At 37.9% G+C, this 1,153,433-nt stretch overlaps 7 protein-coding genes, 1 non-coding gene and 2 pseudogenes across 23 annotated transcripts; 4 read left to right on the forward strand and 6 right to left on the reverse strand.

Annotated features, from left to right (window-relative positions):
- The first annotated feature begins 6,667 nt into the window (after positions 1 to 6,667).
- On the forward strand, positions 6,668 to 8,320 carry LOC101690877 (annotated as a pseudogene).
- Positions 8,321 to 80,066: 71,746 nt separating this feature from the next.
- IL20RB (interleukin 20 receptor subunit beta) lies at positions 80,067 to 127,117 on the reverse strand. 4 transcript variants are annotated; one of them, XM_045088871.1, is made up of 8 exons: positions 127,061 to 127,117; positions 119,854 to 120,071; positions 98,658 to 98,784; positions 96,776 to 96,966; positions 92,025 to 92,149; positions 90,160 to 90,310; positions 86,047 to 86,189; positions 80,067 to 81,715 (listed from the first exon to the last, which is right to left on the reverse strand). In XM_045088871.1, the coding sequence occupies exons 2-8, from the start codon at positions 119,891 to 119,893 to the stop codon at positions 81,608 to 81,610; spliced, it is 885 nt and encodes a 294-aa protein (XP_044944806.1). In that variant the 5' UTR covers positions 119,894 to 120,071; positions 127,061 to 127,117; the 3' UTR covers positions 80,067 to 81,607. The 4 variants fall into 4 exon arrangements, with proteins under 4 accessions (XP_044944806.1, XP_004762501.1, XP_004762498.1 ...); XM_004762444.3 differs by lacking the exon at positions 127,061 to 127,117 and adding an exon at positions 115,294 to 115,437 and having other exon boundaries at positions 119,854 to 120,646; XM_004762441.3 differs by lacking the exon at positions 127,061 to 127,117 and having other exon boundaries at positions 119,854 to 120,647.
- Positions 127,118 to 131,011: 3,894 nt separating this feature from the next.
- On the reverse strand, positions 131,012 to 211,295 carry NCK1 (NCK adaptor protein 1). 5 transcript variants are annotated; one of them, XM_004762449.3, is made up of 5 exons: positions 211,138 to 211,295; positions 177,088 to 177,196; positions 158,381 to 158,624; positions 134,465 to 135,177; positions 131,012 to 131,947 (listed from the first exon to the last, which is right to left on the reverse strand). In XM_004762449.3, exons 3-5 carry the CDS (start codon positions 158,604 to 158,606, stop codon positions 131,753 to 131,755), a joined length of 1,134 nt encoding a protein of 377 aa, XP_004762506.1. In that variant the 5' UTR covers positions 158,607 to 158,624; positions 177,088 to 177,196; positions 211,138 to 211,295; the 3' UTR covers positions 131,012 to 131,752. The 5 variants fall into 5 exon arrangements, with proteins under 5 accessions (XP_004762506.1, XP_004762507.1, XP_004762505.1 ...); XM_004762450.3 differs by lacking the exon at positions 177,088 to 177,196 and having other exon boundaries at positions 211,173 to 211,294; XM_004762448.3 differs by lacking the exon at positions 177,088 to 177,196 and having other exon boundaries at positions 211,138 to 211,294.
- Positions 198,416 to 200,621, forward strand: LOC123394332 (annotated as a pseudogene).
- A 5,447-nt stretch (positions 211,296 to 216,742) lies between the features above and the next one.
- SLC35G2 (solute carrier family 35 member G2) lies at positions 216,743 to 257,677 on the reverse strand. Its single transcript, XM_004762452.3, has 2 exons — positions 257,341 to 257,677; positions 216,743 to 218,363 (listed from the first exon to the last, which is right to left on the reverse strand). The coding sequence occupies exon 2, from the start codon at positions 218,343 to 218,345 to the stop codon at positions 217,107 to 217,109; it is 1,239 nt and encodes a 412-aa protein (XP_004762509.1). The 5' UTR covers positions 218,346 to 218,363; positions 257,341 to 257,677; the 3' UTR covers positions 216,743 to 217,106.
- A 60,220-nt stretch (positions 257,678 to 317,897) lies between these two features.
- Positions 317,898 to 746,144, forward strand: STAG1 (stromal antigen 1). 3 transcript variants are annotated; one of them, XM_013061415.2, is made up of 35 exons: positions 317,898 to 318,200; positions 429,331 to 429,437; positions 438,942 to 439,053; positions 449,655 to 449,757; positions 472,102 to 472,266; positions 519,230 to 519,326; positions 560,281 to 560,357; positions 577,922 to 578,126; positions 592,033 to 592,184; positions 594,388 to 594,461; positions 622,021 to 622,144; positions 637,724 to 637,822; positions 638,328 to 638,407; positions 645,867 to 645,974; positions 648,900 to 649,014; positions 658,114 to 658,231; positions 666,753 to 666,856; positions 675,123 to 675,215; positions 675,318 to 675,407; positions 675,547 to 675,750; positions 677,103 to 677,173; positions 678,599 to 678,686; positions 696,595 to 696,675; positions 710,618 to 710,710; positions 712,374 to 712,548; positions 715,259 to 715,398; positions 718,137 to 718,238; positions 721,589 to 721,737; positions 722,422 to 722,550; positions 735,901 to 736,106; positions 739,610 to 739,784; positions 741,842 to 741,952; positions 742,522 to 742,636; positions 743,966 to 744,046; positions 744,132 to 746,144. In XM_013061415.2, the coding sequence occupies exons 3-35, from the start codon at positions 439,025 to 439,027 to the stop codon at positions 744,153 to 744,155; spliced, it is 3,777 nt and encodes a 1,258-aa protein (XP_012916869.1). In that variant the 5' UTR covers positions 317,898 to 318,200; positions 429,331 to 429,437; positions 438,942 to 439,024; the 3' UTR covers positions 744,156 to 746,144. The 3 variants fall into 3 exon arrangements, with proteins under 3 accessions (XP_012916869.1, XP_004762511.1, XP_044944807.1); XM_004762454.3 differs by lacking the exon at positions 429,331 to 429,437; XM_045088872.1 differs by lacking the exons at positions 317,898 to 318,200; positions 429,331 to 429,437 and adding an exon at positions 415,681 to 415,881.
- LOC123394625 lies at positions 514,489 to 514,591 on the reverse strand. Its single transcript, XR_006609378.1, has one exon. It is a non-coding gene; the product is annotated as a U6 spliceosomal RNA (small nuclear RNA).
- Positions 746,145 to 751,414: 5,270 nt separating the features above from the next.
- PCCB (propionyl-CoA carboxylase subunit beta) lies at positions 751,415 to 852,585 on the reverse strand. The gene is made up of 15 exons (XM_004762456.3): positions 852,358 to 852,585; positions 849,206 to 849,325; positions 848,132 to 848,200; positions 845,050 to 845,106; positions 843,140 to 843,253; positions 824,044 to 824,154; positions 807,975 to 808,083; positions 804,298 to 804,418; positions 802,446 to 802,527; positions 766,978 to 767,101; positions 755,206 to 755,313; positions 754,858 to 754,958; positions 754,368 to 754,466; positions 752,906 to 753,005; positions 751,415 to 751,733 (listed from the first exon to the last, which is right to left on the reverse strand). The coding sequence occupies exons 1-15, from the start codon at positions 852,538 to 852,540 to the stop codon at positions 751,612 to 751,614; spliced, it is 1,620 nt and encodes a 539-aa protein (XP_004762513.1). The 5' UTR covers positions 852,541 to 852,585; the 3' UTR covers positions 751,415 to 751,611.
- A 29,344-nt stretch (positions 852,586 to 881,929) lies between these two features.
- MSL2 (MSL complex subunit 2) lies at positions 881,930 to 922,249 on the forward strand. Of its 3 annotated transcripts, none has more exons than XM_004762460.3 (3): positions 881,930 to 882,139; positions 882,982 to 883,336; positions 918,346 to 922,249. In XM_004762460.3, the coding sequence occupies exons 2-3, from the start codon at positions 883,195 to 883,197 to the stop codon at positions 919,935 to 919,937; spliced, it is 1,734 nt and encodes a 577-aa protein (XP_004762517.1). In that variant the 5' UTR covers positions 881,930 to 882,139; positions 882,982 to 883,194; the 3' UTR covers positions 919,938 to 922,249. The 3 variants fall into 3 exon arrangements, with proteins under 3 accessions (XP_004762517.1, XP_012916871.1, XP_044944811.1); XM_045088876.1 differs by lacking the exon at positions 881,930 to 882,139 and adding an exon at positions 884,729 to 884,911 and having other exon boundaries at positions 883,202 to 883,336; XM_013061417.2 differs by lacking the exon at positions 882,982 to 883,336.
- Positions 922,250 to 923,150: 901 nt separating this feature from the next.
- PPP2R3A (protein phosphatase 2 regulatory subunit B''alpha) lies at positions 923,151 to 1,118,683 on the reverse strand. Of its 5 annotated transcripts, none has more exons than XM_045088874.1 (15): positions 1,118,499 to 1,118,683; positions 1,117,920 to 1,118,015; positions 1,066,012 to 1,068,430; positions 1,035,092 to 1,035,358; positions 1,027,910 to 1,028,013; positions 1,020,571 to 1,020,673; positions 994,957 to 995,031; positions 987,641 to 987,727; positions 983,677 to 983,833; positions 981,279 to 981,327; positions 980,381 to 980,470; positions 950,787 to 950,962; positions 949,944 to 950,062; positions 948,061 to 948,167; positions 923,151 to 925,712 (listed from the first exon to the last, which is right to left on the reverse strand). In XM_045088874.1, the coding sequence occupies exons 3-15, from the start codon at positions 1,067,989 to 1,067,991 to the stop codon at positions 925,580 to 925,582; spliced, it is 3,447 nt and encodes a 1,148-aa protein (XP_044944809.1). In that variant the 5' UTR covers positions 1,067,992 to 1,068,430; positions 1,117,920 to 1,118,015; positions 1,118,499 to 1,118,683; the 3' UTR covers positions 923,151 to 925,579. The 5 variants fall into 5 exon arrangements, 4 of the variants coding, with proteins under 4 accessions (XP_044944809.1, XP_044944808.1, XP_004762515.1 ...); XR_006609229.1 differs by lacking the exon at positions 1,117,920 to 1,118,015 and adding an exon at positions 933,764 to 933,902 and having other exon boundaries at positions 925,594 to 925,712; XM_045088873.1 differs by lacking the exon at positions 1,117,920 to 1,118,015.
- Between the last annotated feature and the right edge of the window lie 34,750 nt (positions 1,118,684 to 1,153,433).

The following is a 1,153,433-nucleotide window of genomic DNA, read 5'->3' on the forward strand; positions in this document are numbered from 1 at the left end:
TATTTAGCTCTGGAGAAACGAGAGTATTCCTGAAGGATGCAGTGAGGTCACTGACCAACCAAGGAGGAAGGCAAATGAGGCAGGAATTTTGAGAAGGAAAACTAAGAATTTGTTACCACAGACCTCTCCTTAAAGGAAAAAAAAAAAAAAAAGATTTATTTATTTATTTATTTAGAGAGAGAGCATCAGCAGAGGCAGGGACATAGGGGGAAGGGGAGAGAGAATCTCAAGCAGACTCCCCATTGAGCTCAGAGCCCAACACAGGGCTTTATCTCACAAACCCAAGATCATGACCTGACCTGAAATCAAGAGTCCAACACTTACTGACTAAGCCACCCAGGCACCCCATCCACAGACCTCTCTTTCCTTTTAAGATAAAAAAAAAAAAGGCTTGGGGTGCCTGGGTGGCTCAGTGGGTTAAGCGTCTGCCTTCAGCTCAGGTCATGACCTCAGGGTCCTGGGACCGAGCCCTGCATCGGGCTCTCTGCTCAGTGGGGAGCCTGCTTCTCCCTCTCTCTGCCTGCCTCTGCCTACTTGTGATCTCTTTCTCTGTCAAATAAATAAATGAAATCTTAAAAAAAAAAAGTTAAAGAAAATTCTCCAAAGAGAAAGGAAATAATAAAAGAAGGAACCTTAGAACATCAAGAAAGAGGAAAGAACATGACAGCTAAATTATGGGTTAATAAAATAGACTTCTCCATTGGAGTGGTCTAATTTATAATTGATAGTGAAGCAAAAATTGTAGAATCATGTGGTTCTCATATAGATTCCTCTAATATAGAGGAAATATTTAAGACAACTACATTATAAGTGGGAGAGAGTAAAGGGACATAAAAGAGGTAAGGTTTCTATACTACCCTCAAACTGGTAAAATAACAACATCAATAGACTTCAATAAGTTATGTGTATATATAATGTAATATCTAGAGCAGCCACTAAAAAAACTATACAAAAAGATACATTCAAAAGCACCATACATAAATCAAAATGGAATTCTAAAGAAATGTTCAAGCAATGCATAGGAAGGCAGGAAAAAAAAAAATAGAATAAAGAGGAAACAAAAAATAAAAGGGCAGGCTTATTAACATATTAAAATACTAATATTTACATATCAATCATTACATTAAATGTAAATGACTTTAATGTATTAATTAAAAGACCAAGATTGGCAGCGGGAATTTAAAAATCTCACCCAACTATGTGCTATCTACAATAAACTCATTGCAAACATAATGATATTGGCAGGTTGAAAGTAAAATAATGCAAACAGTAGCTAAGGAAAGTGGGAGTAGACTTCAGGGCAGAGAATTACCAGAAATGGAGAAGGACATTATATAAGGATAAAAGGGCCAGTTCACCAAGAAGACAGCAATTCTCAACTTGTATACACAAAACAGGAACACTGCAAGACAAATAAGACAAAAACTAAAAAGAGAAAGAGACAAATCCTCAAATATAGTGGAGACTTCAACACCCCTCTCTCAGCAATTTGTAGAACTAGACAGAAAATAAGATACAAAAGAAATGAACAATGCATTCAACCAACAAGATCTAATCAATATTTATGGAACACTCCACACAATAATGGCAGAACCCACATGTTTTTCAAGGGCTCATGGAACATATACCAAGAGAGATCATGTCCTGAACTATAAAATAAGCCTCAAATTTTTGAAGAATTAATATCATAAGAGTGTACGCTACAACCACAATGGAATCAAACAAAAGTTCAATAATAGATAAAGGAAAAAATCTTAAAATACTTGGAAACTAAATAACATATTTCCAAATAATCCTTAGGTAAAAGATAAACTTTCAAGGAAATAAAAAATTAATTGAACTGAATGAAAATAAAAACACAAACTATCAAAATGTGTGAGGCACAGCTAGAACAGTGCTTAAATGAAATTTGATAGCACTAAGAATAACAGTCTAAAATCAGTAATCTAGGCTCCCAACTCAAGAATCAAAACAAGTAAAGCAAAATAATCCCAAAGCAAGTGGAAGGAAAGATAAAGAATGATAAGGAATGATAAAAGCAGATATAAATATAGATATAAAGATAAAAACAGATATAAATGACATTGAAATCAGTAAGACATTAAAGAAAAATCAATGACAAACAACTGTTTCTTTGATTAGACTGATAAAATTGATAAACTTCTAACAAGACCAAAAAGGAAAAATTAAGAATACACAGGTTACCAATATCACAAATTAAATAGGGGATATCACAATGGACCATACAAACATCAAAAGAAAAGTGAAAGAACACCACATACAACTCCACACACATATGTAACAATAGATGAAATGGCCCACTTTCTCAAGAAACACAAACTACCAAAATTCAACTAATAAAAAAGAAGTAAGAGAAGAAACAAGAACCATGTGGTCCTCTCAATTGGTGCAAAAAAAAGCATCTGACAAAATTCAATATTCTTTCCTGATTAAAACTCTTCAGAGTTTAGAGATAGAGGGAACATTCCCCAACTTCATAAAATCCATTTATGTAAAAACCCACAATGAATATCATTCTCAATGGGGAAAAGCTGAGAGCCTTCCCACTGAGATCAGGAACAGGACAAGAATGCTCATTCTTGCCACTATTGTTCAACATATTACTAGAAGTCCTAGCAACAGGGATCAGACAACAAAAACAAATGAAAGGTATTCAATTTGGCAAAGAAGTCAAACTCCCTCGCTTCACAGATGACATGATACTCTATGTGGAAAAGCCAAAAAGTCTCCACCCCAAATTACTAGAATACATACAGCAATTCAGTAATGTGGCAGGATACAAAACCAATGCACAGAAAACAGTTGCTTTCTTATACACTAACAGTGAAACTGTAGAAAGAGAAATTAGAGATTTGAGTCCATTTACAATAGCACCAAAAACCATAAGATACATTGGAATAAACCTAATCAAAGAGGTTAAAGATCTATACTCTAGAAATTACAAAACACTCATGAAAGAAATTGAAGAAGACACAAAAAGATGGAAAAACTTTCCATACCTATGGATTGGAATAAACATTGTTAAAATGACTATGCTGCCCAGAGCAATCTATACTTTCAATGCCATTCCAATAAAAAAACCAATGGCATTTTTCAAAATGCTGGAACAAACAATCCTAAAATTTGTATAGAACCAGAAAAGACCCCAAATCACCAAGGAAATGTTGGAAAAGAAAAACAGAGCTGGGGGCATCATGTTACCTGATTTTAAGCTATATTACAAAGCCGTGATCACCAAGACAGCATGGTACTGGCACAAAAACAGACACATAGACCAATAGAACAGAATAGAGAGCCCAGATATGGACTTTAAATTCTATGGTCAACTAATTTTCAACAAAGTAGAAAAAAATATCCAATGGAAGAAAGACAGTCTCTTCAATAAATGGTGCTGAGAAAATTGGAGAGCTACATTCAGAAGAATGAAACTGGACCATTCTCTTATACCATACACAAAGATAAACTCTAAATGGATGAAAGACCTCAATGTGAAATAGGAATTATCAAAATCCAAGAGAAGTACAATGGTAATAACCTCTTCAACATCGGCCACAGCAACTTCTTTCAAGACATGTCTCCAAAGACAAGGGAAACAAAAGCAAAAATGAACTTTTGGGTCTTCATCAAGATAAAAAAACGTCTGTATAGCAAAGGAAACAGTCAACAAAACAAAGAGGCAACCCACATAATGGTACAAGATATTTACAAATGACACTACAGAAAAGGGTTAATATCCAAGATCTATAAAGAACTTCTCAAGCTCAACTTCCAAAAAACAGATAATCAAGTCAAAAAAGTAGGCAGAAGACATGATCAAACACTTCTCCAAAGAAGACATGCAAATGGCTAACAGACACAGGAAAAAGTATTCATCATCATTAGCCATCAGAGAAATTCAAATCAAAACCACAATGAGATACCACCTTACACCAGTTAGAATGGCAAAAATCAACAAGGTAAGAAACAACAAATGTTGGAGAAGTTGTGGAGAAAGGAGAACCCTCTTCCACTGTTTGTGGGAATGCAAATTGGTGCAGTCACTTTGGAAAACATTGTGGAGGTGCCTCAAAAAAATTAAAAATAGAGCTACCCTAAACCCAGCAATTGCATTACTGGGTATTCACCCCAAAGTTACAGATATAGTGAAAAGAAGGGCCATATGCACCCTAGTGTTCATAGCAGCAATGTCCACTATAGCCAAAATGTGGAAAAAGCCAAAATGCCCTTCAACAGACGAATGGATAAAGAAAATGCAGTCCACACACACAATGGAATATTACTCAGTCATCAGAAAAGATGAATACCCAATATTTGCATCAACATGGATGGGACTGGAGATTATGCTACGTGAAATAAGTCAGAGAAAGTAAATTATCAAAGGGTTTCACTTATTTGTGGAACATAAGGAATAGCATGGAGAACATTAGGAGAAGGGGAAAATGAAGGGGGAGAAATCGGAGTGACAGACAAACAATGAGAGACTATGGACTCCAGGAAATAAACTGAGGGTTTTTAGAAGGGAGGGGGTTGGGGGATGGGCAAACCTGGTGATGGGTATTAAGGAGGCCCTGTATTGCATGGAGCACTGAGTATTATACACAAACAATGAATCATGGAACACTACATCAAAAACTAATGATGTACCGTACAGTGACTAATGTAACACACACACACAAAAATAAGTAACTGGAATAGCCTTGTAATTGTTGAGAAAATGAATTCATAATTTAAAAACTACTTAAAAAAGAAACTTCCAGGCCCAGGGGTTTCACCGGAGAATCCTACCAAATGTTTAAGGAAGAATTAATACCAATGTACACAATCTCTTCTGGAAAATAAGAGGATACACTTTTTAATTCATTTTATGAAGCAAGTATTACACTAATGCCAAATCCAGACAAAAACAATTCAAAAAAATAAAATTACCAACCTCTATCTCTTATGAGAATAGATGCAAAAACCCTTAACATATTAGCAAACAGAATTCAACAGTCTGTTAAAAAGAATGATATTTTTTCCAGGGATGAAAAGCCTGTTCAATATTCAAAAATCAATGTAATCCACCACATTAGCAGGTTAAAGAAGGTAAATCATATGATCAATCAGTGCAGAAAAAGCATTGGACAAAATCTAATACCCATTCGTGATTTGTTAAAAATCTCAGAAAACTAAGAATAGAGGAAGACATCCTCACATTGATAAAGAACATATTTAAAAACAAAAACAAAAAAACTACAGCTAACATCATATTTACTGGGAAAAAACTGAATGCATTCCCTTTCAGATCAGTGATGAGATGAGGATGTGTGCTCTCATCACTTTTACTCAACATAATGCTATAGGTTCTAACCAGTGCAATAAGGCAGGAAAAGGCATATCTATCAAAAAGGAAGAAATAAGAGTATCCCTATTTGCAGATTACATGATTACTTACATAGAAAAACCAAAGGAAGGAAGGAAGAACAGAACAAACCCTCTAAGAACTAATAGGTGAATTCAACAAGGCCACAGGATACCAGATAAACAGAAAAATCTCAACTTACTAACAAGGAACACATGGACACCAAATTTAAAAATACAATACCATTTAAAATCTCTCAAAAAATTAAATACTTTGGTGTAAATCTAATGAAACATATAAGAATTTATACTTAAAAATACATGATGCTAATAAAAGAAATCAAGAAGTCTAAATGGAGAGGCGTACCATTATTTATGGATTGAAAAACACAGCGTGGTAAAGATGTCAGCTCTCCCCAGATTGATGTACAGTTTAATGCAATTCCTACCAAAATCCCAGCAATGTTTTTTGCAGATATAAACCATATTATAAAATTCATACAGAAAAGCAAAAAAACTAGGATAATTAAAACTACTTTTGAAAAAAAAAATTGGGAGGAATCAGTCTACCCACTTTCAAGACTATTACATAGCAACAATAATCAAGACCACATGCTCTAATACAGAAAGAGATTCTGTGGCATTGTCCTAGATAGAGTGGATGGAAGAAGGTCACACACATGATATTCTACTTGACCTTGGCCAAAAGTTTGAAATGCTCTAAATGCAGAATACTTGGAGATGTTTCAACAGTGTGATATACCTTCGGTGAGTCTATATAACATGGTATACCTGAATAAAAAACAAAACATCAAGTCTCTCATTTATCTTTGAAACTGAAGGAAAATACCTGAAATTTTCATTTGCCCCTTCTTAAATTGTTCATTAAGTTTGCTTTAAGGGAAAAAAATAGAAAGCATGAAATTCCACAGAAAAGAAAAAGCTTACTTTTTCTAGTAAGTAGTTCTTCAAATATCCAGATGGATGAGTGTGCTGATTTCAATAGAGAAGACAAATGTTGTGGGGAATTAGAAATTTTTATTAGATTTACTGGATGTAAATTAAATTTCTACCTCTAATAAGATGTTAAGGCACATATTACAGGAGAAACTGCAAGAAATTACACTAGTTATATTTTATAGGGTATTTTTCCTAACAATACTGACAAAGATTTGCAGCTGAAGAAAATGCAAAAGTGCATTTGTGTTACTTATAACTTATACATTATAAGTCACTATAAGTCTGAAGGTGAAAAGAGCTGATAGAGGGCCAGTCTGTCTGTCCTTGGTGGTGCTAAGAAACTAGAATGAACTGAAGCATTCCAGTGGAGGTTGATGAATCAGAACCATACCCAAGTCAGTTAACCAATCCCAGACTATTCCCTGGAAGAGGAATCAAACCACCTGCTCCAAATCTAAGGAACATGGCACCCAATATGGCACCCTTGTCAGCGCTCAAATCCCCTCAGTGTTCCTCAGGAGATTTTCTCAGGCTCACCCACCCCTAAAAATTGCAAATCATTTACAGCCTGTGACGCAGCAAGTCACCTGCCTGCGCATTAAAATCCTGGAGGAGGGTGAAGACAGCTTCTGGAAGAGACACCCAGACCTGAGCAAAGATTTTCCCTTAGGCTCCTCTGCAGCCAGCAAGCATGAGCCTGAGTCTGTGATTGGAGCCCTCCTCCGGAGCATCAGTTTTTTAATGGAAAAAACAGAAACAACAGCTAGGATCACAGCTTTCAGCTGCTTCTCCTTTCACTAGCCATGACTCAGACAAATCAGACCAAAGTTTACCTAATGCCTCATCAGACTCCTCGGGCAGTAGCCAAGAGATGGTGCAGCAGCCCAGCCCCACAGCAACCGAGCAGTTTCAGATCTGCCTTCAACAGACACGATGTAGGATTCCCAGCCCCAGGATGTCCTGGGCATCCCCTGCCCCTCACCTCCATGTGTTTCTCCAACACCACCCCAGACCTCTCAGGTCCAGGGAGTTCCCCCAGTTTAAACTTCAGACGTACGCAGTGTGTGCACAGATGCCACCTCCCGACCCGCCCCCACATGCTCAATGGAACTGTCATTTCCATTGTCCTGGAGGTCCCTATCACCAGGTGCCATGTGGCCACCACTACCTTCGAGCAGCCTATCAGCAAGTGGTCCAGCCAGCTGTGCACAGGCAGCTCCTACCTAGAGCCCCATGAGGGGCTTGCACCCCATGCAGAAGGTGGTCCTGAACTGCCCCAGCACCTGAGAACAAGGTCTGCACAGAGATCACTCTTCCCCAGGGTCCCCGAGGGACCAACTGTATAACCAGCCACCTAATCCAGCTGGAGTTCCTGAGAAGTCTTAGAGAGTCCTGCAGAACTGAGACCACCAGGTCCCCAGGCTCCATGCCCAGCTGCTGTCCCTAGACCCCCTAATAACCTTCCAACCAGAGGAACTCCAAAAATAAGCAGTTTACCAGAAGAATTACGGAAAGTCTTTATCACTTATTCTATGGACACAGATGGAGGTGGTGAAATTTGTGAACTTTTTTTAGTAAACAGCTTCCAAACTGCAAGTGACATACTTGGGGATAGAATCAGAGGCAATGATATCATGAAGTGGATGGAACGCTATCTTAGAGAGAAGACAGTGATGATAATTGTAGCCATTGGCCCCAGATACAAACAAGATGTGGAAGATGCTGAGTCGCAGCTGGACAAGGATGAGCACAGCTTACAATACTAAGTACATCCATCGAATATACAAACCGAGTTCATAAAACAAGGAAGCAGGAATTTCAGATTCATCCCTGTGCTCTTCCCAAATGCTAAGAAGGACCATATGCCCACCGGGCTTCAGGACACTCACATCTGCAGCTGGTCCAAAAAGAAGAAAAACATCATGCTGCTGCTGCTTGGAGAGAGTACCTAGCCCCTTCCTGGGAGTCTCTGCCCACCCTTCAGGTGGTGCCCTTGTGACTCCCTCCATCCCCAGGCCCCTGAGGCCATGCTGTGCGTGGGGCCCCATTCTGACGAGGGGCCCATTCTGACAAGCACTCTTCCACCAGAGACTGTGCGTTTGCAGTCGCCCTCAGAGGGTTCCTCCCCACCCCAGAAGACCTGTCCTGCAGAGCACTCTTCCTGTGGAGACCTTCAGAGACACTGCCTTTGAGAGGCCATAGCTTCTCTGAACTCCTTTCTCTATTCCCCCAGCACGTTGCTCTGAAAAGTCTGATGTGTCCAGCCTGGGCCTCTCCCTGCTTAGCAAGTAGATAATATAAATGATGTTGCAATAAATGTAATGCCGATGCATTAATGCATAGATGACACCGCTCTGGACCAGTATTTAGCTCATGAGCCACAGAGCCAGTTCCCACTGACTGCCTCTTATTGCTCTGGCTGCTGCAAGGTTCTAATTCAAAACCAGCTTTTGAATTCTCCATTGAGACATTTTGTCTAGGCCTACTCTACTGCAGAGAGCCCCAGCAAGAATAGCCTCGAGTGAAAGTCTAGCAAGCCCGTCAGTCAGTCCCCAGGAACCAGCCACAGCTTTGACAAGGATCCTGCCACCTGCTAGGGACTTCATCAGCCTCTGATGAAGTCAGAAGCTTCACCTACATGTAGGCTTAGACCTACATGCCCCAGGTCTAAGCAGACAACACCCACTAGGGTCTGGTCCCTACTTCCCTCTATGCTTGCTTTAGCTGGGCTCTTCCAGTTCAAAGAATTCAAATAGGTTTGCATCCGAGAAGGAGCACTGTAAGGCTATCTCTGGAGTGCTGAGGAGATGCATGGTCCCTTCAGCAACACCACTGTTCCTCTCATTCACACAAAACACATGTGCACACAAACACATATGTACACATACACAAACACTTGTTCTAGGGCTGCTTTACAAACTGCTGGGCACAAGGTTTTAGAATGTTATTTATAACAGGAGTCAATAACCACAGGCACAAACTAATTTGGAAAATAAAAAGACTGAATTTTAACATAAATTTTCTCTAATCATAATCAGGCTATTTTGGCTCATTGTTAACTTGCTGTCCGCTGAATTCAACCTATAATTTTCAGTGTTCCTCGCCAACCAATTTCAAGCAGAGCTTTTCTTTACCTGGAGTTGGCTGGGTGTAGACCCAGGCAGAGCAGGCCAACAGGGAGTCTGGAATGATCAGGTGTGTGTTGCCTGAAGGCAGGAGGATCTTGGAATGTGGAGCCACATTGCCTGGAAGCAAGCTTCTCATAACAATAGCTACCATTAGTCAGCACGTCCCATGTGCCAAATATTTTATCTTGCATTTAAACCCTCACCAATAGCACTACAGGATATCTATCACTATCCCCAACTGCAGATTCTGAAGCCCAGAAGGACTAAATGACTTAAGCCAGTAAACGACAAAACCAGATTGAACCCTTTCAATTCCAGGAACTACCCTTCTGTTACACACTGCTGGTTTCCGTCAAGGCTCATTACGAACTTCATTTCCTATGACCCTCTAATCATGCTGCCACCAACTACATCAAATTCCAAAGCTATTTTGAAAGGAAAAAAAAGTAATGAAAACAGATTAAATGTATATTGGCTTCTGAACTAACTCTTGCTAAAATTGAAAGACACATTTGTATCCAGATAATGGCTGTGTTTTTTGGTTTCTCCTTCTTGTCTAGGCTCCTCATCTCCTAGTGGCTAGAACTAATGAAGGTGTTTAAATGCACAAGCACAGACACATGAGGACACATGCTAAATTTGTCTGTCTGGCATCTACCCTCAATTTTATCCTTGAAGTTGAACAGAGCTAGTCCCACCAATCCACTAGGTATTAACAGCCATGGGTATTTGTTCAAAGACAGCTGGCCTAATCCTCATTCCCAGCATTTTTTCCAAAACAACCAAGAAGACACCCTATTCCATAGGACATAAACCTGGAGAGGACACTGCCTAAAGACCACATAGAGAAGGAAGGTGTAAGGCAAGAGAAGGTAGTCCTGATGACATTCTCCAAGGCCCTGAAACCAGCATGCCTCACGCTAACTACCCCTGGACTTTTCAGTTATATGAGATAACACAATGCTATTTGGTCTTAAACCAAACAGATGAGTTTTCTGTCACTTACAATTGAATGAGTCTGATGAGGGGTTTAATCTACATGCCCCAGGTCTAAGCAGACAACACCCACTAGGGTCTGGTCCCTACTTCCCTTTATGCTTGCTTTAGCTGGGCTCTTCCAGTTCAAAGAATTCAAATAGGTTTGCATCCGAGGAGGAGCACTGTAAGGCTATCTCTGGAGTGCTGAGGAGGAGGAAAGGACCTGAGCTCCAGGAGCAAAGATTCTGGTTGAATCAGTCTCCACCCCGAGAAGAAGAGGAACTGCAGGAGTGAGTGGTTTCCACGTTGCCACTCTGCCCTAGGAAGAGTCCGATATCTTCTCTCAGGGGTTTTCCTTTTGCAGTCACCCCACTGCTTATTCCTTCAACCTACCATCTCTCTGCTTTGAGTTCCTGCTCAGGACCCCATAACTCTGACTGTCCACATTCCCTCTTGACTACCAGACTTCCTGAAGAATCCTCTTCACACGGTCCTTAAACTTCAACTCTGGCCCCTCAAAGCCTCTTTGCCTTGGCATTTCCTAGTCCATAATCCTGAAAAAGAGAAAATCAGATTGAACCGGCTCCTCTTTATGTGCAGGGCAACCTCATAGGTTGCCAACCAGTCAGTCTACAGAGAGACCCTTTTGGATCAGTAAGCACTTCTGATCCAATCAGCTTTAGACAGGGGTAAAATCTGTTGCTTTTACTTAAAAGGAATTGTGATCAAGACAAGTACCGTGACTGACTTCTCTAGTGTACCCTCTCATCCCCCAGCTCTGCCAATGCATGCTTTTCCTTCTACCTAGAATACCTTTTCTTCCTGCTCCCTCTTTTGGTGAAAAAGTCATCTCAATCACCTCTCCAGGAAGAGGGTGTGTTTGGTTCTCCCTGCACAATGCTACCTTCGTCATAGTACCAATTGTGTGCTAATGTCATTGTACAGATAACAAGATAATGATTTAACATTGTAATTTTGATTTCATTTTCTCTAGGACTACCTGATCTCTCAAGGCTCCCCTCTCTTTGAGAAGTTAGACCTCTGGAACATAGGAAAACATAAGTAATGTATTCTTGGGTTTTGTGTTTCAAAACCAGACCAAAATAAATCTGGGTTTCATATACTGAGAAAGAAAAAAGTAGCCCCTGGCATTTGGGACCTGGCTTAATACTATCAGCCTGGCCTTGGTTTTGCTAGGAGCTGGCCCAGCACCCACAGATAGACCCGGGTATTCTCCTGTAAATCATAAAAAGTTTCAAAGAATGTAAGTGTCAGACAAGGCTACTATGAAACCATAATGAATCAAGACAAAAACATGGCCAGCCCATAATCATGTCTGAACACAGTCAAAACGCAAAACCTTCCAGGTTACAAAAATACCCATCCTTCTCCCCCAACTAATATGAATGACTGCTTCTTCTTTACCAATTATAGCTTCAGCCTCTGTCTAATCTTCCCTCCTGCTAGATAAAATTAAGATACCCAAATCATAGAATTACCCTACTTGCTGACAGCATCCAATCCAGAGCAAAACCCCATTTTCTTAAACCCTTTCAAAATCTCTTAACCCAGGCGCAAATTCTGTAAGTCCTTTCTAACACCCTCTTACAGACAACACCTTGATTCTTTGTGGTATGTGTTCTCCCTCACTGCATGACATAATAAGCCAAATTTGTTCAACTACAAGTATGTTCCTGCTGGTCTTGGCTGGAGGGCATTGACATTCTAAGCCCTGAAGAAGTCAAGTCATAGTTTATGCCATAAATTAAAAGATTTGAAAGAATGTGTGTGGTCAAAGACATTCAAAGACATTTTTTTTTCCCAATCCCCACTCATAGTAGACTGCATAATATTCTATAATCTGGGGAGCTGAGTCAAAGGGGAGAGAAGATCAAAGGTAAGCACACTGTCATTATGCTACTAAAAAATAAGTAGCCTCTGTGGGAATACCGGCACATCAAGAACCAGTACTGTACTACACTAAATAAGAAGGAAGAAACATGGACCCTGGTGGGTCCCTGGTGGGTCCCTGGAGGGATACCCATGCCATCATTCTCCCACCCCTCCCAACCTACCTCCACCAAGCCACACACACACCGAGCCAAGACTTTTGGAGGCAGTGTGTGTAATAGAATTGCCAGATCAATCTGGAGATTCAAGAGTAAGAAGGATCTGGGCTCAGTTCTGAGGTAAAGTCCAGTAATGGGCAAAAGCCATGGAATTTCCCAAAGTTCAGTATCAGGGCCTTCTGAACCCAGTCATGTAGGGATCTTTATGTAGGTTTCATTATATAGGTGATTGATAAAATTACTGACCATTAGTGATTGAACTCAACCTCTAACCGAGAGATCTGGGTACAACAGTGGACCTGAAAATTCCAAGCTTCTAATCAGAGTTTGGTCTTTCTAGTGAGCAGCTCCTATCCTAAAAGATGATGTGGAAGGACTTGCAAACAGTTGCCTCATTAGCCTAAACTCAGGTGTAGTTGAAAAGATAACAAAAGTTGCTCCTATCACTTTTATCTCACAGGAAATTCTAAGGAGCACTGTGCCAAGAACCAGGGACAAAGATAAAATGTATATTTCTTATTATTCCAAATCAACACAATATATGGAACAGCCAACTGTCTGCGGATAACCAAGACTATTGGGAGAGCAGCTAAGACCCAGATCTGAAAAGGCCTTGTGCTTAGAATAAAGAATTACAGTTGCCATCCACATGGACCAGCTCTTATGAACCAGAGAGAAATGAGATGAGATGCTCTGCATTTGCAATGTGGAAGATAATATTAATTTCTCCCCAACCCGAGCATTCTGATGCCCCACCCCGGAACTCAATTCAACCCCACAGAAGGAGACAGGCCAGGAAATCCTGAAGTGACCAAGATTACTTACATTGACCAAAATAAAGTGTCATTTGTTGTTAGAATAAAAGTTGAAAATAGAAATTAAGTTCTTCCCTGGAAAAATTAAAACAGTTTCACTTCTGGGCACCTGAGCTTGTTTAATGAGATCAACTCACTACTTTATGATCACTGCTCTAGGCGGATGATATTTTTGAGTCTATGGACTTAAAGTCATGTCCACTTGTCTGTCTCCCTCACTAAACTCTAACTCCTTGGAATATTAGAACCCTGTATTATTTGTATTGACCCACAAGGGCCTATCACAGTGCAGGTTTTACATTTGCCCTGGATCAGCCATTATCCAACTATATGTCCTCAGGAAAATTGTTTAATTGCTTTGAAATCCCATTTCCCCACTTTAAAATAGGGACTCAACTGCCAAAAATAAAGCACACGTTTTCACCAATTATAGCAAAGACTAGTATTACATTGATAATAAGTATGAATTGTAGAATATTTAAAGAAAAATGTTTTTTCTATTTTATAGTTATATACTAATCAGAACTGGGTTAACTAGATTCAACTACTCCTTTAATCCAAGGGATTCAGAGTAGTCCTTAGGGAACCTAATTTAATGACTAGATAAGGCAAATTTGTAATTAGCGTATCAACTGCTTATATGGAATTAAGTCTTTCCAAAGTGCTTGAAGGTACTTGAAACAGTTTATCTTAAGTAGACCAACTGTTCTCAAACCTGGCTCATCAACAGAATCATATATGGAATTTTTTAATCACAGATATCCCTGGGCCCACCACAGAGATTTTGATTCTGTGGGTCCTGGTGGGCTCTGGAACCTACATGTTTAAAAAGTTTCCCAGAAAATTCCAGTGATCAGCCAAGTATGACAATTACTGCTTTTAAAAAAAATTCACTAGACAATGGGAACTCCAGCTGTATTTGAATTATTATATATTTCATATTAATTTCTCCTTTTTATTTTATATTAGAACATGTTTCTTTTTTTCCTTTTTTCAATTGGCATGTTACTAGTGAATGCTATGTCTTGAAGTTGTTTCAAAATAATCTGGAAAATTGAGAAAAGGGCTGGGATAGTAGGATAAAATGAAACAGTATGGGCCATGAGTTGGTAATTGTTGAACCTGGGGCATAGTACAAGTATTTTATTTTGTTTTTATTCTCTCTACTTCTGTATATATTTGGAACATTCAATGACAAAAAGTCTTTACAAATAAAACTGAGGTGTATGAATGAGTAAAGCCTCCTGCTTCTCTTCTCATAATCTCATTCCCCAGTAATAACTATTATAAGCTGCTGTGGACTCTTCTAGATAGTTCTGGTGTGTGCTCTATATGAGTCTCCCTTTTTTTTATTACTTACGTGCCAGCGTTATGCCAGAACTTGTAATGCCACTGGTCTGAGAGATGCCTGCAAACTTTTCACAGGGAAATCACCACAGTCCCCTCACCAACCTTCCTCCTGTTTCTCTCACTCCTACCATCTCCTGCTTCTCCCCTGTGGGGGGGGGGGGGGGGAAGTGCCCCTTTAAACCCCAATCTACCTGCCTGGGAGCAATTGCTGCATTTTTTTTCACAGCCCACAGGACTGTGTCTTCTCTAATTCTCCCCTCCTTGGGACCTCTAAGATAGACGGATAGATGGATAGAGAGAGAGAGTGAAATGAGAGACAGAGAGAGAAAGAATGCTTCCAAATACTTAGGTCATCACCTGAATTTCTCCTTTATAATCCAGATGTATTGGGCTCTATGTATTCACAGGAAGAGCAACATACAATTCTATGGGCATATCCTAGCATGAGTGCACACACACACACACACACATACACACACACATACACAAACACACATATAAATCTCTTTTGACCCTATCATGTACATACTTTGAAAAGTTTGTTAGAAGAACCAGCCTGGTAATAATTCACTGCACCTCATGTATAATAAGCAGAAATGCACCGGCCTTTATGATGAATTGCCAGGGTAACACAGGGACATCTTGTTTGCATTTCAATGCACCAAGTGTCAGATTCTTATTTCATTACTCGCCGGCACATTAGTGGACGGTTTTTAATTTCTTTTTTTTCCCCCTTTAGCAAAGCTCCGTGGAGACCTCTTGCTTTTGCCACTTGCATCAAGAGCAAGGTTGCATTATTTTTAAACGCTGTAGTGTCTGGGTCTCACTCAAAATGTTGCTGAATTAACAAAATAAATGATAGCATACTACCAGCAGTTCCATCTGGCTTTTTTTTTTTTTAACACAAAATTTCTCTTGCTTTTATTGAATTCATTCTGTAAGAGGGAGTTGGAGTATTTGTGGCATCTTCTTCATATTTTAAACTGGATAGTATTGTTTTTAGTAATGTTTTACTTTTTTTTTTCTTTTACCCAGGTTTACACTGTTCCTTATGTGAAAAAACCCGAGAAGCTACAAGAAGCTATTCTCAGAGGAAATGTGGTTCTGAATTGCCTTGTAATCTGCTGGGAGCTGCTGGCTTCTCAGACCCAGCATGAAGTCCCTTGACCTGTCCCACATTTGAGGCAGCAGTCTAAATGTGGATGCCATATAGACTGAGAGCAGCCTTTTTTTCCCCCCAAATTCTCCCAAATATGTGAATTGAATTTTCTTCCTTATATTTTCCCATATACATGAGCTTTAATGGAATGTTCTTTAGAACAGTGATTCTCAAACTTTGGAGGCATCAGAATCACCTGGAAGGCTTGTTAAATTACACATGATTGGACCCCACCCCCCAGAGCTCCTCAACCAGTAAGTTCTGGGATAAGGTGCAAAATTTGCATTTCTAACAAGATTCTGGTTGACTCTGATGCTTCTGATCAGGAAATATATTTTGAGACCCACTCTAAGATTATAAGCCCAACTCTATCATTTACCTTCTGTGTGGTCTTGGGAAAGTTACTTTACCTCTCTAAGATTTAAGAATCCTCATCAATAAAATGGAGATGGTAATGGCACTTTCCTCTACAGCAAATTGTTGGAGAAAATAAACCAATAAATATAAAGCACCAAGAACAATGCCAGGCACATAGTAAGTCCTCCACAAATATTAAGTATTTTCCCTTCCTCCTCTTCTCCTCATGGAAGGGAGATGAGAGGTCCTATAGTCCAATTCTTCGTGCAGTACCTGAGTCCCTCCTCCAACCTGCCTGCTGTAATCACTTAGCTCTTATCCGGTCACCTCCAGATATGGGGACCTCCCTACTTCAGGGAAATCCTCTGCTTTGTGGCCAACTCTCATTAGTAGAAAGTTGTGCTGAAAGTTGAAACCTATTTCTCTGAAATTACATGTTCCCATCCTCCTGAGTTACAGAAAATAAATCTTGTCTATAATATTGACGTTTTTAATTCATGACATCCTACAAGCTTATCAACCCAATTAAGTGGGCTTCAAACAGAAGCAGGTCTTCAACTTCTTGGTACAGTTTGTTGTGTTTATTAGTGACTTCAATGATGGATTCGTTCATTTACTCATTGTTTCACTAGGCAAACTATGAGAGAAGAGCTCTGCTAAAGAAAAGCCTGGTAAAATTGGACAGAAACTGGACTGTGCAACTCAAGTAGGCCAGACTATGAGGTCTAAGCTTTATTCTTGGGTAGTGGAAGGCCTTTTACTAGTTTCAAACCAGAGAGTAAAATGGTCAGATTTGTATTTTATGAGATCACACTGACAAGAGTTTGAAGAATACATTGTTTGTGGTGACGTGGAAACCAGCATTCATGGCCAGTACTTCTTGTGAGTTTGTATATATGTTTATGGCTGATCCTTGCAGACATCAGTCACAACTAAGTGAAGAATAAGGAGATGATCTAGAGCAATGGAGAACTGAGCTTTAACTTGATGCCCAAACTATGCTAACTTGTAGGAAAACAAAAATACTGTTAATTTTCAGGCTACTGCCTCTAACTCAGGGTTTCCAGAGTTCGTGTTTCTAGAAATTGTAGCCATGCCTCCTTAAGAATACTAATATTCAAGCCCGGAGAAGGAAGCAGGGAGATGACTTCCACATTAGGTGATAGGGATCTGCCCCATCCCTTCACTACAAGCCATGCCATGAAAGTAAAAGCCAGCTCAGGAGAGCAACTCATTTGCCAAGAATTCACCCATGACCCTCCTCACATTGATTCTCTTGCTCTATCTGCCACTCTCATCTGCCAGCAATCTTTCTCCCTGGCTCCATTACATGTCTCTCACCATCCTCATTTTTGTTGACCCATTCAGACCCCATTTTTTCACCTCCCACTCCTACTTTTATTGTATCCCCAGTTTTTAAAAAATTCTTAAGTTCAGCAACTAAACCAACTCCAGGTAAAGGATAAACTTCCTGGCCTGTTACCTTCACACCACCAGAGCATACCGCCAGCCAGACCAGACACAGCCCCTACCTGAAGAGGGGATGAGAGAGCTCAAGGGTATACATTACCCTAACCACACCTCTACCCCTATATCCACTACAGCTCAGCACAGTGTCTCATACATATGAGTCCTTGATAATTATCCATTAAATTGAAATTACCTGGTGATAATTTCTCTCCTTCACTTAGTATTTTCTTCCAATTCCCTAGGACAGAAGTGATTCACACTGTCTTAGGACTCTCAGGGCACCCAACTCATGAACAAAGGCCATAACTAGACATAACTAGACCTTTAGTGGAGCAGACCTCCCTCCCAACAAGGTGCCATGCATAGCTCACCACTCTCTGATAGAGGAATTTTCATACAGGTGCCCAAGCCACTCAACTAGTATATTGGCAAAACCAGGAAATGGGCCTGGCTCATCTGGTCCCAAAGCCTATTCTCTTTAAGACTTATAGACTGTACTGCCTTCATTTACCTACATAATATGTTTACACGGAGGAATGTCCTGCCCCCAAAGATCTCCCATACTAAACAGGCATCATGCCCTGTCCCTGAAGAAGATTTCAGGACTGTACTGACAAAGAGACCCCACTGATCTGCCTAGGCCTGGAACTAGATTGAAATGAGTTTGGTCCTGCATGTGCATGATCCTGTAAGTGCACCCTTAAATTTTGCACCATAGAAAGCTCAGTCACCTCACCCTGGTCCTGGCTCTAGATTCTTCTAAGATCTCCTTTTGATATCTTTCAAAAATACTATTTGAAGATAAATAAAATTATTTCATCTCTGGAGTAACATCGCCCATGTGACTAGGACATCCCTCATTTGTGCCCCCCCCCCAACATCAACAGCAAAAATTTGGCCTTCATCCACAGACAGAAGTGTCTTTGTGAGAGCTGTCAGATCTAGCACACATTTGCCAAGGGACGTGGGAGGGGCACACCCACCCCATCCAACAGATGATAGGCATAGAGACCTCTTTCCTGACTGGTACCCCACAGTGACCCAAAAACCAGCTCCAGTTGCTCTCAGCTGTGGTCTGGGAACCCCTGAAAAACAGTCGTTGACAATTACCCAGGGATGAAAGAGCCTTTGTGGAAGTCCAGGCTTCCAGTGAAGGCATTCCAGCATACCACTAGAGGAAAAAAAAATACTAGTTTGAATGCACTGGAAAGGGTAAGAGGAACAGCTTGCTTTACCTTCATCATCCTTTCCCCAAGATAGCACGGTTCGGGGCCAAGAGACATCTATGTGAGGATGAAATGAGAGCATGTGGGGAGAAATGAGAGCATGTGAACAAACACCTGGCTTCCTGAGCTGTGCAGGATGCTGCCAAGTAGGTCCATTCCTCTCTCACTTCATTTGGAGCCCGGAGTCATGAGTTTTATGAGTAAGGGGCAGGAAGACAGGAAGAAAACAGCAGATAGGAATCCTGGAGAGCATTAAAGGGATGTGATCCTATTGGCAGTGTCAAAGACTCCATCAAACCCACCCACAACTCTGGGACACCTGGCCCACACCTCCCCACCACTGGCACATGGGCGTCCTCAGTATTCTGTGAGCTTCACCCAAACATACCCCATCTAGGGCCAGCTCTCAAGGCATGCTACCAATGGCAGGAAGAGCAAACTTTGGCAGAAGTCTAGTGAGTAGGCACAGAAAGGCAGCCCAAACCTACGGGCCAGGGATAATCCATAAACTTGAGATTTCATGCCACTTTCAGTAAAACATAAGGGAGCCTGTTAGCACTTGATCTTCCATCTGTTGCAGAGAGAAGGCAAACAAGGTTAAGAATTCTACCACAAGAGGGAGCAAGAAGTGTGGAGTTGGTGTACCCAAAGAAGGTCTAAGAAAGCCTCAGAATCCCTAGCAAAAGTAATGAAAGGTATTCCTCTCCTGAAGTCAGTTAGTAAAAACAGGAGGAGGTGACTATGACTTCAAATACAAAGACAGCAACTCAAGAATTCAAGGAATATGAAAAATATGAAAAATCAATGAAATATGATCCACCAAAGAGTCACGATAACCTTCTAGTAATCAACCCCAAAGAAACAGACATCTGCAATTTGTCCAATAAAGAATTCAAAATAGCTGTTTTAAGGAAGCTCAATAAGGTACTAGAAATCACAGAAAGACAATTCAATGAAATGAGGAAAATATTCTCAATAAGGGAAGAATAGTCTCTCCCATAAATGGAGTTGGGGAAACTGGATAATCATATGCAGAAGAATAAAATTGAACCCTTAACTTACACCTTTCACAAAAGTTGGACTTAAACATAAGATCTGAAACCACAAAACCCCTAGAAAAAAACATAAGGAAAAAGCTCCTTTGCATTGGTCTTGGCAACAATTTTTTTGGCTATGACATAAAAAGCACAAGCAACAAAAGCAGCAAGTAAATAAGTGGGACTACATCAAACTGAAAGCTTCTGCACAGCAAAAGAAACAACCAACAAAATGAAAAGGCAACCCAAAATATACTTGCAAATCACGTATCTGATAAGGAGTTAATATCAAAAATACATAAGGAACTCATATAACTCAATAGCAATAAGAATAATAATCCAATTTAAGAATGAGCAGAGTATCTGAAGAGACATTTTCCCAAGAAGACATACAAATGACCACCAGGTACTTAAAAGGATGCTCAGCATAGGGGCGCCTGGGTGGCTCAGTGGGTTAAAGCCTCTGCCTTCACTCAGGTCATGATCTCGGAGTCCTGGGATTGAGCCCCACAGTCAGGCTCTCTGCTGAGCAGAGAGCCTGCTTCCTCCTCTCTCTGCCTGCCTCTTTGCCTACTTGTGATCTCTGTCTGTCAAATAAATAAATAAAATATTTTTTAAAAAATGATGCTCAGCATAACTAATCATCGGTTAATAGAAATCAAAACCATAATGAAATATCAACTCACACCTGTTACAATGGCTGTCATCAAAAAGACAAGAGATACACAAGAGATAAGTGTTGGCAAGGATGTGGAGAAAAGGGGACTTTTTGTGCATTGGTGGTGAAATAGCAGGAAGATTGCTTTAAAAAATTAAAAATAGGGGGCGGGAGGTTGGGGGAACCAGGTGGTGGGTATTAGAGAGGGCACGGATTGCATGGAGCACTGAGTGTGGTGCAAAAATAATGAATACTGTTATGCTGAAAATAAAAAATAAATAAATAAATATAAATAAATAAAAATAAAAACATTCATTCTTTAAAAAAGAAATTAAAAATAGAACTACCATATGAGGGGCGCCTGGGTGGCTCAGAGGGTTAAGCCTCTGCCTTCGGCTCAGGTCATGATCTCAGGGTCCTGGGATCGAGCCCCGCATCAGGCTCTCTGCTCAGTGGTGAGCCTGCTTCCCCCCTCTCTCTCTGCCTGCCTCTCTGCCTACTTGTGATCTCTGTCTGTCAAATAAATAAAATCTTTAAAAAAAAAAAAAAAAAGAACTACCATATGATCCAGAAATACCACTCTGGGTATATACCTAAAGAAAATGACATCAGCACCCCCAAGGAGATACCTGCACTCCCGTATTCATTGCAGCATTATCACAATAGCCATGACACAGAAACAACCTAAGTGTTCATATAAAGATGAATGGATAAAGATTTGGTCTCTATCCCTATCTATCTATCTAGATCTATCTCTATCTCTCCATCTATCTATCTAGATCTCTAGATCTAGAAAAAGAGAGACAGAGGGAGAGATACACAGAGATAGTAGAGATATAAAACTCAGCCTTGAGAAAGAAGAAAATCCTGCCATTTGCTACATGTATGGACCTTGACAGCAACATGCTAACTGAAACAAATCGGAGACAGAAAGACAAATACTGTATGTTCTCATTTAGACGTAGAATCCAAAAAAGCCAAACCCATAGAAACAGAGATTAGAATGGTGGTTGCCAGAAACTGCGGGGTGTGGGAAATGAAGAGATGTTGGTCAAAGGGTACAAACTTTCAGCTGTACATGAATACGCTTTTGGGATCTAGTGTACAGCATGGTGGTTATAGTTAGCAGCACCATATCCTGTACTGAAAGCTGCTAAAAGAGTAAGCTGAAGTAGTCTCACCACAAAAAGAGAAATGGTAATCAGGGGATGGAGGTGTTAACATCCTAATGTGGTAATCATTCCACATTATGTAAGTTGATCAAATCACCATGTTGTACACCTTAAACTTACACACTTTTGTGTATCAACTATACCTCAATAGAGAAAAAATGATCTCATTCTTATAAACTTATTTCTACTTTTCATCACTCTTGTGTACGTACATAGAAGCCCCAAGGCTTCTATAGCAAAAGGAATACTCAGGATGTTGCTTGAGCCATGGTGCTGTCAAAGGAAGGAAGTCAGACCTGTATGAAGCCATTTTTGTGGTTGATCCTATAATAAGGAATGAAAGTAGGAGAATATGAAGTGTCCAATATGAGATAATTTTTCCACTTCCCTTTTTCATACCATTTAATTTGCATGGATTTTTTAATAATAAGCATGTGTTATATTCATGATGATAACATATAGTGAGGATTCTTTTTTAAAATAAATCTCTATTTGCAAAGGAGGAGTCCCTTGCCAGGTACTCTACAATTCTTTTTGAGCTAATTCCTACATTATAACTGACCTTGAGAACAGACTATGTGGCAGGCCTGAACACATGGACCAGAGCCTTGTAGGCGGAAAAATTTCTGTGGACTTCTATGGGATTCAACTTGGATTCTTTGCTCCTTGTATGTAAGTGCCCTCACACACACACACACACAGGGCCAATTTTCATGGCTTTAAATAAATAAAGCAAATCATTAAATTTGCCAACAGTTTCTAAATTTGTCTCTGCAACCCAGACCTCACCTCAAAGCTGCAGATTCTGTATATACAACTACCTGCCTGACATTTTCTTTTTCTTTTTTTTTAAGATTTTATTTATTTGACAGAGTGAGCACAAGCAGGGGGAGCGGCAGGCAGAGGGAGAGGGAGAAGCAGGCTTCCCACTGAGCAGAGAGCCCAATGCGGGGCTCAATCCCAGGACCCTGGGATCATGACTTGAGCTGAAGATGAATGCTCAACTGACTGAGCCACCCAGGTGCCTCTGATATTTTCACTTGTGTATATTAAAAGAATCTCAAAATTAATATATGCCTTACTACACTCTTGAATTCTGACCATCTCCACTGTTCTGGGCTGAACTGTACACCACTCCCATCAGGTTGTTATACTGAAGTCCTAATGCCTAGTACCACCAAATGTGACTATGTTTGGAGACAGGATTTTTTTTTTAAGATTTTATTTATTTATTTATTTATTTGACACAGAGAGAGAGAGAGCACAAGCAGGGGGAGCAGCAGAGAGAGAGGAAGAAGCAGGCTCTCTGCTGAGCAGGGAGCCTGATGTGGGGCTTGATCCCAGGATGCTAGGATTACAATCTGAGCCAAAGGCAGACGCTTAACTGACTCTGCCACCCAGGCGCCCCCAGAGTTAGGATTTTTAAAGTGAAAATTAAGTTAAAGTGAGATTATTAGGGTGGGCCCTAGTCCAATAATCTAGTATCTTCACAAGAAGAGGAAATGGGGGCACCAACACTTACAAAGGAAAGACAACGTGAAGACACAGGAGTACATGGCTACCTACAAAGCAAGGAGAGGCCAGGAACAGATTCTTCCCTCAGAAGAAACCAACCCTGCCAACACCTTGATCTTGGATATCCAGCCTCTGGAACTGTACACCAAATTTCTGTTGTTTAAACCACCTGGTGTTTGGAGTTTTGTTACAGCAGCCCAAGTAAGTGAATACACCATTTAAGCACTTGGTACCACCACCCTCTAGTAGCTGACAGCCAGGAACCTGACAGTCCTGAAATGCCTTCTTGCTTACCCTCACATCCAACCTATAACCAAGTCCTGTTGTGTCAACCTACAAAATACATCTCAGTCTATCTACTGCTCTCCATTGCCACCCCCTGGCCCAAGCTACCATATCTATGGACAGGAAGGGTATCAGCAGCCTGACAATTCAGCATGGTTCCTGTCAGTCACCTCTAGTAGAGTAGGAATGGACCTTTGACTGGAAACTTGAAATTGCCTAAAGCTAGATAAACAGGAGAGGGGTGGTTAGGGGCAGGTGGTAAAGAGGCAGGGGTCACAAGTTTTGACAGGTCCTGTGCCAGCTGCTGAGTGGGCCTCTGGCTTTTGGGCAATTTTGACCTATGTAGACTTATTCTGACCCTCATTACCTGCCTCGATCTTTGGGTTTGACCTCACAGGACAGAAAGCAGATGCAGGGCCCTCAAGAACTCTGTACCCACTGGTTCTACCGAGGTGTCCAGTATCCTGCTGCCAGCCCTCAGGTCTGCCCCTACTGCCAGCTCCTTCCCAGAGCTTCTGGGCCTGATCCTCGCCCCCTCAGAGTGCTCCGAAGGCTCAGACCCTCCACCCTTGTGAGGCATGCCCCTATGTCGATGGTTCCCCAACACGTATAAAAGAAAGGCCGACGCCCTCCCCAGCAACACAGCACACAAGCAGCTGGGCCCCGCTTACCTCCCCAGCCCTGTCTTCTATATTCCCCCGTCTGTCTTCAACACTCTGGCCCTCATTCTACTTTTCTCCCAAATAGGCCACTCAGTTTCATACGTCCATGTTTCATTCAGGCTGTCGCCTCTGCCTCGAATGCTTTTCCTCCACTTTTTATCCTGGCTTCTTCAGCTTGTTCCTTGAGACTCAGACCAGCTGACTGCCTTCCTCCATGTTCCACCCCTCCCCCTCCTCCTTCTCCTGCTCCTGGATTCCCTTCTCTCTCTGACTTAACCCATTATACATCAGATACTCGTTTATTCATCGTCATCACTAAACCGTGAGCTCTTGGAGGGCATAGCTCTGACTGACCACCATACCCCCAAGCCTAACGTGATTGCTCCCATACAGTAGGTGTCAGGTAAGTGTTGCTTGAGCCAAGCTGGCCTGACTCGCAGGCCCATTGCACCCTGTGTCCCAGGCCCCAGCCCACAGCAGGGTGTCCGGCGGCTGCCTTTCCTGAACCAAGTCACGTGACCGCTGCTCTAAATGAAGTACACAGGTAGGGTAGCCTAGATGGGTTTTTAAAGTTTCTCAAGGAAAAGAAAATTGTGAGATGCCCCACTGGGGCCAAGAAGCAATCTCTCCTAGTCCAGACTTGCGCCCAAAGCCAGCTGCTTGGGCCGAGAGATAACGGGGCCCCATGCTGAGCTGCCACCAGCAGACTCAGAAAAGTAACAAATTGACAACATTCAGGAAGAAGATTCCTCATTTCCAATAGTATCATCTATACCCTGTGGCATAAAGCACCTCCTGCCTTATTAACGTCTTTTACATTTTTTAGTGCTCAATCCAAGGTGAAAGGGAGGAGGGGGAGAAGCTATGTCTGTACCAGAGTCCTTTAGGAACCAGGAAAATGCCGTGGCAGAGATGAATTGTAGACCCAGAAATAGCATTTTTTGGATGAAATGTATAATGTTCACTCTTTTTCAAAAAAAATGTTTAATACAGCCCAAATGACATCATATCAGGTCAGACAGAGCAGAAGGAAGGAAGAAAAATACTGAGCATGAGAAGGATTTAATAGAGACAGGAGCTTTCTAGAATGGATTCCACACTGCACACACTAAAGACCAGAAAGAAAAATCTTCTTCAAAAAAGGAGTCTCCTCTTACCACAGTTAAATACCAGCTGGATTTATTTAGGGTTTTTAACTATCTGCTCCACTTCAAATACAAACATCAAAACTTGAAGGAAAAGAATATTTATCCAGTCAAACTTCCCCCACCTCCCCGCCGGTATGCTTATGAAGTAGGGGGGTTCCTTATCATATTCACTGAGCCCAATATAATGCACTCTACCCAGAACCCCTTCAAGTCCCTCCCCTAGCTTCGCCATTGCCAAGGGCTCTCGTTCCCACATTCCCTACCCCTGAAATCACAAGCAGTCCTATGTGTCACCAAATTATAAAAATCATAGAGATTAACATGTCCCCATTGGTATTCTTTTGGTCGCAAGTAACTATATCCTACTCAAATTAGTTTAAGCAAAGGAAAGCGAGGGGGAGGTTTTATTTATCTTAAGACCACTAAGCAGTCTCACAGAACCCAAGAGGAAAAATATAGCCCATCTCAGGAAAGAACTGGAAGGTGGAACTGGAAATCATCATTATTTCAACTCCATCTCACATCTCTGATTCTCTCTGCAAATCTGCTTACCTGTCCTGTTTCTGCAGACTGGCATTTCCTAATCCTTAGCCCACAGGGCAGGCTGTGTAACCCACGCCTCCGAAGGTCTTGTTCCAGCTCCAAAAGGAAATAAAATAAGTGGCTGCCCTCTCTTCAGTTCAATTCCAAATGGCTGGGGAAGAGAATCTAATGTGGCATAGCTCGAGTTGGTTACCATCCCTGTCCCAGTCAACTCTGGCTAAAGAGGTACACCCTGCAGGGTGTGCAGTTTCCGTGCGCTCACCCAGTGCATCTGGAAGTAGTTCCTAGGGTAGAGGTGTTTGTGCACTAAGGTCCAGAACCAGCACTGTAGAGTGACCACTGCATCTCACCTAAACCTAACACAGCACGAATCCTGTCCAATAGCTGCCTGGAAATCTGAGCCAAGTGAGAAAAGAGGAGATGTTTGGGAAAGAGATTCAAAAGACAGATACAGATAGATCGAGAGATGCCAAGGAATGAAAAAGCAAGACAAGTATTTTGGTTTTCAAATAATCAATCATCAAGAAAGAAACCACTACCAAACATGGCTGAAATTTTAGACAGCTAGAGGGGAAATGCGGCACTGTCACCAAGAAACGATTCACATGCAGACGTGCAGAACACTAGAAGGGTAGAGATGGTATAACTGAAGTGTTTTCATCCACCGATTATACAAAAGTGTTTATAATTTTGTTTTCCTTTTTCTATCTTGATGAAAAATTCTTTATTTTCATAATACTACAGAACTAATAAATATGATATGCATGTATTATTGTTAATGGTTCTTTCACATTTCTATTTTAAGTTGAACCGTGTGTAATTGCCATTTTCATAAGCTGAAACTGACAAATATCAGCAGTTTCAAAATAATATTTTTCAAAATAATACAGACACATCTTTTTAAAAAGAACTATAGACTTATCAGTCCTCAGGACTATTACCACTGCACCCCAATCCTGGCTTCCCAGAGACAACCAATTTCAGCTCTTTGAATGTTTTCTTCTGATTGCTTATTTCTAAATAATATTAATATATTCTTATTTCTTGGTATTTCCATTTTATATTTTATATGTCAGCTTCCTCCTGTGGATGATATGAAACAACTCAATGTCATCAAACATATCAGATAACATACCAGTTCCAGTAGTTTTCTTGGAGACATTCCTACCAGATTTCCAACCTTCTGCTCAAATTTTACCTGGGGCTCTCTAGACTTACCAACCGGCTGCAATGCTGGAACTTCTTGTCCCCATCATCGGGAACTCCCTTTGCCCCTCTCCTGTACTGCTTCTCCCCACATTGACTTGATGTTCTCCTCTTCTGGTTTGCAGTCTCCATTCTGTGGAGTACACACCCAGTAGCACTCTGAACATCATGCAAAGGAGATTAATTTGTAAGAATTTGCACGTCTGCAAATGTCCTTCTACCTTCAATGTTGATCGGTGGTTTGGCAGAATATGGAATTCTAGATTCAAATGTACCTGTCCTAGAATTCTGAAAATGCTGTCTTCCTTATTCCAGGGTTTCTACTGATAAGTTCCAGGCCACTCTGATTCCTGATGTGTTTTACATAACCTGCTTATTCTCCTAAGACGATTTTAAGCCTTTCTCAGTATCCCCGGTACTCTGAAATTACTTGAGGATGTACTTTATAGTCAAACTCTGTTCCTTCATTTTTCTGAGCCTTTAAATCCAGAAGTTCCTGACCTGGAAATTATTTTGTATTATTTCTGCAAATTTTCTCTTATATTATTTCTTTCATAGTTTCCTCTCCTCCAGTTTCTCTCTTCTGTCTTTAGGGCTTGATCTAGTCAAATACTGACATCTTGAACTGGTTCTCCAGTTCCATCCTCTTTCCTATTTTCTCTTTTATTTTATTGTATTTCTGAGAAACCTATCTTCCACGTTATCGTCCTCAGTGTTGTCTTCTAACTCACTTATTAAATATGTCATTTTTATCCTATCTTAAATCCCAGGAGCACATCCATGTCATATCCCCTCTTGTCTCTCTAAAGATACCTCATATAACATTACTTCATATCTCTTTAAGGATATTTAATTATGGGGACTGGGTTTTTTTTTTAAGTTCTCTTCATTCTTTCTCAATTGTATTTCTTCAGAGTTACTTTTTTCTATTTGTTTGGTTATTATCTTTTCTATGAGATATTTTTTACAAATGTCTGATGGTCTTTGGTTGTTGATCTAAATGTGAAGTCTGAAAAGCTGACGGGAAGCTCTGTGCATTTACGTGCAGCTTGTTGGCTTCCCGTCTTTCCAGCAAGGGATTGGGTGGTGACCCAGGCACTTTGTATGGAGAATTCCAAATACCAATGTCTGGAGGTCTGTTTTCTCTCTTGTATTCTTTGTCCTGTGGGTTTGTACCTTTCTTTTTTTTTTTTTTTTTTTGCAATCATATGAGGGTTTATTCAACAAGCTTAAGCTTGGGCCCAAGCATACCCAACAAAGAGGAATAGGGCCTTGGACCCTGAACCGGATTACAATCAGAGTTTGGTTTTTTTTTATTATTTTTTTTTTATTTTACTATATATTTTTTTAATATAATTTTTTATTTTTTATAAACATATATTTTTATCCCCAGGGGTACAGGTCTGTGAATCACCAGGTTTACACACTTCACAGCACTCACCAAAACACATACCCTCCCCAATGTCCATAATACCACCCCCTTCTCCCAAACCCCCTCCCCCCAACAACCCTCAGTTTGTTTTGTGAGATTAAGAGTCACTTATGGTTTGTCTCCCTCCCAATCCCATCTTCTTTCATTTATTCTTCTCGTACCCACTTAAGCCCCCATGTTGCATCACCACTTCCTCATATCAGGGAGATCATATGATAGTTGTCTTTCTCCGCTTGACTTATTTCGCTAAGCATGATACGCTCTAGTTCCATCCATGTTGTCACAAATGGCAAGATTTCATTTCTTTTGATGGCTGCATAGTATTCTATTGTGTATATATACCACATCTTCTTGATCCATTCATCTGTTGATGGACATCTAGGTTCTTTCCATAGTTTGGCTATTGTGGACATTGCTGCTATAAACATTGGAGTACACGTGCCCCTTTGGATCACTACGTTTGTATCTTTAGGGTAAATGCCCAATAGTGCAATTGCTGGGTCATAGGGCAGTTCTATTTTCAACATTTTGAGGAACCTCCATGCTGTTTTCTAGAGAGGTTGCACCAGCTTGCATTCCCACCAACAGTGTAGGAGGGTTCCCCTTTCTCCACATCCTCGCCAGCATCTGTCATTTCCTGACTTGTTGATTTTAGCCATTCTGACTGGTGTGAGGTGATATCGCATTGTGGTTTTGATTTGTATTTCCCTGATGCCGAGTGATATGGAGCACTTTTTCATGTGTCTGTTGGCCATCTGGATGTCTTCTTTGCAGAAATGTCTGTTCACGTCCTCTGCCCATTTCTTGATTGGATTATTTGTTCTTTGGGTGTTGAGTTTGCTAAGTTTTTTATAGATTCTGGACACTAGTCCTTTATCTGATATGTCGTTTGCAAATATCTTCTCCCATTCTGTCAGTTGTCTTTTGATTTTGTTAACTGTTTCCTTTGCTGTGCAAAAGCTTTTGATCTTGATGAAATCCCAATAGTTCATTTTTGCCCTTGCTTCCCTTGCCTTTGGCGTTGTTCCTAGGAAGATGTTGCTGCGGCTGAGGTCAAAGAGGTTGCTGCCTGTGTTCTCCTCAAGGATTTTGATGGATTCCTTTCGCACATTGAGGTCCTTCATCCATTTTGAGTCTATTTTTGTGTGTGGTGTAAGGAAATGGTCCAATTTCATTTTTCTGCATGTGGCTGTCCAATTTTCCCAGCACCATTTATTGAAGAGGCTGTCTTTTTTCCATTGGACATTCTTTCCTGCTTTGTCGAAGATTAGTTGACCATAGAGTTGAGAGTCTATTTCTGGGCTCTCTATTCTGTTCCATTGATCTATGGGTCTGTTTTTGTGCCAGTACCATGCTGTCTTGATGATGACAGCTTTGTAATAGAGCTTGAAGTCCGGGATTGTGATGCCACCAACGTTGGCTTTCTTTTTCAATATCCCTTTAGCTATTCGAGGTCTTTTCTGGTTCCATATAAATTTTAGAATTATTTGTTCCATTTCTTTGAAAAAGATGGATGGTACTTTGATAGGAATTGCATTAAATGTGTAGATTGCTTTAGGTAGCATAGACATTTTCACAATATTTATTCTTCCAATCCAGGAGCATGGAACATTTTTCCATTTCTTTGTGTCTTCCTCAATTTCTTTCATGAGTACTTTATAGTTTTCTGAGTATAGATTCTGTGTCTCTTTGGTTAGGTTTATTCCTAGGTATCTTATGGTTTTGGGTGCAATTGTAAATGGGATTGACTCCTTAATTTCCCTTTCTTCTGTCTTGCTGTTGGTGTAGAGAAATGCAACTGATTTCTGTGCATTGATTTTATATCCTGACACTTTACTGAATTCCTGTATAAGTTCTAGCAGTTTTGGAGTGGAGTCTTTTGGGTTTTCCACATATAGTATCATATCATCTGCAAAGAGTGATAGTTTGACTTCTTCTTTGCTGATTTGGATGCCTTTAATTTCCTTTTGTTGTCTGATTGCTGAGGCTAGGACCTCTAGTACTATGTTGAATAGCAGTGGTGATAATGGACATCCCTGCCGTGTTCCTGACCTTAGTGGAAAAGCTTTCAGTTTTTCTCCATTGAGAATGATATTTGCGGTGGGTTTTTCATAGATGGCTTTGATGATATTGAGGTATGTGCCCTCTATCCCTACACTTTGAAGAGTTTTGATCAGGAAGGGATGCTGTACTTTGTCAAATGCTTTTTCAGCATCTATTGAGAGTATCATATGGTTCTTCTTCTTACTTTTATTGATGTGTTGTATCACATTGACTGATTTGCGGATGTTGAACCAACCTTGCAGCCCTGGAATAAATCCCACTTGGTCGTGGTGAATAATCTTTTTAATGTACTGTTGAATCCTATTGGCTAGTATTTTGTTGAGTATTTTCGCATCTGTGTTCATCAAGGATATTGGTCTATAGCTCTCTTTTTTGGTGGGATCCTTGTCTGGTTTGGGGATCAAGGTGATGCTGGCCTCATAAAATGAGTTTGGAAGTTTTCCTTCCATTTCTATTTTTTGGAACAGTTTTAGGAGAATAGGAATTAGTTCTTCTTTAAATGTTTGGTAGAATTCCCCCGGGAAGCCGTCTGGCCCTGGGCTTTTGTTTGTTTGGAGTTTTTTAATGACTGTTTCAATCTCCTTACTGGTTATGGGTCTGTTCAGGCTTTCTATTTCTTCCTGGTTCAGTTGTGGTAGTTTATATGTTTCTAGGAATGCATCCATTTCTTCCAGATTGTCAAATTTATTGCCGTAGAGTTGCTCATAGTATGTTCTGATAACTGTTTGTATTTCTTTGGTGTTAGTTGTGATCTCTCCTCTTTCATTCATGATTTTATTTATTTGGGTCCTTTCTCTTTTCTTTTTGATAAGTCTGGCCAGGGGTTTATCAATTTTATTAATTCTTTCAAAGAACCAGCTCCTAGTTTCGTTGATTTGTTCTATTGTTTTTTTGGTTTCTATTTCATTGATTTCTGCTCTGATCTTTATGATTTCTCTTCTCCTGCTAGGCTTAGGGTTTCTTTCTTGTTCTTTCTCCAGCTCCTTTAGGTGTAGGGTTAGATTGTGTACCTGAGACCTTTCTTGTTTCTTGAGAAAGGCTTGTACCGCTATATATTTTCCTCTCAGGACTGCCTTTGTTGTGTCCCACAGATTTTGAACCGTTGTATTTTCATTATCATTTGTTTCCATGATTTTTTTCAATTCTTCTTTAATTTCCCGGTTGACCCATTCATTCTTTAGAAGGATACTGTTTAGTCTCCATGTATTTTGGTTCTTTTCAAACTTCCTTTTGTGGTTGAGTTCTAGCTTTAGAGCATTGTGGTCTGAAAATATGCAGGGAATGATCCCAATCTTTTGATACCGGTTGAGTCCTGATTTAGGACCCAGGATGTGATCTATTCTGGAGAATGTTCCATGTGCACTAGAGAAGAATGTGTATTCTGTTGCTTTGGGATGAAATGTTCTGAATATATCTGTAATGTCCATCTGGTCCAGTGTGTCGTTTAAGGCCTTTATTTCCTTGCTGATCTTTTGCTTGGATGATCTGTCCATTTCAGTGAGGGGAGTGTTAAAGTCCCCTACTATTATTGTATTATTGTTGATGTGTTTCTTTGATTTTGTTATTAATTGGTTTATATAGTTGGCTGCTCCCACGTTGGGGGCATAGATATTTAAAATTGTTAAATCTTCTTGTTGGACAGACCCTTTGAGTATGATATAGTGTCCTTCCTCATCTCTTATGATAGTCTTTGGCTTAAAATCTAATTGATCTGATATAAGGATTGCCACTCCTGCTTTCTTCTGATGTCCATTAGCATGGTAAATTCTTTTCCACCCCCTCACTTTAAATCTGGAGGTGTCTTCGGGTTTAAAATGAGTTTCTTGGAGGCAACATATAGATGGGTTTTGTTTTTTTATCCATTCTGATACCCTGTGTCTTTTGACAGGGGTTTGTACCTTTTTAATGTCTTCTGGCATTTCAGTGAGATTTGAGTAAAGAAAAGAAATAAGCATACACACCCAGCACCTTGAGCTGAAAGTACTCCGACCATTAATATTTCTTTCTAGGAAATAAGAGTTCACATGCTTCCTGTGTGTCTCCAATACTGTGTTTCTGCCTGTTGGCGAATCAGCCCTCAGAAGTTGAGGATGGCCCTTTATCTTTCCCTTCTGTGTCTCTGCAGCCATCTCACTGGGTAGAACCCACTTTTGGATTCTCTCTGGTTTTTCTCATTCTTTGAATGCAGAAAACAGTCAGCATTTTGGAGAAGTGACTCACCATCTCTCCTCCCTCCTGCTTCAGCTGAAGCAGCAGGGATCTGCTTGCCAGAACGCACCTATTTACTGCCTGTATAGTTAGCGTGGTCCTCACAGTGCCACCTACAGCGTGACTCTGGGGCTGTCATGCATTGTGGGGCCATTCTTTGCCACCACCCAGAACCTGGCAAGGAGCATGGGCTTCCTGTGGGGAATAGGGTGATTTGGGGGAGGGGGAATGAGAAGCATCTGCTTTAAGAAGACTCTGGGTTTTGCCCCAGCTTGATTAAATATTCAACCTCTCTGAGACTTAATTTCTTCATGTATGAAATGGAGACGATATTAATATAGTGAAGTCATATTTCAAAGCATTAGTTGTTGTGTGGCTGTATAGGATTCAGTGACTACTCTCCCACCCATGTTCTGCAACTAAAGGGAAGGACATCCAGTGATGTAGCAACAGCTGCCTTTGGGAACAAATGTGTTGCATTCTTTATCTTTTAAGGTCAAAGGACACTTCCTGGAGCAAGACAAGAACACTTGCAAATGGACATGCAACAGGGAAAGCAGATTTGGCCTTGTACATCATAGCAAATGAAAGATTTCCAAGATGTAGGAGAAGGAAAAGAGTTTGGAAAGGTACCCTTTAGGAACCTAACTGCGTGCAGGCTGGGCAGAGAGGCTCTGAGAGTGGAGGGGACTGTGCCCTGCTCATCGTAGAGCTCTGAAAGTTGGCTAGCAGCCTTCTGGAGATGACAGTGACAAGTTATAGGTGGCTTTAGAAGTCCCAGGAGTTTCCATGGGTATAAAGGGAAAGCAGTCTTGTTGAGAATGAGCATCTGTGAGCTGACCTGGAAGTAAACATAGCACAGGCAAGTGGGCCCCATAAGTGAGGCTGAGGGGACAGAACAGAGGAAATTCTCTACAACTAAGCTCAGAGGGACAAGACCTGAAGTAGAGCCATATCAACAGAGGAAGGTATCCCTACTTCCAGACTAAGCACAAAGTGAGATGGGAAGAGAGACAAAAAGGAACATTTGTAGGGAAGACCACATCAGTGAGGCAAGCACAGACCAGATGCTCACCAGCTCCATGCTACCAAGTCCTAAAGGCTCCCTTGAACAAAATGCATGAGTATGGGGGTGGGGGAGCAGCAGACCTTGAAATATTCGCATTTTAAATTTTGAATCAGAAGTGACAAAAAAATTAATATGTTGGGTTGAAAAGTCTTAAAACTATGCTACATTACTTTTTTTTTTCTAGCAGCAGGAGTAAGGATTTACAAACTAAGCTCAATGTTGGAGAAATTTTTAAAGTTTCATTTCTTCTCATCTGAGTCTTATAAGCTATTGTGACTATAAGTCATGGCCATTATATTTGCTTCATGTAAGTTCTAACTATGATTAAATGGGTTCTGTCCATGAAGTCCCTAATACTGGGCTTGGCACATAAAAAGAAATCAAAAACATTGGTAACATCCATTAGCCTTTGCCTACCCCTTCCAGAGTTAAGACTAGTGTGCCTAGAAAAATAATGCAGGGACCATACACTTTCAACCTGGGAGCAGTGTTTAACCCTTCTTGCCTGTATCCTCCAGGCAGGGGAAGGTTCCCAGACACTGATCCCCTTGCCCCCACTTTTTTTTTTTTTTTTTCCTACAGAGCAGGCCAAGCTGGGCTTCTGGCTCTGGCCCCTATAGACTAATGCTTTCCCTCTGTCAACCACACTCACTTTGCCCAGAATACCACCATTTAGGTTCACTGAATCATCCTCTCTTTTTTTCCCATTTCAATAAGAAGCCTATGGTACACCCACAGTCACTCGGCTAGGAATGTTAGATAAATAATGCAGTTTACCAGACACTGTATGTTCAATTCAGCTTACTTTAAAGAGATGACGTGGAATGACCCCAACTGCAGAAAGACAAATTCAATACATCTGGGGCCAGAATGAGCCAGTCCTGTTGAGAAGTCCCTTCTACCATCAGGAGGGCCCTAATTTCATACCCATGTAACAGGTTGCTTCCGTCATTTTATAGGCCTTCAGCTGGGTCTGCAATCTGATGTATCAATTTCTTTCTTCCAGAAAATGATGAGCTACTAGGCAGCAGAAGATGAGATTTTCCGGAGAAAGTTAAAGGAGTTTTATGGCCTGCTTTTGTCATCCATACCACCCGGTGACAGCTGGCCTCCATAAATACTTATTAAAATTAATATTGTTTGAGCAAGTCAAAAGAGAAGAAACCACTTCTACAAGTCTATGCATAACATAACTCTCCCCTGCACAGAGCCTGGGACCATCCATGATAGCATTACACGATGGGTTGTAATGCTGGTGTGATGGAAAGAACATTGTCCAGGCATGAATAAACTCTGTCCAAATGGCCTTTAGGACTAACACTCCCAGTTTTAGAATCTGACAATTCATTCATTCCACCTCTGTGATTTACCAGAAGCATCCACACACATAATATTACCATCTGGTTATTGTACCAAGGATCTGGTAAAATCTCAAGTCAAAGCAGCCCTTGCCCAAGACACAGCTAGCTACAAGCCTGCGGTCAGCACCTGCTATTACCATATAACACACCAAAGGCTTTGGTCCTTGATCCAGAACTACAAAAAAGCCATGTCAACAGGGATGGAGTACAATCAGTTAAAATGCTCTCTGTCAACTAGAATGGTAATGCTAACATATATGGTATATCATAATTTACAAAGGCACATTGCCCAATTTCATTCCTATTAATCCTCACAACATTATAAAAACAGGTACCATGACCCCTATTTTTTAGGGAAGGAAATGGGGGCTCATAGAAAATAAGTGATTTGCCCAAGGTTACAAAGTTTGTAAATGGTAGAGCCAGAATTTGAACCCAGGTCCCAGATGTTGTACCTGTTCTTATTCCAGTAGACCCTTGTGGATGGCAGCAGGGCACAGTGATGTTATTCCCCACTCATTCACTTTTGCCCATGACCTTCCCCTAAGGCAGTAGTTAGGACAGTCTGGGCCTACTGCATTGGAAAGGAAGAGGATAAGAAGAAAGAACAAAAAAGTGAGTTTCCAGCTTTTGAGTTGAAAATAGGATTTTGGAACTTTTGGCAGCAAAAAGAGCGGGCGATCTCAAAATCTGGCTTCTGAGTACAAAAAGGCAGCATTCTATAAACAGTAAAATTAAGAAGACATGCCTGAGGAATGTCAGTTCTCCATCCAAAACCCCACAGGCCAGAAGAAGGCAGAGAGATGGAGGGAGAATCACAGATTAATGCAGAGGCAGGGGCCCAGCACCCAAGGTGGGTGTTCTGGGTCTAGGAGCTAGACCTGGCAGTGCATAGACTCTGATGTAACTTTCCACAATCTCCACCTCCTGCATAATCCCCTCCCCTTGAGAGTGAGCAGGGCCTGTGACCTTCTTGCAAATGATAGAATGTGGCAAAGGTGACAGAAGGCACACGACCATGTGTATGTGATCACACAGCATACCGTTTCAGTGTCCACCTTGTAAGGAGACATTCCCTTGCTAACTGAAAATCCAGCAGTCCAGCCGTGAGCTTCCTTGTGGAGAGGAACCAAGCTCATCCTCTAACCACCAGCCAGTTAAAAAACTAAAGCCCTCAGTCTGGCAGCCTACAAGGAACTGAGTGCTGCCAAAGAGTCTATGAGCTTGGACTAAATGTTCTCCCTACTGAGCCTCAGGTGAGAGACAGCCCAGCCCCTCAGCGCCTCCACCGCAGCCTTACGAAGGACTCGGCTAAGCCATAGCCAGACTCCTGGCCCGCAGAAATCAGGAGCTAACACCCGGGTCTTGTTTTAAGCCTCTAGGTTTGTGGAAATGTTTGTTGCATTAATGCAACAGAAAACTACACAGATGAGTTCAGGAATCTGTGGGAGAAGGGCTGCACGTCACTCCCAGCTAAGGCCCAACAGGGTAAGTGGGGTCCTTGAGACACTTTCACAGTCTGGGTGTGGTACAGACCCAGCAGAGGGAACTGGTAGAGGGCATGTCTCAGCAAACAGGGCCACCATAGCTGCCCCTGAGCCTTCCTCAGCCCTGGAGCTTCTCCAGGGCTTATCTAAGAGGATCAAGGATATAACTGAGAAGGCACAGCAGACAGAGAGGAGCTTTGTGGTCAGAACAAAGAAAGCACAGGGCCAATAACACAGACATCTCTGCAGGCACCAAGAACCACACCAGAGGGGTGGAGTTATATACCCAGACACAGCATGGACTCTTGCTATGACTAAAGACCAAGAGCTCTCCATCAAGCTGAGACACCGCCAACTGCCTGGACTCCACGCCACTCCAGGGACAGGGTAGGAGGTGGGGCAAGGAGGCTGAACAATTCTGTTCAAACTGGAAATGGCTGCAATTGCCTGGAAATGACTAGGATGCATGTTCTGCCACCAGTGGAAGAGGAGGACAGGTAAACAACAATTCTGCAGACTGAGGAGGGCTGGAATAGCAGGAAAGGCAGTGATCTTGGGGATGTGCCCGGAAGGTCAGTAAAGGCTTCCTGGAGGAAGTGACACCTGAGTTGAGCTTTAGAAGAAAAATGAATGTGAGATTCCATAAATACAAGATTCCAAACTCTTATGATTCTATGAATTTAAGTTTCCCAAGTCTAAGATTCTTTTTTGCTGAATTCTGAAGATCAAAGTCTCCCTGCTGGCACTGTTATCTCCTGGGCCCTACTTGGGAGTGGGAGAAACACAAACTAATATATCTGAAATGTATCTGAATCAGACTCCTAGTCCTCCTAATTTCCGGCATCTCCATCATCTCTGCCTGGAGGGCTTTCCTTCTTTTTTTAATTTACTCTTTTATTTTAAAGAAAGTTTCACATGCACACAATTTCAAGAGTCAAACCATTTTGGTAAGACTTGTATGAAAAATAGTAGCTGCACACACTGCCCCATCCCATGCCCTTTCTCACCACCCAGGGGAACCTACTTGCAACTTCTAGAAGATTGTTTTGGACTTCTTTCCTCTCCATCTCTGAGTAACATGCTGATGCTGCTACTTCTTGATTTTTCGGACACACTATCCACTATTTCCTAACCTAGAAACCTAGACTTTCTGCCACTCTTTCCAACACCACCACACACACCTACTTCCTAGTCCCAGTTACCCAGTAGTGTTGATATATAATTTTAAATTCAATACATTCAGTGTTTACGTTATTATACCATGTAACATTATCCACAATCGAGTCATGAGGCTTATGAAATATGGTTATTTTATTTTCTAAAACATTTCATTTTCCCTGGAGTTTACGATTGTCTTGGTCTTTCATTTGTTAAGTTTCCTATACCCTTATCATTAATTTAGCGGTGAACTCTCCTTCTTATATGTAAATCTGTTCTCAGTATGCTCAAGCTCATTGGGCATTTTATCATTTTATCTTCTTGAATAATTCTCTCCCAGTCTCCTGACCCACTCCAGCAATCTGAACTGTTTACATGACCATCATCTTGGGATTTTCCTTCACCATCAACCTGGGGATTCCTTTGTTTCTCTCCCATGTTGGAATCTCTGTTTCCTGTATCCCAGTTTGTAACGCCATATCCCATTCCACCATCTTTTGTACACACACACACACACACACACACACTTTCTGGCCTCAGTGTGCTTTTGCTTGTAATAACCAACACCTGCAGCTCTTCAGAAGCGCTTCTTTGCCTACAGTCAGAGAACCAAGCATCTTGGAATTTTCATCCCTCACCCAACACGCCCCAGAGCTGCTCTTATCTATTGATGGACAAGTATGAGAGCATGCAAGCCAGCACCTTTGTTCAGTTGGGACAACTCTTAAGTAACATACTCCAGGATTCTCCAGCAGGATCAGACTGATTTCTACCTGGAATCACACCTTGCCTGGCTTCCTCTATTTCCTTGTCCTGCTTCCTCCACACCCTTCTAAATCTCCTTAATAAGTCACTTGCACAAGAATCCACACCTCCAAGTCTTCAAGGTGACCCAACCTGAAATACACATCCTCCTTTTCCTTGGTTTAATCCCTTGGTTTGTTGGAGTACATCTTCCAGTAGCTTCCTGATATAGAGCACATGGTAAATAAACATTTTTCGACCTTCTATGTTTGGAAAATGTCTTATTCTACTGGCATACTTAACTGGTGGTTTGGCTGGTGTGTTACTTTTATGTGCCAGCTTGGCTAGGCTGTAGTACTCAGTTACTTAATCAAATGCTAATCTAGATGTTGCTGTGAAAATATTTTATAGATGCAGTTAACATCTACATTCCTTTGACTTTGAATAAAAGAGACTGCCCTCAGTAATGTGGGTGAGCCCCATCCAATTAGTAGAACGGCCTTAAGCATAAAAACAGGCTTCCTGAAGAAGAAATTCTGCCTCAAGACTGCAACATTAATTCCTGCCTGCATCTCTAGCCTGCCCTACAGATTACAAGACCTACCAGCTCTCCCACAGCCACATGAGCCAATTCCTTAAAAGAAAAATCCATTTATATATTTCCATAACTATGTACAATTATACACTTCTATACTCAACAGAGTACATAGTGCCCACTGGCTCTATTTCTCTGCAGAACTCTGATACTGCTGGGCAGCAGAGTCCTCTCAGTCTAATGTTTTGATGGTATTACTTCAGCATCCAATGCTACCTCCCAGTGCTGCTGTTGAGAAGTCCAATATGATTCAATTCCTGATCCTCACTATAGAACCTGATTTTTCTCTCTGAATATTTCTTCATCCTATTGCTCAGAAATGTCATGATGTGTCTTAGAGTCAACTGATTTTCTCTCATTGTGTTTGACAGTCAGCAGGACCTCTGGATTTAGAAACTTGAATTTTTAATTCTTCAAAATTCTCTTGAGTTGTTTCTTTAATGATGCATTCTTCTTTGTTGTCTCGATTCTTTTTTTTAGGGACTTTTATTAGTTGGATGTTGGACCTCCTATAGTGGTCCTCTAATATTTGTATATTATCCTTTCTATTTTCTAGCACCAGACTTTTTTTCTTCTACCTTTGAGAGATTCCACCATGGTTTTCTTCTAATTCTTCTATTGAGTTTTAAATCTTTCATATTTTTAATTTTTATTTTTATTTTTATTTCCAATCTTTCATATTTTTAATTTCTAAGAGTTGTTTAATAGTAATATTTTGTTTCATGAATGAAGCAAGCTTTTAACTCTGAAGATATTAAAGTGGTTGTTTTTCACTTTTGCTTACTACAGACTATTCAAAAATGCTTGTATATTTTAGTCTCTCTCTTACACGTAAAGTTTCTTCATAGTATGGATATCCTAGACTATCTGCTTAAAAAGGTGACTCTAAAAAGGTGAGTTGGAAGCCCTAAGTATGTGGCAGAGTTCATGAACCATCAGCTTCATGGTAGGGTGATCTGGCTGGGCTGTTTGTTGGAGGACCCTGGTTTTGGTGTCTTTAGGTCTTTCCACTTATCTGCCAAGCTTACCTTCTGAAATTCTGTATATCCCTAATACACGTATTTTATAGATACCCTATCTGAGACTGACCTGACTGAATGCAGGGGGCTGAGATAAATGACCTGTGATGTTCTCTCCCTCTTATGTATCTGTAGAACAGACCAAGGATAATCACTATTTTAGCCACTTCTCAGACATTTTAACCAAGACAAATCACTTAGTCTCTCCAATCATTAACTTCTCACTTGGTAATCCAGGTTGGAAGTTAATCCAGTTGTCCCCCAGGACCCTAGACTTCCTCTGCCATTAGCCCAGTCAATAACATGACTTTCTGCTTACTTGTCTCTCACTCTATGCTGACTATATGCTTGTAGATGACAGGGACTAGGTCATTTATCACTGGGCTATATAGGCAGCCCAAGACTCTGAACTCAATGACTGGTGGATCAATGTTCATTCTCTTCCCTTTTATTTCCCCCTGTGAACTAGGGACCAGATTCTCTTTGGAAGGCTTGATGTTTCAGTTTGCTTATAGGTAAAGAATGCCCACAGAGCTCAGGAAGAAAATCAAGAAGAAAAATGGAAAGAAGGTGATAAACTGAGAGGAAGAAGCAACCAACTGGAAGAACTTGAGAAGAAAAAACAAAATTTAGCACATTTCCAAACCATGATTTAAAAAAAAAAAAATGAGGGAGGATTAGGAGAAAGGAAGGACAGAGGATACAGGTAAATTTGGATTCCGGAAAAGAAAAATAGAACATAACAGAACTATATGATTACAAGGCTATAATATCTTAGGCTTGTTGAAAGCAAGGTTCTCCTTTATGTTGCCATTGATTTTGCCCAGAATTCTCCTTCTTAGTTAACTGGTCCTACCCCACATTCTACCCATGTGGTTTTCTCAGCTGCTGCCATTTCCTTCCATGAATTCACCTTCCTATGTTGATTTAGTGATAGGCACCCACAGTCTGGGCCAATGACAGCCCTTCTTCAGAATGTTATTCATTAGTATATACTTAAAAGAAACAAAGCCCAGGTGCTCTCAGAAGCTGTTTCTCACCATGTAGAGAAAGCCCTTTCACAGAGAGAACCAGAGAAAGAACAATGGCCATGTCCAAGACCACAGACAGAATTATTCCTGAAACCCCACTGTTCTCTTTCCCTTTTCGCTGTATAATAGCTCAGTCTTAATTGATGTGCATGAGCCAATAAATCCCTCCTTTTGCCCAAGTCTGCTCAAGATGAGTCCCCATCACTTGTAACCAATAGAGTCCTAGTGAAGCAAGACTGTGATAAAAGCCTGTACTCTTCATATACTTAGAAATATTTTTAGATGTGCAAATATCTTCAATCTTCTGAGGTCTAGGAAGAAGATGCTACTTATCTGTATTTGTTACTAAGGACCCTCAGAAAATTAAACACAGCAAAAATCCCTCCTCTAGATGGCCATGTTTCCAACTTCAGATGGTCTTTCCTTTCCATTAATCCCTACTTCAATCTCATGTACCAGCAATTCAGATCTCAGAGAGAAATTGTTTCTTTCCTCCTCTTTGACATCACGTCCTAAAAAATCATCACCTCCAGATTCTACAGGTTTTGAAAGATTATTCCTTTTCTCTGACTGATACCCATCATCTGACTTCCAAATACTGGAAGTTAAAAAAGGATGTGTTTTCAGTTTCAGTCAAAATAGAGTAAACATATTCCAGTCTGTCTCTCCCACTAAACACAATAGAGAATCTTCAACAGAATGCATGGAGTAGCTATTGTTTGAGAACTCTGGAAAGTAAATGGTGGTAAGTAGACTGGGAAAGGAAAGCAGAACTCAAAGAACCACTGGAACGATTGGTGAGTTTTCTGGTTTTACCCTTAAGTATCTCTGATCCTAGACTCAAAGGCAGTCAAAAGACTGAAACTGTGCACTAGATGAGGACAGAAAGAACTCCAAAGAGAAACCATCTGTATTTCTGTTCTGAGGCATGACAAAACAAGTCCCTATTGATCTGATAGAGTGGGAGAAATTCACTGGGTCAGTGGGCTTTATTTTTCCACTCTCTCACTTCCTAGGCCCTAGGCAATTTTATGGCAATATTATAGATGGGAGCAGTAGCCAGGTAGGCACCTAAAATTCAGAGAGAGAGCCCTTCTCTCTGACCAGAAAAACTGAAGTTTCTGTGGCAAGGGGAGAATCCCCATTGCCACTGCCTCTCTCTCTCTCTCTCTCTCTCCCTATTCCTTCATTTCATGGCTCTAGGCAGACACAGACCCAGAGGTGCATGGCAGAGTGGCCCAGTTCTTGAGCCAGAAAACCAGGATGGGAGGACTTTGAGAGCCAACAGTGTCTAGGCAGACCCAACTACCAGCCACAGGGACAAGTGCTGATAGGCCCACCTTCAGCACGCCTTTGGTCTCATTCCCCTTGACAGTGATTGGTTTAGAAATGACACAGAAAGCAATTCTGCACAATGAGAAATGAAAGGAAGGCTGCCAATAGCGAGGCCAGAAGGGCAGTTTTGGTAAAGGTTTCTCCTCAGAGGAGAGAGAAAAGTCCTGATCCTAGGTGTCATGTCCATGGACTAGAGCCACAGAAGCCACAGAAGCTATGCTGGAATCACCACTAAAGCTGACGCTCTGAGACTGACAGAATGGGAAAATGGAAAGAAGCTTCAGCCATGGAATTAAGCAGTCTGCAGCGGCCATGCCCATGGGTTTCTTCTTATAATGAATAATAATTTTTTTCTTTTTTTTGAGTAACTGAGGAAAGACTTTCTGGAACTTGCAGTCAAGTTACCTAAGAGTTATACCTTACAAGATACATACATGGCAAAAAGATTGCTAGACCAGGGGCATAAAGTCAGATCTTCACCCAAACGTGCTCTCATTCTATATTGTTTTAGGTTCATTCTCTGAACTCTGGAGCAGAGGATAACTTGATCTTCCTCAAGGTTCACAGCATATATTAACTTCAGGGAAAGTGAGAGTCTGTATCTGGAACAGAGGGGAACATTCCCCTTCTTCCAGGCCACTCACAGATATTTGCAACATCCTTATATTGGCTTGCTGTACAGGCAGCAGGCCCTGCCACATGTGATAACTCAACTACAGTAACAGTAGCAGTACAGAGATACTAAGGTCAGCTCTCCCAGGAAAGGTAGAAGCACCTTATGTGTTACAAAAGAATTTATTACATGGATTAACACGTGTAATGAAGTTTTAACCACGATTTTTTTTTGTTTTATCAAATAGATGTTTGATAAATGTTTAAATCATTTTATAGAAAAAAAAATCCCATGAATGTGTTTTAACCCAGATATTTAATCTGTGTTTTTTCCAGACTCATCAAACCACAGACACCATGTATATGAAGTATGTAAGAGTGGTTATTTTGTTCTGCATCTCTCTTGCTTACAGTTAGCCTTGGGATGTATGCACATTTTCACATATGATTCCATTTCTTATGTCTCAGTTTTAGTGGTCACGGAGAATTCTGATACACTATGATTCTCTCAAGCATTCCCACTTAGTAGGCATTTTGGTCACTTTCCATCTTTTCATATTATGAACTTGATGCCATATGTATCTTCATATAAACAACCTTTTTTTAAATTTGGATTACTGTCTTAGGGTATATTGCCAAAACTCAAAGGATATGAATGCTTTCATAGTTTCTATTTCATATTCCCACTTTGCACTTCAGAGAAATAGGAACAAATTACAGACTGGTCAGTAACACGTGGGTTTTCAATGCAGAATCTAATATAACAGGTTTTATCAATCTTTATGTTGTTGTTAATTTATTATTGGCACTCCATAGCTGTTCAGATCTGCATTTCTTCAGTTATGATTCAGGCTGAACACTTTTCATGTTAGTTTCCTATTTATAGACAATCAAACAAACAAAAAGGCATTTTGATGGAGCCAACTTAGGATTTGCTAGGATGATATGGTGACATTATAAATTGTAAAGGCAATACTAATGAAAGATGTTATCTGTCATTCTTTATATATAAACAATATCTTCATTTTTTTATAAATTTTCAAGTAGAGTTCAGGTCTTAACCATAAATTTGCATAATTCTGTATCTGTTTTGTACCATAAGCTTTATTTATAATGATTAAAATAATTTTCTAAGCTATTTCATTTAGTAATTTTGCTACCAAAAGTTAAAAGTATTTTGTAATTGATTTGATTTGCCTTGTTTCTGATGATATCTTCTATTGCTTTAAATATCACAAATATATTTCTCCTCCATTATAGAAATAAATATGCTATTTCATCTTCTCTCCATTTTTTAATGGCTCGTTTCATGGTCATTTGTAAAGTGCAAACCTGAGGTAAATTTTATTACTGCCTGCACTTCTGACTTTACACTGCCAAATTCTTTCCTTAGAGCATTAACTGAGGATAGGAACACCAAGCCATTTAGTTCTATGCATGGTGGGTTGGTACAGAGCAACTCATAGTTCAGGATGCTACAGTACCCTATGCTTCACCTTTTTACAGAATTCCTTACTAACCAGAAAGAGTAAGTAAAATGGTGTTCATAAGCATCTTGAGGTGAAAAAAAAATGTGTTTGTACACACACATTTTAATGCAGTCTTTCTGCATATTGCTTACAACTGCATGTGAATCTACAATGATCGCAAAGCAAAAAGTTTAATGGAAAAAAAAACTTTTAAAATTCATGCAAACTTAGTAAGATATTTTCTTTTAAATTAATACATTTCTAGACTCACTCCCTCTCAACAAAAGTCCAAAATCTTGGAGTATGGCTATTCTTTATCAGTTTCAAAACTCTGGGCAAGAGCTGCCAGGTGGTAGGGTCTCAATCCTCAACTTCCCATTATTTGAGGAATCAGCTCTCAAACACCTGCAATGTTAAGGCCAAAGGTAGGTTTAAAAGTGCTATTGTTTATCCAAATTGCCAAATATTTATTAAGGACGACAACAATCTTGCTTGAAAGTTGGACACCAACTCTCAAGTAAACAGCTTATAGCAGAGAAAATTACTATTTTAAAACTGCCAACAGCTTCTCCCCACAGCTACAGGTGAGGCTTCATTTTTGAAGCTGGGGAACTGTCATTTTGGTAACCAAGTGGATTTTGTATCCTAAAGTTTAAGGTGGATGTCCTTGGGCAGGTCTTCCCTTTCTTCTTTCTACAGTGACCTTTTTAGTCATGCAGACAGAGATAAAGCAATTTCTTACCCCTTTTTCTGCAAAGAACCCTGAACTAGTCAGGACTTTGGGTGTTAAGCATTCTGCTCGCTAATGAAATTTTGGTTTATACTTTAGCAGGACTGTGCCCTTGCAAATAAATTATTTTAAAATATGAATTTAAACTGTCCAGTCCCTGAAAATTATTGCTTGTTCATGACAGATATTTCCTTTTTTATCTATCTTCAGTGGGTTTTTTCCCAGTAGATTGCCAGACCAGCTCATGCCAGAAGAAACATCGGGCCTGGTCTTCTCACAATGAGGAAAAGCAGTCCCAGCCTGAGCTTAGTAATTGCTCCCAGCCTAGTCAGTTGGGACCCCACACCTGGAGCTGCCTCTGCCGTCACTGCTGCCCCTATCCCAGAGGCCCCTGGCCCTGGACAATCCAGTGGTTAGGAGCACAGGTCTGGGTTTGAATTCCCCAATTCCACCACTGTACCCCTGTGTGATTTTTGGCCAACTCACTTTACCTGTCCTGACTCAGTTTCTTCATTTTCAAAATGGGGAAAGTAATACCCACTAGTTAGGTTCTTCCCTGTGTCCCTGACCTTGGACGGGGGCAGGGGGGGGGGGGGGTCTCTGCCATTCTGTACATAGAAACTGAAATCCAGTTGACCAAAGGGGATGAACAAAGAAATGACCCCTCCTACCCCACCTCACCTCCCACTGGATACACAGCAGCAGCCGCCTAGAAGCTGCTAAGTATGGCAAGAGCCTGGGACTACCTGCAGCAGAGGGATATTGCCCTGTGCCTGGAACCTCAGCTTGTCTGCCTTCCTGGCAATCTGCCTCTCCCTCTAGGTGCACAGAATTACAGCTGATTCCAAGGCTGACCTTAGTCTTCCTCACGTCTTCGCCAAGGAGGTATGGACAACACTGGGGGGCAAATAGCCTCTGCTCAGTGCAGCACCCTCTCTGAGCTACTTGTTCCAGCCCCTGCTCAGGTGGCCTTTTTGCACCAGGACCCATACTCAGGTTCTGCAGCTCCCTATGTCGTTGGGTCATCCTTCTGCTCCTTGAAAGAAATCTCACCACACCCACAGCTCCCTGCAGTCTCCTCACCACACACACACAGTACTCTGCCTAGATCCTCTTTCCCAGTACTGTGTGCCATTACCAAAGATTCCTTATGTGTGTGCTTTGCTTCAGAAAGCTCTCACCCTGCAGTCTTCAGAGAATGACCCCTGAGCTACTGAAACTTTATCCAGACACAAGGATAGAGGGAAGTGCCTGGGAGTTTATGTCTTTGGGGTTCCAGTGCCTGACTGCTGCTGTTATGAGAGCCACTTTCCTTGCCTCTGTGAGAGGCAAAATGAGGGGTAATTTGTGCTTCAGAGTACCACAAAGGATCCAGCCAAGGCTGCAACCTCACCTTGATCACATTGTGTTGCTTCCTCCTCTTCCCAGTCCTACATCCACTTTCACACAAAACCCACTGACCCCTCAGAGAAAGACTTGGGAAAGAGGAGACTCACAAACCTAAGAACACACACAGTTGAGTGGAGGAAGCTATACGATGTGTAACATTTAGCTTCTAAGGTTGTTATGAGGTTAAAATGAGTTAGTTTTGGGAAAGTGCTTAACTCAGTGCTTAGCATATGGTAAGCTCCCTCATACATTTTGTTATGATAATGATGATGAATTATATCAACTTCAGAACTTCTGTGCCCTGTAAAACAAGATGTGAAAGTAGTCACATAATGGCTGTAAGACAAAATATGAAAAGCTTTATAACACAAAAGGTGAAAGAAAAACCAAAATCCATCAAAGGGTTTACTCTGGTTAGAATGAGACCAAATTCCAACAGTGTGTGGAGTATTTGAGCCTGGTTTATGTGCCACAAAACTGAACATTCCAGGTGGTCAAAACGGACCCACTGTTCAAGAACTTTTTTAAAATATTTTATTTGTTTACCGAGAGAGAGAGAATGCAAGCACAAGCGGGGGGGGCAGAGGGAGAAGCAAGTTCCCCTGCTCAAGATGTTTGTCCCATCACCTCTACAAGTTACACTTACCCACTCTGCTTAGGATAAACAAGCAAAACCAAGACAGACTGAAAATCATCAGTAAAGAGACAAAAAATGGGTCCTTGCCTCAAGACATCTTTTTCATTAAAATTTTTCCATTTTTTTCAGCCCTGAGATCACAGAACCCAAGTGAAAAGAGAAGAGATCTTTGAGTGCATTGTTGAGTTTCAGGGTCAGGGAAGTTTGTGGGCTATTGAAAGTTCTGTGTCCTTTTTTGGCCAGAAGGAAATGGAAATGACTTCCTCCAAGACCCCTGGCAGAAACACAGCAGCTGGGCTTGCTGAATGAACCACATAGTGGTGGTGTCCCATGGAAGATCCCTGAGCTGAAGTCCAGGGTACGTCATCCCCAGGTCCACTCTCCAGAGTGCAAGCCTGGGGTAGTAAAATATGTAAAGCCCATCCTCTGGAGGGGCAGATAGAGGCAGTGACTATAGTGGCCCCTGCTAGAAGGCACCTTGTTAGAAGGAGACCCATTCTTTTGACAAGTGGCCTATTCCCCATAGCTGCAACCTTCTTTACTTATCTCTGTCATTCGAGAGGGTGGCCTCAGAAATTAGAAAATCAGCTTTGACCTCTGCTGGCACTAGTAAATCCCCCTATAAAACAGCAGTACTCCAGAGACCAAGACAGACCTAGAGCACACACAGTTATTATTGGCATCCTCAAGGGGAGCCTGCCAGGTACTTGTAAGTTGGGCTATGCAGTTGCCACTAAGCATCAGCCCTCCCTTCCTCTGGACCTCACATCTCATTTGTCCCTATCCCCCCTGCCTGCAAGGAACCTCACCTCTGCCAGCCCATGGAGGGATGCCTCCATCCAGGCCACAGGTGCTCTGACAGGTGATCCCAAAGCCAGCCTCCAGAGGTGTCCTCAATGTGCTGAGCCCCATGCTCAGTGGAGAAGTGGAGAAATGGTCTCTTCTTAGCTCTGTGTCTCTCCTCATCACCTGAGTCCCAAAGCAACTTTGTCAGCACTCAGGGTCCCACCAGGTGGCCCCATCAACTCCCAGAACACCTACATCCCCACCCCTAGGCCTGGGCAACCTGGAGGAATGAGGTATCAGCAAGGACCTCTGTGTCTTCCAGCGGTCCCCCACTCTCAGCCCACAGGGCCTCATGCACAATCCATTAAGCTGAGCTTTGAGCAGACACCAGGCCACCCACCCAGTCTCTTCCTATTCCTTTTTACATCTCTGCCACAAAAAAAAAAAAACTCTATGTTCTTCCAGCTACAAAGCAAAAACCTCCAGATGCTGATGTGTCTGAGAGAGAGACAGAGAATGCTATCTACATCTGCAATCAACCATCATAGTGTACCACTCTGGTACACTTGGCAGAAGCAAGCCAGGGAGGTCTCTCCTCAGCGAGGGGGTGGGTGGCATTAATCAGGAGGCCGTGCAGAGTTAGAAGAAATATTGGCATTTACTGCCTCCTGTTTGACCTGCAGGCCCAGAGGTAGCACAGCAGCAATGTCCTGGAGCAGCAGGTCCTCTGGCAGGTGACAGAGAGACAGACAGCCTCCATGGGGAGAATGGTGTCTGGGAAGTGGTTATTCAGCTCCCTCCACTCTGCTCCTGTCTCCCCTTTCTCCCTTCTCCTTTCCTTTGCCTTCATTTGTACCTGTTTCTCCTTCCTGCTCTTTAGCTTCTAACCATTGTTCTTCCTCTACTTCCCTTCTCATTGTACTCTCCCTCCAGCACCCCTGTTAGAGCACTTTTCCACGTGCTGTTGAAAGTGAAAAAGAATTAAGTGACATTGGCCCCAGCCTTAGGGGTTAGTGAGATTACCAAAGGGTGAGCCCAACTGACAAATACCTTGCAGAGCCAAGCAGAAGGGTAGGATTGGGTCAGAAATGCCTTTGACCCTCTGAAGTGTTTCTTCAGGATTCACCTGTTAAGACAGCCTTGGGGGAAGACATGGCCTAAAGAGATAGCCCCACAGGACCCCTCTGAATCAGTTCAGCAGACAAAGGAAGAATTTTAGAACACTTGCTGATGTCTGCTCAGTGACATGACTGAATTTATCTAATAAAAAATAAGAGAGCAAAGAATTTTCTATAAGGGACTTACCTATTTTTTTTTTAAAATATTACAGGCTCCTATTTGAATATGTTTTCTAAAGAAAAAGTCTTTTTATTTATGTAATTTTTTAAGAAAAGTCTTTTTAAAAGCCTCACACACCTTATTGTCAAAAGCACTGTCAGAGACAAGGCCCAAACACTGTAAGGAAGACCGCAAATACTATAAATTGGAGTTTAAAAATTCATTCAACAAATGTAATAAAGTTAAGTTTTATATTCAAACAGAGGGGAGCTAGACATTAGAAAATTACTCCTTTCTAACTGGGAAAGGCCCATCCCAAGGATTTCTGAGGTCAACACAGAGGAATGCTTCTCTTTCATGCCAAGGAGGACGGATTCAGGCCTATGGAGCACAGAGTTATTTTCTCCCTTATACAAAGAGGTGGGGATCTGGGCTCTTAGGGAAAGCTAAGCCCTGGCTGACAGCATAAAACTTCCTAAGCTGTCTAAATGCTATAGACCAATGTTCTTGACATGCCAGACAAAGCAAGCAAGAGTCAATATCCTCTATTCCGATCTGAGGGCGAGGAACTAGGGATGGGTAAACAGAAGCAAGTCAGTTCTTTCTATATTTTTGTGTTTTCCTAAATCTTACCCTAAACATGGTAGTCTATCTAACACACATGTATCGTATTAATAAGAGTTAACTCTATAGTGTTTAGACACATAAAAACTTTTGAAAAGGACACTAAATTCTCTTCAGCTTCCCAAGGCTATAGGAAGCCCAGCTGTGGACCCCTGCAATTCCCAGTGGGTACAGAACTAGAAGCACTCAGCTTAGGAGCAGGCCTAAAATTGCCTGGCTAACCTAAAAGTTCACAGCAAACAGCACGACTCCTACCTAACGGAGGCATGGGTTGGAGGGTCAAGACAACAGCTACTAAATCAGGCAATTGACTTAGACAAAGCAAAGGAGAAACGGACAGCAGCCCACGTTTTCCTGTTGATAAGCCCATAGCTGCTTCCACCACGCCTTTGGATTAAAAATGATGGACAGGAGAGCTACCTTCTGCCAATTAATTCCAGAGTATAATTTGTAGCCTGGGCCCATCCTGGAAGATCCTGGGCTGCTAACAAACCATGACACTGCTTTAATTTCTCCTTTGCCCCCACACTTTATTAAAACCTGGAGTGGGTTCCATCAAATATCCCTTCAAGGGAAAAACAGAGAGAGGCAGAGAAATGGAGCAACATTTGTCTCAATGCAATATGAAAGATTAGAGTTTGCTGGATAAAGAGGGTGAAGGGAGGGGTAGGCATTCTTGTGAAACACACGCACGCACAGGGACACACACACACACACAATTTCTCTTTTGCAATGACCTCCTTATGCCCCATCCATCAGCCTGGGGTTGGCTTATTCTAACTAGCAGATTCCTTTATTCTGTATAACAGGCCCATCAGACACAATCTGCATGCCAATTACTGGCACAGACCCCTTGATACCAAAAAATGGAAATTAGCTGTCAAGGAAAGGCTTCAGCCGGCCAGGTCTCTTTCTTGCTATTTCCAGCTCATATACACACGCACTCTGCTCGGTGCCTGGCTCTCACCAGGGAGTCCCCAGTGGAAAAAGTCATCTAAAAAATACAAACATATTTTATTGTTATTAGTATTAGTTGCTGACTTTCTCAGTACAATGTGAAATTCACCAGTGGGCAAAAGCTGCTTAGGGCAGAAATGGGTGAGAGAGGTTGATTTCTGATAATTGCATTTCTATGGGAGCAGATCAAGGCGTCCCATGAAAGGACATTCAAAGAAATGTGAGGATAAGGGCAAAAGAAAACAGACAAGGAATGGGATTCTGTAACCAAGATAACAATCGGAACTTTCACACTTAGGAATGGGCCTAGGCAGAGTTGAGAGGACAGAGGTGAGACAAGCTCCATGAACAAGCCTGCAAGACTGCCTTGCATCCTAATAAGCTCTCACAAAACCAGGCTGTGGCCAACCTGGAGGGCTTCTTCTGGACACAGAATCATTCCGGTGTGTTTTCATCCCAACCTAAGCGTGCTGCCCACAAGGTTTCTGTCCTTATGCTCCCAGAATCTACAAAAGAGCACATTTTATTATTGTGTCTCTCCTCTTTTTTCCAAAGTGAGTCACGGAGGGAGGGAGTTTATTTTCCACTGTCGAAGGTCCAGGGTCCGTGTTGAATCTCATTTGGTGAGACAATGAAATCCATCTGGACCACTGTGACCTGGAAAATTCAGGGCACCCCCTTCATTCAGGGACACATCCAACCTAATGTCAGAGAGGACTTTATCTTTAACATTTTTAGTGAAGGCTATCTCTGTGTTGAAAGTTGAGTTCTATGGATCCATCCAACAACAGTAGTATGTTTCATGAACTATCTTCATTATCACACAATTCAATACTTGCTCAAAATCTGGATTCCTTCATTGGAATTTGAAACTATCTTTATTTCTAAACAAATTGTCTCTTCCTTCCATGTATTCTGGGTGCTAAAGTTGTCAGCCAGGAAAATCTGGAGTTTTTTAAAATGCATGGTTTTCAGAACATGATGTAAAAACAACTGAATTTGTCCAACTGAATTCTTACTACATTCCTCACACCTAAATGTACAGTTTGTGGAAACAATGAAGGAATGAATGCCAAGAGCTCAAGTGTCACTGCAAATAAGTTGGTAAAGACACATACCTTGACCTTGAGGAGCTCAAGGTCAGACCTAGTCCAAATCCTTCATTTCCTGTCCCTATATGTATCTTGCAGTTGGTGTTAACAAAGGAGTTTCCTTGGCTTCCACTAAAGGATGACTTATGTGTTCCTGCACCCAAATGCTCTTCTTTAAGCTCTCAGTCTTGAGGTACTAGATTTGCAAAAAGCTATTTACTTTCTCATCAACCAGAGTGCTCCTGACATTGAAACAAAAGTAATTTGGTTTAGGATCTGATGATATTTAAGGCTTATAAACACTTCAGGGATGCTTTAGGATGTGTTTCTGGTTTTCCTCCTACTTCCCTGACTGCTCCTTCTCATCCTTCTTTGAAGATTCTACTTCCATTCCTTAAATATTGGTATGCCTCTGGGTCTGCCCACGTTCTCCTCCTTCTCATGTATTCAGGCTCCAAGACAACAGAAAAGGCAAGGAGAAGGCCACCTGGGTGGCTCAGTTGGTTAAGTGGCCAACTCTTGATTTCTGTTCGGGTCATGGTCTCATTTTCTTGGGATTGAGCCCCATGGTTTCGGTGTCAGTGTTGGGGCTCCCCACTCAGCAGAGAGCCTGCTTTAGGATTCTCTCTCCCTCTGCTCCTCCCCACACTTGCTCTCACTCTCTTACTCTCTCTCTTTCTCTCAAGAAGTAAATCTGAAAGAAAGAAAGAAAGAAAGAAAGAAAGAACAAACAAAAGAAGGGAGGAAGTAAAAGGAAGGAGAGTCAAAGCAGACCCCCAGGTTTCTGGCTTGAGCAAATGGATAAATACAAATCATTCTAGTTAGGCATCCTTGGTTGCAAAGAATAGAAATCCAGTTAAACTAGCTCAAGAAAAGGATTTTTATGAGGACACAAAATATCTCAGAGAAATGCAGAGAAGGGAAGGAGAAACCAAGGCCACTCTAAGACTATTCTCACCTCCTTTCCAATTAGGGACTCCTCAACTTCTCTGTTGAAGTTCCCTCCCTGTCCTCTAATCTGTACCTCTAAGTTGCCCATTTTCCCAGACTTCATCTAGCCCTTCACTGCCACCCCAGACACAACTCTTGCACAGTCTTTCTGTTTCCAGTGCCTACCATGAACTGAAAATTTCCTTGGTATCACTTAAATTCACCTGAGTGGTATCTGACCAGCCCAACTCCCCTTTTGTGTTCCAGGCAACATTAGCAATGAGCTCCCTCAAATGAAAGTTCACATCCTTGTGCCAATCAGCTATGACTAGGGTAGGTCCAGATGGCCTGCTGTCTATGTAACAGGGACTATGGGTGGAGGAAGATTCTCTAAGAAGAGAGTGTTAGTGAGACAGTTATCCTCATATGTGCCAAATACAGTGGCATCATTAAACAGAGAGACTAATTCTATAAATATTCTTTGTGAAAATGCTAAATGCACAGCAAGAGAAAATGGTTGAGGCTTATAGCTCTATCATTTTGGAGGGAATAGACTCAAAACGACCAGCAGAAAAAGCAGAAGTTTCCATATAGGGAGAAAAGAGTCTTGAGAAGTGTATTGGTTTTTTTTATTACTGCTGTAACAAATTACCACAAACTTAGTGGTTTAAAACAATGCAAATTTATTCTCTCATAGTCTTGGAGGTCAGAAGTCTGAAATGGGTCTTACATGGCTAAAATCAAGATATTGGCAGAGTTGTATTCCTTTTGAAAGCTTTACAGACAACTTCATGTCTTGCCTTTTCTAGCTTCTGGAGGCTGCCAGCATTCCTTGGCTCATGATCTGACATTACTCTGGCCTCTTTTTCATCATTTTGGGTACCTCCCTAAATTGGACTCTCCTGTCTCCCTCTTTTCCTTTATAAGAAAGCTTATGGTCACATTGGGACCACCTAGATAACCCAGGAGTATCTCCCCATCTCAAGATCCTTAACTTCATCAAATCCTTAAAGTCCTTTTTGCCATGTAAGGCAACATATTTACAGGTTCCAGAGATTAGGAAGGTCATTATTTGTCTACCAGATGAAGGATATAATGGTCACAGAGGAGCAACCCTGCCACTCATCTGAGGAAAAGCCCTTGAGTCTAGACATAGCTTCATCTGTATCCTTCAAAAAACTGGTTTTCACAAAATGGAAGGAGAGGAAATTAAATGTGAAGAGATTAGATGTGTGCAGGTGGTGGAAAAAAGGAGGCAGAAATGCTTCTCACTCAGAAAAATCCAGCAATGAAGATGAAGAAAAGACTATAGTCTGAGGGAGAATCAGGCTTAAGGAAGACAAGGAATGACAGAGTCACTGAAGTATGAAAGTTGGAGGCAAAGACCCCCCTGAGTCATGGGGAAACAGAAACAGACCAAACCTTAGGGTGTCCAGGTTCAAAGGCACTCCATGGAAATGCTTATCTAGGGACTCCCAAGAGGAAGGGAAGTTCCACATGACTCTCAGCATATCCAGCTGAGGTAAGATGTTGACTCAACCTCCTTGACTCTTGTGAAAAGGCCTGGAGGTCTGGATAAGGAACAAGAAAGCAAACAGTGGAAATGTTGGCTTGGAGTAAGGCAGAAAGGTTTCATGGGGGATCTAGAAAGTGAGCGATGGAGGCCTGCTAGAGACAGCAGGTGTCGAAAAGACCAAGAAGCTGGGAAAGGCCAGGGAGTGGAGAACTAAAGTGAGAGGGGGAGACAACAGCCCAAGTCCGGGTCCCTTCAACACTCATTGAGGGATGGGATGTGTATTAGAATGAAGAGCCAATCCACAGGCATGGTGCTACTGGTCTATGAACTTGATGTAGGATGTGGGGCTAAAGAGGCGGCTATAATTGGACGGGGAGGCTGGAGATGAACAGTGTCCCATCACTAACCATGCCACACCTCTAAGGCCCACAGAGTTCCATGGATGAAAGTCACTGGCTTTCCTGGATGATCCATTTGCTTACCACAGTTCAGTGAGCCCCTGGCCACCAGGAAAAAAAAGGACCCAAGGTTATCTCATCAGCTTCAATCATTATTTAGTTCCATATCTTTCTTTGCTGGGGTGGGGGAGAATGATTATAAAAAACATCTTGAATGATTCAATTCAAAAAAACCTGAAATACACTGTCTGCACTTGCCATGTAACTACTTATCCATGCTTGTCAGATGGACGTTGGCAGAAAGCACACTTCTTCCCTAGAGAAAAGAAAGATGTCACTGAAATTATCTTGGACTCCATAGGTGACATTACTATAGCCAGACTGCAGAGCATCGAGTGCCAATTTACATGTTAGCTTCTGTTGTGCTAAATGAAAGAAATCATAGCCTTGTGTCAATTATGTAGGTGAGAAAACTTCCCCTGCCGTGGGCCTGGTGCTGGGCTGCACGTGGGCCCAGGGGCCAGTTATCTGTTCATGTAGGTAGATTCTTTGCTGCTTGGCTCTAGAGGAAAATACATCTTACATAAGGTGCTGCTCCATAGATAAGTCTGTTGTTAATATGCCTCAGACTGCCTTTGCCATGGCTATTATCACGGATACACGCGACGTACATCTTTTTTATCGGTGTGCATTGTACTTGTGGTAAAAAAATAAATAAATAAACACATAAATAAATAAAAAAGGAAAAGAGACCACAGGATGTCATTTGTTATTTTTAAAAAAAGAAAAAAATCTTTATGCTACAGATTCAACCCATACCACATATTATCCCTGATAAATAAAACTGGAACATCAAACATGAATTAATCAAATTTGGAGGTTTTTCAGAATGGATTTTCCATAGTTAGCATGATTCAGCAGGTACTTGCAGGGCTTTATAGCTGAGTTGAAGGAACTTGTTAAATGCTACCTGTATGATTCTACCCCCTCATTACTGTTTTAAAATGTACAGAGTAATTTCCTCCCCCCACTGACAAAAAAAAAGAAAAAAGAGGATTTCATAATACACTTTTTTTTAAAGATTGATTTCTTTATTTGAGAGAGTGAGTATGTATACACGTATGTGAGCAAGTGGGGGAAGGGGCAGACAGAGGTAATCCTTGAGCAGACTCCCCACTGAACACAGAGCCCGAAGTGGGGCTCAATCCCAGGACCCCAGGATCATGACCTGAGCTGAAATCAAGAGTTGGCTGCTTAACCAACTAAGCTACCCAGGTGCCCCTGGTAATGTACTTTTAGCTACAAGAATGGAGAAGATGTGAGGGCCCAGTATGAATTTGGGCTATTTCTTCTTTAATACCCAAGAACTGATCAGTCTAGGGAAACTGAGGCAGCTCAACCTGATGTTTGTTCCAACAGAAGTCAATTGTGCAGCAGAGTGAACCACAGCTGCATTGTTAGGGAAATGCTGACCATCCTCTGAAGATCCTGACCCGCTGCAGGGGGTAAGGGGGTTCAGAGTTGTGGGAAACTGTTCAAGGATGTTCAGGCAGTGATAAGACAATAGCACATTTCCCCATTTCCCTAGACCCAGGAAGGCAGACACTTGAATGGTAACTAGTGATGAAACCACCCAAGGCAGCCAGGGCCAGGAAACCATGGGGCTAAAGAAGCCCCAGTGAATTAAGAGTAACCATGCCTCTGGGTCTCCATGTCCCTGTCTATGAGAGGCCCAGAGTGGACTAAATGTCCGGTAATATCCTCCATGCTGGCTGTATGTGTCCAGTGCATAAGGTTCACCATCACTATAGTGTGTCCTCTCTATACATCTCTGGGCTTCCTTCCTCAGCAGGGAGCAGCTGAGGTGCTAGCTGCGGATCCCAGTGAAGCTTTGGCTGAGCCCTCATCCCCAAGAAAAGCCCAAATCCCAGACTGGAATTGTTACTAAGAGGAAGGGATCTTCCATGAGGCATAAAAGCTCCAAAAAGTTAGGTTTGAGGACATGGGTAGAGCCTAGAGAGTCGGGCCTCCAAAAGGAATGTGAGTATTCAGTGTAGTCTGGCTGAGAGTTTTGTTCATCACTTGCCCAAGAGGGTGGACACTGATGGCTCCAGTTTCAAACAACATGCACAAGGGCTGAGGGAGGACACATGGAGGGGACTCTCAATGCTCCACACAGACCCTCTAGGATTTCTTTCACTATTTGTGTACTTCTCTCCTGCCCGCACCACACTTTTGTCCTAACGGCCAGCTCTGCCCTTCTACAATTCAGACCCTCCAAATGGGCATCAGTTTACAAGTCCTAGACAGGAATGAATGCTAGGAAAGAGGCTTAGATATTTTCCAGAGCTTGATCCAGACCACCAGAATTCTCTCTAGCCTCTAACTCATGTATTCCCAGCACTCTCTAACCCCCTCACCTCTTTGGTAATACCATGATCCAACTGATTGCTTGCCAATATCCCCACCCCCGCCCCCTACACAACACCCTCTTCCTTACCCTCAACTGCTAGTGCCTGAAATATATTTAATGGTGTTTGCTGCATAGAAAGGGCCGTGGTACCTGTGTTTTGTCCCAGACCCAAGAGGAAGATTCTACCCAATGTAATTTAAAATGCCCCTCCCATTGTAAATTGTAGCAGAAAGAACACTAAGCAGGGCAGGGGCCCCAACATCCAGACATCAGAAACGGGCTGAGAGCTCATTCAGGGGAGAGGCCAAGGAATGACAGAGCAAAGAAATGAGAGAATGGGAGTGAGCAGGGCCCATACAGCCCCTCCACTCACCTCTCCCGTCAGGCTGACAACCATTCATTCCACACTGCTTTCACTCATTTGAAAATAGAATAATTGCCTATGTACCTATCCATAGAAATCAACAAATAAAGAGCCAATATTTACAGATTTACTTTGAGTATCTACAGATACAAAGGAGCTTTCTGTCAATAATAAAAATAACTGGTCCAAAGTGAGTTCAAAATTAAATTCCTAGCTGCCTCTTATTCTACTGGATAAGGATAGCAAGTCACCTTGGGGCCCTTGGGTGACCCTTCTTAGTTATGCAAATTAAGGCTTTATATAATATTTCATATTTTGGAAGAGGACACTGAGGCCCCATAGGGATAAAAGGGATAACTGATGCCCTGGAGGAGTGTAACAGGGCCGTATAGGCCATGAGGGCATGCCTTTGCCGGAGACCCCTAGATCTGCAGAGTTCAGAAGGAAGATGACTCACAGACTAGGTAGAAACACTAAAGCAAGAGGATAACATTTTTATTTCAGGATGGTAATCGGGTGGACCATGAAAGAGGCTTGACATGTGCTGCAAGAGAGAAGTAAGCCTATTTTATTGGCAACCCTTAGGGTGGGGGTCAGCGGTAGAAATGGGGATCCACCAGCTCCCTCAAGAGCTTCCTACCAGCCCTGAACTCACTGTCCTTAGAGGTCTATTGCAGAGAACTTCTAGGGAGACCACATTCCAGAGTGCCAGCCTACTCCTCCGTTTACTCTTATCGCTGCATAAAGACCTGGATTGAAGAGCTACCCTACATAAGTTTAATACTGATTCAGTCAAGATACTGGAGTCCAGAGTAGCCCTCTCTTGGCAGCGCCTCTGCCCCACTGACTTGAGCCAGGACTGAGGTGAAATGCTCCCCGGAGTCTGGCTCCAGTTATGCCCCAGGGAGAGGCCCAGTCCCTGGCTGCTGAGAAGGAACTGAGAGAATTTCTGGCCTTCCATGGCAGTCCTGGTCCCTGGCGGCCCCCATCTCACCCCTCTCTCCCCACCCCACCCCCTCGTCAGCATGTGAAGCGACCATCTCTGATACGCCAGGCCTCACAATTCACACAGGAATGCACTTCGCAATCCAGCGCACAGCATCCTCGGTCTGCATTACCTCTCCATAATAATCTCATATATCAAAGCTGGGAGAGACCCTCGCTCTGCCTGTGAGCGACTCCGTTAGACGCTGAATATCATTATCAGAGCCCCTCGCTCCCTCGGCTTCGTATGCAAACTCCTGAGCTCCCTGGAGTCCTTCCCGAGGAAAGTGCCCTGCTCCACGGACATTTGTTATTTTGCGAGTGAGGACTCTGAGGGTCCACCGAGACCCAATCAAATTAACAGCGCCGCGAACTGGCCGCAACCAAGACCTACATTGACACCTAGTGGCCTCTCTGGGAACTACAGGCGCTCTCGGAAAAGGAACAATGCCACTGGTCTAGATACTAATATCCAGCAAGAGGACTGAATGGCAAACAAATATTCACTTCGACACTACTTTGGTGATAGACAAACCCACATATCATGTTTAAATATCTTAACTTGACAAGGAGAGAGAGAAGTTGAAGCCCTAACTCTCATTCCATCTCAGGATAAAGCCAGGTCATTGAGAAAGAGAAATGGAGGAATTGAATCAAACTTGTAAATGGAATCCAATTTTACATTGCATAGCCCTCCAACTTGGGAATCTGTCCTACATATACTCACATAAATGTGCAAAGATAATCATTGCAGCAGTGCAATCATTTAAAGTGGACTTTTAAAAAGAGGGGTGCTTGGGTGGTTCAGTCCGTTAAGCATCTGCCTTTCAGCAGGGGTCATAATTTCACAGTCCTGGGATGGAGCCCCAAGTCGGGGCTCTGAGGTCTGCAGAGGGCCTACTTCTCTCTCTCTCTCTCTCTCTCTGTAGCTCCCCCTGCTTGGGCTCTTTCTCTCTCTCACTGTCAAAGAAGTAAATAAAATCTTTTTAAAATAAACAAAAACAAAAAAAAAAAAAAAGAAAAAAGAACAGAACCTAATAAGGCCATATACATATATAACACAATATGTATGTAACATACATGAATGTGTGTATATGTGTTTGTGTATATACATGTGTATATGTGTGTATATCATGTATACAGTATACATGATATGACTTTTTTGTTATTGTTACATAATTCAATTTTATTTGAAGTTTCCTTTCCTCCCATGCAAAAAATAGAATCGTGGTCTGTCCAGGTTGAAGTCAGGAATTTTTTATTTAAACTTAGTCAATGCATAAGTTTTCTTTCCTTACCTCGGCCCTTAGATTTAGGGGCCTATCTCATATCACATTTTATTTTTTTTTAAGATTTTATTCATTTATTTGACACAGAGAGAGAGAGAGAAATATCACAAGGAGGTAGAGCAGCAGGCAGAGAAAGAGAGAGGGGAAAGCACCTGAGCTTAAGGCAGAGGCTTAAACCACTGAGCCACCCAGGCACCCCTCGTATCACGTTTTAAAGGGAAGGTGCCCGTTCTTCACATCTCCAAACGAAGGTTTATCACTGATTCCTTCGTTCCTAAGTCCCCAAACTTTATCTCAAGAGTTCTATAACAACTTGATATTTGATATCTAACCCCCCTGTTCATATTTAATAATCTCTTGGTATCATTGTAAAGATGCTATTCCCTCTTTATCTCTTCAATATGAAACATGATGTAAACTTAAAAGTAATATCCAAATATTACAACTGTCACCCATCGAGAGCCTATTAATTTTGTTAGACATTCCAAAGGATTTGTGAGGAGGATGTCTCTGGAGAGTTGCTGGAGTGCTCTGAGTTTCCCTGCTGGGGAAAGGTGAAGTGAGGGCTTTAGGGTTCCATGCAGAGAGCCCAAAATGTGCTTCCTGCTGTGGGGAATGAAGAGGGTAGGTGTCTGGCTCACTCTGGAGACAAAAGGGCCTGTGAAAGCAGATTAAATGGCAACATCTGGGAACACTAGATGCTAAAGAAGAAAGTAGAGCTATGTACTAGTTTGGGTTCTCCAGAGAAACAGAACTAGATAGATGATAGATAGATAGATAGATAGATAACAAGGAAATCAGTTCTCGTAATTATGGAGGAAATAAAGTCCCAAGATCTGCAGTTGGCAGGAGAGCAGTGGTGTCATTTGTAGTCTGAATCCCAGCCTGAAGGCAAGAGGAGACTGGCATCCCCACTTCAAGACAGGTAAAGAGAGAATGCTTTCTTACTCAGCTTTCTTATTCTATTCAGGCCTACAGTGGATTAGGTAAGGCTCACATACTCTGGAGAGGGCAATCTGCCTTCTCCAGCTGGAGATGAAACACCTTCACAAACACACCCAGAATAATGTTTATCGAAATATCTGGGTACCCCATGGCCCAGCCAAGTTGACACAAAATTAACCATCACAAGACCACTCCTTGTCAATTTGGCATTCATATGCCTCTCCTTAAAACACATTCTATCTCCAAATAAAGATAATAACAAGGTCATAATGCCACCCAACATGATATAACTATCCTGCATACAATTAAAACTGCACTCTTTCCCCAGAAGAGGAGATAAGGTCCTTGAATACTGTTTACTTCTGATATCCCATAACTGAAATACTATGATGTAAAGTTAACAATGTTTAAATACTATGATATAAAGTCAATATATCTTATGTTGCATGATAATGGAATAAGAGAGAGAAGAAAACAAAGATACTTGCTTTATATACTCACACACACCTATAAACAATTCCTATCACAATAAGGAGGAATACCTGTGACAGACTCCTCATTTCTGTATCTGGTCTTATGATATTTATAACCATCTTCTGTCTTTGCCTTCAACAAGCACCTCAGCTGGTTCTTTGCCTGCTGAGGTGACTTAAACCTTCATTCTGAAAGGTCTGGGCCATTAGTGGTCCTGCCTGGGTTGGACTATTATAATTTTCCATTGAACTTAATCACAGCACATGGTAATAGTAGGAAATGCCCTAAGGGATCTCCTATATTCCATATATAGGATATATATACTTTGTTACCTCCACTGTGGAGTAGGAGTCTAGTTTCCCTTATTGGTCAAGATCAATCACCCCATCCAGCACAGTCACTCCTTTCTCTGCCTATTGATTCAGAGACATGAGGACTATAAAGTAGCCACATGGCTACTGGTCTTAAGTTCCAGTTCAGTGGAATGTGTCTCTTGATGGAGGCTTTCTTCCCTCTGTAACTAAGACCTCTAGGCCAGCAGAGCATAAGTTCATGAGAACAGGAAGCCCAAAAATTTTGCTAGTGGGCCACTAGAGGTAATAACGAGTTGTGCCATTCCCATTTCCACCTCTTGACTCTTGGACCCATGAATCTTGGTTTGGGGAAAAGGGTACTATGTTATTTGCACCTTTGATTCAGAGCATAAACAGTCTTATGAAGAGCCTTGCCCTAGTCCTGAAAAGGTACTGCCATCTAAGTGGTACCATAAATGGTCTTCAAAAGACCATTCCATAGTTCCATCAAGCCATGTGCTTTGGGATGTTGTGGAACATGGTAAGATCAATGAATTCCACATAAGCATGGGTTCATTGCAACACTTCCTTTGCTGTAAAGTTCCTTGATCAGAAGCAGTTCTGGGGGCACCTGGGTGACTCAGTCTATTAAGTGTCTGACTCTTGATTTCAGCTCAGGTCATGATCTCAGGGAAGTGAGATGGATCTCCAAGTCAGGCTCCTCACTCAGCACAGAGTCTGCTTGAGATTCTCTCTCTCCTTCTCCTCTGACCCTCCCCTGCTCATTCTCTCTCTCAAATAGATAAATAAATAAAATATTTAAAGAAGAAGAAGAAGAGAAGAATCAACAACACAGTGTGGAATACCATGACCGTGGATAAAGCATTCTGTAGGCCCATGGGTGGTGGTTTTCGCAGAAGCTCTGTATACAGGGAAGGCAAATCCATAAGCAGAATAAGAGTCTATTTCGGGGGGGGGGGGGGGGGGGGAACACCTCTGCCCCTTCCATCATGGAAGTGATCTGATGTAATCAACCTGCCAACCTGCCACCAGGTCACAAGCTAATCACCCCAGGGAATAGTGCTATACGGGGATCCAGTGTTGGTCTCTGCTGGAAGACTGAGCACTAGCAGTGGCTACAGCAAGGTTGACCTTGGTGAGAGAAATCCATGTTACTGAGTCTATGCATAACCTCTATCCCTGCCACCATGACCACCTTATACATGAGTCAACTGAATGATGAGAGGAATGACTGGGGAAAGAGGCTAAACTGAATCAACCTAATGGATAGTCCTATCAACTTGATTATTAAAATCCTCCTTTTCTAAAGTCACCATTTAGTGAGCATTCAATGGGACACAAATATCTTCATGTTTCTTACCCATTCAGAGGCAGGAAACACATATCCACATATCTCTTCCCCAAATTTTTTGTCACCAATTTTTCAATCATATTTCTTCCAAGTCCCTAACCATCCAGCCAAACCATTGGCCACAGCCCATGAGTTAGCATATAATTGCACATCTAGCCTTTCCTCCTTTCCAAGGAAAGTGAACCACAAGGCATACTGCTCAAAGTTCTGCCCCCTGGGAGGGTTTCCCTTCACCACTGTCCATCAGGGATGTCCCAGAGAAGAGCTATTTCCCACCCTCTGGCACACACATATTTTACCAATACATCTAGAGTAGTTGCTTCTTCTTGTTCACTGTAGCCAATTGGCATAATGTCATCAGTGTAACGGACCAGTGTGATACATTATAGAAGAGAAAAGTGATCAAGATTGCTGTGAATTAAATTATGACACAGGGCTAGAGAGTTCATATACCCCTGAGGTAGGACAGTGAAGGTGTATTGCTGGCCTTCCCAGACAAAAGCAACCTGCTTTGGTGATCTTTACTAACAGGTATTGAGGAAAAGGCAATAGGAAGATCAATAGCTGCATGCTAGGCACCAGAGGATGGGTTGGTTTGCCCAAGCAATGAAATCATATCTGTTACAGCAGCTGCAACTGGAGTCACCGCCTGGTTAAGCTTACAGTAATCCATAATCCACTGTCATTCTCCAAGATCCATCTGTCTTCCAAATGGGTCAAATAGATGAGTAAAATGGGGATATAGTAGGAATCACTACCCCTGCTTCTTTCAAGTCCTTGATGGTAGCACTAACCTCTGCAATCCCTTCAGGAACTTCAGGTATTGCTTTTGAACTGCTCCTTCCTATGTAGGAGCAGTTCTACTTGACCTTTCCCATCCTGATAGTCTTCATTCCACCAATCAGGGAACCAGTATGGGGATTCTGCCAGCTGCTAAGTATATCTATTCCAATTATTCATTCTAGAACAAGGGAGATAAACACAGGATGTGTTCAGAGTCCCAGTGGACCCCATATGAGTCAAAACTAAATTAAAACTCCATTAATCACCTGACCTCCAGGGATGCCTGAGTGGCTCGGTTGGTTAAGCATCTGCCTTCAGCTCAGGTTAGGTTCTAGGATTGAGTTTCACATGCTGCTCCTTGCTTATTGGGGAGCCTGCTGCTCCCTCTGCCTGCTGCTCCCTCTGCTTGTGCTCATTATTTCTTTCAGTCTCTCTCTCTCTATCTCTCTCTCTATCTCTATCTCTATCTCTATCTGACAAATAAATAAATAAATAAAATCTTAAAAAAAAAAAAATCAACTGACCTCCATAACTGACCACTCTTGACTGGTGGACCACCATGACATTTTGGGGCCCCTGGAGTTAATGTCAATTCAGAGTCAGTGTCCTGTAGTCCCTAATGGCTCTATTTCTTTCACCCCAGTGTACAGCTACCCTCAAAAAGGCTATAAGTCTCCTTGGGGAAGAAGAGGGGAAGATTAATAGTGTAAATTTTTGGCTGTGTACCAGAGTCCTTCCTAAAGGGGATCTAGCCTTCACTTCATTCAAGGGGTTCTGGGTTTATAATTTGGCTCAAGCTTTGGAATTGATTGAGGAGCTATGACTCTGTTTTTTGATTCAGGTTAAACTTGTTCACTTGACTTAGAACTTCTCTTATACAAATCAATGAAAAATTTAGTAGGATTCCTATCTACTTTCACTTCTAGGAACACCATGAGCAACTAGCCAATGCCACAGATCAGCTGAATGCCACCACTTTACCCCTGTCAACCCAAGAGCCAATTATTCCTATTGTATTTTGGTTTCCCAATTCAATGACTGCAGCTCTCACTATAAGGTCTGGTCTACAGAGAAGAGCAATCATAGTCTCTTCAAGTATATTGGGACTCCCCTCTCAAATTTACTTCTCACAGCAACAGTAAAGTGTATGTCTTCTGTACTTTCCCAGTATAGGTGAGTAAATCTTAAATGATAAATTCATTCCAACATTCTAGTTTCCCTAAGCCTTTGAATCCCTTCCTCTACATGAAGCCAAGGCAGGTCTATCATTTCTAATTTGCTCACTCTAATTTGCTCACCTTTTAGTCCATGCTTGTGTTAACCAAACAAATTGTTAAAGCCCTTCCTAACTCCTTGAGCTTGCAACATAAATGCAGAATCTCTGCTTAGTGAGCCTATATCAATAAATTCAACATGATCCAAATTAATGTTCCTTCCACTATTACCTCACACCCTCAATATCCATTCCCAAGTCTTCCCAAGATTTCTGTCTACACAAATTAGAAAATTCAAGTAATCTTTTAGAGTATAGTGCATCTCTTCATGGGTCACACTTGGTACTTCACCTTTAGGGACTGCTGGGATTTGAGTCTAGTTATAGGTCTGGAGGGAAAGATGGCTATGGGACTCGAAGAAATGCACCTTTGTCCTGCATGGAAGTGCGGGGCTGGGGTGCATTATAGCTTCCTCAGCCAAAACAGAGTTAATTCTCTCAGTAAGGAATCACTACCACTGGGATGGGAAGGCAGCTTCTACTGGGGGTAAGGACGCCTCTTCCACAGTGAAAAAAGATTCATCAACATTTGGGGGCTCAAGGTCCCCAGCTTCATCAGGAACTTCCTACACACCTCCAGTTCAACCTACAGGGTCCCATTCTTTCCCAATCTATGACCTTACTGTAATACCCTGCAAGGCTGGGTATTCAATTTACATGATAATTCAGCCAATTGCAGGGTAAGATTCTGCATTTGATTTTCAGCAATTTGAACTCTTCAGCTATAGTAGATAAGAGCCTCTCCTTCAGGGCACACATAGAAGCTTTCAGGTGATTTATGTGGCATTTGAGATGGGAATTCAAATCCCTGAGCTCATCCTTTTCTTTTCACACTTTGTCCAGCAACATTAGAAGCAACCAGCCAACCTCATTAGATTTGTTATTTTTCAAAAAATGTTAGAAAATATTAAATACACAGTTACCCAACTCCTTGCTTATTAGTGGTTGAATAAGAATGTCCAATAATGATATTTTGCACATCTTTATTGCCAAATTTTGCCATGGATTATCATTGTTCTCTTTACTATAAGAAATAAAAGTCATTAGCATGTTTAAATTTAATTAGAGAACCAATTCCAGAAACCCCAAACCAATTCAGAAAATTCATCCTTAAAATTCTGCTCCTCTAGAACCACTCTTAGCACCAAAATCTGTATTAGTCTGGGAGTTAGAAATGGATGGATAGATGGATAATAAGGAATTGGCTCATGTGATTATGGAGAATAAGAAGTCCCAGGATCTGTACTTGGCAAACTAGAGACCCAGGAGAGCAATGGTATAAGTTCTAGTCGGAGTCTGAAGTCAGGAGAAGACTGATATCCCAACTTGAAAACAGTCAAGCAGAAAGAGAATTCTTTCTCACTCGGTCTTCTTATTCTGTTCAGGACTTCACTGGATTGGATGAGGCTCACCCACATTGGAGAGGGCAATCTGCTTTACTCTGTCTACCAATTCAAATGCTAATCTCAGGGGGTATAGCTCCATGGTAGAGCATTTGACTGCAAATGCTAATCTCATTCAGAAAAACCCTCATTGACACAACCGGAATAATTTTTTTTTTAAAGATTTTATTTATTTATTTGACAGACAGAGATCACAAGTAGGCAGAGAGGCAGGCAGAGAGAGAAGGGGAAGCAGGCTCCCCACTGAGCAGAGAGCCTGATGCGGGGCTCGATCCCAGGACCCTGGGATCATGACCTACGCCGAAGGCAGAGGCTTTAAGCCACTGAGCCACCTAGGTGCCCCAAAGTTTATCCAAATATCTGGGCATTCCCATGTCCCAGTCAAGTTGACACACAAAAGTAACCATCAAAAGCGTTGCCTACATCATGGACTTAAATTCTGAGAATTTCAACAGAAAAGCTTATAAAGAGCTCATGAAAGTATCCATAGGAGAAGAAAATCAGCTTTAAACCTCAGCCAGCGCCAGGGAAGCCAAACTGAGCTTTCAAGTGTTCCAGTCAAGAAAGTCCCTTCCTGAGCCACCTTTCCACTCTATCCTTCTTGAAATCCAATCTCAAATGGGCCCACAATGGCAACAGGTGAAGGAGGAGGAGGTAAAAAAAGAGATGGGAACAGATCACATACTTCCCTGAAATAAGGAAGCCAATCTGCTAAAGACAGAAGAAGCTTTCTTATAAGAGTTCAATGTTTTTATTACTATCTGGGAATATGCAGTTTTAATTATGAACTGAATTAAGGTGACTGAGTTAAAGTGACTACAGAGCTTTCCATCACCTAGGAGTGATCTGAAAAGTCATCAACTGAAAAGGAGAAAAACTGCTCCATCAGGTAAATTTTAAGGGAGGATGGAGACACCCTATGAGTCAGTAGACTTTCAAAGTATCCATTATTTCCATCTCTTGTGTTACAAATTTTTCTAGTTGCTGAGTCTGAAATATGTCCTTTGTCATTTTTCTTTTATAGAGAGTTTTCCATGAACAAGTCCTTCTCTGGTAGATACTTTTGCAGCTGTCTTAGCCTAGGCCTCCTAGTTTACATACTCAGGACTATGTCTTATGGAGTTTCAAGCATCTTCTCTAAGCCAACAAAACTCCTGATGCTGTCTCCCTGTGCAGGACCAACCCAGACAAAGATGCCTATTTCTCTTCTGCACCGTGGGCAAACAGCACACTTCTGGAGTATTTTCTGTCCCCATTCATGAAATGGACAAGACAACCAGCCCAACGCCAGCTTCATGCAGTGAGCATGGGTCCATTCTCTTGCCAGGCTTGGTATACACTCATTTCCATTCCCACATGAGCTTTGAAGCCATGTGTGTGTTGGGGCGGGGGGTGTCTCCAGTTCCTTTTACCCTTGGGCTACCCTTCATCAGCTTACTCTATAGGTTTAGTCTTCACTATTGTTCCACAAAGATTGTGTGTGTGTGTCTATGTGAGTGTGATCTACCATTCCTCTGTGTTTGGAGGAGGTTAGAGAGGGTTTGATGTGTGCTCACTCCATCATCTTGGTCAGATTCTTCCAGTTATGCTTCAGACACTACTGAGCTAGACAAGCAGGATATATACCCCAGCCCCACGTCACCTCAGTTTTGCAAGCCCATCTCTACAGTTAACTACATTTTCCCTTAGTGATGGGAAGAACTTGCTTGATTATTACTGGATTTGGCAGAAATTCCTCCCTCTCTTGTCCTGCCTGCCCAGAAGAGGGGACACCTCTTCATAAGAGCTGATGTAGGACAGAGTATTCCACATTCTGGAGAGCCCCAGTGCCAAAGCTTCCCTAAGCCCTCCCTCTCACAGTAAGGACTTCAGAGGTGATTCAGGACTTTCAGATGAAATCTCAGATGCTGATATCACATAGGTCAGCCTCCTACTCCAACAGGCTCAGAGACCCAAAACTGCCAATGTGCTGCTCAGGCTCTTGTTCTTGCCTGGGGCAGCATCATCAGCTGAGCCTGGCTGATCAGCCCATACCCTGAATCTCCAACAACCAATTAAGGTAAGAAAAACAAGAAGAGGGGCTTGAGCTCTCCCACTGGGGCAGTGGAGAGTCCAGACCCAGAGAGGCAACATGGATGGCTCAGGAACTACATTTGCTTAGCATATAGAAACATCCCATACAGCCACACCCCTCAGACCTCAGCAGCCATACATCACCTTCTCCAAGAGCTGAGTAACTGACCAATCAGCAAGAAGTTCAGTTGACTAGAACCATCGCATGCCAACTGTGCACCAGACACTGCACCAAAAACTTCACTTTTCTCATTTACTCATCTACTCATCCTGATGTGGGAAATAATGTCACCCCATTTCTCACATAAGTAACTGAAGCTCAGAGAGGTTAAGTAATTTGCCAAAGATCACATAGCTATTAAGTGATAGAGTCATAATTCAAACCCAGCCAGTCTGAAGGCAGAAGGAGCCTCTGGCAGTGGGGTTCTCCAGGATGTTAAGCTGGTCCATCCCACATCAGCTATCACAGAGTGGAGTCCACCTTTCTGGGAGGGATAAGAAGAGCACGGACCTCAGTCCAGGCATTAGGGAGTGAAGGTAGGCTGTACCATGGAAGGAGAGAGCAATCCCCCAACCCCACAGAGCCAGAACAAGAGGACCCTCAAGGACTCCCTTTGGACTTGCTGTCTGATGGGTTCCCAGAGTTCACCTAAAATCAAAGTTCCCAGGCGGCTCTTATTGGAGGGCAGCCCAACGGTCAAGTACAGCACCACTCTGGAAAGGCAGTCCTGATGCCTTCAACTCTGTCGTCAGGGAGAATATAGGCATTTGTGTCATTTATGGTTTGGCATTAGGCAGATACAAAGTAACCCCAGTAGCATGCTTCTGTGACCCAGCCTCTCCTTACAGTGGCCTGGTTGCAGGTCCCTCACTCCTCTGACCTGCAGTGGTATATGCACAGCCTGCACTGGGCCAGACAGCCTCTGGGTGCTGAGGCCTCCAGGCCTTTTGGGTTCAGACCAGTCCCAAAGAGGAAGGCGTGGCTGTAAGGGCTATTTCTGTGCCAAGCAAATGTCGTTCCTGAGCCACCCATGTTGCCTGCATAGCCCTGGGTGTAGAGAGTGCCCGCTCCCCAAAAATCTTTGCTCGGTAGTAGCTTTATACCAGCAACAGTCAGTCCCCACTCAGAATGGCTACCTGATGTGGTTACGGCTTCTCCAGAAAACAAGGCTCCCAGGTGTCTGTCATTGAAGGGTTCCTAACCAGCCGGTATGGGGCCCCACCCTGGCAAAGCAGCCTACATGCCTTCAGCTCCACCCCCCAGGGAAATATTCACATTTGTGTAGGTGAAGGCGTGAAATCAGGCAGATGCTATGGAGTCTATGAAGTCCATTCCTGTAAGCAGACCTCACCTGATATTTTTCTGTACCAGGGCCCTGGCTCCCGTTCTGTCCCCACATGCACGGTCCCAAGCTCACACAGTACACCTTGTCAGCAGGCCTTGGGCTACAGGGGGCACCCCCAGGCCCTTGGGACAGTGGCAGGACCCCACCAACTTAATGGCCCCAGGGTGTAGAAGGCCCATACCCCGAAGATATTTCTGACACTCCATTTAAAACTGGGGACTGCCAGGCTCTGTTTGGACCAGCTGCCTGATGGTGTCCCGGGCTCTCAGTCAAGGTGCCCAGGTGTCTCTTATTGGAAGATATACTGACTTTCCCCACCCAGCCACACCCTGATAAGGCAGCCCATACTCCTCCAGCCCTGCCCCAGGGGAATATGTGCATTTGTGTAGGTGAGAACTTGGAGCCCTGAACCGCCCCCCACACCTCACCACAACTTTGTAGGGCATCTCTGGGCACATTCCCGGACCAGGTCCCTGGCTCCCCTGACATGCCCGGCTCATACATGTCCAGCATACACCCTGTCAGCCTGCCCGGGGCAGCCTGGGCCCTCCAGGCCTATGAGCTCAGTTCAATCCCAAATCACCTGCACAGCCTCCTGGGTGAAGGAAGTCCAAACCCCAAAGTTTCTCTGAGTCAGCTTCTTTAAAGGGGCGATAGTCAGTCCTCATTTGGACAGCTGCCTGCTTGGGTCCCCAGCTTACCCGTCATTGGAGCTCCCAGATGTCTCTTAGGTAACAGTAGTAGCTGGGCAGCCCAGCAGGTCTCATCCTGGCCAGGCAGTCCAGATTCCCCCAGCTTCTCTTTGGCAGGGCGAAGTCGGGGTGCGGGGGAGGGTGGAATATGTGCATTTCTGTAGCTAGGGCTTGGAATTTGGCAGATACCAGATAACCCAGGAGTTGCCTCATGGAACCCAGCCTCTTCCTACAGCTGCTGTGTTTGCAGCACAGGCTCCCAGGACCTGTGCAGCTAACGCCTGTGCAGTGCTCGCCCCATCAGCCCACCCGATGCAGCTGGGGCCCTGCAGGCCTGTGGAGCCCAGTCAGGACCCAAACCACCTGGACAGCTTCCTGCATGGGTGGATCCCACCCTCAAACAGCTTTCAGAGGCAGTAGCCTTTAACTTGCAACAGTTAGACCCCGTTTGGTCTGCCTGATGGGGCCCAATGGTTTTCCCACATTCAAGGCTTGCCCCTAACTCTTGTTGAAGAGCACGGCCCCACCCTAGTGAGGCAGCCCAGATGCCTCCAGGGGTATATGGACATTTGTGTAGGTTAAGGCTTGAGTAAAGCAGATGTCACATGACCCTAAGTACCTGCTCCTGTTGATCCAGCCTCTCCCTGCAGCCGCCCTGTTCCGGAGGCCTGGCTTCCGGCACCTGCAAGGCCTTGCCTGCTCATTCCAACCCCATCAGCTTTGGGTAGCCTGGGCACTCTAGGCCTGTGGCACTAGGGCCAGTCCTCAACCCCTGTGTCCAAGGTCATAGCAAGGAAGCAGCTACATTAGGACAAAAATGTACCTCTAAAGAGGAGCAGGCTTCAGCTCATTGTTCTGAATCACAGCGAGCTTCTGAAAAACTGCAGCGTTTTGTTCTCCTTTTCTTTTGTGGTTGTTGCATCTGCCCTTCATTCAGGTCATGATCCGAGGGTCCTGGAATTGAGCCCCACATCAGGCTCCATGCTCAGTGGAGAGCCTGCCTCTCCCTCTCCCTCTGCCTGCTGCTCCCCCTGCTTGTGCTCTCTTTCTCTATCAAATAAATAAATAAAATCTTTTTTAAAAAAATAAATAAATAAAATCTTTTAAAAGAGGCTTCTGTTGTTATTTGTTCATTTGTTTCCTGAACAGCGGATTACCACCACCCCCCAACCTGTTCCAGGAGATCCTTCTTCAAGTAGTCTGAGGACCACAAATGTGTCCTTGTTAGCATTCCCCAAGTGACCCTGGCATGCTGGCATCTGCTATACTCCAGACTTTCTTTCCTTGATTCTTTCCTCCTAGACCCATACTTTTGGAAGGAGTAGGCTGCCTCTTCCACTCCTTCCAGTTCCATTCCAATCTCTGGGCAGTGGAAAGCTCAACCCCCATATTTGACACAGCCCTCCTGCCAAACCCAATGGCCTCTTCTCTGCACAGCACAGGATACTGAAGCTCAAACCCCCCACCCCACCCCCCCAGCCCTTGCAGTTCAGCTGCATTGAGTTCCAGGAAACCGCAAAGATAAAGAGACAGAACAAACTGATTGACTTCAATTCTCTGTGCACACCTTCAGACCTCCCTCCACACAGCCAGCCCCTCATGCTCTGGGACTGCAGCTCCCACTGCCTTCTGGACATGTGGCACCCCAAACCTCACACATTCCAAAACAAAATCATTATCCTTGCTCCAACCACAGGCCACTCTGCCCTCCCAGTCTGTCATTCTCCCAGTTTCTCAGGCCCAGGACTCCAGAGTAATTCCCCACCTCCTCTGTCTCCTTCATCGGCTATGCACACTGACTACAAACAGGGTCAACTGCATAATTTGTGGGGTCCCTTGTGCATGAAGAAGAAAAAATGTCATTAAAGACACATAATAATCTTTTCCCTTACTTCTGTGATCTTCTTCTATGCTTGTCAGGGTGGTTTTTATTTGCTGTTCAATGTGTTCTAAGTAAAAAAGAAAAAAAAGTCAAAATTTAAATCAGTACAAATTTTACCTCTCATTTTTACGTTGCAAATATCAGAACATGTAGCTGTTCCATGGAGTCAACAGAATTACATAATGCCTATTTCCTGCCTTGTTCCCAGAGGGACCCAAGAGTTGGCCAGAAAAGGCAAACTCAATCCAGACTCAGGAAGTTTGGAAGGCCAGAAGCCATTAAAGCTTAACTCCTAAGCCTCAACTTTATGGGTTTTCTTAATACATGAGTATCATCAAAGATACTTCCATTGAATTTTGATATTTTTATGTGACCCTGTCTGACTCCAGCTTACAATTTACAGGGTGAATCCACTTCCATTCCCTTGAAACAGAAAAATTCCTTCTGACTGAGGTACTCCTGTTTACTAGTTTCTGTTTACTACATCTGTGCAATCAAGAAGACAGTAATCCAACAAAACATACTTTTTTTTGAACCTTCTCTTAGTCTACATGATTTAGATGCACTCTGCATTCCATTTTAGACTTAAGACTTCAGGTTTACTATGTGTCAATAGACCCCTGGCAATAATACTTAAGTTCAAGTTGTCTCAACTTTGTTGGTGGGAACCCCTTCTAAATTGGCTCCTATGTTCTTTTGATTCCATTAATCTGTTTAAATTCTCCTGCTTCCTGACTTATTTAGTTGTTCAGGTTCATTTTGAACTTTCAGCTCAAAATACGGAACCTGCCATTTCTCCCAAGGTGCTTTCAGTAGAAAAAGAGAACTACAGACCAGAATGAGCAAGCTGATGTGCTGTCAGGTGACAGACACATCTCTCTGGCCACTTCAAAAGACGAAGGGACAAAACATGTTTTCAGATTACTATTTTTGTTCTTTTAAAAGCATGAGTTCATATGGATGTTTCCAGTTCAGTACTAACAATACAGAATTCCTACTCAAATTCTTGATTCTACAATGGTATTTCCTTTTCTCCTATGCGAAAAAAAAAAAATCTAGATTCCTAACAAAATAAATATAATTACTTATTTTCTTTGTCTGAAAAGAAAATAATTCTAAAATAGCTTTATAACATTAATGCAAACTATCTAATTACCTAACAAAGTCCAGTTTTTCTAATTTTTTTTTTTTTTCTTCTTAGGCTGCATTCCACTAAGGATTTGCAAAACAAACGAACAAAAAAAAAGTCTTTGCTCAAGAGTCACTTATAATCTCTCACTCTGGCTCTATGAGTCCTTAACTGGCATAGAGTTTTGCTTCAACCATTTTCCTTCATTTTCAGTCTGAGAGCCATAGCGTTTCAACAGCCGACCAACCAAAGCTCTTAGGAGCTGAAGACTGGCAGCCACTAGAAGAAAAAAGTTCCTGGGGCACCTGGGTGGCTCAATGGGTTAAAGCCTCTGCCTTCGGCTCAGGTCATGATCTCCGGGTTCTGGGATCGAGCCCTACATAGGGCTCTCGCAGAGAGCCTGCTTCTTCCCTTCTCTCTCTGCCTGCCTATCTGCCTACTTGTGATCTCTGTCTGTCAAATAAATAAATAAAATCTTTTTTAAAAAAAAGGAAAAAAAAAAGAAAGAAGTTCCTCTCTGACACAAGATGATGGAGAGACCTCCAACAGTATAGTGGCCGAAATTCTGCACCATGGTTGCATTTCACCATTATCTGCTCATCTACAGTGGCTTAGCCCATAGGTATAATATCAAGATTTGTACACAGGATTTCTGGCTGAAAGAACCAGTTCTGCCTGCTATTAACCAACCTATCCAGTCTCGATTACTTTCACACATTCAGGGTTTTTTCTTTTTTTTGTAAAATCCTGTTCTGATCTAAGCTTTTTATTTATCTTGCTCCTCTTATGAACTATGAATCCGCCCTTCTTTTATAATGTTCAGCATTCCCTTACCAGCTTAATATACCGTGTTATGTATTGTTACCTCAAGTTGGCAGTGAAGAATCAAAATCAATTAGCAGTATCTTAAGTCCAGTCAAAGCTTTTAATTTTCTCACAAGGGGGTCAAATTCTTTACAATTATCCAAGAACAGTACCTATAAATACATTATCTTTAGAATTTAACTGAAATCTCTGTTGATTCATGGGTCAAAATTCAGACTTTGCTTCATGTACATTATTATTGCCCTTATTTTAATTATGGATCAACAGAGAGTAAAACTCCAAGTTCTCTGAAGTCTTTGGAAAACACAATTACCAATTCCCTTCATTCTATACAAAATTCAAACTTGCCAAAGCCAAATAAGTATGTCATAAAATACAAGATATACTTCAATACATTTTCAGTTAAAAATACATGTATGTGTGTATATATATATATATATATATCCACTTTATATACATATCCACTTTAAATACGGGATGCCTGGATGGCTCAGTGGGTTAAGCCTCTGTCTTCGGCTCCTGGGATCGAGCCGCGAGTCGGGGTGGAGGAACCTGCTTCCCCCTCTCTCTCTGCCTACTGCTCTGCTTACTTGTGATCTCTCTTTCTCTCTGTGTCCAATAAATAAATAAAATCTTCTAAAAAAAAAAAAGAGGACAACCACTCAGAATGCTTTATAAAATTAAATTAAGTTGAAATAATTAAATAATATTAAATTAAATAATTTAATATTAATATTAAATTAAATAAAGTTGAAACAATCAGAGTCTTCAAAAAAAAGAAAGATAATTTAGGTGTGCCTGGGTGGCTCAGTGGGTTAAATCCTCTGCCTTCGGCTCGGGTCATGATCCCAGGGTGCCTGGATTGAGCCTCGCATAGGCTCTCTGCTCAGCAGGGAGCCTGCTTCCCTTCCTCTCTCTCTGCCTGCCTCTCTGCCTACTTGTGATCTCTCTCTCTCCGTCAAATAAATAAATAAAATCTTTTAAAAGAGAGAGAGAGAGAATTTAAATACATATCCACCCATGGATGTCTGGGTGGCACAGTCAGTTAAGCATCTGACTCTTGGTTTAGGCTCACGTCACCATCTCAGGGTTGGGAGATCCAGCACTGTGCCTGGCTCTGTGTTCAGCGTGGCAATGCTCAGGACTTCACTCTCTCCCTCTGCCTTCCCCCACGTCCCCACTTTCTCTCTCTCTAAAATAAATTTTAAAATCTTTAAAAAGTTAAAAATATATTACCAGATATATCAAATAATATTATAACCTTTTAATAACTGAAAAAATGTTATCAGATTATTTCACCTTTAAAAAGAAAGTTAAAGAAGAAAATTTTACAAATTCATAAAATTTCCAGATTTTGTGGGTTCTCATAGAATCCGTTCATAAAATCTATCAGTGTTTAGAAACCATAGCATACTGCCTCATGGGGCACAACTAGTTAATGTTAGAGGAGATATCTGGATTCTGTCCCAGAATCAAAAAAGCTGTGCCCTAAATCCCTGACTTTGCATTCCGTAGGAATCACATTTATGACTTCAAGATAATTTTAAAAACTACATTCTTTGAATTTAAGATAAAAAGATACATTATCTGGTTTGAATTATCAATATAATTAATACCTTTTTAAAGTTTTAAATGGTATCTAATTCAAAAGCTCTGATTTGGGAATAAATGTTTTTTTGGGGGGATGTGATTTTTTTTTAAGCAAGCCATTAGCCAAAGGAAAGAGTGGGCCCCAGCTCTAGCCCACGTCCTGCTGGTACTGTCCACATCCCCAGCACCTGCACAGTTAGAACCACACCTCAGACCCAAATGCTGACTGTCAGTTCTTCAACTTGCAGCTTGTCTATGCCAACCCAAAACTAAACATCTCCTTTAGAGTTTAAAACTTTGTTAGAAAAAAGAATAAAAGAAAAAGAGGGAGGGAGGGAAGGAAGGAAGGAAGGAAGGAAGGAAGGAAGGAAGGAAGAAAGAAAGAAAGAAGAGAAAAAAATGAGGGGAAAGGAAGAAAAGAGACAAATCCTTTTTTCTGACAAACATTTTCTCTCAGGGACTGAAACAGAACTGCTTACAATTACACATATTTAAACTGCAATATCTGCTTGCTGCCATCTGCTAACTTAAGACTCTTCATTTAAAATACAGTAATTCTTCACCCCATTGGCCATGCTCCACAATCTAGGCTTAATCTGAGAAGGCACTATTCCATTTTGATCTGTTTCCAATTGGCAAGACTCAAACGTGAAGATGAGAGAGTGGAGAATTAACTTCATGACCTGAGCCTCACCTGCGAAGGCCCTTCAGCCTCAATAATGTAAGTGGGATGACATCAGATGGCCCTAGTTCTGGGGTAGGATTTCCTAAGGCTAGAAACCCAAGATGATGTCTGTAGGCTTCATCTTACACCAAGGCAGCTTGGCAGAGACGGGCTGGCATCTTCAGGAAATGAGGCATGGGGCCACTTCAGAGAGGAGTGGCTTAAAATCCAGAAGCAAAATGTAGCAGTTACTGAGGTTTGTACAGACACTCATTTTTCTAACAGCCAGGATTTTTAAAGTAGCTTTTTAAAATTTCCCCAATGGAGGGACCAGGGACAAGTGCCGCCTTCACAGTTACAGGGTTTGTGCTTTTGCTCTTGAGACTTCCTGCAGGCACCCAGGAATGCTCCTGCTCAGTTTTTCCTCCAGAATCTTTAATGGGGTTTTGCAGCCTCTCCTGGGCTTGCAGATTCTCACTGAGGGAGGCTGGAAGGGCTGTGTCTTCATTTTGGGAGCTTCCTACTTCCACATGTGCCTGCTCCCACTTTAGGCAAGAATGGGTTTTTCCAAGCTTTTTTGTTAGGTTCTTGAGGACTTGGGGGTCCCTGGAACCCACAAGACAAAACTGTAATTTGGGGTCAACTCTTGTATGCCAGGTTCAAATTTCAGAGTAGGTGCCACAGTGGTTTGATATGACTGCCCTCTCATGAACCATGACTGAGGAACACCCCAGAAAGTCGGTCTAGTCCAAGAATAGCCTAGAAATAGAACACGCAGAAAAAATAAAAAGCCCCTAATATGCGGTGGATGCAGAGTCCGCGTGAGGATATGGCGGCCACTAAATTCTAAATCCACTAATGACAGTGGAGGTTTGTTAGGGGCCAAGCCCGCGGAAGTTTTGTAATTGGATTCTCATCCTAGGAAAACTTGTGGGAGTTTTCCTTTCTCCATCAAGGAAACTTGGCTCAGGGGAAACGGGACTTTTTCCAGTACTCAACACAAGGTGGCGCCAGACACCCGTGGACTTAATGAGGTCCCCTTCCAAGTAGGCTCCAGAAGCTTTGCGAAGGTTCCCTGAAGGGATGGATCAAGTCAGGCCAGATTCAAAGGACACTGAGACCTCTGCATCCACAGAGAATTAGCCTATGGATAAAATAGGGCACACGGAAAATAAGAAAATAAATATTATATTTAAGATATATACATTATACGCACAGTACATATGTAAAAGATGAGGAAGAATAGCACAGAGGCTAGACAGACAAACTGAACCTACAAAGCCTCTGTAAAAGAAAAATAAAGGCACGTCCCTGGGACTCCCTGGCATGATAGGAGACAGGCAAGTGTGGAAGGACTGGAGTGGAGAGCAGCCAGTAAAGGGACTACTGCAGGTATCCAGTGGGGAGAAGGCTGCAGCCTGGGCCAGGGATTGGTGGCAGTAGAGAACCAACCCTTCTGACTGAGGTATTTACACTTACCAGTATTCTTCATTGACATGGTGAGTCAATAACCCAACATGACTGCATAACAAGACTCAATTGAAATGCATTCTATTCATCTTTTCTGAGAAGTCACTGTACTAGTGTTGCTCTTTTTATGTGTTATTATGGACTTGTGACATTTCAAATGTACTGACATCAGCCAATATTCTCTCTCTCTCTTTTTTAAAAGATTTTATTTATTTATTTGACAGACAGAGATCACAAATAGGCAGAGAAGTAGGCAGAGAGAGACAGGGGGAAGCAGGCTCCCTGCTGAGCAGAGACACCCCCCTCCCCGCCACGTGGGGCTCGATCCTAAGACCATGACAGCCGAAGGCAGAGGCTTTAACCCACTGAGCCACCCAAGCGCCCCAATATTCTCATTTTGATGCTCACACTCTCCCAACCTTGACCGGTGGGGACCTTTTAGCTTTCAAAAGCTTTGCTTCTGGCCCAGCATGTTAGGTGTTCTGAGATCGCCTCATATTCTTCTGCCCCAGACTAGACATGGAATCAGACATTGTTTAAGAAATCCTGGTTCCTTTGGGGAAAGAAATAGCATTAGAAACCATAATGTATCCATCAGGATGCATTATGTGCATTATGGGGTAACATTGCTACTCGGCCATTTTTTGGGGGGCAGGGAGCCAGAAAAGAAATATATTTTTAATTACATGTTTTACAAAGGCATGACTTCATTTTGATATGCTGTGTTCAGTTCTAACAATACACTGCTCCCACTCAAATTTGTGAGTTAATTAGCCTTCTTTAACCAATCCTGAAATCTATGCTCCTATCAAACATAATTATTTACTTGTTCTGAAAACTTAAGAGAATAGCTCCAAAAACAAACAAAAATACATTATCGATACAAACCGGACAAATACTAAATGAAGTTTTTGTTTTAGGCTGCAGACTCCTAAAGATTTGGTGCCAAATTATTTTGTTCTAGAGCCACTCCTAATGTCCCCACCCCATGTGGCTGTGTAAGGATGGAACTGAGGGGAGAGCTGTGGTCTGGGAGTTTTCATTCACTTTCATTTAGAGGAGGCTGCAACCTGCCCCCACTCCTCATTTTCTGCTCTACCTTTGCCTTTTTCATAGGATTTATATACTCCCAATATACCAGATAATTCACCTTAAAAAAAGTAATTACTATCACTATTTGGTTTTGTATTATTTTGTTATTATTCTTTCTGCTTTCCCCAGTGGAAATGTAAACCTCATGGAGCAGAAGGTTTTGTTCAACTGGACTCTGGCAGCTTTCCCTGAGGACAGGGCTGAGAGGTGGGCTTGGTTCTGGGGGCAGGGGCTCTCTATGGGCATTGAGTGCAAAGATGTGTGGTCTTCCTGTTCTGTTGTAGTTATTGACTGTGCCCCTTTCACTCCTTAAAGTGTCATAATTTAAAGAGCCAGGTGATGGGGGCAAAAAGAGAGGAGGCCTGGGGAGTCAGGATATAAGCACTCCAGGAGGGAATAACCAGCTACAGAGGAGGGAGCCCCCTCTATGAGGAACTAGGTCAATGTCTTTGCATGGTTGGACCCCAGTAAATGCTTGTTTGGGAACTGGGATGACAATAGAATAATTGAGATAATTTTTTATATACATATATATATGCCAGGAGAAATGGATGAGCACTGGGACAAATTGTGAGAGGGATTCAGGCAGGGGGAAATCAAGGGTGATTTCTGGGTTCTAGTCCTGGATAGGTGACAGAGGGACAACAGCCCCAGGGGGGAGGAGCAAGAAGTGGGACAAGGGAGAGTGATGACCGGTACAGTAGTATAGCCTTTATTTTTGCACATTGAAAATATGTCCAGTTTAGGCTAAATATAAAATTAACACATACTTTTCATGAAGAAATCCAACAACACGGAAGCATACAAATTATACAAAGGAAAGATCTTAGACAGTATCACCCTCCTGCAGAGTGCACCCTCTGGCTCCTTGAGACCCCACTGGGGTAGAGAGGGGGGTTGTAGGCCTCTCTTTTGTAGGAGAAACACCTGGTTGAAGTAGTTACATTGTCCCCAACTCTGGGCTGGCTGGAAGGGGTCCTGGAAGTTGGTGTGGAGACAAACCAACTCAGAGGCTCCAAAGCTGGGGGTTAAGAAGGAACGCACAGGCCTTGCCCATTAATCCCTTCACTTCTCAAGAGACTTACCTTCCCTAGCCCTGACTCTTCCTCACCTGGTTGGGAGAGGGGCAGGAAGAGGCTTCCAAAAGTGGGTCCCGGATGACCATGCTAGAAGGCACTGAGGACACCCTGAGTGAGCTGTCTTAGGGAGGAGAAGTACCCCCAAGGGACTTCCTGTGGAGCACCCTGACCAGGTGAGGCTTTGGCCAGCTGCACCGGTCAGGGTTCTCCTTCCCTGCCGCATCCCCTACCTGGAGTCACCTCCACAACTCCTGGCCAATGGTGGCCTTCAGGAGCCTCCCTGGACACAAGGTTGATGATGTAACTAGAATCCCAAAGACCACTTTTTTGGAAGAAACCAAAAGGATTACCGAAGGTGACCCCTTTTTATTTTTAATTCTATACTTTAACACCTCTACAGGTAAAAGGAACACAGCAAACACCACGTTTATTATCAACATCCTTCTGCATTCTCCTCTCCTCATACACATACATTCTACCTGCTGCCCTCAGTGTGCGTGTGTTATTTACCCTTTACAATATCTCTTGTATGCACAGCACTGCCCATTTTCCATGGGCCTGTGACCTCCTTCTAGGTCATGTGTTGTAGCGCTGGCTGAGCCATTGACCTCTGCACAGACATGTGGTTTGAAGTGAAGTCAACACTGTTGTACTCATCCTTCCTTTCCCCATCAAGGTTTCCTTTAGGAAAGTGGCTCTCCAAGCCAACTGGGGTAAAGAGTTTTTATCATTCTTGTTGCAATTTATATACTGCTCTGCCGAAAAGTTGAACCAATCCCAATGTACAACGCTGCCAATTTCCCAAATCTCTGCAAGGGCCAGAGAGATACAGTGGATTGACGGTTGTATGTTTAATTCTCCCTTTCTAGATGAGAAAACTGAGGACCAGAGAAACCAAGCCACTTTCTCTAGTGTCATTCAGTCAGTGAATGGCAGACAGTTCTAGAGGTCACATCTCCTGACCCCCACTTCTTGCTTTGTCTGCCAAACCAGTCTGCTTCAGACAGTTGCCTCTAGACATGGACACATCAGGCTCCTCTTGCTTTTCTTGTCCTCTGTCCATGGAGGAAAACAGATACAGGGTCTCTCCCCTCATGGCTGTTGTGTTATGCCAACCGGAGTCTCAGTTTCCGCTGGGCCCTCCCCAAGGCTGCTAAAGCCAGGCCCTGAAGGGTTCCTCAGAAGACAGCACAGCTATGGCACAGGGTTCCACCTCTTCCCTTCTGCAGCTGATTAACTTCTGTGGTGAATTGGTTATTTTCTGAAAAAATCATTTCCATTAATATTCATTAGAGGAATGGTAGTACTATATGATGGTAGAGTAGTAGCCACAATGACAGAGAGTGTTGCAAAAATCCCAGATACCTGATCAACTTTCAAGCAGCAAAAAACCACAAAGACGATTCTAACCCCTGTTTCAGGAGGAGTGTCAGTGTGGAGCCCACCATCAATTCCCAGCTGCTGGTCCAGTCAGATCCTTAGGATACCAGCTACCTAAATCTTCAGTGGTTATATCTGATTATTTTCTTTAACTCTAGAGAAGTACTTTCCAGTGGAAACCTAATTCGAGCTACATATGTAAATTAAAATTCTCCAGTAGCACATTTTAAAAAGTAAAAAGAAACAGGTAAAATTAATTTTAATAATGCATTTTATTATTAAAATATTATTTTAACTTATGATCCATATAAAAATATTAAGGAGTTTTTCAAAATCCATTGTGTATTTTATATTTACAGTGCATCTCAATTTGGACTAGCTACATTTCAAGTGCTTAATGGTCACATGTGGAGAGTAGCTACCATACTGGACAGTGTAGATCTAGAACAGGAAAATAAAACATAAGCTCAGAAGTTCAGAAGGTGTGCAACTGCTGTCCCATAGGTTAGAATAAACTTTCAAGCAAGGTTCTGTTGATATTATTTGAAATATTTTCAACATTTAAAAATTAGGAGATTTCTCATAAACGTTTTGATTTCTGGTTTCTCACTTAAAACTTGGGTGCCTGGGTGGCTTGGTCAGTTGGGTATCTGACTCTTGACTTCCACTCAGGCCATGATCTCGGGGTCAGGAGATTGAGCCCCACATCAGGCTCTGTGCTCAGTGGGGAGTCTGCTTGCAATTCTCTCTACCTCTGCCCCTCCCCAACACACACATACACTCTCTCTCTTTCTCCTTATAAAATAAATAAGTCTTTAAAAAAAAAAAAAAACCACCTTACAGATCTGGTAGCATTGGCTCACATTTCCTCTCAGCAACAACATGCTGAAACTGAAAAACAGCTGCCTTTTTAGCTGAAACATGTTCACCATGGTCCCCACCATCTCTCCCTATCCAATTATGCTCACTGCAGTGCACTTTTTTTTTTTTTTTTTTTTGTACCTGTCTGGGCCCCAGAGGCATCTGAGCTCACAAACTCTACCTTCTATGAAGTACACAAAGCCAAACTTCAAACGACCCACTGAAGAATGACTAACGTGGGGCCATCTTTATGCTTGCTACCTACGTTACAGTGGACTGTGACAGCAAAAAGAGAAAGAATAAAGTGAGTCACAGAAAAGAAAGGAAAACCCCTTAGCACCAAAGCCTCTATCCCCATCAAGAAATTATGGATGAAAGACAAGGAAAAGAAATAATGCTTTAAAATAGAGGCTATACACTGAGCATTCTCGATATGATTTTCTTTGCATATATATTTTTGCTTTAGAGTGTTACTTGGTGATATAAATTTGAATGGATAGAAAATCTTAATGGTGTATTTCAGAGTGCAACCATCATCAACCATGAAATTATAGATGTAGACATGAAATGTTTAATCCAAACAGATAAATTAAACACTTAAAAACTCAATAAGGGATTTTCAAAGAATTGTCAAGGATTTCCACTTGGTAATTTCCCATGGTTTAATCGGAAAGATGCGTGGGTTTTTGCAAGGAAGGCTGGAAGTTACCTTAGAGAGAGGAAAAATGCAAGAGAGTGTTAGGAATGGAACACACTGTGAACAGAGGGTAAGCTTGAGTAACTGAGTTGAGAGGAAAACGACAAAAGGTGACTAACTGATGGAGTTAGGCTGAATTTTTTCACCACATGTGGAAAAGAAGGGCTTGTGACCACCTTAGCCATGGATGCCTCCCTCCCATGATCATTTTGGGTTGGTCCAGGACTGCTGCAGTGGAGGAGTCCCAATCAGACCAATCCTCCTACAGATAATAATTTTAAAAACTGTTCAAGGATCACCTTGGTGACTCAGTCGTTAAGTGACTACCTTTGGCTCAGGTCATGATTCCAAGGTCCTGGGGTCGAGCCCCACGTCGGCTCCTTGCTCAATGGGAAGCCTGCTTCTCCCCCTCCTCAGACTTGTGCTCTCTCTCAATATCTCTGTCCCTCTCAAATAAATAAATAAAATATTTTTTAAGAACAAAATTAAATATTGGTGAGTGCTGTGAAGCGTGTAAACCTGGCGATTCACAGACCTGTACCCCTGGGGCTAATAATAAATTATATGTTAATAAAAAAATAAAAAATAAATAAAATAAAAACTGATCAGAATATAAAATCAACTTCCTTAAGGCGCTGCCAAGCAACCAAAAGTTGACAGTTGGAAGGCGGTAACGTCAGTGGATGAGTTTCACAGTTCCTTGTCCGAGGGCAAGTCTCTCTCTTCATGCCACAACACTGACAAATACTGGTACAAACACAAAAGTCAGAAAGTGAGAGGTTCAGGGTTAACTGTTAATGGACTAAACATTCCAATTAAATGGCAGAGATTATTGGAATGGATTAATTTTTTAAAAAAATTTTTAAGACCAACATATGCTGCTACAAGAGATATACTTTAAATATGAGGACACAGATACATGTAGAAGAAAAATATGGAAAGAATATATGTCACACAAACAGTAAACAGTGGAGATCAATATTGTTAGCAGGGTAAGGAATAGTGCCAGAGATAAAGAGGGACATTTCGTGATGATAAAAGCACTGAAGAAGACCTGAGAAAATCCATGCAACCGAAACAGAATCGAAACACATGAAGGGAAAATGGACAAACATAGAAACAGACACATCCACACACCTGGCTAGGGATTATGTGTTTTCCCTCCCAATGACTAATAGAGGTCTACCAAAATCACTGAACAGGATCATCAAACACTTTGACCCAACTGATACTTATAAAACACTACTCCAACAAATGGTGAATACACACCCTTTAATGGTCCTGGCAACTTTGAACCCCGGGGGTTCTTGAAGAAGGGGAAAAGGCCCACTGTGCCCCGCTGTGTTCACCACAGCACGGTGCCTTCCCGGTTAGCAGTGAACACTGAATCTTTCAGAGAGGCTGGCAGGGTGCTGATGAAATGCACATTGGTAAGCAATGATGGAAGAGGAAAAACGAAATGAGTCGATGTACGTCAAGCCTTAGAACAATGCCGGGTGAGAGGGTGGTGGGGTTATGGACACTGGGGAGGGTATGTGCTATGGTGAGTGCTGTGAAATGTGTAAACCTGGAGATTCACAGACCTGTACCCCTGGGGATATAAATACATTATATGTTTATTAAAAAGTTTAAAAATTAATTAAAAAAAAAAAAAGAGAACAATGCCTGGTGCTTAACTCTGCACTAGCATCAGCTAAAGGTAGGACTCCATACAAGTGCCGGAAAGAGAGAGTGGGCGTTAGGATAGCAAGGTGAAGGGGTGTCCTGAGAGAGGGTCACGGGGAGGATTCCTCCCCCTGTGCAGGGAGAACACAGCCTGTACTCCTCAGGGCCATGAAGATACCACAAGAGTGACTCCTTCCAGAGTGACCCCAGGCTGATAAGGAACTGGGGGACGTTCTGATTCTAGCTGCCTCTGAGAAGCCAACTACAAACTCCTCTTCCCAGGAGAAAACTGTAAGAAATCCCTGCCTGACAGGGATGGGATGGGTTTTATTTGTTGTTCCTTTGTTTTCTTTTGTCCTGCTTTAAGTATTGAGGTCTGGGGATGGATAGAGGGCACAGGAGGTAGGAAAATGGAACAAAAGGAGCTGTTGGAAGCCTGCTTTTGCTTTTCTTCCACCCTGGGGTGGGCATAGGACCTGTCTGCACTGGGGACTCAAACCTGTGGCCCAGTGTCCTTGGTGCATGTTTCACACACATGCACTTTGCCCATGGGAACCAATGAGGGACCAATGGTTGGCTGGCATGCAGAGCATAACTGAGTATGCTGGGTTGGAACATACTACTGGATGTAGCTGCTGTTTTACTTACTGCAAGAGACAGAATCCTTGCAGGCCAGTCGAGAAGAGGAAGGCTGTGCATGACTCTTGAAATGCCAAGCATCCTGGCTGGTGTAACATACCTGCCATCTTGGCAGTGCCTGGTCCTAAGGGTAAGTACCAGTGGCCTGACGGGAGCCTGAGGAAGGTCACCACTCCCAGAGAAGGGGCTTCTCTCCCAGCCCCACTGATTAGAAGTGAATCCCTATAAATCCTCTTCCCTTCTCTTTGTGCAAATGCTTGTAAGCCTCACAAAGTGCGTGCCCATACCAGACTAAGGCTCGAACTACAGCTGGTCAGCGTCATGCTGAAAGGAAAAAAGAAGAGCATTACCAAGGTGTCGGGGAGCACCACCACGGGACAACAGGAGTACCGGAGCAGCCGGCCCATTTTCCAGATGGAAAGGGGCACCACCACAAGGATGAGCATGAAGCCAACAAATGCAAACAGGGCCAGTGCCAGGGGGAGGGTCTCTCCTGGAAATGAAAAGATAAGGGAGGCTTAGGAGACCATAGTAAAGATGAAGTTACCCATCCCGGCCTCTCTTGCTCTCCTGGAGTTGGCTCTGCATGCCAGCCAAGATGGCAGATGCCAACATCCTGAGATTTGATATATGCCTTAGTGACGAAAATTATCGCCATTAAAACCATTTTTTTTAGAATCCAGATGAAGGCGCTGCTTCCAGAAAGCCTCAGGGAAGACTGCAATCTTTTTCTTGGGAAGGGAAAGGGAGGAGCATCGTGTGTTGAGCCACTCCTTGTGTTAGCACGTTGGCGCAGCTGGCGGGAGGAAGGCAGAGTGCCAGGACTCAGGCAGGATGAAGGGGAGGTGCCGGAAGAGAACAGCCCAGAAGGGAGCTGGGTGGTAACTGAAAACAAAATGTGTTTCACAATTTTCTCTTGGCACTGATTCACGTTGTGGAGGAAAATCCTGACTTCAGACACCAGTCACATTGTAACTGCGATATATTGAGCCCCGGTTATCATTATGTTTCCCCAAGACCACAGAGGTCACGCTGGCTCCAAAACCCAGGGTCAGCCTACTAAGTCAAAGTATCAGAAAGTGCCAGTGTGAGCATCTGGAGATGCAGAAGGGGTGACAGGTTATGTTCCCATCTCTCTGCTCTATGTAATGTGGAACAACTCCTGCAGTCCCCCCCGGTCAGATAGCTCACCCACCATGTGAAGGGCGGCACAGCCCAGGAGGCCACAGAAGATGGTGACATCACACAGGTGGCGGGGACCCTGTACTCCATTTCAGTGCTTTTGGACAATACTTTGGCAGTACACACCAAGAGATAAACAAATGTCCATACCCTTTCATTTACTTCTCTGAATGGCTTCCAAAAAGTAATTGCGAGGAGCGAAAAAATTATATGCATAAAGCAGTTCCTAGCAACATGTGGACTAAGGCGACAGCCTCACAAGCAACCTGTCTCTCCACCCAAAGTGGCAGACCTCCCCCTCCAGGTGTGCTTTGGTGTGCATTGTTCATAGCACAGACCACCAGAAAAAACCATCTTTGTTTGTTTACTGGTTTGTATCCTATCTCCCCAGCTAGAGGATAAGCTCCTATGAGGCCAGGGACTTCCCTTCTGCATCCCAGTGACTAGGCCAGCATTTGGCACAGAGTCAATGATCAGTAAGTAGTCACTGAGTGAATGAATGAATCAATCAATAAACATCATCATCAAAAGCAAGCAAAAATAACCTAAAACATAGAAATGATCTAAATACCCCCAGATAGATGGTTTAACATATTATGAGATATCGGCACAGCAATTTAAGAAGTCATCTATTGAAACAGGAATGGGTATATACACTAATTTGTTCACGATGTAGTGGTAAGACTGGAAAGCAGAGAGTATATCTATTAGTAGGAGGATGGCTACATAAATTTTGGCACATTGATAAATTCACTTATCATGCATCTTCTTTAAAAATGAGGTGGTAGGGGCTCCTGGGTGGCTCAGTGGGTTAAGCCGCTGCCTTCAGCTTGGGGCATGATCTCAGGGTCCTAGAATCAAGTCCCACATCGGGCTCTCTGCCAGCAGGGAGCCTGCTTCCTTCCCTCTCTATCTCTGCCTGCCTGCCTCTCTGCCTACTTGCGATCTCTCCCTGTCAAATAAATAAATAAATAAATAATCTTAGGGAAAAAAATGAAGTTGTAAAAAAAAAAAATGAGGTTGATTCACATATACTAACGTGAAAGGATGTTCACAATGTACTTCTAAGTGAAGACAAGCAAGCTGCAGAATGGTAAGCCCAGTCCAGTCCCATTTGTGCCTGTGAGCATTGGTATCACACAACAATGGGAAGATTAAATGTCAAACCTGCCAGAGGAAACCTCCTGAGTGGTGTGGGAGAGAATGGAGAACATGGACCTCTCACTTTACATACTTCTGTGTTATTTGAATTCTTACTTTTTTTTTTAAGATTTTATTTTTTTATTTGACAGAGAGAGAGCACAAGCAGAGGGAGTGGCAGACAGAGGGAGAGGGAGAAGTAGGCTCTCCGCTGAACAGGGAGCCTGACCATGGGACTCGATCCCAGGACCCCAGGATGGTGACCTGAGCTCAAGGCAGATGCTTAACGACCAAGCCACTCAGGCACCTCTGTGTAGTTTGAATTCTTTAACAAACTTGGCTTAAAAAGTAGTATAAAATAGTAATCAGAAAACCCATGTGGAAATGGAATGAATGTGATATTTGTAAAAAAAAAAAAAAAAAGCAAGCACAATGTGTGTGTGCAACATGACTACAACGTGTGTCTACACATGGACAGTGATAGAACAATCATACTGCCTTGCAGAGCAATTTGGGAACAGCAGTCCAAATTCAAATGTGAATGCCTCTGACCAGCAAGCAGCTCTACTTCCAGGAATTTATCCTCTAAATATACATACACCGGCAAAATGATCCATGTACACGGTAATTAGTTAAAGCATTGGCTATAAGAGCAAAATATTGGGAAAAATGAAACGCCCATCAATAAAGGACTTGTTAAATTTGTTATCTATCCACACAACTATATACTATGAGGTTGCAAAGAAGGATGAGAAAGTTCTTTATCCATATTGAAAAATCTATAAGATATATAAAGCAAAAAGGATAACATCCAGAACAATTGCATAGAATATGCTACCATTTGTGCTAAAGAGAAGGGAAATACATATAGAAATATTCTCATTTACCTGCTATGCATTTAAAAATCTTTAGAAGGATGTGGTGCCTGAGTGGCTCAGTCAGTTAAGCACCTGCCTTCTGCTCAGCTTATGCTCTCAGGGTCCTCGGATTGAACCCTGCATGGAGCCCATATCTGGCTCCCTGCTCATTGGGGGGCCCGCTTCTCCCACTCCCTCTTAGCTCTCCCTACTTGTGACCTCTTATTCTCTCTCAAATAAATAAATAAAATCTTTATTTAAAAAAAATAGAAATCTTTTGGAGTATATACAAGAAGGTAATACCAAGTGGGGAGAGGCTGGAATTGCAAAGATGGGGAAGAATAGAAAGGAGAGTTTCCACAGGCTTCTTAGATATGTTTTGAATCATATGAAAGTACTAAATTTTTTAAATAATAATTTTTTAAAGATGAAAAGTTTACACACAAAAATGTCAGTGGTATTTGAGCACATCGTAGTTATAGGGTTTGGTTTTGTTTCTTTTCAAGGGACTTTTGAACACTGTGGGGTCTTAGACTATAAAAAATTCAAGGGATGGGGCCCCTGGGTGGCTCAGTTGGTTGCACATCTGACTCTTGCTTTCAGCTCAGGTCATGATCTCGGGGTACTGGGATTGATCCTTGTGTCAGGCTCCACTCTGAGCATGGAGTCTGTTTTGGATTCTCTCTCCCTCTCCCTCTGCCCCTCCTGTTCAGGCCCTCTCTCTGTCTCTCTCCAAAATAAATAAATCTTATAAATGAGTGAATGAATGAATGAATGAATGAGTATTAAAAATTGAAGGGAGAAAAATGAAGTCAAACAGGAGGTCTCTGTAGACTTTGCACCTAGTCCCTTCCAGCAGAAAGCAGCAGTGACATACAGCGGTGGGTGGGGGTGAGGTACCTAGGAGGGGACCTAGCCTTCCTTGCAAGGTCTGACTCAGACCCCTGGCTGCTTCTCTGGCACCCTAGCCCAGTCAGGTTCCCAGGCCACTGCCATCAGGGTAAACCAGTCTTACAATATCTGGCCTCAGGCCTAGTGAACTTTCAGAAGGAAAGTGTTCCACACAGCTGCTCAAGGGACCCCAGCCAGTCCTAGGGTGAACTCTCCCCTCGAGGGTAATTAGAGGAAAGCACACTTTTATCACAGACACCCTCCCGGCTGGGGAGCAGGTAAGTGAATCCTAGGGGAAACTCAGAACCAAAGGTCCCCAGCAGGTAGCCAACCATCCACCAGGAGGGGCTGTGGCCTGTGCGGGTCTCCAGGAAACTGGCAGGCCATACGTACCTTGCACCCTGACACACTCCACCTGGCTGAAAGGGCTGTGCCTCCCAATGGCCTTCACCAACGTCTGGACCTTCACGCAGTATGGGACTCCAGGTTCCATGGTTTCCAGGTGCACTGGAATGCCCCTGCTCCTCACCACTTTGACATGTTCCTTGAGGAAACCAGAAAACAGTTACAGCCTGGGGGAAGCAGGACAGGAAAGGGCAGAAAGAGCCAAGGAAGGGAAGTTCTAGGTATTTCCTTTCTGGGATGCATAGTGAATGTTCCCTCTCATTCGTACATTCATTCGTTCATTCACTCTTATTTATTTATTAAGCACCTCCTCCATGCCAGTTTCTACTGTAGGCCCTGAGGTATACAGCACTGAACAAAGCAAAGTCCTGGCTCTGATGGAGCTTACCTGTGGGGAGACAGACCCTGTGTGACACACGGCAGAGGGTGATGGGGCTGTGAAACAAAAGACGGCCCCGCAAAGGGTAGGATGAGGCGGAGGCACTAAGCAGAATGGTTAGGGAAGTCCTCTCTGATGGGTCACATTGGCACAAACACCTGAAGGTCAGAGCTCTGATGAGCCTGAGGGCTTGGCGTGGCCAGTGCTGCCACAAAGATCAGTGCACAGTAGCAATGCGGCCAGTGGGGTTTGTCTCCTCCCGCATTCATCCATTTACCCACCTGTCCATCCATCTGTACTCCCCTCTACCTCTACCCACCCACGGAAGCCTGTGCTCCACATCTGAACCTGTGGAGGCTTGTCTGGGCTGAGCCCCAGTGACTCAGGGTACATGCTCCTCTCTCAGCACTGGCCCTGCCTATTACCAAGGGTGGGGAGTGGGCTCCATTCCAAGAATCTAAGCGAGCTGCATGCTCCCTCCTGCCCATGTCCTGATCTGCCCCCCACACTGCCCCTCCATCTGGCTGGCTGGCAATGTCCTGTCCTACTGCTGGGCCCTGACCCCGCAGGAGTAAATACCAGAAACCATTGTTATCGCTTGCCCCAGCTACATATTTCACCTTTCAAGGGAAGCTATCCAAACCGTTGTCCCTGTTGAGGAGATGGTGACATGTGTTTTGTCCCCCGCATAGTGCTTATGAGGTCAGGGGGTAACCTAGGCCTGCTCTGTTCATAGATTCCATGAAAGTCCCCTACTGCATCCTATCCAGACTCTTAATAAAGCCTATTTTCCTTGGGCTGACGGGAGTAGTCTTTGCAAATCACCTTGGACTGGGTATCCCTCAGTTCCTGCTCAAGCCCTAGCCCTTCTGTTTGTTTGGCCATTCACTCCGGGAGAGTGGACATCCCAGCCTGCAGCCAGCTACCCCACAGGAGGTTGGGGCAGTGCCCCATCAAGGCATTTTGGGTGACCAGCTGGCTGATAATTCAATTTATTCACAAGCCAGCTCTGGCTATCCACCCCCCCTTCTGCACCCTACCCAGACACACACCCTCAAGAGGTTTGTGCCAGTTTCACATGCTTTTGAAATCATCTAGCTGATCTGGAACACCCTGGTCTGCTGCACCTAAAGCTGCCAGGGAGAATGGCTGAGAAGCCAGGCTGAGGAGGAAGAAATAACTGAAAGATACTGTGGGTCATACCATGTTCGAGTTTAGAACAAAGAGGCAACCCCCATACTTCAGCAAATCTGGCCTGAGCCTGGGGTGGACCCAGGCAATTCTCTGAATAGGAGGCTCTAGGATTGTCAGTGTGCTCCCATCTCTTCTTTCCCACCCTGCACCCAGGCCTGCCTGTGCTCAGCCCACCCCTAGTCAGTGAGCACTTCAGGGGACAGCTTTCCTCACCCACCTCTCAGAGGTCTGTGACTCCTTCCCTGAGACCTGACTCCAAGGCCAAGGTTGGAAGTCTCACCTTGGCACCGGGCTCCCTCCTCCAGTAAGCCACGAGGAACTCAAACTGGGGCCCCAGGTCTTCCAGCTTAATAACCAGGTGGAAGCCGTCCTTGGTGACCTCCATCACAGGTGGTGTGAGGATAGCTGTTGGTAAGACAGGGGGAGAATCAAAGCTGGTTGCAGACAGGACTGGTTTCTGTCCTGAGAGATTAGAACCAAGTCATCAATAGAAATAGGCAGGGGTGGTAGGGAAGTCAGGGGCGGTGGATGTAACTTCCCAGCATGCAGAAGCTATATCATCCTCCTCCTTATCTGAGGTTTTGCTTGCTGGGGTTTTAGTTATCTAAAATCAGGAGGGAAGCAGATGGTTCTCCTTCTGATATATGATCAGAAGGTCAGTACACAGTGCCTGCATCATTCCTCCGACTCCTGCCGTAGGCATTTTACCATTTTACCATTATCACAAGGAGGAGGACAGCCAGTACAGCACAGTAAGATAACTTGTAGAAAGGAGACCACATTCATGTAACTTTTCTTACAGTGCATTGTTATAACTGTTCTTCTATTATTAGTTATTATTATTAATCTCTTCCTGTGACTAAGTTATAAATTCAACTTTATCATAAGTATATATGTATAAGAAAAAACAATAGGATATATGGGATTTGGTACTATTTTCAATTTCAGCCATCCCCTGGGGGTCTTGGAATGAATCCCCTGTAAATAAGGGGGACTACTGTATACCAATACTCTCTCGTATTCAGCAGGTGTTCAGTAAATGCTTTTTGAATGATGAGCAAATTTTTATTAATGATAAAGACTTAGTACAATTCTCTTTTTTCACTCCTTGACCATAATAAAATCCTCTGCTCCTTCTTCAGGAGGCACATATACTCAAGAAAAGTGACTGAACACTCAGGTAAACATCTCTTTTTGTCTTAAAATTTTATAACCCACGCTTCTCTTTTTACTTTTTGGCAGAGATTGTTCCTCACCTTGACTCATCTAAGTGAGCAGATGCTATTTCTTAATGCTTGCCAAACACCTGCATGAGCTCAGGTCTCTACTGAACAGTTGGGTCCTCTCTTCGCCCCTTAGGAATGAACATACCTGCAGGGACATGTGTATCACTGTAGCTCAAAGAGATCAGTGACATATACTGGCTGCTGATAATTCTCCAGCATTAGGAAATCAGCAGCCTGAGAATGGGTTGGCCATTCTATCCTTGGTCCAATAATTCTTCACTTCATATTTCTAATGGGGATGTTGGAAAGTCAGAGGGCTTCAGACATTCTAATAATCAACTCTAGAAATTAAAGCTTCAGATAAACACCCATATTTCACATTATTGGAATCCCAAACAGGGAGACCAGCAGTCCCTGTGGATTCTTTCCCTTCAGCAGACCAAGAACAGAAGGGCACACACAGGCAGCCTCCAGTCCCCGGCTACTGAGGATGGGTCCATACTTGCCTGTCAGATCTAAGCACTGCGGGACCAGAAGGGCCACCCCAATGGTTGGCCTTGGCTTGGGAAGTACAGTGGGCTGCGTTCTGGGCTAAATCCCCTGCACTGGAGTCAGTGGATACTCAGAGGAAAAGCAGTTCCTGGAGGGAGTTTTTGGAGAGCAAAGCATTTCCTGGCATTTGAAGAGCTGCCTGGACAGGAGACAGGAGAACTGGAAAAGTCAGGGACCAACTGTGCCAAACATAACCAGGTCAGAAGCTTCAGTTTTAAGTAAGCATGACTAAAACCGGATCCTCCCTTCTCCAAATGTATTGAGAATAGAATTAAGGAAAATGGCCTAAAGTCATTCCAGTTCAGAGGAAAATTTTTGACACTGTTGGGGCAGGAACCTCTGTTCCTGCAAGCTTGGGAAGGCACACACTATTCCTGTTGTTCACATGATGTAACTGAGCCTCAGAGAAGTTATGTGACTTGCCCAGAGTCACACAGTGAACGGCCAGAATTTAAGCCCGTCTTTCCACATTTCCAGACTCGGCTGCATGGGGAATTTAGCCTCCATAGGAGCAGATCTCAAAGCCAGCTATCCATGAGAACCATCTCAGGAAATTTGCAAACTCCTGGTCACAGAATGCAGATGGATCATTTTCAATAGAATCCCTGGGGATGAGTCCCAGACAGGTGGTTCTAGACTCTGCTGTGCCTGGGATGTATAACCAAGGTGAGGAAACTCTGCTCTCAACAAGGCTTCCCCTGAAGTGGAGGAGAGCCTTTTCAGAAGAGCCTTAAAACAAGATTTTTCACATGCCTTTGGAGAAGTTGGGGTGGCCTTTTTCACAGACAAAAGAACAGATGCAAAGCCCTTTTAGGAGTCGCAACTCCATCCTCACTCTGTAGCTAACTCTGTCTGCACCAGGATCCCACAGAGTATCTTCTACCTTCTGGTGCAGGTGCAGAGGCTCCTTCCTGTTCCCCAGCTTCTCCTGCAGTGAGACCCCTTCCTGTTTATACTGGTCTTCTCAAGCACACGCCCTGCCCATGTAGTTTTATAAGCACTTTATCTCCAACTGACCTGTACCATCCTTTTCAACAATGGCTGCCCATTCCCAGCAGTGGTCTGGGCTGGAGCCCCAGGCTCCCAGGAGCTGGAGACAGGTGATGCTGGAAGCTGCTGGGGCACCGCACCTTCCAGTGCCCCCCAGCCTCCCCTGGTGCCTCACACTGAAATCCCACTGCCTCCACTCTACCCTCTCAGTGTCTGGGGAAAGAAGTCTGGGCAGAGAAACCCACATTTGGCACCAAAATTCCCCTTGGTAACCCATTCTAGTGGTCCTACCCCTGCCCCCACTTCTTCTCTCCTCTGCTCTCTGGCTCTTGGTTCCAAGCATCCCTTGGGCAATAATAAGAGAACACTTACCAATAGCTGAGAGTTATGATAGGACAGCACTGCCCTGAACAGTTACACATTTCACCTTTTATAGTGCCCGCAACCACCCAGCGAGGTTCTTCCTACAGGTGAGGAGGCAGGGAATCAGCTATCAAGTGGCTGAGCTGGAATTTGGATCATACCTGTCTGACTCCAGGGGATCAACTTGCCCTTCAGATCTGTCTTCACCTTACTCAGCCCCTTCCAGCTTGGGCTCCCTAACCTTCTGAATCTTCCTGGTTTCTACCCAATCTTATACAGTGTTCAGTAACCTTTGACTTACCCTATTACTATAGATGCTGTCCCAAACCTTCCTTTGTCCTCACTCACAGCAGAAGACCTTCAGCTGCATCAAGAAAACAGAGATCATCAAAGGCCTCTCCCTTGCCTTTCCCAGAACTCCAACCTGGTCACATTTTTGTCTGTACCTGTCTCAGAAGAGGACCTGCTTTACCCCTTCCCCTCTCCACTCAATATTCCACCTCGCAGCCTCACCACCGTCCCCCTAACATTCCATGAAGTCATTCTCCCAAAGTCCCGTTCAGGACCCTCCTTCAGACCTATCAGCAACCTCTCTCCCCTCCATGCTGCTACTTGCTGGGCCACCAATGGGTGCCCTTCCCTCCATTCACTTTTTAAACCCTGAGTTTTCTCAGGATTCTGTCCTGAGTTCTCTTTGTCCTCATAACTTGCCCTCGACAATCTCATATGCTCCCAAGCCTTTAGCTGTTAATTTAGTGTTGTATCTGATCTTGACAAGTCTGAGCTCCAGGGCCTGATTTCCAGCTGCCAAACAGACATCCACAGCATGCTACCTTGTAGGAGTCTCGATTGCAAAGAGCCCAAAGCCAGGAGTGTCTCTTATTCCTCCTGGGTTCTCTGTCTTGGATGACATTCTCACTGACCACAACTAGAAGCTAGGCACCATCACTGTCTCTCCCCACTCCATCTCCCAAAACTTGTTCCCAAGCTCTGTCCTTTCTGACTCAGCCATGTCTCCCAAATGTGCCCTCTCCTTCTTGTCCTGTCCCTCACTTCTAGGATCAAGACCAGTCTTGCCTCAGCTGGAATGACAATGCCCTCCTCACTCTTCCTCTGCCTTGCAGACTTATCCTACTTCGGTTCACTTTCCACACAGCATTCAGAGTGATCAGTGCAGAAGAAGACCAGAGGGCCTAAACCCTCTCTTCTTCCATGACTACCCTCTACTGATTTCAACAAGTTTCATGTCAAAGCCCTTCACCATGGGACTAGCCCTTACTCCTGCTCTTCCCCAAACACACCTTTTTACACACTGACCATTGCTTGCACTCTGCCAGATTTGGCCATGCCAAATTCTTCCCATGGATTCTTCCCATACTTTTTTCCTCAATCATTTTCCAGGTACTATTACTGTAGAAAAGTTATTTATTTCCCAGTGACTGTTTCTGATGAGTCTAATAAAGATATAGATCCTATTGCACAAAGAAGCTGCTCACACAGGCAACAAATATGAGGTTAATGAGGCACCAGATGGGAGGCAATGTAAGACTTATCGAGGTACTATCGAGGTACAAAGAAGCAGTCCTAGCTCCACCTCCCTACCTCAGAACAGCTTTCCTTCCATGTTCCCCACCACCTGCAGACCCCGACAGAGAGAGTCAGGTTTGACTTCCAAAGTCTCTTTCAAAATGAGAGGGCATGTGGGAAGCAGCTGGTAATTTTTTAAATGGACCAGTTAGGATTGTGTGTGTTTATGGTACACTGGGTTTGCAAGGCCAGTTTGACGCTAAGAAGAATCCTGAAAGCCTCAGTGAATTTGATTCCTGAAGGTGAGGCCAGTGGGGGTGGGGGAGTAAAAAGAGTAAAAAGCAAAAAAAGTAAAAAGTAAAAAGCAGCTTACTTGAGTTTCGGTTAAAAGGATGCTGCAGGGTGCTCCAGGCTGAGGTCTGTGAGCCAAGGCTGGCCCTGACACGGAGGTTGTATGGCACAGTAGCAGTGATGTCATCAGTGATGTCGCATTCCGGATCTTCAGTGGGTGAGCCCCAGCTGCTGGGGATCCAGATGTGACTCATGTACAGGCTCTCATACTCTCTGGCCAAGGAAAGGAGGGCACAGCGTCACACCAGTCCCTTTTACCCAGGCTCAGTGACAGGAGCAAGTAACTGCCTCATTCACCCACTTTTTATGAGTCAGCAAAACAAGCATTTGCTCCACACTCCAGTTCCTCCACTTCTTCCCTCAACAACCATCCATTCTTTCTTAGTCCTTTTAATACTGAACAAGGGAATGTAGGTGAAAACGCCGGTCTGTCCTGGCCTCTCACTGTGCAGCACCCCCTCAGCTGCTGCTCTCAGCTGCTGTCATCCCTGGCCCTGTTGTGGTCTCCTCACTGATCTTCCAGCTTTGACTCCTGCCATTCTTCAAACCATTCATCACTCAACAGACAGTGACATTTCTCTCCTTAGTGGCTTCCAAAGCACTCAAAATGGAATACAGACTCTTTCTTGTGGACTGTAAGGCTCTCTGGCCTTCTCTCTCACTCTTCCCCTAAACACGATATTCCCTCTCCATGGCCTCCTTGCCATTCCTCCCACATGCCGAGCTCTTGTTCCCTTAGGAACTTTGATGGCCTGTTCACTTTTCAAATGTTCCACCCCTGCTGTTGCACATTTGTTGGCTCCTCCTGTCCTTCAGACACCAGCTGAAACATTAGCTCCTCAGAAAGACCTTCCCTGACCACCTAATTTTTTTAATTTAAATTCAATTACCCAAGGTATAGTATGTCATTAGATTTTGATATAATGTTCAGTGATTCAGTATAACACCCAGTGCTCATCACACCTGATCACCTAATTAAAAGGAGCCTCGGCGTCGACCCTCTATCTCATCAGCCTTTAGCTTCCTCTGGCACAGAATACTATCTGAAGCCAATTAGAACAGGGCTGCCCAATAGAACCTGTTCTATATTACAGTTGTTCACTATGGTATCACTAGCCACACGTGGCTATCAAGAACTTGAAATGTGACTAGTATGACTGAGAAACAGACACTTTAATGTAATTTTAATTAATTTAAATTTAAATAGCTATCTGTGTCTAGTGCTGCCACACTGGAGAGTGCAAACCTAGTGTATTTATTTCTTTCCCTTTTTACTGTCTGTCTTCTCTTCTAAATGTAAGCTTCCTATAGCTAAGAACCTTGTCTACTCTACCCCTGAGCCCAGAGGAACGTCTACACACATAACTGCTCAGTTTGTATTTACTGTTCATGAAACAGATTGAGCACCTTCTGTGTCCCTGTCCCTTCTCAACAGCTCTCAGAACCTGGACACCTGGAAAAGAGCAGAGCCTGCTTAGCCCCAGGTCCAGCTGACCTTTAAGGTCATGATTTATTTTGGTTCCTACGGGCATGCTCCGATTCAGGAAAACTGGTCTCCCTCCACCTCCAAAGGATCTGCATCTCCAGTGATCTATCCACCTCAAGTCAGAGTCAAACTCATAGCATTTTCTTTAGGATTAGACGGTTGGCTCACTGTTGAAAAGAACCTGTACCAAAATGTGTTTATACACACTTACATTCCCAGAGAGTTCAGTGTCAAATCCACAGGACAGCTTTCCTTGCTTCTTCAACTGTCTCAACGCCCATGCAGACAGAGGAGGCAGATCATGGGAAATAACCTGTCCCTGGCCTCACAAAGTCCCCTTGAGCTCTGCAATGAGGACTATACCTCTAGGACTCAAATATTCTTTAAAGGGAGAATAGTTAGAAACAAAAAAACTCACCCCTGGTACTCGACAAAATAGTGTATTATTTCTCCAGGCACAACCACTGGGCTCCACATCAAGAGATGCTTCATGTTGGTTGAGTGTACAGAGAGGTTCTGAGGGGCAGGCAGGATGGCCACTCCATCTGGGATTGAAGCATTTAGACAGGCTGACATGTGGGCTCATATCAGAGGAATGACACAGCTTCAAATCAGTTTCTATTAAAAGGCCTCACATGTTAATGAATCAGAAACAATTCTAATTTCATCATACTTGTGTTGATGCTAAATTTTTGCTATCATCATTTTAACTCTGCCTTTGGTGATTAATGGCATATTAACATCAATAATAATAATGACTAATATTATGAGTACTTACTATGTTCTATCTAGGCCATGTGTTAGATTGGTAAATGACTATCTCATTTAATCTTCATGATCACACTGGGAGGTAAGGACCATTGGTTTCCCCATTGTACAAATGAGAAAACTGAAGCATGTTATTTAAACTTTTATGTCAGACCCACCTAGATGCAGGCCTTGACTCTGCCACTTGCTATCCATGTGACCAAAGCCATGCAGTCTCCTGCCACTTTCTCATTACCTCCTTCTCCTGCTATTGCCATCCTCAGATACCAAAACACATCCCTTCACATCCCCCAAGAAGCCAAATGGAGCATCAGCTGCCAGCCGGGAAGTGCAGGCTCAGGTCTTCTGTGGAAGGAGTCCAATCCAGAAGGGCACCACCCCCAGTAGACCGCAGGACCCTAAGCCAGCTGGGCCCCACGCATCTCCTCACACAGGTGTATGTGGTCTGCCCTGAGTGTGCCCCAGAGTGGTCTACGGTTTTCATGCAGTATCAAAGAGAACTATAGAAGTGAACCTGCCCTCCTAAGGAGGTGGGCAGTCCTGGGGTCCATCCTTGCATGCATCCCAGGGTGTAGCCTGGATCTTCTGTTATGGTCTTTCTCCTCCCACTTTTACAAACTTCTCTTTTAATGCCTAACACCTGCCTTCCTTTGCTGTTACAACTGTAGCGATAACATTGATAAGAGTGTGGGAAGAACGGGGGCACTCACCCGGGTTTTTTCATCTCTGTGCCTGTCTCCAGATTGGCACCTGTTGTTCGTTATCAAGCCCTGTGACCATGAGGAGATGGGGGGTCCTGGGGACTTCCCGCCTAATGCCCTTGATTCTCTGATGTAGGACCCTGGTGATCTACCTCCATCTTACTCTCAGCATCCACAGCCTGCCCTGCAAGGAAACACCTGGGGTACCCACAGGGTGGCTTCCTGCCATCCCCACTCAACTTTGCAATCACTTAAGAGATGAAAAGGAGAAGAGCCAGCTGCAGTGGAATGGCACAGGAGGGTGAGACATGGTCCTCTCCAACATCCTTCCTCTGGCAAAGTATATGTGTTGTATAACACATTTCTCTAGTCAGATATATGGGTATTATATAGCTATGTAAATATACAACTATAATTAGTAATTTTTATTTATTTTTTTAAAGATTTTATTTATTTATTTGATAGAGAGAGATCACAAGTAGGCAGAGAGGCAGGCAGAGAGAGAGAGAGGAGGAAGCAGACTCCCTGCTGAGCAGAGAGCCCCATGCGGGACTCGATCCCAGGACCCTGAGATCATGACCTGAGCCGAAGGCAGCGGCTTAACCCACTGAGCCACCCAGGCGCCCTAATTAGTAATTTTTAAACTCTCAAAAATTGGATCTCCAGGCCTAGAGGGTTTCACTGGAGAATGCCACCAATTATTAAAAATAAATAAATATACACCGATTTTATACAACCTCTTCAAAAAATAAACATAAGAGAAAAACTTTCCACCTCATTTTATAAAGTCAGTATTACCTTGAAACCATAATCAGACAAAGACAGTATGTATTTTTAAAAACAAAAATAAAACCCAACAGAACAACATATCTCATGCACTTAGATGCAAAAGTCATCAACAAAATACCAGCAATACAAATTTGGTATAAAAAAGATCATACACCATGACCAAGTGGGATTTATTCCAGGTATGCAAGGTTAGTTCAAAATTTGAAAGTCAATTAATGTAATCCACCATATCAATAAACTAAAGAATACAGTCATATCAATTGACACAGAAAAGGTACTTATAAAATCTAACACTCATTTGTGATGTAAAAAAGAAAACATCTTTTTTCCAGTTAAGAACTGCAGGGAGTTATCTCAATTTGATAAAGGCCATCTACAAAAAACCTACAGCTAGTATCACACTTAATGGTGAAAGACTAAATGCTTTCCCCCTAAAATCAGGAACAAGGTAAGGATGTTCACTCTCACCACTTTTATTCATCATACTGAATGTTATAGCAACTGCCATAAGGCAAACAAAAGATGTAAAAGGCATTACAGATTGGAAATGAAGTAATGAAATTCCTCCTGTTTGCAGGTAACATGATAGGCTATATAGAAAATCCCATGGAATTGGGTACCTGGCTGGCTCAGTCAGTAGATCATGCAACTCTGGATCTCAGGATCATGAGTTTGAGCCCACACAACACACCCACATTGGGTGTTGAGAATACTTAAAAAAAAATAAGCTGGAAGGAAGGAAAGAAAGAAGGAAGGGGGGGGAGGAGGAATCCCCACGTAATCTACAAAAAAAAAAAGAAAGACAAAAACTTCCTAAAACTAATAAGTGAGTTCATCAAATTCATAGGATCCAAGATAAACAAAAAATTAATTGTACTTCTACATATTAGTAATGAACACTTATACACCAAAGCTAGAAATACTACTGAAAATCACTAAAAAAAGAATGAAATACTTAGGTATAAGCATAGCAAAACATATCTAGGATTTGTATGGAGAAAACACAACAATGTTGGTGAAAGATTTCAAAGAAAATCTAAGTAAATGGAGAGACACACTGTGTTGATGGATGGGATAATTCAACATAATTAAAATGGTAACTCCCCCAAATTGATATACAGGTTTAATGTAATTCCTATCAAAACCCATCAAGGGTTTTTGTAGATATAGACAGGGGTTTTTTTTTCCAAAATACATAGGAAAACGTAAAGGAACTAGTGTAACTAAGACAATTTTGAAAAATAATAAAATGAGAGGAATAAATCTACCCAATTTAAAGACTTATAGTAATTGAGACTGTACGGTATTGGCAAAAAAAGAGAAAAAATAGACATTTATATCAATGACTCACGATAGAGTTCCCAGAAATAAATCGACACAAATATTCTCAACTGATTTTTGGCAAAGGCACAAAAGTAATTCAGTAGAAGAAGGATAGCCTTTTCAACCAACAATATTAGAACAATGGGACATCTGTAAGACAAATAATAATTATAATAAATCCCAGCCTAAATTTCATACCTTATTTAAAAATGAACTCAAAATGGATCATAGACTTTACGTAAATGTGAAACTCTAAAACTTTTAACAAAAAACATTAAGAAAATCTTCTGGGCTGGGATGCCTGGGTGGCTCAGTCATTAAGTGTCTGCCTTCGGCCCAGGGCCCTGGGATTGAGCCCCCATTCAGGCTCCCTGCTTGGCGGGGAGTCTGCTTCTCCTTCTCCCACTCCCCCTGCTTGTGTTCCCTCTCTTGCTGTGTCTCTCTCTGTCAAATAAATAAATAAAATCTTAAGAAAGAAAGAGAGAGACACAGAGAGAGAGAGAGAGAAAGGGAGTGAGGGAGGAAAGAAGGAAGGAAGGAAGGAAGGAAATCTTCAGGACTAAGCAAAGAGCTGATACCAAAAGCAAATTCATAAAAGGAAAAATTTATAATTTAACATCATCAAAACTAAAACCCTTTGCTCTGCAAAAGAACCAATTAAGAGAATGAGAAGACAGGTTACAAAATAGGAGAAAATCTTTGCAAGCTATGTATCTCACAAAGGACTCATGTCTAGAACATATAAAGAACTCTTAAAATTCAATAGTATAAAAGCAAATAGTAATTAAAAAATGGGTGAAAGATATGAAAAGACATTTCACTGAAGAGCACATACAGATGGCAAAAAAAAGTACATGAACAGGTGTTTTCTCTCAATTTCTCTCTCTTAAATAAATTAATTAAATATTTTTTTAAAAAGAAAAAGAAAACTGCTGCTTCTTTCTGAGGCCTAAAGGCAGCATCTTTGATATCCTTAGGCTATTCTTTTAGTGTATTCCAAATTTCATCTTTGTTTTGTCCATGTTTATGTAGCACATGTACATTGGGTATGAGATGGAAAGACAGTAATGCCCATGAGCTACAGATGCCAGGCAACATTTAATAGAATTACCTAGAAAGTATCATGGCACTGCATGAGGAAGATTCATTTTCTGCTAGGACACTAAATAGAAAATAGGAAATGACTCTATGAGATGGGAACTCAAGCGCAAAAGGACTCTTTCCACCTTCAAAGGGTTAAAAAATCCTCTCCCACTGTTAAAGGGGGGAAAAGAAAACTCTCTTATCCACACAGCATACTCATTAACAAGAAGTGTCATCAATCAGCCAGGAGCAACATGTATTGAAGTCAAGTCTCTGAAGAAACCAGGTAAAAGACTCTACCTGATGTAAATGTGCAATTGAAGAAATAAAGAATACAGTTGATCCTTGAACAACATGGGATTGAACTATGCAGGTCCACTTATACACAGATCTCTTTTGATAAATACAATACAGTAATTATTACCTCATGATTTTTTCTCCCAAAAAGAAGATTTATTTTTTTAACTTTTTTTTATTAACATATAATGTATTATTAGCCTCAGGGTACAGGTCTGTGAATCTTCAGGCTAACACACTTCACAGCACTCATCATATTACCTCATGATTTTCTTTTTTTTTTTTTTAAGATTTTATTTACTTATTTGACACAGAGAGAAAGAGAGAGCGAGCACAAGCAGGAGGAGTGGCAGGCAGAAGGAGAGGGAGAAGCAGGCTCCCCAATAAGCAGGGAACCCGATGCAGGGCCCGATCCCAGGACCGCGAGATCACCACCCGAGCCGAAGGCAAACACTCAACCAACTGAGCCACCCAGGCACCCACCTCATGATTTTCTTAATGACATTTTCTTTTCTAGCTTACTTCATTATAAGAATAGAGGATATAATACATATAGCATACAAAATACGTGTTAATCAGCTGTTTATGATAACATTTGGTAAGACTTCTGTCAATAGCAGCCTATTAATAATTGTTTTAGAAAAGTTGAAAGTTCTATGGGAGGGTGCCTGGGTGGTTCATTGGTTAAGTATCTGACTCTTGATTCCCGCTTAGGTCATGATCTCAGGTTGGTGAAATCAAGCGCCGAATCACGCTCTGTGCTCAGCAGGGAGTCTGCTTCTCTCTCTCTCTCTCTCTCTGCTCCTACTTTTCCTAGTTGATCACTAGGAAATAAAATAAATATTTTATTTATCTAAAATAAATAAATAAAAATCTTTTTTTTAAAAAATCTAAAAAAAGTTATAATGGATTTTTTACTATACCAGGATTAGTGTGTCGTTCAAGGCTTAACTGTATGTATAGCCAAGGGGAAAGAGAAGAGTAAACCTGAAGTGTGAACAGGACAGACAGACTAGCCACAGTGAGGAGGGTACAAAATCTCAAAGAATTATACATTTAGCCACATTGGATGAGGGTTCTCACCAGAGTTGGAGAGAGATGCTGGAACCCTCTATATAATCTTCTGGTTCCTTGTAAACATTTATGCTTTTGTTTCTATAGAATATTGTATTGTTCTCCTTCTAGCAGTCTGACTGAAGTATCTTCAGAAAGATCACTGGGTGGAGCCTCTTTGGTGATTTTTCCAATAGAGACTTGAGCCTGGTGACCGTGACATGACTATTAAGATTCAGCATGGGCAAACCTAAGCAACATATTTTGCATAGAGCTTCATTCACAATGCTGATCTCTCTCTCTCTCTTGCAGCCTAAGTGTTCTTTTGCTGTTGTAACAAATTAAGCATCTTATAAAACAACACAGATTTATTATGTTACAGTCTATAGTTCAGAAGTCTGACACAGGTCTCCAGGGGCCTGTGAGTTGGCAGGACTGCGTTTCTTCTAGAAGCTCCAGGGGAGAATCTGTTTCTTTACCATTCCAGCTACCAGAGGCCCCCTATATTCCTGCTAAAGGCCCCCATCCTCCATCTTTAAAGTCAACAATGGTTGATTGAGTCCCTTTCATGCTTCAAATTTCTCCAACTTTCTTTTCTGTCTTCCCATCTCTCTCTCTCTCACTGCATCCAGAATAGGTTCTCAGTTTTTTTTTTTTAAAGATTTTATTTATTTATTTGACAGAGAGAGATTACAAGTAGGCAGAGAGGCAGGCAGAGAGAGAGAGAGGAGGAAGCAGGCTCCCTGCCGAGAGAGAGAGAGAGAGAAAGAGAGAGAGAGAGCATGCACGCACACACAGGGGGAGTGGCAGAGGCAGAGGGAGAGGGAGAATCTCAAACAGACTCCACGCTGAGGGTGGAGCCTGACTCAGGGCTTGATCCCAGGACACTAAGATCATGACCTGAGCCAAAATCAAGAGTCCAGTGCTTAACAGACTGAGCCACCCAGGCAGTCCTGTTAAGTTTTGTTTTAAAATAATTTCAGACTTAGGTGCACCTGGATGGCTCAGTCAGCTGGGCATCTGGCTCTTGGTTTCAGCTAGGGTCATGATCTCAGGGTCGTGAGACTACCTAAATAGGTAGTCCACGTGAAAAATTCTCTCCCTCTGCCCCTCCCCCACTCACTCAAGTGCTCTCTCTCTCTCTCTCTCTCAAATAAATAAATCTTAGAAAAAATAATTTCAGACAGAGAGAAGAGCTACCAAAATAGTAGAGAAATCTCCTATATACACTCTAATTTAGCCTTCCATATGTATATAACCATAACATAATTATGAAAATTAAGATATTAGCATTAGTACAGTATCATTAATGAAGCTTCAGTCTTTATTTAAATGTGACCAGTTCTTCTCCTAATATCCTTCCTTTTTCCCAGGAACCAATTCAGGATCCTGCATTTAGTCTCCACCAAACTGTTTTCAGTCTTTGTCTTTATGACCTCACCTTTAAAAGTACTACTCAGGGAGAGGAGTCCAAGATGGTGGAGGAGCAAGAGACCTAAATTTCATCTGGTTAAAGGGAATTCAGAGAGAAAGCTATAATATTATTCTGAACACCTGCAAACTCAACCAGAGATGGAAGAAAAGAATTGCTGCAACTCTACAAATAGAAAAGTGACCACTTTCTGCAAGGTAGGAGGTGCACAGAAGTGAATCTGAGGTAATATTTGGGAAGCCAGACAGCAGGGGGAGGGAACCTCTATCAGCTGGGAACCAGCAAGTGAGAGACCAGTGGAGCATGAAATCGAAATTTTCAAAAGTTTGCTCCGGTGAGGGACATCACTCAGGCAGCTAAGCAGGGAGTGATCCTCTAGGTCTCAGGAAGACCAGGGATGCCTGAGTGGCAGAGCTCCCAAGCATCAGACTGCGGAAGTCAGCTGCAAAGAGTGAGCCCAGGAGTGGGCTCTCAATTCATGGTTGCCATAAACCCTGGTCTGTGGCAGAACTGGCAAGACCCCCTTTCCTCCCCTGGGAGGAGGGGTAGGGGTCTAGAAGCAGGCCACAGGAATCTGCTGCGTTTGGAGACTCGAAAGCAGGTTGTGTGCCTGAGATAGAAATGTTCAGCCACAAACTGGGTGAGCTCAGAGTCCAGCTGGAGACCAGGGAGTCAAAAGTGATTGACTGCTTTTATCTGAGGGCTCACAGGAGAAGTGGGGCCCCGAGTTTCGGCTCTGGGGCGAGAGACTGAGAGGCCGCCATTTTCATTCTCATCCTCTAAAGCTGCACAAAAGCCTCCAGGGAACAAAAGGTGCATAGAGGGCGCCTGGATGGCTCAGTGGGTTAAGCCTCTGCCTTTGGCTCAGGTCATGATCTCATCTTGGGATCAAGTCCCACATCGGGCTCTCAGCTTGGCAGGGAGCGTGCTTCCTTCTCTCTCTCTCTCTCTCTCCCCCCGCCTGCCTCTCTGCCTACTTGTGATCTCTCTCTGTCAAATAAATAAATAAAATCTTTTTTTTTTTTTTTAAAGGGTGCATAGAGCAAACCTGAGCAGATTACTTTGTCTGGCCCCGGGCAAGGGCAGTGTCACTCAGCCCCTGGCAAAGACAACTGAGAATCAATCCAACAGGTCCCTCCCCCAGATCAACAAGAACATCTAGCCAAGACCAAGTTTACTGATCAAAGTGAACTACAGAACACCAGCACTAAGGGAATATAGCCCATAGAATTCATGACTTTTTCCCCATGATTCTTTAGTCTTCAAGTTTAATCTTTTTAATGGTCTTCTTTTTTTTTAGATTTTTCTTCCTTCCTTTTTCAAGCAACTTATCTTATCAAATTCTTTTTTAAAATATTTTTTAATTTTCATTTTTGCATTGACATTCTACCACTTCGCTGTATTTAATCTGATTTGTGTGTATATACATATATATATATATATACACACACATACACACACATACTGGGATAGATAGATAGATATCTATATCTATACATATATATATAACTGGCATGCAGTTTCTTCTAACAGATCAAAATATGGTATATGGCTCTGTTCTAGTCACGCGCCTGATCATATTCTCTCTCTCCCTATTTTTTTTTGGGGGGGGGTCTTCTGTTTTGTTACATTTTTAAACATTTTCATCTTTATAGTTACATTCTATCCTTTCAATGTGTTCAATGTATTTTATTTTTATATATATGTTTCTTTCTTTATAATCTTGGGTATAATTTCCTCTAATTAACTGACCAAAATACACTCAAGAGATAATGTATTTCTATTCTGTTCACCTGTCTGTTTATATCCCTTCCTTTTTTTCTTTATTATTGTTTTTGGTTTTCTTTTTTTTTTCTTGTCTTTTAATTTCCATTTTTATAGTTATATTCTATCCTTTCATTATATTTCATTTTATTTTTGTACATATGTAAGTTTTTCTTTCTTTACAACTTTGGGGTCTAGTTTTCTAAAAAAAAAAAAACAGACCAAAATACACAGAATCAGGTGTATTGCTCTATTCTGCTCACCTGTCTGATTATATTCTTTTTTTCCCCCCTCTTAGTTTTGGGTCTCTTCCTATTTGTTTAGTGTATATTTCTCTGGAGTCATTATTGCCATTTTAACATTTTGTTCTCTCATCCATCTATTCTTCTCTGGACAGAACACAAGACAGAAAAACTCACTTCAGAAAAGAGAACAAGAGGCAGTACTGACTGCCAGGGACCTAATCTATGGACAATAGTAAGATGTCAGAACCAAAGTTCAGAATAATGATTACAAAGATACTAGGTGGGCTTGTAAAAAGCATAAAAGACACTAGAGAATCCTTTTCTGGAGAATTTAAAGAACTAAAATCTAACCAAATTGAAATAAAAAAGGCTATCAGTGAGAGGCTATCAAGAATGGAGGCTCTAGGGACGCCTGGGTGGCTCAGTTGGTTGGACGACTGCCTTCGGCTCAGGTCATGATCCCGGAGTCCTGCGATCAAGTCCCGCATCGGGCTCCCAGCTCCATGGGGAGTCTGCTTCGCTCTCTGACCTTCTCCTCGCTCATGCTCTCTCTCACTGTCTCTCTCTCAAATAAATAAATAAAATCTTAAAAAAAAAAAAAAAGAATGGAGGCTCTAACTGCTAGGATAAATGAGGCAGAAGAGAGAATTAGTGATATAGGAGAGCAATTAATGGAGAAAAAAGAAGCTGAGAAAAAGAGAGATAAACAACTACTGGATCACAAGAGGAGAATTCAAGACATAAGTGATACCATAAAGCAAAACAATATTAGAATAATTAGGATCCCAGAAGAAGAGGAAAGAAAGAGGGGGGCAGAAGATATATTGGAGCAAATTACACCTGAGAACTTCCCTAATCTGGGAAGGAAACAGGCATCAAAATCTAGGAGGCACAGAGAATCCCCCTCAAAAATCAATAAAAATGGATATATATATCCAACACATAATAGTGAAACTTATAAATCTTAGAGACAAAGAGAAAATCCTGAAAGCATCTTGTAACTTATAAGGGTAGAAACATTAGATTGGCAGCAGATCTATCCATAGAGACCTGGCAGGCCAGAAGAAAATGGCATGATATATTCAGGGTGCTAAATGAGAAAAGTATGTAACCAAGAATGCTCTATTCAGCTAGGATGTCATTCAAAATGGAGAGATAAAAAACTACCGGGACAAATAGAAGAAAAGAATTTGTCGGGGCACCTGGGTGGCTCAATGGGTTAAGCCTCTGCCTTCAGCTCAGGTCATGATCCCAGGGTCCTCGGATCGAGCCCCCATCAGGCTCTCTGCTCAACAGGGAGCCTGCTTCCTTCTCTCTCTCTCTGCCTGCCTCTCTGCCTATTTGTGATCTGTCAAATAAATAAATAAAATCTTTAAATTAAATAAATAAATAAATAAATAAAATCTTAAAAAAAGAATTTGTCATCTCCAGACCAGCCCTATAATAAATATTGAAAGGAACCCTCTAAGCAAAGAGAAAGACAAAAAGTAACATAGACCCAAAAGGAATAGAGACAATATACAGTAACAGTCACCTTACAGGCAAAACAGTCAATACAACAGCATTAAATTCATATCTCTCAATAGTTATTCTGAATGTAAACAGGCTAAAATGTCCCAATCAAAAGACACAGGGTATCAGAATAGATAAAAAAGCAAGAACCATTGCTATGCTCTCTGCCAGAGACTCGTTTTAGACTCAAAGACACCTCCAGATTTAAAGTGGGGGAGTAGAGGAGGGCCTGAGTGGCTCAGTGGTTAAGCCTCTGCCTTCTGCTCAGATCATGATCTCAGAGTCCTGGGATCAAGCCCTGCATCAGGCTCTCTGCTCAGCCCCAATCTCTCTGCCTCCCTCTCTGCCCACTTGTGATCTCCCTCTCTGTCAAATAAAAAAGTAAAATCTTTAAGTCTAAAATCTTTAAAAAACAATTAAAAATAAAGTGAGGGAGTGGAAAATCATTTGTCATGGTAATGGACATCAAAAGAAAGCTGTGGTGGCCATCCTTATATCAGACAAATTAGATTTTAAACTAAAGACTGTAATAAGAGATGAGGAAGGACACTAGATCACAATTAAAATGTCTATTCAACAAGATCTAAGAATTATAAATATTTATGCCCCTAACATGTGTGCAGCCAATTATATAAGCCAATTAATAACAAAATCAAAGAAATATATTGATAATAATACAATAACAATAGGGAACTTCAATACCCCACTCACTGAAATGGACAGATCACCTAAGCAGAAGATTAACAAGGAAATTAGGGCTTTGAATGACACACTGGACCAGATGGGATGTCACAGATATATTCAGAGCATTCCATACTAAAGCAACAGAATATACATTCTTCTTGAGGGCACATGAAATAGATCACATCCTGGGTCAGAAATCAGGTCTCAACCAGTATCAAAAGACTGGGATTGTTCCCGCATGTTTTTGGATCACGATGCTTTGGAACTGGAACTCAATCATAAAAAGAAAGTTGGAAAGAACGCAAATACATGGAGGTTAAAGAACATCCTATTAATGAATGAATGGGTCAACCAGGAAATTAAAGAAGACTAAAAAAAAAATTAATGGAAACAAATGAAAATGAAAACGCAACTCTTCAAAATCTTTGGGATGCAGCAAAAAGGGTCCTAAAAGGGAAGTATATAGCAATACAAGCCTTTCCCAAGAAACAAGAAAGGTCTCAAATACACAACCTAATGCTACATGCAAAGGAGCTGGGAAAGAAAGGCAAATAAAGCCTAACCCCAGCAGAAGAGAAATAATTTAGAGCAGAAATCATTGAAATAGAAACCAAAAGAACAGTAGAAGAAATAAAACAACAACAACAAAAAGAACAAAGAACTGGTTCTTTGAAAGAATTAATAAGATTGATAAACCCCTGGACAGACTTATCAAAAAGAAAAGAGAAAGACCTCAAATAAATAAAATAATGAATGAAAGAGATCACAACCAATACCAAAGAAATATAAACAATTGTAAGAACATATTATGAGCAACTATATGCCAACAAACTAGACAATCTGGAAGAAACTGTTGCTTTCCTAGAAATATACAGACTACCAAACTGAACCACAAATAAATAGAAAACCTGAAGAGACTATAACCAGGAAGGAAATTGAAACAGTAATCAAAAATCTTCCAATAAACAAGAGCCCATGGCCAGATGGCTTCCCAGGGGAATTTTACCAAACATTTAAAGAAGAATTAATACCTATTCTCCTGAAAGTGTTCAAAAAAAAAAAAAAAAGAAATAGAAGGAAAACTTCCAAACTCCTTTTATGAGGCCAGCATTACCTTGATCCCAAAACCAGATAAAGACCCCACCAAAAAGGGGAATTACAAACCAATATCATGGTTACAAAAATTCTCACCAAGATACTAGTCAAAAAGATTCAACAGAACATTAAGAGGATTATTCACCACAACCAAGTGAGATTTATTCCTGGGCTGCAAGGCTGGTTCAACATCTGCAAATCAATCAATGCAATACACTACATAAATAAAAGAAAGTACAAGAACCAAATGATCCTCTCAACTGATGCAGTAAAAACATTTGTCCAAGTACAGCATCCTTTCTTGATTAAAACTCTTCATAGTGTACATACCTCAATATCATAAAAGCCATCTAATGAAAAACCCACAGCAAATATCATTCTCAATGGGGGAAAAGCTGACAGCCTTTCCCCTAAGGTCAAACATAGCAGGAATGTCCACTATCACCACTGCTATTCAATATTGTACTAGAAGTCTTAACCTCAGCAATCAGACAAAGCAACAAAAAAAATAGAAGGCATCTGAACTAACAAAAAAGAAGTCAAACTCTTACTCTTTGCAGATGGCATGTGGAAAACCCAAAAGACTCCACTCCAAAACTACTAGAACTCATACAGTAATTCAGTAAAGTATCAGGATATAAAATCAATGCACAGAAATCAGTTGCATTTATATAAACCAACAAGAAGACAAAAGAAAGAGAAATTAAGGAGTTGATCCCATTTACAATTGCACCCAAAACTATAAGATACCTATGAATAAACTTAACTAAAGAGGCAAAGGATCTGTACTCAGAAAACTATAAAGTACTCATGAAAGAAATTGAGAAGGACACAACAAAATGGAAAAATGTTCCATGCTCATGGACTGGAAGACAAATATTGTTACCTAGAGCAATGTACACATTTAATGCAATCCCTATCAAAATACCTTCGACTTTTTGGGGTGCCTGGGTGGCTCAGTGGGTTAAGACCCTGCCTTAGGCTCAGGTCATGATCTCAGGGTCCTGGGATAGAGCCCCACATTGGGCTCTCTGCTCAGCAGGGAGCCTGCTTCCTCCTCTCTCTCTCTGCCTGCCTCTCTGCCTACTTGTGATCTCTGTCTGTCAAATAAATAAATAAAATCTTAAAAAAAAAAACCTTTGACTTTTTTCACAGAAATGGAACAAATTATCCTAAAATTTGTGTGGAACCAGAAAAGACCCTGAATAGAAGAGGAATATTGAAAAAGAAAGCCAAAGTTGGCAGCATCACAATTCCAGACTTCAAGCTTGATTACAAAGCTGTCATCATCAAGACAGTATGGTACTGGCACAAAAACAGACACATAGATCAATGGGACAGAATAGAGAGCCCAGAAATAGGCCCGAAACAATATGGTCAACTAATCTTTGACAAAGTACAGAAGAATGTCTAATGGAAAAAAGACAGTCTCTTCAATAAATGGTGTTGGGAAAATTGGACAGCCACATGCCGAAGAATGAAAATGGACCATTTCCTTACACCACACACAAAAATTGACTCAAAATGGTTGAAAACCTTCAATGTGAGAACAGGGACCTATCAAAATCCTTGAGGAGGGGCACCTGGGTGGCTCAGTGGGTTAAGCCACTGCCTTCAGTTCAGGTCATGATCTCAGGGTCCTGGGATCAAGTCCCGCATCAGGCTCTCTGCTTAGCAGGGAGCCTGCTTCCCTCTCTCTCTCTCTCTCTGCCTGCCTCTCTGTCTACTGTGATCTATCTCTGTCAAATAACTAAATAAAATCTTTAAAAAAACAAAATAAAATTTAAAAAATAAATAAAAAAAAAAATCCTTGAGGAGAGGGACGCCTGGGTGGCTCAGTGGGTTTGGCCTCTGCCTTCAGCTCAGGTCAGGATCTCAGGGTCCTGGGATCAAGTCCCGCATAGGGCTCTCTGCTTGGGTCGGGGGGGGGCCTGCTTCCCCTCCCCCCCCCCCCGCCTGCTTCTCTGCCTACTTGTGATCTCTCTCTGCCCATGAATAAATAAGAATCTTTAAAAAAAAAAATCCTTGAGGAGAACACAGGCACCAACCTCTTAACCTCAGCTGCAGCAACTTCTTCCTAGAAACATAGCCAAAGGCAAGGGAAGCAAGGGCAAAAATGAACTATTGGGACTTCATCAATATAAAAGCTTTTGCACAGCAAAGGAAACAGTCAACAAAACCAAAATACAATCAACAGAATGGAGAAGATATTTGCAAATGACATATCAGACAATGGGCTACTACCCTAAATCTATAAAGAACTTATCAAACTCAACACCCAAGAAACAAAAAATCCAATCAAGAAACAGGCAGAAGACATGAACAGACATTTCTGCAAAGAAAACATCCAGATGGCCAACAGACACATGAAAAAGTACTCAACATCACTTAGCATCAGGAAAATACAGATTAAAACCACAATGAGATCTACCCCCTCATTCCAGTCAGAGTGGCTAAAATTAACAAGTCAGGAAACAACAGATGTTGGCAAGGATGTAGAGAATGGGGAACACTCCTATACTGTTGGTGGGAATGCAAGCTGGTATAGCCAATCACTCTGGAAAACAGTATGGAGTTTCCTCAGAAAGTTGAAAGTAGAGCTACCCTATGACCCAGAAATTGTATTACTGGAGTAAATTTGTATTTACCCCAAAGATACAAATGTAGTGATCTCAAGGGGCACGTGCACCACAATGTTTATAATAGCAATGTCCAAAATAGCCAAACTATGGAAAGAGCCCAGATGTCCATCAACAGATGAATGGATAAAGAAAATGTGGTAGGGATGCTTGAGTGGCTCAGTCGGTTAAGCATCTGCCTTCAGCTCAGGTCATGATCCCGGGGTCCTGGAATTGAGTCCGGCATTGGGCTCCATCATCAGTGGGAAGTCTGTTTCTGCCTCTGCCTGTTGCTCCTCCTGCTCGTGCTCTCTCTCTCTGTCTTATAGATAAATAAAATCTTTTTAAAAATGTGATAAGTACATGTGTGTATGTGCACGCATACACACACAATGGAATATTACACAGCCATCAAAAAATGAAATCTTGTCATTTGCAATGACATGGATGGAACTAGAGGGTATTATGCTAAGAGAATTAAGTCAATCAGAGAAAGACAATTATCACATGATCTCACTGATATGTGGGATTTGAGAAACAAGGCAGAGGATCATAGGAGAAGAGAGCAAAAAATGAAACAAGATGAAACCAGAGAGAGAGAGACAAACCATAGGAGACTGTTAATCATAGGAAACAAACATGGTTGCTGGAGGTGGGGGGATGGGATAACTTGGTGATAGACATTGGAGAGGGCACATGATTTAAGATTGATGAATCACAGGTCTGTACCACTGAAACAAATAATGCATTATATGTTAATTTTAAAAGAGTACTTGTCAGTTGTTTTGTAGAATATTCCTCAATTTGAGTTTATCTGATTTTTTCCCATAATTTGACTGAGGTAATATATTTTTAGCATGTATTCACAGGGAGTTCATGATGTAAGTGTCTTATGGGTGATGTTAACCTTGGTGACTTGGTTAAGGTGGTATCTCTACTATAAAAGTTATCATTTCTCCCTTTATAATTAATAAATAACTTAGAGGACATACTTTGACACTATGTGACTATTCCCCTTCTCAAACTTTTATCCATTAGTTTTAGTACTTACTAGTGGCTATTATTTGTAACAATTATTGCTCTGATGTTCTAATTCACCATGATTTACTGTTTATTAATTGGAATTCTGTAAGGAAGAGCTGTTCTTTCTCCACTATTCATTCATTCATTCATTCATTCATTTAACTATTTACATTAGTATGGGGTCATGAATATGAATAACACAGAGTTTCTACATATCTTTCACCCAGCTTCCTCTAATACTAACATCTTACATAACCATGATGTATTTGTCAAAACTAAGAAACCAACAACATTGGTACATTACCATTAACCAAACTCTACACTTGCTTGAATTTTGTTAGGTTTTTCACTAATGTTCTTTTTTCCAATCCAGGATCCAATCCAGGATACTCGTTTCACTTAGGGCTCCATCCTTTTTTGAGTACTTTCTTACTCACTACAAAAGCTCCAGACTTGTATTTCATTTTCTCTGCCCAGTCCTGGAATAAACCACTTCTCTAAGGAGCCCCAGATAGGGAGTTTTGAAAAATTCCAATGCCCAGAAAGCACCCTAGATTAATTAAGTCAGAATCTCTGGCTCTTGAAACCCGGGCATTTATAGTTTTAAAAGCTCCCCAGATGATTGCAATGTGCATTTGAGACTGAGTACCACTAATGCAGATCTTACCTCTTATTGCCAAAGAATAGTTGAAACTATAATGGTCAATTCTCTAATGCCAAAGACTTAAATATATTTCCCAGCAGGCTGTTATGTTCCCTGAAGACAAGGGATTCCAATTTATTCTTCTATAATCAGCACCTAGCCCAGAACCTAGCACACAGAAGGTAAGAGAAATGTCATTTAATGAAAATTAAGTAAGTGAATTGGGTGTTGGCTCCCTTAATGAAATTAGCCTCAGCCTTACTTCCTTTTTCCTAATCTCCTATTTTATATAGGATGTTTTTGCTACTAAGTAAGGCTGCCCACCACAAAGCCCTTGGGCAAATTTTCCAGACAGAAATCCTTGTATCTCCTCCTTAGAATGATGCCAATGCTGGCTTCCTACCACTGAGTCTACTGCCAGCTCCCCTCACTTGGGTTCCTTTCTGCCACTTCTACCCTCCAACAGCCTTTATAGCAAATGCTCAGAAAAGGTAGCAGCATCTTTATTCCCCTTTATTTGTCTGTCCTCCCTTTTCCCTTCCTGCTTCAGTGTCTCAGCTTCTTTTTGAGAGAGATACAGAGGGCACAGGCTCTGGAACTAGCCAAACCAGAGTCAAATCCCAATTCTCTGACTTACTATATGTAAATACTTAGGCAAATTACTGAACCTCTCTGAGTCTGTTTCATGGTATAAAGTGGGTGTAATACCACCTACTTTGCAGGATTTTGAGAAGTCAAGAGAACATTTTTGCTAAACTAGAGCACTGTGTGAGCTCAGAAACAGCCACTATGATTGTTGTTGCTGCTATTGCTATTAATGTTGTTGGTAGTAGTAGTAGTGGCAGTAGTAGTAGGAGGAGTGGTGGTGATGGTGGTGGTAGTAGTAGTAGTACTAGGAGGAATCAGTAGTAGTAGTAGTAGTAGTAGTAGTGATCAGTTTCCTGAATCACACACTATTATTTGGAAGGGACAGCGCAAGGCAAATGAATTCTATAAAGGTGAGCAAGAATTTCTACCCACCTGTCCTGGGATCTAGAGTAATAGAAGTTCATTTAGAATTTGCAGAATTCTTTGCAATCACCTACACCATCCAGAGGAAATGGTCAAAATTGTATAAAGGCAACCTCAACTAAAGCAATTATTTGCTGAGAACACCATCTGTTTACGTAACCCACAGATAATAATAATTAACCGGGAGGTGGCACACATGGACATCTTCAGAGTGCTTTCGTTTGCATCATCTCATTTAATTAAAACACCTCCCAATCTCAAGGTGACTATTTTTTTTTTAACCATTTCACTGATGAGGAAAATGAAGTTGTATGATACAGTCACTGAGCTAGCAAGTGATGGAGTCAAAACTCACACAGGTGTCTCTGATTGGGACATCCTTGTGGTTTCCATTACTGGTTTTTTTTTTTTGGTTTTTGGTTTTCTGTATAGGTTTAGAGGTGGCAGAAGACCACACTCATTTCCAGCTCTGTTTGAAACAGGAGTTTTCAGGAAAGGCTTAAAAGACTTGGGACGCCTGGGTGGCTCAGTTGGTTAAGCAGCTGCCTTCGGCTCAGGTCATGATCCCAGCGTCCTGGGATCTAGTCCCACATCGGGCTCCTTGCTCGGCAGGGAGCCTGCTTCTCCCTCTGCCTCTGCCTGCTTCTTTGTCTGCCTGTGCTCACTCGCTCTCTCTCCCTCTGTCTCTGGCAAATAAATAAATAAAATCTTTAAAAACAAAACAAAAAAAGACTGGACTGCCTCACTGAAGAAAATGCCAAATTTAAAAATGGGTGAAGCGGAGCGCCTGGGTGGCTCAGTTGGTTAAGCCTCTGCCTTCGGCTCAGGTCATGATCTCAGGGTCCTGGGATCGAGTCTCACATCGCGCTCTCCGCTGAGCGGGGAGCCTGCTTCCCCCTTTCTCTCTGTCTGACTCTCTGCCTGCTTGTGATCTCTCTGTCAAATAAATAAATAAAATCTTTAAAAAAATAAAATAAAAATAAAAATGGGCGAAGGGAGTCAAAAGGTACAAATTTCCAGTTTTAAGTGAAAAAGGTAAGTCCTGGGGATGTAATGTACAGCATGGTATCTATAGTTATTAATACTGCTTGCAGATTTTAAGGTATTTAAATAGCACTGTATTGCATCACAAGAAAAAAAAAAAGATGTGTAACTCACCAACTAGACTCCAAGACCTGACCTTCACTGCCCACCTGCTTGTACTCACTAACCTTTGTCCTATATTTTTCCTTAAGCTCTTCTTTTTGGCTTACCTCTTAACTCAGGCAAATGAAACCCAAACCTACCCCCAGGGGATGGCGATGGCCCTGACACCACCTCCTACTATCCCAGATGACCCAGACTGCTTGAGCTAAACCTAGGCTAAGGCCTATGCAGATGGACCATGGAGTGACCTGTGGAATGACCAGCAATTACCTTTATCTCATGGTAAAGGAGAAGCACAAGTCTCATTTACATAATGTACAATGTGTGCCTAGGCATGTTTCCTTACGGCACATGTGCAAAGTTATGTCCCCCTCTACATACCATGACAGGGTTTTCCTATCTAAAATATTCATTCTAACTCTAAACAAAAGGAACCCATCCACCCTGGGGGAGTTACCGCTTTGGAAGCCATTTGCCATCTCCTTATTTGTTGCAAATAGAAGTTTTCCTTGTGCAACAAATTAACTTGCAGTTTCTGACTCATCAAGGAGCCAACTCGCATTGGTTCGGTTACATAACTATGTATGGTGATGGATGTTAACCATCATCATACATAACCATGATGGATGTTAATCATTCTGCAATAAATACAAATACCAAATCATTATGGTGTATATCTGGAAGTAATACAATGTTAAATGTCAACAATACCTTAGTGAAGGAAAAAGAATTTGGAAAAAATTGCTGAGCCTTCCCCTTCTCATTTGGCCTCCTCATCTTTTCCCTCTGGCTTAGTGGGGGCTTGTTTTTCTGGCAACTTGTTTCCACCAACTAATCAATCAGCTAACTAACCAAATAACCAACATGATTAGCCTACGCTAGGAGCTGTGAGGACACCAGAAAAGATGTCCAGGCCCTTTCCTCTGGCCAGCACAGGAAACAGAAGTAACCCACTGAAGCTGAGTATGTGCGGTCAAGGGTCAAAGGAGAGAGAAGTCTGGGAAGAGTCTAAAGGTAGAAGGAATGACAAGGGGAGTATGGGCTTGAGTTGAGGAAAGGAACAGAGTGCTTCTGGTAGGAAATAACGATCATAAAAGCTGGGAGGAGGAAATGAGGGTATTATAGGTGAAAACAGCAGCTACCCGTGGTTCATACCATTGTCAAAGAAAAATGGGGAACAGAGTTGAGGCCTGAATATGCAGGATCATGAAACAAACAGTGGATCTGAATGCCCTGAGCATTCATGCACTGAGCAATTGGGAGTTGTGAAGGTTTTTGAGCTAGGAAGAGACACTGTAAATTTGATGTTAAAAAGCCAATTCTAAACATCTGCAAATCACTTTAGAATAATTTGTTGCCTGATTTAAACTAAAACAATTAGTTCTCAGAGGAAGGAAGGAAGGAAGAGGGGAGAGAAGGAAAGCAAGGGAGGGAGGGAGAGAGGGAAGGAAGGAAGGAAGGAAGGAAGGAAGGAAGGAAGGAAGGAAGGAAAGACAGAAAGAACTCAGGGCTCCCACCAACACTGCAAAGTGCCCAGTACCTCAGAGTATTAAAATTTTAAATTTCCCTTAAATGTGTTTTGGCATGAAGAAACAGCAAAGACTAAGGAGCTTCAATTTTGGAACAACAAAGCATGTAGGTACAAGCAGCCAGGAGTGGAGCAGAGAAAATTATGTAATCTTACTGGTAGAGAAAATGCCCCAAACCAATTATTTTAAGATGCTATGGAGTACCTAACTGCTACTTTTTCTGCAGTGACCAGGAGAAATTCAATTTTTATAGGTCTTATACCCAATATTAAGGTTGCAAATTAAGCCTTTTAATTCATATATATATTGTTAGAATCTTTATTTTACTTTACCCTGTCTTTACAGTTAACATCCCAAGGCACACACAGAAAGACCCAGATAACCATGTTTTGCCTTTTAAAACCAGATGAGACAAATTTTTTTGAAGGTTTTATTTATTTGTCAGAGAGACAGAGAGAGAGCACAAGTAGGGGAGTAGCAGGCAGAGGGATAAGCAGGAGAAGCAGGCTCCCCACTGAGCAAGGAGTCTGATGCAGGACTCGATCCCTGTACCCTGGGATCATGACCGGAGCCGAAGGCAGACGCTTAACCAACAGAGCAACCCACGTGTCCCAGATGAGATTAATAATAAAATGCATGGAGCTCTGCTAATCTATCTGCTTTGATACTTTATCTTTCCAAATTGTTCTGTGATCATTAGGAAAGAGATTTCCAAACAGAATGCAGGCTGTTGCTTTGTGAATGGGGATGAAGGTTTAAGATTTGAGAAACCTTTTTAAAAACAGACACAATATGTTCTATATATATATTGCAACTCCAAACTCTGCTAAAGTATTTTTCACCTTCTTAACCTATATTTGAATCCCAAGCTACTGGCTATATTCTAATTCATACTTACCTACGAGTAAACAAGGAATCAAGGCGTAGAAAAACCACATGATAAGATTTGTCAAGACTTCTTCTAAAACCACAGAGAGGGTCTGTGTTTGGCAGATTCAGCTTGACCTGGAATATTGTTTCCTTCCAGAATGAAGCATTCTGTCCATCTCAGCCATCCTTGCTTCAGAATGCAGGTGTTGGAGCTGAGGTTTGAATTGCTGTGAAGACTGAATTGTTCTAGAAAGAGGAGTCAGCCCAGTCAGCTCAGAAGGGGCGGGCTGTGCAGTTCCCTCCTTTCTGTCCAAACCCAGATATTGCATCAGAGGGAGTGGCCTAGAAGAGTTCCCGAGAAAAGGTAACTCTGAAGAGCTTGAGAATCTGCCTAGGAGAGATACCTAAAGCTCTGTCCTGGAGGACTCTGGCTGTCCCTAAAGGCCTCACTCGTGGTGAGCAAGCAAGATTACTTTACCCTCTCCTCAAATAGCTATTGTCTTCCAAGTCTCCATCTTGTGAGTTCATTCAAGCTGGGTACTTACTAGCTCCTTTTGCTACATACTCCAGAAAAGGTGAAGTTGTTAAAAAAAAAAATTTTTTTAATATCTTTTAAGAAGTCAGAAGGTGAAGAATATAGCTTTATATTTGCTTATATTTGCAAAAAGAAAACCTGGAAGGAGATACAGAAACCAACAAGATTGGTTGCCTTGGAGCAGAGAGAGTGGGAATCAGCAAGATGGAGGAGAAAAATGGGACCAAGACTCCTTGCAGGACATCTTTGTTTGGGGACTTTTTTTTGAAGGTTTTTTTTTTTTTTTGTAAATATACATAACATAAAGTTGACCTTCTTAACAATTTAAAAATCATTTTATTTAAATTCAATTTAATTAACATATACTGTATTATTTTCAGAGTAGAATTTAGTGATTCGTTAGTTGAATATAACACCAAGTGCTCATGACTTCAAGTGCCTTCCTTAATCCCCATCACCCAGTTACCCCATGCCCCCACCCATGCCCCCTCCAGCAACCCTCAGTTTGTTTCCTGGAATTGAGTCTCTTATGGTTTGCCTCCCTCTCTGTTGTCATTGTATTATATATTTCCTTCCCTTCCCCTATGTTCATCTGTTTTGTTTCTTAAATTCCACCCATAGTGAAATCATATGCTATTTGTCTTTCTGAGTTCCTTCTTAACCATTTTTAAGTGTAGAGTTCAGTGGTATTAATATATTCAAATTGTTATGCAACCATCACCACCATCCATCCCTATAAATCTTTTCATCTTATAAAACTGAAACTCTATACCAGTTAAACAGTTACTCCCCATTTCTCCCTCCCCTTAGCCCCTGATAGCCACCATTGTACTCTCTGCCTTTATGATTCTGACTACACTATCTCATATAAATGGAATCATGCAATTACTTGTCTATGACTTATTTCACTCATAATGTCCTCAGGATTCACCCATATTGTAGTATAGTATAGAGTTTCCTTCCTTTCTAAAGCTAAATAATATTCCATTGTATGTACATAACACATTTTGCTTATCCTTCATTCATCCATCAATGGACATTTGAGTTGCTTCCATTTCTTAGCTATTGTGCATAATGCTGCTATGAACATGAGTATACAAACATCATTTCAAGACCCTGTTTTCAATTCTTTTGGGTGCTGTATATCTTTTTGTTACTGTTTGATGTAAGCATTAGTGGGATGCATTAGTGGGCCAATATGGGTTTTAGAGTGCCACAGATTTTGGTTCCACTTTCAGAACTTATTTGCATTATAACCTTTGGGAAAGTTAATCACCTATTTTTTATGCATTCAACAAATATTCACCAAGGGCCTACTGTACCCTAGAATCTGGGAATTCAATAGCCCCTGCCCTAATCCAAGAACTTTTCAACTAGTGGAGAAGACAGATATGGAAATAGTCATAAATCAATATTGAAGATAAAGTGACAGAAATATCCACAAGGGAATATAGGAGAGCAAGACTGGGTGGCAAGGAACGAGGCTCATAGATCCAAGATTCCAGACAGCTCTGAATGCTTTGTTGAGGAGGTTAGAGTTTATCCTGAGAGCAATGAGGGTTAAAAGCTCAAATCTCATCATGTTATTCCCTGCATTGGAGCTTTAAAAAGTTTATGACTGGAGTGGAGAAAAACAGTGGAAGGGACAAAACTGGAGGCAGGAGGGCAATGAATAAACTGTGTCGGTCAGTGAGGTGAGAGACAGTGTTGGCTCCCACTAGACTTTCCCAGGTCTGTAGAGAGAAGTGACTAAATTCAAAAGATGAAAGAGGCAGAACTGATAGCTCTATCATACAGAATGGATTAGCAGGGTGGAGGAAGAAAACAAGACTTTCAGGTCTAGGCATGAGTAACTGGGTGGATGGCAGGTCCTTAATCAAAATAATGGAAAGGAGGAGGAAGAGGTGAGGTCTGACTAGGCAGGGTTGGGGGTGGTACAGAAGGTTCCATGTGTTCACCTTCATACACTTCAATTTGACATGCTTTTATGGGCAGCAGCAGTCTCTAGTATGTTAATGATCTTTGTCCCAAATCTGTGGGTGTCAAGGGCATGGCACCATTTCCCCTACCCTCAGCATTCCAGTGGTAGCAGAGATCAGGAAATGGGTGAGAGCATGCAAGGAGATTGTGTAAATAAAGGAGACATGTGGACAGGCTCCTGGAGAAGACCTACCTATAAGGACCAGCACAAGAAAGAAGAAATGGAGATACAGGGAGAAAAATAGACCAGAGAGGTAGCCCTGGCAAACTGTGGTCCTGGAAATGATGAAGGATGGGGGAAGTCATCAAGGAGTGCAGAGGAGTCACTAAGTTGATCACAAATTAGCACCTGGAAGGCCATCTGAATTTAGCACCTGGAAGGCCATCTGTTAAATCTAAGTAATGGGGTTTCAGTGGAGAGCTTGGCTCATCAGATCGATAGTTGTAGGTTGAGGAGTGGATAGGAAAAGTAGTACTCCTTTGATATGAATGGGAAGAAAGCAACTCCATTTTTTTAAGCAACTCCTTATTTAAGCAAAAATAAGCAACTCCTTATTTTTTTCATTTACAAAATAGGTAATGCCTTACATAATAGTTGTGGGATTAAAGAATACTGACAAAGCACAATTAGCCCAGTTCCAGGAATACAATAGTTTTCACAAATGCTGTATTAACCATTTGCTATATTCATAATGTTAACAATAAATACAGAAGCCCCTGGCTTGCTCAGTCAGTGGAGCATGCAACTCTTGATCTCAGGGTTATAGGTTTGAGTTTTGTGAGGTGTAGAGATCACTTAAAAACAAAATCTTTTAAAAAACAAACCAACCAGTAAATCCATTGGGGATTATTCACTTTGGCTGGTCCTTTGCAGGCTCCCCATCTTATGGTCTGGCCCCTGGACCAGCAAAGAAAGGCTTCCAGTTGAAGATCTCTATCAGAGGGTAGTTTAAAGGTGGCTCTGGAAACAACTGTCTGGGTTGGCATCTGGGCTCTGCCACTTACTAGCTGAATTTTTTAGGCAAGTCATTTAAATAGTCTGTTTTATTGTCTTTACCTGTAAATTGGGAGACCATCCTAATTCATAGGGCTGTTGTGAGGACTAAATGGGATGGTATACTTACAGTGGTATCTGGCAAAATAAGCGTTAATATTAATTGTGTATTTTTTACTACATCATGTTCAAGAGCACTTGGTGCATGTTTTCCATGATCCCAGTACTGAGTCAGTGGCCACATCTGTGCCCCGACTTCTGGTCACCAGCTGCTTGTACATAGTCTCTCACTGCTCTCCTTGCTTCTGATCCTGCCCCCCTCTGCCCTTGGGTCTGGACACAAGCCAACTTGGGAGTGCTTCATACATACCAGCTTTGACACTTATTTTCCCATTCCTGGCTTCCAAATTCCTCTATCCTAAGTCCATTTCTGCCCACAATTTCCATGTGTTAAAAGCTAACAGTCGGGGCACCTGGGTGGCTCAGTTGGTTAAGCAACTGCCTTCAGCTCAGGTCATGATCCTGGAGTCCTGGGATCGAGTCCCACATCGGGCTCCCTGCTCCACGGGGAGTCTGTTTCTCCCGCTGACCTTCCCCTGGTTCACCCTCTCTTTCACTGTCTCTCTCTCAAAAAAATAAAAAATGTTAAAAAAAAAAAAAAGCTAACAGTCAAAGTCAATGCATACTGGGTATCTACTACATGCCAAGAATTGTCCCTAAAGTCTTTCCATAATTATAAAGATTTCCATGTATTATATAACAGACTTACAAGGTAAGAACTGATTTCCAACTTTTCAGATGAGGACATAGGGATCAGAGAAATTTACTATACATCACAGAGCTAGTCCGGGATGGAGACAGGAATTTCAACCGAGGTTTGCCTAACTCCAAGTCTTTTCACTCACCTAACTGTACCACAATGTGTCTGAGGAGCACAGTGGGGTGAGTGATCCTGGAGAGTAGCAAAGGTTTTAGGAAACAGACAAACCTCAATATGGAATCCTAAGGATCTACCAATTAGATCTGGGTAGGAGAGACACATTCAGTTGAGCATTCCAACTGGGCCAGTAGCATGAGCCAAGCTCAAGGACTGCAAAGTTGAAGGGAATATACACTGAGGATGGAAAGGATAAGGTATGTAAACAGAGAATGAGGGAACAACTTATTTACTTATGCTGTGGGGGAAGCAGGAGAGTTGTTCAACAGAACTTGGGTTAAGGTAGTTAGCTCTACTTGGGCATGGGTTCCTGGCAAGATGCCCCGCTGCCATGTTCACAAGGCAGTATTACTGAGCTTTCACAAGCCACCGCAAGGACAGTCTCTGTCACAGCACACCTCAAGGGACACTGAGGGATAATGCCACCTGCCTGCCACAGCTTTTGAACAAGTCCTTGTCAGGACTGGTTCATGACTCAAGGAACTTAGTCCATCACCCCTGCTTGGGCCTGCCATTGAGAGCTTCTGGACAGCTGTGCCTCACCTCCCAGCTCCTACTTTTGCCTTGACTTCCCCCCTCTGATCTATGCCTTCTTCTGACTTTGAGGTACTTCTATACCTTCTTGTTAGCTGGTTGGGGTCTCTTTAAGGCAATATGCCCAAACCAAACTATTCTCTAACATGTTTCCTGCACTTTTCAGGTTAATTTCTACTGCTCTCTGGAGTTGAAGGATCATTTATGTCTGAAGACGAATTGCTGAAGTTGGACCTATTTCCTACTATAAGCAAGTACAGTCTAGAAATAGGAATATTTTTTTCCTATTATATTATTTGCCACTTAAGTATCTGATATTTAATTATGGAAGAAAAAGCAAGGAGAGAAAAGGCTTTTAGGGAAAGGTAAAGAGACAGTGGGGAGGGATAAGGAAATTGATGATCGAAGAAGAGATTCCTAAGCTCTCTGAGTTCTGTAGTGCTGGGACTAGAATTGAACCAAGGGTGGGTGGGGCAGTAGGGCGCAAAATTTGAGGCTACCACTCTTAGGGTTGTGTAAGCGCAGGATAGGTCCTGGTACCTTGGCATGGACTACGTGGTCAATTACTCCATTCCAATAACCATTCTTGCCCTACTTAGCACAGAATTCCCTTTCCTTTACCCAGATTCCTAAATATCTATGTCCTGGGTTTTTAGCACATCTGATAGTTATAATCCAGTCTCAATTTTTCTTTCCTCCCTCCCTTTTTCCCTCCTTTCTTTTTGGAAAAAACACAGGGTATTCCCCTTGTCTTACTCTTCTAACTCCTGCTTCCATGGAGTCTGCTCCAGATATAACTATATAACTTTCAAGCTCTAGTTTTCAGGGTTCTCATAGCCCTTTTTCACCTCCTTTCAATATATTTTATACTTTTCAATTTCCTTCCTAGTTTATTGTCTGACCACCAATGCAGAGCACCAGGAATTTAATTCTCCTTAACCTCAATTTTTCCCTTTAGGTGTGATCAAACAGTTCTTCCTGCTTTTTTTTTCAATTGACATCCCCCAACAACTCCTCTTAAGATGGAGAATCAAGCTTTATTCAGAAAAGCCCTTTGAGTTAAAAGTTCTATACTTAAATACCATTTTATTCAATTAAAAAAAAAAAACCTGGAAACCAGAAACAATGCTCTGTAATAGTGAAAATTGTAGTATAATTTTTAAATGGCTATGGCTGCTGTATTTTCACTCAACCACTAGTTTAATCCTGGTCAGTCATCACTGATTCTATTAAGTGGAGTACACAATAAGCTCAAAGGTCAATTTTTTTAAATTAGAAGCATCCTTTGATCACCCTATATTAATTAACACCCCACTTCTCACTCAACCTCCTCAACCTCCTGCTCTGTTCTTTCTTTAGAGCACTTCACCGTTAGGCATCTCATCACTAGCAATATAAATTTTATGACAGCTATGTCTATTTTCTTCAGTATCATATTGCTAGCTCAAAACTCTGACACCTGTGAAGTGAGTTGAGGTGAGTTGACCTCATGGCTGGATGATGGATAAATATCTCCAAAAGCTAAACACTACACATAATCATACATATAGATATAATAGGTCAAATACTATTCTTTTCATCTTGGCACCAAGTGATTAGCATTTGCCCTGAGGAAATCAGTGTTTCTTTTCTGTACCATCCCCCTTTAGAAAACATATCAAAACAAGTAAACTTTGGCATTACATGCTCCTAGAAACAACATGCTTATTCAGGGATTACATATTTCTTTCAGTAAAAGCCCAAGAAAATCAATTCAATAATAGTTCTAAAACAGACAGGAGTTCAGTCTCATTTTGGAACCCAACTGTCTCCGTAATTACCCAAAGGCCATCTGCAACTTTTCTACATAGTCTCAGATAGAAATTTTGTTAGAATCAGCCCAGAAATTTATTTAAAGCAACGAGGGATTTTACCTTAGATGTCTATTTATGTTTGTTTTCCTGTTTGAAAGTCATTACTTTTCTGAAAGGTACCACAAAACATGGAAAAAAGGAAGTTGACTATTCTTTGTCTTCTGCAGTTATAACTACAAATGAAATTTACATTATTCCAAAATACTGAGCCTAGCTTTAACCTAGCCTTAAAAACAGCTTAAAAAGTAATTTGAGCAAAACAGTAGATAAATGTAGACCAGTAGATAAATGTTTGTGCTAAGCCACTATGAGCAACAGGCCAATTCTGAAATATTTGATAATTAAACGTGCTCTGGCCAACAAACATAATCTTAAAAAGACATTTTGGTTTAAAAAATTTACCTCTATGGGGCGCCTGGGTGGCTCAGTGGGTTAAAGCCTCTGCCTTCGGCTCAGGTCGTGATCCCAGGGTCCTGGGATCGAGCCCCGCATCGGGCTGTCCGCTCTGCGGATAGCCTGCTTCCTCCTCTCTCTCTTTCTACCTGCCTCTCTGCCTCCTTGTGATCTCTGTCTGTCAAATAAATAAATAAATAAAATCTTTAAAAAAAAAAAAAACATTATAAAAAATTTACCTCTATGAACATGGCTGATTGAAACTCCTATTCTTTAAAACCTCACAACATTCAATTTAGGTTCTACTCATTAAAAACGTCTCGGCAAACTGTATACTTTCTGATCAATAAACATCTCCATGGTAACTAGAAAAATACATTTCAGTTCCTTGGTCACTTTGTTTAGATCATGTAACAGCAAGAAATTAGGGTGTGGAGTATGAACAGTATGCTGGTCAACACGTGTTTAGATGACAGAGCTGAGTCATATAAACTTGCTAAACCAACAGAACCAGCTTATCAGAGGGGAGAAGCTTCCTACCTTGCTTCACAGTAGAATCAAATAATGGTTTTCCCCAGCAGTAAGGTTGCATTTTTTAGAAAGTCCACTGGATGCTGTTCGGAACATAAAATGAAGATGTCATCTCTCTTTTATCAATATCCTTTAAGGAAAAAGTGATTGTAACTGTGAAGCCACTTGGAAACAGTTAAAAAAGATCTATCTCTGTATATGTATCTATATACACAAGAATATAAAGGGCCCCCTTTTCTTGGAGCAAAATATTAAAGTGGAAAGGTTAAATCATGCTGTAATGCTACATTCCTAATTTGTTGATTTGGACATTGCATCTGAGCTGTTTCTGAAAAATAAGTTTCCAGATTCTAAACCAAAACATCCACATTATAAGATAGGAATTAACTACAACTGCATTTGGAGATGTGAACTGGGAGATAAGGGTTGGAAAAGATACTTTTACAATTCTTCTTTTTAACCATGTACATTAGTAACGTAAGGAAACCATTTATATTAGGTTCCATCCAATAGTCACCTTGTGGGAATTCAACTCCAGTACTGTCAGCTTATTATTCAGGGGAAATCAAAACTCTAAATATTTTGTGAAATTCCCCAATTTTTAAATATGAACAATTACTTTTGTGCTATGTGGGCTTTACTGTAGTTCTATTTGGTTATACCCTATCCAAGATGTGGGAGAGGGGCAGGGTATGGAGGTTAAGAGGTGCCTTTTCCTAATTCTCACAGAATTATCTACACTGACAGTAGTTCCCACGTGTCTTTGTAATTTCTGGATTAGAAGACAAAACAAGAGCTTGAAGTTGGAGATAATTTATGTGCCCTGCACCTAGAAGGATGGTCTTTTTCTGCCAACCCAAGTTGCTCATCTGCCAGCAATAGCAATGGATTAGTTAGCTTTCCTGTTTTTAGTGATATATACGTGACATGGTCTTTAATTGTGCTAGGTATGTTACTGTGATGTAAATGTGTTCATACATATTCAAATGAATCCTAAGGACCTATGACCAATTGATAGATACTGCAACAACAGCCTTTCATTACTAAACTTCAGTTCTCAAATAACTTCTTCCAAGATTTTGGAGAAGTTATTTACACAAGTGGGTTGGGCAGGGTTCTGTGTGTTTTCGGTGTTTAAATTGATGGCTAAGTGTCTTCTCACATATGGAAGAAAAGTTCTGTAAATCCACTCTTCCCAGAACTCTTAGTCTGTTTGTTTTAATGTGAAGACTTATTTTAGACAGTGAGAGAAAGGGAGAAAATGAGAGTGCAAGAGGGAGAGAATCCTAAGCAGAATCCCCGCTGAGTGCATAGCCCAATGCAGGGTTCAAGTGCATGATCCTGAGTGCATGACCTGAGCTGAAATCAAGAGCTGGACACTTAGCTGGGCCACCCAGGCTATCCCCAGAACTCTGAAGTCTAAAACAAGCACAGAGATGGCAGTGTGTACCAGGCTGGGAATAAGGAGACCTGGTTTCTAATACAAGTCCTGCTACTCACTAGCTACGTAGATGCTAAGGTTGTTCTAGCTCTTAAGAAAATTGCTTCAAGTAAAGTTTACATTTATAAAAAAGTTATTGAGGTAAGGGCTGGTTTAAGACTTTTAAAAATTTGATAAGATGTTTAAGTACCAAATTCCATAGTTGCCAGTGAGATTTTCATCCCAGTATAATAAGAGCACACAATAGGTATTACTGGCTCATCAACTACCTGGCATTTTGCAGCCCAGCTGTGCATGGATAAGAGAGGGACTAAAGGACATGAGAAACTACAGGACACCTGAAAGAGGAAAAATGTGGCAACAGAAAAAGAAAAGATGAGTGATGATACCTTTTATATCTGTGTGCAATACATTTTCTCTTCTCTGATTTAACAAATGGAAGAGTTCTACAGCCTGGTTTGACTGCCTCAACTCCTGCATGCTGTTCAAGCTTTATTTTGTTTAACAATCAGATGGCCCAACTCTTCTGCCTTGTAGAAGATAAGTAAATGCAGTGCTTTTTAAAATGGTTAAGTGGGCTATCTGGAAACTCTCTAGTTATTATAAATCTAATTATAGCACAGAAATGTGTAGTCTACTTCCAATGCTACTCCATTCCTAGCTGCTTTCTCAAAATCCTTAATCCTCAGTGAGGTTTACTATATAGTTCATGCCTGTGATACAAAGATTAATTTTTTTAAAAAGTAATACTGGGGGAAAAAAACAAAAATGGGGGCACCTGTGTGGCTCAGTGGGTTAAGCTTCTGCCTCCAGCTCAGGTCATGATCCCAGGGTCTGGGATAGAGCCCCACATCGGGCTCTCTGCTCAGCAGGGAGCCTTTTTCCCCTTCTCTCTCTGCCTGCTGCTCTGCCTACTTGTAATCTCTCTCTCTCTGTCAAATAAATAAAATCTTTAACAAAAAAAAAAAAAAATGGAGAAAAGGCATCATCAAATGTTTAAATAAGATGTTTACTACCTAATCATATTTTAACACTGAAATTTTCTTCAACTTACAGTCAAGTGATCTTATAGCAAAAAAGGGAGGCAAACAACTTATTTCTATTGTACTTATCTACTAATAATCATTCAATAAACAAAGGGAGATTGACAAAGATGAGGATATAATGAAAATGAAAAATTATACTTCAATGCCTTAATTATATTTGCTGACCCTGTTGTTTAGTGGGAGAAGCCAGGGCTGCCACCCAGTGGTAATGTAAAGACTTTAAATGATTTTAAGATTTGAAGAATAAAAAAAAATTCATAATTAAAAAAGAAAAAAAAAAACTTCAGGAATTAGACTTCAATTTTTACATCAATAATTTTCATGTTTTAAATACCTGTCTAGAGTATATTAAAGAACAGAAACATTCATTTCCTTAGCATTGGGGAAATTTTTTAAATACCATTTATTTCCTACTAAGTTCTATGGTTTTATTAAGTATTTTAATTAAAATATTGAAGGTTACTTTGCTTAAATTTAAATTCCAGAATTAATGATGTGGGGGGAGGGGAGCTCACAAAATACAGTTTTCTTCTGTGACCTGCAGAAGCAGATTCAATACTCCTTAATAGCCTCTTACACCCAAACTTCTGCTTGGTAAACAAAAACGTAACAGAAACCTTTCAAAAGTAAGATTTTAAAAATAACTTCGTCTAATCATTTGGCACATCGTATCTTTCCCTCAGGTATAATCAATTTTTGTGTCTCAGTCAACAAAACTCAAAGCTGACAGGAGGAAATGAAAATAGTAGAAATACTACTGCCTGATAATTACTGATGTGTAGAGGTGGGAGGGAAGCCAAGTATCTCACTGCCTCCTATTTCCCCAACATTTGACCACAGCTTCTTCCACACTGACACAGATATAACATACCCCAATACAAGAGCTTTGGTAAAATAACACTAGGGGAAGAAAATGATATAGAGCACTAGAGCATCCATCTGTAGTCTGAAAAGCTAAATATCTCAGAGACTGCTTTATTTTCTTGAATAACCAGATAAGAAACACCCCCACAAAAATCCTAGAAATTTAGAGATTTTTGTTTCCAACAGGTGTAAATTAGAAGTGTACAAGATACATTTTCAAATGTATGTCCCATTTGTTTTGCTTTACAATGAAGACCATGAATAAATTTTTAAAAATGGCAGATATAACATACTTGATATTTACAATGGCTTGCAACAAATACCTGAAAAAATTTCTAATTTTCCATTTATTATTGCTATTTAGTCACAGAAAAAAACACTGTCCAAGAAATTTATTTTAGCATATGCCATATACTGATATAATAATTTTATATGAAGAGAAACCATTGCAGAAGTGGCTAATATGGTACCTTTACAAGGAAATAAAGAAAATAAACCAATAAATTCTTCCATGTAAAGACTTTTGATCTGCATCATTTCTTCAAAATATAAAACCTTAATATTAGAAGCAAAGAGAAAAAGAGCAAAGAAAACAATAAAACAGAAGATCCAGGATAAGGAACTACTTTGTGCAGATGTTTTGCATATGTAGTATATGTGTATGGGCTGAGTTATAATAAAAATACTTATGTACTATAGTCAATTCTCATGTAGGGTCAGAAAGTGATTTCCAATCAAACATGATTGGACTGACATTTTCTCAGTCTTCAATTACATGACGAATTACAGCTGTGTAGCAGTCACTTCTGATCAGCATTATCATGACAAATGCTTAATAAGATACAGTTTTTCTCCTTGTTCACTTGTAAAAATTGGTGCCTTTTTGTAATGTTCTACAAGTTCTTCCATGGTGCTGAATTTACGCTGCCCAATGCAGTAGACAGTCTCTTTTAGCTGGACTTTGAAATGCTTGTTCTTCCCTTGTGCTTTTAGCGATACAGAGAAATCATTTGGCTAAAAGAGAAAAAAACATGTAGGGTAAACATTTTGAAAGACATCTGTTAGCATTTTTATATTAGACTACTAATAATAAGTGCTTAAATTTTAGCTAAGTACTAGGTACTGTGCTAAATTATTTACACAGATTATCTCCTTTACACCTCCAACCAACCCCATTTTAGAGGTGAGAAAATCGAGGCCAAGAAAAGCTAAGTTGCTCAAAATCATCCATCTAGTTTCCAAGAGAGCCAGAATTCAAACTCAAGCAGTCAGACTCCAAAGTCTCTTAAATAGTATGCTCTAACACTCACGGCAAATCCCTTAGTTTAAAGTTTAACAGCTGAAGCACAACACCTATCTTCTCTCCTGCCAGACAACTGCAGAAACACACGAGAAAACATGAGCTAATGTGAGCTAACAGTAGCTATCTTAAAGACTAGCTGAGATAATGTTCTGAATTCTCCAAGGTGATAGACATTAATGAGAGGTCATAAACTCAAATGCCTGCAAGGGTAAAAAGACACATAAACAAGTGACAGGCTGGCTACACAGAAGGAACAGTGCATGGCCAATCTAAAGGAGGTGGCCACTTAGCTGTGATTGTTGCCTTGAAGAAATATGGGCAATGCTGGCAGGCCTTCCAATTTTAAAAGGAAGTCTGTCATCTGATTTTTTATAATATATTTCCCAGTATCTAAATACTGGTAATAAATTTGAATGCTTAAAAAATATTACTCGGGTGCCTGGGTGGTTCAGTGGGTTGAGCCGCTGCCTTTGGCTCAGGTCGTGATCTTGGGGTCCTGGGATTGAGTCCTGCATCGGGCTCTCCGCTCAGCGGGGAGCCTGCTTCCTCCTCTCTCTCTCCCTCTCTCTGCCTGCCTCTCTGCCTACTTGTGATCTCTCTCTGTCAAATAAATAAATAAATCTTTAAAAAAAATTTAAAAAATTTAAAAAAATAAAAAACATTACTCAATTCAAACAAAATACACCTGTTTGAGACCTTTAAAAATTCTACTGCTAAAAGTAATGGTGTATTTTGGCTAATATCTATGCTCAATTATCCACCACAAGAAAATATAGTGTTCTGTAATCAAGCTTACTTTCTTAGGTTTTTTGTTTTGTTTTATTTTAACCTAACAGTTTTCTGAACAGACTAAAAGTCTCCTTTTATATAGTTACTAACAAAGTTTCAAACAGTGAGCTTCTTGGAAACATCCTATATCTAGGGTTATTCTTACCACCTGCGCTAGGGTCACTCACTTTCTAACCCTACTTGCCCACTACTTGTCCTGGAAAGCAGAGCCAAGACAGATATCAAACAGAAAACAAATCCCACCACTCTTCCCTATCATTGATCCTTCCTTAGGGGTTATGTACAGGCCCCGTTTCCTGAACTTCGTATCAAGCAGTTCAATTAACCTCGATTTCTCCTTCTCTCCTTTCTTCCTCCCCTCTTATAAACACATAAACACCATATGTGTGTGTGGGCGGGCGCGCGCACGCACACACACACACACACCAGATAGGTTTTCTTCTTTCAACCTTTTGCACAATCACAAATTCACTTTTGTACAACTAAATACACAGAAACAAAACCAATACTAATGATTTGAAAAGTGGAAAACCAGTGGTATCCTTTTAAAAGGAAAAATAAAGACCATTTTAAAGGGAAATGAGTATCATCAAATTCTAATATCCTAAACAGTAACCAAAAGAGCCCACATAACTATTATTCCATTTTTATGATTTTATACTTATTACTGTTTTACTAGTTTTGGAAAAGGTATTTTTTATTGCAAATGCATTTCAAGTACAGTGAGTTAAAATAGGTTTTTGAGGTAAATAATTAAAGGGTTTCCAAATTCCAAACAACCAATTTATAGAAGAAAGTTAAATCTTAGTGTTTTTTTTTTTTTTACATTTAGGGATTTCCTTTATTAAGGATGATAGCACATCCAATATGCAATTTAAGAAATGCTTTCCCAGGTGTGCCTGGGTGGCTCAATCACTTAAGCATCTGACTTGTGATTTCATCTCAGGTCATGATCTCAGGGTCATGAGATAACCCCCCCCCCCAATCAGGCTCTGCATTGGGTGTGAAGCCTGCTTGAGATTTTCTACCCCCACCCCTCTCCGCCCTTCCTCCTATTCATGGTCATTCTCCATTCTCTCTCTCAAAAAAAGAAAAAAAAAAGTATTTTCCCAGTTTAGTTCACTATGTTGTTTTATTCTGAATGAAGAGTTGGTTCAGTTTTCTTCATTTTTCAGTTTAATGTGACAGAAGATATTTCAGAAACACAAGACCAACAGAATCAAGACCAAATAATCCAATGTAGTTATCACTGCTATGGCTGTATTTTATTTAAAATAAATATGACTGGAAAGAACACTGACTAGGTTCAGAAGATCTAAATTTATGTCCCAACTTATCACCTGGTTAATTTTAGGGAAGAAACTTAACCTTTCCAATCTTCCATTTTTTTTTTTTTAATACTTAAAGCTCTACTTCCATTTATTTGAAAACCAACTTACCGAAGATTCACTATCACGAATGAGGAAATCACCTTCATGCCCTCTTTCATTTAATGCCATTTCTGCTTGATGCCTGGTGACTTTCCCATAGTACCATGGATTGCCAGCAAACTTTCCAATAAGTGAAGGCCTAATGTAATCACACTGTGGAGGTGATGGTTCCAAACCTGAGGTTAATGGATTATTCTGCATAATGGTAACATAGTTTTTTGGCACCAGACCAACCATTCCATTGATCTTCCTGCATTTCCACCATTCAGGGTCATTTTCAGGCTTTTCAATAACATCCATTACATCTCCTTTCTCAAAATTAAGTTCTTCATCATTGGACGAACTGAAGGGGTAAAGAGCCTGTACCACATGCAACACTTGCCCAGTATTTAGGTTACTGACAACTGCTGCTAATTTCTCTGAGAGAGAACCCACATGGTCACCCAAAGGACTGTCACCTTCCTCAGTTACATAGTTTGAAGGGAACCATCCAACTTGTCCATTGTAGCTACCCCGCCACCACCCATCACTGCATTTCTCCATGACGATCACCTTTGTCCCTTTTATCAATGATAATTCATCCTCTCTCTCTGCCATGTAGTTAAATTTCACATAAGCAGGCATATTGAGGTCATAGAGACGTTCCCCTGGGTCAACAAAGCTATCATCAGCAGGAGATGCAGAATCTGGCACACTATGTTTTCTTTTCACTTTTCCAATGCCTGTTCACATAAAAAAGAGTAATAAGAAGAGAATATAAGATAATGATAACCAAAAAACCAATTTATTCATTATTAAAAAAGGATCTTCACCTCTGTAGTTCTTCAGGCTTTAAATTTATAGATAACAAATTTCTTCTTTTCTTCCTTTATTTTACATCTTCATGACTTGTTTATTTATAATTGGAAGTTTGTACCTTTTGACTTCCTTCACAAATTCTTTTAATAACCAAACATGTAAATGCACTTATTATGTGAGTTTACCTTCTCACCTTTTCTCTCAAAGGTGTTGAAATAATTGTGTAACATAATGACAGTTTTCCTAAATTTAACAAAATTTCTTCCAAATGTAAATACAGATGATTTCTCTCATATCTACAATCTAAGTACATATTCTTGTCTTACTTTATAAACCAAATTCCGCAATTAGCTGTATAAAAATAAAACAATAAATTACAACTTGATATGCAATGTAAGATTGTAATTATGTCTGGATAATCCTTCCATTTGCTTTCTTAGTTCCCAGATCCATGTTGCTCTGTTTATCTCATTATGTTCACTTTAAAATAAAACATTGTTTCCTTGTTTGTCTACCCTCACTCTGTTCACATGCTCCAGAAGAGCAGTGACTTGTTTACTTTTTTCACAGCTGTAACACAAAGATCGCAGCCAGTGCTTAGTACACTGTAGATACTTACTATATATATTTGTTTAAAAAAAGGAGAAAAGCATCACATGATACTACATCATAAATGTACACTATATCAACTTTTGTCATGTGTTTTTACTACTGATCATTTCTTAGCACATGATTTTATGTTCTGCTTCTACTGAGAAAACAGCGGCATTCCTAGATAAAACTTCTTGTACTTCCCACAATCTCAAAACTTATTACCCTCATTCTTTTTCTTCATGAAAGTTTCCAATCTCTGGTCTTCCTGGGTTTTTAACTTTTTTAAAAGATTATTTATTTATTTACTTGACACAGAGAGAGAGAGAGAGAGATCATAAGTAGGCAGAGAGGCAGGCAGAGAGAGAGGAGGGAGCAGGCTCCCACTGAGTGGAGAGCCCAATGCAGGGCTTGATCCCAGGGCCCTGAGATCATGACCTGAGCTGAAGGCAGGGGTTTAACCCACTGAGCCACCCTGGCGCCCCCCTCCTGGGTTTTTAAACATCATCTTTCCTGCCTCTTTTGGGACTCTTGGCCTTCCTTGTTTCCCTCCTACTCAGTCCCTTCTACTGTTTAAAAACATACTCCGATCACTTCTATTCCAAAATAAGGTTATTTCAATTCTGCTGTTCCTGTGAACTAAACTATACCATTCTCTAAAAAGCTGCCTCCTTTTCTTCCTTCAACTTCTTCACCATTCACTCTCACTCCTAACCCCTTATGATCTAATCCTTTAATCTCTACCATTCTACCAAACCATTCTTATAAAAACCGTGTCATCTCTTTACTTCCAAATTAGTACTTTTTAGAGCCCTCATTCTTTTGCAGCAATCGAGATCACAGATTATTCTATGCAGCAATCAAGATCATAGATTATTCTATTGTTTTTTCCTTTAACTTCTCTGAGAGTCTCCTGTCTTACCTACTGACCTGTCTGGATATTCTTGTGTACCTCTGTCTGGGCTCCTCTGAACCTTGTTATAAAATTGTACTGTACTTATTTTCTTGCCTTCCTTAATACGAGTGAGTTTCCTGAAGGCAGAAAACTGATCTTGTATCTCCAGCAACCATACAATAGGAACAAGTGAATGTCTGCTAAATGAAAAGGGGAATAGATTCCTCCATTCAAAGTGTTTCCCTAGATATGATGCCTGGACTTCCTTTCTACTTCAAGGATATCTTATACTTTTATTTTCTATAACTTCTGTAGAGAAGGTTCCAGGTGAGGTCTTTTACAGGTCTAAGCTCTTTCTGGAATTCAAGCCCCATGATTCCAACTGTCACTAGACATTTACAGACATCTACTACTAGCATCTCAAATACAACACTCATGTCCAAATAAAAATAACCTCTCCCATGGCCATAAATCCATTCCCTGCCTCCCAACTTCCTTACTTGTGGCTAATGATATACCAAAATATCCCCACATCAGGGATTTCTGGCAGAGTAGAGAATTCTAGGGCTCCATCCATCAAAAAGCAACCCCCACCCCAAAAAAAACTAGTTAAAATGAGCTTGCAAATAATGTCAGAATCAACTTTGCAGAACTCTGGAATCTAGTAAAAAACAAAGCAAAACAAAAAAAACCTTACAAAACTAGAGCAAGGATTAATGAAGAAAAAAGCTGCCACTTTGTAGTAGAAGGATGCTGTGGCATTTTAGATTGCTTGTCTACCATCTCTTACATCCTAAATCAGTAGTGACTTTGAGGACAGCAACTGGCACTCCTAATGCCAGAGAAAGCAATACAAATCTTATTCTCAAAGAACTGTGACACTGGGTTTCAACCTATCTGGAAGCCATGTGAAGGACTGGCACAAAGGCTTGCCTTGGTTTCACTGGACCTGGAACATTCTCATTCTTTTACTGAAATCAGTTAAGTGATGCAACAGCCTGAGGAAAGGGACAGCTGAGACAAGGAGCAGACAGAATGAAAACCCTAGGAAGGAAAAGATGGAACACCAACTTCAGAGCCCACACATGACAAAGAATATAGACTTTACAAAAACAGCTTAGAAAACTCACTAAACAAGCAAATAACCTATAATAAAAAGGAACAAAAACCATAGGAAGGGGGTAGAATCTGACAGAAGAAAAAACTGTCAACCAAGAATTCTACACCCAGCAAAACTGTCTTTCAAAACTGAAAGAAAAATTAAGACACTCCTAAACAAAAACTGAAGGAGTTTATCACACTACATTTGTGCTACGAGAAATGCTAAAGAAGGTCTTCCATGCTAAAATGAAGACACTAATCAGTAACCTGAAGCCATATGAGGAAATAAAGAACAACAGTAAAGGTAGCTTTATTCATAAATATAAAAGCCAGTAATACTAGGTTTCTGGCTTGTAAATCCTTTTTTCCTGTATGATTTAAGATACAAATTTATTTAACAATAATTTTAAATCAGGCACACAATGTATAAAGATGGAAATGTAGGGGTGCCTGGGTGGTATAGCTGGTTAAGCTTTTGGTTTCAACTCAGGATCATGAGATTGAGCTGGGCTCCATGGTCAACATGGAGTCTGCTTTAAGAATCTCTCTCCTCCGGGCACCTAGGTGGCTCAGTGGTTTAAGCTCTGCCTTTGGTTCAGGTCATGATCTCAGGGTTCTGGGACTGAGCCCCATGTTGAGCTACCTGCTCAGCAGGGAGTCTGCTTCTCCTTCTCCCTGTCTGTTTGCATGTTCACTCTCTTTCTATCTCTCAAGTAAATAAATAAAATCTTAAAAAAAAAAAAAAAAAAAAGAAGAAGAACTTCTCTTCTCCCTTTGCCCCTCTTCTCTAAAATAATAAAAAAAAAATCTTAAAAAAAAAATTCAAAGAGTAGTGCTGAATACCAGCTAAATTTGCATCAATTCAAATTTGACTGTTAAAAAGTTAAGATATTAATTATAATTCCCAGGGTAATCACTAAGGAAAAACTAAAAAAATAAAAGAAAAAGAAATGAGAAGGGAAATTGGTAAATCAGAAAAAAATTAATTACAAAAGAAGGCAGTAACAGAAGAACTGAGGGGAGAAAAGGCATGAGACATACAGAAAACAAATAGCAAAAGAGCAGAAGGTCTTCCTTACTGGTAATTAGGGATACCTGGGTAGCTCAGTGTCATGATCCTGGGTCCTAGGTTTGAGTTCCAGAGTTGGGCTCCTTGCTCAACAGGGGGCCTACTTCCCCTCTGCCTGCCACTCTCTCTCTCACTTTCTCTGACAAATAAAAAAAAATCTTTTAAAAAAGGTTAAGTGAATTAAAATACTGGACTAACGGGGCAGAGATTGACAGAATGGATTTAAAAACAAGATCCAACTCTATGATATCTATAAGCACTCATTTTAGATCCAGAGATACAAACAGATTTGAAAGTGAAAGGAAAGAAAAAGATATTCCTTGAAAATGGTAAACAAAAGAGAGCTGAGGCAGTCTTTAAGACCAAGTTGTTACAGGAGATAAGGAAGGACATTATATATTGATAAAAGGGTCAATCCAATAAGAAGATATAACAACTACAAATATTATATAAGCCCCAAGACAAAGCAAAACTTGACAGAATTAAAGGGAGAAAATGACAGTTCTACAATATAGAGACTTTAATACTTTTCAATAATGAGTGGAACTAGGCAAAAACTTAATAAGGAAATAGTGAACTTGAAAAATACTATAAGCCAATTAGACGTAATAGACATATAGAATGCTCATAAACAACAGCCAAGTGTACAGTTTTCACAAGTGCACATGGAACACTCCAAGATAAACCATATGTTAGGCCACAAGACAAGTCTAAACACATTTAAAGAGACTGAAATCACATAAAGTATATTCTCTGACCATAGTGGAATGAAACTAAAAATTAACAGAAAGGAAAACTGGAGAATTCACAAATATATGTAAGTTAATTAATATGCTCAAACAACTGGTAGGTCAAAGAAAAAATTACAGGTAAGGTTAATGAATACTCAGAGACACATGACAATGAAAACACAACCAAAAAAGCTAAAGGCTGCAGCAAAAGCAATGCTCAGAAGGAAATTTATGGCCCTAAAAGCCTATGATAAAAAAAGAATTTTTAAAAAAGATTTTTATTTGGGGGCCTGGGTGGCTCAGTGAGTTAAAGCCTCTGCCTTCAGCTCAGGGTCCTGGGATCGAGCCCCGCATCGGGCTCTCTGCTCCGTGGAGAGCCTGCTTCCTCCTCTCTCTCTGCCTGCCTCTCTGCCTACTTGTGATCTCTGTCAAGTAAATAAATAAAATCTTAAAAAAAAAAAAAAAAAGATTTTATTTATTTGACAGAGAGAGGGAAAGCAGGCTCCCTGCTGAGCAGGAAGCCTGCTGCGGGGCTCGAACCCAGGAAGGACCCTGAGATCATGACCTGAGCCGAAGGCAGCAGCTTAACCCACTGAGCCACCTAGGTGCCCCAGAAAAGGAATTTCATTTAAAAAAGGAAATTGATCTCACTCAAATCAATAACCCAACTTTACTCTTTAGGGAACTATAGAAATATCAAGCTAAACCCAAAGCTAGCAAGAGAAAGTTTATTATTAATAAAGATTAGAGCAGAGAAAAATGCAAGGAGAAAACAAAAACAACAAAGAATCAATGAAACTAAAAGTTGGTTTTTGAAAATAGCAAAATTGACTAAAGACTCAAATTACTAAAATCAGAAATAAAGTGGGATATTACTAGATGCCTAACAGAAACACAATAAGAAAAAAAAACCACTATGAACACTTGTACACTAATAAATTAGATAACCAAGATGAAAAAAACAAATTGCTAAAAAGACACAAAAATGTATCTTTACACATTTAGAAAATGTGGACTGACCTATAACAAGTAAAAGAATTCATCAGTAACCCAAAACTTCACAATAAGGAAAAGTCCAGGACCGGGTAATTTAACTCATGAATTCTAACAAACATTTCCTTTTCATATTTCTACAAAAAGAGTAGGGAAGAAATAGTCCATAACTCATTCTATGAGGTCAGCATTACCATGATATCAAAGCCAGATAAAGATATCACAGAGAAAGTACTGACCAATATCCATTATGAATACAAATTAAAAATTCCTCAACAAAATAGTCAATTCTTATTATTTATGGTAGTTACATTCAATAAAATTACCATGAGACACTAGGTTAGATCCTGCAAGCCTCTGTGCACATTTTTGTCAATCAAGCAATACATAACCTTGCTTATTAACAGGTTGCCCTGTAAAGATACTTTATTTAATATAAAATATTGATTAACAATGTACTCACAGCCAACATCACTGTAACTCATGCCTAAATGAAGCTTATCTAACATATATTTTTTTTCCATGAGGCAAATCACAACTTTCTTGCACTTAGGAACACGCGATGATACTTGAGGACTATACTTGGGGGTCATTTTAAATGCAAAATCATAAACCAAAAAATCATATCAGTAAGAAAACCATGGCACTAAATAGGCTGCATAAAGGACATTTATTTATAATATGAGAACTGAAACAAAAAGGCAGAGGATCACCTTCTTCAACATCAGCTGGCAACATGTGCATCAGGCACCTCAAAATTTCTGCCACTTTGTACATGTCCACAAAAGCACCACAATGATCAGTTTGGACTTACAAATAAACTTTAGCAAGTAGGTAAATTCACAAATATGGAATCTGTAAAAAATAGGGATCATCTATACTAACAAAATAATACAGCAGCATAGTAATAGGAATGTACATCATGATAAAGGGATATTTGTCCCAGGAATGAAACAGTTCAATAGTTCACCTATTGAACAATATGAAAATTAATTACATTTTACCACATTAACATAAGGAAGGAAAAAAACACACATGACTATTTCAACTGATACAGAAAAGCTCTTGATAAAAATCTAACATCCTTTCATGATAAAAAGTATATTAGCCAATTAGAAATATAAGGGAATTTCCTCAATATCGAAAAGGGCATTTATGAAACAAAAAAACAAAAAGAAAAACCTGCAGTTACCATCACACTCAATAGTGAAGGACTGAAAACTAAGATCAGGAAAAGACATGGATGCCCTTTCAGCCACTTTTATTCAACAATGTACTGGATGTGCTAGCCAGGGCAATTAGGCAAGAAAAAGAAATAAAAGAGATCCAAACAAGAAAGGAGGAAGTAAAATAATCTTTATTTGCAGATGACATGATTGTATATAGAGAAAATCCTAAAAAAGACCCCCCCACACTTAAAAGTTAGAAGAAATGAATTTAGCAAGGTTGCAAGATACAGTCAACACACACAAAAAAGTTGCATTTCTATATACTACCAGTGAACAATTTGAAGAGGAAAGAGAAAATAATTCCATTTATAATAGCATTAATAATCAAATATATAGGTTAAATTTATTAATCAAGGAGCCAGAAGACCAGTATACTGAACACTACAAAATATTGCTGAAATTAAAGTAGACCTAAATAAATGAAAAAACATTCTGTGTTTACGGATTTGAGGGCTCAGTATTTTTATATGGCAATACTATCCAAAGTGACCCACTGAGTCCATGTAATCCTTATCAAAGTTCCAATACTTCTTTTTTGCAGAAATGGAAATGCTGATGCTAAAATTCATATGAATTCCAAGGGACACCAAATAACCAAAACAATCCTAAAAAATGAAAATAATGGGGCACCTGGGTGGCTTAGTTGGTTAAAGTGATGACTCTTGATTTCACCTCAGGTCATGATCTTAGGGTGGGGAGATCAAGCCTAGTGTTGGGCTCCATACTGGGCATGGAGCCTGCTTAAGATTCTCTCTCTCTCCCTCTCCCTATGCCCACCCCTCCCCCCACCAAAAAAGAAAAAATGAAAACAAAACTGGAGGATTCATACTTTGCAATTTCAAAACTCACTTCTAAACCAAACTCACTTCTAAACCACAAAATAATCAAAACAGTATAGTATTAGCACAAAAGGACAAGCATATAGACCAGAAGAACAGAGCTGAGAGTCCCAAAATAAACTCATACATCCATGGTCAATTGATTTTCAACAAGGGTGACAAAGAGGAAAGAACAGGCTCTTCAACAAACAGTGCTGGGAGAAATGGATATCCGTATGCAAAAGAATGAAGCTAGACTCCTACTTTGCATGACAAAAATTAACTCAAATGAATCAATTACCTAAATATAAGAGTTAAAATTTTAAAACTATCAGAAGAAAACAGGGAAAAATCCTTATGACCTGGGAACTAGCAATGAATTCTTAGATCTGATCCCAAAAGCACAAGCAATAGTAATTACCAAAAAAAAAAAAAAAATATTACAATCTACAGTCTATATCCAGAACACATAAAGAACTCTTAGAACCCAGAATCAAAAAGAACTTATTTCAACAATCGGAAAAGGACATGAACAAACATTTCCCCAACAAAGGTATACAAATGCCCCCAAAATACATGAAAAGATGTTCATCATCTTTGTTGAAATGCAAATCAAAACAATGAAATACCATTTTATACCTATCAGGATAGCTATAAAACAAACAAAATTAGAAAAAAAAAAACACATATTCATGGGAATTCAGAAAAAACTGGAACCCTTCCTACACTGTTGATCAAAATGTAAAACGGTACAACTACTGTGGAAAACAATTTAATGGTCCCTTCAAATATTAAAAACGTAATTACTGTAGGATCCATTAATTCTACTCCTATGCATATACTCAAAAGAACTAAAAACATACATTCAAATACTTGTACACAAATGTTCATAGCTTCACTATACTCAATAACAAAAAGGTAGAAACAACCCAGATGTTCATCCACAGATTAATGAATAAGCAAAATGTGGTATATATCCATATAATGGATCACCCATAAAAGGATGAAGTACTGACACATGCTACAACATAGATTAACCTTAAAAACAGGATGCCAACTGAAAGACTCCTGACACAAGAGATCACATATTGTATAACTCCATTTACATGAAATGGCCAGGATAGATAGAGAGCAAAATTAGCAACTGCCAGGGGATGAAGGGAGGGTATAATGGGGACTGACTATTTAATGGGAATGGGGTTTTCTTGGGTGATGAAAACGGTTTGGAATCAGATGTGACAGTTGCACAACACTCTTAGTATAATAACTTCCACTGAAATGTATACTTCAAAATGATTAATTTTGTTATATGAATTTTACCTCATAAAAATTTTCTTTCTTTAAAGATTCCCAGAAAGATTTCCTTTCTGCCAACACTTTCCATTCCCACTATTCCCATGCTATTTCAGGCCTATTTTGTTGTGTTTGAGTCTTCAATAACCCTTCAGACTAGTTTCCTTATTAATCCAATCTGTCCCACTCCAATCCACCATCTATAAATATAGTTGTAATCACATGACATTATTGCTCGAAACTCACCAGTGGCTCTTCATGGACTATCAAATTAAGAGAAATACTCTTTCTAGAATTTATACCCCTCTCCAGAATATCCACACTCTTCCTTTCTAGGATTATGATAGACAGTACTGAAAAGAGCAAAGACTTTGTAATTTTTTTAGAAAGATTTTATTTATTTGACACAGAGAGAGAGATAGCGAGAGAGAGAGCGAGCATACAAGCAGGGGAAGCAGCAGGCATCCTGCTGAGCAGGGAGCCTGATGCAGGACTTCCTCCCAGAACCCCAGGATCACAACCCAAGCTAAAGGCAGATACTTAACTGACTGAACCACCCAGGTGTCCCAAAATACAGCACAGATTTTTCAATGAGCCTTTGAGTTCAAATCCAAGCTATACCACTTACTGTGGAAACCCCAACAAACTTTTGACTTTTCTAAGCCTAGAAATGGAAAAAAACACCACTTACTGTCATAGTGTTCTAAGAAGTAAATAAATTTTTTTAAAAGTGAATAAAATAATGTAAATAATAGCACAGTACATACAGTAATTGTTAAATAAAAGATTCTTTCCATAATGCCCTGCAGTGAAAATATCTAAATCTTATTAAAAATGGGCCACTTAAAAACCCAGGAATAAGTAGTATTTTAACCTTCAGGATTTTGTTTGCCTTGTTTGCTAGTTTCTTCCTAAAACCTTATTAAACCTTCTGCCTGTTGGGGTACATGGATGGCCCAGTTGGTTAAGCATCTATCTTAGACTTAGGTCATGATCCCGGGGTCCTGGGATTGAGCCCTGCATGGCATCAGGCTCCATGCTCAACAGGAAGCCTGGTTCTCCCTCCCTTCTGCTGCTCCCCTTGGGTGTGTTCTGTCAAATAAATGAATGAACGAATGAATGAATCTTAAAAAACAAACAAACAAAACAAAACAAAACACACACCTTTGCCTATCAAAAACCTACCCAATTCAAGAAGTACTGTTTCAAATAACAATTTTATTTTATTTACTTCCCATTTTGTGTTTTCCAACATCTTTTATTTCCCACCATCATTCTCCAGAAATGTAAGCTCTCCTTTTTAAAGCACCCTAGCACCCTGTACTTCATAGATACTTGAATCACAGCGTACCTTGTGTTTGTCTTTTAACCTCATTCACTACCACAGCCATCAGCTTCCAGAAAGGAAGAGCATTCCATGTCTCACTGATGTTTCGAGTTTCCTATACTATTGAGAACTGTGCATGTATCAGATGCTCAATATGTTAAGCTGATTAAAACTGAAGAGTGATATAACCAAATAAAAATTTAAACTTGAAGTTAATGGCTAGTTTCAAAATGATTTTTTTTTTTTAATTCTGAAAAAGATGCCTAAGACTAATTATACATTGTCAAATGTAGGTGAATGAAGAGGTTTTAGACAGACCTACCCATTAAACTTCCAAGTGGGAAAACACCAAAAACAGCCTATTTAAATTGCAGAGGTCAGAAATATTTCAGGGAAAAAAAACATAAACTTAGAATATTTGTTTCCTATGCAACACAAAGCCCTCTGTAATCTTTGAGAATTTAACTTTACACTAATGCTAAGGAATATAAGCTCATCAGTACCCCAAAAAACAAGGCCCTTGCAAGATTCTGATCCAATGCCCATTACTTTTTTTTTTTTTAACCTCAAACACAACCCACCCTCATTCTTCAAGATTCAAACAAGGTATTCTCTTCTCACTAGAGCTTTCCCTCTCTCCCCAAAACAAAACAAATTTATTTCTCTTTTGTGCCACTACTATTCTTTGTAAATATTTTTAATGTAATGTTTGACCATCTGTATACCAACATTTACTTCGTTGAGCCAAGTTTTTTTTTTTAATTTTTATTTTCTTATAAACATATAATGTATTTTTATCCCCAGGGGTAAAGATCTGTTAATCTCCAGGTTTACAGACTTCACAGCACTCACCATAGCACATACCCTCCCCAATGTCCATAACTCCACCCCCCTCTCCCAAACCCCGTCCCCCCAGTAACACTCAGTTTGTTTTGTGAGATTAAGAGTCACTTATGGTTTGTCACCCTCCCAATCCCATCTTGTTTCATTTATGCTTCTCCTACCCCCCTAACCCCCCACGTTTCATCTCCACTTCCTCATATCACGGAGATCATAGGATAGTTGTCTTTCTCCAACTGACTTATTTCACTAAGCATGATACCCTCTAGTTCCATCCACGTCGTCACAAATGGCAAGATTTCATTTCTTTTGATGGCTGCATAGTATTCCATTGTGTATATATACCACCTCTTCTTTATCCATTCATCTCTTGATGGACATCTAGGTTCTTTCCATAGTTCAGCTATTGTAGACACTGTTGCGATAAACATTCGGGTTCATGTGCCCCTTCGGATCACTACATTTGTATCTTTAGGGTAAATACCCAGTAGTGCAATTGCTGGGTCATAGGGTAGTTCTATTATCAACTTTCTGAGGAACCTCCATGCTGTTTTCCAGAGTGGTTGCACTAGCTTGCATTCCCACCAACAGGGTACGAGGGTTCCCTCGTACCCTGTTGGTAGGAGAAAGGGTTCCCCTTTCTCCACATCCTCACCAGCATCTGTCATTTCCTGACTTGTTAATTTTAGCCATTCTGACTGGTGTGAGGTGGTATCTCAATGTGGTTTTGATTTGTATTTCCTGATGCCGAGTGATATGGAGCACTTTTTCATGTGTCTGTTGGCCATCTGAATGTCTTCTTTGCAGAAATGTCTGTTCATGTCTTCTGCTCATTTCTTGATTGGATTATTTGTTCTTTGGGTGTTGAGTTTGCTAAGTTCTTTATAGATTTTGGACACTAGTCTTTTATCTGATATGTTGTTTGCAAATTTCTTCTCCCATTCTGTCAGTTGTCTTTTGGTTTTGTTAACTGTTTCCTTTGCTGTGCAAAAGCTTTTGATCTTGATGAAATCCCAATAGTTCATTTTTGCCCTTGCTTCCCTTGCCTTTGGCAATATTCCTAGGAAAACCCTGCTGCGGTTCAGGTCGAAGAGGTTGGTGCCTGTGTTCTCCTCAAGGATTCTGAAGGATTCCTTTCTCACATTGAGGTCCTTCATCCATTTTGAGTCTGTTTTCATGTGTGGTGTAAGGAAACGGTCCAATTTCATTTTTCTGCATGTGGCTGTCCAATTTTCTCAACACCATTTACTGAAGAGGCTGTCTTTTTTCCATTGGACCTTCTTTCCTAATTTGTCGAAGATTAGTTGACCATAGAGCTGAGGGTCTATTTCTGGGCTCTCTATTCCATTCCATTGATCTATGGGTCTGTTTTTGTGCCCGTACCGTGCTGTCTTGATGATGACAGCTTTGTAATAGAGCTTGAAGTCCGGAATTGTGATGCCATCAGCATTGGCTTTCTTTTTCAATATTCCTTCAGCTATTCGAGGTCTTTTAGGTATCCATATAAATTTTAGGATTATTTGTTCAATTTCTTTGAAAAAAATGGGTGGGATTTTGATAGGGATTGCATTAAATGTGTAGACTGCTTTAGGCAGCACAGACATTTTCACAGTATTTGTTCTTCCAATCCAGGAGCATGGAACATTTTTCCATTTCTTTGTGTTTTCCTCAATTTCATTCATGAGTACTTTATAGTTTTCTGAGTATAGATTCTTTGCCTCTTTGGTTAGGTTTATTCCTAGATATCTTATGGTTTTGGATGCAATCGTAAATGGGATTGACTCCTTAATTTCTCTTTCTTCTGTCTTGTTGTTGGTGTACAGAAATGCAACTGATTTCTGTGCACTGATTTTATATCCTGACACTTTACTGAATTCCTGTACAAGTCCTAGCAGATTTGGAGTGGAGTCTTTTGGGTTTTCCACATATAGTATCATATCATGTGCGAAGAGTGATAGTTTGATTTCTTTGCCGATTTGGATGCCTTTAATTTCTTTTTGTTGTCTGATTGCTGAGGCTAGGACTTCTAGAACTATGTTGAATAGCAGTGGTGATAATGGACACCCCTGCCATGTTCCTGACCTTAGCTGAAAACCTTTCAGTTTTGCTCCATTGAGAATGATATTTGCGATGGGTTTTTCATAGACGGCTTTGATGATATTGAGGTATGTGCCCTCTATCCCTACACTTTGAAGAGTTTTGATCAGGAAGGGATGCTGTACTTTGTCAAATGCTTTTTCAGCATCTATGGAGAGTATCATATGGTTCTTGTTCTTTCTTTTATTAACGTATTGTATCACATTGATTGATTTGCGGATGTTGAACCAACCTTGCAGCCCTGGAATAAATCCCACTTGGTCGTGGTGAATAATCCTTTTAATGTACTGTTGAATCCTATTGGCTAGTATTTTGGTGAGAATTTTCACATCTGTGTTCATCAAGGATATTGGTCTGTAGTTCTCCTTTTTGATGAATCCTTGTCTGGTTTTGGGATGAAGGTGATGCTGGCCTCATAAAATGAGTTTGGAAGTTTTCCTTCCATTTCTATTTTTTTGGAACATTTTCAGGAGAATAGGAATTAGTTCTTCTTTAAACGTTTGGTAGGATTCCCCTGGGAAGCCGTCTGGCCCTGGGCTTTTGTTTATTTGGAGATTTTTGATGACTGTTTCAATCTCCTTATTGGTTATGGGTCTGTTCAGGTTTTCTATTTCTTTATGGTTCAGTTGTGGTAGTTTATATGTCTCTAGAAATGCATCCATTTCTTGCAGATTGTCAAATTTGTTTGTGTAGAGTTGCTCATAGCACGTTCTTATAATTGTTTGTATTTCTTTGGTGTTAGTTGTGATCTCTCCTCTTTCATTCATGATTTTATTTATTTGGGTCCTTTCTCTTTTCTTTTTGGTAAGTCTGGCCAGGGGTTTATCAATCTTATTAATTCTTTCAAAGACCCAGCTCCTAGTTTCGTTGATTTGTTCTATTGTTTTTTTGGTTTCTATTTCATTGATTTCTGCTCTGATCTTTATGATTTCTCTTCTCCTGCTGGGTTTAGGGTTTCTTTCTTGTTCTTTCTCCAGCTCCTTTACGTGTAGGCTTAGGTTGTGCACCTGAGACCTTTATTGTTTCTTGAGAAAGGCTTGTACCACTATATATTTTTCTCTCAGGACTGCCTTTGCTGTGTCCCACAGATTTTGAACAATTGTGTTTTCATTATCATTTGTTTCCATGAAGTTTTTTCAATTCTTCTTTAATTTCCTGCTTGACCCATTCATTCTTTAGAAGGATGCTATTTAGTCTCCATGTATTTGGGTTCTTTCCAAATTTCCTCTTGTGATTGAGTTCTAGCTTCAGAGCATTGTGGTCTGAAAATATGCAGGGAATGATCCCAATCTTTTGATATCGGTTTAGGCCTGATTTATGACCCAGGATGTGATCTATTCTAGAGAATGTTCCATGAGGACCAGAGAAGAATGTGTATTCTGTTGCTTTGGGATGAAATGTTCTGAATATATCTGTGATGTCCACTTGGTCCAGTGTGTCATTTAAGGCCTTTATTTCCTTGTTGATCTTTTGCTTGGATCATCTGTCCATTTCAGTGAGGGGAGTGTTAAAGTCCCCTACTATTATTGTATTATTGTTGATGTGTTTCTTTAATTTTGCTATTAATTGGTTTATATAGTTGGCTGCTCCCATATTAGCAGCATAGATATTTAAAATTGTTATATCTTCTTGTTGGACAGATCCTTTGAGTATGATATAGTATCTTCCTCATCTCTCATTATAGTCTTTGGCTTAAAATCTAATTGATCTGATATAAGGATTGCCACCCCTACTTTCTTCTGATGTCCATTAGTATGGTAAATTATTTTCCACCCCCTCACTTTAAATCCGGAGGTGTCTTCGGGTCTAAAATGAGTTTCTTGTAGGCAACACATAAATGGATTTTGGTTTTTTATCCATTCTGATACCCTGTGTCTTTTGATTGGGGCATTTAGCCCATTAACATTCAGGGTAACTATTGAGAGATATGAATTTAGTGCCATTGTATTGCCTATAAGGCGATTGTTACTGTATACTGTCTCTGTTCCTTTTTGATCTACTACTTTTAGGCTCTCTCTTTGCTTAGAGGACCCCTTTCAATATTTCCTGTAGAGCTGGTTTGATGTTTGCAAATTCTTTCAGTTTTTGTTTGTCCTGGAAGCTTTTTTCTCTCCTTCTATTTTCAGTGACAGCCTATCTGGATATAGCATTCTTGGCCGCCATGTTTTTTCTCATTTAGTGCTCTGAATATATCATGCCAGTTCTTTCTGGCCTGCCAGGTCTCTGTCAGTAACTCTGCTGCCAATCTAATAAACCATTGTATGTTATAGACTTCTTTTCCCGGACTGCTTTCAGGATTTTCTCTTTGTCGCTAAGACTTGTAAATTTTACTAGTGGTTACTGGGTGTGGACCTATTCTTGTTGATTTTGAGGGGGGTTCTCTGCACCTCCTGGATTTTGATGCTTGTTCCCTTTGCCATATTAGGAAAATTCTCTCCAATAATTCTCTCCAGTATACCTTCTGCTCCCCTTTCTCTTTCTTCTTCTGAAATCCCAATTACTCTAATGTTGTTTGGTCTTGTGGTGTCACTTATCTCTTGAATTTTCCCCTCGTGGCCCAGTAGCTGTTTGTCCCTCTTTTGCTCAGCTTCTTTATTCTCTGTCATTTGGTCTTCTATATCACTAATTCTTTCTTCTGCCTCATTTATCCTAGCAGTAAGAGCCTCCATTTTTGATTGCACCTCATTAACAGCTTTATCAATTTCAACTTGGTTAGATTTTAGTTCTTTCATTTCTCCAGAAAAGGCTTTTATCTCTCCAGAGAGGATTTCTTTAATATTTCCATGCCTTTTTTGAGCCCGGATAGAACCTTGAAAATCGTCATTCTGAACTCTGTATCTGGCATATTACCAATGTCTGTATTGATTAGGAACATAGCCTTCAGTACTGCCTCTTGTGTTTTTTTTTTTTTTTTTGTGGTGAGTTTTTCCGCCTTGTCATTTTGTCCAGATAAGCGTATATGAAGGAGCAAATAAAATACTGAAAGGGTGCAAAGACCCCAGGTAAATGCGCTCTAACCAAATCAGAAGAGACCCCAAATTGTGGGAGGGACAAAGGGGATAAAAATAAGTTCAGGAAAAAAAAATTTAAAAAAAGAAAAAAATATATGTATTAGATAAACTAGTTAAAAAACATTAAAAAAGAAAAAGGTAAAAGTTAAAAAAATTTAGAAGAAAAAAAATTAAAAAAAAAAATTTAAATTAACCGCAAGACTAAAGCATCATGGGGAGAAAGCCATGAGTTCCATGCTTTGCTTTTCCTCCTGGAATTCTGCTGCTCTCCTTGGTAGGTGTAGTTTGTCTTGGGTGGATTTCTTGTTGATCTTCTGTGGGAGGGGCCTGTTGTACTGATTCTCAAGTGTCTTTGCCCGAGGCGGAATTGTACCACCCTTACCAGGGGCCAGGCTAAGTAATCTGCTCGGGTTCACTTTTGGGAGCTCTTGTCCCCTGAACGCTTTCCATAGAGTTCCGGAGGACAGGAATGAAAATGGTGGCCTCCCAGTCTCTCCCTCCCGGAGGAGCCAAGAGACCAGGTCCCACTCCTCAGTGCACCCTCAAAGAGAAGAGCCCAATCACTCCCGTCTCCCTGGCCTCTAGCCATGCTCCAAACTCACCCAGCCTGCGACTGGTTCAAGGTAATCCTGAGGTTAAAGCTCACTCCTCAGCTCTGTCTCTGTACCCGGCTTCCCCAGTCTAATACCTGCGAGCTCTGGGACACTCAGACACCCCCGATCCTTCTGTGACCCTGCGGAACCTAGGGCGACGCTGGGCCCCTTGTGGGCTTCACCCTGCTTTATCCTCTGGAGCTATGTCCCTCAGTGGAGCAGACTTTTAAATGTTCTGATTTTGTGCTCTGTTGCTCCGCCCTTTGCTGTGTCGGCCCCTCCCCCGACACAGTCTATCTTCCCATTGCTTTGGATTCACTTCTCCGCCGGTCCTACCTTTCAGATAGTGGTCGATTTTCTGTTTCTAGATTTGCTGTTCTTCTTCTCTTCTATCTCCCGTTGGATTTGTAGATGTTTGCAATGGTTTGATAAGCTATCTAGGTGATCTCCTGCTACCTGATGTAGTCTCAGCCTGCTACTTCTCCGCCATCTTGACTCCAGTCCTCAAACACCAAGTTTTTAATCACTTCTCTACCCCCACTGCCTGGCCCATATTAAGTGTTCTATTAGTGTTTATCATGTGAATGACAAATACATGCATAATCGATAGCCTGCTTTTTTCTCCTCTGCTTACAATTCTTTGAGAAGAACCTGTTTATTGCCCTTTGTCTCTGTTGCTAAAAAAATGCTATTTCCAATTTCCTGTTACCAATGAGGAAATACATGGAAAAGTGCTTTACATCAGTATCTCTTTCAAGGAAATCATCTACAACAAGGAGGGTCCCCCAGACCAAGGTATTAACTTTTCTAAATTCTTCTCAACTTCACAGTTAGTTCTCCACAATCATCCTAATCTTAGTCCTTTTGCATCAAATCTTTCTAATCCACTGCTTATCTGATTCTAATTATTTCTCTACTCTTTAGTCCTAATGGGTATATAAGGCAAACTAATAACAACAAAAACTTCTAAATTTAAATTTTAGTCCTGGTACTTACTAGTTAATCTGATCTTGGTTGAGTTATTTAATCTTCATTAAACTCCAGTTTCCAGGTTTGTGAAATGGTGGTGTGTAGGAACCTACCTTTTAACATCTGTTTAAAGAAGTTTATATGTAAAGCACCTAGCATAGTACACAGCACATAGCAGGCACTCCATTAATCAATGGTAGTTATTACTCCTAGTGCTTCTGGCATTTAATTTTTCAAAAACACTTAAATCTTTATTATTGCATTTTATAGCTAGACTTTGCCAGGGTTGGGAGGGAATGTTCAGGTCTGAGCACTGAGGATGTGCTCACTCAAAAGAGAGGCAGTCATTTTTATCATTAGCTTTGTTCAAAGAACAAAGTACAGCTTCCAAACTGCCCTGCACTCCTACCCACTGGTCTGTCTTCTCTCCTCCTACAGCACTATTTTTTGACCAAAACACTGTATTATTAACTCCTCCAAGTTTTGAAGAATCTGGTTAAGCACTGTAAATATTCCGGTCACATGACAGTTATCTTTTCCTTAAAGCAAATCTTTGCACACATAACTACTTTTATATAACCTGGTTTCCAAATCCTTGATATACTAGATACAGTATTTGGAAGTATCCAAGTTTCTCAATGCCACTGTTAAAGTATATCTATCCAAAGTAGATAAACTATGTCATGTTTCATTTGGCCAGCACACACATAAAGTAGCTATTTGTATACTTTCACTTTAACTACATAGATCTGAATCAATGCTATCATGAACTGCACTGAAATTCTTTAGTACCCACAGTAACATAGCAGTCTTGTTTTAATTTTTTAGAGGTGGGGGAAGGGCAGAGAGAGGGAAAGAGAATCTTGGAGCCCAATGCTGGGCTCAATCCCATGACCCCCATATCGTGACCTCATAGCAGATTTTACTCATAAAAAGTCCTGCCAGGCCAGGTTTTCAGCAATCTCTTCAATTCCCTTTAAAAACTTAATGTAGAATTTTACATTATAATGCCTGCCCCTAATTCACTTTATTTCTATTTTAGTTTTTACCTTTCAAATATATGTTTCTTTCGGACTTAGTCTTCTTTTCTTTAAGCATGTCATCTTCCCTCTATCTAAATCACTGACTAAATAAATGTTCAAGAGAATGAGGCCAAAGCAAGTATTACTTATTCTAATTCTTTAAGGAACTGTAGTTCTGGTTTTTAGTTCCTACTTCTTCACAGTTTCTCCCTCATGGACTTTCCTGATTTCTATCACACGTATACTGATCAGTTGTTTTACCAGGGCTATAAGACTTTTAGCATTAGAAGGGACTTTCCAGGATCATCTAGTCTTGCCCAACTCTCCTTTACAAATAACAAGAAATCAGGAAAGTTTAGTTACACAGTCTTTGCCACATGATTAAAAGTGGTATATCTGGGAGCAAAATTAGGGAATTCTAAATACAAATATATGGTGTTCTTTCCAGCACAAATTTTTATTTAAATTTTTGTATTTTTATCTGTTCATCTACATGAAAGAGAAATTATTTTTTATTATTGTTTTATCTAAAATACTGTACCCTCTTTGTTTATTCTAGCCACTACACATGGAACACATATCTTCTACTGCAAAGCAAAATAAATATAAATTTTGGCTTGCTGCAGTTAATGAAAAAAAGGAGTATCTTGGTTGCAAATCTTAAACCCTCACCCTCAGGTCTACAAATGTATTTAAGATTATTGACTTTCTGAGACAACAGAGAGAATGATAACTTTATCATTGTATTGATGGTATATAATGAATCACCATACCAATGATCTATTATATTCTTTTGACACCATTTCTGGTTGATTTATGGTCACTTATGACCACAAAGCAACCAACACTTATGATTAAACCAAGATATGAAATCCACCATATTAATATTAAAATAACAACCTCCTCACCATGTAAATTCTATGAAAGTTAGTCTTAGTTTTTCATTCTGTATTTGTTGTCTGGCTTGCAGTAGGCTCCCAAGGAAAATATGTTGATAAATGAATAAATTAGTAACTTTCCAAAAGGAAAATAACCCAAAAAGTGGATCTAAAAATGTATTAACTTTCCAAAAGTAAACAAAAGACATATATTCCAGAAGAATTCACTTGGCCACCAAAATTAACTAAAGAAACAAATGAGTCTTAATATTACAATTATGACATTCTTTCTCAATAAAGTACTTGCTCCTTTTCCATTCTGCCTAAAAATGAAATCTCTCAACAGGTTACTCTTGGTTTCCTTAGATTCCTTACGCATGAGACTTTTACAACAACCCCTCTATTCATTTTTCTAGAAACACCAAACAAATATTCAAAGAGATTAAATCAAGTTCACTCTCATAAGATTATAAAAAGGCCATTAGCAAAAACACACATTAAGCTCTGGTTAAGTTAGTATCAGTGTTACATTTTGACCTGAACTCAAAACAATCCCAGTAATTCACAAGTTTCAGTGTTTTTATTTTCTCTGTATGCAGCTCTTCTCAAGACTCATTTCAAAATATCAAATCTTGCAATCACCAAAAGGGCAATTTCTAGCAATCCTACATTGATTAAATCAAAACATTCTCTATATTGCTTTATTAAATGTTATCTTCTGTTTCATTCCTCTAAAATATAAGTAAAAAGTACTAAAACAATATTTATGTTGATTCAAATACTGAGGACAGAAGAACTTGCTCACCTAATCCTTTCTTTTCCTCATATTTTTAATGTTTATAATTTAATTCACTTCAAATGTCTATTCTAAGTTCAAAGTTACCAAAGCAAAACTGCCTGCAAACTCATTTATATCCTTTCTCTTTACTTTCAAACACTGATGATAAAACATTTTAAAACCTATTACTTATCAAGTCTAAACTAGTATTATTTGAAGTATCACCAATCATTTAGCTTATGTTTCATAAACAACGTAAAGCACCAGCCTATTATAGAAACACATCAGGATCCATACAGTTTTTCTTTAAATTCACAAAAGTGAAAAATCTAATTAAAAAACTACAAGAAAACTATGGATTTAATAAATAGATAAACTTACTGAAAAAATCTTTAAAGACGTTTAACCAATCCATTTTGAATAAAAATCCCGTGTTCTCTTTTGTCAGTTTGTCAACACAGCTCAGGATAATTCTGTGAGCTTCCTGGTCTGTTCTGCAACACTGAAACTCCCCACACCCAATCCATGTGACTTGGCCTACACCCAGGCAACAGAAAGTTTTTCTGAGGCTTCTGTCTAAAACTTCTCCCCCTGAACTATAATACAACCTGTAAAACAAGTACATCATCATGGCCACAAAGTTACCTTATTATTCAGACTTATTTTAGAAGAAGCTTTAAAGCATGTATTTTCAATAGTTAAAAATATATTCACGCATTCATCTCTCCTTTGTTTTCTCCCTCTCTTTCTTATCTTTCAAACAATGTCTCCACCAGCACAATCATTGTGAAACAAATCCATTAACCACATGGGACACTTAAGTTACCAAAAAGGGGTTCAGAAATTCTGAGAAACAGAAAGCTATCCCATACAAAAGTTGGAATCACATCATTATACAGGAGAACTAAAGATCAGTAACTTAAAACAGAATGTTTTCAAGTATCCTGCAATATCTGTAATATAGTAATAAAGTTTAAAGAGATATTCTAGGACTTAAATAGATAAAAAAAATCTTTCCAAAACTGTCTCAATAATGTCAGAAAACAGTATGGAAGCTTTCCCAGGCATATTGACAAACAATAAAAATCCTATCTAGTTGGGCTTTTTAAGTTTATATGCAGTACTATATAAAACTGGGATATATTTCCATTTTGCTCTATGATAATAGGTTTTTTCACAGTATTCTGTTTAAACATTTAAACATATCCAGTCCCAGGATACCAGTATCCTTTGAAAAGGGAATAAAAAAGTCTAGGTAAAGTCCTAATCCCTGTTGTGCCTTCATAAAGATGAGGCATACTTTCTTGATACCAAGTTACCTTAACTTTCTCCAATACCTCTGATCTACATGCTTTAAATAAGTGTCCAATATTTACAAAATCAGAAGTATTCCTGGTTCTAACTATGGTCTCTTCAGATAATCAAGAATAAGCTCTTTCTGATTTGTCCTTCACTTAAAAAATAATAATGGTCTTATTTGCAAAACTTAAAAATCTAAATAAAATGTAATCTCAGATACAGCAGTTAAAAATCATAGTGAAAACTCAGATTGGGGGTCGCTTGAGTGGCTGAGTGGATTAAGCTGCTGCCTTCAGCTCAGGTCATGATCCCAGACTCCTAGGATTGAGCCCCACATCGGGTTCTCTGCTCAACAGGGAGCCTGCTTCCCCCTCTGTCTCTGCCTGCCTCTCTGCCTACTTGTGATCTCTCTCTCTGTCAAATAAAATAAATAAAATCTTTAAAAAAAAAAAAAAAAGAAAAAGAAAACTCAGATTGGTAACTTCATTTATTAAACTACCTTTAAAATACTAGAAATGTTATTCACTCACAAACCAATATTCCAGTGTTTTACATTTACTTTGAGTTGTACTATATTTTAGTTTGGGCTATTTTACAGTGTTAAAAATAAAAGATCTGTCTTCTATTGATGTTAACTGAAAGAACACTCTAGACTAATAAGGCCAAATAAAAAATAAAGCTAATATAAAGTAGTTAGTAATATTTCGTATTTGTCAATCATGCCACATTACTCCCAAACTGTGTTTGCAAAGAGAAATTTAACTTTCTTGTCCACATATATACAAAGAACCATTAAGTAACAGTCTGTTTTCCTGAATACCAAAAATGAAATTCTGTCCCTCCCATTCCTTCCTGTCAGCCAAGGAGAGTTTAATTAAAAGAAAAAAGAAAGAGGCCAGTCCTCATCTGTGCATATTTCCTTCCTATCAGCTCAGCCAAGCCTCTGTGAGGTGGGTTCCATTATCTCTGGCCCTGATGGAGAGCTAGTAAAAACAAACAAATTTTACAGTTAGAGAAAGAAAAGGGGGGAAAAAGAAAAACAAAATAAGAAATCAGCTTTGTAGATGCTAACCTACAGTAATAATCTTCAATTTAAAACTCTTTTTATCAAATGCAAAATGAAGTAATAGTTTGTTCTTAAAAGCATTATTCAAAATGTAAGCTATTAAATGTTAAAATACAGCAATGTTCCATATTTTAAAAATGGCCTTAATGTGAAGGAGGTAATTCTGAATCTCCCTCATTTATCTCTCTCTCAATTAGACGTAGAATTTACCTAACTTCAACAGGCAGTCACAGTTCAAGGGGTCCTGGCTAGAGGATCTGATTCAATCCTACTCACTGGCACCACCCAGGTCTGGCCCTTGAACACCAGCTAGATTTACAGAAATTGCCCATTAACACTTATGGCCTTTAATGCTCTTCTGACTTGGCTCAGTATCTGCTATGAGCAAACTTAACCTGGCATATCTGAAATTCTAATCTTGGCCTTTCTATTTTACCCAATGCTTCCAAAATTCTACACAAAGAACCAAGCTCTAGCATCCACTTAAAAGAAAGCATTATTGGTGTTTTAATACAAAAATAACTTACCTAAAGTATCCTTCAGATTTTTTACAATAGATGCTTTGCGAGCACTGTTTTTCCTCTCCACATAGTTAGAAGGCACAAAACCCGTTTTATTCATGGAGTTTCGAACTCGCCACCAGGACTTAGAGTCATCCAGAAGCCATAATCTCTCATTCTTCTTGATGTCCAGCTCTTGTTCTTGTTGGGCTACATAATCAAATTTGGCTACTACCACCACTTCTTCTGCCATCTTTCAGCAGCTTCAGCACTGTAACCACATACAAAACATTCTTATAAGGTCTAGTAGTAGTCTACATGCTTTTCAAAAAAAGACACATGTAAAAACCCAAGAACTGAAAGACTAAAAGGAAAAATATGAAAAACAGAAACAGGCAATACCAATATTTATCAAATATTAATCAAGACAAAAACTGGTGTGGCTATATTAATACACAAAAAGGACAAACCATAAAGGCAAACCATTCCCAGTAATAAAGAAGTTCACTACACAATTGAAGGTTTTATTAAATATACATAACAGCCAAACTTGTATGTACTTATTAACATATTTCCAAAATAGACTGATAGAACCACACAAAAATGTGACAAATCCAGTCAGAGAGGACAATTTTTAACATATTTACTTAATAATAAATCAAGGATACAAAAAAATTAATAAGGCTAGATAAAAACTGACATCAAAACCATTAAGTCTAATAAACATACACAAATATTACTTCCCAGCAGAATAATAGAAATGGAACATATATAAAAATTACCTATGTGAGGTGATAGAGAAAGTCTTAATAACTTTCATGTACTTGGTATCCTACAACCATATTCTCTGACAATCATCACAGAGAGCTTCTTAAAAATCTCCTGTTTGGGAACTTCTAAAACTTTATGTATCAAAGAAGAAATTATAATAGCATTGTGAAAATAGTTATAGGAGTAAAATAATAAAAAGACTTATATAACCAAACTTGTTGGATGCAGCAAAAGGAGTATATAGAGATTCTAGCTGGAAATAGTTACATCAAAGAAACAGTGAAAATCAGAAAAATCAGTGAACATCAGAAAAAAAAATAGTGAACTGAGTATGTCTTAAACAGTTAGAAAAGTAGAAGAATATAAAGCAGAAAAATGAAATAATACAAATAAAGTACAAGTTTATGAAACAGAAAACAAAGACACAGGAGAAAGCTCAACAGAACAAAAAGTAGTTATTTGTCATGACTAACAAATGGACATAGTTCTAGCAAGACTTATAAATGAAAAAATTTCAGGAAAAAAAACACACCCAAATACCAGGAATAAAAAGGGAGTCATAATTAGAGATGCAACAGACATTCAGATCACCTGGCAATATCCAAAACAACTTTACCAATAAATCTGAAACTAAAATGTACAAATGTATAGAAAAATAAAAATTAAAGAAATAGTAACATTCAATCAGTCATTAAAAAATCTTCCCATGGGGCACCTGGGTGGCTCAGTAAGTTAAAGCCTCTGCCTTCAGCTCAGGTCATGATCCCATAGTCCTGGGATCAAGCCCCACACTGGGCTTTCTACTCGGTGGGGAGCCTGTTCCCCCTTCCTCTCTTTCTGCCTGCTGCTCTGCCTACTTGTGATCTCTGTCAAATAAATAAAAATAAAATCTTTTTTAAAAGAAAGAAAGAAAGAAAGAAAGAAAGAAAGAAATCTTCCCATAATGAACAGCAGGACCACATGGTTTATACGCAAGTTTTATTAAAATTCAAAGAACAAGTACTTCCAATTTATACAAACTCTTTGAGAACAAAGAAAGGAAAATTACAAGCCTAACTCACTCTTGAATTTATTAGATAAGCTCCAAGCTTTCAGAGAGATTTATTTTACATAACAGCTACCCTTGGCTTAGCAGGCAAATAAATTCAGCTTTCAGGTTTGGATATTGAATAGAATCCCCTTTCTTTTTCTTTTTCTTTTTTTTTTTTTTTTAAGATTTTATTATTTATTTGTCAGAGAGAGAGAGTGCATGTATCCACAGGCAGAGGGAGAAGTGGGCCCCCTGCTGAGCAGAGAGCCAGATGTGAGACTGGATCCCAGGATTCTGGGATCATCACCTGAGCTGAAGGCAGACAATTAACTGAGCCACTCAGGAGTCCCAGCATTCTTTTTTCTCAACAACAAAGTAAGCTGTTCAATATTTTCAAAGAAATGATTTTTTTTTAACTTTTTTTTTTTTTTTAAGATTTCATTTATTCATTTGACAGACAGAGATCACAAATAGGCAGAGAGGCAGGCAGAGAGAAAGGGAAGCAGGCTCCCCGCGGAGCAGAGAGCCCGATGCGGGGCTCGATCCCAGGACGCCGAGACCATGACCTGAGCCGAAGGCAGCGGCTCAACCCACTGAGCCACCCAGGCGCCCCAAAGAAATGATTTTAATCTAGAATTCAACATCCACTAGCATTAAAGTACAGATACATTGTGGTTAGAAGGTAGATGCTTTTGGGGGGCACTGCAAGGCCTCAAAACCTACCACATATTCTCCTGAAAGAATGACTCATGTGTATACAGCAGTGAAATAACTAATAATGCTAAAATAAGAAGATGATGTGGTATTCAAAAAATAATGAATAGAGAAACCAGAAAAATCAATTTGTATTCTTATAATTTTTCTGTTTGAAATTACTCACAAATAAAAAGTTATAACCAAGGATAAATAATTACTAGTTCATGATACAAAAAATTTACAATGAGTGATGACTTTCTGAGGCAAGAGAAAGCAGAGGGTTTTTTTTCTGGCATACTTGAACACCGACTCTGATTCCTTCCCTGTGGGAACCTGTACACCCACACCCTTATAAGTAATCTACAAATTTAATGAAATTTAATCCTAGGCCCCAAAGGAATTTCTTTTGAAACTTGACAAACTGACTTTAAAATTCATCTAGAAGAATAATCACATAAAACCAGCAAATTACATTCTATAGAAAATTAGAGTTGATATGACACTACTGTAGGTTGTACTACTACTTTCCTATCAATATCCCAATTATCCTTCCAATTGTCAACTTACTATTATTGTATTAGCCATGCAACTCATGGGGACTGACCCTACTTTCTAAGCTATATTTGGGTTAGTCAAAGCTCTCTCCTCCAATCAAAAGGATAATAAGGGAATGCTACAAACAGCTCTACACACACAAATTCAACAATTTAGAGGAACTGGACCAATTTTTCAAAAACAAACAAACAAAAGTACCAAAACACACTCAATATGAAACGGATAATATGAATAGCCCTGTAACTATTCAGGAAATTAAATTCGTAACTTGAAAATTCCACCTCCAAAAAGAAATCTCCAGGTCTAGATGATTTCTCAAGAATTCTACCAATTATTTAAAGAATTTACACCAATTCTAAATAATCCCTTCTAAAAAATAGTAGAAGGGAAATGGGGAAATACTGCCCAATTTACCTTTGAAATTGATATTAACTGATGTCAAAACTAAACAGTATAAAAAGAGGAAATTACCAACCAATACCCCTCATTAATATAGATCCAAAAATCCTTAACAAAATATTAGCAAACAGAATTCAGCAGTATAGAAAAAGAATTAATACTCCATGACCAAGTAGGGTTTTTCCAGGGAAGCAAAGCTGGTTCAATATATAAAATTAATTAGTATAATTCACCACATTAACAAGCTAAGAAAAATCATATGAGCATATTACTCAATGCAGAAAAAGCATCTGGCAAAATTCAACCCCCATGATAAGAGTTCTCAGAAAAACAGAAATAGAAGGGAACTTCCTCAACCTGATAAATAGGATCTACAAAAACCTACAGCTAACAACTACTTAATGGTAAAAGAGATGCCTTCCTCCTACAATCAAGAACAAGGCAGGTATGTGCTCTCACTATTCTTACTCAGCAAAGCGCTACAAGTTTTAGCTAGCTCAGCAAGGCAGAAAACGATATAAATGGCATATAGATCAGATAAAGAAGAAATAAAACTCTCCTTATTTACAGATGACATGACTGATTACAGACAAGATCCTAAAAGCCACCAAAAATTGCTCCCCCAAAACAAACAAAAAACCACTCAAACCCTCCTAGTATTAACTAGTGAATTCAGCAAGGTCGCAAGACAGAAGATCAACAAGCAAAAAATCAACTGTCTTTCTATATACTATCAATGAACACATGGACACCAAAATTAAAAAAGCAATACCACTTATAATTACTAAGATAAAAAAGGAAAAAAAAATGAAAAGAGGTGCAAACCTTACAAAACATGAAGGAGACTATATGTTGAAAATTACAAAATGCTGACGAAAGAAATTAAACATCTAAATAAAAGTGTTTTTGAAATAGAAGACTCAAACATAGTGAGGATGTTATTTTTTCCCAAATTGGTATACAGGTTTACATAATTCTTATCAAAGTCCCAGAATTTTTATTTTTTAATATCCAGACAATTACTCTATAATTTAGATGGAAAGGCAAAATAACTAGAGTAACTAAAATGTTTTAAAGTTAAAAAAAAAATGGGGGAAGCTTACTATATAGCTAGAGTAGTCAAGATTGCATGGTATCAGCAAAGAAACAAATAGCAGTTGTGGAAAAGAAAGAGAACCCAAGGGGCACCTGGTGGCTCAGTCAGTTAGGTGACATCTAGGTGGCTCAGTCAGTTAGGTGTCTGCCTTTGGCTCAGTCATGATCCATGGGTCCTGGGATCAAAGTCCTGCATCAGGCTCCTTGTTCAGCAGGGCACTTGCTTCTCCCTCTGCCTGCCCCTCTGCCTGTTTGTGCACCCTCTCTCTGGCTCTCTCTCTGATCAAGGTACAAAAAGTAATTCAGTGGGGGTGGGGGGAAGATTTCTCAACAAATGATGCTAAAGCAAAAGGACATCAATATCCCTCGCCCCCACAAAAAAAGTACAAGACCTAATCTCACACCTTAGACAAACATAAACTCAACATGAATGACAACCTTAAATGTAAAACTATGAAACTTTAAGAAAAATATATAGGAGAAAATCTTCAAGATACAGTGCTAGGCAAAGAGTTCTTAGACTTGGCAACAAAAGCAAGATCCATAAAGGAAAAACTCAAGAGTAGAAAAACAAATTCAGTTAGAAAACGAGCAAAAAACATGAAGAAGATATAGAGATGGCAAACAAACACATAAAAAGATGTTCATCATCAGCAGCTATTAAGAAAATACAATGAATGTATAATGAACCCCACAGCTATCACCCAACTTCAATTACCAATACTCTGGCTTTGCAGTTCATTTATCCCCCCTAATTTTTGGTGGGAGTACTGGAATCCTATGATTTCACCTATAAATACTAACAGATAAGAACACATACCCCAAATAAATACTTTAAAAAAAAAAAAAAAACCACATACCCCACAAAAAAAAATCAAGGGGTCTTTTACCTTTTTTGCCATGGGCCACCACACTGTAGCAAAAAGGTTAAGTCTGGTAAAACCTATAACCCCCTACTCAGAATAAGGTTTTAGGTGCATAAAAATACATGGCATTGCAAATAAAATAAACTATACTGAAATTCAGTTATCAAGGTATTTTTTAAAAACTTGTACTGTTAAAAATGTGTTTCTTTATTAAGGTTAAGAGAACCTGCAAACAATTCTTTCATTTCATCCAGTACTGACATTCAAGTTTCACTGAGTCTATTGAAATAAAAAGTCTTTTATAGTTGGTTTGAACTGGGATCTAAACTAAGTCTGTATATTGCACTTTGGTTAATGTTTTATATCTCCTTAATCTACATAACACAGTCCTCTTTCCCCACTATTTCCATGCCATTTATTTGTTGAAGAACCTGCCTCCATTTGTCCTGTAGCACTTCCCACACTGGATTTGATTGAGGTGCATCCTCATGGTGATCCTTTATCTCCTCTATTTCCTGTAAATTGGTAATTTTAACTAGAGCCTTTACTGCCCCACCCCACCCCAGATTCTTTTGTTGTTGATGATGCAAAAATACTTCACAGATGGGGCACCTGGGTGCCTCAGTCAGTTGAGCAACAGCCTTCAATTCAGGTCATGATCCTGGGGTCCTGCGAGAGCTCAACACCACGCTCCCAGCTCCATAGAGAGCTTGCTTCCCCCTCTCCCTCTGCTTGTATTCTCACTCACTCACTCTCTCTGTCAAATAAATGAATAAAACCTTAAAAAAAAAAAAATACTTCATAGATATTCTCGAGAAATACTTATTGGCATAATACAGGAGGCACCCTGGTCTGGCTGATGTTTAAGATGAACAGTGGATACAGTAGCATCAAACTGATTCACCCACCATGTTCCCCATCAAACCTTCACCTAATGGGTTTATCAGCCACTGATGACCACTGCCCAGATCTACCATTTCCAAAATGATCTGCTAGCTATACATGCTTTTAGAAATTGCGACTGTTTTACTAAGAACATTTTTTTTAAAGATTTTATTTATTTATTTGACAGAGAGAAATTACAAGTACACTGAGAGGCAGGCAGAGAGAGAGAGAGAAGGAAGCAGGCTCCCTGCTGAGCAGAGAGCCCGATGCGGGACTCGATCCCAGGACCCTGCGATCATGACCAGAGCCGAAGGCAGCGGCCCAACCCACTGAGCCACCCAGGCGCCCCTAAGAACATTTTTGATTACATTAGTACAGAGACCCTACAAGAAAGGCAGAATGTATGTGTTTAGAACACCAACTATATAAAAACTAGATTCATTTGTTTCCACTTTTTGGAGATCACTTTATTTTTCCTTTTAATAATTTAATTATTTGGGGGGGTACCTGGGTGGCTCAGTCATTAAGCATCTGCTTTTGGCTCAGGTCATGATCCCAGAGTCCTGGGATCGAGCCCCAAATAGGGTTCTCTGCTCAGCGAGAAGCCTGCTTCTCCCTTTCCCACTTCCCCTGCTTGTGTTCCCTCTCTTGCTGTGTCTCTCACTGTCAAATAAATAAAATCTTTTTTAAAGTTTATTTATTTATGTAAGTAATGTCTACACCCAATGTTGATCTCACAAACCCAAGATCAAGAACTGCATGCTCTTTTGAATGAGCCAGTCAGGTATCCCTAAAATTTAATTTTATTTCATTATTATATAATGCATTTGGATGGTTCTAAAAAGTGTAACAATCGAACAAGGTACACTCAGAGAGCTCTGCTTCCATACTCACCTTCTCTCTCTTTTCTCTCCCTCTCCCTACAGGATAACCATTTTTTATTGGTTTTAGTTTATCTTTCTATTATTGCTTTTTGAATATGTAAAAGAAAACATATATAAATTAGAAATTCTAATTTTCATACTCCCTCACAACAAATCATGTACACACACAAAGGAAGGGGCACATTATGTACTGTCTGAACCTTGCTTTAAGTTCAACAATATATCTTGAACATCATTCCATAGCAGGATCAGAGTTCTTTTCCAGTAACTAACTACTGCCCAGTACTTCATCATTATAGAAGTATCTCAGTTTCCTCAACTTGACCTTACTGACAATGAGTTATTTCCAGTCTTCTGATAATAACTAGTGTTGCAATGAACAGTTTAATATACATGTCATTTTGTTTTTCTGTTAGTGTGACTTTGGGTTAGAGTCAAAGAAATAAGAATGCTGAGTTGAATCTTAACAATTATATAATTTTGTGAGATGGTGCCAAATACCCTATCTATAGTTTCTTTATCCCTCTGTATTTTCCACAATATATGGGAATGATTATTTCCTCACAGAATTACCAACTAAATATGGATCTTGGATTTCTCTCAGATAAGGACTGGTATTTCAAAGCAGTTTTTAATTATTTCTCCATTAGTGAAATTAAGCACTTATCCCCAAATTTAAGGGACATTTATTTTTGTTTTTCTGGGTGAACTACCTGTTTATATCTTTTGCCCATTTTCCCAAGGTATGGCTTTTCTTTTCCAACTTTTAGAAGCCCTTTATATAGTAGGAATACTTGCCCTTTGTCTTTGATATAAATTTTTCTCCGTCATTTATCATTTTAACTTGATTATTATATTTTATGTATAAAATTTTTAAAGAACAACTTGACAGTAACTGTCAAAATTTTACATGCACATTTCTTTGAATCAGCAATCTACATACTACAGGAAAAAATAATCCAAGTATTCAAAGTATCCATGTAAAAATGTTTGCTGTGGCACTGCTAGGAACTGTGAAAAGTAAGGAATGAAATACACTGACAGTGTCTAAACTGTAAGCACTTGCATGCAGAATGACCAATAAATATTAAGCAAAAATGCAAATTCTAAAACAATAGCATTATAATTCTATTTTTTAAAAAGTTCCATTACATAATATTTGTATATGCATTAAAAAGTTCTGGGAGGATATATATACATCAAATTGTCAAAGTGGCAGCTTTTGATTACATTAGTACAGAGATTGATAAAACTTAGTCCATACTCCACAGATATGTGTGGTTTGAGTGTTTTACAAAAATATTACTCTATACTTTTACAAAATGTACTATAAGAAGAGAAAACCAACTGAAAGCTATAACTAACAGGAATTGGCAGCCAAAACGCAAAGTAGGTGTGCGGAAACATGGAGATAGTATGAGGAAAAAGAAATGATAGGGAACTGAGGGAAAAAGAAATGAAAAAGAAACTTTGCTTTGATGACTATTTCTTCAGTAAGCAGCAGGTAAAAGAGTTAACTTGAATTCAGAATCCTGATAATAGGGAAAATAATCTTTAAACGCAAGAAATAGTAATGACATGCTTACACAAGAGGGACAACAACTGAGGCCAAATGAGAATGCCTACTCATGCCTACTCTAAAGCATAAACTAAGAGTAGACTGGGTAGAAACATTTGCACTATTTTAACAACCACTTCCCTCCTGATCTCTTTTAGCCAAGCTTAGTTCAAATTACATAAACTGAATATGATACAACCCCACTGTTCTTTGGTCCAGCCAAGAGGCCTGGTTGTAAAGATGGTCACTTAACATTCTATATTCTCCTATAAAAGTTTCAGCTCCATGTTTTCAACTACACTCATGTAATTTACACTTGGCTGCTCCTGGCCCCTATTCTTGCTTTCAGGAACAGGATTCCTGTCCTTTGGTCTACGTCCTTGTACCTGGCACCTGAACCCAGGCACCTGAACCTTACCAACCAGTGACCAATTACTGCCTGAAATCAAGTATTGCCTTTCTTTGATAGAATGGGAAATGCTTATCTTGATCCCCACCGATTGCCGGCCCTGCTCTGATAATACAAGTATCATGGACCCTGGAATTGACATCAAGTCCCTGTGTACACTGCTCACATCCTGCTTGTCTATTACTCCTGGGCTTATTTTCCTGATCTCAATTTGCTTTTCAAACTCACCTCCAATCTCATTCCCAAACTAGACCTATACATACTTGATCATACTCCTGGCCTTTCCTGATCTGGATATTACAAGAATAGGACCAAAGTGAAAGTAAAGAACTCACTTAGTGTCACTGGGACAATACAAAATTTACAGTTCACTGACCAGCCAGCGGCCTCAACTTCAAGCTCTAACAATTTGCAGTACCATGCTGCCTCTTAAAGACCAGAAAATAAGGGTACAGGTTATAGATGGACAGAAATCTTCTACCTACTAAATCAGCAATTCTCCAACTATTTAGTCTCAAAACCCCTTTACATACTTACAAACTGAAGACCCAAAAAGGTTTTGTTTATGTTGGCTTTATCTACCAACACTTACCACACTGGGAATTAAAAGTGAGAAAAATGTTTGGATATTTTAAAATTCAATTAAATATGATATTTAATTCAATATGGAACATTTTTATGAAAATTATGTTTTCCCACACAAAAACATTAGTGAGAAGAGTGGTGTTATTTTACATTTTTCCAAATCTTTTTAATGTCTGACTTAATAGATTCTTATATCTGTTTCTGCATTTAATGTATTGCAACATACTATTCTGCTTGATAAGAAAACTTGATGTCACACAAATATGTAGCTGGAAAAAGAAGAGTACTTTCAAGAATCTTTTCAGATAATTGTGGATATTCTTCACTAAAACTTGACAAGTGGTAGAGTTTCTTAAATACTAGTTTGTAATGTGGAATCTAAAGCTTTACCAAGTCAACTTTTCCACACAGTTATATTAAAATTCACTGGCCTAAGTACCTTTAATTCCAGAGGAAATGGATAAGCCCACTGCAGCCTCTCTCTCCAACTGATTACAACTAAAATCTCCAGAAATAATACAAAGACTCAGCTCCTGAGGACTCTGAAAAGTAAGTAATAGGCAGGTTGGGAAGGGAAATCAATCTGAAAAAAGACCAATACATCAACAATAAATTTCCTTTTGGTTTCCCCCCTCCTGCTTTATTTTCTGGCTTTGACCCAAAGGTAGGCATAACAGGAAATTACACAGCAGGTGCAGTCAGGAAAAAGCTCAAGAGAAGCTCATTTGGACAAAAGGGGAAAAAAGCTCTTGAAAGCCAGAAGACTGCGAGTTAAATCCCTGAGGTTTTATGTCTTCTTTTTTCCCCCTCTTCCAGTGCTGGTCCAAGGCCAGCCTCAGCTGTGGATCTGTACCACTGCCAGTAAGACCCCAAAAGAAAACCTACTCCTCCGGATAAAGGAAAAGAAAAAGTAACTAGTTGGTACAAAGACTATAAGGGAAATACCCACTATCTCACCGCTTTACCTGAAGTCAAGCACAGCCATACCCAGAACTGAGTAACAACATGAAAGACAAACTCATAATAAGAGAACCTAACCTTTCTGGTAAAAGGAACCAGAAAGAGGGTTGCTGGGCATAGGTAAATATGGGGAAAATTCCCATGAGAAAAGAGCCAGTGAAGGTAATCTATGACAAAGACTCTCTTCTCAAATAGGCTCCTCTAAGCCCTCTTCTTGACTAGGCTTCAATTTTGGCCCATTAAAAATTGCAGGCTAAATGATTTTGTCCACACTCTCACACTGTAAGACTGAATAAACACTAGCATTGTTTCTAAAGGCTTAAAGGCCGCATCCCTCAGATGACAACTCCAGCCCCCTAAGTTCCTACACTAGGAAGCTAGATATTGCAAGAATTTACTGTTTGTTCCAGCCCAAACTTAGTGATAAGAAGAGAGGTCCCTATAACCCCCTGTAGAGCAGTTACTTTAGAAAGCTTGAAATTATAAATATTTGCACTGCCCCTTTGAAATATAAATCTTCTACTACCTAGAGGTGTATTCTCAGAACTGAGAGCCATCTCCTTAAAATGTGAACATTCAATGGGGGCACCTGGGTAGCTCAGTTGGTTGGACATCTGACTCCTGGTTTTGGCTCAGGTCATGATCTCAGGGTTGTATAATCAAGCCCCATTATCAGGCTCTGCACTGGATGTGGAGCCTTCTTGGGATTCTCTCTCTACCTCTCCATACCACTGTGTACACATACTCCCTCAAGTAAAGGAATGAATGAATAAATAAAATGTAAACATTCAACAAGATTTAACTCATTCTTGCTCCTAGTCCCTGTACAGAGTAAGGGTCCAACTTTGGTGGGCACCTTGCTCTAGTTTGTACCACATCCCTTGTCATAAAAATAAGTTTGTTTTTCCTCTGGATAAGTGTCAATTACAAATCCAGATGGCATAGCCAGGTAGACCAGTTTAAAAAGCACTGAAAATTGAAGTACAAAAATAACTACCACCCAAGTTCCAGACCATCCCTGACTATTACAGACAACACACAAATTCAAACATAACAGCAAAGGTTTAGAAAATGAAACGGATGCTGGCACTACTGCCCACAAAAAGCAGAAAGACTGGCTTGAATCTAGTCAGATTGATACCTGCTAAAACAACAGCAAAATAAAAATTCTCCAAGGGATTTTAACAGGATCCAAAGTCTCACAAAATAATATTTACAATGTCCAGTATACAATCTAGAATTGTCCAAAATACAAAGAAGCAGGAAAATCTGGCCAGTAAGAGCTGGAAGAAAAAGACAATGAGCAGATGCCAACCAAGAAATGACCCAGATGTTGGAATTATCACAAGACTTAAAAGCAGCTGTTATAACCATGTTCTATAAGGTAAAGTGAACACTCTCAAAACAGAGAAAGGTAAGTCTCATCTGAGAAGAAGCTATTAAACAGAATCAAAGGGTAATTAAAGAACTAAAAATCACAATATTTGAAATAAAAACTTCATTAGAGAGGCTAAATAGCAGAATCAAGATGACAGATGTATTAATTTCCTATGGCTGCCTTAACAAAAGTGCCACAAACCAGGTGGTTTAAAATAAATTCTGTCATAGATCTGATGGTATCAATAGGATTCAATCAAGGAATCTGAAATCAAGGTGTTGACAGAGCTGTACTACCTCTGAAGGCTCTAGGGAAGAATGTGCACTTTTTCTCTTCTAGCTTCTGGTGGCTGTCAGTATTCCTTGTGGCTACATCACTCTAACTCTGCCTCTGTGGTCACACTGCCTCTTCCTCCTCTTCTTTAAAATCTCCCCCTGCCTCATTAGGTCACACGTCCCTGTACTTCTGGCTCATCAGATAATCCAAGATATATTCCACCTCTCAAAATCTTTAAAGTCATTAATCACACCTTTTGCCATGTGAGGTTAATATAAATCCCAGGGATTAAGAAATGAATATATCTTTTTGGAGGCTGCCATTCAGCATACTACAAGAGAAGACGGACGGTATGAACCTGAAGACAGATCAATACAAAATATCTAAGCTGAAGAGGCTTTAACCCACTGAGCCACCCAGGTGCCCACATGGCAGTGGTTCTTAACTGGGGATTATGTCACACTCAAGGGGATTATTTAACAATGCCTGAAGTAATTTTCTATTGTCACAACTGGAGAGGGTGACAAGACTGTGCTACTAGGAGAGGCCAGGAATACCACTAAACATCCTATAATAAACAGGACAGGCCTCCACAATAAGGAATTACCCAGCCCAATGTGCTGAAGTTAAGAAAACCTGACATAGGAGCAATCTGAGTAACTAAGGACTTCTCACCAAAAACCATTACCATAACTTAAGAATAATGTTAGCAATAATGATACTGTTATGCTGAAAATAAATTTAAAAAAAAAAAAAAGAATACTGAAAGCAAGCAACCAAAAATCCAGAATTCTGTATGTAGTGACAATACCCTTCAGGAATGAAATGATATAAAGACATTCTCAGATGAAGAAAAACTAAGCCATTCTGTTGCCCAGTGGACTGCCTCTAATAGAAATGTAAAGGAAGGTCTTAAGGCTAAAAGACAAGTGATTATCAGAGGGAAACATGAAACTTCAGCAATGAAAGAAGAGCAAAAAAATGGTAAATATTTTGGTGAATATAATAAGATTCTTTTTCATCTCTTAAATTCTTTAAAACACACGTAATTCTTGAAAAGGAATATTATAATACTAACACGGGAGTTTCACATATGTAGAATTCAATGACAATTGACAACAACTATATGACAATTAACAACTATATAAAGTGGGGAGGGCAATGGGACCTATATGGCTGTAAAGTTTTATGTTCTATTTTAAGTGGCAAAATGCAAATTCTAGATATACTGTGAAAAGTATATTATAATCTTTAGGGCAATCACTTAAAAAAAAAAAAAGTAAGACAAAGAGATATAACCCATAACCCAAAACCAGTGGAGACAATAAAATGGATACTTAAAAAAGTACTCTGGAGCACCTGGGTGGCTCAGTCATTAAGCATCTGCCTTCAGCTCAGGTCATGATCCCAGGGTCCTGGCATCAAGCCCCACACTAGGCTGCCTGCTCCATGGAGAACCTGCTTCTCCCTCTCTCACTCTCCTGCTTGTGTTCCCTCTCTCGCTGTGTCTGTCTCTGTCAAATAATTTTTTTTTAAAAAGTCTTTAAAAATTTTTTTAATTTTTTTTATTTTTTAAAGATTTTAAAAAAGATTTTATTTATTTGTCAGAGAGAGAGCGAGCGAGCGCATAAGCAGGCAGAGGTGGAGAGAGAAGCAGACTCCCTGCCAAGCAAGGAGCCCGACGCGGGACTCGATCCTAGGACCCCGGGATCATGACCTGAGCCAAAGACAATAAATAAAATCTTCACAAAAAAAAAAAAAAAAAAAAACCCACAAGAAATAGATAACACATAATTAAACTCAAAGATATCAATAATTACATTAAATAATTGGTCTTAATTAAAGACAGAGAGGTGATCAAAGTAACAAAGACTCAACTGTTATCAGAAACCTATTTTGAATATAAGGATACACAGCATAAAAGTAAAACGATCATACAAACAGGAATCAGAAGAAAGCTGGAGTTGCTATAGAAGTATCTGACAAAGGAGATTTCTGAACAAGGAAAATCACCGGGTAGGGCAACATGAGATAATGAGAAAAAGGTCAATTCATCAAGATGATACAACAAATTTAAATGTATCCATACTTAACAGAGTTGCAAAATTAATAAAGTAAAAATGATCAGTATGAAAAGAAGTAAATAAAACCATTATTCTTGAAAACTGCAACTACTTTCAGTAATCCATAAAATATGTAGAAAAGCAGCAAAAAAACCCAGACTCAACCAACATTTATACAATACTATACAACAACATAAACATCTTTTCAAGTTCACAAGGCATATTCACCAAGACAGGTCATATTCTGGAACATAAAATAAATTTTAACAAATGTGAAAGAGTTAGTATCACATAGCAGACATTCTCTATGACAGAATTAAACTAGAAGTATCAGAAAGATAACTAGAAAATCTAGAAGTATTTGGAAATTAGACAACATACTAAATGACTCATGTATCAAAGAGAAAAACTTAGGGGAAATTAGAAAATATTTTGAACTAAGTAAAAATGAAAACACAACATGTAAGTATTTGTTAGCTGCAGCTAAAGTAGTACTTATAAGGAAATTTATAGTATTGATTGCCAATGATGTTAGAAAACAAGTCCCAAATCAATACTGTAAGCATCTGGGGCACCTGGATGGCTCTGTAGACCAAGCATCCAACTTTTGATTTCAGCTCAGGTCATGAGTTCAAGCCCTACACCAGGCTCCAAAATAAATAAATAAATAAATAAATAATAACAACAACAATAGTAATAAATAATGTCAGCTTCTGCCGTAAGAAACTAGAAAAGCCCATTATACCCACAGGAAACAGAAGGAAGGACATGAATAAAGACCAGAAATCAGTGAGACTGAAACAAAAATTGGAGAAAAACCACTGAAACCAGAAGATGTTCTCTGAAAAGATCAAGAAAATTGATAACTCTTTAGCAAGAACTACTAAAAAGATAAATTTGCCAATGTCTGAATTGAAAGAAACATAAAACATAAAAACATAGTAAGAAAATACTATTGTTATGGTCTGAACGTTTGGTCTTCCCAAAATTAATGTTGAAATCTTAACTCCCATAAGATGAAGCAGGGCCTTTGGTAGCTCATTAGTCCCAAGGGCTGGAGCTCTGATGAATGAGATTAGTACTTCCCCAGCCCCTTCCACCAGGTGAGGATACAAGAAGCCTACAACATGGAGGAGGGAGGACTCCCCTAACCATGCTGGCACCCTAATCACAGACTTCCAGCTTCCAGACCTATGAGAAGTTAAGTTTCTACTGTTATAAGCCACCCAGCCTATGGTATTTTGTTATAGTGTTGGGTCCCCAATGTTGGGTCCATGGTCAAAGGAGCGAGACTGATACAAAGCGGAGGGTCGAGCAAAGCTTTATTTCACGCCAAGCATCAAGAATCAAACCCACCGGTCGGGGCCCCCCTTACAGAGAGGACGACCACACCCCCTCCCTGCCTCACAGACTAACTTTTATAGAGCAAAGGCCGTGTGGTTGAGCCTGGCCACACACAGGTGGCCAACTGAACTACAATTCACCCCATAGCAGACATTCGCACTAGCCTATCACCTTGGTGAGAACTGCCCCCGCCCCAAAAAGGCGGGGCCCACACTTCATGGTAGCTAGGGAGACAGTATGCGCGCTTTACTGATTGGATGTCTCCACCTGACCCGACTCATCCCTACATTCGACTCATCCCTACATTTGGGCTGTTATCTCGACCTGACCTGACCCACCCCTGTATCTGGGCTCTGTCCTGGGACTGGTTTCCCGGTCTTGCTTTTAAATAAGTTCAACTAGTGTGGGGGGCGTGGGGGATAACAGGGTCAATTTAAGTTTTACTGCATAAACAACAAAATGGCTGTCCAACTGAGGTAGGGCCGCTCTGGCTAAACAGGCCCTTACAATAGCAGCCCAAATATATTAAGACAAAAAACTGGTACCAAGAATTGAGGCTGTGGTTGCTAAGGGATACCTAAAAAATGTGGGAGTGACTTTCAACTGGATAATGAGCAGAACCTGGAGGTACATGCTAGAAAAATTCTACAGTGCCATGAATAGATGTTAAGGGCAAATTATTCTGAAGGGTCAGAAGTGGAGAGCTGTAAGGAAAACCTCAATCCTCTTTTTTTAATTTTTTTTTTAAGACTTTATTTGAGAGAGAGAAAATGCACACACCTGAGCATGGAGCCTGGCTCTATTCCAGGACCCTGACCTGAGCGGCAGTCAGATGCTTAACTAACTGAGCCACACCCAGGTGCACCAAGCCTCAACCCTCTTAAGAGAATACCTAAGTGGTCATGAACAAAATAATGTTGGCTGAAATACAGACAACGTTAAAAAAGAGACTATAGGCCCAAACTGCAGTTGCTCATGCTAAGCACCACATCAACAAACCAAGAGTAAGACTCAATCCCTAACCTAACTGCAGTTTCAGTCTCTCCCAGAAATGTAACCTTTAACCAGTCAATCTGGAATTAACTGGTCAGCACCAATTAAAGTAATCCACTCAACAGACTCTTCCATTCTCCCTAAGAAGGTGACATTATCTGAAACAATCCACTCTTTGCTAGAAACTTCCTTTTCCTATAAAAGCCTTTAATTCTGTATAGCTCTCTGTAACCCCTTTTATCTGCTAAATGAGATACTGTCCAATTTATGAATCATTAAATAAAGCCAATAAATCTTTAAATTTGCTCAGCTGAATTTTGCTTTTTAATAATAATAAAAGCCAATCTGATAATGTCTCAGACAGAAATGAGGTGCATGCTACTGGAAAGGTGATCCTTGTTATAAGATGGCAAGGCACTTGGCTGAACCACAGTCATGTCCTAGTGTTTTGTGGAAGCTCAGAATCTGTGAGGATGAAATTGGGTATCTGAGGCCATTTCTAAGCAAAGTGTTGAAACTGTGGCTTGGCTTCTCTTGAATGCTTATAGTAAACATGGAAAAAATACCTTAAAGATGGAAATGTTCATCAAAAAGAAGTTAATTTAAAAGGTAGGAAATTCTCAGTCTGCTGTAGTGCAAAGAAATAAGAAACACATTCAGAATCAAACACTAGGAGTGTAATAAGAGACAATGGATCCTTTCATAGAAAAGAGTAAGGGTGAACATGAGATTTAATCAGCCACCCCAGCAAGAAGCAGCCAATCTGAACTGGAAGGAGACAAGAAGGAATTAAGAAAGATTGTCAAGTTTTCTTGATTGTATAGGATGAAACCAGAAAGCTACTCCACTGCAAACACAAGATATTCTTCAAGACAAGGGAAGAGGGATCCAAAAGGTGACTCAGAGATCATTAAGCCTGTTTCTCCCATTTCAGAAGAGGAGGTCATCACGTAGCTTTCAACAGCCTGGATGACTCCCACTGCAAAGCTGTGGAGGGCAGGCCAACAGAGCCACTGGTGTATTATTCCACCCTAGAAATCACTGCCTCAGGCTGTGCCCAGAAAAGCCATGGAACAAAAATATTTAAATATTTAACATTTTTAAATGGTCACACACTTGAACAGATACTTCACCAAAGATGACAGAGGTTTATCCCACTATCTCCAAGCAGAGCATTCCTACGAAACCTTTCAGAAGCCAAAATAAGATGAAGTGAAGGTATCCCCTGCTTTCTGAAAGTTCAAGTCACACCACTTTACTTTTTAAAGACCTAAATTAGTACCTATTTTCACCAAACAAAAAAAAAATCTGAAGAGGATTTTCACTCCCCGCCACCCCCACCCCGCCCGGTAAAAAAAGGTCATTACCATACTAGCATAGGTCTTAAGTGGCATAATACGAACTTTTGGAAAGAGGGGATACTGCACAAGGATGATATACAAGCACATGTGAAGATCTTCAACATCATTAGTCATTAAAGAAATGCAAATTAAAACCACAAAACGATATCACAACACAGTGAATTAAATGGCTTCAAAAGATGAGAGGTAGTAAAAAAGTGGGGAAGGGAGGGAGGGGAAAGAGGTAAAGGGGGAGAGAGAGGAAACACAAACAGTACCAGGTACCAGTGAGGATGCAAAGCAATGGGGAACTCTAACACTGCTTGTGGAGATGCAAAACAATATAGCTACGGTTTTATATAGTTACTAAGGGTAACGTTTAACAGCTTCTTATAAAGTTTAACACACATTAACCATATATGATCTCACTGAACCAGATTCAAAAGGCTACGTATGACATTCTGGACTACAAAGCATGAGGAGTGAAGAACTGTTCTGAATTTAGATTGTGGTAGTGATTACATAACTGTGTCAAATCTCAATCACACTCCCAAAAAGTGTCAATCTTACTGAATGTAAACTAAAATACATAGCAGAAAATATTCACTGCTCAGTCTTATAGTTTAAATGGACCTGTTTATACTCACATATGATTCTGTATCATCATGCAATAAATATTCACTAAGTTTTGCAGATCTTCAAATGTTGACATCTTATTATAAAAACACCAGTGCATTCATACAGCCTCTGGAAACTCTAGTGTGAAAATGGAAATGAATATCTCAGTATAATGGAAATAGTCTAGTCTTGTAGACTCCTTAAAAGGTATTTTAAGAATCTCTAGAGAACTGCTAACCTAAATATAGAAATAGTATCAGGTCAAACACCTAAAAACACATTCTTCCCCAACCAACTTTTACAAATCCATTCAGCATATCTATATATTAAATGACACTAAGTTTGTCGTATCATTTTACCAAACCATATTGTGTATGATATGTAAACTATGAGGAAAGATATAGTTTGCTGTGTGTATAGGCCATAATAAATATGACCATTTTGGGCAAGCCAGTTGTTACACTGGAAAAGGAAGGAACCAGCTAGTAATAGAAAAAAATTCTAAAGAGAAATCTCTCATGCTAAAACAAATGCAATTTTAGATTCTTTTATTGTTTAACACATAACCTGACAATTTCCTGTTTCTGATAAAAATCAGCAGAGTGACAATACCCAAGTGACTAACTCCGGAAGTTTGGTTGGGTTACAGATCTTTAGGTAAACAATGAAGGGGGGAAAATATCCCCAAATAACTAACTTCTATGTGCTGTAAGTAACTCAAAAAAGACAAGGCAATTCATAAGATTTTATTCTATTCAATGTTTTAAACCTTAGTATCTTGTAAGTAATTTTAATTGTTAAACACTCTGAGAATGAAAAAAAATGGGTAAGAATCCCATCATGGGGAAAATAAAAAATTATAGACTAGTCTGAAATAAAGACTCCTTAAGAAATCAAGCCTTTTTTGCAGGGCGCCTGGGTGGCTCAGTGGATTAAGCCTCTGCCCTGATCAGGTCATGATCCCAGGATCATGGGATCGAGCCCCCCATCGGGCTCCCTGCTCCGTGAGGAGCCTGCTTCCCCTCCCCCTCTCTCTGCCTGCCTCTCTGCCTACTTGTAATCTCTGTGTCAAATAAATAAATAAAATCTTAAAAAAAAAAAAAAATCAAGGGGCGCCTGGGTGGCTCAGTGGATTAAAGCCTCTGCCTTTGGCTCAGGTCAGGATCAAGTTCCACATCAGGCTCTCTGCTCAGCAGGGAGCCTGCTTCTCCATCTCTCTTTGCCTGCTTCTCTGCCTATGTGTGATCTCTGTCTGTCAAATAAATAAATAAAATCTTTTTTTAAAAAATCAAGTTTTTGTTTTTGTTTTTTTAAAGATTTTATTTATTTATTTGTCAGAGAGAGAACACGCACGAGAGCACGCACCCATAACAAGCAGAATGGCAGGCAGGCAGAGGCGGGGAGAGAAGGAGGCACCCCACTGAGCAAAAAGCCAGATGCAGAACTCCATCCCAGGACCCTGGGGATCATGACCCAAGCTGAAGGCAGTGGCTTAACCAACTGAGCCACCCAGGCATCCCAAGCCTTTTTTGTTTTTTTAAAGAATAGGTCAAATAAAACACCCCCTTATTCTATTTATTTTTAGAAATAGCCTTTGGAAAATCCAATATAAGCAAACACAAAATACAACACAGGCAAAAGTCCCGTGCATTATCAAAATTAATCATTTATTCATTTGACAAAATGTTTACTGAGTAGTTATAGACTAGGAGGACATACAGTGAAGGCCTGAAAGTAAAGAAAGACGTATCAAGCAAAACATGATCTCAAAAAATATCAACTGCAGGGGCCCGTGGCTAAGTTGGTTAAGTGGCTGGCTCTTGATATCAGCTCTGGTCATAATCTTAGCATCCTGGGTTTGAGCCCCTTACAGGGCTCCCTGCGCAGTGGGGAGTCTGCTTCAGGATTCTCTCTCCTTCTGCCCCTCCCCCCTAAAATAAATCTTCAAAAAATATCAACTGTAATTCTATTTCTCAACAACTTATTTAATTAATGCCCTACAATACATAAAGCATTACTCCCTATATGATTATTTCGTCAGGTATCACAAAATTTTACTTAGTACTCTGAATTACAATAATCTGTACCAAGATCACCTTAAGAACATTATCACCGTTCTAGGGGCGCCTGGGTGGCTCAGGTCAAAATTCAGGTCAAAATTCAGGTTAAAATTCTGCCTTCAGCTCAGGGTCCTGGGACTGAGCCCGGCATCCGGATCTCTGCTTAGCAGGGAGCCTGCTTCCCCTTCTCCCTCTGCTTGCCTCTCTGCCTACTTGTGATCTCTGTCAGTCAAATAAATAAAATCTTTTAAAAAAAGGAACATACTACCATTCTATAATCTGAAGAATATTACATTTTATATAATCTAAAGAAGCAGCCATATGTTATTACTAATGTAAAAAGAATATAATACTATTGCTAAAACTGCTAAATGATGAGCAATTATGGTATAAACCATCTATGAAAAAATAAAATAATGAAGAATTTAACGTCATAATTAATACCACAACTGTAAACCATTAACTGATTTAATCCTTATTGTACTACTAGTCACCTAAACACGAATGGGTGGATGATTGACTGTACTCATTTTTTTTTTCTTAAAGATTTTATTTATTTGAGAGTGAAAGCAAATTGAATGAGCAGGTAGAGTGGCAGAGAAAGAGGAAGAAGCAGACTCCCTGCTGAGCAGGGAGCCCAATGCAGGACTCAATCCCAGGGCCCTGGGATCATGATTTGAGCTGAAGGCAGACATTTAACCAACTGGGCCACCCAGGTGTCTCTGTAGTTCGTTTTTAATGTATTATTTTTACAACTGTGGTACATAATATGGTCTGAATTTTTTCCCCTACAAAATTCAGATGCTGACATCTATCCTCTAGTACCTCAGAACGTGACTCTGTCTTTAAGGAGGTAATTAAATAAAATGAAGTCATCAGGGTAGGCCCTAACCCAGTACGATTAGTGTCTTTGTAAGAAAAGGTGATTAGAACACAGACACACTCTGTGGGAAGACCATATGAAGATCCTGGGAGAAGACAACCATCTATATTATGTCAAAGACAGAGGCCCTCAGAAGAAACCAACCTTGATGACAACTTGACCTTAGACTCCAGCAACCACAATTTTGAGACAATAAATTTCTGTTAAGCCACCCAGTCCATGATAGTTTGTCATGGCAGTCCTATCTAACTAATAGAATACAAATAAAATTTACCATCTGAACCATTTTTAGTGTCGAATTCAGCGGCATTAAGTACATTCACAATATTGTACAAAAAGTTTAGTGATTACTTCTTGAGGCAAGGGGGTAGAAAAAGGAAAGCAAAGAACTGCTGTTTTTGTTATTAGGCCTTTTAGCACTATTTGAAACTTTAATCGAATTTCAAGTATTACTTTGATAATTCAAAAAATTAATTTGGAAAACCTCACTGATCCCTTGAAAATCAAAACTAAGTCAATCAAAATGTTAAAATAGCTAGCTGACTTTTAAGCTATACCAGTATCCATTTTCCCTTCTTTTCATAACAGTACCTCAACTTTCTCTTCAGAAACTATCCCCTTCATCCCCAATCCTAATTCTATTTTGACATTCTTGAGGTGGAGTTCCAAGAATTCAGGAGTAGTTTATGCAATTCACACATGGCCAATAATATTAAATTCCCTTAATTCTTGTGACTAGCGACGAATGGGCTTAAAACTCAAGTGGTTCATTCAGAAAGACTCCTGGGATGCATACAGGGGTTATTGGAAAGGTACTTACTCTTTCCCCAAAAGACTTAAACCTGAGAGCTAAGTAAATGGCACCATATAGAACCTGGACGGTGAGAGGGCCACAGAGATGGGAGTCCATTTTTTCAGCCTCCAAATCTAATTTTCGTCAACCCAGAACCTATCTCGGGATATTTCATTTCATAAACTAAAATTACTTTTCTGTTAAAACAAACAAATAGGGTCAATATATGATAACAGGCACCTGAACAGACAGTATCAAATTTATTTTTTTTGAAGTTTATTTAAGTAATCTCTATACCCAACATGGGGCCCCAACTCAAATCCAAGAGTTGCAAGCTCTTCCAACTCAGTCAGCCAGACACCCCTAGAGTAACAAATTTAAAAGAAAAAAGAGGGAGGAGTCAAGATGGCTGAGAAGTAGCAGGCTGAGACTACTTCAGCTAGCCGGAGATCAGCTAGAAAGCTTATCTGAAGATTGCAAACACCTGAAAATCCAACAGCAGATCGAAGAGAAGAACAACAGCAATTCTGGAAACAGAAAAACAACCACTTTCTGAAAGTGTCTCTCACAGTACCTCACATCTACTTTGTGTTCAATAAATATTTGCTGAATGAATGTAAAAAAAAAAAAAAAAAAAAAGAGAACTCTAAAAGAAAGACTTCACATATAAGAAAAATGTGAAAACAATGATAAAAAAATGATGGATATTGAGGAAACCCAAATACTAGCAAGTAAAGATATTTCCAAATTTAACAACTGTGTGTATGTGGTTAAACTCTGGAACGGGTTTAATGTAGCCAAACTGAACACTATGTGGAGCTTATAAACAACAAAATAACTGATTTTACCAAGCTTTCAACTTATTTATTATTTATCTTTGGGCCCTACTGTGTACGAGGCAGAGTATGAGCTAACCAGCTTACAAAGCTGTATCTGTCCTGACAGAGCTTAGAGGCTAGTGGGAAAAGTTCTATTTCTTGCTAATACAACTTCATCTGTAATGCTGACTTCAACTTATTCTGCTCCCATCAGCATGCCAACTGCATCTGTAAACTAGATCCAATATACTGCTACTTTTTATATATGTTTAGCTACCTCTGATTGAGCCAATAAAACCACCCATTTTTTTACTTTATAAACTCTTAGTTCCCAGAATCCACCTATTTTAAATTGTAATATAAAAACAAATGTCCTGTCTTGAACTCCAAAGGCCTAAAGAACAAATAATATAATGGTCCTAAGGAGGCAAGGTAGGCACCAGGTATAAAAAGGACAATTCCAGATAGGCAGCACAACTTTATACCCATTAGTTCTAAGACAAAGGCTGGACTTTCTGGTTTTATTCTCCTTACAGGGTAATGCCAAAAAAGGAAACCACTAATATTCGGAGGACATCTTGTATACTTCATGTGTCATCCATTTAAGTTCTGGGAAATACAAATTATCCTCCTGACACATGGAGGGTTTTATTTAGCCTAGACAACCTCTAACCCCTAAGTGCTGGGGGTAAATACCCTCATAAATAAACATGTCCTTTACTTAAGGAGAATGCAGCTCAACTAGGTAACTGTACTCTCAAAACCGAAATGGAAGTCAGAAACTAGAAAAAAAGGTCATGACAGTAAAAGCAGATTTGGGTTTTTGGGTTAATCTCTGTCTTTGCTACTATTAACCTCCAAATTGTTTCCATTATTTGGCTGTGTGAGCTGTAAAGGCAAAGGAATGAGAGTTATGTCTAGATTGTCTAACTCGCCAGCCAAGCTGAGAGAACCCCCAAGAGGCTGTGGATGAAAACAGCTTTAAAAGCACATAGGAGGGCGCCTGGCTGGCTCAGTGGGTTGGGCCTCTGCCTTCAGCTCAGTTCATGATCCCAGGGATTGAGGCCCACATCAGGCTCTCCCCTCAGCAGGGAGCCTGCTTCCCCCTCTCTCTCTGCCTGCCTCTCTGCCTACTTATGATCTCTCTCTCTCTCTCTGTCAAATAAATAAATAAATAAATAAAATCTTAAAAAAAAAAAAAGGGCACAGAGGAAACTAAAGCCTCTGAGATCTGATTGAAGGGGGAAAAAAAAAAGAAAAGAGTACAGGAACCAATCCTGGCCTAAAGATAGAGCACCCCACACTGTTCTCACAAAAAGTGAAGTAATGCTTCACAGGTACTTGCCAACTGCCAGATTACCATACACGGAGGGCTAGGTCTTGAGGGATAATTCTCTTCCACCATCATCACTCCATCTAGCTTCCTCAGGCTATCCTTAATTTGCAGGGCTAGGAGGTATCTCCTGTAACTATCTGACATTTTAAACCATCTTCAAATATTACTCTGATAAATAAAGATCTTGCAAGTGCAGGGTCTGCATCTAAGAATGACAACCTCCTTCAATTTTGTACCCTAGGCAACTTGCTGTCTCACTCTAGTCCCAGCCCTGCTTTACTGTTCCAATAGATAAAATATGCTTAACAAACTGGGATTGCCATTAAACTGCCTTGCTATTAACTCTGAGTCAGGGAATGTCATATTAACTAAAACTCTATTTTCTTATTTGTAAAATGAGAGAACTGAATCAGATTATATCAAGAAAGTCTCTTGAGTTACATCAAAACTACAATCAAAATTAAAAATATCTCCTCAAATTATCTGGACTAAATAAAACCAGATTTGTACTGTGTTTTCTGATTTTTTTCATCATCTTAATCCTTTGCTGTTCCAGTTGTTACTCTTTAATAGACTCTAATTACTGTATCTCTTAAAAGTGTTGCTCCAAGTTGTACATATTTCCAAAAGAAAACACAAAGCATAGGGGACAGTGGAACTATCATTTCCCTATGCCATACAGTATAAATAAGGCTTAGATTATATCATTACTCAGCAACCATATTCTCCTAACATATATATGCTAAACTTGTGGTAACCTGAACTCTCAGACATATTTAATATGCAATTAATCATAACATTGGAGTTATTTTTCACCTTAACTGCTATGCTTAAATCTATTTCCCCCTCTTACCCTCCATGTTATTGACTTCCTGTTACCTTTTGGCTTATGCATGCAATAGGACCCACGGGAGTTACCAGGAACCAGTACACTATTACTTAAAATTCCTAGGTATGAAAATGCTTTCTGAAGTACTGTACTTATCCATCTCACAGGCACCTCACACTTAACTACATTTCCCTTAGGAGTTTCTGCTTCTGTATTCTATAATTTAGAAAACACTATTACCATTAATTAATACAGTTATCTGGATTAATGAACGTCTACTCAGTCAATCCCATCATTTCAAGTCATGTCCTTTTCACCTCCTTCATAGGACTCAAATGAATCCATGTATCTCCATTCTCACTACCACTGCCTTAGTAGTAGTAACGGAAGCAACTGCCTCTTAAGGGGTCTCTCCATTTCCAGTCTCACACTCTTCCAGTCTTCAAGTTGGAAGCATTTAGTTTTCTTCTTAGGGAGAAAAAAAAAAAAAAGGGATCAGAAACAAGAATCCCTCCTTCAAGTATTTGCTATCTAAACTTGAAAACGAAGTAAAAGGTCTCAAACGTATTTGCTTTGAGGTTTAATCTGGAAAATAATGGGAAAAAGATTAAGAAGTCTTCAAAACTATAATGAATCTTTCGTAAAGTTATGAGATTCTGGGAAATGGTGGAGTAGGAAGCACTAAGAATCTGTCTCTTCACCTAGACAACAACTGTACTTGCAGAATCTGTCTGACTGAACTATTTCAGAACTCTGGAGTCTACTCCAAGGCTTGAAACTTCCAGAGAAGTCTTGGACTATAAATTTTAGTTAATTTCAGCTCTTAACTCAGCAAGGGCTACACATCTTCCACTCCCCAGGCACATGCCAGGTAGCTGTACATTAGTTTGAAGAGTGGCTTGCAGGAGTTAAGGTGAGAGTAAGAATCCTGTCATGAAAATATCAGGGATCTATGTACTGACAGCTGCATGATGCATCTGATCACTGAGGTGCTGACAAAGAGGCAGTCACTGATGTGTGTACACACACACACACACACACACATTATGTAAGCCCCCCCCATCCCTCAGGCTGAGGGAAACCTAAAGAGCTGGTGTCTTTTTTAAATTTCTCCTTTCAGGAGCTAGATAATAAAGGACTAGTAATAAGGGGATTAAGAAAATCAACACAACACATATCCAGAAAAAGGCACAAGCTCAGTGAAGAGCTGAGGAAAGCTTATACCTCAAAGTGATTCCTGGCAAAGAGACAGCCAAGACAATAAAAACAAAAACCCAGCAAAACCTGCGGCAGAAGGACAATCTGATTTTCAGATTTATCGTATTATTAGATTCAAGTATGCAGTTTTCAAAACCAAAGACAGAAACAAAGACACACACACACACACACACACACACACACAGGATTACAAAGAAACAGGACTGTGTGGCCCATTCAAAGGGAAAAACCAACAGTAACCATCCTGGAGAAAGAAGAGCTAACAAACCCACTAAACAAAGACTTTAAAACAAATATCTTAAAGATACTCAAATAACTAAAGAAAGATGTGGAGAAAGTAAAGAAAATGATGTATGAACAGAATAGTAGTATCTGCAGAAATAGAAAACCTAAAAAATTCTCCAGCTGAAAGGTACAATGACAAAAATGAAAAATTCATCAGAGGGATTTAAAGGCAGATTTGAACAGGTAAAAGAGGGAATCAGCATGGAGACAGGGCAACTGAAATTATCGAGCCTGAAGAACACAAAGAAAATGACTTAAAAAAAGTAAACAGAGAATAGGATCTGTGGGATACTAAGAAAAGAACCAGCAGATGCCTTGTGGGAGTCTGAGAAGGAAAAGAGGGAGACTAAAGGGCCAAAGAGATTATTTGAAGAATCATGGCTAAATCCCAAATCTGATGAAGTACAGGCATTTAAACATCCAAGAAGCTAGGGGCACCTGGTTGGCAAGGTCAGTGGAGCATGGGACTCTAGATCTCTGGCTGTGAGCCTGAGTTTTATTTAAAAAAAAAAAAAAAAAAAAATCAAAGAAGCTCAACAAACTCCAAGCAGGATAAACTCAGAAATCTATACTGAGATAAACTATAAATGAAAACACAGAAAGACAAAGAGAATCCTGAAAGCAACAAGAGTAAAGTGAATCATTACACACAAGGGATCCTCAATAAGATCACCAAGAAATTTCTCATTAGAAATTAGAGGATAGGGGCACCTAGGTGGGTCAGTTGTTAAGTGTCTGCCTTCAGCTCAAGTCATGATCCCAGGGTCCTGGGATCAAGTGGGAAGCCTGCTTCTCCCTCTCTCACTCTCCCTGCTTGTGTTCCCTCTCGCTGTATCTCTCTCTGTCAAATAAGTAAATAAAATCTTAAAAAAAAAAAAAAGAAAGAAAGAAAGAAAGAAGAGAAATTGGAGGACAGAAGACAGTCCAGTGGACCCTTGAACAACTCAGGGATTGGGGCCCTGATCCCTACACAGTCAAAAGCCCATGTACAACTTCTGACACCCCCAAAACTTAACAACTAACAGTTTACTCCTGATCAGAAGCCTATCAGTAACAGTTGATTAACACATAGTTTGTATATTACATACCATATTCTTAAAATAAACTAAACTAGATGAAAGAAAATGTTATTTTAAAAAATCATAAGGGAGGGCAAGGCGCCTAGGGGCCTGAGTCTGTTAAACATCCGACTCTTGATTTTGTCTTAGGTCATGATCTCGGGCTTGTGAGTTGGAACTCTTGTGCCAGGCTCCACACCAGCTTATGATTCTCTCTCTCCCTCTTCCTCTGCTCTTACCCCACTCTCTCGTTCTTAAATAAATAAATAAATAAAATAAGGAAGAGAAAATACATTTACAGTACTGTACTATAAAAATATCTGCATATAAGCTGACACACATAATTCAAAACTATGTTGTTCAAGGTCACCTATAGGTTGACATATTCAAAATACTGGAAGAAGAAAACAGTCACCTAAAACCCAATTTTCAATAAAACTGGACTTCAAAAGTGAGGGAAGAAATTAAGACATTCCCAGACAAGCAGAGGAAGTTTGTTACTACCAGACCTGCACTGCAAAATATGTAAAGGAAGTACTTCCTGAGTTGAAATGAAAGGATACTAGACAATAATTCAAAATCATATTAAGAAATAAAGATCTCAATAAAGGTAAACACATGAGTATAAAAGATGGAATTACCGAAAATTCAGTTTGTAACTCTGTTTTTTTGTTCTCTATATGACTTAAAACACTAATAAACAACTTTTAAAAACACTTATTAGTCTAAAATGACTATTATTGTACACACTTTGCTTTCTATACAATGTAAGAGACTAATGTATTAAAAATAGCAATTACTGGGTGGCCTGTGTAGCCTTGATGGCTCAGGTGACTGAGCAATCAGGCTCTTAATTTTGGCTCAGGTCATGATCTCAGGACTCTGAGATCAAGCCCTGCAACAGGCTTCACACTAGGCACAGAGTCTATTTGTCCCTCTCCCTCTGCTCACCCCCAACCCACTTGCACATACACACACTCACTCTCAAATCAGTAAACAAATAAATAAAGTCTTTTAAAAAACCACACAATTACTAGTCTATATGTTTGGACAAATGAGTATTTAAAAATGTATTTCTGTAACATCAATAACTGAAAGAGGGTAAGACTGGACCTGTAGAGGAGCAAAGTTTTTCTGTTTTCTAATTTAAGCTGGTGGTACACACCTGGGGTAGGAAGAAGTCTGTCTGGAATTTAGGGTGTTTCCATGCTTGGAACTACAACGAACAGGAAATTGCAGCAACCATGGCCCAAAAAGGGCAAGGGAACTAAGGGCTCAAATCCCTTAAAAATGAAAGTCTAGAAGTCACAAGCAACCTAAAGCAGCTGCACTGCTGGCCTAGCATAAGGGAAATCTAGAATGGTTGGTGAAAGAAGGAAATGAGTCTTTATTACTGCTTCAAATCAGTTGCAGCAGCAGGTAGCACTAGCATGCACCACTAACCCTTATTTCTGTGGAAGAGCCGGCAGTGACTCAATGATGGATTACTGTGGGGTCCAAGCAGATCTGAGCAGAGAAAGAAGTAGATTTGTAGTAATTTGCTAAACAGCAGTAGGAGACTAATAAAGCTAGAATCAAAGGCAAGGCCAACAGCAAGAGGTAGATTCTATCAGAAATCTCTTATACTCCATCCTCATGCTGTCCATCTGTCCTTTGATGCTAGCTTTAACAGTAGTTTCCTACTGCTGGGTAACAAATTGACACATATTTAGAGGCTTAGAACAACACAAATCTGTTATCTTAAAGTTCTAGAGATAAGAATTTCAAAACACGTTTTATAGAACTAAAATCAAAGCCTGCATTCTTTTGGGAGCTCCAGAGGAAAATCCATTCCTTATCATTCCAACCTCTAGAGGCTGCTCCTATCCCTTGGCCCCTGCCGTATCAAGACCTCTGCTTCCATTATCATATCTCTTTCTTGGACTGACATTCTTGCCTACCTCTTATAAAATAAAGTTCTTTGTGATTACAAGGGGGACCACTCAGAGAACCCAGGAAAATCTTACTATCTACAAAATCCCTTTTGTGATGCAAGGTAACATACTAACAGGTTCAGAGGATTAGGATCTTTGAGACATCATTATTCTGAGCATCACACTTGTCATAAGCTAAAGCTAATGCTTCTGGTCAAGTTTCAACTACCCCACCCCCCACAGAATTCACTGTGATTCATTTGCTTTCTGCCCTGTGCTTTTTTGAAGCCACAAAGTAAGACACCATGGGGAACCAACCCACTTGTCTGGCTCTTGTGTGGAGTCCTAAGTGGTAAAGGGAAGGCGAAAGAATCTATGCACCACTAGCACAACTGTGAAGTGATGGAGAACAAGAGCAGTAATAGTTTCTCCTGTCCATCCACAAGTAGACAACTGGAGGAGCATCTAGATCCTCAGGAGTTCCCACTAGGATTGAGCCTTAGTTGCCACAGCAGTGAGTAACTCAATAATACACATTCTTGTACTGGCTTTTCTTTTTTTCCTGTTTCATTTATTCTGGTCCCAATTCTTGTTCCCTTGGATCACCTGCCAAATAAATTACCTGCACACAACTCCTTGCTTTTAGACTAATGTAGGGTAGATGATGGGGAGGAGACCTAGTTAACCACAGGAAAAGTGTTTTAGACACATAAATGGGGAACACGATGATTTAATAAAATGAAAGCTATATTCATAGTATGGTATCTAGTGTTGACAATGTCACTCTATTTGAGGAAGAGAGGGGTCAAATCTCTTCCTCAAATTTTATTTATCAACTGAAAAATGAATGGTTTAACTTCCATGATTCTAGTTCCTTCCATCTCGAATCTCTTATGATACAATGAACACCATTAAGAACTGGTGAGAGGACAGAAGAGTTGTGAGATTATCACCAAAGAGGCCAGCCAAGGAAATTTTGAAATAAGCCAGTCAGAAGCTAATGTGGTCTGGATTTCAAAAGCAATAGAGAAACCGGAACCCTCATACACTGCTGGTTGAATGTAAAATGATAGAGCCACTTTGGAAAGCAATTCAGCAGTTCCTCAAAGTTTAAACGTAAGTTACCCCATAGCCCAGGCATTCCACTCCTAGTTATACAACTAAGATACATGAAAACATATTTTTACATAAAAATTTATACAATGAAGTTGAACCCTTACCTTACACTACATACAAAAATAACTTAAAAAGACACTATTGTAGAATGGGAAATAATATTTGCAAGTCATATATCTGATGGGGGATTGATATCCAGAATATATAAAGAACTCTGACAACTCAATAAAAACAAGATTACACAAATGACCAGTAAACACAAATAAGGTGTTCAACATCACTAATCATATTTAGGAAATGCAAATCAAAACCACAATGAGATAACACCTCATACACATTAGGACAATTATTATCAAAACAAAGTAAGTATTAGAGGACCTAAGGAAATTAGAACCCTTGTGTACTGGTGGTAGGAATGTAAAATGGTGCAGCCACTGTGGAAAACAGTTTAGCCTTTCCCCCCAAAATCAAAACAGAATTATCATATGATCTAGCAAAAAAAAAAAAAAAAAAAGGCAGGGTCTTGAGTAGATATTTATACATGCATATTCAGAACACCATCATTCACAACAGCAAAAAAGCAGAAGCAACCAACTGTCCACCAACAGATGTATGGGTAAATAAAATGTATATATATACAATCAGCAGGATATTACCAGCCTTAAAAAAGAAGGAAATTTTGACTACATGTTGCAACATATGTATATCTGTGAAGACATCACATTAAGTTAAATAAGCCAATTAAAAAGGGACAAATATTGTATGATTCTATTTATGTAAGGTTCCTAGAGTAGTCAAATACAGAGAGACTGAAAACAGAATGGCAGATGCCGGGGGGGCTGGAGGAATGAAATAGGAACTTAGTGTTTAATGGACAGTTCACTTGAGGAAGATGAAAAAGTTTTGGAAATAAATGATGGTGATGGTTTGCACAACAGCGTGAATATACTTAAAGCCAAAGAACTATGCACTTTAAAATGGTTAAAATGGTCAATTTTATGTTATGTATATTTTACCACAAAAATAAAAAAAGCCCATAAATGTTCACAGCAGTATTAAGATCTTAACAGTCAAAAGGGAGAACCCAATGTTCATCAACTGATGAATGGATAAATAAAATGTGGAATACCCATACAATGGAATATTACTCAGCAGTAACAAGGAATGAAGTAGTGATACATGCTTTAACATAAATGAACCTTAAAAACATATGGTAAGGACAGAAGCCAATCACAAAGAACTACATATTATAGGATTACATATTGTAGGATTTCATCTATGTAAAATGTCCATAATGAACAAACCCAGAGAGACAGAAAGGAGATTAATGGTTGCCGAGGGCTGGGAGTAGAGGGGCTAAAGGTTGATGACTAACAAGAATGGGGTTTCTTTAGGGGTGATATAAATGTTCTAAATTGTGATGACAGTTGTAAAACTAAAAATACTGAAAGGCACTGAATTATATACTTTAAATGGGTGAACTGTATAGTATGTGAAATATATCTCAACAGAGCTTTTTTTTTTCTTTAAGCCAACAAGTGACTGAATGGAACTATAAAATAAAGCAAAGGGATGAATAAAAGATAACTATGAAAGGATAGAAAACCACTGTTTAAGGGTGCCTGGGTGGCTTAGTCATTAAGCATCTGCCTTCAGCTCAAGTCATGACCCCAGGGTTCTGGGACCGAGCCCTGACTCTGGCTCCTTCTTCAGCGGGAAGCCTGTTCTCCCTCTCTCATTCTACCTGCTGGTGTATCCTCTCTTGCTGTGTCTCTCTCTGTCAAATAAATAAATAAAATCTTTAAAATGATTTGAAAGAAAGACCAGTTTAAATTCTTGCTTTGAATAAATAAATAAATAAATAAATAAATGAAATTCTTGCTCTCCCATTTATTATCTGTGTGACACGAGCTAACGTTACTTAACCTTTCTGTGCTTTAGGAACACCTCCTACAGGGTGACTATGAAAATTAAAGAATACTTAAAATACTTAGTATGGTACATGCTACATGGTTGTATTTCCCACCCTTACCCTCCTACCTAATGCTAAAAATTCCACCATCAGTTCTATGGATATAAATTCAGCGATTATTATTTCTAAATTTACAACACAGAATTAATGTCTCTCCCAGGCAGCAAATAACCTAAAAATCACCAACTATATGCTACTGACAAAGCAATTCATTTTATTTTAATTCCAGTACAGTTAACATACAGTAATATTAGTTTCAGGTATACAATACAGTGGTTCAACAATTCCATACATCACCCAGTGCTCATCACTACAAGTGTACTCCTTAATTCCCTTCACCTATTTCACCTGTCCCGTTCCCCGTCCCCCTCACCCCCCGCAATTTCCCTCTAGTAAACATCAGTTTGTTCACCAGAGGGAAGAGTCTGTTTCTTGGCTTGTGTATTTTTTTTCCTTTGCTGGTTTATTTTGTTTCTTAAATTCCACATGTAAGGAAATTATACGGTATTTGTCTTTCTCTGAATTTTTTTCACTTAGCATTATACTCTCTAGCTCCATCAATATTATTACAAATGGCAAGATTTCCTTCTTTTTTATGGCTGGATAATATTCCATGGTGTGTGTGTATATCACACACACCACATTTTCTTTATCCATTTATCTATCGATGGACATTTTGGTAACAAAGCATTTTTAAACTGTAATTCACTGCCAGTTGAAGCCTGGTACAAGGGAAAGATAAACTTAAGTAGCTCTTTTCACCAATCATCTCTCAACTTCTTTTTCTCTCCCCTTGTGTCTTCTTTCCTTATCCATCTGACTTTTTACCTTATCCTTTATTCCAAAGTTCTATTCTTAGACTGCTAATGATCATGAGAAAGGCAATAATAACTTATTTTTTCCATTATAATAGATATTTAGAAAAAAAAGTGACTGAGGTATAAGATATGAACAAATAAGTATCTTGTATATAAATACCTTGTATAAGATGAACTAGTACCAAACTCTACTCAGCTAACCCACCAAAGTTCCCTAAACAAAAAGAATTTTAAAAGGTAAGAATAAAAAGGAATGCAAGAAAGCTCCCACTTTCCCTTGTGCTAATGATTCTCATACTTGTTTACCTGGAGACAGAAGCCTGTGGCAACTGGAATTTCTCCAGACTATCCCAAATGAAGTTCCACTGACTTAAAAAAGATGCTTTCATTGGTGTTAATGCAATTTGACATATTAAATTATGCTTCCAATTTAAATATATTCTTATTTCACTTCAATGTTAAAGAATAATCTACTCAAAACTATTTTAAAGGACAATGACTTTCAAAGGGGCACATGCATTATAAATGCTTCCAGAAGATGATTCAGTAGAAGGATATGGTTAAGTAGCATAAACAGATGAAGTGCCATTGGTTTTTTTTGTTGTTGTTGTTTTGGTTTTTTTAGATTTTATCTGAGAGAGAGAGAGAGAGAATAAGAGAAAGAGATCACCAGCAGAGGGGGACAGTAGAGAAGTAGACATGGGGCTCAATCTCAGCACCCCGGAATCATGACCTGAGCTGTAAGGCAGACGGTTAATGGACTAAGCCACCCAGGTGCCCCATGAACTGCCATTGTTTTGCTATGATTCTGCATACTTTCAGATCAGAAAATTCCTACTAAAAATACTTCAATAAAAATTCATTAATGTTATCTCTATATAAGCTTTTAGTACAATTCTGACTTACTGTAACATTTAAAAAGAACATACCTCTAAAGAAAAGTTGCTATAGAAGCCCAGAAGTCTGGGCACCTGGGTGGCTCAGTCATTAAGTGTCTGCCTTTGGCTCAGATCATGATCCCAGAGTCCTGGGATCTAGACCCACATCAGGCTCTCTGTTGGGTGGGATGCCTGCTTCTCCCTCTCCCACTCCCCCTGCTTGTGTTCCCTCATTATTTCTCTTTGTCAAATAAATAAATACATAAATAATCTTTAAATTAAAAAAAAAAAAAAAAGCCCAGAAACCTTTTCTCCCACCACAAACTCCTTAATGCCTAACTTAATACCTCCTTAATCCCTAACTGTACTGTCTCATTCTATTTCACTTCACTTTACTGGACAAAGTACACGAAGTATGTTAAGTGCTTTTAATATAGTATGTTACTAATCCTCACAACAATCTTATGAAGAAGATATTAATATCACCATTTTATAACCTTCATGAAAGGTAACATTTCAGAATCTTCAAATACATATCACAAGGAATAGCCATACTAGAAGCAGTCAAGCTAACCATCACTCTTTTCTAAAACTCTGCTGGTTTCCTTAAGCCTATACTCAACTGGTTCTCTTCCTTCCTCTCCATCCACTCCTCCTGGTCTCCATTTGTGGCTCCTCTTTTTTCTCCTGAGTCATCTGTACTCAATGTGTACCCTCTCTCTCAACAGATCATCCATTTTTATGGCTAACCTCCTTATTAATCCCTGTCCATTATAAACTACTATCATCTCATTCTCCAAGTCTCCCTGCTTAAGTCACACAGCAATTTGTGTTGGATTTTCCTTTGAAATGTCCCTCGTTCATTCTTTTGTATTCCACTGATACTGCATCCACTAAAACCAAAACCCTCAACAGTTCAACTCAATTACCATTAGAGCTCTTGGTTATTATTCACTCTAGTCTCTCTACTTCAGTTTGTATATAATAAATAGTATTTCATTCATACAACACACTTACAAAATGACAGGCATGTGCTAAGAACAGTGAGAAAGAGACACCGCCTTCGAGAATAGGACACAGCAAAAGCAAAGAAAATGTTCAAATAAAAAAATTATAGTTTGTAATAAACAGTGCTTTCAAAAAAAAAAAAAAGGAAAAAGGAGAGCTACTTTAGATACTTGAGTTAGAGATGGATTTTAAGCTGACATTTTAAAATGAAAAGGAGACGGTCGTGTAAATATTTAGAGTGGTCCAAGCAAAGGAAACCACAACACATACATTCTAGGAAGGAAAAATCTTGGCATGTTTTGGGAAATGACCTAGTCTAATGTGACTTGAGAATAATAAAGGAGAAAGTGATACAAAGTAAGGATGAAACACACAGGCCAATTTTATTCCATGCATTTAAAAAAAAAAAAAAGTCATTGAAGAGTTTTAAGCAGGGGTGTTCTAATCCAGTAAACACTGAGAGACTGCTAGTGCTCCATAAGGTCTGTTTCCTCCTCTCCTTCATTAGCACACGGCTATACTACATCTTCCAGCCTCCTATGTAGTTAGGTGGGATCATGTGACTCAGTTCTGTCCAATGGAATGTTGGGTAAAGGCAATACATGCCACTTCCAGCCTGGGTCTAAAAGCTTCTTTTGTACCATCATCTCTTTTCAAAACAACCCCAAAAAACACATGGTGGTAAAAATGATGACTTAAAAAAGACAGAGGAGGGGCACCTGGGTGGCTCAATTGGTTTTGTGTCTCATTCTTGATCTTGGTTCAGGTTTTGATCTCAGGGTTATAAGTTCTAGCCCCACGCTGGCCTCTACACTGGACATGGAGCCCACTTAAAAAAAAAAAAAAAGGAAAAAAAAAGAATGAAGAGCCTGTGTCCCTGAACGACTACATGCAACAGAGGTATCCCAACTCCTACTCCATCACACACATCCACTGGGCTGTAATGTGAGAAAGCATTACAAATTTCCATTGTGTTAAACCATTAAGATTTGTTGCTTATTAGGGTTGTTAGCATACCATCAGTAATACAGAAATCTTTTGGGTTTTTTTTTTTTTTAAGATTTTATTTATTTATTTGACAGACAGATCACAAGTAGGCAGAGAAGCAGGCAGGAAGAGAGAGGAAGCAGGCGCAGAGCAGAGAGCCAGATGCGGGGCTCGATCCCAGGACCCTGGGATCATGACCTGACCTGAAGGCAGAGGCTTTAACCCACCGAGCCACTCAGGCGCCCCAATACAGAAATCTTGAAAACAATTCTCTGCCTGCTCTATCAAGAATGAGTCAAAAGGAAAGAAGAAAACAGCAGAAATTTAAAAATCAGTTAAGACTCAACAATCACCCAATGAAAAACCAAAGAACTTAAATAGACATTTCTCCAAAGATACAAATGGACAATATAGTAGATAGTAGATGATGCTTAGCATCACTAATCATTAGGAAAATGCAAATAAAAACCATGATGGGTTAGTACTCTATATCCATCCATTAGAATGACTACTATCAGAAAGAGAGAAAAAACAACCAGGGCTGGTAAAGATTTGAAGAAATTAAGAATCTCTGTACCCTGTTGGTGGGAATGTAAAATGGTACAGAGATCTTTCTTAGAGACATAATTTGTGAAGCATCCCCCTATCGATACTATTTAAAATCAGAGGACTGAACGAGATCACCTGTGAGAGACTAAAAGAGAGAAATAATTCCAGGACAAAGTTCTAAAATGCCGACATAAAAAAACTAAGCAAATGAAAGATATCCACTAATTCAAATCCTTTTTTTTTTTTTTTTTTTGCCAATTGCCTAAACTGGATATACAGACATCACATATTTTATTATTTCAATGTCCTAAAACTGGCAACATCATCCCACTGCTCAAATCTGGACTCACTGCTATTTTATCAGATAATCAGCATTTGGTGAGTCCTTTTTACTATGACCTTAGGAATGCCTGTCTCTCTAGACACGATTTCCTGTTTTCTCTTTCTTTCACCTTCTCTTTTATGGAGGTTTTCTCCTTCCTTTTGTGGGTGGAGCACATCACATAATAGCTTTCTAAAAAAGGAAGTAAGGAAGAAAAATTTTTAGAGACCTTGCATGTCTGAAAATGTCTGCCCTCTAAACTTATGCTTAAAAATTTGGCTAAGAGGTGCCTGGGTGGCTCGGTCAGTTAAGCGTCTGCCTTCGGCTCAAGTCATGAACCCCAAGACCCAGGATCAAGCCCCATGTCGGGGTCCCTGCTCAGCAAGGAGTCTAATTCTCCCTTTCCCTCTGCTCCTTCTCTCACTTTCTCTGTCTCAAATAAATAAAATCTTAAAAAAATGAAAATAAAAAATTTGGCTGGGAAAAGAATTCTAGCCTGGAAATTATTTTACCTCAGATTTTGAGAGCACTGCTCACTATCTTCTGGCTTGTGAGGCTGTAGCTGAGAACACTCAAATCTCTGTAATGTGACCCATTTCCTCCATCTCTGGAAGTTTACAAGATCTTCTTTGTCTTATGTATTTCAAATTTTCAGAAGAACAAACCTCAGTGTCTATGGTATTTAGTTAGTTATTGTCTCTGGCTTCAAACCTACTCCTCTACTCTGCTTTGTAACACTGGGGGGCTGGAGCCCTATAAATCACATTTCTCCTTTGCTAGCTGACTCCCTGTTAGACTTGGAGAATCATCTAAGGGCCACAAGAAAGACTTGTGATCTCTCTGTCAAATAAATAAATAAAATATTTAAAAAAAAAAAAAAAAAAAAAGAAAGACACCAGAAGACTAAAGAAAGGAACAGGGAGATATCCCTTCAGGTAAGCATCAACCATTGACCAATAATTTTCTCCCTGGCAATAGCAAAGATTCCAGGGGCAGCAACTGGCTCTAGACAGCAATTTTTTGCTTGTGTTTTTCCTGCCATTCATAGACCAGCCTCATCAGGTCTCCTAAAATACCTTTACTTTCTGAGCAGGCAGAAGTCTGAGTTTCAGATCCTTGGGGCCACTCTTCATGCTTCTAAATAATCCTATTATCTTTTCTTTGCTCTCCCAGCCCCATGGGGTAATAATTACTTCCTATAGTTACTAGCTCTACTACCTGAGTGCTCCCTTACTGGCTTTTCATTTCTTCAGTTATCTAGTGTATTGGTTTCTGAAGGCTGCTGTTAACAAACACAAACTGCATTGGCTTAGCATGAAAATCCATCTCGCAGTTATGGAAGCCACAGGTCCAAAATCAAGGCACTGGCAATGCCCTCTCTAAGGCACGAGGGAAGGATCTGTTCCAGGACTCTCTCCTAGTTCTGGTAGCCTCAGGTATTCCTTGGCTTATAGATGGCCATCTTCTCTCTATGCCTGTGTCCAAATTTGTGTCTAAATTCCTCCACTATGAAAGAATACCAGTCATATTGGATTAGGGTACACCCTGCTGACCTCATTTTAACATGATTACCTCTGTAAAGACTCTATTTCCAAATAAGGTCACATTCTGAGGTACTGAAGGGCTAGGACTTCAACACATCTTTTTGGGGTGACACAATTCAATTCATAACATGGATGAACATGAGAGAGAGAGAGGGAAGCAGGCTCCCTGCTGAGCAGAGAGCCCAATGTGGGGCTCGATCCCAGGACCCTGAGACCATGACCTGAGCTGAAGGCAGAGGCTTTAACCCACTGAGCCACCCAGGTGCCCCTAAACAATTCTTTGTATTAAATTCTGTTATAATAGGTGGTATGATCTCCATTTTCCTGACTAGTCCCAGATTTGAGAGTATGCACTTATTTTCATCCATTTTCCTGAGTACCCAAGGGCCTCTCAATCTGCAAAATGATGTTCTTCAACCCTGTGGACTTTTCTTGTTGCACTAATATTTCTTCTTCACTCTTCTCTCTGTTCTCACTGGCACTTCTCTTAGATGAAGCTGACCTCACAAACTGACCTTTTATCTTTTTATAGCCTGTTTCCATATTCTCCTCTACTTCAATTTCCTTTCTTCTATGGGGTGTTTTTTCTTACTATTATGCTCTAGTTTTCAAAAATTCTTTTTAATTCTGAAAAAAAAATTTTTTTTGGTCTCTTGTATGAAAAGCTTTCCTCATGAACCCTGGCGATCCTTGATTATCTGCTCATATTTAAAAGTAGGGCCCTAGGGGCAGCCTCACTGGCTCAGTCGGTACAGCATGTTACTTCTGATCTCAGGGTGATGAGTTCGAGCCTCACATTTGGCACAGAGATTACTTAAAACAAATAAAATAAAAGGCCCTGGGCTAGAACGGCTGCAAGCACAGAGATCATCATTCAGGTCATCAAGATCTAAGGCCAAAAATAAAAACAAACAAACAAAAAAAAACAAAAAACAAAAACTTGCTTGGACTGAATTACAATTATTAAAATATGGAAAATGAACCAGACCACAAAAATGTGCAACAGATCCTCTGTGCCAAGACTGCTGAAGAAGAGCTGAATACATCTTTCTTTCAATCTTGAAGCTTTGCTTTCAAAATTCTCTTACACAGATCTGGACAAGAAACTAGAGTTCAAAATGATCTGACTGATGACAAGGAGTTTGATATTCCTCAAGGTGATACTCCTCCAACACTGGCAAGTATACTCAAACTGATGATGAAGAGGAGTCTTTTGTTCTTGAGGCTCCTACACTGTTAAAAATTGATACTATTGACTCTCACTTCTATGATATTTTGTCTGTGCCAAGTTCAGATAGTGGAGACTGCACCAACTTAAAAAGGAAGAAAATACCAGATCCTTTTTCACCCCTTCAATCAGTTAGATGACATTCACTTTTGAAGAAATTTCTGACCAGAGAGTGTCTGCAGCTGACAAACTGGATGCTGGCCTGCCTGCTGCAATTGCAGTGTCCCATCTATAACAAGGGGTACATCTCCTGGATTGGCTTTAATATATGATCAGAATCAAGCTTTGCAATTTTCTGAGGAACACTAGTGTTGGAGGTCAGTATGGAACCACCTCTGCCTTCAGTATCAACAATGACTACTCAAGACTTCTCTGTGGCTTTGCTAAAGGACATATCATGAAGTGGGATTTGGCCAGTGGAAAAATTCTAAGATCAGTAAGAGATGCTCATCTGTAAACGTTAAGTTTACAGATGATACAACTCTTATAATTCACAATGACAGCAGAGGCTGTGTTTTTGAACTGACATTTAAAGATTTATTATTATTATCTGAAAGAGAGAGCAGGAAAGGAGGGAGGGGCAGAAGGAGAGGTAGAACCAGACTCCCAGCTGAGCAGGGAGCCCAACTCAGGGCTCCATCTTAGAACTCCGGGATCATGATGGGAGCCGAAGGCAGACGCTTAACAGAACTGAGCCACCCTAGTGCCCTTTGAACTGACATTTAAGAGAGAGATGGGAGTGAGAACATGAGAATCTAGGGTCTGTTCAGTGGTTCCAAGGGTGAAGTTTGCTGTATTGAGCCTCTCCATTCAAGCCTAAGTTGAGAGACCATCCCATCATACAGTTTTCCTTGGTCATGGCATTCTTAACAAAGATACTGGTCACTGGATTGAACAATCCTTGAAAATGGAGATGATTTTTCGCTATGGACAGATTCTCCCAGTGTTCCATTGCCAGCCTGGCACTTTGTGGTAGTGCTTAATTATGTGAATCCCATACCTGACTTCTGCAGAGATGTCATCTGCTACTGGTTAAAAGATGAATCTGAAGCAATACATATTACTTATCAACAATAGCATCTTCACCTATACTATGACCTCATCAACTTTACTTGGATAAACTCATGTACAGTTGCGCTCTTGGACAGTGTGAACAAGTTGCACGTGATTGATCAGCAGGATCAACTGATCCTCGACTGATCAACTGATTGAGGAACTGGAAAGAGTGGAGATCTCAGAAGTTCAGTTGGTCTGTAACAGCAGCCATTTCAAATCACTAGCCACTGGAGGAAATATTAGCTAGGCACTGCCTTTGGTTGGAGAGGTTTATCAATCCACTAGCAGTTATGGTTCTCAAATCTTTTATTTAGGGACAATATCCATTTATGTGATAATGCTGAGAAGCTGGTAAGAGAGTGATCATCTCCTGAAACAAGACTGTCTTACAGAAGCCTTGGCTCTTGCATGGTCTTTCCATGAAGGAAAAGCAAAAGCAGTAGTGGGATTATCAGGGGATGCCAGTAAGCAAAGACTGTGGTTACAGACCAGATGGTAGAAATCCTATTACAGTATGCAGATCAAGCTCTAAAAAAGTGTCTAGACCAGTGAAAAATCCAAGTGATGGAGCAGCATTTTAGGATAGGGTGCTGTCATAGTTTATTACTCCCCGCTACAACAAAAGAATCTTTTATTTAGCTGGATGTAAGACGAACTGAGAATTCAGTGGCCAAAGGAGTGTTTCTGGAGTGCTCTGAGCCATGCATTGTAAATGGTAAGTTGGTGGGGATGACCCCCAGGTAACGAAAGACCTGACTGTTAATGTCCAAGATATAAAGTTAATGGAAAATGTGGAAGTCCTCATTGAATATATGGATACCATCAGCCTAGATATTCAGCAAGTAAATTTATAAAAAATTTACTAATATACAGAATATCATTTCTTTTTTTTTTTTAAGGTTTTGTTTATTCATTTGACAGACAGAGATCACAAGTAGGCAGAGAGGCAGGCAGAGAGAGAGGAAGGGAAGCAGGCTCCCCACTAAGCAGAGAGCCCAACATGGGGCTCGATCCCAAGACCCTGAGATCATGACCTGAGCCGAAGGCAGAGGTTTAACCCACTGAGCCACCCACGCACCCCAGAATATCATTTCTTTGATAATACTTAGCTGATTGCGCCTCACTTGCCTTCTATCCACCCCAATTATTTACTGAACACTTTTGGTAAGATGTCTCTCAAACCTTAAGCTGACTCCAAAAATCTCTAAATTAGAAAACGAGATGAAGCATATGAACCTATTTTTTTTTAAGTGAGCATGAGTCTGTATACTCACAGAAACAATTCTGGAATATACATACCAAAAAATAACAGTGATAAATACTAAGACAAGTTACCATTCAGAGGAATGGAAGATAATTATACAAGAAATCTGTGATGAGACTGCTCATACAATTAAGAGTAAACATAACTTAGTATTTTGGTAGCCAAAACTTTAAGAAAAAATAAATATATTTATTTTTTCCTGTAACAATGTAATCCTGTTTCTCCCACTCTGACATGTGGCTTAAATTAATTCTCCCTCTCATTTGAGGTATCAGGTAGAAAAATAAAATTTTACATAAATCTGTATATACGTATAAACACACACACTTATACACATGTTTATTACTGCCTAAAACAGCTTTTTGCCTAGAACCAAAATTATTCTGCCAGTTATGATTTATAAATCTTCTAAACTACAGAGAAGGCTGATGAAAATGACTCATTTAAAATACGACTTGAGGGAAGCCTGGGTGGCTCAGTTGGTTAAGCAGCTGCCTTCAGCTCAGGTCATGATCCCAGCGTCCTGGGATTGAGTCCCACATCGGGCTCCTTGCTCCGCAGGGAGCCTGCTTCTTCCTCTGACTCTGCCTTCCACTCTGTCTGCCTGTGCTCGCTTTCACTTGCGCTCTCTCTCTGACAAATAAATAAATAAAATCTTTAAAAAAAAAAAAATACGACTTGAGGGGCACCTGGGTGGTTCAGTGGGTTAAAGCCTCTGCCTTCGGCTCAGGTCATGATCTCAGGGTCCTGGGATGAAGCCCCTCATAGGGCTCTCTGCTCCATGGGGAACCTGCACCCCTCCCCTGTCTGCCTCTCTGCCTACTTGTGATCTCTGTCTGTCAAATAAATAAATAAAATCTTTAAAAATAAAATAAAATAGGACTTGAACCTACTGTCAATATAACAACTGCCCCTTTCCCCATTCTTTACAGTATACATGCCTAAGCTCTGCACTTACATGACAAGACAAAAAACAATGCATCCGTGTGTGTGTGTGTGTGTGTGTGTGTGTGTGTAGTATGTTCCATTACTTGTTTCTTCAACATTTTGTTTATCCTACTCTTGGAGATTTTACATTAAAAATCTCCTATCTCTGATAATTGAGTATAATCTATCAATTCTTAGTCATAACTTCACAATATGCACTAGACTAAATCAAAACAAAGAGCTTCAGGGGTGCCTGGGTGGCTTAGTCAGTTAAGCATCTGTCTTTGGCAGAGATTATGATCCTGGAGCACAGGCATCAAGCTCTGCATCGGGCTCTCAAGTCCGCTTCTCATTCTGCCCTCTCTCAAATAAATAAATAAAATCTTAAAAAAAAAAAAAGCTTCCGGAAGTTCCAAGATTATAAACTGAAGCTTGAGTGGGAGTAAAGTTGTAGTCCAGAAACAGCCTTATTAAAGGAAATCAGAAACTTTATATTACAAGGACAGGGTAAGGCAACTTTTTCTCTAAAGGGCCAGATAATAAATATCTTGGGCTTTGTAGGCCACATACAGTCTCTCTGTCGCATATTCTTCTTTTCTTACAAACCTTCAAAAATGTAAATCATTCTTGGCTTAAGACAGTACAAATACTGGTTAGGCAGTACAAATAAAGTTTTTGAGAGGTTCCAATTAGTGGATTTAACACTACAGGTTTTTGTTTTTGTTTTTAAGGAAATTAACACAGTAGGCAAAATATACAGGAAAGCAAGCAATAATAACTAATTTCTTCAACCTAAAAAGACAGTTGGACAATGGGTTACTACCTCAGTGAATTCCAAAAAGGTAAAGCCTAACCCAGGAGTTGAAAAACCCAATTTATACCTTGGAATTCTCAAAAGAGTCAGGAACTGGCAGCACCGGCTACCGGCTACCGCTACAACTGAGAAAAGAGGGGATTAAATAGGGAAGAATGGGTGAAAGCTAAGGAGTGGTTAAATCCTTAGACGTTTCCTCCCCAAATCTACCTGATGGTTGACTACATAACTCTGAACTGGGGTCACCAGATACAACTAAAAATCTGTGTACCTTATCAAAAGTGGGGAATGAGAAATTCAGTCACACACACACACACACATGAAGGGGGGCAGTCAAACCTTCAGCCCTCAAGAAGATTGTGTTTTCCCTCAAGAGGAAATACCTCCCGGACATCAGGATTTTGTTTTGGGTTTTTGTTTTTGTTTTTAAAAAGGGCTCACTTGGACCACCATGCAATTAAGTTCCAAGTCTTTAAGACCCCATCAATTCAAGCTTTCAATCTGATGACTGAAATTATCTCAAGATAACATCCAAGAATTACTGACACCTGAAGCAAGCCTCCAACATAAAAGTTAGAAACCAATTTAAAAAAAGTCTCCAAGAAAAAACAAAGGCAAATGTCCTCAGAAATCAGAGAAGAAAATGTATCCATGAAACTAGCAAAGGATACTCTCTATAAAAAATAATTTTTAAAGAACAAAGAGTTCTTGGGAAATCAAAATCTTGCTGGCAAAAATGAAAATTTCAGCAGAAGGCTTAGGAAATAAAAGTTAATGAAACCTCTCATATAATACAGAGCAAAAAGACTAGGAGATGAAAAATTAAGGAAAAAAAAAACACCAAAGGACTAGTCTGAGACACAAACAGAACTAGCAGAAATAACATAAAATTTTCAGAAAGAAACAAAAGGAAGGAGAAGAAATTATTACTGTAGACTGAATTATGTCTCCTTGTACCCCCCCATTCATGTTGAAGCCCCAACCCTGAAAGTTACTGAATCTGGAGACAGGACTTTAGAAGGTAACTAAGGTTAAATGAGATGTCATAAGGGTGGGGCCCTAATCCAATTGAACCTGTATCCTCATTGGGCGAGGAGGAGAGAGGTAACTCTATCAAGAAAGACTTCGTGGGGCGCCTGGGTGGCTTAGTTGGTTAAGGGGCTATCTTCCTGGGATCAAGCCCTGCATCAGGCTCCCTGCTCAGCAGAGAGCCTGCCTGCTTCTCCCTCTCCCTCTACCTACTTGTGTTCTCTCTCTCTCTGTCAAATAAATAAATAAAATCTTAAAATAAAAAATAAATTATTAAAAAAAGAAAAAACAAAAGGCTCTGTAAGGACACAGTAAAAAAGAAAAAAAAAACAGCTGTCTATATAAGCCAAGAAGAGATCTCATACAGAACCAACGTTGATAGCACTTTGAACTTGGACTTCTTAGCATTCAGAACTGTCAGAAAATAAACTTCTGTTGTTTAAACCACCTAGCCTGTGGTATTTTGTTACAGCAGCCCTAGCAGACTACTACTACAGCCATCAACAAAATAATTTAAGAAAATTTCCCAGAACTGACTAACATAATTTTGCAGGTCTGAAGTGCACAATGAGTATCCAGGAAAACACCCAAGAACAGATCAGGCCAAGTCACACCATCATGAATTTCAGAATACAAAAGATACAAAATCTCAAAAAAAAAAAAATATTAGGATCAGGAATCAGAAGGTTTTCAAAATTCTCAAAAGGATCACAAGCCAGAAAACAATGAAGAGATGCCTTCAGAATTCTGAAAGTAAATTATTTCTAACCTAAAATTTATTACTCAGCAAAATCCCAGGGGAGACAAAAAAGGGGGGGGGCATTTTATTAATAATGCAAGATCTCAAACTTCATAGGATTCTACTATGGGATATGTTCCACCAAATGAGAGGTCAAACTGAAAAAAAAAAACTACGTGATTTAACACAGAAGAAAGGCAAGGGGAGTCACTAGTCTTACAATAAGGAAGAAATCCTAGAAAACTGCTATGAATAAGACAGAAAGCTGCTCCCAGTAGGTTCAAAAACTGGTAGACAAGAGTCACTATACTTCCAGGTACACATACCCAAAAGAAAAGACTGTGTATGTCCACTGGAAGACTTGTAAGTAAATGTATACAGCAGCTTTATTCACAACAGCTACAAAACTAGAAACAAACCGAATATTCATTAATGATGAATTTTTTAAAATTGTATATTTCATCCAACAGAAAACTATTATCAGTAAAAAAACACCAACTACTGCTGTACCAACATCATAGGTGAATCTCACAAACACAATATAAGCAAAAGCAGTCACTCACAAGAGTGTATACACTGCATGGTTCCATTAAGTTCAAGAACAGGTAAAAATGATACAGGTCAGAATAGTGATTAACTTTTGGGGATAGGAAATAGTGCTTAAGAGGACACATGAGAGAACTTTCTGGAGCACTGGAAACACTTCCAGATCTGCAAGACTGTACTGAATTCAGGACCAAAAATGAAACTTCAACAAAATATGACTTCATCCGCTACTTTGGTAATTTGGCGGGGGACAGGGAGGGAGGGAGATTTCCTTTCAAGAATAGGCAGGCTATGCATAGGCAATCAAATTCTCAACAGATAAAGGTAGAAAAATATAAAATCTAAATGAGAATGAGATTGGTTTAGGATGGACAGATCCCACAGAGAAATACTGCTGTCATAAAAAAATTGATCTGGGTGATAGGTAGATGGCTACAAATATAAAAACTCATTGAACTATACAATGAAATTTGTGTACTATGCTATTTTAAAAAATTCAAAGGACACTTTCTCTAACAAGTTTTTAAATAAATCAACGACATTTCAACTGCATCATCCCACAACAGGAATTAATCAAGGGAGAAAAAAAATCTAAGGCTTTATATACAAAGATCTTTATTTCAGAATTATTTTTACTAAGGAAAAAAACACCTGGAAATAATATTTAAATAAATGATTGCCATGCAAAAACCTGGATTTTTCTAGTGTGAGAAGAGAAATTATTTGGCCTTTTTTTAATTACCAGCAGCCAAACTTAATTTTAATTAACCTAAGGGAACCATCTGCCCAGCAGGAAGGGCAGGTTCATGGGTTCCAAGGCAAAAAAAAATCTTGGCTAGTGAAGGGAAAAGGAGGAGAAAGGGAAAATAGCAAGAGATAGAAGTAGGCAAAAGCCAAATCATGCAAGGCCTTATAGGCCTTTTTAAGAATACAGAAGGGTGACTGGCTGGCTCAGTCGTGGAGCACGCAACTCTTTTTCTCAGGGTTATGACTTCAAGCACCACAGTGGGAGGAGATATGACTTAAAAATAAGATCTTAGAAGAAAAAAATATAAAGAAAAGAAATGGGGAAAAAAAACCATGGAAAAATTAAAGTAACTGACTTCCTAGGGCAGAATTCTGGGGGGAAGGGGCTATACACAAAGTATTCTAAATGTTTCTAAAAATAAAAAATGTTCCCATGCAAGAACATTTAGTACCTGGAATTGGTCAAGAACTGCTAAGGAAAATTTTCCAAGTCTTATTTAATTAATAGAAAGTTTTTATGGTAAACATAAATTTTTGTTTTTGCTGGGATGCTCAAAAATACAAGGCATATTAAATTCTTTGTTATATCAATTATCTGAGCTGATCTAAACACAACATGATTTGGAAATACATACTGAAATTTTTGGAAGGCTAATTCTTAAAAAACAACAGAAAAGCTTTTTAGATGCATCCGTTTTTTAAAAACCATATTCTCACTGCTTTATTCCATTGGTCTATTTCAAAAAAAGCAGAAATTATCCATACCATACTTATGTCCAATTCAGTAAGCCTTAAATACAACTTCAGGAATAAAGAATGAGAGAATCAATGTTTCAACAAATATACTAAAGTTTTCAACTAAAAATATCAACAAAAATAAACAAAGTTTATTTTAGCAGATAATTTTATTTAAAACCAAAGGGTAAAACATTCCTTCCAGAAACATTTCATCTGATAATTTCCTGTGCTACCTTACACTATGCAACTCTTACTACGTAAATGCAAAAAAACCCAAAAAAAAACAAACAAACAAACAAAAAAAACCAAAATCCCAAAAACGAACAAATATAACCAAGGCAACCCTATGCTACTGCTGTAACAGCAACTTCACAGTTAAGAGGAAAAATAAATGTCAAGAGCAAATTTATAAAAACTCTGTCTTCCCAAAAGAAACAAATGTTTTCAGAATATTTTGCTCAATAAACAGATTGCTCAATAATCAAGTTTCTGACAGATGAACAAGAGGACAAAGTAGCAAAATGCAAAAGTGCTGCTGTTCTAAGAACCTAAAAAAGAAAAAGAACATTTGGCTGGATCATTAAATTCAGTTATGTGATAAACCCTCCAGGTTTCCTCCAAACCACTGAAATGTTCACATCTACTTTGAAAGTACCCAAATATTCAGTCTCTTGGAATTAAGAGTTTCAAACAAACTAAACTCCAGGAGTAAAAATTCTAAGAGATACATTCACCTTTTAAGGAATCATGGACTCAACTACAGAGATGGCAATATGATTTGTTAATGCTGTTAATACATCTAACAAGCAAAGAAAAAGACTTTAAACCCATTTTAATGATTTGAACAATCCAAATCAAGATCCCACGCCACTCTCACAGAAGTTTTCAATCTATGCAAGATGTAAAGACACAAAATGCAAAGTAATATGAAGCAAACAAAAAAACTATATTCCAAGAGATGAAAAGTAGTACACCTTCTTGGGAAATACACAGGGAAAACTTTTTTTTAAGGAATACACAGACCAGGGCACCTGGGTGGCTCAGTGTAGTTAAGCCTCTGCCTTGTGGGTGGCTCAGTGTAGTTAAGCCTCTGCCTTGGGCTCAGGTCATGATCTCAGGGTCCTGGGATGGAGCCCCGCGCATCAGGCTCTCTGCTCAGTAGGGAGTCGGCTTCCTCCTCTCTCTCTGCCTGCTTCTCTGCCTACTTGTGATCTCTATCAAATAAATAAATACAATCTTGGAAAAAAAAAAAAAAGAAAGAAAGAAAAAGAACACACAGACCAAGGGGCACCTGGGTGACTCAGTCAGTTAAGCATCTACCTTCGGCTCAAGTCATGATCCTGGAGTTCCAAGATGGAGGCCACACAGGGCTCCCTGCTCAGTGGGGAGTCTCCTTCTCCCTCTGCCCCTCACCCTGCTCGCACTCTCTCTCATTCGTGCCATCTCTCTCAAATAAATGAATAAAATCTTCATATAAAAAAAAAGAATACACAGACCTTGAGTTAGGAAATCAAGGTCTGAGTTTCAGCTCTGCCACCATCATTAGATGTGCGAATTTCCGTGTAGTTATTGTTTCATTTTCCTTACCTATAAAACGAAAGGTTGTAATTCCAACGTTCCCACAATACTGTTCCATGATATTACAAAACAAGTTCACATAAGCTTAAAAAAACCAAAGGAATAATAAGACAGTAAGGGCAATGGGTTCAAAGGAAAGCAACAATACAGAGAACAGAATGATCTGGAAGGCTGTACTGAATTCAGGACCAAAAATGAAACTTCAACAAAATATGACTTCATCCGCTACTTTGGTAATTTGGTGGGGGAAGGGGAGGGAGGGAAATTTCCTTTCAAGAATAGGCAGGCTATGCATAGGCAATCAAATTCTCAACAGATAAAGGTAGAAAAACATAAAATCTAAATGAGAATGAGAGATTGGTTTAGGATGGACAGCTCCCACAGAGAAATAGTGCTGTCATAAAAAAAAAAAAATGGGTTTTGAGCAGACTATTAGAAGACTAGGGAATTCTGAGAAGTACTCTGTAGATAACAGGGAGCTATCACTGGTTTCACAGCGGGGAAAGACAATTTTACGATTAAGGCAGAAGGCAGGACATATTGAGTAGGTAGAAAAGGTAGGCAGAAAACCCAATTAAAAGCTAGTGTAAAGGGGGGGGGGCACCTAGGTGGCTCAGTGAGTTAAAGGCCCTGCCTTCAGCTCAGGTCATGTCCCAGGGTCCTGGGATCAAGCCCGCATGGGGCTCTCTGCTCAGTGGGAGCCTGCTCCCCGCCCCATCTCTCTCTTTCTGGCTGCCTCTCTGCATACTTGTGATCTCTGCCTGTCAAATAAATTAATTAATTTTTAAAAATCTAGTGTAAAAGAACCTATCTCAAAGAAATTTCCAAAAAATGGCTGACAAAAACTAGCCAATATTATATGGATAGAGGATGTCAAAAACAAAACCAAGGTTTGTGTCTCGGTAGCTGCAACTGTAACACTACTGAAACAAAATCTGCCCATGGAATCGTAAAATGAGGATCATCCAGGTAGAATTACTGCCTTAATTAAATAATCACACTCTGTGCTTAGCAGAGAGTCGCTTGAGATTCTCTCCCTTTCCCTCTCCCTCTACCCCTCCCTTCCCCTCAACCAAGTGAGTAGGCTCACTATTTATCTAAATAAATAAGTTTTTAAAATATCAGTTGTCTTCCTAAAATAGCATACCCAAGTACTTATAAAGAATTTGTTGGGTGCCTGGGTGGCTCAGTGGATTGAGCCTCTGCCTTGACTCGGGTCATGATCTCAGTGTCCTGGGATCAAGCCCCGCATCGGGCTCTCTGCTTGTCAGGGAGCCTGCTTCCTCCTCTCCCTGCCTGCCTCTCTGCCTACTTATGATCTCTCTGTCAAATAAATAAATAAAATCTTTAAAAAAAAAAAAAAAGAATTTGTTAAATGCTTAGTGATTTCACGAGTTTCCTCCAACTTACCAACTAAAGAAATCATTTACTGCTCTGATGTACCTAGAGAACATTTAGATTTTTCCATATTATAAAAGTAAGTAAATTGTAAAAGTTATTAAAGTATGATACTATGATAAGAAAAAATGGACTGCATTCTCTATTTATTAAATGGAGTCCTCCTGATGAGTGATTTATAACAATACTTATATTAAATCTACCTTGAACTTTTGGCAATAACGTTCTCCAAAGTGCAAAATAAAAATAAGCCCAGAGCCATAAAGTACCATTCAATATCTAACAAAACATCCTGTGTACACTTCAAATTTTATTTACATGGACCCGAAAGCGCTGGTAAAATCCGGACTAAAAGATAATGCATAGAAAAATAAAGTGAACAATTTAAAATTTAATACGTGAACAAGCACAGCTGAGTCTTGAGCATTTTGTGAACAGGACTTATAGATATTATAGCTATTTTCTCCAGATCACAATTTTCCCAAAAAAGAAAATTACAGAATCTATGATCAAGATGGAATGAAACTACTATTCATCAACCAATCTATATTTCTTGTTCCGTTCAAACTGTGAATGGAAGCTTACTTAAGAACCGAATATAACTGACAATTATCAAACAAAACCTTCTTCTTGGATTATTTTCCTCATTACTTTGTGACCTCGCTGAAGATTAAGATTTTAGAAACTGTGCTTTCCAGGTACTTAGTAAATTGTATAGTTGGTTTTTCATCAATCTACCAAAGTAAGACTTTTAAAAATGAATTACCTCTTGCAATATTTACCCGTTTTGACCAGACACGGAGCTTTTTTGCTTCAACTTCATTCTTTCCTAACTCCAATGTTTTCTTACCAAATCTAACGGGTAGAATTATTTTTCGGTGACCGGCTCATCGTTCGACAATGCCAAGCGCCTATAATGTTACAATTCTCATCCCTAAACAAAATCCAGCTTCCCGAGTTTCTAACGGCAAATTTAACTTTTATGGAAACACCACAAAACGTCACAAAACCAATTACTGAGATTCTTTTTTTTTTTTTAACAGGATATATTACACTTAAGTCAAAAGCTCACAGCTGAAGCAACAAGCAATCGTACGAAACTACAGCAGGTCCATATGATTAAAATAACCCAGATTTTAATCTGGGGTGGGGGAGGGGCAGAGAGCGCATCCCAATGATGTCCACCCTCAGTACAGGTTACGACCCTCTCCCCTCCTGTAAGGCTCGAGGTGAGCGCGCCCCTTCCATCCTCGACCACGTCCTACCTTCCCCGGCCCGGATTACGCCACAACAGGCAACAGGACTTTTTAGGGAGAAAAAGAACCAGGGGAGCGAGAGCGCCGCACACTCGACCTCCCAGCCTCTAAGGAGCGGCCGGCCAGAGCGAGGTCTGGGGCTGCGGGGCCCGGGGAACTGGCTAGAGGGTCGCGCTGAGCAGCGATGCAAACGCCCAGGCCTGGCCGAGCGGCCTCCCCGCCCCCTCCGGCTCAGCTCAGGGCCGGCAGACGGCGCCTGGGGGGCTAACTTCGCGGGAGAAGAGGAAGCGACGCAGCGAGTGGCAGACTGCGCGGACGCATGGGGAAAGGAAAGGCTGTCTGTGCGTCTGCCTACCAGCAGGACCGTCTCACCTTCCTTCTGCCGGGTCCGTGTGGCCCCAGCTCACCTGAGGAAGGGACCGGGAGACCGCCGTGGCCGCCGCGATGGCCGTTACGGCACGAGGCCTCCGTTCAGCCGCCGCGTAGCTCTGGCGAGAGGGGCGGGACGCGCGCGGCCTGCGGGCGGGGCTCCGGCGTCGAGTGGCCGGGAGGTCGTAGGCGGATCCGCGCGGGCAGGAAACCCCCTCCCGGCCCAATCCGATAGGTTCAGTCGCTCCCTTTTCTCCTATCCCTGAAGCGAGAGTTGTCTGCGCCGCGCTCGGATTGGGCCGGCCCGTCTGTCAATCAAGTGCTGTGCTGGGCGTGGAGCAAACTGAGGCTGTTCAGCAGTAAGCTAGCGAAAGGGTTAGATAGTGCTTGGCCTGACCTTACGGTTGCCGTTTTTGCCACTCCGGTTGCTGTGGCGAATTACTTTGGGCCTCCCTCCTCAGCGCCACATTAGAGACTACACAGCAGAAATTACTGCTTCCCGAGTTCCGCCCCAACGATTCTGGGAGCTTCCTCCAGGTTTCCGCACCTGAAGTGGGTCTTGTCAACAGAAGGTTTTTAGGGGCAGAGAGAAAACGAAAAACAAATCAAAAGGCCTGGAAATGGGAACCTGAGAGGAAAAAAAGTAAGATGTATGGTTAATTTGAGCCACAAACCGAAATAAGCTGAGTCTGAGGGTCTTCCCAGTACCGTGGTACGTGAATAACTTCCAGTCTCAGCTGCGGTAGTCATGCTGTGAGGAGGACAATGACCTTCGGTGTCAAGTGTGCCCATTCTCAGGCGCCCAGTCACAGCCACCTGCCAGGTCATCAGTCCGTTGGTTCTCCCCACGCCAGTACTGCAGCTCCCCACCTCAAACTGCCTCATGCCTTCTGAGCCATCTCTGTGGCTCCGCTCCGCTTAGGTGTCGCCTCCTCAGGGAAACCTGCTGGGATAGTTACCTTTCGTAGAACACAGGTATTTTCCCCAAACAAGCTGCTGAATTTGTTCTTATCCCTACCTAGATGGTAAACTCATTAAGTCAGGAACCATGTCAGTATTTTCCCTCACTGCTTACTACATAATAAATGATAAGTAAATATTGTTTGAGGCATTAGTACATCTTCCTTTCCCTTCTTTGAATCCTGGCCCTAACTTGAAGTCCCAAGGGTCACACTTTTCTGCAATTAACTTCAAAATCATTCATTTGAGTTTTGAAGTATGTGGTTTGGTTGCCATTATTGAGGGTCACAACATCAAGCACAAATCACCCTGAACCCCTTCCTGGCTTCAAGTTGGCTCTGGCAAGTAAATCATGAAACTCTGGGCAACAGCTATTGTATGTCTACATCCCATTATTAGCATCCAAAGTGAATAATATAAGTGAAATTCAAATTTATTCTAATAGCCTAAATTCCTTTGTATATTTATCATGGCTACAATAGACTGAGTTGTCCCCTCCCAGAATTCATATGTTGAAGTCCTAACCCCTAATGGGACTGTATTTGAAGATAGGGCCTTTAGGAGTTACCTAGGATTAACTGAGATAAGAGTGGGGGCACCTGGGTGGCTCAGTGGTTGAGTGTCTGCCTTTGGCTCAGGTCGTGATCCCACGGTTCTGGGATTGAGCCCCGCATCAGGCTCTCTACTCCATGGGAAGCCTGCTTCTCCCTCACCCATTCCCCCTGCTGTGTTCCCTCTCTCATTGTGTCTCTCTCTGTCGAATAACTAAATAAAAATCTTTAAAAAAAAAAAAAAAGAGTGGGGCCCTAATCTTACAGGATTAGTGTTCCTGTAAAGAAAGAGTGATTTTTCTCTATCTCCACCATGAGAGGACTGAGAAGGGGGCCATGGGCAAGCCTAGAAGAGAGCTCTCAGCTGTAATTCACCAAGCTGACATGCTTATGTGGGACTTCATCTTCTAGAACCAGGAGAAATTAAATTTCTGTTATTGGTATTTTGTTATTGGCAACTCAAGCTAATACAATAGTTTTATTTGTTAAGACATCTTATAAAGTTTATGGATTGAAATGCTATTAGATTCTTTTTTTTTTTTAAGCTGGAGAAATGATTGTCCAGAGATGAAAACGGTTCTTCCAAAATCATACAACTGTTAGCAAAACCTGGCTCAGTTCAATTCTGTGTACATATTTAACACGTGATGGGTTGGAGGTGTTAATAAAAATACAACAGGTTCTTGCCATCAGGCACCTTATACCACTGTTGTAAGTGTGGAAAATAAACCCAGAAAAATATGAAGTCACAAGTTTAGATTTTATTTTGTAAGGGAATATGTATTTTGAATGAACCAATGGTCTGAACAGACCCTTTACAAGATTTTCATCTAGATCTCTTAACTACTGTGTGCCACCTATTTAAGCAATAGAAGAAATGAGGGAAAGAACTTCCTTTTAAAAGGGTTTTTAGGGCGCCTGGGTTAACTAGTGATTAAGAATTAGTGATCAGGGGCGCCTGGGTGGCTCAGTGGGTTAAGCCGCTGCCTTCGGCTCAGGTCATGATCTCAGGGTCCTGGGATCGAGTTCTGCATCGGGCTCTCTGCTCAGTGGGAAGCCTGCTTCCCTTCCTCTCTCTCTGCCTGCCTCTCTGCCTACTTGTGATCTCTTTCTGTCAAATAAATAAATAAAATCTTTTTTTAAAAAAAGGGGGGGTTTAGTTCTGTGTAAACATTTTAGTTTTATTTCTTTAAGTTTCCTTATCACCCATTCTTACCAGGAAATATTTTTAAAAAAAGAAAGAAAGAAAGAAAGTAAAAAGCTCAAAATACATATGAAAAGGAGAAGGAATTGAAGAAAAAAAAGAAACAGCAATGACACAAGAAAGCATTGGGTAGAAAGGTAGCTAGACAAAAGTCATATATGAAATTGCAGGATAGTAACTTAGAAGGAATGGAGTACAAGTTCTTGTGGGGTGGTAGTTGTCCGAGAGACTTCCTTCCGTATACCCTGTCTCCCCACTTCCAAATATAAACATGTACATGGCTTCTTCCTCTCTTTTAGCGGAACGCAGACCAAAAATGGGAATCACCCCTGTTAATTAGTGCTGAGTGGACGAGGGACTAGCCAGAATCAGGAGACAATATTATTTAGACCAAAACTTATGACCTATGGACTGGAAATGGGGCTTTGATAGGGATAGCTAATCTGTCTAGGATAAAAATATGCAGGCAGGATTTGGGAAGACAAGGAAGGGGAAAATGAGTCTCCAGGTCTCAAGATCTTTCCCAGGAAATTTGATAGCTTATAGTTAGAAATGATTAGAGAATGATCTGGCTTAGCATCCCTGCCAACTAGGACTGTTTAGGGCAACAACAACAAAAACACCCTACTTACTAATCAACAAGAAGTAACTGATCACAAGCTTGATTGTGAAGTACAGAAATTAGTGGACCCTGGTAACTAAATTTAATTTCTGGACTGAGTATTGTTATGCCTTTATGAGAATTAATTCAACGGAAATTGATTGAGTCCTCTCTGTGGTAGGCACTATAATAGGTGCTAGAAATCTAAAGATTCAGTCTTACCTAAAATGAGCTCAATCCAGTGTCAGAGAACAACATTTAAATATGTCTATTATTAATATAGTTAATAAGCTATAGATATGTACAGGGAGACATTAAACTACAGGGGAAGTTGTGTGGTCAGGCTAGTCAGGCAAATAAGTAGGCAAAGAAGAGATGGGTTCTCCACATAGAGTAGCCTGCATTTAAAAAGGTATTACACAACTGAAAAGGTATTACACAATATTGCTAGAGCAGAAGATGACTAGTAAAGTAAGCAATAGCAGGTTATAGAAGTTAAGGATCTTAGTCTTTATCCTATAATGATAAGAAGCCATCAGAGGGCTTTTCTTCAGCACTTTAAAATGTCATTCTGTTTATTTCTGGCCTCCAGTGTTTCTGATGAGAAGCTAGCTGTCTTGCTGTTTTCCTGTATGTCATATGTCCTTTTATAATTGCTGCTTTTAAAGTTTTGTTTCTTTACCTTTGTTTATCAGCAGTTGCACTGTGTTTCTACATGTGGTTTTCTTTCTATTCATGCTTCTTGGGGTTCAGTTATTTCCCTGGATCTGTGGATTACTGGTTCATGTTGTAGTTTCCTTTTATCAAATTTAGAAATCTTCTGGCCAATATTTCTTCAAATATTTTTTTCTGCCCCTTCCCCTCTCTCTCCTTTTCTGAGACTACACTAACGCTAGACTTCTTAGTCCTTAGTACAGGTCATTCCAGGCTCTGTTCATTTTCTTTTTCAAACCGTTTTCTTTCTGTGCTTGTTTGGATAATTTCTTCAATTTGGATAGTTAAGAGCCAGCGTCTGGCAATTCCTGGAAAATCTGAACATTAATATCTTCCCAGAAGCACAGATACCCAATTAATAGCTATGGGCTCTTTGGAGAAAGGTTTAGAGATATATTAGTCAAGAAGGCAGAAATCACAAGATATTACAACAGAAAGAATCTAGTATTGGGTATTGAGGGACTGAAAAAGCAAAAAAGGGAGCACTGCAGTAGCCCAGAGATGGTAACTGTAACAGAGCAGCTACCACCCTTAGAGCATGTGAAAAAGAGGGGTCAGGGTTGGACTATAAGGTCTCCAAAGCTCAGTGGAGTGACCCAGCTGAGCTATAGCTCAGATTCCAGAAAGGATGCTGTTTAGCTGGTCCTCCTCCTACTGAGAGGGATATGATGAGGCTGCTAAGGGATGGAGAAGTGCCAAAAGAAGCTCAAGGCTGAGATCAGTTGCTGCTGTGGAGCAAAAGGCTATTGCTTATTGCTGGGGTAACAATGACAAACTGCAAACAAATGGAAAGGAAGAAATCCTTTCTCCCCTTCTCCTGTCTTCTAGTCTCCCTCTAATGTCCTTTATTGATGGAACCTAATGAGACACCAGCCAGCATAGGAAAAATATAATTTACAGCCTCTGAGCCATAGCATCACAGAGGTAAGTACAGAAGAGTGAATGTGATGTTAAAATAGCTCAGTAATAATAACAGTAGCCTAATAACTATATCAACATTTGTTGTCCTAAATTAGTAAAATTGCCCAAATTAAACACAAATTAATGCTACTTTATATGCTTTTACAACTTTTATGCCTTTTGAAAAGAATTTCAAGTTACCATATTGTATCAAATTTCTGCTGTACCATGATTCCTGTTAGTGTCTTTTTTTCAAGTGTAAGGAGTACCTTTACTACAGCTTACACATGCACTTGCTACAAAATCATAAACAAGGACAGTTTTGGAAAAGATCTGTAAAACTGAGGATAAATAGACCTTGTCCCAACATTAAGTCTCCCACCATCAGGTACAAAATGGCACAGACTAAGTAGAGCTGTCAAGAATCCAGTCTTCTCCCTACTTCCATTATCCTATGCATTACCTAATGTAGCCATAGCAAAGACCAATTTTCTGTTTGAAAGTAGGGCAACTACTATGGTCACTGAAAAACCACCTGTTTTCCTTTGTTCCCTCTTTCTTGCCTCAACTTAAGCTCCCTTACCCAATCCAGTCACCTCTAGTTTCTAATGTAAGCAGATGACAAAATAGGGATTGTATTAAGATTTCACCTTACCGTGTACTTTTCACCAATGAAGATTTTTGGCTATTAAAGGATTTTTATTAAACATTTGTATAACATTGGGCATAAACATTTATTTTAGGGCCACAGAAGTTCCATCTGAAAGGGCTCATTTCCTCAAGTATTGTGTTCTTCAGTGATGAGAGTTAACATTCTCCTACCACAATTACTTTTTGTTAATAACCATAGAAACACTGGATTTATGGTGTTTCACATATTTAACATTTGTTTTTTAACATATTAGACTAGAATAAATTTTCTACATCTGCCTATATTGATTTTATATACCACTCTGTCAATTATACAACACGAGACATTTATAGGTAAATATTAAAATGGCAGTGTACCTATTAATAACTTAACAAAATAATAATCAAGTATTCATTTGATGGGAGAGTCTAGTATTTCCTGATAATCCTGCCTTCTTAAATTTCTCCAATAAAGCTTATAACCAGCAAGGACAAAAACACTAATCATAATGATTACCCCTCCAAAAACATCATAGACACTAGGAAATATGTGTAACACTAGAAGCTGTAAGACCATAGCTACTACAATCTCCAGGTGTTGTACTGTGCTGACCAAAGCTGGATGGAATTTGTCCAAAGCATAATAAACTCCTAAGAATGCTGCAGTGGAACAGACGCATATGGCAATGAGATAACTCCAGGTTTCTCCATCTAATGGGATGATGGGTTCTTGAAGAACAAACATAGTAGATATTCCCCAGATTGTCCCAGTCCAACCAAAGGTAAACAGTGCAGTCCACATGCTAATCTTCTCCTTAATAGATCTGTATACTATCATAGAAAGAGCAGTGGTCAGTCCGGCCATCACGGTCATAGTGTACCCAAAGGCTTCTTTCCAGGCATTTAACAAAGAATTGTCTTCATCGACAATGTTGGGGATCATGACAAGACAAACACCTAAGATGCTGCAAACAACTGTAGCCATGTCAACATAAGCCATTTTCTCATCTATAAGTAAGAAAGCCAGAATGGCACTGAAGACTGTGGTTGTGGCTCTCCACATAGTGGTCCCATTGCTGGGAGGAACTATTGAAAATGATGTATAAGCACAGGTGATAGAGATGACATTGCATACACCATAAAAGAAGAGTCGTAATCTGTATCCACTGGGTCCAAAGGGGGCCTCCTGGTAGTAACACACGACTAACACAGATAAGACCTGCAAGACAGAACGGATAAAAATCAGCTCTAGAGATGGAACTTTAGAACGATCAGAAACAAGCCTGGTGATCAGAGCTACACATCCATGAGCCAGAGCAGATCCAAATAGCACTATCCACATTTTTCTGGATTGAAAAATATTTTTTTCTGCAAAGCTCTGGAATTGTCCAGTATCATTAGTCATTGGGTCTTCTGTTGGCGGAGGTCGAGTATCCATGGTTCCAAAGAAAGTTCTTCCTTTTCTTTTCATTTCACTCAGCAGGCCTTTCTTTGGATTTTCTTCCATAAGATTTCCATAGTCTTCATTGATTTCTTCATATCCATCATCCCCAGGCTGGGGATAATGGGAAGTATATTTCACCATCACTGTGTTGGGATGTATTTTCACCCGCTTTTTAACTGGATATTTTTTGGAGGGAGAAGTATCCATTTCTTCAGATAATCAATTCTATTTAAGAAAAAAAAGACAAGTGTACATATTCAGTTGAAATTTGGTTTTAATTTCTATTATAATAATATGTACCAATTTAATCATAGAGAGTAGAGTAAAAGACTGTAAACATTTTTTAATTTTTTTAAAAATTTTAAAAATTTATTTTAAATTAAAAAATTATTTTAAAAACTACATTTTTCAGTCTCATCTTTTTTTTTAAAAAGATTTATTTATTTATTTGACAGATAGAAATCATAAGGAGGCAGAGAGGCAGGCAGAGAGAGAGGAGGAAGCAGGCTCCCCACTGAGCAGAGAGCTCAACATGGGGCTCAATCCCAGGACCCTGAGATCATGACCTGAGCCGAAGGCAGAGGCTTTAACCCACTGAACCACCCAGGCGCCCCTTTCAGCCTCATCTTATGCTTGCCCCTATTTCTTGCTTGGCTTATTCTTTGTCTCATTCAGCTCTGTTACTTATCTTTGCACCACAAACAACTGAGATTTTTCATTCCTACCTGCTTCCCCACTCACACAATAAGAAAAACACAGAAAAGTAAATAACAACTTAGATAAAACCTTTACTTTTCATTGTGTCTTCTCTCTATAATATCAATTTTAAATAGATAAGTCCAAAGTTTTTTGTATAATTTGTGTATAATATCACAATTAGCTCTGCAGAACAAATTATATTCTTTTTAACATTTATTCTGTACTCCTCATACATATTCAGATATATAGATAGATCAAAATTAGAAAATCAGTAAAATGGATTTAGTGACAGTCATGCATTGTTGTTGTGTAATACCTTTCTGATAAGCAATTGGTCAATATACATTAAGATTTTAACTGAAACTACCCTTTAATTTAGCAATATCAATTCTAAGATTTTATCCTAAAGATATTACTTATGTGTTTAAAAAAAGAAAAAAAATAATATGCTTTTACATATGCTTGTATAACATAAGGAAATTATGGAAAGATACAAAATAAACTAATAATTGTTAGCGTGGAACAGGGAATAAGAGTGGAAGAAAACATGCAATATACATTTTTGCATTTTAATTTTAGAATCATAATATTGTTCAAAACATTAAATTACAAACTAAAATAAGATGTTCATATATTAAGAAAAAGAGCATACAAAAAACTGTAGAAAAAAATGCTTGAGTAGGAGGGTTCACTATAGCTTATCACAATGACCCTGTGTACAATGTAATACTATGCTATACACCCATTAAAAATGATGATGCAGCTATGGTGAGTGCTGTGATGTGTGTAAGCCTGACGATTCACAAATCTGTCCCCTGGGGCTAATAATACATTATATGTTAATAAAAAAAATGATGATGCAGATCTTTATTGACACAGAAATGTGCATGACATTTTGTTAAGTGGGAAAAAAACTTGTACGGATTAAATAAAATAATGCATATAAAGAATTTGCCACAGTGCTGGCATATTGTGAACTCTCAGTAAATGTTAAGAAGAATTCAGCTTCCTTTCTTTCACCTTTCACCTTTCTTGAAACAGTGGGTATCTTCTACATTGTTACCAAAACTTGTATTTGTTCACTCAGTTCTCTTTCCTGTTCGTTCCTTTTTTCTAAGAACAATTTCTTTGATTTCTCCCCTCCCCTATGAAGGAAAAAATAAATAAATAAACCTTTTTTTTTGGTCCTTATGACATCCTCCCTGTCCTTGCCAAAAACTCAACAGTTCCAGGATTTTAAACCATGGTCTAGAAATCAAATCCTATTTTGTTCTTTGACACTATCTGTTTCATTACTCTTTACTCTTTTTTCTTCTAAATGACACTATCTTCAGGTGGAAGAAATAATTTTTAAAAAACACCACCTGTGCCTCCAAATTCTTCATTTTCCTAACCTAGACCTCCCACTTGGCAGTTCTTCCTACATATTACTCTCAAGCTAATCTGATGTTCTTTTATTCCAATTTATATCAAATTGTGACCTCAGCCTCAGTAATCCCAAATTGGATAATTTTGGTCTTCCAAACAGATTTTCTTTCCCAAATTTAGAGTGATTTTCTCCATGATACCTCACTGAATTTATGTTTGCAATACCACCTCCAGTTCCCCTAAGCTAGAAACCAAGGCATACTCTGAATTATCCTTTCTGCTGTCACACTTCCATTTGGTCATCAATCATATTGTTCTTGTCTTTGAAATATTCCTCAGATTTTTCCTTCTCCAGTTCCATTTAACCTTTGTGATTCTGGATCATGTTATTGTGAATTCCTATTTAGAATATTGCAACAGCATCCTAACTCGCTCCAATCCTTCTCCCGTAAAGTCCATCTATATTATACCACTATCTACTTTCTTCTGTCTTTAAAAGATTCAAAAGAAAACAACTTCCCTTATGCTTTCTCCATTTAAGAACTTAGAGTGCTTTTCTCCTGGCTACCTCCCTGAATCTCAGCTCTTTTGCCTGGCTTTCCAGACCCTGCCTCATCTAGCCCCTATCAATCCTTAAAAAAAATATTGCCGTGATTAGTCCAGTGCCCTCCCTGACCTCACTGTCCACACGTACATGTCATTTCTCCAAGTCTTTATTCTTACTTATTTCCTCTGCTCCAGCTTTCTAAATACTGCTCATCTTTTAAGGAGGTCCAGTCCAGATTTTGTCTTTTGGAAACAAGACATCCCTGTCCACTCTAGCCTCTTTTCTTTTCTTCCTTGTCTAACATCTGCAGCAGTTTCTTCTAATTTTTTTAATCTAATCGTTTTTTTAAAAAATTTTTTGAAGATTTTATTTACCATTTTTTACAGAGGGAGAGAAAGAGAGCACAAGCAGGCAGAGGGGGAGGGGAGAGGGAGTAGCAGGCTCCCTGCTGAGCAAAAAGCCCAACTGAGGGCTTAATCCCAGGGCCCTGGGATCAGGACCTGAGCCAAAGGCAGATGCTTAATCAACTGAGCTACCCAGGCACCCCTAGTCATTTTATTATTTAGTATCTCAGCTCATTAGAGTGTCATCTGTAGTCATTGTACCCAAATTTACTATGTTAAATCTCCTTTCCTTGCTAGTCAGTATCTTGCTGACATCTCTGTTAGAACCCATAACTTCTCATGGGCTGTCTATTGTTAAAATTTTGTCTTATATCCATTCAAAGCTTTCCCATTTCCCATCATAGGCCAGATTTGTAGCTCCAGGGACATGGATAGGGAGAGGATGTGGTCTGCCATTTTAATCCTCTCATTCCCTCCCTTTGGAGTCTTCAGGAGAGCATTGCAATCTGCCTTTTAGAAACCTCCTCCACCTCCCGTGGTGTATTGGCACAGGGAAGAAGAAAAAGGAAAAGGATACATGTTTTATATTGGCTGCTGTTGTCTGATGGCTTTTTGATGTATAAATTTGGCTGGGTTGAACTATATTCCCCAGTTATTTAATCAAATATTAATATAGGTGTTGCTGTGGAGGCATTTTGCATTTGTGATAAAAGTCCTTAATCGGGGGCATCTGTGTGGCTCAGTTGGTTAAGCCTCCAACTCTTGATTGTGGCTCAAATCGAGATCTCAGGGTCATGAGATTGAGCCCCACATCCAGCTCTATACTGGGTGTGGAGCCTGCTTGAGATTCTTTTTCCTGCTCCCTCTGCCCCACCCCCTCCCCCCACACTACTCAGGCATGCTCCCCACCCCCCCCAAAAACGTCCCTAATAAGTTGGCTTTAAGTTCATCAAAAGTCTATTCTGTATGGGCCTGGCCTGATTGGGTAAGCCCTTTAAAAGAGGGCTTAGGCCTTTCTTGAGTTTGGAGATTCCAGTTGATGCCCTTGAAGTTCTAGCCTGCGCATGATCTTTTCCTTACTGCCTGTGGACAACAAGCTTCAGCCTGTGCTCATGGGGTTCCAACATGCCCTTGATCTTCTTTTCCTGATTGCCTACCCTAAACACCTCAGACTCTTTTATCCAGCCCCAGAAGTATATTAGCCAATTCCTTGTAATAAATCTCTTACTGGTTCTGGGCCTAAGGTTCAACGCTGACTCTGATAACAGTTGGAATTAATTCCTTCATTATTGTCTTTTGTTTCTCTGTTAACTCTGATAGGTCACTGATACTCTCTAGGTTGTAGGTATCTAAATGCAGGCTACTCCTTGGGTAAATTTTGTAGGGCCTCCCCAGTGTATAAGTCCCTGATGTGAGAGTGCCTCCTGCCCTAGAGCTTATGGCCAACAAATTTTTGCTGCTTAGTCCTCTTCCCTGGTGGACTTCTCTTTTGGGCAGGCAGGCACCAACAGTATTCACTTGGTCCCAGGAAACTCCCATATCCTTACCACTCTAGTGAGTGTACGGACCATTTACTGCTGTCCCCTTTTCTCCAATTTTATTTTTCTTTTTCAGGCAAGCAAAGGGCAAATTAGAATGTGCTGTCTAAACGGACTTCCAAATGGAGAATGAGAAGACACATTCAATCATTGCACATAAGGATCTGGTAACCTCCACACTCAGCTAGAAGGGGGTACTTGCCTCTCCCTTCTCCCATAAGGAAGAAGTGTAACATTTTTCTTAAACCAAAGACCTGTAACAGATAATATGATCCCTGTGATAGACTGTATTTTCCAAAGAGAACCACAAGTCTAGTATCTCCCGTACTTCATGTTTGGGATTTTTTAAAATGTGAATTTAACATTATTAATTAATTTAATATTATTTATTTATTATTTATATTAATTAATTTGATATTATTAGCTCTATTATTAAATAGAGAGGTAGAGCCTATATCCTCTCTCATTAAAAGTAGGAAGACTAGGGGTGCCTGGGTGGCTCAGTGAGTTAAAGCCTCTGCCTTCAGCTCAGGTCATGATCCCAGACTCCTAGGATTGAGCCCCACATCGGGCTCTCTGTTCAGTGGGGAGCCTGCTTCCCCCTCTCCCTCTGCCTGCCTCTCTGCCTACTTGTGATCTCTCTCTCTCTTTCTCTGTCAAATAAATAAATAAAATCTTGAAAAAAAAAAGTTGTTCTGACCAATATGCCAGCACTACTTCTCCTTCATCATAGAGACTAATGGTCTGAAGTAATCTCACAGCTTCAAGCTCCTCTAACAAAGGTTTATGTTTGAAGGTGCCCTCCAAGGCAGAAGGGTACATTTCAGTTGTGTAGAACAACTCAGCTGAGTAGAGGGAATATGAAACAATAGGGCAAGAGGACCAGCCTGCCTGGCTACAAATGTAGCAACCTGAAATGCTCAACACAAATGGATTAAAAGGACACAAAATTTGGTTTCTGCTTGAACAAGGGTACAATTCAGTGTGGCAAGCCTGAAATCAATATTTTTGTCCAAAAGAGGCACTGTTTCCTAAGCTACATTCTACAACATAAGGCCCACAATCAGTTCTCTGCTAAGGCTGAGAAAATTAACACTGACTAGCCTACTGACTTGGTAGGAATACTTGGGACAATCCCCTCCTGATACCTAAAGCAAAAGCTACTTGATAGTGAGAGTACCAGAATGATTCCTATAGTGGTAAAATGTCTTAGCTGTGGGGACACCTGGATGGCTCAGTTGGTTAAGCATCTGTCTTCAGCTCAGATCATGATCTGGGGGTCCTGGTATTGAGCCCTGTGTTAGGCTCCCCACTCATTGGGGAGTCTGCTTGTCCTCTCCTTCTGCTCCTCCTCCCACTGCTGTTCTCCCTGTCTCTCTGTCAAATAAATAAATAAATAAATAAATGAAATCTTTTTTTTTTTTTAAAGCCTGAGCTATAAATCTGGCTACTATAATTTGATTATAATATAGTGGCTTAAATGTAAGTACTAATGTGATACTTAAAACTTATAAAATTGGCTTTCAAATAAGTATAAAGAACTGATAGGTTACTACATTATACCAGAAAAGTCTAGCTCTAAGATACCTTATTACCCCAATTTGCTTGGACAGTCTTGTCCTTGAGTAAAAATGAAAAGACTACACCTAATTGATCACCTAAGAGGGATGATACAACAACCACCTTTCCAGGATATCGTGAGACATCAGGACATGCAAAGGTTCTATACTGTTGAATATACCTCCTGAGACCTGCTGAGAGAAGCCATTCTTCCCTCCAAGTTGATGAAAAGAGGCCCACATTCTGACACTCCAAAGGCTATCAACATGATTCTACCTATCCTTAGGCCTAACCCTGGATGGTATGACCCTTAACATTCCTCTTCGAATAGGGATTCTTCTCTCTTTCCCACTGAAGCTCCAAAAGATCAGGAGGGACTAGAGGCAGCATTTAAGTTTGCTTGTATGTTATTAATACTCTTTGAGCCTGTATATTTGGGTAAAGGTACACTGCTTTAGAGGAAAAAGAACTTGCTTCTAAATTCCCACCTCTCAAACTAGAAAATTACTTCTTAAGTAAACTAGTAGAGTTTGAAAGACAAGAATATTGATAATAAGTGAGAAATAAGAGTAAAAGGTAAAGGACATGCCCTTTCTTGCACCAGGCACATTTTCTTGTATGAGGCACATTTAGGAACTGAATAATTTATCATGAGGAATTAAATGTTTGCTTTCTTAGAAGGTGTGATAATATTCATGTTGCATGTAAACGGCAAGTAATCAAAATGAACCGAGTATATAATCAAATCATGAAACTGAACAGTTGATGAAGATATAAAAGAGGGGCTACAGGAAAAGTTAATGACTTTAATCAAATACTTTAAAGTTAAGACTTTAATCAAATACTCAGATCAGGGGCACCTGGGTGGCTCAGTGGGTTGAGGCCTCTGACTTCAGCTCAGGTCATGATCCTGGGATCGAGCCCCATGTCAGGCTCTCTGCTCGGCGGGGAGCCTGCTTCCTCCCTCTCTCTGCTTGCCTCTCTGCCTACTTGTGATTTCTGTCTGTCAAATAAATAAATGAAATCTTAAAAAAAACCAACAAATACTCAGATTATATAGGAATCCCTCATAGGCAAATTTGATTGAAGAATAAATAATAAAAGAGGAGACATATAGTCCGTAGTCTCCTACAATAAACCAACTGAATATACCTCTATAGAAATATCAAATGAAATTTCAGAGCAAATTCTGGACAGAATCAGTATTACTTAGGATATATGTACCACATGTAATGGCAGAACTTTCAATAAAAATTATCACGTAAGAATATTATCACTTATAGTGCATCAGATTATTGCTTGACAAAGAACAGTCCATTTACATCTCTCTCAGAAAAAAAGTATAAGGCAAATAGTCATTTCCCCTTTTGTAACACACTTAGATTAAAGCATACTTGCAATGAACTATCTCAGAAAGAGACTAAGAAAACAAAGAAGACCTTGATTTGGCCAGACACTATTTTGACACTATATTGGCAATATTTTCAGCACTCTAACCAAAACAACCAGAAATAGGATAAAAAGTAAGAATAGGAAATCAAATACAATAAAGAAAGGCAAAACTAATAGCTCTAAAACCCAGTGAAAACAGCAGGAAAGATGAAAGAAAATAATGGCAATACCATCATTAGCCAGGCATACTGATATTTACACTTTACAGATAACGTGCTAAGCACTAAATATGGGTCAACTCAGCTTTGTGAGGAAATGAAGCCTTAGGAGGTTTAGGAAAAGGAGAGCATTGGGGAGGGATAGAACATTAAAAATTTGGAGAAAACTAATGGCCCACCTGAATTTTAGCTGAAAGAACTTAAACGGAGGTAAAAGAAGGTATTCATTCTAGGAAACTAATTTGATAGACATTATTAAACACTCTATGTGAAGGGCACAGGTAGGTAGTGTGCAGCAGGTCAGTAGGTTCTATTGTTGAAAAGAATTTGTTCCAGGGTGTTGTCTAGAACTTTGTCACACAGTACCCCAGATTAGTCTCTCCTCCCTTCTTCTTTCTTTTCCACTTCCCAATCCCCTCCCTCTTTCCCCACGTCATCTTCTCAAATTTACTCCCATCTCCTGCAGGAGTCCTGTCTAACATTCTAGCCCAGGAGTAGCTACCACTTATTCATGCAAATGATCTCACAAAAAACATTTATTTCATTGCCTTAAATGAAGCATTATCACTGTCAGAATCACATTCTGCTTTCAGAATAGAAAAAATGTTTTCATTCTCCTGAAATCGTAAGTTCTCTGACAGGTAATAGCGGTGATGATGACAAAATACCTGTATAGAAAGGAGAAAAATCTCAATCACAGGTCCACCCCTGCCTCTGAGAATCTCACCCTAAAACCTGGCTTCCTGCCATCCAAACTAATTGTATACATTTTCACTCCTCTGGGCCTTTTCCCGTGCCACTTGGTACTCAGCCTCTGTCTCCTCTTGTCATTTTATTCTCTTTGTGTGTGATAATGTTAAGTTTTAGAAAGTAGTCGTTGCTAGGTTGCCTGGGTGGCTCAGTTGGTTAACTGTACAACTCTTGGTTTCAGCTCAGGCTCAGATCATGATCTCAGAGTTGTGAGATGAGCCCTGTGTCTCTTCCTGTCTAAAAAAAAAAAAAAAAAAAAAAGTGGTGGTTCCTCCAGCATTTGTTTGGTGGGGCAGGGGTTGGGAGTATGGGAGGACAACCTGTGTGCCTCAACAGATGAGTGGATTAAAAAAAAATGTGGTATATTCATACAACCATTACTCAGCTATAAAAACAAATGAAGTTCCAATCTATTCTACAACATGGACAAACCTTGAAGACATTATGCTAATTAAATAAACCAGACACAAAAGGACAGCTATTGTATAATTCCATTTAAATGAGGTATTTAGAATAGGCTAATTCATAAAAAGAGGAAATAGATTAGACGTTACCAGGTGCTAGGAGGAGAGGGAATGGGGAATCATGCTTAATAGTTTGAGTTTCTCTTCGGGGTAAGGAAAATGGTTTAGAAATAGTAGTGATGGTTATACAACATTGTGAATGTAATTAATGGTATTGAATTATACACTTAAACAAGACTAATATGGTAATTTTTATGTTATGCATATTTCACAAGTTCTAAGTTTTTTTTTTTTTAAAGATTTTATTTATTTATTTGACAGAGAGAGAGATCACAAATAGGCAGAGAGACAGACAGAGAGAGAGATGAGGAGAAGCAGGCTTCCTGCTGAGCAGAGAGCCCCATGCAGAACTCGATCCCAGGGCCCTGGGATCATGACCTGAGCCGAAGGTAGAGGCTCAACCCACTGAGCCACCCAGGCGCCCCACAAGTTCTAAGTTTTAAAAAGCAAGTGCAGGGGGCCAGAGTTGTGGTTTTTTCTCCTATGTGGCTTGGGGGAGAACAGGAGGAAATGCTAGGCACTGGTATTTTTTAAAACCTTGCTGGTAATCCTAATGTACAGTTTTCTTGTACAAGAACCCCCTAATAGATTATCTAAGGGCCCTTCTGGCTTTAAGATTTAACAGTTCCATGCACTGCTACATGACTGAAGAAGACAGAGTAGCACAGGGCTGGAAATTTAAAACGAAACAAAACAAAATGAATACTGAAGCCAGACTGCCTGGATTTGAATCTTAACTACAGAACTTATTAAATATGTGACTTTGGGCAACTTGTGTAACTTCTTTGCCTATTTCCTCCTCTGTAAAATTGCAACAATGATTATATAATATATAATATATAATATAATTCTACTTCATAATATAACATATAATATAATATAATATATAATATAATTCTACCATATACATATATATGTAATATCATTCTACTTCATAAGGTAGAATGAGACTACTAAAATAGTTAATACAGGAGTGTCTGGGTGGCTCAGTTAGTTGCGTGTCCAACTCTTGGTTTCAGCTTGGTTCATGATCTCAGGGTTGTGGGATCAAGCCTCACATCAGGCTCCATGCTCAGCACAGGGTCTGCTTGAGATTCTCTGCCTCTCCCTTTCTATCTGCCCCTCCCCCTACTGGCTGTCTCTCTCTCTCTCTCTCAAATAAATAAATTAAATCTCTACAAATAAATAAAAAATTAAATCAGCTAATACAAAACATTTAATATCTGGCATCTAGCAAGTACACAATATATTTTAGTTTTTCTTTCACATCATTCTATCTGCCTGAAATGACCTGGCCCTCCCCCTTTTTGTCTTTTTCACTCCGTTGAGCTCACATTTGTGCTTTAGTGGCTTGCTCAAGCATTACTTCCTCCTTTGCAGTCCTCCTTGGCCTCTCCCATCTCTGTGCCCGCACTGTCCTTAAATTCATTTGTTTACATACTGTCTTTCCCACCAGATGGTATACTTCTTTCTTTTTTAAAGATTTTATTTATTCATTTGTCACAGAGAGATATTAGAAGTAGGCAGAGAGGCAGGCAGAGAGAAGGGGGGAAGCAGGCTCCCCGCTGAGCAGAAAGCCCGATGCAGGGCTCGATCCCAGGACCCTGAGATCATGACCTGAGCTGAAAGCAGAGGCTTTAACCAACTGAGCACCCAGGTGCCCCCAGATGGTATATCTTGATAGCAGACATTCTCACCATTTTATCCCCAGCCCCTAACACAGTACCTCAAACATATTGGCACTGAATAAATGCAGATAAAATGAAATGGATTTCAAAACCAAGAGGGAGACATGGAAAAGAATATGGAATGATGTCAAGACTAGTGACATCTTGGGGATGCCTGGGTGACTCAGTTGGTTAAGCATCTGCCTTCAGCTCAGGTCATGATCCTGGGGTCCTGGGATCGAGTCCCACTTCAGGGTCCCTGCTTAGTGGGGAGCCTGCTTCTCCCTCTGCCTGCTGCTCCCCCTGCTTGTACTCTTGCTCACTCGCTCACTCTCTCTGACAAATCAATCAATCAATTAATTAATTTTTTAGAAAAAGTCTATTGACATCTTAAATAGCAAAAGCAAATTTGAGAAAGGAGAGCAAAGCTGGAGGTGTCATGCTGCCTGATTTCAAACTGTACTACAAAACTATAGTAATTAAGAATATGGTCCTAGCACAAAAACAGACCCATAGATCCACAGAATAGAATAGAGATCCCCCAAATAAACCCAAGCATATGTATCAATTAATCTATGTCAAAGAATGCAAGGATATACAATGGGGGAAGACCATTTCTTAAATAAATGGTGATGGCAAAATTGGACAGCTATATGCAAAAGAATGAAACTGGACTATTTTCTTACATCATATACAAAAACAAATTCAAAATGGATTAACGACTTGCATGTAAGACCTGAAACCAAAAACTCCTAGAAGAAACCATAGGTAGTGAGCTCTTTGGCATTCGTCTTAGCAATATTTGGGGGGTAAAGTCTCCTCTGGCAATGGCAACAGAAACTAAAATAAACAAAGGGGATTACATCAAATAAAAAGCATTTGTGAGGAAAGCATTAATAAAACAAAATGGCAAACTTCTGATTCAGAGAAGATATTTGCAAATCATACATTCAATAAGGAGTTAAAATCCAAAATACATAAAGAATTTACACAACTTAATACGAAAAAAACAACCAGACTGAAAAATGGGTACAGGACTTGAATTGGCATTTTTCCAAAGAAGAAATACAGATGGCCAACTGGCATTTTTGTGTTTGTGAACAAAACATTTTTGTGTTTGTGAAATGCAAATCAAAAACACAACCTCACACCACCCATACACATTCAGATTGGCTATTATCAAGAAGGCAAAAAATAACAGTTATTGGGGAGGATGTGGAGAATACAGAACCCTCTAATAATGTTGGTAGGAATGAAAATTAGTATAGCCACTATGGAAAACAGTATAGAGATTCCTCAAAAAATTAAAAACATAACTACCGTATGATCCAGCAATCCCACTTCTGGGTATTTATTTGAAGGAACAAAAATACCAATCTGAAGAGATATGCATCCCTAGTTCATTGCAGCATTATGTACAATAGCCAAGAAATGGAAACTACTTAAGTGTTCATTGATGGATGAATGGATAAAAATTTTATATATACATATACATATATATATGTACATATACATATATATATATATTAGAGTATGATTCAGCCATTAAAAAAGAATGCCATCTTACCATTTGTGACAACACAGATGGACCTAGAGGGTATTATGTTAAGTGAAATAAGTCAGATAAAGACAAATACTATATGATTTCATTTATATATGGAATCTAAAGAACAAAACAAATTAAAACAGAAACAGACTCAAGATACAAACTGTTGGCTCCCAGAGAGGGGAGCAGTTGGGCATGGCAAAATAGGTGAGGGGTATTAAGAGGTACAAACTTCCAGATATAAGTAATTCATGAGGATAAAGAATACAGCATAGTGGATATAGTCAATAATATTGTAATAACTTTGCATGGGGACAGATGGTAACTAAACTTGTGAGGGTCAAACCAGTATGGTGTATACATGAAACTAATATATTGTGTGTCAATTATGCCTCAATAAAAAAGAAGAAGAAAAAAGAATACTAACATTTCTACACAATCTTATAGGCCCAGATATCCACATATCCCTCTCTTAGTATCTACTCAGTCATCAGTAGTCTTAAGTAACTGAAAGCCTTGTGTTCAGAAGAACTTTCCATATTTTCCTAATAAGGACCTTCCTTATTAGTTAAGAGTTCTCCAGAGATAAAAAATCAATAGGATGGGCATATACAGGCAACCTCAGAGAAATTGAGGGTTCAGTTCCAGACTGCCACCATAAAGCAAATATTGCTATAAAACAAGTCGAATGAATTTTTTGGTTTTCCAGTGTGTATAAAAGTTATGTTTACTCTGCACTGTAGTCTAGTAAGTGTGTAATAGCATTATGTCTTTTAAAATGTACATACTTTAATGCTAAAATATTTTATTGTCAAAAAATTCTAATCGTCATCTGAGCATTCAGCAAGTCATAATCTTTTTACTGGTAGAGGCTTTTGTCTAGATGTTGATGGCTGCTGATAGATCAGATGATGGTGGTTAACGTTTGCAGTGGCTGGGACAATTTCTTAAAATAGGACAACAATGAAGTTTGCCACATCAGTTGACTCTCCCTTTCACAAATGATTTCTCTGTAGCATGTGACACTGTTTGATAAGCATTTTATCCACAGTAGAACTTCTTTCAAAATTGGAGCCAAGGGGCACCTGGGTGACTCAGTCAGTTAAGCGTCTGCCTTCAGCTCGGGTCATGATCCTGGGATCTAGCCCCATGTGGGGCTCCCTGCTTCTCCCTCTGCCTGCTGCTCCCCCTGCTCTGTCAAATAAATTTTAAAAATCTTAAAAAAAAAAAACTTAAAAAAACTGGAGTCAATCCCATCAAACCCTACCAGTTTTATCAGTTGTTTATATAATACTCTAAATCCTTTGCTGCCATTTCTTTTTTTTAAGATTTTTATTTATTTATTTGACAGAGAGAGATCACAAGTAGGCAGAGAGGCAGGCAGAGAGAGAAAGAGGAAGGGAAGCAGGCTCCCCGCCGAGCAGAGAGCCCGACGCGGAACACGATCCCAGGACCCTGAGATCATGACCCAAGCAGAAGGCAGCGGCTTAATCCACTGAGCCACCCAGGCGCCCCCCTTTGCTGCCATTTCAACAACCTTCACAACATCTTAACCAGGAGTAGAGCCATTTCAAGAAACCATTCCTTTGCTCATCCATCAGAGCAACTCCTCATCCATTAGTTTTATAATGAGATTGCAGCAAATCCATTGCATCTTCAGGTTCCACTTCTAATTCTAATTCTAGTTCTCTTGATATTTTTACACATTTGCAGTTAACTTCCTCCACTAAAGTCTTGAATCCCTCAAAGTCATCCATAGGGATTAGAATCAACTTCCTCCAAACTCCTGTAAATGTTGTTATTTTTACCTCTTCCCATGAATCACAAATGTTCTTTTTTCTTTTCTTTTTTTTTTTTTTTTTTTTGACAGAAAGAGAGCGATCACAAGTAGGCAAAGAGGCAGGCAGAGAGGGGGAAGCAGGCTCCCAGCTCAGCAGAGAGCCCCATGTGGGGCTTGATCCCAAGACCCTGAGATCATGACCTGAGCCAAAGGCAGAGGCTTAACCCACTGAGCCACCCAGACACCCCTAATCTCAAATGTTCTTACTGGCACCTAAAATGGCAAATCTTAGGGGCCTGGGTGGCTCAGCCAATTAAGAATCTGCCTTCGGCTCAGGTCATGATCCCAGGGTCCTAGACTGAGCCCCACATTGGGCTCCCTGCTCAGCAGGAAGTCTGCTTCTCCCTCTCCCACTCCCCCTGCTTGTATTCCCTCTCTTGCTGCTATTTTTAATAAATAGATAATAAAATGGCAAATCTTTTCCAAAGCATTTCAAACTTACTTGCCCAGAGAAATCACTTATGTATGTTACCTATAGCCTTATGAAATATATTTCTTTATTTTTTAATTTTTTTAAATTTATTTGAGAGAGAGCACTAGTGGGGAGAGGAGCAGAGGGAGAGGGCGAAGCATACTCCCCACTAAGCAGGGAGCCCTATGCGGACTCGATTCCACAACCCTGAGATTATGACCTGAGCCGAAGGCAGACACTTAACCAACGAAGCCACCCAGATGCTGTTTGAAATGTATTTCTTAAACAGTAAGACTTGAAAGTTGAAATTACTCCTTGATCCATGAGCTTCATAATGGATGTTGTGTTAGCAGGCATGAAAACAAGATTAATCTTATACATGTTCATCAGAGCTCTGTGATGATTAGGTACATTGTCAATGAGCAGTACTATTTTGAAAGGAATCTTTTTTTCTGAGCAGTAACTTTCAATATTGGGCTTTAAATGTTCCGGGAAACCATGTTGTAAATAGATATATTGTTATCCAGTCTTTGCTGTTTGATTTAGAGAACACAGGCCAAGTAAATTTAGCATAATACTTAAGGGCTCTAGGATTTGGGGATGGTAAATGAGCATTGGCTTCAACAGCTACATTGACTCCTAACAAGAGGGTGACTCTGTCTGTCCTTTGAAGCTCTGAAGCCAGGCATTGACTTCTCCTCTCTAGCTATGAAAGTCCTAGATGGAATCTTCTTCCAATAGAAGGCTGTTTATATTTACCATGAAAACTTATTGTCTAGGGACGCCTGGGTGGCTCAGTTGGTTAAGCAGCTGCCTTCGGCTCAGGTCATGATCCCAGCGTCCTGGGATCGAGTCCCACATCGGGCTCCTTGTTCGGCAGGGAGCCTGCTTCTCCCTCTGCCTCTGTCTCCCATTCTGTCTGCCTGTGGTCGCTCTCTCTCTCTCTCTGATAAATAAATAAAATCTTTAAAAAAAAAAAAAAGAAAAGAAAAAGAAAACCTATTGTCTAGTGCAGCTGCCTTCATTAAGATCTTCTGGATCTCTAGCTACAACAGCACTTGCTGCTTCATCTTGCACTTTGATATTATGGAGACAGCTTCTTTTCTTAAACTTCGTGAACCAACCTCTGATAGTTTCAAGATTTTCTTTTGAAAATAGTTTCCTCACCTCTCTCGGCCTTCAAAGAATTGAGGAGAGTCAGGGCTTTGCTCTGGATAGGCTTTGGTTTAAGGGAATGTTATGATTGCTTTGATCTTCTATCCAGACCATTAAATGTTCTCCGTATCAGCAATAAGGCTGTCTTGCCTTGTTCATTTGTGTGTTCCCTGGAGTATCTCTTTTAATTTAAGAACTTTTCCTCTGCATTCACCATTTGGGTAACTTTTTGGCGCAGGGGGCCTAGCTTATAACCTATCTTAGCTCTCAGCAGGCTTTCCTCATTAAGCTTAATCACTTATAGCCTTTAATTTAAAGTAAGAGACATGTGACTCCTCCTTTCACATGAACACTTACAGACCATTGTTGGGTTATTAATTAGCCTAATTTTAATATTGTATCTCAGGGAATAAGGAGGTCTGAGAAGAGAGAGAAAGATAGGGGAGCAGCTAGTCAATGGAGCAGTTGAAACCCATACAACATTTATTGATCAAGTTTGCCATCTTATATGGACATGGTTTATAAAACAGTTACAATAGTAACATCAAAATTGCTGATCACAGATCACCATTAACAAATATATCAATAATGAAAAAGTCTGAAATATTATGAAAATTACCAAAATGTGACACAGAAAGGAAGTGAGGAAATGTTGTAAGAAAAATGACACCAATAGGCACAAAGTTGCCACAAACCCTCAATTAGTAAAAAATGCACTATCTGTGAAGTGCACTAAAGCGATGTGCAATAAATGAAGTATGCCTACATAAACATACAGAGATTTATTTTAAGGAGTTGATTCATGTGATTGTGGTGCTTGACAAAACCAATAAAAGTTTTGTCAAGTCTGGAAACCCAGGAAGAGTTACAGTTCAAGATCAAATAGTCTGAATTCCCTTCTCAGTGGATATTAGCTTTTCTGTTGAGGCCTTCAGCTGATTTGATGAGGCCCACCCACATTATGGAAAGCAACCCACTTTACTCAATTTCAAGGTTTTAAGTGTAAATACCATCCAAAGACCCCTTCACAGAAACATGTAGAGTAGTCCTCAACCAGCCAAGTTGATACATAAAATGAATTCTCACAGCCTCATCCTCTGTTGTCCTCCACATGCACAAAAGTTCTGGCTATTTCAAACTATAGGAAACTCCTTCAAAAATGTCATGCCTCTGGGTTTTTAAATATGCTATTCCTTCTTCATGGAACACTCTTTTCCTGATTTTTCACCTCATAAATTCCTGCTCATTCTTCAAGGCTCAGATTAAATACCACCTTCTCTGGAAAACTTCCCTAGGCCTACCTCTTACCTCCATTTGAGTTAGATGCCCACCCTCATTCTTTCATTATACCTTCAATCATAGAATTTATTGCTTTGAGCTATAACTGTGTTTTTGTCTTTCTCTCCCACTAAAACTTTGAGAGTTTTCAGCTCACAGGTATTAAAATTAGGTATTACCAATTTTTATATCTTCAGCACCTAGCACAGTGCTTGGCACGAGATAGGTGTTCAGTACGTGCTTGTTGAATGAATGAATGATTTTTTTAATGAAGCAAATTTTGTTAAGAACAAAATTAAGTAATATATATAAACAAATTTAAGTGGCTCAAATAATTCAAGTAAGGAAGCTTATCCACTAAAACACTTTAAAGTCCTTAAGAATATTTCAAGAATAATAAAAAATGATGGTGTGCAGTTTGACTATTTAGAGAATTTGTTTATTTAGCATCTCTACCTCTGGCTCTATTTCTGCTGATAGGTCTCCCATATTTCTTTTAATATTAAATTTCTCAGGCATAACTGGAGGTGTTCCTTAAGTAATGTGTATCTCCTTTTCTTAATTAAGCCATTGTCAGTCAAAGAGGAAGGGTGCTGGAGATACATGTCTCAGCATTACCAGGCTGAACTTAGTTGCTATGTACCTACTTCCCAGTGCACGCCTCACAACTTGGCCATGCCAGGTGACTCCCACCATTACAAAGTCACAGAAGTCCCTTATTAAGCTTCCCTGGGCCCCTGCTCTGAACAAGCTTCTGACTCAGGAGCTATTTACCATGATCAGATCACTACATAAAAAAAAATTGTTTTTTGTTTATTCCTAGTACAAAAGCAACACAGTTTTATTATAGAAAATTCAGAAATATGGGAAAGCAAACAGATAAAATAAAAACCATTCATAATTCTACCAGCCAGAGATAACTACTGATCCTTCCAAGCCTTTTTCTCTTTGTGAATTTTTTTTCTAAAAAATGGCATCAAGGGACGCCTGGGTGGCTCAGTTGGTTGAGCAGCTGCCTTTGGCTCAGGTCATGATCCCAGCGTCCTGGGATTGAGTCCCACATTGGGCTCCTTGCTCCGCAGGGAGCCTGCTTCTCCCTCTGGCTCTGCCTTCCACTCTGTCTGCCTGTGCTCGCTCTCGCTCGCTCTCTGACAAATAAATAAATAAAATCTTTAAAAAAAAAAAATGGCATCAAACACCATATCCCAGTTTATGACTTCCCTATTCTATTTATCAATACATTGCAAATATTTTTCCATGTCACTAAATTGTCTATAACATCATTTTTAATGGCTAGTTAATAAGGGCTTTGAACACAATAAGTCACTCATTAGCTTTCTGAGAGCTAAAAGGCAAATGGGATGACCAGCTGCCACTGATCCTTTGTGCAGGGATAGATCCATTACCATCATGGGAAAAGCCACATATGTGAAAATGAACAGATAAAAAGTTTGAAGTTTTCCCACTGAATATAAATGAAGAAATGGGTTTTGGTGGCCAAGGGAAAATTGTAAAACAAAAACCAAAAACAGAAACAAATAGATAAATCGACTATTCATATTTGTCTCTTTGTTCTCCATTCAGAACATCATCTATGGAAAGAAACTAGCTGAGACTAAAACTAAAATAAAGTGCATCTCCATTCATATTTTGCGTGTTTATTTAGGATCTATCCACTGTTTGGTTTTGAAAGGATTTCAGGCAACCATTTAATTAGTGTTAAAGGAAAAATGAAACCACAGGAAATATCAAGCATAAATGCTTCCATGCACCTGGGACATACTCTTTTGGATTGTTTGGCCCTGAATGTGGTTCTAGATTCTCTAATTATGATGAAAGCTATATTTATTTAGCCCCATCTCTGTGCCAGGCATGTACTAAGAACTTTGTTTCCTCATTTAAAGGTAGAAAACAACTCTGTACAGTAGGTAATATAATCTCCATTTTACATGTGAGGAAATAGGTTCTGAGAGTTTACATGTCTTGCCAGTTAGTGAGTGACATAACCAGTTGATGGTATGGGCAAAATTCAGATCCATCTCTGCCTTTCCAAGCCCTTTCTTCTACACTGCAAATTAATCATCCATGGTAGGCAGAATAATACCCCCCAAACATCCCCACCAAAATATCCACATCCTAATTTCCAGAAACTGTCAATATATTACCTTATATGACTAAGGGGAATTAAAGTTGCAAATGGAATTGAGCTTCAAATCAACTGACCTTAAAATAGGGAGACTTTCCTAGATTATCTGATTGGGCCTAATGTAACACAAGTGATTAAAAGTGGAAGACAGGGACAGAAAAGTCAGAGGAGATGTGACCACAGAAGCAAGGTCAGAGTGATGCAATATGAGAACTCAGCCTGCTGTTGCTAGTATTGAAGACAGAAAGGGATCATAAACCCAGGAATGTGGACAGCCTCTGAAAGGCAAGGAAATGGATCCTCTCCTAGAGTCTGCAGAAAACAATACACACCTGCCAACACCATATGATATCTGTACTGGACCTCTGACTGACAGAACTGTAAATTGTAATATTCCTATTGTTTTAATCCATCAATTTTCTGGTAATTTGTTATAGCAGTGAACAGAAAACTCACACACCATCATTCTGTGAATGTCTAAAGATCAGATTGTATTCTCAGAAGACCCACATGCTTAGTACATATATGGACAAAAGAATTGCCTACATGTAAAACCATGAGTATTCTTAGAAAATAATTTTTTATCTTCTTAAGATCTAGCAAAGTGTTGGGTAAGACTACAAAGTTCTAGGTCAAGTGACATGGACAAGATTATTTTTGCCTAAGAGCGAAACTACTTGCTGGCTTGCTTTCTCCCTGAAATACTGTCTGAAATGTCTGCCTTTAAGAACCACATCCTCATGGATCATCTAGAAAAAAGTGAATTATAAAATATCTCTTAATGGCTGAGCTAACTGGCCTGATGGATATAGTTTTTAAATATTGAATCACTACTTTGGTTGGATGCCATCAAACAGGATTTTGGATTAATAACCAATACTGGGCAACAAATTTAACCAATTTTGGAAGCAGCAGATCTGAAGTTTAATTCTGTCTCTATTTTCTACCTGTGCATACATCACTTAGCCTTTCTAAACCATCTGTAAGATCGGCTAATAGTACCAACTTGAAAATGTTATTAACAAGGATTTAATGAAACTATAGCAAGTGCTCAGTAAATACTAGCTTGTTTACTTCCTATTGGTCAAATATTGCAGAGATTTTGACATTAGCATAGAAGAAAGACTTATTTTCCTCTGCTGTTTCTATAGCAAGAAGGTTATTATATACAGTTTATGAATTGCTAGATTAGGAATTTTTTAAAGGATAAAAAAACCATGCATTCAAGGAAGTCTAAAGGTTTTAGAAACTTCTGATTTCTTGTATATCTCTTTCTGATTCAAAGAAATAGAGTGACTTTTTTTTATCTAAGTATCAGTATCTGATACTTAGTATCTGATTTTAGTATCAGACTAAACCCCGTCATCTGATTTTAGTATCAGACTAAACCCCGTCTGATACACAGATATATTAGTTTACTATGTAATATTTAAAGTTGAATCCCATCAGTCAAGGAACCTTTCCTGCCTACTCTGCTTTTTATAATATTATTTTTATTACAGATGCTAATAAGGCATTAATATTTTAAAATTTATGGGAAAATATTCACATAGTTCTGGTCAAATGATCAAAAACTGAACATAGTTCCTTAAGTCGCTATTAATTCTTTTATTGATGGGATAGGATGGTATATAATAATATATAATATATAATAATCACAGCAGATGATTTGCCTACATTTTGCTCCTCGTGTAGTTGTTGTTTAGGAAAAATAACCTACAGCTTATCAAGAAAATTAGAGTAGATTTTTGAAAGAATCAACCAGAATTGGTTGAGATTCTAGGTAAGAATAATATAAGATTTTCTTAAAGATGGGTAGATAGCCTTTTGAGCTCATAATGAAGAAATACATGTCAGTTGTGGTAAACAAGGACTTAGGGCTGCTAATTAGAACAGAATCTTAATAATTCCTTCAAGCCATTTTACTGGAGACCTTTTAAATTTTATGTGATTACTAAGACAGTTCTCTGAAAATGCAATTATCTTATAACTCCCTTGCACACTCTGTCTACTCTCTCAAACACTTCTACTCAAATCTTCATCTAGGCCCAGCTGGCAAATTCCAGGACAAGGGGCAAGTATTCAAATTCATTCAGACCTCTAATTTTTAAAGTGCTCTTTCTGAGAAGACTTAGAGCCACAGAAAAAGGAAGCGGCCACAGTATGACTCTACATCCTCACACATTGATGCTGGGCAGGACTTGTCAGCACATCCCAAGTTTTCTGGTTTGTGCACAGCCTAAGGAGGCTCCTTTAATCTGCCATGTCCACTCCTTCAACAGATCCAGATACCATCTAAAGGGAACATGCCAAAGTCAGAATCGCCTTGTGGCCTGTGAGTTTCATGAAGGACTCATTCATATTTACGTTCCTGGCACTTAAAACACATTTAATAAATGTTGACAGCACAAAACAAAGTTCAGTCCTGAACTGCATTTTGTAACTGCTTCTTCAACTTTTTCCTGTGTTGTTATCAGTTCTCATAGGTTCATTTTCCTATTTCTGACCTGATTTCACCTTTGAGATGGCCCTCAGACTATTATCTTTGTCACTCAGCTGCAATTCTGACTCTCTTAGCTGGGGACACTGGTTCCAGATCCCTGAGGAACCTGTCCTGACCTGGGCTGCTCCTGTAGTCTCTGTTGGCCCCATGCTGGCCCAGAATTGTCAGAACAAAATAGCAAGGATTCACCTGGGAGAGGGGTCAGCATCTCCGCAAAGTTCTTGGGTTGGGAGAACTTTCATTTGTGTTACATCATCAAAGAATTTTCGGCCTAAAAATTAAGAACCCTTGAGCCTCTTTTTTCATATCTCCTTGTCATTTGAAGCTGATCCTGAACTCTCCAGAAAGAAAGGAACAAGGAAATAGTGGTAAAATCAGACCCAATGAATGAAGTGAGGGTATTTACTGAAGAGTAGCATTGAGTATTTGGAATATAAAAGACCCAAAAATATAAAAGACCAAATTGGTGTTACCATTTTTTCCATTCTCAAAATGTTTCGGTGGCTAGAATAAGCTATACTTTGAATTCTCTTAAGAGCAATAAAGGTTAATATATTAGACATAACTTTATGAAATAAGGGTGCTATCTTCATTTATTTCAAAACACTTCAAAGTCATCATCTGAATATTTACCAGAGTATTATGACATTTTATTAAACTGTTAAATATGATTGAGCATTTTTTAAAGATTTTATTTTATTTACTTGGCAGACAGAGATCAGAAGTAGGCAGAGAGGCAGGCAGAGAGAGAGGAGGAAGCAGGTTCCTTGCTGAGCAGAGAGCCCGATGCGGGGCTTGATCCCAGGACCCTGGGACCATGACCGGAACCAAAGGCAGAGGCTTTAACCCACTGAACAACCCAGGTGCCCATGATTGAACATTTTAAAAAGATTTTATTTATTTATTTGACAGAGACACAGAGAGAGAGGGAACACAAGCAGGGGGAGTGGGAGAGGGAGAGGCAGGCTTCCCCCGGAGCAGGGAGCCTGGTGTGGGGCTCAATCCCAGGACTCTAGGATCATGACCCGAGCTGAAGGCAAACACCCAGAGACTGAGCCACCCAGGCGCCCCTAAACTGTGTTAAATATGATTGCTTAATTACTTAGTGCTTTTCATTTGTACTAGCCAGAAGTGATTATCTTCCACATTTTTTATTTTTTGGAATCGAAGGGTACAATTTTATCTTTTATAATGTTTCAAGTTTTTATTTAAAAATAGTTACTTAACATATAGTGTAATAATTCCCAACAAACAAGAGCCCAGGGCCAGATGGCTTCCCAGGGGAATTCTACAAACCATTTAAAGAAGAATTAATTCCTGTTCTCCTGAAACTGTTCCAAAAAATAGAAATGGAAGGAAAACTTCCAAACTCATTTTATGAGGCCAGCATTACCTTGATCCCAAAACCAGATAAGGATCCCATCAAAAAACAGAATTATAGACCAATATCCGTGATGAACACAGATGCGAAAATTCTCATCAAAATACTAGCCAATAGGATCGAACAGTACATTAAAAGGATTATTCACCACGACCGAGTGGGATTTATTCCAGGGCTGCAAGTTTGGTTCAACATCCGCAAATCAATCAATGGGATACAATACATTAATAAAAGAAAGAACAAGAACCATGTGATACTCTCAATAGATGCTGAAAAAGCACTTGACAAAGTACAGCATCCTTTCCTGATCAAAACTCCTCAAAGTGTAAGGATAGAGGGCACATATCTCAATATCATCAAAGCCATCTATGAAAAACTCACCGCAAATATCATTCTCAATGGAGAAAACCTGAGAGCTTTTCCGTGAAGGTCAGGAACATGGCAGGGGTGTCCATTATCACCACTGCTATTCAACATAGTACTGGAAGTCCTAAACTCAGCAATCAGACAACAACAACAAAAAAATTAAAGGCATCCAAATCGGCAAAGAAGAAGTCAAACTATCACTCTTTGCAGATGATATGATACTATATGTGGAAAACCCAAAAGACTCTACTCCAAATCTGCTACAACTTGTACAGGAATTCAGTAAAGTGTCAGGATATAAAATCAATGCACAGAAATCAGTTGCATTTCTCTACGCCAACAACAAGACAGAAGAAAGAGAAATTAAGGAGTCAATCCCATTTACAATTGCATCCAAAACTGTAAGATTCCGAGGAATAAACCTAACCAAAGAGGCAAAGGATCTATACTCAGAAAACTATAAAGTACTCATGAAAATTGAGGAAGACACAAAGAAATGGGAAAATGTTCCATGCTCATGGATTGGAAGAACAAATATTGTGAAAATGTCTATGCTACCTAAAGCAATCTACACATTTAATGCAATCCCTATCAAAGTCCCATCCATTTTTTCAAAGAAATGGAACAAAAAATCCTAAAATTTATATGGAACCCTAAAAGACCTCGAATAGCCAGAGGAATATTGAAAAAGAAAGCCAAAGTTGGTGGCATCACAATTCCAGACTTCAAGCTCTATTACAAAGCTGTTATCATCAAGACAGTCCAGTATTGGCACAAAAACAGACACATAGATCAATGGAACGGAATAGAGAGCCCAGAAATAGACCCTCAGCTCTATGGTCAACTAATCTTCGACAAAGCAGGAAAAAATGTCCAATGGAAAAAAGACAGCCTCTTCAGTAAATGATGTTGGGAAAATTGGACAGCCCCATGCAAAAAAATGAAATTGGACCATTTCCTTACACACACATGAAAATAGACTCAAAATGAATGAAGGACCTCAATGTGAGAAAGGAATCCATCAAAATCCTTGAGGAGAACACAGGCAGCAACCTCTTTGACCTCAGCCGCAGCAACTTCTTCCTAGGAACATCACCAAAGGCAAGGGAAGCAAGGGCAAATATGAACTATTGGGACTCCATCAAGATCAAAAGCTTTTGCACAAAAAGGAAACAGATAACAAAACCAAAAGACAACTGACAGATATTTGCAAACGACATATCAGATAAAGGGCTACTATCCAAAATCTATAAAGAGCTTAGCAAACTCAACACCCAAAGAACAAATAAGCCAATCAAGAAATGGGCCGAGGACATGAACAGACATTTCTGCAAAGAAGACATCCAGATGGCCAACAGACACATGAAAAAGTGCTCCACATCACTCAGCATCAGGGAAATACAAATCAAAACCACAATGAGATACCACTTCACACCAGTCAGAATGGCTAAAATTAACAAGTCAAGAAATGACAGATACTGGCGAGGATGCAGAGAAAGGGGAACCCTCCTACACTGTTGGTGGGAATGCAAGCTGGTGCAGCCACTCTGGAAAATATCATGGAGGTTCCTCAAAAAGTTGAAAATAGAACTGCCCTATGACCCAGCAATTGCACTACCAGGTATTTACCCTAAAGATAAAAATGTAGTAACCCGAAGGGGCACATGCACCTGAATTTTTATAGCAGCAATGTCCACAATAGCCAAATAACGCAAAGAACCTAGATGTCCATCAACAGATGAATGGATAAAGAAGAAGTGGTATATATATACAATGGAATACTATGCAGCCATCAAAAGAAAAATCTTGCCGTTTGCAATGACGTGGATGGAACTAGAGGGTATTATGTTTAGTGAAATAAGTCAATCGGAGAAAGACAATTATAATATATCTTCCTGATATGAGGAAGGGGAGATGCAACGTGGGGGGTTCAGGGGTAGGAAAAGAATAAATGAAACAAGATGGGATCGGGAGGGAGATAAACCATAAGTGACTCTTAATCTCACAAAACAAACTGAGGGTTGCTGGGGGGTAGGAGAAGGTTGGGATGGGGTGTGTGGGTGGTGGACATTGGGGAGGGTATGTGCTATGGTGAGTGCTGTGAAGTGTGTAAACCTGGCGATTCACAGACCTGTACCCTGGGGATAATAATACATTATATGTTAATTTAAAAAAACATATAGTGTAATATTAGTTTAGGAGTAGGATTTAGTGATTCATCACTTATGTATGACTCCCAGTGCCCATCACAGTAAGTGCCCTCCTTAACACCCACCACCCATTTACCCCATCCCTTGCCCGTATCCTCAATAGCAACCCTGTTATAATTTTAGAATGGACTTTAAATTGGCTATAAACTTGAGTTTTACCCCCATGATTTGTAGACATGATTGGGTACTTACCCTAAAAATGTTATTTAGGGGGTTGCTATGGATGAATTCTGACTTTTATGTTCACATTACTGACCAGTAAGAAACATCTCAGCTCAAAAATTAGTAGGATATGAGGTTTTCACTCTACCCACAGGCATCTTGTTCTTGAGGGAAAATAATTTACTCTGAGAGTCTGAGGAATGGCAAGTTTGTTGCACTCTGGAATCTGGTATTGGTGCTCTGACCCTGTTAGTCCAGGCCTTGGATAGAGTCCAATTCTGTATTACTGTAGCAATAGCTAGCTTTCCTTTCTATAGTCATTGACTGCACCTCCTGACCCTGCTAACCATCTCACAAATTCATCTTCTTGCTTAGAAAAATCAAGGGAGGAATGTGGAAGAATAAGTCCAAATCCATCATCATCACTATGCTTTGCTGATGACAGATCAGTGAGGTAACATCCACTGTGAGGGTCATTCCCTGCAGTGCTAATAAATGCACAACAGCACCAGAACTTCATGGCAGCTCACTGATTCCAGGCTAGAAGAGATTTGGGCACATAGGCTGCCTCAGCATGTTAGCTAACATAAACTTAAAAGAGGGATTCTTTTTTTTTTTTTTAATATTTTATTTATTTGACAGAGATCACAAGAGAGGCAGGCAGAGAAAGAGAGGAAGGGAAGCAGACTCCCCGCTGACCAGAGAGCCCTATGCAGGGCTCGATCTCAGGACCCTGAGATCATGACCTGAGCCAAAGGCTGAGCCTTTAACCCACTGAGCCACCCAGGCACCCCAAAAGAGGGATTCTTAGGTGAGAAAGAATCCTTATTCTGGGCTGAAAAGCAGAAGCTGCCCCAGTGGGTATGGGTCAAGGCTGCTTTGATAGGACTGAGCAAGGATGTAGCCTGTGGTACAGCAAGCAGGCTGGGCTGGGAATGAAGGCTGCTTAGCTGAACTAGGAAAAGGAGTGAATATTCGATTCTGAAGAAAAGAACTAAGTGAAAGCAAAAAGTGCAAAAGGGCAAGGGGTGGAAAGGGGCAAGTTGGGAAGGGAGTTATCAATCTGGTTCGAAGTAGGCTGAACATTCTCTCTTGCCATCAGCTTGGAAGCAGCGGTAACTGTTGCTGTGTAGGCAAAATCAAGGTGAGGAGCCTGGCTCCCCTATACTCAATTGTGGTTGACGACTAGTAGACTGTAATGAACCATACACACCAGGAAAGGAAAAAGTTAACTGAGGTTGAAAGAAAGCCTTATTTGGCAGTTTTCAAACAAGCAGTTTGATTTGGCTTGTGTGAAGGCAATGATGCCTGATTTGGAGCAGAGCAATTTCTGTTGTACCATTTTAAAATCCATTCTGGCACACTGTGATGAATATGTCGGTTGGCAGCTAAGAACTTGCTGGAATGAGTCTTTCACCATTTTTAATCGACACTTCCCTTTCCAGGAAAGAGCTTTTCTAATCTCTAAGGCAGTGGACCTATCAATTTGCATAGACTATGACATTCTCAGTGAACACATATTTATCATCTACCACTTACTTTCCTACTGTCTTAAAAAAAAAAAAGGCAGAATCAGTCAGCAGTGAATCAGCACCTTTAAAATCAGCTGTGCTGAGTGAATCTGTTAAGAGTGGCAGGGAGCCATTGTTAGAAGGAGGAGGGGCAGGAATAAAATGATCCTTTTCTATTTCCATGATCTTTTTTATATGTACATAAATGGTTAAGCCACCAATTAGGTTCAATGCTAATTAAATGTAATGTAAAACAGATTATAGGGCTGTTCAGATATGCTTGTTAAAGTATGACTGGCTGCTTATCCCTTACCTAATTCTCATGAGAAAGGATCAAACAGCCCAGGTGAGTTCAAAGAAACCTACCAACACTCACCCCTAGGGCTTGCACCAATCCCTGAGCAAAAAAAGGAACACCTAGGATCAATGGGGTCTACTCACAGATCCCTCAAACACTACACACACCACCTGCTTACATTTACACTGTTCTTGCTATTTATCCACGAGAAAGCCAAGCCTGAAATCCCTCTTGAGGCCAAGACTTCTGGAAAAGCCACATGAATTAGATTAAAATTTTACAAATTTGGTTTCATTTAATCATAACTGATTCTTCATACTATAGACATCACTCAGGGAAATTACAACTCACTCTCATATACCATTTACTATAATTCATTAAACTCAAATAAGAAAAAACAAGAAATGGACCAAATATCATCTTGCTTCAAACCAAACCATAAATCATATTTTGAGTAAAACTTGACAACACCTGGTTGGTTAAGCTGCATACCTAGATTTATTAAAATCACTCCCTTAAATGTCTATTAGAGAATACACACACACATATATAATGCTACTACAAAGTTGAAAAGAGACTTTGCAAAGTCCCATCACTGAAACGGACAAGCACTGTATATATAATCCATCTCATTAAGAGTTACTTTTACCAGCGACATGTATAAAAATGTTAAATATATGAACCCTTTGACCCAGCAATGCCATTTCTAGGAGGAATATATCCCAAAGAGATCCCTATAAAGTACATAAAGATTGCAAGCAAAGATATTCATCATGGCTTTCTTTACACAATAAAAAAATTGAAAATAGTTCATTATCCTCTAATAGGGGACTGGTAAAATGAAAACATCAATCCAATATTATACAGTCATCCAAAAAGATAATACATATGTATACCTAATAACATAAATTTCATGTCACATTGCTAAGTAAAAAGAAAGGCATAAAAGAGTATTCATGGTATCTTTTTTAAAATATAAAACAATTTATACTGTGGATGGCAGAATTTCAGGTTTTTAGTACTTTCTTATTATTTTTTGTTTCACTTTCTACCTAAGTGTGTCTTTATTTCATATACTGGAGGGGTCGGGGAGGAGGGGAGGGAATCAAGCTATTTTCATTAGAGGAAAAAAAAAAAATTACGCTGTATTTCAGTCAGACCAGAATAGTCACCCAGGAAGCCAAACAGCTCTTATATGTCTGTCTGTGCCTTCTGTTGGAAGCAAAACTGTGGATAAACAGTATCATGGAGAGAATTTGAATGGATGATGTCTAGAATGCAAACCAAAACAAAGGTGAAATACTATATGAACTAAGAAGGATTCCTTTATTATAGTTGGTGTTTGAAAGAATTAATTCATTGTGCACATGTGTGTTTACTACTATATTTTCATGGCTAACAAAAAAATGTCAATTCAAATGGCAGCAAATAATATAACTATGATTGGTTTTTCTTACTAAGTTTAACACTCCATAAATCTTTGTGTTAATGTGGGAAAATATGACCTGAACAGATGGACCTCATGCTGTTTTCTAAAATACAAACAGATTTCTGATCTTCTGGACCAGGAAATGAAGTAAGCATTAAAACAATAGACACTACAATCCATCTCCGAGAATTTCAATTTAAAAGCAGTATTTCCCTCTTTACAAATACAGCATAGTGATATGTTTCTGTTAAATGGAATGTGTTCTAGACATCGTAACAAAACACAGTGGCATATTAGTGGAACTGGAGAAGGAGGCTGACTGAACCCTGAACCGTACCCATTTTGGAGAATTCCTTCATTGTGGTTCTTGGCAGGCGGCAGCATCTGGCTGCCTCCACCCTTCATTCTCCATTTCTCACAGAAGGGACATCCCTGAGGACTGCCACTCTGCCTGGTTAAATCTTCATCCTTCTAGCCCAAGGGCCCCTTTTCCATGTGCATCTTCACAGGTGCATTTTCACAAATAGATGCCCTTGAGCTTGAAGACCAATAAGGGGCTATCTGTCAAATAATTGGCATTTTTTTTCCTGTTCTACCACTTTCTAGTTGTGTGGCTGGGAGGAGGCTGGGGGGGTAGGGAGGCCAGCAGGACTGGGTCTGAGAAGGAGTTGGGGCAAAGAAGGTGGCCCATGAGACCAGGGTATTAGTTATATAAAGAGAGAATGAGCCTATAATTAAATATTAAAGATAATGAGGGCCAAATTTCTCATCATCAGAAAGGAAATTACAAATAGAAAAAGAGTGAAGACTAGAAGGAACCCTGTGGTGTTGGAGTGGAGTTGAAGATATTAGAGTAAACTCATGGATTTTAATATGAATAGATGACTAGATATAGAAATAGATATAGATGCATGTCCATATGTGTTTGTGAGTTTCCTGGCTCTGTCTGCTAAAATGGTCTAAAATCAATGACACCCCAGTATTAATAACCACACCTAGCACCCAGATCTCCCGGGAACCATTCATTCCCAGGAAAATTAGCTTTTGAAATGACTGAAATGGTTGGGTCAGAATAAGAGAAACAAGATAAGCCAGAAACATCTGACACCAGAAAGTACTCCAAGAATAGAATAGAAATGTCCAAAGAACACAATAACTAGCTTGAACAGGATTTGAACATCCAAACCTCTGACAATTTTAGCACTGAAATCAATAATGACAGTGGATTAAAATCCATTGAATAAAACAGAGTCCATGCTTATGTAAATAAGTGAATTAACAAATAAAAAGAAAAGAGAAAACTCTTAAAACAAAATACCAAGTAATAAATGTAAAATAAATGTTGAAACTGGAAAAATTGCCATTTGGCAGTCATCAGAGTACGTATTTTTTCAAGCAAGAATCATAAAATAGGTGACTGAAAGTTTGTTGAAGAACAGGATGTTTATATAGTCTCAAAGTATCTCCCCACAAAATGCTTACTAATTACAAATGGAAAATTAATAACTTTACAGTGAAAAAGTTATCACCTTAATCAAGTCATCAAAATTAACATCAACTACAAATCTTTATTAATAAGATATACTGAAAACACACTACCTCTTCTACCATATTTCTGCCAAAATTGTATAACTTGCATCTAATCATAAAGAAACATAGACAAACCTAAAGTGAGGGCCATTCTACAAAATGTTTTGTTTTGTTTTGTTTTAAAGATTTTATTTATTTGAGAGAGAGCAACAGAGAGAGAGAGCACACAAGCATTTTGAACTTTCAAAAATGTCAAGGTTATTAAAGACAAGGAATGAATCAGGAACTGTCACAAATTAAAGATTAAAGATACATAACAAGACCTGAGCTGATATCAAGAGTTGGATGCTTAACTGACTGAGCCACCCAGGTGCCCCAATAGTAAAAACTTTTACTGGGAAAAGGTAACAGCTAGATGGATCAGGCCATTTTAATTTAGAAACGGAAATGATATTTATTTGCTTTTGAGATGCTAACATTATTTTTTTAAAGATTTATTCATTTGAGAGAGGAAGAACAAGGGAGAATAACAGAGGGAATGGGAAGAATCTCCAGCAGACTCTGCACTGAGCATTTGTACTGACCACAGAGCCCCAGGGGCTTGATCTCACAACCCTTAAGTTCATGATCTGAGCTGAAATCAAGAGTAAGATGCTTAACTGATTGCACCATCCCAGTGTCTGAGATGCCAACAACATTATTATACTGTTTATTGCAGTTCAAGAACACAGTGCTCATGCAGAATAATATTTTACAAACTGGTGTTCTCAAGGAAAAAATATGTTAGTAATATTTTTTAAGTAATCAAGATCAAGTCTTTGAAAAATCATTTTTACCCTTCATTAATTTAAGCACTATTAAGATGATGAATATATTTATCTTTATATATATACATATACAATGCATACATTGATATGTATATATAATAAAGGGTAACCATATATAATAATGTAATGATATACATAGAATTAAAGACCATGAGACTTGAAAAAGATTTGGGGAGTCATCTACTCCAATTCCTTTGTAAATAATTATACATCTTTCTCCACTTATGATGGTCCTACATCCTGATAAATCCATCATAAGTTGAAAACATTGTAAGTCAAAAATGCACTTAACTCACCTAACCTACAGAACATCATAGCTTAGCCTAGCCTACCTTAAATGTCCCTGCATTAGCCTACAGTTGGGCAAAATCACCTAACACAAAATCTATTTTATAATTAAGTATTGAATATCTCATTTCATTTATTGAATACTGCATTGAAAGTGAAAAACAGAACAGTTGTATCAGCTGTTCACTTTCATGATTGTGTAGCTGACTGGGAGCTGTGGCTCCCTGCTGCTGCTCAGCATCACCCGAGAGAACCATACTACATATTGGTAGCCTGGGAAAAGATCAAAATTCAAAACTGGAAGTATGGTTTCTCATAAATGCATATGGCTCTTGCACCATCATACGGCTGAAAAATCGTAAGTCAAATCATTGTTAAGTCAGGGGCTATCTGCATATCCTCTACAGCATCCCCAACAGATAGTACCAAATCTGTCTGAACACCTGCAATGACAGGAAGCTCATCCCTATCATAGCATCCACTTAAGAGTCATTCTATCAGAAAATTATTTTTTCACATTGTGTCAGAATCTTTCTCCATATAATTTCCAGAGGCTGTTCCTATGTATTTCCTCTAGGATCACTAATTAATTCCTTCTTCCACGACAACATTTCAATATCAGAACTAATTCCTATTGTAGGTGCCCCATGGTGAGTTTTTTTCTTCTCCAAACTGAAAACCTCTTTTTTTAAAAATTATTCCACCCTATTACGAGTTTTTTCCTTCTCCAAACTGAAAACCTTCTCTTTCTTTCAGTTATTCCATGCGTAATCGTGGTTTTCAGTCTTCTCACCATCTTAACCACTCTTCTCTGAACATATGCCAGGTTTTATAATCTCTCCTATTCCAGAGTTTCTGTTTCTATGGGAGCAGCCTGAGATCACACCAACTATTCTGGCAGCTTCATGCGTTCACATTTATTCCTTCATTCAGTCGACATTTACCTGAGTGCCATGAAGTGCAAAGCACTATCTAAGATATTATAGAAGATAAGATTAAAAAGACATAAATTTTCTCCTAAAAAAATGTCCATGTTCAGGGCACATGGGTGGCGCAGTTGGTTAAGTCTCTGACTCTTGGTTTCCGCTCAGGGTTGTGAAAAAGAGCCCCATGTCGGACTCTGGATTCAGCCCAGACTCTGCTTAAGACTCTCTCCCCCCCTCTCCCTCTACCCCGCCTCCCATGCACACATACAGGTGCTCTCTCTCAAATAATAAATAAATAAATAATTTTTAAAAGATATAAAAATAATGTACATGTTCACTGGGGAGAAACAATACATGGTTACGAGTGCCACAAAACAGATACAGCAAGTTCCAAAGACATTAAAGGAAGGAAATCATACTATTAAATATGTGTTTGCTTTAACATCAGAGTACTAAAGAACAAAGCTAAAGTCAGAACAATGCCAGACTAGGCCTGTTTTGTTTGTGCATAGTATAAGAATTGGTAAAAAGCAGAAGGCTGGGATTTAGACCATCTTAAAAGAGAAAATTCCAAATAAGGGGAATTATACAGAGTCAGAAGACACAGAGTTTATACAGTCCATTTACCATCGAAAGCTCTGACAATATAATGATTAATCATTTGTCCAGAGTGATTTACATGCAACTCTAGAAAGGCAAAATAAACAAACTAGGCCACTATACACTGGGCTTATACCAAGTAATTTACCTGTAATGTTTTACTTAATCCCACAACAACTCTAACAAGGGAGGCACTGATATTATTTGCTCTTAAAAAAAAAAATTCATGGGATGCCTGGGTGACTCAGTCATTAAGCATCTGCCTTCTGCTCAGGTCATGATCCCAGGGTCCTGGGATGGAGCCCTGCATCAGGCTCCCTGTTCAGTGAGGAGCCTTCTTCTCCCTCTCCCACTCCCCCTGCTTTTGTTCCCTCTCTTGCTATCTCTCTCATTTTCAAATAAATAAATAAAATCTTAAGAAAAAACAGCAGCAAAAATGCATCTGTCTTTGTATCAGATCATGATCCCAGGCCCTGGGATCAAGTCCTACATTGGGCTCCTTGCTCATTGGGAAGCCTGCTTCTCCCTCTGCCTGCTGTTCCCCCTGCTTCTGTGCTCTCACACACTCTCGCTCGCTCTCTTTTTCTGAAAAAATCTCTTTTTTAAAAAAATTTTTTAATTAAAAAAAATCCATCCTAAAATTCATATGGAAACTTAAGGAATCCTGAATAACCAAAACAATCTTGAAGATGAAGAACAAAGGATGCCTGGATGGTTCGGTCAGTTAAGCGTTGGATTAAACATTTGCCTTCACTTGGGTCATAATCCCAGGGTCCTGGGATCAAGTCCCACATCGGGCTCCTTGCTCAGTGAGGAGCCTGCTTCTCCCTATGCCTGCTGCTCCCCCTTGCTTGTGCTCTCTCTCTCTCTGACAAATAAATAAATAAAATCTTTAAAAAATTTTCAGTGAAACTCAACCATGTACAGTGACTTGCCCAAGCTTACAAAGGTGCTAAACATGGCAGCCAGGCTTCAAATCTAAGCCCTCAGCTTCCAGCCCTGCTTGAGGCCATCAACTATCCCACAAAGAAATCTCTGGCAAATATCCAAACACATCCTCACAATGTTCCTAGTGACTTACTTGGAGAGGCTCTCACTGAACAATCTGTTCCTCCACTGGCTTTAAGAACACTTTCTACAGGACTCTATTGTAGTCCTTGACATGTGGTATCACTGTAAGCTGTGTATGTAACACTAACCCCTGATAAAGTTTCACATTCCAAGAACAGAGATATGTCCTTATCTTTTTCTCAGTATCCCCAGGTCCTAGGGGGTAATACCAGGCTCAACAAATGCTACAAGTCCTCTGGCATAGCTCTCCTGCTCTGGAGAAAGTCACAGTCTTATCCAGACTCCACTAATTCTTGGTCTAATTAGTTGTGATGCTGAGCTCTGGTTATCACACTTTTGCAACCTGACTCTATCTTCTACTCCTGATCTCAAATTTAAGGGACTCCAAGAAATAATGTAACTGGCTTTGGTTCACTACCAACTTCAGAAGCCTTATTCACCATTGGGATTCTCACCCCTATTTAGAGCAAGAGCTCAGCCAGAGTTACACAGAGACCAGGGCAAAAAAATGGGAAATTGCCTAATATTTCTACTTTTCTTCATCAACTTCTTAAAGCAAAAGTCAGAGTTCAGTAAAGCTCCTGATATTTGGGGTCTGAAATAAAAGGGAAAAGCTATAAACCAAATGATTTTGATACAGTCAGGAAATTATTAAATGAAGTTTAGTAAAGATGAGAGGCTTATGAATTGAGTTCCTATATACCTATCAAATAGTGCTAAGTGCACATAAAGCATTATATATGCCTCTTGGTCACGTATAATTCTATTACAGCAATGACTATAAAAGAAAGAATGAATAAACAATTTAACCTTTGGCAATGTTATATAAGCCAAAATTTTAAAATTATATAGGTATATTAAAATTTATAGGGAAAAACAAAGTTTTGGTCCACAAAAGAAGAAAAAAAAACCCCACAACTCTGTGTCCTCAGCTTATCTCTGACATTTCCTGCCAAGTAGAAGGCTATTTCCTGTGTCTAGACTTGAAGGTAGATGGATGAAAAGTGAGAAAGGAGAGATACTGGAGTGATTACCATTCTCCTTCCCACACCCAGAACAGTGGCCGGCAGACAGTGACTGTTGGTGTGACACTTTAGTTACTTGGAGAATCATTGCTAAGGGCAGCATGGCAGGGAAAAATATGTATGGTGATAAGAAGGGTACTTTGCCTGATTTTATAATCAAAATTTTTCAGGAGAAACATGAAATAAGAAGGAAGATATAGTAGTGGTCCATAACATCCTGGAACTGTGATTTATCGGAGTGTTTAAGAAATACCATCCAGGGGCACCTATATATAAATATAATTTTTTTTGTTCTCTTTAAGGTACTAGATCAACCTTATGTGTGCACATTCTTATGAACTTCAATGTCATGAATTCCTAATTTGACTAAAAAGTAGACTTTGTCATATTTTCTGCTTATAAAAAAAAAACCTCTACAAAAAGAATAGCTCCTTTTTAAAGAGATTACATACTAACAGTTTAAAAATACTACAGACTATACAGCATTTTAAGGAAATATACTTCCATTAAGTATTTAGAAATTAAATCCATCATATTAAAGGGTTCAAACTGAGTAACATGTTACCTCTCTTAGAGGACAAGCCTCTGTAAATGTGACTTAAAAATAAACAACTACTTCTTACAAAGCAATCTTCAATGGAATTTTACATCTACCAATGAACTAACTAAAAAGGAAGATGGGAGTATAACCTAGAGTTTAAAATATAATCTTTTATAAAACCATAAAAAAATGGCAGATTATCTTTCAATATAGAAGGGTGAAATACTGAAATAAATGCCAGAAATTAAAGAAAAAAAATACATATATATATTAGACTACAGAAAAATTGAAATTTTCTGTACAGCATAAAATACCATAAAATTTTTAAATAAAAAAAATCAAGAAAAAATTGCAACATAGGTAACAAAGTTCTTACTATACCAAGAGCTCTTACAAATAATAAACAATATAAGCACACCAATAGAAAATAAGGCTGGAAACTCACAAAAGAAGAGATAAGTATGACTAGTATATATGAGAAAATATGTTCTTTTTTGACTATCCAATTGGAAAATACTTCTAAAAAATTAATAGCATCTAATAAACTAATTTTGGTGATAGTATGAGAACATTGACACTCTAATTCAGTATTTATAGTAGTATATATTGGTACACATTTTCTGTAGCACAATTTGGAAATAGTGTTCTTTCAATATATATTATATTAATACATTTATACCCAGCACTGTTGCAGATGCTGAGAACATGGTAAAGAATAAGACAAGAGTGGAGATAGGAAATAACTGAACAAATAAATGAATAAATCAATGTGTTTAAAATATCCCTACTTGGGGCGGCTCGTTGGTCTACTGGGATGATTCTTGCTTTGGGCGCTAAAATGTCCCTACCTACTGAACTGACAGTTTCACTTCTAGGAATTTGTTCAAAGAATACAATGAAACAAGTGCACAAATATCTGTTCAAATATGTTATTTGCAGAATTGTAATAGCAAAAAATTGGAAATACATAAATGTTCATTATTATGGTATTATTTAAATAAATTATGATGGGGGAGGGTATGTGCTTTGGAGAGTGCTGTGAGGTGTGTAAACCTGGTGATTCACAGACCTGTACCCCTGGGGATAAAAATATATGTTTATAAAAAATAAAAAATTTAAAAAAAAATAAATAAATTATGATGTATCCATGTAGTGCAATATTATGCAACCCTTAATAATGACATTAATGATAAATTATATAATGCAAATGCAAGATCCATTTAAAATGCATATATGTTCCCCTACAAGAAAATCGTTTATAAGGGTCTTCTCTGGTTTTGTGCATTCCTCTATTACCTAAATTTCTTATGATAAGTATACATTTTATAGGAAAAAAACCATAGATATTAATGTTTTGAAAAATACATATGTAATCTTTAAGGAGTCCACAAACCATATACCAGCAGTATATTTGAAACTGCCAACATTATGATATATCTTGGTCATATTTTCTTCAGATTATAACTTTCTATAAGATTGTTATCTACATATTGTTCTCTATTAAATTCTTTTTGTTTAAACTTCCTTTAAGAACATTTTTTTGTATTGGGGTGCCCGGGTGGCTCAGTTGGTTAAGTGTCTAGCTTCCACTCAGGTCATGATCTCGTTGTCTTAGAATCAGGCCTCTGGCTCAGTGCAAAGTCTGTTTCTCCCTCCCTGCCTCCCCCCCCCCAGCTTTCTCTCTCCAATAAATAAATAAAATATTTTTAAAAAACAGAATATTTTATTTTTTAAAAGATTTTATTTATTTATTTATTTATTTGACACAAAGAGAGAGAGATCACAAGAAGCAGAAAGGCAGGCAGAGAGAGAGGGGGAAGCAGGCTCCCCGCTGAGCAGAGAGCCCAATGTGGAGCTCGATCCCTGGACCCTGAGATCATGACCCGAGGGGAAGGCAGAGGCTTAATCCCACTGAGCCACCCAGGCGCCCCTTAAAACAGAGTATTTTTTTGTATCAACATAAATTTTATCTCTAAACTATTTTTGTGTAGAATTAAAATATATATAAACACTTGACTGCTCAGCATAATATCAAACACTTTAATCCGCAGTTTCTGTTGCTTTGGAACAGATGATGGTGAAAATGAGTGGCTCTGAAGAATTCAGAAAAACCAGAGGTGTCAAAAAAATGAATTACAAAAAAGCTCTGAAAAAAAGTGTAACTTGTAGCACGTGATGGTGTTGAAAATGGATGAGTATATTTACATGTAAATTATATGTGTGCATATACACATACAAGTATCCTACAGATGCATGCATGAGAGTTCATGTTTCTCATCGTGAGTACTTGCATGTAGGTAATCAAACCTGTTATACATATGCTTTATTTGCACCCACGAGGAGAGCTACATTTGCCCTCACCTTATCTTCAGGAAACCAGCACCTAACCCATCTACAAAGGTTTACACTGTCTGCAGACTCCACTCTGGCACCTGCTTTGGAGATGGGCCATTTTGGGCAAGGGTGCAGACTAGAAGGGCAAGGCAGGCCCGCGTCCAGGAAGTGAGCCTACGAAGGCGGTTGAGGCACTTACTTCAGCACCAAGGACACGGGCAACCCCAATCAAAATCATTTAAGGCAGAATTACTCCAAAGCCGCACCCAGCCCTCTCCACCCAGCGCTATCTCGGGACCCTCAGTCGTTACTCGGTCGCAATATTTTCATTTCGCTCTTCGCCAAGCCCGGCAAAATCATGGACAGAGATGCAGGGCCCCATTCGCCCCAACACGAGTCTCCTCCAGCTGGCCTGCGCGACTCTTCCATCCCCCTCCTCTTCCCGAAAGAGGCCAAAGGGGTGCACACAATATAGAAACTCTTCAGCGCCCAGAGACTCAGAAAGGGTTCGTGTTTCCCTCCCCAGACCTGGGGAAGCTGGCGGACCTCCCCTGCGCCTCTAGCCAGCATACCTGGCAATAACCGGCCCTTCCACCACTACTCCTTGCCCTGGGCATTCGTCGGAGAAGAATTTCTACAAACCATTTATTCTCCATGAAAATCTCAACCCATATAGACTGGCGTACAAGAGTCATAGACATAAGAAAGAAAAATACTAATTCTTGGCCATGTTTCTAAAACCAGCTATTTTTAAAGTTTGTTTTTGAAACCGTTCTCTTGACGCTGCAGGGACTCACCCTTGTCTGGGTGGGTTCCTGGGCCAGAGGAAAGCAACAACCCTAGCCTTTATTATGGAAGCTGAGGAAGGGCCTATAGGTGCTCGGGTGACAGAAAACGGGGGCGCAGGGGCCCTCGTTGATGCTAATTCTCCTGACCCACTGTCCCGGTTCTCCAGGAAAGCAGTGCAGGGAACTGCGGGGACCGCGGAGCTTCTGACGTCCAACATAGACCTCCTACAAAGGTTTTTAAAGGGGGGCGGGTGGTTCGCCCCGGGCCTCGCCCAAACCCAAAGAGGGGCTCTGCCCCTTAGGAGCCACGGCTAAAAGTGGGTGTGTGGGGATCGGGGTCGGCTCTCACTCCTCTCGGGTGGGGCGGCCCGGCAGGCAGCGTCAAGGCGCAGGTCAGCCGCTGCCGCCTGACTCCGGGGCCCAGTTACCTGTGTGCCACGGCGAGGAAGGTGCGCGCGGCGCTCGGTGGCCAGGAATGCCCAATACCGCGCGCCTAGTCCAACCTCCACGCGGATTGTGGCTGCTGTGCGCTTTGCCAGGAAAAACGCGGTCAGGGCTGCTGCGGCCGCCAGGCGGGGCGTGGAGGGGGCGCCGCGGGTGCGGACACTGCGCCTGCGCTCTCTGCTGCCCGCCCCCCAACGCTGCCCCGGCCAGCGTCGAAGACCGCCAGAGACGCCCAAGATTTGTGCCTGAGCTGAGCGACTTCCCCCTACCCGCGCGATGGGAGGGTCTAAGGCTCCAGGAAACTGCCTGCCCGGACCCCTTTAGCCTACTCCCTCGGAGACAGCAGGACTGAGCCAATCGATTGTCAGCCAGGGTGACGTGGTCTTCTGGAAGGGGGCAGGGAGGCAGCTTTAGTCCGTTTCAAGCTTTCTGTTTGAGTTTAGAAGCGGCAAGTCGATGCTTAGATATTTTAAAATATGTCTAGCATCCCTAAATCGTGGTTGGGGAAGGACTTTGGGCATCCCCAAGTCCACCAGACGTTTTATCGATGAAGTCTCTGACGGAAGGGTCTTCTTGACATTGCAGAGCTGGTTCCTGGGTTTGGGTTTATAAACCCCAATCCCCTGAGGAGTAAATATAGTCTCTTGGAAACAGACGTGGTCGTAAAAGCAATGGTCTAGATGGGTCAAGAGGACAAGCAGGAAGGCTGTTACTTCCCTAGGCCAGGCAAGAAAGAGTGAGGCCTGAGCTAAGGTGCTAGTTGTGGGAAAAGATGGAATGTGACTTCTGGTTTTTCTCTTGTCTCTCTAGATCCACTCACCACCTTGCTCTGTGACTCAGGGCTAACATTTATGGTCTACACCAGTTCTTCTATGACTTTGATTTGGTCTTGGCCAATGGGAGGCATTTTTGCAGGGCATCGCAAGACAAGATAGTATTCAGGACTTTGCTGTATAACTACCAAGGACCAACTTTGTTAGCAGTGTCTGTATTCTTTATCTGGAAACCATTACTCCAATGCTGCAGTCCTCTCCTACTGTTCTCTCTGGTTCTGTCCCACTCAGCTACCTTTGTCCCTTCAAGAATGGGGCCGGTAATGGCTCCCAGAGGTTTCCTTTAACCCTTCCCACACCTTTTAAAAAATACCTTCCTTAAATTCTCCTCACCTACCTCCTGGATGTGCCATGGCATCTTCTCCCTATTATCTTTTTCCTACCATTCCAGGACACCATATTAGATTTTACTACAATGTGGTTGGGAAAATTCATGAGAAAAGAAAACAAAAAAATGTAAAAGAAAAATGAAGCCTTTAAAAGGTGAGATGTCTCCCAAAGTCATCTTGACAGTTCCCTGGGCTCTAGGCAGCCATCATATGAGGTAGTCTCCCCGATGGGTCCGCCAGTGTGAGGGCACCAAGAACAGTTTGAATAGACTCCAGAAGGGAATTCAGACCACTCCTAACCAATGTGTTCACAAGGGAGCTGGAGATCATCGGAGTGTCCAGCATAATAGAACTTTCGGATGCCTCTCGGTGTAAAGAGGCAATCTAGATCTTTATGGAGCAAGTATTGGTGCTTTCCCAACTGCAGCTGGGCTGCTTTTGAATGAGTCAATATTCTTAGGACATTTAAAAGAGTCCTGGGCACAGTGTCTGAAAAATGTGTTTATGAAGGAGTTGCTGAGTGAAGCAGCTGTCAATAAGAGTCTCTGGCTGTTTCTGTAGAAAACCCAGAGAATGTTCCCAAAGCAAGGGGAATATAAATGGTAATAGAGTAATAGTCATGACATTGCCCCCAGCCCTTCATATCAATGTGGACCTGACCATTTCTCTGGCTTGTAAAAATAATTAAATTGCTTTAACTAGATTCTTTCCCCACTCCCCCTTCAAAAAACACACAGTCAAAACAAAACAAGGCACTATTATAGCAAAACTTACCCAAAGGGAACCCCAGGAGTAGCTGTTTGCAAACAGAATTAACATCCAAGCAAACACACTATTTGTACTGAATACAAAGGACACCAGAACAGAAAATTTAACATGTATTTTCAGTCTTTCACCTTTTTGAAGAGAAAGGCTCCTTTGTTGTTCAGAAAGCACCCTGGGCATTAATGGCACTGATCTAGATAAGGAAAAGGGATACAGAAGCAAAGGGGCCTCAGAAGGCCAGACCTATCTACAAAACTCAGCTATATTTTGTTTCTCTTGGAAGGAGGGGTGGGGGGAAGAAGGCCAGAAAAGTTTTGAGTCTGGAAGTGAGAAAAACAAAGATGTATAGTGAGCCAAGTTTAGGAGAGAAGATTTCTGAGAGATCTGAGAGAGTAAGACTAGGGAGTTAGTGTAGCTGCCATTCTGAATGAACTGAGAGATACTAAGAAACAGGAGAAAGGATTTTTAGATGTTTTGTTATATGTAATAAATGGAATTCTTTTGTGCATTGAGGGATTTTTCTTGCAAGTGTCAAAACTCAAACTCAAACTGACTTAAGAAAAGGAATGTTTGTAGCTTAATAATTGAAAAATCCATATCTGAATAGATAGCTTCAAGTATGTCTGGATCCAGAGTACAAACAGTGTCATCAGGATATGGTCTCAATTCACTTTGACTTCAAAGAGTTTATTCTCATTTAGTGATTTCTTCCCACCTCTCTACCTTTCTCCAGTGTTCAATTTATGCCATCCTTATAGCTGTTTCCAGTAGAAACAGAGCATTTACTTCCAGGTAGTTCCAATAAAATCTTGGGATTATGTCTCATTAGCAAATTCTGAATCATACACCCAACTATATGCCTTAGTCTGGGGACAAAGAATGTAGGAGAGCTCATTCTCCAAAGGAAAATCAAGGTTCTCTTATCAGAAGAAATCATATAGTGATGGGCAGGTGAAAAAAGGACATGTATATTATAGGTATCTCTCAAAGAAACTTCAGTAAAGATTCATATTGCTTTTCAATTTCTTTAAATACTCAACAAGTGCTTCTTTTGAAAATGACATCATGTTGACTGAAATGTTCTTTTAACCTAAAAAATAAGGTGCAATGTCTTGCTGTTCCTATAGAAAGAGGTACCAGAAAAGATTTTCTTTAATATATTTTATTTTGAGTTTCTATATACACACAACCTTTATTTAAGTAAAAATGTCCCTTTTCTAATCCCAGAAAACAATTCAGATCCCTCAAAGACCAGAGAAGTCACTAGAGTTTCTGATTACCATTGTGGAAATATTTGCTTCTCCCATCAGCACCACTACAACTTCACTCTTGTAATCAGACATAAAGCTTAGTACTTGTAGCACTTTGGCCTAAACAACTAAGATCTGATTTGTATACCCATACAAGAAGGCACACAATAAACACCCCCATTTCAGGAGCATTCAGACTTTTATCAGCCTCAAATACCTGGCACATAACCACATATCTTGAAATAAGTGAGGCAACTTGCTATTACAAAGTACAAGCATTTGTCTAAGTCTTCAAATTATGTATAAAATGAAGGGCACCAACCATAAGCACAGCTATCTGTTTTTCCCAATCAATTCTTTGTTCATTACCATTTACTATTATCACATTTGTTCACTTCTCCGCTTACTAGCTCTGTGCTTTAGATTCTTAGATCAGATTCTGTGCTTTAGATCAGGTAAGGGCATAATAATAACTACTACACAGGGCTATTGTATGGATTAAATTAGGTAATACATGAGAAAGGCTTAGAACAGTGTTAGGAATCAATAAACACTAAATTAATGTTCACTGTCAGAATAACAGAGGCCAAAAAATAAATCCTTCTAGTTATGTAAAATGAGTGGAAAAGTCTAGATGGAGATTATGTTTGAAGAACATGCATAAGAGAACACTTGCTAACTCAGCTTCAGAAACCATAAGGAAATGTAAACTCAGTGTTAAAAGATTTTAAGATTTTTTTAAATAGGGGGTAGAAATCTTGATTTTTGTGTGTGTGAAAATTTATGATTATTAAAAATGCAAATACATTCATGATAAAAAGAAAAAGACACCCAACAAACAAGGAATAGGAGGAAAGTATCTCAACATAATAAGGGCCCTATATGAAAAGCCCACAGTTAGCATTGTACTCAATGGTGAAAGACTGAAAGCTTTCCCTCAGGAATAAGACAAGGATGCCCACTGTTACCACTTCTATCCAACATAATACTACAAGTTTTAGACAGAGCAAGTAGGCAATAAAAAGAAACAACATCCAAATTGGAAAGGAAGAAGTAAAATGATCTCTGTTCATTCATGATAACATGAGTTTATGTGTATAAAACCCTAAATACTCTACCAAAGAAAAATGTTCGAACTAATAAACGAATTCGGCAAAACTGAAGGATGCAAACCAATGTTTAAAAAACAGATGAAGGGCGCCTGGGTGGCTCAGTGGGTGTAAGCCTCTGCCTTCGGCTCAGGTCATGATCTCAGGGTCCTGGGATCGAGTCCCACCTCAGGCTTTCTGCTCAGCAGGAGCCTGCTGCCCGCCCCGTTTCTGTCTGTCTCTCTGCCTACTTGTGATCTCTGTCTGTCAAATAAATAAATAAAATTTTTTTTAAAATAAAAAAAAGATACATTTCTACATACTAATAATGAACAATTCAAAAAAGAAATTAAGAAAACAATTCTATTTACAATAGCTTCAAAAGGAATGAAATAGTTAAGACTAAACTTAACAACAAAAACAAAAGATTTATACACTAAAAATTATAAAGCATTGCTAAAAGAAATTAACAACACAAATAAATAGAAAGACATCCCATGTTCGTTGACTATAAGACTTTAAGTTACTAAGATGAAAACCTAAAGTGATCTACAGATTTAACGCAATCCCTACCAAAATCCCAATGATATTTTTTCAGAAATGGAAAAATCTATCTTGGGACACCTGGGTGTCTCAGTTGGTTAAGGGGCTGTCTTCAGCTCAGGTCATGATCCCAGGCCATAGGATCCAGTTGGGAAACTTAAGGAGCCTTAAATAAGCAAAACAATCTTGAAAATGAAGAACAAGGGACAGCTGGATGGCTCAGTTGCTTAAGCATTCGGTTAAGCCTCTGCCTTCTCCTTGGGTCATAATCCCAGGGTGCTGGGGTGGAGTCCCACACTGGACTCCTTGCTCAGTTTGGAGCCTGCTTCTCCCTCTGCCTGACATTCCTGCCACTTGTGCTCTCTCTCTCTGTCTCTCTGCCAAATAATTTTTTTTAAAAGGAGAGAAAATGAAAAATAAAATTGGTAGTCTCATATATCCTATTTTAAAACTTACCACAAAGCGACAGTAATCAAAACAGTGCGGCAGTAGCACAAGAAAGGAAATTCTAATCCTTGCTACAACCTGGATGAACCCTAAGGACATTAGACTAAGTAAAATAAATCAGTCACAAAGGAAAAATATGGCATGAATCTACTTATATGAGGTACCTAGAGTAGTCAAATTTATAGAGACTGAAAATAGAATGGTAGTACCAAGGGAAGGGTGAGTGGGAGAATGGGGACTTAACATTTAAGGGATACAGAATTTCAGTTGGGGAAGATAAAAAGTTCTGGCAATGGAGTGTTGATGGTTGCACAACAATGTGAGTATACCTAATGCCAAACAAAGAACTAAAAATCACAGAAGGAATTGCCAATAGGGAGAGAAAGCAGATGCAACAGGAAAGATTATCTCTGGCCCTACTTGGTTCTCACTGGCACTGCCGATCCCATGGTGTTTCACTATGACCCCCAGAGGACCGGGTAATTACCAACCAGGTAATTGGCCTGAAGCTTTCAGCTACGAGGTTACTTTGTTGCTTCTATGACAACCCTCTAGCCAGACCAACTAGCACCATCGGCTTACTGTCCCTCACAGCACCCGCAGGAACCTCTGGATCCCTTCCATACCATACAAAAATATCAGTAGAGTCACAGTGTCAACTTAGCTCTCTCTATCTTGTCTATGTCACTGCACTTGGATTTCACTGTGCTTTCACCATCCTATGTTGGTGCAGAGCCACCCTGTGAGGACATGTGCTCCACATTTTGAAATGGAGTGTAGACCCAAGTCTCCTCTACTTTCAGCTTGCTCTGCAGTCCATTTAATAATATCCATACTGGAATTTCTTCTAGGAAGTTTAAAGTCACAATACAAGAGTCTGCCTGCTTACTCCCACACATTCTCTCTCCTCTCTTTTGTGCACTCAAGTAGAAATTTGAACTTTGACTCTTTTTTTTTTCTCATTAACTCCTTTTTTAGGAGTTCTGATCCTCCCCACCCTCATAGTTGGTAGACAACTTGGCTGACTAGAGAGGTCATATACATAGAAATGAAAATTAAACTAAACTATAAGAGCATTTAGGTATATTCTTTTAAATTAAGTAAAACAGATGATTTGGGGGAAAAAGAAATATAATGGCTCATTAACTGAACAGTCTGGAGTTTCAGACCAGACTTAACTCAAATGCTGAAATGATGGAGTCAGGTTCCAGTTTCTCACTGTTTCTCAAATCCACTTCATCGTTAGCTCTCTTTTTGATAGTTTCAAGGTGACAAGCAGAGATGCCAGGACCCATATGCTTTCCCGTTCACAGGAAAGCAGGAAGGGCACTCTCCCCCTCCAACTTGTTGAACCAAAGTTCTGATCTTAGTCTGTGTTTATTTGCTTAAGATAAACACAATATCTTGTATCCTATATCCCATTCCTAAAGCAGAAAAGGGATGCATCAGGTTCCCCTGAAGTCTGTGGACCATAAGAATAAACATTAGATACTTTTATCAAGAAAAGGGGGAATGTGTGTTGAGTGGCCAAAGACAGCAATGTCCCCTACCGCCGATATCTACCAGATCTGATTTGACCAGCTGCTCAACTAGTACTTATTGAACAAAATACTGTTTTAAATGCAAAACAGAAACATCTTAATCTTAGCAACTCTTCCTCTCAGTACAGACATTTCTGACTTCTGATTCTTGTTCTGGGAAATTTCTTTCTAAATAATATCCTAGTGTCTGCACTTCATGCACCCAAACGCACCTGTCTCCTGGGGGTCCTGGGCCACTTCCTCCATCAGTTTCTGTTCTTGCCCAAGGACTTGGTCTGAATCCTGAGTGGTTCCTAATCAGGGCTGCCAGTCGTGTCCCCATCTCCTTAACGATCATTAAAGTGGTTCATAAACCACCTTACAGTCAAAACAGAGTCTACTCCAATTTTTATCACATTGATTATTATATATATATAAATATATGTAATGTTTGAGTTTCTGCTTAGATTTGGCTATGCTAACACTCACAAACAAAATGAGTGGGTCTGCTGGGAAGAGGGAGTCACCAAGTCTATGCCCCCTGGAAGTACTGAGGGTACAGATGGTTCACCTGGCTTCACGTTGATCATTATCACATATATTTTAAATACCTGGTATAAGTAATCACATCTCAAGTTTTAAAATGAAAAATTCTTTGAGGATTAATGAAGAAAGAAAAGAAGTTACTTTGCATACAGGAAATTTAGTGGCAGTTTGCTGTTGTTCTTTGTGTTTAGAGAGGGGCTAGAAGGGTGAGCACAGGAACAAAGGTAGGAAACCAGGGTAAGCCACCTTTAACCCCTAGTATTTCCACTGGCCCTGTCATGGTGAACCCATCCCCCTGCCTTCCAGCACCTTCCCCTCCTCCTTTGTTGTGTTTTCACAGTCTATCTAAGCAGAGAGACCCACATTTTATATATTATGTGTAGAAATAATCAATGTGATAAAAATTAGAGCAAACTCTGTTTCAGCAGTAAAGAAGTTTCTGAGCCACTTTAATGATCTTTAAGGAGATGTGGACATGAAGACTGGCCACGTGCCCACATGGCAGGTGGTGCTAGGCAGAGGCTCCTGATTAGAGGATGGTAGACCTGAATTCTATTGTTAGCTCTGCTCCTCTGCAGCTGTGTGACCTTGAACAAATCAATTAAACCCTCTGGATTTACCAGTCCCTCAACTCTAAAAGAGCATGTTTAACTTGATGTTCTCTAACACTTTTCACCTCCAGCATTCTAAAACTTTCTAAGAAATCTGTATTGTTTTTAACAGTTCCTGAATAAGAATTTATCAGCTCCTGCTTTTCTGGAGCAGGAAAGATCACCCAGAGATACTCATTCAGACTGAATAGGATTAAGGAAGAGATGTAGTGTATAGATAGGGGGTTGCAGAGTGATCAAGATCATGAAGGACAAGTTGCTGTGGTGAAGCCTTTATGGAGTCTCCAGTGAGCCTTAGATAGCACATGTACAGGAGGTGATTTGGACTGAACTACAAGAATCCCCTCGCTCTTTGTCTGGGGAGAGGTTGAATTTTTCAGGTTCACAGAATTCCCTTCTTCTAAAGTTCCTCCAAAGATCCCAGTCTCTCCCCACCACCTCTGTTTTCTAGAGGAGAGCTCTAACTAGGGTGAAACATCCAAGGTTTTATCCTACAAAATTGAACTTAACATGACAAATAGCATGAGGTAACCTCCACCTCTCTCAAAATCTCATCAAAATAAGTAAAAAGGGATTTTTTTTAAAGGCATAAATCCACGAGGACAAAGAGAAAAGGAGACAAAAAACAAATCTATTTTGGAAGTTAGGAAACACTTGAACTAGCAGAACCTGACTTAAGAGCTCTAGTAAACTAAATCCTAAAACAATGATTAAAGATATGAAGCAGTCTGATTTACACTGTAAAACCCAAAGGGCTCGTGAATTGACAGCTCCAGGTACCTCTGGAAGTGGGGCTGAAGTAAGGAGTTGAGATAAAAGAGACTGAATGAAAGTTCTTTTAAGAAGCTGTTAGCTCCTCAGATGCCCTTCCCAATCCACACAGCAGGGAAACTACCTCTCTCCAGCCCTAGTAGGAGGTTGGAGGTCTTTCCTCTGAGAGTGAAGAGGAATGTTCTCTGGAGAAGGAAAATCTAAGGGCCTATACTGGCAGAATCAGACACAACTAAGGATAGGGTGATCCATATGGAAAACAGGAGGATGTGAACATTTACATACTGAATTTTGAAACCAGCCTTCTTCTCCCTCTTGGCTCCCAGAATACTGGCAGCCAGGCCTGTACTATCCAGGAGACTGGAAGATCTTTCTCTGATCATTTTGACAAGCTTAAGAGAAAGACTTCAAAATTATAACAGGGATTTGCTAATCAATTGGCCCTGCTAGATGGCTGAATAGTGAAATCCCTCATTGACAAGACCCCATCCATGTTCTCAGAGACTCCAGTCACTTTTTATGTCCCATCCTTAAATGTGAGCAGAGGCCAAGGATCACCACACATCTACGGAAAACCTCAGAGAAAACAAAACAAACAGATAAAGATAACTTTGGGGGAAAAGAACCTATTCAGGGAGAAAAAAAAGCTTTTTGATTTTCAAAGTTCTCAGATGGATATTACATCATTGAAAGATGATGAAAAAGATGTGTTTATAAAAAGGGATTTAGGAGCGCCTGGGTGGCACATTTGGTTAAGCATCTGACTTACTTTTAGTTTTTGTTTCTTGCTTTTGTTTTTTAAAATTTTATTTATTTATATGAGAGAGAGAGAGAAAGAGAGAACAGGAACAGGGTGAAGGGCAGAGGGAAAAGCAGACTCCCCGCTGAGCAGGGAGCCTGAATTAGGGCTCAATCCTGTGACTCCAGGATCATGACCTGAGGCAAAGACAGACACTTAACTGACTGAGCCACCCAGTCGCCCCTTAATTTTAGTTTTTAATTGATTTTGGCTCAGGTCATGATCTCAGTGTCCTGGGATTGAGCCCCGCACCCTGCTCCATGCTCAGTGGGGAGTCTGCTTGAGGATTCTCTCCCTTTCCCTCCCCTCACATGTCTTCTTGCTCTTTCTCACTCTCTCTCTCAAATACATGCATACAGACAGACAGACATATTTTTTACAAGGGGATTTATCAAAAAGAAAAAGGAGTATTTGTACAAAGGGAGGCTTAAAGTTTAAAGCATGTTAGTAGAAAAATTTTAAAAACATAATAAAAAGATTGAAAGAGCCAGTCCTTCGTGATATGAAAGCAAAAGGACAAAAGAAGGAATATTGGTAAGAAAAGATAGGAAAATTAGAAGGCAAGACAATCTGAAAAGGTAAGAAAATTAGAAGACCTGCTCAGGAAGTCCAATATCCAAATAAAGAGTCCAGAGGAAGAGCACAGAGGGAAGGAAATAATTCTTGAAATAATTCAGGACAGTGTTCTAGTTTACAGATTGAAAGGGCCTGTAGAGTACCCAGCACCATACTGCCCTCATCAAGGCATATCTTTGTGAAATTTCAGAACCCTTGGGACAAACAGAACATCTTCCAGCTTCTAGAAAGAATGAATGAAAAAAATTTTAAAAAAATAAAAAATAAATAAATAAAAATAAATAAAATAAATAAAAATAAATAAATAAATAAAATAAAAATAAAAATAAATAAATTTTTAAAAATTTTAAAAATCAGGAATCAGAATTCTTGAGCTTCTTAACAAAACAATTCTGATGTGCTCAGAGCTTCCAACCAAATTTTCAGTGCTCTACTCTTAAAGATGAGTTAAAGACAGAAGCCAAAGAAAAATTGTAAATGATGACAGCAGAAGGCTGAGCCCAATCTAAAAGTCTAATACTCCCTCCCCTCTCCACCACCCCTCACCAGCCACCAGATTAGATGGATCCAGAGCGAAACACCTGCCTGGGAGCCTTCTCTTTACTCTTCCCTTAGGCTCCACCTCTGCAATAACCACCCTTCTTTGTTCACTGTCTCTCTCTCTCTCTAACTAGCTTGATTTGAGGGGTCCAATCATGCTGCTTTTCTTGATAGCAAGCATTACTAATTATAGCTCTGTCCAGGAATTGGGCAAAGATCCCAAGAGCTGAGGCCTTGGCAGTAGGGAGCTGTACTTCTTTGTGGACAAAGAATCAGACTAGACTTAATGACAAATTCTAAATTGGTATAAGACTTTACCATTTCCTTGAAACATAATGCTCCATTGATTGCAAGCTGAGTCATATATTGAGCCTGCTTCTCACACTGTCAGCGGGAAGTGTAATTCCTGAATGACTCCCAGCAGACATTTATAGATTTTTCAATCTGCTGAGTTATAAAAGATACCCAAAGTATTTTTTTTTTTCCTGAAGACCTTTAAATAAATTTTGATCTCAACAGCTAAGTCACTGAACATAAGTATATGCAACACACTGGGAGTAATCTGCATAGAAGCAAGAGTTGAGGTAATGAGGTCAGAAAAAATATCAAGTAAGTGTGAAAAAAACAAAGAACAGAAGACTGAGGACTAAAGTTTCACTTTCCAGTTTGCTCTTATTTAAGAGACAGAAGAAAGAAAGAACCATTCACAGAAAGAGAGAGGGCAAAGATGGGAGTAAGAACCTGATTAGCATACCAAGACAAATTAAAGATATTACATGAAGAAAGGGTAGAGGGCAGAGTAAAATATGTTGTGGAGGCCAAGAAAAAGGGATGTGGCAGGCCCAGTCAATGTTCTATCCAGGTCTTATAGGATAGGACACCTGACTCCAGTTGTCGAAGGGCCTCTGGTTGCCCCAGCAGTGTGGAGCCAGAAACACTGGGGAGTTGATGCTTCCCTGTCCTCATTCCAAAGTAGCAACCCCCAACCAATGACTGACTAGAGGGATGTATAAATACCGGAGATCCCACACCCCTTAGGATAACTCTGAGCCCATGATCTATGCTGAGTCTCAGAATGTCCAGGCAAGATTTAAGTTCTAGTTACATGGCAAATGACTTGATAGACAACCATTTATTGGCTCCCTTCCTTACTTCCCTACACTCCCATTGCTCCTGACATCATCTCCAAAAGACTGGAATGAGACAAGGCCATTGATAAGATAGCATGCAGTTCCTTGAAAGATCAAAGTCAGTAGAATGGAACAGGTAGAAGTCATACTGCTGGATTCTAAGGGGAAAGCTGGAAATGAGGAATTGGAGAAAGAAACAGAATACAACTCCTTCCTGAAGTTTAGCATTTAGATGAGGGAAGGAAATGGAGAAATTATTAATGGGGCAGTGGAATTGGGCCCAAAAAAATTGGTGTTTGCTTCTATCTAAGAGAGATCCAATGCATATTTTTTAGACATTTAACTCTAAGGCCATTTATGTCTTCCTGGAAGCTTCCCTCCCTTTCTAGTTTCAACTTCCACCTGTCTTCTGTTTTTATCATCTCTCTGGCTAGCTTGTCTTCTTTGCCCGACTTAAGTGTTTGTTTTCCTAAGGATTCTGCACTTGGCCCTCCCCTCTTTCTACACCCTCTCTTTGGTAATCTAACCCTCTACCATAGCTCGAATGTCCACCTTTAGAGTACTGATTTCCTAAATTTGTATTTTAACCCAGAGACACCTTTCCTCAACAGTCTACTTTATAATTATTCCTACCTATCCAGCAGGCACCTCAGATTAATCATGCAAAAACTGAACTTGCCATCTTCTCCTCAATTTCATTTTTTCTTTGCATTTGATTGATAGAGTTACTACAATTTATTCAGTTATACATATCAATCAAATGCAAAGTGGGACTCATCCTGAACCTGACTCACTCTCTCATCACTTTAATCCAATCAGTCATTAAGTTGACTAAGTCCTTTCATTTTATTTAACATCTCCCAAGACTACCTACCCATTCCTTCCTTCTCCACTGCTCCTGTCTGAGTTCGGGCCATTAACAGCTCTTGCATGGACCATAAAGGTCTCATAAGTGGTCTCACTGCTTTTAGTCTTGACTGTTTCAGTACATTCTTCACACTCCTGACAAATAAATTTTCTGCTGCCTAAAACATTTCAAGGCCTTGGTGGTGTGTGTGTGTGTGTGTGTGTAAGAGAGAGAGAGAGAGACACTCTTTAGAGGGATGAGAGATGTTCATGGTCAGAGTTGGGGAAAATTGTGCTAAGGACCCAAGCCAAAAAATATCAGACTTCTGGGCCCATTTCATTTCCACTGCAGTAACTTCAAAACAAGAATCTGCCCACAATCACTAAAGATAATGACTCCATTAGAATCTTTCCCTGGGGTCAGCCCCCATGAAGCAGGATAGAGATAGGAAAGACATCCCCTGGTGTTTTTCATCTGTTGGTGAGAGCCACCAGTAGAGGAACCAAGGTTAAGAAGTAGAGCTGAATGAAGGTTATGATATAGACACAGAATGCATTTCCAAGGTACAGGAGCCCTTCTAAGACGAACATCTTCAAGTTTCAGGCAAAGGCCACAAGAAGGAGATTTCTTTCTCTTAGAAAATTCTCATTTAGAAAGTTTGTTCTGGACTGGGGAGAGAAACATTTCCATCCCAGCTCCCACACAGGTCAGCAGTAACATCTCCTAAGACAGTGGTCTTCAACCTGAGTCATGTTTAGCGCCAGAGGCCCATGAAGACTTTACAAGGAGTTCAAAGTCAAGATGATTTTAAGAAAATCAATTTTCAGACCTCAATTTTCTTATTTCTTTTGTTCTAAATGATTGCTGTCAGTTAGTTTCCTTCAGGTTCTCTTTTCCTACCTACTGTTTTATGGTTATCCTTTCCCCTCTTTCTGAAAGGAAGACACACTCCTCACCCATCTTGGATCTCAACGGTTGTGCACCAAAGGAGAGTGTGCATGTGCTGTGGAGGATTTGGTATTTGGTGTTGATGCTGAGAAAGTAACCCACTGGATAACAAAACTTCCTGTCAACCAGGTGTTTCCTATCCTTCAATTCAAGTTATCAGCTAATCATCTCAACAAAAAATCATTTTTTATATTATACTATAAGTTTTGGGCTTGTAGCTTAAGAGGACTTTGAAGCATTGAGTGACACTTGTTTATAACAAATGCCTTCCATTTCCATCATCTTATTTATATAAAGAAGATTTCCCAAGGCTTACATACATATAAACAAAGAATATGGTTGATGCTGAATGCTGTCTCATTTCAGCAAAAAGTAATTTTCAGCCATTCATTTCTTTTTTTTTTTTTTTTAAAGATTTTATTTATTTGTCAGAGAGAGAGAGGGAGAGAGCGAGCACAGGCAGACAGAGAGGCAGGCAGAGACAGAGGGAGAAGCAGGCTCCCTGCCGAGCAAGGAGCCCAATGTGGGACTCGATCCCAGGACGCTGGGATCATGACCTGAGCCGAAGGCAGCTGCTTAACCAACTGAGCCACCCAGGCGTCCCCAGCCATTCATTTCTGAACCAATTTTTAAATAGCCCTCCACCTTATTAATAAACTTTTTCTGATAAGTTTTGATTTTATGTTTAATATTATTTATCAAAGTTTGTGATATATTTTTGTTTTGATCGATTATGTACTTATATTAATTGTAGCGATAACTCAATCCAGAAGAAATGTTTAAATAATTAAAGTCCAATGGTCATAGCAAATGTTTTTAAATTCCACTTCAACTTATATAAATAATTTTTGTCACAGAGAAATATAAAATTGTGATCAATAAAAGTCTTTCAAGCATAAAAATTCATAAGGATAAAATTCTCTAGAGGAAGTGAAATGGAATATAAGTTAAAGGAGGAGGAAAAAATGATGTAAAATTTCCTGCTGAAAAAGAGGTGAATCATATATATATGAGTTTCTTTTGTGTTTGTAGTTCATTGGATTCATTTTAAAAAATTATATAATAGTTTAAAATGCCAATACTTACAAAGTACCAGAAAACATCTCCTTTGCAATGATAAAACTTACGATAAACATTTTAAAGATCAACTTAAAAATATGCAAGGGGGATACATAATTTTCAAATTCTTTTGGGGAACTTATGAGCAGAATTGTTTGATCCTGCAAGCCAAGCCAGTTTTTTCTTCCTTTTTGTCCTAACTTAACAGATACCACAAGGGGACCACGGTAAAAGGGCTCCTGGTCCTGGTATCTGCTCATTAGTACCAAGGATAAACTTCTGGCATTGAGCCAGGCTCATAAAACTCTATCTGCCCATTTCACATTCCATCAGCTTCACATTTGGCCAGCCACCTCTCTTTCCCCCTTACTTTCCACTCTGCCTCCTCCATGAAGTGCAAACCAGAGCTATATGGAATCCTTGCAATTCCCCAAAACCTCCATCACATTTTCAACCTTGGGCCTTTGCTCAAGCTGCTTCCTCTGCCTGGGATCCCCTTTACCTCTCCCTTCACTTCCTCATCTCCATCCAACAGTAAATTTCTTCCACAAACTGTCATCCATAACTGGCCCTTAATTTAGGGTGACCTACCATCCAGTTTGTCCAGGGCTCAGAGATATCCTTGGAACAAGGGACTTTCAGTGCCAAATGCAGAAAAGTCCCATCCTTATTGGCCACTCTACTCTTACATGTTCAAGGGACTCATAATTGGACCTGGGCAAAGTGACCCCAACAGTAGATTGTTAATTTATGTCTTCTCCTTCTGACAGATTTCTCACCTGCGGAAGACAATCACTCTTCCATATTCCAAGAGCAGTTCCTCATGATAATACAATTCAGATGCTTCAAGCATTTAAGTTACTCAATTTCCAATTACCAATTTATACTTCAAAAGCACTTATTTTGGGGTCTTAAAAGAAACATTCCCTTCTAATTAATTGAACTCATTAATCTTGCATATTCAATTCCTTCTTGTGCATGCCTTATCATCACTTCAAAATAATTTATCTACAAAAATTGGGGCTCTTAATCTCCTAAAAATAAGTTCAAGAAAAGCATTATAAATTTTCTGTGAATATATGAATGTGTGTTTAGGGATGTGGAAGATAGAAGTTTGAGGTTAACCCTTAGGAGAGTTTCCAGAGTTCCCTCAGATCAGAATGTGGTCAGGAGCGGAGAAGCCATACAGGTAATTACCTAACTGAGCCTCAGTACCCAATCTTCACAGTAACCATAGTAATACCTATTTTATTGAGTTATTGAAAGGATTAAGAGAGTCAATGTAATAACTTGGTTAGGAGCACAGATTTGGGAGCTAGGAAGCTCAGGTTTGAATTTTGTCTTTATAGCTGCGTGACCTTGGACAAGTCACTTAACATCTGTACCTCAATTTCTTTATCTATAAAATGGGAATAATAATAAAAGCTGCTTCCTAGGTTTATTATGAAGATTAAATGAATGAATATGTGTAAAATGCTCAGAACAGTGCCTGACACATGGCAAGTGATCCGTAAGTGTTGGTCAAATCAGTGCATGGTAAGTGCCTGGAACATTAATAGACACCGAGGAAATGGAAGCTATTATTGTATTTATAGGTTTTCTTTCTTAGAATAATTAGATTCAACAGAAGTTTAACAGATTACTGAACCATGAGAATAGATTTTCTAACTCTCCACTAAGAGTCCTTTGTTCAAATTATTTAGGGCTTACTGAGAAAAGACTTTGAAAGGACAGTTGTGTATTGTTTTTGGTTTTTTGCATTGATAAGAAAATCTGACAGTTGACAGCAGAATTATTTTAAATAAATTGTTTTATATTTATAAGGCTATTCCTGAAGTTTTCACTCTAAGTGTTTTATTTTCACCAGTGTTCTGCTTGCCCAGGAAGGAAAGCCAGCATAGGCAGCACTGTTCAGGGTCCAGGACAGTGGAGGCCTTCCCCAGCAGGGCTCCCCTTGGTACACAGGACTATGAAACCAATTTTGGATTACCATGGTAACTAAGGGAGCATCTAGAAAATTTTCCAAATGAAACATTCATTCAGGGCATCAACAGACATGGCCCAGGGGGAGCGGGGAGGGGTGGGGTGGGAAGACAAAAATGTACTGTCCCTGACCGAACCAAGTTCACAAGTCTGTTGGAGAGAAAGAATGTAGAATAGTCATTACCTTGTTTTCCTTCATTTAGAGATGCTTTTTTTCTCCCTTCACATTTTAAAGCTTCTGAAATCATGTGTTGCCGAAGGAGTTCATTTAATGTCATGGGGTCTCCCGACCTAGATATCTATTATTAACCAAATAGATTCAAAGACATCTTACAATCTATCACTTTTTGGAATTGAAAAATGTGGTAGACTAGTGTGCCATGTGTTATGACTGAAACTCATACAAAGGACAGAAGGGGCCAAGCAGTGGGGGAGGAGGAAAGCTGCCTGAGTGCAGTGGAACTCTCTAGGAAGTTTTTTGCAAGCTTCTCTCTTGGTTCTGAATTATTTGGATACAGAACAAGATACAGGATTCTATCAGCAGGATGCAAATCAAATTGCCTTCTCTTCCTCTCTGCCTCCCTTTTTCTACTAAGTAAACATGGTACACCAGCTTCCCCTTCTAACACACAGATGACAGAAAGACCGGAGAATCAGGACTTGGTGGTGGCAAGGGAGCACTGCCAATTAACTTTTCAAGAGAAGGCAAGAGTTCAGAGTTTTATGAAGCATCTCCTAATTTGGGTGTCCTGGCATTATAGTCAAACTTTAAAACCACTGAACAGGCCAAACAAAGCTCAGTTGTGGGCCAGATTTGGCCCAGGAGCTAACAATTTTCAACCCCTGCTCTGAAACTTGGGCATTAAGCTCTGAGTTTCAATAAGACCTACCTAGAATAGGAAAAAAGATGTGGTACTATTAGGAAACAGGAAATAGGCAAATGGTTCATCAGACTTAGGGGTCATTCATCTTCCTAATTGCACAAATGGGGAAACTGAGGCTTGAGAAGAGAAGTGCCCAAGGGCACACAACAGGTGGCACTTGCAGCAAGAACAAGGAGACTCTTGAAAAGCAGACTGTCAAAAAGCAGTCCTCAGCAGCCGATCGGACTGACACTCCTCTCCCCCAGATATCCCTTTTGCTTATATATTTCTGTCCTTTAGTTTGCAACTCTGACTTGATAGGTATGTCCTCTACTGAAGTCTGGATGCTCCTCATTGGATCCCTAGGGACGGTCCCAGGCTTCATCTGGAGTCTCTGCACTGACTTCTTGGCCAGGAGCTGCTGGCACTGTAGTCCCCTGCCCACTCCCAAGGCTTCCTGCTGGGCCTGTCTCGAGCCCCACGTGTGCTGGCTTTGACACACAGCATGTACGGGCCACAAATAGGGCTTGATCTCAGTCTGCCCGAATCCCAGGCTCCCTCCACTCAAATACACTACTTCCCAGGATTAGTATTTCCCTGTGGAAAGAAAAGGTAAATTTGAATATCATTTTGTGTCTGTGAACTATAAAGTGAATTTGGGAGCATTTCAATTTTGCTATTTTTTGCCTTTTTTTTGGCTATCTCATAATCAGGGCCAACCTTGGCCATACCCATTAGGCACAGCAAGTACAGTCTATAGGGTCCATGATACTTTTTTAGGTCCATGAAAATTTAAATTTAATTTTTTTTAAAACCAGAATAAAAATAAATATAATAATAATGAATATACAAACATACATAATGCCATTGAACTGTACACTTAAAAACAACTAAAATGGTAAATTTCATGTTATGTGTATTTTACCACAATACAAAAAGTGAATCCAGCCTGGATTATATTAACCTTTTTACCAACACATTCTTTATTTGAGGTATAGTTGACACACAATTTTAAGTTTCAGGTGGACAATACAGTGATTGAGCAACTCTATATGCTATGCTGTGTTCATCATGGTGTGGCCATCATCTGTCACCATACAACGCTAGTACAACACCATTGACAATATTCCCTATTCTGTACCTTTCATTCCCGTGGCTTATTAATTCCATGACTAAAAACCTGTACCTCCCCCTTTCCTCTGGCAACCACCAGTTTGTTCTCTGTATTTATATGTCTGTTTCTGTTCATTTGACAACACAGTCTTAAAATATAATTTTTGATAGTTTTTAAGGGAGGAAGGAGCCTCAAAATTCAAAATTCAAAATTCTCCGGGGCCCATGGCAGTCATAAATCAGTCCTGCTAGTAGTGAGTAGCTGACTAATTCACATCAATGATAAGTTTAGTATTTAAAGACCAAATCATGTGGACTGAACTTCTTTCTAATCATCAAGGTGACACACCATGATCCAGGTCCCCAGCCCATTGTTCCCACGTGGCAGCTACAAAGCTTGTTCAGGTGATAGTCTGAGTACTGTGGCTCTGAGCACCTGATTAGTTCCAGTTTCCAAAGTATAGTTCTCCCACATCTTAGCATAATCAAGACACACAGCTGGAGGTGGTCAATTCCACTGCAGGATCTCAGACCAACAGAACAGTCTTCAGATAACTATTTCTCATGACTTTGTTCCTATTCAACCCAGTGTGACCTTTATAGTTCTGTATCTCTCTTAAAATGGGATTATTCAGTGACTCCCAAACTTTTCAATGTCTTAAAGCTTGATGCAAATCCCACTTTTACTCAGGGTAAGTAAAATAAACTAACTAAAACCTGCTTTAGTTTGGGCTGGAGTTAATACCAACATGTTTGGTGCAATTAATGTATTTTGAGAAAACAAGTGGGTTTTTCTTCCAGATGCATAGTTTATGTTGCAGTGAGATCTTTCACACAGTCCCTTGGGGAAAAAATCATGAATATGCACTTGGAAGGCATGGGGAGGGTGGTCCCTGGAAGTGTCTCCACCGAGTTTGCCTGATCCTTCTGGAAGGGCAATGTCACTCCAGCCACAGAGAAATTACTGACTGGCTGAGAAAGGGGAAAGGGGTAGGGGACAATGAAGAAACATCACATTAAAATTCAATGCAAAGTGAAAGCTTGTCTTGAACAAGGGTGAATGACTCAGCAAGAAACCTCTTTCCTGGTTTTTCAGTGCCTGCTCTCTGCAGTTCTTATATTAAATTAAAAAAAGCAGATTCTCATTATCCACTTGAAGTAATTCCACTACTCACCAGATGGCAAATAAGCAACGAACACATTTCTTAGAATATTTTTTAAATCCTAAAATGAAAGCACTGCTTAGGATTACAAATGCTTGGCAGATTTGGTCATTGGGAGGAACTTGGCCTTTGGCAGAGTGAAAGAGATTTTGGTTTGATTTGAAGTCTAGTTCTGCTTGTTTGCTCATTTCTGTAGTACATAGTTCATATTCCTACACTCAATTCCCTTTCCTCTGGTAACAGTTACTAACAACCACCCCCCACCCTCATTTTTCTTGCAAAATAATAAATACATACACAGTCCACTCTATTTATTTACAGGCTGTGCTATTCTGGACATGGGAGTTTATAGCAGGTATGAATCAAAGTCCTTGATGAAACATTTTCAGGAATTCAGGTTTACGTGGTATATAGGTGACCATGTGGTCTGGATTATCCCTTAGCATAATCATTCCCCTTAAGCATTCATTCAGTAAGTGGTTCAGAAATGTACATGTGTCTTAGATGGGGTTCCCTAGAAGCAGAGCCTGGGGCGAGGATTCAGACATAAGAAAGAGAGAGTGCTCTCAGGACAAACAGGCAAGGGACTGAGGGAAGGAAGCAAGATAGAGAAGAGAAAGGAGCCAGGCCAGACCTGGTATCAAGTAAAGCCCATATTTAGTCTGATCTTATATATGGAAGGGGAAGCTTGCTTCCAGAACACAAATTGTGTTAGTTGTTTCTGCCTTGAGGCAAGGAGGCTGCCCCTTTATAACTTGTTATCTGTTAGTCCTTTGTCTAGAGATCGAGACTGTAAAACTTCCAGGCATCCCGGGGCTAGAGGTTCTTATCACTTAGAGCAACTCTCATTAAGTCAAGGTCACACGTTTAAGCTGCTAGCCACAGCTTTCAAACAGCTGTGGGTGTAATACTATGTCAGTAATACTTGCATAAATTCCTTTCTGGAATTAGTTTTGTGAAATATTTCCAGGTGACACATTCCCCCTTTTTCTAGATCTTTGGAAGTGTGAAACGGAGATGTGTATATTTTTGCCTCCATGCTAATACCCCCCTTCTTAGGGATTCTGATGCCTGTATAGCTCCTGCTCATCCTGCAATCCCACCTCCTCTGGGCACATTTTCTTAGAACCAATGAAAACTAGGGGCTACTGGATGGCTCAATAGGTTAAGTGTCTGCCTTCAGCCCAGGTCATGATCTCAGTGTCTGGGATTGAGCCCTGCTGTGTGGTCCCTGCTTCTCCCTCTACCTCTGCCCCCACCTTCCCACTCATGATCTCTCCCACTCTCTATCTCAAATGGATACATAAAATCTTTAAAAAAAAAAAAAAAAAAAAAAAAGAACCAATGAAAACTAACCTAAAGGCAACCAAACTCTCTGCATAATTTTAGCTGAGAAGCCCAATAACTGTCTCTGATGGACATTTTAACTAAAAAAGCCATAGAGTGTGAGCCTAAATCAGCCCAGGGAAAAGCCAGCACTATAGCCAGTTGCAAGGTAAAATAATGGGAGAAGAGGCACCTTGGAAAGACAGAAGAAACTGGTCCTCACAGAGAAACAGGTTAATAAAGCAAATATAAAAGAAGCAGAAACCAAAAATCATGCAACTTCATGTGAACTAAAGGGTAGCTTTGTGTCCTGATTTTCTATTTTCTATCCTTATCACCTGCACAGCTTCATCCTGCCCCCAGATGTATAAGACATTGTCCATTGGCCTCGTACAATAATGCATCCTTCTCATAAGCTAACTCAAGTGGCCTTCTATTCTATTACAAGTCCTGTCTGAAATACGAGACACAATGCTTATTGCATTTATGTGGCCTATTAAATGGATGTATATTACATTTAGACAGTATCATAGATTGATTTATTGGCACCAGTTCTTCACCCTTGCCTGCATCCATACCCTTTGCCATGTGACTTTCAAGAACCCTCTTTAGAAGCAGAGTATATTTCTCCTCACTGTATGAAAAGCCTCAAGACTTGCTTCGGTCAAAAGAATATTAGCAGACATTATGCAAGCAGAAGCTTCAAATATGTTTATGCTTTTGGACCGGCCTTCTTTTTACCTCCACCCTCACCATGAGACAGACCATCCCCAGGTGGTCTGGGCCCATCAGCCTGAGCCCCAGAGCGAAGATCATATGCAGTATATCTGAACCTGACTCTTAACGAGCAGCCAAGTACAGGTGAACCCGCAGCTTGAAGCAGAGCCAGCCAGCCAAATCCAGTCTCGATCAGTCAACTCTGAAACACACAAGCAGGAATAAACGAGTTTGGGATGATTTGCTACACAGAATTATTGTGACTATAGCCCACTGATAGGTACACTGACCAACTCCTGGAATACTCTAGCCCAGCAATGCTATTATACCTTTCTTAAACTTACTGAAATTTCCCTGGCCTTCCTCCTCATTTCACTAGGGGACCTGTGGTGGTAGGCTCAGCTTTGTTCATCAGGCCTCAGAGTATCCCAGCTGTCATGAGGCTCTACTGGACACATGAACTTTGGTTCTCCTCGGGGCTCACTCTAAAAACATCATGCTTGGGGTTCAGTTGGTGGCTCAGTTGGTTAAACAACCAACTCTTGATTTCAGCTCCAGTCATGATTTTAGAGTGATGGGATCGAGCCCCACATCCAGTTGCACACTCAGGGCAGAGTGCTTATTCCTCTCCTTCTACTCTTTCCCCTACTCTCTGTCTCTCTCAAATAACAAACAAGCAAACAAACAAAACCCCTCAAGGTCATGGCTGCACTCTAACAAGCCCTCATCTACAGCAGGTGCTGAATTTTGGAACCTAATAGTAAACCAGTGCCAGCTACCTTCTTTCTGCCACAGCCAGGCCAAGAAATAGTTAAGTAAGAAGGCCACCAGACACTCATAGGTAATTTACATAAATTATTTCATGTAATCCTCAGAGTAAGCCTTAAAATATATATTTAAAAATGTTATATTGTCTCCATTTTCCATTAGCAGTTGAGAGAACTTGACTGGTGTGGCCAAGGTCAGCCAGCTGATAAATGGAAGAATGAATCAGGACTTAGTTGGTGTTCTTTCCTCAGCATAGGTTCTAAATCCCAATGTGTCTAGTGCCCTTCAGCACACATCAACTTAACCTAGCTAAGAGGAGACCCAGGAATCGTGGAATCTGATTTTCTTACTTCAGAGGAAAGGTTAAGTGAGATTAAGGTGGCAGAAGATTGGGGATTAGAATCCAAACCTCATGACTGAAACTGAGGATATGTTCAGGTCACCGGCTGCCCCAGCTCTTGGAAAGGACTAAAATTCTTTGCCCAAGGAAAATGGTATTTATTTAAGACGGTCAGCCATGCTATAAGAGAAACAAACAAACAGACAAAACCTGCCTGGTGATTGTCCAGTGTATCCCAGTTTATGGAACATTTTCACATCTAAGATACCCTTCGAGACTCCCACCAGCCCTGGAGGCCACTAATTCCTGTGCCCTTTGCCAGTTCTCCCTAGGGTCTCAGAGTGACTGAATGTCCCATTCAAAACAGAATTGAGACAGGATGAGGGCCGGCTTCTGTGCTGACCTGTCAGTTTTGTTTCTTGGCTACATGTAAGCTGAGAGAGGCCCTTTTCAGAGGCTCCAGCTACACTCAGCCTCTGCTGGCTATGAGTGTCTTGCATTTCAAGAAGCTGCCAGCAGGCCTAGGGCCAGAAGAAGATCCCATTAAGGAATATGAAACATATGCTTCACTGTTTCTTTGTTGCTGTTAAGAAGACCGAAGAATTAATCATAAGTGAGTTTCTGGAAGTGAACAAGGATAGTACCAGAATCAAGAGTGCAAGAAAAAACACGAATTAAAAAAACTTATAAAATGCAAACTTGAAAAGATTGTGAAGTTTCAAGGTGTTGGCCAACTGGCTACTTTGCAATGACTTTTCTCTCTCTTCTGCATACTCCAAAGTTTGGAAATGTTATTTTTCAGACATATCCTCCAAGTATTAGTAATATTTTTGCAAGACTTGTTAGTGATGCATAAGAAATACCAATAGAACTTCATAAAATTGAAGTTAAGATTCTCCAGCTGTATTTTTACTCTTCTCTTTTTTTTTTTAATTAGTTTCAGGGGTAGAATTCAGTGACTCATCAGTTGCATATAACACCCAGTGCTCATTACATCAAGTGTCCTCCTTAATGCCCATCACCCAGTTACCCCTTTTCCCCACCCACCTCCCCTCCAGCAACCTTCAGTTTGTTCCTTAAAGTTCTGCATCTCTTATGGTTTGCTCTTCTTAAATATAATGTCAAAAGCTACCTCCTTGCATCTGGACAGCTGGGCTCTGCCAAGTTTCTCCTTTCTGAATATCAAGAATATGCAGTGGTGAATACTACTCGGATCCCCTTCAATGCAGGACTGCTGCCCCAACTGCCAGAAGTGCTGTTGGCAGACAGTCTTTGGTCATCAGTCCCTTCAAGGATTGTCTCATCTGTAGAGGTTAGACTCACCCAAGGTTAGTTTTTCAGGTCTGGCCATACCCAGTGAATAAAGACGCAGAAAATGAAATTCTGAGTTCTTCAGCCTAACTTTGGAAAATTTGGAGGGGCCATTCTCAATCCACAACTCCCTTCAAGGGAGCCAATGTTACCGTCAGGCTTGCTCACAGGTTGATTTCTCCCTCTGTCAGCTTCCTTCCCTCTCCTTCAGGAGGAATTTATTCCAAGAGCACTTCCTGGTAAACATCCAGCACACTAAACTCCCCCTCAGACTTGTTTCCTAGAAAATTTAATTAGAGATAGTAAATTGCTTCTTTATTTTTTCAACTTTTAAATAGACAATTTTTTTAGAGCAGGTATAGGTTCACAGCAAAATTGAGCAGGAAGAACAGGGGTTTCTTCTATACTCCCAGCCCACCACACACAGAGCCTCCCCCACTATCAAAATCACACAGCAGTATGGTTCATTTGTAGCAAATGATAAGCCTACAATGACATATCATCATCACTCAAAGTCCATAGTTTATATCAGGGTTCTATAGGGTTTTTTTTTTTAAGATTTTATTTTTATTTAAGACTTTATTTATTTAGGGGCGCCTGGGTGGCTCAGTGGGTTAAGCTGCTGCCTTCGGCTCAGGTCATGATCTCAGGGTCCTGGGATCGAGTCCCACATCCGGCTTTCTGCTCAGTAGGGAGACTGCTTCCCTCTCACTCTCTCTGCCAGCCTCTCTGCCTACTTGTGCTCTCTCTCTGTCAAATAAATAAATAAAATCTTTAAAAAAAAAAAAAAAGATTTTATTTATTTATTTGACAGAGAGAGAGCACAAGTAGGCAGAGCGGCAAGCAGAGGGAGAGAGAGAAGCAGGTTCCCCGCGGAGCAGGGAGCCTGTTGCAGGACTCAATCCCAGGACCCTGTCATGACCTGAGTCAAAGGCAGCTGCTCAACCTACCAAGCCACCAGGTACCCAAGGTTCTATAGGTTTTGACAAATGTTTAAGGACAGTATCCACAATTACATTGTCATACAAAATATTTTCATTGCCTTAAAAAGCCCTTGTGCTCTGCCTATTCATCCCACCCCCCATCTTTTATCCCTGGCAACCACTGGTCTTTTATTGCCTCCACAGTTTTGTCTTTTCCAGAATGTCATATAATTGTAATCATACAGTATGTCGCCTTTCAGATTGGCTTCTTTCTTCTTTCACTCAATAATACGCTTTAAGCTTCCTCCATGTCTTTTCATGACTTGATTGTTCATGGTTTTTTAGTGCTGAATAATAATCCATTGTCCGGATGTACCACAATTTATTTATCCATTCATCTACTGAGGGATATCTCGGTTGCTTCCAGGTTTTGAAAATTATGAATAAAGCTTCTATAAGCATTCCTATGCAGGTTTTTTTCTGAACATAAGTTTTCAATTCATTTGGATAAATACCAAGGGGTGTGTGATTGCTGGATCATATGGTAAGAATATATTTAGTTTTGTAAGAAACTGCCAAATCATCTTCCAAAGTGGCTGAACCATTTTGCATTCTAACCAGCAATGTATGAGGGTTCCTATTGTCCACATCCTTGTCAGCATTTGGTATTGCCAGTGTTCAGGATTTTGGCCATATCGCTGGGTATATAGTGGTATCTCATTGTTGTTTGCATTTCACTGGTGACATCTTTTCCAGTGCTTGTTTGCCACATATATCTTCTTTGGTGAGATATCTGTTAAGGTCTTTGGCCCATTTTTTAAATTTGTGTTGTTTGTTTACTTACTGTTGCATTTTAAGAATTCTTTGTATATTTTGGGGAACAGTCCTTTATCAGATGGGTCTTTTGCAAGTATTTTCTCCCAGTCTGTGGCTCGTCTTCTTTTAACATTGCTTTTGCAAAACAGAAGTTTTTAATCTTAATGAATTCCAGCTTATCAATTATTTCTTTCTTGGATTGTATCTTTGGTTTTGTATCTAAAAAGACATCACTATGCCCAAGGTTATCTAGGTTTTCTCCTCTGTTAACATCTAGGAGTTTTATAGTTTCGCATTTCACATTTAGGTCTATGATCCATGTTGACTTAATTATTTGTGAAAGATGTAAGATCAATGACTAGATTTTTTTTGTCCTGTAGATGACCAATTGTTCCAGAACCATTTACTGAAAAGACAATATTATGTTTATTATACCACCAATACTTCATGTCAAAGACCATTTGACTATATGAGCATTTATTTCTGGCCTCTCTATTCTGACCTATTTGTCTTTCTTTTGCCAGTATCACGCTGTCTTGATTACTGTAGTTTTACTCTTAGGTATTGAGGCTGGGTAATATCATTTCTCTTTGTTCTACTCCTTCAATATTGTATTGACTTCTCTGGGTTTTTGCCTTTCCACATAAACTTTGTTTATGGTTTTAAATTCTTAATTGTATTTTTTCTGCTTTATTGAGATAGAATTGACATAAAACATTGTGTAAATTTAAGATGTACAATTTGGGGCTGCCTGGGTGGCTCAGTGCGTTAAGCCTCTGTCTTCAGCTCGGGTCATGATCTCAGGGTCCTGAGATCAAGTCCCGCATCAGGCTCTCTGCTAGGCAGGGAGCCTGCTTCCTCCTCTCTCTCTCTACTTGTGATCTCTCTCTGTCAAATAAATAAAGTCTTTAAAAAAAAAAAGATGTACAATTTGATCATTTGATATACATGTATATTGCAAAATATATACCACAATAACACATTCTTTGCCTTACATTTTACTGTTTTTGTTGTTGTTTGTTAAAATATAGTTGACACACAATATCACATTAATTTCAGGTGTACTGCATAGTGATACGACAAGTTTATACATTATGCTATGCTCACCACATGTGTAGCTACCATCTGTCACTACACAGCACTATTACAATATCATTGACTGTTTTCTCTATGCTGTATGTTTTATCCCCATGACTTATTCATTCCATAACTGAAGTCTGTATCTCTCAGTCTCCTTCACCCATTTTGCCCATCCCCACCTCCCTGCCCTCTGGCAACCATCAGCTTTTTCATTTTATATTTATATTTAAGGGTCTGTTTCTGCTTCTATTTTGTTTTTTAGATTCACATGTAAGTGAAATCATATGGTATTTGTTTTTTCCTGTCTGACTTATTTTACTCAGCATAGTAGTGTCTAGATCCATCCATGTTACCACACATGGCAAGTTGTCATCCTTTTAACGGCTGGGTAATAGTCCAGTGTGTGTGTGTGTGTGTGTGTACACATATATATGTATATGTGTGTGTATGTGTATGCATATGTGTATATATGTATATGTATATGTGTGTGTGTATACACACACACATACCATACCATCTTCTTTATTCATTCATCTATGCATGGTTGCTTGACTTGCTTCTATAGCTTGGCTCTTATAAATAATGCTGCAATAAACATACAGGTGTATGTATCTTTTTGAATTAGTGTTTTTGTTTTCTTTGGGTAAATACGTAGTAGTGGAATTATTTGGTTATATGGTATTTTTAAAAAATATTTTATTTATTTATTTGACAGAGAGAGATCACAAGTAGGCAGAGAGGCAGGCAGAGAGAGAGAGAGAGAGAGAGAGAGAGAGGAGGAAGCAGGCTCCCTGCCAAGCAGAGAGCCCAATGTGGGACTCGATCCCAGAACCCTGGGATCGTGACCTGAGGTGAAGGCAGAGGCTTTAAACCACTGAGCCACCCAGGTTCCCCGGTTATATGGTATTTCTATTTTTAATTTTTTGAGGAATCTCTATAATGTTTTCCACAGCGACTGTACCAATTTACACTCCCACCAACAGTGCATGAGAGATCTCTTTTCTCCACATCCTCACCAATGCTTGTTACTTCTTGTCTTTTTTATTCTAGTCATTCTCACAGGCATAAGGTGATATTTCATTGTGGTTTTGGTTTACATTTCCCTGATAATTAGTGATGTTAAGAATCTTTTCATGTGTCTGCTGGCCATTTGTAGTTCCCTTTGGAAAAATGTCTATTCAAGTCCTCTGCCCGTTTTTTAATTGGATTATTTGTTATTTTGGTGTTGAGTTGTATAAGTTCTTTACATGTTTTGGTTATTAACCCCTTCTTGGATAAATCATTTGCAACTATCTTCTCCATTCAGTAGTTTGTCTTTTCATTTTATCTATGGTTCCATGTTGTTGTTCTTTTGATGAGAACATTTAAGATTTATTCTCACTGCACCTTTCAAGTATACAATACTGTATTGTTAACTATGGTCGCCATGCTGTACTTGTCTTTGGAACTTGTCCTTGGAAATTTGGAATTAGTCCTTGGAACTAATTCATTTTTTTAAAAGTTTTTATTTACTTACTTGACAGAGAGAGATCACAAGTAGGCAGAGAGGCAGGCAGAGGGAGAAGGAAAGCAGACTCCGTGCTGAGCAGAGAGCCTGATGAGGTGCTCAACCCCAGGACCCTGAGATCATGACCTGAGCCAAAGACAGAGGCTTAACCCACTGAGCCACCCAGGTGCCCCACTAATTCATCTTATAATTATAAAAATTTGTACCCATTGCAGGATGCCTGTGTGGCTCAGTCAGTTAGGCATCTGCCTTTGGCTCAGGTCATGATCCTTGGGTCCTGGGATCAAGTTCCGCATGGAGCTCCTTGCTTAGCGGGGAGCCTTCTTCTCCCTCTGACTGCTGCTTCCCTTGCTTATGTGCTCAGTCTCTCCCTCTGACAAATTAATAAATAAAATAAAATAAAAAGTTCTTATGCTTTGACTAACATTTTCCCATGCCTCTATCACTCCAGCCCCTGGCAACCATCAGTCTATTCTCTATGTCTATGACACTGATGTTTTTAGATTTCACATGTAAGTGAGATCATGCAGTATTTGTCTTTATCTATCACTAAGTATTCATCTATGTTGTTATAAATGGCAGAATTTTTTTGTGGCTGAGTAATATTTTATATAATTGTGTATGTGTGTGCATACACATTTTCTTTACCCAGTCATATGTTGATGAACACTTAGGTTGTTTCCACGTCTGGGCTACTCTGAATAAAGCTGCAATGAACATGGGAGTGCAGGTATCAAGATAGTGACTTCACTTCCTTGACCATTTTTAATTGGATTTTTTGGGGTTTTTTGTTGTTGTTGTTGTTGTTGTTGTTTTGCTACTGAGTTGTATGAGTTCATTATATATTTTAGATATTAACCCCTTATAAGGTTTATAAGGGGTTATAAACCCCTTATGTTTATAACATAAGGTTTGCAAATATTTCCTCCCATTTTTTAGGTTACTTTTTCATTTTATTTATTGGTTCTTCTGCTGTACAAAGCTTTTTCTTTTCTTTTTAAAGATTTTATTTTTAAAGAATCTGCACCAAATAAATTATTTATAAAAATAAAATTATTTTTATTTTTAAAGAATCTGCACCAAACGTGGGACTCAAATTTACAACCCAGAGTTCAAGAGTCACATGCTCAACTACCTGAGCCAGCCAGGTGCTCCTGCAGAATTTTTTTTCATTTGATGTAGTCCCATTTGTTTATTTTTGCTTTTTTTCCTTTTGCTTTTGATGTCATATCCAAAAAATCAGTGCCAAGACTGATGCCAAGAAGCTTTTTCTCTATGTTCTAGGAATTCTTCTAGGATTTTTATAGTTTCAAGGCTTCTTTGTAAATCTTTTGTACATTGTTAAGCTGTTTTTGTGAATGATGTAAGATAGGGATCCAATTTCATTCTTTTTTTATGTGAATATCCAGTTTTCCTATCATCTTTTATTGAAGAGATTATCCTTTCACCATTGCATATTTTTGGCTCCTTTGTCAAATAGTAGTTGATGGTATATGTGTAGGTTTATTTCTGGACTCTGAATTCTGTACCACTGGCTCATGTGTCTGTTTCTATGCCAGTACCATATGGTTTTGATTATTGTAGCTTTGTACTATAGTTTGAAATCAGGAATTGTGATTCCTCAAGCTTTGTTCTTCCTCGGAATTGCCTTGGCTATTATGGAGTCTTTAGGGGTTTCAAATTAATTTTAGGGTTGCTTTTTCATTTCTGTGAAAATAACATTGGAATTTTGATAGGGATTGCTTTGAATCTATAGATGGCTTTGGATAGTATGGACATCTTAATAACTCTTTTGATCCATGAACACAAGAGATCTTTCCATTTGTTTGTAACTTCTTCAATTTATTTCATCATTATCTTACAGTTTTTCGTGTACAGAGCTCTTACTTCCTTGGTTTAATTTATTCTTAAGTAGTTTATTGTCTTTGATGCTATTGTAAATGGGATTCTTTTTTATTTCTTTTTCAGATAGTTCATTGTTAGTGTATAGAAATGTAACTGATTTTTTTTTTTTTTTGTATGTTGACTTGAGATTTTAGTGAGTTAATTTATTAGTTCTAACAAGTTTTGCTGAAATCCTTAGGGTTATATATATATAAGTTTATATCATCTGCACCTTCCCTTCCGATCTGGATTCCTATTATTTCATTTTCTTTCCTGATTGCTCTGGCTAGGACTTCTGGGACTGTGTTGAATAGGAATGGTAAGAGTCGACATCCTTTTCTTGTTCCTGATCTTCAAGGGAAAGCTTTAACCTTTTACAATTGAGTTTGTTGTTACCTGTGGGTTTGTCATTTACAACCTTTACATTGTTGAAATATGTTTCTGCTATACCCAGTTTTCTGGTTTATTTTTTATCATAAAAATATGCTGAATTTTGCCAAGTGCTTTTTCTGCATCTCTTGAGATCATTGTAAAATTACTGTCTTTCATTTTATTAGCGTGGAGTATCATATTTTTGACTTGTGTATGTTGAACGTTCCTTGCATCTAGGGATAAATCCCACTTGATCATGATTTATGATCTTTTTAATGGGCTACTGAATTTAGTTTGCTTGTGTTTTGTTGAGAATTTTTACATCTCTATATCCCAGGGATATTGGCCTGTCGTTTCCTTGTCGTGTTTTAATCTGGCTGTGGTATCAGAGTAATGCTGGCCTTGTAAAATAAATTTGAGAGTATTTCTTCTTCAATTTTTTGGAAGAATTTGAGAAGCACTGACATTAATTCTTCTTTAAATATTTGGTTGTGTTCACTCATGAAACCATCTGGTCCTGGGCTTTTCTTTGTTGGGAAGATTCAATAATGGATTCAATCTCTTTTTAGTATGCTCAGATTTTCTATTTCTCCATGATTCAGTATTGGTAGGTTAAATGTTTTTAGGAATGTGTCCATTTTTCCTTGGTTGTCCAATTTGCTGACAAGTAATTTTTCATAGTAGTCTCTTTTGATTCTTTGTATTTCTTTGACATCAGTTTTATTTATTTATTTTTTTAAGATTTTATTTATTTACTTGACAGAAATCACAAGCAGACGGAGAGGCAGGCAGAGAGAGAGAGGGAGACGGCTCCCTGCCGAGCAGAGAGCCCGATGTGGGACTCAATCCCAGGACCCCGAGATCATGACCTGAGCCGAAGGCAGCAGCTTAACCCACTGAGCCACCCAGGCGCCCTGACATCAGTTTTAAAGTTTCCTCTTTCATTTATAATTTTATTTGAATCCTCTCTCTTTCTCTTGGTAAACTAGCCAAGGTTTGTTGATTTTTGCATCTTTTCAAAAACTAACTCTTAGTTTTATTGATCTTTTCTATTATTTTTCTGCTATTTCATTTGTATCTACCCTGATCTTTGTTAACACTTTCATTCTGCTGACTTTGGGCTTAGTTTGTGCTTCTTTTTCTAGTTCTTTTGGATGTAAAATTATGTTGTTTAGGGGTGCCATGGTGGCTCAGTGGGTTAAGCCTCTGACTTCCGCTCAGGTCATGATCTCAGGGTCCTGGGATCAAGCCCCTCATTGGGCTCTCTGCTCAGCAGGGAGCCTGCTTCCCCCTCTCTCTCTGCCTGCCTCTCTGCCTACTTGTGATCTCTGTTTGTCAAATTAATAAATAAAATCTTTTTAAAAATCTGCTGTTTATTTGAGATCTTTCTTCTTTTTTCTTAACAAAGGCATTTATCATTATAAAATTCCTTCTTATGACAGCTTATGCCATAAATTTTGGTATATTGTGTTTCCATTTTCATTGTCTCAAGGTATTTTTTTACTTCCATTTTGATTTCATCTTTGACCCATTAGCTGTTCAGGAGTGTGTTGTTTAATTTTCACATATTTGTGAATTTTCCAGTTTTCCTCTTGTTATTGATTTCTAGCTTCATACCATTGTGGTTAGAAAAGATACTTGGTAAGATTTCAATCTTTTGAAATTTGTTTTGTTTTGTTTTTTTAAGATTTTTTTTTAGGATTTTTTTTTTTAAAGATTTTATTTATTTGTCAGAGAGAGAGAGGGAGCGAGAGTGAGCACAGGCAGACAGACGGCAGGCAGAGACAGAGGGAGAAGCAGGCTCCCTGCCGAGCAAGGAGCCCGATATGGGACTCGATCCCAGGACGCTGGGTCATGACCCGAGTCGAAGGCAGCTGCTTAACCAACTGAGCCACCCAGGTGTCCCTAGGATTTTTATATATTTATTTGAGAGAGAGAAAGAGAGAGTGAGAGACCACAAGCAGGTGTAGTAGTAGAAACAGGCTCCTCACTGAGCAGGGAGCCTGACATAGGGCTCTATTCCAGGACCTTGGAATCATGACCTGAGCCAAAGGCAGATTTGCAACTGACTGAGCCATCCAGATACCACCCCACTAAGACTTGTTTTATGACCTAACATATGATCTCTCCTGGAAAATGTTCTATGTGCTCTTGAGAACAATGTGTGTTCTACTGATATTAGGTGGAATGTTTTGTATATGCCTGTTAGATCCATTTGGTGTAAAGTATAGTTCAAGTCCAATGTCTCTTTATTATTTTTCCGTTTGTTGAAAATGTGGTACTGGAGTTTCCTGTCACTATTGTACCCTTATCTATTTCTCTCTTCATATCTGTTAACCATTGCTTCATATATTTAGGTGTTCAGTATTGGATATAGAGTGAGTGACTGAGTGGGAGGGACAGGGGGAGAGAAAGAATCTGAAGCAGGCTCCATGCCTAGTGTGGAGTCCCAGGAGAGAATTGATCTCATGATCCTGAGATCATGATCTGAGCCAAAAGCAAGAGTCAGACAGTTAACCAATAGAGCTGTCCAGGTGCCCCTCTTGTTACAGTTTTTGATTTAAGTCTATTTTGTCTAATATCAGTACAGCTATCCCTGCTCTCTTTTGGTTTCCATTTGAATGGAACATCTCTTTCCATCCCTTCACTTTGAGCTTACATGTGACCTTGAAGCTGAAGCAAGTCTTTTGTAGGCTGACATAATTGGGTTTTAAAAATCTATTCAGGAGCACTTGGATGGCTCAGTCAGTTCAGTGTCTGCCTTCAGCTCAGGTCATGATCCCTGGCTCAAGCCCCACATTGGGCTCGGAGTCTACTTCTCCCTCTCCCTCTGCTTCGCCCTGCCCCATTTGTACTCTCTCTCTCCTTCTCATATAAATAAATGAAATCTTTAAAAATCTATTCAACCATTCTATGCCTTTTGATTAGAGAATTTTATTTCCATTTAAAGTAATTACTGATAGGTAAGGACTTACTATTCCTATCTAATTATTGTTTTTTGTAGTTTTTTTGTTATTTCTTTTTGCTCCCTTCTTTTGTGAATTGGTGATTTTCCATGTGGTATATTTTGATTCCCTTTTCTTTATCTCATCTGTATGTGTATCTTTATCTCATCTGTTTTTGTTTTATGGTTACTTTGAGGCTTATTTGAACTATCTTATATCTATAATATCTATTTTAACTTGGTGACAACTTCAACCATATACAAAATCTCTACCTTTTTACTATTCCCCTCCATTTTATGTTTTTGATGTCAGAATTTACATTTTTTTACATTGTGTATCCATTAATAAATTATTGTAAATATACCTATTTCCAGTACTTTTGTTCTCTAGCCTTTATTCTAAAGTTAAGTGGTTAAGAAACCACCATAGAATAATATTAAAATATTCTGAATCTGACTATATACTTACTTACCTTTAACAGTGTGTTATATATTTTCATGCTAATAGTTAGAATTCTTTTATATCAGTTTGAAGAATTTCTTTAATTACTTCTTGCAAGTCTAGTGGTGATGAACCTCCTCAGTTTTTGTTTGTTTGGAAAGTCTTTATTTTGCTTTCATTTCTGAAAGACAACTTTGCCACGTATTCTTGGTAGCAACTTTTTCCCCCCCAGTACTTTGAATATATCACCCTGCTCTCTTGGCCTGCAGGTTTTTGCTGAGGAATCCATCTATAGCTTTATGGGGATTCTCTTATATGAGAGAATTATTTTTTTCTTTTTCTGCTTTAAAAATCTTTTCTTTGTCTTTGATTTTAATCAGACTTAGTATAATGTGTCTTTGAGAACTTTGTTTTGGATTGAAATGTTGGGATGACCTATTAGCTTTGTAAATTTAGATGTCCGAATTTCCCTCCAGGTATGGGAAGTTCTCAGCCATGATTTCTTTGAATAAGCTTTCTACCCCTTTTTCTTTCTCTTCTTCTGGGATTCCAGTAATGCGAGATTGTTTACCTTAATGATGTCCTAAGGGTCCCATAGGCTTTCTACATTCCCTTTTCTTATTGTTGTTATTCTTCGAACAGGATAATTTCAGATGATCTGTCTTTGAGATCATTGATTTTTTTCTTCTTTGGTCCAGTCTTCTGTTGAAGATTTCTATTGAATTTTTCAGTTCAGTCATTGTTTTCTCCAACTCCAAAATTTGTGAGGATTGTTTATTTTTTTTTATCTCTTTGTTGAAACTTATTTTATATTGTTTTCCTGATTTCATTAAATTGTTTTCTGTGTTCTCTTACAGCTCTCTGAGCATCTTTAGAACAATTATTTTGAATTATTTCTCAGGGAATTAATGTATCTCTATTTCTCTGTGGTCAGTTACTAGAAGTTTATTGTTCCTTTGGTGGTGCCATGTGTCCCTGACTCTTCATGATCTTCATTTGTAACATTGCATAAGTATCTGCACATTCGAAGAAGTCCTCTTCTAGATTTTATGGACTGACTTTGGCAAGGAAAGATCTTTACTTGTGGATAGGGGCATACTGAAGCATGCTGTGATACCAGGCCTATTGGTGAAGGGGTGCCATATATGGGGTCATGTGGGAGTTCCAGGTCCCAAGTGACATGATGATAATGACTCAGGTTGCTGAGATCCATAGCATCAACAACTGTGTAGTTGTTCATGAATGCTGTGGGGAGTCCAAAATGCCCAAAAGGACTGTTGGGTTACTTCTAGGTCCAGCAGTTAAAGGTCATTGGTGATAGCTAGAGCCAGTTGTGTGCACACAGTCATCTGTGGGGGCCAGCTATAGGTGCCTGTGTAGTGTCAGGGGCTAGTTGCAGACACATTTATGGCGGCTATAGCCAGAGCCAGCAGCAAGAACCAAAGCCAACTTCAGGCATACTAGCAGTTGTATGAACAATGGCTGTCTGTGTGCACGTCTGTGGCCACAGGATCTCACCACAAACAGCACACAACAGTGAATGCTTGTGACAGGTGTTAGGTCAGTGGTGTACAATTTCACAGCTGGAGGAGCTAGCTACAGGTCATTCCAGTAGTGTAGGCCAATGACAGGAGACAGGGTTTGATCTATACCAGCATGCAACTTTGGGGGCTCTAGCTTTTGGTCTGGACTTCTGCAGTTGGAGGGTCTTGCCACAGGTGCATGACAGTGAGGCTGGTGTCAGGACACAAACCAGCAGGGTGAAGGTACATAGCTGGAGGGACTAGATGCAGATGAGTCCATCAGAACAGGCCAGTGACAGGAGACAGGGCCAGGTCTAGGTCCACAAGCAGCTTTGGGGGCCTTTGCTGTCAGCACACACTCCTGTGGCTATAGAAGTTTGCTGTGCACAGGCACATGAGCTCAACCCCAGGGTTAAACTGGCATCTTACACGCATGCAGCTGCAGAAACAGGGCTGACTACCAGTGTGAATCTTGGGCTGGCAGGGTTCAGGCAGTGGGTTAAGGGAAGGAGCCAGAAGGGACTCAGGTGGCTGACGTCTTTGAATGGGAAAACCTGTGGTGCAAAAGCCACCAAAAATCTGCAAAGCGTCCTCAGTGGCTATGCTGGCCATTGGTTTCTGCAATCGCAAAAGCTGCTGGGGTCTTCTGCAGAGCAGGTCACTGGGAACAACAGTGGTTCCCACTGCATGGTTATTACTGGTTGCCCTTGCTCTTCATTGTTCCTAGCCATCTGTATATATCTCAGCTTTGCCAGTCTCTGGGTGGGGTGAAACTGAAGTGGGTCCTCCAAAGGCTGGGGATGCTAGTTGTTTATCCCACTCTTCCTGTATTGGAAAGAGAAACTCTTTCTAGCTGAGGGCAGTACTGGCCTAAGGAATGGGATAATGTAGGCAAAATGAAGCTGTTTTTTCTTCTCTTTTTGTTGTTCTCAGGTTTTCTGTTCCACTGTTGTTGAAGTTTCTTAAGTAGACACCTGAGCACTCCCAGGACTATTTTTGTCTGTGGATACTTGTCTAATTGTTAATTTGGGAGTGGGGGATTTCAATGCTGTTGTTTCCTACACTGCTACCTTGGTAACATCACCTCTTATAGAATTTAGAATCAGTTTGTCAATATTTACAAAATAACTTGCTGGAATTTTTATTGAAATTGTGTTGAATTTATAGAGAAAGTTGGTCAGAACTGACAACTTGATAATATTGTCTTCCTATCCATGAACATAAACTACCTCTTCATTTCTTTAGTTCTTTTTGGACTCCTTTCTTTAGAGTTTTTTAGTTTTTCTCTACATATATTATCCATATTTTGTTAGATTTATTCTTAATTATTTCATTTTGAGGATGCTAATGTAAATGGTATTGTGTCTTTAATTTCAAATTCCACTTGTTTATCACCACTATATAGGAAAGTAGTTGACTTTTGTGCATTGACCTTGTATCCTACAAACTTGTTATAATTGCTTATTAGTTCCAGGAAGGATTTTATTGTTGATTCTTACAGGTTTTCTATGTAGATAATCATATTGTCTGTGAACAAAGACACTTTTACTCTTCCTTCCCAAGATACATGTCTTTTATTTCCTTCTTATCTTATTGCATTAACTAGGACTTCCAATATGATTTCAAACACAAATGATGAAAGGGAACATCTTTGCCTTAGTCCTGATCTTAGTGGGAAAATTTTGAGTTTCTTACCTTAGTATCCTGTATAGGTTTTTTACAGATGTTCTTTTTATCATGAACAGGTGCTAGATTTTGTCATATGCTTTTCCTCCATCTACGGCCATCTACAGGCCAAAGAGATGGACCTTGGGGGGAAAAAAAACAACAAACTTTGCTGATACTGTAATCTTAGATTTCTAGCCACCAGAACTGTGAGAAAATAAATTTCTGTTGTTTAAGCCACTCAGTTTGTAGTACTTTGTTATGGCAGTCTGAGTAAACTAACACATGGGCTAATCTTAAATATCTTTCAAATGACACTCACTTATTGGTAAATTATCAATGTTTCAGTTGTAGTGTGGTATAGTGGAGTCTCATGTCATCTTTGTCTGTATCAATATCCAACATTCAATCAGCTGGAAAGTTAAAAAACAGAAATTCTGTCAAATTCTAGCTCATAGAAATTCCATCAAAACCAGTTTTTAAATGTACTAAGCAGATAAAACTGTAAATGTTGTGTTACGCTGTATATTCCCTAAAGGCATAGATGAGAATGGAATTACCTGCTTACCATTGTGCATGTGTAATGATTGCTAAAATATTCCATAGACTAACACACAGATCTATATATTTCAAATCATCTTTCCACTACCTACACACTTCTATTGTCAGGTTCTGTAGATAACTTCATATGGCAATCCATCCTCTAACCATGACTTCATATCATGATTCCAAGTGAGTCAGCATATTGGGCAATAGGAGTTTTTTTTTGGAAGCCATTTCTAACTCAGGACAGCAAGTAGTAAGTTGCTACATATGAAATTGACTAGTAAGCATATAAATACACTTCATTAAATTCAAACTAAGTGTTTCTCCCAGTCAACCTCCTCTTAAGCAGATCCCCAGCATACTCATGATCATTCCAACACTACACAATTCAAGAAGTATGACATAGGAGAATCAAAAATGGAAAATCAGTCTCTTATTTTTGCAAGGCTTATAAAAATGTATTTCTTTTAAAGCATACTGCTAGGGTCCTTCCTGGAGCTCTGGAAGAGGCCTGTGCATGTCAGGGTCTCTGAAGCTAAAGTTCTAATGATTTCACAATAAATCTGCCTCTGCCATTGTAAAGGCCTTGACCCTAATGCTGATCAGGAACTCACCACATGGTCCTCTGATCTACCCACTCCTACTGCCTACCTAATTTGCTGGTCTTTTCCCTCTCAGATTAGTGCAAAATCCCACTATAACAATATCAAAATCAATAGATACTTCAAGCGTTTCTTCCCTATGTCTGTGCCCAAAGTCCTGTTCTGATTAGGTTTATTATGTTCTTCCTGGATCTCTCTAGTTTACATTCTCATCACTCCTCACTATTGTCACTTTAGGAAGTGACACCTCTGTTCTAACTTCAGATACTTGAATAGACCCTGAGAGAGGGAGGATTACAGAGGAAGCAGTCTAGGTGACCAAGGATGGGAAACCATGACCAGAAACACAACAGCTTAGATCAGAAGGAAGAGCTGTCTGGGTTTAAAATATTATCTCTTTTTAATTTATTTTATTTTTATACGAAATGTACTCCTTGTGAAAAATAAAAATAACATAGATACGTTTAACGTGAAAAGTAAGAATCTACCCCACTATGAAGCCCTAATCCTTTACCCCATAGTTAATCATAAACGTTGTTGGTGATTTCCTCTGCTTGTGTATTTGAAGGATTAGTCTTAAGAGAAAGATGATGACTCTGGCTCGAGATGCATTAGGTTGGGAATTATGATGTTACATCTTGGTGGCAATGTTCCAAGAAACAGCCGGATATTTTAAATAGGCAGTTGGAGAAGTGAGAGTTAATGAGGTAGATCTGGAATTTTTCTTCCTGCATTGTTAATGGTGTGAAAGTGAGAGAACTGTGAGGAGAGAAATGAGAGGTAGGAAAAACAAACAAACAAACAAACAGCACAGTTCTCCACAACAGGCAACACATACATTTCAGAAGTGGCCAATGAAAAGTAAGACCCTTGAAGGAAACCAAAACAATGGTCAGTGAGGTAAGAAAAGTTGAGAAATGCTTTTGAGTTTTACTGACATGAAAACTCTGTTTCCCTGTGAAAGAGCAATATAAATATAACAGCAGTCAAGTTTTCTACTAACAACAAAACTCATAGCAAACAAAACTACATTCTGTGCTGTATTTTACTGTAGAACTTCCTATTGCTTGCTCTTGTTCACCAATCTCCTACTCTAAGTCTCTACATGCTAGACTTTGGACCTCTTATTTCCTGACATGTGGAGACCACAAGCTCTCCCCATGTCTCAACTTTCTTTTCAGTTCTGCTCTTTGGCCATTGTGAAAATTTCCCTCCCGTCCCATTAGGATAGGCAGACTTCTAAGATGGCCCTAATGATCCCCAATTCCTGGTATTCATATCCTTGCATAATTCCTTCCCCTTGAGAGTATGCTAGACCTAGTGAGTTTATTCTGTGGTATCGATGACAGGATGGCACTACCATGATTAAATTATAAAAGACTGTAACTTCTGTCTTGCTAGCAGAGTCTATTGCCTCTAGACTTGAACCAACCTCCCCCCCACCCCAGACTTGAGCTTTTGATGAAGTAAGCAGCCATGTAGTAGAAGCCTATTTGGCAAGGAACCAAGGGCAACTTCTAGCTAACAGCCAGTGAGTTCTTGGAGCCCTCAGTCAAACAGACCATGGATAACTGAATGTTGCTAACAATCATTGAGTGAATTTGGAAGCTGATCCTTCTCCAGGTCATAAACCATGGACTAGCAGCATGACTGTAGCCTATGTGTGTTATTTGAAACCACTAAGTTTGGGGGTAATTTTTTCTTAAGATTTTTTTTTTAAAGCAGGTTCCATACATAGTGCGGAGTCCAATGTCGGGTTGAACTCAAGACCCTAACATCAGGATCTGAGGGGAGATCGATCAAGAATTGGATGACTAACTGAGCCATCCCAGTGTCCTTAAGATTTTTTTCAAAGATTTTATTATTTATTTTTATATATTCATGAGAGACAGAGAGAGAGAGATAGGCAGAGGCAGAGGGAGAAGTAGTCTTCCTGCAAAGCAGTGATCCTGATGCAGGATTTGATCCCCGGATTGTGGGATCACAACCTGAGCCAAAGGCAGGCACCTAGCTGACTGAGCCACCCAGGCACTCCTGATTTTTTAATTTTTTAAAGTAATCTACAATATGGAGTTCAAACTCAGAACCTGAGATCAAATGTCATATGCTCCACAAACTGAGCCAGCCAGGCACCCCAGTTTGGGGTAATTTTTCACGGCAGCAGATAACTAATAAACACACTATATCTCTAATTCTGGTTGTCCAAGAAGTGTCCCAAATGTCAACTCCATTTCCTGGAGTGTAGGAAGATTAATCCAAGAGAGTGATGCTGAGGTCTGAACCAGGACAGTGAAAGGGGGAACAGACAGGAGTAGTGTATAGAAGAAGGATCCATATAGACAGGACCAACAGGACATATCAGCTGGATGGTGGGACATTAAGGAGAAAAGTCAACCTGGCCTTCTAGGTGGAGAATGGGACTATTCACTAGGGAGTAGAACACAAGGGGCGAGGTGCTGGGGAGATGGTTTTGCATATTTTGATTTGTCCTCAAACTACAGAAAGAGTTTAGTTTCAATTTTCCCTGATCCACTTAAAAGAAGATCTGTGGGGAAAGTGTGTAAGGGTATATATAAAATAATTATGAAGCTGGGTCATGGGCACATGAAGATAAACTCTGCATTACATAATTATCTCAAAATGTATACATGTTTGAGAGTTGGTCAGTCATTGGGCATCTGCCTTTGGCTCATGTTGTGGCCCCGGAGTCCTGGGATCAAGAGCCACTTCCAGTTCCCTGCTCGGCGGGAAGCCTGCTTCTCCCTCTCTGGCTCCCCTTGCTTGTGTTCCCCCTCTCACTCTCTCTCTGTCAAATAAATAAATAAAATCTTTAGGGCGCCTGGGTGGCTCAGTGGGTTAAGCCTCTGCCTTCGGCTCAGGTCATGATCTCAGGGTCCTGGGATCGAGTCCCGCATCGGGATCTCTGCTCAGCAGGGAGCCTGCTTCCCTCTCTCTCTCTCTGCCTGCCTCTTCATCTGCTTGTGATATCTCTCTGTCAAATAAATAAATAAAATCTTAAAAAAATAAATTAATTAATTAATTAATAAAATCTTTAAAAAAGGAAATTTCCCATAATAAATTTTATTTTTTTAAGTAGGCCTCACACCCAGCATGGGGCCCAACACAGGGCTTGAACTCATAACCGTGAGATCAAGACCTGTGCTGAGATCAAGAATTGGATGCTTAACTGACTGAGGCACCCAGGTGCCCCCACAGTAAAAATTTTTAATGGGAAAAGGTTAACAGCTAGATGGATCAGCAAGGTCTATCTAAAGGAATAATTGGGAGAGAAAGAAAATGGTAAAGATAACAGGAAAAAAGGAAAAAAGATCAAATAAAAGCAGGACAATTTGAAGCACAAGAGAGGAGGAGGATCCTGGGAAACTCCCTAAGCTAAACAGGGCAATAGCTAGAGCTTTTAAGGGGAGCCATGACCTTGTCTACTGAAGGCTCTAAGTCAGTCTGAATTCTGAGCTACAAGACCGTCCCACCTTCTGGGAAGATGCTTAGGACATCTCCTCAATAGAGATGGTAGCAGTATCGCCCAGAACCATTGTGGAAAGCCATCTGCAAACCAGTCAGGCAAGAAAAAGCCAAGAAATAGCCTCAGAAAATGGACCTGGCTAGGGAAAGCACCCAAGTAGGTACCAGTAGGCTGTTGAAGGGCAAGATTATCCTCCATCTTGGCATCACTAGTTGAGGAAAGAGAAGTAGGAAAAGAGAGGCCAAGTGTACCTCAAAGATCTTTCTGAAAGAGGTCTGGTAGGCAGCAGGCCTTCCTTCTGGGTGAACTTGACAAGATACTTCCATACAAAAGCTAAGAAGCAACAGCCCCCGTTTTTACAATCCCACTGATGCTTGGGACAAAAGCGACTCTATTACCCTTCCTTGTCAGCTTTTAATAATCCTAAAGAATGGGTAGGTAATCAGCAAATAGCTGAATGGCTGGTTTGAATAGCTGGAATGAGGCAGGAGTAAAACAAAGTTACCTAAGTACTTGAACTGATAGTAGGAACTCTACATAATCAGATCAAATGAAACAACTACAGTACTACACAAGATAGATTATAGTGCTGAACACCACTCCTGGGAATGAGCCCCTCATGAACTCTCCTAGGCAATACTTTTCCCTCAAAACCTGGTGGACCCAAAGGTAGAGTGAATAAAAACTCAGAGACATTTGAGTTTACACCACTGCCCTCATCCTACCTCTCCTCTCAGGTACAGAAAGCATCTGCTGTCCTGCAACTGAGTCCTTGCCTTGGCAAAATGTATTAATAGTAATGGCATCTTGGTAAATTTTTAACAACTGGCTCTCAGGGCTGGAGTGGGAGAGTATCGCTGACTATAACATTTGCCGGTATCGGTTTGGTAAATCCCAATTTCAACTTGATATCACTGAACACAATTGGGAAGAGAAATGCACAAGTAACTCTTAAAAGCAACCCATTCTCTTCAGGTCCCAGCTAAAGCTCCATTTCTTTGAAGTTGGCTTTCTGAGAATTGTCACACCAGTCAGGTGTCCCTGTTATAAAGTCAGATGGCCTTATGAATTGTACTTTTTCATAGTACTCACAACAGAATAGTTATTATATACCTAGTTGTTACATATTGTTGTCTATTAAATAGCTATTATATAATTTGGTCTTTAATGCTTTCATCCACTGCCAGAATGTAAATCTCTAAGAGGGCAAGAACTATATCTGTTTTGTTTATCATTGTCTTCCCAACATGGAGCTGTACATATAAAAGGCACTCAAATATATTAGGTAAATGAATAAAAACACAAGTTATAGGAACTGCTCTTTTTTCAGATTCTCCTTGCCTTCTGTCAGAAGGGAAACACGTTTTTCCGGAGTCATAATCGATCTTGGTCTCAGCCTCTGGGAGACATAGAGATTCCCTGGGCCTGACTCTTTCTAGTGGGAGGCCTCATGGAGTTGGGTCTCATGGTCTCTTTCCAATTCTAGATGTCTGTTCACAGCACGTGTGCTCAGAGACCATTCCTTTAAAAGAATCATTCAGGGACTCCTGGGTGGCTCAGGCATCTGCTTTTGGCTGAGGTTATGATCTTAGGGTCCTGGGACCGAGCCCTGAGTTGAGCTCCCTGGCTGGGCAGGGAGTCTGCTTCTCCCTCTCCCTCCCTTTCCTGCCCCCACCCGAAGCTCACATACTCTCCCTCTCTCAAATAAATAAATAAAACCTTTAAAACAAAATAAAAGAATTAGTCAGTGCTTTAGACGTTAAAAGAATATTTTCAGTAGTGAAAATTAGATATAATTATTTTAATAACTCTTTCATTAGTTAAATATTAATATTAGTGTTTTAATAAGTCATCTCATTTTTGATATGTTATAATAAATTCAATTATTTTGAACCCTTGGAAGTAAAATACAAAATGCAATAGTATGCAGTTTCTAGAAATGAATACATCAAAATGTATAAATGCTCAATATTTGTTTTTTAAAACACACTTATTTCCTTTTTATTATAATAGTCTGTTTGTTTTAGAAAATTGGAAAAGGCCACAAAAATATAGAGAAGAAAATAAAAATCACCTGTAATACTATTACCTTGAGAAATCTACTGTTAACATTTTTGTGTAGTTTCTTTTAGTGTTTTTATTTTCTATATCATATGGTTCAATTTTTAGGAAAAATGAAATCATATGCATTTTTAGTTTTTTATCCAGTTTTTTTTTTTTTTTTTTGTATCTTGTGGATATAAATTGGTACTCTCTCCTTGAAGGGCAATTAAAAATAATGACACATTTAAAATACATGTAACTTTTGATCCAGCAATTCTATTTACCTGCAAGCATACCCCCCATGCTTGAAAAGGTGGATATATAATAATGTTATAACAGTAAAAGACTAAAAACAACCTAAATGTCTACATGGTACATCCATACAATGAAATTCTATTCCGCCATTCTATTCTCCCTCTGCCTCTGCCTGTATTCACAGTTGACCCTTGAACAGCACAGGCATTGGGCGTATGACCTCCCATGCTGTCAAAAATTCATATATAAATTTTGACTCTCCCTAACTTAACTATTAATAGCCTGCTGCCAGCTGGAAGCCTGACTGATAATATGAACATAACACATATTGTGTATTCTCTACATATTATATCCTGTATTCTTACAATAAGGAAGGCTAAAGAAAATGTTATTAAGAAAATCATAAGAAAGAGAAATACATTTATAGTGCTGAACTGTAAAAAAAATCCACACGTAAGTGGACCCACACAGTTCAAACCTGTGTTATATTCAAGGGTCAACTGTAGATATATAGAGATAAATAATCCCAAGTCCAGTTGTTAGGGAAAAAGGAAGTTTGTAGGACAATGTTAACAGTATGCTCTTATCTGTATAAGAAATAAGAAAGTATAAAAGGGGACGCCTGGGTGGCTCAGTTGGTTAAGCAGCTGCCTTCGGCTCAGGTCATGATCCCAGCTTCCTGGGATCAAGTCCCACATCGGGCTCCTTGCTTGGTAGGGAGTCTGCTTCTCCCTCTGCCTCTGCCTGTATTCACTCTCTCTCCCTCTCTCTCTCTCTGACAAATAAATAAAAAATCTTAAAAAAAAAAAAAAAGAAAAAAGTATAAAAGGGAGATTATATACCTCCATGCTAATATACAGGTACAGAGTATTTCTGGAGTCAGACCTAAGAAATCTGTAAAAATGGTGAGGGATCTGGGCATCTGGAATGTGAGAGAGGTTTAGTTTCTCTTATAAGGCAAGTTTCTTTTTTTTAATAACCATGTACATATATGTTACTTTTTTTTAGTTAGAAAAGGTGTTAAAGATGTTTAGAAGGATCTGCAATTCTAGCATTCAGAAATATCCACTGTTAACATTTTGATATCTTTTCTCCCAGTCTTTTCCTTTGTGTGATATTTATAGATATGTGTGTGTGAATATATACATGGCTATATATATATATATATAGCCATGTATACATTTATTACTATGCTGTGATATTTTTATGTCAGTTCATATTGTTTGAAAACAAAGAGTATTTTTAATTTCTATAAAAATATATATGGATGTATAAAATGGGATGCATGCCAAATGAGAGCCTCAGGTGACATCATAGGGAATTCTTGTGCTAGAATGGCCTCTCAGAGTTATCCCAAATTGGACTGAGATGGACAGGCCTTTTTACATCCTGGTATTGATCAGTCACTGGATATGGGCCATCCCAGGAAGACATAAGCCTCTCTGCATGCACTGGAGGCAATCTCTGAAGCAGCTTATAGCATTTCCAGAAGTTAGGGTACTAGATCCTTCACTCAAGACAGATATGGGTAGCATATTATGGTCAGTATCCACTGCAGTCTACCCTTTTTTACGTTCAGATATATTTCTTCATATATGTTCTGGGAGTAGCAACATTATTGTTAGGGTGGGCCACTTTCTCTTTGGGAAACTTTTAAAAAAGAAGGTTGATGAAACAAACTACAATTCCTGGTCTTGCAGCTAGTCTGAGGGTTATAAGATACTCATTTTCTCCCTCTTGCTCTGTCCATTCTAGATTCCTCTTACCCTCAGCTATCACCCTCCCTGGTCCCAGTGGCTTACTTGGTGAAATGACCCAGACCCTCATCCTCGAAAGGGAGGAACTCCTGGTCACTATGCCCGTTTTAGGCTGAAATTGCCACACTTGTGCATTTCTGGTCAAAATTGGGGAAGGGTACACCAAGAAGTGTCCAGGTGGGTCTCCTGAATGCTAAGCATACTCCTCCATGCCTCTGTTGTATAACCTTCTCATGCCAGAATGGTGACTCCTATTTTTGCCTGCTGGTTCCTGGGTTCGAAAAACACAAAGAGCTCAGGTTGGCAGCCATAGCTTATAGTTCAGGGGAAGTCTTGCTGTGTTCCTTGGTCAAATTGTGCTCCCTTTGGAGACCTGTACCTTCAACGCTGCAGAGCTCAGTGTTGGGAGACAATTTATCATGGATAAATGTCCATGATAATTGTCATGGATAAATTGTGGATTTAATTGGATAAAAAGTGGATAAAAAAACTTTACTGCACCTCTTGCAAGCAGACGCAGATTGCTTTTGTTCTGAGCCATCTTTTCAAGGATGCTTGTATACTGAACAGCCTTAGAAGATAGAGGTGGAGATAGTGTCTCTCTTCAGAACAACAGACAGATCTGTTTACTTACCAGAGTCATAAAGATTATGTCTCAGTCGGGAAACATTTGGAAACATTGTTTGTTAAAGATCTGAGTGCCTCAGCCATAATACAAACCCACTGCATGCACAGTCTAGGTCACTCCACATCTTCCTCATGGTACTTGCAGAACAAGGGAAACCAATGCAAACATGAGTCATGTGCAGCTTGCTATGCTGTGAGCAATGAAATCTTCTGACTCTGACCCAGGAGTCTCATGTCTCCTGCCAACATTCATAAAAGGGGCAGACTAACTTGTTAGATTGTGAATGGGGTAAAATCTCAGACCTTTTCACGGTTCTTGACAACTATCTTATTACCAAGTGTGGAAGGCAGAAATGTAAATGTATACTATTATCCACTTCATGTAAATGAGAACTATTTCTGATTCTCCTTTCTGAGATAGATGGAAAAAAACATACTTGTCAGACTAAAGGTTACATACCACGTACCTGTGTCCATGTTATTCTGTTCTACCAATGACACCACATCTTGTGCCTTTCTCTAGAACCAAAGGTTTTTGCAGGAACCAGAGCAGTGAGGTATGATTGGGATTCACCACCTTTGTATCCTTAAGCTCCTTAAGAATAGCTCTATTTTCCACCATTCCCCCCCAGCAATACTGTTGCTTTTCTTTTCTTTTTTTTTAATTTGTTTCTTGGCTAGGGCAGGTTTCAGAGGCTTCGATTTGGCCTTCCTCATAGCTGTTACTTCATAGGCCAAGGACCAAATGAGGGGTTTGTATTATCTATGAAGTATATATATTCTGATTATGTATTTGAGGATAGAAGAAATAACTCACACGTGGGTCTATAGACCAGTGGGCCTACTGTAACCTGGACTTCAGATAGGATTTCATTTATTACCTGACACCAACCTCCCATATGCACATACTCTAAGGGGACCATGATGATTCTTTGGGTCTCTAAGTATCAATGTCAATTCAGACTCTGTGGTCACAGTCCTTGAAATATTTACATATCCCCATTTTCCCAGTGCATAGTTGTCCAATTAAATGGTCTTAGGTACAAATGTTTTGGAATAAACTTTGGGGAAATACTGAAGAAATCATTACTGTGTACATTTCCCATAGTGTTGCAGGTTCCCTCCTCATGGGGACATGATCTCTTCTTGAGTTAATAAGCTCCAGGTAGAAAAACATATTCATGATTTGAAACTTGGCAAGGAATCATGATGTTAATTGGGGTGATTGACTCAGTCTCCTGGCTATATATTTTTTTAAATTCATCTGATGACACAAACTGTATCATCAGATGTAATAGTATCCTCATTGGATATCCAGCTATGTTTCCCCTAGGGACACCATGTTCTATTATTTATCTCTATAATTCTTTGTAGATCACTTCCCTCAGATTGCTCCTCTGACTTTATATTACAATAATTGTCTAACTTGGCTTCTAAACATTAAACACAATAATCTGAACTCTATAATTATTGGGGTCATATTTTACCTATTGCTCTCAGTAAACCCAGTTCTTTAATGGCTTCCTTTACCATCAGATCTGGCCCGTAGAGAGTCATCACTGAAGCTCCTAATGAGACAGGTGCCCCTCACAACAGTACATTTCTTATGTCCTTGACATATGGTACAGCCTCCTGACCTCCTGTAAGTGAATCATCCGGCATGTTTTTTCATCTTTACGTAGTATATGGTCTCCAGCATAATCAACTGTCTGATCTTTTCAATTCTTTCTTCCACTGTCTCCAATGGCAACTCTGGCATTTTAACCTCATTTAGTATTGGGCCATCACCTTTTCCATGCTTCTAGAAACTAGCCTAATAGTAAGTCACCTGGTCTCCTGGGGTTCTTATTATGATGTTAAATCTTGAGTACTGCGAGAAGGCACCCAAATCTAACTTCTCTGTTATCTGCCTTGTGTTCCTTTCCTTTTCATCATTGATAACTTCTCTCTCTCATCATTGATAACATCTCTGTTATCCACTTTATGTTCCTTTCCTTTCATCAAGTGCCCTCAAAGTTCAATCCTACACATACAATCTCAGTTCATGCTGACTAGATATTACAGTTCCTTTGGGGTATAGTTCCTTTCCTCTATTATCCTATCTAAAACATTGAGACTGAACATCATTAAGGCCTAGCGGACAGTAGACATCCAAGAGCAAATCTTTTGAGGGAGGTCATTTGTTGTCTTGACGGGAAGAGTTCTCTGCATTATCTCAGAACAATGTGGAAGGGATAGGTCTTAATACGAAACTTTGGGCCACTTCTGGGAGTATCCTCATCTAATGTGTTAAGTCCCATTTTTTTTCCCCAACCAGGGCCTTGACCTTGGCTTAGTATATTTGCTATGATTAGAAATTTAATCTTTGTAGCTTAGCCACTATGACTAAGTTTATTCTTTACCTTACTTTAGTTTCCCACTATAGGAAATGAAAGCCACTTTGTATGCTACTGAAAAGACTGTAGTCTTTTTTTTTTTTTTTTAAAGAATTTGTTTTAAGATTTTATTTATTAATTTAACAGAGAGGGAGAGTACAAAGCAGGGAGAGCAGCAGGCAGAGTGGGAGGGAGAAGCAAGCTCTCTGCTGAGCCAGGAGCCAGATGTGGGACTCGATCCCAGAACTATAGGATCACGACCTGAGCTTAAGGCAGCCACTTAACAAATTGAGCCACCCAGGCGTCCCAAGACTGTAGTCTTTACTTTTAACTTTCAATTGATGATTTATCTCTCTTAGCTTTTCATTATATTTTCCCAGCACATCAGTCTGGCTAAGGAATAACTACCTGTTTTAGTCAGCTTGGACTACTATAACAAAATGCCGTAGACTGAATGGTTTGATCAAATTGATTTCTTACAGATTTGGGAAGTCTGAGATCAAGGTGCCTGCTGCTCAGTTCAGTTCCTGGTTAGAGCTCTCTTCCTGGCAGGCAAACACCGACCTTCTCGCATTTGTTTCCATACTTGGGAGGGAAACAAAATAGTGCTATTTTAAAGATTTAAAAAATAAATCAAGAAACTTTACATAAAACCTGGTTTTGTGACCGTTTCTGAAGACAAGAAAAAGAAAAAGGGGGGGGGGGGAGAAAACCTAGCAGCATTGGATAACATAGCAAGAAACAGTTGGCTCTGAGAAGAAGCTACCTGTTTAAACCAGTCTAGACCAGTCTAAACTGGGTCTAAACCTATAAGTCATAATCTCCACCCCTCCCAACACAGAGGCCAAGTGTCAGTTTGTCTTTCACCATAAGGCTTAAACTGTTGATTTTGAGTTTCCCCTGCTTTCTGATACTTACTTATGTTATCTTTCTGACTCCTCTAGGTATTTGAATTACTGGCCCTTGCTCTATAGTCTTTTTATAATCCACCTAAAGACCAAATCCAGTGAAACAAAATCAGAGTGTCTGAGTATTCAGCAGCTTTATTAGAAAACAAAAAAAAATGTATAAAATATCCATCAGCAGATAGTGAAAAAATTGCAATGTAACCATGCAATGCAATACCAAAGCAGCACTAAAAAGGAATGAATGATTGATATACACAAAAACATAGTTGAATCTCAATTATGCTGAGTAAAAAAATAAAACAAAAAGAGTACAGAAGGGTATTATTCCATTTATATAAAGTTCCAGAAAATGCAATTAACTGATAGTGATAGAAAGCAGACCAGTAGACAGAAAGCAGAGCAGTGGCTGCCTGGGGATGGGATGAATAAGTGGGGCAAGGAAAAATGAATTACAAAGGGCTGGCTATGAGGCAACTTTTGTAGTTGATGAATATATTTATTATCCTGATTGTGGGTTTATGTATGTGGGTTTATGTATGTGTCACAGCTCATTAAATCATACTTTGAATTTGTGTAGTTTATTATATGTCATCACACCTCAATAAAATTCTAACCAAACCAAACCTAAGCAAACAAAAGCTCAAAACACAAACAAACAAAAAATCACATCAATTCTCTGCCATATGTATTAGCAGGAGCTCCATAAATGTCTACATAAGTAGACATAACATAAGTGTTATTGACAAGATATTTGTAGTCATTGATTGCTTACATTAATTAAGAAAGAAAAATTTGCAATTCTGATCCTGATGGCTTGCTATTAAATTTTTTTTTAAAGATTTTATTTATTTATTTGACAGACAGAGATCACAAGTAGGCAGAGAGGCAGGCAGAGAGAGAGAGAGAGGAGGAAGCAGGCTCTCCGCGGAGGAGAGAGCCCGATGTGGGGCTCGATCCCAGGACCGGGATCATGACCCGAGCTGAAGGCAGAGGCTTTAACCCACTGAGCCACCCAGGCACCCCTTAAATTTTTATCCCTAGAAATGTCATAACATTCAGATTAAAGAGAAAGCCCAAAACTTCTGGAAATGGATAACAGTCTGCCTCTGGAAAGAGGAAATAAGATGGCAAGGGAAGGAAAGGCAAATAATTTTTATTTTTATTTTATTTTTTTATTTTTATTTTTCAATTGGTTTCATGCCTATAATATTTCTATTAAAAAGTTCTTTTTTTAGAAGTAAATTAATTATAAAAAACATGCACTGAAAGATTATAGGAAGTGATTTGAGTATGTTTTCATTATATATATAATTTTCATTATATATATAATTATACAAATTATATGTAATTTGTATAATTATATACAAGAGAGAGAGAATGGACATGAGTGGGGGAAGTCGGGGAGGGGGCAGTGGTGGTAGATGGAGAGATAGAGAATCTTAAGCAGTCTCCATACCTGGCTCAGAGCCCAGGCAGGGCTCGCTTTCACAGCCTTAAGTCGAAATCAAGAGTTGAACACTAATCAACTGAGCCACTCAGGAGCCCTTGTTTTCATAAAATTTTTTAACCCAGAGATGACTTATTTTATTATTTATTTGAGAGAGAGAACGTACGAGCATGAGAGGGGAGAGGGTCAGAGGGAGAAGTAAACTCCCCACCTAGCAGGGAGCCCAATGTAGGACTTGATGCTGGGACTCCAGGATCATGACTTGAGCTGAAGGCAGTTGCTTAACCAACTGAGCCACTCAGGCGCCCTTAACCCAGAGATAACTTATAGCTAATAAAGTAAATTAAACATGTATGAACTTCTGGTGATGAGAGAATTAAGAAACTAGTCATTTATCAAGAATAAGACTACACTTCCTCCCAATTTATTAATAACACGAAACACTAGAGTACACCAGACAATGCCTTTAGAGTTCTGAGGAAAGTAAATCAGGTATACAGACCTGGCTGAATGAAAATGTTTGCAAATGTTAAAAAACTGAAAGTAGGGTGTCTGAGTGGCATAGTCAGTGTCTTGGTTTCATCTCAAATTGTGATCTCAGGGTCATGAGATCGAGCCCCAAGGCAGGCTATGTGCTCAGCGCAGAGTCTGCTTCAGACTTTCTCTCCATTTACTCCCCTTACTCCTCGAGTGCCCCCTGCTCTTGCATTCTCTCTCTAAAATAAATAAATAAATCTTGAAAAAAAAAACTAAAAGTTTCCCTCTGATTCTTTTATAAGTAGTTATTGAGGATATTCTCCAGAAAAACAAGAAAATAAACAAAAAAGTAGAAATGGATTCTAGAAAAAGTGGCTCTAACCATGGAGCAGAGAAAAGGAAAGGTGGGTAGCAGTGTTAAAGAAAATTAGGTTAAGGGGAGGCAGAAGCCCAGTTTCATTAGATGATTAGGGACAAATACCAGGAAGCAGAAGAAAGAGAATCTCTGTAAAAGAGTAGAGAAAATGAAGAGACTTGATATGAAAAACACAGTTGGGAGAGGGAAGCAATCTGAAACTCTAGAAAAAACAAAGCCATATAAGCGGTTTGTGGCTCAAATATGAAGCATAAATATTTGGGCAATTGATAGTAAGGGAAGAGAATCCATTGATCTTCATGTTCTGCACATTTTCCTTTGACTTTCTAGTGGTTCTGACAGAAGTTTTGTGGAGAGGAAAATGTGATTTTGGCACTCTTCTTAGCTTGGAAGTCTGCTGCTAACTTTGAGTACTCAGAGGACATAATAATATTGACTATTATGTTAAAGGGAGGTGAGTGGAAGGTGAGAAGAAAGAATGGCAGTAGTAAAATTGGAGAGTTGAAATACTTTCTAATTAAGATTGAAATATTATCTAGAGTTTCACAGTATATTATTAAAAGTTCCAAAGATGACCAACAAAAAAGCTAAAATGGATGTAACTACTAAATGTTGAAGTGGATGTTAGCGTAATCCTTACCTTTTACAGCCAGGAGTCATTAGATACTGTGTAAAGTTGATATGAGCTTATTTAGAAATACTTAAACAATCACAAACAAACAAAAACATTTAAAAGAGATTGGCTCTGAGGATTGATCCTAGAAGTAGAAAGGGTTATATATTTGTTGCTTTTCATCATAAATTCTTTTGTGCTAATGTTCTGTTATAATTTAACTAGTTTCTTTTTATTTATTGCCATGTGTGCCTTTCTTTGACTGGAAAAAATAGATGGTCTTTTTTTCTGTTTATATAAAAACAATATTTTATCCTATTGAGGATGACTCCCTAAAGTGGGTCAGGCTTCATTCTAGATCTTTTAAAATAAGCAATGATGTGGAAATTCTAAAAACACCAAGAAAATTGGAGTAAGCAATTGGTTATTTTACTGATATTTTATCCCCTACCTTAAGAAATGTATAAGAATCCTTGGCTCCTATTCACACTAGTTTTACCCCTCTGCTTATGAGATTTCTTTTTTAAGTGTCTGAGTAGTTCTGATCCTCCATTGTGAGGGGACGAGGTTTTGCCTACAACCAGGTTTCTGATTCTGAAGGTATTCTGGTCTCTTGTATTACCAATGCTGGTTAATTGATTGCTCATGTTTAGAAGGGCTTGTGTTTCTAGTATTAAAAAAGGAATGGGAAGGGTGCCAGAGTGGCTCAGTTGGTTTAGTGTCTGACTCTTGCTCTCAGTTCAGGTCTTGATCCAGGGTTGTGAATGTAAGCCTTGTGTTGTTGGTCTCCATGCCTTGTGTGGAACCTACTTCAACAACAACAACAACAACAAAAAGAAAGAAAGAAAGAAAGAAAGAAAGAAAGAAAGAAAGAAAGAAAGAGAAAAGAAAAAAAGGAATGGAAAAACCATGGGTTCATCTGATAGTTAGTCCTGACATATTACCACCAGTTGGTAGCATACCTTAATTGCAAGAGTAGGAAAGAAAGGAAAACGATTTCTGATTTTTGCAAAGGTCTAGCAATACAAGTAACAGCAAATGTCCTGTAGCCAAGTGAAGATGTGAAGGAAGAATACTTCATTTTGGGAGAGTAAAGTGAGACAGTGATCATGATCCCTAAAATACTATGTTACAGATATTCATGTGATTTGTAAAAGTAGTGAAAGTAAAGAGTGAGAAAGCATAATCAGGTGACCTCTCTTTGGCCTAAATATCTAATAGCTGTACCTACAACTCTGTAAAAGGGTTGGAGAAGGAAAGAATCCTGAATAAAATATTACTTTGAAAAGTCCTTCTTATAAGATCTATTCGGGGGGGGGGGGAGGCGGGGTGTGCCTGGGTGGCTCAGTGGGATAAGCCTCTGCCTTTGGCTTAGATCATGATCCTGGAGTCCTGGGATTGAGCTCCACATTGGGCTCCCTGCTCAGCCGGGAGTCTACTTCTACCACTGCTCCACACAGCACTTGTGTTCTCTCTCTCTCACTTTCTCTAATAAATAAACAAAATCTTAAAAAAAAATCTGTATGAGAGAAACTACAAAACTCTGATGAAAGCAATCAGAGAAGAACCACATAAATGGAGAGAAAGTCTATATTCATGGATAGGAAAATGCAATGTCATCAAATGTCAGTTCTTCCCAACTTGATCTATAGATTCAATGCAATTCAAATAGGTATCCCAGCAAGTTATTTTATGGATATCAACAAACTGATTATAAAGTTTATAGGGAGAAGCAGGGTGGGGCAAGGGTGAAATAGATAAAGGAGATCAAGAGTACCCTTCCTTAATAAGCACTGACTAATGTACAGAATTTTTGAATCATTACATTTTATACCTGAAACACTGTATGTTAATTATGCTTCAGTAAAAGAGGAATAAAGTTTATGTGGAGAAACAAAAGACCCAGAATAGCCAGTACAATATTAAAGGAGAACAGCCGAGTTGGAGGACTGATGCTACTGGACTTCAAGACTTAGCATTAAGCTACAGTAATCAAGACAGTGTGATATTGGCAAAAAAAATAGACTGGTCAATGGAATAGAGAATCCAGAAATAAACCCCCATAAATATAGTCAACTGGTCTTTGACAAAGGAGCAAAGGTAGTAAAACAGAGAAAAGACAGTCTTTTTAATAAATGGTTCTGAAACAACTGGACATCCACAGGCAAAAAAAAAAAAAAAAAAAAGTCTAGCCATCAATCTTACATCTTTCACAAATAATTAAGTCAACATGGATCATAGACCTAAATGTGAAATGTGAAACTATAAAACTCCTAGATGTTAACAGAGGAGAAAACCTAGATAACCTTGGGCATAGTGATGTCTTTTTAGATACAAAACCAAAGATACAATCCAAGAAAGAAATAATTGATAAGCTGGAATTCATTAAGATTAAAAACTTCTGTTTTGCAAAAGCAATGTTAAAAGAAGACGAGCCACAGACTGGGAGAAAATACTTGCAAAAGACCCATCTGATAAGGGATTGTTCCCCAAAATATACAAAGAATTCTTAACAGGTATCTCTCCAAAGAAGATATATAGTGGCAAAGCACTGGAAAAGATGTCACCAGCGAAATGCAAACTGAAACAACAATGAGATACCACTACATACCTAGCGGTATGGCCAAAATCCTGAACACTGACAATACCAAATGCTGACAAGGATGTGGAGCAATAGGAACCCTCATACTTTGCTGGTTAGAATGCAAAATGGTTCAGCCACTTTGGAAGACAATTTGGCAGTTTCTTACAAAACTAAATATATTCTTACCATATGATCCAGCAATCACACTCCTTGGTATTTATCCAAATGAATTGAAAACTTATTTTCAGAAAAAAACCTGCATAGGAATGCTTATAGAAGCTTTATTCATAATTTCCAAAACCTGGAAGCAACCGAGATATCCCTCAGTAGATGAATGGATAAATAAATTGTGGTACATCCGGACAATGGATTATTATTCAGCACTAAAAAACCATGAACAATCAAGTCATGAAAAGACATGGAGGAAGCTTAAAGTGTATTATTATTTTTTTTTATTTTAAAGATTTTATTTATTTATTTGACACAGAGAGATCACAAGTAGGCAGAGAGGCAGGCAGGCAGAGAGAGAGAGAGAGAGGAGGAAGCAGGCTCACTGCCGAGCAGAGAGCCCGATGCGGGACTCGATCCCAGGACCCTGAGATCATGACCTGAGCCGAAGGCAGCGGCTTAACCCACTGAGCCACCCAGGCACCCACTTAAAGCGTATTATTGAGTGAAAGAAGAAAGAAGCCAATCTGAAAGGCGACATACTGTATGATTACAATTATATGACATTCTGGAAAAGACAAACTATGGAGACAATAAAAAGATCTGTGGTTGCCAGAGGTCAGGAAGAAGGAAGGATGAGTATACACAGCACAGATTTTTTGGACAATGAAAATACTAGTATGTGATGGATATATATCATTATATATTTGTCCAAACCAGCAGAATATAAATCACCAAGAGTGAACCCTAAGGTAAACTATGTACTTTGGGTGACTATGATGCGTCAATATAGGTTCATCTTTGGTAACAGATATATCATTCTGGTGAGTAATATTGATAATGGGGAAGGAGGCCATGCATGTGTGGGCAGTGGTTATAGGGGAAATCTCCATTCTTTCCTCCTTCCATACGTTCCTTTATTGTACCTAAAACTGCTCTAAAACCATAAAATCATTAAAATAAAAAGAGACTTCTGTGAAACGAACACCATTATTATTATTATTATTTTTATCATTTTTGCCATTTATTGGAGCGAACATCATTATTATCATTACAAGAACAAGTTGGTTGAATATCTTCCACTACAAGCAGAACTTAAAGGTCAATAGGATAATTCTGAAATCTTATTTGTGCTAAGATTATCCAAACCAGAAAAAGACAAATTTTAAAGTTAATTTGTCATCTAAATAGTCACAAACTGGGGGTACCTGGCTGTCTGTCAGTAGAGCATGTCACTTTTAATCTCAGAGTCACGAGTTTGAGCCCACACTGGGTGTAGAGATTACTTAAATAAATAAATAAATAGATCTTTTATAAATAAATAAGTAGTCACCAACTAGCTTTTTGTATTATAAGGCAAAGTTCTTCATGGTATTCATTAATAAATGTTAACCATTTATTCTTCAATGAATTTATATTATACTTACAATACATTGATGTATAACTCTGTAAATGCAATTTTTAAATATATAATACTAAATATCTACTTTTGTACCAGGTTGGCTAAGAAACTGAGTTGAAATAAAACTAATGGGTATGTGTCTTCCTGTTTAGACATCTAACCCATCAAGAATGAAACTTCAAATTGACCAGGGCTCATTTCAGATCATTTGAAATGAGCAATGAAGTAGAATACCAAGGTCACCAAGAAATGTGGACTAAGCAAATGGTTGCTCTACCAATACTATATTCCCTATTCTAAGTAATTAAAAAAAAATTTTTTTTTTAAGTTGGATCCATGCCCAGTGTGGAGTCACCATGGGCCTTGAACTCACAATCCTGAGATCAAGAGTCAGAAGCTTAATCCACTGAGCCATGCAGGGACCCCTACCCTAAATAATATTTAAGAATCTTGAGCTACTATCCACACTAGTTTCAGATATCGCTTTTGATATTTTGTTCATACCTATGGCTTGAAGCTGTTCATGAAAATTGTGGTATTTGAAAATCTTTGCCAAGAATTTTGGAATCTTAAGAATTTCACAAATGCAGAGGCTCCTGGGAGATGTGTGATTACATAACAAAGTCAACACATTATGATAACCATTACTTTACCAAATAGCTAAACTTTAAATGTACCTATTGTTTGCATTTATGATTTTTCAGACTAAATCAACTAATATGAAGAATTTGTCAAGAAAGAGACAGAAATTGGAAAAAGATCAAGTCGTTTCTTGCATACCATTAAATATTTTTTATTATATTTTATAAACTATAGGAATCACAGAAAGCTTTTGTGCATTTTTTTTTTTTTTAGGGTGGTGAATGAAAGACAAAGACTTTTTAGAAGGCTATTATACTTGTTATGGTGGAGTCAAGCCTAGCCTTACAACTTAGAACATAGGACACTAGGTAGTTATTTATAAACATCTGCTTAACTATTGAGTTAAGTGAGAGGGCAAAATAAAGAAAATTTTACATTTCTCTAAACTCAGAAAGTTGACTACTCTGTGCCCTTGGATATTTTAAAAAATTGCTAAAAAGTTGTTAGCAAGATAAAAATAACACGCAATAACACCAATGGCATTTCTATATAATTGTTAATTTGTTTAATACTTACAGTGACTCTATGAGATAGGTACCGTTGTTTTTTCCAACAACTAAGGAAACTGAGGCACAAAGAGATTTGTCCAAGGTCACACGGCTTTCTAGAGCAGTATTGTTTCAAAGTTCTTGTTCTTAATTACTACAGAGATTACAATGTTAAGAGAAATGAGGAAATCTGAATTTTCTTTTTTTTTTTTTTAAAGATTTTATTTACTTATTTGACAGACAGAGATCATAAGCAGACAGAGAGGCAGGCAGAGAGAGAGAGAGAGGAGGAAGCAGGCTCCCCATGGAGGAGAGAGCCCGATGTCGGGCTCGGTTCCAGGACCCTGGGACCATGACCTGAGCCGAAGGGCAAAGGCTTTAACCCACTGAGCCACCCAGGCGCCCAAGGAAATCTGAATTTTAAGAAAGCATTATTTTAAATGTTTAAATTTTGAACTGGAGTTTCCTGGCAAGTAAGTGGAACATGAGGAATCTTAACTAAGGAAAAATCAGAAAACAGTAATTTTGGGAGACTTTTAAAGTGCAAGAATGTGGTCGACAGTTAGGAGTTGAACTGTGGGATGAAGAGGAGGAGCTAGCAAAGGAATAAAACCAGTAAACCAGGTAGGTTGTAGAAATCAGGAATTGTCCTTAAATAAAGGGAAGTAGGATTTTAAGAAGGGGCTAGGGGTTGGATATGCCAAGAAAATGAGGAAGGAGAAAATGGTTGGAAATTATAACTCTCTATCTTAAAGTGTAAGTTCATTTTGTTGTTATGAAGTCTGATTAAGCTAAGGAATAAAGTGCAAATGAAGGCGGTGACTGCTTCTTTTCAGAAATGTGTGTGAAAGAAAGGGTGATAATACAGTACCTGGAGAGAATAGTAGCACTGAAATTTTTAAAGAGACAGCGGTAACGGTGTGTTGAGAAACAAAAAGGAAGAAGCTGGTGGATAAGGACATTGAAGAGACAAGACCTTACAAAAGAAATGGTGGAGGGAAGTGAGAAGGGATGGCTTACACAGTCCAAGGAAGACTGGCTTTGGAAAAAAGAGAACAGGTTGATTTGGTGAGAATTTTTGAGATCAGGAACACAATGTGACTACAGATACTTCAAGATGGAGAGAATATCAAACTGGAGAATTTATAATCCCATTGCTTTGGTCCCTAGAAACTAAATGAAGTTATCTTTTAGTATAGACTGCGCCTGGCACCTTTAATAACAAGGAAAGCTGTAAACAGTCTTTGCAAAGAATATAAAAGAAATCAACCAGAGATTAGTGCGTGTGCATGTGTGTGTTTAGCTCCGTTGCGACTTCATCCAGTCAAAGAGCCACACACTACTTTGTGCCCTTTTCGGAAAGAAACCAGAAATTGGGGTCATTTACTGGAGATTGGCTTTGAAGACTGTAAAGGAATTGAGCGATTCTAAGGCAATATTAAAACAGAGCTAGCTCTAGCAAAGAGAATTTGGTCACAAATTGGGTTGATGAGCCGGGAGATTAAGGACTCACTTTTGTACAGAAAAGTTGTGAGCAGGTGAAAGATAGGAGCCACTGTCACAGAAAAGCGCGGGTAGGAAGAGGCCACGTTCAAGGGCATATTTTGATCACGATCTCACATTAGTCAATTCTCACGTCCATTTCAAAGCAACTGAAAATAGTCCTATGCTGTGGTAAGAGAAATCGCATTCCAAAGCTGAGGCTGTATTTTCCCAGTCTAGCTACATTCCTTTTTCACTAACTAGCCAATGCTGCCGCCTTATGCAAAGCCAGCACTAAGGAGTGGATCTGCTTTCCAGAGGCAGGGACGACGCCAATCGGCCTGGAGCTGGCACTGTAGCGTCTAGACTGGCACGGGAGGGCCTGAACAGTTCTCGAAACCTTTTCACCCTTACTGGCGAAAGCGCCTTGCCAACAGTCAACAATAAGTATAGCTAACACAATGCAAAGCTCAGAGACCCTCTTCCAACCCAGGAGAGGCGGGAGAAGGCTTTGGCTCCTTTACTCCTTCCCATTTCCGCAAGGGGCTACCCAGCGTTGGATGCGGACACCACGACTCAGGCGGAGCTGCAGAGAAGCACTAGTCTCGAGAGCTGGGGAGGGGCCTCCGTGAAGGGGCCGGGGGCGGGTCTCCCTCCCAGGTCTCGGAAAAGCTCCAAAAATGGCGGGCGGCAACTCGGCTAGCGGGGCGCGCAGGCGCCACCGTGGCCGTCCTTCCGCCAGCCTCAGGCGGCCCAAGAACCATCTACAACGTCCTCACCGAGAGGTATCCGCTAATTGCGATTGGCTGAGCTAGGCTACCGCTCCGCGCGGGGGCGGGGTCTCCACGCAGCGGCCACGTTTCCCGCCCCGCTGGTGCGCGTGCGTGCAATCCCCACAGGAAAGCGTTTGCGCGCGTCCCCGCCGTGGCCCCCAGCTCGCGCCTCAGCTCCCTCCCTTTTCCGGGCAGGCCCGTCCCGTCAGCTAGGCAGTAAGCGTCGCGGCCAGCAGAGGGCGGTCCGGACCCAAGTCTGCAGCGGCGCCATTGGCGTGTGGAAAATGCCACCAGATGGCGGGTTAGGATTGCAGCTCCGTTGAAGGCGCGGCCCCCGCTCCCGAACCCCCGGCGACCACCCCGTAACAACCCCCCCACATCGGGAATAACACACCGGAGACTTTTGGGGGGAAACTAGGTCGACGGCCGGCGGCGCCCGGATGGGCAGCTGAGGTGAGTGCAGGCGGCGGCGACGGCGGCGGGGGGCGGGAAAGGGGGAATGCGGCGGCAGCGGCGCGGGGGCTGGAAGCGCGGATCCAAGATGGAGGCCGGGCGAGAGCGAGAGAGCGAGGGAGCGCGGGCGAGGAGCGGGCGGGCGGGCCGGGCGCGGGCCCCGCGCGGGGGAGGGAGGCCGCGCGGGCCTGTGCGGGGCGCGGCAGTCGCTGGTTGTCCGGGAGCCCGGGGGGGCGCCTGTGGGCGCGGCGGGCACCTGGGAGCCCTCGTTCCTCCCCACCCCTCCCGCGGGCCCGAAAATTCTGCCCCCGCCTGCTCGGGCACTACAGCGACGGGCGCGGAAGCCTTTGTGGCGCGCTCGGGCCCGCCGCCAAGCCAGCCCTCCGCCCTCCGCCCCCCCGCCCGGACACTCGGGACTCGCCCGCGCCCGGTGGGGCCGGGCCGAGGCGGGCTAGTGCGAATGCCGCCCGCCGCCCGCCGCCCTGCGTTTCTGCGGTGTTTTAGCGGCGGCGTCGTCACATGACAACGAGCTCGCCTCCGCGGAGGGGCCTGGGGGTCGCTCGGCGTGGCGGCCGGCCGAGGCTGCTGCTTGGTGGGGGTGGGGCAGGGGTTGGCGACTGGGGGAGAAGGGGCGTCGAAGCCGGGCTTTCCCGCTATCTGCCTTCCCCGCCCCCGACGGAGGCCTCCCTGTGAAACGTGTTCAGGCCAGAGCACTGCCCCGCTAGTTTGCCAATTCCTCGGGAGAAGAGGCCAATAAAAGTTGTTTTCCCTCCTTTCTCGGGGTGGGGGCGGGGTGAAGAGCTGGGAAACTGGAGTGCCTGGAGTTGGACCTGGGCCTTGATTGGAGGGTCTGAACTGGGTGCTTCATGTGTGCTCTAGGGACCGAAAAAAATTTTCAGGTCTTAGGATTGTCACGTCACCCTTTCTACCCACATTTGAAATGTTATCGATTCTCTTCACATTGCAGAGAATCGTGCCCGGGGCGTATAAATCGTGGGATGGTTTCCGAAGCTTATAGACCCAAAACAATGCTGTCTGTATGTGACGATAGCGAATTATTTGCTGTTAAAGTTCTTGTTAAGATGATGAATATAGTTTATTCCTAATTGTGGTCCTGACTAGAAAGGAGTATATTTTGCATCTTCTTAGGAAATACATTATAAAAGTATTTGAGTTGGTATAGAGAAAGTTCAGTAATTTGTGATTTATGTGGAATTTGAGTATGACTCTACCTTTTAGTTTTCCTTGTGTTTTTAAGAAAACTGCAAATTTTGATGGTGATATACCTAGGAAAGTACACACAACAATGAAACTAAAAACCATTTTATTTACTGTATATATATATTGTACTGTATTTTCATATTTATAGTGATAATATCAGATTTTTTAAAAACTGCAGAATGGGGGATATATTGAAAGATCCGGAAAGGTCTGTTTGCTTTTGATTTTTGTGAACACTTACAACACAAATTTTTTGCTTTCTAAATAAAGTTCTGGAAAACCTACAGGTGTTCTAATTTTTTTTTCTTTATATTTTTTAGAATGTATTTTAAATTTATTTAAGTGGTTTACCAGTGGTCGTTTTTACAACCCAACCAGCTACTATTGAGTGGAAATTTCTCAGTATCCATTTTAGTTTTTGATGTTCTGACAGCTAGGAGATAATGAAATAGATGGGAAATATGGGAAATTATGTTACTTGGATTCCTTCCGTTGAAGACAGTAATATAATTACTGTTGATTCCAATGGCTCTTTCAAAGCCTTAAGGAGGGCTGTGGTGTAGGGGAAAGAGCCCTGGACTGAAGTTACTTTAATAAACATTCCCTAAGTTTGTCACCTTTTGGGGTGTCACTCTTTGAGCTTTATTTTCCTCATCACAAAAATGAAGGTACTAAATTATATGATAGTTTAACAAAATCTGTATGAAAAAGGCTTTTTTTTTTTTTAAAGATTTTATTTATTTATTTGACAGACAGAGATTACAAGTAAGCAGAGAGAGAGGAGGAAGCAGGCTCCCTGCTGAGCAGAGAGCCCGATGTGGGGCTCGATCCCAGGACGCTGGGATCATGACCTGAGCCGAAGGCAGAGGTTTCAACCCACTGAGCCACCCAGGCGCCCCGAAAAAGGCTTTTTAATAGTTAAAACTTCAAACATTTTATGCAGTTTTTACCTTTTCCCCTTGATTCTGGATCTGTATATCTTCATAATCAGTGCTGTGAGGAGGTCTTATGCACCATGAGGAAAAAAATGCATCTCTTTTTAGCCTGGGTTCAGGGGTACAAGAGCATCTGGCTCTAGGGGTCCCAAACAGACTAGGTCCAGGCACTTGCTGCTGACAAAATCCAAAGGCTAAGAGACCAAAGGTGGTGAAATAAGTTTATTTCAGTGAGGCAAACACTAGGAGAACTGTTTCTCCCAAATGCTAAAACTTCTAGATTTCCGTAAGGAAAATGTGAATCAAAGGTGGGTGGGTACATGCAGGGGGGGGACAGTGAAGGTCAAGTCAGTCATTGTCCTAGAGTTAGTCACATGGGGTCTTGGTGGGGTATAAGGACTGCCCAGGGCACCCCTTATTGGTTGTGGGTGTAGTTTTGGTTCTTATCAGGGGATTCTTTGCTGGTAGGGTGTTTCGCCTGATTTAAGAGAGGAGCCAGAAAGAGGAGCTTAATTAGTAAAAAAGTACAGACTGAGGCAAAATGGAGGTCAAAATAGAAGTCAAAATGGAGGCAGCTGAAGTCCTGTTTCATCTTCCCCTTTTTTCCTTTGCTGTTTGGTCCTGTAGTGAGGAAGTGTATTCATTTTCTTTTGATGTATAGCATAGTACAACTAATTTAGCAGCTTAAACAACACCCAGTTACTGTCTCACAGTTTCTATAGGTGAGCAATCTGGGTACTTGGTAACTGGACTTAGTAGCTGGAGATATAAAACATCTCACCAGATCATCTCATCAAGATGTCAGCTGTGGCTGCAGTTTTTATCTGAGGTTTAGAGTGTTTTTGCAAGCTCAGTACTTGTTGGCACAGTTAATTTCCTTGAGGTTGTAAGTCCCTCTTTTTGTTAGCTTTTGGTTAGTTTACCACTAGTCCACATAAGCAGTTCCCATATGATTATGGTTACTTTTATTCAAACAAGCAGAAGCCAGTCTCCTTGACTTCCTCCCTCTGACCTCTAAACTCTCCTTTAAGACCCTTTTTTAAAGCTCATTTGGTCCGGTCAGACCCACCCAGGATAATTTCCTTTTGGGCCATTCCACTGATTAGGAACCTTAAATACATATGCAAAATCTCTTTGCCTTATAACAACCACTGGAGTGATGGTATCCCATTATATTTACAGGTCTCCCCACAGTCAAAGGGAGTGGAATTTATAGGGTGTGGGTCATTGAGGGTTCTTAAAATTTTGTCTGCCATTGGGAAAGAAGTATTTTTATTTTTGCCTTTTTAGAATCTGGATATACGTAGGAGCAGAGCACAGAAGGAGGGCAATAACCGATGTGATGAGTTTACTTATATGTCTTTAAACCATTCCTTCCCATATTTCCTGGTATCTCACTTTAAGTGCCTCTATGAAAACATTTTATTGCATTTAGAGGAAATTAAAAACTAAAATTATAGTAAATGTTAGGTAATAAGAAAGGCAATAGATTATGTAATTATCATTATTCCTTGATACCTATTGTTTTAGCCATTTTAGAGATGAGATTGAGTCTCATAAGGTAAGAGATTTTAAAGCTCAAGGTAACACTCCTATTGAGTGACAGGTGGATTCACACTCATTGCAATTGTTGTGGTATGATTAGTCCACAGTTTGTGAGGAAGAAATTCTTATGAAAAAGAATAGTTATTTGAAAGGGTTAAAGTAGGGATATTATTAGTTAACCAGAGAAGATAGCAGAAATTGGGTCATGGTATGTGGGATGGTTTGAGTCTAAGAAAAATATTTTCAAGAGGAGGCGATTAGTTTTAGTTAAGGATATCAAGCTTTAATATAACAAGGATGAGGTGCCTGGGAGGCTCAGTCGTTAAGCGTCTACCTTTGGCTCAGGTCATGATCCCAGGGATCTGGGATCAGCCTCGCATCGGGCTCCCTGCTCCGCAGGAAGCCTGCTTCTCCCTCTCCCATTCTCCCTGCTTGTGTTCCCTCTCTCACTGTGTCTTTCTCTCTCTGTCAAATAAATAAATAATCTTTAAGAATATAATAAGGAGTTAAAATTGTGAGGGAGATACAACTTAATTTCTTAATAGAGAGGGGATGGATATACTAGGGGCTTGGTAAATCTTTGTTAACTGAATAAACATATAAGTCTTTGGAATTAAGATGTCTCTGGTTACTGTGACACTCCTTAGGGAAGGGTAGAAAGCAGAGACCTAAAAGAATACTCTTGTATGAGGCCTAGAATGAGATGAATCTTGAGATGGGAATTATGTCTCTAGAGAAGGAGGGGTCAGTTTTCTGTCATTTCAATAGTTAAGAAAGGATAGGATCCCAGCTTTCTGTCTTAGTGCTGAGAGAAACCTTGTTTTATTGAGAAATGTGATTATTTTGAAGTGAGCTTTAAGTAGGTCATAGATCAGTTGGTTTTGTAGAAACTTTTCTCCATATAATTCACCCTTTATTGCTTCCCTCAAGTTTTTTTTCTTTTCCCTCTTCTGATTCTGTTTTTGCCAGTTTATGCTGGAAGGACATCTCAGGTCTTACTTTCATAAAATACATTCCTTTGTGTCATGGTCCTGAATGGTGCCTAATAAGTTGCCCAGATGTCTCTATAGAGTTTTGCTGTAATGAAACAGCTATAAAAATGACTTTTAACTTGCTAGAAGCATACAGTTAACAAAAATAATTTATACTGTGACCCAGTATAAGCATATACACAATGGAAATAGAAGTTTCATGAAATAACATTTAACCTTTATGCAGTGCCCTCTGATATTTTCTTATTTTGTTTTTTAAATTAAGAATGTTGGTTGTAACTCACCTAAGTGATACCATGAGTCAGAGTTGGAAAAGCATTGAACTTTGGTAATCAGAATAGTACAGAGGAAAACCATAAGAAGAAATAATTTCACTTCGGTCAAATTGGTAAACATTAAGCATTCTGATAATATCAAGTGTTGGTGAGAATGTGGAGAAATTATACTCCCATTTTTGGCAGGAGTATAGATTGATAGCCATTTTGCAGAAAAATTTGATTTATCTAGTAAGTTGAAGATAACATGTGAATAAAAGTGTTCACAGTAACTTTGCTCGCAGTAGCCAGAATTTACTTTTTGTTTATTTCTGAAGATTTAGTTTATTTGTCAGGGAGAGAGCACGTGTGCATATGGCACACAAGCGGGGTGGGGGGAGAGTGGGGGTGGGATGGCAGGCAGAGGGAAAAATAGTGGGACTCTAGCTCAGAACCCTGGAATCATGACCTGAGCCAAAGGCAGATCGTTAACCAACTGAGCTACCCAGGTGTCCTACTAGCCAAAATGGTGGTAGAATGAATAAAGAAATGGTGGTTTTCGAGAGTCAAAATAACCTTGATTCCTAGGTTAATTTCATGTTGTCACAGAGTATTATCTTTTTTTATATTTAATGTTAGGGATTTGGGATATTCATGAGGGATATTGTTTTGTAGTTTTCTTTGGTTGTAATGTCTTTGTCAGGTTTCAGTGTAATGATTATGATGGTCTCAAAAAATAGGTTGGGACAAGGTGTTCCTTTATTTACTGAAAGAATTTGTTTAGCATTGATATTCTTAATTGAATGTTTGTTAGAATTCAGGGATACTGTCTAGACTTGGAATTTTTCTTTATGGGAAGGTTTTTGGTAGTAGTCCAATTCAGTTTTGTTATTAGACGTATGGCTATTTAGGTTTTGTTTCATCTTGTCAGTTTTGGTAAGTTGTATTTTTAAAGATGTTTGTTTATCTCCTTTCATTTATTGATATAATTGCTTATAAGATTCCATTGAAATTCTTCCAATGTCTGTAGGCTCTGTAGTGATAGCTCATCTTTAATTTCTTGTGTTGTTAGTACACTTTTTTCTTGACCGGTATCATTCTTGGTTTACCGGTATTGTTATCTTTTCAAGTAATAACGTTGCTAGTTTCCTCCATTTATCTTCTCTATCTCATTTGTTCTTTTCCTTATAATTTTCTGTCTTCCACATTTTTGCTTTTTTTTAGCTTCTTAAAGTGAAATCTTAAGTTATATATTTTAGACATTTCTTGTTTTTGTTTTTTAATTTAAGCATTCAAAAGTATCACTTTTCCTGTAAACATTGCTGTATTCCACAAATTTTGATATGTTGTATTTTTTGTTACTCAATTGAAATAATTTCCAATTTGCTTTGTAATTTCTTCTTTGACATGTGGGTTATTTAAAAGTGTATGTAATTTTCAAATATTTGGGGTGATTTTAGGTATCTTACTGATTTCTAACTTAATCTCTTTTTTTTTTTTTTTTTTTTTTTTAAAGATTTTATTTATTTATCAGAGAGAGAGAGAAGGGGAGAGAGCGAGCACAGGCAGACAGAATGGCAGGCAGAGGCAGAGGGAGAAGCAGGCTCCCTGCTGAGCAAGGAGCCCGATGTGGGACTCGATCCCAGGACGCTGGGATCATGACCTGAGCCGAAGGCAGCTGCTTAACCAACTGAGCCACCCAGGCGTCCCTAACTTAATCTCTTTTTGAGGTCAGATAATAAATTTTGTATGATTTTAATCCCTTTAAATTTATTGAATCTTGTTTTATGGTTTTTCTTGGTAAATGAACCTTTTATAGTTGAAAAGAATGTATTATGCAGTTGTTGGGTGTAGTATTTTTAAACATCAATTAGGTTAAGGTGTTTTGCTGGCCTTTTCAAATCATTTCTGTATTTGCTGTTTTTTGGGGGGGGGGAGGGGTTATCGTTTTATCAGTTGCTGAGAGGTTAAAATAAACAATTTCTGTTTCATGCAATTGTCTTTTCTGCCTTTAATTCTGTCAGTTTTTGGCTTGTGTTTTGAAGCTGTGTTATTAAGTACATACAATATATAAGATGTCTTTCTGATGAATTGATCTTTTTATCATTTGAAATATTTATCTTTCTCTTTGGTGATACTTTGTTTTTGGGTCTACTTTATGTACAACTACTTCAATTTTCTTGAGCTTACTATTCCCATTATTTATCTTTATTCACTGATTTACTTAAAAACTCTTTTTGTGTTTCACTTGTACCTCTTTAAGGCAGCATACAGTTGTTTTTCTCTTTTCCTTTTTTCTTTCTTTTTTTATTTTTTTAAAGGTTTTATTTTTCATTTGACAGAGACACAGCGAGAGAGGGAACACAAGTAGGGAGGGAGAGAGACAGAGAAGCAGGCTTCCCCCTGAGCATGGAGCCAGATGTGGGCCCAGTCCCAGGACTCTGGGATTATGACCTGAGCCAAAGGCAGACGTTAATGACAGCCTCCCAGGCAGTCCTCTCCTTTTTTTTTTTTTTTTTTTTTTAAAGATTTTATTTATTTATTAGAGAGAAAGCAGAGGCAGGGGAAAAGGCAGACAGAGGGAGAAGCAGGCTGCCCACTGAGCAAGGAGCCCAGTGCAGATGCAGGACTTGATCCCAGAACCCTGGAACATGACCTGAGCAGAAGGCAGACGCTTAACCAACCGAGCCACCTAGACATCCCATGTTTTGCTTTTTTCTGATAATGTGGAAGTAGAATCTCTCTTTCATTTATAGTAAACATTGATTATGTGCTAATGCCTGTCATGATTCTTTAGAGGCCTGAGATTTTATTGTACTTGAAGGCTAACAGGTTAACCTGCCACAGTGTAATGGATACTGGGATGAGGCTCCTTGATCAAAGAGAGCAATGCACTACAGCAATAGCAGTAGTGCTAAGTGGTAGTGGTCATACTGCTTATTATCCTTTAGTGTTGTAGACTAATTGTCTCAAGACCATGCAGCTAACAAATGACAGAATCAGCATTTGCATCTGATCTCTGAGCCCACATTATGGTATTGTAAAGATAGAACATCTGCATGCGTTGGGTTGGGTTACAGGAGACGAATCTTAAGCCTAGGATAACTTGAATCCTTATAATGGATAGTAAGCATGGTTCTCCTTTTCTCTGGAGATGCTGTTTCTCTTTCCAAGACTGTTCACTGTATAGGGTAATCTTGAAAAGTTTGGGACACAGGCATTCAGTGCCTCTGTTTTCAAGCCATGCAGAAAAGTGAGAGACCCATGGAGAACTGTCTCTCAGAACTGCCTGATGAATTTTCTTAATTTTCCCTGTGTTGTTTGGGATTAAGTTTTCCTCATATTTCTCACATGGCTGCAGTTTGGCTTTTCAGCTTTTTATCTGTACTGTGCTTCTCTTTGAGTTTTATGCTTACAGCAAGTTGGATTACATATTTGTATCCTAGCCCATCTCCCCATGTCTTTGTTCTGGTGTTAATAAGTGTAAAAGAAAATACTGAGTATTTACTATGTACCAATAAACATTTTACAATAATAAAGCAACAAAACAAACTAATAGGAATAACACGTAAAATGCTAGGAGGGGGTTAGGTTCAAGATACTTTGGAAGCTTAACTTGCAAAATTAAGGGGAGATGGCTCTCTTCCTGTCAATTCACCCCAAATAATAAATACATTATGTTTTGGAAGTGATAAGAGTCAGAAGAGTTCTTCCACAGAGTCCCTTTATTTTCTGATCAAAGTAACATTAATAATTACATATTACCTTTACTGTTTTTAGGCTCTCTGACAAAATTTCTCTTCATAGTTGTTGAATCGTGTAAAGGCCCAGGTAGATGTTTGAGACACCATTGCCTATCTTCTCAATCTTAGGCAGACAAAGTGTGCTTTATACATAGTCAAGCATGAACATGACCTTATTGTCTCTTTTGAGGTACTTGATTCCTTTTATTCTAAAGCTCTGTTGACCCTTATTGTATGAGGTTAGTATTTTTCTTATCTCATTTACAGCACTGAGAGGTAGGCTTCTTCTGTTCTCTGGTAGTGATGGTATAAAGTAGCAAATATGCAGAAATTTTTATGACATGCAAGATATAAAAGCTAAAATTGCATAAGTTGTGTTCTACTTTATTGTTCAAACTTAAATTACATTTTGGAAAGAAAATGTTTTACTGTGTATCTTACATTGCTAAGGATAGTGAAAAAGTTCATATGTTTACACATGAAGGAAGCATGTCACATGATAAATGACTGAGAAAGCTATTGTTCAAGAGAGTTCCTGGCACCTGAGTCACACTGCGTATGTTAAATTCTAATGCAGCCCCTTCCTAGGTATGTAAACTTGGGTGAGTTCTTTCTTTCTTTCTTTTTTTTTTTTTTAAGATTTTATTTATTTATTTGACAGAAACAGTGAGAGAGAGGGAACACAAGCAGGGGGAGTGGGAAAGGGAGAAGCAGGTTTATTGCCAAGCAGGGAGCCCAATTCAAGGCTCCTTGATCCCAGGATCCTAGGATCATGACACTTCACAACTGAGCCATCCAGGCGCCCCACTTGGGTGAGTTCTTTAATAACCTTTCTTACCTTCAGTTTTCTCATCTCTAAAATGGGAATAAAAGTATTCTTCTGTCATGGGTTGTTGTAGAAGTTAAAGAGTTAGCTTTAAACTAATAGACTGTATTGCATTGCACATAAATTATAAGGACAGTAATCTTAAATTTAAAAGGTGAATAAAATTATAGGTAAATAAGGAGGTTACTTTCCTGAAGGAAAGCATTTTAATTAATTGGTTCTTATCGGCACATAGAACTAGTAGTAGATTAAAACTTTATTTTATTTTTTAAAAATATTTTATTTATTTATTTGACAGAGACTGAGATCACAAGTAGGCAGAGAGGCAGGCAGAGAGAGGAGGAAGCAGGCTTCCTACTGAGCAGAGAGTCAGATGCAGAGCTCAATCCCAGGACCCTGAGATCCTGACCTGAGCTGAAGGCAGAGGATTTAACCCACAATTTGAAAGTCTTTAATTTTGAAAAACCCAAGTGCATTTTCAGCAGGCTTCTTTTGCCTTTGATCTCCCATTGGTTATTAGAAAAATTTGTGCTTTCTCCTAGCTGGTAAGTATACAGACCAAAATGTTAATATTTAGGTAGTATTTATAGTTTTTGGTGCCAGCTGTTGGTGTGTGTGTGCTTCTTTATTTGTTGAGAAAGAGGTAGATTAGCAAGTGTTTTTGTATAATTTTATTTATGGAGAGTCATTCATAATTTATTGAAATCTACAGTAAGCCATACACTGTATATGAAGACGTTGTTGCTCGGTGTACAGAGAAAGCAATTTATGATTCAGAATTTAGGTGATACTTTCTCCACAAGTCCTTTCCTGATAACCTGATTCCTCATTCTTTCCTCTTCCTCCTTTCCTGATATTCAGGATTGGTTTGAGTGTTCTTCCTTTGTGTTTTAGTAGTAATGCTGTGCCAGGGCTATTATGACTGTGGAATTGGTGCTCTACATAAAGGTACCTGGCGAAAAGGGTAGGTGGCAGCTGAAATCCAGATTTTATTCTGCTTGACAGACTCCCCTTTTGCTTTTTACTTTTTTAAAAATTCACCTGTCTAGAGGAGGCCTTTTTCTCTAGTTCTTATGAAAGAGTCTGTGTATACTAATGTTAGTGTACCACTAAGACCACTAAGAACATTCTGTAGTTTTTTTTTTTTCTAGTGAAGTTTTATAGTAGATAACAAGTGCCTTGGGGTGGTTTGTTGAAGTGATTAAATACTTCCTGAAGGTGAATTTTGGAAGAAAAGTGAAAGTTAGTTAGTCAAGAATGCTATGTTGGAGATAGGAATGCCATTTTAGGTGACTATAAAGGAACCAGGTTGTGATCTGGTGTGGACCAGTGGGTTCTCCAAGTGTGGTCCATGCACCAGCAGTGTCACTATTATCTGGGAGCTTGTTAAGAAATGCATGTTCTGGGGCACCTGGGTGGCTCAGAGAGTTAAGCCTCTGCTTTCAGCTCGGGTCATGGTCTCAGGGTTCTGGGATCGAGCCCCACATCGGGCTCTCTGCTCAGCAGGGAGCCTGCTTCCCTCTCTCTGCCTGCCTCTCTGCCTACTTGTGATCTTGCTCTCTCTGTCAAATAAAAAAAAAAAAATCTTAAAAAAAAAAAAAAAGAAAGAAATGCATGTTCTTGGACCTCTCCCCAGTCCAGCTGAATTAGAAATTTTGCAGAGACCAGCAATTTTTAACAGGTCCTTCTGGTGTCTCTGATATAGGCTGGCACTTGAGAGGCACTACTATAGCCCACTTGTTGATGAAGCATTAGTTTAGTGTGTGTTCAGAGCATTGGTTACCTGTGGAGCAGTGATTAAAATACAGAGCTGTAAGTAGTGATGAGAGTTCCGGGTGTGCCAAACTGCAGAGTTTGAACTTTGTCTGTAAGGCCACTGGCTGCATATTAGAATCACCTGGGAGCTTTAAAAATTTAACAGTGGCTTGGATCTATCCCAGATCAGCTCACACGAAATCTCTCAGATTCTGATGCATAGCAAGGTTATGTACATGTAATTGTCAGATTTGGTTACTGATTATAATAGTTTATACATTTATTGAGGATGTGTCAAATACTCTGTTAAGTAGTTTAAAGTAATTAAATAGCACAGCAGTCTTACTTTGGTATGTTCCCATTTCATAGATGAAGTAGAGAGGTTAAGTACCTTTTCCCAGTATTACTTAGCTGGAAAGTGGTAGGTTCGAGTCCAGTGTTTTGTGACTCTAAAGTCTAATCTAAAGCAAATCTTTTTTAGTTTTTTAATTTAATTTTTTTATTTTTTAAAGACTTATTAATTTGAGAGAGAGAGAGAGAGAGAGAACGAGCAGGAGGGGCAGAGGGAGAGAGAGAATCCCAAGCAGACTCTGTGCTGAGTATGGAGCTAGCTGCAGGGCTTGATCCTATGACCCTGACCCTGAGATCACGGTCTGAGCTGAAACCAAGAGTTGGAGGCCCAACCAACTGTGCCATCTTGGTGCGCCCAAAGCAGATCTTTTTTAAAACCAGGGTTCATGAACTTAGATTGGAAAATATCACATCTTTATCTTCACTAACGTGTAAGTGAGATTTGGCATTTTGCTTGATTTTGTATGTGAGCACCAAATCACAATTGTGCTAACAATACCTGTGATTTTGTTATCAGTGGAAATAAGAAATATTTTCATATGAAATTACAGATGTCTGAGATGTTCCCAAAACCATTTATAATCTGTACTTTAAAATCAGGCTAATTGTTAGATGCAGCTGTAGATCTTTTATTTACTGTGTTAGAGAAGCTTATATTACTATGTCACAAATTTGCTTTTTTAATTTGTTAATAATTAACTAATACAAAATGATTAATAGTTAATTCCTTCTCTAAGAGTGGTACCATTTGCTGAGAGAGAGTTTGGTGGGTAGCGTGATGTGTAGGGTGGAGAGGGAATGAGAAAATCCATTTGTTTGGTTGTCTCTCAGAAAGAGATCCTCAGAGGCTCCTGGGTGGCTCAGTGGGTTGAACCTCTGTCTTCGGCTTGGGTCATGGTCTCAGGATCCTGGGATCGAGCCCCACATCAAGCTCTCTTCTCAGTGGGGAGCCTGATTCTCTGTCTTCCTTTGCCTGCCTCTCCCCGTTTCTGCTGTCTGTCAAATAAATAAATAAAATTAAAAAGAAAAAAAGATCCCCAGAGATACACTCTTCTTTCCCACTCTTTTTTGACTTATTAAATAGGACTGAACCTCAAGTTCTTCATTACACAGCAGAGTTAATAGATTAAAAAATGCTTTGGGCCTAGAATGCTTTTTTTCTAAGAACTGATTAAAAAATTTGAGAAGAAAATGATACACGTTATCTTACCAGGCACTTTTTTTTTTTTTTTAAGATTTTACTTATTTTTTGAGAGAGAGAGAGCGAGCATGCGCATGTGCATGTATGTGCACAAGTCGGGGGTGGGGAGAGGAGCAGAGGGAGAAGCAGACTGCCTGCCAAGCAGGGAGCCTGATGCATGACTCAATCGTAAGACCCTGGGGTCATGACCTGAGCCAAATGGAGATGCTTAAGGGACTGAGCCACCCAGGCACCCTCACCAGGCATTCTAACTATCCTGTGGTCTGATAGTGTTGTTCAGTAGAGCTTTTTGCAGTGATGTATATGTTTTGTATGTGTGCTATCTGGTATGTTAGTTATTAATGAAAGTGATGCAAAGGAGCAAAATAATATAATAGTTAACAGCAATGTAATAATACTAAGTAATAGCTACTAGGTTTTCTTATATATCAAACACTGTTCTAAGCATATTAATATGTTATGTAATTTTTTTTTAAATATTTTATTTATTTCTTTGACATAGAGAGATCACAAGTAGGCAGAGAGGTAGGCAGAGAGAGAGGGGGAAGCAGGCTCCCTGCTGAGCAGAGAGCCCGATGCAGGGCTCGATCCCAGGACCCGGAGATCATGACCTGAGCTGAAGGCAGAGGCTTAACCCACTGAGCCACCCAGGCGCCCTTAATATGTTATGTAATTCTTAAAGGTAACCCTGTGAAGTGGGTACTTCTGTTAAGTCTCAGCTTATAGATGAGGAAACCAAAGCACAGTTCATTGATTTTTTTCAAAGGTCACATAGCTAGTAATTAGCGGAAGTAGGATTCAGATCTTGGCAGTTTGGCTTCCTTTATGTTCCTTGTAATACACTCCTTTATCACTTTCCTCAAACCCACAGACACAAATACAGAATACTGTCAGATGTTAGGAGGAATTTAAGATAAATAATTTTGTTCTAAATATTGTATAATATTTTATAGTACTTTGCCCTTCCTTATTGAGTCTAATCATGAAGTGAATTTACCATTTTATTTCCTAAAAGTAGACTTACGTTAGATGTAGTAGTAGGTTATTTTTAGTTAAAGAACACTGATACTGTTAAACAGCAATTTAGATCCCTCCCAGGTTAATGTAAAGCTAGGTTCAAAAATGAATATTACTATGGTTACTCTATTTACTGACACTAATTGCAGTGTATTTTGGAGATCATTTTGTGATGAGTTTTGGTTTTGTTCAGTGGATATTTGGCTTTCTCTTGTCAGTGTATATGAATAACTTAAGCTATGTTACAGCCAGTATGTTATGTCTGTGGAGGTCCAGAATGGGGAAGGTATCTTTTAGGGACAGAGCAAACCATATTCAGAGCAAACTGGTGGTAAAGTGAAATTAAAAGGGGGCAAGAGATGTGGCTTTTTTTGTGGTGCCTGACAGGTTCAGTCAGTAGAGCATGGGACTCTTGATCTCAGGGTTGTGAGTTCAAGCCCCACATTGGGCATGGAGCATACTTAAATCAACAACAAAATGAAGTGGCATTTTTCATTGATCTGCTATAGGCATCGGGCTTGGTGCTCTACATACATAGCCATCATTTATTGAATACAGGCTGTTTATCACACCTTTCTAGTGCTTTAAGGTTTATTACATATGACATTTAATCTATCAGATCTGATCTATCATAATCAGAGAATATGTTGGTAAAGATACTTTACAAATGAGAGCTTTGTTAGGTTCTTTCTTTCCCTTCCATTCTCCTCCCCTCCACTTCAAGGGGAAACGATGGTAAATACAGTTGGAGAATGAGATGGAAGTGGTGCTGAAATTATCATTGATGTCAACTCACTTTGTTCTTAAGGTTCTCCAGTTATAAATTTGTTCATTTCATTTTGGCTAGATATTAGAAATAAGATAAGGTGTTTGTGCTCATGTGAGAGACAGTAATCAGGTAAACATAATCATATACTGATTATGCTATATTGATGCATATATTAATAAATGCTATAAAGGGAATGTATTAGTTACTGTGATGGTAATAATGGGATACATACATACATATAGTCAGGAAAGGCATTTTCTAGGACGTGAAATTTAAGCTGAGACCTGCACAGAACTGGGCAAGAGTGGTCCAGGCACAAGGAAGAGCAAAAGCAAAATTTCTATAGCAGAAAGGGCTGTGGTATTTTAGGAAGTGAGAGAAGGCCATAGTGACTAGAGGGAGCATAATGCGGGGTGTTAGTGGCATCACATGAGGCTTGAGAGGTAGACCAGAGTCTGGATTATGTAGGGTATATTTGGGTTAGTAAGGGCTCTAATGAGTGCAGATTTTGTTATAGGTGAGAAACTATCGGAGAGTTTTCAGCCGAGGAACCACTAGAGAACCACTCTACTAGTTCAGGGGTTCTCAACATGTATTTTGTTTCCCAGAGGTTATTTGGCAACATCTGCAGACAGTTCTGGTTGTTACAATGGGGGGGGGGGTGATTGTGTATGCTGCTGGCATTAGTGGGTAAAGGCCAGGGATGCTGCTAAACATTCCCCAGTGCACGGGATGGCCCCCTACAATAAGGAATTATTACCCCAAAATATTAATAGGTTGAGAAGTTATGCTCCAGCTGCTGTGTGAATATTAGATTGCAGTGGGGCTAGAATAGAGAGGAGAGGGTTAGGTTGTATTGGTGTCCAGGTGACAGGTGATAATGCCTTGGACTAATGTTGTAATAGGGATAATAACGACATGTGTTCTGATTCCCTATGTGTTTGGGGGTAGAGTAGGTGATGAGGGAAAGGGAGTCATCAAGAATGATTTCCAAGTTTCTGACTTCAATAATTGAGTGAATGGTGATGCTATCCTAAGATGCAGAAAATTGGAGGGAAGACCAAGAATGAAGAGTTGTGATTTTTAAAATCTTATTTCATAGAATCTGAGTTACCATTAATAGAAGACACAACACTATTTTACATACAATAAAAAAGAAACATACTCCATAATGCCTGTACAGCCTATAATTGGTCACAGCAACCACTCATTTGTTGAAATTTTTTATTTGTTCTCAGAGATTTGACAGTTTCTTTTGCTTTTGCCTTCATTTGCACTGTTTGGCATGTGATAGCTTGTCCTTTTGTATATATTTTGCAGCAAAATATAATTAGGTTCCTCTTGCGGCTGTTCTCATATCCCATAATTCACTTCATTGTTGCATTATAAGAAAACATGGGCTTGGGGTTATTGCTGGCAATAATGAATGTTTGATTTGATCATCTATTATTGTACTTTTGTACATACTGACTGTTCATTTCAATGCCAAATTATAGAATATTTTTAAAGACATTTTAAAGGTATTTAAAGTCAATATGCATGAAACTAACAGTGCACATAACTTAGTTGATGTCATGGTGGACATCTATGAGTTCATGGTTGAGCAATGACAACTGTGTTTAATTACTATCTGTCTAGCACAATTATAAAATGCTGTTGATGATGAGATGTATCTTTACCTGAAAAATGTTAAAATAAGGGGAAAAATGTACACGTAGAATGGGTGAAATATACAAGATGGTGTGAAACTTCCTATACCAATCCATTTTACATATGATATGGGTAGAAATGGATGAATTGCTATTGTTAATAGTGTTATAGTGTTAATAGTATGAATGGTTTTTGTATAATGAAAGCTTAATTTATAAGGAAATCACTGGGAGTTGAAAATTTGTATTTGCAGTGAACTATTCACTGTTGGAATTTGTTGAATGGGTAAAGAGGGCAGCAAGTAAGAAATTGTTCTTAGGCAATATTGTGTAAGCTAAGTGGTAAAATTAAAGCAATGAAACTGTGTACATGTGTGTTTTGAGGAGGTATGCCAGTACTAACAGAACAATTAGTACAGAGAAAAGTTGTAGGAGGCAAACGTATCTTAATTTTGGCCAGAGAACCTAACTGCCACTTATTCACACTACACTTTTAAGTTCTAGTTTAATTACATAGCTTTGAAAAACCAGTTTGCTAATAGTTTTGCTGTATTATGTTAAAAGGATGGTAATCATCACGAAAACAAAAATACTGAAGTTTTATTAACCAAAGCAAAGTTCCTATATGTAAAATGGTGCATGCATGCATGTGTGAGTATAAATTTCTTTGATGTATAAAACTCAAATCTTTTTACCACTACTACCCTTCAGCTGGAACACAGTTGTGGCATTTTAGTCCAAGCCATAGCCAAAGATCACAGAAACATCAGGTACTCTTCTCATGTCTGATAGTGAATTTTTTTTTTTCTAATTAATTTCCCCAAATGGGCATGGGGAATGTTTGTATGTTTGTTTGTTTGTTTGAGATTGCCTTTTCAGAGAAAAATAATTCATTTGTTAAGTTACAAATACCCTACTATGACTGTTTTACATGTTTGGCACTTAATTAAGTACTGCTTGTACTGTGAGAAATTATGATAATTCAGGTATGGCTTTCTTTACTGTTCTGTGTCTTCAGGGAAAGGACATACTTTTGTGTGGTTCATAGCAGGAGAGCACAGTGCTGGGCAAAGTAATAGACATTGATAAATAGTACTTAGATTCAACCAAATTGAGCAACTTAGATTTCTACTGAAGACTATGCTTGATTGTTATTCTTTAAACCTTTTATTTAAAAATATATTTTTTAAAGATTTTATTTATTAAAGAGCGTATGAGTGAGGGGAGGGGCAGCGGGAGAGGGGCAAGCAGATCGGTTGCTGAGGGGGGAGCCTGCCTGGTGTTTGGTGGGGAGCTTGATCCCAGGACTCTGAGATGATGACCTGAGCTGAAGTCAGATGCTTAGCTGACTGAGACACTCAGGCACCCCTACTTTAAACCTTTTTTTTTTTTTAAGATTTTATTTATTTATTTGACAGAGATCACAAGTAAGCAGAGAGGCAGGCAGAGAGAGAGGGAAGAAGCAGACTCCCTGCTGAGCAGATAGCCAGATGCGGGGCCCTATCCCAGGACCCTGAGATCATGACCTGAGCCGAAGGCAGAGGCTTAACCCACTCAGATGAAAGCACATGCTTTCCTGAGATTGAGCCCACTGTCAGGCTCCCAACTCAGTAGGAAACCTGCCTCTCCCTCTGTCCCTCTCCTTCTGCCCCTGTCCCCTGCTCATGCTCTTGCTGTCTCTCTCAAAATGAATACATAACAAAAATCTTTTAAAAAAAAATTGGAAGCTTCCTTTGTTGATTCAGAATATCATTGGATTTACATAGAAATGTTGAGGAACTATAGATTTGCAATTATAATACTTTAAACATTTGAACTTTTTTCCGTTTGGAAACCTTTCTAGTTCTCTCAAAAAAGGAAATTTGAATTGTTAGAAGCATTTCATTTTCTAAAATAATAATAAGAAATAGTACTTGGCTGTGAAAGACCTCTTAATGAATTTTTGTATATGTTGAGCTTCTTGAAAAATTTTTAAAGATTGATTTATTTATTTTAGAGAGAGTGCATGTGCCGGAGAGGGGGGTGGGGGATGGGCAGAGGGACAGTATCTCAAGCAGGCCTACTGCTGATCCTGGAGTACAAGGTGTGGAAGGGGGCTCTATCTCATGACCCTGAGATCATGAACTGAGCCGAAATCAAAGAGTCGGGTGCTTAACCAACTGAGCCACACAGGTGCCCCTTGAATTTATTTTTAAACATGGACAGTAATAGTTTCTTTTCAGTCTCCTGGAGTCTTTTAGTCCTTTGATAGCTTTTGTTCCCCTTCTGCCTTAATTTTCTTATCTAGCCTTGAACATTATTTAGCTTTTGAAATATGTTGAGCTGCTTTGCACTTTTGTCTCTTTATTGCATTTATCTAATAGCCAAAGATCAGTTCATCTTTCTTATTTCGGTGTACCTGCTTCTGCATTACTAAGGACATCTGGAGGAAATCACAACTTTGCAGATTGGAGCCACTAAATATTCATGCTCTCCAATCTTTGGACCTTCAGCATACCCAGTAATCCTTTTTTATTCCTAGTTCTTTCTCATTTCTCATAGCATTTATTAAAAAATTTTTACTGTTATAGTACCTTCACTTCATTTCTGTTTCTTAGTAGATGACCGTTACCTGTTCATTGAGAAAGTTGAATTTATTATTTTAGTTCTGGAAGATGTTGAAATGATTGAAATGAGGCTAGATAGAGATAATCCTGACGTTTGCTATGCCCATCCTATGGAGGCGTATAGCCAACCAAGGTATAGATTTTAGAACAAAATTTGAAATATGTATCTTTGGGGGTAATTTTGGTTGACTCTACTGAGGGCTAAATTTAGTATAAAATCACTTTTTCAATTACAGTTACATTCTCAGAGTAGTCTTGTATTTGAAATTTCAGATTAAAGGAAGTTCTTTGTTTTATAAGAGGTCCCAAATAAACATCTTATGCTAACTTTTAAAAATTGCAGTAGAATGTGTTAATACATAAAGTACACTGCTTATAAGCTTGATGAGTTTTTAACTATGTAATTTCCTAGATGAAGATATAAAACATTTCCAGCACTCCAGGAAGTTTTCTGTCTCTTCTCAGTTATCTCCCCCCCCAATCCCTCACTCCTATTCCAACTTTTGTAGCCACCAGTTAAGTTTGTACTTCGTCTAGCTTATTTTGCTTTAACATGATTTTTGTGAGATTCATCCAAATTGTTGCATGTATTAGCAGTTCTCATTTTATTCCTATATAGTAGTCTGTATGAATATACCAAAATGAATTAATTTGTTCTTTTGTGCATGGACATTTGGGCTATTTTCCTTTTTTGGCTATTGTGATAAAGCTGTTGTGAACATTCTTGTTCGAGTTTCTTGGTCACCATAAACCCACACGTCTTTTGGATAGTGATATCTAGAATGGAATGCTGAATTGTAGTATACTTCTCAATATCACTTTCACAGTGGAACCAATCATTAGCTTCACCCTACCTCTCTATAAGCAGTGTCATTCTTTTTGCTAAAGAATACAAAAAGAGCTTTAAATAGATTTTGTAGCAAGATTCTGAAAGAAGGCTCTTCTTTGTTTTCATTTACTTATGAAATTAAAATTTTTCATTTGGTTCTAAATTAAATTACTTATTTCCATTAGTACGTCCTTAAGTATTACTTATACATCTTTTATTTTATTCCTTTTTTCAAATTGGACATTTTTCTCTGTTATGGTCTGTTCTGATCCCTGTAAGATTGTCTTTTTCCTAGTTCTCAGAGGATTTCTCTGACTGCTCATAAAACCAGAAAATAATCGTTGGTTTTCCTGACAGAAACATAGGCCTTCTTGGTTTAATTGTGTTGGCCTTTTAGAAACTTGAAGTGAATGAAGTAGAAGAATTACTGGATCCAGAGACTAAAGACCTGGATTTTAATCCCGGTCAATGTGTTTATAAGCAGCATGTCCTTTTGTAAATTAATTTTACCTCAACTCCTCACTGTATTTATTCCCAATATGTAATAAATATGTATGTCCTGGTCATTTCAGAGGATGTTGGCTAGTAAATGAGGTAGGTTCTGTAAACTGTGAAATACGAGTATAAATAGTTGTCATTTGAGGGGGATAGTTTGTACATTTGCAGATTTCTAAGCAGCAGTTTGTAAAACAAAATACAAGTTTCAGTTTTAAGAGGAATGGAACAGGGCAGTAAGAGTGTCTCTTGGGAAGGCTTACTGCCGGATGAGTCAGTTCTAAGTGTGGCAGGTACTGACGAACTATGTACCAAATTCTGGTTCTTGACACTGATACGTATTATTTATATCTAGGAGTGATGTAGATTTCAGGTGATTTCAAGTCCAAAGAATAAACCAGGGTATCATATTACTGATATGCATTGAGAAATGTAACTTTCCAGTGAAATAGTCCACCTGAGCTCACCTATTAGTGCCTTCTTTTGTAGGAAGGCCTTTATCAGACACAGATTATAATCTGAAGATTGACCAGTAAACCTGGATGAACCCAGATCAAGTTGGGTCATTTTAGTTGTCAGTGTTACTGAGCTCTGATAGCCTGACAAATCTGTCTGCACTATAGCAGATCTAGGTCAGTATACTCTATCCAGGGACAGTGTTGGAGAGAGACTGCCAAATTTAATTTGTTTGAACACTCCTCACTATTCAGTGAATTTAGTTTCAGCTTTCATAAAGTCATGGACAAGATTTGGATCCTGCTTCCCATCATGCCACCTTCTTTAGATTTTGTGTATTTCCTTTATACCTTCGGCAGATGATTTATGTTTTAAGTCTTCCTAATTTAGTTCTCACCATAACTTTATCTCAGTTTAAGGAAATGTTTTCTGTGTGTCCATATCCTGCTTTACGTCACATTCAGTACTTGCAGATTGAATGTATTCTTGCAAAGTTGAGTAATGTATGTTGCTTCTAATACACCCTTACTTCTGGATGTAGGAAGAATATGGATTTTGTAATCAAGCCTGGATTTCAGTATTGGCTCTGCCATCTATTTCGCTGAGACTTTGGTCAAGTTACTTCTTTAAGATCCTTCAATCTATTCATCTGTCATCCTAGAGGCACTGTAATCCTCCTCCTCTCAGTGACTCTTTCTGCCCTCCATCACACTTATGTGGTTTACATAACCTGCAATACTCTCATTTTTAAATACATAATTTAGAGATTTTTAGTTAATTTGCAAAACTATACAGTCATCACCACAGTTAACTTTTATAATATTTCCATCACCCAAAGAGAAATGACACCATTTGCAGTTGCTTTCCTACTAAACTATTTTTTTAAAAATATTTTATTTATTTATTTGACAGAGAGAGATCACAAGTAGGCAGAGAGGCAGGAAGAGAGAGAGGAGGAAGCAGGCTCCCTGCTGAGCAGAGAGCCTGATGTGGGGCTCGATCCCAGGACCCTGGGATCATGACCTGAGCTGAAGGCAGAGGCTTTAACCCACTGAGTCACCCAGGCGCCCTAAACTATTTTTTGTATCTATAAATTTACCTTCTTGGGACAGTTTATTTAGATGGAATTACACAATATGTAGTCTTGTGTTTGGCTTCTTTAATTGACAGTGTTTTTAAGGATGATCCATGTTATATCATGTTTCAGGACTTTTTATTGCTGAAGTCCATTTGTTTATTCACCAACTGACGGATATTTGAGCTTCCACTTCTGGCTGTTGGAAGTAATGGTGCTATGACCATTTGTATACAAGTCCTGGGGTAGACATATTTCATTACTCTTCCCTTGGTATCTAGGAGTAGAACGAATTGCTGGATCATACAGTAAATTTATATTTGGTGTTTAAGAAATTACCAAAGTTGTTTTATTTTTCTTAAAAGATTTTATTTATTTATTTGTCAGAGATACAGCATGCGGGCACAAGCAGGCAGAGTGGGTGGCAGGCAGAGGCAGAGCGAGAACAGGCTTCCTGCCAAGCAAGGAGCCCTATGCGGGACTTGATCCCAGGACCCCGGGATCATGACCCGAGCCGAAGGCAGCGGCTTAACCGACTGAGCCACCTAGGCGTCCCAAGAAATTACCAAAGTTTTTATAAAATGGTTCTATCACTTTACATTCCTGCTTATTAATGTATGAGGATTTCAGCTTTCCTCTTCTTTTTATTAGAATATTTAGGATGTCTCTTTGATTAGAGTTCAGTATCACACATGACAATAACTGTTATCAGTGAACAAGAATCATAGCATCACAGGATTTTACTGCTCCAGCTAGAAGACAACCCCCTAAAATTCTGTTTATATCAAATGGAAAAATATAATGCTGAATATTTGAAAACTTAGATTTTCTATTAGGTGAATGTGATTACTTGAAAAATTTCAATACAGGAAGAAAAATTTCAATAAAGAACTCCATAAAACAGTGGTCAAGGGCACCTGGGTGGCTCAGTTAGTTAGGCAACTTCCTTTGGCTCAGGTCACGATTAGATCGAATCCCGCATTGGGCTTCCAGCTCCACAGAGAGTCTGCTTCTCCTTCTGACCTCTCCCCTCTTATGCTCTCTCTCAAATAAAAAATAATATCTTAAAAAAAAAAAGTGGTCAAAACTTATCACTTTGTTAAAAACAACTTTTAAAAAAACTTTTTTTTTGAAACAGTTTTCAATTACAGAAAACTTAAAACATGCAGATGAAGATAGAAGAGTTTAGGGATTCCTCACGTACTCATCATCCAGCTTCATAGTTGTTCTCATGTCCAGTCTTGTTTCATCTATACCCATATCAGCAACCCACTCCCCCATATGATTTTGAAGCAAATCCTAGACATTTTAAACATTGCCATTGTCATATATAAAGCTATTAGTAATTCTTTATTAGTAAGAATTTATTACATTTGAGGGGCACCTGGGTGGCTCAGTGGGTTGGGCCTCTGCCTTCGGCTCAGGTTATGATCTCAGGGTCCTGGGATTGAGCCCTGCCTCAAGCTTTCTCTTCGGTGGGGGACCTACCTCCCCCTCTCTGCCTGCCTACTTGTGATCTCTCTCTCTCTCTGTGTCAAATAAATAAATAAATAAATAAAATCTTTTAAAAAATGAATTTACTACATTTGAAGAGTGAAAAGGAGAAGGAAAAATTTAAATATGTCTATATTTAAAAATAGAAACACTTAAAAATAGATTTCTAAAAAAAAAAAATAGATTTCCAATCTCGGATTGGAGTGCTTTTTATATAAATACATGAGGTGTTTTTTTTTTTTTTTTTTTAAAGAAATATCTTCCTTTTTAGGGGATTTTTAGGTTGTGAATCTTCCTCTCCTCTTCCAGAGGAAAAAATCATAAAGTTTTAAGGGAGGCTGGGTTATATTATCATTTGGCCCATTTACATGAGAATAAATATCTTTGGAACATGGGGTGAGGTTGGAAGTTTTGCCACTATTTGTTTGTTTGTTGGTTTGTTTATTTAGTAGATGCCACACTGGGCATGGAGCTTGACCTCACTACTGACTGAGGTCAAGAGTCATATACTCTACTGACTGAGCCAGCCAGGAGTCCTGGAATGTGCAGTTTCTAATAGGAATGAATTTTATTGCTGCTTTAGAGAAATTTTTATCATTTACATTCAAAGTTCAGTTGCTTTATTTTATTTATTTACTTTTTAAAAGATTTTATTAATTTACTTGACAGATCACAAGTAGGCAGAGAGGCAGGCAAGGCAGAGAGAGAGGGGGAAGCAGGCTCCCTGCTGAGCAGAGAGCCCAATGCAGCGCTTGATCCCAGAACCCTGAGATCATGACCTGAGCCAAAGGCAGAGGCTTAATAAACCCACTGAGCCACCCAGGCGCTCCAAAGTTCAATTGCTTTAAAGAATAATTTTTTTTTTTAAGATTTTATTTATTTATTTGTCAGAGAGAGAGAGAGAGCGCCCACCTGCATGAGCAAGCACAAGCAGGGAGAGCTGCAGGCAGAGGGAGCAGCAGCAGGTTTCCTGCTGAGCAAGAAGCCCTCCTGTAGGACTCCATCCGATGACCCTGGTATCATGACAGGAGCCAAGGGCAGACACTTAACTGACTGAGCCACCCAGACTTCCCTAAAAAATTAAATTCTTAAATATTAATTTCTATAGCATGATTCCTGATTTAGATTATAGATTGGCCTGATATCTCAAAGTTAAGCTCTGATTTTTTGGTTTGAAAATGTTAACAGTTTTTCTTTTCCTGATATGTAGAATTGATTCTTATTAGTAATGAAGTGTTTATAACATCAGAGTCAGTGGTACCTATTTATGGTAAATGTGGGCTTTGATTTTAGTTTCACTTGACCCAAATGGGCTATTCTAGTTTTTTAGAGCCTCAGTTGACTTGTGACATGGAGATATTATAATATCTGTTCTTTATTTACGTATGATTGTCCAAAAGTTAAAATGAAAAGTTAACTAAATGCATGTGGATTATTTTTTGGATGTAGTTGTTAGATTAGGATTAACAATACTGTGTGGCTTTATGTTCCATGCATTTACAGAAAAGAGCAGTGAGAAGTGGAGACAGTGCAGCTATTATATTAAGTGCCTGTTACGTTCATTTGTGATAAGCCATTTAAACAAATTCCCCCTTAATCCATAGGACGATGCTGGAAGGGATCTGTTATCTTCTTTCCAAACCAAAGCTCAGAAACGTGAAATAATTTGGGGAAGGTATATATTGTTTCTTCACTTTATATATGAGGAAGCTATGGCTTGGATAATTTGGGGAAGGTATATATTGTTTCTTCACTTTATATATGAGGAAGCTATGGCTTGGAAAAGTGTAATAATTTGGATAAGGTATTAAAACTAGTTAGTGTCAGAATTTGAGTCCACAGCAGCTTTAATTTGAAAGTTTATGCTTCTTTATATTATGGACAGTTGTATAGGAGGGAGAGAATGAACAGATGTTTTTGCCCCCCTCTCCCCCACCACACACCTTAATTGTTGAAATATTAAAAGCTGCTGTGGCTAGTTAGCTATAATAGCTGTAATATAGCCATATTTGTGGGTGGTTAGTAATTTATTTCGACTTTACAGAAGAGTAGAACTTGTTTGAGTAATGTTTTATCTATGTGGCTAAATTGGGCTTGTAGAATAAGAATCATAGAAGTACATGGTCAAAGTTATGGGTCAGAGCAGTATTTTCAGAACTTCAGTTATTCAGGTACAGATGTCATCAGTTCTGCAGTATGTTATTTACTACTGTTGCTGTTATTTACTTAGTTTCTTCATTGGTTGTAGTTTTCCCCCGAGTTCACTTCAAAGGGAAACTTTTATAGTGAGTTGGAGACAAGTGTCACTTACCATAAATAGAAAGTAACTGTTAGGGGGGCCTGGGTGGCTCCGTGGGTTAAGCCTCTGCCTTCCGCTCTGGTCAAGGTCCTAGGATCCAGCCCCACATGGAGCTCTCTGCTCAGCAGGGAGCCTGCTTCCTCCTCTCTCTGCCTGCCTCTCTGCCTGCTTGTGATCTCTGTCTGTCAAATAAATAAAATTAAAAAGAATAAAAAAGAAAAAAAAAGAAAGTAACTGTCAAAATCAATAAACAGTTGTAACATTAAAAATTTGGTTAGTATAGCACCTGAAGCTATTTTACTTAGCTACCAGGGGTTTGGATTATTGCTCTTGGGAAAACAAAGATTTGGATGATTTAACCTTAAGAATTTTATCATTTCACAAGATAAAACAAGGTGTCAGGCATTCATACTGTAGCAGATTCAAGCAATGGTCAAGAAAGAATTGTTGAGACATTGCATGGTACAACTTAGTGAGTTTATTTATATAGCATGGGGAGAGGACGACCCATAAGCAGAAAAGGCTGTACCTTGTGCTGTATGAAGCTGGTGGTTATATGCTTATTGCTCAAGGGGGAGGGGATGTGCAGGGAGTATTAAATCATAAATATTTCTTCAATTTTCTCTTGATAAAACTACTTTTAGTAAGATTTCTCTGGTGCTTATCATTCAGTTTGATATTAACTATTGGTGAGATATAAAGGAAGTCATGAGATGCTTTAAGGATGTAGCAGCCAGCATGTATTTGATCTTTATTAAAACTTGCAGGTTATAGTTCAGCCTTCCAGGCTAAAGGTGAATATTTCTTTACTTCCATTACTCATCAGTACTAAGCCAGAGGAAGACCAGAGCAGCAGCCATTTGTGACTAGACCAAAAGGGACCTTTTTAAGTGATCGAACTATCATAAGTGGTTCATGTCAACTCTTACACCTTTCATATATTTTTTATGTATGGTAATTGTCTGAAATGTCTAGTAGACTTTACACATTTATATGCCTTTGAGAAGAGCTTTTAATTGTGAAATAAAGCACATAAAATAGGTCAAACATAAATTTACTATTTAAATAAACACATGAAATTCCAATTTGTTCAAGGACCAGAACATTGTCAGCACTGAGGAAGCTCCTCCACTGCTTGCCTATTTGCATTAAAGCTCCATCCCTTTCTCCTAAATGAACCATTAGCCTGACTTTTATGATTATAATTTTCTAGTTTTGAAAAAACATTTCTACCTCCTAAGTCTTTATCTCTAAATGCTATATAGTTTGGCTTTGTCTGATCTTGAGTTTCATGTAGATGGAACCACTCTCTATTGTTTATATATTGTTTCTTTCATTCAGTAGCACATTTGTAAGATCTGTGGATCTATAGTTCCTTTTTATTACTTTCGTATTAAATTGTGGTTTTTACCACAGTTTATCTGTTTTACTGTTGATGTTTATTAGATAATTTTCAGTTTCTGACCATTACAAATAATGCTTCTTAAAACACTGCTGTGTTTAACACGTTTTTAATGCACATGTGTAGCCACTTCTGTTGGATCTGTGTCTACGAATAAAATATCCTGGTCCTAAGGTATGTCATCGGTAGAAAATGCCAAGTAGTTTTCCAAGTGGTTTTACCAAACTTTATTTTATCTTATTTTTTAAAATTTATTCGAGAGAGGGAGTGTGCGCATGAATGAGAGCACAAGCTTGAGTCAGGGCGGGGAGGGAGGGTCAAAAGGAGAGGGAGAAGCAGACCCCCTGCCAAGTAGGGTCCCCGAGGGCACAGGGCTCCATCCCAGCATGACCTGAACTGAAGCCACCCAGGCTGCCCAGTTTTACCAAACCTTAAATCTGCCAGCAGTATTTGAGAATTCCCTTTTCTTCATATTCTCCTCAGCTTATTGCCAGTCTTTTTAAGTTTTAGCCATTTTTGACTGTTTTTATTTGGATTTTTATTGGCTATTAATGATGTTGAACACCTCAACTTTGGCCATTTTGATATCCTGTTTTGTGAAGTAATTGTTGTCACTTGTCCTTTTTTCTTTTGGATTGTCTGTATTTTGATTTATTGGGGTTCTTTATTTTGAATATGAGTGCTTTGTCAGTTTCAGTGGATTACTAACATCTTCCATTCTGTAGTTGCCTAAGGTGCCTTTTAAATGCTAACTTTTAGTGCAGAGACAATCTTATATATTTACATGTATCAATCTTTCCTTTTATACTTAGTCCTTTTTCTTGCTGTGTTTAAAAAATTTTTTCCCTACTTGGAGATCATGAAGTTACTCTACTATGTCATCAAGAAATATTTACCTTTCCCATTTAGGTATGTACTTTACCTAGAAATGATTTGTGTGTGTGTGTGGTGTTAGGTCAGATTTTAACTTTTTTTCCCCATATGGATGGATATCCATTTGTCCCAGCACCATTTATGAATAATGAAACACAATATCAGAAAGCTTTCCTATTGCTGCTGCAGTATCGCCTTTTTTTTTTTTTTTAAAGATTTTATTTATTCATTTGACAGAGATCACAAGCAGACAGAGGCAGGCAGAGAAAGAGACAGGGAAGCAGGCTTCCTGCTAAGCAGAGAGCCCAAAGTGGGGCTCAATCCCAGTACCCTGAGATCAGGATGCCTGAGCCAAAGGCAGAGGCTTTAACCCACTGAGCCATCCAGGTGACCCAGTAATACATGTCCATATATGCATGGTCTGTCTCAAGGCCTCCATATTGTTACATTAATCCATCCTTGCCTTATTTATTGAGGTAAATGATAAGGATGATTGTTCTATAAAGCAAGTCTTCCTGTCTTGTTCTTTTTCAAGAACTCCTAGTTTGTTCTTTTGCATTTCAGTGTGCATTTTAGAATCACCCTATCAGCCCCCCCCCCCGCCCCGCCCCCACAAACCAAATAAAACCCCAGCCCAACTACAAGACCTTTTTGGATTTTGACTGGGGAGAAATGATATCCTTTATAGCTTTCTGAATAGAAGTTATCCATATCTTTTGTTAGATTTATTCTTGGATATTTGATTTTTTTAAAAAAGATTTTATTTATTTATTTGACAGCATAAGTTGAACACAAGCGGGGAGTGGCAGGCTGAGGAAGAGGGAGACACAGGCTCCCTGAAGAGCAAGGGAAGCCCGGTGTGGGTGGGACTCAATTCCAGGACCCTGGGATCATGACCTGAGCCAAAGGCACATGCTTAACCAACTGAGCCACCCAGGCGCCCAGATAACTAAAGTGCTATCTTTAGTGTTTTTAAGCAGGTTAATAGAAACTGGGATACTTTATTTTTTAAAGATTTATTTGTCAGAGAGCGAGAGAGAGATTGTGTGCATGCACACAAGCACAGGGGGAGCTTCAGGCAGTGGGAGAAGCAGGCTCCCTGCTGAGCAAGGAGCCCAGAGTGGGATTCATCCCAGGACCCTGAAATCATGATCTGACCTGAAGGCAGACGCTTAAACCGACAGAACCACCTAGGCATCCTGAAATTGAGATCCTTTAATCAGGAGTTTTAAAACAAAATTTTTGTGAGCAAAATTATTTGTGAACAAAATTTCATTCTTGGTCCAAGTCAAACTATCCAAGTTGTCTCCAGCGTTTGTAAAGCCTGAGAGATCCAAGATGCTGTACAAAATAATTGTTTTTGGTAGTGTCATTTTAAAATTTTTTAATTAATTAATTATTTTTTTTTGGTTTTCAAAGAAGCTGGATAGGGATGATTGTGTATTGGAATAAAAACATATTTCACGGGACGCCTGGGTGGCTCAGTTGGTTAAGCAGCTGCCTTCGGCTCAGGTCATGATCCCAGCGTCCTGGGATCGAGTCCCGCATCGGGCTCCTCGCTTGGCAGGGAGCCTGCTTCTCCCTCTGCCTCTGTCTGCCTGTGCTCGCTCTCTCTCTCTCTCTCTCTCTCTCTGATAAATAAATAAAATCTTTAAAAAAAAAAACATATTTCACATGGCCATTTCACTTATTTCCGCTTGGTAGAGTTGATTGTATTTTTCTGTATTTGACTTTTAATTGTATTAACATTTTTAAGCTATTATAAAAATCGTTTAAGCTTAAATAATGTTTATTTACTAATTTTTAGTTTTCTTGGTAAACTTTATTTTGCATTAGTTTCTTCTGGTTCATGGTTACAATGGGTAAGGGCTATGAGTGAAATAAACATTAAAATGAAATACATTATGTAAGTAGGTAGCCTTACTGCAGTGGATAGGAAAATATAAAAAGACTTTGAAATATAAAAAGACTTCGACATTCTAGGACTGTGGAAACAAAATATAGTAGAGGCTTAATTTTACGTAGTAGTGTGTGTGAGAGAGAAAATAATTTGATGTGAACACCGGAATTGGAGCACTAGAATATAGAGTAGGGAGAAAAGGATTAGAAAATGGAGGGAAAATGAAATATCTTGGAGAAGGGAATGACAAAAATATTTTAATAGCTTAGTTGTTTTTGGAAAACCGTTATGAGTTCATTATTTCAATAGTATAAGAAAATTGATTCCTTAGAGTTAAACATTTTTATAAAAACATTGGAATTTTGTGTGGGGGAACTTTTCTGTGCCTTAGAGATAATATTCAGTGAGAAAGGAAAAAAGAAAAAACCCCACATATGCGCATATATATGCACATATGTGGGGTTTTTTCTTTATATATATAACATATATATAAGTTATGTTTTATCAGTAAATTCTGTGAGACTTATCTCACAGAATTAGGGGAAAGTTTCTGTGAGACTTATCTCACAGAATTAGGGGAAAGTTTGTTTAAATGGACAGAAATAACCACATTTTATCTGTCTAAATCATACTGTAATCTGAGTTCCCTAGATCATAAATTCTCCATCAGGTTGGTTATAGAGGAAGTATAGTAAATTTACACATGATTAAAATAATTGTGATGATTCACCACACTTTTCAAAGATGCTGTGTCTCTTTCCACACATTTTGGGGGTGCTTGTTTGGGTGAATTAACAATAATATAAATACCAATAGAGGAAACAGTGAAACTATTTCATATTAGTGTTTGATAGTTTGTATTGGTTTCCCAGCAATTAAAAAAAATAGGTGAAATTCATACAACATGCATTTACCTATCTTAAAGAATACACTTCCCTGGTATTTCGTATAGTGGAACTGTTGTAGAACCACTGACTTAGAAGAATACCCCCATAATTTATTAAGAAATCATTTCGTATTCCCCCATATCCTGTCAAAAATCAATATTCTTGCATCCGCTTACCTGCTTTCTCTGTGGATTTGCTTATTCATGATACTTTATATAAATTGAATCATTTACTATGTATCTGGCTTCTTTCACTTAGTATGATGTTTTTGAGATTCATCCAGGTTGTCATTTATATCAGTATTCCTTTTTCTGGTTGAATGATACTTCATCATATGTATATACCACAATTTTATTTGTTCATCTGATGTACATTTTTTCTATCATCAGTGATACTGTGGTAAATATTTGTGTACAAATTTCTGTGTGAACATTATTTTTTCACTTCTCCTGTGTATATACTCAGAATTGGAATTGCTGGATCATATTATTAATTCTGTGTTTAGGTTTTTGAGGAACTGCCAACGATTCTAGAGTGCACCATTTTACATTTTTGCCAGCAATGTAGGAGTTGTATTGCTCCTCATCATTGGCAACACAGATCATTTTTATTGTTCTGATGAGACAAAAAGAAAAAAATCACTGTTTTGATTATGTAGTTATATAGTAAGTTTTTGAAATTGAGACATGAGCCCTCCAATTTTTTCTTTTTAAATATTGCTTTGACTGTTTGGGGCCCTTGCAATTCCATGTGAATTTGAGGATTGATTTTTTTTTTTCCCCCACTTCCTTATCCTAGTTGATGTGACATACTATCTCATTGTAGTTTTGACTTGGATTTTCATAATGACCACTGAGGTTGAGTACTCTGCCATGTGCTTGTTGGCCAGTTGTATATCATTTTTGGGAAAGAAAATGTCTTTTAAAATCCAATGCTCATTTTAAAAATTTGAGTTTTTTGTCTTTTTGTTGCTGACTTAAACGAACTCTTTTTCTGGGCAGTAGGCCCTTCTCAGTTAAATGATTTGCAAATATTTTCTCCATTTCTGTGAGTTATCTTTTAATGTGCTTTGTAGTTTCTAAAGGTTTTAAGTTTAATGAGGTACAGCTAATCTTTTTTTTTCTTTTAAGTACTTGTACTTTCACTGTCATATCTGAAAAACAGTTGCTAACTTAGGGTCATAGATTGCCCTTATGTATACTTCTAAGAGTTTCATAGTTTTAGCTCCTATGTTTAGGTTTTTGAACTATTTTGAGTTAAATTTTATATATGGTGTGAAGTAAGAGTCCACCTTCATTCTGTTCCATGTGGATATCAAATTATCCCAGAATCTTTTGTTGAAGAGAGTGCTAGGAAGCTTCCTTTTATGCGGAGGTTTCTTAGTGTTGATTTTAGCATGATAGAATATTGAACTTTGCCCAGTGTTTTTTTGGGCAAATGATCATCTGGGATTCACCCCCCTCTTTTGTTCTGTTAACTTGGTTTATTACATTGGTGATACATTGTGTTGAACCATTCTGGCATTCCTGGGATAAATCTCACTTGGTCATGGTATATAATTCTTTCAAAATGCTATTGCATTTGGTTTGTTAATATCTTGTTGAGGGTTTTTGCATGTATATTTGTAAACTATATAATATACTTATGCATGTATATTATGTTTTTGCATATATATTTATAAAGAACATTGGCTTATAGTGTGTGTGTGTGTATGTTTGGTGTCTTTGTCTAGATTTGTTATCAGGATAATGTTGCTCTCTTAGAATGTGTTAGAAAGTATTACTTCCGGGGCGCCTGGGTGGCTCAGTGGGTTAAGCCTCTGCCTTTGGCTCAGGTCATGATCCCCGGGTTCTGGGATCGAGCCCCTCATCGGGCTCTCTGCTCAGCTGGGAGCCTGCTTCTTTCTCTCTCTCTCTGCCTGCCACTCTGCCTACTGTGATTTCTGTCTGTCAAATAAATAAATAAAATCTTAAAAAAAAAAAAGAAAGTATTACTTCCTATTGTAATTTATGGAAGAGCATGGATAGGATTGATATTAGCTCTTTTTTAATTTTTAAAATTTATTAATTTTCTATGAAGTATTATTGACATTAATATATATTAACGTAGGTGTACAAAATGATTAGACATTTGTATAGATTGTAAAGTAATTATCATAGTAGGTCTGGCTACTATCTATTAAGATACAAAATTAAAAATTTTTTTCTTGTGATGAGAACTTCTAAGGTTTACTTTCTTATCATCATTTAAATTTGCAAATAGTATTATTGACTATAGTCATTATGCAGTTGCATTATGCAAGTGCATTACATCCCCGTGTCTTATTTTATAACTGGAAATTTGTACCTGTTGATCTCCTACACCCACTTTGTTTATCCCCAACATCCCTTGCCTCTGGAATCTACCAGTCTGTTTTCTATATGTATGAGTTTTGCTTTGTTTTGTTTTGTTTTTAGATTCTACCTATGAGTGAACTCATATGGTGTTTGTTTTTCTCTGACTTAGCGTAATAACCAACAAGGTCCATCCATGTTGTCACAAATGGAAAGATTCCATTCTTTTTGTGGCTGAGCAGTATTCCATTTTGTGTATCCACATTTTGTTATTTATTACTTATTTTTTTATATAATGTTATTTCTGTATTTTTTTTTCATGAGGGGGAGGGCAGGGGGAGTGAGAGAATCTTAAGCAGGCGGAGCCCCATATAGGGCTTGATCTCACAATCCTGGGATAATGATCTCAGCCGAAATCAGGAGTTGTATCTTTAACAGCCTCAGCCACCCAGGTACTTCTATACCACATTTTCTTTATCCATTCATCCACCTGTGGACATTTAGGTTGCTTCTGTATCTTGGCTGTGGTAAATAATGCTGCAGTAAACATAGGAATGCATATATCTTTTCCAGTTAGAATTTTTATTATCTTGAAAGATAATGAAAGAAATGAAAGATAAATATCCTTTATTATCTTCCACAGAAGTAGAATTACTGGATTGTATGGTAGTTCTGTTTTTAACTTCTTAAGGAACCTCTATACTATTTTACATAATGACTGTACTGGTTGGATTTCCTCAGCAGTGGATGAGGATTCGCTTTTCTTCTCACCAGCCCTTGTTATTTCTTGTCCTCTTAATATTAGCCATTCTGACAAGTGTATGGTGGTATCTCATTGTAGTATTTTTGTTTTGTTTCATTTTACCATTTTAACAGGTCACTTGTATTAAAGCGATATGCACCTTGTGTTGTAACTGATCTTCAGAACTTTTTTCATCTAGCAAAATTAAAACTGTACACATTAAACAACAGTGTCCCCTTTTCCTATTCCCAGTTCGTGGTAACAACCACTACTCTATTTTCTTTGATTTTGACCACTCTAGGTATTTCATATAGGTATAATCATGTAGTATTTGCCTTTTGTTTTAAGCCAGCATAGTATCCTCAAGGTTGATCCAGGTTATAGCATATGACGGGATTTCCTTCATTTTTAAGAATTGATATGATTCCATTGTGTGTATATGCCAAATTTTCTTTTTGTTAAGTTTTATTTTTTTTAAAGTAATCTCTACATCCAGCATGGGGCTCAAACTCATGACCTCAAGTTCAAAAGTCAGATGTTTTCTCTACTCAGCCAGCCAGCCAGCCACCACATACCAGATTTTCTTTATTCATTTGTTGTTAAATATTTAGATTGATTCCTGCTTTTGGTTCTTCTGAATCATGCTGCAGTCAACATTGGTGTGCAGATATGCTTTGTAGTTTTGATTTGTATTTGCCCTATAATGAGTGATGTCTTGAGCAAGTTTTCCTGTGCCTTTTAGCCATCTCTATGTCTTCTTTAGAAGATGTCTCCTCAGCTCCTCTCTCCATTTTTATTTTTAAATAAAAATTTTTTATTTAAAGATTTCCATTTATTTATTTGAGAGAGGGAGAAAGAGATTGACTGCATAAGCAGGGGGAGGGGCAGAATGAGAAGCAGTTTCCCCTCTGAGCAAGGAGCCTGATGGAGAGCTAGATCCCAGGACGCCAAGATCATGACCTGAGCTGAAGGCAGCCACTTAACTGACTGAACCACCCAGGTGCCCCCATGTCCATTTAGTTGTTTAGGTTCTTTAAGGTATTAACCCCTTTATCAGGTACATGATTTGCAAATATCTTCTCTTGATCAGTAGTTACCCTTTTTATTTTGTTGATGATTTTCTTTGCTGTGCAGATGTATTTTATTTTGATATAGTTCTGCTTGTGTATTTTTGCTTTTGTTGCTATTGCCTTTGGAGTCAGGTAAAAAAATATTGGCAAGATTGATATCAAGGGGCTTAAGAACTGTCCCCTCTTTTATGGTTTTATGGTTTTTAATCTTAATCCACATGAGTTAATTTTTGATTATACTGTAAGGTAGTAATCCAGTTGCACTTCTTTGGCAAGTAGCTGTCCAGTTTTTCCAGCTACATTTATTGAAGAGATTTGTATGTTTGCCATTTTTTATTCTTGCCTACTTTATCTTAAGTTAATAGACCATATATGTATAGATTGATTTTTGTTGATTTTTGGGCTCTCTTTTCTGTTCCATTGCTCTAATGTCTATTTTTATGTGAACACCATATTATTTTGGTTACCATAGCTTTGTAATATATTTTGAATTCAGGGACTGTGGTGCCTCCAGCTTTGTCCTCGTTTCTCAAGATTGCTTTGGCTATTTAGAATTTTTGTGGTTCTGTACAAATTTTAGGACTTTTTATTCTGTTTCTGTGGAAAATGTCTTGGGAATTTTGATGGGGATGTATTGAATCTATCGATTGCTTTGCATAGTGTAGACATTTTCACAGTATTCTTGCAGTCCCTGAGCATGAACCATCTTTCCATTTATTTGTGTTTTCTTTAGTTTCTTTCAGTGTGTTTTTCTTCTCTTGTGTAAATTTATTTCTACCTATTTATTCTTTTTTATATAATTGTAAATGGGATTTTTTTCCTTAATTTCTCTTTCTGGTAGTTTGTTGGTGTATAAAAATGCGACATGTATGTACCCTGCAGTGTTACTGAATTCACTTATTAATTCTGACAGTTTTTTTTGGTGGAATCTTCAGGGTTGTTGTATCCTTGTATCCCCCCGCCCCAAGATTTTATTAATTTATTTGAGGGAGAGAGAGAGAGCACGAACATGAGCCAGGTGAGGGGCAGAGGGTGAGAGAAGCATACCCCCTTCCCCCATTCAGTGGGCAGCCCAGTGCAGGACTCAATCCTAGGACTCTGGGATCATGACCTGAGCCAAAGGCAGCAGCTTAATAGACTAAGCCTCTCAGGCACCCCTTTTAGGGTTTTCTCTATATAAAGTGTTTGCAAATGGTTACAGTTTCATTTTCCAATTTGGATGACCTTTATTTCTTCTCACATGTAATTGCTGTGGCCTGAACTTCCAGTACTAGTGGTGATTGGGCATCATTGTGTTTCTCCTCTTTTTTTTTTTTTTTTTTAAGATTTTATTTGTTTTAGAGCAAGAGAAGGAGATAGAGCACAGAGGGAGAGGGACAAGGAGAGGGAGAAGCAGACTTCCCACTGAGTAGAGAGCCTGATGAAGGGTTCGATCCTAAGACCCCGAGACCATGACCTGAGTTGGAGGCAGATGCTTAACTCACTGAGCCACCCAAGTACCCCCTTCTTTTAAAAAGATTTATTTATTTATTTTAGAGAGTGAGAGCACGAGCTGGGGGAGGGGCAGAGAGAGAGGAAGAGAATTTCAAGCAGACTCTCAGCCAAGCACAGAGCCAAACATAGGGCTCCAGCTCATGACTCCAAGATTATAACTTGAGCCCAAATTAGGAGTTGGACATTTTATCGAACTATGAACCACGTAGTCACTCTGTATTCCTCATGTTAAAAAAATCAACTTTTTGCTGTTGAGTATGATGTTAACTGTGGGCTTGTCATATATATGGCCTTTATCGTGTGCAGCTATGTTTCCTCTGTACATACTTTGTTAAAAGTTCTTATGAATGGATGTTGAATTTGTCAAATATTTATCTGCATCTGTTGAGAAGATCATAATATTTTTATCCTTCATTTTGCTAATAATGGTGTCTCTCATTGTTTTGGGAATGTTGAACAGTCTTTGCATCCCTGGAATAAAATCCCACTTAATCATGGTGTATGATTCTTTTAATGTGTTGAATTTGTTTTGCTAATATTTGATTGAGGATTTTTACATTTATCTTCACCAGGGATATTGGCTGGGAATTTTTTTTTGTTTTTATGGTGTTCTTGTCTAGTTTTGGTATTAAAAATGAGTTTGGAAATGTTCCCTCCTTTTCAGTTTTTTGGGAAATGTGTGAGAAGGGTAGATATTAAATCTTTGAATGTTTGCTAGAATTCACCAGTGAAATTGTCTGGCCCTGCCTGGACTTTGGTTTGTCAGGAGGTTTTTGATTACTAATTCGGTCTCCTTATGCATAATTAGTCTGTTCAGATTTTCTGTTTCTTCTTGATTCAGTCTTGGAAGGTTTTATGTTTTTAGGAACTTATGCATTTCTTCTAGGATGTCCAGTTTGTTGGTGTGTAATTGTTCACAGTGGTCTCAAACGATCCTTTTTATATCCTTGGTATCAGTTATAAGTCTTCCTTCATTTCTGACTTTATTTGAGCCCTCTTTTTTTGTTGGTAAGTCTGGCTAAAGTTTCGTGAATTTTATCTTTTCAGATAAACTATATTCTTCTGTTGGATGGAATTTTCTGTATATGTTAACAAGTTTTTGTGAACTGATGTGTTAAAGCCATTGTTTCCTTATTGATTTTTTGACTGGATGATCTATCCATTGATGTAAGTGGGGCATTAAAGTCTCCCACTATTGCATTGCTATCAATTTTTCCAGTTATTTATTTTTATTTTTATTAAATAGATTTTATTTATTTGAGAGAGCGCTTGAATGAGACTGATAGGAAAGCATTGAACGGGGGCAGGGAGGGAGCAGAGAGAGGGAGAAGCAGATTCCCTGCTGAGCAGGAAGCCTCATGCTGACTGAGCCTCCCAGGTGCCCCTCGGTTTTTCCATTTAGATAATGTTAATATTTGCTCTCTATATTTAGGTGTTCTTATGTTGTGTTTGTGAATATTTACAAATTTTGTAAATATTTCTTCTTGCTGGGTTGACTCCTTTCTCCTTATGTAATCTAACTTTGTCTTTTATTGCAGTCTTTGTTTTAAAGTCTCCTTTGTCTGATAGAAGTAATAACTATCCCAGCCTTTTTTTTTGGTTTCCATTTGCATGAAGCACCCTTCTTCATTGTTTTATTTTCAGTTTGCATCCTTTTCCATTTCTTCGCTTTCAGTTGGTGTGTGTCCTCACATCTGAAGTGAGTCTCCCTTAGGCAGCATATAGATGGGTCTTGTTGTTGTTTTTAAAGATTTATTTATTTATTTTAGAGAGAGGGAGAGAAAGCAGGGGACAGAGAAAGAGGGAGAGAATCCCCAGCAGAACACCCCACCCCCAGCACAGAGCCTGATGCAGGGCTTGATCCCAGTATCCTGAGATCATGACCTGAGCTGAAACCAGGAATCTGATGGTTAGCCAACTGAGCCCCTCCGCCTCGCGCGGCTGCCCTGGCTGCTCCGGGTGCTCCGGGTGCCATGAGTGCCCTGGGTCTTGTTCTTTCGAATCTCTTAAGGCACTTTGTGTCTTTTAAAGCATTTAGTTTTTTTACATTTAAACTAGTTATTAGTAGGTGTGTACTTATTGCCATTTTGTTGTTTCTCTCTGTTTTGTGGTTCCTCTCTATTTATTCCTTCTCTTGTTTTCTTCCCTTTTGGTTTGATGACTCTCTACTTAAGGATAGCAAGTTAATTTTCTACTTTCAACATAATGATAGTTAAATTTGAACACATTCTGAAGCTCAGTGTTATTACTCTTTTCCCTTCCATTTTATGGTTTTAATGTAACATGTTAGATTTTAAAATTTTGTATCTCAACTTATAATTACAGTTTTTACTACTTCTGCTTTTTAGTTAGCATACTGGCTTTATAAGTGATTAATCCACTATCTTATCTTATATGTACCTTTATCAGAGATTTTTTACTGTCATACTTTTTCCTTTTTTTGAAAAAAGATTTATTTATTTATTTGAGAAAGAGAGTGCACAAATCAGGGGAGGGGCAGAGAGAGCAGCAGAGCCCCTGGCAGCGAGCTCAGTCCTAGGACCCTAAGGTAATGACCTGAGCCAAAGGCAGATGCGCTTAACCAACTGAGCTACCCAGGTGCTGCTCCACATCGGTCTTTTTCTTACAGTGTTTTTTTTGACTTGAAGAAATGCCTTTAACTATTCTTGTAGGACTGGCTGTTTCAGTTGTGATGAACTCCTCAGTTTTTGTTTGTCAGGACAGCCTTTTACCTCTCCTTCAATTCTGAAAGTAAACTTTTTATTTTATTTATTTATTTTTAATGTATTTTCTCTCTTTTTTTTTTTAGATTTTATTTATTTATTGACAGACAGAGATCACAAGTAGGCAGAGAGGCAGGCAGAGAGGGAGAGGAGGAAGCAGGCTCTCCGCTGAGTGGAGAGCCCGATGTGGGGCTTGATCCCAGGGCCCTGGGATCATGACCCGAGCCGAAGGCAGAGGCTTTAACCCACTGAGCCACCCAGGCGCCCCTGAAAGTAAACTTTTTAAAAGAGATTTTATATCTTTAAGTAATTTCCACACCCACTGTGGGGCTCGAACTTATAACCCTGAGATCAAAAGTCACTTGCTCTACTGACTGAGGCAACTAGAAAACCCCTTCCCCTTCAGTTCTGAATGGTAACTTTGTGGGGAGAATATTCCTTTTTTTTTTTTTTTTAATTTTATTTAATTTATTTTCAGTGTTCCAGAAAGTGGGGAGAATATTCTTGTTGGAAGTTTTTCCCCATAGGTGCTTTAAATATATTATGCATCTCCCTTTTGGTATGCAAAGATTCTGCTGAGAAATGTGATAATGGTCTTATGGAGGTTCGCTTGTATATAACAGATTGTTGTTGTTGTTTTTTTATTTTTTTTAAAGATTTTATTTATTTATCAGAGGGAGAGAGAGCGAGCACAGGCAGACAGAATGGTAGGCAGAGGCAGAGGGAGAAGCAGGCTCCCTGCTGAGCAAGGAGCCCGATGTGGGACTCGATCCCAGGACGCCGGGATCATGACCTGAGCCGAAGGCAGCTGCTTAATCAACTGAGCCACCCAGGCGTCCCAACAGATTGTTGTTTTTACTGCTTTTAATATTCTCTGTTTTGTGGTTTCTCTCTGGACATTTTAATTGTAATGTGTTGTGGTGTGGGTCTCTGTTGGATTTAATCTTTTGGAACTCTGGGCTTTCTGGATCTGGGTATTTGTTTTCTTCCACAGGTTTTTAGCTGTTTCTTTTTCTTTTTTATTTTATTTTATTCTTTTAAGATTTTTATTTATTTATTTGAGAGAGAGAGATCACAAGTAGCAGAGAGAGACAGGCAGAAAGAGAGGGGGAAGTAGTCTCCCTGCCGAGCAGAGAGCCTGATGCGGGGCTCGATCCGAGGCCCCCGGGATCATGACCCAAGCTAAAGGCAGAGGCCCAACCCACTGAGCCACCCTGGTGCCCCTAGCTATTTCTTAAAATAAATGTTCTGGCCCTTTCTCTCTTTTCTTTCTGGAAAGAAAGAAATGTGATTGTTATTCTACCTAATGTTGTATAGGTGCCTTAAGCTAGCTAGCTTCACTTTAAAAAGTTAATTTTTTTGTTCTGTTTTCGTGAACAAAACAGATTTTTTTGCTTTTTATTTCTGCCTTGTCTTCCAGATCACGGATTGCTTCTTCACCTTCATCTAGTCTGCTGTTGAAACCCTCTGCTGTAGTTTTCAGTTTGCTTATTATATTCTTCAGATTTGGGGCTTTGGTATTTTCTTATATTTTCTGTCTCTTGCTGAAGTTTTTGCTGTGTTCATTGATTCTTCTCAGTTCAGTGAGCTTCATTATGATAATTATTTTGGACTCTAAATCAGCTAAATCACTTATCTACATTTCATTAATGTTTTCCTCTGGTTTTTTATCTTGTTCTTTTGTTTGGAAAGTATTCCTTTGTATCCTCCTGTTGTCTGACTCTCCATGTTTGTGTCTGGGTATTAAGCAAAACAGCTATCTCTTCCAGGCAAGGAGTGACCTTGTGTAGGAGATGAACCTTATCCTTTAAACAAACCTGCTCTAGCGCTTGGCTTTCTCTTTAGTCTTTGTAATTGTCTAGGCAGCCTGATTTATTCTTCATAGGTCCAGTTGTTGAGGAAGTGCCAAGATCTGTGAGTATTCCAGAGGAAGGGATTTCATTCAGCTGCTAGTTTCAGGCTAATGAGAAGCTCGACCTGTAGGCAGCAGCTTTTAATTTATCAGAGAGATATACAGTCCATTGGGATGGCATTCACAAATCATGCTGTACTCCATCCAGACCAGGCAATCTGGATGTGTCCCCTTGGTGACAGTTGCAAAATCAGGGCTGCTAGAGAGTATGCGCTCTTGTGGGAGATACTGGCAAGCTGTAGCAAGGCTGAGGGAGAATGCAAAGGTGGCATCCACTGGCCTACATTCTCTGAGAGCACATTTGCAGCCTCTTTGTGAGTGGTAATTCTGAGTCATTCTCTTTAGGCTGAAGCTTCAGTACAAGTAAATAGACCTCTGCATATAGAGACTGAAGATATGTTTTGTTCTGCTGTCTCTGCACTGCCCTGTGGGTGATACAGTGCTAAGAACTGTGTCTGATTATTTCAGACCCATCGAGGTGAGAAGCACAATCCTTCCTGACCATGAAGACAAGGCATTAAAGGGCATATCCTGTGTGGACTATGCACAACCACTGTCTTTGGCAGGGTAGTGAGGGTCATGTGGGAGCAGAGTGCACTTATAAATGTTAGCAGGTTAGAGGGAGGAGAACACAAATATGGCTCTTGTGGGAACTGGTGCTAGCAAGGTATGAGGACTGCGCAAAAATGGTGCCTGTCACCGCCTCTGTCTCTAAAGGGAGTCCTAACAGGCTTCTGCTCCTCTGGCAGGTGTTTTACTATTAGCAAGTGAATCTTCAGTTACACTCTAGGAGCTTTTCAAACTGCCCCTTTTGTGCTGGCCTCCAGGGTAAGTGAGTCCTTGTGTGAGCCCTTTATTAGTGAATTCTCTGTTCCCTACAACTCCTGTGGTCTTCTTGGATATAATCCTCATTGATTTCAGATGACATTTTGGGGGCTTCTCTCTGGTGGAGGTCTCAAGTGTTGAGGTGCTTGATGTGGATCACAAATGCCTCGTTTCTCAGAGAGGAACTCTGTTAGATCCTTCCTGATTGTATTTTGTCATGCTCATGGTAGGAGTTTTGAGGAGACTGCCAAGCCTTCAGGTCTTGATGTAGCCCTTTTATCCTTTGTTGGGAAGGAGCTATTCAGCCAGTTTTGGATCTTTTTCAGGGGTGATTTTATATGTAGATGTATATTTTTTGTGTCTGTGGGAGGAGGTGAGTTCCAATCTTCCCACACTGCCATCTTGAACCACCTCCAATGTTGTTTTTAAAATATTTGGTAGAATTCACCAGTGAAGCCATCTAGACCAAGCTTTTCTTTGGAAGTTTTTGATTATCGATTTTCCTGTTGCAGGCATGTTGAGGTTTTTTTCTTCTTGAGATAGTTTTAGTAATTTGTTTTTACACATTTGTCCCCTTCATTTAGATTATTTAGTTTGTAAACGTTATAATCATTCATAGTGTTCTCTTATAGTTCTTTTATATTCTGTGAGATTGGTAGTACAGTAGTTCTTTGTTCCTTCTTATCCGTGGGGATGCATTCCTAGACCTCCAGTGGCTGCCTGAAATTACAGATAATTCCCAACCCTGCATATAGTATGTTTTTTCTTACACATACACAGCTGAGACATTCCTAGTTTATAAATTAGACACAGTAAGAGATTAACAACACTAAATGCAAAATAAGGCAATTATAGCAGTTTACTCTAATGAAAGGTATGAGAATGTGGACTTTCAGAATATATTATTGTATTATGCTCACCCTTTTTCTTATGATTACGTGAAATGATAAAATGCCTATGTGATGAGATGAAGTAAGGTGAATGACCTAGGTGTAATGACTTAGCATTAGCTATTATTTATCTTCTGATAAGTCAGAAGGAGGATCACCTGCTTTTGGACCATGGTTTACCACAGCAGAAAGCAATAAGGATATGCAGGCTGGGGAACTATTGTAGTGTCCTTACTTTTCATTTCTGATCTTATTTAATTAAATTTTGTCTGTTTTTTTCATAGTCTAGTTAAGGATTCGTTAATTTAAAAAAGAACTAATATTTAGTTTCATTGATTCTGTTTTTCTATTCTCTGTTAACCTTTGCTTTAGTTTTAATTATGTCCTTTTTTATGCTGGCTCTGGGCTTAGTTTGCTCTTTTTCTAGTTCCTTTAAGTATAAAGTTAGACTGTTGATTTGAGATAGTTCTTCATTTTTAATGTAGGCATTTATAGCTATAAATTATTTTCTGTGTACTGCTTTTATTGCATCCTAATGTTTTGGTAAACATTTGTGTTTACCATTTGTGTTTCCATTTTCATTAGCCTCAAGTTGTTTTCTAATTTTCCTTGTGATTTATTCTTTGAATTATTTTTTATTTAAAAGTGGATTCTTGTTGGTAATTTTTCAATTTTTCTTCTCTTATTTCTAGTTTCATTCCATTGTGGTTGGTAAATTCTCACAAAATACCTTGTAGGTTTCAGTGAATTTAAATTTATTAAGGATTGTTTTGTTGTTTAACATATAGTCTATCCTCTGGAATGTTCTATGTATACTTGAGAAGAGTGTGTGTTTTGCTTCTGTTGGGTGGAATGTTGTGTACATATCTGTTATATCTAGATGATTTATAGTATTTAGGTCTTTGCTTTCCTTATTGATCTTCTATCTGGATGCTCCTGCCATTGCTGAGAGTGGGCCTTTTGAATCTCCAATATTATTATTCAACTGTCTGTTTCTCCTTTCAGTTCTCATTGTTTGCATTTGTATTTTGGGGCTTTTGCTTGCTTATAATTGTTATTTTCTTGTTGAATTAATCCTTTTATCAATATCCAGTGTCTGTCTTTTGTAACACATTTTGGCTTAAAATGTATTTTGTTTGCTATTAGCATTGATATGCCAGTTCTCTTTTGGTTACTCTTTTGGTTACTATTTGCATGAAAGATATTTTTTCATGTTTATTTTTAAACTATTTGTGTCTTTGGGTCTATAATAAATTTATAAGGAGTGTATTATGGGATCATATTTAAAAATCAGTTTTGGCAATCTGTGTCTTAATTGATGTATTTAAGCCATTTACATTTACAGTGTTTACTAGGAAGAACTACTTCCACTTTGCTGTTTGTGTGTGGTCACTGACGCCTCTGACCTCTGGTCAGGCTGACCTGATAGTTCCTTGAATGCGTGGATCCAGCAAAGAAAGGAAAAAAATAGTCTTAAATTTCCTGGACAGATGTTACCTGGGAAGCCACTTTAACCCAAAGTAATAGAAATAGTGGCTGGCCTCTGAACTGCCCACAGTTCTCTGCCAGGCAGATCAAAACATGTAACACCATTTTTTGGGAGAGATTAGGTCCCTCTTGTCCACCCTGGTACTAGTAAGCTTCAGCAGTAACGTAAGCTGCCATACCTACAGGTTTTTGCCTCCGTGCTGGTAGATGGGGGGAGTGGTGCTCCTACACGAAGGGCAGAAATTCAGCAAAGTTTTCCAGCCTCTTTCCTCATTAAGCAGTCTTGTGTTACTGCAGTTGTTTGACTAGACTCCAGAGTTCTGAAATAATTGATTGTAGTAGTTCTTGCCAGCTTAATACTATTTCAGTAGGACTGATTCTTAGAGATTCTTTCTCTGCCATTTTCTTTGACCTTGGTCTTTTCTTTATATGCAGTTGACCTTTGAGCAATAGATGTCTGAACTGTGCAGTACACTTACATGTGAATTTTTTTGTAACTACAGTATAGTACTGTAAATGTGTTAACTATGGCTTTGTTAAGTATGATTTTTAATATTTTCTTTTTTCTAGCATTTACTATAAGAATACAGTATACAATAAAACAGCATAAAAATATGTATTAGTTGACTGTGTTATTGGTAAAGCTTCTCATCAGTTGTAGGCTGTTAGTAGTTAAGTTTTGGGGGAGTTAAAGTTATATGTAGATGGTTGGCTATACTGGTAGGTGCCCCAACCCCCATGTTGTTGAGGGATCAGCTGTATTGACATTTTATTTAAACAATTTGCTGGCCAAAGTCTGTGAATGAACCTGAATAATTGAAGTGAATTTTAGGTTTAATTTTAGGTGAACATATAACTGAATTTATAAAGTTATATTTGCTGATTTAACTTAACATTTAACTTAATATTGGCCAATAATGGTTGGAAATAATTTTAACTATTAGTGATTTTTATTTTAAATAAATGTAAAAGAATAGCCACATTAGGTTTGAATCAACAAAATCTACCTTGGATAGTAAAATTATGAGGGTAAGGAAATGGTACTTCATATTTATGATGTTAATAGACTTCATTTGAAGTTTCGTGGGTAAAACGAATGGATTTGTAAAATGTTGAAAGCTACTTTGTCTTGAGCTACTGCTGTATTCTTAGAACACCAGAAGATGCAGTTAGGTGATCAGTTTTTATCCTTCTATCATCCCCACAAACTAGGTCTTTTATCTTTCTGGTTGAGAAAGTTGATGCTTAGGGAAGTTAAGTGTATTTTTTTGGTGGGGGAAAGGGGTGGGAGCAGCATACCAGGTGTTAAGTCATAGAGGTAGGAAACAAGTTCGGGTGTTTCTGGCTTTACTTTACTGAGCTGTTTTTGATAATGGTATATAACGACTTTTAGGACTTCTCAGAAAAGCTAGAAAGAGAACTATTTATTGTGTGTAGGACAGTTTTCCTATAATGAGATATTAGGTACTGATGTTTTCATTGAAGTAGTGATTCTTTTTTGCTAAGTATTTTGTTTTTTTGTTTGTTTTTGTTTTGTTTGTTTTGTTTTGAACAACATAGGTTTGAACTGCATAGGTACATTTCTATACTGATTTTTTTTCCCAATACAGATACTGGAAAAATTTTTAGAGATTTTCAACAATTAAAAAAAAACTTATTCACAAACCACGAGCCTAGAATTACTGAAAAAGCTAAGCAAAGATATGACATACCTTGAGAAAGGTCTGTCATGAATGCATAAAGTATACATAGATACCCATCTATTTTATCGTTTGCTACCATAAAATATTCACAGATCTATTACAAAAAGTTAAAATTTGTCAAAACTTGTGTATACAAATACTTACAGACCATACTTGGTGCCATTTGTAGGCAAGAGAAATATAAATAAACATAAAAAATGGAGTATTAAGTCATAACTGCATAAAATTAACTGTGGTATATAAGAATACTATTGTAATAATTTCATAATGCCCTGATGTTGCTACTGTGGTGAACTCAAGTATTGTATCTACTTAACTTAAAACAGCGGGTGAATTAATCATCTCTGCGTGATCAGTTCATCTTTGCAGTAAATTGCATATTGCAGTAAAAAGTGATCTTTTGAGGTTCTCATGTGTTTTTCATTGTGTTTAGTGCAGTGCTGTAAACTTTGAATAACACCATGGGACCCATATGAAGTGCAACTAGTGATGTTGGAAGTGCCCCCAAGAAGTAGAGAAGAGTCATTGTGTTACAAAAAATTCTTGAATTGCTTGATGTGTACTGTGGATTGAGGTCTGCAGCTGGGTTGCCCACCATTTCAATATAAATGATTGTATCATAAGGGCCATTGTTTCTAAAAAAAGAAAAAAGGAAATTCATGAAGTTGTTGTTGTAGTTACGCCAGGAGGCATGAAAACCTTTCACTTTTTGCAATTTTCTAATTGAAAATGCAGCCTTTATGAGGGTGCAGGATTGCTGTAAGGATGGTATACCAATATAGACTCTAATATGACTTAAGAAAAAGTGAAGTCATGACATCCTTAAGCAAAAGGAAGGGAAAGGCTCTGACGTTGGAGAATTTAATACCAGCAGAGGATGGTTTGATAATTTTAGAAAGTGATTTGCTTTAAAAAAATGTCAAGAAAATAGGAGAAGCAGCTTCTGTTGACCAAGAGACAGCAAACAAGTTTCAGATGCATTAAAAAAATCATTGAGGAATAAGGATATCTGCCTGAATAGGTTTTTAATGCAGACAGAAATGACTTATTCTGGGGTGAGGGGTGGTAGGAAGCCACAAAGGACATTTATGAGTAAGGAAAGCAGTGAGCACCAGAATTTAAGGCAGGAAGGGATAAACTAACTTAACTGCTCAGGACTGTCCTTCTCTGTAAAATCACTAACACCCAAGCCTTGAAGGGAAAAGAGGTCCCAGCTGCCAGTCTTGGTTGTACAGCAAGAAGATCTAGATACTGAGAATCCTTTTTCTGGATTGGTTTCATCAGTGCTTTGTCCCTGAAGTCAGGAAGTACCTTTGCCAGTAAGGGACTGCCTTCAAAAGTTCTTTTAATATTGGACATTGCCCTTGGCAGTCCAGGATGCCATGACTTGAACACCAGTGGCGTTGGAGGGATCTCCTTGTTCCCAAACACTCTCTAATGCAACCTCTAGATCAGGGGGTCATAAGGACCTTTAAAGCTCATTATACACAGCACTTTGTGGAAAGAATCATCAATATTGTGGACGAGAACCCTGAAAGAGAACATGAGTCTAGAAGGACTTCACTATTACTCAGAAAGCTATAAAGTACTCATGAAAGAAATTGTGGAAGATGCAAAGAAATGGAAAAATGTTCCATGCTCCTGGATTGGTAGATGGACTACACCATTGAAAATAGATGGCAAGAACTGTGTGAGATGCTTTTGTGTCATCATTATCATTGCCTAAGTATTCACTGTGTAGAACATTGTGTGCAAGATTTGTATAGAAATGGGTAGCCTATCCTTACATAGGTATAAGGTGAGTGATATTTAATATTAAATTAGTAATGTGGTTTTTCCCCACTGTTTTAAAACTTTGCTTTTGCAGAATTACATAACTGTAAAATAACGCTTCTTTTATAATTGGAAAAATTGCGTGTCAGCCTATCATCAGAGGTGTTTTTGTTTTTTTTTAAAGTAACTATTTTTCCAGTGCTGTGTTATGGACATGACTAATACTATATGTCATAACAGTTTTGTTATGATTTATTTGTTAGCATATAGGCTAGGGTACCATGAAACAATTGCCCTGATTATGTTAGGCTATCATAAAGAAATCATATTGTTGCTGCTTTGTTATCAATGATGAATTGTTGTATCTGTAAATAAATATGAATTTCTTTTTCACATTATCTTTTCATTTTTAGATGTCTAGTATTAATACGTAAAACATTTGTAGTGTTTTTCTAATATAAGACAGTATTGATTTAGGTACTGACAGATGATTCATTTTGTGAACAGATGACATAAACTTAAAGTATCTATTAATACAGTATAGTATTATGAATGTATTTTCTCTTGTTATGATTTTCTTAACATTTTCTTTTCTCTAGCTTACTTTATTATAAGACTACAGTATGTAATACATATAATGTATGAAATATGTATTAATCAACTGTTTATATTACCAGGAAAGCTTTGGTTTAACAGTTCAGTAGGGTATATGTGGATATTTGTGGGAGGAGGGTGAGATGTTTGCTGCCTCTAACTCCTGTATTGTTCAGGGATCAACTGTATACATAGACATTTGAGGATAAACTATTGTTGGTGGTTTGTCACCTAGAGGTGAGGATTTAATCAGGAACCAAAGAGTTAAAGGATAAAGAATCAGTTTTTGGGAAAAGTTCAATATACTTTTTTCCAGACAAATTGAATATTTTAAAAATAAAGTATACTTAAACCTTTTTTTTGAAGATGTAGTCACTCTGGATAGGGACTGTTATATCTACTTAAAATATTTTTAGATAACACTTTTTTTTTTTTTTTTTTTTTTACTTGAGAGAACTTGTTTCAATTTCTTGCTCATACCCTGTTATAAATAACAAAATCATTGGTTCATATAGTCCATAGCTGGAAGGAACTTTTGAAATAATTTAGTCCTGCATGCCCATTTTACAGATGAGAAAACTGAATTTGAAAATCAGTTGAAGGGGTGCCTGGATGGCTCAGTTGTTAAGCGTCTGCTTTTGGCTCAGGTCATGATCCCAGGGTCCTGATCCCTGCTTTGGGCGCCGTGTTCAATGGGAAGCCTGCTTCTCCCTCTCCCATTCCCCCTACTTGTATTCTTCTCTTACTGTCTCCCTCTCTGTTAAATAAATAAATAAAATCTTAAAAAAAAGAAAAGAAAGAAAGAAACTCAGTGAAAACTGAATTCATTGAGGTTAGAAACCCGCAGATCCTTTTTCTTAAGTCCTCTAAATTGCTCAAGGTTAGAATGGAGGATAGCACACATACCTATAATCATTTTCTATAAACAGTTCTAGTCAGAGCTTTCTAGACAGAGGAAAAAACAGTTTGGCAAGTATACCAGAAACAACAACATTGTCATATTATAGGCATATGGGAAAACATAGTGGTATATCTGAGAAAGAGAAGAATAAACGGTTCCTTTTTAACAACAGTGCACTTTTTAGTATTCCAGAGTAGATTTATAGGCATTAGCAGGTAAGAAGAAGAATGTAGGAGGATGTGACATGGTAGCAAGCATAACATTTTGAGGTAGGTCATATGTGGACATGGTGTGGCTGCTTGGTAGGGTCCTTATTATTTCTTAGGAGTAATCAAACTTATTTGCTATTAATTTCTTACTGGTTCCTCTGAAAATATTTTTCATTTAGAAAAACCTGAATGTAAAGATTTAAAGGTCATGAATCACAAGCTGTAGTTGTTATTTTGTATGTTTTAATTTAGTGGTCAGTCTAGTGGTTGGGGTTTATTACATCAGTGTCAGTCTAGTGGTTGGGGTTTATTACATCAAAAATGTCTGTAAAGAGGTTTTTTTTTGTTTTGTTTTGTTTTTTGGAAAAGCATATATCCATTTATGTCACCCTCTGGTAAATCAGTATATTAAATGTGTATGGTCAGAGTAGAGGGGAAGATAGAATTTATGTTTTGTAAAAAAAAAAAAAACAACAACTACCCAGGGATCTTATTCTGCATCAGCTTTCTACCTCCTTATCCAAAAAAAAAAAAAGGTAAAAAAAAGTAAAAGAAAAAAGAATCAAACTGGAGTCTTCCATGGAGAAATGAACGAACAAAAAAAATTAGAAACAGACCTATAAATATGGAGAGCAAACTGAGAGTTGCCAGGTGGGAGGGGTGTGGGGAGATGGGCAGAATTGGTGAATGGGAGTGGGAGATACAGGCTTGCAGTTATGGAATGAATAAGTCATGGGGATAAAAGGTACAGCATAAGGAATGTAGTCGATGGTATTGTAATAGTGTTGTATGGTGACAGATGGTGGCTATACTTCTAGTGACCATAGCAAAATGTATAGACTTGTCATATCACTCTGAAATTAATGAAACTTGTGTACCAACTTGTAATTCAATTAAAAAATTAAATGATTTGGTATAGTCGCTTTACTTATTAAAGTATTTAATATAAAGAATCTTAAATAGAAGAAAGTAATTTGGCTCGAGTCTGAGCATGAGAGTTTTTGAATAAGGATGAGAGATGGGAGCTTTAAGATATGTTTACTTAATACTGAAATGGAATGTTGTTTTGGAGAGGAGACATGAATGATGTGACATGGAATGATGTATTATAGAGAAGGATTTGTCCAGTTACCTTTAGGAAAAAAAATAGAAGTGGTTAGTGACTCTTACAGGTACACAGAAGTGAAATTTGGGTAGCGAACAAACTACAAAAGATAGAATGAGGAATGGCCTTTTTATTTTAAAAAGTTTTTAAATTAAAAAATCGATTCAAATACTTGTTTACCAAGTGACAGGCTGTATAGTAGGTAAATCAGTAAACAAGGCAAAGATCTCTATCCTAACGGAAGTTACATTTCAGGTTGGGGAGGAGGCACAGTATAAACAATAGGTAAGCATAAATAAATGAGAATTGATAAATATTCTTGTGAAAGAAAAAAGTAGAGCAAGGTAAAGGGATTGAGAGGATTGTTGGGTGGTGGAAGGTTGCAAAATTTGATTACAGTGGTAAGAATAAACCTATTGAGAACCAAAAACCTGAAGGAGTAAATATGTACATATTTTGAGGAAAGAGCATCTGATAGTGATGTCAGTGTAGGAAGTTGCATAATACAAACCAAGAATTCAGGAAAGATTTCTAGGCTAGGGATATAAAATTGAGATCATCATTTTAGATGATATTGAAAACTGTTAAGACTAGGGTTATCTGTAGGGATTGAATGTAGATATTAAAATCACCATGGGTTTATTTTACACTGGGGTATGTACTCCAGTTTTAAGTGGTTGCAGGGGGTGGGGGGGCGTGGCGCTGGGAGAAGAGAATCCTGTTAAATTGGTAGTCCCCTCACACAGCTAAGAAGAAATGAAAGCCAACAGATGTGTTTAGTTCTGCCTATATTGCTGATAAGTAAAGTTAAAATGAGGACTGGGTATTTACCATTGGGTTTATTAGCAAGAAGTTAATGGTATCCTCACTAGCTTTTTTTGGCGCCATAGTGGGGAAAATGACTGAGAGTAGTGGGATTAAGAGGGAATGGGACGACATATGTTGGAAATAGTGTAAACAGTTCTTTTGAGGCATTTTGTTGTGAATAGGATCAAAGAAATAGGGTAATATCTTAGAATACAAAAAGGGCTCCAGAGACGTTTTTATTCTTTTTTTTTCCTAAATTGAAGTAGGCTCCATGCTCACGCGGAGCCCTGTGTGGGGCTTGAACTCCTGACCCGGAGATCAAGACTTGAACTGAGATCATTGTTTGGATGCTCAACTGACTGAGCTACCCAGGTGCCTCACCAGAGAAGGTTTTGAAGAGAAATTGAAATTGTGTTTGTATAATGAGGTGAATTATTGAGTAGTGAATGAAAAACTGATGTAGTACAAAGATTGAGAAATTGTGGGGACACATATTTCCAAGGTGATGGGAGGAGAGGCAATGGATGTAAGTGTAGATGCTTGTGTGCGGGTAGGTGTGGGATTTTTGTTTGTGGAACTTTCCTTATGCTTTTAGTTTTCTCAGTGAAGCAGGAAGCTGAGCAAAGGTGGGAAAAAGTTTGTAGGATTGGAGAGAGAATTTAATGTCATGAAATTGTTGTCTAGGACAATGTGAAAGTAAATGGTCATCACCCCCACCCCGAGTTATATAAAATAGAATATGAGATTCACTTTATTCCCTTTATTACCTCTGTTCTGAAGAGGCAGCTACTGTTAATGGCTTTCTCTGTATTCTTCCAAACTAATTTTTCTAGCTGTTACAAATATATGCTTATACATATATATTGTTAAAAACAAAATATAACTAGTCTGTGTAGGGTTGAATATGTTTAAGTCCTTACTTCTGGAGCCTTTTATGTGATTTTTGGAGAAGGGGTCTTTGTATAATTGAGGATTTCAAAATAAGGCCATCTTGGCTTAGAGTGGGCACCAAATCCAATGACAAGTGGTTTTAGAGAAGACACAGAGAAGCAGGCCATGTGATGACAATAGACATGGGAGAAGGTGGTGTGAAGATGAAAGCAGAGATTGAAATTAAACAGGCTACAAGCCAAGGAACACTTGGAGCCAACAGGAACTGGAAGAGGTAAGGAAGGACTTTCCTGTAGAGCCTTTGGAGATAGCACGGCTCTTTGAAACCTTGATTTTGGACTTCTTCCCTCCAGAACTGAGAAAAATAAATTTCTTTTGTTTTAAGTCATCAAATTTGTGATCACTTGTTATGGCAGCCCTAGGGAACTAATAAAAGTTCATACGATACATCTTTATCTACACCTTTTAACTTTCTGTCTTAAGCATCTTTCATGTTACTGTATATGAATAGATGTTCTTTTTTTTTTTAAGATGTCCTTGTATATAACAATTGCATTGTATATCCATAGGATCGATTTATTATGCATGGCATGTCCATGCATTGCGTAGCATGGATGTTTAGTTTATTTCTGATTTCTAATCCTTCAATATATAGTTTCGGTGTAGATTTGTGTTGCTCAAGTATATTTCTGTCAAAATCCTAGATGTGCCAAATATGCCCTCATAAAAGACTGAATTTATATTCCCACCTTTAGTGTGAGTGTTGCCAACACTGAATATTAGGAATCTTTAATATATCTGATGGCTAAAAAATAGTACATTACTATTTTCTTTAGCTTACCTTTAATTGCTATTGAAATTAAATATTTTGTCACTCTTGACCATTTGTAAAGCTTCCACAAAATGAACTTCATTGTTTAAAATACCGGTTATTTAATAGACTTCAAGTGTATTTTTAAAAGACACAAGTAACTTTTCTTTGCAGTCGACGGTTATCTTCCTTTATTAGTTTAATCAAATTCAAGGATAAGCCCTACTATAACATAAAATGCTGGGGGAAAAAAGAAAAAGAGCTTTGTAACCTAATAAGACAAAAGTAGGACTTGAGAATGTAGTTTGACTTGTTGGACTTAAAATACCAGGGAGTCTTGCAGTGATAAAATTGTTTACCTCACAGAAGACTGGCACTTTGTGACCATCAGAAAACCACTTTTGGCATGAACTGCAGCTCTACCACTTAAAATCATGAGTTGTAGATGCAGCTTCTTCACACCACTCTTTGGACCTTATGCCTAGATTTCTCTTCCTCCTTTTTTTTTTTTTTTTTTTTTTTTTTTTTTTTTTTTTTTTGTATTTCAAACTCCACTCTTGTATATGTGTGTAAATTTAATAGCTGAAAGATAACCTTTTATCATGACAGGGACCTTTCATAATAAAAATCCTGTATCTTGTGAAAGTAAAAGAAATAATCATAGGGATCTTAATTAACAAAATATATTCAGGGCATCTTAGATTATTTTAAATGAAGATAACTGAGGAAGAAAACTTATTGTTCCTGTCTGTAAGAATAGATTTAACAGAAAATATGGGTACTGAATTGAGTTGCCACTTGATACCCACTTCGAAACTAAGTAATGAGTTACTTAAGAAATTTCTGTGTAAACTATTTCTTCCAACACTGAGGATTTGATTTGTCCCGTGGCTTTTCTTTTAAAGTCTCTTGTGATAGGCTGATGTCTGTTGACTCATAGGTCTTTGAAAGATGGCCCAGAATTAGTGTGTTTTTTCTAAAACTATTCTGATACATTTATTTAACTTAGAATACTTAGTTTTGTGAACTTCATTCAAATTTACAAAAATTTTTTATCCTTATTTATTTCTACTTTTTCCTAGGTCTTCCAGAGGAAATAAAGTGAAAAATGGCTAATTTTCATAAAGCTGGGAAAGGCTAAATAGCATTTTGGAAATTGGACATGAGGAGGCAAGTCAACAGCCTTTAGGAATGAGCATCAATGAAAGAGCTTTTAAGATTCTTGTCTTGTTAAAGGTGAACATAGTTATGAAGGACACTTAAAAACACTGAGGGAAGTGAAGAGCATAAGGCCAGTATAGTCAGAGTAAGACGAGAAAGTGCAATTGACTAATTCTTTAAAAAGGAGCAATTATATGGTTTATTCTCTGCAGTAAGACAAATGGTTAGCAAACCTAGAGGCTGTGAAAACTATAAGCACGACTAGACAAAGTATTTTTCTAAAATAGGTAGTTCACTTCTGTTCAGATGTTTTGGTGAACAAATTAGGAAACAACTTGATTCTTCAGTAAGGCTCGTGTAATTGAGTTGTTAAATACAGAGGAATGAAGATTTTTTTGCCTAGGTCTCCATGGGACCAACATTTTGCCAACATTTATTATTCTCACACCTTCTAAAATGATCCCTCACAACAGATTTTTACAAAGAGGAACCCCAGTTTTACAGGAGACTCTATATTTCCTGAAGCAGTGATTCCATGCTTGATGTAGGTTAAAATAACAAGTGTGTTCTCCAGAAACTTAATTTTCTATTTTATGGTATGAAAATATATTCCAAAAAGAGAAAATTACATCTTTAGGAAGTAAAGGATCACCTTAAGAATTATGTTGCAACTTTTGTTCCAGGAATAAGTCTTAAAGTGTGGGGGCGGGGTTCAGTCACTGGTCTTTAAAGATTAATAAAATAGCATTGGAAGATAGGCTATACGCTTAAGGCTTGACTTTGTTGCTTCTTAGTCAATTTTTGAGCACATTATCTTGTTCCTTTAATAAGTTTCCTCTTCTATAAATTGATTAGTGATGAGTGTTAATAGGGCTAAGAGAATGTATCTGAAAGTGATTTGTAAACTATCAAGTGATACCTATGTAAAAATACTTTGTTACATATACATATATAGCCCGCTTTTAAAGATTCTGAATGAAAAGCCAGGGGGCAGTAGAAAAAAGGAAAAGAAATGTTTAGGGGCACCTGGGTGGCTCATATGGTTCAGCATCGATTTTTGTCTCAGGCATTGGTCTCAGGGTCACGAGATTGACCTCAAGTCCAACTCTATGCTGCATGTGGAGCCTACTTAAGATTTTCTCTTCCCCTCTGCCCCTCCCCCCTCTTATAAAAAGGTTTAAAAGTGGAATCTTATACTAAAATATCAAGTAAAATTTTATCTTAATTTTTAAGTTTTTACAAACAGTAATGCCAAAGTGAGCTATTTATAGCAAAAGTTGGCATTTGGCTCAATGATCATTTGCTTTTCTTCAACAAATGTTTAAAAAAATCAAAACAAACAAAACCCATATTAGTGCTAAATGTCTAATGATTTTTGCTGTAGTTAAGTGTATATCCTAAAAGAGTGTATATGACTGCAGATATCTGACTTGTGCTAAATGTATCTCATGTTTATTTAAACATTTTCTGTTTAGTAATTTCTATAAATATATGCTATAACTTCTATTAAACAAGATACACATCCAAGGAATGCAGTCAAACTGAGGAAGTTTTTCTTGCTTCATTTTCTGTTTTTCTTAGTTGCATAATTCACATTTTAAAATGTCTAGGTTGGGTCTAACTTGAAAGAGTTCATGTTGATGTAGTTTACCACGGTAGTAAAAAAATACAGTGCATTGTGGTAGCAGGTGGTAGTCAGTATTTGTGATTAAATGCTTATTTTTCAAACCAGAGGTCCTTGGGTTACTGACATTAGAAACAATTGGAGTGCTTGTTAAAAATCTCTGATGCTTGTCTAAGACTTACTGAATGAAAATCAACCCTGATTATACTTTGGAATTATCTGGAGAATTTAAAGATCTTATTTTATTTATTTATTTATTTATTTGACAGCCATCACAAGTTGGCGTAGAGGCAGGCAGAGAGAGAGGGGAAAGCAGGTTCCCTACTGAGCATAGAGCGCGACGTGGGACTCGATCCCAGGACGCTGGGATTGTGACCTGAGCTGAAGGCGGAGGCTTTAACCCACTGAGCCACCCAGGCACCCTATATCTGGAGAATTTAAAAAATACTTTTAAAAAATACTCCTGGGGTGGGCTCAATCCCACTCCGAGAGAATTTGATTTAATTGGTCTGGGTTGTGGGTTGTGTTTCTTATTAAACTGTACTAAAATTACTTGGAGAGCTTCTTCTTCTTTTTTTTTTTTTAATTGTTTTTATTGATTTATTTATTTATTTAAAAAAATTTATTTATTTATTTGACAGAGAGAAATCACAAGTAGTCGGAGAGGCAGACAGAGAGAGAGGAGGAAGCAGGCTCCCTGCCGAGCAGAGAGCCCCATGCGGGACTCGATCCCAGGACCCTGAGATCATGACCTGAGCCGAAGGCAGCGGCTCAACCCACTGAGCCACCCAGGCGCCCTTTAAATTAAATTTTTAAATTTTTTAATAAACATATAATGTATTTTTATCCCCAGGGGTACAGGTCTGTGAATTGCCAGGTTTACACACTTCACAGCACTCACCATAGCACATACCCTCCCCAATGTCCATAACCGCCCCCCCTTCCCCCAGCAACCCTCAGTTTGTTTTGTGAGATTAAGAGTCACTTATGGTTTATCTCCCTCCCGATCCCCTCTTGTTTCATTTATTCTTTTCCTATCCCCCAAACCCCCCATGTTACATCTCTACTTCCTCATATCAGGGAGATCATAGGATAGTTGTCTTTCTCCGATCGACTTATTTCACTCAGCATAATACCCTCTAGTTCCATCCATGTCATCGCAAATGGCAAAATTTCATTTCTTTTGATGGCTGCATAGTATTCCATTGTGTATATACACCACATCTTCTTTATCCATTCACCTGTTGATGGACATCTAGGTTCTTTCCATAGTTTGGCTATTGTGGACATTGCTGCTATAAACATTGGGGTGCACGTGCCCCTTCGGATCACTACGTTTTGTATTTTCGGGGTAAATACCCAGTAGTGCAATTGCTGGGTAGTAGGGTAGCTCTATTTTCAACTTTTTGAGGAACCTCGATGCTGTTTTCCAGAGTGGTTGCACCAGCTTGCATTCCCACCAACAGTGTAGGAGGGTTCCCCTTTCTCCGCATCCTCACCAGCATCTGTCATTTCCTGACTTGTTAATTTTAGCCATTCTGACTGGTATGAGGTGGTATCTCATTGTGGTTTTGATGTGTATTTCCCTGATGCCAAGTGATGTGGAACACTTTTTCATGTGTCTGTTGGCCATCTGGATGTCTTCTTTGCAGAAATGTCTGTTCATGTCCTCTGCCCATTACTTGATTGGAATATTTGTTTTTATTATTATATTGTTCTTTGGGTGTTGAGTTTGCTAAGCACTTGGAGAGCTTCTTAAATGGAGATTTTTGGGCTCCAAACAGATTCAGTTTGGAGTGATTCAGTTGGAGTGATTCAGTTGGTCATAGATGGGGCTTGAGAATTTTGCAATTCTAATAGGTAAGTTGCCAGGTGATGTTGTTACTAATCCTGGTTGTTGATGTTGTTACTAATCCACACTTTGAGAACTGTACTCTGAGGAGGTCAACCACCTGTTTAGTTTGGGGACTATGTAACATAAAAGGAAGAAAGTAATACATTCACAAGGAATGTAGGAAATGTAATAGATTTCAAAGTAAAAATTTACGTTTAGTAAACTCATAATTTATAAAGCAAGTGTATTACTACATTCATAAGTCTAAAATCTTTAGAGTTCATTTATAATGAAAAATCCCGAATATCATAAACACTAACTTAGCAAAAAGAATATCCTCAGATATGTTAAAGAAAACAAATGTTATCTCTGTCAAGTTTATGCAGGTAAACATACAATAAAATTTACTCTTTCATGAGTTTTCACAAATGGATCAGTTGTGCAACTATCAACAGAATTGAAATGTAGGAATTCTAACAATTCTGTCATGTCCCTGTGTGGTCAGCTCCCTCTCTAACCTTAGTTTCTGGCAATCCCTGATATCTTTTCTCACTTTAATAGTTCTGCCTCTTCCTTGATGTCATAAAAATGGAATCATCTAATATATAACCTTTTTATTTTGGCTTCTTTAAGCATAATGCATTTGAGATTCATTCATGTTGTTTTTCAGTCCACCTGTCCTCCTTCTATCCCTCCCTTCCTCCCTTCTTCACTTCCTTCCCACCCTCCACAATGTAGATTTCATAAAAATTGAGGTGAAAGTGCAGAGTTCACATACAGCACCTACCCTCATACATACATGGCCTTGTCATTAGCAACAGTGGTTCATTGTTTTTGATCAATGAACCTATGCTGACATGTCATTTTCACCCAAAGTCCATAGTTTACGTTAGGATGAATCCTAGTTCTTTCTTGCTGTTGTACATTATGTGGGTTTTGACAAAATTATAAGGGTATGAATCCACCCTTACAGTGTCATATACAATAGTTTCACTTCTGTAAAAATCTGTGATTTGCATATTCATCTCTTCTACTCCTTTAATCCCTGACAACCACTGATCTCTTTAATGTTCTCCATAGTTTTGCCTCTACCAGAATGCCTTACAGTTGGAATCACAATATGTAGTGTTTTCCATTTGGTGTTTTGTTTTGTTTTGTTTTTTCTTAGTAATACGCATTTAAGCTTCCTCCGTATCTTTTCATGACTTAACTCATTTCTGTTTATTGTTGATTAATACCTCAGTTCATTCACCTGTTGAAGGACATTTTGGTTACTTACAAGATGTAGCAGTTATGACTAAAGCTGCTATAAACATCCATGTGTAGGTTTTTATATGAACATACATTTTCAGTTCATTTGGATAACTTTCAGATGCTGGATTATATGGTACAAGTATGTTTAGTTTTGTAGGAAACTGCCAAATTGTCTTCCAAAGTGGCTGTATCATTTTGCATTCCTGCTAGCAGTATAAGAGAGTTCATATTGCTCTACATTCTCATCAGCATTTGGTATTGTCAGTGTTTTAGATTTTGGCTATTACAATACATGTGTTAGTATCTGGTTTTATGTGACATTCAGTATCTTTTCATATGCTTAAATGCTACCTGTGTATCTTTTATGAGGTGTCTGCTCAGATCTTTTGCACAATTTTTAATTAGATTATTTTTCTTACTGTTGAGTTTTGGGAATTTTTTTTTTTGGTATATTTGCAAATATTTTCTACCAGTCTTGGCTTTGCTTATTTTCTTGACACTGTCTTATGCAAAATAGAAGTTTTAAATTTAACAGAATCCAGCTTACTGTTTTTTCCCCCTGAATTGTGCCTTTGGTACTGTATCTAAAATGTCACCTCCAAACCTAAAGTCATTTATATTTTTTCCAGTGTTAACCTTGGAGAGTTTTATACTTTGGTTATTTTACATTTAGGCCTGTGATCTATTTTGAGTTAATTTTTGCAAAGGCTGTGATTGTCTAGATTCTGTGTGTAACTGTGTGTGCACATGTATTAATTTATTCCAGTACTGTTTGTTGAAAAGATTCATGTTCTCTCATTGTATCACCTTTACTCCTTTGTTAAAGTTTGGTTATTTGTTGGTCAGTTTCTGGAGTCCCTGTATTGTTTTATTAATCTAGTTGACTGTTCTTTTGCCAATATCATACCATCTTGGTTAGTGTGGATACATATTTTCTTAAAGGAGGGTACTGTCATTCTCTTGAGTTTATTTATTTATTTATTTTTGTTAAAGATTTTATTTTTTTATTTGACACAGAGAGAGAGAGAGAGAGAGAGAGCGAGAGAGAACAAACAGGGGGAGCTGCAGGCAGAGGGAGAGGGAGCAGCAGGCCTCCCACTGAGCAGGGAGCCTGATGTGGGGCTCGATCCCAGGACACTGGGATCATGACCTGAGCCGAAGGCGGGTGCTCAACCGACTGAGCCACCCAGGCACCCCAAGTTTATTTTTTTTTAATGTTCTTGGTTATTCAGAATCTTTTGCCTGCCTATTTAGAATTTAGAACTAGTTTGTGGTATACTTGCCAAATTACTTGCTGGGATTTTGGTTGGGGTTGTGTTGAATTTCTAGATTAAATTGGGAAGAGCTGACATGACAATATTGAGTTTTCTTATCCATGATCATGGAATAATTCTTCATTTATTTCATTCTTGGTGTTTGTTCATCAGAGTTCTATAGTTTTCTTCATATAGTGTCTTGTCTGTAGTTTTTAAGCTGTATACCTAAGTCTGTCTTTGTGTGTGTGTGTGTGTGTAAATGGTATTGTGTTTTTAATTTATAATTCTGCTTGCTCATTGCTGGCATATGGGAAAGTAATTGGCTTTTGAATATTAACCTTGTATCCTACAACCTTGCTGTAACTGCTTATTAGGGGTTTTTCTGTTTTTTCAAGTTTTCTACATAGTCATGAAATCTGCAGATAAAGACATTTGTTTTATTTTTCCTATTCTATATACCTTTAGTTTCCTTTTGTTGTTGTTGTTAACTGCATTAATCAGGACATCTGGTACACTGTTGAGAAAGAGTGATGAGAAGGGACATTCCTGTCCTGTCCTGATTTTGGCAGAAGAACTTCCAGTTTCTCACCATTAAGTATGCGTTTAGCTATAGGGTTTTTTTTTTTTTTCTAATTGTGTTAAACATGTAACAAAAAATTTATCATTTTTTGTTTTATCACTTAAATTTTTCATTTAAATTTTAAATTTATCATTTAAATTGTTAAATGTAAAAATACTAAATACTTCTGCAGTGCACATTCTTGTAAAACTAATCTCAATTCTTTTCATATTGTGAAACTGAAACTATACCTATTAAACAGCTCCCTGTTTTCTTCTCCCCACAGCCATTGGCAGCCACATCCTTTCTGCCTCTATGGATTTGACTAGTCTAGGTATCTTATATAAGTAGAACCATATAATATTTGTATTTTTGAGATTAGTTTATTTCACCTAGCATAATGTCCTTAAGGTAGGTCCATGTTGTAGCATGTGTAGTTCATTCCTTTTTAGGGGTGAATGATATTCCACTGAATGTTTATACCACATTGTTATCCATTTATCCATCCATTTGGGTTGCTTCTACATTTTGCTGTTGTGAATAATGCTGCTCTGAATGTTGGGGTACAGGTACCTCTTTGTTACCCTGCTTTTAGTTCTTTTGGGTATATACTCAAATGTGGAATTGCTGAATATTTTATGCCATCTTTAATTTCTTCCAGCAGCATTTTGTAGTTTTTAGTGTACAAGGCTTTCACCTCCTTTATTACATTTATTCTTAAATATTTTATTCTTTTTGATGATATTATAAATGAAATTGTCATTTTAATTTCAAATTACCACTTTTAGTGTATGAAAACACAACTGGTATTTCTGTGTTGATACTGTATCATACAACTTAACTAATTTTTTTTTTTTTAGGGCTAAAATTTTTTGAGTGTGAAATCTAGGATTTTCTACATATAATATGTCATCTACAAATAGAGGCAGTTTTAATTCTTTTCCAACTTGGATGCCATTTATTTCCTTTTCTTGCCTAATTGGTGTGGATTCTACTACTTAGGACTTCTAATGTGGTGTTGAATAGAAGTGGTGAAAGTGTAGTCATCCTTAACCCCTTCCACGTTGTAGGAAAAACTTGCCTTTCACTATTGAGTATGATGTTAGCTATGGGTTTTTTCATATAAGGTCTTTTAATGTTAATGTATTTCCTTCTATTCCTTATTATTTAATGTTTTTAATCATGAAAGGATGTTGAATTTTTAAAAATTCTTTAACTGCATCAGTTGGTATGGTCATGTAATTTTTTCCTTTCATCCTGTTAGTGGAGAGGCACATGGCTGACTCACTACATTGTGTGACTCTTGATCGCAGGTTGTGATTTCAAGTCCCATGTTGGTTATAGAGATTGCATTCTTAGTGTGGTGCATTACATTGGTTTTCTATGTTGAACCATCTTTGCTTTCCTAGGAATAAATCCTGTTTTGTTATGGTGTATAGTTCTTTTAATATACTCTTGAGTTTAATTTGGTAATGTTTAGTTGAGTATTGAAACACTTAATTTTTTTTATTAAACATTTTTTTTTAAACATTTTGTTTGTCAGGGAGAGCACATGCATGCACAGAATTAGGGGGGAGTGGCAGGCAGAGGGAGGAGCAGGGGCTCCCTGCTCAGTGAGGAGTTCATTGTGTGCCTCCATCCCAGGACCATGCACTGAGCCAAAGGCAGACGCTTAACTGACTGAGCCACCCAGGCATACCAAGTCTTGAAGCATTTTTAAAAATTAAGTTATTTTGGTTGATACAATCCAGTCTTAGTAAATACCAGGGGTTATGTTCATTTTTTTAAATGGAGAGTTTTTATTGCATGGTATTGCTTATATATGATCTCATGCTTATAAAACTGCCTTATTTGGATTATGCCTGAGTTAAGTGAGTTTATGGTTACCCTAAAGTTACAGGCAGGTCCATAATATAACTGAAAGGCTTAATTTCACATTTGGGCAACAGAGATTATTTTCACATATGCTAATTTAAATCATACAATTAAATATTGGTGAGTTTGATATAGTTTTCAGTTCTAGTATATAAGATGCGTATTCTAGGGCACCTGGGTAGCCCTAATTAAGAGTCTCCCTTTGGCTCATGATCCCAGGGTCTTGGGATCTAGCCCCATGTCTGGCTCCTTGCTCAGTCGGGAGCCAGCTTCTCCTTCTCACTCTACCTGCTGCTCCCCCTGCTTGTGCTCTCTCTCTAATCAACCAATCTTAAAAAAAAAAAATGTGTATTTTGTAACTAGAGCATAGGTAAGTTGTCAAAACATTCTGAGTTATTAGAGTAACATAATTTTAGTCTCAGAGGTACTATAATTTGAAATAACAATTTCTTGTTATAATTTAGTTGATACTTCATTTCTGGCATTATGTATTCTTAACACTAAATTTTTAGTGTGTGTGCTACAACAACCAATGTTTAGTGTTTCTTTAGAATTATTTGTGAGTGTATTTCTTTCATTTTTATATTTGGCAAAATTTATATCTTGATATATCTGCTTAAGATGGAAACATACTAGTTTATAATTTTACATAAAGACATAAATGAGAATTTATCTCCTGTGCCATTCTTTTTGGATTGGTTCTCAACTTTTGCTTCCCACTGCATCAGATCCATCCCCACCTCAAACTAAATCTGGTAAATAGCGTAGTATATAAATAGCATTTTATAAGAATATTGTTTCCAATTCTTTGGTGTTTTAAACAAGGATGTAGCTTTGAATATGTTCTTAACTTCCAGATGCTTATATTTCTGTGGGATAGATTTGCAGAAGTAGAATTGCTGGGTCGAAGGTAGGTGTTGCCAAATAGCTCTCAAAAAATTTTTCTAGTAGCACTGTGTGAGAATACTTTTTTTTCCATATTCTCTGCCAGATATTGGGCTATAGTTTTTAAAACATTTGCCAGTCTAATAGGTGTGATGTTACATTTTAAATCGGAATTTTTCTGATTATTAATGATTTTGAACCTCTTTTCTTGTGTTTGTAGACATTTGTGAATGCTCTTTTCTGAATCACTGTTTTCATATCCTTTGCCCAAATTCTGTTGTTTGTCTTTTTCAAATTGCAGGTGCTCACTGTGTATAAAACATTAATACCCTTTACCTGTGTTGCAGATATTTTTATTTTTCCCCAGGTATGAAAACTTTTAATTTATATGAATTACTTTATACTAAGAAGTATTGAGTTGTGTATAAGATGTTGCCCATAGTCTTCTCCCACAAATTTTTATTGTCTTTTTTTTTTACAATTCATGTTCATCTTGTGTTTATTTTTTTAAGTCTTATAGCCTTAGGGCACCCAGGTTTTTTCCTACAAGATTACTAGCACTTTCTAAAAAATTAAATGGGTCATTCATTTTCCGCTGATTTGAGTGACTGCCCTTACTTCATTCAAAATTTTCATTATTATGGTATTCTTTTAACTACTATTTTATTGATAGTATTGTTTGTATATTAATACTATGTTGAGTTTTCTTTGATTACCTGTTTTGATACTTTGAAGCAGGTTCAACTTACCTTTTTCATCTTTGGTTGCTCTGTTAGCATTAGTTCTTAAATATAAATGTAATTTCTTCCTTAAAGATACAACAAAACCCTTTGGGTTCTAATTTGAATTACATGAAATTTGCTAATATAGGGGACAACTGACATTCCTACGATAGTCCTTTCCAAATATATCATAGTGTTTATGCCTTTTAATAAGAATGTATAGGGGTGCCTGGATCCTGCAGTTGGTTGAGTATATGACTCTTGGTTACATCTTAGGTCATGATCTCAGGGTCTTTTGATTGAGCCCGCCTCAGGCTCCACACTCAGCACAAAGTCTTTTGGAGATTCTCTCTTCCTCTCCTGTTAATGTACACGTGCGTTCTCTCTCAAATCCTTGGGAAAAAAGTATAGTTTATGTTTAGTTTATGTGTATGAGTGCCAAATTATTTAATCCTTCAAAAGTATTATATAGGTCTTGTTGTTGTAAGAACATTTTAATTTCACTTCAATTTCAATGATTTTTTTCTCCAATATAAAAGCTATCGATTTTGTATATTGCTCTTTTCTCCAGCCTTCAACTAGTGAGTGAATAAACAAAATATGGTATATTCATATGATGAAATGTCATTTAATCATAAAAAGGAATGTATATTGATTCATGCTGTAGTGGGGATAGAACATCAAAGGCATTAATGCTAAGTGAAAGAAGCCAAACCTAGAAGTCATATAATGTATAATTCCATTTATATAAAATGTTGAGAGTAGCTAAATCCAAGGATGCAGAAAGTAAATTAGTGACTGAAAGATTAATATATTAGTGATCTGGGATGATGAAAGTATTCTGGAATTAGATAGTGGTGATGATTATACAACTCTGTGAATAAACTAAAAATTACTGATTTGTATACTTTAAAAGGATATTATGGTATGTGAATTATTTCTCAACATTTAGAAAAAAGTAGTGACTAATTTATGTTAGGGTTGCATTTGGTGTTAGAACAGAAAACCAGATGACACTGGCTTGATAAAATAGGACTTTATTTGTCTTGCATAATTGTTATTATTGATTCATTAATACAGTGATTGATAATAGGACAGATTTTCCATGATTAAATCTTGGCCTCTCTTTTGTGTTTGCATATGACTGTTAAGGCTCCAGGGACTATAGAGGAAAATTATAGAGGAAAGGAAGCAACGGTGACTGTACCAGGAACTCCAAAGTCGTTCTTTATATCTCATTGGCTAGACTTTTTAAATGATCACTGGTGGCTGGAAGTTGGTTGGGGAAAAGATGGTGGAGAATGAGATTTAGGTCAGAAACTTCCTGGTACAGTAAGCTTTCCTGTCTAGATCCTTATTTTGACTAATATTTCACAGTTGAAAAGGGCATTTGTTTTTGGTTTCATAGTCTCAGTTTAAGTGGTTTTCCTGGCTCACTCAGGTGTTTTCTTTTTTAAAGTTAATCTACATTTTTAGTGTTTATCTGTAGCAATTTATTTATGAAAAAGGGAAGAGGGAACTAATTATTCAAGACTCCATTTAGTTTTTTTTTTTAAGTTTTATTGAATTAGAATTGACATCCCTTAAAGTGTACATATTTACAGTGTATAATTTATTGTTTTGATGTAAGTGTATGCATATAAAACATCCATCACCCCAATCAAGATACTTTTTAAAAAATTAGTGTCCTCTTTTAAATTGAAGTATAATTAACATATAGCATAATGTTAGTTTCAGATATGTATGTAATGATTTGATATTTCTGTATATTGTGAAATGATCACCATAGTAAGTCTAGTTAACATCATCCTTATTTATTTATTTATTTTTATAAGAACTTTTAAAAATTCCTCTCAACTTTCAGGTATGCAATATAGTATTATTAATTGTAGTCATATATGTAGCTGTATATTACATGCCCAGACCTTAATTATTTGATAACAGGAATTTTTTTTATATAAAATATTTTATTTATTTATTTGACAGAGAGAGATCACAAGCAGGCAGAGGCAGGCAGAGGGAGAGGAGGAAGCAGGCTCCCCGCTGAGCAGAAAGCCCGACGCAGGACTCGATCCCAGGACTCTGAGATCATGACCTGAGCCGAAGGCAGCGGCTTAACCCACTGAGCCACCCAGGCGCCCCTGATAACAGGAATTTTGTTCCTTTTGATTGCCTTACCTGTTTTACCCACCCCTGCACCCTGCCTCTGGCAACTACCAATTCACTCTCTGTATTTATGAGTTACAGTTTTTTTCATTGTTGTTTGTTTTTGCTTTTGCTTTTGCTTTTGTTTTGAAGATTCCATATTTAAGTGAGATCATACAATATGTATCTTTTTCTGTCTTACTTCCCTTAGTGTAATGCCCTCAGGGTCCATCTGTGTTGTTACAAATGGAAAAATTTCATTCTTTTTTATGCCTGAACAATTGTGTGTGAGTGCATGTGCATGCACACATATGTGCATGTGTCTCTGATTTTTTAAAAATCCCTTCACCTGTCAATGGAGATATCTTAGCTATTGTAAACAATGCTGCAGTGAACGTGGAAATGCCAGTATCTCTTGGAGATAGTGTTTGTTTCCTTTAGATAAATAGCCAGAAGTTGAATTGCTTGATCCTATGGTAGTTCTACTTTTAGCTTTTTGAGGATACTGTGTTCCATAGTGGTTACATCATATACATTCTACCGGTAGTGCACAAGGGTTCCCTTTTCTTCCCCTCCTTGCCGGCAGTTGTTACTTCTTCTAGTCTAGTCTTCTAGTCTAGTCTTCTAGTCTTTTTGATAGTAGCCATTCTAACAGGTGTGAGATGATAGAACTCATTATGGTTTTGATTTGCAGTTCCCTGATGATTTTTGATGTTGAGCATTTTTTTTTAATGTGTCTGTTGGCCACCTGAATGTCTTCTTTGGAAAAATGTCTCCTCAGATCCTCTGGGCATTTTTAAATCGAATTATATTTTGCTATTGAGTTGTATAAATTCTTTATAGATATTGGATGTTAATCTCTCATCAGATATATGATTTATAAATACGGTCCCCTATTCACTAGGTTGCCTTTTCATTTTGTTTTTTTTTCTTTAATGTGCAAAAGCTTTTTAATTTGATATAGTCTGAGTTGTTTACTTTTGCCTTTGTTGCCAAATCAAAAAATTGTCAGCAAGCCCTCAGTCAAGCAGCTTGCTTGCCAATGTTTTCTTCTAGGAGTTTTATGGTTTCTGGTCTTAAATTCAAGTCTTTAACCCATTTTTATTTAATTTTTGTTTGTGGTGTAAGGTAGTGGTCCAGTTTCATTCTTTTGCATGTGGCTGTCCTGTTTTCCCAGCACTACTTATTGAGGATACTCTTTTTTTCCTTATTGCATATTCTTGGGTTTTTTGTTGTAAGTCAATTAAATATATATATATGTTTATTTCTGAACTCTACTCTGTTTCATTGATCTGTGTGTTTGTTTTTATGCCAGTGCCATTTTGTTTGATTTCTGTATCTTCGTAGTAACAGTTTAAAATTGGGAAGGGTGGTGTCTCCTGGTTTTTTCTTTTTTTCTTTGGCTGTTTGGGGTGTTTTGTGATTCAATACAAATTTTGGGATTGTTTGTTCTTTTTCTGTGAAAAATGCTGTTGGAATTTTGATAGGGATGGCGTTGAATCTGTAGGTTGATTTGGATAGTATGGACATTTTAATAATACTCATTCATACATGAACATGGGATATCCTTGCATTAATTGTATCTTCTTCAGTTTCATTTATTAGTGTCTTGTAGTTTTGAGCATGCAGGTATTTCACTTTCTTGGTTAAATTTGTTCATAGGTATTTTACTCCTTCTAATGTAGTTATGAGTGGGATTCCTCTCTTAATACTTCTTACAGTCACTTTTATTAGGGAAATAATGTACAGTGTGTGTATTTTAAGTGTATGGTTTTTTGTTTTTATTTTTTAGTATATTTGATGTGCAATGTTACATTAGTTTCAGGTATACATGTATAATTTTAGTTTTGACAACTGTATGCATTTTTAGAACCACGACCAGCATGGTCAGATGAAAACATTTCCAGTACTCCAGAAAGTTTCCTCGTGCTCCTTCCCAGTCCTTTATCCCACCATTACCCTTCTCTCTGCCAACCACAGTCTGCTTTCTCTCACTATATAGGACAGAATTTCTTTTTTTTTTTTTTTTAAAGATTTTATTTATTTATTTGACAGAGAGAGATCACAAGTAGGCAGAGAGGCAGGCAGAGAGAGAGAGGAGGAAGCAGGCTACCTGCTGAGCAGAGAGCCTGATGCGGGACTCGATCTCAGGACCCTGAGATCATGACCTGAGCCGAAGGCAGAGGCTTAACCCACTGAGCCACCCAGGCGCCCCTATAGGACAGAATTTCTAAATAGAATTTCATTTAGATAGAATGATATTGTGTGTACTGTTTTGGCTTCTTTTGGTGAGACAGTGTGTTTAAGTCATGCATGTTTGCTGCATTTATCAATAGTTCATTCTTTCTTTCTTTTTTTTTTTTTTAAAGATTTTATTTATTTATTTATTTGACAGAGAGAAATCACAAGTAGATGGAGAGGCAGTCAGAGAGAGAGAGAGGGAAGCAGGCTCCCTGCTGAGCAGAGAGCCCGATGCGGGACTTGATCCCAGGAACCTGAGATCATGACCTGAGCCGAAGGCAGCGGCTCAACCCACTGAGCCACCCAGGCGCCCGTTCATTCTTTCTTTATTGGTGTATAGCATTCCCTTGTATGGATATACTCAGTCTGTTTATTCATTCACATGTTGTTGGACATTTAGGTTGTTATCAATTTAGGCCTATTTTGAATAAATCTCTTCTTTTTTTTTTTAAGATTTTATTTATTTATTTGACAGAGATTAGAGAGACAGACAGACAGAGATCACAAGTAAGCAGAGAGGCAGGCAGAGAGAGAAGGGGGGGAAGCAGGCCCCCTGCTGAGCAGAGAGCCCGATGTGGGGCTCAATCCCAGGACCCTGGAATCATGACCTGAGCCGAAGGCAGAGGCTTTAACCCACTGAGCCACCCAGGTGCCCCAAATAAATCTCTTCTTGAACAGTTGTATGTAGGTCTTTGTGTGGATGTTAAGTTTTTATTTCCACAAATAACCTCTGTCTACATTACCTAAAATGGGTTTGTATGACTACATTATCATTATTATATTAGGAAGAAAATAATTATACAGTAATTTTTTACTGTAATATTTACTCCGTATTCATATTTACCCAGTTAATTCCAGAAGTCTTTCATAGTGCCCTCCCCCACTTGTGTGTGTGGATAATGGGCTATGTCAAGGTCCATAGTTGTTATGTCTTTGTTTTCTTTTGGTATAGAAAAACTTCCTTTCTTTTCCCTTTAAAATAATGACTTTCTATTTTTATTTTTTAAAGATTTTTTTTTTTTTTTTAGAGAGAGAACAAGAGCATGCTCAAGTGGTGGGGGGCAGAGGGAGAGGGAGGAAGAGGAATCTCAAAGGGAGCTCTATCTCATGACCCTGAGATCACGGCCCAAGCCAAAATCAAGGGGCAGATATTTAACTGACTGAACCAGTGACCCCAAGATACTGACTTTTAAAATAGATAAATGATGAGAGACTGTGGACTCTGAAAAACAAAATGGGGGTTTTGGAAGGGAGGGGAGTGGGGGGTTGGGTGAGCTGGGTGGTGGGTATTATGGAGGGCGGCACGTATTGAATGGAGTACTGGGTACGGTGCATAAACAACGAATTCTGGAACATTGAAAAGAAATAAAATAAAACAAAATGGAAAAAAGAATAAAATAGATAAGGTGGCTTGTTTTTTAAATGGCCTAACTTGTATTTTGTTTTGTTTTGTTTTTTTGTTTTTAAGAATGAGGAATTTTTTTTTCCCCTGAAGATTTTGTTTGTTTAATTGAGAGAAAGAGAGCATGAGCTGGGGGGAGGGGCAGAGGAAGAGGGAGAAGAAGGGTCTCCACTGAACAGGGAGCTGATGCAGGGCTTGATCCCTGCACCCTGGGATCATGACCTGAGCCAAAGGCAGATGCTTAACCGACTGAGCCACCCAGGCACCTCTGTCTTAACTTGTTTTTAATTTTTTCTTTAATGTTGCATAGGTGTTTTTTAACTTGTTCTTTTATCTCTGTATTTCTGCTGAGCTGAAAATTCATTTCAGCCTAAATCCTTGATTAATTTATGGTCAAACATTTTTCTTTTTGCAGAGATAGTTTATGGATGAAGTTGTATGTTTTATATTCCATCACTTCAGAGGAACATAAAGTCAGTATTTTCCCACTGTGATGATGTATCTGATCACTTATTTAATAAGATGGCAAGATTTGCCAGATTTTCCCCTTTGCAGTTTATAAAGTGATACTGTTACTGACAATATCTTTCCTGTAGTGTTAGAATCCATGCATGATTCTACCTGAATCAATTACTTCATTGAGGAATGAAAAATGATAATTTTCTACTTCTTTTATTTTGTCTACATTTATTGGCAGCTTTTTTTTTTTTTTTTTTTTTTAATTAAAAAGAATTTTCCTTCTACAACCAGGGGTGAATAATAGCTCTGTCTAAACATGCAGGGGATATGGTTAATTCTTTATCTTTAATTAATACTTTCCTCAGAATAAGTTTTTCTTTTGTACATTCTTGTATCAAGTCAGTTTGTCTTTGTCTTTCTTGAGTATCTTTGCTGACTTACTTACATTTTCTATGATCAGTTATGGTTATTACTTTTAATGTTAAAATTACTTGAAAGTTATCCATTGGGTTTCTTTTATGCATTGATACAACAAAATTGGAGACCAAGAAGCAGTGTCATCTAATGGGGAGGCTTTGAAATAAAAACTTTTCTCTCTTCCTAGATATTGGTTATGATAAAAGATGGGACTCTTTTTTTTTTTTAAGGATTTTATTTATTTGTTTGACTGAGAGAGAGAGGGCACACAAGTAGGCAGAGCAGCAAGCAGACAGAGAGGGAGAAGCAGGCTCCCTCCCCATGGAGCAGGGAGCTGGATGTGGGGCTTGATCCCGGGACTGTGAGATCATGACCTGAGCTGAAGGCAGATGCTCTACTGACTGAGCCACCCAGGTGCCCCAAAAGATGGAACTATTGAGATAGTAACATTATAACATATACATAGAACATATTATAGGGTTCTTGGGCCCAATCCTATTATAGTTTTTTAAACTTTACATCAAGCAGTCATTTCTGATGACCTAAATTCATTTTTATATAACCTTCAACATTTTTGTCTTATCGCTTATGTGTCCTGTTTGTATTTAGTACTCCTTTTTCCTCCCCCAAATAAAATATAAAATAAGAAAGGAACTATATATTCATCCTGGGCTCAGTAAATACCCAGCTTTATCACAGAGTAAAGAGATTTTAAGGTAAAAACTAGCTAGGACTAAGAATCTTTAGTTAACACAGTTATTTGGTCTGTTTGAAAGCTAGTATTAGTTTTATTTCATCTTATCTTTTTGCATTTATTACAGTTATTTATAATATATAAATAAATGCAATATATTTATTGTAGCATTACATTTATCTTACATTATATTACATTTACATTTATCTGTTTATTGTCTAAGCCTTTGGTACTTTACTGAGGGACCCCTCTCCCCATTTCTGATAGCCCAATTGTGCAGCTTTAACTGGTCTAAATATAATTTTGCTGTTTCTAGAAGTTTAAGAGTAAACTGGTTCACCCTCTCTCTTTAAGGTCACCCTCTATCTTGTTATCTTCCTAATTCTGCTTTACAATTTGGTGGAAAATAGCTATCTCTTCTTTGGGATCTACCATCTATTAGGATAATGCTCTAAAGTGTAATGCCAGTAGTGAAAAGATAAGAATAGATAACATCACATTTTGATTTTGGGAGTCATGTGTTCTTCCGTCTTCTTTCTTCTGGGTTGATGAGCTTGAATACTACATGTTGGTATGCTCTGTGTAGTCTGTTATTTTTCTTAATATCTCAACTACCATTTTAGGTCACCTCTTCACTATGACCTTTGTCTAACAATATACTTGTATTTCAAGATCTGAAGTTTACCTGCTATACTAATTCTTACGGTGACTGGCTTGTGGGTGTGTGGGCATGTGTAAATATGTGTGTGTGTTGGGGTTGAGATTGAGTGGTTGGTACATTTGCTAAATGCTTACCTTGTTCCACGTCCACGTTCTCTAGTTTTTTATTTTTATATCATGATGCAATGCTTTCTTAATTTCTGTGTTTCATTGTAAACTTCCAGTGGATATGTGTGGATGTCAAAAATACAAAATAGCAAGATTTTGTTGTAGTCTTTTTTTTTCTCAGAATTGTATTGTTTTAAAAATGTACATCCAATATATACATATATACCTGTGTAGGCATATAATACATCTGGAAAGATACAGACAAAATTGGTCACAGTGGGTCCACTTGGCCTCTGGGGTCAAGGATTGTTCAAGTCTTATTTTTCACTGTATATCCTTATTTACCTTTTAATTCCTTGCCCCAAATTTAAGATTTTTTGTCATGTCAAAACACACATATCTTTGTGGTACACACATCCATTTAAAATGCTGTTTCCACTTTAACTAATTCATTGTAGCTGGAGCAGTAATTTTATAGGTTTTATTTTTGTAGGATGGTCTAAATTCTCATGACATTTCTGTTATTCTAGTTGGGCACATGTATGTTGTTTACATTACCAGCTACAGCTTAAGGGAATCTTTGCTTTGGTAAGCAACAACAACAACAACAGCAAATAGAGAAGTATTTCTGAATATTTATGTGAATGAAACTGTAGAGAAGTATTTTGTTGGTGAATGGGTTTTTTGAGTCAGCACATATTTCAGCAGCTCTACTTAACTAGCACCTTTTAAGTCAGTCACTGAGGTGAGAACAATAATTTACTCCTTTTTTCATTTCTGTACGTGAATCAGTGATTTCATTTATATATGTATTTATTCTGCCCATTTCAGTGTATTTCTTTCTCATTAAAGTCCTTCTTAAGATTCCCATTTTTTTAAGTCTTTCTCATTTTACCTTTACATTTTTCTTAATGCTATCAAAGTAGTATCTAGAGAGATATGTTAGGTCCAGACTTTAACTTCTAGCCTTTATTTCCTGTGTGCATTTGTGAAGATAGGCTGTATTGAGAACCAAATACATTATGAGATATAGTCCCTGTCATAGGTATACAAAGCATCTGGAAGAGAAAAAAGATATTAGCTATATGGTATATATGCATTTTTTTTGGTAATTTATTTTAAAGAGAAAAAAAATGCATTAAAAATCAAGAGTTTTCTTTGTTTTTGTGTTCTGGCATAATCTTTATAGATGTAAACAAAAACATAAAAAATCCATGAAGAGCTGGAAAATCTATTCCTTATTGAAACCCTTTACTATGGGTCAGTTAACATTTATGCCAACATGTATTGGCATGTGTGATTTTTCTTGAAAATACAGGTTGATTCAAAAAATTGAGAAATTTTTTTTAGTTCTTCAAAGTGAATGTACTTTTGTTCTGGTAAATTTACATTAGTGTCTTAGTAGAATGTGTGAATTTTGCAGTATCATCTAAAACTCACTTATGAATCAGTGTTTTCCCCTGGCTTTGCTGCTTATTCTCTTGGTGACTTTGATCTCATACATCAAATTCTCCATTTATTAAATGGTAATACTAGAAGCTTTCTTGGCTACGAGGTTGGGAAAACTAAGAAATAATGCGTAATTATGTGCTTTTAACCATAGATGATGATAATTTTGAATGATTCTATAAAACTGAGATGATTAGTGAATAATTTGTAAATTATTGCTGACATTTATATATAGGAATCATTGAAAATTTCCTGAAAATTATGGGATATGTTTTGTTATTTTTGTGCCAAGTGCTGTGATTTCATTAGTCAAATGTAAAGATGTTATATGGAATAAAGCATATATTGTGGTTTTTTTTTTTAAGGTTTTATTTATTTATTTGACAGTGAGATCACAAGTAGGTAGAGAGGCAGGCAGAGAAAGAGGGGAAAGCAGGCTCCCCGCTGAGCAGAGAGCCCAGCCTGATGTGGGGCTTGATCCCAGGACCCTGAGATCATGACCTGAGCTGAAGGCAGAGGCTCAACCATCATAGCCACCCAGGCACCCCCATATATTTTGTCTTAACAAAGAGAGTGCTCTTTGAAGTCAATGTTATGATTTGTAAATATGATTTTGTTGTTGTTGTTGTTGTTACTAGTTAATAAGAAACTTAAGTAATTTTCTGTAGTAATACAACTCTGAAGTTTTGAGAGGAATCAGTTTGTCAGTTTGGGGCCTTTTAAAATTTTTAATTAAATTAATATAAAGATATATTTATTTATTTTAGAGAGCGTGAATGGGAGGGGCAGAGGAAGAGGGAGAGAGAATCTCAAGAAGACTCTACAGTGAGCATGGAGCTGGATGAGCAGCTTGATCTTAGGATACTGGGATCACAACCCCAGCTGCCAAGAGTCAGTGGCTTAACCAGCTGTGCAACCCAGGTGTCTTGGCCTTTTTTTTTTTAATGTAAATTTTTAAGAGAGTTTTATTTTCCCAATTACCAGAATCTCATAATGTGAGTTGTAAATAGTACAGAAAATAAAAGTAAGCAAAAAGAAAAAGTGGTTAAGCTCTTAACCACCAGTAGGTAGCCATTATTAAAACACTTTGAGGTTTATCCATTTAAACTTCTTGGTGTATGTTGCAGGCTCAGGCTTATACACAAACAGGAAAGTTAATTGTAAACATGTTTGTTACTTTTTTCATTTAAAAGTTACTTTTTGAGGGGGTGCCTGGGTGGTTCAGTGGTTAAGCATCTGCCTTTGGCCCAGGTCATGATCCCAGGGTCCTGGGATCAAGTCTGGCATTGGGCTTTCTGCTCAGCGAGGAGGAGTCTGCTCCTCCCTCTCCCTCTGATTGCTGCTGTCCCTGCTTGTGCTCACTGTCTGTCAGGTAAATAAATAAAATCATTAAAAATATTACTTTTTGTGACAGATGATTTTTGGATTCTTGTTAAGCATTACAGTCCTCAGTTCAAACAGATTTTAGGGAGAAATGCGGTAAATGAAACTGATAAATGTGGATCTGCCTTGGTTGAAGGCAGCATGGAAATACAAAGCCTCAGTGTTTGGCTTTCTTCACTAGCCCAAAGAGTCTGCCTTGGAGGTACCTCTTCTGAAGAACTCTATGCTTCCTATGGGATGCATAGTTGAAAACTTCTGCTAGATACTTCTAATAGCTGCAGAGTATTCCTTTCTACGGCACCTGTTTCTTGAAGGAAACCTGCCTTGATGAATATCATTAGCTGATACACTCCAGCTAGAGAGCTTTTGGGATTTGGTGCTGCACTGAGCCATGCCACATTCTTCCTGGGCTGCTCCTTGCCAGTAACTGAGCATAGCATACTAAGGGTGTAGCCATTTCTTCTGAACTTGGGACTTCTGTATGGGCAGTCTTTGCATCTGAATCCCCTGTTGGGCTGGCATACAGAGCTGCAGTGATCTGAGGCTTGACACAGTGATCAGACCTGCATTGCAGCCAGATGGCTTTCTCTGCTTATTCAACTTAATTCTCCTTTTCATTCTTCATAGGCATTTCTGACAAAGAAGTTCTTATACTTATAACTCCATTTTGGTTCTACTTCCCAGACAACCTGACCTGACACACATCCATGTGTATGTGTTTTTTTTTTTTTTTTTTAAATTCACATTTTTAAGAGTTATAGCTAATAATGTTGATGGTTTTAAAAAACAGACAAGGGCACAAAATGAAAATTGCAATACCTTCTTTCTCCCAATCCTCTTTTTTATACCTGTGCCGTATTCTCACTTAATCATTATTTCCTGATTATCATCTTTAGGTAGTATCTATTTTCTTACTTTTCTGAAATTTAAGGGGATTCGTGTATCTAGCATTTCTTTTATATTCCCTCCCCCATCTTTTTTTTTTTTTTTTCATCTTGTCAAGGCTTTGTTTATTTTTAATATCTGTAATTTGGACTTTGACTATAAATTGACTTTAAAAATTGAAGATCAACAATAATATTAGCCATATTATAATTACTTAAGTGTAATTCAATCGTGAACCAAGTGATTTGGTTGAAACTATAAAGGAGGAATGTAAATCCATCTGTCTTAGCTCTGCTAAGGAAAATCTTCAGATTTTATTCTAGATGCTAAACTATTTCAAAATGTTCCTTTTGTTCATACTGTCGTCTTTAGTGGGTTCAAAAAACAAGTCATACTACTTGGGATTGAATCCCAGCATCAACAGTTACTGGGAATATGATCTTGAATAAGTTAATTAGGCTCTCTGTGTTAAGATTTTTGATTGCAAATTGGTGTAACAGTTCTTGTATTAGTTTTCTGTTACTATTGTAGCAAATTACTGCAACTTAGCATCTTTCAATGTTTGTATGCCAGAAATTCAGTGGGTTGGGCTGAGTCTCTAAAGTCTTACACAAGGCCGAAATCTGTTGGTAGGCCTGGTTCCTTTTTGGAAACTTTAGGAGAGAAACTTTCCTTGATCATTCAGATGGTTGGCAGAATTGATTTCTAAGAAGTTACAGGACTGAGCTGCCATTTCCTTGTTCACTGTCAACATGAGGAGAGGAGTCATTCTCAGCTTCTAGAGATCGCTCATATTCTTTGGCATATGGTGCCCTTCATCCCTCAATCAGCCATAAAGGGTTGAGTTTCTCTTAAGCTTCAGATTTCTCTGGCCTCATCTGCTGATCCTTGAAATTCTGCCTTCCTCTTTTACTTTTAAAAAAGGACTCATATGATTACCTGTATAAATTATGATAATCTCCCTATTTATTTTTGTTTTTTTAAACATTTTAAAATTTTATTTGACACATAGAGGGAGAGAGCAAGCACAAGCTGGGGCAGGCAGGGCAAAAGCAGGCTCCTCGCTGAGCAAGGAGTATGATGTGGGGTCCATCCCAGGACCCTGGGATCATGACCTGAGCCAAAGGCAGCTTAACTGACTGAGCCACCCAGGTACCTCGAATCTCCCTATTTTTAAGTTCCCAATTCTTTTCCCATATAACAAGACATACACAGGAATAAAAGTGGAAAGTGAAGATCATGGTGGGGCCAACATCTTGTCTACCACAGTACTCTCCTCAGGCCTCTGTGATTCATATTTATCTCATAAAGAATACATTAATCTCATCCCACCCCATGGTTTCCAAAGGTCTTTACCTATTACAGTATCAATTCAGAGTTTAAAAATCTCATCTAAATCTTATCAGATCCTAAGTCCCAAGTCTTGTATCTAAATCAACTATGGGGGAAACTTTCTGTTGACTTACGTATGAAGCTAAAGCAACTATTTCCCCCCAAAATACAATGGTGGGACAACTTAAGGAAGACAGTTACAGAAAATTTGCTTTAAAAAGGGAGAGAATTGGGGCACCTGGGTGGCTCAGTGGGTTAAGGCCGCTGCCTTCGGCTCAGGTCATGATCCCAGCGTCCTGGGATCGAGCCCCACATCGGGCTTCCTGCTCAGCAGGGAGCCTGCTTTCTCCTCTCTCTCTGCCTGCCTCTCTGCCTACTTGTGATCTCTGCCTGTCAAATAAATAAATAAATAGTCTAAAAAAAAAAAAAAGGGAGAGAATAGAAAAAAGGAGTCACAAGTTTCTAGTAATTTTAAAGACCAGCTAGGAAACAATACTTGCTTTCAAGGCTTGAGAATAATGCTCTGAAGTTTGCAGCTTTAAAATTCTGGGCTTACCCTCTCTGGTTATTTTTGTAGGTTTTCATCTTCTGTTTTTCCTCAGATTTGTTAATTCTGGGTTGCCTGTGCATATTAATAAAAAATTAAGTTGGTTAGTTTAGGGTAACTGACTGGCATGAGTTTGTCTGCTGCAGGTTTGTTTCATTTTTAGGTCTCTTTCTACACTGTGGCATGTGGTAGGTTTATTTACTCTAAGACATGCATTCTAAAAATGGGTTGGGGGGGTAAATTTTTGTTATGGATAAGCCACAGGTACACATATGGTATGCAAACAGATACACAGTATATTTGTGGTACTAAAATTTCATGAAGTATATGTTTGGAGAGGGGGGGGTATATGTCTAAAAAAACTCCCTGAAGGTAAATAATGGAAAGAAAGGTGGGAAAATTGTGCTTATCTGATTGAGGAGCAGGCATTCCATTATGTACCCATAATTGTCAAACCAATCATGGCTTATTTGGGAGAATGGGAGTGCTTTAGTGTCTCTAGCTATTCTACTTTTCTTTCAGGCTTCAACATACAACCTAGGAGCCCTCCACTGAATTGCATACTGTATCTAGATCCTTAGCTTTCTAACGTTACAAATTGTGATCCATAATATAAAATGATTTGCATTGTTAATGCAGTACACGCATATATATGAATTAATAAATGAGCAGATTTCTAACATTGTATTTTCTGTTCTATTCCAGATTGTTAAATTGCTAGTTGTACCCAACAAAAACATTTCCAACCTACAGATTGAAGAGCAGTTTAGATTATTACTTGAGCTTAATCTTGAGACTGACAGCCATTGCTCTCAGCTCTTTCACTTTAAGCAGGGAAAGGAGGAGAGACCTAGCTAACTAAGTCATTTGGAAGGCAGTTCCTTAATTACTGATATATGTAGTTATATCCTTGATGAAATCCCACCCCCACCTCTTATTATATTTAAAGCTTACAGGCTCTCTTTGGCTTTGTTGGGAAGACCCAATCTACTATATTGGTTATAATTTACTTTGTCACTTTTCCTTTTTATTAACACATAATGTATTATTTGCCCCAGGGGTACATGTCTGTGAATCATCAGGCTTACACATTTCATATCACTCACCATAGCACATACCCTGTCCAGTGTCCATAACCCAACCACTCACTCCCTAATCACCACACCCCAACAACCCTCAGTTTATTTTGTGAGATTAGGAGTCTCTTATGGTTGTCTTCCTGCCTATCCCATCTTGTTTCATTTTTTCCCTTCCCTATCTCTCCAAATCCCCTGCCCTTCCCCTCAAATTCCTCATATCAGAGATATCATATGATAATTGTCTTCCTCTGATTGACTTATTTCACTCAGCATAATACCCCATAGTTCCATCCACATCGTTACAAATGGCAAGATTTCATTTCTTTTGATGGCTGCACAGTATTCCGTTGTGTATATATACCACATCTTCTTTATCCATTCATCTGTTGATGGACATCTAGGTTCTTTGCGTTGTTTGGCTATTGTGGACATTGCTGCTATTGTGGACGTTGCTGCTATAAACATTCCGGTGTATGTACCCCTTCAGATCACTACATTTGTATCTTTAGGGTAAATTCCAGTAGTGTGATTGCTGGGTTGTAGGGTAGCTCTATTTTCAACTTTTTGAGGGAACCGCCTTGCTGTTTTCCAGAGTGGCTGCACCAGCCTGCATTCCCAGCAACAGTGTAGGAGGGTTCCCTTTTCTCTGCATCCACGCCAGCATCTGTCGTTTCCTGACTTGTTCATTTTAGCCATTCTGACTGGTGTAAGGTGGTATCTCCTTGTGGTTTTGATGTGTATTTCTCTGATACCGAGTGGTGCAGAGCACTTTTTCATGTGTCTGTTGGCCATCTGCCATCTGGATGTCTTCTTTGTAGAAATGTCTGTTCATGTCTTCTGCCCGTTTCTTGATTGGTTATTTGTTCTTTGGGTGTTGAGATTGATAAGTTCTTTATAGATTTTGGATACTAGCCCTTTATCTGCTATGTCATTTGCGAATATCTTCTCCGATTTTGTCAGTTGTCTTTTGGTTTTGTTGACTGTTTCCTTTACTGTGCAGAAGCTGTTGATCTTGATGAAGTCCCAGTAGTTCATTTTGCCCTTGCTTCCCTTGCCTTTGGCGATATTACTAGGAAGAAGTTGCTGCGGCTGAGGTCGAAGAGGTTGCTGCCTGGGCTCTCCTCAAGGATTTTGATGGATTCCTGTTCTCACATTGAGGCCTTTCATCCATTTTGAGTCAATTTGTGTGTGTGGTGTAAGGAAATGGTCCAGTTTCATTCTTCTGCATGTGGCTGTCTGGTTTTCCCAACACCTTTTGTTGAAGAGACTGTCTTTTTTCCATTTCCATTTCCTGCTCTGTCAAAGATTATTTCGCCATAGAGTTGAGGGTCTATTTCTGGGCTCTCTGTTCTGTTCCATTGATCTATGTGTCTGTTTCTGTGCCAGTACCATACTGTCTTGATGAAGACAGCTTTGTAATAGAGCTTGGAGTCTGGAATTGTGTTGCCACCAACTTTGGCTTTCTTTGTCAACATTGCTCTGGCTGTTCAGGGCCTTTTCTGGTTCCATATAAATTTTAGGATTATTTGTTCCTTTTCTTTGGAAAAAATGGATGGTATTCTGATAGGGATTGCATTAAACATGTAGATTGCTTTAGGTAGCATAGACATTTTCACAGTATTTGTTCTTCCAACTCATGAGCATGGAGCGTTTTTCCATTTCTTTGTGTCTTCCTCCATTTCTTTCATGCGTACTTTATAGTTTTCTGAGTGCAGAGTGTTTGCCTCTTTGGTTAGGTTTATTCCTAGGTATCTTATGGTTTTGGGTGCGATTGTAAATGGGATCGACTGCTTAATTTCTCTTTCTTCTCTCTTGTTGTTTGTGTATAGAAATGCAACTGGTTTCTGGGCATTGATTTTATATCCTGACGTGTAAGTGAATTCCTGTATGAGTTCTGGCATTTTTGGCGTGGAGTATTTTGGGTTTTCTGCATAAAGTCTTGTATCGTTTGCAAAGAGTGAGAGTTTGCCTTCTTCCTTGCGTATTCAGACGCCTTTTATTTCTTTTTGTTGTCTGATTGCTGAGGCTGGGATTTCTAGTACTGTGTTGAATAGCAGTGGTGATAGTGGACATTCCTGCCGTGTTCCTGACCTTAGGGGAAAAGCTCTCAGTTTTCGCCATTGAGAATGATATTTGACGTGGGTTTTGCCTAGATGGCTTTGAGGATATTGAGATATGTATCCTCTGTCCCTACACTTTGAAGAGTTTTGATCAAGAAGGGATGCTGTACTTTGTCAAATGCTTTTTCAGCATCTGTTGAGAGTATCATACAGTTCTTGTTCTTTCTTTTATTAATGTACTGTATCACATTGATTGACTTGCGGATGTTGAACCAGCCTTGCAGCCCTGGAATAAATCCCACTTGGTCGGGGTGAATAATCCTTTTAATGTACTGTTGGAGCCTGTTGGCTGGTATTTTGATGAGAATTTTTGCATCCGTGTTCATCAAGGATATTGGTCTGTAATTCTCTTTTTTGGTGGGGTCTTTGTCTGGTTTTGGGATCAAGGTAGTGCTGGCTTCATAGAACGAGTTTGGAAGTCTTCCTTCCATTTCCATTTTTTGGAACAGTTTAGGAGAACAGGTATTAGTTCTTCTTTAAATGCTTGGTACCATTCCCCCGGGAAGCCGTCTGGCCCTGGGCTCTTGTTTGTTGGGAGATTTTTGATGACTGCTTCAATTTCTGTACTGGTTATGGGTCTGTTCAGGTTTTCTTTGTCTTCCTCCTGTTCAGTTTTGTTAGTTTATACGTCTCTAGGAATGCACCCATTTCTTCCAGATTGTCAGATTTGCTGGCGTATAGTTGCTCATAGTACGTTCTTAAAATTGTTCGTATTTCTTTGGTGTTGGTTGTGATCTCTCCTCTTTCATTCATGATTTTATTAATTTGGGTCCTTTCTCTTTGCTTTTGCAGAAGTCTGGCCAGGGGTGTGTTATCAATCTTACTAATTCTTTGAGAGAACCAGCTCCTAGTGTCATTGATTTGTTCTACTGTTCTTTGGTTTCTGTTCCATTGATTTTTGTTCTGACTTGACTATTTCTCTTCTCCTGCTGGGTTTAGGCTTTCTTCACTGTTCTTTCTCCAGCTCCTTTAGGTGTAGGGTTAGGTTGTGTACTTGAGAGCTTTCTTGTTTCTTGAGAAAGGCTTGTATCGCTATATACTTTCCTCAGGACTGCCTTTGCTGTGTCCCAAAGATTTTGAACAGTTGTGTTTTCATTTTCATTTCTTTCCTGAATTTTTTCAGTTCTTTAATTTCCTGGTTGACCCATTCATTCCTCAGTAGGATGCTCTTTAGCCTCCGTGTATTTGTGTTCTTTCCAGCCTTCCTCTTGTGATTGAGTTCTCGCTTCAGAGCTAGAACATTGTGGTCTGAAAATATTCAGGGAACGATCCCATCTTTGGTACTGGTTAAGACGTGATTTTGTGAGCCAGGGTGTGATCTATTCTGAAGCGTGTCCCATGTGCACTAGAGAAGAATGTGTATTCTGTTGCTTTTGGATGGAGTGTTCTGAATATCTCTGTGATGTCCGTGTAGTCCAGTGTGTCATTTAAAGCCTTTATTTCCTTGTTGATCTTTTTTGCTTAGATGATCTGTCCGTTTCTGTGAGGGAGGTGTTAAAGTCCCCTACTGTTAGTGTATTATTGTCAATGTGTTTCTTTGATTTTGTTATTAATTGGTTTATATAATTGGCCACTCCCAGGTTAGGGGCATAGACATTTAAAACTGTTACATCTTCTTGTTGAACAGACCCTTTAAGTATGATAGGGTGTCCTTCCTCATCTCTTGTTATAGTCTTTGGCTTAACATGTAATTTATCTGATATTAGGATTGCCACCCCAGCTTTCTTTTGTTGTCCATTAGCATGGTAAATTATTTTCTATCCTCGCACTTTCAGATGGAGGTGTCCTTGGGTCTAAAATGAGTTTCTCGTAGACAGCATATGGATGAGTCTTGTTTTTTTAATACATTCTGATACCCTGTGTCTTTTGATTGGGGCATTTATCCCATTCACATTCAGGGTAACTATTGAGGGATGTGAATTTAGTGCCATTGTATTGCCTGTAAGGTGACCGTTACTGTATATTGTCTCCATTCCTTTTTGGTCTGTTACTTTTAGGCTCTTTCTTTGCTTAGAGGACCCCTTTCAATATTTTCTATATGGCTGGTTTGATGTTTGCAAATTTTCTTAATTTTTGTTTGTCCTGGAAGCTTTTTATCTCTTCAATTTCAGTGACACCCTTCCTGGATATAGTATCCTTGGCTGGATATTTTTCTCGTTATTCCTCTGAATATATCATGCCAGTCCTTTCTGGCCTGCCAGGTCTCTGTGGATAGGTCTGCTGCCAATCTAATATTTCTGCCATTGTATGTTATAGACTTCTTGTCCTGAGCTGCTTTCTGGATTCTCTCTTTGTCACTGAGACTTGTAAGTTTTACTGTTAGATGATGGGGTATGGACCTATTTTTACTAATTTTGAGGGGCGGTTCTCTGCACCCCCTGGATTTTGATGTTCCTTTTCCATATTAGGGAAATTCTCCACTATAATTCACTCCAGTATACCTTCTGCACCCCTCCCCCCCTTCTTCAGGAATCCTGTTATTCTAATACTGTTTTGTCTTATGGTATCACTTATCTCTGGATATTCTCCCCTCGTGGTCCAGTAGTTGTTTGTCTCTCTTTTGCTCAGCTTCTTTATTCTCCATCATTTGCTCTTCTATATCACTAATTCTCTCTTCTGCCTCGTTTGTCCTAGCAGTTAGAGCCTCCATTTTTGATTGCACATCATTAATAGCTTTTAAAATTTCAGCTTGGTTAGATTACAGTTCTTTTATTTCTCTAGAAAGGGCTTTTATTTCTCCAGACATTGTGCCTCTGATAATCTTCCATGCCTTTTTTGAGTCCAGCTAGCACCTTGAGAATCATTATTCTGAACTCTAGATCTGACATATTACCAGTGTCCGTATTGATTAAGTCCCTAGCTATTGGTTCTGCCTCTTTTTTTTTTTTTTTTGTGGTGATTTTTTCCGTATTTTATCCAGATAAGAATAGTTGAACGAGAGAATAAAATTCGAAAAGGGTGGCAAAGATCCCAGAAAAATCTATGCTAACCAAATCAGAAGGGTAAACATGATGAAAGAATGGAATGAGTGTAACGATGAAAATTTTAAAAGTTTTTGAAAAAGGAATTGATAGGATAAGTTTTGGAAAAAGGAAATTAAATGGAGACTGTGATCAGAGTGGATACTAGAATAATGCCACATGTCATACTTAGCGTTTTTTTGATCTGTTAGTCAAAATTTCATCCCACAATTTTAAGGGAAAACTGTATATGTATTCAAAAAATAAGATTAAATTCAATGAAGGCTTAAAATATTACTATAAGATTTTAAACACATTTTAAAAATAGATTTTCATAAGATAAAAGAGTTATAAAATATTTAAAGATTAAAAGTTCAAGTAGAATAAAAGAAAATAAAATAATTTAACTTTGAAATAGTAAAGTATCATGGGATAATGCCATGAATTCTATGTGTTGCTTTTCCCTAGCTCTGGAGTTCCACCATTCTCATTGATTGGTAATCTTGGTCTTGGCTGAATATTCTTGCTGAACTTTTGGAGGGAGCCTCTTGCAATGATTCTCAAACGCCTTTTTCTGAGGCATAATTGCACTCTCCTTGCCAGGGGGTAGGGTAAGTAATCTGCTGGGGTTTTCTCTTGGGAGCTTTTGTTCCCTGAATGTTTTTTGTAGGGCTTTCGAGGATGGGAGTCATGATGGTGGCCTCAAATCTCCTGCCTGAGGAGCCGAGAGCTTGGACTCTCACTCCTCATTTTGCTGTCAGAGAAAAGCAGTCAATTGCTCTCATCTCCCTGGTCTCTGGCAGCACTCCATGCTCACCTGGCCTGTGACTGAACGTTTCTCTCTCTGGCGCGTGGTCCCGTTTAGAGTCTCCAAACCACCAGATTTTTGCTGCATGCTCCCGAGCTGCTCCTCTTGGAGGAGTAAGGAGAGGGTCTCTCTGGAGTTGCCACTTGGGGGGCCCTGCTTGAAGAGCATTGTTCCGACTGTGCCTTGGATCAAAGGTTTAAGGTAACCCCTAGCTGAGAGCCCACTCCTCAGCTCCATCTCTGTAGCCGGCTTCCCTGCTCCAATACCCGGCAGCTCTGCCACACTCCGAAACCCCCTTTATGTGACACTGCATGTCCTGAGACCACACTGTCCCCATGAGGGCTCCACCCATGCTTAACCTCTGGAGCTATGTCCCTCAGTGGAGCAGACCTCTAAAAGTTCTGATTTTGTCGTCTGATGCTTTGGTGCTTGCTGGGAGCCGGCCCCTCCGCCTGCAGTCTATCTTTCCTTGCTTGGGATTCACTTCTCTGCCTGTCCTACCTTCTAGAAAGTGGCGGATTTTTTGTTGGTAGAATTGCTGTTCTTTTCTTCTGTCGCATGTTGGGTTTTTAGGTGTTCAGAATGATTTGATAAATGTCTAGCTGAACTCCTGGGACCTGATGATATTTTAGTCTGGTACTCTTCCGCTGTCTTGCTTCCTCTTCCTCTAGTCACTTTTTCTTGATCTGGTCTCATTCATTGTATTTTCAAGGTGTTACCCCAAATTTCTCATCTGTTGATAGAACGCTTTTTCTCTCATATGTTTATGATTCGAATTGTTTTTCTTCTGAGTTTGTTAAAAATAGAACAAAAAAACTTTCTGTTGTTACCTGAATACCAGGAGTGGGAGAAAAGACATTCGTGTGCTCAGTCTGCTATCTTGAATTGGGAGTTCTGTAGGTATTTAGCAGTTCTCAAGTGTTTTATTTTGTTTTCCTGTTTTTCTAAAGTTTTTTATTACTAAAGTACATGCATAGCCATGATTATTTTTAGGAATGATTATAGTATGTTGACTCCTGTATGACATATATCTAGTTACATGTAAAATCTAATTCCTCTGTTCCTTTCTTCTAATTGGTTTGGTCATGGTTATGTGAAGGTTTTCCTGGTCATGCTGTCAGAGGTCTTTTGAATTTCAGTTCTTTCACTTACTAGCTCTTTGCTGTTAGGCAAATTACCTCATTTCTCTGTAGCTGTTTGCTTATTGTAAAGCAAGGATAACTGTATGGACTTCATAGGGTTGTAAGAATTAAATGTTAGGGCATGTGAAGAAAGTTCTTAGGACAGTGCTTATCATGTAGGAAGCATTTATAATTGTTATTTGTCTATATCAACATCATAGCCATACTCATCCATACACATATATATCCTTTTGCTTAAAATGAAAATCACATATATTTTCTCCTCTGGAACATTTTTCATTCAGCTTCATAGGTGAGCTAGTTGTTCCTTTGTTTTCAACCTACTTGATTTTCATTAAAAAATAATTCTTCTTTGTTTTGCTGGAATTATTAAGCTAGGATATTGGTCCAAGAAGGAATTGGCTATGCTAATGGTGAGATGTAACTAGAGAAACATGAGTTTGTTGGGATGAAGCATTGGAGATTGCAAAGTATATTCACTTAACATGGGCTTCATAGATAATAGTTAATGGAAAGGCATATATAGTTAGAATGGGTTAGAACATTTGATCGTACTACAACTTACTGGCCATAATACCTTGGGTATGTTTTCTGTGTCTCAGTTTCACCATCTTTAAAGTGGAGAAAATAAGGGATATTGTGAATAATCCATGAATTAACACGTGCAGGTTGCTTAGTTGTACTTAGCTGTTAGTAGTGTTAACATTTTGTGAGAATTTTGAATTCAGTGTTTGGCTGTGTTTAGAGTTTGTATAAGTATTAGGAATGTGGGGTTGAAATAAAAGGTGAGATTTTTATATGGACAAGAAGAATTTACTATGTACTTTAAGTCTAGAGATGGACTAGAATTTAGGACAAAGGAAATACCTAGGTTAAAAAAAATACTTCATTAATATAATAATACTTAAGTCTTTGGGCCTTCTGTGGTTGTTTGGAGGACTTAGGCGCCATACCTGATTATTGCTATGGTGACTTGTTGCTAGTTCTCTCACTTAACAGCCTTTCAATCAATTTCTGTCTTTCATCCGTGTTATACCTTATTTTCTGAATTTCTGCTTTAGTTTAGAGGAGTAGTACTCAGTTTTTTTTAATCCTTCCTTTGAAGTTATAAAAAATTTGAAGTTAAGGGGTGCCTGGGTGGCTCAGTGGGTTAAAGCCTCCGCCTTCGGCTCAGGTCATGATCCCAGGGTCCTGGGATCGAGCTCCGCATCGGGCTCTCTGCTTGGCAGGAAGCCTGCTTCCTCCTCTCTTTCTGCCTGCCTCTCTGCCTACTTGTGATCTTTGTCAAATAAAGAAATAAAAAATCTTTAAAAAAAATTTGAAGTTAAAATAGATAAGAAACAGTATCTTATGTTTGTTGTTTCTTTAAAAAGAAGTTTATTAGTGGAAATATTTTCCTTTCCAGCTCTTGAGTATTACATAGGTTAGTAGCCATTTCAGTATGTTTTATCTAGTAATGCTGTTTGTAGCAATTTCTTCTGAATCACACAACACTCTAGTAATATTTTTTATGCATTTACTTACATGATATTCGATATTAGATATTTGAGTATAGTTTAAGAAAAAGATTTCTCAAGACTGCTTAGTTTTGTTTACTACTTTACCCTTTAATTGTGGACATTCATTTAGTACTAATTGAGGTTACTTTACAGAGACAAGGTGTTTTTTGGAAGGTTTTTTATTGCAGAATTGCACACTGTTCAAATGACTTGGTTAAGCCTGTCTAACTGTTCCATATCTTTATGAGAAGGAATTCTCCCAGGATAATCTTAGAAGAAGAGAGATGTCTATCTCTGATAAATTGCTAAAATGATGATTTTTCTTGAAAAAAGTAGAATTTTGTGTTTCATACTTGTCTCTACATCTTTTCATTACCTGTGAAATATGTGTTTGACACACACACATGCACACACACAGGCACACACCATATGTATGTTGAAAAACATTTTGGTCTACCACATTTAGGGCCAACTTTTTCATTAGTAAAATTGCATGAAAATTTGGCAGTTTATTACAGCATATGGTCGTTTATTCATTACTCTTGATGGTCCATTGCCGAATGTAGTTCTGATCATTCTTCTTTACTGTATCAGTTTTGTGCATTACTAAACGTGGTATTCAATCATTCTGTTATTAATTGTAGGTTTGGTTTTGAAATTTACAACTGCAGTAGCACTTGGTTCAAGAATATCAAATATCCCTTTTGTTATGAAGTAGTTGCCCTGTTATGGTAGTTGAGTTTTTTGTTTCATTTGAGTAATATGCTATGTTGAGCTTTGGTTGTTAATTGATAGATGTGGTATTCTCTCTGTGAGAGCTTTTAAAATGCATAACACGTATTTCGGAAAGCAGCTGTTGCTATGGCAACTCTCGGGTCACTTGCAGCTCAGCTTACATGATTGGCTGTTAATGGAGTCTAATATGCTTGAGAAGAGAATTGAGCAAATGAAAGAGGGTTTTGAAGGAATCCCCTTAAACCTTTTGAAGTTTAACTGAAAGCACCTGAAAATTTAACACTTATATTACTGTTTTACACAACTGTACTGGAAGTAGTTTTATGAATAATGAAGGTGAGAGAGAACAAATTTTTAGAAAAAATAATTTTCTGAACCCTTGGAAGAATGTTGAAAGCTTGTGCTGTTACTTCTTTTCATTTTACTATTGTTTAAAGAAATGTTCTCAATAGCTTCCAGTTACATTTTGTATTCTACCCTCTCTAGCACCTACCTCAGAGGAGTTAATTAGATTGAAGCATGAGAAGGTTGTTAATTGTGCAGGGTCAGAAAGAATGATAAACTCAGGAATCATGTCTAAATTCACTCTGGTTATGTGAGTTAGAGTCTGCTCTGACTTGAATTCTTAAGGTAGTCTCATGAACCTGCCTCTCTTTAGGCATGTGTGAATGGTGTGAAAAGGGGTTGTAGTGGTATGTACTTTGGATTTTGAGGCCTATAAAGTGAGTAAAATGAAGTCTAATTGAGAATTGCCATTGTAAAAATTAATAAGAGCCATGCAAAATGACATAGTAATATGTGTCTTGTTAAATGATGGACTTTTCATCAGTATCTACCACCTCCTTTGTAACTGTGGTACTTATTTTGGCAGTTAAATAACATCAACTGTAATTAAACTTATGAAGTTTAAAGTTTAGATTAAATGCATTAAAATAGTAAATTAACATCACGTTAGAGTGAGTTTACTTTGTAAAACGCATGTCAGCTGGCCAGTTCAGCAAGCATAGGAAATAGGACTAGGGCATGTAGACTATTTTAAGTATCTGCTGTTTCTAATTTATATTAGGGCTTAAGAAATATTGATTATGGTGATAGTGTTGAAACTGATACACCAAATAAGTTATAGCTATTAGTGTGTATAATTCTATTAGATTTTCTGATTTTGCTAGCAAAAATAACTGGTGATAAAAAATTAATCAGCACTTAATAACACCCTAAATTACCTTTGATTTATTATTTTCTTTATTAAGGAAATACTTTGGAATAGTAAAGATAAACTTTTCATAATAGACTACATATATAAGTATAGAATACCTTCAATTCTATTTTGATAGAACACTTTAGAAGTTCATTAAACACCTTCTAGACACTAAAATCTAGGTTCATCCTCACTGTGACCTTTGGAAATATTTTTAAAAATAATTTTGTTTTTAAATGCCTGGTGACTATAGGTCCTGGTCTGTCTTAGGCAGTTCTGGTAGTGAATTAGTCTTTTCCTTATGTAATTATTGATAGTGGTTGCATTTTATATTTATCAGGATATATAAAGAAAAGTAGAGAAAGTCACATATAAATCTGTAATTCATAGGTTACTGCTGTCAGCTGTGACATTTCCTTTTCAATCTTTTTGTGCATATGAGCATATATAAAACTTATATAGTAGAGGCCATCCTTTACATGTTTTCCTTTTTAAACAGCTCATTAATTTTCTATAAATATTGTTTTTAGTGATATATAAATATATTTCTTAAGTAAATACTCTCCATTTGTAGGTCTTAGTTTTTTTCAAGGTTTTCTTTGTTGTTTTTCTAGTTCAGGATAGTTAAATACCTTTACTACATGTAAATATGTTTACTTTTTTTTAAATTTTAGGGTAGAATGATAGCAATCACTGAATCAAAGATTATAGAATTTTAAGGGTTTCAATATGTGTTATTTGGTTTGTAGATGAACTTTTAATATTTTTGACTTTGAAGTTTCTTAAAAATTTAATTGTTGGGGTGCCTGGGTGGCTCAGTCGTTAAGTGTCTACCTTCAGCTCAGGTCACAGTCCCAAGGTCCTGGGATCGAGCCCCACATCGGGCTCCCTGCTTGGCGGGAAGCCTGCTTCTCCCTCTCCCACTCACCTTGCTTGTGTTCCCTCTCTCACTGTGTCTCTATCAAATAGATAAATAAAATCTTTAAAAAAAATTTAATTGTTGGAATTCAGGTGCAGAGGGTTGAATTAATCTTGTCCTTAGTTCATAAAACATGGTAATTATTTTTGTTTTTATTTTTTTAAAGATTTTTTATTTATTTAACAGACAAATCTTAAGTAGGCAGAGAGGCAGGCAGAGAGAAGGCTGGGGAAACAGGCTCCCTGCTGTGCAGAGAGCCCGATGTGAGGCTCGATTTCAGGACCCAGAGATCGTGATCTTTGCCGAAGGCAGAGGCTTAACACACTGAGCCATGAAGGCGCCCAAACATGGTAATTCTTGACTCGTTCAAGATGTTGCTTTCATTTTATTTTTTATCTGCATTATCCACTCTTTTTTATCTTCTCCCATATGTATTCATTTAATACGTTTGATATATATATACATTTATTTTTATGCATTCCTATAAAATATGTTGTGTGCATTTTTTTTCAAGTTCTTGTTCATTGAATCTAATGGCTTCCATAGTGTGCATTAGTATTCCATAGTATGCATCTGCCATATTTCACTGAGCCATTACCCCCATGCAGTAATGAACACTGTGATGCCTCCAGCTTCCTGTATTATAGACCGTTCTGAATAAGAGCATCCTCATATCATCCCTTCATGGATATGTATTATCCAACTGAGTTAGATATTTATATATATATATGTATATATACATAAATATATATATCCAGTTTCACTAAATACTGCCATATTACTCTTCTGAATAGTTGTACCAGTCTTTACTCCCAGTAGGGGTATATGAGGATTCTTTTATTTCTACTACAGATAACTCCCAATACCAGTATGGTGTGTCCTATCAAAATTTGTAGGAAAGGTAGGCAGAAATTTTTTCCATCTTACTGCTTACCTCCAGGTTCCAGAAGTGTAACTGTTCTCCAGTAACTTCTTTTCAATCTTTCCAGGCTTGTATCATTGCAGTGTTTTGTCAAGTAGAACAGTGAAGTGGTTAAGAGCATGTACTCTGGATCCAGTCAGCTTGGAGTTGAATCCTGGCTCTGTTGTTGGTAATTGTGTAACCCTGGGCTTTGCATAGGTTGCCTCAGTTTTGTAATTTGTAAAATGAAGTTAGGAGTTTTCCTGCCTTTTTGAATATATGTATAATGTTAGAATAGTGGCAGGGGCACACAGTAAATGCTTTATAAGTAGGTTACTGTTACCAAGTTAAAAAATCCAGCTGAAATATAGAATGGAATTGCATTGAATCGATGCATTTGAGGGAGAAATCACATCATAAGTTGTCCCATCCAACAGCATGGAATAGCTCTCTGTCGACCAAAACTTTCTATGTATTTTAGTGAAATTAGATTGTCTTTTGTTTCTTCATGGTACTCATTCTTGATCACTAATTCTTTTTTTTTTTTTAAGATTTTATTTATTTATTTGACAGAGAGAAATCACAAGTAGGCAGAGAGGCAGGCAGAGAGAGAGAGAGAGGAGGAAGCAGGCTCCCCGCTGAGCAGAGAGCCCGATGCGGGACTCGATCCCAGGACCCTGAGATCATGACCTGAGCCGAAGGCAGCGGCTTAACCACTGAGCCACCCAGGCGCCCCTGATCACTAATTCTTAATCACTAGTTTTTAATTTTGTCTCGGGGTGGGGACAAAATTTGATGTTTTGGATTTGATATTGTCTAAAGATACTTTTGGTTGTCAGAGCTTGGGAGATGCTATTGCATCTAGTGGGTGGAAGCCAGGGATGTTGCTAAACATCCTGTAGTGCGTAGACTAGCCTCCAGTTATCCAGCTCAATGTTAATAATGCTGAGGTTAGAAATTCTGTTTAAGTATATGGTTTCGTTGCTGTTGTGAATGGTGTTCATTTTATTTTCTAATTGATTATTGCTGTTTGGGAAATGTTATGGATTTTTCTGTTAAACTTTTGTCTGGCAGTGTAGCCGAACTTTTTCTCATTGTGGTAGATTCTGATAATATTTCTGTGTAGATGATAATGGTCTCTTCTAGTTCCTCTACCTTCCTTTCCCTCTCCTCCATCTTTTTTCTCATAGTATTGACAAAGACCTTTACTGTTATGTTAAATGGTAGCAGTGAGAATGGCCATATTTGTATTGTTCCCAGCTTTGTGGAATGAGTTTAAAGTTTCTTAACACTAAGTAACACCAGAAATACAAGGGTGTCAATCTCATTTTACCTTGCCATTATTATTACCACTTATGGTGAGTTCTTGAGGGAAAAATGCTTAACTTCACTATTGAACAAAGAAATGCAATAAAGCAATAATGAAATGGTATATTGTATTTCACTGGTGATAATCAAGAATTTTTCTATAAGCACTTTAGTCATTTTTCCTCTGTATCTTTGTCTTTCATCAATTTTTGTTTGTTTCAGTGGTTTTATAAGTTATGACTTACTCAAATGTTAACACTTTGGTTTTTTTTTTTTTTTGGTAGTTTTATCTTGCTTGTTTGTTTTGATGTGCAGAAATTTAATTTTTAATGAAGTCTAACCTTAAGATCTTTTATTGCTTTTAGGCACAAGAAGATCCTTAACTGAAATTTTCTTCTATCTGTGACATTTTCCTTGGTTAAGCAAGGGTATACTTATCAATCCTTTTTCCTTTGTTCTAAATCATTCACTCACTTGACTTACAGTGTTACTTTTTTTTCTGAAATGCTGGATTTCCATGTTCCATGCCCATTGGTTTACGTAGAGCTCTGGATTTTTGGGAGGTACGTCAGGTACCATTGGAGATATGGCACTCAGGTTTGGGCTTGATAAATGAACAGGTCTCCAGACTTTCTACCCAGATTATTTTTGTGTTGGACATTTCTGACTGAATGGTCCACGGTTAACTTCTTCTAAGAATGAGCCTACTATCTTCACCCTTTCTCCTGCAGAGGTGCTTCCTTCCCCAATTCTTTATTCTTCGTCCTTTTTCTTTCCTCCTCCTGTGTTCTTCCACCATTCTCTCATGTGTACAATTTGAAATCTATTGCTTTCAATGGCACTTTTTGATCTACCTCATCCAGTTCAAGGCTAAGGGTTACCAGTTTGGTCTTTTATACTGGAGGAAATAGTTTGGGCAAAATAGTTTGAGCAAAGGCATGAATCAGATATGAAATAGAAAGGTGCTTACAGTGAACTACAAGTGGTTAGGCATTACCAGAGACATAAATAAAATATTAGGGAGAGACTGGAAGTAAGGCTAGGAAGAGCCAGATTGTTAAGATTTTTGCTTCCTGTGTTTAGGAACTTGAATTTTATTCTAGAAGTAATGGGGAGCTATTTGAAATATTTTAAACAGGGATCTTGTTGATTAATATTTCAAATAATCAAGTCAGGTTATAGGATGGAGGATTGAATGGAGGGAAACAAGACAAGGAGATTATGGAATACTGGGAGCCTTTATTAGTGCAGTGTGAGTAGGATTAGAGAGGAAGGGATAGATTTTAAGGTGCATTTTATTGGTTAAAAGTGGGCAAAATTCAAGAGAGTCAAGGGTGATCTCAGGGTTTCTGATTTTCTAGCTTCTATGACAAGATAGCAAGATGAACAATTAAAAATACATAATTTTGGGGCACCTGGGTGGCTCAGTGGGTTAAGCCTCTGCCTTCGGCTCGGGTCATGATCTCAGGGTCCTGGGATCGAGTCCCGCATTTGGGCTTTCTGCTCGGCGGGGAGCCTGCTTCCTCCTCTCTCTCTGCCTGCCTCTCTGCCTACTTGAGATCTCTCTGCCAAATAAATAAATAAAATATTTTTTAAAAAAATACATAATTTTAAATTTATTTTATTGAATTATTTTTTTGAAGGGAGGTGAGGTACTATTCAGAGGAAAAACTCAGTTGATGGCATTTTATGAAAAAAGTCTTAATTTTGCAGCTAAAAAATGTACATATGAAGCAGTAGTAAAACCATATCTGAAAAAAAGATTTTGCAGTTTAATTACTTTACAAGTTAGCATTAACAACCTTTTTAACAAAAGTAATCTCTGTATGCAGTGTGGGGCTTGAACTCTGTAACCCAAGCTCAAGAGTGGCATGCTCCAACAACTGAGCCAGCTACGTGCCCCACATCAACAACCTTTTTAACTGCCTAACATACCTAAAGAGTTCATTACATCCAAATCCCATTATGTTGCCAGGGCAAATGTTGGAGAATATTTGGGAGGTTGGAAGAGGGGCCTGCTTCCCCAACCCAGGTGACTTAGTGACTTCAGAGGGTTAAAAAATATGGTCTACAAACAAACAGATTCTTAAATATAGAGTACTTGTGGTTGCCAGAGGGAGGCGGGTAGGGAAGTGGGTGAAATAATTGAAAGGGATTAAGAGGTACAAAATTCCAGTTATAAAATAAATGAATTATGGGTGCCTGGGTGGTTTAGTCGGTTAGGTATCTGCCTTCAGCTCAGGTCATGATCTCTGGGACCTGGGATGGAGTCCTCTCAGGCTCTGCACTCAGTGGGAAGTCTACCCTCCCCGTTAAATAAGTAAATAGATCTTTAAAAAATGAGTTATGGAGATGAGAAGTACGGCATAGGAAATATAGTCCATAATACTGTAATAATGTTTTATGGTGACTGTACTTACTGTGGTGAGCTTTGAGTAACATATAGAATTGATGAGTCAATATACTGTAAGCCTGAAACTAATAGAAAATTGTATATCAATTATAATTTAATAAACATATCTTACAATGTAGAAACAAACCATGGTATAGTTTAAAGGGATACTGTGATAAAGGTAGAGATCTGTTTTTTATTATCATGCATGTATTGTTAAGGCAGATTTCAAGCATATGCAGAGGTAGATGGAACTGTGTAGTGAACCACTATGTAACTATTACCCAGCTTCAGTATTTATAAACTGAGCATTTTTTCATGAGTACACTTCCAGTTCTTTATTCATTTGAAGCAAATTGACATCATACCATTTCATATGTAAATAATTTAGTTGGTATCTATAAAAGATAGTAACTTCAAGAAACCTAAAAGCATCAATAATAGTTTTATAATACCATAAAATATTTCCTAGTGATTTTCTTGTAAAGGTAGTTTCAGCAGAGAATTAGAAGTAAAATAAGATTTTTAAATTTTACAGTATTTTTTGAGAGAGAGAGCACACAAGCTGAGGGAAGGGTTTGGGCAGAGGGTCAGGGAGAGAGAGACTCCTAAGCAGGCTTAATGCCCAGCATGGAGCCTGATGAGGGGCTCAATCTCATGACCTAAGCTGGATGTTTAACTGATTGAGCCACCCAAGTGCCCCAAGATTATTTTAAACTAGGGGAGGGAATGAGAAAATCTGCCTTTCCAGGAAGGAAAACATGGAGTGTGGTACTGACAAGGATAGGGGGCTACAGTCTTTATGTTTTATGTGATAGGGGACACTTGAATGGTTTGTAGGCTTGTGGAAAGAGATAGTGGAAAATGAAATTTTGACATGGGGGGATGGAACAAGAACAAGAGGAAGGATATCTTATTTATTGTGATAACATTGAAGGACAAAGAATAAGTGAGGGAGAGGCAAAAAGTTGAGCAGATAGTTCATAACTAATGACTTTTTTTTTTTTTAAATAAAACTTCAGGGAGGGTGGAGGTTGGTCTTAGGAAAGGGTCTTAAGAACTCTGTAACCCAAGCTCAAGAGTGGCATGCTCTTGAGCTTGGGTTAAGAGTGGTCTTAAGATTAGTGAAAATTTGTAATAGTTGTTGAAGAGAAAGGGAGTGGGAGTCCATCATAGATAAATAAAAAGATTGCTTTAGAAGATTAAGAATCCACCTGAAATTGGAGATCAGAATTTAGAGTAGTATAAATTTTCATGTCTCTTTGATCCTTTTTCCGACACCACTCAGTCTCTTGATTGTTTAAGAGTAGATAGTTCGTGAGGGTTATTTTAGGCTTAGACTTTTACATGACAAGCCTTACAGAAGAACCTAGGGGTAAAGTGTGTTGGTGAGGAAGTGATTTAGGAGATTATTCATGTACATATACATGAATAATATGCTTACTAAGGAAAGGACATGACAAAGGGACAAGTGGACAATGTAAGGAGTGTATGAAATTGAGGAGCAGATACAGGGATTATATGGGCACAAGAAAGTTACACATATTGGAAGATGGTGTCAGATCGGTGAAGTGTTTGGCTGTGAAAGTTCATAGATGAAGTCCAAAGACTGTGTGAAGTCTTCAGAATTGATAAGGTTCAGGAGTCTTGAGACTTGGGTTTTAGGTGTTTCCCATGGTGGTAGGACATATGGTAGGACAGAAATCTGACCAAGATGCAGACGTCTTCAGTGAATGTGAAGAGCAGTGCTAGGTGGTCAGGAAGTACGAGTAGATGACACTGGTGAGGAAGATTAGAAGGTATGCAGATAGAGAGTGGGAGTGGTAATAGTTTAGGAGAGATGGTGGATAACTAAAAGAATTCAGAGTGTGGGATAATATTTGTCTTAGTTTTCAGCTGTGTTTGAGATGGCTAAGATTTTTCTTTATGAAGATGTCTGCAGACCTTTCGCTTACCATAAAGTTCAAAATAGTGATGTGTAAATATAAAACAGGGCAATTTTGTAAGTAAGTGCCATGAATGCCATAGTCAGTAAAATTCTAGGAAACTTCTTAAGATTTATCAGTTTATTCTGTGACTATAACATTTGAAATGTTAAAAGAGATACAGAACAATGCAAGAAGAGGGAAATACAGGTGAAATGGAGGTAGGGAGTGGTATGAGCACAGGAAATTAGAGCTGAAGACAACAAAACTCACCATTTTACCTATGATAGAGCATGTGGGTGGGGGTAGTTGGAGAAGAAAGTACATACTAGCACCAAAAAAACCTACCTTCATATGTTTAGCCTTTCACTAGATTGTTCTAAGTAACACCTTGCTTTCTCATAAAAGAATATCCCTTATAGCCCTTTTGGAGGTGGGGAGATACAACAGTGTTCCTCTGAACAGTGAAATCAAGGGATACTTTAGTATAATTTAGGTTTGCCTTTCAGTATGCTTAAGTGTTTTGGGAATTAATGTAAAATATCAGTTTTCCTAGATACTTACACATGAAATAATTCATACTCTGCAGATTCTAGTTAGTAGAGGTTTTTCTGTAGTCTCTGCAATACCTAATGTTTAATAAGAGCATGTGACTGAAATATTTCCTGCTTGTAAGAAATGAGTCTGGTAAACTGGTAATGAAATATAACAGCGTGCATTAAACCTGATCATTGTGTTAAACTTTATTAAGCTATAACAGTGACAATATCCTAGAATTTTGTCCTAGTACTGCAGTTTTTGTACCTTCACTAACTTCCTGAATCACTATCATAGGTGGTAGTAAGCTTGGCATTGGGGAATGCTAAAGAAATAAAGAGAAGAAACCTGACCAGAGTCATCCCTGGAGTATATTTAATCAAGATGATTGCCTAGGACAACTGGCAGGCATGGTGCTTCAGTGAGTAGTGATAAAAGTATATAGTTAGGATTGTTCTGAGACTTTTATACATACACATCACCTAACTTTCTGCTGTACCCTCAATTTTATAATTAGTGGGATTCTGAGGAGCTTTCTGTTGGAATGCTTCAACCTCCTTGTAAGTTTTTTTCTCCCTCAGGTTAATTTTCTCCTAATTGTGAGCATAGTATTTACTTCAGAGTAAATATACAACTGTATAATCTATGGTTTCATATCATAACAGTACATTATCTTGACTTAGCTTACAATTACTAAGTTAGTGTCATTTGTAACTATGGTTTGTGATCAGCAAACTGATAGGATTATGGGCTATCCAAATTTAAATTATCTACAATAAATTGGCATAATATAACAATGAAGGGCCTAACATTTAGATGTACAAAGAATTTCTTTTAAAAGATTTTATTTATTCATGAGAGACAGAGAGGCAGAGGTAACAGGAGAAGCAGGCTCCCCATGGAGCAGGGAGCCTGATGCAGGGCTCCAGACCTGAGCCGAAAGCAGATGCTTAACTGACTGAGACACCCAGGTGCCCCAGATGTGCAAAATTTGATAGAAGATTCTCTTTAAGTAAAGAAAAGAAATTCTTTGAGTCACATAATTTCCAAGTTGTTATATGTAATAAATTGTAAGCTTTCTGCACCATTGGCACATGGCCGGATTACTTAAGTAAACAAATAGCCTTCATTATCAAGAATAATCTCTACCTCAACCTGCTACCTTGGCCATTACACTTGTACATCCTTCAAGTCACTCCAGTATTACTGCCTTAGAGTCTTTCTGAGACCTCCTTTTAAAGTACTTTATAACCTCATACCACTTCTTACAATCTGAAATCTGTCATGTATATTCTTTCATTTATTGTCTGATTTTATGAACTAGAAATACCATCTTCTTAAAGACCAGGCTTTCATCTAATTTATTTACCCTTCTGTTTAGCACTTAGGATGTCCTGTGAATGTGCCCATATTTGGAAATAGGGTCTTTACAGATATAATTAAGTTAACATGAAGTCATTCTCAGGGTGGGCCCCAATCTAGTAGACTGGTATTCCTATAAAAAGAGAAAACGGAGACATGTGAAGACACAGAAACACACAGACATGGGGGAAGACAACCATTTGAAGATGGAGGCAGAGATTGGAGTTATACATAAAGCAAACCAAGAAATACCTTAGGCTATCAGAAGCTGGAAGAGGCAAGGAAGGAGTCTCCCCTAGAAGCTACCAAAGGGAACATGGCCTTACCAGCATCTTGATTTTGGACTTCTAGTCTCCGGAATGTGAAATAATAAATTTATGTTGTTTAAAGATGTGCAGTTTATGGTACTTTGTTATGGCAACCTTAAGGAATGGATATAAGGGAAGGGCCTTTGAAATGCAAAATATAAGCATAATGGACAAAATGACATACACCCATTGTTGAAGTCTCTGGCTTTTAGCATTCTTTGGTTAGTAATATTTTTAATGGATTTGAACACTTTGGCATTTTGAGGCATGTAAAAATATCATTGGATTTATCAGATGGTTTCTTTTTTTCCCTGCAAGGATTTTTTGAAATTCCTTTTGTTCCACATAACAGTCTCATGGAACTAACTCTATGGAATATGTAAATAGTTTTAAGTATTATAATTCGATTATAATTAGGAAAAATAGTTACCATAATCTCAATATTCAAGAGGTAGAGACCAAATTGAGTAAGGGAGAGGAGGAGGAATCTACATAGCACCTGGAATCTACATAGTGCCCAGTTTTTGGTAAGTGAATTAGTAAGAATAAACAAATGTTCTGAACCTGGGGAGAAAGTAGGAAGATCATTTGTTAAAATGTGTTACCTGGTTTTCTTTCATGTTCTTGGATGTTTTAACGTGTTGCATTTTAGTATACAGTTCGGCAGTTTGGATTTTTATTCTTCCCTCCAGAAATAATTTTAGTCTTTAGGTTGCAAAAACAATACAGAACTTTCTCCTCTCTATCCTTCACCCTGCTTCCCCAAATGCCAGTATGTTTCATAGCCACAGTATAATAACCAAAAACAGAAAATTAACCAATACCGTACTGTTAATGAATATGCAGACCTTATTAATATTGTATCAGTTGACCCACTGATCTCCGTTTTCTGATCCAGGATCCAAGCTAGGATCACAAATTGCATTTAGTTATCCTGTCTCTTCTCTAACATAGCACAGTTCCTCAGCATTTTTAAGTCTTTCATGACCTTGACACTTCAGGAGAATACTGGCCTGTAATTTTGTAGCATGCCCCTCAGTTTGGGTTTATGTGAGTATCCTGTGATTAAATGCAAGTTTTTCTTTTTTTGTCAAGAATACCACAGAACTGAAGTTGTGCCCTTGTTTATTCATTATATTAATGGGAGTCTCTGCTGATATATCTCATTATTAGTGGTGTTAACTGTGATCCGTTGGTTAAGGAGGGGTTTGCCAGGTTTCTCCACTGTAATATTAACTATTTTCTTCTTTGTAATTAATCAGTTATCTTGTGGGGACATACTTGAAGACTGTGTATAAGTTTCTTATTATACTTTTGCTTATCAGTTTTAATATCTCTTATGATTCCTGCCTGAAAAAATTAGGTTTATCAAGTATAAATCTTTAAAATTGTACTTGTTCATGGATCAGTAGATTTGAAGAGAAGTTACAACCCTGGAAAACAAAATGAGGGTTTCACATAGCTCTTCTTGGATTTAAAGTAACAACACAAAATTATATACCTTATTATTCATTAACCAATATTTGTTCAGATTTTCTAATTGTAAATGAATTTTCTAAACCAATCTACAAAGTAATAAACCATACAATTTCCTTTCTTTCATCTGGTTTGGACCTCACTTCCTTAAAGTTCATTTAGTCATGGGGATTAATTAAGAACCTGTTTCTTCCTAATCATGGTCCCATAGAATTTGTTCTTACACTGCTTCATCAAACTTAATAAGCATATGTTCTTTCTCTAAGGAATTTAGAATCTACCTTTTGTGGTCCCTGGGTATTTTTTCTCTTTCTGATTTAAGTTCTTTAAGAGTGGGCATCATAATTTAAACATTTTTGGATATTAACATTGTCTAACACCAACTTAGAATTAGTAGATTTTTAAGTACTGGGGAGGTTATGGAATGGAGGACTCCAAAACAAGATGGTCTTGGCTTTTTAAATTTGTGGGAGTTTTTCCCCATGAAACTAAGCATATAGAAAACTATTTCAGAATATCTCATGAAGACTATAGCTTCATCTCTAGCCAGAAAACAAAAATGTGCATGCTGCAGTGAGAAAGGTTTATTATGTTGTTCTTGTTTCAAAATTAGAATTAGTATTATAGAGCCTATTTTGCAGATTAATGTTGTACAGAGTTAATAAAAGATGGAGACAGTGATTATACGGAAAAAGAAAGGATTAGATAAGGCATTAAAGTTGAGATATACATTATGGTTCAGATTTTAATTTTTAACTTTTGTTTATTTAAAGTTTTATTTACTGGGCTAATAGATTCACATATTTTAAGGGGAGTTGAAAAAAAAAAGTTTGGCTTTTAGTGATGTTTTCTTCACCAAATTAAAAAGAATTACCATTTGTGCTTTTGTTAAATCTTAAATTTTTTCTTAGGGCTGTAGTAAGACAATGGTTCTTTTAAAGACTTACTTATTTATTTTAGAGAGTGCATGTGAGAGCACGAGGGGGTTATTGCAGAGGGAGAGAACCTCAATCTGACTACCTGTGGAGTGCAGAGTCTGACTAAGGGGCTCTGTCCCAAGACCTTGAGATGATGACCTGAGCCAAAATCAAGAGTCAGATGCTTAACTGACTGACCCACCCAGGTGCCCCAACTTGAAATAACTTTTATATGAAAATCATGGGGCTCTACAAGTTAATTTTTTTAAAGATTTTATTTATTTATTTGACAGACAAGAGATCACAAGTAGGTAGAGAGGCAGGCAGAGAGAGAGAGAAAGAAGCAGGCTCCCTGCTGAGCAGAGAGCCCGATGTGGGGCTCGATTCCAGGACCCTGGGATCATGACCTGAGCCGAAGGCAGAGGGTTTAACCTGCTGAGCCACCCAGGTGCCCCTACAAGTTAATTATTTTGATAAGATTTTTTAAGAAGTAAGTTTTTTTGTCCTTGCGGAAATTTCTTTAACAATGGATGTTTATTTGTTTTAGCCAGAGGACATATTTGAAATATTTTTATTGTTCCCCATCTGGAGTAAATAAAATGGTGATATATACTGTTTCACATAATGAAGTTGTTAGTTGTCAGACAGTTCTTACTTGTATGAGTCAGTATATTCATTAGGAAAATATTTAAATGAATGTAATTTTTTGCTGGTGAGAAGTAAAATGGTGGTGGTTGAATTTTAGAAAAACTTTAATTTTAAAGATCACAATGCAGTTTTCATATAAAGCACATGGAAATATAAATTTCAGTTTAAATTTTGACAAACAGGCTGTCAGTTTTCTGTTTGCACACATTGTTTCTTATATGTGTGGTACAGTGTGATTTAGTGTGAGGCAACTTTATTTTTTTGGAGTTCCTTTTGACTTGCTGCTTATTTGAAAGGCTGGTGGTACTTTTTTTTTTTTTTAAGTCTTTATTTTAATAATCTGGTGCTCATCTCTGTCAGGGTATGCCTTAACCTCCATCCATCACCTATTTCACCTATACCTTTGCCTACCTCTCCACTGATAACTATTAGTTACAGTTACCTCCATCCATCACCTATTTCACCTATACCTTTGCCTACCTCTCCACTGATAACTATTAGTTACAGTTAAGAGTCTGTTTCTTGATTTGTCTCTCTTTTTTTTTGTTTTGTTTCTTAAATTTCATGGTTTGAAATCATACAGTATTTGTCTTCATCTGACTTATTTCACTTAGCCTTATACTTTCCAGCTCCTTGTTGCAAATGGCAAGATTTCATCATTCTTCGTGGCTGTGTTATATTCCATTGTGTAAATATAACACATCTTCTTTATCCACTTCAATCCATGTTCATTTGGGCTCCTTCCTATGTTGGCTATTTTAAGTAATGCTGCTATAAACATAGAGGTGTATATATTGCTTTGAATTACTGTTCTTTGTATTTTTTCCGGTAAATACTCAGTAATGTGATCATTGGATCATAGGGTAGTTCTATTTTTAAGTTTATGAAGAACTTCCATACTATTTTCCTCAATGGCTGTACCAGTTTGCATTCCCACTAAGTGCATGAGGGTTCCTTTTTCTCCACATTCTGGCCAGCACTTCTGTTTTACTTTAGCCATTCAGACAGATGTTAGGTGATACCTGTTGTAGTTTTGATTTGCATTTATCTGATGATGATTGATGTTCAGTATGTTTTCCTTTGTCTATTGGCCATCTGTATGTCTTCTTTGGAGAAATGTCTGTTCATGTCTTCTGACTCCATTTAATTGGATTCATTTAATTTAATTCATTTTGGGGGTGTTGAGTTTTACAAGTTAATTATATATTTTAGATACTAACCCTTTATTGCTTATATCATTTGCAGATATCTTCTCCCATTTTTTAGGTTGCCTTTTAGTTTCGTTGATTGTTTCTCTTTGGCATGCATAAGCTTTTTATTTTGATGAAATCCTGATAGTTTATTTTTGTTTTTATATTTCTTGCTTGAGGGAGCCTGTCTAGAAGGAAATTCCTATGGCCACTGTCAGAAAAATTTCTACCTGTATTCTCTTCTAGGAGTTTTACCTTTTAAGATCTCACATTTAAGCTTTTAATTCATTTTAAATTTATTTTTATGTATAGTGTGGGAAAGTGATCCAGTTTCATCTTTTGCATGTTGTTTTCAACTTTTCCCAAAACTCTTTGTTGAAGAGACTCTTTTTTCCCTCCCAATGGATATTCATTCTTGCTTTGTTGAAAATTAATTGACCATATAGTTGTGGGTTTATTTTTGGATTTTCTATTCTGTTCTTTGATATATGTGCATGTGTTTGTACTAGTACCATACTGTTTTGATTACTACGTCTTTGTAATATAACTTGAAGTCCAGAATTGTGAAGCCTCCAGCTTTGTCTAGTTGGGGTCTTTCATGGTTCCATACAAATTTTAGGATTTTTTTTCCCTGTGAAAAATGCTGTTGGTATTTTGATAAGGGGTTTCATTAAAAGTGTAGGTTGCCTTGCATAGTATAAACATTTTAACAGTATTTGTTCTTCCAATCCATGAGTATGGAATGTGTTCCCATTTCTTTGTGTTGTCTTCAGTTTCTTTCATTAGTATTTTATAGTTTTCAGAGTGCAGGTCTTTCTTTGGTTAGGTTTATTACTAGGTATCTTACTATTTTGGGGGCAGTGAGATAATTTTCTTAATTAAATGATCATTAAATGAAATAATTAAATGAGATCACTTTCTTGATTTCTCTTTCTGCTGCCTCATTATCAGTGTATAGAAATGCAACAAATTTCTTTACACTGATTTTGTATCCTGCGACTTTACTGAATTTGTTTACCAGTTCTAGCAGTTTTTTGTGAAGTCTTTCAAATTTTCTATCTATAATATTGTGTCAGTTGCGTATATTGAGTTTTACTTCTAACTTACTGATTTAGGTGCCTATTACTCTTTTTCTCTTTGTTGTCTGATTACTGAGATTAGGACTTTATGTTAAATAGAAGTGGTGAGAATGGACATCTTTGTCTTGTTCCTTACCTTAGGGGAAAGGATCTCAATTTTTCTCTGTTAAGGATAATGTTAGATATGGAATTTTCATATATGACTTTTATTATGTCGAGGCATGTTCTTTCTAAACCTGCTTTGTTGAGGGTTTTTATTATGAGTGGATGTTGTACTTTGTCAGATGTTTTTTCTGCATCTTGTGAAATGATCATGTGGTTCTTATCCTTTCTCTTGTTGATATGATGTATCATATTATTTGATTTGTGAATAATGAACCACCATTGCAAACTAGGAATAAAACACACTTGATCATGGTGAATGATTTTTTGAAAATTTTATTTATTTACTTGAGTGAGAGGGAGAGAGCATGAGAGGAGAGAGGGTCAGAGAGAGAAGCAGACTCCCTGCTGAGCTGGGAGCCCAATGCGGGATTCGATCCCTTTCTCGATTCTTTTCTACTGAAGGAGTTCCTTTATTACTTCTTGTAGGATTTGTTTAGTGATCATGGATTCCTTTAGTTTTTATTTATCAGGAAACTCTTTATCACTTCTTCTAATTGCTGGGTATTCTTTGTTGTTTTTTGCTCTTTCAGCACTTTGAGTTTATCAAGCTACTCCTTTCTGATCTGGAATTTCTGCTGAAAAATCTGCTGGTATCCTTATGGGGTTTCCTTTAAATGTAACCCCCCCTTATTTCTTTAGTAGTGTACTTTCCTTCTTAATTTACAATATGTTTTGGTGTATAGATCTGCTTTTGTTGATTTTGTTGGCGGTTTTTTATGCCTTCTGGATCTGGCTGGGTATCTGTTTCCTTCCCCAAATGAGGATATTTTTAGCTACTATTTTTTCAAATAAATTCTCCTCCTCCTTTCCTCCTCCTTCTTCTGGGACTTTTGTAATATGAATATTATTATCTTTGATGTAGTCACCGAGTTTCCTAAGTCTATTCTCATATTGCCTAAGTCCCTTTTCTCTTTTTTGTTCAGCTTGAGTACTTTCCATTATACTGTCTTCTAGGTTATTAATTCATTCCTCCTCTTCTTTTAGCCTGTTGCTCGTTACAACAAGTGTGTTTTTCGTTTATTGGACCCTTTATCTCTGTATTATTCCTTATCTTTCTGTTAATGGTCTCATTGATGATCTCCACCTGTTTTTCAAGTCCAGCGAGTATCCTTATGATTGTTCCTTTAAATTCTCCATTAAGTATATTATTTACATTTGTTTTGCTTAGATATCTGTCTGTGGCCTTGTTCTGTTCTTTCATTTGGAAGAAATTCCTCTGTCTTTTCATTTCATCTAAATCTCTGGGCCTGTTTCTCTCTGTTACGTAAGTCTGTTGTATTTCCTTTTCTTGAGCATAATGACCTTAGGAAGAAGCGGTCCTGTAGTGCCCTGAATTGTAGTGTCCCTTGTTCTCTAGGGCACTGCAGTGCGTTCTGACTGCTTTATCCTTCAGGCCTATCCTCTGCAGGGGTTCTCTCAGCCTTGTGTGCAGTGTTTAGTTCCTGGCCTAAATGTGGTTTAACTATATGTACTCTGATCTACTTGTGAAATGAGACCTGTGCTGCTGCCACTGGAATGGAGGCTTCACAGAACTCCCAGATTTGGAAATGTGGTGTTGGTAGGGGTTTGGGCCAGTCTCCTGGAGGAGTGAGCCCACTGTGCTGGGACTGAGGCAAGTGTGACTGGGAATGGTAGTTCTTCCACAGTGCTGCGGGATGGGGCTTGGTGTAACCCAGTTAGATAGCAAGTGTCCATGCTATGCTGATTCCCACAGCATGGCCTTGTGTTTTTGCTGCGGGATGGAGGGCAGGAAATGGCACCTGCCAGTTTTTTGGTTATTTTGTTTTTTGTTTTTTTCTCTCTCCAGAGGGTTCTTCTCAGGGACACATTTGGAGATGAGCAACTAACCTCCCTTCTGTTTCCGTACTGTAAGACCATTGGCTGTTTACCCCTGCCTTTTCTACAAGAGTAGCATGATATCCATAGAACTTTCTCAGGGCCAAGCCCAATGACCTTTGAAACTCCACAGTCTTTAAGCCCTGCAGACTGTCAGAATTTGTGAAATTCGGGTCCTCTCATTTTCCAAGCCAGTTGTTACAGGAATTCATTTTCCCCATGTACTCCTCTGTGTGCTAATTTGTCTCTCTTCCTTCCTACCCGCTTTAGCAGTCACAGTCCATTCCTCTCCCAAGACATGTCTCCATACTTCCCACCTTCTTTGATGTGTCTTCTTCTCTACCTTTAGTTGTAGAGTTTCTTTTGCCCGTATTCAGGTAGATTACTGGGATATTCAGGATTATTTGATAGTTACCTAGTTGTATTAGTGGGAGTAGTTGACCCCAGAGTCCTCCTACGCCTCTGCAACCATCTTACCCTCTGTCTGAAGAAAAAGTCTGATGGCATTTTTTAAAAAAGATTTTATTTATTTATTTATTTGACAGAGAAAGATCACAAGAGGCAGAGAGAGAGAGAGAGAGAGAGAGAGAGGAGCAGGCTCCCCGCTGAGTGGAGAGCCCGATGTGGGACTCGATCCCAGGACCCTGAGATCATGACCTGAGCCGGCTTAACCCACTGAGCCACCCAGGTGCCCCTGATGGCATTTTTAATGCTCTTTAAATTTAGAGCATGCCAGTCAATGATGTATTTATTTGTGATCATTATTTGTATTCTTTAACATGGTATAAGATAACTTTGGAAGCTTTATATTTAAGTTTACATTTAAATTATATTTAAATATACATTTATTTAAGTTAAAATTTTTCTTTTACAAATGCTAGTGAATACATATTTATCATGGTTTCTTAAATTTTGATTGAGTTGGATTAATAATAGAGATACCAGTGAATGTTGACTCTGCTACAGATCTGCCCCTACAGTCTTTAAACTTTCATTCTTTCCAACCTACTCTGGTGTTTGATACAGTTCATTTGATTCTTTTCTCTTGCTTCCACTTTGTGTTTATAATTTTGCTGGCCCCCCCACCCCCGTGCTTAAAAAATTTTATTTACTTATTTGAGAGAATGTGAGAGTGAGAGGGCACAAGCCAGGGGGAGCCTCAAAGGGAGCAGGAGAGGGAGAGGGAGAAGCAGGCTCTTTGCTGATCAAGAAGCTTGATACCACCTCAGTCTCAGGATTTTGGCTGGCCTCATGACCTGAGGCAAAGGCAGATGCTTAACTGACTGAGCCCGCAGGTGCCCCCAGTTTTACTCCTGTCTGTTAGATTCGTTATTTTGTATCTCACTTCTAATCCTTCATCAAAGGTGTAGTTTGGATCTATCCAGTTGATGTTCTTAGATATTTCTGCCCTTTTCACATAGTATACCTGCCCTAATTGTTTTCCTGAATCCCAGCTCATTACCTTGGCCAGATGCAATACTCTGTAGGAAGAAAAGAGGTATGGATCTTGCCAGAACCTGACTTCCTTTTATGGTTCCAGTGTTTTGTAGATTTCTGAAAGTCAGAAATTTCAGTTAGATTAAAAGATAAGTTATGTAATAGCTATGTAACCAGTTAGAAATCATAATGGAAAAAAAAAAACCCCACAAAAACACCCATGCCCAGTAGCATTAAGAACAGACTTACTAATGAATTGGTATATCTTTATGTTTTACAGTTGTTAATTATTAAGCCCCCTTTCTGGGTGCCAAGTACTATACAATTAATTCTTTAGGAACCTAAAGTGAGGGTAATTCTTTCTAAAAGTTCGTAAATAAAAAGAAAAAAAAAAGATCATAAATCTTCTGAAGAGGTAGAAATACCAATGAATCACTAAAAATATGTGGAAAATTGCTGTGAACTTAAAACTATTCTTTAAAAAAAGTTTATTAATTAAAAAAAAAAAGACTAACATAGAGTGATAAATGTAAGGAACTGGGGACACGTGGGTGGCTCAGTTTGTTAAGCATCTACCTTTGGCCCAGGTCATGATCCCAGGGTCCTGGGAATGAGCCCCACATCCTGCTGCCTGCCCAATGGGCCGTCTGTTTCTCCCTCTCTCTGCCCCTCCCTCTGCTTCTGGGTGTGTGCCTGCTCTCTTGCTGTCTCTTTCTCTGTCTCAAATAAATAAAACCTTTTTAAGAAGGTAGAGAATGGAATAAAATTTTTAACACTCTTAATTACAAAATAATACATGGACACATGCAAAATATGTGGCAAAAAGTACTCTCAGTTGTATGTACAAAGTGGTGTGAAAATTTATGAGACCTAATTCTGCCTGGGTTTCAAGGTAAGAGCTTCCCAGTTTACTTCAGGAAGAGTGGGTTGTGTAGCATGAGGTAATATGTACACATACACAGAAATAAGAGAGTGATCTTACAAGAGAAGTAATAAGCATTTTGAAATTAAGACTAGAGTAATCGAGGAGGAACACCAAAGTTGAGATGTTAGGAGAGTGTGTTAAGGTTCTTGGTGTAATTTCATGGCTTTGGAGTATAAGAAGATAAAATTAGGGGAGTACTAAAAGGGAAAATGTGGGTAAATAAGGAGAAGATGTGGACGCAGCATTTTTGTGAAAGAAGTTGAATACCTTTATTCATGAGATTGCATTTTCAGAGCTTAATGTATAAAGCTTTTGGGAGAAACTGGTTAATACGGAAAAAATTAATCCAGAGACATTTCATCTGAGTTGTGGGATTTTTTTTTTTTTTAAAGATTTTATTTATTTATTTGACAGAGAGAAATCACAAGTAGATGGAGAGGCAGGCAGAGAAAGAGAGGGAAGCAGGCTCTCCGCTGAGCAGAGAGCCCAATGCGGGACTCGATCCCAGGACTCTGAGATCACGACCTGAGCCGAAGGCAGTGGCTTAACCCACTGAGCCACCCAGGCGCCCCGAGTTGTGGGATTTTTATCTGTATATAAGATCATTTGTAGGGGCTTTTTCAGATATAACCTTCTGATGTTTTTATGTTCTAATCTTCCATTCTGATACACCCTACTCTTCGGTCTCATCCTCTAGCCTCTGCTTGGTCTCCCCCTTTCCTACTCTACCAGTTTTAGGTGTCACTGCTAAATGAGTTAACTGAGAATTCAACCCTGACCTATTCTTTTTGGTTTCCTTTTTCTTTTAAAGAAAAAGCTCCTATCTTTGGTTAGTTTGTTAACTGAGAGTTCTCCTCATGTCCAGTTTTGCATTCTCTGCTTAAAATATATATATAGACACACATGTACGTACATACATACATATGTATATGCATACACTCTTCTTGTTAATTCAACAAATAATTAGTAAGCTTTAGGCATTAAGACTATGGCAGTGAAGGAAAGAAAAGGAAAAAAATAGTTGCACTTATTAACATTCCTTTATATTTTTATTTGCTCCTTTCTCCTGTCGCTACGAGTTAATATTTATTGAAGAGTTACGGGCATTCTGATTACTCCTCTTAACAATCATTTGAAGTTTTCTTCTTTTATTATTCATCTTTGAGAAATAGGAATATTGAGGCAGAGTAAGTTACTGTTAGAAGCCCAAACTCTTAAACCATTCTGCTACATTCCTTTTGATTTGTAAGGTTATATTACTCAGAAATGCTAAGAAGGATAGCGTTTTGTAATACGTTATTAGAAGAGAAAGCAGACTAATGAACCAGCTTGCTTTTACTAGTGAACCTATCTCTCTGCCATTGAGCATATAATTCAATTTTGGTGTAAATTATCCTTTTGCCTCTTGAGCATTTGAAATTTTTAGGTTAATATTTTCAGAAGTTTACCACTTTGCCATTTCTTGTGTCTTAATGCTACATATTTCCTATTTGGGCCATCTTGTAGGGTGAATGGATATTATCTTGGGTTATTAATTCTATTTTGGCATTCTTTTTAATCAATTAAAAAAGGTAGAAAATCTTTCTCGTTTATAGTTGACCTCTAAAAACAACTTTGGAGATAGGGGTGCAACTCCTCTCATAGTTGAAAATCTGCGTATAATTTTGACTACCCCAATACTTAACTACTCTTAACCTTCTGCTGACCAGAATCTTTACCAGTAAGATAGTCTGTTAACAAAAATTTTGTGTGTTATGTGTTTTCTGTACTATATTCTTACAGTAAAGCTAGAGAAAATAAAGTGTTTTTAGGAAAATCATGAGAAGAGAAATTTATAGTACTGTGCTGTATTTATGGCAAAAGTCCATCTGTAAATGGACTTGTGCGCTTCATACCTGTTTTGTTCAAGGGTCAACTGTATAATACCGCTAAATTTTACTGGGAAGAGGGTTAAGAACTTTGTTTTCTTGATTAATTGCTACTTAAATTCTGTATAGTATGAAATAGACATGTGTTAATACTGGACAAAATTTTTTCTTAATACCTTTTATTTGCTATTATAAAGAATGGGAACAATCATAAATCCAGTAAAAATAGTAAATGAATATATTCCTTCTATTGTGGTACAAGGCAGTAAACTGTTGAAAAACAGTTTTAGAAATAATATAATTGTCATTTTAATCATTGCTTTGTAAATCATGTGTATGTGCGTATGCATGCAGATATATATACATGCACATTCACTGTTAAGAGATTTTTCTCTTTTTAAAAAGATTTTATTTGTACGTGCATGAGAGAGACAGGGAAAGAGACAAGTAGACTCTGTGCTAATAATGAATCCTGGTGTGGGGTTCAATCCCATGACCCCGAGATCATGACGTGATCTGAAATCAAGAGTCGGGTGTTTAATCTCCTGAATCACCCATTCCCCCACTGCTAAGAGGTTCTTTAAGACAACTTAGATAAATAATTAGGAATGATAAAAGAAGGACCTGAATTAATTAGATTGTATTATATGTCTTTACAGAATGATTCTTCTGATTAAAGAATAGAATCTTGTACTATACAGATGAAAATGCATGTAATTGGAAAGAAACTACAGCTATTTCTCTTTAACCTTTGTTCTTCGTTCAGGTAATAAAAATTGATAAAAGAGTTTTATGCTAGGAATTGAACAGAGTAGCAGTTATATTCTTTGTTTCCTTTCTTTCATCATTTGTAGCAGTTAGTGCATGACAAACAGATGGAGATACCAAATGTTTAAGAAAGGGCATTGTTCCTCTTATCTCTGTGTACACATGTACTCTTGAATACATGTGCTTATTAAATCCACATAAAATTATAAGATTGTCCAGAGAAAAAGATATTATAGCATATGGACATAAATTAGCATCTATTGAAAACATGAAACTGTTTATAAGCTATTTATTTTATTTTTTTCTTTTTAAGGACGCATTGTTTTTAAGAGCAGATTCAGGATCATTGCAAAATTGACAAAAAAAGACACATGAACTTCCTATACCTTTTGTCCCCACATATATACAGCCTCCCCACTATCAGTGTCTTGCCACCAGAATGGTACATCTCTTCAGTACCTCACTGACACATTGTTATCCTCCAAAGTCCATAGTTTATGTTAGGTTTCACTCTTGGTGTTGTATATTCTGTGGGTTTTGATAATGACATGTCCATCTTTATGATATTATATAAAAACTTTCACTGACCTAATATTCCTCTGTGCTTTTTTCTTCCCTTCTGCCCCCTAACTTCTGGCAAATCTAAAATTTTTACGGTTTTCATAGTCATGCCTTTTCCAGAATGCTATGTTGCTGAAATCATATAATATGTAGCAGTTTCAGATTGGCTTCTTTCCATCAGTAATATACATTTAATATTCCTCCATGTCTTTTTCATGGCTTGATAGCCCATTTCTTTTTAGGACTAAGTAATATTTCATTGCCTGCATATACCAGTTTGTTTATTCACCTCCTGAAAGACAGCTTGTTTGCTCCATGTTTTGACAGTTACTAAAGAAGCTGCTGAAAACATCTATATGCAGGTTTTTGTATGGAGATGTTTTCATCTCCTTTGGATAAATACCTTAGGAGCATGATTGATGGATTGTGGGCTTTTTTTATTTTTTAAGATTTTATTTATTTTTTTGACACAGAGAGATCACAAATAGGCAGAGAAGGCAACAGGCCGAGGGGGGTGGGGGAGCAGGCTCCCTGCTGAGTAGAGAGCCTGATGAGGGGCTCAATCCCAGGACCCTGAGATCATGATCTGAGCTGAAGGCAGAGGCTTAACCCCCTGAGCCACACAGGTGAACTGCTGGATCATATTTTAAGAGTATGTTTAGTTTTATAAGAAACTGCCAAACTGTTTTCCAAAGTTGCTATGTCATTTTATATTCCTGTTGCTTCACATTCTCACCAGTATTTGGTTCAGTGTTCTGGATTTTTGCCATGCTAGTTGGTATGTAAAGGTAGGTCACTTTTTTTTTTTTTTTTTTTTAATTTGCAGTTTCCTAGTGACATAAGATGTTTGAGTATTTTTTCTTGTTTTTCTGCCATGTATCTTCTTCATTGAGGTATTGGTTTAGAAATTATGCCCATATTTTAATAGGTTGGTATTTTTTAAATTATTGGGGTTTTAAGAATTTTTTTGTATATTTTGAATGATACTTCAGAAGTTAGACAGAAATGTTTTTGCAAATATTATTTCCCAGTTTGTGAGTTGTTTTATCATTCTTCTGCAGAGGAGAATTTTAAAATTCTAATGAAGTTGTCAAACAATTGTTTGTCAAACAATTTTTTCATAGCTTTACCTTTGGTGTTGTATCTAAAAACTCATGATCATACCCAAGGTCATCTAGATTTTCTCCTGTGTTACTTTCTAAGGGTTTTATACCCCCTTTTTTTTTTTTTAAAGATTTTATTTATTTATTTATTTATTTGACAGAGAGTGCACGTGAGATTGCAAGTAGGTGGAGAGGCAGGCAGAGAGAGAGGGGGAAGCAGACTCCCTCCTGAGCAGAGAGCCCGATGCGGGACTCAATCTCACGACCCCGAGATCATGACCTGAGCTGAAGGTAGAGGCTTAACCCACTGAGCCACCCAGGGGTCCCGGGTTTTATACTTTGGAGTTTACATTTAGATCTGATTCATTTTGAGTTAACTTTGTGATGGATGTAAGATCTGTGTTTAAGGGTTTTTGTTCTTGATGTTAGTTTTTTTGTTTGTTGACATCTAGTTTCCTATGTTGAAAACACTGTCTTTTATCTGTGGTATTATCTTTCCTCCTTTGACAAAGATTGGTTGACTGTATTTGTGTGGGTGTATTTCCAGTCTGTCTATTCTGTTCTATTGATCTGCTTTGGATTTTGGTATAGTCTTGATTACTGTAGTTTTATAGTAAGTTGGGTAGTGTCATTCTTCTGACTTTGTTCTTCTCTCTCAATACTGTGTTGATTATTCTGGGTCTTTTTGCCTTCCTGTAAACTTTAGCATCAGTTTGTGATAATACACAAAATAATTTGCTGGGATTTTAATTGGGATTGTGTTGAATCTGTAGATCAATTTGGGAAGGACTAATGTCTTCACAATATTGAGTCATCTTATCTGGGAACGTGAAATTGTTATCCACTTATTTAGTTCTTAGATTTTGTTCATCAGAGTTTTACAGTTTTTCTTGTACAGGTCTTGTGCATATTGTTGAATTTATACCTGTTTTCTCTCTTTTGGTGCCAAGGTAAATGTCATTGTATTGTCAATTTCAAATTCCAGTTATTCATTGTTTGCTTATATGAAGGGTATTTTATATATTAACCTTATATCCTGCAACCCTACTATACTTGCTAATTAGTTCCAAGAGGGTGGGGTTCTTCTGGGGGAGGGGTGTCTAGTCTTCTAGATTTTCTGCATAGACAGTTCTGTAGTATGTGTACAAAGGAGGTTTGATTTCTCCTTTCCCAGTCTGTGTACCTTTTATTTTCTTTTCTTGTCTTAACTGCTTTTGCTTGGACTTCAGAATAGTGTTGAAAAGGAATGGTAAGAAGGAGTTGTCCTTTTTTTTTCTTCCTGTTTTTAGTGGGAAAGTTTCTAGTTTCTCACAGTTATATCAGTTGTTAGCTGTAGGATTTTTATTTATTTATTTTTTTTAAAAAGATTTTATTTATTTATTTGACAGACAGAGATCAGAAGTAGACAGAGAGGCAGGCAGAGAGAGAGAGAGAGAAAGAGGGAAGCAGGCTTCCTGCGGAGCAGAGAGCCCGATGCGGGGCTCGATCCCAGGACCCTGAGATCATGACCCGAGCCGAAGGCAGTAGCCCAAACCACTGAGCCACCCAGGCGCCCCACTGTAGGATTTTTATAGATGTTCTTTATCAAGTTGAGGAAGTTCTCCTTTATCTTACTTGCTGAGAGTTTTATTAAAATCACAAATGTGTGTTGAATTTTGTGAAAATGCTTTCTGTTCATTTATTGATACTACCACTTGATTATTCTTCTTTGCCTCTTGTGTGATAGGTTTCATTACTTGATTTTCATATGTTAAGTAGTTGTGCATACCTAGGGTAAATCCCACTTAGTTGTGGTATACAGTTCTTTCAGGACATTTAAAATTCTTGATTTGCTAATTTTTTTTTTGAGGATTTTTACATCTTTGTGAGAGATCTTGCTCTATGGTTTTCTTGTAATGTCTTTGTCTGGTCTTGGTATTAGGGTGACGCCCTCATAGAATAAGTTAGGAAGTATTTCCTCTATTTATGTCTTCTGGAAGATGTTGTACAAAATTTGTGTAGCTTCTTCCCTAAATGTTTGGTACAATTCATTAGTGAACCCATCTGGGTCTAGTGACTTTTTATCTTGGAAGATTATTAGTTATTAAGTTTCTTAAAATAGAACTATTCATATTTTTTATAGGTAGTATCTTTCAGGGACTTGGTCTGTTTCCTCTAAGTTATCAAATTTCTGGGAATAGTTCACAGTATACCCTTTTATCCTTTTAATGTCTTCAGATTCTGTAATGAAATTTCTTCTTTGATTTCTCATTTTAGAAATTTGTGTCTTACTTTTTTTTTTCTTAATTAGCATGCCTAAAGGTTATTGATTTTTTGATCTTTTTGAAAAAAACTTTTGCTTTCGTTTATTTTCATTGTTGATTCACTGTTTCCAACTTCTTTGATTTCACCTCTAATCTGCTGCTTGCTTTTGCTCTTTTTCTAGTTTCCTAAGATGAAAGCTTATTAAATGATTGATTTTAGATTTTCTCTTTTCTATTGTAGGCATACAATGCTATAAATTTTTCTCTAAGCACTGCTTTTGCTGCACCTACAAATTTTATTAAGTTGTATTTTAGTATTCATTTATCTCAAAATATTTTAACATTTTTATTGTAATTTCTTTGACTTGTTTTACTTAGAAATGTGTTGTTCAATCTCCAAGTATTTTAGGATTTTCAGCTTTCCTTTTGGTGATGATTTCTAATTTCATTGTAGTGTGAAGTATACACTGTATGATTTTTTTTTTCTAAGATTTTATTTATTTATTTGACAGACAGAGATCACAAGTAGGCAGAAAGGCAGGCAGAGAGAGGAGATAGGAGGCTCTCTCTGCGCAGAGAGTCCAATGTGGGGCTTGATTCCAGACCCTGGGATCACGATCCGAGCCGAAGGCAGAGGCTTTAACCCACTGTGCCACCCAGGTGCCCCTACACTATATGATTTTTATTTTTTCAGATTGTTAATTTGTATTTAATGGCTCATAATTTGGTCAGTCCGATCAGTGCTTTAAGTGAGGTTGAGAAGAATGTGAATTCTGCTGTTAATAGATGAAGCAGTCTATTGATGTCAGTTATGTCCAATTGATTGGTGAAGTTACTGAGTTTACCTAGGTCCTTACTGATGTTGTGCCTGATATTTTCTAGTTCTGCCATTTTAAAAAAAACCTCTTATAATTTTGACAAAATAAGGGAAACTGCTCTTTGTACTTCATTTTGAGAGTGAGAACTGATTGGAGAAATGGACGAAGTAATCAGGTCAGCATAGAGAAAAAAATTCCTCATCATGAGAAGTGTACTTAGATACTAGAAAAAATGCCAGAGAGAGGTGGGGGTGGGGGCAGGTGGAAGGGATGTTCTTTTATGTAGGGTATCTTTGAAACCAAGCTAACTGAAAAAATGGGAAATTTTCATTCTTGAAAATCATATTTAACACAATGCCTAGCACATAGTTACTACTCAGTAGATACTTATTTAATTAATGTTGGGTGTCCTTAGTAGTAAGAAAAAAAGACAATCTAGTTACAACCAGTTTAAAGAAGACGACCTGTAAAAACAGAATAGATTCATATGTGGCCAAGGAGGATTTATAAAATTGATAGAACTTTAGAATAACGTTAGGATGGCTTCTGGAAAATACTAAGTATAAACAAGGCTTTTAAAACTATAGTTAGAACAAAATAATTAGATTAAGGGTTGGCATAATGTTAAGGGAAAGGCTGGAACTCATCATTTATTTATATCTTCTCCACTGAGGGAAATAGTTCTAAAGCTGTACAGAGTACACAAGGCAAAATGTACAGATTTCTAAGACAGAGTTGGATGTGCTCAGTAAAATGAGACACTCAAAACAGTGAGTAGAGGATAAGAATGCACCGGATTATTGTTCTTAAATAAAATCTCCATGAATTCAAATTTTCAAAATCTTGCAAATGTTCCCAAATCGTCATTAGACATCTTGGTATATGATCTGAAAGCCTAGGGTGGACTTTCTTTTCAGAGCAAGGTGGTTACAGAGCAGGAAAGGTGTACTGATATGTTTTTCCTTTAAAGGTGTATTGGTATAAAGCTAAATCTGTGGTAATTTAAATAAGCTTCAATATATAGTGAGTATATTTTTATATTTAACTAATTCAACATATACTGGTGAGAGGAGTATATATTAGTACAGTATTTTTAGAGGGAAATTTGGCAGTAAAAATTTGTATGAATGTTTTATAAATGTTCATCACAAGAAATCTGTCCTACAAATACATTTGTGTAGTTGAGAAAGGATAGATGACAGTATTGTATACGGTGGTAAAAAATTAGAGACATGCTAAATTTTCACTGAAAAATGGCTTAAATACTTTTAAACAATCATTTAAAAACATATACATATTAAGAAATAATAATTAAAACAAATGAGGTAGAGTGTCCACAGTGCTTTCCTTAGTGAAAAATGCAGATTGCATGGCAATATATAAAACATACCATTTTTGTGTTTCTTATATAAAATTTTGTAAGCTTGTATGTTTATAGGAATTAGGTAAAATGAATCTTCTGATTTTGTTCTTCTTCCAGGCTTCGGTTCTTAAAGTTCCTTTTTCTTTTTCTATTTATTTGAGAATAATTTCAGTAATTTCTATAAAAAATTCGAGTTGGATTTTAAAGAAAAGTGTTAATTTGTATGCAGCATATACCCCCAGTCTCTCTTAAGCTGTCTCTTTTAAGTTAGTCCTCTTCTCCCCCAACCTCTAGCAACCATTGATCTGTTCTCTGTACTTTTCTATAATATCTCATAAATGGAATTATATAGTGTGGAGATAGTCTATGCACTTGAAATTCATAAATGTTGTGGCATGTATCAGTCAGTAGCAGTCTTCCTTTTAATTGTATGGTAGTATTTTTTTTTAAAGATTTAAAAAATTTATTTGATGAGAGAGCAAGCACAGAAGCAGGGGAAGCAGCAGAGAGAGAGGGAGAGAGTGAGCAAGCGAGATGCAGGCTTTCCACTAAGCAGGGAGCCTATGCTGGGCTGGATCCCAGAACCCTGGGATCATGACCTGAGCCAAAGGCAGATGCTTAACCAACTGAGCCAACCAGGTGCCCCTGTTTGATAGTATTTCATTGTATAGATGTACCATATTATATATCCAATCACTTGCTTTAGGCCATTTGGGGGATGTTTCCAGTTTTGGGAAATTAAGAATCAAGCTGCTAGAAACATTTGAATGTATGTTTTTGTATGAATGTAAGCTTTCTTTTTACTTCGACAAATACCTAAGAGAGAGATTTCTCGGTAATGGTTAATGTATATATAACTTTTTAAGGAATGGCCAATCTTTTTTTGAAAGAGTTTATTCAATTTTTTCATTCCCTTTAGCCATATGTGAAATTTCCTATTGTTCTGTCCCCTCACCAACACTTGAAATGGTCTTTTTAATTTTAGTCATTCTCAACTCTCACATGACCCTGAGATCACGACCTGAGCTGAAACCAAGAGTCAGAGGCTTTAATCAACTGTGCCACTGAGTGCCCCTCTTTTGCTTTCTTCTTTACTCTCTTGATAGTGTCCTTTGATGTACAGAAATTTTTGATTTTTTTTAAACATTTATTTGAGAGGGAGCATGCATGCGCTTGCGACCAGGGGAGGGGTAGAGGGAGAGGAGACAGAATCCTAAGTGGACTCCCCGCTGAGTGCGGAGCCTACTGGGGGCTTGATCCCATGACCCGTGAGATCATGACCTGGACCAAAACCAAGAGCCAGACTCTCATCCGGCAGACCCATCCAGGTGCCCCCACAAGTTTCTGATTTTGATGAAGTCTGTCTTACCTGTTTTTTCTCTTGCTGCTTGTGCTCTTTGTGTCATATATAAGAAATTAATGTCACATAGAGTGTCATGAAGTTTTTGCTCTGTGTTTTCTGAAAAAGTGTTTAATAATTTTAGCTTTTACATTTAGATGTTTGATCTATTTTGAGTTAATTTTTGTATATAGTGTCTGGTCAGCGTACAGCTTTATTCATTTGTATGTAAATGTCTACTCTTCCTAGTATCATTTGTTCAAAAGACTGTCCTTTCCATGTTGTATGGTCTTAGCACCCTTGTGAAAATTCATTTGACAGTGTATGTGAGGGTTTATTTCTGGGATCTTTTTCATTGTTCTTTGTCTTTATGCCAGAAACACAGTATTGATTTTTGTCACTTTGTGGTTAAGTTTTGAAATCAGGAAGTATGAGACCTCCAACTGTGGTCTTCTTTTTCACAAGAAAAAGAAGTTTTGGCTTTTAGGAGACTCTTCCTTGAGATTCCATACAAATTTTGGATGGAATTTTCTATTTATGCAGAAATGTAATGGGGATATTGATATCCATTGTTTTGGATAGTGTTGACCTCTTAACAATAATAAGTTTTCCCATTCATGAACAGTGGATATCTTTCCATTTACTGGTATCTTCTTTCATTTCTTTCAGCAGTGTTTTGTAGTTTTCAGTGTACAGGTCTTTCACCCTGGTTGTTTATTTTTTATTACTATGTTTTTAAACAATTTTTTAAAAAAGATTTATTTATTTAATTGAGAGAGAGTGAGAGAAAGGGCAGGGGGAGGGGCAGAGGGAGAGGAAGAAGCAGACTCCTCGCTGAACAGGGAGCCTAATGCCGGACTTGATCCCGGGACTCTGGGGTCATGACCCGAGCCCAAGGCAGACGCTTAACTGACTGAGCCACCCAGGGGACCTGGTTGTTTATTTTTAATTATTTTATTCTTTCTGATAGTATTAGAAATCGAATTTTTCCTTTCTTGCCTTCTTGATTTGTTCATTGTTAGTGTACCCAAAAAAACCCCACCAAATTGTTCATAGTAATTTTTGTATCCTGCACCATTGATACATTATTCAGTTCTAATAAACACAGTGGATTTTTGTATGTTATTTGTACCCTGCAACTTTTCTTTACTAATATTTTATTGCTGTTGATTCTCTGAGATTTTCTGTATATAAACTATTATGATGCCATTTGTGAATGCAGATAACTTACTTCTTTTCTGTTTAGGTGTAATTCATATCTCTTTCTTGACTAATTGTCTCTTGTCTCTTGCCAAAATGTATAGTGGTACATTTCTAAGGATGTGGTGAAAATGGACATTATTGTTTTCTTCCTGATTTTAGGACGAATGCTTTTATTTTAGTCTTTCACTATTGATGAAGCCACCTATGTATTCTTCATAAGTGGCCTTTATCATATTAATAAAGTTCCTTTTTTAGTTTTTTAAAATGTTTTTATTATGAAAGAATATTTGGCTTTTTGGTTTCCCTTGAGATTGTGCCAGATGCTTTCTGTCGTAATTTGAGATGATCATGTAGCTCATTTTTCTTTCTATTAATGTATTAAATTGACCATTGTTTTTAAGTTGAATCACTCTTGCATTCCTGGAATAAATCCCACTTGCCTGTGGCATATATTACATTGAATATGTAGTTGGATTCTGTTTGCCAGATTTTTTTTGTTTTTGTTTTGTTTTGTTTTTAGGATTTTTACATCAGTATGTCTGTTCAGATTTTCTATTTTTCTTGGGCCAGTTTTGGCAGTTTTTATATTTCTAGGAATTTGTTTAACAATGGGTTATGTGATTTATTGGCATACAACTGTCCCATTCTAATAATCTTTTTATTTTCTGTAAGGTGGATAGCAATATCCCACCTTCACCTGTGAGATGATGGATATGTTAATTAATTTGATGAGGAGGAGTCCTTCACAATGTATATGCATATCAAATCATCACGTATGCTTTAAATATCATACAATTTTATTTGTCAGTTATACCTCAATAAAGCTGGAAATAAAATAATTTTCTTTCTTTCTTTTTTTTTTTAAATAACAGGATTGACTTTGAGGTTATTTAAAAAGTTTTGAGTTGGACAGCACTTGGTTCTTTTGCTGCATTGTGGAAAGACCTCTTCAGCAATGATTACTTCAGAGTTACCAGTGTTACAGTAAGTATTACAGTTTTCTAATTTTTAAAAAAAAAATACCACATTTTTTGTATATGAAATGCTTTTTTTAATGACACACATCAGATAGGTTCTCTGATAGTTGAGCAGTATGTCTAAAATCAAACAACCTATTAGATTGTGTAATTACCATATCTCTGCATGGCCCTTGCTGTATTAATATCAATATTTTTGTGTTATTGAGCAAAGATGTTACTCTCCTTATCAGGGGTTAGCATATTATGACCCATGGCCCAAGGCTGGCATGCTGCCTGTTTTTTATAAAAATTTTTTTATAAATTTTTGTAAATTTGTACAGAGCCATTCTTACTCTTTAACAAATTGTTTAACTACTTTTGTGCTACAAGTTGTGATAGAAAATGAATCGCCTGCAAAGTATAAATATGTTGTTGGACCATTCATTATATACAGAAGTATATAAACGCCTATCCTCTATCATACTGTTTCTCTAACACATACCCTCCTACCTCCTCCACCTTCCTTTGCTGAGATTGCAATTGTTGGGCCATTCCAGTTGCATTGGCATTTTTAGTAGTATCTCATTAGATTTGTTGGAATTGTAGGATGGATCTAGAATTGGGTCTTATTTTGTATTCTTTGGGAAATACAATTAGTGTAGTAGCAGATACTTTCTTTTTTGTAGGTTTCATCAGGATACAAATTAGGAACTTGCATACTGTGATCCTGTATGACAACAATGGTTTAGATATAATGAGAGTGATCAACGGTTTATGTAATTATTTATATTTGTATTGTCCTGGTTCATTTATATATCTCTTTACTAAGAGATTGTAGGCACCTTTTACCTCATTTTCCGGCCTTGTGTTTTTCCTTCAGGTATCTAAGACAAAAAGGTGTCTAAATGTCTTTACCTGCTTGAAAAACCATCCATACCTATATTCCTTTTTCCCCCCAAATACAGGAGATAAAATTTAAGCCCTTTCTAAGTATTTAACTCATGTCTTAATACTTCTTAACATAGAGATTTTTGGAGGTCTCCACATAATATTTTCTTTCTTTTTTTAAATCTTTGTCCTGCCAGCAGTTCCTACTTAACTCTGCTCTTACCTGCCAAACTCACTAATACTATAGGTCTTAGTATATGTGTCATGCCTCCAGCAAAACTCTTCTTTCCACTCAGAGTTGGGGTAGGTGTCCTCCTGTGGTTTTGTAATGTTCTTTGCTTTTCTTCTAGTACCATACTTTAACATAATGTTTTATAACCCTTGTTTCTGCCTAAACTGCACTTTTTTATCTTAGACTATTAGTTGTTAGGTAGGCCCAATAGAAATATGTCTTTGATTAAATATGGAACAGAGATTGTATTTAAATACATGTTGCATTTAAGGAGAAGTTACATTGATACAATAGTATTTAACGTCATTTTTTTGGTGAGTAACTGAATTTTTCTCGTTAAAATATAAGCCTGTATTATGATTATGGGTAGTGGATAGTGGTGATCTGTTAGGTGGATAAGTGAATTTTGCATTCAGTCTGTCAGTGGGAGATTGTACTCTTGGTCAAGTTGAGATCTAAGGAACATAGGTTGGGGGCATACAGTTCTCTGAGGATTTTGACAGATATTATAACAGCAATATATTACCTTGTTTATTTCAGCCAGCCAGCAATACCATGTCTGCATTTTGTAAGTGAAAAGAAATATGTTTCTTAGTATTTGTAAACTTCAGTTTCCATCATTTGTAGTGAAGACAGTATATTAGAAATTGATCTTGGGGTTCCTGGGTGGCTCAGTCGGTTGAGTATCTGACTTTTGATCTCATAATTTTGAGTACAAGCCCCATGTTGGGCTCCATGCCATCTTTTTTAAAAAAGAGGGAGAAAAAAAATGATCTCTATGATCTCCTCAAAAACAAAAATATTTTGACCCAGCAATTCTTAATGTTTAGTTCAATAATGATTATTGTAAGTAGACACAAGAACTAGTGAATGACATTTAAAAAAAATTTTTTTTGTGGCCTTGTTATTTCTTAGCTTATTTAGATAATGTTATCACTGATGAATTTGTCACCTTTGTGGTGTTTACTGTTAGGCATTGTGAAATATTACCAGTTACCACATATTTTTATATTCTGCTACATAGTACAGTATCTGAAGGTATGTTAGGTTCTTGAGAGAAAGAGCATGTAGTAGAGATCCAGTCCATGTTTTCATGAAACTTACATAAATAGGTATTAGTGAAGTAATCACAAATATATAGATCTGCCATTGAGGTGCTAGGATGATAAATTAGAGAATTTTGTGAAAATTTTACCATGAGCCTTGATTTAGTCTACTCTTCTATAGAAAAGGGTTGAGCTTAACTCCGAAGCAGAGGAAAGGTTTGGGAAGAAGAGATCAGAGTATTAATTTCAGATTGAAGAATGGCATTTACAGAGACCTGAGTTAGGAGGACTCATGGTATGTTTGAGAGACTGAAATAAAGCTCTTCTTTCTCTTTTTTCTTTTTTTTCAGGGTTGGGGATAGAGATTTACATGAGATTAAGGCTTGTGAGTAGAGTGGGGCTATATCATACAGGGACCTGCTTAAATGATAATAGGAATTTTGAATTTTTCTTTTTAGGGATAGTAAGAAGTCAGTTTAGGATTTTAAGCGTGGAAGAGATGCATGGGATAGATTTAGAAAATCACTCTTTGGTAGTATAGTGATAATTGGGGAGGGACAACAGTAGAGGCAAGGAGACCTTTTAAGAGGAGGGTATTGCAGTATGCAAGCCAGTTATATTGACAACTTGAGGTGGTTACAGTGCAAATGGAGAGAGGTAGACAGAATTTAGTGTTTTAGGGAATAAAAATTCATTTTTATAAGATTTGATCTGGTTCTTCCACTCTCTTCTGTCTAGTAGTAGTATAAATGTGAACATTAAACATTGGCAGGGTATTTGTAGGTTTTTTGCAGCAGTTGGTCAAAGTTTGAATTTTTGATCAAGGATTCTGTGTCTGTCCTAGAGAGCCAATTTGTTACTATATAATGAGAGTTAACTGTACAAGATAATTGTTTCAGCTCTTTAATAGTTTAAAACTAGAGACAGTCTGAGTGCTCATGGAAAGGGAAGTAATTAAATAACTTTCCTATGTATTATGAAGCATACTGTATTATGAAGCATACTTTTCCAGAATTCTGTGTACTTGCATGGAAGATTCCTATTAATTAACAAATTTAAAACAAATATAGTTAGAAGAAGAAAATAAAACAATGAAATAAATTGTATGTTGATATGTATTTATATATGCAAAATCATAAATATTTATGGCAGGGTAGTAGTCAAACTGTTATTCTTCAGTTTGGGATTCAGAGTTAGGGTAACTCTTCCTTGTATTCTTATATCCTCCTATTGCTTGAAGTAAAAAAAATTACATATGTATTCTTGTATATTCTAATAAACACACATTTATTAGTATATGTGTATACACATATACACATATATACACATATACTAATTGGAATGTATTAGTAATTTGTTGATTATAGCTATCATTTTTTAAACTGGCTGAAGTTGGCAGAATTAGAAAATATATTGTACCTTTCTCTTTTATCAGTAAAGTGTAGTGCTCAAGGATAAATTATTTTCACTAATGGGTTATGTATTATATGCTAGACCAGACATGTTCCTATAGTTGCTTTCTGATTTAAAGCATCAAAAGCGGGGCACCTGGGTGGTTCAGTGGGTTAAGCCTTTGCTTTTGGCTCAGGCCATGATCTCAGGGTCCTGGGATCGAGCCCTGCACCGGGCTCTCTTCTCAGCGTGGAGCCTGCTTCCTCCTCTCTCTCTGCCTGCCTCTCTACCTATTGTGATCTCTGTCTGTCAAATGAATAAATAAAATCTTAAAAAAAATAAAAGCATCAAAAGCACTAGTAGATTCTGTCCACACAAGAGAAAAAGAAAACATAGTATTTGCAGTCTAGTATGCTAGACATGGAGATGGAGAATTCAGGTCTACCTAGAGATCTAAATATACTGTGCCACATATTAGGTATGTGACTATAAACAAGATAATCAGATTTTCAGATCTTGCATTTCTTTGTATTGATATAATGTGTTTTCTTACAAGGTTTTTGTACATGTTTGTTGTAGATAATGTATATAAATAGCACACAGTATATGTAAACATAATCGTTTTGGTCTGTATTGAGAAAAAATGCAGTATGATTTATTATTTTTTAGTGGCGGTGAATAAGATGAGCTAGATCAGGAATTGACTACTGCTAGTGGCTCAGAGTTCTGTTTTTATGAATATTATTGGACTACAGACATGTCCATTCACTTACATATTATATGTGGCTGCATTCAGGCTATGATGATAGAGTTGAATAGTAGACAGACTTTAAGACCCTGAAGTGTATTATATTTACTATGTAGTCCTGGACTAGATCAATATTATTTATAATTTTTATTTATTTTTTAAAAAGTTAAAAAAAAACCACTTTCATTCCAGTATAATGAATATACATTGTTATAGTAGTTTCAGGGTAAAATACAGTGATTCAGTGCTTTTGTGAATCCCTTTACTGACTTTTATAGACATACTTATTTTTATTGCTTCCTGCTTTTCCTACTCTTGCTTTATGGTATTTCCCTCCATTTAAAAAGTCCCCTTTGACATTTTTTGTAAAGTTGGCTTAGTAGTCATAAATTCCTTTAACTTGTGTGTGTCTGGGGAACTATTTCTCCTTTTATTTTTTTTTAATATTTTATTTATTTATTTGAGAGAGAGAAATCACAAGTAGATGGAGAGGCAGGCAGAGAGAGAGAGAGGGGTGGGGGAAGCAGGCTCCCTGCCGAGCAGAGAGCCCGATGCGGGACTTGATCCCAGGACCCTGAGATCATGACCTGAGCCGAAGGCAGCGGCTTAACCCACTGACCCACCCAGGCGCCCTCTCCTTTTATTTTGAATGATAGCCTTGCTGGATTGAGTATTCATGGTTGCAGGTCTTTTCCCTTCTGTACTTTGTTCAGTGACAATATATTATGCCACTCTCTTGGTCTGCAAAGTTTCTGCTGAAAAATCAGCTCATTGCCTGATGGAGTTTTCCTTGTATATAATTGTTTCCTTTTCTCTTGCTACTTTTAAAATGCTCTCTTTATCACTTTTTGCCATTTTAATTACTATGTGTCTTGGTGGACACCTCCTTGGATTGATTTGCGGGGGAGAGGGCTTTCTCTACCTCCTAAATATGGATTTCTTGTTTCCTTTCCCATATTCAGGAAGCTTTCCACCATATTTCTTCAGATAAATTTTATTCCCCATTTTCTCTCCTTTCTTTTTCGGTGTTCCCTATAATGCAAATGTTACGCTTATTGGTGTCACTGAGTTCCTTAAGTCTATACCCCCCCCCCCAAGATTTTATCTATTCATTCATTCATTCATTCATTTATTTGTCAGAGACCGAGAGAGTGAGAGCACACAAGCAGGGGGAGCAGCAGGCAGAGGGAGAAGCAGGCTCTCCGCTGAGCAAGGAGCCTGATGTAGGACTCCATCCCAGGGCCTGAGGATCATGACCTGAACCGAAGGCAGATGCTTAACCAACTGAGCCATCCAGGCATCCTGCTTGAGTCTGTTTCCATTTATTATTATTTATTTTTCTTTCTCTCCCCTGTTCAGCTTTATTGTTTTTCATTAGTCTGTCCTCTAGGTTGCTGATACATTCTTCTGATTCATCTAGTCTACTATTTATTCCCTCTCGTGTATTTTTAATTTTAGTTATTGAGTTTTTCATCTCTGAATGGTTCTTTTTTATATTTTCTACCTCTTTTTTAAGGCTCTCTTTGAGGTCCTGTACTCTTTTTTCAAATCCAGTGAGTATCTTTTACTTTAAATCTTCTCTCAGGCATATTACCTTCATTTCATTTTAGGTCTCTAGCTGTGATTTTTGTCCTGTTCTTTTATTTGGGACACATTCCTCTGTCACTTATTTGTGTCTTATGTTTTATCTCTCATGTTTTAGAAAAGTTGGCTATTTCTCCTCCTATTGAAAGTAATGGCCTTATGAATAAGATGTCCTCTAGTTCCCTACAGTGCATTGTCCCCTAATTGAAAACCTTTGGTTTCGGGGGTGTCTTCTGTGAATGTTGTATGCATTTTGCTGTTGTGGGTAAGCTGTATTTGCCTTCAGTTTGGTCCTCTTTAATGGTTCTTCCTGCCTGTTGTGGGCAGAGTTTAGTTCTTTGTTATTAGTGTGCCTGTCTGGGTGGCCTTGGGATTGAGTTAGGTCGGACCAGACATTTGCCAGAGCTCCAGTAGCATCAGACTGCAGGTACTATCTCATGAGAAGCTTTCATTGGTGGGAAGTGCCTGCAGGGACCTCCAGGGACTGCATATGGGAAGTACCTGTAGTCAGACCAGCTGTCTGCCCCAAGTCCATTGCCTGTGCTGCAGTCAAACTGGTATGTGTGGTTTTCTTCCCCTTTACGCAGGGCAGGAGTCACTTTGCACTGTTCCTAGTCCCTGCTGGGGATGTTAGCACAATTCCATACCTATGATACAGCTTTGTGTAGACTCATTTGGAGGTGGGCCTGGAGGGGGCAGGTCCACAGGAAAGCATGGAGGTAAGGGTGCTGTTAGCAAGCTAGATGGAGAGTGTGTTCATACTAGTTCTATATGTGTCCATGTATCTAGGCTGAGTAAGAGGGAGGGAAATGGCGCCTGCCAGCTCTTCTGTTCTTGGAGGAGTCTCCCAAAGATCTGGACACCTTCAGCATATTCACTGAGATTAGTAAACAAATCTCTCTTCCTTAACCCAAGTCATTTTTCAGACTGCTGCTTCTGCTCTGAATCTCCCTGGAGATGTTTGTTACTGCTATTTCACGGCTGCCCCCCCCCCCCACCCCACCCCGCCTTTTTTTTAAGGGCAAGGACTCGGTTTCCCATTGCCCTCCAGCTCTCACAGAGGCAGCCTGCTAATTTTTAAAGTTTCTGATATTAAGCCCTGGTGATGGTGAGAACTTGGAAAGTTAAGCTCCTCTGGATTTTAAAGCCAAATGTTACAGTGATTAGTCTTCCTAGTATGGGTCCTCTATGCATGGGGTACCTTGTGTGCTTGGTGTGGTATCTGTTCTACTCTCCTGTCTGTGCTGGTGGTTTCCTGACCTCCCTTAGACAGTCTTGTGGGTCTGTTTGGCTCCCAGCAAATCTTTGCCTTTCCTCTCCTCTTTGATGTGGCCTCTTCCTAAATTTGCCTGTGGGGAGTCTGTTAAAACAGTCTTGGTAGTTTTCTGGGTTATGTAATCTTGATGTGGGTGGTTTCTAGGTCTACCTGTGGGTTGATGTGAGCCTAGGATCTTCCTGCTCTCCACCTTCCTCAGAAATCTGTCTTTTTTCTTTTTACAGTTTTAAAGATTTTATTTTTATTTATTTATTTGACAGACAGATCACAAGTAGGCAGAGAGGCAGGCAGAGAGAGAGGAGGAAGCAGGCTCCCTGCTGAGCAGAGAGCCTGATGTGGGGCTCGATCCCAGGACCCTAGGATCATGACATGAGCTGAAAGCAGAGGCTTTAACCCACTGAGCCACCCAGGCGCCCCTCTTTTTACAATTTTAAATACCAGATCACCTTTGAAGATTTGCAAGTAAGGAAATATTGCGATGTTAAGAATCTTACTGGCAATACGTCAGGTATTTATATTTATGCCTTGCATGAGGAAACTAGAAATAGTTAAGTTGAAATTAATTCAGGGTATTATTAGTCATGATTATTATGGTAATAATCGTGGACAGAATTGGAGAATTATTATATGGGGGACGTCATGGGAACACTTGTTAGCTAATGGCACAAGAGGAAGATTGATAATGATTCTAGGAGTATGAGTAAGACAGGATAACGGTGACCATGATAAATTTGCGTAACAACCCAAAGTACACTTATGCATTATCTAAATAAATCAGTTAATTATATTGCCTTGAGCAGAGAGCTAGAAATAAGTCAGTGTTGCACTTAATTTTATATGTGGTATTTCGTAAATTTGATGTGGCATTCAAAGAAGCATGTTACATGTGACTTAAAAATCTTGAATTGTAGATGATCAGGTCTGTTTTTAAAACCTTTTAAAATTTAAATTCAATTTAATTAACATATAGTATATTATTAGTTTCAGGGGTAGACTTTTTGATTCATCAGTTGCATATAACACCCAGTGCTCATTACATCAAGCACTCTCCTTAATGCCCATCACCCAGTTATCCCATCCCACCACCCATCTCCCCTCCAGCAGCCCTCAGTTTGTTTCCGGTAGTTAAGAGTCTCTTATGGTTTGCCTTCCTCTCTGTTTTTATCTTATCTTTCCTTCCCTTGTGTGATCCTGTTTTGTTTCTTAAATTTCACATTTGAGTGAAACATATGTATTTGTCTTTCGCTGACTTATTTCACTTAGCATAACACCCTATAATTCCATCCATGTCATTGCAAATGGCAAGATTTCATTCTTTTTGATGGCTCAGTAATACTCCATTGTGCGTGTGCATGTGTGTGTGTACACAGACATACATATACCACATCATCTTTATCCATTCATCTGTTGATGGACATCTGGGCTCTTTCCATATTCTCACTATTGTGGACATTGCTGCTATGAACATTCAGGTGCATGTGCCCCTTCAAATCTGTGTTTTTGTATCCTTTTGGTAAATACCTACTAGTACAATTTCTGAGTGATAGGTTAGTTCTGTTTTTAACTTTTTTGAGGAACCTCCCTGTTGTTTTCTAGAGTGGCTGCACCAGTTTGCATTCCCACCAACAGTGAAAGAGGGCTCCTCTTTCTCCACATCCTCTCCAACATCTGTTATTTTCTAAGTTGTTAATTTTAGCCATTCTGACTTGTGTGAGGTGGTATCTCATTGATTTTGATTTGATGATGTTGAGTGATGTTGAGTGATGCTGAGCATTTTTTTCATATGTCTGTTAGCCCTTTGTCTTCTTTGGAGAAAAGAGAAATGGGTGATCAGGTCTATTGATAATGTGTTGAAGTGATAGAAGTTATATGTCAAGTGGATGAGATCTCCCATCGAGTGTGGTATAAAGGGAAGAGTAGCAGATAGTAAAGAATTAAGTTTTAGGCACCCGACACAAAGAGGAAATGACACTGAGAGCATTCAGTGAAGCAGATGGAGAAATAATAGATTGTATGTTGGACTCCCCTTTGCTGTATTCCTTGTTCTGTATTTGCAGTTTTATGCATATCCTTTATACTGTTAGTAACATAAAATTTAATTAAGAAGTTGTTCATACTATGTATATCTTTTCAGTGGTGTATGCTAGAGCCAGCCTGTATTGTCTTGGAGAGTTAAATATTAAATTTACAGGAATTTTGTGACCCAGTGAAATTAACATTGCCATTATAAAGTTAAGCTTGATGTACTTAAAATTAAATAAATCATATTAAAAATAAATGTAACAAATCCTCAAATTCACCACTTTCTAATTATTTTACATATTACTATTTTATATGTTCTTGTGTTTTTATTTATACCTATTGTATTTTTATGGTAGAAATACTTTTTAGTGGTGTACTACTATTGTTTATTACTTCTCAAGTCTGTTGATACCATTTTGGCAATTTGAAGTTGTAGTAGGACTACTTACATTGAGAAAAGCAGCAAACACTACAGATCAGGGCTCAATTTATTATTTTGTCATTTGTCTATAGACCTAATGTGATGAAGTTATTGTTAAGAATGTAGGTTAAATTTAAAGGTATACCAGGTTTATAGCCATTATGTTATAATAACACTCATAGTGAGAAGTTTTTGTATTTGTATTTGAGAAGTGTTACTGATTCAGTAAAGAAGTTGTGATCTTTCATGTCAGAACTGTGTTTGTTCATCAGTTGCAGGCAGAGGTTAGGTATGGATACAAGAGTGGTAAAATTATCATTTTATGTGAATGGATTAGCTATATGGAATTCACAATAAAAATATTGTGTATTTTTTTGTCAGTAAATTGTTACATATCCTTTATATCAGTAACATTTCTAATCATATATTTTTTTAAGATTTTATTTATCTATTTGACAGACACAGCGAGAGAGGGAACTACAAGCAGGGGGAGTGGGAGGAGAAGCAGGGTTCCCGCAGAGCAGGGAGCCCTATGTGGGACTCAATCCTAAGACCCTGGGATCATGAGCTGAGCCGAAGCAGACTCTTAATGACTGAGCTACCCAGGCGCCCCTCTAATCATATTTTTTTGAAGAGGCAGTTAAACTTTTACTAGCACACTATTGACTTTCCTGATTTTACAGAATGAACAAAATTCCTCTTAAGAGTTAGTTTTTTTGTGTCGATGAATTCATCTTTTACAACTGGATTTTCATTTATATTTTGTATAGCAGCTGCCATTTCCACAATCATTTCCTTCTCTTTGTTTATCTATTAATTTGGAGATTCATGTCACTCAGAGTTATGGGATACAGACAGGAAGTATAACATTTTTAGTTTCCTAAAGATTTTTTCTGGAAGTGGAAGAAAAAACACTTCTTACAGTCATATTCCAGGAGGTAAGGAAAGTAGTGGAACAGAACTGCATTGTATATATGAATTAATTTGTTCGCTAAAATAATATATCACGTTTTCTAGGGATTCAACTAATGAAACTACTGCCCATTCTGATGCTGGCAGCGAACTTGAAGAGACAGAGATCAAAGGAAAAAGAAAAAGGGGTCGTCCTGGTCGGCCTCCAGTATGTATTATACTTGTCTTTGTTCTTGTAATCGTTACTGAGTAAAGGGGCTTGATACAAGCTGTTTGTTAATTCTAGTTCTGTTAATACATATTAGAGATTCTTGGAAACTTTGCTTCATGAATTGGATTGACAGTGATCAGGAAAGTAATTCGATTTTAGTATCTTTTTTGCTCTCCATGCTTCACTTGTAAATAAATTATGATCCATGTAAAGACATGGAGAAGATGATTAATATGAAATGAGATGTAGTAGTTGTGACCTCCTTGCATTTTAGGTGCAGCTCTGATGTTTTGTGACCTCTTAAGTGTGCATTTTGGTAGTATTATTGGGGATTTTGGCCTAGTGTGAGAATATATTCTCATTGATACATGATTGAGAAGTTTAGAAGTATTCTGGATATCTGTACTTCGAGAGGATATCTTTACATATATATATATATATATATATATATTTTTTTTTTTTTTTTAAGATTTTATTTATTTATTTGACAGAGATTACAAGGAGGCAGAGAGGCAGGAGGGGCAGGGTGGGGGAAGCAGGCTCCCCGCTGAGCAGAGCACCCAATGGGGGGATCGATCCAGAACCCTGGGATCATGACCTGAGCTGAAGGCAGAGGCTTAGCCCACTGAGCCACCCAGGTGCCCCTCTTTATAAATTTTTTGAGTACACCAGTCATCATTCAGTTTAAGGTAGCATAAGCTCTCAGACAGTATCACTCACCATGTGAAGGTTTAAGGTTTGTACTATTCTGTACTCATTTTTATGATATGATTTGGTATTAGCAATTTTTTCTCTATTTTATGAAAGTTCTTATTACGGAACATTTCAGTCTTCTTTTGTGAGAGGCATAATACTATAATGAACTCTTCATATAACCATTACCCAGCAACAGCAGCTATCAAGTCATGGCTTTTTCATTTCTCCACCCCTTATTTCCTTCCTATTTTATTTTCAAGTTCATATAGACATCATTCCATCTGTAGATATTTCAGAATCTATTTCTAAAAGACACGAGCTTGCCTTTTCTTTTTCAAATTTTTATTATTGAAGTATAGGTGACATACAATGTTTTATTAGTTTCAGGTGTACAACATAGTGATTTGACCATTCGATATATGATGCAGTGGTCACCATGATAAGTGTAATTACTACCTGTCACCGTACAGTGTTAGTACAATATTATTGACTATATTCCCTAAGCTGTATTTTTTATCCTCATGACTAATCTAGTTTATAACTGGAAGTTTGAATCTCATAGTCCCCTTTACTTGTTTTGTTCATCCAGCCCCCCAATCTCTTCCCCTGTCCCTTTGGCAACTACTAGTTTTTTCTCTATATTTATCATTCTCTTTCTGTCTTCTTTGTTTTGTTTTTTTTAGGTGTCACATATAAATGAAATCATGTGGTATTTGTCTTTCTCCATCTAACTTATTATCAGTGCACAATTTAGGTTTTTTTCTGTATCTTAGCTATTTTAAATAATGCTGCAATGAACATAGAGGTGCATATATCTTTTTGAATTAGTCTTTTCATTTCCTTTGGGTAAATAACCACCAGTGGAATTACTAGGTCATATGGCATTTCTGTTTTTTAATTTTTTGAGACTGGTTTTCATAGTAGCTGTACCAGTTAAATTTCCCACTAACAGTACATGAAAGTTCCTTTTCTCCACATCCCTGCTTAGCACTTGTTATTTCTTGTTTTCTGGATACTAGAATTCTAATGGGTGTGATTTGATACCTTATTGTGGTTTTGATTTGCCTTTCCTTTATTATTATTAATGTTCAGCATCTTTTCATGTGTCTCTTCGTCATCTGTATGTCTTCTTAGGGAAAGTGTCTGTTTAGGTCCCCTGCTCAGGATTTGATTATCTTTATTTAACAGCAAATATCATTAGCATATCTCAAGATAAAAATATTGTGTAAAATCAATAAATAATGACATTAAAGTTTATAATCATTTCATAAATATGATTTTAAAGTATAGTTTGTTGGTTTGGATTATGCAAATGAAATGTACTTGTTGCAGTTGATGGTAATATTAATGGTAATATTAACCAGTTATTATAAATATGTCCTTGTGAGTTTTTTTTCTTGTTATTGCTATTCTATTCATGTTTCTTAGCCTCAGTTTTTAATTAGCTTCAATGAATCTTTATAGCCTTTCATTTTTTAGCACAGTCTTAAATTTGAAGGTTGGAGGGATGACTTGTACTATTTTCTCTACAATCTTACATTCCATCTTTATTTAAAAGGAAAAAATTGCAGTGGAAAAGGCATAATATTAAAATTGCTCTTTATATTACTTATCAGTTTTGTATATTTGGTGGTAGAATATCCATTATGAAAGCATTTTGGGAAAAGAAAAAGAGTTTCATACTCAGATGCTGGAGACTATCTAGTTCTCCTTACTATCACTGTATGATTTTTCTGAGGCTATAGATATGTTACATTGTTTTCACTAGGATTCATGAGTTATAGGTACAAATTGGAAGTAAGACTAAACTTGCCTGAAGGTAGGAGTATGAACTGCCTATATGATTACTTACCTGAATTTGTTTTCCTCCAGTTGAAATTCTTAACTTCATAAGTTTCAGATTAAGTGCTTCCTTCTTCAAGAATGCCTTTTTTCCCCTAAGGAGAATTTATCACCCCTTTAGCGAGCTATTACGTTGTTATTATAGAATGTGTCTTAATTTCGATGTGTCTGTAGCTGCATCTCTATAACAATTTTGCTTTTCTTGTTGAAAAGGTGTATGCATATCCAGATTTAGCTCCTTGTGGTTAGAAATCTGATTTAATTTTTAATAAAATTAAATTTACTAAAATTGCTATTTCATAATCTAATAGATAAATAGTACATTTTCATCTCATGTTTTAGAATTGAAAAAGAATTTGGAGGGTAGGATAGTGCATTCTGGAAACTTGTGTTAGACTTCGGTCCATATTTTCATACTCTTTAGTTCACATGGGTATCTATACTTACTTCCACCTGCCTCAAGCCCATTTCTTGATCTTGGAAACAACACAACTTCCTGAATTTCTACCCTGGCTTTGCACTAGGCTGATGCTATTTATGTCATTTAATTACACCGTCAATACTATGAAATAGTCTTTTTTTTTTTCTTTTAAGATTTTATTTATTTATTTATGAGAGAGTGCGTGTAAGCACAAGCAAGGGGAGAGGTAGGCAGAGGGAGTAGCAGGTTCTCTGATGTGGCACTTGATCCTGGGATCATGACAAGAGTGGAAGGCAGAGGCTCCACCGACTGAACCACTCAGGTGTACCTGAAATAATCTTAGATGTAGTTTACAAAGCAGAAAACAAAAGTATGAAGTGGTAATTTGCTGAGGTCCCACACAGCATATAAGTGGCAAAGCTAGGTTTTATTTTTATTATTTTTAAGATTTTTATTTATGTATTTATTTGACAGAGAGAGAGATCACAAGTAGGTAGAAAGACAGGCAGAGAGAGAGAGAGAGAAGCAGGCTTCGCGCTGAGCAGAGAGCCTGACTTGTGGGTCTTGATCTCAGGACCCTGAGATCATGACCTGAGGCAAATGCAGAGGCTTAACCCACTGAGCCACCCAGGCGCCCCCAAAGCTTGGTTTTAAACTTGTATCTTAAACTCCCGAAGTCTTTCTGTCAAGAATGCCAAAATGCCAAGCCATTAATTTATATTGAGAGGTGTCTTTGTCAGATTGACCAGATTTGCATATGTTCCAATACCTGTTCTAAAGATTGCTTCAGACAGTTTGAGTCAGTTGGCTCCATTTTGGACAATTCTTGAGTTTTGATTGATAAATGCTTTGTTTAGCTATTATAATAATACTGTTTATATTTTCTAAGACTTCATGATCTCTGACTTTGTTTTTTTACTCAGCCATATGAAAACAAATAGTGTAAGGACTTTCTGTTATGGGTAGTATTTTTTTATTTTTAAATTCTTACAGGGCATTGCGTTATTGGCATTTCTTTTTGGTATACCATTAGGTGTTATTAAACCACTCTTATATTGTAGTTGTCCTAATTCATATTCGTAATTATAGCTCTCTATTCAAATGAATAAAATAAAACAAACACTATATCATGTTTATACTAACCCTATGATTATATTAACAGATTAAAAACATCATTTCCTTTGTCAACTGACCCACTACTCCCTTGGTGATCACATCCAGTCTCTTGACTTTAAATACCATGTGTAAGTTTATGTCTCCCAGATTGCTATCTCCAGGCTGGACTTTACTCTAGACTCCAGAGTTATTCATATGTCTATTGAGTTCCTTCCTTTAGAAATTTAATGGGGCCACAATGTTAAAAAAACCAAACTACCAAGCTGCCTATCCCCCACCCACCTCTTTTCCATAACAGTGTCTTCTACCCTTTAGTTGCTCAGGCTTTAAAGCTGTAGTCATCTTAGATGTTTTCTTTCTCACCTGTATTCAGTATATCAGCATATCCTGTCTAATCAGTTTTCAAATAGAGTCAGTAATTTTTTACTACAAAACTGGTTTAAGCCACCATCATATACTTTTCCTGAATTCTGTTAGGCTTGCACCTTATATTAGAGCCCTGTCTCATCTTGTTGTCACATCCCCTATAGGCGGTATTTTAAATTGCAAATTCTCACTCCTACCAAGGAGACTTACACACATGGAAGAAGGTGATGTGTGTGTGTGTGTGTTCCCCTCTTTCCACAACACTTGATTTCTAACATAATATACATTTTACTTATGTATTTATTGTCTGTCTCCACCTGGTAGAAGAGAAGGTAGGGATTTTTATCTGCTTTGTTTACTGCTGTGTACTAGTGTCAGACTTTCAGTAAGTATGAATATATGAATGTTAATTTTGTTAAATCGTCACTCCCCCCCCCCAGTGTTTAAAATTCTTTTATTTTGAAATAATTTCAGATGTAGAAAATTTGCAAGAATTTTACACAATTTTCTATGCAGATTCTTCATACAGATTATCCACATATTGGCATTTTGCTATGTTTGTTTTATCCTGTTTTTTCCTCTCTCTCTATACATGTACATGTAAGTATATATTTTTATATATGTAAGCCTGTACAGTATCCCTCCCCCTTATCTACAGGGGACCCCCAGTGGATGCCTAAAACTGCGGATGGGAACAAACAGTATATATACTATTCTTTTCCTATATATATACATATCTAGGACAAAGTTTAGTTTTATTTATTTAGTTATTGAGACAGAGCATGTGTGCACAGAAGTGAGGGTGAGGAGCAGAGGGAGGAGGGAGAGAGAGAATCTCAAGCAGATTCCACGCTCAGAGCAGAGCCTTGCACTGTGATCAGTCTCATGACCCTGAGTTCATGACCTGAGCTGATAGCAAGAGTTGGATGTTTAACTGACTGAGCCACCCAGGCACCCCAGTAAACTTTAAATTTATAAGTTAGGCATATTAAGAGATGAACAAAAACAACCAAAAACAAAATAGTATACTATAATAAAAGTTATATGAATCTCTCTCAGAATATCTCATTGTAATGTACTCACATTCTTGTGATGATAGGAGATGAGAACATACCTACATGATGTGTATCATCAAACATTTATATTAAAAGTTATTCATTAATCTAACCCATACTGATGTAAACTATCTCACAAATACATTTTCCATGCTGATATAAACTATCTCCCAAATAAAATTTGCTAGATCTTTTGATCTTTTTTTAATCCTAAATTCTTAAAATTGGAGTTGGTCAGTCAGAAAGATATGCTGTGTTTTGAAAGCTTTGGGTGTGTATTATAGGTTGGCCTTTCACGCAGCAAAATACACAGCATTGCCCATCTTACTGTTGATTATACTGATTATTAAAACGTTGAATATTTCCAAGTGGTGTAAACTTTTAACAATATGTTTTGAAATATTGATCATTTGTGTTTCTTTTCCAAATTGCCTACTTGTCATTTTCTATAGCACTTCTCTTTTTATGTTTCTAAGAAACAATAATCTCTTTATAATACGACTTTTGTTGCTTAAGCCTACACACTTGATGATCACATTCTGAAATGTACTCATCATTTGGACTTGTATCTCCTTTCTCAAACTAGCTTTGTTACCTATTATTAATTTTTCATGTAATATTTCTCCTGTTGACTGGGTTTTAGTTGGGACTTCCTTAAGTTTGTTAAAACTATCTCAGTTCTTCCAAGAACTCACAATTAAAATGTGAGTCACCATTGAGTTTCTTCATCCTCCCTTCCTTTCCCTCTCTCCTATATCTAATTAGAGTCTCATCTGATAAAATTTTATTTTACAGTGTCTTCTACTTCTGTCTCTTCTTTTCCTTTCCCCAATTTCATTTTTTTAGGTTTCACTTTATATGGGGTTTGAACTGTTACCATCCTACTTTTAGTAGGAAGTCTTTTTTCTTTTCAGTTCCATTTAAAAAAATAGAGTCAAGTTGACCTTTAAAAAAGATTTTCTTAATTTATTTGACAAAGAGAGATATCACAAATAGGCAGAGGGCAGGCGAGGGTCGGGGAGAAGTAGGGCCCCTGCTGAGCAGAGAGCCCTACATGGGGCTTGATTCTAGGACCTGGAGATCATGACCTGAGCCGAAGGGAGAGGCTTAACCCATGGAGCCACCCAGGTGCCCCATGTTGACCTTTTTAAAAACTTGTTCAAATAACAAGAAGTGCCTTTTTGTTTGACTTAACGTTGTTCTAAATTAAAACCTGCTATTTTATTGTTTCCTTATTCATAACCTTTCTTTCAGTCAGATACATTTCTTTGTCCTTCTCTGTGTGTAGGTGTCTTGTGCTTTCCCACTTCTGTGCATTAGCTCGTGGTGTTTGTTCTTTCTGGAATCCTTGCTTTCTAAATTCTGTTCATGATAGTTGTACCAATTTTACTGATCCATTAAGTCCCAGTTGGGAGCTCATCTCTTCTGTGAAACTTTCTCTGGTTACCTGTTACTGGAAATTCTTTGTCCTTTCATAGAACCCTTCCAGCATTTGCCTTAAACCAAATTGCCATGAAACGTTTCTTATATACTATAGTTTACTGTATTATGTTACAGTTATTTGTGTTCCTTGTTTTCTTTTAATTATTTGTATATATTGATTTTCTATTGTTATTCCAAGTATGTTTTATATACATTTTTGTGAAAGGGTAGGTATTATTGTACATTTGGTGCTTATGAGCAAATTCAGGTAAAGCATAAAGCTAATTTAAAACAGTTAGCTTTAAGTTACTATTAGTTGCTGTCTTTAAACAGTTTTACCAGAATTGTAGGTGGGCATTTAGATTAAGTAATAGATACTTTCAATAAAACATTTGTTCTTAACCCTGATACTTGATTACATCATTTTCACAAACAAATAGTGAAGGTTGTGTAGTTTTATGACATCATGAGCATATTTTCTGTGGAAGTTGTTACTTAGTAATTTTAGTCAGGCATTGTTTCCAATAGTTTTGATTTCCTACATGTAATCATTACCGTCTTGCCCTCCCACTCTGTCTCTGGAATGTCCAGCAGTGAAAACATGACTCTAGTTTCCTTTATTAGTAACCTATGGACCATGACATCTCTTATACTATTTTTTAAAATTATTTTTATTAATGTACATTGTATTATTTGCCCCAGGGGTACATGTCTGTGAATCATCAGGCTTACACTCTTCGTAGTGCTCAGTATAGCACATACACTCCCCAATGTCCATAACCCAACCACCCTCTCCCTAACCCCCACACCCCAGCAACCCTCAGTTTATTTTGTGAGATTAAGAGTCTCTTATGGTTTGTCTTCCTGCCGATCCCATCTTGTTTCATTTTTTCCCTTCCCTATCTCTCCAAATCCCCTGCCCTTCCCCTCAAATTCCTCATATCAGAGATATCATATGATAATTGTCTTCCTCTGATTGACTTATTTCACTCAGCATAATACCCCATAGTTCCATCCACATCGTTACAAATGGCAAGATTTCATTTCTTTTGATGGCTGCACAGTATTCCGTTGTGTATATATACCACATCTTCTTTATCCATTCATCTGTTGATGGACATCTAGGTTCTTTGCGTTGTTTGGCTATTGTGGACATTGCTGCTATTGTGGACGTTGCTGCTATAAACATTCCGGTGTATGTACCCCTTCAGATCACTACATTTGTATCTTTAGGGTAAATTCCAGTAGTGTGATTGCTGGGTTGTAGGGTAGCTCTATTTTCAACTTTTTGAGGGAACCGCCTTGCTGTTTTCCAGAGTGGCTGCACCAGCCTGCATTCCCAGCAACAGTGTAGGAGGGTTCCCTTTTCTCTGCATCCACGCCAGCATCTGTCGTTTCCTGACTTGTTCATTTTAGCCATTCTGACTGGTGTAAGGTGGTATCTCCTTGTGGTTTTGATGTGTATTTCTCTGATACCGAGTGGTGCAGAGCACTTTTTCATGTGTCTGTTGGCCATCTGCCATCTGGATGTCTTCTTTGTAGAAATGTCTGTTCATGTCTTCTGCCCGTTTCTTGATTGGTTATTTGTTCTTTGGGTGTTGAGATTGATAAGTTCTTTATAGATTTTGGATACTAGCCCTTTATCTGCTATGTCATTTGCGAATATCTTCTCCGATTTTGTCAGTTGTCTTTTGGTTTTGTTGACTGTTTCCTTTACTGTGCAGAAGCTGTTGATCTTGATGAAGTCCCAGTAGTTCATTTTGCCCTTGCTTCCCTTGCCTTTGGCGATATTACTAGGAAGAAGTTGCTGCGGCTGAGGTCGAAGAGGTTGCTGCCTGGGCTCTCCTCAAGGATTTTGATGGATTCCTGTTCTCACATTGAGGCCTTTCATCCATTTTGAGTCAATTTGTGTGTGTGGTGTAAGGAAATGGTCCAGTTTCATTCTTCTGCATGTGGCTGTCTGGTTTTCCCAACACCTTTTGTTGAAGAGACTGTCTTTTTTCCATTTCCATTTCCTGCTCTGTCAAAGATTATTTCGCCATAGAGTTGAGGGTCTATTTCTGGGCTCTCTGTTCTGTTCCATTGATCTATGTGTCTGTTTCTGTGCCAGTACCATACTGTCTTGATGAAGACAGCTTTGTAATAGAGCTTGGAGTCTGGAATTGTGTTGCCACCAACTTTGGCTTTCTTTGTCAACATTGCTCTGGCTGTTCAGGGCCTTTTCTGGTTCCATATAAATTTTAGGATTATTTGTTCCTTTTCTTTGGAAAAAATGGATGGTATTCTGATAGGGATTGCATTAAACATGTAGATTGCTTTAGGTAGCATAGACATTTTCACAGTATTTGTTCTTCCAACTCATGAGCATGGAGCGTTTTCCATTTCTTTGTGTCTTCCTCCATTTCTTTCATGCGTACTTTATAGTTTTCTGAGTGCAGAGTGTTTTGCCTCTTTGGTTAGGTTTATTCCTAGGTATCTTATGGTTTTGGGTGCGATTGTAAATGGGATCGACTGCTTAATTTCTCTTTCTTCTTCTCTCTTGTTGTTTGTGTATAGAAATGCAACTGGTTTCTGGGCATTGATTTTATATCCTGACGTGTAAGTGAATTCCTGTATGAGTTCTGGCATTTTTTGGCGTGGAGTATTTTGGTTTTTTCTGCATAAAGTCTTGTATCGTTTGCAAAGAGTGAGAGAGTTTGCCTTCTTCCTTGCGTATTCAGACGCCTTTTATTTCTTTTTGTTGTCTGATTGCTGAGGCTGGGATTTCTAGTACTGTGTTGAATAGCAGTGGTGATAGTGGACATTCCTGCCGTGTTCCTGACCTTAGGGGAAAAGCTCTCAGTTTTCGCCATTGAGAATGATATTTGACGTGGGTTTTGCCTAGATGGCTTTGAGGATATTGAGATATGTATCCTCTGTCCCTACACTTTGAAGAGTTTTGATCAAGAAGGGATGCTGTACTTTGTCAAATGCTTTTTCAGCATCTGTTGAGAGTATCATACAGTTCTTGTTCTTTCTTTTATTAATGTACTGTATCACATTGATTGACTTGCGGATGTTGAACCAGCCTTGCAGCCCTGGAATAAATCCCACTTGGTCGGGGTGAATAATCCTTTTAATGTACTGTTGGAGCCTGTTGGCTGGTATTTTGATGAGAATTTTTGCATCCGTGTTCATCAAGGATATTGGTCTGTAATTCTCTTTTTTGGTGGGGTCTTTGTCTGGTTTTGGGATCAAGGTAGTGCTGGCTTCATAGAACGAGTTTGGAAGTCTTCCTTCCATTTCCATTTTTTGGAACAGTTTAGGAGAACAGGTATTAGTTCTTCTTTAAATGCTTGGTACCATTCCCCCGGGAAGCCGTCTGGCCCTGGGCTCTTGTTTGTTGGGAGATTTTTGATGACTGCTTCAATTTCTGTACTGGTTATGGGTCTGTTCAGGTTTTCTTTGTCTTCCTGGTTCAGTTTTGTTAGTTTATACGTCTCTAGGAATGCACCCATTTCTTCCAGATTGTCAGATTTGCTGGCGTATAGTTGCTCATAGTACGTTCTTAAAATTGTTCGTATTTCTTTGGTGTTGGTTGTGATCTCTCCTCTTTCATTCATGATTTTATTAATTTGGGTCCTTTCTCTTTGCTTTTGCAGAAGTCTGGCCAGGGGTGTGTTATCAATCTTACTAATTCTTTGAGAGAACCAGCTCCTAGTGTCATTGATTTGTTCTACTGTTCTTTGGTTTCTGTTCCATTGATTTTTGTTCTGACTTGACTATTTCTCTTCTCCTGCTGGGTTTAGGCTTTCTTCACTGTTCTTTCTCCAGCTCCTTTAGGTGTAGGGTTAGGTTGTGTACTTGAGAGCTTTCTTGTTTCTTGAGAAAGGCTTGTATCGCTATATACTTTCCTCAGGACTGCCTTTGCTGTGTCCCAAAGATTTTGAACAGTTGTGTTTTCATTTTCATTTCTTTCCTGAATTTTTTCAGTTCTTTAATTTCCTGGTTGACCCATTCATTCCTCAGTAGGATGCTCTTTAGCCTCCGTGTATTTGTGTTCTTTCCAGCCTTCCTCTTGTGATTGAGTTCTCGCTTCAGAGCTAGAACATTGTGGTCTGAAAATATTCAGGGAACGATCCCATCTTTGGTACTGGTTAAGACGTGATTTTGTGAGCCAGGGTGTGATCTATTCTGAAGCGTGTCCCATGTGCACATAGAGAGAAGAATGTGTATTCTGTTGCTTTTGGATGGAGTGTTCTGAATATCTCTGTGATGTCCGTGTAGTCCAGTGTGTCATTTAAAGCCTTTATTTCCTTGTTGATCTTTTTTGCTTAGATGATCTGTCCGTTTCTGTGAGGGAGGTGTTAAAGTCCCCTACTGTTAGTGTATTATTGTCAATGTGTTTCTTTGATTTTGTTATTAATTGGTTTATATAATTGGCCACTCCCAGGTTAGGGGCATAGACATTTAAAACTGTTACATCTTCTTGTTGAACAGACCCTTTAAGTATGATAGGGTGTCCTTCCTCATCTCTTGTTATAGTCTTTGGCTTAACATGTAATTTATCTGATATTAGGATTGCCACCCCAGCTTTCTTTTGTTGTCCATTAGCATGGTAAATTATTTTCTATCCTCGCACTTTCAGATGGAGGTGTCCTTGGGTCTAAAATGAGTTTCTCGTAGACAGCATATGGATGAGTCTTGTTTTTTTAATACATTCTGATACCCTGTGTCTTTTGATTGGGGCATTTATCCCATTCACATTCAGGGTAACTATTGAGGGATGTGAATTTAGTGCCATTGTATTGCCTGTAAGGTGACCGTTACTGTATATTGTCTCCATTCCTTTTTGGTCTGTTACTTTTAGGCTCTTTCTTTGCTTAGAGGACCCCTTTCAATATTTTCTATATGGCTGGTTTGATGTTTGCAAATTTTCTTAATTTTTGTTTGTCCTGGAAGCTTTTTATCTCTTCAATTTCAGTGACACCCTTCCTGGATATAGTATCCTTGGCTGGATATTTTTCTCGTTATTCCTCTGAATATATCATGCCAGTCCTTTCTGGCCTGCCAGGTCTCTGTGGATAGGTCTGCTGCCAATCTAATATTTCTGCCATTGTATGTTATAGACTTCTTGTCCTGAGCTGCTTTCTGGATTCTCTCTTTGTCACTGAGACTTGTAAGTTTTACTGTTAGATGATGGGGTATGGACCTATTTTTACTAATTTTGAGGGGCGGTTCTCTGCACCCCCTGGATTTTGATGTTCCTTTTCCATATTAGGGAAATTCTCCACTATAATTCACTCCAGTATACCTTCTGCACCCCTCCCCCCCTTCTTCAGGAATCCTGTTATTCTCTAATACTGTTTTGTCTTATGGTATCACTTATCTCTGGATATTCTCCCCTCGTGGTCCAGTAGTTGTTTGTCTCTCTTTTGCTCAGCTTCTTTATTCTCCATCATTTGCTCTTCTATATCACTAATTCTCTCTTCTGCCTCGTTTGTCCTAGCAGTTAGAGCCTCCATTTTTGATTGCACATCATTAATAGCTTTTAAAATTTCAGCTTGGTTAGATTACAGTTCTTTTATTTCTCTAGAAGGGGCTTTTATTTCTCCAGACATTGTGCCTCTGATAATCTTCCATGCCTTTTTTGAGTCCAGCTAGCACCTTGAGAATCATTATTCTGAACTCTAGATCTGACATATTACCAGTGTCCGTATTGATTAGGTCCCTATCCATTGGTACTGCCTCTTGTTCTTTTCTTTGTGGTGAGTTTTTCCGTCATTTTATCCAGATAAGAATAGTTGAACGAGAGAATAAAATACTAGAGGATGGCCAAACCCTCAGAAAAATACGTGCTATTTTTATCAAATCAGAGGAGACCTGAAACCGGTGGAAGAAAAAAGGGGGGAAAATAAAAAAATTAGACAAAAAAAAATCTTAAAACTGGTGAATAGAACACATCCACTCACTCGATTTTGGGTATATTCTGTTCACTTAGATGAAACTTCCTCCAAAAATTTTAAAGAAAGTAAAACTTATATATATATCAAAATAATGTTAAACATGATGAAGGGATGGAATATGAGTGTAATGATGAAGATTAAAAACGATTGTAAAAAAGGAACTGAGATGAAAATTATTTCGAAAGAGAAAAAAAAAGAGCATACATGATATGGGTGGAGACTGGAAGAAAGCCATGTGTTCGATTTAGAGTATATTTTGGTCTATTAGAACAAATTGTATCTCTAAATTTCGAAGAAAAAAACCTATATGTATAGAAAAATAAAATTAAATATAATGAAGCGATGAAATATATGAGCATAACAGTGGTAATATAAAAAGATTTTTTTAAAAAGCTCCTACTAAGATAAAATAGTTTGAAAATGTTATACGAGGAAAGATTAAATTAAAAAAAAAGAATAAAAAAAATTTAACTTTGGAAGACTAAAGGATTATCGGGAAAACAGCATGAATTCTGTGTGCTACTTTCCCCTATCTCTGTAATTTTACAGTTCTTATTGATTGGTGAACTTGTTTTTGGTAACGTTCTTGTTGATCTTCTGGGGGGCGCTTGTTGTAGTGATTCTCAAATGTCTTTGCCTGAGGTGGAATTGCATCAACCTTTCCAGGGTCCAGGCTAAGTAATCTGCTCCTGTTTCCGCTCGGTATCTTTTGTTCCCTGAATGCTTTTTGTAAGGCTTTGGAGCACAGGAATGAAAATGGCGGACTTCAGTTTCCGTCCCAGAGAACCACGTGCTCGGTCTCCAGTTCTCATCGCGCCTTCAGAGAAAAGCAGTCAATCTCTCTTGTCTGCCTGGTCTCTGGCCCGTGCTTCGTGGACACCTTGACTGCAACTGAGTGTTTCTGTCTGTGGCCCAGGGCCCATTTGAAGTCTCCAAACCCCGCAGATTTCTGGCACCCCTCTTGGAGGAGCTAGTAGGGGGTCTCACCATATGTGCCATTTGTAGTGTCCCTGCTCAAAGAGCAGTGGTCTGACTGTGCCTTGGATCATGGTTTAAGGTAACCCCCGAACTGAGAACTTACTCCTCTTCCTTATCTCTGTAGTCAGCTTCCCCACTCCAGTACCTCGCTGCTCTGCTACACTCAGACACCCCCAGCCTTTTTATGACTTTGCAGGTCCTGAGACCACACTGCCCCCGTGTAGTCTCCAATTCTGCTTAGCCTCTGGAATGATGTCCCTCAGTGGACCCGACTTCTGAGAGTTCCGATTTTGTGTTCCGATGCTCTCCCACTTTCTGGGAGCAGGTCCCCTTGACCAGTGTTCCCATAGCTTTGGATTCAATTCTCCACGTGTCTTACCTTTCCAGAAAGTGGTTGATTTTCTCTTCCTAGAATTTGTTTTCTTCTTCTTTTCTACCTCCGATGTGTTTGTATGTGTTCTGAATGATTTGTTAACTAAGTAGCTGAGCTCCTGGGACCTGATGATATTTTAGTCTCCTACTCCTCCGCCATCTTGCTTCCTCCTCATTTACACTATTTTTAATGGATTGGAAGCATGATTAGTCCTCCATCACCAACTGTCAGCACTCTTAATGGGATGTTGGAAAGTACATCTTAAGTAGTAAAAGTTACTTGAAAAAGTGTGTGGTAGTTTATGGAAGGATCAAATTTTTTTATTTATCTGATACATAGTAACTGACGAATAAAGAAGTAAGAGTTGTGTTGAAGTGTGAAAAAAAAATCCTTTCTCTTACCTCGTATTATGTAGATTCGATCAGTTTGATTTTTTTTTCTTTTTTTTGCTAATGGTTAGTTTCTAGTTCTGCACATTTGGCTATGATACCACATAAATGTCACTTGAGGTCTTTAGCAGAATTCTGGAAAGTAGGGTAGATGAGACTCAATAAAACAAGTCGTAGATGCTAGACATGGCTGCTATGTTGAGCCAGGTATTTGGGAAGAGATTTACTTGCTATTAATTGAAGAACGATTTCCTAGCCAAGATGTTGTTGGGGTAAATGAAATAAGTGGATCTTGTTCCACCAGGGAGACTGTGTGTGTTCAGGATCAGTAAGCATTTATAGATGTCTTCTGAGCTAGATCTATGCCATCTATGTTGTCTGGCAGCCTCTTGTGGGAGACCCACTTAATGGTGCGGTATTCAAGGAAAGGCCTTCAGTCCCTGGGATAGGCTGATAATGGTAGGGCAGGATTCTAGCTTCATAGGAACCAGTTTACTGTCTGGGTTACTTAGGTATAAGTAATTTATAATTTCTGTATTAAGGCTCAGTTAATAAGATGGCACAGTGTCAGAACTGAAACAACTAAGCAGGCTGGTCGTGGGACATCATCTATTTCTTTCATTTGAGAGCACCTTGGATCCTTGTTTAGGAATGAGAATACAGCTATATGTCACTTCACCTGTGTGGCAGAAACGTGTAGGGAAGGGAGCCTGTCAAGTCACAAGTAGTTAAAGGGTTATGTATATATTATCACCCTTTAACCCACTGAGCCACCCAGGCGCTCCTATTATCACCTTTTAAAATAATTGTCAAAATTCTTCTGCTAACCCCCCACCCCCTGGCCAAACTTCAAAGAAACATCAAATTTGAGTGGGATAAGTGTAGTTACATGTCTGAGATGGGTTTTGTTTTCAGGCCTGCAAAATTGTATTCTTGGGGTATAACCTTAAGATTGTATGTATCCTGTTGTATTACTATATTCTCTGTTCTTACTCTTTTTATTAGGGTCAGTTTTTCTGAACATCTTTTCTGATTGTTAGTGTCTGGATTTGGGACATGGGAAAGTCACTCTTGGGATAGTGGAAGATAAAAGTGATAGAACCTTAGATAAGATCAAATGGATTTTTTTGTATTTATCCCCCCCCCCCCCCATGACCTATGCTAAAGGTTCCCAGGTATGAGAATTCTGGTTTATTTCTCCTGTATTTATGGAGTTTAGTTTATACTGACTATATACTATTTGTGTATAATAATATATGTGTGTGATACACCCACATATGCAGGCTTACTTGTCATGGTGTTATTTGTAATTGTAAAGGATTCAGAATAAAGTAAATATAAGTCAGTGGCTTAGTGTCTAAAAAAGTTATGTCTATCAGTTCAATGCAACACTGCAGCTTTCAGAAAAGAAGTAAGCTCTTCTCTAGGACATACTATAGATTGAAAATATGTGAAAGTAGAATGGTGCGGAGCTGTGCATAAGTAACAAAATATTATAGATACATGGAAATATATATGCATTTTGTTTTTTTCCCAATTTTTCTTTTTATTTTGGTGAAATACACCTAAGGTTTGCCAACTTAACCATTTTTACCTGTACAGTTCAGTTGTATTAAATACATTCATGATACTGTGCAGTCATTACCACCATCTCTAGAATTTTATTCATATTTTAAAACTAACTCTATGAAAAATAATACATGGATATGCAGTGTTGGGCATAGAAAATATAACTGGTACTATAGTAAAAACTCAGTACAGTGACAGATGATAGATTTATTGTGGTGATCACGTTGTAAAGAGATCGTGAAAATATAAATATTGACTCATTATTTTGTACACTTGAAACTATTATAAAATTACAAAAACATAAATTTTACCCATTAAACAATAATTCCCTATTTCTTTTTTTTATTTTAAGATTTTATTTATTTATTTGACAGAGAGAGATCACAAGTAGGCAGAGAGGCAGAGAGAGAGAGGGAAGCAGGCTCCCTGCCGAGCAGAGAGCCTGATGTGGGGCTCGATCCCAGGATCCTGAATTTATGACCTGAGCTGAAGGCAGAGGCTTAACCCACTGAGCCACCCAGGTGCCCCCTGCCTATTTCTTTTTTCCCTAGCCTCTGGCAAACACTTTCTGTTTCTATGATTTTGACTAAGTACCTTATTTAAGTGGAGTGATTTAGTACTTGTTTGTTATTGCCTTATTTCACTTAGTATGATATTCTCAAGGTTCATCCATATTGTAGATTGTGTTAGAATTTCCTTCATTTTTAAGGCTGAATAATATACTCTGTTGTGTGTGTATATCACATTTGTTCATCCTTTAATTCAATGATGGATACTTGGGTTGCTTCCATGTTTGAGCTCTTGTGAATAATGTTGCTGTGATGATGGCTGTACAAATAACTTTTTGAGACCCTGGTTTCAGTTCTTTTGAGTATATATGTATATATAGTTGGTTGATCATATGGTAATTCTATTTTTATATTTTTGAGGAACTGACATACTGTTTTCCAAAATGGCTATACCATTTTACATTCCCATCAACAGTGCACAAGAATTCTAATGTTTCCACATCCTTTCCAAGCATTGTTTTCTCTTTTTTTGATAGTAGCCATCGTAATAGGTGTGGGGTTCCATCTCATTATAGTTTTGATGTATATTTCCCTAATGATTAGTGACATTGAGCATCTCTTCTGTGCTTAATGTACATTTGCATATCTTCTTCAGAGAATTGTCTATTCAGATTATTTCCAATTTTCAAGTCAGGTTATTTGTAAGTTTTAGTAGTTCTTTATGAATTTTGGATATTAATCTTTTAATAAATCCTTCAATAAATAAATAAATTTATTAATAAATGAATCTTTCAATTAATCAGATACATGATTTGTAAATATTATTTTCCATTCCGTGAGTTGCTTTTTGCTCTTTACCCATTTAGTGGTTTTGGCACCCTTGTCAAAATCCGTAAACCATATAAGTGAGGGTTTGTTTTTTGGGCTCTTTATTATATTCCACTGCTCTGTATGTTTGCTTTCATGCCAGCACCACACTTTTTATAGTTTAGCTTTGTAATAAGTTTTCAAGTCAAGAAGTGTGTCTTCCATTGTTGTTGCTTTTCAAGATTATTCTGGTCGTTTGAGATCCTTTTGAGAGTCTCTATTAATTATAGAATGGGTTTTTCTATTTCTGCAAAACATGTCATTTGGATTTTGATAGAGATTACATTGAATCTGTAGGTTGCTTTGGGGAGTATTGTCATTTTAATAAAATTAACTCTTCCAATCCATGAACATAGAGTGGGTTTCCATTTATTTATTTCTTCTTTTATTCCATACATATTTCTTTGTTTATATGACATATAAGGAAAGACTAGTAGTGTTTGTCTCTTAGGAAGGTAGATTGTGGATTGAGGGCAGGGGTGTGCAAGCTTTCATTGTAGAACTTTAATTACCTTTTGAATTTTAGACCATGTAAATGTATTACTTATTTAATAAAGAAATACAACATTTTGCCACCTGTTTTCGGACATATACACACCCTTGTGTGTAGAGACACTTACGTGCTTGCACAATACTGAGAAAATACCTGTTCTTCTGAAAAGTGAGCACAGAGACAAGACTTACTAGGAGCCCAAATCAGGAGTCCAGCTGTAAAGAATGAAAGCATGAAATGATGATGTTTTTAAGCAATTTTAAATTTATCAGCCTGTAAAGAAGGATCTGGTGCGGTAAATGATAGCCTTAGTTGCCATGCTTAGGAGTTTAGATTTTAAATTGGTGGTTAATGAGGGTCACTAAAGATCAGAGATTAAACAAGGAAGTAATGGGATTATGTTACATTATAAGAATTACTGTGATTATAGAATTAGAATAGCATGGGATCATTTAATAGAAATAGGATGTGAGCCACATCTGAACCTTAATATTGTCTGAGTTACAAAAAATGGGTAATGAAATTAATTTTTGTGTATCTAAAGTTATTTTATCATGTAATCACTATAACATTGTAAGTGAGAGATTTTGTACGGTATTTTTCATTCTGAACTTCATGTCTTCACAATCTTGTGGATATTTTATGCTTATTGCAAATTTTGTTTTTGACTAGCCATATTTTGTACGCTTAGCTTCATGAGAGTAGTGCTATCATGTTAGATAGTACAAATAGAGAGAGTCAGGATGTAGTCAGGAGACAATATTCTAGTAATTGCAGTAGAAAATTTAATTTGATGAAGAATTGTTAATTATTAAAAAGTCCTTAATTATTTATTATTCAGGAATTGCAAATTAAGACAACAATAGAATAACAACTGTATACCTATTAAAATGGCTGAAATCTAAATACTTGACAAGGTTATAAAGCTGTCAGTGTTACAGAGCATCAGGAACTCTTATTCATCACTGGAGGGAATACAAAATATTATATCTACTTTGGAAGATTGGCAGTTTTTTTACAAAGCAAAATATAGTTTTATCATATGATTTAATAATCATCCTCCTGGATGTTTACACAACTCATTTGGAAATTATGCCCACACAAAATGCTGCATGTGAATGTGTATTGCAGCTTTATTCCTAACTGCCAAGAAATGGTGACCAAGATGTCCATCATTAGGTTAGTGGATGACAAAATGTAATATCTTCATACAATGAAATATTACTTAGAAATAAAAGGAAATTAGCTATTCAGCACTAAAAGACATGGATGAATCTTTTTATATATTGTTAAAGTGAGAGATACAGTCTAAAAAGGCTGCATACTGTGTGATTTAATTATATGATTGTAAAAGCCGAAACTATAGTTAAGATAAAAGAATTCATTGTTTGCCAAAGAGAAGTGGGAGGTTTGAATGGGAGAAGCACAGGGATTTTTTTAAGGTGATGAGATACCAGATTGTACATACATGATACTGCATTTGTTAAAACCCATTGAACTTAACAGAAAAAGTGAACTTTAGAAGTACAGATTTTATAAAGTCATGTAAGAGGTTAGGTGGATACCAGAAGGGAATGTAGAATGTAACAAAGCAGTCTACCTCTGTTTGAAGTGTTTGAAACAATGTTACTGAAGGGAATTGGGCAGGATGTTGCTGACTTAAATAACTTTTGAAATTAATCTGTAAGCCTAAAATCAAAGAAACTACATTGTATATGTAAGCAATGCAATCTAGTTAATAAAGTTGTTTCTGCTGGGGTGTGATTGAACAGTTTTTTTATGTTATACAGTTAGCCACTGTATAGTACATAATTAGTTTTTGATGTAGTGCTCAGTGCTTCATTAGTTAAGTGTACCACCCAGTGCTCATCACAGCACCTAAATAGTTCTAGTACTGCTATACGTGTATACTAGTTGGTGTCAGGTTTGTCACTGTTGGGTTGTGACCATATGGATTAGTAAGGGGGATGATGCATTCATATGGTAATGGTTAGAGTTGGAGATAACTAGTATGAACTTATATTTATCTTAATATGGATAATAAATTATTAAATGCAGCAGTACTTACACTCAGTATCAAGGAGCAAAATCAAGTGCCCAGATCTTCATCTTTAATATCATTCTTCAGTAAAAGGAACCAGAGCTCCTTGGAGTATTGACTAGTTCCAAAAATTGTGGAAGGGAATACACAAGATGAGCCTGTAGAATATTGGGCTTCCAGAAGGTAACCAGTAAGACCCACATATAAACACACACACACAGATGGAAATATGTGAAATGGATGAAGATCTCCCTACGGCCAGAGCTGAAACAGGTTGAAGAACAGAACTGTGTTGAATTATAACTCAAAGTATAAAATAAGTTTGATGAGTCCACATTAGTTTAAATGATCGAATGAGAACAGATAAATCTACCTTACTAAAAAATTCTAGATATGCGTAAATACTCCGCCCATGAAAGAGGTGGAGAATAACACCCCACCCCATAAATGTGTAATGGGATGTATGTAGTGTCTTTCTTCCAGAAATACAGAATGGAACAGGGTGGAAAAGTAACTTTACAGTTGAGAAACATGACAGACACCACCTCAGTCAACTGATTAAGGTCAGCTTCCTCAGTGATAAATTTTGTTGATAGTGTATACCTTTGATACAAGGTGAAAAAAAGTAAAACTTTCTCTCTTACATCTTCCTTTCCAAACCCTTAATCCCAATGTAGTGATAAGAAAAACCCATCAGACAAAACCCAGTTGAGAAACCTTCTATAAAACACTTGGCCAGAAATCCTCACAACAGTCAGGGTCACCAGAAAACCAGGGAAAGCCTGTCAAAGCCAAAAGGAGTTTAGAGGCACATGACATAAATGTAATAGGGTGTCCTGGATGGGGTCCCGGAACAGAAAATGGCCATTAGGCAAAGCTAAGAAAATCTGAATTAAGTAGGGACTTTTCGTTATTCTCTCAATATTGGTTCGCTAACTGTAGCAAATGTACCATACAAATGGTAAGGAGTTAATAATAGAGTAAGTGAATGTGATGTATGTGGGAGTTTTCTGTACTGTCTTCACAGCTTTTTGGTAAATCTAGAACTGTTCTAAAAATAATTTACTTAAAAATAAATAGTAAATTTATTACATATTAATCTGCACACAGAAATGATTGTAAGATTGTTAACCAAAAAGAGTTGAAAGAGTACTATGAAGAACAGAAGAATAGAAAGTGATGGGAACAGGTGCAATAAGTTGGGAGGGAAGCCCCTACATACCATACTTTGTAGTATTCCTCCCGTGCCCTTTAGTTAAAAAACTGAACACTGTAGCAGATAACAAAAACGTTTACAGGTCCAGCTCCAGGATCATAATGTGGGACAAACAAGGGTAGATGTGAAGATGAAGAATACATTGAGAAGTTGATAACTGAAACAGACTGTTTTGATGGTAAATCCCTTAAAAGAGTATAAAGATTAAGAAGAAAAGATACTGAGTAGAGCCCTAAGTAATTCTAACAGATAAGAAATACAGGGAAGGGAAAAGATATCTGAAAGGAAAAGATGAAATCATGTGGCCTATTGATAGGGTTTCAAAACATGTCTATTACATTTAGCAACACTATTTTCATTGGTAAGCTTGGTAAAGCAGTAACTGTGATGAGTTTATATATGAATGAAATTTATGGGAATAATAATAGTGACACGTAGGCGATTCTGTCAAATATCCTTGGCTCAAGGGTTTGGACATAGATAAGGTGTTGGCTGGTGTTGACTTTTAAAAAAAAATGGGGGGCATGGGCTGGGATGTTAATTGAAGAATGTAAATTCCATCAGAGGCAAGAATGTTTGTTTATTGTTAGTATTTTTAGTACCTAGAACAGTCTTAAATATGTTCAACGTATATTGGTTGCATGACTGGATTAAAAACAAATACTCAAGGACTTGTATAGAGAGAGAAGTTGAATATGCAACTTTTCCAAGTAATGCCTTATTGAATAAGGTTTCTGAGGGAATAGTATCAGGAAGGTTTAAAGATGGAGATGTCAAAGGGGACATGGTTAAAATATTCAGCATTTGCATTCTTGTTGTGCATAACATTTTTAAAAAAAATTTTCATGTCTTATACAAATTACACTTTGCTTTGCAATTATTACTGAAAACAAATTGTGAAGCTTCCTTTGGTCAGAAATTAAATCTCTTAACCTGTAGTAGTGCTAAGTACTTTGCACAGGATGAAACATAATTGTGGTATTCTGCATAAAGCAAAGTGTACCCCTTATTTAATTTAATATTTTCCTCATCTTTTTATTCAGTCTACAAATAAGAAACCTCGAAAATCTCCAGGAGAGAAGAGTAGAATTGAAGCTACCATTAGAGGAGCGGGCCGTGGAAGAGCAAATGGGCACCCCCAACAGAATGGTGAAGGGGAGCCTGTCACACTATTTGAAGTGGTGAAATTGGGGAAAAGTGCAATGCAGGTAAATTTTAAGTGTTTTTGTTTTATTTACAAAGCAGTACTGTCAGTAATCTATGTGGAACCTTTTAAGTGACATTTACATATTTTTGCTGATTGTATAATGAAGTTTATCTTTAAAATTTTTCTTTGTTTTACGTAGTTACATCAGGAAAGACATTTTGTTTAATGGTAAAATGCACTTTAGATTACAGCGTACTGAGTTAAATGACTTGTATATAATAGCTGCCTGAGAGAATTTTTATTGCCTTACTATATATTTTTAGAATCTGACTTACTATAAGTAACATATGTGTACTGAAGAATATTTCAAAGACGAAAGGGTATAAAAAAAGGATTCTTAAGTAGTGAGCTAGGAATAACCGCAGTTAATACTCACAGTTATTTGGTGTGTGTATGTGATCTTTTATAACCTTCCTATTCTCTCTTCTCTCTCCTCATTCACTTAACAAACATTATTAAATATCCTGTAAGAGCATATAATTATTGGCTTCTTACTAATTGGCTATAAGGATAAATCACAGTTATTTTACTTTCAGTGTATCTTTTCATTTTTTCACTGTTACAGAGTTTATTCATTATTCATGTTTATCTCTTTACCTCTTTTTTTCATTTTTAAAACACTAGAGTTAGGGGCACTTCAGTGACTCAGTTGGTAAGTGTCTGCCTTCATTTCAGGTGGTGATGTCAGTGTCCTGGGATCGAGCCCCGCTTTGCTTTTCTCTCACCAGCTCTCCCTGGTTGTGTTTTCTGTCTCTTACTATCTCTATCTGTCAAATAAATGAAATAATATCCTTAATAAAAAAAAATACACTAGGGCAAAATTTTTGGTGAAAGGGTATTTCTTAACTTTGTGATACATAAATATATTACTCTCCAAAAAATTTCACTAGTCTTTCACTAGAAGTGTGCCTCGCAACTGGATACTTTATAGTTAGGAATCAATTATAATATACCGAAAAATCACATTTATTTATGATTTATTTATTTATTGGGTGGGGGACGATCAGCAGGAGAGTGAAAGAGAAATCCAAGCAGACTCCACACTGATCATGTAGCCCGACTCAGCTCTTGATGTCACAGTTCTGAGGTCACCACCTGAGCCGAAACTAAGAATTGGAGGCTCAACAGACTGCATCACCCAGGCACCCCTTAATTTATTATTCTAATGTGCATTTCTTTGATCACCAATGATAAAAGTCAGATATTTGCATTCTCTATTTATTTGCTCATTTTTGATAGTTCCTTTTTAGTTTCTTTAAAATTAATGTAATTTGTGAAACAGGTTTACTTTTAGAAATTTTCATTTTTTAACCTGTATTTCCTTTTGCATTTCTTAAGGGAGTTCAGCTTTTACTGCTTTTTTTGTATGTTAACAGATTGATATGTTCAGGGATCTTGGAATTTGTGTGGGAGGAGAGGTGGGGCAGTGTGATGATGCCAATAGTAAAAGAAATAGAAATTTCCAGTTATTTGAAGCAGTGGACAGACTGTAAATTACATAAATATGATTTTAAAATAATGACCCTTAGCCACAAAGCTGGATAGTTTCCTTATTATACTTTAGTAGAAAAATTGTTACCAAGTTATAAGTATCTTATTTTTGAGGTCTACTTTATGGTTTTCCACACTTAAGTGGAAACACAAGCAGAAAATTGAAGAAAATTTATGTCTTACCATTATTTTATTATATTTTTAAAGGATTTATTTATTTTAGAGAGAGAGAAAGAGAGCATACTAGTGTGAGCCCAGGGAGGGACCGAGGAAGAGAATCCTCAAGCAGACTGCCTGCTGAGTGCACAGCCAACTATGGGACTTGATCCCAGGATCCTGAGATCATGACCTGGTCTGAAACCAAGGGTCAGACACTTAACCAACTGAGCCACTCAGGAACCCCAAGGAAATTTATTTTTATGTATAAATTTAAACATTGCGTTTCCGTATAAATTTAAACATTGCGTTTCAGTACTTTGCTTTCATTTTTTTCATGTAAAATTTTTTGTAAGATATTTGTGTATATAAAAATAATTTTAATGTATACTGTATTAAAGCTTAATCCAGCTTTTTTTATTTTTTAAGATTTTATTTATTTATTTGACAGAGGGAGAGAGATCACAAATAGTCAGAGAGGCAAGCAGAGAGGAGGGCGGGAGCAGGCTCCCTGCTGACCAGAGAGCCTGTTGCGGGTTGATCCCAGGACCCTGAGATCATGAACTGAGCTGAAGGCAGAGGCTTTAACCCACTGAGCCACCCAGGCACCCTCAATCCAGCTTTTTAAAAATATGAAAAATATCTTTAATATGAACAAAATCTAGTATAGTATTTGAAACAAAACAGTGACTAATAGAAGTTTTTTCTTTTTTATCCACTGTATTCTCTATTCTTCATTCAGATTAGTCTTCCCGAATGCTATTTCATACTGTCACTCCTTGCTTAAATTCTTCTTAAATTCTTTTGGATTCACATTTTGTGAAAGGTTAAAATAAGTAGTTCAGCCCCTAGTGCTTTCCGTTATTTGCTTTTAATCCACCTTTTCAGCTTCTTCTCGCTATTCTTCTGTTTTTCTCTATTCTTGTGCCCCAAACATTTTCTACTTCACTATAATTTTTTGTTAGTCGCGTACATTTTTGTTTCCTATATATATTCACATCTACAAACTTCTGTATATATATTTTTTTCATTGAGCATTCTATTATGGACATTTTTCCTGTGACATTACCTTTATATTGTTTCGTAACATGTCTCGGCCATAACTTACTTATATAATTTTTACTTGAGCTCCTTTGTTCTTAAAAGAAGTAAGATATAAACTACACTACTAAAACTAGTTTACTATTCATGTAAACTAGATTAGTTTTATTCTATTAAAAATAGCACTTCTTTGAATATTTAGATATCCATCTAAAATGTGTATGTGGGAATGATTTTGTAACATAAATTCCTGAAAGTAGTTGCTGAGTAAAGGGAATGCATGTTTAAAAAATTGGTGTTTCTTTTATTGAAGGTGGCACACTAATCTCACTGTTTATACCTCCTCATTTCAAACATAAAGTAAGAATAAAATTTTAAAAAGAGAATACAGACACTATTAAAGAGAACTAAAAAAGAGAATACAGAAACTAAATCTTTATGTGTTTAAAGTCTAAGATAATCTACAGTGATGAAGAGGATTGGGTTTAGCATAGAGAAGCAGGTACTTGTAGGCAAGAATTTGCTTCTTGTATGTTAAAAGGACTAAAACTGGGCACCTGGGTGGCTTGGTCATTAAGCATCTGCCTTTGGCTCAGGTCATGATCCCAGGGTCCTAGGATCGAGTTCCACATTGGGCTGCCTGGTCGGCAGGAGGTCTGCTTCTCCCTGTCCCACTCTCCCTACTTGTGTTCCCTCTCTCTCTCTCTCTCTGTCAAATAACTAAATAAATAAATCTTTAAAAAATTTTTTTAAAAAAGGCTAAAACTGCTTCATGAAACATAGAGGAATAGAGTCAGGCTTATACCTACATGAAGCCAGGGCCTAATATTAGTCTCCATGCTTGTAAAGGAGACTAAAGAAAGCCACTGATCACTGCTGCATTGGCTAAAGCTTATGTCTAGGGTGATCATATATCTCAGGTTACCTTTGAGACTCCCAGTTTATGCTTTTTTTAAATGTAGTTATTAATGGAGACTCTGTTAATACTCAAGAGGGTCTTTGTTTGGATAATAACTTAATCTAAAATCTCATTTGTGGGAAATCAAAGGGAGAAGACAGACATAGTCTTAAAACCAGGACTTGAACTGAGATGTCTGCTTAACTAAGTTGATGACTGTGTCTATAAAAATTCAAAATACTATCTTAGAGCAAGAAGTTCTAAACCTGCATTATATGATCTAGTTCTGCAAGGGAGTGACAGGATAAGCAGAGATAATCACAAAATTTTAGACGGGGAGGGATGAATAATAAAAGAAAGAAATAGCATATTTAAGGTGCCAGAGAGATGAAAGAAGAAATTGTATCTGGTACCAAAAAGGGGGATAAATTTAATAAATTTGTTTTACTGAGGGAAAGAAGCTATAGTAGATGTCATCAAAGGGAGAATTTAAGACTTGACAGCCATTAGGCATTCATTTAGAATGTAGTCCAAAGAAATAAAGAATTAATTATGAAAGAGCAATTGCATGAGTTTGGTATGGATTGAAGCGTTCTAAAATATGTCAGAGGAAGATATCAAAGGGAATAGAAGAAACATTGTTTTGAAGAGATAATTTTGGAAAATTTTCTCAGGCATATTTCCTCAGATCCCGAGTTTGTTCTCAGAAGTGAGCAGGTAAGTGAAGATAATTACCTAGGTTTTAATAGTAGATTATAACTATAGAACATGGAAGGTTAAAAGAAAGTCTTAAAATATTTCATCAAGGAATACTTGATTCTATTGTCTGACCATAGTGATAGTTGAAATGATGTTGAAATACACAAAATAAATTCCTCTTCTGAATTATACTTAAAAGTATCAGAAGGTCCTTTTATAATGTGATAAAGAGGAAATACACAGGGTTGATATGTGAATGTTAGTGAAAGTACTGTTAGTAAAAATACTGGGGCTAGCTAAAGCACTACTTGGATAAATACAAGTCTTAAATATATTAGTATTAGCAAAAGCAGTAGAAACTAGAAAAAGAGCAACCTAAATTAGGAAGAAAGAAGAGTAATTAGGAAAGGGATAATTAAAGTAGAAATGGAAATTACAAAGAGAAAGAAATTGTAGAAAAGGTCAGCTAAATAAAAATATTAATGATTGGGGTCAATACATTTCTAAGACCTAGAGGTTTTTATCTGGATAAAGGAGGTTTACTATCCAGGGATAGTTTACTATTAACAAATATTTTACTATAATATACCAGATAGTCATGTTACGGTAGGGGGAAAACCTATCCTTATCTGAAATTATGTGAAGTGTTTAGAAAAATTATTTGATAGAGTTTAGGTGATAATTGTGATGAACAGTACTCTTGGTGAATTAGGAACAAGCGGGAAATTCCTTTGTTTGCTAAGGAAGATAACAAAATTATCCATATTTACAGAATATATAATTGTCTTTGTGGAATTTTCAGGATATAAACTATTAGAACCAATAAAAGTGTTCTGCAAAATTCCATAGAGAAAATAGACATTAAAAGAAAAATCAACCTTAAAAAAATAATCAGCCCTTTGTAATAGTCTATTAGAACAATGTAATAGGAGATAAGAGCCCATTCAAATAAAGTGCTAAAGATGAAATAATAAAATTTTGGCTGTAACACTGTAAAATACTGTGTCTCACTCATCAGAGTGAATAACATTAAAATGGTGGATGAGGCGCACCTGGGTGGCTCAGTGGGTTAAAGCCTCTGCCTTAGGTTCAGGTCATGATCTCAGGTTCCTGGGATGGAGCCCTGTATTGGGCCCTCTGCTCAGCAGGGAACCTGCTTTCCCCCTCCCCTCTGCCTGCTTCTCTGCCTACTTGTGATCTCTCTGTCAAATAAACAAATAAAATCTTAATAAAGGTTTATGATACTAAGTCAGTAAGACTGTAGGGCGCCAACTATTGGGAGTACAAATCTGTTCTAACCCCTTCGGAAAAAAGTTTGGCAATATTAAGAAAAATTGACCTGTCCAGTTTTCATTCATTTGGTAAATAGTTAATGAATGCTTACGTTGTGAAAGTGACCTTTGTTTTTTTTTTTCCTTCGTTGTTTTTCCTTTTTCTTTCTTTCTTTTTTTTTTTTACTGAGAATACTTTGAAGAAAAGCAATTCAGTTCCTAGATGTAACCTCTAGAGAAATTTTCTTGTATATAAAGGAGGCAAATAGAATAATTTCTATATTTGTTTTGTTTATAATAGCAACAAAATAAGGAAGAGCCTAAACGTGTATGAATAAGATAATTGATTAATATGGTATAATGAAACACTTAAATTTTCTGTAGTGATTGAAATTGCATGAACTAGAGCTTTAGATACTGTTATGAGTCTATTTCAGGAATGCAGTTTAAAGGACAAAGCAAGCTTCAGAATGATACATAATACGTTGTACCACTTAAGTATAAATACATAAGATAACTTGAAACCAAGTTTATGATATTGTTTGCTTAGAGAATGGGATCAGAGAGGGGTATGTGGGGTACGACAATGAAAACTGAAAAAGGAGCAAAAAGAAACAAGTTTGGTTGTAAAATATTAAGTGTTATTGAAGCTGGGTGCTCTTTACCTTGTCTGTCTTATTTAGTTTATTATCTGAAGTAGAGACAGATAGGTGTTTCTGAAATGCTTCCCCAAACGAAGTCTTTAGTCAGTATGTTTGGAAAATGACTACATCCCTTTCCCTTTGGAAAGGTACAAAATGTGAAGGCTTTGATAAGTTTTGTATTAAAGTACCTGATTTCTTGTTTTTTGAGCATCCCACAAACCGTTGATTCCTACAACTATTTATGGCTTTCTGTCTTGTCTTTTCTCCCTGTCAGAATTGTAAAGAGTCCATTCACTAGCTAAAATAGGTGCTTATGCATCTCCTATAATCAGAGGCTTTATATTCAGAACTAAAACCACAGTTCTGTCCTCATGGAATATAGTCTCATGGGAAACAGATGTTGTAGAATACTTTAGTAGGAAGATAAACAGGGTGGATTGAAAACATGAAAAATTCACTTAGGCCTGTCTAGAGAACAGGGTCATGGAAGGCTTGCTGAATAGATAAAACTTGAACTGATACTTGAAAGATGAGTGGGAATTAGCTAAGCAGCAGTGAAGCATTTCTTACTGTAGAAACAAGACATACAAAGATGAGATCTATACCTTTTTCTGTAGAGGGCATATGATACTGTAGTAAAAACAGAGCTCAGAGTAAGGTTATATTGTGAACATTGAATGTTCTGATAGGGAAGAAAGACAAAAAGAGCCATAAATAATTGTAGGATGTTTAATAAAAGCAATCAGGTTCTTTAATACAAATCTTACCAAAGGCTTCGCATTTTCTTTCTCTTGAAAGGAGAAGGGATATAGTCATTTTATAAACATATTTACTATAGAAGACCTTTTTGTGAAATTGATGGCATTTTAGAAGGAAAAGATGAGTATTAGTATTGGATGAGTATTAGATAAGTATTAATTAGCATTTTTAGAAATACTTTTCTGGGTGCAGTTTAGATAATGATTTGGAGGTTTTAATGATTTGGAATCAGACTTCTTTCACTGATTTAGTTTTTTACTGATTCAATTGGGAAGAAACACATGTTTAAATTTATAGAGTATCAAGATGAAATGACAGAGTCTACAAATACTAAGGCTATGAAGTGATTCTGAAAGATAAAAGGAAGGAATCTAAGCTCATTGCTAGTTTGACTTGGTCATGTTCACCAAAAGAAAATTTTGCATGAGCATTGGTGTTGGAGGATGGATATGGAAATAATTTGGTTTGGACATTTTGACTTTCAGATATATGACATGGAATACATGTTGAATTTTGGAACATTCATGTTATTTACTTAATCTAACTTTTATTGTTGTAGTTATGGGCTTAGTAAGCATTTAAATGAACTAATCATTGGCATTTGAATTTTGTACCCTCAGGTATTGACTGAAAAAGTTGGATTATAGTTTATTCATTCAAAAATTCATTAAAAGCCTATTGTTTCAGGCATTGGTTTAGGTGTAAGAGATAGTAGATGAACTAAACTTTCCTGATCACTTGGATTCATCAACTATCTAATCATGGGAGGGAAAGGAAAACCTCGATAGTGATCAAATAATCTGTTAATATGCCATCACAAAGCAATGATTAATACTAATTGTCTTAGTATGCTACTACTAATAATAAGTTCTGTGACTGGAGATTGGAATTAGAGCATAAATGAGGTATATCTAATGACAGAATTTAGTCTTCTGTTGGCCAGGTGACTCTGAAGGGAAAACTGGTTTTGTCCTTTTAATGATTGGAAAAAGATAGAGGTATCTTAGAGGATAGGATAGTCTGTGATGAGTCATTCTCTCTTCCTTAGAGAGGAAGCTTTGTTCTTTGTAAAGAAAACTTGAACTTTTAAGGGACATTGATTTCTTCTAGTCCCTCGCTTACAAATGGGGTTGTTGCCAAATCTCAATATATAAAATACAGAGGAATTCTTCCTCAAGATTTAGCTGGGTGCATTTTACTCTGTGACTACAGCAAAGAAAGTGAAAAAGCACCTGTGACTTTATTTAAATCTCACCTGTTAACTTGTGTTTGAACTCATATTATGACTTGTCAGAAATTACATACATTACTACGTCATTGATAAAATGGATAAAAGTGTTTCATAATAACATTTGAATTTCTACATACTCCTTGCAAAGCTTAAAAGGTTTACTAAGTATTAAAATGGCTGAAGAATGTCTAAGATGTATGAGTAATTGTGCAAATTCTAAGGAGATATTAGGGGAGAGAACAAGTATATCATTGACAGAAATGAATATTACAAAGATAGGAAATAATGGGAAGTAATAAAATGAAGATGAGTGTGGAGTAAAACTTTACAGAATTGAGCAGATATAAATACTTGAGTAGAACTAATCAACATCTGAGTGTAATGCAAGAAATATGTCTTTATAGCTGCATCCACTACAGTGTAAGATTTTGGGTGTACAGGATTTAAAATCCTGTACATAATAAAATAAATACTAAATAAAATATTAAAACATTTATTCTGATTTTTAACATAACGAAAAATTTACATTTAGCAAACATCTAGATTAAGTTTAGCTGAAGTAGACAACTAAATAGTAGGTGTTTAAACAAGACTGAAGTTTATTTCTCCTAGAATAGCATAGATCATGTAATCTTTTCCATGGTGACAGGCAGTTGTCAAATAATTGAAATTGTTAATTTTTTAACAGTCAAAATGTACATAATCACAACTTCAACAGCTGTGTATTTCGGTGTCACTCCGAAATTAATTTTGTACATGAAAAGGAAGAAGCTGCAGGCAGCACAGTTGTAGACACTCATCCATGCAGCAGACAGAGCTTGGGTCCTTTCAAAGCCTATGAGTATCTTTCTATCCTGCCAGTTCTCATTCTTCTGTTCTGACCCTGGTGGGGAGTCTGGACTAATGGTGACAGTCAGTCACGTATATTTCACATGTCCCATGAATGAGTTGATCGTTTAGGGGTGGGAGTGGAAGGGGAGGAGCTCTATTGGTGCCAGGCACTGTGCTCTTGAGGTGAACACTCCATTTTGGAGCTCTTAGTTCCTAAGATAAAGGCATGTAAGGGTGGCCATAAGAGTGGCTAGAGCCTGGTAATACCTAGCCAAGTGTATGTTTGTTGACATTGATAACCTGTACAACCCCAAATGTGACAGAAATGGTAGTTGAAGGCCCACTAGTACAACCAAATGTTCCTGTGCTGGTGGATGAACTTGATGGGCATCCATGATTTGGAAAATGAAGACCTGATCCTACAGCACAACACTCTTGTTGCAAAAGCATCACTACCAAGATGCCTTTGCTTTTTAAACTCAGACTGGGAAGCTGAACTGTAGTGGCTCTTTTGTGACTGTGACTTGATCATATTCCAATGCACACAGGGTGGTGGGACACTATAGGCAGCTAACTCTCTATATTAAGCAATAGTAGAACACCTCTTGGAAGATCCTTGATGCTAGCTCTGCCTATTTTAAAAGGGGGGTTAGGGATATCTCCCAGGATGATAGCCTTCCCAGTATGCACTTCTATGTAGGTCATCCCCTGCTAGTAATTTTTACATGGATAAGAAATCCACTCCCACCCACCATGGACATTTAACAACTAGCCCCAGTGTTGTCATTGTGGTGGTCCTAGTGGTCATTGTTGGTAACATTGAAATCCTGGTGATCACGATCAGTAAGAAGAAGGGGAAGGATTCAAGGAATTGAATGGATTTCCTTGGAAATCAAGTAATCAATCAAGGATTGGGGATTTAAATATATAGTCCAGCATAGGTCCCCTTTGGGGGTAGGTAAGAGGATAAGACTCAGGACCACTTCATGCTAAAGCATGATTCTTGGCCCAAGGCAGGTACTACTCTACCATTCTTCCCTCTCCCCGTCTCCTCCATCTGAAGAGTTGTGGTCCCAGGACCATCTTTCTTTCTGCCTTTATGTCCCCTCCTCTTTTGAAGTATTATTCTAACGTTCCTTTTTCCTCTTGGTCCAGAGAAATGTAATCTGACTCTAAAGTAAAGGTAGACACAAGAGGTTTTTATTGAATGGTATCTTTATGTTTAAAATAAAAAGCTAAGGTGATGTCCAGGATCATTTAAAAATGACAGAATACCTTTTGAAGGCTTAAATGAAATTAGGTGAGGAAGAGTGTTTATCCTTTTTGAGTTTAAGTTACTTTTATTGGCTATATCTCATTACAGAGGAAAGATTAACAGCTTAATCCTGAACTATCTACTAGTTCATTGTAGCCTTATTGGTGAGCAGAAAATTTGGCTTTGTTTGGACTTGCATGATAGCCATATTACTCTGTTACACCACCACCAAATGTGCTTCTCGCTTAAAGGGAATCTTACTTTAGTGGCCTAAACATGTTTTTTATTTTAAAGAGCAGACTATCCAGAAACTGTTAGTATTTATTTTTTACCCCACCCTTATTATAGTTGATATTAGTAATATCTTATTATGTAAAAATGTTTGTACATGTTTGGTGTTTGGCAATTTGGGGGACTTTCTTAATATAACAGATTTAATGGAATTTAATAAAATATGAAGAAAACATAAGGCAAAAGAAAGAGTTGAATTTGTGTCAGATTATGCGCCCCCCCCCAACTTAAACAGCTTGGTTTATTTTGATCCTCAAGGAGGATGTACATAAGAAGCAGGTAAAATAAATAGAACTTTACAAATACTAATTGAATGAAAGAGATAGTTGTATCAGTCAAGATATTATCAAACCAAGGCACATACCTTAGAATTGTATCTTAATTTGATCTTTAGAAATGTTCAGATTTTATAGCCATGATTTTTGGTAGAAATGATTATATTTTTATACAGTAATCATTGTTGATCCCTTTTAATGATTTAACTGAATTACCTTTAAACTCCTTTACGTCTCATCATATACATATTTTAAATTGAGATTAGGAACTGGTCCAGGATATTTCACAGTCAGCTTAATGCCTAATTTGAGAAGAGTAAGGAAGTTCTAAACATAAACTTCATTTCTCCCAGGTTTTTTGTGTTTGATTATATAGTATTTGAATTATTAAGTTTTTAAAAAACACTTTAGCCCTGATTTCTTCCACTTCTTAGAATAAAAAGTAATATATAGAATATACGGAATGTTTTAGGACAGAAGATATAAACTGCTCATTTCATTGCATAGTTACTTGAAAATCCTCAAATGATATGTTAGTATTTACTTAGAAGTGGGTTTTGGGCTTTCTTTGTTCGAGGTTTTTACATAATTACAGTGTCTCTCTGAAATTAACTTTGTGAATGTTTTAACCTGTTCTCAAAAATTCTAGCAGCTACATAGAGTAGCTATAAAAATTAAATTTCAAATACAGTGGCTTATCATGATAGACATTAATTTCTTATTGTCTAACCAATCTGTACCAGAATTAGTGGTACCCATCTTCCTTTCATATGATTCAGGGATCATGCTCCTTCCATTTCCCTGGTCCTTTTTTCCTCTAGAGCCTCAGTGTTGTTTGCATTCAGTGGGTGGAAGGGAGAGAGAATGGAGCAGTACTTACCTCTTAGAAGCTTTTGGCTCCTTTGTTTACATTCCATTGATGGGAATTTACTGCATACTAAGGTGATCTGGGTAATGTAGTCCATGACTGGGTACTTGCTTTCCCATTTTAGTACATACTGTGGAAAGGAGAACACAGATTTGCATGCCACAGTTACTTTTAGATAATTAGAGCAAAGATATGTGGCACATATTTTAATTTTTTCAGAAGACAGTACACAATAAAAGCTGCTGGTTAGTGCTAGGATAAGAGCATTGACTGCCTAGAGCTGTAATCCTCAAGGAAGCTAGGAACTCTACTTAGGAGTTTTCATAGTCTCTATTCAGTTATATCCAGAGGTAACTACTGTTTTTCACATGTTTAGCTTTAGGAAAAATACATTGCTGTATTGTTACAGTCCTTGTTGATGTCAAGCTGTGGCTTTAACTTGGGTGTTTCAGATATTACTAATTTTCTTCATGATACCCTCTAATCTTCCAAAGGCATCATCCAGTTATATCATCTTTTATACAGATGTTCAAGGGCTGATCAAGTAAGTAAAGATATGACTGTTACTATCTGTATGTATGTGTTTGATTATATATATCAATATAATAGTTTTATGAATTCATTTTTAGGAAAAATGGCCTTTATGTACATACTTGTATATATTTGTGTTACTGTTTATAACTGTTTAAATACATGTAATTTGGTGTTTTCTACTAGTTTTATTACCTTTTTTTTTACCACCATTACCATAAATTTGGATTGACTGTGGTTGTACAATTTCTTACTATGTATCCTAACTTTAATCATATGTAAAGCAGAATCCTTTCCCCCACGACCAAAAAATTTTTAAAATTTCTTTTCAAACTGCTGAAGAAAATTATGTACATGTTGATATAATTCCTTACTTGATAGGCTTTGGTCCTAAGCCTTTGAGGTAGGAGGATAGAGGAGATTTGTTTCCTTCTGGTGAGGACCTTTGATCCTAGTACAGGATTTCTTAACCTGGAGACAGTGCTAGAATTTTTGGCAGGCATGAATATAAATGAGGAGAGTTGTGAACGATTTGGAATTGATTTTAAAGAAATAAGAGTAAGCCAATCTAGGATATTTAAAAGGATTGTTAATGACATTGAAGACTAAATTTGTAGCAGTATCACTTCATGTATCTGTTGATTTTCCTCCTGGAGTTCTGTAACAAAATATTAGGAATACAAATTTACTGTTCAGTAAACAGAACAAAAACATAAGTTGTGATTGGTGAAGGGAACTGTTTTTCAGTAGTTATAGTCCTTTGAGGTTCTGCATTAGTTGAAGCAAGACAAAGGGTGATCTGGCATGGATAATCTTAGAAAATATATGTAGATGTTGTGCTGTTTTCAGCATAATTAGGTAGGATATGACTGTCTCTTCACTGGCTGCAGAAAGGACTCACCCTAACATACTTCAAGAAAGATAAAAACCCCATATCCCCTCTTAGAACTCCAACCTTCACCCATAACTCAGAGATACTTACCTTGTTGTATTCTTTGCTAACTTCTTATAAATTCTGTCATCTTGTGACATTAAACTTGATTGTGCGTAGGTCTGGTCTTTTCATCCATTTTGAATAGATGTGAAAAATATTTTTTAAAGATTTTTTTTTTTTTTTAGAAGTTTTTGTTTATTTGCCAGAGAGAGAGAGCACACGCACAAGCATGGGAAATGTCAGGCAGAGGGAGAAGCAGGCACCCCCCTGATCAAAGGAATCTGATGCCGGACCCTATCCCAGGTTCCTGGGATCATGATCTGAGCTGAAGGCAGATGCTTAACCAACTGAGCCACCCGGATGTCCCAGATATGACAAATATTAACCTGTATTTTTACTAGGAAATAAATATATATATGAAGATTGATTTTATTTATTTACTTATTTAGAGAAAGAGAGCACAAGCAGGAGGAGGGCCAAAGGGCGAGGGAGAGAGAGAATCCTAAGCAGACTTTGTGCTGAGCACAGAGCCTTACATGGGGCTTGATCCCATGACCCTGAGATCATGACCTGAGCTGGAATCAAGTATCAGACACTTAACTGACTGAGCCACCCAGTTGCCCCTATTTTATTCCACATTTCAACAAGGAAGAGTATGGTTAACAGGACTGAATGGGGTTACTGTGTGTGATATTACAGAAACTCATTTACTTACTATATCCACAGCCTAATTTTGTTCTTCACGAATTTAGTAGTATTTTGTAATTGCAGTATCTTGATCTCCGATAACACATTAAAGAGAAATACTCAGATTTTGCCAAATGTATGATAATAACTCATGCACTAACAGCAAGATAAGGTACATTTACACTACAATTGTCATAATAATCTATGTCATCATGTCCACCCATATTTCCTTTTTTAAAAAAAATTATTTGTTTAAATTTAGTTTACTTAAAATACTGTATTATTAGTTTCAAAAGTAGTATTCAGTTATTCATCAGTTGTATATAACAGCCTATGCTCATTACTTCATGTGCCTCCTTAGCCCATCACCCAGTTACCCCATCCTGCTACCCAACTATCCTCCAGCATCCCTTAGTTTGTTCCCTATAGTTAAGAGTCTCTAATGGATTGCCTCCCTCTCTGTTTTCATTTTATTTTATTTTTTGTTCCTTTCCCCTATGTTTGTCTGTTTTGTTTGTTAATTCCACATAGGAATGCAATCATATGGTATTTATCTTTCTCTGACTAACTTATTTCACTTAGCATAATATCCTCTAGTTCCATCCACCTTGTTGGAAATGGCAAGATTCCACTCTTTCTGATGGCTGAAGAATACTCCTTTCTCTCTCTTTCCCTACACACACACACACACACACACACACACACACACACACAGCTTCTTAATCCATTCATCTGTTGATGGACATCTGGGTTCTTCCCATATTTTTGCTATTGTTGCTGCAAACACTGGGGTGAATGTGTCCCCTTCGAATCATTATATTTATATCTTTTGGATAAATAGTAGTGCAATTGCTGGGTTGTCCAGTGGCGCTATTTTTAATTTTTTGAGGAGCCTCCCTACTGTTTCCAGAGTGGCTGCACCAGCTTGCATTCCCACCAGCAGTGTAAGACGTCCCTTTCTCCACATTCTCACCAACATCTGTTGTTTCCTGAGTTGTTAATTTTAGCCTGAATGCTGTGAGGTGGTAGCTCATTGTGGTTTTGATGTATTTCTGTGATGCCAAGTGGTGTTGAGCACTTTTTCATGTCTCTTGGCCATTTGGATGTTTTTGGAGAAATGTCCATGTCTTCTGCCCATTTCTTACCTGGATTTTTTGTTTATTTGTTTTTTGGGTGTTGAGTTTGCTAAGTTCTTTATAAATTTTAGATACCAGCCCTTTATCTGATAAGACATTTGCAAATATTTTCTCCCATGCTGTCAGTTGTCTTTTGGTTTTGTCAACTGTTTCTTTTGCTGCGCAAAAGCTTTTTATCTTGGTGAAGTCCCCGTAGTTCATTTTTGCTTTTGTTTTCCTTGCCTTTGACGACTTGCCTATTGGGAAGATACTGTGGTAAATGTCCAATAGGTTACTGCCTTTGTTCTCCTCTAGGATTTGTATGGATTCCTGGCTCACATTTAGGTCTTTCATCCATTTGTATTTATTTTTGTATATGGTGTAAGAAAATGGTCTGGTATCATTCTTCAGCATGTGGCTATCCACTTTTCCTAACACCATTTGTTGAAGAGACTGTCTTTTTTCTATTGAATATTCTTTCCTGCTTTGTGGAAGATTAGTTGGCCATAGAGTTGAGGGTCCATTTCTGGGTTCTCTGTTCTTTTCCATTGATCTGTGTGTCCTTTTTTGTCCCAATACCATATTATCTTGATGATTTCACTTTTCAGTATAGCTTGAAATCCGGAATTGTGATGTCACAAGCTTTGGTTTTCTTTTTCAACATTTTTATGGCTATTCGGGGTCTTTTCTGGTTCCATAAAAATTTCAGGATTATTTGTTCCAACTTTTTGGAAAAAGTTGATGGTATTTTGATAGGGATTGCATAGAATGTATAGATTTCTTTGGCCAGCATAAACATTTTAGCTGTATTTGAACTTCCAGTCCATGAGTGTGAAATGTTTTTCCATTTCTTTATGTCTTCCTCAATTTCCTTCATAATCTCTAGTTTTGAGTATAGATCCTTTATTCTTTGGTAAGGTTTATCCTTGGTATCTTACGGTTTTGGGTGCAATTTTAAATAGGATCGATTCCTTAATTTCTCTTTCTTTTGCTTCAGTGTTAATGTATAGAAATGCAGCTGACCTCTCTGCATTGGTTTTTTATATCCTGTGACTTTGCTGAATTCCAGATGACTTCTAGCAATTTTGGGATGGCATCTTAGGTTTTCCTCATAGAATAACATGTCATCTGCGAAGAGTGAAAGTTTGATTTCTTCTTAGCTGATTTGGATGCCTTTTATTTCTTTTTGTTATCTGATTGCTGAGGGTAGGATTTCTAGTACTGTGTCAAACAAAAGTGCAGAGGATGGGCATTCCTGTTGTATTCCCAACTTTAGGTGATAAGTTAATCAGTTTTTCCCTGTTGAGGATGATATTTGTTGTGGGCTTTTAACATACAGCTTTTATGATATTGAAGTACATTCTTCCATCCCTACACTGCGGAGTTTTAATCAAAAAAAGATGCTATATTTTGTCAAATGTTCTTTTTCTGTATCTATTGTGATGCTCTTATGGTTCCTATCCTTTATTTCCATCACATTGGTTGATTTGCATATAACCACTTTTGCAGCCCAGGAATAAATCCAGCTTTGTTTTGGTGAATAATCCTTTCATTGTACTTTTGGATGTTGTTAGTGAGTATCTTGGTGAGAATTTTTGCATCCATATTCATCAGGGATATTGCTCTGTAATTCTCCTTTTTGGTGATTCTCCTTTTGGTCTTTGGTTTTAAGGTCAAGGTAATGCTCATAGAAAGAGTTTGGAAGTTTTCCTTCTATTTCTATTTCTTGAAACATCTTCATAAGACGAGGTATTAATTCTTCTTTAAATGTTTGGTGGAGGAATGCCTGGATGGCTCAGTTGGTTAAGTGCCCCGACTTAGGTCATGATTCCAGGATTCTGGGATTTAGTCCCACATCTGGCTCTTTGCTCAGCAGAGAGCATGCTTCTCCCTCTGCCTGCCACTCTTCCTGCTTGTGTTCTTTCTCTGACAAATAAATAAATAAAGTCTTTAAAAAAAAATGGTAGGGGCGCCTGGGTGGCTCAGTGAGTTAAAGCCTCTGCCTTCGGCTCAGGTCATGATCCTAGGGTCCTGGGATCAAAGCCCTGCATCAGGCTCTCTGCTCTGCAGAGAGCCTGCTTCCTCCTCTCTCTCTGCCTGCCTCCCTGCTTGCTTGTGATCTCTGTCTGTCAAATAAATAAAATCTTTTAAAAATCAAACAAATAAATAAATAAATGATAGAATTTGGTGAGCGGCATCTGGTCCTGGACCCTTGGTTTGTTGGGATATTTGTTATTTCTGCTTCAATTTCTTTGCTGGTTATGGCTCTGTTCCAGTTTTCTATTTCTTCCTGTTTTAGTTTTGGTAGTTTATGTTTCTAGGAAGGTGTCCTTTTCTTCTAGATAGCCCAATTTGTTGGCATATAATTGCTCATGATATGCTCTTTTAATTTTATTTCTTCAGTGTCAGTTGTGATGTCACCTTTTTCATTCATGATTTTATTTATTTTGGTCCTTTCTCTTTGCTTTTTGTTAAGTCTGACTAGAGGTTTATTGATCTTGTTAATTCTTTCAAAGATCCAGCTCCTAGTTCCTTTGATCCATTATATTCTTTGATTTCCTTTCATTGATTTCTGCTCTGATCTTTATTCTCTTTCTGCTGGATTTAGGCTTTATTTGCTGTTCTTTCTACAGCTCCTGTAGGTGTAAGGTTAGGTTGTGTATTTGCAGCTTTTCTTGTTCCTTGAGAAGGACCTATATTGCTCTATATGTTCCTCTTAGGTCCAACTTTGCTGCCTCCCAAAGGTTTGGAACAGTTGTGTTTTTATTTTGTTTCCATGAATTTTTTAATAGTACTCCTCAATTTTCTGGTTGGCCCATTCATTCTTTAGTGGATGCTCTTTAACTTCCATGTGTTTGTGTTCCTTCTAAATTTTCTCTTGTGATTGAGTTGAAGTTTTAAAAATCTGGTCTGAGGAGCCCCTCGGTGCCTCATTTAGTTAAACATCTGCCTTTGGCTTAGGTCATGATCCCAGGGTCCTGGGATCAAGCCCCACATCAGGCTCCCTGCTCAATAGGGAGCCTGCTTCTCCTTCTCCCATTGTGCACCCTCTCTCTCTTTGTCAAATAAATCTTCAAAAAAAAAAAAAACTGGGCTGAAAATATGTAGGGAATCATCAGTCTTTTGGTACTGGTTGAGACCCTGTGTGTGGTATATTCTGGAGAATATTCCATATGCACTTGGAAAAATGTGTATTCTGTAGTTTTAGGATGAAATGTTTTGATATATCTGTGAAGTCCATCTGGTAGAGTGTGTCTTTGTTTCCTTTTTGATCTTCTGCTTAGATGATCTGTCCATTTATTGTGAGTAGAGTGTTAAAGTCCTTTACTCTTACTGTATTATTATCAGTGTGTTTCTTTAATTTTGTTATTAATTGGTTCATATAATTTGCTGGTCCCATGTTACAAGCATAAACGTTCACAATTGTTAGATCTTCTTGTTGGATAGATCCTTTTATTATGGTACAGTGTTCTTTGTATCTTATTACAGTCTTTGATTTAAAACCTAGTTTGTCTGATATAAAGATTGCTACCCCAGCTTTTTTTTTTTTTTTTATATCCATGAGCTTGATAAAGGATCCCCACCCCATCACGTTCAATTTGGGTATGAGTTTGGGTCTAAAACGTATCTCTTGTGAAGAGCATATCAACAGGTCTTGTTTTTTTAAAATCTAATCTGATACCCTGTGTCTTTTGATTGGAGCATTTAGTCCATTTACATTCAGTGTTATTATTGAAAGATAGGGAATTTAGCTATACCTAAATTTTGTTACCTATAATGTCACTGTTTCTGTAGGTTGTCTCTGTTCCTTTTCTGGTCTTACTTTTAGGTTCTCTTTGCTCAAAGGATCCCCTTTAATTAATTTCATGCAAGGCTGGTTTAGTGATCATAAATTCTTTTAGTCTCTGTTTGTCCTAGAATCTCTTTATCTCTGATTTTATTCTTTTTTTTTTTTTTTTTTTTTAAATATCTGATTTTATTCTTAATGACAGCCCTGCTGGGTGAAGTATTTTTGGCTGAATATTTTTCTCATTTAACACATTGAATATTTCATGCCAGTCCTTTCTGGCCTGCCAGGTCTTTGTGGACAGGTCTCCCGCCAGCCTTATGTTTCTATCCTTATAGGTTAAGGATCTCTTGTCCTGAGCTGCTTTCAGGATTTTTTCTTGATGAAATTTGCAAACTTCACTATATGTTAAGTTGTAGACCGATTTTTATTGATTTTGAGCGGTGTTCTCTTCATCCCCTGAACTTGTGTGCCTTTTTTTCTTCCCCAAATTAGGAAAGTTTGGGAAGTTTCGGGTCTAATTTTTTCAAATAAACCTTCTGTCCCTTTTTCTCGTTCCTCTTCCTCTGGGATCCAGTTATTCTAATAATGTTTTGCTTTATCATATTGCTCATCTCTTGAATCCTTCCTTTATGATCCAGTAGTTGTTTATCTCTTTTTCTCAGCTTCCGTATTCTCCATTATTTTGTCTCCTGTATAACTGACTCACTCTTTTGCCTCATTTATCCTAGCATTAGGGCCTCCATTTTTCTATTGCGTTTCAGTAACAGCCCTTTTTAGTGCAGCCTAATTAGATTTTAGTTCTTTTATTTCTCCAGTAAGTGATTCTCTAATGTCTTCTTGTGTCGTCCACAACCACAGCAATTCATCCTATTCTTAGATCTCTGGTTAATTTCATAGGTATTCAGAATAATTTGATAATTATTTAGCTGAATTCTGGGGACCAGATGAAATGAGGTTTGCCTACTCTTCTTCCACTATCTGAACTCATCCCTTGAAAATATCTATTTTGTAATGCCAACAAATTTGACAACATAGAAGAAATGGAGAAATTCCTTGAAACATTAAACCTTGAAAACTGAATCTGGAAGAAATAAGAAAAATGTGAACAGATTGATTGTCAGTGATAAAATTGAATCAGTGATAAATAAAGAAAGAAACAAACAAACAGAAAATAACTCCCACCACTAATAAAAAGTCCAGGACCAGATAGTTTTTCAGGCGAATTCTACCAGACATTCAAAGAAGAGTTAATAACTATACTTCTCAAACCATGCCAAAAAAATAGATTAGAAAAAAAGCTCCCAAATTCATTCTGTGAAACTAGCATTACTCTGATTCCCAAATCAGGTAAAGATACTACAAAAAAAAGTGGGGGAACATTGTATTCAAGTATTTCTGATGAACATAAATGCAGAAATCCTCAACAAAATATTAACAAGACAAGTCTCAAAATATATTAAAAAATTCATTCACCATTATCAAGTGGGATTTATTCCCATGATGCAGAGTGACTCAGTATTCACAATCCAATGAATGTGATACATTGCTTTAATAACAAAAAGGATAAAAACCATATCATCTCTACAAATGCCAAAAAAGCATTTGACTAAGTACAATATTCAGTCATGATAAAAACCCTAAGAAATGTAGGTTTAGAGGGAACATATTTTAACAAAATAAAGCCATGTATGAATAACCCATAACTAACATAATAGTGGTGAAAACGGAGGCCCTTGCCTTTATGATAAACAAGACAAGAATGTCCAGTCTCACCACTTTCATTCCACTCTCTCCACTTTTATACTGGAAGTCCTAGCCAGAGCAATCAGTCAAGATAAAGAAATAAAAGGTATCTATATTCATAAAGAAATCAAACTTTCAGTATTTGCAGATGACGTGATTCTATATATAAAAAACCCTAAAGACCACCCAAAACTACCAGAACGGATACGTGAACTCAGTGAAGTCCTTGAATAAAAAATTAGTATGCAGAAATTTGTTGCATATCTTTAGTAATGACATAGTAGAAAGAGAAATTAAGAAAACAGTCCCATTTACAGTTGAACCACAAAGAATGAAATACCATGGAATAAAATTAACCAGGGGGTGACAGACCTATACTCAGAAAACTATTTAATATTGATGAAAGAGACTGAAGGTAACAAACACTTGGAAGGATAGTGGATTGGAGAAACTAATTGTTAAAATGTCCATACTATGCAAAGCAATTTTCAGATTTACTGCAGTTCCCTTCAAAATACCAGCAACATTTTCCAGAAAACTGGAACAAATAATCCTGAAGTTTGTATGGAACTACAGAAGACCCAACATAGTAATGTTGAAAAGGAAGAACAAAGCCAGAGGTATCAAAATTCCCGTTTTCAGGGTATATTATAAAGCTGTAGTAATTGATGCAGTATGGTACTGGCAAAAAAAAATAGATGCACAGACCAGTGGAGCAAAATAGAGTCTAGAAATAAACACATGTTTATATGGTCAGTTAACTTATGACAAACGAGGAAAGAATGTACAGTGGGGCAAAAAATTCTTTTTAACAGATTGTGGTGGGAAAAGTGGGCAGCTACATACAAAAGAATGAAACTGGACCACTCTCATACATCATACACATAAATAAACTCAAAATGGACTAAAGACCTAAATGTGAGACCTAAAACTATAAGATTCCTAGAAGAAAACGTAGGCAGTAAATTCTTTGACCTTGGCTATAGAAACACATTAGATATGTCTACTCTGGCAAGAGTAACAAAAGCAAAACTAAATTGTTGGGACTACATAGAAATAAAAAGTGCTTGCACAGCAGAGGAAACCATCAATAGAATAAAAAAACCTCCTGAATGGGAGAAGATACTCGGATATGATAGGTCTTAACTAGGGGTTAGTATCTAAAATATGTAAAAAAATGTATTCACCTGTACTCCAAAAGAACAAATAATCCAATCAAAAATGAGCAGATGACCTGAATAGACATTTTTCAAAAAAAAGATGTACAGTCAGCCAAAAGAAATATGAGAAGATAGATATTCAACATCACTAGTTATCAGGGCACTGCAAATAAAAACCACAATGAGATACTATTTTATGCCTGTCAAAATGGCTTAAACAAAAAGTACAAGAAAAAACAAGTTTTGGCAAGGATGTGGACAAAATGGAACCCCCATGCACTGTTGGTGGGAATATAGTTGGTGTAGCCACTGTGGAAAACATTACGGAGTTTCCTCAAAAAACTAAAAATAGAACTACCATTTGATCCAGTAATTCCACTTCTGTGTATTTGCCCAAAGAAAATGAAAACACTAATTTGACAAGATACATACATCCCTAGGTTTATTGCAGCATCATTTACAGTAGCCACAATATGGAAGCAATCTTAGTGTCCATTGATAGATGAATGGTTGAAGATGTGGTGCACACACACAGAGAGACATGAACACATGCAATGTTACCCAGCGGTAAAGAAGAGGAAGATCTTGTCATTTGTAACAACATGGATGGACCTAGGATATAATGCATGTGAAATACAGAGAAAAACAAATACTGTATGATTTCACTTATGTAGTATTTATAAAATAAAACAAGTTAACAAAGAATGGTAAAGAAATAGAATTTAAAAAGACTCAAAAACAGAGAGTAAACCAGTGGTTGCCACAGGGGAGTTAAGTTGCATCAGTGATGTGAAATCGATTCAGGGGATTAAATGTACACTTACCTTGATGAGCACTGAGAAACATATAAAATTGTTGAACCATTATATTTTACACCTGAAACTAATAAAATACTTTGTTAATTTTACTTGAATTAAAAAGAAAAGAACTTATGTATTTTCCAAAGACCTGGTAACACTAAGACTTAATAATTTTTAAACTTTTAAAATTTGTCATATTGATAGACAAAAATGGTGGCATTTTGAATTCTCGGGAATTTATTTCCCTGATTAGGAGTAACTCAGGTTACATTTTTTCTGAAATATTTATTGTCCATTTACATTTCCTTTAAAAGTCTTTTAAAATTTATTTATGTATATAATGTAGAAACAATAAAAGTTTTAGGATTGTTTTTGGTATTCCTGAAGTGAAGAGAAGTACAGATTTAATTAGGGAAGAAAATCCTGAAAATGAGTCATGAGGGGCTCACTTTACTAATTGGTAGACTGTATCATAAAGCTACAGAAAATGTTAATTTTCTGTATAGAAATATGTCATTGGTTCATAATACAGAATATGTCATTGGTTCATCTACTGGCAGATGGATCAGTTGAACAAAAGCAGACCCAAGTATATATAATAATTAATGTTAAAAATTATATTCTGCCTCTTTCTATTCACAATTGACAACTGATTAACAACTTGAAAAAAAAGTTACATCATACTGTACCCCAACATCTAGACATAGTAAAGTATTAAGTAGTAATAATAAAACAATTAGAAAAAAATGTAGATGAAATCCTGTTGGAGTTGAGAATTCTAAATCCATAAAAGCAGACTTAAAGTAAATATTTAATATTTATTTTATTTCACATAGCATTACATCCTAGGTCCAATATTTACTTGCTTAAATACCGTGAATACTTAGCCTTTTACTATTATAAATATTTATTTCCTATTTAGTGCTTGTCTTTCGTGTCAATTTGATGTTAATATTGCCACTTCAGCATTTCTATTTCTGTTTATCTTTTGATCTACATCTTTATTTTCTTCTTTTTATAAACCATATTTTATTTTTATCTAAACAATACATGCACATGATTTTTTTAAAAAGCAAAATGGTACAGTGACCACAATAGAAGCCCCCTCCCTTTTCTTGCCCACCCCCAATCCTGCTTCTTAAATTTTTCATTTCTTTTCATTGTTTTCTTCTGGTATTTACATAATTTTATTTCTGACAGCATTGTGCTAATTCAGTAGGATGATCAGGAAGTAGCAGATACATTTAAAGCTTTATTAAGATATATGCAAAGTAGAGGTTGAGAGATAACCCCCTAAAAATCGGGGGTTCAGTGGCTATCTCACTAAAGTAAGTACTTTACTAAAGTAAAGTAAGTATCTGCCCATTCAGTGGTCCTGGGCATGTCATCAAAATAGTGGAGAAGGATCATGTTTTCTGGAATGTAGAGATGTTGAAGATGTCTGGATTTTTGTGGTGGACAGACTTCAAGTGTGGCCCCTAATGACTGCTACTTCCTGGTATTCATGCTCTTGACCCCTTCCTTTGAGTGAGACTGTGGCTTGCTTCTAATCATCAGTTATAGCCATGATGCTATAGGGCTCTTTTGTGATTATGTTATGTTATGTAAGATGCTGTCTCGCTAGCATACTTGCTTTAAGGTTTTTTCTTGTTGGTTAGACAAAAAATAAGTGATGTTGGGGAAGCCTGTGGGGCAAGGAACTTTTCATATCTTTGTGGATTGGAAAGTTATCTTCAGCCACTTACTAGCAGGAGGTGAGGGCCCTCCGTTCTATAGCCAGTCACAAGGAAATAAATTCTTCCAACAATATAAGTTAGCTTGGAAGTGGATTCTTCTCCCTTTGAGCCTCCAAATAAGAATATAGAGCAGTAAATACCTTGATTGCAGGCCTGTGAGACCCTGAACAGATTTAGGTGAGCTGTGTTTGGACTCCTGACGTTCAGAAATTGTGTGATAATAGATGGCCAAGACAACTACATTATGGCAGGGAGCAGGAGCATTAACATAGTGCCGAAGCAACAGTGGGAAGTTATCCTTATTTGTGATCCTTATACTTTATACACAATAACAGCTTACTTTGAGAGGTCCTTTTTACTTGAGAAAAAAGCATTAGCATGGTTAGTAGCTGCATATCAAGTGTTACGAATTGCAGTTAAAGTGAAAGTCACCAGGGGCGCCTGGGTGGCTCAGTGGTTTAAGCCTCTGCCTTCAGCTCAGGTCATGATCTCAGGGTCCTAGGATTGAGCCACACATCGGGCTCTCTGCTCAGTGGGGAGACTGCTTCCCCCCCTCTCTCTGCCTGCCTCTCTGCCCACTTGTGATCTCTGTCTATCAAATAAATAAATAAAAATCTTTAAAAAAAAAAAAGTGAAAGTCACCACCTGATTAAGTTTATGATAATCCATAGTAGTTTTCTAGTTTTTTTGTAGGCCACACTGGTGTATTTATTGGGGATATAGTAGTTTTCACCACCTGTTTTTTGAAGTCTGATTAAACTCTGCACCTTCTTCAGAGATATAACATTGTTTCTAGTTTACAGTTTTGCTAAGGAGAGGAAATTCCATGAACTTTAGACATTCCTACCATTATGCCCCTTACCTCATGTGTCAGAAAATCCTAATGGGGTTCTACCAGTTGCCAAGTATGTCTTTCCCAAGTGTATATATAGGAACCAAGGAAATAACCACAGAGTGGGTCCCTGGTCTGCTTATGTTCACTATTAGTTAGACTTGATTTACAACCCCATGTATCACCTGACTACTGTAAGTCCCTAATTTAACTGGTGGACCACAGTAACATTTTGGATCCCTAGAAATTAAGGTCAGTTCAGAGACAGTGTCTATTTATATATGAAATGTCTAGATAATTCCTTTTCACAGCACATCATACCTCCAATTAATAGCCGCAAATCTCTGAGGAAGGATTAAAGAATGTATGGTGTGTGCTTGTAATAGTTACGCAAGGTGTTTCTTCACGGGACGTACCCGGTCTCCATGCCCTTTAATGTTCTCTGAGTCTGTGAACTAACTCAGGATTTTCAACTAGTGAACACTTTAACTCTCTACCTTGTTGGTTGATACAAGTTAGACTTCTGGCTGCTAGATCTAGATTTTTTTCTGTTACATAAATCACGCAGTATTATGGTAGGCTTTGACCTGTTTTGTTCCCGGGGATACTCTAATCGTTACCTATTGCCAAAGAACTCTGTAGGGCAAGCCATTCTGATTACCAGTACATCCTTACTGCCCTTAACACATAATGTTCCCACCTCATCTTTTATTAGGTGTGGCCACTTGGGCTGTTACCTTGGATGCTATTATCTCCCTTGAAACCTGGGAGGTACTCACACCTGGCTTACAGGGGAGACTAATCATAGACCTTTATAAGGATGTAGATTCTACCTTTACCAGTATGGTTCTCATTGCTTTCTGGACCCTCTTGTAGAACACAGTTGAGGAGGAGTAGGGGCATGAAATTCTTACATGATAAATCCAGTTCCATATTCCTAAATCACTGGATTCTTTACTCCCTCCATATCAATGTCAGGGAAGCTTGTTCATCTCAACCTTTAAAGGCAATTTTTAGCTCACAAACCAGATCACGTATTACACTCATTTCTAGCTACATGAACTAATATGTTAAATCTGGAGTCTATAGTTAAGTGTGCTCCTACCCATTAGTTTGGTCTGACGTAGCATTATATTTCATTCCCCTTGGTCAGTTGTTTCTAGAACCCACTCTCACATGTGGCCCTTGAGTTTCTGTTGGGTATTTAAGCTTTTTCCTGCTGGGTCATTGTGTATACTTGTCTTCCTGGAGTATATTGAGATTTTACCCTAGTTATGGATCTAGAGGTCATAGGATGGCTATGGATCTTAATGAGAATTCCCCTTGAAGGTATCTGCCCCCATGAGATTATCAGAGAATTTTCAAGCCAGAGAAGGCTCGTGTTCTCAGACACTGGAAAGCAAGCTACTTTCACTGGTATTGGAGGCTCCCAGCTACGAGTGGGGTTTACAGAGGGGGGGAATGGGGACAGGTTCAAAATTATTAAATTTCATGTAGGACAAACCAGGTATCTCTATTCCCAGTTTTAGGATCCCATTCTTTTCCTGATCTAGGTCCTAATTTTGAAATGAGAAACTTGATGAAACTGACTGAATTAAACTGTTGTTGTAATTCAGAAACCTATCCAATTAGATTTTTGCCTTGAATTTCAGCAGTGCCAGCCCCACATCTACAAGAAAGAAGAGAATTCTTCTTGGGGAATCCTGGAAGCTCTCTGGTTCTCTCATTGTGGACTGAGTTTGTCATTTTCTAAGGGCTCAAGTATGCACTAAAGGATCTGTCTTATACCACTCTTCTTACAGTTATCATTACTGCCATAATGGCAAATACAGCAGCCCCTTAAACTTTCAAAGATACATTTGAGTTGTTGCTTCATCGCAGTGTACCACAGGTGATAGCTTGATTGGTTTTCTGAAACTACTGCATGCCATAGATTACTAGTATGCCTTTTCCTTGTAAAGGAGCTTAGCCCTGTGCTTAATCCCCAAAGCATTATCAAACCAATCCCCAAATCTAATCTTCACTGGTTTATCTTCTTTAACTACTAGTGGGGCCAGTTCCAAACCAATCTGGATTTAACCCAGAGTCAGAAACCACACAGTTATTTGAATTGGTAAAATTATATGTAGTTGATAAATTATGGTAAAGGAATAATTATAAAGATGTAAAGTAGATGTAAATGAGACTCTCGGGTTCAAAGACATTTCTCAAGGGAAGAAGGACTTGGATGAACCGGTTCTCTTCCTGAGACCTGGGTTTGGGCCTTATTGGAGAAGGTGGGTTTGCAGCCTGTTGAGTGACAGAGAGGTTCTCTGGATTGCCTTAGCCAGAGCTGGTTCACATTTGCTAGGTAGCAGGAAACTACATTCTGAGATAGAGTCGTGTTGCTGTGGTAGACTGTATTACAGTGGAAGATGAGGCACTGCTGCCAGATGTGACTTGGAGCATGCCAGTGTCTGTGTTAGGAGGGCTGCATAAAGAGGGTAATCAGTCCCTGGCTGGGCACAAGAATACCAAAGAACTGCACACTCTTAGCGTGAGGATGAGCTAGACCACCTCTGGTGGATTATGTGGCAAGAGTAAAAAAACAAAACTCTAACATATCAAAACCAGGAAGAGAAGTCCCCCTTCCTCCTTGAGTATCTTTTCAGAGCCCTTTGCTAATAAAACCTAGCATAGTGTTTACTTTGAAGGAGAAGTGGTTGTAAAGTCTAGTCCATTATTATAGAGCAGATACTGGTGCTGAGGCACAATAAATTGGTAATTGCTATGCAGAGGTTTTCCTCAGATTTCTGGTGTTTGCAGCTATTTGCTTATCTTAAGAGAGAGGCATTGAATGCAGATGGATGCTTTGTATGTGGAAGTAGACTTTGTATATGTTGTGTTTAATTGGGTCCCGAAATTGATGAGATTTTCTCTTTTCCTTGAAATTCATGAATTTTACCTGGCTATGCTTATTTGTGTCATTTTCCCATTCTGGCAGGAACTAGATAAGCCATGTTTATGTTTCAGACTCAAATCTTTTATTGATCAGGTACCTCTTAAAATGATCAACTTAATTGTGTTTCTTTTCATTCCTTGTCAAACACTTGTATATGTTGTATCTCCTAAATAACATCTGCCAAGAATTTTACCCCTTTCCTTATGAATTGTTTGTATATTTTTCTTTTATCTTGAGACACCCCCCCCCCCCCTACTAAACTTCCGGGACATTAAATTCATTTTCCATAGTGATTATTCTTTCATTGAACCAATAGGTATTTAAATTTGAAAGTTTTTTATTTTTTATTTTTTTAACTTTTGAGAATGTCCTTTCCATTCTTTAAATTTCCCATCTGCTTCAAATATACCCATCTTGGCCTGATGAGTGAGTCTTTTAGGCATATTATTTTGCTTTGACTTCTTAAGGCGCTCTTCAATTTGGATGGTCAAGTCAAATTATTAGGATCCCTCCTTTGGCACAAATTCATGTATAATAGGTGTTATGGTCTCCATTCCTGTGAGTATCACATAACTAACAATTGTGTTAATTGGATGGTACTTTTCCAGCCTTAGGAATAGGAGGGAACTCAGCTTACCCTAGTGGTCCCCTGCAGTTCCTCTGAGGCCATGAATTTATAGCACGCCTTTCTAGGACCACATATCTCAGGTCTTCTACTATCCTAAAGAAGATAAAGTGATCTCTGAAGGCTCCAGATTTTGAAGGAAGAAACAGCAGCATTCTTTGTAGGCTTTTGTTTTTTGGGCGGGATTTTTGTTGGTATCCACCCATCTCATGCTTAGCTCAGAAAAGTACTTAATTTTGTGCTCTTTCTTTCTCTGATAACCCCTGCAAGAATCCATAGCCTTGCTTGTATCCTGCAGGCTTTGCTACCTTGCTTGCCCTAGCAGTTGTTTTGTCCTGAATGGAAATGTGAGGAACAGTATATCAGAAATTCATATTCAGGTTGTCATCTGCAAAATTCCTCACATGAGAACCTCTGCAAGATAAATATCACAAGTGCAAAGACATGTTACGAACCAGAAAGAAATATTATAAAAGCTTGACATTAAGAAGAATGCTATTTAAAGTGTCATTTTAATTTTTCTATACCATTTTATTTAGACATCATTTTTAGAGTATTCAGGCTTATATACTTGTCGGTATTATCGTTCTGTTTCAAAAGCAGTTACTACAAAACACAAGAGAAAACTAAGATGAATATTCAGTGAAATTATGAAATATGCTGTGTGTGGGACTTTATTTGTCTGAAAAATGGCATTGAAGGATTCTATAATCTGTGATTCCACTCCTAACTATGGAATAAAATCTGGCCTATCATTGAAGGGCCATACCATTTATCTGAGCTTAAAAATGAATTTGTATTTATGCAATTATATTGTATAAAAGAGCAGTGATGGGATCACATTGGCCAGAAACTGCAGTTAGTTAATATAATAAGAATAGGAGTAGCAGTCAAAGAAATAACATGTGTAGGATCAATCTGATTTTTTACTCTTGAAGTTTAAAAAATAAAGTATTTGGAGAGCTCTGAAAACCCAAGAACATTTTAGCTTATACCTGAGGGTTAAGTAACAGTCTAGTCTCATGGCGTAATAAAGAACTCTTAGTCTGCCTGTATAGTTACTTACATTTACATTCACCGAAAACCTGTATATGATATTGCTAAGAGCTACATGGAAAAATCGTCTAAATATTAATTATTATATAGTCATTCTCCGTTTGGAAGAGGGAGATCTTCATTTAAGATTTCTTAAATCTTCATTTAAGATTTCTGTATAGGGTCTTTAGTTTATAATGTAGTGTGTTATTTTTGCCATCTGCTTGTCGTCTTCTGAAGCAAATGAATCTAATCTTAAGCAGTACTATAGAATACTAATTCTCTGTGTCCTTGTCTGCTTAACCAAGGTCTAATCAAATGGCCTGCTGAAAGAGGAATATTTATCTACTAGAATTTGAAGAATGTGCACTCAGTGTACTGTACAGAGATCCAGATTGAGTTGATTGACCTTTCTTATAAGTTTAGCTTACAGAAAGCTTAGAAGATTTAAAACTCATTTTTAACTACAACATTGACTATTTGTGTTTTCTCTTTGAACCCTTTTTTGGTTTTGTTTTAGTTTTTCTTTCCCAATTTTTAAAATGTTATTTTTCTAAATACCTCAAATTCTTCATTATACTCTCCTCTATTAGAATATGATGAAATCATTACAGCAAATGCAATGATTTTGCGCCTTTTACTGTAAACTGATTCAAATGCTGCATATGGTTTTCTTGTTGAGGATTTGTGTCTAAGTTCTTAGCGGTTTTTTCCTAGTGAACTCTTATATTTAAATGTTTTGAGATGAATTGAGGACAAGCCTATCAGTGTCACAGTTTGAAGTTTTCATACCTTTTTCCATGTTATATATATATATATATGTATGTGTATATGATATTATTTATTTTAAATTTAGAATCATATACCTATTTTTTTTACTTAGTATGTCATAAACAGCCTTTCTATCATTACTGTTAACATACAGCTCATTTGTATTAATAGCTATATTTTGTGTGTGTGTGTATACACACACACACACACACACACCATAATTTAGTGAAACATTTCCTTGCAGACATTTAGATTGCTTAACTTTTTTGCTCCAGTAAACAGTACTAATAATATTCATGCAGGTGAGTATTTTCTCTGAGGGAAGAAGCCTGCATATAAATAGTTTAAGCCAGAGGGGCAGCTTTTGGCAGACATGACTGGCCACTTACCAAAATTTATTTTTTCCTTTTCATAGCAGAGAAAGTTTAAGGAGGATACTGGAGATTGTGTCTCCACTCCCCTTGCACTGAGATGTGGCTGCTTAACAAGTTCTTGCCAATGGAGTATTACCAAAAGTGATAATGTGTGACTACCAAGTCTGAATTACAAAAATCTGCTATGTATTTCTGTGATTTCCTCTTGATCAGCTGGTTATTGTTTCTCCAGGTCAACATTGGAAGCCTTTTATAGGTGATCATAGAGCTTCTGTCAGCTTAGGTCCCTGCATGATTGTGTGACTTTAACTTACAATTCAGATACTTGAAAGCTGTGACATTCTCTTTGAGAGATTGTAGGTTTGTTACAAGAGGTGTTCTTTGTGGGTGCCTGGCTGCTCAGTCAATAGAGCATTTGAATCTTGATTTTGGGATTGTAAATTTGAGTCCCATGTTGGGTGTAGAGATTACATAAAAACAAAAAACGTCTTCTTACTGATAATCTTGATAATTGTATTGCTTATCTTTCCCTACTCCCTAATGAGGACAACTCATATTAAAATGTGATAGACTTTCTTTTTATTAAATTTAAAAAAATTTTTTCTCTATTTATTGTTTTATTGACATATAAGGTATTATTTGACCCAGGGGTACTGGTCTGTGAATCATTAGGCTGACATACTTACCATCACTCAATATAGCACATACCCTCCCCAGTTTCCATAACCCAACCACGCTCTCCAATTTCCATAACCCAACCATCCTTTCCATGCCCCCCTCCGCTCGGCAACCCTCAGTTTATTTTGTGAGATTAAGAGTCTCTTATGGTTTGTCTTCCTGCCGATCCCATCTTGTTTCATTTTTTCCCTTCCCTATCTCTCCAAATCCCCTGCCCTTCCCCTCAAATTCCTCATATCAGAGAGATGATAGAATTGTCTTTCTCTGATTGACTTATTTCACTCAGCATAATACTCCTAGTTCCATCCACATCGTTGCAAATGGCAAGATTTCATTTCTTTTGATGGCTGCACAGTATTCCGTTGTGTATATATACCACATCTTCTTTATCCATTCATCTGTTGATGGACATCTAGGTTCTTTGCGTTGTTTGGCTATTGTGGACATTGCTGCTATTGTGGACGTTGCTGCTATAAACATTCCGGTGTATGTACCCCTTCAGATCACTACATTTGTATCTTTAGGGTAAATTCCAGTAGTGTGATTGCTGGGTTGTAGGGTAGCTCTATTTTCAACTTTTTGAGGGAACCGCCTTGCTGTTTTCCAGAGTGGCTGCACCAGCCTGCATTCCCAGCAACAGTGTAGGAGGGTTCCCTTTTCTCTGCATCCACGCCAGCATCTGTCGTTTCCTGACTTGTTCATTTTAGCCATTCTGACTGGTGTAAGGTGGTATCTCCTTGTGGTTTTGATGTGTATTTCTCTGATACCGAGTGGTGCAGAGCACTTTTTCATGTGTCTGTTGGCCATCTGCCATCTGGATGTCTTCTTTGTAGAAATGTCTGTTCATGTCTTCTGCCCGTTTCTTGATTGGTTATTTGTTCTTTGGGTGTTGAGATTGATAAGTTCTTTATAGATTTTGGATACTAGCCCTTTATCTGCTATGTCATTTGCGAATATCTTCTCCGATTTTGTCAGTTGTCTTTTGGTTTTTTGTTGACTGTTTCCTTTACTGTGCAGAAGCTGTTGATCTTGATGAAGTCCCAGTAGTTCATTTTGCCCTTGCTTCCCTTGCCTTTGGCGATATTACTAGGAAGAAGTTGCTGCGGCTGAGGTCGAAGAGGTTGCTGCCTGGGCTCTCCTCAAGGATTTTGATGGATTCCTGTTCTCACATTGAGGCCTTTCATCCATTTTGAGTCAATTTGTGTGTGTGGTGTAAGGAAATGGTCCAGTTTCATTCTTCTGCATGTGGCTGTCTGGTTTTCCCAACACCTTTTGTTGAAGAGACTGTCTTTTTTCCATTTCCATTTCCTGCTCTGTCAAAGATTATTTCGCCATAGAGTTGAGGGTCTATTTCTGGGCTCTCTGTTCTGTTCCATTGATCTATGTGTCTGTTTCTGTGCCAGTACCATACTGTCTTGATGAAGACAGCTTTGTAATAGAGCTTGGAGTCTGGAATTGTGTTGCCACCAACTTTGGCTTTCTTTGTCAACATTGCTCTGGCTGTTCAGGGCCTTTTCTGGTTCCATATAAATTTTAGGATTATTTGTTCCTTTTCTTTGGAAAAAATGGATGGTATTCTGATAGGGATTGCATTAAACATGTAGATTGCTTTAGGTAGCATAGACATTTTCACAGTATTTGTTCTTCCAACTCATGAGCATGGAGCGTTTTTCCATTTCTTTGTGTCTTCCTCCATTTCTTTCATGCGTACTTTATAGTTTTCTGAGTGCAGAGTGTTTGCCTCTTTGGTTAGGTTTATTCCTAGGTATCTTATGGTTTTGGGTGCGATTGTAAATGGGATCGACTGCTTAATTTCTCTTCTTCTCTCTTGTTGTTTGTGTATAGAAATGCAACTGGTTTCTGGGCATTGATTTTATATCCTGACGTGTAAGTGAATTCCTGTATGAGTTCTGGCATTTTTGGCGTGGAGTATTTTGGGTTTTCTGCATAAAGTCTTGTATCGTTTGCAAAGAGTGAGAGTTTGCCTTCTTCCTTGCGTATTCAGACGCCTTTTATTTCTTTTTGTTGTCTGATTGCTGAGGCTGGGATTTCTAGTACTGTGTTGAATAGCAGTGGTGATAGTGGACATTCCTGCCGTGTTCCTGACCTTAGGGGAAAAGCTCTCAGTTTTCGCCATTGAGAATGATATTTGACGTGGGTTTTGCCTAGATGGCTTTGAGGATATTGAGATATGTATCCTCTGTCCCTACACTTTGAAGAGTTTTGATCAAGAAGGGATGCTGTACTTTGTCAAATGCTTTTTCAGCATCTGTTGAGAGTATCATACAGTTCTTGTTCTTTCTTTTATTAATGTACTGTATCACATTGATTGACTTGCGGATGTTGAACCAGCCTTGCAGCCCTGGAATAAATCCCACTTGGTCGGGGTGAATAATCCTTTTAATGTACTGTTGGAGCCTGTTGGCTGGTATTTTGATGAGAATTTTTGCATCCGTGTTCATCAAGGATATTGGTCTGTAATTCTCTTTTTTGGTGGGGTCTTTGTCTGGTTTTGGGATCAAGGTAGTGCTGGCTTCATAGAACGAGTTTGGAAGTCTTCCTTCCATTTCCATTTTTTGGAACAGTTTAGGAGAACAGGTATTAGTTCTTCTTTAAATGCTTGGTACCATTCCCCCGGGAAGCCGTCTGGCCCTGGGCTCTTGTTTGTTGGGAGATTTTTGATGACTGCTTCAATTTCTGTACTGGTTATGGGTCTGTTCAGGTTTTCTTTGTCTTCCTGGTTCAGTTTTGTTAGTTTATACGTCTCTAGGAATGCACCCATTTCTTCCAGATTGTCAGATTTGCTGGCGTATAGTTGCTCATAGTACGTTCTTAAAATTGTTCGTATTTCTTTGGTGTTGGTTGTGATCTCTCCTCTTTCATTCATGATTTTATTAATTTGGGTCCTTTCTCTTTGCTTTTGCAGAAGTCTGGCCAGGGGTGTGTTATCAATCTTACTAATTCTTTGAGAGAACCAGCTCCTAGTGTCATTGATTTGTTCTACTGTTCTTTGGTTTCTGTTCCATTGATTTTTGTTCTGACTTGACTATTTCTCTTCTCCTGCTGGGTTTAGGCTTTCTTCACTGTTCTTTCTCCAGCTCCTTTAGGTGTAGGGTTAGGTTGTGTACTTGAGAGCTTTCTTGTTTCTTGAGAAAGGCTTGTATCGCTATATACTTTCCTCAGGACTGCCTTTGCTGTGTCCCAAAGATTTTGAACAGTTGTGTTTTCATTTTCATTTCTTTCCTGAATTTTTTCAGTTCTTTAATTTCCTGGTTGACCCATTCATTCCTCAGTAGGATGCTCTTTAGCCTCCGTGTATTTGTGTTCTTTCCAGCCTTCCTCTTGTGATTGAGTTCTCGCTTCAGAGCTAGAACATTGTGGTCTGAAAATATTCAGGGAACGATCCCATCTTTGGTACTGGTTAAGACGTGATTTTGTGAGCCAGGGTGTGATCTATTCTGAAGCGTGTCCCATGTGCACTAGAGAAGAATGTGTATTCTGTTGCTTTTGGATGGAGTGTTCTGAATATCTCTGTGATGTCCGTGTAGTCCAGTGTGTCATTTAAAGCCTTTATTTCCTTGTTGATCTTTTTTGCTTAGATGATCTGTCCGTTTCTGTGAGGGAGGTGTTAAAGTCCCCTACTGTTAGTGTATTATTGTCAATGTGTTTCTTTGATTTTGTTATTAATTGGTTTATATAATTGGCCACTCCCAGGTTAGGGGCATAGACATTTAAAACTGTTACATCTTCTTGTTGAACAGACCCTTTAAGTATGATAGGGTGTCCTTCCTCATCTCTTGTTATAGTCTTTGGCTTAACATGTAATTTATCTGATATTAGGATTGCCACCCCAGCTTTCTTTTGTTGTCCATTAGCATGGTAAATTATTTTCTATCCCCGCACTTTCAGATGGAGGTGTCCTTGGGTCTAAAATGAGTTTCTCGTAGACAGCATATGGATGAGTCTTGTTTTTTCTAATACATTCTGATACCCTGTGTCTTTTGATTGGGGCATTTATCCCATTCACATTCAGGGTAATTATTGAGGGATGTGAATTTAGTGCCATTGTATTGCCTGTAAGGTGACCGTTACTGTATATTGTCTCCATTCCTTTTTGGTCTGTTACTTTTAGGCTCTTTCTTTGCTTAGAGGACCCCTTTCAATATTTTCTGTAAGGCTGGTTTGGTGTTTACAAATTCTTTTAGTTTCTGTTTGTCCTGGAAGCTTTTTATCTCTCCTTCTATTTACAATCATAGCTTCGCTGGATATAGTATTCGTGGCATGTTTTTCTCATTTAGTACTCTGAATATATCTTTCTGGCCTGCCAGTTTTCTGTTGATAAGTTTGCTACCAGTCTAATATTTTCACCATTGTATGTTTTAGTCTTCTTGTCCTGAGCTCTTCTTAGAATTTTCTCTTTGTCACTAAGACTTGTAAATTTTACTATTGGATGATGGGGTGTGAACCTGTTTTTATTGATCTTGGGCAGTTCTCTATGCCTCCTGGATTTTGATGTTTGTTCATTTTCCATGTTAGAGAAATTCTCTATGTAATTCAATTCAGTTCCCTTTTGCTCCCCCACCCCCTTCTTCTTCTTCTGTAATCCTAGTGATTCTAATACTGTTTTGTCTTAGGGTATCACTTATCTCTGGATATTCTCCCCTCATGGTCCAGTAGTTGTCTCTCTTTTGCTCAGCTTCTTTATTCTCCATCATTTGCTCTTCTGTATCCCTACTTCCCTCTTCTGCCTCATTTATCCTAGCTGTAAGAGCCTCCAGTTTTTATTGCATCTCATTAATAGCTTTTTTTTTACTTCAGCTTGGTTGGATTTTAGTTCTTTTGTTTCTCCAGACAGGGTTTTCTAATAATCTTTCATGCCTTTTTCCAGTCCATCTAACACCTTGAGCATTGTTACTCTGAACACTAGATCTGACATATTACCAGTGTCCGTATTGATTAGGTCCCTACCTGTCAGTACTGCCTCTCGTTCTTTTTTTTTTTTTGTGGTGAGGTTTTCCACCATTTTATTCAGATAAGAATAGTTGAATGAGAGAATAAAATACTAAAAGGGTGTCAAAGACCCCAGAACAATGTATGTTAACCAAATCAGAAGCTACCCCAAATTGCAGGGCAGAAAGAAAGGGGTAAAAAGGAAAAAAAAATATGTATGTCTTAGACTGGTGAATAGAACAGTTCCACACACTTGATGTCGGGTGTATTTTGGTGTCTTAGAAGAAACTACCTCCCAAACTCTTAAGGAAAGGAAAACTTATATGTACACCAAAATAAGAGTAAACATGATGAAGGGATGGAATATGACTGTAAAGATGAAAAAATTTTAAGAAAATCTAAAAAAGCAATTGATATGTTGGTTGGAAAAAGAAAGAAAAAGAACGTGGAGGAATTTGATTAGGCTGGAGACTAGAACAAATCCCTGTGCTGGATAATAGGGTATATTTTAATCTGTTGAAAGAAATTGCATACCTGAATTTTTTTATAAGGAAAAACCCTATATATATACAAAAAATAAAGCTAGATACTATGAAGATAAAATATGACTGTCATCATGAATTTTTAAAATATTTTTTTTTGAAAACTATTGTCAAAAACACTGAAAGAGGAAAAGGTAAAAAAATTTAATAAGAAAAAAATGAAACAATTAACTTTGTAAGACTAAAGTATCATGGGGAGAACACCATGAATTCCATGCTTTTCTTTCTCCTCTTCTGGAATTCCGATGTTCTTCTTGATCATTGAGCATGGTCTTGGCTGGATCTTGCTGGTCTTCTGTGGAAGGGGTCTGTTGCAGTGATTCTCAAACGTTTTTGGGGGAGGCGGTATTGCACCACCCTTGCCAGGGGCTATGTAATCTTCTCGGGTTTTCTCTTGGGAATTTTTGTTCCTTGAACAGTTTCCGTAAAGCTTTGTAGGAGGGAAATGAAATGAAAATGGTGGCCTCCCATTCTCCACTCGGAGGAGCCAAGAGCTGGGGCCCCACTTATCAGTGCATCCTTAGTGAAAATCGGTTAATCTCTCCTGTATCCCCGGTCCCCGGCTGTATTGTCGGCTCACCCGGACCCACGTGTTTCTGTCTCTGGTGCACATCCCCGTTTGGAGTCTCCAAACCCAGCAGATTCCTGCCTTCAGAGAAGGAAGGTGAATCTCCCCATACCTGCCACTTGTGGGGTCCCTGCTCAAAGAATAGTGGTCCACCTGTTCCATGGATCATAGTTTAATGTAACCCCAAGTGAGAGCACACTCCTCGGCTCCGTCTTTGTAGTTGGCTTCCCCTCTCTAAAGCTGCAAGTTCTGCTACACTACACTACAGCCCTGATCTTTCAGCGACCCTCCGGGAGACCTGAGGCACCCTGTCCCCTTGAGGGCTCCATTCCTGCTTAGCCTCTGGCGCTATGTCCCTCAGTGGAGCAGACTTCTGAAAGTTCAAATTTTGTGCTGGCTGCTCCACTGCATGCCAGGAGCCGGCCCCTCCCACTGTGAGCCAGCCCCTCCCCCCGCAGTCTATATTCCCGTCCCTTCGGATTTGCTTCTCTGCACATTCTACCTTGCAGAAAGTGGTCGATTTTCTGTTCTTAGAATTGCTCCTCTTCTTCTCTTTGATGTCCTGTGGGGTTTGTAGGTGTTCGGAATGGTTTGATAATTATCTAGCTGGACTCCTCCGTCCTGATATCATCTCAGGCTGCTACTTCTCTGCCATCTTGTCTCTTCTCTCTGTAATATAGTTTCTTAAGGTGGACATTTAAATCATTGAATTAGACCTTTCTTTCATAAATATTTAAAGCTATATATTTTTCTCTAAACACTATTTTAGCTGTATTCCATAGCTTTTGATAATGTGTTTTCTTCATAATGTGTATCTTCATGGTGAATTTACCCCTTTATTATTATAAATTCATTCTTTTAATATTTGTAAAACTCCTTGTTTTAATTTCTTCTTTTGTCTGATATAAATATAGTCATAACAGCTTTATTATACTTAAAGTTTACATGATACATATTTTTTCATTCTTTCAGTAGAACCTATTTAAGGTCATTCTGTATATAAAGTGTGTCTCTTGTAGATATCTTGTGATTGGGTTCTTTCATCCAATCTGAATGATCTTTTTCTTTGAAGAGGAATGTTAGTCCATTTCCTTCCTTTTGTTTTAGTTTTCTTAGTCTGAAAAGGTTTTATCTTGCCTTTTTTTTTTTTGTACATTTAAAGTGTATAACTTTGGTTTCATATATTTGTATGTTGCAAAATGATTACCATTATAGCATTAGCTAATAACAACCCATCCCCTTGTATTATTTCTATTTGGTGCTTTTTTTTGTTTTGTTTTTGTTTTTTTGGTGGTGAGACATTTAAGATTATAGAATACAGTGTGATTAGCTATAACCCTCATTCTGTACATTGCCCCCAGAACTTTTTAATCTTATAATTGGAAGTTTATATCCTTTGACTGATTGCTTCCCATTTCCCCTATCTCCCAGTCCCTGGTAACTACCACTCTATGTCTGTTTCTCTGGATTTGGCTTTTTAAAAAAAATTCCCTGTAGAAGTGAAATCATGCAGTATATTTTTTTTCTCTGTCTGACTTATTTCACTTATCATTACAACTGGAAGGTTCATCCAGTTGTCACAATGACAGGATTTCCTTCTTTGTGTTGGCTGAAAAGTATTCCAGTGTATAGATACTGCATTTTCCTCATTCATTCATCTGTTGATTTGCACTTAGGTTGTTTTCATATTTTGGCCTTTGTGAAAAATGATGCAGTGAACATGAGCATGCAGTTATCTCTACAAGATTCCCCTCAGTCTGATGTTTATGTGTCTGATGTCACATTTACATTTTTTATACTGTGTATTTATTGAAGTTAAAGTAATAGTTTTAATGTTTAATATTTTAATGGTTTTGTCCTTTATACTAAAGTAATTAACACACTACCATATTATAATACTAGGGATTCAGAGTCTGACTGTGTGTTTACATTTATAGTGTGGTCCTGTATTGTCATTTTTTTTTTTTTAAAGATTTTATTTATTGGAGAGAGAGAATCCAGTTGGGGGAGGAGGAGAGGGTGATGCAGACTCCTCATTGAGGAGGGAGCCTGATGTAGGGCTCAATCCTGGGACTTCAGGCTCATGACCTAAGCCAAAGCCCGATTTTTTTTTTTTTTTTAAGATTTTATTTATTTATTTGACAGGCAGAGATCACAAGAAGGCAGAGGGGGGAAGCAGGCTCCCCGGTGAGCAGAGAGTCCCTTTCGGGCTTCCATCCCAGGAACCTGGGATCATGGCCTGAGCTGAAGGCAGAGGCTTCCCCATTGAGCCACCCAGGCGCCCCTCAAAGGCAGATTCTTAACCAACAGCCACCCAGGTGTTCTGTATTTTGTCATGTTTTCATGTTACGAACAGTGTCCTTTTATTTCTGCTTAAATCTCTTTTCAGCATTTCTTGTAATGCAGGTTTGTGGTGATGAAGTCCCTCAACTTTTGTTTAGCGAAGGTCTTTATTTCACTTTAGTTCTGAAGGACAGCATTACTAGGTGAAGTATTCTTGATTGATAGTTTCTTTATTTTTGCATTTTGAATTTATCTTTCCATTTTCTCCTGTCTGCATGGTATCTTTATCTTGTTTTGGTATCACGGTAATGCTTGCCTCAGAGTGAATTTGGTAAAGTTCCCTTCTCTTCTGTTAGAAGGGATTTGTATTAATCCTAATTTGAATGTTTGGTAGAATTCATCAGTGAAGCTGACTTGTGTACTGTTGTTTGTTAGGAGGCTTTTCATAACTTACTTAGCCGCCTTACTAGTATGTGTTCAGGTTTTCGGTTAGATAATGGTTTGGTCTTGGCAGGTTTATTTGCTAAGAATTTATCCATTTTTTCTAAGTTGTCCATTTTCTTAGCATATGGTTATTCATGGTATTATGATCATTTCTATTTCTGTGGTACCAGTCATAACATCTTTTATGTCTGATTTTGAATTGTCTTTCTTCTAGACAAGTTCTGAGGTTTGTCAGTTTTGCTTAATTTTTAGGAGAAGCAGCTCTTAGTTTCATTAATCTTTTCTGTTATCTTTAGTTTCTATTTCACTTATTTCTACTCTCATCTTTATTATTTCCTTCTTTCGGCTTTATTTATTTTTTTCCCCTAGTTCCTTTAGGTATATAGTTAGGCTATTTATTTGAGGTTGAGGTTTTTATTGTTTCTTTATGGAATCATTTATCATTGTGAGCTTCCCTCTTAGAATTGCTTTTGTCCCACCCCATAAATTTTAGTATGTTAAATTTTCATTTTCCTGTTTTTTAAGCTAAGAAGAAAATAATAGAGAAGAACTACAAAGATATAAGGAGGAGATAATTAACAAAATGTCATTAAGTACATACTTATCATTAATTACTTTAAATGTAGATGGACTAAATTTGCAAATCAGAAGACAGTGAAGTGACTGAATGGATAACAAAAAGAAGATCATCTACATGGTGTGAGACTCTCCTTAGATATAAGAACTCTCATGGCCTTAAATCAAAGAGATGGAGAAAGGTATCCCATGCAAATGAAATTGTAAGAAAGCTGGATTAGCTCTGTTTATACCAACCAAAGTAGATTTTAAAAATGAGGATTGTAATATGAGATAATAGATCATCATGTTACATAATGATAAAGGGGTCAATCCAATAAGGTAATGTAGCATTTGTAAATATTTATACACCCAACATAGGAGCACCTAAATATGTAAAGAAAATATTAATAGATCTCAAGGGAGAAATGTACAGCATTCCAGTAATTGTGGGGGACTTTAACATGCCATTAATATGCCATTTATATCAATTCGTAGATCATTTATACAGAGTAAGGAAACCTTAAATGACAGTTTAGGCCAAATTAATAGTCCTAACAGATATTTACAGGATATTCCATCCAAAAGAACAGAATATACATTTTTCTCAAGTTCACATGGAACTATTTTCCAAGATAGATCATATGCTAGGCCAGAAAACAAATCTTAATGATGATTAAATTCATATCAAGCATATTTAATTTATGTCCACAATAGTATGAAACTAGAAATTAATTACATGAAGAAAACTGAAAATCCATACATTTGTGGAGCTAAAACATGCTATTGAACAGTGTGTCAAAGGAAATCAAAAGAGAAATAAAATAATTTGATCCATTATTTTTTAAAATAAGCTTTCTACATTTTCTTCTCCTTTTCCCTTTGGGACTTCAGTGATGTATATGTTATTTCTCAGCATGCCACAAAGCCCATACGCTGTCTTCATTCCTTCTCACTCTTCATTTTGCTGCTATGTTTAGATACTTTGTTTGATCTGTGTTCTAGCTTACTGATTCTCTCTTCAGTTCAAGTTCATTGTTGAAACTCTTATTTAATTCTTTGATTATAATCATTGTATTCTTTAGTTTCAAAATTTCTGTTGTTCCTTGTTTTCTTTTTTTTTGTTAAACTTCTAATTTTGTTATTATATAGTTTTTCTGATATCTTTTTTATCTTTGTTGTCTTATAGCTCTCTGACTAGGTGTATAATTTTTTTTTTAAAGATTTATTTATTTATTTTACAGAGATAGATCACAAGTAGGCGGAGAGGCAGGCAGAGAGAGAGAGGAGGAAGCAGGCTCCCTGCTGAGCAGAGAGCCTGATGTGGGACTCGATCCCAGGACCCTGAGATCATGACCTGAGCCCAAGGCAGTGGCCTAACCCACCGAGCCACCCAGGCGCCCAATTTTTTTTTTTTTTTTTAATATGGAATGCTTAATGAGTTTGCATGCCATCCTCGCATAAAGACCATGGTAATCTCTGTATCATTTCAGTTTAGTATATGTGCTACAGAAGCAAGCACAAAAAACTATTTTGAATTCTTTGTCCAACAATTTCTGGATTTCTTTGGGCCATTTACTGGAGGTATACTGCATTCCTTTTGTGGAGACATACATCCTTGATTCTTTATAATCCTGAAGCTGTTTGTTTTCATGTCTGTGCATGAGGAAGCAGTTACCTCTTCCATAAGAGGAGCCTTTTACCTGTGTATGAGGGCACACTTAATCATGCAGTGACCTTGGTCTGCTGGTGTAGGGTGAGAAATGTGGCATGTGATGGCACTGGGTCCAGGAAGGCATGATGTCTTTTTGGTTCAGGCCACCATGTTCTACTGCATTGACAACTGGGTAGATTTTAGGGGGAACTGCGGAAGATCTGTACTGGCTGCAGGGGCTGTTTGGGTTCTAAATAACACCTTCAGGTTTGGTATCTAGGGACTTAGGCAGGCAGTGATCGTGGCTAGAGCTAGTGGTGTGCACACACTCAGCTGTGGTGGGTAGCTGCAGTTGTCTATGCAGTGGAAGAGACTTGCCTCAGACACAGTTATAGTAATAAGTATCAGTGCAGGTCGCAAGGGCTAGAGCCAAATATGCACTCACTGGTAGCTGTAGAGGCCCTGGCTGGCAGTGTGGTCTCCTGTGGTTGCATACTCCTTCCAGGCACTCACGATGTGGGAGGCCATGGATGGGACTTGGGCTGGGGGAGAGGGGTTGTGGGAACATGGTACCAGACAGTGACAGAAGGCAGGGTGTGATCTGAGCCTACCAGTAGCTAAAGGGTTTCTTGGCTTTTGGTACACTCACCAGTGGCTGCATATTTCTCTAGCCTTGTGCATTCATGCTGCAGTGGAGACCAGTGCTGAGTGTTAGGCCAGTGGTACATAGCTAGAGAGGCTACCTCTGCATGTGGGAACAGCGCTGAGCAATGGGAAGTGGCACTAGGCTGGTGTCATACTCATCTAGCTGTAGATGCTCAGGTTGGCTGCTTATGTGGTTCCTTGGCTCCCATGGGACTGCAGAGGGACTCAGGTGACTGGCATCTTACACTTCTGCAGCCATAAAGATCCTGCATGGCTATGGGGCAGATCTGGTGGTGGCGGGGAAAGTTTCCGGGAGAGACTCAGGTAGCTGATTTCAGCTAACAGAAATATCTGTGGGGAGAAATCTGTCAAGATCCACGGGAGTCCACAGTGACTGTGCCAACATTTGGCTTTGTCGGTAATAAAATATGCGGAGTTTGTCTGCAGAGTAGATCTCTGTGAACCGTGATTGCTCTTGTTGCTTGTCTGCTATAAATAGGTTTTGCTTTTATTCTTTATTCCTAGCAAGCTCAATACATCCATGGGTTGCTGATCTAGGGGTGAAACCAATGCTAGACTTCTGCACACTGCCCTGCAAGGCTGGGGGAGCTGGATGCTCACCACACTCTTCCTCTCCTCTTTTTAGCTAGGAAGTTCCTTCTGAGCACTGTGAAGGGGTGTTAGTTTGGGTGATGGGATTATGCATGCAAAATGAAGTTGCCTTCCTTCTTGTGTGATGATTCCTCACTTTTCTTGTTGTTTAAACGTTCTAAATGGACTTTAGATGTCTCCTGAGGTTGTTTGTGGACTGCTGTCCAGTTATTGATCTTTGTGGGATCACAGGGAAGCTGGGTTTTTTCACCAAATGATGGGCTTTTTTTTTCTTTCAGTAGTTAAATATGTCTTTCCATTATCCCTTGGCTTTTATTCTTTTTGATGAGATGTGTGCCATATTTCTTAGCCTATTGTCCCCTGTATGTACCGTATGGCTACTTAAAAATATTTTCTCTAGTGAAGATTCCCCACAATTTAATTTTGATGTGTCTTATGTAGTTTTCTGTTTTATTCTGGCCCCTGGACCAAGCCAAGGCCTTATATATTATGAAATGCTATGTAATCTATCAACCTATGCCCATACTTGGCATTGCCTCTGACAACCACCAATGTCTGCCAATTCAAGAAGGATTTAACTCTCTGGAGTTTAGTTCTTAAGATTGTTTGGCTTTTACCCCTTTCTGATAACTTTTAAAATCTTTCCTTTCATTAAAAAAAAAAAAAATCTTTCGTTTCAGAAGCATAACCAATTATACCAGAATCATTTATTAAATTAACCACTCCTTTTCCTCAAAAATTGAAGCATCTCTTTTGTCACAGCTTTAAGTTCTGTATATACCTGGATTTATTTCTGCACTCTATTTTCTAGTCCTGTATTACATGCTGTCTATATTGTTTTTAATATCTTTGTGTTTAATTTTAGTACTTTAAATACTTTAGGACATTAAGTCCCTGTTTACTAGTTTTATTCAGAATGTTTTTGGACTCCTCACATATAACTGGTAGGATTATACATTCATACTGTCACTTTGGTAATTAAAATGTGTTCACCATCTTCAGAGTGTTTTCACAATTATGGGCCTCATGTAGAAGTGGAGAAATGGCTTCCTCTTTAGCTTTGTGCCATAATTCCTTATCTTGGTCAAAAAGCATTTCTGCTTGGGTGGTGAGTCTTAAAATCACTTGACCTGCTTTATCCATTCTATATCCTCACCACCATTATTAGCCAATGTGTCCTTGACACATTATTCAGCAGAGCTGAACCATGAACAGATTTCATGGTATCCTTTTTTTCTTTGTATCCTCTTCTAGAGCTGTAATATTTTCTCTTATTTTCTGTTTACTTTTAAAGTAAAACCTTCCAGACACTAATGTGATGAGACAGAGAAACAGAGTGTTGTATAGATTAGCAATTTTAAAAAGTCCTCTCTTTCACATGGAAAAAGGAAATGTGCTTGTTCCTCAGTAGTAAGAAATCATTAAAGAAGGCATATGCTCAAACATAGTGGTTAAATTAATAGTATTGATGACACATATTATTGGTGAGGATGTGGAACACCCAGTCTTATACATTGATAGATCTCATAAATTGCTGATGGAAGTATAACTTAGTACACTTGTTTTGGAAAATCGCATGGCATTATCTACCAACGATCTATACACATGTATCCTATGTGTTAATAAGTTTGCTACAAAGTTTATGCCCATCAAAATACGTGCAATCATGTTTATGGCAATTTTATTCATGATAGCCTTAAAATGGAAACAGTAGTGTGTCCTTAAATAGTAAAATGGATAGTAAATTATGGTATGTTAATACAATCAGACACTACCCAGCAATGCAAAATAAGTACTAATATACATAACAACTGATACAGCTTTGATTAAAATAAATCAAACATAAAAAATGAGACTAACTATATGAATTTCAAAAACATGTCCACTGTTGGGGAATAGTAGTTAAACCCTTTGAGCTGGGAATGTTTTTTTTAACTGGATGGGAGCATCAGGGAGCCATTTCCATTTTGGAAGTGTCTTATATTTTCATGATGGTTAGGATTACACAGGTGTATGTATTTGTAAAATTTCATCAAGGTGCAACTGAAGTTTCATACATCTTACTGTATATAATTGTATGTCCATATAGAAGTAAAAATTTAAGAGTGTTTAAAAATTACTGTCATACATTTTCTCTGATACCCTACACCCACCAAAGGAAATCTCAAACGGTATTGCCTACAAGTATGCTATATGGAATCAGTATAAATTTGCCTAACAGTTTAGGAAAACGTTATTGATAGACCTATAAGGCTTTTATTTTTTTAACTCCATATATGAAACTTACTTAGGTGGTTTCCCATATCCTTTGAGTTTCCATTATTTTCTGCAATAACATTTATACCTTTCTTGAATTTATTCCTAGATAATTGTAGTTGTGAACAGACTGCTCATCCATTTATATTTCTTACATATTGCTAATATCTGAAAGTTGTTTTGTACATTTATCTTTTGTCACCTGTCTTATCAGATTTTTTTTTCCATTGTAAATCTTTTGAGTCATTTTAGTAGAGACTGTTAGGTATTTTTTTCAACTGTTGGAAAGGGAGAATTTTCTTTATTACCATTTTACTAATTTTTGTTCTAACTAAAATCTTAAAACATCCTTGCCTTGTTCCTCTTTGAGTTGAAATGTCTTGAGCATTTCAACAAATATATCTTAATCTTTGTCTTTACCTTGTTTGTATATTAATTTCATCTAACTAGTTTTTCTAGGAGTTGTTTACTAAGCTTGGCTGCATAATTTTATCAGAAACCATTTTGAAATCTAGTAATATGATCATTTAATTTCTCTCCTTTACTTCATAAATTGAATTATTTGATTTCCTAATACTGACTCATTCTTGCATTCCAGACAAAAATTAATTTGGTTATATATGGTGTGTATTCTTTTTATGCAGTACTAATTAAATAGGTTTTTTTGATACTTAGAAAATTTCTATCTATGTATAAGTGTAATTAGGTTAGCTTTTGTGTTATTTTCACAGTGCGGTTTGAATATTGGTGTCTATAGTTGCTTAGTAATTATTAGACTTATTATATTTATATTGTGGTCTAAACAAATTTTTGAAACCTAGTAACTCATATTTTAATTACCTTTAAAAATAAAGGAATCTTTAGTTTTATTTGGCTACAGAGAAGTGATTAAGTAGACACACACAGATAAAAATCACAAACTTTTAAAAAAATTTATTTGCTGTAATATCAATTATTTTGAAGTTTTCATTTTTATATATTTTTTTTCTACAGTCCGTGGTGGATGACTGGATTGAATCATATAAACAAGACAGGGACATCGCACTTCTGGATTTAATCAACTTTTTTATCCAGTGTTCAGGATGTCGAGGTACATAATGTTGGGATAAATAATTACATTGAGTCTGTCAGTCCAACAGTGTTAAATTTACTTCATCTTTCTTTAGTTATATATAATCCATCCTGTAACTGTGACCTGATCTTTTTCTGATAAGAAAAATTATTCTTATTTAAGGTTATTTCATCTTATTTTTGTTCAGTTTTGCTATGAAATAACAAGAGATATAAAAACTTATGAAAATTTAAAGGAAATCTAAAATTTGTTTCAATTTGTGAACTGACTTTTTAGTTACAAGCTTTTATAATTAATATTTACTGATCTTATTTGTACTTATGCTCCACATTAGGAATTTTGCTAGTTGCTCACATTCATTACTTTATATCCTTGTCAATATTTTGGCCCTCAATGTATAGATAAAGTACTTGAAGCTTAATAATTTGCTTTAAGTAACATAAGTACCAGAATCAGGTTTCTTAAGTTATTCATCCATTGGAAATCTGTAGACAGTTTTTTAAAATGAAATGTAATTTTATTTTTATCATATTGATAGATATTTTTCTTCTCGGGAATAGATAAATCTTAACAGATTATAATGTGTTACATGGGGGAAATCAGCTGGTAAATTAGCATTCTTTGCTTTTCAGCACGGAAAGTACAGTGATCTTAATAAGGTCACTAATACAGTTGATATCTTGAAGGCTTTTTTTACTTCTGTTTGTCACTCACAGTATTGACACAAGTAGTTTATCAAATATTTACAGAACACCTATCCTGTAACTAAGCACTCTTCCAGAGTATACTCAAGACAGTCTCTGCAGTATTAGAGTCTGTGTAGTTTTCAAAGGAGGTTTTATTACAAGGAGCAGAGAGGGAAATATACCAATAGTGCCTTCTTAAGAGTAATAACACTGGTTACAATTTAATGACAATATTATGTCATTATTTGGCTTTGTGTTTTACAAGAATTTGCTCATTTAATATATTAGTTAATAGTCAGATCAGGCAGTTACGATTTTTATAGATAATGAAACTGAGATTAAAGGGGTGATGTAAGTTTTTGGACATCATACAGTTAGTTTAAGTGCCAAACTCAAGATTCAGAGTCAGGCTTGTCTCAGTCTGGTATTTGTGTCTCTAAAGACAAGACACTATAGTAATAACAAAGAGGGACTTCTGATTTTGCCCAGGCTTTGTATCTCTGTGTATGTGTAAATGTTAGAATATTTGTAAGAAAATGCATCTCAGAGAAAGAAAGTCTGTGGTGAGACTGAGGCTGAGAAAAAGAAAGTTAAAGGGGTTGAGAAAGGTCCAAGTTAACACATTATGTATAACTGCCTTAAGACAAGAAAACAGGGTACACTCAGGCATAAATAGAGGCTGAACCTTAATCTGAGAGGATTGAGATTGGTGAAGAGTGGCAGGAGATTATGCTATTTGGAGGAAGGTGACTTTGTTAATTTTGTAGTTTTAAAGGCAATAACTGAGTGATAAAGTAGTTTAAGTGTATTATGTCATCTGTGTTAAGTGTTCTGTTCGATTTGGATTTGATTTTAAATCAATTGGCAGTCTTTAAATTTTTTCCTTTTTTTAAAAAAATTTTTCCTTTTTTAATTCATTCCCAGTTTTCAAAAGACCAAAAAGCTTTAGAATATATGAAACAAAAAAGTCTTACCACCTCCTGCCTTCCCATCTATCTCCGTAGAGTTAACTGCATTTAACTTCCAGTTATCTGTCTGTTGGCATTATTTATCTAATTTCTCTATGTTTAACTAGGAATATACTTTCCTTCTCCACCACTCTTACACAAAAGATACTTATGTATAAGGAGCTTTTTAAATATAGCATCCTAGCATTCTTTTGTGTGTATGTACAATAATTTAATTTAACTGGTCTTCTATTAAACCCATTGCATTATTTGTAGTCTTTTGCTATTACAAACAGTACTGTAATGAATTGATTTGTGTATACCTTATTTGCTCTTTGTGCAAGAATGTAGAAAAATGTGTTTGTAAAATTATATCAGATATTGCCTAACTTCTATATGAATTGTATCCATTTTTATTCCCATTGGTAATCCATGAGAATGTTTCTTCTGGTTTCTTCAGCAATGTTTTTATCAAATTTTGGGATCAGCCTTATGAAAGATGTAAAAATGATGTGCCAATGTGATTTTTTAAAATTGAGGTCAAATTCACTTAACATACATCAGCCTATTTATTTATTTATTTATTTATTTATTTATTATGATTAACCATTTAAAATTGTACAGTTCAGCAACTTTTACCATGTTCACAATGTTGAATGTTGAGCAACAACTTCTCTCTAGTATCAAAACGTTTCATCAGTCCAGGAGTGTACCTCATATGTATTAAGTTACTCATTCCCATTTGCCTCTCCTCCTTCAGCCCTTGGCAAATTCTAATCTCCTTTCTGTTCCTATAGATCTGCCTGTTTTGGCCATCCTATATAAAAGTAGTTCTACAACATCAGACCTTCTGTGTCTGATTTCTTTTACCTAACCATAATATCTTCACGGTTTGTCAAGGTAGTGCCATGTATCTATAATTCATTCCTTTTAATGGCTGAATAGCATTGTGGTATAGATCACAATTTTTTAAATTTATTCATCTGTTGGTGGACATTTGGATTATTTCCACAACTATAAACATTTATGAACAAATTCTGTTTGAGTACTTGTTTCTTGATTTTGGGGGTTAAATACATAGGAGTGGAATTCCTGGATCCTATGGTAGTTTTATTTTCCTTTTTTAGGGAACCATCAAATTGTTTTCCACAGTAGCTGTAGCATTTTATATTCCTGTAAAAAAAATGTTAAAAGGATTCTTATTTCTTCACCTCCTGTCCATATTGTTTACCACAGTAGCTGCCCCAATTTACATGCCCACCAACCGTCTCTTGGGTTCCCTTTTCTCCACATCCTTGCCAACACTTGCTGTTTTCCAATTTTTTAATTTTAAGTGTCCCTAGTGGGTTTGGAGTGGTATCTCGTTGTGGCTTTGATTTGTGTTTCCTTAATTATCAGTGATCTTGAACAGATTTTCATGTGTCTGTTGGCCTTCTGTATCTTTTTTTAAGAAATGTGTATTCAGTCACTTCTCGGCCTTTTGGCTAAGATCAAGTGCAGAGATGTGTATTCAAGTCCTCTGTTCATTTCTAAATTATTTTCCTTTTATTGTGCATTGTTGAGAGTTCTCTGTATATTCTGAATACTAACCCCTTATCAGATATATAAATTGGAACTACTTTCTTCCCATTTTGTAGCTTTTCACTTTCTTAAAGATATCCTTTTGTACTCAAACGTTTTAATTTTTAATTTAGTCCATTTCATTCTTTTTTAAAATTTTTTGCTCATGCTTTTAGATTCATAAATCTAAGAATCCATTACTAAATAAAAGGGCATGAAGACGTATCCTTTTTTTTTTTTTTTCAAATAAAGACAGTCCCCAACTTACTATGATTCAGCTTGGGATTTTTTAAAAATCTATTTTTAAAGATTTATTTATTTATTTTAGAGAGAGGTGGCAGAGCGGGGCAAAGAGAGAGGGATAGACAGTCTAATGCAGGCTCGACACTGAGTATGGAGCCCAGCATGGAGCTTGATCTCATGACACTGAGGTCACGACCTTAACTGAAACCCAAGAGTCCCATGCTTAACCGACTATGCCACCCAGGTGCCCCTCAACTTGTGATTTTTTAAACTCTATGATGTTGTAGAAATAACATACATTCAATAGAAACTGTACTTTGAGGGGCGCCTGGGTGGCTCAGTGGGTTAAAGCCTCTGCCTTTGGCTCAGGTCATGATCCCAGAGTCCTGGGATCGGGCCCCGCATCGGGCTCTCTGCTTGGCGGGGAGCCTGCTTCCTCTTCCCTCTCTCTCTGCCTGCCTCTCTGCCTACTTGTGATCTCTGTCAAATAAAATAAATAAAAATCTTTAATAATAATAATAAAGAAAAACGAAACTGTACTTTGAATGTTGTATTTTGACCTTTTCTTGCACTTAGAGCTATGTGATAGAATGCTGTCTCCTGATACTGGGCAGAAGCAGTGAGCCTAGTCAGTCAGGTAATAACTGGTGGTAAACAAGCAATACACTCACAACCATTCTTTACCTCTATGATCATTCTGTTTTTCACTTTCAGTACAGCATTCAGTAAAGTACATGAGGTATTCAACACTGTATTATAAAAATAGGCTTTGTATTAGAAAGTTTTACCCAACTGTAGGCTAATGAAGTGTTCTAAGCACACTTAAGGGAGGCTAGACTAAGCTATGATATTCAGTGGGTCGGATGTATTAAGTGCATTTTTGACTTAATATTTTCAACTTATGTATGTTGGGCTTATCAGGTTGTAACCCATCATAAGTGAAGGAAAATCTGTAGTTTTATAGTTACAGCTTTATATTTAGGTTGTTGATTGTGGTTAATTTTTGTATATGGATGGTTTTAATTTGTATTTCTCTTTTGAATGAGGCTTGAGAGCTATTTCTATTACTTTTTCTTTGAATTCTCTGTTTCCACTCCTTGCCAATTTTCCTATCTAGTATCTTCTTGGTTTCTGAAGAGGCATTTGAAAAAATGGATTTTAGAACATTTTGATAAAAGTCATAGAATGGTCTTAATATGATTAAGAAGAAAGCACACTGTCTTTTTCATCAGTGGAATATAATAAAAATCCAGAAATAAACCCAAAAACTAATGACAATTTAGTATGCATATCTTAAAACATAAGGAAGAAGAGAAAGGCAAATGTCATCTACACTGAGAATCACCTATCAGATTGATAAATTTCAAAATTACAATAGTCTGTTGATTAAGCTATTAGAAAATAGACATTGTTACATTGTTCCTTGGTATAAAAGTTGATACATCTCTGATGGAAAGAGATTTGGCAATAGCTACCAAAACTGCATTTGTTTTTATCCAGCCAGTCATCTTACTTCTGTAAATTTGCCATGAAGATACACCTCCAGAATTAAGAAAATAAAGGCACAGTGTTACTTAATATAATACTATTTGCTATGGCAAAATGTTGGAAACAACTTAAATACTCATATATGGGAGAGTGATAAAGTAAATTGTCATGGGAGGTTTACAATGGAATTTTGTAAAATTCCACTGTAAAAAAAAATGTGGAAGAATTCCGTGGACTGATGCAGGGAGATTTTCAGGATACATTTTTAAGGGCGAAATGCAAAGTGCAAGAGTGTCTACAGTATGCAACTTTCTTGGGAAGAAAGGGGAAAATGGAATACATATATGTACCTTCTTTAGAGCAAATGGAAACAGGAAAGACCAAACAGAATATTGAAAGGCTACCTGCAGGGTGTTGTGTGTGTATGTAAATGAGGTGGAAAGTCTAGAGGGAATTGGGGTGAAAGGATGACACTTAATTTGAATATACGTTCTTTTAAATTGAAGTATAGTTGATACACAATATTAATTTCAGGTGTACAACATAATGGTTTCACATTTATATACACTATGAAATGTTCCTCATGATAAATGTAGTTCTCTCTCACCTATACAAAGTTATTACAGTATTGTTGACTACATTTTCTGTGCTGTATTTTTCATTCCTGTGACTTATTTATTTTATAACTAGAAGTTTATACGTCTTAATCCCTTCCCTATTTCACCTACTTCCTCCTTCCACCCCTTTGGCAACCGTCAGTTCTCCATATTTACAAGTCTGTTTCTGTTTTCTTTGTTCATTTGTTTTGTTTCTTAGGTTCCACCTATATGTGAAAACATAGGGTATTTCTCTTTGTCTGACTTGTTTCACATAGCATTATACCCTGTAGATCCAACCATGTCATATGAATGTCCATCAGTTTGCCATGCCGATGGCAAGATTTCATTCTTTTTTATGGCTGAGTAATACTCTGTTGAGCATGTGCATGTGCACATGTCTGTGTTTGTGTGTGTGTACACATATACCACCCCCCCCCACACACACACATTCTTTACTTATTCATCTATTGATTGATGTTTAGGTTGCTCCTATATCTTGGCTATTGTAAATAATGCTGCAGTAACATAGGTGTGCATATCTTTTCAAATTAGTGTTTTCATTTTCTTCAGGTAAATACCCAGAAGTGGAATTACTGGATCATAAGGTATTTCTATTATTAATCTTTTGAGGAACCTTCACAGTATTTTCCTTAGTGGCTCACCAGTTTATATTCTCACAGTGCAATACGGCTTCTTTTTTCTCCACACTCTTGCCAATACTTGTTATTGCTTATCTTTTTGATATTGGTCATTCTGATTGGTGTGAAGTGATACCTCATTGTTATTCTGATTTGCATTTCCCTGATGATTAGTGTTGAGCATCTTTTCATGTTCCTTATGTATTCAAGGGGAAAATGTCTATTCATGTTCTCTGCCCATTTTTAAATCAAATTATTTGTTTGGAGATTAAATTTTATAAGTTCTTTATATATTTTGGACATTAACACCTCATCAGATACGTAATTGCAAATATTTTCTCCTATTTGTTAACATTGCCTTTTTGTTTTATTGCTGGTTTGCTTCATTGTGCAAAAGCTTTTTAGTTTGACGTAGTCCCAGTTGTTTATTTTGCTTTTGTTGCCCTTACCCAAAGAGATAGAACCCAAAAAGTATTGCTAAGACTGGTGTTCAGGGGTTTAGTGCTTATGTTTTCTTTCACGAGTTTTATGTTTTCAGGTCTTACATTTAGGTCTTTAATTCATTTTGACTTATTTTTTATACGGTAAAAGAAAGTAGTCCAGCTTTCTCTCTCTCAACTAAGTAAATCTTTAAAAAAATCTTTAAACAGAGAAAGTAGTCCAGTTTTATTCTTCTGCATGTAGCTGCCCAGTTTTGTCAGCATGGTTTATTGAAGACTATCTTTTCACATTGTATATATTCTTACTTCCTTTGTTATAGATTGATTGGCCATATATGCATCAGTTTATTTCTGTACTCTTTGTTCTCTTCTGTCGATCTGTGTATATGATTTTGTGCCAGTACTGTACTATTTTGGTTACTGTTGCTTTGCACTATAGTTTGAAATCAGGAATTCTAATAACGGTTGCCTTTGTTCTTCTTTCTCAAGTTTGCTTTGGCTGTTTGGAGTCATTTATGGTTCCATAGGAATTTTAGGGTTATTCTAGTTCTGTAAAAAAAAAAAAAAATGCTATTTATATTTTGATAGGGATTGTATTGAATCTGATTCAATCTGTAATTGAATCTTTGGGTTGTATGGACATTATAACAATATTAAATCTTTGTATCTTTTCATTTGTTTTTGCTGTCTTCAGTTTCTTTCATCAGTGTCAGGGTATAGGTCTTTCACCTCCTTTGGTTAGATCTATTCCTAAGTATTTTATCCTTTTCGCTGCAGTTCTAAATTTCTCTTTCTGCTAGTTACTTATTAGTGTATACAAACATAACTGATTGTTTATATTAATTTTGTATCCTGCAACATTACTGATTTTATTTATTCTAATAGTTTCTTGATGGAGTCTTTAGGTATTCTATATATAGGGTCATGTCATCTGTAAATAATAACAGCTTAACTCCATCCTTAACAATTTGGATGCCTTTTCCTTCTTTTTGTTGTCTGATTGCTGTGGCTAGGACTTACAGTCTATGTTGAATAAAGGTGGGGACAGTGGACATCCTTGTTTTGTGCCTGATCTTGAAGGAAAAACTTTCAGCTGTTTACCGTTGTGATTTTAACCGATTTGTTATATATGGCCTTTATTATGTTGAGGAGTGTTTCTTCATTGTTCTCTTCAGAGTTTTTATCGTGAATGTAGTTTGAATTTTGCCAAATCCTATTTCTGCATTTCTTGAGGGGATCATAAAGGTTTTTAACCTTTTATTTTGTTAATGTGGCTTATCACATTGATTGATTTGCAGATAAATCAATGACCCTATATATAGAACCATCACTTGCATCCCTGGAATAAATTCCACTTGATTATAGTGAATGATCCTTTTAATACATAATTGAATTAAGTTTGCTAATATTTTGTTCAGGATTTTTGCATGTATATCCAGGGATATTGGCATATATTTTTCTTTAGGGTCTTTGTCTCGTTTGGGTATATATGTAATGCTGGTCTTGGAGAATGAATTTAGAAACATTTTTTTCCTCCTGAACTTTTTGGAATAATTTGGGAAGGGTAGGTATTAACTCTTTTTAAAATGTTTGGTGGAATGCATTTGTGAAGCTATCTGATTCTGGCCTTTGGTTTTTGGGGAGTTTTTGATTACTGATTCAGTTTCATTGCTAGTAATTACTGATTCCGTTTCATTACTACTAATTGGCCCAGATTTTCTTTTTCATTCCCAAGTCATTCTTGGAAAATTTTGTGTTTCTAGGAATTTATCTGTTGCTTTTAGGTAGTCCAGTTTGTTGGTATATAATGTTTTGAAGCAGTCTCTTACTTTTTGTATTTCTGTGGTGGTAGCTGTAATTTCTTTCATTTCTGGTTTTTAAAAAGTCCTCTTTCTTATGATGAATGTGGCTAAAAGTTTATCAGTTTTCTTGATCTTTTCAAAGAACCAGATCTTAGTTTTATTGATCTTTTCTATTATTTATTTTGTCTGTAATTAAGTTTTTTCCATTCTTGTTATTTTTTTTTTATTAACTTTGTGCTTAAAATCATTCTTTTTCTGTTTCCTCTGGGTGTGAGTTTAGATTATTTGAGCTTTTTTGTTGTTTGTTTCTTGAGGTAGTTTGTGTTGCTGTAAACTTCTCTAGCACAACTAGTTTTTCTTTTCCAAATATTTTGAACTGCTCTGTTTCTAATTTCATTTGTGTCAGGTTATTTTGTGATGTACTTTTTGATTTCTTTCTTGACCCATTGGTTGTTTAGTAGAATGTTTAGTCTGTAGGTGTTTGTGTCTTTTTCAAGGGTTTTTTTTTTTTTTTTGTAATTGATTTAAGTTTCATAGTATTGTGATTGGAAAAGATGCTTGATAAGATTTCAGTCTTCTTAAATTTACTGAGACCTGTTTTGTGGCCTATCATGTAATCTATCCTGGAGAATCTTTTATTTTGCAATCAGAAACTATGTTCTGCTAAATTTTGATGGAGTTTTCTGTATGTAACTGTTAAGTCTGTCTCATCTATTATTGTGCTGGTCAGAGACAGAATTTCCTTATTGAATTTCTGGTTGAATGATTTATCCAGTGATATAAGTGAGGTATTAAAGTACTCTACTATTATTGTATCAATGTCAGTTTCTCCTTATGCCTCTAAATATTTACTTAATGTATCAAGGTACTCCCATGTTCAGTACATAGATATTTAAAATTGTTATATTTTCTTGCTGGATTTATCCCTTTACCATTAGGTATTGTCTGTTGTTGTTTTAGTCTTTCTTTTGAAGTCTGTTTTGTTTTATCTAAATATTGCTATCACAGCTTTTTTGGGGGGAGGGGGTCTTCTATTTGCATGGAATATCTTTTTCTCTTTATTCACTTTCAGTGTGTAAGCGTTTTTAGGTCTGAAGTGAGTTTCTTGTAGTCACGGTATAGATGGGTCTTTTTTTAGTTTACATTTGCCCTTTTGGTTAGATCATTTCAGTCCATTTGTGTTTAATGTGTGGTTATTGATATGTACTTAATGTTGCTTTGTTAACTGTTTCCTGATTGTTTTGTAGTTTTTTTTTCCCAGATTTTTCTTTTTTATTATGTTCTGTTAGTCATTATTTAAGTACTTCATTAGTTTTTGTTGTAGTATTCCATGATTGTTTGCATATAACACCCAGTGCTCCCTGTAATACGTGCCCTCCTTTTTTTTCTTTCCTTTTTTTTTTTTTTTAAAGAGTTTATTTATTTGACAGAGAGAGAGAGACAGCCAGAGAGGGATCACAAACAGGAGGAGTGGGAGAAGGAGAAGCAGGCTTGCCACAGAGCAGGGAACTTGACGTGGGGCTTGATCCCAGGACCCTGGGATCATGACCTGAGCCAAAGGCTGATGCTTAACGACTGAGCCACCCCAGCGCCCCATGTGCTCTCCTTAATACCCATCATTGGGCTAACCCATCCTCCCACCTACCCCTCTGAAACTCTCAGTCTGTTTCTCAGAGTCCATAGTGTCTCATGGTTTGTCATCTCATTTCCCCTGCTTCATTTTTCCATTCCTTCCCCTAATGTTCTCTGTGCTACTCCTTATGTTCCACGTATAAGTGAAACCATACGATAATTGTTTTTCTCTGTGTGACTTATCTCACTTAGCATAATCCCCTCCAGTTCCATCCATGTAGATGCACATGGTGGATATTCATCCTTTCTGATGGCTGAGTTGTATTCCATTGTATATATGGACCCCATCATCTTTATTCATTTGTCTAATGAAGCATCTTGGTTTATTCCACAGTTTGGCTGTTGTGGACATTGCTGTTATGAGCCCTGGCATATATGTGCTCCTTCTTTTCATTACATCTATATCTTTGGGATAGATACCCTGCAGTGCAGTTGCTGGATCATGGGGTATCTCTGTTTTCAACTTTTTGAGGAAACTCCCTGTTGTTTTCCAGAGCGGCTTTACTAACTTTCATTCCCACCAGCAGTATAAGGGGGTTCCCCTTTTTCCACATCGTCTCTAACATTTGTTGTTTCTTGTCTTGTTGATTTTTGCCATTCTAACTAGTGTAAGGTGGTATCTCCATGTGGTTTTGATTTGAGTTTCTCTGATGGCTAATGATGTTGAACACTTTTTCATGTGTCTCTTAGCCGTTTGTATGTCTTCTTTGGAGAAGTGTCTGCTCATTTTTGACTTGATTATTTGTTTTTGGGTGTTGAGTTTGAGAAATTCTTTATAAATCTTGGTACCAGCCCTTTGCAGTGTCATTTGCAAATATCTTCTCCCATTCTGTGGGTTGCCTCTTTGTTCTTCTGACTATTTCCTTTGCTGTGCAGAAGCTTTTTGTCTTAATGTTAAGTCCCAAAAGTTCATTTTCGCTTTTGTTTCCCTTGCCTTTGGAGACCTGTCTTGAAAGAAGTGGCCGATGTCAAAGAGGTTACAGCCTATGTTCTCCTCTAGGATTTTGTAGTTCTGCTTTGTACCTGTCTTCTCTTACTCTCTTGCCTTTTGATTTGATGACTTTCTTAGCATTATGCTTTTTTTCTTTCTCTTTATTTTTTATGTCTGTTGTAGGTTTGGTTTGTGGTTATCATGACGTTCATATATAACATCCTATGTATATAACTTTATTTTATGTTGATGGTCGCTTAAGTTTGAACACATTCTAAAAGCATTACATTTTTACTCCCTTTCCATGTTTTATGTATACGATGTCATATTTTATTATCTTTGTATTTTGTGTATTCCCTAATGAATTATTGTAGGTAAAATTGATTTTAGTATTTTTGTCTTTTAACCCTCATATTAGCTTGATAAGTGTTTATCTACTTCATTTACCATGATTTTACTTGTACCAGTGAGATCTTTTCACAGTTTTTTTACTTGTAATAGTTTTTTCTTTTCCAGTTAACCAAGTTCTTCTAGAACTTTAAAGCCCATTCAGTGATGAGGAACTCCTTTAAACTTTTATCTGGGAAACTCTTTATCTTTCTTTCAGTTTTGAATGATAATCTTGCCAGGTGGTATACTCTTCGTTGTAGGTTTTTTTCTTTTCAGCACTTTGATTATATCATACAACTTCTTTTGGCTTGCGAAGTTTTTTTTTTTTTTTTTAAACATCAGTTTATGGTCTTGTTGGCATGTCCTTGTATGTAACTAATTGCTTTTTTTCTCTTATTCCCTTTTAGGATTTTCTTTAAATTTTGCATTTTAGTTATTTGTCTTGCGGTGGATCTCTTTGGGTTCATTGTATATGGGCTCTCTTTTCTGTCTACCTAGATGTTTGTTTCCTTCTCCAGGTTAGGAAGTTTACAGCCATAAATTTTTCAAATAATCTTTTTGCCTTTTTCTGTTTTCTTTTGGGATCCTTATAATGTGAATGTTGGTACTCTTGATGTCTACCAGAGTTCCCTTAATTTATTCTCATTTTTAATTTGGATGTCTTCCAGATCACTGATCCATTCTAAATCTTCTAATCTATTGTTGATAATCTCTAGTGTATTTTTTATTTCGGTTATTGTATTCTTTGGCTTTGATTGGTTCTTTTTTATATTTTCTCTCTTCGTTGAAGTTCTCACAGAGTTCATCCACTCTTGTCTCAAGTCTGAGAGAATCTTTATGATTGTTATTTTGAATTCCTTACCAGGGAGATTGTTTATCACCATTTCATCTAGTTGTTTTTCTGAGATGTTGTCTTTTTTTTTTTTTTTTTTTTTTTTTTTTTTTTTTTCATTTTTCTGTCTCTTCATTTTGTCTTATTCTTTGTGTTTGTTTCTATGTATTAGGTAGGTCAGGTACATCTCCTGGTTTTGAAAGTAGTGACCTTACATAGGAGGCATTCTGTGGGGTTTATTAACTCAATTTCCCAAGGTCACCAAAACTAGGAAATTTAGGGTTTACCCTACATGGACTGTGTGCGCCTTCCTATTGTGACTGTGCTGCGTCTGCTGTGGTTGTGCTTTTTTGGTGTGACTGGCCTCTAGCCCAACTGGCTGTAATGAGCATTTTTAGCTATTGTGGGCACACTAGTGGACGGGGATGTCCCTTGACTTGGTGGGCTTAGTGTTCTGGTTGCAGCTTCAGCAGTTGTTTTGTTGGGTGTGGTTAGCTCCCAGCCACAGCTGGCTGAGAGACTTAGCTGCAGCTTTTGTGCTGTTAGTGGTGGTGGTGGTGGTGGGGTGGCTCTTTACCCCCTTCCAGGGCAGGGGTTGCTTTGGAAGAGTGGCCAGTCCTGGCCAGGGCTGTCTGTCAAGTATGACAGGGCACTAGCCACTTTGGGGGGGACACTGGTTTCAACTGAGGTTGGCTGCTGGGTGTGACTGACCAAGAGCCGCTTTGCTGGATGCCAGCTGGTGCCAGCAAGACAGATGGCTAGCATCAGAACTGTCTTGTCATCTCATTGGTCTACCTAGGCTGAAGGAGAGCAAGAAAAATGGTGCCTGTCAGCACTTCCACTTCTGAAGAAGGTTCACAGATTCCTGCTGTTTTGGCACATACCCTAAAATTAGTCAGCATGTAGTCTTTGTTAGGGCACCAGGGTGGCTCAGTGGGTTAAGCCTCTGTCTTCAGCTCAGGTCATGATCTTAGGTGCCTGGGCTTAAGCCCTGCATTGGGCTCTCTGCCCAGCGGGGGGGCCTGCTCCCCCCACCCCCGCCTTCCTTACTCTCCACCTACTTGTGATCTCTGTCAAGTAAATAAATAAAATCTTTAAAAAAATAAAATACGTCGTCTTTCCAATACAGGTGCTTTGCAAACTGCTATCTCAGGACTGGCTCTCAGAATGAGTGATACTGTGCATTATCCCATTTTCTCAATTTCCTGTAGCACTCTTGATCTTCTGCAGTTAAGCCCTGTTGATTTTCAAAGCAGGGCACTAATGGGGCCTTATCTTTCTTGTGTAGAGGACCAGGGTGGTGATGGTGCCTGGTATGGGGCTTGATCCACTCACTCCTCAGGTAATTTATCTGTTCCTGTGATACCTTTCTTGCTTGTTGGGCAGTTCCACTATGTTTTTTGTTTGTTTGTTTTTTGTTTTTGTTTGTTTCTGATTGGCTCTCTGCCCCTCCTACCCTTCCTAAGGTGACTTTTTCTTTATTTCTTTAGATCTGGAATAGCCATTCAGGCTTCAGGTTGTTTTCAGAGTGAGTTATAGTATATATAGTTGTAACCTTGGTATGTCTGTAGGATGAAGTTATCTCAGAGTCCTCATACTTTTGCATCTTCCCAAGCTCCCGAAATGTACTTTGAAATAGTCCTAACTTCTGGAATTACCTTAATGCTTCACATTTTCAGAAAAATCCTAAATTGTTTGCAAATGAAATATATAAACCATTTACCATGCCATACCATAAATAACATACCCAAACTGAAGAGTGTAAAAAGTACTAAGTAAAGTAACTTTTGAATTCAGTTGTTGGGCTTTAAAACTAGAAGGAGAATGCTTGAGTTAGAACACAGTATTTGCTTAGTTTGAGAATGTCTTCTTGCAAGATGTCTATTACAATAGGTAAAAGAGTAACCTTATAGTTTATAAACACAGATTTGACCATAATCAAATGATGAAAGCAGATATTTCCAGTTATTTACCTAGTTGATAGCATGTGCTTCCCAGAGTGCACTTAAAAGAACTCAACGTCATTCTTTTCCATAGTTTTCTTGCCTAAAGTGCAGAGCGTAAATCTATTCATGGGGAAACATCGGGCAAGGTCAGGTTGAGGTATATTCTTTAAAATAACTGTTCTGAACACCTTAAAGAGTTAGTTTGCAGTACGACATACTCAGAAACTTCTCTAGATTAAAGACTGAAGAAACATGGCAACTCAGTGCCGTGTGCAATACTAGGTTTTTTCTTTTGACACAACAGGTATTATTGAGACAAATACTGAAATCAAATTAGTTCTGTGGATTAGAACATATGTATTTTACATCAGTGTTAATTTCATAATTATGGGATGGTTGTGTAAGAAATTGTTTTTGTTGGGGGAGTTATACACTGAAATATTAAAGAATAAAGGGATACATGAGGAGTGAAAGGATGAATCAAATAAAAATATTTACATCTGGGAATTTAGAAATTCTTTGTATCCTTCTTAAACCTTTTGTGTAAAGTCTGAAAGTAAATGTAAAAAAAAGGGGGGGGGGCGCCCGAGTGGCTCAGTGGGTTAAGCCGCTGCCTTCGGCTCAGGTCATGATCTCAGGGTCCTGGGATCAAGTCCCACATCGGGCTCTCTGCTCAGCGGGGAGCCTGCTACTCTCTCTCTCTCTCTCTCTGCCTGCCTCTCCATCTACTTGTGATTTCTCTCTGTCAAATAAATAAATAAAATCTTAAAAAAAAAATGGAAGGGAAAAATTTTTTAATCATAAAACCAACATTATGCTCCGGGGAAACTGATGGAGTCATTTTCACAAAGTTAAAGGAGGCAAAGTAGCCCACTCTCACAACTCTTTAATATTATTTTGGTGATATAAGTCAACACATTTAGACAAGGAAATGAAGTAAGTATGATACCTAATTCAAAATACTACTGAATGTTTAGAAGGTTCAGGAGACCAACAGTAAAATAATTATGTAAATTTTTAGGCTTATAGAGTCAATATGGATAAATTAAAATGTTTAGTTTATATAAGAATAGTCAGTTAGATAATGGAATAAAAGACCCCCCCCTTTCTTCTTAAGATTTTATTTATTTATTAGAAAGAGAGAGAGAGAGAAAGCAAGAGAGTGAATACAAGCACGGGGGATGGGGGAGGGAGAAGCAGTCTTCCCACTGAGTGGGAGCCTGATGCAGGGCTCAATTCCAGGATCCCAGGATCATGACCTGAGCCAAAGTCAGACGCTTAATGACTGAGCCACCCAGGCATCCCAATACCTCCCCCTTTTTAAGTTTTTATTTAAATTCCAGTTAATATGCTGCATAATACGAGTTTCTGATGTATAATATAGTTACTCAACACTTCCATACAATACCCAGTGCTTATCCCGTTAAGTGTACTCCTTTAATCCTCATCACTTATTTCATGCACCGCCCCCCCCCACTTCATAACCATCAGTTCTCTGTAGTTAAGAGTCTGTTTTTTGGTTTACCCCCTCTCTCTTTTCTTTTACCCTTTGCTTGTTTGTTTTGTTTCTTAAATTCCATGTATGAATGAAATTATGTGGTATTTGTCTTTCTTTGACTGACTTGTTTGGGTTATTATAATGCTCTCTGGCTCCATTCTATGTTGTTGCAAATGGCAAGATTTAATTCCTATTTATAGCTGAGTAATATTCCATTGAATATATAGTATCATATCTTCTTTATCCATTTATCAGTCGATAGACACTTGGGCTGTTTCCATAATTTAGCTATTGTAGAAAATGGTGGTGTAAACAAATGGGTGCATATAATCCCTTTGAATTTGCATTTTTGTATTCTTTGGGTAAATACCTAATAGCGTAATTCCTGGATCCTAGGGTAGTTTATTTTTAACTTCTTGAAAACCCTCCATCTGTTTTCCAGAGTGGCTACACCAGTTGCATACCTACCAACAGTTCAAGAGGGTTCACCTTTCTCCACATCCTCGCCAATACCAGTTGTTTTTTTCCTTTCTTTTTGTTTTTTTAAGATTTTATTTATTTATTGGACAGAGAGGTTGAGAGAGTGCACAAGTAGGAAGAGTGACAGGCAGAGGAAGGGAGAAGCAGGCTCTCCGCTGAGTAGGGAGCCTGATGCGGGACTCGATCCCAGGACTCTGGGATCATGACCTGAGCCAAAGGCAGCCACTTAACCCACTGAGCCAGCCAGGCACCCCTGTTTCTTATGTTGTTGGTTTTAGCCATTCTGACATGTGTGAGGTGGTATCTCACTGTAGTTTTGATTTGTATTTCCCTGATTAGGAATGATGTTAAGAATCTTTTCATGTATCTTTTGGTCATCTGCATGTCTTTCTTTTGGAAGATGTCTATTGTCCATTTTTAAATTTTTTTTTTAATTTTTAATTTTTTATAAACATATATTTTTATCCCCAGGGGTACAGGTCTGTGAATCACCAGGTTTACACACTTCACAGCACTCACCAAAGCACATACCCTCCCCAATGTCCATAATCCCACCGCTTCTCCCAAACCCCCTCCCCCCAGCAACCCTCAGTTTGTTTTGTGAGATTAAGAGTCACTTATGGTTTGTCTCCCTCCCAATCCCATCTTGTTTCATTTATTCTTCTCCTACCCACTTAAGCCCCCATGTTGCATCACCACTTCCTCATATCAGGGAGATCATATGATAGTTGTCTTTCTCCGCTTGACTTATTTCACTAAGCATGATACGCTCTAGTTCCATCCATGTTGTCGCAAATGGCAAGATTTCATTTCTTTTGATGGCTGCATAGTATTCCATTGTGTATATATACCACATCTTCTTGGTCCATTCATCTGTTGATGGACATCTAGGTTCTTTCCATAGTTTGGCTATTGTGGACATTGCTGCTATAAACATTCGGGTGCACGTGCCCCTTTGGATCACTTCGTTTGTATCTTTAGGGTAAATACCCAATAGTGCAATTGCTGGGTCATAGGGCAGTTCTATTTTCAACATTTTGAGGAACCTCCATGCTGTTTTCCAGAGTGGCTGCACCTATTGTCCATTTTTTTAAATTGGATTATTTGTTTTATTGGGGTATTGAGCTTTATAAGTTCTATTTATATTTTGGTATCTGGTATGTCATTTGCAAATATCTTTCACCATTCCATAGTTGCTTTTCAGTCTGATTGTTTCCTTTTCTGTGCAGAAGCTTTTTATTTTGATGAAGTCCCAGTAGTTTATTTTTCCTCTTGTTTTCCTTACCTTAGGAGATATACCTAGAAAGAAGTTGCTATGGCTGATGTCAAAGAGGTTATTCTTGTGTTCTCTAGGATTTTGATGGTTTCCTGTCTCACATTTAGGTCTTTAATCCAGTTTGAATTTATTTTTGTGTGTAGTGTGAGAAAGTGGTCCAGTTTCACTCTTTTGCATGTTGCTGTCCAGTTTTCCTAAAATCATTTTTGGGAGAGATTGGTTTTTGTTTTTGTTTTTTTCCTTTGAATATTCCTTCCTGTTTTTTTGAAAATTAATTGACCGAATAGTTGTGGGTTCATTTTTCTGGGTTTTATATTCTGTTTCGCTGATCTGTGTGTTTCTTTTTGTGTTTGTACCATACTGTTTTAATTACTAAAGTTTTGTAATATAGCTTAAAGTCCAAAATTGTGTTGCTTCTAGCTTTGTTTTTCATTTTCAAGATTGCTTTGGCTACTTGGAGTCTTTTGTGGGCCATACAAATTTTAGGATTGTTTTCATTCTGTGAAAAGTGCTCTTGCTATTTTGTTAGGGATTGTGTTAAATGTGTAGATTCTTTGGGTAGCATAGACATTGAAATATTTGTTCCTCCAATCCATAAGCATGGAATGTCTTTCCATTCGTGTCATCTTCAGCTTCTTTCATTAGTGTTTTATACTTTTCAAAGTACAGATAATAGAATCCAACACACAACTTTTTAAAGATTTTTTTTTTTTAATTTGAGGGGTGCCTGGGTGGCTCAGTGGATTTAAACCTCTGCCTTCGGCTTAGGTCGTGATCTTAGGGTCCTGGGATCAAGCCCCGCATCGGGCTCTCCACTCAGCGGGGAGCCTGCTTCTTTTCCTCTCTCTCTCTGCCTGCCTCTCTGTCTACTTGTGATCTCTGTTAAATAAATAAAATCTTTTTTTAAAAAGATCTTTTTTAAAAAATCTTTTTTTAAAACGATTTTATTTATTTGAGAGAGAGAGGGAGAAAAGGGGAGCGCACACACAAGTGTGGTGGTGGGCAAAGGGAGAGGGACAAGCTCCTCCTGAGCTGGGAGCCTGACTTAGGGCTATCCCATGACCCTAAGATCACAACCTGAGCCAAACCCTAAGATCACAACCTGAGCCAAAGTTAGACACTTAACTGAATTTGCCACCCAGGTGCCCCTGAACTCCCTTTTTAAGATAAAAATGAGGAAAGTGTTGAAAATGATTCACTTGATTGTATATATGAGGATGAATTCCCAGTGCATCAACAGTTTAAATTTAAAAAATCAACAAGTAGCAAAAACAAAGACAGAAACAATAAATACCAGTAAGAAAGAAGGTAAACACTAGAAGGGAACATGGGAGAAATCCTTTCTTAAATGGGAAAATATTTTATTAATGTGACTCAAAATTAATTTTGCCTCAGAATCTGTTAAAAAAAAGACTATATATAAAATATGTAAATAAAAATTGGTTATTTAAAAGAACACTAAAAAATATACTGCAGACTTTACCTGGAGGGCACAGTATAGGGAAGGTCAAAAGATAGAACAAATGGGGAAAAATTGTTTTTTATTACAAAAGCCAATTACTTTGTTATTATATATTTGAAGTAAGGCTTGTGTTGAAATCCTTGTGTTGGACTTCTTGTATTAAAAAGGGTTTCTCAAATCTAGATTGGTATTCTGTTGCATCATCCCATTTTTTTTCTAAAGCTATGGTGTCTAGTGAATGTTACTGGCTTCCTACTTTAGGTATCTTAAGTTGCATCAGCACCACTATTTGTTTCCTTAATTCTGCCCACAGATCTGTAGTCTCCATGTTAAAATCTTCATTTGAACCATCTGGAGTGAAGTGTATTTATTGCTGGGAATCCTCAGAATATAGTGACTAATTCAATGTGTAATAATAGGATGTATTCAGTACCAGTGGAGTAGGAAGGATGGGGATGGAAAGTTGATTTAAATAATATTGACTTAGGGGCACCTAGGGGCTCAGTGGTTAAGCATCCTACTATTGATTTTGGCTTGGGTCACAGTCTCAGGGTCATGAGATGGAGCCCCACATCGGGCTCCAGGCTCAGCAGAGTCTCTTGTCTCTTTTTCTCTGTTCCAACCCCCATCCCCCAGTCACACACCTGTGCATGTGCGCTGTCTCTCAAATATTAATGAATGAATGAATATATAAGTAATATTCACTTAGGATTGCATTTTAATGCTGTAAAATATAAATTTCATAGGAATAAATTCTGAGAAAGCTAAGACAACACAGATTGATGGACATATTCATGATATCATGCATGACAAAGTAAAGATAGCCCTATATTTAGAAAACTATTTTTTAATTTATTTGGTATAGGCATATGTATTCAGGCATATGCTAATACCAGTATATAACATATTTCAGAAATATACCAGGGATTTTGATAGGTTTTTTTTTTTCCACAAATGTGCTTATTTTTACTTAAAAAAAGAGTACATTTATGAGATTGTGATGTGTTGGTTAGAAGTACCTTCTTTCATTGTTGCTTATAACAAGTAATGGCTCCATTTTATAGTGTTTTTTACCTGCCAGTGGGCTTCCAAATGCATGAGGGTCTTCTAGGAATGCAAGATTGCTAGAGAATTACCAGGGATCACCTCCTAAGGTCCTGTGATCCTGAAGTTCTTGAACTTGACCGTTTTGTGGGTCAGTTAGTGTCTCAGTAATATTTTCATGGTATCTGTATCCAAAAGAAATACCTAACGATTCCATTTTGAGGTGGTTAGTTCCAACCAGTTTACGTCCTAAGAACTTAGGAGCTAGTTGGTAAAATAAATATAATGGAAATAATTATAAAAATACTATCCTTAACCATGATTACTTACTAAAGGATATATGTACCCAATGGGCACTGTATAATTTCTTAAATTTTCGAATCACTCTCCTTTTCTGTTCTGTATTGGTTTTCCAGCAGTATTTGTAAGATCTCAAAGATAGAATATAGTTATAACAAATAAAGCGTGATCTGATATTGAAACTGTAAATTACCTCATGCTAATAGATTCTGTCATGCTTGACAAGTATTTGATTTGCTCTATTTCCCTTTGAAAATTTAAAATATCCCACAGTTCTATCTGAGTCTGCTTCAGTGACCTAGGATGTCTCAGTACACAATTTGGGCACTATAGCTTTAACCATTATCTGCCTGAGAGGTGGTGTATAGATACCCCAACTCCTTTGCTGCTCAGGTGTGCTAATTTTAAAGTACATGGCCTTCTCAGACTTTGAGAGTTTCCCAAGGTGTTTAATTAGGTTTCAGTTATCCATGGTAGTGATTGGCTACGTAACACACTTCTTACTGTCTGCGTTTCTTAATTTGTTTCATTTTCCCATTCCTTTACCAGTATTATAGGGGATCTCTTCCTCAAGTTATTTTTATTGGTTTCCTAAGTCTCAGTCTCTTTACAAGGTAGGAACCAGTGTTTGTTATATATTAATCAAAATGTTGTTTCAAAGTCTGCTTTAATGAATTTTGTCTCCTTCTATGCACAGTGTATATAGATAGATCAGTACTGTTTCTCTTAAATCCTATTTAATTGTGACATCCTTTATATACAAACGGGTAAATAAACTGTAGATACATAGGTTAAATAGTATTTATATTATGAATCCCAGTGTTACTAGTACTCAGTTCAAGGAGTATAACATTGCCAGAACTTCAGAAACCTCCTCATATGTGGCCCTTCTCTATCACAACCACATCCATTTTCCACGGAGATAAGAATACTACTTTAATTTTGTGATAATTATTTCCTTGCTTTTCTTTGTAGTTTTACCACTAGTGGATCTATCCCTAAAACAGTTTAGTTTTGCCTATTTTTTTTAGATAATTAACTGTACACAATGCTAATTACTCTTTTTCTGCCAAAATATTCATTCTATTTTTGAGATTCATTTATGTTTCCTGTACCATATTTCATTTATTTTCATTGATGTAAAGCAAACAATACTTTGGTGTGGTGGGCTTTCCTGTACATAGTAGCATGTTTAACAGCATCTCTGGCCTCTACCCTTTAGATGCCAATTGCACATACCTGTCTCTCCTCCCATACCTGCTTCTCTCATTTTGACAACCAAAAATGTTTACAGACAGTGGTAAATGTTCCCATGGGTGCAAAATTTCTGTCCTGTGAGAACTGTCCTAAAGTATTTACTATGTGAAAATACTAGTTTATTTAAATTTACCCACTTGAAGAATATTGGGTTGTTTCCAGCTTTTGGATATGATGAACAGTGCTACTCTAAGCTCTCTTTGACAGATCTTAATTCAGTGTCCGTGTATACAAGATGCTTTGTTTGTGTACTGAGAAGTGAAATTGCTGGAGTGTAAGAGATGAAACTTTTCGAGGTAGTGCCAGACTGTTGTCTGAAGTCGTTGTAGAAATTGCTTGTCCTTTTGTATTTTCATGTGTATTTTAGAATTAGATTGCCAAGTTCTACTTAAAAAAAACAAAAAACAAAAAAAAAAAAAAAAAAACCCCTAAACTTGGAGCTTTAAATAGAATTAAAATTAATTTGTGTAACAGATTTCTCAAACTCCATAATGTTGACATTGGGGCTGGATAGTTATTTATTGGGGGAAGCTTTCTTGCATTGTAGAATATTTACCAGGATCTCTGATCTCTACCCTTGAATGACATTAGCATCCCACCCTAACCTTCAGTTAGTTATTCATATCTGTGGGGAGTGGAAAGCAAAAGTTGAGAACTACTGCTGTATAGAAGGAGGGTGAATAACATCTTTGTAAAAGCAAGTCTTCAGGGCACCTGGGTGGCTCCATTAGTTAAAGCCTCTGCCTTTGGCTCAGGTCATGATCCCAGGGTTCTGAATGGAGCCCCACATAGGTGTCTCTGCTTAGCGGGGAGCCTGCTTCCCCCTCTCTCTGCCTTCCTCTGCCTACTTGTGATCTCTCTCTGTCAAATAAATAAATAAAATCTTAAAAAAAAAAAAAAGCAAGTCTTTAAATTGATGATCATTGCATATATTTATTTATTTAGATCTTTATTTTTTTCAATATTTCAGAGGGTATTTTTATACATGAGTGAAAATGTTTTATATATCTGTTATTAAAATCTGTATTTTTGGACAAACCTTTTTAAAAATTATTATAAATAGTATTTTTGAGTAGGCTTTTTTTAAAGAGGACTTTCAAATTTATGATAAAATTGAGCTAAAACTATGCAGTGTTCTCTCTTCTCTCTGCTAGTTTCCCCTATTATTAACATCTTACATTAGCTTGATACATTAGTTAAAATTGGTAAACCAGTTTTGATACATTATTAATTAAAGTTCATAGTTTACATTAGGGTTATCTTTTCGTGCTTCAGATTTCTAGGATTTTTACAAATGTATGATGTTATGTATCCAGTATCACGGTATCAGATGAATAGTCTCATTGCCCTAAAATTCCCCACTGTACTCCTTCTGAATATCTCTATCCACCCCAAGTCTCCACCCCTCATTCTTAGGGTACCCCTGTTTTTTTTTAATGTTAAACCCAGCATGCCTTTCTGAAATGAATTCACCTTGATCGTGATATATCTTATTTATTAAATTATTGGTTGCTTTGGTCGGCTAATAATTAGTTCAGGATTTTTTTATATTTGTATTCATTGATGAGATTGACCTGCAATTTTCCCTTGCCATTCTTTCCATCTCAGGTTTTATTATCAAGGCTTTGCTGACCTTATAAAATGGATGGTAGAGAATACCCTTTTTTGTTTTGTTTTATTTTCCTAGAAGAGTATAACATTTCATAGAATTTGCTATTGAAACTATATGGGCCTGAATTGTTTTTCTTTGTTTTTGTTGGAATATTTTAAACTACTGATTCAGTTTCTTTAGCTGATTTAGTACTGTTCAGGTTTATTTGTTTTTAACAAGCTATATTTTATAGGAAATTACTATTTTCATTTGAATTTTCAAATTTATTTAATATGGTTGTTTTTAATAGCACCTTATATTTTTAATGTGTATAACTTCTTGTGATATTCCTTTTCATTAGTTCAAAATGTTTTCTTTTTTGATTATTTATTTTCAGTTAGCCAACATATAGTACATCATTACTTTTTGATGTAACGTTCAACTTCATCACTTATTAGTTGTGTATAACACCCAGTACTCATCACATGTGCCCTCCTTAATACCCATTATCCGGTTAGCCCATCCCCTTACTCCCCTTCCCTTATGTAACCCCCAGTTTTTTTCCCAGAGTCTCATGGTTTGTCTCTCTCTCTGATTTCTTTCTATTCAGTTTTCCCTCCCTTCCCCTGTGGTCCTCTGCGCTGTTCCTTATATTGTAGGTATGAGTGAAACCATTTGACAGTTGTCTTTCTCTGCTTGACTTGTTTCACTTAGCATAATCCCCTGAAGTTCATCCATGTCAGTGCAGATGGTAGGTATTCATCTTTTCTGATAGCTGAGTAATATTCCATTATTAACAACATCTTCTTTATCCATTTGTCTGTTTAAGGACATCTTGGCTTCTTGGACATTCATTGCTGCTGTGAGCTTTGACAAAAAGGAATCAAAATGTTTTCTAATTCTTTTTTTTCTTTGATTCATGGATTATTTAAAAGCCTATTTCTTAACTTCCAAACGTGATTTTCGGTTAACTTTTGTTAATGATTTCTTCTTAGCTTAATTGAACTTGAGGCCAGAGAAAATGGTCTGTATAGTTTTAGTCCTTTTTGTGTGGTCATGTGGTTAGTTTTTGCAAACATTTTATGTATGTTTGAAATCCGTATTTATTATATATTATCTAAATGCATTTGTGTCCATCAGGTTAAGGTTTTTTAATAATTGTGTTAAAATATTTTACATTCATTTAATCTTTAACTTTCTAGCAGTTATTGAGAGAAAAAAGTTCCACATCAAGATTGTGGATTTATATATTTCTTCTTGATTTCTCCTGGAAGACTTTTCTCTTCCCTCATCCTCTTTTTCATGTCACATGCTTCATTAGGTGCATATAAATACTATTTCTTGTAACTAAAATGTTTTATGTTTATTTAATGATCCACTTTATCTTTAGCAGTGCTTTTTCAATTTTTTAAATTTAAACTTTATTTTTTCAGTGTTCCAAGATTCATTGTTTATGCATCACACCTAGTGCTCCATGCAATATGTGCCCTCCTTAATACTTACCACCAGGCTCCACCAATTCCCCACTCCCCTCCTCTCCAAAACCCTCAGTTTGTTTCTCAGAGTCCACAGTATCTCATGGTTTGTCTTCCCCTCCGATTCCCCCAACTCCCTTCACCTCTCCTCCCAATGTCCTCCTTGTTATTCCTTATGCTCCACAAGTAAGTGAGACCATGTGATAACTGACTGTCTCTGCTTGACTTATTTTACTCAGCATAATCTTCTCCAGTTCCATCCATGTCATTAAAAGAGTTGAGTATTCATCCATTCTGTTGGAAGCATAATACTCCATTGTATATGTGGACCATATCTTCTTTAACCATTTGTCTGTTGAAGGGCATCTTGGCTCCTTCCACAGTTTGGCAACTGTGGCCATTGCTGCTATGAACATTAGGGTGCAGATGGCCCTTCTTTTCATGACATCTGTATCTTTGGGGTAAATACCCAGTAGTACATTTGCAGGGTCATAGGGTAGCTCTATTTTTAATTTTTTGAGGAATCTCCATACTGTTTTCCAAAGTGGCTGCACCAACTTGCATTCCCACCAACAGTGTAAGAGTGTTCCCCTTTCTCCACGTCCTCTCCAACACTTGTTTCCTGTCCTGTTGATTTTGTCCATTCTGACTGGTATAAGGTGGTGTCAGTGTGGTTTTGATTTGAATCTCCCTGATGGATTCAGGGAACATTTTTTCATTTGTCTGTTAGCCATTTGTATGTTTTCTTTGGAGAAGTGTCTGTTCATGTCTTCTGTCCATTTTTTGACATGATTATCTGATTTTTGAGTGTTGAGTTTGAGGAGTTCTTTATAGATCTTGGATATCAGCCCTTTGTCTGTAGTGTCATTTGCGAATATCTTCTCCCATTCCGTGAGTTGCCTCTTTGTTTTGTTGACTGTTTCCTTTGCTGTGCAGAAACTTTTGGTCTTGATTAAGTCCCAAAAGTTCATTTTCGCTTTTATTTCCTTTGCCTTTGGAGATATGTTTTGAAAGAAGTTGCTGTGGCTGATGTCGAAGAGATTACTGGCTATGTTCTCCTCTAGGATTTTGATAGATTCCTGCCTCACATTGAGGTTTTTTATCCATTTCGAGTTTATCTTTATGAATTTTTTTTAACAAATTGACTCTTCTTCTATACATAGCTGTCCAATTTTCTATATATAGACCATTCTTCTATACATAGCTGTCCAATTTTCCCAGCACCATTTATTCAAGACACTGTCTTTTTCTAACACTAGGTAGTTGTTCCTGCTTTGTCAAAGATTATTTGACTGTAGAGTTGAGGGTCCATATCTGGACTCTGTTCTTTTCCACTGGTCTATGTGTTTCTGTGCCAGTACCATGCTGTCTTGGTTATTATAGCTTTGTAATAAAGCTTGAAATCACGCAGTGTGATGCCCCCAGTTTTGTTTTTCTTTTTCAACATTTCCTTAGTGATTTGAGGTCTTTTCTGGTTCCATACAAATTTTAGGATTGTTTGTTCCAGCATTTTGAAAAATGCCGGTGGAATTTTGATCAGGATGGCATTGAAAGTATGGATTGCTCCAGCCAGTATAGACATTTTAACGACGTTAATTCTTCCAATCCGTGAGCATGGACTGCTTTTCTTCAATTTCTTTCATGAGTGTTCTGTAGTTCTTCGAGTACAGATCCTTTACCTCTTTGGTTAGGATTATTCCCAGGTATCTTATGGTTCTTGGTGGTATAGTAAATGGAATCAATTCTCTAATTTCCCTTCCTATATTTTCATTGTTAGTGTATAAGAAAGCAACTGATTTCTGTGCATTGGTTTTGTATCCTGCCACATTACTGAATTGCTGTATGAATTCTAGTAATTAGGGGGTGGAACCTTTGGGTTTTCCATTTAAAGTATCATGTCTCTGGCAGTGCTTTTTCTCTGAAAAAATTTTTTTACTTGAATTTAATGAAGCTCCTTCTATGTTTTTTTGTGGCCTAACTTTTTCTCTTCTCTTCTCTTCTCATTGTTTTTGAGTCCTCGGCTCTTAGATGCCTTTTGTAAACAACATATGGACAGTATTTTTTCATTCAGTTGGAAAACTATTTTCATTGTATCACTTAATCTTTTTTACAATTAATGTAAACATTTGATGTTTGAATTTATATTGAACTAGTGTTTGTTGTTTATCCTGACTGCTCTGTATGTTTTCTTTTTGCCTTTAGATTCTTTGAATTCAAAAGAATTCATTTTCTCCCCTCTACTTATTTGGACATTTTTGTACTCTTTACATGCATTTAATGGTTACCCTAAGGATTGTAAAAGTCATACTTAATGTAGCACAATCCAAAGGTAATTACCACCTCCATCCTTTTCCCAATCAGGGCAAGGATCTAGAACTGTAAATACATTTACTTCCTTCCTTCTGTTGTAACTCAAGTCTGTTTCATTTTCCTGTAGTCATTATTATTTCAAATAATTAAATTATTATTGTTTTAGCTTTACCTATAAACACGCTACTTTATTTGTTCTTTTTTTTTTTACCACGTCATATATACCTGAGGTAACTTCTGCCTAAAGTGCAGCACTTAGAAATTCCAGTGAGGTTCTGTTGGAGATTTGTAGACTCTCGGACTTTTTCTGAAGATTTGTTTAACTTGTCTTTATTTTTTAAAATATATTTCGATGAGTATATTATATAATATTGGCAGTTTTTTACATTTAGCACACTGAAGACATTTCACTGTCTTCTGGCTTGTATTGTTGTTGAGAACTGGGAATAATAATTTTCTTCTCTTTCAATACTAGTTTTCCCAACATTTAAGGTTTCTCTTTGTTTCTGGTATTCTCTAGTCTGTCTATATTATGTTCTATAGAACATATTTCTTTAGATTGGTGTTTTCATCTGTTACCCTTCTAAAATATTGTGCTTCTCATTTTATTTCTCTTCTGTTTCAGTAACTTTGTTTAAATCTTGAATATTGTCTTCTATATACCTATTTGCATTTTTTAACTTCTGTGCTGCTTTCTGCACAATATATCCCCTATCTTCATTTACTTACTTTTTTTCATCTGTGGCAATCTGTTTCAGTTACTGTTCTGGTCTTTTCTAGAAATTATAGTTAATGAGTCTCTCTCTCTCTTTAAAGATTTTTTTTTTAATTTATCAGAGAGAGAGAGAGAGAGCGTGAACACAGGCAGACAGAATGGCAGGCAGAGGCAGAGGGAGAATCAGACTCCCTGCCGAGCAAGGAGCCCGATGTGGGACTCGATCCCAGGACGCTGGGATCATGACCCGAGCCAAAGGCAGCTGCTCAACCAACTGAGCCACCCAGGCGTCCCTCTCTCTCTCTTTAAATACTGTTTATTTGAGTGAGACGGGGAGAAAGAGAGAGAGAGAGAGAGAAAGAGAGCACAAGCAGGGGGAAGGAGCAGAGGGAGAGGGAAAAGCAGACTCCCAGTTAAGCAGGGAGTCAGATGCAGGGCTCCATCCCAGGATCTAGAGATCAAGACCTGAGCTGAAGGCACACACTTAACTGGCTGAGGACTGAGCCACCCAGACACCCCATGTGGCTCTCTTTTACAGAAAAAGAAGTCCATGGAATTGTTCCCTGTCAATATTCATTCAGTTTTGTGTTTTCCTTTTTTAACATGGAGATTTTTTTTTCACAATCTATATCTAATACTTTAAGTCTTAGTGAGTTTATTTCTGGGGTCTTTCTTTTGCTTGTTGTCACCTTTCTTGTTGATAGTTTAGTTACTTTTTATTTCAGGCTCCACATTTCCTCTCACATTTATTTGAAGTGTAGGATAAAGGTATTTTTCCTATAGAGAAGGTTTAAGATTTGCTTGACAGGTACCCAGGACTGTTTCCAACTAAGTTCCATCTGAAGTTTTCTGTATCAGATTTTAGGATATTTGTGAGAGCACTAGTGTTTGATTACTACCTCTCAGGTATCTGTCTCCTTCTACACAGTATTAAAAAAGCTTTCTTAATAGACCACAGAATATGAGGTGTTAGATTTACTGCTGGTTTAATCTTAACTTACAGATGAAATCCTTTAAGCCCCCACTTCATGAAAGAGTTGTTCTTTTAGACCCTTTACTTAGGAAGTCCCAGCTTGTGCATTGTATTTTAGTCCCAGTAAGTATTATCAGAGAAGTGATTTTAGTGCTCTTTTTGTATTTTGGTTTCTGTTTTTAGTTTGTTTTTACCCTACTAATTCCCACTACTTCATAAGGTTTCAGATGCTTTTCAAAGCGTTTTTCGTATTTTCATTAGCATTTCAGGAAGAGGGTTTATATAAAAATATTGTTTATAATACTACCCTAATCAAAAGTGGTTTTTTTTTTTAAGATTTTATTTATTTCTTTGAGAGAGAATGAGTGAGAGAGAGCCTGAGAGAGAGGACAAGGTCAGAGGGAGAAGCAGACTCCCCAAGGAGCTGGGAGCCCGATGTGGGACTCGATCCTGGAAGTCTGGGATCATGACCTGAGCCGAAGGCAGTTGCTCAACCAACTGAGCCACCCAGGTGCCCTCTAATCAAAAGTTTTATATACCAATTTAAAGTGATTTCTTCGCTTGGGTAACTCTGTGTGTGTGTAACTCATAATTTTGAAACTTCCACACTTAGACATATTTTGCTTATTTATGTTTTATATTGTTATAAGATAATTTCTACATTCATGGACTTCTAATCTCTTGGGATTAAAGTCTCAATTTTTCATTATTCTTAGGGTTTTAGAAGAGCTTTCAAATGTAGAGACATACAGCTACTATTTTAAGGAAGAGTGCAGTGAAAACCACGGATAATCCTGATGGGCTCATCATATAGGAAAAACTGTTGGATGTGTGGAGTGTAAGATAAATATTATTAAAATAAGAGAATGGAACATGAAATATTTTGGTATATTTTAATCTTCCTTTTTCTAGGTCTAGTGGATTTCTGAGGAGGTGTGTGTGTGTGTAAAAAATTTATGTACCCTAAATTATTTTTTAAAATAATAAAATAATCACATAAATATAGTCAACTGTTTTTTTTTTTTTAAGATGTTATTTATTTAACAGACAGCAATCGCTGATAGAGTGAGGGGAAGCAAGTTCCCCACTGAGCACAGAGCCCGATGTGGGGCTCGATCCCATGACCCTGGGATCATGACCTGAGCTGAAGGCAGAGGCCCACTAAGCACCAGGCGCCCCTGATTTTTTTTTTCTATGAAGCTACAAAGGCAATTAAATAGAGAAATAATCATCTTTTCAACAAATCATACATGAACAATTGGATATCAGTGTGGAAAAAATGAACTTGAGCACAGATCTTACCCCTTTGCACAAAACTTAACTCATGTAAAATGTAAAATTCTTAATTTCTAAAATAAAACATAAAGTCTATGTGACCTTAAGTTTAGTGATGAGGTTTTGATTTTTTGATTTTTATATTTTTTTAAGATTTTATTTATTTATTTGACAGAGATCATAATTAGGCAGAGAGGCAGACAGAGAGAGAGGGGGACGCAGGCTTCCTGCTGAGCAGAGAACCTAATGCCCGGACTCGATCCCAGAATCCAGAGACCATGACCTGAGCCGAAGGCAAGAGGCTTAACCCACTGAGCCACCCAGGCGTCCCGGTTTTGATGTTTTTAAAGTTGTAACAGCCAAGAGCACGATTGATGAAAGAAGCACTTGGGAAGTTGGACCTTACCGAAATTAAAATATTTTATGCTCTGCAAAAGATATTGTTAAGAAAATTAAAATAAAAGTCACAGACTGGGAAAATATATTTCCAAGACACATGTATGATAAAGGACTTGTATTCAGAATATACAAAGAGCTCTAAAAACTGAATGATAAATAAATACCTCAATAAAAAAGTGGGCGAAGACCTGAACAGATATTTCAGCAGCAAGGTATACAGATGGCATATAGACAAGTAAAAAGATGCGCAACATGATTTGTCATAAGGGAAGTGCAAATTAAAACAATAAAAAGATAGTTAGATAGTCAGTTAGAATGGCTAAAATACAAAAACTGGCAATACCATTCACTGTCAAGGATGTGAAGCTATAGGAAATCATGATTGGTGGAAATGCAAAATGGTATAGCCACTTTGGAAGACAGTCTGACAGTTTTTTACAAAAGTAAACATAGCCTTACTGTAAAATACAACAAAAATAAATAAAGTATTTACTAATTGACTTGAAATATGTCCACACAAAAACCTGCATGTATTTATAGTAATTATATTCATTAGTTACCCAAAACTGGAAGCAATCTAGATGCCCTTCAGTAGATGAAATGGATAAACTGCTACATTCATACAGTGGAGTACTATTGGTGATAGGAAGGAATGAGCACTCATGTCATGCAAAAAGCATAGATGAATCTTAATAGGTATTGTGGAGTGAAAGAAGCCAGTCTGAAAAGGCTACATACTGTAATTTAGTTTATGTCACTTTCTGGAAAAGGGTAAATTGTACAGATGTTAAACATACCAGTGTTTGCCAGGGTTTTAGGGAGGAAGGAGAGTTGAATCACAGGGCATTAGGGTTGTGAAACTCTTCTGTAAGATTATCCAGCTATAATGCTGGATATTTGCTATTATGAGTTTCTGAAACCCATAGAACATCTAGCACTAAGAATGAACATTGATGTTTGCAAATTAAAAAAAAAAAATCCCTAATGAGGTCGTTCTGGGATGAATTCAGACTGTAACAAAAGAATCAAATTGTATTACAAATACATGAAAGAACCTTGAAGAGGTTTGGGGAAAATGCTGTCCTAAATAACTGAAGAGTGGAAACTCTAAAAGTAAAGGCAAAAGGAACTGTATAAAAAGCATGGTACTCTAATTGTAGTTCTTTTCCCCTGGGTATGTGCTGCCAATTCTGAAGTCATGTTATACATGTATACCAGAATTGAAAATTTTAATAAATAGGTGGTTGATGGTGAGAACCAGAGTTTTCACTGTAGGAAATCATGGAGAAAAGCAAAGAAAGGGGAGGACTCTAGAATATTCATGTGGTAATACAGTTAAAAGATATATGTATAACTTATTTATAGCTTAATATAGATACATATGGTTACATATAGAAATAGCTAATGTTTTTATACACACATATATATTTCCCATTATTTAAGAGGAGAGGGCCTAAAAGAAATTACATTCCACCAGCAGTAATACACTTAACACATAGATCTTGGTTTCTAATTCCATTCTCTAATAAGGAACTAGTCTTTACTGTCACCATTTAATTTTTTTCTTCAGTTCTCTAAGACTAAAAATCTTTGGCTGATATTTTTCCTCTAATGTGTAGTTTTTACCTTATGAAGTTCTCAAAGTCCTTTAATAATAGCCTGAAAATTTGGGTCTTCACAGAAGTGCATAGAGCTAAATTTTCATACAGTTTCAAAAGGTCCATAGATATTTAAGAATCTATATGCCACAGATTAAGAAGCCCTGCTCCTCTTGAATCATGTTAATAGTAGTTCCTTGAAGGTAGCAGATGGATGTTTTAAAAAGTAAATTTATTTTTTCCTCTTTGACATTTCCTTTAATTCTTGTCTTTCGTGGACTGAAGATGAGATTATTTGGTTTTTGAAGATTTGGTGAAAGTGGTCTGAAAAAGCCCTAGGACAATGCTTACTTTTGGCCCTGGGCTATATTAGCATGGTTCAACCGAGCTCTAAATTTGAAATTTTAAAAAAAATATATTTTATTTATTTATTTGACAGAGATAACAAGTAACCAGAGAGGCAGGCAGAGAGGAAGGGAAGCAGGCTTCCTGCTGAGCCGAAAGTCCAATGCAGAGCCCGATCCCTGGACCCTGGGATCATGACCTGAGCCGAAGGCAGAGGCTTTAACCTACTGAGCCACCCAGGTGGCCCCTGAAATTCTAATATGTAGTAAATTTATCTGTTCTTGAAGTGGATGAAATGTACCTCATGCCGTCTTGAAAGACTATAGTCAGTTGGTACTCCTATATCATATGCCAAAATGTGAGTTTTCTTTTTTAAACAGTTAGTTTGATATTTCACCTATTTTTTGTTTTTACAGAGGAAGAATTATATAAGCTTTTTGTAAGGAATGTTACCCAGTGCAGTTTGCCATTTAGAGACAGACTCATTACTGGAGATACAGTCACAACAGTTTCTTTTTTTTATTCATGCAGGGTATCTGTGGAGGCCTATAATTTCATATATATAATTTCATATATATATATACATAATTGAAATATAATTTCAATATATATATATTTTTTAAGTAGGCCCCACACTCATTGTGGATGGAGCCCAGCATGGGCCTTGAACTCATAATCCTGAGATCAAGAATCAGATAACCAACTGAGCCATCCAGGTGCCCCCAACAATTTCTATTTTAATATATTCTGAAAGCTCTGTTTCCCAACATGTATATTTACAATAACCTATGAGGTAATTTTTTTCCACTTGTGTGCATACTACCTTGATAGTCAGCATGTATCAAAAGATATTTATAATTACGCTTAAAGTGTTCATTAAAAAGCAACCAAAGTATCTGTCTCTCTCTTCCTTTCCATCATCCTTCTCCTCGAATCTTGAGAAAGATGTATGCAGTCACTGAATCGTAGGTAACTGCTATGTTCTGTTTTCTGGTATGTAATGTTTCTTTAGTAAATACTTCTCAATTTGAGTAACCTCAGCATTTCTTCTCCTTTTCTGACTTAGACTTTCTCTAGTAATTTATCCATATTTATTTTCAGTTTTTCTCCACTTTATTTTGATATAAAATCTGCTGTCTAGTACTTAAAGTAAAAATGAAACAAAATAAGAATACAAAAAATTGTCCTGTTACATGCTTGGATTTTCTCTCATTCATCACCAGATTAGATCTTATTTATAAATAAATTTTACAAATAAATTAAAAAATATTTATTTATAAATATATTTATAGACTTTATAATCCACTCTTTAAAAGAAAATCCTTAAAATAGAAAGTTGTTTTCTGTATGGAACAGCTAATCAGAAGCCTCTGAGGAAGGTTCTCTGCTAAGTGCTCTTAGGCAGTGTTAGTACATTTCACCTATAATGGGGCTCACTAATTTTGAAGGGGACAGAATGTTACTGTGTCATAGAAGATATAAACCCAAAAGGGCCTTCTGTTATATTTGGATAAATTGATTTGTCACTGAATAAATTCTTGTATGCTTTCAGTTTTCTGTCTGCTTCTGTATTTAATTGAAAGGATACAGAGAAGGCTAGAGTTCTTGCTTTGGCATTAAAAAATGAGGAGGATGAGATGAGACAGTTCTCTAAACCATGTGGTTCATGTAAAATGGGGTTAAGAGTTCACGGGTTCCTGCTTCTGAGACAGTGACTTTTTTATCACCTTAACTCATCTCTCTGGTGGGTTTTAGTAATTTTGGACAGAGAGGTTTAGTATTTATGTGATTGTTTCCACTCTGGAAGTGGAGGCTTTGGTCTGGTTGATGGGAAAACTGCTGGAATTACTTTGCCTGGTTCTGGAATAAAAGATTACTGGTCTCATTCTTCAGATGGCATTAACCTGGCAACATGTGCAGTTAGGAATCTGGCTTTCAGTAGAGCTCAACTAAGAAACTAGAGATTTTAGTTTCCCTCTAAAATGGGCAGGCTAATCTACTAAAAAAACGAATGCTCAAAGTAGGTGAGCATCTTACCTGCTGCAAGTATAATAGGTTACCTTATTTTGTTCTCATATCCTTAGTTGTTTAACAAACATTTTTTCAGTGCCTCCTATGTACCAAGCACTATTCCAAGCACTACACATTATGGCATTGAACAAAAAAAAGATTCCTAGTGGCGCCTGTGTGGCTCAGTGGGTCAAAGCCTCTGCCTTCGGCTCTGGTCATGATCCCAGAGTCCTGGGATTGAGCCCCACATCAGGCTCTCTGCTCAGCAGGGAGCCTTCTTCTTCCTCTCTCTCTCTCTCTGCCTCCTCTCTGCCTACTTGTGATCTCTGTCAAATAAATAATCAAATCTTTAAAAAAAAAAATTCCTACACTGAAGTGTGGTATTCTCACCATTTTAATAGAAATCTGAATTTCATAGAGAACAATTGATTTTTTTTTCAGTGTCCTATAGCTTGGTAACTCGTGGAAATAAGATTTAAATCCTACTATGTCTGATGCCAAAGATTTTAAACCACCTAGAATGACTTCTTGAGGGTTTTATTAAATGTTGTGGTTACTATAAACATGATTACAACTTCTTTTCATTGTTGTCCATAACACTAACTATGCCAGGGGTATGTTCTCCAACACTATTTTCAACTTCATTTTTTTGTATTCTATAATAGCTGGGAAGGAAAACATAAAATTTTCCATTTGGGGCAAGCTTATGTCAAGCATTCTTAGCTTACCCTCTAATGAGTGCATATTGGTAGTGACTACACAAATGCTTGATAGGCAGAGTTTAATAGCAATCTGTCTTTCAGTTTAGTTTTTAACATTTTATTTTTTATTTGAAATGTATTAATTCCTTATTTTGAGTAATATATTCATATAGTTCAAATTTCAAGAAATGCAAAGGGTATGCAATATAATATCTCCATTATATCCCTCAACCTCAACCACGTATTTCTCTTTCCCTGAGATAACCAGTTTTGCTAGATATTTGTGTATCTTTCCATAATATCTTAAAGCATATGCAATCAAATACATATATGTTCCTTTTGTCATGTATGAATATGTCCTGCAGATCTTTCCATATCCAACATAGATGTGTTTATTGTTTTAGACAGCTCCAGGATCCCATTGATTTTAGTCAGTTAAGAGTAGTGGTTAGTTATAGACCCTCTAGCCAGACTATGCATAGAGACCACAAATCTACTGGGAAACCCCTTTTACAAGTTGCTAGGTCCCTCAATTTCTCTTCTGTAAAATGAGAGAAAAATTGTATATTCTTCATAGGTATTGTTGTGAAGATTAAATATGTTAACTTCCAGGGTTTATTTTTTAGAACAATGCCTGGCAGATAATGCGCATCCCAGTGTTAGTTGCTACCACCATTATTATTAGCATCAGCACTTTTAGTTATTAATCAGAATATTATTTATGGGTATACATATTTTTCCCTTTTTCTTTGCAAGCAGTGCTTCAGGGAAAAACGTCGCACCTTCATTATTTCATGTGTGTGAGTTTATGGATGCTTTGCAACAAGTACAAAATCAAGGCCAAGGAGTATATGAGTTTGCAATTTCAGTAAACATTTGCCAAACTGCATACCATAGGGATTGTTTAAAGTTAGGTTCCTCCAGCAGTTTGACATAATTTAAATGATTGAGAACTTGATGGTTGCTTTCTGATGTTATTGTTTCTGGAATTATTCATGGTTACCAATGACAATTTTGAAAGTTCTTCCTTCAAATTAGAAGTATAATCCTGTCAGGAGGGCCTGCTTAAACAAAAAAATTTTTTAAATATAAAATATGTATGTGAGGAATCTCACAGATAGTGTTTCAGAGAGTGGAAGATAATCTTTTTTTTTTTTTTTTCATTCTTGAGATATTTATGTTTCTGTGAATCTGAATTATTTCAGTTCTTTTTTTTTTTTTTTAAGTTTTTATTTATTTATTTGGCAGACAGAGGTCACAAGTAGGCAGAGAGAGGAGGAAGCAGGCTCTCTGCTCGGCAGGGAGAGAGAGCAGAGAGCCTGATGTGGGGCTCGATCCCAGAATCCTGGGATCATGACCTGAGCCGAAGGCAGAGGCTTTAACCCAGGGAGCCACCCAGGCGCCCCTGAATTATTTCAGTTCTTTATGTTTATTATCCATTGTCAAAGAAAGCTTAAAATAGGAGAGAGAAGACTTATAATGTCAGACATTTTTTGAGGGACTGGGCTAAATAACAACGATTAATAAGTAGTAGTCTCTGCTATACTTTTATCTAGTGGGAGAGGTAGAGGGGGCCATATGCAGAAATGTAGAATGGGACAAAGAAAAATGTGTTGGACAGAACTTTGGAAATTACCTGTATTTATTCAGGTAAATGACTAAAAGTAAGTGAAAGAAATCAAAGTAAGTCATCAGAGAATACAGTGTAAGGATATAGTGTTAACAGAAACCAGTATAATGAGAAAATGTTTTAAATAGAATAGATAGGGTATTACTAAAGAAAGACTTTGGTGTAACAGTCAGCAGATAATAGGTGTCAGGAAGCAGTTGCAGTAGAGTAGGGGGATTGGGCTGAAGAAGAATGAACAGTTAGCTTTAAAATAAATAGGCTAATGTGTTTTTTTGTTTGTTTGTTTGTTTTTTGTTTAAATCTTTAATTTTTTATTTTTTATAAACATATATTTTTATCCCCAGGGGTACAGGTCTGTGAATCACCAGGTTTACACACTTCACAGCACTCACCAAAGCACATACCCTCCCCAATGTCCATAATCCCACCCCCTTCTCCCAAACCCCCTCCCCCCAGCAACCCTCAGTTTGTTTTGTGAGATTAAGAGTCACTTATGGTTTGTCTCCCTCCCAATCCCATGTTTTGAATAGTCATTGTGGCAACAGCAGGATTTTCTTCTTTTAAAAAACCTCAGTGACAAGCTTCTGTTCATTCAAAATTATAGCTTTAAATACCTGATCTTATTTTATTAATAATTGTTACTTGTATATGGTAGTCATTTTTAGAGATGCTAAGTATGCAGCTGGTTTTTATTTTGCTTTTAAGACTAATTACTGTTTTGTTGTCTTTCACTTTATGATAGTAAATAGAGCAAAAACAGTCCTCTGTTTATGAGCTAGTTTTTAGTCCATTGGAATTACAGTTAAGACTTCACTGTATATGAAAACTGCTATGTCAATCATGGAAATAGAATTGAACTTTATTTATACTCATATTTAACAATGACACATGTAAATTTTAAGTCATCTCTAAACCCTTGTGGAGCTTGAACCTACAATTCTGAGATGAGAGTCGCATGCTCTACATACTGAGTCAGCCAGGCACTCTTTGACATATGTAATTTTTTATTGAATGACTATGATTAGCAATGTCCTTTTTCTTGATTTTTTAAAAATCAATTTTACCAAGATATAATTTCCAAATGCACACATTTTAAGTGTACAGATAAATGACTTTTGAGAAATGCATATAGCCATTTAATATAAATTCTACTCTGTGCAAAATATAAAATATTTCCATCTCTCCAAGAACAACTGATTCTTCTCATGTTTAATAACTTAAAAATCTGATTTTATTTCTTTTGCTTGATTAGTACTTAAAGAAAATAATTTTGCTTATCAAGAGTACTGTGAAACAACTTCCGAAATTACATGCTTTTTATATATGGGACTCTATTTCAGGTGTACAAAATGCTCGCTAACCCAAGCAAGGTTAAAACAGTTTTGTGTAATTTGAGTGACTTTTATTTATTCATTTATTTTTGAGGAGGGGGTAGGGGCAGAGGGAGAGAGAGAATCCCAAGCAGGCTCTGTACTTGGTGAGGAGCTGGATGTGGGGCTCGATCTGAGGACTCTGAGATCATGACTCAAGCCAAAATCTAGAGTTGGACACTCAACTAACTGAGCCACCCAGGCATTCCTAATTTGAGTGATTTTTAAAAAATTAATTTGTTTAATTGTTTGATGAGTACAGGTCTATGATTCATCAGTCTTACACAATTCATAGCACCCACCACAACACATACCCTCCCCAGTGTCAATCCCCCAGCCACACCATCCCTCCACCCTTCTCCCTTCCAGCAACCCTCAATTTGTTTCCTGAGATAAGAGTCTCTTATGGTTTGTCTCCATCTCTGGTTTCATTTTGTTTCATTTTCCCCCTCCCTTCCCCTATCCTTTGTCTTACTTCTGAGATTCCTTATACCAGTGAGATCATATGATAACTTGTTTCTTTCTAATTGACTTATTTCACTTAGCATAATACCCTCTAGTTCCATCCACATTGTTGCAAATGGGTAAGATTTCATTTCTTTTGATGGCTGCATAGTATTCCATCATATGTGTAGACATTCAGGTGCACATGGCCCTTCGGATCACTACATTTGTATCTTTAGGGTAAATACCTAGTAGTACAATTATTGGGTCATAGGGTGGCTCTGTTTTTAACTTTATTATTATTTTATTTCTTTTCAGGGTAACAGTATTCATTATTTTTATACCACACCCAGTGCTCCAGGCAATCCATGCCCTCCTTAATACCCACCACCTGGCTTCCCCAACCACCCCCCCCCCAAACCTTCAGGTTGTTTTTCAGAGTCAATAGTCTCTCATGGTTTACCTCCTCTTCCAGTTTCCCTCAACTCCCTTCTCCTCTCCATCTCCCCATGTCCTCCATGTTATTTGTTATGCTCCACAAATAAAGTGAAACCATATGATAATTGACTCTCTCTGCTTGACTTACTTCACTCAGCATAATCTCTTCCAGTCCCATCCAAGTTGCTACAAAAGTTGGGTATTCATCCTTTCTGATGGAGGCATAATACTCCATAGTGTATATGGACCACATCTTTCTATCCATTCGTCCGTTGAAGGGCATCTTGATTCTTTCCACAGTTTGGCGACCATGGCCATTACTGCTATAAACATGGGGTACACTACATCTGTATTTTTGGGGTAAATACCCAGGAGTGCAATTGCAGGGTCATAGGGAAGCTCTATTTTTAATTTATTGAGGAATCTCCACACTGTTCTCCAAAGTGGATGCACCACCTTGCATTCCTACCAACAGTGTAAGAGGGTTCCCCTTTCTCCACATCCTCTCCAACACGTGTTGTTTCCTGTCTTGCTAATTTTGGCCATTCTAACTGGTGTAAGGTGGACTTTCAATGTGGTTCTAATTTGAATCTCCCTAATGGCTAGTGATGATGAACATTTTTTCATGTGTCTGATAGCCATTTGTATGTCTTCATTGGAGAAGTGTCTGTTCATATCATGAGGAACTTCCGTACTGTTTTATTTTGAATGATTTTTAAAGAATGTTGGACAGAGACTTACTTTTACTTGAGATAATTTATAATTAGCAATTCAATGCGATTTTATTTATTTTTTAAAAAAACTTCTGAAAATAATGTTTGTATTGTAGTGCATAAGCAAGCTGCCTACAATGCTTTTAAATACTGTCTGTGATACTGTTTTTCCCATAAAAAAATAAAATCACATTGTAAAAATCTCCCATTGTCTTTAGGAAATTGCCTGTTGGGGAGGAACTCTATAAAAATACTTTCCCTTTTCATTCACCTTCCAGTCTAGACTCTCATCTCTATAACTGGGTGTAAGTGATCCCTATTGGTGGTACTAAATGAATTCAGCATCCTGAAAATGAACAAGAGAGCTGTACCTCAAGTAATTAAAAGATGCTTAGAAATGGTTGTGATTAAAAAGATAAGGGAGGTACCATTTTTTCTCATTTATATTAATAAAAACTAAGTCAAATTAAGTTTGATATGCCAAATGTGCCACTGCAGTATTTTAGTAGCCCACTCAAGAGTATACTTGATGACTTTTAGTGACTCTCTACTGCTTTATACTGTCTCCTGTAAGAGTATAGTACACTTCAGAGAATTTTCCCTCTTGTATACCCAAATGTGATTTGAGTCAGAGCTGGTAATCACTGGCGAGCAACCTGTTAAAGGTTATAAAATATTTTCTAATTGATTCATTAAGTCTTGTGATTTTTAACTTGGACATTTTACATGTGTACAGTTGAAACTGAACCTCGTGTAATTATTAGACCAGTGTTCTCTGTAACTCCAGATTGATTTTGAACCTTATTCAACCTTTGTTAGTGGTTCAAACCTTATTTGAACCTTATTTTACTTAAATTATGTTAATTTTTAATACATTTTTGATACAAACTCTTACTACTTTTAGAGTGATAATATTTATGTAATAATGATTGAGATAAAAATTATGTAGCTAATAAAAGTAGTACTAAAGAATGGAATGAGAAAGGAGGTTAACTTTTTCTTTCTTTGATGCATATGTTGAAGTTACCAAGCTATTTTTCATGTTCAGATAAAGCAATCTAATCGACAAGTGTCTCTAGATAAGGAACACTTAGTTTAATTTATAGAAAAATATTCTGTTGATAACAAATACCAGAAAAAGGCATGAAGAGAGATAATATTCTCTATATATGGATGTTTTTCATACTAAGGCAGTCATCCGTATGCGTGAATAGCGCCAGTCAATCCTTACAGCCCGCCAGACAATTTAAATTTATTATTTTATGACTCCATCTTTTCCTTCCCTAACATTCCTTGCAGTTTTTTCCTCATACTTATCTAATTCACAGAATATTTAGGTTTTTAAAAAATGTCTAAAGAACTTTGAAGTTCTTAAACAAGGAGTTCCTTTAAGTAGGAGTTCAGGGGAAGAAAAAACTCCAAACACTTTGATATAAAATTTTTCAAACATAAATTTTTCAGACATTGGTCAGGTTAAATTTAATGTTTAGGATGGGATAGGAAAAGATTAACTGTTAAATCTGTTGTTCCACAGGTACTGTGAGAATAGAGATGTTTCGAAATATGCAGAATGCAGAAATCATCAGAAAAATGACTGAAGAATTTGATGAGGTATAACATTTCCGTATTTATAGATTGCCTAATTATACTTCAAAAATGGTAAATATGTTGACTACTTCAAATTTTATTTTGATTTGGTGTTTAAGAGAAGATACACTTTTTCTTCATTTATATATTAACCCATGTTACTAAATCTAAAGGTAACGATCTTTGTCAATTTCATTTCCTTGCATGGAGGTGTGCGTTGTAAATGATAAGGATAATAAAATTAGTGATATGAAGTAGAAGTTGATTCTTGACATTCATTCTTGAAGACCACCTAAATCCCCAAATTTATAAATGTATCTCCAGTAGTTTTATGTTCTGCAGAATCAGTCATGTTAAATCCTTTAAAGAAAAAAGGGTTTGGAGGTCAAATAAGTGTGAGTAGGCTGCATATTATGCCTGTTGTAGAGATTGTCAAAGCACATTATCTTATTTAAGGTTCTTAGAAATCCCGATGGAACAATAACCTGCTTAACTTCATTCAATCCAGCATTCCTGAAATTTTTTTATGTATTTCTCAACATACTACCCCCTCCCCAACCCCACCCCCATTTTGTTTGTTTCTGTAAAACTTAAACTTCTCTTTGGGACATCTACTTGAGAATATTCTGATTTCTACTTAAAATACACGTTTTCTTTGCTAGTCTTCACAAAATTATCAGCTTTACACTGATTCTACGTGTTGAAACACCTTCACAATTTTATTTATGTATTCTGTTTATGGTAAATTCATTTTATGTCATGCTTTAGACCACCATTAATTTTAGTTTTAATATTCTGCCTTTTGATTTAAATAAGATTTCTCTCTCTTTTCTGAACTTTCAACACTAACAACAAAGATTGTTCGTGGGGGTATTTTGTTTTGCTTTATTAATATATAATGTATTATTTGTTTCAGGGGTACGGGTCTGTGAATCATCGGTCTTACACCATTCACAGCACTCACCATAGAACATACCCACCCCAATGTTCATCACCCAACAACCCTATTCCTCCCCACTCCCCCCAGCATCCCTCAGTTTGTTTCCAGAGATTAAGAGTCTCTTATGGTTTGCTTCCCTTCTGATACCATCTTGTTTCATTTTTCCCTCCCTTCCCCACACGAACCTCCACCCTGCCTCTCAAATTCCTCATATCAGAGAGCTGATATGATACTTGTCTTTCTCTGATTGACTAATTTCAGTTAACATAGTACCCTCTAGTTCCGTCCACATCATTGCAAATGCAAGATTTCATTTTTACAACAAAGATGGTTTTTTTCCCCAGGTCCACACTTTCAGTGGGGTGGGCTTAGATTTTTATTTTTTTTATTTTTAGTAGTAGGAATATCTATATTTGATTGAAAAAAGTACTACAAATACATCGTAAAACAAACACATGTTGCAACACTGTGTATCTTTTTCATCAGGTGTTCACCTTTATTCTAATGGCACACACTAAAACATTTTCTTTTCTTTCTTTTTTTTTTTTAATAGATTTTATTTATTTATCAGAGGGGGTGGAGAGAGCGAGCACAGGCAGACAGAATGGCAGGCAGAGGGAGAAGCAGGCTCCCTGCTGAGCAAGGAGCCCGATGTGGGACTCAATCCCAGGATGCTGGGATCATGACCTGAGCCGAAGGCAGCTGCGTAACCAACTGAGCCACCCAGGCATCCCACCAAAACATTTTCATAAGCATCTTTTTTTTCTTTCTTTTTAAGATTTTATTTATTTATTTATTTTAGAGAGAGAGAGAAGAAAACATGAGCAGGGAGCCTGAGGTGGGACTTGATCCCGGGACTCTTGATTATGGCCAAGCTGAAGGCAGAGGCTTAATTGACTGAGCCACCCAGGCGCCCCTCATGAGCATTTTTATAGAAGCATTCTGTCAGTGGCTTTCAGACTGTTTAGTCACATTCCATGGGAGGTAGGGTAGACCTTGCATTGTGACCCATGTATATAATGCCATAATTACTTGTTTTCATTTCTGTAATCCAAAACATTCTGAAATTCCAAAGGACTCCCCCCCCCCCCAATTTACTGGTGGCACAACTGGCCCAGCTAACCTCAAGCTATTAAAATTTATATTTATCTCAGTCATTGTGAATATTTACTTGTCTTTCTGGTAAAATACTAATGTTCTTGATGACAGGGGGCTGCCCCAGATTCTCTTGGATTGTGATGGGATATAAAGTATATGTACTATATTAACTTCTAAAATTAAAAAAATTTTGTATTCAGAAACATTTCTGTGAAACTACTTTTCATTTAAAAAAGGGTTTTTTTTATAACTTCATGAGTTTATATGTGGCAGATAGAAGATAATGAAGCCAAACTAAGGGGAAAGTGGTGGGTTTACTCACCAACTACAGTACTAACTACCATGCCAGGCTTGCAATACTGGTGATTGAGATCACAGATTAAAAAATAGTATGCATCTTGGAACTTCAGGAACTACTTAGAGTTTAGGACAGTAGTTCCCAAACCTTGCTGCATATTAATATCACCTAGGAATATTTAAAAAAATATATATCACCTAGGGATATTTAAAAACTAATGCCTCACTCTCTTCCTTATCCCCAGACCTTCTGATTTAATTTGTAAGGCATGTAACCTGGACGTGGGATTTTTAAAAGCTCACCAGGTGACTCCCATGTATGAACAAGGTTGGGAGAAACTTTGAGAGAAAATGAGATTTAAGCTATAAAAACACTTTATATAGGAGAACAGAATGAGAGGAAATACAATTTGGATACACATGAAATTTCAAAACAGAATATCATTGCTTTGTAGTAAGATTCTGAGATAAATAGAAGATGAGGAATTCAGCAAAATGAAGATCATGATGTATCTGAGAAAATAGTCCTGTGAATATTGTCAAATATTCAGGTATATTACAAGAATAGAAAACTGTTACCAAAAGTGATAATGACTTAAATGTAGCAAATGAAAATTTTTCAAAAGGTATTTATTTCATAATCTTAAATATTCTAATCCTGATACATGAGAAAACTGATTAAATAAAAAAAGAATGTTTTGAAAACCACTATTTTATGAGTAAGTCATGAGGATAAAAGATACAACATAGGGAATATAGTCAGTGGTATTGTAATAATATTATAGATTTGACACTTGTGGTGAGCATAGCATAATGTCTGAACTTGTTGAATCACTGAATTGTACACCTGAAACTAATGTAACCTTGTATATCAACTGTTCTTCAAATAAAGAAAGAAAAGATTCTAAGGGAAAACATTCCTTGTTTCCTCTTTGACAGAACAACTAACAGTTTTATTATTAGAATACATTCATTTAAAGCAGAATTAATTAATTTTTTTCTAAGGCTATTTTATCTTTAAGCATTTTAGCAAAAAACTGCATTTACATGCTTACCTATTGTTGACTATATAGTATCTTAATTGTTTTTGTTTCTTCAAAATGCTTTGTGGGTCTTTTAGTCCCCAGCAGTGGAGGGAGGTTAGTTTTGGTAAGTTGTATTTTGTGGTAAAATTCAGAAAGATGTGATGACAGGATCCATTGGATCCCAAGAGTTTAGAACAATGTCTGGTTTATAGGGAATAGCCAGTAGATAGATTTAGTTCCTATTGGAGCCAGCCTCTGGTACCTAAAGCAAAATGTAATAGTATCTCTTCCCCAGGTTATTAGAATCACATCTCCAAATGTAAACTCTTAAGTATGTTTTCCAAAGGTCAGTTTGAATAGTTTTCATATCATATATTGAAATGTGACATCTATGAAGGGAAGCTTTGCAGCACAGTACATATAACGTATTCACTTAGTGCCCTTTTAATTCTTGTCTATATTATTTTGTATTGCCCACAACTAAAGAGTTTTATACATTGTGCTCTTCTGTATGTACTTCTATGAATTTATTTATACTTAAGTATAGGACTTCTCATTTGTTTATCCATTTGAGCATTTATTAATCATAAGATTAAAAATTTAAGAAAAGTAAAAATAGTTAAATATTATACAAACTGAGAAAATATGAAGAAAATGCAGAAAATGTGGTAGAAGAAAACTCAAATTATCTCCAGTCCCAAATTAAAGTTTAAATTTATATTCCATCAATAAGACATTTTTTAGCCTATTGTCTTCATAGTGAATACCTATAAAGCTAAAGAATTACTCCCTTCTTTTCCTCTCCCCCATGCTCCTTCTCAGAAGGCAGGAGTTCTGTTCTTCTGGGGAGAGTGCTTAAGAAGTAACTGCCTGGTGATTGTTTCACACTTTCTTAGTTTTAAACTCAGTCTTATTTTCTAAATATGTGATAAATAAAAATAGACAAAAGGCTTTTTTTCCTTCTACCTTTTGTAATCAGACCAAATAATAAATAACTCAGATAAATAAATAAATAATCACTTATTATGTTATATTTATATATTACGTTCTTTATATATTTATTCATATTTATAATACTTGATCACATTTATTATCTGACTGTAGTTTGCAGCATATGTTTATTTACAGCTTAAATGTATGCATAACTTGATCAGTTTCTTCTCAGATGTCATTAGATCATCATGGCTTTAACTAGTGGTCTAAGATGAGCTTGTGCAAGAAGTGTTAGTGCCCCCATATTTATTATTCCCTTGTGATTACATACTCAGATTTTTCTTTTTGTTTCTCAAATTCTCAAAGATTTCTCAAAATCTTTATGTTAACATTTAGAGACGAGTTAAAAATAAATATTTTAAAATATATTTAAATCTATTGCATTGATCATATGCAACTTACAAAATGAATAAACCAGTGAAGAATGCCATTTTTTAATATCAGCCCCCTTGAGCATTGAGCTCTTCTGATTGTTCTCTTGGGATACCTCAGATACTCTTTGTGATATAATACAATCTGAAATATGGACCTAGTGAGGGCATACAAAGCTTATTCTACGTACTAAATATTACTAATAACTTATTTTTTAATTTAATTAAAAATAAAGAGAAGTTTTACTTTATTTTTTTTAAAGATTTTATTTATTTATTTGACAGACAGAGATCACAAGTAGGCAGAGAGGCAGGCAGAGAGAGAGAGAGAGGAGGAAGCAGACTCCCTGCTGAGCAGAGAGCCCGATGCGGGACTTGATCCCAGGACCCTGAGATCATGACCTGAGCCGAAGGCAGAGGCTTAACCCTCTGAGCCACCCAGGCGCCCTAAAGAGAAGTTTTAATATTTTTTTGTAGTACACCACCCAGTTGGTGTTGTAAATGTTGCTTTGGAAACTTTCACATTGCAGAGGTAAACAGAATATTAAAGAAAGGAAGCAAAGTTGGAAGTGAGAAGTACCAAGGACAAGGGCTTAATCACATAGAAAAACTCATGAAGACTCAAGAAACTGTAATCATTTTGTATTTGTAATGTGAAAAGGCACAAAATAGGAAATAATATTACAGCTGTGTACTTTGAGAGTCAAGGGGAAACATGCTGAGGATAATAATAAATACTTGTCTTTACTGTGTGCCAGGCTATTGCACATTCTTCACATATATATAATACTCATGACATTTTTATGAGGTAGGTCTTTTGTATTATTATTATCTCCATTTTACAGATGAGAAAATGGAGACAAAGAGAGTTAAGAAACTTGCTTGAAGTCACATAATTAGTAAATGATAAAGTCAGGAATGAAGCCCAGAACATCTGGCTCCTGAGTTCATACTCATATCCACTACCCTGTTTACCTCATACACAACCTCAAGTGTATAATTTGAAGTAGCTTGGAAAGAGTCACTCAGGTAACAGCTGTACTCTGTCCACTTAGACAACTTCAGTCATACAATAAATTTCTGGCTATTTTTATTACCAAATGTCTTACAGCTGACCAAACGAGTTATGGAATTAAATTAGTATCTTTTTGAAAGGACCAATTATATGCTATTGATATATATTGAATCTTTCTGGAGTTAATCCATCCATTATATTGTTTAAGACATTTACTCTCATTATGAGAAATGCTTAAATGAGATAGGCCAACAATAACATTTGTATCTGTGGGCACTGGCTTAAATCCCCATGTGATTTTGATTAGATATGATGAACTACATATTTAAGATGTAATTACACCCTGGTCATTTCAAGATTTTTATTTTTCAGTATTAAAATATATCTATAGGGCACTTGGGTGGCTCAGTCGTTGGGTGTCTGCCTTCTGCTCAGGACATGATCCTGGGATCAAGTCCCGCATTCGGCTCCTTACTCAGCGGGGAGCCTGCTTCCCCCACTCCTACTCCCCCTGCTGTGTTCCCTCTTTGCGCTCTCTGTCTCTCTCAAATAAATAAAACCCAATAAATAAATAAATAAATAAATAAATTCTATAAAACATGCTTTTTTAGTGATATGGAATCACATTTATATTTGCTAATCATTATGAAGACCTTTTAAATTATCTAGCTAAAGCTAGATATTAATTCTGTATCTTTTATGGATTTTAGGTGTAACTTTATTATAAAAACTGTCAAATGAACTGTTTAGTTGTCTTTTTTTTTTTTTTTTTTTTTTTTTTAAGATTTTACTTAACTTGAGAGATAGCAAGAGAGCACAAGCCGCGGGAGGAGCAGAGGGAGAGGGAGAAGCAGGCTCCCTGTTTAGCAGCAGGGCTCCATCCCAGGACCCTATGATTATGACCTGGGCAGAAGACAGCAGCTTAACCAACTGGGCTACCCACATGTTCTGAACAGTTTAGTTTTTCAAAGGATTATTTGTGTTTATTCAGTAAACATTTATTGAACACTTAATTTTTGTCTAACTTTTAGTTAGGAAGTATATACTTAGAGATTATAACAAGGTTATAGCTCTAGAAAATGATTTTGTGTTCTAAATGGGGAAGAATTTGTGAACTGATAGCAGTAGTACCTTGAGAAGTTCAATAGTTAGGAAATACAAGACCCTATGAGAACCCAAAGGGTGAGGTTAATTATTTGAGATGTGAGAGCTTCATAAATTACCTAGCCCTAAAACTAGTTTTTAAAAATGAATAGAAGTTCACCAGAAAAAACAGGAAGGAGTTTATAGGGAAGATGGAGTTTAGGATGTATAGGAGAAAACATAAAGGTACAAAGCTAGAGAAATTAAGCTGGATAATTGATTTAATACAAATAAGCCATCCCCAAACCATTTTTGTTCTCCTCAGCATACCAGACAGTGTCCTAGATGGATGCTGGAGATACAGAGATAAGATAGGGGATGAAAAATATGACACAATTTTTATAGTATTGACTTGTGGAATTTTTCTTTCCAAATGTATTTTTATATTACTTCTTTAATTGATGTATATATGCCAGTTGAATTTCCTGATACTTTAAGGCTGAGGTTTGTCAGAGTTGAAAGAGTTACCTTAGACTTAATTAGCAGAGGTCTGATAAAAAACAGCATTTTCTCTTTAATTGACTTATGACAGCCAGCCAAAATAATCTATGATGTAATTAATCTTTATGGCTATTTTAACTTAAAAACAAAAGTTCAAACAATATATTTAATAATAAATTTTATTTAGCCCACTCCAGAATTTGGTTTTTAAAAATGGATCTTTCAGTGGATCTTTCCAAGAGTAAGGAATATTGTTTTCTTTGTTCCCCTGACACATGGTTCTTACACATTCTGACTTTTTGAGGGAAAATAGAAATGAAAAACTCTTCAGTCACTGTGATATAGAAATGCATAGACTTGGGACGCCTGGGTGGCTCAGTTGGTTAAGCAGCTGCCTTGGGCTCAGGTCATGATCCCAGGGTCCTGGGATCAAGTCCCACATCGGGCTCCTTGCTCGGCAGGGAGCCTGCTTCTCCCTCTGCCTCTGCCTGCCTCTCTGTCTGCCTGTGCTCATTCGCTCTCTCTCCCTCTGTCTCTGACAAATAAATAAATAAAATCTTTAAAAACAAAAAAGGAAAAAGAAATGCATAGACTTGATTTTACATCTTAAGTACTGACTATATTCTTAGATAATGATATTTCAGAATTTGGAATTTCTTTTAGTGATTGCAAGAATTTGGTATTCTCAAGGATGTAAATTTGGTGGTTTCAGATACTTTTTAATATACTTTTTAATATACTCATTAAAAAAATCATGTGCCATTTGTGAACAAAGCATATATGTAATATATATAGATATGTATGTAACTCCCCAACTTAAGAACTGAAATACTTGTGTGTTCCTCCACTCTCGCATTCTAATCCTTCTCCTGAGAGGTAATCAGTTATCTTGAATTTTGTGAACTTTTCTTTCTTTTATTGATAAATTATTTACCACTCTTAATGAAATGTTTGTGAAGATTCTTGGATGAGTAGGGACCAGATATTTTATGGTACTCCAAAAATTATTGGTGCCAATTTAGAGGAGAACATATTTAAAAGGACTGGTTGCAGTCCCGTTGCTGCTTTGACCTCACATATTCTCATTTCTATTTGTGGCTAAGGAAACAAATATTGTCAAAATTTATGATCGATTAAGGAGAAAACTATAGGGATCATTTAGATATCCTTCCCATTATTTCTGACCCATATTGACAGTATCATTTTTGTGGTGATTCATTCATTTGATGAAGAAATAGTTGAGGGTCTGTTAAACATTCCAAACATTGAGGACAAAGCACTGAATAAACCAACCAAAAATCCCTTTCCCCCATGGGATTTACATTTTAGCTGGGAGAGAAAGCCAATGAATAAAATACATAGGCAAAATATTATAGTATGGTAAATGACAATAAATTAAATAAATGATAATAATGAATAAAGAAAAATAAAGCAGAGAAGGGAGGAAGAGATTGGCAGTGGAAGGATGTTTTTAAATTGGTCAAGAAAACCTCTCTAAGAATGTGAGCTTAAACCATTAGCCACACTAATCCAAAAGAAAAGAGAGAAAGCCCAAATTCATAAAATTATGAATGAAAAGGGAGAGATCACAACTAACATCAAGGAAGTAGAAACAATCATCAGAAGTTATTATCAACAGTTATATGCCAATAAGCTTAGCGACCTAGATGAAATGGATGCATTCCTGGAAAACTATAAACCCCCAAAATTGAACCAGGAAGAAATCGACAACCTGAATAGACTGAATCTAGTAACGAGATTGAAGCAGTGATCAAAAACCTCCCAAAAAACAAGAGCCCAGGACCTGATGGATTCCCTGGGGAATTCTACCAAACATTCAAAGAAGAAATAACACCTATTCTCCTGAAGCTGTTTCAAAAAATTAAAGTAGAAGGAAAACTTCCTGACTCTCTTTATGAAGCCAGCATTACCCTGATCCCCAAACCAGGCAAAGATCCTGCCAAAAAGGAGAATTTCAGACCAATATCACCAATGAATATGGATGCTAAGATTCTCAACAAGATCCTAGCCAGCAGGATCCAACAGCACATTAAAAAGATTATCCACCATGACCAGGTGGGATTCATCCCTGGGCTACAAGGATGGTTCAACATTCACAAATCAATCAATGTGATATAACAAATTAATAAGAGAAGAGAGAAGAACCACATGGTCCTCTCAATTGATGCAGAAAAAGCATTTGACAAAATCCAGCATCCGGGGCGCCTGGGTGGCTCAGTGGGTTAAGCTACTGCTTTCGGCTCAGGTCATGATCTCAGGGTCCTGGGATCGAGTCCCGCATCGGGCTCTCTGCTCAGCAGGGAGTCTGCTTCCTCCTCTCTCTCTCTCTGCCTTCCTCTCTGCCTACTTGTGATCTCTCTCTGTCAAATAAATAAATAAAATCTTTAAAAAAAAAAATCCAGCATCCGTTCCTGATTAACACACTTCAAAGTATAGGGATAGAGGGAACATTCCTGAACCTCATCAAATCTATCTATGAAAGACCCACAGCAAATATCATCCTCAATGGGAAAAAGCTTGCAGCCTTCCCGTTGAGATCAGGAACAAGACAAGGATGCCCACTTTCACCACTCTTGTTCAACATAGTATTAGAAGTCCTAGCAACAGCAATCAGACAACAAAGGGAAATAAAAGGTATCCAAATTGGTAATGAAGAAGTCAAACTCTCTCTCTTCGCAGATGACATGATTCTTTATATGGAAAACCCCAAAGACTCCACCCCCAGACTACTAAAACTCATACAGCAATTCAGTAACGTGGCAGGATACAAAGTCAATGTACAGAAATCAGTGGCTTTCTTATACACTAACAATGAAAATATAGAAAGGGAAATTAGAGAATCGATTCCATTTACTATAGTACCAAGAACCATAAGATACCTAGGAATAAACCTAACAAACGAGGTAAAGGATCTGTACTTAAGGAACTACAGAACACTCATGAAAGAAATTGAAGAAGACACAAAAAGATGGAAGACCATTCCATGCTCTTGGATCGGAAGAATAAACATTGTTAAAATGTCTATACTGCCTAGAGCAATCTATACTTTTAATGCCATTCTGATCAAAATTCCACCGGTATTCTTCAAAGAGCTGGAATAAATAATCCAAAAATTTGTATGGAATCAGAAGAGACCCCAAATCGCTAAGGAAATGTTGAAAAACAAAAATAAAACTGGGGGCATCACGTTACCTGATTTCAAGCTTTACTACAAAGCTGTGATCACCAAGACAGCATGGTACTGGCATAAAAACAGACACATAGACCAGGGGAACAGAGTAGAGAGCCCAGACATGGACCCTCAACTCTATGGTCAATTAATCTTCGGCAAAACAGGAAAAAATATACAGTGGAAAAAAGACAGTCTCTTTAATAAATGGTACTGGGAAAACTGGACAGCTATATGTAGAAGAATGAAACTCGACCATTCTCTTACACCGTACACAAAGATTTCTCTTACACCATACACAAAGATAAACTCAAAATGGATAAAAGACCTCAACGTGAGATAGGAATCCATCATACTCCTTGAGGAGAACATAGGCAGTAATCTCTTCGATATTGCCACAGCAACTTCTTTCAAGATATGTCTCCAAAGGCAAAGGAAACAAAAGCAAAAATGATCTTTTGGGACTTCATCAAAATCAAAAGTTTCTGCACAGCAAAGGAAACAGTCAAAAAAACAAAGAAGCAACCCACGGAATGGGAGAAGATATTTGCAAATGACAGTACAGACAAAAGGTTGATATCCAGGATCTATAATGAACTCCTCAAACTCAACACTCCCGAAACAGGCAAACATATCAAAAAGTGGGTAGAAGATATGAATAGACACTTCTCCAATCAAGACATACAAATGGCTATCAGACACATGAAAAAATGTTCATCATCACTAGCCCTCAGGAAGATTCAAATTAAAACCACATTGACATATCACCTTACACCAGTTAGAATGGCCAAAATTAACAAAAGAGGAAACAACATGTTTTGGAGAGGATGTGGAGAAACGGGAACCTCCTCCTCTTAGACTGTTGGTGGGAATGCAAGTTGGTGCAGCCTCTTTGGAGAACAGTGTGGAGATTCCTCAAGAAATTAAAAATAGAATTTCCCTATGACCCTGCCATTGCACTCCTGGATATTTACCCCAAAGATACAGATGTCGTGAAAAGAAGGGCCATCTGTACCCCAATGCTTATAGCAGCAATGGCCACGGTCGCCAAACTATGGAAAGAACCAAGATGCCCTTCAGCGGACGAATGGATAAGGAAGATGTGGTCCATGTACACTATGGAGTATTATGCCTCCATCAGAAAGGATGAATACCCAACTTTTGTTGCAACTTGGACGGGACTGGAAGAGATTATGCTGAGTGAAATAAGTCAAGCAGAGGGAGTCAATTATCATATGGTTTCACTTATTTGTGGAGCATAACAAATATCATGGAGGACGGGGTGTTAGGAGAAGGGAGTTGGGGTAAATTGGAAGGGGAGGTGAATCATGAGAGACTATGGACTCTGAAAAACAATCTGAGGGGTTTGAAGTGGCGGGGGGGTGGGAGGTTGGGATACCAGGTGGTTGGTATTATAGAGGGCACGGATTGCATGGAGCACTGGGTGTGGTGAAAAAATAATGAATACTGCTTTTCTGAAAATAAGTAAATCAAATTTTAAAAAAAATGTGAGCTTACGTAAACACTTGAAAGAGGTGATGCAGCAGTCATGTGTATATCTAGAAGAGAAAATTTAAACTGCACAAATGACCCTTAGATAGAAATACACCTAGGGTATTTGACAACAAAAAGCACACTGGTTTAAATATTGGCCTTTGATTGTTCTGTTGTCAGTAGTTTTTCAAAATATAAAACACTTCCTCCACATTCTTTTCTTTGCATGACATTAACTTTTAGTTGACAACAATCTAGTTGTCTTTTAAAGTATCCCACATTTTTGTTTCTCTTTCTTCCTCATGGTTATCATTTAGCTTGTTCCTAAATCTCCTGTATTTGGTAACTGAAAGTTAGGTCTAAAGGCTTCATTCTATTACATTTACATATGTTTTAAAAGGAAATTTCATAAGTGATGCTGTGTACTTCATATTGTATCACAATAGATAGTACATAATGGCAGGTTGTCCATTTATTAGTGATGCTACAATAGATCACTTACAATGTGATGCCATTGAACCTTTTTGTAAAAGTAGTTTTCCCTTTGCACGTATCAAATAATTTGGTACTTTGTTAACATTCTGCTTATGCCACTCAACTTGCCATTCAGTGGTTTAAATATCTATTGATGATCTGTTTCTGAAAATTTGAATTTATTTTGAATGTAGAAGCCAGTGTGGCCTGAAGTCTGGAAATAGGGTATTCTATACCAATCATTTATGAGTTAAAGCGTGTTTTCTCTTATGGGACATAGTAATTAAGCATCCCTAAACAAAAGTTTTAGGCCTCAAGAGAATAATGGGCAAACAATTATTTGTTTTGTTTTTTGTTGTGAGTAAATCCACCAGTAAATCAAACCAGAAGCAAGTCATTTTTCTCCAGGAGTCAGGTCAGTAGATTTTATTTTTTCAATATTTGAGTATACATCATATCTCCTCTTTTGTCCGTCATCATCATTACTATCTTAGTTAGGTGCTCTCTGCATTCCCCCTTCATTTTTGGATCTGTTGCAGTGATAAGTAGTCTTTCTTTTAAAGATTTTATTTATTTATTTGACATAAAGAGATCACAAGTCAGCAGAGAGGTAGGCAGAGAGAGAGGAGGAATCAGGCTCCGCTGAGCAGAGAGCCTGATATGGGCCTCCATCCCAGGGCCCTGAGACCATGACCTGAGCCGGAGGCAGAGGCTTAACCCACTGAGCCACCGAAGCACCCCAGAAATATTTTCTAAACCTCTCATCTGTTTATGATCCTTACTTGTTCAAGAATTTTCAGTGGCTACCCATTGCCTCCAAAATAAAGCTTGCCTTTATTTTAATGAAGAGTTTATATGAAAAGAAGGTTCCCTATAATCTGGCCCCATCTTTTCTCTTGGTTTCCACCGCAAAATCTGGTTTAGGTTGCCAAACTTAAAGCAGTTCTATACTCTCTTTCCATCTGTGTTTTATAGGAATTTGCTAATCTTATTGCTTAGAGTGATGTTGACCCAATTTCTCCTGCCCAGTTGCCTCTGCAGAAAACTGGCATTCCTTCCTAAGTAGTACTGTCTACCCTCATAACGCTCCTATCATTCACTTGTTTATTTTTTATACGTCCTTCTTTTCAACTAGAAGTTCTTTGGAGGATGGTGGAAATGGGAAGAAATTGTCTAAAAAGTATAAACTTCCAATTATAAGATGAATAAGTCCTAAGGATCTAGTGTACAGAATGGTGTTTATAGTTAATAGTACTGTGTTATATACATGAAAGTTGTTAAGAGAGTAGATCTTTAGTGTTTTCACCAAAAAATAAGAAATGGGTAATATATTGTGCTGGGATGTGTTAAGCTAATGCTCTGGTGTTAATCATTTTGCAATATATAGGTGTATTAGATAAATTATACAGTATTATGTATCAATTAAATTTCAGTCTGAAAAAAATAAAGTAGGAGTTTTTAGAGGCAGATTCTTGGTGTGCTCATCTTTGTATGCTAGAACTAGTGCCTGGATCATATCTATTGCCCAGTAAATACATGAATACATGAATGGTTGAGTGGGTGGATACTTTCTCTAAATAAGTATTTACAGATCTCTGTTAATAGTATTATAGCTTGGCTATTGTGGACATTGCTGCTATAAACATTCGGGTGCATGTGCCCCTTTGTGACTCTTAATCTCACAAAACAAACTGAGGGTTGCCGGGGGGAGGGGGTTTGGGAGAAGGGGGTGGGATTATGGACATTGGGGAGGGTATGTGATTTGGTGAGTGCTGTGAAGTGTGTAAACCTGGTGATTCACAGACCTGTACCCCTGGGGATAAAAATATATGTTTATAAAAAATAAAAAATTAAAAAAAATAGTATTATAGCAATAGTAGTATATATCCTTGGGTATATCTATTGAAATTAGGTAACCAAAAGCCAGTGTTTTATCAAAAATAGGTGATTGTGTGTGTGTGTGTGTGTGTGTGTGTGTGAGAGAGAGAGAGAGAGACATTGTCCATCAGTTGAGTTAAACAATTCTCTTGGATTTACTCTTAAGGAGTATTTTATCTCTTTTGATACCTGTAGTTCGTGACCAGATAGGGTTCCCAAATATCAAATGTTTAGGAATTATGCAGTTAGCTTTCCACCTCTGTCACCTGCACGAGCTCTACCTTGCAGTGGACCTGGACCTGTTAATAAGATTGTTCTCATTTTAGAAGCTCTAAATTTTGTAGTTTTTGTTGATGGCTCTTATCTCTGAACCTTAGTATCCTTTACTTTTTATTCTTCCATCAGTGTCCCCAAAACTTCTAAAATAAACTTTTCTATTAGTTGCTTGTCAATGCATTTGGGAACAGAACCCTAAAGTTCTTCCTTGGAAGAACATTCACTAGACTCTACTGTCCTCCAGAGTTCCTGTAATAAACCATTATAGAGTTAAGAATTCATGGACTTGGGACGCCTGGTGGTTCAGTCAGTTAAGCTACTGCCTTTGGCTCGGGTCATGATCCCAGGGTCCTGGGATTAAGTCCTGCATCAGGCTCCTTGCTCAGCAGGGGGCCTGCTTCTCTCAGCCTCTACCTGCTTGTGTGCTCTCTCTTTCTCTGTCTCTTTCTGTTTCTCTGTCTCTTTCTCTCTCTCTCTCTCTTTCTGAGAAATAAATAAATAAATAAATAAAATCTTAAAAAAAAAAAAAAGAATTTATGGACTTTACAATCCCAGAACCAGAACCCTGTCAGTGGATTAGTGGATAAAGAAAATGTAGCATATATATATATGATACAATAAAAAATTTATAAAAGTATAATTGCACACACACGATACACACAATATTATTCAGCCATTAAAAAAGAAAGGAGATCTTGCCATTATGACAACATGGATGGACCTTGATGTTATTATCCTCAGTGAAATAAGACTTAAAAGGACAAATACCATATGCTCTCACTTATATGGGGAATCCAAAACAAACAAACAAATAAACTCCATGGAACTCACATAAAGGATTAGTGATTGCCAGTGTAGGAGGTTTGGGGGCAGGCAAATGGGTCAAAAGGTACAAACTTCCAGTTATAAAATATGTAAGTCATAGGAATATAAAGTACAGCATGATGACTATAGTTCATCATGCTGTTTTGCATATTTAAAAATTGCTGAGAGAATAGCTCTTTAAAGTTTTAATCACAAGAAAAAATTTCTGTAACTGTATGGTGAGAGATGTTAATTAGATTTATTGTGGTGATCATTTCACAGTATATACACTAAATCATTATATTGTATACCTGAAACTAATAAAATGTTATATGTGAATTATACCTCAGAAAATAAATCGATAAATAAAATATTGTAGTTCCTTTGAATTTTTTAAAATTTGGATTGGTTTTGTGCTACATTTGAATCTTTTGAAGTATACTTAGTTTTCTTTTATTATTTACTTCTAAGTGCTTATTTTTCTGCCTTTTCTTTAGCTGTTGGGTTATTTAGGTGGGTTATTTAGATAAATTACATTCTTTCATGTTGTGAAGGAGTACTACATGGCTGAATCTCACAGTTGGTACAAAGCATGAGAAGCTCTACCCTAATGAGCTTTTATGATATAGAAACAACAGCAGCCTCTTGAGACACCTTTGAGAAGAAGCTCTCACTTTCCTTTTACCCTCTCCCATCTAGCCCTGACACTCCTAATCTCAAGGACTAGGAAGATTCGGCCAGCCCCTTCAGTTCCTTTTTGATCTTTTTGAGGCTTAGTAACCCCCTAACACTCATACAGCACCAAAATTTTAACTACCTTTTGTGGTATTTGACCTAGTGCTAAGAGCTCTTACCTATCTCTTCATTCTGTTCTCTTTTCTGCTATTCCAAGTATTATACTAAGTCTCTTTTCTAAGATACCAGCACAGCCCAAGCCTTCCCTCATAACCAATTTTTTAGCAGCAGTTTGATCTAGAAGAAACAAACAGCCATAAATTGAGAATATTCAGATACTGCGTTCACAGAATTTCTCACTCTCCAATTTGTGAATTTATATTTCTCCACCAAAATGTTTTAGGCTAGAGTAGGAAACTTCTAACTAATTGGGTTCAATGTGATTTTCATGTTGTTTTTTGGTTTGTTTTGTCTTATTTCAAATAGCTAACATACAGTGTGTTACTAATTTCAGGGTAGAATTTAGTGTTTGGCTTGCTGCATATAACATCCAATGCTCATTATATCATCTGCCCTCCTTATTGCCCATCATCCATTACCCCATCTAGTTTATGTTTTTAAACAAGATGATGCAAGCTGGTAATACCAAGAGCCCATATTAGATTTCTTTTCTTTGAAAAGTTAATAAATCTGCTCTATAAAACAGAGTTAATAGAACATTTATAGTAAAATTGGAAGAAACAGGGTTGCAGTTTCAGGTGCAAATAATTAGTTTTGGACTTCTTTTTTTTTTTTTTTTTTTTTTTAAAGATTTATTTATTTATTTATTTGACAGAGAGAGAAGACAAGCAGGCAGAGAGGCAGGCAGAGAGAGAGGAGGAAGCAGGCTCCCTGCTGAGCAGAGAGCCCCATACGGGGCTCAATCCCAGGACCCTGGGATCATGACCTGAGCCGAAGGCAGCGGCTTAACCCACTGAGCCACCCAGGCGCCCCTAGTTTTGGACTTCTTAAATAAAGTATTTTTGAAATTCACATTTCTTAAAAATTCTATTTTAAAGAATTGGGAGATGCTATGTGATACCGAAATCCTGATTAGTTTGATCTGAATTCAGTCACAAATATCATTTCCAGTCTAAACTTTCTCTGATTTTTTGTTTTTACTTTAAATTATCTCAACTAAGACCCAAATTTAACAACATCAGAAGTGGTTGTTTTTTTTAATGTTGGTTCAGAATAATGAATTAAATAGTTGTTCTAAATAACAGATTTGAACATGTCATGAATTATTTAGTTGTGAAAGATCAAAAGATACAAACAATAAATATAAAGCTATCAGTGTATCAGTGTAAGTCACCTTCAATATTTGTCCACATCTACTTCTGAGAAGAAAATGTTCCTTTATAGGTAAGAAAGAACACTTGGATCAAATTGCTATTATATGTCAAATTTTATATGTTCTTTTTATTCCTTTTAGGACAGTGGTGATTATCCCCTTACCATGCCTGGACCTCAGTGGAAAAAATTTCGTTCAAACTTTTGTGAATTTATTGGAGTCCTGATTCGACAGTGTCAGTATAGCATAATTTATGATGAGTATATGATGGACACAGTAATCTCCCTTTTGACTGGTTTGTCGGACTCCCAGGTCAGAGCTTTTAGGCATACAAGTACCCTTGCTGGTAAGTAACCAACATTTTATTCCTTTTCATTTAGTTTTGTTAAATATGTTCTATTGCTGTTTAAGTGTATTTAGATTAAGTATTTAATTACTGTGCTCCTGAAAAAATACCATCCTTTCCCTCCCCCAAATTCATCTGAATGGCTTCTGTTATCTGTTTAGGTAAGATGTATGTCTATTTAGTAACTGGCATTTGATTGCCTTGATTCAATGGAAATTGAAAATTTTTTTAGGCTAGCTGATCTGAAGAATTGATGGCTTAGTTTTCACTCTTATCTAGAGAACTTCTCAACCAAATGTATTTATTTTTTCTTGTTTCTCCATAACAAGGGAATTTAGCAATTTAGCAATTGTTCTGTTTTCCCTCAATTATTTTAACTATGCTTACCTAAAATGACTGGCTTTTTTTTTTCATCTATGATGTAGAGCCTAAACTCATGTGTGTAAATAATCCCAGATTATATCCTTTTTCGTAGCAGTAACTTTGTATTCATCTTACACATTATATTGATGAACATCAGATTTAATTTCATTAATTGCATTTCATCTTCATTTAAATTAAATTTATCATTTATTGAATATATTTAAATCATTGGTTCTCAAACTTTTGCATGCATCAGAGTCATCTACAGGGCTTATTGAAACAGCTTGCATGGTCTTACCCCCAGAGTTTCACAGATTTTGGTTATGCTGATGCTGATACTTTGGGGAATATACTTTGGAAATGCATGGTTTAAAATCTTGTCATTTTCTGGCTTAATCTATTGCCTGAAGCCAAAATGATAATATTATCTAGAGTCATCCATATTTTTTTTCCCCACACCTTTTTTTTATCCCCGCCCCCATTTAATGTAGTTGATTTATATTTGTGTCCATTATTCTCTTAGTTACATGTGTATATGAAACAAACATGAAACACAGTTTTTCAAGAGTAACATTTTCCTTATTATTAGGAAAAGAGGAAGATGGCCCAATTTTATCTTTTTTAAAAAAGGTAAAATAAAAATAGTTTATTGCTGAAAAAAATTTCTGTATAGAACAAACACCAAACAGTTTAAATTCTGTGTTTTGAGATATCTTCTTCCTCATTATTGGGAAGAAGAAGAGATCTTTTAAAAGGTAGTACAAATACACTATTTATTCTTTTTAAATTATCTGCTTATTATACTTTTTTCTTTCTAATTTCATGACTTTTAGTATCTTAATTTTAGTTTGTTTTTTTCTTTCTCTTTATATATTCCATTTAGTGTTCATCTCATTTTCCTCCATGTACAGTAATGCCCATTTAGCTGGTTGTTAGATGCTGTAAATGCAGCAGTTTGAAATAAACAGAACTTAAACGTGAGATAGAAATTGCTTTTGAATAGCCAAACTTGCTCTCATAAGAAGTTAATTTTTGTTTCATAAGACTAGAAGAGAAAAGGAAACAACAAATGAATGAAAGGCAAATATGAAATGCTTTTAGAATTTAAAAGCATTATGGAATGCTTTTAGAAATGCTCCTGCTTTTAGAATTATTAAATAACAACTCATACCAAAAACAAGACAAAAAATTTTGCTTACAATGTCAAGAAAGAAAAAATAGGGCTTCTCTGTTAGGACAGGATACTTTATTTTTCAGAGTACTTCTCTTTAATCCAGAAATCTGTGTGCATTCTATGTAAAAAATTAAACATATGCCACATACTGTGTGTAAGAACATAAGGGAAAGAATGATGTAGAAATAAGCAGAATAGTTTTACTTTTAAAATGTCTCAGTTGCCTAAAAAATGCACTTTAAAACATTTGTGTTTGTCCCCACTGCCATGTAAATGAAGTATTACTGTATTTTACTGACCTCACAGTGTATTTTACTGACTTCATTTTACCTCCTAACCATTGGCCCATTTTCAGTGGCTTTTATTGTTGTATTGTTTTCTCTGTATTTATCCTTCTGGCAATCTATATTTGCTAGTTTTACATTTACTTAAATATATTTTAATTATAGCTTTTCTCCTGTTCCTTTTGAGCTTTTCTCCTGCTCTTTCTGGTGCCTTTCTGCTTTTCTTTTCCCACAGTTTACCTGTGATCATGATAGCTTTTAAACTGCTTGATAAATGTTATTTTGTTTTCCCTTATACTCTTTGTATATCAACATCTAGCCTATATGAATCTGAAGTTATTCAAAAAAATTAGATACCAAGAAAAATGGAAAGAAATCAACATTGTGTTTATTCTGATTTTTTAGAAATGGTAACTTACTTTTCAGGTCATTTTAAAATTTACTTCAAAATATTACTATAATTGCTATGTGTCTGTATTCATGATCATATCTTCCAAGGCTCAGTTTCATCAAATGTGGGACTTAGTCACCTGTCCTTCAACTAAACACAGAGATTTTGCTGAGTACTTAAGTCCAGACTAGATAATAACTATCCATATTTTCAAGGTTTTTTTTTTTTCCCTCGTCTTTGCCCTCCTCTCTGTTTTTTTTTTTTTTTTAATGGTATGTATGCAAGGGGTAGATTAAAAGATAATCATTTTTATTCACTTTGCAGGACGAGTCTTGGGGACTAGATAAAATGGGCAGGAACATTTAATCCTCTGCTTCAAAGACTATGTGCATGGACAGTTACAAGGCAGTTATTGCCAGATATGATTATCGGCTTTGGAATAAAATGCTCCTTCACATTGCTTATATCTTAGCTGAGAAGAGAGACAATCAGGTTAGTTGTTCTGTAGGGTACAGATGTGATGAGTTCCAGAGCTTCATAAGTCATCAGAGTGGTCTTATCAGTAGTACTTTTAATTGGTTTTCCAAATAACTCATTTTCTTATTTGTCAGTGTTTATGCATTGCATTTAATTGTGTACTTTTACCATATTTTTATTAAAAATTCATTATTCAGTAGTTTTTTAGGTCTGTTTATTCTACAGTTCATAGTAGTATCATTTTCCACTGGAGGTAAATTGTGTTTCCCTTTTTTTGGGAATTCTTTTTTCATTAAACTGAAACAGACTGTTAGCTGTTACATTTTATATTTTCCTTATTTTATTTTTTCTGTTCCCTTATTTGGAATTTTAAAACATACTCTCCCATTTGTTTGACCTTGTGTTTCACATTGTAGTACAATTTTCATTAACTATTAATCTTTAGAATTAAAAACCCATATTTCTGTTCTAAATAGTTATCTCAGTTGGACATATTGTGCATATAGTTAAATAAGTAACATTTTGTCATTATTTTTGGTGTATTTAGAATCTGAGACTGAGCATATTTTACTCCCCATTTTGATGAAATTTTCATGAGGAAATAGTCTCTGTTTTTCCCCAGGGTCAAAATTAGATAGGATTCCCTTTGTTCTACCATTTTTTTGTTTCGTATTATGAAGACCATTCTACTCTCAAAGAGTCTATTTTTAAAATCTGTAAATTATTTTTTAATGAATTTTTTTTAAGATTTTACTTATTTATTTGACAAAGAGAAAGAGATCACAAATATGCAGAGAGAGAAAGGGGAAGTAGGCTTCCCGCTGAGCAGAGAGCTCCATGCAGGGCTCCATCCCAGAACCCTGAGATCATGACCTGAGCCAAAGGGAGAGTCTTAACCCACTGAGCCACCAAGGCACCCCTATAGTTAAATTTTTTTAGACATTTGATTTAAAAATGTATGCCAGTACTTTACAGTGTTAATTTTAAATTTCTGTTAGATGGCAATTTGCAAGATAAGTAATGTTGATTTAACTTTTTTATTTTTTGCTGTTTTCTCATCTATATAATTTTCTATGTTATAAATTAATATTGACTGTCACTCACTATTAAGGTGGAAATACTAATTTGAACAAAGGGGGATTAAGAATACAAAAATTGTATTATTAGCGTGGTAATTGACTTTAATTCTTTCTAAAGCGGATTCTGAGAAAATTAGAAAATGTGGTTAAGGTTATCATGTGACAGTAAGGTGGCCTCAGTATGCCAGTAAGCCAGTTTTCATCATAGTTAATTATAGGTCACTCTCAGACTCTTAAGGGAGTAAATATTTCTTTATACATTATTGTTTAACATTATCATGTTTACATATGGTTGACTTTATATTGATATATAATTCATTGTTGATAAATATTTCTAACCAAGTCAGAACCTCTGGACTTTCTTAGTCTGAGGAAAGATACGGTATATGAAATTGTTTTGTTCTCCAGCCATAGACTGAAAATCATTTTACTTCAGTAAATTGGCATCTTTTCTTTGGCTCTCAGTTGCTAAAACCGTAAAATAAAGTGGTTCTAAAAAATGGATTCTGTGCCAAACTGTCCAGATCATATCCCTTACTTGCCTTTTATTAGTTGTGTAATTTGGACAAATCCTTAATTTACCTGGCCTCATTTTATGTACATGCAAAGGGAGGAAGATCATGATAGCTATCTCATGAAGAGAGCATGGACTAGTATCTGACATTTAGTAAGCTGCTCCTATTACTCTGTAATGACAAGAAGAACTAATAGTTTTGGCATTGTTTCACTTCATTCATGTTTTTACTCAGAATTTATTGAGCACCTACTCTATTTTAGTAATAAAAGACGTTACAACTGGGGAAATAAGAAACAAATTAGGTATTTCAAAAACTACTATTAAGAAAACTAATAGCATGTGTTTTCATTTTACTTATTTTTTAGCTCATAGATCCCACATTCTATTTATTAAATTCAATTAAGTATTTTGTAACTCTTGAATAGACAGAATATTTTTGGTTTCTGTGGTTAGGGCTTGAAAAATTTAGGTCAATCGGGCATCATCAAAAAATGGACTGTAAAGTGTAGATAATCTCTTCTTCATTTTTTTTTGTTTCTTTTTTAAAAATTCTTCTAAAGTCTTTCTCATTGCTTTATACTATTACTGTTGCTTTTTTTTTGTTTTTCTCTATCACTTTTGTTTTTCGTACTTCTCTAGAGAAGTTTTCTTCTCTACTTGCAGTTTTCCAGGATTTGTATAGAGTAGACTTTAGGGTTCTCATGGGATTAATGCTCAATAATTACCAGATTCAGGAATGCCATCTATAACTTTACCTATAAAATGCAATTATGTAAATTTTTAAATATTTATTTCCAATATGTAAATGTAGGTATCTATAGAAATTTGTTAAGTTTTCTTGTTCAAAGAACCTTTTTTTTTCTTTTTTTAGATCTATCTCTTTCTTTATCAAGTATGAAAATTAGCTTTCTTTTGGGGGCCTGCTTTTATAAAGAAATCATGATTTTAAAATCACTCTACAAACATTGCATATCTTTTATTCATTAGCTTTTGAGCTTAGACAAATAACTTCTGCGCCTCACTTTTTTCCTCTGTATACTATTAATCCTGTATACTATTAATACTAATAGTCCTGACACATAGGAATATAAAGCTTCAGTGAGTTCATGTTAAATGCTTAACATTTACAAATCACTTAGTAATTGTCTGATATTCTAACTAAAATAGAATGACAAAGCTTACTTTGCTTAGTTCTAAAGAAGGCAGAGAAATTGAGAAAACTTTTTGTATGCTTTTCACTAACATATCCATATTGTACATTAAACATTTTCTGTGCATATAAAATTACTATACTGATTATTATAGAGTATTGAGAAAAGGAGAAAAGTACAAAAATAAAAATTAACCATAATTATACTACCTCATCATTGTGCCCAGAACATGTTTGTTATTTCTTTTAAGTTTTTTTCTCATATGCATATTCATGAGGATTTTTTAAATTTTAAAACAAATAATAGTATCAATTTTGTAGCGTGCATTTTTTGTGCTTTTGATTATTTATAATCATGTCTGATATGGCAGGTTCATTTTCTACAATCAAGATGTCCTTTAAATTATTTAACTTTTCTACCATCATTTAGATCCCTTGTCTTTTTTTGGAGTCCCTGTCATCTTTTGCTTTCTTTCTTAATTTATTCTCTCCTTTTTAGTTAGCCTATTCTTTGATAAGGGGTTTGGGGGAAGTATGTATTTGTGATTTTACATGCCTGAAAAGTAATTACATCCTTATGCTTAAATTTCTTCAAAGAAAGAAAGTTTAGTTTCCAGTGTTTTCTCCTGAGAAGTCCAATGCTGTTTCAACTTCGGATTCTGATCCTGTTTCTTGTCTTTGGATGCTTTAAAATTTTTTCTTTTCTTGGTGTTTTGAAATATCATGGTGATATACCCTGATGTGTATATGTATTTTTTTCCCATTCATTATGCTTGGCACTCTTTGTTGAATATCCATTGCTTGGTTGTTAGTCTCTTGAGGTTGGTCTTTTTTTAAACATTGTTTCATGGATTTAATGTCTTCTCTTATCTCTTTGATAATGTTAATTATTACTCTGAAGTTTTTTTTCAGCTCCCTACTCTTCTGATCCCTGCTCTTATCCTTCTCTTTCATGCTGGAAACCTACCTCAAATATTTGTTTCTTGGTTCTCTACTCTTGCTGAGTGAGACACTGAAAAGGCAATTATCAGAGAAGGGAGGACGTGGGACGCAGGGAGGTAGAGAGAGAGGGGAGAATGTGTTGTGTTTGACAGGATGAGGCAGTGGGTCTGTGTCTTCTTTGGTGAGCTTCGCTGTAAGACAGTCCTGTCATCGGCTATAGTTCCTTTAGTAACTATAATTTTCATTGTAAAAACCATAGTTTTCATTGTAAAAACTATAGTTTTCATTATAGACCCTAAACCATCAGTATTCATAGTTATTTTCCCCAGGGAAGTTTACCTTCTTTAAAGAAAGATCTTTCAATCTGCTTAAGTTTAGTTGCTCTTTACCATTCGGGAATTGGGCAGGGTGAAACAGCATCCAGCGCAGTCTGTACTTCACATGTATCCCTCTCCTGTATCTGATAATTCCAAGTTTCTGGCTCATTTTATTGAGAGAGTAAACTTTCTGGGCTTCCAAGATTGGTGTGTGGTGGAAAAATTCCTTGACTGCCTAAGTAGGAGTAGAGGCTTAAGGTTTTAATTATTTATTGTACAAACATGGAAATAATACTCTTTTGAGACCTTACCTCCCTCCATCTTCTGTGGAACCTATTATTTGTAATTCCTGAACACTTCTGGGTTCTGCAGAGCAAAATCATTTTTTAATTTTTCTTTTAGATACACATAATTGTAATTCCTTTTTTGACAATTTGGTTTGATTTGTACACTCTGCTCATCCTTCTGCTTCCCATGTACATATATTAATATATTATGGTTTGGGTTTACAAGTATTTTTCTTAATTTATTGAAGATGAAAATTTTTTCTTTGTTATTTTGGTTGGGTTTTTAAGAGATAGAGGAATTGGTTAAATCTCTGTCATTTTTGGGTACTGGCTGGCTCAGTCAGTAGAGCATGTAACTCTTGATCTCGGGGTTTGAACTCAAGCCGCATATTGGGCACAGAGTTTACTTAAATATAAAATTAAAAATTTTTAAAAACCCTTGATCATTTGGAAAGTGGATGTCTATTACAATCCTTTGTATTTGTGAAAATAAGTTTTTTAAAACTAAATGAATTAAATCACCCCTCTTTTAAAAACATAGTTTGTCCCATTATCAAACATATTTCTATGTAGTACAGTGATGGTTTTCAAAAGTATACTAACTATCTTAAATATCAATGAAGTGTTTTAGTTTTCACTTTTATATTTAGGAACACATAAATATAAATTGTTGGATATTGATTAAAAGAGTCTACAATCTTAATTTCAACCATTATATTTGCCAGTAACCACTTCTTCTTGTTTCAGTGTTTTTCTTTTATGTTCCCAATTCCAGTATAGTTTTTCTTCTGTTGGAACTTTAAATCCTTTGATATATATTTTTAGTGTTCTTCACACCCTTCATATCTTTACTTCCTGCACTTTCCTAGCTTAAATCCTTTCATCCTGATTTATTATAATCATGTCCTTCTTCATACCCTCCTTGCTTCTTTTTTCCCTCCATCATACCTCCTTGGAAAACCCTGTCCTCCCCATACTGCTCCATACCTGCACCAGAGCATCTGAAAGTGACTGAAGAAAAACACATAATCATATTGGCTATACTAGATTTTTCTCATAAGTGGGACTTTAATGTTGCCTAGCAGCCCTGTTATTCTACTACATAGATATTCCTACTTTGTTACAAAATTATTTCATACCTTCTTCTCAAACTTGTAACACCTCCTGTTCTCTTTTTTTCACACTTAGCTGATTGTTTTTGCTTCCTTAATAGAGACAACAGAGAATTCTTCAAGGCTTAAACCTACTTATCCAGGTGTAGCTGTACCCCTATACTCTACTTTTTCTATTACAGTTACCTCTAAGGTTGGTCCTTACTCTTGTCTAATAGATCTGACCCCTGGTCTCCACCTCAAGAACGTTGCTCTTCGGATTGTTTACTGACTTTAGTTTCCCCACTTAATATGAGATAATTCTTATCATTATACTAATATACTCTGTTAGCTCTTATCTTTAGAAACATTCTCTCTTGATTAAGGCTCTCCAGAGACACAGAACCAATAGAATATACTTACTTCCTGATATACACACACATATACATACCCAGATATGTCTATCTTGTATATATGTATATACCAAGATATATTTGAGGAGAGGGAGTTTTATTTCAAGGAGTTGGCTCACACAATTGTGGGAGCTGGCAAATTTGAAATCTGTAGGGTAGAACAGCAGGCTAGAAATAGGCTGGAGTTGTACAGTCCTGAGGCAGAAATTGCTTCTCCAGGAAACTTCAGTATTTTGTTCTTAAAGTAGTCAAGTAACTAGATGAAACCCACCACATTGAGGCTAATTTCTTCTGCTTAAAACCAACTGACTGTAGATGGTAACCATGTCTACAAAATACCTTCATGTTAATGCCTGGATTAGCATTTGATTAAATAACTGGATACTGTAGCCCAGCCAGGTTGACATATAAGATTGACGATTACAACCCCCCTTGTTTCCTCGTGCCCTTCTAGCTACATTCCCTACATTTTCTTTATGATAAATCTCAACTGTTTCTATTCACTCTCTTACTCTCCTCCTATTCTGTTTTAAACCCATTCCAATCAGTTTTCTATTTCTGCTCTTGATTTGTCCACAATTACCTTCTTACTGTCCAAATCACAGGGAATCTCCCAGATGTCATCTTTTCTCTTTCAGTAGACATAGATACTTCTTCCTTCTTGAATCACTATCTTCACTTGTTTCTGGAATACACAGTCACAGTGCTTCTTAGAAAGCTAAACTGTAAATATTGAACTATCTCAAAACTCAATCTTTAGACCCTTTAATCTTTTCTGTCTTTATTCACTCCTTAGTGTGTAAAGTAAAAACCAATTCCATAGTTTTATTATTTTTATCAAAAAATAATGATAGTGGAAGAGGTAATATAGTCATATGATTTAAAATTCAAAATAAAAAACTCTGTGGTAAAATGTCATTCTTCCACCCATGGCTCTCAGCCATCAAATTCTCTTCCTTGAAGACAACCAGTTGCCAGTCTCATATATTTTTTCTGAAGATTATGAATATAATAGCACATAACATACTCAGTGAGAGGCATTATGGTGTAGTGCCTAAGAACTTGGACTATGGAGCACGACTGCCTGTAATCATATTCTGTCTCTGCCAGTTACTGGCTATGTAACTGGCAAGTCTCATAGCTAATCTGGGGCTCAGTTTTCTTCTGTGTACAAAAGGAACATTTAAAATACACTTGACAGAGTTGTGAGATATATGATAAGTATGTGTAAAGAGCTTAGAAGAGTGACTGATACATAAAAATAAATAGCACATTCCTTCTTTTTGCATAAATGATAGCATAATATACAAACTGACGGGCATCTTGCTTTTTTTTTAATCAACAAATATCTTGGTGGGCTTTTCTTTTCAGCACAAAAATTATGCCTCGTTTTTTCTAATGGCTGAATAGTTATTCATTGGATGGATGTACTGTCTAGTTTTTAGGCTCTAAAGAACAATGTCTTTGGTGATGGCTTCCAGATGTATAGCTATTGGATATTTCCACTTAGATACCTAATAAGCACAAAGCTTTTTAGTTATCCTTGCCTTTTCTTTTTATCTTATTTACTACATTATAATCTATCATGGTTTTTTTTTTTTTTTTTTTAAGCTCTACCTTCAGAATCTCTCTACCTATTGCAGGCACTTTATTCTCAGCCTGCATTGCTGTAGTGAGCTGCTCAAATCCAACAACTTGAGAATCATCATTGTAAACTTGTGGCAAAATAATTTTCAGCTTTCAGTGTTCTTCCATGTGGTTGCCTTTCTTCCACTTTTACTCTTCTGTAAACTGTTCACACAGCAGTTTTAAATCTAAATCAGACTGTTTGCCATTCACATCGTATTTTCCAGTGGGTCTTTCCTCATTTAAATTTAATTCCTGAGTTCTAACTAGATCCTAGTAGAACTTTTATAACCTGGCCTCTTGATTTCTTCCTTACCCTTACTTCCTGTTTCTGTGTTTCAGCCACACTAAATCCCTTGCTCTCTTATGAGTACTCTCCTTATAACATTTTATCTCATAACCTCTGTACCTTTTACTCCCTCTACCTGGAGCACTGTTCTGTCATATGATCACATGCTCATTCCCTCACTTAATCTCATATGTGAGCTCTGCAAAGTCACAGTCACAGGCTGCCTGACTACACTTTTTACTCTCTAACGTTTTAATCATATTTTTTATTATTTTATCATATTTTAAATATGATTTTAAAAATCATATTTTATGATTTTTTAAAAAATATTTTTAAAAAATTATACTGTATTTTTCCTTATAGATTTTTCATTAACTTTTTTCATTTGTATATTCTGTAATTGTTTGCTGTCGCTCCATCCTAGAATATAATTATGAGGGTCGGTACTCTCTGGTCTCATTCACTCTTGTACTTCTAATATGTAGAACAGTGCCAAATACATATTGGATTGATAAATAACTGTAGAAGCACTAAATAACTGTTTATTGAACTCTCTGTGGTAAAAGGCTAGTTTTTTAATTACCAGTCTGTCACAACCTAATAGTTTTGTGAAATGCAATAAACTGAAGTATATGTTTCTCAGTATCATTTTAATATTAAAGTCAATAGACATGAGATCACTGTCAGATTGTTATAAAAGTTTCTAAAAGCTTACTTTCATGTTTGTACTGATAATAAGCTGTTAACTGACTGTTCGTTGTCTGCACCCATTTGTGGACCATATTATGGGTAGTACAACACTAAAACAAGTTTGCCATTCTGTAGTTGGCATTTAAAATTTGAAGCCTAAAGGAAGTATTTTTCTCTTTGGTAAACAAGGAGAAGCTGCTTCAAAGACAGTGGCACAGAATCCAGGCAGAATTCTTGTAGGATTATTAATTTTTAAAATAGTTCCTTTAGTAATATCAGAAGAATTAAATTGGTGCTCCCTCTATGCTGGAGGGAGCCTTTTTCAATGGACTCAGACATCACAATTCCGATGTTATGTCTGTGTCATTAAATTAGAAGTCTCAGGGCGCCTGGGTGGCTCAGGCATTAAGCATCTGCCTTTGGCTCAGGTCATGATCCCAGGGTTCTAGGATCAAGCCCCACGTCAGGTTCCCTGCTCAGCAGGAAGCCTACTTCTCCTTCTCCTACTCTACCTGCTTATGTTCCCTCTCTGGCTGTCTTTCTCTCTCTCTGTCTACATACATACATACATACATACATACATACATTAAAAAATAAATAAGTAAATCTGTCTTTAACAATTTTTTTAGAATTCTCTTTTTGATAATTTTAATTGCTAAAATGTTGGTATGTGAAATGAAAATTCAGCAAAGTTTAAGTTTTTGCAGAGAATAAGCAGTGCTCTCTCCTATCTAATACTTCTGTGAAAATTTATGGATAATTTGCTTTTCTGTTCTAGTATGTTGATTTTTTATGTTTATACATCTAGGATGGGAAGAGGTTAATTACAATGGCCATTGAAGTTTGGGATTTGGGTTCACGAGGAGATATATAGCTAAAAGCAAAAGTCTCTTTGTTTAAAAAAAGATTTCATTTATTTGGGAGAGAGAAAGAGTGCCCATGCATGTGAAAGTTGGGAGGAGGGGCAGAGGGAGAAGGAGAAGCAGACTGCCAGCTGAGTAGAGAGTCCAATGCAGGGTTTGATCGCAGGACCCCAAGATCATGACCTTAGCCAAAGGCATAAGCTGAGCCACCCAGGCTCCCCAAAAGCAAAGGTCTTTAAATTGAATAAAACCTGTGTCTTGGCTTCCACTAGTGAATTCCGACCAGCTTGGTATTAATCTTAATGCTTTCTGACTCCTTAACTTCCAAGTCATTTTGTTTTGGGGATCTAGAAGTATGTACTGAATTAAGCTCCATTGGGTATGATTTTGTATGCTCAGGGCAAACTCTGTTACACTATTATCCTAACTTGAGTAAGGTGAATGCCGTATATCCCTCCTATCTTTGAGCTATTCTCCTTTTTTATATAGATTAATTTAAAAAGTACTTTTAACTTTCATAGTAGCATCAAATATCCTATTGACAATGTATAAAACGTTGTAGAATCATTAGCCTTTATTTTGAAAGACTGTTTCTTAGTTTACTATATTGAGACACTGTATATTAGGAAAAAAAATTTTTATTAAGTGTATTTTAAGTGGACACTAACTTAAATACATTTGTTTACATCTTGTTTTACATTTTAAGGCAGTAATCACTATTAAAATGGAGTTGGCAAATTCAAATATTTTCAGGTTGGCAAATTTTAAGTGTGCATAGATGATAGATAGAGATAGTATTCTGTATATTTATGTGTGTAATTAAAGGGAAATAGTGAAGTTTTAAGAGAAATGCATGTTCATATATAGTTATGGATATGTTTGCAGATAAGTAGATCAGTATTCCAAAACACTGATCATTTCATTTATTCTTAATGTACATTCATTCATATTTGCAGATAAATAACCTAGAAGAAAAAAAAGGGAAGTTACTTTAGTTGCACAAACTCTTATTCCTTTACCGATATTTTCTACACTATCACCATTTCAATAATGAAAATAAATATGAATAGAGAAAAGTTTAAGGTTTGTGTCATACCTGTTTCTCAGATGACTTGAAATAGAAGTTTGAAAATAGTTAAAGATTTGCAAATATAAGTGAACATTTAAAAGTACATTGACACTGTGGGAAAAATAGGTCAACCAGAAGTTCACAGTGTACATTTTTAATTAATGAGTTTGGTAGGATCTGTATTTCAGAGTTTGGAGGTTATGCCATCCACTGAGGTGAGGAACAGTAGGCAGAGAGCCGTCTTTCTGGGTAAAGATCATGAATTGATTGTAAACATCGAAGGTATCTTTGAAGTGTCTGAGTTAAAGGTATTAAAGAAGCAATTGTATATACACAGAATTTGTGGTCAGAATAGAGTTCTAATAGGCTTGCTTAGTATGTCCTCACTAAAGTAAGCATATTTGAGGGTGGAGAAGAGGGGTTGTTTTTTTTTATTTGACAGAGAGAAATTACAAGTAGATGGAGAGGCAGGCAGAGAGAGAGGGAAGCAGGCTCCCTGCTGAGAAGAGACCCCCAATGCGGGACTCGATCCCAGGACCCCGAGATCATGACCTGAGCCGAAGGCAGCGGCTTAACCCACTGAGCCACCCAGGCACCCGAGGGGTTGTTAAATCTTTCTTGCTGATAGTTAGTTTGAGGCTGTTTTTAAGTGGGAAATGCCAATGAGCCAAGCTATGGAGACACTGAGGCAAAGAAAATTATCTTGCAGCCTAAGATGATGACTTTATTTCTATAAAGTAAGTTTCTTTTTTTTATTGTGACTGAGTTGTAAACATAGAAACTGACTAGTTTCTTTCTTTCATCCGTTTCCATTATAAATTTGTAATCTTACGGATGAAGGTCTGATTAACGGGTGAATACCATAATATTCCTTTATTTCATAGCCATGAAGCTCATGACTGCATTGGTGAATGTTGCCTTAAACCTCAGTATTCATCAGGATAATACACAAAGACAATATGAAGCTGAGAGAAATAAAATGATTGGGAAGAGAGCCAACGAAAGGTTGGAGTTACTTCTTCAGAAACGCAAAGAGGTAAGTTTCATGTTTTGTATTCTCTATAAAAAGGTGTATGTGTATTTTTAATCTTATTTATATAAATTAGATTATGTAATCTCATACTTTTCAAATTAACCTGGAAGGTTCAGCCAGTGATTATCTGAGTGCTGTCTGAGTGCTTTCTCCCATGACTTTCAGGTGTGTCTGTCTCTATATTTATTCTTTCTTTAAAGACACCAATCATACTGGATTTGGAGCCCACCTTACTCCAGAATGACCCCATCTTAACTAATTATATCTGGAGAAGAAAATCCTAAAACAGTCCTCCTTTCGAAAGAAGATAGTCTGGGGGTTAGGTAACTGAGGATATCAGGGTATGAGTTCAGGAAACTTAATAAATACTAAGGTCAGAGCTGGGGATCAGCGAAGCTGCATTCCCAAAAGAAAGCCAAAGACTATTTATTAGTTAATAAATAAGGCATTCCTATGAATAAGGTTGGTTCCAGGTTTATACTGAAATTTCCATATGTATGCTGAAAGTGTTTCAAACTGGCTTTTTAGTAGGTAACAATTTTATTTGCCCATTAGGAAATAAAATTTTAAATCTAGAGTATTAGTCTGTATTTTAACTTGAAAAAAGAATAATACCATATTGCTGCATATAAATTATCAATGAATAATGGGTTATAATAGACATTAGGAAACAGCAAACCTATGCCTAAATTATTGCCCATACTGTATGAGGGTGTTAAGATTGCTATCACAGATACCACAAACTGAGTGGCTTACAGAACAGAAATTTATCGTCTCACAGTTTTGCAAGCTAGAAGTTGAAGATAACTCCAGTTTCTCCATGACTTTATGTGTGTTTGTCTCTAAATTTATCCTTTCTTTAAAGATACCAATCATCTTGGATTGGAGGCCCACCCTACTCTAGAATGACACCATCTGAACTAATTACTTTTGCCACAATCCTATTTTCAAGTAAGGTTTGAGGTGTACTAGGGCATCAGGACTTCCATTATATGGATTTCTAAGGAACACAGTTAAAATTATACATACCACACTTGAAATATTGTGAAAGTAAATTTTGGAATTGTGCATCAGTAAGTACTACTAACCAAACTGTATGCCTCTTATGAATTAATTTTTTATGTAACAAATACAGCAAAAGTAATTTTTAAAACTTACAGTATGATACAGTAATTTGATGGTTTAATATGTAAGTATTCCCAATCTTATTTCCATAAACCTAAAATAAAGCATACAGCAAAAGAGTAAGTCAGAAAGTATTTTGTTCTCACATTCCTATATGTAATAAAAGCAAATATTTCCTTTTTTTTTTTTTTTAAAGATTTGTTTATTTATTTGACAGAGAGAGAAAGAGCACAAGTAGGCAGAGCAGCAGGGAGAGGGAGAAGCAAGCTCTCCACTGAACAGGGAGCCCGATACAGGACTGGATCCCAGGACCCTGGGATCATGACCTGAGCCGAGGGCAGCCACTTAACCAACTGAGACACTGAGGCGCGCCTAAAAGCAAATACTTCACTGAATATTGCCACAGAACAAAGTATAATAAGAAATACCACTTGGGATATAATTTTGTATCAGTGCTATTATTCCTGTTGAGCAATGAATAAGCTCAAGCTTTAATTCTAATCAGTAATATTGCCTGAATTTTTTATCATTGCTGAACTGTTTAATTGTGTTGCTGCATTCCATCACTAATGGCAAAGATCCTTCCTATCTTTTGCTTGCCATCTATATTGGGAACTTGGCCTACTCTTAGTTATGGACTAAACATTTGGAGAGTACTCTTTGGATACTTCAGATAGAAGAGTAAGTTTCTTTTACAGTGGCAAATATCATAATTAAGGCTGACCTATTACCAAGAGAGGCAAAACAAGCCAGGGACCTGACTTTGTTGGAAGAGGTATAGAAATTGAAGCTTTTTCCCAAAGCAGGTCATATTTTGGGGATTGGAATCTGGCCACAGTTAGCCACACCACTCCTTGTTAGTCATTGCGTGTATATGTAAAGAGAGACAAAGAGGTTCTAAAGTCGGTATAACAGCTGTTGAAGTAATACAAGAGTACTTGTAATTTCTGATTATCTGTTGAATAATAAGTTAGAAAAAGCATTGATAATTACCAAGAATGAGAAGAACCAGTAATTAAAAATAACTGAAACTGTACATTTCAGATAAAATCAGGATTTAATTTTTTTCTTTTCATTTCAGCTACAGGAAAACCAGGATGAAATTGAAAATATGATGAACTCTATTTTTAAGGGTATATTTGTTCATAGATACCGGTAAGGAATTTTATAAATCACTCTAGATTTTTCACTTAAATAATTGATTGCTTCTTTGTAGTACTAGGTAATTATAAAAATATGAAACTCCCTAATTACTTGCTTTGTTTTCCAGTAAATAGTTTTGTCTATAAAGGCTAAATAAATATCATACTGTTGTTGCGAAGGAAATTGTATCACTACCACACTTGCAAATTCAGAACATATACAGAGGCATTCAATGTACTTACATTTGTACTAATGGAATAGTAATTAATATGATATTATAAAGTTAATATGGCCTTAGGAAAATGTAATTGTCTTGGTATTTGAAAAAAAAATTAATACCCTACTTCATGCCTGTGATACTCATCTTGTTCTGTGGTCAGATTAACCCAACAGTCTTTTAAAAATAGCTCTGTGACAGAAAAGGGCACCTCTGTAAATAATCAAGAGCTCTTCTGTACCTTCAGCTATACAGATGAAAATAGAAACAAAGCATTTACAAAGTATTCTTGTCATATTCCAGGACAAACAAGTTTAGTATATCTTCCTCTGAATTTTAAGATTACTGATACATTATTGGGCGCCTGGGTGGCTCAGTGGGTTAAGCCACTGCCTTCGGCTCAGGTCATGATCTCAAGGTCCTAGGATCGAGTCCCGCATCGGGCTCTCTGCTCAGCAGGGAGCCTGCTTCCCTCTCTCTCTCTCTCTCTCTGCCTGCCTCTCCATCTACTTGTGATTTCTCTCTGTCAAATAAATAAAAAATAAAATCTTTAAAAAAAAAAAAAAGATTACTGATACATTATTGAACAGCGTATTTCACAATGAATGAATCATATACATATACTCATTACTTTCTGTTAATTAGGCACGATAGGATATGATATGTTTAGGTAGATAGACACAGATAATAAATAGAAGAACTATTTTTAGACACATTTGAGATTTTAACTGGCCAGTTAATTTGAAGTTAGTTAAAACAAGGAAATCTATTTTTTAAAAAAGAAAAAATGTAATTTTGATATTTTAACTTAAACATTTTGTTTTAATTCAAAACATAAAAAGATGTTTTGATCTTGGTATTGATTCAAAGAAGAATAAAACATTAACTCAAAAAGATATATGCACCCCTGTGTTCTTTGCAACATTATTTATTTCAGCCAAGATATACAAACAACTAATAGATGGAGGAGTGGATAAAGAAATTGTATATGTGCTTGTATATATACAATGGAATATTATTCAGCCATTAAAAAATAATGAGATCTTGGGCGCCTGGGTGGCTCGGTTGAGCGACTGCCTTCGGCTCAGGTCATGATCCCGGACTTCCAGAGTCAGGTTCCGCATCGGGCTCCCAGCTCCTTGGGGAGTCTGCTTCTCCCTCCGACCTTCTCCTCTCTCGTGCTCTCTCTCACTCATTCTCTCAAATAAATAAATAAAATCTTAAAAAAAAAATGAGATCTTGCCATTTGCAACAATATGGATGGACCTTAAGAGCATTATGCTAAGTAAAATAAGTCAGGCAGAAAAAGATAAATATTGTGATATATATGGACTCTTGAAACAATAAAGCAAGATCATAGATACAGAGAACAGATTGGTGCTTGCCCGAGTCAGGATGGGTGGGAGAAATGGGTGAAGAGGATCAAAAAGCAAGAAGGAAAAAAAATATGGTGCGCTACTCAACAACCCAGAAAATAGTTGTTTGTTATCTAGTAATTTGTGGTTATCTTCCATATTATTAGGAAATTTAGGCAAGTTTAATAAACTTGCACTGAACCTCCTTAATGGGTAATGGAACTTTTAGGAAAAAACCTGGAAGATGAAAATACACCGGGAAATTCTGTTCAATAACTGATTTTAAAAAAGATACTGAGAGAGACTGTACAACCTGAGAGGGACACATACCTCCCCCCACACACACATCTTAAAGTTGGAGATATCTGTAATTTGGGCAAATATTTCAACCAATTAAAAAAGTAAAAACCACCTGTCTTTTTAGGAAACTTAAAAATAAGAAAACAGAACTGTTTATATTTACAAATTTACTATATTCAGCTCTCATACTTGAGTTTCTGTTACCATTTTACTTCAGCCTATTCTAATTTTTGTTTATCTGAAAACTACTTTATTTCACCTTAAAAAAAAATAGAGCCAACGCCTTTACTTCGAGTATGGAATATTTAGAGTTTAATATCCTCTTTTATGCATAAACTACACATTCTATGAATTATTGAAAAATTAATTTTTTGAATTGTTAAAAAATTTTAATTATTTTTGAGAGAGTGAGTGTACATAAGAGTAGGGAGACGGAGAAGAAGACTGCCTGTTGAGCAGGAAACCTGATCCCAGGACCCTGAGATCATGAACTGCCTGAGCCACGCAGGTACCCCCTGAAAAATTAATTTTTAAAAATAAAAGTTCTTCCACATACCTCTCATGCAGTCTTTTTTTTTTTTTTAATTACAACTTGGTAGAGGTTTAATTTACATAAAACAAATTACACGATGTGATATAGTTATTTATAAGAAATACATATTTGGTCATTTGGAACTTTCAGTCCTACCCCCAGGCTCTGAGGAGTGGAGGAGGGCTGGAGATTGAATCAGCTGTTTGCTGTGACATAGTTAATAATGAAGCAGTGAAGCCTCCATAAAGACCTGTAGGATTGGGTTCAGAGAGCTTCTGGGTTGTTGAACAAATATAGATGCGAGGAGAATAACACACCTGAAGAGGGCTTAAAAGCTCTGTTCACCTTTCCTGCGCATTGCCTTATGTATCTCTTAATCTGACTGTTGATTCAAATTCTTTATCATATCCTTTAATGAATTGGTAAATGTGACTAATTGTTTCCCTGAATTCTGTGAGCCACTCTAGCATATTAAAAGAATCTAAGGAGAGGTTGCCTGGGTGGCATAGTTGGTTAAGCATCTGACTCTTGGTTTTGGTTCAGGGTGATTTCATAGTGGTGAGATTGAGTTAGGCTCTATAGTCAGCACAGAGTCCACTGGTAATTCTCTCTCCCTTCTGCTTGCTCTTGTGTTCTCTCTGTCTTTCCCTCTTAAATAAATCTTAAACAAAAAACAAAAACAAACCTAAGGAGCAGGTGGTTGGAACCTCCAATCTGTAGCCCACGGGTCAGAAGCATAGGTGACAAAAGCCTGGGCTTCAGACTGCCATCTAAATTGGGGGAGTAGAGGACAGTCTTGTAGGACTGAGCCCTTTTTCTGTGGAATCTGATGCTGTGTTTAGGTAGAGAGTGTCAGAATTGAGATGAATTCTCAGAAACTAGCAGGTACTATTGGTGTGTGTGTGTGTGTGTGTGTGTGTGTGTGTGTGCGCCTGCGTGCGCTCGTGCACGGAGGGGAAACCCATGCCCCGTATTCAAATTGGGCCCAGAAATACAAAAAGAGTTGGTATCAGACAAGAGTGAAGTGCGTAAGTTGATGAGTTTTGATGTATGTGTGTGTGTGTGTGTGTGTGTGTGTGTGTAGTTTTAAAACTACTACAGGCAAGATAATGAATATATCCATCATCCTCAGAAATTTTCTCTTGCCATTTTGTAATTCCTCCCAACCTTGCCAGTCTCCCCCACTTCCATCCTTAAGCAGTTCTTGATTTGCTAACTGATTTGTTTACACTTTTAAGGATTTCATAAAAATGGAATTGTACAATATGTGCTCCTGATTTTTGTTATTTTTGTCTTTATTTGACTTTTTTCACTAAGCAAAAAGTCTTTCATCATTAAGACTGTTAAATGTAAGTTTTTCATAGATGCCCTTTATCACGTTGAGGAAATTTCCCTTCTATTCTTTTCTGGAGGTTTTTAATTAGAAATGGGTCTTGAATTTTGTCAGATGCTTTTCTACATCTGTTGAGATCAGTATATGCAGTTTTTCTTCTCTAAGACTATTAATATGAATCGAGTTAGTTGAATTTCAAATGTTAGCCTTAAATTCTTGAGATAAATTCCTCATAGTCCTGTTGTATTATTCTTTCTATATATTGTTGCATATGATTTCCTGAATTTTCCTAAGAATTTTGCTTCTTTGCTCAAGAGAGATATATCTCTTAACTTTTTTGTTTTTATCAAATGTCTCTGACTGCTTTTGAACCACGGTAATGCTGGCTTTTTTTAATGATTTGCAGTGTATTTTCTCCTTTTTAATTTTCTGGAAGAGTTTAATAGTATTGTTACTATTTTTCTTCAGATAGGTATTATACCATTGGGACCTAGAATTTTCATTATAAGGATGTTTTGAAGTGCAAAATAAATTTCTTTAATAGATACAAGGCTGTTCATTTTATATATTACAAGAAAATGATACATTGATCCAAGTTATTAAATTATATCCCACAACTGTCAGCATAAAGTTGTTTATAATATTTGTGGTTTCACATCTCTTGTATCAATTGTATTTATTTTTCTTAAAAATTGAGATTTGGGGAGGAGTTGTTAAGACGGTGGAGGAATAGGGGAACCTTAAGCTTGCCTCCTCCCTTGAACATAGATAGATAAATATCAAATCATTATGAACACTCAAGAAATTAATCTGAGGACTGAGAGAACAAAACTGCAAGTCTTACAAGTAGAATTATGGAAGGTAGGAACTCTGAAGAGTTGATTTGGGGGATATAAGAACTATGGGTGCTGCAGGGGGGAGGGATCCCTGCTTATGGAGACTACTACATGGTATTATAAGCAGCAGAGCGTAAAATCTGAAGTTTTAGAAGCCTGCCATCACAGAGTCATGCCTGCCTTAGTGGTGCTTCTGTAGGGAGGGAGGGCAGAGACCCATGAGTAGGCAGCATAATCTGAGGATACCCTAGGTCACACAGAGAGAAAGTTTCCCTACTTGGAGTACATTTGGTACAGGTGCCATTGATCTGCCCCCTTCCCCAACATAGGAACAAAGACACCACATCAGAGCAACAAACCTTGGCTCCAGGTTTGTGCTCCAGCTTACCATAAACTCCTAACTACTGCGTGTTCAGCTGACTATTTTCTGGGACCAGCCAGCACTGGCCACAGCACAAGACCCTCCTCCAGATCAGCACAGGTCCCTGCCTGGGGGAGGGAGAGTGGTCTCTGAAGTTTGGGGTTTTAAAACACAACTTCACCTGAGGTAAAACACAAGAGTGTGGTGCCGGCTGACATGTGGAGAGCTCAGGCAAAGAGAGACTGATGGGATCTGATGGAACCTGGGGACACAGGAGGGGTGATTGTTTGCTCCTCTATAAGGGCTTCCTGAGGAGTAGCTGGCTTGAGCTCTGCTCTCCTGAGACAACAGGGTAACACCATTTCCACCCCACACCCACAAGCACTAACCAACCTCAGTGAGAAAAACAGCGCCACCAAAGGGAGGCCTGAGTCATGTAAACCAAATCCTGCACACACACCCCCACAATTCTACAAGTGCATCTTTACTAGGTCAAGTCCCCCTGAGAATCCAGAGTATCGAGCCCCTCCTTGAAAAGACCAGCACAAAACCCCTACCCATCTGAAGTCTGTTGATCATAGAGTGCTAGAAAGCTTTAGCTTTGGGAACGATAGGATCTAGCTTCCTTTTTTTTGTTTGTTTAAATTCAATTAATTAACATGCAGTGTAGTATTAATTTCAAAGGTAGAGTTCATTGATTCTTCAGTCTTTCGTGCTCATTATATCACATGCCTTCCTTAATGTCCATCACCTAGTTACCCCATTCCCCCCCCCACCTCCTCCTCTCCACCAACCCTCAGCTTGTTTCCTTTGGTAAAGAGAGTCTTATGGTTTGTACCTGTTTCTAATTTCTTCTTATATTTCTTTCCTTCCTTCCCCTATGATCCTCTGTTATGTTTCTTAAGTTCCATATATGAGTAAGGTTATATGATAATTGCCTTTCTCTGATTGACTTCATTTAGCGTAATACCATGTCATTGCAAATGGCAAGATTTCATCTTTTTTTTTTTTAAGATTTTATTTATTTATTTGACAGAGAGAGGTCACAAGTAGGCAGAGAGGCAGGCAGAGAGAGAGGAGGAAGCAGGCTCCCCGCTGAGCAGAGAGCCTGATGTGGGACTCTGATCCCAGGACCCTGAGATCATGACCTGAGCCGAAGGCAGCAGCTTAATCCACTGAGCCACCCAGGCGCCCCAAGATTTCATCTTTTTGATGGCTGACTAGTATTCCATATATATATGTGTGTGTGTGTGTGTGTGTGTGTGTGTCCCTGTGTCGTCTTTATTCATCAGTTGTTGACACTTGGCCAGTTTCCATAGTTTGGCTACTGTAAACACTAGGGTACAGATACCCCTTCAGATCATTACATTTCTGTCTTTGGGATAAATACCAAGTAGTGCAGTTGTTCAACTAGGGTAGGTAAGCTCTATTTTCAGCTTATTGAAGAACCTCCATACTGTTTTCCAGAGTGGCTACACCAGCTTGCATTCCCTTACACAGTGTAAGAGATTTCCCCTTTCTCTGTATCCTTGCCAACATCTGTCCTTTCCTGACTTGTTAATTTTGGCCATTCTGACCGGTATGAGATAGTATCTTCTTGATTTTGATTTGTATTTTTCTTTTTTTTTTTTTTAATATTTATTTATTTGACAGAGAGAGATCACAAGTAGGCAGAGAGGCAGGTAGAGAGAGAGGGGGAAGCAGGCTCCCCGCTGAACAGAGAGACTGTTGTGGGGCTTAATCCCAGGACCCTGAGATCATGACCTGAGCCGAAGGCAGAGGCTTAACCCACTGAGCCACCCAGGCACCTCTGTATTTTTCTAATGTTGAGTGATGTTGACCATTTTTTATGTTTCTCTTGGCCATTTGTATTATCTTCTTTGGAGAAATGTTTTCTGCCCATTTCTCAATTAGATCATTTGTTCTTTGGGTGTCGAGTTTGAGAAGTTCTTCATAGATTTTGGTTACTAGCCCTTTATCTGATAGGACATTTGCAAATATCTTCTCCCATTCTGTTGGTTGTCTTTTGGTTTGTTAGAACACTCATGAAGGAAATTGAGGAAGACACAAAGTAATGGAGAAACATTCGATGCTCATGGATTGGAAGAACAAATATTGTTAAAATGTTTTTGCTGCCTAGAGCAATGTTTACATAAGACCAAAATACCATCAAGTTTTTTACAAAGCTGGAACAAATAATCCTAAAATTTGTATGGAACCATACAATGTAATATACAAATCCAAATAGCCAAAGGAATATTGAAAAACAAAACCAAAGCTGGTGGCATCACAATTCTGGACTTCGAGGTATATTACAAAGCTATAATCAACAAGACAGTATAGTACTGGCACAAAAACAGGCACATAGATCATCAGAACCCAGAAGTGGACCCTTAACTCTGTGGTCAGCTAACCTTCAACAAGGCAGGAAAGACTATCCAGCAGAAAAAGGACAGTCTCTTCAACAAATGGTGTTGGGAAAACTGGGCAACGACATGGAGAAGAATGAAACTGGACCATATTTTTACACCATATACAAAAATGAATGAAAGACCTATTTTTAAAATTTTCTTAATCTTTTTAATTTGCATTAAAAAAATTTTTTTAATGTTTTTTCTTGTGATGAAAACATTTTTCTTAAAATTTTATTTATTTGAGGGGCACCTGGGTGGCTCAGTGGGTTAAAGCCTCTGCTTTTGGCTCAGGTCATGATCCCAGGGTCCTGGAATCGAGCCCCACCTCGGGCTCTCTGCTCTGCAGAGAGCCTGCTTTCTCCTCTCTCTCCCTGCCTGCCTCTCTTGCCTACTTACAATCTGTCTGTCAAATAAATAAATAAAATCTAAAAAAAAAAAAAGATTTTACTTATTTGAGAGAGCGTGAGTAGGATTGAGGGGCAGAGGGAGAGGGAAAAGTAGACTCCCCCACTGAGCAGGGAGTCCAGTGCAGGGCTTGGTCCTAGGACCCCGAGATCATAACCTGAGCTGAAGTCAGACGTGGAGCCGACTGAGTCACTCAGGCACCCATATTTTTGTATGTATATTAATTGTATCTTTTGGATCTAGCTTTCTTTCTTTTTTTTTTTAATTTTTTTATTTTTTAAAAAATTTTTTAAAAAGATAGATAGATTGATTGATTGATTTGGCAGACAGAGATCACAAGTAGGCAGAGAGGCAGGCAGAGAGAGAGAAGGGGAAGCAGGCTCCCCACTGAGCAGAGAGCCCTATATGGGGCTCGATCCCATTACCCTGGGATCATGACCTGAGCCGAAGGCAGAGGCTTTAACCCACTGAGCCACCCAGGCACCCCCAAGATCTAGCTTTCTTTAACATGCAGAACAAAACACTCCTAGGATCTAGATTTGTTTTCCTGAAGAAAATGACAAGATGGAGGAATTCGCCCAAGAAGAAAGAACAGGAAGTAGAAGTAATGGCCAGGGATTTAATTAATACAGATACAAATAATATTTGAACTAGAATTTAAAACAACAATTATAAGATACTAGCTCAGCTTGAAAAAAGTATGGAAGACACTAGAGAATCACTTACTGCAGAGATAAGCAACCAAAAATCTAGTCAAGCCAAAATTTAAAATGCTATAACTAATGTCCAAACCCAAATAGATGTCATAACAATGAGGGTGGATGAATCAGAGGACTAAATCTGTGACATAAAAGATAAAATTATGGAAAATAATGAAACTGAAGTGATGAGGGTATTGGATCACAAAGGAAGACTCAGGAAACTAAGTGACTTCTTAAAATGTAATAGCATTCATATCATAGATGTCCCAGAAGGTGAAGAAAGAGAAAAAGGGGCAGAAGGTTTATTTGAGCAAATTATAGCTGAAAACTTTCCTAATCTGGGGAATGACACAGACATCAAAATCCAAGCAGCACAGAGAAGTCCTATTAAATTCAACAAAAGCTGGCCATCACTTAAATATATCATAGCTAAATTCACAAAATACATATACAAAGACAGAGTCCTGAAAGCAACACGTTAAAAATATCCTTAACCTACAAGGGAAGCCATGCTAGGTTTGAAGCACATCTGTCCACAGGACTGTGGCAGGCCAGGGGAAAATGGCAGAATATATTCAGTATACTGAATTCAGTATACTGAACCTTACACCTAATGGGGGAAATACGCAGCCAAAAATAATGTATTCAGCACGGCTATCACTCAGAATAGAAGGAGAGATAAAGAGGCTCCTAGACTAACAAGAACTAAAGGAGTTTGTGGCCCCTAAACCAGTCTTACAAGAAATATTAGAGAGGAATCTCTTAGTGGGGGGAGAAAGAACAAAAGTAACAGACTAGAAAGGAACAGAACATCAGCAGAAGCACCATCTTTACAAATAGTAGAATGGCACTAAATTCATATCTTTAAGTAATCAACCTGAATGTAAATAGACTAAATTCTCCAATTTTTTTTTTTAAAGATTTTATTTATTTATTTGACAGAGAGAAATCACAAGTAGATGGAGAGGCAGGCAGAGAGAGAGAGAGGGAAGCAGGCTCTCTGCTCAGCAGAGAGCCCCATGCGGGACTCGATCCCAGGACTCTGAGATCATGACCTGAGCTGAAGGCAGTGGCTTAACCCACTGAGCCATCCAGGCGCCCCTAAATTCTCCAATTAAAAGACAAAGGATACCAGATAAAAAATAAGACCAGTCTATATGCCACCTACAAGAAATGCATTTTAGGGAGTGCCTGGGTGGCTCAGTCAGTTGAGCATGTGATTTTTAATTTCACAGTTGTGAGTGCAGGTCCTGTGTTGGGCTGTACCCTGGGTGTGGACCATATTTGGAAAAAAAGACAGAGATTCATACCTAAAGACACCTGCAGGTTGAAAGTGAGCGAAGGGAGAATAATCTGTCATGCTGATGGACATAAACAGAAAGCCTGAGTAGCCATATTTATATCAGATAAACCAGATTTTAAAGCAAAGACTGTAAGAAGAGATATAGAAGGGCATTGTTTCATAATTAAGGGGTCTGTCCATCAAGAAGATCTAAAAATTATATGTATATATGCTCTCAATTTGGGAGCATGCAAATATATCAATCAACTAATAACAAACATAAAGATACTCCTTGATAATAATACACTAATGGTAGGGGGCTTCAACACCCTACTTACAGCAATGGGGTGTTAGATGAACAGGTCTTCTAAGCAGAAAATCAAGAAGGAAACAAGGGCTTTGAAAGACACACTCTACCAGATGGACTTAATAGATACATTCAGAACATTTAATCCTAGAGCAGCAGAACACATTGTTTTAGAGTGCACTTACAACATTCTCTAGGATAAATCACATACTGGCTCACAAATCAGCTCTGAGTAAGTACAAAAGGATAATGAACATTCTATGCATATTTTCAGACCAAAATACTATGAAACTTGAAGTCAAACACAAGAAAAAATTTGGAAAGACCACAAATACGTGGAGATTGAAGAACATCCTACTAAGGAATGAATGAGTTAATCAGGAAATCAAGAAATTTTAAAAGTGCATGAAAAGAAAATGAAAATGAAAACATAACAGTCAAATCTTTGGGTTGCAGCAAAGTGAGTCCTAAGAATGAAGTATACTGCAACACAAGCCTACATCAAAAAGCAAGAAAATTCTCAAATATGCAACTAACCTTACACCTAAAGGTACTAAAAGAGGAACAGCAAATAAAGCCCAAAGCCAGCAGAAGCAGAGAAATAGTAAAGAATGGAGCAGAAATAAATGATAGAGAAACAAAAATACAGTAGAACAGATCAACAGAACTAAGAGCTGATTTTTTTAAAAAATTGATAAACCCCTAGCCGTGCACACCCAAATAAATTCACAAATGAAGGAGGAAAGATCACAACCAACACCACAGAAATACAAATAATCATTAGAGAATATTAGAAAAAATTATATGCTAACAAACTGGGCAATCTGGAAGAAATGGACAAATTCCTAGAAACATACAAATTACCAAAACTGAAAAAAGAAAGAATTGGAAAATTTGAACATGACCAGCAAGGAAATTGAATCAGTAATTAAAAATCTCCCAAAACTGGGACGCCTGGGTGGCTCAGTTGGTTAAGCAGCTGCCTTCGGCTCAGGTCATGATCCCAGCGTCCTGGGATCGAGTCCCACATCGGGCTCCTTGCTCCGCAGGGAGCCTGCTTCTCCCTCTGCCTCTGCCTGCCACTCTGTCTGCCTGTGCTCGCTCTTGCTCTCTCTCTCTCTGACAAATAAATAAATAAAATCTTTAAAAAAAAAAAAAAAAAAAAGAACAAATTGTTTAAAAAAAAAAAAAAAAAAAAAAAAATCTCCCAAAACAAAAGTCTAGCACCAGATACCTTCACAGGGGAATTCTACCATACATTTAAAGAAGAGTTTAATACCTATTCTTCCCAAGTTATTCCAAAAAATAGAAATGGAAGGTGCACCTGTGTGACTCAGTTCGTTAAACATCTGACTTAGTTTTGGTTTGGGTCATTGATCTCAGGTTCCTGGGATTGAGCCTGGCATCAGGCTCCACACTCAGCGAGGAGTCTGCTTTTTCTCTCCTTCTCTCTGTCCTTCCCCCTCACCCATGTGCTCGCTCACTCCTCTCTAAAATAAATAAATCTTTAGAAAAAAATAGAAATGGAAGGAAAACTTCCAAACTCCTTTTATGAGGCCAACATTATGTTCATTCAAAAAACAAAGACCCCATTAAAAAGGAGAATTACAGGCCAATATACCTGATTAACATGGATGCAAAAATTCTAAAGATACTAGCAAATCACATCTAAACTACATAAAATAATTATTCACCTATTTCATGATCAAATATGATTTATTCTTGGGCTCCAAGAATGATTCAGTATTCATAATCCACTGACATGATATACCACATTAATAAAAGAAAGCATAAGAACATTATGATCATATCAGTAGATATAGAAAAAGCATTTGACAAAATATAACATCCATTCTTTTTTTCTTTTTTTTTAAGATTTTTAATTTATTTGCAAGAACATGTTAGCATGAGAAGGGGAGGGGCAGAGGGAGAGGGGAAAGCAGGCTCTCGATGAATAAGGAGCCCCATACAAGGTTTGATCCCAAGACCCTGAGATCATGACCTGAGCCTAAGGCAGTCACTTAACTGACTAAGCCACCCCAACAGCATCCATTCTTGAGGAAAACCCTCAATAAGGGGTGCCTGGGTGGCTCAGTCGATTAAGCATCTGCCTTCAGTTCAGGTCAAGATCCCAGAGTCCTGGAATCAAGCCCCGCATTGCCCTCCTTAGTGGGGAGTCTGCTTCACCCTAGCCCTCTGCCACTATCCCCACTCATCTCCTTGTCTCTCTCTCTCACTTCTCCTTTCAAATAAATAAAGTTGAAAAAAGTAGGGATAGATGGAACATATCTCAGCATTATAAAGGCCATATACGAAAGATCCTCAGCTAATATGTCAATGGGGAAGAACTGAGAGCTTTCCTTGTACAGTTAGGAATAAAAGAGGGATGTCCACTCTCACCATTACCATTTAACATAGTATTGGAAGTCTTAGCCTCAGTAGTCAGACAACAAAAAAGAAATGAAAGGCATACAAATGGCAAGGAAGAAGTCAAACTCTCTTTACAAATGACGTGATACTCTATATAGCCTTGAAGGACCCCCCCCAATTGTTAGAACTGATAAACAAATTTAGCAAAGTCACAGGATATAAAATCAATGTACAGAAATCTGTTGCATTTCTATACACCAATAATGAAGACACAGAAAACGAAATCAAAGAATCAATTACATTTACAGTTGCACAAAAAACAATAAGATACCTAGGAATAAACCTAATCGAAGAGATAAAATATGTACATTCTTAAAACTACAAAACACTTGTGAAAGAGATTGAAGAGGACACAAAGAATTGGAAAAATATTCCGTGCTCATGGATTGGAAGAACAAACATTGTTAAAATGTACTATCCAAAGCAATCTACACATTTAATGCAATCCCTATTACTATACCAACAGCATTTTTCCAGAACTAAATCCTAAAATGTGTATGGAGCCGCAGAAGATCCCTAATAGCCAAAGCAGTCTTGGTAAAGAATAGAAAAGCCAGAGGCATCATGATTACAGACTTCAAGCTATATTACACAGTTGTATTCATCAAGATAGTATGGTACTGGCACAAAATACACATATAGATCAATGGAACAGAATAGAAAATCAGAGAAATGGACCTACAGCTATATGGTCAATTAATGTTTGGCAAAGCAGAAAAAATATATCCAATGGGTAAAAGTCTCTTCAACAAATTTTGTTGGGAAAACTGGGCAGCAACCTGCAAAAAAATGAAACCAGACCACTTTTTTATAGCATACTCAAACATAAACTTAAAATGGATGAAAGCCCTAAACGAAGACAGGATATCATCAAAATCTTAGAGGAAAACAGAGGCAGCAACCTCTTCAGTCTCAGCTTTAGCAGCTTTTTACTAGACACATTTCAGGAGGCGAGAGAAACAAAAGCTTAAGATGAACTATTGGGCCTTCATCAAGATAAAAATCTGCATAGCGGCAGAAACAAAACTAAAAGGCAGCCTATCAAATGGGAGAAGGTATTTGCAAATGACGTATCTGATAAAAGGGTAGTATCCAAAATCTACAAAAAAAACTTAACAAGCTCAACACTCAACACCCAAAAACCAGGGTTATACCCAGTTAAGAAATGAGCAGAAGACATGAATAGACACTTTTTCAAAAAAGACATTCATGAAAGACAACTATCATATGATCTCCCTGATATGAGGAAGTGGTGATGCAACATGGGGGCTTAAATGGGTAGGAGAAGAATAAATGAAACAAGATGGGATTGGGAGGGAGACAACCCATAAGTGACTCTTAAGCTCACAAAACAAACTGAGGGTTGCTGGGGGGAGGGGGTTTGGGAGAAGGGGGTGGGATTATGGACATTGGGGAGGGTATGTGCTTTGGTGAGTGCTGTGAAGTGTGTAAACCTGGTGATTCACAGACCTGTACCCCTGGGGATAAAAATATATGTTTATAAGAAATTTTAAAAAAAAATTGACAATTCCAAGTTAAAAAAAGAAAAAGACATCCAGATGACTAACAGACACATGAAAAGATGCTCAACATCACTCATCATCAGGGAAATACAAATGAAAACCGTGATGGCATATGACCTTACACCAGTCAGAGTGACTAAAATTAACAACACAAGAAACAACAGATGTTGATTAGGATGCAAAGAAAGGAGAACTCTCTTGTACTGTTGGTGGGAATGCAAACTGGTGCAGCCATTCTGAAGAACAGTATGGAGGTTCCTCAAAAAGTTAAAAATAGAACTCCCTACAATCCAGCAATTCTACTCCTAGGTATTTAACCAAAGGTTACAAAAATACAGATTCTAAGGGGTTCATGTAACCAACCTATGGGAAGAGCCCAAATGTCTATTGATTAGTGAAGAGATTTAAAAAAAAAAAAGTGGTATGTATCTATACAATGGAATATTACTCAGGCATAAAATGAATGAAATCTTGTCATTGGCAAGGATATGGATGGAGGTAGAGTATACATACTAAGTGAAATAAGTCCAAAAAAGACAAATACCATTTCACTCATATGTTGAGTTCAAGAAACAAAACAGAGGAGTATATGGGGTGGGGGATAGAAAAAGAGATGGAAACAAACCGTAAGAGACTCTAAGAGAACAAGCTGAAGGTTGATGGATGGAGGTGGGGGAAGAATGGGCTAGATTAGTGATGGGTATCAGAAGGTGCTTGTTTTGATGAGCACTGTTTGTTATATGTTAATAGATGCACCACTGAATTCTACTCCTGAAACCAATATTGCATTGTATGATAACTAGAATTTACATAAAATTTGAAAAGAAAAAAAAATGAGATTTTGGTTACAGTGAACTTCTCTATTTTTCTGTTTTCTGTTACATTGATTTTTGATCTATTATTTCCTTTTTACTTCTTTTTTTTTTTTTTTAAGATTTTATTTATTTATCAGAGAGAGAGAGGGAGAGAGAGCGAGCACAGGCAGACAGAGAGGCAGGCAGAGGCAGAGGGAGAAGCAGGCTCCCTGCCGAGCAAGGAGCCCAATGTGGGACTTGATCCCAGGACACTGGGATCATGACCTGAGCCGAAGGCAGCCGCTTAACCAACTGAGCCACCCAGGCGTCCCTCCTTGTTACTTCTTAATTTGGGTTTCATTTTCTCTGCTTTTCTCAAGGTGAAAAGTGAGACAATGATTTAAGGCCTATTTTCTAATATTGGAATTTATTCCTATAAATCTCTCTGTTAGTACTGCATTAGCTGTATCGCCTTACTTTTAGTATGTTGTGTTTCCATTTTCATTCATCTCAAAATGCTTTCTAATTTCCTTTTTGACTTGTTTCTTTGACCTATGGTTTATTTAGAAGTGTAGTATTTAGTTTACAAATATCTGAGATCTTTCTGTTCCTGATTTCTAATTTAATTCCATTGTAGTCAGAGAATATACTGTGTATAATTTGAATGGTTTTAAATTTGTTAAGATTTGTTTTATGACCCATATTGTAGTCTAGATAAGTGTTCTATTTACTCAGGCAAAACTACATACTGTGCTTTTGATTTTAGGTCAAAATCATTTGTTAGTGTTCAGGTCTTTTCTATCCTTTACTGATTTTATCTGTTCTTAATCATTAATGAGAGGGTTTTTGTAGGAGTACTTTTATATGCTTGATACAAATTATTATTACATAAATAATTTGAAGTGTTTTTATGCCTTTGGCTTTGTTTTCATTTTCTTAATGATACCTTTTGAAAAACAAAAGTTTTCAATTGGAATGAAGTCTTGTATTTCATTTTCTTTTCTGTATGTGCTTTTGATTTATCTGTGAACGTTTTGCCTAACCCCAGATTTTCTTCTGTATTTTATTCTAGAAGTTTAATAGCTTAATATTTTAAGTAGAAGTATATGGACCATTGTTTGAGTTAACTTTTGTGTATATTGTGTTATAAGGTATACCTCTGATATATACATATAGGTATTCATGTGTCCAGGCACCATTTGGTGCAAGGCTCCCTTCCTCCAGTTGAGTTTCCTTGGAGTTTTTTTAAATGGGCTCTAGGGTGGCATAGAGCCCAACAAGGAGCTTTGACTCCCAAGCCTGAGATCAAGACCTGAGCCAGGATCAACAGTTGGACATTTAACTGAGCCACCTAGGCACCTCCCCCCCTTTTTCTTAAGTGATCACTACATACAGTGTGGGGCTCAAACTCACGACCCATAGATTAAGAGTCCCGTGTTCTACCAACTGACCCAACAAGGTGGTAGTCCTTGGAGCTTTTCTTTAAAACCAAATGAACACAAATGCAAAGATTAATTTATAGCATTTCTAATCTGTCTATCCTTACACCCATACCATCTATATTCATTATAGTAGCTTTAGAATAAATTTTTTTTAGATTTTGAGGTATAATTGACGTAGAATATGTGAGTTTAAATTTTACAATGTGATGGTTTGATTCACATATTTTGTGAAGTTACTGTTACAAGGTTTCCTAACACCTCAGTCATCTTACCTAAATATCTTTTTTTTTTCTTGTGGTGATTTGGATTATAGTTAAGCTTACTCTCTTAGCAACTTCCAAGTATGTAATAAATACAATTTTATTAACTGTAGTCACAATGCTGTACATTAGATCTCCAGAATTTATTCATCTGATAAGCAGAAGTTTCTATTCTTAAACATCTCTTCATTTCTCTCACCTCCCCCAGGCTCTGGCAACCACCATTCTACTATATTTCTATGAGTTTGGCTTTTTTAGATTCCACATATAAGTAGATATACAGTATTTGTCTTTTAGAGTATGCTTTTAAAATTAGGTTGTGCTAAATCCTCCTACTTTGTTCTTTTTCAGAATTGTGACAATTATAGATTCTTTGTGTTTCTGTATAAATTTTAGGGTCAGCTTGTCAATTTTTACATAAATGTTTGCTGAAATTCTGATGAATATAATGACTCTGTAGACGAATTTGGAGAGAATTTAGTTCTTTACAGTATTAAATCTTCCAACCTATGTATATAGTTATCTCAGTTTATTTAGATATTCTTTAATTTCTCTTAGCTGTTTTTTATGATTTTCAAGGTACAAGTCTTGCATTACTTTTGTTAAATTTACTTCTAAGTCTTTTCATTTTTTATTCTACTGTAAATGAAATTGTTTTCTTAATTTCTGTTCTAGATTCTTCCTTATTAATATATTAAAATGCAGTTCTTTTTAATATACCTCCAGAATTACAAGATACTTTCATTTGTTATACCATTTTGAGATTTTGTTTGTTTTACAGGTTATTTAAGATTTGCACATACAGATCATATGTGAATAAAGACCATTTTTATTCTTACTTTCTCAGTCTAAAGACTTTTTCTGTGTCTTTACTTTCTTTTTTTACCCTTATTGCATTGGCTATAGAATCTCCAGTACAGTACTGAATAAAAGTAGTAAGAGAGGACAGCTTTCCATTTTTTCTGATCCTGAAGGGAAAACCATCAGTCTTTAATTCCATTAGCTTTTAAGTTTTACATTGTTATCCTTTAGCAGGATGAGGAAATTCCCCTCTAGCCTAATTTTGTTTGTTGTTTTTATCATGATTGATTGATTTGATTGTTTTGTTTCAGTTAAGATGAAAATACAGACTTTTTCCTTTATTCTGTTCTATTAATTGATTCTCAGATATTAGGCCAGGTTTGCATTTTGGGAGAAATTCTGCATGATCATGATACATAATCTTTTTATTTTTTTTAATGCTCCTGGATTCAGTTTGCTAATACTGTATTAAGGAATTTTGTGTCTACAATCATAATCTAGTTACTGGCCTTATAAAATACTCTGGGAAATGTTCCCCTCAGCTCTGTTTTCTGAAAGAGTTTATGAAAGATTGGTATTATTTCTTTTTTATAATTTGATAGGATTCACCAGTGAGGCATTTTAAACCTAGGGGCTTTTTGGGGTGACAGTTTTCAATTTCTGATTAAATCTTTTGTTACAGATCTATCCCAGTTTTTCTATTTGTTGATTCATTTTGGTAATTTGTGTCTCTTAGACTGTCCATTTCATGTATATTGCAGATTTGATGGCAAAGTGTTGCTCATGGTATTTCCTTACAATCCTTTTCATTTCTTCTTTTTTAAGACACTTGTTTGTTTGTTTGTTTGTTTGAGAGAGCACATGCATGAGCAGGGGAAAGGGCAAAGGGAGAGAAAATCTGAAGCACACTCTGCGCCATGTGCGGAGTCTGCCATGAGACTCAGTCTCAGGACCACAAGATCATAACTTGAGCTGAAACCATGAGGCAGACACTTAACCAACTAAGCTGCCCAGGCGTCCCATGATCCTCTTCATTTCTATAGGATTGGCAGTGATGTTTGTTTATTTCTTGTTTGTAATTTGTGTCGTATTTCTTCCTGTCTTGTTCAGTCTACCTAAATGTTTATCAGTTTTATTACTCTTTTTTAAAGATTGCACATTTGGGGGGCACCTGGGTGGCTCAGTGGTTAAATCCTCTGCCTTTGGCTCAGGTCATGATCTCAGGGTCCTGGGATTGAGCCCCACATCGGGCTTTCTGCTTGGTGGGGAGCCTGCTTACTCCTCTCTCTCTGCCTGCCTCTCTGCCTGCTTGTGATCTCTGCCTGTCAAATAAATAAATAAAATCTTTAAAAAAAAAAAAGGGTTGAACATTTGGTTTCATTAACATTATTTTTAATTTTTTTGCTTAATCTTTTATTTCCTTCTTTCTGATTGCTGTAATTTTAATTTATTCATTTCTTTCTAGTTTTTTAAGATAGAAACTCAGGTTACTAATCTTATATTCTTCTTCCTTAGCTAGAATTTTAAGCTGTGAATTTCCCACAAAGCAGTGCTTTCACAACATCCCAGGACTATTGATATGCTGTATTTTAATTCTTACTCTGTATAAATTATTTCCTTATTTCTTTATTGTGATTTCTTCTTTGATGCATGGCTTATTAGTATTAAATCTTTTATTTTCAGATATTTGGAGGTTTCCATTAATTTCTCTTCTTAATTTCTAATTTAATTTTATTGTGGTTACTAAATACACTTTGAAGGATTTCAGTCATTCCGCATTTAATGGGACTTAGTTTTCCCCAACTAATTGAATCATTGAAAAAAACATTTCTGTGCCAGAATGCCATAGATTTCTCCTGTTTTAAGAGAAAGGTTAGGGCACCTGGGTGGCTCAGTGGGTTGGGCCGCTGCCTTCGGCTCGGGTCATGATCTCAGGGGTCCTGGGATGGAGTCCCGCATTGGGCTCTCTGCTCTGCGGGGAGCCTGCTTCCCCCTCTCTCTCTGCCTGCCTCTCCACCTGCTTGTGATCTCTCTGTGTCAATTAAATAAATAAATAAAATCTTTTAAAAAATAGAGAGAGAAAGGTTAATAACTTTCTATGACTAATTGCTTCTCATTTATTTTTGGTTGATTGTCAGAAAACTAAAATGATTGTTTTTGTCTTAGTTGTTTCTTAGGGGGAGAACATTTCCCAACCGCTTAACTCTCCTATTGCCTCATCTTCATTTCTTGTTTTTTTTTTCTTTAAGATTTTATTTATTTATTTGACAGAAAGAAATCATAAGTAGGCAGAGAGGCAGGCAGGGAGAGAGAGGAGGAAACATGCTCTCCTCAGAGCAGAGAGCCTGATGTGGGGCTCGATTCCAGGATCCTGGGAATCATGACCTGAGCTGAAGGCAGAGGCTTTAACCCACTGAGCCACCCAGGCGCCCTGTCTCATCTTCATTTCTGAAAGATGTTTTCTCTTGGTATGGAATTTTAGGTTGACATTTTTTGTTTTTTTAGGACTTTTAAAGGAATTGATTCATTCACTGTGGTTTCCTTGTTTCTAACTAGAAAGAAATTTTATATATAAGATTATATACAAAGGCTCTGCCTAGGTTCCTGTGCCAATACTGCTGCCTGGCAGGCACCAATCTGGTACAGTCTTAAGAATTACCTTCTTTGTCTTTTTTTTTTTTAAAGATTTTATTTATTTTTAATTTATTTCAAAGAGACCACAGTGGGGTATGAAGAGGGAGAAGCAGCCTCCTGCTGAGCAGGGAGGGAGCCCATCACAGGGCTCTATCATAGGAAGGTGAGACACTGACTGAGCCACCTAAGTGCTCAGAGGTATAACCTTTGTTTGTCTTAAGAATTACCTTATTAGGGGTGCAAGGGTGGCTCTGTGGGTTAAGCCTCTGCCTTCGGCTGGGATCATGATCTCAGGGTCCTGGGATTGAGCCCTACATCGGGCTTTCTGCCCAGCAGGGAGCCTGCTTCCCCACACCTGCCTCTCTGCCTACTTGTGATCTCTAACAAATAAATGAATAAAATCTTTAATAAAAGAATTACCTTATTACCTCTCAAAAATTACTTTCCTTCTCTGTCATCTAAACACCATTATTTTATGTTTTATGCGGTTTTTAAAGTGGAAACATAAATTCTGTCCATCATGACTCAGCCATGCAGTCTTGTGTGCAGAATACGTATTATTACTATTTTACTTTGGTCTTTCAGCTCTAAAATAATGTGGGTTTTGTTTTAGAGATTCACCCTTATTGAGTCTTGCCAGAGTATCAACCTGTTATCCTCATAGAAATGACAATTTTTGAATTTTCTATTACTTACTGTTTTTTTTTAAATGAGGCCTTAAATAATCTAGTGTTGGATCTGTCACAGCTTACTTTTGATACATTAAAATTTCAACTGCTCATAACAGGATTGCCAACAGTTGAGAATGAGACCTGCCTTCCAGAGTTATCAGTAGAGAAACCAATCGTTGATCTTTCCGGAAGTATTACTTAATATACTGATTAAGGGACGATGTTACTGCATATACATACTAGAAGTAGGAGATGTTGTGCAGTGATGGCACTTTAACACTCCGAGTTTTACCTGCCACCTTAATATAAAATAAATACTGAATATTAATCTATACACTGCTAGATGTAACTACTCATTTATAGGAAATATGAAAAATAGAAGAGCCTTTTATTTGACTCAATCTTCATGGTATTGTTTTAGTCCAGAATGTGGTAAATCATACAGACTGTAATTGACCTAGTTCCTTTAACGAGTAAATGGCATATAGTAAGAACAAGTGGATATAAAAATAGAATTTAAAATATTGGTTATAAAAAACATATTCATGATAAATACATAGGTAAATATTTAGTGAACAAGATACACTCCTAGGCTGTTGAAGGAACATTTAGTGAATTAGAATATAATTTTGAGGAATTAAGCCAGGCAAAGGAGATATGTAAAAATGTTTCTAATACATAGGGGATTGTTTGAGAGGCTCCAAAAGTCCTTCACATAGGATTTCAAAAGAAAAGAGAAGTATTGGAAAATAGTATTATTGAGACAACTGAAATTTTATAAAATTGGTTTAAAAATTAGAATTGTCAGATTGGAAAGACTTAACAAGTGTTGAGGGTAAGAAAAATATTTCATGTCTAGACATACCATAATCAGAGTACATAACACCAAAGATTATGAGACAATCTTAAAAGCTACCAAAAATGAAAGAGTGCCTGTTATTTCAGTGATGGTGAAGAGCTAAAAAGTTATTAGGCCATAAGAGTGAATAATAGAAAAAGAGGTAACTTAGGAAAGATTTCAACAATTTTGAAAAAGTGAAAAGTGGATGTCTGTTGTTTTCTAGTGGTCTTTCATTTTATACTATGATGAAACATTTTAGAATAATATCTTCAGAGCAATTCTTACACAATATTGTGGTATGATTTATTCTGAGCAAATGGCCATTTTTTAAATGTAGTTGTCTTCCCAATATTTCATTTTTGACCTAACCTATATGTCAGATTGATAGTTAAAATGTGATATAAGGTAAAGATACTGTTCTTTAAGATGTAATGTATTCTTGACATTCAACTTTTAATCTTATGCCTAAACTTCTGTTAATAGTAAAATTTTAAGGAGTTATGCAGGGTAGCAGACAGCCATGTCACCTGCTCTATATGAGACTCAGTGATGCAGTGCCTTTCTGTGTATTTTGTCACTATTTTCACTAATAGGTAATGTAGCAAAATTGAGATGGAAAACATTTCCAACTTTTTATTATAAAGCTATTACATTTCTAGTGCATTTTAAGTAACTCTGATCATCCTGAAATAATTAAGTAAAAGATACAGATTCAACTAGCAAACAGGAAAGTTTCAGCTTTTTAGGTCTTTTAAACATTGTTGCCTCATAGAAGCCTTCTTTGACTTGTCCCTCCCATCAGTTTTTGTGCTTCTGTGTTCCCTGTACTGTCCTTTACTAATGTTTAATGTTTGCTAAAGGTGATAATTATTTTAATCATCTTTCTGTAAGTTAAGGTCTTTATTCTTAAGTTCTTGTTTTCAGCCTAATAAAGGATACAGTATATCTTTTCACTAGTTCTTCAGCTGTTCTTTTCTCTCTTGGGCTATTGTTTTTTTATTCTCTATAGTTCTGTTTTGGAAAATATAATTTTTTTAGCCAAATATTAGTGACAGAGAATTGGTTGAGACATGAATTCATTTTGTGCTAAAATTTAGATAGCAGCCTTCTTGCCACTTGTAATTGTTTCTCACTCTAGAGCTCTCGTGAGATTCCTTGTACATGAGAGATAATTTTAAGTGTTAAAACGCTCATATTAGCCAAGAGTTATTCTCCAGAATTTATATTGCAGTCGTTTTAATTTAGTCTCCTTCTTACTGAGAAAGCATCTGTAAGAGTAGTACAAGAAGCATTTCACTAAAATTCACTAGAGTTAAATTTCATTTTGTTGTAAGCAGAAAATAATTTGAATTCCATCTGCCAGGAAAGTAATCCAAAATGAAAATTTAAAGTCCAGATATTAAATTAAAGGGTCACATCTCCCAAAAAGGCACACTAACTCTGAGGATCAGTAAATTAGGTAAGTTTTTCATAGAATGATAATAATCTTTTTTTTTTTTTAATTAAGGACCAGTGCAGGTTTTTTTTTGTTTGTTTTGTTTTGTTTTTTAGATTTTTTTTTTATTTATTTGTTTGACAGAGAGAGATCACAATTAGGCAGAGAGGCAGGCAGAGAGAGAGAGGAGGAAGAGGCTCCCTGCTGAGCAGAGAGCCCGATGCGGGACTCGATCCCAGGACCCTGAGATCATGACCTGAGCCGAAGGCAGCGGCTTAACCCACTGAGCCACCCAGGCGCCCCAAACATAATCATTTTTTATGCTATAAAAGAGTTAACAACAAAGGATGAATTAGCACAGAATTACTATTTTTCTAGGTTTTCTTTTTCTTTTTGAGTTCAAAAGTAGTGTATCCTGAGTTCAATTTTAGTTATTCATTTCAAGGCCCATACACTAGAATTAGGAAAATTAGTTCATCTTATGATTGCCTTTATACCTTCCCCTGTTGTACTTTTTTCCCCCTATTTTAATCTTTACTTTGGAAACTCCCAGATATCTGCAGGTTAAACTTTACTTTTCTAAATGGACTGAGGCTGGTGGAAATAGAGAGTAAGGTGTTAAAAAGAAATTTTATATGAAAATCAAGGTTTAGAGGAATATTTCACAACATTCTGCATTTTTATTTTATACTTCATCTATTGAAATAGAATGTTACTTCATAGAGGGCAGAAAAGCTGTATCTGGTAATAAAAGGATATGACAGAACTAACACCACAGGAGCTTGAAAGAATAATCATTGTTTGTATTTAGAGCAAAATGAAGGCAGTATAAGCATAGAGATGACCACAGATATGTAGATACTGATGCACTTGAGCTCTTTGGACTAAGGAAGAACTCATTCATAGACCACACTAGAAGTTTAGTTATTGGTATGGGTCTTTAATAATAGTGGAAAGTAATAATATCTTTTGCTATGTAACAAATTATTACAAAATTTGGCAAAACAAAACACCGAACAGTTACTACCTCATAATTTCTGTGGGTTGGGAATTTAGGAACAGCCTACCTAGTTGTTTTTAGTTTAAGTTATCCCATTGGATTGCAGTCAAGACTTTGGTCCAGACTACAGGCCTTTAAAAGTTTGACTGGGGTTGGAGTACTTGCTTGTAAGATGCCTTACTCACATGGCTGTTGGTAGAAGAACCCAGCTACTCAAGATGTGGAGTTCTCTATAGGGCAGCTAGAATGTCCTCAGCACATGGCTTTGAGAGAGTGATTCAAGAGAGAGAACAAAGCACAAGTCACAGTCTCTTATTTGACCTAACCTCAAGAGTCAAAAATCCATCATTTCTAACGCATCATGTTTGTTAGAAACAAATTACTAAGTACACCCACATTTTTAAAAAATAAGAATTTGTCTCCATAAAAACTATTAACAAAGAGTACGTGGACATATTTTAAAGCTACCACAAAGGAGTTCTACTTTTATGTATTATCTTTGATTACATAATATAATTACCTGTAGAGAATGATTAATCTCGCAGGACTGTATCAAAAGCAAAGTGGGTTGGAGTTTTAGAACCTAAACAGGAGAGAGATTACTTAGGGATTTTTAATAGTAGCAGAATGTGTTATCTGACCACATTCAGTCAAATTGCAAGTCTAGAAGGAATACTAAAAATTTTAAAGTTAACATGGGAGGGGTCAGACTAGCATCTGAACAAAGAATATGATTCCAAAAAAGACAAATTGTATCAGAATGTTGGCAGTGCATACAGAGAGGATCTGTGTTCTAAGAGAAGAGCCTTTAAAAGTCTAGTAAACAATATTAAAAGTCGTTAGAAATTAGGCTTAGACATGGAGGTGATTATAAAATAAAAGATTTTGAACAGTATTTCTCTACTAAAAGCTAAGCCTTTATATTCTCTAGCCTTAGGAATTAGACACTCAATAATCTCAATTCCAGTAATAATGGTATTTGTAATGGTAATGCCAGTAGTAATGAGTAGAATGATCAACTGTCTTTATATGCAGTTACCATAGTTAGTAGTCTCTGTAGGTTTGTTGTTTTTTCTTTTTTGTTTGTTTGTTTTCGTTTTTATTTTAAAGATTTTATTTATTTTCCAGAGAGTAAGTGTACGTGCACAAGCAGGGAGAGCAGCAGACAGAGAGAGGAGCAGGCTTGCCACTAAGCAAGGAGCCCAATTCCGGGATTGATCCCAGGACTCTGGGACCTGAGCTGAAGGCAGACTTAACTGACTGAACCACCCAGTCAGTTAATAAAAGGGAAAATATGGAAATAACTTAAATGTCTGCCAATGAGAGAATATATAAATGGTTTATAATTTCTCTGTATGCGGATAGGAAAACTGAACATCAGTTTTAATTAATTAATTAATTAATTAATGGCTCTGGAGCCAGTCTGTGTGAATTACAAAACATGGTTTGTGAAAACAAGTTGGAGAGGATATCTATAAGACATTATTTATGTAAAGCTTTAAAATATGTATAATTGAACATAAGAAGTTCAAGCATAAAGGTACAGAAAACTGTGGTAGCCTTTGAACCAAGAATAGTCCTATGCTCTTTGGGAGGGAGATAAGTCAGTAAGAGGTATACAGGAAGTTTCAACTACAATATTTTATTTCTTAACTGAATAGTGGATACATATAATATATTCATTATATTGTCTTCTGTATATTCAATGTTATAATCATCTAGGAACATTCTTTCACAGTTGTAGTAAAGCAGTTTTTTCTGCTGCACTATCTGTAAATGTTTAGATTGATGACACTTAAGAGATTATGATTGTAAACGCTTATGGAACATTTAGTAGGTGCTAGGCATAGTTCTGACTATTTTACTTTTATTACGTGATTTCATCTCTGTGAGCACTAGGCCAGGTACGGTTTTATTCCATATATTATTCTGTATATTATTATTAACAAAATCTAAGAAAGGGAAGTAACTTGCCTAAAGCTACACAGCTTGTAATTAGTTGAACTAGGATTTGAACTTAGTATGTTTTGCTCCAGAGCCATTAGCCTCAATGCTGTAGAATCTCTCCATAAGAAGAAGGTATTGGGGCGCCTATGTGGTTCAGTCAGTTTAAGCCTCTAACTCTTGGGTTAAGTTTCTTCCTTCAGCTCAGCTTATGATCTCAGGGTCCTGTGAAGGACTTCTGCATCAGGCTCCGTGCTTCTCCCTCTTCCTCTGCTGCTCCCCCTGCTTGTGCTCTCTCACTCTCTCTGTCAAATAAATTAAAAAAAAAAAAGCTTCTGACTCTTGATTTCAGCTTAGGTCATGATCTCAGGGTCATGAGATTGAGCCGTTCATCAGGCTCCATGCTCTTAAAAAAAAAAAGTGGGGGGTATTAAAAAATGTAGGAAATCTAAAAATTGTGATTTAGTAATATGACTTTGAAGAGAAGATTCCTTACACTTTTATACTTGAGCAATGACAGGGACTTAGAAGAAACTGAGATTTTATTATTAGAAATATTAGAGGATTAAATACCAGAATGCTAGCACCTTACCTATTTTGTCACAAAAGAGAAACTAAGAAAAGCTCCTTAATTAACATTAAAATTCTAGCTAAGTTATTGCCAGATTAACAATTTAATTGACAGATGATTGCCTTATATAAATTGGAGAATTAAGAATTACCTAAAATTTTTAAATCATTTATGTATGGTAAATCAGAAACCTTGAAGATCTATCTACAAAAAGGAAGTTAAGATTTAACTTACCATATTTAATATGAATTTTTAAAAGTTAAATAACCAGTTGAAAGATCAGGTAAAAATAATAAAATTGTATTTGTTCATGTTTCACAGATTTTAGAGTAAGAAAAACCATCCAAGGAGGGTTACATTAGATGCTTACAGTGAGATGAAAAGCCATCTGGGCATGGTGCCAAAAACCTAACTTTCGGTACAGTTCACAGTATAGTCACCAAGATTGTTCCCATTGTGACTAAATGTGAATTATTAGTGTAATTACTTTGAGGTTTTCGTTTTGTAACTGTTGTATATTTTCAAAAATAGGCTTCTGTCATTTTCCCTTGTAAATATTAATTTGTGTTCTGGTCATATTTTCTCTTAATTCAGTAGATGTGTACTAACTTAAATTCACAATTAGAGAAACAAGTTTTAAGTTCTGTGTTATTCTGTGGTATGGTGGTATGCTGGTTTCCTCAGATTTAACATGTTTGTTGACTCCGTAATAGTTGGGAGGCTTTCAGAAAGCTCCAACTACCATTTCCTACTCCAGTGAAAATAAAGTGAAAGATTATATCCAGAATTGTTTTTCAGTTTGATACTGATAATTTTTATTTTATAGAAAACATCTAGGGGCACCTGGGTGGCTCAGTCGGTTAAGCGTCTGCCTTAGGCTCAGGTCATGATCCCAGCATCCTGGGATCAAGCCCTGCATCCTGCTTCCTGCTCAGCAGGGAGTCTGCTCCTCCCTCTTCTCTGCCCCTCTTCCTTGCTTGTGCTTTCTCTGTCTCAAATAAATAAGTAAAATCTTAAAGAAAAAAGAAAACATCTAAAAAAATAGAAGATACTCAAATTGTAGGACTTTTGAGAGTATATTGGATATAATATTTATTACTTGCTGAAAATTAGTATGAAGTACATTCTAGTTTGGAATGTTAATCTGAGGTTTGTTTTGTTTTGTTTTGTTTTCTCCTCTAGTGATGCTATTGCTGAGATTAGAGCCATTTGTATTGAGGAAATTGGAGTATGGATGAAAATGTATAGTGATGCCTTCCTAAATGACAGTTACCTAAAATATGTTGGCTGGACTCTTCATGATAGGGTAAGTTACTCTCTTCCAGGTTTTCATAAAAGATATGCTTGTATAAGGTACTAGAATGCTAGGAATTAAGATGGCAGTGCTTGGTTTTTTAGGAGTTATAATAATAATGGAAATTTAAGATGATACACTTGAGTAACTATTCATTTGATGGCCATGACAAAACTTGAGACATTGGCCCACATGAAAACTCTGTCACTTAGTTGTAATACTGTCTTAAACCAGGTTGACAACCTGGTACATCTAAAGTTTTAAGAGAATATAGCATCCTAAGAAACTAATTATAATCTTTTTCTAGTTTGGAATCAAAAGGAATTCTTTGTTTCTCTTAATATGTAAAAATAAAACTTTTCTTTTGAGTTTATTAAGGCCATACCACAGTAGAGTGTTTTATCAGCGTTGAATAGATTTATTCGACTTTAAAATATTTGATCTAAAAATCTTTTTATTTCTATGCCTTTAGAAAAGGTTCTGATTTTAAAAGGAATCCCACATTATCAAATCCTGAATAAGTAATCCTCAAAATAACCAAGGGTAGGAGTGAAAAATCATTGGAATTTTTATATTGAATGACCTGACATTCTATTACTTGAATTGCCAGATATTCACAAATACAGAAATACTACAGTTCATTTTAAACTGTTATCATCTATTATTTGAATTGTTAGAAGTATCATAGCTATTAGAAGACATTTTTTAATGCACTTACATCGTTAGACTTTTAAGTCAATTTTGGTAGTATTCTAAGACTTATTTTGTATGTATCACTGTTAACAGGCTGTAGAGCATTTACTTTTTAAATAGCCCCATGATGGGGCACCTGAGTGGCTCAGTCGATTGAGTATCTGACTCTTGATTTCGGCTGGGGTCATGATCTCAGAGTTGTGAGAAGGAAACCCCTGTCAGCCTCAGTGCTAGGCAGGGACTCTGCTTGAGATTCTCTCTCTCCCCTGACCTCTGCCCCTTCTACCAGCCCACCTCACAAGCACTCCCTCTCTCCCTAAGATTAATAAACAAATATTTCTAAAATAAATAGCAGCATGCTAAGTATTATCAAAAACCTTTTGAAAACCACAAATTACATATATTATAATAAAACAGCCCTTGGGCATTTTACAGGCCATTTTTGCTGTAAGAGTTCAGAGTATAGGGAGATCATCACAAGTTGGCTGTTTAGCTTCACAATTATTTTTTTTTTATATGTGAAATTAATTATTTATTTATTTGAGTTTAAAAAAATTTTTTTTAATTTTTTATTTTTTATAAACATATATTTTTATCCCTGGGGTACAGGTTTGTGGATCAACAGGTTTACACACTTCACAGCACTCACCAAAGCACATACCCTCCCCAATGTCCATAATCCCACCCCTTTCTCCCAAACCCCCTCCCCCCAGAAACCCTCAGTTTGTTTTGTGAGATTAAGAGTCACTTATGGTTTGTCCCCCTCCCAATCCCATCTTGTTTCATTTATTCTTCTCCTACCCACTTAAGCCCCCATGTTGCATCACCACTTCCTCATATCAGGGAGATCATATGATAGTTGTCTTTCTCTGCTTGACTTATTTCGCTAAGCATGATACGCTCTAGTTCCATCCATGTTGTCGCAAATGGCAAGATTTCATTTCTTTTGATGGCTGCATAGTATTCCATTGTGTATATATACCATATCTTCTTGATCCATTCAAGTTGGCTGTTTAGCTTCACAATTATTTTTTATTTTTTCAGTGTTCCAAGATTCATTATTTATGCACCACACCCAGTGCTCAATGCAATATGTGTCCTCCTTAATACACACCACCAGGATAACCCATTACCCCAGCCCCCACCTTCAAAAACCCTCAGATTATTTTTTAGAGTCCATAGTCTCTCGTGCTTCATCTCCCCCTCTGATTTACCCCAATTCACTTTTCCTTTCATTCTCCTAATGTCGTCCATGTTATTCCTTGGGCTCCACAAGTAAGTGAAACCATATCATAATGTACTTTCTCTTCTTATTTTACTCAGCATAATCTCCTCCAGTCCCATCCATGTTGACACAAAAGTTGGGTATTCATCCTCTGATGGAGGTGATATATTCCATTGTGTATATGGACCAGATCTTCTTTATCCATTCCTCTGTTGAAGGGCATCTTGGCTCTTTCTACAGTTTGGCAATTGTGGCTGTTGCTGCTATGAACATTGGGGTACAAATGGCTGTTCTTTTCACTATATCTGTATCTTTGGGTTAAATACCCAGTAATGCAATTGCAGGGTCATAGGGAAGCTCTATTTTTAATTTCTTAAGGAATCTCCACACTGTTCTCCAAAGTGGCTGCACCAACTTGCATTCCCACCAACAGTGTAAGAGGGTTCCCATTTCTCCACACCTTCTCCAACACTTGTTGTTTCCTGTCCTGATAATTTTGGCCATTATAACTGGTGTAAGGTGGTATCCCAGTGAAGTTTTGGTTTGAATTTCCCTGATGGCTAATGATGATGAACATTTTTTCATGTGTCTGTTAGCCATTTGTTTGTCTTCTTTGGAGAAGTGTCTGTTCATGTCTTCTACCCATTTTTTGACGTGATTATCTGTTTTGGGGGGGTTAAGTTTGTGAAGTTCTTTATATAGATTTTGGATATCAATCCTTTATCTGTAGTATCATTTGCATATATCTTCTCCCATTCCCTGGGTTGCCTCTTTGTTTTGTTGACTGTTTCCTTTGCTGTGCAGAAACTTTAGATCTTGATGAAGTCCCAAAAGTTCATTTTCACTTCTGTTTCCTTTGCCTTTGGAGACATGTCTTAAAAGAATTGCTATGTCTGATGTCAAAAATTACTGGCTATGTTCTCCTCTAGGATTTTGATAGATTCCTGCCTCACATTGAGGTCTTTTATCCATTTCGAGTTTATCTTTATGCATTTTTTTTAACAAATTGACTCTGCTGACCGACCATTCTTCTATACATTGCTGTCCAATTTTCCCAGCACCATTTATTGAAGAGACCGTCTTTTTTCAACGCTGGGTAGTTTTTCCTGGTTTGTCGAAGATTATTTGACCATAGAGTTGAGGGTCCATATCTGGACTCTGTTCTGTTCCACTGGTCTATGTGTGTGTTTCTGTGCCAGTACCATGCTGTCGTGGTTATCATAGCTTTGTAATAAAGCTTGAAATCAGGCAATGTGATGCCCCCAGTTTTGTTTTTCTTTTTCAACATTTCCTTAGTGATTTGAGGTCTTTTCTGGTTCCATACAAATTTTAGGATTGTTTGTTCCAGCATTTTGAAAAATGCCGGTGGAATTTTGATCAGGATGGCATTGAAAGTATAGATTGCTCTAGCCAGTATAGACATTTTAACAACGTTTATTCTTCCAATCCATGAGCGTGGACTGCTTTTCCATCTTTTTCTGTCTTCTTCAATTTCTTTCATGAGTGTTCTGTAGTTCTTTGAGTACAGATCCTTTACCTCTTTGGTTAGGATTATTCCCAGGTATCTTATGGTTCTTGATGGTATAGTAAATGGAATCGATTCTCTAATTTCCCTTTCTATATTTTCATTGTTAGTGTATAAGAAAGCAACTGATTTCTGTGCATTGGTTTTGTATCCTACCACATTACTCAATTGCTGTATGAGTTCTAGTAGTTTGGGGTGGAGTCTTTTGGGTTTTCCATTTTAAGTATCACGTCATCTGTGAAGAGAGAGGGTTTGAGTTCTTCCTTGCCAATTGGAATATGGTTTGTTTCTGTTTGTGGTCTGATTGCTGTTGCTAGGACTTCTAGTACTATATTGAACAGCAGTGGTGAGAGTGGGCATCCTTGTCTTGTTCCTGATCTCAGTGGGAAAACTCTCAGCTTTTCCCCATTGAGAATGATACTCACTGTGGGCTTTTCATAGATAGATTTATGAAGTTGAGGAATATTCCCTCTATCCCTGTGCTTTAAAGAGTTTTAATCAGGAACGGATGCTCTATCTTGTCAAATGCTTTTGCTGAATCAGTTGAGAGGACTATGTGGTCTTCTCTCTTCTCTTATTGATTTGTTCTGTCACACTGATTGGTTTCTGAATGTTGAACCACCCTTGCATCCTCCGGATAAATCCCACCTGGTAATGGAGGGTAATCTTTTTAATGTACTGTTGGATACTGTTAGCTAGGATCTTGTTGAGAATCTTGGCATCCATATTCATCAGGTTAGGGATCAGGGTAATACTGGCTTCATAAAAAGAGTCTGCAAGTTTTCCTTCTGTTTCTATTTTTTGAAACCGCTTCAGGAGAATAGATATTATTTCTTCTTTGAATGTTTGGTAGAATTCCCTAGGGAATCCATCAGGTCTTGAGGTCTTATTTTTTGGGAGGTTTTTGATCACTGCTTCAATCCTATTACTAGATAGTCTACTCATGTTGTCAGTTTCTTCCTGTTTCAGTCTTTGAAGTTTACATGTTTCCAGGAATGCATTCATTTCTTCTTAGTTGCTTAGCATATTGGCTTATAGTTGTTCATAATAATTTCTGATGATTGTTTCTATTTCCTTGGTGTAGTCGTGATCTCTCCCCTTTCATTCATGATTTTATTAATTTGGGTCCTCTCTCTTTCTTTTGTATTAGTTTGGCCAGTGGTTTATCGATCTTGTGAATTCTTTTAAAGAACCAGCTTCTAGTTTCATTTATGTATTCTATTGTAGCTCTAGTTTCTAATTCATTGATCTCTGCCCTAATTTTAATTATTCCCTTCTTGTGCATGGGGTTGGCTTAATCTGTTGTTGATTTCCCAGTTCCTTAAGGTGCAAGGAGATTTGGTGTATTCAGGATTTTTCAGTTTTTTTGCGTGACGCTTGGATGACTATCTGTTTTCCCCTGAGGACCGTTTTTGCTGTATCCCATAGGTTTTGGACCGAAGTGTCTTCAATTTCATTCGTTTCCATGAATGAAGTTCTTCCTCGATTTCCTGGTTGATCCAAACATTCTTGAGCAGAATGATCTTTAGCTTCCAAGTGTTTGAATTCCTTCCAAACTTTCTTGCGATTGAGTTCCAGTTTCAAAGCATTGTGGTCTAAGAATATGCAAAGAATAATCTCGGTCTTTTGTTAACGGTTGAACCCTGATTTGTGACCCAGTATGTGGTCTATTCTGGAGAAAGTTCCATGTGCAGTTGAGAAGAATGAGTATTCTGTTGTCTGGTCCAATGTATCATTCAAAGCTCTGGTTTCTTTGTTGATTTTCTGCTTAGAAGATCTGTCTGTTGCTGAGAGTAGCATGTTAAGATCCCCTACAATTAATGTATTCATATCAGTATGACTCTTTATTTTGATTAACAGGTGGCTTGTGTAGTTGGCTGCTCCCTATTGGGAGCATAAATATTTACAATTGTTAGATCTTCATGGTGGATAGACCCTTTAAGAATGATATAGTGTCCTTCTGTATCTCTGACTTAAGTGTTTAGCTTAAAATCTAATTTATCTGGTATGAGAATCACCACTCCATCTTTCTTTTGAGGCCCGTTGGCCTGAAAGATGGTTCTTCATCCCTTCACTTTCAGTCTGGGTATATCTTTAGGTTCAAAATGTGTCTCTTGTAGACAGCATATGAATGGGTCCTGTTGTTTTATCCATTCTGCAGCCCTGTGCTGTTTATGGGAGCATTTAGGCCATTCACATTGAGAGTGATTATTTAAAGATAAGTCTTTATGGATATCATGTTGCCTGTGAAGTCCTTGTTTCTATAGATTGTCTATGTGGATTTCTATTCTGTGTTATTCTTGGATTCTTTTTACTTCTTACTTATTTTTAATTAATGATTAAAAGGGGCTCTTAATCCCATACTTAATTTGGAGGAATACTCAGTAGGTACATAGTGAATTTTTTCCTGAATATTTATCTTCCCTAGCATTTCAAAATTCTTTTCTCTACACTAATAAACCCCAAGCATAATCCTAGGTTTTCTTTTTCTAATCCTCATGTGGAATTCAGGACTTGCACAGCTAAGCCTCATCTCAGGTTTATACAATTAAATTTTATACATTTTGAGAGAAAGAATTACACAGCATGTCCTTACAGGTGTACACACATGGCTAAATCAACAAGACAAACTTTTTAATAGGAATACATCTAAAGTTCTGCATTTTATTCCCCAGCACTACCCTACCCACTGCTTCCTCTAGGAAAAATACTTTTTTTTTTTTTTTTTTTTGGTGGCTTACCAAGAAACAAACCAACATTATTTTAAGATAAATCATTAAACTCTGTAAAAGGTTTCTGTCTAGATAAAGTAAGAAGGAGGGAGGTTTTATTTATTATTGATAAAATGATATAAGGATACTGATTACAGTAAAATGTTTTTATAAACCTCTTTTACAATCTCCCATTACTTAATTTAGAAAAGCTATAAGTATTAATCCCTTCTCAGCTTTTCTTTTTGTCATTCTAATATCACTGTAATCTTATACTATTTTTTTCCCCTGAGGAGTGTAGTCATTTGCTTTTTCTTTTTTTAATCATCAGTTTGAAACTGCTTATTCTATAGGCCATCGCCTGTGCCTTCAGACTGTCCTGTGTTTTCAAATGAGCTGATAAAATTCCTTTCTTTTTTCTAAAGTTTACATTGCAATTGTAAATTGCATTTTTTCAGTTTTATGGAGATATAATTGACATAACATTATAGTAGTTTAAGGTGTACAGCAAGGATTTGATACTCATGTGTCTTGGTTTTAGAATATCAGTCTACCCTTCTCAGTAAGACATTTTTTGATACTGCCAGTTTATTTAAATTTTTATATGTTTTAGTCAGTAGAAAGATAGCAACTTCTAACAACTAAAGGAGTTATTTTTTAGAAATTCAGTTTGTCTTTCTGTTGACCAAATCTTATTTCTAAATTCTCTACCCATTGGTTTTTGGTTTTTTCATTGTTGGTGTCACAGAATAGGTCTAATTTAAACACAACTATAGTAATCTCTGTGTTCTAGACTAAATATCTTAGTTTTTTTTTATTATTTATACTCATGACACTAGATTACCTTTCTCTTTCCTTTATAGTTTGCTGCTATTGCTCTGTATTGCTTTCACTTTTCACTTGGCTTAGGTGTATAGTTCTACTTTTTTAAATTTTCATTTATTTGTGGGGGGGGCAGAGGAAGAAAGAGACTCTAAAGCAGGCTCCACACCCAGCATGGAGCCCGACACAGGGCTCGCTCGGTCTTAGAGCCCTGAGATCATGACCTGAGGCGAAATCACGAGTTGGACACTTAATGGACTGAGCCACCCAGGCACCCCCAGTCCTTCTACTTTCTTATATGTGCTTGATTCCTCATATCAAAATCTCTTAGAGCTTGGGTGGGGTCTATTTTCTGTTAGTCCACCCCATTTCATCTTCTATGTTGTCTTATCCCATATCCTGTTTCTTTCTAGTTTCCCCAAAAGCTTTTTAGCTCTGTATTTGCCAAGCAAATGATACCTGATGCCTATCATCAGAGGTAGAAGTTCTAACATTTGTGCCCACTCAATCTTGCTATCAGTTTCACCGAGGAAAACACAACACAGTCAAGCACTGGATGACACAGTACTCATATACGAGGGGGCAGAGCAAGACTGGTTTCACTAGTGGGCATTGGTCCCCCAGGGACAGCAGTCAACACAGGACACTTTCCCTGCATGCACCTCTCTTATGCTACAGAGCTAAGGACCTTGTCCCCTCCCCTCAGGAGACAGATTTAGTAGTGAGTTTGGCCAGGTGCCATATGACTTAAAATATGTGAGCAGGACAAGAGAACCCACACTGAGTCTGAAATAGAAAACATATTCCCACACAAGGCAGTTACCCTAGCCATGATTGAAAAGGCTCATTTCTTGATATTGAAATGTTCCAGTCCCATAGCCCATTCTTAGCAGCCAGGTAGAAGTCAAAAAAGACTGTATATAGAGGACTGCCTTTCCCAACAGTCCATACCTCACCCTGAAGTGGCGGATAAAGCATATCAAATCCTGTAGGACCATTGCCCACCCCAAACTTGGAGCAAGAATTGGGTCCCGTAGGGTCCTTGAACAACCAATATGGATGTGGATTTCTCATAAAGCTTCCCTGTCATTCGGATGGCACTTCACCAGGTTGATTAAGAGAGCCAGACCCAGGAGGATGTTTAGGCTTCTTTTGAGAATTATCTTCAAGTAGGAACCTCAGGTGTCTGGAGTAAGCCAACTAAAAAGGTTAAAAACGGAGTCTGAGGGGATTGTGAATGTACTGCTAATAACCATCCCACCTGTGTGTGGATATTTACCAGCTCATATTTTAACTTACCTGAATTGTTGACATATACACAGCAGAAAATGCTGGCAGTCATACAAACACCACCCTCTTCTGCTCCCATATGATTGAGGGCTGTCTATCACCATGTAGGCTGGCGAGTTCACTGAGTCTTGTTGATCTTGTATGGCTTAGACAGTAGCATTAACTACTTCTACCATGGTTAAGGACATAATACCATTTTTTCTAGGGTCCATACACCTATACCCATACTTGAATTTGGATAATTGAATGAAACCAGTGGTTAATTTGTCTTCCTGGGAGAGAACTGTGTACCACTCTGTAGTGTGTTGGCAAAGTGGATCCTTTCCACCCCTCTGTGCAGTTCTTGACATGGATGATGAGGCAATAAAATCTTTCCCTTGGAGGCATACATTTTGTTGTCCATTAGAGTCCACAGAGAAACATATAACCCAGAGGGATGCAGGTGACATCTGTCAGGGGTTTGTTCTCATAATACTAGTTCAGTTATATACAGTCCCAGCCTGCTTTTGCTTTGTGATTGCAGAGAGAGAAAAGTTACGTATTGGACTTCCAATTCCAGAATGTCAGTATAGATCAGTAATAACCATTCTGGTACAGGGGTCTTTTTCTGTCACATCATAGATAATATTAAAGCAAGGGACTCGAGTATGCCTGCATCTGGATCTGTATTGAAGGACTCACCTGGTGATCTGACCCATTGATAGCTTGAGGAACATCTGAGTTCTTGTGTATTGACCATGTCCATTACAGTGGGAGTGTAGGATAAAAGGAACTTTATTCAGAATGACAAATCCAGCATTGGTTAAGTTTGCCTTCATTCACTATGGATGTACTGATTTTTATCAAGGTTATACCAGGCATTCTGTAGAAGGATACTGTAGAAATGAGAAGAAAGAATATTATTCCTACCTGTTTTTCACTCCATGAACCTTCTGAGGCCTGAAAGGTCCTAGTCTGCTATTTGGGGTGTTAGTTGCCTGGGTATTACAACCCATGCTATCTGTCCCAATCCTAATGGTACTTACTGCCTTTTTGAGCACCCAGTGTATTGCTTGACCCAGACTTGTTCTCCTCAGTTGGCCAATCCCAAAAGGGAGGCCATGTGCTGCATAATCTTGACTTGTCCAGTAATGTCACCCACCTGATTTGAAGGGTCAAATGTTCCCAACACTACTAGAAGGACCCTAGCACCATGATACTTCTTAGTTTTGTCTCCCACACTTGTGGTTTCCCATAGAAGGGAGGTGCCAAGGGAGGAAGCATCACATCCAGATTAGAATCAGGAGGCCATGTCTGGTGTGCTATGACAGCAGAACTGTAAACTACCCCCAAAGACATACATTCCCAAATGACAAAAGGAATGATTTGGTATACTGAAATTGGGATTTTGTAGGCACAGTCTAAACACATATCTACCTACTCCACCCTCACCCCATCCAAGTTCAGTATTTCCAGTATGCATTGTAGGGCCGTGTTTCCTTTGCACTACAGTGCATTGTTTAGTAGCCATACAGCCATACAGTCAGATGAGGGTACCAATCCACTAGTAGGCTGTCTTGGTATTCTTTCTTTAGTTGGTGTGTAAATCAATCATTTATTCATTTAGTGGCTTTATTGGCATGCTGGTGATAGTGTGCATTGGAAAGTACATTTCCATGGGATTATGCCCGTTTGTGGTCTCAATTGGGTAATGAAGGATATTCCTTGGTCAGAGTGAAATCTTACAGGGTGTCCAAAAATATGACATAAGTTTTATTCAAAGACAGCTGTGAGAATTTCAGCCAGCATTCAAATGTCAGATTGGAATAATAATACTCTAGCCTGAGAATGGCTATGAGGCATCATCTGTGTGCATGGCTGTGGTCTGGGGGTACATTGTGATCAATCTCCTAGACCGAGGTTGGTCCCAGTCCTTGATTCATATGTCCCAGTTCTCCTCCTAGATGATATGAGTATATTGAGAAGAATCACAAGATTGCACTGCATCATTAGTCTTGGTGTCTTCCAGGGTCATCTGTTGGGCTTTATCACATTTTTTGGGTGTAGGGGGAGCTTTATCACATTTTTTTGTATCAGAAAAGACTCCCATGTCCAGTTCACAGATGTACCCACTGGGAGATTGTTGCAGCCTGCTTGGCACAAGCTGGATTGCCACAAGAGCGCTATTTATGTTTTTATTTTAAAAGGTCTTTTCCCATGAGTATCCACATGAGTGACATACATGTTTTCATCCCAGACAGCAAGCTGCTGCCTTAGTTATTTTCCACACACAGGACATCCCCTTAATAGTCCAGGCCTTTAGTTGCCATTCTCCTGACCATTGGTAACAGCCCATGAGTTGGTGAAAATGGAACAGGGAATGGTGGTAGGGGTGACCTGCATGGCCATCACCATAGCACAGTTCTTGGCCCGTTGGGTAGAATGTCCATATCTTGTCTCAGTCAAAAGATGTCCATCCATTGGCCAAATGGCATCTGCAACTCTGCAGACCCTATCTGCTTTAGTTTCACAGAGTGGTCAGTAAACCATGGTTTATTGCACATTTTTTAATCTTGTGCCCCAGGTAGCCTTAGGAGGGGCCAAAGCATTCTCTGTGAGTTGTTTATGCCTTTCTGATAAGCTGGCTATTTGCTTTTGGAGCCTGCTAGTCCTTTGGGATGTTAGCCAGGCCTGATCTTGGAAGTACCATTTCCATTTTTATGGTTGAACTTTGTTGAGCCTTTTTAATTTTATTGGTAGGCTTTGTCATCACCCAAGTGAAAATGGGTAGCTCAGGTTGCAGTGTCATATGTGGCATTCTAGATGTACCATGCCCCATCTTTATTGGTGCCCAAGAGCAGGCAAAGAAATGTCATTCAAAAGAGGTATATTGCGGGGCTCCTGGGTAAACTCAGTCGATTAAGCATCTGACTCTTGGTTTCAGCTCAGATCTCCACCTCATGGGATGTGGGATCAAGCCCCACGTTGGGCTCTATGCTCAGTGGGGAGTCTGCTTGGAGATTCTCTCCCTCTGCTCCCCCCAAATAAATAAATCTTTGCAGGGGGTGGTAGCTTCTAGAGGTTTCAGATTCAGAGTCCATGAGGACAGTACAACACAGTGACAATTTCCTGCTGCCACAGACCAATCAGTATGTAGAGGGGTTGTGGAAACCTGCAGTTCCATCAGACTAACAAGTTTCAAAGGTTCCAAAAGCTGTGCCTGGCCCATGGCTTGTTGAACAGCCTCTAAGGTCTGCTGCTGCAAGACTTCATTTAAAATTGACTACTCTGCGGTCATCTCAATGAAGGGAGCCAAGAAAGCACCCTGATGGGACACATGCTATTTAAACTACCCAAAGAGGCCCTCTAGCAGTTGGGCTTCCTTTTTATTAGTGGGTGCTGCTAGGGCCTGTATTGTTTCATTGTTTCTGGGATACTTTGGTTTCCTACTCAAGTGTCCCCTAGCAATTGCACCTGCTTTGCCAGGCTCAAGACTTTGTCTAGTTTTATATTCAAATTGGCACTAATCATTCTATCAGTGACCAAGTACAGCACTATAGCCATATATTTTTCATCAAACCCATTCAATAATGGCATATTGCAGACTGTTTTGTATGAATGCAACTTGGTCCTAATCCTCATCCTGCAAAGGAACCAAGTAAAAGTCATTAGCCAGAGCAGAAACAGTGTACAAGTTTTCCATATGGATTGCCACCATGAAGTAATGGTGATAATGTCAGGGTCCCAAGCAGGAACGTCCATGTTTAACCTGTGATAATCTGTCTGCCTCTGAGGTCCAGAGGCCTTCTTGACTGGCCAGACTGGGCTATGAAATTTTAACAGGGTGGTTAATAGCACCTCTACTTATCTTAAGTGTTGAATTAACAGAATAATGTCCTTTTCAGTATTTTTGTTGAACAGTGTGCCATGCTTTAGGCATGGTGTTGGTAAGGAATATACCCTGTCCATAATGCTTGAGTCTGCCCTTATTGTGGTGCCCACCCCTTGAGGTGGTGATGGTGTTCAGTAGCACACACAGCCAAAATGTTAATACCTATTTATGTACTCAGTGGTGGGAACCACAATCATTAACATCCAAAATGGTCCAAAGAACCCCATCTAGAAGCCCATGTGGACTTATCTATCATAAGTAACTATATCCTCCTCAAAACTACCCAAAGCTGTTGTTTTAATTATTGTCATTGGGGCACTAATAGCCAAGGGACCCAAAATAATTAGTAAAAATCGTTAAAAAATTAGTTATTGAGGAGCAGATATGTGTTAGGCACTATGTTAAGTAGTATTCACATTTCAGTCGGATTTTGTGTAATGGAAAAACAACAAAGCTTTTAGATGGTATAATAGAAATAACTTGCAGAATATAGTTGAGCCCCAGAATAGAGCAGTTATCTAAAAGGCAACTGGAGTTTTCATATCAGTTATTACACAGTTTTCGGAAGCACTGTCATGGGTACCATCTTATTTGTTAAGTTCCTGTAGTGTAGGCAGGGCATGTTACAGATAAAGAACCAAGATTTAGGAAGAGAGATAGTTGACCAGGAGGCATCACTGGACAAAGTAGAGATAAAATTCAGTTAATATCTCTTCTCTACTTATAATTGGGTGTATGAACTTAGGTAGATGGACTTATTTCATCTTTGATGGCCTTATTTTCAAATCTGTAATTGGAGAGAAGTGAGGAAACTGTTTACATGCTATCTTAGATCTAGGGTTGTGATTTTATGTTGGGACAGCTGTCCTTAGTCTTTTGCTGACCCATTGTTGATTTTTTGTAAGTATATGTATCACGTAATACTTTTGTTGGCTTCCCCCCTATTTTGCCTCCTGGAATACCATGTCCTGTGAGCCATTTCCATAGATCTCTGTGGACTGCCCTCTGACTTTGCTGTCCATTAAAGTTATTATGCCTCCCCACCCCCAATCAGCATCTACTAGTTATGAGAATTCTACCTTGTCTGTGCTACTCTGTGCTCATATCTCCATTGCTATCAGAAGCTAAATTTAAAAAAAAAAAAAAAAAGATAAATTTTTTGAGTGTCTTCTGTCAGCCTTAAACTATAGAACACACTTACTGTGAATCTTCTCAGGAAGGACTATGCCTGTATCACTAGTAGTTTCCTTTAAACAGAGTATTCTCAGAGCCCTTGTGAGGAACATATTCAACTGGTAGGTCTTCTGAGTTTAATAATAGATCCTTTCTGGCATGCTTTCCTGTGTCTTTAAATTCCTTCCTTCACAGTCTGCCACAATGATTTTGTTATCTCTGTGTCATTTAATATGCACCATTGCTTCTTCTAGAGCTACCCAGTAAGATATTAGAAGATATTAGGCCATTCCAAAGGCCCTTACAGAGCCTTACGTCCTATTTCAAAGGAGAGTGCCCTGTATCCAAGAACTGTCCCATATCTTATTTTCTCTAACCACACCTTCAGCAACCACCAGCATATTTTCCTGGTTCTTGCTGTCCTATTCCTGCAGCACTCTGTAGCATATATTTAATTACTAATTTCATATTAAAAGGTTATCTTAAAGGTTATCCTGCCCTGAAACAAGGAGGTTAGGCTGTTTTATCCTCTATCATTCTCCACTGACTATGAGCCTCATCCTGGAGGGAGGGAAAGGGTGTAGACAGGGCAGTGTGGAGCATAACCTCCCAGGAATCTCTGCCAGGTGATTCTTTTCAACCCTGAGCAGATCTCCAGAGAAAAGTGTGGATATGAACCATTAGCAAGTCAACACAGGAGTAAGCGGGAGGATTAGCCTCGTTTAATAGAATATGGGAATCCAGTTTGGTTATTAAGAGCATCTACTACAAGTGTCCCAGGTACCTCCTATGTCCTAGTGACTTTACCAACAAACATCATCATCTATTCAGTAGTGCACTAGAGAACACTTGATCAGGTTGCAAGAGAGTTATTATGCACATCCCTTTGCAAATACGAGTTCAGTAACATTTCATTGGTAGCTGGAAATTGGGGATGGAGTGTTTACATCACAGAAATATGAAAATGAAACAATTTAGGGCCCCACCCCTCAGAACTTACTGTTAAACTTTGACCAGCAGGGGATCTGGGTGGCTTAGTCACTCAAGTGTCTGACTTTGATTTTGGCTCAGGTCATAAGATTGAGCTCCTCCTCCCCCTCCCCCAGGCTCCATGCTGGGTATGGAGCCTGCTTAAGATTCTCTCCCTCTGCCTCTTCCTTCCTCTCTAAAAAAATAAAATAAAATAATAGATATGCCTGGGTAGGTCAGTCAATTAAGTGTCTGCTTTCAGCTCAGGTAATGGTCCCAGGGTCCTGGAATGGAGTCCCACATCTGGGTTTTTGCTCAGCAGGAAACCTGCTTCTCCCTCTGCCTGCCACTCCCACTGCTTGTGTGCTCTGTCCTTCTCTTTCTCTCTCTCTCTTTCAAAAATAAATAAAATCTTTAAAAAATAATAATAGTAATAATAATCCCTGACGAGCATACATCTGCATTAATCCTTGCTTATGAAATTGGTTACCATCATTTTATAAATGAGAAATTGAGTATCAGAGTGATTAATATACTTGTCATCTTTCTTGTTGCTAATAAGCTGTGTTATTGGAAATAGATTAGTTTTGTTTGCTTCTAGGACTTCGACTTCTGTTATAGCACATTTTTTTTTAAAAGAAATGCCAGTGTCAAAAAAAAAAAAAAATGCCAGTGTCCTTTGAATATGTTGAGCGAATTGGCTAAATTTCTAATAATCGTGATTTCTCATGATCTTCACCAACATTTTCTACTCCAAGTTAATGACTTTATTAAAGATAGTCCACTAATAAATAGTAGCCTCATTATGTCACTCTATCCGTTTTCCTCTGTTCTAAATATAAGAATATTTACCTGTTTTCTTAACTCTCCTCTTTCTAGGTTGTAAAAAGAACCCAGAAAATATTTGTTAAATGAATAAATGATGATCCTATAATATGAAATTAGTTTTTTCTACAGGATTTTAGTAGTTATATAAGGGCAAATCAGCATAGCCTTCTGAAATTAAAATCATAGGTTAAAATTTTTCTCAGAATGTGACAGTACAACATAGGAAATACTCTATATTGAGTCAGAGTTAATAAATATTTGAAAAAGTTGTAGCTTACTCTCAAGGGGTGTTCAGTGCATTTTTAATTAAATAGAAGTACAACACAGACTGTACAATTGCTAAGTTCTACCATTGGTTGAATTACAGTATGATGTAAATTAAATGGATAAGCTGATAATTAATCTTCACATATGCTTAAATCTTTTCAACTTCTTTGGCATGGAATTGACTACTTCTGTTGTGTTTTTATTTGTATTCCTGAAGCAAGGAGAAGTCAGACTGAAATGTTTGAAAGCTCTGCAGAGTCTATATACCAATAGAGAATTATTCCCCAAATTGGAGTTATTCACTAACCGATTCAAGGTAAGCATCAAGAATGCTTAGTTTATTTTGTTTTTTATTTTTAAAATGCTAGTTAAAGATAGTTTAGTAAATAACATTACCATAACAAGTGTTTAGTACGTATTCTTTACTACATGTTCTTTAAATAAACCTGTCTTAAATAGGTGAATGAATTTCTCCTTTAAAAAAGTTATGCCAACATGAGTTCGTATTTATTGCCTTCAATAGAAGGCTCTCCTGCTTAAAAGAACATTTTCTTTATAATTCTTTTTATAGTTATAATATTTTGCACATTAAGGTTTATTTGTCTTCGTGTTAGGGAGTGCTAGATGATGAGAATTATTTTAGATTATGAACATTTATACTAATAACCTCCTCTGTATGACAGTGGTAATAAGGGTTTAAGAGTAAAGCTTTCCATTTAATGTACCATTAGTCTTGCGTGTACTTCCCAAAGATACTGCCTTAGGTCTGTCCCATCTTATTTTCTGCTCATGTTTGGTTTGATTTTTAATTTCTTTTTCAGGATCGCATTGTATCAATGACACTTGATAAGGAATATGATGTTGCTGTTGAAGCTATTCGACTGGTTACTCTGATACTTCAGTAAGTATAATATTTGTTAATAATTTAATATTGGGAGCACCTGGGTGGCTCAGTCAATTAGGTGTCAAACTCTTGATGTCAGCTCAGGTCTTGATCTCAGTGTCATGATTTCAAGCCCTGCACTGGGCTCCATGCTGGGACCAAGCCTACTTGAAAAAAAAATTTTTTTTCAATAATTTAATCTTGGTATTTTAATGTCTTTTTCTTGTATTATTGATGTACTTCACATATATAACACTAATGTATGTCTTACTACTTTAGGTTCTACTTTTACACTTTAAGGTTAGGTTTGAAACAAAATGTTTACTATTTTTTCTTTTTTTCATTTTGACAGTTCCATGTAAACGTTCTCTTACGCAGTTCAGAAAAAATACCAGCAAAGTAACGTAACTTTCTGTTTAAAAAGAGGGAGAGAGAGGCACCTGGGTGGCTCAGTGGCTTAAGCCTCTGCCTTCGGCTCAGGTCATGATCTCAGGGTCCTGGGATCAAGCCCCGCATCGGGCTCTCTGCTCGGTAGGGAGTCTGCTTCCCCCTCTCTCTGCCTACCTCTCTGCCTACTTAATGATTTCTGTCTGTCAAATAAATAAATAAACTCTTTTAAAAAAGAAAAAAAGAGGGGGAGAGAGAGAAGGCCTCAAAAGGGATAGGTTTTTCAGATAGGCTCCTTTGGAATGGTATAGACCTATGAGAAAGGAAATAAGGCATTTAAATTGTGTCGTTCAAATAATAGAAAAATTTAAATAGCAGTAATTATCTATAGAGCTTTGACTAAAATCTGGGAAGAATGAATGTGAGAGAATGTAGGTCTTAGCAAAGTCATTACAAATCCTCATCCCAGTTTGTTACACTGTATCTATCACATTCGAAATAACCATCTATTTCAGGCTTTTGTTTTGATTTTTTTTTTCACCTCTTTCTGATCTAGTACCTACTCTTTATCATTATAGCTTTATAATACAGTATATGACATAAATAAGCCCTCCTCTTTTTGGTTGATTCCTTCTTTGCCTTTCTTTTTAAAATCCACTAGCTACTTTTGGATTACTTTTCTTCTGTATGAACTTTTTTTTTAAGTATGTCTGTCTAATTCCTCAAAAACTATGGCTGGGATTTTAAATATTAGGACTACATTTGTTACTAAAAGATCTATCTTAACCGCTAACTCAGGAAACAAATGGGCAAGCCTTTGTGTGCCAAACTACTCCTTCCAGGGAATAATGAAGGGGCTGGACAAATCGAAAACATAGCTCCTAGCTAGGCTTGCCAACACTGTTGCCAAACAAATTCTGGTAAACTCATTGCAAGAGAGGCCATTAACTCTCAAGAGATGAAGGTTTAGAAAAGAGAAAGGGAGCAGGGGACATGGTAGTCTCAGGTCTTAACAACCAACCTCACCAGCAAATGGAAACCTAGAATTCTGTAAAGAGAGGTTCGGGGTGTATGTGCAAGAGAGCAGACAGAGCACACAGTCATGGTTTGAGGGTCAGTATGTGTTCAGCCACATAATGGGCAGGGAAGGGGATGTGAGGGATGTGGTCTTCCAGGCATTCTTTTGCTACCAGAGCTTTTTTGATCTGCCAAAAGGGATGTTCTGGTCACTACAGAAACACCTTCATCAGTGCCTGAAGAAAGTGTAATAATTCAGCCCGTTATGTGGGCTAAACACATACTGATCCTTACCTATGATTACGTGCTATCTGCCTGCTCTTTTGAACGTTTGGTTAGATTTAAGCTCTCTTGTCTTGTTTCTGGTTTTAACTGTTGGGATCTGTGGCTGAGGAACAGGACTCTCTAATAAAACATTGAATTTTATGATAGATTTAGGAAAGAATTCTATTCTTTATATGTCACTTATACATATAAATGATACATTTCTCTATTCATATCTCATTAGGTATTCTACACAGGGTTTATTTTTTTTCATATGTTAGATTAATTATTAAATTCTTTATGGTTTTGTAATGTGATTAGTTTTTAGTGTTAAAGATATTTTCTACTTGATTATTGCCAAGACATAGAAATGTTTAATTTTTATGTTAGTCTTACACGTGCAACTTATTAGAAGTCTTACATATTCTGATGGTTTGTTGATTCTCTTGGATTTATATGTAAATTATTATATATCACCAGCAAACAATTTCAGTTTTGTCTCTTTTTTTAACCTTAAAGTTTTTGCTTTGTTCTCTTGTTTCATTGCATTAAGCCGGACTTTTAGCACTATAAATTTACCACTGAGAGTGGATCTTTTTTTTCTTGTTCTAGGAAAGTATTTAAAGTTCTTTGTTGCTGTAATTTCTGAGATAGATATTTTGATGTAAGATAGAAATTGCATTGTATTCTGAGTTTTCTGGGAATTTCTTTTCAAATCTTGATGAGCCTGAATGAAATTGATACTGTCTAATGGTATACCACCCATGTATTTCTAGAATAAGTCTTGTTTGAACATAATACATTTGGTTTTACTGTGTTTTGCTTGAGTACAGTGTTATATATAAAATCTTATTTAGGATTTTCTCATCTGTGTTTATGTGTAAATTTGACAGAATATTTTTTGTACTTTATCCAACTTTGAAATCAAGGTTATACTTTCTTCGTAAAATTTGTCTTTGGTAGTTTCTTGCCCTTCTGTTCTGAAACCATTTTTTCTGTGGCAGAGATTAATCCTTCCTTGAAATTTGAGAGAATTCTCTTGTTAAAGCCATGTTAGTTTTGAATTTCTTTTAAGGAAAAGGTCTTTGATTAACAATTTTAATTTAGTGTTTATCTAACTTTTATTTCTTACTGTACTAATTTTGACTTTTTATAAACTTTCTAAATATATGAATTTCATCACAGTCTTTAAATTTTGTAGTTGATATTTTTATCCTTTTTACTTGTTTTATATTTTTACCTATTTATTTGAAAGGGAGAGAACAAGAGAGAGCTTGAGAGATGGGAAGATCGGTCAGAAGGGAGAAGCAGACTCCCTGCCAAACAGGGAGCAGGACCAAGTCCTCCTTGATCCTGGAACTCCAGGATCATGACTGAGCCAAAGGCAGTCACTTAACCGTCTGAGCCACCAAGTCACCCTGTAGTTGATACTTTTATTACTTCATAAAATTGTGCTATTACTTAATAATTTCTCTTCATCCTTTATTTTATTTGTATCTTTTTCTTGATCATCATGTCAGAGATTTGTCTATCTCGTTATTCCTTTTAAAGTACTATCTTCTTTTGCATCATTTGTTTCTTGTTTTCTAATAATTATACTTAAAGTAGTAAATATACTTTAAAGCACTACTACTTCCCAAAAATTTTGAATATAAAATATTTTCATAGATACTTAGTGATAAATATTTTTATTACATTTATGATTATTGGTTTAATTATGCATTATTCAGTGGTATGTTTCTGTTCTTTCCGAATCAGATTTTTTTTAAGCTGTCATTTTTATATCGTATTGTTTGAGAATGTGTTCTGAGTGGTTTGGTCAATTCTGAGTTTTCTAAATATGTTTAAGAATAACTACCTAGGGGCGCCTGGGTAGCACAGTTCATTAAGCCTCCACCTCTTGGTTTTTGCTTAGATCATAATCTCGGGGTTGGGAGATTGAGCCCTGCATTGGGCTCTGGGCTCAGCACAGAGTCTGATTGAGATTGTCCCTTACCCCCTGCCCCTCCTGCTCATGAGCTCAAGCTCTCTTTTTCTGTCTCAAATAAACAAATCTTTAAAAACACCTCTGTAATTGTGTATATAGTTCTTTATTTACATTCATTACTTTGAATTTATTTAAAGTACCTATTCCTTTGATGTGTTTTCCTTTTCAAGTCTGTTTTTAAAATATTTGACCCCGTAGTTACTCTTTCCTTATAAATTTCACAAACTTACCAGGATCTTTCCCTCAAACAAACAAGCAAACAAACAAGACTCGACTTTACCACCTGTTTTGTTGGAAGTATCTGAAGTTTTAAGATTTGTATTGTTAATGATACACCTGTGTGTCCTTGTTTATTTCATATATCATTAGTTTTTGATGTAGTGTTCAGTGATTCATTAGTTGCATATAACACTCAGTGCTCATCACAATGTGTGCCTTCCTTAATACCCATCACCCAGTTACCCCATCCCCCCAAACCCCCTCCCTTCTGTAATCCTCAGTTTGTTTCCCGGAGTCCAGAGTCTCTCATGGTTTGTTTCTCTCTCTGATTCCTTCCCATTCAGTTTTCCCTCCCTTCCCCTGTGATCCTCCACACTATTCCTAATGTTCCACATATGAATGAAACCATAGAATAATTGTCTTGACTTTTTCACTTTAGCATAATCCCCTCCAGTTCCATCCATGTCAATGCAAATGGTGGGTATTCATCTTTTCTGAGGGCTGAGTAGTATTCCATTATATAGGGGCTTCTGGGTGGCTCAGTAGGTTAAAGCCTCTGCCTTCAGCTCAGGTCATGATTCTAGGGTCCTGGAATTGAGCCCTGCATCGGGCTCTCTGCTCAGCAGGGAGCCTGCTTCCTCCTCTCTCTCTGCCTCCCTCTCTGCCTACTTGTGACCTGTCAAATAAATAAATAAAATCTTTAAAAATAAATAAATAAAATCTTTTAAAAATTCCATTATTGGGACGCCTGGGTGGCTCAGTTGGTTGAGCAGCTGCCTTAGGCTCAGGTCATGATCCCAGCGTCCTGGGATCGAGTCCCATATCGGGCTCCTTGCTCGGCAGGGAGCCTGCTTCTCCCTCTGCCTCTGCCTGCCTCTCTGTCTGCCTGTGCTCACTCGCTCTCTCTCCCTCTGTCTCTGACAAATAAATAAAGAAAATCTTAAAAAAAATAAAAATTCCATTATATATATGAACCACATCTTCTTTTTTTTTTTTTTTAAAGATTTATTTAATTATTTGACAGAGAGAGATCACAAGCAGGCAGAGAGAGAGGAGGAAGCAGACTCCCTGCTGAGCAGAGATCCCGATGTGGGGCTCCATCCCAGGACTCTGAGATCATGACCTGAGCCGAAGGCAGAGGCTTAACCCACTGAGCCACCCAGGCGCCCGTGAACCACATCTTCTTTATCCATTCATCTATGAAGGGCACAGCAGCAGTGTCCACAATACCCCTTTTCTTCTTAATTTACTACCATGGGTTGTTGCTCCAGTCAGCTTTTCACTTTTATTCTTTTTTAAGCTCTGTACCAGGTAGCATTTCCTAAACGTCCTCACAGTTGTAAGGGATGCTTATAAAATTTTTATAGTGGTTCTCTGAAACTTTGTGCTCCAATTTCACTTGGGGAGGTTTAAGAGTTACATGGTACTCTGACATTTTCTCTGGAAACATATTCTTTCTTCCATTGTATTGCTCAGTCCCCTAATTTATACATTATTTTGGTAAGTAAAGAGCTAAGAATCACAAAATCAGCTTTTACTGCATTTGCCTCATATGATCTGGCCTTGTTTCTTTTGGCTTATGGGATCTTGTTTAGAACAACAGATAAAGTCACGTGTAACATCCTGTTATAGCTCCTTAGATTCTTTTTCTGTCTACCTGCTAATTTCCTTCTTTTGGCATAGATTATTTTCACTTATAAGTTTGGATTCCTAAGATATCTTGTTAAATTTTGTTTCCTGTGAGTTTAACTTTCTCCTGAGGGTTATTAGGTAGTTTAGCTGATGATGTATAATTGGGTGGAGTAAAACTTGGGCCTTAGCTTTGTGCTGCTCCTTGTAATTTAGGGGTATGAGTTGGGCATGGACAAAGAACACTTCTGCTTCAGGACAGAAAGCCTGTGGTTGTAATTTGTAACTGTTCCTCAGCAATCTTAAAACTGTGTCCTTCAGGGGCACCTGGGTGGTTCAGTCAGTTAAGTATCTGCCTTTGGCTTAGGTCATGATCCCAGGAGTCCTGGGATGGAGCCCTGCACTGGGCTCCCTGCTTGGTAGGGAGTCTGCTTCTCTTTCTCCCTCCACCCCTCCATGTGTTTGTGCTCGCTCAGTAAATAAACAAACAAACAAACAAAATATTTGGGGGGAGAAACCTACCTCCTTCAGTGGTAATTTCATGACCTTCAAGATATGGAAGGGAAATACAGGGACAGTGTAGGTCATGGGCTAGCCAGTCTGCCTACACTTATTGTTAATTTCTCAGTGCTTCTAGGTTCCAGCACAACCCCAGTGATAACCTCTCACATTATGTTTGGATACTGTTTTTGCTTCACAGTAGAATTAGAACAGACATTGTTGAGGTGTGGGGGGATCCATGTACTTTTAAAAAGTGCTCTAAACTGTGTCCTAGCCTTGACAACCAGCTCTTTTTCATTCAGAACTATAGTCCCTTATACTGATGGCAACTATCTTCTTTTGCTGCATAGGTCACTCTGATTTTATGTTTCTGTGAGATCCCTCAACCTCCTGAGGCATCTCTAGGATTGAATTCTGAGGAATGAACTTATACCCATCCCTTCATCTTGTTAGGCCTTGTACTGCCCAAGAATTCTATACTTTATCTAGTCATTGTTAATCTCTAATCATATGAGACATTTTTAAGCATATTAATAGGAAATAGATTAAGCATATTAATAGGGGAAGAAAAAACAATACATTCTGGCAAAGTAAGAAATTATTCAAACTTGTAGAATAAATGAGTGACTGGGGTGCGTGGGTGGCTCATTTGGTTATGTATCTGCCTTTGGCTCTGGTCATGATCCCAGGGTCCTGGGATCAAGCCCCAATTGGGCTCCCTGTTCAGTGGGGAGCCTGCTTCTCCCTCACCCTCTGCTTGCCTTTCTGCCTATTTGTGCTCTCGCTCTCTTTTTGTCAAATAAATAAATAAAATCTTTAAAAAAAAAAAAAAGAATACATGAGTGGAAAGATAGGAAATTTGTGTTAGTAAAGAAATGGTGTGACCTCTGAATCCACTTTATACAGAAAGAAGAAGCAGTATTGTAAGTATGGTGATAAAATATAATTTAAAATGGACATTTCTCTGGGGGCTGGCTCAGTTAGTGGAACATGTGACTCTTGATCTGGGGTCGTGAGTTTAAGCCTCACATTGGGCATAAAACTTACTTACAAATAAATAAATAAAATTAAAATAAAATAGACAATTCTATAAAGAAGAATAACGTACTATAATAATTTAACTGTGTAACAGATATATTCCCAGTGCATATCAACAAAAATGTTATAGATCTTTAAAAAAATTGAGCTGATTTGGGCTATGTATATAATCCAAGGGTACCATGGGTATACTTTGTGTTGGAAAAAATGTGGGCATTTTATTTCCTTATCTGCATTTTCTGAATTTTATTTAATGATTATAATGATTAGGTATCTGTTACAATTAAATAAATATCACTTTCAAAGTAAGATTAAAAAGAGATGAAAAATCAATATGCCTTGAGCTTTTATAATGAACCTTACAAAATTTGAATAAAGATGGAACTGAAAGTAAATATTTATTTTGGCTCAGATGTTGCTTTGTGAATTTTTCAGTGGAAGCGAAGAAGCTCTTTCCAATGAAGACTGTGAAAATGTTTACCACTTGGTGTACTCAGCACATCGCCCTGTTGCTGTGGCAGCTGGAGAATTCCTTCATAAAAAGTGAGTTAATTATCTTTGAAGCCAGATTCTACTTTTGTATTTTTGTTTTGTTTTTGTTTTATAATTAGCAGAAGAGAGTAATAGTGAGTAAAAACAGTGTTGGAAGTGGCCACTTCAAATTCTGGAGGTCGTAATATCCTTTCAGCCTATGTGCACATCATGAATCAAATCCCTAAGAATGATGTCCCTTCTGACATACTCCTTTTTCCTGAAATCTAAAAGGTTGGTTCCCCACTAGGGTGTGAGTGGAGATTGGAGAAGTACATGAATTGTATAAAAGCTTCTGCAAAAATTTGTATTTCATTTAACCAGGTAGCTTTCCTTTTAAAATTCTTAGTTCTCATCTTACCTTCTCAACATTTATAATCTAAAATCACTTTCAAAATGCCTTCCAACCTTTCATGGTGGTTGTTTTTTGTTTTTTAACAACTCTTCCTATGGGGGTTGAGGATTATTTTAATCAGTAATCTGTAGTGATTCTAAAAGTTATCTTTTATATAAAGTCTCAGTTTAATTAAAAAGCAAGACTTCATCTTTTTTTATAAAACATAAAAGCTAATGAGAGTTTATGAATATAATTAAGTTTTTATGAAATATATTTTGATGTTGGTCTTCTGTATGATCTATAATTTATTAGTAAGTAAATTCATTCTTAAAGTTTAAAAATATCTGGGGGTATTTTACTGTGTTTTACTTTGTTTTTGTTTGTTTGTTTATAGATTTAATTTAGTGACTCTGATTGTTGGCAGGTAAACCCAGAAGTCTACTACATGTAGTCATTTGTGATTATACTAAGCACAGTTATAAGTCATGCATTGGGCAACTGTTGTGCATGGGTGATTAACTTTGATAATGGCCTGGCCCTCCATTCAGCATCTGCATCTCAGTGCTGCAGCAACAAACTGGCTTTACTTGGTGATACCTCTCAAAGTGGGAAAAATTGTTTCTATGTGAAATATCTTTCTTTAAGAAGGAAGTTGGCTACTAGTGAGTACTGTCAATGAAAGTAAGGAAGAAAGTCAGGATTTTCAGGCATGACTTTTTTAACTTAATGTATTGAATTTGCCACTGACGCTGACATCTATGGCTAATAGAATAGTGTTATTTCCATATTTATCTTGAGGTGTTGACTGTCACAAATATCAAGGGGGTACTGTAGTCTTAACTTCTCTTCGTTTTCCAGGACTGTTATATTCTAGTTAGTCTCTATTCTCTACTTAAGTTTTCAAAAAGCTTTGTGTTTTTAGAATTTATTGCTTTTATAGTTTCAGTGAAAAAGTAGATTACAGAGGGTGGTTCTCTACAGAATAGAGGCCATAAACTGGCAGCACTTGGATTAGAAAGGTGCTTGGATATATCTTACTTCATCTGCATTGTATTTTTCTAAGTTTGAAATACTTGCTAAAAAGTTTAAAATTGGAATGTTTTAAATAACAATCCACAATACAGGCCTTTGGTATTTCTTTGTGAAAATGAAGCCAATTTCTATTCAAATGGAAGGTTCACTCCATAAACTTGTTTTATGGCCTTGCCCTGGAGATACTCACAGTTTGAGAACTTTTCATTTCTAATGTCTTTGAGTATTCTTATCATTTAATATTGTGATCTTTTCAAATTTTAACAAGTAAGCTTTGGTATAGGAGTTCTATGATTAAAAGAAAAACATGCAAGTGTGCACATACACACTTAGTCTGTTTTAAACTGTTAGTCTAATTTTAAGCTGTTCATAAGTTTATCCACATGTCTGTAAAATAGTAAATGTATCTGAAATGAATATTTTAATAGTCAAAAAATCTACAGTTTAGTTTTAGAAAAATTAAAAATTAAGTTGATTCCTCTTACATTTATATACAGTAAATGTGATTATCCAATTCTGTACATTTCAGTAATAAAGGACTGTCATTTTTTCCTATTTGTTCCTTCCTCTGAAAGCCATCCAAATAAACAAAATTTTCTCTTAAACCAGTCTAATAGCTATGCTGATATAGCTTCAATTGCCCTAATCTTCTTCCCTTGCCATATAGTTTCCCCTGCCCCCAAAATAATCAACTAATCTGTATTTATACAGAGTATACATAGTATATATTTATCTACTATTTATTTCTGTTCATTAGAGTGAGAGCTCAATGAGAATAGGGATTTTGTCTTTGTTCACTGTTATATCCCATTTACCTAGAGCAATACCTGGGAATAAGACACCAATAGCAGTCCTTAAAATTTTTTAGAATAAATCCTCTTAGCAAATTAAAATTTCCAATTCATGTCTTTGTTATATTTTAGAAGTTTTGTCATTAAGTGATATTTTTAAAAATTAAATGTTTTTGTCATTTTATTCTGTACTGGTTAGTAAGTACTCTTTTTAGGTAATAAGCTGAAAATGCTAGAAGTAAACATTAAAAGTATGAATTTTTATAACCTTTTTTAAGATTCGATTTATTTATTTGAGAGAGAGAGAAAAGGAGCAGGAGGAGGGGCAGAGGGAGAAGCAGACTCCCTGCTGAACAGGGTGCCGGACATTTAACCTACGGATCCACCCAGGTGCCCCACTTTCTTTAAAACATATGGTTAAATTCTTTAATTACTTCACTCTGAAATTAGTATTTAAGAAAATAGAACTCTTTTTAAAATTATATATGTTCTAGCATCTATCATAAAGGATAAAAAAGTTTATATTTTTTTGTGAATATTTGAACACTGATTAGTCCAAAAGCTTCCTTTTACATTGTATGATTGAATTGTACAAAATTGTTTAGATCTAACCATTTTTAACCTATAAGAACATCATTTGCATGGTATGAAATAAATCAGTAACCTGATATCTGATACTGCCTTTTAAATACTGAAATAATTTGTACAATGAAGGAAAAGACTAAAATTCGTATCCATGCAAATTCATAATGCTCTGGTTTTGTTACTTATTTCTAGGCTGTTTAGCAGACACGACCCACAAGCAGAAGAAGCATTAGCAAAGAGGAGAGGAAGGAACAGTCCAAATGGGAACCTCATTAGGATGCTGGTTCTTTTCTTTCTTGAAAGTGAGGTATGGTTTCACTTATTTGTGGAACATAAGGAATAGCAGGGAGGACATTAAGAGAAGGAAGGGAAAAATGAGGAGGGGGAAATCGGAGTGGGAGATGAACCGTGAGAGACTGTGGACTCCGGGAAACAAATTGAGGGTTTTAGGAGGGAGTGGTGAAGGATGGGTGAGCCTGGTGGTAGGTATGTATTGCATGGAGCACTGGGTGTTATAAGCAAACAATGAATCATGGAACACTACAACAAAGACTAATAATTTACTGTATGGTGACTAATATACATTATAAAAAATTATTTTAAATAATACAAGAAGAAAAGAGAGGTAAATTTTAACATAACTATTTTTTGTATTCAATTATATTTTAAATAAAATTATTATTTAATTCATTGTAATTAATTGATATTTTTTAATCCTATGAAAATAAGCCTGTTTCTTATAAAATTGCCTGCATGGATTATCTGATTATTGAATCTGTATTCTGCCTTTTGTGGGAGTTTGTTTTTGTTTTTTTTTTTTCTTTTATTAATTTTTTAAAATCCAGACCATAAAGCTCAGGACAGTGTAGAAAGTTCTTACAAATATTTGAGGAAGAGAAGAAGAAACACATTGAACTCAAAGCGATAAACCTAATATCTAGGGCGATGTACTTCAGACTGTGGAGGAAGGAGTCCTCTAAACCTAAACCTTTCCAATATAAAAATGATGACTGGAAAGGTTTAGGAGTCCCCTAAACCTTTCCAATATAAAAATGATGACTGGAAAATATTGCCAAAATTAACTCCTTTGGAACTCTGGAAATTAAATAAAAGCTTGCAACAGTACAAGGAGTTATTTACTCACAAAAAGCAGTGGAATCTCAGTAAGACTAGAGAACTCTGTGGTGTTTTAACTTGCCCTTTTCCCAATTCCCTCTTCCAAGATCTACATTGTCTTTGAAACTCAAAGCTTTACAACCACACTAGCTGTGAAAACCAATTGTCTGGCAGTCCCTGAAGGGACAGAAGGAGTCTGAAGCTCACCAAAAGTCTCATCTGGAAAGTTGTGTCTATTTGACTTGCATGACGGTTCCCTCAGGAGTTCCATTGTCGGTCAAGTCTTGTCTCTGACCAGACTCAGCACTTGGATCTGTGCAAATAGCCATAGCCTTTCCTCAGCCATGTTCTTACGGCATTTGTGAAAAACAATCAGCAGAAATTGGTTGATACTACCTTCCAGAGGAACAATCTAATACAGAATGTATCAGTAATACTGCCTTTCCCACAAGCCATAATTTTTGTAAAGCTGAGTCAATGTCTGTTTCTCCTGTGAGTACTGAGTATTACTGGCATGGATGTGGTTGGAGTGGTATCCATCCGAGGGATACCATTTGCTGCCTAACTGCAAATTCACATCCTCTTACAGTTTAAATTATTGTCTTTGTGTCTGGATTTCAACAGTTTGACTATGATATGTCTACTTGTGATCAGCTAGCAATTGATCAGAAACTACCTTAAAGACCTGAACTGTTAAGTCTGTCAGCATTTGTTAAGAGCTTCTATATATAGACACATCTTCAACTCCATCAGGAAGCTTGAAATTCTGCCTTAACCTTCACTTCCTGATTGCTCACAGCCTCCAGTACAGCCCAAGGGGAAAGAATAACATTCTCTTTGCTTCTTTTCCTGGGGATGAGCACAGCTCTGCCTATAGAAATGTTCTTTTAGATACCCAAATATGTGTCAGAAGAGCTTCCCAAAGTCCCAATGAACACTTCCTTTGCTGATTTTCCCTTGAAGTTTTTTGGTCCGCTTCTTGTTATTGCCAACTAGTATCACTCCTTAGGCATCTGCAGTATCAACCAATTTCTGCTGATTGTGGGAGTATTTTTGCAGGTATAGGTCCACACTGAATATAGGCTAGCAATTTTTAAACTTCAATAGTATCATAGTACTACCTAATTGTTTGTTGTTGCTTTTTTTCCTTGAATTTTTGTGTGTAGATTTTAAATTATATAAAGATCTTGTATAAGTTTTCGAGGTGTTAAAACTATTAGTTCTAACTTGTTTAAAAATTACATTTTTAAGGAGAAATAAAATAGGAATTTAAATGTTTTAATTAGTAGATGTACAGTCTCCATTACCAGTATTTTCATGTGATGTTTTGATGTCATTTATCACTTAAATGTTTTTGTAATTAACATTCATAATACAGTACCTAGCAGAATTTGCTGGCACAAGTGAACTTTGGCTTGCCCAGAAAATTCTAGAGATCTTGGACCCTGAATTAGACTCAGGAAAAGATTTTTGGTTTGTGTTGGAATGTCCAGGAAGGTGAAAAACTTCAATGATTCTGATTGCTCAAATTTGAAAATCCTAGAGAAACTCTGTAGGAATGAGAAGTAGACAAACAAGCAGCCTATAGGGAAATTGCAATCAGAGAATTAGGAACTGTCAGTAGAATGAGTGGAATTAGGACAAAGCAGAGCAGAAGACTTACTGGTATTTCTTAGGCAAATTGGAAAGAACAGAGAATGAATAAAGTCAGAAACAAAACCATCTGCAGAGTTGCATTTGAATAAAGGATATGTGTTTAGGAAGTGTTTTAAGTATGTATACAGATTACATGGGGATCTTGTTAAATAACATGCCAGTTCTAATTCAGTAGGTCTGAGGTGTAGTCAGAATGTGCTGCATTTCTAAATGCTCCTAGATGCATTTTGTAATGTTTCTGCCTCCAGTCCAGGGACTGACCACACTTTATGTTTTGAGGTTTTAAAACATTAATTTCTTAAAAAGCAAGTGTGGATATATTATGGAAGAAAATACAGAATACTTGTGAGGTTTAAGATAAAACATTAATCATTATATCTCACACTTGTGATAGACCATTTCAAGTATACCTTTAGCTCCTTAGGTTTTAAAGGAATAGGATTAAAAGTATTTTGCAAAGTCAAATCCTTTTTGAAAATGTAACTTTAATAGCAAAAATAGTTTCAAAATTTGATAGAGATGAGACATGTAAATAATATTTAAAATATTTGTTGAAAACTTTAAGAAATATGATGATCTAGACTAATTGAGTTTGGTTGTTTATTGGAGGAAAATTTTTTGGATCTCTGAAACCCTGAGGACTTTACTTTTTGATATATTAAAAGACTGTAAGTACTTAGTTTTACACAGTTTCATCTTTTAATTAAAGCAGTAATTTGTAATGTGTATGCCACTCTATTTTCAGGTGGTCTTACTATATTTTTGTGTTTGCTGCTGTGTACTAAAGTGTTAGGAGAACATTAAGATGTATTTCCCAGTTCTCTATGGCATTCTTGTCAGATACAGAAGCAACTGCAAATCGTATTTAAAAGGTTTTAGTCGATTTGTGATAATGTTTTCTAGTCTCATGTGTTTCACAAGAAACATCTTTGCTAAAATCTCTTTTCTTACCCTGTAAAACTAATGTACACCTGGAACTGAAAGCTTATTAAAGCTGTATTCTTAGGGTGGGATTCTTATTATGTTTTACTCTGAATTCCTCTTTATATTACTACAACACATGTTAATTACTAATATTTTAGTAATAGACTCATAAAAAATTGAATTGCAAGAAACCTTAGAGGTCGTAATGTGGAACAAATCTAGTTTACAGATAAATTACTAATCAGTAGGATTAACTGAAGTAATTATCATCTTTTTTTTTCTTTGTTTTACTGGGTTAGTCTTAAAACTAGAATTCTGAAATACTGAGATTTATAGTCAAAAGAGGAGTTTGCGGGCGCCTGGGTGTCTCAGTGGGTTAGGCCTCTGCCTTCGGCTCAGGTCATGATCTCCGGGTCCTGGGATCGAGTCCCGCATCGGGCTCTCTGCTCAGCGGGGAGCCTGCTTCCTCCTCTCTCTCTCTCTGCCTACTTGTGATCTCTCTCTGTCAAATAAATAAAATAAAATCCTTAAAAAAAAAAAGAGGAGTTTACCTCTTTTATATATGAATTACATGAGAAATGATGGAGATTAAGAGATAGATCTAAACTAATTTTCTTTTTGTACCAAAAAGTGACATTTTAAAGCCATCACAACCTTTATAGTAGTCACTGATTTCAGTAAAAAAAATACCTTGTGTGTGCTTTAGATGTTTGACAATTGGTAGGAAAATGGTACTTTAATGTGATGAGTCCAGATTTCCCTATATCTGATGTGACCATAGAACTGTATAAACGGATACTTTTTAGAGTAACAAAGATACTATTAATAATTATTTAAAACCATTAAGCATAACCCAAAACATTGCTGATGATGTAGAAATATGCCTCCTTCTAGGCATATGAAATGAAGACGGTAATTATCACAGTCATATAAAATGGAAGATTAATAGACATTATTGACATATCCAAGGAATCTGCCCATAATGCTCATGAATGATAGCCTTTTTTCTTATTTGTTTTTGTATGTTCTTTAAGATTCACTGACAACTGGCTCTGTTTCAACAGAGAATAAAACCCAGTATAGGAGTATTTAGAATTTTAAACTTAGTAACTTGAGGTGATTATTTACATTTTAAATGATTATTCATAAAAAGAATCAAAGTAAGGCTTCATACAGTCAGTCAGCTCCATTCGTGTATTTGACTGCTTGATGGAGAAGTCAGCAGGCAGAGAAAACATGTAAAATACTATGAGTAATTTTGAAGCCAATTAAAGATGAATCAGAATGTACCCAGAAAATTGTAATTAAGGTCACCAGAAAAATGAACTTAATTTGCCTTATATACAAGTTTAGGGGACACCCTATGAAATAAGTTACACTTAGATATAGCAGAGTAAAATCCACCTAGATATAATTATAATTTTATATATAATTTTAATCTATATGTTTTATATAATTTGTAAATAAATTTAAATCTAATTTCAGTTATCTATTTTGTATATAGTGACTCTTTATCTGTTACCTTTTTTCATCTAATTCCTGAAGAATGCTTGCAAATAACTAATTTTCATGCTGTTTTTATAAAATTATGATGCCAAAAATTCCTCTTAGAAAATTTATTTTTGTTTTATTTTTAGGGTTCCAGGTCCTTTTTAGTCCCAGGATTTTCTATAGCCATTGAGAATGCCTCAGGACCTTCCTTCCTGTAGCTTTATCTTTCACTACCAATAGAAGGTCATTGCTATAAAATGTCTGAAAGACAGTTATAACCTTTTACTCTTACTGGCCATATTTGAATTTTTTTTTTTTTCTCCAACATGGATTTACATGGTATTATTACAGAGATTTGAGACTAGCAAGTTATGTGGTCATCACATATGCCCCAAGACAGGAAGACTGTATCATAAACATTACATCAAGCTAATTTCTGACTAACCATGTTATAATGATTGTTGTTACTTATACTGGTGAATTTGAAACAGAAAATGGGCCAACACGTTCACATGTCCTTCTGGTATACACATTGAGTTTGAAAAAACTGGTTACTGGTGTTAAAAGAATGGATTCTACTAAGGCACCACCTTAACTAATTAAAAAGATGAGGAAATTGTCAAAGAAGTTAGCATCTGCATTGAGAATACTGGCTATCACACAAAAAAATTTCTGGAACAATGACAAAATGCTTGAGCCGAATTTCAGTATGCCTTAGTTCAAGGCATAGAGAAGTCATCTTTAAATTGTGCCAACAATTCTTTTTACTCATCTGAAAGAAAACCTCATGCTGAATAAGTCAGGATGAAATAGAACTGTAAGGAATTTGTGGAAGCTATAGAATTAATGATTAATTCTTTTTGAGTTCAATAACCCATAGCCATATGCAAGGCAACGAAGAGCACGAAAATTTTTGAGATTTCTGGTAGAAATCTGAAATAAACCAAAGATTTGAGCAGCACAGACTGGTGAAAGGATTATATTATAGGTACTAATTAAGTGGCTGCCTTAGCTGAGCTTATTCTTCCCTTTAGAAACATATTTGGGATGTGCGCATTGGTCTAAGAAACAAAGGAGTGGATGAGTGCCCCAGATAATTTATGGCCATCAGGAGGGACAGGGAACTTTGGCATTCAAAAGAACTTCCATACCTACATGTTAGAGGAAAAGCCTGCCTGATTATAGTTTCCGTCTTTTCACTTCATGCACAACGTTGGAACCCAGGACGTTGCAATCAGACTTAAGAAAGGCATTCTTACTACAAATATTTTCGAGTCCAGAATATTAACATTACAGGAACTACTAACCAAGAATCACTGAAACTTGAAGCACAAAACCCAGTATTGGTGAAAAAATTTGGTTAATTCCCCTGGATATAAGAAGAAGCTATTATGAAAGAGGAGGGGCGTTCATAGAAATTAGAAACATGATTTCCAAAATTTAAGAGTGAAGTGGATCGTTAAATGGCCTGAAAGGACATAACCAAGTATTGGCTGTAGATTAAACCAAGGGATTTTTTTCCAGAAGGTAGTACATGTAAGTAATGTGAGAAGACATACTGGTGAAAATACACCAGTATGAGTAACAGCAATCATTATAACATGGTTAGAAATTAGCATGACGTAATATTTATGATATAGTCTTCCTATCTTGGGGCATACATGATGATCACAAAGTAAAAGACGGGAAGTACACATTATTGTCTGTAGGAGTTCTGTAAAGAGAACAGAGAACAGAGAGGAAGAGCTAGTCAAAGAACATGCAGTTAAAATATTTACCACCCATGTATTCTATATAGAAAGTATTATTTGAGGATGTTTTCTAGCAAAATAAAAAATGGATGCAGTAAAAGGAAAACAAGGAATATAAGAAATATTGGTGAGCAAATCTGAAAAAAAACATAAAACTAAGCCTGCATACTATGGCTGTGAAGCTTAAAGCAAATACCTAAAAATTATTCTTAAAATATAGGAGTGCAATGTAAAATTAAATGAAGTAAATAAATGTGTTAGGGACCTTAGTGATAGAAAAATACGTCAGAAAAATAAATAAATAAATAAACTGAAGAAACCACAAGTAAGACAAGAAAATACCAGTAGAGCATAGAAAATCAGAATCCAGGAATATTTCCAATATCAGTTACACAAAAATATTTCCAGTATCAGTTACACAAATTTATAAAAGGTTGATTGTCATTTAGGATAAAATAAGCAGATGAAAAATGTTTATAAAATAAATCAATCAAAACACAGGAAGTTTATACACAGAAAATAAACAACCTGGATAAAGGCTAGATATAATTAACAAATGCTTACAGGAAGTTGAGACAGTACCATATAAGACAAGACAGAATTGAGGACCAAAAACATAAGAGAAACAGAGAAGGGATATTAAAATATAATTATGAACCTTTTTATACCTATTTTATGGACATACTTAACATGTAGACAGAGTCAGGCATAAAAGCAAGTTTATTTAATGTTTAACATAGGAGTTTATTTAATTGTGGTGAAATAGACATAACAATATCTGTTATTTTAACTGTTTTTAAGTATATCATTCATTCCATTAAATTAAATCACATGGCTGTGCAACAGTCAATGCTGTTCATCTCTAGAACTTTTTAAAAACCTTCCCAAACTGAAACACTATACCCTTTAAATAATAATTTCATTCTAGCATGGGTTTTAATAGCTCCAACTTTGAAACTGTTTGTTTTTCTCTTTTCTGCTGCTAATTTCCTTTTTTGAAACCAGGTGGTACACTACTTACAGCTAACATTGGAATGATGTTAGTGAAGACCTGGGAATAGTTCCCTAGGATATGTAAATTTGAAAAGTTAGAATGTACCTTGCTATAAACTTTTTCTTGTGTTCTTTCTAAGTAGAGATGCCAATCTATATTATCTACTCTGGAGAAAATCATTGGAAAGCTCTCTGTGTGTGCATATACATGTGTGTGGTTTTCCTGAGGCACTTGAGGAGCTAGAATATAAGGTTTGAAATGCAGTGGAAATGAAGTATAGAATTAAGAAGTCCAAATGAAGCAGAGCTTTCAATCAGTCATTAAAATGCACAGAGAAGAGTTAATGCTAGAATTAAGAATGAGGAAGAAAACTCACTTACTTACCAAATACGCTGTTATATCAGTAAACAACCAGTAGGTCTAGAAAGGAGATTTGCATACATTTGAGGGCCACTATTCATGATGTGAAAAGTATTTTGTCTCACAAGTAGAAGCACATATAACTCAAATAAGAGTTCTATGAAGTAGTACTTAACTTTCTATGTGCCATATAGGCTTTTCTGTTTTGTTTTGTTTCGTTTCTTTAACTTGTGTCACAATGTATTAAATTATTAGTTCAACAACTAATGAATGGGTTGAAATGTACAGTTTGAAAAACTCTGATCTAGAAACTGGTTTATCTGGATGTCATGTGCCTCAAAGGAGGAAGAACTTTTAGATAAGGGCGGAGAAGTTAGTTGTAGTAGCAGAAACTAGAACAATGCCAACATCTCTACTTACCTTCTCTGAAGAGCTGTTTGAATAATATTCTTCATACTACCACTTGTAGTAGAATATTTGGTCTGAAGTGTTTGATGAAGAACATGAGAGTGTTTGTTACTGTGGGAACATGGATTCCAAAGAAAATTGTCAAGAATAATGAGCAGCAAAAAGGTGAGGGGTGGGATGGGGTGGAATAGGGAATGCAATGAATTAAATGGAAATGAAAATACAAAAGAGAAGAAATAGAGTAACTTAACATTTTGACCTTGACCAAGATGACAGACATATAAATTAAGTAGTACTAGCACCAATTTTTCAAAGGAATTCTGGGAGAAAGGAAGTGATTCCTTTAAAAAAAAAAAAAGCTATTTTTAGAAACAAACCAAGAATAATGAAAAGGGACCATGATCCTATTTGTAATTTCAGAAATTCCATTAACTAGTTATACTCTGTTTCCTTATCTATAAATGATGTGGTTGGACTGGGAGATCTTTAACGTTACTACTGCAAAAAAATAAATTTTTTATTAAGTCTACATATTGCATCCTCATTATTTACAATGGCATACAAATATATTTGTTGTTTTTGAAGTGGCTCCTGGAATTGTCGTGACCAGGCCATCTCAGTTATAAAGAAAGTGGCTTATTAAATTGAAATAGTATTGGTTTCTTCATTAAATATTCTTCAGTCATAATTGATTTGTTATTTTTAGTTACATGAACATGCAGCCTACTTGGTGGACAGTTTGTGGGAGAGCTCTCAAGAACTGTTAAAAGACTGGGAATGTATGACAGAGTTGCTTTTAGAAGAACCTGTTCAAGGAGAGGAAGGTATAGTATTTTGACAAGATGATTTCATATTATTTCGGATTTCCATAAATAATCATAGCACCCTGTATAGGTCACCTCTTTATAAATATATGTAAACATGCTGTGTGTCTTTCTGCAAAGAGAACAGTTTGTTTCCTGTAATAAGTAAGGATGTGTCTATAGTTTAAAACATCTTTCTGGATTAAGACGGCTACCATGCTGTACAAGTTTTTAAAACTTATACATATTGTATAGTACTCAAAAAAAGTTTTCTTTATGCTGATTTGAGACACAAAATACTGATGTACTCAATGTAAAAAATAATATGCACCCAGAATTTTATTATATTTATGTGTGAGTATGGAAAAGCCTTTGACACTCAAGGATTTAATTAGACCATAACCATCTCCTTTTGTTATGTTTCTTAATTATTAAAACCAGGAAATAAAAAATAAATTCATTTACTGAGCTTCAAAAAATAAAGAGAATTAATTGTTATATGATGATTTCTGAGTATGTATCTTACTATATGTTACATAATAACATGAGCAGCAAAATGGATATGTATGTTTAACAAAATGCTTATATGCTAATTCTAAAAGTTTATATGAAAATGAGTCCTTAAAACAAAAAATGCTTTTCCCTAAATGGTTTGTTTTTCAAACTAACCCTAGTAGTACTTTAAAGAAATGCTATTTCACTTAATCCATGCAACAGACTTGGAATATAGATACTTTGATGTAAGCGACAATTGTGAACTAAACCTGGACTTCAGAATCGAAGGAAATACATTCAGATTTTTAACTCTCTACCCTTTGTAACTAGTATCCTCATTTTTCGATCCTTAGCTTCCTTTTCTTTATACTATAAAGGTTATTCTCGTTACATAGCTTACATAGTTTTTGTGAAAATTAAATAAGATATTATACTGTTGATTCCCTCCTCTGTTTCCTCTACTTTACTTTGTGATTCAACCCCCTGGGATATAAGAACAGATGAGCCATCCCCTGCAGTAGACTTCCCAAACAGGTCACTGTAGGAGAGAGATCATCCCCTGTGTTCCTTCCAGGCAGTGATGATAATTGGTATTATCTACTGTGGCTCTGACAAATTCAGTGAGAGAAACAACAGGTATGCATCATACACAAATATACCCAGGAAAGTGGCCCAAATTGCGTATTTTATTTTATATTTTTACTCATTAATTCATTTTTAAAAATTATTTTATAAATTAACATATAATATATTATTTGTTTCAGGAGTACAGGTCTGTGATTGATCAGTCTTAAACAATACACATTGCTCGCCACACGCATACCCTTCCCAGTGTCCATCACCTAGCCACACCATACCCCCACCTTCACCCATCTAGCAACCCTCAACTTGTTTCCTAATAGTAAGAGTCTCTTACAGTTTGTCTCCCTCTCTGGTTTCATCTTGTTTCATTTTTCCCTCCCTTCCCCTATGATCCTGTTTCTTAAATTCCACATGAGTGAAATCCTATGATAACTGCCTTTTTCTGATTTATGTCGCTTAGCATAATAGCCCCTAGTTCTATCCATGCCACTGCAGATGTCAAGATTTGGGGGGCTTTGATGGCTACATAATATTCCATTGTATATATACAATGATGGTACTTTGATAGGGATTATATTGAATGTGTAGATTGCTCTACATAGCATAAACATTTTAACAGTATTTGTTCTTCCAGTCCATGAGCATGGAATGTTTTTCCATTTTTTGGTGTCTTCCTCAATTTCTTTCATGAGTATTTTGTAATTTTCTGAGTATATAGATCCTTTGCCTCTTTGGTTAGATTTATTCCTAGGTATCTTACAGTTTTGGGTGCAGTTGTAAATGGAATCAACTCCTTAAATTCTCTTTCTTCTGTCTCATTGTTGGTATATAGAAATGCAACTGATTTCTGTGCATTGAGTTTATATTCTGCCACTTTACTGAATTCCTGTAAGAATTTTATCAATTTTGGGGTGGAGTCTTTGAGGTCTTCCACATCAAGTATTATGTCATTTGCGAAGAGTGAGAGTTTGACAAAATTGCCTGTTTTAAACTCAAAATATTTGCCTTATAACCTCATTCTTAATCTGTAACAGAAATCCTTCCCCAAACTTCCCCAGACCTTCTCTTAAGGTAGCTGTGATTATAGTATATTTAATCCCACATTATCATTTTCTCTTTTTACATGTATTTTTTCCACTGGATATCCTTGGTAAGAAGTCAGGTCTGTTACTAAGTTGATGGGGCCTTCTGCTCACTAGGTCAAACTCTCAACTTTACTCCAAATCTTTTTTCCCTTTTGTGATCACAGGAAGAACATACATTCTTCATTTTCTCCTTATTTTACTTACATACATTCACAACTAAGTTCACTGACTTTATGCATTCTGTTTCTGTTTGAATCTCAGTATTTTCAATTTCAATAAAATCAATTCCCCTTCCAATCAGTACAGCCCAGGGAACACTTGAGCAAAATGTCTGGCATAGTATTTAGGAGTACATTCCTTTTTTTTTTTTAACCCTTGACCATCACTGTAGAATCAGCACATTATTAGAGCTTATTGTCATGTTATTATGCCATTTTATTTTTGTCATTCCATGCTCTGTAAGGTTATTTCCAAGAATAATCTCCCAAGAAGAGAGGGATGCAGAGTAAGGGAAGAAGAGCCAAAGTGCTGTGCTTTGGTATTGTTAATTTTTTACTCATTTAAATAAGATGTGCCAGTCAGTAGATAGTAATCACTAAGTCTGTCAGTTATCAGTGTATTTTGCATGAATTTACTGTATTGAAATAACTGTGTACTATTAGGTATTTCGTATGATTTAAATTTGACATTGGGGTTTAACTTCAGTTAAGTTAGTTTGTTTTGGTTTGGTTGCTTTGATTTTAGTTAGATAAGTGAGTTATAAAATGGGAAGAAGTTCTTAAGTGAACCACAGTTTTAGGATATGAATGAATCTGGGAAGCAAGGCTGAGGAAATTATGAATAACAAGTACAGAACGGTAGTTGTATCATGACTCTACTTTTTACACACATTTGTTCATATGTGTAGTGTTAACTCTGGCATGGAATGGCATCCAATGCAATTTTCTGTGCTGTTATTTTGCTGTATTTTATGGTAGCAAAATGCCACCAATATCTTAATTATTTTTCAGAATGATTAAAAATTAAGTTATATTTTATGTAGGTGGAGTATAAAAGATGTTCCAGTGGATGAAAGTTTAGTTAGCAGTTGGAAACAGGACTAAAATTTGGGGAAACACATTGTCAAAGACTTATCAGTATTAATTTAAATCACAGTAGTCAAAGACTGCCTCATAGTGTTTCTAAAGGACAGGGTTTTTTGTCAGTGGTGATGGTGGTGTTGATTGTGTGTATGTAATATAGAAAAATTTTTAGAATAATATGAGGGCCTTGGTAATAGGTAACCAGGTAACAAGATCATAAGTAAGTCATCTAATTTATGTGGTCTCTTCTGTTTCATATATAAAAAAGAAAAATCCCCCAAATTTAATGTAGATAATCTTCTGTGGCAATTTCTGTTGGTAGAAATCTATAATCCAGATACTGAATAAGGTAAATGTGGATAAATGGAATTCTTCAAAGCAGGGAATCATTACTGTATTTATAATCTAAAGATACTTATTGATCACCTTTTATATGCTAAGTATTCACACTTAGCGCTTAGTGTAGTGTCCTAAACAAGTTGAGCTCACTGCCCATATGAAGATTACATTCTTGTGGGGGAAGGCAGGTCAAAACCAAGTAAACTGGATAATTTCAAGGGATGATAATAAGGAGGGGTCTATCTTCAGATTGAATCCTTAAAGGAAGATTTCTCTGAGGAGGCCACCTATGAGCCAAGAATCTAAAAGATGAGGGAGCTAGCCAAGGAAGTGTCAAAAGAGAGCCATCTAGGTAGAGTAGATAGCAGTTGCAAAGATCTGAAGCATGAATGATATTGTTATGTTCCAGGAGCTGCAGTAGCTCCTGGTAGTGAACTAGTAGCACAAGATGAGATAGAGGCAGAAGCCAGATAATGTAGAACGTTTTAGTTTGTAAGTAGATTTATTTAGTTCATTCTGAGTAGTAGGGGAACATGGAAGGATTTTAAACGGGAGTGATATGATCCAATTCATATTTTAAGAAAAGTGCTATTGTAAACATGGCTTGGGATAGGCAGAAGACCAGTTAGATAACTGTGGCAATGCTCTCTATGGGAAATGACAATAAAAATATGGAGGAGGAAGATGGATTATAAAGAGCGAGCCCATAGTCATGTTTTAAAGATTATGAATAGGAGACAAAAGCAGGAAGAACAAGAGAGTAAGAGCCTCTAGCAGACTATATTAAAAAGATGGTAAGATGGATGCCTGGGTGGCTCAGTTGGTTAAGCAGCTGCCTTCAGCTCAGGTCATGATCCCAGTGTCCTGGGATCGAGTCCCACATCGGGCTCCTTGCTCGACAGGGAGCCTGCTTCTGCCTCTGCTGCCACTATGTTTGCCTGTGCTCACTTGCTCGCGCTTTCTCTCTCTCTCTCTCTCTCTCTCTGGCAAATAAATAAATAAAATCTAAAAAAAAAAAATCTTTTAAAAAAGATGGTAAGAAATAATTATACTTTATAGAAGCTCAGTAAAGAGGATGTTCAAGAGATCTATGGCTAATAATATCATATACTGCAGAGAAGAAGAATGGCAAAGATCATTAACTTTAGTGATGATTTAGATTGTTGGTGACTTTTAAGCATTTCTTTTCATTTCTTTCATTGATAGGGAAAGAGAGAGGCCACAGTTCAAGGTGATGTGAATAGAATCAATAGTGAGGAAATGGAGATGATGTGCAAAGAGGCTTGTGAAGGTTTAGAAAGTTGTGTAGTTACCTGATAATTCATAGTGTGGACAGCTACCCATTTCTTTGTCGCTGTGGCTATTCGTCTCTTGTCTGTGGCTTACAGCTTGTTTTGCTTTCAATTTTATTACTTGGTTTTGCTCTCATATCTTAAAGGGGATTTCAACTAAATTTTAAATAAACTGTTTTGAAATTTAGTACTTACCATTTCTCCCATCCAAGTACTAACCAGGCCCGACCCTGCTTAGCTTCCGAGATCAGACGAGATCGGGCGCGTTTAGGGTGGTATGGCCGTAGACAGTACTTACCATTTCTAAATAGATGTTTCACAATTATGAAATAACAAAATTAATGGTGTTGGACACTATATGAGGTTTAGTTATTCTTCAACACTAAGAAGGGTTTTAGAGCAGAGAAAAGCTTCCATACTTGATAAGTTGTTCTCTCTCCTCACTTTCCATAGAGCAAGATTTTCTTCATAAATAAAAGAAATGCATTTAGTTCATAGACAAACTTGTCATTCCTTTATCTGCAGTGAAATGTGAAAAATTATGAAATTCTAGAATCATAAAAATAGAGACTTGGTTTTATTGAGTGGGACACTTTTTCCTATTAGGCTCTGGATCAAGGAGTATAAATGGAAAAACAAACTTTCATGTGGCTTTCCTAAGACAGGCTGACATTCATGTGTTTTTCTTAAGATAATCAAAGTGTTTAAACCAAAGAACTGATAATTAAGATGAACATACATATTCTTATACAGAATGATTTTAGAATAAAAAGGACAAGATTTTATTATGTCTTTGTCTTTTCATTGCTGTTGCCCAATTTTTTTAAATAATATAAACTTCTGAAGCTTAATCTCTTTCATTTATATCAAACTTTGTCTCTATAATCCCCACATCTGTTGGCCTTTAACATAAATAAATATACAGAGAAAAGGGGTAGAGACAGAGATAGAATTAAGCTATTCAAATTAGCACTAGAAATCTGTCCTTAAAAATATGTAAGAGTAAATTCAACAAGGAAAGTACAAAACAGTGTGAAGAAAACCATAACATTTTCTTAAATGACATAGGAGAAGATCTCAAAATTAAAAGGCTATGTTATGTATCTGGCTGAAAGATGTTACTAAAATGTTTTTCCCATGTAATGAATAACTTTTTAAAAATACCAGTTTGAGGGATGTCTGGGTGGCTCAGTCGGTTAAGCATCTGACTCTTGATTTCAGCTCAGGTCGTGATTTCAGGGTTGTGAAATCAGCCCCATGTCAGGCTCCATGCTGGGTATGGAGGCTGCTTAAGATTCTCTGTCTCCTTCTCCCTCTCCCCACCTGTCTTATGTGCTCACTTGCTCTGTCTCTCTCTCAGAAATCAATGAATTAAGGAAAATAAAATAAAAATAAATAAAATACCAGTTCAAATCCAGTGGGTTTGAGAGAGTTCCAGGAGGTGAGATAAGAGGAAGAACTAAGCAAAATGATTTCAAAGTTTAGGGAGAATTCTTTTCCTCTGTTTAAAAGGCTGTATAGCATAGTCCTTAAGTGAACAGACTATGGATCAGACCACCTGGGTTCATTTCTTGACTTTACCACTAGCTGAGTATTTTGGAAGTTATTCAGCTGCTCTGTGGCTCATTTTCCCTGTCTGTAAAGCGTGAAGATATTAGCTCCTATCTCTTGGAATTGTTTTGAGGATAAAGCAAGTTAATACATATAAATATCTTAGAATATTACCTTACACATAAAAAATGTTTAAATGGTATTAGTATTATAGAAATTAGAAAATATTTAGGAAAAGGACTAGGTAAATGTGTCTCACTAAACATTCAAATTAGTTGAATTAAGTTACATATTAAAGTACATTATAGTATATTTTAAAGCGGCTATCATCAAAACAGTAGGGCATTATAATAGGAATAGATATATAGATTAGTGAAACTAAATAAAGAATCCTGTATATGAGAGCCTAAAACATTTTTTAAATGTTTAAATGTGACATTTAAATTCAGCAGGGAAAGCTGGTTTACTTAGCAGTGGTGGAGGCCTAATTGGCTGTTCATTTGGTGGAAATAAATGGGCCCATACTTCATGCTATTAGCAGAAATAAATTCCAGACAGATTAAAGATGTAAAAGCTAGAGAGAAGAAAATGAACTAGGAAATACATTTCTCTAATCTCTAGGATAAGGAGATTGTTGAAAGCAATACAAGAAACCCAGAAGACTTTTTATATCTACATGAGATGATGGATATTAGTTAACTTTTTTTTTAAGCTTTTATTTATTTATTTGACACAGAGAGACACAGCAAGAGAGGGAACACAAGCAAGGGGAGTGTGAGAGGAAGAGGCAGGCTTCCCACTGAGCAGGGAGCCCAGTGCGGTGCTCAATTCCAAGACCCTGGGATCATGACCTGAGCTGCAGGCAGACACTTAATAGCTGAGCCACCCACGCATCCCAGATATTAATTAACTTTGTGATAATCATTTTACAATATATATGTCAGATCATTATACTGTACAACTTAAATTTATACTATCTATCTATCTATATATACATATCCCAAGTCAAATATATCTCCTTAATACTGGAAAGAAAATAAACCACAAGTCATAAAACAGATCAGTACAAATATGACTTATAAAAATTAACAATTTCTATTAAAAAGAATTTCTGTCTGAGAAAAGATACCATGAAGAGTCTGACATCAAAAAGACAAACTGGGAGAAAATGTCTGCCTCATTCAAAAGACAAAGTTAATACTTCTTATTTACAGGAATTCAAGAAAGGTGAATAACAGTAGAAAAAATAGGCAAAGAATAAACAGACAAATCTCAGAAAAAAATTCTAAGCCAATAAACAAAATATATTTCACTAATTAGTAGGAAGGAAGAAGCAAAATGACAATGAAGTGCCTTATTTCAGTCACTGAATTAGCAAATATTGAAAGGATTTATGCCATCTAGTGCTAGCCACGGATATGAGGAACCAAACATCATTATTGCAGTTGGAGATTTGGATTGCAGTAAATAACCTTATATTTATCAGTATCGAGATTTTAACCTTTGACCCATTACCCTCTTGGGAATTTATTCTACAGAAATTACAGTTACATAAATATATGTGTGTTAATGATATTTATTACTGTATTGTTTATAGTAATAAAACCTTGGAAACAATTTGAGTAAATGGTAGAGGTGTGATTAAATTGTGGAACACTCATGTAATGACTTGTAATTATTTAGGAAAATTATTCATACATATATGTAGTGACTTGAAAGATAATAAAAAATCTATTGTTACTTTTTAAAATATGTGTAGCACTTTTTTTATTTAAAAAAAAGATACCCTATTTTATAAGCTTTAAAATGATCTGCAAGGAAATACAATAAAATTTTGGCATTGCCTTATTCAGAAATACAATCCTAGAAGAGACTAGGTAGTTGAAGAAACCAAAGTGTATTCTGTTTTTCTTTACTTTCTACATCTCTTTCTTGTTTGACTTATGGTAAGCATATATTACTTCATAAAAAAAGAGAGAGAGAATATAAAGCTTAATTTCAGTCTTTAACCAGTAATAGAGTTTATATGTTTGCAGTTTTTAATAATTGTTTTCTCTTTAATACATGGTTATTGCAAAACTATCTACTCACACTAATGCATTTTGTTTCACTTTAGCAATGTCTGACCGTCAAGAGAGTGCTCTTATAGAGCTGATGGTTTGTACAATTCGTCAAGCTGCTGAGGCACATCCTCCAGTGGGAAGGGGTACTGGCAAGAGAGTAAGTTACATTAGTGAGAAATCTACAGAAAGACTTTTAATGTGTTTAACTATCTTAAATATTTGAAAATCTTAGTGGTATATTTAAACATAAAAACATGGTATTTTTATAAATGATACATGCTGTGGTGCTTTGTCTTTATATCCTATCTACTAATTACACTTAGGTTTCAGAAGTAGATTCTTTTCTTTCATGTTCCCAAAGCACCTGTACCTGCTTCTCTTCTAGTACTTTAATAATTTTCACATTCATATCTGTTAAAAATGCAGAAGGCTTTGAAAGAAAATGCCTGTTTTTACTCCTCCCTTTAGCAATTGTTTAATCTTTGGATAGTTGATTATTTTCTTTGTGTGTTAATTCCCTTATTTGTTATATGAGGCTAATAGGTTTTAGTGGTATTGAGATAATTACTGATGGAAAGGCAAGTTCTGTTGGTATGCAGAGGTAGGTAATTCTTATCTGCACCAAAAAGAAAGCAAGAAAGGAAAGGGAGGGAGGGAGGGAAAAAAGGAAGGGAGGAACAGAAAGGAAAAAATATAAAACTGCAGAATTTGTCCAAAAACCTTATCAAAGGGTTCTGGGAATTCACCAAAGATAGAAGACAAATTGAGATATGTATTTTTGAAAATCTGCCAAAGGTTAAGGTAAAAGCAACAGGAGTCTGCTGCATTTTTGCCTGGCATTATAATTCACACACCCATAGCCATAAACTTGATACAGTTTTACCAGAGTGGTACATGGTAAAAACCAGCAGCTTTGCTCTTAGAGGGGACAGACTTAACAGTACAAATGGCAAAAGTCCAGAGCTTTTTAAGCCAGAAATGGCAAACATGGTAGAAACAAATACAGAAAAACCCACAACTGTGATATTCAGAGGTTGTAGTCCCAGATGGGAAGAACAGTTAACTGACCAAAAATCTAACTAAAAAATCCTGGAAATGAGAAAGCCATGAAAAGGATTAGACGAGCTCTCCGTATATTACTGACTGACTGAGAAACCTGAGATAACCCAATGGACAATAAAAGTCAAAGCAGACTTAAGAATTGGCTGGACTTTGTTTTTTTTCTTTATATTTGTTATGTTTTTATTTTTTATTTTAATTCTAGTATAGTTAACACATGCTGTTGTATTAGTTTTATATGTATCCTATAATGATTAAAAAATTCTGTACATTACTCAGTACTCATCATGAGTAAGTATACTCTTAATCCCTTCACCTACTTTATCCATCCCATACCCACCTCCCCTCTGATGACCATCAGTTTGTTCTCTATAGTAAAGAGTCTGTTTCTTGCTTTTTATATGTGTGTATGTCTCTTTTTTCTTTCCCTTTGCCCATCTGTTTCTTAAATTCCACAGGTGATTAAGATTCTATGCATTTTGTCTTTCTCTGATTTAATTTCAGTTAGCATTATACTCTTTAGCTCCATCTACATAATTACAAATGGCAAGATTTCATTCCTTTCTATGGTTGAATAATATTCTCTTGTGTTTGTGTGTGTTACACACACACTCCCCACATCTATTGATGGGCACTGCGCTCCTTCCATAATTTGACTATTCTAATAATGCTGCAATAAACATAGAGGTGCATGTATCCATTTGAATTAGTGCTTTTGTGGGAGTTTTTTTTTTTTTGTATTTTACCCAGTAGTGTAATTACTGGATTGCAGTGTAGTTCTATTTTTAACTTTTTGAGGAAACACTGTACTGCTTTCCACAGTGGTTCCACCAGTTTGTATTCCCACCAGCAACATATGAGGGTTCCTTTTTCTTCACATCCTCGCCAACACTTCTTGTTTCTTGAAGAACAGGCTGAACTTTGAATATGCTTTCTAACCCAGGTCTCAGAGGGGTGAACCCTTTTAGATTTGAAATTTAAGTTGAAGATTATTTTTTTAAGTATAAAAATTAGAAAAATAAGTTAAAAACCCATTGTTACTACAGTGTATTACCTTAAAATGTTGACTCTTCCAGAAAAATTACAGCCAAGCAAAGAAACAATAAAACATGACCATACTTGGGCGGAGGTGGGGAGAATGGGTGGTGAAGCAGACAATAGAAATGGCTTCTCAGTAGGCCTAATTGTTGGACTTTGCAAATACTTCAGAGCCCTTTTTATAAATATGTTGAGAGAATCAAGAGAAAATATGTCCAAAGAATTACAGGACAATATGATAACAGAAATAAGGAAAACTTAATGGAAATTCTGGAGTTGAAATTTGAGATGACAAGAATGAAACATTGAACATGAAGGTAAATTAATAAAAATCATTCATTCTGAAGAACAGAGAAGATTGAAGAAAAATGAACAGAGCCCAAGAAATGTGTGAAACATTAGGTGCCTCAAATTTTTATAATGAGAATTCCAGAAAGAAAGCAGTAGGAGAAAGAGACAGGAAAGAAAAACACTGAAAGAGGGGCCCCTCGGTGGCTCAGAGGGTTAAGCCTCTGCCTTCAGCTCAGGTCATGGTCTCAGGGTCCTGGGATCAAGCCCCACGTCAGGCTCTCTGCTTGAGAGGGAGCCTGTTCCTCCCTCTCTCTCTGCCTGCCTCTCTGCCTACTTGTGATCTCTATGTCAAATAAATAAATAAAATCTTAAACAAAAACATTCAAAGAAATATTCGCCAAAAACTTGCCAAATGTGATGAAAAATATTAATCCAAAGAACAGGAAGCTTAACAAAACTCAAGTAATATAAACACAAAAGATTCATTTCCAGACAGGATAGTCACTATCAAAAGCCAAAAACAAAAAACCTTGAAAGCAACAAGAGAAAAACGGGAGTCATCATTTAGAGACCAATTGTAATAAGACTAGCAATTAATTTTTTATCAGAGACAGTGGAGGCCAGAAGACTGACAGAATGACATATACACTGAAAGAAAAAAAAATTGCCTACCAAGAATTCTAAATCTGGTAAAACTATCTTTGAAATATGAAGGTGAATTAAAAACATTCTCAGATAAACAAAGATTGACAGACATGTTTCTTGAAGACCTGCCTTAGAGGAAATACTAAAAGAAGTCCTTTAAGCTGTAAAGAATAATACCAAATGGTAGAATTCTAATCTGTAGAAAGGAATGAACAGTACCAAAAATGGTAAATATGTGGGTGGATATAAAAGGCTGTGTATATTATATATTTTTTTCCTTTTTTTCTCTTTTTTACTTTAAAGGGATTATTTAAAGCAGTAATTACAGCACTAAAGTACTAAGATTATAAGATATATAGATGTACGTGACAGCAATAACAAAGAAGGGTAAAGGAAATGGAATTTTTTTGGAGCAAAATTGCTTTATTTTGCTATAATTAAATATAAGCCTGAAGTTGATTATTATAAATGAAAGAGTTTATTAGAACCCTCAAAGAAGGTGGCAAAGAAGAAACAAAGAAAAAGACATAATATGTATAGATAGTGGAATGGCGGGCATAAATTTAATATCAAAACTTAATTTAATATGAATATACAGAGGGGTGCCTGGATGGCTCAGTCCGTTAACCGTCCAATTCTTGATTTGGGCTCAGGGCATGATCTCCGGGTCCTGGACTCAAGCTCCATGCTCAACAGGGAATCTGCTTCTCTCTACACTTTGCTTTCTGCCCCTCCTCCCACTTGCACACACTCTGTTTCTCTCTAAAAAATATGTCTAGTCTGTGTTTATATATATATGAAGAAATCCAAAGCATAGAAATTAAGAAAACTGTGGACTGGGTGTGAAAAGATACTAAGCAGTTATTGTTTCATTTTGTTGGGAGATGGCAAGTTGTATTGTTCTTAAGTCTTCACTGTTAAAAACATACCCTTAAATATTTATGGGTGAAGTGAAATGATATACTAAGAATTCACCTTAAAAATGTTGCTGAAAAATAAACCCCATGGGAATTAATGAGGCAATAATGACAAATGAGTGGTTTTTAGATTTTCCAAAATAAAAGTCTTAAAATATGTTTTGTCCCAACTTTGAGATGAGAGCCTATTCTGGCTAAACCTTTCTAACCTTTTTGACATATCTTAATCATTTTTTGTGTACTTTCTTGCTTTCTCATAAAGTTCGCTCTTTATCTTACTGTTTATATTAGTTAACTATTGCCATGTAAAAATTACTTTAAAACTTAGAAGATTAGGGCGCCTGGGTGGCTCATTGGGTTAAGCTGCTGCCTTCGGCTCAGGTCATGATCTCAGGGTCCTGGGATCGAGTCCCACATCGGGCTCTCTGCTCAGCAGGGAGCCTGCTTCCTTCTCTCTCTCTCTCTCTCTCTCTCTCTGCCTGCCTCTCAGTGTACTTGTAATTTCTCTCTGTCAAATAAATAAAATCTTTTAAAAAAAAAAAGATTAAAAAAAAAACTTAGAAGATTAGGGGCGCCTGGGTGGCTCAGTGGGTTAAGCTGCTGCCTTCGGCTCGGGTCGTGATCTCAGGGTCCTGGGATCGAGTCCCACATCAGGCTCTCTGCTGCGCGGGGAGCCTGCTTCCCTCTCTCTCTCTCTCTCTCTCTCTCTGCCAGCCTCTCTACCTACCTGTGATCTCTCTCTCTCTGTCAAATAAATAAATAAATAAATAAATAAAAACTTAGAAGATTAAAACAGTAAGCCTTCATTATCTCAGTTTCTGTGGGTCGGAAACTTGGGAGTGTCTTAGCTGGTTGATTTTGACTAAAGGTTCTCAATAGATTGCATTTAAGATGTTAACAAGATGCTAACTTTAGTGCTAACTCTGAAGATTTGGTTGTTAATTTACTACTTCCATAATGTCTTCCATGACTGGCAGGTTAGTGTTGATTGTTAGTGGGAAGCTTTAGCACCTCACCTTACCAACCACTCAGTAGGACTGCTTGAGTGTTTTCATGACATGGTTGCTGCCCCTTCCCCCCCGTCTTAGAGTGAATTATCCAAGAAAGAATAAAGCAGAATGAATGATCCAAAGGAAAGTAAGGGACTTCTGTGTCTTTTATGAACTAGTTCTCAGAAGTCACATAACATTTCCACAGTCTCCTATTGGTTAACAAATGTCAACCTTAGTCATTGTGGGAAGAGACAATGCCATGATACCAGGAGGTAGTGGTTACTGGAAGGCACTTTGAAGGCTGACTCTTAAATTATTCTACCACAGGAATCTCCAACAAGCCATGGTGCCTTTTACTAGAATAGTATTTAAAGTTAAAATCTTGTCACTAAGGGTATTCATTGTCAATTGATTATTATTTCTGATAGACACTTTGAGTACACAGAGCTAAGAAATATATGTATATATTTGTATATATCCATATATAAATTACATAGTCATATTGATATTGATTGCTTAAATTTAGCATAACAAGGTTTTTACCTCTTTGATTTTGTATGTTTTTTTCTCATTTTTATTTTTTGGAAATATGTAAAATATGTACATCATTAAAAGGTCAAAACCTTGTAAAAATATACATTCAGAGAAGTCTTTCATATATTTGTATCTCCCTTTACATCCATTCCTTCTTTGTTTTTTTTTTTTTTTTAAAGATTTTATTTTTATTTATTTGACAGAGATCACAAGTAGGCATAGAGGCAGGCAGAGAGAGAGAGAGAGAGGAGGAAGCAGGCTCCCTGCCGAGCAGAGAGCCCGATGCGGGACTCGATCCAGGACCCTGAGATCATGACCTGAGCCGAAGGCAGCGGCTTAACCCACTGAGCCACCCAGGCGCCCCACATCCATTCCTTCTAATAACCATTTTTATTTGTTTTCAGACTATCCTTCCAGTGCCTCAAGTATAGATAAATGGATGCACTCCATCCTCCTCCCTGTCCTTCAAAAGACAGCATATTTTGTACAGTGTTCTGTACCTTACATTTTTATTTAACAGTGCATCCTAGATATCACTCTGTACCTTTATTTAGATTTCTTCATTTTCTTATGAATGCATAGTATCCATTATGTGGATACACGATTGAGAGTCTTTTGGGTTGTTACCAGTCTTTTACTATTAGAAATAGTGTTCTGTTAGAAATAACTCACTATGCAGCCGAATAATATTGTGCATTTCACACTTGTACCTTGTGTGTTGGTGGGGTAGATTGCTTAAAAGTAGGATTATTAGGTCAGAGGAATAATGTGTATACAATTTTGTTAGATACTGGCAAATTTCTCCTTCATAGGTAATATGCCATTTTTACCATTCCCATCAGAGGTTTTGAGGATTGAGTAGTTCATGCATATAGACCACCTACCATAATGATCACTTAGTCAAAGACTGCTATTTCTCCAAAATCAGTATCTTTAGACCTCTCTTAAGTTGTGAGATGAATTTCATGACTTCTCAATATCCTGAATGCATTCCTAGACTTATATTCCACATAATATGTAGTCCCTTATATTCCTTTGTGCAGAGCTAACCACAATAATCCAGAGTGATTATTTTCTATTTTAAGATGTTGAAAAGCAATAAAGTTCTGGAAGAGGAACCAGATAGGAGACCTTATTACTTCTTTCACATATCATCAAACATCTGCTGTGAGAATGAAGACCACTCTCAGTACTCAGACTATTGACAATTCTAGGAAATGTTTGAAGGGATGCACTGTTATTGTGAAGGGGCCCAGAGGAACCCTGGGAAGAGAACTCCATTTCCTTAGAAAGAAAAAGAAGAGGTGCCGACTTGAGAGAAATAGAAAAGAAATGGATATTGTTTGCACTCTGTAGTCATATATAAAACATGATGAAGGGCATTAGACTGGGCTTCTGTTACAAGATGAGGTCTTTGTATGCTCACTTCCTCATCAGTGTTGTTGTTCAGGACAGTGGTTCTCTTTTGAAATCCAAGATTTCTTGGGTGAAAAGAATGCAACCACAGAGTTCGGATGAGGCCAGGTATTGCTTGTTCAGTATCTCAAACCCAGAAAGATAAGCTGATTTTTGAAGGAAATGACAATGAACTTGGACTGAACTCAGCTACTTTTTGGTTCAGCAAACTGTGACAGTTAAAAACAAGACTATCAGAAAATTTTGGGTGGTATGTTTGTGAAAAAGAAACAGTTTAGCAGGTGATGAATAAGATCTAAGTTGTCCAGTTACAGAAACAGCAAGATGCTGGATGATTTTTCAGAGTTATTTGTGATATTTTAAAGATGCAATAAAAGCTGTATTGATGGTAAAAAAAAAAGGGGGGGGTTATATTTATAAAGTGGTATTTTATATTAGAATGTTTATATTGGAAACATTCGGCCATTCAACATTATGGTAATAAGTGCCTTCAAGATAATTACAAAATACCTAGGGGAAATTATCTTTTTTTTTTAAGGCATGAAAAAACATTAACTTCATTTATTTTGAGAAATATTACAGTACATTTTACTCCCTCTTAGATAAGCAACCTTGGTTGAGTAAATTCCTTTATAAACAGTTACCATTTATTAAGTGCGTGTTCTACAAAAGGCACTGGCCTAGCCTGGCACTTAGTAGGCTTCTTATTGTATCTCTGATGCTAACAGACAGCAGACCATGTATGATTCTTAGCAATGGACCCAACCATGCTCAATCTAGAACTTCTACTAATAGAAATAGTGATAAAATGGTTATTTTTACAGAAATGAGACTAAGAATGTGACCTCTGAGACTGTCAGACCTTGAGGATATTATCTTAACAGAACTTGCATTTTAATATTTTATTTTTGGAACCACTTATGGTTTAACTAGTTGAATATGGGACAGGGTGATGGGCTTTAACAGCTTCATTTGGTTCAGTGATAACAGGCTGTACCCCTATGTCTTGATTATTGCCTAACAGACTTAGGACTTAGAAGGACAACTAAATATAACTGAGTCCAGAAACATTGTTAGTATATGCTTTAAAAAATATGTGAAAATTTATGAGCTGCTACTAGTAAAAGAAACATTACTTTTTAAAGTATTTTTAGAGAGGTGTGTTTAATGTAGGGGAGATTACTGTTACTAACATACTGAGGTTAAAACTGGAAAAATTATTTCACTGTAACAGTATTTTTATATTTCTAACTGGTTTATAGAAATGTTTATTTATTTTATTTAATCTGAACAAGTAGTAATTTATCTAAACTTGAGTGATTCTTAAGTAGCTATTTAATAAAGTAATACTGCATATTAACTAGAAATAAGCATAAAACTGGAGACACTTGTTTTAGTAATTAGTTTATTAACCTCCTCAGAAAATTCTTGGGTACATTATCTGCCAGTGCTTCATCATTCTATGTAACTTTCTAGAGTTATAAATAATTACGTGACATTATATTATTTGCCCATTTCAATTTATTTCTAGGTGCTAACTGCCAAAGAAAGAAAAACTCAAATTGATGATAGAAACAAATTGACTGAGCATTTTATTATCACACTTCCTATGTTGCTATCAAAGGTATAATTTCATTTACATTTTTGTGATAACATGCCACTGAGTTTGCTTATTACACTGAACTATTAAAGTAGTTACTTCTTTTTTCTTTGCTTCTCCTTCTAGTATTCTGCAGATGCAGAGAAGGTAGCAAACTTGCTACAAATCCCACAGTATTTTGATCTAGAAATTTATAGCACAGGTAGAATGGAAAAGGTAAGACACTATGAAATCAATATTGTTAGTTTAAATAACTGGGTTATTTCATGCTCATGTAATCTATAGCCTTACTATTTGACAGATGCTTATTTTTATTAATCCAAATATCATTAGTTTTTCTTTTTTTCCTCCTCAGCATCTGGATGCTTTATTAAAACAGATTAAGTTTGTTGTGGAGAAACATGTAGAATCAGATGTTCTAGAAGCCTGCAGTAAAACCTATAGCATCTTATGCAGTGAAGAGTATACCATCCAAAACAGAGTTGACATAGCTCGAAGTCAGCTGATTGATGAATTTGTAGATCGATTCAATCATTCTGTGGAAGATCTCCTGCAAGAGGTCTGTTTTAAAGTAAACAATGTATGTGATAATTGTGGCTAATATTCAAAGTTGAATGTGCAAATTATTTCCATTTTAAAATAAAATCTAGTGGAATTCTCCTTTTCAAATCTCAGCAGCATTATTGCAACTGTTCATCCTGTAAACATTAACCTTGGTTATACCTTATTTTAAAGACCTACTTTGGTGTGCCTGGGTTGTTCAGTTAAGTGTCCGACTCTTGATTTCAACCGAGGTCATGATCTCAGGATTGTGAGATCAAGCCCCGCATCAGGCTCCACGCTGGGTATGGAGCCTGCTTAAGATTCTCTCTCTCACTCTTCCCCATTCCCCCATTTAAAAAAAAAATGCAAAAAATACTTGTTTCATAAAACCTAATTTTTTTCTTTAAAGAGAAACTAATTAAGGTCTGGCTTTTCTTAATTCATTTTTCACTTTCCCTGGGGCCTAATTTACATTTTAATATTACTGAACTATTACAGTGTGCTAATGAATAGAAAATAAAAATTAGGGGCGCCTGGGTGGCTCAGTGGGTTAAAGCCTCTGCCTTCGGCTCAGGTCATGATCCCAGTGTCCTGGGATCGAGCCCCACATCGGGCTCTCTGCTCAGCGGGGAGCCTGCTTCCTCCTCTCTCTTTGCCTGCCTCTCTGCCTACTTGCGATCTCTCTATGTCAAATAAATAAATAGAATCTAAAAAAAAAAAAAAAATTAAGTGTGCTTGTAAGGGACAACCACTTACCAGTGGTACGCCCAGGATAACAACAAACTTCTCCAACTGGTTATTTTGTAATTATTTTTATGAATCCTGCCTCTTGCCTTCTCCTTCCAACCAGTATAATCAATTTGGAACCCACACAGTTTTCTATGTTCTCATGGTCAGGCTAATAGGATTTTCTTTTTAATCCATGTAACCAATTTTTTCCTACTTTTAACTCTTAATTTTTTCTAGCCATTTTTAATTAATTTTTTCCGGCCATTTTTTACTTTTCATTGTGATTTGGAACGACAAAAGTAACTGATAATAAAATCTGAAATAACAATTAAAATCTTTAAAATACATACCTTTTCACTCAGTTTCAGTGAATTTATCCTAAAGTATTAATCAGAAAAGCATACAATGTTAATGTTTATAATATTGTTTAAAATGCAAAAATGGTTCTGAGTGTTACAATTATGGGTGTTCTTTATTTTTTTTTTCTTTGCTCATTTGTACTTTCTTATTTATCAACAGTGAATATGTACTCTTTATATAATAAAAAAGAATTCCTTTAGGCAGTAAGTATTAATATACTTCATGTGAATTTCAGGATAAGTAAAGTTATGGTAATGAAACAATGTCTTTTATTTATAGGGAGAAGAAGCTGATGATGATGATATTTACAATGTTCTTTCCACATTAAAGCGGTTAACCTCTTTTCATAAGTATGTCGTTTTATTTAGATTTGTTTAATAACTTATTAGCCAACATAAAATAGTCTTGTTTTGTAATACTTAACATCCTTATAACAATGGAAAATTTTAGACAAATATCGAGATGTGATTTTTTCTTTATTATTCGAATTTTCTTCAGATACATTATATTTTTTATTATCGTTTGATTACTTGAGTAAAATTTATCATTTAGTGTAACAAATATATACTACTGTACACTGTACAACATTGTTAATCAGTATCATTACTGGGCTTACTCTATAAGCTGGAGTTTAGAGGTATAGTTTTCATTTGGTGGTTTTTAGAAATCTTACTAAATAAGAAAAAAGATTTTGAGGGAGACCATGAAAGTTACTTCTGTGAGCTTTTTTTCCTGAATTGTTCTTGTTTGTCTGTTTATTATTGTACTCTTGCTGTATAGACAGAATAGCTGGACCTGAATAAGGAAAAATAGACTCTGATTAATGAAATAAGTATTATTTTTAAATTGTAATTTATATGTCCCTTTTTAATGAGGTATGCTTATCTTTTCCACAAAGAAAGGAAAATAGAGATCTTTCTAGTTAAAAGAATGTTTAGATGTATCCCTTACATTAATGAATACTTCAGATTTCAAAAACTGTGTCTAATATCTAAGACATTTCCTTATACACAAGTACACTGTTTGGAATTCTATGGAGAAATAACCTCTTAGTTTTAAAAAATATTTTGACATTTGAAAATAAAAGTTGACAACTAATGTCAAAACTCCTTATTTAAAAAATATTTTGATGTTTCAAAATAAAAGTTAAAAGGTATTGATCTACTATTTTAGTAGCAGAACTCGTGAGAAAATAAATGCATTATTTCAATTAAGAAGCCTAAAGCTACACTGAAGTTTTCGAGCTTTGACATATTTTCTTTCCCCTGGTTTTGTCTTCTTGTGAATACAAATCTCTCTTTCAAAAATATGCATGTATTTATATTCTGAAATTGTAAATGGATTTGTTAAAATGTATTTTAAAATATGCTAAGAAGAATGAAATGGAATACAGGCTTAGATTGTCTGTATAGTAGTAATCTTCATTTAAAGGTATGAATTTTTATTGTTAATCGACTTCTTTTCTTTTTTTAATTTTATTTTTTCAGTGTTCCCTTTTAATTAATTCCTAGTGTCAGCTTATGTATTATCTGTCTCCACTCCCTGTCTCAGTTTCCTTGTCTCTCTTTCCCTTTTCCCTGTTTTCTTTCTTCGTTTTTCTTTCCTTCCTTCCATTGTCTTTCCTTATTTCTTTCTTCATTTCTTTCTAAGTTTGAATACTTGAATATTTATCAGTCTTTTTCAATTCTGTAAGAAATTGAACCCACTGAAACTGAGCTCAAATTTAAATTTTCTTCCACTCTAGAATAAAGTTAATGCATTTTTGTTTATTTTAGTGCTCATGATCTCACAAAATGGGATCTATTTGGTAATTGCTACAGATTATTGAAGACTGGAATTGAACATGGAGCGATGCCAGAACAGGTGGGAGTTTATTGCTATTCCTTCTTTGTTATTTTAGAAAGCTATGATTCTCTGAAATCACACAGGATTATCAAAAGCCTGATGTAGACAGTGACTGATAATTCTTAAATGCAGCTGCTTCCTTTGAGAATTATTGCCATAGTGATTAAATATTATTAATAGATGTTAGTGATTGAATGTTACCAATAGATGTATTATAACTTCAGTTTTGAGCAAGAAAAAAAGAGAAAATTTGCTATAATGTATTTCAAACATTTAATGCTAAAGTAAATATTATTACTCTTTTAGGAAAAATAATTACTATAGTAGCAATTTCAGAACTTGATTAATTCACTTTGATGAAAATTCCTAATTATGGTTGTATTCTAGGCACTGTTCTAGATATTGATAATAGTAAGCTTAATATGGCTTACTTTTTTTGTAATAGAACCATAATTAAGTAAGCTTGAGATCTTTAGCGGATTTTAGACCTTTTTGCATTCATATATAAGTTGAAATGGAAAGAGCAAGATTTCACCAAATCTCTATAGTCTGGAAGAGATTGAAAATAGTTGATTTAATTCTACGTAAGAATTGAGTTGTTAATTAATTGTTACTTAATTATAATTATTACAGTTATTAGTGGGTACATTTATTACAGTTAATTTCAGTTGACACATATAATTATTGTTACTTAGCAATAATAATCTTTTGTAAGAATTATTTTGTATACTACATATACTCATTCATTAAACCAAGATAATCATCTCATAGTTAGGTATAGAAGGTGTTTAGAGGTGGTCTCATCTATTCCCATTTGATAATACATTTATTATACTAAATGACACTTTATTATACTAAAGCAGTAAGAATTTCAACAGATATAACAGTCATGATCTATGATTATATGATCTATTGAAAGTTAATCACAGAAAAAGTGCTTTACCATTGCTCTGATTAATTCTTTAAAGTTGTTTTAATGCAAGGCCACTCTTAATAACAAGTGTCCTTGATTATGATTGTGATTATGATTATGATTATGATTATAGGTGTTTATCCTAGTTTGTGTAAAGAAGCTAAATATTTAACTTTGTTGTTTTACTTCATTTATTGCCGACTCTTCAACTTCCATCCTGTCTTCATCTCAGACTTTTCAGTAGCCTAAATACTATTCACTAATAATCCCAAGCTGTTCTTCAGACTTGAAAGGGAATGATAAAGATATTCCTTGCTTTGGTTTCCTCAAGAAAATAATGAAGATTGCACACCTGTGTTCCATCTGCAGATTCTAACTATGTCAAAAAAATTTTTTTAATTCACTACACAATTGTCATAGAACTTGTGACAACTTCACATAGTTGTCCTCTTTGGTTATCTTGGCTTTCTGTTATTTATTTTCACTGCATATGTATTATTTCTCCCATTTTATTTTAGTTTATTTGAGTACGAGAACAGTTACATGTGACATTTGCTTAAAATTTGTTAATTTTAGACATGCACTTTTTTTTTAACTTTACTATAGTTAATATGTACTGTTAGTTTAAGGTTTACAGTATAGTGATTCAGCAATTCTATACATTACTTAGGGCTTATCATGTTAAGTATACTCTTAATCACCTTCACCTATTTCACTCATTTCCCCATTCATTATCAGTTTGTTCTCTGTAGTTAAAAAGAGTCTGTTTTTTGGTTTGTCTCTTTCTTTGTTCATATGTTTTGTTCCTTAAATTCTACATTATATGGTATTTGTCTTTTTCTGACTGTTTTATTTGTTATAGAATTCTATTCTGTATCTCCATCCATGTTATTGCAAATAACAAGATTTCATTCTTCTTTGTGGTTAAGTAATATTACATTGTGGACACAAACATACATATATATCACCTCTTCATTATCCATTCATCTTACCAATGGACACAGGCTGCATCCATAATTTGGCTATAGTAAATAATGCTGCAATAAACATAGGGGTGCACTTATCCTTTTGAGTTACTATTTTTGTATTCTTTGGGTAAATATCCAGTAGGAGAACTACTGGATCATTTTAGTTTTTTGTGGAACCTCCATACTGTCTTCCACAGTGTCTACACTGCTTTGTATTCCCACCACCAGTGCACAAGGGGTTCTTTTTCTCCACATCATACCAATGCTTGTTTTGTGTTTTTGGATTTAGCTAATCTGACAAGTGTGAGGTGATATCTTAATGTACTGTTGATTTGCATTTCCCTGATGATAGTAATAATGAGCATCTTTTCTTGTGTCTTTTGACCATCTCTGTTTTCTCTGGAGAAATGTCTATTCCTGTCTTCTGCCCAGTTTTTAATTGTATTATTTTTTAGGTGTTCAGTTTATCAGTTCTTTATTATGATTTTGGTTACTAACCCTTTATCAGATATGTTATTTGCAAATTACTTCTCCCATTCAGTGGATTGCTCTTTAGTTTTATTGATTATTTTCTTCACTGTGCAGAAGCTTTTTATTTTGATGTAGTCCCAATTTTTGCTTTTGTTTCCCTTGCCTCAGGAGACCTATCTAGAAAAATGTTGCTATGGCTGGTGTCAGAGAAATTATTGCCTGTGCTCTTTTCTAGGAATTTTATGGTTTCCAGTCTTACATTTAGGTCTTTAATCCATTTGAGTTTATTATTGTGTGTGGTGTAAGAAAGTGGTCCAGTTTCATTCTTTTGCACCTTGCTGTCCAGTTTTCCCAACACCATTAGTTGAAGAAACTTTTTCCCATTGCAGGTTTTCGCCTTCTTTATTGAAGTTATTAAACCCAATTTTGGGTTTGTTTTCGGGCTTTCTGTTCTATTCTATATATCTGTTTTTGTGCCAGTACCGTAGTGTTTCAATTACTATAGCACTGTAGTGTATCTTGAAATCTGAGACTGTGGTTACCTCCAGTTTTGGTGGTTTTTTTTGTTTTGTTTTGTTTTTGTTTTTTTTCCCCCAAGACTGCTTTGGTTTCAAGGTCTTTTGTGGTTTCACACAGATTTTAGAATTGTTCCAGTTCTGTGAAAAATGCTCTTGGTGTTTTGATAGGGATTGCATAATTCTGTAGCTTTCTTTGGGTAGTATGGACATTTAATGGTGTTTGGTCTTACAGTCCATGATCATGGAATATCTTACTATGTGTATCACTGGACACATTCTTAAAACTGAAATCATGTGTATAAAGTTCTAGTGCATCACTACTAGATTATACTCTTGTTTGTTTTAGCAACTAGAAACTATTTCACATTAAGCAGGTCCTAGAAATATGTCTTTAGATACCCAGTATTAAAAATTCTAAAAGTAGGGGCACTTGGGTGGCTCAGTGGGTTAAGCCTCTGCCTTCAGCTCAGGTCATGTCGGGGTCCTGGGATCGAGCCCCACATCAGGCTCACTGCTCAGTGGGGAGCCTGCTTCCCCCCCTCTCTCTGTCTGCCTCTCTGCCTACTTATGATTACTCTCTTTCTGTCAAATAAATAAATATAGTCTTTTAAAAAAAAAATCCGAAAAGTATACAGGATTCGACCAATTCTTCATAGACTATGGAAGCTCACTCTTCTGGATGGCCATTCTGTACTTTAAATTAAAATTCAAAGAAAATAGCCTTTTAGAGCAGTTACATTAAAATTTATTGTCTAGATGTCTAATTTTATTGTCCGTAGGCTTTTTAACTTTGTTTTCCATGGTAACTGTTTAACTAGAATTTTCTTTGTCTCACTCTTCAGAGTTAACTGACTTCTTTTTTTTCCTTCCCTCTTCTGCTGATCTGTCTTTTCTCATGTTAGTACTGTTTTAACCACTTTAGTTTTAGAATGTGATTGAAGTTTATAAGAATTTACCTTTTTTTATAATTTTTAAAGTCAAATTACAGAAAAATAATAGTAGAAAAAAATAACTCTTACCCCTCACCTGATTCATGTACTATCACAGTAATTTTCCATAGCTGCATACTTGCATCCTTTTTCTCTATATATGTGTTTTTATTTTTATACAAATATGCATATATAAAACAATAATGTTCTTTATAGCAGGTTTTTCCCAGCCCAGGTATTTAGTTATGTCCTTTTTTTTTTTTTTTTTTTGTCTCTTTTGATCTAGAATGCTTTCTTATCCTTTTCTTTGATGATGTTGACATTTTGAAGAGTACAGGCCAGTTATTTTATAGAATGTACTCAACTTAGTTTTGTCTAATCTACATGTTTAGATTCATCCATATAATGAATTCTTGGTAGGAATGCTACAATAACTGATATTTGTCTTCAGTGTATCACATCAGGAGGCACATGATACCAGTCTGATCACTATTTGATGATATTAACTTTGATCACTTTAGTAAGATGGAGCTTGCCAAGTCTGTCCTTTCTTGTTTCCATTTTCATTTTTAGTGTGGAAAGATTCCTTAAGACTGTAAATATTCCTCTTTCTTAATCAAACTTTGATATAATGTTAGCATCTATTTATGATTCTTGTCTAAGTCATTTATTTCTGTCCTGGTCACAAAATGGTAAATGGTGGTTTTCTAACTGTCATTTATTTATGTCATTTATTTGTTGGCCCTCTGCTATAATGCCCCTCTCCATTCATTCATTCATTTTTTTAAAAATTCATAATGACTCATGGATTGCTACTTCATTCTTACTCTGTCCAGTTGGTTAAAATTGAGTCCTTTTGTTATTTATTTTGGTGCTCAGATTGTTGCAGAATTAGCTAGAGGGAAATTCTTTAAAACATCCTCCTGTGTACTTTTTGATAATTTTTTGAGCATTTCCATTTGTTCTGGAAAAAGACTATAGCATCTGGCATCTGTTTGTGCCTCCCATATGCTAATAAATTTTAACCTACGATAAGTATTAAAAGTTACTGCAATTCAATAACACAGTAATTATTAGCTGGTAAACAACCCACATTTCAGAATGTATTATAGTTTTTCTTCATACAATTTTCTGTGAAATAAAGACAATGAATATTTAAATTATCCTTATTTTGTGCCTATTTCCTGTTGGTATTCTTATTTAGAAGTTTTATACCTTGTCTTAGGTAACATCTAAGAATAATAAATATTAAACTTCCGGAAGTTATATATTAAAGTAGGATTGTGTGAATTGATTCTAAAAATTGAAAGTCAATGAAGAATATTTATAAATTGTTTTGGTGAATATTCACTTTATAACAAAACAGTGTCAGTAAACCCATAAAGAGGGAATTGTGATCATCTATCACTAACTTTGGGCCTCTCAAGGTATCAGTAATAAAAAAAAACTTCGGTTTGCACTTACAATGTACCAGGTAATATTTTAAGTCTTTAAGTCTTTATATTTATTTGCTTAAGCTTTAGGACAGCCCTATAAAATATGTCATTATTCATTTTTTTTGAGGATGAAATTAAAACTTAGGGATAGTAAATAACTTGCCTAATGTCATATAGTTATTACATACCCACTCAAACCAAAGTTTTGAATTCTGTTCAGTGTCTTCACATTTTTTGTACTAATTTGCTACTGCTCTCTATGATATCCCATCCTTCTGATGTTTGCCCCATGTCAAACTCTTTTTTTTTTTTCTAACCATCTTTTGTATTTCTTCAGTGAGAATTGTAAGGAGAGATTAAATAGTGGTACTTAATCTGCTATCATGAACTAGAAATCAACACATTTCTTTAAACAACATAATACAGGGGTTGAGTTTGACTTCAGTCGCATTATTGCTCTTGGATTGGTTATGACTTTTTGTGTAAAGAGTGCAGTCGTACTTACCTTTGGAAGCATGTTGATGCTTTCCTTAGAAGACTATATACGTATTTCCTTGACTAAACTTAGAAATATTTCAGTTACCTACTTCTGACTCTTCCTTGGGCATGCCATATCAGAATTTTGTCACCACTCATACACAAATCTAGACTACCACCTACCTATTCATTATTGACCAAAAATGTGTTTGAGGGCCTGATCCTGAGGACATAGGGGTATATTAGAAGCAGTCCTTAATCTCACGATTTGTTTTATGTTTTTTATTTATTTATTTTTAAAGATTTTATTTATTTATTTGACAGAGAGAGATCACAAATAGGCAAAGAGGCAGGCAGAGAGAGAGAGGAGGAAGCAGGCTCCCTGCTGAGCAGAGAGCCTTATGCGGGACTCGATCCCAGGACCCTGAGATCATGACCTGAGCCGAAGGCAGCGGCTTAACCCACTGAGCCACGCAGGCGCCCCTGTTTTATGTTTTTTAAAAATGCTACCTCCTCAATGTCTCTTTTGCCACTATTCTTTTTAGCCCTGTCATTTCCTTAGTTTAACCTTCATATTTTCTCTTGTAAATCACATTAGTAGTTACCTCTTTTGTCTTAGTAACCTCAGTTTCAGCCTCTTTCTATTCTAGGTTCTGTTCCAGTAATTTTCAGCTGTATATATGTATCTGAAAACCTTACAGAGTTGTTGGGTTTTTGTTTTTAAATACTGACATACTTTCAGATACCATTGTAAGAATAAATTGGTATAATCACTTAAGAAGGTTGTCAGTCTATCAAAATTAAAAGTAGACCTGTCCTTAACTGACATTTATAATCTAGGAATTTAGACTACAGAATTATACTTGGACATTTCTAAAAGGATGTAGGTACAAAGATGTTCATCATAGCATTATTCATAAAAACTTAAAACTTAAAGAAATCTAGGTATTGACCAGTTAGTTTTGATCCTCTGCACTGCTTTGTTACTATAAAATTAAAAATAAGGTTAATATTACTGATGTTAAATATTCTGTGTGAGAGGAAATTTAATGAAAAAAACAAGGAGCAGAGTGGTATATAAATTTTAAGGGGTGATAAAATCTCCATATGTGGACATTTATTAGTTGACATTATTTCTGGAATGATACATGAGGAAACTGTTCAACAATGACTTTCTCAGTGGAAAATAAGATCTGTAGTGGTTAAGAAGCTTAATTTGAATAGAATACCATTATACTGCTGCATATTTTACTATGTACATCTCTTGCTTTTTAAATTTAAAAATCAGGGGCGCCTGGGTGGCTCAGTGGGTTAAGCCGCTGCCTTCGGCTCAGGTCATGATCTCAGGGTCTTGGGATCGATTCCCGCATCGGGCTCTCTGCTCAGCAGGGAGCCTGCTTCCCTCTCTCTCTCTCTCTCTCTCTGCCTGCCTCTCCAACTACTTGTGATTTCTCTGTCAAATAAATAAATAAAATCTTTTAAATAAATAAATAAATAAATTTAAAAATCATTTGCTTAGTAACTGGAAATTGAGATTTTAAGAGCATGTGCCATTTACAATAGCACAAAAAAATATTTAATACTTAGGTATAAATCTAAGAATATGTGCAAGATCTGTATGCTGAAAACTACAAAGCATTAATGAAAGAAACTGAAGATCTTAATAAATGAGGATGTATCATGTTCATGAATTAGAAGACTCAATATTGTTAAGATGTCAGTTTCCCCTAAGCTGATCTTAGATGAACAGAGATCCATTTAAATCTCTGCAGGATTTCTTGCAAAAATTGACAGCATGATTCATAAACTTTATATGAAAGGACAAAAGAAATAAAATAACCAAAGAATTTTGAAAAATAATAACAAACTTAGAATTTACACTACGTGATTTCAAGACTAAACAGTAAACTTGATAGTATGGTACTGAAGAAAGGATAAACATATAGATCAAAGGAGCAGCATAGAGATCCAGAAAGAAAGAAACTCGCACTTATTTGGTCAGTTGATTTTTGACAGACGTGCCAGGACAGTTCTTTGGGGAAAGGATAATCTATTTAATAAATGTGCTAAAATAGTTGAATATATATATATATATATATATATATATATGAAAAAAAATCTCATTTCACACTTCACACCATATACAAAACTGACTCAAAGTAGGCCATTTAGACTATAAACCTAAGTGCAAAACCTGTGAGTATAAAACATCTAAAAAGGAACACAGGAATTAAAATCTCTGTGACCTTTAAGTTAGTCAAAGATTTCTCAAATACATCAGAAGCATGATCCATAATTTTAAAATTTCAAAACTACACACTCAGCAAAATTAAGGACTTCTGCTTTTCAAAAATAATACCAACATGACTAAAAGGACAATCATATAAGACTAGGAAATAATTATAAATCACATATCTGATAACAGACTTGTATTCCAAAAGATTAAGATCTTTCAAAATTCAGTAGTAAGAAAAGCAACCAATACTTCACTGAAGAAGATAGAGGACAAACACATGAAAAACAGCTTATTATTGTCATTCGAGAAATGCACATTAAAAGCACAATGAAAAAAAAAGCACAGGGAGATAATACTACAAATCATTTTAAGAGCAGTGGAACTCATACATTGCTGGTGGAAATGCAAAATGATACATTCATTTCAGAAAGCAGTTAGGGTTTCTTTTAAAGTTACATAGACACTTTTCTGACCCAGAGTTCTTTTCCTGAGTGTTTATCCAAGAGAAATGGAAACTTCAGTTAGTATAAAAACCTATTCTAGAGGGGCGCCTAGGTAGCTCAGTTGGTTAAGCTTCCAAATCTTGATTTCAACTCAGATCATGATCTCCCAGTCTTGAGATCAAGCCCTGCACTTAGCTCTGTGCTTAGCAGGGAGCCTGTGTAAGATTCTCTTTCTACCTCTTCCTCTGCCCTTCACCGTGTTTGTGTTCTGTGTCTCTCTAAAATAAATAAAATCTTAAAAAAAAAAAATCTATACCAGAATGTGTATAGCAGCTGTATTCAAAATTGTCCAAAACTGCAAACAATTCAAAACGTTCAACTGGTAATGGTATAAAAACAAATTGTATTATCATCCATACAGTAGAATAATTCTCAGCAATAAAATGGAAGGTGGTAACATAGAGTCAAAGAAACCAGATACACAAAGCCACATGCTGTACAATTTTATTATACATTCTGGAAAAGGCAAAACTATAGGGTCAGAAAATCCAGAGTGGGGTAAGGGACTTAGTACAGAAGGACATGAGGGAATTTGAGGGTTGGTAGAGCTGTTCTATTTCTTGATTGTTTAATGGTTACCTTGCTATACATATGTCAGAATTGCAGAATTGTATGTTGATAGTAGTAGATTTTTCTTTGTATATAAATTATACCTTTGTTTTATCCAAATGCAAAGGACAAAAATAAGAATAATTATTTCTCATGCTTAATGAAGGCTATTTCAAAGCCTGACCATATATATTTTGAGTTTTAGAAAGCCCCAGTCCAAAACATAAGAACAAAAGAAAACGTTTATCACATGGTGTAGATTTCAGAACTAGGAGCCATAGATTGATACAGTCTTTATTCTTATTTTTCAGCTCTCTAGCAAAATTACATAGAATGGTTGTAAATATTATGTAAGTTAACATCAGTTGTTTAAAAAGGCTGTGGAATTGTTTCTCTTGGGGCTAGATCTTCAGGTGTGGAGCATGAAAATTTGTTTTTGTGTTTTTTAATCTTTATAGATCCTTCAGAGGCATGGCGATGGTGAAGTATATCCTTCCTCAAATGACAACATACAGTGTAACACCATACTTGAAAAGCTCAAAAACTAGAAAGATTATGTATTTGTCCAATGATATGTATATATAACCAAACTATTTTTTTAAGAGCCAGGACATGATATACATGAAATTTAGCAGAAAAGTTTGTCAGCCCTAAGGAATAGGGGAACAGATCATAGGTGGATACGAAGTTATTGGTATCATACTAGTTCTTAAATTTGGTTGTCTCTTAATAGGTTAATCTTATTATTACACTTTATACATCTGTTTTGAAGCATCAAATACTACTTTAAAAAATCTTAACAAAACAGAAGCACTTCTCTTTGCTGTTGTGAATGGGATATTTTTGAAACACCTGATTGTGTTACTTTTCTGTTCAAATAGGAACATGTTACTCTGTGCATTACCTAGTATTTCTAGGATAACACCCAGATTTTTTTGTCATAGTGAGGTGTCCTTGTTAACTGTCCAAACAAGTGTTCTTCTGAAAGTGGAAGGAGGGGGGTGCTACTCTTAATTATTTCAAGACATTGGCATAAAGCAGGATATATAGTCACCCTCTTATAAGGCCCTCTGTGATTTGGTTTCTGCTGATCTAGCTTCAGAGTATGCTTACACTTATACTGTCCCAGCGTTTTGAGTTTGTTGGTGAAGTTTTTTTTGAAATTTTTATTCCTTCAACCTACACTTGCCCTTTGTTGCCACATTAAATTTTAAATATTTCTTTAAATATTTAGTCTACATTTTTGCTTCTCTATAAAGTATTTCTAGCCATTATCACTCTTCCTCGCTAAGACAGAGTCCTTCTTGTCCCTCAGCATCTGCTCCTGTGTGTGTATTCTTAGTCACACTAATAACTAAATTGTTACAGTTGGTATTTATGTTCCCACTAGATTGTTCTCTGAGATCCAGGAAGTATATTTGTTTTAAGCTCTTATTTTAGCAGAAGACTTGGATACTAAGTAAACATCTTTTTGAAAAATTGAGTTCATATAGTGAACATTTGGTAACTGTTACTTTTTCAGATTACTGTTTTAAATTCTTGTACATGGGTGCCTGGGTGGCTCAGTGGGTTAAGCCTCTGCCTTCAGCTCGGGTTATGATCCCAGGGTCCTGGGATCGAGCCCCATATCGGGCTCTCTGCTCAGCAGGGAGCCTGCTTCTCTCTCTCTGCTTTCCTTTCTGCCTTCTTGTGATCTCTGTCTGGCAAATAAATAAAACATTTAAATAAATAAATTCTCATACAGTTATATTTCTGATTATTGCTTATATACCTCTGTAAAATTACCTTTCTTTATCTTTCCCCATCTTTTTGTTGTGTTATATTTTTTGTTGTAGTAAACACATATTGTAGTAAACACATGAGATCTACTCTCTTAACAAATTTTTAAGCATACAATACCATATTGTTAGCTATTACACACTGTTGTACAGCAGATCTCGAGTTCATTTTAATGTATAAGCTTTTTCCATATTAATATTCTTAGCATTATTTCGTTTGTTGCAATAATTTATCAGTGGGAATCTTTTTAATTTTAGGTATCTTGATGCCTGGATTATAAATGTTCTTTATATATAATCACAATTATTAGTTGTTTTCTGTTGTTTTCTCTCTTTGTTGTCTTACTTGGAAGGCCTTTCCCCACATATTCGAGTCATCTAAGTATTCACTTTTTTCTTCTTGTATTTTAATTGTCATATTTATTATATTTAAATGTTTGGAATCTGTTTGCATAAACCATTCATTTCACTTTGAATATGTCTTTAAGTGACTGTTCTTATGGAATTATGGATGTTCCCTGCTTTCACCTTTTCATAAGGATGTTATTCTATCTCCACTAAGAATTATGTTATGGCTTCTTAATGATTTCTGAATGGTTGTGATGCTGTATGTGTTGCTTAGACAGCTGTTTGCCTGTATTACGGTAGCATTTCAAGGTCATAAGCAGAAATTGTTCATTTAGTCTTTTAAGCAGATCATTGAGATGGAAAGTGGCAAGATCTTTTTTGATGTTACAGCCTACACTGTTTGGAGAGAAAAGGCTAGTGCATATGAACTGTTTAAGGGTAGGCCTAAGGTGGTATGATGTGAACACCTGTTCCAGTGTGCTTTCCACTATATACAGAGATATCACTAAAAAAGCCTATAATATTTCACACTGGACTTCATGGTGATGCAACACATTTTTCTTTACACTCTTCCTTGTTTTAAATACTGCTTGGAATATATGAGAAAGCCTAACAGCAAAATTCCAGGGTCCAAAACTGTTGAGGATTAATGTGTATTAGCTTACTGTGTAGTCCATTCCTTGTGAAGTCTGATTTTTTGAGTTATAGAACTTTAAACTACTTCAATTTTTTCCTCTGTTTTTTACCCTTCTAATGATTTTTTTAAAAATTTATAGTATAGTATGCCCATTGGCAATACAACACATTGGATTACCCTTCATTACCAAAGCACATGTAGAATTTAGGAATATTTCTTCTTTATTAAATAATTGTTACTTCTTTATCACTATGATTTGCCTTAATGTTTGTACTTTTCTTAGCATTTGAAAAGAAAAAAAGAAAAATATTAACTGCAAACTCTGCTCTTCACCATATTAGTTTTTTAATTATTATCCAATAAAATTTACTTACTTTCCTTTTATGTAAAATTATGAATTTTAACGTATGTCTAGATTTATGTAATAACCACCACTATCAAGATACAGAACAGTTTTCATCATTCCTGTTTAAAATATCCCCTTTCCTCATCCCTCTTTAAAATATTCCCTATAAAAAATGAAAACCTTTTTCTTCATATTGTCCCTTTTTTCTTCATGTTGTCCCTTTATAGTAGATGCTTGCCCCACCTACATCTCCTGGAAACCACCACTCTGTTTTCCATCACCATTGTTTTGTCTTTTTGAGATTTCCAAATAAATGGAATCATAAAGTATGTAAACCTTTAGGGCATTAAGTCTTTGGGTAAGCATAATGTCTTCACTGACTAATGCCTTTGAAATTAATCCAAGTTGTTTGAATCAATAGTTGGTGCATTTTTTAATTAATAGTTGGGTCAGTTCTCCTCTGTTGTGTGGATATACCAGTTTGTTTATTGACAGGCCTTTGGGTTGTTTCCATCTTTTGGCTCTCACAACTGAGGCTCTATGAACATATGTTTGAAAATAAGTATTCATTTTTCTGAAGTAAATGCTCAGGAGGACAGTCAAAGGTATTGGGGTATAAGTGTGTATTTAACTTTATTAGAAATTGCCAAACCACTGTTCAGAGTGTCTATCATTCTGCATTCCTCCCAGTTGTTCCACATCCTCATCAACACTTGATGTTGTTAGTAGTTTTTACTTTAGCCAACTTAGTATGTATGCAGTTGTATCTCATTGCACTTTTAATGTACGTTTCCTTAATGCTAATGATATTGACCATCTTTTCTTTTGCTTATTTGTCAGCCTTACATTCTTTTTGGTAAGCCTTGCTGATTATGAATTTACATCTAAAAGCTTTTTTTTAAAGGGTATATTAATTGTCACTCATATTAACCTATTCTATATATGATAGACCAGTATTGAGAAACAGACAAGTTTAGTTCATTCTTTTGTCTTGTACTTATTCACTAAAAGATTTGATCCTCCATTTCTTTAAAGTCTCTTGCAAACAGAAAAGTGAAAGAGCCCCAATTTATCCCACAGCTATTATGTAGATTCTCGGTATTTTAAACATATCCTATATATGTAGATGTGTATCTATACATATATATTACATATGCATAATCATTTTTCCTTATTCTGTAGTCCTATTTTCCATGAAAATTCAGTTTTTCTAAACGTAAACATCCTAGGAGCTTATCCTTTGGACTTTTTTTTTTAATTAACATATAATGTGTTGTTTGTTTCAGGGGTACAGGTCTGTGAATCATCAGTCTTGCACAGCACTCACCATAGCACATACTGCCCCCAGTGCCCTTTGGACTTTATTTACATATAATACTGCAGTCCTGTTTTTGTAGTGTAGTGGTTATCACGTTCACCTCACATGTAATACTACAGTTCATCTTCAAGGTGTGTGATATCTTTAGCCTGATCTATCAATCCAAGATAAAGAGCTCTGTTTCTTTTAAATAGGTAAAAGTAATTGTTAGGAGAAAGGACTAAGCATTTTTATATTGATTAAGGTAATGCTAACTGCTATAAGAGATTAATCTCAATATTTCAGTGACTTAACACAATAGAAATTTATTTCTCATGCCCATGCCTATAAAGTGCAGTTAAGGGAAGTGGGATATCACTGCACCACCGACTTATTTAAGGACCCAAGATCTCCTGGGTTATTGATATCCTGCAGGCAGGTAGGAGAATAGAAAATGGAAAAGGCACTCCTGCTTCTTAACTACTTTTGCTTGGAAATGTTCAGTACACATTACCGTGTCCTCCCAGGAACAGTGTTAGCTAAGGGAAACAGGAGGACAGAGGGGTAGGGTTGGAAGAAATTCTTTGTCATCAGCCCAGTACTTGCTGTAATTATTCAAAGATCCTCTCTAGGGTCAGGGTATTAATCAAGGAAAGGCAGAAGGACTGTGGTCCTCATTGGTTAAAACAGTTCTCTTTTGGCTTTTTCAGTTAGTTTGTCCTTGTTTTAACTGCCTATACTACAGAAAGATGAAATTGCTGGACTAGTTGGAATACCATTGCTTAGTATGGGGGATAAAATATCAGTATGACTGATGTGTAAAGCCTAGAAGAAGGAAGGGTTCTAAATTTTCTTTTGAAATGTGATCAGCTATATTGTTATATAATTATACCTGAAAGAAGGCAAAATGCTTCCTAGTCAATGAAAAGTGAGCTTTTTATTTTAAAATAATGCAGTGGATCCCTTAAAGTAAATGCATGATGAACACTAGTATATGAAACATTAAAATGGGGATACTGTGTTTGAAATATATATTGGAGTGATCAAGTGTCTCTCTCCCACATAACCACCTCTTCAGACTTCTGCAAAACTTTGGAACAGTTTGAATAATTCCCTAGTATATAGGTCAGTAAAAATGTATAAGGAAAGGAAATTAAATTTGTGATGATTAGGAGAAATGGTAACTAAAATTAAGCAATTCTTCAACATCACTTTTTTCTATATCTTAATTTCTCATTGATAATGTTAATTTGTATATTACTTTTTTAGTAATTTCAGGTTGTTTCAAACTAAAGAGAATTTTTTTTCATATTCTCTTTTCCTTCCACAAATACCAGCTTATCAATGTGTACCTTATATTCTAAGTTAGAGGTTATCAAAATTTGTCTCATGACTAGTACATGTACTATACTGAGTGTCTTTTAAGTATAGTAAGGTGATTTCTTTAGCATTGAAGTTTATAACTTGACAGTGTTTCTGTAGTCTTGTTTCTGGCATTCTGACTTGAGTCAGTCATTTAATTACTATTATGTTTGATAAAACCCTGACATCATCTCACTGGTGTTGCATCAAAAGTAGCACTACTCATTCTTCTAATTCTGATGATTTATTTTTAGTGCGGAATAGGGGCATTGGAGATATATTTGCTTATGTGATGTGAAACCTAAAATTTTTGAAGTAAAATCAGCTAAAATTCTAACTACTTCCTTCAGTATTCTATTTACTGATTTCTCTTTTGATTTATTGTCTGTGTATATTTATTCTTAGAGTTTTTTATCAAGGGGGAAGATAATAATGGAATATATTGTTAGATATGCTTTATTACAATAAAGACATGTATTGAAACAAAAATGTAGTAAAGGCCTTATCCAAAATGAAATTCTCCTGTAGTTATGATTCTTAATCAATTTTATTTTCCTGAACTCTGTTATTTTATTTGTCTCTGAAAAATAGGGACAAATTTTCACAAAACAAGAATTTAGTGCCAATAAAAAATGAAAACCTGCCCGTCTCCATTAGTAAGAGAGAAATATAAGTTAATGTAAGTTAATACTACATTAAAATAGTGCTCTTGGGGATGCCTGAGTGGCTCAGATGGTTAATAATCTGCTTTCGGCTTAAGTCATGATGTCTGGATCCTGGGCTTGAGCACCACATTACGCTCCTGCCTCATCAGGCAGTTTGCTTCTTCCTCTCCCTCTTCCCCCTGCTCGTGCTTTCTCTCTCTCTTTCTGTCTCTTATCTCTCAGGTGAATAAGTAAAATCTTTAATAAATAAATAAGTAAATAAATCCATAAAGTTAAACATATACGTACTGTGTAATCCAGCAATTCTGTTCCTAGAGCAGTGACCCTCAGAGTATAGTTTGGAGAGCCCTGGTGTTTTCCAGGGCACATCTATAAAGTCAGACTATTTTCATAAGAAGAGGAAGATGTTACTTGCTTTTTTCATTCTCATTCTCTCACAAATGTACATTGTATTATTGGTGTAGTGTTAAAGAATATCCACATTTACCTGCAAAGACTTAAAATATACCTTCCTTTTCCAGCTAATCAGTGACACTGGATTTCTTCATATACTTCAATCAAAACAGCATATTTTAATAAAATGCAGAGGCACATTTGAAACCTGTTTTTTATTAAGTCAGACAGTAAAGAGATTTATAAACATGTAAAACTATCATTCTTCCCATTAAATGTTTTCCATTTGAGATTTAGTTCTTTTTCAAAAATATAAATTCTTTATTATACAATTATTTTAATTTTTAAATGAATTAATACATAGTTGAAATATTTATTTTAATTTCTAATATAAATCTGTTAAATAAACAATTTGGGTTTTTTGAGAGTAATTTTTTAGTAATTTTTAAGAGAGAGGTCCTGAAAACAAAACTTCAAGAACCTCTGAGCTAGACAAATGCATGCATGGACACCAGGAGACATATATAAGAAAGTTTGTGGCAGCGTTTTTCATAACAGCCTAAAACCAGAAACATTATAAAAGCTAATCAACAACAGAATGAATAAAGAGGATATTCTAAATATAGTTCAAGACTGAAAAATAATGAACTACAGCTACATGCCATAGTATATATAAATCTTAACTATAAATGTTTAAAGAAGTCATATTCAAAGTAATTCATATTGCATGATCCATTTATGTAATGTTCGCAACCAGGTGTAATAAATTCAGTATTTAGAAATGCATACTTAGGTAGTTAAAATATAGTGACTGACTGATAAGTTAAAATTACTGTTACCATTAGAGGGAAAAAAAGACACTTTATTGGTAGAAGTGCTAGCAATGTTCTCTTTCTTGATTTGGATGTGGTGGTTACAAAGGTATTTTTCTTTATATTAATTTATCAAATGTCTTATGCACATTTCTGTATAAATGTTCCATTCATAGTAAAAATGCTTTAAAATAATAATCATTTAATTATAAAATCTGGATAAAAATGATTTCTTCAATCTCCCTTTATTTTTTTTAAATTAAATTTATTTATTTTCTGCATAACAGTATTCATTATTTTTTCACCACACCCAGTGCTCCATGCAATCCATGCCCTGTATAATACCCGCCACCCGGTACCCCAACCTCCCACTCCCCCGCCACTTCAAACCCCTCAGATTGTTTTTCAGAGTCCATAGTCTCTCATGATTCACCTCCCCTTCCAATTTCCCTCAACTCCCTTCTCCTCTCTAACTCCCCATGTCCTCCATGCTATTTGTTATGCTCCACAAATAAGTGAAACCATATGATAATTGACTCTCTCTGCTTGACTTATTTCACTCAGCATAATCTCTTCCAGTCCCGTCCATGTTGCTACAAAAGTTGGGTATTCATCCTTTCTGATGGAGGCATAATACTCCATAGTGTATATGGACCACATCTTCCTTATCCAGTCGTCCATTGAAGGGCATCTTGGTTCATTCCACAGTTTGGCGACCATGACCATTGCTGCTATAAACATTGGGGTACAGATGGCCCTTCTTTTCACTACATCTGTATCTTTGGGGTAGATACCCAGAAGTGCAATTGCAGGGTCATAGGGAAGTTCTATTCTTAATTTCTTGAGGAAACCTCTCCAAAGAGGTTGCACCAACCTGCATTCCCACCAACAGTGGAAGAGGGTTCCCCTTTCTCCACATCCCCTCCAGCACATGTTGTTTCCTGTCTTGTTAATTTTGGCCATTCTAATTGGTGTAAGGTGATATCTCAATGTGGTTTTAATTTCCCTTTAAAAATATAAGCAAAATATTTTAACATTTTTATGCAGAGATTTAAAGCACAGTGTTATTTGGGTCCATATTTATCAATATACATTAGAATTAAGATTCTCTAGACTGATAGGTTGGTTTATCTTTTTTTAAACCAAGTATTACTTTACACATTCCTATTCTACAAAAATTTGGACTTGAAACCATATTATAAGAAAAAACTATGATAAACATTGTTCTCTTAATACTATGCAAACATAAATTATGTCTCATTTGTTTGAATTTTTTTATTTGATACAGATAGTCGTACAGGCACTGCAGTGTTCCCATTACTCGATTCTTTGGCAGTTGGTGAAAATTACTGATGGTTCTCCTTCCAAAGTAAGTAAGAGTTTCTGAAGGCAGAAGAGTTATGACTAAAATAAATAATCTTGCTTAAATCAGTATTTAACAATTTATTGTTACCAGTTATTTTAATAAATGATAATTTAATGAACTATATAGTAATTATTGTTATCAACTCTTGCTTTATCCTATGAATAATATATTTTACCTCTCTGAAAAATAACCAGTTCTTCAAGCAATAGATATAGAGTTGTATAGAGAAAAAGTCAAAAGTCTTAAAGAAATAACTGTAGTAGAAGTCACACGATCTCTAGCAGGTGACATGCTAGTAAAAAGAGAATAACATTGAAGGTAATGCTGTGTAGCTCTTGGGGAATTATGAGGCCTTGGGGCCCAAACTGAATAACACTCTCGTTAAAAACAAATTGTTAGATAATTTTTTAAAATTTTAATCTATCCATGACCATTCGAAACAAAAAGGAAAATACAAATCAAAGATTAAATGAAACTAGGATCCAAGAGAGTGAAGCGGAGCCCAAAGCCTACTGTCCTTGAGGATATCTTCCAAGGCCTTTCAGGGGTGGAATATCTTGTAGGTAGCATATCTCTAAGTTGGGATACTAAAAATCTACTTCCAGCACAAGGATAAATTAGAAATAAACCTACAACAGCTCCATTTATGGAGGAATATAAGGGAAATAGCCTGTCTTAAAATTTGTCTTTGAATAAAGGAGAGAAAATATTTCGTATAAGTTTATAACCATGAGCAGGCTTTCATGTAGGTTTCCACTCTAAATTCATACTACTTCAGTGGTCCATTAAAAAATTTAAAAAGCAAGTAGATTTTGATTTAAAATACTCTGTATTGATGGTATCTCACAATGTTTATGTATCCTCATCTTAACAAAATAGAGGCTGTTTAACCAGTAAAGGTTAATACAGTATAGAACCAAGAGCATGATATGGAGCATTCTTTCTTTGCTGATTAATAATTTGAGGATTTCTCTGCCTTTAGAAAGTATTTGCGGTTTTTATTTTCAGTTAGAGCAACAGTAATGTATTGGTTAGCCTCCTGGTTTTTATATTCTATTGACAGTTTTAGTCTTGAAACGCAAAAATCAAAGTTCACCTTTTATTAGTAACTCAAGTCACTTTAAAGTTTATTACAGTTTTGCGTTTTTGAAATGTTCCTTAATATGGTAAAATTAAAGGATATTGAATATATAGAAGTTGAAGTTTGATAGCAAGAGTTTATATATTACACATAATTACTTTTATTTTGATTTTTTCATTTGGTTGATTTTGCTATTTGTTTTTTTTTCTGAGATCATTTAGATTATCTGAGCTGTTTGTTTTTTGGCTGAATATTGATTCTTGCATTTATTAAATTTGGAATATATACATGCCCCCAAATTAGCATAATTAATGGTTAATTCCTCTATTAAATTTAATTTTAATTTTGTTCTTTGCCATTATATTCCTAATTGTAGTGAGAATCTCTATTCTTGAATCCACTTCTTTGAATATTTTCTATATTTTTAGCCCTCTTATAGTAGAATTATTTTGAAATTTCTTAGCTTTCTGTTTAATTTTGGTCTGACTCATTCTTCTAATAAAAGATCCCTTCATTTTTTTATCATTTCTCATAATACAGATTTCATAGTTGTCCTTGCCACACTGGCAGTGCAGTGCAGCTTTTGTGGTTAACACTGATTTTCTTTATGCCAGAAAATGCAGCATCTTTTAAGTGCCCTCTTATTCAGTTGTTTGTATAAAGTTTTGTGTGCATTTATATCATACGTGAAATTCTTCTTACTAAAGTGTCTCTCAAATTATTACTTCTCATTTTGAAGTTGTTGGTAATTTTTTTTAACCAAAGTATGTTCAGTAATATCATGTGCTAGTTATATCTGTCATTGAAAAGTGGTTCTCTAAGTGATAATCTTGAAAAGCATGAATCTGTAAGACTCCAGCAAACTTTAAAAAAATTAATCTCTCATTGCTAAGGTTTCTCCTTTTAAAACATTTATTTTAATGACTCTCTGTATAATAATTACTAGATCAGTAATTGCCAAACTTTCTGATCCCTTACGTGATACAGGATATCTTTGAAAATTTAAGACCTATATACATAAGCTTTGTATGCATTTAATCTGTATTATTGCTATCCCCCCTGATATGATATAAACTTCTTAACTGTAGTTCCAGCCACATCATTAGCTTTTTGTATAAATAACCTTAAGGCAATTCACTTGAATAATTTTAAAGCAGAAAAGGTATGTCAAACCACTTTATCTATTGTGAAATATATTCCAGATATTAATAACAATTAAAATACCCACTTACTTATTTCTAAAATTGAAAGTTGTATTGGACCAATCATTTCTTCCTCTAAAATTCTTCAATCTGCTAAGGTTAATAACTGCTATAACTGCATGTATGTGGATAGATACATGAGAATCTTAACAGTAGGTTAACTCTGGGAAAGAAATTCTTCGGGAACAAGCATAAGAAGGAGAGAAATTCATTTTTGCTTTATACCTTTTGATTCTGTCTGAGGGGGTGTTTTTGTTGATGATGATATCTAACAGTGATAATAATTTCATCACAAAAAGTTCAAAAATAACTTGATTCTCCCATCCTGCTCTTAGGTTTTGACTTATCACATATAACTCAGAGTTGTTGAGCTTGAATGAACATTAGAAAAAAGCCTAGTGTGTCCTGTATCTTATTTGCTGTAGCAGTATTATTCTGTTGTTTATAAATGTGATATTGAAGCTATAAGGAAATTTGGAAGTGATTTGATGAGACCTGTTTGTTTTAGATAAGGCCTAGAAGGGGACATTGTTGTTAATATTACCTTGTTAATATTTTACATTTTGTAAATCACTTTAATTAAATGCTTTAACTTAATTAAAGCTTCCTCATAATTCTATAAAGTGGGTGTTATGATAATCCCATTGTACAGAAAAGGAATCTGATACTTAGAAACATTGGAATATGATTAAGATCTGAAACTTAAGAACGCTAGTCTTTTGAATCTCAATTTAGTTTTTCTGTTAACATTTTTTGAATTCTTCCATTGTTAAGCTTTTAATACAGCTATTTCTAGAGAGTTTTTAACACAGCTAGTTCTAGAGAGTTTTGTTGTTGTTTTTAAACAAAATTCCTAAAGGCACATTGGTTGACTCCTTGCTGAATACAAGCTAACAATGTCTGTTAATCAGTTGTATACTGACAAATTATGTAAGTTATATCACAAGCCAGGTTTTTTTCATCATTCGGTATCCCCAGTGGGATACATTTAGTGAGAAGTTACTGTGATTTCTTAAATACCAGTTTGTAATGCCAGTGAGTTACAGTTGAAGTATATAGAGTACTTTGGTAATATACTCGATCCTTTTTTTCCTTTTATTTTATGAAAATTAAATTTAATATAGTAGCCTCCTGGGGTCTATATATTTAACATGAGTAATGTTCAGCATTTAGAGACAACTTGAAAGTGTTCTTACATGAATTATTTTTTATTTTTGTTGTTGAGCAATTAATATGTTAATATGAAATGAACCATTTTGCTAGTGAGGAATTAGACAGCTAACCACTGTTTTTCTCTACTCACTATTATATTTATAGAAATTCATTTAAATCTGTGAGGAGGTCACTTAAATTTTTAATTAATAAATTATACTTATTAGTTTTGGGTGTAAAATATAAATAGATTGGTTTTCATAAATTCAGGCTCTCTTACTTGAGGACTTATTCATTATAAAAAATATATAAATAAAATTTCTGAATCTTACCACCTGTGGATTAACCACTGTTAACATTCTGGTGTATTTTCTTGCAGTATGTTTTCTAACGCACTTCAGTCTCATCACAATATATTTACAGTTTACAAAATTTTGTGTCTCATCTTCAATCAACATGTCCCTCAGTTACTAAGACCTATTTGTAGATAGTATTTTTAATGTATGCATGATAGTCCATTGTATAAATATACCATAATTTATTTTACCACTCTTATCTCTTGGATATTTAGGCTGTTTAAACATGTTAATAAATAAAATTAATGCCATGATGGGCATTTGGGTACAAAAACTTGTTCTGCGTTACATTGTTTCATCTCATGTTATATTCTTAGCAATGGAACTGCTGGGTCAAAGATGGTACATATTTTTGAGGCTTGATATATATTGCCAAATTGCTTTTAGAGAGTACTTTCTAAAATTTATTTTTCTTCTCTGTTGTCATGAACACTGTCATTCAGAAAGTTATGAAAGGTAGTTATATTTGGTTTAAATTCAAGTTATAATTTAACACAACAATGAAAACTTTCATAAAATGAAATATATGAAAAGACTATATCAAGAACAGGATTAGATCTTTATTTGAATTGGAAGTGCATTGGGTTTTACCAATGGGTATTTCCTCTGTTCCCCCTAATTTCCAGAGTTGAAGCTCTTTGGCAGTCACACAGGTCATGCTCAGTATACTTTGCTACGGTGCCCCCTAGTGCTGGTCCTGTAGAAGCAGCCTTCAGTTTCTCTTCTCTAACAGAAAACATCCTCTTCCTTCAGCTCCTTCTGGACATATACAAAGACATTTAAAGAGCCAGGTAAATAAGAGTTAGGGCTAATATAATGCCCCTATTGCCGTTTTTGGCCTTGGGAGCTAGAATTTATCCTCAATATTTTTTTTCCTCCTGGGAGGAGCTGTCCTACTCTCTATAATCTTAAATTTGTAGCTCTCTGCCTTACCCTGCATGTTCCTACTATAGATAGCAATAGGGAGGACCTGGGGCAAACATCTCTGCCTTCTGGACCCTGGCCCTATTCCTAGTCTTCTAAGTTAAAATCAAAATCCCTTGGGTGCAATTCATACAAGTACCTCATACAAATACCTCAATTATTATTGAGGTATTTAGCTGCAAAATTTATTCCTCCATTACCGTCTTGACTAAAGGGTCTCCTCTGAAAATTCCAACTTGTTTACTTACAAAAAGACTGAGGAAAGGAAGAGTTACAGTGAAGATGGGACTGATGGTGGCCAAGCCCAGTGAAGAGATATGCATAACCTTACTATTCTTCATAAAAATGTACATTTTTAGAAGTGTACTAGAAATAGACTCAAATGTGTAAAAGTCTACAGGCTGCTTTCTACACCTGTTTCTTTTCCCTCCCCAGTCCTTTAGAATAACAATGAATAAGAGAGATAGCTCACTTGGGACCTTGCCCCAAATTACTGTAGTAACAAAATACAGATAGTACCTCTCCATCTGCAGATTTAACTGCTTTGTAGGGGAAGGGAGTAGTGCCAAGAGCAGGAAATAATAGCTGTCCTCTAGGAACACAATTTTAGTAGTGTATAACGATTTTACTTTATCTTTTCTTGAATGTTTCCCCCTACCTTTTATTTCCTGAGAATTCTATCCTGAGTAACTATGTAGTCAAATTAAAGCCTTTCCTTTTGATTGTTCATGACTTCAGAGTCATTCTTTGATAGTTGTGTTTCTATTAATACTATGTCCTATCTCAAGTGCCTGATTGGTTGGTCTAGGAAAGTTAGGGGAGACAGAGCCAGGTCTTGTTTAAATCCATTTCTTGTTCAGGCCTCAGAATGTTCCTTTAAAAAAAAAAAAAACCTGCAATACTGAAGTAGGTAGCTGTTTATACCAAATTCTAAGCTTCTCCAAAATTTTATCTAATTCTAACATTCTAAAAACCTCTGAAAACCAAAAGTTAAATATGTTCAATTTAGAAAAGAACTTCGAAGTCATGAGTCATTAAGAATTGCATGTTGTGGGGTGCCTGGGTGGCTCAGTGGGTTAAGCCTCTGCCTTCAACTCAGGTCTTGATCCTGGCATCAAGCCCCACATCAGGCACTCACATCGGTCTCTCTGCTCAGCAGGGAGCCTATTTCCCCCTCTTGCTCTGCCTACTTGTGATCTCTCTCTCTCTCTCTCTCTCTGTGTGTCAAATAAATAAATAAAATCTTAAAAAAAAAAAAAAAGAATTGCATGTTGTTTGCAACTCTATTCCTAGGATTCTAATTTTTTAAATTGCTCTCTGGTTGGGAACGACAGAATATGTCTTCTTCAGCTTTACTAGCCTATTCGGATGTTGTTTTTACTTACCCAGGGATAGTGGTCTTTAAAGGACTCACTGAAACTCCTTAACATATTTAATACTTTATGATATAAAAAATAAGCCAGGACTGAGAAAATCTATTCTAAGGAACAATTATTATAATTTAAGAGTGTGTTTAAACTGAGCTTATCAGAGGTCTAAAGCAACAGTAAGAGTATTTAAACAAACATAACACTTCCCACTTTCTAGTACAGAAATTGGAGACTTGCCTCACCATAATTAATGATAAAAGCTTACTTTCTTGTCCATTTATTTAAATAGGAAATGGGTGGTCCATATTGTACTTAATATTCTCTGATATCATAATGCTTTTTTCCTTCCTAAAGTGGGTTTTTTGTTTAAAAAATGTTTTCCAGCAGCTGTTCTAAAAATCACTAGGTGTTTGTTAAATGAAATCTTCTTACAGACCCAATTTATAAATATAAGAAGCTCCTTGCTAATAAATAGAGTGTATTTCCAACATTTTTTGTGTTGGAGCATGATCTTTGGAGTTAAATCTAAGTTCAGATTTTGTTGCCGTTTTTTACCATGAATGGCAAAGATAAGCAAGTTACTACTTCTTTGGAAGAATTTCAGTTTCCTAATGTATATGTGGTATTTACTGTTAGATAAGGTTTTGAAGAAGATTGAATTGAAGGAAATGTTTTAGCAGGCCACAACTGTTGGTTTGATAGCATTAAACTGCAGTCCTAGTCTGTGCTTTCCTAATCTTCCCTTTCCAAACCAAGAATTTGATACTAAATGAATTGTTATCTAAGGCTGTGGCAGTATGTAAACATGCTCAGTAGCTAGTGTAGGTTTGAGAAAGAGCCTGGTAGATTTTTGTTCTCCATCTGTATCTTGGAATAGTTCAGGAATTCAGGTCTCTCAGTTTGGTCTAACATGCATTACTTTTCCCCTGCCCCTCTGACGACTCCTCTAGCTTCCTTCGTCTTTGTACACTGTAGGAAATAAGTCAGATGCTTTGGAACTATAGTGGGCAGCTTAAGGGTTCCTGGATCATAGGTAGATTTAGTCTGAGGCAAAGGCATGAGTCAGCAGGTGGGGATTCAAATTCAAAGCAACACTGAAAACTAGGTATTGCATTTGGGGTTTAAATATTCAGTACTTATTTTAATGTGTATTCACAAAAGTGGCACACCCTCTCCCCACCCCCAAAAGAGAAGCTAGTAGCAGCAATTCATACAAGAAAGCAGTATTAAAGGTACTACATAGGGTTTACCCCATCACAGTGGTGAGGCTTTTTACTACGTCTTTTGCTCACTGATGTGTCCCAAGTAAATGAATTTAGTTCCATTTGTTTTTATCATATTTAATGTGGACAGTGACTTATTTGGGCTGAAAAATAATGTAATGAGCCCCATTACATGTTAGTAACAGTGCTGAAAACAGGTAAAATAACACAGCTTATGCTCCAAAGAGCTGTAGAGCCTAGTATAGCCCATGAGCCAAATTTGGCCTGACCTTTGTTTTTATAATAAAGTATTAATGAAACAGCCATGTTCATTCATTTATGTACTATCTAGGACTCTTTTATACAGTGACAAAGTAGTTGGGACAGAGACTGTATGGCCCATGAAGCCTAAAATATTACTGTCTGACTTTTGACACAAAAAGTTTGCTAATCCCTGGCCTTACAAGGTAGCCGCCTGCTCTTGTTACCAGACTTTGTCAGTAATTCTATTTCTTTATTCTGGGTAACTAGTTTTGTGCCCTTTCTTTATCATGAAAATTGATTACTAATTCAACACAGGCTTTATTTTCATATTCTGACACCTTTGACCTAGTCTTGGTCCTTATTTTACAACTTTTCTGTTCTTTTCCTCCCCATTCTTAAAATGTGTATTTGTCAGATAATGTTGAACTAATAATTTTTCTATGGCTTCAATCTCCGGCTGTGATTATCTTAATGGTATTTCATAGTTGTAGATAAAAGGACAGCTAAATTTTGTTCTTTCTCTAGACACATAATACTGTGATACATAATAAAAATGTACAAAGATGAAGTTAAAGGAGAAGTCAGCGGTACAGGGGGAAAATAGTGACTGTTATGACTAACTTGACGTACCTCATCACTCCAAAATACAGATAGAGCACAAAATCTGCCATGCTGTATCTCAGACCTACACTAGATACATATTTGTGTGTGTGTGTGTATAGGAACTAAACTCTGACCTTTCTTCATTGATTATAGTCATATTGAGATTCTTGGTTCTTAAGGGGCAGTTTACAATTAAGATCTGTTTTTCTTCTCAAGTTGTTAGAGTAAGTCAGCTTTGAGCCTTTATGCCTTTTGAGAAAACTTCTATGTGGCTTATATGATAAATTCACAATCTTTATGCCAGCCTTATTCAGGGTTTTTCATTGTGAGATTTTGCCATCCAGTTGTAAAACATCTTAATTCCTTGAAATTCTTGGTTTCAGTAGATCTACCAGAAAGAAAAACAAAAAGAGAAAAACCAAAAAACTTTGGCCAATCTAGTGAAACAACTTCCAAAATGGATACAAAAGAATCTAGCCCCAAGATATTATAACTTAAATCTTGGGAAAATCTTAACCACCTGACCCATTGAAATTCCTTTCCACAGCTACCTGGGAAAAGTGTTCATGATGCCAAGCTGCTTTCTGAAAAGAAGAGAAAACACTGGTTTCGTTTAGGAAAAAGCATTTGAAAAGAAGTACCATATAGTTAGTTCATATATAGCTTGTACTTGCCTAAGAGAGAACAGTAAATTACTCTTTTTTTTCAGTCTGTGTCTTTAGTTCTCACCTCTACAATTTAGGTACTCTGGCTAGAAAGGGGATTTGTAAGTAAAATAAGTATTTAGAGTTGTAGAGGTTCTCCCAAAACATTCTAATTTCTTAAAATTGTACTCTGGATAATCAGCATACTTGTTCTTGGCTTGTGTCCAGTGGATTAACTAGCTTTTGTGTGTGTGTGTGTTTGTGTATATATATATATATATATATATATATATATATATATATATATACAAAATTTTATATATATCATTTATATCATTATATAACATACTTTAATATTATATTTTATATAATATAATAATCTATATTTAATAATATTATATTTTATATTATTTTTATATATTTGAGTAATTTGAGTTTCAAATTTCTTATCTCCATAATGTCTGTTTCCTCAGCATATTAATTTTCTCACTTTGTAGAAAAGAGTCATTATAGCAAAATGGTTAAGAGCACAGACTAGAGGCAAACTGCTTTGGTCTTTGGGGCTGCATTTAACATCTCTGTGCCTATTTCTTTGTATGTAAAAATGGAAGAGTGATAATAATATCAGTACCCATCACGGTTATGAGGATTAGTTAATTCACAAAAAACTTAGAGTAGTGCTTGATACACAGTAAGTGCCAGCAAATGTTAACTTTATTTTAATTGAATTCTAGCCCAGAAAAAAGCTACATATAAAAATGTTCCTTTTTATTCAATGCACGTTAAGCATATTTAATTTTTTTCATAATTACTACAGCTATTACAGCAGGAGAGGTTTTCATTCCAGAATATACAGAATGTAACAAGTTTTCTCAGATTTTAAAATAGCGAATGGTTTATATTTTAAAGGAGTTCAGGTAAATGTACCAACTTTTAGTGGTTTAAACTAAGCTCTTGTTATTGGCCCTGTTTAAAATGTTTTTATATTTCTTTTTCTTTTTATCATTTTGAGTATCATCTGTTAACTGTTTTTCAAAGGACATTAAGAATAAAGCCCACTCAATGAAACTTACCTTAATACTGGAGTTTTAAACTTGCAAACCCCGAACCTCTTTTAAAATTTTTATTTAACATCCGGAAAATTTCTGAAGGTATTTACTACCCTGAATCCCAATAATGGCTGCCTCCCTTAACTTGATCACAGTCACAGTCTTGGGAATCATGATTCCAGCTATTTAAATCAAATGAAATATAGTAAGATGCCCACAAAATGAAGTGGGAAATTGTAGAGTGAATAAAAGTACTGTATTCTGAAATCCACAAGAACCTAAATTCTGTTCCCGGCTGTTTAAAGGGATTTATCATGTAAGATTAGTTAAAATATATAGTATCTCTGTCCACTTACCTAAATCTTTTGGTATTTATATTTCTTTTAATGGAATCTAATTGACTACAATAAAACTAACTTTCTTGAACACTCAAATAATATTTAAGTTGCATCCAAATCTAATCCAAACTTTACTGCTAAAGGCCTTTAGCTTCTATTTTCTTGATTACTTCCCGTTTCCAGTTTCTTCTTAAAATAGTTCTGATTAGTCATCAGTTGGTTGCTTACTTAGTTGCAATGTTTAGTTTACAGCTCTTCAAATGAATTGGCAAGTTGTCATTTTTTATCTGCTTTATGATTGACCCTTAAAGGAATACTTTGCCTCAACTCCAAAGATAGCTGGTTCCCTAGACTGCTTCTTTGCACACTGACTGAGAAATTTAAGGACATAAAGGATCATTAATACCTCCTAGCATCATTTTTTTAAAACTCCGTTCATAGTTTGATAAAATGAATACATGACACATTTGACCCTAGAATTGTAGTATCATTTGTATTATTTGTACTGGCATTTCATTCAGTAAATATTAATTAAACACCTGCCATGTGCCAAACACTATTCTAGGTACTAGCAAGGGAACAGTGAACATTCATCTTTTAAATACTTAGAAGGTTTACCAGTTAGCACCAATCTGTTCTCATCTGAGTGTCTAGGAGTTAATTCAAGAGAATCACAGAATGCCATAGAACCTCATAGTTCAGATTCAGTTACAGATTTTTAAACACTGTAATCCTGAGACATAAAATTAATTTTCTAAGGTCACACTGCTGGTCAATAGCCTGGCTTGCTCTTTGTTTTTTGTTCAATTATTCATTCATCAAAATTCTCAAAAATTTTCTGTTAAAAAGATCAGTAGGGGTGCCCAGGTAGACTCAGTCAGTTAAGCATCTGCCATCATGATTCTGGGGTCCTGGGATCAGGGGGCATCAGCCTCAGTTAAATAAAATCTTAAGAAAAAAAAAGATCAAAAAGAGACCACCACCCCCACCCCCACCCCCAAAAAATCCTCCATCAATCTCAAAAGACTCTCTAGCAGTCATCCTATTTTTTTGACTCTTGGTAAACTTTTTTGAGAGTTGCCTTCTTCTTTTTCTTCCTTTGAACCCACTGCCATCTGATTGAGCCCTTTAATTCCACTAAAAGTGTTCTCTCCATGGTCACTCACAACCTTACCATTGCTTTAAATGGGATAGTTTTTTTTGTTTGTTTGTTTGTTTTTAATTTTTTTCCTAATTTTTTTTCGCTTGTGTTTTCTCTTGTGACATCTGTGAATTGTTCAATTACTACATCCATTTTTTAAGTTTTTTTCCTTAACATTTTTTAATGTTTTCTTTCCAGAAGATGCCGTATTCTTCTGGTTTTTACTCCTACTCAGACCATTTCTTAGACTTCTTCACATGCTCTTCTTTCTTAGCCATCCATTCTATATTGGTGTTCCCCAAGATACTTTTTTCCCCTTATCTGCATATCTTCCTTGAGTAATCTCATTTACTTCCCTCTCTTCTGTTGCCATCTAAATGCCAAGGATTCCCAGATATTTATTCCTACTCAAATTTTTTCCCATGGGCTTTGAACTCCTATATTGAACTGCCTACTAAACATCACCAGTAGGATATTTTTCAGGGATCTCAGATCATTATCTCCAAAACTGAACTGTTGTTAGCATTTTGTATGTGTTAACTATTTCAGTGACTTACACCATCATACATCTAGTAGGTGAGTACCTAAAAACTTAGGGATGAATCAATAGCCCCCATTCTGATTAGTTTGTAAATTTTGTCCTGCTGCTTTAATTTCTCTTCAGTCTCTTCACATCTTTATTGCCAACATTTATTTTCAGGCCCTCATTCTAAATTATTCCTGTGACCTTTGTTTATATGTAAGGAAACATAGAATAATGATTAAGAACATGGACTTTTGAGTCAGAAGAGTCAGATAACCCCATATTTGGATCCTTACTCTATCACTTAGAATGTATGGGTGTTCTGAAGTTCAGTTTTCTCATCTGTGGAAAAGGAATATTAACACTTAGTTCATACAATGATTGTGAAATTTAAGTTTATGGCCCTTAGAACACAGTGCTGGGTACATAATAAGCATTCAGTAGAAAATTATATTTACCATTCTGCTTAGAATATGATTCTTGAAAACAAAATTTTAGCACTCTTCTGATAAAAATTCTTCTGCAGTAGCTCCTTATTGCCATTAGGTTAATATCCAGATGATTTAACATGGAATTTTAAATGATCTTCCATTTAAATGGGAATGTATCCTGTTTTCCTTTTCAGCTTTCTCTCTTGCTCTCTCCTCCCTATTTGTGCCCCAGGTGCAGAAAGATAACAGTCTCTCAAAAGCACAACATTTCGTGCCCTCTGGGACACCTTTTCCTATAGCTAGATAATTTTTAGCAGTTCAAAACTCAGTTTACATGTTATCTTTTTGGGAACTCTTCTGTAACTACTTTTGACTCCAGATTAAGCTTTCCCACATAGTATTCCTTACATTCTGTTGCAGCTGCCTGGTTTTCTAGTCTATTTCCCCTAATGTATAATGAATCTTTGAGATTAGAGAAGGTCAAAGAATGTTGAGTTTTGGTTATTAGATGTTCATCTGCAGGAACAATAAAGTTTTCAAGACAGTGTTTTTACTGTTCTGCACAAAATGAGCTTATTCTTTCTTCCAAATACTACACTTGTGTTAGTAAAAGGAAATGTGCACAATTTTTTAAGTTTATCTTTATTTGGGATGTGAAGATCCCAGAAAAGAATAAGTGTTGTCATCTGCTTTTTTTTAAAAAAAAAAAAAAAAGTAGCTTCAAGAACTTTAATTTAATAAAGTACTTTTTAAAAGTGATTTCTTCATTGTCAGCCTTTGCTAATTTGATTACTCTTCAGTACTATCTTAAATATCAGTGTAATACTGAATTATCTTCATGTGTCTTCCTCATTGGTGAGAATATGACCTCTGATGTCGAACAGTCCTGGTTTCAAACCCTTGCTAATAATGACTACTTCTGATCGATATAAATATTAAATTATGTAGCAGTATGCCCTCAAACCAGTACCTGACACATTTAGGTGCTTGATAAATTTAAATTTCCTTTTATACTTTTCAGATGTTTCACAGTGAATGTTATATGGCCATCTAATTAAATCCTATTCACTCAATTTTAAAAAGGCTATCCTGTTCTGAAGGTCCCTCCAGCTCAGCTCTCTCTGCTACGGTTAGAGTTAATACAAAAAAATTTGAACACTTGATTACTCTGATTGGCCTAATTCCCTGCTAGGATGTTAACTCTTTGAGGGCACAGATACATACAGTCTTAAAATTATTTTTCTTTCCTTGACATTTTACAGAGTGCTCAGAATATGGGAGAAATTCAGTACATATTTGTTGCTTAATTGATCTTTTTCGGTGTGCTGCTGTGCTCCCTCACCTTATTACCAACAAGCATTTATTTAGGAAGATTAGTAATAACAACCCAAGTAAACCAAATTTTTAAAGGAAAACATATTGGAGAAAATCATACTGAGCATTCCATAGCTAAATAGAACTGAGTGTTTGGGATTACCAGTTTTGCTGCTCCTTCCATTAGGATAACTAGGAAATAACTATATAATTTGGTTCTCAAAAATAAGTTTGGTTTTATGAATTTACTTAACAACAAGCCAATTGGCTATTTTCCATTTATTTTTTTCTTTTGTATTAGTGTTCTAGGATATTTTAATTCATGTTTACAAATTTGAATGTGTCTTACAGGAGGATTTGTTGGTATTGAGGAAGACAGTAAAATCCTTCTTGGCTGTTTGCCAGCAGTGCCTATCTAATGTTAATACTCCAGTGAAGGAACAGGTAAGAAATTATCAGTTAAGAGCTCTCAATAAAAAATTACTAAATACATTGAAGAACAATGAGATTCTGAGTTAATTTTTTATGGCAGTTCTTAGCATACAAATCAATCCTTAACATTTATGGAACGTGGGACAAAAGTACAGATATCTGAATATATAATATAACAGAGCAAGCTAACTAACTTGTTATAGGTCTTTTACCTACACTGGCATAATGACCTGGTTCCATAATTCCTGATTCCTAAGAATTCTGTCCTAAAACTGGGAGGGTTAGAGAGCTGGCCTGTGGTCCAGCCTCTTCTTATCACACCAGGAAGAACTTTACACACACATGTGTATAAACACTCCAGCCCATATGTCCAAACTTTTTGTCAGTGTTATACCCTCAAACATCCGTCCTGGGACCTGGGAGTATGCACATAGGTGATATGCCTAGGGAGGAGCCAGTGCAGCCTTTTGTAGCAGAATCCGTTTTCTTAGGGCAAGGAATCCTTGAGTCCCTGCATTGTCCCTGAATAGTAGGGGTGCAAGTGGATATAGCGCATTGGTTCAACAGACCATCCTCACTCCTTGGGTTGAGGCAGCATAGCCCAAGGCAGTACCATTTCCATGAAGTGATTTTGTAAACTATTTATTTCTATTATTCTATTGGGAATAGGTACTTTATTTAGGTACTTACCTAAAAGTACTATATACTAGTACTATATAAAAGTACCTATATAAAGCAGGGTCCTTTTTCCCATACTGGTTTTTTTTTTTTTAATAATCATAATGTTGGACTAGAAAATATCTAGTTAGTCTAGTTAAAGAGTACTGTAGTACTCTTTGTTATCCCTTCTTACAAGTAGGTTGTCACAGTTGTCTATTAAAATTATCAGCACCTAACTTAAAATGGGAACAGAGATGGTCTTCCTAAACCTTACTCACTAAACCTTCTGAACCCTATCAGTGTTGTCTAAAAGTACCTGGCTCAGGACATTTAAACCAAATTAAACCAAACCAATTCATTGTTTCTGCATAATCACTGGTGATACTTAAAAATGTGTCCTCAATAAAAAATATATATATTTCCCTTATGTGATTAAATTTGTTGACAAGCTTTCAGATACTGATTTTTACGTGAATGGTCTTAAATTCAATTTTAAATCTATTGTTAGAGGTTTTTTGTGTTTTTGGTGTTTTTTGTTTTTGTTTTTGTTTTTGTTTTGCATTAGATATTTTAAAGAAGAATCTTAGATAGTAGCTTTAAGGTTTAGAGTATTGCATTGTAATTTGTTGGATAATACAGTTTGTGTTAAGATAAGCAGTATATAGTTGATTTCTAACCTCTGTCATAATTTATTATACTAATTTCATATTTCTAGAGTCGGCCTTAAGTCTTTTTTTTTTTTTTAAGTTAAGTCAAAATCTCTTAATTGTTTTGGATTAATACGGCCAAGTAAAAGAAAAACATTATATTTAGGGGGAAAAAGTCTTAAATGGGACTAGTTAATGAGAAAAAGTAATTTCATTAAGTTTGGAAATTAAAACTAAATAACTTAAATTTAAATACTCCATTTGTGTCATGATATTGTTATTAAAGTACATTTAATTTAGTATGTTTTCATTAACATTGATCCGTAACTGTAGTTATATATTACTGATGAATTCCCTCTGCATTGCAGGCATTCATGTTACTCTGTGATCTTCTGATGATATTTAGCCACCAGTTAATGACAGGTGGCAGGGAAGGCCTTCAACCTTTGGTGTTTAATCCAGATACTGGACTCCAATCTGAACTCCTCAGTTTTGTGATGGATCATGTTTTCATTGACCAAGACGAGGAGAACCAGAGCATGGGTATTTGTAGCTACTATCTTGTCAATATTGATGTTTTTTATTCTTTTTTAAGACTTTATGTATTTATTTGAGAGGGAGAAAGAGAGAGAGAGAGCATGAATGGGGCAGAGGATGTAGAGGGAAAAAGAGGGAGAAGCACGCTCCCCACTTAGCAGAGAGTCCGACACAGGGCTAAGTCCCAGGATCCTGGAATCACAACTTGAGCTGAAGGCAGATGATTGATTAACTGAGCCACACAGGTGCCCCAGTGTTGATCTTTTATTTACCAACCCCAAAATATATTAGGAAATAATCAAATTCAGTCCTAAAAAGTAGTAGGATTTTTAAAAACAGTTATGAAGTACCTGGGTACTCAGTTGGCTAAGTGTCTGACTCTTGATTTTGGCTCTGGTCATGATCCCAGGGTTGTGAGATCGAGCAGCACGTTGGACTCCATGCTGGAGTCCACTTAAGATTCTCTCTCCCAGGGACGCCTGGGTGGCTCAGTTGGTTAAGCAGCTGCTTTCAGCTCAGGTCATGATCCCAGGGTCCTGGGATCGAGTCCCACATCGGGCTCCTTGCTCGGCAGAGAGCCTGTTTCTCCCTCTGCCTCTGCCTGCCTCTCTGTCTGCCTGTGCTCGCTCGCTCTCTCTCCCTCTGTCTCTGACAAATAAAAGATTCTCTCTCCCAGCTATCCCTCCTCCCACTTTCACATGCTCTCTCTCTCTCAAAATAAAAATAAAAAGAATTAATACATTCATGTAGTTCAGAAACCAACAAGAAGAAAAATGTACACAGTGACATCTCCGTCCTTTAGAATAATACCATAGAGGTCTTTCCTTAGCGCTACATATAGAGTTTCTTTATTCTTTGCCAACAGATACAAAGTATTTCATTGTTTATAGCTCATTTTATATTATCCATCTCCTACTAATGTTTGGCTCATTACCAATCTTCTGTTATAAATTTTGCTATCATAAATAATTGTGTACATTTGTCATTTCCCACATGTATAAAATGTATATTTAGGATGGATGTGTTTCTAATTGAACTATGTCCAGGCTAACAATTTTTCTAAAGAAAGCCCCAAGTTTCTATTCCTGAGTTGTCATCATGTATTACTTACATTAACAAAATGTTATACTATAAGATACTAAGTGTTAAAAGACTGTTAACAAACCTCACCAGTTGGGGTGCCTCAGTGGCTCAGTCAGTTAAGCCTCTGCCCTCCACTCAGGTTGGGATCAAGCCCTGTACAGGGAACCTAATTCTCCCTCTCCTTCTCTATTGTGCTCTCTCTTGCTATCTCTGTTGCTATCTTTGTCTCTCTCTCTCAAATAAATAAATAAAATCTTTTTAAAAAAACCCTGACCATGCAAAATTGTGCTCAGCCTGCATAATGATAATGTGTAACATAATTAGACCAATATCAATAATTGTAATAAGTGATAGGTTATTTGTGAAATAGATGATTTAAGGTCTGTAGCATATCTGATCCGTGGATCTATTTGGTGCTACTAAAGCGGGTTTTTTTTACTTAACAGAACATTTTAGAAAATACTAAATTATAAAATAAAGTCTATTTACCATCCATTTTAATCCCAGGAGATAAAATTTACTTACTATTTCTCTTTAGCAAAAAGGGAAGAGAGCAGTTGAGTAAGTTCTTTCATAAAAATATATATATATATATACACACACACATACACATATGTACATACACATATGTGTACATACACATATGTATATGTGTGTATATGTTATATATAATATATAAATAAATATAAAACGTGTGTGTATATAAATATATACACATAGATAGGTAGATATATATATATATATATGGAAAGAAAGAATACTTCCTTACTAAGAGCAGGCAAAAGCCTGAGAGAGTCAGTACAGAGCCTAAAACAAATGTGTCAACATCTGGAGCCTTGTGAAGAAATTTTTTCTAGGATTAAAAAAAAAGACAAGCCGGTGGAGCCTGAGAATTAAAAACTTGAGGAAGAAATACTACTTGTTTTGAAAGTATTCAGTAGCAGCTTTGTTTTAAGAATTCTGTATGTGTAGAGGTGCCTGGGTGACTCAAGTCAGTTAAGTTGATTTCAACTTAGGTCTTGATCTCAGGATCATGAGTTAAAGCCCCATGTTGGACTCCACACAGGGCATGGAGCCTACATTTTAAAAAAAATGTATATGAGCATAAACGGTTTGCAAAATATATTTAATGCTGATAATGTTACCATTTTTAAGACAAGCACTGAAACCTAACATCTCCATATATTTCCATTTCTCCCTATATATTCCTTTCTAAAAGAAGGCTTTTCCCTATGTCTTAAAAATTTCCAGAAATTTCTTCTCTGTTGAAATATAGCTAATAGGATGTAAAATATATTGAAATGAGGAGAGATGGCATTTTTAAGGTAAACAGACAAAAGTATTATGACAGAAATATCATAAAAAAATTTATGTATGATTTGCTTATCTTACCCAGTCTTTGCTATGACAGTTTCCTAAAGGTGGGAAACTTGGTAACTACTAAACATTTAATAAGCATATGATTAAATATAGCACCCTAAAGTAATCAGTGTCATTAACAGTTTTTATCTTACCTAAAACTGAATTATGTTATTTATAAAGTTATAAGTTGGTATTTAATTATACAGATTGTCTACATTGTTTTACCTTGGTAAAGGGCCAAAGTTCATAACCAATTTATTTTCTGTGGTAGAGGGTGATGAAGAAGATGAAGCTAATAAAATTGAAGCCTTACATAAAAGAAGGAATCTACTTGCTGCCTTCAGCAAACTTATCATTTATGATATTGTTGACATGCATGCAGCTGCAGACATCTTTAAACACTACATGAAGGTATAGTTTCATAGTCTTATTTTTCTCCTCTATCTAAATGGCAGAGAAATTTGCACTGAAAAATGAAAAGATAACAAGCTAAACTGCCAGGTAACTGTATATTATTGATGATTTTTCTGATATTTAAGATTTCTGATATTTAAGAAAGATTTCTTTCTTTTATAGAATCACGAGTTTTTTGTCACTCTGTACCATTATATTAACCCCATTAAGTAGGAGTTCTCACATTATTGTAAGAACACCTTCTTATTTTCATATGATTTATAGACTCTTTTGATTGACATGGAAGAAATCTAATCTCTCTTCCTTATGACATCTCTTTAAGACATTTTTGTAAGTATGCCTGCTGTGTACTATGCCACCTGCCAGGCACTAAAGTTACAAATATCTTTTAAATTCCTGCTCTGGGTGCAGTTGGTTAAGTGTCCAAATCTTAGTTTTGGCTCAGGTCATGATTTCTTAGGTCCTGGGGTCAAGCCCTGTGCTTGGCAAGGAATCTGCTCAAAGATTCTCTCCCTCTGCCCCTCCCCCTACTTGTGCACTCTCTCAAATAAATAAATCTTCAATAAATAATATTCTTGCTCTAAAGTAGTCTAAAGCTGAAAACTGTCAACAATTAGACAATTGCACTATATAATATAATAGAGGTATGTATAGGGGTTCCCGGAAATGTATGAAACAGACACCCAACTCTAAAGAAATATGAGGGTTAGTGGAAACTGCATAGTAGTGACTTCTGGACTAAGATGATAAACATAAATTAATAAGCAAAGAAGTAGCAGGAGGAATTGGGGGCAGATTGAACTTAATGTACAGAGACACAAAAGAATGTGAATTCTTTGGGGGAAATGCAAGTAATTTGATGTAACAACATAGATTGCTTATGAGAATGGAGCCAGAGGTAAGATTTAAAGAAGGTATCACTAGTAATTATATGCTGTGAGAAGCCTGGATTTTTTTCCTGAGGGAGGTAAGGAGATTTTGAAGGGTTTTAAGCCATTCTTTATATGGCAGGATTTTGATAGGTACTCCCCCTTTCTGGCTGTTTACTCTGCTTTCCTTAAGCTCCATTGTGTTTCTGACCTTCTAAAAAAGCAGTGCTCAGAAGCCTTTATGACAGGCATACTTCTTAGTTTGTGTGTTTTATCTTGTTCTCCTGTCAGAGATAGTGTTTTGTTTTGCCGATGTTCAGAATATATTGTGTTCCATTGATCCACTTGTGTCTTTATCCATGTTTAGTTAATGATCCAGTTCTAGTTATGACATAGTAACTAATTATTTTGCTAAACAGCTGCAGTGTGAGTACTGTGCTATAGTCAAGAGATTTAAATAAAACACGATTTCTATACTAAGGAGCTTACAGTTTAATAAACTAAAATGCCAGCATAATATGTAGCATGGTAATAGTGGTTGTCTGTGTTCTGTGCCATTTGTATTTGAGACACTGTTCTAAGGCTTTTACAAAATATGTTTGTTGATTAAAGTAATCCTCTGAGGTAGGGAATATGTCATTTACAGTTAAGGTAATTAAGGCTCAGAGAAGTTAAGTTACTTTAAAAGGTCTTATAACTCTCAGAAGTAGCAAAAACTGGAATTTGTTTCTAGGTTTGTCTAGCTTCTAAGCTCTTCGCATTAGATTATAAAGCCTCAGCATGATTATTGTGATAGATGTACCAATTACAAAGCAAACATGGAATAGAAAGAGAGACTTAGTGACCGGAACCCAAGAGGGCTTCCTAAAGTAATGTCTAAACACAGTTTGAATAGATGAATATGAGCCTACCATGGTTTTTTTCCTTTTTCTCTTAACAGTACCATATTGGTTTTAAGAAATGAGCCTTAACCAAAACTTGCTATCTTCCTTAGCAATTTTTGCACCTTTGCTTATTCTAAGCTTTAATTTTTTTGAGAATATTTTAATAGTTACTTGCTACTCTTTATTAAATACCTCAGTTATGTGGCTTTTTGCCCCAGTTCCCTATGTAACTATTTACAAATAGGAATTCATTGGAGATCTGATTATTGAACCACTTTAGTATATTAATTTATCTTTCTCTTTTTTTTCATCTCATATCCTGGAAGCATGAAATTCAATTGCTATGCTCATAAACTCACTTCTTCACATAAGTCATAGGTTTTTAGGCATTAGCTTAGAAATAACATCCAGATTTAGTGGTTTTAGTGGTTTTAAACTTAGCGGTTCTCACAAGGAAAATTCTTGAAATCCTGTGACCAAAAAACTTGAATTATTAAAGAAGTCACTGTTTTTGTTTTTTATATTACAATAGGAAAGTATAAACATGTTGGGGGAGCAGGGAATGTCCTAGTACAAAAGAACTAAATAAAAGGTCTATTACCCTAATCTTCCCTTCCCCCTTATTTAGGCCCACTCCCCAGAGGTAAGTGATTTTAACTGTTTTGGTTTTAGTTCTTTGTGAAGTTTCTACCAAAGTTCTGTCTTGATTTGTCACCTTTTAAGTGGTGTCTACTACAAAGAATAAGGAATTTCATTTACCTGTGTCACTTCGTCCCCTAGAATTTCCAGTTTTAACATTAGTTATTTCATAATCTTAAATGTGTATTCCTTTAACTTTAGAAAATATCTTTTATCTCTCATTATGTTTAAGATGAAGAAATTAAACTCTCTTAAACTACCTTTTCCATTTCTTTTACCAGTCCACAATTTGTCTCATGAAATTTCAGTAACTTTAAAGCTATGTTTTTTCTTTTTCTCACAGTATTACAATGACTATGGTGATATTATTAAGGAAACACTGAGTAAAACCAGGCAGATTGATAAAATTCAGTGTGCCAAGACCCTCATTCTCAGTTTGCAGCAGGTAAGAAATCTGAAAAGAAAGAGATAAAGAGTAGAATTAATGTTATTGAGCTTTTATGTGCCAAGTATGTACTAGGTATATCATTCCTCATTTAAATTAGGTCACTGTATCAGTACAATAGTATGGATACTTTCTGATACAAAAACATGTTGTATGACTTTTCTTTTAGAAAATAATCTTGTAGTTCACATTTCAAATAGATGGAATTCTAAGGTGATCTACTCTTGGACTAGATGAAATGCCAAACAGACATTTAAAAAGTAATCATTTAAAAAGAAAAATATGAAGATATATTTTAAGAATATTTAATGAAGACAGGGCTACAATAGTACTTAAATAAGAAAATAAGTCACATATAGCAGCATTTGGGTGGCTCAACTGGTTAAGCAGCTGTCTTCAGCTCAAGTCATGATCCCAGTGTTCTGGGATCACGTCTCCTGTAAGCCTTCCTGCTCAGTGTGGAGTCGGCTTCTCCCTCTCCCTCCCATAGCTCATGCTCTCTCTCTCGCTCTCTCTCCCTTTCAAATAAATAAATAAAATTTTTTTTAAAGTAACGTTTCATATATATATATATATATGCGTTCTGAATTGATAAGGGCTTACTGAATGCTGAGATTTCAGGGGGTGAGTGGGGCTGTAAGTATGTGTATATAAACTTAAATACATTTATACATCAACCAGCATCCTAAAGAGTTTAAACAAACGGCAAGTTCAGGGAAATATTTTCAACCATACATAACAAATCCTACAATCAGTAACAAAGATAAATCCCATAGAAAAGTGAATAAGGGATATGAAAAGCCACTTTTCAGAAGAGGAAATCTAAAAAACCAATAACGATATGAAAAGAGGCTTAATTTCATTAATAATTAATAAAGTACCAATTGAAACAAAGAAGTATTTATCACTGATGGGCAGATTAGCATGAATTTAAATGATGGTTAATACCAATGATTGATAAAGCTGTGCAGAAAAAGGCCCATTGTAAAAGAAATTGCTGTTGCCTTCTTAAAATACAATTTTGCAGGATATTTCAAAATTGAAGAAAGATATTTTAAAAGTCACTATTTTTGCTGCTAGGTATCTACATTGGTACATGAAGGTACACACAAAGATATTTATGTAAAAGATGTTTATTGCAGCAAGTCTGTAATATGAAAAATTGAAGATCGTCTAATTATCCCATCAGTAGAGGAATGGTTAAAGTGTGCAACTCTGAAGTAGCTAAAAGATTTTTAAGACAAAATATTAAGTGAAAAATAGCAAGTTTCAGAGAAAGGGCACCCTCTTACACTGTTGGTGGGAATACAAACTGGTGCAGCCACTCTGGAAAACAATATGGAGGTTCCTCAAGAAGTTAAAAATAGAACTACTCTATGATCCAGCAATTGTACTAGTAGGTATTTTACCCAAAAGATACAAAAACACTGATTCAAAGGGATACATGTACCCCAGTATTTATATTCTATATATTAAATGTTATTATCAACAATCAAATTATTGAAAGAACCCAAATATCCATCGCTGATGAATGGATAAATATGTGATGTGTGGGAGGAATATTACTCAGCTTAAAAAAGAATGAAATATTTGCAAGGATGTAAATGGAGTTAGAGATTATTATGCTAAGTGAAATAAGTCAGAAAAAGACAAATAACATATGATTTCTCTCATATGTGGAATTTAAGGAAAAAAAGATGAACATAGAGGGAGAAAAAGGAAAAAAGTGGGACAAACCAGAAAATGGACTCTTAACAATGGAGAACAAACAGGGTTACCAGAGGGGAGATGGCAGGAGGATAGGCTAAATGGGTAATGGGTATTAAGGAAGGCATTTGTGATGAACACTGGATGTTTTAGATACGTGATGAATCACTAAATTCTATAACTAATACTAATATTACCCTCTACATTAACTGCCTGCAATTTAAATAAAAGCTTGAGAAAGAAAAACAGCAAGTTTCAGAACAAACTACATAGTATAGTGTCATTTATGTTAAAAGTTTTCTATATGTAATACATTAATATGTCTAATCTGGTCTAGAAAACCTTGAAACTTTAACATTGATTACCTTTGGAGAGAAGAATGATATTCAGTGGAAAAGAGGAAGGAGAACTTTTATTTTTATATTCCTTGAATTTTGCACAGAGATAGATTTCTTTGTATTTAAGTGTAAGTTTTAAAGTTTAAGGCAATTGTGGGTAGCCATCTCTGAAAACATTTTGAAGTTCAAGAATTTATAAATAATTACATGTGGATACATTTGAAAAATGTTTGGAAGAACTGCTGTTTCTAGTTATGGCACTGTAAGTAGTTCAAACCAATGTGTTGCTGAAGATGAAGAAAACTAAAAAGATGAACAACAAAATTTATTGAAGTGATAAAAGTGCTATTTCAGTGGGATGGTATGATAAGAGTGAACTGAGAGATGGGTGAGTAAGTGAAGAAAATAAATGTAAACAGTACTATTCTGGATCTTTGCCAAAAAGGAGAATCAAAACAATGTATTGATAGCTGGCATAGAAGATTGAGTTAAGAAGTTAATGGCTTTTGTATTTTGGGGTTTTAAGATGCATACATCTTAACTATTGTTAAGGACAATATTGTATAATATAATAACTATTGTAGGAGCAAAATTGCTAAATAGGTAAAGTGGATTGAGATCTCTAGTACATAAGGAGGGAGTGGCTTTAGATGGAAGCCTGGACTATTCATTTCTCATAATAAGAGGGAAGATAGATGTGTATGATAAATTTAAGTTTCTAACCTTGGTGGTAGAATGATAATAGCTTTTATATTCTTTAGTACTTCAGGTTTATTTGGTTGTTATTTTGATACAATATATGTAATGTATATGTAATTTATAAAAGCCCTCTATCCAGCTTAAGAAACTTTATTGTATATTTTGTTGTTGGGTGGTAAATATCACCCCATATATCCAATGTCCTCTTTTACTTTTCTAAGGTAATCTGAACCCTATATTTAATATATTGTCATCCCTATTAAAACAACAAAAAGAACACATAGATGTTTATGAATACAAATATATTTCTATAAACATGTTTCCTTTCCCCAGCCCAAAATATATCTTTTTTTTTGTTAAAAAGAAATAAATTCCTGTCTTCATTTAATCACAAAACTAGCATGAAAATGAGCTCAAGAAATTAGTACTGGTAGATGACTTGGAGAAGGGGAACAAAGTGGCTACAGTTCAATGTAAGGAAGGAAATACATATTTTACCATGTGCCTTTTAAATATTTTAAAATTATATTACCTATTCTAATAATAAATAAGATAAACGAACTTTTCTTAGCTGTAGGTTTTTTCCTCTTTTTTTCTTTCAACCAGTTGTTTAATGAACTTGTTCAAGAGCAAGGTCCCAACCTTGATAGGACATCTGCCCACGTCAGCGGCATTAAAGAATTGGCACGTCGCTTTGCCCTTACATTTGGACTGGATCAGATCAAGACACGAGAAGCAGTTGCCACACTTCACAAGTGAGTGAGCTAAATAAATACTTTCTGTTACACAGAATCTGGTTTACTGGAGTTTAAATGAAATGACTGTTATTTGACCCATTTTTAAAGTGACAAATGATTGAATTTTCAAGTTATAAGAACTTTAGAGATTGTGTAGTGTAGTGAATCTCAACTAGGAGGGACTTTTTAATTTGAAAAATAATTTAACTGCCCGTTTTTTCAACTTATAAAGTATATAAAGTAAAGTTTCACAAAATACTCTTGTCTGTCAGTGAGAAGATGTTACAGGAGACGTGGTTTAAAAACACTGTGCAATGCTGATTTGGTCAACCTTACTTCATAACTGAAAACTGACTGACAGAATTTCATAACTGAAAACTGAGTGACACACAGCTGTTTGATACCATGACCAACTCTGAGAACCAAGTTTTCTGACAGTCTAGTTATCTTCTTAGGGTATTGTGCTACCCCTACAAGATACACATAGAAATTTAGCTTTGTTTCACAACTTAGAGTTTTGTACTATAAATATTAAGCATATATATCATACAAATTAACATGGTTTTCTCCTTCAAATTTATCATATTTTTCTACATTTAGTGATGATTATCCTGCCTTTCTGAATACTTTCAAATTCTAGCCCACTGAGAGAACTATACTCCCTAGCTGGAAAAAATAAGGTGATACTTTCTTTTACTTCAGGGATGGCATAGAATTTGCCTTTAAATACCAAAATCAGAAAGGACAAGAATATCCACCTCCTAATCTGGCTTTCCTGGAAGTACTAAGTGAATTTTCTTCAAAACTCCTTCGACAGGACAAAAAGACTGTGTAAGTTGCTTTTATCATAACACGCTTGTAATTTTAAATGTTTTTTTTTTTTTTTAGAAAAATGTTAATCATCTAGATATAATTACTGTTGATAACATAAGCTCTGATGGCTTATTTTAAGGAACTACAGTTTTCTATCAAGCATTTATATAGTTCTTTCCCTGCTTGCTTTTAGTACTTTGGAATGAAGTGGGAAATGATTTCTTATTCCACAATTCAAAGAAATAGGGACATTGGCTTAGCCATTCTCTTTTCCTTTTATATTAATTGTGTTTTAGTTTTACAGATGGCCATTAACAACACCGTTTAGGGACATCGACCCCCTCACAAAAATTTTGTGTAACTTTTTTTTTTTTTTTTTTTTTTTAATTTAAAATATCAGACATTCCTTTCTACTTCATTTTTAAATTTTTTATTGTAGTTGAGATGCAGTATTATATTAGTTTCAGGTGTACAACAGTGACTCAACAATTCTTTACATGATTCAGTGCTCACCGTGGTAAGTATAGTAACTGTCTTTTACATAGAACATTATTACAGTATTATTGACTATATCCTCTATGCTGTACTACATATAAGTTTTGATTCTCCAAAAACTTAACTATTAATAGCCCCCTATTGACTGGAAGCCTTACTGATATCAGCCAATTAACATATTTCATATGTTACATGTTTTATATGCTATATTCTTAGAATAAAGCAAGCTAAAGAAAAGAAAATGTTAAGAAAGTCACAAGGAAGAAAAAATATATTTACACTGTTGTGGTGTATTTATTGAAAGAAATCCATGGACACCTGGGTGGCTCAGTCAGTTAAGCATCTTCCTTTGGCTCAGGGCATGATCCCAGGGTACTGGAATGGAGTTCCACATGAGGCTCCCTGCTCAGTGGGGAGCCTGCTTCTCCCTCTGCCTGCCATTCCTCCTGCTTCTGCTTTTGCTCTCGCTCACTCTCTCTTTGACCAATCAATCTTTAGAAAAAGAAAGAAAAGAAATTCACATATAAGTAGACCTGCACAATTCAAATCCATGTTTAAAGGTGAACTGCATTTTTTATTTGAGTTAGTTCAAAAAGAGTGATTTCTTTTTCTGAAGTTTAAAGAAATAATATATGCAATTTTCATTAAAAAATATTGATGGGATCCCGAATTTTATAAATTGCTAGGAAGGTGTGTCAGTTGTAATAATAGGCTAAATGAACAGAAATTTGGAAAGACAGTTAAATTTTTTATTAATTTGGTATTTCTAAGGGAAGATACTGACTTTGTGTTGGTCAGAAAAAAAATGTTTTTTTAAAGATTTTATTTATTTGTCAGAGAGAGAGCACAAGCACGGGGAGAGACAGGCAGAGCGAGAAGCAGGCTCCCCACTGAGCAGGGAGCCTGATGTGGGACTTGATCCTGGGACCCTGGGATCATGACCCGAGCTGAAGGCAGATGCTTAACTGACTGAGCCACCCAGACATCCCGATCAGAAAATATTTATTAAGCCCATAATCTGCTAGGTAATGTTCTATAGCTATTGTTTTAGTATGGCCAGGCAGTGAACAACACAGAATGTCTGCCCCCAGAAAGCTTTTGTTTTAATGCAGGGAGACACAACATAAACAGAAGAACAAGAGTCTGAGGCACTGAAATAGAGTAATATGATAAATAATAGTAGTGTTGGGTATTTGTGGGGGTGGGGTGGTTTGAAAACTCTTATTATAGGCATTTACAGGTATACATTTTCCTTCAAGTTCTACTTTAGCTGCATCTTGTAGATTCTGGTAGCTTGCATTTTTGTTTTCATTCATCTCAAAGTATGTTTATTATTTCCCTTGTGATGTATTCTTTTATCTTTTGGTTGTTAGGAGTATTTTGTTTAATTTCCACATACTTGTGAATTTCCAAATTTTACTTCCATTATTGATTTTTAATTTCATTCCACTGTGGTTAGTGAATATACTTTGTATAATTTCAGTCCTTTCAAATTTATTGAGGCTTGTTTTACAGACCAACGTACGGTGTGTTCTAGAGAATGTTTTATGTATACTTGAGGAGAATATGCATTCTTCTGCTGGTGTTGGGTGGTGTTGAGTTAGCTGTTAGGTCACGTGGCTTATAGGGTTTGTTTGTTTGTTTGTTTGTTTTAGCAGTTTTTAAAAAAAATAGTGTTTTTCAACTCTTCTTTTTCTTTGTTGGTATTTTGCCTAGTTGTTCTATCCATTATTTAAAGTGGGGTATTGGAGTCTTCCCAACTATTATTGCTGAATTGTTATTTTTCCTTTCAGTTTTGTCACTTTTTACTTCATGTATTTTGGAGCTAGGTATACATGTTTATCATTATTATGTCCTCCTGATGGATTGACTCTTAGATATCATTATAAAATATTTTTCTCTGTCTCTAGTAACTTTTGTCTTAAAATCTGTTTTGTCTGATACTAGTATAACTATTCCAGCTGTATTTTAGTTATTGTTTGCATGGTATACCTTTTTTCTATCCTTTGACTTTCTGCCTTTTTTATCTTTGAACCTGAAGCGTGTTTCTTAGAGATGACATGTAGTTGGATCATGTTTTGTTTATAAGAAGTGGATGTTTTCTAGTGTAACATTTTACTTTCTTCAAAAATACTTAATTATACATTTTTAGTTATTTCCTTAGGTTTTTTTTTTTTGTAGGCCTTAAAATACGCATCTTACCAAAATTTCTTCAAATTTATTCTAAGGAAATATGTAAACTTTACTCCTATGTAGCTCCATTTCTATTCTCCCCCTTTGGTGCCATTATTGTTACACATACCTGCATCTAAATATGTTACAACCCAACAACACATTATTATAATTATTACTTGATGTAATTGTATGTCTTTTAAATACCCTTAGAGGGGAAATGGAGCCTTATATATTTATTATAGAGTTTGTTTTAATAGCCTTATTTTCCATTTCTGGTTCTCTTCATTTCTTCCTGTGGATTGAAAAATACCATCTGGCATCATTTCCTTACACTAATAAATCTTTACTTCCACCTACTTCTTTTGTTTTATTATCAAATATGTGTGTGTATTTTATTTATTTGACAGAGATCACAAATAGACAGAGAGGCAGGCAGAGAGAGAGGAAGGGAAGTAGGCTCCCCGCCAAGCAGAGAGCCCGATGCGAGGCTCGATCCCGGGACCTGGGATCGTGACCCAAGCCAAAAGCAGAGGCTTTAACCCACTGACCCACCCAGGCGTCCCATATTATCAAATATATTATATTTCTATTTTATTGACACAACAGTACAGTAATACACGTTGTTTTTATACAATTGCTGTTTAAATCAGTTAAAAAAAATATATATGTATATGTACATGTATATATATGCAGTTATATTGTTTTTTCTAACTATCTATTAATTACGTTTCAGCTCTCTTTGTTTCTTCAAGTGTAGATTATTCTCTGGCATCATTTGCTTTCAGCCTGAAGAACATCTTTTATTATATCTTGTAAGGGAGGTCAGCCAGCAACAAAGTGTTTTTATTCCATCTGGGAGTGTGTTTATTTTTTATTTAGCTTTGGAATATAGTTTTGCTAGATATAACATTCTTGTTTGATAATTTGTTATTTTCAGTACATCGACTGTGTTATCCCACTGCCTCCGCCTCCCATTGTGTCTAATGAGAAGTCATTGGAGTTTAAACTTAATGGAGCTGCCTTGTATACAATGAGTTACTTTCTCTTCTCTCAAGGTTTTTTCTCTGTCTTTGGCTTTTAGCTAAAATTTTGCCTGTGATGCATCTGGGTGTGGATCTTTCTGCATTTATTTGCTTGGACTTTGTTGAGCCTTGAGAATGTGTAGATTAATTTTTTTCATCAAATTTGCAAGTAATTAACCATTATTTCCCTAAGTTTATTTCTACTCCTTCTCCTGGTACTCCCATTACACCTACTAGTGCACTTAATGATATCCCACATTTCTGTGATGCGCTGTTCATTTTTCTCCTTTTTTTTCTCTGCTCTTCAGAATCCATAATCTCTGATATATTTTCAAGATTAATGATTATTCTGCCAGCTCAAATCTCTTGAGCCCCTGTGGAGAATTTTTAATTTTTGTTATTGTACTTTCTAGCTGCAGAATTTCCATTGGTTCTTTTTTAATAATTTCTTTCTTTTTTTAAGATGTATTTATTTATTTACTTATTTGAGAGAGAGTGTATAGCGGTGGGGAGAGACAGAAGGAGAGGGAGAAATAATTCCAAGGAGACTCCCTGCTAAGCACAGACCCACCCACCCCCAACACAGGGCTCACTCTCAGGACCCTGAGATGACGACCTGAGCCAAAACCCAGGAGTCGGATGCTCAACTCACTGAGCCACCCAGGCATCCCTATCATTTCTTTTTATTCATATTTTCTATTTCCAGAGGTAGTGACATCATATTTTTCATTCTTTATATATACATATATTTTTTTAGTTCTTTGAACATTTTTTAATAATAGCTTTGCAGTATTTTGGGGCCACTGTTGTTTTGTTTTTTTGTTGTTTTTTTTTTTTATTTAACAGAGAGAGAGAGATCACAAGTAGGCAGAGAGGCAGGCAGAGAGAGGGGGGGGAAGCAGGCTCCCTGCTGAGCAGAGAGCCCCATGCAGGGCTCGATCCCAGGACCCTGAGATCATGACCTGAGCCAAAGGCAGAGGGCCTAACCCACTGAGCCACCCAGGCACCCCTGATTTAGCTTAATTTTTTAAAGAAGTTTTGGTTCATGCCAAACTTGAGGGAAAGGTACAGAGAATCCCATGTATATACCCCTGCCCTTATACATGCATAGTCTCCCCATTATCAGCATCTACCACCAAAGTGACACAGTTGTTATAATTGATGAACCTACCTTGACATACCAATAATCACCAAAGTTATATTGTAGTTCACTCTTGATGTTGTACATTCTGTGGGTTTAGTCAAATGTATAATGACATCCATCTATCATTACGGTATCATACAGAGTATTTTTTTCACTTCCCTAAGAATCCTGTGTTCTGCTTGTTCATCCTTCCTCTCCTCCCCCCCCCAACCCCTAGCAACCACTGATCATTTCACCGTTTCCATAGTTTTGCCTTTTCCAGAATGTTACATATTTGAAATCATAGGGTATGTAGCCTTTTCAGATAATCTTTTGTCACTTAGTAATATGCATTTAAAGTCCTTCTATGTCTTTTCATTGCTTGGTAGCTCATTTCTTCTTCATGTTGAGTAATATTCCATTGTGTAGAAATACCACAAATGATTTAGCCATTCACCTACTGAAGGACATCTTGGTTGCTTCCTAGTTTGGGCAGTTACAAATAAAAGTGCTATAAACATTCCTGCATAAGTAATTGTGAGGACTTAAATTGTTAAGTCTTTGGGTAAATACTAAGGTATGTGATTGCTGGGATCACATGGTAGGAGTATGTTTAGTTTTTAAGAAATTGCCTGTCTTCCCAAGTTGCTATACCATTTTCTGTTCCCACCAGTAATGTATGAGAGTTTCTGTTCTGCATCCTCACCAGGATTTGGTGTTGTCAGTGTTCTGGATTTTGGGCATTCTAATAGGTACATAGTGGTATCTCATTTTAATTTGCATTTCCCTGATGACATATGATGTGATGTATCTTTTCATGCTTATTTGCCATCTCTATATTTTCTTTGGTGGGATGTCTATTCAGATCTGAAGTCCATTTTTAAATCAGGTTGTTTGTTTTCTTACTGTTGAGTTTTAAGAGTTCTTTGATTATGTTAGATAGCAGTTCCATTAGGAGATGTATATTTTGGAAATATTTTCTCCCAGTCTCTTCTTACTCTCTAGACAGTGTCTTTAGCAGAGCAGAAGTTTTTAATTTTTTTTTTTTTTTTTTAAAGAGAGAGAGATCACAAGTAGGCAGAGAGGCAGGCAGAGAGAGGGAGAAGCGGACTCCCCGCTGAACAGAGAGCCCGATGAGGGCCTCGATCCCAGGACCCTGAGATCACAACCTGAGCCGAAGGCAGAGGCTTAACCCACTGAGCCATCCAGGTGCCCAGAAGTTTTTAATTTTAATGAACTCTGCCCCAACAATTATTATTCCAGGGACCTTGCCTTTGGTGTTGTATCTAAAAAGTCATTGCCATATCCTGGTTTTTCTTGGGTATTATTTTCTAGAAGTTTTATATTTTACATTTAGGTCTGTGATCTGTTTTGAGTTGATTTTTGTGAAAGATCAGGGTCTGTGTCTTAGACCAATTTATTTGCATATGGATATCCAGTTGTTCCCGCACTACTTATTGAAGAGACTGCCTTTCCTTCTTTGTCAAGGATCAGTTGACTATATTTGAGTCTATTTCTGGGCTCTCTTTTCTGTTCCATTGGTCTACATGTCTGATCACTTGACAGTACCACACTGTCTTAATTCCTATAGACTTTTCTTTATTTTTCCAGCCTTACTGAGATAAATTTGACATATAGCATTGTGTGTTAAGATGTACAGTGTGTGATGATTTGATATACATGTATATTGCAAAATGATTATACTGTAGCTTTTTTAAGATTTTATTTATTTATTAGACACACAAAGAGAGATCACAAGTAGGCAGAGAAGCAGGCAGAAAGAGGCAGGCTCCCTGCTGAGCAGAGAGCCCGATGAGGGACTCAATCCCAGGACCCTGAGATCATGTCCTGCGCCAAAGGCAGAGGCTTAACCCACTGAGCCACCCAGGCACCCTATACTGTAGCTTTATAATAAGATTTCTAGTTGGATAGTGTCAATCCTCCAACTTTGTTTTTCTCCTTCGGTATGGTATTGGCTATTCTGGGTCTTCTGCCTTTGCTTAAAAACCTTAAAATCCACTTGTCACTATCTACAAAATAACTTGTTGAGATCTGGGTTGGAATTGCATTGAATATAGATCAAGTCAGAAAGAACTGACTTAGCAATACTGTCTTTGTAAGCATGAACGTGGAATATGTCTCCATGTATTTAGTTCTTTTATTTCATTCATCAGAGCTTTATTGTAAAAGTTTTCCTCATATATAGATCTTGTATATTTTTTGGCAGATTTACACCTTAATTCATTTTAAGGGGTGCAAATGTAAATGACATTGTTTTGAATTTCAAATTCCACTTGTAATTTTGTATCCTGCAAACTTGGTACAATTGCATGTTCGTTCCAAAAGAGATTTTTCTGTCAGTTTCTTAGGATTTTCTACATAGATAATCATGTCATCTGCAAACAGTAACAGTGATTTCTTCCTTCCCAGTCTCTGTACTTTTTATTTCCTTTTTTGTCTCATTGAATTAACTGAAATTCCCAGTACAGTATTAAAAAGAAGTGGTGAGCAGGGACATTCTTGCCTTATACCTGATTTGTTGGGTTATCTTCAGGTTTTTCACCAGTAAGTATGTTAGCTGTACAGTTTTTTGTAGACTGTCTTTATCAGATTGAGAAAAATCCCCTTTTATTTCTAGTTTACTAAGAGTTTTTATCAAGAATAAGTGTTAGATTTTGTCAAATGCTTTTTCTATATTTATTGATGTGATACTTGATTTTTCTTTTTTAGGCTTTTGTTGTGATGGAATATACTAATTTTCAGATGTTGAACCAGCCCTGCATCCCACTGGGTTACATCCCACTCGATCATGCTGTATATACTTCTTTTTCTATTTTTCTAATATTTTGTTGAGGATTTTTGCTTTATATTCATGAATTATTAGTCTGTAGTTTTCTTATAATCTGTCTGTCTGGTTTTGGTATTAGGGTATTACTGGCCTTATGGAATGATATAGAAAGTATTGCTTTTCATTCTGTCCTCTGAAAGAAATTGTAGAGAATTGGTAGCTTTCTTCCTTAAATAACCAGTTAACTCATTTGAGCCTGGTGCTTCCTGTTTGGGAAGGTTATTATTTATCGAATCAATTTATTTAATAGATACAGGCCTCTTCAGATTGTTTCTTCTTCTGGGAGATTTGACAGTTTGTGTTTAAAGGAATTGGTCTCTTTCACCAGGATTATCAAATACGTGGGCATAAAGTTGTTTATAGTATTCCTTTATTTTCCTGTTAATGTCCATAGGATCTGTAATGATGTGTTCTCTTTAATTTCTGGTATTAATAATTTGTATCCTCTGTTCCCCCAACCCCTGCTCTCCTTAGGCTGGCTAGAAACTAATCGATTTTATTGTTGTGTTTAAAGAACCAGCTTTTAATTTTGCTGATTTTCTTTATTGCTTTCTGTTTTTAATTTCATCGATTGCTATTCTAATTTTTATTTTTTTCTTTCACTTTGGATTTAATTTGGTCATCTTTTTCTAGTTTTCTAAGGTGGAAGCTTAGATTGTTGATTTTTGGATCCTCTTTTCTGATTTGTGCATTCAATGCTAACTCCTTCCAACCACTGCTCTTACTGCATTGCATAAATTTTGATGTGCCATTTCATTTAGTTCATGATACTTTTATATTTCCCTTGGGAGTGCTTCTTTGTCTCATGTGTTTAAAGCACATTATTTAATCTCTGTATATCTTTATGATAATGATTTCTGATTAAATTTCTAATTAATCTTAATTTAAGAGCAGACATTGTATGATTTCTCTAATTTTAAATTTGTTGAGATGTGTTTTATTACCTAGAATGTGAACTCTTGATGTTACAGGTGAGCTTGAGAAAAATATATATTTTGGTTTTGGATGAAGTCAGTCTGTAGATACTAATTCTATCCAGTTGATTGATGCTGTAGTTGAGTTCAACTGTGTCGTTACTGATTTTCTGGCTGCTGAATCTGTCCATTTTTTTAAAGATTTTATTTATTTATTGGAGAGAGAGAGTGAGTGAGAGAGCACAAGCCTCGCGGGGCTGAGGGGAGGCAGAAGGAGAAGCAGACGGCTCGATGTGGGACCCAATCCTAGGACCCTGATATCATGAACTGAGCAGAAGGCAGATGCCTAACCAAGTGAGCCACGAGGCACCCCTGAATCTGTCCATTTCTGATACAGGAATGTTGAAGTCACCCAACTAATAGTAGTTTCTATTTGCAGCTAGTTTTTGCTTCATACAGTTTGATGCTCTGTTGTAAGGGATATACATGGTAAGGATTATTATGTTTCTTGGAGAATTGGCTCCTGTATGATTGTGTAATGCCCTTCTTTATTCCTCATAACTTTCCTTACTTTAAAGTCTGCTCTGTCTGAAATTGATGTAATTACTCCTGCTTTCTTTTGATAACTTTTACCATCTATTTATTCACTTTTAGTTTATGTTTATGTGTGTCTTTACACTTAAAGTGGATTTCTTATCGACAGTTGTACTTGGGTCTTGTTTTTTGATCCACTCTGGCAATCTTTTACTTGGTACCATTGATGTTCAAATTGATTATTGATGTAGTTGGATTAATACCTACCATATTCCTTACTGTTTCTGTTTGTTGCCCTCATTCTTTGCTTTTATTTTGTCTTCCATTCTTTTTTCTGCCTTTTATAAAAAGTTTCAATTGAGCATTTTATGAACCATTTGCTCTTTTTTCTTAGCATATTGTTAAACTTTTTTTAAGTGGTTGCCTTAGAGTTTGCAACATATATTTATAGCTAATCCAAGTCCATATTTAAATAATACTGTATTACTTCACAGGTATGAGTACCTTATAATAACAGGTGTGAGTACCTTATAACAAACTAATCCCAGTTTATCCCTCCTTCTCTTGCATCATTGGTGTCATTTATTTCACTTATATATAAACATATATAATCAAATAGATATATGCAGATATGAGATATATATATATAAGCATAAATAATCAGATACATTGTTGGTATTATTTTGAACAAAAATTTGTTTTGCCAGATCAGTTAAGAAAAATTAAAGTTTTTCTTTTACTTGTTCCTTATTCATTATTATTTTACTTATTCCTTCTTTAGCTTTTTTTTTTTTTTAGATTTCATTTATTTATTTGACAGAGATCACAAGTAGGCAGAGAGGCAGGCGGGAGGGGGGTGTGGGAAGAAGTAGGCTCCCCACCAAGCAGAGAGCCCAATGTGGGCCTCAATCCCAGGACCCTGAGATCATGACCTGAACTGAAAGCAAAGGCTTAACCCACTGAGCCACCCAGGCACCCTTTAGTACTCTTCTTATTTTATGTAGATTCACGTCTCTGACCTATATTATTTTCCTTCTCTCTAAAGTACTTCTTTTTAACAATTTTCTTTATTTATTTGAGATAGAGTGCAGGTGTGGGGGAAGGGGCAGAGGGAGAGGGTGAGGAAGAGCATCTCAAGCAGACTCCATGCAGTGCATAGAGCCCAACACAGGGCTCAGTCTGCGACCCTGAGATCATGACCTGAGCCAAAACCAGGAGTCAGATACTTAACTGAACCACCACCCAGGCACCCCTCTAAAGCACTTCTGCAAAATTCTCTCAATTTTTAGTCTGAGAAAGTCTTTATTTTCCTTCACATTTGAAGGATAGTTTTCCAGTGCACAGAATTCTAGTCTGGGGGGGGCGGTTCTCTTAACACTTTACTCCACTCTCTTCTTGCTTGCGTGGTGTTTTGAGAAGTTAGACATAATTCTTATCCTTATTCCTTTATAGATAAAGTATTTTCCCCCTCTGGCTTCCTTCAAGATTTTTTTCCTTCATCTTGGATTTTTTGTAGTTTGAAAATAATGTGCTTAAATGTAGCTCTTTTGTCATTTTACCCTGCTTGGTGTTCTCTGAGTTTCCTGAATCTATGGTTTGGTGTCTGATGTTAATTTGGGAAAATTCACTATCATTTCTGTTTTAAATTATTGTTACTATTGTCTCACTTCTCCTTCTCATATTCCCATTATATTAACACCTTTTGTAGTTGTATTATAGGCAGAGAAAGGGGGATGCAGGCTCCCTGCTAAGCAGAGAGCCCAATGTGCGGGGCTCGATCCCAGGACCCCGAGATCATGACCTGAGCCGAAGGCAGAGGCTTAACCCACTGAGCCACCCAGGCGCCCCAACAATCTCTCTGCTTTTCAATTTGGATTTCAGTCAAGGATCCTCTTGCTGTGCCCCCTAGAGCAGAGGTTTTTTTCCTCACCTGAGTCCAGTCTACTAATAAGCTCATCAGAAGCATTCTTTATTTCTTTTACAGTTTTTATCTCTACCATTTCTTTTTGGTTCTTATGATTTCCATCTCTCTGCTTTCATTGCTCATCTGTTCTTGTGTGCTGTCTACTTTTTTGATTAGAGCCCTTATCATATTGGTCATGGTTTTTTTTTTTTTAAGATTTTATTTATTTATTTGTCAGAGAGAGATAGCACACAAGCCGGGGGAGTGGCAGGCAGTGGGAGAAGCAGGTTCCTTGCCTGCCGAGTGGGGCTCAATCCCAGGACCCTGGGATCATAACCTGAGCTGAAGGCAGACACTTAACTGACTGAGCCACCCAGGTGTCCTGACCATAGTTGTTTTAAATTGCCAGTTTGGTAATTCTGATATTTCTGTCATATCTGATTCTAATGTTTGCTCTGTCCTTCACATTGTGTTTTTGCCTTTGATATGCCTTTCAACTTTTTCTTGATAACCAAACATGATATACTAGATAGAAGGAACTGCTGTAAATTACCTTTAGTATTATGGTGATGAGGTATGGGAGGAGGGGAAGCATTCTATAGTCCTATGATTATAGGTCTCGTCTTTTAATGAGTCCATGCCTCTGGATTGTAAACTTCCCAAGTGTTTCTCAGTTCTTTTCTTTACCCATGGTTGGGACAAAATGGGTAGAGTGGGCTGGAGTTGGGTATTTCTCTTACCCTGGATAGATTAGGTTCTGATAATATCCCAGCAAGTTGTGCTCTGCTTAACCAGTTTCTCCTGAAGAGAGGCTTTGTTAAGAACAATATACTCTGGCAGATTTTGGAATGGTTCCTTTTCCTTTCCCTCTGCCAATAGCACAGGAGAGTTTGCTCTAATATTTTACTGTGGAAACCCAGTTGAGCTTCTGGAGGTAGATCTCACAATATTATGGAGAGGTCCCCCTATGACTGGGTCCCTCTGAGTTTTGAACTCTCTGATTGGTCACAGTGAACTTCCAACAATTTGTGAATTACGGCTTAGGTTTTCCTACCCCAGCAGTGGTTCTCAAGGTGGTTTTTGTTTCTGAGTTTGCTCCAATAAACTGTTCTCCCTATGTCTCACAATCTTGGGGACAACTATTTTCCTCTCTATGGATCCAGGACGTTGTTGATGATTTTTTTTAGTCTGTTGAGCTCTACTTGTTAGGATGCAGCGACAACTTCCAAGCCCCTCACAGGCAGAACTGGAAACCAGTCTACTGTGATTTTATATTTAAGCTTTCTAGAAGTTGCTTTTGGGTCAGAGCAGCTTATTTTTTAACCAGTGTTTGCACTTAAGCCCTTGTGCCAGTGAGGCTTCCTCCCTGTGTTGGTAGATCAGTGTAGAGCATGGTGAATGATAACAAAATGCCCTCATCCCCTGTTCTTTTTGCCCATGAGTAGATGCAACTTAAACATATGTGAGGAGCCTTGCCAACTTGTATGAACATCTGTGATCCCAGGAGGGCTCTTCTTAGCTGCCTTTTCCCCCTGTTCTGTTAAATTTCTGTCTGTTCTACTCTTCTTTGGTTGCTGGGCAGAACTTTTATGCCACTGAACAGGATCTGGGTGGGACAGCATCCCTCTGCTCCCAGAGTAACACCCCTTTATTGTGAGCAGGGGGCCACGTGTAACCCATAGTTTTCAGCTTGTCCCTCCAGGTGGTCTTAGCCTGCTGTGCTTGGGAGAGAGTTACTACCTGACAAGTAGAGGATGGTGAAGAAGGGAGCCTTCTTCCTCCTAGCTACTGTCCAGAAAAGAGATTCCGCAAACCACCCATGGCCTGCCTTTTCCAAGGTAGCTCTAGATGAGGAGCTAGAGAAGGAGGGGGCCCCCATCTTATCCATGTCTGCCCAGAATAGAGGTCCTAGAGTAGCAGTGGTGGGGGAGAGAGGACAAGGAAAAGGATCAGATCATGGTTCAAATGCTACAAACTCTCACTGTTTTACTGAGATTTAGATTTTCTTGAATAAATGTTTCTCCATTTGCTGTATGCCCTTAGGACAATTTCTGAAGACTTTAAATGATTGTCTTTTATCAATTTTACCAGTTAAAAAGTTGTTATGCCAAGCTCCTCCCTTCACCATTATAGAAATCATGCCCAGGTTTGAACACTTGAAAAGAAAATTCAATAACCTTTTGACCTAAACTTCTGATTTTTTTTTTTGAAAGTTGATACAGGAAGCAACACACACATTTACACACACATACAGGCTTAGTAATACATTCACCTATTTAAAAGCATTGCAGGGCTTGAAGTGATACATGAAGTGCTTCCATGAAAATCACTGTTCTTTTCTATTGTGTTTCTAGTCATTCATACCTAGAGAAATTCCTTACGGAGCAGATGATGGAAAGGAGAGAAGATGTATGGCTTCCACTCATTTCCTATAGAAATTCACTAGTCACTGGAGGTGAAGATGATAGAATGTCTGTGAACAGTGGAAGTAGCAGCAGTAAAACATCCTCAGTAAGGAATAAGAAAGGACGACCCCCACTTCACAAAAAACGCGTAGAAGGTAAGTCTGCCTTTACCCTATGAGACAAGTAGTTTGCTTACTATTGCAGAGGTTGAGTGGCAAATCTGTTGAAGCAAGGTAGTACTGTTAGGTATATTATTTCCTTGTAGATTTGACACATACTGAGAGGTTAAGGCAAAGAGATTGGAGTAGACAAAGTGGAATAGAAAAGGGTCAAAGAAAAAGAAGTTAGAAGAGCATGAAACACAGAGGAAGATGGTGCAGAGAAAAAGAAGAAACAGTTATAAAGGTTTATAAAATTGATCCATACATTAAAATTTAAAATAAGGTAGTCATAATGTCAGTTATCAAAATTCATCCTAATGTAAAAAATATTCTGATAAGTTGAAGGTAGACTTCTGCATCAGACTGAATATACCAAAACAACTTTCCATTTCTACCCCATGGATGGATAATTCATTTTTGTGCAATAAAATAATGATAGCCAACTCTGGGTTTATAACCCCCATCGACTGTGGGAACAAGGGAGTTGAACTGCCCTGAAAATGTGATCATTGGTAGTTAAATCATGTATCAAAAAGACTAAAAATTGCTTTATTAGACATTACTCTTAAACTAAGACAACTCAAAAATGCTTATTTCCTCAAATAACCTTCCCCCATCTCCATGCTTTTCCTGATAAATTATTCTCCAAACCAAGAGAGAGGAAAGCAATGATCTGAATCCTGCTCCTCTGCTCCTTTCTACAACTTTGTATTTCCCTTTCAGAATCTCACCTCTGCTGCCTAAAAACTAATGACTCATGAAAGATTTTGCTGCAACCTGTAGCAAAATTAATTAGAATTTAAATCTGTTTCTGACATCATTGGGGAGGTAATATTAACTATTGGTGAAAAGCACACACTCTAAAACTAGAGTTCTAGAATTCACACCTGGCTGTCTAGTTTTAAACCGTGTGACTTTTGAGCATGTTATTTAACCTCTCAGCTTCATTCAGTGATCACGTAAAGGATGATCAGAGTACCTATCCTGTCAGCTCTTATAAATATTAAATGACATACTGTACACATAGAGAGAGGTTACTTATTAGCACAGAGCTTAGCACATAGGCACATGCAGTAAATGTTAGCTGCTGTTGTCAGAATGTCACTGTTTCAAAGGAAATAAAAGATATGAAAATATTTACAGCATTAATGTTAAAGATTTTCTTTCAGTTTTTATCTGTGGGACTTAAAATCTTTTTGGTCCAGAAATGAAAATACTAAATCCTATCTTTGGAGTGTAGGATCCTAAACTTTTCTCTAAATAATAACTTCAGTCACTTCCTTTTTAAAATGTCTTCTAGAGCAGCCTCTATCAGGATGCCTACCCCCCACATTACATCTCTCCACCCATCTATCCAGTCTGTCTGTCTAGATACAGAACTAGATATATAGATATTTTTACTTACAGCTTTTGTTATGTGTAATATTCATATTAGCCAACATTCATTAAATTCTTGCTGTGTACCAGAAATGTGCATTATTAGCATTTAATCATTTACTAACATTTATAAAGCACTTAGGTTTGATGTGGCACACAGTGAATGCTGTGTAAATGTTTTATAAATGAACTCTGAGTTGAACATTATTACCTGTATTTCACACAGAAGAAACTAAAGCTTAGAGAATTTAAATAACCATATATAATTCCCTTACTAATGGGATAATCAGTATTATCTCCAGGATGAAGAAAAGCATACATGAACCAGATAATTTGTTGTTAAATTGCCAAAAGGAAAACTTGCTGTGTGTCAGTTTGAAATTTACCAAGACACTAAGGTAGGTCATGTGCCAGGCATTCTTAGGAAGCAGTTTCATCTGTTTGGAATGAAGATGAGAAAGCTTCACCAGAAGTGTTTTTATTGAGGAATCCTCATGGGTTAGGAGGATCTCTTCAGGAAGAGTGAATTCTTCCTGAAGTTATTCATTAAGTCTTTACCACATACCTTTCTAAGAACTCTGTGAAATGCTGGAGATTAGGTATTAATAAAAATGCTCATAGTACATATGGGAAGACAGAGAAGCAAGCAATTTTAGTTCCACATGGGAAGTGCTCTAATGGGCCAAAGAAGGTTTTCTGGAAACATAAAGGGAGTGATCAGACTTAATGAATCAGGAAAGATTTTCTGGAAAAGATGACATGTAGTAAAGCTGAAAGATGGATTTACTAGGTTAAGAACCTAAATGATACCATTCTTATAAAATTTTAAGTGCAGCAAAAAACAAAAGTTAGGAATTAAATGTTGAATGGAAAGTGGTTATGAATAAAAGAAAATGAAACCTCTTTTTGCTGGTTAGGTAAAGAAAAGATTGTTGAATAGTGAGCTGCAGATCAGTGCAATGACCTTAACAAGGCAATAGGCTAAATATTTCCAGGAACTAAAAAGCTGATCTAGAACGAACACATGTATCTGATAATTTTTGAAAACACTGAGAGATGGAATGTTTGATAGCAAGTGAGGAACCTAACATGCTGCACAAATGTGAGACTTCATGGAGGAAGAAAAACAATGGGATTCATACTGTGTACTTTGTGATTTAAATTCTTTTTTTTTTTTTCATTTAAATTCTTCAGAAGGGAAAGCATAGCAGTAATACTTTTAAGTCTCCCCATATTAAGAAAATAACTTAGAATGTTTATAGAAACTTCATAATTATGTAACATTATTATCAGCCTATAGTTTAGATACATACATACTTTAATCTGCTCAAATCTTTGTAAGTGATCTTCAGAAGAAGGAAGAAACAGCTCCTGGTCCCTTGAAGAAATTTAATTCTAATTACAGAGATAACATATACACTTGACAAATCAGCTGCCAGTGCAGGCCAGTGTATAATTAAATCCTAAGTAAGTAGGAATGATTTTGTTTCCTCTAGAAGTTAAAAAAGAATGGGAAGTGGGGACTGGGTAGGGTGATTACGGAGGGCTTCCCTAAAGAGGCATGAAAACAGTGAGCCTCTCCTAACTGGATGGCCCCACACATAATGCACATACAATCTGGCAAAAAGAGTTATTTCTCTGGTGACCCAGTTGTGCAGTGGGATTTGTTGATTTCTCAGTAGAGACCTGCCAGACTTCAAGTGCTGCTATCTGGGGCCCCGTGAAGGCCCAGCAAATAGGCCCTTTGTTGCTTGAGTAAAGGAAGGTTACAGGGGTCTCTGGCTGGCCTAATTCTTCCCCTTCTGCCGTGAATTGATCCTTAGAGATAGAGAGTCTTTGAAGAGAGGATAAGGTAAGGATAGCTGACATTTGATGGTTACATCCATTACCACATTGATCCTTAAAGCTCTTTCAGGTTGGGTATTGATATCCTCATTTTGTATATGAGAAACATGAGTTTTTAAATTCAGTAACTTACAGAAAGTCACAAATGAGTCGTATAGGTAGGATTCAAGGTAGGCAGTCTAAGCCAGGAACCATGCTCTGCAAGTCTGTGCTATAACTTCCACCAGAGTTCACTCCACTCATGACATTTTATGACTCTAACTGGAATTTTACAGATGAAAGTCTGGATAATACATGGCTAAACAGGACTGACACCATGATTCAGACTCCTGGCCCCCTTCCAGCACCACAGCTCACTTCCACTGTACTTCGGGAGAATACCCGGCCCATGGGAGAGCAGATCCAGGAACCTGAGTCTGAACATGGTTCTGAACCTGACTTTTTACACAAGTAAGTAGTGAAAATTCATGCTTGTATTAAATAAAAACTTTGTTAAAACATATTATTGATTAGTTCATGAGAAAAAAACCACAAGCAGAGATAAATAATTGATATTAGAAAATATATAATAAGTCTGCCAACACTTGTTAGATATCAGTTAATCGAAGTCCAGGGAACTTTAAAGCATAGTATCTCACTAAGTGCTGATCTCAGTTGAAGTTTACGGATTCACTGGGCAGATCTGTTTCTTCTCAGGGACTTGCGAAAAAGACATCCGGTTCACTTCCTTGGAAAGAAAGTCTATTATAAGAGTCTCTGCTAAGGTTCTTACTAGTCTGAACACCAAATAAATAGACTACTCCTTTTATCAATCCATTTAATTAATAGTACTTTGTCTTGGTCAAGTTTATATTTTAAACTTAATCTGTTATGGATTAAGATATTTGTCAGGATACTGGATAAATTCTGAGAACAGTTGCCCTTTCTCTAAGAGAGAATCAAAGCCCCTTTTTCCCACACTAGTAATTAATATGTTTTCTAGTACCAGGGCCCCCAAAATTTTGGAAAAGGCAGGATGATGGTATGACTTTTGCTATTAAAAAAAAACAACATTTTCTTTGTTATTTTCCATTCAACTTTGAAGTTGTCCTAGTTTTTTGTGTTTCTGTTCATACTGGGGTAATGCTATGAATTACTCTAATGGATTAGAGAATTCTCAGTTGAACTCAACAAACCGTAGCAGGTTGAAAAAGGAAAGAGGCAGTGTTAGAATTATCCAGATCCTTGGTTTTCATAAAGCATCTTTGCCCAGAGGATCTGCCTTTCTTCAAAGCTAAAAGGATAATTGTTGTCAGCCACTGCATAACAGCATTCATACAGGGTAGTCCGCGTTATGATCAGCATTCCCGCCCTTCTTCCTAAGGGATGAATTCTTCCTTATTTGAGCAGCCTGTCTTACTTTCCTGACTTTACCACTTGTTAGTTACTCCTCTCTGTGGTCTACTTTTCCCTGCTGTAGGTTTATCGATTTAATCAAGGTGGTAGCCGTACATGATTCAAAGAGAGCTGCTCAGAGAGAATTTCATGCGACAGATGTAATCTATTAAAAACCATTAAGGTTTACATCCTGTAAAATCCCCAAGAGGCAAGTTTATGCAAGTGTCCAAGTGCCAGTAAGTGTACAGGGCAGGTGCAAATTAGCCCAACATGCACCTGACTCCAGATCTCTTCAGAAGGACTAAGAAAAAAATGTGTTAATATCTTTCCTTGTTCAACTCTGGAGAGCTCTGAGCCACAAGACCAGCATCATTTCTGCCCCTTAGGGGACTGGTTGTCCAGTAGGAACACTTGTGAGTAGGGCAGCAGCTAGATACAGAGGTCTCAGAAGCACTCTTGTTTGACAGAGACTTGATTGGGTCTGAAAATTTAAACAGACACATTTTATTGAATTCTTTACATGTACATGGGAGCTTTTACCCATAGAATGAAGACTTGAAGAAGCTACCAAAGCAGGGAGCTTACCTTTTAGACAAAGAATACATTTGAGAAGAATAGACAAGACAAAGGGATTTGGACTAGGAGTAGTGGAGCTGAGACTATGTAGTCCATAACATCCTTAATTAGGAAGATAAGGATTAGTTTAACAAGGTGTGTTTGTAGTTTCCTCTGGTGCCATCTCTGGGTTGATAAGAGTCTGTCTCCCATAAAATAATTTATTTCCTGCCCTTAGGCAGAAAAGGAGGAGCTTTTTCTTTGTTCCCTGCTTCTTAATTGCCTTCAGCTCAAAATAACCTTTATCTCTGAGGCAGTATTTTGGGGTGACATGCTTCAGTTTCCTTTATACCTACCAACCAACCCTAGAGACTTAGGCATCTCTTTGGAGAACTTACTGGCATTTCTGCAAAGATAGATCCTTCGATAATGATCTGTCTCACACTTAACTCTCTAATAAATTCCAGCTAATTCCCCATACATGGGGATTAGGCCAGCCAACGATGGCCTTCTTGGTGTGGGACTGATTAGCTAAATTCATCTTTCGCCAGAAAATGAATAATGTATTTTCTTAGTCCTCAGATGCAGATCTCTTGGTTAGGCCAACCAAAATTAGAAGATTTAAATCGGAAGGACAGAACAGGAATGAACTACATGAAAGTGAGAACTGGAGTAAGGCATGCCGTGTAAGTGTTACATTAAGTATCACAAGAACATAATGACTATGTGATGCTGTTCATTTTGTGGAATGATGGCTCTCCTCTGACATTTGGTCTCAGAAGAGGAGTTAAGATCATAATCATAATTCAGGATATGCTGTGCAATGTAGGGTAGAAATAGAGGGTGTGGACTTCTGAGGCTTTCGCCATTTAAATCCTAATGCTGCCATTTGCCAGCTCTGTGGCCTTGGGCGGGCTCTAAACCTCAGTGTCTCAGGTTCTTCATTTGTAAATTTGGGATAATAGTACCAGTCACATAGAGTCTTGTGGGAATTCATACATAGCTAAATAATGTTAACTTCTGTTGTTACTGCATTTAAATTGTGCTTCCTTTTGCTAAGTGGAGATGAAATCTTGAATGAAACAAATGAATGATCCTTAATTATCTGTAGGAGTTCAGGATCATAATCTGTGGAGCCTGTGGGTTGTGACTGGAACATGTGCTTTCACTGGTTAGAAGACCTACTGTAAGAAAGAGCCAGGACTCCAAATTTGATGAGTCTGAACAGCATCTGATCATGCTTTTTCCTTATCAGTCGGGGCCTAATGGAGGAAGATGCTGAGCCCATCTTTGAAGATGTGATGATGTCATCCCGGAGTCAGTTAGAAGATATGAATGAAGAATTTGAAGACACCATGGTTATTGATCTGGTAAGGAAATTTCAGTACATTTTCTTCTGTTAAAATAAGTGCAAGTGTTGGTGTAAAATGATGCTCTTGTTTTCAGAACCCCATGAAAAGGAGAGGTGTAGAGGTTGTAAATGTAGCAGCAGGAAGGACCAGTGTAATTCTTTAGCACATCTGGATGAGCTTGTATTTTTCAAGTCTGCTTTTCTAAGCAGTCAGATTTTAAATTCTGGCAATAACAGGAACTGGCTCCTTATTACCTTCTTGAGAAGGGGCTCACACTAGATCTCTTAGTATAGTGTGTACATTTGGTCTCAGACTAACTTGGAAGTCTGATGATATATACAGTATTTTCCAGCATAGCAACCAAACACAGAATATGGACCGTATTTGTTTGGTGTGAAGTAAGAAATTATTGACTTTGTCAGGAATAGTAATACATGAGAGTTGTATTTTTTGTTTTTTAATTTCTATCAGAGATACATTTTGAAACAGTTACAGGTGAAGTAACAGAAAGAAAGAAAAAAAAAAAAAAAAAAAAACAGACTCACTGAAACAAGATTGGCCAAAGGTTTGACCGTTAAAGCTAGGTGATGGGTATATGGAAGTTCATTGAACTACTTTATGTATTTGCTGCGGCTGCTATACAAGTACCACTGACTGGTAGCTTAAACAACAGAAATTTTCTCACATTTCTGGAGGCTAGAAGTTTGAGATCATGGTGTCAGGGAGACTGATTTAATTCTGAGGCTTCTGTCCTTAACTTGTAGATGGTCATCTTCTCCCTTTATCTTCATATGATCTTTCCTGTGTGTCTCCTTTTCTTATAAGGATAGGAGTCAAAATAGAGTCCACCCACGTGACCTCATTTTACCTCAGTTATTCCCTTTTTATAGATCCTGTCTCCAAATAACCTGTCTTCCCTTCTGAGGTACTGGGGTTTAGGTCTTCAATATATGAATTTAGGGGGACATAGTTTAGCCCATAACATTCTGCTTGGTAACTTTTCTAAGAAATGTAAAGGAGATCATGTCACTCCGGTCTCTCCCCTCCCATCAGCAGCTTTCCGTCTACGTGCTTTGGGGAATGTAGGGATGAATTTTATAATCATTCCATGATTCAAAGGCATATTCTATGTTTGTATGCCCCAAAATTATTTATATGCATTTCCATATTCAGTTTATTCACTGTAATTTGAAATCTTTTTTTTTAAGTGTATGCTCCATGTAAAAGCCACATTCTTTTCCTTTTAAAATTAGATCCTCAACAGCTTTATTTTGTGGTACCTTCAGAAATATTAGCTGCTTACCATCTTAATGTAGCTCAAGAAGACATTTTCACTTCTCTTTCCAGCCCCCATCAAGAAATCGGCGAGAGAGAGCTGAGCTGAGGCCAGATTTCTTTGATTCCGCAGCTATCATAGAAGACGATTCAGTAAATGTTAAACTATTACTGCTTTTTATTTATGATTTCTGGGTCTTGTTATACATGAAATTAATTGTGTTTCTCATTTTTCTAGGGATTTGGAATGCCTATGTTCTGAAGTCTGAAGAAAATTTACAAATATGGAACTCTATTATTTAGAGCTAGAGGCCTATATACTGTGATAGCTTGTATGGGGGAAAAAACACTTTTGATGTGATCTGATTTGTTTTTTAATCAAATGATTGAGGTCAATCCCTTTTTGCAGTGGCAGAAGAGGAGCATGTAAATTACCCAAGGGAATGTTGGTGAATGTCACCTCAGAAAGACTGACCTGAAAAATCATTTGTGTCCTAATATTGGACTTATCCCAATACAGATGTGTGTGTTTTTCTGGAGGGAGGAAAAAATTTTAAATTTTTAAAACAGCTGTCAAGATAAACACTGTTATACACCTGTTTTATGAAAACAGCATTGAGTAAAAAAAAAAAAAAAAATATTTTTAACTTTATTTTCCTGTTGTACAATTTAAAAACCGTTTTAACATTTTGCCTTTTTATGTTTTAAAAGCTAACCATTTTTATTAAACCTATGAGTAAGCAGCTCATCCTAATTGCCGAAGAGTGTTTTGGAGCTCACTGGATTTGGTTGACCTTGTGGAACACAGAAATACGGAGGAGCAGAATATTGACAAGCTAAGATGAAATTCTGACAGTGCATCTCTGCCAAAAACCACACACCCTCTGTGGATATGGATTCCCAGATTTTATATACTCTTGAATAAAAAGGTTTATTTTTATTTATAAGGGGGCATAAAATAAGAAATGTCCATGCAGCCATTTTCCAACAGATGCTGTACACCATTCATTTTATATAGAATAGGGAGATTCAAATACAGTACATTTTCTATTGGTATTTGTTCTGTGCATTTTTAGCAACTTCTACCAGCAAATAAAGTATTCTCAGAAAAACAAAAATGGTTCTCAAGTTATCGGTTTGCTGTTTTTACTACTTATTTCATGCCCTGCCAAATTCAAGTTACATAGACTTCCGTTTTCTTAAAAAGATAATCATGAAGAACTTCTTTGCCATTCAAAAGTAATTTTAAGTGTAACATAATTGTGTCTACTTCCCATGCACTTAATACCTTATGCGCTGATTTTGTGAATTAAGTTTACCAATTATAGAAGTATGTGCTGCATAGAAGTCTGTGCTTAGAGGGTGAAGTTCCTAAGCTTACCTTGAAATACAGCTACATTTCAGTGTTAAATGTGCATTTTAATTATTTTGGGTAAAGAAATTATGAATCTTCAGGACAGCCTTCAGTGGTTTAGTTATGTTCTGCTTAGACTTTTATGACTTGCTGCTATTGTTTTTAAAAGCCCACTTAGTTTCTACCTTCCTGATTTTTTAAAGTAAGCCTCAATTCCAAACCAATCCATCCACAGCTGTTTGTGGGCTGTTTTTAAAGTAACTGCAACAGAATCATGAGGCTTTCCCTTCTTACCAAAAATGAAAAGCATTTTTTCACCAATCTGTGCACCCAATGATTATTTTTTGTTGGGAAAGCAAATGGATTATTCATTCTTTTAGTAAACACAAAACTGAGATTTTTCTCAATGTTTATACAGTTCTGAAAAAACCTGGTCACCAAAAATGTTATATCTGCTAATTTAGCAATTCCTGGGCTCCAGTTTGAGGGGCTGGGGTCTCGCTTTCTTCCAGGAATATGGGCCTCACTGGACATGAAGGGGCAGGAATACCTGGACTGTCCACTACTGCCAGCCCTGCCTACAGTTCTGGCCAAGGAGGAAGCTGGGAAGTACCCTGGCACATGCACAGAGTGATCCTTTGCTTGACAGTTGCATACAGAAAACAGATGCTGACTTAGAATTGTAGACTACCATGCAACAAGAAAAAAGGCTTAATGTCTACTCCAATGGGTTTGCAGTTCAGTTTGAAGTCAATCGAATTTTTGTATTTTCAGTGTCTCCTTGATTGGTTTTGCTAGTAATTCTGTAAATTGTACATTTGCAATATGAGGTTTTTTTCCTTTTGTACAATTTGAAACTGATGCTTCACCTTTCCTTTAATAAACTATTCAAAATCAGGCTTGTGGTAGTCGTCCTATTCTTACTAGGTAAAGTTTTAAAGAGATGATTTTCTGCTCTGGAGAATTTGTTCAAAGTTTGCACATTCTGATAATTAACTGTATCAGTGAGTTGTTTGGTTTTGCTGTTGTTCTAGGAAAAGAAATTTAGGACGAGTTCATTTTCTTTCATTCCCTGGAGAAGTCTGTGGTTCTCACAGGCTGAGTTTTCAAAGAGACATTCAGGGTTTGTAGCCTGGATCCTTCCCCTGCCTAAAATCCAGCCCCTAGGCTTATGCATGATTGCCACCTAACAGCAACCTATTAAAGATCATTTGGATTCTACAGGGCTGTGTGAGAGTTTCTCTTGATACTGGTGCCAGATATCACTCTTAAAAACTCATGCCCTACACTTAATGGTCCTGGCCTTGTTCTCTGGGCTGTGTTCATTACATGGCCTAAGATGTTAGTGCAGGAAACCCAGGGATGCAAGGGCTAAATCAGCCGGTGGACTCTCCAGGCAGCCACATAGGAAGTAGTAAGGAAGAGTCTCTGTGGCAGCTCATCTTTGGAATTAAAAGCTTAGGAAACTAGACCAGAGCTTTACCCAATGTGACTCTACCTTGGGACAAACTTGAAACCTCCCAGATGTGACTTGACTGTGACTCTCTATTGGGCCCTGCTTCCAGAAGAGAATCCATCAAATAAGGAACAGTGTCTTCATGGAAAATAAAGACCTAGTTGCCCCCACCTCGGGCTTTTGATACCAAACCAAACTCAGGTAAGATTCCATACCTGCCTTCCTAAGTCCCTTGCTCCATTGGGGTCTTCATTACACATCACTTTTTGCAGTCAGATGCTTCAGCGCTGAGCTATACCCTCATATGTCACTTTTTGAAGGATAGCTTTGTGCTCCCAAGGACACAAAGGAGGCATTACTCACCATCCAGAAGAGTATGTACATAGAACCTCCTTATTAAGGCTGCCACATCTACCCAGATGTGCTGGCTGGATTCCACAGAGGTCCCAAACTGAGGCTTTGCCCATTCAGTGGCCATAGCTCCTGTTTGGCATGGTGGAGATTCCATGCCTACAGAGGTGTAACAGTATGAGGACCAGTGGTGCTCCCTAAAAATATAAAACCCCAGCTCTCTAGAAATCCTTTAGATTCAGAAAGACATAAAATATATGTTAAACAGGTGAAGTGTAGGCTGGTCCAACAACTCTATTAAAAGGTGCCTAGGTGGCTCAGTGGGTTAAAGCCTCTGCCTTCAGCATGGGTCATGAACCCAGGCTCCTGGGATTGAGCCCCTCATCGGACTCTCTGCTTAGCGGGGAGCCTGCTTCCCCTTCTCTCTCTGCCTGCCTCTCTGCATACTTGTGATCTCTGTCAAATAAACAAAATATTAAAAAAAAAAAATTTTTTTTTTTTTTTTGAATTTTAAAAGTGTTAACTCAGTGTATGGGTGAGTGTCCTTCACAGGCTTCTCTGACTGGACAGACCATATCTAAAGCACCAGCAGCAGCCAAAGCATCAGTGCATCCAGAGGCAGAGAACTCACTGAGGAAGCCAAGACATGGTGAGAAGAGAAGCTGGAAGAACTTCCTGTGAACACAAGCAACTGGAAGGCTTCATTGTGAATGTGCTCCCCATTATTCTAGCAATTCAAAAAGAGGACTGACAGGTCATCACGCATGAGGTAGGAAAGCTTTCCAAATTTAGTAGCTCTTTGGGTTGAAACAATCCCAGTGGCACCAACTATGACCCTTCTCACTCCACCCTTAGGAGTTCATCCCACCTATTTCATCAGCTGAGAAGCAGTGCTCTGAATAGTTAGAAGACAGCCTTAGAGTTCAGACAAATCTGGCTGGGTTCCAATCACAGCTTCACCACTTTAGCTGTGGCTCAGAAAGAATTAGTTTACTTAAGGCAACAGGGACAGGCCCAATAGGACACTTGCAGTACCTCTTAAACTTTACCTCAATTCTCACCATATTACCTGCTTTCAGTTTAAAGACAGACACATGGCACTACTGCTCTTCTCTGCTCAGTAAACCCAATTCTCTGGCTGCAACTCTACAGTTTTCTTTTTCCCCTTAAGAACAGAATACCAGATGGGAAAGGCATTCCTCAACAGCAGCCACTGGAGAATATTCTGCCATCATTAAGGCATTCTGTCATCCATAGATGCTGGTCTACTTGCAAGGTCTTGCAGCTTTGTGTTTCCTTGGCCAGCAGGCTTGGGTCATTGGATGGGATTTTCTCCACCTCTTCGAGAGGCCCAAAACAAGCCCTTCTCATGTCCAGACTTCACAACCTGGTAAAACACATCTTGGACCCTCTTCCTCAAAAAGGAAAAAAGCACATAAGCTTGTATATGTATTATTTTCAAATGTACTATAGCAGTCATCCTCCAAATAGTCCAAATCTTAGGTTAGCTGACCCCAGAAACTGGAACTAGCCAAGAAATTTTAAGCTATTTGAGCCACATGCTAACCAACCTGCATGACTTCGTAAGAGGCCTGTAAAAGCCCAGGAGTCAACTGTCACTTCTTTCCCATGGTCTGTAGTCTTTCTGCTGGTACCAAATGGGTATAAAGAACCTCTGGCCAAACAGTCTTTACCCCTAGAAAGTCACCATCTACTCATGAAGACAAAAACATGTATACAGGAAAAAAAAAAAACGCATGATCAGATGCTTTAGAAAAAATACCTGTAATTACACCTGTAATAAAAGCTTGCAGGTCAAGATAAACCAAATCAGGTCCTTTCGTAAGCATAAGCAAATTGGAGCTATTCAACAAGAGGGTGTTCCAAGGGGTAATGATGGGGCTGAAGGCTTAAACTCAGTTGGCAAGGAAGGGAGGCACACAGAACCTGTGTGGGCTGAAGATTTTGGAGAGCAGGGTACTATGCACTGGAAGTGTAGGCAGAAGAATGCAACCAAATCTGAACCTAGAATTAGTATAGTAGCTCAACAAAATTTCTGGCTTTAAGGGTAGGCCATAAAGAAACAAGACGTGCACTTAGAGCCTGGCTACCTGGAATGATGGGGTGTGGCTGGTAGAAATGGGAAAAGTAGGTAAGATAGTCACATACTGATTTAGCTCAAGTTGAGCATTAAATGATAGAACATTCAAGCTCCTTTGGAGCTAAGGATCTAGGACAAGGGAAAGTCATCAGTGGTGGGAAGACTCAGGGCTCTCACCACAGAGAAAAGCACACCACAGGGGGCATTCTGAAACAGCACTCCATAGTTGTTGACCTTTATGCTGAAACCACTTAAAATCTCCACTTCTAATAATGCTCTACATACTCAGCCAAATAAAGTCAACAAAGATGGGTGGGGGTGGGGGACTTCTAAAAAGAAAAGGACTGTCTTTCAACTGGATAACATAAATACGAATAACTTGACCATGTACCTTCAGGTTAAAGCAAAAGAACTGCAAGAGAGTCTTGAACTTAAAACTTAAAAGTTCTCAAACTTTTTGTATTTAGTGTAAGATTGAGCAAATGAGGAAATTATACTGAAGATAATGGGACCCAGTTATACCACTGTGAGATAAATACATAAATAGAGAATAGGGGAAACCAAAGAAGAAACTGTATGTTGATTGGGAAGTTCCCAGTATGAACTCATAATTTTAAATATATATGTAATAAATATATAATATATATACATGGTCCCCATATACCTTTATATTCATAAATTTGTATAAATATTTCCTAGTCTGCTGAAAATACCTAGAAGCAATGACACCCCAGCATCAATGTAAGCATCTGCCAATTTTAGCTTCTAAATGACATCTACTAAAAGAAACCAGAACTTGGGAGAAATCATTGAATCCCGGGATAGGCAAGGAAAATAGAAGATGAGCCTGGTACATTATTCTGTGTCAAAAATTTAAGGAAGTATGCTAAAAATTATTGAGACATATAAAAAAGATCAAAGAGCCAGCTTTAAAGAAGCTCCTGTTGAAATTTTGTGTCAAAATGAGTAACACCTTAAATTTTAAAAGAATTCATGAGTTCTTTCTTCTTTGATATAGTAAGCCACTAAAATAAACATTTATGAGGCACCTACTATATACCAAACACATTTCAACTATAATATATGCTTCCTAATCTCATCTCTTGGGGGTGGAGTTAGGGATGGAGCAGGGAGAAAAATGTAATGAACTATTAAAATACATGTTTGGAAATTTGACAGGGTGATAGCATAATAAGAAAAGTTATTTCAGGAAAATGTTTTTTAAAAAAAGAATGAGTCTAAACAGATACTGAAGAAATTAAGAAAGCTCTTCCAGGAGACTAACAACTAACAAATGCAGACATAATGATAGGGTTAGAAATGCAACATTTTAGAATCAACACAGGATAGCTGATTGAGGCAAGATTCATCAATGGATACTAAAAGTACTGGATGAAAGTTTGTTGACAGGCTTAAAGAATGTCCCCAGATCAGTTATTAATTACAAAGAAAAAATGGTAACCTTTGTAGTCACCACCATAACCAAGTGATGAGTCAATTTCATCAATAAGCATAGTGTGCTTCCTAATGTGATACAGAGAACACTCTTGTGTATAACTCTGTTTCTAGATGTTCAGATCTAGGTAAATCAGACAAACCCAAATTGAGGGACACTCTACAAAATGATTGGTAACTACTCTTCCAAAATGTCAATGTAATGAAAGACTGTAAGACAATGAACCTTGGTTCCTAGGAAATAAACACTGATGTTTGGTGGTGCAAGGGGATGAAGTGTCATGATTCTGCAAATTACTCTCAAATGGATCAATAAAAACAATAAGTAATAATTAGATGTTTATGGAAGGGATGAAACAAATGTAGATAATTCACTGATAATCGAGATGAAAGGTATACAAGTACCACTCCTGCAACATTTCTATAGGTTTGAAAATTTCCAAAATAAGTTTTTCAAAATGTGAGAACACATTTCTGAAAAGCACCTAATACAGAGTACTACAGCTTACTGAGCATCCATTCTGCCAGACACAACTGCGGACATCTCACTTAATCCTCAACAATTCCTAGAGGAATTGAGGGCACATTATTAAATATTATTTAAAAGTAAACAACTGAAGCCTAAGCAGCAGGTAGGTACTTGGCCCTAAAAAAATGCTCACCTACCAAGAAAAAAAATCTGGGGAAAAAGGAAAAATATACACAGAGGTGTCAAATAAGAGTCAGCTGTAAGTGATAATATTCTATGTACTGTTTGAATTTTTCAGGTTTCTACCATTAAAAATGAGATCTGCCCAAAAAAACAGCAGTTAAAACAAATTTTTAATAAAGTAAATAATTTTAACAGTAAGGCATAAATGAAATCTTCCTAGAATTTAATAAACAACCAATTCAAGTAATTACCAGTATTTAGATTTCTGGGTACCATGATTGCAAAAAGCAAGGACAGGTATGAATGGCCAGGCAGTAACTGGCTCTTGGTTTATTATCCTTCGACTCATTTACAGTGGAATATTGGCATGTTTCCTCCAAGGGCGCTGTACCTTCTTGCTGGCCAAGACATCCAGATCACAGCAGATTCGTGCTCTTGTAGAGGAAGGCTGGATGATGTCATCCACAAATCCTGGTGAAGCACAGAAAAGGAAGTAGATCATCTGCATCCCCAGATAATGCCACCCCTCAATCTATGTTCAGCCTGGGCACCATCACTGGGGCCAAAAGTGTGAGCCAGACCCAAGTTACTGTAAGTGGGCGTGGGCCCTGTGAACCTTCCCCTGCATCCTAGGAGCATCCCTGTTCCTCTGGCAGGGCCCCAACTCTGGGCCTGGAAGCACTTGGCAAGAGAATGAAATCTGATCCCTTCCCTGTCAAGATAAAGTCAACAGGAAGTAAAAGTTAAGAAAACACATTAGTATTTTCAAAAATCACTACACTTCCTCATGTCCCTGTAACACAAGTTCCTCTGCATGTGATTTCACCACTCCTCCCATCAGGATTCAATTTCCTCACTTGGCCTTGTGACTTGCTTTGAGCAACAGAATATGGCAAAGTGACACTGTTCAATTTCCAAATCTAGGTCTCAAGGTGCCTTGCAGCTTTTCCTCCTACCCTCATGTTACCCTCAAGACACCATAAGTGTGGAGTAGCCGCGTTAAAAATAAGAAACTATGTGCAGCGGTCAAGTGGACAGCCAACACCAGCCATGTAAGTGAAGCCATCTTGGTCCATCCAGCCCCAAACTACCAATTCACTATCTTTGCATGATTTATCCCAGGCAAGACCAGCAGAAGAGCCACCTAACTGAACCCAGACCAGATCGATGACCCTCAGAAACATGAGCAAAAAAAAAAAAGGAAGGGAGTGCCTAAGTGGCTCAGTTGGTTGGGCATCTGTCTCTGGCTTGGGTACTAGGATCAAGCCTCATGTCAGTCTCCCTACTCGGGGAGCCAACTTCTCCCTCTCCCCCTCTCTCTAATAAATAAATTCTTTAAAAAAAAAAAAAAAAGTTGGTTGTTTAAGCCGCTCTGTTTTAGAGCAACTTTTTACACAAAACTTAAGTAACTGGAACAACACTAAGAAATTTAGCCATTTCAGCAATGTTGTTTTGATCCTGGTTACCAAAGCAGCATAGATACCATTCTTAAGTGATGACTGCCCAGGGACAATCCCACCCCTCACTCATCTCCAGGTTCAACTGCAAGGGCAAAGGGCAGTTATGTGAGACTTTGTGGAGTAAAAGAATCAGCAAGTGACCCAGCAAATGACCAAGGCTGCCCTCCCCACCACAGTCCCTACCTCTCACTGCAGCAGGAAAGGGGTTGGCAAACTTCTCAATATACTCTGCCTGAGCAGCTTCCACATTCTCATGCCCTTTGAAGATGATCTCCACAGCACCCTGTCATGAAAGTAGTTAATGAACTTAAATGGCAGTCCCAACCTTGGTAGACCTCCCTCAACTCACTACCACAGTGTGCGGTTGTGAACTTTGTGATAAATCCAAGTGCCCTGGAGAAAAAGGGCATAGAGGTAAACACTGTTGGAGTCAACCATCATGATTCCAGGGGCTATGTGATGGGACTTTCCGCTGTGGCCCCAATGACAGGCAGCCCAGGCAAAGCCAATAGTTTGTGTCCCCACATTCTATCCTACTCCGTCCACTTGCATCTATCCTTCTTTGAGGCCAAGATGTTTGGCCTATTTTCCACTGTTAGATACATGGTCCCCTGTATCAAGGGAAATAAAATGCCCTGTTTCTTTTTTCTTATCCTGAGTATGCAATTCATTGGCCAAAGGCAGACAGACTGGACTGCAAATGTAGAAGTACAGAGGTCTAAAAGATGAGCCTTGACCTCAGAACCCCTAAAAGTCAGCTATGGGGAGAGCCAAGGGAGTTAGCTGGTACAATTCCAATAGCTGTTTCAAAATAGGAAAGGAGTGGGGACCACAGCAGGAAGTACAGCAGTCCCCCCTCATCCACAGTTTCAGTTACCCAGGATCAACCACACTCCAGAAGACAGATGAACCTCCTGACATTAGTGTCTATGTTCTTCACCTCCATCTTACCATCTCACATCACAAGAAGAGTGAGTAACAGATATTTTGAGACACCACATTCACACAACTTTTTTTTACAGTATATTGTTATAATCATTCTATTTTATTATTGTTAATTTCTTACAGTGCCTAGTTTATAAGTTAAACATTATCATAAGTACCTAAGTATGTATAAGAAAAAAACAGCATATATAGGGTTCAGCATTATCCTGGTTTTAGGCCTCCACTGGGGGTGTTGGAGCATGCCCCCTATGGATAAGGGGGAGAGGGCACTACTAGACCTTGCCCAGAGTCACCAGGGGTCAGAACTACAGTTCAGCTTCTGTGGGCTAAAAGGAATGGCTCTAGCCCCCACCCCCACCCCAAAGAGATGAGATGGAGTTACAGGGAATGTCCAATCTCCCAATGGCCAGTTCAGCTGACTCAACCCTTTCCCTTTTACTGATAATCTCAAAACCCCTTCAGGGGCCCTCCCATCCTGAGCATGAATACCAGCATGTGCCTGGAGGGAGACGGCAGGACAGGAGCCAGAGCTGGCCCTGGGGCTCAAGGAGGGAGACTTTCCAAGGTCTAGGCCCCAGCTCCCTAGAATCCTGGCCCATCAGAGGGATCCCAGCATCTCTCCAGCATTTCCCACCTATGAGCTCCTGCTAGGAGAATGGAGTACCTGCACCCAGCCAAAGGGAAAGCTAGAAGCCCTTACCTTTGCTCCCATGACTGCAATCTCTGCTGTAGGCCAGGCATAGTTGATGTCGCCACAAAGGTGCTTGGAGCTCATGACGTCATAGGCACCACCATATGCCTAGAAGAGACCCAAATGCTAAATGTTAGAGCCCGAGTCAAAGAGATCATGCCCTGAAACATCCTAAGAACCCAAGTGAATACAAAAAGAAGAGCCCTCCTGGGCTACTGAAGGCCCAGTGTCTCTGAGGCCAGGAAGCTGGAGCAGAGAATATCTGGACACAACCCAGAGGCCTTTCACAGTTACTATTCACCATCTTTGCTGGCTTTTCCCCCTGATGCTTCCAGTTCCCAGAAAGGACCACCAACATATCCACAGGGCTGTAAAAGATCTTTTTAAGGGTGAACAAGGTGTACTCCTTTTCCCAACCCTCCTGAAACTCTTGGCCAGACCTCCAAAGATGGCCATGCTGCCAGGAGTCGGCTCACAGCCTCTGATACAAGTTCCTCACCTTCCTGGTGATGACTGTGACTTTGGGTACAGTTGCCTCAGCAAATGCGTAGAGAAGCTTCGCACCATGCCGGATGATGCCCCCATATTCCTGTGCTGTGCCTAGGTCATTAGGAAGAGTTACTAGATACAAGAGTTCTCACAAGGTTTGAGGGCCTATGAGGTCTTCCCCTGCTCCCCAAAGGGCTAGGACAGAGCAACTCCCATCCCACAGCCCCATCTTTCAGACATCTAGAATACAGAGATGTCACAAATCCTTAGAGAATTTTGCAAGAAAACCTCCAAATAAAGCGAGTGCCTTATCAGGCAAAAGCACCTCTCCCAGCCCCCACTTCTTTCAATGACTTACCAGGCAGAAAGCCAGGGACATCAACAAAAGTGATGAGTGGAATATTGAATGCATCACAGAATCGGACAAAACGAGCCCCTTTCACAGATGAATTAATATCCAAACATCCTAGAATGAGAGAGATTGTCCATGCTGAGCTTCTGGGCAATTTCCAGTTCCACCCACATGGGAATGTACCCTCAGCAAACCATCCAGAGCTGATTTTTATGGAGGCATCAAAGTTTCCTCATCAGGGAATGTGAAGGGAACCCTTACACACCAAGAAAAATAGGAAAGACACTTGCCACCCAACACTTGCCAAAGAGGGTCCAGGAGCAGTAGCCTCAGCTCTGAGGGCACAGGCTCTCTTGCTGGGAGCACAGGCTTGCAGACAGGGAGACTCTGCCTCACAAGCTAAAAGGACTGCTGCCACCAGGGTTACAGGCTGAGCTGCCCCCATGGAACCAGCAGTGGGAAGTATCATTCAAAGGCTGCTCTTAGCAACTCCCCATAGCTTGGCTTCAGTTATACCTGTGTGCCCTTGGGAATTTACTTTACTTTTCTGAGCCTGAGGTTCCTCCCCTGCAAAGCTGGGATGTTACTACCTCCTACCATAGTTGTAAGGATTAAAGGTGGTGGTATCTGTAAAGTGGCACAGAGTAAGAGCTCAATTACTAGTGTATCTCCTCTCCTAGAATAATTCCCAACCTACTGTATGAAGCCACATTACCCTGATGCCAAAACAAGATAAGGACATCTTAAGAGAGAAGAATGCAGACCAAAATCCCTCATGAACACAAAAATTCCTAAGATATTACCAAATCAAATCCAGCAATACACAAAAAACACGAATGCAGCCTGACCAAATGGGGTTTATCTCGAGAAGTCAGGGTTGATCTAACATGTGAAAACCAATCAAATTATACTAAACATTCATCTGTTGATGGACATCTAGGTTCTTTCCATAGTTTGGCTATTGTGGACATTGCTGCTAAAAAAAAAAAAAAAAAAAAAAAATTATACTAAACAGAGGAAAAAAACAATACAGTCTTTTCAACAAATAAAAAGAAAGATCTGACAACATCCAATATTCAGTCATAACTCAAAACCAGCATGGGGCACCTGGGTGGCTCAGTCAATTAAGCATCCAACTCCTGGTTTCAGCTAAGGTCATGATCTCCGGGTGAGGAGATCAAACCTGGTGTTGGCTCCACACTCAGAGTGAAGTCTTCTTGAGATTCTCTCTCTTCTCCCTCTGCCCCTACCCCACTCACATGCTCTCTCTCTAAAATTAATAAGTAAATCTTTAAAAAACAAAAACAACAACAACAACAAAAAAAAAAAACAGAAACAAAACTACAAGTAACCTAGCAGTACAGTGGAATTTTCATTATCTGATAAGAGTATCTAAAAAAAAAAAAAAAAAAACCTTATATACACTCATGGATCAGAAGAAGAGATAAATTCCCAAAGTGATCTATACCAGTCCTGGCCGAAAGAACTTTCTATGAATACTATCTGACTATACTATTCAACATGGTAGCCACTAGAGCTATTAAGCACTTGAAATACAGCTACTACAACCAAGAAACCAAGTTTCTAATTATATTCAATTTTAATTACATATTATTAAACTAATTAATTGCTATTTATATACCATAAAATAATTATATAATAAATGAATTAATAAAATATGTTATAATATAAATTATTAATCATATAGTATTAAATACTACAAACTACTTATCTTAAAGTTTAACAAGCTAGCATACTGAATAGACCTTTTTTTTTATTTAATTTCTTTTCAGTGTAACAGAATTCATTGTTTATGCACCACACCCAGTGCTCCATGCAATCTGTGCCCTCCATAATACTCACCACCTGGCTCCCCCAACCTCCCACCCCCCACCCCTTCAAAACCCTCAGGTTGTTTTTCAGAGTCCATAGTCTCTCATGGTTCATCTCCCCTTCCAATTTCCCTCAACTCGCTTCTCCTCTCCATCTCCCCATGTCCTCCGTGTTATTTGTTATGCTCCACAGATAAGTGAAACCATAAGATAATTGACTCTCTGCGTGACTTATTTCACTCAGCATAATCTCTTCCAGTCCCATCCATGTTGATACAAAAGTTGGGTATTCATCCTTTCTGATGGAGGCATAATATTCCATAGTGTATATGGACCACATCTTCCTTATCCATTCGTCCGTTGAAGGGCATCTTGGTTCATTCCACAATTTGGCAACCATGGTCATTGCTGCTATTAACACCAGGGTAGAGATGGCCCTTCTTTTCACTACATCTGTATCTTTGGGGTAAATACGCAGTAGTGCAATTGCAAGGTCATAGGGAAGTTTAATAAGCTAGCATACTGAACAGACCTATATTTTTAAGCATCTTTCAAAATCATAGGCATTCTCTTATAAAAATTGATAAGCAGATTCTAAAATTCATATGGTAGGGGCACCTGGGTGGCTCAGTCATTAAGTGTCTGCCTTAGGCTCAGGTCATGATGCCAGGGTCCTGGAATTGAGCCCCACGTCAGGCTCCCTGCTCAGTGGGAAGCCTGCTTCTCCCTTTCCCACTCCCTCTGCTTGTATTCCCTCTCTCACTCTATCAAATAAAATATTTAAAAATAATAAATAAATGGAGCGCCTGGGTGGCTCAGTGGGTTAAGCCACTGCCTTCGGCTCAGGTCATGATCTCAGGGTCCTGGGATCGAGTCCCGCATCGGGCTCTCTGCTCAGCAGGGAGCCTGCTTCCTCCTCTCTCTCTCTGCCTACTTGTGATCTCTCTCTATCAAATAAATAAATAAAATCTTTAAAATAAATAAATAAATAGATAGATAGATAGATAGATAAATATAATAAATAAAAATAAAATTCATATGGTAATACAAAGGAGAGAGAATAGTTAAAAACAATTTTTTTTAAAATTGGAAGACTTACGCTAGTTGACTTATTCAAGACCTACGAAAAAAGCACAGTTTCGACTTCAGCACTATTAACATTTTGGACTGGATAATTCTTTGTTGATGGGGTTTGTCTTGTGTGTATAGGATGTTTAGCAGCATCTCTGGCCTCCACTCACTCGATGACAGTAGCACCCACTGTCCCCCAGAATCCACACTTGTGACAACCAAAAATGTTTCCAGGATCCTGACACTGCCCCAAGTTGAGAACCACTAAGAACTATGAAGCTGCAATAATCAAGGCAATATGGCACAGGCATAAAGGCAGACAAAATGACAATGAAACAGGATAGACTGTGAAGAAATAGAACCACACAACTGATTTGAGACCTGGCACCAAAACAATTCAACGTGGAAAGAAGTCTTCTTAACAAATGGTGATGAAACAATTAACAATCTATATTAAAAACACACACACACTCACACACCACCATGAAATTACTGTTTCATTCTATATACCAAAATTAATTCAAAATAGATCACAGACCTTAATATAAAACCCAGAACCCAAAACTAGGCAATAATATTGGACTATCTTTGCAACCTTGTAGTAGGCAAAAATTTCTTAGAAAGGACACAAAAGCTCTAATCACAAATAAAACCCATTAATAAATGGGGCTTCATCCAACGTTTAAAATAATGCAAATCTAAAGACACCCTTAATTTACTGAACACATACCTGACAAAGGACTCACATCCAAAATATATAAGGAATGCTAAAAATAATGAAAAAGAAATAACTCAGCATTCCTCTTGCTAAATGCATTTTCTGAGATGTTCCATATCTTGTTTTGGACAGTGATAACAAGGTTAGATACAGATGTCAAATTGTCAAAACCTATCAAAATGAGCATTTGAAAGCTGTATATTTTATTGTGTGTAAATTATAATTCAATAAAAGAAAAATGTTTTAAATCTCCCTTCCTTCCTATCCAAAATCTATGTTAATGATCTGAAATCAAGAATCTGAGTGCTAACTCCCAGAAAAAAAAAAAAAAAAAAAAATCCTAAATTAAGAAACTGCAGAAAGTACCCAGAAGCTATACTCAAAATCAAATTGAAAAGAAAGATGAGCACTGACAACCAAAACAAGATGTAATCATTGGGGAAATGAACACAGAAATGGAAAACCTGCAGCCCCGAGCTGCCATGGAATGGGCCCCATGTCCAGAGGCCTGGTCTTAGCATCTTAGGCCAAGTCCCAGGGATATACAGAGAGCCTGGCAACCAGAGAGTACCCAAGGAGCCATGGCTAATTGCTAAAAGGAAAAAATGAGAACCAGAACAGAAGCTCCCTATCTGAGCCTCTGAAGCGGCCTTTTAGTAACAGGGAATGAAGAAGTCAATAAAACAAAGCTTTCTTCCAAAAAGCAGTAACCTACTGAACTTCCACATCTTACCTTTCCATAAATATCACAAAGAATTTTTAAGCCAAGTAAAAAAGAAGGAACCACAATGGATTCAAGTGTTCAGGCTCTAGCCAGAGCTGAGGAGGACCCCTGGTATAGACATCCTAGCTATTTTTAGAGAAAACTTTCAGGACAAGCAAAGCAGTTTTAAAAAGTGAGCCTGTGAAAGTCAACCTGTACCTGCAGACATAGTCATGGGTTAAGAAAGATCTTAAAGCAGACACAAGAGACCATGTGAAGTCCATGCCAGGGAATGACATAGCTAAAAGGAGAAACTAAAGGAATGTATGGGCAGTTATGAACTTACTGGAGGAACAAAATGCAATTTTCAATAGGTGTGGATTCCTGACTTTAAACACTTTTTCTAAACAACAAAATGGTGAAGTGGGCAGCTCCAAGCTCCTGTCCTCCACAGAAACATAACAAAACAAGCAGAAACTCTGGAATAACTGAAGGTTTACAACAATCAAAAGAAAGTCAAATCAAGAAAAAAGGCAACTTAAGGGGTACCTCGGGGGCTCAGGTAGTAGAGCAAGTGACTCTTGATCTCAGGGTTGTGAGTTTGAGCCCCATGACGGGCGTGGAGCCTACTTAAAAAAAGAAGGAACGAAGGAAGGGAAGGAAGAAAGGAAGGCAGGAAAGAAAACAGAAGAGAAGAGAAGAAGGAAAAGAATAAAAGCAACTTAAAAATAGTAGGAAAGCCTTGTTGGTATTTTTTTTTTTAAGATCATTTATTTATTTATTTATTTGACAGAGAGAGAGAGATCACAAGTAGGCATAGAGGCACGCAGAGAGAGAGAGAGGGAAGCAGGCTCCCTGCTGAGCAGAGAGCCCGATGCGGGACCCGATCCCAGGACCCTGAGATCATGACCTGAGCCGAAGGCAGCGGCTTAACCCACTGAGCCACCCAGGCGCCAAAACGTCAAATAAATAAATAAAATCTTTAAAAAAAAAAAAAAAATGAAGTGAATAGAAACTAAGAGACCTATGAAATACCATCATCCGAATCAACATATGCAGCGAGGAAATACCAGAGAGAGGAGAAAGAGAAAAAAGGGACAGAGATTTGAAGAAATCATGTTCAAAAACTTCCCAAGTTTTCTTTTGTTTTGTTTTGTTTTTATTTTGACAGAGATCACAAGTAGACAGAGAGGCAGGCAGAGAGAGGAGGGGAAGCAGGCTCCCTGACAAGCAGAGAGCCGGATGCGGGGCTCGATCTCAGGACCCTGGGATCAAGACCTGAGCTGAAGGCAGAGGCTTTAACCCACTGAGCCACCCAGGCGCCCCAAAACTTCCCAAATTTGACGTAAGACATGAAGTGACAAATCCAAGAAACTAAATAGGATAAACACAAACAGAATGTGGCTCCACTGAGCCACATTATCATCAAATTACTAAAAGATAAAGACAAAATCTTAAAAGTAGCAAGACAGAAGTGACTCACCATATACAAGAGATCCTTGGTAAGATTATCAATTGATTTCTGAGTAGAAAAACCATGGAACCCAAAAGACAATGGAATGACTTAGAACACAGAAAGAATAAAACTGTCAACCAATAACTCCATGTTTGGCAAACTGTCCTTGAAAAATGAGGGACAAATTAAGACATTCCAAGATCAAAGCTGAAGAGTTCATTATCACTAGACTTTCCCTACAAGAAGTGGAAAAAGGAATCCTTCAGGTTGAAGTGAAAGAACAACAACAACAACAACACTAGACCATACCACACAACTGTATGAAGAAAAAAAAAGATCTCTAGCAAAGGCAACTACATGGGGAAAATATCATTTTTTGTAATACCATTTTTTTTAAAGATTTCATTTATTTATTTGACAGATAGAGATCACAAGTAGGCAGAGAGGCAGGCAGAGACAGAGAGAGGAGGAAGCAGGCTCCCTGCTGAGCAGAGAGCCCGATGCGGGGCTCAATCCCAGGACCCTGAGATCATGACCTAAGCTGAAGGCAGAGGCTCAACCCACTGAGCCACCCAGGTGCCCCCTACCATTTTTTATTTCCATGTGATTTAAAAAACAGAGCCCAGAAAGTTTTACTGGTGAACTCTACAAAACATTTAAGAAATTACACCAATTCTCTAAAATCTCCCAGAAAGAATCAGAGGGAATATTTCCTAAATTATTCTATGAGGCCAGCATTATGCTATTACTAAAACCAGACAAAGACATTACAAGAAAATGCAGACCAATGTCTCTCATTAACACAAACATAAGAATCCTCAACAAAATATTAGCAAATCAAATCTGGCAATGTTATAAAAATAATTATATACCACTTCCAACTAGGATTTATCACAGGTAGGCAGATTCAATGTTTGAAAATCAATTCATGTAATCCATTGCATCAACAGGCTAAAGAAGAAAAATCACATGAACCTATCATTAGATACAGAAAAAGCAATACTAGGAATAAAAGGGCAACTTCTCAACTTGATAAAAAACGTCTAACAAAAAAATCTACAGCTAACATTATACATAATGGTGAAAAACTAGAAGCCTTCCTACTAAGATCAGGTACAAGGCAAAAATGTCCCCTCTCACTACTTTTCAAAACTGTACTGCAAGTCCTAGCTAATCCAATAAAACAAGAAAATATACAAAAGGTACACAGACTGGGAAGGAAGAAATCAAACTGTCTTTGTTCACAGATAACATAATAATCTACGCAGAAAATCCTAAAGAATTGGCAAAAACACTGCTCAAACTAATAAGCAGTTATAACAAGTTTTCAGGATACAAAGTTAATACACAAAAGTTAATCACTTTCCCATATACCAGTAGTGAATATGAAACTAAAAACACAATACTGTTTACATTACCCAAAAAAGAAACACATAGGCAGAAAACTAACAAAACATTTTAAGATCTATATGAGGAAAACTACACAACTCTGATGAACAAAATGGAAGAATTAAATAAATGGAAACATATTCCCTGGTTATGGATAGGAAGACTCAATCTTATCAAGAAGTCAGGTATTTCCAACTTACTCTCTAGATTTAACACTATTACAATCAAAATCCCAACAAGTTATTTTGTGGATTATTGACAGACTTATCTAAAGAATATATTGAGGGGCAAAAACCCCAGAACAGCCAACACAATATTGAAAGACAAAATGAAGTTGAAGGACTGATAATACCTAACTGCAAGACTTGCTGTAAAGCTACAGTAATCAAGACATGTAGTACTGGTGAAAGAAAAAAAAAAAATACATCAGTGGAACAGAACAGAGAAACCAGAAACAGACTCACATAAATATAACAAACTGATCTTTGATAATTAATAAATAAATAAATAGATAGATAGATAGATAAAACAAAGGCAATATAATGGAAGAAAGACCATCTTTTCATCAAATAGTGCTGGAACAACTGGAAATCCACAAGCAAAAAAATTAATCTAGACACAAACCTTAAACTTTTCACGAAAATTAACTCAAAAATGGATCCAGAGACCTGAATGCAAAACACAAAACTTGAAAACACCTAGAACATAACATAGGAGAAAAACAACTTTGGGTATGGTGGCATCTTCTCAGAGACACTACCAAAGGCATCACCTAGGAAAAAATAATTCATAAGCTGACCTCATTACAATTTAAAATTTCTGCTCTGCAAATGATGCTGTCTAGAGAAATGAGAAGATAACAGTCTGGGAGAAAATATTTGCAAAATATACATGTGATAAAGGAACTGCTATCTAATGTATATAAAAAGCTCTTAAAACTCAACAATAAGAAAATCTGATTTAAAAATGAGCTAAAGATTTAAAAGGGGGGCAGCTAAAGATCTGGACACCTCACCAAAGGAAACAAAAATATACATATAGCAAATAAGCACATGATAAGATACTCCACATCATGTCATCAGGGAAATGCACAATTCAAAATGAGAAACCATTACACAAGTATGAGAATGGCCAAAATCCAGAACACTGACTGACAAGATCAAATCCTGGTGAGGATGCAGAACAGAAACTCCTGGTGTGTCAATGTACATTCATCAATTGTAACAAATGCACCACTCTGGTTCAGGATATTGATAGTGAAGTAAGCTGTGCATGTGTGACAGCAGATTGTATATGGGAACTCTGTAGTTTTCACTTAATTTTGCTGTGAAACTAAAGAGCTCCAAAAAATAAAATTTATTCTATAAAAAGGATTATACACCATGACCAAGTTGGATGTACTGTAATAATGCAGAGTGGTTCAACATACAAAATATCAATGAAGGACAAAAAACTACACGCTCATGTCAAATGTTGCAGAAAAGGAATCTGACAAAATCTACCAACCCTTCAAGATTAAAAAAAAAAAAAGATTCAGAAAACCAGAAACAGAAGGAAATTTTCTCACCACGATGAAGGGCATTTATGAAAATTCCATACCTAACATATTCAATGGTGAAAGACAAAGTTCACCCCCTAAGATCAAGACCAAAATAAGGATGCCTGCTTTCACTAATGCTACTCAACAGTGTGCTGGATATTCTAGCCAGAACAACTAGACAAGATAAAAATAATAAAAAGTAACCAAATTGGAGAGAATGTAAAAATACCTTTTTTGCAAAAAATATGATCCCATATAATATCCCAGAGAATCCACAAGAAGGCTAGTAAAGCTAATAAACTCTGCAAAGTTGCAGGTTGCAGGACCAACAAACAAAAATCAGTTGTGTAGTTGTCTTTCTATACACTAACAACAAACAATCCAAAACGGAAATGAAGAAAGTAATTCCATTTATAATGGTATCTAAAAGAATAAAACACATAAGAGTAAATTTAACCAAGAGGTGAAAGACTTGTACACTAAAAACTACAAAATATTACTGAAAGAAATAAAAGACCAAAATAAATGGAAAGACACGCTATGCTCACAGGTCAAAACATAAAGATGTTAATACCACCTAAAGTGATCTACAGATTCAATGCAAAACTTATCAAAATTCCAACATGCTTTTTTGCAGAAATGAAAAAGCCAATCCTCAAATTCATATGGAATTGCAAGGACCCAAAAAGCAAAACCCATCTTTTTTTTTTTTTAAGATTTTTATTTATTTATTTGATAGAAATCGCAAGTAGGCAGGGAGGCAGGCAGAGAGAGGAAGGGAAGCAGCCTCCCTGCTGAGCAGAGAGCCCAATGCGGGGCTTGATCCCAGGACCCTGGGACCCTGACCTGATGGCAGAGAGGCTTAACCCACTGAGCCATCCAGGCACCCCGCAAACCAACTTTAAAAAAAAAAAAAACATGAGACGATTCACACTTCCAATTCAAAACTTAGTATATAAAACTACGGTAATGAAAACCAGCATGTGGATAAACCTAATTAGACCAAGTAAATAGTATTAAGAGTCCAAGAAAAAAAAGTACATCTACAGCCCATTGATTTTTGACAAGGATACCAAGTTATTCAATTGGGAAGGAACTATCTATTCAACAAATGGGTGTTCAGTTAACTGGATTTCTATGTGCAAAAGAATAAAATTGGACCCTTAACTCACATATATGTAAAAATTTACTCAAAATTGATCAAACCTAAATGTAAAAGCTAAGAGCACAAAATTCCTAAAAGAAAACTTAGGGAGAAAGTTTCATGACAGTGGACTTCTCAACAGGTACTCTGCGAAGCACAAACAACAAAAATATATTGGACTTCATCAAATTTTACAAATTTTGTGCACCAAATGACATTATCAAGAAAATGAAAAGACAACCTACAGAATGGGAGGAAATATTGCAAATCATATAGCTGATAAGGTTTTAATACCCAAAATATAAAGCATTCCAACAACTCAACAACAAAAATAATTAAAAATGCACAAAGGAATCCAATAGATATTTCTCCAAAGAAGACATACAAATGGCCAATAAGCATATGCAAAGATGCTCAACATCACTAATCATTAGGGAAATTTAAATGAAAACCACCCATTAGGATTGCTATTATCAAAACATACCAGAAAGTAACAAGTGCTGAAGACAATGTGATGTAACTGGAACCCCCTGCTTTGCTAGTGAGAATGTAAAACTGTGCAGCCACTGTGGAAAACAGTACAATGTTTCCGCAACGTAAACATAACATTACCATATGACTAATGCCACTCATAGGTGTATACTCAAAAGAACTGAAAACAGGGATTCAAATAGATATTTGCATACCGATGTTTATTGCAGTGTTATTCACGATAGCCAAAAGTTGGAAACAACCCAAGTGTCCATCACAGATGAATGATTAAACAAAACGTGGTATACACATGATGTGGAATATTACTTAGCCATGAAAAGTTAAAATAAAGTTCTGATACATGCTACCATGTTGATGAAACTTGAAAACATTATGCTAAGTAAAATAAATTAGACCCAAAAAGACAACTACTATGTGATTCCACTCACATGGGATATCTAGAATGGGTAAATTCATAGAGAGTAGATTTAGATTATCAAGATCTGGGGGGTAAGGTGAAAAGGAGTCTCTTCCTACTTGAAAAATTTCTGGAAGATAATGGTTACAGCTGCACACAGTGTGAATGTAATTAATGCCACTACATTATACCCTTAAAAATGGTTAAAACGGCAACCTTTGAGCACCTGGGTGGCTCAGTGGGTTAAGCCTCTGCCTTCGGCTCGGGTCATGATCTCAGAGTCCTGGGATCGAGTCCCTCATCGGGCTCTCTGCTTGGTGGGGAGCCTGCTTCCTCTCTCTCTTTCTGCCTGCCTCTCTGCCTACTTGTGATCTTTCTCTGTCAAATAAACAAATAAACTCTTAAAAAAAAAAAAATCAACCTTTAGATTATTTATATATATTTATATATTATACATGATAAAAAATACTGTTAAAAAAAACAGAAATAAAAGATGAAGCTGGGTCAATAAGGGAGGGCATATTTCTCCTACACAGGGATTCAAAACAAACCTAAGAAGGAAAACAGGAGACAAGCAGTGTCTACAGTCCCCATGTCACACTTCCACCAACTGTACCCACAGCACAGCCATGAACGAATCTCCAACTGTGTATCAGGCACCACTGAAGACCCCGGAAATAAAACGATGGCGAGGACTCCAACACCCCCACCCTCATGGAGCTCATAGTTCAGTGGGTGAGACAGAAATCTAACTAGGGGGCAACAGAAAGCAGATCTCTGAAAAAATAAAGACCCTCTTGACTCAAAAAAAGAAACTTATCTATAAACCCTTAAAAAATTAATGAATGAGAGAAGCATTCTGGGATATGAACATTAAAAGAGAAAAGAGCTATTACAACAACACAACAACATCTGAGTTTCTTCTCTGGCCATGGAGGGCTCACCTGAAGAGAAAGCCAGAAGGCAGACACTGTGAGCCCAGGCAGCTCTGGCCCCCAGCTGCCACCCAAGGTGTGTGAGAGCCTCTCCCACCTACCTGAAGCCACCTTAGGTTGGTTGCCAACAATTCCAACGGTCCTCCCATTCATTCTTGCAAAACCAACAACGATATTCTTGGCATAATTGGGCATGATCTCAAAAAATTCTCGCTCATCAACAACCTGCAGGGATAAATTTACACCTGAGCTCAAAATGATAAAGAACCAGAGAGAACTACATTACAAAATGACAGGCATTTACATTGCAGAATGACAAAGCTGGAGCGCCCCCACCCACCACAGGGTCTGTAAGCATGCAGGGAGGGCAGCACCTCTACCCTGCTGGGGAGGATAAACCAGTGCTCTGTTTTTAAAGGTTCTATTTGAATTTGGCATTATTTTACTCTTTTAACCTTACTTTGAAATCATTTTAAACTTACATAAAAATTTCTGGAACAGTTAAAAAAAAAGTATATATACCTCACCTAGATAATCCATTTAACATTTTACCACAGATGTTTTATTTTTCCCTCTCTGTCCCCACCCACATCTCCTCTCTCTCCTATGTATCCATATATATTTTTTCTTCTCTTTACATATGTACATTTATACACACAATTTTTCTCCTGAATTTTTTGAGAGTAAGCTACAGACATGATGCCACTTTACCTCTAAGTACCTCAGTATGTATCCTAAGAACAAGGACATTCTCATGTAACTGCAGTGAGACTGTCAAAATCAGGAAACTAATACTACTATTATAAACCCTTGTTCAAATTTTGCCAGTTACTCCAATAACTCTTTATAGCAACAAAAATCTGGTCCTAGAATCTAATGGAAGAGCACCAGTCCCTTCTTTTAGCCTCCTTTAATATCCGCCCCCTCAGTTCTTTTCTTTATGATCAAGACATCTTTGAAGATCATAGATTGGTCTTTCGGTTATTTGTCTTCAATTTGGGTTTAATATTTCTTCATGTTTAATTTCAGGGTGAGCATTTTTGGCAGAGTATCACAGAAGTGACCCTCTCAGTATTACTATCACATCAAAAGGCACATAATGGGACACCTGGGTGGCTCAGTTTTGTGTCCCATTCCTGATCAGAGCTTAGGTCTTGATCTTAGGATCATGGGTTCAAGCCTGGTATTGAGTTCCATGCTGGGTGTGAAGCCTACTTTAAAAGAGGGGAGGAGCATAATGTCAATTTGGCCATTAATGGTGGGAACATATGCAGGTCTCTGTCCTGCAAATTTCTTACTTCTCCACTTTTATTAAGTACACTGTGGGGAAATTCTTAGAAATGTAAAAATCCTATTTTTCATCACACTTTCACCCACTAGCTTTAGCACTCATGACTCTTTCCTGACACAATTATTGCCATGGTAGCTGTCGAATGGCGATTTCCCTAACCCCATTTATTAGTTGGCATTCTATTATCAAAAAGGTCTCTGTCTTTCCCATTTATTTACATCATCCACAAGCATGAACTTAGGAATTCTTGTTTTATTATGTGGACTGTAATCTTTATCATTATTTTATGTTTAAATCGCTCCATAGTTGCCAGAGAGAGTATATTCAAGAGGGTTCCTGAGCAACTCTGATGTCTCTCCATCACTCACTGAGCACTGTCACATTCTGGAATTGCCTTACTTTCAGGTTCATCTTGTACTTTTTCTTGGCCCAAGTCCAGAATCAGCCATCTCTCCAAAGGGTTCAGATCCCTTTGGGATTGGGAGTTGGGGGATAAGACTGCTTCTAAAAAGCTGTCCTAGAGGACAGAGCTAGGAAATCCACAGATACACACACACACACTTATTTCTAAAAGTAGTGTGAAAACACTGAGTTCATACTAATAGCTCCAATTCTCATCCAATTCAACCACAGGACTCACTCTAATTTACCCCTTACCATATTCAGAACTCCTTTTTCCTACAGTAAACCCTGGACTCCCATTATCCTCAAAATGGACTTATTTAATCCTCAAATACAGAGAAACTGGTTTCAGAAATGCTACCCCAAATGACTGAAAAAAAAAAAAATTCAGTATTGCTTTACAACTATTTGTCACTGGACTAAAGGTATATAGTCAAAATACTGTGTTCAAAAGTTACTCATTTGAAACACAGGTTCAATTTGTTTTTATTGCACCTGAAAGGTTTTCCCTCAGTCTTGATTTTTTTAAATTTGTAAACATTAACATAATTTAACATCACTCCCCATCCCTTCCACCCTAATTCTACCCACCCTATCATTAATCTCATTTTCTGATTTATCTCTTATGCGTATATTACAGAAATGAGTAGATACATGTATACCTTTTTAGTTCCCACTTCTGTTTAAGAAGGAAAGTAACCTACTACAGATACTCTTTAGCACCTCGGGTTTCTTCACTTAAAAATATATCCCAAGAATCACTTCCTATCAGCACAGAGATCACGCTTGCTCTTTTTCCTGCCTAGGACTCTACTGTGTGCATGTACCAAAGTTTACTCAACTAATCTCCCATGTGTTGCTTCCATTATTTTAAATTCAAGTTGCCTACATTATTTTGCAATTGCAAATAACACAACAGTAGTAACCTTGTATGTCTATAATATTGGATGATGAGAAGTGTATCTTCAGTGTAAATATCTTCTAGGGGTGGTATCCCATTCCTGACACTGATTGTTGGGTTGCCTCACTGTCCTCAAATGTCTTCTCAGGACTGTCAGCACCTTTTAGGAAGGCCCCCATGCTACATTCTTTCCCTCAGTGGCTGGCGTGGTCTCCTTGTCCACAGCTAAATCTGAAGAGTTAGTGAGTTCTTCCCCGAACCTGACCAAGTCTCCTGTCAAGGGCAGGGTGGGTGTGGGAACACCTTTGACTCTCACTCACCACTCCCTCTTCCTTTGCACTCAATGTTTTCTTTGTCTGTTTTCTGGGTTCACATGTAAATAATACCCACTTAGTCTTAGAAATTACCATATACCTTTCCCAGCAATTTATGAGAGTCGGCTCTGCCAGACTTACCAATAGAAAATGTTTTCAAGTTGTTTATTTTTTGCCAAACTGACAGATGAGAAATGATGACTCAGTTTAATTTTAATTTGCATTTCCAACATACTGAGTCAAGTTGAAAATCTTTCCATATGTTTAAGGTCTATTTTATATATATTTTTGTGAGCTATCCATGGTTTCCTATTTATCAATTTCCATCTTTACTTCTTCAATTTTTAAGATTTTTTTTTTTTTTACATATTAAGGCATATTAAGACATACTAAGTCTTTTTTTTTTTTTTTTGAAGATTTATTTGAGAGAGAGAGAAAGATAGCATGAGCAGGGGGAACAGGCAGGGGATGGGGAGAGGGAGATTAACTGACTGAACCACCCAGGCACCCTGGGATATTTGTCTTTTATTTGGGACCTACGTTGCAAATATTCCCTCCCACTTTGTAGCTTGTCTTTTGACTTTCTTTATAGATTTTTGCTATGCAGAAAGGGATTTGTATTGTATTGTATTAATCACGTTTAAGGCAAGTATTTGTTTCTACCTATGGCTCCTTGGATTTCCCATAGTTTCTGCTTTATAAAGTCCATGGTTTTATCATTTGGGACATAGATTTTTTTTATATCACCATTATGAATCATAGCTTTTAGCATGTAAAAACAACTTTCCTTGTCATATTTAAAGCTTGAATTTTACCTCATCCAATATTAAGATCACAAATGCTGCTATGTTGTTTCTGTTCTCTGGTATACCTCTTGCCCATCCCTTATTTTTACCTTTTTAAAATCATTTTAAGTGTCTCCTATATACCACATATAGCTGGTCTTGGTTTATGAGAGAAATTAAAACTCTTTTTCTTTTAATAAAGGAAATAAGTAAGTTTAATAAGCTAAGCCATTCATATTTATTCACATAAAAGATTTGATTTTTACTCTATAATTATTTTCTATGAACCATGTTATATTTGCTGTTTGTGTATTTATACTGTTATTTATAAAGTTTATATATATATTTTTTTAAGATTTTATTTATTTATTTGACAGAGAGAGAGATCACAAGCAGGCAGGGAGGCAGGCAGAGAGAGGAGGAAGCAGGCTCTCCGCAGAGCAGAGAGCCCGATGCGGGGCTCGATCCCATGATGCTGGGATCATGACCTGACCCGAAGGCAGAGACTTTAACCCACTGAGCCAACCAGGCGCCCCCAAAGTTTCTATTTTTTATCTAGTGGGTACTTTTGTAATTATACCTATTTTATAAGCCTTCATCTGTTGATTATTTACTGTTTTATTAACTGGGTGCCTATTTGTAACAGTATCTGTTGATTCTCAATAATCAGTGAACATAGTCTGCTATACTTTCTTCTTCCTTCTCCTCCCATTGTTTCAGCTGCATTTTTTCTGCAACTAAAACATAGCATTTATATATTGTCTCCCACCCTCATTTCCAGCCTTGCTTTAGTCTTAGACTTATAATTAAATAAGACAATTAATCCTCTCATCAAAATTTCTCCTTGGAAATCTCTTGCTTAGATACGCTCATCTGCTAGAAGATTCCTCAAGGAAAGCCTAGGGACACAGTATTCCCTCAGTTCTTGCATATTTAAAACTGGTTTTCTTTAGTCTTAATATATGAACATCACCTTGGCAAGATATAAAATCCTTAGTCTCATAATCTCTCCTCAAGTCTCCTGAAAGTACCTTTCTTTCCATAGGTGTTGCTTTTGAGAAGTCTGATGCTACTCAGTCTCTCCTCTTTGTAATGTAGAGGAAATTTCTGCCTCCAAGTCCTGAAGATTTTTTATTTTAAAAATCTAATACTCAAGTTTTACCCAAGGTTAATTTTCCAAGGTGCTCAGTGGGCTTTTTCATTAGGTAGCTCTAGGTCTTATTTTCTATAGGTTTTCTTAGAACACAGTTTTAAACATTAATTCAGGTCTTGGTTTTCTTTCTTAGTCACTCCAATTACATCTATATTCACTCTTTGCTGATCATCTACTTAAATCACTTTTTTACCTTTTTATCTTCAATTTCTTGGTTTTTCCCACTTTCCTTCAGTATTCCTTATTAAAGTTCATTCAGTTGAATTCTCCCTAAAACACTTTCTGTCTTCATGTCTGATAAATAATTCTGGTCCCCCCCCCCATCCATTTTAATTCAATCAGCTCTAACTTTACATCTATTTCATGTCCGTTTTGTCATGAATTTCTAAGTTTCTGGTTTTCATAACCTCAAATACTTCCTTGAAGCTACTGAACTCAGACTGCAGTATGATCATCTACTTCATGATTAACTTTATAGCAAAGGATGTTTTCTCAATTGAAGTTTTTTATTCTCTTTCTATTTTAATAAGCTTTATATAAACTATTTGTATCTGTGCATTTTGTTCACAGAGTTGACAGTGGGATGGCAAACATGACTCCCAGTTCAAGAGCCTCCCGTCTGTCAGTACGGCAAAGTGCCATTTAGCTAACGCACATCTTGATTTTAGGGAGGGGTAAGGAAAAGGCTAATAGCTCCCTCAATATTTGTGGTTTTTATCTTGTAGACACATAAATCTACCTCGCTTCATTTTTCCTTCACTTCACAATTTCCAAAAACGCCTCTCCCTTCCTTCTAACAGGTCTTCCCCAGAAGCAATGCCCTTCCATAACTGCCTCCTCGATTCCTGGGTCCATGTTTAAGTCCCTCCCCTGAAGTTACTGCTGACCTAACAGGACTCTTTTCCAGTATTTTTCACTCTTACCGTGAACTTCCTCTTCCTGAGAGTAATTTTACCTAAATTCCCTTCTCTTTCTTCTGTGCAGTTTCTCAACACTCCAGCTCTCCACAGAGACGTGTAGTAGGAAGTCAAGAAATAGACCAACTAGAAATTGGGAGTCTTTCTTATTGTTAATTGAAGTTTGTAGTTTCGTGCCTCTGGGCTACATTAAAGCCATAAAAATGATAGTTCTGATTGTTGTTCTTATTGACCTATACAGTTCTTGAAGGATATGTACAGTTCTGGACTTAGGAGACCACCACTAAGCTTGGCTATCTAGAAAGCTCTCTTTTTTAACTTTTTAAATATTCATACTCACTGACCTAATTCCATTGCTGGGTTCGAAGCCAATGGATACACTCACAAAAATATACTCAGATACACACAGATGTTCAGTATAGCACTGCTTATAAGAGCAAAACCTAGTGGATCTAAATGTCCATCAGCCGGAAAATGTTCCACCCATAAAATGGAATATTATACTGTCATTACAAGAAATGAGGTAAATCTGTATGACCAGATACAGAAAGAAACTGAAAAAGAGCAAAGTGTGAAAATGTATAATACAATGTTTTTTGAGTTAGAAGCAAATATATGGATACAATATTTGGCATGTAATAATTTTTTTGGAAAAATAGACACAAAACTTCATAGCGCTTTACCTCTGGGAAAGAAGACAGGTATGAAGGAAGGAAAAAGAAAAAGATGTGCATTTCATTTTACCTGTTTCTGTAATTAAAGTTTCCCTATGTACAGGTTATTTGCTTGATTTTTAAAGCATTAAGAGTGTAACAGAGACTGCTAAGTAGCGATCAAAAATTCAACTTCCGGGGCGCCTGGGTGGTTCAGTGGGTTAAAGCCTCTGCCTTCGGCTCGGGTCATGATCCCAGGGTCCTGGGATCGGGCCCCGCGTCGGGCTCTCTGCTCCGCGGGGAGCCTGCTTCCTCCCCTCTCTCTCTGCCTGCCTCTCTGCCTGCTTGTGGTCTCTGTCTGTCAGATAGATAAATAGAATCTTTCAAAAAAAAAAAAAAATTCAACTTCCATATCTACCACTGTAACAGAAAGGATGGGCAAATGGCTACATTTTCCCAGCGTCCCTTGCAACTAGATGTGGCTATTTGTGTTCTCTACAATGGACTTAATTATAATATCACACATAAAAAAATAAAAAATATATATTAAACTACTAGTTCAAAAATTTGAGGGAAGAAAGATAAACTGAAAGAAAGCAGAATATAAAAGCAGATAACACAGCTTTTAAAAAGAAACAGGAAAATTAAATTGAAAAGGTTATTCTCTGATAGATTAACAGAACAGATCAACTACTAGGTAACCTATCAGGAAAACATAAAACAGGTTCTGGTTCAAAAATGGCAATACAGAGAGACCCTAAACACAACTCCCCCATGAATGCACAAATCTACACCCATTTCTATAGCAATTCCTCTTAAAGAACTGAGGGCTAACTGAACACCTTCTGCCCAACAAAAGATAGATTACAGAAGGCAAGAGAGACAGATACTTGGCAATGAAGAGAACCTCCATCCCCCAAATGATATGAACTGCAGTGGGGAGGAATATGTAGAGGGACCCTGAGCAGATGTGAATGCTCTGGGGCACAGAAAAAAGGCCACAGTCTAAAAGGGCAACTGGAATATAAAGAAACCAGTCCTAGAACCCTGCTAAACAGCAGAGGAGCTGCTGACACTCTCTCCAGATCAAAAGAGCTGGCAAGTGCCACACTGAAGTTCCTTTCCACTCTGACAACACAGATCAGAGCAGGTCTGGGCACCATAGCGGGCCTACTGGCTAACTGAGCCCTGGATGTCCTGGCACAGGAAAACAACACAGTTTAAAAGGGAAACTAGAATATAAAAGATCTACCTCTAGAACTCTATCAAACAGTGGGAAGAACTGCTGGGACAGAGGGTGGGTAAACACCACAATTTATACTCTGCCTCTACCTTGACAGCATGGACAAGAGTAAGATCCAGGAGTCCTGGTGGCAGCACAATCTGTCCCACCAAGACAGCCCCAGCACAGCATACACCAAGATATCCTAGGTCACCATCACTATAGCTCCAGCCATCTCACCAAGGTAACAAAGGTACAAAGCACCACAGATCACTCCCAAGCCCTCAACATCTTGGATTCAGATTACTTGCTAGGGCATCTCCAATGCTGAGTACTTCAGGAACCCCAGCCAACACCTCACCTCATCTGCAGGTGCCCCCTGCACTGAACACCCCAGGACATCCTGGCTCACACCTAGTTCAACTTCGGCTGTCCTGCCAGGGAACCCTCTGGGTAGGGAACCCTCTGGGTAAATAACCCCAGGACCACCCTGCCCCATACATACTTCAGCTCCAGCCATCCCACCACAGCAGCCCCAGCAGAGTGCCCTGGGACCCCCAACCAATCCAGCCACATCTCCAGAAAGTCAGCCAAAGGCAACAGGCACACATAGTCTATACATGGGATGACCATACACAAGACCATTCCCTCAAGTGCAGAAGTAGTTGTTACACAGAATTCCCAGAAACAAACACAAAAATCAAGCAAAATTAGGAGACAGAGGAATATCCCAAATAAAACAACACCACCAGGAGCACCTGGGTGGCTCAGTCTCCTCTCAGTCAATTAAGCATCTGCCTTGGGCTCAGGTCCTGGTCCCAGAGTCCAGGAATTGAGCCCCATGTCTGGCTCTCTGCTCAGTGAAAGCCTGCTTCTCCTCCCCCTGCCATTCCCCCTGCTTGTATTCTCTCTCTCTCTCTCTCTCTCTCTCTCTCTGAAATAAATAAAATCTTTAAAAAAAAAAAAAAAACCACCAAACCTCAGAAAAAAGAGGTAATGCAGTCTCACCAGACTGGAGAGAAGAGGAGTTGAACTTAATGAGAACTTCAACAAAAAGAAAATTTTAAAAAGAACCAATCAGAGTTGAAGAATAAAAAAACTGAAATGAAAACATACTAGAGGGAATCAACAACAGATTAGAGGATGCAGAAGAATGGGTCAGTGAAGTGGAAGACATGGTACTGGAAAGCATTCAAGATGAACAGCAAAAAGAAAGAATTTTTTAAAATGAGGACAGTAAAGGAATCTCTTGGACAACATCAAGCAAATATTCAGATTATAGGGATTCCAGAAGGAGAAGAAAGGGAGGGGCAGAAAATTTATTTGAGGAAATAATAGCTGAAAACTTCCCTAATCTGGGGAAGCAAACAGACATCCAGATTCAGGAAGCACAGAAGTTCCAAACAAGATAATCCCAAGGAGGTCCATGCCACAATAAATAATAATTAAAATACAAAAGATTAAAAATAAAGAGAATTTTAAAAGCAGAAAGAGAGAAGCAACTAGTAACATAAAAGGCAACCTCATTAAGGCTATCAGCAGATTTTTCAGCACAAACTTTGCTGGTCAGAAGAGAGTGTCATGATATATTCAAAGTGCTGAAAGGAAAAACCTACAACTAAGAATACTGTACCAGGCCAGACTATCACTCAGAATTGAAGGAGGAATAAAAAATTTCCCAAACAAAAGCAGTCTGACAAGAAATGTTAAAGGGACTTCAAGTGGAAAAGAAAAGGCCAAACTAGGAGAAATTTACAAAAGTAAAAAATTTCATGAGCAAAAGCAAACACACAGTAAGACAGTACGGCAATCATTTATAATGAAGGTTGAAAGACAAAAGCAGTAGAGTAAATTATATCTAAAAAGTTCAGGGGGGCACCTGGGTGGCTCAGTGGGTTAAGCCGCTGCCTTCGGCTCAGGTCATGATCTCAGGGTCCTGGGATCGAGTCCCACATCGGGCTCCCTGGTCAGCAGGGAGCCTGTTTCCCTATCTCTCTCTCTCTCTGCCTGCCTCTCTGTCTACTGTGATCTCTCTCTGTCAAATAAATAAATAAAATCTTAAAAAAAAAAAAAGTTCAGGGGACTCAAAAAATAAAAAGATATAAAATATCATATACATAAAACATGGTGGGTGACAGTAAAAATGAAGCTCTTTTAGAATGTCCTCATACTGTATACTTAGGAATGTTATATATGAACCTCATGGTAACCACAAACCAAAAAACCTATAATAAAAACACAAAAAAATAAAGGGAAAGAAAGCCAACCATGACACTAAAGAAAGTCATTGATCACAGTCAAAAAAAAAAAAAAATCCAAGAGAAGAAAGGACAGAGAGCTATAAAAACAACCAGAAAACAGTGAACAAAATGGCAACAAGTACATACCAATAATTTCTTTAAATGTAATGGTTTAAATGCTCCAAGTGAAAAGGAATGGATTAAAAAAAAGAAAAACAAGTCCCATTTGTATTCCATCTACAAAAAAACTCATTTCATACCTAAAGATAAAGACACACTGAAAATGAAAGGATGGATGAAAATATTACATACGACTGGAAGGAAAAAAAAAACCAGGGTAGCAATACATATATCAGATAAAATAGACTTTAAAACAAAGACTGTAACAAGAGACAAAAAATACCATTACATAATGATAAGGGAACCAATCCAACAAGAAAATCTAACATTTTAAGTATCTATGCACCCAACACCAGAGCACCTAAATACATACAGCAAATATTAATGGACATAAAGAAATTGATAATTACAGTAATACTTTAACACTTCATTTATACCCCTGGATAGATCATCCAGACAGAAAAATCCATGAGCAAATAGTACCCATAAAAAACACGTAAGAACCGACTAACATGGAACATTCCACCCAAAAAATAGAATACATGTTCTTTTCAAGAGCACATGGAACACTCTCAAGAAGAATGAACAAGACTGAAATATCTTTTCCAACTACCACAATATGAAATTAGTAATCAATTACCAGAAAAAGGAAAGGTAAAAAAACCACAAACACACGGAGGCTACAACATGCTACTAAACAACCAATGGGTCAACAACAACAACAACAAAACCACAAACACAGAGAAAATTTAAAAATACATTAAGAAAACTGAAAATACAATGGTCCAAAATCTTTGGGACCCCACGGTCCTAGGATCAAGTCCCACACTGGGCTCCTTGCTCAGCAGGGAGCCTGCTTCTCCCTCTGCCAGCTGCTTCCCCTGCACATCCTCTCTCTCTCTCTCTGACAAAATAAATAAATAAACAAAATCCTAAAAGAAAAAAAAAATGAAACCAGAGCTGGTTCTTTGAGTAAACTAAATAAACCTTAGCCATCGAGGAAAAAGAAAAAGAGGACACAAAGAAATAAAATGAGAAATAAGTAATAACCTACACCATAAACATACAAAGGATTATAAGAGACTAGTTGGAAAAATTATGTGGACAAATTGGACAACCTAGAAAAACATGAGTAATTTCATAAAAACATATAATCTTTCAAAACTGAAGCAGGAGGAAATTAAAAATCTGAACAGACCAATTACTAATAAAACAACTGGTAATCAATGAACTCCCAATAAACAGAAGTCCAGCACCAAATGGATTGACAAGGGAATTCTACCATACATTTAATTAATACATATTGTCCACAAAGTACTCAAAAAAAGAGGAAAGCCTCTAAATACTATCTGCACAGCCAGCATTACCCTCATATCAAAACCAAAGACTTCACTAAAAAGAAAAACTACAGGCGACTATCCCTGATCAACACAGATGCAAAAATCCTCATTCAACAATACATTAACAGGATCTTCATCACAATCAAGTGAGATTTGTTCTGGGGACACAAGAGTGGTTTGGTATGCACAAAATCAATTAATGTGCTACACCATATTAACAAAATGAAGGATAAAAATCATGTGACCATCTCAGCAGATACAGAAAAGGCATTTGGCAAAATTCAACATCTGTTCATGATATAAATGCTCAAGAAAATGAGTGTAGAGGGAACATACCTCAACATAATAGAAGCTACATATGAAAAACCCACAGCTAACATCACACTCAATTGTGAGAAACAGAGTTTTTCCAGTAAGATCAGGATCAAAGGTCTCTACATTCACATTTTATTCAATATAAAACTGAAAATACTAGCTGTAACTATCAGACAAGAACTAAAAGTCATCAAAATTAGTAAAGAAGAAGTAAAACGGTCATGATTTGCAGATAAAATGATACTACACAGAGAATATCCTAAAGACTCCATCAAAAAACTATTAGAATAGATTTATTCAGTAAAGTTGCAGAATACAAAATTAACATACAAAAATCTTTTGTACTTCTATATACTAATAACAAAGTAGCAGAGAAATTAAGAAACTAATTTCATTTACAACTGCACCAAAAAGAATAAAATGCCCAAAAATAAACTTGGCAGGAGGTGAAAGACGAGTAACCCTGAAAACTAAAACACTGACAAAAGAAATTAAAGATGACACAAACAAATGGAAAGATATTCCATGCTCATGGATTGGAAGAATAAATATTGGTAAAATGTCCATGTTACCCAAAGCAACCTAAAATTTCAATGCAATCTGTACCAAAATAACAACAGTAGTTTCACAATACTAGGACAAATTATCCTAAAATTCATTTGGAACCGCAAAAGACCCATAGCCAAAACAATCTGGAGAAAGAACAAAGCTGGGGATGGCACAAAGCCAGATTTCAAATTATACCACAAAGCTGTAATAATCTAGACAGTATGGTACTGGCAAAAAATAACAAACAGATCAGTGGAAGAGAACAGACAGCCCAAAAAATAAACTCTCACTTACAAGGTCATTTAATCTATGATAAATGGGGGAAAAAAGTTTCTTCAATAAGTGGTATGGAAAACCAAACCACCATGTTGAAAAGAATCAATCACTTTTTAAACCATAGACAAAAAGAAACCTAAATAAATTGAACACCTAAATGTGTGACCTGGAGGCATCTGGGTGGCTCAGTGAGTTAAGTCACTGCCTTCAGTTCAGGTCATGATCTCAGGATCTTGGGATCAAGCCCCACATCAGGCTCTTTGCTCAGCAGGACCATGCTTCTCCCTCTCTATCTGCCTGCCCCTCTGCCTACTTGTGATCTCTGTCAAATAAATTAAATAAAAATAAATAAACAAACAAACAAACAAACAAATGTGAGACCTGAAACTATATCGCTATTAGAAGAAAGCCAGTAATTTCTTTGACCTCAGGCTTAGCATCATTTGTCTAGATGTGTCTCCTCAGGCAAGGGAAAAAAAGCAAAAATAAACTATTGGGACTACCAGAATAAAAAAGCTTTTGCACAGCAAAGGAAATGATTAACAAAACTAAAAGGCAATGGGAGTAGATATTTGCAAATTATATATTCAACAAGGGGTTAATATCCAAAGTATGAAAAAACTTACACAACTTGACACCAAGATACCAAACTATATATATATATATATATATATATATATATATAAAGATAAACTGAAGGAGGAGGGAGCTTCCATAAGCCGGCTACTGGAAAGTGATATATTATCAGCAAAGTGCAAAATCACCTAAAAGTCTGCTTAGATGAGGAATGTCCCCACCTGAAAGGCACTTAGGTGGTGAAGGAGAGCAGAATCCTAGGTGGGACACTGTGGTCTCAGGAAGACCAGGGATGCCTGAGTGCAGCAGAGGTCCCAGACATCAGAGCAGCAAATCAGGTGCAATCGGGGAAGTGAGGAGTGGGCTATCAGCTCCAAGCTGCCATAAACCGTGAACCATGGCTCAATTGGGAGACTGCTCTCCAAGCAGAGGCCCAGCAAGATCAGAACCTCAGAAAGACGCTCCACTCCCTCCGCCAGGAGGAGCAGCAGGGGAGCACACCACAGGAGTCTGCTAAGTTTGGAGATTTGAAAGGTGTAGCATCCCTGAGATAAAAATGCTCAGTTACAGGCTGGGTAAACACGGAGGCAAGAGTGACTGACTGCTTTTCCCTGAGGGTGCACAGATGAGTGGAGGGGTGGGAGCTTTTGGTTCTGGGCTGGAGATAGGAGGTTGCCATTTTCATTCTCATCCTCTAAAGCACCTCAGAAAGCCTTCAGGGAACAAAAGCTGCATAGAGCAAGCTGGAGGCACTGACTTAACCCAGCCCCCTGGCAAGGGCGTGGAACTCCCCTGAGGCAAAGACACTGAGAATCAGTACAACAGGTTCCTCCCCTGGAAGATCAGCAAGAAAATCTGGCTAACACCAAGTTTAATGATCACGCAAAATTGCAAAACTCCAATGCTAGGGGAAAATAGTATATAGAATTCACGGTTTTTCCCTCATGATTCTTTAGTCTTTCCATTTTTTTTTCTTTTTCCTTTCCAACCAATTCCTACTTTAACAACTTTTTAAGGTCTTTTTCAATTGCCATTTTTACAGTTAGGTTCTAGTCTCTCATATTATTTAATTTTATTCATATATATATATAACTTATATAAAAATATACATATAATTTTAATAATTATATATACTTTAATAATATATAAATAATATATATATAACTTTATTCATATGTAGATAGATAGATAGATAGATAACTTTTCCTGTCTTTACAATTTTGGGGTCTAGTTTTGTAACAAACAAACCAAAATACACCCAGGATCTAGTATATCTGTCTTGCTCAACTGTCTGATAATACTCTGCTTCACTCTTTTTTTCCTTTTTTTTTAAATTTTCTTTTCACTTTTGGTTCTCTTCTGGTTTGTTTAGTTTATATTTCTCTGGGGTCATTTTTCCTACTTTCATATATTGTTCTCTCAGTCACCTATTCTTCTCTGGAAAGAATGACAAGACAGAAAAACCTCAAAAAGGAAAATAAGAGGCAGTACTGACTGCTGAAGACCTAGTCAGTATGGACAGAAATAAAATGTGAGAATAAGAGTTCAAAATAACTATTATAAAGATACTACCTGGGTTTGAAAAAAGCATAGAAGACACCAGAGAATCCCTTTCTGGAGAAATAAAAGAACTAAAATCTAATCAAGTTGAAATCAACAAGGCTATTAATGAGATGCAATAAAAAATGGAGGCTCTAACTGCTAGGATAAATGTGGCAGAAGAGAGCATTGATGACATAGAAGACAAAATGGTGGAGAATAATGAAGCTGAGACATAAACAACTATAGGACCAGGAAGGAAGAACTCAAGAGATAAGTGATACCATAAAGCAAATCAGTATTAGAATAACTGAGATCCCAGAAGAGGAAAGAGAAGGGGGTGGGTAGAGGTACACTGGGGCAAATTACAACTATAGGACCAGGAAGGAAGAACTCAAGAGATAAGTGATACCATAAAGCAAATCAGTATTAGAATAACTGGGATCCCAGAAGAGGAGAGAAGGGGGTGGGTAGAGGTACACTGGGGCAAATTACACCTGAGAATTTCCTAGAACTGGGTAAGGACATAGGCACTCAAGTCCAGGAAGCACAGAGAACCCCCCTCGAAATCAATAAAAAAGGGTCAACACCTCTACATATAATAGTGAAGCTTCAAAGACAAAGAGAAAATCCTGAAAACAGCTCAGGGCAAGAAGTTCTTAACCTACAAGTGTAGAAATATTAGTCTTGCAGCAGACCTATCCACAGAGACCTTGCAGCCAGAAAGGACTGGCATGATATATTCAGGGTGCTAAATGAGAAAAATATGCAGGCAAGAATACTTTATCCAGCAAGGCTGTCATTCAGATAGGAGAGAGAAAGAGCTTCCAAAGTAATCACTAAACCAGCCCTACAAGAAACATTACATGGGCAATCTAAGCAAAGTAAGAGCCCAAAGTAGCACAGACCAGAAAAGAACAGAGACAATCTATAGAAACAGTGACTTTACAGGCAATAAAATGGCACTAAATTCATATCCTTTACCAGTTATGCTGAAGAAAAATGGGTTAAGTCCCACAATCAAAAGACACAGGTTATCAGACAGGATAAAAAAGAAAGATTCATTGGTGTTGTAAGAGACTCATTTTAGACCCAAAGACACATCCACATTGAACATGAAGGGTGAAAGACCATTTATCCTGCTAATGGACAACAAAAGAAAACTGGAGTACGATCCTTATGTCAGAAAAATTAGATTTTAAAGCAAAGACTGTAATAGATGAGGAAAGACACTATATCACACATAAAAGGTCTATACAACAAGAAGATCTAACAATTGTAAATATTTATGCCCCTAACATGGAAGCATCCACTTAAACCAATTAATGACAAAATTAAAGAAACACTGATAATAATACAGTAATAGTAGGGGAAGCGAACACCTCACTCACTGCAATGGACAGATCATCTAAGCAGAAGATCAACAAGGAAATAAGGGCTTTGAATGACACACTGGACCAGATGGACTTCACAGATATATTCAGAGCAATCCATCCTAAAGGAACAGAATACAAGTTCTTCTCAAGTACATACAGAACAGTCCCAAATAGATCACATACTGGGTCACAAATCAAGTCTCAACTGGTGCCAAAAGACTGGGATCATTCCGTGCATATTTTCAGACCACAATACTTTGAAACTGGAACTCAATCACAAGAGGAAATTTGGAAGAACTCAAATACATGGAGGCTAAAAACCATCCCACTAAGGGATGAATGAGTCAACCAGGAAATTAAAAAGGAATTTAAAAAATTAATGGAAACGAATGGAAATGAAGACACAACTGTTCAAAATCTTTGAGATGGAGCAAAGACAGTTCTAAGTGCGAAGTATATAGCAATGCAAGCCTTTCTCAAGAAACAAGAGAAGTCTTAAATACACTACCTAATGCTACACCTAAAGGAGCTGGAGAAAGAACAGCAAAGAAAGCCTAAACCAAGCAGGAGAAGAGAAATCATAAAGATCAGAGCAGCAATCAATGAAATAAAAACCAAAAGAATAGTAGAACAAATCAACGAAACTAGGAGCTGGTGTTTTAAAAGAGTAAGATCAATAAACCCCTGGCCAGAATTATCAAAAAGAAAAGAGAAAGCACCCAAATTAATAAGATCATGAATGAAAGAGGAGAGATTACAACCAACACCAAAGAAATACAAACAATTATAAGAACATATTATGAGCAACTATACACCAGCAAATTTGACAATCTGGAAGAAATGGATGCATTCCAAGAGACATATAAACTACCAACACTGAACCAGGAAGAAACAGAAAACCTGAACAGACTCAGAACCAGTAAGGGGACTGAAGCAGTCATCAAAAATCTCCCAAAAACAAGAGCCCAGGGCCAGACAGAATCTCAGAAGAATTCTACAAAACATTTGAAGAAGGATTAATACCTATTCCTCAGAAGCTGCCTCAAAAAATAAAATTGGGGGAAAAAATGGAAAAGGAAGGAAAACTTCCAAACTCATTGTATGAGGCCAGCATTACCTCAATCCCAAACCAGGTAAAAGACCCCATCAAAAAGGAGAATTACAGACCAATATCCCTGATGAACAAGGATACAAAAATTCTCACCGAGATACTAGCTAATACGAATAACATTACATTAAAAAGATTATTCACCACGACCAAGTAGGATTTATTCCTGGGCTACAAGGTTGGTTCAACATCTGGAAATCAATCAGTGTGATACAATACATTAATAAGAGAAAGAACAAGAACTATATGATCCTCTCAAAATATACAGAAAAATCATTTGACAAAATACAGCATACTTTCTTAAAACTCTTCATAGTGTAGGGGTAGTGGGAACAGACCTTGATATCATAAAAAGACATTTAAAAAGCCCACAATATCATTCTTAATGGGGTAAAGCTGAGAGCTTTTCCCCCTAAGGTCAGGAACACAGCAGGGATATCTACTATCACCACTGTTGCTCAACACAGAACTAGAACTAGAACTAGAAGTTCTAGCCTCAACAATCAGACAACAAAAAATAAATAAAAGTCATTTGAATCAGCAAAGAAGAAGTCAAACTCTCACTCTTTGCAGATGACATGTATTCTACGCAGTAAACCCAGAAGACTCCACCCCAAAACTGCTAGAATTCATACAGGAATCCAGCAACGTGGTAGAATATAAAATCAATGCACAGAAATCAGTTGCATTTCTACACCCACAATGAGACAGAAGAAAGAGAAATTAAGGAATCAATCCCATTTATAGTTGCACCCTAAACCATAAGATATCTAGGAATAAACCTAACCAAGGAGGCAAAGGATCTGTACTCTGAAAACTATAGAACACTCATGAAAGAAATTAAAGAAGCTGTAAAGAAATGTAAAAACACTCCATGCTCATGGATTAAAGAACAAATATTGTGAAAATGTCAAAGATACCCAAAGCAATCTACACATTCAATGCAATCCCTATCAAAATACCATTAGCATTTATCACAGAGCTGGAACAAATAATCCTAAGATTTGTATGGAACCAGAAAAGACCCCGAATAGCCAGAGGAATGTTGAAAAAGAAAAACAAAGATGGTGGCATCACAATTTAGACTTCAAGTTTATTGCAAAGCCATAATCATCAAGACAGTATGGTACTAGCAAAAAAATAAATAAATAAAAAATAGACACACAGATCAATGGAACAAAATAGAAAACCCAGAAATGGACCCTCAACTCTACGACCAGCTAATCTTTGACAAAACAGGAAAGAATATCCAATGGAAAAAAGAAAGTGTCTTCAAAAAATGGTGTTGGGAAAACTGGACAGCCACATACGGAAGAATGACACTGAACTATTTCCTTGTACCATACACAAAAATAGACTCAAAACGGATGAAAGACCTCAATGTGAAACAAGAATCCATCTAAATCCTTGAGGAGAACACAAGCAGCAACATCTTGACCTCAGCTGCAGCAACTTCCTGCTAGACACAGAACTAAAAGCAAGGGATATAAAGGCAAAAATGAACTGTTGGGACTTCATCAAGATAGTTTTGCCCAGCCAAGCAAACAGCTGACAAAACCAAAAGACAAACAGCAAAAGGGAGAGGTTATTTACAAATAACAAAGCAGATAAAGGGCTGATATCCAAAATCTATAAAGATCATATAAAACTAAACACCTGAAAACCAAAAAATCCAGTCAAGAAATGGGCAAAAAACATGAACAGACATTTCTCCAAAGAGAAATGGCCAACACACACAAGGAACAAATGGTCAACATCACTCAGCATCAGAGAAATACAAATCAAAACCACAATGAGACACCACTCATATGAGACTGACTAAAACTAACAAGACAAGAAATGGCAGATGTTGGTGGGGATGCAGGGAAAGGGGAACCCTCTTCCACTGTTGGTAGGAATGTAAGCTGGTGCAGCCACTCTGGAAAACAGAATGGAGGTTCCTTAAAAAGTTAATAATAGAGCTACCCTAGGACACAGCAATTGCACTACTAGGTATTTTCCCCAAAGATACAAATGTAGTGATCCCAAGGGGATCAGCAATGTCCACAATAGCCAAACTATGGAAGGAGATTAGATGTCCATCAACAGATGAATAGATAAAGATGATGTGACACACATACACACACACACACACGAATATTATTCACCCATCAAAAAAAAACAAAATCTTGCCATTTGCAATGACACGGCTGGAACTACAGGGTATTATGCTAAGTGAAATAAGTCAATCAGAGAAAGACAATTATCCAATGATCTCATGGATTTGTGGAAATTAAGAAACAAAACAGGATCACAGGGAAAGAGAGGAAAAAAATAAAATGACAAAGCCAGGGAGGGTGAGAGACCATAAGAGACTCTTGATCATAGGAAGCAAAGAGGGTTGCTGGAGGGAAGAGGAGTGAGGGGATGGGGTAACATGTAACTGTGTTACATGTTGGGTGATGGACATTAGGAGGTCATGAGATATAATGAGCACTGGATATTATATAGGACTTGATGAATCACAGACCTGTACCTCTGAAACCAATAATACATTATATGTTAATTAACTGAATTAAAAATTTTTTAAGAATGATAAATGAAAAAACAACCTTAAAAAATGAATGGATAAAGATGTGGTATATTGTATATGGTGGTAAATTACTCAGCCATACAAAAGAATGAGATCCTCCTATTTGCAATAATATGGATGGACCTATGAGGTAAGTGAATTAAGTCAGACAGAGAAAGTCAAATACCATAGGTTTTCATTTATACATGGAGTCTAAGAAATAAAATAAACAAAAAAGCAGAAACAGAACTGTAAATACAGAGAATTGATAGGTGCCAGAGGGGAGGGGTGTACGGAATGGGCCAAATGGGTGACAAGGAGTGGGAGGTATAGGCTTCCAGTCAGGAATAAATAAGTCATGAGGATTAAAGGTACAGCACAGGGAATATAGTCAAAAGTATTGGAATAGCTCTCTGTCATGAGAGATGGTAGCTACACATATGGGGAGCAGAGCATAATGTACAGAGTTGTCCCCTATGTTGCACACCTGAAATGAATATAATGCTGTATGTCAACTATACCTGAATACAAATGAATGAAAAACACCTAAAACAAGAAATGTCAGAGGAGAAAACCACTCTAGTAGAATTCACTCATCTTATAAGACTACTATGGATAACCCTATTCAGATAAAACTGAAAGCCTGGAAAAAATAGATAATTAAAGAAAAAATTACCAAACCTGACCCCAAAGAATAAAGAGCCAATAACATTAAAGAACAGGGGAAGCTATAAAAAGCCACTCCTCCCTGACAAAAAAAAAGCACTAGGTCCTGACAATTCAATATCACAGGAAATTTTCGACCAAATCTCTAAAAGCAAATAATTCTAATGCCATTTAAATAATTTCAGGGCCTAGAAAAAGAAAATCTGCAAAATTTTTTAATGACACTTAAGACTTGTGAACCATCACCCCAAATTCATATGTTGAAGTCTAATCCCCAATGTGACTACATTTGGTAACAGAGTCCATAAGGAGCTATTTAAAGTTATTTAGATGAGGTCATAAGGGTGGTGCCCTAATCTGTTCTCTTCTTATGATGACACCAGTTCTATCAGACACTAGAGAGTTCTTTCCTTGACACACAGACAAAAGGCCACATCAGGACACAGCAAGACAACAGCCATTTGCACTCCAGGAAGACAAGCTTCATCAGAAATGAAGCCTGTTGAAACACTGGTCTGGGATTTCTAGCCTCCAAAAATGTAAGAAAATGAGTGTCTGTTGTGTATGCAATCCAGTCTCTGGTATTTTGTTATGGCAGCCCTAATAGACGAATATATGAAAAATAAGCACACTATGGACACCAAAAAAACTGAGTTTAAAACACCTAAAACAAACAAACAAACAAAAAACACCTAATATCATATGATATTGACATAAATATCCAAAATGAAATAGTAACAAAATACAACAAATAAGGCTTACTTCAGGAATGTACATATAATTTGATATTAGTAAATCTATTAAGATTTATAAACAGATCCAGGAAAAAAATCATTTCCATAAATGCTCAAAGGCATTTAAAGATTTTCAAAAGGAATCCCTGATTTAAGAAAAAACAAGTAAACAAAAACCAAAAATTAAAATAAGAAACAGTTGAAGCTCTTTTTACATGAAAAAAGATAAAACTAGAAAACACTAATTACATTCTCTGAAATCAGGAATAAGACAAGTATGCCCACAATCACAACCATTACTCATCACTGCATTTGACAAAATATGGAGTTAAAGACACGCAGTTGGACAAGAGAAAGAAAGAGCATAAAATAACTGCAAAGGAAAAGACAGAACTATTTCATGTAATCATTATTTGGAGAAGACAGGAGAGTCAAAGGACTCTAAGCTCACCTTATCCCATGGATACAAGAAGATAACACATCAGTGTAAGTAACCCAGAAAACAATCTGAAGACTGGAAGAACAAATTCCACAACTAAAGGTAAAGGATAGGACGCGTCAAAGAACATAGGAAAGACAAAGACACAGTTGGGAGAGAAACAGACCATGGCCAACCATGGTCAGGAGGAAGCCAGTGGCTGGGGAAGGGAGAAAAACAGACTTTTATGCTGAGAAGCCCATACAGGGAAGATGACTCCCCATAGTATTTGGCTTTGAAATTGAAAGGGGCTGGATTTTTTTGCATTCTTAAAATCAGCAGAACTTAAAGCCTGGAATTTTAATAACTGGAGGGCTGGGCTCTGGGAGAGCCCAAAGGGCCTTAGGAAGCAGAGTCCCCACCCTTAAGGACAACACAACAAACACCAGATGGACATACAGCCTGGAAACAGCAATTTGAAAAACAATGAGGGCAAACAAGAGGGAGAGTGATTTACTATTTCAGAGCATGACCCAGAGAGGTAGGGATCAAGGGGACACCCTTCCAGAAACTATCATGCACCATTTCCCTCCCCCAAACCCCCAGCATAAACACAAGGCCATTGAAGGAACCAGCTCAGTGTGGACACTAACATGCTTATACCAAGCCCTGCTTCCTCCATGCTTCAGTGGATTCATCCATCCCAGACTTGCTTCAGTACCCCAGAAGACTGACACAAACTCTACCAACTCATCTCCCCACCAGCACATTCTCCAGGACCTCAGTTCCGGCAACAAAAGCAGGTCTTAATTTGCCAGCAGATCAGCAGACACCTGGTTAAAATACACCTCCACCCCCCCACCCCCGCTGGGGATGAACCACGCCCCACAACAGTCAGAGACTCCAACAATAGGCTATAACAGTTGTAAATATTTACACACACAATATGGGAGCACCCAAATACATAAAACAGTTACTAACATAAAGGAAATAATCAACAGTAACACAATAATAGTAGGTCATATTAACACCCCACTTACATCAATGGACAGATCATCCAAACAGAAACTCAACAAGGAAACAGTGGCTTAGAATGAACACTGGACCAGATGGATTTAACATATATATTCAGAACATTCCATCATAAAACAGAATACACATTCTTTTTAAGTAAACATGGAACATTCTCCAGAACAGATCTCATATTAGACCACAAAGTCACAAATTCAGAAAGATTAAAGTCAGATCATACACCTTTTCCAACCACAATACTATAAAACTAAAAATCAACCACAAGAAAAAAACATGGAAGGAACACAAATACATGAAGGTTAAATAATATGCTATTAAACAACAAATGTGTCAACCAAGAAATCAAAGAAGAAATAAAAAATTACATGAAAATGAAAACACAACAGTCCAAAATTTGGGGTATGCAGCAAAAGCAATTCTAAAAGGGAAGTTGATAGCAATACTTCAAGAAGCAAGAAAATTCTCAGATAAAGAACCTAACATTACACAGGAAGGAGCTAGAAAAAGAAAAAACCTCAGATCAGCAGAAGGAATGAAATAATAAGCTAAGAATAGAAATAAATGATGTAGAAACTAAAACAATAGTACTGATTAATGAAATCAGGAGCCAGTTCTTTGAAAAGATCAACTGCAAGCCAAATTCATTTTTCAAAAGGTCGGGGGGCAGGGGGTACCCAGGTGACTCAGTCGGTTGAGTATCCAACTCTCAATTTTGGCTCAGATCATGATCTCAGGGTGGCGGGACTGATCATGTCAGACTCCATATTCGGTGTAGAATCTGCTTATTCCTCTCCCTCTGCTCCTCGCCCAACCTGCACACACTCCCGCTCTCTCTCTCTCAAATAAACGAATAAAATATTTTAAAAATTTTAAAAATGACAGAGAGGAGTGCCTCAGTAACTCAGTCAGTTAAGCATCTGATTCTTGATTTCAGCTCAGCTCAGGTCACAATCTCAGGGTTGTGAAACTGAGCCCAACATCACACTCCATGCTCACCTGGGAGTCAGCTTGAAATTCTTTCCCACTCTCCCTCACTCTCTCAAATAATTAAGTTTAAAAAAATTAAATTAAATTAAAATTAAATTTAAAAAAATTTTTTTAAGACAAAAAAAAGAAGAGAGAGAGAGGAAGAGGTCTCAAACACAGAAACAAATGAAAGAGGAGAAATAACACCCAATACCACAGATATACAAACAACTGTAACACATTATGAAAAATCACATGCCAACAAACTGGACTACCTAGAAGAAATGGATAAATTCCTAGAAACCTATAACCTACCAAAGTGAAGCAGGAAGAGAAAATCTGAATAGGCTGATAACTAGTGAAGAAACAGAGTCAGTAATCCCAACAAACAAAAGTCCAGGACCTGAGAGCTTCACAGGTGAGTGTGACAAACATTTAAAGAAGAGTTAATACCGGGGCGCCTGGGTGGCTCAGTGGGTTAAAGCCTCTGCCTTCGGCTCAGGTCATGATCCCAGGGTCTTGGGATCAAGCCCCGCATCAGGCTCTCTGCTCGGCGGGGGGCCTGCTTCTCTTCCTCTCTCTCTGCCTGCCTCTCTGCCTACTTGTGATCTCTCTGTCGAATAAATAAATAAAATATTTAAAAAAAAAAAAAAAAAGAAGAGTTAATACCTAGTCTCATACTACTCCAAAAACAGAGGATTAAGGAAAACCCAAATTCAGTCTTTGAGACCAGTATCACCCTGACACCAAAACCAGATAAAGACACCACCAAAAAAGAGAACTACAGGTCAATATCCCTCATGAACATAGAAGTAAAAAAACCATCCAATCTCCAGCCTAATCACATTCTCTCTTTTTTTTCTTTGTTCAACCAACTTCTTATCAATTCCTTTTTAAAAATCTTTAATTTTCATCTTTACAGTCATATTGCATCCCTTACTGGGTTTATCATTATTTTTATATATATGTAAGTTTCTCCTTCTTTAAAATTCTGGCAGGCAGTTTCTTTTAACACAACAAAACACACCCAAAATCAAGTATGTGGCTCTGTTCTGTTCATCAGCCTAATCATATTTTTTTCCCTTTCTTCTCCCCCTAATTTCGGGTCTCTTCTGTTTTGGCTAGTGTATATTTTTCTGGGGTTGTTGTTACCCTTCTAACATTTTGTTCTCTCATTCATCTAGCCTTCTGTGGATAAAATGACAAGGCAAAAAAACTCACCTCAAATAAAAGAACAAGAGGCAGGACAGACTGCTGGGGACCCTATCAATATGGATATTAGTAAGATGTCAGGATTAGAATTCAGAATGATGATTGTAAAGAGAAAAAGCATAGAACATGCTAAAGAACGCTTTCTGGAGAAATAAAATCCCTTTCTGAAGAAATTAAAGAACTAAAATCTAACTAAGTTGAAATAAAAAAGGCTATTAGGAAGGTGCAATAAAAAATGGAGGCTCTCACTGCTAGGATAAATGAGGCAGAAGAGACAATTAGTGATATGGAAGACCAAATGATGGAAAATCAAGAAGCTGAGAATGAGAAAAAGAGATAAACAACTACTGGATCACACGGGAAGAATGTGAGAGGTAAGTGATACCATAAGATGAAACTATATTAGAATAATTGTGATCCCAGAAGGAGAGAAGGGGGCAGAAGGTATAATGGAGCAAATTATAGCAGGCAAATTCCTTAATGTATGGAAGGAAACAAGCATCAAAATCCAGGAGGCACAAGAACCCCCCTCAAAATGAGTAAAAATAGGTCCACACCACATCATCTAATAGTAAAACTTAGAAGTCTCAGTGACAAAGAGAAAATCCTGAAGGCAGCTCAGAAACCAGTCTGTAACCTACAATGGTAGAAATATTAGATTGACAGTAGACCTTAGACCTATCCACAGAGACCTGGCAGGCCAGAAAGGACTGGTATGATATATTCAGAGCACTAAACAAGAAAAATATGGAGCCAAGAATACTATATTCAGCTAGGCTGTCATTGAAAATAGAAGGAGAGATAAAGATCTTCCAGGACAAACAAAAACTAAAAGAATTTGCAAACACCAAACCAGCCCTACAGGAAATATTGAAAAAGGTCTCCTAAGCAAAGAGGGAGCCTAAAAGTAACATAGACTAGAAAGGAACAGAGACAATATACAGTAACAGTCTTCCTACAGGCAATACAATGGCACTAAATTCATATCTTTCAATAGTTACCCTGAATGTAAATGGGCTAAATGCCCCAATCAAAAGACACAGGGTATATGAATGGATTTTAAACAAACAAACAAACAAACAAAACCAAAAAACAAAATATCAATATGCTGGCTGCAAGAAATTCATTTTAGACCCAAAGACACCTCCAGATTTAAAGTGAGGGGGTGAAAAACAATTTACCAAGTTAAAGGACATCAAAAGAAAGCTGGGTGGCAATCTTTATATCAGATAAGTTAGATTTGAAGCCAAAGACTGTAATACAAGATGAGGAAGGACACTATATTATACTTAAAGGGTTTGTCCAACAAGAAGATCTAACAATTTTAAATATCTATGCCCCTAACATGGGAACAGCCAATTATATACCAATTAATAACAAAACCAAAGAAACACATCCCAATAACACCCACCTCACGGAAATAGACAGATCATCTAAGCAAAAGATCAACAAGGAAATAAAAGCTTTAAATTACACACCGGACCAGATGGACATCACAGATATATTCAGAACATTCCATCCCAAAGCCACAGCATACACATTCTTCTCTAGTGCACATGGAACAGTCTCCAGAATAGATCACATCCTGGGTTATAAGTCAGGTCTCAGCCATTACCGAAAGATTGGGATCATTCCCTGCATGTTTGTAGACCAGAATGCTTTGAAACTAGAACTCAACAAGAGGAAAGTTGGAAAGAACTTAAATACATGGCAGCTAAAGAGCATCCTACTAAAGAATGAATGGGTCAACCAGGAAATTAAAGAATTGAAAAAATTCAGGAAAGAAATGATAATGAAAACACCACTGTTCAAAATCTGTGGGACAGGGGCGCCTGGGTGGCTCAGTGGGTTAAGCCGCTGCCTTCGGCTCAGGTCATGATCTCAGGGTCCTGGGATCGAGTCCCGCATCGGGCTCTCTGCTCAGCAGGCAGCCTGCTTCCCTCTCTCTCTCTCTCTGCCTGCCTCTCCATCTGCTTGTGATCTCACTCTCTGTCAAATAAATAAATAAATAAATAATCTTTAAAAAAAAAAAAAAATCTGTGGGACACAGCAAAGGCAGTCCTGAGAGGAAAGTATATAGCGATACAAGCCTTTCTCAAGAAACAAGAGAGGTCTCAAGTACACAACCTAACCCTATACCTAAAGGAGCTGGAGAAAGAAAGCAAAGAAAGCCTAAACCCAGCAGGAGAAGAGAAATCATAAAGATCAGAGCAGAAATCAATGAAATAGAAACCAAAGAACAGTAGAACAAATCAATAAAACTAGGAGCAGTTTCTTTAAAAGAATTAATAAGATTGTGAAAGCCCTGGCCAGACTTCTCCAAAAGAAAAGAGAAAGGACCCAAATTAATAAGATCATGAATGAAAGAGGAGAGATTACAACCAACACCAAAGAAATACAAACAATTATAAGAACATATTATGAGCAACTATACACCAGCAAATTTGACAATATCGAAGAAATGGATGCATTTCAAGAGACATATAAACTACCAAAACTGAACCAGGAATAAATAGAAAACCTAGACAGACCCAAAACCAGTAAGGAGACTGAAGCAGTCATCAAAAATCTCCCAACAAACAAGAGCCCAGGGCCAGATGGCTTCCCAGCGGAATTCTACAAAACATTTAAAGAAGAATTAATACCTATGTTCCTGAAACTGTTCCAAAAAATGGAAATGGAAGGAAAACTTCCAAACTCATTGTATGAGGCCAGCATTACTTCAATCCCAAAACCAGACAAAAGACCCCATCAAAAAGGAGAATTACAGACCAATATCCCTGATGAACACGGATGTGAAAACTTTCACCAAAATAATAGCCAATAGGATCCAACGATATCCTAAAAGGATTAGGGGAGCCTGGGTGGCTGGCTCAGGTCATAATCTCAGGGTCCTGGGATCAAGCCCCACATTGGGCTCTCTGCTCCCCAGGGAGCCTGCTTCCTCCACTCTCTCTCTCTCTCTCTCTGCCTACTTGTGATCTCTATCTGTCAAATAAATAAATAAAATCTTAAAAAAAAAAAAAAAAAAGGATTATTCATCATGACCAAGTGGGATTTATTCCTGGGCTGCGAGGTTGGTCCAACATCTGCAAATCAATCAATGTGATACAATACATTAATAAAAGAAAGAACAAGAATCATATGATACTCTCAATAGACACTGAAAAAGCATTTGATAAAGTACAGCATCCTTTCTTGATCAAAACTCTTCACAATGTATGATAAAAACCATCTATGAAAAACCCACAACAAATATCATTCTCAATGGGGAGAAACTGAGAGCTTTTCCCCTAAGGTCAGGAACACGGCAGGACTGTCCACATCACCACTGCTATTCAACGTAGTACTCTAAGTCCTAGCCTCGGCAATCAGACAACAAAAAGAAATAAAAGGCATCTAAATAGGCAAAGAAGTCAAACTCTCACTCTTTGCAAATGATACAATTCTTTATGTGGAAAACCCAAAATACTCCAAAAATGCCAGAACTCATACAGGAATTCAGTAATATGTGAGGATATAAAGTCAACACACAAAAATCAGTTGCATTACTACGCACCAACAAGACAGAAGATAAAGAAATTAAGGAGTTGATCCCATTTACAACTGTACCCCAAACCATAAGATACCTAGGACAACCAAAGAGGCAAAGAATTTGTACTCAGAAAACTACAAAGTACTCATGAAAGAAATGGAGGAAGACACAAAGAAATGCAAAAATGTTCCATGCTCATGGATTAGAAAAATAAATATTGTGAAAATGTCTATGCTACCTAGAACAATCTACACATTTAATACAATCCCTATCAAAATACCATCAACCTTTTTCAAAGAAATGGGACAAATAATTCTAAAATTTGTATGGAACCAGAAATGACCCCGAATAGCCAGAGAAGTCGTGAAAAAGAAAACCAAAGTTGGCAGCATCACAATTCCAGACTTCAAGCTCTAACGGCAAAGCTATAATCATCAAGACAGTATGGTCCTAGCATAAAAACAGATACATAGATCAATGGAAAAGAATAGAGAGCCCAGAAATGGGCCCTCAACTCTATGGTCAACTTATCTTCAACAAAGCAGGACAAAGCAAGGGCAAAAATGAACTACTAGGATTTCATCAAGATCAAAAGTTTCTGCACAGCAAAGGAAACAGTCACTAAAACCAAACATCAACTGACAGAATGGGAGAAGATATTTGCAAATGACATATCAGATAAGGGGCTAGTATCCACAATCTACAAGGAACTTATCAAACTCAACACCCAAAGAACAAATAATCCAATCAAGAAATGTAGGAACAGACATTTCTGCAAAGAACACATCCAAACGGCCAACAGACACTTGAAAAGGTGCTCAGCATCACTCGATACCAAATCAAAACCACAGTGAGAGACCACCTCACACCAGTCAGAATGGCTAAAAATAACCAGTCAGGGAATAACAGGTGTTGGTGAGGATGCAGAGAAAGGGGAACCCTCCTACACTGTTGGTGGGAATGCAAGTTGGTGCAGCCACTCTGGAAAACAGTACGGAGGTTCCTCAAAAAGTTTAAAATACTACAACCCAGCTATTGCACTACTGGGTATTTACCCTTAAGATACAAATGTAGTGATCTGAAGGGACATGTATACCCAAATGTTTATAGTGGCGATATCCACCATAGCCAAACTATGAAAAGAGCCTAGATGTCCATCAACAGATAAATGGATAAAGAAGATGTGGTATATATACGTATATGTGTTTGTGTGTGTGTGTGTGTGTGTGTGTGTGTGTGTGTGTGTGTGTATACACATATATATATACAATGGAATACTACACAGCCACCAAAAAAAAGAATCTTGTCATCTACAACCACGTGGATGGAACTAGAGAGTATTATGCTAAGCAAAATAAGTCAATCAGAGAGAGGCAAGATTCATATGATCTCACTGATACAAGGAATTTGAGAAACAAAACAGGATCACAGGAGAAGAGAGGCAAAAATGAAACAAGCTGAAACCAGAGAGGGAGACAAACCATAAGAGACTCTTAATCTCAGGAAACAAACTGAGAGTTGCTGGAGGGGAGCAGGGTTGAGAGGGATGGGGTGGCTGGGTGATGGACATAGAGGAAGGTATGCACTATATTGAGAATAAAAAAATAAATAAAGCAAAAAATCCTCAGCAGAATATTAGCAATCCAAAACCAACAATACCTTAAAAAAGAATTTAACACCATGATAGAGTGGAATTTAATCTCAAGATTAGTAAATTAGTAAATTAGTAAAATAATCAGTGTCATACATCACATCAATAAGAAAAAGGATAAAAACCATATGATCATTTCAATAGATGCAGAAAAAACATGTGACAAAGTACAACATCCATTCATGATAAAAGCCCTCAACAAAGCAGGTTCAGGGGCACTATGGGTGCCTCAGTCGGTTAAGTACCCAACTCTTGAATTCAGCTCAGGTCATGATCTCAGAAATGTGAAAGTCCCATGTCAGCATGGATCTGGTTTTAGATTTTCTCTCTCCCTCCCTCTGTCCCTCCCCACTCGCACATGTGTTCTCTCTAAAAAAAAAAAAAACAAAAACAAAACCAGGAAACAAACCAAAACAATAACAAAGTAGGTTCTGAGGGCACATACCTCAACATAATAAAGGCCTTACATGAAAAACCCACAGTGAACATCATACTCAATGGGCAAACACTGAGCTTTTTCCCTAAGGTCAGGCAAATAGGGATATCCATTCTCACCACTTTTATTCAACATAGTACTGGAAGTGTTAGCTGTAGCAATCAAATAACAAAAAGAAATAAAAGGTACCTAAATTGGTAAGGAAGACGTAAACTCTCACTATTTGCAGATGGCAAGACACTATATGGAGAAAATCCTAAAGGCGCTATTGAAAAACTACTAGAATTGATAACTGATTTCAGTAAAGTCACAGGATTCAAAATCCATGAGAGAAATCTGATGCATTTCTATACACTAATAATGAAGCAGCAGAAAGTGAAATTAAGAGAACAATCCTATTTACCACTACACCAAAACCAATGAAAGACCTAGGAATAAAAAACCAAAGAGGTAAAAGACCTACGATGAAAGCTATAAACAACTGATGAAAGAAATTCAAGATGACACAAAGAAAGGAAAGATGTTCCACGTTTATGGATTGGAAGAACAAATACTGTTAAAATGTCTATTAAGGAGGGGTACCTGGGTGGCTCAGTGGGTTAAGCCTCTGCCTTCGGCTCAGGTCATGATCTCAGGCTCCAGGGATCGAGCCCCACATTGGGCTCTCTGCTTGGCGGGGAGCCTGCTTCCTCCTCTCTCTCTGCCTGCCTCTCTGCCTACTTGTGATCTCTCTCTCTCTCTGTGTGTCAAATAAATAAATAAAATCTTTGAAAAAAAATGTCTATTAAGGAGGGCATGTGATGTAACGAGCACTGGGTATTCTGTAAGACTGCTGAATCACTGAATTCCACCTCTGAAACTAATAATACACTGTATGTTAATTAACTGAATTTAAATTTAAAAAATTTTAATGTCTATACTGCCCAAAGCAATCTACAGATTTAATGCAATCCCTATCAAATACCAATAGCATTTTACACAGAGCTAGAACAAATAATCCTAAAATTTGTATGGAACCAAAGAAGACCCCCAAATAACCAAAGCAATCTCAAAATTGGAGAGATCACAATTCCAGACCAAGTTATATTACAAAGCTGTCATAATGCCACCAGTAGTATGGTACTGGCATAAAAATAAACACATAGATCAATGGAACAGAATAGAAAGCCCAGAAATAAACCCACAATATGGTCAATTAATCTTCAATAAAGGAGGAATAAATATGGAATGGTGAAAAAGACAGTCCCTTCAACAAATGGCATCGGGAAAAGTGGACAACTACATGCAAAGCAATGACTACTTTCATGGGGCACCTAGGTGGTCAGACAATTAAGAATCCAACTCCGAATTTCAGCTTAGGTCTTGATTTCAGGGTAGTGAGTTCAAGCCCCACATTGTGCTCCATGCTGGTTGTGGAGCACATGTTAAAAAAATAAATAAATAAAAATAAAAGAATGACTACTTTCTTTCACCATACACAAAAATAAACTCAAAATGGATTAAAGACCTAAATGTGAAAATGGAAACCTTAGAAATCCTAGAAGAGCACAGGCAATAATGTCTCTGACATTGCCCTTAGCCACATTTTTCTAGGTAGGTCTCCTGAAGCAAGAGAAACAAAAGCAAAAATAAACTACTGGGACCTTCATAAAAATACAAAGCTTCTGCACAGCAAGGAAACGACCAACAAAACTAAAGGCAACCTACAGAATGGAGGAATGCATTTGCAAATGACACATATGATCAAGGGTAAGTATCCAAATGATATAAAGAACTTAGACAACTCAATCCCCCCAAAACACATAATCCAATCAAATATGGGCAGAAGACACGAACAGACATTTCACCAAGAAGGGATCCAGATGGCAAAGAGACACATGAAAAGATAACCAACATCAGTCATCAGAGAAATGCAAATCAAAACTACAATGAGATATTACCTCACACCTGTCAAAAGAGCTAAAATCAACAACACAACAAACAGCAAGTTTTGGTGAGTATGTGGGAAAAAGGAATCCCCCTGCACTACTGATGGGAATGCAAACTGGTGCAGCTACTGTGGAAAATGGTAAGGAGGTTCCTCAAAAATTTAAAAATAAAATACCCTACAATCCAGTAATCACACTATTGGGTATTTACCCCCAAAATACAAAAACACTAATTCAAAATGCTGTTTATAGCAGCATTATTTACAATAGCCAAGATATGGAAGCAGCCCAAGTGTTCATCAGTTGATGAATGGAATCCTATCATTTGTAACAGCATGGATGGAGCTAGAGAGTATTATGCTAAGTCAAATAGGTCAGTCAGAGAAAGACAAATATATAATTTCACTCATATGTGGAATTTAAGAAACAAAACAAATGAGCAAAGGGAAAATGAGAGAGAGAGACGCCAAGAAAAAGACTGTTAACTGTGGAGCACAAACTGATGCTACTAGAGGACAGGTGGGTGGGGAATGAGTGAAACACGTGATGGGGATTAAGGAGTGTACTTGTCGTGATGAGCACAAGGTGAGGTATGAAACTACCGAATGACTATATTGCATAAGTAAAACTAATATAGTACCGTATGTTAACTCTAGTGGAATTAAAATTTAAAACTTACTTTAAAAAGCTATATTCAGGGATGCCTGGATGGCTCAGTGGGTTAAAGCCTCTGCCTTCAGCTCAGGTCATTATCTCAGGGTCCTGGGATGGAGCCCCACATTGGGCTATCTGCTCAGCAGGGAGCCTGCTTCCCCCATTCTCTCTGCCTGCCTCTCTGTCTACCTGTGATCTCTGTCTGTCAAATAGATAAATAAAATCTTTAAAAAAAAAAAGCTATATTCAAGTAGTTAGTATACTATTACACTTTGAAAACTTCAAAAAATTAACAGTAAAAACTATTACAAATAGACAACTTAATAGGCAATAGGAAAGAAAACTGATGATAGCAGAATCAGTAATTTAATAAACACCAAAAAAAATGTTTAGAAGATAGAAAACACTCTCTTTACAGTAAAAAGATAAGATGCTTAGGAATAAACTAAACAAAAATATGAAAAACCTATACAAGGAAATCTTTAGAAGAATCCTCAAGAGGAAAAGGTACACATTAACAAGTAAAAATGCAACCTATGTTTTTAGATTGTTTCAGATACATAAGGACGTCAATTATCCCAAGTTAGTACATGATTTTAAAAGGATCTCAATATAAACAACAGGATTCCCTATTTCAACCACCACCACTACCCACAAACAAAACAAACAGATTTTAGAGTTCATATGGAAAAGCAAACAAGCAGAGAAAAAAACAGGGTTACAGAAGGGAGGGGGTGGGTAGGATGGGGTAACCACCTGATGGGTATTAAGGAGGGCACGTATTGTGATGCGCACAGGGTGTTATATACAACTAATAAATCACTAAACATTACAACAAAAACTTATAATGTATTATATGCTGGCTAACTGAAAAGAAGAAGAAGAAGAAGAAGAACTATCCCTATTAAATATAAAAGCATCCATAAACTCTCAATAATGAAGACATCATGGTAGCAGCTGAGTGTTGAAAAGAATGTGAAGCAACTAGAACCCTTAGATGCTGCGGGTTGGGGGTACCAATTGACATAATCCCGTGGAAACCGCTTTGGCAATATCTACTAATAAACACATGAGCACCTTATGATGTGGTACTTTCACTCCAAGGTATGGATCCAACATAAATGTGTAATTTACTTACCAAATCACACAACAGAGTGTTCATATCAGAACTGTCTGTAACAGTCCCAAACTAGAAACCACCCAAATGCCCACCAACAGTAGATCAACCATGGTCTGTTCATACAAGAAGCTGAAGAGACCAATGAGAAAAATACAGACAAATCTCACAAACACAATGTTGAGTGAAAGAAGCAAGACACAGAACACCATAGGATTCCATTTATACAGTGGTTAAAAAACTTACAAACAAAAACTAATTTACACAGTCAAAAGTCAGGATGGTGGTTTCTCTCAGAGGCTTGTGTGGAAAGTCTTCGCTTTCTCTATGTGATGCACTTTGTTTGGGATCCGTTTGATATACATTTTTTTGTTACTTAAGCAAAGTATTTTTTCATAATGGTTACCTCTGTAACTATAACTATTTCATGCTGTATTCCCCTGGATTTAGCAACTAGAGAAGTCATAAGCAGGTCTGTCATTCAAGAGAAAACCAGAGGCCAGATTCCAGTGAGGAGGAAAGAAAAGAAAAGAGGGCTTTAAATGAAAAGGGACAGAAGAATTTGGACAGCAATTAAACTGGGTTAAGAGGGCTTAAGAGGGATTTGGACTAAGAGAGGTTTTGTTTTTCTTTTTTAGCAGCAAAAAAAAAAAAAAAAAAAAAAAATCTATACATGCTTATATGTATTTATGGCTAGAGGGAGGAGTTAAAGGGAGAAGAAATTAAGAGATTTTGTCTAGTCAAGAAAGCAAGACATCAGATGGGGAAGGATGGAGTCTGAAGCCCAGGTGGAAGCATCTCATTCTGAGTCTGGGGAGACATGGAAGGACAGTGAGATGGAGAAATGGTCACTTACAGGGAGTAAGAAACTTTAAACTCTCAATTTTCTCCACGAAGGAAATGCCCAAGTCATCTCACCAGAGTGGGAAGCAGAGAAGAAAGGGGTTAGATCCAGCCTTAGGAAGTAAAGAAGATGAAAACAGGTGCTGAGGGGAGGTCAGACAGACTAAGGGCCCAGCCTAACTAGAGTAGGGCTCTGGGGCTTTCCTCCAGCACCCACAGGTCCCACCGGCAGCTGGGGCTCTACAGAGCAAAAGGAGAATTAGGGGACCTGATGACAGAGACCCTATTTTACCTTCTTTGGACTAAAAGCCTTTTTTGGACCTAAAACTACCCATGTCACGTGTACTTTTGCTCTCCATCCCTCTGGAGAAACAAACGCCCACTGAGCGCAAGGTTCCAAACAAAGGTCCCTAACAAAAAGTCTCCCTGGCCTCAACTCCAGACTTTGGGGACACAGACCCTTCTCTATGCACCTCCCAGTGCTGTCTAACAACCCCTGAAATCTACTGGCCCAGTTGGCTCCTCTTCCCTCCAGCCCTCTAGTCCAGGAAAGCCAGTATGATAGCTACCATCACTAGCTCTTCCTAGAACACACTACTGAGTGGCCCCTGTCCTGTGCCCACCCCACACTCTGCCCGGTTGTCCAGTGTCAAAGCCTGTGGGTTTCGTACTTCCTCCCTATGCCAAAGCACAGGGACCACAGATGTGGCTGAGCTAGCACAGACAAGACCGGCCAATGTGACACTTACAGAATGGATGATGTCCACCATGTTGTAGGCTTTGGTCGATTCCAGGGGGACAATTGTGTCAAGCTCAGGAACCATACGGTCACTTTGGATAGAAAAAGAAGCAAATACAATCAGCACAGGAAGGGCCAGTGGCTGGAGGATAGGAGAGATTCCACAGGGTGGGGGTGGGGGGATGAGTGGATTCTGTCCCTGCTGGGCTTGCAAAGTCTCCTGAAAGATGCATTCCTTTCTTACCACCATGTCAAACTGAGCCTGAGTTTGACAGTAACCCAAAAGATTTTTGTTTTGATATATAGGGGGGGAAAAAAGCTTATTCTCCTGAATGTGGTTCCATCAATTATCCTCTCTCAGTACCTCCCACAGTGTGGGGGGCACTATAGGACACTGCAGTCAAGACCACACTGTTCTGGCAAGTCCTGCTCTCACTTCCGGGGATGTTAAAAATAAAAGAATAAGGACTTGGAAATGCAAAGCTAAGAGTTCTGCTACTGAACACTGCGGATTCACATCCCATTAGAAAATAAACCTGCTGGAGCTTCTGTAAAAAAGAAAATGGCAGGCCCTCTCATGGGTAGAATCACTGAGGACTAACCAGTCACTTAGGCTCAGAGCTTTCTGTTTCCTTATGCATGTATGTGGCTGATCAGGGAGCCCGCCAGGGTCCACTCCCCCGCCACAGGAGGACTCTGCAGCAACATGCCCCTCTCCCGCATGCTCTCATCCCCTCTTGGCCCATGTGGGCAGGCAGGGGTTGTTCTGGCCCTGAAGTGTACACACCTTGCCTGAGGACTGGTAAAGCCACATGCCCCATCAATCCCAACTTCCCAGAGAACTCTACACTAGGGAACCAGACATAGCTCTACTGGATCAAGTCTTCCCTTACTTTTCATTTGCTACTTATACATATAGTTACTCTGGGATCAAACTGGAAGGAGATATGGCTGGGCCTAATCAGGATATTTAGTCATTCCTAGGCCTCTGCGCCCTAATACATTCAAATGATGTCCTAAACTTTTCAAGAACCCCAAATAGTATAGCTTCTCAGAAAAGGAGGCTCTGCCCATCACTCCGGGCCTGTGACCACCCTCCCTTTCATGACTACACATAATACACCACTGGTTAGGTCCTCTGAGGAGTGGGGAGCCCAGGTCCATCCCACAGAGCACTGTCCAAAAATGGCTTCTTCCTGTGAGACGGAATTCTAAATCTCTTCTGTAAAACAAAGTCCAGGCCAAATGAGTTTGAAATAGTTTGAATCTGAAGTTTGCACCTCAGAGTAGAAACAAAATGGAGATGAAAGCAGCCAGAGATCTGGAGCAATAGTTCCCCAGCTGAACCCCTGGCTTTCAAAGTGGTGTGCCTATATTAGGCAGCAGCCCCAATACCAAGAAGGAGAGAAAGTCTTCACTGGATGGCCAGCAAGTCACCCTCCCCTGGACTGTCACAGGCAGGTGTGTGTGTGGCCACGTTTCCTAAAGGGCATGCTGTCTGCACCATTTCACGTTTTGCGTCAAAACAAGCAATACTTCCATTTCCAATTCTGGACAAATCGAGACTCTAAGAAGTCATCTGGGGGTGGGGCACTTTTTACTCCCAAGCTATTTATCAGCTATTACAAGGAGAAAAAATGGTGAATACAAAGAAAATCTTTCTTTGTTCCTGTATTCAGACATGCTACCACCATGCCAACACCTGGGTACCTTGCTGGCTCCATGCCACAATCTACTCCAAGCTGCCCAGCAGTGCAGCCACTGGCTCTTCCTGTGCCCTGCAGGTCCTGCCAGGGCAGAGGAACCAGAAAAGGGCTAGCCAGCCTGCAAAATGCAAGTCGGTGCTATCGTTGGCAACTCACCTGGGATCATGGCATTCGCAGATGGGAGCCGGGTCCTGATTGCTGAGGGGCAGGTAGTTGAAGAACTCCCGGAGATTACACAAGGCATCAATATCATTTTCAAAAGCTCTGTGAGCAACACCTGAGAAAACAGAGAAGCTTTAATGGGCCTGGCCACCTGTCAGCCCAAAGATGCTATTTCATGTCCACCTGTCCCTCCAAGGGCATGTCTGCAGAAGACTGTGCTAACAGCTCTGTGAGGATGGGACACCACACACCTTCAGGCTGACCTGCAGCTTGCGCAGCCTGTCCCCCCTGCTCTGCACCCATACCTTGGCAGGGTCACGCCTATCTTTATTCCCTAGCCCTCATGTGTCATTCCCATCCCGTGCAGGCGTTTTCTTCACACCCTCCCCTACAACACCTGTCTGTCCACTTCCCTATTTTCTGAATGACAACTCCCCAAGAATATCAGTTCTAACAGGGGAGAGCCCAGGCCCATCTTAGCCACTAAAGTCCCACGTCCAGAATTACACCTATTTATAGATCACTTAGCTTTCAATAAAGCTGGAAACAAAAAGAAAAGAAAAGAATAATGGCTGGCACATAATTTCATGGTATTCAGGAATGGTGGAGGTGAAGGAGGGGAACCTCCTGGCCCTAGTGATGAACAAAGCCATCATTCCTCAAGAACACTCTGAGAGCGCCTGAGTGGCTCAGTGGTTTAAGCCTCTGCCTTTGGCTCAGGTCATGATCTCAGAGAACTGGGATAGAGCCCAGCATCGGGCTCTCTGCTCAGCGGGGAGCCTTCTTCCCTCACCTCCTCTGCCTGCCTCTCTGCCTGCTTGTGATCTCTCTCTGTCAAATAAATAAATAAAATCTTAAAAAAAAAAAGGAATACTCTGAAATCACAGAACTGCCAAACACCACCACAGACGTGATGGAGAAAATTGGACCAGAAACTCTCTCCCAGATTCCCTTTTCACCTTTTCCCCTACCACCTCTTTTCCACTCAGAAGCCAAACTGAGCTTTTTAAGCCAGATTTATATCACGTCTCCAACTACCCTCCTTGCTGTTCACTGAACATGCCAGCCACCCTCCCTCTTCATGGCCTTTGTATCAGCTACTCCCTTTGCCTGCAATGTTTCTCCCCTAGATGTTCATGCCGTTAACCCCAGATCTGCTCACCTGCTATCCTCACAGTGAGGCCTGCTCTTATCCTATTTCAAACCACAATAATCCCTGTCCTACCTTTTCAATAACACGGTTTACCTTCTAACATACTACACAATGTCCTTATTTATCAGGTCATTTATGGTCTATCTCCTGTGCTAGAACATAAGCCACCTGGAGGCAGGGGTCTTTTCCTTTCACAAAGCTATTCCTAACACATAGAATAATGCTTGACACGCAGACACGCAATGAACATCTGCTGAATAAATTGTTTCATGCTCAGTACCGAATTTTTTTATTCAAGAAATACTTATAAATTGGTGCAGCCACTTTGAAGGAGAGCGTAGCAGTTCCTCAAAAAGTGAGAGTTACTGGGACGCCTGGGTGGCTCAGCTGGTTAAGCGGCTGCCTTCGGCTCAGGTCATGATCCCAGCGTCCTGGGATCGAGTCCCGCATTGGGCTCCTTGCTCAGCCGGGAGCCTGCTTCTCCCTCTGCCTCTGCCTGCCATTCTGTCTGCTTGTGCTCACTCTCACTCCTCTCACTCTCTGACAAATAAATAAATAAATAAAATCTTTAAAAAAACAACAAAAAAAAGTGAGAGTTACCAATTGACCCGGAAATTCTACTCCTAGGTATATACCCAAAGGAAACAAAAGCCTGTCACACAAAACTTGTACATGAATGTTTACAGCAGCATATTCATGACAGCCAAAAAGCAGAAACAATCCATGTGTTCAACCGATCAATGAAAACCTAAAATGTGGTAGAGTCATACGTGGAAACACTATCTATGCTGCAACATGGATTAACCTTAAAAATGGCATGCTAAGGACAAGAAACCACTCACAAAAGACTGTATCTTGCAGGACTCCATTTATTTCCATTCCACATATATTCTAGACAAATCCACAGAAACAGAAGGTAGATCAGTGACTGCCTAGAGGTCGATTGTTTAGAGGAAACGGGGATCAAATGCTAATGGATGCAAGGTTTTTTGAGGATGAGGAAAAGGCTCTAAAATTGTGGGGATAACTGAAAAACAATAAATACATAAAATCGCTGACTTGTATACTTTGAGTATGTCACATGTACATTATGCAAACTATATTTCAATAAAGCTGTTTTTAAAAACAAGGGAATGTACATATAGAGTATCATTTAGGTCTTACTCTGGAGTTACAGCTAAATACATCAGCTGTCACCAATATTCAACTTTACTTTAGATCCCAATAAAAAGAAAACTGCTACCAAACCCTGAGATAAAGGTCTAAGGACCAGCTGTGGGGGAGTCAGCAATGAGAAGAGTTCTCATTCTAGCTATATGCTGGAGACGGAGCTGAGCAGAGCTGAGGGCAAGGAATGAGTCAAAGCTCATGCCAACCTGAGATGGAAAAGGAACAAGTTTTGTGGGTAGGATCAAGAGCTCGGACTTTCAAAAAAAAAACATTCAGGGCACCTGGGTGGCTCAGTCATTTAAACATCAACTCTTGATTTTGGCTCAGGCCGTGACCTCAGGGTCTTAAGATCAAGCTCCATGTCAGGCTCCACTCTGTACATGGCGTCTGCTTAAGATTCCTCCCTTCCTCTCCCTCTGCCCCTCCCACCATCTCTTTGAAAAAAAAAAAAATACACACACACACAAATATATTTCATCAAATGGAAGACTTCACACATGTAAAGGAGGTGTGACTTACTAAGAAATGCCAACAACTAAGTGATGACCCAATGTCTTAACCACTGAAGTGTGCACTTCATTTGTACACTGAAGTGTGCAAATCAGTCACACCAGCTTCTCATTGCTTTGAAATCTTTCCAAGAGGCAATTTCTCCTGACTTTAGTTACACTGCTTATTTTGTTGCAGACAATCCTTTCATAATCTGATGTCTTTTTCCAAAAATATATGGAATTCCCATCATTCCTCCAACAACAAAGTCTTCATTAATGCCAGATTCATGCCCTACTACTAATAATACTATGCCACTCTATATAACAATAACCTTTGTTTCAGTCCGAAGTACAAAATAATCTTTGTACATTTTGAACTCTGCATGTGTGGCATATATCCTCGAAAAGATGAGGAGCTATGACCAAGTTTATGAAAATATGGGCCATGACCAGCACATTATGATCATACCTGGCCAATGGCAATTGGTGATACTGCCATCTAAGACATACCTCAACTTTGGATTCAAAGAAAGTCATAAGACAGCATTTTTAAAGGTTCAACAGAGTGTGTGTGTGTGTGTGTGTGTGTGTGTATAGTGTTATACCTCTTGCAGCCACCTTTTCGGTAAGTTCGAAAATTTTAAAGACTATCAAAGCTTTAGTAGTAGCCTGCTTTTGTTTAACAAATCTGAGGTACTAAACCTATCTTTATTATTATATCTGTAAAATACACCATACCACACTTCTCTTGAAATTGGCCAGTTAAATGACATTTATAAAAGACTGTCGCTATTCTCTTTGCCAGTATTCACTTCTCAGTGTTTAAAAACAGTAAGGCGAGCCTCGAGGACTCTAACCTGACATGGTGGTATGGGTCCTGGCACCACCAAGATCCTCCTGAGTGACATCCTCATTGGTGACAGACTTCACAACATCCGGGCCAGTGATGAACAGGTAGGAGGTGTCCTGAAATCAGAATTCCAGAAGGATCAATCTCAGAGCACCTTAAAGCTGATATAGCCAAAACAAATGCAGAGAAGTTAGTGATATGGTGACAGAACCAGCTTGAGATGCTGCTCAAAGATACCTATCCAAACTAAAGCCCCAAGGTTTCCCTGCCGCACTGTCTACTAAGAAAATCTTCACTGTACGGATCTACCACAGAAAAATTATTTGTAGCACGCCTAACGTTGCAGGGTCATTTATCTGTAAACACCTTAACTGGTAGCCTTATCCGAGCTTGTTATGCACCAGGCATTTTTCTAAAGCACTTCATGGGACTGTGTAAGTAAGCCCCAGTACTATAAATGGGGAAACTGAGTCACTGTGACAGTATATATAGTTTACCTAAAATCAACCAGTCACCTTAAGTTAAACCATTTGGAGACCAGGAAAATCAATGATTTCTTTAAGAGTGACAGGCATTTCATTTTTAGTTTTTAACTTAAAGGCATTTTGTAAAACATTAAAAAAGAATAGGAGATATAGTAGAATATAAGTCCATATCCAAATCCTTAATCTCCAGGCCTCCAATTTCCCTCCTCAAAGGCAACCACTGTCAGTTTCTCTCTTTGCAAGACATCCATACATATGTGAACATTAATATATATATATATATATATATATATATATATATATCTGCCCTCTTCTTTTCTTCCCAGCACAAAGTCCTACATACATTGTTCTAGAACTTCTTGAATACCATTCCGTATCAGGACAGTAGGATATTTATAATACTTTAACTGTACCTGCCGATGGTCATTTAGGTTATTTCCAGTATTTTGCTATAACAAGCATTTCTGCAGTCAATATCTTACTACAGTCATCTCTGGCAGCTCACTGTTCATTTTCTTTATCCATTTTTCTATTGAATACTTATTTTTATGTACTAAGGAAATTAGTTCTTAGACTGATACGGGTGTTTTATCAGTCTGTTTTATGGAACCTTGGCTTGGAACTCTGCTAGAAAGGTCTAGCTAGAAAGGTCATTCTTCCCCACTCCACACAGACTCATAAACAAATGTTCCTGGGGCGCCTGGGTGGCTCAGTGGGTTAAAGCCTCTGCCTTTGGCTCAGATCATGATCCCATGGTCCTGGGATCAAGCCCCACATCGGGCTCTCTGCTCAGCGGGGAACCTGCTTCCCTTCATCTCTCTCTCTCTCTCTCTGTGCCTCTCTGCCTACTTGTGATCTCTGTCTGTCAAATAAATAAATAAAATCTTTTAAAAAAACAACAAATGTTCAGAACAGCATTATCCGTAACAGTCAAAAACTGGAAAATAATCCAATATCCATCAACAGGTGAAATCTCAAAATAATTATCCCAAATGAAAGAATCCAGCATCCACCCTTCCCACCACCCACCTATACTTTTTGTATGTGTTTTATACATAGAAAATGTCATTCTGAATGATTCTGTTTATATAACATCCTACAAAATGCAAGTCAGTTTATTGTGATAAGAAGCAGATGAATGGTTTGTTACCTGAAGACAGGACTGAGAGGAAGGGAAAGATGGATTACGATGAGGAAACCTTTGTAGGGGCTGGCTATGTTCATTATCTTGGTTGTGGTTGTGGCTTCGCAGTTGTATTCACATGTCAAAACTCAAACTGCACAACTCTTATATGTGCAGTTATCATAGAATTATATCTCAAAGTTGTTAAAAATAAAAAACAAACAAACTGGAAATTGCAAAGAACCAAGAATATCCCATACCCACTTGAAGAATAAGGAGGGATAACTTGCTATACCAGCTCTCAGTACTTGTCATACAACCTCTGTTATGAAGACAGTGTGGTGCTGGCACAGGGATAAACGAACAGACCCCAGAAGAGCTCTGTGAAACATTCTCGATATACAGACACTTGATTAATGACACAGGTGGCATTCCACAGTAGGAAAGGATGTGCTTTTCAATAAAAACCTCTCAATCAACTAGGTAACTGTACTGAAAAAAATGAAACTAGCCTCTCTTTCATACTATGTGTGAACTTCAATTCCAACTAGATTTAAACATAAATGTAAAAGGTAAAATAATAAAGTTTTTAGAAAAATGATCTTCATGACTTTGGGGTAGAAAAATTGTGTCAACTGTGTCAAGAACTAAGACACATTACTCATAAAGTTTACATTTCACATTGGTTCTCCTATCAAAAGGGCATAGAAGGCAGCTTGAAGGGACTCCCATTGGCTAAGTGAGGACAATTTGAACATGAAAACAAATGCTAGAAATGGATTAGAAACACGTAAGTAGAACAGGAAATCCAGGAACCCACAATAATAACAAGTTCATGAAATAAACAAGTGCCCAAGGAAGCAGGGCTCTTCCTTAGCGTAGGATGCCAACTGATATGAAGCAAATGGTAGAGCTGGTAAATGCCAATTTTGTAGAAATTGGTTTAGACAAATATCCTCAATAGATGCAAAATCAAGGAGAAAAAGTATAATGTCAAGTCGCATCCTTGCATGGTGTCTATCTCCCCATAAGTATTAATCAGTTACAAAAGGAAAAACAATAAATACACAGCAGAGAAACCAGACAACACCTTGAACAGTGATCAAATATCATGGATGAGGGGCAAATGGCCATCACTTGTCTCTAGATGTGATCATCTGAGCAGGATAGATCACTTACATAGTAGACACACTGGGATAACTACTCTGAATCTAATCATGAGGAAACATGAGATAAATACAACTGAGGAACAATCTCATAATTTGTTTTGTAGCCTTTGAAAATGTCATTATCATGACAAAGTCTGAAGAACTGTTGCAGATTAAAGGAAGATTAATAGGATATGGTAACTAAGTGCAGTATATGATTCCCAAATGGATCCTTTAATGGAAGAAAAAAAATACTATAAAGGACATTATTGGGACAACTGACCAAACAGAATCTGAATGGTAGAAGAGATTAAAGTATTATATAGGATAGATTATACACTGAACACACATAAAGCAAGTCTTAATAAATTTAAAAAATGACAAAAACAGCTTGAATGGTTTCAATCACAATGAGATGAAACCAGGAATAGAACTGGAAAATTCAAATATGTAGAAATTAAACATCACACTCCTTAAAATAAAAAAACAAACAAAACACTGTGATAAAGACAAAAGTCAAGTGAAACTGGAAAATTAACTTAAGACAAATGAAAGTAAAAACACAGCATATAAAAACTTATCTGATACAATAAAAGCAGAGCTAAGAGGGGAAGTTATAGCTGTAAACACACTAGGAAAGAAGAAAGATCCCAAATACCCTAACTTTATACCTTAAGAAAAAAAAAAAACCACCTGAACCTAAAGTTAGCAGAAAGAAGAAAATAAAGATCAGAGCAGAGCATGAGAAAATAGAAAAGCAAGATATAACACACATGTACACACACACACCCCTCAATGGAACCAAAAGTTCATTCTTCAAAAGGATTAGCAAAGCTGACGTATCTTTTGCTAGATGGACTAAGAAAGAGAGAGCCAAAGGACTAAAATAAATGAAAATAGGGACATTACTGCCAACTCTACAAAAAATAAAAAGGATAAGAGTACTACAAACAATTCCACACCAAATTGGATAACCCAGATGAAATGAACAATTCTTAAAGTAACAACCTATAAGACTAATCAGTAACACAGGGCTTTACCAGTGCATTTTACCAAACATTTCAAGAAGAATTAAATATCAATTCCTCTCAAACTCTTCCAAAAAAATTAGAGGATGAAACACTTTCTAAGGCCCACCATTACCTTAATGCCAAAGCCAGACAATAGAAGAAAGCTACAGATCAATATCCCATATAAATATTGATGCAAAAATATTCATGTTACTGGCAAACCTAACCCAACATTTTAAAAGAATTACACAGCAAGACCAAATGGAATTTTTACCTGACATTTAAGAATGGCCCACTGCAGAGATATCAATGTAAAAATACTTCAATAAACAAAAGGAAGAAAATTACATGATCATCTCAATCGATGCAGAAAAAGTATCTGACAAAATTCAACATCCTAGCATGATAAAAATACTCAGAAAACTAGAAATAGAAAACATAGTAAAGGCAATTTATGAAAAACCCACAGCTAGTATCATACTCTGTGGTGAAAAACTGAAAGCTTTTCTTCTAAGTTCAGCTAAGAAGGCAAAGATCCTCATTTTCACCACTTCTAATCAACATAGTACTAAGAGTCCTAGCCAGAGCAATTAGGCAAGGAAAAAAAAAAAAGAAAAGACCTGCAAATCAGAAATGATGATGTAAAAAAAAAATCTGTCTGCAGATGACATGATTTTATATATAGAAAACCCTAAAGAATCCACAGGGGCAAAAAAAAAAAAAAAAATTAATCAAAGTTGCTGCATACAAAAAATTAGCTACATTTCAGACACCCTCTCGGTTGCCTGAATTGCTTAGACTCAAGGAGGGCTATTAGGTCTGGGTCCAGAGTCATTATTTCAGAGTAAGATGAAAAAGGAGGCAACAACCACTGCCATTTAATGCATAGCTAAGAGTGGAGGTTTGGTTACATCTAAATTCAAAAGCAAACTGGAAATTACATTCAACCACTTTTTTTTTTTTTTTAAGTCAGAAACAGGAGTCCAAGATGGTGGAGGAGTAGGAGCCCTTAATTTCATCTGGTCCCAGAAATTCAGCTAGATAGCTATCATAGCATTCTGAACATCTGTGAACTCAACCAAAGTTCTAAGAAAAGAATTGCTGCAACTCTACAAATAGGAAAGCAACCACTTTCTGCAAGGTGTGGAGAAGTGAATCTGAGGCAATATACAGGAAGATAGATGGGAGGGAGAAGAAGGGAACTTCCATCAGTCAGCTCCTGGCAAGTGGTAGAGCAGCAGAGCACAAAACTGGAACTTTTAGAAGTCTGCTCCGCTGAGGGACATCGCTCAGACAGCGGGGGGTGGGTAGAACCCCCACTGGGACAGTGTGGTCTCAGATCCTTGGGTCACAGGAAGACCAGGGGTGCCTGAATGAAGCAGGCACCAGAGTGGGGAAGCCAGCCGCAAACAGTGAGCCCAGAAGTAGGCTCTCAGCTTGGGGTTACCATAAACCATGAACCCCAGCACATATGGGTGACTAGTCTCTAAGCAGGGGCCCAACCAGCAGCAGAACAGATGACTCCCCCTTCCTCGCCTGGGAGGTGCAGCATAGGAGCATGCCACAGGAATCTTCAGGGTTTGGAGACCCAAAGCAGGGTCATGTGCCAGAAACAGAAACACTCAGTCACAGGCCAGGTGAGCATGGAGTGTAGCTGGAGACTAAGGAGACAGGAGTGACTGATGGCTTTTTGCTGAGGACTCATTGAGGAGTGGGGCTCCGAGCTTTTGGCTCTAGGGCCAGAGATGGGGAAGCAACCATTTTCATTCTCATCCTCTAAGCTATACAGAAAGGCTTCAGGGAACAAAAGCCACATAAAGCAAATTTAAGAAACAAAACGGTGGATCATAGGGCAAGAGAGGAAAAAATAAAACAAGATGAAACTAGATAGGAAGACAAACGAGACTCCTAATCACAGGAAACAAACTGAGGGTTGCTGAAGGCAAGGGTGGTAGGGGGATGGGGTAACTAGGGGATGGACATTAAGGAGGGCACATGATGTAAGGAACACTGGGTGAACCACAGACCTGTACTCTGAAACCAATAATACATTATATGTTAATTAACTGAACTTAAATTTTTAAAAATATCAAAAAAACACTTTTAAACCACCTGTGTTTTTTTTTTTTTTTTAAAGGCACTGAATTGACTTAAGTATTCTGTCACTGTTGGCTAGCAGTTTTCTTAGGTCTAATTTGGGTCACTAATTCGGCTCACCAAATCATGCTGTATCTTGACATGGCAGGGGCCATGGCAGGGGCCAAGGCAGATGCCCCAAAATGGGCAACTTTGATATGAAGATTATTTTAAGATAAAAAGCAATCAATATCCAGCAGATTCAGGAAAAGCTCTTTACCTTCCCTACAACTGCCTGAAAAGAATTTAGATAGAGGACCTGCTTCAGAAAGATAGCTATCCCAATGGAAAACTACATTATACCACGAACTAGGTATGGTAGACAGGGAGGAACCTAAAAAGGCCTATTTGCTCAAAGTCTTCAATGTCCCATTGTTTCTGAGTGGCCCAGCAAACATTTGTTTACCAAACATTTACTCTTTTTCATCTTCCTGCTCCTTAGCTCAGGACTACAAATATACCTCATTCTGCCTATTTTTAAAATTTCCATGTCTGTGTAGATTCTCTGGAGGTACGAAATTAAATTTGATTTTCTCCTGCTTTAAAAAAAATTAGCTGCATTTTTATAGAGCAACAAACAATATGGAAAGGAAATTACAAAAATAATTTCATTTATAATAGCTTCTAAAAGAATAAAGTACTTAGGAACGACTTAACTAAAAAGGCACAAGATTTGTACACTAAAAATTATAAAACATCACTGAAAGAAATTTAAAAATTCACAAATAAATAGAAAGACATCTCCTATTCATGGGATGAAAGACTCAATACTGTAAGATGTCAACACTACCAAAAACAATATACAGATTCAATGCCATCCCTATCAAAACCACAATGACTTTTTCTTACAGAAGGAGAAAAGTCCATCCTAAAATTGATGAGGAATCTCAGAGTACTCTGTATAATCAAAACAATCTTAAAGAAGAACAAAGTTGGAGGACTCACACTTTCTTGACTTCAAAACCAACTACAAAGCTACAGGAATCAAAACAGTGTGGTACTGGCAGGAAGGCACATAGACCAGTCAAAAAACAGAAAGCCCAGAAATGAGCCCTTATACAGATGCTCAAATGGTTTGGCAATGATACCTATACCATCCAGTGGAGAAAGGACAATCTTTTCAATGAATGGTGATGGAAAAATGGCATATTCACATGTAAAAGAATAAAGTTGGACTTTATGTTTTACCATATACAAAAATTAACTAAAAGGGACCAAAGGCCTACAAAGAAGAGCTAAAAGCATAACACTTAGGAAATGGGCAAAGTCTCATGACACTGGGAAATGGGCAAAGTCTCATGACATTGGATCTGGCAACGCTTCTTAGATACAGACAAAAATTCAGGGGCAACATAAGATAATAAACCGGACTTAATCAAAATTACAATCTTGTGCAAAGGGCCCTACCAACAGAATGAAAAGGCAGCCCACAGAATGTGAGAAAATATCTGCAAATCACGTATCTGATAAGTAACTAATATCCAGAATACTTATTTTAAGTATTTATATACTTATTTTAAATATTGTAACTCGACAATAAAAAGTAATTCAAAAATTAACAGGGGCCTAAGCAACATTTTTCTAGATATATCTCCTCAGGCAAAAGAAACAAGAGCAAAAATAAACTATTGAGACTACATCAAAACAAAAAAAGGTTTTGCAAAGCAGAGGAAATGATAAAACAAAAAGGCAACATACTAAATGGGAGAAAATATTTACAAATGATGCATCTGACAAAGGGTTAATATCCAACACCAACAAAACTCAACACCAAAATAATCCCACTGAAAATGGGGAGAAAATATGAACAGACATTTCTCCAAAGAAGACATCCGGACGGCTAACAGAAACGTGAAAAGATGCTCAACATCACTATTCATCAGGGAAATGCAAATCAAAACCACAATGAAATGTTTCCTCATGGGGCGCCTGGGTGGCTCACTGGGTTGAGCCTCTGACTTTGGCTCAGATCATGATCCCAGGATTCTGGGATAGAGCCCCGCATTGGGCTGCTCATCAGGGAGCCTGCTTCCTCCTCTCTTTCTCTGCCTGCCTCTCTGCCTACTTGTAATCTCGGTCTGCCAAATAAATAAATAAATGAAATCTTTAAAAAAAAAAGGAAAAAAAAAGAAATGTTACACTCACACGTGTCAGAATGGCTGAAATCAAAAATACTCTAAGAAACAACAAGTGTTGGTAAGAATGTGGGAAAAAAAGGATCCTTCATGTACTGTTGGTGGCAATGCAAACTGGTGCAGCCACTGTGGAAAACAGTGGATGATGTTTCCTAAAAATTTTAAAGAGAAATAATACCTGACCCAGTAATTCTATTCTTAGATATATACCCCAAAGAACAAAAAGAGAATGCCACAGAAACAGTACAAAAACTTGTACATCAATATTTGTTGCAGTTTATTTGCAATAACCAAAAGCTGGAAACAGCTGGATTCCCTGGATGGTTCAGTCCACTAAGCATCTGCCTTTGGCTCAGGTCATGATCTCGGCATCCTGGGATCAGAGTTCCACGTTAGCTCTCCACTCAGTGGGGAGTCTGCTTGTCCCTCTCCCTCACCCCCTCCACCTGTGTGCTCTCCCTTGCTAATAAATAAAATCTTAAAGAAAAAAAGGGTGGCTCAGTGGGTTAAAACCTCTGCCTTTGGCTCAGGTCATGATCCCAGGGTCCTGGAATCGAGCCCCGCATCAGGCTTTCTGCTCAGCAGGGAGCCTGCTTCCCTTCCTCTCTCTGCCTACTTGTGATCTCTGTCTGTCAAATAAATAAATTTTTAAAAATCTTTAAAGAGAAAAAAAAAAGCAGCGGTGCTTTAGTGGCTCAGGTGGTTAAACATCTGCCTTCAGTTCAGGTCTCATGATCTCAGGGTCCTGGGATTGAGTCCCACATTGGGATCTCTGCTTAGCTGGGAGTCTGCTTCTCTTTCTCCCTCTCCCTCTTCCTGTTCTTTAATAAATGGATAAGATCTTTGGGGAAGAAAATTTAAAAAGATGGAAACAATTCAAGTGTTCACTGACACATGAATGGATATTTAAATGTGGCATATACATACAAAGGAATATTAACCAGCCTTTAAAAGATGGCAATTCTAACACATGTTATAACATGGACTAACTCTGAAGACATTAGGCTAAATGAAATAAGCCAGTCACAAACAGGCAGATACTATAAGATTCCAAAAATTCACAGAAAGAACAGTGTTAGGAGTAGTAGGGAATGGTAAGCTAGTGTTTAATAAGTAAAAAGTTTCAGCTGGGATAGATGAAAAATTTCTGGAGATTGCTGGTGGTGCCGGTATCACAAAAATGTGGATATACCTAATGCCATAGAACTGTAACTGAAATTTTCCATTTTTTACTTTTTTGTGTATATTTTACCACAATTTTTAAAGTACTACATCAGTGTTAAGCTTCCTGAATTTATTAACTAGTTGTGAAAGAAAATATCCTAATTCTTAAGAATTATATCCAGAAGCATTAAACAGTAAAGAAACATGATACATACAACCCACTCATGAATGGTTAATAATTCTGAAAATTTGGTTGCCTGGGTGGCTCAGTTGGTTAAGCATCTGCCTTTGGCTAAGGTCATGACCCCAGGGTCCTGGGATTAAACCTCACATAAAAATAAATAAATATATAATAGAATTCTGAAAATTCGAAATTCCAAAATAAAGACTTTTGAAACACTGTTCAAAAGGTAGCATTAAGAGGAGGAAAGCTGCAAATCACAGTGTGGGAGAAGGCAGCTGCAACATATAACTGATAAAGAACTTACATCCAGAATATAAAAAGAACTCCTAAAAATAAGAAAAAAACCCACAATTTTTAAAATGGGCAAAAGAGATGAACAGGCACACCACAAAAGAAGAAACATATGAAAAGGTGCTAAATCTCATTAGTCATGGAAATGCAATGAAAGATCATACCACATGCAAACTGGCATAATTAAATCATACTAATAAAAGTGCTGGCAAGGATGTGAAACAAGTTAAATTCTCACACACTGCAAATAGAAGTGTAAATTGCTCTACCGTCTTTAATGAACAGTTAGGCATTACCCTAAAAAGCTGAAGATATGTGCATCCTATGACATAACTATGCTCTTACCCTGAGAACCAGAAACCAAGGTACAGGTTTAAGAATGTTTAGATCACGGAGCACCTGGGTAGCTCAGTGGGCTAAAGCCTCTGCCTTGGGCTCGGGTCATGGTCCTGGGGTCCTGGGCTCAAGCCCCGTGTCGGGCTCTCTGCTTGGTGGGGAGCCTGCTTCCCCTCGCTCTCTGCCTGCCTCTCTGCCTGCTTGTGATCTCTCTCTCTCTCTCTGTGTCAAATAGATAAGTGGATAAATAAAATCTTTTAAAAAAATGTTTATATCAGCATCCACAGCAATGGCAAAAATCTTTAAACACAAAAGGTAGTAGAACGCATGAATATGTTAAGATAATTTACTACAGATTAAAATGAATGAATTATATTTACAGAGAACATGGATAAATCTTAAAAACATAATGAGTCATAGTCACACACAAAAGAATGAACAAAAGAATGAATATTATATGATTTCATCTTATATTAAAAGTCAAAACAGGCAACAAACCACAACTTGTAACTATAAAGCAAAGCAAATACAGATGATTACCATAAAAGCTGAGATCACAAAGAATTCTGGACAGGATGAAAGGAGGCAATAGTGATTAGGAAAGGTAATAGGAGGAGGGCTCCTGAAGGTCATTTCTTGAACTCAGTATTATTTACATTGATTTGCACTTAATAATTGTCAAACTTACGTATTTTACGTACTTCCCTGAGTATGAGACAATTAACAGTGCTTAAAAAAATTTAAATTAAGTGGGAGAGAGGCAAAGACAGAATCAGGGAGACAAATTAGGATTCTGCAATAATCCAGGTGGGATGCTTGAATTAATATGGTAGCAGTGTAAGTAGTAAGACATACGAAGCAATATAATTTTAGATTACATTCTAAAGTAGAATGAATATGACTTGGAACTGAACTTGGCACGTGACAGAAAAAGAGGAGTTAAAATGGTGCAATGTTTTTTCACCTGGGCCACTGGAAGGCTGGACTTGCTCTTTATTGAGATGGGGAAGGCTGCAGGAAAGCAAGTTGGAAGAGGCTTGTAAGAGACCAAAACCTATGAAGTTTGAGATACCACTGAAGGCCAAATGGAAACACTGGTAGGTACCCAAATGGGTAATCCTAGAGTTCAGGAGTATTCCATCCGGAAGACACAGATTTGAGAGCTGTCAGCAAAGAGCTGAATATTTAAAGTTTGGAGATGGGATAAAAATCAGCCAGGGAAGGAGAGAAGAGCTAGAAGAAGAAATCCAAGAATTACGGTGCTTCCAAGTTTCAGAGGAAGGAATGATCAGCTAAGTAAAATGCTGAAAGGTCAAGTAAGATGATGACTGAGAAATGTCAACCGGAATTTAGTAATGCTGGAACCTTTGAGGTCTTTGATACAAAAAACTGACAGTATGGGTTACGCTGAATAGAATAATATCCATTTCATCAGAAACTAAATATTTGAGTATATTCACATCTATTTCTCAATTCTATTCTGTTCTCCTGGTCTATTTATTTATAAATTAATGAACCAGTTTGTTATTTCACTTTATATTTTATCACCTAGCAGAGCATGCCACTCATTATTTCTTTTATGGAATATCTAGTCCTTTAAAAATCAGTCTGGTAGCATTTTTATTGCACTCTCATTAAACACATCAAATATTTAACATGTAGAATGATTAAGACCTGATGATTAGTTGTGGAGGACTAAAGAGGGGAGATGGCACTAATATGCAGATACTAAAAGTTCTGCAAGTGCAGAATGGGATTGCTTAGCACACTAACACATAACTAATAAAAAAGGACAAACACCAAAATCAGTAGCTTTCTCTACACGGAAAAAGGAAAAGAACGTCAGCCCATTCACAATAGCATCAGCATAATAAAATACTCCAAATGAATTTAACAAAGGAGGTGGGAAGATCTATACACTGAAAACTCTAAGATTTTGGTGAAATATACTGAAGATGACAAAAATAAATGGAAGAGATCACATGTTCCTGGATAAGAGTATTATTAAAATGTCCATACTACCCAGAGCTATCTATAGATTCAATGCAATTCCTTTCAAAATTCCAATGACATTTTTGACAGAAATAGAAAAAAATAGTCTAAAATTTGTATAGAGGGGTGCCTGGGTGGCTCAGTGGGTTAAGCCTCTGTCTTTGGCTCAGGTCATGATCTCAGGGTCCTGGGATGGAGCCCTGCATGGGCTCTCTGCTCAGCCTCCCCTCAAACCCCTGCCTGCCTCTCTGCCTCTTTGTGATCTCTGTCTGTCAAATAAATAAATAAATAAATCTTTTTTTTTTAAGTCTTTTAAAAAAATAAAATAAAATAAAATTTGTATAGAACCACAAAAGACCCCAAATAACAAAAACAATTCTGGCAAAGACAATTAAAGTTAGAGGCACCATATTTTTGGATTTCAAACTATTCTACAAAGTTATAGTAATCTTTTAAACAGTATAGTATTGGCATAAAAACATACTTGCAAACCAATAGAACAGAATCAAGAGCCCAGAGGCAAACCCTCATATATACTACCAACTAATATTCGACAAAAGAGCCAAGAATAGTCAATGAGGAAAAGCTAAGGATCTTCAATAAATGATTTTGGGGGTGCCTGGCTGGCTCAGTTGGTTAAGCATCTGCCTTCAGCTCAGGTCATGGTCCCAGAGTCCTAGGATCAAGTCCTGCATTGGGCTCCCTTGCTCAGTGGGTAGTCTGCTTCTCCCTCTACTCCTCCCCTTTGCCTGTGATCTCTCTTTCTCTCTCTTTTAAGCTTTCTATCTCTCTCTCAAATAAATAAAATCTTAAATAAATAAATTAAATTTAAACAAATGATTTTGGGAAATCTGGATCTCTACAGGCAGAAGAATGCAATTACACCCATATATTCAACTGGTCACAAAAGTTAACTCAAATGGATTAAAGGCTTAAAGACCTGAAACCATAAAAGTCTTAAAAGAAAACATGGCAGAGGATACCTAGGTGGCTAGGTCGACTAAGCGTCTGACTTCAGCTCAGGTCATGATCCTAGGGTGCGGGGATCGAGCCCCACATAAGGCTCCTGGTTCAGCAGGAGCCTGCTTCTCTGTCTCCTTCTGCCCCTCCCGTGCTTGTGCATGCTTCTTTGCTCATTCTGTCTCTCTCTATCACTCTCAAATAAATAAAATCTTCAAAACCAACTTTTTTTAATTTAAAAAAAGAAAACATAGGGAACAATTTTATGGATACAACACCAAAAGCAGAAGGAACAAAAGCAAAACTTAACAAGTAGGACATCAAACTGAAAAGCTTCTGCATGGCAAAAGATAAATCAACAAAATATAAAGGCAGCCTACTGAATGAGAGAAAATATTTGCAAATCATATATCTGAAAAGGGATTAATATCAAAAATATTTAAAGAACACCTACAACTCAGTAACAACTACAGCAGAAATCTAAAATGGTAATTATGTGAAATGAAAAATGTATTTTTTTTAAAGATTTTATTTATTTATTTGACAGACAGAGATCACAAGCAGGCAGAGAGGCAGGCAGAGAGAGAAAGAGAGAGAAGGAAGCAGGCTCTCCACTGGGCAGGGCGTCTGATGCGGGGCTTGATCCCAGCACCCTGGGATCATGACCTGAGCTGAAGGCAGAGGCTTTAACCCACTGAGCCACCCAGGCGCCCGTGAAATGAAAAATGTATTAACTAACCTTATTGTGATAAACATTTCACAATATACGTATATATAAGGATATCACATTGTACACTTTAAACTTACACATGCTATATGACAATTGTACCAATAAAGCTAGAAAAAAAAATTTTAATGAACAGAGGACATCAACAGACATTTTTCCAAGGAAGACATACAAATGGTCAACATCACTAATCATCTGGGAAATGTAAATCAAAACCAAAAGGAGGTGCCACCTCAGCCTGTTAGAATGGTGATTATCAAAAAGACAAGAATAGCTGTTAGCAAGATTGTGGAGGAAAGGGAACCCTTGTGTACCATTGATGGGAATGTAAATTGATACAGCCACTATGGAAAACATTAGGGAAGTTCCTCAAAAAATTAAAAATAGAATCACCAACAATTCTACTTTTGGATATATAGGCAAAGGAAACCATCAACAAAACTAAAAGACAGCCTACTAAATGGGAAAAGATATTTGAAAATGACATATCTGATAAAGGGTTAGTATCTCAAGTATAAAAGAACTGATACAACTCAACATCTCCAAAACAAATAACCCAAACAAAAAAATGGGCAGAAGACACAGACAGACATTTCTCCAAAGATGACATCCAGATGGCGGCTAACAGATAACATGAAAAGATGCTCAACATCACTCATCTTCAGGGAAATGCAAATCAAAACCACAATGAGAGTAGAGCTTAAATGTTCTCACCACAAAAAAGAAATGGTAATCATTTGAGATGTTGAAGGTGCCAGCTAACACTAGGGTTAGTGATGGACACCAAGAAGGCTGGAGAGGTGAGAAGAAATGCCAGGGACAACAGAGTGGAAGCAAAGGGAAACAAATGTTGCTAATACGCAGGCAAACGTGTGTTAAAGATCACTGGCAGTGACATAGAAAGCACTGGTGACCTTAAAAGAACCAGTTGTAGTAGAGCGAGGGGGGCAGAGCAAATTGGAATGTGTTAAGGAGACGACAGGAAGATAGGACTAGGGCAACAGCCACAGGGAGATGCAGGGTAAGGGAGGGCTTTTGGGTTGTTTTGAAGATAGGAAATACCTAAATAAGGGTCAGTTCTGATGGGAGGACCCAGTACGAAGGGAGAGGCTAAAGATGACAGATGGAACAGAATGGATAGGAGGAAGCTGGCTACTGAAAAGGTGTGAAGAGTTGCAATACATGATATGCACAAATGTAGGAAGACGGGGAGAGATGGGGCTTAGCCAAAGGAATTGCCACCTCTGTTTCTGGCAGGAAGAAGAGGACTGGGTGAGCTCAGGTAGATGCTGATTGTGCAGGCAAGATAGAGGGAATTCTGCTTTGGTCAGGAAAGAGATGTGGTCATCTGAATTTTTAAAATCCATCCCTATTGAACATAAATATTGTTTTCAGTCTGTCTCTAAGAATAGAATACCTGGATCAAAGGGTAAGCACCTTTCATAATTTCTCAATTCTTACTGCCAAAATACCTCGAGAAAAGTATTTACATTCCTTCTATTTACAGTTTTCTCCTCATATTGGAGGACGATCTTTACCTCTCTCCCTCAAATCTGTCTTGACATTTATTGTTTGTTATTATTAAATATATTTTATGAGGAAAAGACTAATTTTTTTAAAAGATATCAAGTTAAAGTGAATACCCATGTATAAGTGCAAGTAGGCCTCATTTAAAATTAGAAATCTCATTCTACTAGAATTATGTTCTACAGATAAAGCACCTCTCAAAATGAAGTTAGAGTTCAGATTTACCATTACAGATGGTATGTAATGAAATGGCAAACAGCTGAAGAAATAAAGATGGGATATAGGAAACAACTTCACAATAAAGTAGATTACAGAAAAGACTTCCATGAAAAACATTTTCTTTCTTTTTAAGACAGGGAGAGAAAGTCGGGGGAGAAGTAGGCAAAGACAGAGGGAGAGGGAGAGAGAGAGAATCCTCAGCAGGCTCCATGCCCAGCACAGATTGTAACACAGGACTTGATCCCAAAACCCTGAAATCAAAACCTGAGCTGAAATCAAGAGTCAGGTGCTCAACCAACTGAGCCCCTCAAGCGCTTCCATGAGGAACTTTTTAATAGGATTTAGGAACCAATCACCCCTCTAGGCAGAAGATAGGATCCTTTGATTACTTAAAAATCATTTGCAATTCAAATCAACAAGTAAAACCACCCAACAATGAAGTACACAAGCACATTGTCACAGAAGTCCCATAAGCTACAGATTTCAGCCAAAACTTTCCCTCCACTAAGATCTTATCATTACCATGCTGAGAGCCGCAATAATGCAGGTAACCTAGATCTAGGTCAGGAACTATTTTTATTGCAGGTGAGTTACTACACAATTCTCAAAGGGCAGGAGAAGCAGGCCCTTCTTTCTTACCTTAACCATGAACGTGAAATCAGTCAGAGCAGGGGAATACACAGCCCCACCAGCGCACGGGCCCATGATCAGAGAAATCTGAGGGATGACTCCAGATGCCAGGACATTCCTCTGCCAAAAGAGAAAGACAAGGCATGTGGTTACAGAGGTGTTCAAGGCACTACCTGCAGAAGATAAAGGCAGTTATAAAATTACATTTGGCTTTTAGTCACAGAAATTCTATGCTAGCGGCAAGAGACCTAATCAATACAGGTTCTCCCAAAATTATATATGCAGTTTCTCCTCATAACAGGTGGAACAGTTGGCTTATTACTTTTGGTGGCAAATACCCTCTCTCCTCTCCTTGGCAGTAATTTCCAGAAAGCTCCAACAGGGCATAAGCTCAGAGAGACTCTATTCACTCTTACCCCAGCCCCAAACACACGTCAGGTCCAGCACCCCTATCTGCATAAAGCTAGCTGAAAAGAATGAATGAAAACCTTAAGCAGAACATACAGGAGCCATGAGCTCTATTTAGAGTCCCTTCACACCTGCCACAGAGGGTACCCAGCAGTTACAAGGCAAGGCTAAGAGGCAGGTGCTACATTACTCTGAGTCTTCAATGTCTGCCCATGTCTAGGCAGGGCATATGGGGAAAGGAAGGTAGCAGGAGCCAGGAAGTCTCCATGGGGACAGAGGTATGTGAAGGCTCAAGCCCCAGGCCACCTCTTGGGAAAAAAGAAAAAAAAGAGGGGGGTGAGGTCTAGAGGACCCAGGCAAGATGATAAAGTCCAATGACTCCTTGCCCAACTCCTAACTCTTTTCCTTCGCCGGGTTATATCAGCGTAAGAGATGTTCACTTTTAGCCATTTCTTGGCTCTGAGCCCAATTTCTTTCTTTTTCTTTTTTTTTTTTTTTAAGATTTTTATTTATTCACTTGACAGATCACAAGTAGGCAGAGAGGCAGTCAGAGAGAGGGAGGGGAGGAAGCAGGCTCCCTGCTGAGCAGAAAGCCCGATGCGGGGCTCAATCCCAGGACCCTGAGATCATGACCTGAGCCAAAGGCAGCGGCTTTAACCCACTGAGCCACCCAGGCGCCCCTCTGAGCCCAATTTCTACAAGTCATAGGACATAGCTGAGGACAGTACTAAAAGCCATCTACAGAGAAGATTCTGGGAAGATGGCAGAGTAGGAAACACCAGGAATCCGCCCTCACGTGGACAACAACTGCACTGACATAATCTGATAAAACTTTCTGAAATTCTAGTCAACTGAAGGCTTCCAACTCCCAGTGGAAAATTTGGAGAATAATTTGGAGAAAAATTGTGCCTAATTTCAGTCTATTTTAGCTCTTAGCACAAGAGCCACTACTCATCTGCTGCTCGCTAGCCACAAAGCAGACAGCAGGCATGCCCTAGATTCCTGCAGCAGCTTACACAGGGCTTTCAGGAGCCAGTGTAGGTGAAAAGCACTCTGTCCTCCAAATATGAGGGATCACTTACTGCTGATTCTGGTTAAAGAGATGTAGTTAGAGAAATAGATGGCCATTGTTGTACTTCGTTACCCCACTGTTACAAGCCCCGGTCCCTCCAAGTCAGCATCACTAATCATTTGGTAAATACAAATCATAACCAGAATGAAGTAGCACAACACAAACACTGGGATGGCTACTACCAAACAGAAAACAAGTAATGTTGGTGAGGATGTGGAGAAATTGAACCCTTGCACACTACTACTCGGAATGTAAACTGGTACAGCCATTGTGGCAAACAGCACGGAGGTTCCTCAAAAATTTAAAAATTATCATGGAATCCAGAAATTTCACTTCTGGCAATATACCAAGAAGAATGAAACCCAAGATCTCAAAGAGATATCTGTACACCCACATTCAGAGGGAAATTACTCACAATAACTGAAACAGAAAGGAACCTAAGTGCCCATCAATGGATGAATGAATAAGCAAAATATGGCATGCATATATATATATATATATATATATATATATATATATATACACAAATACACACACACATACATACACACACACACAGTGGAATATTACTTAGCCTCAAAAAAGAAAAACTTCCTGTCACATGCTACAACATGGATAAACCTTCAGGACATTAAGTGAAGTGAAATAAGCCATTCATAAAAACACAAATCAGTAAGATCCCAGGCAAGCTAGTACAGTCAATCTGGAAAACAGACTGGGGTTCCTCAAAGACACAAACATAGTGTTCTGAAGGGGCACCTATATTCCAATATTTATAGCAGCAATGTCCACAAGAGCCAAAATATGGAAAGAGCCCAGATGTCTCTCAACAGATGAATGGATAAAGAAGATGTGATACATTGATAAATAATGAAGTATTACTCAGCCATCAAAAAGAATGAAATCCTGCCTTTGCAATGATGTGGATAGAACTAGACAGTACTATGCCAAGGGAAAATAAGTCAATCAGAGAAAGATAATTATAATATGGTTTCACTCATTTGTGGAATTTAAGAAACAAAACAGAGGAGCATAGAGGAAAGGAAGTAAAAATAAAACAATACAAAATCAGAGAGGAAGATAAACTATAAGAGACTCTTAATCATAGGAAACAAACTGAGGGTTGCTAGAGGGGAGGTGGGGGAGGTGCTGGGGTAACAGGGTGATGGGCATTAAGGAGGGCACGTGATCTAATGAGCACTAGATGTTAATACAACTGATGAATCACTGAATGCTACCCCTGAAACTAATAATATACTGTATGTTAACTAACTGAATTTTAAAAATACAATACGATTCTATTTATATAAGGCATATAAGGTCAAAATCACACGGACATAGTAGAATGGTGATTGCCAAGGGCTAAGGAGGGAATAATAGGGAGAAACTGTTTAATGGGTATAGAACTCCAGTTTTTCTTTTCTTTAATATTTTTTGAGTTAATTTTTTTTTTTTTAGTAATCTCCACACCCAATATGGAGCTTGAACTTACAACCACAAGATCAACAGTCGCATGCTCTTCCAACTGAGCTGGAAAGGTGCCCCACAAGTTCGTTTTGCAAGATGGATAGAGTTACATGGATGAATACCGATTATGGTTGCATAACATTATGAATGTATTTAATATCACCGATATACACTTAAAATGGTTAAATTCATAAATTTCATGTGTATTTTACAACAATAAAAAAGTTGAAAGAATTATCTATATCATACAAAAAATAGCAAGGTGTGTGAGTGAACTCCCAGCTATGGCAGAGGAAAGAGTTCAGAAAATTCTCCCCTCTAAGAAACAACTAAAAAACTGAAGGAAATTGTCAAAAACAAACATTTTGGGTGCGTGGGTGGCTCAGTGGGTTAAGCCTCTGCCTTTGGCTCAGGTCATGATCTCAGGGTCCTGGGATTGAGTCCCGCATCAGGCTCTCTGCTCGGCAGGGAGCCTGCTTCCTCCTCTCTCTCTCTGTGATCTCTCTTGTGATCTCTGTCAAATACATTTAAAAAAAAAAAAATTTTTTTTTTAAAAACAAACATTTGGAGGCCTAGGAATCAGACCAAATATTAAGAAATTGAGAAGTGCTTACTGATTAAAAAAATTAAAATAAAACTGTTAAACTTGAGATGAGAACAGTGACATACTTAACTAAAGCTGCTACCATTGCCCACACCTCAGGATGTCCTCCAGGGTGAAGGAAAATAACAACAGACAGTAAGTAAAATCCAAAGGAAGCAAGTTACATCACAAAAAATGTTAAATATGTGATTAAATATACAATACTGTATATAGTTCTCTCTTAATACTTTAAAAGACAAGATTATATAAAGCAATTATTTTAATACTTTGTTGTTAGACTTATGAGATATTTAACAATAACAGAACAAAGTAAGGGGAATAAAATGGAGCTATATGGGATCAAAAATCCTATATTTTACCAGATTTAAGTCAGGTTTAATTTGAAGTAGACTGTGATCAATTGACATACATATAATCCTTAGAGCAACTATCAAATAACTCAATAAACACAACTTTTTTAAAAGTCAAAGGAATTAGAAAGCTACACTTAAAATATGTGTTTAACATTAAAGAGTTGGGTGATGTCATAGATGATGCTGGAACAAGATGCTCTAAGAATTTATGCCTTAAACTAAACATCTATTGAGTTTGCAGGAACAGTCTGAAGCAACTATTTTGGAACTCTGGAGGCTAGCGGAATCATCACATACCTCACAACCCTGGAGCAGGCAGCTATGGGGACTGACAGCCCATGCTTCTAGTGTGGCTAGCTGATGTCAAAGTAGGCAATAAGGACCCTGTCCTCCAAAAATCAAAAGTCCTCCAATATGTGTATTTATTACGAATCATGGCTTTTGATCAATAAAGGACCAGTACAGAGGCTGGTAATTGTTTCAACCTTGACAGGTTCAAGTAGCTCTACAGCTGAGATGGGATTTAAAGAGACAGTTTCTTGGGACACTTGGATGGCTCAGTCAGTTAAGCATCTGCCCTCAGCTCAGGTCATCCCAGGGGCCTGGGATCAAGTCCCATATCAGGCTCCTTGCTCAGCGGTGAGTCCGCCTTCTCCCTCTGCTTGCAGTTCTCCCTGCTTGTGTTAACTCTCTGACAATAAATAAAATCTTTAAAAATAAAAAAAACTAGACAGATCACTTTTTTTTTAAGGATTTTATTTATTTACTTGAGAAAGATACAGTAAGAGACAGCATGAGAAAGGAGAAGAGGGAGAAGCAGACTCCCGGAGGAGCTGGGAGCCCAATGTGGGTCTCAATCCCGGGACACCGGGATCATGATCTGGGCCAAAGGCAGTTGCTTAACCAATTGAGCCACCCAGGTGCCCAACACATCACATCTTAAAAACAAATAAATAAATAAAAATAAAGAGGTTCTTTTCAAGGAGCTAGACATTTAATGAAATCTTTGTCAGGTCACTGATTGACTGCCAGAAACTTCAGTGACCACACTCAACATGTAACATATTTTTGCGGAAACAGCTCAGAAAGTCACAAATGGATAGATTCAGCCCCCAACAAGCAAAACTCCACAATCTCTGACAGGTGAGTGAATTGGATTTCCAACATTACCAGAAATACACATAATTCCCAGCACTCAACAAAAACAAGAAATTACTAAACACATAAAGAAACAGACTACTACAGACCATTTATAGGAAACAAAGAATTTGACAGAAACCATCACTAAGGAAGCTCAGACATTTGAATTGTCAAAGATGTTATAGGAATGGTCCTTTTTTTTTTTTTTTTAATAATTTTAAAAGAGCGAGTGCACCCACATGAGGAGGAGAGGCAGAGGGATAAAAGGGAGCCTGACAGAGAGCTTGATCTTATGATGCATGAGATCATGACCAGAGCAGAAACCAAGAATGACACTCAACCGACTGAACTACCAGGCACCCCAGGAGTAGTCTTAAATACAGTCAATGAACTAAAGGAAATCATGAGGGGGGAAAAAAGGAAATCAGAAAGACAATGAACAAAATGAGTAGGCCAATAAAGAGACAGAAATAGAAAGAAACTAAACAGAAATTCTGGAGCTGAAAAGGACAGTAACTGAAATGAAAAGCTTACTAGAGGGGTTCAATAGCAGATTTCAAGCAAAAGAAAAATTCAGAGAACTTAAAGATAAGACAACTGAAACTATTCAGTCTAAGGAGAAGCTAAGAAAACAATAAAGAAAAATGAACAGCCAGAGGAACCTGTAAGGAATTAGACATGTACCAACATAAACATAATAGTACTCTCAGAAGAAGAGGAAGAGGACCCTCGACTCTATAGTGAACTAATCTTTGACAAAGCAAGAAAGAATATCCAATGGGAAAAAGAGAGTCTCTTCAACAAATGATGTTGGGAAAATTGGACACATTTCCAAAACTGGACAGCCACATGCAAAACAATGAAACTGGACCATTTCCTTACACTATACATAAAATTAAACTAAAAATGGATGAAAGACCTAGATGCAAGACAGGAAAATCTACCAAAACCCTAGAGAAGAACACAGGCAACAAGCTCTGTGAGTTTGGCTGCAGCAACTTCTTGCTAGACATGTCTCCAAAAGCAAGGGAAACAAAGGCAAAAATGAACTATTGGGACTTCATCAAGATAAAAAGTTTCTGCACACAAAAGGAAGGAGTTGACAAAACCAAAAGACAACCGACAGAATGGGAGAAGATATTTGCAAAAAACATATCAGATAAAGGGCTAGTATCCAAAATCTATAAAAAACTTATCAAACTCAACACCCAAGGAACAAATAATCCAGTCAAGAAATGGACAGAAGAGGGGCGCCTGGGAGGCTCAGTGGGTTAAAGCCTCTGCCTTCAGCTCAGGTTGTGATCCCAGGGTCCTGGGATCGAGCCCCACATCGGGCTCTCTTCTCAGCGGGGAGCCTGCATCCTCCTCTCTCTCTGCCTGCTTCTCTGCCTACTTGTGATCTCTGTCTGTCAAATAAATAAATAAAATCTTTAAAAAAAAAAAAAAGAAATGGATAGAAGACATGTACAGACATTTCTCCAAAGAAGACATCCAAATGGCCAACACACACATGAAAAAAATGCTCATCATCAATCAGCATCAGGGAAATACAAATCAAAACCACTTTGAGATATCACCACCTCACACCAGTCAGAATTGCTAAAATTAACAAGTTAGGAAATGACAGATGTTGGCAAGGATGTGGAGAAAGGGGAACCCTCTTACACTGTTGGTGGGAATGCAAGCTGGTGCACCCACTCTGGAAAACATATGAAGGTTCTTCAAAAAGTTGAAAATAAAGCCACCCTACAACCCAGCAATTGCATTACTAGGTATTTGCCCCAAAGATACAAATGAAGTGACCTGAAGGGGCACCTGCACCCCCCCTGTGTTTATTGCAGCAATGTCCATAATAGTCAAACTATGCCAAGAGCCCAGACGTCCATCAACACGTGAATGGATGAAGATGTGGTATATATATACACATACACACACACACACACACACACACACACATAATGGAATGCCACTCGGCCATCAAAAGAAGAAAAAGAAAAAGCAGCCAGGGATGCCTGGGTGGCTCAGTGGGTTAAGCCTCTGCCTTCGGCTTGGGTCATGATCCTGGGATCGAGCCCTGCATTGGGCTCTCTGCTTGGCAGGGAGCCTGCTGCTCCCTCTCTCTCTGCCTGCCTCTCTGCCTACTTGTGATCTCTGTCAAATAAATAAATAAATAAAATCTTTAAAAAAAAAAAAAAGAAAGAAAAAGAAATCTTGCCATTTGCAATGATATGGATGGAACTAGAGGGTATTATACTAAGAGAAATAAGTCAATCAGAGAAAGACAGTTACCATATGATTTCACTCATGTAGAATTTAAGAAACAAAACATGACCATAGTGGAAGAGGGAAAAAAATAAAACAAGACAAAATCAGAGATGGAGACAAACCACAAAAGACTCTTAAGCATAGAAGACAGAGTTGCTGGAAGGGGAGGGGATTGGGGGATAGGGTAACTAGGTGATGGACATTAAGGAAGACACATGATGTAAGGAGCACTGGGTGTTATAAAAGACTGATGAATCAACTCTACCTCTGAAACTAATAATAAATTATATGTTAATTAATTGAATTAAATTTTTTTAAAAAGAGCAATAAAAAGAAAATTTTTAAAAAAGAGGAAGAGACAGATTAAAGTATTTTAAGAAATAATGGCTGAAAAGTTCCCAAATTTGATGAAAGATATGAATATACACATCCAAGAATCTCAATGAATTCCACTCAGATTCACACCAAACTCACATTATAATCAAACTGCTGAAACTTAAACACAAAGAAAGGAATGTGAGGGCAGCAAGAAACAAGCAACTTGTCACATACAAGAGATCCTCAATAAAATTAACAGCTGATTTCTCACCAGAAATCAGAGTCCAGGAGGATATTTAAGAGCCTTGAAAGGAGGACACCTGGGTGGCTCAATCAGTTAAGCGTCTGTCTTTAGCTCAGGTCATGATCCCAGGGTCCTGGGATCAAGCCCTGCATGAGGCTCCCTCCTCAGGGGAGAGCCTACTTCTCCCTCTTGCTCTGCCTACTTGTACTTTCCATCTCTCTGTCAAATAAATAAAATCTCAAAAAAAAAAAAAAAGTCTTGAAAGGAAAAAGAAAGTGTCAAAAATATCTAACAAACTATCCTTCAAGAATAAAGGAATGTTAAGACATTTCCAGACAAAAGCTGAAGGTTGTTTACACTAGACATGTCATTCAAAAAACACTACAAGTCCTTTAGCCTGAAATGAAAGGGCCACAGTAAGTACCTTGATGGCATGAGAAAAAACAAACACTTAGAAATTGAATTTCCTAAGTAAACATAAAAAACAATGTTATTGCAGTGCTTTGGTTTTGTCTGTAACATCTCTCTTCTTCCCAAGGTATTTAAAAAACAAATGCACAAAACAATGACAAATCTGTTAATAGCTATACAATGTATAAAGATATATACTCTATGATAACAACATGGAGGAAGAATGGAGATGTATACAAGCAGAACCTCTGTATACCACTGAAGCTAAGCTGGTATTATTCAAAACAAATTGCTATAAATTTAAGCTAATAATTGTAAACCATTAGGGGAAAATGATGAAAATGAACAACAAACATGAATCAAAATGGCGAATCAAAATGGCACACTTAAAAAAAAAATAATTAAACACTAAAAAATGCATTAATACAGGAACCAAGGAACAAGAAACATAACAGAAAATAGATAAATAGCAGAAATAAATCCTTTCTTGGTAATCACATTAAATGCAAATGGGTTAAATTCCTCTACTAATACAGATTTTTAAAATGCAATTTTTTATGGTAATACAGGAGGAAACTGAACGTAACTCCTCCCATAGCCACAAAGTCCTCTGAAAATAATAAAAACCCTAAAGGTTGAAGGAGTAGCAACTACACGGAAGAAAAGCACATCAAGGCAGGTATGAGAGACTGGAGCACACAATATCACATGAACCCCACCCCTGGCATGGGAAGGAATATAAAACCTGGACTTTCTCCCTCAAAAGCAAAGAGTTAGAGCCCCAAATTGGGAATCCCAAACTTTTAAGATAAACATCTGAGAACTATGCCCCCAAATCACCTAACAGGGCTCACGTCCTGAGACCCACAAGACTGAAGCAATCTGGAAAACCACTTTTAAGGCTCACACATTTGGACTCACCCCAAAACACAGCTCAAAGGCAGCAAATTGCACCCAGACTTAAAGTGAAGAAAGCTCATATGCTTATATTAAAGCATCAGAAGGAGGGGCAGACATATACACACATGCATCTAGGAGCCTGCATGAATACAGGAACAGAGGCTAAGTGGGGCACCATCTTCATGCTCTCTTTGCCATGCTGCAGAACACTAGCATCTCCTAGAAGAGAGCTTTCACATAAACCTGGTGCCCCAATTTTTGCAGGTGCCATCTAGGGGACATCTCTTGATTGCTTGGTTCTGGAGGTCAGAGGACCTTACATTCCTGGTTCCATGGGACTGCATTAATTGGTTGATCCAGAAAGGAGATCACATCATCTGGTAACCCAATTTTTGTGACTGCTGCCAAGGGACACCTCTATATCACCTGACTCTGGCAGCCAGTAGGGCTGACACTCCTGGGACCCACAGGACTGTAACAAAGGAGAAAAAGTTCTGAGGCATCCAAAATCCACAATACACAGTAAGGGACAACAGGCTCAGGAACTGTCTCTGTGAAAGAGGCCTATTAGTTGATCATCATGACTGAAATCTGAAGGCAGACTTTTGTTTTTATTAGGAATGTATCTTGGGGCCAACTTTAATCCTTTCCAGAGACATCAGAGGGCGGCAGTATCTCTGCACTCACCCTCTACGAGGTTCCAGTGTTCTGCTGTCCCTGGAGAGTTTTATAGTTTACCAATTCTTCTAAAACCCCTCCAAAAAAAAAAAAAAACAAAAGAGAGGGAATTCTTCCAAACTCATTTTACAAGACCAGAATTACCCTGATATCAAAACCAGAAATACCAGAAAAAAAGAATTACAGGCCAATATTCTTGATGAACAAAGATATAAAAATATTCAAAATATTAGTAAAGCTAACTCAAGAACACATGGAATATGGAATATGGATAAAAATACCATATATGATAATCAAGTGGGATTTAGTCAAGGAATGCAAGACTGGTTCAACATCTACAATACAGTCACTGTCATGTATCACCTTAAAAAATAAAGGATAAAAATCATGATTATCTCAAGAGAGCCAGAGAAAATTTGACATGTGACAAAGTTCAACATCCATTTACAATAAAATCTCTTAACAAAGCAGGTATACAGAGAATGTACTTCAACATAATACAAGCCACATATAATAAGGCCACAGCTAATATACTGAATAGTGGAAATCTGAAAGCGGTTCCACTTAGATCAGGAACAAGACAAGGATGCCTATTCTCACCACTTTTATGCAGCATAGTGCTGAAGTCCTAACCAGAGCAGTCAGAAAAAAGAAAAGGCATCCTAACTAGAAACAAAGTAAAACTGTCACTATCTGCAGATGACATATTATATGTACATATACTACATATATATACCTACATATATTTACCCTGAATCCTAAAACCTAAAGACTCCAGAAAAAAAAATTTTTTAGAATAAATAAATACAGTAAAGTTTTAGGATATATAATCAGTATACAAAAATTTGCTGTCTCTATACACTAATAATTATTAGAAAAGAAATTAAGTAGAAATCCCATTTACAATTACATCTAAAAGAATAAAATACCAAAGAATTTAACCAAGGATCTGTATATTGAGACCTTAAAACATTACTAGAAGAAACTAATAACACAAATGGAAAAATATTCCATACTCATAGATGAAAAGAATAAATTGTCCATACTAACCCAAAGCAATATGTAGATTCAATACAATCCCTATCAAAATTCCAACAGAACAACAACAAAAAAAAAAATTCCAAAGGCATTTTTCACAGATATAAAAACAAAGAATCCTAAAATTTGTGTGAAACTTTAGAAGATCCCAAATAATCAAAGCAATCTTGTGAAAGAACAAACCTGGAGGTATCATGCCCCTGATTTCAAACTATATTACAAAGCAATAACAATCAAAACAGTATGGTACTGAATTAAGACAGACACATAAACCAAAAGAACAGAATAGAGCACCCCAAAATAAAACCACACATATATGGTCAACTAACTTTTGAGAGAGGAAGCAAGAATATACAATGGGGAAAGGACAGCCTCTTCAGAAAGCAGTGTTGTAGGGGTGCCCGGGTGGCTATCGGTTAAGCATCTGACTCTTGATTTCGACTCAATCATGATCTCAGCATTTGAGATCCAGCCCATCAGTATCCATGTTAAATGTGGAACCTGGTTGGGATTCTCACTCTCCCTCTCCCTTTACCCTAGACACACACACACACACACACACTCCCTCTAGGAAGGAAGGAAGAAAAAGAAAGAGGAAGAAAAAAGAAGGAAGGAAGGGAGAAGTAAGAAAGAGGAAGAAAGGAAGGGAAGGAGGAAAAAGGAAAGATGTAAGTGTTGTGAAAAATTAGAAAGCCACATGCAAAAGAACTGGACAGCTGTCTTACACTATGCACAAAGATCAACTCAAAACGAATTAGACTTGAATATAAAACCATAAACTCAAAGAAGCCATAGACAGTAAGTTCCTTGACATAGGTCTTAGCAATGTTTCGGGTTTTTTTTAAAGATTTTTATTTATTTAAGAGAGAGCACAAGTGCAGGGAGGGGATTTGGGGGAGGAGGAAAAGAGGGAGAGGAAGAAGCAGGCTCCCTGCCGAATAGGGAGCCCAATGTGGAGCTTGATCCCAGGACCCTAGGACCATGACCTAAGCCAAAGGCAGATAGACGCTCAACCAGCTGAGCCGCCCAGGTGCCCCAACAATGTTTTTTTCTTAATCTGACACTAAAACCAAAGCAACAAAAGCAAAAACAAACAAATGGGACTACATCAAACTAAAAGGCTTCTGCACAGCAAAGGAAACCTCCAATAAAATGAAGAGGCAGCCTACTGAAAGGGAGAAGATACTTGCAAATCCTATCTGATGAGGGGCTAATATCTAAAATATATAAAGAACTCACACAACTCCGTAGGAAAAAAAATCCAATTAAAACATGGGGAGATCGGAAAAGACAATTTTTCCAAAGAAGACATTAGGATGGCCAATAGGTACAAAAGATACTCAACTTCACTAATAATTTAGTGAATTTAGAAATGCAAATCAAAGCCATGATGATATATCACTTCACTCCTATTAGAATGCCTATTACCAAAAAGACAAGAATTAACAAGTGTTGGTAAGGGTATGTAAAAAAGGACACCCCTGTGTACTACTGGTGGAAAAGTAAATTGGTGCAGCTGCAATGGAAAACACTATGAAGGTTCCTCACAAAATTAAAACCAAAGCTACCATAAGATCCAGCAATTTAACTACTGGGTATCTATCCAAAGAAAATGGAAACACTAATTCAAAAAGATATATGTACCTCCATATTCACTAAAGCATTATTATTATAATAGCCAAGATATGGAAACAACCTGTGTCCATCAATGGGTGAGATAAAGTGTGGTACATATATACAATGAAATATTATTCTGCCATAAAAAAAAATTTGCCATTTGCAACAACATGGAATGAGCCTGAAGGCGTTATGCTAAGCAAAATGTCAAAGACAGACAAATACTGCATTAGGTATATGTGGAACCTAAAAGAATAGATGTATATATTTTTTTAAAAAGCTTGTAGATAAAGAGAATAAATTGGGGGAGGGGAGGAGACAGGGAAACTGGGGAGATGCTTTTTAGGTTTAAATAAATTGGATAAAAAATTAAAAATCAAGTTAAATAAAAATATGCCTATATTTTTCCACAAGAACCTCACTTTATAGATGAGGGCATAGGAAGGTTTAAATAAAAAAATAAAATGAAAAAGATTCTATGTTTAGGTACTTGAGGGGTTCAGTCAGTTAAATGTCTGTCTTCTGCTCAGGTCATGACCCGGGAGTCCAGGATCAAGCCACACATTGGGCTCTCTGCTCAGCCAGGGAGTCTGCTTCTCCCTTTGACTCTACCCCATCTCATGCGCTCTCTCCCTCACTCACTCTCCTCTCATTTTCTCTTTCAACTAAATAAAATCTCTGTATATATATATATACACACAATAATACTGTGACAGAGGAGAACTACACTTATGATGAGCACTGCATAATGTACAGAATTGGTGAATATCTTGTATACCTGAAATATATTATAGATTACTAATATCTCATTATTTACATTATTTATAAAGCAAACTCAAGGTCCAGATTGCTTCACTGATTAATTTTACCGAATAGTTACAGAGCTAATGTCAAGCCTTTATAAATTCTTCCCAAAAAAGGGAAGAGAGGCAATACTTCCAACTGATTCTATGAGGCCAGAATTATTCTGATGCCCAAACAAGAAACAGTAATCAGAAGACTCAATCTGGGGAGAAAAAAAAATCTTGATGTTATTTTTTTAAGTAACCTCTATATCCAACATGGGGTTTGAACTCAAGACCCCAAGATTAAGAGTCACATGTTCTACCAACTGAGCTAGTCAGGTGCCCCGAAGCTGGGAAAACTTAAAAACAAAGTCGTAAATGTTAAAGAGGACTCTGAGTAGAAAGAAGAGATCATAAGTAAGAAAAGTGGGAAGCACAAAAGCAGTAAAATAAAGTATACCAATTAAAAAAAAAAAAAAACCTCAGTTGAGGTATTCACAAAATAAAAGTCTGTAAAGTATAACACCATATACCTAAAACACGGGGGCAGAGGAGTAAAGAATGGTTCAAACTTTTTTTTTTTTAAAGATTTTAGATTTAAAGATTTTAGATTTAGATTTTAAAGATTAAAGATTTAGGGGCACCTGGGTGGCTCAGTGGGTTAAGCCGCTGCCTTTGGCTCAGGTCATGATCTCAGGGTCCTGGGATCGAGCCCCGCATCAGGCTCTCTGCTCAGCAGGGAGCCTGCTTCCTCCTCTTTCTCTGCCTGCCTCTCTGCCTACTTGTGATGTCTCTCTGTCAAATAAATAAATAAATAAATAAATAAATAAATAAATAAAACCTTTAAAGATTAAAGATTTAAAGATAGCAAGAAGGAGCACCAACAGGGAGGAGAGGGAGAAGCAGGCTCCCTCTGAGCAGGGAGCCGGATACAGGGCTTCTTCCCCGACTGGGATCAAGACCTAAGCCAAAGGCAGATGCCTAACCAACTGAACCACCCAGGCACTCCAGAATGGATTCAAACTTAAGCAACTATCAACCCAGGGTAAACCACCATATGCAGATTTTATATATAAACCTAATGGTAACCCTAGGAATAAAGAGAAAGGAATCAAAAAAGATCACCAAACAAAGTCAGCAAACTGTGAAAGAATAAGAGAAGAAAGGAATGGGGAAGGAAAAAACAACCATAAAAGCAGTAACAGAACAGCAAGAAATATACACCTATAAATAATTACTTTAAGCGTAAATGGTCTAAACATTCCAATCAAAAGACATACAGTGATAGAATAGATAATCAAGTAAGACCAATCAATATGCTGCCTTCAAAGGACTCATTTCACAGACAGACACATGCTAACTAAAAGTGAAGAATGGGGACGCCTGGGTGGCTCAGTTGGTTAAGCAGCTGCCTTCGGCTCAGGTCATGATCCCAGCATCCTGGGATCGAGTCCCACATCGGGCTCCTTGCTCCGCAGGGAGCCTGCTTCTCCCTCTGACTCTGCCTTCCACTCTGTCTGCCTGTGCTCGCTCTCACTCTCTCTCTCTTACAAATAAATAAATAAAATCTTAAAAAAAAAAAAAAGTGAAGAATGGAAAGGCATTTATTATGCAAATGGAAGTAAAAAGCAAGCCAATGTGGCAATACTTCTAATCAGACAAAATAGACTTTAAAACAAAAGACAGTAACAAGAAAAAAAAGAAAGACACTATATAATCATAAATAGAACAATCCGACAAGTTCTAACAACTGCAAATATTTACACACCCAACATGAGAGCACCCAGATATGTGACGCAGCTAGTAACAAACATAAAGGAAATAATCTATAGTAAAACAATAATAGTAGGGGACTTCAACAGCTCACTCACATTAATGGACAGATCTTCCAAATAGAAAATCAACAGGAAACTGGCTTTGGAATGAAACACTGAAGCAGATGGATCTAACATACAATCAGAACATTCCACTCTAAAACAGGGGAATATAGAGGGGCCTGGGTGGCTCAGTGAGTTAAAGCCTCTGCCTTCGGCTCAGGTCATGATCTCAGGGTGCTGGTATCGAGCCCCACATCAGGCTCTCTGCTCAGCAGGGAGTCTGCTTCCTCCTCTCTCTCTGCCTGCTTGTGACCTCTGTCTGTCAAATAAATAAATAAAAATCTTTAAAAAAAAACAGGGGAATATACATTCTTTTCAAGTGCACATGGATCCCTGTAGTCTAGTGATTAGGATTCAGCACTCCCAAGCACACATGGAACATTCTATGAATAGATCAAATATTGGGCCACAAAACAAGTCTCAAAAAATTCAGAACGAATGAAGTCAGACTATGCATGTTTCCCAACACTATTAAATTAGAAATCAATTTTCTAGAAAAAATTGGAAAGATTAAGACCTAAATATAAGACAGGAAACCATATAAGTCCTGGAAGACAGCACAGGCAGTAATTCCTCTCACATTGGCCATAGCAACATATTTCTATATAGGTCTCCTGAAGCAAGGGAAACAAAAGCAAAAATAAACTATTGGGACTTCATCAAAATAAAAAGCTTCTGTACAGCAAAGGAAACAACCTACAAAACTCAAAGACAATCTACTGCATGAGAGAACTTATTCGCAAATGACATACCTAATAAAGGGTTAGTATCCAAAATATATAAAGAACTGATATAACTCAACATCCTAAAAACAAACAATCCAATCAAAAACTGGGCAGAAGACATGAGCAGACATTTCTCCAAAGAAGACATCCAGACCGCCAACAAACATATGAAAAGATGCTCAATATCTCTCATTAGGGAAATGCAAATCAAAACCACAAGGAGATACTACCTTACACCTGTCCAGTAGTGAAAATCAAAAGCACAAGGCACCTGGGTGGCACAACGGTTAGGCACCCAACTCTTGATTTCAGCTCAGGTCATGATTTCCAGTCATGAGGTTGAGTCCCATGTTGGGCTCTGCATTTAGCGGAGAGTGTGCTTGGGATTCTCTCTCCCTCTTCCTCTGCCATTCCTGTTTGTGCATGTGTTCTCTCTCTCTCAAATAAATCGTCAATAAATAAGTAAATAAATAAAACAAGTGTTGGCAAGGATGTGGAGGAAAAAAGAACCCTTGTGCACCACTGGTGAGAAGGCAAACTTATGCAATCAATGTGGAAGACAGTATGGAGATTACTCAAAAAATTAAAAATAGAACTATCTTATGACCCAGTGATCACACTAATGAGTATTTACCCAAAGAATACAAAAAACTTTAAATCCAAGGGATATATGCACCGTTACGTTTATGACAGCATTTACAACAGCCAAGCTATGGAAGCAATCAGCGTCCATCAATAAATGAATGGATAAAGAAAATGTGATATATATACATATATATATATATATATATATGAATGGATAGAGATGTGATATATATGTCTCTACATACACACACACACAGATATATATATCACATACACATGCACGCATCTATAAATAATGGATTATTACTCCACCATAAAAAATAATAATATCTTGCCATATGCAACAATATGGATGGAGCTAAAGTATAATACTAAGTGAAATAACTCAAAGACAAATACCACAGGATTTCACTCATATGTGGAACTTAAGAAACCAAACAAACAAAGGAAAAAAAAGAGACAAACAAAAAACAGACTCTTGATTATACAGAACCGATGGTGGGAGGAAAGGTGAGTGGGGAGATGGGTGAAATAGGTGAAGAGGATTAAGAGTTCACTTACCATGAGAGCACTGAATAATGTATACAATTGTTAAATCACTATATTGTATACCTGAAACACACTGTTAATTTTACTAGATTTTTTTTTTTAAGTCACTGAATTACATGCTTACAATGGATGGATTTTTATGGTTTGTAAATTATACCTCCTTTAAAGCTGTTCCCAAAAATGTCAAAGTCATGGATGATAAAGAAAAACTGAGAAACTTCTCTAAACTAAAGGAAATTAAAGAGATAAAATAATTACAGACAGTACTTAATCATGGATTAGATGGGGCATAGGGTAGTAGGGGAACAGCTATAGCAGGCTTTATTTAGGATTGTTTGATGAAATCTGAGTATGTACCATAGATAAGAATAGTATCAGTAAATCAATGTTAAATTTCCTGATTTCTACTATTGTACTCACTTTATTACAGAATATCCTTGTTCTTAGGAAACACATGATGAAGGATTTAAGAACTAAAGGAGGTACAACATCCAATTTATTCTCAAGTGTTTCAGATAAATATAACCTGCAACTACATACATATGGAGAGAAATGATACAGCAAATGGGCAAAATGTAAACAAGTGACGAATCTGGGTAAAGGACATATGGGAGTTCCTTGTACTATTTTTGCCATCTTTATATAAAGTTTGAAATTCTATCAAAATAAAGTTAGAAAAAAAAGTTAAATTAACAGTACAGGCAAAAGGAAGTGGCTGGAGATGTACAAGTAACAAGCAGCATTAATCTTTTTTTTTTTTTTTTAAATAGGCTCTGAGCCCAACAGAGGGGTTGAACTCACAACCCTGAGATCAAGATCTGAACTGGAGATCAAGAGTCGGACACTTAACTGACTGAACCACCCAGGCACCCCAGTAAATAATCTATTAACATCACTGAAGCCTATCTCCTGAAAAGAAAATAAAACCCAACTCCTGCAGCCTATACTCATGAAGACGGGTTAGAGTAGGAGATACTCTAAAACACTGACAAGCTCTAAAACGTGGTGATTTACTGCCACTTCTCTTAGGGCCATGCTTCCTTTCCTTCATTTTCAATATAGGCATGACTTCAAGCTAAGAGCCAGAGGAGACCTTCCAGGCCTAAATCATCTGACCATGCCACCCAAAGAGCTAATTCTCCCCAGTGGGTTATGCCTGGACCTCAAGATTAAAGATTAAAAAGCAGATTTAAGATCTACAAAATGGCTCCTCAATGAACATAAGTACTTCCACATAAGTACTTCCACAACTAGCAGAGCATCTTACACAAAATAAATATACATTTTTCTCATGAAACCTAAAGGGCAGTAGACAGGGACAGAATGTTCATAAGCCTGCAGCCCAGGGGATGACAACAACAGCTGGCCTGATTAGAAACAATGTCTGCCTGTTGCTTTCCTGCCTTCTCTCTTTTTCCTCCCCTCTCTAGAAATGTAGATCTGTCCCTTTTCTCAAGTTTCCATCCGGCAGTATCTCTCTCCCTCACCCCAATCTCCCTTACTCTCTTATAATATACTTCCTACTTCAAATGACACATTTAATTTACTTTTGTGTTTTTCATTTCTTTCTCTGTAATTTTAGTAAGTGAGCAGAAAGAAATCTGAATTCGATGTTCATTGAATGTTTCTGAATGGTGAGATTTGGCTAATTTTTCTTCTTTGTACTACAACTTGAACTTCATACAATGATCTTGTGTTTTAACCAAAGTAAAGAGCACTGTGTTTTTTAAAAAATTCCTATTTATAGCATCATATCAATTCATTTTTAATATTTTATAATTCCATGTCCTTTGCTTTTGAAAAAAATAATCAGGTATATTTCCCCTACAAGTGATCTTTAATTTAGTTTTCCCCTAAGAGTGGCTCTCTGTGACAAAAAAAGAAAACCACTCCACCTACTCTCTTGCTTTTTATCCACCTTCCATGCCTTCCCCAGGACACAGAAAGAAGCCACAGAACCTACACAGAGCAGAGAACAATAGGGATAAGGAAGCTCTGACTAGGACACAGCTTTGAAAACTGAGCCTTGTACTATTTTACTCTCTATACTCAGTTAACAGGTTTCTCACCAGAAAGATGTCTGCATAGCCAGCCAAAGACTCTACTCCCTCTTGGATCCGTGCTCCACCAGAGTCATTCAGTCCAATCACTGGAGCCCCCACTGTCATGGCCTGGTCCATGATCTGAAACAGCAAAGAAACCTTTCATGAGACAACTGATCCTGTTAACAAAAACAGAATTTATAAAGCACCATGGTGTTTTCTGGAAAATGTTCTAAGCATACTTTTCAGGACAAGAGTCATTTATACTGGCTTTCTTCCCCAGGATTACTGGGTACCTTCATGGAAAACAAAGAACCAAAAATTTTTTTTTTAAAGATTTTATTTATTTATTTGACAGAGAGAGATCACAAGTAGGCAGAGAGGCAGGCAGAGAGAGAGAGAGGAGGAAGCAGGCTCCCTGCTGAGCAGAGAGCCTGATGCGGGACTCGATCCCAGGACCCTGAGATCATGACCTGAGCCGAAGGCAGCCACCCAGGCGCCCAAGAACCAAAATTTTAAGGGCCAATTAAAGCCCCTCAGGCATCCCAGACCCAAAGCACTTCCCAGCAGAAGGGGCAAAAACTGTTCCTAACAACCATTTCTAGAGCCTCAGGACTAGCTGTAATATTTTCCAGTAGCCAGTTTTGTTCCCAGTTATTTATTTATTTGTTTGTTTGTTTGTTTATTTTAAGTAGGCTCCATGCCCAACATAGGGCTTGAACTCATGACCCTGAGATCAAGAATCACATGCTCCACTGACTGAGCCAGCCAAGCCCTGCCACCACCACCACTGCAGCCCCCACTCCATCCCCGACCCCATTACTCTTTTGAAAGAACTGACAGTAGTCACAATAGCAAAGTTGATTTTCGTGAAAGTACATGTAGATCCATCTGTTAACCACAGGCCAGGCCCAGGCCTGCTTTTACTTGTAATAAGCCATATTTTCCTCATGGGTCAGTAGTTGAGAGCCTAATAAGTAACATTCCAAATAGCTCTTGACAGTTCACAAAGCACTTTCACTTCCATATTATTCATTTAACCATGATAACAGAGGCAGTAAAAAGAAAATCGGGGAAGTTTAGAAGTTAAGGGACTGGTCCAAGGTTTCAGAAACATATGACAAGACCATGTCTAGAATCCAAGTTTTTCATTACACAGGGAAGCGCTCACCAGCTACTAACAGTCAACCCTACCTTTAATTCCAAAGTTCTCCAAATATAATCTATACTTTTATTCATCTCCAGAGCATCTCATCACTAGCAGTATTTTTAAAATACCATCATGTAATCAATCCTTGTACTGCTCTTTATCTTTTAGTACCTGGACTCTCCACCTAGACCACAGGCTCTTTACCTGGACTCTTCAGAATCCCAAGCAGTCTATAAACAAATTTCATCCATGCCTTGGATGGGAAAAAATTTACATCTTTATCTTTATTAACTCTGGTTGATCTTTAGCATTTCCTTTAATAATGAACAAAGTTAAAAAAAAATACTAATAAAGTATTAGAAATACCTGTGACTTTGTCATTAATAGAAGCCATGGATATTTTTATGGCACATTCAAGTTGTTGCAGGTATTTTGAAGTAGGATATTTATTCATATTGTGAAATTTATTCATAAAAATACTGTGAAATTATAGCAGTTTGGATCCACAACTAAATTTCGTTACTTGAGGAATTAGAAAGCACATATATTACAAATGTGATTTTTTAAAATATTTTTATTTCTTTGTAATCCTACATATTTTATGCATGCAAATAATTACCAGCCCACCAAAGGGATCCATGATACAAAAAAAAAAAAAAAATGTTATAAACTCCTGACTGATGGGAACTTTGGGTCAGCACCCACCCCACATATAGTTCTGTACCCCAATACTCAATATGTACCAAGTGACTGATGAAAGTACTGGTCTTCAATACTGAATACTTACTTTGCAGATCTTCTGGGCATGCGCCCCGGACAGACTACCTCCAAAAACTGTAAAATCCTGAAAAGAAAACAATTAAATCAACAACTAAAATATAGTGACTAGCCAGGGACAGAGAGCCACAAGGAGGAGAAAGAAATGAAAAACTCTTAGCCAAAAGTTTTTGAGGGATTTTTAGACATTCAAAAAATTAGGAGTAGTCTTTCATTCATTATTCTATGAAATAATTTGTATCTTTAAAGGGAGTTCATGTATTGTTGGGAGCAAAAGACTTGCTCTATAAAAATGAGTCACAGCTCTATGGAAAGGAAAACTTTTCATGAAGAATTAACCTGAAAAATCAGATTCTAGAGATCTCAAACAGTGAGGCATTTCTATTACTAGAAAGTATCAGTCATTTTGATGAGGGAGGTGAAAAAAGTCAATCAGGGCCTTCACTGCTTCCTCTGGCTTATGGAGTTTCATTATCTTCCAATGTAAAGGGCTTCTTGAAGTAGGAAGGACCTCCTTCCTAAAACCATCTCAAAAAGACAGCAGCAAATTAAGAAGAGATTCAGCCCACGAGGACAAAAAAGGAAGAAGCAACATCCACAGAGGAGAGACTGAACAAACTCGAGGGGAAATGAAAGCTCAAGAAGAATATTTGACTTAGAGGGAACAAATGGAAGCCTATACACTGCAGGGGCAGTAACCACAAGGAGGGGACAATGCAGGAACCATGGAAAGTGGGGGTGAGGAGGGGTGAAAACAGACTGATACAAAGTCTCTGTGGGGAGCAGTTGGATCCCACAGGGTCTCTCCTTCATCTTGAGAAGAGGAAAGGTTTATTCGCTAAAGCAACTTCATCAGAGGGGCTCTGGATTCAGTCACCAGCAGCAAAAGAACACGAAAGTGAGTCTAAAAACACATGAGATCAGGAACCTGTACACTGAATGATGAGCCAGCACTGGGCTCTCCTTCCCCTCTACATGTCTCCCCAGAACATACCTATGGCCAATTATCAAGCAAGAGACTGAGGCTGCTTCTCTGGAAAAGAAGTTCCCCACAAAAAGCAACTAAAACATCCCTCAAGTCTGAATGCAATCATCCCTTGTCCTCAGCCCACAGCACTTGCACAGCATCTCTCTCACTCTATCTGTACTGAAGACCCTCCTGTCCTGCCCCATTCTATACACAAAATAATTAGCATCTTCAGGACAGAAACTCTGGCTCAGTTTTTTCCCTCTCCCCTCCCCCTATCCCTACACAACCCTACCCCATGGGCTGATAAAAAGTATCAACTCAGTGAATTTTTGTATCTGCTCAGTAGTTAGAAGGTTGAGCCCAGACAGCATAGTAACTTTCTTTGTTCTGGCTATCTGATTAATGCTTCCTTCTGTACAAGTTTTTGCCTAGCTCTCATAAATTACAAAAAGGAGAAATCATTTCTTCTAGTTAAGCATTTGGTAGACCCATCTGTAACACAGTTTTTTTTGTTGTTGTTTTTGTTTGTTTGTTTTTTTAATTTTTTATTTTTTTATAAACATGTATTTTTATCCCCAGGGGTACAGGTCTGTGAATCGCCAGGTTTACACACTTCACGGCACTCACCAAAGCACATACCCTCCCCAATGTCCATAACCCCACCCCCCTTCTCCCAACTCCCCTCCCTCCAGCAACCCTCAGTTTGTTTTGTAAGATTAAGAGTCACTTATGGGTTGTCTCCCTCCCAATCCCATCTTGTTTCATTGATTCTTCTCCTACCCACTTAAGCCCCCATGTTGCATCACCACTTCCTCATATCAGGGGGATCATATGATAGTTGTCTTTCTCTAAAACATTTCAAAGGGAATTCATTAAGTAAATGAGTATTGTCTAAGTACAATACATTCAAAATTACCCGAACATGGTTATTTTACTATTAAACCCATAAACAAGCTTTATAATTTTAGATCTATAAAAAGGAACTAAACACTTAGAATTATATGCATATTTCCACCTCTGGTGGGGGGATGGGGAGAGGAAGTAATCAAACCCAGAATAGTATAGTGTTAGTTTACTATAAGCTGCTCTAACAATTACCACAAATTCAGTGGCTTAAAGCAACGTAAATCTATTCTCTCACAGTTCTGTAATTTCGAAGTCCTACGTGGGCCTCACTGAGCTATACTCAAGATTAGCATTGTTAGGCGCCTTTCTGGACGGTCCAAGAGAGAATCATTTTTCCTGCCTTTTCCAGGTTCTGGAGACCGTCTGCATTCCTTCATTCATGACTCCCTTCCTCCATCTTCTTAGCCAGCAGTGGCAGGCCCTTCTCACAACACACCATTTGGAACTTTGCTTCTGCCTCTCCTTCTCTTAAGGACCCTGTGATTATATTGTGCACACCTGGGTGACCCAGGCTTCTTTATTTTAAGGTTAGCTAATTAGCAACACTAATTCCATCTGCAGCTTAATTCCCCTTTGCCATTGAAGCTATCATTCATAAACTTCAGGAATTAGGAGTTGGACATTTTGGGGGACCATTATTCTGCCTCCTATACTATATTCTTCTACGGTCTCAGTGTGAAGAAACTTTATCTGTCTTTATGCAGCTTAAGAAAATTTGTTCTAAAAAAAATTAAAAAAAAAAAAAAAAGAAAAGAAAATTTGTTCTAATACTTTCGGGAAAGCCCAAAACCTATGGTTCATGGAGTCTAGTGCCTTCCACCCAAGCTGCATTCACAGCACTCTCTCAGTCGACACAATGCCCAGGACATGGATGCCCTCCAGGCACACACCCAACCTGCCAAAAGGAAACTCACTCACTTGGATTAAACTCCTGGCCTGGGACTTTTTATCCGATTAATGCCCTGTGATCATCACTCAAGACTATTGATTCTTTTACCCTAAGAAAAAACACATACTATAGTATAAAACTCTCAACATATGCACTGAAAAACAGAAAGTAAATCCCTCATCTGCCCCCACTGAAAAACAGAAAGTAAATCCCTCATCTGCCCCCACTACAAGCAAGTTTTCATTCCCCAAAACTGCTTTCTTGTCATATCTTTTGCTCCTGGCTCTGCCCTCCAGGAACGCACAGCCTATTGGAGTTATTAAATACCTGACTGAAGACATAAGCCAATCTTCCATTGATTCGGCCCCGTCCAGTGACCACACTGTCTCCAGGAAACTATCAGAAAAATAGAAAAATAAGAGTTAAAAAACCCAAATATGTCTTTTAGTGAATTTAGCAATGAAAGACCAAAAAAAGCCCAAAACAAATGCGCACCCTAAATTTCTTGAAATTCAGTATGAATCAGGATCATGATGGAATCTCCTCTTCCCCTGCTCAGCTCTGCAACAGCAAGCCGTAGGCTACTGCTTTGTCAATAGAAGTGAAGGGCACTATAGTTAGAGATCATCTTCTTCCAAAAACAAAATAATTAAAACTCCCTAGAGCTGCAACTACCAAATGCCATGGGAAGGAGAAGGGAATAGAATGACACATGGCAAGTCTACAAAGCCACACAGCCCACCCCCAAACCTTACGGCAAACCCATCATTTTGCTTGGAATCCTGGAATACTATGTGGCCCATAATGACTCAAATGGAGCCAGCTGATTTGGTGCCAAGTTCCCAAATCTTTGGTCACTAACAGCATATATGCAGACCCAAGAAAAACTGATCAAAAGTGAGTCCAAAGAATTCCGCATACCCATGGAGAACACCCAATTAAAAAAAAAAAAGAAAGTATCGGTGACTCTGACCCCAAAAGCTCCATAAACTTAGTATGACAAAACAGGAAAATGGTCCTGCTTTAGGGGTCTCTGTTGCCTAGACAAACTAGAACACAACTAAAAGACATTCTCATCTTTCCTTCCAAGTTTGTCAATCCATATTTGTGAGATCTCTGAACCCACAACCAGAGCCCTGGAAACTGGGCCAGAGTCACACTGCCCAAGGTCTAAGCAGTCCCACTCACATTCCTTCATCTGCAGACAAAGGTTAAGTAGGGGAATCTGGAGGCCCAATACTACTTCTCCAGAGGCACCTCTGCAACTTCAGGCCCCAAACCTGAAAATTCTTAAATGTACTTTTGAGTTCCAAAAGGTCTTCATTAGTCTAGTGGGTAGGCCAGCACAGCAACAGCTAGAAAGTGCAACGTAGTGGCTCACACCACCATGTGAAAACATACCTTATTCTTCTCAGCAGCCATTCCAAAATCTGCACATCTGTGTTCCACAAACATGTCGCTCTCAACAAAACTGCCAGGGTCCAGCAAAACACTGATCCGCTCTCTGGCAGTTAGCTTTCCCTACAACACAACAAAAACCATTTAGTGGGGTCATCATAGGCAAAGTCAGTAAGCAAGGAGCATTCATGAGAAGGCCAGGAAGACAGAGTTTACCCCTTCACCTCTCATGAAAGCCTCTATTCCATCAACCCGCCCAAAACACAGGTATGACAAGTAGATTTCAGCCAATAAGGACATCAGGGCAGACAGGGAGTTTCAGGAGCCAACAGGGGAAGGCAAATAAGGAAATGGGAGGAGGAAAAGGTGAAGAGAAGTGGGGGTAAGGAATCCTGACCATGGAACAATATACTAGTTCCAAAAACATTTATTGGAGACTTAAGGAGCAATCATGGAATAAAAAGAAGAATGGAGGAGGTGGAAAACTAAAGTAGGCTTAGTGAAGAGTCTGAGGCCACATACACAGATTCACAAGCTTCTTCTAGGGAACTCCACACAAACTCACCTCACTAGTGGTCAACCCCAGGGACACTTCTGGGACTACTTACTGATTCTTCTCCTGCCTCCTCCATGGGCTCCTCTCACTATCCTATATTAGGGGCTCTGCTTAGGGACCCCACACCTGACAGTGACACTATGATACCGAGACAACCGCACAGAGGTAATAGCTCAGAAGAAAAGGAGGGGGACAGAGAGCAGTAAAGAGCTCACTTGAGAAGAGTTTAAAAAAAAAAAAATGCTGCTTGGGGACGGTGAGGTTGGAACCTTCAACTTATCAATAGCTTCTGTTGCTTGGACTCTCAAGCCCTTACTCAGAGCAAGCCAAACAGCCAGGCCCACTGTATTCCAACCTCCCTCCACCCTGGGGGAAAAAACCACCTCAAACTGGCTTTTTTTTCCCCCATAAGAAAGTAGCCAAAGCCAGTGAGGTCTTTCTAAAACAAACAGGCCATCATATACACTATTGTGTAAAGTAGAATTAAGTTTTCCAGAAAGCAATTTGGCAACATATATTAGAGTGTTAAAAATATTTCTATCTTTTGACCCAGTAATTCCATTTCTGGGAATCTGTCCTATGGAAATAGTCCAAAAATTTGTTTTAAAAAGGGTGGAGAGAGGGATTTAAATCAAGTCAGCCTCCTGACTAAGTCAGCTCTAGCAAAAGAAAAATTGCTTCTTGAGCCTGCATCTAAGCCCAGTAGAGTCTACCCAGGAAGAAGTGGGGTGATGTTCCAGGGAGGAAGTCAGCAATGGGTCCCAACACAAAGAGTGCACAGGAGCACTGAAAGGCCTTTCAAAGGAAGATGCAAAGGTTCCTTCAATCGAGATAGAGCCACCCCAGGGGAGGGAGGGAAAATACTCCTGACACCACATACTCAGCCAAATTTTTTAAAGGTTTATTTATTTGAGAGAGAGAGTGCACCTGGGATGGTGCGGGGGAGGGACAGAGGGAGAGAGAGAGCGAGTCCCAGGCAGACTCGCTGCTGAGCCTGGAGCCCAACTTGGGGCTTGATCCCACCACTGAAGATCACGACCTGAGCCAAAACCAAGAGTCTGAGGTTTAAGGACTACACTACCCAGATGGACCCACACTCAACCAAACTTATATCTCACTCCCAAGGGTCAAAAATTACTACTATCTTCTCTTTAGAATAAATGACTCCTAGGGATTAAGTAACTTGTCAAAAAGGAACAGTCACCTTCATGTTTTTGTCAAATCAGAATTTATAACATTTAAATCAACACTCAAGGGGCATCTGCTGGAGTCCTGGGATCAAGCCCTGCACTGGGCTCTCTGATAGCGGGGAGTCTGCTTCTCCTCTCCCTGCCATTCCCCCGGCTTGTGCTCTCTCGCTCTCTTTCTCTGTCAAATAAGTAAATAAAATCTAAAAATAATCAATCAATCAACATCCAGTTTAGACTTCAATAAAGAGCTAATTCAAATCTCCTCACTAAAGATCCTAGCGTTCCACCCCACTCACCACCCCTCACCACACTTGACAGTTGTGCCTCAATGACCTTCACCTCTAAGAATTTCACTTCTCTATCTTCCAGATTGGTGATTTAACTCATTCAGCACATCAGTCCAGATTCACACACGTGTCAGTGAAGCACTGCATGAGCCTAGTTTCAAGTCCCAGGTCACTGATCTGGGCCTCAGTTTCTCCTGCTGCTAAATGGTCCACACAGCATATCTCTAAAGGCCAGCTGTCTTGCCTCAAAAACCTCCCTGCCTCCGACAGGGTCCTTTCCTACCCAGCATGTCGATGCATGCTAAGACCTCAAAGGCGTTCTGCCAGCATTGAGGGGTCAGAAGTTCCACAAGTTCCCCGTGCACACCCCGCCCCAGATTACTTTGAGATTTTGCCCACGTTAATTCCCCTGCCGTATGTTCCGATTTTCCTGCTTCCATAAGAGAGGCAGAATTTACCACGCTTTCACGGGGCAGGAGAATAAACAGATTTTTTTCCCCCTAAGTGCCTATCATCGCTTCCGTAGCTATACCAATAAGATTGTGAAGGAATAAGTACTACTAGTTTCTTCTTAAAAAAAAAAAAAAAAAACAAAAAACTGACTCCTGGGACGCCTGGGTGGCTCAGTTGGTTAAGCAGCTGCCTTCGGCTCGGGTCATGATCCCGGCGTCCTGGAATCGAGTCTCGCATCGGGCTCCTTGCTCAGCGGGGAGCCTGCTTCTCCCTCTGTCTCTACCTGCCATTCTGTCTGCCTGTGCTCGCTCTCTCTCCCTCTCTCTCTCTGACAAATAAATAAAATCTTAAAAAAAAAAAAAACCTGACTCCTAATGATTAAGTAACTAGTCCAAAAGTCTATAGATGTTAAGTGGTGAGCCAGCTGGGAGCCGGCCAGCTCCCTCTAAATATCCAAAAGCAAAGTGGAGAGTAGTAAAGCACAGTGGTGCTTATCTTCGTTTTACCTGCAACTTGGTAAAAGGCAACAGGTACTTAAGGTGAACCTTCTCGACCCCGCCCCTCCCCGGCATGGCGCTGATTGGCTGAAAGGACTGGGGCGTCGCGAGCTGGGCACTCTGTGATAGGTCGCGAACGCCGAGGGGATGGTCCGACCACCGCGGGACTCACCCGCTTATGCTGCGCATCTACGCGGCGCTGGCCTCCTCCCACCAATGCGGCCTTGCGCTTTTTCTCGATGCGATCGTTAACGGAGATAGGCTGGCTACACAGGTTGCGGACTGCGGGCCGGAGACTGCTCACCACAACGCTGCGGCTTGCTCCAGCCGCCAACACACGTATTGCCGCCGCCATTTCTGCTCTGCAGGCCAGCCCCCAACCTTGTGCGTCTGAGTACGCATGTGCGTCAAGCGTGGGCACATAGGGTTTTGCGCCTGCGCAGCACCTATGGGACGTTAAGAAGCTGTGGGTTGGACATCAGGGCCCTCTAAGGAGAAAAGGCGGAGCTTTTGAGACCCCAGACCCCACTAGAGCGTTACTTTAAGAAGGATAATACTGGTCCTCAGCTCTTGTGCCTTCCTTGCTGCACGGAAGAGGGTTTTGGTTCTTCTTCTCTGTCTACCTAGACCTCTAGTTTGGTCGTCCCACCACCTCCAGAAAATGAATAGATAATAGCAGATAGCCGACATTTGTTAAAAAACAAAAAACAAACAATAACAACAACAAAAAAAAAAAAAAAAAAAAAAAAAAACACTGTGCCAAGTGTGGCTTTAAGCACGCACTTGCATTACCTTATTATCCTGATTTCACAGATGAAGCAAATGAAGCACAGAGAGGTAGAGTGATTTGATCAAGAGCAGAGACTAAAGATGTAGTGGGGCCAGGATAACAGAGACCCACTCTGTGCTGCGTGTTGAGCACAGGGCTCCTAATCTCTCGTGGGTAGTTCTCGAAGTGTGGGCGTGGGCACAGCGGTTTGACTATCACTTGAGAGCAAGCGGGAAATGCAGACTTTCAAATTCTCATACTTCATCCGGGACCTACTGAATTAAACTCGAGCTGTAGCCAGCAATCTGTTTCACCAGATGACCTCTAGGTGATTTTGATGCTTGCTAGAGTTTGAGAACCACTGCTTTAGGAATTCGGAACTGAACTCTTGGGGGAGGTTGTCCATCTGTTTCCCCAGCTAACAAGCAGGTCTTCAAGGCAGAGAACAAGGTGTATATCTTGCATTCTTAGTCACAGAGAAAACTGCTAAAATTGGTCATTAACCCCTCCAAGCTCCGGCTCACACAGCCAGAGCCTTCATAAAGTCCAAATTCAGGCCTGGGGCTTAAATTTTAATGCAATTCAATTCAGCAAATATTTTTGAGCACTTACTATAAGCCAAGAACTAACCACCAGTGTTTATTACATTTCCTTGAGTAGGAGTTATTCACCTGGATATACAGGGAAGCTGAGGATCCAAAGCCTGAAGTCATGTGGCTGGACAAAGCCCACCTGACTCCGTGGTAGATGTTGTTGGACCTGCGTTTGGGTCACTGCTTTAAGAATGTCATCAACTAAAAAAAAAAAAAAAAAAAAAAAAGGACGCCTGGGTGGCTCAGTTGGTTAAGCAGCTGCCTTCGGCTCAGGTCATGATCCCAGCGTCCTGGGATCGAGTCCCACATCGGGCTCCTTGCTCGGCAGGGAGCCTGCTTCTCCCTCTGCCTCTGCCTGCCATTCTGTCTGCCTGTGCTCGCTCTCTCCCCCTCTCTCTCTCTGATAAATAAATAAAATCTTTAAAAAAAAAAAAAAAGAAAGAAAGAAAGAAAGAATGTCATCAACTGGGGAGCCTGGGTGGCTCAGTGGGTTGAAGCCTCTACCTTTGGCTCAGGTCATGATCGCAGGGTCTTGGGATCTAGCCCCACATCAGGCTCTGTTTGGCTTATCTCTCTCTCTCTCTCTCTTTCTGCCTGCCTCTCTGCCTACTTGTGATCTCTATCAAATAAATAAATAAATAAAATCATTTTTTTAAAAAATAACAACAACAACAACAACAAAAAACGAATCTCATCAACCTAGAGAGATAGACAAAAGACTAGCCTGGTAGCATAGGGGAGAATTTGCACAAGGCTGGATGTGTCAAGGAGAGTATCTCTGAAAAAGTAACTAACTATATGCTAGAAGTGGCATATTCAGATTCACACACAGTTGTATCTCAAGCTTTTGAGGAATGGTGGTAAATGAGACTACAGAGCAGTAATGGAGCTAGAGTGTGAAGAATTTTGCCATGTTCAGAATATGGGGCTTCATATGGGCTGAGCCTTGAGACTGCTGTTTGATCCTTTGCAGATCCCTCTCCTGTGGCATATCTCATACTGTGGTAAGATTGTTCCACTCTGTTCTCAGCTAGATTCCAGAGGACTGAGACAGTGGCCATCTTGCTCAGCACTGTGGTCCCCGCACCTGGAAGAGGGCCCAATACATAGGAAGCCTTCAGAATGTATTCGTGGAACTGAACTGAGCTAGCAGATAGGCAACTGCCTGTGGTTCAACAGGTTTTCTCCTACACCTGTGCATCCTTCCAGACTCTGCTTAGGTATCATCTCCTCAAGGCAGTCTACTCTAATCCTCATTCTGCCTAGGTTAGGGAAAGTATCAGTCCCTCAGGGAAGTAAGGTAGGGTTTTGTTTTTGTTTTTGTTTTTAACTTTCCATAAACAGTGCTTAGCAGAAAGCCCAGGAGGGATCTATAAACAACTATTAGACTGAACTTTAGTGTTTCCTCCAAGTAGTTCTCTTTTTCTACTTGCTTTTTCCCTTCCACTCATTCTTCCTCCTCACTGTTCCAGTGCTCTACCATGGGTATCCCATATATGGTCCTATAGATTTATACTGTTATTCTTATATTCTTATTCTATACCTTTACTGCTATTCTTTACCACCCAGCCTAGGATGGGTGGACATGGGTTAGGAGGAGGGTGGAACAAGCCAGTAACTTCCCTCTGGAATCCTAACATGTTCCAGGCTGTTTTCCTGCCCCTATTTCTCCTTGCTTGATTGCTATACTTGAGTTATTTCTCCATTTTGAGACAGGAGTCTCCCTGGACTGGCCATTCTATGCCAGTCAGCACTCACTGTCAGCAAAGCTGGGTGAAATAGAAGGAAGGAGTAAAGCTGGAAGAGGTCACACATATTTGGGAGAGTGTGTTATCTGGATCTTCTAAGAAGCAGCTGCCAAGAGAGGAATTAAGTGTGCAAGAAATCAATTAGGGGAACAACCTGTGAGAGAAAATGGGGCAGCAGCTGGGAGAGGCTGGAAGAACTATCAGATTGCAATGCGAGTCTGAACCCCACTCAAGGAGAGAAAGAAAGAAAAGTGACTGGGATCTCCTTAGACTACTGTGCATCCTTAAGGAAAGTTCAGCAAGGCTATTAAGGAATCCTAGAGGCAAATATTCGTGCCCCTTGTTTGGCGGCAAGCAGCCCATGAGAGGTGTGGCCTCTGTACTAATTCAGCAATTAATTCCATAACAGCTGGTGCTCTTGGTCAATTACTCTTAATGCAACCCAGGTGTCTTGTCACCTCAGCAAGTCTGGGGTGGTTGGAAGTAAGGGGTGTGAGAGAGGAAATTTTGGAGAGCAGTTGCCATCTACATGGGAAGAGAGAATATTTAAGATGTTTCTTATGTATCATGGATGTACTTCTTTCCTTAATGCTTTATTTTTTAATGGAAAAAAATGAAGTACATTAAATTTAATTTTTTGTCTGACTGTGTCTCCTTGACTGCTAACATTGCGTTATAGGAACCCTGTTCTAAATTTCAGTTAAAACTGTTATTAAGAACTGGAACCTGGCTTTCCCTACACCACACACATTTTCCAAGCCATCTTGGAAAATCCTCATCTTTTCTGACTCCTTGGGCTCTGTGGTAAATGAGCAGAACTCTATTGTTCCTTTTTCCAGAGACATTTCCAGAACATTCTTCTACCCTTGCTGAGCTGCTCTACCTTTGAAGTTTTGGCCATCTGTTGCTACCACCTTACAGCATAACACCTGCCTCTCCTTTCTCCTGTGATTACCACATCAGGCTCACTTTCCTGCTCTTCCCTGTTGTATTATTCAGGGTTCTCTAGAGAAAAACAATCATTAGGATATATGTAGCTATATAAAGAGATTTATTACAAGAATTGACTTATGTGGTTAGGGAGGCTAAGAAGTCCCACAGTCTGCTATCTGCAAGATGGACCAAAACAAGTAGCCAAGAAAAAAAAATAAATATGTAAGAGGCATCCAAATTGGGAAGAAACAAAACTGTCACTATTTGCAGATGACATGAAAGTATATTGAGAGAACCCTAAAGACACCACTGAAAAACTTTAGAACTATTTGAGAGAGAGACAATGAGAGAGAGCATGAGCAAGGAGGTCAGAGGGAGAAGCAGACTCCCCATGGAGCTGGGAGCCCGATGCAGGACTCGATCCCAGGACTCCAGGATCATGACCTGAGCTGAAGGCAGTCGTCCAACCAACTGAGCCACCCAGGCGTCCCAAGCCAAAGCAATCTTGACAAAAAAGAACAAAGCTAGAGGACTTACAGGCTTTGGTTTCAAACTATATTACAAAGTTATAGTTCTCAAAACAGTATGGTATTGGAATAAATACAAACACATAGCTCAATAAAACAGAACAAAGTGCCCAGAAGTAAGCCCTCACACATAAGATCAATTAATTAATAACAAAGGAACCAAGAATATACAATGGAAAAAGGACAATGTCTTCAACAAATGGTGTTAGGAAAATCAGACAGCCACATGCAAAAGAATGAAACTAGACCACTATCAATACCATACACAAAAATTAACTTGAAGGTAAGATCTGAAACCACAAAACTCCTAGAAAAAAACATAAGCAGTAAAATTTTTTACATAGGTCTTGGCGATGATTTTTTTAATTTGATGCCAAATGCAAAGGCAACAAAGGCAAAAAATAAATAAGTAGAACTACATCAAATTAAAAGGCTTCTGTGCAGCAAAGGACACCATCAACAAAATGAAAAGACTACATGGGAGAAAATATCTGCAAATCATATATCTAATAAAGGACTAATATTCAGAATATATGAAGAATTCATATAACTCAAGAGCAAAAAAAGAATAATATTATTTAAAAATGGGCAGAAGATTTGAATTGACATTTTTCTAAAGAAGACATACAGGTGACCAACAGGTACAAGAAAAGATGCTCAATATCACTCATCATGAGGGAAATGCAAATTAAAACCACAATGAGGTATCATCTCCCACTGTTAGAATGGCTAATATCAAATAGATAAAAGATTAACAAGTGCTGATGAGGATGTGGAGGAAAGGGAACTCCTATACACTGTTGGTGGGAGTGTAAATTGGTGGAGACACTATGGAAAACAGTATGGAGGATCCTCAAAAAAAGTAAGAATAGAACTACCATATGATACAGCAATTCCATCTCTGGGTTTTTAGTCAAAGAAAATAAAAACACCAACTCAGGAAGGGATATACACCCCCATGTTCATTGCAGCATTACTTATAATAGCCAAAACATGGAAACAATCTAAGTATCCATTGACAGATGAATGGATAAAGAAGTTGTGAGATTGGGCGCCTGGGGGACTCAGTGGGTTAAAGCCTCTGCCTTTGGCTCAGGTCATTATTCCACTGATCTTGGGGTCCTGGGATCAAGCCCTGCATCGGGCCCTCTGCTCTGCAGGGAGCCTGCTTCCCCCTCTTTCTCTGCCTGCCTCTCTGCCTACTTGTGATCTCTGTCTGTCAAATAAATAAATAAAATCTTTAAAAAAAAAAAAAAAGAAAAAAAGTTGTGAGAGATATATATCTCATTATATATATATAATATATATCATATATAATATTATGTAAAATAATGTAATGTTATATAATATATTATAATTTATTATATTAATATATCATAACATAATATTATATATAAATATATAATCGTGTTATAAAATATATTATTATATTGACATATTAACTTTATATTATATAACATATTAATTATATATTATATAATGAAATATAAATATATATTGAAATATTATTCACCCATGAGAAAGAATGAAATCCTTTAGTGACAACATGGACAACATTTGTGACAACATGGATGGATCTTGAGAGCATTATACTAAGTGAAATAAGTTAAACAGAGAAAGGATGATCTGACTTATTTGTGGAATAAAAGAAAGGAAGAAAAGAAGAGAAGAAGAAGAGAAAAACGAAACTCAGATACAGAGAATAAGTTGGTGGTTGTCAGAGGTGGGGAGTGGGGAGTTGGGGAGTGGGTGAAATAGGCAAAGGGGGTCAAAAGGTATACATTTGTTATAAAATAAGAAACTCATGTAATATACAGCCTGATGACTATAGTTAATGAAACTGTATTGCATTACTGAAACTTGCCAATAGAGTAAATCCTAAAAATTCTCATTATGAAAAAACATTTGTGACTATGTGTGGTGACTAGATTTATTATAGTGATCATTTGGCAATATATACAAATATCAAATTATTATGTTGTATATCTGAAACTATTGTCAATTATACCTCAGTAAAAAAGTGTTCTATAACGTTCATAGTTTATTGCATGTTATTCATATGTATCAATGAATATTAAAGGTTATATGGTTTTATTTTTTTAGAAAAGATAGAGGACCATGAAAGCCTCTGGTGCAATTTAGTCAAAGCCCAGAGGTCTGAGAAAGGACAGCTAGAGTGTTAATGGTGTAAGTCTGCATCTGAGTCCATAAGTATTAGAACTAGGGGCGCCTGGGTGGCTCAGTGGGTTGAGCCGCTGCCTTCGGCTCGGGTCATGATCCCAGGGTCCTGGGATCGAGCCCCGCATCGGGCTCTCTGCCCAGCGGGGAGCCTGCTTCCTCCTCTCTCTCTCTGCCTGCCTCTCTGCCTGCTTGTGATCTCTCTCTGTCAAATAAATAAATAAAATCTTTAAAAAAAAAAAAAGAAAAGAAAAGATAGAGGACCATGAAAGCCTCTGGTGCAATTTAGTCAAAGTCCAGAGGTCTGAGAAAGGACAGCTAAGCAGGGAGCCTGCTTCCCCGTCTCTCTCTGCCTACTTGTGATCTCTGTCTGTCAAATAAATAAAATCTTAAAAAAAAAAAAAAGTTTAGAACTAGGAATATGGATGTCCTAGAGCAGGAAAAGATTAATACCACCATTCCTAAAGCCATCATACTGATATGTTCTGACTCTCTGGCCTCAGAATTCCTCAGTTTTCTCAACATGAAGGGCCTTCAACTCTGTTCCACTTCAGCCACCAGCACACAGGGCCTCGTAATCACTAAGAATTGCTCCACTTCTAGGAGTTCGAACGTGGCATCTTCTCTATCACCTCCGTTCCTCCTACTGTTCCCACACACTTTCTTCACCCTGCACCTGGTCCATGCCCACAACATAACCCTCTAGTTCCCTCAGTTTAAGTATTTAAACTCTGCCCACTCTAGCACTCTGGCCTCTCTTGACCCCTTGAATTTCCATCATCATCACCATCCCAAGGCCCAACCCTTGTTTTTGGATTGCTCTGATTTTATTCAGAGACACCCACAATCGCTGGCTCAAGTCACAGAAATCATACTGGTTCTGTCAGTTTCCTAGAGCTGCTGCAACAAATGACCACAAAATTGGTGCCTTAAAACAACAGAAATTGGGGCACCTGGGTGGCTCAGTTGTTTAAGCCTCTGCCTTCAGCTCAGGTCATGATCTCAGGGTCCTGGGATCGAGCCCCACATCGGGCTCTCTGCTCGGCAGGGAGCCTGCTTCCCCCTCTCTCTCTGCCTGCCTCTCTGCCTACTTGTGATCTCTCTCTGTCTATCAAATAAATAAATAAAAATCTTAAAAAAAAAAACAAAAACAGAAATTATACTCACGGTTCCAGAGACCAGGAGTCCAACATCAAAGGCGGCTATAGACAATACTTTTTTGTTTCTGTTTTTTTATTTCTTTATTTGGCAGGAGGAGCAGTAGGCAGAGGGAGAAGCAGGCTCCCCACTGAGCAAGGATCCTGATGTGAAGCTTGATCCCAGGACCCTGGGATCATGACTTGAACCCCCCAGGCTCCCTAGAGAATAGTTTCTTGCCTCTTTCAGCTTCTAGTGGTTACTGGTGTTCCTTACTGTGGGGCTGCAAAACTCCAATCTCTCTTCTGTCTTTACACAGCTTGCTTTCCTGTGTCTCCATGTCTGTGATCTCCTTCTCCTTTTTCACCATCCATTGGATTTAGGGCCTGCCCTAAATCCCATTTGAGTCTATTTTGAGATCATTAACTTCATTATCTGTGAGACTGTCCTATTGAGGTCACATTCACAGATACCAGGGGTTAGGGACTAAAACATATATGGTGGGGGTTGGAGATTGTGGGGGAGACACAATTCTCTACTCTGTACTAGAACACTACTGATTTTTGCCATTCCTTGCTGTTCTCCTCAACCCCATCTCTGTGTGTCCAAATCTAATGTATCCAATTCCAAACATCACCTCTTCCATGGAGCATTTCCACAATTTCCCATTAGAAGCAACTTCGCTTTTCTCTAAACTCCCATCTGCTTCCCCACCACCACCACCACCATTTATAACTTTTACCAATTTCTGCCTTTTATGGGTGCTATATAAGAGAGCTTTATACTTTCTCTGGTTACCTGGATTGCAGAAAGTGCTGCCCTGTGTCTCACCAGCAAACTTCACTTGGGAACCTTTGGTCAGGCTAAAATCATTACATTGCTCCTGCCATCACTGAATATGCTGCCCGCTCTGGCCCCTCTACCTAAAGGTACCTTGTCTTTCTTAACCAACAGAGCTCTAGTGATTTATCTTTCCTAATCAGTTCCCTATGTTCCTGCCTCTTAGCTTCCCCATTCCCCCCATCTTCTGTTCAGCAAGCTCTGCCCCTTCTCTACCTCCACCTCTCAGTCTCCCACTTGTTCCGATCTGTGAAGCACAATTCTGCCCCTCAGGTCACCAGGTGCCTCCTTATTTTCTTCTCCGAAAGTTCAGTACTTCCTTGGAGACTTTCTCCAACCGACTGCACCTGGCCAACTAGAAATCCTTCACTTTCTTCAAGAACAGTCTTTACCTTCTTTGCTTTTCCTGAGGTATTGGTTCACTTCCTTCTTACACCTAACACCTTTCAATCCCACAAAGTACTGCATTCTTCTCTTTTTTCCATAGGTTTTCCCCACTTCTTTGTGTATCTGCTGGATATACTGCATTAAAATTACTTATTCAGGCTTTGTTGACCCCACCTTCCCATTCACATTGCATTCAAATTCAGTTTGTTGTTATACCAGGTAATGGGGTTTGGATGTATGTGTTCAGAACTGTGATACACTGGGTACACCTAGCTGACATAGTAGAAGATAGGAAAATGGGTGGAGATTCAAAGAAACAGTCTTTGAGCTCCCAACAACATTTCCAACACTGCCTTTTGAATATAGTGATTCTGCCATCCTTCAGGAAGCCCTTTTCCTTTTCCATCTCAACCAAAAGAGTCTTAGTGACTCTCTTCATTTCTGGATACTGGGTTTTGCATTCCAGATACTGTATATTGCATTTAAGCTAAAATGCAGCCATGCATTTTAGACAAGTACTCTTTCTTTTTCTCTCACCCTCCTCCTTCTTAGCCCTCTTCCAACTGCTTAGAAATTCTAAGAGTCATGGTACTAGATCAAGAAATATTTATTTTAGGGGTGTGTGGGTAGCTCAGTCGGTTGAGCGCAGACACTTGATTTTGGCTCAGGTCACAATCTCAAGGTCCTGAGACTGAGCCCCTTATCGGGCTCTGCACTGGGCATGGAGCCTCTTTAGGATTCTCTCTCTCTCACCCTCCTTTGCCCCTCCCCCACTGCTCACATGCATGGACTCTCTCACTCTCTCTCTCTCTCAAAACAAAAAAAAAAGTTTCTTTTAATCAGTGGCTTCTCCTCCTAACTGCTCTAATTCCTGATACAATTCTTTTTTTTTATTTTTATTTTTTTTTAAGATTTTATTTATTTATTGGACAGACAGAGATCACAAGTAGGCTGAGAGGCAGGCAGAGTGAGAGAGAGAGAGAGAGAGGAGGAAGCAGGCTCGCCACTGAGCAGAGAGCCCGATGCAGGGCCCGATCCAAGGACCCTGGGATCATGACCCGAGCTGAAGGCAGAGGCTTTAATCCACTGAGCCACTCAAGTGCCCCTAATTCCTGCTACAATTCTAAAAGGCTCTGCGGATTATGCTAATTTCACAATTATTTCTATTACAATGGATGGTTTTAATCAATTGGTAAGAACTATGCTATTCTAAAGCAGTTAAGATTAACATCTAGCACCTGGAAAAATTGACTGTGTATGACTCTACTGGATTATAAGCTTGTATAGAGTAAGGGTTTTATAATATATATTTCTATATTTCCATTGCCCCATAGGTCCTGATACATGAAAGATATTCAATCACTGAATGAATTTTGTTTCTCCCTAACCTGTTTCTCTGGGAAAATGGAATTATCTGACACTCATCTCCATCATTAACGGCAGCTTCTTTCTCATGAAGCTTAGGAAACCTAGTTTCCTGAGTGTATTGTGAACATTTGAGGCATACTTACTGGGGGACATCAAACGTAATGAAGATCATCAAGGTACAGTTCCTACCACTCCTCTCCCAAAATTCCAACCTCATAATTGATTCAAGTGTGACCCTGAGTAAATGAGAGAAAGAAGGAAAGAAGGCTGGGAAGAAGCATCTTAGATAGCAGTGCAGTCTAAGAAAGGTCAGCAAGAGACCAGGTTGCCACCATGTACTCTGCTATCACACATGGTTTATTCTGTCAAGAAGTTAGGAAAGAAGGAAGTACAGAGAAAATGAGGGAGGGCAAGAGAGAAAGAAAAAAACCAAGGAAGGAGGAAAGGGAAAGGACTAAGTATGTGTTGATGTAGTCTTCACTTACAGAATCAAATGGTCATAGGCTAGAAGCAGCCCTAGAAGGAAATACTGCTATAATTAAAAGTAGGTAAAGCATTTCTCGTGCAATCTAAAAACATGCTTTGACATCTTCAAAACGGAATTCCAAGTGACACCTACAAGCAGTGTAACTGGGAAAATCAGTACATCTCTGAGCTACAGTTGTCGTATTGATAAATGGCAATAGTAGTACCAACCCTATAGAATACTTGGAAGAATTAAATCAAGTATGAGAGCTTATGCAAAGTGCCTATCACAGTGCCAGGTGGGCATCAGGTGCTTAATAAACAGTAATCCTACGGACCTGAGTTTGGGAAAAGAGTCCAGTGGAGATGGGAAGGATAGTATAGATGGAAACTGATTCTGGGTTTCTAAAGAAGAAAATTAACTATTGGAAGGAGGAAATTGTCAAGGAAGCTAGAAAAAGAAGTAAAAAAGCAAGTAAATGTAGAAGCAGGGAAGCACAGCCAAGGTCATACCACAAGAACAGTCTGTTTAGGACATGGACTGAAAACAACTGTTGCCAGGCCTTGCTGCCACTGCCCCTAGATTCTCAAGGCCATACCACCACTGTGAATAGTTCCTATAGTGTCTTGTATCTTTGCATTACTCCCATATTCATAGTACTGAGTGGAAATACATCAGATTCTTAGAGACTAAGTAACAGGCCCACAGTGTAGCCTGAGAAAGATCTAACCCATTTGGCATCATGAGTCCCATAATGGGAGACTCCCTCTAAATAAAAGGGAGTTAAGGTGGGAGTAGCAAAAAAAAAAGGGACAATGATTTCTGTATTATTTAGGATAACGCTAGCAACTGTAACAGACGAACCCCCAAATTTCTGTGATCTAAGGCAATAGAAGCTTACTATTCACTCATGAAACATTCCAGTGTAGGTGCTTCTTGCATGGTGAGAAGCTTTCCTCCATGTGGTGGTTCAGGGTCATAGGCTTTTCCCATCTTGTGGCCTCAGCATCCCTAGAGTCCTCTGCATTTAAACAGAGTGTGTGTGAAGGAGACTGGTAGAGGAAGAGCTCTGTTTCTTAAAGACCCCAACTACCCCTGGACATGGGGTCAAGCTTGGGAATGTAGTCTCTGGCTGTTACAGTTACTTTCCAGCAACAGCTTCACACTATAGAAAGTGTGGGTGGGTGGGTGGGTGGAATCCACAAACTTTGGGTTGAGGAATAGCTGATTATGCCACAGTCTCTGCTGGGCCAAGGCATGGTAAAATATATGGGGAGTGGGGCCGGGAACTGAGGACTAAATTATCCTGAGAAAATGGGGAACCATTTTGAGGAAGTGATTGTGGTGTGGGAAATGAGATAGTACACTGAGAAGTTGAAGTAGGTGGGAAACATTACTTCTGGAGTGCAGAATTGTTTAAACAACTCAGCACCTTTGCCAACTCTTTTCCTATGGTGGTTGATTGGAGCTCCTTCTATGTACAGGGCACTTGGTAAAGTGCAGAGGTTAGCAAAGGTGACATAATGGTAACTATATTCAGGACATTTCTAAGCTAATGGGGAAGATATATACATAGAAACATAAGTTTTATTTTCTCAGTAGCATTTGGGAAATGTCAGGTAGGTTGTAGTGGGAAATACTCTGAGAGTTCAAAGTGAGAACTTATCGCCGACAGCTGGGAGCTTAGGGCATGTGTTTAGTCCAGGTTCTCCAAGAAGCTGATGCCAAGGTGGGATTGAATATGTGAGAAATTTATTAGGGTAAATGCCTGTGAGAGAAAATGGGGAGAGAGCCGAAGGAGTCTGGGAGAGACTTTAGACTGCAAACATAAAGTAAATCTGACCCTGAGTGAAGGAGAGAGGAAAGAATGGAAGGCAGGCTGAGTGGAAGCATCTTACACTGTAGAGCAGGTTAAGGAAAATGGAGCAAGACCATCAGGGACTCCTGGAGCAAAGTCACTCGTCAGATGAGGCCCACATCTCTCAAGAAGGGCCCGTTGCAGTTTCCCTGCCACACTCAGGCATGGGCTCCGTGCAGCCTGCAACATCTGTAGCCTCAGAGCGAATCCAGCGGTGAATTTCAGAGGACAGCAGCTGGGGCCCTTTGTCAATTACATTCCTTGCAAGTGGAGATCTGAGAGGTACATTCTCATAGCCTCTACAGCCTACCTTTTGTCCCACACAGGTCTACCTCTTTGTACAGGTTTGGGAAGCAGTTCTACTGTGGACCTTTCTTCCCGAGGGGAAATTCAGAAGAAAGCTTTTAGTGGAATGAACCATAGCTCTTCTTGCTGCAGTCAATTTTAAGGCCATAACTGGTACTCATTCTCTCCCTCCCTCCCTATCTGTTCTCAGATCCCCTCACCCTGGCAGATCTTAGTAACTTACCTGGTGATGTGACCCAAACTATCATTCTGGAAGTTTCTGAGCCACTGGTAATCATACCTATCTTAGGCCAGAGTTCCTTCCTGTGTCCATTCGTGGTTACAACAAAGCAAGAGAATACCAGAAAGCACCAAAGTGGAGTGTCTGGCTTCTGTATGTGTTCCTCCTTGTCCCCATTGTACAAAAACAGCCCTCCTGCTGATCAGGGTCAATTACCCTTGCTGGATGCTAATTCTCGCCTGTTCGTTCCTGGACACATGGTGTTCAAAGTGTCCTGGCAGCAGCTGTGGCTTATAATTCAATGGGACCTTTGCTATATCCCCTGGCAAAAGTATGCTCTCTTTGGGGACTAGGACCTCTAATCCTGCAGTCAAGAGTTGTGGGGACAGGAAGCACAAAATCCCTCAGTGGGACATCTGGTGTGATTCATAGTAGGGCCACTCCTGCTTCTGTTCCCTTGGCTTCCAGACCCTTGTATTCTTACTCTTGAGGATACAGCACTGTACAGAGATCTGTGATTTAAAACATACACTGTGTCCAATGGGGCCTGCTCCTCCCTCCAGACTGCTGCCTCTGTACTGTACTTCAGTGCTGTTAGGTCATTTTAGACCTGCCTTGACTGAGCATTTTAATGTCTCTGGGGCTCTGCTGCTCTAACAATTAGGTCTTCATCTTGCCACTCAGCTGTGCATTCCCTTCCCCTGATATAGATAAAGGTCTCTTTGTAAGCTTTCCCAAAGGCCCTGTGGCTCTCTCACTTAACCAAAAACTGCTTATTAATGGCCCTCAGTCCCTCATGATTTCTCTACAGGACATCAATACAACTTAGTAGTGATCACCCAATTTTACTGTCTTTGTAGTCTTTGTCCCTCCCCCCTGCCCCGTGTTTTTCAACGGCCTGCATCATCACATCTGCCACAGCATTCCTCTCCCCTGGGACATATTTCCAGGTTAACACTGGTGAAACTTTTAGCACGTGAGCTACCACCTTGTGCCAGAACTATCGATGTCTCATCTACTTATCAGGGGAACATCCTCTTTGCTAATGGGCAGTAGCCATTCCAAATTCCTATCTTACTGCCTTTTTCTTGGGCCACTCTCAGTACCACCTGTGTTTGTCTGAGTCTCTAAGAAACGGATGCCAGGGACTCCTGGGTGGCTCAGTGGGTTAAGCCGCTGCCTTCGGCTCGGGTCATGATCCCAGGGTCCTGGGATTGAGTCCCGCATTGGGCTCCTTGCTCGTCGGGGAGCCTGCTTCTCTCTCCACCTCTGCCTGCTTGTGTGCTCTCTCTCTCTGACAAATAAATAAAATCTTAAAAAAGAAAAAAAAGAAATGGGTGCCAGACAAGATTAATGATACAAGAAGTTTATTAGAGGAAATGCCTATAAGAGAAACTGGGGAGGCAAATAAAGGAGGCTGGGAGAGCCAAGAGACTATAATGCAAGTCTGACCCTGAATGAGAGGAGAGCAGGAAGGAAAGGAGGAGGGAAGGAAGGGAGTTTGGATGGAAGCATCGTGTCCCTGTGCATTTCTAAGACAAGTTTGACGAGGCTGTTTGGGGTTTCTCACTCTTTTGTCAGAGGACTCTCATATCTCCTGGGAATGGGACTGCCTTAGTATCTCTGCCATGCTCAGTCATTGGCTAGGAACAGCCATGGGAAGCAGAGCCTTGGGGCAAAAACAGTGACAAATTTCAGAAAGTAGAGGACAGGACCTTTACGCTCACTATAATCAGTGATCTGAGAAGTGTATTCTCATGGCCACCACATTAACCTTCATGGAGGAGGCAAAATAGTACCAGGGCCTAGAAAATAGGTAGGAATTCGCTAAGTGGCCATGGGCAGAAGATGCATCCAATGATGATAGGTGGGCAGGGTGTATTATTGTGTTCTAGATAAAATAAATAGGGCGCCTTATCTGAAGGGTGCTTTATCTAAAAGGCTCACTTTAGCAGTGTCATGGGAAAAGGTGTTGGAAAAGCAGGTAATGATAGAATACCTTGAATACCAGTGTAAGAAATTTAGGCTCTATTCAATAGCTTTTGGGAAACCATGGATATTAAATCTATATATTACCTAACCTCTTGGTAACATTGAACACTACTGATCATTCTGTCCTGTTTTACTTCCCCCTTCCAAAAAATTTTCCTGGTTTCTTTGGTATAACAAACTCCTAGTTTCCTCCTCTATCATTATCCACTCATTCTCAGTCTGTTTTTTGCAGTGCTTCATGACTTGAAAGTGGGTGATTTGTCCAAGCGAGAATATGAACGGAGTAGACCAAAAGTGTACAGGTAGAATTAATTAGTTTTTAGTTAATTAATCCATTCAGGCACATATTTCATGATTATGCCACTCTCATACCTGGGCTCTTTAATGGCTTCTCAATGTTCATACAACAAAGACAACCTTTTTATTCAAAGATTTTTATGTATTTATTTGATAGAGAGAGGGAGAGCACAAGAAGGCAGAGAGGCAGGCTGAGAGAGAGGGGGAAGCAGGCTCTCTGCTTAGGGCTCAACGTAGGGCTCAATGGCTAAGACCATGATGTGATCAAAGGCAGAGGCTTAACCCACTGAGCCACCTAGGCACCTCAAAGACAAACATTCTTAACATGGCCTATAACACCCCGTACAACCTAGACCCTACTAATCTCTGATTCATCTAGTACCATCCCCCAAGCTCTGCTCCAGCCACACTAGTCTTCTGTCAACTCTTCAAAATGACATGTTTCTCCTTCTGATGGGTCTTTGCCTTCACTGGGTGGAAGGTTCATCTCTCCTATTGATAGTAGTTAATCTCTACCCATCCTCATATTTCAGTTTGACACTTGTTAGACAAGCCCTCCGTGACTTGTTTATCTAAATTAAATCCTTCTGCTATATGTCTCCTAGCATCATGCTCCTTTTATTTGTAATTATCACAGTTGTCATTTTATATTTATTTGTGTCAATATTTGATTAATGTCAGTCTTGTCAATCTCTCCAACTATGCTGAAAAGGCCCATGAAGGTAAGGGCTGTGTCTAAACTTTTATTCTTTTAATACTACTTCAGACAATAACTAAAGCATACTTGGCATAATACCTTAAATAATGAATGCATGAATGAATGAACAATAGTTCCTGAGCAGGGGACGGTGGTGATGTTTGTGCAAAATACAGTTTCAGATAGCTTAATAAGAAAATACTGGCTAAGATAAATCATAGGTCTGAGAGACTGAGACTAGAGTCTGGCTAGAAGTCAATTGTAAGAGGTAAAGATAGTATATTAGGGTATAAGCTATGCTGCTGTATAAAAGAACACCTAAACATAATGGCTTAAATGAAGTAAAGGTCTATTTCCCTCTCACAGATGTCTTCAGAATTTACCCGCAACAATATACACTGGAGTATTATTTAAAAGGTGATAAATTAATAACCTCAATTTAACCTCAACTTAATTTAACAACTCAATTTAACTTAACCTCAACTTAAGTAGATTGTGCCACTGCTATTCAATGGAATAGCAATACCTGTTAAAATGTCACAATGGAATATGACTCAGCCATCAGAAAGGATGAAAACCCAATATTTGCCTCAACATGGGTGGAGCTGGAGGAGATTAGGCTCAATGAAATAAGTCAAACAGAGAAAAACAATTATCATATGGTGTCACTTATTTGTGGAACATAATGAATAGCATGGAGGACATTAGGAGAAGGAAAGGGAAAATGAAGGGGGGAAATCAGAGGGAAGAGGTGAACCATGAGAGACAGTGGACTCTGGGAAAAAGACTGAGGGTTTTGGGGATGGGAGGGAATGGATGAGTCCAGTGATGAGTATTAAGGAGAGCACAAATTGCATGGAGAACTGGGTGTTTTATGCAAACAATGAACCATGGAAACCTAGAACTAATGATGAACTAATCAAGAACAAATGATATGGGGGCACTTGGGTAGCTCAATTATTAAGCATCTGTCTCAGCTCAGGTCATGATCCCAGGGTCCTGAGATAGAGCCCCACATCAGGCTGCCTGCTCAGCGGGAAGCCTGCTTCTCCCTCTCCCACTTCCCCTGCTTGTGTTTCCTCTCTCGCTGTGTGTCTCTCTGTCAAATAAATAAATAAAATCTTAAAAAAAAAAACAACCACCCTAATGATGTACAGTAGTACATGACTAACATAATAAAAGAAATCATGAAAAAAAATCAATTTTCTAACCACAATGGAACTAAGTTAAAATAAATAATAATTTAAGAAGATTCACATAATAAAAAAGATTCCTAGAAAAATCTCCAAATACTTGGACACTACGTGATACACTTCCAAAACAAAAAACCAACCCTCCCCCTCAAAAAAAAAGTCACAGTTGTAGATCGGGGGCTCCCATACTTCTGAGTATGTCAGAATTACCTGAAAGCCCTGTTACAACAGCCTACTGAACTTACCCCAGAATTTCTGATTCAGTAGATCTGGAGCAGTGAGCAAGAATTTGCATTTACAAGTGCTTAGGTGATACTGATTCTGCCAGGGACAACAATTTGAGAACCACTGTTGTAGGAAGAAATTTAACAACATGGAAAAATGCTTATGCCACACTGTCAGCTGAAAAAAGCAGACTCCAAAATAGAATTATATTTGTGATCTCATTTTGGTAGAAAAATACATGTATTTATGTACACATCAGTAGAAATCTCTTAAGAAAAATTGTTAACAGGTTTATTTATAGATGGTCTTTTTTGTGTTAGTAAGTTGTTTATAGTTAACATTTATAATAAAGTAGCTTATTGGTTTCACTTTATTTATTGTGGTAAAACACACATTATAGTTACCATCCTAACCATTTTTGAGTGAACAGCTCAGTGGTATTAAGAATATTCACACAGTTGTGCAACCAGTACCACCATCCATCCCTATAACTTTTTTATCTTATAAAACTAATACTCTATACCCATTAGGCAATAATTCTCTGATACTCCTTCGACCACAATTATACTTTGTCTTTATGTGTTTGACTCTTCTAAGTACCTCATTTAAGTGGAATCATAATAAGGTGATAAGGTGATTTGTTGTGGGGTTTTTTTTAGGTGTTTGTTTTGTTTTGTTTTTTAGAGAGGAAGGTGGGAGAGGGGCAGAGGGACAGAGAGAGGAAGAATCTTAAGCAGTTTTCATGCCCAGCGAGGAGCCCAACATGCGGCTCGATCTCACAACCCTAAGATCATGACCTGAGCTGGAATCAAGAGTTAGATGCTTAACCAACTGAGTCACCCAGAAGATCCAAGTGATAAAAAAGTGATCCAAGTGAAAAAAAAAAACTGATAGGACTTGGAGGGGAGTTGTCAAAGTCATAAATCCAAGGTTGTACATTTTAGAGAAACAGAGTGACGAAGACATGGAAAAGAGTAAAGTAAGATCTGGATATGGAAAAATGATAATGAATTTGGTTTTGGATATATAAATTTACAGGTGACCACAGAACATCTAGGTGAAAATGGAAGAAAGAAGTTAGAGCTGCAAATCTGAAGCTCCGAACAGATATCAAAATAGAGATATTGATATTATAGTTATTTAAAGAAAAGGGATAGCTTGAATCAGTTGAGTGAACAAGTTGCCAGAGTGAGAGTTTAAAGAAGAAGGGTTAATGACTATGTCCTGAATTCATTCATTCAAATACTCATTCATTCACTTAAAAATAAATGAACTAATACTTTAGGCTTTCAAAAAAACTTACAGTCTAATAAGCAAAATCTAATAAGTGAGATGTAAATAGCTGGTTTCATTTTAGGGGTATCTTAAATGTCCAACTGAAATAGGAAGAAATAATCTGCAAATGAGAAAGAGAAAGAGAATACACAGAAATAGGAAAACTCAGCACAAATTGCAGAATAATGGAGAATGTTTTCAGAAGAGGGATATAATAATGGTAACATTTTTCCAGACAGAGCAGTGAAAGAAAATAAGAGTCAAGTTTTGGTAAATTAGGTTGATATTGTTGAAAGCTACCTATCCTTTGTTCCAGGATTGGAGCTTAGAGCCCGCAGCTAGGAACAATAAAGCTGAGGACTTTGATTGTTGCAACCATCTTCCTCAGGACCAAGAGAAAACAATACTAGCCCTACCACCACTAGCCACTGCCCCAACCCTCTCTCTCTTTCTAATTCACAGGAAAAGAAGGAGGAAATTGAAAGCCAGAGTCCAGCCTTGTGGTTGTGTGTTCCTCTCACAGGGAAGCCATGCTTTTCCTTTATTTTCAAAATCAAGTAAGGCTCAAGTGGGGAGTGGGTGGGAGGGGGAAGCTGATTTCCGGGTTGGATGTATTCTTGGTCTGGGGACTCAATCTGAGCAAAGGGAAAGAAACTGGAGAGAGATATCAAGTGGGAACTGGGGCTATGGTATGGAATAGCCTAAAGTCCCACCATTTTTTCATAGAAGATATGAGTATTTCCAGTTAGATGGGCCCTGAGGAAAGTAAGTGAGATTGAACCATTTCAGCAATACCCCACTTAAGAGAGCAATACCACTTAAGGGAGCCATCAAGAAGGGCCTAGCACCAAGAGGCTATGGGATGGAGTGCTATGAATGGGAACAGAAGAGGCTCTGTCCAAGGCAGAGGTATTCTCCCACGTGAGGGCACATGTGAGTGAACACTCAGAAGTAGTCCTAGAAAAATGCAAATGCATACCCGAAATGACACCCTGCACTTGGATGCCTGCCTCTCAGAACTTCAGTTGCTGGTTAACATTAACGAGAGAAGCAGTGGCAACCGTTACTGAGAGCTGCAGTCCTTCTCGTCTGAGCGGACTGTGGTACAGGTCCACCTGATCATTTGCAGAGCCCAGGGCAAGAGTATAAATGGCAACCCGCAGGCCCACATACCATGTGTCTCCAACTTGACAAGTTATAAATCAAACTAACAAACTTTTAAATAAAATATGTTCCTTCCTCCTATTCTGACAAATAAATTTTCAAAACAACATAAAAGTTCAGGTTTGAATTTAGAATTTTTGAAATCCTTGGAATTTCACACCAGAATGTGGCACAATTTGTCTCCCAACCATAAATCCTGGCTCACCTCCCTCCTCTTCCTACTCTGACTTTTTCTCATTTTTCAAGGATCCTAACTGGCTCAGCTCAACTCAAACATCCAGTTTCTATTATCAATTGCTGTCTCTTGACCACTTCTCAGCTCTTGGGCAAATCTCCTTTGCTCTGTGAAACCCTTAACCTGACAGGAGGAGAGGCATTGCCAGAGTTGCTCCTTCTAGTCTGGGCCTAAGAGTGGTATCGCACTTGTCCTTTTTCCTTTCCTATTTAAACCAGCAGATAAGAGGAGTTGTATCTTGAAGAGAAAAGAGAGAGGAAAGATGAAATTTTGAAACATTTTAAAATTGTAGTTTGTGGCCAAAATGGCAAGTGATTATCCAGATTCTATTCTCTCTTCTTCCTTAATACTAGAAATCCATTTTATCTAGCATGTCCATGCACCCTTGAAAAGACTGTATTTCCAGACTCCTTTCCAATTGGGTGTGACAAGTGCCTAAGTTATGGACCAAAGAAATTTAAGTGTTACATGGGATGCTGAAGATTGGAGGCTGCTTAAAAGGCACTGACTCAGCTGGGAAGTGCGTCCTTTTGTTCTCCCTTCCTCTTTCCTATTGTCTGAAATGCTAAAGCTTCAGTAGCTGTCTTGGACTGTAAAATGAACTTGAAGGGGCCCCTGGGTGGCTCAGTGGGTTGAGCCTCCGCTTTTGGCTCAGGTCATGATCTCAGGGTCCTGGGGTTGAGCCCCCCTCGGGCTTTCTCCTCAGCGGGAAGCCTGCTCCCCAACACTCTCCCCTGCTCCCCCACCCCGTTTCTCTCTCTGCCCGCTTGTGATCTCCCTGTCTGTCAAATAAATAAATAAAACATTTAAAATAAAATAAAATAAAATAAAATAAAATAAAATAAAATAAAATGAACTTGAAGGTAGATATATTTGGATGATGGGCCAAAAAGATAGAACCTGGGTCCTTGATGACAGTCAAATTGTCAAGCCAGCTGTGCCTGGCCTACTGCCAGGCTTTTTTGTTTTTTGTTTTTTTTTTTCTAACATGAAAGAAGTAAATTTCTGTTTTGTTTAAGCAGTGGTACTTCAGGTGTTCTGTGATTTTAGCCAGACATGTGCCTGACTCAGTTTTAAACTAGACTGGGCTTGATTAACCAGAAAGCTAAGGAATCTACCCAAAATGTGATATGAAGAAAGGAAATATTAGTAAAAGTAATGCTTGGACAATAAATCAAACAGTGGGGCCGCCTGTGGTTTGGAAGAATATAGTTTCATTAAAGTGGTGGAGAAGGAAATCTTATTTTAAGAGGTTGAGAAATTGTTAACAACAAAAAGGGAAATGAGGTTGAATTCTACCAGAAGTTTGACAGGTTAAAAGAAGAGAGAAAGGAAGTGAAAGATGGTTTTTGAAGCATATGGCATAGCTAGAAAGAACTGGGGAATATAGCAAGAGGGGTGGCAGGCTGAAGAAGTAAAATTTGAGAAAACCATTGAGGAAAGTCCTGGAGGAAGCCAGAAACAGAAGGGAAGAATGAGAAATGGGGAATTATGGAATATTTTGATGTGGAGAAGTAGATCTTGATTTTCTCCTTAAAAGAGAGATAAGGTCCTCTGCAAAGAATTGGAAGGCAAGGTGAGATGGGTGTTTAAAGACATGGGAATGTGGAAAAGATTTGAAATAGCTCCATTCCAGAGCTAAGAAAGGGTTAGATCTTTCAAATATGATTTTAATAGTAAAAGAGCTACTGTTTATGATGCCAATGCTGCTTATTATGCAAGATACTTTATATATATATATATATATGTATATATATATATATATATATCACACCACTAAAGATTAAAATTCTTCTCAATTTGCTATCTACCTCTATGACTGTTCCTTCTCAGTCTCTCTTGTACTGTTTGTTAAATACTGGTGGTCATCACGGTTTCATTCTTAGTATTCTTTTCTTTCTTTCTTTTTTTTTTTTTTTAAAGATTTTATTTATTTATTTGACAGAGACTACAAGGAGGCAGAGAGAGAGGAGGAAGCAGGCTCCCTGCTGAGCAGAGATTCCCAATGCAGGGCTACAGGGCTCGATCCCAGGACCCTGGGATCATGGCCTGAGCTGAAGGACTCTGAGCCACCCAGGTGCCCCAATATTCTCTTCTTATTCCCTGCTGGGTGACCTGTATCTCTCTCATGATTTCTATTGCCATGTGTATGCTACTGACTATGAAGTCTATATCTCAAAGCTAGAGCCCTGTTCCCTAAACATACAGTACCAAACTCATTTATCCAACTGCTTACTGGACATTCACTTGGACATCCCAGACCACTTTTAACTAGACATGTCCACACCTGCTTTCATCATTTCCCTCCAAACCTATTTTTCCTGCTGAGATCTCCCTCTCTGTGAATTTTTGAAATAGTTTTAAGAGTAGAGATTCTAGAACAAGACAGTCTGGATTCAATTCTCATTTCCTATTAGTTACATGACCTTGAACAAACTACTAAACCTTTGTGATTCAGTTTCCTCACATGTGAGATGAGAATGATAAGAATAGAATTTACTTCTTAGGACCTTGGAGCAGAGTAATGAGTTAATATGTTAAAAAACAGATCAGTGCCTGGCACATGGTCAGACCATGGAAGTGTTCATTATCATTGCTACAGTTAGAGAATTTGGACATCATATCATCTTTGTCTCTCATTCTCACATCCCAACATGCCCCAACTCCTATTAATTCAGTCTTGTTGTCTCTCATCCTTCACTGCCACCACCTTAGTTTGATGCTCAAGATCAAGGGTCAGCATTTTACATTTTTTTATTGTAAAAGCCCAGGTAGCAAATATTTTAGGCTTTGCATGTCAAAACTACTCAAATCTGTTGTAGTTGTGCAAAAGGTACCCCAGACAATTCATAAATGGTTGAGCATGGCTGTGTTCCAATAAAACTTTATTTATGGCAATGAAAATTGAAATTCATATAATTTTAATGTGCCATAAAATGTTATTATTTTCATTTTTAAAAACCATTTTAAAGTGTAAAAAAAGCATTTTTATCTTATGCACCAGGTAAAATAAGCAAGGTGCCAGATTTGGCCTTTAAACTATAATTTGCCAACCTCTGAGCAAGGTAAGACCATCTTTTGGTAAAACACTGCAGTAGTTTCTTAATTGGTTTCTCTGCTTCTAATCTTACCCCTGCACACCAAGTCAATTCTTTATGATGTTCCATTAACCTTAGGATGACCCTTATAATGTCCATAAGGTTCTTTGTAATCTGGTCTCTGTTTATTACTCCAACTCATTTCTCAACACTATTCCTCTTGTTCTGTATTTACTGTATTTGCTGCTCAACAACATGAAATTTCCCAAATATGCAAACTTCTTCCTCAAGGCCTTTTTACATGCTCTTCCTTCTGTTTAGAGACTCTTCCTAAGCTTTTTCTGTTTCTCCCATTGGTCCTTCACGTCCCATTTTATAGATCACTTCTTTCATATTTTCCTGAGCTTCCATGTCTGGTTAGGTGTCCTTTCTCATGTTTATACAGGACCATATTGAAATACTGTCTCATTGCATTATAATTGCATATTCATGTAGACTGTAACTGAGACTGTCTTTTTCACCTGTATATCTATACTGCTTGTGTTAGAAACACATTTGATGAAGATAAGACTCCCTGTGGTAATCCTGCAAGGAAAGTATTATTGTCCCTATATTATAGATGAGAAAGCTAAAGCTCAGAGAACTTAAATATTCTTTCCCAAGTCTACACAGTACGTATTGGTATAAAGATTTTTTTCATGCTCATTCCACTACCCCATACTACCTCCCAAAGTTCAGGAATAACAAGAAAGATAATTGCTTCATGAAGTCTAGTTTTCTCAACATCAGATTAGAAATCTTCATTCCTAGTCCCTAGTCTGTCTGTGAGTTATAAAGACCACTTTGAAAATCTTTATTGTCCAGGCATGTATATTTAGATATTTTTATGGATCCTATTCTACCCAAGAGATGTTCCCTATTTGACATTGTTCCTGCAATCCCTTTCCTTGTTCCTAAGCAGCTCCCTTTCTCATTTTATATAGCAGCAACTCCGAACACTCATCACTCACTTGATGAACTTTTCCTACTACCTTCCCTAATAGTAAAATGTTGAACAAATTTAGGATTGAGGCTCCTTTAGTCCTACCTGCTTGACTGAACCTGCTTGACCATAGGACTATCTGTTGTGTAATGCTGAGCCCCGTAAAGTAAGTTGGTGACTAGCAACCCTCAGATAGCCCCATAGGCCAAATGGAACAGGTGGGAGTTGTAAAAAGATATACATTGTCCTAAGACAGATAGGGATCTTAGATAATGGAGAAATAGACAGCCTCCAGGGACAAATGGGCTGTGTTCCAAAAATTCAATTTCAAATTGACTGTTTGGAATGCAGAACACATTTTCCCTTAGACACAATGCTATGAATAATTGCAGTTATTTTCCCAGGAAAGTCCACACAAGCTTGTTTAACCCATAATGTTGCAGAAATATCTGCTAAGACATTTTGGATTTATACTGAGTGCATCCCTTAAATCCTTACCACTCTGAATTATAAATTAGCTGCGTACATAGCTGCCACTTCAACTAGACTGTGAACTCTTTGAGGGCTGGAAACTGTTGAATTATTCATTTTTGTATTCTGAATGCTTGGCATATAACTGACAATAAAAGCTGGTTGCATAAATGAATGAAGAAATTTAATAGGCAGTTGAATAGAGTTGAAAATGTGTTAGGGAATAAAAACAGTAACATTTAGTAGCTACCTTCATATGTGTCTGGCACTGTACTAGGCAGTGACCAATAAAGCAAAACTGCTTTGTTTGGGCTAGAGGTAGGGATAAAGAAGCTGAAGGCAAGCCAATATTTGAGATATAAAATAAATGGGTGCTAGACTTGCTAAATAAAGGTTTTTGGATGATATAAATGGATAGATGTACTGATTTGAAAAAAGTCACAGAAAAAAATAGCACCAGAAGTTGATATCCAGAGGGAAGCATTTCTTTTGGGAGGCTCTAAGACTGAGCAAGAGGTATGACCACAGCTAAGAAGCAGAAGATGGGAGATAAGGTTTGGTAACAGAGAGAAGTGGTCAGGGAAGAATGGAATTTTTTTTTTAAGATTTTATTATTTGACAGAGAGGGACAGTGAGGGAGGGAACACATAGCAGGGGGAGTGGGAGAGGGAGAAGCAGGCTTCCCGAGGAGCAGGGTGTGGGATGCAGGGCTGGATCCCAGGATTCTGGGATCATGACCTGAGCCAAAGGCTGATGCCCCAACACCCTGTTTTAATTTCACCTGGTTTAGTGCTCCCTATAAAGAGGTATTTGCTCTGGCCAGTCTCTGATTTGTTGTTAGCTTAGATTAAATTATTATCATTCTCCCATAAATTGAGGTTAATCAGATTGATTTCTTTCCACAGTGACAGTAAGCGCTTGTTAAAATTTGGTACGGATGGTGTCTTAGTTTGGGCTGCTGTTACACAATACTATAAACTGGGTGGTTTAAACAGCAAACAATTATTTCTCACAGTTGTGGATGCTGGAAATGTGAGATCAGGGTGCAGCCATGGTTGCTTGGTTCAGGTTCTTTTCTGGGTGGAAGATGAGCCTGATTTCCCATTGAATCCTCACATAGCAGAGAGAGTGAGGGAGGTCTCATGAGTCTCTTTTGTAAGGGTACCAGTCCCATTAATGAGGGCTCTATTCTCATGACCTAATTATCTTCCAAAGGCCTCCACCTTCTGATACCATCATGTAGGGGTTGGGACTTCAGTACATGAATTTGGGGAGCGGATGAGGGTGCACAAACATTCACTCCATAACAGATGAGTATAATGCTGAAGGCAGTGGAATGGAGATACTAGGCAGCCAGGGAGAATGCAATCTGGGAAGGCAGAAGAGGAAACATTACCTCTGGATAGTTTTTGGTGGAGAAAGAAAAAGTGGGGGTGGGTAGAGAAAGGAGGATGAAAGAGATGGGTCAAGGGAGGCAAACAACTATTTCATAATTTTATAAAGGGCCTAATCACTCAGGAAGTACCTCTCATGTAATGCCAGCCTGATCTTTGTTCTTTGAAAGTATAACTACTTACACATTTTCTTTATTGTCCCCAAAGTGCTTGAGCATAATCAATAAAATACTTGTTGATTGATTATCTGAGTGTTTTAAATCAATCCACACATCTGGTTTTATTAAGGATCTTAGAATTGACATTGATCAAGCTGAGATAAAAACTGTCTCTAAATTTATAAGATATTTTGTGTTTCTCCTTAAGGAAAAGCAAACACTTGTCCATGCCTATTTTGCACCATTCACTGTACTGGGGAGTTTCCTTATGTTATTGCATTTCTAATAATTCATCATTAAGAATTACCGAGTACCCATAATATGTCAAGCCTTATGCTAGACAATGATGATAAAAGTCGAGAAGGGAGAAACTCAGGCCTTCCAGCAGTTATAGTATGACAGGGAGAAGGCAGGGCTAAACCAACAATTGCCATGTAGTTTGATAAATCCAGTGAAGGAGGCAAGCAGTTGCCATTTTTGGAACACAGAATAGGGGAGCTTTAACTCACAATGGGTCAGAAATACAGATAATAAAAAGAAAACAGGTATTTGTTGTTTGTCTGAAATGAAAATTTAACCAGATGTCAAGAGGAGCCTGAGGAGATATGACTAAATGTAATGTGATATCCTGGATGGGATCCTGGATCAGAAAAAGGACATTAGAAAAAAAAAACACCTGAAGAAATAGGAGTAAAATACGGATTTTACTTAATAAAAATGTATTACGATTGGTTAATCATAACAAATGTACTATACTAACATGAGAGGTTAATAATAGGGGAAATGGAATATGTGAGAACTGTCTGTACTATCTGTGCAATAATTCTGAAAAATCAAGTGGTCTCAAATAAAAAGCTTATTAAAATTTTTTAACTGGTATCTTGTATTTTTGTTAGATCTGGCAACCCTAACACTTTTACTTCCAAATAATAATTAAATATAAAATATGAAAAAAATTACATTGATAGTTATCTGAGTTATATATGACTTCTCCTAAATATTTGATCCAAACACTTCATTTTCTATAAACAGCTTATGTTTTCTCTTAAGGCAAGCCTCCAGCAATCAAATAGTTATCGCAGACAATAATACTTCAACGTGGAGGTGCTTTGTTTCTAAATGCCATAAACTTACCACCAGTTGTAAGCAATTTTATTTTATTTTATTTTTTTTAAAATTTTATTTATTTATTCGACAGAGAGAAATCACAAGTAGATGGAGAGGCAGGCAGAGAGAGAGAGAGGGAAGCAGGCTCCCCGCTGAGCAGAGAGCCCGATGCGGGACTCGATCCCAAGACCCTGAGATCATGACCTGAGCCAAAGGCAGCGGCTTAACCCACTGAGCCACCCAGGTGCCCCTGTAAGCAATTTTAGATGCTAAAAAACATTGGTTTAAGTTTCTCTATTTCACACACACACAGAGACCATCAACCAAATTAGTCTTAATTTAGGCTGCACACATCTCAAATGATTAAAAAAAAAATTCAGTTATGAGAACGTTAGAAAGATTAAGGCCCTGAAAGTAATCACTTGCTTAGGGTGACTGCTAATTTATGTTGCCTGAATGGAAAACAATGATTATTTTACTTTCCATGTTGCTCCTTTGGAGGAAAACAACCTGTGTTTTGTGGAATAAGAACTTAAGAGTCTGAAATAAAAATAGAACTGTATAATATAACAGTTTTATTTGAGGGTGAGCTTAGACAAGATCACTTATCAAACAAACGACCCAAGGAAGATGGGGCTTTTAACCAAGAGAATGGATTTGAGAATACTTGTCATTTTCCAGATACAAGACAGCCAAATGTACTTTGCACAATTTTGTCTAATTTCTGCTTTGCTCCCTAACAAAATTAAGAAGTTAGATTTTTACTGCTCTATACGTATGTAAGTGGTGATAATATGCTAGCCCTTGTAAAGAAAATAAACCTGTTATCATATGGCTCTAGAAATTATATACCAGAATTTATTGGGTTCCCTTGTTATCTTATTAATTTCTACTCTGAATAGAAAATCCCTAAAACTAACCGTATTTGTGCCCCCAAAAGATATACATGTCACAAATTTCACTTTGCGAACACGTGTTGATCATTTATTTAGCGCAAAAAACTATGCTAAAGAGCTTTGGTATCGCGAGATAAAAATGGTTCCTATGCTGTTTCTATTTGTGCTCCTCAAAAAAAGTTTTGTACTTTTAGAGATGAGGGGAATCTTACGTTAAATTAGGCTTTTGTTTATATCTCAGTGTCCCCGGTCTCCTGCAAAAACAAGACGAAAGCTTGTTTAAAAAAAAAGATGTACTTTCAAGGATTTGGGTCCCTTCTAAACCAGGACCGTCGATTCCTCAAGAGCTCTGTTCACAAAGAAGGGCTAAGTCTGTCAAAGGAGCCGAAAAGGGGTACGTTTTGCTTTTAAATTGGACAGTTTTCCTCTACGAGCTCGGCGAGGTCCTGGTCGGCGCCCCATTAGACTGGGCGGCTGGCGTCGGTCCGACTCCAACGACCAGAGTCCGCGGAAAGAGCCCAGCTCGGAAGGACGGGAGAAAGGAGATGGGCCCGAGCCCCACCGATTACACACCGCCTGCCAGGCTGCCATCGACGCTTCCGCGACCCTAACCTAGCAAACGTCGCCCGCACGCCGCCCGGGCGCGCGGACACGCTGTTTGCTGTCGACCTTCCCGGCTCTGACTGCCCAAGCAGGCCGCGGCAGCGCCCTTTCAGTGCTTGGAAAGCGCTGTTCCAGGAGAAAGGCCGCGAGGGCGGGGCTTGGGGCGGTTCGGGACTATTTCCTCACATCGCGGTCAGTCAGGGCGAGGAGGACCGCCAGGGCGGAATGCCACATGGCGCGTCCCCGCCAGGACTCAGCGTTGGCGGGCATCGAGGAAGCAGTGTAGTGCGAGGGGCTTAGAGCCCATACCGTGGAAGGATGGGTCAACTAACCAATGTTTCGCCACAGCCCACACGCCTAAGAGGGAATTGGAGGGAGCACGGGGGAGGGGCGGACAGACCGGCCGTCTTGCAGAGAGCATGCTCTGTTCTAAGAGCCGTAAGTGGAGAGCCAGGCATGCGCAGTGAGGCCTGGGTGGGTTGGCAGCAGGGAGGGGCTGGCGTGAGCGGGCTGCTGTGTTTATCCGGTTTTCTGGGTGGGCGGTCAAGGCGCACGCGTGAGGGCGAAAGGCGGTGGAGCTTGATATTGGAATGCGCATGCGCGGAGCCAGCCGGTAGCTCTGGGAGGGTGTGGAGGGGGCTCTTAGAGGAGAAGCAGGGGAAAAGGGAAGCGAAGGGAAAGGAAAGGGCGGGGGGGAGGGGTGAGAGTGTGCTCTGCGCATGCGTGCGGGCGCTAGCGACGACGACGGCGGGGGAGTCTCGGGGATGACAGTGGCTTTGCCCGTTGGGGTAACGGTCGTCGTCGCCGGCAGGGCCTGAGGCGCCGCACAGTCCGCGGGATTCACTAAGGCCGCAGCAGCCCGGGCCCTACTGAGTTAGAGTGGCGCGTGGAGTCAGGGTGAGGGCGGCGAGGCACGGGGGGAGGGGCCTGCCGCGGGGCCTTGCTGGTGCTCTGGGCGGCGGCGGGGCCTGGCGGTGTGAGCGCTCGTCTCAGCTGCGGCCGGGCGGGAGCCGTGGGCGGCGGCGGCCGTCGTGCTTGGAGGAGGAGGTCTCCGTGTGTGCGGCGTGGAGAAGATGGCCGGGCAGTGAGGGGGCGGTGCTTGCGCCTGGTGACCTCGGAGTGAGCGACTGAGGAGCGAGGGGCGCCGCCGCGGCCCGGCCGGGCCTGCTCCCCGCCCCCTCCCGCTGCCGCCGCCGGCCCGCGCACTTCCTCCCCAGCCCTCCCCTATCGGGTGGGGGACTCTCCTGCCGGCTCCGCCACCTCAGGGAACAGCGGGGTTGTAACCGCCAGGGCGGAGAGTCAGGCGCAGTCCGGGCCCCGCGTCCGATATGGAGAGAGCGGCGGCAGCCTCCGCCTGCCGCAGCTGCAGCGTTCGCCGCCGCCGCGGCTTGGTGCACTAGATTGAGGAAGTCGACGCCCGAGCCGTCCTCCTTGCCGTCGCCGCTACCTCTGCGCTGGGCGCTGTGATGGAGTAAGGGCCCTGCAGCTCGTGAGAAGCGTGCGCGCCCCTCGGACCGGGCGGGGGCCTGCTCCCGCGCCCGTCCAGCTCGCCCTGAGGAGGTGCCTCCGCGTCCGGAGATGCAGCGAAGGCCGCCCGCGGAGCCGCGGGGCTAGACTGAGCGCCGAGTCCCGGCCCCAGCGCCGAAGCCCCCGCGTTCTTCGCCCCGAGGCTGCCTGGGACAAACTCGAACGCTGGTTTCTCTCTCTCTCTCTCTCTCTTTTTTTTTTTTGTCTGCAAGTCTCAGGGACGGAGGAGGGGCGCCAAGGCCCCATGTGTGGGAGGATTGCTTCAGCTCCACAAACTTGCACGGATTTTAGTTACTACTTTGGCCAGTGGTTCTTCTCTGATTTCCTCCGATTTGTTGCAAATTCGCCATTGTTCCCTGGCTGCTTACAAAGTTGGATCCGGAATTTCTTTTCAACCGGGAGCCAACGGTGTCGAAGTGTCTGCAATGAACCCCGTGAATGCTACTGCTCTCTACATTTCCGCGAGCCGCCTAGTGCTCAACTACGACCCCGGAGACCCCAAGGCGTTTACAGAGATTAACAGGCTCTTGCCTTACTTCCGACAGTCTCTCTCTTGCTGTGTTTGCGGTGAGACGCTTTTTATTGTTCCCTTTCAATGCTTATTTTAAAAAAATCTGGGCTTTGGTAACAGGAACGGTTTGGCGGCGTGGTAGTTTGTATTAAGCTTTTGTTATTTGTGCATTAGTGTACGGTCATTAGTTTTGAGGCTCGTCAGAGGACTTTTGCCCAGCAGTTCAGAAAGAGCCCTCCTAAACCGTTTTGTACGGCGGCCTTAATGTTCAGAACTGTTTAATTCTTCTCGGGTCAGTTCCTTGCCATTTCTGTTGATGGTTTTATAAATGAGTGAAGTATGCTTGCGTAGTGCTCCTTTTTTTTTTTTTTTTTTAAACCTTTGATACAAGAGCTCACAACACTTACCTTGGTTAAACGTGGTTTAGCCTGGTTAAAAAATGTACGTGTGGCGTGTTTGCATTTCCCCAAACTGGTGTTAGGTGTGGGTAGTGGTATAATCGGATGCACCCACAGCCTGTGAACTCGATGCAGAACTTTTGTCCGTGTTCCTCAACATGCTTTGACAGTTTGACAGTAAATAGTGAGCCCGGAAAGACTGAAAATACTCTCTTTTTTAGCTGGTGGGATTTTTATGAAATTGTTGTTCCTTATTTTGTGGTTTTAATATGTTATGGCCTGGTAGACAGTTATTTTAGGTGGTTGGCTTTTTTATCCCCCCACCCAAAAATATTTTCTGCAGGGTAGGTTACTTTCAGGTTATTTTTTGAGTGGTGAAGAAATGCTAACTTATCTAATGGAAGTGTCTCAAAAGTGATGATAACTTGGAATAACTTTGTACCTATTATTTTTTAGCTATACACCTTTTTTCAAAGGCTGGCCTGGAAACATTAATAGGAGGGAAATGGCAGTTGTCAAAAAAGTACTATACTCCATTTCGTATTTTCATTCTACCCCAAATTTTGAGGTTTTGCTGATCCACTTGTATAGTCAGAACTTGAGAAATTCAGGCATTTCAGGTTTTCACTTTATCTTAGATAAAAGAAATTTTGTGCCTGTAGTGGCTGAAGGAGGATACCGTATTCATTTGAGAATCTTGCATCATTTTCTGGATAGCATTGGGGCAAGCCACTGAAGGGGGTGCAGAGGAGATGGAGATTGTGTTTTTTGCATACCAGGTACTTAATCTTATAAACACATAAGTAATTCTGTGAATGTGATTACTGTGACTGGTAACAGACAGTTAACACCTTTATAGGGAAGTGTTTGCCATGGGCAAATCACCACTGCCCTGGGCCTCAGTTTCTTAATGTATAAAATGAGAGCTTTGGGCGAGATTCCAAGTTTTCCTTTAGCTTAAATTTTACAGATAGGAATTTGCTTGGTTTCATTGTGCTCCCCCACCCCACTTCCACTTTTTATGGAGTGCTTCTTTTTATGTCTTAACAGCTTTTGGTAGTTTTTGAACTGAGGAGATAGAGCTGCTATAACTTCCTTTTCTACAAACCTTTCTTTTGGGGGGATTGCTACTCTTGTGATGTATGGGAAAGAGGGCAGAGGGCAGCCCATCCCAGCCTGCTAGAACAGCAGTAGAGAGTGATGTCATTATCCAGGTAACACTCAAAAGATCTGGTAAGTCTCCTTTTTACTAGGGGGATGGGACTTAACTGCCTAATTTAAGGGTAAAATGGTAGTTTTGAATTGTGTAGTTGCTTAGAATTTTAAGTTCTTATCAATAGCTTCAGGATAGTTGTCTAATTGAACATTTTCTCGAATTCCTTTTTTTTTTTTTTTAAAGATGTTATTTATTGGGGCTCCTGGGTGGCTCAGTGGGTTGAAGCCTCTCCCTTTGGCTCAGGTCATAATCCCAGGGTCTCTGCTCAGCGGGAAGCCTGCTTCCTCCTCTCTCTCTGCCTAGTTGTGATCTCTGTCAAATAAGTAAATAAAATCTTTAAAAAAAAAAAAAAAGATGTTATTTATTCACTTGACAGAGATCACAAGTAGGCAGAGAAGCAGGCAGAGAGGAGGAAGCAGGCTCCCTGATGAGCAGAGAGCCCGATGCAGGGCTCGATCCCAGGACCCTGGGATCCTGACCTGAGCCGAAGGCAGAGGCTTCAACCTACTGAGCCACCGAGGCACCCCCCAATTTTTTTTTTTTATTTTTTTAAGTTTTACTTATTTATTAGAGATCACAAGTTGGCAGAGCAGCTGGCAGTTTGGTGTTTGCCATTATGCCTTGTTCAAGCTACTCCGCCATCCTATGGAAAAGATTTGTGGGTTCTACTTTTTCCCTGATTATAATTGAGTAGCTGGCATAAATTTTAGCAGTCTGAATGTAGGTTCTGGCCAGCCCTCTCTGACCACTGCCCCCATGTCTTTAACTAACTCTAATATAAGTCTGGTTATCAGGAGATAAGAAAAAAATCGGTTATTTGAATTTAGATCCAGCGTTCAAACATATTTGTATCAGATATTGTACTAGCTGAAAAGCATAAATACATTCAAGTTAATAGGGCATGTGCAGTCTTATTTCATGAAGATAATAAATATGTAAAAGTTTAATTCTATTTTGGTGCTGTAAATACGGAGTTTGTTTCATCAGGTCCTCTGAAGTATGACCCAGTCCTACCTTTTCAGCGTTACCTTTTACTGCTCTCTTACATATTTCTGTGCTTCAGCCAGGTTAATATTCTTGCCTTTTCAAACATACAGGGCCTGTGTCTTCCTTCTTTTTACCCCTTCTTTATTCATTGAAGTCTCTTTTGCCTAAAAATACTTTCTCTGTGGTTTAACTCATCAATTTCCTCCCTCCTCAGTGAATTCTTTGCTCACTGCAGCAAAGTTCCATTTTGTCCTTTGAACCTCTAACCCTTTGTTTCAATCATAGGCACTTACAGCTCTTTGGGTGCAGCCTTTTTTTAAAAAAAGATTTTATTTATTTATTTATTTGTTAGAGAGAGTTCACAAACAGGCAGGGAAGCAGGCTCCCTGCTGAGCAGAGAGCCCGACGTGGGGTTCCATCCCAGGACCCCGAGATCACCACCCTAGCCTAAGGCAGTGGCCCAGCCCACTGAGCCACGCAGGCGCCCATGGGTGCAGCTTTTATATCTAATTCTTTTGATATCTTAGGGGAAAATACTATTTTTTAGTTTATTTTTGTGTTCCTCCTGCCTCATCTACCCTTTCCTATCCAGTCACTTGCATGTTGATGTTTGTGACAGACTCAGAGGAAGAAAATGAGACCCGGAGATCATGACCTGAGCCAGAGGCAAAGGCTTAACCCATGAGCCACCCAGGAGCCCCTTAATTTTTTTTTTTTTAATATTTTATTTATTTGACAGAGAGAAATCACAGCTAGGCAGAGAGGCAGGAAGAGAGAGAAGAGGAAGCAGGCTCCTTGCGGAGCAGAGAGCCTGATGAAGGGCTCGATCCCAGGACCCTGAGATCATGACCTGAGCCGAAGGCAGAGGCTTTAGCCCTCTGAGCCACCCGGGTGCCCCTCCCTTAATTTTTTAAAATTAATTATTTTTATTAACATATAATGTATTGTTTGCCCCAGGGATACAGGTCTGAACCATCAGGCTTACACACTTCACAGCACTCATCGTATCATATACCCTCCCCAATGTTCATAACCCATCTACCCTCTTCATACTCCCCCTGTCTCCCGCAACCCTCCGTTTGTTTTGTGAGATTAAGAGTCTCTTATGGTTTGTCTTCCTCCTGATCCTATCTTATTTCATTTTTTCCTTCCCTATCCCCCAAACCCCACACACTGCCTCTCAATTTCTTCATATCAGGGAGATCATATGATAATTTCTTTCTCTGATTGACTTATTTCACTTAGCATAATATCCTCTAGTTCCATCCACGTTGTTGCAAATGGCAAGATTTCATTTCTTTTGATGGCTGCATAGTATTCTATTGTGTATATATACCATATTTTCTTAATTCATTCATCAGTCGATGGACATCTAGGTTCTTTCCATAGTTTGGCTATTGTGGACATTGCTGCTATAAACACTGGGGTACATGTATCCCTTTGGATCACTACATTTGTATCTTTAGGGTAAATACCAGTAATGTGATTGCTAGGTCGAAGGGTAGCTTAGTTTCAACTTTCTGAGGAACCTCCGTGCTGTTTTCCACAGTGTCTGCACCAGCTTGCATTCCCACCAGCAGTGAAGGAGGATTCCCCTTTCTCCGCATCCTTGCCAATATTTGTCGTTTCCTGACTTTTTTAAATTTTAGTCATTCTGACTGGTGGTGTCCTAGGGATTTTAAGGTTTTCATTAAATTTTTATGTCTTCAAATGATACAAGAAGGTTGGTATATAGAATCAAATCCTGTTAGAACTGGAAGGACATGTTAAGTGGAAGAGTATTAGTCTTTGAGATATTTGGAGTCCAATAAACTTATTATGTTTGAATCTCTACTAAGGCACATGGGTATTTTCTTGGTGTTTTAATTAGAAACAAGGTGGTTTTGACTTGGAATTTATTGAATTGTTGTGAAACCTTTTGGACATCCACTTTCCCATAACATGGGAAGGGGGTGCCTGGGTGGCTCAGTAGGTTAAGAATCTGCCTTAGGCTCAGGTAATTATCTGGTGGTCCTGGGATTGAGCCCCATTTTGGGCTCCCTGCATAGCAGGGAGCCTGCTTCTCCCTCTGCCTGCTGTTTCCCCTGCTTGTGCACAAGCACGCTGTTTCTCTCAAATAAATAAATAAATAAAATCTTAAAATAAATTGGGAAGGGGCTGTAGATTGATGTTTCCCACTGACCTAGGATTATGTGGGCTGATCAGATTTTTCTTTTGAATGTTAAGGACTTAACAACAGAACCCTATCTTTTCTTGCTATCTGTACTCTTATTTTCCACTAGAAAGGAGGCAGTTTCCTGAGTGAGAGCCTTGGTTCTCCTGTTGAGTATTGATTGTAGTCTTGCACCTGAGAGTGGCTCAACAAATGTTTGTTGAACGGATGAAATTAGTATTAAAATGAGGAAGTTTAAGGTGAAGATGTATTCTTAGAATAAAGCATATGCCTTAACTTTAAATAGATTTAGCTCTATGAAAAATTACATTTTCCTTTTTTCATTTGCCGTTGTTTATGGACCCACATTAGAAATTAGTGGAATGTATGATCTCTGTCATCTTTTCCAGTTCTAGAATTCTGATTCTCTTCTTTTAGCAGAAATACTTTTTGACTCAGCAGTTTGTAATTAGCAAGAATCTTCTACAATGAAACGTGAACAGAAAGTTTTGAGTGAGTTATTTAAACTACTTAGCTTTTTTATCTTATTTTAAAAAATCTTTTAGATGGAAGTTAAATTAAAAGGCCATTTGAACTTTTAAAACATTTTATTTATTAGAGTGATTTTATTTATTAGAGTGCAAGAGAGTGAGCCGGAGCAGTGGGGGAGGTGGTTAGAGGGAGAGGGAGAAGTAAACTCCTGCTGAGCATGGAGCCTGACACAGGGCTCGATTCCAGGACCCTGAGATAATGACCTGAGCTGAAGGTAGACACTTAACAGACTGAACCCACCCAGGTGCCCTTAAAAGGCCATTTGAATAATTGTACACAAATGTGTTACACCTGCTTTTTTTGTGTAGTTTTTTTTTGTAAACTCACTGTAATTTTTCATTGCAGTGAACACATTAAATTTATCATCTTAAGTGTATAGTTCTATAACGTCAAGTATATTGTTATAAAATTTGATTTTCATACCTTTTCCTTCTTTCTTTCTTTCTTTCTTTTTTTTTTTTTTTTTAAGATTTTATTTGACAGAGAGAGAGATCACAAGCAGGCAGACAGGCAGGTGGGGTGGGGAGGAGCAGGCTCCCTGCTGAGCAGAGAGCCGGATGTGGGGCTCAATCAATCCCAGGACCCCGAGATCATGACCTGAGCCAAAGGCAGAGGCTTAACCCACTGAGCCACCCAGGTGCCCCAGTTTTCACAACTTTTTCTTCTTGGAAATCTGAAACTTGATATCCATCAGCCAACTACCCTCCTCTGCAGCCCATTGGAACCACCATTCTATTTTCTGTCTGTCTGAATTTGACTATTCTAGATACTTCATATAAGTGGAATCATACAGTATTTTGTCTTTCTGTGATTGGTTTATTTAATTTAGCATAATGTTCTGAAGGTTCATCCATGTTGTAGTATGTGTAAGAGTTTTGTTCCTTTTTAAGGCCGAATAATATTCCATTGTATTTGTGTACCACAGTTATTTATCCATTCATCAGTTAATGGATTTTTGGGTTTCCACCTTTTGGCTATTTTGAATATGCTGTTGTGAACATGGTGTGGAGATTACTAAAGACCCTGCTTTCAGTTTTTTTGGGTATATACTCAGAAATAGGATTGCTGGGATTGTGTATAGTATTTTCATTTTTAATTTTTGAGGAACCTCTCTACTGTTTTCCATAGTGGTTAGACCATTTTACAATCCCACCAATACAGGGGTTCCAATGTCTCCATTGCCAACACTTTTTTTTTTAATAGTAGCCATTCTAGTGGGCATTAGGTGATGTCATTGTGGTTTTGATTTGCATTTCTCTAAATAGTGATGTTGATTGTATCTTCATATGCTTGCTGGCCATTGTGTTATTTTTGGAGAATCACTATCATTTTTTATGTTGAAAACTTAACTCATTACGTCTTTATTAATCACTTGTTCTAAGTGCTGGACTAGAAAGATGAACAAGACACATGGTCACTATCCATATGTTGTTCAGCATTAAGGAGAAGACAGATAAGTAGATCAGTTATTGGGGAAGTGTTGTGTTAGAGGCACTTATGTTACATCATAATAGAACAATTATAAGTTTATTGCATGTGTAGAAGTTTCAGAAATTAACCATAAATGACTTTTCCCCTCAGATAACTTGCTTTTGAATAGCTGTTTGGATTAAGTTTAAGCAGACCTGATTGGTGTTAAGTAGAGTTTGGTTTACCAGTTTTTTTTTCTTGGGACTTAAGTTCACCTGTTCTTTCTGGGAAGAATTCTTCAGGGAGCGTTTGGTAGGCTGGTAAGGAAGAACAGTATGTAGTAATTTGTGTTGGCAGATACACTTTCATTCCAGATATACTTATTTAACTGGTTTCTTTTCCTAATAAGAATCTCCTTTCTATAGTTTTCCCTTTTTGTATCCTAAAATTTAGTTCATTTATTCATTCCTATTTAGGTATGCTTATGCAAACTAAAATTGCCTTAGAGAAAGGACTTCCACAGTGTATTGTTCTGGATGTTGAAAGAAATGGAAAGAGGTTTGATCCACAGTCAGTTGTCATGTGATATAACCACCTGAAAAGTTAATAATATTAGTATAAATAATGGTTCACGGGGTGCCTGGTGGCTCAGATGTTTAAGCCTCTGATTCTTGATTTCTGCTCAGGTCATGATCTCATGATCTCATAGTCCTGAATTGAGCTCCGTATCAGGCTCCGTGCTCAGTGGGGAGTCTGCTTGAGGACCCTCCCCCCTTGCCCTTGTGCTGTCTCTCAAGTTAAAAACAAAACAAAACAGTAATGGTTCAAGACAAGCAGTACAGTGCTGTAGAATTACACAGGAGGGATTGTTTCAGTCTGGTGAGATCTAGGAAGTATGGGGCTTAAGACAGTGAGAACAGTGATGAAGTTAGTGGACATTTTCAGCAAGGTTGGAGGGAGAGAACAGTTGGCTGCAGAAAGTCAAATTTATTGTAGTGAATAGTCCTAGTTAGATCCCTTGCCCTATAAATTGAGTTTCAGGACTCTTTTGTGTGGTGAGTCCTGACGCAGGGCTAAGGAATTTGACATTTACCCTTGGAGAACTTTTTTCCCCCCAGAGATATGCTCTTGGGCCACTTAAATCAAAATTACCTAAAGGGCTCATTCAAAATCAGATTCCCAGTTATTGCAGTAGACTGATTGAATGGGAATATCTTTGAGCAGGTTCTTGTAATCTGCATTCTACCCCCCCCAATCTTGATAAGGGGTTGAAAGTTTGCAAATCGCTATTGCAAGCATTTGAGAAACAGCTTTGTAAATAAGAGAGTGATGTGATTTCCTAAAATTTTTGGAAAGATTAATTTGGGGGTAGAATACAGGATTGATTATTAAGACATGAAAGGAAAACAGATATATCCATATTAGATAGAAGCCTGAATAGTGGTAGGAGTAGAGAGGTAACACCAAGATAATATGAAGGGAATGTTTTGTCTTCCTTACGGTTATCATAACATTTTAATTCTTTGATATGTACTGTTTTACACTTTTTTATGCTTAGGCATTTTTCACTATGAATGGATTAAATGAGGCATTTCCCACCCTGAAATTTATAAACATGTCTAGCACAGTGTTTTCACATACACCTGATGAAATGTACTGAATTTTATTGAAGAACTGACAAAAACCTGGCAGTTTAAGTTTAATACAGATGCTTGGAAAAGATTGAAGGAGTCAGAGAACCTAGTTACATAACAGAAGTGAAGTAAGGAAGGGTGTTGATTTTGGAGGGACATGAAATATTTAAATAGGCAGGTTTGAAGTAATTTAAGAACAGTCCAATTAAAATACTCTTCAGGGATTCAGCAGTTTGCTATTGGATTTTGGGAGAGATCCATGTGCTTCGGAGAGGTTGCAGGTAAGATTGGAATTAGAGGTGAGTCAGGTGTGGGCCTTAGAAGAATGAGACAGTGTTGAATAATGTGATACCCCCTGGGAATTGGGGTTATAAAGAAATACTGGAAATTAGAAAATGACAAAAATACTATCTATTTTATATCTATTTTACTGTCTTTTTATTTTATGCTCTTCCCTGGAAACTTTGATTTTATAATAATTTTATATAGTGTTTGATGTAGTAAAACAACATACCTTCTGCACTTTGGGGTTGTGGTTTTCATTCTCAATTTAACTGAAACATCCAGATCTCCTTTCTTTCTATTCTTTGTTTGCTTTGTGCATGCATAGCTTGCCATCAGTAATTGGCTAATGTCATTATATTGGCTTCTCTCAGAGTCCACTTGGCTACTTTTATATATGATACATATATATATATATATTTTATATATATTTATATTCACACTTTTGTATATAATTTGAGGTTTTGTGAGTTGTGGTGTACTTTCTCTATTTTATTTTTTATTTTAAAAAGTGATTTTTCGGAGCGCCTGGGTAGCTCAGTGGGTTAAGCCGCGCTGCCTTCAGCTCGGGTCATGATCCCGGGGTCCTGGGATCGAGTCCTGTGTCGGGCTCTCTGCTCAGCAGGGAGCCTGCTTCCTCCTCTCTCTCTCTGCCTGCCTCTCTGCCTACATGTAGTCTCTCTCTGTCAAATAAATAAATAAAATCTTTAAAAAAAAAAGTGATATTTCAAAATCTTATTCTGATTTCTCATATTTTTCTGTGTCCAGTAGTGACCTTTGACTTCTTACCATTTGATTTCTATTACTCTGACATTTCTTTTGAAGATTAATTTTTTGTCCTCATATCAGGAAATTAGCTTAGATAAATTTTTACCTTATTTACTATATATCTGGCCATTTTTCTTACTTTTTCTTGATCTGACTCTGTCCATAATATTTTAGCAGAATTATTTTCTTTTTTTAAATTAACATATAATGTATTATTTGTTTCAGGGATACAGGTCAATGATTCGTCAGTCTTACACAATTCATAGTGCTCACCATAGCACATATCCTCCCGAGTGTCCCATCGCCTTGCCACCCATCCCTCCCACCCACTCCACTCTAGCCACGCTCAAGTTTGTTTCCTGAGATTAAGAGTCTCTAATGGTGTGTTTCCCTCTCTGGTTTCATCTTGTTTCATTTTTTCCTCTCTTCCCTTATGTTTCTTATTTCCCCTTGTTTAACAGATTCCACATATCAGTGAGATTATATAATAATTGTCTTTCTTTGACTTATTTCACTTAGCATAATGTCCTCTAGTTCCATCCATGTTGTTGCAAATGGCAAGATTCCCACTTTTGATGGCTGCATAGTATTCCAGTGTTTATGTATATTACCACATCTTCTTTATCTATACATTTGTTGATGGACATCTAGGCTCTTTCCATAGTTTGGCTATTGTGGACATTGTTGCTATAAACACTGGGGTGCACATGCCCTTTTGGAACATTACATTTGTGTCTTTGGGGTAAATATCCAGTAATGCAATTGCTAGGTCCTGGGGTAGCTCTATTTTCAACTTCTTGAGGAACCTCCATACTGTTTTCCAGAGTGACTATACCTGCTTGTATTCCCACCAGCAGTGAAGGAGGGTTCCCCTTTCCCCACATCCTTGCCAACATCTGTCATTTCCTGATTTGTTATTTTATCCATTCTGACTGGTGTGAAGTGGTAGCTTACTGAGGTTTTGATTTGTATTTCACCGATGCCGAGTGATGTTGAGTGCTTTTTCATCTGTCTTTTGGCCATTTGAATGTTGTCTTTGCAGAAATAGAAATGTCTGTTCATGTCTTCTGCCCATTTTTTGATTGGATTGTTTATTTTTTGGGTGTTGAGTTTGGTAAGTTCTTTATAGATTTTGGATACTAGTCCTTTATCTGATATGTCATTTTGCAAGTATCTTCTCCCATTCTGTCCATTGTCTTTTGGTTTTGTTGACCTTTTCCTTTTTTTGTGCAAAAACTTTTTATCCTGATGAAGTCCCAGTAGTTCATTTTTGCCCTTGCTTCCTGATGTTTCTAGGAAGTTGCTGTGGCTGAGGTCGAAGAGGTTGCTTAGCAGAATTATTTTCATTCACTGCTTTTGTACTCGAATCTTTGCAGAGTTACAATATCTTGCTTTCTCAAGTTGTTTTAATCTAGCTAGTATATTTTGTTTGCTGACTTTAGTTGTCTGTCAGCATTTGTCTGCTTTCTTTATGATTATAATCCATAGAAAAAGTGCACTTAAAATGCTGTCTGGTCTCAAATTTGGAAATTTTCTGGCAAAGTTGAATAGTTTTGAAATTCTTATGTAACAGTTAAAGGTGCATGTAAAGTGGGGGTGGATGGTCCAGTGTATAACCTAAGGGCTTTTGAACTTCTGTCAATCCTGCTACATATCATTTCTTTGAAGTTTAAATATCTATCACATGTTCTGAAATTTGGGACTCTGGGCACGTTTAATACAGAAATCCAGGATCAGAAGGGAGCATTCTAATTCAGGCATCCTTGTAATTTTCTGAATACCCTCTATAGTTAATCAGTTGGTTCTCTGGCCTGTCACTGAACATAGTCTTATCTATCAGAAGCTGAGGCTGTGTCAGGTATCCCTTTATGGTGTCAGTAAGCTTTCCAGCTCAGTTTTTACATAGGTCTTACAATGAAGATAATAATACTAAGTTATTCTTTATGAGGAGAATTTATGAAGCTTTAGGCAGAAAGGACGATAAATCGAGGAGCCATTTTTTTCACATCAAATAATCTTTTCTGTAATATTCTTGAAAGTTTATCCAAGCCTTTTCCGGAATACTTCTAGGATAGAGTGCTAAATTAAATTCTACTCTACAAAATAACTGAATCTTTGACAACTTTTTTTTTTTTAAAGATTTTATTTATTTATTTGACAGAGATCACAAGTAGGCAGAGAGGCAGGCAGAAAGAGAGAGAGGAGGAAGCAGACTCCTCATGGAGGAGAGAGCCTGATGTGGGGGCTTGATCCCAGGATCCTAGGATCATGACCTGAGCCGAAGGCAAAGGCTTTAACCCACTGAGCCACCCAGGTGCCCCTCTTTGACAACTTTTTAAAAAGAACTTTGTTTTTAGAAAGTTCTTGCTTCCATTTTGCCCAAGTCGCCTCTGCAATCGTCTCCCCCTGATTTTTTTTTTTTTGTTCTCTGGAACAATTCAGGAAGCCTTTGATAAAATTTTAACCTTCAGCTATTGGAAGAACTGTTTTCATGTCTTTCCTGAGAAGATAAACATCACAAAGTTACCTGTCTTGGGAGCATCCTGGTTTCAGTTTCTTCTAAGTGTGGACTTTTGTGTCCATGCCCATTATGGTCCGGTGGGATTATCTATTTTCTCAATTTGGATAAATAAGTTGATTTCTTTTTGTTTCATTTGGAAGTTGAAGACGTTAGATGAGAGCAGATACTTGTTTTTGAATGTGGGTCCTGGACTTTTTTTTTTTTTTTTTTGGCTTGGTTACAAATTTACTGTGTTGGTGGTCAGTGTTCTCAAATCTGGAGTTCATGTAAACATCCAAATTTAGGGTACTTCCTGGAAAATTGTAAGGTCTGGCAATAATGGATCTATATTCCCTTGTGGCATGGCATCACTGGCTATAGATGAGAGGAGGTTTGTCTTAGGGGTAGAGATATGCCCTCTCCAGATAACCCTTGTTCCCACCTAACCTTGGTCACATTTACTTATTTTTTTAAACTTAGCATCCTTGCCCCCATAGGTATTTGGATCTGTAATTCTCAGGAATGGAAGGTTTTATGAGGTCTCTTATGTCCTAGACACTATCTAGCTTGAGCCACAGAATTCTAATGTTGTTTGGATTTTGAATTACTTTATAAAACCTTACCTGAATCAGAATCAAGATTGTGTTATCTTTTTAAAAAAATTCCTTATTTGACAGAGAGAGCACGAGAGAGGGAACACAAGGTGGGGGAGTGGGAGGGGGGGAAGCAGACTTCTTGCCAAGCAGAGAGCCATATGCGGGACCTGATCCCAGGACCCAGGGATCATGACCCATCTGAAAGCAGATGCTTAATTACTGAGCCACCCAGGCGCCCCAAGATTGCTTTATCTTGTTACGCAGTCAGAGAACATTTGTTGGTTCATGGTATTTCTGGTCAACTAAGACATCTTCACAAGTTATTGATAGTGTTGTCCAAATCTCTATATTCTTTTCTTTTTTTTTTTTTTTTTTTTTTAAGATTTTATTTATTTATTAGAGAGGAGAGCCACAAGCACGGGGAGAAGCAGGCAGAGGGGGAGGGAGAAGCAGGCGCTCCACCCAGCAGGGAACCCGATGCATGGCTCAATTCCAGGATTCCCCCCCCCCCCCATCACAACCGAGCCAAAGGGAGACGAGATGCTCAACTGACTGAGCCACCCAGTGCCCCATATCTTCTCTATTCTTGCTGATTCTCTGTTTGTCAGTTTTTGAGAAGTGTTGAAACCTCTTATTATGGATTTATCAGTTTGTCTTTGGAGTTCTATTAGTTTTTGTTTCATGTGTTTTGAAGCTCTCTTTTTAGGTGCATACAACAATTTTGAATATATGGAATATGGTTAAAATAAGTTTAATTTTTAATGTTCTGCTCTACTAATTCTGTCATCTGTCCCTTCTGTGTTAGCTGTTCACTGATTTTTCTGCTCATTATGGGTCAAATTTCCTGCTTTTTTTGCATGCCTAGTTAATTTTGATTCAAAGCCAGATACTGTAAATTTTATCTTGTTAATATTTTACCTTGTTGATGGATATTTTTGTAATGTAAGTATTCTTTGTTCTTGGGATAAGGTTAAATTACTTGGGAAGAGTTTGATCCTCTTGAGGCTTGTTTTTAAGCTTTTGTTGGGTGGGACCAGAACTGCCTTTAGGGGCTAATTTTTTCATACTACTAAGGCAAGAACCTTCTGATTACTCTGTCTGATTCATCCCTTGTGAATTGGGAGTTTTCTTACTCTTAATGGTGGGAATAGGTACTGCTTCTACGTTATAGTGATTGTTCTCTTTGCTCCTTTCTGGAGGTTCGTTCTTCAGCCTGAGATAGTTTTCTCATACACATGTGCTAATTACTACCCCTTTGTGGAAGACTTGAAAGAGATGTGTAACTCTTTTTTTTTTTTTTTTTAAGATTTTATTTATTTATTTGACAGGCAGAGATCACAAGTAGGCAGAGAGGCAGGCAAAGACAGAGAGGGGGAAGCAGGCTCCCCCCTGAGCAGAGAGCCTGGGGCTCCATCCCAGGACTCTGGGATCTTGACCTGAGCTGAAGGCAAAGGCTTTAACCCACTGAGCCACCCAGGCACCCTCAGATGTGTAACTCTTAACTATAGAGAATAAACTGATGGTTACCAGCATGGAGGTGGGTGGCAGGATGGGTTAAATAGGTGATGGGGATTAATGAATGCACTTAGGATGAGCACCGGATAATGTATGAAAGTTTTGAATCACTTTATTATACACCTGAGACTAATGTTTCACTTTATGTTAACTAATTGGAATTTAGAAAAAAGAGACCTATAGATCTCTAGTCCTCTTTCCCTGTACTCTGGAGAAGTCAAGCTGTCTTGGCCTCCCAGCTGTCTTCTAAACTCAAAAATACAAGAATTCCAAACACTAAGTTGCATTCCTGTTTTTAACTCTATTTTAGCATTCATGAGTTTACAAATAACATAACATCATTTTAGAGTAGTCACCAAAATCCATTTTTAGCATAATTTTAATAAAATACGTTAGTATCTTATTAGTTAGAAGTCCTTGTTAGTTAGAAGTCATAATTTGTAGACTTTATTAGTATGAATTTTATAGTATAATCTTTAATAAAATGCTGATTAATTTTTTTCTTAAAATTATTTCATCACAGGGGTGCTGGGGTGGCTCAGATGGTTAAGCGACTGCCTTTGTCTCAGGTCATGATCCCGGAGTCCCGGGTCGAGTTGCCCGTAGGGCTCCCTGCTTGGCAGGGAGTCTGCTTCTCTCTCTGACCCTCTCCCCTCTCTCATCCTCCCTCTTTTACTCTTTCTCTCAAGTAAATAAATAAAATATTAAAAAAAAATTATTTCATCACATTTCCCACTTAAATGATTAGAAGAAACACCCAGGAGTTCTTGTTACTGTGAAATATGGCATCAAGGCAAAAAAGGTGGAAAGTATCTTTAGTGGTTCCTAATTCTAATTCTGTTGTGCATTAGAATTACATGAGAAGGTTTTTAAAAATGTACATTCCTGGAAGTTTCTTCAGAAATTCTGGAGGAGACACATAGGTGATTTAGTATTTACCTTAGGATGATAGTAGTGATGTCTTGGAATACTCTTCATGTCAGGAGCACTTCAATTTTGTTTTAAAAGATTTTTACTTACTTATTTATTTATGGACTTTAAAAAAAAGAATGTGTGCCAATAAATGTAAGCAATGCTGTGTTAATAAGCAAGTTTCTTGATAGTATTCAGTTTTAAGACACGAATGTGTTTTGGGATGACTCTCCAAGAGAACATAAAGACAAACTAGTTTATGCCTTCTGATTAAATGGAACACTAGTTTTAGAAATCTGGAACTGAATTTATATTGATTAATTTGATTAATGCTAGGTTGTTCAACTTAATTGTGACTGACCAGCCTGTATTATCTTACTGGTAATAATTTAATGTGAGACCAATATTGCTTTGCTAAAATATGAAATTAATGGAATATTACAAAAGTGCTCTGTAACCACAAAACACTATAAAAGTCTCCCGTAAATAATTATTAAGATAAATGACTTCTGACTTTCTCTTTTAAATCTTATTAGAATATGAAATGAGGTATGACTTGAGTTTATGGCTGTGTTGTGGTTCTGAGTGGTTATATATCATTCATTTAATAATCTGGTATGTTTGGTTTTTTTTAGTTTGTAATAGTAGTTGACTGGTGAAGCTTACCTTGTATAAACTATGACATCACTAAGAGCATCAGGAAGTATTTTTCATAGTTTTAGGTTAACCAAAGACATTAAAGTGAAGAAACTGAAGTAAACTCAGAAGTTTAGTAAACAGCATAATAGCTTGAGTAACATTCATACTTTTAAAATTGCAGGTTTAACTGTTAATTTTCATTTCACAGCAAACTAATTGTATTCCTTTTCTCAAACTGAAAATAGAATTTGTGTTTTTTCAACCCATCATTTCCCTGGCATTCATGTTTAGCTGTCACTGGTATCATTGTAGTACTACTTTAGTTACTTAAAATGATGTAATTGGTACAATGAATTTTTAAATAATTACTTACTTGGTCAAGTGGCCAAGATACTCCATTCTGTATCACCATTTTTTAGTGACTTCTGCATTATTTCCTTCCTTATTTTTTTTATTAAAATGCATATTTTTCTCTCCTACAAGGGGGCTGATGGTGATCTAGAATGTAGCAGCTTAAATACTGAGAGAACTAAGAATTTCTTTTAAACCTTCATTTGTCATTGGACGTATTGCTATTTTGGGGCATATATTTGCTTTTTCGTTTACCAGTAAAATAAATATGTGGAAGTTTAAGGGAACATATTTAAGTGATGTTCAATAAAACATTTAAAGACCTGGATTAAAAATCTGTACTAAGGAAAGTGGTCCTGTCTTCTTAGCACCAACAACAGCTTCTTAGATGTTTTTCTCTGATCTCAAATTCATCTCTCTTTGACTTGAGCTCATTATTCTTTATAGTGGCACTCGTGCTCATGAATTTTGCCTAATGAAAAGATTTTTAAGAGGTTTAGACTTCATCGTATGCCTGCAAAAACTGTATTTGGTGCTGGTTTTTTGCAAGACTAAAAACAGGCTTTTTAAGAACAGTTGTAGGGATGCCTGGGTGGCTCAGTCAGTTGAGTATATGCCTTTCTCTTAGGTCATGATCCCAGGGTCCTGGGATTGAGTTCTGCAGCAGGCTCCTTGCTCAGCAGGGATCCTGCTTCTCTGCCTGCCACTCCCACTGCTTGTGTGCGCTCTCTCTGATAAATGAATCTGTAATGAAAATAGGAAAACTCTTTAAAAAAAAAAGTGTAATTGTTCAGAACAGTTCATGCCCTTGTGCTCATTGCTAAGTGATACATATGATCTTTTTGTAGTGTTGTTTTTGTCCTTAACTGAATTCAAAGATTATTTTCTTGTATATATCTAGGAGATATCTTTCTAGTTATTGTTTGAAAACATATTTTACATCTTTAATTTTGGGTGTAATTTTGGTGCTGTAATTCAGAGATGTAAAAAAGGTTTGAGAATCCTTTTTTAAATGGGAGTGGTGGGCTCTGGCACAGTGCTTGGCAGTATAGCTGGGCCTCAGAAATTATTTGCTTAAATGATTGAGGAAAGGGAAATGCTTTCTTGACTGAAAATAGCCTAAAAAGTTAACTCTTCATTTGGAAAAGGTAGGGAATGGAGTATTTAAGATATTTAAATCTGTGGGTTGAATTATGGAAGGATTATTGTTGCCCTCTGTCAGACTTTTGACAATGGGAGAAGTATATCCTCTCACCTACATGTACCTTGATACTGCTTTTGGAGACTGAATCTAGGCTAAACCATCTCATCCTAATTGTAGGAATTTAATACATATATATTTACTTATTTTGTACATACATGCTACACATATTCACACATTTAATATATACATAGAATTGTCAGTTAAGGTTTCTAATGCTGTAAATTCTTAGACCAGTATGTAATAGGCTGAGCTTTTTCGTTGGAATCTCTTTACAGAGAAGATAGTACAATGTTTTATATAGCTTATGTGTTTACTTGGAACATTTAAGATTAACTTTAGATACTGAATTTGGTGTATAGAGAATCCAGGCAGGACTCTTGGAGCTCCAGTTTCTGTGCGGTAAGGATTTCCTGACCCTCACAAAATATGTTGAGCATCCATCCTGCCTTTGCCTTTCCTTGGCTCCCCTCTCCTCCCCATTATTGCCAGTACCCATTCCTGTTTCTTCTTTTCCCCAAAAGGTTTTACATCTTATGGTTAATTATTGATTGCTATGGCCCAATTTCAGTGATCATTCTTTCTGATAAATGGAAGGAAACTGAAATTGTCTTTATGGATGCTGTGGACTTAATAGCAGAAATAGGGATGGTGCTGGATCCGTACAAAGAACTCTAGGTTGGGAATCAATAGATTCTGTTTCTATTCCTTACTGCCAGTAACAAGCTATGTAATCTTATGAAAGTCTGTCTTGGTTAAAGCGAAGCAAGTTGATTTCCAAGGTCACTCTCAACTCGAATGTGCTTTTTTTTTTTTTAAAAAAAGATTTTATTTATTTATTTGACAGAGAGATCACAAGTAGGTGGAGAGACAGAGAGAGAGGAGGAAGCAAAGCAGGCTCCCCACTGAGCAGAGAGCCTGATGAGGGGCTCGATCCCAGGGCCCTGGGATCATAACCTAAGCCAAAGGCAGAGGCTTTAACCCACTGAGCCACCCAGGCATTCCTCTAACGTACTTTTTGTGATTCATTCATTTTACATTTATTAGGTGCTTGCTTATGTGCCAACAGTGGTTTAAAGATAAAGAGATAAATAAGTTTCTGGCCTTGAGTGAGTGAGACCCCCTGAATGGTGACAATATAATGTGATAAGTGCTGTAATAGGAGAATGTGATAAGTGCTTTTTGAACAAACTGTGGGGTAAGGGTTGAGGAAGGCTTCCTCTTGGAGGTCATATTTGAGGAATTCTTAAAAGAATAGTTTATTCTTCAAGGAAGGAAGAAGGAATGTTCTAGGAAGAGCACTAAACAGAGGAATGAGTAAGCATTGCGTGTTTTGGAATGGTCAGTGGTAGGTGAGAATGGAGTATGAAGTTTGTATGAAATGGAATGGAATGGGGTATGGAGAAAGCTTAATGGTATGGGGAGGTTAGGTGGAGGTGACATTCTGAAAGGCCTTTTATGTCATTCCAAAGACTGGATTTTAAAGGCTGCTTGAAGGTGAGTGGTGAGTGGTGTGTTTGTGTGTTTAGCAGTGTTTATGCCTTCATGAGGGGTTTTGAAAAGAAGAAAGACATAATCAGATTTGTGTTTTAGAAAGATTATTTGGTGATAGTGTGGAGGGTGGACTGATTGGAGCAGTTGAAGTTGAGGCAGGAAGAGATAGTTAGAAAACTTGCAGTGTTTGGGGTGAGGAATGATCAGGGTTCAACTAAGGCAGTAGTCATTGGAATAAAACTTGAAGGGTGACTTAGAAACTATATGCATTGAGACTCTGGAGATTGAATGTGGAATTCTGGTGAAGAGTCTAGATGGTTTCAAGCTTATGTGGTTTGATTTCTGGGTGAATAATGTCAGTATCCAAGAGAATAAGGATGCAGGAGGAGGAGCAGGTTTTTAGGTGAGGGTTTAGGGGAAGTATGTTTATATTTGCTCATGTTAAGTTTTAGTTGTCTGTGAGTAATCAAAGGAGACATGAAATTCCTAGTGGGCAGTTAGATATGTGGGTCTGGGGTCAGCAGAGAAGATTAGAGCTGCATGTAAAGATTCAGAAGTCACCAGTTTACGAGTGGTAATTGTACCAATTTATGTGCAAATCACTCTGGAAGGAATGTATGGCACAACTTTTAATTGGGGTATCTTTAAAAAAGGTTCATGATCCCATGAAATTCTGTGCAACAGTTTGTGTCTTTGCATATATGTATAATTGGATTCTCAAAGGGGTCTGTGACCCAAGATTACTGTGGAATACTGGAATGGAGTAAGAATGATCAATCTTAATACAGATACATGGGGAATCCTGAAATTAAGGAGAAGACAGAGGAAGAGGATGTAAAAGAGGTGGAGGAGACAAGTGTTGGGGGAAAAGGGAAGAGAGCATTTTAAGGAAGAGTGATCAACCAGAAATGCACGTTGGTTTGGGATTAGCAATTTTTCCTTCTATTAAAAGATGAAATCTAGGGAAAAATAATTTAGTGTATGAATAATTGGAAGGTAAATTGTTATAGGGAAGGAAGGTTGAAGGTGGAAGTGAGAAGGTATGTTGAATACAGTTAGGTGGGTAACTGAAAGGATTGGAGCCAGAGGCAGTAGAGGATGGGAGAAGAAAGAAGAAAAGGGTGTGTGTGTGTGTGTGTGTGTGTTGCAGGGGGAGTGGATGTGGGGAGAACAGGAGGTGGAGAAAGGGGGAGAATATTTAAGTATTAAAGCCTGTGGTATTTTGAAAATATGAGGGGAAGGGGAAACATGCCAAGTATTTATTGGATTTTATTTTGTAACATACAGAAAATTTCAGTGTATAAAATAGGACTTTAATATACTTATCACCTCAACAATTACCGATATCCAACTGTAAGACTTTTGATGCACTCTTATAAATCTTGCTGTAAAATCTTAGAATCATCGAATTTTAGAGCTGGAAGGAACTTAGGTATTTAGTCATTTTTTAGCTTTAAGAAATGGAGGACCAAGTCAATTTTAATGGCACTTCATTGTTATTCATTACATTTTTTAAAACTCAAAATTGATGAGATTTGTACAGTTACAGAATTAACTATTATAGTGGATGCCAGGTATGCATTACCCAAATCCCCACTTCAGGATTGAAGGACTTCATTCTCTTAATTATGGGGAGTGTTGCTCCCAAAGGTCCCTTTCAATTGCCCTTGGCTTGAAGAGAGCCAAGCCAAGCTCACAACCCTTCTTGGGAGTAGCGTGCATCTAAAGACTAGTCCATTAAAGACCTGGCTCCCTTGCCCCAACGTTCCTAGTTCCTAGCTTCACTCACAGCTTCCAGTGGTGTCTTCTGAGGTCTTTGTTGTGATTGTATCCCAGCCTAACTTGTTCTTCCTCTGCTACTTCCTTTCTCTGCTGTGGTAGTCCTAAGTGTGCCCCAGGTAAACTTCAAGGAGGTGAACTTTAAAATTTTTGATGAAAAATTACTGATGAACTTTAAAATTTCTTTTGAGGGCGCAGCCTGGGTGGCTCAGTCAGTTAAGTGTCTGCCTTCCCCTCTGGTTATGATCCCAGGATCCTGGGATTGAGTTCCTCATGGAGCTCCCTGCTTTTCCCTCTGGCCTCCCCACTGCTCACGTGCTCTCTCTCTAGCAAAAACGAAATCTTTAAAAAGAATAAAATTTCTTTTGATATGTAATGGATTTCCTAGACTTTACAGGATTAACATTATTAATTTTTCATTTTTCTGAGACATACCAGGCAAATGTTGATAGAATCATGTGATAATATGATAAAAAGAAATTTAATTTTATAGTGCCAAACATACAGAAAAAAATTGATCATTGGGACATGTTTTAGGATGTAGCAAAAATAGGAATGAATACTTCCTTAAACATGTTGAATAATCTTGGCATTTAGTTAGCTTCCTTCCCCACCCTGTATCATTCATTGCTAGTGTTTCTGCTCTCTTTTTTTGTATTGCCTTTTGTAAATTAAAAGTTGACCCCCCCCCCTTTCCAGATCAAACTCATGTTTTCATTGTTTTTTTTCTTGAGAATATTTTATGGACACATTCTTTCCCCCCTTTTTTGGTCATGCTGTAGAGAATGGAATATACAAATACACTATAAAGTATATTTGAAATAAATATGGTTGGATTGAGTCTTTTTTTATAATTATTTTTTAAAGATTTTTTTTTTTATTTGACATTGACACAGTGAGAGAGGGAACACAAGCAAGGGGAGAGGGAGAAGCAGGCTTCCCACTGAGCAGAGAGCCTGACATGGGGCTCGATCCCAGGACCCTGGGATTATGACCTGAGCCAAAGGCAGATGCTTAACGACTGAGCCACCCAGGCATCCTGGATTGAGCCTTCATACAAAAATCTTGCCCTTGTGGTTCAGGAAGGATGTGTCCAGCAGAATCCAAGACTGCATTCCTAAGCAGAATACTTATTTGATTTTCTGTCTGCAACATTTGAGAGTGCCTTTTCAAATTCAAGTGTGTACCTGTCATCAGTCAGATATTTTGTCATTGCTATAAGTTACCGTCCTTTCTTGGATCCAAGAGCTTCGGAGCAATGTGATTCGGCTGGCAACAGTATTCTTACTGCTCTTATTTAATTTATTTATTAAAGAGTTTATTTATTGGGGTGTCAGGGCAGCTCAGTTGGTTAAGTGTCTGCCTTCAGCTTGGGTCATGATCCCAAGGTCCTGGGATCAATCAAGCCCCACATTGGGCTCTCTGTTCTGCAGGTAGCCTGCTTCCTCTCCCTTTGGTGCTCCTCCTGTTTGTGTTTGCTCTTTCCCTCATTCTTTAAAAAAAAAAAAGATTTGATTTATTTGTCAGGGGGCATGGGTGGGGAGAGCGTGTGCACAACCTGGGGGAGGGGCAGGTGGAGAGAGAAGCAGGCTCCCCAATCAACAGAGAGCCTGATATGGAACTCATCACAGGACCCTGGGATCATAACCAGAGTTGAAGGCAGATTTTTTTTTTTTTAAATAGTCATATAATATATTTTTTATCCCCAGGGGTACAGGTCTGTGAATCGCCAGGTTTACACACCTCACAGCACTCACCAAAGCACGTACCCTCCCCAGTGACCATAACCCCACTCCCCTTCTCCCAACCCCCCTCCCCCAAACAACCATCAGTTTGTTAGTGAGATTAAGAGTCTCTTATGGTTTGTCTCCCTCCCAATCCTATCTTGTTTCATTTATTATTCTCCTACCCCCTTGACCCCCCATGTTCCATCTCCACTTTCTCAATTCAGGGAGATCATATGATAGTTGTCTTTCTCCGCTTGACTTATTTCGCTAAGCATGATACCCTCTAGTTCCATCCACGTCGTCGCAAATGGCAAGATTTCACTTCTTTTGATGGCTGCAGAGTATTCCATTGTGTATATATACCACATTTTCTTTATCCATTGCTGCTACAAACATTCGAGTGCATGTGCCCCTTCTGATCACTACGTTTGTATCTTTAGGGTAAATACCCAGTAGTGCAATTGCGGGGTTGTAGGGTAGTTCTATTTTAAACATTTTGAGGAACCTCCATGCTGTTTTCCAGAGTGGTTGCACCAGCTTGCATTCCTGCCAACAGTGTAGGAGGGTTCCCCTTTCTCCACATCCTCGCCAGCATCTGTCATTTCATGACTTGTTAATTTTAACCATTCTGACTGGTGTGAGGTGATATCTCATTGTGGTTTTGATTTGTATTTCCCTGATGCCAAGTGATATGGAGCACTTTTTCATTTGTCTGTTGGCCATCTGGATGTCTTCTTTGCAGAAATGTCTGTTCATGTCTTCTGCCCATTTCTTGATTGGATTATTTGCTTTTTGGGTGTTGAGTTTGCTAAGTTCTTTATGGATTTTGGACACTAGCCCTTTATCTGATATGCCGTTTGCAAATATCTTCTCCCATTCTGTCAGTTGTCTTTTGGTTTTGTTAACTGTTTTCTTTGCTGTGCAGAAGCTTTTGATCTTGATGAAATCCCAATAGTTCATTTTTGCCTGAAGGCAGATTCTTTACCAACTGAGCCACCCAGGCATCCCTCTTCTTGCTTCTATCTTTTTTTTCTAAAAGATTTTATTTATTTATTTGACAGACAGAGGTCACAAGTAGGCAAAGAGGCAGGCAGAGAGAGGAGGAAGCAGGCTCCTCCCCACTGAGCAGAGAGCCTGATCCGGGGCTCGATCCCAGGAACCCGGGATCACGACCCAAGCCGAAGGCAGAGCCTTGAACCCACTGAGCCACCCAGGTGCCCCCTCTTCTTGCTTTTAATAAAGCTTCCCTCCCCTTCCCCCTTTGTCAGTAATTCTTCCCGTATATATAACTGTAGACAAACTTAAGGTGATCAGTGAAGTTTCTGGGCCATTTGGAAAGGAATAGCTGATGAAAAGTACATTATTGTATTCAAATATGATTTTAGAGTCAGTAACAAAAAGTGAACCTAGAAAACTTCCTACTGAAGAGCTCTGCTTTTTTGGAGTATTTTGAGATAACGAGTTAGTACTATTTTCTTGATTTTCTTTAGTAATGATTTTAAAAAACTCTCATGGAATATAATTCCATTTTAGCAAGTAAAGTTTTGTCAATTATTACTGTCTTCCCTTTCTTAGAACTTTGGTACGATTTTCTGATCGCTTTTTATTTTCTGATTAGTTTTGATATGGGTCCATTTGTGGGGAAGGAAATTTAGGTTGATGTGGAAACACACTTAATTAATGCAGAGGAATGTATCTTTTATGATACCATTTCTTTTTTATGTAGCTTGCATTATCGGCAGAAGCAGAAAACTGCGTCCTTTTGTAGGATGCCACATACTTTACATCTGATGGGTTCTGTGATTTTTTTTTTCCTTTTTCATTATTTCAGTGAAACTGGTTGAGAGATTACAAAGGTTGGTTGTCCCTCCTCTCCTCCCCCGCCCCCAACCAGATATTTTTCTTTTCTTTTCTTTTTTTTTAATTAAAAAAAAAATTTTTTTTTTAAAGATTTTACTTACTTATTTGACAGAGATCACACGTAGGCAGAGAGGCAGGCAGGAGTAGTGGGGGGAAGCAGGCTCCCCGCTGAGCAGAGAGAGCCTGATGTGGGGCTCCATCCCAGGACCTGAGATCATTACCCGAGCCGAAAGCAGAGGCTTAACCCACTGAGCCACCCAAGCGCCCCATGGACCAGATATTTTTCTATATATCTGTATATGTATGTAACTATTTAAGTATTTGTGGAATTTGTATGTCCCTGTGGATTCTTTGAGTGTTTAATACTCTAATTTCCAAGAATGCTTCTTAGAAAACTGTTATGATGGTTTTAGTTATTAACCATGGCCTGCCTGTGTGCATTTTTTACTTTCCAGTAGTGGTATTTCAGGATGTTGTTGAGGTGAGTCTTGGCTAATTTTCCTGATCCTCAGGTGTCATCTCAGATACAAGTAAGATTTATGTAAAATTACTTGCATTATTTGAGGTTACTGATTAGTCAGTCTTTGTTACTATAATAGAAGCATTTCCAGGAGTGGGAATTCTGGAGAGGGGATGGTGGTAAATACAGAATGTTTTGGTCCTGATAAATGCTGTTTATGTGCCTATGCCATTTTACTTAGAATTACAAGATCCCTTTTTTGTCAAATGCAAAAAATTAAGCCATTGAGATAGTTTAATTTCTTAAACCATTTTCTATTTTTTAATTGTTTTCATTTTACTGAAATTACTTTCATTGGGATCATTTCTTTTCCATATAAACTCTAAAACGAGAATTAATGATTTTTCAGTTCCTTTGTTGTTATGTCTAACTTATCTATGTTACATTTAACCTGTTGTAGCTTTTGCCATTGTAGATTTTATTTTATGATCATTATTACTGCCAGTTCCAGTATTCACAGGGTAATGTTTTAGTCATTAACAAATTTTGCTAAACATTTGAGTCATTATCAGTTTTACTTTTTCTTGTGTCCTCCCTCCACACCCCCTACACTTAATTTCCTCCAATAATGTGATGAAAATACTAGTGGAGTTAAATGCTGTCACAGTTAAAATGGAGAAGCAGAAAGATCTTTCTTTGGATATAAGATCTAATTTACTTGGTAATCTACATGTCAACATAAGATTTATAGTATGTCCACTTTTACCATTGGTATTTTGAAGTGAATGGATTGCCAGTTGCTTTTAAAAAAATTGGGATCAGTTATGTAGAGTTTGCTAAGAGAGTAATGATATTCTTATTTGCTTATGCTAGGGAGAAGTGTGTTTTTGTTTTTGTAATTTTATTTATTTTTAATAAACATATAATGTATTTTTATCCCCAGGGGTACAGGTCTGTGAATCACCATGTTTTACATAGAGAAGTGCGTTTTTCTCAAATGGAGAAGGGGCAGTCTGATTTGAGACCTAGTTACAGTTCATTTGCTTATTTGTTTTGGCACTTTGGGTCTTTCTCTCAAACTTAAGCTGCTTTGTAAATCTCGCAGTCAGTGATTGTTGTCAGTGATAGGGATAAAATGCATGGCAGCTGGTCCAAGTGCCCAAGCTTTGTATATTACTGTAATTATTTGAATGATCTATGTTAAATCTATTTAAAAATGGGGAAATCCTGTGGCTAAAAAGTATGTTTATTGAGAAAAGTATAGTTTATAAAATGTGTTTATGATGGGTGAATTAAAGCCCTTTTCTAGTCCCTTTATTTTTTTTTAAAGATTTTATTTATTTATTTGACAGAGAGAGATTACAAGTAGGCAGAGAGGCAGGCAGAGAGAGGAGGAAGCCAGCTTCCTGCTGAGCAGAGAGCCCAATTCGGGACTCGATCCCAGGACCCTGAGATCATGACCTGAGCCGAAGGCAGCAGCTTAACCAACTGAGCCACCCAGGCGCCCTCTAGTCCTTTAAAAGTTAAAGCTAAATATGGCTTATATTATTTAAATTGTTGATTTAGGCGTGATAATGGCATTGTGGGTTACAAAAGAGGATGTACTTTGTAATGATTTATACTGATGAATATATAGAGGTGAGTTGATGTCTGGGACTTGTTTGAAATACTTAATAAAAGGGTAGATGAAGCAAATACAGTATGGTCTTGATAATTATTGAATCTGGGTGATGTATACGGAGGATAATTATACTATTTTCTCATTTTTTCTGTTTGAAAATTTTATTATAAAAAGTTTCATAAAATTAACATTAAAAAAATCTGATATTAAGTATCTTAGTAAATTATTAGCAGTTACCTATTCCTGGAATTGCCGTTGGGTAATCTAAAACTGAGACTCGGTTCCAAATTATAATTGGCTGATTGGGGATGGGAAAAGTTAATAAGAGGGAGAACAGACAAGGAAATTAGTAACTTTTTTAGGTGAGGAGTAAAAATGAATATTTAATCTATAGTCTTTTTGTCAATATAGCATCAGTAATTGTTTAAGGCACATAGTATCCTAATTCATTTAGTTACAGGACAGCTTGTGTTATGTAAAGGAAGAAATTCGTGTGATACATTGCAATCTAAGGATTCAAGGCAATGCAGTGAGAAATTATTTTGTTATAAATTATACATTTTTATTATTTATTTATCTATCTATTTATTTATTTATTTATTTTAAAAGACTTTATTATTTGGGAGAGAACATAGAGGAAGAGGGAGAAGCAGACTCCTGGTTGAGCAGAGAGCCTGACACACACAGGGCTTGATCCCAGGACCCTGAGATCATGACCTGAGCCAAAAGGCAGACGTTGAACTGAGCTACTCTGGCGCCTCTCAAATGATAACATTTTTAAAGTCTGAAGTCTGAGACTTTTTCTTTTTTTTTGAGAGAGAGTGAGTGTGCGCATAGGGTCGGGGGAAGGGGTTGTTGGTGGGTAGAGTGGGAGAGAGAGAATCCCAAATAGGTTCCATGCCCAGTGGGGAGCCCCTCGCAGGGCTTGATCCCAGAACCCCGAGATAATGACCTCAGCAGAAATCAAGAGCTATTTGCCCAATCGACTCAGCCACTCAGGTGCCCGAAGATACCTTTTTTTGAACAAGTTTTTTTGGTACTTGAATGTGAAACTATATGGAATATGATATAAAATTAATTAAATTTCTCCCTCAATACTGCCCAGTTTTTAACAGTACAGTCTGCGAATGAGTGACACATTTCCCCTTGACTCACATTGTCCATCCATTTTATTTTCTAGGGTAAGATGTATTTTTACAATTCTAAAACTGTTACGTAACATTTCTTAATTTTGCTGGGAGGAGTTTCCTTAGGGACAGATGCACAGTAGATAAATACATGGCTGACAACCACTTCTAAGAAACCCCTGAATCTTTTACTTTCTCCCTCCTTTCACTGGAACTGCCTTTATCATGAAGTGTAAAGAGAACCCTTTGGGAAGCCTTTGACAGTTAAGATGGTTAGCTGAGTGCACAAAACAAGTTTGGTATAGATATCTCTAACGGTGGGTTAAAGTTTTGGATATTTGTGTTGGGGAATGGTTGGGCAGTCCAATAGGTATTGAGGCCAGGTGATGGAAATTCTTAAGAACTCAGTAATGGTGAAGTCTTGAATCAATAAGTGGGAGTTTTTGATACGCTTTGTAGCCTCCAGTTCTCAGTATTAGGCATACTCTCCTAATACCTCAGCAAGAAATACAAAGATGTGTACAGTGTAAAAATTCTTTAAGATGCTTGGTAGTTTAGGGGAAGTTTTGCTTGGAATGACTGGTGAAAAAAAGATCAGTAACAGAATGAAGGCAATCCTTATCACTTAGCTTGTACAATTTGCAGATCATTAGGGATTATAAAATGACATTCAAATTATATTGTTTTATTTATTAGCTGCATTTTTTTCTGTAAAGAGAAACTTTTCATCTGTGGGTTACTTGGTATCATTTATATATAGTTAAATCAGAATAAACGGTTGAAGCTTGCTCTTTATTTACCGCTTTTCAAACTAATGAGGCATCCTGAAACGGATTTTCCTTCCTTTTTTTATTCTTCCTTTCCTCCCTTCCAACCATCCATGAACTCCGAGATCTGAACTTTATAGATCTACTGCATTCTGTTGCATGCTCAAATTTTCTTATGTTTGGCCAGCAGGAACCTTTTCAGGTTTGCTCCTAGGTCCCTTTAACACAGTCCCGATATTTGATAGTTTCCTTACTTTCCGTTATAACAATGTAATCAAAACTCATCTTGTCTAATTTATGTCACAGATCTGGAATCAGTGATTTGTCTCAGAAGCTGTGAATTCTTTGAACAGGAAATTGTTTTTCAGTGCCATTATCTGAGTTCATTGCTTCTGGGGTTAGTCCTTTGCTTCCAGGCTTTTTCAGTGTGTTGTGCTATGAAATATGCACACTTAAGATGCAAACATGAATTCATACTGATAAATCCAGTTGAAATTCAGAACTACAGGATTTTTTGCTTAGTGTTTTCTATCGTAGGACTTCCTTGTTCCTATTTTTTAAAAAAATCCAGATTCTTAAGGACATCAGCATTTACTTTATTCCACAGTAAACATCATCACCTTCATAGTGACTGTCAATGTTACTACCACCAATGTGATGACTGAAAAAACAAAACTAGGATGCTAGTATCAGTCAATTTTTTGTGTTTTAAAATTATTTAAAATAGTTAATCTCTGAATGGTTATACCAACAGTTTGATATGAAATTAAGGTTACTTGCTTTGCTTTTCATTTTTAGGGGTTTCTTTTATTTGTTAATCTTTTAAAAGGTTTTATCTATTTGAGAGAGAGAGAGAGGGAGAACAGGAGCAGGGGAGAGACTGAGGGAGAAGCGGGCTTCCTGGGACTTGATTCCAGGACCCTGAGACCATGGCCCGAGGCAAAGGCAGATGCCCAACCCACTGAGCCACCCAGGTGCCCCTAGGGGTTGTTTAAAAATTTTAGTTTATTTTATAATTATGTAAAAATACTTACAAGGATTGAAAGTTAAAAGCTACAAAACAAGTTAAACCCAGAATAGTCCTAGCCGAGTCTTTTCCTTTTTACGTTCGTCTAGTCTATCCTTCCCAATAGTTATTGTTTAACCTTACATTTTATTCTTTTAAGTGCTGCTTCTTTTAAGATAAACATATCTATATATTCATATCCCCTACATCCTGTTTTAAGTCAAGGGTACTCTAAGAATTCCTATATTAGGTAGAAGGTTGGATTTCATAACTACTGGTGTCTAAGGTGTTCTTTTTTTTTTTTTTAAGATTTTAGAGTTGTGCAGCTGTCACCCTGTTACGGTATTAGAACATTTTCATCACTGCTAAAAGTTCCATTGTACCCACTTAGTTAATCCCTGCTCCTGGTTCCCATCCTAGACAACAACTAGTTCGGCTTTTCTGTCATTTCTAGACATTTTATATAAATGAAATAATCCAATAATGTACTCTTTTGCATCTGGCTTCTTTCATTTAGCACACTTATGAAGTTAATCATATTGTAGCATGTACCAGTAGTTCTTTTGACAGCCGAACAGTATTCCATTGTATGAATATACTACATTTTGTTTATCTTCTCACTGGTTGGTGGACGTTTGGATTGATTTCAGTTTTTTGTCCTAAATAATGCAGCTATGCATATTTTACATAAATTTATATGGACATATATTTTCATTTCTCTTTGAGATATGAAAGCTCCTGCTCCTAGGAGCAGAATTTCTGGTTTGTATGGTAAATTTATGTTTAACTCTTTAAGAAATTATTTTTAAGAAACTGCCAAACTTTCCAATCTGATCTATGGTTTTACATTCTCATCAGTAATACAGAAGGGTTCCAGTTTTTCCACATCTTTGCCAGCTGTTGGTATACTGTCCATTTTGAATTTATTCATTCTAATAGGTGTGTAAGCTGTGGTAAAAGTTTTACTTTCCTTAATGATATTGAGCATATTTCACGTGCTTCATAGACACCCTTTTTTTTGGTGAAATGTTTATTCAGATCTCTTGCTCACTTTTTTTTCCATCATAAAGATTTTAATTTTCACTTTTTTTTTTTACTTTTAAAAGATTTTTTAAGGATATATCACATTGTAAATCATAATTCATATTAGGGATTCTAAGAAATATGATAAAACCCAACTGATTAGATGGTTCTCAGATATTTCCAGTGCTTTTAACGGGTGAAATACATAGTTTCAGTCCCTTGAAAGTACATAAGCTCTATACTAAGCCATTTATATGTACTTTTAGGACTTCTTTTTACATTTTTTTTCTCTTACAATGTTACATTAGTCACCATACAGTACATCATTAGTTTTTGACATAGTGTTCCATGATTCATTGTTTGTGTATAACACCCAGTGCTTCATGCAATACATGCCTTCCTTAATACCCATCACTGGGCTAACCCATCCACCCACCCCTTTTCCCTCTAAAACCCTCAGTTTGTTTCCTGGAGTCCATAGTCTCTCATTGTTTGTCTCTTTCTGATTCCCCTCCCCTTCATTTTTTCCCTTCCTTCTCCTAATGTCCTCCATGCTATTTCTTATGTTCCACAAATAAGGGAAACCATATGATAATTGTCTTTCTCTGCTTGACTTATTTCACTTAGCATAATTTCCTCCAGTTCCGTTGATGTTGATGCAGATACCGGGTATTCATCCTTTCTGATTGCCGAGTAATATTCCATTGTGTATATGGGCCACATCTTTATCCATTCGTCTGTTGTAGGGCATTTGAGCTCCTTCCACAGTTTGGCTGTTGTGGACATTGCTCCTGTAAACATTGGGGTGCATGTGCCCCTTCTTTTCACTGCATCTGTATCTTTGGGGTAAATACCCAGTGCAGTTGCTGGGTCAGAGGGTAGTTCTGTTTTTAACTTTTTGAGGAACCTCCACACTGTTTTCCTAAGTGGCCGTACCAGCTTGCATTCCCGTCAACAGTGTAAGAGGATTCCCCTTTCTCCACAATCTCTCCATCATTTGTTGTTTCTTGCCTTGTCAGTTTTGCCATTCTGATGGGTGTAAGGTGGTATCTCAGTGTGGTTTTGATTTGAATTTCCCTGATGGCTAATGATGTTGAACATTTTTTCTTGTATCTGTTAGCCATTCGTATGTCTTCTTTGGAAAAGTGTCTGATCATGTCTTGTGCCCATTTTTTGATTTGATTATCTGATTTTGGGTGTTGAGTTTGAGAAATTTTTTTATAGATCTTAGGTACCAGCCCTTTATCTGTAGTGTCATTTGCATATATCTCTCCCATTCCGTGGGTTGCTACTTTGTTTTGTTGACTGTGCCTTCTGCTGTGCGGAGCTTTTTATCTTGATGAAGTCCAAAAAGTTCATTTTTGTTTTTGTTTCCTTTGCCTTTGGAGATGGGTCTTGAAAGAAGTTGGTGTGGCTGATGGCAAAGAGGTAACTTCCTGCATGTTCTCCTCTAGGATTTTGATGATTCCTGTCTCACGTTGAGGTCTTTTATTCATTTAGGGTTTATCTTTGTGTATGGTGTAAGAGAATGATCGAGTTTCATTCTTCTGTATATAGCAGTACAGTTTTCCCAACACCATTTATTGAAGAGACTGTCTTTTTTCCACTGGATGTTTTTTTCCAGCTTTATTGAAGATTAGTGACCATAGAGTTGATGGTCCATATGGGTTCTCTATTCTGTTCCACTGACCTGTGTGTCTTTTTTTGTGCCAGTACCATGCTGTCTTCGTGATCATAGCTTTATAATATAGCTTGAAATCAGGCAATGTGATGCCCCCAGCTTTGTTTCTCTTTTTCAACATTTCCTTGGCAATTTGGGGTCTTTTCTGGTTCCATACAAATTTTAGGATTGTTTGTTCCAGCACTTTGAAAAATGCTGTTGGTACTTTGGTCCAAATGGTGTTTAAAATATAGATTGCTTTGGGCAGCATAGACATTTTAACAATGTTTATTTTTCTGATCCATGAGCATGGAATGTTTTTCTGTCTTTCTGTGTCTTCTTCAATTTCTATCATAAGTGTTCTGTAGTTTCTTGAGAATAGATCCTTTACTTCCTCAGTTAGGTTTATTCCAAAGTATCTTGTGGTTTTTGGTGCTATTGTAAATGGCATTGATTCCCTAATTTCTCTTTCTACAGTTACATTGTTAGTGTATAGGATAGCAACTGATTTTCTGTGCATTGATTTTGTATCCTGCCACATTACTGAATTGCTGTATGAGTTCTAGTAATTTGGGGGTGGAGCCTTTTGGGTTGTCCATATAAAGTATGTCATCTGCAAAGAGAAGAATTTGACTTTTTCTTTACCAGTTTGAATACCTTTTATTTCTTTTTGTTGTCTGATTGCTGTTGCCAGGACTTCTAGTACTGTACTGAACAGTAGTGGTGAGAGTGGGCATCCTTGTCATTGTTCCTAATCTTAAGGGAAGGGAAGGCTCTCAGCTTTTCCCCATTGAGAATGATCTTCGCTGTGGGCTTTTCGTAGATGGATTTTAGGAATTTCCCTCTATCCTTACACTCTGAAGAGTTTTAATCAGCAAAGGATGCTGTATTTTGTCAAATGCTTTTTCTGCATCAATTGAGAGGGCCATATGGTTCTGGTCTCTCCTATTAATGTGTTCTGTCATACTGATTGGGTTTTTTTTTTGCCCACTTTAAAAATTGAGTTGTCTTTTTATTGATTTGTAGGAAGTGTTTTTAATATGTCATGTTATAAGCCCTTTTTCAGATAAGTGATTTGCAAATATTTTTTCCCATACTGTGGATTATCTTTTTCAGTTTCTTTCTTTCTTTCTTTCTTTTTAAAGATTTTATTTATTCATTTTATAGCAAGCACAAGCAGGCAGAGGAGCAGGCCCAGGGAAGAGGGAGAAGTAGACTCCCCATTGAGTAAGGAGCCTGACTTAGAGCTTGATCCTAGGACTCTGGGATCATGATCTGAGCTGAAATCAGATGCTTAATTGGCTGAGCTACCCAGGCACCCCTATCTTTTTGTTTTCTTAATGGTGTCTTTTGAAGCACACATTTTTAATTTTGTGGAAATCCACTTTATAACTTTTTCCTTTTTGCAGATTGTGCATTGATGTCACACCTAACACTTTGCCTGGCCCAAAGTCATGATTTTCTCCTGTGTTTTTCTTCTAGAATTTTAGGTCTTATATATAAGGTGTCTGCGATCTGTTTTGAGTTAATGTTTGTACATATTGTGAGGTAAGGATCTAAGTAGTTGTTGGGTTTTTGGTTGTTTTTTTTCCTGTTTGTTTTTTGTTGTTGTTGTTGTTGTTTTGCATTTGGATATTAAATTGTCCGACGTGATGTGGAAAATACTCTCCCTGTTGAATTATCTGCACACATCACAGCAATCAGTAGGCTGTAAATTTAAGAATTTCTGTGCTCTTTGTTCTATATGATTTGTATGTTTATCCTTTGCCATTGCCACATTGTTTTGGTTACTATAGCTTTAAAGATGATTTGGAAATTTGATAGTATATGTTCTCCAAATCTGCTCTTTTTAAATAATTGCTCTGGCTATACTAGGTCCTCTGATTCCACAAAAATTTTAGAATCAGTAAATTTCTTTAAAAAGACACTGGCATTTTTATAAAGATTGCATTGAATTTATAGATAACTTGAGGTAAATTGTCTTCTTGTTTGTGGCCTGTTTAACGTGGGCTTGTGTAACCTCAGGCTGTTAAGAACTGAGCTTTTTGCCTTCTCCAGCTGGCTAGCCTCTGAGAAGTCACTTACAGTGATCATGTTTCTGGGGCTCTGCATCATTCTCTGCACTAAATGGAGTGAGCACCCTTCTGTCACAGCATCTTCTGGTCTTCAGGGTAACACTGATGGAACTGAATGGAAGGGGAGAACTGGGCAGCCCCAGACTGGACCACCACAGATTCTCACTGTTGTTACCTGAAATTGAGCAGTTTTTCAAACATATAAATGCTTATCAAATGGTTTTATCTTTGATTATGAAAATGATTCATTTCCTCAAAAGTTTGCAGGTTTATAGTTGCTTTTAAGGGAGAGAGTTTGCTGATTTCACTTGGCTGTGGCCTGAGGTATCTTCTTTTCCATGCCAGAGTCTTACTAACTACATAATTTTGTATGAGAAACAGGTGCTACTTTGAGTTTATTACTAACTGTTTGTCCTGAATTTGGAACCAAGAACCATTGCTTCTTTGTGGAGTTGAGTGGAAATAGTGAGTGGATCTAGTTGTTTTCTCTTTCCTGTTACATAATCTACACAGGTCATTTATAATTTGGAGACCATTTTCAGTTTTATGTGATGTTCTGCTTCGGATACTTGCGGTTTATGACTAGGGTCATTTTGAATTTGTCAGAAGAATTGGGAGTCTGGTAGTATGCCCCTTTTTTTCCTTTTTAATACATTTAAACATAATTCTTTGTCCTTGCATTTTGACTTTCTGTAGGAGAATTTGAGTCTTAATCATGTATTACTCCCTTTTTTTATTTAGATAAATGAACATAGTTCTTTTTCACCATAACATTTCAGCCTTCTCAGTTTTAAATTAGTATATATAATAAAATGGTTGGAGTTACACTTTTTTGGCGGGGGGGATGAAGATGACTGTACTGATTAATACCTGTAAACTATGTTTAATGAGGGTAGGGACTAAGTGTCTCTTATTCATATCTTTTTCCCAGTGTTTAATACAAAATAAACAGTATGATTTTGCCAGTACATGGTAGCATTACAGTGTTGTGTTTGGTTTAGGTTCTAAGGGTTTTAAGCCAAGTTTGTGCTTTTGGTGACTGATTTTCACATCTCTGTACCCTTTGGAGAGGAGGATAAGAAAGTGGACTAGAACATACCGTTTGGGAGAGAAGTACAGAATCAAGGAAGATTCTGGTTTGAGATAAAGGAATGGGGAATATGGTATAGAAGTGAAGCGGACTATTGAGTATTTTTCCATTTCCTGTAAGATAACGTTTTTTTGTTATCTGGTCTAGTGAGTTTAACCCATCTTAATTTTAATAGATTACTTATAATCTCATCTTAACTTCAGTGTATGAAATTGTATATTTATTTTACTAAAATCTTTGCTTTCCTCCTTTTTCCCTCTTAGGACATTTGCTACAAGATCCTATCGCACCCACCAACTCCACCTGCCAACATTATGTCTGCAAACCTTGTAAAGGCAAGAAAATGATGATGAAACCTTCATGTAGTTGGTGCAAAGACTATGAGCAATTTGAGGAAAACAAGCAATTAAGCATCCTAGTGAACTGCTACAAAAAACTATGCGAATATATCACACAGACTACATTGGCACGGGATATAATAGAAGCAGTCGACTGTTCTTCGGATATTTTGGCTTTGCTTAATGATGGATCACTGTTTTGTGAGGAGACAGAAAAACCCTCAGATTCATCCTTTACTTTGTGTTTAACACATTCCCCTTTACCTTCAACCTCAGAACCCACAGCTGATCCTCAAGCTAGTTTATCTCCAATATCTGAAAGCACCCTCAGCATTGCTATTGGCAGTTCTGTTATCAATGGTTTGCCTACTTATAATGGGCTTTCAATAGATAGATTTGGTATAAATATTCCTTCACCTGAACATTCAAACACAATTGATGTATGTAACACTGTTGACATAAAAACTGAGGATCTGTCTGACAGTTTGCCACCTGTCTGTGACACAGTAGCCACTGACTTGTGCTCCACAGGCATTGATATCTGCAGTTTCAGTGAAGATATAAAACCTGGCGACTCTCTGTTACTGAGTGTTGAGGAAGTGCTCCGCAGCTTAGAAACTGTTTCAAATACAGAGGTTTGTTGCCCTAATTTGCAGCCCAACTTGGAAGCCACTGTCTCCAATGGACCTTTTCTGCAGCTTTCTTCCCAGTCTCTTAGCCATAATGTTTTTATGTCCACCAGTCCTGCACTTCATGGGTTATCATGTACAGCAGCAACTCCAAAAGTAGCAAAATTGAATAGAAAACGATCCAGATCAGAAAGTGACAGTGAGAAAGTTCAGCCACTTCCAATTTCTACCATTATTCGAGGCCCAACGTTGGGGGCATCTGCCCCTGTGACAGTGAAACGGGAGAGCAAAATTTCTCTTCAACCTATAGCAACTGTTCCCAATGGAGGCACAACACCCAAAATCAGCAAAACTGTACTTTTATCTACTAAAAGCATGAAAAAGAGTCATGAACACGGATCCAAGAAATCTCACTCTAAAACCAAGCCAGGTATTCTTAAAAAAGACAAAACTGTAAAGGAAAAGATTCCTAGTCACCATTTTATGCCAGGAAGTCCTACCAAGACTGTGTATAAAAAACCCCAGGAAAAGAAAGGGTGTAAATGTGGGCGTGCTACTCAAAATCCAAGTGTTCTTACATGCCGCGGCCAACGCTGCCCTTGCTACTCAAACCGCAAAGCCTGCTTAGATTGTATATGTCGTGGCTGCCAAAACTCCTACATGGCCAATGGGGAGAAGAAGCTGGAGGCATTTGCTGTGCCAGAAAAGGCCTTGGAGCAGACCAGGCTCACTTTGGGCATTAATGTGACTAGCATTGCTGTGCGCAATGCTAGTACCAGCACCAGTGTAATTAATGTCACAGGGTCCCCAGTAACAACGTTTTTAGCTGCCAGTACACATGATGATAAAAGTTTGGATGAAGCTATAGACATGAGATTCGACTGTTAAATCAGTGGGTCTTTAAACCTACCTCTGGTAGGGAAATAGCTACAGTTTCACGGCAGCTATGGTTTTGTTGGTTTAACTTGCCGGAGCTCCTGCATATAGATCACTTGTATCAAGTGTTTTCATTGCTAAGTTATATGTGTTAGTGTCGGGGAAATAGTTTGCAGATAATGGAGGAGTAACCCTACAACTATATGTCCTTAGTTCTTACAGAACCTCATAGTTTGAGAACAAATGCTGATGCAACTGATTTATACAAAATGAACTTTGGCAAGGAAAATAACATTAACCTCATTGTTTAAGGTCATGCTTTGTGCATAATCAAAGTTTATGATTAAATGTAAGGAAGTGGTATCTAGTCAGTCCAAAAAGATTGTGCTGATTTTTTGTGAAGAAGTAGCCATTAGTTCAGGGGACTCAGTGCTGCCTTCAGATGCCATTGATGCTCCTCCTGTTGAAAAGCTGATGTGTCCAGCTCAACCTTTGTGCTGACATAATACCATTTCTGATCATGAAAATTGGCTACTGGTGTATGTAGCAGTTCTTAAATCAGCAGTATTATGAAAGAAAATTTGCCCCTCATTAGAATGTTGAAATCTGTCTTTTAAAGTGAACAAATTCTGTCAGGATTGCAGATGTTTAGCTGTTTATGCGATAAAACCCTTCTGAGTTTGAATAACTTTTATAGTTAGTCTGACTCCTTTCTAGGGAAAAAAATTGGAAAACCTTCACTTTTAGCATGTTCTAATTAGATAAATGAAGTGGAGAAGAGCAGTTTTATTCTGAAGGTAATTGAATTTAGACTATAGGATATGACAGAATTTTTAAAAAATTATAAAAATTTTTATTTAGAAATTGGGATTTATTTGAAATAATTTTGAAATAATGCCCCCAAACTTACCCAGGTTTATGTGTTATATTTATTGCTATTGGCCACTTCTTTTTTTTGCTTGTTTCCTCTTATAGTTTCACAGACTTTATTTTGAATATGCTCCTTTTCTCTTTTTTGGGGTGCTATTCATTATGAGGGCTTCTTTATAGAGGCCAAATAAAAAAATCATTTTTATGAAGCCTGTGCATTTATGTAGGTTTGAAGCTAGAAGGATTTTCTTTAGAATGCTCTTTTGCATGTAAAGCACAAACTGTGTTTCAGTTTAAATTCATGACTTCCCGTTAATTTTTATGGGAAGACAAGTGAGTTACAAACATTCTGTTGAAGGGTAATCTAGTCAGTTGCTTGAAAGAGCACAGCCCAAATAAAACAAGGACTGACTAGGTTGTAAAGAAACGACCTTATGATTTAAAAGAATTGCTGCTTTGACAGTGCTTATTTAAAGAAAAATACTGCTGGAAAATTTCCAATTTCTACTACATTCACCATCTCTCATGAGATCTGACATATGTTGAAGTAAAGTTATGTTTTGATTTGGCACACAGCATGTTCAATGGTGGTTACTCACCTAGTACAAGACATGGAGAAGAAACCTTTGGACACAGAGCAGATGACACCTCCTTCTGTTTTGTAGTGTATCCTGGTGTCATTTTCTGTGAATGTGGTCAGGTAGAATTGTTTTGTTGTTGTTGGGCTTTTTTTTTTCTTTTTTTTTCCTTTTCTTCCTCTTCTTTTTTTTTTTTTTTTTTTTTTTTTTGTCTCTCTTGGTGGTGGGGTGGGGGTGGGCTAAAGCCATAGGAAGAAAAATGTGATGTATGTGTCCAGTATGTACTATTTTGTTTTTGTTTTGCAAGAAGAGTTGAACTATTTTTGATAACAAGAGTAAATGGTGGAAAATGCTTCTTAGTTGTCTTGTCTTTATTTGCTTTCCAAATTTTGGAATTTTATTTAATTCCTCTAAGTGTTAGCAGTGTCTTATGAAACATGTATTTGCCTAAAGTTTGTAACAGTTTTGTGTTAAACCCAGATGCCCTGCTATATAAACTTGTAAACCTGTTCTTTATTCACTAATGATCACTGCAGAAATGATTAGAAATGAGATTGTACACATGGATGATTAGGATATATTTTGCAAATCTCCCAAACTTTCCTAATATTATGATCTTAAAATTCATAGAGTACTTTATTGCTTCCCAAGTTTGATAATTTTAGTTTTGTGTTTTTTGATGCATGGGAGGTTGGCAATATAGACAAATCGGAAATCATTAGTATGTGAGGGCCTTGATTGTTATGTAATATTGCCAATGGTTAATTCAGGTTGTTTTTAGCACAAGTTTCTCTTTTTTATGCTGGTATTCTCACTGCCACATTTTTGGAAACCTGTATTACACCTTAAATCTATCAATAAATGTTAGTTTTCTAATTCTATGTTGTAGAATACTGAGGAGTTTGGGATAGTATGCTCTGAATGGCCTATATTATATACATTTGGGAAGAATAATTAATTACAGTGCCTTGATTTTTGCATTGTTTTTCTTTATACCATGAGTTATTTAGGAATGCTGACTAATGGCTAACTAGGGATGATTGAGAAATTATTACTGCAGTAACTGGATTTACTTTATCAGGATTTGAAACCATCAAAACAATAACAACTTCTAATATGACACATTTTCATTTGTTCTTTTGAGTCTTTGTTAACATACATAATCAGATGATAGAAGTGTCAGAACTGGTGATTTATACTTTTGGTTAGCTTCAGTAAGTCTATGTTTCTGTGCAGAGCTATAATATGGTCCTAGGATAAAGAATTCCTTTTATTTTACTGTGATCTTAATATTCTTGAAACAACTCGTTGGTGACCTTGCTGAAAAGTAAAAGTTTTACAACAGATGAAAAACAAAATTTCCTTTCCCATATAATAGGTAACAAATATAAAATGTTTTAGAAAATACTAAGTTTAAAGTACAGCATCAGAATCTAAAAACTGGATGATAGTTTAACTTTTGTCCCTCCTTTCTAAAAAATTAGGTTTTAGGTACACAAATAACAATCAATTACACATTCTTCTAAAAGAATACATTATATATAAGGCTAAAGTCCCTCTTGATACCTGTGACCCTCTCATTCCCAGTATCTAGTCCTCTTCCTTATCCCCCCAAAGGAAAGAACTTACCAGTTAGATACTCCTTTATGATTTTCCCAGGGGTTCAAAGAATTATTCTTTGAAACTCAAGTTTGTGATGTTACTCTTTCAAACATAAAAATGAGCTGCAAGTGTGAATAACACCAAAAATGTGTAGTGACTATCTTAGTGAACATGGTTCATATTTGACAACTTGTCTCTTTATTTAGTTTTGCAAAAAGGGAAAAACAAAAACAAGTTAAATCATGCAGGTTTCTCCACCCAAGCACACTTCATAACATTTCCAAAAGTTGAGCAAATGACTTACCTCATTTGATCAATCTAGAATTTTATAAACACTTTGAATTGTACACAATGACATAGATAAGATGCAGGGAAAATACACACAATTTTATTAGTTTGATTACCCTGGCAATTAATGTTTTGGCTATGAAACCCACTTTTCACTGAATAGCATTAAGACCACAATAACCCTCAATTTAATTTTTATTATGCAGCCTGGGATGTTGTAAAAACTTTTTAAATTTCTAGTTGGGCAGGTTTATTTGGTGAGGTATTTACCAGAAAGTCCTAGTTCCTTGAAATTCACATTTCTTGCATTCAACTCTTAAGAAAGGACTACAGTGACACTTACGTCTGAAAATATACTTTGGGTAACCTAAATTAAAATAGCTTTATCTTAAATGGAATGATACTTTTTATAATAATTACAGACTTTTAAACCAAATACAGACCAAAGTAAAAGCAAGAGGATTTCAGTAAGGAGACACAGGTAAAAAGATAAAAGCCAAATAGTACAAAAAAAAATCAAATATATATTGGAAGATTAATTTTCGTTGATGGAGTCTTTAGAAATAGTTTAGATCATTATGGATAATAAAACCTTTAAACCATATCTGGCTTTTAAGCCAGTATTATCTTTTTAATATTTTATCTGAAATTTTTTTAAAAAAGTGGCATTCTCTCCCTAGTAAAGAGTGGATGGAATAGATGGTAAATTTCACATATCACAAATATTTTTAATCCTAATTTACTAGTGTGTTTAGGTTATTACATGTGGTGTTTCCTAAAAATTTAGTCATTTTTTAAAGCTTTTAGTTGGTGAACTATTAGATGTCAAATTTTAATATTTATCATTTTCTGTTACCATGAAGTAGAGGATTAATTCTAATATTGAAAAGTAAAATAGTAGGCAACAGAGGATACTGAAAACAACAACAACAAAACCCAAACTATTATTGTACCAGTTGATGGTACATTTCCTAAATAACACTTATTTCTACTTTTTGCCCACCATAGCCTGATTATAGGTCTGATTATTTAATTTTTTTAACTTTAACATCGGTTAGGAGGAACAAAAGCAGGGTGACAAGGGATACTGTTCTGACATTTAGGACTTGTGGTTAAAGCAAAAAACCCAGGGGAAAAGGTGAGGACTTTGACATGGATGTTAGTTTCTTGGGGGTTAATGTCCATTCTTTTTCATAGCTTAGTTTATCTTTAAGTTTATAGGATTTGGCTGCACTGTGGCTTGCTGGAAAAATGTATAATTCTGTAATGAACACATCTACCTCTACAGTACAGATGAAAGTGTCTTCCTTTATGGGTGGCATCACTTTTTTTCCATTTTTGTGATAAATATTGAGGTGAGAGAATATTTGAAATTGTTCTTTTCAATATGAAGGGATTGAGGCCTTAACTGTTGGCTTAGTCTAATATTCAGTGATGAAAGGAATACATCTAGTAAGAATTTTCATGTATCACTAAGTCTTCATAGGAGGCCTTCTAGTAGGAAGTACAGATGGGATATCAACTAATTTGGAGATTAATAAGTCATTCAGTAATTCTTCACAAATGTTAGATAAGTTAAAAGGAAACTTTTTTCAAGTATGAGTCAAATTCTGTAATTAAATGTTTTTTTTTCATCATATTTCATCTAAGATCCACAGTCAGAAAGGGGAGAGATTATTCAGAACTTGCCAGCAAGGTTGGAAGGCCCAGTGGTTACAATACCTGAGGATGTAAAGTGACTAGCAGTTTGGCAGGTCATTGTGAAGTTACATTAAACCAAGTAAGTTTCAAGATCTTTGAACTCCTCCAGTACACATATTTAAAGTCTCTTGAGATGTTTTGGCAGTGCTTTTATTAAGTCACTTCTGGAGGCCCTTAACTGCTTTTTAAAGTTCCAGAATATTTTTGACTCAAGTTTTCTGCAAGTGAAAGTTTCTTCTGGGCTCCATAGGAGTCCTGGGGGGCCTCAGAGATGCTGGACAACAGAGGCAACACCTGCTTTTGTGCAGAGAACTGTGCTTGGCACTGTCCTCGATAGATCCTTGGTACATTCATGGGTGAAGAGTGCCAATTCACACTTCGGAAGGTGGTGTATATCACTATTTGTTTGGAGAAAAAGCTGTGCCAAGAGGTCTGAGGCAAGTTGGAGGAGTCCCCCAAATTGAGTATGTGTATCCAGACCTATTAAAACGTTTTAAAGTTGCTAGTGCAGATACATACTTGCCGAAATCAAAGCCTTTAAAAGCAGTATGCAAACTGGAGCATCTCCACAAGAAAAAGACATTTAAAACATGTATCTCATGTAGACACTGGCTGCTACTCTTCATCCACTGACTGAAGCTTTCCACATTTTTCTGAAAGGTCTGAGGTTACTATTTTACTTTTATTGCCTTTGTTTCCAATTTCAGAGGGAGAGACAGTTTCCTCTGTTTCATAATCTTCAAAGGAGCTGAAAGAACAAGCAAAAGTGAGTTACTGATTTTTTTTTTTTTTAATATGTCAGCGTTTGGGTAGGAGTCAAATATGACAAACCAGGGACTGAAGACCGCCAGCTTACAAAAAAGTGCCCTCAGCTGCTAAATGACAGCTATAAACAAGCCATGCTGGAGAGAAAATGCTACCATCTAGAACAGAAAACCTATTCTCCCTGTTCCTTAAAACTCAAGTTCATGTTAGAATTTGTTGAAAATATGCTGTATCTAGCTTTCCCTAGGAGCGTTGGTGGGAATGAGAGCGTATTATGGATGTGGCTAGATTGGGGAGGGTTTGAGGTCCAGAAAGTACAAGCTTTACATGAATGCCTTCCATTGATATGCCTTCCATTGATGTGGCTTCCATGCAGTGGGGAACATTCTCACCCCTCAACTTGCTCTGTAGCTTCCCTGGTTTCCAAGAAGTACATTTAGGTGTGCAAGTATATACATAGAACAGATTAAAGCCAATTCATGATTTCCTTACATTCTTTACAGAACTTCCCAGCATAGCTCCTTTGCTTATTCTCCTTAGAAATACTGATATCTCCTGAACTCCATCATCTTCACCCTCAGCTATACCTGAGGGTGGCCTTATTAAGGGACAACAAAATACTTGATCTAGTGGGAATGAAGGCTGCTTGAAAGACATGTTTACCTGTGGTTTCTAAATGTATATGCCCAGCCTCAGCCTCTTTATAACTTGGAGACTGCCATGTATCCAACTGCCTCCTCTCTAGCACTTCCATTATGGCAGTATATACAAAGCTGAACTCCTCTTTCCCACACACCTGGCTCTACCATAATCACCCAATCCAGTGACCCCAAATTTCTCTTCCTTTGCCATTCCTTCTTCAAATCCAGCCAGTCTCTTCTACCTTTTATAATAATACATGGGCACAATTTTGCCTCTTCCTCCCTGTTGCCACTGATTGAGTTCAAGGCACTGTATTTTCATCACTTGGATTATTGTAGTAGTGTTCTAACAGCTGATCTTCCTGTCTTCACTCTTGTCACATACCCTTTGCTGTTGCCATACCAGGCTATTTACCTTGTCCAAATGGTCAATGGTCTTGGGATCTAATGCCACTGTATGTGTTCTTTGGTGGCTTGCACTGCCCTTACCCTTTCGTTAACTTGTGTTCATCTTTTAATCTGAGATGGCATTAAAAGTTTTCCTGATTCCTAATGCCTGAATAACCATCGTTTTTAAAAAATTCATTTAAGTAATCTCTACATCTGATACGGGGTTCAAACTCATGACCCTGAGATCCAAAGTCATACACTTTTCCAACTGAGCCAGTCAGGTGCCCCACATCTAGCAATCTTTTTTTTTTTGGAAGCATTAGAGAGGAGAAGGTCAGAAGAAGCAGACTCCCCATGGAGCTGAGAGCCCTATGCGGGACTTGATCCCGGGACTCCGGGATCATGACCTGAGCTGAAGGCAGTCGCTTAACCAACTGAGCCACCCAGGTGCCCCAGCAATCATTTTTAAGTAGACTCCACACGCAGCATGGAGCCCAATGCGGGGCTTGCTTGAACTCAGGACCCTGAGATAAAGACCTGAGCTGAGATCTAGTCAGACACTTAATTGGCTGAACCATTCGGGTGCCCCATTAAAAATCTTTCAAGTTTAAATTCCAGTTAACATAAAATGTAATAGTTTCAGGTGTAGAATATAGTGATATTCATTACTTTTGTACAAAACCCAGTGCTCATCATGGCACATGTACTCAATCCCTACCACCATCTCTTATATACATGTCTGCAAGGCTTTCCTTATTTGTCTCCCTGCTTCTGTTCTTGTACCACTACTGAAGATTACTATCTTCAAAATATGTAAGCGGGATTATATTACCTCGTTGTTTAACTCTTTCAATAGCTTCCCAAAGGCTGGCATGATCTGTCCTCCGTGAATCCTCCCAGCCATATCTTCCTCTGTTTCTTACTATATTTCAGCCATACTAGTCTTTTAAAAATGTCCTCAACACATTTTTTCTTGCCTTAGAGCCACTGCATATGTTTCTCCCTCTACCTAGAACATTTTTGCTCCCTGCTTTTTTTGGTAACTATTACCCTTTCAACCTTTAGGTTCTCAACACCGCAGGAATTTGCTCAGCACCCTAAATCTCCATTATTGGTTCACTCTGTTTGTTTCCTTCACAATTATGTAATTGTCTTTCCCACTTGACTATGAAGTGTCCCATTTTCCAACTCACTAATTTTCTTGGGCTATATATAGTATAAAAAACTGATGTCCTGATGCTCTTTGTGAAATGATGTGTCAAGTTGTCAGGAAGGCTGGAGTAAAATGGTGAGGGTGCAGAAGTCTTGAAGTCACTGAAGTCAGAATGGTAAGAGCCTAAACTTTATCCTGTTCTCTAGACCACTTCTAGGTTTACTTATAAGTAACTGGGATTCTTCAGGGCACAAATGAAGATTATCTTATTAAGTATTCTGTTAACTAAACTGGCTATTTTTGAATGAGTAGCAGGGTCAGAGGATTGAAGCAGAACTCCTAGGGTTCACAAATAGTTCGCTAGAAAGCCTAGGTATACCTAAGTATACCTAGGTAATATCTAAGTATTAACATGGTGATGTTAGCCTAAGGTATTTTTGCTAGCAATAGGTTGCCTTTAGAAACTTGTTTCTCTAAGTAGTTTTTCCCTCTTAGATGAACAATTTCTGGGCAAAAGTATTACGGCTGGTTCTGCAGATTTCCTGAATAAACAGAAATAATGACTGGCATGTATATGGTCGGAAAAAGGATTTGTGTGGTTTCAGGGTGTTGTCTGGGAATGTGGTTTGATTCCATTTTTGGGATTCTACTTGCAGGGTAAAGGGATATAGTATTTGATTTGGGGTTTGTCTGAGGAAATTAAGACATATCTTGGCCATAAGCACAGAATAAAATGTTAAATAGTTCCTTAATTTGGAGTCTATAATGCTTTATAAATAGGAGAGGATGAGTCTTACCTTTATACTTTTAAATCTTAACTCAGGTAAAATGGATTAACTGAAACACCTTTTAGAAGTTGGATATTTGCTTCAGTGCATTTCCTTGTTGACCTCGTTCAGTAACTAGAAAATCTTTTGTTTCAACTCTTGTTAATATGTATATCCACTTAATATGTACATCCACTTTTTTTTTTTTTAAGATTTTATTTATTTGACAGACACAGCGAGAGAGGGAACACAAGCAGGGGGAGTGGGAGAGGGAGAAGCAGACTTCCCACTGAGCAGGGAGCCCAATGCAGGACTCGCTCCCATGACCCTAGTATCATGACCTGAGCCAAAGGCAGACACTTAACCGACTGAGTCACTCAGGCGCCCCACTTTCTTGTCTCAGACTTCATTTTTGATCTCTTGCAGTTCCCTAGGGTCATGAGCCATCAGTTGTTTATTCTTATTTAGTTTGCGTGTAGATGATATGAAAATTTGAGTTAAATACATTCTAATTATATGAACTTGAAGGGAGGGTTAGGGTTTCACTCATTTTCATTACTAACCACAGTGCCTCGCACTGAGTTAAGTACCAATGAATCTTTATTGAAATAAATTAAAATTGGGCTTTGTCTTGTTATGTTGAATCCAGGAAAAATGAAAACATATATTAAATTCAGGTCTGTATAAAGGTGCTGTTTACTGAGCACTATAAAACATGATTCAGAACTGTTCTACTTGTAAGACTGTAACTCATGCTTTATAGTATTAATTACTGTCATTCCTTCGCCTCTTACGCCCCAATATATATACACATTACCTTCCCTTTCCCTCATTATTCCTGCTCCTCTGTTAAATTCTTCCACCTTGTTGATGATTGTCAGGCTCCATACAACCCCTTACTCCACACTACTGCATTCCTAGGAGATGATCTGGTGGGTTTGGGGCTGGCCTTCTTTACTACAACCCCTTAATTTCCAGTGCTGATGGAAATTAGTATGTAACTCTTACAAAGAGTAATTCATGTAAGTTTGTATTTAATATAAAGGAAAAAGCTACTTTTAAAAACATTCAGGGGTAAACAGTTCTATTTTCTAAATGTCCAATAATAGAGAAATGGATGTGAGCTATTGCTTGAGAGAACACTTCTAAAGCATTAAAAGTCATGTTTTTGAACACTCTAGTAACATTAAACATCAAAAAGAAATACACTTAAAGTGTAAATAATGGTTATCTCTGGATGAACCAAGTGAGTTGAATCTCTTTATATTTTCCAATTTTTCTGCAGCAAGCCTCTGTTTCTCTACTAATCAGATAAAAGTCTCAGAATAAAAAAAGGAAATTGTTTTTAATCTAGGTTAATCAAATGTAAAGCTGTTGGTAAAATACCAGAATATCCTGTAAGAAATATTTTTAAGATAATGTGAAGGTTTTTTAAAAAAGATTTTATTCATTTATTTGAAAGAGCATGGGAGGAGGTAGGGTCAGAGGGAGAAGCAGACTCCTGTTGAGCAGGGACACCCATGTGGGGCTTGATTCCGGGACTCCGGGATCATGACCTGAGCCAAAGGCAGCCACTTAACCAACTGAGCTACCCAGGCACCCCAATAATGTAAAATATTCTTAACTAAAAAAGTAAACAGGTATTTGTCACATTGGCAGAAAGGTTTGATTATTGTAGGTCTCAGTTTCCTAAGGTAGCAACATGGAGGACTCTTTAGCCTGCTTTATGTAATTTTCTTATTGCAGAGATCATAAGAGTGTTAATTATAAATAAGTTTAGCATCCTAACCTGCTATCTTCATATAGGAGGCAGATGAATTGGTTTATGTAACTGGTACCCTATCTGGTTTCACCCAGGACCATTCATTACCTTGAATTCATACAAATGATGTTGTATGCTGTGATTATGTTGTGTGCTAGTTGTGATAATCCACAGTGTTTACAGCGCCAACATTTGCAGTCTTTCTCACTCATATCTGGAGTTATTGCTCGGTTATTCTTGAAGGCTTAAGTACTAGCCTTGAATTTGGCAGTACAGCTACCTGACACAAAGGCTACCTATGAAGTTTGTTAGATGGTAAAGTAGATGGAGAATTTCAAGTTGTTTTTGGAGGGTCAAGTTGTCTGGAATCCTGAAGTTTATCCTTGTAGTGAGGTGGCTGCTGGGACTATTGCCTTCTTTGCCAGTAAACATTTGCTAAGGATCTCCTACATTCCTAACATTTGCCAGGTGTTACAATTAAAAGATGAGTAAAACAGTGGTCTTTGGTGGTACCTGAGTGGCTGAATCAGTTAAGCAGGTGACTCTTGATCTCAGATCAGGTCTTGATCTCAGGGTCTTAAGTTCAAGCCCTGTGTTGGGCTTCAGGCTGGGCATGGAGCCTACTTTAAAAAAAAAAAAAAAAAAAAAAGGCAAAACAACAACAACAACAAAACAAAACAAAAACCCAAAACCAAACCAAAAAACCATCCAAACAAAAAGCAAGTGATTTTTGCCCTGAGAAGCCCAGGTTCTCATGGAAATACAAAGAGCTCCATTTTTTTCCAGCATTTATATGCTATTGTTGGATACATTATATATAATTCTCTGTATATTTTTGTTGTTTATGCAACATATTTACTGTGTGTTGAATGTGAGCCATGTACTGTGCCCTGGGAAAGAAGAGAACAAGGTAGGTCATGGAATGGTAATATTACAGCTGATTAAATTCTAGTTCAGAGAGGTTTTCTAATGTGGCCAAGATCACAGTAGTAGTAGTAGTAACAGCCAGTGTTTATTGATTGCATAGGTACTTTCCTAAGGGCAAAGTATAAAGATACTATACACATTGTCTTAATTCTTAAAACCGCTCAGTGTGGCAGGTGGTATCCTCATGGTGTAGGTAATGCTAAGGCGTGGATGCCTGGGACTGCACAGCTAGTTACGTGACAGAGCAAGGATTTGAAATTATTAGGTTCGTCTAACTCCAAATTCCATGCTTTTATTTTGTATCTCTTTCCATACAAGGAGTAGTAATGATAGTAATAGCTACTATTTATCAGGTATCCACTATGTGCCCGGTGTTTAGATATATTATCTTAGATTGTCACAACCACCTTAGGAAGGTTAGTTGCTGGAGTCTTCTGAAACTGAGCCTCAGGAGTCAGATAACCTGCCCAGCTGGTGAGTGGTGGATAGAACCGGATCTGTCTGTCTCCTTCCTAAGCCTCTGCTCTTTCCATAGTAGCAGTTCTTCCATGTCTAATATTTGAGTCTTATAAGTTTTGTTTGACAGACTCACCCTGATGTATCTGTAATTATTCTTGAGATAAAGCCCTAGGCGGTGTAACCTTGGGTTTCTGGGTCTGGCCTTGCTTTTGAATGTATCAGTCAGCTATTAACAACTGTAAACCGGTCTTCCTCTTCCTTTGACATTCTAGTTCTCACTCTATAGGCTGTTGTAAGCCATCTCTCCCCTCAGGACCTCATCACTCACATGTGCTCTATGGAGGCCTTATCTTATCTCCTACAACATGAGGAGTATCTAGCAGAAGCCTCTCATCTACACTGCTCGAATTTCATTACAGCTGGTCTCTGCATCTCCTCTCATGGCCCCTCCCCTTTTCATCTGTCTGCATCCCTTTGCCTCTCCTCTCTTTCTTCCAGGCACACTGCTGCCTTCTCCAAGGACCACAACTGGAAAAACTGCTTGAGTCAGTTGTTTATTCTCTTTAGCTGCTACCAGTTGTTCTTTTTAGACCAACAAACTTCTAAGTGTTTATCTTGCTATCTGTTTTCTCCTTCCTTTTTAGCAAGTTACAAAATAATATGTAGTATAAATTCCATTTTTGTAAAACATTATCTCTTTGCATTGAAATGTCTGGAAGGGAAGATAGACTGCCTGTCTCTGGATGGTGAATTTTAGATGCAGTTTTTTGTTCATTATATTTTCTATCTCTTCTGCTGTGCATACATACCATCTATGTATTACCTATTTAGACACATTACCTATGTAAACAGATCGGGAGAAAACATTTTTCCTATTGAAGAATTACATGCTTATTTTATGAACCTTACAAATTACAGACCAGTAAAAACAAACAAACAAACAAAAAAACCCCAATTATTTGCAATCTCAGAGTTAACAGTTTATAGCCTTATATTTTAGCTTGTATATCAAGATGTACACATTTGTAATAATGAAATATTACAATTTTCTAACGCCCTCTTATGTTTTTGTGTAAACACAAAATTTCAGTGTTTGCAAAATGTAATCAATACCATGACTTATTGAACCTTTCTATGTTACTTTTGAATTTTTTAATTTTAGAATGACCAGTGACCAATGCCGATTGTTTGGATAGAACAATTCTATCCAGACTTCTGATTATTTACAAACTGGAATTGTGAGTCAAAGGGTGAAAATTCCGGCTGTTGCTACATACTGTCAAATTACATTCCAGGGAGTTTCGGCCAATTTGTTTCAACCATCAATATCTGAAAGTGTTTGTCTTATTGCATAGTGAGTTTTGAGTGAGTTGTTATTGCAGTGTGCTTCCTCTATGGGAAGCAGTTAGGATGGAATACTACTCAGCCATCAAAAAATGAAATCTTGCCATTTGCAATGATGTGACTGGAACTAGACAGTATTATGCTAAATGAAATAAGTCAAAGAAAGACAATTACCATATGATCTTGCTGATACGTGGAATTTAAGAACCAAAACAGGATCACAGAGGAAGAGAGGAAAAATCAAAATAAGATGAAACCAGAGAAGAAGATAAACCAGAAGAGACTCTCAAACATAGAAAATAAACAGGGTTGCTGGAGGGGAGAAGAGTGAGGGGATGGGTAAAGGGTAACTGGGTGATGGACAGTAAGGAGGGCACATGATATACTGAGCACTGGGTATTATATAAGACTGATGTATCACTGACCTCTACCTCTGAAACCAATAATACTTTATATGTTAATTAAATTAAAATTAAAATTAAAGCAAAAAAATTGTGTGTGTGGGGGGTTTGTTTCTCTTAAACAGAAAGAAGCAAATAAAATATTTCTGAGGATTTTTCTAGTGGATTGCAGGAGGCTAGATTTACATACCTTTTAAAGAGGCCCCACGAATGGTTCAGTTTGCCATATCAATGTTACAGGGAAGTGATAATTCACGTCCTTAGATTTAAACATTGATTTTAAGTTTTGAAAAATTTAAACATTGATTTTAAACCCTCTGAATCTGAATCTGAAAAAAAAAAAAAAGCAGGTAAGATACTTTATTTTATTTGCTTCTGTCTGTTTTCCCTGCTTAGGGATCCTGTCTGTGTTCATCAATATCCGATAATGCTTAGTATACAGTAGTAATACACATACTTATTGAATTAATATTATCTTTAACATTATATTTTAAAAATAGCTGTCAATTTCATAAGCTAGAAACTGACTCTTGCTTTTTTTCTTACACGTTCTACTGAAATATAATTTACATATAATTCATTGATCTTAAGTGTTCAGTGTGTTTTAGTAAATTTTTACAGCTGTGCAGCCAACACCCCATTCTAATTTTATAACATTATTTCATCCCTCCATTCCACCCTCCTCTCCTTTGTGCCTGTTTGTAGTCACTCTCATTCCTGGAATAGGCAAACACTGATTTGCTTTCTGCTGTACAGTTTTGCTTTTTCTAGAAATTTCTTACAAATGGAATCATATAATACGTAGTCTTTAGTGTTTGGCTTCTTTCACATAGAGTGATATTTTTGAGAGACTCATCCATGTTGTTGCATGTATTAGTTCTTTTATTTATTGAGGTATAACTGACATACAATGAATTGCTCATACATGAAAACTTGATTTTTTTGTATGTACCTGTAAAAGCATTTTAACATTCAAGATCATGAAGATATCCATTCCCCTGCTTCCCAACCAAAGTCTACTGATGCCCCTATATAATCACTGCTCTTCTCCCAAGGTAACCACTAATCTGTGGTCATGACAGATTAATTTGCATTTTCTAGAATTTTAAATAAATGGAATCAAGTGGGTTATACTTTGTCTATCTTCTTTCACTTAGTTTATTTTGTAATCCATCCATACTGTGTTTATCAATAGTTCATTCCTCTTTTATTGCTGAGTATCATTCCATCTTATGGATATACTGTATTTTATCAATTCACCAGTGTGAATTTTGGGTAACTATGAAAAATGCTGCTATAAACATTCACTTACAAGTCATTGGGTGAACATTTCTCTTGGGCCAGTTCCTAGGAGTGGAATTGCTGATTCATACGATGAGTGCATTGTTTACATGTTAACAGGTGGCTAAACTCTTCTAAAGAGGCTATATAACTTTACATCCTCATCAGTTCAATGTATGAGGTTCCAGCTTCTCCACTTCTCCACATCATTGTCAACTAGTGGTTTTAGTTGGTCTAGTGGCTGTGTGGTAGGTCTCACTGTGGTTTTGGCTTTCTCCTAATGTCTAACAATCTTCTCATCTTTTCATGTAACCTCTTTTCTGTAACTATTTGCTGTTTGAGTCTCTAATTTAGTTGTGTTTATTTAGATCCTTTGTCTGTTTAAAGGTTAGGTTATTGGTTTTTTTATTATTGAGTAGTAAAAATTCTTTACATATTTTGGATATAAGCCCTTTATCAAGCGGTTTTGGGAATATTTTCTCTCAAACTTTTCATTTACTTAATGGTGCTTTCTGAAGAGCAATAGTTTTTAATTCTGAAGGAAGCCCAATTTTTTAAATTGCTCTTGCCTAACTCAAGGTCACAGTGATTTTCTCCTGTTTTATTCTAGAAGCTATAGAGTTTGTGCTCTCACACTTAGGTCTTTTATCCATTTTGAGTTATTTTTGCATACAGTATGAGATATGGATTGGGGGTCTTTTGTTGGGTACATGGATATCCAATGATTTCAACATCATTTATTCTGCACTGGTTCAAACTTAATTGGCCGTCCATATTAGGGTCTATTTCTAGAGTGTTTAACTGATCTATTTTTATACATGCCAATGCTACAATGTCTCAATTATTTGGTTTATAGGAAAATTTGAAACCAGGCAGCCCAAGTCCTTCAATTTTGTTCCTTTAAAAAAAAAGGTTTGGCTATTCTAGGTACTTTGCATTTCTACATAAATTTTAGGATCAGTCTGCCAATTACAACAGAAGCCTGCAGGGATTTTAGTAGGGAATTTGTTAAATCTGCACATTTGGTGGAACTGACATTTTAACAGTACTTAACTTTCTAATCCAATTTAGGTCAGCATTATTTTTGCAGTTTGCAGTGTGCAAGTGTTATAGTTCTTTGGTTATATTTAATTCCTAAATATTTTGTTCCTTTTCATGCTAATGTGAAGAGAATTATTCTTTTTATTTGAATTTCCCTACTGGACTGTTCACTGCTAGTATATGGAAATAAAACTAATTTTTGTATATTGAACTTGTATTCTGAGATCTTGCTAACTACTAGCTCATTAGTTCTGGTAGCTTTGTGATAGAATCTGCTTCAGGTCTTTTATTTGAAGTATTTTCTGCTACAAGGTTACATAATCTACAAATAGTTTTACTACTTCCTTTACAATCTGAATACTTTCAGTCTTTTCCTTATCTTACTGCAAAACATAGAACCCTTAGTTACAATGTTGAGTTGAAATGAATAGAAACATCTCTACTTTGTTCTTAATCTCAGTGGGAAGGCATTCAATTTTTCACTGTAAGTATGTTAATTGTAGATGCCTTTTGTCTAGGTAAGGGGCCCAGGGAATGGGGCGCCTGGTGGCTCAGTGGGTCAAGCCTCTGCCTTTGGCTCAGGTCACTATCTCAGGGTCCTGGGATGGAGTCCCACACTGGACTCTCTGCTCAGCAGGGAACCTGCCTCCCCCCCCCGCCCCACCGGCTACTTGTGATCTCTCTCTGAGTCAAATAAATAAAATTTTTTTAAAAGGGGGGATGCCCAAGGAAAAAGATGGCAGAGGAGTAGGGGACCCTTTTTCAACCAGTCCCCTGAATTGAGCTGGATGTCTACCAGAGGATTCTGAATACTCACAAAATCAGCCTGAGATGTAAGAAGATGTAAGAAGAGCTATCTGAATCTCTAAAAACAGAGTTTGGTCTCAAGGGGTTTGGATACAGTCACTTCTGCTCTCTCAGATGAGATGGGGAAAGCTTCCAGGGAAAGCTGCCAGAAAGCAAACTCCCCCCGCTCCCCCGCCAAAACCATTTTTCTCTGAATCCACCCCCCCCACAACAGGGGGCAGGGCAACTCTGCCCAAACAGGATTGCTTGAGCAACAGCGCAGCAGGCCGCCTCCCCCAGAAGACAGGCCTGAAGAACAAGAGGCCGACAACCCTAAGATCCCTATAAAATAGCTGCATCTTCCTGGTCAATAATTTGGACTCTGCACAATCCCTCAACCGCCCCTCAGCAGAATGACTAAGAGGAGGAACGCTCAACAAAGGAAAGATTCAGAGATTGCAGACTCTGCCACAGAGCTAATGGATATGGATATAACCAAGATGACAGAAATTGACTTCAGAATAACAATTATCAAGGTGATATCTACACTTGAGAAAAATATTAACGACAATATAGAATCTCTAAGAGCAGAAATGAGATCTAATCAGGCCGAACTTTAAAATGCTATGAGGGGCGCCTGGGTGGCTCAGTGGGTTGAGCCGCTGCCTTCAGCTCAGGTCATGATCTCAGGGTCCTGGGATCGAGTCCCGCGTCGGGCTCTCTGCTCAGCGGGGAGCCTGCTTCCCTCTCTCTCTCTGCCTGCCTCTCTGTCTACTTGTGATCTCTCTCTGTCAAATAAATAAATAAAATCTTAAAAAAAATGCTATGAATGGATTACAGTCTAAAATATGCTGACTGCCAAGGTATAAAAGGCAGAAAAACGAATTAGTGAGATACAGGATAAGATAACAGAAAAGAAGGAAACTGAGACAGCATGGGAAAAGCAAATTAAAACCCAAGGAATCAAACTGAGAGAGATTAGTGACAAAATGAAAAGTTCCGATATCAGAAGTACTGGGATGCTGGTGGGGGGGGATGGTGGTGGAGAGAGAGACAGAGGTCTAGAAAATATATTTGAGCAAATCATAGCTGAGAACTTCCATAATTTGGGGAAGGAAACACAACATTTGGGTCCAAGAGGCAGAGACGACCCCTCCCAAGATCAATGAGAACAGACCAACACCACAACATATCTGGTTAAGGAAGTTCCCCTCTATCCTTACATGCGTGAGAATTATTGTGAATGGATGTTGCAATTTGTCAAATGCTTTTGTGTCCATGATGACTTTTCTTTGGTCATTTATTAATATGGTGTATTAAATTAATAGATTTTTGGATGTCAGCCAGCCAGCATTCTGTCCCTAGGATAAGCCCCATATCTTTCTTATATGTTGTTGGATTTGATGTGCTAATATTTTGTAATAATTTTTATATTGATGCTCTCGAGGGATATTGGTTTGTAGTTTTCATTTCTTCTGTATCTTTGTCTGGCTTTGGTATCAGTGTAGTATTGGCTATATAAAACAAGTTTGGGGGGCACCTGGGTGGCTCAGTGGGTTAAGCCTCTGCTTCCGGCTCAGGTCATGATCTCAGGCTCCTGGGATCAAGCCCCACATCAGGATCTCTGCTCAGGGGAGCCTCCTTCCCTTCCTCTCTCTGCCTGCCTCTCTGCCTACTTCTGATCTCTCTCTCTCTCTCTCTGTCAAATAAATAAAATCTTTCAAGAGAGGAAAAAAAAAAGTTTGGAAGTACTCCCTTGAAATTTTCTGAAAGTATTTGTGAAAGATGGTTATTGTTTTTTCCCCCTTAACTATTTCACAGAATTTATCAGTGAAACCATCTGGACCTAGACTTTTCTTTTGATGCAGACCTTTAATAACCAATTCATTATCCTTACTTATTATACCTTATTCTGATTTTCCATTTCTTCTTGAATCAGTTTTGGTACTTTGAGTCTTGCTAGGATTTTGTCCCATTTCATCTAAGGTGTGCAATTTATTGGGATAAAATTGTTCATAATATTTCTTTTTTTTTTTTTAAAGATTTTATTTATTTATTTGAGAGAGACAGTGAGAGAGAGCATGAGCGAGGAGAAGGTCAGAGAGCAAAGCAGACTCCCCATGGAGCTGGGAGCCTGATGTGGGACTCGATCCCAGGACCCCGGGATCATGACCTGAGCCGAAGGCAGTCATCCAACCAACTGAGCCACCCAGGCGTCCCTGTTCATAATATTTCTTTATAATTACTTTAAGTTCTGTAGTGTCTATAGTGATGCCTCCTCCATTCCTGATTTTGTTAATACATGCCTTCTCTTTTTTTCTTGATCCAGATATTTATCTTTAAAAGAATCTTTACAAAGAGCCAACTTTATGTTTCATGAATTCTTTCATATTGTTTTCCTGTTTTCTATTTCATGGATTTCTACTCATTTTTAAAAATAATTTTTAAATTTTTTATAAACATATAATGTATTATTATCCCTAGGGGTACAGGTCTGGAATCACCAGGTTTACAGACTTCACAGCACTCACCATAACACATACCCTCCCCAATGTCTATAACCCCACCACCCTTTTCCTACCCTCCTCCCCCTGGCAACCCTCAGTTTGTTTTGTGAGATTAAGAGTCTCTTATGGTTTGTCTCCCTCCCAATCCCATCTTGTTTCATTTATTCTTTTCCTTCCCCCCCCCCCCCACATTGCATCTCCACTTCCTCATATCAGGGAGATCATATGATAGTTGTCTTTCTCTGACTGACTTATTTCGCTAAGCATAATACCCTCTAGTTCCATCCACATTGTCACAAATGGCAAGATTTCATTTCTTTCGATGGCTGCGTAGTATTCCATTGTATATATATATACCACCTCTTTATCCATTCATCTGTTGATGGACATCTAGGTTCTTTCCATAGTTTGGCTATTGTGGACATTGCTGCTATAAACACTGGGGTACATGTGCCCCTTTGGATCACTACGTTTGTATCTTTAGGGTAAATACCCAGAGGTGCAATTGCTGGGTTGTAGGGTAGCTCTATTCTACTCATTTTTATTACTTCCACATTTCTTCTTATTTTGGGTCTTGTTTGCTCTTTTTCTATCTTCTTAAGGTAGAAACTTATATTATTGATATTAGACCTTTCTGAGGCTTCCTCTAAACACTCCTTTAACTGCACCTCATTCATTTTTGTATGCTCTTTTATTTTCATTCATTTCAAAATGATTATAAGGTTCCTGTGGTTTCTTCTTTGACCCCTGTGTCTTTAAAAGTATTATTTAATTTCTAAATATGGGATTCCCAGATTACTGTTAGTGACTCATTACTTTAATTCTATTCTGGTCAGACAACACACTTTATTTACTGTAATCCATTTGAATTTATGGGATCTTATTTTGTTCACTAATCATATGGTCTTAGAGAAGTTTCATGTACACTTGAAAAAAAAAGGGTATTTTACTGTTTTTTGGAGGGTTTTCTATATATTGATTAGATAAAACATACTGTGTTGTTCAAGCCTTTTATATCTTTATTGTCTCTAATTCTCTCAGTTACTGAAAGAGGAGTGTTGAAATCTCCAACTGTCATTGTTGAATTGTCTGGCAATTTTTGTTTCACATTTTTTGGGGGCTCTGTTAAATGCTTAAATACACTTAAAAATTGTTATCATTGGATATATATATATATATATATATATCTATGAATGGATATATATATATATATCCCATAACTATTTGCATTTTAACTATGGGTGATGTGGGAATTTTCGTGTTTATTTCCTGCGTGAAATTTCTGTCTTTTGACTGTTTTAGAAATGGTCATTATTCACATTCTTATTATTGATTTTAAAGAATCTGATTTATAAAAGAACACTGCTAGTCATATAATGCAGTCCAATTTGTTTGCCTTTTGGTTGTGATACAGAATTTGTCACTTTTTAAATGTACTCAAACCCATAAGTGATTTTCTTATAAATTTCTTCCATTTCTTTTAAGCTTTTAAAGTCTATTTATTTACATGCAGACATCAGTTTAATACGTACTTTTTTCACTCACCACAGAGACACATTTTACTGTTTTTTTCTTGACACATTTAAAATACTATCTTTATCATATATATAACCCTGTCTCTCACCACATCTTTATTTCCCAAACTCACTGCTATTCCTGTATATTTACTGTTCTATGTGAATTTTAGAATTAGCTTATCAAGTTCCTTGACATATTTTGGGGGGGATTATATAAAATTAATAAATTAGTCTTAACATGGCAAATAGTCTTTGTATCTTTTGGTGAGTTTTGTGTCTTCTTCATATATATTTTCCACTTTTTAAAAATATCAATGAATAGGATTTTTTCCTATTATAGTTTTAGCTGGTTATTTTTGGGGTGTGAGATTAGTAATCTTTATCATTAACAAGTTACTTAAGTTTCCTTAGTTTTAAGATTCTGTTTTTTCTAAACCCAAAAATGTATTAAATTTATCATATGCCTTCAATCAGTTTATACACATATATTTTTTCCATCTTTAATCTGTTAATGACGGACTTTACAAAGTTAAACCACTGAAGCAATCTTGGATAAAACCCACTTACTTATGTATTCTTCTATATATTGGTAGTTTTGACAAGTTACTTAACCCTCTGTGGTTCAGTTTTCCTATCTGTAAAGTGGGGATAACAACATCTACAAAAAAGGGTTTTTGTGAGCACCCAGTGCATTAAAATATTTAGAAGAGAGCTTGGCACAAAGTATGTTTGTGTGTGTGTGTGTGTGTGTGTTTATAAATTAATAGATTTATTTTTGTTTAAATAAAATGGTTTAATTTCTTCCTTCTATGTACTTGGGTCTATTTTGTCATCCTTTCTCACACATTTTGAGAGGATAGCCAATCAATTTATTTTAGTCTATAGGTTATAAATTTCTCCTTGTTCAGATCCCATAGGTTTTAATAAATATAATGCATAGTTCTAGAAAGATTATAATTTGTATTTTGACTTCTGCTTTAGTTTAACACTTATTTTGAAATATATTAAGAATGTTTTTTAGCTTAATTTTTAACTTTCCAGGTATGTGCATTTTAGCTTTTAGTTAATTTCAGTTTATATTTTAAGTTGTTGCAATTCCCTTCATGCCTTAATTCATAGGCACTTCTACGATGGTTCCATGTGTATTTGCTGAGTACCAGGTATACTTTTGAGTACCTCTATGAAAGCCTACTAATTTTTTTTTTTTTGCCTGTTTGATTTGTTGGTTTTTACATGGCTGTGGATTACAATTTTTCCTTGCATTTTTTTCTATTTATTATTTTTAAAATTATTTTTATTAACATATAATGTATTACTTGCCATAATGTATTATTTGCCCCAGGAGTATAGGTCTGTGAATCATCAGGGTTACACATTTCACATGATTCACCATAGCACATACCCTCCCCAATATACATAATTTCTTTGTATTTCTATCAGATTTATATATTGCATAAAGTTCATAATCTATTTTCATGGCCAACTGTTGGAAAGAAAAATCTCTTTTAAAGCTTTGAATTCAGGACACCTGGGTGGCTCAGTCAGTTAAGCGTCTGCCTTCGGCTCTGGTCAGGTCCTGAGATTGAGTCCCCTATCAGGTTCCTTGCTCAGCAGGGAGCCTGCTTCTTCCTCCACCTGCCACTCCCCGCCCCCCACTCATGCTCTCTCTCTGACAAATAAATAAAATCCTTAAAAAAAAAAGCTTTGAATTCTGCTTGTCTCATTAATGTTCCATATCTGATTAAACCCTGTTACTATTCATGTTTACCTCTGTGTTAGGGGTGAATCTGAATGTAATATACAGTTCACTTTTTAATCCAATGTGAATTTTGTGTTTGGTACTATATTTGGACTTATTCTGGCCATTTATTTTGTACTGTCTTTATCTTTTTGTCTTTTCTTTCTTACTATAGTGGACATCTGTTGTTCTTTATTTGCATAGCATTCCCCTTTTTATGGCCATATTTTCTAATTTCTCTTGGGAAAACATGGTTTGGATGGACCTTAGTCTTGTCCAAGTCTAGTACTAGGCCTCATTCCTTCAGGAACTGGACCCAAACTAAGCCAGTTGGAGTCAAAGAGACACAAATCCTAGGCTTTTGACTGAACTTAGGGGAAGGGGATTTTCTCATTTGAACTTGAGGCTATCAGGTGATCATCTTGCTGCCACATATGAAAAACTTGTTAAGAGGGAAAGATGAAACCATTATGTAAGAGATGAAATAAAGTCTGAGTCTCTAAAGTCAGTACTACCCCTGGACTTTACAGTTCTGTAAGCCAGTATTTCCTTCTTTTCTTTCTTTCTTTTTTTTTTTTTTTGCTAATCCCAAATTGAGATTAGGTCACTTGCCACCAAAAGAATGCTGATTAACATTACGTCTTTTAGTCAATTGAGTTTTCTTTATTAATTTTTTCCACTTAATTGATTGTCTTTTTCTAAAAATTGATTAGAAGGTTTTCCATTTCATTTTTATTCTCTTAGTGACTGACCTTACATTTTTAACACACATACTTTAACTCGTCATTGTTAGAGAAATATAAATTATCGGTATCGGTATTCTTCACTCTAATAAAGATTCATAGTATATTACCCTGACTTAGTTTCACTCTTAACAGTATATCTGTGATCAATATTTATTTGGTTCTAAGAATACATTTTCTTAATTTTGTTGCTCATGATTACTTCTTGCATTCCACTTGTTTTCTCTACACTCCATTTACCTTCTTGTTGAAGAATATTCCTTAATACTTCTTTTAGAGATAGTCTGTGGATGGTAAACTTTTTGCACATTTGCATGTCTGAAAATGTATTGGGCGCTCACATATTAATAGGGATAGAATTCTAGATTCAAAGCTTTTTTTTTTTTTTGCAGTATTTGAATGATGTTGTTCCATTTCTTTTTCCATTCACTTTGTGGATAATCTGTTTTTTGTCTCTGGTAGATTTTCAGTTCTTCCTTTTTTTTTTTTTTTTTTTTTAAAGAAAGTCATCTTTTAAAGATTTTATTTATTTATTTGACAGACAGAGATCACAAGTAGGCAGAGAGGCAGGCAGAGAGAGAGAGGAGGAAGCAGGCTCCCTGCTGAGCAGAGAGCCCGATGTGGGGCTCAATCCCAGGACTCCAGGATCATGACCTGAGCCGAAGGCAGAGGCTTTAACCCACTGAGCCACCCAGGTGCCCCTAGTTCTTCCTTTTTTACGTTCTGAAATTTCACTCTAGTAGAGGCAAACTACAGTCTGTGGAACAAATCTCTCTGTCCACCTTTTTTGGGTACAGCCCAGTGAACTAAGGTTTTGCTTTTTTAAATTTGAAAAAAAAATCAAAAGAATACTTCATGACATGTGAAAATGACAGGAAGTTTATATCTCAGGGTGCATTAGTAAAATTTTACTGGAAAACAGCCACATTCATTTGCTTACATATTATCTATGGCTACTGTCATACCACAATGCCAGAGCTAAACAGTTGTGACAGAACTGTGAAACCTAAAATACTCTCTATCTGGTCAGAAAAGTTTGCTGATTCCTGTGTATATTTATTTTTTTAAATGGCTAGAATTCTGGGAATTACCTGGCTTTTATTTCTACTGGTTTCTGCAAGGATTTCTCACTCCAGTATCATAATCAACTTCCCAAATCAAAACATTTTTAACTGTACCTTTTATTATTCAGCCCAGTGACTGTGTTTTCATTTAAATTTTTATTCTTTTAATTACTGGTCAGTCTCATTTCAGGAATAGAATATTCTCTTACCTCTCTAAAAGTGGTAAATATAATGAACTTGAGGTCTTGTTGTGACTGCTATAGTGGGTCTCCTTCCAAGGGTGGAAGTTCTTCCATTTATTGAGTATTTTATTGATATTTGCAACTGTTTTTATTTGTCCACTTTTCTGTGTAGTTGGAATCAGACTTCTGCCTCTGTTTGTATTGGTTGTTTAGGAGGGGGCAATGTGAGGTTACTACTATTTTCAATGAGAATGAAGGGATGGATGGGCCATGTTGCTGGTGTGGATATTTCAGTGGTCTTGCTATCTCTGCTCCAAGACCCCACTCTCTCATTTTTTGTCTTTCCTTTAGGGATAGGAGAGATATATAAAGGTTTGACCTACCTGGAAGCTGCTTTTTCTGGTCTCCCTCTGCTCTTGGTTTCAGTCAAATTCAGGTATAGATCACCCTTGAGTGCTGTTTCTTTTATTTGTAGCAATTATCTTCTCTATCCTCCTGCATAGAACCTAAGTTCTGTTTACTCTTCAATCTGATCCCATCTGTTTTCCTGCTTTCAGTCCACTGAAAATTTCTCTTTGTAAGTGGTACTCTGTATTTCTTATTTTTAAATGGTGTGAGAGACTAAAACTATAGTATGCTTTCACGCTACCTCCTTAAATGAGAAGCTGGTCTGAACTGTAGTTACTATTTAGAATTCCACTGTAGTTTTTGTTTGTAGCTTAATATTCATTTTATACATGGTCTTTGGACAAACCCACAAAGGTGTTTTATCTATTTTTCAGGGAATATTTTACTATGGCTGCAAATAATAGGCTCCAATTTCTTTTATTTTCTTTTTGAAGTTTTTGCTTCAAAAATATGCTATCAGATGCATAGCTTTTTTTTGAGTATTCATTCTTTTTTAATTCAACCTTTGTTGTCATTCCAAAATGAAATCTTTTTAATAAGTGAGTTTATTCCTTTTACATTCAGTGATCTAAAAATACTTGCCTTAGTTCTGTCATCTTTATGCTTTGCGGTCCGTGTTTTTCTTTCATGTGTATGTTTTCTGATTGAATTAGAACACTTAGAGTCTGGTTTTGGTTTTTCAAGTGTTTATTTTAATTGGTATTCCTAAACCCTCAATTTGACGTACAGCTTTAAAAGATATCTATGGAGGTCCTGTTAACAAAATTTCCACACAAGTTTTCTTTCTCCTCTTTACCTCCCTTTTTCAGTTAAGTTGTTACTTCTAGAATGTTTTACATATATTTCTTCCTCTTCTCTACATTCCAGTTTTATATATTTTTTCCAGAGTATTGTGTTCTGATCTCTACACTTTCTACATTTGAATGGATTGAATACTGTCATTTCTTTTCCATAGTGGTTGTTCCATTTCTGGGCTCTTTATCTGGGTTTGGTTTGTTCTTGGTTTTATGATTACATCCTTTTTAAAGAAGAGCTCAGGGGTGCTATAGTCCCTTTAGTTCTTACATGTTTTAAAGTACCATTTGTGCTTTCATGCTTGAATGTCATCTTGAGTTAGTACAAAATCTGGGGTTATATGGACACCTGGGTGGCTCAGTTAGTTAAGCTTCTGCCTTCGGCTCAGGTCATGATCTTGGAGTCCTGGGATCAAGCCCCAGGTTTACCTCCCTGCTTGGCATGTGGTTTGCTTCTCCCTCTGCTGCTCCCCCTGCTTATTCTCTCTCTCTCTCTCAAATAAATACAATCTTTAAAAAAATTTTGGGGGGTTATAGAATGTCTTTCTCTAAGAAGGTTGTAAATGTTGTTTCATGGTCTTCCAGTATTCATTTTTACTATGGAGGTATCTAAGGCAAGGGTGATTCCCCACCGCCCCCCCCCCCCGTCTGATGACTTGAAATTTTTTTTTCAAGAATTTATTTATTTATTTGACAGACAGAGATCACAAGTAGGCAGAGAAGCAGGCAGAGAGAGAGAGGAGGAAGCAGGCTCCCCACTGAGCAGAGAGCACGATGCGGGACTTGATCCCAGGACTCTGGGATCATGACCCGAGCCGAAGGCAGTGGCTTAACCCACTGAGCCACCCAGGCGCCCCATGACTTGAAATTTTTAAAAATGGAAAAAAAACCCCAAACTTTTATTTATCTTTGAATTCTGGGGAATAGATGGGGAAGGAATCATTATCAGAGTTTTCTGGATATGGTGTGCTTCTGACCTTTCAGATTTCAAGTCTTGTTTTATTTTTAAAAAAGTTTTTTATTATCTTAGAATTTGCTCTGTTGTCTAATACATATGAGTTAGATCCCTGTCGTTTTCTTTACATATACCTAATTTCATTTAGGTTTAACTGTTACACAAAAAATTGTATACATTTAATGAATACATCTTGCTCAGTTTGGAAATATGTATGTATCTGTGATAACCACAACTAAAGAACCAAACATACCCATCACCTCTAAAAATTTCCTTGTATTCTTGTGTGTATTTTGTAGGAAGACTTAACAAGAGCTTTATCCTTTTAACATTTTGAAATGTGTAATACCACATTTTTAACTGTAGGTACAAAGTTGTACAGCAGATCTCTAGAACTTACTCATCTTGTGTAACAGAAACTTTATACAAGTGTGGAAAAAGTTAGGTACCAAACAGTGAATGTAATATGCTAAATATTTATAAGGGAAAAAAGAAATGTAAGAATGTATATGTGTGTGTGTATGTATATATATATATATATTTTTTTTTTTTTTTTAAATATAGGCTCTCTAATGTGGGGCTTGAACTTATGACCCTGAGACTGACACCTAAGCTGAGATCAAGAGTTGAATGCTTAACTGACTGAGCTGTCCAGGGACCCCATATTTGCTTTTTTATATATACAAATGTATATGCATATATGTGTGTGTGTATGTGTGTGTATGAAATAGAGTGAGACAGAGAGTATCCTTGGAAGGGTACATAAGAAAAGGACCAGAGTGATTGCTTCTGGGAAGGAAAACTGGGCAGCAAGAAACTTTACTATTTATCTTTTTGTTTCTTTGAATATTAAAACATATGAATGGATTACCTACTCAAAAATGTATTACATTAATAACAAGGATTTATTAAGAGCCTTAGAGGAACTGCTAAATAAAGGAATCCCGAGAACATGCTGGAAAAAGCCAACAAATTATAAAGTTGCTGAAATGTACTAAGCAGTGAAAATCTTGGATAATTTCTTACTATGGTCCTTTATAGAATTATACCCTATTATAAATTTCATGTAGAACTAACTTCTTGTTTAGGGTTGAATGCACAAAACCATATATGGTAAATACTTGTTTTAAACATGATCATCTTTATTATTTGAAAAAAACTTCAGTTGTTTTAGCCTCATCCTGTATTTACAGGGCTTGTAGTACAACTCCACAATGATCATAGCTTCACTGAAAGTACTACTCCTTGAAAGGAAATGGGACATGTGAAGAGTTTTCAGGAAATTAGTGAAGAGGGGAAGAGAAGACTGCTGGGAAAAATATTCTTTCAACTAAAGTTGGTTATAACCACTCATTTTTATCATATTCAAAAATAGGGATTAATAGTTTGATTTTTTTAAAGGTGGTTTTAATATTCCTGATATGGTTATCCCTGTTAAAAAGTTCTACAAGACCCAGGGAGACTCACTCACCCTTCCTGGAACTGTGCTTGGGCAGATTCCTCTGCAACAAGAGTCTCATATTCCTCAGCTGCAAACCTGTCCCAGTCAGAAGGCTCAGGCCCCTCATTCTCAACATCCTGATTGCACAGAGGACAGGAAACAAAAATAATCAAAGACAAAGAATTAGAGATAGATTTCCTTTACTTATATACATCATTTGTGATTATCTACCCGAAAATGTTTCATCTTAACGTGTTAAAAGACGTGCTATTAAAGTAACACTCCTAACATGATTTCTGTGCCTCCAATCACAAAATTATAGTGAATTCTTGGCAGCTAATTCTTTAGGTCTAGATTCTTTTGCCTTATAATCAGAGACCTTTCCCGAGGCCTTTCTCCCTGGCACTTTGCACAGCAGCTATATGGAGTGACTTGTGGTTTTTGCATATGTCTACCTGAAATACACCATCCCTTCCTCCGGCACATTTTTATTGCTTCTCTAAAAGCCAGCTCAGATACCATGTCATCTGTGCTATCTTCCTGGAAACAGCCCTTCTTCCCCAAATCATTTCTGTACTAACCTGTGTATGCTTGATTGCTACTTTTTGTTCTTTTTTATCTCTATTTGACCATATGTCTCTTCAACACACTGTCTAAAATTTATTGAGCACTTTCTGACTAAAAATGTTTTTTGCAGATCAGAACAAATCTTGATATACTGTCACCTCTTATAAAGTAAAATTTATAACACAAATAAAAGAAATGAAGGGGGAAAAGGCTTTACATTTTCTTTTTCTTCTATGATACGGGCATTATCTTGGATTACATATTCCAGGTAAAATGTTTTTCTATGATTAAAATTAGCACTGCCTTCAGATGTAAGGTTAATTATGCCTAGAAGAATGTAAATACCTAAATATTGACCATACTATGTGTTATGATATTTAATCCACTTTAAGAACACCTACCACATCCTTTTAACATCTTTGAAACTGGCACACATCTTAAATTTACAATGGCAATTTTGTTTGTTTTAAAGTATATAAGATAATGGGCACCTTTGAGTCAGTGAAACATAATTCTGTCTTTAAGCTAGTGATAATGTGCCTTGATATGCTCCAAGATAAGGTGCAGTTTTTGTTTTTAGAGGTGATCTTTGTATTCTTACTGCTACTTAGGTCTACATGTAGAAGGAAAAGAAAAGACAGTGCAAGTTTCCTGCAGTTGTACTCCTATAGGACCAGTGGAAACAGTCCTTTTCTATCAACATTATTTTTACTTTTTAAACAAGGGAATAGAAGGGAAGTGTTGATATTCTGCCTCCTACTCCTTTCTGGACACAGACCACATGATGTTCAGGGTTTTTTGAAGGTCCCTAGACTTTTGTGTATGGGGAAGGGTACTCATCTCTATTCAGGTATAGAATGACTTCACAGTGATAGTCATGCACAACAATCATTAAACTTGAAAAAAATGTTATATTATCTGAGGGTTGTTTATCATGGAGAACGCCTAGTTTTCATTATGATGGAGAAAGTTGTTTACCATGTCATCCTGGAAATGAATGGTACAGTTAACCCCAATATGCTTTCTAATACAGATATGCCTACTGATACATGGTTTAAAAAATGGAAGGACAAATTTTTTTCAAAACTTTTGTAAGTAGTTTCTAAAATATATATAAGAACACAAACCATACAATTCACAATGATAGGCATATGAAGGTTACCTGAACCTGAAGATTAGCTGTGGGGAGAGATGTGCTTTAGGTCCATTTTTCTCTTTTCAGTATGCGATGAAATGTTTTAAATGTTACTTCTTTAAATACAAGACTCCTATAGGTAGAGATCATTTTTATCTGTAGCACACAAACCCTGATACTGCAGCCCTCATATAGAAGTTAAAACCAGTACCTTCTGGACCGCAAAGGGATCTCTCTGTTCATGGTCTAAGTACTTCTCCAGATTAAAGAAAGTGTCATAAAAGATGTGTGCCATTCTGCATCTCTTCAGATCTCGTAGTGTTATTTTCCCTATGTAAAAATAAATTACTAAATTTTAAGAACTGTTTTTTGGCAAGTGAAAAAATCTTTTACTGAAGTTTAAAAGTATATGTATATGCTAATTTTATTATACAAGAACCCATTTTTTTGAGGTAAAACTGACATAAAATTCACCATTTTAACCTTTTTAGTGTGTAATTCCATGGCTTTTAGTACATTCACAATGTTGTGAAACCATCACTACTATTGAGCTCCATAATGTTTCTTCACTTCAAAAGGAAACTCTGTACCCATCAAGCCGACCTTCCACAACTCCCCTTATCCTGAGCTCTGGGCAATCAATAATCGGCTTTCTGTTTCTGTGGGCAACTTTTTTAAAAAAAAAGATATACTTACTTATTTGAGAGTGCAGTGGGCCAGGGCACAGGGAGGAGAGAGAGAATCTCAGACTCCCCTCTGAACATGGAGCCCCAGGTAGGGCTTGATCTGACCTTGAGATCATGACCTGAGCTGAAATCAAGAGCTGAATGCTTAACTGACTGAGGTACCCAGGCACCCCTCTATGGAAAAACTTCTTAAGTAGGATTTGCTATCAATTGTTGGTTCCACACCAAAAAGAGAAATTTAAATATTTCTGTATTTGAGAAGCCAGTATGGAAGACTCTGGAAGTTAAATAATTTAGGACAATCCAGGATTAAATGCCCACTCTGTTACATAGGTGAAAAGTGCAAACGGCCTTTTACTCAATCTTACCCTCAATGGCTGGCTTCACCAGGTCAAGCATCTGACACAGCAAATCATGGAATGGCAACGGCTCAATGCCCATGGCTTCCATCCGTTCACACTGCTCCTCATAGAAGTACTCTAGCTCGTACATGGAGAGTACACCATCTCCATCCACATCCATGCAGCGGAACCAATACTCAATGCTAGGACATAAAGACACTGGTTATTTTTTTATCTTTATATTTTCAGATAAGATGCCTATATTATTCCTTCCTTACATTTCAGTTTTAAGAACTGTGTATTAATTTCACACTATGAAAGATGAAATTCTAGCTCTTTTACTTCTCATTCCACTTTACCTACAGGCTCTTCTGGACCTCTTAAATTACCCAACATTCAGAGTTTATAACTTATTTTTCTTTTCTCTCCTATTTGCTTAGATTTCTGTGTACATGTTATTGTTCAATGCCCATATCTGCCAGTTCTCTACAACCATAATCAGTCTCATCAGGGTTCTACCAACTAGATATTCTTGATGAAGTCTTTCTTGCTTCCTTCCAACTTACTCTAACCTGGACTGTTTGCCCTCTAGGCTGGGTTCACAGTTTCATCCCAGGGATTCCTTCACCTTTCTCCCACTTCTTGTATTTCATACTTTCCTCATTCTTGATTGACTTCCTTGTTTGGTGTAACACACCTTTCGGTAGCTTCCTGAAAAAAGGAGCATGGCAGGTAATGTTTTTTGTGATCTTGGATAGTTGAAAATACCTTTTATCTACCCCCTAACTTGGTTGATATTTTGGCTAGTTATAGGATTAAACCTCAGTGGTACTTTTCCTTCAGAATTTTAAAGGCAATGATACACTGTCTTCTATCTATCCACTGTTTTTGAAAAGTCTAAAGCCATGCTGATATCTGATCCTTTGACTCCAATAACCTTTTTTTTTCTTAAGCCTATACACATTTCTCTGGGTTCTTTGTGTTCTGAAATATCATGATGAAGTATCCTGGTTTGGGTCTAATTTATCTATTTTACTGGGCTTTCTGAGAGCCCTGTCCCTTAGTTCTTGGAAATCTTAAATTATCTTATTTCTTCCCTGCTTCTTTTTACCCTTATCCATTCTTTCTCTGGAACTCTTGTTATTCACATCTATATGATCAAATATGGTAGCCACTATCCATATAACGCTAGTTCAATTTTTTTTTTTTTAAAGACTGTATTTATTTGAGAGAGAACAAGAATGACAGAGAGCATGAGCAGGGGGAGGGAGAGGGAGAAGCAGACTTGGGGCTTGATCCCAGGATCCTGGGATTATGACCTGAGCTGAAGGCATATGCTTAACCAACTGAGCCACCCAAGCACCCTGACTAGTCCAATTTGAGGTATCTTTAAGAGCAAATACACAATAGATTTTGAAGACTTAATATGAAAAAAAGTAAAACATCAGTATTTTTATACTGATTACATGTTCAAATAACATTTCAGATATATTGGGTTAAATAGGATACATAATTACAGTTAATTTTGTTTCTCTACATTTTTACTGTGGCTAAAATTTTTAAAATAATTTTTTAATGTTTTAAGTAAAAACTGTATTTAAGGTATACAATGAGATAATTTAATATATAATGAAAATTACGACAGTAAAACTACTTAGCAGAGCATCTCCTCACTTAGTCACCATTTTTGGGAGGAAGAAGGGTGAGAGGATCTGAAAATCTACTCCCTTAGCAAATTTCCAGTATTCAGTACAGTATTATAAACTATAGTCACCATGTTGTATGTTTCATCCTGACTGCAACTTTGTACCCTTTGACCAGCTCTTCACCACTGCCTTCTCCCCTCAACCCCTCCTAACCAAAATTCTACTCTATGCCTGTTTGTATTTGACTGTTTTTAGATTCTACATATAAGTAAGATAATGCAGTATTTGTCTCTCTGTGCCTGCCTTATTTCACTTAGCATGGTGTACTCCAGGTTCATCCACATTATTGCAAATGACAGGATTTCCTTCTTTTTAAAGGGTGAATAATATTCCATTATATGCACACACACACACACACACAAACACATATATATATGCCATAATATTCCAGTGTGTATGTGTCACACACAATATACTTTCTTTATCCATTTATCCCCCAGGGGATATTCAGGGTGATTCCGCATCTTAGCTACTGTGAATAATGCTGCAATGAACATGGGAGTGCAGGTACCTCTTCATGATCTTAATTTCAGAGCTCTGATTTGAGATAGTGATATACGAAGATCCTGAACTGACTTCCTCTCACAGATACACCAAATCAACAGCTATATATGGTGTAATTTCCTCTGAAAAGAACCATTAAAACTACCTGAGTGACTCCTACACACTGGACAAACAAGAAAAATCCCACATCTATGTGGGTAGGACAGGCTGAGATACAATTTCACTCTAATTTCCACCTCTGTCATAGTGCCTGCAATCAGGAGGGACCTTAAACCTGAACTTCTTCCAAGAAGTTAAGGATTTGAATCTCACACTGGGCCCCATAACTTTTTAGGACCTGTAGCTAAAAGATGATTCCCTAAAACATCTAGCTCTGGAAACCAACAGAGCTTGTGTCCACGAGACCGACAAGGCTATAGTGAAGTGAGAAATGGCTCTTAAATGCTTGTGTGCTTGGACTCACCCACACCAAGGACCAGTGCAGAAGTAGCCAGTCAGCATACACACTTTCTGTGAAAGAGACTCATTTCCTTATCTTAAATCCTTGGCCTATCGGCAGGCATCTAGTTTCACATCTAGGGGCCTGCCTGGGGTACTCTCTGGGAACAACGGCTAGTGGATACTATCTTCACTCTCCCCCCTCTGCTGCACTACAGAGAGCCAGTATCTCCTGGAGGGAGATTTTACACACATCTGATGCCCCTGTTTTTATATCTGGAGCCCTGCCTGGTATTTGCAGCTGTCACCCAGTGGATACTCACTGATAGCCTGGCTCTTGTGGCCAGGGGTGGGGCTTGTGTTCCTGGGCCCCATGGGACTATAACAATAGGAGACACAGTTCTTGGCAGGTGGCTATATCCAGGGTACTGCATAGACAAGAAAGCCCCCAGGCTTTCTGTGAAAGAGAGCTATTTGCTTGTGTTGGAGTTTTAGCCCAAAAGGCAGGTTTCAGGTTTGGCATACATTTAGAAGCTTATGGTTACTTTCACGGAATGGAGGCCAGTGGATGCCATCTTTGTGCTCTCCCTTTGTCTTGCTCTAGCTTGCTGGAATCTTTTAGGAAGGAGTGTATGCACTTGCATGGTGCCCCAATTTTTGGGACTGCTTCCCAGGAGGCACTTTGAGTGGCTTAGCTCTGACAGTCAATGGGGCTTATGCTTGTGGTCCCACAGGACTGTATGTATATATGTGCATACTTTAAAAAGATGAAAACAAGTCTACATTTAGGTGCTGAGATCCCCCCCTTTAGGACCCTGACAGCTCTTGGCACAACCTCAACTACTGGGAGCCGTTTAAAATAAAATAGGATGCATGGACAATTTAAAGGTTTAAGAGACAACAGCTAGGGCAGGGGTGGAATAATAAGATTCACTATTACATGACGCTGCTATTCAAGAGTTGGAGAGGTGACCATTTTATCTAATGCACAGAAACCAACAGAGCCAAGCAAAATGAATTAACAAAAAAATATGTTCTGAAGTAAAAAACAAGATAAAATCTCAGAAAAAAATCCTTAATAAAACTAAATTAATAAAGTGGGTATAGAGGGATTATCCCTCCACATAATAAAGACCATATATGCAAGCCCACAGCTAACATCATCTTCATTGATGAAAAGCTGAAATTTTTCCTGTAAGATCTGAAGCAAGACAAAATACCCACTTTCATCATTTTTATTCAAGATAGTACTGGATGCCCTAGTCAGAGAAATTAGGCAAGAAAAAGAAATAAAAGTCATCCAAATTGGAAATGGAAGAAGCAAAACTGTTAACTCTGAGATGACATTATATACAGAAAACCCTAAAGACTCCATCAAAAACTGTTACAATTAATAAACTCTGTATAGTTGCAGGATACAAAAATCAATAGGAAGTAGCAGAAAGGTAAATTAACAAGCCCATTTTCAGCTATATCCCAAATAATATAATACCTGGAAATTAATTTAACCAAGGAAGAAAAAGACCTGTACACTGAAAACCACAGGATACTGATGAAAGAAACTGAAGACGACATGCATAAATGCAAAGACAGTTCATGTTCATGGATTGGAAGAATTAACATTGTTAATATTACTCAAAGCAATCTACAGATTTGGTACAGTCCCTATAAAAACTCTAACAGCATTTTTTACAGAAAGAGAACAAACTGTCCTAAAATTTGTATGGAATGACAAAAGACCATGAATAGCCAAAACAATATTGAGCAACAGGAAAAAAGCTGGAGACATCATACCACTTGATTTCAAAATGTACTACAAAACTACAGCAATCTAAACAGTGTGGTATTGGTATAGTACCAGACAGAACATACAATAGAACATACAATAGACAGCCCAGAAATAAACCCATGCAAATATGGTTAATTGATGTAGAACAAAGGAGTCAAGGATATAAAATGGAGAAAGGATAGTTGCTTCAATAAATGTGCTGGAAAAACTGACAGCCACGTGCCAAAGAAATAAACTGGACCAGTATCTTACACTATACACAAAAATCAAAATGTATTAAAAACTTAAATACGGGGCGCCTGGGTGACTCAGTGGGTTAAGCCGCTGCCTTCGGCTCAGGTCATGATCTCAGGGTCCTGGGATCGAGTCCCACGTCGGGCTCTCTGCTCAGCGGGGAGCCTGCTTCCTCCTCTCTCTCTCTTTGCCTGCCTCTCTGCCTACTTGTGATCTCTCTCTGTCAAATAAATAAATAAATAACAACAACAAAAAACAAAAACCTTAAATATGGGGCACCTGGGTGGCTCACTTGGTAAGTGTCTGCCTTTGGCTCATGTTATGATCCCAAGGTCCCGAGATCAAGTCCTGTGTCAGGTTCCCTGCTCAGCAGGGAGTCCACTTCTCCCTCTCCTTCTGCTCCTCCCATGCTTGTGCTCTCTCTCTCTTTCAAATAAATGAATAAAAAAAAATTTTTTTAAAAGATTTTATTTATTTGACATACAGAGATCACAAGTAGGCAGGGGTGGGGGAAGGAGGCTCCCTGCAGGGAGCCTGATGTGGAACTTGATCCCAGGACCTTGAGATCATGACCCAAGCCAAAGGCAGAGGCTTAACCCACTGAGCCACCCAGGTGCCCCTGAATAAAAAAAAAAAAAAAAAAAAAAAAAAAAAACTTAAAAAACCTGAATGCAATCAAACTATAAAACGTCTAGAAGAAAATATTGGCAGTAGGCTCCTTGATATCATCTTGGGAATGATTTTATGGATCTGACACCAAAAACAAAGGTAACAAAAGCAAAAATAAAGTGAGACTACATTAAACTAAAAAAACTTTTGCACAGCAAAGGAAATCATCAACAAAATAAAAAGGCAAACTCCTGTATATCCAAAACATATAAAGAAGTCATATAACTCAACAGCCAAACAAACAAACAAATAAACAAAAACCCAACTGACCAAACAATGGGTAGAGGATCTAAATAAACATTTTTCCAAAGACACACAGATGGCCAGTAGGTACATCAGAAGATGCTCAACATGACTCAGGATGCTCAGCATTTCATCAGGGAAATGCAGTTAAAAAAGATAATGAGGTATCACCTCACACCTGTTAGAATGATGGTCATCAAAAAGACTAGAAATAACAAGTGTTAGTGAGGATATGGAAAAAAGGGAATGTATGCGTACTGTGGCAAGAAAATAAATTAGTGCAGCTACAATGGAACACAACACTAAAGTTTCTCAGAAAATTATAAACAGAATTACTGTATAATCCAGCAATTCTACCTTTGGTTATTCATCTGAAGAAAATGAAAACAGTCAGTTGAAAAGATATATCCACTCTCATGTTCAATCCCATGTGGCATTATTTACAATAGCTAAAATATGGTAAAAACCCAAATGTCAATTGATGGATTAATAAAGGAAATGTGGTAGATATACACAGTGAAATATTACTCAGCCTAAAAAATGATTTGATTTAAAAAAATGGGTTAAGTACTTGAATACTTAAAAAAAAAAAAAGATTTACTTAGAGAGATAAGAGCATGAGCAAGCACAAAAGAGCGAGAGGGGCAAAGGGAGAGGAAGAGGAAGACAGAATCTCAAGCACACTCTGTGCCACTTGCAGAACCCGACACAGGGCTTAATCTCATGACCTCAAGATTGTGATTTGGTTTGACTGCGCCAAAACCAAGAGCTGGAGGCTTAACCAAATGTGCCACCCAGGTACTCCTTAATAGACATTTGTCTAAAGGAGACATACAGATGGCCAACAGACCCCTAAAAAGGTAGCAAACATCACTAATCATCAGGGAACTGCAAACTAAAATCACAATGGGGCATCACTTCATACTTGTCAGATGGCTAAAATAAAAAATACAAGAAATAATGAGTGTTGGTGAGGATGTGGAGAAAAAGGAACCCTCACGCACTGTTCATGGGAATGTAAACTGGTGCAGCCACTGTGGAAAACAGTATGGAGGTTCCTCCAAAAGTTAAAAATAGAAATACCATATGATCTAGTAATTCCATTACTGGGTATTTACCTAAGAAAACAAAAACATTATTTTGCACCCCATGTTTATTTCAGTGTTACTTACAATAGCCAAGATACAGAAGCAACCCAAGTGTCCACTGATAGATGACTGGAGGAAGATGTGGTATGTATATACAAAATGCAATATTACTCAGCTAAAAAAAAAAGAATGAATTCTTGCTGTTTGCCAACAACATGGATAAACTAGAGAGTATAATGCTACATGAAATAAATTAGGTCAGAGAAAGACGAAAATTGTATGATTATCACTCATATGTGAAATTTAAGAAACAAAGCAAATAAATGCAGAAAAGACCCAAACAGAAAACCCAGACTCTTAAATACAGAGAACAAATTGGTGGTTGCCAGAGGGGAGGTGGGGAGGGGATGGATGAAACAGAGGGAATTAAGAGTACACTTATCCTGATGAACACTGAGAAATGTACAGAACTGTGAAATAATTATATACCTGAAACTAACATAATACTGTATATTAATTTTTAAAAAATAATAAGAAATGAAATCCTGCCATTTGTGACAACATAGATGGACTCTGAGGCATTATGCCAGATAAAATAAGTCAAACACAAATACTCTATGATCTCTTATATTTGAAATCTAAGAAAAAAATAAATAAAAAACTGAGATCACAGACACAGCAAAAAGACTGGTGGTTACCAGAGTGGAGAGTGGCGGGCGGGGGAGGGGTGCGTGCAAATAGGGTAAAGGTGTTGAAAAGGTACAAGCTTCCATTTATAAGATAAGTCAGTCCTGGGGATGTAAAGTACTGCATGGTGACTATTGTTAAAATACTTTACTGCATATCGAAGGTTGCTAAAATCTTAAAAGTTTTCACAAGAAAGAAATTTTTAACTTTGTATGGTGGTGAATGTTAAGTGGACTTATTCTGGCAATCACTTTGCACTATCTATGAATACCAAATGATTATGTTGTGTATCTGAAACTAATCTCATATTTCAATTATACCTCAATAGAAAAACAACTTTTTAAAAAAGAAGCAAGTGGGAGTTGTAGTGAAGTAATTTGAGGTCAGTTTTGCAGGCTGTACTTCTATGAGTTTCAAGTTAGAAAAAAATTTGTTTTACTTATTTACTATGATTAAAAGTGCCATTACATTTGTTCATAAATCTGTCATAATTTGATAAGATAGATTCCTTGAGCTTCAGAAAATTTCCCATTTATTACCAGCATATTTTCCACTTTGGCACAATAATAACACCATATTCAGAAAGTAAAATAAAATTAAGGAACTGATTTTTCTTTGGATGCATATCCGAAAGTGGGATTATGATCTCATAATGGTTTACCATAATGGTTGTACCAATTTATATTCCCATCAAGAGTCTTCCAGTTTCTGTTTTCTCCACATCCTTGCCAATACTTATTATTTTATGACAGACACTGTAATAGGTGGGAGGTGATATTGTGGTTTTGATTTACATTTCCCTGAGGGCTAGCAATATTGAGCATCTTTTTTAAAAAAATTAATTTACTTATTTGAGAGAGAGAGTGAGAGTGTGCATGAGCATGAGGGACAAAGGGCGAGGGAGAGAGAATCTCAAGCAGACTCCACTAAGTGTGGAGGCTGACATGGGGGTTGATCTCCCAACCCTGAGATCATGGCCTAAGCCGAAACCAAGAGTTACGTGCTTAACCCAATGTGCCACCCAGATGCCCCAATGTTGAACATCTTTAATTTACCAGTTGGCTATTTGCCTTGTTGTTGCTGTTGTTTTTAAATAGAATTTTAGATTTTTAAAAAATGTAACTATTTTTATTATTAAAAATTTTTTAAATTTAAATTCAATTTAGTTAATGTATAGTGATTAGTTCCAGGGGTAGAATTTAGTGATTCATCACTTGCATATAACACCAAGTGCTCATTATGTCACGTGCTCTGCTTAATGCCCATCACTCAGTTACTCTTCCACCCCACCTACCACCCTCCAGCAACCCTCAGTTTATTTCCTATATAGTTAAGAGTCTCCCATGGTTTGTATCCCTCTGTTTTTATCTTATTTTTTTCCCCTTCCCTTCTCCTATGTTCATCTGTTTTGTTTCTTAAATTCTACATATGAGTGAAATCATATGGGATTTGTCTTTCTCTGACTTATTTTGCTTAGCATAGTACCTTCTAGTTCCATCCACATCATTACAAATGGCAAGATTTCATTCTTTTTGATTGCTGAGTAATATTCTGTTTGTGTGTGTGTGTGTGTGTGTGTGTCAGTGTGCATGTGTGTGTAGACACACACCACTTCTTTATCTATTCATCTGTCAATGGACATTTGGACTCTTTCCATACATATTTTAGCTATTGTGGACACTGCTGCTATAAACATTGGGGTGCAGGTGCCCCTTCAAATTGCAACTTTTGTATCCTTTAGATAAATACTTAGTGGTGCAATTACTGGACTGGGTAGTTCTATTTTTTTTTTTAAAGATTTTATTTATTTATTTGACAGAGAGATATCACAAGTAGGCAGAGAGGCAGACAGAGAGAGGAGGAAGCAGGCTCCCCACTGAGCAGAGAGCCCGATGCGGGACTCGATCCCAGGACCCCGAGATCACGACCTGAGCCGAAGGCAGCGGCTTAACCCACTGAGCCACCCAGGCACCCCGGGTAGTTCTATTTTTAACTTTTTGAGGAACCTCCATGCTGTTTTCCAGAGTGGTTGTACCAGCTTGCATTCCCACTAACATTGTAAGAGGGTTCCCCTTTCTTCACATCCTCAACAACATATGTTGTTTCCTGAGTTGTTAGTTTTAGCCATTCTGACCAGTGTGAAATGGTAGGTATCTCATTGTGGTTTTGATTTCTATTTCACCGAGGCTGAGCGATGTTGAGCATTTTTTCATGCGTCTGTTAGCTGTCTGGATGTCGTCTTTGGGGAAAATGTCTGTTCATGTCTTCTGCCCATTTCTTGATGGGATTTTTTTGTTTTCCAGATGTTGAGTTTGATATGGTTTTTTTTTTTTTTTAAAGATTTTATTTATTTATTTGACAGACAGAGATCACAAGCAGGCAGAGAGGCAGGCAGAGAGAGAGGAGGAAGCAGGCTCCCTGCTGAGCAGAGAGCCCGATGTGGGGCTTGATCCCAGGACTCTGAGATCATGACCTGAGCCGAAGGCAGCGGCTTAACCCACTGAGCCACCCAGGCGCCCCAATATGTTCTTTTTTTTTTTTTTTTTTTTTTTTAAAGATTTTATTTGACAGAGAGATCACAAGTAGGGAGAGAGAGGAGGAAGCAGGCTCCCCGCTAGGCAGAGAGCCTGATGCGGGGCTCAATCTCAGGACCCTGAGATCATGACCTGAGCCAAAGGCAGAGGCTTAACACACTAAGCCACTCAGGCGCCCTGATATGTTCTCTATAGATTTTGGATACTAGCCTTTTATCAGATATATCATTTGCAAATATCTTCTCCCATTCTGTAGGTTGCCTTTTAGTTTTGTTGATTGCTTCCTTTGCTGTGTAAAAGCTTTTTATCCTAATGAAGTCTCAATAGTTCATTTTTGCTTTTGTTTCCCTTGCGTTTGGAAACATGTCTGGCAAGAAGTTGCTGTGGCCAAGGTCAAAGATGTTGCTGTCTGTGTTCTCCTCTAGGGTTTTAATGGATTCCTGTCCCACATTTAGGTCTTTCATCCATTTTGAACTTATTTATGCATATGGTATAAGTGGTCCAGTTTCATTCTTCTGTATGCTGTTGTCCAGTTTCCCAACACTACTTGTTGAAGAGACTGTCTTTTTTTTTCCATTGGATATTCTTTCTTTGTGTGTCAAGGATTAGTTGACCATAGATTTGAGGGTCCATTTCTGGATTCTCTAGTGTGTTCCACTGATCTACGTGTCCATTATTATTCCAGTACCATACTGGCTTGATGATTGCAGCTTTGTAATACAGGTTAAGGTCTAGAACTATGAGGCCACCAGCTTGCTCTTTCTTTCTTTCTTTTTTTGGTGCAATTATAAATGGTACCGATTCCTTAATTTCTCTTTTTGCTGCTTCATTGTTAGCGTATAGAAATTCCACAGACTTCTGTATATTGATTTTATATCCTGTGACTTTGCTGAATTTCTGTATCAGTTCTAAAAAGTTTTTGGTGGAGTGTTTGGGTTTTCTACATAAACTATCACTTCTGTGAAGAGTGCAAGTTTGACTTATTTGTCAATTTGGATGCCTTTGATTCTGGTTTGTTGTTCGATTGCAACCCTAGGACTTCCAGTACTATGTCAAACAACAGTGGTGAGAGTGAATATCCGGCTCATAGAGGAAATGCTCTCAGTTTTTCCCCATTGAGGATGATATTCCTTGTAGATCTTTTATACATGACCTTATGATGTTGAGGTATGTTCCCTCTATCTCTGCATAGTTGAGGTTTTTATTAAGGAAGGATGCTGTATTTTGTCAAATGCTTTTTCTTCATCTATTGAGAAGATTATATGGTTCTTGTCCTTTATTAATGTGGTGTATCGCATTGATTGATTTGCAAATATTGAACCAAACTTGCAGCCTGGGAATAAATCCCACTTGGTCATGGTGACTAATCATTTTAATGTACTGTTGGACCCTACTAGCCAGCATTGTGGTAAGAATTTCTGCATCTGTGCTCATCACAGATACAGGTTTTTAATTCTCCTTTATAATGGGGTCTGTTTTTTTGGATCAAGGTAATGTTGGTTGGCCTCACAGAATGAGTTTGGAAGTTTTCCTTCCATTTCTACTTTCTGGAACAGTTTCAGAAGAATAGGTATTATTAACTCTATAAATGTTTTGTAGAATTCCTCTGGGAATCCACCCAGCCTTGGCCTCTTGTTTGTTGGGAGATTTTTCATTACTGATTCAATTTCTTTGCTGGTTATTGGTCTGTTCAGGTTTTCCTATTTCTTCTGGTTTCAGTTTTGGTAGTTCATAATGCTTCTAGGAATTTATCCATTTCTTTCAGACTGCCTAATTTGTCAGCATATAATTGCTCATAATACTCTAATTGTTTGTATTTCTTCAGTATTGGTTGTAATTTCTCCTCTTTCATTCATGGTTTTATTTATTTGGGTCCTTTCTCTTTTCTTTTTGATAAGTCTGGTTAGGGATTTATCAATCTTATTCTTTCAAAGGACCAGCTCCCAGCTTTGTTGATCTCAACTGGTTGTTTTTTTTTTTAAATTTCTGTATCATTGACTTCTGCTCTAATCTTTATTATTTCTCTTCTTCTGGTGGATTTAGGCTTTATTTGCTGTTCTTTTTCCAGTTGCTTTAGGTGTAAGGTTAGGCTGTGTATTTCCTGTTTCATGTGGAAGGCCTGTATTGCTATATACTTTGCTGCCTCCCAAAGGTTTTGAATTGTTGTTTTCCTTTTTATTTGATTCCATGTGGTTTTAAAATTCTTCTTTAATTTCCTTGTTGGCCCATTCATCCTTTTTTTTTTTTTAAGATTTTATTTATTTATTTGACAGACAGAGATCACAAGTAGGCAGAGAGGCAGGCAGAGATAGAGGGGGAAGCAGGCTCCCTGCTGAGCAGAGAGCCTGATGTGGGGCCCGATCACAGGACCGTGAGATCACTACCTGAGCCAAAGGCAGCGGCTTAACCCACTGAGCCATGCAGGCGCCCCTGGCCCATTCATTGTTTAGTGAGTTCTTTAACCTCCATGTATTTGTGATCCTTCCAAATTTTTTCTCGTAGTTGACTTCAAGTTTCATCACACTGTGGTCTGAAAATATGAATGGTATATCTCAAATCTTGCACTGGTGGAGACCTGATTTGTGACCCCATATTTTATCTATTCTGCAAAATGCTCCATGTGTACTCAGAGAGAATGTGTACTCTGCTGCTTCAGGATGAAATGCTCTGACTCTATCTGTTAAGTCCATCTGGTTCAGTGTGTCATTCAAAGCCCTTGTTTCCTTGTTAATCTTCTGTTTAGATGATCTGTCCATTGCTGTAGTGAGGTGTTAAAGTCCCCTACTATTATTGTATTATTATCAATGAATTTCCTTAATTTTATAATTAAGTAATTCATATATTTGGGTAATCCCAAATTAGGGGTATAAATATTTACGATTGCTAGATCTTCTTGTTGGATAGACCCTTTAATTATGATAGAGTGTCCTTCATCTTTTATTTCAGTCTTTGGTTCAAAAATCTAGTTTGTCTGATAAAAGGACGGCTACTCTAGTTTTCTTTTGATGTCCATTGGCCCAATAAATGGTTTTCTACCCCCTCACTTTCAATCTGGAGGTGTCCTTGGGTCTAAAATGAGTCTTGTAAGCAGCATATCTATGGGTCTTGGTCTTTTTGTTTGTTTGTTTTGTTTTAATCTTTCTGATTCCCTATGTCCTTTAATCGAAGCATTTAGTCTGTCTACATTCAGAATAATTATTGAAAGATATGAATTTAGTGCCACTGTATTACCTGTAAAGTTGTTGTTTCTATAGATTGTTTATTCCTTTCTGGTCTTTGTTACTTTTGGGCTTTCTTCTTAAAGGGTCCCCTTTAATATTTCTTTTAGGGATGGTTTAGTGTTCACAAATTCTTTTAGTTTTTGTTTTGGAAATGCTTTCTCTCTCCTATTCTGAATGACAGCCTTGCTGGATAAAGTGTTCTAGGTAGGGTAATTTTCCCAGGTAGCATATTCAATGTATTATGAAGGTCCTTTCTGGCCTGCCAGGTCTCTGGACAGGTCTGCTGCCAACCTTATGTGTCTACCCTTTAGATTAAGGACCTCTTGTTCAGATCTGCTTTCAGGATTTTCTCTTTATTTTTTTTAATTTGCAAGTTTCACTTTGTTGAGTTGACTTATTTTTGTTATTTTGAGGGGAGTTCTCTGTGCTTCTTGTGCTTGAATGCGTTTCCTTCCACAGATTAGGGAAATTCTCAGTATAATTTGCTCAGATAAACCTGCTGCCCCCTTTTCCTGCTCTTTATCTTCTGGGACTCCTATAATATGGATATTATTTCCCTTAATGGAATTGTTGAGTTCCTTAAGTCTACACTTGTGATCTAATAGTTTTCATTTTCTTTCTTCTTTTCTGCTCGTTTTACATAATTTTATCTTCTATATCACTGATTCATTGCTCTACTTGTTCATTTTCATTTTTATGGTCTCCACTTGAGACTGTATCTTGGTAACAGCATTTTAAATTTTAGCCTGACTAGATTTTAGTTGTCTCTATAGTAAGGAATTCTCCACTGTCTTCTATGCTTTTTTCAAGCCCAGCTAGTATCCTTATAATTATTTTAAATTCCATTTCAGACAGCTTACTTATATCCATATTGATGAATCCCTGACTGAACACTATCTCCTGTTTTTTTCCCTTTGGGGTGAATTTGTCTATCTTGTCATTTTGTCCAGAAAAGAAAAAAAAAAAAAGAAAAAGAAAAAACCCAACAACAACAACAACAACAAATAAACAAAAAAACTAGATCCTGGGTGTGTTTTGGTCCACTTGTTAAAAGAAAGCAGTTCCTAAAATTAGAAAGAATAACATATATATGTTTATATATAGATAAAATGAAATAACATAAAATGAAAGGAAACAAAAATAAAAAAGCATACATGAAGTATACGTAAAAAAAATCGAAAAATAAAAAATTGAAAAGATAATTGAAAAAAGAATTACTAAAGACTAAAGACTAAAAACACAACGAATGTTATATACTGTTTTCCCGAAGAGCTAAAGCTTTGCAGCCCTCTATGATCAATCAAGTTGGTTCAAGTGAGTTGGTTTTGTTGGTGTTCTGGGAGAAGGGGCCGGTTGTGTTGATTCTCAGGTGGATTTGCCCTAGTGGAAATGTGCTTCAAAGTGTGGAGGGAAGCAGGGCTCAGGCTAAGTGGCTCTGGGTTCCAGTAGGTGGTGCTGTTTTGCTCCCCGAAGGTTTTTAGCACTGAGGGGTGGGATGAGGATGGCAACACCTGGCTCTCTGGCCCCAGAGCAGAATATTAGCAACCCCTAGTCTTTAGTGAACCCTCACAGAAGAACAACCAGTCTTGTCTCTCTGGTTTCCATCAAAATTCTGTGTTCATCCAGCCTGTGACCAAGCATTTTAATCTCAGGCACAGGACTGAGTTTCAACTCCAAATTTTAGGGAATGCTGTGGCTAGGACTGCACTGTTCCCTTCAGGGAGGGTCTCATCTCACTTCTGCTTTTTGTTGGACCCATCCCAGGGGAGTGATTGTACAGCTCTGCAGTAGTTCCACTTTATGGCGACACAGAGCAAAAAGCTAGCATGTAGACTCACCCTTCTCAGCTGGCTTCCCTGCTCTTATACCTGAGAATTCTGCTGCACTTAGGCATGACATGTTAGTCTTTCAACCCCAGGGATCCTCAGACCGGGCTGTCACACCTGGGATTCTGCCCCACTTCTCCACCTGAGCACCTTTAACCTAGGCATGTCCCCCACTGGAGCACTGGAGCAGACTTCAAAAAGTTTCGATTTTGCACTTTGCTGCTTGTAATACTTTGAGGTAGGCTTCTTCTTCTTCTTCTTCTTTTTAAGATTTTCATTTATTCATTTGACAGAGAGAGACACAGTGAGAGAGGAAACACAAGCAGGGGGAGTGGGAGAAGGAAAAGCAGGCTTCCCACTGAGCAGGGAGTCCAATGCAGGGCTCGATCCCAGGAATCCCAGGAATCCCAGGAATCCCAGGATCCTGGGATCATGACCCCAGCGGAAGGCAGAGGCTTAACTGAGCCATCCAGGCGCCCCTTGAGGTAGGTTTCTTAAGTAGGCTCTGTCCCTTCTGTGGTATCAGCTATATCACACCAGATTCAAGTCTCTGTATCTTCTATCTTCCAAACAACCACAAACAGTGGTTGTTTTTCTACTTGTAGACTTGCAGTATTTGTTTTCTCAGATCTCTGATTGATTTCCTGGATGTTCAGAGTGATTCAATAACTATCTACTTGTATTGGAGGGATGAAAGAAGCTTAGGGTCCCCCTAGTCCTCTGCCATCTTAACTTCTTCTCTATTGGCTATTTTGAGATATGTCTATTCAGGTCCTCTGCCCATTTTACTTTTTCTTTCTTTCTTTCTTTCTTTTTTTTAAGATTTTATTTATTTGACACACACATAGAGAGAGAGAGAGATCACAAGTAGGCAGAGAGGCAGGCAGAGAGAGAGGGGGAAGCAGGCTCCCCGCTGAGCAGAGTCCGATGTGGGGCTCAATCCCAGGACCCTGGGATCATGACCTGAGCCAAAGGCAGAGGCTTAACCCACTGAGCCACCCAGGTGCCCCCACCCCCATTTTACTTTTTATTACATTTTTTTCTCCTCCTGCCAAGTTGTTATTTAAATTCTAGCTAGTTAACATATACTGCAATATTAGTTTCAGGTGTAGAATTTAGTGATTCATCACTTATAGCACCTGGTTCTCATCACAAGTGCCCTCCTTGATACCCACCACCTACTTAACACATCACCTCATCCACCAACCCTCCAGTAACCCTCAATTTGTTCTCTATGGTTAAGAGTCTATTTCTTGGTTTGCCTTCCTTGGCCCTCATGTTTGTTTTGTTTCTTAAATTCCACTTAGGAGTAAAATCATATGATATTCGTCTTTCTCTGACTTAATTTTGCTTAGCAAAATAGTCTAGTTCCATCCACGTCATTGCAAATGGCAAGATTTCACTCTTTTTTTATGGCTGAGGAGAATCCCATGGATATCTTCTTTATCCATTCATTAGTCGATGTGCATCTGGGCTTTTTTCATAGCTTGGGTTATTACTGATAACGCTACTATAAACACTGGGATGCGTGTCTACCTCTGAATTAGTATTTTTGTATCCTCTGAATAAATGCCTAATAGTGCAACTGCTGGATTATACGGTAGTTCTAATTTTAATTTTTGAGAAACCTCCTTAGTATTTTCCAGAGTGCCTGCACCAGTTTGCATTCCCACCAACAGTGTAAGAGGGCTCTCCTTTCTCCACAGCCTCACTAGCATCTGTTGTTTCCAGTGTTACTAATTTTAGTCATTCTGATTGGTGTGAAGTGATATCTCATTGTAGTTTTGATTTGTATTTCCCTGATGATGAGTGATACTGAGCATCTTTTCATGTGTCTGTCAGTCATCTGTTTGGTCTTCTTTGGAAAAATGTTTATTCATTTCTTCTGTCCAGTTTTAAACTGGGTTATTTCTCTTTTGGGTGTTGAGTTTGATATATTCTTTATATATTTGGGATATTAACCCCTTACAAGATATGTCATTTGCAAATTTCTTCTCCCATTCTGTAGGCTGCCTTTTAGTTCTGTTGATTATTTCCTTCACTGTGCAGCTTTTTATTTTGATGAAGTCCCAACAGTTCATTTTTGCTTTTGTTTCCTTTGCCTCAGGACATGGATCTAGTAGGAAGCTGCTAAAGCCAAGGTCAGAGAGTTTACTGCCTGTGTTCTCCTCTAGGATTTGGATGGATTTATTTAGGTCTTTCATCCATTTTGAATTTATGTATGTGTATGGTGTAAGAAAGTAGTCCAATTTCATTCTTCTGCATGTTGTTGTTTAGTTTTCTCAACACCATTTGATGAAGAGACTGTCTTTTTTCCATTGCAGATCCTTTCCTGCCTTGTTGAAGATTAATTGACTGTATAGTTGTGAGTTCATTTCTGGATTTTCTGTTATGTTCCACTGACTGTTTTTGTGTCGGTCCATACCATCTTGGTCACTATAACTTTGAAATGTAGCTTGAAGCCTGGAATTGTGATGCCCCCAGCTTTGCTTTTTGAGACTCCTTTGGCTATTTGGGGTCTTTTGTGGTTCCATACAAATTTTAGGATTGTTTGTTTCTAGCTCTATGAAAAATGTTGGTGGTATTTTGATAGGAATTTCATTAAGTGCGTAGATTGCTTTGGGTAGTATAGACATTTTAACAATATTTTTCTTGCAATCCATGAGCATGGAATGATTTTCCACTTCTTTGTGTCATCTTAAATTTCTTTCATCAGTGTTTTACAGCTTTCAGGGTACAGATCTTTTTTTTACCTCTTTGGTTAGGTTTATTCCTAAGTATCTTATGGGTTCTGGTACAATTATAAATGGAATTGATTTCTTGATTTCTCATTCTGTTGATTCATTATTGTATACACAGAAATGCAAGATTTCTATATGTTGATTTTGCCTTTCCCCATTAAAAAAAAGATTTATTTACTTATTTTAGAGTGTGTGTGTGTGTGTAAGCAGGGGGTGAGGGGAGAGACAGAGGGAGATGGAGTGGTAGAGAGAGAATTTTCAACTGACTCCCCACTGAGCAGAAAGCCTGATGTGGGGCTTGATCTCATGTCCCTGAGATGATGATCTGAGCCAAAATTAAGAGTCAGATGCTTAACTGATACTCCAGGTACTCCTGCATTTGTCCATTTTTAAACTGAGTTGTTTTATTATTGAATTGTTTGCATTCCTTATATATTTTGGATGTTGAGTTATCAGATGTATGGTTTGCAAATATCTTCTCCCATTCTGTAGGCTGTTTTTACTCTTGATCTTTTCCTACTAGATGCTTTTTAGTTTGATACAATCCCACTGTCTATTTTTGCATTTTTTTCACCTGTGCTTTTGGATCATATAAAAAAGATCAAATTGTACAGATGAATGCCAAGAAGCTTGTTCTCTGTGTTTTTTTTTTTTTTCTAGTAGTTTTAGTTTCAGGCCTTACATTTAACTCTTTAATCCATTTTGAGGCTTTTGTTGTTGTTGTTTTAATGAAGTGAGGTAAGTGTCCAACTTAATTCTTCTTCATGGAGATAACCAGTTTTCCCAGCATCCTTTATTGAAGAGACTTTCCATTCCTCATGTGTGTTTGTGGCACTGTTGTCAAAGGTCAATTGACCATAAATGCAGGGATCTATTTATAGGCTCTCTATATAGTCTATATTTTGATGTTTTTCTGTCAATACCATGCTTTTTTGATGAGTGTAGCTTTGTAGTATATTTTGAAATCAGATAATATGATGCCTTTAGCTTTGTTCTTATTGCTCAAGATTGCTTTTGCACTTTGCAGTCTTTTGTGATCCTAAATGAACTTTAGGATTGTTTTGTCTACTTTTGTGAAAAATGTCACTGGAATTGTGAGATGGACTGCACTGATCTGCAGACAGCTTTGGAGAGTATTTTAATATTATTAACTCTTCTAATCCATGAAGATGGGATATCCTTCCTTTTTCTTTCTTTCTTTCTTCCTTCCTTTTTTTTTTTTTTTTTTTGGTGTCCTCTTCAAATTCTTTCATTAAGATTTTATAGATTTCAGTGCACAAACCTTTGACCTCCTTGGTTAAATGTAGTCCTACAATTTTTTTTGATGTTATTGTACATGAGATTGTTTTATTTTATTCCAGATACTTTATTAGTATGTACAAATGGAACTGATTTTTGTAGATTGGTTTTGTATCCTGCAACTTCACTAAATTAGTTCATTAGTTCTCATAGTGTTTTGGTAGCCTTTAGAGTTTTATATATAAAATTGATCCTTGAACAACATGGGTTTGAATTGCATGGCCTTTTCTTGGTAAGTACAGTATAATAAATGTATATTCTCTTCCTTATAATTTTTTAACTCTTTTCCCTCTAGCTTAACTGTCTAAGAATACAGTATATAATAAATGTAACATACAAATATGTGTTAATCCACTGTTTAAGTTACCAGGAAGGCTTCTGGTCAACAGTATGCTATTAGTAGTTAAGCTTTTGGGGAGTCAAAAGTTAAATGTGGATTTCTGACTGTGTAGGAGGTCAGTGCTCCTAACTCGTGTTGTTACAGGGTCAACTGTATAAGATTATCTCTTCTGTAAAAAGAAAAAAGCTTTACTTCTTCCTTTCTGATTTGGAAGCCTTTTCTTTATCTTGCCTAAAAATTCTGGCTAGACTTCCAGTTCAACTTCCAGTTGAATAAGTGGCAAGAGTGGGCATCCTTGTGCTTATTCCTGATCTTAGTTTTAGGAAAAGCTGACAGCTTTCACCAATGAGTATGATGTTAATTGTGAGCTTGTTATATAGAGCCGTTATTTTGTTGAGGTACATTCTTTCTTTTCGCTGGGTGTGTGTGTGTGTTTAAATTATGAAATATTGTGAATTTTGTCAAATTTTTTTTGTATCTATGGAGTTGATCATATTATTTTTTCACTTCTGTTAATGTTGTATCTGACACTTACTAATTTGCGTATGTTAAACCGTCTTTGCCCTAGGGATAACCCCCAATTTATCATGGTGTATGATCCTCTTATTGTGCTGTTGAATTTGGTTTGCTAGCATTTTGTTGAGGATTTCTGCATCCATGTTCATCAGGAATATTGGTCTATACTTTCCTTGTAGTATCTTTGGCTCTGGAATAGGGTATTTATTTCTGGCCTTGTAAAATGAGTTTGTGAGTGTTCCCTCCTCTTCAGTTTTTGAGAAGAGTTTGGGAAGCACTGGCATTTATTTTTCTTTACCCATAAAGCCATCAGGTCTTGGGCTTTTTTTTTTTTTTTTGAAAGTTTTTAATTGTTGGGACGCCTGGGTGGCTCAGTTGGTTAAGCAGCTGCCTTCGGCTCAGGTCATGATCCCAGTGTCCTGGGATCGAGTCCCACATCGGGCTCCTTGCTCGGCAGGGAGCCTGCTTCTCCCTCTGCCTCAGCCTGCCATTCTGTCTGCCTGTGCTCGCTCTCTCCCCCGCCCTCTCTGATAAATAAATAAAATCTTAAAAAAAAAGTTTTTAATTGTTGATTCTATCTCCTTACTCATTATTGGTCTGTTCAGATATTCTATTTCTTCAGGATTCAGTCTTGGTAGGTTGTATGTTTCTAGGAACTTTTCCATTCTTGTATGTTATCAATTTTGTTGGCATATAAATCTTCATAGTATCTTGTGATCTTATTTCTGTGGAATCAATTGTAATATCTTCTCTTTCACGTATAATTTATAAGTCTTCTTTTCCTTGGCCTAAGATTTGTCAATTTTATCTTTTCAAAAAAACAATTCTTATTTTCATTGATCTTTTCTACTGTTTTTCTAGTCTGTATATCATTTATTTCTGATTTTTATTATTTTCTTCCTTCTACTAATTTTAGGTTCGGTGTGCTCTTTTTCTAGTTTCTTGAGGCATAAAAGCTAGATTATTTTAGGTCTTTCTTTTTTTCTTACTATGGGCATTTATATTTTTATTTATTTATTTTTTAAAAGATTTCATTTATTTATTTGACAGAGATCAAAAATAGGCAGAGAGGCAAGAGAGGGGTGAGGTGGGGCGCAGAGCAGAGAGCCTGATGTGGGACTCAATCCCAGGACCCTGAGATCATGACATGAGCTGAAGGCAGAGGCTTAATCCATGGAGCCACCCAGGCACCCACTATGGGCATTTATTAAAATTCACTCTTAGAACTGCTTTTGCTGCATCCCATAAGTTTTGCTATGTTTTGTTTCCATTTTTATTTGTCTCAAGATACTTTTTGATTTCACTTCTGATTTCTTCTTTGACTAATTGATCATGAGTGTTTTCACTTTCAACATATTTGCGATTTTCCTCCTGCTATTGACTTCTAGCCTTTTTTTTTTTTTAAACCACTGTGGTTGGAAAAGATACCTGATATAATTCAATCTTCTGAAATTTATTGACTTGTTTTGTGGTCTAACATATGATCTATCCAGGAAAATTCTCTGTGCATGCTTAAAATGAATGTGTTATCTTGTTGCTGTTGGATGGAATGCTCTGCATATGTCTGTTAGAATGATTTGGTTTGTAGTGTTGTTCAAGTCTGCTGTTTCCTAATTTTTCATCTGGATGATTTATTCATTTTTGCAAGTAGGCTACTGAGGCCCCCTATAATTATACTGCTATTTCCCCTCTCAGTTCTGTTAATATTTACTTTATACACTTAGGTACTCCAATATTGGGAGCATATATATTCACAGTTGTTGTATCCTCTTGATGAATCAACCCTTTTATCATTATATAATGGCTTTCTTTTGACTTAACATTTATTTTGTCTGATATTAAGTAATGTCACCCTGCTCTCTTTTGGTTACCATTTGAATGGAAGATCTTTTCCCATCCCTTCACTTTTAGCTTATGTGTGTCCTTAGAGATAAAATGAGTCCCTAATAGGCAGCATATTGTGGGATCTTGTTTTTTAATCCATTTAGCCACTCTGTGTCTTTTGATTGGCTATTTTGATCCATTTACATTTAAAGTAATTATATACAAGGGCTTAGTACCGTCGTTTTGTTAATTGGTTTTGACTACTGTGTAATTCTGTTATTCCTTTCTTGCTATCATCCTTTGTTATTTGTTAATTTCTTGTAGTGGTATACTTTGATTACTTTATCTTTTGTGTATCTACTATAGGTTTATTTTTGGTTAACATTAAGCTTCCAATAAAACATAGTTCTAACAATCTATTTTAAGTTGGCAATAACTTAAGTTCAATTGCATACAAAATCTGTATGGTTTAACTTTTCCTTCCCCAACATTTGTTATTGATATCACAATTTATTTCTATATTCTGTATCCAGGATCAAATTATTGTAGATGTAGTTATTTCTGATACTTTTCTCTTTTAACTTATATACCAGAGTTAAAAGTGATTTATGCACTCTATTGGAGTATTAGAGTATTCTGAATTTGACTATATTCTTAGTTTTACAGTGAGTTTTAAACTTTCATATGTTCTCCTTGTAGTTGGCATTCTTTCAACTTGAGAACTCTGTTTAGCATTTCTTGTAAGACAGGTCTATTGGTCTATTGTGATGAACTCTCAAAGATGTTGTTCGACTCAGAAAGTCTTTATCTCTCCTTTTTTTTCCTGAAAGACAGCTTTGCCAAGTATAGTGTTCTTGGGTGGCAGTTTTTCCTTTGGCACTTAAAATATATAATCCCATTCTTTCCTGGTCTGCAAGGTAGTCTACTAAGAAATCCACTGCTAGGGATTCCCATGTACATGATGAGTTGGTTTTCTCTTGCTGTTTTCAAAATTCCATCTTTGACTTTTGAGAATTTGCTTATAATGTGTATCGGTGAAGACCTCTATATTTTATGTTTGGGGTTCCTTGGACTTCACAGATCTGGATGTTCATTTCCCTCCCCAGATTACAGATTAGTAAAGTTTTCTGTCATTATTTCTTTAAATAAGTTTTCTTCCTTTCTTTATCTGTATTTCGGGACCCCCATTAATATGAATATTGTTTCTTTTAGTGGTGTCCTGTAACTCTTCTAGGATTTTTTGCTCTCTTTTTTGTTTTTTTCTTTTCCTTTTCTTTCCTCTGACTGGGTTAATTTCAGTTGACCAGTCTTCATGCTCACCAATTCTTTCTTTTGCTTAATAGAGTCTGTTGGTGAAGCTATCTGTGGAATTTTTCAGTGCAGTCATTGTGTTCTTTATCCCCAAAATATCCTTTTGGCTTGTTTTTATGGTTTCTCTTTGTTGCACTTCTCATTTTCTTCATGCACTGTTTCCCTGAATTTGCTCAGTTCTTTGTTTTCTTATGAAGTTCACTGAAATTTTTTAAGATGATTATTTTGAATTTTGACACACAGTTTGCAGATCTCAATTTCTTTAGGTCAGTTACTAGTATTTTGTTTCTTTGGTGGTGTCACATTCTCTTGGTTATCCAAGATCCTTGTAACACTGCATTAGTGTCACTGCATCTAAAAAAGCAGGCATCGCTTTCAGTCTCTAAAGACTGACTTTGGCAGGGAATGCCCTTTAGCAGTCTGAGTCTTGACTCTGGGCAAGCTGCCTCCTGGGGTCTTTGGGTGAGTTTATGGCTAGAATCAGGAGGCCAAGGTAAGCAGGTGACTGGGCTTGTGCCTGGGTCCATGGGGGCCAATATGGTAGTAACTGGGTCTTAAGCCAGAGTCTGCAAGGTATGGCCTACTTTTGGGATGGGTCTGTGATGCCTGCAGTATAAGTCTGCAGTAGTGGACCTGGAGCCTGGATCTCTTGGGGCTGGTCATTATTGAGGTCTACTGGGTTTTACTGGAGCCTAGGGATCTAGGGGTTGATCTGGCACTAGGGCAAGCCTGAGGTTGCAGTGGCAAACCTGGTGCTGGACAATTATGGAGAATGGTGTACAGTCGCTTGCCTGGAGTCTGGTGTAGTGGAGTCTTTGTGTTTAAGTGAGTCTGAGGCCTGGGTCCATGGGGGCTGGCATGTCATTGGGCTGGGCCCACTGATGCTAGTCTGGAATTGGTGTTCACGGAGGGTCTGTTGCTGGAGTCCATAGTCAAGTTGGGCACTCACTTCACTCTCCTTCCCCCATGGAGAGGTTGTCTCTCCATACTGGGCTGCCTGGGCTTTAGAGATGGGATGACACAGGTAATATGAGATTTTCCTTTCTACCTTTTTCATCTTTTCTTATTTCTGTGCTCCATCCAGGTGCTGCAATCTCTTACCTAGAATCCTTAGTTCTGGTGATGGTATTTCTTTTGTATGTATGTATGTATATCCAACTCTCCCTTTCTTAAAACACTATTTTTCCCCCTTAGAATTATCTTAGCATCCTTGTTGCCATATCCTAGCCATAAATGTGAGGATTTATTTTTACTTCTGGACTAATTCTTTTTTTTTTTTAAAGATTTTTATTTATTTATTTGACAGAGAGAGATCACAAGTAGGCAGAGAGGCAGGCAGAGAGAGGAAGAGAAGCAGGCTCCCTGCTGAGCAGAGAACCCGATGCGGGGCTCGATCCCAGGACCCCGGAACCATGACCTGAGACGAAGGCAGAGGCTTTACCCACTGAGCCACCCAGGCGCCCCTGGACTCCTAATTCAACACTGTTTATCTACATGTCAATCTTTATGCCAGTATCGCATTGTCTTGTTTACATTAGCTTTGTATATTTTGAAATCAGTAAGTGTGAATCCTATGATCTTATTTTTTTCTCAAGATTATTTTGGCTACTCTGATCTCTTTGTAGTTCCGTATGAATTCAGGATTCAGCTTTTTCATTTCTACAAAAACAACAAAAAGTAGCTGGGATTTTCTAAGGAGTTGCTTCGAATCTATAAATCTATTTGTGGAGTACTGATGTTCTAACTATTTTTTAAACCTTCTGCTCCACGAATGTGGGATGCCTTCATTTCATTTAGATCTTCCTTAATTTTTTTCAACAATGTTTTGGCCAGTTTTCACAATATAAGTTTTATACTTCTTTTGTTAAATTTATTCCAGTTATTTTATTCTTTTTGCTGTTATTATAACTGGAATTATTTCCTTATTTTTGGCTTTTCATTCTTTGTGCATAGAAGTAGAATTGATTTTTTAAAATAAATTTGTATTATATCCTGCAACTTTCTTAATCTTTACTGAGTTCTAATAGTTTTTCAACAGATTTCTTGAGATTTCCTATATTCAAATAGATAGTTTTCCTTCTTCTTTTCCAATTTGGATGCTTTTTATTTCATTAATTTGCCTAACAGTCCTGGCTAGAACCTTCGGTACAATGCTGAAAGAACAGACATCTTTGTTTTTTTCCTGGTCATAGGGAATAGCTTTCAATCTTTCACTATTCACTAGTTGTTAGCTATGGGTTTTTCAGAGATATCCTTTATCAGGTCAAAGAAATTCCCTTCCACTTTTAGTTTATTTGTTTTTTTTTTTTAATCAAGAGGAGGTATTGGACTTTTTTCAACTGCTTTTTCTGAGACTACTAGGATGATCATGTGGCTTCAATCATTTATTCTATTAATATGATATATTATATTGATTTGATTTTTAGATGGTAAACCAACTTTGCTTTACTATCTGCTTTGGGTATCTGGCTAACACTGGCCTTGTAGAATGAATCTGGAAGTGTTTTTTACTCTTTTATTCTTTGGAAGATTGTAAAGAATTACTATTTTTTCAGGTATATGATTTAGTGATTCATCACTTACATACAACACCTGGTGCTCATCACAACTAGTGGACTCCTTAGACCTCATCACATATTTGACCCATCCCCTCACCCACCTCCCCTCCACTAACCATCAGTTTGTTCTTTATAGTTAACAATCTGTTTCTCAGTCTGCCTCTCCCCTATGCCCCACCCCCATGTTCATTTGTTTTCTTTCTAAAAATGTTTGATAGCATTTTCCAGTTAAGCTGTATCAGCCTGGGATTATTTTTCCTATCCAGAGTTTTTATTTCATCTCAAACCAGTGTCCAAGAATTTGCTCACTTTGTCTAAGTTATCTAACTTGTTAGTATAAAGTTATGTTTTATATATATATTTTTATTCCTGTAAGGTCAACATTCATGTTACCTCTTTTATTCTGACCTCAACAATTTAAATGTTATCTCGTCTTTCCTTGACCAGTGTACCTAAGGCCTTATTAATCTTTTTTTAAAAAAATCTGACTTTTGGTTCCATTGATTTTCTCTATTGTTTTTCTATTCTCTAATTTATGCACTTCAGTCATTCTTCTTTCCATCTTTGTGTTTGCTATGCTTAATTTGCTCTTTTTTCCACAGTGTCTTAAAGTAGAAGGTTAGGTTATTGATTCAAGGCATTTGTTTTTTAGTATATGCATTTATTGCTATACATTTCTCAGCACTGCATGTAGCACTGCTACATCCCATTAGTTTTGGCATTCCGTGTTGCTATTTTATTCATCTTAAAGTTTTGATACTTTCCCCTTCATTTTCATTCATTTCAAATTATTTCCTTTAATGTATTCTTCTCTTATCCTTTGGTTATTTAAGCAGTGTGTTGTTGCTACATGTTTATAAATTTCCAAATTCCTATCTTTATTGTTAATTTTATTCCATTATGGTCAGAGAATATGCTTTGTATGATTTTACTTCTTTTTGTATTGAGACTGTTTCATGGCCTGACACATGTTCTATCCTGGAGAATATTCCATGTGTACTTGAGAAGAATATATATTCTACTGTTCTTAGGTGGAGTGTTCTATAGATATGTTAGGTCTATTTGGTTTATAGTTTTATTTGTAGTGTTGCTCATGACTTCTATTTCCTTGTTGATCTTCTTCCTGGTTGTTCATCCATCAATGAAAGAGGAGTATGGAAGTCTTCAGCTCTTATTGTTGAATTGTTTATTTTAATTCTGTCAGTTTTGTTTCATGTATTTTAGGGTTTGATGTTGTGGTGCATATACGTAATTGTAATGTTTTCCTGTTCATCTCTAGTAACTATTTTTTGAATTAAAGTCTACATTCTCTGGTATTTATAAAGACATTACAAGTTTCTTAAGGTTGTTTACATGACATATCCCTATACTTAGTTTCTATTTTTTTCTCCCCATTATGTCTTTAAATCTAGTATTTCTCATGTAGACAGCATAAAATTAGTTTTTTAAATCCAGTTTGAAAATCTCTGCCTTTTAAAGGAATGCTTAATTCATTCAAATTTATAAATTGTTATTATTGATATAGTTAGACTTATATCTGCCATTTACTTTTTGTTTTCTATCTGTCTTGGCATTTTTTCTTTCTTTTTCTTTACTGCTTTCTTTTATAATAAGTGAATTATTTTCTAAGTGTAACATTCTAATTCTTTTAATGATTTTTTCCACTATGTATTTTTGAGTTAATTTTCTAGTGGTTGCTTTAGGGACTTGCCATATACATTTTAAAAGAAACATTATTTATTTATTTGGAGCAAAAAGGCACTTTCATTAAAGGACAGGACCTATGGGGCAGAAAGACGGGCTGTCATATACATTTCTAACTTCTTAGAATTTACTTCAGATTTATACTTAATTCCAGCAAGATACTGAAATGTTACTCCTATATAACTTTCCTCCTTCTTCCCTCTTTTTGTGCTATTATTGCTATACCTATTACATACCTATAGATTACAAACCCCAAACTACACTGTTCTAATTATTACTTTACTATATTGTATCTATATATATTACAAACCCCAAACTACACTCTTCTATTACTTTATGTAATTTATGTTTTTTAAGGACATTGAGAGAAGAAAAGAGAACAAGTATATGTTCATAGAGTTTGTTATTAATCTTCTTCATTACCATTTCTAGTTCTCTTCATTTGTTCTTGTGGGATAATAGGAGCTCCATAAAGAGGAAACATGGGTGAGAATTATTTGAGGAAAGCTTTTTCATAATTGAGGAAGTATGAGAGATAAAAAATTGAAACTGAGGGTTAACACAACACTGAAAGGGCAAGAATTGCAAAACTTTGGAAGTTGAGGTGATCTAACTGAAACAACCTAAGCTTTCAAAATAGTGGACTAATGATAAATGATAAAAATGCATACTTATTGGCATGGAAATACACTGTTATGTGAAAAAGTATGTTACAAATCTATATAGTATGATACCATTTAGCACAGTGTATTTTTTGGTGCAGGAAGAAAGAGTGAAGGAGGAGGAAGAGGAGAAGGAGGAGAGAGAGGGGTTAGAGAGGGAAAGGGAGGAACAGTGAAAGGAGACATACCAATGTTAAATATGGGTCATGGAATTATGAATAAATTTTATTATTAAGATTTTGAATGTATTTTGTATTTTAAAATATTTAATGTGTATGTATGATAAAATAAACTTAAAAAAACTAATTCAGCAGAAATGAGCAAAAGACTTGAAAAGGCAAGCTGCCTAAAATGAAATAGAACTGACTGAATACATATGAAAAAAAATTCAGCCTCATTAGTAATCAAATGCAAAGTAAAATAATATTATACTTTTTATTTATCAAATTGGAAAATATTTTTAAGAGGAAAACATCCTGTGTTAGTAGGGGTTATGGGAAATATGCTCAGTACCTTATTGATAAAAGTATAAAATTATACACTCTTTCTAAGGAGCAACTTAGTAATTTTTATAAATGCCCTTAAAAATGTCTATACCCTTTTAACCTAACAATTCCATTTTGGGGAATTTATGTTAGTGAAAAAAGTAGTGGATGTAACAACCATTTAGCTATAACTATTGTTTTGGAAAGCATTCCATAAAAATTTGGGAGTGTATGGTAATTAAGACTTAATCCAATGGAACTAATCTAAATATCTAAAAAGTAAGTAAAAATATATAATAAAAGAGACTATACAATATATACTAACTTTTAATAGTCTCTTATTCTGCATGTTAGAATTATTAGTATGAAAATTTATTTTCCTCTGCTTATCCATGTTTTCTAAATTGTCTAACAATGGACAAAAAATTCTTTGAAATGGAAAACAAAGCTATTTAAAAATAATCTAATAGGCTGCCAAGAAATAGCTTACTTTTATTTCTACTTCCTTGATTTCCAAACCCTGTATCCAACATTTAGATAACTTCTAGACCCAACATACAGACAGCTGAGGCAGTTATACTAGCAAGCAGCACCAAGGACTGTAGCCTCTCCGTCCTTTGGTACTAAGCACAAACTATGTGCTGGGTACTGTGTTAACACAAGCTGGGAATAAAAGAAGAGAGGGACCTAGATTTTGGCTTAAATAAGAGATAGATTAGTGGCAAGAAACAGATGTGTATGTTCACAACTACAAATCAAGGTATGTTTGAGTGTGCCAAGGAAAAGGAAGAGATGATTCTAATTTGTCTATAAGTGTCATCCACAATTTGTTTCTTTCCCTCTCTAATTTACCACTGAACCATCAAGATGAAAACTCTTAACATATATATTCCCACATCCCATATAAAAGCTTCCTAGTCCTATTTAACTTTTAGGGCCAGCTCACATGTCACTTCACCTTTGTTTCTGGGGGTAAAAGCACTTCTCTTGATATGCCGTGACTATGCATTGAGTCTGAGAGGGCAGACACTAAGTGTAATTTATCTTGGTGCTCCTAGGTCAAGATGGCATCCACTGAGTATACATCATGACTTTTTTAAGCTTTGTTCAAGTGTTCGACATTCCTGGCAAAGGAAATTTAGAAGTCATACCAGCTTGAATCACTAAACTCTACCTCTGAAACTAATAATATACTTTTAAGTTAATTAATTGATTTTAAGTTTAAAAAAAAAAAAGTCATACCTGGTTGGGTTCCTTTTGTCCTCCTCAGAGATCAAAAACCAAACAAAGTCTGCATAGCTCATTCTTCCCTCTTTCTGTACTGTTTTTCCCCTGAAGAAAACACATGGTCATAAAGTTTCCTAAGCAATCACTCAGATAAATTTAGTAGGATGACAGACTAAGAAATAAAGCAACATCTTTTTTTTTTTTTTTAATGATTTTATTTATTTATTTGACAGACAGAGATCACAAGGGGGCAGAAAGGCAGGCAGAGAGATTGGGGGAAGCAGGCTCCCTGCTGAGCAGAGAGCAGAGAGCAGAGAGCCTGATGTGGGGCTTGATCCCAGGATCCTGGGATCATGACCTGAGCTGAAGGCAGAGGTTTTAATCCACTGAGCCTCCCAGGCGCCACTAAAGCAACATATTTCTTTGGAAATTAAGTCAAAGAAAAATTAGAAGGCTGGAAACCTAACAAAGAGTATCCCTTCCATTGCCTATATTGTTTGCAAAGGCCTGGAGGGTGAAACCAGAAGACCTATGCAGGTAAGAAGAAAGCAGTCTGGTTTCCAATTTGAATGCAAATAATCACCAATACTGTTACCTGTATTTAATGGACTAATGCCCATAAATTAAAGAATTACTACTGTCTTGTATGAAGCCATGGTGTGCAGGAAGTCATGCTCAAATAAGACTGTTAAAGTGTTACCTGGAATTTATTCATTTTTCCTTAAAGAGTTAACAGGAAGGGGAGTGGGAGAGGGAGAAGCAGGCTTCTGGCTGAGCAGGGAGCCCAACATGGGGCTGGATCCCAGGACCCTGAGATCATGGCCTGAGCCAAAGGCAGAGGCTTATTTAACCCATTGAACCACTCAGGTTCCACATCCATAATTCATTTTTAAACTCAGATGCTTTTTCTTACCTTGTTACTGCCCCAGAGAATATCCTTTCAATAATTCTGTTTGATGAAGCTAAATGTAAACAAAATGGTACAAAGTGAGTTAGAAACATGTTGCATAAAGGCAATACTTTTGGCAAATTTCTTTTCAATAGCATAAAACATAGCTAAAACATAATAGTCTTCAATAATGAGAGGTTAGGAGTATTTAAGTTTTTACCTATGTATAATTTATATTTCTGAAAGAATCTAAGGCGGCATAATCAATTAATCAGTCACTAAAAAAAAAAAAAAAAAAAAAGAACAGGCAAATGATTATGCCTGATAGCTGGAATGTATTACCGTAGCTGAGTACCAGATTAGTTCTGAACATCAGGACAACTACGACAAAAACGTATAGAATTTGTATTGATCCTCTTATTCAATAAGACAACTTTTCCTCTAAAACAAGACAAAGTTTATCCTATCATGAAATTCAAGGGCAGCTCGTAATATAAGGGACTTTGAGTAAAACAACAGAAAATGCTTTCAAGTAGAATTTCATAGAAGATACCGCAAACATACCAGAAACATACTTTTCTAATATTCTTATTCCATAAAAGTCCAAAACATAACAAAACATATCATTTGAGAAATTCCATCATAGGTTTTACTCAGAGACACAATTATAGCTTTAGACAGTATACTACTTTTGATGATAGATCCTAGAGAATCTGTAGCAGTGTACCTCATTATTGGTTCAAAATAACCAAAGGCTTTACTTTTAACTGAAAGGATATGCCAGTACAGCTCAGACCCATGGATTTGGTAAGGACAGGAATCTTTCTTTTAAGTGCCCCAGGCAATGGCATGTATACCTCAATTTCGAAACAAGGGATGAGTCATTAGAGAGTTAGTAGCTACCAGCATCTAATTCTTCTGCACAGAGTTAGGTACAGTCAGCCCAAGGTAAAATTAGTTTGGCTGAAGATGTTAGGAATATGGGGGTCAGTAGAGCCATGCCTGGCCAAAAAGCTTATACAAGGACCCTCTATACTTTGTTGAACATTGATTTATGGGGTTAATAATTCGTACTAGATAGACAAATAGAGAGCTGTATAGGAAAGGCATGGGACTTAATTTTAAAAAAAAAGGTATTTTTAAAATTCGGATAGTTTAGCCTAAAATTGAAGATCATGCTGTCCCATTTAGGACAGGCAGGTGCACTGGCAATTAGGTGGTCTTAGTGACACCTTCATCATGCGGGCCTAGGTGTATATCTACAATATTTTGGGACTTGGTGAGAATTATGGTATATCAGCCAGAGAGCATGATTTAGAACCTGTAAGGTTTTGCATGGCCACATGTTAACATAGATGATCTGGTCACTGGTGATTAGAAGGTGCAGAGCTAATAAAGCTGACCTGATACACCTGTGAATATTTCCATTTTTGTGCTATTCTGGTGACAGGAAGGTTATGACTACCTGAACAAGGGGGTAGAGTACTAAACAAGTACTGCTTGTTTATCAACAAGTACACATGAGTATTTTCTCTTGATATGTTGTTGGGACCTGAGAATTGAGAGGTAGAACTCTTTCTTATATATGGAAAGTTCTATGAAACTTGACATCATATAGAATGAGCCTTTTCTTAAGATATAAATGGTTTATCACAGATATACTAAATAACAGAAGTGAAATTCAACGCATTTGTTTAAGGTTTGTACTTTGCTACATCTAAAAGGCTAAAGGCTGATTTTTTAAAAATCAGCAGTGCTTGAGAAGACATTTAAGAATAGATCAGGGACAATCTTATGAGAAAAAAAACAAGTCAATGTATTTTGGTGCTTGGTGAAGAACAGTAAACCATCAGGTAATAGTTTCTAAGTTTACTACTGGTAAAAATGAAGTAAAGGGGATAATATCATGTGATATGTGATATTTTTGCTTTCTGATACAAGAAAGCACTCAAAATTCATCTGCAGGGAAAATACTTACTCAGGAACTAAATTCCAAAAAGTAAGTTTTTATGATTCCTGGAAAACAATGTCAAGTTAGAAACATTTTCATCCTTGGCTATTCATAAACACTGTAAAATGGGAAATTTATAAGGGTATACATATATTCTCTTTCAAATAAATTTTACATAGGTATTAATCTTATTCAATTCATCATTAGAAAATAAACATCACTATAAAGACTCAGCAAGTAATCAAAACAAAGACTCTAATTGTTTACTTACTGTAAGTCCCTTCTCCTATACTTGCTTTCTAAATAAAAAATTGATACCTTCACCCATTCCCACTTAAAAATTCTTGGTTCATTAAAGAGGACAGATTAGATAAAGAATTTAAGAAATGGGAATTTATCATTCATATAACAATTCATATAACTCTTGCCTTTTTCAAAATAGCTAAGTTTTAACACTTGTAAAAGACTTACCCTGGTCATTGTATCGAGATAAATCGGCCTGGCTGATGTAGAGGTCATGATCACTATCTAGTTCCCAGAATTTACAATAAATAACATAGAAATGTTCATAGGAGAAGTAATCTGTGATTTGGTTTATATCTTCCTCTTCTTCCAAAAGGGCTAGAGTCTGAAATAGTATGAAGAGAAAGATTAATTTATTTTAAAATTATGAAAACCGGCTTTGGCCGTTATATGGTCTAGTAAAGTTTAATTTTAAATTGAATTAAAATTTTTGGTTTGAGTACCAAATCAGGAACCTCTTCCAAACTTTAATCAAATGATCAATCTATAAGCATTTATGAGTTCTGTATTACACTTAGCAAAGGGTTAGATGCAGTGGAGGATTTAAAAGCAAGGAAAGGGAAGGACTGTTACCAAGGAGATTGTAGCCCATCAAAGGTCCCAGACTAGCAAGCCAGAACAATTAGACAACAGGCTGAATTACATGGTCATAAGCTGACACTGCTTGTAACTTTCCAAAATTATGAAGAGTGAGCATCTATTCTATTATGTAGAGTAGAAATCCACATATAGGGTTTGGCTTTGTAATGAGATCAAGTTTACTGTGAAGGTGACTTATACATAGCATTGTGCTGATGTGTGGTGGCCTGGCAAAGAAGACATAGGGATGGAGCTGCAGGGTCCTGTGCTGGAAATTAAACTGGGGCTCCCCTGACTGAGTGTCCCTATGGAAAACACCAGAAACAATAATTTTGAGCCCAGAATTCTTAAAATTCTTGTAATTATCATACAAGTGGGCAGACAAATGAAGATGTTTTCAGAAATGAAAGATTCAGAAAGAATGATTTAAGAAGCCATAAAAAAACTTCAGAAATAGAAAAAACAAAATGAGATGGTAGAAATCAGATTAAACACATCAACAATCACAGTAATGTAAATGAATTAAGTGTCCATATTAAAGTATTTTCAGATTGAGTATAAAAACCAACCCCCCCAAAACATATCTAGGTATGCGCTATCCATAAGAGATAACTCTAAAATAAAATTTAAAAGGCGGTTTTTAAAAAAGTACAAATATATGCTAGCTATATCTTAACCCAAAAAAGTGTCAATATTATTGGAAAATAAAATGGAATTCAAGGTAAAAAATATTACAAGGGAGAGAGGTGACTGTTTCATAACGCGGATAGATTGCTTCAATGAGAAATTATATTCCAAAATGTAAATACTGGGAAACCAATTCTGGCAAGTTGAGAACATAAACTATTATAGTAAAACGTCTTAATGGAAGATTTTGTTGCCAGTAAAAATTATAAAGACTCCACAGAAACAAAGGAAAACCATGATGTGGTAAATGCAAAATATGGGTTAAGATTACACATAATAAGAATTCTGTAAAATCCTAAAATCTGCACATTTATATGAGACTAGAAGAACACATACAAAAATGCTATTAGTTGTATTAGGGTGATGAAATACGATTTTTCTGTTTTCCAAACATTGCTTGTAATGTTTTATTTTATAAAATGCTCTTTAACATGTATAAAGGAGAATACATACAATAAAACAAATCTTGAGAATGAGTTCTCATTCTCGCCTACCAGATTATCAGCAAATGAAAAAGACAGAAAACTTGTGCTATTGATGAATGTGTAAGTATGAACTAGTATAGATTTTCAGGAGACTAAGTTGGCAGGATCTATCAAACTGAAAACCACACTGGGGCTACTGGTTGGCTCAGTTGGTAGAGCGTGCAACTCTTGATTTTGGGGTTGTGCATCTGAGTTCCACTTTGGGTGCAGAGATTACTTAAAAATAAACAATCTTAAAAAAAAAAACAACCCTGAAAATGCATATACCATTTGATCCAGGATTTCCCCTCCAGTAGTCTATTCTAGAAAAATTCTTACCTACGTACACACAGAAGGAAAATATAAGGGTATTTACTGCATCACTGCAAATAGGAAAAACCTGAAAATAACTTAAACATCCTCTATAGGGGAATATATAATTTAGTTATGGTAGAGCCACGCCATAGATGATGCAGCAGTTAAGATTTATATGCATAGAAATGAAAAGAATGTTAAGATATGCTGTTAGTGGAGAAAAAAAACCCAAATTAACAAAATTATCTCATATACTTAAAAAAAACCACCTCAAAAAAGCAGCCATACAAAATAAAACTGTTGGGGCATTTGGGTGGCTCAGTGGGTTGGAGCCTCTTCCTTCGACTCAGGTCATGGTCCCGGGGTCCTGGGATCGAGCCCCGCATCGGGCTCTCTGCGGGAGTCTGCTTCCCTTCCTCTCTCTCTGCCTGCCTCTCTGCCTACTTGTGATCTCTGTCTGTCAAATAAATGGGTAGAATCTTTAAAAAAAAAAAAAAAGAAACAAAATAAAACTGTTTACTCCATGTATACGTATAAGGGAATAAAACCATAGTATGGATGGGTTCCCTCTGGGAAAAAGAATGAAATTGTAGGGTGAAGAGGTAGACAGTGACTTCTGCTGATTATTCTAGATATTTTCATATTATTTGAATGCTTTATGAGCATATAAATCATGAGCATACATTCATGAATAATGTACTAATAGGAAGAGTGGGAGAGAGATAGGGAAGAGGGGGAAAAATTAAATGATGCCCTAAAAAGAACACTTCTGTTTCCAGACTGGCCATTTACTTGCTGTGAGATCTTATCTAAGTCATTCAACCATATCTGCACCTCAAATTTTATCAATTAAAAAAATATATATATTACAGTAAAGCCAGAAACTGTTACAAACTCTAATGTGCTTCGGGAATGTGAGGGATTACCATTCTTAAGGTGGAAGGCCTCTTTTATGCAATTACTGCCATCTCAACCCATCCCATCCCATGAGAGAGGCAGGATAATTACTATTCATTTTGGAATAAAAAAGGTTTTTATATGAATTATGGGCTGCTAATTTTGCCAAGTCTTCATTACTTTGTCCCAGATGAAGACAGGGAAAAATAAAGAGTATATAAGGTTGTATTATTAGCCTAAGCTTCATTTAGTTTGATTCATTGAAAATAAAATATTTCTTTTCAAGTATGAACAATTGTTTCTTTAGGTTAATGGAAGCTTGAACAATCAGGCATGAGGATTATCTCGGTAAAAGGCTCCCACTAGTGGTCTATATACTTTCTCTCTTATTTGGTAAAATAAATAAAATAATTGAAAGGAAAGTATTCTTTCTTAAAAGGACTTTTTAGTATTTTTCTCTACTCTAGTAGGAGCTGGATAAAGAGTTGTTACTGAAAGGATCAAGTTGCAACCCCTCTATTCCATTTGCAACGCCTTTCCTAACCCAGCCCATCTCACCCCTGAAGCTGTATCACTGGTTACTCTCTGCAGAGCCACTGGCTGCTTTAGACTGTTCTTAGACTGCAGACACTTTCATGCTTCTGGGGCTTTGCTTATGTTGCTCCCTTTACCTGGAATCCCCTTCTAATTTTTTATTTTGATAAACTTCCAATACCCTCCAAGATTAAGACCACATGCCAGGCCTTCTGTGAGGCCTTCCCTGCATATTTGTTACCCATTTCTGTGGAAATTTTCATCAGATGTGACTGTGCACTTTTCTTTTAGTCCATGTACCTTGATATAAAAATCCCTTGTTATTCATCTTTGATCTCCCCAACACCAGGTATTTGGTAAATGCTTCATGACTGAAAGTAGCCAAAGTGCTCTCAAACATTTGTTAAATGAAATAAGAATATTATTTAACTTGTTCTTTATTTTTTTTTAAATTAAAAAAAATTTTTATTTGTGAGAGAGAGAGAAGAGAGAAAGCACACAAGCAGGAAGACCTGCAGACCAAGGGAGAAGCAGACTCCCTGCTGAGCAGGAAGCCTGATGTGGACTGATCCCAGGACCCTGGTATCATAGCCTGAAGGCAGAAGCTTGGCATCCCTAACTTGTTCTTTATATATGAATTTTAATGAGAGACATACTTGCAAAAAGTTGCTTTTTCTTATCTCTGTCGAAGTTATTTTTCCACTCCAAGATCTGTTGACTGTGTAGAATATTCTCTGAATAACCTGGTTCCAAAAGGAAACAAATAAAATAAAAACACTGAAGATATGTATTACTTCACCAAAGGCCATCTTACGAATGTCTCCTGAACCAAGCTACGTTTTGTTTTTCTGATTAAGGAAAGTGTAATTTCTAATAAAAACTAATGATATTTTAAAAATCCACACCACATTCCTCATAATTCCAAGAATAATAAAGATACTCTTTGCTCACAGGCCTGCATTTCCCAGCTACCTAGATGTCACTTTATTTACCTCTCATCTTATATAGTGATGCCTGATTCAAGCAGTGTTTATTGGGTGAATATTTTAGGAAGGCAAATGAGGTGGGAAATACACATTGGGTTGGCTTAACAACTCATAGGTCATAAGAATGGCTGCCAACATGGTATGATTTAAGACGGCTTTATTCTGGTTATTATAGCCTTATTCATTGGACTCTTAAAGACTTCTTGTCTTCCAGACTCTTTCTGGAAACTCAAATACATCTGTGATATCTCTAATACTAAGTCCTTACTTGGGCATGAGCAATTTTGTTATTAGCTAGCGTTTAAAGAGTTCAATAACAGATGTGAAACTCTGGAGAAGACCCTGGACAGGATGAGAGAGGAGGGAATGGGTAGCAAATGTGTCTGAGATTGATGACATGTTTGTTGGGGTGTAGTGGAGGATTGGAGAAGGATTGGCTGCTATCCTGGAGGGAGGAGGCCACAGCGTAGTCAGTTTTACCTGGGGTTATGCCTACACATTTAATTTCCCTATGACCCACTAGTTTTATTTTTTTCTTCCAAAATGAAGCATTATATCTTTTTGGTTTCAAGGTTTTATTTAAATTCTAGTTAGTTAACATATAGGGTAATACCAGTTTCAGGAGCAGAATTTAGTGATTGATCACTTACATATAACAACAAGTGCTCATCATAAGCAACCTTTTTTTTTTTTTTTGACACTTTGCCTTTGATTTTGATTATCTAATAGAAATCCTGTATCCTTGGTGGTTTTTATCATGGAAAAGGTTAGATCTTTTTTAAAAGTTATTTTAGGGCAAGAACAAAAAAGGGAAAACATTGGGACATCTCTCCAAAGAGTAGGCCTAATGAGGGACTAAACCACCATTCCCCTTCTGGATTCCTTAGCAAAGAGAGTGATTCTCAAACAGAGCAGGGAAAACATATCCTCAGAATAATGGCCCAGATTTTTGCTGCCCAGTTGTCCATATCCTATAGTAGTGCTAATTCCTGACTCTTCAGAATCTAGCTCAACTGCTAACTCCACAGGAAGCGTCAGAACAGGCACTGGGGTAGAGCTCTGTCTTCTGTGCTTCAACTGTCACGTGAGTCTCCTTCAGTTCATCCTATGGTGTTATTCTAAACACTGGTGCAACTTGACCATTATCACCTCCAAACTCCAAGGTACCAGTTCTTTCTTGACTTGCAACCCAGTGCTTGATATGGTGCTCTGAGTATCAGTATCAATTGCTTGATATATTTTTTTATTTGAGAAATAACTGATATACATTATATCACTTTTTGGTGTAAGACATGATTTGATATTTGTACATATTGCAAAATAATCACTGCAGAAAGTCCCCTGAACATCTGCCACCATACTGAGTTATGGATTTTTTTTCTTGTGATGAGAACTTTTAAGATTTACTCTCTTAGCAACTTTCAAATGCGCAATATATTTATATTAATACATTATATATGGTATTAATTATACATAGTACTATATAGTACTATATAGTATTAACAACAATTGCCATGTTTCTACTTTACGTCCCCATTATTACTTATTCTATAACTGGAAGTTTATACCTTTTGACTCTCCAACCATTTTGCCTCTGGCAATCATCAATCTGTTTTCTTTATCTTGGTTTTATTTTTTAAGATTCCACATATGAGAGAGATCATGTAATATTTGTCTCTGACTTATTTCATTTAGCATAATGTCTTCAAAGTCAATTAGTGTTGTTGCAAACGGCAAGATTTCATGGGGTAGGGGTACCAACCCCCAGCCATGTACAGTTGAAAATCCACTATAACTTGACTTCCCCAAACTTAACTACTAATAGCTTACTGTTGACTGGAAGCCTTATGAATTATGTAAACAGTTGATTAACACATATCTTGTATATTATATATGTACTATATATACTGTATTCTTATAATAAAGCAAGCTAGAGAAAATATTAGGAAAATCATAAGGAAGAGAAAATATATTTACAGTGCTATAAAAAATCTGCATATAAGTGGTCCATGCAGTTCAAACTCATGGTATCTTACTCAACAGTGTATTTTTTTTTTAAACTTAAATCCAATTAACATATAATGTATTACTGGTTTCAGAAATTTTTAATTTTATTTTTAAAATTTAAAACCAATTAATTAACACACAATTAATTTGTATGGTAGAAGTTAGTGATTCATCAGTCTTATATAATACCCAGTGCTCATTACCTCATGTGTCAAAGTTCATATAAAAAAGATGGAGAAAAAAAAAAAAGATGGAGGATTTTTAGCACAAAAATTATATATAGAAAATAAACAGTAAGAATACCATTTATCATAGTTCCATGTCTCCTCTCTCAAGTAAAGTCAATTTCAAAACATATCATTACACCAAAATTTTCTATGTTGAATATGATTATATTTTTATCCTTAGTATTTGATTTTAAATATAAATTTATCTAAAATCTAAGTTTCCTAGCTACCAAAATTTTATATTTATATATGCCTCAAATATTTTGTATTATTTATGGAGGTACTGTGTTACACTTAAAATGATACAGCGTTGATCTGTATTTATTTTTGCTTATTTTGTTATTCATTTTTTGTTTTTTTTGACAGAATTTTTAAAATTCACAAATGTTGACTGTTAAACGTTTTCTACTTTTAGCCTCTGCTAACTTACTTATCTAATAATATGAAAAAATGTACTTGTAGTCCATTTTTCCATAGTCTAAATCTCTATTCAGTAGCCCCACTTCATCAGCACATTTATTGGTTTCCACATTACTGAGTCAGCATTTTAGCTTACTTAAGTAGGGGCACCATCTAGTGTTGAAAACATGTGGCTGCTTGGTTCTACATCTACCCTTGATTTTTCCCCCTAATTTTGTTCTACTACTTTTAGGTAAATAAAAAAGAAATTAATCCCAGTTTTTAAATAGCAAATTTTTAAAAAAGAATTGTTAATAGTAAGAATAACTTTATTACCAATACGTGGAACGAAATTTGCTAATTTTTTACCAAGGGATCTCTAGTCACCTTGATAGTCTGAATTTTAAATTAGTTTCCTTTCTTTTTCCTTATAACTACTGAACCGGAAACCTCTAATTCACAAGTGTAGGTCACCAGAAATTTGAGCAAGTGTTTGGTAGCTGTCAGACAGGTTTTGACAAGTGGAGTGGATGTGGGCACAAAAATTACAGAGATGGCTCACTGTAGGTAATTTATGCAGAGGAACATTCTCAAATGCTGGAAGCATGGTTCTTCTACCTGGCGGGGAATGGTGAAAAGATTCTTGACTGGTCACCCTCTGGTTAGTATGGCTCCAAAAAGTATTTCTCCATGGTTCTCTGCAGAATTTGGACTTAAAAAAAAAAAAATCTATCTAATACAAATTTCCTCCTTTCTCTATCAAGAGGAAAAGTTCTAAAGGGGAAAGAGCCAAGTTGTTGGTGATGAGCAGTCTCTACCACAGTTTAGTCATCTCAAGAAATATCAGTACCTTGTCTTCAACAATTAAAATCCTGGCATTTCAGCCTAAAGTGATGGCTTCAGGCCAATGAAGACACTGAAGCTATCACTAAGATACCATCTGAGCACGCCAGAGAAATGTCTTTGCTGCCATTACCAGTGTCACAAAGAAGTATTTTCAATCTCATTGTTCATTTTAAAAACTCACATGAGCACCTCTTTCCTCAAAAAAGTCAGCATATGCCAGCTAGGATAAGCAGTCTTTTATTCACTGGTAATTTCTTTACACAGCATGCAAAACTGCAAATTCAAGGGCTTTAATTTGTTAGTATTTCCAATTTTCATTTTCATTCAGTATCAAGGGACCTATTTCTTAAATGCCAACTTGTCTCTGGAAATAAAGGAGAATATGGAGTAACTTTAGGTGCATTCTCTTATATGGGTGGTGATATTCTTTTTGCTGTATGCATAGTTGGGGCTCTGTCTTTCCAGTCTGGAAATAGCTGACAAAATAATTAACTAAACAAACAAATGAAAAGTCTTTTCCTAAGTCATAGGTTTTTCAGTGATAAACAGAAAATAAAAGTTGCCCAAATTTCACCATATGAGTGTCACACTAAAACTAGTATTTGTGTCATCCTTTGTGTCAGTAGTTTCTTCTGACTAAAGTGAAATTGATAAAAAGAACTCTAGCATGCCGACAACAAAAAAATGTATTGTTTAATACTACATGCCACTGAGATTATATAACATTCGATAGGGTCAAATGATTAATCAATTTTGCTTTTTCTAAGATATTTATCTTTAATTCTGAGGCTAAGTTTCTAAGAAAGTGTGAACTTAACAGTTTTTGCTCTGAACAAGATAGAGAATGATGTCTTTGTCATTCGCTTTTGTGCCATTAACAACATTCATTAATTTCATACTAGAAAACTTATTTTGATTTGCTCTAGAAAAACTGTGCTCTGAAGTAATGCACAAGTTCCAATGACTTCATACTATTATTTGACCAGATTTCACAACAGAAGAGGCAGTAGGGAGAAAAAATAACCAGACCTTTAAAAAAAATCCTGTTTCCAGATATTCATGTAATACTTTTTATTTGCACTTTCCTTTTTCAGATGGTACTATGAGGTTATTACAATAGATACACTTATCTTAGTACACAGAGATTCACATTCTATATTCTCAATGGGATCTTGTTTACTATTTGTTACGATGCTATTCTGAATTGCCCTATTATCAATATTTCATCCCAAGTATTTTACAATTTAGTAATTATTTCTGGGTAATGGATTTATTTTTGTGAATTGAGGATAAAAAAGCATAATAATAACAGAGTGTGAGTTTTAAAAATATAAATAATATGCAAAGACCATGAATATATGTCAGCAGAGATAATTAATTATATTGTTAATTGACCAATTTAGTTGTTTAATGATTAACATAATAGAATTTCTAGGAAAATGTGAATTATATGTGAACAAAATTGTTTCATGGCTTTTCACCCTGAAATTATAAATTCCTGGGGACCACTTGCTAGATGATACAGACCATCATGGGTCCAAGGTACTTTAACAAATACCAAAATAAAAAGTGTAGAAACAGAAAATTTATCTCTATCTTAAAATTCTGCTATTTAACATCTTTTCTAAGAATAAATTCCAATAACAAGTTCCTCTATACAGAGTATTTTCTGAATTCGTAGAGGGTTGGGCTGGATTCTCTCTAGGATCTTTTCTAGCTCTTAAGATTCTCAATTACGCTGTTAACATGCCCTGAATTTACAGAACAATCAACAATCAGAACTCAGTAATTCCCTATGGAGTTTAAGCCAGAGTCAATGTGTAGGATTCTTAAGCATGGATAATTTCATTTATTTATTCAATACATACTGTTTATCTAATATGCGCTAGGCACTATTCTAGTTATTGGAGATACTGTAGTGAAAAACATAGACAAATTCCCTGCTTCAGTGGAATTTCTATCATAGAGAAGGAGATTTTAAGCTTTAAAATATTATATGATATAAAATCTGAGAAGAAAAATAAGGTAGAACAAATGAATAGAGAGTGTAGGGGGAGGGGACAGAGGGAAAAGAAGGATGAAGGTGGTAAAGGGTGTTTAGGGAAGGCCTCACTAATAAGGGAATTTCTGAATGCACAGTTGGAATGAAGTAAATAAAGGAAGAAGTCATGTGGGTATCTGCAGAGAGCATTTCAGGCAGAGGAAAGAAGTGAAAAGCACCTGAGGCAGAAGTGGAGTTAGTGTGTTCCAGTAACAGAGAGGATGCAGTTGTGAGCAAAGCACAGTAAGTGAGGGGCAGGGTAACAGGAGAGATGAGAGCACAGAGGTTGTGGGGGTGGGGTGGGGTGGTGTGTGTGTGTGTGTGTGTGTGTGTGTGTGGTGGGGGGATTATGGGAAGTCTTAGCAAGGACTCTGGCTTTTCCTCTGAGTGAGATGGGAAGCAACTGGAGGCTTTGAACAGAGGAGTGACATGAACAGACTTACATTTTCAAAGGATTACTCTGCTTTGTGGAGACCACTGTAGGGCAATGAAGGTGTAAGCAGGGAGACCAAGTAGAAGTAATCCAAGTGAGAAACAAGGGTGACTTGCACCAGGGTGACTGTGGCAGCACTTCACAACAGTAGTGGTGTGCTTCACAGGCAAATATCACTTCTGAGATAGTCTTAGAAGACAGTGACACCTTCTGGCTCAAAGAAAGACTTACAAAGTTTTACAACAGAGAGCCAATGTAAAAGCCAAGAATGAAGTTCTGAAAGGAGAAAAAGAATGGTAGTATTCTGTAACTTGACAGAATCCAATAAATTCACAGCCAACAAAAAGTACTCTAAGAATGAGAGGATTTTTCTTGGGGGTGATCGCCCTGTAATCTTATTAGGGTGTGTGAGCCAGATGCAAGGGCTAACTCACTTGAGTGTGGCTGTGATGGATGGGTTTGTCCTGGGGCTCACCTCTGGAATTCCTGCAGAGATAATCTGGGAGCTAGGGCAAAGAATGCTGGACACGGCTGCAATGTGCACCACAGGCTGGTGTGCTCTGACTTCATGCCTTGACTGTGACTGGTCAAAGGAGGCCATGCCACAGAAACAGGGCATGGGAACACCTCACAAAATGGGAGAGTGTGATTATGCTATGTTAAATTCTTTTTTTTTTTTTCTGATTATATATAAGCTATTTCTCATTACCATTTCTAGTTCTAAATTTGAGATACATCCTTTTCTGGGAAAGGCTGTTTGTAAATGCTCAATATCAACTGAGTATCATTATTAATAACAAAGCAAAGAGTGTACCTCATAAGACCAGACAGAATGAATATATTACTCTAATTCTGTATACACTGGTACTTAATAAGAAGGAAAGTAGATACAAATAACTAATTCAATTTTACTGTACCTTCCTCCCACTTAAAATAATCATTATAGCTCAGGTTACTTTTTGCATAGATATCTGAAAGCCTGCACAAAGGAGACTTATAGATCTCTATTAAGAAAAAAGAAGACTCAGCTTACAGTGGTGATATAGCGGGAGTGGAATTCTGGAGCATCTTTCAGGAACGTGAGGCCAGGGTGTGTATCCACCACATCCTGAAGAAGATTAAAACCAAAACGAAATAAATAAACATACCAAAGAGCAAAATAAAAAGAAAAACTAACACTTGAAAAGAATTTTTCCTTCCTGTAGAATAATTAGCCAGTTGTGCGAACCTGCTCTTTTTAAAGCATTTAAAATTTAACACTTTAGGGGCGCCTGGTGGCTCAGTGGGTTAAAGCCTTTGCCTTCGGCTCAGGTCGTGGTCCCAGGGTCCGGGGATCGGGATTCGGGGATCGAACCCCGCATTGGGCTCTCTGCTCAGCAGGGAGCCTGCTTCTTCCTCCTCTCTCTCTGCCTGCCTCTCTGCCTATTTGTGATCTCTGTCTGACAAATAAATAAATAAATAAATAAAATCTTAAAATAAAATAAAATAAAATAAAATTTAACACTTTATTACATTAAAGTTTTATTACAAGCATACTTAGGTGTGCTTTTGATATGCTAGCATACTTTAATAAAGCATTAAAATTTTAATTTAGCTATTATTTGGTGATTTATGAATCATGTATCTTAGGGGTATGTATAGTAATTTTAACATGTCAAGGCATGTCAGGGAAACTCACCCTACAGATTCTGGGATAGGGGTTGTTAAGAGAAATTTACACAGAAAAGATGGTAAGATATAAGCTAACTACAACGATTCTTTTTTTAACCTAGAGATTTGGGAAGTTTCTGAGGGAGAAAAATAGCCATGTAGCTAAGTTTGAAATCTGTTCAATTGTGGGAGTCAGCTAATGTCCTTCAAAATAACTGTGTGGACAAATCTATTTTCAATTTAGGATTTTATTTTTATTTTAAAATCTGCTATTTTATTCTCATGGAAGACTATTAGAATATTAAAACCATGAAATAACATTTTTATTTTCTAATTAGATTTAAAAAAAAGATTTTATTTATTTATTTATTTGACAGAGAGAGAGAGAGAGAACAAGTAGGCAGAGAGGCAGGCAGAGAGAGAGTAAGGTGGCAGGGGAAGCAGGCTCCCTGCTGAGCAGAAAGCCTGACCTGGGGCTTGATTCCAGAACCTTGAGATCATGACCGGAGCTGAAGGCGGAGGCTCAACCCACTGAGCAACCCCTCTAATAAGATTTTTAAAGCACTTTGAATGAGCCTAGAGAAACTACTGGAAATAATTACTGTTAATTTAATAACCAGAGGCAACAGCAACGGCAACATGGATATAAGCTATTAATTGGCATAAATGGGCAGACATCAGTTATACCTCTTTTCTTTGATTCTTCAGAACAGTTAACTGTCCATATCTACCAACGTGGTCTCAAACCAATGGACCTCCTATTTAACCTTTTATTTGGAAATAATTTAAGACTTAGGGAAAGTTACAAAAATATTAGCGATTTTCTATGCCCTTTTCCCGTAATGGTAACAACTTACAAACCATAGTACAATGATCAAAGCCAGGAAGTGAACACAGACACAAAAGTAAACCTACAAACATCATTCAAATGTTACCAGCTTTTCTCTTAGTGTCTTTTTCTGTTCCAGGATTCTACACCACATTTAGTTCTTTTTTAAAAATTGTTTTAATTTAAATTAAATTTAGTTAACATATAGTGTATTATTAGTTTCAGGGGCAGAATTTAGTGACTCATCAGTTGTATATAACACCTAGCGGTCATTACAAGTGTTCTCCTTAATGACAATCACCCAGTTACCCCCCATCCCCCACCCCTTGAGCAACCCTGTTTGTTTCCTATAGTAAAGAGTCTCTTGTGATTTTTATCCCTCTTTTTATCCTATTTTAATTCCCCTTCCCCTATGTTCATCTGTTTTGGTTCTTAAATTCCACATGTGAGTGAAATCATATGGTACCTGTCTTTCTCTGACTTATTTTGCTTAGCATAATACCCTCTAGTTCCATCCATGTCATTGCAAATGGCAAGATTTCACTCTTTTTTATGGCTGAGTAGTATTTCATCATATATATAGACCGTTTCTTCTTTATCTATTCACCGGTCAATGGACATCTGGGCTCTATTTTGGCTACTGTGGACATTGCCAATACAAACATTGGGGTGCATGTGCCCCCTTTGAATCAGTATTTTTGTATCCTTTGGATGGATACTTAGTAGTGCAATTGCTGGGTCATAGGGTAGTTCTATTTTTAACTTTTTAAGGATCCTTCATACTATTTTCCAGAGTGGTGGTACCAAATTGCATTCCCACCAACAGTAAAAGAGGGTTCCGCTTTCTCCACATCCCCACCAACATCTGTTGTTTAGTGAGTTGTTAGGTATTTTTTTAAAGTTTTTCTTTTTTTTTTTTTTAAAGATTTTATTCATTAATTTATTTGACAGAGAGAGAGAGAGAGAGAGATCACAAGTAGGCAGCGAGGCGGGCAGAGAGAGAGGGAGAAGCAGGCTCCCCGCTGAGCAGAGAGCCCGATGCGGGGCTCGATCCCAGGACTCTGAGATCGTGACCTGAGCTCAAGGCAGCAGCCTAACCCACTGAGCCACCCAGGTGCCCCTGAGTTGTTGGTTTTAACCATTTGACCAGTATGAGGTGGTTTCTCATTGTGGTTTTGATTTGTATTTCTCTTATGAGGAGTGATGTTGGGCATTTTTTCATCTGTCTGTTAGCCATTTGTATGTCTTCTTTGGAGAAATGTCTATTTACGTTTTCTGTACATTTCGTGACTGGATTTTTTGTTTTTTGGGTGTTGAGACTACTAAGTTCTTTATACGTTTTGGATACCTGCCCTTTATCTGATAAGTCATTTGCAAATATCTTCTCCCATTCTATAGGTTGCCTTTTGTTGATGCATTTAGCTCTTGTGCCTCATTGGTTTCTCCCAATCTTCTACAGTTCCTCAGTCTTGTACTTCATAATCCTAAAATACACTTTTTTAAAGAGAGAGAGAGAGCATAAATGGGGAGAGGCAGAGAGAGAGACCTAATCAGGCTTCATGCTCAGCATGGAGCCTGATGCAAGGCTTGATCTCACAACCCTGAAATCAAGAGTCAGATGGATAACCAACTGAGTCACCCAGGCACCCCTCATGATTCTGACACTCTTAATGAGTTCTAGTCAGTAGACTTTTTCAACATGGTTTTGTCTGATGTTTCCTCATGATTAGATTAAGATTATACATTTTCGGCAGTTATACTACATAAGTGGTATTGTGCGCTTTACAGTCCTACAAGACTATGTGATGTCGGTATGTCTTATATCTTGTAGAGTTAAGTTTGAACACACTTGGCTGAAATGGGAACTTCTGGGTTCTTCACCATACAGTTATTATTCTCCCTTAATAATTAATAAATATTGTGGGGGGATATATTTTAAGACTGCCAATATTTTGTTTCTTGGCAAATTTTTGCCCACATATTTCAGCAGTCACTTTTTAAAAAAGATTTTATTTACTTGAGAGAGACAGAGAGAGAGAGAGAGAGGTAGCACAAGCAGGGAAGAATGGTAGAAAAAGAGGGAGAAGACGACTCCATACTTAGCAGGGAGCTTGATGCAGGGCTCAGTCCCAGGACTCTGGCAGCATGACCTGAACTGAAGGCAGAATCTTAACTGACTGAGCCACCAAGATGCCCCAATTTTAGCAGCCATCTGTGAAACCTGATTGTAATATTCATACTGTGGTGCTTATCTTTTTTTTTTTTTTAAGATTTTATTTATTTATTTGACAGAGATCACAAGCAGGCAGAGAGGCAGGCAGGGCGGGGGCGAAGCAGACTCCCCGCCTAGCACAGAGGCCGATGTGGGGCTTGATCCCAGGACCCAGGGATCATGACCCGAGCTGAAGGCAGCGGCTTAGCTGACTGAGCCACCCAGGTGCCCCCTCCATTTATATAAATCATATTTTAAGTTCTCTCATCAATGTTTTGCTCTATTTTGTGTGCAGGTATTGCACATCTTTTGTCAGATTCATCTCTAAGTATTTAATATTTTGAGGTGGTATTATAAATGGTATTTTTTTTTACAGATTTTATTTATTTGACAGACAGAAATCACAAGTAGGCAGAGCAGCAGGAAGAGAGAGAGGGGGAAGCAGGCTCCCAGCCGAGCAGGGAGCCAAATGTGGGGCTCGATCCCACGACCCTGAGATCATGATCTGAACTGAAGGTAGCGGCTTAACCCACTGAGCCACCCAGGTGCCCCTATAAACGGTATTTTTAAAATTTCAATTTCTAATTGTTTGTTGCTAGTATGTAGGAAGAAAATTGATTTTTATATACTGATCATGTTATTTGTAAACTTTCTAAGCTCACTTATTAAACACAGCTTTAAGCAGCATCTCATGAATTTTGACATGCTGTGTTTTCGTTTTCATTCAGTTCAAGATATTTGTTTCCTTTTCATTTCTTCTCTGACTCATGGGTTATTTAAAAGTGTTATTTAGTTATCAAATATTTAGAAATTTTCTGGAAATCTTTTATTATTTCTAATTTAATTCCATTAAAGTAAAAGAAATACTTTATGAGCTGAATTTTGAATTTTTATGGAGATTTTCTATGGCCCAGAATATGGTTTATCTTGGTAAATATTCTGTGTACGTGTTAAAGGAATGTGTATTCTACTGTTGTTTGGTAAAGTGTAATATAAATGTCAATTAGGTCAAGTTGGTTGATAGTGCTGTTTAAATGTTCTACATCCTTATTGATTTTTCTTCAGCTTGTTCATTACTGAGAACAGCACATGGAAATCTACAATTATAATTGTGAATGTACTCATGAAGTTCTATCAGATTTTGCTTCATGCATTTGAAAGTCTGTTATACAGTACATAAGCATTTTGAATTGTCATGTTGTTATATATTTTTTTAAGATTTTATTTACTTATTGACAGAGAGAGACAGACAGACAGACAGCGAGAGGGGGAACACAAGCAGGAAGAATGAGAGGGAGAGGCAGGCTGCCCTCTGAGGAGGGAACTTGATGAGGAGCTGATCCTTGGACTCTGGCATTATGACCCAACCTGAAGGCAAACATTCATGACTGAGCCACCCAGGTGCCCCCATGTTGTTATATTCTTTACAAGTTTTTATATTCTTGATGAATTGATCTCCTTATAATTTTTGTTACATTCTTCATGAGTTGTTACATTCTTGATGAACTGATCCGTTTATCTTTACTTAGCAGTATTATGTGCTTTAAAAACTACTCTGTCTGTATTAATATAGCCATCCAGCTTTCTGTTCTTTTTGCAGAAAAAAAATGCCATGTAACATAAAATTCATCCAACAATTTTGAGTATATAGTACAATATTGTCAACAACTTGTACATTGTTGTACAACAGATCCCTCCCACCCCAATCCCAAATGATCAAAACTCCATACCCACCAAACAACAACTTCCCACACACTCTCCCCCAGCTTCTGGCAATTACTTTTCTTTTTCCTAGGAGTCTGACTACTTCAGATACCCCATATAAGTGCGACAGTACAGTAACAGTCTTTTTGTGACTGGCTTATTTCGCTTAGCATAATGTTCTCAAATTTTATCCATGCTGTTGAATATAACAGAATTTCCTTTTATTTTAAAGGCAGATTAATATTCCATTATATGTATATGCCACATTCTCTTTATCCATCCATCTACTGATGGACATTTAAGTTGCTTTTAATTCTTGGCTATTGTGAATAACGCTCAATGAACATGGAATACAAATAGCTCTTTGAGATGGTTTTCCATTCTTTTAGGTATATACCCCACAGTGGTACTGTTAGGTCCTATGGTGGCTCTATTTTAAAATTTTTTGAGGAACTTCCATACTAGTTTCATAGAAGTTTCACCCTTTTACCTTCCCACCATCTGTGCACAAATGTTCCATTTTCTCCATATCCTCACCAATGCTGTTTTTTTTGAGTTGGGGGAAATTGGAAGGGGAGGTGAATCATGAGAGACTATGGACTCTGAAAAACAATCTGAGGGGTTTGAAGTGGCGGGGGAGGGTAGGAGGTTGGGGTACCAGGGGGTGGGTATTATAGAGGGCACGGATTGCATGGAGCACTGGGTGTGGTGAAAAAATAATGAATACTGTTATGCTGAAAATAAATAAATTTAATTAAAAAAATAAAATGGTTTCTATGGTAAAAAAAAACCAACAACATTCTAACAGGTGTGAAGTGATATTTCACTGTGATTTGATTTGCATTCCCATGTTGAACATCTCTTCGTATGCTTGTTAGACATTTCAACTTCTTTGGAGAAATGTCTTTTCAAGTCCCTGCCCATTTAAATATCTGGTTATTTTTACTGCTGCTCTTATTGAGTTGTAGGAGTTCTTTATATATTATAGATATTAACACAATATCAGATATGTTTGCAAGTATTTTTTTTCCCATTCTATAGACTGCCTTTTACTACACTCTTCCCTTTGCTGTTTTAAAGTTTGATGTAGTCCCATTTGTATAGTTTTTCTTTTGCTGCCTATGCTTTTTTGGTCATAGCCATTGCCAAAGGGTCATGAAGGTTTCCTTCTCTGTTTTCTTCTAGGAGTTTTATAGTTTCAGGTCTTAGGTTTAGGTCTTTAAACACTTTTGAATTCATTTTTGCACGTGGAGTGAGATAAGAATCTAACTTCTCTCTTTTACATGCGGATATCCAATTATCCCAATACCATTTATTGAAGAGATCATCCTTTCCCTACTGTGTTGGGAATGGATACAAATCATCTGAGTATACGTGCAACAATCTGTAGTTTTGTAATATATTTTTGTAATATATTTTGTAATATATTTTGAAGTTAGGATATGTGAAACTTCCAACTTTGTTCTCCTTTCTCAGGGTTGTTTTGGCTATTCCAGGTCCTTTGAAATTCCATATGAATTTTAGAATTGTTTTTCATATTTATGCAAAAATTGCAACTGGTAATTTTAAACTTTACTGGGGAATAAGCAATACACAAAAACTGTACATATTTAATATATACAGGTTGAAGAGTTTGGACATCTGTGTATACCCAAGAAAACATTACCACAATTAAGGTAATAACATATTTACCACCTCCAAGTTTCCTTGTACTTTTTTTCCTTTTGTCTGTTTGTTTGTTTTGGTAGAATACTAACATGAGATCTATCCTCTTGACATATTTTAAGCTGCACAATATAGCACTGTTAACTTTATGCACTATGTTGTACAACAGATATCTAGAATTTATTTCCCTTTCATAATTAAAACCATATCCATTGAACAACATCTTCATGATTCAACTTACATGAGGTATCCAAAACAGACTCACAGAAGCAGAGAATAGAATAGGGTTGCCAGGAGATGGGGGAAGGGGACCATTTGGATTTTGACAGAACTTGAACTGATCTATACAGACTATTCTGGGTTGAATGGGCATTTAACAATGTTAAGTCTTTCAATCCATGAACACAGTATGTCTTTCCATTTATTTGTAAGAGCTTTCTTTTGATTAGTGTTAGCATGCTATCTCTTTTTTTCTTCTTTTACTTTTAATCTACTTATGTCTTTATAATTAAAGCACATTTCTTTCAAGCAACATATACTTGGGTCTTACTTTCTTGTCTAATCTTTGCCTTTTGAGAGTATTCACATCACTTACATTTAATGTGTTATTGATATTGATATGGTTAAGTTTAGGCCTATCACCTTGTTTGTCCCATCCATTCTTTTTTTTTTTTTTTAATATTTTATTTATTTATTTGACAGAGAGAGACACAGAGAGAGAGGAAACACAAGCAGGGTGACAGGCAGAAGGAAGAGAAGACTCCCTGCTGAGCAGGGAGCCTGATGTGGGGCTGGATTCCAGTACTCTGGGTGCATGACCTGAGCCGAAGGCAGACACTTAACAGCTGAGCCACCCAGGTGCCGCTGTCTCATTCATTCTTTGTTCCCCTTTTCCCCTTCCTTTCCTGCCTCCTTTTGAGTTCACTGAGTATTATTTATAACTTCTATTTTATTTAAACTTTTTTGGGGGGTTTTAGCTATAACTGTTATTTCAATGGTTGTGTCAGAGAGTAGAGGTACATCTTTAACTTATTACAATCTATTTTCAAGTGGTATTATACCACTTCATGGATAATATGTGAACCACACAATTGTATATTTCCCATTTTCCTTCTCCTGGACTTTAAGCTATTGTCAAATTGACTTTAAGCTAACTTTAACTTAGGCATATGTTATAATCACCACAAAACACTGGTACGTTTTGCTTAAATCATTATCTTTTAAAGATATCTGAATAATAAGAAATCATATACATTTATCCATTTAGTTACCATTCCTGGAGATTTTCTTTCCTTTATGTAAATTTGTATTTCCATCTGGCATTATTTTCTTCCTTGACTGAACACCTTCCCCCCAACCCAAATACATTTCTTATACTGCATTTCTGATGGTGATGAATTCTTTCAGCTTTGCTATGTCCAAAAAATTCTTTAACTCACTTCCATTTTTAAAAGATATTTTCACTGGGTATGGTGCTCTAAGTCGATAGCTATTTCTTTGAGTATTTTAAAGATGTTGCTCCAATGTTTCTGACTTGGACTGTTTCCAACATGAAATCTACTTTTATCTTCACCTTTGTTCTACTTTATGAAATGTGACTATTTTCTCTGGCTGCTATTCAAATGTTCTCTTTATTACTGGTTTTGAACTACTTTATTGTGATGTGACTTGGTATAGTTTTCTTTGCTTTTCTTGTGCTTTGGGTTTCTTGATTATTTTGGATTTGAGTTTATAGTTTTTAACAAATATAGAAAATCTGGGGCTATTATATCTTCAAATAATTTTTCTATTCCCCTGCAATGCAATTCCAGTACTAGCTATCCAGAATCGGTACTGATTTCACAGGTTAGGGGCACAGTCCTTCACAAGACTTCTCTCACTATTAACTACACCATCCACACTTCTGGCCAACTGACTATACAGTTGGGGGTTTCCACTACCCCCTTAGGTTGAACAAGTTGCCTAAGTGACCCAAAGAAATGAGGCAAATACGACATTATGGTTACTATTCTATTATAAATGATACGCGTCAGGACCAGCTAAACAAGAGATGCAGAGGGAAAACTCTGAGAAGGTCTGAGACACGGAGCTTCCTATTCTCAGGGCATGGAACCCTTCCAGCCCATCATTGTGCTTCAGTGTCCAGAGTTTTTATTGGGTTTCATTAGGTAGGCATGCTTGATTAAATCATTGTCCATATGACTGAACTCCATTTCTAGGTTCCATCCCCAGGTTGATATCACCTGGCTGAAAGACCTAACTTCTAATCACATAGTTGGCCTTTTTGACATAGCAAGTACTATCCAGGGACCGACCATTAATGAGTCACCTCATTACTAAAAATTGGGGGCATGGTCCCAGGAGCCCACCGTGAAAAATAAAGATGTTCTTATCATTTGGTAAGTTCTAAGTATTTAGCAGCTTTGTCCTAGGAACTTGGGACAAAGACCTGACAAATTCTTTATTTGAAATCCCCCCACCTCTCCCATGTATAAGTATGTTAGTTTGCTTAAAGTTATGTCCCACAGCTCAGGGATGCTCTTTTCATTTTTCTTTTCTTTGTGTCTCCATTTCTCATTTTGGATAGTTTCTAGTCTATGCTTCAAATTCACTAATCATTTCACTTGCAATGTTTAATCTACTGTTAATCCATTCTGGTGTATTTTGTAGCCCAGACACCTTAGTTTTCATCTCTACAAGTTCAGTTTTGGTTTTTTAAAATATATATCTTCATGTCTTAACTTTTTGGGTAGATGGAATTCAGTTATGATAGGTGTTTTAATGTACTTGTCTAATTCCAACAGCTGGGTCAGTTTCAACTGATTTTTTTCACCACATTACCTATTGTATTTTTCTGCTTCTTTGCATGCCTGATGGCATCAACCATTATAAATTTCACCTGGTTGAATGCCGGATATATATATATTTTTAAAGATTTTATTTATTTATTTGACAGGCAGAGATTACAAGTAGGCTGAGAGGCAGGCAGAGAGAAAGGAGGAAGCAGGCTCCCTGCTGAGCAGAGAGCCTGATGCGGGGCTCGATCCCAGGACCCTGGGATCATGACCTGAGCCGAAGGCAGAGGCTTTAACCCACTGAGCCACCCAGGCGCCCCTGAATGCCGGATATTTTTATATTCTTATAAATATTCCCAAACTTTGTTCTGGAATGCTGTTAAGTCACTTTAAAATCCTTTTATTCTTGTAGCTCTTGCTTTCTAAATTGGTTAGGCAGGACCTAGCAATGCTTAATTTAGGGCTAACTATTCTTCATTAATGAAGCAAGACTCCAAAGTCCTGTATATTATGAGGTTTCCAGTCTGGCTGGTAGAGACCAATACTATCCCTGGCCCTGTGTGACTGCTCCCTCTAATCATGGATAGCACTTTCTTTAGCTTTAGTTACTTTCTCCACATACATCTTCTGATCAGTATTCTACTGAATACTTGTGGAGGAGTTCTAAAGAGGTCTGGAGCTTTCTCGCTGGTGCTCTGCCCCTAGCCACCTTGATCCTCTAGCTCTCACCTCTGTTTCCTAAAATCAGGGAGTCTGACGGACTCTGCCTGGAGTCCCGCTTCCCAGACTGTGGCTTGGAAACTCTCAAGGCAGTAAGTTGAAACAACCATAAGGTTTAACCTTGTTTGCTTCTGTCTGTCAGCAATCACTATCTTTTGTTGCTAGATATCCAGTATCTTGAAAACCACTGTTTTGTACTTCTTACCTGATTTTTTTAAATTGAAGCATAGCTGACATATATTATTATATTATATATTAGTTTCAGGTGTACAGCAGTGATTCAACATTTATATACATTACAAATGATCACAGTAACTGGAAGTTAGTATCTCTTAATCCCCTTCACCTATTTTGCCAATCTCCCCAACCACCTCCCCTCTGGCAACCACCAGTTTGTTCACTATGTGTGTTTGTTTTGTTTTTTAGATTCCACATATAAGTGAAATGATACATACTTTTTTTTTTCGTCTGACATTTCACTCTCTAGGTCCATATGTGTTGTTGCAAATGGCAAGATTCCATTACTTTTTATGGCTGAGTAATACTCAATTGTAATACTCAATACTCATATATATCACTTACATATACCACATCTTATCTACTCATTCATCTACTGATGGACACTAGGTTACTTCTATATGTTGGCTATTGTAAATAACGCTGCAGTGATCATAGGAATGCATGTATCTTTTCGAATTAGAGTTTTCATTTTCTTTGGAAAAATACCCAGAAGGGGATCATATGGTATTCTATTTCTATTTTTATGGTATTTCTATTTTTAATTTTTTAAGGAAACTCCATACTGTTTTCCATGATGGCTACACCAAATACACTTACCAATTTACCACCAATAGTGCCCAGGGTTCTGTTTTCTCCATATCCTTGTCAACACTTGCTATTTCTTATTTTTTTGGTACTAGCCATTCTGACAGGTGTGAGGTGATATTATGGTTTTAATTTGCATTTTCCTAATTAATGATGTTGAGCATCTTTTCATGTTGCCTGTTGGTATGTTTTCTTCAGAAAAATGTCTATTCAGGTTCTCTGCCCATTCTTTTAAAAGATTTTATTTATTTATTTAAGAGAGAGACAGCAGGCATGAGAGAGAGAACACGAGCGGGGGGAGGGGCAGAGGGAGAAACCAACTCCCTGACAAGCAGAGAGCCTGATGCGGGGCTCGATCCCAGGACTTTGGGATCATGACCTGAGCCAAAGGAAGGCTTAACCAACTGAATCACCCGTGCCCCCCCATTTTTTATTTAATTAATTTATTTGACAAAAAGAGTGAGAGAGCACAAGCAGGGGGAGCAGCAGTGGGAGAGAGAAGCAGGCTTCCTGCTGAGCAGGGAACCTGATGTGGTACTCGATCCTGGGACACTGAGATCATGACCTGAGCCAAAGGCAACTGCTTAACTGACTGAGCCACCCAGGTGCCCGCCCCTCATTTTTTTAAAATGGGTGTTGAGTTGTAGGAGTTCTTTATATATTCTGAATATTAACCTTCTATTGGACATATCATTTGCATAAATCTTCTCCTATAAAGTAGGTTGCCTTTTCATTTTGTTGATGATTTTCTTCACAGTGTGAGCCTTTTTAGTTTGATATAGTCCCAACTGTTTCTGCATTTGTTGCCCCTGCTTGAGGAGACAAACCCAAAAAAACATTGCTATGATTTATGTCTAAGCGTTTACTGCTTATGTTTTCTTTTAGGAGTTTTATAGTCTCATGACTTACATTTAGGTTTTTATTCCATTTGGGGTTTATTTTTATAGATGGTATAAGATAGTAGTCTAATTTCATTCTTTTGCATGTAGCAAAACTTCTTAATTTCATTGGCTTTCTTCTATTTTTTTAATCTCTATTTCACTTATTTCCACTCTTATCTTTACTATTTCTTCCTTCTACTAACTTTGCTTTTTGTTCTTTTTTCTAGTTTCTTTAGGTGTAAGGTTAGAATGTTTATTTTTCTAGTTTCTTAGGACAGGCCTATATCATAAACTTACATCTTAGAACTGCTTTTGCCCTGTCCAACAGATTTCTGAATGCTGTGTTTCCATTTTCATTTGTCTTAAGGTATTTTTAAACTTACTCTTTGATATCCTCATTGACTCGTTGTTTAGTAGCACATTGTTTAGCCTTAATGTGTTTGTGTTTTTTAAGTCTACATGTGTCTTTAGGTCTGAAGTGAGTCTACTGTGGACTGCAGAAAGATGGGTCTTATAATTTTTTCTTGTAGTTGATTTCTAGTTTCATACCACTGTGGTTGGAAAAAATGCTTGCTATGATTTCAGTCTTCCTAAATTACCGAGACTTGTTTTGTGGCCTAACATGATCTATCCTGAAGAATGTTCCATGTGTAATTGAAAAGAATATGTATTCTGCTGTCTTCTAATGGAATGTTCTGTGTCTATCTGCTTAAGTCCATCTGGTCTAATGTGTTATTGCTTCCTGATTTTCTATCTGCATGATCTATCCACTGATGTAAGTGGGGTATTAAAATTCCCTACTATTTTTAAGAGAAACTGGAGCAAGAAAGGAAGATGGCAGTGGAGTAGGAGGATCCTAGGCTTGTCTTGTCCCATGAACACAACTAGATAACTACTAAATCATCCTAAATACCCCAGAAATTGACCTGAGGACTGGCATCCACAACTGAAAGGAGAGAAGAGGCCACATCGAAGATGGTAGGAAGCGCAGAGACATAGTTTAGGGGAGAAGCAGATTGCAGGTGCTGCAGAGGGAAGGGAGCCATGGTTGCAGAGAAGGGTGAGAGAGAGAGGAGTACAAGGGAGAACACAGAAGGAGAATGTTTCCTCAAACTCACTGGCTTAGAAGATCAGAGGGGTTAAATTCTGTGAGTTCTTAGAACAGTGGGAGTCAAACCCTGGAGTTTTAAAGGCCAGAGGGCTTGGCTGGGATAGAGGCCAATTGAGAATGTGCTACTCCTAAGACAAGGCAGGCAAACAACCTGGGGGTTGACAGCATAGAAACAGTGATCTGAAGAACACCTGGGTCACACACCGGGGAGATGATTCACCCTTCTCACACCATGTACCTGAGAGGCAGTATTCACAGAGACAACTCTTCAGGAACAAAGGACCTGGCTGGTACCATTTTCCTTCCCCGCCCCTCAGCATAACACATAGCCACTTGTCGGAATTAGGAAAGTGCTAATACTGGCTGCCTAACTTGTTTACATCAAGCCTCACTCCCCTTTGCTCTGGTGGGACTGCCCCCTTGATCAACTTGCCTCAGTCCAGCACAGCGCCGCACCCCCCACCCCCACCAAGAAGAACTCTGTCCACACATCTGACCAGAGTTCTACAGAGCCTTAGTTCTGGTGGAGTTGGTATCAGATCTCATTGCAAAAGCAGACCAGAGCACACCTAGTTAAAACTCACCACATTCAGGCCAGGGACCAAACACTGCCCACAGAAGGCAAAGAGAACCTCTACAGGCAACTGGCCTGAAGGATAGAGCAGCCAAAACACAACAGCAGAGCAAACGCAGCACATGCTGGAAATACTCCCTGAAGTGCCAGGCCCTAGGCATTACATGACCTCTTCTTCATAAGGCCATTACTTTCAGGAGCAAGATAAATAACTGGTCATCTGACTGTTGATCTTAGCTCTAGCCTTGATCTCAGAGTCGTGAGTTCAAGGTTCATGTGGAGCCTCCTAAAAAAAAAGTCTTAAAGGTAGTAAAACAAAAGAAGTCCTTAACTTACCAGAGAAAATCCATAAAGTTCACTGGAGATTTCTCAACAGAAACTTGGCAAGCCAGAAGAGAATAGCATGATATACTTAAGGTGCTGAATAGGAAAAATCTGCATCTAAGAATACTCTATTCAGCAAAGCTATTATTCTGGATAGATGGAGAGATAAAGAGTTTCCCAGACAAACAAAAACAAAAGGAGTTTGTGACTACTAAACCAGCTCTGCAAGAAATATTAAAGGTAACCCTTTGAGTGGGGAATAAAGACCAAAAGTGACAAAGACTAGAAAGGAACAGAGAAAACCTCCAGAAACACTGTCTTTACAAGTAATACAATGGTGCTAAATTCTTACCTATCAATTACTCTGAATGCAAATGGACTAAATGCAACAATCAAAATACAAGGGTGTTAGAATGGATAAAAAAACAAGACCCATCTATATGCTGCCTATGAGAGACTCATTTTAGACTAAAACACCTCCAGATTGAAAATGAGGGGATGGAGAAAGTTTTATCACCCAAATGGAAATCAAAAGAAAGCTGGAGCAGCCATATTTATATCAGACAAACTAGATTTTAAACCAAAGACTGTAACAAGAGATAAAGAAAGGCACTACATTATAATAAAGGGGTCTACTGAAAAACAAGATCTAACAAATATAAATGTTTATGCCCCCAACTTGGGAACAATCATATATATAAGACAGTTAATAACAAACATAAAAGGAACTCATTGTTAATAACAGAATAATAGTAGGGGATTTTAATACCCCACTTACGTCAATGGACAGATCAACTAAGCAGAAAATTAACAAAGAAACAATGGCTTTGAATGACACACTGGACCAGATGGACTTAACAGATATATTCAGAACATTCCATCCTAGAGCAGCAGAATACACATTCTTTTCAAGGGCAAAAAGGACATTCTCCAGAACAGATCACATGCTAGGTTACAAATCAGGCGTCAGCAAGTACAAAAAGACATCTGAGATCATACCACGCATATTTCCCAATCACATTGCTACGAAACTTGAAGTTAATCAAAAGAAAAAATTTGGAAAGACCACAAACACACAGAGATTAAAGAACATCTTACTAAAGAATGAACGGGTCAACTAGAAATAAAAAAAAAAAAAATACATGAAACAAATGAAAATGAAAACACGAAGTCCAAAACCTTTGGAGTGCAGCAAAAGGGGTAATAAGAGGGAAGTATACAGCAATACAGGCCTACCTCAAGAAGGAAGAAAAATCTCAAATACAAAACCTAACCCTATACCTAAAGGGCCTAGAAAAAGAACAACAAATGAAGCTTAAAGTTAGCAGAAGAAGGGAAAAATAAAGATTAGAGCAGAAATAAATGATATAGAAACAAAACCCCCAACAGAATAGATTAGTGAAACCAGGAGCTGGTTCTTTGAAAAAGTTGATAAAATTGATAACTCCCTTATATAGACTTATCAAAAAGAAGAAGAGAAAGGACCAAAATAAATAAAATCACCAGTAAGAGAGGAGAAATAACAACCGACAGCACAGAAATACAACTATAAAAGAATAATATGAAAAATTGTATGCCAACAAATTGGGCAATCTGGAAGACATGGATAAATTTCTAGAAACATACGAACTACCAAAACTGAAACAGGAAGAAAAAGAATACTAGAATAGACTGATAACCAGCAAAGAAATGGGATCAGTAATAAAAAATCTCTAAGTCCAGGGTCAGATGGCTTCACAGGTGAATTCTACCAAATATTTAAAAAGAGTTAATAATACCTATTCGTCTCAAACTATTAAAAAAAATAAACTTGAAATGGATAAAAGACCTCAATGTGAGACAGGAACCATCAGAATCATAGAGGAGAACATAGGCAGTAACTGCTTTGCTATCAGCCACAGCAACTTCTTTCAAGATATGTCTCCAAAGGCAAAGGAAACAAAAGCGAAAATGAACTTTTGGGACTTCATCAAGATCAAAAGCTTCTGCACAGTAGAGGAAACAGACAACAAAACAAAGAGGCAACCCACGGAATGGGAGAAGCTATTTGCAAATGACAGTACAGACAAAGGCTGATATCCAGGATCTATAAAGAAAGTCTCAAACTCAACACACACGAAACAGACAATCATGTCAAATAATGGGCAGAAGATATGAACAGACACTTCTCCAATGATGACATACAAATGGCTATCAGACACATGAAAAAATGTTCATCATCACTAGCCATCAGGGAGATTCAAATTAAAACCACATTGAGAAACCATCTTACACCAGTTAGAATGGCCAAAATTAGCAAGACAGGAAACAATGTGTGTTGGAGAGGGGGAACCCTCTTACACTGTTGGTGGGAATGCAAGTTGGTGCAGACACTTTGAAGAACAGTGTGGAGATTCCTTAAGAAATTAAAAATAGAGCTTCCCTATAACCCTGCAATTGCACTAATGGGTATTTACCCAAAGATACAGATGTAGTGAAAAGAAGGGCCATCTGTACCCCAATGTTCATAGCAGCAATGGCCATGGTCACCAAACTGTAGAAAGAACCAAGATGCCCTTCAATAGACGAATGGATAAGGAAGATGTGGTCCATATATACTATGGAGTATTATGCCTCCAACAGAAAAAATGAATACCCAACTTTTATATCAACCTGGATGGGACTGGAAGAGATTCAGCTGAGTGAAATAAGTCAAGCAGAGGGAGTCAATTATCATAAGGTTTCACTTATTTGTGGAGCATAACAAATAACATGGAGGACATAGGGAGACGGAAAGGAGAAGGGAGTTGAGGGAAATTGGAAGGGGAGATGGGCCATGAGAGACTATGGACTCTGAAAAACAATCTGAGGGTTTTGAAAGGGCAGGGGGTGGGAGTTTGGGTGAGCCAGGTGGTGGGTATTATGGAGGGCACGTATTGCATGGAGCACTGGGTGTGGTGCATAAACAATGAATTCTGTTATGCTGAAGAGAAATTAAAAAAAAAAGAAAGAAAGAAAGAAATGAAAGGAAAACTTCCAAACTCATTCTACAAGGTCAGCATTACCCTGATTCTAAAACCAGACAGAGACCCCACTAAAAAAGAGAACAATATCCCTGATGAATACAGATGCAAAATTTTTCACCAAAATACTACCCAAAGGATTATTCACCAGGACCAAGATGGATTTATTCCAGGGTTGTTAGGGTGATTCAATATTTACAAATCAATCAACATGATATACCACATTAATAAAAGAAAGGAGAAGAACCATATGATCCTCTCAATAAATGTAGAAAAACATTTGACAAAGTATAGTATCCATTTTTTTTTAAAGATTTTATTTATTTATTTGACAGACAGAGATCACAAGTAGGCAGAGAGGCAGGCAGAGTGAGGGAGGAAAGCAGGCTCCCTGCTGAGCAGAGAGCCCGATGCGGGACTCGATCCCAGGATCCTGAGATCATGACCTGAGCTGAAGGCAGAGGCTTAACCCACTGAGCCACCCAGGTGCCCCAGCATCCATTTCTGATTAAAAACCCTCAACAAATAGAAATAGAGGGAACATACATCAACATAATCAAGGCCACATATGAAAAGCCCACAGCTAGTAACATCTTCAATGGGGAAAAACTGAGAGCTTTTCCTTTATAGTCAGGAATAAGAAAGGATGTCTATTTTTATCACTGTTATTTAACACAGTACTAAAAGTCCTAGCCACAGCAATCAGACAACAAAAAGAAGTAAAAGGCATCCAAACTGGCAAGGAAGAAGTCAAACTTTTACTATTTGCAGATGACATGATACTCTATGAGGAAAACCCAAAAGACTCCCCCCAAAAATGGCTAGAATGGAAACATGAATTCAGGAAAGCTGCGGGATACAAAATCAACACACAGAGATGTGTTGCATTTCTATGTATTGCCAATAATGAAGCAACAAAAAGAGATATAAAAAAAACCAATCCCATTTATAATTGTACCAAAAACCATAAGATCCCTATGAATAAACCTAACTAAAGAGGTAAAAGATCTGTACCCTGGAAACTATAAAACATTGATGAAAGAAATTGAAGAGGACTCAAAGAAATGGAAAGATGTTCCATGCTCATGGATTGCCAGAGCAAATATTGTTAAAATGTCTATACTACCCAAAGCAATCTACACATTTAATGCAATCTGTATCAAAATACCAACAGAATTTTCCACAGAGCTAGAAACAAACAATCCTAAAATTTGTATGAAACCACAAAAGACCCCCAATAGCTAAAGCAATCTAACAAGAAAAGAAAGCTGGAGGCATCACAATTTCAGACTTCAAGTCATATTACAAAGCTGTAGTATGGTACTGGCACTAAAACAGGCAAATAGATCAGTGGAACAGAACAGAATATCCAGAAATGAACCCCAACTATATGGCCAATTAATCTTCAACAAAGCAGGAGAGGATATCTAAATGGAAAAGAGACAGTCTCTTCAACAAATTGTGCTGGGAAAACTGGACAGCAACATGCAGAAGAATGAAACTGGATCACTTTCTTACTCCATACACATATGTAAGTAAAAAATGGATGAAAGGCCTAAATGTGAGACAGGAAACCATCAAAATCCTAGAGAAGAACACAGGCAGTAATCTTTCTGACATAAGCTGTAGCAACTTCTTTTTTTTAATTTTTTATTTTCATTTATTTGACAGACAGAGATCATAAGTAGGCAGAGAGGCAGGCAGGCAGAGAGAGGGCGGGAAGCAGGCTCCCCGCTGAGCAGAGAGCCTGATGCAGGGCTCAATCCCAGAACCCTGAGATCATGACGAGAGTCAAAGGCAGAAGCTTTAACCCACTGAGCCACCTTGGAGCCCTGAAAGGTTTTATTTATTTATTTGACAGAGAGAGAGAGAGACATCACAAGTAGGCAGAGAGGCAGGCAGAGAGGGGGGGAAAGCAGGTTCCCTGCTGAGTAGAGAGCCCGATGTAAGGCTCGATCCCAGGACCCTGAGACCATGACCTGAGCCGAAGGCAGAGGCTTAATCCACTGAGCCACCCAGGCGGCTCCCCGCAACTTCTTATTATATATGTCTCCTGAGGCAATGGAAACAAAAGTGAAAATGAACTACTGGGACTTCATAAGATTAAAAGCTTCTGCACAGGGGCGCTTGGGTGGCTCAGTGGGTTAAAGGTTCTGTCTTCGGCGCAGGTCATGATCCCAGCATCCTGGCTTCGAGCCCCGCATTGTGCTCTTTTAGCCAACTAACCCACTCAGGCACCCCTACTTACTGCCATTCTATTAACTGTTTTCTGTTTTGTTGTTGTTGTTGTAATTCTTTGTTCTTCTTGTCTTGCTATCTTCCCTTGTTATTGAATAACTTTCAAGTTTATGGTCTTAAGTCCTAACACATTCTAAAAGCACTACATTTTAGTCTATCCACCCCCATGTTTTAAATGTATTTGATGTTGTATTTTACAACTTTTTATTTTGTGTATCACTTAACTAATCATTGTATATATAGCTGATTTTACTACTTGTCTTTTAGCCTTCATACTAGCTTTGTAAGTGGTTGCTTTGTTAAGTGGTTGCTTTGTAAGTGGTAGCTTTGTAAGTGGTTACTGTATGTTTACTTTTACCAGTGAGATTTTTTCTTTCATAATTTTCTTCCAGTTATGGCATTCTCCTCTCTCCCCCCAGCCCCCACTCCAAGAGGTCTTTTGAATAATTCTTGTAAGGCTGGTTTAGTAATGATAAACTTCTTCAACTTTTACTTGTCTGGGAAACTTTCTCTCTCCTTCAATTCTGAAATATCCTTGCTAGGTAAAGTACTCTTGGTTGTGTTCTTTTTTCTTTTCTTTTCTTGTAGCACTTAAAATATATCATGCCACTCACTTCTGGCCTGCAAAATTTTTGCAGAAAAATCAGCTCATAGTGTTATGGGTGTTCCCTTGTAGGTAACTAGCAGCTTTTCCCGATTCTCTTTATCTCTAATTTTTGACACTTTAATTATTATGTGACTTGTGTGGACCTCATCTCTGTGGTTTCTGGACCTAGATGTCTGTTTTCTCCCCCAGGTTAAAGCAGCATTCAGTTATTATTTCTTCAACTATGTTTTCTGCTACTTTCTCCTTCTTATCCTTCTAGGACCCCTCTAATGCAAATGCTGGTATGGCTGATGTTATCTAAGAGCTCCCTTAAGCTATACTCATTTACCATTTTTCATTCTGCTGTTTAGCTTGAATGATTTCCACTACCCTGTTTTGCAGATGATCGATCTATTCTTCTGCATCCTCTAAAGTTGCTGATTCCCTCTCGTTTGTTTTTCATTTATTGCTCTTCAGCTGATTGGTTCTTTAACATTTTCTATCTCCTGTTGAAGTTTTCATTGTCTTCATTCATTTCTTCTCTATAGTTCAGTAAGCATTTTTATGACCATTATTTTGAACTCCCTATTAGTTAGATTGTTCTGGTTCTTTTTCTGAGGTTCTTTTCTGTCTTGTTCCTTCATTCCTAGCTCCTCATTTTGTCTCACTCTATTTGTTTCTATGTTTTAGGTAAATTGGCTACATCTGGTCATGAAGGAGTGGCCTTATGTAGAAAGCATCCTCTGGGGTCCGGAAGTGAAATCTCCTTTAATCACCAGAACCAGGCTCTCCAGGGGGGACTGCTTGTAGATTGTATGTTCCCTCCTTTTGTGGCTGGGTCACCACTGTTGTGGGCCCCTATATAGGAGTAGTTTTTGGAAAGTAAGTGTCCAGGTTTAAGGCTACCCATTAGGTGTGGTGTAGTAGAAACTGCTTTGGATGTGGGCAGCAGGCCTAGCCTAGGGTGCCTACCGGGTGTGGCACAGTGGGAACCATTTTGGAGGGGACCTGCTGGGGCAGGTTTGCAAGGCAACACCGGAATGGGGTGAGTGGTGCTAGCAAGGATGATGGAGAGTGTCAGGATTGGCACCTACTACACTGGGCCAGCTAGGCAGGAGGGCAAGAAAAATGGATCTTGCCAGTGCTTCCATTCCTGGAGAAAGTTCCTACTTTCTTATTGGTCCAACATCATGTCCCTTGGGCATTCAAAGAAGAACTGAAGTTAACTGGGCTTTTTTTTTCTTTCTCTCCATCAATTGTAATCATGCCATATTTCAGTTTGCTTCCAGCTTAGATCATGACTTTTTAAAGATTTTATTTATTTATTTGATAAACAGAGATCACAAATAGGCAGAGAGGCAGGCAGAGAGAAAGGAAGAAGCAGGCTCCCTGCTGAGCAGAGAGCCTGATGTGGGGCTTGATCCCAGGACCCTGGGATCATGACCTGAGCTGAAGGCAGAGGCTTTAACCCACTGAGCCACCCAGGTGCCCCTAGATCGTGACTGTTTTATACAGGTTTATTTTTTTCAATTTTCTTGGAGTTTTGAATTGCTTTTTTAAAACTTGTTTATATAGAGAATGCTGTGCTACAAGCATACCTTCCAGTTTCCCTGTTTCCAAATATGATAGTACTGCATAGAATAGTTTCATCCCTCCCTCTTCCCCTTTATGGAGAACTTCTTCCCAGAGAAATCCATCGCCTTTTCTATTCCGGACTGGCTGCCCTTCTGTTGTCACTTGAGGTCTTCCCTTCACTGATTGATTCTCTGGATTGAATCCACTGTTCCATGGATTTTATGTGTTCCTCTTTCTTGGTTTACTTAATTTTTTGGGAAGATTTATTTATTTTAGAGAGCAAGAAGGAGAGATGGAGAGAGCAGGTGCACGAGCATGCATGTGTGGGGAAGGGGCAGAGGGAGACAGGAGAAAGAATCCCAAGCAGACTCCATGCTGAGCATTGAGTCTGATTTGGGGCTCAATCCCACAACCTTGAGATCATGATGTGAGCCTAAACCAAGAGTCAGGCATTAGCCTACTGTGCCACCAAGGTGCCCCTTGGTTTACTTAATTGGATACAATATCTATTCAAGTAATTCTTTAGAAAATAGGGAGATAAACTTTCTGAGCCTTTAAATGCCTTTATTCTAATCTCATATCTGACTAATAGCTTGGCAGGATACAGGAAATCTGATTTCAAATCCCTAACTCCTAGAGTTACTAATGAGAATCCAATATCACTCCAATTTTTGTTCTTATTAAAGGGACCTGTTTTTTCTCTCTGGAAGCTTTTAGTATCTTGTTTTCATCAGCATTTTTCTAAAATTTTTTGATAACATGTTTGTGTATGTTTCTTTCTTTTACTCATTGTACTTTCAATCAAAAGACCTGTATTCTATATTATTTCTTTAATTCTGTGGGCAGGACTGGAGGGAGCAGGAGAGTCTGGTGTAGGAATGTTAAATCCTATTTTTTTAAAAAGACTATTTATTTATTTGGGAGAGAGAGTGAGTGTATGAGCAGGGGCAGGGGAGAGGGAGAAGCATATTCCCTGCTGAGCAGGGAGCCTGATGTAGGGCTTGATCCCAGGACCTCAAGGTCATGACCTGAGCGGAAGATAGATCCTTAACCAACTGAGCCACCCAGGCTCAGTTAAAAAAATTATATTTTTTACTATATGCTGGTTATACAGGCATGTTCCCAAGGAAGGAAACAGGGATCCCAAAGAATCCTACCAGGTTCTAGCTCTTTGTACCCATCTTATCATCCCAGTCTCTTGAATTCTCCCCATTCTGTATTATTTCTGTGATGATTTCCTTCTCTCCCTCCTTTCTTCTCTAGACTCATTAGTTGTCGAAATTCTTGAATTAGTTCTCTATTTCCTCCTTCCCTCCTTCTCCCTCTCTGGCTTTTCTCTCCCTTCCTGTGAGATGTCCTAAACTTTCGTTTCCAGGACTTATGAAAAAATTTCAGATTTTGGTACTTACATTTAAAAAATTTTTTAAAAGTAGGCTCCACACTAGGTGTGGAGCTCAATGTGGGGCTTAAACTCACAATCCTGGAGATCAAGAGTAGGATGCTTAACCAACAACTAAGCCACCCAGGACTCCCCTACATTTTAAAATTCTAACAGCTCTTTCTGGTATTAGCTTTCTGTTTTCATAATATTCTATTCTTATTTTATATAATCTATCTGAATATAATAATTATTATTTACAAAGACTTAATTTTTTTTTTAAAGAAAAATTGGTAAGACTGTATAGAGTTCCTATATACCCTACATTACATTAGCATCTGTTATAGTTAATAAATACTGACATATTATTATTATTACTATTACTATTATGAGAGACCATACTTTATTAACTTAGTTTTTGCCTAATATCTTTTCTCTGTTTCAGGATTCTACCCAGGACCTCATATTCCATTTAGCTGCACATCTCCTTAGGTTCCTTTTGGCTCTACCAATTTTGCAAACTTTCCTTTTTTCTGATGACCTTTCTGATAGTTCTGAGGACTACTAGTCAGGTACTATCTAGGATATTTCTCTACTGGAATTTGTCTTAGCATGCTTTATTTTTTGTTACTTTGTTTAGGCTTGTGAGTAAATGCCAGTATGCACTTTACTTTTGGGAATTAAGTAGGAAGTCAACTGTTTCCATTGTTTTATATACCAAACGTCAAAGAATCCTCATTTCTAATACTTCCCATTAGAACTGCCAACACTAACTTTACAGCTGCTCTGGGATCCTGCTAAGAGAATAGAGAAGAGTATCTCATTTCTCTACTGTAGTCCATACATAGCCCCTCATTCTGGGCTGTGGTTTCCTTAGTCTGTTTCTACTTTCTGGCTTTCAGAAATTGGTAATCACTTGAAATTAATTTTTTTTCCATTCTTCTCTTCCATTCCATTCATGTGTTAATTCCCTTTAAATTTTTATATTTTCACTTTAGAGGAGTTTGGTACAGAATGGGAGGAGAATGTATCTATTCAGTCTGTCAGCTTTTACTTGATGACTCCATAAATCTACTTGTTAAAGAAAAATAAAATTCCTCCTATATAAAGGAAGTATAAATGTTTACTGACTCATAATTCTAGTTTTGTTATTGTTTGCAATTCTTTTTTTAAATTTTTTTTAATTAAAGATTTTATTTACTTATTTGACACACAGAGAGAGAGATCCACAAGTAGGCAGAGAAGCAGGCAGAGAGAGAGGGGGAAGCAGGCTCTCTGCTGAGCAGAGAGCCCAATGCGGGGCTCGATCCCAGGACCCTGAGATCATGACCTGAACCGAAGGCAGAGGCCCAACCCTCTGAGCCATCCAGGTGCCCCTGTAATTCTTTTGATATGGATTTAATTTATATTCCTGTCTGTGATTTTATTAAAGCTTCTAAAAAAACTCAGTCAGGAGTAGGGTCCCCAGAGGAAAAAGAATTTACCCATATGAACCATTCATGAAGGGACTATGTCATGAGCAGGTGAAAGGAAAACACAAGGGAATAGTGAGCACCAAGAACAAGCAAGAGAAGGATACTCTTACAATCTCTAGAGAAAGAGGGACAAGGCAGGGAATAGCATTATGGGAGTGAGGTAGGTAGGCACTCAAACTATGGAGAAGAGGCCATCCCTCAGAAGCTGTAGTATACAGATATAGTTGCTGTGCTGAAGTGGATTAGGGAAAAAATATACTGGCCAGACTCAGCCAGAAGCTAGCCAGGGATGGGGACCCAAAAGATGCAGTTTGTAGGAGTCAGAGCAGGGCCAGAATGGATTGAGGGGTAAAGGTAAAGGGTGGATAGAGAACTGTTATTAAAATCTAATGTTTTCAAACAGACATTTCACCAAAGGGACATACAGATGGCCAAAAGACACATGAAAAGATGTTCAACATCATCAATCATCAGGGAAATGCTAGTAAAACCTAAGTGAGATATGGTCTCACACCTGTCAGAATGGCTAAAATAAAAAAGATAAGCAATAACAAATGTTGGTGAGGATGCAGAGAAAAGGGAACCTTCATGCACTATTGGTGGGAATGCAAACTGGTGCAGCCACTGTGGAAAACAGTATGGAGGTTCCTCAAAAAGTTAAAAACAGAACTACCATAGGATCCAGTAATTCCACTGCTAGGTATTTACCCAAAGAAAACAAAAACACTAATTTAAAAAGGTATATGCAGCATTATTTACAATAGCCAAATTATGGAAGCAGCCCCAGTGTCCATGAATAGATGAATGGATAAAAAAGAGATGGTATATATAAACAAAGGAGTATTATTCAGCCATAAAAAGAATGAATGACTGAGTAGTGCCCCCTCTTCTGCTTCAGTGGGACTAGCCCTGTTTTATGATTTCTGTGTTAATTTTCATTAAACAAAATGATTTTGTTCCTAAAACGACCTTGAAAACGACTATGCTAGAAATCTGACCCTAGATTTGTATATCTCGATTGATATATCTTACAGTGGAAAAAATTTTAAAAACCTCTGAAACTCTAAAAATAAAACCCATTCTTAGAAGGAAATGAAAATTACCTGAAGTAAAGGGATAAAATCCTCCTGCTCTAGAGAGTTGGAGCTGGGCTTTGCTAGAAGACAGATAAACTTGGAGGCATCATCATGATGGTCATTCAGCAACCTATAAAAGAGACAATTGCTTAGGAAGGTGGCTACTGTGAAAAATATCTACAATATCAACAGTTGATAATTTCAGCCTCACTGGAAGGCCATTTAGATCCAGAATCAGGTTCTCTCTTTTCAATGATTTTTTAAAAAGGGAATTTTTCCATGCTCTTAATTTTGTCAAAGGGACACCTTTGTAAAAGCTTAACAAAATGGCTTATTATTTTTGTAAAATGCTTCTGGGGCTGATACCACAGAGTCAACTGAATTCAGGTAAAAATACACTTGAGGGAGAATGCCTATTCAGGTTTGGCACAGGACATCCAGACCCAGAACTCCAGAGCTACCCACCAGCTAGCCAGGAGAGAATTCATCAGCTGGACTACTATGAACCACATAAAGCAAAAACGTCTGTCTGTCCGGGTTGGCAGACATATTCAAGGCCAACCAGATAGGGGGCTTTTGAAATTAGATTTTGAAGGACCAGGCTGAAAAAAAAAAGAATGAATGCTCTTTTAAGTCTTTAAGCTTTAAGAATTCCTCATGTCCAGCTAATTACTGGACATTTCCACTTAGTAACTATACTCTGATAAAGTCAAAATAGCGATTGCTTCTTGGCCTTTTGGCTAACATTAAGTGTAGCAAAGTCAAAATATTGAAACCAAAATTATTTTAAAATATACTTTTTAATTTTTTATAAACATATAATGTATTGTTAGCCCCAGGGGTACAGGTCTATGAATCACCAGGTTTACACACTTCACATCACCCACCATAGCACATACCCTCCCCAATGTCCATAACCCACCAACCTCTTCCTACCCCCCACCCCCAGCAACCCTCAGTTTGTTTTATGAGATTAAGAGTCTCTTATGGTCAAAACCAAATTTAAAATCTTCCTTTCAAAGTCAGTCCTTTTCATGGACATGGATTTTTGTTAAAGGTGGTACCATCCCGAGTTATCTGCGTTTGAAATTTTGAGTCATTTTAAACCTATTTCTCTTCCTTATTTTCTCCACATCCCATTAGTCTCCACATTTTCTTGATTTTTTTCTTTTTTTAAAGATTTCATTTATCCATCTGACAGAGAGAAATCACAAGTAGACAGAGAGGCAGGCAGAGAGAGAGAGAGGGAAGCAGGCTCCCTCTGAGCAGAGAGCCCGATGTGGGACTCGATCCCAGGACCCCGAGATCATGACCCGAGCCGAAGGCAGCGGCTTAACCCACTGAGCCACCCAGGCGCCCCTCTTGATTTTTTTCTTTACTCACGTATTGAAAGCTAATTGTGTGCCGCATACTATGTCTGGAGCTTACAGTCTAGCGAGAGTGCTACACTAATAAGATGATACTATATGTGACAGCCACGACAGAAATAAGCATGGGTGTCACTGAAGGCCACAGGAGGTCAGTGAGATTCCCAAAAAGGGGAAGCAGGAAAGAAGGGTGCTGTGAGTCGAGAGGGTTGCATGGACAAATCCCTGGTGTGAGAGTGCATGGAATATTTTGGTACTTACAAATGCGGTGATGGTAAGAAAAGGGGACGTGAGCATGTAGGATTGGATACTGGAGGTCCTTTTATGGTAGGTCAGGGAGCCTGGACTTTAGCCTACTCCACAGAAAAATTTTAACTTGGACAGTGACAAGACCAGATGTGCTTTTCAGAAATATCAAGCAAGAATCCAACCAACCTAAGCACAGATAGTGGCAGTGGGAGATGAAGAGAAAGGGTTGAAATGGAAAGGACATGGTAATTGATGGGTGTGGAGGAGTAAAAGGAAGGGAAAAGTCCATGATGACTCCCAGGTTTCTAGCTTGGATCTCTAAGTGCTTGGAATACAAGACTGGAATATATGAGTCCTTAGGAATATTTCCTCAAAATGTTTTATTGAACCCATTCACTCTTTTCTATTTCTAGTGTACCTTTAAGTCCGGGATCTTACTACTTCATGCTGACACTGACAGAAGGGAAAAGGGTCAAAATAGAGTTCAGTGTTCATCCAACCTTAAAACATAGACAGTTCATTACAATACATCTTTTGATTATACAATTTCCCTTTTCAAAAATGTTCACTAGCTCTCTACCACTTATATGAGTAAGCCTAAATGCCTAAGTTGAACATTTGAGGCCTTCTGTAATTAGGTGGGAGCCTGCCTACCTACCTATCTTACCATTTTGCAAAAGGAAACTTCCACTCCAGGCAGCTGGCCTGATCTACTCTTCTTTGAGTAAGTCATGTACATTCTTGCCTCTCTGCCATTTCTCATGCGATTCTGCTCTCTTAGAATACCACCGTCTCCCTAATAAATCCACCTCTTCAAAAAGCCTTATCTCAGAACTATATTCTTTACTGATCTTTGTACTGTTTAATTTATGTGTATTATATATACCACTGTACTGTTAGTTTTCTTTTGTTTTTCTGGCACCTAAAGGGCAGACACAGTTATAAATAGGTCTTTTCTTCCTTAGCACCCAGCACAGTGGCTTTCATACAGAGGATTCTCAAAAAAGGTTTGTTATTTAACATATATATATACTTAAACTGACTTCATTTGTGATTATTAAAGCTACAGTATAATTTGTGTATTAATTCTCCTTATCATTCTTTAACATACTCAAGGCCCCTAGAATTAAATACATATACATTTCAAAAAAAGATTAGTATGTAATAAGTGCTGGAAAATGATCAGAATAAAACAGTGGGGATTTTTGGAAAGGAGCACTTTTATAAAGAAAGGATGGCACAGATGAGAGATACTCAGAAGAAAAAGGCAAATCAAGAATAGCTCTTTCCTATCAGAAGCATTAAGAAAGAAAGAAAAGGTGAATTATGATTTTCAGCCAATGATAGTGGCTGGTGAACTCTATATGGAAGAGAAAAGGAGAAAAATAAAAGCTGTGAAAGCTGAAGAAGGTAAACATAGCTATTCTAAACTGTTATCTTCCAAAGCTCTTAAAACAAAATATTGTTTTGTCAATAGACAAATGAAATGCTAACATTAAAATACAAGAGAAAATAAAGCATAAAAAAGCTGGAAAATATTACTGTTTGAGAGGAGTTCTGCCACAAAGCTGGTAATCTAGGAACTCAAAAAGACTGTGGACCTATGTCTTACCCCCCCCCCCCAAAATATCCAGACTGCAAGAAAATAGATGTCAGAGTGTAGACAGGAAACAGGCAATGGGGCAGGGGAATGAGGGAGAGCAGGGGCAGGGGAATAAGAGCCTAAGAGGTTTGTCTTCAAACGATTAGGGAGAGGGCTAGGGAGCCTCCACCCCATGAGCACTGGGATAGCAGGGAAATTATTTCTTGTTATTTGGTGACTTTTACCTTTGACTTTACTTTTCAAGATTACATAGAGCCTATTATTGGAGCAAGTCAGTTTGTGTATGTATATACCAATATGTTTAATTCTGTGTTCATCTGCCGGTCATTTTTCATATTTGAAAATTTAATGTACTATACTTGTGCCCAAGTCATTTTATGCAAAGTTTAAAATTTATTTAAAAATTGCAAAAATAACACTATCTTCTTCAAGGTCAATATGATAACTCAAACCATCATGCCTATGAGTTGCTTCGTCTCCCCAAATAGCCATACTAGGGTCTACTTTAAAGCACCCTTACTTTTATTTTATTTTTTAATTTATTATTTTTTGAAGATTTCATTCGCTTATTTGACACAGACAGAGAGAGAGAGAGTGTACAAGCAGGGGGAGCAGCAGACACAGGGAGAGGGAAAAGCAGGCTCCCTGCTGAATAGGGAGCCTAATGTGGGACTCGATCCCAGGACCCTGAGATTATGACCTAAGCGGAAGGCAGACATTTAACCAATTGAGCCACCCAGGTGCCCCATAAAGCACCCTTGCTTTTGAAAGGCATTTTAAAAACCAAGAAACAGACTCTTAACTATAGAGAACAAACTGATGGTTACCAGAGGGGAGCTAGGTGGAAGTTGGGTGAAATGGGTGATGGCGATTAAGGAGTGTACTTGTTTTGATGAGCACAGGCCATCATATGGAAGTGTTGAATCACTATGTTGTATACCTGAAACTAATATTACAGTGTCTGTTAACTAACTGGAATTGAAATAAAAATTAAACTAAACTAAAAAAGACATCTCAAGAGCATAGAAAGGAGCTCCCACGAGAGGGCGCTCCAACCATTTTAGTATGGGGCCATAAGCTAAAGCTTCAATATAGATAACATACACACTTAACTATTCATAGAAATTTTTTCCAAATGAGAAAAAAGACAGGGACAGTTGCCCATGCTATATGACTTCATAAGCAGTTTCCTGTAGTTACCTAAAATGAAGACTTGTGCTTCATGTCTTTTTTCCCCTTTCGCCTTTTGCAGAAATATCTTTTCCCGAGAGATAAAATTAAGATGATCCATCTCAATAAAAGAACACAGCTGTTGTGGTGGCTGCTGCTGTTCTACCCAGCAAAGCAAATGTCCACCCTAAGTCAGTGACTTACGGACTAAAGACACCCCCCTCCCCAGCCTGTTATTCTAATATTATGCCATTTAGCTGCAGGTACATCAAGTTGATTAACAGTTTTCCTTTGCTATAGTCAGCCTCAGGCTCACAAATGTAGGGTCCTAGAATATTCAAAATAAGTTAAAATATAAGTAGTTACAGTCTTCTTTCTGGGTTTAATCCCTTATAGAACAAGACTACTTTCTTTTTTTCAATCTCCCAGCTTGTTCAAAGTTTTCTCTTAAACAATTGTTGAGAATTCTAACTCACTTCTTGCTGCTTGAAATTCTGATCTCAATGGCTAAAGACACCTCTGACAAGAGCTGTGCTGTATCTCTATTGTTTCTTCCCCTGGTTCATTCTCGAGCTAAGGCCTTTTCATGGCCTGACACTTATTGGGGTTAAAGAAGCTAGTGGAATAAAAGTTAGAACATGTATACATTTCAAGTTCTCGAATTCTGCTACTCTTACATGGTAATTTAAAATAGCAGTAATAATTAATAATAGATAATTGGACCACTCAACTGAAGTCTTGACTTTATGGGTGGGAAAAGGAGAGGGAATCCAAAATGACTTCTTTACTGTTCAGGCCCTAGGCTCTATTTTCTTCCTGTAGGTTCTAGGCTATCAGAAATACCAGTGATAAATACCCTAAGGGCAAATGTCAGTTCTTCTGCTGGTTCATTCCTATTAGTTAGTGTTTACATTATTTCTAGCCTCTAAAGAATTCCCTTACTTTTATGACTACTTATTTACACACATTTTTAAAAAGGCATTTCTTAGATTTTAACCAGCAGTTTTCTATTTGCTATAGAAGAGGTGGAATGGTGATCACAGCACTGACTTTGAAGTATCATCTAGATGGTGTAAGAGGAATGATTCTCCTAGGGTCCTTTCAGTTCTTGGTATTCAGATAACTTAGAACTACAACTTAGAACTTACAACTCAGAACTTGTAACAAAATCACTAAAATTTACCTGGTAAACGTGAAGCATTTTAACTTTTAGCTTTGGTGCATCATGAACTGGTAAAAGTTCTATATACTCTGATCACTGTAGTTCTAATATAATGCAAGAAGAATTTGGTGAACTCAACTTGCTGACAGATTTTAAAAAATAAGAACAGGGACGCCTGGGTGGCTCAGTTGGTTAAGCAGCTGCCTTCGGCTCAGGTCATGATCCCAGCGTCCTGGGATCGAGTCCCACATCGGGCTCCTTGCTCCGCAGGGAGCCTGCTTCTCCCTCTGACTCTGCCTTCCACTCTGTCTGCTTGTGCTCACTCTCACTCTCTCTCTCTTACAAATAAATAAATAAAATCTTTAAAAAAAAAAAAAGAACAAATTTATTAATCACCAACTACGTTCTCAAGCATTATACTACTAAAGGCTTTTATTTATTTATTTTTAAAGATTTTATTTATTTGTCAGAGAGCAAGAGTGAGAGAGGGAATGAGCATAAGCAGGGGGAGCTGTGGGCAGGAGAAGCAGGCTCCCTGCTGAGCAGGGAGCCCAATGCAGGACTCAATCCCAGACCATGGGATCATGACCTGAGCCGAAGACAAACGCTTAACTGACTGAGTCACCCAGGTATCCTACTACTAAGGGCTTTTAGGTAGCAAGTATGCTGAAGTCTACTGTTATATGTTGATTTTAAATAATAATGATGATGACAATGATGATAACAGGTGAAGAGCATTTCTCAACAGTTTACTAGGAAGGGTAGTTAGCCCAAAAAAGGTGAGGAGAACACATGTAAAAAAGGCTGGTCAGTTGACAGAGGTAGGAGGGCAAGCTGTGACATTCTCTTACAATGTATAAGTATTATCAAGAAATCACTTATAAAGAAGAAAGGGAGAAAAAAGAAAAGAAGTAGTTCAAAAAACTCATCAGAGGTAAAATAGGTAAAGGGGATTAAGATATACTTATGGGGGTGCCCATGTGGCTCAGTTGTTTAAGTGGTAAAGCGGCTACATTCGGCTCAGGTCATAATCCCATGGTCCTGGAATGGAGCTCAAAGTCAGTTTCCTGCTTAGCTGGAAGTCTGTTTTTCCCTCTCCCTCTGCCCCTTGCCCCCACATCCCCTGCTCATGCTCTCTCTCACTCTCTCAAATAAATAAATAAATAAATAAATCTTAAAAAAAAAAAAAGGAGTATACTTATGATAAGCACTGAGTAATGTATAGAATTGCTGAATCACTATATTGTACACATGAAACTAATATAACACTGTAGGTAATTATACTGGAATTAAAAAAAGGGGGGGAACCTTGTCAGGATATATTTACTTGTTTCTTAACTGGAGTTTCAAAGAGTGATGATTAAAATCTACTAGAATTCAGTTACTTTTGATAAATCAACTAGATATATTTTAATGTGGATCATGAGGATGAAAGCTGTATTTCTCACATGACACAGGTGGTCTGCTCCCCTTAAAGGAGAGTCTTTACTTTTATGTCACTGTTACCAAGTCAAATCCTAAGACCCAAATTTAACAAGCAAACTAAGAAACTTTCAAAGAGTTACTAGAAAGGCATCTTTGAAGATCTCTTTTACTGACTAGACTTGTAAGATAAAGACCATGGAAAAAATTTCTGTGTGGTTATAAACAGTTTGTGAATCACTGAATTTTACTTATTCAAATAAAGGATAAAGGAAATTAATAAATGAGTAAAATAAGTGACCTTAATAAAGTACATTGTGAAAACCAGACAATTCTTTGCCTCGCCCCGTAGTGACTTTCCTCATATACCTACTTACTTTCTCATATACTTACTTTCTCCACAAGGCAATGAATGACTGTGCTGATACAAATCCTGTCCTCTCTCCCCCGGCAGCCCTAAACATGGGGGCTTTCCAATAGAGAGGACAGCCACAGAGCTGCAAATAAAACACAAATACAGTGTAAGTCAAGGGGCGGTGAAAAGGTGACAGAGCCAAACAATGGGCCCTTTTGGCTTTTACCCTTCGTGCCACAGTGGACAGAGGGCCCCTGAAGGCGCAAAACTGGGGCAGAGGCAGATATATAAGCCATGGTAGACTCGGAGAGAAAGAGGGCCAACAATGAAGGAAAGGGAAATCCATTTACCTTTTCTCCAAGTTCATTTATGTGATGTGTCTTTTCCTTTCCTGATAGTTAAAGCAACCAGTCTCCCTTCCTACCACTTGGTTGGTCACTTGGTGTTAGTACACTCTCCCACCCATCTCTTCTTTGATTATTATGTTATTAAGCTCCAGGGTCAGGGAGAACTGTAAAAGCCTAGACTGTTTAAGAAAATAGCTATCAACCTAAATGGTTACAATGCAGATATAAGGTTAGAGATAAAAATCAAAATGCTAATCATTTATTTATATATTAGAAACTACCACAAATGGCTACATATTATAAAAGCCTTAGGAGGAACTGGGAATGATTATAAAACTACAATATACAACTACAATACTCTAAAAGGTATTTTTTTTCCTTTAATAAAAAACTCTTTTTCAATTGATTATACTCTCACAAGAAAAAGTTCTTACCAAATTTACCTGCTTTCTCCCTAGAGGGAAAAATTCTTTCGAGTAATAACAGTATCTAATAGTAGAGAAAGTCTCCAAATGTTCCCAATTTTGTACATGCATGTTAAACATATTCCCAAATTTGGAACCTTTGAAGGAATTGTATCTTGTCATAAAAGGTATAGACACAGGATCCTACAAAGGGAAGCTTTTCCTTTGGAGACTGACTGGATGTAAATCTATACTAGGTTCTGGTGACCCTGCTCCTGGTGTGAGGGCTCAGTGCATGGGGAATCCCACAGAAGCATGAGGACTACCTGGTCTGAGATTATGAATCTGAGTTATGCTGAGAGAACAGCCAAAGGCTGCTGGATTCACTCTGGAGATGAGGATATGGATGGTGAGATTCGAGCAGAAGGAGGTAAGTACTGGGCAGAAATAATAGCTAGTCCTGCCGGGCCACTAAATCATGTTAGGCAAACAGGGTGGAATTTAAGATTTCTTAAGTCCAGAGGTCAAATACCTCCACTGAGGTCAAGAATGAGGGAAAGGTGTTGCTTAGCAACCAAATGGATTTTGTTTATTGTGTAAATTATGATTGCCTAAGTACAAAGCTCACAATTAGTATACTTTGGGTGGTAAACTGTCAACTCCACTTTCCAATCCCAATCTTCCCTTTCTTGCAGAATGGTAGTCTGCCAAGAAAATGCTCTTAGTTAGATGTGACAGGCAATTGGCAACTGCTAAGAAAGCTTAAAACAATAGTCTATATTGTAGAGGTGGGAGTGCAGAGCCCCAAACAGAGAAAGTAAGTACAGGGAGAGATTGGAACTGGCTTGCCAAAGTGCTTGAGATTCCCATCAGTATAGTTACTCATGGATTTTTCTGAATTGGAAGACTCAGGAATCTTCCAGCTCAACCTTGGGAAGTGGTCACCATGCCTTAGCTAAAACACTACCAGGGACTGAGTGTTTATATAACTTTCATTCCCTTGGATTATAGTCTTTTTCTCCAGAAAACTGTTAAAATGCATACATACAAGTTCCTAAGGAGTAGTAAAAGTTGGTGAGAGATTGACACATACATTTATTATGACTCAAAGGCAAAATCCTAAGAGATAAGTTATAGAATGGATAGGTTTTAAAATAGATTGGGTGGCGCCTGGGGGCACAGTCAGTTAAGCATCCAACTCTTGCTTTTCGCTCAGGTTGTGATCTCAGGGTAGTGAGATAGAGCCCTGCACCAGGCTCTGAGCTCAGGGTGGAGTCTGCTTAAGACTGTCTCTCTCTCCCCCTCTACCCCTCCCCTTCACAATCTCTCTCTGAAAATAAATAAATCTTTAAAAAAATTAAAACAGACTGAAAAGGGCTGGCCTATTTTTCTCATAGTGGGGTACCGTAAATAGCCACGTGTTAGGCAGGCAGCATGAGGGTTATTAGCTCTTGGAGAAAATGCCAAAGGAAAAAAATGCAATGTAGACATTACACTGTAGCTATTTAAAAAAAATATACAGCTGGTTGTATCTGCTTAAAACCAAAGAATTAAGAAAAAGGGTATCAGAAGATCAATAAGAACCTAAAAAAGTAAATGATATTAACCTGAGAGCAACAGAATAGAGACTTTAATAACAGAGGAGAGAAAAAGCCAGTGTCAAGACTTTTTTTTACAAGACAAGAAAATGGGTTTAGGAAACTCAGAGGAAGAAAAGTCAGTCTATGGCAATCAAAATTGCTGGAGCAAGGAAAATCTAACAACTGTCTGGAATACAATTTGACTTAAGGATGGCCCAACAACATTAAGAATTGAAAGCAAGGCAATCTAATGAGTCACAGAGGAGGAGGAGATGATTATCCAATACCTGCAATGTTCTTTAACATTTAAAATGTCTTATGCCTGTTATTTCATTTGATTACCACACAATCCCCATGCAGAAGAGGGCAGGTATTTTCAGCCCATTCTACAGATGAAGAAATAAAGGTACAGAGAAGCTGCCTTACAGGACACAGGCATGATAGATAGGTCAAGGCAGTGCTACTTCAGCCAGAAGAGAGAAGCTGATGATCTCTTAAGTTCTGAAGACACTTTCCCTCTTCTTCTCAACTTTCTGCTAGCGGTTAAAACTCCATCGTGAGTCTTCTGATTTCAAAGACCAATGCTTTTCTTTCTTTTTTTTTTTTTTAAGATGTTATTTATTTATTTGACAGACAGAGATCACAAGCAGGCAGAAAGGCAGGCAGAGAGAGAAGGGGAAGCAGGCTCCCCGCCGAGCAGAGAGCCTGACACGGGGCTTGATCCCAGGACCCAGGTACCACGACCACGACCAAAGGCAGAGGCCTTAACCCACTTAGCCACCCAGTCGCCCCGACAAATGCTTTTCTTAGTGTTCCTCAGTGTATGTTCCTATTCTGCTTTTCTCTCTCTTAGATTCATTCTCTGTATTAATTTCTTCTCCCTATCACTTAAAGCTGTGGGAAAAAGTACACATTACACACTGAGAATTTAATCAGAAATGGGTATTAATGTCTCCAGGGCTGTTTGAGGTAAAAAATGAATTAGGTAAACTTCAGCAATAGATGCAGATTTCATAAACACAGAGTTTTCTTTGCACTTCAAAAAACAGACCCCAGTCTCTACAGCTACACTCAAGTGTAGCCTGCACTAAGAGTAGACTGCAGACTCAAGCTGGCCTCCCCAACAGCTTTATAGACTACAAGAATTCTGAGACGGGTTCATTTATTGCTCTATCTCTCCCTTCATTGTCCCTTAAAGGCTGTCTTTCTTCTCCTCTACCTACACCCAACTTGTCATGAGAATACAAGCACATGTAGTGCAAATGCTATGGGCATAGAGTTCACCCTCTGGCAGAGAAGACCGATGCACACAGGAAAAGAGAACTGAAAACAGGATGCTTAGTGAGTTTTAATAGATAGCCATAGCCAAGTAAAAGCTGGGTTAAATGGGGATTAGATAAATGCAAGAGATGATGACATAAATCTGTTGAATGCTAGAGGACCACTAAACCATGGAGCAGGGTAGGGCTACAGTGAGACAAGGGCAGAAGGACCACAACAGAAGGGCAGAGACAAGGCTGTGGAAAGGCAGAGGAGAACAGGATCCTCAGTCAAGCAGGGAATATTCAGAGGAGGAAAGCTGATCTACAGGACTTGTATTCCAGACACAACAGGTGTGGGTCTCACTTGGATCCGCTCTCCATTTGTGGTGTCCCCACCACAGCACCAGGAACTATTATGTCCCTTAATTGGACAGTTTCTCCTTGTTTGCCTGCCTGAAGCAATCCATGAAACTGCCTGTTTCTCTTACCCACACTGTTGGCATGTTAGAAATAACCTTGTTTGGCATTTATGCAGTTAATATGTTATCTCTAAATGCAGATTTCCTTCAGCCTTACTAAATTCTGTCTCTTGGATTTAGATTCATAGTACCACCTCATTCAGATAATTTACCATCGTGGCTCATACAGTTGTCAATTTCTCAAAGTTTTGGGTAAGAAAATACCAATGCCCTGAAAGAACCTGTAATTTATTTGGGTGGATACTGATTGGAAGTTAGCTAATGGTATATTAGCATATGCTCAGGGGAGATAACATATGGTAGAAACAGCACAATGCCAGGGGTTAGAGGACTAGCCTCCTGACATGTGCTAGTTCATGAATTCAGGTTAAGTACTCATAGAACTTCAGTTTCCTTTAGTCTAAAATAGGTAATAGGTGAGCTGTCATTTCTGCAATGAGAGTTTACTTTTCATCAGAAATATCTAAGGGTTCAACAAGCAAGTTCTAAGATGGGGGGGTGAAGAAAGTGGGAATAAAAAAAGAATTCCTTTTGTTTCTCCTAAAATCAATCCAATTTACAAATGAACTATTGGGACTTCATCAAGACAAAAAACTTTTGCACAGCAAAGGGAACAGTCAACAAAACCAAAAGAAACCCATAGAATGGGAGAAGGTACCTGCAAATGACATATCAGATAAAGAGCTAGTATCCAAAAATCTATAAAGAATTTATCAAACTCCACACCCAAAGAACAAATAACCCAACCAAGAAATGGGCAGAAGACATGAACAGACATTGCTACAAAGAAGACATCTAAATGGCCAACAGACACATGAAAAAGTGCTCCATATCACTTGGCATCAGGGAAATACAAATCAAAACCACCATGAGATACCATCTCACACCAGTCAGAATGGCTAAAATAAACAAGTCAGGAAATGTCAGATATTGGTGAAGATGTGGAGAAAGGGGAACCCTCTTACACTGTTGGTGGGAATGTAAGCTGGTGCAGCCACTCTGGAAAACAATATGGAGGTTCCTCAAAAGGTTGAAAATAGACCCTAAGACCCAACAATTGCACTACTGGGTATTTACCTCAAAGATACAAATATAGTGATCCGAAGGGGCACATGCACCCCAATGTTTATAGCAGCAATGTCCACAGTAGCCAAAATAAGGGAAAAGCCCAGATGTTCATGCATAGATAAATGCATAAAGATAAATGGGTAAAGAAGATGTGGTATGTATATAAACACACACCCCCACACAGACGATAGAATACTACTCAGCCATCAAAAAGAATCTATCTGCTTTACTTTTTTTTTTTTTAAGTTTTTATTTATTTTACAGACAGAGATCACAAGTAGGCAGAGAGGCAGGCAGAGAGAGAGAAAGGGAAGAAGGTTCCCTGTTGAACCAAGAGCCCAATGTAGGGCTTGATCCTAGGACCCTGGGATAATGACTTGAGCCAAAGGCAGAGGCTTTAACCCACTGAGCCACTGAGGCGCCACTACTTTTTTTTAAAATAAAGGTTTTATTTATTCATTTGACAGAGAGAGAGGCAGTGAGAGAAGGAACACAAGCAGGGGGGTGGGAGTGGGGGAAGCAGGCTCCCCACTGAGCAGGGAGCCTGAGGTGGGGCTTGATCCCAAGACCCCAGGATCATACCTGAGCCGAAGGCAGACACTTGATGACTGAGCCACCCAGTCTCCCTGCTTTACTTTTTCTAAGTGTGGTATTTTGCTTAACACGATGTGCTCAATAATTTGATTAAAGAGAAGAATATAAAACAACCCCCCCCCAAACCCCCAACAGTAACAAATGTTCTGGATGTAGGTAGAGAAGAGGGCAGGACGTGACTGGAGTGGGGATTTAGGGACTTCTCCAAAGACATGCTGGAAGGCAAGTCTTAAAGGATGAGTGAAGTGGGGGTTGGCAGGAGTGGAAGCCCATTTTGGAGGGGAGAACTGGGAGAGCTCAAATGCAGAGGCAATCCTATGGGAGGGCAAATAGGTTAGGCTTAGGCAGGGAATAGTGGTTTGGGTTTTGTCCTCAAGATCAGTAGTATTCAAACTTTAAAATCTTATCCCTGAGGAGAGCCTGGGTGGCTCAGTGAGTTAAACATCTACCTTCGGCTCAGGTCATGATCCCATGGTCCTGGGATCAAGCCCTGCATTGGGCTCTCTGTTCAGCGAGGAGCCTGCTTCTCCCTCTGCCTTCTCTGCCTGCTGTTCCCACAGCTTGTGCTCTCTCTGGCAAATAAATAAAATATTAAAAAAAATATTATTCCTGAAAGCAGGGGAACTGTGAAAGTGCACACGGGGTCTCAGGTGCTTCCACTTAGTCTGCTACTTGCCCACATGCAACCCCTAGTCTATTAAACCCCCCTGCCTCTTGAAGCACAGCCTGAACCACTGCTAAATCCTGATATGATCTGAATCTTCAGTTTATACGCATGAAAATAAAACCCAACAAAACAAAGCAAAGTGCTGCTACAGATGGTGAGCTAGGGAATGCCATGATCAAATATAATGTGATGCTCATGCTCAGTATTAATTGTTCTAGGAGGAGACTGGAGATGTAGCATCCAGTTACTAAAGATATTCAGTAGTCCTGGCATGAAAGGCTAAGATCTTAAATTAGAAGCAGTTGGGTATATTGGAAGGTATCAAAGACTTGGTTCCTAGCAGCAAATCCATTTTTTTAGAATAGAATTGGTGTTGAGCTGGCCCAATGGTTCCCTGTCTGGCTTCAGGGCTGAGTTATGATCAAAGGGTGACAACAAAAAAAGACATTCGTATTCAATACAAGGGAAATTTTTCTAACAAGTGAGGCTATTTAATAATGGAACAGGTTGCTTGGCAAGACTGTGAGCTTCCTGTCACTGAAAGCATTCAAGCAGAGAATGAATTTATGTGTTGATGATGTCATGGATGAAATTCCTATATTAAATGGGAGGATAAAGAGGGAAAACACTAAGGTTTTATTCAAACTTATGAGTTCCATGAAATGGGACCACAGATGGTATATCAGGATCAAATAAATTTTTTCAACAAGGGAAAAAACTAAGCCATGCTTAAAAACAGAGAGCAAAGAGGCAGTGGAGAGAGAGAAATTGGGACTGTTAGAGAAAGAGAGATAATACATCAGTTAGTAGTTACATTACCTTTGCAATTTTTCCCATTTCATAGATGTCCGCTTTCTGATCTTCAATATCCATGAAAGCAGTTTCAATTTTGCTTAGAGTCTGTTCATGGTTACTGCAGGCATCAGGGAGTCCTTCAGGAAAGTAGAACTGTGGAATGTTTATGGACAATGGTGCATTCACAACATTATTCACATGAGGAACAACGGAGAGAGGTTGGGGACTACTTGGAAAGGTGGCTGTAGGTTGAAGAGGTGTTCCAGGTTTCTTTTCTGGTTTATTTTGAATCTGGAAGGAAAATGTGATTATGAGACACAAAAATTCTAAACAGCATATATTTCTTGAAAGTCCTGGCCAGTAATAAGAATAAAGACAGTAGAGATCAAGAGCTCACTCTACTCTACAGGCTAAGTTTGCTTCTAGGGAATGCTTATCCATAGAAAGTAAATACATTAATTATCTGTCAATACCAGAGTTTACATAGATTTATGCTTTAAAAATCCGACAGTGTATTTTGTATCTTCAGGTGTATTCTTTGTTGGAATTAGATTAGTAAATTCTTTTCAAAGACTGTTCATCTTTCTGCACATTTCTACCTCTACTTCAACAGGCGCATAGAATAAGTTCTTTTAAAATGCATAAATCTAAAATATATTAGGGGGGCTCCTTTCACCTTCTTCTCTCTAGTTTGACTTTGTCTAGGTAAAATCACCATCAGTCCCTGATGCAGAGAAAGTCTTTGTTAAGAAATTAAAGAGGTTTAGTTTTGGAATGTTTTTCACCAGGTTGATTTACTTGCCCCGGGGGGCATGCCATTTTTTTCTATGATACACATTTCTCTCATTTTTGGTACACGCCAGTAATAAGCAAGGATTATGGTTATTAGTTTCAACACAGCCAAACTCCCTTCAGAGTTTAATTCATTTACAGTTTATATCATTCCTTTTTCCAAAAAGGATTTGATGTGGTATGCCATAAAGAGACATAAGGAAGGACAGTATATAGGTGGGGCGGGGGGTGGTGGACAATGAAGACATTAAGATTATCTATGATTTAGGGAAAGGGGAAGAGAGGTACACTAACATTCAGGTAGAAGTCTACTTTACCAATGAAGACTAAATTTAGTTTTGAGATTCCTGGCAGAAAAAGCAAAAAGAATTCCATGAAGATTGTCAGAGTTTTAATTTCTTCTCTTAATTTTGATCAAATTATCTATCAAGGGTCAGGGGCACGGCCACTTCATAAAATACTTCATGAAGTATGAGAGTGTGACATGACTGTTGACCACCATGAACATATAATATTACTCAAATGTTCATTTTCTTTAAATTATACTAATGCCATTCCTAAAGTCTTAACAATGATTTATCTCTGAGTGGTAGATCTGAATATCATATTTCCTTTTGACATATGGACTCATAACAGACCTTTAAACTCAGGAAAAAAATCTTGGCTACCCTTGAAAAGCATGAGTACTACAGGAAGATAAGCTTCATTCACATAAATATGTGATGAATATGACTTAATCTTCTCTTGTCACACATGACCCATTTTTCAGGTTAATATCTGACACTAATACAGTAGAGTAGAGTCTGTTCATATATTAATACTACTGGGGATATAAGGTCAGTTGGTCATGCCAAAATTTTGCTGCACTATCAAGATATCACCCCTATAAAATAACAGACAAGGAAAACACTGCACAGAGAGAAGTGAGGCTAATGAAATATGAAAAACTTAAAAGAAAACAGTGATGGGGGTGACTGGGTGGCTCGTTAAGCCGCTGCCTTTGGCTCAGGTTATGATCCCAGCATCCTGGGATTGAGTCCTGCATCGGGCTCTCTGCTCAGCGGGGAGCCTGCTTCCCTCTCTCTCTCTCTGTGTACCTGCCTCTCTGTGTACTTGTGATCTCTGTCAAATAAATAAATAAAATCTTAAAAAAAAAAAAAAGAAACAGTGATGGCTCTGATGTGATGAGCTCTCTCACAGTGATGAGTTCTGTGACCTCAGGGAAGTTACTTAACATTTTAGAATTCAGTAATAAGATAGATTATAACTCCTACTTCTTGAAGGTTTTTGTGAAGATTAAAGGAAATTATAGGATGTAACTAATACAGGTAAAAGATTCAGAACAGTGCTAGGCACAGATAAGTCCTTATTTAAGAAAATGAGCCACAAGGCCACATGGTGAGGTTCTCAAAAGGTTAAGCATACTTTGGCATGGTCCTTCAGATGCAATGAGAAATGATCATTTACATTTGTAAAACAAGTTAAAGTTTACAAACCACTTTTGACTTAACAAATTGATAATCTGTACATAAACATTTCTCTCTGTTTTAATGCTAAACTGTAAATATTATTACAATGTCCCGTGAGTCATAACAGTAGAAACTGTTCCTAAACTTCTACAAGAAGACATATAATTCTTCAGGGGCTTTATGTTTATATGTCATTTATATAGGTCATTTATATTAGTGTCATCCCCTTTTTTTTTTAAGATTTTATTTATTTGACAGAGATCACAAGTAGGCAGAGAGGCAGGCAGAGAAAGAGGAGGAAGCAGGCTCCCTGCGGAGCAGAGAGCCCCATGTAGGGCTTGATCTCAGAACCCTGATCATGACCTGAGCCAAAGGCAGAGGCTTTAACCCACTGAGGCACCCAGAAGCGCCAGTGTCATCCCCTTTTTATTATTCTGTGCTGAAACAGGTCTGTAACTACAAGTATACAGTCACAAAAATTCTTTTTTTGTTTCCCCAAATGTTTTCTGTGGTGTGACATCCAGGGAGTTATAACCATAGGATTACGAACACTGGTGCCAGTGGGGATGAAATCCAATAGTCTAGTGAATATGCACTAGTGAAAAAGCTTTAGGGCAAGGCCTTCTATGTTAAATCTACATGTTTGCTTCAACAGAAAGAAGTAAAAATTGAGAACAAACCCTGGCTATCTGTCAAAGTTTTTATTTAAATGGGTATTCAATGATATAAGCCACTCTGCTTTCCTTAGTGTACTTGTTAACATCAAGCAATTCACTGATAGGGAAGTATTTTTTAACTCTTTGGTTAATCTGATATTTAACAAAATTGATGTTAATATTTAAAAGGGAAAAGAAAAAGAATGCATTTATTTTGTACTTTTATGTGTTATCAATTTACTTTTCACTGAATTCAATAGAAGACATGTAATTTAAAGTAGCTTCATAAAACTAGCCCTTTATAAATACTACAGAATAACACAGTTTTATAAAATTTGGAAGATTTACCAGCAAGTTTGGCACTCATTTTGAAAAAAACTTTTTTTTTTTTAATAAAAAATTTTTGAATAAAAATTCAAATTTAGAAACAGCATTAAAATAGAACTAGCTGGGGAAAGTATCTCAATTCTCCATTTCAGTTTTGGTCTAAAAACATCGTATCATTTAGTATCCTTATACTATTATGTCACGGTAGCATTTTCAGTATTTGACCATTTTTGACCTGTTTTTAAAAATAAGCAATTTCATATGGTTCACTCAATCTGAAATTACTCTAGGTCATAATAATTATGAAACTATGGTTTCTTGCCGAATTCTGGGTGGCCATCATTTGTATGACCCTTGATTCATACTGTATTCAAGGTAAGGCAAATTGGTAAAACACTGGCCCTACAGAATACGCAAGGAAGCATGAATTCTGCAAAGTTGTCATCATAGGCAGAAGTGACTCAGTATCACAGCTTGCTGAGAGAGGACATTTCTTTTACAACCCAGAAATTAACTGCACTCCTTTGTTACCTACATACATTATATCACATCCACACAATTCTCTCTACATAAAATTAGTTGTTCCTTCAAAAGAAGATTACCAGGACTGATACTTTAAAAACAATTCATTACAGATGTATATATGTTAATACAAACATAGTCTATTGATTCAAAGGGCAAAGAAGAATTTTAACACAAAAATTCTAGTTTCTCAAAGATACTTCTATTAAATTTGAAATTGTACGATACTTGTTGAGGTGTAATTATTGTCTCTAAAACTGGATTCCCTCTCTATAAGACAAAAATGTAAGTACTGTACTTCAGGTCCAGAAGGTCTATTTTTAAACCTGTTGGAATCTCTCTACAAATAGCTTTCTGCAAATAGCTGAATAGAGGACACAGATTAATTCCTTGATCTAATATCAAGTGAGCTGTAAAATTATTTGTAAGTTAGTTCACTGGGTGGTTTTATTAGTAATAAAAATATTTTAAAAGAAACACCCAAGTTCCAAACCTGTGTCTGCTGAAATGACTTCAGCCGCTTCTTAAACCGTGACGGGAGAACAAAATCACAGCCCCTTGCCAGGAAAGCTAATTCTCCCCTTAAATCCGGGTCCCTTCGTAGAGATGTTTCCTTGATCATCATCTTTGAAAAGTGGATGTTTACTTAGCCACTGTCCAGCACACTTCTGAAGATGGTCAGATTTAAAAAGTTGTCAATCTTGTCAAGTAGAGAGGTATTTTCTTCTTATCTCCAAAAGAAATTAAGTTCAAGCATTGTGCTCTCCCAGTCTCCAGGGACCACAATCCATGCTTGTACTGACATGCAACTGGTTCCCAAATATAGCCAGTGGCTCCCAATACCTGATCATAATTTTCAAGTTAGAAACACGCCTGCAGTGGGCCTGTTGCTCCTTGTAGATAGCTTTTTGTTAAATTGACCTGCACATGTTGAGAATACAGAGCCTTCTGGGAAAGGAAGCACCCACTACTCTAGCACCAAAGTTAGAAACATTACAGCTGGACCTAAAAATAGCAACTTCTCAGATAATGCTAACTTCTTAAACTCAGAGTATGTGAGATACCAATCCAAATAAATCAGTTTCTCCTCAAACTATTAGAAAAAGAACATGGAGGGCATTTTTGGTTTTGCTATTTAGTATTTTATGAAAAAAGAACAAGCTACACTTCAAATTTCAATCTATCATTTTAAGAACAGTTTTTAAAAATTTCTTCTTTGAAGGGAAGCAAATACATAAAACCCTCTAGATATAGCCAGTGCAAATATGGAGAAAAACTTTCAACCTCAAATGGTAATATAGAAAGAGGTCTGTTGATTTTATATTTTAAAATCAAATCCTTTTTTTCTGGCTTGTGTGCAGAAGCCTATCTTAAGTTATCCAACATACTTTGCTGGAGTGATCCTGGATCTGGGCATATTTGAAAATTTTTTGTCAAAGTGTGGGTTAAGAAAGTGGAACAACTGGGGGCACCTGGATGGTTCAGTTGGTTGGGTGTCTGACTCTTGATTTTAGCTCATGATCTTGGGGTCATGGGGTGAAGGGTTCCTTACCCAGTGCAAATCTGCTTAAGATTCTCTCTCTTGGGGCACCTGGGTGGCTCAGTGCATTAAAGCCTCTGTCTTTGGCTCAGGTCATGATCCCAGGGTCCTGGGTGGAGCCCTGCATTGGGCTTTCTGCTCAGCGGAGAGCCTGCTTCCCTTCCTCTCTCTCTGCCTGCCTCTCTGCCTACTTGTGATCTCTGTCAAATAAATAAATAAAATCTTAAAAAAAAAAAAGATTCTCTCTCTCCCTCTCTTTCTGTCCCTGCCCGCACTTGCACACTGTTTCACTCTTTCAAAATAAATAAATTAATAGAATCTTAAAAAATAAGAAAAGAAAGTGGAACAATTGAATGTCCTAAGAAAGCAGGTTTAGATACATGTGAGTGAAATACAGCTACAGTAAAGGTAAAAAAGATGAGCAAACAGCAATGACATAGTAGTTTTGAATTTGTGACACTTTCTTCTTTAAGGAAATAAATAATCTCAAATTTTATTTTAAAGAAATAATCTCAAATTTAAAAAATATTCTATTATTTTGTTATATACTAAACATCTGCCTCATATAGTCATTTACAAATAAAATTTCAAACATCCTCTTCAGTCTTTATTTTTGATCACATCATTCAATCAATATTTATTTTCTATTTCTAGAAAATATAAACCAAACATCATTACCAAATAAACCCCCAAACAAAAAAATAGCTCTAACGCTCTTCTACTGAACTTTTGTCAAATTTAGTGGGAATTAAATTCTTTGGATTTCCATTGTTTCCTTCATTTTTTAAAAAAAGATTTTATTTATTTATCAGAGAGAGAGAGAGAGCAAGCACAAGCAGAGGGAGTGTCAGGCTGAGGGAGAAGCAGCCTCCCTGCTGAGCAAGGACTTGATCCCTGACCTGAAGATAGATTCTTAACTGACTGAGCCACCTAGGTGTCCTACCTACATTGTTAAAAATTTATTTCCTTCCAAACATTCTGACGCTTCATGATGTGTACATTGGGCTTATATGTCTAAACCTATAGTTTTCAATTTTTTTTTCTTTTTAAGCTGTGGAATTCTCCACTCACACAAAATCTTACATGAAAGCTTTCAATATATAGTATGGTTGACAGAAGATTATGGATGATATCACTGCTCTAATACTTTAACTTGGGCTCTTCCGTTCTCCCCAATTTCCCCTCACTGGGCTTACAAGTTAACTCTGAGCTCTAGCTTTCCCTGATTTTCTTCCTACACTTTTGCCTAGAATAATTTTTTACTCCTTCATTATTTACCCCCTTAATTAAAACATCAAAAAACTCTGTTATGAATGGCATTAGGTCTTAGGCTTATGAATTAACGCTTTTTCAATTAAACTACATCTTAAACTGTATTCCTCTTGTTCTTCCCAACAACAATGTGGGAGGTGACTCTTCATCCCATCATCCCTTTCCTGTTCCTTCTCCTCAAATCATATATACTCTACCCATCCTTCAAAATCCAATTCAAATTTTACCTATTTCATGAAGGTTTCCCTATGTAAGCCCCCTTGACTACAATTCTCCTAATGAAATACCATTACTCTTAAATGACTTCTACTTAACCTATTCTCTGGTTCAGCCAATGATCTCCATTCTCCTGTAAAAGAGAGAACCTGACAATTGGAACATACTGATCCATGACTAACAATTTAGTTACTGTTATGTTCTCATATTTCTTATCACAGTAGTTGCTTAATAAGAGTTGGTTGTGCCTGTATCCACTTGTTTATGTTAGCTGTACTTTTTACAGTAATTACTCAATTCAATTACATATTACATAAGCTAATGAAATACGGATGTTGAAAAAAGCTGTTGTTTCTAAAACTCCTAAAATTGAAAATAAAACAACTAAGTCGAATTGTTTTATACAGATTCAGTGAAAAGAGATGCCTGGGTGACTCAGTCAGTTGGGCAGCTGACTCTTGGTTTCCACTCAGGTAACGATCTCTGGGTACTAGGATCAAGCTACGAGTGGGGCTGACGCTCAGTGGACTCTGCTTGAGATTTTCTCTCCCTCTCCCTCCCCCTCTGGCCCTCTCTGGTACATACACAGGCACGTGCATGGTTTTCCTCTTTCAAATAAAAAAATAAAATGATTTTAAAAAAGATTCAGTAAAGGCAAGCTGTTAGTTTAAAAAAAATTTTTTTTCTGTAAAATTATATTACATATGGGTGAGATAAAGGACAAGATAATGAAAATCTAGGAGTCTACATTCGAATTGCTTCACTACTGACTTAAGTTCCTTCTTCACTTTAAAGAAATTCTAAATCAGTCAACAAATGTATTGAATGTGATTTATTAAAGAAAGATCTTATATGGACCTCCAATTTCCAATGACAGTCGAAGAAAAGGCTTTGGCCTTCTACCAAAAGATCTGAATAAATTAATGTTCTGAGTTAAAATAAAATTTTGTAATACATACACAGAGTTTATGATTCCCTACTAATTATCAATCCCAACTGTGTTCTAGTAAAAGGGTTTCTACTACAATATTTTATAATCTGATAATTATTTTCCAAGAATCTAAACTCTTGAGGGTAAGGTCAATTTTATAGTCATTCAAACAAGTATTTTTCTGGCCACTTACACAGACATTTCACTTGGTGCTGAGGGTATGGATATAATAAATAAATGGTTTCTTCTTTTCCTTACCATACCTAGCATAAAGCTGATTTGGAGCAAAGAAAAACAAATACTTTCATTTCATTCACTTCCCGTAAGTCTCCAAAGTTTCCAAGTCAGAAGAGTAGTTAAAAAAGAGCCTGTCTGCTACACTCTTAAGAAAACATTTCTCCATTTCTTTTGATGATGAAGTGAGCTGTAGTTTTTGTTTATCTAACTGCTTTCCAAAGAAATCAAAAGGAGAAAAGACCAGGCCCCCTAACAGCGCTTAGGAAAGAACTGGTCCACAGCAATAAGTTATTGATGGAAAAAGACTATCACGAGGTTGGTTTATTTGCTTTTTACTTATTTACTTGTGCTTATATGGAAATAAATGTGTTTGGTTCTAGAAGGTATCTCAGAATGAGTTAGTTTCAAGAAGAATATAAGTGAAATATAGTTGCAAAGAAGAGAGTTTTTAGAGTGACCTCTTTTTTAGTGGGAAAAATCAAGTATGAGGAATTTCACTACTGATGCAAACACGATCTATTATCTACTCTCTTCTCTACGTTTATCATAGAGTAAGTACAATTCATGGGGCTGGGTGTTTTTGGGTGAGAGTTTAGCCTGGCGGGGGGCTACCCAGCATGAAGGATAGAAAATTATTATTATTATTATTTTTAATTTGACAGAGAGAAATCACAAGTAGATGGAGAGGCAGGCAGAGAGAGAGAGAGAGGGAAGCAGGCTCCCTGCTGAGCAGAGAGCCCGATGCGGGACTCGATCCCAGGACCCCGAGATCATGACCCGAGCCGAAGGCAGCGGCTCAACCCACTGAGCCACCCAGGCGCCCAAGGATAGAAAATTATTAATGCATAGTCTATAAATTCAATTTGAGACCATGGAAAGGGTAGAACTGTGGGCAGTTATAATGTAAAGAGTCAACTGTAAGGTCTTCCCAATGTCCTTCTGAAATAAACCAGATCTTTTCTCCTGCCTTCTAGAGCATATATAAAGTCCATCCAAATACGATAACTAGTCAACAGTAGGTGTTTTCCTGCACAACCACCTGCATCTCTTCTCATCTTACGGATCATTCATGAGCGTACCCTGTCTGATGACACATGTTTGTTCTGTCTGGACAATGTGCTCAACCTGGGTCTTTAAGGCAACTGTATTAACACAGCTTGACCAGAGGATGAAAAAGCTTCATACTCTCGCTCTTCTGGGGACTGGGGGTCCATCACTTGTTACCTCAAGATCCAGCTGCCTAGACTGGGGTTTGTTATGTGTTCCATACATGTTCCCCTAGAGGAAACAGGATAGAGCAAGGATGATAATCTTTCTCAAAGAGAACCAGCTGTTGTGGGTTCCTGGGTACAGAGTTTTACCAGTTCCTTATCCAGCTTAAGTGGAAGAAAGGCTAGCCTATGCTGTGACCTGAAAAAGTGAAGGATTTTTTAAAGATAGCCTTCTAAGGAAAGCAGGAAAAGGTGCTCTCTTACCATGTCCTGAAAGGACCTAAAGAACTTAGGAGTGAGTCTAGAAAGCCTGTCTCTCAACTTAGGAGTGAGTCTAGAAAGCCTGTCTCTCAACGAAGGTGAGACTGGGAAGGAGAAAGAATAAAGCTGTGTGTGACACCCAACACATTCAATTTTTGTAGAATTCATTCTTTAAGGCTTAGTCTGAAACTCAGGCTTGATTCTCTGAAACTTTCTGAATCCTCTTCAGAAAGGATTATAATTCCTTTTAGTGAAGACAATGGTGATATACAATATTAATTCTTTCTTTCTCTGGAAAGAATCAGCACTATGGGATATTTTAAGAAAAAAAAATGGGTTGATTACACAGGATAGAGAAAAATTTGAACAACTGCCTGAAGAAGTAAATCATTTATTTTGACTTGTAGAAAACTGCTAAACAGTTAATACTGTATATGCAATGTGTTGTGCCAAAATAAGTCTAGCCTTTATTTTACAAACACACTTGTCAAGTCATTCACCAGCCTCAGGTTAACATGGCTATGAAGACTGAGATGATACCATCAACCAAGACCTTAGAGTGAAGGCGGCTTGTGGGGTAAGTAAGGCAGCAAAGCTGTGAAAATCTGAGTGACAGAAATACAAAGCACAGCAAACCTGGGAAATGAGCTCAGTTGTGTTCAATGTTAGAATAAGGTCCAGAAAGACAAGAGAGTCACTGTGAAGTGACACTAAAGATTCTGCTCAAAAGATGCTATGGGGGGAGAAAAGTTACATATTTAAGAGGAAGCTCTGCTACATCAGAAGGGTATTTCTGATTCAAAAAAGGAAGCTGACTGTGTTGAAAAACTTAAAAATACTAAATCAAAAGATTTTCTCAGGGGCGCCTGGGTGGCTCAGTGCATTAAGCCACTGCCTTCTGCTCAGGTCATGATCTCAGGGTCCTGGGATCGAGTTCCACATCGGGCTCTCTGCTCAGCAGGGGGCCTGCTTCCCTTCCTCTCTCTCTGTCTGCCTCTCTGCCTACTTGTGATCTCTCTCTGTCAAATAAATAAATAAAATTAAAAAAAAAAGATTTTCTCAGTCCACACAAGAACTTGTACATGAATGTTCATTGCAGACTTATTCATAATAGCCAAAAAAGTGGAAACAACCCAAATGTCCATCAGCTGGTGAATGGATAAACAAAATGTGGTATACTCACACAATGGAGTATTATTTAACCACTCAAAGGAATGAAGCACTGATACATGCTACATGATGAATCTTGAAAACATTCTGCTAAGTAAAAGAAGACAAATACAAAAGACTGCACATTGTAAGATTCCATTTAAATGAAACGACCATAACAGACAAATCCATATAGACAGAAAGTAGATTAGTGGTTGCCAGGGGCTGAGGGAAGGAGGGCAGAGGGAGTGACTGCCAATGAATACAGGTTTTGGGGGGGATGATGAAAATGTTCTGGAATTAGATAGTGCTGATGGCTGCACAACCTTGTTGAATATACTAAAACCTACTGAATTACGAACTTCAGAAGGGTATATTTTATACTGTGCAAATTATATCTAGGAAAAAAAAGCCTTTCTCAACCTGGCTTTAATTGCCAGAGTAGTTAAAAGAGGTAATAACCTGGAATCATAGACTGCTTAAAATACCACTGCAAATGAGCTTTAAGAAATTGATTATAAGCTAATTAGTTAATTACTCTTAATCCTAAATTTTGATATCCTCCTTTAGGCTCTAAAGTGTTTTCACATTGTTTAATAGCTTGTTTTGTGTAATTAATGCTATTTTACTCTTAAAGAATGAATACTGAGGTGGGGGAAAAGGTTGTGTGGTGTTGCTTATCCATGGCTTCTTTGATCCTGGCCTGATCCTTGAGTTGAGCCTTAAGTTTATTGGCTGCAGCAAAACAGGCAGTCTAACAAGCATTTTGCGTCTTGTTTCAGTTGCCTCGAAATGACAGGAACACATTCCATGATGAATAACAGAAAGAACCTACAAATCAAATATTTTTGCCCCTCAGTATTCCTAATACTTAGAGACAGACCTTCTTTTAGGATCTGGGGCAAGAAGAGATAATTAAGAGTCTAAAATTATTAGGCATAATAATTCTTGGATATCTAGAACTTCTAGTTCCTAGAGTTCTCTGTCCTCCTTAGTCTGCTTTTCTTCCACCCTCTCTTTCAGGAATTCAATTAGAGACTGCTCATTATAGAGCATAAGAATTCAGTTTTAGCCTATCAATACATCAGACAACTAAAGTTAGAAGGAATAGAGGGTTTTCAATCCACTACATGTCAATGAACACCCAGTAGCAGTTCTATAAAATACCTTGCCCATCTTCACTGGGTGTGTGTGTGAGTCTGTGAGTCTGTGTGACTTTTCAGTAATTTTGGGTGAGGGCTCAATTCACAGATGTCATATGAGAAGGCTGGAACTGGTGGTCAAACTTCTAGCGATAAGCATTATACTGCAAATAAAACAGCTGACAGAATTGTGCTTCTTGCATGCCAAGTGCCTTTTGGATGCCTTGTGTTAAAGATGGGAGATATAGCATGTTTATCTGCTAATTGAAAGACCTAGTAATGGGGAAAAATTGATGAATGTGGGAGACAAAAGGCCAATCAGGGAAGAAAGTCCCTGAGTTAGTGGGAGAAGATGGGACTTACAGCACCAGTACAGGGGCTGGTCGTACGTAGGTGCCCAGATCATTCACATATAGTAACAGAAAGAAAGGGAGAGAGCATATGGGTACTGATATGGCTAGGGGGCTAGCTTAAGATCCCCCTCTGATTGGCTCACTTTTCTTAGTGAAATCGGAAACAACATTATTAGCTGAGGGTGAGAATGGAAGAGATGTTAGAAAACAGAGAAGAATGGATGAGTCATTTGAAGAGTGGGAAAGTGAGGGATTAGAGAACTGTAGTAGGACTGCCAGACAGCTTGGAAGGCCCACTGGAGGTTGGTGGTCATGAATTTAGTGCAAAGACCACTCAATATTATTTTGTGATTTTCTCTAGCCAAGGTTTAGCTGCCAAATAAAAGCTTAAAGCAGACAGAGAACATAATTTAATGTAAGCTGTGGTTTTTCCAGGTGAATACTACAAAGTGAAGGTAAGGTAAAGAAGCTGAAACTATATTCAAGAGAGTGATTTTAATGAGGAACTATGGCAATGGTTCTCAGACAAGAGCATGCACCAGAATTACCTGCAGGGCTTGTTAAACCACTGATTGTTGAGTCCCATCATTAGAGTTTTGATTTAGTAGGTAAGGGGTGGGGCCTCAAAATACGTATTTTTTTTTTTTTATGTTCAGTTAGCCAGCATATAGTACATCATAAGTCTTTGTTGGTTGCAGAAGGGAGTGAGGTGGAGAGATGGGGTAACTGGGTGTTGGGTGTTAAGGAGGGCACGTGTTGGGATGAGCACTGGGTGTTATTTGCAACTAATGAATCGTTGAACACTAGATGAAAATATGTATTTCTATCAAGCTCCCAGGTGATGCTGATGCTGTTGGATGGAAACCATACTTTTAAAATCACTGACATAAACAGAATCAGAGAAGGAGTAGCTGAAGAAGGACAGAAGAAAAATTGGAGAGATCAAGGAACTGAGAAACGTGTATTCGCTGCTTCACCTACTAAAAACACACAAGAATTGTAGCAAAAATTGTATTGGGAAGTATCATAGAGCCAAGAGAGAACATCTTCAAGAAATAAGGGAGGGTGCCTGGGTGGCTCAATTGGTTAAGTGTCTGCCTTCGGCTCAGGTCACAATCCCAGGGTCCTGGGATGGAGTCTTGCATCAGGATCCCCGGGAGTCTGCTTCTCCCTCTGCTTGCCGATCCCACTGCTTGTGCTCTCACTCTCTCTGACAAATAAATAAATAAAATATTAAAAAAAAAAAAAAGGAAGGAAGGAATTAACATGAGGTTAGTAGATGACTGCAACCAGGAGGGGTACTGGGTGGTGAGTCTCATGACATCAGTTCAAAACTGGAGGGGTAGTTTCAGTGAGATAGGAAAAAGAATAGTTTGGAAATAGCAATAAAAAGAAAGAACACTCACTGCCCCCTCCAAACCCTGTGGACGAGGGGGTGAATCGGTAAAGAAAAAAAAAAGCCAAGATTTCACATGGCTATATTGTGGGAGAGATGGATTTCAGTTAGAACTAGGAGTAAAGGGAATGTTCAGAAAGAGTCTGATAACATAGGAGATTCTGCCAGTGAATGACGAGTTCAAGAGGGCATGGGGAAAAGATCTCGGGAGTTGGGAGGGTTGGATGTAGACTGAGAAGAGAGCATGTACAAGAATAGGGTGAGAAGAGTGATGATCTGGATTCCTGGACTTCTTATGGTGACTGGTGCAAGCAGGGATGAAGAACCAATTAGATTAGTCCTGATGGTCGAATTAGTCCTTAAGGCAGAGAGGGTGGAGCTGTGAGTATTGGGCAGACCTGTGAGGGAGGCCTGAGGGTGTTAACAGGAACAAGCTGAGTTCTGGGAACTCCTTTTCACTCCTGCCAAGGGTGGTGTGGAAGATAGGCAGGGACTGCTCTCAAAAGGATCTGGATATCTGGGACTCACATTTTACTAGAATTCTAGGGGATGTGCATAATTTGGAGCATGTTTACCCTCTAGTTTTTTGTGTCCACACAAACATATTAAGAAAAAGTGATCACACTGGTACATCTGTTTTTGCAATTTACGTTTTTAATTAAATAGTTTATCTTGACCATTTTTTCCTGTATCAGTATATACAGATCTACAAGTTCTTTTGAATATAGGTGGGGACATATCTGAGATAGCTGATGCTGATTCACTAGGAAAAATGGAGATGCAAAAGAACCTGACCTCAGCAGCCACTAAAGGCAGAGGGGGAAATACAGGTAGAACGCATTCTGCAAATTCAAATTTGCTACTGGCCATATCCCATTACTTTTATTAACCCACACTGTGGTTAAACAAATTAGGAGAAAGGATGATTTCCAACTAACTTACTGAGTGTTTTCATTTCTACCCAAACTCTATCCAAAGAAGCCATCAGCACCTCTAAAGCTAGGGGAGAATAAACATTTTCCTTCAGTGATATGACTGGTTAATCTCAATGAAGGCATGGATATCAACATTGAATGTAAAGACAGAGAAACATTTATTTTAAATACTCCAGAATAAACAAGAAGGTTCCTACAGTGTGCTTTGCTATAATCTTAAATTTATTTTCATAATTACTACACTTTTAAATATATATATATATATACACACACACACAAAATTATATAATATTTAAACTTTGAGAAAACCAAAATGTTAGGTCATTAGCCTAAGAAAACATTTTATTCTCCCCTGGAATGGTATCTTAGATATAGATTCCTGATCAGGATCGAAGAAAGCAGAGTTCTAATAACAGCACAAATCCTGCCTACCCCAAAAGATTTCTCTGACCCTCCTGGGCATCCCCAAACACCACCACCATCACCACCTGCACCACCACCACCACCACCATCACCAAACAAACAAACAAACAAAAACAATTGTACTGAAAAACTAAATGGCCAGAAAAATTCTTTTCCAACCTAAATTCATGGGGATGAAGATGGAAATTTTAAGAATGGGAAAAGGACAATGAGACAATGAGATGTATAGGTATTCCTTAAAGAGAAAGGACAAATATTCAATTTGGACAAAGGACAAAATATTCAAAATATTCAATTTAAACAGTATGTGGAGGTTCTACAATAGGGCCTAGGGGTGCAATGGTGAACAAGAGAGCACCATCTCCTAGAAATACCTATAGTTTATAATCAAGAGATTTCCATTCTGCAATAAAGGGAAATGACCTATACTTTTTAAAGTTAGAATCATCTTTTAGTCATATGCATATATATTTAAAAAAAAGAATAGGGTAACACAGCACACCATTTTGTAACTTTTTGCCACTTAATATATTATGAATGTTTTTCCTTATCAACAAATACATTTCTGTGATATTTTTGAGGACTGCATAATTCTCCATATTACATGGACCATAATGTACTAAATCCAGTGATCTCCACACATTTTGGACTCAGGACTCCTTATGCGCTTAAAAATTACTAAGGACTCCAAAGTGTTTTTGATTATGTGGGTTATAACTGTTAATATTTACCATATCAGAATTTTTTTTTTTAACCCTTGGGTAGCTTTATTATAGCTAACAGGAGAACCAAAATCAAATGATAATTATCATATCTCACACTAGGATACGGACTTCAGATTATGTTTACATTCAATATAGATGCTTAGAATCACTGAAATTAAGTGTACATCCAGCATATACTAAATAATTTTCTAAATCGAATCAGATATTAAACTTTTTAATTTTTTAATTATGTTTGGTTGTACATAATTAGTTTCTGAGGTAGTGTTCAATGATTCATTGATTAAATATAACCCCCAGTCCTCACCACAGCATGTGCCCTCCTAAATACCCATCACACTGTTACCCCCTCCTCCCACCCTTTTCCCTTCTCAGGGTCCATGGTCTCTCATGGTTCATGTCCCTCTCTGATTTCTCCCCGTTTGGATTTACCTCCCTTCCCCTATGGTCCTCTGTTCTATTTCTTATTTTCCACATTTGAGTGAAACCATATGATAATTGTCTTTCTCTGCTTGACTTATGCTCTTAATGGGGTTCTTTCTTCTTGCCAGGAAAGGTAATGGGACTGTTCCTAGAACACCACAAGACAGTTAGGTGATAAAAGCTAGAGAAATTAAGAGGCCAGAGGCCTAATGAGATATTAAGCTTTACTGAGGCACCACCCTCATTCCTAGAAGGGCACCCTGACCTCAGGTCTCCTGCACCTATCCTTGACAGTCAAAGGACAAAGGGCTAGCTAGCGCTCAGGCAAGAGGACAGTTTTCATTTGGGAAGCAGGCAGAGTAGGCAACCAATAATCCCATTATTTGATTACTCATTCACTTATTTGTTTATTCATTCAACAAAGTTATTTAATGCTACTATTTGCCAAATAAAGGCCAATATAAGCTAGTGGCTCAAACACAGAAACCTGAGAGGGATTAAAAAATCTCCCTCAAAATGCTTATTTTAACATTTAAGTTTTATTAGGTGTACAATTAAGAGCTGGTGATCACATCTTTGGAGGCTGAAGTGGAAAAAGAGAAAGCAAGGTATGAATTTGGTTGTCAGATACGTTATCTGCTTAAATTCTGACTTTAAGACTCCGGAAAGCTGATGGGAAACAGGTTAGAGTGGATTCTACTAAGTTAGAATTCACAATAATATAACCAGAAGAATCTGATGTTTTCCTTCATACTCTCTAGGAAGGAAAGGTCTGATAAACCAATTTTGGTCACCGTTGATCATCAAGATTAGGCTACCACAGAGCCTAGGTGTGACAGAAATAATGGTTTCATGACATTTCCATCTAGTCTCTCTTATTGGATACCCCTGAGACCAATGCTTACATATGTTAAGACAGATGGAGGATTAAAGTACACTTTGATGTCTTAGAAAGCAATGGAATGGAATGGAATGGAATAGAATGAAACTGATCCAAGCCACTGGAGAAATAAACCTCTAATCTCAGTATCATCGACACTGTCATAGCACCAAGAGCTAGCACCTTAAGTAAATTTGTTGAATTGGAGTACCCATATCCAAATGTTATCTCCTCCAGAGAAACTTCCCTGAATTCCACAAGCTGAGACGTTATCTCTCCCTCCTCTGAGTTTCTGTAGGACTTCCTTTGTCTCTCTCTTCTGGAATCTATTCTTTCTACTTTCCATCATAGTAAACAGCTCACCTCCCCTATTAGACTGTGGGCTCCACAAAGGCTTGTCATGTCTGATTCATTTTTATCTCCTCCTGTATGCTATGCATGCTTATACTATTTACAAACTATTTTATGCATGTAAAGCATTTTAGCAACCTCTATTTTGCATACCAATTATGTATTAACTATGTTGAAATAAATTTCTGGCCCAAGAAAGAGCCATTCCTGCCTGAGTACCATGTCAAGCAAACTGAAACTTAGATACCATGTATCTGCAAAAGTTCTGCTTGACCAGAAATGCAGTATATTCATGCAGCCAATTCAATGCAAAGCCAACTCTGAGCCTTCTCACCCCAGACAAGGTTAATTAAGTGGCCCCGGACAATCACATTTATTTTATTTGCCTCTTCCTTGTTCTTTACTCTTTATTCTACAAAAGCTTTTTGTCTAATGCCCCATTTTTCAGTTCTCCAAAAGGAGACTATCTACTTCATAAAGTGTTAAAGTTTGTATCACCTAAATTGTCTTCTTTAATCACTTTTAAGAGTTTTTGGTGGTAAGGGATGATATCCAAGGCTGACTGCTAATGCCTACGGGACAAGTTGTGCAGACAAGGCACCCGCTGAACCCTTTGAGAGTTCACTGTTCTCATCACTACTGAGAGCTGCGGTAAGTCACACTCAGATTTGAGCTTCATACCTCTGTGGGTAGCTCTATGGTCCAAACAAACATTATTTTAAAAGTATGTATGTATATACTGTTCCTGAAAAGGTTCTGGGGTTGAAATTTCCAGGAGGGTTCTGGGACAGTTATATTAGGAGTCCATAATGGGTGAATATGTTAGGGGACTCACAAAGTCTTGAGGCAAGTTCACAGTATAAACTGTTAGGGGACTTGGAAAATAAAGAGAGAAGAAATATGAACTGTTTTGACTGTCAAAATAAAAATCTAAGTTGGCAAGAGTCAGACTATTAAAAGTCATCAGAGTGTCCACCACTGTAAAGGAATTTTCTGGTGAAAAGAATACAAAATCTACTGGTAATGGGAATCTCAGAAACCAAAGCCACAAAATTAGTGGGCACAGGTCAAGCACTTAGAGTCTATCAGAGCACTCATCACCTAATTCTAAGATTCCAGTGCTAGAATAAGTTGGTCCTGGAAAGGGTTAGATTGATACTAGGTCACCGCCAACCTTGAGAAAACTGCGCATCAAAGGTACAGTGTAAAACACCACACAAAGTACCCAACTGAGCAGCATATCCCTCTTAAGTATTAATTTGGTGCCAAGATATCCAGGATTAGCTAAATAAATGGGATACTCCTTTCAAAGAATTAAGCATGCAAACTTTCAACACACCTGTCTATTTTATGTCTAAGAACTGCGGTCCTGGAAGTTGAAGGTATCTACAAAAATGACATCTTATCAAGATAGCCTGGAATTACAACGGCCATATGGAAAGCATTCCAATTAGACAAGATCATTCATTTAAGAAATTCACTTAAAAGCGGGGGGTTCTCAAATCAAACAAACAGAATGGGATGCCTCCTTTAATAGGCAGGTGGGAGCCTCCAAAAGGCTTCAAAGTTCCAAAATAGCTTCACTGAAAGACTCATTGAAAAAGGCTAATGAAAAATTAAAGACATGAGAAGTACCCAAAACAAAAGAATGTTTGACTGAAATGTAAAAAAATAATGTAAAAAGTAATGTAAAAAATGTAAAAAGTTTAAGACTGAAACAACTCCTAATAGTCCCCTTTATCCTCCTTTATTTGAATGCTCTTTCTAGTAATCCTCTATCTGGATTGTTTTTCCACTCTGAAGAGAATACAAGAGGGTAAACGAAAGTCTGCCAAGTTAGTGGCCCTAAAACTGCAACAACTCCAAGTCCAGAGACCTAAAACACCTGGGCCATTATACCATTGTAGGAATCCACCATAAAAACACCAGCCTAGAAACTGACATCTCATTTGCAATCAATGAGGATGGGAAAAAAGATTGTCCTCAGAGGTCTTGTCAAATTTCCCACAAGTCAATGCTCCCATATCTGCTGCGGATGGAGAATCCCCATATGGGCCCCTCCCAGAGTTAATGGGATTCTCAGGGATCCTCTAGTAGACTGCTACCAGTTATATTCCCTTAAGTATTCTAAAGGGAACTAAAATTAAAGAAAAACCTTGCCAAATTCTGGTAGATACTAGGACTATACTTTAAACCCCATTTGCTCCCGAGCCTGCAGATAAGAAAGATCTTAGGAAAACTGGCAGAAGCCAGCAAAGGGTGAGAACTCTTACACAGTCAGTTCTGGATCTCCATAGTATTCACTTGAGAAAGGAAGGTAAAAATTTCACTGCCCCCTCCTTTTTTTTTTTTTTTAATTTTATTTATTTAATTTGTCAGAGAGAGAGAGACAGGGCACAAGCAGAGGGAGCAGCAGGCAGAGGGAGAAACAGGCTCTCCACTGAGAAAGGAGCTTGATGTGGGACTCGATCCTAAGACCCTGAGCCAAAGGCAGAAGCTTAACTGACTGAGCCACCCAGGTGTCCCTGTCCTCTCCTTTCTAAATGCATACTCTGTGAATTTGGTTTTGGGGTACCCATTTGTTGTTGATCCTTTTCCTCCTTATTTGTCTTCAGAACTTGGCTTAGCTTTTTACCTGTCTCACACACACAGGTTGCCTGTTATTGTGTATGCAGGCAGGTCAACCATCAGACTGGAAGCCTAATAAATGGCTGGAAAAACATGGCTTGCACTCCACTTGTGGCTAGGGTTCTACCAATTGCTGCCAGCTCTTAGGGGGAATTGTCTTTCTTTCTTTTGGCTATCTTTGGGAACGGCTTTGGATCTTGGGAGGGTAGTATCTTTTGCACACTCTTAGGGATCCTTCTTGCATCCAAGGGGTTGTTTAGTACTGCCAGGAATATTCACTGTTTGTCCCAGCTGAAACCTGACCAGATATTTGAAAGATTTTTTTTAGGAGCTCTACGGTCAGAAGTTGGCCAAATTGGGAGCTGATATTCAGAGCCTGATAGAACTTTTTCTTTAGACCTTCTCCCCAGGCTAAATTAAGCTCATACCTAGAGGGAAAGGAAAATATTCCAAAGACAAAGAGTCTAAATCTAAACATAAAAGTCTTCAATTTCTAGCTTAATTGAAGATCTCCCTGATACAAAATAGCAAACTGAAGATAATGTAATTGGATGGGTATGTCAATACCTTAGTATCAATCAGGTTACAACTGGATTCTTTGAGGAATTAAAAGCAACTGTCCTACAAATGGAATCTTTACAAGAACAGAAAAGGCCCACCTATGCTTTGCACCAATTCTCAAAACTCCCCTATTCATCTCAAATGGCTTGTGCATACTGGAAAAATTCTGGCCTTAGGAAACAGAAGTCCTTTCTGGAGGAACTTGCATTCTTTCTTTGTGCCTTTGAGATGTACTTATTCTATCTGGTCTTCTCTAGGAACCAAGAGGTAATTCTTTTAAGAAGGAGGGGGGAAAAAAAGGAAAGGCTATCAGTGAATGAAAAATCTTCAAAGTCTTCTCCTCAAATATTAGTCATGTAACCTTAAAACTTAACCCTTCTGCCAGAAACACAATTGAACCCAAATGTTCTTTTAAAAAACTAGTGAGTTAACAATGAATTTTGGAACACCGAAACAAACTAGTGAGTTTTGCATTATCATACCTGTTTCATGGCTGAATTTTTAGAACAAAACCTGTAAGATCCCTATTTGTGTCTATCTGTATGTTTATGTATATCTATGGTTATATGTTCCAGATGGCTGACATTTTTCTACTTCCAGATAGTACTGCCAAAATTAATTTGTAAAGAAGCCCTATTGGTTTAAAAAAACTTAAGTGTCTAGATGAATCAAGATTATACGCTCAGAAACACAGACACTAACCCAAACGTTTTTCAAGTTTACATGATCTAGGATAATCTCTGGGGGGAATCTAGTTTTAGTTTGTTGGTTTAACTAAAACAGGCATGTCTTTAGAACTGTCAATATTAAATATAATGCAGATATACAACTTTTATTCTTCCTAACTCTACTATAAGTCCAAAGAGCTCATGCCATCTCTGTTGCAAAATCTGTCAAAAAGAAAGATAATTTAAGATGATGGCTGTTAAATGACTCATGAAAGTTTCATAATTGTTAAGAACATGTAAATTAAATAGATATAAGTTTAAGTTATATATGGACTTTTCAATAATAATTATGCTTTATAGTATGTCTACTTAAAGATATTTTCCAAAATCTTTGGTAACTTGAAACCTTAAAATTATAAAAAATTTATAATTTTTAAAATTATAAATTTATAAAATATAATTTATAAAATTTATAATTTATAAAATTATAAAAAGTTAAATTATAGATATTCATTGAATATCTAGATTATTTCCAAATAAATTTCTGAAACGTTATTATTTTTTTAAAGATTTTATTTGAAAGACAGAGACCACAAGCAGGCAGAGAGGCAGGCAGAAAGAGAGGGAGAAGCAGGCTCCCCACCGAGCAGAGAGCCCGATGCGGGGCTTGATACCAGGACCCTGGGATCATGACCCGAGCCGAAGGCAGAGGCTTTAACCCACTGAGTCACCCAGGCGCCCCTGAAACATTACTTACATTATAAACTTTTTTACATTATTTATGTAACAAACACAGTTTATGTACTTCTGGCTTCCTCTTAGAAAGTAACTAAAATAATTGGGTCTTACTGAACACATGTTGTGCCACATTGAAAAATTTACTATAGAAAGAATATACTTCTAGAAATTATGAAGTGTGTTTATAAATTTGCTAGTCCACAGTCCACTATTGCTTATTCCTCGGTTTTCATTAGGAATTAAAGATTCTAAGGGTTAAGAATTTTAATCAATATACATAACTAAAGTTACTGAAATAATACGGGTAAAAGAAAACAACTATATATTAAAAATTGGTAAGGAAAGTAGAATGTGTCGCTTGGGTATGGTATGAAGGACATGAGGTTTTGTTGTCGTTGTTTTGCTTTTTTGGCAAAGGAAAAAATAAAGTAATTTTGTTCAAAAGTAAAATAATTGTTCCAGAATAAGAAAAAAAATTAGGACAAAATCTGAATGGATATAAAAGAGTTGTAGAAGGTGCATGGAAAAGGAATCCTGAGAAAGGAACTTTATGTGTGGTCAATCTAGCTAAGATTGGAATGGATTTACTTAAGTTAAAAAAAAATGAGTTAAAAAGTTTTAGTATCTTTGATGCACTGATTCAAAACTAGAATTTGGTTTTTTCTCTGTTAAAAAAACAAAGTGTTTCCTTAGATTGGTCTGCTCTAAATAAAAAAAAAAAATTGTAAACGAAGTTTTTTCTAAGTAATCTGCCTGGTCAGCTAAGACTTTTTCTCACCAAAAAAATTTACTATGTTTCATATTGTCTTTATTGGGTCTTTGATTACTTAAGAAAACCCAGTCTTCTCAATATTTAAAGGGCTAAAATTTTGTTCACAACCCTGTAACCTTATTTATTTACCTTTAAAATCTTCTATTGTCACTTTGGTTAAATAGAAAACTATTATTTATAATGACCTGTGATCCTATTTATTATAATTTTCTAGCCTTCTGACATCTTGATAACTTCCTCAAGTCAAATTCTAAATGGAGTCATTTTACCTCAAAGTGACTTTAACATCTGCCAGAGTCCCTGGAAAATCTCAAAGGATTTGTCTCTCACCTTGTAAAAAAGAGATGTTAAACTAACTGGGTTTATTTGGTATGTTAAATCACATAGGAAACACGGTCAAATATGTAATAAACCTTCTTAGGTTGTATTTGTATGGATGCATGCTATTCATGAAATTCTAGAAATTGTATGAAATTCTTTTTTTTAAAAAGATTTTATTTATTTATTTGACAGAAATCACAAGTAGATGGAGAGGCAGGCAGAGAGAGAGAGAGGGAAGCAGGCTCCCTGCTGAGCAGAGAGCCCGATGCGGGACTCGATCCCACGACCCCGAGATCATGACCCGAGCCGAAGGCAGCGGCTTAACCCACTGAGCCACCCAGGCGCCCGAAATTGTATGAAATTCTTAAAAATCTGTTATGTCCTGGTATAATATTACCAGTCATAATTCCAGTTCTCTTAAAATGTTGTATGTCATAGAAATAACCACAATTCTAATACAGTGAATTCTTATCAGATCTTTAACTATGGGCATTTTTAAGTCTTTTGTCATTTATGGATAGTTATTGTTTTACTCTATTGCTTTTTTAAAGGTGGGATTCATGGAAAGGACCCTACCACCTACACTGAACTACCAACATTGCTGCTAAATTACAAGGCATCAAACCTTGCATGCCTATTTCACAACTGAAGAAGGCTCCACCAAACATCTGATCCTGAATGCCAGAGACCTCAAAATCCAACTGACTAGGAAAAAGCAGCTGACACGGAGGCAGACTGTTTCCTTCCAAGACATCAGATCAAGAATGTTTCTTCATTCCTTCTCCAACTATCTTTTTCCTAAATCTTATACCATAAAGGTATTTGATTCTTTTGTCCAACTTTTTCCTTGTCCATGTCTGAAAAGATAATGCCATTGTTGACATGATTTCAGGCCACTGCTAAAGCAGGTAATCCATCCTCCAACCACCTGCTCAATTTGCAAAGATGCTGGTAATCCTGTAGTTCTTTCTGCCCATTATAAATCTTTCCCTGATTTCCAATGCCTCAGTTTTTCTGAAACAAGCTCAGTAGATAAACCTTTCTAGGAAAGTGGAGATACAGTTACACAAAATACATAAATATGCCAACTGGCTTAAAGAAATATCTACCCCTTGGGGATAACTTCTTGACTTATTTGATTCTAGCTGGTTTGCCTTATGGGTACCCTGATTCATTTGTACTGTCCAAACCACGGGATTGTTTTGTTGCCAATTATTATTATATTCATATGTTATTTATAGAAATACTATATATATTTAAAGATCTTTTGAATATTTTATTATTTGAGAGAGGAAGGGAGAGAGAGAGAGAAAATGAGCAGTGAGAAGGGCAGAGGGAGAGAAGCAGAGAGAAGCAGACTTCCCACCAGGCAGAGAGTCTAACACGGGGTTCAATCCCAGGACCCTGGGATCATGACCTGAGCTGAAGGCAGATGCTTAACTGACTGAGCCACCCAGTGCCCCAAATATTATATCACAATATTTTTCTCCCCAAAAGTTTAAAGGCATGTGGAAAGCTATTGACCAGCTGACAGATGGTCTCTGGAACAACAAAAGAGAACAGAAAAAACCAGCTCCTAGAACAGGAGTCTGACATCATCTCTTGAAAACTGCAATGAGACTTGAAGAAGTGATGGTAACTAAAAGACTGGTATTTTTGATCAAATCTCTAAAATGGTCAAGAGGATGATCAAATAAGGGGACTGTGGAAATAAATGTTTAGGTCCAAGATAGAGCTGTACCTGCCAGGGGTGCCACCCAGCAAAGCAAAACTTAGATAACTGTGTCCCTATCAATACTCCGCTTGACCAGAAACACAATATATTCACATAGCCAATTCTCCAGTGCCAAGCTAACTCTGCACCTTTTCATGACAGGCAAGGCTATGTGGCCCCAGCCAATCAAATGTTTCTATTTGGCTCTTCCTTGTTCTTTATTCTTCAGCTTACAAAAGCTTTTTGCCTTATGGTGCATCTCTGAAAGGAGACTGTTCATTTCATGACATGTTTAAAGTTTGTTTGTATCATCTAAATTGTCCTCCTTAATAAATTTTTAACGCCTATAAATGATCTCGACTTCATTATTGAAATAGGTCTAGTTGAAGTTCACACTTGGCAATACTTCGGTGATAGTTCTACCTTTTTTTTTTTTTTTTAAGGTTTTATTTATTTATTTTACAGAGAGAGAGCAAGAGCAGGAACACAAGCAGGGGGAATGGGAGAAGGAGAAGCGGGCTTCCTGCTGACAGGGAGCCTAATGTAGGGTTCCATCCATCCCAAGACCCAGGGATTGTGACCTGAGCTGAAGGCAGACACTTAACGACTGAGCCACCCAGGTGCCCCTTTACTTTTTATTCTTGAAATTAAAAAATAAAAATAAAGATATTTCTTAAAAACACTGAAATTTTAATTTGTACTTTTTAGTAATTGGCACAAGTTTTCCCCACAATTAGTTGAAATTTTTAAGGTTTCACTAGACTTAAATATTATAGTAGAGCTTTAAAAAAAATCTTCCTCTTTATTTACCTTAAATTCTTCTTTTGTTGAAGAATTCTGCCCCATTTCCTCCATGCTTTCAATTGAGGCAAACAATAATAGAAATTTTTTCCTAGCCTTTTTTTTCAACTAAAATTAAAGAGAGAGAATTTTCAAAGGAGCCTAGGTTTTATTATTTTAAGTTGTGAATATCAGCTAACAGGCTATTGCTCCATTTGGCTAAAAACAGACCAAAAATGACTGTAATAACATTTTATAGTTTCTAAGTGTTTTAAAAAAATTGTCTTATCTCCTATTCAAAACATGTTTCAGTAATTCATTCATTCATTCAAAATAATGAAACCCTCTGAGAGCTCCAACACATACCTTTTTTCCTCCTCCACAGGCTGTTCTCTTCTTATATAACTCATTTTCACCCATCTTCACACCTCAGCTATTCTAGAACCTACAGGTTGTTTGCTGTCACCTAGAGGCTTAGTGAAGAAAGCATGTACTAAATGTTCATTCGCTAGTCAATAATATCAGTAACTTGACAGTTAGAAAGGGATGAAAAGGAAACTGTTTCAAGTGGGAAAGTAAGAGATAGGTCATCACTGGGGGTGGGGGGAAATCTGTGAAGATCAAAACCCAAGATCAGAACTCATGATGAAGAATTTCCAAACACTGTGCTCATTTATTTTGCTTTTTCTATTGGTGTACTATTTGACTGCTGACAATCACTGGTAGTTTTTACTACTGATATTTAATGATTCCAAGATTTCCAATGCCTTTAACAAAATATCACATAGAACCTCGTCAAAAACGTTTTGCCGATCTACAGTCAAATAATATCTCGCTGAAGAGTTCACAAACTTTTTTCTGTAAGTGGCCAGATAGTTGATATTTCAGGCTTTAAGGGCTTTAAATACTCAATTTAGGTGAAGGACAAAAGCAGTCAGATCATTATGTTAACAAATGGGTGCAGCTGTATTCTAATACAACTATTTACAAACACAGGTCACAGGAAAGATTTAGTCCTTAGGCATCAGGTTGTTGACTCCTGATCCAGACTAGTATCTGGATATCAATCTCTCAATACCAAACATATCTTCTATTTGCTTATCATTCCCAATACAGGTTTGAATTTTATTTCTGGGCAAAAAACATCTGAACTAATACTGCTCACTCTTGAGAAATTATTTTGAAACAATGTTAAAATATTAGTAACATATACTATCTTCAAGTCACTCTTTCTTTTCAGTCACCAACACACTTCCTATATGCCCCATTACATAAAGCTTTTAATTGAAATGTTTTGAACAACTGGTAAAAATTGTCTAAGAAATTGAAAAAAAAATAAAAGCCTACTTTAACATTTATTATCCTTTTAAAAATGTATTATTCATTAAAAAAAATACCGTGGGACTTTTCTGCTTAAAAACCTTTAGTTCCTCACCCTAAGGGTTTAGCATACCATACAGGTCATTCATAAATTGGCCCCAATCTACCTCTAAACTTTTACTTCCTATTGCTTTTTGTTCACTCTCTCACTGTAAGAATAAAAACATGACAAATAATACTATATAAAAACTTGCAGGAGATGTATACCAAATTCAGGGCAGTGGTTACTTCTGGAAAGGAGAGAGAATACTAGGTTAGGGACCCCAGGGGATTTCAACTCTATCTTAGATGATTTTTTTAAGAATGATGATGATAATAAAAAAATACTAAATAAAGATCTGAAGCAAGTATGATAAAATGTTAATATTTGACAAAGCTAAGTGGTAGGTAATAATGAATGCTTTTTCTATCATTCACTATACTTTTCTATTTAAAATGGGGATTGACAAAATACATTCTGTGGGCCAAATATGGCCCACTACCTGTTTTTTAAGGCTTGGGGCTAACAGTAGTTTTACATTATTAAAGTGTTGTTTAAAAAAAAAAAAAGACAAACTGTGACAGAGAATGTGTGACCTTGCAAAGCCTCAGATATTTACATCTGGCCCTTTATAGAAAAATCTGCTAACTCCTGATTTAAAATATTTCATAAGAAGCACAGAAAGACTAAAAAATATAAATAAATAAAGAAGCAGGAAGCCAACTGAATCAAGAAAAATGGTTTTATTTTCTTGCATTAACTATTTTCAGGAATTAAACATTTTATATTACCTTTCTCTTTAAATTAGCTTTTCACGAATTATTTTCAACTTTTATCAAAAAGAAATCTCATCAAATTCTATTCTTTTGTGGGGCACCTGGGTGGGTCAGTCAGTTAAAGGTCTGTCTTTAACTCAGGTCATGATCTCAGGGTCCTAAGATCAAGCCCCACATTGGGCTCTCTGCTCAGTATGGAGTCTGTTTCTCTTCCCACCCTCCCTCTGTGCTCTTTTTAAAAGAATGATAGGAGGGTCTTTTTAAAAAAAAATTGTGTTTAAATTCAATTTAGTTAACATATACTGTATTATTAGTTTTAGGAGTAGAATTTAGTGGTTTGTAAATTGCATATAACACCCAGCACTTATTATATATCAAGTGCCCATTTACCCTATCTCCCACCTACCTCCCCCTCCAGCAACCCTCAGTTTGTTTCCTGGAGTTAAAAGTCTATTATGATTTGCCTCCCTCTCTGTTTTCATCTTATTTTGTTTTTCCTTCCCTTCCCCTATGTTCACTTGTTTTATTTCTTAAATTCCACATAAGTGAAATCATATGGTATTTGCTTTTCTCGGACCGGCTTATTTTGCTTAGCATAATACCTTCTAGTTCCATCCATGTTGTTGCAAATGGCAAGATTTCATTCTTTTTGATGGCTGCATAGTATTTGATTGCATATATATATCACTTCTTTATCCATTCATCTGTCAATGGACATCTAGGCTCTTTCCATATTTTGGCTATTGTGGGCATCGCTGCTATGAACATTAGGGTGCATGTGCTCCTTTGTATCTTTTGGATAAATACCTAGTAGTGGAACTGCTGGGCAGCTCTATTTTTAACTTTTTGAGGAAACTCCATACTATCTTCCAGAGTGGCTGCACCAGTTTGCATTCCCACCAACAATGTAAGAGGGTTCTCCTTTCTATAGGTGAGTCTTTTAATAAGATTTTGACCTCAGTCCATACTTGTCAAAAAATTGAAAACCAATAGACCCAAGTGCGGGATTTTTAGTTGGGTGTATTTAGATTGGGAACGTTCCAGAGGGTACATGCTCACGAGCTGTCAGCCAAGGTATAGGAATGGTGTTACATAGGACTTATTCTTAGCCTCAGGTTCACATTTTCTACTTTTTGCAGCTCATCTCCTTTAGAAGAATTTTCCCTCTTTTTTCCGAGAAGATAATGGGGGAGGAGGGTTAAATAAAATTCAAAATACTGTATTACAGTAAGTTTCTGGTTATAATGGTTGTTAGACATTGTAATAGGTCAGCAGAAAAAGTAAATTTTTTTTTTTTTTGAATGAGCAGATAGGTTATTTAGGGGAAGATAGTGAGAAAAAACATCTAAATGTCTTAGCATGCCTTAGCTCCCAATAATGGTTAGATCTTGGGGCACCTGGGTGGCTCAGTGGGTTAAGCCTCTGCCTTTGGCTCAGGTTATGATCCCAGGGTTCTGGGATTGAGCCCCGCATCTGGCTCTCTGTTCAGCAAGGAGTCTGCTCCCACCCCACCCCTCTTCTGCCTGCCTCTCTACTTGTGATCTCTGTCAAATAAATGAATGAAATCTTAAAAAAAAAAAAAATGAATGGTCAGTTCTTATGTTATCACCATTTTGAGATTGCTATATAGGTATTTTCTTTATAAAATATTCAGCACATCAATATCGCTTATGTACATGAAAGCATTTTCTTATTTTTGTTTTTAATTTTAATTAATTTTTAATTTTAATTTCCAGTTTCTTGCTCCCAGTATCAACCAAGTTAACTAAAGATATAACCAACTGTGGATCAATGAATAAGGAGACTCAGAAATTTCACAGAAATGCTTGGTAAATGTTTGAGAATATTTAGACCCAACGCTCATTTTGTAACTTTAAGTATGTATAGTTTTAAACTTAAGTACTTGTCACTGGTAACTAGAAATGTGCCCGGCACAACCACAAAATAAATACAATGTAAAAATTATTCATCTGATCATAATATACTCTTTTCCCTACTTATACAAAAATATTAATGAGATTAATATTAATATTAATGTTAAAATTAACATTAACTTCCTTTTCAACTTGCCCACATATACGCCATCTCTAATATCCAATTTTTAAAAAATTTACATTAAAAATACATAAAAAGGCATAAAAATAACACAAAAAAATACTTATGATCCATCACCAGATTACTAACACTACTGAGGTCCTCTGTACATCCTTCCTCAGTTCCACCCCTCATCTTTTCCCAGGGAGTAAACATTGTTCTGGACATTATATTTGGTGTATCCATGTATTTCTTCATACTTTTTGTACCATGTACATATCTTTAAGAATTCATATCATTTTACAACTTGTTTAATTAATTGGCCTTATGTTTGACTTCCTATATGTATGGTACATCATTCATGAGGTAGAGACAGTGCTCACCAAGTATATTCTACGTGCTTCCCTATGTTTCTTAGCTTTGGGGCTAGAATCACTGCACTGTGAGTGGAAAGAAAGGGCATCACAGGTAGGAATAAGACAGTAAAAAGCAACATTTCTTTTTTTCCCTTCCTCAGTGAACTCTTAAGCCATATTTCAGATGGAGCAATAGGGCAGTTGCAGGAACACGGAGCATCTATCACCCTGAGCCCCTGAGCGAGACGGAGCAAAGCCCATCGCCAACTCATGTTAGATACATAAAATGAACAAGAAATTACTGTCAGGCTAAGACATACACACGAGTGGGAAGATAACTGCCTTTTTGGGGTTATTAAAGCAAAACTATCAGCAGGGTAAATTCAAAGCCTTTTGAAAATACTACTATCCTATGACCTTAAAGTCATAGGATAAGAAGCAAATCCTATACACTCTAGTCTTTACCTTCTTTGAAGACCCTATTGCACGAACAATACTTTCAGAAGAAGGGCCAACATGCTCATGAATTCCTTCCAGTATGTTAGTTGCGTTTTCCCAACTAGATTTCAAGGTCTTTAAGAAATCATGTCCTGTCTTTTTTGTACCTCACACTGCACCTTATAGTCTGTACATGTATGTATTAATGACTGGCCTACTGGTTGACTAGGGAGGATGAGGCTAATATTAAATGCCTAATTGTGTAAGGTACCTTGCTTGCATTTCACCTAAGTTACCTTGATCCTTATTTCTAATAAATAGATGAGGATATTAAGGCTAAGTAACTTTCCTCTGGTCACAGGGCTAGGAAGAAGATGAAACGTGTGAGGAGGGCAGCTGAAACCAGTCTGGATGACTCTAAAGCCCTTGCTTTTTAGTTTTTTTCACTGAACTAGGACCATGCTTAGTCTAAGGCAGGAAGTTTATTAGAAAAGAAAACGGCCAACAGAAATAGTTTTTCTTTTTAAGTTTTGCACAGATTAAAACATTTCTTTGGCTAATTCTCAGGACTCAAGATTGTTGGGTCTTACCTTGATCACCTCTGGAGTCTGCTGAATCAAAACTACTGAAGTAGTATCTTTGGCTTTATCACCAATAGGACTTCTACAGACCGATAAATTGGCCTGGGAGGCAGTTGTCAAGGTTTCCTGTAGAATCTGCATCATTTCCTTTTCTTGTGATAGGCTCCCTCTGCCTGATTTGCATTCGACTAGTTCTTGAGCAAAATCTTCAATGCTTTCTAGAATTCGCAGTAAGAGGACTCGATCCTCTTCCTCTATTTTGTGTCCATTGGTTTCAATAATCCTTGTTAGACAAGAAGGGGAGACTTTTTCGGTGGGTGAAGAGACTTTAGACTTGGGCTCAAGATCTATAGGAAGCTGATCAGTCAATGGACTATGACTATTTAGAGAGTTAGAGCTTTTACCTTTGGTAAGTGGCTCTCTTAGAGAGGTCTCCATTTTCTGTGAAAATGATTCCAAATCCATTAATAATTTATCTATCTCTTCCTGACTATTAGGATTCATAAAATCTCTGTGGTCTCCCTCTTTAATTTTAGGAACTTTTGATTTAAGGTCTTCCTCACATAGGTTAACAACTGGTTTCTCAAATATCTTACTACTTTCACTTTGCAATAAGGCAGAACATTTTTTAAGAGGAGGACCACAGTCTGAAAATTCTGCTCTATCTTCATTTACCTTTAACAATTCCTGACCAGGTCCATTCTCTGTCCTTTGTCCTTTATCTAATGCTTTCTTTCCATCTGACTCTTCTTCAATATAAAGGGTTTCCATTAGGTCACCAGAAGAAACATTTTCTAAAGAGTTCATGGTAGATTGAAGCTGGGCATCTTTTGGAGTTCTGGGATCACTTATCTCAAGGTTATATAAGGGATCTGTAGAGTTGTTTGGAGTGGATTTTACTGGGTCTGTTTTCCTAGAACTGTGTTTGTCATCTTGCAGTGCTATAGTTTGAAATTGTCCAGAGTCAGGGGCTGAGAGCTGGACAACATCTTCATATTTAGGGGGCTGTTCAGTGCCAAATACTGGGGAAAAGGGAGTCAGTTGTAAAGTGGGCATATTACTGACCAGTTCTGTTAAATCTATAGCCTCATTATTTCCAGCTTGCATGAATTCAAATGGTAGCTTTTTCAGATAGGATGCTAACCTGGTCATTACATTCACATAGACAGTATCAGTGTTGGCATCGTTGCTGTTTCCTTCATTGATGCTATTCCCTGACTTTTTCTTTATGCATTGTTTTATGATATCTGTGCATTTTTTCAAATCTTCAGAGCATTTCAGCAAGATGTCCAAGCACATCTTTATGTCTGTTACAGAAGAAAAATTATCTATTTTATGTTTTTCCAAAATCTGAGTAACCAGGTCCTCTTCAGAGAAGTTGTGAAGAAGCATTGAAGTTAGGTTTGTGTCAAGCGAGTTTCTATGGGACAACGATTTTTCCTCAACTGAGGCACTCCGGAGTAAACCAAAGGATGGGGAGTTCCCATCATTGTTATAATGGCCACAGAGGAAGTCAAAATCAACTGACCTCCTATTAAATGAGTCAGACTTAACTTTTCTTCCCTTTTTGTAAGCTGCATGGTTAGAGTTCTTGAGCTTTTCAAAGGAAAATTCCTTTATTTTTCCACTGGCAAAACTGATTGCTTCTCCTGCAATGTCCTTTAAGTTACAGGTATTCTGAAAGGCAGATCCTTTCTTGACCCTGGGTATGCCTGTTAGGACCTGCTGGTGATAGTCACCCTCAGCTGAGGAAAACCCGTTTTCATGGGGTAGAAACATAGAGCCCAGATCCGCATCTTTGAACTGAGACACAGGGATGTGTAAGAGGTCTGCACAAACACTATGATGTACCACAATGCAGTCAACTCCATGTGTAAAGGTGTGGCAGGTTCCAGTGCAATAATGTATAGCTTGCTCAAAACGCCGGTCTATCACCACACTGCTGTAGTGGTTCACAGTACTGACCACAAGTCTGTAAGTTGCTGCCATAATATCGAATCCACTCAGTGATGTGAACTGAATTTTCTAGAACTTATTTCAAATAAATTCTCCTAACTTACACTCTGCTGAAAATATACTTGATGACTAAGTTCAGTGGTTTCTTGAAAATGTAACGACCTTTCCTCAAAAAAAAAAAACCATTTAAATTTGGGGTTTGGTAACTGTCAGGATACAGTAGCTATTGCACATGTGTGCTTGTATTAGGAAGTCTAATAATTTAATAACTGTGCTCTTTAGTTTTATTTAGTAATATGATACTGTAGGATTTTATAATATAAAATCCTCTTTCAGTTCTTCAGCAGTTTTTTGATGCAGAAATTTATTGTCATGAATTTACTCTCATAAATCTTAGTTGGCAGTACAGAAGTACTGTGATAACTGAGTCCTCCAAAGAATTAAATGATCCATTTTTTGGTGAATGAGAAACCTGTAATGAAAAAAGAAAACAATTTTAAAAATATGATTTCTTAATCCTGACAGAACCTTTTATTTCCTCTTTTGCATCCCATATGCAGTTAGTCACCAAGCCTTATTCTTTGCCACATTACTGCCTATCTTTGATTCATGTCTTTATTTCATCACGGCCTATGCTCCTTACTACCTGGAGTATTATTACTTCAACTCTGCCTTGTTACAACTGCCTCCCAGTTGGTATTTCTTACTCTGCCCTCCTTGCCACCTTATATGACACCAACAAGCTTAGATTCAGATAGTTTTTTAACCCTCACAGTTCCAAGAATTCACACTACTGATCTCTGTAAGTAAGGCACCATGCATCCTACCCCCTTTAACTTATTTTCAAGCCTTTCAACATCTGTTCCCATCCACCTGCAACCTTATTTTGTGCTACTGCCCTGTGCCAAACTTTTGGTTCCATCAACCTAATCTTTTCAAAGATTGCCAACAAATAGTGCTTGTTCCTTATTCTACAACTTCCTCTATACTTGAAAATCATTATCCCATCGTCTTTTCTTACTAATAGAGAGAAATGACCAACATTACTACTTCTGATCCTATCCTCTCAGGTACTACCACATGCAGAGCTTTCTCTTGTTACCAAGTGGACAGGATTTACTTCATCATCCTCTTACTTAAAAAAAAAAAAAGGATTTAAAACCATGCTTTAGTTGTTTTCTAAAAAGGTTCAATCAATTTACTCATTCAAGAAACACTGAGTGCTTACTATGTGCCAGGCACTTGTTAAGTGCTAAGGATATAGCAGTGAATAAAATAAAGTCCCTGCGCTTATGGAGCTCATAATCTAGCTGAATAAAGAAAACCAGCATGCATGTAATCATACAACTTAGATGGTGACATGTTCTATGGAGAAAACTCAAGCAGGGTAGGGTTTCAGAAAGAATGAGTGGAACTGTGTTATAAAGGGAAGTCAGGTAAGATCTCACTGACATTTGAACAGAGATCTGAAAGAATAAAGGGAGCAGGCTGAGAAGGTGTTTTGGGCTAAATCATCTCAGGCATTATAACCATAGATACAAAGGCCCTGAGGTGGGAGCACGCTCGATGTACTATAAGAAAGAGAAGGAGGCTGATGTGACTGGCACAGAGAAAGCAAGTTGGGTGGTGTGGGAAGTGAGGTCAGAAAGGAAAGGTAGGGGATTAAATCATGCAAGATCTGTAGACTTATGATGAATTTGGCTTTATCCTGAGTGAGCTGGGAAACAACTGATGGCTACTGAGCAGAGGAATGACATGATCAGACTTATATTTTAAATTGGTAATTCTGGCTGCTATGGTCAGAAGAGACTGTGAGGGAGCAAGATAAAAAGCAGAGAAGCAAATTAGGGGCTACTGCAATAAATCAGGCAAGAAGACTTGGGGGCTTGGACCAGGACAGTAAAGTGGAGAAGTTTAGATACTGTATATATATCAAAGGTAGAGCTAGTAGTATTTGCTGAAGGATAGGTGTATGATACTACTAACTCAAGAATGATAAAGTAAAGCAACGAAAGGGAGCTGATGACTGAAAGGAGAGCATTGATTCCACTATGCCATCGATAGAAGTGGCATTTTTTTTTTAAAAGATTTTATTTATTTATTTGACAGAGAGAAATCACAAGTAGATGGAGAGGCAGGCAGAGAGAGAGAGAGAGGGAAGCAGGCTCCCTGCGGAGCAGAGAGCCGGATGCGGGACTCGATCCCAGGACCCTGAGATCATGACCTGAGCCGAAGGCAGCGGCTTAACCCACTGAGCCACCCAGGCGCCCTAGAAGTGGCATTTTAACCAATAAAAATCTTTACCCCCTTAATGAGAAACAGAACGTTATTGTTTTCATTTTTAAAATTAACATATAATGTATTATTTGTTTCAGGGCTACAGGTCTGTGATTCATCAGTCTTACGCTTCATAGCACTCACCATAGTACACACCCTCTGCAATGTTCATCACCCAGCCACCCCATCCCTCGCACCCACTCCCCTCCAGCAACCCTCAGTTTGTTTCCTGAGTTTTAATCTCAGGTGTCTCTTATGATTTGTCTCCCTCTCTGGTTTTGTCTTGTTTCATTTTCCCTTCCCTTTCCCTATGATGCTCTGTCTTGTTTCTCTAATTATTGTTTTCATTTTAATTTCTTCAGTCCTAGAAAACTTTTTTGCTTGTTTTGTTTCTTCTCTGGTAAATTATCTCTTCACATCTTTTGCTCACTTAGGTATTAGAGATTTAATGACTACAGATAAAATTAATTCATGCAGAACCCTTTCTTTTGTTGAATTCTTATGCCAGAGTACCTTTCCTGGACCTCTGGATCCAATGATTACTTTGTTTTTATGCCAGTACTACACTATTATAATTACAGTTGTCTTATTAAGTTTTACTATCTGGTTTTGCTTCCCATATCCCTAATTATGATTAGAACTCCAAATGTTCTTTGATGGTCTTCTAGATGAATTTTTGAATAGTTAAATTTTAAGAAAAATGTTATTAGAATTTGATTCTAATTGCAAGAAACTTATGAATTATTTTTGAAAAAAACAGTGATGCCATTATAATAACCGATTTTCTATCCAGGAAGATATAAATATTAATTCCAATATTTATTTCTCTCTTTGTGGTTTTCCTCAGTGGGTTGCCCCCTCCCCCATTCTTCTTGTCCTTCAATGCCTAACTTTGTTACTAATATGAATGGGTCTGGAGCTACTGTGTCATGCTTCACTTCCTTACCTTCAAATCTCAGATGTTGGCTCATATAAAACTAGATCTCATGAAGAATGAAGCTGAAGCAGAAAGAAGTTCCATACTAAAGGAAGTGCCCAGGGATACTTGGGTGGCTCAGTCATTAAATATCTGCCTTTAGCTCAGGTCATAATCTTAGGGTCTTGGGATTGAGCCCCACCACCAGGTTCCTTGCTCAGTGAGAAGCCTGCTTCTCCCTCTCCCACTCTCCCTGCTGTGTTCCATCTCTCTCTGTGTCTCTGTCAAATAAATAAAATCTTAAAAAAAAAAATAAAGGAAGTGCCCAGTAATTCTTAACTGAAAATGCAAACAAGCCAAAGAGGAACTAGGTGTTATGGGACAAAATATTGAACATGGCAATAGAAGAAGTACCTTTCCAAAAGATGCATAAAAGACAAAGAAGAAATAGCACCAAACATGAAAAACTATATGCCTTTTCAGAAATCCAAGATTTTGAAAGAGCTTTTCAGTAAGGATAAAAGAAAAATAAAGGATATTAGTAAGAAAGTATATCAGGATAGCTATGTGAGAGACAGTAGGGCTATATCCTAGCACAGTTGGTAATTTAGGTGATAAAATGGGTACAAAGGTGAAATACATGAGTGCTAGAAAGCTTAAATAATTGATGCCTATGAAAACACGTGATAAATTCCTAAATTAACATAAAGACTATTTTATTTCTCTGAAATCTGAGAAATGAGAGACGTTATTTCTCTAAGGTTGGATATAACCAAAACAGCCAGTTTATAAAATAACATGACAGAAAATACAAGTCTTCATGTGATATTAGAATTCAAAATAGTCAAGGAAGAAGAGACAACACCGGACAAAGATAGACATGTGCTTTTAGACAAGGGCTATCCTATAAAACATGCTGTGTTGATGGGAATATTCTATACGTGTTCTGATATGGATGCCATTAGCCATATGGGGCTACTGAGCCCTTTAAACGTGGCTGGTGTAATGGAAGAGCTGAATTTTAATTTTATTAAAAAATTTAAATTTGTAATTATTTATTTTAGATTCACATAGAAGTTGCAAAAGTAGTACAGAGAGCTCCTGTGTACTCTTCCTCCAGTTTCTTCCAAAGAGAACATCCTACATCACCATAGTACAGTGAGCAAAACCAGGAAATTGACACTGGTATTATTCACCAGTTTTACTTATACTTACTCCTTCTCTCCTCCCTTCCTTCTACAATAAATACCACCACAATCAGGATACAGAACTGTCCCATTACCCCCAAGAGCCCCTTCTATTACCCTATGACTTTATATATACTGTGACTATAAAGTCACAGTCACCCCAATCCTAACCTTGACAATCACGAATCTATTTTCCATCATTATAGTTTTGTTATTTCAAAAACATTTCATGAATGGAATCATAAAGTATATAAACTTTTAATATTTTCTTCTCTTACTTAACAGAATGATTTTGAGTCATTCACTTCACACATGTACCAACAGTTCATTCCTTTTTATTGCTGAGTTGTATTCCATTGTGTAGATATACTAAAGTTTGTTCACACATTCATTCATTCAAGGATATTTATGTTGTCTCTATTTACAAATAAAGCTGCTGTGAATACTAGTGCACAGGTTTTTGTGTGGACATGGTTTTCATTTCTCTGCATAAATAAAAGCGTGACTATAGGGTTGCATGTTAAGTATATGTGCATACATATATATGTATGTGTGTGTATACATAAAGATTTTATTTATTTGAGAGACAGAGTGTATGAGTGGGGGGAGGGGCAGAGGAGAGCTAAAGAGGGACAAGCAGACTCCCCATCGGGTAGGGAGCCCCACGAAGAGCTTAATCCCAGGACCCCGAGAACCTGAGCCAAAGTCAGACACTTAATTGACTGAGCCACCCAGGCATCCTTTAAGTATATCTTTATAAGAAACTGCCAGACTGTTTACCTGCATGACTACACCATTTTACATTCCCATCAGTACAAGACTTATGGTTGGTTCCACATACTCTTTAGCATTTGGCATTGTCACTATTTTCTATTTTATCCATTCTAATAGGTGTGTGATGTTATCTCACTATGGTTTTAACTTACATTTTCTTAACGGCTAATGATGTTGAACAACATCTCCTGTGCTTACTGACCAGCCCCATATCTTCTTTGGAGAAGTGCTGTTTAAATTTTTTGCCTGTTCTAATTAATTGGTTATAACCTAAAAAGCCATATGTGGCTAGTGGCCACCATATTAAACAGTGTAGTTCCAGATAACAGGAATGTAGCTTTCAGAAATGCTAACACTTTAAAAGAAAACATGAAGAAAAAAAAGAAGATAAGGCAAAAAGGATGATTGATAGGTTTTAAAAATGCAATTTGATGAATTTGCCATAAGTAAACTTACTGAAGAAAAAAGTGGGAAGAACTAATTGTAATTTTAGGACTCTAAATTAAAGTTTTGAAGGGACATAACTGAAAAAGGGAGGAAGCATATAACAAAGCCAAACCCTAAGGGGTGGCTCTAATTTCAGTAAGAAGCTTAGAGTCTAAAATGATTTGAGCTTTTTATAAAAATGCAAAAGAGACCAAGATTACTTCCTTGGTATTTGGTTCAGATCTGTGAGTGTCAAATTCTGCCTTTTTTATTCAGTCCATGATTAACTGATGCCCAACTGTCTAGCTGGAATCCTAGACATGGAATCTAATCCAACTAGTCTCAATCAGAGATAGATCATAATCTATCTAATTCAGATAGATTACATGGGTTGAATTCCCACCCTGCCACTTACAGCTATGAGCGCTTACATAAACTGTTTAATTTCTGTTAGGCTCTTTCACCCGAAAAACAGAGATAATAACGCTACCCATCTCATAAGGACTAAGTGAACACATCAAATGCTTAGAACAATGGTTAAGACATAAGAAATGCTCAATCACTATTAGCTGTTATTGGTATAATTCACTCATCAAACATTTTCTATTCTAAGCCAGACCCAAAATAATTCTATGACGGCCCTGAGTATACTTACTGTCTGCGGGCAATGAGAGAAGCAAGCACAGTGGGAAACAGAAGCACTAGGGCAGGGCTCTGTTTTCCCCCATTTGTTCCCCCATTTCCCCCATTGCTCTTCCATTAGAAAATGTTCATAAGTAAAAAGCATTTTAATTATTCATTCAAAAATAACCAATTAATATTTTTATGGATACGTATTGACATTTTCTTATGAAAATTTATAAATGTATATTTTTCACAAAAGTTTGACTACACTATGTATTTTAAAACTTACTTCAAACTAGCAAGATCTCATGAATCTGCTTCTATGTCAGAACAGATCTAGATGATTTATTTATTTATTTAAATTTTTTAAAAAATTATTTATTTGTCAGAGAGAAAGAAAGAGTGAGTAAGCACATGGTGGGGGAACAGCAGGCAGAGGGAGAAGCAGGCTCCTCACCAACCTGGGAGCCCGATGTGGGACTTGATCCCAGGACCCTGGGATCATGACCTGATCTAAAGGCAGCTGTTTAACAGACTAAGCCACCCAGGCATCCTTAGATCAGTTTTTTAGATTTATTTATTTATTTGAGAGAGAGAGAGAGAGGGAGTGAGCCCGCACAAGTGGCAGAGGGATGGAAGGACAGAATCTGAAGCAGACTCTGTGCTGAGCACAGAGCCAGCCTGGGGCTCAATCTCACCACCATGAGTTCAAGGCCTAAGCCAAAACCGAGAGTTGGATGCTTAACTGACTGTGCCACCCAGGACCCCAGATCTAAATCATTTTAATGGACATATAGTATTTTACCATATGGACAAAATAATTCAGCCATCTGCCACTGCTACACTATTAGGTTATTATTTTTTTGTTTTAAAATAACCGATAAACATTCTTACACACTTTTCAGAGCTGTTTAGTTATCTTCCCAGGATATATTCCAAATAGTAGAATGCTGAGTCAAAAGGGGTATGTGTAAGTATATATACACATTTTAAAGGTTCTTTGATATATAAGGTCAGTGTTTCCTCCAGAAAAATGACAAATTTCTACTTCCAATATCAAGATAGAATCAGATCCATTTCTCCATGTTCTCCTTCAGTGACAGCACTCTTTAAATCTTTGCTAATTTGAGAGATTAAAAAAAAGAAAGTGCATTATTTTAAATTGTGCCCAAACATAGTTTTATTTACCTCATAAACATTTTGTGTTCATTTGTGAAGGCTTTCTTCATGCCGTTGGCCCATTTTGAAACAGAGCATCCAAATTAGAAGAGTCAGGAAAGACTTCCTAAAGTAAGGAATGTATGTACCTGGTTTTGAAGGACCAATGAAAATTAGACAAAAAGAATGGGAAGGGGGTATCTGGGTGACTCAGTCAGTTAAGCGTTTGCCTTGGCCTCAGGTCATGATCCTAGGGTCCTAGGATTGAGCAACTGCTCAGTGGGGAGCCTGCTTCTCTTCTCTCTCTCTCTCTCTGCTGCTCCCCGTTTGTGCTCTCTGTGTCAAATAAATAAAATCTTAAAAAAAAAAAAGAAAAAAGAATAATACTCTAGGCACAGGGGAACATATAGGTGAAGGCTCAGAGGCCTAACATGGCACAACTGAGTTCAGAACTACAAGCAGTTCCAGCTGATTTCACTCGAAAAACAGAGATAATAACGCTACCCATCTCATAAGGACTAAGTGAACACATCAAATGCTTAGAACAATGGTTAAGACATAAGAAATGCTCAATCACTATTAGCTGTTATTGGTATAATTCACTCATCAAACATTTTCTATTCTAAGCCAGACCCAAAATAATTCTATGACGGCCCTGAGTATACTTACTGTCTGCGGGCAATGAGAGAAGCAAGCACAGTGGGAAACAGAAGCACTAGGGCAGGGCTCTGTTTTCCCCCATTTGTTCCCCCATTTTCCAGTGGTTCCAGGTAGTCCTCCATAGGAAACTGCTGTATGGCCATTTCTGATGAAGTGGATTTGTTGTGAAACAAAGGTATAGAAGCAGCAGACAAGAAAATTTAGGAAGGAGAGAACTGGATTTTGAAAGACAAAAGCCTTACCAAGTAAAGAAGGGATTAAACTACACCTTACAAGCAAGAAGGAATTCTACAAATGCACAAAAATATGAAATTGGCTTGTGTGTTTGGAGAATTATAAGGAGTTTGATATTGCTGAAGTGAAAAATGTACAGGATGGATTTTATAGTTTTAAGGTATCCTCCAAACAGTAAGAATAAAAATAGGAATTTAAAACTCCATATTTAAAGAACCTAAGAGACACCTGTAACCCCAAATCACTATGTATGAAGATAGAAAGCAGAAGCAGGAATGATAAATATTTATTAGAGTAGAGGGGGAAGGCATACTAATGGCAAGCAAACCAATTCACCTGGCATAACCCAATACAGGCCTAGGCTTGGAAATGGGCTAGGATAGAGGACTGAACATAAGGGGATGGTTTGAAAGTCTATAAAGAAATAGCCTTCCCTACTCACACTACACAAACTCAGAACAAGCACCAAGCTAAGGGACAGAAAGAGAGGGTGGTAAAGGCTGGAATTTGAGGTCCAGATCACTAAAAACTAGGCTTATTACCTCTAGCTCCCAGCCCAGGTCCAGATCACTAAAAACTAGGCTTATTACCTCTAGCTCCCACCACCAATGTGGATTAAAGAATCCTTTACTGGAGGGACGCCTGGGTAGCTCAGTTGGTTAAGCAGCTACCTTCGGCTCAGGTCATGATCCCAGGATCCTGGGATCGAGTCCCACATTGGGCTCCTTGCTCGGCAGGGAGCCTGCTTCTCCCTCTGCCTCTGCCTGCCTCTGTGTCTGCCTGTGCTCGCTCGCTCTCTCTCCCTCTGTCTCTGGCAAATAAATAAATAAAATCTTAAAAAAAAAAAAAAAAGAATCCTTTACTGGAGATTAGAAATCCCATCTAACCACATGATCATCTTATAGTGAAGCCCACTAATTGACAAATGCTACCCACAAATACAGAGCTTCTTTTGAGCTTTTTAGAGCCTCACTTTTATTTTAAAGATTTTATTTTAAAGATCTCTTATTTATTTATGAGCGAGAGAAAGCAAGCATCAGCATGAACAGGGGCAGGAGCATGGCAGGGCAAATGGAGAAGCAAACTCCCTGCTGAGCAGGGAGCCCAGAAGGGGGACTCCATCCCAGGACCCTGGGAGCATGACCCTGGGGAAAGGAAGATGCTTAACCAACTGAACTACCCAAGTGCCCAAACAAAGCTGATTTAAAATAAAAGTAAGGGGACGCTTGGGTGGCTCAGTTGGTTAAGTGACCGACTCCTGATTTCAGCTCAGGTCCTGGGATGGATCCCAGAGTCAGCCTCACCTCGCAGCGGGGGAATCTACTGCCCTGGCCCCAGTTGTGCATGTGCAAGCATAGTCACACCCTCTTTGTCAAATACATAGATCTCAAGAAAAAAAGAGTTAAATCAACTTTACTAATGTATTATTTATATATAATAAAAATGTACATATTAAGTGTATAATTCAATGAGATTTAAGAACCATGAAACCACTGCCCTAAAGGAGAACAATTACAACATCCAAAAACCATCCTTGTGCCCTTTCCCAAGCAATTCCCCTAATCTGCAGTATCTGACAACCACTCATCTGATTCCTATCACAACAGATTAGTTTTTTCCAGTTCTAGATCTTCATATGAATGTAATCATACAATATACATACTTTTGAGTTTGGTTTTTCTCACTTAACACCATGGTTTTGAGATTCATCCATGTTATTGCATGGGTTAGTTGTATATTCCATTTTACTGCTTAGAAGGTATTTTACGATATAATATATCAATATTTATCTTCTCTGCTCACCAGCTGATGAATATTTGAGTCATTCCTGGTTTGGGCTCTTATGAATTAAAGCTGCTATGAACATTCAAGTAAAAGTCTTTGTTGGCGGGGGGGAAGGGGGGGCGCCTGGGTGGCTCAGTGGGTTAAAGCCTCCGCCTTCCACTCAGATCATGATCCCGGGGTCCTGGGATTGGGCCCCACATTGGGCTCTCTGCTCAGAGGGGAGCCTGCTTCCTCCTCTCTGCCTGCCTCTCTGCCTACTTGTGGTCTCTGTCTTTCAAACAAATAAATAAAATCTTTAAAAAAAAGTCTTTGTGGGTATATATTCGTTTTTTTCTGGGTAATTAACAGTGGAATTGCTGAGTCATGACAAGTGTATGTTTAATTTTACAAAAACATGTACAACTGTTTTCCAAAGTCGTTCTACCATTTCACATTCTCATCAAAAACACCTGAGAGCTGTAGTGGCTCTATATCCTTTTGGATACTTGTCAGTTACTTTGCTTTTACCCATTTTAGTGGATATGAAGTGGTATCTCACTGTGAACTTAATTTGCATTTTCCTGATGACTAGTGATAATGAGAATTTTTTCATATGCTTTTAAACAATTGATACATATCTTCTTTTGTGAAGTATTTATTCAACTCTTTAAGGATGTCCTTTAATTACTGAGTTTTAAAAGTTCATTTGTGTATTTTAGATACACATATTATCTCCTGGTCTTTGGTTCTCCTTTTATTTTGTCAGTAGCTTTTGAAAAGTAGGAAGTCTTCATCCTATTACCTTTAAATTTTTAATAGTCCTAAATTTTAATAATCCAATGAGACAATTTTTCTTCTGTAGTTAATAGGCTGAATTTGAAGATCACCCATCACCATTTGTTCAAAAGACTATCCTGTTCCCATACTGGAAACTTTGTTGAAAAACAGCTACATACAGAGGTTTATTTCTGGATTCCATACTCTTTTATCTTTATATACCCCAATACCATTCTGTCTTAATTATTGTATTTTACAGTAAATCTTAAAATATCTTTGACCTTTGAAAACATGGATGGGTTTGATCTGTATGGGTCCACTTAATATGCAGATTTTTTCCTTTAAAGATTTTATTTTATTTATTCAGAGAGACAGAGAGAGAGCACGTGAGGAGGGAGGAGATGGAGAGAGAGAATCTCCAGCTGAGCACAGGGCTGGACACAGGGCTTGATCCCTCAACCCTGAGATCCTGACCTAAGCCAAAATTATGAGTCAGAAGCTTAATTGACTGAGCCACCCAGGCACTCTGGCAAGTATTTTTCAAAAATATAATGGAAAAAATGTGGATGATTTGTGACAATTTGAAAACCCTCACTGATGAACCACATAGCCTAGAAATATTGAAAAAACTAAGAAAAAGTTAGGTATGTCATGAATGTATAAATACATGTAGGTACTAGCCTACTTTACCATTTACTACCATAAAACATAAATGAATCAATTATAAAATATTAAAATTTGTCAAAACCCAGATATACAAACACAAACCATACACGGCACTCTTCCCAGTCAAGAGAAATATAAACAAACATAAATATTCAGTATTAAATCACAGCTACATACAAATAACTATAGTACACATTGTACTACTGTAATAATTTTGTAGTCACCTCCTGTTGCTATTGCAGTGAGCTCAAGTGTTAAAAACATCCACTTAAAATGCCATGTGACACTAATAATTTCCATGAGAGTAGTTCCTCTCTCCAGTAAATTGCATACTGCAGTAATAAGTGATCAGTTAGTTCTTGCTATTAGTAAAATTTTTGGAGAATCAAAAGTTATACTCAGATTTTCAACTGCATGGGGGCTGGTGCCCCAACCCCCATGCTGTTCTACGGCCAACTGTAGTAATGTAAATCCTCCATTTTTTTTTTTTTTTCCTTTTTCAGAATTGTTTTGGCCATTCTATTGGCCATTCTATTTCAAATTGTTTTGGCCTTTGCACTTCCATGTCAATTTTGGAATCAATTAGCCAATCTTCACAAAGAAAGCCTGCTGGGATTCTGACTGAAATTTCATTGACTTTAAATCTCCATTTGTTAATTCAACACCCAAAGAAATGGGCAGAAGACCTGAACAGATATTTCTCCAAAGAAGACATACAAATGGCCAACAGACACATGAAAAAATGTTCAACATCACTCAGCATCAGGGAAATACAAATCAAACCCACAGGAGGTACCACCTCACAGCGGTCAGAATGCCTAAAATTAGTGAGTTAAGAAATGACAGGGCACCTAGGTGGCTCAGTGGGTTAAAGCCTCTGCCTTCGGCTTGGGTCATGGTCCCAGGGTCCTGGGATCAAGCCCCACATCGGGCCCTCTGCACAGCAGGGAGCCTGCTTCCTCCTCTCTCTCTGCCTGCCTACTTGTGATCTCCATCTGTCAAATAAATAAATAAAATCTTAAAAAAAAAAAAAAAAGAAATGACAGAGGTTGGCAAGGATGTGGAGATAGGGAACTCTCTTACACTGCTGGTGGGAATGCAAGCAGGTGCAGCCACTCTGGAAAACAGTATGGAAGTGCCTCAAAAAGTTGAAAACCGGGGCGCCTGGGTGGCTCAGTGGATTAAGCCGCTGCCTTCGGCTCAGGTCATGATCTCAGTGTCCTGGGATCGAGCCCCGCATCGGGCTCTTTGCTCAGCGGGAGCCTGCTTCTCTCTCTCTCTCTGCCTGACTCTCCACCTACTTGTGATTTCTCTCTCTGTCAAATAAATAAATAAAATCTTTAAAAAAAAAAAAAAAAAAAAAAAAGTTGAAAACCAAGCTATCCTATTATCCAGAAATTTCACTACTAGGGATTTACCCCCAAAATACAAATATAGTGATCTAAGGGACAACTGCCCGCAGTGTTTATAATAGCAATGTCCATAATAGCTAAACTATGGAAAGAGCCCAGATGTCCACTGACAGATGAATGGATAAAGAAGATGTGGTATATCTGTATATATAAATACAAAGGAATACTACTAAGCCACACACACACACACACAAAGAAATCTTGCCATTTGCAATGACGTGGATGGAACTAGAAGGTATTCTGCAAAGCTCATATGAAGATCATAGAGGAAGAGGAGAAAATATAAAATGAGGTGAAATCAGAAAGGGAGAAAAATCATAAGAGACTCTTAAGCATAGTAAACAAACTAAGGGTTGGGAGAAGGGAGGAGGGTGGGGGGATGGGGTAACTCGGTGATGGACATTAAGGAGGGCATGTGATGTAATGAGCACTGGGTATTATATAAGACTGATGAATCACCGACTTCTATGTCTGAAACTAATAATGTATGTTAATTGAATTTAAATAAAAAATTAAAAATCCCCATTTTTGGCCAACAATATCAAGTCTCTAATCCATGAAACCCATGAATATAAAACAGCTCTCCATTTATTTAGATGCTCTTTAATTTCCTTCAGCAATGTTTATGAGCCTTTCACTAAATTTATTCCCAAGTAATTCATGTTGTTTGATTCTAATGCAAATGATACTATTATTTTAATTTCATTTTCCAGTTGTTTGTTGCTGGTAGGTAGACAGTAGTTGATTTATGTATATCGATCTTGTTACTTGCCACTTCATTAAATCCACTTATTATTGTATTTTTTGGGTAAATTCCTTGGGATTTTCTACATAAACAATCATGTTGTCTGAGAACAGAGATTGTTTTATTTTTTCCTTCCCAATATTTTCTGCCTTACTGCCTACTACACTAGCTAAGATCTCCAGAACAATATTGAAAAGGGTATATTGCCATATACCCAGTCTTAGGGAAAAGTATTCTATCTTTTAGCATTAAGTATGATCAAGCTGCAAGTTTTCTGACACTCTACCAGACTGAAAAGTTCTCTTCCACTATTAGTTTGTTGAGAGTTTTAAAAAATTTCACACAGTTATTTAATTTGGTCACATACTTATTCTGCATTTATTGAAATGATCATGTAATTTTTACCCTTTATTTTGTTAATGTGGTGAAAAGGGGGTAAGATAAGTGAAATTTATATTAGGAAGGCAAGACATAATGTTTAAAATAAAGGAATGATCAATTTGCAATATATGCACTTATAAATACTAGGCAAATAATGAAAGAAATAGTTAAAAAAATTCACATCTCATTGGCTCTGAGCAGACCAACTTAGGAGAGGAAATAGGTATTTTTTTTTTTTAAGATTTTATTTATTTATCAGAGAGAGAGAGGGAGAGAGCGAGCACAGGCAGACAGAATGGCAGACAGAGGCAGAGGGAGAAGCAGGCTTCCTGCTGAGCAAGGAGCCTGATGTGGGACTCGATCCCAGGACGCCGGGATCATGACCTGAGCCAAAGGCAGCTGCTTAACCAACTGAGTCACCCCGGCGTCCCGAAACAGGTATTTTTAAAGAAATCTCAAGCACTGATATTTTAATATGACAACTAATATGTAATATTGGACAACAAATTTTTAAAATTAAAAACAGGCTCTAGAAAGATGTAAAGATGAGGCTAGGGTGATTATTACGTGTTAAGATTTGGGAACAAGGGCACAGGGGAAATAAATGCAGCTTTAGGCATGGGTTGTTTTGGTGGGGTATCCAAAAGGTATTTCCCATGTAGACAGATATACTTGGCAGGGAAGAGATGAGTTGAAATAAAGATTTTGGAATAAGCACTAGATTCAGTGGTTTTAAAGCCACAGGAGTGCTCAACACTGATCACGCACAGGGCAAGAAAAGTCCAGGGCAAAATTCTGAGGAAGGCTGCCATGTGCTGGGTAGGGAGGAGAAGGATGCAAAGAAGACAGAGAATGAATTTCCAAAGGGCAGGATGAAAACCAGCCCAGAAAACACAGAAGTCAAGGGAGAAAAGTATTTCATTCTTTCAATATGCTGAATTCCAAAGACTTTTTTTTTTTTTTACCAAAAACAGAGCTATACTTTTCTTTTATGGGTGTTTCTCCATAATTTCATAGAGAAATTTGGTTAGTTAAAACCTGGAACAACATACATGTAATGATGGAAAACAGAGAATGGTGTTACACATATTTTTTATGTTCTATTTATGTGTTCTATTTCAGGAAACATCTGCAGCACAGAGTAAGAGGTACAGAACTTCCACTGCTTATCTCAACTGCCGAAAGTGTTCAAGAAAAAAATGATCAACAGAAATCACTGACACAAAAGAAAACTGGCTAAATATCCGTGTCACTTAGATGGGACATGTGAGGATGCAGAAGAGGAAAAACGATTGAAAAATGCCTAAAAACTTATTTAACAGAGTACACAAGGTGTGATGATTCAGAAGTAATGAGTCATTTAGAAATAATAAAACTTATCAGTTTGCCTGGAAAACACAGGCACTCTTTAGTGGATGACTCAGTATGGAAAATGATCCCAAGAGAACAATTTAGAGGCATACAAAAACATATACCATTGAACTACTTTACTTGTAGGATAAAAAGGAGACCTGGAATATTTTACTTGTTATGTACACTTTAAAAAAGGTAAGAAAATAACTTAGAAAATCTCTTAGAAGGGAAGATATTTCTGATGCTCAAAGAAACTATAATATGTGTATATGAAAGAACAATTAAAGCTTTAGGTTTAGGGCTAATGTAAATAATTAGACTAAAAGATAAGAACATATCAGCAACAGGCCTAATATGAGCATACGGGAATTACGAAGTGCTTAAAAGTCTACTTTTACTTTTATACCAATGGAAGAAAGGAAATGTGGCTGAGGGGAAAAGCACCAGGTGGATGATCAGGAGCTCCTCGTCCCAGCTTTGCTTTGTATTAACCAGCTTAGCAAGTTGGTCAAGATGTTACCTTCACTGGGATATGACCTTCTCTTCTAGAAATACAGAATAAAATACAGAATAAAAGTTGGCTCTGGAGTCCAGGAAACATGATGAAAAACAATTTTTTTTTCCTGTTTTGAATTAGAAAACAGCTATATTTTCCTAAAAAGCGATTTTGTATTATTTGAAGAAGCACAGTGAAGTGGCTAATTTTTAAGGCATGTAGTGTGTAAAGATACTCATTTCCCTCAGTAGTGGCTCTGAAAGGAAAATTTACAGGCTTTAGTTTTACTTCTTTATAATTTTTTAAAATTCTCTTATAAATTTGAAAACATCAACAATAGTTCTGTCTGTTGGTAGTATATATTTTTTAAAGATTTTATTTATCTATCTATCTATTTATTTATTTGACAGAGAGAGAGACATACAGAGAAAGAGAGGGAACACAAGCAGGGGGAGTGGGAGAGGGAGAAGCAGGCTTCCCGCTGAGCAGGCAGGACCCTGGGATCATGACCTGAGCCGAAGGCAGACACTTAACGACTGAGCCACCCAGGCCCCCCTGTTGGTAGTATTTTAAGTTACTTTAATTCAAATATTTTTCTTTTCTAAGTCTTTATTTGGGAGGAGATCATATAAATATCAAATCACATCCTACAGGTAAAAATCATTTGACACTTTAGGAGAACATAAATTCAACACAATTTGAGAGCCAGGTATTCTTCAGGATGAGGGAACTAAGAATTAGGTGATTTTTGCCTCAGACAGCTTATAACATGAGTAGGCAGAGAAAGAAAATACCTAACTTTTATATCAAGAAAGGCATCCCAGAGAGGAAGATTGCCAAGCACAGTCCCAGAGCTGAGCAGAGCAGTAGCAGTTAGCTACAGGAAGAAAGGGAAAAATGACTTGTGGACAACGGAAGCAAGGCATGAAGTGGCATGAGATGTGTAAGAAGTTACCAGGAGTTTGGTATTATTTCAGGGTCAAGTTTGAAGAGAGGCTTTGAGGCACCACAGCAGAAGGGGAATAGAGACAACAGAGCAACAGAGAACCCTTGAGAGGTTGAGGGAATGAAGGGGCAAGATCAGATTTATACTGTAGGCCAGCACTTGGTGAAGTACTAGGGAAAACAGACCTGGAGAAGCAAGACCAAAGCTAGGCAGATCAGGAAGAAGGCCTCTGCAGAGTCCGGAAGGGAAATTAGTGAGGTTATAAATGGAAGGCAGCTCAGAAGCTTAAATGACTAACCCGCGATCACAGGTCTATAAGCAGGATCTGAACATTAAGTTTTTATCTTTAAACCCCATGCTTTTCTACATCCCTGCATAAACACAAATTCTACTCCAAGTTGACAACAGATCTAAATTCATTTTTATTAAGTAAATTCTGGATCTTAAGGGACTTGAATCACTAATGGATACCAAGTACCCCAAATGTTCACAGAAAACAAACAAAGCTCTTGTCTTGTATGAACTTACGGGATAAAAGAAATGAGACAAAAAGAATAGATCAATTTATTCAATGGGTATTTATTCAGGTACTCCTGGGCCCTGAAGAAGATCACATCCTAGTGATTGTTCCTTTTTTTTTTTTTTAAGGATTTTATTTATTTATCAGAGAGAGAGAGCGAGCACAGGCAGACAGAATGGCAGACAGAGGCAGAGGGAGAAGCAAGGAGCTGCTGAGCAAGGAGCTCGATGTGGGACTCGATCCCAGGACGCTGGGATCATGACCTGAGCCGAAGGCAGCTGCTTAACCAACTGAGCCACCCAGGCGTCCCGTGATTGTTCCTTTTATTACTTATTTTTTTTAATAATTTTTTTTAAAGATTTTATTTATTTGACAGACAGAGATCACAAGTAGGCAGAGAGGCAGGCAGAGAGAGAGAGAGAGAGGAGGAAGCAGGCTCCCTGCTGAGCAGAGAGCCTGATGCAGGGCTCGATCCCAGGACCCTGGGATCATGACCTGAGCTGAAGGCAGAGGCTTTAACCCACTGAGCCACCCAGGGGCCCCAGATTGTTCCTTTTAGAGCGTAATTTTTACATCTCCCTTTCCTTTCCTGACAAGTTAATTTTGGTACAAGTAAGCAGAGAGGCTCTTTAGAGCCAAGTGGGCAATTCTAGAAGATGACCAGGAACATGGAGCAAAATAAATAAAGCACAGGTTGGGAGAAACTTTGCTTGAATGGGATGATAAGAGAATAGGAAAAAATTCCCAAAGGATGGCATGGCTGGAAGAAAGCTGGGGATGGGCATGGAACAGCCTTCAGTGCAATTTGGATTTGACAGATCAAAGTTGTTGCTTACTTTTTTAAGACAGTTTTAATCTTTATAAAAGTAGTGACTATAGAAATATAACTTTTTTAACAAAAAGGACGGGGAAGGATCACACCTAGAGGAAGTTTCAATGTGAACATTTTTGTAAATGTCCTTTTTTGGCTTCAGACATAGATATACAACTAAACAGACACGAGGATTTTGTGAATATGTTTGTTTGTTTGTTTGTTTGTTTCTTTCTTTCTTTCTTTCTTTTTTAGAAATGAAAGTGAGACTTCATTATAGTTTATTACCTGTTTTTTCCCCCCACTTAATATAGGGAAACATCTTCCTAAAAAACAAAAAGCTGTATCATACACTTTATATACATTGTGTGGATATGCCAAATTTACTTATTCAATTCTCTATTAAGGCACATGAGGTAGTATGATAAGTAAAGAAAGGAAGCAAGCAAATGATAAAATGGACGTTAGCTATAGCAGCACTTTGATTATTCCAAAGGTGGAAAGAGAAAAGACATATGGGACTTCATGAGATTTTAGTGTTCCAGACATAAGATGAATAATGTCTGAATCAGGAATTCTTTGTGGATGAAAAATTTCCAAAAGGGGAACAACAACAACAACAAAAAAGAGACTGTAACCCAACACACACTAAAAATGAAGTAATTTCAAATCTTCACATCTGCAGAACAGATAGAATGTCAAAGAAAGCACTCAGACAACTTAAAACAGCGGGTGGACTGCCGGGGGAAAAAACCAATTGCCATTCTAGTGGTCATCCACGGCCACAGCTTTCCAAGGAGGTGACAGAGCCCTCCAAATTGTGCTCTAATAGACAGTGCACTGAGCCTTTCTTGTGAGATGTTAAGGGCCTTAAGACATCATGTATCCTCTCTGGGCCTCTGTTTCCTCCGGTTCAGGCAGGCTCTGTAAGTTGCAAACCATGCAGAGTTCCCTCAGAAGTTGCCAATACTAAGCATTTCTCACTGCAACCAGAATAGCTCTGTTTTCATCTCTTTTATACACTGGATCTCCAAAAAATATTTTATTTGAAAAAAAAAAAAAGAGTTCCACCTCTTAAAAATACACTGAACATCACAGGATTAAAGAAACACAATATTCAGGGCACCAGGTTGGCACAGTTGGTTAGGTATCCAACTCTTGGTCTCAGCTCAGGTTATGAGATGGAGCTCTGTGTTGGGCTCCCCACTCAATGTGGGGTCTGCTTGGGTTTCTCTCTCCTTCTCCCTCCCCCTTGCGCTCTCTCTATAATAAATAAATCTTTTAAAAACAAGAAATATAACATTTACTCTTCAGATTATATATTAATCACAAATGCAAAAATGTAAATTGATAACGGAGGGATGTGACCACCTTAACATCCTAGTTAAATATAGCATCACTAAAATGGGAAAAAGAGACCATATGTACCTCTTTCAATATGATGCAGTGTGAAGATCAAAGTACCACTTACGGAGTTTTCTAGCCAAAAATGCTTAGCTTTAACTAACCTTTTAGATCTAATGTCCAGGAAATATAGGCAATAGAGAAATATGTTGCTACCATGAGGAAACAAGAAATTCAAGATATGGATCATTTTAAAGATAGTTGCCCTGGTTTCATCAATAAATCAGTATCAGGAGAGAAAAACTAAACATGTAGAGATGAGATGGGGGAAAAGGAGGTGGAACAAACACTAGCTACAAAGGCTCTGAGGTGGGAGGACATCTTGACTGTTTTAATAAGAGTAAGAATGCCATTGTAACTAGACTCTGACTTCTGCTAAGTGAGACGGGGAGCTACTGAAGAACTCTGAGCAAAAAAATGACATGATCTGACTTACTTTTTCAGAGGATCATTCTAGTTGGTTACTCTGATAAGAGCAGACTACCAGGGACAGAAGAGAAAAGCAGGGACACCAAAAAGGGGCAAATATTACTGGAATAATCCAGGTAAAACACGAAGCTGGTTTGGACCAGGTGGCAGCAGGGAAAGAGTGAGAAGATTCTGTGTATAATTTGAAACAAGAGTTAACGAACAGATGTGTGGGCTTTGTGGAAAACAGGGAGGTCAGGATGTTTATGAGTTGATTTTAAAAACGGTTTTGTTTCTGTTTTTGCTTGAACAATGAAGAAGAGGAGACTGATATTAATTGAGACTGGGAAGACTGCGGGAAGAACAGATTTATTGGTAGGAGAGGGAGTGGTGGTGGCAAGGTCGGTAGTTCAGTTTGGGATATTAATTTGAGATGCCTGTTAGACACTCAGGTAAAGACATGCAGAATGCTGTTGGAGCATCAAGTGTAGACTTTAGGGGAGATGATCAGGGGAAGGAAAATAGAAAGATAAAAGAAAAAGTTATATAGAAATATTTATTTTATAATAAATCATATTCTGTAAGATTCTGTATTTCTATATAAAATATACAATTGTATAGAAGGAAACAACCAAAGGCTGAGCTCTGGGGTACTCAAACATGCAGAGCAGTACTATACAATGAAACTTTCTGTGATGATATATTTATATATCTGTTCCATTCAATAGGTAGCCACTATTCACATGTGGCTACTGAGCACCTGAAATATGGCTAATCAACTGAATAATCAAAAATTTCATTCAAATAGTTACAAGTAGGTAGTGGCTACAGTACTGGAGAGTGGACACCTAAGTTTGGGGAAGTGATGAGGAATCAGCAGAAGACTGAAGAGAAGTGTCCAGAGCGGGAGGGTCCATGGGTCTCTCGTGTTTTTGCATACATTGCAAGTGAGGCACTGATCATCTTGATAGTCAGTGACATGATAACTGAAGCCAAGTGAAGAAGGTGTTTCAACGAGGAGAGAGTGATCAACTCTGCTCCTGAATGTTAAGTCAGATAACAGAGAAATGGCAGCTGGAGACATCATTAGTAACTGTAAGAGCAGTTTCGATGGAATTATGGGGACAGATATCTATTTGGCTTGGGTTAAAAAAAAGAAATGAGAAGAGAAAAACTAGCAACAAAGTACAGACAACTCTTTCAAGTTTTGCCATGAAGTTTAAATGAAATAAGACATAGGATAAAATGGTGTCCACGAAGATTATTTTGTGTGTGTGTGTGTGTGTGTGTGTGTGTGTTTTAAAGATTTATTTGAGAGAGAGAGAGAGTGAGAGAAAACACAAGCAGGGTGAGGGGCAGAGGGAGAAGCAGACTCCCCGTTGAGCAGGGAGCCCGATGTGTCCTGGGATCATGACCTGAGTTGAAGGCAGACACTTAACCCACTGAGCCATCAAGGTGCCCAACAAGGATTATTTTGAGGAGGGAGAAATAAAGGCATATTTTCTCATGTGTAAGACAGTGATTAAGAGGAAGGGAAAACTGATATGAGAGAAAGAATTATGAAGCACTTAAACAGCCTGATTCTTTCACAGCCATGGGAGAGAAAGAGTGTATGAATACCACTGCAGGCAGTGGGCAGCTGGAGTGCTAAAAGCCTGTGAAAGCTCTTTTTTTGCTCTGTTTCTTTTCTGAAATAGGAAGCAAGGTCGTCAGTTGAAAGTGACAAATGGGGAGGGGATGGCAAAGACATGAAGAGACTCAAGACATGCCAACAGTCATTTAGGAGGAGATAAAATAGAAAATGACTGAGGAAACCCAGCATGAGTGCCAGGCAACATTATGGGTCCACGTGAAGCTATGATCATTAATTGAATGCAAGCTCAGCAGCATGATTTTATGCGCATGGACTAGGCAAAGAACTGGATTTCATCAGCACTGTACTGTAGCCACGCAAGCCTGCTGAAGTGAGAGAAAGGCAAAGGAATTAAGGTTGTATGCAAGGGAAAGATTATAATAACTGATGATGGAATTTAAGCCTCTACCCTATCTCCTGGAATCCTAACCCTTCCGCTGAGCCCTATGGGACTCGTGGATAAACAGCATCAAAAACCTCCTACCCTGGACCTCTTTTTGAAAGCCTTCCTTTTCCTTCTTATTTAAACTAAAACCGGGCTCTGGGCTTTCCTCTGAGGATGCTGCTTTCCTTGAAGCACTCTAAGATGAGGACTCTTTTTCTCTTCTATGCCCTTCACACATGAGGCCTGGTAAGTGCCTTTCTGCTTCCTCATTGCAACTTCCAGTACATTCTCCCTCCACCCACTCCAAAATCTCTTGCTTTGAGTCCTGTATCATTAGGCTCTACCACCCACTATCCTTCCTTATTGTGGTATTTAAGTCTCCCTTTCATTCCTTGATGAGTTTAGCTTTTGGCTCACTGTCATTCCAATACTATTTGTTATATTCTAATTGGTTTCTACATCAAATAGATAATTCATCTGATATCCTGGCCTACTACTTTCTTGACCCTTCTTCCGTAATGATAATTTTGTTGATACTGTTTTCTACTCTGTTTCAGCCACCTTTCCCCCACAGTCAAACCTTAAGCATTTAGAACATCTAAAAGTATATTTTAATAACCATACACCTGGGGCGCCTGGGTGGCTCAGTGGGTTAGGCCGCTGCCTTCGGCTCAGGTCATGATCTCAGGGTCCTGGGATCGAGTCCCACGTCGGGCTCTCTGCTCAGCGGGGAGCCTGCTTCCTTCTCTCTCTCTCTGCCTGCCTCTCTGCCTACTTGTGATCTCTGTCTGTCAAATAAATAAATAAAAATCTTTAAAAAAAAAATAACCATACACCTGAAGGAGTATCTTTACCCAAAAATTTACTCTGAGTTCCTAGTAAGACCACCACTCTGCAGGCCCCCACTAACAGTCAAGGGAATGGCCATACATCAGGCACAAGACCACCTCTGTGGCAATTCATGCTACCATTAACAACAGGTAAAGAGGAGTGCAAGAAAGGAAGAACTAAGTATGCTTCCTCTTTTTTTTTTTTAAGATTCTATTTATTTGACAGAGAGAGAGAGATCACAAGTAGGCAGAGAGACAGGCAGAGAGAGGGGAAGGGAAGCAGGCTCTCCACTGAGCAGACAGCCCGATATGGGGCTCGATCCCAGGTCCCTGAGTTCAGGATCCGAGCCGAAGGCAGAGGCTCAACACACTGAGCCACCCAGCTTCTTATCTTGGGCTTGTATTCTTTAGGTGTGAGAGAGAGGGATATGTAAAGGGGTGGGCAGAGGCATGCTGCTATGCTGATTGACTCTTCTTATACTGGGTTCTCAAAGGGACGATTAATATTATTACATTATCATTTTAAAAGTACTTCTATGCAAGGTATTGTGCTGAGCACTTAAGTGCATTATCTAATTTAATTCTACGCCAACCTTGAGGTTAATATTATCGCCATTTCTCAGATGAAGAAACAGAGGCTAAGAGAAGTTAAAATGGAGAAGCTGATCTGGGTCCAGGTTTCTTGAACATTAAAGCCCCTCTGTCCCATACCATAGCCATATCAAGACTAAAGGAGTTGGACTGGTCAGTACCTGAGTCCCTGTCATAATCTAGATTTCCCAATGCCTAGGAAAAGTATTATCTCGAAATCTTAGTAGGCGTTAAGAAGAAGAAAGGAAGAACAGAAGAAAGGAAGGAAGGAAGGAAATATACAGAAAACTGAAGTTACTGCAGTAACCTTAATAGAAAAAATAAGGGTTTTTTTGGCCCTAACTTTGTTTTTTAGAAAGCTTGAAAAAACCAAAAAATTTATCAGTGAGTGATAAAATTGTGACACATAAAATAGGCATATAAAAGAAAATCATAACAGATAAAGTTAATAGAGTAAAATTTAAAGTCAGATTCATAAAACCAATGAGTAACATTAATGCTACCTGAACTTCAGACTAAAAGTATATTATCAGACTATAAGTATATTACTGTAAGTATATTACCAAACTTTACAAACATAATTAAAATAATAAGCTTGTTCAACAATAAAGCTGACCAAGGCATAATTAAAAGCATATTCACAAAAGGCTTCAAATCCAGAAATAGAATTATATATAAGACATGCCATAATGCCACAAATAAAGTGTATATATATTTTTTCAGAACAAGCGACCTGTGAGATTAAATCAGCAGGAGGGAAATGGAAAATGCAGAAGAGTCTAAATGTGGAAGAGCTGCAAATATCAGGGCAAAAAGAAAAATTTTAACTTAACAGAAGAGTAAAGTAGATTTGATTTGGAGAAAACACATAAATACAAAGACACAGTGCAAAGATTCTCTGAACAGAATAAATGGAAATAACTTCCATTTATACAAAGTATTTATTAGGCATTTATAGCACTACTATAATTTCTCAGGAAGGAGATGATAGGATTTGGGTGGCAGTGTGATAAATCAGGGATGAAGCAGAAATGAGTCAGAAAGCCACTGCAATTTACTCACCCTCATCTCTGCCACATGTAGCCAGTGCACAGCATAAAAGAGGATTCAACAATATTTTCTTAATGTATGAACTGTCAGATGCTGTGGAGTGCCCCCAAATTCAACCAGAGCAGGAGAACAGGGCAAAACCCCAATGGAAACATCTCCAGGCAAAAAGGATACACAGATTGTTTTAAGCTGACAACTTTGAGTTTTTAAATGTGTTCCTTTGGGTTATGCATGTGTCCCTCAACAGAACCCACTGCTTTCCCCATTTCTTAGTTTTTGTCCTGGATATACCTTCGGATCTTATTTCTTGGCTCCACTGATACCCTCTAAATAATCAACCTTGACATATCTTAGATGAGGTCTTATCACAAATAAAAATCATTAATTCATTTTTGCACTGATCCTTTGAATCTCTGAGCTTGCCCACTGGAAGAGCTCATAAAGCACTGTCTGCCTACAAGTCAGTTTCAGGCAAAAAGCTGTAGTCCTGTGGGTTCAAGAGTAGTACCTAAATAATCAAACATCCTTGAGGCACAAGTCTGAATCACCACCTCTAGTGGGGTTCTATGCTTACAATTTCAGCAGAAAATTTTTCATTCAAGATCACAATAAGAGTGTTGGGGTGGGGATGGGGGAGCTGGGGAAGAAGATACCAAGATCAGATGGGAAAGCAAAGCTGAGAGCAAGGTTCAACTGCAATAAGCCGAAGAAAGACATAATAGGAGTCCAAAACAAAAGTCCGAAAGCAGGTATGGAAGTTGAGCAGAGAGCCAGAAATTTGAGAGTAGGAGGGTTGAGGATAAACAGAGAGCTATCTGCTGTAACAGAGCAAATGAGGTTATTTATGACTTGACTTTTCTTTGCTGGTCATACATGTGGTGTGTCAGGCCAAGCTGACAGTCCGAGTCCAGGGTCAGGGAAGCCACCAAGCCTGCCTCATCAACTTATCATTTGGCGTCAGGTACCCTGAGGAGTATTATAGGACCCATGAGACATTCCCAAAGTTCTTTATTCAGCTGACATTCTGCATGTAGGACTGAGGGAATCCCTGTATCCTGCAGCTGAGGCCAAGCAAGGGTTTGCTATTAATTACTTATTGTACAGATAACCCAATAGCCCAGAACATACAAAACCTGAATACATTATTGGGCCATTTTACAAGTATCTTGGTAGGTGTTTAGAAGTCTGGAAAAGTGGAATAGCTATCTGCCATAAATGTAGACCATATCTGAAATACAAATTCATTCACTAAGGCTTGCCACCCAATCTCCAAAATCTCTCTCAATTTTGACTTTCTCACTGCTAGAATCTGGTCCAAATGATCATCTCTAATTTGCACCATTGTCATGGCCTTTGCCAGGTCTCCACTTCCATTCTTGCCTTTCCATACTCCAATCATTCTCCAAACAGCACAAGAATCATAAAAGTCAGGATGAATTTCTCTCCTGTTTAAAATGCTCCAGTTTGAACAAAATCTAAACTTCTCAACAACAGCCTAATACAACTCCAGAATCTGCCTACCATTTCCCTGACTTCACCTTGTACTGTCTGGCCTTTTTTTAGTTCCTCCAACAGCCTGTTCCTCACCTTTGACCAAGCTCATCTCATTACTCTCTACTCCATAATCTAGTTTACTGTCTGTATAGCACTATCATTACCTGAAACTGTTATACTGTTTACACAATCTGTAATATCCTTGCAACAGAATGAACATTCCATTCCACAAAAGCAAGGAGAAGCACCTTATTATTCAACATTGTCTCTCAACACCAAAACAGTGCCAATACAGAGAAAGCTCTTAATGAGGAAGAGAAGAAGAGGGGAGGCAATTCGCTAACATGCTACCATTTCACCATTTCTGTTTCCTTGACCAAGACCTTTTATAACCAGTTTAGGGAGGGACTGATTCAATTCATGCTATCTAGGATGAAGTAGCCCTCTTGGACATTTCTGATAACTGCTCAGCTTAATCTTGCATTTTACCTGATAGAGAAGTTTAGCATATGCTCTGAACCTAAGACCAGCACTCCTGGCATCCATCACAAATGACCTAGTACTGATAGGCAAAGTACAGAAGACAATCCACTAGAACTGCATGACCCAGCACTCCCTTCCAACACACACACACTCAGAAAGGCAGCCAACAAGAGGCTCAATTATGCTTGTACTAGAGCTAGGCTAGTTCTTTTAAGAGTGTACACATCAGATAGATTTCTAGGTCACCAGTAAGGAGGGCTCTGGATCACCATGATCTCCAAACTTATAGCTAACCTACACCCAAATCCCTGAAGAATGTATTCCTGCATATTTGCTTACCCAAGCATCTCAAAACATTTTGTCAACCAGGACTTGGAAAAGTGACACATTCATACTGATAACTGGAGACCATTAAGAATTTCTGCTGGTAGCACTGTCATTCAGTACTACCTACTACTACCTACTGTCACCACCTACCTCTGGTGGTGCTTCTCCTATTGAGTGCCCTTGCTACTACTCTCCTGGTCTATGCATGAAGGGGTTAAGACAAACCAATCCCCATTACATGTTACTAGGACATCTGATTACCAGTGGTTAACAAGCTAGGTGATATGAATGAAAATTATAAGGGATTCCAAGTTTTATTTGTCATCCACCAAAACAGACTTTTATCATGACTGTAGCCATATCCTTGGCCAGAGCCCAAGGATACCTTTTTTTTCTCTATTTATTTATTTCTTTTCAGCATAACAGAATTCATTGTTTAGGTACCACACCCCGTGCTCCATGCAATACGTGCCCTCCATAATACCCACCACCCGGCTCACCCAACCTCCCACCTCCCGCCCCTTCAAAACCCTTAGATTGTTTTTCAGAGTCCAGTCTCCCATGGTTCATCTCCTCTTCCAATTTCCTTCAACTCCCTTCTCCTCTCCATCTCCCCATGTCCTCCATGTTATTTGTTATGCTCCACAAATAAGTGAAATCATATGATAATTGACTCTCTCTGCTTGACTTATTTCACTCAGCATAATCTCTTCCAGTCCCGTCCATGTTGATACAAAAGTTGGGTATCCATCTTTTGTGATGGAGGCATAACACTCCTTAGTGTATATTGACCATATCTTCCTTATCCATTTGTCCATTGAAGGGCATCTTGGTTCTTTCCAGTTTGGTGACCATGGCCATTGCTGCTATAAACATTGGGGTACAGATGGCCCTTCTTTTCACTACATCTGTATCTTTAGGGTAAACACCCAGTAGTGCAATTGCAGGGTCATAAGGAAGCTCTATTTTTAATTTCTTTTTTTTTTAAAAGAGCTTTTTTTTTTTTTTTTAAAGATTTTATTTATTCATTTGACACAGAGAGATCACAAGTAGGCAGAGAGGCAGGCAGAGAGAGAGAGAGAAGGAAGCAGGCTCCCCGCGGAGCAGAGAACCCGATGCGGGACTCGATCCCAGGACCCTGAAATCATGACCTGAGCCGAAGGCAGCGGCTTAACCCACTGAGCCACCCAGGCGCCCTCTATTTTTAATTTCTTAAGGAATCTCCACACTGTTCTTCAAAGTGGCTGCACCAACTTGCATTCCCACCAACAGTGTAAGAGGGTTCCCCTTTCTCCACATCCTCTCCAACACACGTTGTTTCCTGTCTTGCGAATGTTTGGCCCAAGGATATCTTGATAGTCATTACAGTACAGGTATTGAGGAAATGTTTGGTTATATTCCTCAAGTTAGTCATATACTGCATCTCATCTCCTAGGGTTCCCATTCCTGCTAGGTAGGAATCATCTGCAAAGATTACTGGGGTAACAAAGCTGCCTAGGCCCACAGAATGGGCAGTTGTTCATATTGTAGACTGGCCTAATCTTCTTTCCTATGACATTGCTGACGTTCTTTTCTTGGAGGGATAGGTATTTTACACTTCCCCCTGAACTCAGGGAACCAATTAATTCCTTTTCAAATGAGTCTTCTCTCCTACATAACTGAACAAGAGATGTTTCTACTTCTTAGAGATCTGCCTTGTCTGCAGGCTCAATGGAGCAACTCTGTGCATCACACACTTTCCATTCCTGGTTAAATTTAGTTGGGATGCTGACTTAAGGAAGGCCAAAGACATTTTCTCTCCTGGGGACTTGTAACTGAAGCACTGAAACACTGTCATTAGCTAAGAACTCTAGGTCTTAAAGGTCCTACATATTTGATGACTAAGGCCACTGTTTTGGGACATTCATGATAAGCAACATGACAGGAGAAGCTGGTGTTAAGTAGAGCAGACATAATAGAGAGAGAAAGAGAGACAAGCATGTTTCATTTCCATCATAGCTGGCTGTATTTAATAAAACTGGAGTGAACGGATATACTCCCTGTATATTTTTCCTATAAACAACATTTTACTTGTGGGGCGCCTGGGTGGCTCAGTGGGTTGGGGCCTCTGCCTTCGGCTCAGGCCATGATCCCAGGGTCCTGGGATCGAGCCCCGCATCAGGCTCTCTGCTCTGCAGAGAGCCTGCTTCCTCCCCTCTCTCTCTGCCTGCCTCTCTGCCTGCTTGTGATCTCTGTCTGTCAAATAAATAAATAAAGTCTTTAAAAAACAAAAAACAAACAAAAAAAAAAAACAACATTTTACTTGTATATCTTTAACTGGATATTTATTCCTTAAAATGGATCAATTTATCTGACATGCAAACATACATCGTCATCCTCTATTTTTCTTTTAGCTCTTGCTTTCATTGATACTTTACTTCATTCCATAACTTGGTCACTCTCTTAAATCTTTGGCCCAAAAAACCTCCATCATCTGTAAATGAACACTTACCACGGTTTTTAGCTGCACAGAATCTTTTGAACATTCTAATCTTTGATTCTAATGAAGAAAGGCAGATGGGCAATACACATGCCCATCGGCCTACTCTTAAGATCAAAGCAACAACAAGGATTGAAAGGGGGAAATTATTACCCCCTGGGAAGTTAGCAGCAACACTGTGCTCTTCAGTTAAAGGGTCTCATCATATGATACACCCTATCCCTCTACATGTCATATATCATATCATATATCATATCATCATATGATATACCCACTTCCAGGCTGGCCATTCTGAATCCAGGCCCAACCTGACATCAATCAGCACAATTTCGGTCATCAGGTCTACAGTGCAGATCAGTGATTCCCAACCTTTTTTGACTAATGAACTTTAAAAAGTAATACTACAAACCTCCTTAGTAATTTAAAAAAATCATTTAAAAAGTTTGTATGACACATGATAAGGCAAATTTAAATAAAAATATTCTTAAGTCAACATATTACTACTAAAGATTTGTTATAAAGTTCATATAGCAAAGTCTTTATGCTGATAATATCTAAGGACAAATTTTGACTTCTACTCACTGATGAATTGTTTTATCATGTAAAGAAAATCATATGTTATCCAATGAAATTATCAAAAAGTTAAAAGATGGATTTCCAACCATCCAAATGTATTAAATTAAAAGATGGGGACTTAAAATTATCATATGGTTTCACTTACTTGTAGAACACAATGAATATGGGGCACCTGGGTGGCTCAGTGGGGTAAGTCTCTGCCTTCAGCTAAGGTCATGATCTCAGGGTCCTGGGATCAAGCCCCACATCGGGCTCTCTGCTCAGCAGGGAGTCTGCTTCCCCCCCCCTCTCTCTGCCTGCCTCTCTGTCTACTTGTGATCTCTGCCTGTCAAATAAATAAACAAAATCTTAAAAAAACAAAACAAAACAAAACAAAACACAAGGAATAACATGGAGGACATCAGGAGAAGGAAAGAAAAAGTGAAGGGGGGTAATATCAGAGGGGGAGGCGAACAATGATAGACTGTGATCTCTGAGAAGCAAACTGAGGGTTTTAGAAGGGAGGGGAGTGGGAGGATGGGTGAGCACAGTGGTGGGTATTAAGGAGGAGTCATATTGCATGGAGCCCTGGGTGTTAGAGGTGAACAATGAATCTTGGAACACTACATCAAAAACTAATTATGTATTGTATGGTGATTTACACAATAATTAAAAAACAAAACAACAAACAAAAGAGGGGGACTTAGCACCTAATGTATGTTGAAATGCAGGTGAAATTTAATTTGCATTACAGCATCCAAAATAAACAAAATGATTTCTTTAAACCTGATACTTGGGATTCTTCCATAAGTTGGAGGTTTAGTTTTTAGATTTTTTTTTTTATTTGACAGAGAGAGATCACAAGCAGGCAGAGAGGCAGGCAGAGAGAGAGGGAAGCAAGCTCCCTGCTGAGCAGAGAACTGGAAGCGAGGCTCAATCCCAGGACCCCAGATTCAGGACCCAAGCAAAGGCAGAGGGTTTAACCCACTGAGCCACCCAGGCACCCCTGCAGGTTTAGTTTTTAAATATCAAGGTAGGAGAAATGGTTTCATGCTCCTCTTTGAGAGACATTCTCAGCAAACTGTACATTATAGGTATTTTACCAACAAATGAAAAGCCATGGGGTGCCTGGGTGGCTCAGGGGGTTAAAGCCTCTGCCTTCAGCTCGGGTCATGATCCTGGGGTCCTGGAATTGAGCCCCACATCGGACTCTCTGCTCAGTGGGGAGCCTGCTTCCTCCTCTCTCTCTCTGCCTACTTGCGATCTCTGTCAAATAAATAAATAAAATCTTTAAAAACAACAACGACAACAACAACAAAAACAAATGAAAAGCCAAATTGGATAGAATAACCCCATATTTTTTCTTTGTCATATTTTCAAGTGTTTAAATTTTTCCTTTTTAGATTTTTAAGTACCTCAACCTCTGATCTGATTGATCAGAGAATGATCAATCATAATAGAATAAACATTCAGCTGTCTACAATACCATTGTATAGTAAGTTGAAAATTTTTAAAGCAAACCTCTTCCTATTTAATACAAAATGGAGACTTTTAATTGACAATCCATCTTAATTTGATTAGGCCCCTTCTATATTACATGAGATTCAACAGAATATCTTTACCTTGCTACTTATATTTACTGAACCAATCTAAAATTATTTTCTCTAGAGTGACCTTAAGAATAGGAAATACCAAATGCCAATTATATGCATATATGAATACATGTATAATTTTAAACATAAGGCATGCCTATCTAATGCTTCTAAATTTATCATACTTTTTTGTTTTTTTATTTATTGCAGAGAGTGAGAGAGAACATGAGCAGAGATGGGGGAGGGCTATAATAATTTTTTTCAAAAAAATTATATTTTGAAATAGTAATAATTTCCAGAGTAACTGCAAAGATAAAACAGAGAATTCCCTCATGCCCTTTACCAGCTTCCTTTAATCATGTAGTTTGTTTAGTATTAGAGACATCTTGATGTTTTAGAAAAATTTTGGTCAGATGAATACAGCTTACATATTCCATAAGGGACATCTTGAAATACTTCTTCAGAATTATTATTTTTCATGCTCCTCACTAATTTATGATGTTTTAACATGTGTTTTACACATGTTCTACTTCTAAGCAATGGCCAATTATGAGTACAAATTAAACTTGCGACTAAGAACAATTAAAAACAGTGTAATGGTCCTCTTCAAAATCTTCCTCCCACCACCCCCCCCCCCAAATAGAGGAGAAAATGCTTCCAAAGTCATTTTACAGGACTAGAATTATCTGGATGCCAAAACTAGCCAACGACATTACAAGAAAAGAAAATTATAGGCCAATACTCCTGATAAACATAGATACAAAAATCCTAAACAAAATATTAGCAAACCAAATTCAAGAATAACAAAAGCATCATGTACCATGATCAAGTGGGATCTTTTCCAAGGATGCAAGGATGGTTCAATATCTATAAATCAATGTAATATATGATTACATTGATTATATGATACAATATATGATATTAACAAAATAAAGGATAAAAATCTTATAATCATCTCATGAGATGCATGATACGTATTTGACAAAATACAACACCCATTCATGATAAAAACTCTCAACAAAGTGGGTGTAGAGAGAATGTACCTTAACAAAAGAAAGCCCATGTATGACAAGCCCACAGCTAACATCATACTCAACAAGAATAGGAACAAGGCAACGATGCATACGCTCACCACTTTTGTTCAGCGTAGTATCAAAGGTCTTAGGGCAATTAGGCAAGAAAAAGAAAAATTTTTAAAGATTTTATTTATTTATCTGAAAGCGAAAGAGAGAGAGAGAGCGCGCACGAGTGGGATGGAGGGGCACGGGAGAGAGAGAAGCAGACTCCTCCCAAGCAAGGAGCCCCACATGGGGCTTGATCCTAGATCCTCAGGATCATGATCTGAAATGAAGGCAGATGCTTAACAACTGAGCTACCCAGTTGCCCTAGAAAAAGAAATTTTATTAAAAGCATCAAAAAAAAAAAAAAAAGCATCCAAATCAGAAAGAAAAAAGTAAATTTTTCTCTATTTGTAGATGCTATAATCACATATATTGAAAACTCTACTGAAAAACTTAGAATAAATGAACTCAGTAAAGTTGCAGGTCACAAAAACCAATACACAAAACTCAGTTGTGCTTCCTTTTTTTTTTTTTTTTAAAGATTTTATTTATTTATTTGACAGAGATCACCAGTGAGCAGAGAGCCAGGCAGAGAGAGAGAGAGAGAGGAGGAGGAAGCAGGCTCCCTGCTGAGCAGAGAGCCCAGCGTGGGGCTCAATCCCAGGACCCTGGGACCATGACCAAAGCTGAAGGCAGAGGCCCAACCCACTGAGACACCCAGGTGCCCCTCTCAGTTCTGTTTCTATACACTAATAATAAGTTATCAGAAAGAGAAATCAAGAAAACAATCCTATTTATAACTGCATGAGAAAAGAATAAAATACCTAGGAATTAATTTACATAAGGAAGTGAAAGACCTCTACTTTATAAACTATAAGACACTGATGAAAGAAACTGAAGAACACAAATAAATGTAAAGATATTCTATGCTCATATACTGGAAGAATTAATATTGTCAAAATGTCTATAACTACAGAAAACAATCTACAGATGCAATTCAATCCCTATCAAAATTCCAATGACATTTTTCATAGAAATAAAAAAACAATTCCAAAATTTGTATGGAACCACAAAAGACTGTGACTAGCCAAAGCAATCTTGAGCAGTAAGAACAAATCAGGAGGCATTACTCCCTGATTTCAAACTATAATACAAAGCTATGGTAATCAAAACAATGTAGTATTAAAATAAAAACAGACACATAAATTAATGGAACAGAATAGAACCCCAAAATAAACTTATATATGGTCAATTAATTAAGACACAGGAGTCAAGAATAAACAGTGGGAGGAACGGACAGTCTCTTCAATAACTGGTCCTGGGAAAACTGAATAACCACATGCACAAAAATAAAACTGGATCTATCTCTTACACCATACACATAAATCAGATCAAAATGGATTGAAAATTGAATGTAAAACCTGAAACCATAAAACTCCTAGAAGAAAACACAAGCAACAAGCTCTTTGACATTGGTTTTGGTGAGGATTTTTTAGATTTGACACCAAAAGAGATGGCAATAAAAGCAAAAGTAAACAAGTGAGACTACATCAAACTAAAAACTTTTAACTGCACAACAAAGGAAACCATCAATAAAATGAAAGGGAAACCTAGTGAATAGGAGAAAATATCTGCAAATTATATATCTGATAATGGATTAACATTAAAATATGTAAAGAACTCATACAACTCAATAGCAAAAAAAAACTCAAAAAATCCAATTAAAAAATTGGCAGACGAGCTGAATAGAAATTTTTCCAAAGACAATATAGAGATGGCCAAAAGGTACACAAAAAGGTGCTAAATATCACTAATCATCAGGAGAATGTAAGTCAAAATCACAATGAATTATCACTTCACACCTATAAGAGCAGTTATTATAAAAAGACAAGAAATAAGTGTTGGCAAGGATGTGGAGAGAAGGGAGCACTTGTGCGCTGCTGGTAGGAAAGTAAACTGGTGCAGCCACTGAAAAAAGTATGGAACTTCTTCAAAAATTTACAAGTGTAACTACCATATGACCTAACAATTCCACTTCTGGGTATTTATCTGAAAGAGAAGAAAGCACTAAAAAAGATATCTACATCCCCATGGTCACTGCAACATTATTATAAATAATAGCCACACATGGAAACAATCTATGATTGTGTATCCATCAATGGATAAATGAACAGAGAAAATGTAGTGTGTACACACAATGAAATATTCAACCATAAAAAGAGGGAAATCTTGCCATTTGCAACAGTATGGATGGTCCTTGAGGGCATTATGCTGACGGAAGTAAGAGAAAGACAAATACTGTGTGAGCTTACTTACGTGAGATCTAAACAAACAAACAAAAAAAAACTCACAAGGCCCAAAAGCCCAAACTGATGTAGAGAACAGACTGGTGGTTGATAGAGGTGGAGGGCAGGGCGTGGGAAAAATGGGTGAAAGTGGTCAAAAGGTACAAACTTCTAATCATAAAATAATTAAGTCCTGGGGATGTAATGTATAGCATGGTGACTACAGTTAATAATATTGTATTGTATATTTGAAAGTTGATGAGACTAAATCTTAAAAGTTCTTATCTCAAGAAAAAAACTGTAATTATGTGGCAATGGATGTTAACTAGACATTGTGGTGATGATTTCACAATATATGCATATATCGAGTCACTATGTTGTACATCTAAAACTAATATGGTTATATGTTAATTAAATCTCAATAAAAAAATAAAAATAGTATAATAGTCACAAGCCACCAAAACAGATAAACTAACAACAACTGTAGATCGTAATCACATTCAACTAGTATCTCTTAATGTTGTTCACATCACATTACTCGAATTGTTGTTTTTAAATGGGAAAAGCATTTAAACAATTTATCAATTTCCAAAAAGCAGTTATTAATACTGCTTCTATTAATATTATTAATTATTATTCTATTAATATTATTAATTATTATATATTTATTACTGTCTTCAATGATACAAATTAATTCTAAGATCAATTTATAAGATGACTCTAAAATTTCAGAGAAGAGAAATGTGCAGGAGTTAATACAACTTTGGGTGAGGGGAGGTGTGTGTGGGGGGGAAATAAAAAGAAATAACAATATATTTCCCTTAAACTGAGCAATGGGTAACAAATGTTCATTGTACTGTTATACTCTTCACCTAACACGTTTTCCAAATATTGTGCTATAGCCATTTAACATTTAGTTTTGCCTCACCAAAAATCACATTATAAAGCTACAGTAATTAAAAGTATATTACTGGCAAAGAACCAAAGATCAATGAAACTAAACAGTTCTAAAACCATCCCATGCACATATGAAAATTTATTTATTTATTTATTTTTTAAAAAGATTTTATTTATTTATTTGACAGAGAGAGATCACAAGTACACTGAGAGGCAGGCAGAGAGAGAGAGAGGGAAGCAGGCTCCCTGCTAAGCAGAGAGCCCGATGCGGGACTCGATCCCAGGACCCTGAGATCATGACCTGAGCCGAAGGCAGCGGCTTAACCCACTGAGCCACCCAGGCGCCCATGAAAATTTATTAACTGATAATTTGACATGATACTTGTTATAAAGATTATTCCAAATGAATGGCCAACTAAACAAGATTCCTCCCTTACACCACAGATAAAAATAAACTCCAGATGAATTAGAGACCTAAATTCTGTATAAAAGTATAAAAAAATGTAAGATTCTATGTTTAGATTTTCAGGGCAGGAGAAATGTCCATTTAAAAGTTGTAAAAAAAAAAAAGTAAAATCAAAAGCTATAAAGGCAAAGAAAAGTAAATTCGAGATCAAAATTAAAAACTATTACAAACAAAGGGAGAGGACTTAGACTGGAGGAACTGTACCATTTTTATAATAAGGATGACTATCTAGGGCACAAAGAGCTCCTATAAATAAATAAGACAAGTATTTGTTATGCCACATATAACAGAAAAACCAAAAATAAGAGTGCTTAAACAAGACAGAAGTTAAATTTCTCACTCAGACAGCATAAGTTGAGGGTTGGTGAAGTGGCTCCACCAACAGCTCAGAGACCCAGGTTTTCTGGCTCACTGAACTATAGTGACAGTCTTGACAGACAGGATGGCTATTAGAACTCCAGTCATTGTATCCATGTTCCAATATAAGAAGGGTAAGGAATGAATCAGAGAGTGCCTTCTCTCTTTAAGGAAATTTCAGAAAATTATACTAAACACTTCTGCTTATGCATCATCAGCTAAAACTCATATGGTAACACTTAGCTCTAAGGAGGCCAGGGAATGTTGTCCTCCAAATGGGCAGAAAAGGGCTTGGATAAAAGCTGGGGTTCCCATGACTAAAGATGAAGGAAGAATAGACCACAGGATGTAACTAGCATTTTTTTTTTAAAGATTTTATTTATTTATTAGACAGAGAGAAATCACAAGTAGACGGAGAGGCAGGCAGAGAAAGAGAGAGGGAAGCAGGCTCCCCGCCAAGCAGAGAGCCCGATGCGGGACTCGATCCCAGGACCCTGAGATCATGACCCGAGCTGAAGGCAGTGGCTTAACCCACTGAGCCACCCAGGCGCCCGTTAACTAGCATTCTTTATTGTGCAATCTAAAAAAAACAAAAAACAAAACCCAGAAAAAGAAATACAAATGGTCAAAAACTCAAGAAAAATATTCAATCACAGGGAAATAAATCAAAAACAAGGACACATTAGGTCTTCGTCTGTTTCAAAGGAAACATGAGTTTTTAAAACTTCTAAAAGAGGTAAAAATTTGTAAATTGGTAGATGGCATGAGGATTTTTAGCCTTGTGTTTTTTTTTTTTTACAAAGAGAATGTATTCAATATTGCTAGTGTAAATAAAAAATAGTGGAAATATTTTTATTGATTGATAAACTGAAACACATTACTACTTTTAATTATATTATATATAATATCAGTATAGACACTTTGTGGACCAACTGGCAGTATGTATTAAAATTTTGGTTATATGATCATATGATCCAGCAATTCCATCTTTCAGAATTTATGCAATACAAACATCACACACTTGTGTAAGTACAAGGATGTTCATCACAGTAACGTTAAAAGACGGAAGAATTGGAAACAACCTAAATATTCATTATTATGGAACATTATTTTTCTTCATAGCACTATTACCATTATCTGAAATTACATTACCTACTTGTTTGTAATCTAGGGAGTTAGCTCATCTAGGAAAAGGGCAAGGAGAATATTATTTATGTAATACTTGTTGGTTAAAAATTCATTAGAAATAATGCACCATCTTTTAAAATAGCAACTCAAAACCAGCACCATTCCAGCCTTTCATAACAATAACTGGTGAGAAGGCCTGCAGGTTTGCAGACAGACTGAGAAACAATGAGTGGGATGAAGCTTCTGAACTTGCTATCTAGGGAGACTATACTGGATATGATCTGTTTGCCCTCTTAGAGTCTAGAGCATCTCACAGTAGAATCAACACATTCTATTGTATATAACTCTTAACTGCCTTTTAATTCATGGTTCCCAATACTCCTACCAGCACCAAATAAGCCGCCTCTGCTACTGAACAGGGCTTACCATGGGAAGGGGGTCCCAACCCACTGCCAGAGTAACAAGACATCATGTTGAAGGAGACAAATGCTGAGCCTCAGTGCTTGAGGGAAGTGCTTGACACTAATGGGAGCATTGTGTTCATCAGTACTCATAGTAGCAGTATTATAGGGCTCCACACCCAGTACTTTAAAATAAGGACTGTGCCTATGACCTACAAAATGGAAAGGATAAGCATGCCCTTGCTATGATTTCTAAGTCCTTAATGACATCTCCATTCACAGCAGCTAATCTCTGCTTTTTACTTCTAAACTTGTAGACAAGCAGTTTTCAAACTATTTTAACTGAAGGGATTCTGTTCAAATGTAAGCTTAAAGATAAATAAACAGGGGGGGGGGGGGAAGAGATAGCTTTACCGCTCAGTCTCAGGGGTAGGGTAGCAGGAGCACCCAGAGTACTAAGAGCTCTGGGAAGCAGGGTTTGAAAGGGAAGGAGACAGGGAGTACTCGAGAAAGTGAACTTTACTGAAGACAGAAGGGAAGTGAGGGAGGGGGCTTTGTAGATAGTGGGGGAAAGCACAGGGCCTAGGGCTGGTTTATTGGAGGAAGAACAAAGTGCCTTTTGTGACTTTGACAAAGTAAGCACAGGGATTAACAGAAGAGGAGGTCAGAGAGGTAAGTGGGGGTTTAGATTATATAGGGCCTTGTAGGTAAGCATAAAGCCTCTGAGCTAAGAACTGATTTTTAACAGTGTCCCTCTAGCTGCTGCATTGAGAACAAGCTGTACAAGGGCAAGGACAAAAGCAGGGAAAAAAGAATTAGGAGAGGGCAATTATTCAGGAGATATATACTGGTGGTTTGGAGAAGGTGAAAGCTGAAGAGATACTGGCATTAATGACCAATTCTAGATACGTTCTAAAAGTAAATACCTTCTGAAAGAAGAGCCAACAGGGTTTGCTGACAAACTGAATGTGGGAAGAAAGGTGACAGTCAACAATGACTCCAAAGTTCTTGGCCTGGGCTACTAGAAGAAGGGAGTTGCTATTTACTGAGATGGGATAGGCAACAAAAAGGGTGGTTTTGGAGGGGGAAAATGAATTCAGTTTTGAAATGACTATTAGATATCCAAATGGAGAGGTCATGTAGGCACTCTGATATCAGAGTGTGGGATTTAGAGGAGTGGTCTAACTTGGAGATAAAATCTGGAAGTCACTGGCATGTGGTTTTTGGCATATAGATGGTATTTAAAGTCATGAGACTGGGTGAAATGCAAGGAAATAGTGTTGATAAGGAAGAATACAAGTTTGAGAGATAAGAGGCATCCCAACACCTAGTGATCAGGAAGTTGATGAGGAACTAGCAAGAACACTGAGATAGAATCCTCTAGTAAGGTGGGGGGAAATCTAGAAAAAGTAGTGTTCTGGAAGCTAAGTTAAAGCATTTCAAAGAAAGAGGAACAATCAACTGGGCAGAATGCTGCTGAAAGATCAAGTAAAAGAAAAACTGAGAACTGAATCACTTGACAGATTGGCAATGTTGAGGTCTTGATTGGGGAGGGGAGGTAAGGGCCTGATTAGTATGGATTCGAGACGGACTGGCAGGAAGGAACTGGACTCAGTGAGTTAAACAACTGTAGAAAGGAACAGATTTAGAAGGGGATGCAGGATCAAGAGTTTGGTCTTATATGTTAAGGCATTATATCTCTAATATTTAGTACAGTGGCTGCCACATAGCACATAGCAGCAACTCAAGAAATATTTGTTGACTGAACTAAGCAATCAGGAAAAGTCTTCATTCTAGACATTTAAAAGCTGATACAGTAAAATGTGACAATCCTTAGTCCAATAAAAAGAACTGCCTTTATTTTTCTACTATGCCTGAAAACTCTTCAGTTTTAAAGACTAAAAAAATTAAATTACAACTATTCCTTACATACCTAGAACACCTAAATTTGAGAGGAATAGCAACAGAATTTGACAAACACATGCTCTATAAGAACACATACATTAAATTTTGGATAAGTACAATCTCTCCAACTACCTCCTGCATTAGGGCCATCTGACTTTGTACTCAGGGGTACAACACAGTCCCCAATCCTCTATGTTATGACTCACTATCCACTAGATGGAAGACTTCTGTTGGTTGCTGAAAGATACTAACTTACAGGAACCTTATACATATGACAAAAGCAAAATAATAATAATCATTTGTTCAGTCATTTTTACTGCTAAACATTCACCTTCTCTTTTTATCTTACAACTTTGTGAGGCAAGTATTCTTTTTTTTTTTTTAAGATTTTATTTATGTATTTGACAGAGATCACAAGTAAGCAGAGAGGCAGGCAGAGAGCGAGAGGAGGAAGCAGGCTCCCTGCTGAGCAGACAGCCCAATGCAGGGCTCAATCCCAGGACCCTGAGATCATGGCCTGAGCCAAAGGCAGAGGCTTTAATTTAACCCACTGAGCCACCCAGGCACCCCGAGGCAAGTATTCTTTTTTTTTTTAATTTTTTATTTTTTATAAACATATATTTTTATCCCCAGGGGTACAGGTCTGTGAATCACCAGGTTTACACACTTCACAGCACTCACCAAAGCACATACCCTCCCCAATGTCCATAATCCCACCCCCTTCTCCCAATCAAGGCAAGTATTCTTAACACTTTCATTTCACATATAAGAAAGCACAGGGCTGGAGACTTGCATACGAACACACATCTCGGAGTGCCTGGGTGGCTCAGTCCATGATCCCAGAGTCCTGGGATGGTGCCCTGTGTTATGTCGGGCTCCCTGCTTGATGGGGAGCCTGCTTCTACCTCTCCTACTCCCTCTGCTTGTATTCCCTCTCTATTTCTCTCCTTCTGTGTGATATATAAACAAAATCTTAAAAAAAAAAACCAACAACACACATCTCTTTCAAGAAATAGTGCTGGGACAACTGGATATCCACATGCAAAAGAATGGAGGTGGACGCTATGTCACACACAAAAATTAACTCAACACTGATCAAAGACCTAAACGTAAGAACTAAAACTATAGACTCTTAGAAGAGAGCATAGGGGTAAACTGACATGATCTTGGATTTGGCAATGGATTCTTAGGACACCAAAAGTATAAGCAACAAAAGAACAGAACAGAAATTTGACTTCATTAGAATTAGAAGCCAGTGTACAAAGGACACTATCAAAAAAGTGAAAAAGCAACACACAGTATGGGAGAAATACGTGCAAACAATATATCTGACAAGGGTCTGGTATCCAGAATGTATAAAGACCTCTTAACAACTACTTAACAATAAGACAAGCAATCCAATTAAAAAATGGACAAAGGACTTGAATAGATGTCTTTCTAAAGAAGATATACAGATGACCAAAAAGGACATGAAAAGATGCTCAACATTATTCACTAGTCATTTAGAAATTGTGAATCAAAACCACGAGATATTACTTCATACCCACTAGGATAGCTATAACCAAAAAATCCCTGGAGGGTGGCAGGGGAGAGGGGTTGGGTTAAATAAGTGATGGGGATTAAGGAGTGCACTTGTGATGAGAACGGAGTAATGAATAGAAATGAATCACTATATTGTACACCTGAAACTAATGTAACACTGTATGTTCATTAACTGGAATTAAAATAAAAACTTAAAAAAAAAACCCCAAAAACCAAAAACAGTGGGGCACCTGGGTGGCTCGGCTGGTGAGGTATCTGACTCAATTTCTCCTTGGGTCATGATGTCAGGGTTGTGAGACTGAGCCCTGCATCAGGCTTGGCGTTGGACGTGGAGCCTGGTTAAGATTCTCCCTCTTCAGACGTGGAGAAAGGGGAACCCTCTTCCACTGTTGGTGGCAATGCAAGCTGGTGCAGCCACTTTGGAAAACAGTGTGGAGATTCCTTAAGAAATTAAAAATAGAGCTTCCTTATGACCCTGTAATTGCACTACTGGGTATTTACCCTAAAGATACAGATGTAGTGAAAAGAAGGGCCATCTGTACCCCAATGTTTACAGCAGCAATGGCCACGGTCGCCAAACTGTGGAAAGAACCAAGATGCCCTTCAACGGACGAACGGATAAGGAAGATGTGGTCCATATACACTATGGAGTATTATGCCTCCATCAGAAAGGATGAATATCCAACTTTTTTATCAACATAGACAGGACTGGAAGAGATTATGCTGAGTGAAATAAGTCAAGCAGAGAGAGTCAATTATCATATGGTTTCACTTATTTGTGGAGCATAACAAATAACATGGAGGACATGGGGAGATGGAGAGGAGAAGGGAGTTGGGGGAAACTGGAGGGGGAGATGAACCATGAGAGACTATGGACTCTTTGAAAAACAATCTGAGGGTTTTGGAGGGGAGAAGGGTGGGAATTGGGGGAGCCGGGTGGTGGGTATTATGGAGGGCACGTATTGCATGGAGCTCTGGGTGTAGTGCATAAACAATGAATTCTGGCACACTGAAATTTAAAAAATAAAAAAAATTATATATAAAAAAAGATTCTCCCTCTCCTCTTCCTTCCCTCTCTTGCTCTCACTCTCTCACTCTTTAAAAAAAAAACAACAAACAGAAAATAACAAGTATTGACAAGGATGCTGAGAAACTTCAGAACATTGCTGGTGGAAATGTACAATACTGCAGATGGTTTCTCAAAAAGTTAAACATAGAATTACTTATGACCCAGCAATTCCACTCCTATGTATGTACACAAAAGAACTAAAACAGGTATTCAAGCAAAAAATTATACATGAATGCTCTTAGTAGCACTATCTATAATAGCCAAATGAATAAACAACCCAAATATCTATCAATTGGTGAATGGATAAATAAAATGTAGTATATCCATACAATTGAATTATTACTCAATCAAAGAAAGGAATGATAATTTTTAAAAATTATTTTTATTAACATATAATGTATTATTTGCCCCAGGGGTACAGGTCTGTGAATCATCAGGTTTACATATTTCACAGCACTCACCATATCACATACCCTCCCCAATGTCCATAACCCAACTACCTTCTCCATACCCCCTTCCCCCAGTAACCCTCAGTTTCTTTTGTGAGATTAAGAGTCTCCAATGGTTTGTCTCCTTCCTGACCCCATCTTGTTTCATTTTTTTCTTCCCTACCCTCCAACCCCCCCCCACCCTGCCTCTCAAATTCCTCATATCAGGGAGATCATATGATCATTGTGAAAGGAATGATTATTATTCAAAGAAAGGAACACATGCTACAACATGAATGAACCTTGCACAAATTATGCTAAGTGAAAAAAGCCAGTCACAGTATGTCACATTTGTGTGATGCCACTTCTATGAAATGCCCAGAATAGGCAACTCCGCAGAGACAGAAGCAGATTGATGGTTTTCAGGAAATAGGGGGAGAGAGCAATAGAGAGTGCCTGTTAAATGGGTACAGGGTTTCCTTCTGGGGTGACAAAAATAGTCTGCAATTAATGGTAATGCTTACACAACACTGTGAATGTACTGAGAATCCTGAAATTGTATACTTTAGGTTAAACTGATTAATGTTATGTGAGCTTTAATTCTATTAAAAAAATCACACAGCTGACATTTAACAAATCAAGATTTGGCACCCAAGAAATGACTGCAAATCATCTGCCCACTCAAAATATCCTATTTCCTCTATAAACCAAAGAAGCTTTGGCCCACCTTGCAATTAACTTTTCCCTCTGTCTACCACAATCCAAGTATGGTACCTAACTTTATTTATGATGGTGGAATTCCTATAATTGCTCAAGCACACAAAAGTTTCTAAATAAAATATTTCTTATCATAGACTCCTAGTATAAACCTTTGTAGACCAAGGGCTTTTACTTATGTCATAAAGGCATCCTTCATACAGAAGTTAACCATCATCCACCTAATGGATGAACTACTAGCAGCTATGAAGACTAATCCTTCACAGGATTACACTCTTACTTTCAGAAAAAAGTACAGCAATGGGGCTTATGTCTTCAACTAATAAACTCCATTCCTCAGTAATAAATCCTTGGCATTTTCCAACCCCTGTGGTATCTATAGGTCACAACTCTTTAAACCTCATATGCTAGCTAGGTTAAGGTTGCCGATGAGGCAGAGATGTATAAGAGTCAGATCGGTAGAGGCCATGTGCGTGACAACCCAATCTGGACAGCCACTCTAATCCAATCTTCTACGTAATTGCATTCCAGCATTCACACAACCTTTTGGAAACCAGTTTGTTCGTGTTGTCTTCTCTTTGAGCTCAGTGAGGGTCTCCTCCAACTTGTGTCCATACCCTTTAATGAGCATCAGTGATAAAGATTTCAAAGTATGAGAAATTTTACATAATATGCAACTGGAAAACCAGCTATAATATAAAGTTAAAGCAGCTGCAAAAAACTGCTCTTGGGAATCTGAAATTTGGAGATACATATTCCCTGACATAGCCAAGTATTCCATTTTCAACATGACAACAATCTGATATTTGTTCACAGTTTAATGGGAGGATGATGTCAGGGTCACTGGAGCCCCGCTGGCCTTTAGGAGCCCTAAGGCTTTTCAGATAAGAAAGAGACTAAGGGCCTAATCACTAACATCTGAGTCTCAAAGGTCCTGGCAAAATATCTCCTCAATGGAAAGCACAAAGTCTCCAAAACAAATACAAGCAAGACCCCTCTGATATAGGGGAGAAGGGTAATCAGGCACCACTAAGTTACCTCCCTCAAGAGCTAGAAGCATTTGGGTAACCAACACAGACTGCACCTACCATACATTTAAGACACCTGACCTTCCCTCATCACTTCCCTTCTAGGCTAAATTCAAAAGATTTCCCAAATTTATCCTTTCCATTTCCTTACTTTCTACCCACTTCAATCTGGTCTCTGCCTTTTCCAATCTAAAATGGTTTTGCTGAGGTCAACGATTCCATCTTGCTAAAATCAACTGATCATCAATCTGCAGCTTCACTTGGTAACTCTTCTTTTTTAAAAATGGCTTTTATGACACAACTTAAACTGGAATTAGATTCTAAAGTAAACACCTAAGAAAAATATCGAGCATAGTTTAAATTACTCTTGACTCCTTTAAATGGCCCATTAAATAAAGCAAAGCTGTTTTTTGTATACATTAACTCTAGGCAGTAATGAACAGCATACACATATACAGGTATACGCAAAACAAACAATAAGTATACATGTGAAATCAACTTCTCTTTATTCTAATTAAAAACATCTTCAAGTATATTAGGTTAGGTTTGCATACCTTAGCTATAAGCAAGATCCCACTCCACTGTACCTCTGACCACTTCTCATCCCTTATCCTGGAGCAACCTTCTTTTACTCAATTTTGAAACACTGGGTCTGAGCTCTCTTTTTAATCTGTCAATGGTCTCAACTTCCACTGCTCAGTGGAATCACCTGAAGAGTTGTTGGTTTTTTTTTTTTTTTTTTTTAATCCCAGGCTTTAATTTAGACCAAGTAAACAAAAATATACATTTCTGGTGTGGGTATTAACAAGAGTAATTTTAAATTATCCAATATTTCCAACGTGCAGCCAAGATGAGAATCCCTGTTGTGTTCTCTCTTCCTAGAACAGGGATTCCACACTCAAATGCCTACAGGATCAGAGAAGTAAATTAAAAAAAAGCAAGCCAGGGGCGCCCGTGTGGCTCGGTGGGTTAAAGCCTCTGCCTTCGGCTCAGGTCATGATCCCAGGATCTTGAGAACAAGTCCCGCATCGGGCTCTCTGCTCAACGAGGAGCCTGCTTCCTCCTCTTTCTTTGCCTGCCTCTCCACCTACTTGTGATATCTCTCTCTGTCAAAAAAATAAATAAAATCTTAAAAAAAAAAAAAAAAAGCAAGCCAGGTGTAAGTTTTAGGGAGTGGTGGACTCTGCTGAACGAGAAAGCAGCTGGGATCAGTGTTGACTTAGCTCCAACCAATTGTTGCCATACAGGAAAGCCAGCTCAGTAGTGCTACATCTTCTCATTTTTAAAGAAAAGACCCAAATCTAGATTTTCATGGGAAATCTTTAGATTTTAAATTATTGGCAACTAAAAATTGAACAACAAAAAGCATTCCATGGGAAAAACAAAACATATTTGTAAGCCAGATTCAGCTGTGGGCTACAGATTCCCAAAGTGCTCTGGTAATTCCATCCACAACCCCTCAATTCACACCTAAATATGGGTCCCCAGTTCAGTCCACTCCTTTGGGCTATGGATTTGAATTACCAAAGCTTATGTTATTCTCCACTCAGAGAGACTGGTGAGGTCTCACCAGTCCCAAAGTGAACTATGATTTATACCCACTTCAAAACTATTTACCTTTCTAGTGCTCTCTACCTCAGATAACAGCCACAACATTCACCTGGTTGGGCAAGCCTGGGAGTCATCCTACTCATTTCTCCCTCAATCATTAAGTCCTTTCAATTATGCTTCTTAAATATATCTCCTATATCCATCTTCATCTCCTCTGCTACCACCATGGTCCCGGCTACAATCTTTTCTCTTCTACCTCTCCACTGTGTGTTATTTGGCAATTGGCTCAAGATGCCATAATAAAATACCATAGCCTGGATTGCTTAAACAACAGAAATGTAATTTTCTCACGGTCCTGGAGGGCAGATGTCCCAGATCAAGGTCTGAAAAAGTCAGGTTCTCTTTGTGGCTTGCAGATAGCCACCTTCTAACTGTGCTCACAAGGCCTTTCCAACCTCCTCTACTTATAAAACCACCAATTCTATTGAGTTGGGGCCCCACACTTTTGACCCTGTTTAACCCTAATTACCTACCAAAGATTCTATTTCCACGTTTAGTCACTAGGGGTAAGGGACTCAAAATTCAATTATGGGAGGACAAAATGCAGTCTATAGCTCTCAGTAACCTTAATTAGGGTCAGTTGTTTCCCACAAGCACTCATTTCTTTCCAAACCATTCTCTTCAACATGACCATATTGATCTTTTTACAAAACAGTATTTATGTGTATATGTACATATTAGACCCAATAATTCCATTTCTAGGAATTTATCCTATAGATATTTTCACGCACATGAACTGGCATATGCCTGTATTATTCTTTATAGTAAATTATTAGAAAAAATTTAAATGTTCACCAATAAAGGAATGGTTAAATAATCTGTGGTATATCCATACAATGGAATACTATAAGGTCATTCAAAAGAATAAGGAAACTATATATTGAAATGGAAAGGTTTCCAAGACATTGTTGCAAACAGAAATACTGTGCACAGGGGTGCCTGGTTGCTCAGTCATTAAGCATCTGCCTTTGGCTCAGGTCATGGTTCCAAGGGTCCTGGGATCGAGCCCTATGTCAGGCTGAGCACGGAGCCTATTTCTCCCTCTCCCCCCTGCTCATGCACACTCTTGCTCAAATAAATAAAGTCTCAAAAAAAAAATAGTGTGTACAGAATACTACCATTTGTGTAAACAACAATAGGAACTAAGAATATGCACTTGCTTGAATGCTGACAAAAAAAATGTCTAGAACAATACACAAAACTAGTATTAGTGGTTATCCTTTTAAAAAAAGTGTGGGGAAGGGGTGCCTGGGTGGCTCAGTGGGTTAAAGCCTCTGCCTTCAGCTCAGGTCATGATCCCAGGGTCCTGGGATCGAGCCCCGCATCAGGCTCTACACAGTGGGGAGCTGCTTCCTCCTCTCTCTGCCAGCCTCTCTGCCTACTCGTGATCTCTGTCAAATAAATAAACAAAATCTTAAAAAATAAAATAAAAAGTGTGGGGCAAACAGCAGCTGGGGAGGAAAGTAGGATCCAATACAGACACTATAATGTGCCATAAGGTCCTCTTGTGATTCCGATGAATAGGCTGGACTGAGAACTGCTGCTCAGAGAAAGCCTTTACCAACTTTTTCAGATTCATTTTGTATCATCCTGCCCCTACCACTCTCCACGTTCCAGCCACATTGTCCTCTAAGTTCCCAAAAAAGGTCTTATTCCTTCTGCCTGATACATTGTCCCCGTATGCTTCACTTTATAACTTCTATTAACCTTCAATGTCCCCCTCACCTTAAAGGTCATTTCCCAAGGAAACCTTTCCTAGTTCCCAAACTAGGACCCTTGTTTTATGTACTCAGTGTGCTCTGTACTTCTCCTAGAATTTATCACAATTGCAATGAGGTATCTGTATCACTATACGTGTGTGTCACTCTCTTTAGAAATAATGTTCAAGAGTACAAAGACCACATTAGCTCCTTTTATCACTATATTTCCAGAACTAGCACCTGGCTGGTAAAGTATGCCCTTCCTCAGATATTTGGTAAATAAATGAACGACTCCTCTGCCCTCAAGCTTAGGACAGCAGAGAAAATCAACACATAACCAAATGAAGACAACGTAGGGTCACCGATGTTAATTAAGGCAACAGTCTACTTAGGACAGTGGTTCTCAATTGGGGTGATTTTGGCTCTCTCAGAGGACATCTGGCAGTATCTGGAGGTTTTTTTGATTGCCACTACTGTGTACATTGTGTGACTATTTGCTATAATTGTGTATGGGGGGAGGTACTAGTGGTATATATTTAGGAGAGGTCAGGAATGCTGCTAAACATTCTGTGATGACCAGGATAGCCCTCCCCAACAACGAATTACCTGGTCCAAAATGTCAATAGTACTATAGATGAAAACGCCTAATTTAAAGAGTGGTAAAACTCAAAAGGGTGATCAACTCTACTCCAGGTGGTGGGGTTTTTTTGGGGGGGAGGGTAAGGTGTGTGTCAGGGAAGATGTTAAGAAAGACTTTAGCTGTGTACTGAAAGGTGACAGGGGCTAAATCAGTGGAGACTGATCAGCTTATGAAGAGTTTAAAAAAGCAAAGTCATGGTTTGCTTTTAACAAGTGCCCCCCTCAAGTACTCCATACTCTGAAATTTCTCAGATCCTTTACTCTCTTCTAGATGAAACTAAACTTTCATTCTCTTAGGGCAGTGGGTTTTAGCTAAACATTAAGGTAAAATTAATTCAGATTAAAGTCAGATACCCCTTCACTGTCCAGAATGTTAACTACATTTTAAAATATGCAAATACTTAAGAACTCAAATAAATCTTTAACTGATTAATATTCAGGTTGTTAGTGCCTACAACTATTTTTTACCTCAACAGCCAGGTTGGTCCTGATAAAGACTTCTTCAAAGCTTTGTTTTTTGAAAAAACCTTCTTACTTTGTTTGCCCTGTCCTCAATTTCTGAGTTCTCAGATTTATAAAAGATCCGAGTTTTCCCCACAGTATCTCAAGTTCTTCTGTCAGAGAAGATAGGAGAGCCATGTGGATGCAATAAATGTGAACAGATTTTATTTATAAATTAGGAGTGGTCTATAGATTTTTAAAAGGCTTTCACTAAAAGTCATGGATATTTCTGAGAGGAATGAAACCGAGATAATTTTAATGGTACCATCAAGAAAGAAAATGATGTTTTACTACTACACAAACCTGCTGCCTACTGAGCAGGATGCACATGCCCTGACCTAGTACAGCAATGTTTAGGGTCTCAGCAGTGGGTGCTCCGTTTACAAGAAACTGAGGCCTGAGACTAATAAAGAACAAAGAAAAATGCCTGGGACCAAAGGTTTGAGGGGGTGCTTTGTACATAAATGATCTGAGAAGGAGCACTTCTTCAGAGTTTGGAAGGCACTACAAACCACTCTTTTTTGCTTACGTGTTAAGAATTTTTATTTCGTGTTTTCAGTCCATTTCTTAATAAGAAAATACATTATAATTTACAAACAGCGATTTATCCTCCCTTACATTTGCTGACCACTAAAACTGGGTAAAATTTCCTTAAGCTTTACCAGAGTTGAGGGATTGGGAATAATGCGAGCACAACAGAGTTCAGATGCAACATCAACTCCAAGCCCGGCCAGCTGGTTTCCATCGAGAGGTCCCCCGAGAGAAAGCCCCTCCGAGGCGGCGGCCAGGGTCGGCGCGGGAGAGACCCACTGAGGCGGCCTGGGGGCGGCCGCACGGCAGGGCCAGGGTGTGCCCGGCCTCCGTTTACCTTTGTTTCAGGTACTCCTGCTTTCAGCCAGGCCGGGGATCCCGCCCGAGGCCCGGAGCTGGTGACACATCCTTCTTTGGCCAATTCGGGCTAAGGCTGGGCAGGGGGCGGGGAAGGAAAATAGAGCCTCAGCGCCTAACGACGTGACTCTCAGTTCTTCCAAAACGTTGGCATTTGTTTTTCTGCCAAGCTTTCCTGTTAACAAGTTCCCGAGGGCTGTGCGGGCGAACTGGCCTGGGAGCCCCAAAAGTGGGAGGGGCAGGGCCGTCCCCCGCCTTCTCTGCTCGGTGGGTGCCCCCGGGGCAGGCGGTTTCCACACCTCCCGGGCAGCCACTGCCCGGGACCCAGCGGGGCGTGCACTGGAGCCCGCGCCGCCCCAAACCCCGACTCCCACGGCACTGCCGCTGGCCCAGCTCGGCGAGGCCCCTCTGGCCCCGCTGGCCAGGCCGGTCCCCGCCCCCAGGCCCCGGCCCCGCCCGCTCGGGCCTCCGCGCACCGCCCCCCGGCCTCGCCACCACCCTCGGGCAGGGCCGGGGGCGCCCTGGTTCCAGGCCGCGCGGCGGCCGTCCCCGCGCCTACCTCAGCGCCCGCGGCTCCTCCTCCGGCTGCTGCCCCGGCTCGCGGACGGCGCTTGCCACCAGACTCCCCGGCGGCGCGGAATCTGGGAGGCGAGTGCGGCGTGTGTAGAGCTGAGGCCCGAACGCGCCCCGCCCAGCCGCCCGCCCCCGCCCGCCCGTCCGCCCGCCCGTCACCTCCTTCCCCTTATGCCCACCCTCCGCCGCGCGCTCGGCGCCCCGCCCCGCCCGCCAGGCTCCGCCCACACCGCCAGCCGGTGTCGGGAAGGGGGCCGCCAGGGGCGCTGCGAGAGCCGCAATGTCCGCTGCCCGTGGGGTCTTTGGTATGGCGGCCCCGTGGTGTCGTGATTTGTGGCGCTTACAACCGTTTATTGGATACGAATCTCCTGTTTGGATTTCTTATTACTGTGATTTTATTGTCATTGTCGTTTTGTAATTGTTGTAATTGTTATCTTCATTAGTTCTTTTACCCTCCTGGAGCTGATCGAATGGTTCCCTTGAGGGGGGAGATGGCAGACACGCAGCCTTCGCTACTGACCAATAAACCTGGTCACTCCGATACTCCCAGTCGCCCGCACCTGTGCCACATTTCCTTGTGAACAAGTTGTGTGACTTTTGAAGGAAGTTTTCTTTTTAACTGTTATTGTGACATTTAAGAAAAATACAGAAAGCCAAACTCAAAGCACAGCTACATGGATTATTCTGACACACACCCGTATAAGCACTCCCCAGATTTAGCACTATGTAAAGTGGGTGAACACAAAAGCTCATCAGCAAGGAAGACACAACCTGGGAATGGCGTCCCAAAATTCCCCTCCTGGTGACTACCACAGGAAGTCAAAGGCCACCTGCCCATAATCATGCCCTCTCCAAGGACAAACGGAAATTTCCCCATAATTAGAAACCTCCAATCAGGATGTATTTGTAAAATTCTTAATTAAAAGTCTTAATAAATACATAAGCATATGAATAACTTAATAAATAAGTCAGTCAGGAGATTGAACAGTATGAGTAAGAAGCCTGGGAGCCAAGGGTTAGGTTTTCCATGAGAGAGGTTCTGGTCACCTAGGCTGTCCTCACTCTGTGTCACCAGCACCAAGGACAACATGGAATAGGTGCTGTGTGTATATTTATACTGAAAAAAAAGAAAAAGAAAAAGAAAAAACCAACAAAAAAAACCCACCCAGACTTTGCTTACTGAAAATTTCATCTAAGTTCAATTTTTCCAATAGCTAATCTGATGTGCTCTGTGAGATGCCTGGATGTCTTGGGAAGAAGCCATAATGCTTTAAACTTTATTCTGCTTTCCAGTTTAAAGAAAAAAAAAAACGCTTTTAAATGCATTATGGTATCATATTTAAGACTTAGAGCAGTACTGTGAGAAAGGCAGGGCAGGACAGAGGACTTTGCAAAGGTCACAGTGCAATGCATACCTGTAAGAAGAGGAAGTACACAGTGAACTATAAAACAATTTCCGTATTGCTGACCCTGCCAGTACCTGTTGGATTCCTATTGTCTTGACAGTTTTATTGCCCAAGTTTTTCCGTAAGGATTCCTTTGGTTCCTTTGCCATGCATTTATATGCAATATGGCTTGAATTTATAAAGGACAGAGCACCTAAAAGGACACTTGATTTAATAGGGTAGAGTCAGCCTCCCTCCCTGTCATGGGCACTTTGGTGAACTGGGGTTAGAGAGTTGCCAATTTGTTTCCATTTATTGAGCACCCTTGCTCTGTGGTTGGTGGTGGGAATATAAAGAACAGAAAATTAATAAGACAATTTTTGCTCTCAAGGGTTTATAGCCAATTAGGGAGAAAGATTTGGAGATAAATGAGGGTTTAATTAATTTGGACAGTAGGGGAACAGTCTTGAGCACAATTAATTCTATTAGGAGTAGGGAGAGGATAGAGCAAGGCTTCTCAAATAACGGAACATCTGATTTTTTTAAATTGTGGGAAAATAACAAGTGTTATAAAAGTAAAGAGAATAATATAATGAACTATTATGTAGTCATTACTCAGTTTCAGCAGTTATCATTCTTTGGCCAATTTGTTCTATCTGAACCTCATCTTTTCTTTCCCTCCTTGGATTATTTTGAAGCAAATCATAAGCGGTATATTACTGCACCCATAAATACTTTACTATGTGTCTCTAAACAATAGTCTATTTTTGATAGCAACCACAAAATCATTATAATGTCTTTTAATATCTTTAAAAATGAACAATTTCTTAACTTTTAGTCAGTGTTCAAATTTTCCCAATTTTCTTATTAATGTTTTATATAGTTCATTCCTTCAAGTCAGGATCCAAATAAAGTACTCGCTTTGCATTTGGTTAAAATCTCTTAAGCTCTTTTCCTTCCTTGCACTTTATATGTTGACAAAATTGATTGCTTGTCCTGTGGTGCCCCTCACATTCTGCACTTTACTGGTGTTAACGTGTTTCTCTATCCCTTTTCTTCTCATAAACTGATAGTAGAACTAGAGATTAGGTCATATTTAATAAAATACACCCATAATAAAAGTTAATTGTTCCAAATCAGACCCAGAACTTTCATAGATGTTAGAATTGACAGACAATGACATGAAAACATATTCCAAACATTTAAAAAGTTAAAGAGACATGAGAGATACAAAAAAAGGAGACAAATTGTAATTCTAAAGATGAAGGCTATAGTGTCTGAATAAAAATGCACTGCATAGGATTAATGGTAAATAAGACATTGCCAAAGAAAAGGTTAGTGATCTTGAAGTCATACTGAAAGGCAGAAACTGGTTTAAAGAGACAACACAAGAAGCTGCTTATGAGGAATGCACTTTAAATGCATAGATACCAATAGGTTAAAGGCAAAAGAATAGAAAGATATTCACTGTACAAACAAAAGGAAACTAGTCAAAAGAAAATATTTCAGATAAAGAATATTACAAGGAGTAAATACAGTCATTTCGTATTAAAAGGGGTCAATTCATCTAGAAGATATAACGATTGTGTTTATGCACTTAATAATAGATGAAGGAAAATAGATAGGAGCAAAGAGAAATAGACAAATCTATAATCAATAATTGTAGATTTCAGTACCTTCCTTCCATAATTGATAGGACAAGTTGCAGAAAATCAGCAGATAGAAAAGACTTGAATAACACTATCAAGTGACTTCACTTAATTCACATTTGTAGGACATTTCTTCCATAACAGAATTCACATACTTGCCAGTTGCACATAAAATATTTATCAAGATACCAGATTTTGTGTCTTGAAACAAATCTCAATAAATTTAAAAGAATTCAAGTCATACAAAGTATGGCCTCTGACCACAATGGAATACATTAGAAAACACAAACATCTAGAATTCAGCATATTCCATTCTCCTTCCTTAATTTCCCAACCTGTTCCTGGTCACTTGTTCCTTTCTTATCTTAGGTTGAGGTCCCAATATCCACTCAGTTATTTAGGCCAGAAAATTTTAATACCTCTTGCTCCCTCATCTCTCTCTTATGTAACAAATCTCCAAGTTTTGATTTTTCTTCTCAAATTGTTTCTCAAATGTGATTGTTCATCTCTGCCTCTATTACAGGTGATCACCATGTCTCTTTGTGGGCATGTACAAGCCACCTAACTGGTCTCTCTGCCTCCCATCTTGTCCCCTTTAACTCACTCTCAATGTGTGGCCGAATGTAGTGAACAGTGTGTCACATTCTTGGAGTTTCCCAGCACCTGTTACATAGTTTTTCCTTTATTTGGGGGGAGTCTCTACTGTTGGGAGTCCTGACTTTCAAGGTGGAAGCCAGAACTCACTTTCCCCATATCCTTTGTAGCTGGGGTGGGGGTGGAGGTAGGTGATCTAGGCTCACTCAGATATACCACAGAAGATTTTAACTAATAAGACCACAACATGAAGAAGCAGGACATCCACAACACAAGAAAGTTGTTGCATACCTGTGCAAGAGACTCCAAAGATAATTTCTCCCATAGGGATAATGTGGGTATTCTGGGAATTCTGAAAAGTCTGAAGTTTGTGTTTGATTTTCTTTTTTATCTTTTTGTTTTCTCCTTCCCTCCTTCCTTCTTTCCTTCCTTCCTTCTCACGTCCCTTCTTATAACAGCTTTTTTTTTTTTTTTTTGCATACCATATAATTCACCTATTCAAAATCTACAATTTAATGGTTTTGGTATATTCACAGAGATGCATAATCATAATCACAGTAAATTTTAGAATATTTTCATCAGCCCCGAAGGAAACTCCACACTGTTAAGCCACTCTTGTTTCTGCCCATCCTCCCTCCTGGCCATAGGCAACCAAACTGACTTACTTTCTGTTTGATAAGTATTCTGGACATTTCATATTAACAGAATCATACAGCATTTGCCTTTTTAATCTGGCTTCTTTCATACATGTGGCATAATATTTTCAGTATTCACCCATGTTGTGTACTGATCTGTGTATCAGTACTTTATTCCTTTTTATTGCTGAATAATATTTTATTGTATGGCCATGCTATAGTACATTTATTCATTTACCTCCTAATGGCCATCTGGGTTGCTTCCAGTTTTTGTTACCACAAGTAAGACTACTATGAACATCCACCTGTAAGTCTTTGTATGGATACATGCCTTTATATCTCTTGGTCATAAATCTAGCAGTGGAATTGCTGGATCATATGGTAACTCTGTATATAAAGTGTTTAATTTTCTTTGCTTCAATGTCAGTGAGCTGGTTTCTGTGAGAACCAGAATGTGGGAGAAGTTGATTCTTTATTCCATCATTTGAGTTTTTTATGTACAAGATGAGCTTTTGTATACTGAAAGAAAAAACCCAAAAGTGTATAAAGCTACTTTTGTTTAATAAGTGTCAAATTTATTAAAGGTATCCAGTTTTAAAATCTAGTTTTCCTTAGATCTTTAAGTTTAAACTTTATGGTCTTATTTATAAATGTATCCAACTATAACGTAAAATTAGCTTATAAATATGGAAGATTAAGTTCTCTAAACATTTAATATTAGCTCAGTAAAATTCTTAGATTTTTCAAATACAACTACAAATATGGTAATTTTGATTCTTTAAAGCACTTCAAACATTCAAAAAGTAAGCTTACAATAAAAAAAAAACAATATTCCTAAGCCCCTCGACTTTATTTACAAACCTAATAACTCAGAAGTTATAGATTTAGTACCTCAGATTCCCTGAAAAATTCAAACACAGTTTACAACCATAATCAATTCAACTTTTACATGTCTCAAATTGAAATCCCCAATCTACTGTCAATTAAACCCTTTAAACATTTAAAATGAAAATCACAAGTCTAAATTCAACATTTCAAGTACTCCACCTGTCAAATAAAATACATCCAAATTGCCAAGGGGATTAAAAAATAACTTATTCTAGAACTCAACACAAAAGGTGTTAAATCTTAGGTTTGAGTCACTTCATCACTCTTATTTAGAGGCTGTAAGATTGGCTGTTAAGTTCAGCAAAAATGAGGAATCATAAGTAATAGTTCATACACAGTTCAAAATTTTCAGTTAAATATTTAGCTGATATAAGTGTTTAGACTCTAATTAGAAAATTGGGTCAAAGACATGAATAGACACTTCACCAAAAAGAATATGCAGGTGATAAATAAGTACATGAAAAATGTTCAATGTTATTAACCATTAGAGAAATGAAAATTTAAACAACAATGACATATCACTTTCAGATAAATAAAAAATATGTTCACACAAAAACCTGTATCCAAATGTTTCTTGTAGCTTTTTTCCATAATGGCCCTGAAATGGAAATAATCTAGATATCCTTCAACAGGTGAACAGTCAAATAAACTGTGGAACAGCCATAACATGGGCTAGTACTTATCAACGCATAGGAACAAAGTAATGATACACACAACTTCAATGAATCTCCGGAGAATAAGACAGAAACCAGTGGCTTCCAGGGGCTGGGGTTAGGGGAAAGGTGTGGAGGAATTGAGTACAAAGGAGTAGCACAAGGGAATTTTGAGGGGTGATAAAGATATTCTCTATTTTGATCATGGTAGTGGTGGTTGTATGTCTGCCAGTGTTCTCAAAACTCATAGGACTGTACACCCTACACTCAAAAGGGTGTATTTTGTTGTATGTAAATTATAACTTACTTTTTTAAAAACATGAAAAATTTCAACAAATGGTTCTCTAGCAATTGGACATCCAAAGACAAAGAAAACAATTTTCACTGCTGAGTTTGAGATTTCTTTATATATTCTAGATACAAATCCTTTGTCAAATATGTGGTTTGCAAGTATTTTCTCCCCCTCTCTAGTAGTTTGTGTTTTCATTATCTTAATAGAGTTTTGCAAAGCAAAAGTTTCTAATTTTGATGAGGATCAGTTTATCAATTTTTCCTTTTATGGATCATGTCTTGGTGTTAAACCAAAGAACTATTTGCCTAGTCCTAGATTCTGAAGATTTCCTATTATTTTTTTTGTAAAAGTTTTACAGTTTTACATTACATCCATGATTCATTTGAGTTAATTTTTTACAAAAATACTTCAGGTTTATGTTGATTTCCTTCCATCCTTCTATCTTTCCTCCCTTCCTTTCATCCTTTCCTTTTCTTTCTTTGCCTTTGGATGTCCAATTGCTATAGAACCATTTGTTCAAAATGGTTATCCTTCCTCTATTGACTAGCTTTTGAACATTTGTCAAAAATCATTTGGACATTCAATATCAAGTAGTATATGTGATCCCCAGATTGTGGTTTCTAATACCATTCTCTAGTAAAAGGAATAAGTCTCCTTAGAGAACTAGGGAAGAAAACATCTAAGATGATCCAGGAACACTTTGTAGTATCAGAAAGTAAGGAAGTGATTAAAGAAAAACAATAAACACATAGATGAGGGTATGTCAGAGGTGCACAGAACCCAACTAGAAGAGCCTAATCACCAGGGTTAGAACAATTTGAACAAAAAATAAACAAGGTAAAATTAGATTATAGTCTAGGGTACCAAATAACTACCCATAAACCCTACTGAGATAAGTGATTGAATAATAAATAAATAGGAGAGGATAGACAACACTCCCACTCAGAATTCCAAATGATTGATGCACATACTTTGTCCTCAAGAAGAGGAATATAAATCTCTACTCCTTAAGTGTGGGCTGTGCATAGTAACTTTCTTCCAAAGATTATAGTCTGAAAACAGGAGAAAAGTACCTTTATAGTAGAGAAATCTGACAAAGACTACCTCAGCCCAACTCAACATCAAAATCATAAATCATGTTGATAAATATTGACTCTTAAAATGATGTGATAAAAATGGCACTTTACTTCTGTAATCTTCTTTCAAATAACCCATCATTCCAGTTTTACCATGAGAAAAAAATCAGACACATTCCAAAAGTGGGGCATCCTACAAAGTATATGACCAGTACTCCTCAAAGCTGTCAAGGTCATGAAAAAAGAAAAGTCTGAGAAATTGTCATAGATACGAGGAGCCTAAGGAGACATGAAAATTAAAAACAAAGTAAATCTGAATACACTGTGACTATTAATTATAATGTATCAATATTTATCACTTAATTATAATAGATACACTATACTAATATGTTAATAATGAGGGATACTGGATGCAGTAAGTGGGAACTTGTACTATCTGCTTGATTTTTCTATAACTCAAAAACTACTTAAAAACAAGTCCGTTTTAAAAAAACCATTTGGGCATATTTGCATGGCTCTGTTTTCTCTACTCTGTTCCACTGATCCATTTGGCTATTCCTTTGCCAGTAACAAACTGTTTTGATTACTGTGTGGTATTGTGAGAGAGATAACTATCTAGTGGGCCTTAATAATTAGATGGGTTTAGAAGGGACTGGGTGGCTCAGTTGGTGAAGTGTCCAACTCTTGATCTCAGTTCAGGCCTTGATCTCAGGGTCATGAGTTCAAGCCCCCCACATTTAAAACAAACAAACAAACAAACAAATAAATAAAATAATTGGGTGGGTTTTGCCCTATTTTTAATTGAGTAGTTTATTTTCTTATTATTGTGTTTTGAGAAGGTGCCAGTGTACTAGAGAGAAGTCCACTGGCTGCAAGTGTTCAGCGTGCCTTAAGTGCAGTTGGTAGGTTTTAAAGAAGGAATGGGGAAGGTTAGTTAATTAAATAATTTAAGTGAAAATTTGTTATAAAAGCTTCTATTATTTTTATTTCTAGTTTTTCCCAGAGTGGAAAGGATGCTTACCCAACTGAATTATCATTAGTTACCTGGAGAAGATGTAAGACTATTATATATTTATAGATTTGAGTAATTTGTTAGCAGTTAGGGCACTGGGCTCTGGATCAAGGTTCACCATCCAGAACTATTCCTCCTGAGCTACACTCTGACAAGCTGGATCACTTCTTATATAGTTGGGCTTTTTACCAAAAGAATCCCTAAATATATGGCTTTCAGCTGGAATGTAACTTGTTTCATTACTTACTGAATTGCCTAGTCTGTAAGCATACCTAAGGTTGCATTTTGACCTCTCTCACCCTTTCTTCCCCAAAACCTTTTTCAAACATTTTTGGATTTGGGTTGACAGGATTCTGCACTGCACATCCCTCCCACCAAAAACTAGTCTGCAACCGCCTAAAAAAGAGGTCTTAATTTTTTTTTTAAGATTTTATTTATTTATTTGACAGAGAGAAATCACAAGTAGACGGAGAGGCAGGCAGAGAGAGAGAGAGAGGGAAGCAGGCTCCCTGCTGAGCAGAGAGCCCAATGCGGCACTCGATCCCAGGACCCTGAGATCCCAGGACCCTGAGATCATGACCTGAGCTGAAGGCAGCAGCTTAACCCACTGAGCCACCCAGGCGCCCCGAGGTCTTAATGTTTTTGTGTCCATAGTCCCCTTTGGCAGTTTGATGAAACCTATGGATCTCTTCTTAGAATAATGTTTTAAAATCTATTTCATAAAATACATAAGATCACAAAGGAAACCAACTATTGAAATATAGTTATCAAAAATATATGCTTCTTTGTGGGACGCCTGGGTGGCTCAGTTGGTTAAGCGGCTGCCTTCGGCTCAGGTCATGATCCCAGCATCCTGGGATCGAGTCCCACATCGGGCTCCTTGCTCGGCAGGGAGCCTGCTTCTCCCTCTGCCTCTGCCTGCCATTCTGTCTGCCTGTGCTCGCTCGCTCTCTCTCCCTCTATCACTGAAAAAAAAAAAAAAAAAAAAATATATATATATATATATATGCTTCTTTGTTAACAGATTAAATATCAAGATCTCATGACAAATTTAATTACTATCATAATTTGACAGTAGTGGTTTTAATTAAAAATATCTATAAATTCTACTAGTTACAAAGTCATCAGTAGTACCAAGACTGCTGTGGTTTATTGCCTCCATTTATAATTGAAGGAAATGCTACATTTTCAGTTGCAGTTTAGTGAAAATAAAGATGCTGTTTTTTTCTCCGTCTGAGTTTATGGCGTGATAGAATTTCATTTCTGTAGTGAGATTCTTTGTGCTTTTTGCATTTTTTAAAACTTGTCTCATCAACTACCATTTTCTGTTCATTTTTATTAATCCCTCTGGGGCGAATATTAGAAGGAAATTGAAAGAAGTGAGGGAAATTGGTGAGTACAGACTTGACTCTTGGAACATCGGTTGCCTGTCACTCAGCCCATCCCCCTTCTGTTACTCCCACACTGAATGCTCTGCCTCAAAAGCCCAGCCAGCTGTTGTAAGCAACTCCCCAACTGTGAAAACCAGCCTTAGTCCCAGAAGGAGTGGAATCTGCATTGGTTTTGTGGATTTATCTGCTGTATCTGCCCACAGCTAGCTGTTTTCTTTCCCTTGGTTTCTTTTTTTTTTTTTTTAGGGGGCGTTGATGATGACTTTTTATTTATTTATCTAATTTAACTTAAATTTTATTTGTTTATTTTTAAATTTTTATTGTGTTACATTGTTTTCTTTTCCTTTTGATCCTGACATTTGTCATGTTGGAAAAGTGTTTTGCTTCACACATCCTGAATCTGGGCAGGCCCTTTGGAGTGTGTGAGAATTCACATTGTTTCCTTGTTCCAACCTCTATAGATCCTTGAAGGCAAAGTAGAACCACACATTTAAATATTACCAATAAAGCAGAATATTAAAGACTTGGTATGGAAAATGAGCACTCCAGGATATAAACAATATGTTCCCAGCATTGTGAAGCTAAACAATAAAGGCAATTATTTTACTAAAGTGAGGACAACTGGTTAGCCTCTGCAACATTCTTCTCTCTTCAGTTCCAATGCCTGGAGACAGGCAGTTTAGTGGGACTCTTAGTGGTGAGTACAAGAAGTGTTTTCTGCCTTTGGTCGCTGGGCTGTTTTTACCGCGCCTTTCTTGCCCTGGGACTCTTGTTGATTTCTGCATTAGAGGTAGAGGGTAGAGATGTTCTAGTTCTCTTGACGAGTTCCCAGGGGACTGGGAGTGGACTGGATTCTGGCCAGGGCCATTTATTCTTGAAGAAATTAGAAACCAGTGGGAGATCGCTCTGTGTATTCAGGAGGAGTGAGAAATAAACTAGCATGTGACAGGGCATGGAAGTTTATCTTCATCTAGGCAAACTTTTACTTTTATAGATCTATAGAGGTGATAAAAATGCAGGGTAGAAGAGCAGGAATGGCTGGTAGTGAAATGGAAGAGTGTGTATGTCTATGAGAGAGAGAGAAAGAAGAGAGAGAAAGAAGAGAGAGGTTTCTATTCAGCAAAGGTTGTTTTCGTGTAGAGTTAGGATTCTACCCCCTTATTTTCTCTCACAGTTCTTTTTTTTTTTTTTTAAGATTTTATTTATTTATTTATTTGTCAGAGAGAGAGAGAGAGAGAGAGCATAAGCAAGCAAGAGTGGCAGGCAGAGGTGGAGAGAGAAGCAGGCTTCCTGCCAAGCAAAGAGCCCGATACGGAACTTGATCGCAGGACTCTGGGATCATGATCTGAGCCAAAGGCAGCAGCTTAACTGACGGAGTCACCCAGGCGTCCCTCTCACAGTTCTTTAAAAAAAAAAAAAAAGAATTAAGAAAATTTAGAATATATAAAGCACACAGAAAAGTAGAGTTAATAATATAATAAACATCCATGTAGCTACCATCCAAATGGGACAAACATTCCAGATACCTGAAGGTAGAAGGAAGCACTGATGAGCCAATGAAGATGCCCTAAGGAGAAAGGATCTCGTTAAACACCTTCCTGGCCCAGAGAATGTGAAGCCACCCTGTCAGGCAAGAACTAAGGTATCTCCTTCCTCTCTTCACTGAAAAGTCCTTACCTGGTAGGGGGAGAATAAAACAGCAGGTATTAAGTGGGTGAGGAAGACAGGTACTAAAAGCAGATAACAGAAGGCCCCACTTCCTTTACCTGAGGCCAGCTGCCAAGCCTGGACTGATGGAGGGGGAGATACACCACTAAGTGAAAGTTGTGAATTTTTATTATCTCAGGAGATTATGCATTGTAATTGCTAACTGTGACTTGAAATGACTGTGGGACTTGTCCATTATTTAAGAGTGAACAGAAAAGCCACGAGACTCACAGAGCTTTCATTCAGGAACGGGGAGATGACTTCCACTGAATTCATGTTTGGAAACGGCAGGAGACAAAGCCAAGCTGAGTTTGACTGCCAGGAGTCATGCTTGTTCTACATACCACATGGAAAGCATTTAACTAAACTGAAGCTGTCCTTCATACTAAGGCAAACTGTAATTTTAGATGCTACCAGGAAAGAAAAAAATTGCTATCTATGATACATCAAAATTAAGGCAAGAATCCATGATGAACAAAAAAGCAAATCTTAAATAAAGAGAGGATTAGTATTACTGATTTTTTCCCTCTTGCCTCAGGCTTTAGTATGTCTTGGTATGGCACTTCCACTGATTTTATTTAAAATTTTGATATTTTGCTCATCATGGCTTTTCAGTATTAATTAATTTTGTTTAAAAAATATTCATTAAAATATGTTTATCCTGGGGCACCTGGGTGGCTCAGTTGGTTGAACATCCCACTCTTGGTTTCTGTTCAAGTCATGATCTCAGGGTCCCAGGATCGAGTCCTGCTTCAGGCTCTACACTTCAGTCTGCTTGGAGTTCTCTCTCTCTCTTCCTCTGCCCCTCCCCCTGCCCGCACACATGCGCTCTATTTCTCTCTCAAATGAATAAATAAATCTTTTAAAAAAATGTATATAAGGGCACCTGGGCGGCTCAGTTGGTGAAACAGTTTAAGGGTGTGCCTTCTGCTCAGGCCATGATCTTGGGGTCCTGAGATCAAGCCCTGGGTTGGGCTCCCTGCTCAGCAGAGGAGTCTGCTTCTCCCTCTCCCTTTGGCTCTCCACTGCCCCCCCCCACCCCTGCTCATGCTCCATGCTCTCTCTCTTTCTCTCTCAAATGAATAAATAAATAAATAATACATTTAAAAGATTAAAAAATGTATGTGTATTTATCTTGATTTTTTAGGTTTTTTTGGCACCCAATTAAAATATTCATCCCTGCCAAGTACTTCACTCACCTTACCCACATTGCATAGTTCCTTTGGGAGGTAGAAATGGGAGTAGAAAAAAAAAAATTAAGAAAGGGGAGGAGAAGAAAGACAGGAAGAGGAGAAGGAGAAGAAAACAAAGAAAACCAAGAAAGAAAGATCCTTTTGTTTATTTTCTTGTCCCTGTAATTGCAAATGGGAGAAATAGTTTGATAAATTTCCCTAATAGGGATCTCTTTACAGTTCTTGCTGGAAACTACATCAGCTATGGTCTGATGGATAGCCTCAGATAACACTAAGGAGGGGAACTCTAATCTTTGTGAGAAGACTCCAATTTACTGCCTGGATGACAAAAGTCCACAATAACTGGCTAAATTGGTGCTTTCAACGCTGTTGATACTAAAGTATGAAGTAAAATTCTTGTTGTGTTTATTTCCTCATTCCTGCCATTTAAGGAGATTCCCTGTAGTATCAATGAAAGCATAAAAGGAGATTTATGACACTACGTATAATGGTAATATAATGGTAATACCTGGTACAGAGTCCTCTGCCATTTCATCACCCCCCTTAATTTTCACATTTCTCATTTAGTGCTCAAAACGACCACAGGGAGTGGGCAGGGAAGGTACTGCCCCATTTTATGGACAAGGCTGGCCTGAGTCACATGACAAATTGCTACAAAATGGGAACCAGAACATTGATCTTTCTACTTCAAGGACGGTGTCTTTCCTGCACAGTGTTGTGTGCCACCAAAGACATGTGGAGACACTTTAAGTGGCTGCGTTTGAGGGATTGCAGCTATAATCTGAGCTGGTTAGCAGCTGATCTCCCTGAGGCTATATCCAGGCTCCTAATGCTGTTTCATATTAAACAGGTTTGAGGGTGAGTCACTTGGCTGGCACAAACCAGTAAAGTGATTGCTTCAGCCCTGCTTGGAAACTCAAGTCCTCCCTTTGCCTGGGGGTAGGGAACTTACTGCAAACCTCCGCTATAATATTGTAGCAGCTCTGGGGCTGACTTTGTGTTTCACTTACATGATTTCAGCCTTCATTTAGCATTCATCCGTTTTCCCCTTCCATGCTTACAAGATTTGGTACTGAGTTCTCTTATGCTAACACCTCAGTCTACACACGCTCTCCTTTGTTTAGGTGATACTGGAGTAGAAAAGAAGATACGGGCTGCTGGGGCGCCTGGGTGGCTCAGTGGGTTAAAGCCTCTGCCTTCGGCTGAGGTCATGATCCCAGGGTCCTGGGATCGAGCCCCGCATCGGCCTCTCTGCTCAGTGGGGAGTCTGCTTCCTCCTCTCTCTCTCTGCCTGCCTCTCTGCCTACTTGTGATCTCTGCCTGTCAAATAAATTAAAAAAAAAAAAAAGATACGGGCTGCACAGGGAGCTCTCAGTCAAACAAGCAAAAAGGAAGCCCTCAGGAAGCCCAAGGGGGCCACGCTGCCTGACATTCTGGTGAGCATAGAGGTAATAGAATTCTGATAAGGTTGAGGAGGGAATTTGGGTTTTTTGCTTCTTCTTTTCCAGCACTGAGGCATAGGTTGCTCTTGGTCATTGATTTGGGACCTAAACCACTCCCCACAAGCTCCAGTGGAGAGAACATCTGGCTATTGAGCTAGTGGCCTCCCTCTCACTTGTCACCCCAAGCCCTGTACAGCCGTAGGATGCAGCACTTGCAAAGTCTTATTGTATTACTTTATGTTAAATGTCTGTTTTCCTGTTTGACTCTGAGCACCTAGAGGGCAGGGACCATGTCTTATTTTGTAATCTCCAAAAAGTTGGGTCACCTTTCAAGCAGTTTTATCATTGTGTGGCCTCCAAGAGTAAAACACAATTCCAATTACAAGGAAGTTCATAAAGTCTCCAAGAGAGTGTGGCCAGAAATTACAATCTCTCTCTCTCCCCATGCTGTTCTGGACTTTAATGATCCATCTCCCCAAGTCCACAAGTCATTAACCCACCTGCTCCCAATTTTCTCACCACTTCAACTCCATCCTCATCATGTGTTTTCTCTATCTCTCCATTCCCCTCTCTTCCAGATCTCTGCTTTCTACTCTTTTTGTTTTCTGTTGCACAATTCTTTATCATATGGCCTCTCTTGATGTCTTCCAGTTTTCTTTTCTACCCATTCTCCTGATCAGCACAATAAGGCTCCACAAGTTTAATATGTGAGTTCCTTAAAGGGGCAAGGAGTGCTGGTAGAAGGACAGAAGGTGGTTGTGAAATCTCTACATTAATACATTTGTCCTTATCTCCTCAGCACCTAACTCTGCATTTAGCATGTATTAGGTTTTCAGTACATGATCCATGAATGAATGAAGAATTATTAGACTTTACCCATATGTATCATCAGAGCTGTTTATGAGTGCCACACCTTTCAAAAGGAGACGGGAAGATCAATAGTTTCTGTCTTACAACATTTTGACCCTTTTAAACCTGCAGGCAGAGGTGGCAGGCTCTCTGTACCCGTCTTCTATCAAGGATGGGTAATTCCTCCCAAGCTCTCTTGTGCCTGGGTACCCAAGTCACAGATGCCAGGTAGAAAGCCTTGTCCTTCCGTGTCTGCCAGGTACCTGGTTCATACCTTGATTCTGCCATCCTAAGGCTGGGCTTATGCTCTTATCCTTCCTTTGCCTCAGTACAGAAGGCCTCAATGTGTCTCATTTATCCAGAGCAACTTACTCTGTCGATCTAGTTCTTTTGGGTGGGCTCTTTCCCATGACCCCTCAACCCCTGGGGTTGTAACTGGGCTGTAACTGGGCTACATTTGGCTCAGATTTTTGTCTTTTGGCATTGACTCCCTGCTGGATCCCCCTTTTCCCTCATCTCTAGCTTTTTTGCCCTCCATTCCTATTCCTTCTTACAATCTCCTAGCAACCATTTGAGTAACTCTTACTGGATGCAAACTTTGACAGTCGTGTCCTCATAACATTCTTGGTATCGGCTTTAGAGAGCCATGGCTCAAAGCAGAGAAGGAAGAGGGAAAGTTGCCTGCCATCCCAACAGCAAGGCCTACCTATTATGGCCAAGGCTTCCTGCAGAGATGTGATTTGAATGGCTTCTTATCATTTGATGTTAAGATCTATTTCTACATTATGGTAAGAGAAGAAAAGTGATACAAGATAGATGGAGAGTTAGGTTGAAATGGAGATAATTCCATGAAAACATTATTACAATTCTTTGAGAAGGCATCAGGATAGGGCTGATAGAAAACACATTTGTTGGATAATAAAGTTTTAAATTGTTCCCAGATAGGATCTTGTAAGTTTTACTGCCCCAGCACTGCTCAAAATCTGACTGGGAGGTGATGTTAGCCTCTTGGACTCTATCAGAATCCAAGTAGAATTTCCGTATAGGCATCTGATGTGCTTTTGTTCAGACCTGTTAGTCATTAAATGTTAGCCAGCACCTGGGAAAATCTTAAGATTATCTGGATAATGTGAACACTAGTAGAAGTGTTATTTTATTAATATTTATTTTACACAGAGTGCTGTTCGTTATTTTTAGTGTTTCTTCATTTACAGATAAGCTTGCCTATTCTCAGGTGTTGCCTTCTCTGACTGGGTCAGTGGAAGACAGTGGTGAAATGCTGGTTTAATGAGCAGCACCTAAGAAGGTGAGATAGAGCAGATGGGAGATAGGTTAGAACAGAATCGAGGAATCCATGGCTTGGTACTCTAAATGAGGCAAAGAGTAGTTGTTTTTGTTTGTTTTTCTTAAAAGAGAGAATAGAAATGGTCTGGTAATGGCTTTTCCTGGGGTATTAGAATTTAGCGTGGCAGAGTTGAAACAGTTGTTGGTAATCATCACATCCAAGGCAAAGTGAAAGGAGTGACTGGTGAAAGGAGGTGGAGGTCACCTGCAACGTTGGCAGGACTGGGGAGGAGAGTTTCACTGAGCTCCAGTGAATGTGGAACAGGTGACCAAGAGAAGGACAGATGGAAAACATGAGCACAACAAAGGGTGGAGAGTTTTTATAACTAAATGAAGAATAAAGGTGTGGATATGGTAATGTGGAGCCAGAAGAGTAACCAGGACCCTTTTCCCATAGCTCTGGGATACATCAAGAATCGAAGAATATACATCAGCAGCTAAAGGGGCTGCAGAAAAGGCAGGGTCCTTCAGTAAGAGTCATGTTTCAGTTAAGGTAGGGAGAAAGGAGCCCGGTGGGCTCTTAAATCATAGGGAAAGGAGTTTATCAATGGATGAAAGCTTCAGAAGTCCAGCAGAAAGGGTTGGCTTGTGGGAAGTGAAACATAAGAGGCTGAGCCAAGGGGAAGTTGGAGATGATGGTACCAGGGAAAGACAGGCCATAGGAAGGGCCGGCATTCAGGGTGGGCATAAACCATGCTAATGGTGGAGAGGTCATAGGGCATGAGAACTAGTCTAGAGAGTCTGTCTGGGCCTCCAGCATAAGGGATTTCTAAGTCTCTGGAGAGAGGGTGCCAGGCGGTGTCCAAGAGTAGGTGCTGTCTACCCTCGTGATCTAGTCAGCAACAAGAGGCCTCTGCCTGGAGCTGGAAAGGGATACTACATGCAACATGCTGTAAGGTCGTTTTGTTCTTGAGCATGAGTCATCCTCAAGTAAGAAAGGTAGAATTGGTAGACCTGGGTAAGTACGAAATAGACAGCTTTGCGCATTCCCAGTGACTTCTCCACCCAGGCCTTTGTTCTTACATGTTCTCAACATTGTGTCCCCCTAAGTGAATTCTTTTTTTTTTTTAAACTGTTTTAGCATGTTTTGGTTCCTTTTTTTTTTTTTTTAAGATTATTTATTTATTTGTCAGAGAGAGAGAGCGAGCGAGAGCGACCACAGGCAGACAGAGTGGAAGGCAGAGTCAGAGGGAGAAGCAGGCCCCCCGCGGAGCAAGGAGCCTGATGTGGGACTCGATCCCAGGACGCTGGGATCATGACCTGAGCCAAAGGCAGCCGCTTAACCAACTGAGCCACCCAGGTGTCCCCCCCTAAGTGAATTCTTATGGGTTCTTCCCAGACCTGAGGGCTTACTCTTGGAAAAGGCAGCAGCTTGTCCTTCATAACAGACTGGTCCTCCCTCAGCTTGCTCTCTCTCTCTCGTCTCTCTCTCTCTCCCTGAACTCCTAGCTCAAAGATATCTTTCTCCCTTCTCTCTAGGAGGAGGACAAACACAAAGCAGCTCTTTGTTTTGGACTTGAAAAACTCCCTGTTTCTTTTTACCTAATTAGAAGGAAGTATTTTTCCATTCACTTCATTTCTTACTGGAATTTGCTAACTGGAGCTGAGTAGCTTAGTTTGCATGTAAGGTTTGTTCATTAATTAACAGCCTCCACTTCTTATCAGGACTTAATATCTAACTGAGCACTGGCTAAACCAGAAAGAGGGCTCAAAATTGCTGGTAGGTTCTGCTGTGATGGGACAGGGCCATCGAGGTGGTGTATCAGCTTCTGTTTTCTCTGCTGGAGGCTATTCCGAAGACTTAGACCCTCCAAGGCATATACCCTGAAATGTCTGGGGATCCTAACACTAACCACTTGGCCCATTTCTCATAATGATGAAATAAGATAAATGACTCAAGATTCTAAGGGAGAGAAAAAATTCAAAAGAGGTTGTTTAAAAATTTTTTTTCCCCAATAAGTCCTTTTTATTTTCTACTCTAGAAAACACTAAATAATTGCTAGCTATTGTCTCACTGGTTTCTCTGCTATCTGGTTGTGATAGGCAGAATTTTGGTTCCTGGGTTTTTGCTCCCTGATAATACTCTTGTGTTTATGCTATATTAATTGGCAAAAGAGGCTTTGTAGATGTAATTAAGGTTACTAATCAATTGGCCATAAAATAGGGAGATTATGCGAGTGGATCCAATGTAGTTATGTGAGCCCTTCAAAGCTGAGGGCAGAAGAGGAAGGCATAGAGATTCTGAGTGTGAGAAGGATTTGATGTGCTGTTGCTGGATCTGAGGTAGGAGGAAAGTGTGCAAGGACCAGAGGGAGGTCTTTTGGAGTTAAGGGCAGCCCCTAGCTGACAATCAGCAAGCAAGCAGAGACGTCACTCCTATAGCAGCAAGGAACCGAATTTTGCAGACAACCTGAATGAACTTGAAGCAGATTCTTTCCCAGAGCCTCCAGAAAGGAATGCAGCCCTGCTCACACTTCGACTTGGGCCTGGTGAGACCCTAAACAGAGAACTACAGCAGTGTACCTGGACTTCTGACCTACAGAAACTGTGAGACAGTAAATATGGGTTCTAACCTTCAAAGTTTACAGTGATCTGTGGCAGTAATAGAATATGGTTACATGGACTTTCTGTTTTTATTTTTTGTTTGTTTGTTTGTTTGTTTGTTTTTCCCCAAAAGGTGTGAGCAGTGGAGACCCTCCTTTCTTAGGAGGAACAGATGAAGCAAGGATCTTCATGGCAAGGTTCTATGGGCAAACTTGGTCACTGTGTTCAAACAGGTGAGGTGGCTTGGCCTCTTGTTTTATAATCTAGATCTGTGCAGTTCAACGTGGTAGTCACTAGCCACAGATGGTTTAAATTGAAAATTAAATAAATTGAAATTAAATAAAAATTCTGTTCCTCAGTTTATTAGCTACATTTTAAGTGTTCAACATCCATATGTGACTAATGGCTACTGAATTGGAAAGCACAAACAGAATATTTCCTTTTTGCAGAAATTCTATTGGATGGTTCTGGTTTAGATGAGTAACAGCAATGACATTCGATTGCAATTTTCTCATTTGGAGCACTGAGAGGTAGTATTCCCTGACTTTCTAGTAGAACTATTACAAAGCAGAATGTATGCAAATTTCTTCCATCTGAAGCAAGAAATGAATTTTGTGAAAACTTTCATGTCTCTGCTTTCTTCCCTTATCACTTATATAAATTGCCTCCGGGGGATAGAAACCCTGGACTTATAATAGAACACTCTGGGAATACCAGAGACAGGGTATCAGGCCTCACATTTTTCCAGAGAAGTTCGGGTTACGATGTGGTAAATGGCGTGGGGTGCTTGGGTGGCTCAGTCGGTTAAGTGTCTGCCTTTAGCTCAGGTCATGATCCTAAGGTCCTGATTAAGCCCCACATCAGGTTCCTTGTTTAGCAGGGGTCTGCTTCCCCTTCTCCCTCTGTACTCTCTCTCAAGTAAATACATTTTTAAAAGCCTTTAAAAAAATGGTAAATGGCCAAGAAGTCTCCTGGCCTGTGCTTCAGGATTCTCCAAGGGTATCCTGCTATGGTAAGACAAATGTAGCTGCTGGGGCAGGCCACTAAGGTTACCCCTGAAGTAAAACAAACCCAAATAGGTTATAGCAGTTAGACTTGACCCTTTATGTTGGTTTTCAATGCCCCGAAGTGGCACTAACTTATAAGAGCGAAAAGAGGCTTTTCTCTCAGGGAGACTGAAGCATTTAACCTCTGGATCAGACTTCTGCCTCAGGCTCAAACAACAAAAGTTGAGCCATAAGACTTCCTGGTCCAACTCTCTTGTAACTTGTGGACTAATGCTTGCAGGTGAAGACATTGGAGAGGTGTGTCACAGACACAGGAAAGAGAGGCCCTGGGGTTAGAAGAGCCAAGTCTGAATCCTGCATCCATATTGCTGTGTTACCCTGAGCTGGTTAATGAAACTCTCCGAGCCTTAACTTTTTTCATTTGTGAAAACAGTCGGAGGATAACCATCTTTGATTCTTTGGGTTGTTGCAAGGTTGTCGTGTGGATTAATGGAGAAAGAAACACGGATTGTCTGGCACACTCGAGTTGCTCAGGGAACATAGCTAATATTGTCTTCTACACATGTATCAGCCCCAGGTCATATCGGGGAAGACCAGTCACATGTGCGGTCTTGCCACCATTCTCACCTCAGTCACCATTCCTAGGGCCATACCTTCAACCCAGTCATTTCAAATTACACTTACCATAAAAAAGAAAAAATTTCAAATGTTCCACTCCCTCACCTCTACCCAATATATTCTTTTGAACATCAGATACCCTTTGATTCCTGCCTGTCATCAATAGCTCCAATCCATGATTTTACTAAGACAGAAGCAACCAGAAAAGAACTTCCACAAGCTCCTATCACCACACCTTCATACTTTCTGGCACAGACTTTGCCTTACTTCCTGATTACAGGTGAGTTGCTTGTGCTTCTCTGTAATGACTTACAGAGCCATGACCACCTCTGCAGTGGATCCAGCCCTCCTTCCCTACTGTAGAACTTCATTCCTGCAATTGTTCATCACTCCTGCACCATTAATTTTTCCCTTTTCACTGGATCATTTCCATTGCATCAGAAATATTACAATATTTCTCATACATAAAAAATCCTTCCTAGACCCTTTTCCTTCTTCAACTGGTAACTTTTTTTCTCTGCTCCCCCTTGTAGTTGTCTTCCACTGCTATTTTCTCATCTCCCTGAATTCTAATGCTGGTGCATCTCAGGGTTTAGTCCTCAGAACTCCTCTCTTACCTGTCTATGCTTGCCCCCAAGAGGATCAACAAACTTCCATGATTTTAAATAACTTCCCTATGCTGCAAATGTCTATGCTCTGCCTGACTCTCTCCCCTGAACTACAGACTCTTACATCTCACTGCCTAGTGAACATCTCCACTGAATATCCAATAGACAACTTAAACTTCCTATGTTCAAAAATGAACTGTTGATTTTCAGCTCCCAGCCTCCAAATCTGCTCTTCCCTGATGCAGAAATGAAATTCCATTCTTCCATTTGTGCTTGCTAAAAATCTTGATTTTACCTTGATCCCTCTTTTCTTATCACACACCTAGTCCATCAAAAAGCAAAGGGAGAGGCACCTGGGTGGCTTAGTCAGTTAGGTGTCTGACACTTGATCTCAGCTCAGGTCTTATTTCACGGTCATGACTTCAGGGCCTGCATTGGGCTCCCTGCTGGGCATGGAGCAAGCAAAGGGAGATTGGAGGAGGGGAAGCTGGCAGCAGAATAGGAGGACTCTAGACTCACCTGCTCCCACTAATACAACCAGATAACTACCAAATAATCCTATATACCTCCAAAACAAACAAACAAACAAAAAAACCCCAACAACACCACAAACAAACCCTGAGGACTGGCAGAATAAACTCCAGAACTAAAGGTAGAGAAGAGGTCACATTGAAGAAGGTAGACAATAATCTAAAGTAATATCCCAGTTGTGTAGGCTAAGGTATAATATTGGTATGATTTATATATATGCTAGACATGTCAGCTACGTTTTCTGATATGCTATGCCTATAGACCCTGTTGAATGGTTGCCCTTCACTCACCTGTCACAACTCAACTGATGTTGAAGTGTGCAACTGAAAAAAAATCAGATACTCATAAATATGCTAGTGTCTTATTAAATATTCTGATACATTAAAAAAAGAACTGTGGGAAAAAAAGCAAAGGGAGATCAAGAGTCCTAAAATGCTATTTCACCGAGACCTGAGAAAAGTCCCAACCCACCAACCAATACTCTTTCCTAGTGACCAGAATTATTACATAACTTATGTGTATTCACCCTTAATTCAGCAAATATATTTGGAGCATTTATCATGTTCCAGGCAATGTTCTAGGAACTAGGGATGTAGCAATAAACAAAAACAGGTAAAATTCATGGAGCTTACCTTTTGCTGGGGAAAGACAGAAACTTGTCAGATGGTTAAAGAAAAATTCTTCAGGGAAAGGGGACAAAAAGTGATGGAAGGATGCTGTTTTAGATAAGATGGTCATGGGAGCTTTTACAGTAAGGGGACAGATAAGCATAGACATTTAAGCATTAAGCACAGTGAGTCATGCAGACATCTGGGGATAAATTATTCAGGTGGGGGGGGTATGTACAGAGATCCTGAGGCAAAGGTGATCTTGGAGTATCCCAGGAGCTGGACAGAAGTGTCTCTAGTTAGAGTGGAGTGAGTGAAGTGGGCAGCGGTGGGAAATAAGATCAGAGAGCTGGAGTGGGATCATGCAGTCCTTGCAGCCCAAGAAAGGGATTTGGGGTTTTATTCCAACAGGTACAAAGTCAGTGGAGAATTTTGAACTGAGGTACATCATGATCTGACTCACATTTTAAGAAGAGCAGTCTGACAGGTGGTAAAGAATGGACTGTATCGGGGAGAGGGTAGATGCCAGGAGACTAGTTGGGGGTCCTGTTCCATTAACCCAGATGCAGAAAGATGGAGCTTAACTTAGATCATTACTATGGAGATGGCAAGAAGTACTGGGTTTAGAATTTATTTTGAAAGTAGAGATGACAGGGTTTGCTGGGAACATGGTAGATGCACAATTTCAATTTATTGAGTGAAGAGATACACAAAGTATTCTGGCTTGAAGCAGGACTTTTCCCTGGCCTGGATAAAATATTCTGTAATGACAACCCCCCACCCCACTTTGCTGTCTTTCCATGCTCATTTTCAGATTTCTGATGATTAACACTTTGTTCCACATCTCCGGGCTCTAGGGAGGGGTGTCCTGAACATTGAACACTAGGGTCACTGGAAAATATCTACAACTCTAACTTAGTGAATTGGAATTCTGAATTATTTGTAGTTCCCTTGTCAGTTTTCCTCAATCTGACCGTCTCTCTTTGTGTTGATAAATTTGAGCTCCAAATCTGAAAATGTGAAGCCTAAAATCTGGAACATGGTGGTCCCACATGGTCCTTACACTCTGTTGGGCCTGTTCTGAGCCATTAATTAGACTCCCTTTTTGAGAACTTTTTCTCATCTTAGCAATTACAGGCTTCTTACTACTCTTCAAATTCATATCATTCAATTTCTAGTATGTGGAATTAATATAATTGGACAGGAACTCAGTTACCATTCTTGGAAGACTTACAGAGTTGTTCTTTATTCCCAGGACCATTTCTTCAATTCCAAGGGCAACAATAATGCCCTACCAGGACCAGGACAGAGGTGAGGCAAGTGCGGTGCCTAGGGCACAACATTTAAGGAAGCATTCACCTCAAGGCTATGTAAGTGCAGGGTGGCACCTGAGAATGGAGGCCTCCTGAAGGGCAGTGTTCTGGGCACCTCCGTTGCCTCACCCTAGTCCTGGCCCTGATGTCTACAGAGAAACATTTTGGTTTATTAACCAGGCAGCTGTAACATCAAGAGCAGGACCTGTTTCCCACTGCTTGGCCATGACTGTGCAATAGAAAGCTGCCTTCTGAGAAAGCAAATGGCATGGAGAGACGCCATGTTCTCTGGGAAGCACTGCCAATTTAGAAATTAAAACCAGTAGGAAAATGGTGACAAACATTATGGAGGTTCATTTCATAATCAATTCAACAAGCTACCGGCATTCCATTTATTCCATTCTATCTACTGTCTGATCTGGTAATCCTATCTATAGCATTTCTACCAGGTTTGCAATTCCTCAGATACAGCATTTAAAAAACATTTATTCTTTAAACTATCTTCTGTGCTTTGTTTTTACCTATTAAAAAAATTAACAGAACAAATGGCAGCTGCAGTGTGAATGCTTTGGACAATCAGGTAAGGGCTTATTTTTAAGCTTGGGTTAACAAATTCCATTTTTCAAAAAGAGTCCAAATTGACTGAGTGATTCTAAATTAGCTCTTTAGTTTTTGCCCTTAACCACTGATAATGCCACTATTAATTTCAATTACTTAGAGGCAACATTAATACGTGTGAAACAAGAATGGCGATAAAGACAGAAAGGAATAAATTACTTGTTGCAAGGCAGAATGACATTTTGACTGGCACAGAGATTTTTTTCTTTCACACACTTTGTGCTTTGACATTTCACTTGGCACAAACATTTCACAAATTCTTGACCTAATCTGATGTACTGTTGTTTAGCAATTGCTGACATGACACGTTATAACCTCAAGCTCACTGGATTCCAAATGTTACCTTTTCCTGTCAATCAGCGTTGGATGACCTCCAAAAAATAGTCCAGGAAAAAGTCTATGTACCCAGGAGTTTGAGGATATTTTCCCAGAATGGAGAAGGAACAGGTTGAATTAGTAGTGGGGAGGGCCAGGAAAGGATGTATCTTCCAGGGCAATTGTGGGGTGGAAAGAAAGCAGAAGACAGAGCCCTAGTGAACCCCAACGTCTTTGGAGAGACAATATCCTCAAACACAAAATATCTAGGAATAAACCTAACAAGACATAGGTGAGGTATATATGACAAAAATGTAAAACTTAGGAATAGAAGAGATATAAATAATTGAGAAATACATTATCTTTCTAAAATGGAAGACTGTATTGTATAAAAATGTCATTTCTTCTCAAATTACTTTCTTTTTAAGTTTTCTTTCTTTCTTTTTTTTTTTTTTTTTTTTTTTTTGACAGAGACAGTGAGAGAGGGAATTCAAGCAGGGGGAGTGGGAGAGGGAGAAGCAGCCTTCCTGCTGAGCAGGGAGTAAGATGTAGGGCTTGATTCCAGGACCCTGGGACCATGACCTGAGCCGAAGGCAGACACTTAATGACTGAGTCACCCAGGTGCCCCTCAAATTACTTTTTAGGTATAACCTGACTCACTGCCTGTGGGTAATGGGAAGAGGTCACGTTCATATTAATACACAGATTTTGCCAGCTCATTTGCTTTTCTTGATATCTTCTGCCTCCCAGGTCTTTACTCAAGAACAAGCCAACTCACAATGCTCTGCTCTGTTCTTCTTTTTTAGGGTTGTAACAGAAATCCCGTCAGTTTCAAGTAATACAACAACTCCGCCAAAATGATTTATTTATTTATAAATTAAATTTAATTTTTTTCAGTGTTCCAAGGTTCATGGAGCACTGGGTATGGTGTATAAACAATGATTTAAATAATACAGACATTTAGTTGTTTCCCTCATCATTCCAGTGGTAGGCAGTTCCAGGAGTGATGCACTGGCTTTCTCAAAATCTCAAAATCATAAAGGACCTATGCTCTCTATGTTTCCACTTTTGCCAACCCGAGAAAATGTCTCTTGTTCTTAGACTGTTGCCCTGTGGACGCAAGTTAGAGGAACCATTGCTTCAAGCATGATGTCCACACATAACCATGTTCAAGGCAGGAAGAAGGAACAGGGACAAAAGGGATGGTATACTTTTTTTTTAAATCCTGGCACGACGCATTTTTCTAGAACTTACTTCCAGCAGATTTCCCCTTACATTTCATTGTCCAAAGCTCAGTCATATTGCTAACCTCTAGCCCAATAACTGTCCAAGGGGGACAGCAGCTGCATGATGGGTTTTGATCAAACAAGTTTCATCCATGGATGGGATGAATTCATCCATCCATGACTGGGGACATGGATAAAACTGTGGTTTTGTTGGCAATGGAGAAGGGGGCATGGCTGTTGGATAGGCAGCCAGCAGAATTTGCCCAGAGATGCAATGCCCACAGGCATTTGAGAGAGGCCTCTCACAAGACCACTGCTCTGCTGGCTGCCCCAGACTCTCTTGATCTGTAAGGCAGTTACTTTCCCTAGTGGCTGCTCCCAGTCCTCAGAGTATTTGACGCTGCTTGGCTGCCTATAGCAAATGGGGGCAGAGCGGCCTTCTTAGCAGTGTGCCTCATGTTGCCTGCATCCCACAGCAGTAATCTTTGTGTTGCATCTTGCCCAGGTAGATGGGCAAGTAGCTCTTGCAGCTCCTGCCTCTGTGTCCTCTTCCATGGGAATTTGCAGCCGATCCTGCAGGATCACTCAACATCCATTTTCATCTCCCTCCTCCTACCTCCATTCTAGAAGCTGGGGGCTAAATATCTTTTATAGCTTCCTTTGCTAAGAAAGGTAGTCATTTCTGTGACAGTTTTGGGCTCTGTCATGAGCGGAAACTTGCTAGGGGTTCCTAGAAAACCCTTTGCTTTGCTGATAAGAGGTCTTGGCTTCAGCTTTGATCGCAGTGCTGCAAGTTTAACATGATCCTAGTCAAAGTATTGATGGTTTTATTCAGGGGGATGATAACAAAATAATTCTAGAGTTTTCCTGGAAGAATACGGAAATGAGAATAGCTAGAATATTAGCTTTACTAGGGCAGGGATTATATAAAAGCAATTTACTTTTTGTTTCTTCTAATACTTTTATGCTTTGAAAAGACTTCCTAATTCTGAAATCCATTAAATATTTCTTTTTCTTTTTCTTTTTCTTTCTTTCTTTCTTTTTTTGCGTCTGGATGGTGCAGTCAGTTATGCATCAGAATCATGGTTTCAAGCTCTGGCTGTGATCTCAGGGTGGTGAGATTGAGCCCCACATGGGGCTCCACACTCAGTCTGGAGTCTTCTTGGCTTTCTTTCTCCCTTTCCCTCCACTGCTCCCTCATTCCTTGCATGTACACACTCTTTCTCTGAAATAAATAAATAAATATATTTTTTAAAAAAACCCAAAAATTATGTATCAGAAATCACCATATGCAAACTTATGAGGCAAGCAATAAAATGCAAAGTCTCCCTGTTTCATCTGGTGACACAGGAACATGGTATCAAAGAGTATGGAGAAGAGGCGGCGGTGTAACTGGAATATGAGGTCTCCTTTATACCACAGGCTGGTGATATTATTTTTCTCATTTATTATTGTCATCACCATCATCATCATCATCTCCATTTTTTCAACGACTGCATTAGAAAGTTATAGTTGCCCCAAATCAAGGGCACTGAAGTCCCAATCTAGATATCTCTGATGATAAAAAGCCAGTTTGTACTCTTTCTAACATACCCCACTGCCAATGATAGGTTAAATGAGAAAGTCTAGTTTTCCAGCTGAATTGGACATGATCAGAGGAGTGGGGCAGAAGAGGGTGATTTGAAAGCTATGGAGAACAGGAGGGATATAAAATAAAGCGGAAAGATAGAAATGTTATCTAACCATACACAATGTCCAAATTGAGCCTAGGATCACTGAGGGTGGGCACGTAGGAACAATGGACCCCAAATCCATGTTGCCTGTCACCTGGACCAAATTCCTTTTCACCCATAGATAGCTAAGGCAGCATATGGTGGAAAGAGCACAGAACTTTAACATTAGATCTTTGTTTATCTCTTTTCCTCACTTACTAATCACATGTCAAAATAGGGATAAAACTAAATCCTTAAGTAATCCAACTACAATCCAATCCTCTATCACATAGAGAGAAGACATTTTCTTCTCTCCAAGGATACTGAGGTTGGGGCTCTTGCTGCCAGTATTTGGCATCCTGCTAGATTGCATTCCCAGACACCAATGGTATAGTCCAGAACTACATTTACAGATGGAGGTATGGCAGTGAAATTTGTTTGTTGTCAACAAGACCCAGTAAGCATAAGTTTATTCAGGTTACAAGTACCCACCCAAACTCGATGCATTAAGTACTCCACGCTGTTTTTCCTAGCTTGACATTGCATAAAGATTGCACGACTGCACCACAGCCATCCAGAGAATAGTATATTTTATAGGTATATTTAAACAGGAGTGTGTATTGACAAAGGTAAAACTCAATTAAATAAAAATGATTATGCTCGCCATGGATAATTTCTATCAGTACTATTCATATGGCTGAATAATAAAATCCATGATGGAATAGTTCCATTTAAAACTAATGTTGCTCACTTTATGGCCAGCTTTTCAAAATCTTAACTTCAACCACTTTCTTACTTAATACAATTATAGCCATAAATAATTTGAATTGATTAAATTTGAAAATGAAAAATTCAATTTATGGAGGGTTATAAAGCACAGTAAAATGTAGCACGTTTCTATTTATAAGTATATATCAGATAGCATATGAAAATTAGCTTACATTGTTTGCAGAGAAATTCTTTTTTCCCAGTTTTATTGAAAAATAATTGACATATATCACTGTAGAAATTTAAGACATACAGCATGATGGCTTGATTTACATAACTTGTGAAGTGATTACTACAATAAGTAGAGTTAACATCTACCGTCTTATATGAATACAACAGGAAAAGAAGGAAGAAAAAAATTTCTCCTTGTGGTGAGAACTCTTAGGATTTACTCTTCCAACTCTTCTGAACATTGTGTGGCAGTGTTAGCTACAATCATCATGTACATTATACCCCTAGTAATTATTTGTTTTACAATTGGAAGTTTGTATCCTTTAATAATCTTCCTCCATTTCTCCCTCCCTCAGCCTCTGCCTCTGGTAACCGCAAGTCTGATTGCTTTTTCTATGAATTTGTTTTGCTTTGTTTTTAGATTCCACATATAAGTGAAATCATACAGTATTTGTCTTTCTCTAACTGACTTATTTTACTTAGCACAATGTCCTCAAGTTTCATCCTTGTCACAAATGGTAGGATTTCCGTGTTTTTCTTTTTCATGGCTGAATAATACTCCATTATATGTATATACACCACCACTTCTTCTTCTTCTTTTTTTTTTTTTGGCTATTTTAATTTTTTATTTTTTATAAACATATATTTTTATCCCCAGGGGTACAGGTCTGTGAATCACCAGGTTTACACACTTCACAGCACTCACCAAAGCACATACCCTCCCCAATGTCCATAATCCCACCCCCTTCTCCCAACCTCCCTCCCCCCAGCAACCCTCAGTTTGTTTTGTGAGATTAAGAGTCACTTATGGATTGTCTCCCTCCCAATTCCATCTTGTTTCATTGATTCTTCTTTTACCCACTTAAGCCCCCATGTTGCATCATCACTTCCTCATATCAGGGAAATCATATGATAGTTGTCTTTCTCCGCTTGACTTATTTCGCTAAGCATGATACGCTCTAGTCCCATTCATGTTGTCGCAAATGGCAAGATTTCATTTCTTTTGATGCTGCATAGTATTCCATTGACACCACCACTTCTTTATCAATTCACCCATCAATAGACACTTAGATTATTTTCATGTCTTGGCTATTTTAAATAATGCTTCTGTGAACATGGGGGTGAATCTATCTTTTTGACTTGGTATTCATTTGCTTTGGCTATTTCCCAGAAATGAAACCGCTGGCATAAAATCATATGGCAATTTTCTTTTTAATTTTTTGAGGATCTTCCAAACTGTTTTCAAAGTGGCTGTACCAGTTTACAATCCCACCAACAGTGTGCAAGGGTTCCCTTTTTCCACACCCTCGCCAACACTTGTTATTTCTTACTTTTTTGATGATAGCCATTCTAACAGGTATGAAGTGATCTCATTGTGGTTTTAATTTGTATTTCCTGAATGACTAGTGATATTGAATGTCTTTTTTTTTTTTTAAAGATTTTATTTATTTGTTTGAGAGGGAGAGAGAGTGGAGGGAGGGGCAGAGGGAGATAATCTCAAGCAGACTTCCCTGAGCATGGAGCCGGACACAGGGCACAATCTCATGACCCTGAGATCATAACATGAGCTGAAATCAAGAGTCAGATGCTTAACTGATTGAGCCACCCAAATGACCCAATATTGAGCATCTTTTCATGTACCTGTTGACCTTTTGTAGATCTTCTTTAGCGGAATATCTACTCAGGTCCACAAGGAAATTCTTTTTTTTAAAAAAAATTTATTTATTTGAGAGAGAGCGAGATCACAAGTAGGTAGAGAGGCAGGCAGAGAGAGAGGGGGAAGCAGGCTCCCTGCCAAGCAGAGAGCCTGATGTGGGGCTCGATTCCAGGACCCTGAGATTATGACCTGGGCTGAAGGCAGAGGCTTAATTCACTGAGCCACCCAGGCGCCCCACAAAGAAATTCTTAGTACAAGTAATACGATAATAGAACACCAATTTATTAAACAGATCAATAGACAGAACAAAGATTATCACAATAATTATTTTCATAACTAGAAATGACTGATATGAGAGTGCCTGGGTGACTGAGTTGATTAAGCATCTGACTCTTGATTTTGGCTTAGGTTATGATGTCAGGGTCTTGAGACTATACCCAACATGGAGCTTTAGCTTAAGGTTTTCCCTTTCCCTCTGCCCCTCCTCACTCTCTCTCTCAAAAAAATGACTGTTATGAGAATTTATATTACTTCTCCTTTTCTGATAATTAATAATGAAAAATGGCTGCATTCTTTCCCCAGTTTAGTATATTTGCTTATTATTTTATGATAGCTCCGAGCTATTTCTTTGATGTCTGTAAAAGCTATAATTTTGCTACAAACCTTGAAATTAATCTAGAAACAATTAAATGTCCAATTTTTCAGTGCACAATTAAAGAAATAAGCAAGTAAAACTAATCAAAATGTCTTGCTGTAAGTATATCTAAAGAGAGTGGAAAAAAAAACACATTTCACTTCACATAGTTCTTAAACATTTATAATACCATATTTATATAAGAGACACACATATTAAGGCTGTTCCTAGTACATAGTAGGTGCTTAGAAAATATTTGTTGAATAAGTGATTAACAAATAAGCCCACATTACCGTGTCATAGACACACTTTCTGGAAATTATGTATTTTTAAGCATTAAAAAGTATTTAAATGATGTGTGGTATATTTACTGGAGGGGGTCAGGGACAGAGTCTTCAGACAAATGTTCCTTCACATCTGTTTTGTTTGCTGCATGGCATGTCGATTTTAACTATCTTTTCCAGACCCCCTTCTACTTCCGCACCTGTGAACTTACACTCAAATATTATTAGAAAGGTTTCATCCTTCCCCTAGGGAAGCCACCCTTTTCACTTCTTACTTTAGAAAGAATCTCTGTTGGATTAGATGAGCTTGTCCAATTTTCTATGGCTTTTCAAAACTTCTTATAAAACTTCTTTCTCCTGGGGCCCTAAACTTGAAAGAATACTATAAGCTGAATTCTACTTTCATTTTCAATTTATTCTACTGTTTTTTGTGGATTGGGTTTCCTACATTCACTATAAGTCTCCCCCAAATCCACGTAATTTTTGTCTCATGCCTCATTCCACATGTTTAGTGACTATCTAATCATTCTAATTGCGTGTTTACATAATTAGAGTTAAAAACAGTTTCTTCACTAGCCACACTGGTGTGAGAGATGTTTCTATTTGAGGACATAGAAGACAACAGTCTGGCAAGGAGCATCATTGGGGAACACCAGGGATCCCTGAGCAGAACAGGGATGTTCTGGGGTGGCTGGGGTAGGGATGGGGTACAATGATCAAGGTTAGAGTGCCTGAGGATTCAGCCTTGCAGGGTTCACACCAATTGCTTGAATAGAACTTACTCAGGACTTTTATTTTTGTGGGGTGGGCGGGCGGAAGATGTCACAGAATGGAATACCAGGCTTTTAACTCTCAGCTTCTTTCTTCTTGAGGTTTTGGTAATATCCAAGTAAGTACCAGAGAGTACAATTCCACTCTACCCAGTCCACATGTTATGGATGCTAGATTGTCTATTCATTTTCCCTGTCCCATTCCCAAGAGGCCCATTGTTGGGTAGGAACTGATCTCTCCTCACCTATTCTCCCACAACCTACTGCTCAGGGGAAGCCTGATCCTTATTCCACTGCAAGTCTGGGCCTGATTGTGCTAGTGGATTTTTAAGTGTTAAAAAGTATTTAAATGATGTGTGGCATACTGGAGGGGGTCAGGTACAAAGTCCTCAGTCAAATGCTCCTTTGTCAGAGATTGGGTAACAAATGGGCATGAGACCCAATATGAGCCAATGAAGTGTGAGGAGAGGTTTGCTGGGACTTCGAGAAGGGACTTCCTCAATTTCTAGGAGAGCTCCTGGCAGCCCCTGACTCTCTTCCAATAGCAGTTGTTACAGATGAGGTCAGACTGGGGGCAGCAATCTTACCTCCAGCTGAGGGGTAAACCAAAGCATGGAGGAGGGCACTGCTAGAAGGCAAAGGAGATGGTTGCATCCCTACTTTTTAATCTATGATTTGGGAAGGCTGTGTTTGTCTTTTTTTCCTACCTCCCTTCTCTCCATGAAGAGGGACTCTACAAATAATTGTAAAATATATACAACATAAAATTTTGCTATTTTAAGTGTTCAATTCAGCAACATTAAGTGCATTTGCATTGTTGTGTAATCATCTCCAGAACTTTTTCGTTATCCCAGACCGAACTTATACACTTAAAACCCGAAGAGGAACATCTCATCTGGCTGGATTCTGGGATATGGGCTCTTGCTTCCTAGAGGAGGTAACTGTGTTTAAATGTCATATACATAGGGGTGGCTTTCTCTCTGGCTTTTCCTTCCACCTGCATAGCAGGAGGGATGAGCTGTGTCAGGCCTGCCTCCATAGGGGAGGCCTGGAAGTCTTGGTCCCTCCACTTCTTTTTTATGAGAAAGTACAGAGAGAGAGGGCTGATGGCTGGCTAGGATCCCCCACCCCCACAATCATTTGTTATTCGAACATCAAATTTCACCTGTCTCTTATATTTTTATTTGCTAAATCTTGTATGCCTAGGTAAGGAGAATGCAGCCCATTGACTTTGGAGGCTTTGAAGGACCCCTGACAGCAGCCCTGGACACGAGTGCCTAGCAATAAGGATCAGGCAAGAAGCTGGCTATCTCGCTTAGAGATTAGTATGGAGAGAAGATTGTGACACTCCATTTCCTCATTCCAGTTGCCAAGATGGACCTAAACTGTACCTCACGTCCCACCTGACTTTAGATTGCGTGTGGGTGTTGAAAGATGAGAACAAAGAGAGAATCCTGAAATGGTTGAATATTAACCCAAAAGGAGCCAAGAGAAAAAACCTGAAGGTGACTGAATTATCCTGCATTGACAGGATGAAGCAGAAATGAGCACTAAAGCACTAAGTTCAGTCATAGTGTAATAACATCACATTTTCCACATCTGAGTGGGTGAGCAAAAATTTGTATCTGCTGCAGATAAAAGATGAGGCTGACAAGATCATCTTCTGTAGCCACAGTTTTGTAGCTGCAGAGATGAGGCTGGAGGCTCCTGAAGGATAAATTAAAACAATGGATTAGCTGAGGATGGGAGTGTTTCAGAAACCCTTGTTGAGGGGCGCCTGTTGGCTCAGTGGGTTAAGCCGCTGCCTTCGGCTCAGGTTGTGATCTCAGGGTCCTGGGATCGAGTCCCGCATCGGGCTCTCTGCTCAACAGGGAGCCTGCTTCCCTCTCACTCTCTCTCTGCCTGCCTCTCTGCCTATTTGTGATCTCTGTCTGTCAAATAAACAGATAAAATCTTTAAAAAAAAAAAAAAGAAAGAAACCCTTGTTGAGTGTCTGGCTCCAGGAGACCCAGCAAATAGGCATGGGTGGGAAGAGGTGTGAGGAAAATCACGACCATTGTGAGGGTAAGCTGTCTCTCTGTTTTCGGTTTGCTGCTTCTTAAACATTTGAAGTTGAGAGCTTGCTAGAGTTAATAATTATCAACAGGGAGAGGCAGTTGATGTGCTCTGATTAAGCTGATTTAAGAGCTGTTTTCTTTTGTTTTTAAATTATGAAGTAGAGTTGACGATCAATAAGAGCAATTTTATTTTCTTCTTTATTTTTAAAAAAGAGATTTTATTTACTTATTTGTCAGAGAGAGAGAGAGCATAAGCAGGGGGAGCAGCAGGCAGAAGGAGAAGCGGGCTCCCCAGTATCATGACTGGAGCCAAAGGCGGACGCCCAACCGACTGAGCCTTCCAGGTGTCCCAATAAGAGCTGTTTTCTTAAGGGAACTATGAAAGGATTTTCTAGGGAATGCACTGGTGAGCAAGCACATTTTAACAGGGAGAGCCACAAAGGACACAGAAAGTCTGAAAGCCAAGAGAACTGTTGCAGGACGCGACATGCTTAGCTTCCTGCCTAAGCAGGCAGTATGCGTTGCAGGCACAGTGGGTTCTATCTGCTTGCAGGGAGGTGAAAGATTTGGTTGGGTCTCCCCCAACTCTGCAGAGGAGATCTGGGGCCAAGGGTGCAGCTTTGTGCTCTGCCTAGAGGCTCCACGCTCATCAACAGCAAGACAGCACAGCAGTGGCGGACGCTGGCCGGGGCAGGAGACCGCCAAGGCTCTTCCAGCCCAGTGAGGAAGAGGTGAGTCATGGAGCTGGTGAACAACTCCCTTCAGGGGAACCCCATGGGCTGACACAGGGAACAGGGGCGAATTGTCAGGCTGGAGCACACAGGCAAGCAGGATGTGGCTGACACCCAGCAGTATATATCAGTACTATTGATCAGTAGTCACACCTATAGATTTATAGATGAAGGAGTGAGTGCTGGCAGAACCCTGCCAGATATATATCTTTATTGGCTTTGAAAGCCCTTATAAAATACATGGAAGGCTAAGAGGAGAGGTGGGCAGAAGCTATAAACATGTCACCCTCCATTTTAAAGGTTGCCACTTGCGAAGAATAATGAGGAATGAAAATTGAAGTATTGGCTACTCCCACTGTTAACTAGCAGGCTTTGGGTTTTAGATTGTGGCTTTTGATATCAGCCCTCTGGCCAAGATTACTGAGTGCACTGTGTAAGTCTGGGAAGACTTGTTTGACAGGAAACACCTACCTAATTGAGAGATTCCACCCAAAATTGGCAGGAGTGGGGAGAAATAAAACCATGAAACCAGCTATCACACAGCACAAAAGAAATCTGAAAACAGAGACATTTTCAGGCAGAAGCATCCAGTAAATGGGTTCAAAGCAGTGTGCATAGGCTTCAAGATCTGTACACTAT

This window comes from Mustela putorius, unplaced genomic scaffold, assembly GCF_011764305.1.
Source record: "Mustela putorius furo isolate JIRA1106 unplaced genomic scaffold, ASM1176430v1.1 tig00003834_pilon_pilon_pilon, whole genome shotgun sequence".
Lineage (NCBI taxonomy): Eukaryota > Metazoa > Chordata > Mammalia > Carnivora > Mustelidae > Mustela > Mustela putorius.

Bases quoted from the DNA above. Each gene is read 5' to 3' on its own strand.
- PCCB (XM_004762456.3), bottom strand. From the start codon at position 852,540: ATGGCGGCGGCAATACGTGTGTTGGCGGCTGGAGCAAGCCGCAGCGTT. The intron at 755,314-766,977 runs GTAGGTGGGAGA...CTCTCATTCTAG, and splicing joins CCAACCTAAGGTGGCTTCAG to GATGTTTGGATATTAATTCA. The intron at 754,959-755,205 runs GTAAGTCATTGA...CTAATGACCTAG, and splicing joins TGTCCCTGGCTTTCTGCCTG to GCACAGCACAGGAATATGGG.
- MSL2 (XM_004762460.3), top strand. From the start codon at position 883,195: ATGAACCCCGTGAATGCTACTGCTCTCTACATTTCCGCGAGCCGCCTA. The intron at 883,337-918,345 runs GTGAGACGCTTT...TTTCCCTCTTAG, and splicing joins TCTCTCTTGCTGTGTTTGCG to GACATTTGCTACAAGATCCT.
- PPP2R3A (XM_045088873.1), bottom strand. From the start codon at position 1,067,991: ATGGCAGCAACTTACAGACTTGTGGTCAGTACTGTGAACCACTACAGC. The intron at 987,728-994,956 runs GTAAGCTGAGTC...TTTTGGAACCAG, and splicing joins ACTCCCGCTATATCACCACT to GTTATTCAGAGAATATTCTA. The intron at 950,063-950,786 runs GTAAGATTGAGT...ATTTTTACATAG, and splicing joins GGTGAAGCCAGCCATTGAGG to GGAAAATAACACTACGAGAT.
- NCK1 (XM_004762447.3), bottom strand. From the start codon at position 156,119: ATGATGATGTACTTGTTTTACAGGTTGTATTATAGTTCAGGGGGAGAA. The intron at 135,178-155,869 runs GTAAGTTTATCT...TTATGTGAACAG, and splicing joins CGTCTTTAAAGATTTTTTCA to GCATTGGAAAAGTGAAAAGA. The intron at 131,948-134,464 runs GTAAGTTGGTTT...TTTCTCTTTTAG, and splicing joins TTCGTGATAGTGAATCTTCG to CCAAATGATTTCTCTGTATC.
- SLC35G2 (XM_004762452.3), bottom strand. From the start codon at position 218,345: ATGGATACTTCTCCCTCCAAAAAATATCCAGTTAAAAAGCGGGTGAAA.
- STAG1 (XM_013061415.2), top strand. From the start codon at position 439,025: ATGATTACTTCAGAGTTACCAGTGTTACA. The intron at 645,975-648,899 runs GTGAGTTAATTA...ACTTATTTCTAG, and splicing joins GGAGAATTCCTTCATAAAAA to GCTGTTTAGCAGACACGACC. The intron at 649,015-658,113 runs GTATGGTTTCAC...TGTTATTTTTAG, and splicing joins TTTTCTTTCTTGAAAGTGAG to TTACATGAACATGCAGCCTA.
- IL20RB (XM_045088871.1), bottom strand. From the start codon at position 119,893: ATGTGGTTTTTCTACGCCTTGATTCCTTGTTTACTCGTAG. The intron at 86,190-90,159 runs GTACGTATGGCC...TTTCATTTCCAG, and splicing joins GGAGTGTGTCAGGGTGCAAG to GAGAGACCCTCCCCCTGGCA. The intron at 81,716-86,046 runs GTAATGCTCTTC...TGATTTTTTCAG, and splicing joins TGGTGCTCCCCGACACCTTG to AAAATAACCAATTCACCACA.